Genomic DNA, 1,153,433 nt, shown 5'->3' on the forward strand with positions numbered 1-1,153,433 from the left:
CTCTAAGAACAATGCAATAATGTAAATAAAAATAAATAAATTATTTAACATAAATAGTCTCTAACGCCTTTTTATTCTCCAAATGGAGTAAGCAGAACATTTTAGCCTCAAACGTTTGGAAATCGGTGAGCAGCCGGTCTTCACATCACCAATAGCTGAGCTCATGGCTATCTGATAATGTTGAAGGCATTGGAGCGGGAGAAAGAGACACTTTTTGTCATCCGATAATCCTAAACTGTAACACTAGTATTCTTGTCTAAAATATTGTGAGTTTTAGGGTCGATTTTTCTGAGATATGGAGTTAAAAACTGGAGAAATCCCTATTTGCCTGTGCCAGAAGATAGACTAACTTGGAAACCAGCTGGAAAAGCAAACAAACTAACTAAAAACCTGATGATGATGAAGCTTTGTCAATCATCACTTTCTTTCCCAAAAACCTCAAGATCATTGAGGAAAAAAAAATCAAACTCAGGATCGTGATTGGTAAAAAGTGGAAACTTTGTCCCTCGATTCAGTTCTTTTGGAAGATATCACGTTCCGGAGTTTGAATTTTTTTTTTTCAGGATTAATAACCATTTTCAGTGGACAGAAGACAAATTTACAGATAATAGAATCCTCACGAATATAATTCTTACAGTATATAATACGACTGCAACCTTGTCAACTATTTCATTCCTGTTTTCCTGAATGGTGAAAAAAAGTCTGAACATTATCAAGATTAAAACGAGTATAATATGAAAACAAACATTTCTTATAAACTATTGACGTACGTTTAGAGTTTTCCGTTTTCTTTCCTTTTAGTTTTCAGTATAAAAAAAACTTTGTTATGAAACAAAATATTGCAGAATGCCTCAAAAATAAATAACCAGCATTTCATTACGATATTTCACGTGTAAGTAAAACTCGACAAAAATTATAAAGGAAAAGCGCAGGCGAGGAATTGTAGGGTTGGTTGAGGAAAATGTAGTTACGCCACAATTATGAGTAGTAGTTTTAAAGGAAGGTGAATATGAGTGAAGTTAGTAGATTCTAAGAAGTGGTTATTTGGGTCATTCCAAAAATAGAGACATATTATGGAAATTATTTGATGACGAGCTTTAAGCTCACTCGTGTGGAGAAAGCCATGGGAGCCAGAAATTTTCGTTATGAAATATACTTACTGCTGATGGATATTTTAGGACCATCAGTACTAAGAATGGATCTCTTAAGGGAATCGTTAGTGCTTCGGACCTGCATTGAAACCTCCTTCTATCAGGTCTACAAGGATGAAGAAGTTGGAGAAGACAACCAGCAAGACAGAGCACTACTTCCACCTTGCCATGATGTTGACAGAGTCATTACATGATGCTACCAATCGCGATGCTATTTTACACAGTTAAATAGAAAGTGCGAAATTTCCACTACGTCCGCAGTTGACTACAGCGGACTTACACAACTTATTATTATTATTATTATTATTTGACACCTTCAGGGAGTCCAAGGACTCATCGAGGGAGAGTGTGCCAACAGCATCGAACGATTGGTCCCCTTCCAACTACTAACCGCGCTCAAACTTACTTAAGTGAGCCATTAGTAGCAGAGGCTCTACCAATCGACCAACCTTTAACTTATTATGATTATTATTAAGTAACACCTCCAAGGATTCAGCTTAAAGAAATCCATGGGGATCCCATTTAAAGCGTTATCATCTTGAATTTTTGTTCGGTAATTCAAAAATAATAAAATTATTCTGAACTTCTACTAGTACACTTTAGACGTCATCCTTTCTTTCACACGAAATGACAGTTCTTTTTTTTTTTTTTTATCTACAGACGAAACTGCTATGTGCCCACGAGAGATTGTTATACGGAAAACACTGGTTACCATGTGCAACAAATTTTAAGTCGATCTAATACTGATATCTGAGTGGTATTATTGGAAGTCTTCTTCTTCTTCTTCTTCCTAACATGGAATTTAGGCCAAGTGGTCTGTTCCGGTCTCATGCCATCTCTTTCTTGGTCTTCCGATTCTTCTTTTTCCACTTATTTTGTATCTGTAAAATATTTTTGGTAGTCTGCTGTTGTCCATTCTATTTAAATGTTCTATCCATTTTTGTTTATACTGTCTTATGTAGTAATTAATTGGTTTTATTTTCAGGGATTGTAAGATTTCTTCATTTGCTTTGTGGCCCCACTTGGTATATCCAGCTGTTTTTCTGAGGACTTCATTTCTGCTGTTTGAATTCGTTTTTCATCTTTCATTCAGCAGCCATCTAGATTCATCTAGATTATTGGAAGTAATTTATTTTATTTGTAATGATGTGCTGTGTATCTGGGTTAACTGTGTAATGTTGTTTATGCACGTGTTTATATTTATAACTAAATATACAATATACACCAGTTATATTGTATATATTGTATCAAACTAGTAGCACAAGGTACTAGTTTGCCTTTTTTTTTACCTGCTGCTAGTATCAAACTTAAGCGAACTATTTCTTTCTTCCAAGAGACAAAACGAAACTTCAAAATAGCGTCAAAACACATCGACATGATATAACCGCCAGTCAAAATGGGATCGTGGTATTTATTATTATTATTATTTTATTATATCCAGCTTATAAAATCAAAAACAAACAAAAAAATAAGTTGTACCTCACACCCCTCGAATATATTCTGACGAACGGTTTCTGTTGATTCCGAATAACTGAAATATGTTATAAATATATTGAAAAGTTAATTTGTTTTTCAAGCTGAAATTCGTTCTAATATCTAAGGCACACAGAATATTTTAACTCTGATAAACGTTATTGTATAATTAGTGATCGATTGTTATTAATATCGTATGAATAATAAAGCATACAGAAATTGCAGTAAATGAAAAAGCTCCTATCATCAAATAATACGGATGATATTTGAATCTAGATGGCTGCTGAAGTAATCAGCCAATTCTTTGATGAAGCACTCACCATTTATTTCGAAAATAATAATCTAACCTAAGATGATCACGGAAGCATAACCTCAAGTACAACTACAACATTCTCTATTTTTGGAATGACCCAAATAACCACTTCTTAGAATCTACTAACTTCACTTAGCTAATTCATATATTTTTATTTTAAAAAAATAACATTTTCATTTATTTAAAATAATATTAGAACAAATGTCAACTAATGAGAAAAATGATTTTAATCAATCATACGAAAATAAACCTTTGTTATACAGGAAGTTGCCAGTTTGACATTTGTGTAACGTTTGGGTTTTTAGAAAGTAACGTCTCTTTCAATGACGTCATACAACGCCCATTCGTGTGATGTTTACTCGCGATAGTACGCTATCTTTTCTACCACACCTTTTTCGTCGGTATTAAAACTATGATAAAAAGGAAATGGAAAGGAGCAACTCAAATATTTTGTGAAGAAAAATGTACAGTAAAAACATAGCACAAATAGAGCAGATAACGTGACTCAAGTACGCATGACTGACTGTTGAAATTAAGCCAGTAGGTTAGTTGGACTACTTGGTTAAAGGAATTACAATTACCGACTGACAAAAGCGCGGTAAGGAAACCTATTTTACATGTACCGTATGTTTTAGAGAACGGAACTAGGTCGTCACACAGTAACTTTCTAATAAGCAAACACACGTATCAAGGAATTTCATGGTTCTTATATCCTTCCTAGATGCATGAGAGTTGTCCCTGAATTTCATTTTATTTATTAAAATGCAGCATACAGTTTCGCAGATAATTATGGCAATTATGTGAAGTATGGGGTTTCGCGTGACAGTCTGTGTAATGTCAGTTGTGCAACCGAGCATGAAATAAATCCACTTGGACTTTCTAATGATATCAGCAGTTATTAATTCATGATTTCGTTTTTTTCTTCCCCCCCCCCCACCAATTACTAGATAAGAAAATTCGATAAATTCAACAATCACAACGTAATTTTCATGAAAAATAAAATAAATTAAATGGGTGAAAAGGATATTTCAGGTATTTTCAAATTAACTCATTATTTTGAAGATTATAACATAAGAAATATATAGCATGAAGGATGGTTTGTAAATTAACCATATTATTAAGATGATCCCAGAACAGTTATTACACTTGGTGTGTTTCCCTGATGAAATTATCTAATCAATTAGATGTTTTTGTTTTATGTAATTGCTTAGATAAAATAGAATCGCGAGGGTTATATCTAGGTGCTCAGATCGATTCTTTCCTCCAGAGATATGATGGAAAATGCTGACAGTTTTTCATCACTGTAGTTGTAGTTGTCTCGGAATTGTATTTATTAGTTCGCATAACTTTCTTGTGAAAATATAGAGTGGTCCAACATAAAAAGAAGAAAACAGTACAATATTTGTTATGTCTTTTGTGACATGCTAATAAATTTTGAGTTGTTTTTTTTGATATAATGCATTTACGATTTATCTAAAATGACGTTAAAGAAAACCCTGACACGATTTCGGCTTGACAAATGCAGCAAAGTATTTTTGATGACTTGAGCAATCGAAGACAAACATACGCTCCAGCACTGAAAATGCTTACGATTAATTATTATTTTTTTTATGATGACATTGCTATCCGCTAAAGTTTGTAAAACTTAGGTATTACGTATTATGAGCAAAGAGTAAGTTAATCTAGGAACTCTCCTTCTAAAGACCCTCTTCCCCCCCCCACCACCACCACAAAAAAAAAAAAAAAAAAAAAACGCATCGTGTTGCTATGTTTGTTCTCTAGACGCCAAAAATGAACAAATTAGTGTGTTTTCATGCCACTTCTGACATTAATTATCTCCATAATCAATATCTTAAACGCTGATCTTACCATTCTTCAGTGCCTGGAAGATAAGCTCACGAATTTCAACATTACGAAACAGTCCTATCGTCTATCCGAAGAGAGAGAGCTTGATTCACTTCTCACTTTTGATAATATCCAGCAGAGATTAGTTTTCTCTTTTTCTCTTCAGACTCTTCCCTATAATCTTTTTTATGGCACAAACGCATGACATTCATTGCCTCCTCAAAAGCCAAAAGAAAAAAAGAAAAGAAAAAAAAAACTTATAGGCGAGAAGTATTGTCTTGACACTACTCGTCTATGCAATTGGCAATGTAGAAATCCCAAATTTACTCTACTTTATAATGCCATTCTTACATTTAGGGTGGTTCACTAAAAATCTCCCTAAAAATGTGATGCTGTCTAGACGCAGTCTTCTAGATAGACTATTAAGCGAACCTTCCAACTTTCTCATAGAGGCCCTATTTTCGTGTGCATCATGTGCATTTTATAGGTATTTTCAATGGCACTGCTATACTGAAGTGGCCAATACCATTCCTCCACTTTCCTTTAATCGTGTAAGAATACTAGCCGCTGTTGGTCAACATCAGTTCATCTCCAAAGTTATCGAATCAACTTATTATCTTCTTCTTTTATTCCATATTTTTCTGTTATTTACAACAGCCTTCTCCGTACCTTTTCTCCAAATCTAGGATCTCCAGTTCTTTAAGAAGCATGCAACAGATTCCTTTCACTTAATCAACAGCGTCTTCACATGACGCTGTTGTATTAAAGGAATTTACTTCGGGTAATACAGAATATCATTTTACTCACAAAACGGTATTTCGTATTACCCTCTGTTGAGTTTGTGATTTTCCTCTTACACGCACACACACACACACACACACACACACACACACACACACACACACACACACACACACACACACACACAAATTTCAGTTTATCTTCGCTGCACAACACTAATTAAATAAATTAAATAATACTATCCGAAATCCTGATACTCCTCGAAAGAATAACGAATTTTAGGTGTTATCAAGCAAAACAATACATTTATTAATATCTTATTAATCAGTTATGTGTAATTAACCCATAAATAGGACTCGAGGCAATATGAATTTTAAATAGACTCCCTCTTAAGTATAGAATGCATCACGTCTTCCAATCACACCAGCGCGTGTGTGTATGTGTGTGCGTGTGTGGCATATTGAATATACCGTACACGATCTCAAATAAACTAGGGATGATCTTCGATAAGTGTGTGAATAACTTTTATTCAGATCACCTCACTAACTAATTTGAACTTATTTCACACGACAAGGAATGCATCTCCTCCCCCCCCTCCCCCGTCCATTTCCTTTGATAATATCCAAATGTCCACGCGAGATGAAATATCTCTGTCTCGCATAAAAACATCACATCTATAGCCTATATATATATATATATATATATATAGAGAGAGAGAGAGAGAGAGAGAGAACAGAACACGTGCAAAACCACTTAAAATTTCTAATCGTATCTCATCGGTCGAATTATATGTGTACCTGATGCAGTCGAGTTCGATTTGTTCTGCGCTCACAAAAACTACTCAACTTGAAGAATTCTAAGGACGGTATTAGTAGTAAGAGGGAGGGACGGGGGGGGGGGAATGGGCGGTTATCGGCCCACGTGAATCTACTGTTATTAGAGCAGCACATGCACGTCATGTACTTGTTCCGAAACACCGACTGCTTTACTGATGTCAATTAATTCACAGCACGTCTCTGATTACTAATACGATTACAAATATATATATATATTTACAGAGTAATTAACTAAGTTAAATGACATGCTATTAAGTGACTTAAACACCGAGAAAACATACAAGAGATTTAATAAGGTTTCACTACTCGTTTCATCGGAAATGCCGTTCGTCAGGTGAATACAGTCCCATGGAGAAAACAGCATCTTAAAAATATATTGTCCTTTAGACAAAACAGAGTTTACAAGTAGTATTTGTGTTTGAAATTGAGTCCGAGGGTTAGTTCTGGAGTGAAGCACTGTGCGTGTGAATGATATCATGAGTGCCAAAACTGGATTACAGTGCTATGTGAATCGGGCAGGCTGTAACTGAGATTGCTGTTTAGATGGGCAAGGTCGAGAGCTATTTCTTTGGATTCCATGATACGTCTTTCTAATTCATCGGAGCATTTATTGATGTTTGAAGTTGAGTTCCAGTCTATTTGATGTTGCCCTTCAGCATTGGTATTGGCCGAGTGGCTGGACCACTTGCACGGACTCTGTTATAAGAAATGTCATGTTGGTGTTCTAGGCGCAGAGATATGGACTTTTCTGTCTGTCCATAATATGGTTTTCCGCAACTGCAAATGATTTTGTATACTCCTGGAAACCGAAGAAGGTTGTGTTTTACTTTAGGTTGACTGAAGCGAGATCGAAGTTTTGGTAAGGTGGAGAAATATGTTTTAACATTAAATTTCTTCAGGATTTTCGCTAGTTCAGGAGAAAGAGAACTTATATACGGTAAGGAGATGTAGGATGTTGGGTTTGAGTTATCTTCATTATTATGTTGATTACGTACACTAAAACGATTATAGATATTTTTAGGAGAGTAACCATTATTTAAGAAAGTCCTTTTGAAGTAACTAAGTTCTTGTTGAAGTTCATCTTCTTCTGACAACAAGGATCTCACCCAATGAGCTAGTGTGGAAATAATTCCTAATTTTTGTGGGGGTAGTAGTGAGACGAAGCATGTAGATATCTATCGTTGTGTGCTGGCTGTCTAAAGATAGAAATTTTGAGACCATCCGTTGTTCTAGTAAGTTTTATATCTAGAAGAGCTAAAACACCATTAACTTCTGGTTCGGATGTGAAGTTTACATTTTGATGAAAATTGTTTTAATGATCCAAAAAGGTTTGTAAGTTTTCTGGGCCGTGCTACCAAATTAAGAAAATGTCGTCCATGTAACGTAGGCAGATTTTGGGTTTCAGTATCGCTGCGGAAATGGCCTTTTTTCTCAAAATCTTCCATAAAAACGTTGGCTAGCACCGGAGACAACGGGCTACCCATTGCCAAACCGCCGTTCTGTTTGTAGATCTTGTCTTCAAATAAGAAGTAGCCCGAATCCACACAATGCAGAAGTAAGGCAAAAATCTTTTTAGATAACTTATTTTTTAAAAGACTAAGGATTTCCTGGGTTGGAATTGGTGAACAGTGAGACTGTGTCGAAGCTTACCATTCTGTCTGCTTCGTTAAGTTAGAATTTCCGAAGTCGGCATTTCTGATGAAACTAGTAGTGAATATATATATATATATATATATATATATATATATATATATATATATAGTAAACCCTCGATTTAACGGATAAAATTTCTGGTCCGTAGGTCACATGTGAAAATTAACACCCTGTTAATTTTAAAATGCGTTTAACCAAGATTTGCTTATAATTAAATTAACTGGTTATTTTTTCCATCATAGGTTGGAAAAACACTGTAGCAATTTAGCCGATGTAAATGAGTCACCGCTCATAAAACATGTTCAGCGAATGATTAGGACGTGATCATACCAATCGCACTGTAATTGGTTCTTTTGTCGCGTGGCGTGACTTTCTGCGGCAGTTTTATTACACACATTTTCGTAATTTTAGGGAGTTAATTATAAAAAAAACAGCAGAATTCAAAAAGTTCAAAAAAAAAAACGTGATAGTTTTTTCCAAGCAGGATTACCTAAACCAAGCGCCTCAACATCAACATTAACTGCACATTAACTTATCTAAAAGTGGGAAAATTGTGTGTTTTTTTGTTATTACAGTGCTAATATTTATAAAATTGAAGTATAATGTTACTGATATTTTTATTTTAAAAAATTTACAATTTAACGGACATCCCTTAGCCCCCTATTAGTCCGTTAAATCGAGGGTTTACCGTGTGTGTGTGTGTGTGTGTGTGTGTGTGTGTGTGTGTGTGTGTGTGTGTGTGTGTGTGTGTGTGTGTGTTATTATCATTATTATTACGGGCAATAATAATAATGAGTCCATAGACTCATCGAGGGAGGCGCTAACATCATGTCAAGAACAACTATTCGACATTCACACAGTATCTATCACACTTCGCTTTGAAATCATTTACAGTCATGGCACCCAACAACAGACTCTGGCAGCTTATTCCACTCATTGACCATTCTCCAAGTAATATATATGTCCCCCCCCCCCGGAAACTCAGCGTTTTCATTCCGCGTACAGGCATATCGGCTATGAGAACACACGCAATTTACAGACAAAAAAAAAAAAAAAACTGTTGGTAGTAGTGGTGATGATGAGTGGTAGATGGCGTTGAATGTAGTGGTGTAGTTGGAGAATTAAGTAGTAGGCGAGACGGTGAGAACGGAGTAGAGCGCTCTCTCACGATGAGTTAGCCTCTTGGAGGTGTTACGTAATAAGAATAAAAATAATTTCCAGGAGCGATGCGTCCATCTGAATAAAAGCACCGTCGTTCCTCACTACTATTTCTATCAAAACAACCCAGATGAATTTAAACCTATAGGAACACATCCCAAATGCCGCTATCGATCTGGTGGAGCCAAATGCTCACTAATAAAATCTGTCTTGTCATTTATGGCGAGCGGTTTCAATATCACTGATCATGTTGAAAAGACGTTTAATAAATAATTAATCTCGTTGTCAGAAAATAAACATCTAAATACATTAAACATTCATCGCTCAGCACTCGGGGCGGTTAAAATGGATTAAATTTAATTCAAATGATAATATATGTCATTATTAAAAATATAAATAATAAAATCCTAATACAAATTCCTGAGCGCATGCTCAAATTTGGTAGCGAGTTGAATCTTTTTTTTTTTTTTTTTTTGAAAATGATAAAATTTTAGAATTCTAAAAAAATAGGAAACTAAAAATTTCAGTTGTAAGATCTTATATTTATATTTCTACATTTTTATTTGCTTCCTACGATAAGATATAGGAAAAGTGGATTTCATATTAACAAGAAACAGAACTGTTTATTTAATTAATCTAGAAAAAGATATTTCTGAATGAGTTATTAGGTACTTACTGCTTTCTCAAACCGTTCATCAACTCGTCAACAATCACGTTAAATATTGAATAACACTACTTGAATTTTTAATAAAAAGCTCCTCTTGGGAAGTTCTTATATTTTCTTTAAGAATACGACACATTTTATCTTTTGTTTATTTTGATCAGACACGTAATTAGTTCCAAGGTTCTTCAGTTTTGTTTTGATTTTCCTCTTATACGGTGACAGATAAGGCCACTTAATCTCGGTTTTGTTGATTAGAAGCAGAGGTGCACATGTGGTTTTGTTGCTACAGCATTACGTCACACATCAACTGCAGGGTTAAATTCGATGCATTCGAGTAGTTAAAGGAAGAGATGCTCTCTCTCTCTCTTTTCCATTTGTTTCCAGCGTTAGAGTTTTAAACGTTCAAATTAGCACATTTCTATAAATACATTTTTGGTAAATAAATAAATTGCTGGACTGGTTGGCCGAGTGGTTAGCGTATCCGCTCTCCACCAAATATCCGAATCCCGCCATGGGCATGGATGTTTGTGGTCGTCTGTGAAAATACTAGTGGTGGGCGGTAGATGGCGTTGTTGTTGTTATTACGGTTCTTTGCAGTGGGTGGAGACAGTGAGTTTTAGAGTAGGTGCCTCCCTCGATGAGTCTATGGACTCCGTGGAGGTAACATGTATTAATAATAATAAATCATGGGCTTATTTGCAAAAAAATCTTGTCCTTCTCCCCCCTCCACTTTATAATTATCCAGTTAAGTGCAAAATAGTCCCAATTTATATATACGTTGGGACTGTTGGGACTAACCAAAACATAAATGCATTTGAATGTGTGCGCTGTTAATCATACTAAGAGATGTAATTTACCGATAAAATCTGGTAAGGGATTTGGAGATTTTACCTGTAAATTATATTCCACTCTATAGACGTATTATACAGCAAAAATCTGCTAAGTGCATTTGACACCTCTTGGCTGTATATATGTTACGGTTAAAGTGATAAATCTGGTTATTATTAATAATTACCTTTTATTATTAATAATTACCGGTTAAAGTGAATAATTCCTAGAGGAGTCTGGTAAATGTAATAAAAACATATTTATAGGTTTTGTATAATTTCATTCTCAATAGAAAATATAACAGCTTAGATTAGGTTAGGTAAGGTTAGTTTATAATGAAAAAAGTAAGGAAAGTACTTCTTTTGCACTCAAGGAAATCAGAAATCATTATAAACTAACCTAACCTAAACTAACCTGGATGTCGCATGTCGAACCAGAGTGTAGTCGTAGTTTGTTGTGGGCAGATTAATGAGGATGAAAGATAAACGTTGTTGTGGGCCGAGCTTAATGATTGCGGGCAGATAAATGGGGATAACAAATAAAAGTTGTTTTGGGCAGATGAATGGGAATAATAAAAAAATCAGAGAGGAAATGATCAGTGTTTTTCTCCATTGATAAGGAAAGAGGTACAGCAACGACGTTTATCTATTATCCCCATTCATCTGCACACAACAACGTTCATCTTTTATCCCCATTAATCTGCCCACGACAAACTATGACTACACTCTGGTTCGACATGCGACATCCAGGTTAGTTTAGGTTAGGTTAGGTTATTTTTAAATGATTTCTGATTTCTGATTTCATTGAGTGCAAAAGAAGTACTTTCTTACTTTTTCTTTATAAACTAACCTAACCTAACCTAGGCTGTTATTATTTCTATCGAGAATGAAAACCTATATATAAAACCTATAAACATGTTTTATTACATTTACCAGACTCCTCTAGGAATTATTCACTTTAATAATTACCGGTTATTCACTTTAACTGGTAATTATTAATAATATCCGGATTTATCACTTTAACCGTAACACACACACACACACACACACACATATATATATATATATATATGTGTGTGTGTGTGTGTGTGTGTGTGTGTGTATATATATATATATATATATATATATATATATATAGGGCCGACGGAAGCGGGCATGCGGTGCATGCAGGCGCTGCTACGAAGGGGGCGCCGCCACCGGGCATGGTTCATAAGTTAATTTTTAAGAAACATAATTTTTATCATAAAAACAAAAAAAAAAAAATAAGGCGGGATACACCGAATAAAAATTAAAAAAAATTGTATATTGCTGCCTCTTTGATCAACCGGCTGTTTACAATTTAGAAAAATGGAAAACAGGGAGCTCGTGCCAAGAATATGGCTTATTTATTCCGAAACTTTAAATTCTGTTTTTTGCTTTTGTTGCAAACTTTTCTCACCTACCGAATCAAGTCGTCTTGTAGAAAGTTTTAACGATTGGAGAAATGTAAGTAGAACTTTGCATAGACATGAGACTAAGTTTAACTCACATGAAAAATTTCTTAAAATGGAAGAAACTTGATAAAAATTTAAAAAACAAAACTACTATTGATTGCCAGACTCAAAGCATGTATGAAATGGAAAAGAAACATCGGACGAGTGTTTTAGAACGCTTGATTGAAATTATAAAATTCCTTGGTACTCGAAATTTAGCTTTTCGCGGATCATCTGATAAATTATATGAAAGGAATAACGGCAATTTTTTAAAATTAGTCGAACTGTTTGCGAAGTTTGATCCCGTTATAGAAAATCATGTTGAAAGGGACCTACAGCGAAACAATAGAGTACACTATTCGAGTAAAGACAGTCAAAAAGAAATATTGGAAACTTTAAATAACGCAATCAGGGATACAATTTTATTATCAATTTGAAAATCTAAATATTATTCCATAATTTTAGACTGCACACCTGATGTAAGTAAAACAGAACAAATGATCATTATTATTCGCTTTGTTTCCTGTGACAATGGAATTGTCAAGATCAGGGAAAACTGTTTAGGTTTTGCAGATATATCTGATTCGAACGGACGTGGTTTATGTGCAACAATAATAGAACAACTGGAAAAATGGAACATTCCCATTGAAAAAATGCGAGGTCAAGGATATGATGGGGCAAATATGAAAGGGAAAAAATATGGGCTCCAAAATTTGCTTTTGAATAAAAATCCTCGAGCTTTTTACGTGGCATGTGCTGCTCATACTCTACATTTAATCATTAACGATGCAGCCAAATTGAATGCAGATACAATTAGTTTCTTTGCAATTATTCAAGAAATATACAATTTCTTTTCATTCTCTTACAAACATTCGGCAATCCTTTTAAAGTTCGTAAAAAATTTAACATTGAAACAGCCATCAGAAACGCAATGGGAAAGTAAAATTAATGCAATTGCCATCTACGATATCAGTTAGGAGAAATTTACGATGCGCTGTTTGAATTTTAAATAATCAAAATTTTCAAAAAGTAGCTCAGCATGAAGCACAAATATTATGTCCTAAAATAAAGGACTACAAATTTATTTGCTCTCTTATAACTTCGCATGATTTACTTAACAGAATAAACCCTGTGAGTAAAATGCTTCAAGACAAAAATATGAACATTACACTTGCTTTAGAAACTATCGAATCTATATCTATAGAATCGATCAGATACAAATTTTGAAGAAGTTCTAAAAACGGCAAAAGAACTGAGTGAAGAGGTGGATGGAGAAAAAGAATTTAAAACTGGTACGGAAGTTCGACGATGAAAGAAGACACGACAATTTGACTACGAGCATCATGACGAAATGCCACAATCGCCAGAAGATAAATTTAGAGTGAATGCGTTTTATACACTTCTAGACGTTGCAATGCGTTGGTTAATAGAACGTTTTGAACAACTAAAAACATATTATGATAACTTCAATTTCTTGTATAGATTACTACAAATTAACGAAGATTTACGAAAAAATTGTGACGATTTGGAGATTCTCTTGAAGGACGGCGACAATAAAGACGTAAATGAAATAGAACTATATGACAAGTTATGTGCTTTCCGGGATATTTTTCGGAAGGATAATTTAAATATTCAAAACCCTTTCGATATTCTTAATTTTATTGTGTCCAATAATTTATCTTTCCCTAACTTTTCAATTGCTTTAAGAATACTATTAACCTTACCTGTTGGTGTAGCGAGCGGTGAACGTTCCTTTTCCAAGTTGAAATTGATCAAAACCTACTTAAGAACAAGTATATCACAAAAAAAAGACTTGTTAGTTTGGCGTTAATAGCTATTGAAAATGATATATGTGCGGAATTAGACGTTAAGACCATTATTTCTATTTTTGTGAATATGAAATCAAAACCCCTAAAATTTTAATAAAACAAATTTCAAATATATTTATGTAATTTAATTTATTTTCTGTTATTCTGTAAAGGTGTTACTTTTTGAATACTTATATTAAATGTTCTAATTATTTCTGAATTCGTTTCTTATTTTCTCATCTATCTTGAGTTTCTTTTATTTTCCTAAAAGATGGTTCCACTTATAAAAAGTATTCAAAAATTTTACAAGTTACTAAGAATTTTGCAACTTGTAAAATGCAAGAATATTTTAAACTTTAGTTCAAATAAATTTTAACTTTAATTAAAATTCATTTAATTTTGTTAGCTATTCGGGTCGGTGAGAAGGCTATAATCCCTGTATCATTATATTCAAAGATTAAAGTGAAGTGGCTTTATCAAAATTTGCTTTAACTTTTGAGAATTTTTTGAATATTCTGGTTTTTAACGATTATCCTGCCTAGCCAACACTCCCGGTTCGTTACATTTAGCGAACCAACGTGTGACTGTTCTATCAAAATTTATTTAAGAAATTTCAAATAATTTAAATTTTTATTATCGTAAAAGAACCACACACGCCCGGATTGTTACAGGGGCGCTTAGATAGAAATTGCATTCGGGTGGCAAAGACCCTAGCGCCGGTTCTGTATATATATATAATCTGTAATATAACCTCTGTTAATAATTCTAATAAATAATTAATACATGTTTGCTTTTGTAACTGTTTTAATAATAATAATTATTATTATTATTATAAGCTATGTAAAATAAATAAAGAACAATGAGTCAAGATCTGTCCTATTGGTTTCAATAACGTTATTATTCATGACTGATCTGATTTTTTCCTTTCGACTGTTGGTGACTTTGTAGGGATTGCCCACAAAGTATTCCTGGTGAGATTTTTACATTTTTTTGCATAGGTAGTTCACCATTGCTCTCCCCCCCCCCCCAATTTTATCATGGGATTGGCATTCATGACTGTAATCCACGTGTGTTCACGGGGATGGTTTGCTTGTTCTGGGGGACGAAAAACTCCTTACCTATGTGAGACTGGCTAACTCACCTTTAGTTGAAAGAGACCAGATAAAGGTTCCTCACATTGTAAAATCTCACGAGAAATTATTTTTTTTAGGGAATTTTCGCTAAAGATTTTACAATTGTTTTGTCTGAATTTCTTAAGAAAAAATGTACTTAGTGAGATATAAAAATGTAAAAGAATAAATTGCTGTTAAAATGCACCTGCACTTTAGACTTGTTGTTAAGAGCTTAATAAGAATTAAGCCGGATTATCCCCGAATACCACCAAAATCGTACGGTCAAGCGGCCAGCTATGACGTCAGTTCTTTAATTGCTTCTGGAATACTCCTACATACGAACAAAGGACTGAAAATGGAATAGGCAATACAGCATGTGGTTCTGGACAGTAGTATGGGATGCGCTTTGAACAAGATCAAGATCAAGATAAGATAAGGAATCGTGACGTGAATGTTTGTTGTTGTCAGACGAATATCAGTGACGTCATTTGTTAGTTGTAAATAAGTGACGTTATTGTTTTGAATGAAAAGGAAGATATATTAGAGATAAGGAATCGTGTCGTGATTGGTGGGACACTTTAAACAAGATCAAGATCAAGATTATATAAGGAATCGTGACGTGAATGTTTGTTGTTGTCAGATGAATATCAGTGACATCATTTGTTAGTTGTAAATAAGTGAAGTTGTTGTTTTGAATGGAAAGGGAGATATTTTAGTGTATAAGGAATCGTGTCATGATTGGTGGGACACTTCTGACAAGATCAAGATCAAGATTAGATAAGGAATCGTGACGTGAATGTTTGTTGTTATTGATTTTGGCATGATTGGAATTTCGCTGGGCCCCCCCTTCTGTCAGTAACATCACGTGGTGTTTTTGGTTCATTTATTGCCTTGTGGGTGATATTTAGAGATAAGAATCGTGAAGTTATGTGTTTGGAAATTCACAGTTTCGAGGGTTTTCTGAATAATTTAATTATATGCTATGTCACTCAAACATTTTTTTTTTTTTTTCTTCTATAGATGGTTGTACTCATTTTCCAATACATTTTGGGGTATTTCTTTCCTGTTAAAGGGTGGGAAGTCTTAGAGTATGTCGTGATGGCGGATATGATTAGGTTTTCTGAATAATTTAATTATATACTGATCATTAAACACACACACACACACACACACACACACACACACACACACACACACACACACACACACACACACACACACACACACACACACACACACACACACACACACATTAGACATGAAAAGTCGCTAATGTATCCATGTTGATACTCTAATTATGTACCCTATGATTATTCTTATGAAAAAAAAACTATTCAATATTAGAATTACGCTTACCAAAAACATACAAGGAGTGATTATTGAAATTATAAAAATTCTAATGATAATTTAAAATTACTTACAGCTTTCCAGAATGGCTCTTCTAAATACGAATATTCCAAAAAAAAATCTTCCAAAATAGTTGAATTTTATATCCACACCACAACACAAACACCACAAAGAACGAAATTTCTGTAAATACTGTAACCTGAAATAGTTGAGTATTTCTTCCTTTAGATTACAGACCGTAGATGCTATGTTATCGTCATGAGCAATATACCCCAGCGAGCGGTTTTCTTCAAAGGGTCTTTCATGAAGATGACATGAGTCACATCTGTAAATTGCGATATTGTTCAAAAGGTATCATTTTCTCAACTTTGGATATTTCTCAAATACTTACATATGACAGGTGTTTAGCCTTGACATGTTTGCGATCACACATATCCTAAAATTATTCATTCTTCATTACCGTTGGAATTTATTGGTGTAGTAAATTAATGCTTACATTTAATTTTTTAAAACCAATATTGACTATTAATTTTACCTGCGATTCCTTGTGCTCTTAAACTATTTCTGTAACTGAAATAAATTTTTTTTCTTTCTTTAGCATTAGTAATTTTAAGTAACAGATATTTGCGAGAAACAAAGTTTTTGAACTCGCCCTTGCATTTTCTTTTAGAAATTTCTTTTGCCAGCACAACAAATAAATAGTTATTTCTTATTATTTCAAATGAATATTAGCTCTGTAATATAAACTTTGTTAATTTCTATGTTATCTTTTATTTGACTGTAATATTATTAACAAATGGCTCTGTAAAATAAAATAGCCAAATTCTTACAGTATTGTAACTTTTCAGGTGAAATCTTCTCCACTAAAATTCTGGCTATTAATTTAATACCCGATTATTCCTTTTGCTTCCAAGACTTGACAGTTTCTTGAAATATTTGAGGGCTTGCATGAACAAATAAGACTTTTAATTCAATGAATCAAAAAAAAAGTCTCTGGTTACTTGTGGCATGGAATTTCACAAGGAAAAAAAATGTAATCCTCCTTCTTAAATTTGTATAACACCTCAACAACACCCAATTGTTCATTTAAATTTACACATTTTATTTGAATAAAATATTATTTACAAATTGTATTTACTGAATCTAACAATACAGAAAATAAATAAATTGAAAAATACATCAAAGGTTCTTCCCATGCTTGTGGAATTGCCATCATATAGTTTTTGACAATGTGACTCTCATCTGAAAGTTAATTTTTCATTTGGTGTTCTTTGGGAATTTATTACTGTAGTAAAATTAAGGGTTGTATATTTATTTCTTTGAAACCAATACATATACTTCTGAGAATTATTAAAAGCACAGAATCTTTCATTATGTTTCCAAATGCATTTAAAAGTACATGTTATGTTTTCACGTTTTGGGCATCCAATTTCATTTAAATCAAGAACAGGCCTCCCTATTAACCTCGTTAATGTTTTTGATTTTTCTCTTCCTTTGGCAAGTAATATATGATATTTGCATGTTGATTCTATCATCCAGTTTCTTAGTTTGTCCAAAGATAGTGAACCAATTTCCCACTTCAGCTGATGGTTATATTTTATTAACCAAGAATTTTGTTTTTTAACTCTTTCAGGTAATTCTTTCCAACTACAAGGTGATTTTATCAATGCATATCTTACACTAATTCCATCAGAAATACAAATTTCTTTAGGAAATAAATTTGAACTCTTACTCAAAAGAAATTGGCAATCAATTATAGCAATGATAACTGAAAATTCGTATTTTTCACCCACTGCCGATTTTTCATAATCGTTTTCCTTCATTCTTCTTCTTCTTCTTAGATTACTTCATGTGGCACCCCAAATAAATAGTTATTTATTATTATTATTATTATTTCACTGATTATTAGCTCTGATCGTATACTTTATGGTTGCATTCGTTTACAAAATTCTAAACAATTAGAACTTTTCACAAAGAAACTTTCAAAGAATTTGTGGCTCATCCATTATTTTTACATTACCAAACACAAAACACCACAACACAAAACAGCAGCTGCAGTGGATGAATGATTACCTTAAGTCCAAAGTCACTTGACTCTATAGTATTTTCTTATAGCACTGTTTACACTTACCATGCCCTCCCTGACCATTCCTTCCAAAATGAACCTTTTGCGCAGATGACTCAACGACATGTTTTCACATACTGTTGGATATACTGTTGGTGTGTTTTTATCTTACTTTGTGTGGGGAAAGGTAAAATTTGTATGTGTGTTATCTGGAGAGTACAAACATTTTTTCTATACCAAACTTTAAGAGTTAAAATCAGGTTTTGGTTAATTAGGTGCTCTCTCTCTCTCTCTCTCTCTCTCTCTCTCTCTGTAAAACAACCAAATTCTAACAGTTCGGATTTTCGATTATGTGAACGAATTGTTTTCAGATAACTCAAATAATGTCAATAGCTAGCATTAGACAATTTCTAAAATAATCAATACATGGATATTAGTTTTCAACACTTTTTCCCCCGTCCTGGCATTAATTTCACAGTTGTGATTTTTTTAAAAAATAATTAAACAGAATTGCATTAAGATATAAAGTTGTGGATTTAAATATCAAGTTCTAATCAGAATAACTGAGTAAAAAATTCACTGTGGAAAAACACAACAACAAATGCACACACCTTTGTTCATTTAAGTTTACAAATGCATATTTTATTTTGCTGAAATACTATTTACAAGTATATTCACTGAGAAAATTCGAAATATGTAATTACCTAAAAATATTTCACAATATTTAGTTTAGACTCTTAACATTTTCCAAAGAGTTCAATGAATAAAATTTTTGTTACTCACTGTTTCTTGGTTACATTACATCAAAATAGCTGGTCATGCAAAAGAGTTTTTAAATCAGTACCATGGTAACCACACTTCCATACATTTGATATTGTGTCAGTCTGGAAATTACACCATGCCTCCCTAAACATTCTGTGTATTCTTTTGTCAGCAAATATACACAAAAGGTTTTTGTAAAATGTTCGTAAATGTCCCAAAATAAAGAATCTTTATCAAATTGGATAAAATCTTAAAAGTCTAATTTTACCATTGATGAATTTAAGTAATTAGCGATAATTTTCCCCATGATACGAATAGATGGTAATTCAGTTTCCAAAAATAGTAAATGATTATCAATGTCATACATTTTTGGTGAAAATCTCTCAGCTTCTTCACAACTAATAGAAAAAACTTTACTTCCATCAGCTCCTGTATCATCAAGTATTAGTTCCCCATCTTGGCATTTCAGAATATAACACTCACCGAGATCCATTTCATAGTCAACTCTTCTTTGCAAGTAGCCGAGGATATCAAACCACTTTCTGCGTAACTTTTCCCAAGTGGTCCTGGATAAATACATCACAATGTATGTGTCTTCTAAAATAATAATCGGTTTCCATCCTTTTAGAAAGTGAAGAGTTTTGTCTCCTGCTATTTTCCTGAAGAAAGAAAATTTCAATGACTTTTGTGGCTCACCCATTATTTTACTTTACTTTCCTGGATACCAATCACCACAACACAATATGATAACTTCACAGGATGAACGAATTGTTGTAACTGCAAAGACACTTGACTCGTTTATTTTTCCTTATAGTACTGTTTACCTGACCCTTAACCCTGACCGTTCCTTCCAAAATGAAACTTTTGCGCAGATGATTCACGGACATGTTTCTACATGCTGTTCAATATGATGTTGATGTGAGATTATCTTACTTTGAGACATCATAGGGCAAATCTTATCTCTGTGGGTCGAAGGGTATTCTATATTATTTGTCCTTATTATGTTAAGTATTTTATCTTAAAAAAGTGTTTTTGATGTTAGACCATGTGACTATTTCTCTCACTCATATGTCCGAAATTGTTGGGATGGGAAAAAAAAATAGCATTAGGTGATGGAAGTGAAAAGGTCGTCAAGAGGGTGACAGATGTCTTCCCTGCAATGCTCCCCGACGTAAGCCCATTACCCCCAGTCTCTCCCCTCACCCCCAGAAGATGTCTGCTCAGCCTAGTGGAGATGATGAAAAGATATCACAAAAGACATCACTAAGATATCCGAAAATGATGAGCGAGCTCATCATTTTCGGATATCTTTTAGTGATGTCACCTCCAACTGATACTGATAACCTTTTAGGAAAAAAATAAAAAAAAAACGCGTTTTTTATCCCGTTTAAAAAAACGCGATAAAAACGTTTGGCGGGTTTGATAAAATTCTTTGAAAGTTTCTTTGTAAAAAGTTCTAATTGTTTAGAATTTTGTAAACGAATGTTACCATAAAGTATACGATCAGAGCTAATAATCAGTGAAATAATAATAATAATAATAATAATAATAATAATAATAATAATAATAATAATAATAATAATAATAATAATAATAAATAGTTATTTATTTATTATTATTATTATCGACACACGACTTGCATAGAAAGATATTGTGTAGAAGTTTTAACTTATTTTTGTCATCTTCTCACCCTGGCTTTCAAAGATAAAAAGATCAATTAAGTGGCGCAGTTGTTAAGATGAATCACATAAATTTTCTTAATTGATATTGTGCGCTTGCTCAAGGACTGTTACGTTAGATAGACTTCAACACGAGGTCTAACTAACCGCAGATAAGAGGGAGGGGGAAAGAACAAGTATAAGTAAGGACATAGACAGACAGATAAAAAGAAGTAAAGAAAGTAAAGATTTTACAAAGGAGCAACCGACAAAGATTAAATAAAACTAGTATAATAGTAAGAGATAAAATTTACAACATCATTAACGAGAATCGAATCCAGGTCTTTTCGACCAAAGGGCTTCGTCTATACTGACTGAGCTACGAAGGCTCTTATAGATGACATCAAGGTAAAATGAAGAATCAATTAAGTACCAGAATAAAACGAACGTTGATTATCGTTGCTTTGATAGGTTATAAAAATTAAGAAATATGATAGTGGATTAAATTGGCCTAAAAGTTCATTCTGTAAACAAAACGGCAGTTAGATTTTAAAATGATGTGAATTAACACATTAAATTTCGTTTGCTTTGAAAACGCAAGGAGAGATCGAAGTATTTGCTGATTTTTTTACAAGAAATGGTGTTGCTATTAAATGGAAATGTAATTGCTACGTGAAGTTATTATTTGATAAAACAAAATTCCCGAGACACATTTTATAACAATTTTTATTTATTTATTTATTTCATTTTTGAGAGTCTTTCTGAACCAGATCACGGTGAAAATTTAGCTAACGTTCTAAACTAAGCAATCCCTAAGAAAATGTCCCTAAAACTTCCAACGGAATTAATAATAAAGTTTTTTTTTCTCCTGAAGGGGCAGTTTCATGGAAGTGATATATATATATATATATATATATATATATATATATAAAGACCACACACAAACACATCCTGCGAGTATAAAGAAATATAAAGATCACATCGAAAATTTTCCCATAATGGAATCGTGTTATTTCAGAAAATATACGAAATGCTTAGAAAAAATCTATAATTTGCATAAGGAAGAATGTTTGAATGATAATTCCAAACCAGTAGCGAAATATCCTAAAGGGTTTTCTGTGCAAGCTGCAACTTAACTCTGTATGCAGTATAACGCAACAAAAAATGTTTAGTGAAAAAACAGTGACTAGAAGACGATTACAGAGCTGTATATGCAATGAAAAGAAGAAGGCAATCGGGCCAAGCCAATTGATGAAGAAAAGTATCAATCGAAAAAAAAAAAAAGAATTGCGTGCTGTATATTTGATTTGTAATCAGTCTTGCAGATACCTTGTAGTGATGTGAGTTCTGCGAATTGCATTCTGAAAATACGCATGCATAATTTAACTATGAGCTATGCGAATACAATGACGCATTTTGTCACGGTTGGACAAAATTGAATGGAACGCGAGGAAGTCACAGGTTCCTGTTTGCCTAAATACAACTGACACATGAAATCAAACACTTTTGCTCATATTCTGATACTTGCGGTGGGGCAGAACCGCAATTAAAATATTGCAACCGTATGTTTATATTTGATTTCTAAATGCTAATTTGGATACGACAGGGCCTAAATGTTTGGTCTGTAGGCATAGCTCAAGTTCACGGAAGTTGACGGCATGCACACTGGTATTGAGACGGCCAACACCATTCAAGGCTGGTTTAAATATTTTTAGAATAGCCAGATTGAGAAGAATAAAGAAAAATAAAAAACTTTCCTTAAGGAGTGAAGTGCGAGAGATGTTTTTCGAGAACTTGAAACACTTTAACTAATTTATTAAAGTATACAGTAAAGAATAAAATTAAGAATATTGAAGATGAACGGAAATGTTTTCCATACCAGAAATACAAGCCTGGAACAATCGAATACACTCGCATGTGGTCAACCAGTTTTAAAGCAAGTCACATTTTTAATAAAAATTATCCGATAAATTGGAATCCGTATTCAAAAATTTTACCAATAATCAGTAAGAAAAAGAACAGACCAAAAGTGCCGAAAAAAAAAAAGGGATATTCCAGTAGAATTACAAGGCCGGTTTACATGTTTGCTGCCTTCAAAAACTGCCATAAATAAAAGTTAGTGTATACAGATAGTGACAGCTAGGAATCTGAAAACTGAAAAAAAAAAAATAAAAATAAAAATAAATAAATAAAATAATAAGCCAATCGGAAACAACTTTTATTTAAACATAATTTTTAATGTTTTGTAAAGATGTTATAATATATTACACGAGTAAAAACCTGAGTGTCCGGGAGAAAATACTATAATATATAGCATTGGGACTACGAGATGGCGACAGTTATCTGCCGTACTAGACTTAAAAGCATTGATAGTCTTCGTCCAGCTATCTGTGAATGGCTAAGGATGACGATATACTGCCCCCAGTTTACATAAATTTGTGCTAAACAACCTCACCTTTTCCCTTTGGGGAATAAAAGGTGTTAACAGACTATTGTTATTTTATAGAGGAATTTTAAGTGGCATTAGTGCCTTCATCATTTGCCAAAAGCTTATAGGTATCATCCGACTTACAAAACAGTAAAATAAAATAAACAAATAAAATGAAATAAAACAACTAACTACCAATTCAGAAACATTGAAAACTCGTTTGTTGAGATTCCAATGCATTTGCAAGTATAAGTTCTTTTAGTTTCAATTTTCTTCTTTTTTTTCCCCTTTTTAAATTAACTATTTTATTTTAATTAAAAGCATTTTAACGAATTTTTGCAGTATGTCCAATAAATAATCCTCTAAATCCTTTTGATTTTTCAGAGAAAGTACGTGGCACTCCTTTAATCCTATATATTTTGGAAATCGGTAAGCATAAGTCTTCACCTTTCACCATCATCAAGACAGTACATTTCCAAGGCGTGATAGATAAAAGCCGATGCTTGTTACTACTGTATTAACTAGCATTTATTTGTATGTATTCTTTTGAGTTTTACGGCTGATTTTACGAAGTTATGAGGTTTGACACGTGAGTGTTTAAAAAAAGCCTAGGTCAAATAACTGTAGAATGTAGAATGTCAAATAAGGTGTAGACACAATTTCGATAGTTAATCCAGGAATGGAAAACCTGAGCTTAGCATACTGCCATAAACTACAGATGTTTTGCAACGGAGGAGGAGGAGGACAGATAAAGGTGAAGCAGGTGGCTAGTGGTGTGCCACAAGGCTCCATGCTTGGACCATTATTATTTAATCTGTACACAAATGATATAGGAAATGACTTGAAGAGAGATATTCAGTTGTTTGCTGAAGATGCAAAACTGGAGCATAATAGTTAATCAAGCTGATGTAGAGAGCTTGCAGGATGATTTAAATAAGCTGGCAGTATGAACAAAAGATAATGGATCTATTAATTCAGTGTGGAAAAGTGTAAAGTTATGCATTTTGGGATTAAAAGATTACTAGCTGTGTACCACATTGATGGAACTGTACTCCAAGAGATTGATAATTCTAGGGACTTGAGGTGGGGGGTTGGTGGATAGGGAATTGATATTATTGCTAAGGTGTCCAAAATAGCTTATAAGATTACTTGGTTATTGAAGAACACACTAACATGCAGAGATAAAGAAGTTATTATTCCTCTTTATAAGGCGTTGATAACTCCACATCTGGATTACTGTGCTTAGGTCTGGTCACCTGGACTCCTTAGAGATGAGGAAGTGGTAGAAAAGATTCAGAGGTGAGTGGCGTAAGGGATGCTCCCTACATTGATAGATTAAGAGTTTGTGGATTATAAAGTTGGTTGATAGGAGAAAAAGAGGGGATATGATAGGAACATTTAAGTTACTGAAAGGTTTTTATAAGATTGATGTAGGGGAAATATTTGAGCAGTGGTAGAAGAAGAAGAGGTCATCCCTGGAAATTAAGTAAGAGTGTGGTCAACAAGGGTGTGAGGACTAGGTTTTTCGCTTGGAGAATGAATGGAATGTGTTACCTGACTTAGTTTGTCAGTGAATTTAAGGAAAGGTATGATATTGTTTGGATAGTCTGGGTCTCCCGCGATGAGTCTACTGACTCCATGGAGATGCCTGTATACTACCACTACTACTACTACTACTACTACTAATAATAATAATAATAATATGTCTCACCGTTATTTAGTACGAAAATGCGCATCCAACTTGAATAGTCGTCTAATATTCTGTCTTCACAGACCTCAGAATATAACTTCTGGAACCACTGAGTACTATGATCATTATGGAACTAACAAGAAATCATAAAATTGCAATAAACTTGCCGAATTTAAAACAAACATATTATATAACAAATAATAATAATATATAAATCAAACAAAATTTCGAAAAGGAGCACTCGTGATTTATAAGCCATGAGTTGCCTATCCCTGATTTTGCCAGTGATTAAAACCGAATCGATGTCTTTCTTCTGGGCCTAATCACCAAGCTATGCAGGCCTATGTATTTGTAATGTTTTGAATTATGAATGTGATTAGTAGCACATTTATAATTATTTAAACTGTTTTTTGTATTAATTGTTTTGTGGAGTTGTTTATGTCTTTATGAATCTCTATTCATAAAATGTATTGTTTTTTTAAGTTTAAAGAAATGTGTTTATTTATGACGCTAGTTACTGGGTGAAAATTATTTAATGGGATTACGGGGGAGGGAATAGGTAAAACGTTCTTAAGATAAAGGGAAAGAAACTCTCTCTCTCTCTCTCTCTCTCTCTCTCTCTCTCTCTCTCTCTCTCTCTCTCTCTCTCTCTCTCGTTAAGAATAATGCACATTATTGTTTAGCAACAGGATCAAGAATAAAGAAGGTGAAGGTTAAAAGAACAATGGGTGTTTATGATGTTCAAGTTCTGTTATATTCTCTTTCACTCTATATATAGACGCCCAAATGGAACTCGTGAATAGCAATCTGAGTTTTTCCTTTTCTCATCTTACAGGCGACAGTCCGATCATGTCAAACAAGTCTCTAGCTTAATACTAAGCTAGTAATCATTCACTCCCTCTTTTTGCTGGTTAGCTGAGTTTCTGTTTCTCTATTCTGTAAATAAAATCTTTGAAAGATTGCAATTTAGTTGCGTGCTCTGACCTGACCTTCACTTTGGAAAAGAATCCCTGGATAACAAAGTCGAAATGTCAACGGGAAAGCAACTGATGGCTTCGGTTTCACAGATGGAAATTAACACATTTTATTTTACTCACTGTCGTCTTCAGATTTCAGAGTGCATCCGTACGCGCATTCATTATAAGAGAAAGCCTCAGTGAACGTTCAGGGTACTAAAGATGGGGGATATATAAATTACGGGGGAATGCTTCTTAGAAAGGAATTTTTCACCTAATTTCGAAGTCCAGTGTCACATACCATTACAACTATTGAATCACGTTTTGTTAAGTGTGATGTTGTCATCTTGCATATTAATATCTTAAACCAGCCTTATTTATTTTTTTTTTAATTAATTTTTTTTTTTTTTTTTGAAGAGATAACATTTCACCTTCATATAAATTTAATTAATTTGTTTGTTCGGATTTTTTTTTTTTTGGTGGGGGGGGGTTTCGATTTCATATAATGTTTTGAAAATAATTATGACCCCCCCATAAATGGCATATAAATGATGATACAGAGTACGAACAGAGGTTAAGTGATTGTGTTGAGAAGGGGGGGGGGATTTATCTTTGGAGGATTTTTTACTGGTCTTTTTCTCTTCAAATAATAAGTTCTAAAATTCCAGAGTAATTATCAGAATTCTAGAGAATACAGGAATTTGAAAGATTTATTTTCTCATCTGTTGAAATGCAATTATTTGTTCATTTTTACAATCATTTCGGATTTTTTCGTCTAACGTGTTAACACTATATATATATATATATATATATATATATATAAAGAATTGAATGACTAGAACCGAGATTTATGTAAAAAAAAAGGTTTTAATATAAAAACACAACTAGTTTCGGCTTGTAATAGCCTTCATCAGGTGACATTATAAAAGAAAGAAAAAAAAAACACTAAAACTCTGAAGTGTAAATAAACTATGAACATCATAGAGAGTCTCTATACATAATTGACATTAAATCGTTGTGGTTGTATTTTATTTCTGTTCTTTCGTTAGTTGTATTGTGGGAAAATGCATGCTACTAGCATCTCGTGAACGCCAGTACATGATTGCAGCTGAATGACAATCTGGGAGGTTGTAGCTCAAGTTATTATTTAGATGAACAGGATTGAAGATGATTTCCCTAGATTCCAGATTTTTCTCTCTAGTTCATCATTGCAACGGAAGATGTTAGTAGATTTTTCCCAGCAGATTTTGTGACTTTGGTTTTCATGATTAGGATTAGCCGAGGAAAGGATATGACTAGATAATGCACTCGCTCGCTGTCTTTTGTAAGTAATGTCCCTCATGTGTTCTTCCATACACAATTCGACAGATTTGTCTCTCTGCCCAAGATAGACACAGAGCACGCTCTCTTTTAAATGAACCAGATGAGCTCCAAAAAGAGATTAATCACCTTTCTCTTATCGTTAAACAAAATGGATATTCTGAAAAAACGATTAAGAAATTTCTTCTGGATCCTCCTAGGCAGTGAACTACGGAAACTACCAATTTTAAAGGTAGCATCTCCATCTCTTACATTAGTTCAGTCTCCAATAAATTGGCTAAAGTCCTTAAAATATACAACATTAGGACGTTTTTCACTACACTTCCTAAAGTCCGTTCTCTTACAAGCCATCCGAAGCCTATTCATTACAATCTGAAATATCCAGGTGTATACAAGTTATGGCGCGATTGTAATATTCCTTATTTTGGACAGACTAACAAATCTATTGAACTACGTATAGAGGAGCATAAGAGAGACATCTCCTATAAAATATCACATGCATCTGGGCTATCCAGTCATGTTCTTTTCTCAAACAATCCTCATGATGATCTACTGAGTCACTCAGTTTGCTGGGATAAATCCGAAAACATTTTTCACTGCAGTGATGAGTTTGAAAGGAAAATCGTGGAGACCAGGGAAATTCTCCTTAATCCTGAACATTTGAACAGCAATTTGAGTTACAACATCCCTGATAGCCATACTACAGTTGTTCAATACTGGCGTTCACGAGAACTTGCAAGCATGCACGCAACAAACAATGACGCGTTGGATAGAACAACTTTAAAAATACAACGTTTTTGTGTCAAATATATATTTTTAATATATATATGTAGAAGGTATTATACCCAAGGTAAAATACCTTCTACATATATATATATATATATATATATATATATATATATATATATTAGGATAACCAAGCAATTTTATATGCTTGGTTATTTTAGCTCCTAATCCCAAGTATGCAAACAATTAAGTTTGCGCCTGAAACAAAGTTCAAGTCTAAAGATGGTACAACACCAGGGCAACTCATTGTAAAGGTGGTTAAAGCTTTGATCACTATTCTTAGTATTTTCCATAATGTAAAGCACATCTCACTAGAAGATGTATACTGCAATGCATTATGGGTGGGGTCACTACCCAGACCGGTTTCGACCTTTTTTGAGGTCTCCTCAGTGAGTAGCTAGACCCTAAATACCAAGGTTTTAGTAATACAAAGCCTTATCAACTTTACCTATATAAGTTGCAACAAGGTGTATTAAGTTTTAATAAAAATCTCTGGAGGAGATATTGATGGGAATAAATTTTTAACTTGGGTATATTGTATATTAGGATAACCAAGCAATTTTATATGCTTGGTTATTTTAGCTCCTAATCCCAAGTATGCAAACAATTAAGTTTGCGCCTGAAACAAAGTTCAAGTCTAAAGATGGTACAACACCAGGGCAACTCATTGTAAAGGTGGTTAAAGCTTTGATCACTATTCTTAGTATTTTCCATAATGTAAAGCACATCTCACTAGAAGATGTATACTGCAATGCATTATGGGTGGGGTCACTACCCAGACCGGTTTCGACCTTTTTTGAGGTCTCCTCAGTGAGTAGCTAGACCCTAAATACCAAGGTTTTAGTAATACAAAGCCTTATCAACTTTACCTATATAAGTTGCAACAAGGTGTATTAAGTTTTAATAAAAATCTCTGGAGGAGATATTGATGGGAATAAATTTTTAACTTGGGTATATTGTATATTAGGATATATTCCCATCAATATCTCCTCCACAGATTTTTATTAAAACTTAATACACCTTGTTGCAACTTATATAGGTAAAGTTGATAAGGCTTTGTATTACTAAAACCTTGGTATTTAGGGTCTAGCTACTCACTGAGGAGACCTCAAAAAAGGTCGAAACCGGTCTGGGTAGTGACCCCACCCATAATGCATTGCAGTATACATCTTCTAGTGAGATGTGCTTTACATTATGGAAAATACTAAGAATAGTGATCAAAGCTTTAACCACCTTTACAATGAGTTGCCCTGGTGTTGTACCATCTTTAGACTTGAACTTTGTTTCAGGCGCAAACTTAATTGTTTGCATACTTGGGATTAGGAGCTAAAATAACCAAGCATATAAAATTGCTTGGTTATCCTAATATACAATATACCCAAGTTAAAAATTTATTCCCATCAATATCTCCTCCAGAGATTTTTATTAAAACTTAATACACCTTGTTGCAACTTATATAGGTAAAGTTGATAAGGCTTTGTATTACTAAAACCTTGGTATTTAGGGTCTAGCTACTCACTGAGGAGACCTCAAAAAAGGTCGAAACCGGTCTGGGTAGTGACCCCACCCATAATGCATTGCAGTATACATCTTCTAGTGAGATGTGCTTTACATTATGGAAAATACTAAGAATAGTGATCAAAGCTTTAACCACCTTTACAATGAGTTGCCCTGGTGTTGTACCATCTTTAGACTTGAACTTTGTTTCAGGCGCAAACTTAATTGTTTGCATACTTGGGATTAGGAGCTAAAATAACCAAGCATATAAAATTGCTTGGTTATCCTAATATATATATATATATATATATATATATATATATATATATATGTAGAAGGTATTTTACCTTGGGTATAATAAATGTTAAAAATACCAAGCAATTTTAAACCTGGTTTTACTCCATTTCCCAAGTAAGCAAACAGACAAACAAGTCAAGTTTGCGCCTAGCTTGCATGTGATGCAAGTCTAGCTGATCCTACAGGTAGTGAAAGACCAAGGCAACTCGTAGTAAATGTGGCATAAGCTCTAATCACTAATCTTAATATTTACCCTTAATGCCAAAACACATCTCCAAGAAGGGGATGCATGATGTTTTGTATTAAAGGCAAGGGGCCACTACCCAGACCGGTTTCGACCTTTATTGAGGTCTCGTCAGTGGGAGCTAGGCTAGAAATATCAAGATTTAGTAATACAGAGCTTATAAGTATTTTACCAGAACAAGTTGCCATAAGGTGTTTTAACCTTATTAAATAAAAATCTCTGGAGAAGATATAAATATTATGCCACCTTTACCACGAGTTGCCTTGGTCTTGCACTACCTGTAGGATCAGCTAGGCTTGCATCACATGCAAGCTAGGCGCAAACTTGACTTGTTTGTCTGTTTGTTTACTTGGGAAATGGAGTAAAACCAGGTTTAAAATTGCTTGGTATTTTTAACATATATAACACACACACACACACACACACACACACACACACACACACACACACACATATATATATATATATAAATATATATAAAACACACACACACACATACACACACACACACATATATATATATATATATATATATATATATATATATATTAAAGTCGTCTTTTTATATATATATATATATATATATATATATATATATATATATATATATATATATATATATATATATATATATATATATATATATATATATATATATATATATATATATATATATATTAAAGTCGTCTTTTTTTATACTTGTTCTGTTATTACAATTTTAAGTCTCTGTAATTTTTTATATACTTCTTTGATTGTGATATCTGAGGATGTTGATCTATTCAACGAAACTAGTAAACTAGTAGTAGCTTTTTAAATATTCTTGTCATCTTTTTATCTCTCGGTAACAGTCATTAAAGCTTTTTACATATATATATATATTATCAGCCATAGATAGAAACCAGAAATGTTTTTCAAAATGTGACCTTACATAATAAATTACACGTTTATACATTTTTGTAGTTCATGTGTAAACACATACTTCGAATTCATTCTATCTCTCCATTATCTTACAACAGCACCCATCATTATCATCCTCATTTCCTGGAATGCACTTCAGGGTGAGGTTCATAACAGGAAGTAAAGTTACGGACTCGTCATAAAAATAATCAATAACAAAAAAAAAAAATAATAATCCATAATTAGCAGAAGTATAATAGTATAATACGTGATCTGCAAAATACTTAGGTATCTCTAAAAATGCTAGGAATTTTTCAGAAACAATTATTTTTTCTTTTTACAAGGTGTTAAAGCATCAAAAATGATTTAACACAAAACTACATTATATGCATTTAAAAAAAAAAATAGATAAAATCTTTCTAACTTTTTAAAATAGACTAGTTGTTGGCACTAAACAATTTAACTTTGAAAATTTGTCTTTAAGTAATTAATGACAAATTAATTTACAAGAAGCAAAATATGCGGCTTTAGACTCTACTCTGAAATAGAAAAATCCACAATGGACACAAAATTCTTCATTCGATCCTCAATATCGAAAACAGTGATATCCACGTCAACCAACTCGACTGTAGAACTCTTTCCTTGTATTGGCAATTGCGGATGTTTGAGGGATACGTCAATGTCATACTGTCGTGCATATGTCAATATGGTAGTGACTCACGTCCAATCAGTGAGTCACCACCATGAGCTCGGGAGCTTTCTGTGGGTTGCAGTTTCAGTTATCAGAGAACCCAATGCAGAATAGATGTCGAGTATTTTGCTTCATACTTGAATTTATGAAATACTGAATTTTTTTTTTCTGCTGTTATTTTATGCATATTTTAGCTGTGGTAAAAGAAAGCAATAGAAGTTTGCACGTGAATTAACTACTCGACTTCCTACGAAACTCCTAAGAAGTCACAGGGAACAGAATAACTTGTACAGTCGCTGCTCTCAATATACAGAAAGCAAGTCGTCAAATTACATCAAGTGCAAACGTTTGTTGTTTGCTTACGTGGACGTAAAATATGAAAAAAAAAAGTAATTTCTGCTCAACATGCTTTAACATGAACTTGTGAATTTTAGTGGTATAAAAGTCATAAAATTATGGTATAAATGTGGTTTATTTCATGGTTTTTGACCTTTATGAGTGTATTCCTTTTCCCACGATTTTTTCTTTTATTCACTGAAGGGCGTCGCGTCCACTTACTCAACTGTGATTCTTCTTCATTCGTTGCATTTCCTTTAAGAAAATTCTAAATATGATTCCGTTTTGTCTTAAATGAAAATATGCGAGGAATAATAATAGCTGCTCATAATACACCTTTTTTTTTTTTTTTTTTTTTTTCAACGCTTGAATTCCATCTTTGGAAACAGCCAAGAAAATCCTTCTGCTGTCCAGCTATTTCAAATTTTCTCGAGACTGAAAATGCGATCTTTACATAGCCTTTCTTTCTTTCTGCCTAAATTTTCTGTCATAATTAATCTTACGATCTCCCTTATATGTGCGATCATTTTTATCACCTGAACAAGTACTATTTGATTACGTCAAAATAAGTGTAAATAAAAATATATTTTTATTCATAAAAATTCATTTTATGAATTTTTATGGATTTATGAATTTTATGAATGTAATTCATAAAAATACGCAAAAAAAACTCCATATATATATATATATATATATATATATATTGAGTTTAGTGCCAACGTGCCAATATTGAAAAGTAAATACAAAGGATATCTTACAGAAGCTGCAGACATCAAAGAAAGATGGAAAGAGTATAGAAGACCTTTACATAAAGGACTCCAAAATTACTGAGAAATTTGAAGAGCAGAATTATACACAGGAACCAGTACCAGTGGAGAGTGAAGTGAGGTAGGCACTGCAACAGATATCCAGTAAGAAAGCACCAGGAGGAGGTGGAATACGCTGCTCAAAAGCAATGGGAGACGAGGCAATTAAAATTTTAACAGCTCTGTGTCAGCAAATTTGGATTACAACTACATGGCCTAGAAAATGGAAAAAATCAGTTTATATACCTTTGTTGAAGAAAGGCGATGCAAGAGAATGCGAAAATTACAGAACTATAGCATTGATTTCTCATGAAAGTAAAGTCTTACTTAAGATCATTCAGAAAAGACTGGAGCCATTCATGAAGAGAGAAATGCCAGATGAACAGGCAGGATTTCGAAAAGGCAGAGGAACAAGAGATCAAATCGCCAATGTGAGATGGATAATAGAAAGAGCACAGGAATATCATAAGAATGTCCACCTTTGCTTCCATGACTATAGCAAGGCTTTTGACTCTGTAGATCACGTGAAACTGTGCAATATTTTAAGAACAATGGGAGTCCCAGAGCATTTCATTATCCTTCTGAGGAATCTTTATTATGAACAAGAAGCTACTGTCCGAACAGATCTTGGAGAAACTGAGTGTTTCACAATAGGTAAAGGGGTGCGACAAGGATGTATTTTATCTCCGTACCTGTTTAACTTGTACAGCAAATACATTTTAAGAATGGTAGGGCTGGAGGAGTCTTCAGTTGGAATTAAAATTGATGGAAAAAATATTAATAATTTGAGGTATGCAGATGATACCACCTTGCTAGTAGAATGCAAAGAAGATTTGAAGGAACTTATTATGAAAGTTAAAGAAGAAAGTGCTAAATATGGTCTTTAACTTAACCCCAAAAAGACAAAAGTTATGGCAACATGTGAACTTAATGATTTTGAAGTAGATGTGGAGAAAATGGAAGCAGTTAACAATTTTGTGTTCCTAAGATCTCGAATTGATAAAGATGGTTATTGTACCAAAGAAGTTAGAAGAAAATTATTACTCGGAAAAAAAGCAATGACAAATTTAAGCAAGATCTTTAAAGATAAAGATATTAGCCTCACAACAAAAATCAGAATCGTGAAAGCAATGGTATTCCCTGTGGTGCTGTATGGATGTGAAAGCTGGACCCTGAGAAAAAGTGAAAGAAGAAAGATAGATGGATTTGAATTATGGGTTTGGAGACGCTTACTAAGAATACCATGGACTGCAAAGCAAACCAATAAATCAGTGATTGACAGAATAAATCCAGATTGCTCACTTGAAGCTATGATCATCAAGCAAAAATTGTCATACTTCGGACATATTATGCAAGCAAATGACAGTCTGGAGAAGATGATGATGCTTGCTAAAGTTGAAGGAAGCAGAAGAAGAGGAAGCCCAAGAATTAGATGGGTGGATGGAGTTAAATAAGCAACTGGAGTGCGCTTAGAGGTTCTGAAAGACATGGTAAGGGACAGATCGGAATGGAGAGTGTATGTTCATAGAGTCGCAGGAGTCAGAAACGACTCGATGGATTATAACATAAAGTAACATATTGATTTCATCTGAGCAGTGATTGCGGAGTCAAAAGATGGCGGATCTGAGTGATGAATTGTACTACGACGATTAAAATTATGAGTGAATGTGATCAGTATTCGTCTACTTTAGTTTTTTTTTCGAGTTTGTGTGGTGCATAGAATGATCGAGGTAGTGTTGTTATCTGATGTGCAGTTCTGGTTACTCTAGGTAAGTACTTTATTCCAGAAAACTGTACTTACAACGAGGGCGATTGCTAGGCCTAATTTTGCTTCCGTTAGAATCGCCATTGTTGGTTTATATATTAGAAATAACAGATTATTAACTATTGTTCCACGCAATTAACTACAGATTAGGCCTGACCATGGACACTCCATATGATGAACTAGATTTCAAGCAACTTCTTGCAGTTTTTAAACATGTAGGTAACGTGTTGCACAATAAATGGCCGGGAAGAATAGAGATCCACCAGAATAAGGAAGTCGAAACAGAGGACTACCAACCCCCTGACCTTCTCTCCAACACTTCTCAAGACAACACCAGGAAGATTATGTCGACAGCTATCGGCCAGCCTCTAGTCGACTCAGATGACTCTACAGACTATCAGGTGGTCAGCAGAAAGAAGCGTAAGAAGGCGTCTCCAGCTACCGAACCTGAAACAACAGCGGAAACAGAGGTTCAGCTCAAAGATAGGATAGCACCGATGGACACATCGGCACAGCCTGTGGAAAGAGCAGATTAAATGAACACAACGTCTCATCCCAAAGAAAGAATTCCACCGGTGATTCTAAGATCTAAAGAAAAATGGTCGACAGTAGCGGAGGTGATGAAGAACACCGAAAGTTGACCTCTGATAAAAACTCAGATGAAGGTGTCCGCATTCAACCAGAAGGAGCGTCGGACTACCGTCGGCTTACTAAATTTATGGACGAGCTGAAAATTCCATATCACACATTTCAGCTAAAAAGTGAGAAGAACTTAAAGGTAGTCATCAGAGGTCTAGTGGAAACAATAACATCAGAGGAGATAGCCGCTGACCTCAAAACACAAAGATTAGAGCTGATAGAGATATCGCGCATGTACCGGTCAGACAAACGCCTTGCCTCTGGTCTTGGTGGAAACCACTAAAGATCAGAGAAAGATCTACGACCTCAAGACCGTATGTAATCTATTAATGAAGACTAAACCACTTAGAAGGAAAACAACTGCCGGACAATGCCACCGCTGTCAAAAATATGGGCATACGCAGAAACTTTGTAGAACCGAATACAGATGTGTCAAATGGGGAGATAAACACCCCACTCACATTTGTTCTAAACCACTCACTACTCCTGCTAAGTGCGCAAATTGTGGCGGCCCGCATCCGGCGAACTACAAAGGCTGCACATTCCACCTAGCTAAGCTTCTGAAAGCTAGAGAATCAGGAGCTCCAAAACCACAAAAATGTACAACACCTCCTACAGAAGGAAACCCTTTGCAGACTACAACTAAATGATCGCACGCCGAAGCAGTTACCCTGTGCACAAAACCGGTAAAATCGCTCTAAGCAATCAAAACTCTACGGCTACTCTAATTGCTACCTTAGGGGAGATGCTAACTGCTTTCGGCAAAACTAACCCCAATCAGAATGATACAATCAAGTTCCTGAAAAATACCCAAGTCATATTCTCAATTCTTAATGGATATTCCAACTATCCCAACCAACTCCATACAGATCGCATTCTGGAATGCTAACAGTCTTAGTAACAAACTCATAGAGCTACAGGAGTTTGCAGACCACTTTAGAATTGATATCCTATTAATTAGTGAGACGCATCTTCGACCCTGTGACAACCCTAAACTCAGATATTATTCTCTTCTCAGAAATGATAGGCTGAATGCCAGAGGCGGTGGCACAGCTATCTTTGTCAAAAAAAAAAAAAAAATACCCGTTATAATGAAATAAAGAAAGCCACTACAACAAATATGGAAGTAAGTGGCACTGAAATCCACACCAATAATGCAGGTACCCTAAAGCTATACTCAGTTTATAACTCCTCCAGGCAAACTTCTCCTACCTTCCGATCTCTCCCAGCTGCTCGATACTAATGAAACAACAATTGTGACGGGAAATCTCAACTCTAAACATCCCTTATGGAACAGTAAAAGTTTCAATAATAATGGGATGATTCTTTACAACTTTGCTAAGAAACATCGTTATTGCAGGAACAATCGAACCAACGCACTACAGACCGCGAGGCACTCCTAATGTGCTAGATATAGCAATTTTCGAAAACACCTCTCATCATTTTCAGCTGCAGGTGATTAACGACCTTAGCTCGGATCACAACCCAGTGCTACTAGGCCTAGGAGGGGATCCAGAACTCATCCTCCAATCAAACTTGTACAAACTTCACCAAACTCAAAGTCGCACTCTGCACTCTTATGGGCCCCGTACCAACTATCTCCTCCTGCGAAGAAATCGATGCAGCAGTTGAAAATCTAGAAACTACAATTCATGCTGGCTTGGCTACAGCCTCCACCGTTACCACACCAGCTCAAACAAGCCTGTTCCCGGAAGAAATTCTAAATCTATTCCGTAGTAAAAATAAAATCAGACGCCGTTATCACAATAAGTTATCTCCCTAGGATCGCCTAGAACTAAATAGGGCAACCAATTTAGTCCGATATGCTCTCAAAGACTTCAGGAATCAACAGCGGGAAAGAAAGCTGTATTCCTTAAAAGCTGAGAATAACTCGGTGTGGAAATTGGCTAAAACTCTCCGCACGGATCGTTCCAACACACAGCCCATTCACGGCGAAAGAGGAACGGTGTACAGAGATGATGAGAAGGCTGAAGCTTTTGCAGATGCCCTGGAGCTTCAATGTAGGCCTAACTACACGCACGCGAATTTGCTTTTCATTGAGAAAATCCACCGACATGTTCGCTGCGCTTTACGTCATCCTTGCAGCCGTGAAAAAATTAGTTTCACTTCACCTAAGGAGGTTTTTACCATCATAAAGAAACTCAACAACTAAAAGGCTCCAGGGCCCGACGAGATTACCAACAAAACAGTTAAAGCGCTCCCACATAAAGCAGTTATGCATCTGGTAGCCATCATAAATGCTCAGACTCAGTTACTTTTCCACTCGATGGAAACAAGCAAATATAATTCTCTTTCACAAACCAGGAAAATCACCACTGTTCCCACAGAATTATAGGCCCATCAGCCTCTTTTCATGCTGATGGGCCTATAATTGGGAAAATTGCGGAAAAAGTCATTCTCAATCGTCTGCAAGATGAGGAAAACAAAAACAACATTATTCCAAAAGAGCAATTTGGGTTCCGCACTGGGCACAGCACAACTCAACAAGTTCACAGATTGACAGAATTTATTACAACTGGATTTAACTGGAGACAGCACACAGGAGCTATCTTTCTAGATGTAGCAAAAGCATTTGATAAGGTTTGGCATAAAGGCCTTATCTATAAATTGATTACAGCCAACATTCCACTTTACCTTACTAAGCTCATCGACTCCTTTCTAAAAGACCGAAAATTTCAAGTTAAGCTGCGCGGACTCAGATCCTGTTTGAAAAGAATCACTGCAGATGTTCCTCAAGGCTCGCTGCTTTTTAACATCTTCGTTGCGGACGTTCCGAGCACGGCATTAACCACCGTAGCTTGTTATGCGGACGATATGGCAATTCTGAGCAGATCTCTCAGACCGCATTTAGCTACGCAGCGCTTACAAATAGCAGCAACAAATCTAGAAAAATGGTTCAGAAAATGGAGGATCGCTGTAAATGCGGACAAAAGCACTGCCATTCTTTTTACAAGACGGAAAGCATCCAATCCCACTACGGAGACGTCAAACCTTTCAACACAGCTATTCCATGGAAATCCAAAACCAAATATCTAGGTATACAACTAGATAACCGCCTCAATTTTAATCCTCACATCGTCTAAGCCTGCAACAAATCAAATTCCTCAATTGTACAACTCGATTCTCTTCTCAACCGAAGAAGCGAAGTCAGTATTGAAAACAAGCTACGGATCTACAAAACAATTATTAGACCTACTTCAGCGTACGGATCACCGGCTTGGGGGTCACACTTCCCCAGCAACATAAAAAAACTACAAGTTATCCAATACAAATGTCTCCGCATGATATTTGATGCTCCGTGGTTCGTAAGGAATGCTCTCCTTCATCGAGATGCTAACATTCAAGATATTTCCACGTTTCTCTGTGTCACTGCGTTTGCATATTTCACCAAAGCAGCTATTCACCCCAATCAGCTCATTCAAGAATCATCTAACTATGATGAAAACGACAGGTGGAAACACAAGCGCCCGAAAGTAGCTCTGCTCATCGGTACAAGCGCTCCCATACCGCCCTAATTTGGATGAGCCAAGTGCTCGATAATCTCTTATTAAATTTACCCAACTTCTTAGAGATGAAGGGATTATAATCCAAGGGATTGAGATCCATCCAGCCACAAAAGTTAACAGTTGATTGCTTCCCATGTACTGGAATAGATGACAGCTAAGTATAAAAGATTAGCAATTATAAAGGCCAAGTGTTAGTCCTGGAATGCGACTTTTGATTACAGTTGGGAGATACTACGAGGCGGAGATTCCTTTTCAGTATGTAAGTTAGGATTCTTTTGTTTCCTTTGTACCAAAAAAAACCACAGGACGCATGTCGTTCACTTTTTCCGAATGTGGTTTACTGTTGTCATCTGTGTGGGAGTTACAGTAGAAGAATGAAGCCAAGAGGAATCATTCTTCTTCTTCAACTGCTGTTTAGATGATGTAGGGTACCATCGGAATGAGAAAGCATACAGATTGCGCCCTGTGGTCATTAGGATTCAGGACCCTATTGTTAGTTCTTTCAAAAATACAATAAACAAGTCAGTTTCTATTTTGATATCAGGTTTAATATCGCTTTCCTTCATGATAAGCATCATGTAGATGGTATCCCACACTTTAGAGAGCTTCGCTTGGAGACTTGCCAAGAATAGTCGATTCATGCTGAAGGGGAGAAAGAAATGAAGGACGTACGAATTGATCACCAACACGCGAAATCACGTGCTTTAGAGGTAAAATTTTCCAACTGTTATACAAGCAAAATAGTTACCACTCTAAAAACTACAATGATCATAAAAGAGAAGTTAATTTTCCGACGTGTAATAATAAACAACTCATCCCGCAATACGGATTGATTACCCCATTATCGGAATGGATTCTCCTCCTTCTGTTGACATGCACAGACGTGTCCAAGGGTCTTGTATCTATGGGCGTACTATACATAACGTTTGAGTTAGTGTACATCTTGAGTTACTTAATTTTGCAAGCTTGAAGAGGTCCGTCCTCGTATTCTACAAGTCACCTGCAGTTGCACCATGCTCGTTAACTACTATAAGGGAAATTGAAATAACGTTTTCTTCTTTATTTAGCTTTTGTCCGGAGCATCAAAACATTTCAGACAATTCCAAGCAGACTCAGTATTTCTCTGTCTGATGTAATACATTACATTACGATTCTTAGAGTAGGTCGTAGGATTCACTCAACCCCTACCCCCCAAAAAATACTGTGTGTGTGTGTGTGTGTGTGTGTGTGGTGATCAATTAAAACACAATGTAATAAATTCAAAGTGAAATGCATATAGTAAAATAATGGATGTATATTGATATTGTTGAATACTTATGACTTCCAGGGATCAGCATAATACTATACTATCCTTGGCAGAAGTATATCTGACAACTTAAACTAAATTTATGCAATTATTAATAACTGATCAATATAAATGAGAAGTACTCGGCAGTTGTACTCTCAGATAGATCCAACTTATGTTATCGATTTTTCGTTTAATTATTGACTGTTCAGTTTATTTATTTAGTTTTTTTATATAAATCACTAGTGATGCATGAATATTAACGCATTTATAAAGACCGTGATTTTAAACACTCTAAAGATCAATATGGAAAAAAGGAAAGGTTTCTTTTTCCATACTGATTAGTTTTTTTTTTTTTTTTTTTTTTTTTTTTTTTAAAGCACGAACGTTTTTGTTACTAGGTGGGAAGGAATCAGTTACTTAAAAGAATGGTGTGTATTTGTTATATTTCTTCATTACAATTCTAGTCGAGTGCGCGCGCACTCTCATTCAACATCAAACTCTGCATATTAGGAAAAACACTCCTTTCTTCTCCCAGAAGGTTTATAAAATTCCCTCGAGGCTAGCAGATCTGGATTCAACATTCATAATCGAGCTCGTACGATAATAATACTACGTTATTTTCTTTTCTAAGGATAAAATAAAAGAAGCTGGAGTAACGAAGCGCTAAGCGTAGTATTTAAATTGCAACGAAAAAAAAAAAAAACATTCTCAGTCTTGTCGATGATATTTATTGCATTGAGATTTGCAAAAACCTTGGGTTCTGAAAAATGCTCTCTCTCTCTCTCTCTGTGTGTGTGTGTGTGTGTGTGTGTGTGTGTGTGTGTGTGTGTGTGTGTGTGTGTGTGTGTGTGTGTGTGTGAGACTTGTATTTGCTTCATCAGAAATATTTATTAAAATTAGTATAATAGCAAAAGTAAACACACAAGTTCATCATTTTCTCGCGTATTTGTTCCTCCCCTGCTAATTTTGAATGTACTTGGTCCAACAGTGCACAAACTTTTAAAATAATTCTTTCGACTATCACACTTATTACCTCCATCACCTCGTGATGGCAAACAAAACGAACCCCCTTAAATTTACTTCTGAGTGGCTGCAACAGGTGATATTCCGGTTAAGCAAGTCTGGCAGGTATGAAGGATATCACAGAATCCCAAACCGCAACTCTGAAAGGCTCACATGATGATGCGAATATAGGAAACGGGCTTTATCATGCAGAATTATTTCGCTATAGTGTTGCCGAGTCGCACCTTTTCCTACAATGGAATAGAGAGAGTATTGCGCACTGGATAGCAAAAGAAATTTGCTCTGCAAAGAAAAGAAAGAAGGAGAAAAAAAGAGGAAAGAAATCTTCTAATCTCTTTTATACTGTTGGCAGAGCTCTTTTGGTCCTAATTAACTTTCGTAAATCTGTAGGCTGCCAGTCTCCATTCTTAGTCTACAACAACAGTTGAGTTCATGTTTACCTGGGATTTTGAAGGCATTGGTAGAAAAATACTGCAGATAACTGCCATCTTGCGATCCCAAACCCTAACTCATATTGTTGTCTGAAAATAACGTGAGGACTGTGACTAGTTTTTCTTAGTTATGTTATTAAAAACTCGACCTTCTGGTAGGAAAAAACCTCCAGAAACCTCAGGCCACAGTTTGCTCTGCATGTTATTCATACATTGCGGGTTGAACTGGCAACAAGAGTCCTGACGACACGTTCCTTATCTGGATGCTTATCTGCATCGGATTCTTTCAGTTATTTTTATGAGATTCTTTTTTAAGTATAGAGAAGTTCGATGTAGGTTCTGCTATTCTAATATTGATCCATGCTTTGAAAGCCGTGTGTGCGTGTGTAACTAAACAGACGCATCCTTAGATATTGTATTAATACAGTTCATAATTCCAGAAAAGGTAAATAAAAATAACGTAGCCATCGTTCTTTGATTTCTCTTTTATTGTTTTTTGTGGTGTAAATCCCATCCACGCCACATTAGTATTTAGTACCGTGGGAGGGCTAAGAGATGAAATTCCTCTCCACCTTTAAAAGCATTCGCAAACATCCATGCCACAGTGGGATTCGAACCGGCAACCTATTGGCTGGAGAGTGGGTACTCTGTCCACATGGCCAACCAGACAGGCATATGGAGGTTTCTGTTTTCTGTATTCGTGGAAATACGGAAGAAATACATGGTAAGCTCAGATGGCAGGAAACATTGGGATACCCTCCAAGAATGTTTGGGAAGAAATGTAAGACATCTCAAAGTCAGAGGGATATTGGTATTGGTATTGTTAATCGTACTGTCACGGAAGAAACAACTAAGGCTATGAGACTAGCATATTATGAATCTTAATTACCTATGTTCTTAAGTATGGTTTGTCCGTGCGCACGAAAAACGTAAGTTTTTGAGAGGAGAAAACTTTTGAGATCAACTAAGTCGCTGTCTGTTGGAAAGCTCTTATGAAAGTTCACTATTGCGCCAGGAGAAGTTGTAATTGGAAGTGTAAATCGAGTGGAATTGAAGTATGTGAATGGCGTCATTGAGCGATCAATAGACAAAAAGAAGCTGGTTTGGATGAAATATACCATAGAAAAGGGGAGGGGAAAAAAACGCCTTATGAGAGAAAACAGCTAAACAGGCGCAAGAAAATCCTCGAGAGTTCTTTTCGTTACATGGCATGTAGAATATAAGGGAAATGGTTATGAAAAACGACTTCGATGAATGCAAATGGAAAGTGGTGATAGAAACTGTAGGGGAATTATTATTGAACAATCAATTTGGCAGCTTATATCATCCATATGAAAATCACATAATGCCTGATATTCTCCATACTTCCTTCACTCATCTGCGTTATCCACAAGGATAACAGGAGAGTGAAAGTGAGAGAGGGAAAATGGAGGTGACGAGCTGGAGGGGGGGGGGTCTTAAAGACAGTGCAAAATCTCAATGTAAACAGCAACGGAACTAGGGATAACAGCACATATGCTAAAGAAATGTGTTGATGGTGATATCAAAGAGATCATAGTTACTTTAACATGCTATTTCCATTGAATTTTAACTCCGGCATTGTAAATACTAACTGGATGGAAGAGGGCACCATAGTCTCATTGCGAAAGGATGGTGCCATAACACAGAAGCACAAGCTGTAGGTTCTGTATAAATTGAGATACTAATTGTACACTAATTAGTATCTCAACAGTGGTCGTTCACATCTTTTGAAAGCTGGTTAGGAATGTGATTTAAGAATGATATTTAAATAATGTGATGAAACATTTTGAGGGACAACGTCTTTTGTTAAGGGAAATTTTTTTGTTAGTAATTTTGCAATGACCTGTGACTGGACTCTAGGCTATTACATAAATTCACATGGCGGGCAGAATTCTTCTTCTTCTTCTTCTTCTTATTATTATTATTATGTGACACCTCCAGGGAGTCCAAAGACTCATCGAGGGAGAATGTGCCAACAGCATCGAACGTTTATTCCCTTCCAACTACTAACCGCGCTCAAACTTGCTTAACTTTTTGCGAGCCATTAGTAGCAGAGGCTCTCTACCAATCGACCCACCTTGGCACTCACAGAAGAACAAAGAGAATGAAGGTCACAGGCAGAGGAGACATAGGATTTTTTCTTTCAAGAAACCTCATCATCATCATCATCATCATCATCATCTTTCCAAGTATTCTTAGATTTCGTAACCGTAATTCGAGGATAACGTGTTTAATCCTATGCCTGTAAGTATTCGTTTATCTTTAAATTGCGCGGATTCTACTGTCCGGTTTGCCTTGGTTGGACGAAAAACAAGTTTCCTGTCGGGAAAAAACCTTACCACCACCGTATGAGACCAATTAACTTACTCCTGTTGAAAAGCCCTGATAAAGGTTCTACACATCCTAGACCAGCGCTTCCCAAACTGTGGGCCGCGTCCCCCTTGGGGGCCGTAAGTTTTGTTGAGGGGGGGGGACGTGAAATAATGAGAACAAATTTAGAATGTTTTAAGACTAAGTAGAAATTTTTTATCTTAAAAGAAACGTATTTAATTTTAATTATTTGTTATTTTTTATATTTTAATGGGAAAAAAATCCCATTAGTGTTGGTTCACAAATTTTGCTTCCTGCGTATTTTGGCACTTAATGAATATTAGTAAATATATGCTTATTCATATGTTTCATTTGAAAGGTATTCATAAGAAGCGGCGGGGGGGAAGAAGAAGAAGAAAAAAAGAAGCTTACAAACGCAAAATCTTGAATATAAATTGTATTGAATATAAATACAATAAATATTATAATAATATATGTCTATATTACGATTTTTTTTTTTCGATGGGAGCCGTGAAATATCTTAATTTTTCCATAGGGGGGCCTTTACATCCATAAGTTTGGAAAGCACTGGCCTAGACGATGTCCTAGATTCTTTCCGACCAACGGACTTCGTCTATACCGACTGAGCTACGGAGGCTCTCATTAAAGCACACTACTTCTTAATTTGTATAATGATTGGTATTCTGAAAGTTTGAAGATATTCGCTGGTGGTACAAAACTAGAAAAAAAAAAAAAAAAAACTTCAGGATAGACGAATACATCATGGGAAGTGAAAAATGGATGCCGCTTTACGATTGTCAGTTAAAAGGTTTTGCATTTTGAACTGAAGTGATTGCAGACCGGATTATTTGGTGGGAAAGCACTTCAAGCGACTGAGGAGACTAGAATCTAGGTGTAATAACTCCTCTCTGAACACCAGCCTACCTACTATCAGAAAGATAACTGCTATGTTGAAGATTCTGGTTAGTAGGGCAGATTATTTGAAGCTGACAGTAGATCGTCATGAAGCTGCCACGCGAAGCAAGACCGTTATAGATTTCGAATGTAATCACCAACTAGCTGAACTTTTTGTAATGCTTTTTTTCCTTTTCTTTCTTTTTTTTATTTTTATTTTTATTTTTTTTATAGCTAGTTCCCTAGTTCATCGATTTTTGGCACATATATGTACTGTGTTTTACCTAGCAACTCAGAAACCTCTGCCGTAGAACGAATATTTCAGACAATAGAAACATGAGATGGTTGCAGATGTCTACCGACCGTACTCTTCACCTGCAGTGCGTAGATTATAAGTAAGGTAAATTCAGTTGAGAGTGGAATTGCTTACCGATGTCCAAAAGACAGGGATAAAAGGGTTGCACCTGCTCCCTTCGTAGAATGAAAAGGTTAGAAAATGTATTCGATCTTTAGAGAGAGAGAGAGGAAATAATTAACTTGGTGTTGGAACTGTGGAATGTTCGAAGGAGAGATTAAGGACGTGTGTTGCATTACGGGAGTAGGAGAATCCAGAGGATTTTGGGTGGTAATCCTTGAAAGCTGTGCAAGATAGAACAGTTCTCCTTCGAGTCCCAGGATTCCATAAAGGTTTCCGTGTGTGTGTGTGTGTGTGTGTGTGTGTGTGTGTGTGTGTGTGTGTGTGTGTGTGTGTGTGTGTGTGTGTGTGTGTGTGTGTGTGTGTGTGTGTGTGTGTGTGTGTGTTCCATATCCTCCCAGCCATGGAATTGCAAACGACTTTGTTGGAGAGTTGTTCTCTGATCCAGAATCATCTTAAAACTTTTCAGCTACTCTCCAGTGAGCATACGAAATGTGTGACAATTTCCTGTTTACTGACTTCATTCTCTTTCTTAGAAATGCTCAGTTAGGAAATTCCAGGACGCTACGCTTCATTGTTCAGTGGAAGTTCTGATCTTTCTTTAAAATAAGGGAAGTGACCCGTTAACGCCCACTTCACCTTCAAACGTTACGAACCACCTTCATTGATCACTACTACTTTTTTCAATGGAACAATCTTTCTCCATCTCTGTTTCATAGAAAATATAATTTAGCTTCCTTTGAAATTCATGTTTGATAGCTACTGAAGATAGTGTAGGTGTCAAGCCTAATATAAACGGATTTACTAATTACATTTTTTTTTAAAAAAATATAATCTACATTCACATCTCAAGATTCTGTTAGCATTCAGTCCGTATATTCTGTGAAACTCATGGAGCCATCTACCGAGAAGAGATCTAACTAAAAGATTTCTAATTAGTCTTACTGTGTAGATCATGTAATCGATCGAAGCTCGCAAGGAGCACGCTATTTTTAGTGCAGTCGAAAAGAAGTTGTGCAGGCAACGGTGTGAAGTGAACGTTTGATATTTAGCGGAACTCCTCGTTCCGTGAAGTATTATATGACAGGAGATGTATAACATTATTACATTATATCGGGGATGCACACAAAACGAGAAAATTTCACAGAAACATAGACTAATATTACGGTTCATTGAAATGCCAGTCTCGCAATCGCCAACCTAGCAGGATCATCGTTATCTATGTCACACTTTGGGGAGAATCCGAAAAATATGACACTGACAGAACTGATGACGTCATGACTTCAAGTATTTTCTTAGAAAATGTTGGATTTTTCAGAATAGAAACAGCACCATAAGCTGATCGAAGGAATGTTAATAAAGGCAATGTTTTCGCTCCTTCCCACCAGAAGGAACTATTATTATTATTATTATGTTATACCCTCTAGGCCTTATCCCAAAGACTGATTAGGGGGGAATGTGGAGACAATTCCTGCCACACAGCGCACCGTCAACACTACTTACGCCATCTACAGAAATGAGAGTTTTCAGTTATATTATTATTATTATTATTATTATTATTATTATTATTATTATTATTATTATTATTATCTGAGACCTTCAGGGAGTCAAGGTCTCATCGAGGGAGGCTGTAAATCACCCAACCCAGCTATCATACCTTCCCTTAAATTCATTTACACTAGATGCACTCACTACCCGTAAGGGCAAATTATTCCACTCACTCACTGCTCTCTGGGATAAAAACCTAGCTCTTACCTCTTTCTTGATTGCAAATAAATTTAACTTCCATGGATGTCCCCCCCCCCGTGTTCTCTCCACACCTTTCATATAACGAAAATTTTCATCAGTTGAAATTCTATAGCACCCATTCAAAAGTTTATAGCCCACAGTCATATCATAATAACAAAAGTCTTGTATTATTTTAATTAATACGCAAATTAGAAACGTGAAATAAATGTTCCCGGTGAACTGGTGAAAATGCAGAAAATAACATTAATAAAATAAGAATATGCTAATCTCCTATCCTCTAAGAAGGGGATAGGAGATCGTCTATAGCCCTTTCAACCCCTCCCCCACTATTTCAATAAAGCTGAAACCTAATCCGCATTGCAAGTTACTTGTTGTTTTAAAATATACTTATTAGAAAGAAAAATGCAAAGATTTTCTTAATAACTATGAATAAAATATAATATTATTTTATAATATTATTAATAATTTTATATGAATAAAATATAATAATATTAAATAAATGAGACATACATAAATATACTTGGGCAGCAAGAGGATGGAAATCAATATTAGATTACTTCATATTAAATGAAAAGACATCAAAGTTTTCGTTAGATGTTAGAGTTCACAGAGGATATGAAATAAGTGGTGACCACGTCCGCGTTAAAATAAAATTAAGATTATTACCACCTAAATGGCTACAAGTAACAAGAACGGAAAGAAAATTTAAAACGTTTGTTTATAAAACTAGACTATTAAATGACACAAATATACAATGGCTATATGAACAAAGAATTAACCAATATCTAGAACCAAAATGAAGAAATGGAAATAGAATGGCTTAATATAAAAATGATACTAAATGCAGCAGCAAATGAAAGCTTAGGAAAGACCAAAAAATTTAATAAAAGGAAAAAAATGAATACACGGGATGATACAACCAAAGAAATAATCAAAGTGAAAAAAGAAGCCTATCATAAATGATTAAGCAGTAAAAGATTAGAAGATGAATTAGAATATAAAAGAATAAGAGCCATAGCTAAAAGAGAAGTCAGAAAAAGACATAGAGAATCATGGAACAAATTCGTTTCTAATTTAGAACATGATTTATATAAAATAAGACCCAATGTATATAAGATTTTGAAACACCTAAATGCAGATACCAAAGAAAACATAAAATTAAACACCAAATTAAAATTAGAATAATTTCTAAATTTCTACACAGAATTGTGGACAGATAAATATTTTAAAAAAGACAACTGGCAAACATTTAATGAAAAGGAAAAGGAAATAACTAAAGAAGAATTAGAAATCAGCCTGAAAGAAACAAGAAACGGAAAAGAAAATCACCTGGAGAAGATAAGCTAGGTTCAGAACTATATAAATATGCAGGAACAAGATTCAAAGAAAGACTCCTATTATTTTTAAACAAAATTTATACAACTGGTAAACCGCCGCCCCCAATAGAATGGAAAAAAGCAATTGTGATTCCTATCTTTAAAAAAAGTAATAGAGATGACCCTAAAAACTATAGAGGTATAAGTATACCAAATTCCTGTTACAAAATATATAGCACAATTTTAAATAGCAAACTAATGAAATATTCCGGAAACTTTATTTTAGAAGTACAGAATGGATTTAGACATGGACGATCATGTATAGACCCAGCCATTTGCCTAAAATTAATAATAGAGAAAAGAAGATAACACATATTGCATTTATTGACTTTGAAAAGGCATTTGACAAAGTTAAAAGAAGCATTTTATTTAGCCGACAAATACCAAATAATATCCTAAAAGCTATCATAAGTATATATGAAAATAATCAAATACAAATAACATTAAATCACAAGCTATCATATACGAGAGAGATAAACCAAGGGGTCCGATAGTGATGTCAACTCTCAGCAACTCTTTTTAATATTTACCTAAATGAAATAATAATAAAATGGAATAAAAATTTCCATGAAGGTATTAAACTTTCTCCTACTGTGAACTTAAACACTCTCCTTTTTTGCTGACGACCAAATAATAATTACAAATTCTGAAGATAACTTACAGAAAGTTATTTTAGATCTAAATGAGATAACCAAAGATTATGGTATGATAATATCAACAGAAAAAAAAAACTATGGCCTTTAAAGGAAAAGATCCAGTAAAAACTAAAATAGTAATAGATAACAAGATCTTAGAAGAGGGTGAATTCATTTAGCTATCTAGGATGTACGATCACATATGAAAATGAAAAAGATATAAACGTAAAAATTGCAACATATTTAAAAATAACAGGTGCAATTAACTCTATATTTAAACCAAACCTAGTTCAAAAACAAACCAGGCTAAAAGTATACAATACATTAGCCCTACCAGTCCTATTGTATGAAAGTGAAATCTGGATAATAATACAAAAATACAAACGAAGATTAACAACAGCAGAAATGAAGTTTATGAGAAAAACTGCAAAGTATACCCTATTTGATCACAAAAGAAACGAAGAAATTATGAAAGAATTAAACCAAGAATCAGTAATAGAAAATATTAAAAAATATAAACATAAATGGTTGGGACACGTTCAAAGAATGAAAACAGAAAGATTACCAAAACAAGCCTTAAAGTACAAGCCATTAGGAAAAAGAAAACCAGGAACGTCCTCTTAAACGATGACTTCTAAGGCCGGAACAGGCCATGGTAGGCCTAAATCCTTGATATGCATGATGATGCTGATTAAATAAATAAATAAAATATAAATAAATAATTAAATTATTATAATTATAATTATTATTATTATAGTATACGCCCACAGATTCGAGACCCTTCGACACTTCTGCGCATGTCACAAAAAGGAGAATCCATTCCGATAATAGGGTAATCAATACCCTATTAATCAATAGGTAATCAATACTCTTCTGGGATGAGTTGTTTATTATTACACGTCGGAAAATCCTTCTGTTTTATGAAAATTCTAGTTTTTAAAGTGGTAACTATTTTGCTTGTATAACAGTTGGGCAATTTTATCTATAAAGCACGTGATTTCTCGTGTTGCCAACCAATTTGTACGTCCTTCATTTCTTTCTTCCCTTCAGCATGAATCGACTATTCTTAGCACCAAGCCAAGTGAAGCTCTACAAAGTGTGGGCGTACTATATTACGTAACACTTCTAAGGAATCCAAGGACTCATCGCGGGACGGCACTCTACTCTACTCCACTACATTCCTCTTGCCGTCTCCCCTACTACTTAATTCTCCAATGCCATCTACTGTCCACCAAGTATCTTTTTTTTTTGTCTGACAGCGTGTGTTCTCATGGCCATTTGCCTGTATTTAGGGTGAAAATCCCGAGTTTCCGAGAGTAAAAACCTTGCTATCGCCGTATGAGATCAGCTAACTAGCATTCAATTGAAAATCCCCAAGGGTTTGATTCCTCTCGTCACGACGAGAATCGAACTCAGGCCTTTTCCAATCGAAGGAAGTAATGTTCTGCTGTTTTCCCAGTTTGTCACTTATAACTTTTATGGCTTGATGGACCCCCAATCCCTTGGATTATAATCCCTTCATCTCTATGAAAAATGGCTTAAATTAATAAGAATTTATCGAGCACCTGGCTCACCCATTTTAGGGCAGTGTGGGAGCGTCTGTACCGATGAGCAGAGCCGCTGTCGGACGCTTGTGTTTCCACTTATCGTTTTCATCGTAGTTAGATGACTCTCGAATGAGTCGATTGGGATGACTAGCTGCTTTTGGTGAAATATGTAATGGCAGTATCACGGAGAAGCACGTCAATATCAGGAATGTCAGCGTCTCGATAGAGAAGGATATTCCTGACAAACCACGGAGCATTGAATATCATACGGAGACAATTGTTCTGGATGACCTGTAGCTTTTTGATGTTGCCAGGGGAGGTATGACCCCAAGTCGGTGATCCATAAGTCAATGTGGGTCTAATGATTGCTTTGTAGATTCGTAGTTTGTTTTCAGTGCTGACACGGCTTCTTCGGTTGAGAAGAGAGTAAAGTTGCATAATTGCGGAGTTTGACTTGTTGCAAGCATAGTCGATGTAAGAGTTAAAGTTGAGACAGTTATCTAGCTGAATACCTAGATATTTGGTGCTGGATTTCCATGGGATAGCTGCGTTGAAAAGTTTGACTTCTCGGTAGTGGGATGCCTTCCATCTTGTGAAGAGAATGGCATTACTTTTATCGGCAATCACAGCTATTCTCCATTTCCTGAGCCATTTTTCTAGGTTTGTTGCTGCTGTTTGTAAGCGCTGCGTAGCTAAGTTCGGTCTGAGAGATCTACTCAGAATTGCCATGTCGTCCGCATAGCAAGCTGTGGTGGTTGATGTCGTGCTAGGGACGTCAGCAACGAAGATGTTAAAAAGCAGCGGAGAGAGCAGCGAGCCTTGAGGAACACTTGCAGTGATTCTTTTCGAAGAGGATTTGAGTCCTCTCAACTTGACCTGAAATTTCCGGTTTTTTAGAAAGGAGTCAATAAGTTTGGTAAGGTATAATGGAACATTGGCTATAAACAATTTATAGATGAGGCCTTTGTGCTAAACCTTATCAAAGGCTTTTGCAACATCTAGAAAATAGCTCCTGTGTGTTGTTGCCATTTGAATCCAGTTGTGATGAATTCTATTGGCCTGTAAACTTGTTGTGTAGTACTGTGCCCGGTTCGAAACCCAAACTGCTCATTATCATCAATTTCCTGATATGTACCGCAAGGGGTGTTCAGGTTACTATGACAGCACTACATGATTAAATTTACATTATTATTAATCTCCTATCAACAATTTTCCTCCAAATCAGTCTATTACTTGTCATCATCATCATCATCATCAGCATCATCAAATTCCTGATATATATACCCTCAAGGGGTGCACAGGATATGATAGTACTACATGAAAAATTTACATCATTACTAACTTCCGATCCACAATTTTCTTTCAAATCAGTCTGTTACTTGTCAAGGCTCCAATATTATCAAACCTTATATTTCTGTCGAAGGCCTGTGTAGCTCATTGGAAGTGGCGCTTGCATCCTCTGCGCTTGGTCGCTTGAAGTCAGACTTAAGTTCAAGTCTAGTCTCCGACTGGAGGAACTTTTTCTAAGCCTTTCTTCGACCGATTCCCGAGTTAGTCGATCTCTGGTACGGGCAAACGGGTTTTTCCTCCCGGAAACTCGGGTTTTTCATCCCGTAAACTCAAGAAAATCGACCGTAGTACCCACATTATGTCAGACAGTAACATATCTTGTTAGGGTTAGGTACCAAGAGATGGCAGCACTTGTTTACCAGCATCTTCATCGGTGGCTGCTATAATTAGTGATAGACATGGGCCAGCTATCTCTGATTGGCTACCGGTGGAGATTGAACTGCCCACTCAGTCTCCAAAAGCTAGATAGGGTTAAAAGGCCTATCCTACTCCCTATAAAGGAATAAAAGGCGTTAGCTAATTTATTTATTTATTTTTTTTTATATTTCTGTCTTCTAAGGCAGTGCTTCCCAAACTTCTGGATGTCAGGGCCTCCTTTGCAAAAATTAAAATATTTCACGGCCCCCTCGAAAAAAAATCGTAATAGAGAGATATATTATCATAATATTTATTGTATTTATATTCAATACAAAACATACACAGCGAATATTGCAAAAATCAAATGCATATATTACATTTTTTGCCTCTTACCGTTTTGTTCTGAAGACGATGTGGGCTGTTCTGGTAAAATATGAAATACTGTCCTTTTTTTTGAGTCTGTTTCTGCTTCTTCTGATTGTTCACGGGATTTTTTTTATTTTTTATCAGCCACTTATCCATCTCAGGGTTAAATTTTTTAACGTAGAATAGATCAAATAATATCACCACTTACCGATACTGGCACTCCACAGACTGATAACATGAAATTAGTGAATATTACCTGAATAAGGGAATCTCTGGATCAGGAACATTTTTCTCTTTTGTGACTTTTCTCCCTTTACGGTAATTAACCTAACGCGAAACAGACAGCAAAGGCAGGTTATTAAAACGTGCATATGATTGGTGCAGTATTAACAAAAGATCGTGCAACCGAAAGATAAAAGCATAGCTGACAATTGAGTTGAAATGCTAACTCTCTTCAACTGAATTCCATATGTGAAACTGCCATAACATTCATTATATATATATATATATATATATATATATATATTGCTTAGTTTTAACGCGTTTACAAATTTTAACACGTTCAGTTGAATTTTATTGCTGCCTTGGGAAATCGAACTCACACACATCTAATTAATAACAATAGTTTTTATTTAGATACTGTGTTTGGCCATGCAACGTATGTTTTGTTTCAGTCTATACAGCATAGTTTCTGTATGAGGGGACATGTAATTCATTAATTAGTGTGTTTTTATCCCAGTTGTCTCTAATTGCACTATTTGTTGAGAAATATATTACACAGACTCCTCATACCTTATTCACTGGCATAATAAAAGTACTTGTTTTTATTGCCTCTGCAGTATAGTGGCTGTTAGGGAGGGCATGTTGTTTGCCACTGCAAGCGAGTTACTATCTCCCCACATGAACTTGTTTAAGCTTTTTTTTCATGTATGAAGTATATGCGAAACTATTATTGGTAACAGAAAACTAGCTAGATGACAGTGATAATATAAAACGAGTTTTGATATGTATATAAAGTCAATATCAACAGTCCCTGATTAAGAACGCGTTATGAAAGGGACAGAAAGATTTGGAGCTTCCCTGGAGAGCATTCGAAGTAAATACAATTAACCACTGCTTCGAAATGAAACATATGAATAAGCAATATTTACTAATATTCATTAAGCGCCGAAATACGCAGGAAGCAAAGTTTGTGAACCAACACCAATGTGTGAATTTTTCCGTTAAAATATAAAAAATAACAAAAAAGAAATAATAAATAATAAAAGTTAAATACGTTTCTTTTAAAATAAAAAATCTACTTAGTTTTAAAACATTTTAAATTTGTTTTCATTATTTCACGCCCCCCCCCCAACAAAACCTACGGCCCTCAAGGGGGCTGCGGCTCACAGTTTGGGAAGCACTGTTCTAAGATACTTCCTCTATATCAATTCACCTTGATCTTGGTCTTCTTCGGGATATCTCTTCTCATAGTCTTTGCAGAGAATACTTGTTTTGCTAATCTTTCCCCTCCCATTCTATTTAAGTGACCATACCACCTGAGATTAGCTCTGCTAACGCATTCCTGAATACTAAAAATGCCAGATTTTCTTTCTAACATATTCATTTTTAACATGCCATTGCCATTGATGCCATCTGTTCATTCTCCTATTTTTTTCTGAGAAGACTTTCATATTTGTAGTCGCCAGTCTTTGATGGAGTGTTTTATTTCTAAGCATGTTCTCAGATCAGATCCATTAGTTAAACCTGGATTGAGCACTGTGTTGTATACAGCTAATTTAGTGTTCTGACTAATCTCTCTATCATTCCATATAAATGTATTCAGCTGACTTCCTACTATACCTGCTTTGCTAATTCTGTTGTCTATTTTTATATTTAATTTGCTATCTTTATTAAAAATTGTGCTTTAAATGTCTGAAATGATTTACTTGTTCTATAGGTTCTCCATTCACAATGCAGCTGATGTTTTCCATGATCTTCTCTATTTTCATTGTCTTTGTCTTTTTATTGCTGATTTTCATAACAAATGTATTACAACAGTTATATTCAGTTTAGTCGGGAAATTCTGCACACTTGTACTGAATTTATTTCAGAATATAACATTATCTGGATAAAGTAAAAAGGTGAGATTATCATCTCCAGTTTCGATATAAGGTTTAATGCCACTTTTTGTCATAATGCAATCCATATAGATGATGAATAACAGTGGAGATAATATGCACAGTTGTCTATCATGAGATTTTACATTCAACCACCTTCCTGTACTTCCTTCAGTTCTAACTGCTGATTTATAACTGAAATATAGACTATGCATTGCCTCGTATAAACTCCCTCTTACACCATACAATTGTACTGTTTTGAACACTTTTCTCTCGAAGCTTTTTCATATGCCTTTACTAAATCTACACAGATCCTTTTTATATTCTCACGATTTCTCCATTATTTGTCTTAAAGTGAAAATCTGAATCCAACATCATCTATTTGCCTAAATCTAGCTTGTTAATCTCCATGCCTCCTTTTCACAACTTTTTCTAACCGTTCTTGAGTAATGACATATAAATAAATAAATAACAATAATAATAAATATATAAATAAAATAAAATAAAATAAAATAAAATATTCTAGCCTCCCCCCCCCCCCAACAGATAGGCTTCAGTTAACAAAGAATTGTTCAAGTCCAGTAGTCGCTACAAGTATTGAACATTCTATTAAAAATACGAAGCAATTTTAAATAAAACCAAGTTTTATTTAAAATTGCTTGGTATCTTTAATATATAACATACCCAAGGAAAAAAAAAAACAACAACAACTTTCTATTGAACATTCTATTTAGAATCTCCATATGCAAAAACATAATACATTCAATTCTAGTGTCGCCATTCTTTCCCGATTTTCGGAGACATTTAATTTCCCAAAACAAGACTCAATTTCCGACCTATTCTGTCACCGATTTACATATTTATTTTATTTTGCCTTCCGGATTATATTTTGCATTTCGAGTTATTATAGCAATGAAAACAAATATTTGTTTATCTTGCGAAGCATTTAGTCAGAAAATGCTATATTGAAGAAATAAATTTTTTCGAGAAGATATTTCCATCTGTTGTTAATTAACATTACTAATTGAGTGGCTTAATTTACGTGTTTTGTAAACATATAAGTAAAAATAAAATATATGAAAAAAAGGATAATTTAAAAACTATATCGCGTTTCCGAAATCGATAAAAAATGGTCACTTTAGATAGAGTAACTTTTCTAGATATTTCGTTAATCCAAGATAGTCAATATATGGCGCAAGCAAGAAGTGGTTTTTTTTTTTTTTTCTCTACGGTTTTTAACTACGGTTTTGACAGTAAACCGTAGTAAAAAGTACGGTTTTTAACTTAGTTTCAGAAAAAAAGTGACCGTAAGAACTGGTATTATTACATACAGGAATGCGAATATTAAAGTTTAGAATCACGAGATGGCAGCAGTTGTATACTGTATTCTTTCATCAATATCCATGGAATCATTGCAGGGAAGAACCGTCTCCATCCTTAGTCGTCACCAAATATTCCCCCCCCCCACCTCGATTTCCAAAAATTAGTCAAGGCTTGAAGAGCTCCGTCTACATCCTTTGGGGAATAAAAGGCGTATAAAAGATTTATTTTATTTTATTTTTCTTTAGAATCTGTACTAAAGTTTGTATGGTATTTTGGATGCGTGTTTATTGTTCATAGTATGTCCTTAGAGCTCTTTTCAGGCTACTGACAAAGGCTATTATGCCGTTACAGCTCATGCATGTTCCTATCATAGATTTCCTGTATCACATTGATAGGATTAGATATCATTGCATATATGCTATATTGTCAAAAAGTATAGGAATTCCCGAAAAATTATCACTCAGTCATGGCATTATTTCAAACTGAACTGAAAACTATACGATAAATCATTGTGAAACACAAAAGCTCATTCAGCTTACAAAAAGGCATGACGTTTTTATCTATAGGCTTTAATTTGCATACATGCTCATCATTATAAACAAATCACACGGATTAAGTGCAATCTGTTATACAGGAAATAAGCACAGTTCACGGAGTTTTAGTGGTTTGGTTACGGAACCAAATATATGTAAAATAATGATAGAACAACGAAAGGATGCATATTTGAGTCTTGCGGTTCTGCAACCCCCCCCCCAATGCACGTAATTTTATTAAGTAAAAATTAAAACAGATATCCAATTCCCAGTACAAATTAAAAATGGTAGAGAGTGATCGTAAGAGTGCGCTAGTTATAGCGGAAATGCAATGCAAAAATTAAGAACGATGTAGTGCAAAACATTCTTCTCCAGTTCATTATCTCAGAAATGCCACCTCTTTGTGAGAGCCAGTGGAAGGAGATACGACATCTGGAAAAAACGAAATGGAAAGCAGTAGATCAAACAAGGTGCTCGAGTACTGCAAATGAAGCACTAGATCAGGGGTTCCCAACCCTATGCCCGCGGGCACCATTGCGCCCGTTGACCAATTTGTGTGTGCCCGCCGCTGCTCAACCGTGTGCCGTATAGTTTGAAGTAATCACGCAGCAATTCATGGCATGCTATATGACCCATGCGTTAATGACACATCACGAGTATTAAACGCATACAATGTAAAGTAGACGCGCCTTCGAAGTCGTTCATTCCAGTTTAAGAACTGGAATATCATCATATTCTCCTAATTATGAAACACTGGCCAATGAAATGGAATGCCAAAGATCACACTAACTTACACACACACACACACACACACACACACACACACACACACACACACACACACACACACACACACACACACACACACACACACACACACACACACACACACACACACATATTTAAATTTTTATATAATGTAAACTTTTAAGTAATAAAACATTTGATTATAATATAAACTTTGTATGTATTCATTTAACAAACGAATTCAAAAACGTTGCTTGAAAAAATAGATGGTGCCCGTCGCCCTATCGGTATTTTAGAATGTGCTCTAGGAAACAAAAAGGTTGGGAACCTCTGCACTAGATCTTTGTGACAAAGAAAAAAAAATTATATTTTTGTTCTTTTTTTAAAAAGTATTACCTGGGCTTCCAGTATACACATCATCAGCTGAAAGTTTTGGAAATCGTTTTCATACGAATTTCCAAAAGTTAAGGATAAAAGATTCTGTCTTCTCCCTTTGGGAAATGAACAAGTGTTAAGAGGATTTTTTGCGAGAGGAATAGTGAAGCAGAGCCTCCGTAGCTCAGTCGGTATAGATGAAGCCCTTTGGTAGGGAAAACCTGGGCCCGGTTCCTGGAAGAGACCTTATTTGGTCTCTTTCGACGAAAGGTGAGTTATCCGTTCCTATACGAAGGTTAAGTTTTTTTTTTTCCCACCCGGAAACTTGGGATTTTTGTCCCCCAGAACAGGCATACCGGCCCTTTGAACACATACGGATTGCCGTTATGAATATTGTCCTCATGGAAATGCAGTAGAGAAGTGACGAAGCGGCTCCATTAAAAAAAAAATGCGTCTGGCAGTCCTGATTAGGGATGGATGAGATGAATCAATCAATAGTAAAGTTTTTGTTAGCTGCATCAGCAATATGTGATTTCTAATTTAAATTCTCCTTTTTTTAAAACCCATCCGTCCCCTAGGACGGACAGAATGCCCTGATCAGGAGTCAGTAAATTATACAGTTGGCACACCACTCATTTTGCTGCGTCCTTTAAGGGCAAGTATGTATTGGTTGTAAATGCGTGTATTCACCCGGTCAGTTTACCTTCTTTGAGAAACGAAAACGTCTTGAGGAATCTCGAGGAAAAATTCGTGAGGATTTTTCCTCGATATTCCTCAGAGTTCCTCATAGACAGTTCTTCATGATTCCTCAGAGTTCATTATAGACAGGATTCAAACCTGGCTCTTTCCAACCAAAGGGCTTATCTGCACCAGCTGAGCTACTGAGGCTCAAATTTAAATTACGACCTTTTTTTTTTTCTTATTTCAAATAAGATGTTACATAAAAGTTTTCTATTTTATAATTTATAACGAGAATTTGTTCAATTGTGCTATAATATTTCAAGGGTCTTGCTATTGCACGGCTCAAGTTAAAAAATGGATCTTTTGCATTTCGGTAATATTGTGTATTTATAATATTGTAATAATCGATGGGGTTGAATAGTAGGTTAGTGCACTGAATTAGCGATTGACTATCTAATAGGTATCAGAAAGTTGAGTAGGGGGAGTGATATCGTTTTTAGTGGTGTGCTCTAGAGGACGTTTTGGAACCATTATTGTTTAATTTGTATGTGAATGACATTGGGAAGGGTGATATAGAGTTGTTGGCAGATAATATGAAGTTGGAGGAGTAGAACGGATGTTGCAGCCTTGCTGGAGGAATTGAAATAGAGTGAGTGAAAGGGTGAGTGCATGTGGGGATGTCACTTCAATGTAGCGAAGTGTAAGGTTTTAAAATATGGGATGCAGAATATTCCTATATTCGTGGAGTATCTTAGAGGAAGTGGAGGGGATGAAAGATCTGGGGATGATGGTGAATAAGTATCTAAAATTTCAGGGACACTTTGATAAAATTGTGAGGGCAGCACAGCGGATTATGGCAATGATGCGGAGACCTCACACCTAGGAGTATGTTATGATTCCCTTGTAAAACGCTTTGATCAGGCCGCGTATGGATTACTGTACACAGATTTGTCCATATGGTTTTTAAAAGGATGAAGATATGTTGGAAGGGTTCAGATACGATGGATTAAAGTGGTTTCTGGTATCTGGAATGTTGAGTATGAAGACAGATTAATCAAATGTAATTTGCAGTCTAATGAATGGGAGGAAGATGGGAGAAGAACATCTTAGAGATATGTAAGTTAGTAAGGAATAGTTACCAGAGTGATGTGGATGAAATTTTTCATAGGATGGCTGCAGTCAAGGAAGGAGAAAAAGAGGCCGTCCTTGGAAGTTCTTATAAGGAGGGTGTGAGCAAGGCTGGTCAGGGGCAGGTGTTTTCCTTGGAGAGTGGTGGATGGTTGGAATATGCATTGCCTGAAAGTGTGGAGACAGGACAGTGAATGCATTTAAGTCATTTATGATGAGCTGTGTGTGTGTGTGTGTGTGTGTGTGTGTGCGTGCATTTCCCCTATCGTGTTTTTGTAGAGCGTGCTAGGATAGTATTATCTGCAAAAGCAAGCGTTCATTTAACTTCCCCCCCCCCCCCCAAAGCTTTCGATCAGGGAAGAAATGTATATGTATCGTTTCCCATTTTCTTGTTAAGATTTCGTGGTATGCTATGTTAAATATTTTTTTGTAGATCTAGAAAACCTGTGCAGGTGTTTTCGTCATCCATAGAGATCTCCAGTGACTTTGTAAAGTTCAGTAAAGCATGATGAGAAGCTAATTTTTGTCTAAAGTCAAACTGATTCGTTGAAAAAGACCCTCCTAAAGTTTCAGGAATTGAATTTCTGCTAATCACTTTAACACTTTCATTGCCAAGCTGAAAATTGGAATTTCGTGTGGTGACCAAATTTTTATTATTATTTTTTATTTAGTTAGCGACGTCAACGCGATAACGCGTGATTGGCCGTCTGGTGAGAACTCGCATCGCGCGATATCGCGTGATTGGCAATGAACATGTTAACATCTATGGGGGGAGGGAGAGAGACAGAAAGAGAAAGAGAGAATTTTTTTTAAAATAAGTTTTGTTTTCTTTCTCACTTTTTGTAAACTACGATGGCAACGTATCTGTCATTAAACAATAAGCCGAAAATGTAAAGTAAGGAAGTTGATTATATTTGGCATTCCTTAATAACATTTATATTAATGCATTGTAGCTCAGGCTATTCGAGGGCTTGTGATTTCATTTTCGAAAGTTGAAAAAAAAAAAAAACCTCCTTTAGTAGTGCCGGTGACTAACGATATTCCTTAAAACAAGCCAATTATTGAATCCATCTACTAATCTGCACTGTGACACCATTTGGATCTGTCTGATCTTTAAACCTAGAAGAGGCAGTTCAGAACTCGTTTTCTTATTATCTTCATTTATATTTTCATTTAATTTATAATTAATTAGGAATTTGATTTCTCTGGTACTTGAAACTGAGCTTAATATTGATTGAATGTGGAACTTTTTTACACTGTCTTTATCACTTCCCAAGACCGCATGCTTAGTCCATATTTCAAAACTGTTTACTATCTCTCAATGTCACTTGGAAATCTAATTTGATACTAGTTAGAAAGTGATCGGTGACAGGTTCGTTCAGAACTGCTGCTTGAATTTCATTTCTGCTTATGGCTCTAGCTATATGATCCAAATATAATTTCTTACATTCAATTCCTAGTCGCTTCAACATATTGCTCAAGACGATACACAACTACTAGAGCTGTATAATCTTAGGAGGAAGTGTTATTTCTTAGTACACCTGTATTTATATCACCAATTACGATAACATTGTCAAATTTAATCTGGTCTAGAACACCTTCCATTTCTTGATTAAAGTTCGGTATTGTGTAGCAGTGCAATCTGTAGATAGCTATGAAACATAAATAATGATAATCGAACATAAGTACAAATTTTTGGCTGTTTTTAATGTTACCAATGTTTTTTAACAGATATTCAAGTATCAAAGATTTAGTCCTCCCTGTCTGTTATAATATCTGCGTTGATAATACTGTTATCCATCTAAATGATACAAATAAAAATGTCTTGATGTTTAACTCATAGTTTTGCTAATATTACGATATCAAACCATTTGTCCAGAATACTTCTTATATTAATAGACAATATTACATACTTTATTGGAAAGTAAAATAAAAAAAAATCCTTAATAGACTAATCAATTATTATATAGTGTACAAATATGCAAAATGACATCATAGATATTCAGATTCCCCTCCTAATCTAGTCATCATTGTCAGCCAGTTAGAGTTTTGTTTTCAGAATTTTCGGAGATTCTCTGCACATCTGCACATATAAGAGAAGTATCTTCTCCTCACATGAAAAGTGTATCATCTTTTGACCCAGAGATACTGAAGTGTAGTTATGACTTACTTTTCTAAACATTGTGTACAGTAAATATTTTTAATGCCAGTTTGGTGTTCGTGTAAATATATTTTTCCTGTTTTTGAAATGTTCATAGATATCTGTAGTACTCAGTTATTCTGTTTTATCGGAAATGCACAGAGGGCCACTCGGATCAGCCGAGTGTTACAGTAACTGCTGTCTAACCAACAAGCTGTGATTGGAATTCGCCATGGGTATGGGTTTTTGTAATATTTTAAAGAGTTGGAGATGAATTTTATCGCCCAGTATGACACTACCTTACTGCTTACTGGAGGCCTGAAGTGGCTTGAAAAAGTTCCATGCTTGATCTTTAGAAACAGGGTTTCCGGATAAACAGAATACCAAAAATACATAAAATAATAAAGAAATAATAAAGCAACTCATGCTACTAATGTACTTTGGGTTTACAAACTTTAGTTGGTGTGAGTCACATGAAAAACAAAACTAAAAGGAACTTCTTTCATTTTTGTTTTTGAATAAAATAAGGTGCCTGTGTAGTCCTGCGGAAATGGAGTTTGCTTCCATAGCACCAAGATGCTTGAAGAAAGTCTGTTATAGGTTTTGATTCTAATTGTTGACCAGAGGAATATTTTCTAGGCTTAATTTCAGTTGGTTTCCAATAGTCGATCTTTGACACTAGTAAATGAGGATTTTTCCCTCTGTAAACTCGGATTCTAGCCGTACATCTCAAAATATCAGCCGCAGAAGTCACATTGTCACAGACAATAGTACGAGTGTTGATCTTTCAGGCCATGAGATAAAGGTGCTTCTCTATCCTACTCCCCCTGTCTCACTCTCCAGAAAGCCTTGGTTCATTGATTACTTGAGCTCATTGTCAGTGAAGGCCGAAGGATGAAGACTGGATACCCATCTGCCTTCAAAACCGCTAGGGGGCTCAAGCCTATTCCGTTTGAGGAATAAGATGCGTCAGAAGAAAGAAATAGAATCGAGTCACCATGCAATTTGCAGAAATTGATGGATAGAAGGAGGGAGAGAGGGGATACGATCGAGACACATAAGTTGTTAGGAGGTTATTACCAGATTAATGTCGAACCTCTTGTCCTCTCCCTATCTATGCAAAACCGTTCTTTGAGAACAAGAGGTCATCCCTGGAAGCGGTATGAGGAAAATGTGAACAAGGTGAGTGAGGAGCATGCTTTTTTTGCATGGAGAGTGGTGAGTGATTGGAATGCATTGCCCAAGAGTGCGGTTGCAGAAACAGTGAACATATTTAAGGCGTGGTCTCGCCTACTCCCTATATGGAAATAAACGGAGTTAGCTGATTTTTTTCATTCAATAATCATCTTGAGTAACATTCCAATTTATAATTTTACAAAATTCAGCACTAAGTGCTGCATATACGGTTCGATTTCAAGTAAAATTTTTAAGAATACTTTTTTTTTTTTTGTCTCTACGAGGGTTGTTTGAAAAGTTTGGTAAATTTCCAATAGACAGCGACACAATTCATTCATTCATACCGTTGTCGGCACGTATGATCTTTTTCATGACTCCTGGCAAAATTTTAGCCATGCGACGCGTAGTTCTCTTTTGGCAAATATTTAAAATGAACCGTGTTCGCATTTTACATAAAAATGGAGAAAAATGCAGTGACAAAGCAATTTTATTTGAAGAAGTGATCTGCGCGGCAGTCCACTTCTTCAAATAAAATTGCTTTGTCTTTTTAAAGACAATTTTTTTGGATAAATGAGTTTAAACGTGGTCGTAAGTCCATCGAAGATGAAGCATGCTCAGGACGCAATGATTGACAAAATCCATGGTATCGTTATGGAAGATCACCGAATGAAAGTGCGTGAGATTGCTCAGCTGAACGGGTGTATGACATCCTGCACGAAAAATTGCACGTGAAAAAGATGTGTGTGTGTGTGTGTGTGCGCGATGGGTGTCGCGATTGTCGATCAAAAACGCATGCGAAAAGACATTTCAACGCAGTGTTTGGCGATGTTTAATCGCAATTCGCAGGATTTTTTGCGTCGATTCGTGATTGTAGACGAAACATGGATCCACCACTACACATCTGAGTCCAACAGCAGTCAAAACAGTGGACGATGCCCGGTGAAAGAATCGAAAAAAGCGAAGACCGTTTTGTCAGCTGGGAAGGTGATGGCCACTGTTTTTTGGGATTTACAAAGAATTATCATGATAGAGTATTTGGAAAAGGGTAAGACAATAACAGGAGTCTCTATTATGCGTCATTGTTGGACCGTTTAAAAGAAGAACTAAAGGAAAAAACGGCCAAGATTGGCGCACAAAAAAGGGCTCTTTCATCAAAACAATGCACCGACCCACACATCGGCCGTCGCAAAATTGTACGAATTGTGGTTCGAATTGGTTCCACATCCACTGTATTCACCGGACGTGCCCCGGTGTGACTCCTTCTTGTTCCCAAACTTAAAAATTTGGCTTGGTGGGAAAACATTTTCTTCGAACAATGATGTCATCAAGGCTGACAATGACTATTTTGCACAAATCCTACTTTTTAGATGGGGTGAAAACATTGGAAACTCGCTGGACCAAATGTGTAGTCCTCGATGGAGACTATGTTGAAATAAAGATGATTTTTTCCCCCAAAATGTGTTTCATTTATGTTTTTATCAAACTTTTCAAACAACTCTCGTATATTATGTGTTTACGACACACGTTCTAATATTAACAATGAGGATTACACAGAATATTTTATGAATAATAATAATAATAATAATAATAATAATAATAATAATAATAATAATAATAATAATAATAATAATAATAATATTTTTGGATAGAATCTGAATTGTTCTGTATCACCAGTCAAATTGTTGTTTAAATAATGTTATTTAAATCTTGTTTTGACTTGGTATCAATGATGTGAATAAATAATAATAATAAACTTCAACTTTATTAACTTTATTATTCATACCTACTTATTTACATTATATACATGTGTACATATCGGCATACAAATATTTTCACATAAGTTATACACATCTACGTTGTAATCTTCTGAACTTTTTACAACTTGACAACTCTGTACTAGCCATTTGTACAATTCGGTACAATAATTTTGTATCACTTTACTTTCACTTTTTATTACCTCTCAGAGAAATGACATACATTTTATAATATTTAGGCAATAGTTCTATAAATTCTCACGTTGCACTTTTCACACTTAATATATTTATAATTTGCATAATGTGGAATTCATATAACAGAATTATAACTATCACAGTAATCGTTTGCAAATATAGTTCACAGTTGCACAATGCAGATAATATGATATGATGCGTTTTACATTTTATTATATATATAGTTTTTTTCCTTTTTTTAAAAGTTTGACAACGTGTTATCGTTATCATACAGGATATTTACATTTAGGCTATTCACGTATTATATATTCGATTTAGTACAGAATGTTATATAATAGTAATAGCAATAACAATAATGATAATAATAATAATTATTATCATTATTATTATCGGTTAAGGTATTGTGGATACTAGAGAAGAAATATTCGGAAATACTATCACTGCCTCCTATCTAGATCATATAAACGTCCGAGCACCACCAAACAGTTACACTGCATCAGTCATCAAGTGCAAAGTAGCAGACCATTACTTCACCGCTCTAAACCTGCACACCAAGACAATATCCATACAATGTCCCACAGAAGAAAAGCGACAGAAAACAATAATAGACGAAGAAATAGTCAACCACAAATAAGAAAAACAGACTGGGAACACCTGGCATCAGATTCAGCAGATATCTTATACAACAACATTAAACTCACACTGGAGGAAATATATAAGAAAGCTACAAAGAAAGTCAGAATTCGTTCAAAAACAACACAAAATCCTTGGATAACACAAAATTTAATCCTAGAAATACACAGAAAGGACGCTTTATGGAAAGAATTAAAGCGATATCCAAATAACACATCTTTAAAAACTGAATATAAGATAGTAAGGAATCGCCTTACAACACAAATCAGAAATGCAAAAAGAAGCTCCTACAGAGACAAACTAACCTCTGCACAAAACAACATGAAACAAACCTGGCATCTGATCAATGAGATGCTAGATTATGTTCCCAACACCACCGCCTCCGAAACCATTAAACACATCTTCATGAAAGATGAAAAACCTATCCAACAACTAGCAAATGACTTTAACCAATACTTTACAGACTCCATCCAAGAACTGCAGAGAAATATTCCCCAATCACAAAACGTGACCCTCCACTTGAACTACAATCAAAACAGACATTATGGTTCCTAACCATAAAATAAGAAGAACTTCTCTGTGCAATACATCAAATCAAACCAAACAAAGGCCCAGGAATTGATGGTATAAGACCTGAAGATATAAAGCAACATGCAACTAGTTTAAGTCCTATCCTACTAAAATTAATAAATAAAATATTTAAAACAGGACAGATACCAACTATGCTAAAGACCACCATAATCACACCCATATACAAACATGGAAAAAGAAATTTAATCAGCAATTACAGACAAATAGCAACATTACCAATTATCAATCAAATTATGGAGCGGATCATACTGAAGAAACTCACGGCATACACAGAGATCTTTCATATTATCCCCAAAACCCAATATGGTTTTCAGAAAAATAAGGGAACAACATCTCTCTTCGAAGACTTTACAGACGTAATTAATACCGCCTTAGACAAAAACAAAATTTCATGGTAGTCTTGATTAATCTAACTAAAGCATTCGATACACTCACACATCAAATCTTGTTAGAAAAGCTGAGGCATGTTGGAATAGACGGACCTCTTCACAGGTGGTTTACAAACTACCTTCAAAATAGAAACCATATCACACGTATCGGGTCAAACCGAAGCAGAGAGCTACCAGTAACCTGTGGAGTACCACAGGGAGCTGTACTCTCCCCAACTCTATTCAACATTTACATGCACGATGTTAATCAGCTACCACTCATAGGTAAGATATTCCAATACGCAGACGATACAGCAATAATATCCATCCACAATAACGCAAACATAGCCCAAACAAATATACAACATGACATAAATCTGATTATAGACTGGCTCACAAAAAACTCCATACATCTAAACTCAGAAAAGACAAAATTGATGATATTCAGAAATCCACTGACGCGACCAGTTGATAACAAATATATAACCATCCAACACCCACTTTCCAACATAAAAAACACACAGAAACAGCAAAATCACTCAGGTTGAAACAATACGATACCTTGGAATTTACTTCGATGCAGATATGAACTGGAATAGCCACATAAACCATCTATACAACAAACTCCGAACAATAAGTGGCAAACTCTAGAAGTTAAAAGACATAGTTCCCATACGCCTAAAAACACTAATATACAAAGCACTATGCCAAAATATACTAAGATACGTTGTTATAGCGTATCTTAGTATATTTTGTGCATCCTACAAATTAAATAGATTAATGTCGCTACAGTACAAAGAGAAAATAACGACCTTATATACATTGCAATGTCAGAACATAAAATACTGACAGCAAAACATTTATGTCACTATGCAGCTTGCTAAAACATTATTTTGATGCCAACTACAGGACAGTCAGAAATACATACCGTATAAGAAGACCTCAGACAACTAATTATATCACATATAAATACAATAATCACTATGGAAGGGCCACGCGAAACTTCTACATCCCAATGATAAACAAATTACCTTTAGAATACAGAAACCTTACAAACTACAATAGCCTGAAAAGAGCTCTAAGGACATACTATGAACAAGAAACACGCGCCGAAACTACCATACAAACTTAATGAAACACAATATATTCGCTCAGGCTTCCAGTTCAGCGACGCATCAATACATTCCAAGTTGTGTGTGTGTGTGTGTGTGTGTGTGTGTGTGTGTGTGTGTGTGTGTGTGTGTGTGTGTGTGTGTGTGTGTGTGTGTGTGTGTGTGTGTGTGTGTGTGTGTGTGTGTGTGTGTGTGTGTGTGTGTGTGTGTGTGTGTGTGTGTGTGTGTGTGTGTGTGTGTGTGTGTGTGTGTGTGTGTGTGTGTGTGTGTGTGTGTGTGTGTGTGTGTGTGTGTGTGTGTGTGTGTGTGTGTGTGTGTGTGTGTGTGTGTGTGTGTGTGTGTGTGTGTGTGTGTGTGTGTGTGTGTGTGTGTGTGCATGCGTGCGTGCGTGCGTGCGTGCGTGCGTGCGAATTTTCTCAATTATAGATTTCGTAGCTTCCCAACACAGCAAAAAAACCAATAAATAATAACCAACTGGTGTTATCCTCAGATAAGCTTACATATAAGCTTCGAGGATGAAAGCAGAGAAATTAGTTCTCATCCAAGATGTATCATATGTAACCAAATGCATTACATGCATTTGGTTACACATGATACATCTTGGATGAGTTTGGTTACATTTACGTATCACATGTAAACCAATGGATGTATTATATGTAAACAAATGTAAGTAATGTAAGTATCATAAGTAAACAAATGTAAGTAATGTATCATATGTAATCAAATGTATGTAATAACTGTAACAAAAGTATGCAATATAGAGTGATTATATCCATTGATATTTTATATACAGAGTGTAAAATTGCAAAGAAACATCTGTAATAATCACCATTATCAATATTATAATAATATACGTTGTAAACAGTTATCGTTATTATTATTATTTAAAAAAACTTTATGTACGAGAAAGTATTTGTTATGCATAAGTGTGTTCATATAATGTATGTAATTTATCTGAGAAATAATAATAAAAAAATTATTATTATTACTATTGTGATATGCACGGCCATATAGCAGAGAGACTGTCTTGTTTTCTGAAACGAAAATGACAAGAGTGCAAGCTGCTATTTTTTGACCGAAAGCTGGAAATGCATTATAAGTCTCATTATTATAATTCTTATAATTTATTGTAATGAATTTAAAAATTTTGATAGTTTTAAAAAAAGCACCAGGGCGTCGCCCTGACCGACTTTACCCCTGCTACACTTGTCTGCCACTTTACACTTGATGCCATTTATAATTAGTGATGGTCAGTGATGGCAGTCATCTCTGACTGGCTATCAGTGGAGATTGAACTGTGCTCTCAGTCTACAAAAATTACCTTTGTCCGTTCGCAAGGAGATGTGTTTTGCATTATAGGAGATACTAGGATAGGAGTGTTGGTAGCTTGCTCCACCTTTGCAACGAGTTGCCCTGGTGTGTACCACCTTAACCCAGTCCTGAAGATACTTTCAGGCGCAAACTTTGTTTGCTCACACTTGGATAAAGGATTAAACTAAATTTATTATACTCTAACCAAGTGGAAAATAAACTTTCAACATCTTTGTCCGTTTGTCCATCAAACCCCCCCTCTCTTACACACACACACACACACACGCACGCACGCACACCCAGAGGCATATAAAACTATCTTCCTGAAGTCATCTACCACCTATTTATAGTAGTTGTCTGTTAGTCATATGCTACCAGTTGATTTAATTGAGGATGAATATTTTCTACTATTTTGGCCACTGAGTACTTATACGTTGTGTGAAGGTTTTCATGTACTAAATTAGCAAGTCTAAGAGGATGACTTGAATTTTACATTTAGTGTAGCCAAGGTTGCATGAATATTGTAGCTGTTCTCTATGAAATTTATTTTTCGTTACAGTGGTAATCCTGTCCACTATCGAAAGTCAAAATCGTAAATACCCCATCTCTCAAATATACAAGCAATTATAATAAGATTTACATTGTTTTCTAAACAACGAATGAGACAATATATAACAATTCTCTTTTTCATCGATAGATGGCGCTAATATTGTTGATAATTCATGCAAAAGAAGAAGATGGCGAAAGGTGTCTTTTCCTTATAGTGAGATCGGGGAGCAATGGATGTGGATTATATATGCGTTTATCCTTGTTGATGAAGTCTGTGATACCACAATGTGGACTCCAACAAAGAATAAGAAGTTTGGTGTAGGTAAGTACATCATTTTATGTATAAACTTAAGTATATCGTGATGTGACATTTAAAAATTGATTGTTTTTATTCACGAAGCTTAATAATTTTCATTTAAAGTTAGAAAATCTCTCATACTTAAGGATTTTATGAAAATAAAATCTTAATGTAAGTTCTTTGACATCAGAAGTTGCTTCGTGATATAGCGAAATGATCCCATATTGATATCCTTGAAAAAGTCTGAAATCTTCCATTTAAATGCCAAACACCATTCTGATTGGCATTTAAATTTATAGTTGTTATAACACTTAATGTACTAAGTATTTTTGGTTGTTTCTCAAATTGGATGAAAAATATACGTGTAGCAACCCCCCCCCCCTTCTGTGACTTGCTGATACATACAAATCGTTTAGTTTTTATTCTGCTTTTTTCTTTCCTCCTTTTCAGAGGCACACGATCAGTTGTGGTCTGTAATATTATAAAGATAGGAATATAGCGCGTCTTCTTAATCTTGTTATTTTGATAATTACCATAATAAAATCTAGTGCTTTTATTTATTTACTTAAAATATTAACATGTTTACATAGCACATTTCAAGATGTATATAGGTTAAAGAATCTAAAACATGTTTTAAACAAAACCCGATTTAGAATATATGAGTACATCATAAGCTACACCTTATTAAGAATTTTGAATTAGACCAAGAGAGCCTCCATAGCTCAGTTGGTTTTAACAAAACCCTATGGTTGCAGAGACTTTGGTTTGAATCCTGTCTTAGGTGCGATCCTAGAGCAATGTGAAAACTCTTTTATGGGATCTTTTTAATTAAAGGTAATTTAGCTGGCTTCATTTGGTGGTGGTGGATTTTTTTTCTTTCTCTCCTCAGTCAAATTGGCTAGGATTAATGGCTACCTTATCCTAAAATTGCAGTTCCAAAATCTCAGAAAACTTGATAGGTTGTGGACCTTAAGGAACTATAAGTACCACGAATTAACCCCAGCATCATTCCCACTCAAGAGAGGTCTCTGCAGCACATCAGCCTCCTCCATTCAGTTCTAAGGCCATGTTCTTCTTTAGTCCAAGGTCTTGGAGGTCCCCCTCTTAATCTGTCCAGCCAATGTTTAGGTTTCTCGTTACTTTTGCATGGTGGTTTCCATCTCTAGCACTTTCCTTTCCACATAGTTTTTGTCTCACTGCATAACATTAGCAAACCATCTCAGCCTCGATTCCTTAATCTTCTCGGATATGTGGGTTACTTCCACTGTCACCCAGTTTTTGATCTTATCCAATCTTGTTGTACAACTCGCATGTCTTAGCATTCTCATTTCAGCTACATCCACTCTCTTCTCCCATCTCTTGGTCATCTTCCAGGTATCACTGCCCTAGACCATTGCTGGTCTTACTACCATTTTGTTGATTTTTCCTTTTAACTTGATGTGTCTAGTCCATCACTTTGGATATGTGACACTAGATATGCCACTATGCTTGTGGCATATCTGTTCCCTGTAATGTTGTACTCCTGCTGCTTCACTACAAGAGATACTCTTATTTTTACTGATCCTCAGTAAAAATTACTGAATTGTCAGTAAAAATTTTTACGGACAATTCAGGAACACTATATTCCAAAGTGTTCCTGAATTGTTCAAGTCTTTCTTCTGCTACCTGCTCAGACTTTGTGCAAATCACCACATCATCTTCTAGGGTGATTTAGTTCTTTCTATCACTGTGAATGCATCCAAGGTCATGACAAATAAGAAGGGACTTAAAGCTGACTCTTGATGACCCCCCCCCATTTCTCCTGCTACCTTTCTGTGAGCTGTCATAGAGCAAAGATGGCATCAGTTCTTTGGCTGGCAATAAAGATGAATTGCTCATTGCACCATGAATTATTATAAGTTGACTAAATGAGATGTCAAAACAATATATTTTGGCATCCTTCCTACTCTCTTAATCATGATGAGGGAAGAAGAAGAGAGAGGGGAAACACTGCTAAATGCTTATGCTGTAATTCTTCATCTCCATCTTTCATATTCATGAGATATTTAATATTTTTTTGGGGGGGGGGACAGAACAAAAATTTATCTTCACAGATGACACAAATAAATAATTGTTCACTATTAATACCACAAGTTTGAACTGGAGATTACTAAAATGCAGAAATTGTTAAGAAAATTGAGACACTGGTGTTTGAATTTAAGAAGGAAAAAAAAAAAAGAACTATAGGAGTAAGAAAAATGACTTTTTTGATTTGATTAGGAATCATTATGTAGTGCAGAATGTGGTAGAAGTAATATAAGAGAAAAGTATTGGATTGGGTACTAAGCTCTCAGATAGTTTTTTTTATCATATCTACCAAGAAATTTTATTCTTGTTTAATCCAAAGTGTAAGCAAACAAAGTTTGTGCATGAAGTATCTTTACAAGTAGGTTACTTGTATATAGAGGCTGTTGACTTCACATCAATCAATTGCCTCAATATCTCATAATGCGAAGCACACTTCCTTTTGGCCATGTATATTGCTATGCATTTAGGGGAGTGGTCATTACCCAGACCAGTTTCGACTTTCATTGAGATATGTTAAAGTGTGGAGATACCTCTCCAAAAACTCTGAGTTATCTACAAGATCACTCTAAATCTCACTGAATGACTCAACAGATCACTACTAAGCTCATCATTCCTGACCTGAATTAATCAAGGACAGGAAACTCAGTGGTGGTTCCACTCAGTGACAGGCAAAAACCTGTCCCCAAGAAGAGCTTCTTTACTCCCCTGGAAGCAAGCAAATCCAAAGATTAACATTAAATGTCATCAATTGAAGCCAGATCCACAAAGATACCAAAGTTGAATTAATGCAGAGGTCATATATATTCCACATACAAGTAACAAAGAGGTGTGTCACCTTAATTTTAAAATACTCTGAACAAGAGATAGCTGTAGAATTCTTTCACTTGGTTACCAAGCAAATTATACTTGCTTGGTAATTATATTCTTGTTTAATCCTTTACTCAAGTGTAAGCAAACAGAGTTTGTATGTGAAGTATCATCATGACTAAGCAACTTGTATATATAGGATATTGACTTCACATTACCTGAAAAAATTTCCTGCACTTATCTCTGATTTAGATCATTTTGATAATAAGATAATATACCTTTTTTCTACTTCTATGTGGAAAATATTACTTGAACTTTATCTTTCTGGGTGGTGACCCCCCCCCCCCCATAATGCATATCAATATACATGTTGGAAAGGAAGTGTGTTTTGCATTACGAGATACTGAGGCATTTCATATAAAGTCAACAGTCTCTATTTACTACCTCTATTAGTGTAATTGTGAAGATACTTCCTTTGCAGACTTTGTTTGCTTACATTTAGGTACAGGATTAAACAAGAATATAATCTCTTGGTAATTTTATTTGTTTTGTATCCAGGTGAAAAAACATTCTGCAATAGATAAAGTTGATGAAATGAACTATATTGCCTCCTGTCAATGGGAGTGATCAGGCAGGTGCATGTTCCATTCAAAGAAATGTGATACACAGAACTGCAGTCCACCCTCATTTTCTTGCCTATTTTGCATAGTGGAACATGTGAGTGATAAGAATGATAGAAAGCATTTTCATTTTTAATTACACATTAATTCCTTTCTCACATAGCTCTGCCAAAATACTACCATCTTTATTTGCTGCTGCACCTCATTATTGTCATTCCTGGCCTGTTCCTTTCTCACCATACTGTTATCTGTCTTTCTCCATAATTTTTTGGATATTCATGCTCACATCTTCCTTCTTTTCAACACCAACTCATTCATTACTATAACTATTGATTATTTACTCCTTATTTCAACAGCTTCAATCATGCGACTCATCCTCCTTCATTTTATTTGCCATACTTGAGACAGTTGTCTCTGCTTTCAAGTCTTGCACCCTGCTAATTTCATTTGCTGTCCTTCTCATACATTCCTTTCATTACCGGTCCTTGCACTCTTGTTTGTGCTCTCAATTACACTCTTTTGCTCATTAGTGCTTATATGTTCTTGCTCATTCTTCTGCTTGATGCCACTTAAAACCGTATGCTTTTCACTGCCTTCCATCTTTGATGTGATATTATTGATCGTCTTCAGAGAAATATCCCAAGTCATTAGAATATTACACTCATTTTTTTTTTTTATTCTTCTACCCAACAAAACAGTTATTCTTCTGACAATGAAACCATCATCAAGAAATCCACATTGCCCAGTATATTTATTTACTAGCTACCCATTGCCATGACTGCACTCTTACCACCATGCTTTGTGTCTTCAACAAACTGCAACAAGGAAAATTGGAGAAGTAACTTATATAAGTTTAGCCAAACAATGTATTTAGTCAACTACCATAAAAAAAAAAAAATGACATTTAAACTTAAAACAAAGACTGCACCACTCCTTAAAATAAAACATCTTTGCTGCAACATATCAGTAACAATCTTTCCTTAATACAATCCTTGTTAGATTTAAAGCTTAAATATGTAAGTATAAATGTTTTACTATAACTACACTGCATAATTTGGAAGACATAGTCAGAAGATTAAATTCCAGATGTTTGCAGTAGGGCACTCGTATCAACTTATCAAGTGGGAAATAAAAGTGAAAAATTATAGGAGAATTTCTTATCAATCATTTCAAGAAAGAAATTTACACAATCAGTACTGGAGAAGTGGCTGCAACTTGAACGAGGAATTGAAAATTGTTGAAGATTAAGCCGAGATGAGGCTAAGTTCATATTTTTATTCTGAAACAAATAGTATAAAAATCATGGGAACATAACAAGAATTTATATTTAGGTGTGTTGATTTCAAAATAAAATATGGTACCAGAGTTGGGAAGGAGAAAGCTGCAGAAACACTGAATCTGTGTGGTGTAATGAAACCTTATACAAAATAATGTGTAGTTTATGATGTTGCAAATTTGCAGAAGTTATATATATATAAATAACAATTTCCATTGTTTCCATTTATATTTTGATTATATATATTCTGTATGGATGATCACATTATATTACAAAGTGATTTTAAATGTGATATTCACATAGGCAGGACTTGCTGTAGACACTAACGATGCAGTGCATGCTTAGGGTGGCACATTTATAATGGCAGCATTACATGAATGTACATACTTTTTTTTTTTTAATTTTGAAGAAAATAATTGCATGAGTCAACAAAAAGTGGAGGATTGTCGAAAAAAAATTTGCTTTGAGCAACAACAGCAAAAAAACAAAACAAAAAAAACTGTAGCATGTTCTGCATATAAGGATGTGGTGTTAAGCATTGTTCTCTAAGTAAATCTATGAGTGAAAAGGTTAGTATGAAAATATCGATATGACAGAAATTATGAAAATAGGAAGAAGCATGGAAAACATCACTAGCATTCTTAGTATGGAATCCATAGAATAGATTACATATTTTAACCATTTTTAGTACAACTGGCAAATTTAATATGGAAATAGATAATAAAATAAGTAACACTGGCACATGGTAAAAGCAAGATGAATAATTTTAATAATGATGCTCCAAGTAAGATTGGAGATTACAGAAAATATAAAAGTATTGGAGATCATTTATATTCAAGAATGCCTAAATCAGAATGAGCTATTGTACCTGAGTTTGATTCCCATCTAGAATGTGAGAAATCTTTACCTAAGACTTTTCACCTGAAGATTAATAAGCCAGTCTCTTACAGAGATGACAGGGATTTTTTTTTCTCTTGTTAACTAGAATTTTTAATTTGCTGCAGAAAACGTACACAATTAGCAAACATAATATATTGTCTTTTGTTGCTTCGGATATACTTATAATTAAATTAAAATAAGAGAAGTATGATCTTTTAAATAGTGTGAAAGCAGAATGATTAGGAAAACAAGTATTTGATGAAAAAATAGTAGAAAAGATATAGGTGGGCTAAAGATCTAATTAAATCAGTTATTGATTCTGGTACAATTACAGCATCTGAATGTAGCAGGCATTTCATTTTCTGGGTTATTTTGGTGGGTGAGAAAATATTTCATATTTTCTTAGCATTGGCATATAAGTGATTTTTTTTTTTTTAAGACTTGAGGAGAAGTAAAGTAACTTTCCTTAAATTAACTTTTTCTACTAACAGTATGCTCTTGACTAGTATTGTAAATAAATAAAGTGACAAAATTTGCCAAAATGCAAGGGATAAATCATTTGGTGTACTGATCTTTCAACAGAAATGAATGTGCATCCTTTTTAAAGGAGTCCAGATTACTTGAATCTCAGCATATATCTTGTCAGCTTCATATTTGCTCCAGGGTTTCTTCTTGATGGGGAGGAGGTTGAGAGGATCCAGAGACGAGTGACCAAGATGATAGCAGGTCTATGGAATGAACCCTACGAGAACAGGTTGAAGATTTGTGGGTTGCAAAAATTGGTTGATAGGCAGAAAAGGGGTGATATGATTGAGACATTCAAATTACTGAAGGGTTTCTATAAGATTAATTCAGAAGATATTTTTGAGAATAGACTGGTGGTGGGAGGACTAGGGGCCATACATGGAAGCTGGGCAAGAATGTGGTTAGCAAGGGTATTAGAGCTAGGTTTTTTACTTGGAGAGTGGTGAATGAGTGGAATAAGCTGCCAGAGTCTGTTGTGGGTGCTATGACTGTGAATGAGTTCAAGGCGAGGTATGATAGATACTGTGTGAATGTCGAATAGTTGTTCTTAACATGATGTTAGGGCCTCCCTCGATGTGTCTGTCGACTCCTTGGAGTTGCCTGAAATAATAATAATCATAATATATCATGCCATTCTGGATAGTGGATGGGGAGCTTTATACCAGAAAGCATTTAAGTTACTCTGGCTAATATGATAGGCCTGAAAGGAACTGTGATCCACATAGGAGACCATTTGAAGCATGATCTCTTAAGATATTCTGTCAAGAAGTTTATACATAATCATCCTAAAAGTCTCTCTGATTGGCTGAGTGCACGATACCTTTTGCTTTCTCATTCACAGGCTGTGGGGGTTTAAATCTGGCATTGATGTTTGTGGATATCTCTAGGTAATATTCATTCGCGGATTTTCATATCCTTGATGCAAAACCACCATTCTGCTTATTAGAAGCCTGAAATGAGTTGAAAAGCCAGTTTATTTTTAAAACATGTTCTTGGGTTGTCTAATGCATATCTTTGCTGGCCTTAGTATGTACAATAAATAAGTTTACAACCTTTTACCTCTCTTGTGTAGGATTGACATTTAAAAAAAAAAATGTTGCTACATTATCCTTGGTAAGTGGTGATAAACTTCTATAACAAAAATATAAAGAATTGTCCATGTTGCAAGGTTCCTGAATTTGACATAATGCATCAAGCTCTTCATCACTTGAACCAGCAGTCACTGCTGTGGCATGGATGTTTGTGAATAATTTTAGGTGATGGATGTCATCTCCTGTGTGACATTTCTGCAGTAATTAATTATTATTATATTATCATTATTTCGTGACACCTCCAGGGAGTTCAAGGACTTGTTGAAAGAGGGCACCTACTCTACAACTCTTTGTCTCCATTACCTGGTCCACCAACTACAATGAACCATCATCATCTACACCAATGCCATCTACCACTCTTTACCACCACTAGTATTTTCACTGACAATCACACACATCCATGCCCACAGAGGGATTCAAATCCACAGCCTTCTGCTTGAGAGTGGATACACTAACCACTCTGCCAACCAGGCTGGCAGTAAGCAAGGTGATGTGAATTTAAATGGCTTGGGGGGGGAAGTATATTGTGTGATTTGTAGAGTAGACTTTCCAGATAATATCACTAGCTAGCCCATGATAGTTGGTAATGTACTGTATTACCAACTAACATGGGCTAGCTAGGTGATATTATCTGGAAAGTGGTTACAGCTGTTTTTATGTTAGATTGGCATGCACGCACACACAAAACCTAGAATAAAAAGTCAGTGACTCTAAGCTCTTTTCAGCTAACTAGAGAACTTGCTAGAAATATGTAGTATCTACCATAATTATGGATAATATCATGTAGATTGTATGCAGTAAGGTCAAAAAAAAAAAAAACCTGGAACAGCAGAGGAAGTACTTTAATGAATTAATGAACTGTGTAGCACTAACTATTTTTGATGCAGAGCTATCCACAAACTCAATATTCATTTAGCTTACACTATTAATGATGGCCAACTGTATAAAATTTAAAAGGTAATAAAAAGTCAATAGAGAAGATATTCAAGCATCATCACCACCAAAACTTTGCCCAAAGGTTTATAACTATGGCAGCATATTTATCTCAAGACCCCATTTGTTATTCCAGAATAATGAAAGGAAGCAGTCCTATTTACCTTGTACAAGAGAGATGACAGAAGCTTCAACTTCTGTTTCCTTTTTTTTTTTTTTAAGAGATATTTCTTTGCTTGAAGTTTTGAATGGCTGTACTCATCTATTTACAGAATCAGAGAGCTACAGAGGGCCAAGCTGGTTTTAGACTTGATTGAACCCAATATAGATCAGATACTAAAATTATTAAATCAGAAGTATGAATTCCAGTAGCAGATCACTCACATTTGGTAGTATTCATGGAGAAAGCATTTGAACAATGTTTCCTGCAGATAGAGTACCACCAAAAATTTGTAAAATCATAGCAGCACTCCAAATGATGATAATCTATTGAATTATAACCTACAATTACAGCAAGGATTTTTGCCATCACATTAAGGATATGATAAAGTTGCATTATTAAATTAGAAGTATCTACCATAGCAACTTATGAGTGTATTCTCTTTATCACTGCATATTCCTTGTGCTGAAGTTCAAGAGTGATGTAAAGTTAGGGCCATTTCAGATTTGATTACAACAAGCCAATGGAAATGGATGGCCATGTCGTGAGAATGGAAAGTTGTGATTTCTCCAAGGCTAATTTAAAAGCAGAAATGAACACCAGGAAATAATCTAGATCTAATGGTCATACCACATTGAAATGACTTGGCCAGAAGGAGGCTGAAAGCTTTGTTTTACAGCCATGAAATCTTCCGCATAATTAATATAACTAAAGTTTAACTGAAATAAAGAATGAGGATATAAGCCAAGAAATAAAGGTGTTGGATGTAGGGAGAAGTGATTTTAAAATGGAAATGGCTGGGACATATTATATGAATGAAAAAGTGATTGATGAACAATCACCCAATGGCATTCATATGATGGAGACCTATGCCTGGATGACCAGAGAAATGGAAAGATAACCTAGTGAAGATGGTTGGAGAATGTTGGTATCAAGTAACTTTCAATAGAGAAATAGAGACAAATGGGAAAGACTATAACCAGAAATGGTTATAAAAAGGATTTAAAGAAGAAAACACTAGTTTCCAATAAGTCTGGATGCTTCACTTTCCATACAGCATCTGTCTCATTTCTACAAAGATTAATGGAATTGGCAGTGAATTGACTAAATTGAAAGAAGTCCATTATAACCTAGTCACCAACTAGAAGAACTTTTATCTAGACTCTTTTTTCAGTCAGTTCCAGAGTTATTTTATGTATGGTACCGGCAAGTAGCATTTTGTTGGAAGAAACTCAAGGTTCAGAACACTGCCTTTATTATTATTATTATTATTATTATTATTATTATTATTATTATAGTTCCTAAATGGACTCCTTGGAGGTGTCCAAGGAGTCCAAAGACTCATTGCGGAGGACACTGTACAACTCTTTTTTACACAATTTTTTTACCACAGTTTAGGAATGTACTCAACCTTGGCAATGATGAGAGATGGAAACTCATTGCATACTAATTTCCAAAACATTATGACTAAAGACACCTCTGTGGAATGAAAAAGTGGTGTCAAATGATTTATTTATGATTTTATATTACCTTGATGGACCTGTGTTTCACTCAGGATTTCTCCATGAGTGCAGGTCACAAAGATGCCTCCAACGATCTCGATCTTGAGCCTTTCTCTTCCATGTTATACCTATAGATTTCATTAGTGGATCTTCCCATCTTGTAGGTGGTCTTCCTGCTTTTCTCTTTATTCTTGGTTGCCAGTTGAGTATTCTGTATGTCTATTTATATGGGGGACGCATAGCTACGCCACTGCCTACAGGTGAATTCATTCTAACTCAGTAATATGTATTATAAAGGAATTATTTAGTTTTACGTCTCCCTATTTTGATTTTGGTATATTTCTCTATTTAAATTTACAGCAGCAAAGAAATTAATAAGCCGAATTTTCGTCACATTTTTAGTTTTGGTTTGGTTTTTGTGTCACTTCACAATAATTTTCTTTTTGGTTTCTGTTTGCTATTTTGGTTGGGTGCTGAGTGTTTTAACTTTCTCTGCAATGTTTACTAATAATATTATGCATTTTTGAAGCGTAAACAAGTTGACACTCGTAGTGTTTTATTCATTTTCTACAGCTATAAAATGGATACATATCCAAGAATGCTTTCAAAAATATGTAATCTTTCTCAGTACACATCCATGACTCAAATGCAAATTGCCAATGAGTGTAATGTTGGTTTTAAAGAAGTTTAGGGAGACAGGTACATTTTATCCTGACAGAAAAGAAAAATGTGGCCTGAAAAGGAAAAACTCTTCCTACTAGTTAGGAAAAGCAAAATGAGTCCAAGATGGTCTGCTGGAGACTTAAATAAAGACTTGGCACCTAGTGGAATTAATGTTCCTGACATGACAGCCCATCAAAGATTGTTGGAAGCAGGGAGGACAGCCCACAGACCAAAAAAGAAACAACTGTTGACGAAGGCTATGCAGGAAAAGAGGCTTCAGTGGGCAAAAGTGAACACAAAGATTGGACAAAGAAATGGCTCTCATCTCAGAAGTGGAAGAAGGTTGTATTCTCAGATAAGAAACATTTCTCTGTACAAGGAGAGCGAGTGCCCTATGTTTGCAAATTAGCGACTGAGAAGACTTCTCAGTCACCTTCAACAAACTCCTAAACACCCAGCTAAAAAGATTGTTTTACACATGACGGTCCAGGATCACTTGTGCCTGTTAATTGTATGATTCATGCTGTTGACCAATGCATAAAAATATCGGAGAAAAGAGTAGTCCTACAGATCCAAGAAGACAAAAAACACATCTATCAACAGGATCTCGCCCCTTGCCGCACTTCAAAAAAAAAAAAAAATCGAAAAAAAACAATCGAAAAAAAAAAAAAGAAGAGTTCCTCAAAAATAACAACATCCAATTGCTTCAGTGGCCAGGTTGCTCTCCTGACATTAACCCAATAGAAAGTTTGTAGGCCATAATGAAAAAGAGACTTGGAAAATTAAATTGTGATACAAAGGATAACTTAATACAATCCATTATAAAAGTATGGTTTCGGGATGCAGAAATAAGAATGTGTTCTACGTTGGTAGAGTCCATGCTTAAGCGAATTAATGAACTTATTAGGAACAGAGGATCACATATAAATTATTGGTAACGTTAGAGAATTTTTGTACTTATTTTCTTGCGAAATTAAATTTTTTCTTTAAAATGTGAGTGTTCGGATTAAGTTGTCGCTACTGTATGTGACATTTTATCAAGTACGATCGCACGTTCGCTAAACTAATCAGTGAGCTCATTCTTCCTGCTGCTTCCCTTAAATTTCAGTTGCGCGATAATGAACGTGTGCAGTTTCCCAAAACAGTAGTAATTATGCACAACCGAGTACTTCTTTATGTGTATAAAAGTTGTGCATTAAGTACTCACTTGTGCAAAATGTAAGAAAATGAATTTCGTAATGAACAGATTTTGTTCATGAGGTTTAGAAATTGACTGAGCAACCGAGGTGCCTTCCAAAGTTGCTCTCGCTATTTGTTATCAAATCTCAAAATTGTTTTTCGATTAGTAGAAAATCAAAACTTGTTTGTTACTTACCTCATGTTTTTTGTTATTGATCAAAATTATGCATGTCAATTACTTACATTTTGTTTTATTTGGATGAACGCAACTTTTGATAAATTCCTTTTTTTGCAGTTCATCGAAACAGTTAATTTCTTGTGAAATATTTAACTTGCCTCAGCAATATTTTACATTATTCTTATGTTATTTTAGAATATTATTCTGTAATACACCTTTCTAGGGAGATTAGTTATATTTTGATTTGCATCGGTAAACCCCGTGTAAACATCAGCATTTGACCAACTTCACTTGAAATGCATAAATTCAGACAAAATTGATTAAGGACTGAAATGAAGGGGAAATTGGTGTGTGTGTCTGTGGGGGAGGGGGGGGGGCGCTTCCTAATACATCTACAAGTCGCATAGTTTAACCGATGTCGACGAGCTTTGAAATACTGTATAGTATTTCTTTCGCTGAGAATTTGAGTTTGATTGAACAAAAATGGAGCGAGTTATAAGGCGACGAGAATTGCATCCATCGCAAACACCTCTACAACTCTTCCTACAGTTTGGAATTTAGTAGTTTCTTACGTTGCTGTGAAAGGCTCCTGAGGAGGACTAAATTGGGGAATTTAGAGTGGGGATGTTTCCTCCTTTAGGTATATCTGCAGGTCTTCTCGTTTAACCGATTTCGACTGAATTTGGAATATAGAGGATTTTTCAAGCTCGCTTGGACTACAATCGAATAAATTTGGAATCCTTTTTTTTTTCTCATATGTGATAAAAATTTTGAGAATTTCATCCTAATCCAACTATAAAATGAAGGATTTCAGGGATAATTTCCTTTTAATTAACAGGTTATTTTAAGTTTTCATCTATGGCTACTTTGATTAAAATTACCATCTTTATTCATATTTTGCAAATTGAGAGATTAAGTGATTTTTCTGCATACCTGTTCAAGCAAGTAGGATCGTCGTCAGGACATACCTTAGGCAGACACTATTTTTTTTTGTTCCTGAATATGTAAAAAACACAAAAATTTTTTATAAAGGTTGAGATACAATTTTTGAAACACATTAAATTTTTTACGGTAAGAATTTCTACATGTAATTTTTTAATAATTAAACAGAATACCATTAATTATTTACTTTTCTGGCGATTTTCAACGCAAAATCAGCAACAAGTTCTTAAATCTAAATTTTGTGCAATTTCATTCTCACTTGTTATTTTGCTACTAGACCTAGTTAATCTTTGTTGACCTTAAAGTTGTGGAAGATTTCTTTCGGCCTTAATACAATATGGAATGGTTAATAATATTCAGAATTGTGGTTAAATCTGAATATATTAGTATTAAATTTTCATTAAATTTTAATTTTAATACAGTAACGAACAAATCAATCCAAGCACTCAAAGTTTAAAGAAAAATTTTAATTTCGCAAGAAAATAAGTACAAAAATTAAATTCCAACTTTAGCCAATAATTATATGTAATCCTCTGTTCTTCCTAATAAGTTCATTAATTTGTTTTGGAACACATTCTTATTTCTACATCTCGAAATCATACTTTTATAACGTATTGAGGAACTCTTCTCTTTTTTTGAAGTGTGGCATGGAGTGAGATCGTGTTGGAAGATGAGTTCTTTGTCTTTCTGGATCTGTGGGACTACTCTTTTCTCCAATATTTTTATGTGTTGGTTACATTTCATCATGCCATTGATAGGCACAGGTGATCCTGGACCGTCATGTGTAAAACAACCCCAGAACATGTTTTTAGCTGGGTGTTTAGGAGCTTGTTGAAGATAAGCTTGAGAAGTCTTCTCAGTCGTTTATTTGCGAACATAAGGCACTCGCTCTCCTTGTACAAAGAAATGGTTATCTGAGAATACGACCTTCTTCCACTTCTGAGATGAGAGCCATTTCTTTGTCCAATCTTTGTACACTTTTGCTCACTGGAGCATCTTTTCCTGTATAGCCTTTGTCAACAGTTGTTTCTTTTTTGGTCTGCGGACAGTCCTCCCTGCTTCTAACAATCTTCGACGAATTGTCATGTCAGAAACATTAATTCCACTAACTGCTTAAGTCTATTTAAGTCTACAGTTTATTGAAGTTCTGATCCAAGGCAATGTAGTGTTTTTTCTAATTCTTTATTTTCTTTAAAAGACTTTTAAAAACATTATCAAATAAACTGAAGTCCCCCCCCCCCTTTTTCATTTATTTCATAGTTTGGTTCAGTTCATAATGACGAGTGCAATATCTCCTCCTTCTGGGGGGGGGGGGGGAGCGACGAAAGTGAGTTTTTGGGGCATGATTCATAGGCAGATATATTCATTTCTTAAAGATATACTGTGTTTTTATCATCATTGTTTTTCCTATACATGTCTTCTAACAGGAACGAAAATCGGTAGCTTTACAGCGTCCTTGTCATCCCTGGAAATTGAGTAAAGAGTGAGGACTAGATTTTTTTTGGTCGGAGAGGTTGAACGAGTGGGATGCGTTTGCCATTGTCACTCTTGAGTGCTTCGTCTGTCAATGAGTTTAAGGAGAGGTATGATAGAGATTGCGTGGATAGTTTAGGTCTCCGCGATGAGTCTTCGGACTCTATGGAGGTGTACGTATAATAATATAGCCACTTCCTCTTTGATTTCATCATTGAATCGTGATGAAAAAAGCGCAGTAAACCCTTATGAAAATAATATTGGTATATATAAGCAATTATAGGGGGCAACCAGAAAAAAATGGACTAAAAAGCCTTTCGGATGAGGGGAACGGTTACTAAAGAAAGAGTGCGAAACACTGATCTAAAGGATAAATTCTAGGATGCCGTTTGAATTATTAAACAGACAAGAAAACATCATTCCAGTTTACTTTCTTGATCATTTAGACGTGGTTCTTCGAAATCTATAGTTTATATAATTTTTGTCAAGTTTTCATTTCTTGCCACATTGAAAATTTTTCGTGGCATTGCGGCAAAGTATTAGAAAGTTTTTTTCCAATTTTGGTAACCATTTTTTTTTTTGATGAAATTCCAAAATTACTTAAATCTTTAAGTTTAGCAGCTGGATACATTCTATTTTTTAAAAAAATTAAATCAGACAATTTTCGCAAACGTTCATTAAGGGAAAAATAATGTCTTTTGCCTGAACTGGTCTTTTTTAAGTAATAGATCACAAAAAAAAAATCTATAATTCATAGCTAGAAATATGGGTCAGAGCTATTTTTATATTCAAACTTTTGTGAATATACTTCAGTTTTCATTTACCCTCTGTCAGTCCCAGATTCTGGAATTTGTGACTGCACCTATACAAGACAGATCTCAAGAAGTGAGTTAGTGTTCAGGTTAATAAACAGAATTTTCCTTCTTCGGATCTTTCTTCTATGTGGGAAACCGCCTATTCAACTTCATGATGAATAGGGAGTTTCCACTCCCTTTACGAACTCTTCTGCGCCAATTCATATGGATGTATCTTTATATGTATATATACACATTATTTTTTAATGTATAAAAGTAAATATATATATATATGTTTAATGCTTTTCTTTGCATCCTCTTCCTGCAGATGTAGTCCAATCACTAGATTCAAAAAAAAAAAAAAAGTAAAAATATTACTAGTTTGACTGGCTAATCACACTGTTTTTAAATTCATATTTTTTGATGCTTCACCATATAGTCATTTACATGAATTAATTTCTTAATTTATTTCCTGCAAGTGTACATTTTTTAAAAAATAATATTGTACTAACGTGCGATCTTTTTTAGTAATAAGAAAGCAAATTTCGTTTTTATATAATCACCTTTCCACCAGGGGCGAATGCTGGTCTTGAAATTCACGCTTGCTCTTGTTATCATTCAGGGAGTGAGAGGTGTGATTGAAGTCTGATTAGCGGAATAATGAATTACTGATAATTTAAAACTATATATTTAGAAATTTATGTACATTTAATTATACAAATACAACATTTATTTTACACATGATATTCTATCTTTTTCAATTTAGCTACTCGAATACAAATTCTACCCTACGGTTCATCTTTATGAACTGGTCAATAACATCGTCATAAAAAGTTGGTTGTAACTTAATTTTCCCAAGCAACACACAAACTTGTAAAGGCTGGCTGAAGATCATTGGCTAGAGCTACGTTGACTGCGTATGATCTGTGTTTAAGCAACAGAGTGAGACTACGTGAAATGGCTATGCGCGTGCATGAAATCACAGTGCTGCTGCGAGGACCTGGAAGCTCCTACAACCCAGCAAGCCAAGGTAGCTTTGACTAGACGCGCAAGCCTCGGCCTTCGATACACAACGCAAAGTTCAATTATTGCCGCGCAAGCTTAAGACGTCTTCTGTCTACAAAAGTAAAAGCCCAAATGGAATGCTTATAAATGCATGCATTTATTAGTAAATAAATATTACTTCTTTCTCAGTTAATGAGCTTGCCCAGCAAGCATGGAGAATTCGTCCCTGCTTTCCAAATATGAATGAATCTGCTTCAACTTTTATTCTATTGTCAGTGATTTACTAAAAAAAAAAAAAATACAGAAACGCCACTTTTACAAAATGCAATATCTTGATACAAGCTGTTCCCCATTGCGATGGACCACAGAAAATATTAATATCATACATCAATAAACACCATATTAAACTGTGTAGTGTTTATTTGTGTGTGATAATCTCGTACAGTATATTGGATTTTCCTCCAGGAACTCACTTCTGCAGATGTAACATGCAGTGAACTACTGTCAGCAGACTAACGAGTGTGTATAAGATCAACGTGTGCCCAAACTCGTCGATCTTACATACAAGGATTGGGAAACAACAGAACAAGATCGAGAGCATTTGGCATATTTTGGAAAAAAATAAAAAATGTTTTTTTTTAATTATTATTTCGTGATATCTCCGAGGACTCATCACATAAGCGCACTCTACTACTTAATTAATCTTCAGCTAACAATACCATCAACAACAGTTTTTTTTTTTTTTTTTGTCTGTACGTGGGAAAAACCCTGCTAACTCTCCTTTAATTGTTAAAGTCCATATTAAGATTCGTTTCGTCACGACGAGAATCGAACGCAAGTTTATTCCAGTCGAAGGGCGCAATGTACCGTCGCTCTTCCAGCTGCTCTATGGAAGTACTACAGAAAAGAAGTGCCCATTTTCTCATTAATTAATGTTTAAATTTGCGAATTTAAATATTGTTTGCAGTTTATAAAATGAATCTAAGATATGTGCCAAATATAATACTGACTTGTTTTCATGTTTGGCTAGTAAGAAATTTGTACTACAACGCTATGCTGCGCCTTACATCATTATAACGGACAAAGCAGGTATACAGTATTTGTATTTTGAAAGTTTTAAATTTATATTAATAAATTTATGGATATTGTTTTTTATTATTCTCCCTTTGGTACGATTGATCACCAAATTGAAGCAATTTGGGACAACGTTCTTCCTTATTTAGTTTTCACAACGATAATGTGTGTATATCCTCTCTCACACACGTGAGGTTTCAAGATTTATTACATGACAGTGCCGTGTGTGTGTGCTCAAATGATTAAAGAGAAGAAAGGTATATATTAGTGTAAGTGTTGAAAAGTTGGAGATTGTATTCGTTGAGGGAAAAATGTTCCAAAGGTACATTTTTCCTCCATTCTGGATGATCGAAGAATTATTTCATTTATGCATAAAGATGCTGTATATTTTAGGGTTTTGTACTTGTGAGGTGAATGGGATGATTAATCAATTGTACTTGTGAGGTGAATGGAATTAATCAAATGCACTAATATACGACATTTAGATTTTGTGTTTTAAGCAATGCAATATTACCTGAACTCCGAAGGCCACTTAACTTCGGAACCAATAACTATTTTTAAAGTTTCAGAGCGCGTGCATTGTATGCTTTTTGCGCGTGTTTGTGTGTGTACCATGAGTTACTTGGTCTTGCACTACCTGCAGGGTCAGCTAGACTTGCATTACGTGCAGGTGCAAACTTGACTTATTTGTCTGTGTGCTTACTTGGGAAATGGAGTAAAACCAGGTTTAAAATAGCTTGGTATCTTTAACATTTATCATACCCAAGGTAAAATACTTTCTACATTTATATTTCCTCCTGAGATTTTTATTTAATAAGGTTAAAACACCTTATGGTAACTTGTTCTGGTAAAATACATATAAGCTCTGTATTACTAAAACTTGGTATTTCTAGCCTGGCTCCCACTGATGGGGGCTGGCTTTGAGAGGTTCTGCTTGGGGATAGGTTTTTGCGCTGTCTCTGAGTAGGGCCACCGCTGAGATTATGGCTGTGGCTGGTGGTGGGGTGAGCCTGCCACTGGGTAGAGCCGACACTGAGAAGTTCTTCTCGGTGATGGGGAAAGATCGTCCTAATTTTTAGAGAGGTCTTTACTTAAATACACCTCAATAAAGGTCGAAACCGATCTGGGTAGTGCCCCCCCCCCTTGCCTTTAATTTAATATTTAATACAAGGCATCATACATCTCCTCCAGGGGATGTGCTTTGCATTATGGGTAAATATTAAGATTAGTGATCAGAGCTTATTCTACTTTTACTATGAATTACTTGGTCTTGCACTACCTGCAGGGTCAGCTAGACCTGCATTACGTGCAGGCGCAAACTTGACTTATTTGTCTGTTTGCTTACTTGGGAAATGGAGTAAAACCAGGTTTAAAATAGCTTGGTATCTTTAACATTTATTATACCCAAGGTAAAATACTTTCTACACACACACACACACACACACACACACACACACACACACACATATATATATATATATATATATATACAGGGTGTTCGGGATAAATTTGACAGTTTCGTAAGGAAAAAGAAAATCTTCTTTGTATCTATTAAATTTAATGAATTGACAAAAAAACATTACAGGCAGAGTTAATTACAATACTATCAACAAGATTTACTCAAAATAACCACCATTAGCATCGATCACAGCTTCAATTCTGCTTCGGAACCTCGAACAAGCTGATGCTACAGTCTCCCTGGGAAGGGCCGCAAAAACTGTTTTAATTTTATCCATTAACTGGGCTTTTGTATTACTGGAAGTGCGATTGGTGTCTTTTTCAACTGCGCCCCATACAAAATAATTCATGGGGGTTAAGGTCTGGGGAGTTTGGAGGCCAAACATTTGGACTGGTGAAGTCGTAGAAATTTTCAGACAACCATTTTTGACTTTTCCCAGAGGTGTGGCAAGGGGCCGAATCCTGCTGCCATACATACGGCCTACCATTGGCTACCCTTGTTATCCAGGGCTTGACTACAGTTAGCAACTCCACGAACAAAGCCCGAATTCCAATGCCAGGGTTCTTCAACACCTGTTCCTGCAGATTTGCGAGGAATTCTGCTGTACGAACGCAATCAGATCGTCTGCTAGTGATCTTTCTTCTTGCTACATCCTCGTAGTCACCATTGCAAGTCTCTAGTTCATGCCTGATTGTTTTTACTGTATTCAGGGAGCATTGGGCAGCAGTCGTAATATCCTTATTTTGATGGCGGGCACGAATCATCATGATACAAGTTATTCTCTTCCATGATTCAGGTGGGTTCCAGCTATCCATTCTTTCTGACATCTTGTATGTGAATGAAGAAGGGTCCAAACTTTTAAATGAAGAGAAGTGTGTGTTAATACATGTAACTTACGGAAAAATATAATTAATTATAAATATGTCAAATTTATCCCGAACACCCTGTATATATATATATATATATATATATATATATATATATATATATATATCACCAGTCATTTAGTTTTTTTCCTGCGTGTATGAAACATTCAGGTTATTCCGTAATTTAAAGGAACAGCAATCTCGCCTCTTCTCCATTGTTTACAGCACGTTGTGTAAATCATTTTGAATCAATTCAAAATATGCAAAGAATCTATATACATTGTATTAGCTGGGACATGGAAAACTTGGTTTTGATTAATTTGAACTTTTTTGGGGGGGGGGGGGATGCTTTTATTCATCGTTTGTAGAAGCACTTCTTAAATTCATTGTGCTCATATTTATGAACATCAAGGAAAATTAATTGTGCAACAGTTTCGCAATACTGCAATAATAGTTTTGTCTTCTGTGAATATGCGTCATGGAAACGTGGCACGTTAGATTACACGGTTGGTTGCGCCTTGCTGCTTATTACGAGCAGCGAAACGTTATCTAATTTTTGGCCGATTGCCACATGCATTCCTTAACGAAATACGAGTACGTTTTAGTATATTTCTCACACTTCAAAAATTGAACTCTAATTTCTTCATTGTTTCTTGGGGAGGGTGGGGAGATCCTTCTGTAGACTAATTGACTGTTTATTAAGGCATGTTAATATATTGTTATTCGGGTTTTACGGACTTATCCTTTTTTTTTTTTTTTTTAAGGGTTGCACATTTCATCACAAAGTACATATTTACTTCAGTAAAAGAGGAAATTGTAGTTGAGAAATCAGATTACATCATTTGCGTATTCATTTTGTTGAATGCATGCAGACTTGACCAGTCTCAGGATAAGGTGATACTCGATAATAAACATGCTGTATTATTATTAATTCTGAATTGTGATAAAAGAAGATAATTACCATTATGAACAGTTTCGTTAAATATTAATTAAAATATCCCGAATTAATTATAAGCATATATAAATATAGGTAATTGAATTTTTATATATATTAAATATAATTTCATGATAATAATCGTTTCATATATTTCATGATAATACACATTCCCATCATTTACAAGGTTGTGCATAACATGGTCTCTCTTATGCACAGATTCTCATCATTCCTCCCATCATGACCTAGTTTCTCTGACTCTTCGTAGTAGGTTTCATACTAATAAATAATTTCTTCAGACTCCTGATATCAAACATCTTCAAGTTAGGCAGCCACTCGTATACAAATGCATTCTTCCCTCAAACTCACTGCACACATCCAAAAACTCGCATCTATTCTTTCTACACAGCTTGCACATCGAATCGTTTACCATAGCCGTTCAGCTTCTTAATTCAGTTCTATCATATGTAGGTAATACTGTATATTAACGATTTTCAATTTCTCACTCTTGCTTCTTCCGGCAGTCCTTTCATATCCTCTCATACTAACATCATCAACAACTTTCTTCAGTCCACTGCTGGAAGAATGGCTCTCCATGCTTGTTCCATTTTGCCCGATTTTCTGCATCTATCCATAATATCTTGTTATCTCATTATCCTATCTTGCCACTGTCTATCTGGTTTCCGATAACCAGTTCTTCGTGTCCATTTTGTTGATCTCCTTGTCCATCTGTTGTCTGACATTCTAATCACATGTCGAGCCCAACTCCATTTGGCGCCTTTTATTACTGATGCCATGTCCATTACGATTATTTGCGTCCTTATCCAATTATTATTTTGATCTAACCGCGTTATTCCCAAAATGACTTTCCATATTTCGTTGTTTTCAGTTTCTCCAGTTTTCACTACCATAAATTCTTGTTGGGAGTACGAACTGGTTGTAGATTTTTATTTTTATGCAGTTTGGTAAACTTCTTTTAAATATATATCTATAATCGTTAAAAAAAACTTTCCACCCTGTTGTTATTTTAGCTGAAATTTCATTATTAGGTTTGTGGTCGTTTGTGATGATTTGTCCTAGATATTTGTATGAACTTTGTATGTCAGTTTATTTTCGTTCTGAAGCGTTTCCACTACACGTTGTTTTTGAATTGTCCATATTTATTTGCAGGCCTATAAACTCTTCTCATAGTCCTTTATAAGCTTTTTTTTTTTGTATATAAAAATTGTAGATGGTAGAATAAACAATATATTAAATTTCTATCAACCAAACGAGTAGGCAGGTTTCAGAACAGCCTTCAGTTTTAGATTAAGTAATGCAAAAAACGGAACTGTTGGACAATTATTAATTTTTTTTTGTATATTCATAAATATCAGCACAATGGATTTAAGAAGTGCTTCTACAGGACTTACTTCATTTAATTGAATGTCTAATCTTACCAAGCAAGAGATTTGTAAGAAAAGGATGATCCGTTATGAAAATTATAAGCAGCAGGCCAGAAGAGTCACAACTGCTGTACAGAAAGCTAAGTCTGAGTACGAAAAGAAACTGGCTCTGCAACTTAAAGGCAATCCAAAAAAGAATTCTATTGTTATGCTGCAAATAAAAGAATGAATATGAAAGAATAACTGCTGAATGCAGAAGGTGTGAGGATGACAAATTAGGAAGAGTTTGTTCAACTAATGAGTGCCCATTTTGCTAAAAGCTATCAAACCTGGTGTATGCAGCAGCATTGAGGTCACTGCGGATTGGCGGGATTATGCTTGAAGAAACTAATGATGCTAGGGATCTTGGAATTTAGTAGAAGGAAGTTAAAGTTCAAGGGTCATATAGCAAAAATTGTAAATACAACTCGGAGAATAATGGCAATGCTGAAACAAACCTTGACACTTAAAGATAATGAAGTCATTTTACCTCTTTACAAGGCCTAAGACCTCACTTGGACTATTGCTTGCAGGTCTGGTTTCCGTGGTGATTCTGATGCACAATGAATTTGATACACTCCTTTGCATATTATGCAAAGGAGTGTGTCAAAATGATATCAAGATTGTGGAATACTGATTATGAAGACAGATTGAGAATTGTAGGCTGCAGACACTAGCAAACAGTAGAAAGGGTGATATGATTGAGACTTACAAATTTCTGAAAGGGTCATACAGGATTTCAATAGATGGAATTTTTCATGTTATGGAGGGTGGGGAAAGAACCCGAGGGCATCCATGAAAGTTAAGAATGGATGCTGTCAAGAAGGGATTTAGAGCTAGATTTTTTACTCATAGTGCGTGATTGGAATGGATTGCCATTGGATATTGTGTGTGCAAGGTAGCGTGAAAGAATTAAAGAACTGGTATGATAGCTGGTGCGAATAGTGATGCCTCCCTCGATGAGTTCCTGATTCCCTGGAGATCTCTCTTAATAATCATAATTCAGTAATCATGTGTTCTAGTTCTTTTGGTGATGTTGCCATTAGAATGATATCCGCGAATCGTAGGTTGCCTAGGTATTCTCCATTAATATTCAAATCTCCTTTCTCTCATTTCAGCTTTCTCATAGCATATTTAAAGGCTGTAGCAAATAATTGTGGTGAGATAGTCTGACTTCTGACCCCTCTTTTTATTTCTTTTTCTTTTCCATTTAAATTTATTAAGCTTTATTTCAGGATGTTCTGAAACTTGCCTGTTCTTTTGATTGATGGAAATTTAATGTATTGTTTATTGTACCTTCTACAATTTTTATATAAAAATCTTATAAAGAACTGGGACAAGGGGGGTTATATAGGTTTGTGGTTTCTTGTCAGTTTTATCACCTTTCATATATAGAAGGATGATTTTTCTAGTATTTCAACTTTTAATTTCTTCTTGTTCTTAAACGCCAAGCACACAATTCTGCTAGTTTTATAAGCAAGAGATCCCTTTCATTCATGTGAAAGGCACCACAAGTCCTGGTGGTGGTGGTGCCTTTCATTTTGTAACTGCATTTTCAGTAGTTTTCAGTATTCTTTTCTGTACATTGTTTTCTATTAGGTTCCAGTTATTTGTATATAATGACGGAATAAATATTGATAGCAATCTATTACTTGGGGGTTCTCCCACCAGTTAAAAATTATTACATTTAATACGATTTCTTAATTCTCGTAGTAATTAAACTAGTGTAAATATCTTCCTTAATTTAATTATTACGGTATTAATGGTAATCCGAAACAAACTTAATTATTGTCTTTCCTATTTGATTCTGTTACAGTTTTTATTTCACCAGGTGCATAATCCAGATGTGTAATAACGAGTCATTGGCGTACAGACGGTTCATAACAGTGCAAAAGGCCAAGGCAAAATTTACACTTTCCAGTCATTTATTATTCTTGTGTTATTTATTTCTAAGTGAGCAAGAATAACATCCAAAAATTAACGAAACAGAATTCCTTTTGTCATCTTCCGCTTCTAATCAATCCTTATGTCTTTTTCTTCCTTATATACGATTGCATATACAACTGTCCGGCTTTCTCCAGATGCTAGTGTAGTGATAGCTAACTGATATACTGATATACACAGTGGTGCAGCAAATAAAATAAGTAATGAGGCTGATTCGCAAATCATGAGTAAGGAAAATATTTTCTGTTTTTTTACAGCATTGGAGGTGTTACGTCATAATAATATAGTAGATCGCACGGATAAAGCTGTTCGATTTGTTTGAAACGACGTCGTAATATCGTCACAGCGAAACGTTTGCCTGTTAACTGCTTGTTCTCCTCTCCGAGAATGCTATTTTTTAAAGATAAAAAAATTCTCCTTTTAATCTTCGTTATAGCTTTTATTGTCAAATTTTTAAAGACGTACTACAACTCGATAGTTTTTTAACAACGCAAATTTTTCACAGACTGTTTTTCACACTCAATATTTCTGTTGTGAACAGAAATATTGAGAAAAACAAAAATTCATGTTTAAACAGTTTCAAAGTGCACTTGCTTTTTAATGCTAATGGAATTCGTAGACATGAATGCTTTTGTATTAAATACTTTACGTAATTTAGTGTGTGCGTGTATTTTCTTTCAACCAATTTTCTTTCAATTTGTGGGTGGGATAGTATTGCTACTTAACTAGAAAATTATTTCTATTAGTATTCTGTGTCTGTAGATATGTGTTCACGGATCTGGATTGCCTGTTTTGAGGGACGAAAATGTCGTCTACACCGTACGAGACCGGCTAACTTATCTTTGATTGAAAAGTCCTGATAATGGTTCTTCGCGTCATAGACGGAATTGGAACCTAGCAATCAAAGAACTCCGTCGAAACCAACTAAGTTACGGAGGGTCTAATTTACGTGTATAGTAAGTTCATAATAGTTATAAACTGTAATGCATGTAAATACTCTGCTTCAGGAATTGAGGACACGAGGGATCTGAAGGATCTTGTTGAATAAGGAAGTGAAGTTCAGCGAACGCATCGCATAAGTTGTAAAAGTTTCCCAGAAAATTGTTGCTGTAATGCGGAGAACCTTGATGAGGACGGATATGGAGGATAGTGTAAGGCACTAATTAGCCTATATTTGGCTTTCTGTGACCATATCTAGTCACCTGATTATATTGGTGATAAAGAAACACTGGAGAAAGAGTGCAGAGGCGAATAACTAAAATTATCTCAGGACTCTGGAATGCAGAGAACAGATTGATGGAATGTAGTCTGCAGAGCTTTGTAGATAGGAAGAGAGATGATATAATTGAGACATAAGCTGGTGGCAGGAACTATTAGGAAGGTAGAAGGGAATTCTACAGAATTGTGTAGAATTGCACAAAATAATGAATGCTGAGAGAACGAAGTCATCCCTGAAAACTGCACAAAAATCATGCACGGGCGAATTCTCCATGCTTGCTGTGCAAGCTATTCTTGAGAAAGAAGTGTTATTTATTTGTTAATAAATGCATGCATTTATAAGCATTCCACTTAAGCTTTTATTTTTGTAGACAGAAGACTTGACCAGTTCATAAAGATGAACCGTAGGGTAGAATTTGTATTCGAGTAGCTAAATTGAAAAAGATAGAATATCATTTGTAAAATAAATGTTGTATTTGTATGAGTAAATGTCCATAAATTACTAAATATGGCCAGTAATTTATTATTCCGCTAATCAGACTTCAATCACACCTCTCACTCCCTGAATGATAAAAAGAGCAAGCATGAATTTCAAGACCAGCATTTCCCTTGAAATCACGTGAAGTGGAAAGATAATTCCTTACATGGCAAGTAGTGAATGAGTGGAATGCATTGCTGGAATGGCTGGTGAATGCTCCAGCGCTGATTCTCTTCAAGACAGTGTGCGATAGCTATCGTGGTCTTTGAGTGTTCGACCTCCCGAATCTTTGGACTCCATGCAGGCTTGGAAGTACTACTGATAATAAACCTGGTGTTTGTGTCAAATACGTGCCTGCCGTGCATTGTTAAACCACTACTAAACTCAAGACTGATTGAGGAGCGTTTTTTTTTTTTTTTTTTTTTTTTTTTTTTTTTTTTTTGTTGTTGTTGTTGTTGTCATAATTGCATTTTTATTGACAGAACAATTGGACATATTCCTTTCTGACTTGATAGAATTTGGGGTCATTTTAAAATTTGTTTCACTTGAATCATTCGCTGATGATTGTACTCATGCAAAGTTGCGTTTGGTTGGAGCATTTTTGTATAGCGATATTTGTTATCAAAACGATTGAACTTCTTAAGAACTCTTTGACATTCGTACATTAGAAGTAATGTTGCAAATTATGTCTGTACTACATAGATTTAGCACAAAATTGTGACATTTTTCATGCATTATGATAATTCTCGCAAAAAAAAAAAAAAAAGAGAGACAATATTGAATACGCTGCAGTATAGTAATTTTCGTTCCCGAGCCAGTCTATGGATTAAGATCCCGCCTTTCACAGTTATCTGTTTTTATTCAAATGATTCGATATTGATCGACAATTATTTCCTAGCTTCATGGAATTTAATTACATTTAGATCACTTAGTTTGTCTAGTTGTTTCCAAGTTAAGCCACTTTAATGACAATAGACAACACAAAAATATCTGCAGTACATGTGCTATAAACTGATTTAGGTATATCATTTGTACAACAAATGCCATTACTAAATACACATTATTTATATATTATTATTAATTTTTTATGATTTAATTTCTTACCTCAAGAATTATTTCTTTGTTAAAATCAGTGAAAACGAGCATTCCTTTAACAATTTTTTTTTTTTTTTTTTTTTAATATGGACATTTTTAGTTATTTTACTTTTGCCCAATCCATACAAATCATATTCACCTTTTGTGTGATTTGCAGAACAAAACCAAATGAAGATGCTGACAAAATGCAACCTAAGCCATAATACCATTCAACTGCTAACAACAGTTGAACGGCATTTTAGTTTTTGCACTCCTTACATGTAGCATTGTCCTAATGCTACAGAATGAGGTGTCCATCCTCAACTCCTCCGTCCCTTAGGACGGCTGGAGTCCCCTGGTGGCACACGTCACTATCCTTGCTACATCCTCTAAGGGCAGGTGTTTATGCCTATATATATACTATGTTCACGAGACCAATAAAAATTCATATAACTTCGTAGGGAGAAGTATATTAGTGATCTCGTATGTAGAAGATCCACTGCCTCAGCTCTGTTTGATTATTCACATCCCAGCAACGACCAATCTACTAGACATCTAACAAAATGCAATATACTTCAGAGATCTTATGCCGATGCTATGATGAGATTGATAGGTGGATATTAGAATATGCAGAAATCATACTCGTCCATGTTCATCTGAATGCTAATCTCAGCCACAACTTATCGAATTATTAATCAACTGCAATTCAACTATGGTGAAAGAGCCCTGCACGCAAGTAGTTGAACAATACAGTGGATCGAGAATAACTTCAAAATGAAAGCAATCCTATTTTCTTTTCTTTTTTTTTAATGTAATTATTCTCTGCCTCTATCTTTCCAGTTTTATGCATCCGATGAAGTCCTCAAAGTAGGACGAAACTAGTTCTGTTTTTAATTATAAACAGAATACTCTCTATACTCTATTTTGGGCTCCTTCGCTTTAATAGTCATAGAAAAAAAATAATATGGAAATTCTTATTTAACAATAGCTGTCATTCAACCGAAAATCTATTTTCTCCCAGATATATAGCAGGAGGTTAATAAAGTTTACATTTAAAGCCTTTGAAAACAGGACCGTCGCCAAATTAGATCGCTTCCTGAGGCAAACAATTAAATATCGTCCCTAATGGATTATAAGACAAAAATAGAAAATCTCCAATTGCTATTTTGTGTTTTTTAACAAGAGAAACATGTTAATGGAAAATAATTATATAATATTAATTAAATATTTGCTCTATGGGGATATCGCTCAATAAACTGTTTTTTAGCTAATCTTAAATCTTTTTAAGCTATGTCCGCCGCCTCTATCGATATAGTTGCTAGACCAACCAATCTTTCTTGGGTCAATTGCTGTCCGCAAATAATTTTTAATCAGTTTAAGCTTGGAAAAAACTTCTTTCCGCACTTGCTACACTAACAGGTATATATGTGATAAAATTTGGTGAGGACTACTTTTCTCTTGTATTATTTTTGAGAGAATTTTTAATTCTTCAAATACATCTATTGCATCTACATCAGATGCTTATTGCCCTAATACGGCGCTTAACGCAATATGGCTGAACGAGCGCCCTTAATTAATTGGCTCTGTGTTACACCTTGTCGACGGTACTGTTTGAAAATATATTGATGGCATTCATCTTCTGGCAACATAGTCAGCCAGAACTAAGTATTTTTTTTTTCTCTTCATTTCATCAACCACTAAAAAGATCCCCTCCCCCCGAAAAAAAAAATCGCATTACGCCGTGTTACAATTTTGGGAATATTTCGACGTCTACCGATTTGCTTTTTTGAAAGCTTTCTAAATTTAACGGGATTGTTGCATATAAGATGATATATGCAATATGCTTCAGAGATCTTATGCCGATGCTTTGATGAAATTTATAGGTAGATATTAGAATCTGCAGCAATCATACTCATCCATGTTCATCTGAATGTTAAGCTCAGCCACAACTTATCGAATTGTTAATCAATTGAAATTCAACTATCTCGAAAGAGCCCTGCATGTTGCATATATATTGCTGCATTTGAAAAATCGAACAATATTTTTTTGCAGCAGCTTTGAGGATTTACTCATAATTACTGCTTATAAGTTAAAATTCTTTTCTTCATTTTTCCTCTTATGATGAATGAATGGATTAGTGGTATGATGGATGGTTTTGGAAAAGAGATCACATTTATTTCCTACGATGATGTTTTGGCAATGCCGTTTTTGCATTACGGACCTCGCTTCACCTTATAAGCCTTATGAAAGGTCATTATTGTGTGTGTGTATGAATGAATAGCCTATTCCAATTCTCGTCCATGCGATACGGGTCGAATCCCATAATTAAAGGTTTTAATACAGCCGACTTGCCATTTCTCTGCTGCATCCAGCAAGTATTTTAGGTCCGTAGATATCTGTTCATGGAGCCCATTTGCCTGATTTGAGGGATGAAACATCCGTCTTTCCGGAAGGGGAGGGAACCTCTACCGCTGTATGAGACCAGCTAACTCACTTTTAATTGAAAAGCCTTGATAAATATTCTTTGCGTCATTCGAACACATTCCCAAGGGAGTGGAAAGAAAATATTTTGGTTGCTTCAAGGAGGCGCCAAGACGGAAGTAGGAGATAATCGACCGATCAGCATCTCAAAAGTGGTGATCAGGATATTGGAGAAGTTGGTTAAAGTCAAAATTTAGGAATAGATTGATAGGAATCGGATACTGTATGCAGGGCAGCATAGTTTTGTGAAAGGCAAGCTATGCTTCTGTAATTTACTTTATATAATAACAGCTGAGTTGTATAAGGGATAATAATAAACCACTCTAATAAATCACCAAAATAGCCATCCTGCTATACGATGATACTACTAGACTGCAAAAAAGCATTTGAACTGGATGCCTCACGAAATTCTATTATATAAAATGGAGCAAATTGGTTTGGACATGAAGCTGGTGAGGTGATGAAAGGGTGTAGTGTCTCAAGGATAGTCATCAGAGAGTAGTTTATTATTATTATTTACTGCATCTCCATGGATTCTGGAGACTAATCGCGGGAGACCCAAATCGACCATCATACACACAAATCCTATCATACCTCTCCTTGAATCCATTCACCATCAGGGAACTAACAACCAATTTTATCCAGTTTATGGAAGAGATGAGTCCAGGAAAAAGTGTGTGACTAGCGGTGTGCCATAGGGCTCCGTAATTAGGCCGCTGCTGTACATGTACATTAATGATATAGGAAATGATATGAGGGAAAATATGCAGTTATTTGCTTATGTAAAACTGGGTCGATCAATAGTTGATAAGGATAATGTGAAGATCTTTCAAGACTGTTTAATGTGATAAAGTGTAAGGTTATGCGTTGGGAATGAAAAGATTGCTAGCTTTATACTAATTGAAGGGAATGAACTGCAAGAAATTACTGAGGTTAGGGATTTGGGATTGCTATTGGACTCTGGGTTAAGGTTCAGAGGCCATATTGCAAAAGTGACTAAAATAGAGGAACACTATCTAGCAGAGATCATCATATCCTTTTTTAAGACCTTCATACGGTCCCATCTGGACACCATCGTGCACAGATCTGGTCACTTGGGTTCCTTGGAGATGTAGAAGAGGTGGATAGGATCCAGAGGCGAGTGACCGAGTTGGGGGCATGTCTATTGGGGATGTTCTTTATTGTGACAGGTTTGTGGGGTTACAGAAAAGGACGGAGGTACGATCGAGACATCTAAGTTACTTAAAGGTTGTTATAGGATTGACGCAGATTAATTGGTATTTGGTTTTCTGAATGTTAGTGGACCTCTCGCGATGAGCTTGCAGACTCCATGGCAATGTCCATAATAATAATAATGTGTTTATTTTTTGTTCCATTAATAATGCTTTTTTTAATCTTTTATCCTGTGCAGAACGTAATGGCTAATGCGTTTTTGCAAACAGCTGCTCAATATCTGATTATTAGTGTATTAATCAGATTAGTTTAAATCGCATCACTTGTCTAAAATCGTTAGGAATAAGTTGTAAGTTTATGAAAATTTATTAGATTCCCTAAGTAAGATTACATCGCAGCTGTCAAGCATTTCGCAAATGACCGCTTTTCGACCCAATTTGTTTAGAATTACAGGCGAAACAATTAAGGGTATGAGCCAGTATTGGAGTTAATTGGCGCGTGTCAGTTTGGCTTGTTTTTGTCGGAGGAAAACCCCTTTTCACTTCCTTACGAGACCAGCTCACTCACGTTCAGTTGAAAAGCCTTTATAAAGGTTCTGCTTTCTAGGCTTGGTTTAAACCAGATGTTTCCAGCCAAAGGGGATCTTCGATATCTAATAAATTGAAGAATAAGCTACGGAGACTCAATCGGACATAGATTACGTGGAAGGTAAATTTTATCATTCAAGATAAATTAATTTATCTTGAATGATAAATTTGGATTTATCATTATTTGGATAAATAATTTATCCAAAATATTTTCATAAATACGTTTTCATAAAATTTATTTTCATAAATTACGTGGAAGGTAAATTTTATCATTAAAAATAACTTAGTATCTAGATTAATTATTCAGACACCACTTTAATTTTTCTTAGCATATAATTTATCCGAAATATTTAATAAAAATCTGCACTTATGACACAATTTTTTTTTTTTTTTTTTTTTTTTCCACCACAGTATAAAAATATTCCCCGTTAGACTTGGGAAAGATTTCGAAGCGAGAGGAATTAATAGTTGTAGTGAAGTGATCTCATTCCCCAGGAAAACGTGTGGATTAAGATCGGGCTCATGGCTTCAAAAGAATATTTAAATTTCATTTTTACTGATACAACATTTTTCAGAGATTTCAGTTTTTACGTAAGCAAGCAGAGACCATCCAGAAGCGTTTTCTTAACGGCATTATGTACCTAATGCATACTACATCCTCCTAATTGTAGTATTTCAGTTTAATACGGGATGTTGATAACATTGATTTCCGTTCCCTGCCTATCTGAGCCACACCCACTTCCACATCCCATATAATTAGTTTGTTTGTTTGTGTCATCTTTAGATAGTCTGTATACAACAAAGAGAAAAATAGCGGATTTAGAATATCATTTGTTTTAGGTCGTTTCGTTACCAGCCGGTTAACGTTTATTCTCCATCTCTGTGAAGCGGCTCTAGCCCAATGGATTATGATGAACTTTGAGATCTTTATTAAAAATTAAGTAAAAATTTATTTGCAATAATATCCGAGTATAATAAAGTGCGCTTCGTGTTTAACTGTAATGTACAGTGTTCAGTTTAAACTAAAATTAAAATTGTCGACAGTTTTCAGTAATGATTAGAGAGTCACTGTTTGCAAATTCGATCTTTTCGAATTGAAAACTATTATTCCGATGATGTTGTTCGACAGACTAACAGGACATGGCCTGACAGATTCGAGGTATTAATCACAGTTTTAACGAAAGAGCTAGAGCACCTTGAAAGCAGCCGCAAAAAAAAAAGTTATTTTTCTTCTCCTCCAAAAACACTTTCATATTTCTCATCGTTCAACCGCATTTTGACTAAATTCGGAACATAGTAGATTGCTACTTTGCTTGAAGTAAGCTGAGAATTGTAGCACACTCTGGCTAGGTGGGGTTGTAAGGATTATTTGTATTCATACAAATGTATGAATCCATACCGCCTCTTTCAGCTGATTTCATCTAGTTATTTCCCAACCGACTTTTTTCTGTTATTCACTGATTGAAAATAAGTGATATATAAATGCTATATTTAAAACAACAACAACAAGAGAAAAAAAAAAAGAGCCAATAATTGAGAAAGTAGGTTTGATCTAATTAGAAGCTTCTATTTCTTTGTGCGACTCCCACCCACTAATGGTTGTAAACATAAGCACAGTAGTAATGTGGGTGAGCTTAGAGTTTTATTTATTTATTTTTGTATTTTTTTCCTACAGTTATTTATTTTAATTATTGAGAATTAAAATTTTTTTTTGAATAGTAACAATATTTACCTATCCTCTTCATCTCCATCTTTCATTTTGCCTTTATTATAATTCTGTAAATTCTGAAAGCAAACAAAGTTGTTTTGGTTACTTATATATTATTATTATTATTATTATTATTACGGGCAACTCCAGGGAATTGACAGACTCATCGAGGGAGGCCCTAATATCATGTCAAGAACAACTATTCAACATTCAATATTCTATCATACCTCACCTTGAACTCATTCACAGTCATGGCACCCACAACAGACTCTGGCAGCTTATTCCACTCATTCACCACTCTCCAAGTAAAAAACCTAGCTCTAATACCCTTGCTAACCACATTCTTGCCCAGCTTCCATATATGGCCCCTAGTCCTCCCACCACCAGTCCTATTCTCAAAAATATCTTCTGAATTAATCTTGTAGGAACCCTTCAGTAATTTGAATGTCTCAATCATACACCCCCTTTTCCGCCTATCAACCAATTTCTGCAACCCACAAATCTTCATCCTGTTCTCATAAGGTTCATTCCATAGACCTGCTATCATGTTGGTCACTCGTCACTGGATCCTCTCCACCTCCTCCCCCATCAAGAAGAAACCCTGGCGCCCATATCTGGACACAGTAGTCTACTTGGGGTCTTATCAAGGCTCGATACAGAGGAACAATAACCTGTTTGTCTCTGCTTGTTAAAGTATTTTTCAGCAACCAAGTGATTTGATGAGCTGATTTAGCCACTTTTGCAATGTGCCCCCTAAACTTCAGCTCCGTATCCACTAACACTCCCAAATCCCTGGCCTCATCAATCTCCTGTAATACGGTTCCACCAAGATTGTTTGGTCTGGCAACTATATCGATAGAGGTGGACATAGCTTATAATTTAAATTTAGAAAAGCTTATAAACAGTGTTATTCTGTGATATTCCTGTGGAGCAAACATTTAATTAATATTATTATGTAATCGTTTTGAATTAATTGCATTAATGTTTCTCTTGTAATAAAAACAAATAGTAATTGGAGATTTTCTTATATTTTTGTCTTATAATCCATCAGGGGCGATATTTAATTGTTTGCCTCAGGGCACGATCTAATCTGGCGATGACCCTGAGAGCAGTGTTTCCAAATTATGTCAAAAGTAAATAAAAAATGCAAAAAATAAAATAAACAACAACAAAAATCTCTTAGACCATGAGATAATGGTTTAAAACATTAGTACTGTTATCCAGGAATCCTCCTTTAGACTGAACATGGAACTCTTTTAAGCCACTTCAGGCTTCCAATAAGCAAGATAATGTATGTGCTTATACCAGGCTACCAACTTCATCTCACAAGCAAAGATGTTTATAAATACCTGTTTCCACAACTGCTTATTGGGAGCCTGAAGTTGTTTTGCTTCCAGAGCAAGGGTTTTGGTCTCTATCCCTCCCTCTGTTCTCCATTAAATTTCCTGGTCAACAGGTGCATAATCCCACTGTACATGGTCTGCCAGGTCATGCCTACAGAGAGTCCAAGTAGTGGTATGCGGAAGGTACTGTCAAGGCCATGGAATGACAAGGAGACTGGTCACTCTCTGTGTGGGTGTCATGTTCACAAGTCTATCTCCTCTTACTGCATATCTCCACTCTTTCCTTTCATCTAACAATAAATGTAGAATAAAACAGATGACAGCAATACTACGGTCAAAATAAATCTTCCTCGACAACCAATTCATTCAAAGAAATCAAATCAAACACAATATTCCAAACATATCAGGATTCCTACCAAAAAAAAAGTAATTTTTATATCCACTTTACAATATCTGTGGTATAAATTCCAACAAACAATATTCATCACCACTTAGAGACATCCAAACCAGATAACTTTCTCTTAACAGAAACTTAAACTGCAACTACAATGCACTTTCAATGTCCAAATTATACTTTTCATTATTTTGCCACAAGGGTGGCACCTCTGCCTTTGTATATTCTGACATTGCCTGCCAGAGTATGTAAAATTTATAATCCCTTGCTTTTGACCTCTGGTTCAAGGTTTCCTTGCTCCACTTAGTAACATTCCTCTGCTACATTTACTGATCTCCAAACTGAAAACCATTTGGACTTCTTTACTTCTCTCTCCATGAGGCTCAACAATCTTCAATTCTACTATCTAAACAGTGAAGTCATCTTCCTGGGTGATCTGAATGTTTACAGTTTCATCTGGCTTCCCTTCTACAACACTACTGATCAAGCTGGATGTGTTGTGAAAGTTTTCACTATAAGCAACAATCTAATGCAAATCATACACCTACCTACCCAAATTCCCCATAATAACTTCCACTTTCCCAATATCTTTGATTTTTTTTTTTTAACACAATAAATGCAAAACAGTTATCAGCAAATCCAACTTCATAAAGACCAATAGTAGATAACTCACCTCTTGTCTAAACTGAAGCCTTGCCTTACTGTCCCTCACAAAAGCCATCGGATGCAACTTCTGCTCATCTGCATTTCCACCAGTGGTGTCACGTGCCCATTTCAGTTGAGTGTGCTGTCATGGTTTATGCAACCTGTGCTATAAAATTCACATCAGTTTGACCACATGATTGCCTTTTTATTGATGTGTGAAAGTTTTAAGAGTGTATAGCACATCACTGCTCATCTTAATTAGTCTAATGCAATTTTAATTGCAGGATAACTTTGAATACTTTAATTTATCAATTAATTGTAACCAAATCTGCACAGAGTGGGGGACACTGTGTTTGTTTTAAGATACTGTATATTAGAAAACAATAATGAAAGAGAATGCGATATTTGGTTGGCATATTTGAATTACTCAAAGGTGTAAAATTTAGAAGAGGAGGAGGACAAGGCTTACCTCTTTCGACTACATTACTGTTTCCCATTATAAATATGGACAAAAAAAAATTATAAATTTATCGAAAAACATATTAAAAACTTGCGTACCACCTCAGTTCATCTGCATAAAACAGATGAAACTCAGAAAACCAAAACAGCAACTCGTGACAAATGACAACATTCAATTGGGGTTGACACAATCACCAATCACAGCCTCTAGGTGCTATTGTCTTAGAGCTCACCGCCTCACCTTCTGAGTGATTTAAAACTAATAGAATGCTAAGAATTTGACCTGCTGCACCATCTCTACATCTTTTCAAAGGGCTCAAACGTGTATGTATTTTGAATGCACACCTGGGCTATTAACATGAATTTGATGCAATGTTTATGCATTGAAAAGCCTCTTCATGAAGAATTAGAATATTGTGTTTACTTTTAGGAATCATGCAAAGTCTGGAAACAATTAGGGGAATCTTTAATGGGAATAAATGCAAAAAAATAATATCAGCGATATTGCTATTTGGTGGATGAGCACTGCACGCACTGAATATATGCCCCTGATTTTTACCTCTCTCTCTCTCATCCAGATGGCACCATTGTTACAGCACCTAAAGATAAAACTGACTTCCTAGTACAATTATTTTCTACTAACTCCTACATAGATGATGAAAGCAAATCATCTCCTTCCATGCTGGCAACCAAGCACTGTGTGCCTCCTGTAGTTTTTTAGAAAAAAGGCATGAGAAGAATATTGGAAAACCTGGACACTGCAAAGTCTTCTGATCTTGATGGCATTTTTCTTATTGTACTCAAACATAGTGCTCCAGAGCTAATGCTTGTTCTCTATCGTCTCTTCAATCTTCTATACTCAGCTATCACCTATCCCATCACATGGAATATATCCAACCCATTCCAAAAAAGGGAGACAAAAGCTTACTGTCTAACCAATTGCCTCAATATATACTGTTTCAGTCCTCTCCTAAATAATGGAGAAAAATTATCAGTTCTCAACTTCTTCACTACTTAGAAGCATACCAGGTAATCAGTGACCACCAGTATGGATTACACCAGTCTGGATCCTCTGCTGATCTCTTAGCCTACATCACCCACCACTGGACACATGTCATGGAAAGGTTCAGAGAAACATGGGCTGTTGTCCTTGAGAATTGAAGGGCTTTCCATCGTATTTGGCATCGAGGCAAGCTACCTTCCTTTAGTCTACCTACCACCTTCTGTAATTGGGTCACCAACATTCTCTTCACTGCATGTCATGGTGGACAGCACCCTCTTTTCAAGCTTTGCCACCAATGTAGTGGTGCCTCAGGACTATTCTATCACCTACCCTCTTTCTCTTATACATAATTGACCTGCTCTCAATCACTACAAATCCTGCCCATAGCTTTGCCGACGATAGCACTCTCTACTCATCCTACCCCTTCGACAAACCTTATAATTTCCAGACATCAAGACATTCCTTACATCAAGATCATCTGCAAGTGCCTTAAATACTAATCTTTATGCCATCCTTCAGTGAGGATATCCTAGTCACCTTCAGTGCTGCTAAAATACATTCCTGCCTTTTCTCTCCCAAAAGGGATCTGATGAGTAATTTTTAATATACAAATACTTCTGTTTCCAGTATTATGAAATTTTTAATACAGAAAGGGAAGATATTTATGATATATTCTAGATATTTTATTATATTCATCATTCTGCTGCTGAATGATGAATAATAAAAGAGAGGTGAAGTGAACAATAATATAGTTAAGAGGTAGGATGGTGAGTCTGTTTCTGCGGTATGACAGTGAAGAGTATAGAAGGAGGGCCATAATTGCTAATGACTTTATGCGTGAATTATGTTTGATGAGTGGTGTGGAATGAGTTCGATGGGCGAAAGGATTTATATAAAATGGATGGTTTACATTTGAATAGATTTGGTGTACGGAGACTTGAAAAGGTGTTGGCGAATGTAGTGGAAGTGAATGTACAGAACCAGGGAAACTAGAGTTATTAAGGGGGGGGGGGGAAGTAGATATGCAGATTTTAGGGAGACGGTTGAGTGTGTGTGAATGTGTGTAATATTCCCGAGCGAGTAGGAAAGACCACGAATCAGAATGGGATAGTTAGTATAAGGCATCACAATAGGGACGGGACAAATCGGCTTCTGCAATTCATGTATACAAATGCCTTAAGTATTAGGAACAAGAGGGAAGAATTTTTGGCCTTGGTTGGCACTTCCAGACCACAGGTTATTGGTATTAGTGAAACATGGCTGACAGAAGATGACACAGCCAGTGGGATTGAATGTGAGGGGCTATGGTGTGTTCAGGAGAGACAGGGAGAGTAAAATGGGGAGAGGTGTGTTATTGATAATAGTGGATGAGCTACAGCCAAGGAGAATAGAAGTGGAACTGCAGGATAGAGAAAAGAGCACATTTGAGGCCATTTGGTGTGAGATTGAAACTAGCAGAACAAAATATACAGTTGGGTGCTGCTATAGACCAGGTGATGGAATGGATGGTGGAGATAGTATGCATAAGCAAATAGAAGAAATGAGTGGAAGGAGGGTAATTATTATGGGAGATTTCAACTATGGTAACATTGATTGGAAGGAGGAGAGGACACATGGTAGGAAGGAATTGGATTTTATGCGGTTATTAAGGGATAATTATCTGTGACAGCATGTCGGAAAATACTAGGGGGGTCAGAGAGTGCTTGACCTAGTAATTGCATCTGAGAATTTGGCTGTAACGAATATGACCACGTTGCCACCAATTGGTGAGAGTGATCATAGGGTCTTGACTTGGGAGGTGGCTAAAGGTGTGGAATTTACAATTAAGACAGGGTGCATGTGGAATTATCGGGCTGGTAAGTATGAAAAGCTTAGGAGATTGATTGGTACAGTGCCATGGCATGTACAACTGCAAGGGCTAAAAGTTGATAGTGTGGGAGGCGGTTAAAAAGTGTTTGCATGAAGCAATGGCTGACTGTATACCTAGAGTCCGAATAATAAATCAAGTAGGAGTTAAATGGATGAATAACACCATTAAGCTTGAGCTGCTTAATGGTGAATAACACCATTAAGCAGCTCAATGGTGAAAAACACCATTGAGATGCTGTTTTCTATGGAGGGAATTTAAGGAGAAAGGTGACTGGCAGGAACATGAACAGTATAAAGCCCAGGCCAGAAGGGTAATGAGTGTGGTAAGAAAAGCAAAAAAAAAAAAAGGATTACGAAAGAACATTGGCCATGCAGGCTAAAGAGAATTCTAAACAATTTTTTCGATATGTTGCAAGTAAAAGAAAAAATGTATATGGCAGAATGATTTTAAAGAATGCGATGGTAGGGAGGTAACCGAATCAATTGATATAGTTAAATTACTGAGCGAGCACTTTGCAAGAGTATATCATCCAGGTGGTGACATTGCAGAAATGAATGAACCAATAGATTATACGGGAATAGTGGTGAATGAGGTGGAGGTGAGTAGTCTATTGCAAAACCTCAATGTCAATACATCTGTGGGATTGGATGGTATACCAGCTCGTGTCGTACGTGAAGCGGCTAAAGAATTGTCAGTACCCTCGACCATTTTGTTTAATCTGAGTCTCGGGTCTGGGTTAGTCCCGAGGGGGTGGAAAGAGGGGAAAATAGTTCCACTGCATAAAGGAGGTTCCAAGACTACTGTTGTAAATTACCGACCAATTAGCATATCAGGAATCGTTGTCAAGGTCTTGGAGAAACTAGTCAAGAGAAGAATACAGGATTGGATAGATGAAAATGGGATACTGTATGGGAAACAACATGGTTTTGTGAAGGGTAGATCATGCCTCAGTAACTTGCTCACCTTTTATAACATAGTGACGGCTTAACTGGATAAGGGTAATGGGTTTACAGTGATTCTACTGGACCTTGCCAAGCCCTTTGACAGGATACCACATGGAACTCTAATCAGTAAACTGGAGCAGATGGGGATGGATATAGGGTTGGTGAGACGGATAGGAGGGTGGTTGATGGATAGATACCAGAGAGTGGTTTATTCAGGAGTGGAGTCCAAAAGATGGCCTGTGACTAGTGGTGTGCCGCAGGGTTCTGTTCTTGGACCACTACTTTTCAATTTGTTCATTAACGATATAGGAAAGGATCTGAGAGGAAGTGTTCACTTGCTTGCTGATGATTCATAGTTGGGTAGAACAATTGTGAGTGCACAAGATGTCAAAATTTTGCAGGATGATTTGGATAGTTTGGAGGACTGGGCTAGGGAAAATGGATGTCAATTTAATGTGGCAAAGTGTAAGGTTATGCATTTTGGAGTGAAAAGATTAGCAGCAGTATATCACATTGGTGGAACCTACTCCAGGAGATTGATGAGACCAAGGATTTGGGAGTGTTGGTGGATAGGGAGTTGAAGTTTAGGGGGCACATTGCAAAAGTGGCAAAATCAGCTCATCAAATCACTTGGTTGCTGAAAAATACTTTAACAAACAGAGACAAACAAGTTATTGTTCCTCTGTATTCAGCCCTGATAAGACCCCATCTGGACTACTGTGCCCAGATATGGGTGCCAGGGTTTCTTCTTGATGGGGGAGGAGGTGGAGAGAGAGAATTCAGAGACAAGTGACCAAGATGGTGGCAGGTCTGTGGAATGAACCTTATGAGAACAGATTGAAGATCTGTGGGTTTCAAAAATTGGTTGATAGGTGGAAAAGGGGTGATATGATTGAGACATTGAAATCACTGAAGGGTTTCTGTAAGATTAATCCAGAAGATATGTTTGAGAATAGGACTGGTAGCGGGAGGACTAAGGGCCACACATGGAAGCTGGGCAAGAATGTGGTTAACAAGGGTGTTAGAGCTAAGTTTTTTTACTTGGAGAGTGGTAAATGAGTGGAATAAGCTGCCAGAGTCTGTTGTGGGTGCTATGACTGTGAATGAATTCAAGGCGAGGTATGATAGATACTGTGTGAATATCGAATAGTTGTTCTTGACATGATGTTAGGGCCTCCCTCGATGAGTCTGTCGACTCCTTGAAGTTGTCCGAAATAATAATAATAATAATAATTTTATTGCTTCCACCTTTAAACATTCTGATGCTATTTTTAGGTTTTATTTGTCTCCATTTGATTTCAATACTTTTTACTTACTTATTCAATTTTAATTTGTTTTGTTTGGATAATTAGAAATATATATTTATTTAATTAATTTAAGTCTCCCTGCAAACCACCTGTCCCATTGTCGTGGACCACAGGTTGAAAAACAATGTTCTAGATTATAGTGCTTAATATATTTAGTATAGTTTTTTTAAGACATTTAGCCAGCACAGAGTGGAAAACAGTTTTTTTGGATACAAATCTAGAATTGAGGCACTATTACAATCTTTCTCCCTCTTTCTCACTCAACAAGTTATCAGGAAAAAAAGAAAATCAACTCTATTTTCAGTTAAATAATGTAAAATCTCTGAATTTGTGTGCGACTTAAGCTTGAAGAGAGGAACAATAACAGAATATATAGCTTTTTTTTTGGATAAGACGGTAAGAATAGCATTGTCATTATTCAGTCAGTGTTATTTTATAATTTTGTACATTCGAAGAAGCGTTTTGTGATAAGCACAAAACTAAGGTGGTTTACATAAACACACACACACACACACACACACACACACACACACACACACACACACACACACACACACACACACACACACACACACACACACAGAATTGTACCATTTATCCACCCTTCAAAAACAAACAGCCCTTCATTTTGATTGTTAATATTTGGTCCTTTTTTATACTAAATATGAGACATTTTCTTTGGATTTTATTGGACCATGAGTCTTAATAAATATATGTATATAATCATCTACCAGTTTCGCCAGCTTGAGTCAATCTCAATAGAAATCAAGGCATGATATTAAAAGACATTTGGAAAAGCTTAATAAAGTCACTGTGTTTAGCAGAACTGAATTTCTCAAAAAAACTATGAAACACGATCTGCTAACAATGATTAAGTCTCCACGCTTTATGCCCTTAATGTCACTCATCTTTTTCAATTTTTTTAAACTGATTTTAAGGTCGTTACTGCATTCTTCTGTTGTAGCATTTAATGTTAGTGTAACCATTCTCATCCTGAAGAAGCCAGACAGACAGACTCAAGCTGGCAAAACTGGTAGATGATTATATACATATATTTATAAAGAATCATGGTCCAATAAAATTCAAAGAAAATGTCTCATATTTAGTAAACAGCCCTTCAATTAACTGACTTACATGTCAGCCCATTTCTGGCACAGCACTGTGTAATTGTACTTCAAACATCTGACAGTTCAGTTATCAGAACAGCAAATTATCTTCTGATGTGTTCAGATAAACAATAGATTATTACACACACACATATATACTCACTACAGTGTATGACTCCTTTATTAACAGTAACATACAGATGGGGCTTGTTTCGAGATTTGTAATATTCAGTAATTTTTTACACTTTTACCTGGCATGCAAGAAGTCATTTACTTCTTGCATGCTACTTTATTGTTTAGACATTTGCTCTATAAAACTTTTTTTATATTTACTATATAAAATTTTTATTAAAAATTAGCATAAACATTTCGCTTATTTTGTATATACTTATACAGTAAATCCGTGCTTAATCAACTGTATATTACATATTTAATTAGTTGTTCTTATTCCAAAACATTATGACACCATGAAGTAAAAATATTAGTAAATATTTTTTTTAGTTTTCATATAATTTTAATTTTCAGATTTTCTGCTAGCAGTGAATGAGGACTGGCACCTATTGTTTTTCGGAAAAAAGTGCTGCATGTGTGCATTGAATGTCTCATTTCCACTTTAGTCACAAACTATTTCTGATGTCTGCAAGCTGCAATATTGGGATTTTATATATATATATTTTATTATTAATTAAACATGTATACAGGGTGTTCAGAATATCCATTACAAACTTCTAGGATATGTTGGCGAGTCAGGGTAGATCAGGTTTTGATTATCAACCCATGTCCCCAAATGTGCCGTTACATTGAATTTTTTTTTTTTTCCAGGTCAAAAATATTTTGTGTGTATATCACAAAGAACGTAAACATCAGACACAGGGTAAATTACATTTTAATTTCATAAACTACAAAAGGTGCTCAAAATTGCGACCACCAACTTCACAGTATGCATTAAACCTGCATAGCAAGTTCTGATGCATGCTTTCAAAAATGCCTGCATAATTGGACCTTACCTGTTGCAGTCAGTATTCTTGCCAACAAATCTTCTACTGACTCTGCAGGGATTTCGTGCACAAAACTTTTCATGTCCAATGAAGTTAAGTCCAGTGAACATGCAGGCCACACACCACTGGACCACCTCTGCCAGTCCATCGCTCACCAAACATTTCTTGGAGGTAGTGTTGGATGTCACATGAAAAGTGTGATGGCACACTGTTGTGTTGAAATCACATTACCTAATGTGCAATGGCACATCTTCCAATAACTGTGGTAGTGTCTCTTGCAGGAACATCAAACACATGGGGCCATTTAAGTGGGTAGAAGAAGATACAGTCCGATCAACTCATCATCCACATATGCCTACCCATATGTGGATGGCGAACTTGTTCTGGAATCCATGGAACCCAAGAACCTGTTTCCCAGAACCACTGATTGGCATTGACAAACAGGATGTACAATACATTTACAATTAGCAGAGGCTGGTTTGAATAAAAGTTAAATACTGTTCTATTCATGTTTGTGTTTTCTTTCACCTTTTCCTGTTTACCTACAGTTAAAATGACTCCATCTAGAGCTCTAAATTCTAAGGATGTATCCTGAGCATTAACTAGGATCTTGCTCCACTAATGTCATCCTCCTTTCTTTTCTAATGTCTTCCTTTTAAATATGAATCTGCCATTGATGCCATTTGTTCATTGCCATACATTTTCCTCAGCACTCCCTTATCTTTAATCTTCAATCAGTTGTTTTATATCTAACTCAACTTTCAGATCCTTAAGTTAAAATTCATTGAACATCATCTACATCATCTAGTATACTACTAGTTTGGTATTTTGACTAATATTTCTCTTATATTCCATATAAAGCCATTTAGCTGGCTACTACCAGCTTGTCTATTCTGTTATCTCTTTCCATATTTAATTTGTCATCTATACTAAAAATTATCCTGAACATTATTATGAAAATGTTTCCTCCCACTGAAAATGCAGTTAATGTTTTTCATGGCTATATCCTTAGTTTTTTGTGAACTTGAGTGATTTTAACTCATGATTCCATGAGTATATTTGTTGATGGTTTTTAATCAAACTGTTTTGTTTAATACATCTTCTGTTTATACAGGAGACTTAATTAAATAAACTGAGTCTCATATATGCTTATACTATTAGGTTTGTAAAATGCAAGCAGCATGTTGACATGTAATTTTGATTTTAAAAAAAAAAAAAAAAAAAAAAAAAAAACTGTTGTTTTCCTCTTGTATTGTGTTTGTTCCAGTAGCTGACATTTAATTGTGTGCCCTAATTCCCTAATGAATGTGGGGGCAGGGAAGATGTTTTATCAGGTGATGCCCCAGCTGGAATGAAATCTCATGCTGGTTGGATCATCATGTTTATTTCTGGTCAAGCCAATAGAGCATAGAATTTGGCTAAGTTCATTGAGTATCCTGTAGATACCTGTTAATGGTACTCACCATGTGAAGGTGAGGATTACGCATCAAGTCCGAAGTTCCAGTCAGTTCTCTGCATTCTTTAAAGGCTGTGTGAGGGCTTCTCCTAGTTATCTGACAGTGGTCCTTAAGTTACCCTACCTCTACTCATTACGCTGTCATTCAACTTTCAAAGATGACTGCCTCTTCTTACATCTTTTTATCCGCTATCCATCTGGTAAATTCTTCAGCAACTTTGTCTTGATTAAGATGAATAAGTTCTGGGACCCTTAAAATAAGGATCATAAATGTGAGGCAGCATCCAGAATAGTAGAAATTTTGGTTCTATGGTTTATAATGCTGTGTGCAATTTTGTGTTTCATTTGTTTTGCAATATGATTCATTATCTCAGTGCATGTCACATTACTATATAAAGCATGCCCCACATCTAGCCCATTAAGAATCTGAAGATCAATTAATTTTGGATGATGACTAGAAAAGGACGATTATGTTTTGCAATATTATACACAGTAAAAACACACTGCATGTGATTTCGTGAGCTAAAGAGTTCTGTTCTTCTACAATGTGTCGCAATGAATTCTCACTTCTGATTTGGTATCTCTATGTTTGTAAATTTTCTTTCTGAGTTGCTTTTCTTGGCATTATTTAGACCCTGTTCCCTTTAATACGTATTAATCCATTTATCCAATCTGATGCTAAGCGAATACCCTGATATGAAGAACTTGCTCCTAGGGTCTGTACCTCTGCACATGTTATATACCCCAAATGCTATCCACTGGTCGAGTGTCTAGCAAGCCTGCAAATCTTTCATTTCGTTCAAAGTATTAATGTTATCGCATTGCAACTGATGGGAATCCTGTGTTTCATTTCTGTGGATTCGATACAGACCTTTCTCTTCAGAAACTACACACAAACTGTCATTACAAACCTGTTTTGTATTATCCCTGTCATCCGAGCTATTTTTCTGTTTGAAGAAGGTACCGATGTACTTATCCATAGTTGAAATAGTAGGCCTACATAAACACAAAAATATTACACAATTTTCTTTCTGCTTCTCACAATCACGAGCTCTGATAAACAACTGCTAATCTGCTGTTCTACTGTTGGTTACAGACTCTTGCTGACAGTGTTGCCAACCAGAAAAGACAAAATATCGCTACCAGTCTGTCAAAATTCCACTACACTGCAATAATGTTTGCTTGTCAATCACTGCAAGATAACGCATTACAGGAAGATCCAAACCCGTCCCTTTCATGACACATTCGTAATCAGATGACTGTTGACATTGACCTTATATACACATTCAAAACTGTAAACAATTGTTGAATAATAACACAATAATATAGGCATAATTACTGTAAAGGGAGGAGAAGTCAAAACAGAAAATTGTTCTGGACCTGGACCCTGTGCATAAAAAAAAGTTCCAGGGTCATGACCCGGAGGGCCTCGACTGAATTTAAGCACTGATCTTAATCACCTCTCCTCTTCCTGTTTACCAGGTTCTGCAGTTTACATTCCTTTAATCTTCCCTTATATCCTACATTCTTTATAGCCTCATTTCCCAAAGTACCTTACTTACCCTGCCTTTATATTCTATAGATTTCAACATCACCAAGAATCTAGTTGACCATGTTTGTGCATAATGGTGCAATTGTGACCCAATCAAAGCTTCAAGAAGTGAACAAGCTGGCCTCCTTGTCTCTACTTATCAACATTATTCTCCATAATAGAGGAACTCAGTTTCCAGTGATGGAGATTGGGTTCGAGTCTTCATTGTGAATGGTCGGTGTATTTAGCATTTGTGTAAAATTGATGATTTTTATCTGTGGTATTGTGATTTTTCCACAGAATAGTGTTTTAATAGTATATTGGTGCAGATTTTCTTGTTTTTATAGCGTTCATTGTTTCCATAACATCTGCAAATATGAAATGGCTGCCAGTTCAATATTGGTAAATGCAAAATCATGTACTTTGGTGTCATGAGATATCCAGTATCATATTATATTGGTGGATTACAGACTTCTTTCTCTTCAGAAACTACACACAAATTGTCATTACAGACCTGCTTTGTATTATCACTGTCATCCGAGCTATTTTTCTGTTTAAAGAAGGTACCAATGTACTTATCCATAGTTGAAATAGAGCACAGGATAGGGATATTGGAGTTTTAGTAGATAGGAAGTTGAACTTCAAGCACCATATTGCAAAGATTGCAGATATAACTCAGTGGATTATTGCAGTGCTAAAACAAACCTTTATGTAAAAATAAAGAAGTCATTTTGTTGCTTTACTAGCATTTGATAAGCCCTCACTTTGACTGTTGTGTGTTCATGTGGTTTCCTGGTTTCCATGGTGATTCTGATAGAGTGCAAAGGAAAGTGTTAAAATGAAATTAGGCTTGTGGAATATAGATTATTAATACAGATAGAGAATTTGTGGATTGCAGACACTACCAAGCAGGAGATTGATATGATTGAGACTTACAGACTCTGAACTGGTCATACAAGATATCGGTAGATGGAATTTTTATGAAGTTTGGAGAAAGAAGAAAGAGGGTATCCTGAGAAGTGAGAATGAATGCCAGTCAAGAAGGTGATGAAAGCCAGATTTTTCTCTCTTGAAGTGGTGCATGATTGGAATGGATTGCCATTGGAGGTGGTGAGTGCAGTTAGTGTAAATGAATTCAAGAACATGTATTATAGCTAGTGCAGTAATATGTGGCCTCTGTTGATGAATCCCTGACTTCCTGGAAGTCTCTTAATAATAATAATAATAATAATAATAATAATAATAATAGCAGTACTTTGGTTTATCTTGAGCATCTTTGTAACATGCCTGCAGAACTTTATCATCTTTTCTGCTGTCATGAATATTCCTTAATCACACTTGCTGATATATCATCTGGCCCTGTTGCTGAATTGATATACAGGTTATGCAATGATTCTTATGAAGTTCTTATGCAATTTGCATAAGAACTTCATTCTTATGCAAATCTATCTCTTCACCCAGTGTGGTAGTAGCACTGTTCATATCAATGTTACAGCTGGTTGATATATCTTAGCAAAGTGAGCGCTCATTAATTGAACAATCTTGTGGGTACCATATACAAGGATGCTGTCTTCATTCACTCAAGTATTCTTCCATGTTAATTTTTTTCTTCTACTTGAAACATAGCAGTAAAATCTTTTGGGTTGCCCTTAGCCTTCTCTTCTCTTGATATTGCATCAGAAGAGAAATATCATGAGATTTCTCTTCTACACAATCAGTGTTTGGATAATTTGTCATCTATATTGATTACTCACTTAGTACCAATCAGGGTAAAATGGCAATGCACTTCATTGTCCTCATCAGCTAACCCACTATGTCTGAAGCAGCATCCCCACTTTCCTTTATCCTTTTAGCTTTGACTTCACACCAGTAGCCTGAATCTCACTGCTATATGGGCTGTTATTGCTTTCATGAGTGTTTCAACTCTAATTTGACACAAATCCTATGATATCATTAGTAGTACTTCCCCTCAATTTAGCTTTCCATACAATACTCGTAACTTTTCTGCCCTGTGCTTTATGTTTCATAACTCCTCTCACTCTTATTCTCACAATATTTTTTCCATGTTATCTTTTTCTTATGGATCTTTTGCATAATAAGGTTTCACATTCATTTTGCTGACATCCTGTTTGTTTTTCCCATCAGTAACTGATACCATGAGACCAAAGATAGGATTCTCCTGTGTTTGTCATGATTTCCAGCTTTATAGTTCAGCATGTAGCTGTTCTTATTGGAACATCCATATAGTTATCTACTTCCCAGGACAGTAGAGCATGATCACCGTTACCAACTGGTGACAAAACAGTTACTCTCTGAACCGAGATCCCTTTTGACATTATGATCAAATCTAGTACTATTTGACCATTAATTTCTTCTATTCTGCTTGAGAAAATGGTCTTGCAACAGCTCAATAAAATTTTCCTTCATTCTGATGATATTTCTCTTCTACTTAATTATTGTTTGGATAATTTAAGTCACCCCATAATGATTACTCATTTAGGTACCTATCAGAGTAAATTGGCAACATTTCATTGTCTTCAGCAGCTTAATCACTAGGTCTGTAGCAACACCTCTACCATATATTTTATTCTTTTAGCCTCAATTTTACACCACTAGTCTGCAAATGACTGTTATGTGGGATATTATTATTGCTTTCATGAATTTCTACCCTAACTGAATACAAATTCTCTGTTATCATTAGTAGTAGTAGTAGTACACATCTCTTCTTTTCTGTCCTTCCTAAAAATACTGTACCCTTTACACTCAATTCCAGTTACTACATCTGACTCTGATAGCATGGCTTCACTCATGCTAATAATCTTAGGATAAACATGTTCACCATGGTAACAAATGATATTCCTTTGTTTCTGTGGCATTTGTTTAGATTTAACAGGTTACCTCTTAGCTTTTTTGTATATTTACATCTACAGCCTGTTTGGTCCAGTTAGTCAAACTTTTCCTTTTCTATCCACCGACACACTCAAAAATCTGAACTCATAGCATAAATTTTCTTCTCTTCACCAGATTCATAACCATACTGAATGATATTCATATCATTGCCATGTTTGCATACCATAACTGAATTTACACACACATATTCTCACTATTCCTCCCATGAATATGGAAGAAGAGAAATAGTAATTCATTTAAGTAAGCTATTTAAAAAATGTTTTTTATAAAACAAATACCAGATGAATCAGTTTGGTACTGACTCAGTTTCAGTTAAAAAGCCCGAAGTTTATCACTATGGCAAATTTATTTATTTTAAGGAGATAAAACAGATCCAACTAATTAGAGGTTTTTTTACCTTGGGTTTATTATACGTTAAATATACCAAGAAATTATATACTTGGTTTTTAATCCTTTTCCCAAGGAAGCAAAACAACGTTTTGCTCGTGAAATAAATTCACATCTGAGCTACTTGTATACAGAGGCCAATGACTTCATATCACTTACCTTAGTATGTATCCCATAATATAAAGTACCCCCCCCCCCTTTCGGACATCTATAATGCTATGCATAATAGGAAGGGCCACTACCCAGACTGGTTTCAACCTTTATTGAGGTCTCATCAGTAGGGGCCAGACCCAGGAGAGATACCAAGGTTGAAGTAATGTTGAAGTAATGCATATTTATCTCATATACAAGTAGCCAAAAGGTGCTTGAGTGATATGAAGTCATTAGCCTCTATATACAAATAGCTCCGACATTAATTTATTTCATTGTTTTGTTTCCTTGGGAAAAGGATTAAAAACCAGGTATATAATTTCTTGGTATTATCTTTAATGTATAATTATGGAGGGATGAATCTGCTATCCAGCCATCTTGAAAATCTGTATGGAACATATCCATGAAATTATAACTAAATCTCTGATATAAATGACAAGGTTTAGATTTGGAAGATCTTTCACACATGCAGTATTTGCAGTGAAACAACTAATAGAAATATCAAAAGAATATAACACTCCTTTATGTGTTTTATTGATTTGCATAAAGCTTATCAAAGAATATATATGCAGATAATAAATGTATATATATATTGATAATATTATTATATATATATATATATATATACAGATAATAATAATGAAAAAAAAAAAAAGGAATTAGATAGGGTGATCCTGTACTGTTCAATATCTTAATGGATGAAATAACTACAACTAAAAGATAAGAAGTTAAATAGAATAAAAATTGATAATAATGATATAGTAAATCTAACCTGCTATGCAGATGATGTAGTAATGGTAGCAGACAGAAGATAATCTAGAAAGAGAAGTATTTCATTTTCAACAGATTTGCTAAAAATATTATATACTAATTGAAAAAAAAAACAAAATACTTGATTAGTAGGCGTAAGCAATTCAGCAATTCAGGTGTAAGCAATAAATAGAAAAATCAAATATGTGATGAATTTTAAATACTTAAGAATTCTTATTAATTAAGAAGGAATAACAGAAAATGAATATAATTACAAATGCTTAAGGCACACAATTTTTGGATGTTTAAAATTAAAATATGTGGAAAAATAAAAATTTAAATATTACAACTAAGACAAGTTTATATAAAAATATGAGCGCAGTTTTAACTTATATATCTGAAACAGTTAAGATCAAACAATTAAACACTACTACTGAAATGAAAATTCTTAAGAAAATTGAAAAATCAGAAATGAAGAAATATATAAAAAATTTGCCTTACAACCAGTAAATGAATGGATAGCAAAGAGTTTCAAAAAATGAATAGCAAAATGTATGTCAACAGTATGCAAAAGAGAAAGAATAATAGTAAAATGAAACAAACTAGAAGACCATGAAAATGGTGGGAAGATAGATTGTGATAAACAGGTCTTAGATATAAGGTGGAAATTGAAGATAATGACATTCCTATTAATTTCAGCAAATTTCTAGAAATAACAGTGGGATACAGCAATAACCGATGTTAATCTTGTGAGTGGAAGCCATATTCGTGTGATAACTTTTTTGCTTACACTTGGATAAAGGATGAAACCAAGAATATAATTTCTTGGTTATAGTATAATCAAGTGAAAAAACTTTCAACATCTATCTCTAATCCACAGTGCTTTAGTAATAAAGTGTGACATTGTATTACTTGTATATAGAAATATGACTTCTGCATTACTTTAACTTTGGTATCACTTCTGAGTCTGGCTCCCACTGATGAGATCTCAAAAAAGGTTGAAACTGGTCTAATGCATAGTGTTATTCATGTCTGCAAAGATATGTGTTGCATTATGGGATATTAAGGGAACTGATGTTGAAGTCATTTGCCTTTATATATATATAAGTAACCCAGTTGTGAAGTGACTTCAATGCAAACTTTGTTTGCTTACACTTGGATAAAGGATAAAAAAAAGAATATAATTTCTTGGCATCTTTAATTTATACCATATTCTACTAATTTACACCCCTTTTTTGTCATCATTTATAAATTATTTTATTTAATTAAATGCAGTTATATTTTATTGAAATTCAAATATATCAAATTTGCAACTAATAAAATTATTTATTTATTATTTTATATATTTTTATTTTATTAAAATAATTTTTTGTATTTTAGCTATTTATAATTATGATGGTAACACCAAATATGGTCTTGCACTGGAAATAGGAGAAACAGTGCAGATCCTTGAGGAAAATGCAGGTAAGTTTTATTTCTGAATTTAAAAATTTAACAACAAAATTCTGTAATAACTGAGTTTTATTAATAATCATTCTAATGTGGCAATTCTTAAAACTACATATATCAGTGCTGTTAAAAGCTGTAAGTGGTACTACATGATAAATTAACCAAGAAATTTGATTCATGTGAGAAAAAGATGTGAAACGCCACGCTGCTGAATAACATAAATAATATTTACATTTCTTTTAATAAGTTGATCTTCTTCAACAGCTTGTTGATTGAATTTTAACGAATATAAATGCAAACACAGATTGATAAGAAAATAACTATTTATTGACTTAATTGCTAATATTTCGCTGGTATTCTATCCAGCATCTTCAGAGCACATAAACAAAGTTTGTTACAGTAGCGAGACAGCCACAATCCAATATAACAATGGGACTAGTATGAGCAATTGTAGTATGCAACACAAAGACCAAAGTCCTAATTAGGTGCCATCTAAGTTGGAAAAAAAAACAAGAGAGAGAAAGCAGGTGTTAATTTAGTCTTAGGATGACTGTCTCCCAAATCTTTGGTAGATTTATACAGCCATGTTTCCAGGCTTCTGTTGATTCATGGTCTGCTAGACCTGACTTGCCATAGCAAAAATACTGGATATATTTTTTGTGTTCACCGAGGCAGATGTCCACAGTTCTTCCTGTCTGTCCATAGTAGGCTTGATTACATGAACAGGGCACTTCATAAGACTCCTGTATGTGATAAAGGAGAGAATCTGTCCTTAGGTGAACGGATGAGAGTTGCCAATTTCACATAAGGTTTAAATACGGTGCATAGTTGGTGTTTGTTAAGCACTCTAGATATCTTTTCAGATGCGCCTTTAATGTATGAGATGGTGACAGTTTTGTTGTAGTCTTCTGTGGTAGATGGGGAGGGGATTTCTGGAGAGCATTTAGTATTTTATCTATCCTATAAGGATTATCGCCATTGGTGAGGAAGGTGTGATGTAGGTGAGAAAGTTCAGCAGTGAGAGCAATGTCATTGGAACAAATTGCTCTAGCTCTGTGGGTTAGTGTTTTTAGAATACCATATTGTTAAGATGGGTGATGGTGTGATTGTTTGTGTAAATATTTCCCTGTATATAAATATCTCCCAAGGGCAGACAGTCATTGGGAGATTCTAGTTCTAGAACAGTCATTCTAGTTCCATTGTAAAGTGGATTTTTGGGTGCTGGCTATTTAAATGCACTAAAAATGTATTCAATGTATCTGGGCCATGTGGCCAACTAGCAAACACATCATCAACATCGCGTAGCCAGAGACTAGGTTTGAGAGTGGCTATATTGATAACTAGCTTTTCCAGATGTCCTATGTAGAAGTTGGCTAAGTGGGGAGAAAGGGGGTGGGTGGGATCCCATAGCTATCCCATCTAATTGTTTGTATATTTTCCCTTTGCATGTAAAATAACCTGCCTGTGCTGTGAATTTAACTAGTTGAAATATATCAGGGGGAAATTGTGAATTTAGTAAATTAAGGGTTTCAGTTAATGGTACATTCGTGAATTGTGAGGTGATATCAGAACTCACCATTAAGTCTGAACTTTTTAAGGTGTGGTTCTAAAATGCTTTTTAGGTGGGTAGAATTTTTAACAAAAGAGGGAGAATTGTTTGTAAACGTGTCTAGTAGTGTGGCTAAATGTTTAGCAAGTTTATATGTAGGACTGTTTATACTATCTACAATAGGGCATAAAAGTGTACCTTGTTTGTGAATTTTTAGAGTTCCAGATATCCATATCTTTTGTAAGTTAGTGGGATCCTGATCCATAATTTGGTATGTTGACTGGTCTTGGAGAAGTGCTTGCATGTTGCTTTCATATTCTGTTGTATCCATCACCACAGTTGGTGATGGATACAACAGAATATGAAAGCAAAATGCATGCACTTCTCCAAGACCAGTCAACATAACAAATTATAGATTGGGATCTCACCAACTCACAAAAGAATGAGGTGTGCAAATTATTGAACAAAGTCACTTCCTGGCCTAAAGAAACAGCCTAAAGATTTTAGGATGCTCGGCCAAAGCCCAATGTATTTATAAAAGAGCGAGTTTAGCACTATTACGGGAACAGGTATACGCTACTCGCCGTGAACTTTCAAAAATAAATTCCTCGATCAGTGTACCTCGTGATACATTATCTGACATTTTGAACCCGCAGCTATGGGAGATTTTGGATAGAATCTCCGACTCTACAGCCAATAAAGATTTGCTAAAGTTAAAAACCGACACCAGAAAAAATTTGAAATCCTCCAGCAACGCAATGTTACACAGCGGCCGCATTTTCATCAAGATGGCATTGTTGTGAACCTATCATCGACAACCTTATCCAAAGAGGCCACCAGTGCATTAAGTCTTGGACACAATTTTGCCGTTACTCCAAAAGATGTGCCTAAAACCAAAATAATGGCTTCCGTTGAACGTGGGATTCACGACTTGCCTCCAGCCATAGCCAATAATATTAGGTTAGAAGTGGACAATATCCTTATCCATTCTAAGCCTCCCAAAAATAATATCCCGCATAAAGAAATAATAGCTCTAAAAGAACTATGCAATAATAACCACATTACAATAACCAAATCAGACAAAGGAAACACCACTGTAGTTATGGATACAACAGAATATGAAAGCAAAATGCATGCACTGCTCCAAGACCGGTTTACATATCAAATCATAGATCGAGATCCCACCAACTCACAAAAGAATAAGGTGTGCAAGTTACTGAACAAAATCACTTCCTGGCCTAAATGGCCTAAAGAAATTGTCAAAAAACTTAAACCCATACACGTTAAAGCACCCAGAATATATGGTGCTCCAAAAATACACAAACAAGGTACACCTTTACGCCCTATTGTAGATAGTATAAATAGTCCTACATATAAACTTGCTAAACATTTAGCCAAACTACTAGCCACTTTCACAAACAATTCTTCCTGTTTTGTTAAAAATTCTACCCACCTAAGAAGTATTTTAGAAAACCACACCTTAAAAAGTTCAGACTTTATGGTGAGTTTTGATATCACCACACTATTCACGAATTTACCATTAACTGAAACCCTTAATTTACTAAATTCACAATTTTCCCCTGATATATTTCATCCATTTAAATTCACAGCACAGGCAGGTTATTTTACATGCAAAGGGAAAATATACAAACAATTAGATGGGACAGCTATTGGGACCTCCTCCCCACTTAGCCAACTTCTACATAGGACATCTGGAAAAGCTAGTCTCTGGCTATGCGATGTTGATGATGTGTTTACTATTTGGCCACATGGCCCAGACACATTGAATAATTTTTAGTGCATTTAAATAGCCAGTACCCCAAAATCCACTTTACAATGGAACTAGACGCTAATGACTGTCTGCCCTTGGGAGATATTTACACAAACAATCACACACCATCACCCATTTCAACAATATGGTATTCTAAAAACACTAACTCATATAGCTAGAGCAATTTGTTGCAATGACATTGCTCTCACTGCTGAACATTCTCACCTACGTCACAATGGCTTCCTGACCAATGGCTATAATCCTTATAGGATAGATAAAATACTCAATGCTCTCCAGAAATACCCCCCCCCCCATCTACTACAGAAGACTACAACAAAACTGTCACCATCCCATACATTAAAGGCACATCTGAAAAGATATCTAGAGTGCTTAACGAACACTAACTATGTGCCATATCTAAACCTTATGTGAAATTGGCAACTCTCATCCGTTCACCTAAGGACAGATTCTCTCCTTTATCACATGCAGGAGTCTATGAAGTGCCCTGTTCATGTCATCGAGCCCACTATGGCCAGACAGGAAGAACTGTGGACATCTGCCTCAGTGAACACAAAAAATATATCCAGCATTTTCGCTATGGCAAGTCAGGTCTAGCAGACCAGGAATCAACAGAAGCCTGGAAACATACTAAAAACCTTCACAACTATGGCTGTATAAATCTACCAAAGATTTGGGAGACAGTCATCCTAAGGCCAAATTAACACCTGCTTTCTCTCTTGTTTTTTTTTTTTCCAACTTAGATGGCACCTAATTAGGACTTTAGTCTTTGTGTTGCATACTACAATTGCTCATACTAGTCCCATTATTATACTGGATTGTGGATGTCTCGCTACTGTAACAAACTTTGTTTATGTGCTCTGAAGATGCTGGATAGAACAGCGAACTATTAGCAATTATGTCAATAAATAGTTATTTTCTTATCAATCTGTGTTCGTATGTAACAATCAATATTAAAATTCAATCAATATGTACAACGAACGCATAAGCTTTTCCACATGGTCTTCAACAGCTTAATAAACCATTTAGATCTAATGCTGTTGTCACCAAGTTTCTCCATCAGTCTCAATCATAGGCTGCATATATAGTAAAGTGTTCATCCAGTTTTCTTAGATCTTTCATATCACCTTCATCTGTCGTGTTTGGGATCTTCTAGTATTTTCATGTAAATTTTCTTTATAAGCATTTGTTTGATTGGTCAAATTCTCTCTAAACATGGCCAAACCATTCACTCCTTATAAATGATATAATGTTGGGTCTCAGAAACAAAATTTGTAGTTCCTCATTGTATTTGCTCATACAGTCTAGTATTGATTGTAAGATGGTCCAAAAATCTTTCTCAGCACATTTCTTTCAAATGCAACAAGTTTTATTACATTCCTTTGTTGTTGACCGTGTTTCAGAAATGCATGTTAATGTTGACATAGTATTTGGCATTCTATCTCTTGATGGATATCATTAATTGTTAAAGTTCTAGATATTTAAAATGTTTAGTCCTAGATATTTAAAAAGTATTCACTTGCTCAAAGATATAATTATCAAAAACCAAATTGGGTCAGTCATGATAGGTCGTTAAATGGCAAAATCCATTGACTTTGCTTGCCTTAATGAAATTGGATATACTTTGTATAACATCCTGATGAATCTTCAAGGATTATGATGTCAACAGTATAATCCAGTAGGATGTTCTTTTCATTCATTTCCAGATATCTTCTTTGTTCATCCCTCCCTTTGTGATAGCTGTCCATGATGGAGGGGACCTTTTCATTTTTTTTCTTTGCTTTTCCTCCTGTATGGCAGACATCTGGAAAGGGAGATCCTGGTAGTTTTATACTACTTTGGCCTCTGCTTCAGCAAGACGGGCAGTCCTGGATGGCCAACCAGGATCATTCTGCTAGTGGACACTTGCCTGCATGGGTCAACAATGTTGCAGTAAGTCTCTCACATCCATGATCTGGGGTTGGGACCCAAAGCTTGTTGTGATGCTTTTTTCCAATAGTAACCCTACCAGGAGGTAATTTATTCCCTACATGCTCATTGCATACAATGTGTATATTACATGCAGCTTCTAAATAATCGATTAACATTTATATTTATTTTTGTATCAATATTCATATTTATATTATTATTACTTAGCCCTTCGGTCAGAAAGATCTGGGTTCGATTCTCATCAGTGATGTGAGGAACCTTTATCTGGTCTCTGTACGAAAGGTGAGTTAGCCGGTCTGATACGGATGTAGGAGGTTTTTTTTCACCCAGAAATTCAGGTTTTTTGTTCCCTAGAACAGACAAACCGGCCCTGTGAACACACCCATCTACAGACATAGGACACTCCTGGAATAGGATTGACTGACCTATTCAGTGGGATTTCCAGTTTCTAATCATAATAGGCTATGCCTAATACGAAATGTAACTGGCTATGCCTAATATGTAAAGGAAGAAGATTATTATTACCCTAAGACCCTAAGAAGTTAAAGACTCATCTAGGCGGTCCCTTTCTCATACACACACAGTTCATCATATTGTCCCTTTAACACATTCAAATTCTCTGCAGAACCACACTTTCAGGCAAGGCATTCCAGTCGTTCACAACTCTGCATGCAAAAAAACCTGCTTCTCACTTCCCTGTTCACCCTCTCCTTATACAACTTCCAGGGATGACCTCTGGATCTCCCCTGATCTCCCACCATTTGTTTTAAAACCTCTCCAACATTAATCCTATAACAACCCTTTACTAACTTGTAGGTCTCTATCATGTTGCCCCTCTTCCTCCTACCCCAGACTCTGTAAATTGCATCTTCTCAACATTTTCTCATATTCAACATTCCAGAAATCAGAAACTACCATAGTCAATTGCCTCTAGACCATCTCCTTTTGAAAACCAGATGACCAAATCTGTGCACAATAGTCCATATGTGGCCTAACCAAGGTCTTAATACAGTGGAACAAGAATCTCCTTACTTCTACAATTCAGAGTCCTCTACATCATTCCGAGAATTCATGTTGTCCTCACAATTTTGGCAATGTGTCCTCTACATTTTAGATCCTTATCCATCATCACCCCAAGATGTCTTATTTTTCCCATCTCCAACAATATATTCCCACCAAGCATAAATTCTACATCCCATCTTTGTTTCCCAAATTTTAAAACTTTACATTTTGTAGCAATGAACTGGTATTCCCACTCTTGTGCCCATTCACTCAATCTATTCAAGTTTTCTTGTAAGGCCACAACATCTGCTCTGCTCCTCACAGTTCATTCCAACTTTATATCATCTGCAAACAACTGAATATTCCCACCCAAATCTTCCTCAATATTATTAGCATACAGGTTAAACAGCAATGGCCTTAAAAACAGACCGAGGCACACCAGTAGTGACTTTCCTCTTTAGAAAGTCACTACTGGTGTGCCCCCCCTCTCCCCCCACCATACACAACTTGCTGATACCTATCAGATAGCCAATCTCCAATCCAGTGCACTACTCTAATATTGTTATTATGTGACACCTCCAGGGAGTTCAAAGACTCATCGAGGGAGAGTGTGCCAACAGCATCGAACGATTGATTCCCTTCCAACTACTAACCACGCTCAAACTTGCTTAACTTTTTTGCATGAGCCATTAGTAGCAGAGGCTCTACCAATCGACCAACCTTTGCTGGCGTTCCAATTCCGTCTGCTATAGTTTGACTATCAACTTATCATTTGGTAATCTATCAAAAGCCTTTGCAAAAGTCTAACTATACTACTATGTATCCATTTCCTTTGTCCAATAAAGCTGTGACCTCATTGTAATAAACAAGTAGATTATTAAAACATGATCTCCCTTTAGCAAATCCATGGTATCCATCAAAGATAATACCATTGTTGTCAACCCAATTCTGGATCCTGCTTCTCACCAGTCTCTCCAACACTTAACAACTGACACACACAGATAGGCCTACAATTTGATGCTTGAGTTCTGTCATCTCCCGTATGAAGTGGCACAATCTTGCCTTCCTTCCACTATTTTGGAACTTGGCCCAGTATGAGATTCATATTAAACAAATATGTCAAGGCAGATGCCAACTCCATAGCACATTCCTTCAAAATACATGGTGATATATTATCAAGTCCCACAGTCTTATTAACATAATTTCCCAATATACCTATTTATTTCTCAATTCCCAATATACCTCTTGCTCACTTACAGTCAATCTCTCCTTATCATCAACTGCTCTCAAACTCTCCATGATATCACATTCATAAGAATGAAAGACCTTTATGAACTGCTTATTAAATATCTCAGCTATATACTCTGCAGCAGTTGTTCTTATACCATTTTCTCAAATTATTGTCATCCTTCCATAGTCATTCTTTTTTTTTTTTTTTTTTTTTTGCTGGCTGCATATCGAATGAGCTCCCTAGGATTCTTTTTGGCTTCATTAGCTAACTGCTGCTCATACTTCACTTTTACTACCCTTGTCAACCAAGTCAACCCCCCCTTGCCTGTTCTTTGTATTCCTCATGAAATTGATCATTACCACTCCCATTATCCTGCCTCCATAATGCCTTTTTCCTCTGTATTGCATGCTTAATCTCTTCATTCATCCATTTCACACCTCCCTTATTTAACCTTCTGACCCTTGGAATAGATTTAGACATTGCTTCTACTTAATAGTTCTCGAATATCACCCAAGCTGCATTGATCCTCTTTCCAGTCAACTTTTCATTCCATGCTACACCTGCAAGCTATCTCTTCAGCTTCTCATAATCACCAGTCCTGTAGTTCCACATATATCCTTTCCTCACACTGCTGGCAACCACCCAATTAATGACTTCATGGTCACTCTCACCAACTGGAGGATGATTTGACACCTCATTTATGATAACATCCTCTGATGAGATGATCAAATCCAAGACCCTCAACCCTTGTGTGCCCTCTGTTACATACTACCTGATGTTGTCCCTCAAAAACTCACTCATTTCTTTACTTCCAGTATCTCATCATCCCAGTCTATATTGCCATAATTAAAATCACCCATAATGATTACTCTTTTCTTATTTGCTTAGCTAATATGATTATACATTTCATAATCACTACCATCTACATTACCAAGTCTACAATAACATCCAACTAAGTATTTCATTCTATTTACCTCTATCTCACACCATATTGCCTCAAAACCACTGACACTAATTCCCTCCTGCATCTCTACCTTGTATAGACATAACTCATTCTCTATCATGAGTAGCACTTCCCCTTTCTTTTTACCATTTCTATCATCACGAAAATGCATTATATGCATTATAACGCATTTCGTGTCAGGATGCCATCCTTATCCAACCATGTCTCACTTATTCCAACAATTCTTTGGTAAACAGACTCAATGAATGCAACCGTTTCATTTGCCTTGTTTTCTTACACCTCTAGCATTTGTATACAAACATAACAGCTCATTCCCTGATCTATAGCAAGTTTCTCTGGTACCACTTATTAGATGTGACTTCTCCATACTTAACTTGAGCCATTTCATTTTCTCTTTATTCATCTTAGAACTTTTCTTAAATCCAACTGTTTTCCTTTGATCCCTGATTCCCCCCCCCCACTCTTGTTCGTTGTCAATGCCGCTCGCCATCTTACCTTTAATTGCATACTGTTTTTCAACTTCTTCCACATTCGTATTGCTTTTGTCTTTCTTATCATTGATTATTAAGTTCATCAGATCACTTGTTCACTTTTTTCAAGCGAACTTTTTCATTTTTGTGAAAATTTGGAGAAAAGAGCAAAGCTAATAATAATGGCAAATACCTGTTTGGTTTCTGCTCAGGACATGAACTGGTTATTACTAATACAATGTTCCAACATAAAAATGTGCACAAATTCACATGGAGAGAAGAGGCAAGGAATAAGAAAAGTCTCATTGACTATGTTATTGTTGATAGTGATGTTTTCTCACTGGTGCAGGACACTAGAGTGTACAGAGGATTTGAAATTGGAAGTGATCACTATTTAGTCTTGAACAGGATAAAATTAAATTTCATACTGAAAAGAAGAACATGTAAGAAAGTTTTAAAGCAAATAAAAGTTGAGCAGCTCTCAGATGTAAACTGTAGAATAAAACACACAAACATTATTCAAGAAAAAATGAAAGAGCTCGAGAACAGGAACCAAACACCTTGGAGGGTCAGTGGCAAATCCTGAAGAAAACCCTGATTGATTCAGCCTCCAGAGAGGCATATGGTGAGGTTGTCTGCAAGGATAGAAAAATCAGAACTCCATGGTGGATACAGGAAGTTAAAGAGGCAGTGAAGGAAAAGAAGAAAGCATATCAAAAGTTCCTGGCAGATAAGTCAGCTTGTGCTCTTAGTGAATACAGAGATAAATGTAAGAAAGTTAATCATTGTGTAAAACTAGCTAAACAAAAGCCATGGAAAGACTTTGGTAAGAAAATAGAAAATAAATAGATAAATAGAAGGTGTCAAAATATTCTGGAGGCTGTTGAAAAATCTCAGGAATGGAGAAAAGAGTGCTGTAAAAGGAATTAGAGATGATAAAGGTGACATGAAAACTGGTGAAAAAGATATCCTTGATGTATGGAGTAATTGCTTTGAAAAATTGCTAAATGAAACAAGCAGTGATAACAGCACAGTAGCAAAAAAACACTCAACAGACATGCAATCAGGAATACATATCAGGAAGCTTGGTGAAGAACAAGCTGGATTCAGGTCAAATAGAGGCTGTTAGGATCAAATTTTCACGTTACGACAAATATTTGAAGTAGAAAAAAAGCATGAAATGTGGAAAGGCAGCTGGAGTGGATGATATCTGACCAGAAATGCTCATGTATGGAGGTATAAAAGTCTTACAGTGGCTGCACTGCATAGTTCAGAAGGCCTGGACGGAGGGACAAATTCCGAATGATTGGAGTAGAACTCTAATAGTACCCATATATAAAAAGGGAAATAAAACTGATTTTAGAAATTATGAACTTTACAACCGTGTTATAAATAACTCTTTTAATTTCCTGACATTTCAATCTTCATATTAAGATCATTACATGGAGCATATCTTAATATCATTAACATCAACATCGGGAAATTAAAAGAGTTATTTATAACACGGTTGGTGTTATAATTTCAAAGTCCATTATTTCAAAAATGAATGCTGATCACTGTGCAACACTAAAAGAAAGGGAAATAAAATTGAATGTGAGAACTACAGAGGTATATTCCTACTGAGTGTTCCTGGTAAGATTTATTCAAGTATACTTGAGAAATGGTTGAGAAGGATTGTGGAAGGGAAGCTTGGTGAAGAACAAGCTGGATTCAGGTCAAATAGAGGCTGTTAGGATCAAATTTTCACGTTACGACAAACAGTTGAGAAATTGTGGGAATATAACAAATATCTGTATTTAAGTTTTGTAGATCTGGGAAAGGCATATGACAGGGTGCCAAGAGAGAAGCTGTTCAAAGTGCTACAGTTGTATGGTGTCAATGGAACATTATATCAAGCAATACTTAGTCTTTATTTGAGTTGTAAGTCAGCAGTTAGAATTGAAGGAAGTACAGGAAGATGGTTTACTGTTAAATCTGGTATCAGACTAGGATGTACATTATCCTCTCTGTTATTTATTATCTATATGGATCACATTATGAAGGAAAGTGGTATTAAACCTGATATCAAAATTGGAGATGTTAATCTTAGCTCTTTACTCTCTGCAGATGATGTTATACTTCTAAGTAAGTTTACTACAAGGCTGCAAGATTCACTGACTAAATTGAATAACTCTTGTAATAGATTTGGTATGAAGGTCAGCAATAACAAGATAAAGACAATAAAAATTGCCAGAAGCTTTGAAAATATCAACTGCATTGTGAATGGAGAACCTATAGAAGAAGTAAAACAATTCAGCTCCTTAAGTACGATTTTTAGTGAAGAGGTAAATTAAATATGGAAATAGACAACAGAATCAATAAAGCTGGTATGGTGGGAGCTGAATAAATTTATATGAAATAAGAGAGAGAGAAATTAGTCAAAACACTAAATTAGCTGTATACAAGACAGTGTTCAGACGAATTTTAACTTATGGATCTGAGAGCTGGATTAGAAATGAAACACTTGACCAAAGACCAGAGACCACAGATATGACAGTCCTGAGAAAGATTAGAGGGGGTTGAACAGATGGCATCATTGTCAATGTCATATTAAAAACGAGGATATTAGGAAAGAACTTGACATTGTTAGCATCCAGGAATGAGTTAGCAAAGCTAATCTTAGATGGTATGGTCACTTAAACAGAATGGGAGAGGAAGATTAGCAAAACAAGTCATTTTTGCTAGGTTGGCAGGAAAAAGATCCAGAGGAAAACCAAAATATAGGTGGATTGATACAGTGAAAAGTACTTTAGAAGACAGACATATAAAATCTGATAATATTGTTGAAAGGCTTATACGCTGGTTAAACATGATAACTAATAATTAAGAAATTGACAGTGTACACTAGAAATATAAATTAAAACAACGTTAATAAATACTTTCCGATATTTCGGCAACGTCACGTTGCCATCTTCTTGGGAACTTAAAATAAAGAACAGGTGCACACAAGTACTACACAAGTACTTTGTTTCAAATGGGAAACGAAGCGAGGAAGCTACTGTTTTCCTAAAGTCCTGTGTGGCGTTCCCCTTATCCGCTTTGGTGATAACTATTTCTTTTTTTTTTTTTTTCTTTTTTTTTTTTTTTTTTTTTCAATTCTTGTAGCAACTTGTATTCACTAATGGATATGTTGGTGGTTTTGCTTTTGTGACAACACAGGCTACATCCAATCTAATATCGTTGGCGATGTGGTTTGGAAGGTGGCGAATCCCGCGTTCAATCTGGATCATGAATTCCTTGGCCGGTAATTTTCTAGGAGCAATGGCGAAGTTGTGACCACGTGACAGAGCGTTGAGTGCTTTAAGCCACTGTGGTACTCAATCATAATGACTACACAGGTAAGCTTAAGGCTTTACTATTAGATCGAGCTACTTACCTCCCCATTGAATACAATCCCACCAACTCACAAATTGGAAAACTCCATAGGCTCCTTAAGAAGGTTACTTCTTGGCCTGTGGATACTAACAGACTAAAACCATATAACTCTAGACTCCCCCCCCCCCCCCCCCCCCGTATATATGGGCTCCCAAAAATACACAAAGAAAATGTGTCATTATATCCCATAGTGGATGGCATTGATTCCACCACTTACAAACTAGCTAAGTATTTAGTCAAAGTGCTCTCACACTATACTGGCAATACACCATCACACATAAAAAACTCAGCCCACTTCAAAGCCAGTATAGAAAACCTTACACTCCAACATAATGGTCAGTTTTGACGTCTCCTCCTTATTCACAAATGTCCCCCTCAAAGAAATCTTAGAGCTAATCCAAGCTAATTTCCTCCCAATATCTCAGCCCTATTTCAGCTCACAATGAACTCAGGCTATTTTGTTTGGCAGGAAAAATTCTACAAACAGATAGGGGGACAGCCATGGGCTCACCACTTTCCCCACCCTTGGCCAACTTCTTTATGGAGACTTTTGAAGAGAAAGCCTTTAACTCAATTCCACAAAAACCTACCATATGGCTTCACTACATTGATGACGTGTTCGCTATTTGGCCACATGGCCTGGATACACTCCTCTCCTTCTTAACACACTTAAATAACCAACACCCTAGAATCAAGTTCACCCTGGAAAAAGAGAAAAATGATAACCTCCCCTTCCTAGACACACTAGTCACCCGCGAACCTGATGGAACCTTGGTTTTCTCAGTTTATAGAAAACCCACCCATACAGGCAGATACATTCACCAACAATCCCCCCCCCCTCACAACAAATGGAGTTATTAAGACACTATACAACAGGGCAAAACTTTTCTGTTCAAATGATCAAGCCCTAACACTGAACTAAATCACATCCTTAACACTTTCTCAGCCAATGGCTACCCCCCTAAAAAATCCAAAAAACACTTAAACCAGTTATCCACAACCCCCCCCCCCCCGTTCACAAAAACGATTACTCTAAATCCATCACCACGGAAAAAATCAACAAAATCCTAAAAAAACATGACTTAACCGCCTGTTACAGACCATATAGAAAATTGGCATCCCTTATCCACTCCACTAAAGACCAACCACTTCCCCTAGACCTACCTGGTGTATACCAGGTCCCTTGCAGCTGTAAATTGTCCTACTTTGGCCAAACAGCAAATATCAGAATCTCAGAACACAAGGACTACATCCGATTTCACTAGTACAGCCACTCTGGGCTGGCAGACCATGCTCTGGATACCTGCTACAGAATGAGGTGGAAGAAAGCCACAGTAATACACCGCAGCAAGTTCAAATATGAAAGACTATTCATGGAATCAGCCTCAGCCCTTAGGAACATGCCAAACCTCAACAAATTTGGGTGCATAAGACTGCCTCAAATTTGGGAAACATATATCAGAAGAACTTCAGCCCAAAGGCCAAGAACACCTAATATAGCCCACCAGGGGGCACCATCAGAACTTTAGGAAAATGGTAGCTTCCTTGCTTCGTTTCTCATTTGCTGTTATGTAGTACTTACGTGCACCTGTTCTTTATTTTAAGTTCTCAAGAAGATGGCAACGTGACGTTGCCGAAATATCGGAAAGTATTTATTAAAGTTGTTTTAATTTATATTTCTAGTGTATGCTGTCAATTCCTTAATTATTAGTTATGATAATATTCTCATGTTGGCAGATAATAGGCTAATCTGCAGGAAAATAGTAATGATGTAACTGTTCATGTTGTACTATCATATGAGCACCCCCCTCCCTCCAAGGATATAAGTCAGGAATTTGATGATGACATTTATATTTCTACATCTGTATATATGTATTCATACGTTAACATCTCTATTTATTTACATATATTTACATTTACATCTTTATATCTACATATTTTACAGTATACAGGGTGTTCGGGATAAATTTGGCATATTTATAATTAATTATATTTTTCCGTAAGTTACATGTATTAACACACACTTCTCTTCATTTAAAAGTTTGGACCCTTCTTCATTCACATACAAGATGTCAGAAAGAATGGATAGCTGGAACCCACCTGAATCATGGAAGAGAATAACTTGTATCATGATGATTCGTGCCCGCCATCAAAATAAGGATATTACGACTGCTGCCCAATGCTCCCTGAATACAGTAAAAACAATCAGGCATGAACTAGAGACTTGCAATGGTGACTACGAGGATGTAGCAAGAAGAAAGATCCCTAGCAGACGATCTGATTGCGTTCGTACAGCAGAATTCCTCGCAAATCTGCAGGAACAGGTGTTGAAGAACCCTGGCATTGGAATTCGGGCTTTGTTCGTGGAGTTGCTAACTGTAGTCAAGCCCTGGATAACAAGGGTAGGCAATGGTAGGCCATATGTATGGCAGCAGGATTCGGCCCCTTGCCACACCTCTGGGAAAAGTCAAAAATGGTTGTCTGAAAATTTCTACGACTTCACCAGTCCAAATGTTTGGCCTCCAAACTCCCCAGACCTTAACCCCATGGATTATTTTGTATGGGGCGCAGTTGAAAAAGACACCAATCGCACTTCCAGTAATACAAAAGCCCAGTTAATGGATAAAATTAAAACAGTTTTTGCGGCCCTTCCCAGGGAGACTGTAGCATCAGCTTGTTCGAGGTTCCGAAGCAGAATTGAAGCTGTGATCGATGCTAATGGTGGTTATTTTGAGTAAATCTTGTTGATAGTATTGTAATTAACTCTGCCTGTAATGTTTTTTTGTCAATTCATTAAATTTAATAGATACAAAGAAGATTTTCTTTTTCCTTACGAAACTGTCAAATTTATCCCGAACACCCTGTATAATCAAATCATTATATATATATATATATAATTTTGAGTAATTCTTTTGGATATATTTTCCTGTTTCGACACAGGCCACCGTGTTCTGAAGTGATGGTGTGTTCTATTAGGGGCATTGATATGGATTGCAGTAACTGACAGTAGAGTAAATGCTTCTGATACTTGGCATAAATTCTTTTGTTGTTGATCAGTTTTTAGATGTTTTCTATTCTTCTTCTCACAAGCTTAGACTTATTTCTTCTGCCAGTGTTTTTAACTGATTTAGGTTACTTTTGGTAATTTATTTCTAGTTGCTGCTTTAGCCAGTTGATTGGTTCTCTTGTTTCCTGTTACCCCAGTAAGTGTCCTCACCCACTAGAACTTCTTTTCCCATCCTCTAGAGTGAGATTCCATACCAGATTTCTTGTCTACTCTATTAATGCTAGATGGCTGTTCTGATCTTTTATGCTGTCAATAGTGCTTTTACTGTCACAGTAAATTGTTGCAGTCTTTTCATGAGAGGTGTTGAGTTCTTATTCCTGTAGATATGTGAGTGAATAAACTATAGCAAGTTATTTTGCTTGGTTGTTTGAATAGAGGGGATGCAGTCTAAAACAGCGTTTGTGTATAATGGATTGTGTGTTACTATACTATGAAGGAATAACTGATGTTTCCTTCTGTTTTACTTCCATTGGTGTACATGTATTTGTTACTTTCAGCTCTTTGTATATTTTCTTCATAGTGTGAGGCCTCTTACTGTAGGCCATATAAGTGGAAGTTCATAGTTGTTTGGATCAATGTTGGCATTTCTGTTATATCTTCTGGAAGTGACATCATAAGATAGATCTCTTGCATCTTCAGGCAGATTGGTGTTTGACCATCAATAATGCAAGCCGTCTTGAAAGATATTATCCTATATCCTTTAATTATATTAATGGCTATAAGGTGTTGAACTCTGTTTAACTTTTGTTGGTTTTTCTTTTATTTTAGTGCATCTTTCCAAGCTGATGCAGCATACGATATTGAGTGGTAGCAAAGCTTTGGTATATATCGTTTTCAGTTCTCATTGGCCCAGTTACAGTTTATCCTTGTCAACTTAGCTAGAAGGTTTACAGTTTGTAAGCCTTTTTTGTCAACATATGAGAAGTTAAATTTGTTATCTTTTATTACTCATAAGTATTTTAATTTACTCCATCTAGAACTTCCCTGTTTAGGAAGACCGTTATAGGTTGTTTTGATTGTTTATGTGAGGTGTGGAGCACTTTAGACTTGGTGCTATTGAAAGTAACTTTCTTCTCGTGCACCACTCTGCAATTTTAAAAAGTTATTTGTTGGCTCTTACTTCTATCTGTAAGCCGTTGCATCCTTGAATTATTATCAGCTCATCATCAGCAAAAACTATTACTATGGTTTCAGTAGGGATAGAGTCTTAATAATGAGTCATACTAGATGTTCTAGAAATCTAGTCCACAGCAAGAATTTTGTGAGCAGCCTTGTTTGACTTCTTTTGTTACAGTTGTGGTTTCTAATGTCATTGTTGCTCTTCTGTTTGTGGAATAATTTTTTGTAAGGTAGATTATGTAAAGAAGTACATCAGGGGGACAGGGTTTAAGAGAACAGTTTATTTGAGGCTATCTGGTGTGAGATGGAGGCCAGTAAGACTAAATATGTAGCTGGCTGCTGCTATAATCCAGGGGGTATATAGGAGTATGTAGATGACATGCACTCACAAATTAGCATGATAAGTACAGATTGAGTAATTATTATGGGGAATTTCAACTATGGGGACATAGATTGGGAGGAGGAATGGTCAAGGCAGGGAAGAAAATGGAATTTATACAGTTGCTGAGAGATAGTTACCTGAGGCAACATATAATGGAAGGGGGACACACGGTTCAAGAGTGCTAGATCTAATCATTGCATCAGAGAACTTAACATTAACCAATCTAGCAACTCTGCTTCTGCTTGGAGAAAGTGATCATATATAGTCTTGACCTGGGAGATTGCCAGACATGTAGAATTTCTATTAAGAAGGGATATATGCAGAATTACAAAGCAGGTGATTATGTCAACCTTGAGGAGACTGCTTTCAGCAGAGCAATGGCATAAGAATTTCGAGGGGGGGGAAGAGATGTTGTTGGTGCATGGGAGGTGGTCAAGGGATGCTTGAAGAATGCAGTATCTAAATATATATACCTAGAGTCAGAAGAATAAATCAGGTAGGAGTTAGATAGCTTGAATAGCTTCATTAGACAGGAATTGAACACAAAGAAAAGGTTGTGGAGGGATTATGAAGAACAAGGTGATCAGCATGCCCATGGGCAGTGTAAGGTGTAGGCAAGAAGAATAACCAGTATGGTAAGGAAGGTCAAAGCTAATTATGAGAGAAAGCTGATGAGGCCAAAAGAAACCCCTGAGGAGTTCTTTTGCTATATGGCAAAAGTTGAATTGCTGAGTGAGCATTGTACAGGAGTGTGCAATCTAGGTGGTGACATTGACTGATAGGAGAACAGAGGTTGAAGAAATGGAGATACTCTTAAAATATTGCAGAACCTCAATATGAACATAACCATGGAATTAGATGGCATATCGGTTTGTGTATTACAAGAATATGCAAGGGAATTATCAGCTTCTCTGACCAAGCTGTTTAATTTGAGCCTCAGTAGTAGAAAGTAAAATGGCAAAATAGTTCATTGCATAAAGGAGGCTCCAAGACAGAAAGTAGCAAATTATAGTCTAATCCACATCTCAGGAGTGGTGGCTAAGGTATTGGAGAAATGTAAGGATATGTGCATTGCATTATGGAATACTAAGGCAATTGTGAAGTCATTAACCTCTATATACATATAGTCCAGTCGTGAAGTGACTTCATATGCAGACTTTGTTTGTTTACACTTGGATAAAGGATGAAACCAAAAATATAATTTTAGTAACACGTTGTGACACCTTTTGGCTACTTGCATCAGAAGTCATAATGCAGAAGTCATTTGAAAATATTACTTCTGCATTACTTCAACCTTGGTATCAATTCTGGGTCTAGCTCTGCCTGATGAGACCTCAATAAAGGTCAAAACCTGTTTGGGTATGGCCCTTTCCATAATGCATAGCATTATACATGCCCATAAGGATATGTCCATTGCATATAATTTCTTTGAATATAAGAATATAATTTCTTGGCATCTTTACTTTATAGTATAATGAAGTGAAAAACTTGAAACATGTTTTCCTTAATTATGGCCACCCTGTACTGGTCAATATTAGGTAAACTTGATAAGTGAGTCTTTAATAATTTATTATTTCTTTTCTTATACATGCTTTACAGAACTTCTATTAAGTTTTAATCCTAATAATAAAAATAACATTTTATTACAGTATTGTAAGGGAGATTGTGCGAATTAATTCTTCATTCAGATTATTATATTATTGTTGCTAAATAATTATTTTCTGTAAATTATGTTGCATAAAATATGTTTTTAACTCATCTCACAATTTAAATAAATGTAATTGTTTTGTTAAATTATACTTAGTGTTGTTCACTTTAACAAGATCACACATACGTATTAACATAAAACACTGAAAACAGACAATCTAATTCACTTTAAATTAAAAATAAAAAAGTAACAAGAAACAATCTGAAATAAACTGTGATATGTTTCAGTTTCAATAAGCAATGACCATTAGGGAAAGGTGGGACAAAACTGGGTGGATTTAATTGGTTACACTTGTTTCATCTTTGATTGATGCTGAAATGTAGTAGCTAAATCATGAAACTTGCACTAAACAAAGTCAACAGTCTCCAATTTAGTGCTTACCATTCATATATCAGTTTATAATTTATTGTTTCCAAGAAGCGACATATAGACATAAAATAAATGCAAAAATAATTAGAAGACCAAGAAAGTGATGCTATGAGACTGGAGTAGGCCACTTAGCCTAAAATCCGAGGAAGAAGAAGAGGCATATGTAAAAATAATCAGAAGTATATTCTAATGTTGTTTTTCACCATAAGTAAAAGAAGAAATAATCAAAAGCAGTCTATAACAGCAACAACAGTATTTTTCATTATTTTCTATACTAATGTACATTATTTATAAATTATTTATTTATTATTTTATCTATATTAAGGCATAGGAACTTGTAAGGCCCTAAGCTGTATCTTGTCTATCCTATGCATAAATTATGCTCCACATAAGAATGATACTAGGAAGTCAATGCTATCTTTCTGTGATGTTGCATTACTGCCATCTTTATGACAGAATAGTATCCATATTCAAGAGGAATACAATCAGAAGTACATAGCAATACTTGAGGTAGAAAAAGCCATCAAAACCTGAAATGGCAACAACTTTTTTATAAAACACCTCAAATACCTTATAATGGCACTGAGACATGGCAAGTTGAACCTCACACGAATAAATAAAAAAAAAAGTATACTATACTTTTTGCTTGCGCTTTGTATTGCTCATCAGCATGCTGATCACCTTTTTGTTTATATTCTTTCCACTGAGCTTTTAGCATCTCCTGCTTTATATTGCTACTCATTCACTTTCCCCGACTACTTCAAATGCACTATGGATATTCACTCCTTGTAGCTAATTATGCCAATGTGCTGCTCCTAGCTGTCACTTAAGTTTGTCATAATCGCCAGCTTTATGGTTCCACACGAAATGCCAGGTGACATTTTGGATTGTGTTACTTGGAAATTGTGCTCTGATATTATATCATTTTAGAAGTGATTTTACCCAACCTTCTGCCTCAAAAGAAAAGACAAATGTAGGTGGATATAAATACAGTCGAATTGTGATTTTTCGAGTTTATTTTCATACTCTCTTTCAGTAAGTGAATTCGAGTTTAAGTGCTCATCAACACAGACCTTAACATTATGACAGAAGCAATTTATTTATTTCTAGCTGCTCCTAAAAAGTAAAAAACGTAAAGATTTATCTTTTTCAAGAAAAGCAAAGAATTTTGGAGTGCTATGATAAGTTGTCCAAAATGAGTCAGCGTAGTGCGGCTGTACATTTAAAAATTTCACAACCACTCTTGTGTAAGATGTTAAAAAACAGATCAAACATTGAAACTTCAGCTCTTACTAATGAGAACATTGATCAGAAGACAGTCTGATCTGGTAAGGATACTCAAGTTGAATCAGCATTAAAAATTTGGTTTAGTAATGCTCCTGAAAAGAATGCTTCTATTAATGGGCCTTTGTTGCATCAAAAAGCAGAAAAACTTGCAAAAACAATGGGCAAAGAAAATTTCATTGCAACTGATGGATGGTTTAACAGGTGGAAAAGCAAGAGATATTGCACAAGCATATTCATGATGAAGAAAAAAGTGCTGAATTTTTATCAGCTGATGTGTAGATTGAGACCGAGTGGCCAAAAATTATTGCTTAATATTCTCCCGAGGATATTTATAATGCAGATGAAACAGGACTCTATTTTTGTGCAATGTCAGAGCTTACTTATTTGTTTAAAAATTAAAGTACTAAAGGATTTAAATCTTCAAAAGAGCAAGTGACAGTTCTTATAACTGTCAGAGAGAAACAAGAGCTCTTAATGACTGGAAAAAGTAAAAATCCTCGATGTTTTAAAGGTGTCAAAAGTTTATATGTTGACTACTGTTCTAATGCAAATGCTTGGATGACTAATGCCATTTTTAACAATTAGTTAAGTGGGATCTTAAAGTGAAAAATTGTCTTGTTAGTAGACAACTGTACTATACACGCAAAAAATTTATTGTTAAAGAACATCAAAGTATTCTTCCCTTCAAACACTACATTGTTAATTCAACCATGTGATCAAGGCATCATACGAGCTTTTAAAGCTTATTATCACAGGGAAGTTCATGCACGAATTATAGCTTAACTTGATTATATGAAAGACCAATCTGATGCAAGTGCAATTGCAAAAAAGATTTCCCTTCTTGATGCATTGCATTTTGTACCAATGTCATGGAAACAAGTCTCAAAGAAGACTATTGAAAACTGCTTTCAAAAAGGTGGATTTTTTAAAACACTCTGAAACTCCTTCTTTCAAAGAATTTGAATATCTTGCAAATGAAATTTTTAATAAAATCCCAGATAGTATGTCAAAAGAAGAATTTGAAAATTAGTTGAATATTGATAACAACATTGAAGTAGTGGCTGCAATGACAGTGTCGGAAATATGTCAAGCTGCTTCCGATGAGAACTTTAAACTAGTAGAAGAAAGTGAACCTAATACAAGTATAGAAGAGTAAATTTTAGAAGCTCCTCCAACCAATGCCTAGATGCAAAAAGCTCTACAAATACTTCATCGCCATGTGCAACATAGAGCTACAAACTTCAAAAGGCATTACGAGTGTGAGCAATTTATTCTTGAACTATTATATTCAAATGCACAACAGACAACACTAGATAAGTTTTATCAAAACATCATAGAGCAGGGGTGGCCACAACATGGCTTGTGAGCCGCATACGGCTTGTCACGATCTACCAGGAAAATATAAACAAAAATAAATGACCCTTAAGCTGTATAACCTCTCAGTTATACAGCTTAAGGGTCAAAGCTGTATAACTGAGAGGAGACCTCCACATAGCCTGTAAAGGAATGCAGAGAACTGACCAGGGCTTCTGACCTAATGTCCAATCCTCACCTTCTCGTGGTACACCCTGTTGGGTATCTACCTGGATACTGAACGAATGAGGATGGGCTGGCAATTTGGGATTTAGCCGACCAAATTGTATTCTTATTGGTTTAAACCAATATAGAAAATGATGGTACAACATGACAAAATTTCATGCCGGCTGGGGCGTCACCCGATTAAACAAAGCCCCCGTTGTTTTTGCCAGGGAACCAGGGAGAACAGCGAAAAGTCAACTATTGGAACAAATCTGAAAGCACACCCCAACTCAATCACCAGAGTTAAAGATCGGTACTATCAACGTAAGAAGCCTGAATGGCAAAGAAATGGAGCTAGCTGAGGAATTAGATAAGTACCAGATCGACATAATAGGGGTGACTGAAACAAAAAAGACAAAAACTAGTGAGATCTTTCTGAACAATAAATACAAAATGTTATATTCAGGAAATGACAATCAAGGCAAAGAAAAAGAAGAAATAGCCATAGTATTCAACACAAAATATGAGGCTAATCTTCTTGAATGGCAGGCAGTCACAAGTAGAGTGATGTTGGCAAATATCAGAATTGGGAATTGGACAATGAGACTTATTTGTGCCTATGATCCCACAGAAGGTTCTACTAAGTAGAAATGGAGGAATTTTTTGATGCTTTAGAAAAAGCAACTGACACAATGAAAAAAGGAAAAGTTGGTCCTTGTTGGGGATCTAAATAGCAGAGTAGGAAATGATTGTCAGACATACAAAAATATTTTGGGAAAATTTGGAGAAAAGAGCAAAGCCAATAATAATGGCAAATACCTGTTGGATTTCTGCTCAGGATATGGACTGGTTATTACTAATACCATGTTCCAACATAATTGAAGAAGTGGAAATGAATGGGGAAGTGAGTGGCATGAGTATAGAAAATGAGAGAATGGGTGTGCAAGAGGAGCAGGGAAACGGGGAGGCTCAGGGTGGACAGGGGTACACAGCATGAGAAAAGTGGATGCTCCAAGAGGAGGTGAGAGCATGTGTGGGCAGAAAAGTAATGGGATGACCAGGGATCAAGAGGAAACAGATGGAATTGCAAAGGGTTCTAAAATGAAGAAGCAGAAAGGGAAATGGCCCCAGTCCAGCATGAAGAGATCGCATCGAGTGAGTGGTATCAGTGGAACTAGCTGTAAATCCAGAAATGAGTTGTTGTGTTTGTATACCAATGCTAGAAGTATAAGAAACAAGGCGGATGAAATGGTTGCACTAATTGCGTCTGTGCACCCAGAGATTGTCGGAATAAGTGAGACATGGTTAGATGAGGACGACATCCTGACAGGAATAGAGATGGAAAGGTATGATGTGTTTCGTGAGGATAGAAGGGGTAAAAAGGGAGGGGGAGTGCTATTGATGATAGAGAAAGAGTTATGTCCATACAAGGTAGAGATGCAAGAGGGAAATAGGGCCAGTGGTTTTGAGGCAGTATGGTGTGAGACAGAGGTGAATAGAATCAAATACTTGGTGGAATGTTGTTATAGACCTGGTAATGTGGATGGTGGTGATAGTGAAATGTATAGTCAAATAAGCCAAGCAAATAAGAAACGGGTGATCATTATTGCCATGATTTTAATTATGGCAATATAGACTGGAATGATGAGGTAGCAACTGGAAGTAAAGAAAATGAGTTTCTTGAGTTTTTGAGGGATAACTACCTCAGACAGTATGTAACAGAGGGCACACGAGGATTAAGGGTCTTGGATTTGGTCATCTCATCGGAGGATGTAATTATCAATGAGGTGTCAAATCATCCACCAATTGGTGAAAGTGACCATGAGGTGATTACCTGGATGGTTGCCAGCAGTGCAAGGACCCCTGTGAAAAAAGGGTATATGTGGAACTACAAGGGGGGGTGATTATGAAGAGCTCAGGAAACAGCTTGCAGGTGTATCATGGAATGAGGAGTTAGCTGGAAAAGATATCAATGCAGCTTGGAGGATTTTCAAAAACTACTTAGTAGATGCAATGTCTAAATGTATACCATGGGTGAGAAGGTTAAATAAGGTAGGTGTGAGATGGATGAATAAAGAGATTAAGCATGCAATAGAGAGAAAAAGGGCATTGTGGAGGCAGCATAAGAGAAGTGGAAGTAACCAATTTCATGAGCTCTACAAAGACCAGGCAAGGAGGGTGACTTGGTTGGTGAGAGTAGCTAAAGAGAGGTATGAACAGCAGTTAGCTAATGAAGCTAAAAAGAATCCTAGGGAGTCCTTTCGATATGTAGCCAGCAAAAGAAAGAATGATTATGAAAGGATGATATTGATTGGAGAAAATGGTATAAAGACAGCTGTTGCAGAATGTGTGGAGGAGATACTTAATGAGCAGTTCATAAAGATCTTTCAATCTTGTGAATGTGACTTCATGGAGAGATTAAGAGCAGTTGATGATGGGGAGGAGAGACTGATTGTAAGTGAGCAAGAGGTGTTTGGGGAGTTGAGTAAACTAGATGTAAATAAGGCTGTGGGACTTGATAATATATCACCGTGTATTCTGAAGGAATGTACCAGAGAGTTGACACCTGCCTTGACATATTTTTTTAATACGAGTCTTGAACTTGGTCAAGTTCCTAAAGAGTGGAAGGAGGGCAAGATTGTGCCACTTCATAAAGGAGGTGATCGAGCTCAAGCATCAAACGATAGGCCTATCTTTGTGTCAAGTGTTGTGGTTAAGTTGTTGGAGAAGCTTGTGAGAACTAGGATCCAGAGTTGGGTTGACAACAATGGTATAATCTTTGATGGACAGCATGGATTTGCTAAAGGGAGGTCATGTTTTATTAATCTACTTACTTATTACAATAAAGTGACTGCTTCCTTGGACAGAGGAGAAGGATACACAGTAATATACTTGGATTTCGCAAAAGCTTTTGATAGAGTACCTCATGATAAATTGATAGTCAAACTAGAGCAGATGGGGGTTGGATATTAGATTAGTGCATTGGATTGGAGACTGGCTATCTGATAGGTATCAACAAGTTGTGTATGGGGGTGCAATATCCAGGAAAAGGAAAGTCACTAGCGGAGTGCCTTAGGGGTCTGTTTTGGGGCCATTACTATTTAACTTGTATATTAATGATATTGGCGAAGATTTGGATAGAGATATTCAGTTGTTTGCAGATGATTCAAAGTTGGGATGAACCATAAAGAGTAGTGAAGATGTTGTGGCCTTGCAAGAAGACTTGAATGAATTGAGTGATTGGGCAAGCAAATGGGGATGTGAGGTCAATGTTGCAAAATGTAAGGTTTTAAAATTTGGAAAACAAAGATGGGATGCAGAATTTATACTTGGTGAGAATATATTGTTGGAAGTAGAGGAAATAAGAGATCTGGCGGTGATAGTGGATAAGGATCTAAAATTTAGTGAACACATCGCCAAAATTGTGAAGACAACACAGAGACTTCTGGGAATGATGCAGAGGACACTGACGTGTAGAAGTAGGGAGATTCTTGTTCCATTGTATAAGGCTTTGATTAGGCCACACATGCACTATTGTGCCCAGATTTGGTCACCTGGTTTTCAGAAGGATGAAGAGATGTTGGAAAGGGTCCAAAGGCGACTGACTAAGGTAGTTTCTGGCCTCTGGAATGTCGAGTATGAGGAAAGATTGAAAAGATGTAATTTGCTGTCTAGTGGAGAGCAGGAAGAGGGGATATATGATAGAGGCCTACAAGTTGGTAAGGGGTTGTTATGGGATCAATGGTGGAGAAGTTCTACAGAGAATAGTGGGAGATCAGGGGAGAACCAGTGGTCATCCCTGGAAACTGTATAAAGAGGGTGTGAGTAGGGGAGTGAGAGGCAGGTTTTTTCGTGCAGAGTTGTGAGTGATTGGAATGCCTTGCCTGAGAGTGTGGTGTCTGCAATGAGTTTGAATGTGTTTAAGACACGGTATGATGAGATGTGTGTGAGATAAAAGGACCTCCTAGATGAGTCTTTGACTCCATGAGGTCTTGTTTAATAATAATATAATAATAATAATAAAAATGTGCACAAATTCACATGGAGAGAAGAGGCAAGGAATAAGAATAGTCTCATTGACTATGTTATTATTGATAGTGATGTTTTCACCTTGATGCAGGACACCTGAATGTACAGAGGATTTGAAATTGGAAGTGATCACTATTTAGTCTTGAGCAGGATAAAATTGAATTTCATATTGAAAAGAATGACATGTAAGAAAGTTTTAAAGTGAATAAAAGTTGAGCAGCTCTCAGATGTGAATTGTAGACTAAAATACACAAGGATTATTGAAGAAAAAATGAAAGAGTTTGAGAACAGGAACCAAACCTTGGAGATTAAGTGGCAAGCCTTGAAGAAAACCCTGATTGATTCAGCTAGAGAGGCATGTGGTGAGGTTGTCTGCAAGGATAGAAAAATTAGAACTCCATGGTGGACACAGGAAGTTAAAGAGGCAGTGAAGGAAAAGAAGAAAGCATATCAAAAGTTCCTGGCAAAAAAGTCAGCTTGTGCTCTTAGAGAATACAGAGACAAATGTAAGAAAGCTAAACACTGTGTAAAACTAGCTAAACAAAAGTCATGGGAGGACTTTTGCAAGAACATAGAAAATAAATATCAAGAAGGTAGTAAGATATTCTGGAGGTTGTTGAAGAAGAGTAGAAATGGAGGAAAGAGTGCTGTAAAAGGAGTTCATCATCATCATCATCAAATTCCTGCCATGTACCCTCAAGGGGTGTACAGGATATGACAGTACTACATGAAAAAATTACATCATTACTAACTTCCTATCTACAATTTTCCTCCAAATCAGTCTGTTACTTGTCAAGACTCCAACATTATCAGATCTTATATTTCTATCGTCTAAGGCACTTTGTACCGTATCAATCCACCTATATCTTGGTCTTCCTCTGGGTCGTTTTCCTGCCAACCTGGCAGAGAACACTTGTTTTGCTAATCTTTCCTCTCCCATTCTATTTAAGTGACCATACCATCTGAGATTAGCTCTGCTAACGCATTCCTGGATGCTGACAATGTCAAGTTCTTTCCTAATATCCTCATTTTTAATATGATATTGCCATTGATGCCATCTGTTCACGCCTCTAATCTTTCTCAGGACTCTCATATCTGCGGTCTCTAGTCTTTGGTCAAGTGTTTTACTTCTGACCCAGCTCTCAGATCCGTAAGTTAAAATTGGTTTGAACACAGTCTTGTATACAGCTAATTTAGTGTTCCGACTAATTTCTTTCTTATTCCATATGAATTTATTCAATTGACTTCCCACGATACCAGCTTTGCTGATTCTGTTGTCTATTTCTATATTTAGTTTACCATCTTCAGTAAAAATTGTGCCTAAGTAGCTGAAATGTTTTACTTGTTCCACAGGTTCTCCATTCACAACACAGTTGACATTTTCAATGATTCTTCCTATTTTCATTGTCTTTGTCTTTTTATTGCTGACCTTCATACCATATCTATTACAACAGCTATTCAATTTAGTCAGAGAATCTTGCAGACTTGTAGCGGATTTATTTAGAAGTATAACATCATCCGCATAAAGCAAAGAGCTGACATTAACATCTCCAATTTTGATATCAGGTTTAATACCACATTCCTTCATAATGTGATCCATATAGATAATGAATAACAGAGGGGATAATGTACATCCTTGTCTCACACCAGATTTAACATTAAACCATCTTCCTGTACTTCCTTCAATTCTAACTGCTGACTCACAACTCAAATAAAGACTAAGTATTGCTTGATATAATGCCCCATTGACACCATATAACTGCAGCGTATTGAATAGCTTCTCTCTTGGCACCTTGTCATATGCCTTTTCCAAATCGACAAAACTTAAATACAGATCTTTGTTATATTCCCATGCTTTCTCGACTATTTGTCGTAAAGTGAAGATCTGATCCTGACAGCCTCTATTTGGCCTGAATCCAGCTTGTTCTTCACCAAGCTTTTCTTCCACAATTCTTCTCAACCGTTTCTCAAGTATACTTGCATAGATCTTGCCAGGAACACTCAGTAGGGAAATACCTCTGTAATTCTCACATTCAGTTTTATTTCCCTTTATATATATGGGTACTATGAGAGCTCTACTCCAATCATCGGGAATTCGTCCCTCTGTCCAGGCTTTCTGAACTATGCAGTGCAGCCACTGTAAGACTCTTATACCACCATACTTCAGCATTTTTGGTCGAATATCATCTACTCCTGCTGCCTTTCCACATTTCAAGCCTTTGATGGCTTTTTCTACTTCAAGTATGGATATGTATTCCTGACTGCATGCCTGGTCAGTGTTTTTTATCACTGTGCTGTCATCACTGCTTGTTTCATTTAGCAGTTTTTCAAAGTAATTACTCCATACTTCAAGGATATCTTTTTCTCCTGTTTTCATTTCACCTTTATCATCTCTAATTCCTTTTACAGCACTCTTTCCTCCATTCCTAAGCTTTTTCAACAACCTCCAGAATATTTTGCCACCTTCTTGATATTTATTTTCTATATTCTTGCCAAAGTCCTCCCATGACTTTTGTTTAGCTAGTTTTACACACTGTTTAGCTTTCTTACATTTGTAAAAGGAGTTAGAGATGATAAAGGTTACATGAAAACAGGAGAAAAAGATATTCTTGAAGTATGGAGTAATTACTTTGAAAATTGCTAAATGAAACAAGCAGTGATAGCACAGTGGTAAAACAACACACATACACAAACACAGGCATACAGTCAGGAACACATATCCATACTTGAAGGTAGAAAAAGCCATCAAAGGCTTGAAATGTGAAAAGGCAGCAGGAGTAGATGATATTCGACCAGAAATGCTGAAATATGGTGATATAAAAGTCTTACAATGGCTGCACTGCATAGTTCAGAAAGCCTGGACAAAGGGACGAATTCCAGATGATTTTAGTAGAGCTCTAATAGTACCCATATATGAAAAGGGAAATAAAACTGAATGTGAGAATTACAGAGGTATTTCCCTACTGAGTGTTCCTGGCAAGATCTATGCAAGCATATTTGAGAAACAGTTGAGAAGAATTTGTGAAGAAAAGCTTGGTGAAGAACAAGCTGGATTCAGGCCAAATAGAGGCTGTCAGGATCAGCTTTTCACTTTACGACAAATAGTTGAGAAAGCATGGGAATATAACAAGAACTGTGTTTAAGTTTTGTCGATCTGGAAAAGGCATATGACAAGGTGCCAAGAGAGAAGCTATTCAATATGCTACAGTTCTATACTGTCAGTGGGGCATTATATCAAGCAATACTTAGTCTGTATTTGCGTTGTAAGACGGCAATTAGAATTGAAGGAAGTACAGGAAGATGGTTTAATGTTAAATGTGGTGTGAGACAAGGATGTACATTATCCCCTCTGTTATTCATTATCTATATGGATCACATTATGAAGGAAAGTGGTATTAAACATGATATCAGAATTGGAGATGTTAATGTCAGCTCTTTGCTTTATGCGGACGATGTTATACTTCTAAATAAATCCGCTACAAGTTTGCAAGAATCCCTGACTAAATTGAATAACTGTTGTAATAGATATGGTATGAAGGTGAGCATTAAAAAGACAAAGACAATGAAAATAGATAGAATTGTTGAAAATGTCAATTGTGTTGTGAATGGGGAACCTGTGGAACAAGTAAAACATTTCAGCTACTTAGGCACGATTTTTAGTGAAGATGGTAAATTAAATATGGAAATAGACAACAGAACCAACAATGCTGGTATGGTAGGAAGTCAATTGAATAAATTGACTTCCTACCATAATTCATATGGAATAAGAGAGAAATTAGTTATAACACTAAATTAGCTGTATACAAGACAGTGTTCAAACCAATTTTAACTTATGGATCTGAGAGCTGGGTCAGAAGTAAAACACTTGACCAATGACTAGAGACTGCAGATATGAGAGTCCTGAGAAAGATTAGAGGTGTGAATAGATGGCATCAATGGCAATATCATATTAAAAACGAGGATATTAGGAAAGAACTTGACATTGTTGGCATGCAGGAATGCATTAGCAGAGCTAATCTCAGGTGGTATGGTCACTGAAACAGAATCGGCGAGGAAAGATTAGAAAAACAAGTGTTCTCTGCCAGGTTGGCAGGAAAATGACGCAGAGGAAGACCCAGAAATAGGTGGATTGACATGGTACAGTGTGCCTTAAACGACAGAAATATAAGATCTGATAATGTTAGAGACTTGACAAGTAGCAGACTGATTTGTAGGAAAATTGTAGATAGGAAGTTAGTAACGATGTAAAAATTTTCATGTAGTACTATCATATCCTGTACACCCCTTGAAGGTGCATGTCAGGAATTTGATGATGATGACAACAAAAAAGAGGAACAAAATAAAAAAGGAGAGAAGAGAGAGAGAGAAAAACAGGGTTAATAAAAATTATTGCAATTAAAAAAAAGTTTAATTTTAAACACATTAAGTGAAGCTTACTTTGAACAATTAAAATAATTTTAAATTTGAAACAATAATTTTAGTTACTTATTACTAGTAGAGGGCTTCCTTGTATCCATTTTCTTAGTAAGTTCCTTACATTATGTGTGTAATTAGTTAAAGTAGTTCTTACAAGCTCATTACAACCTAGCCACGCGCACACTCACTCCCGTACCATCGCATTGGTCAAAGGTTGTAGCTCTTCTATGTCTTACCGAAATTATTTTAGCTCCAAAAGTATGCATAGTTGGCCACCCCTATAATAGAGCAACAAACTTCAAATGGCATTATGAGTATGAGCAATTTATTCATCAACTACTTTATTCAAACACATGACAGACAACACTAGATAAGTTTGTAAAATAATTTTATGTTGCTGCTTTTTAAATAGTTGTTCATAACAATAAATTGAAATATATGATGCAGTTTTTTTTATCCTTTGCTTAATGTTATCAGCTGGTTATTATACCAAAAACCGACTGGCCCAAAGTAATCACAATAATCGCCACCTACTATATATAGCAAGGATATGTACGTTTTGTAGATATGGAAAAGGCATATGACAAGGTGTCAAGAGAATGGCTGATCAAAATTGCTACCCCTGTTTGGTGTAAACAGGACATTATGTAGGGCAATATATAATCTATATCTGAGTTTTAAGCCAGCAGGTGAAGTCCAGGAAGATGCTGCGTTGGATTAGTTGAGTAGCATTTTTGGTCCTATTTTAGTGCTGTTTTGCTCCACTGGGCCTCTGACATGAGAATGGGATATTGTATGGGCGGGGGGGAGCAGCATGGCTTTGTGAAGGGTAGGTCATGCTTCAGTAACTTACTTTCTATAATAAGGTGACAGCTGAGTGGATGAGATAATGGCTATAGTCATACTGTTGGACTTTGCAAGGGTGTTTGATGGGGATGCCTCTTGGAGTCCTGATTCATAAATTACATCAAATGGGTATAAACATGAGGCTGGTGATATGGATAGGAGAGTGGTTGATGGAGAGATAGCAGATAGTGGTTTATACATGTGCACAATCCTGTAGATTGCCTGTGACTGGTGGCATGCTGCAGAGCTCTGTACTTAGGCCACTACTACTATTTAATTTAATTTGTTCATTAATGATATGGGAGGTGATCTGGAGGTGGATGGTTGGATGTTTGCAAATCATGTGAAGTTAAGCAGAGTGATGGTTGCTGGAGATGATGATGATATTTTGTGGGATGATTTGAATAGACTGGCAGTATAGGGAAAGAAGAATGGATGCCAGTTTGATATGGCAAATTGTGAGGTTATGTATTTTGGAGTGAGAAGATTGCTATCTGTGTACCATATTGGTGGGACTGTGCTCCAGGAACTTGATGAGGCCAGGGATTTGGAAGTGTTGGTGGATAGGGAGTCGAAGTTCTGGGAGCATGTTGCAAAAGTGGCTAGGGCAGCTTATAGGATTATCATGTGTTGTTGAAGAGTGCTCTGACATTGAAAGATAAGAAGGTTGTTCCTTTTTGTAAGGCTTTCATAAGGCTCATCTGGATTATTGCACACAGATCTGGTCACTTGGGTTTCTTGGAGATGTGGATGAGGTGGAGTGGATTCAGAGGCAAGTGGCTGTGATGATGAGAGGACTGATGGTCCATATGAGAAGAGATTGAAGATTTGTAGATTGTAGAAGCTGTTCGAAGTTTATTTTGCACTTGGTTAGACTATAATAAATTTAGTTTAATCCTTTATCCAAGTGTAAGCAAACAAAGTTTGCACCTGAAAATATCGTCAGGACTGAGGTAAGGTGGTACATCCCTTGGCAACTCGTAGCAAACGTGGACCAAGCTCTCATCACTCCTTGTCTCAGTATCTCCCATAATGCAAACCACATCTCCTTCCCTTAATGCATATTGCTATGCATTAAGGGAAGGGCCACTATCCAGACCGGTTTCGACCTTTATTGAGGTCTCGTCAGTGGGAAGCAGACCCAGAGTGGTGATACTAAGGCAGAAGCAATGGAGAGGTCATATTTACCTATACGAGAGTTGCCAACCGGTGTACCACCTTATTATTAAATTACTCTGGATTTAGAGAAAGATGTTGGAAGTTTATTTTGCACTTGGTTAGACTATAATAAATTTAGTTTAATCCTTTATCCAAGTGTAAGCAAACAAAATTTGCACCCGAAAATATGTTCAGGACAAACTAAATTTATTATAGTCTAACCAAGTGCAAAATAAACTTCCACCATCTTTCTCTAAATCCAGAGTAATTTAATAATAAGGTGGTACACTGGTTGGCAACTCATATATGTAAATATGACCTCTCCATTGCTTCTGCCTTAGTATCACCACTCTGGGTCTGCCTCCCACTGACGAGACTTCAATAAAGGTTGAAACCGGTCTGGATAGTGGCCCTTCCCTTAATGCATAGCAATATACATGTCTGCAAGGAGATGTGGTTTGCATTATGGGAGATACTGAGACAAGGAGTGATGAGAGAACTTGCTCCACCTTTGCTACGAGTTGCCAATGGATGTACCACCTTACCTCAGTCCTGAAGATATTTTCAGGTGCAAACTTTGTTTGCTTACACTTGGATAAAGGATTAAACTAAATTTATTATTGTAGAAGCTGGTTGATCAGCAGATGAGTTGGAATGTAATAGAGACATATAAATTGCTTTGGAAGGCAGGAAGGGTTATGAAATTGATGTGGATGAAATATTTCAGTACATGAATAATGCGAAGAAAACTAGAGATCATCCTTGCAAATTGAGCAGGAATGTGGGTGGCAGTGCAGTGGGGGACTAGGTTTTTTGCTTGGACAGTGGTGAATGAGTGGAGTATGTTGCCACAGTCAATTGTGTGTGCTTTGGTGAATGATTTGAAGGCAAAATATGACTGTTATTGTACAGGTAATGATAATTTTTGATTAATGTTTTTGAAATAGTTTCTCATGATGAGGCCTCCATTGGAGGCACCTGTGTCTTAGTGCCAAGGGGTATGTGCTTTTGGTTCAGACCCTCTATCCATGATGCAAGTTGCTTTTCCATATCACTGATAGGACTTTGTTGTTGTTGCTTCGTCACTATCGTCAATTTAATGGAAGCAGATCCTTTCACAGTCTCTATGATTTTATCCTTATTTTTCAAAATGGTTGTCACTGTAGAATGAGACCATCATGCACTCACTGACATGCTTACCAGCTTTATGTTGCTTTATAACTTGCAATCATTTCAAGATCAATTGCTTGCCTCTTTTTCTGTGATTCTTGACTAGATTTTTTGATTGGGCATATAGGGACCATGTTGCACAAAATATTGCAAAATATTTAAAGATAAATACATAAATAACCTATTTCTTGAAGACACGTGCAGACTACTGAGAGAGGTTGCCGCTGAATGCATTGTTGCTAAAATAGAAGCCTTTTTACTTTATGCTCGCTTGCATCTTGTTTGAAAGTACAGCAATTCCTCGATTAGTGCGCCTAATGTGTTCTTTTAAAACAGGCACATTAATTGAAATGCACTAATCAGAATATAGTAACCTATGGGAAAATGTATAATTCGTTCCTCAGATTTCTTTTTTGACTCTTTAAGTTTTTTATAAAAGAATTAAGGCATGTCTCAGGGCCTAGTTAAAGGAAAACCATGAAGCCGAATTCAATAAAACATATTCAGAATATGAATTTTATTATTCTACTTTTTAACAAAGAATTGAGCTAACATAGTTTGGTGGGCATTTTGTTTCTTTTTTCCATACAACCGACGGTATGGCCCTATTGCCTCTTCTACTCTTCTGCAAATTTTACTGTTTCTCTCTTCATCAGGATCAGCCTCTAAGCATTGCTGCTTAAAAACTTCGATTGTACGAAAAATATTTTCAAATTGTTTCTGTGAAATCTCTTTTGGCTAACTATCAGTGGTTAAATTTTCTTCATATTCTTCAGGATCTTCCTGCTGTGCATCTAAATTTAGCAGGTCGGAATCACTCAATTCTTCAGAATGAGATTTAATTAATTCTTGGATGTTATCATTGAAGGGGAGAAAGAAATATGAAGGATGTACGAATTGGTCGCCAGCACTCGAAATCACGTGCTTTATAGATAAAATTTCCCAACTGTTATACAAACAATATAGTTACCACTTTAAAACCTGCAATGATCATAAAAGAGAAATTAATTTTCCGACGTGTAATAATAAACAACTCATCCCGGAAGACGGATTGATTACCCTATTATCAGAATGGATTCCCCTTTTTGTGACGTGCAGAAGTGTTGAAGGAGTCTCGAATCTGTGGGCTTACTATAGCAGACGACATAAATTTTGGCAGTAAAAATTTGGAACATAGTATACATAGTGTACATGGAAGTAGTGTAGTATGCCATTAAAAATAACTTTGTAAAATGTTTTAAATTGGTAACTAAATTAATTCATTCTGGTGAGTGATTTTTTAAAATAGTTAGCATTTTTTTTTAAGATGTACAGTATATAGGCACACTAATTGAATTTTAGAGGCGCACTAATCGAATTTGGGTATAAAAAAATGACGCACTAAATTGAAAACACACTACTCGAAGGATTACTGTATAGTCGAAAATATTATTTATTCCCTTATGGGATCACAGACATATCTTCGAATGGATGTAACTCGAAGGGACATAAATCGAGGGATGACTGTATATAAATTAATTCATTTGTTTGTGTGTGTGTGTGTATTCTCCCCTTCACTACAGTGCACATTCTCACAGTAGCATATGATAGAATTATATTAAAAATGAACACGTTACTAAGGATCATGAGATTGTTTGCATTCAAGAATGTGTGAACAGGAATAATCTAAGATTAGTATGGTCACTTAAACAGAATGGGAGAAGAATGGTTAGCAAAACAGGTGTTTGATGCTAAGGTGATAGAAAAAAGACCCAGAGGAAGACCAAGGTCTAGGTGGATTGATTCAGTCAGAAGTGCATTAGAAGAACAAAATATTAGATATGGCAACATTGGAGTGCTGACAAGTAATAAAATAATTTGGAGGAAAATTGTTGATAGGTGATTAATGATGGTGTAAACTTAATCATGCAAGGCTGTCATAGTAGCTTTGAACACCTGAGAGTATGTAACAGGAAATTCATAACATAGCTTATTTAATATCAGACTATTACTATCAATTTCTTATAGTAAATATTACCTTATAATATAAAGTATAAAGGCTGTGGAATTTTAACAATCGTTATGTATTTTTATTTTAGGTTGGTTTAGAGGCTTCTCAACAAGAAACAAGTCATTAAAGGTGAGCTGATCTTTTTAATGCTATAAAAGATTATAAAATATGCATCAAACTGTTCACTGTGTAGTGGGCTGTGATAAATATCATGACTTACAACATGAGAGTTTTCTTCATCATATTAATACAGTAACTCTTTTGCTTACAGTATATGCAATTTATTACCACTTAAAGCAGCCAACCCATTAACGTACTCATTGAATACTACCTCAATCCTGCAGCCCCCATACTGAGGTGTTTCTGTTATCTTCAAGGCATATTATTTAAGAAATACTTTTTTTTTCGAGGCTATTGTGCTGCTGAAGGTGAGAAAATCCTCAGCCTTTTGGAAGAAATGTAATATCTTGCATTACTTGCACTGTACAAAGAACGTACATGCAGCATGAAGGTAGGTAATAGCAGAGTGTGTGTGTGTGTGTGTGTGTGTGTGTGTGTGAATGATGTTTGGAAGAAGTTACTGAAAATGATGAATCCTGTAAATGTATGAACATACATTCACAGGATTCAGCAGTCTTACATGAGATTGGTGACAAGATGGTGTTAGCTAAAGAGTTGGATGTTGACAATGAAGATGTACAGCACTTGGTGAAATTAGCAGAAGAATAAATCTCAAATGAAGACCTTATATAGTTAGAATCACAGGAAGATGCAGCAGAAGACAAAGCCAAGCCCCTCCAAAAAAAAAAAAAAAAAAGTGTGCAGTGAAAAAATTCGCATTAATAAGACAAAATTCAGTTGTTGGAAAAGTGGATCACAACATGACAAGATTTAGCAAAGTAGAAAGAATGATGCGAGATGCAGTTGCTTGCTACTGAGAAATTTATGCAAAAATAAAAAAGGCAAACCGTGCAAACTAATTTGTACATAATGTGCACATTTTATAAAGAAACCCGCTTCTGCTATTACCTTACACCCTGAAGATATTCTTAGACCTTTCCACGAGTTATGTGTCTGGTGAACCATCCTCAGAATGCTTTGTTGCAATTTCTGAATTTGACGAATTTATTGTTGATGACCTAGGCTTTCCTACCTCCTCTGATGAATTGTCCAATTAAAAGCAGCAGATTTGAAGAATTGCTCTTGATTCATCTGTTTCTGCTGATTATTTTAAATGCACAGAAACATTCTGCCCTCATGTGTCATTATTTATTATAGTACAGCATACTATATACAGTAATTTTATGTTATAATTTGTGCCTCTTATTATTTCACTATAAAAAGAGTAAATTTAGTTAAAAAAATAAAACCGATTCTACATGTTTTAGCATTCTAGATGAGTCTTTGAATCCATGGGGTCTTAGGTGCTTAGGAGCAGCAAGTTTTGAGGGCAGCAGAATCCAGCAAACTTGTATCTCAACCATGTAGACACCATTTTTTTTAAATTTTACATATTTTCTTGAATTTATGGATGGCAAAAAGTGCTTGCCTAAGGGCAGCATATACCCTAACAATGGTTCTGCCATCACAAGTACTCTATAAGGCAGAAATGTAAGATATGACAATATTATAGTGCTAACAAGGGATAGACTGTACAAGTTGGCTATCAATGTTAGATGTCCAAGTATTGGTCTGTTGTGGGTGTTTATGGAAGCAGGTATTGGTAATAACTGATCTGTTAGCATGAGCAAATTCCAACAGTCTTTCACCGCAGGTGTTATGTTTAGTCTGAACATAACACCTCTGGTGAAAGACTGTTGGAATTTGCTCATGCTAACAGATCAGTTATTACCAATACCTGCTTCCATAAACACCCACAACAGACCAATACTTGGACATCTAACATTGATAGGTCAAGGCACCAGATTGATTACATCCTGGCTTTCCAGCAGTGGAAGACAAGCATTTCTGATGTGCATACTTGTCTTGGAGCAGACTGGTACAGGCCATTAGCTAGTAGGAGCCAAAGTAAGACTAAGACTCCAAAAACTTCAAAGTCAGGCACATCCCCACTAGATTGGATGTTAGAGTAATTCCTAGTAAGTTCACAGAAGAAACATCAACTCAGTTGGATGATCAAATCAGTTGGCTAAGAGACAGGGACTGAAGAATATAAGAGATTGCATAGAGAAGCCAGAAGAGCCATCAAGCAGGACAAGGAAAAGTTTTATATTAATAAATGTGAAGAAATAGAGTTCCAGATGAGGAGGAACAATTATTAAAGGATGTTTCATTTAGTTCATGACCTATAGCACAAGATCAAGTCCAAATTGAATGTCATCAAAGACAGGAATGGAGTGCTACTAACAGAAGAATTGGAAATCAAAAATATATGGAAAGAAAACTGTGAGGAACAATACAACAGAGTGGATAAAGAAATTTTTGAGGAACCCTCTCACCTGGAAAGTTTTGATTTGGTACCACTTCCACTTAGGCATGAAGTTGAAAGAGCAGTTAAGCAGCTTAACAGCAATAAGGCCTCAGATGCAGATGGAATCTCAGCAGAGTTAATTAAGACCACATGGGATGGAGGAATAAGAGTGATTCATAGATTGATTACAAAGACATAAGAGACATGATCTGGCCTAGAGGCCAGAAGAAGTCAGTTTTCATACAACTGCATAAGAAGGGAGACATGAAAGATTGCAAGAGCTATAGAACTATTAGTTTAATCTCTCATGCAAGCAAGATTTTATTGAAGATCATGCTAAATAGGATTGAGGCCAATGTTGAAGCAGAGGTGCCCAAGGAACAAGCAGGTTTTAGGAAAGGTAAGGGCACCAGAGATCAGATCCTTTGCCTTAGACAGATCATAGAAAACTATAAAGAATTTAGACTCCTTCTGGTAATGTGTTTCCTAGACTGCTCCAAAACTTTTGACTGTGTTCAGCATGTCAGACTGAAGTAATGAATGGATTTTCCTCAACACACTATCATGTTGATAGCCGACTTGTGCAGGAAGCCACAGTAGGAACAGGTGTTGGGTTAACTGATTGGCTTCAGATTGGAAAGGGAGTTAGGCAAGGATGTTTACTTTCCCTTACTTGTTTAGTATACCATAGTCCACTTGAGCTCATCAAGCATGAAGCATTGGATGAGCTCAAGACAGGAATTAGGATAACTAGTAGATTTATTAGTAATCTGAGGTATGCTGATGATAAATTTACTGATAAATCTACTGAATTACTAAGCAGTTGTTAATACCATTCTTACTGTGGCTTCTTGCCATGGTAGGAACAGGTGTTGGATTAACTGGTTGGAAAGGGAGTTAGGCAAAGATGTTTACTTACTCCTTACTTGTTTATATATATGCTGAGGACATCAAGTGTGAAACATTGGATGAGCTCAAGACAAGAATTAGGATAGGTGGTAGATTTATCAGTAATCTGAGGTGTGCTGATGATACCATACTCCACTGTAATGACAAGGAAGAACTAGGACAAATAGTTGACAGAATTAATGACATCAGTAATAACAGAGGACTTCAGCTCAATCCTAGCAAGACAAAGATTATAGTTCTCAAAGGAAATGCAGACAGGGAAGCTCTTGAGAAACAAGTGTACCTTAATGGAGAAAGAATTGAGGAAGTCGGCAAGTTTGAGTACCTGGGATCCATTATTAATGTGAAGAATTGCCATTCAGAAGATGTCAGAAGAAGATTAGAATGGCTACAACAGCAGTCAGTGATTGTCTAAAATCTGAAAGGATGGATCTATCTCCAGAGGAACAAAGTTGAGGATTTAGGATGCAGTTGTTTTTACAACAGTGACTTATGGATGTGAGACTTAGAACCAAAAGAAGTCAGATATGAAAAGTATAGCTGCCTTTGAGATGTGGTGTTACAGAAGACTGTTGAGGATATCATATACTGAAAGGCTTACAAATGAATGGGTATTAGAAAGGATCAGTAGAACTTTAAGGCTTCTTAAGGATATTGACAGAAGAAAGTTAAAATATTTTAGACAGTAATAGAAGGTAAAGTTCCTGGAAAAAGAGGAAAGGGTAGATCATCAGTGTGAGATGGATGGGTGGTGTGTGTGTGTGTGTGTGTGTGTGTGTGTGTGTGTGTGTGTGTGTGTGTGTGTGTGTGTGTGTGTGTGTGTGTGTGGAGTGACTGATCCAGAAAAGTATACAACAGTACTACATGGTGAGGACTGGTGTGGCACGTCACTGAGCATCACAGTGACCATACGGCATCTGTGGATGTCCAATGAACAGGTGATGATGAGTGTGTTTTTTTCTAAAAATCATCTGTTTAGATATTCTTTTTATTTTTGCTCTCATATTAAATCATACATTTTATGATTATATGTTTTAATTTCTTTTATCCTGCTATTTGTGATGTTAATTTTTTTTTCATTTTGCATTATACTTATTTATTGTAATTTTGTGCTAGGTATCCCTCGATGTTACCGCATATATCAAAATCGCATTAATCAAATCTAATAATTAATGGTAAAAATTACAATTCATTCATGATCGATTACTTTATTAATAATTCGTTTTATATGGTACTCTTTTAGGAAAGATAAAAAATGAATGCAAAGTAAATGTTGAATAAATACTTGTACCTATATTATTTACTGCAATTTTTTTTATCAAAAGAAGTTATCAAGAGTCGTTTGAACAGTTTTAGTTTTTTTCTTATCGGCATAAATTTTACAATAACAAGCAAAATGACTCTCCACACCTCGGCAAACAAGCAATAAAACATAAAGAAAAAACACTGCAAATGTAATACATGATGGTACAAATTAAGTGGATATTGATTCCAACATTATTTCATAGCCGAATATAGAAACTAAAAGAGTTTCGCGCTGAATATATAGAAACTAAAAGTTTCGGTGGATGCAAGCATAAGCAACCTTATGGGCAACTTGTAGTAAAGGTGGAGTAAGCTTCAGCTCACTTTCCTTAGTAATTTTCCGTAATGTAAAGCACATCTCCTAGAGGACATGTATGATAAATAAACCTTTGGCTCTCTATTTCAGTAATACATGATGGTTTATTTATTTTCAGTTACAATCTAGAAATTATTGAGAAAAGAACAAAGAAAGGGTCATATAGGATTTCAGTTGATGGAATTTTTCAATTTATGGAGAGTGGGAAAGGACAAGAGGGCATCCTTGGAAGTTGAGAATGAATGCCTAAGAAGGGGTGAGGGCTTGATTTTTCTCTCAGACAGTGGTGTGCGTGATTGGAATGGATTGCCTTTGGATGTTGTGAGTGCAAGTAGTGTGAATGAATTCAAGAATAAGTATGATAGCTAATGTGTATAGTATGTGGTCTCCCTTGATGAGTCTGTGACTCCCTGGAGGGTCTCTCTTAATAATAATTAAAATTGTGCCTAACTAGTGCAAATGTGTCACTTTTTTATGCGGCTCTCACTCACAGAAGTTTTTTTTTTTGCAAACCTATAATACATTTGTACTGTGTGTGTGGGAGGGTGGGAATTAAAGATTTTTTTGCTATCTTTTATTAATTTGATATATGAGGCCTGTTCAATAAGTAATAAGACTAATTTTACTGTAGCGAAACCACTCATCACAATATTAATTTCTGTGGAATAAAGAAACGTTGCTGTCTGTATTAATAAAAGAGGTTGATAGATGGCATGAGCTGATGTGCCAGAGTGTCACTTGACTAAACACAAGCTTGTTTTGCTGCGCCTACAAGCCGCGACCAATCGTCGAAATGGAAGTGTCCTTGGAACAGCGTTAGGCGATTAAATTTTGTGTGCGTTTGCAAAAATCGGCATCGGACACTTTTAACATGATACACGAAACTTTCCACGATGAAGCAATGTCGAGGGCAAGTGTTTTTCGCTGGCATAAAACTTTTAAGGAAGGACGGCAAAATGTGGAAGATCTTGAACGTGAGGGAAGACCTTCAATGTCCATCACAGAGACAATGATCAACACAGCAGCGATTATCATCAAGGAGAATCGCAGAATTACAGTATGCCATCTGCATGTTGTCCTGAATATTTCTGTGGGAAGTGTTCACTCAATCATGGCTGAACATTTGGGACTGAAACGTGTTTGCGCCCAATGGATTCCCAAACTCTTGACACTGGAGCAAATGCAGCATCGAGTGGATGTGTGGACAGAATGGAAAGAAAGACTGGAACAAGAAGGCGACAACTTCTTAAAACACATCATTACAGCAGATGAAGCTTGGTTGTATCACTATGACCCTACAATGAAACAACAAAGCAGTGAATAGAAGCATCCATCTTCACCTACCCCCAAGAAAGCAAAAACTGTAAAATCAGCTGGTAAAGTTATGACCATAATGTTTTTTTGACTACGAAGGCATTGTTTACCAACATGCTGTAGAAGGAATACTGTAAACGGCTCATACTATGCAGATGTTTTATGGACAATGGTACAGCACGTCAAAAGGAATCATCCATTGCTGAAGAATGATTTCTTATTGTACCACGATAATGCAATGCCACATATTGCTGGTGGTGTAGTGGACGTTTTGCAGAAGAACAACATAGATATCCTACCACACCCTCCAGATATCCTACCACACAGTCCTGATCTCGCACCGTGCGATATCTGGCTGTTTCCTCAGCTTAAGAAACCACTAAGAGGCCGCCATTTTGAAAGCAACACAGCATGTATAAAAGCTGCGGGGGCGGTTTTGAAAGAACTCTCAAAAAACGGACTTTCACATGTGTTTAAGAAGTGGACGCGATGTTGGGACAAATGCATCGCGTCTCATGGTAGTTACTTCGAAAAAGACCATGTAAATGATGACGATTAAAGGTAATCTGTTTTCTGTATAAATATAGTCTTATAACTTATTGAACAGCCTCCGTATATTTGTGCTAGTGAGTGAATTAAGTTATTTTTACAAGTACAGAAACAAGATATTCTGGAGGTTGTTGAAGAAGTTTAGAAATGGAGGAAAGACGTCTGTAAAAGGAGTTAGAGATGATAAAGGTTACATGAAAACAGGAGAAAAAGATATTCTTGAAGTATGGAGTAATTACTTCGAAAAATTGCTAAATGAAACAAGCAGCGATAGCACAGTGGTAAAAAAACACACATGCACAAACACAGGCATACAGTCAGGAACACATATCCATACTTGAAGTAGAAAAAGCCATCAAAGGCTTGAAATGTGGAAAGGCAGCAGGAGTTGATGATATTCGACCAGAAATGCTGAAATATGGTGATATAAAAGTCTTACAGTGGCTGCACTGCATAGTTCAGAAAGCCTGGACAAAGGGACGAATTCCCGATGATTTTAGTAGAGTTCTAATAGTACCCATATATGAAAAGGGAAATAAAACTGAATGTGAGAATTACAGAGGTATTTCCCTACTGAGTGTTCCTGGCAAGATCTATGCAAGCATATTTGAGAAACAGTTGAGAAGAATTGTGGAAGAAAAGCTTGGTGAAGAACAAGCTGGATTCAGGCCAAATAGAGGCTGTCAGGATCAGCTCTTCACTTTACGACAAATAGTTGAGAAAGCATAGGAATATAACAAAGATCTGTATTTAAGTTTTGTCAATCTGGAAAAGGCATATGACAAGGTGCCAATAGAGAAGCTATTCAATACGCTACAGTTCTATACTGTCAGTGGGGCATTATATCAAGCAATACTTTGTCTGTATTTGAGTTGTAAGTCGGCAGTTAGAATTGAAGGAAGTACAGGAAGATGGTTTAATGTTAAATGTGGTGTGAGACAAGGATGTACATTATCCCCTCTGTTATTCATTATCTATATGGATCACATTATGAAGGAAAATGGTATTAAACATGATATCAGAATTGGAGATGTTAATGTCAGCTCTTTGCTTTATGCGGACGATGTTATACTTCTAAATAAATCCGTTACAAGTTTGCAAGAGTCCCTGACTAAATTGAATAACTGTTGTAATAGATATGGTATGAAGGTGAGCATTAAAAAGACAAAGACAATGAAAATAGGTAGAATTGTTGAAAATGTCAATTGTGTTGTGAACGGGGAACCTGTGGAACAAGTAAAACATTTCAGCTACTTAGGCACGATTTTTAGTGAAGATGGTAAATTAAATATGGAAATAGACAACAGAACCGACAAAGCTGGTATGGTAGGAAGTCAATTGAATAAATTCATATGGAATAAGAGAGAAATTAGTCAGAACACTAAATTAGCTGTATACAAGACAATGTTCAAACCAATTTTAACTTATGGATCTGAGAGCTGGGCCAGAAGTAAAACACTTGACCAAAGACTAGAGACTGCAGATATGAGAGTCCTGAGAAAGATTAGAGGCATGAACAGGTATGGCATCAATGGCAATATCATATTCAAAACGAGGATATTAGGAAAGAACTTGACATTGTCAGCATCCAGGAATGCATTAGCAGAGCTAATCTCAGGTGGTATGGTCACTTAAACAGAATCGGCGAGGAAAGATTAGCAAAACAAGTGTTCTCTGCCAGGTTGGCAGGAAAACGACCCAGAGGAAGACCAAGAAATAGGTGGATTGATATGGTACAGTGTGCCTTAAACGATATAAATATAAGATCTGATAATGATAATATTGGAGTCTTGACAAGTGACAGACTGATTTGTAGGAAATTTGTAGATCGGAAGTTAGTAACGAGGTAAATTTTTCATGTAGTACTATCATATCTTGTACACCCTTTGAGGGTACATATCAGGAATTTGACGATGATGAGAAACAGTGCTCTACAGATAAAATATGGAATTTTTTTAGCAGCCATTTCAATAAATGGAGCAGTGGTCTCACACCAGGTAATGAAGCTCATCTACCATATAAAGACAGTAACAAATGTCTTCCCATAGCAAGATTCAAACCCATAACCTGATGGTTGGAGAGCAGATACGCTAACTACTTGGCCAACCAAGACAGCAAACATATTTATAGGTTCTCCACTCAGAATGAAGTTTCTGTTTTCAATGTTCCTGCCTATTTTCATATTTTTTATTGCTGATTTTCATACCAAATTTATTACAACAGTTATTAGTGAGTGAATTTAGAAGTATACTATCATCTGCATTAAAGTAAAGAATTGAAATTAACATCTCCAATTTTGATATCAGGTTTAATTCCACCTTCCTTCATCACATTATCCATATAGATGATAACAGTGAGATAATGCACCCTTGTCTCATACCTGATTTAATCAAAACATCTTCTTGTACCTCCTTTAATTCTTATTGGTAACTAACATCTCAAATATTGATTATGCATTGCTCGATATAATGCATCATTTACACCATATAGCCATGGTCTTTGGAACTACTCTTCTCTTGGTATTTTAAAGTTGCACATCTGCCTCACTCCAGCTCTATTTGAACTGTAGGGATACATTCAGGTTCTAGCCCTCATTTATGTACCTTTTTCATTGATTCCCATGCAATGCTGATATTTTTCCCATTCAGTAACGATTAACATGGGAACAAAGATAACATTCTTCGGAGTTGGTCATAATTTCAAGTTTTACAGTTCAGCATGTCCTAATTGGAACAGCTATATATTTAGCTACTTCCCAGGAAAGTGTGGCATGATTGCTGTCAACAATCTTTTGATACTATCTGAAATCTAGCACTCTTTAATCTTGAGTTCTTTCTTTCATATACTGCTTGAGGGAGTTCTCCCAACAACTCAATAAATTTGCCTTCATTCTTATGAGATTTTTCTTCTACCTAATCGAACTTTGGATAGTTTGTCACCCATAATGATTACTTATATAGTATTCATCAGAATTATTTGGTGATGCATGTCATCATTCCTGACAGGTCTTTAGCAACATCTCATCATATATTTCTTCCTGTTAGCTTCCACTTCATACCACTTCATTGCCTCAAGCTCATTGCTACATGGAATGTTATTACTATTACTTCTTTCATGAGTATAACTAGTCGCATCATCTGATATCATTAGTAGTATGCTCCCTCCTCTCATATCTCTTCTGTCATTTTTAAAAATACCATATCTTTACATCTGATTCTGTGATATCAAACTTGGCATTAGTGGTTTCACTAATGCCAACAAACTTAGGCACCACAATGTTACCAAAGAATGCAACTCTTTTGTTCCTGGCGTTTCTGGCATTTGTATATAAATATAGCAAAATTCCTGGTTTTTTCTTGCTTAAATCTACAGTCTGCTAGGAACATTCGGATAACATTGAACATTCTTGAGGTTTGGAAAACATTGATGGGATGCTGCTTACTCTATGGGAGGAGTTATACTGGAGGAAGTAGGGGAGACAAGAGATCTGGGGTTGATGATTGATAGAAACCTGAAGTTTAGGGGACATATTGCAAAGGTGGTAAAGGTAACATAGAGGATTGCTGCAATTATGAGAAGGACACTGACCTGCAGAGATAAGAGGGTTATCATTCCGTTGTATAAGTCTCTGATCAGACCACACTTGGACTATTGTTCTCAGATTTGGTCCCCAGGATTTGAAGGGGATAAATTAACTGTGGAAAGGATACAAAGACGGATGACAAAGATGGTTTCAGGACTGTACAAGGGTAGTTATGAGGATCGGCTGAGGGAATGCGGACTGCAGAGTTTGGTGGATAGAAGAAGGAGAAGTGATGTGATTGAGACTTTTAAACTGTTGAGAGATGGTTACAGGGTTGACACTGGGGAGTTCTTACGCTTGGTTGAACAGCAGGAAGGAGTGATGACAAGAGGCCATCCCTGGAAGTTATGAAAGGAAACTGTGAGCAAGAGGGTAAGGAGTAGCTTCTTTGCGTGGAGGGTGGTTGAACTGTGGAATGCATTGCCTGATGGAGTGGTGGGAGCGAGAATGGTCAATGAGTTTAAAGAGTGGTATGATAGACTTTGTGTTTCTTGGGGGGGGGGGACCTCCCCTTGATGAGCCTTGACAGACTTTATGTTCTTAGGAAGGACCTCCCACAATGAGTCTTTTGACTCCATGGAGGCCTGAATAATAATAATAATAATAACTATGCCTTTTTCTTCTCCAGATTTACTCAAAAGGTTCAAATCCAAAGTACTGCTTCCACCCATGGTTAGTCACATCATTACATTTCTAATTGCTGAACTTACACACTCATTCTCACCATTCCTTCCATAATGATCTAGTGTCCTTAACTCTCTGCATTAGATCCCCCCCCCCAATAAATAATTTTGCCAGGCTCCTGATGCAAAATTCTCAAACCTTCTATCTGGCTAAGATACATAGATGATGTGGTCTATATTTGGCCTCATGGCCTAGATACATTAGACTCTTTCCTCAATCACCTCAGTAGTCCACATCCAAGAATCCAGTGTACAATGGGAAAGGAAAATAACAATAGTTTATTCTTCCTTAGACACCTTAGTAGCATGCCTTCCTAATGGTAACCTTTCCTTCACTGTATATAGAAAACCCACTCACACAGGCAGATACATTCACAAACTTTCCCACTACTCTGAACAACAACATGGCATTATTGTTGAGAGTAGTGGTGGTGGGAAAGTAGAGCCTATAATCTTTGTTCCAGTGGAACCACCCTTTCAACCAAACTCAACTACATATGCAACATCTTCCTTTCTAATGGCTTCAGCAATTACAGAATTGAAAAAATAATCAGTTCCTTCCTCCATTCCTTGACCATTGCTTCAGAAGGATTCCAGAAATGTCATCACCATCCCCTACATCTGTGGTACATCAGAAAGAAATAGCCAGGTTTTTTAAAAAAGTACAACCTCTACACTGCATTTAAGTCCCACTGAAAACTTTCTACCCTTATCTGTTCTACCAAAGATCAGCTCCCTCCTCTCTCAGTGCCTGGAGTTTATAAAGTACCCTATTTTTGCAAGTTGGCTTTCTTAGGAGACAGACAGGCAGATCTGCAACTATCTGTTTAGAAGAACACAGTTTGTACATCTATAATCACGACTATGGTCAATCTGGCCTTGCAAATCTGGCCACGAATTGGATACAACCCACAGAATCTGGAAGAAAACTACCATGCTACACCATAGTAAATTCAAAGAGGAAAGACTGTTTTTAGAATCTGCAGCAGCACTCAGAAATCAACCTAACTTAAATAAATACAGATGCATAAAACTTCCCAAAATTTGAGAAACAATAATTGAAGATATCCCACTTTACATCCTAAGCCACCTACAAACACTCATAGAGGGCGCACCACCTAGATAGGACTTCAGATTCATCCCACATGTTTCATTTAGTATTGTGGTGTGTGTGTGTGTGTGTGTGTGTGTGTGTGTGTGTGTGTGTGTGTGTGTGTGTGTGTGTGTGTGTGTGTGTGTGTGTGTTACAAGAGCTATTTGTTATTCATGAAGATGTCTCAGTGACTGAGATGAAATATCGGAAGCATGAAAATTATTTTAAATCTTATCGCAGTGCTGTAACTATTCCACTAAAGCTCCAACATGAAATCAGCGAATGTTTTTTTTTTTTCAAAATTTGCCACTGAATTTTTAAGATTTAGCTCTAGTTTACAGTCTCATTTTTTTCTTGAATGATATCTGTATATTTGGAATACAGCTTATCTCTAAAAGCTGGTTGACTTTAATTATTTTTAAAGCTCTTGCATATTTTTCTTTTTGAGATGATATTTATTTTTATCCTGGTTAAAAATGATGATTACTTCCAATTAGCTTGCTTTCAAATCCCTTCTCTACTTTTGTATCCTAAAACACCATGAAGTTATTAGTATCAACAATAACATACTCATTAAACATTTTTTTTCCCTTTTGTCTTTTATGTGAATTTATGCATATCTTTATTTTGAAACACCTGTTTCAAAATAAAGATATGCATACATTTTTTAATGTCAGCTGCTTTCTCTGATAATTCAGAAAATTTCTCCACTTATTCCTGCATTGAACCTTCTGTAGGATGAAAGACACAGTTGAGTTTTATTGTTTGATTTCCCCTTTTGAAATTTGCCCACAGAACTTGAGTTGAAATTGCATGACAATAAGTTTATTTTTATGTTTGGTGTAGAATGATGATACTCTTTCCTTTCCCTGATCACCGTTGTCCATATATAACATCATCTCACCTGTTTTAGTCTTTGTCACAGTAACATCAATTATGTTCATGTGGTACTACTGTATTCTTATGATTTCTTCTGCTAGTTTGATTTCATTTCTGTTGATACTCCTTATGTTAATAGTGCCTATTTTTGATTTATGTGATGTGTTTGTTACCTTTACTTCCCTTTCCCTTCCTGCTTACTCATCATGCATTCTTGAATGCTAACAAAGTCAAGTTCTTTCCTAATATCTTTATTTTTAATATGATTCTGTGATTTATGCCATCATTCATTGTCTTAATCTCTTTCTCTCTCTCTCAGACCTCTCCTGTCAGTGGTCTGTAGTCTTGGATTATTCGCTTTATTTCTAATCCAAATCTTGGATCCATAAGTTAGAGTTTGTTTGAATATTGCCATATATACAGCTAACTCAATGTTTGGTTAATTTCTCTTAGTTCATTTAAATTTATTCAAAGTAATTTATTGCTTGGAAAACTATTACAGAAACTGGAGAGGATGCAACTGGATATAAGGCTAGTAGCATGAGTAGGGGATGGCTAATAGACAGACACCAGAAAGTAGTATATGGTGGAGTGGAGTCTAGGAGAATGATGGTAATTAGTGGAGTACCTCAGGGTTAGGTACCAGGGTCACTACTCTTTAATTTCTATATCAATGACATAGGGAAAGATTTAAGAGCGGATATTATTGTTGCTGATGATGCAAAACTGGGGAGAGCAATTGATAAAGGTGATGTAGATATCCTGCAGGATGATTTAAATAAATTGGCATTGTGGGCAAAGTATAATGATTGTCATTTTAATGTTGCAAAATTTAAGGTTATGCACTTCGGGTTGAAAAGGTTGCACATGGTGTATCATATTGATGGTATTGGACTGCAGGAAATTGATGAGGCTAGGGACTTGGGGATAATGGGGGACAAAAAGTTGAAGTTCAAAGAGCATATGGCAAAAGTTGGTAAAATAGCTCAACGAATTACTTGGATGTTGAAAAACACACAGAAAAGATAAGGAAGTTATTATCCCTCCTAATAAGGCTATGATTCGACCACATCTTGACTATTGTGCACAGATTTGGTCACTGGGGTTTCTTGGGAAATAGGAAATGGTCAAAAGGATTCAGAGATGAGTGACTAAGATGCAGGTCTGTGAATACTCCCTACAAGGGTAGGTTTGAAGGTGTTTGTGAGTTACAAAGTTGAGTTGATAGGTGGAAAAGAGGGGACATGATAGAAACTTTTAAGATATTAAAGGGGTTTTATAAAATTGATGCAAGTAAAATTTTTCACTATATGACAAATAGAGAACTAGGGGGCCATCAATGGAAGTTGTGTTAGAGTGTGGTTAGTAGGGGTGTGTGTGCTGAACAGATTTTTTGTGTGGAGAGTGGTGAGTAAGCGAAATGGATTGCCAGAATTGGTTGTGATTTCCCTGATGGTGAATGGATTCAAGGAGAATTATAATAGGATTTGTGTGTATGATAGTTGACTTGGGTCTTCCGTGATGAGTCTTTGGACTCTATGGAGATAATACCGCAAAATAATAATTATACAGGTAACCCTCATATAACACGGATGTTAGGGCCCACAGAAATCCTGCGTTATATAAATCATGTTATGCGAGACTCAGATCACATAGAAAAAGTAGGGTTATTGTTCCGAAATTGTTTTTTTTTTATTATATAAACAACAATGACATATCCAACAAAAAATATTTTTATTTAATTCAGGTAATTCATGTAAGTTAAGAAAACATATAAAGGATGAAACAAAATGCATAGTATAAACTTATAAAAATACAAATTGTTCGTAAACTTCATTGCCCATAATGCATAAATGTTTTAGGCAAAATATAACGAAGTGCATAATTTAATTGTCATCACTGTCTTCAAAGTGAACATTTTGTAGATGCTTCATTTAGGAGTGGCTGGATGTCATCATCACTTGAAATCTCTTTGAAATCATTTGTATAATTTTCATTGCATACTTTGGCTGGTTTAGTTATCAAAAAGTCGGTAATAAGACCTTGCTTACCACTATGCTGCAATTTTGTATTAAGTTCATAATATGGAGCTAAACAAATATCCAATTGTCTTGTGAATTTTCCAGAGTGCTCCATTGAGGGATTATTATTTGTAAAATAACTTCCTCACTTTCTTGCCAAGTCCAATCCTTCTGCTAATTTCTTTAAACTGAATTCTTTAACAGATGCATCACAATCAGAATCTTCAGCAGAACTTTCCCCACCATTTGTTTGGACGTCATCTATTAACTGGATCAATTCCTCCTCATTTAAATCTGTTTTCCCAATTATTAATTCACTAATTTTGTTTTTAACCATATCGCAAAAGCCCTCTAAGTGGCATTACTATAAAAATAAATTTTTACATAAAAAAAACTTTATATATTGTATGTAACTCACCAGAAAATAAAGTGCTCAGCTTGAGATTAACACAGTTATGATTTTTAATGCACTTTCCTGGCAAAATACGAAGACAATTTTCAACAACAAACATTTTATACAGTAAACAATTGACGTATGTGTGTGATAAAGATATTTTCCCTAATATAAATTCGCTTCTTATAACTACATGCACGATACTGGCAAACGCAAATTTAATGAAGATAAAATTTGATTTTTAAGTCGCACAGTGAAAAATACATAAAAAGATAAAGGGTTACTACAATTTGTAGATGGTGTTATATCAAAACTGCGTTGTATAAGTACCACATTGAACAAGGGTTACTACAATTTGTAGACCGCATTATATTGAAACCACGTTGTATAAGTACTGCATTATACGAGGGTTACCTGTAATTATAAAATTACTCTTAATTTTATATAAATGTATTCAAAAGCTGGTATAATGACTCCTCATCATAACAGCTTTGTTTATTCTGTTGTATTTCTATATCTAATTTGCCATCTTTGTTAAAAATTGTCTAAATAGCTGAATTGTTTTACTTGTTCTATAGGTTTCCCATTGAGGATGCAGGTGATGTTTTCAATATTCCTGCCTGTTTTCTTATTACCATTTTTTATTGCTGATTTTCATACTAGATTTGTCATAGTAGCAGTTACCAATTTAGTTAAAGAATCCTGCAATCTTGTACTGGATTTATTTAAGAGCATAACATCATATATATAAAGTAAAGAGCTAAGTTGAATATCTTCATATTTGATGCCAGGTCACTTTCCTTTGTAATGTGATCCATATAGATAATGAATAACAGTTGATATTGTGTGCCCTTGTCTTATGCCTAATTCAATATCAGACCATTTTATTGTATCTCCTTTAATTTGAACTGCTGACTTACAACTCAAATGTAGACTATGTATTACTTGATATAATCTTCTGTTTACATCATATAATTTTAGCAGTATGAATAGCTTTTCTCTTAGTGTCTTATCATACTCCTTTTCCAGATCTACAAAACTTATATACAGAGTTTTGTTAGATTCCCTTCATTTCTCAAGTATTTGTCTTAAAGTGAAAATCTGATCTTGACAACCTCTGTCTCGTTTGGACTGAATCCTGTTTGTTCTTTTTCAAGTCTTCCTTCCATAATTTTTCTTAGCCTCTCCACAAGTATGCTTGCTTAAATCTTTCCTGGATTAGGGAAATTCCTTTGTATTTCTCATATTATTTTTGTTTTATTTTTCTTTTTATAGATGAGTACTATGAGTTCTCTTCCCCAATTACCTGGAATTAGATCGTCCGATTAGGCCTTCTGAATTATGCAATGTAGCCTCTAAAACCTTTTATACCTAGATATTTGAATATTCCTGGTTTAATTCCAGCTGCTTTCTGCATTTCAGTTTTTTTTTTTTTTTTTTCTGTTTGTATCTTAAGTTCATATCTACTCCTGATTGCATTGCTCATCAGTATTTTTTTACCACTGTTCTGTCATATTTATTAGATTAAGTTCTGTGCTCTAAAATACAGAAAGGAGAGGGGACATTATGGTGGTTTGGAATATGTGTATTTCAGGAAGGAATAAGAGTAATAAGAAATAAGAAAGACTCCCCTGCTTGATTATTTCTCTTACTTAATTTTGTATTCTCTGTTCTCCCAGAATGGTTTACCTTTTTTGGTACTAATTACAAAATCTTTGTTGATCAGTTTTCTTAACAATCATCCTCTTTTAACAGGAATCTCACCAGTTAATCAGCAACCACTAGTATGGATTCTGTCTCTCTCATCCAAAACAGATCCCCATCATCCATTTCTGGATTGTAATGGAAAGGTGTAAGAAATTTGTGTAGTCACTCTTGACATTTCAAGATATTTGATCTGGTTAAATATCTGATTCAGGTATTTTCCCTGAAGAACAACTTAATGTCATGTGAAAACAAAATATGCACCAAAGTTATATACTGCCAACAGCATCTACAAGTTGCTAGTGAAGCATCAGCAAAATGAAACTTATTGGAAATTATTTACAGTTTCATATGAGTCAAGAATGTTTATTGAGGCATTTTATAAAAAAAGATGGTTAATTAGCATTAGAGAATTAGAGAACTTTCCTGAGAATTAGTTAATGCTAATTCTCAGGAAAGTGTTGTTTCAACTTCTGGAAATAATCATGCTGGCACAACAGCTTTCATATGATATTTTTGAACATATCTTAATGAGAAAATGTATCTTTAATACATAATGCTGTATTTTATGTAATTGTTTTCAAATGAATGTGATGCACTTTGTGACCATTTTTATTTCAAATATTTTTCAAATAGATGTGTCCTTTTTATGTATCTTTTGTAAATATATTTAGTTATTTAAATATTTATTTGTTTCTTATTTCGATATTCTGTCTTGTAAAGATTCTTGAAATAACAGGAATTTTTTTTTAAAAAAACAGCATCATCCATGTCCTAATGATGCTGCTCTTTCAAAAGTTTACTGTAGATTGCTTGATCCCTTTTTATTCCCCCGCAGGGTATCTTTCCAGCTTCCTATATTCATTTAAAAGCTTTCCATATTGATAATGAAGGGTAAGTATATAATTATTAATTACTTTTATGTTAATTATGTAGACATTTGGTGGTAATTTACAATAAGGATATGTATATGCTATCTATCAGATTTCTTTCTTTCTGAATTGGTTTACTGATTACAGTAACCATTTTGTATACACGTTCTTTATATTCATATAAATCTTATCTTATATATTGTTTACTTATTTCTTAACAGTAATAACTAACTTACCTTGAAATGTAGGCATCTGCTCAGTCCATAGTTGAGAGTAATAAAAACCATACATAGAGGTACTGTTACTGAACATCACTGTGTCACCAATTATTACCACTTAAAACCTGAGTGGTTATACACTGTCCTCTGATTTCAAATAGAAATTTGAGGAATTTTGTTTTAAATGTTAACTGTTTTGTACATAGTATTGCACAGTGTTATGTTTTTGCATTGTATCATATTTTGATTCATCCTATATTGTACTTCATTTTGTATGATTACATTGCAATTGAAAATTAAAAATTCTGATTTAAAAAAATACATACATCTTGTATACAACTGATTATATTTGCTTTTGATGTTTTGCATGTAGCTAGATTTAACATTAAGAACTTATTTTCTGTTATTCATAATTTAATAGTTCTGTGATTTAATAGACCAAACGAGATGCCTTCCAAAATCCATGACATTACCTCCATCATAGTGCCCCTTTCATGGATATTAGAGGAATGATAACTTGTCCCTGGTTCTCTCCAGATCTGATTGGTATTTCTTTATACAGTAAATCAAGATGCCTGTAAACAACACCAACTCCCATTTGTCTTCGATCCAGTTGATGTGGAACATACCAATTCAAATGTTCTTTCATGTGGCATGGGAATAGGGGCATGTAGACTACTGTCACCTTGCATACAGATTACCTTCATGAAGCCTTTTGTGCACAGTAGAAGCAGATACCAATGTTCTTGTAGCTGATAGGTCAGATAGTAATTGATTCAGGGTAGTACTCTTGTTTCAGCAAGCAGATAATCTGAGATATCAGTCATCCACTTTGGTTGTAGCCCATTGCTTTCTTTCACTGTACCTCCTGGATGCTGTTTGCAACTGTCGAAATTGGTTCCATATCTTTAATCCATGGATTGATTTGCATGCATTCATCTGACTACCTCCACCTGGCATCTAGTCTTATGATTAATTACCTAAATTCATCGGTTAAATGATGCTCTGCAGCCATATCCAAGAATATTTCTATCATGACATGTCCTGTTCTCATCCAGACATGAAATGGAAAATACTCCAGTACACCTGCTATTGTGCTATGACTCATTTGCATATACTGCTAACACCACCACTCATTTGACAGCACCACCCGAGGTATCACATTTTTCATTTTGTTCCTTAATTTATGTAAGCTGCTGTAGTCAGAAAATACATATGATTGACAGGCCTAGCACACTGTGCTGATAAAATTAGCCATCCAGTTACAAGAATTAAGTGCCAAAAAAGCCAACTTACTTAGCTGTGATAAGCCATTGAGTCTAGCATGTTAAAAGGAAGTTTAGATGTTAATGAGATTTTTGCAGATATAGATAATTAAATATATATGATGATTTGTGGCAGAGAATGCTTTATATTTTTCATATCTGCTGGAAGAGACTTTATTTTCACTTGTTTTGTTTTTATTTGAGAGTTTTTAATAGAGTTTGTATTTAATCTATTTAAATGACAACCCTCCATGAGTGTGTTCCTGTGTTGTTGTTGTCTTGTCCTTTGAAGAGTCTTAGATACTTCTGTGTGCTCCTTGAACTGCTTTGGCTATGTCAATGATTTTGTTCATATAGAGCTGTTGTTCAGGATTAGGATCTATTGCTTGCAAGGCTGCTGTAATTGCTGGACAGGTAAAAATGTGAGTGGTGTCAGTTTAGTATTAGAGAAGCTATTGCAGTTTCTATATGTTCTTGTATCATCCGTATTAATCTTCATTCCTCTAAAATGTCCTGTTTGGAGTCTTGCTATCATGGTGGAAGTCTTTCTGTCAACATTCATTTCAGGAATTTGGTGGTGTATCCCTGATTTTAGTGGAATTAGTTTAGATTTTGCTAGTGCATTATATCAGTTTCTTGGTTGAGTTCTCTGGCCTTCAATGTCTACATGAGCAGGAATCCATTGTAAAATGCAATGTTTTCCTAAACACTTTAGTTGGCTTAAGAGTTTATGGATGTCTTGTGTGAGCTTGGTATTGCTATTTTTGATTGCCTTTATAGCTGATCTTGAGTCACTGTAAATTATAATTCCCTCTGATTGTCGAGATGATGATAATTTTAAGTAAGCTTCGAGCTCTTTATTTATTGCATAGAGTTCGCTGGTAAAATTGGAAGCAATTCTCCCAGATTCAACTTTTATTGAAAGTTTTTCACCTTTCGGGAGTAGAAGGAGAGCACCAGCATCTCAATTAATCATATTGGTGTTTGACGATCCATTGGTATAAAAAATAACTTGTTTGGAGGATGAAAGAAAGTTGATAGTATTTAGGCCTTATAATAGCTATATAATATTGATACAAAATTAATGATATAGGTTGAGACATACAGGAACCAGCTATATAATAGCTGGCTCCTGTATGTCTGTGACATTTTAAAAATCAGATTGCAAAAAAGAATAGATTCATCAGGATCAAATTTATTCTGTGAATTAGCATTCTCATAATTATTTTTTTAGTGCTAGCCCTGCATACAATAAGTTGCAAAACCTGCACTACTTTTGAGTAAACAACAGTTTAAGAAAAAGGATGCACTAAATAATCAAGTAGTTAATGCTTTATCATGCATTAGAAATATAATAAAATTAGTTTAATCCTTTATCCAAGTGTGCCTGAAAGTATCTTCAGGACTGGGGTAAGGTGGTACAACACCAGGGCAACTCGTTGCAAAGGTGGAGCAAGCTACCAACACTTCTATCTCAGTATTTCCTATAATGCAAAACACATCTCCTTGCAGATATGTCTAATGTTATATTTTCATATACTGGATAGTGGCCCTTCCCTTAATGCATAACACAAGGAGATGTGTTTTGCATTATAGGAAATACTGAGATAGGAGTGTTGGTAGCTTGCTCCACCTTTGCAATGTGTTGTACCACCTTACCCCAGTCCTGAAGATACTTTCAGGTGCAAACTTTGTTTGCTCACACTTGGATAACGGATTAAACTAATTTTATTATGCTCTAACCAAGTGAAAAATAAACTTTCAACATCTTTCTCTAAATCCAGAGTAATTTTTTAAAAAAGGGTGGTGCACCATTTGGCAACTCCTATAGGTAGAGATGACCTGCTAATGCTTTTGCCTGGTATCTCCACTTGGGCCTGGCTCCCACTGAAGAGACCTCAATAAAGGTCGAAACTAGTCTGGGTAGTGGCCCTTCCCTTAATGCATAACATTAGACATATCTGCAAGGAGATGTGTTTTGCATTATAGGAGATACTGAGATAGGAGTGTTGGTAGATTGCTCCACCTTTGCAACGAGTTGCCCTGGTGTTGTACCACCTTACCCCAGTCCTGAAGATACTTTCAGGTGCAAACTTTGTTTGCTCACACTTGGATAAAGGATTAAACTAATTTTATTATACTCTAACCAAGTGAAAAATAAACTTTCAACATGCATTAGAAACTTTGTGACTTTTTCAGTACTTATCATATCATACCAACTATGGAGTGTATTGTGGGGTTATGGCATAGCCAAAGCCTTTGCTCAAAATTTGAAGATTCTATTTCATTAAGATTATAGTTGGAAAAATTTAATACAACTTGATTAGTAGGAAGGGAATTAGTAATTTTTTGTAGGATGTTGTGTAGAATGTATGACTGAAGTCAGCTGTTCAGTATTTTTCAGTTTGTAAGATAATGGCTGTTTGAAATGCTTTAGATCTTTTTGTTTGTTTCTTCTAAAATCTTCCTGCAAGCTATCAGCCAACAAAAGAGAGCAAAGCATGTTGAAGTAACATTTCAGTTTAATTTAGTAAATTCCACAAGTTGAACCTGTATTGATTATTTATACAGTTGATAAAAAGTCTTAGTTATTTAAAAAAATGTATTCTTGGTGGTGAGACAGCATTTTAACTTCCTTAGAGAAGTTAAAATGCAAGTTGATATGGTCGCAAGTGAAAAAAAGCAAGGTTCTGTTGCATCATGATGCATTAACCACCTGATTACTTAGTGCATCCTTTTTAATTAAACTGTTGTATATCCAAAAGTAACATCACAGTGTTCAAGAAGAGTTCATTAAGAAGTCCGCATGATGATGATGATATCATTTTTAAAGCTAACAAAAGAAATTCGAGTCATTTTAATTTCATAGTGTGGATTATGAAACCAAGATCCATTCTATGTTGTCAGACTCTTCCATTTTCTCAGAAATGGACCATGGTCCCACTTTGTCATTACACACAAACAAATAAACAAACAAAAAAAGATTTTATATCTGGATACTCGATTTCGCATCAGTACTATACTGTGCCAGACCTGACTTTTGAGATTTCACGTATTCAATGTAATATTGATGTTCATTAATTCTTTTTTCCACAGAATTACCTGTCTGCCCAAAGTATGTCAAATTATATTCACAAGTTATCTGGTACAGGAAATGTATGATTCGTATATAGTTAAGAGTTGTTTGGACGTAAAGTAGGCTCTTGAACAAAAGATAATGCAGAGTTTCTTGGATGCTAAGGAGGCTATTGATGTGATGTGATTATGCCAGGAAAGACTGGAGGTTAATGTTAGTCCAAGCAAAAAAGATCTGATCTTGTTTGGTGATTTGTGTATTACTGAAGGTAAGGGTAGGTGAGCTGGGATCTCTTTTGCATGAGAAAAGGCAAGACTGTGTTTTAGTGCATTGAATATGACAAGGTTGTCCTCATCCCATTGAAGGGTTGTATGTAGATCAAAGTTTATGGCGCTATTTAGAGATGATCTTGTAGCATGGAATGTCACCGTACTGCATGGTTTGTGAAATGACTAGAATGAGTGGATAGTACTGTTTGTCTGCCAAGCCGTGAATATGTCAAAAAAATATGTACAGGAAAAAGAGAGTAGGTGATAGGACAGAGCCTTGAATCTCCAGCATTATGGTGAAGCCTGAAGAGAGCCATCCACCATGACTTGCAGATAATGACCAGAGAGAAAGCTGGCTACCCAATTACAGAGGGTAGCAGGGAGAACAAAAGGATGGTGATTTGTTTAGTAGGCTTAGATGCCACACACAATCAAAAGCCTTGGAAATGTCAAGGGCCACAGCATAAGTTTCTCTGAACTTTTCCATGGTACGTGTCCATGGTTAGTGATGTAAGCTATGAGGTCAGCTGTGGATCTTGAATGGTGCAATATGTACTGGTGGTCGCCGATCAGTTGAGCCTTTAACTAGTGGAGGAGTTGGCTGTTGATGACTTTTTCCATTATTTTCAAGAGGACAGAGGTGATGGCAGTTGGTCAGTAGTTTGATGGTAGACTTCCATCATCCTTTTTTGGAATAGTATGGATATGAGATCGCTTCCTTGCATTGGGATAATTACTAGATATGTATAAATCTAGTATTATAAATATTACTATACATCTAGATGATGCAGCTTGAGCACAATCGAAAAGGTGTCATCACAACCAGAAGACTTTTTAGTATCTGCACCTCAAATTGATTCAATTTGTCTACACTTACAGCACACTCAGGCAATACATTCCACTCACCAACCATACGTGTGTGTTTTGATATAGGCAGAGTAGGAAGCTGAAGTTTTTGATGTGAGCTGCATGTGGTAAGTTTAATTTTTATTTTCAACTGATTTGCTACATTTTCGGTTTAACTAGGGCTTGGAAAATGGATCAGGCTTATGGGTTGAATGGACAATTAAGGCTTTCATACCAGTGAGAATAATTTCTGCGACTCATTCGCAGTAAGTGTTAGGGTCAGGCGAGTGGAAGAAGTAGTCAGCCCAAGGAAAGGAAAAGAGTAGTAGAAATTTCAGAGGTCATCCCAATTGGCTCCTTTGTAATGCCAGAGGATGCATTTATCCATAGATGGATGACCTGAGTAAGAAAATGTCCTGTTGACCAACATCATCAAAATCCATATATGTTGGTAATTGTTTATTAGTTGAGTTTTCAAGATAGCATAATAATTGACTATTGATGGTTTTCTCCAGCTTTAGAAACAATTTCAGTTTCTTTGTATCAGACTTACACATGAAAGATTGTAAACGTATAGCACACTAGTGCATTGTGTGTGTAGGCAAGAGAATAAGAAGAAAGAAAGGAATCTGTTGACACGTTTCTTGAACATGTCAACCTCACTCTCTCTCTCTCTCTCTCTTCCCATGATCATGGGAAGAGAGAGAGTGAGGTTGACATGTCAACCTCTCTGTCTTGAGAAGACAGAGAGGTTAACATGTTCAAGAACATAGGTGGAATAAAAGAAGAGCAGGAGGAGAAGTTGGTTCAAGCTGGATTATAACTGGATTATAACTTTTGTTCTCAGGGTTGATGAGAGGGTGGGAAAGTGAGTTGGTACAAATTCCTGTTGCCTGGCAGTCCTGTGAAGGTCAAAAAAACTTTTCACTGATGTACAAATTCCCTCTCATTGGACTGTCTTGTTCTTAAAATTTTGATAGAAAGTAGAGGAGTAATGTCAGGCAGTTCAGTAGTGACATAGAACATTAATCCACCTATATATCTGTCATCTACTCTTTAATTTTTTCCAAGTCTGCCTAAGCAGCATGCATGCTGCTTGCCCTCTTCTGGACAGCAGCAGCATGCATGCTTAGGCAGACTTGGAAAAAACTAAAAAGAGTGGATGACAGATATATAGGTTGATTAATGCAGTTAGTAGGACATAGAACATTGAAATGTTAATGTTGACCATATTGAAGACTGGATAAGTAACAGATTAGAAAGAAAATTTTTAATAGAGGTTAGTAATAATGCAGACTTAATCACATAGTACTAATTATCAGAGTATCCATTAGTATCTTTAATATTCCACAAGTTACAAATTAGGAATTTAACAAAGATGATGATGGTATTGATTTTAAGTCTTTCTGCAAATAAATGTGAGACCTTGGCTTTTCTTCCTATTGCTTTTAGTGGCTTTTAAATAGTGCACTTATTCTAAAATACATATAAATATAAAGCAGATACTTAAATATAATGTGGATATTTAATTTATGAGTCCTCTTAATTGTTTGATTATTGTAAATACCATATTTTTTTTCAGCTGTTAATGGAAGGATGTTGAAAATTTCTCATGCATTGTGTGGGCTTGAGATTAAATAATTGCGGAGAATGCTGCTCTGCAGATTAACATAATTTTTTTTGATTGCCACTTCAGCTCTTTATTTAGCAAGTGCCAATTAAAATCATCTAGAACTGATATATGAAGAATTGTTTTGTGTGTATTTTTTTTCCTTTGATAAAATAGATAAATAATTATATGTGTTGTTTATGGATAGGTTGTATGAAACAGTCACTCCTGTAGAAAATTCCACTGTCAAGGAGGTAGCATTCGTATTGAGAGAATGGCTTGTTATTTGGAAAAGACTGTATGTGGTGAGTAGTTCTTTTATTCAAATATATGATTTTAACTATAATGTTAAACTTTTTAAAAATATTTATTTTTTATATTTTTCAAGAATGTGTTTTTGAGTCAGTTTGCTCCGAGTAGATCAGTTCTGTATCAGCAAGGTATACTTTTTGTGTTATTCAGCAAACCCCACCCATGAAAAGTTATAAGACTTTAGAAACAACATTAGTATTGTTGCTATGGTGGTTGCTTATTGCTTAATGTCAAAAGATGTACATTGAGAGATAAAGATGCTGACTTAATTTACAGTGCCTTCTGCCTGGTATCTTCAACTCTGGGCCTGGCTCCCACTGAAGAGACTTCAATAAAGGTCAAAACTAGTCTGGGTAGTGGCCAATCCCTTAATGCATAACAGTATACATATCCACAAGGAAATGTTTTGCATTATGGGAGATACTGGGATAGGAGTGTTGGTAGCTTGCTCCACCTTTGCTCCGAGTTGCCTGGTGTTGTACTACTTACCCAGATAAGATAGTACAACACTATATTCAGTCCTGAAGATATTTTCAGGCATAAACTTTGTTTGCTCTCACTGGGATAAAGGATTAAAAACTAAATTTATTATAGTGGCTATCTTAGCCGAGTATTCTTTTGGTTACTGGTGTTAATCCACTTTTGAGTATATTCAAGTTATGAAACTGTTCACCTAACTAATTTCATAGCAGACTATGAAAGTTCTAAACTCTGTGTATTGCAAATTTTGATTGCTGGTGCATAATTTAATTCAGTAAGCTTTTAAAGAAAAAATCAGAAAGTTGTTTTCATTCCCCCCCCGCACAAGAGGGTGAAAAGATGGAGCATATGAGGGTGGTGTGTGGGCAAGTGATTAAAGAGAAAGAATCTGATTTGCTTCTTGAACCGCTGGCACCCCCCCCTTCTCCTTGAGAAACCTCTTAATTTAGTTGTTCCTCCATGTGGGTCATCTGTTGTGGTGGAGGGGTATCTCCTAGAGATGGTATTAGCCCCCTTTCATCAGTTTCTATTCTTTGTTTCCCATATTCATTGCTCTCCTTTTTCTGTCTTCCACACATTCCATCACTAGAATCTAATATTCTGCCAGCATGTTTCTTTGCCATTTAGTGTGACTCTCGAACATCTGGAAAAGGAGGGTTTGGTGGTCATGCATTGTGCTGGCCTTCCACAGCAAAATCTGTGGTGGCACATTACTTTTTAGTGAACTCATTGCATACAAGATAGTGCTGTCTGTGTGCAACTTTGTAATGAGTGGAGAGTTCTGGTACTGAATCCTTCTTCATTCATCCTCAAGTATATATCAGAGATTCCTTTCTTTCTTGCTTACACGGTGATCAGAATACATTTTCAAAAATTATGAAAACAACTACCATGTTAGAGTAAAACTTCAGTTTAATATCAACCAAAATAATCACTTGAAGTTTTGACCTTCACATTAAGGTCATCATCTGGAGTTACACATATATACAAAGAAACACGCATATATATATATATATATATATATACAAAGACACACACCTCACTCCTGAAAACGCACCAAATAATTTTTGGTATGTTTTCAGGAGTGAGGGCACATTCATTTTTTTATTTCTTTGATTAGCTTCAGTGAGGTTCCAAGTAAAGTGTATGTATGTGTATATATGCACGCGCATGCACACACACCATTCAAAGATGATAAAACTATGAGAAGGTAGGGCAATCATATATGGTAATGTCTCCTTAAATACTTTTTTTTACTGTTCCTCTCACTAAACATCGATGTGGTATACTTGCCTCCTAATACAAAATGTTCTGCTCTGTCTTGATTGTTTCAATCTTTCTCCACACTCTCAAGAATATGTTTGCTTTTCTCCCTTGCAATCAGTGCATCTGGGCATTTTGCATTTGCAATTTTTAATTTCATGCTCTTCACTGCCAAATCAAGCACAGGTAGTAGAGCAATGTTCAGTATTTTTGGCACTTAAATTAGTGCAAAGGATTCAACATCCTATGTTGGGTCTGACAGGGTAGCTATGATACGCTGCTGTTGGAGGTTTCAGGGTGTTAAAAGTAAAAAAGATGTTCCTGATCAGTACTATTACACCATTCCTACCTATGAAAATTCTTGTATCTGTCACTCCTTGATTTTTTAATTCAGAGCAAATCTCCTCATTATGAATATCATGGAGGTTGCACTCTGATACTAGCCATTTTGGGTTAGGAAGAGTTAAAACTTGTTTAAGTGGGAGTGAGTGACTTTAATTGATGTTCCCGATATTTGATGTTGTGCAGGAGAGTTGCTCTGAATGTTTCTGACAAGATATTTCAACTAAAATATCCCCTGAATGAAGTTTCTTAATGGTTTTGGAGACCCTGCCAACCCTTTCAACTATTCTGGATAAAAAAGGAAGATATTTTGCCAAAAGGATGTTCATCAATGAACGCACAATGAGACATATTAGAAGATGTCTCAAATGTCTTCAGCTTTTTTTGTTCCTGCTGTCAGATGATGTGGAAATATTTTTCTGGACATGATTGGAGCTTGCTGAGGATCCATGATATTCAAAAGTCATTTTCAAAGAATCATGAAAACAACTACTGTGTTGTTTTCATATTTCTCTGGTTGATATTAAACTGAAGTAAAACTTCAGTTTAATATCAACCAAAATAATCACTCGATGTTTTGACCTTCACATTAAGGTCATCATCTGGAGTATACATATATACAAAGAAACACACTGCACTACAATCTACATGGTATGCTGTAGGTACATTGATTTAGTCAACTGTTAAGACTACTGACCTGATCTCTGGCAGGGGAAAAAACTTTACTACATCAAAGCTAGAGTCCTGTTATTATGTTATTATCTATTAGGTTACAAAATTAAATTAAGCTAGAGAGCAACATGTTCGCAGAAAGAAATTTTTGGCAGAAACAGAAAACATCAGCTGCATCCTTAATGGGAGGCCTATAGAACAAGTTAAACATTTGAGCTATTTAAACACAATTTTTTTTTTTTTAGATAAATGACAAATTATATATGGAAATAGACAACAGAATAAACAATAATGATATGATAGGAAGTGAAAGGTATAAATTTATATGAAATAAGAGAGAAAATAGTCAAGACAGTGAAGCAACCGGATACAAGCAGTTTTGAAACCAATTTTAACTTATGGATCTGATGGTTGAGTTAGAAATCAAACAGCTGATCAAAGACTGAAGACCACAAATAGGAGAGAGATCTGAGAAAAATTAGGGGAGTGAGCAGATGGCATTGTGGCAGAATTTTATTAACCTTTTCACAGCTTTGCTTGAGTTATCTCAAGTATTTTAAAAATGGCTAAGCTCAAGTATCTTGAGCATGCTTTTTACATTAAAAAAATATCCACCAAAATGACTTTTAAACTTATTTGAATTTTGCAGGCTTGTGGTGACATCTGTTATGAAAATAATTCAACTCAAGATGAAGAAACCTCCCAGCTGAGTATCACATAAGTTCTAAACAGTGCCTGCCCCCTAGTGGGCTAAATTGGGTTGTCTTGGCCATTGGGCTGACGTTCTTAAAATGTATGCTTCCCAAATTTGGGGCAGTCTCATTTATCCAAATTTGTTGAGGTTTGGAAAGTTTTTTAAAGCTGAGGCAGATTCGATGAAAAGTCTTTCATATTTGTATTTGCTGCAGTGTAATAGTGGCCTTCCAGCAATCCTGTGGTGAGTGTCCGAAGCATGGTCAATAAGTCCTGAGTGACTGTATTGGTGGAGCTGGATGTAGTCCTTGTGTTCGGATATCCTGCCTGTTTGGCTGTAGTAGGACAGATAATCACAACTGCAAGGGACCTGGTATATTCCTGGTCTTTGTTGGAGCAGATAAGAGATGCCAATTTATGTGGTCTGTAACTGGTTATAAGGTCATACTGCCTTATAATTTTTGGATGTGCCCCAGATATATGGAATGGTGATAGATTTTGAGTAATCTGTGCTTTGAAGGGGGAGGAGGAGTTGCTGTTACATGATTTTATTATTTTTTGGATTTTTTGGGGGATTGTAGCCATTGGCTAAGAAAGTGTTCAGTAGTTAGGGCCCTGTTATCCAAACAGAGCCCTAACTAATTAATTTTGCTCTGTTATTCAATCTCATTTGCTCAGTGTTAGTATCTGCATACACATATGATTGTTTTTTGAGATACCTGATGGCGGCAATGTAACATTGCCAAAATATAGGAAAGTATTAAAGTTTTTTATAATTACTATTTTAGTATACATTGTCATTTTCTGAAAAATTAAAAGATTTGTATTGTTCTATACTTTATCAAATCTCTCATATATATACATATATTGTGATTATTCATTTTTACTCGGTAGAAAATATTATAAATTATTTTAAATGACTGATACCGAGAGATAAAGAGATATCATCTCTTTATCTCTCGATATCAATCATTTAAAATAATTTATTATATATATATATATATGTGTGTGTGTGTGTGTGTTAACCATCAAGTAGTGTACAGGATACTATTACAGTTCTACACAATTAAGTTTAATCTATTGCTGATCTCTGATCAACAATTTTCTTCCAGATTAGATTGTCACTTGTCAACATTTCAGTATTGTCAGATACTGGAATGCTGACAAGTGACAGTCTAGTCTAGAGCACTTCTACATGATTCCACAATGATCTTGGTATTCCTGTGCCCCCCCCCCCCCCCCCAATATTGGCATCAAGCACCTGTTTTGCTAATCTTTCCTCTCCAATTCTCTTTTAAGTTAGTTACTATTCCACTGGAGATATGCATTGCTTACACATTATGAAATGCAAACATTGTCAAATTCCTGTCTAATATCTTAATTTTCATATGATTCTACCATTGATGTCATCTGTGTATCTGCAGTCTTCAGTACTTGTCTTCTAATCCAGCTCTCAGATCCATAAGTTAAAATTGCTTTGAGCACTGTCTTGTATATAGCTAGTTCAGTGTTTTGATTAATTTCCCCTTATTCCATATAAATTTAACCAGTTGACTTCTTACTATACCAGCTTTGCTAATTCTCTTGCCTATTTCCATATTTATTTTTCCATCTTCACTGAAAATTGTTCCTAAATAGTTTAATAGAAAATGCAGTTAGTTTTCTTAGTTTTAGTCTCTTTATTGCTGATTTTCTTGCCAAATTTGTTACAACAGTTATTAAATTTATTTAAAGAATCCAGAGATTTGTGCTGGATTTGTTTAGAGTATAACATCATCTGTATAAAGTAACATGTTAAGTTTGACATCTCTAATTTTGATATCAGGTTTATTGCACATTCTTTTAAAATGTGATCCATAAGTTGATGAATAAGGGTTGAGACAATGTGTACACCTTGTCTTTCACTTGATTTTTCATTAAACCATTTTCCTTTACTTTCTTGAATTGTGACTGCTGATTTACAACGTATATATAGGTGTATCCATACGCCTATATAGTGGGAAATAACCCAATAACAGGATGCATTGGATCAGAGGGGAATCAGTAATCAATAACAGTGGAATTTTATTAAGAGACTTCTGCATATTTAACTGCTAAAAATCAGCAATACTTTCTTCAGGTATAAAAATATACATAAGTACTCTTGCTTCCCATGTGTACTTATGTATATCAACTAAATCAATAATAGATTAATTACACAGCCCAACACAATTTTTGCTGACTTTTATATGAAACTTGTTTTTTACTAATTTGGGTGCGCTGATTTCAAATATCAAACCCATTTTTCTCTATCATGTCGGGTTTTTCCTCTATGGCATTTTCTTTTTACTAATTTGTAAGTTTTTGATAGTTTTAAGGAGGCAGTACTATTTAGAGGATAAAAAAATCGATTTTTTAATATTATTTTCTGAAAGTATGTACTTTTAAAAATCTGTTCCTAACTTTTTATCAAGAAATTCGAAAAATTCCCGCAGATATAGCCTATTATTCAAAGCGGTGCGCAGATCATAATCGGAGCGCTCACTGCTCTTGCTTGTAAACGAATAAATGCATAAGAACCTGCAACGGCACATATTGGCGCTTTGAATGCGAGAGAGGCCGATAATTAGATACATAACTACTTAACAATATTCATTAAAAATTACAAGAATATTTATAAAAAAATAACAATTTTACTTACACATGAGTTTCAGGGAATAAATTTTTGTTTGTAGCAATTTCTGCTGTGTGTTCTGTTTTGGCAATCCTTTTGAATACTCCAACAGTAGTCGACCATCATGTGAGAATCCCATCTTCCTTGGTACCGATCTTTCATAGTTTTTAAGTCTTGATGAAATCTTTCGCCTTGTTCATCGCTTACAGCACCTAAATTCTTGGGAAATCTATCAAGATGACTGTATAGGAAATGAAGCTTTATGCTCATGTTGCAACCTAGGCACTGGAAATTTTTAAGCATTGTTTCCACTAATCTTTGTAATTGCACGCTTTTTTGTTTCCTCTTTCTCAATTTCAAATTCATAGAGTTGATGAAATTTGGGTCTCTCATTAAAGTTCTAATTTGCGGTCCATCAAATACACCAGCTTTAATTTTTTCATAACTAAGTCGTGGAAATTTTTCACATATGTATTGGAAACAGTCACCTTGTAAATCTAAAGCTTTAACATACTGCTTCATAAGACCTAGTTTGATGTGTAGAGGTGGAAAAATGATATTTTTCTCTGTCGATTAAAGGTTGATTTATAACATTCTGTTCTCCAACATTTAAGGATATTCTAAGAGGCCAATGTTTCTGACTCCAGTGTTGGTTTCTAGCTCGACTATCCCAGAAGCATAGAAAACATAGAAACTTTGTATATCCTCTTTGAAAGCCAAGTAAAAAGTTCACAATTTTAAGATCCACACAGATGATCCAGTTATGGTCTGTATATTTTAATAACTTCAGAACCTTTTTAATGTCCTCATATGTTTCCTTTAAGTGGACTGAATAGTCAATAGGAATTGAGCCATATACATTCCCATTGTGTAGTAAGACACACTTGAGACTTCTTCTTGAAGTGTCGATAAATAAACGCCACTCGTTTGGATGATATTGTACAACACTCATTTCAGTTAGTAAACCTGACACATTGTTACAGTAAACAAATCCACACTCGTGTTTAAAATATTGTACAAGATTACTTTCCCTGCTACGATAAAAAGTTATCTTCGTATCTTGCTCCAGTAAGTTTTTTTTCATTTAATCTTGAAGCTAACAATTCCGATGATTCCTTTGATAGGCCCAAATCTCTTATTAAGTCATTCAATTCTGCTTGAGTAAAACGTTGCAGTCCAGAACTAGATATTAAATTTTCATTGTCTAAGTCAACATCCGGGTCTTGCTCCTCAAGAACATCTGGCATATCCCGATCATGCTCGTTATCAAGTAAAGGAAGTCCTTTATAAATTGGCATGGCTATTTCATTGGAATGAGCAACTGGCCGAATTGCTGAGTCGAGATTTGGATACACACTTTTTTTCTTATTCTTCTTATTATAACCAGAAGTCTGAACTAAACAAAAATAGCAATCATCTATGTGATTTTTCGGTTAATGCCAAATCATTGGAATGTCAAAAGCTGATTTTTGGTGTTTTCCCTTGCTCCACTGTTGTAAATTTTCTACACATGACTTACACACTTTATTTGGAGCCCATGACTTGTCCTGTTCTGCAATTTTTACGTCAAAGTATGCAAAGTACACTTTCTTAATGAAATCAGTGATATTTGTCCTTTGACTGGGAACAGTAAAGCTGCCACAAATGTAGCAGAAGGAATCTACACTATTGACACAATTTCGAGTAGTAGGCATGATGTATTTTCTTCACTGCTGACTAACATGCAATTAACAAGACAAAAAAAACCAGAGACTTTATTGAAACGTATAAGCGCTCATCTTACTTTCACAATCGATTAATGATTAACTGATTTCAATCATTCTTTGTCTGCTATGATGCATATAGCATTCATTTGTTTTAGGCAGTTGTCATCGCCTACTTTTCATCACCTAAATGTATTAGGTCGGTTATCGGCCTCTTTCATTCAAAGTGCCAGTACGTGCCGTTGCAGGTTCTTATGGATTTATTCGTTTACTAACAAGCGAGAGCGGTGAGCGCTCAGATTCTGATCTGCACACCGCTTTGAATAATAGGCTATATCTTCAGGAATTTTTCGAATTTCTTGATAAAAAGTTAGGAACAGATTTTTAAAAGTACATACTTTCAGAAAATAATATTAAAAAATCGATTTTTTTTGATCCTGTAAATAGTACTGCCTCCTTAAAACTATCAAAAACTTACAAATTAGTAAAAAGAAAATGCCATAGAGGAAAAACCTGACGAACTAGAGAAAAATGGGTTTGATATGTGAAATCAGCGCACCCAAATTAGTAAAAAATAAGTGTCAGATCATAATCAGCAGAAAAATATTTTTTTTTTGTTGGCCAGTGTTATTATTAACAGCAAACTAAATAATAATATCAAAGATACAAGGGTTTTTAGAGGAAGCGAAATTGATAGTGAGCACATGTTAGTTGAAAGCAGATTTGAATTCATAAAAAGAACCACATACTTCAAAAGGTAAAAAGATAATGAACCAACATCTAATAAACAGTTTAAAATTCACCTCCTAGAACAGGAGAGTATCCGAAACTTATATAAAAGCAGAATAAGAGATAAAATAAAGCCAACCACAAACAATATTGAAAATTGAAACTGACTAGAAAAATATAAAGGAAACCATACTAAAAGCAGCTGAAGAAAGTTTAGGATACAAATCAAGGAAAAACAAAAAATGGCTCAGAACCAGGAATGATAACTTAAAGGAATTAATCAAAAGGAGAAAACAGGCTTTTAAAATCTATCTGCAGAGTGAAAACACTGCTGACTGTATAGAATATAAGAAAATATGGGCTGAAGTCAGAAAATTTTGTAGTAGTATACACAGAGAAGATTGGAGTAAATATGTTAAATCATTAAAGCAGGATATCACTGGACCACAAAGAATAGGTTTTAAAATTTTCAGGCAATTACAAACAGCAGAAAATGACCAATTAAGAAATAATCTAATTTCCAAAGCAAATTGGATAGAACACTATAAAACATTGTAGAATGAAAAACAAGAAATACAGAACAATGACAAAACTCACAGAATTGAAGATTGATTCTGTACACAGGAATGTACAGAAGAAATAGCAATGGAAGAATTAGAAAAAGAATTTAAAAACTCAAGAAATAGAAAAAGCCCATTCCTGGATGGAATATGTGTTGAGCTCTATATATGCAATATCAACAATATCTGGAAATATCAAAAGATCCCAAAAGAATGGGAAACTGGAGCAGTGATAAATATTCACAAAAAATGTCCCAAGGACAAATGTGGAAATTACAGAAATTATTCTCTTTATAGTTTAGATACTGCATATAGTTTAGATACTGTTTGCAAACATTTTAAAGAACAGACTAATTAAATTTATACAAAATTATTTAGAAGACCAACAGTGTGGTTTTAGAAGAGGGAAAGGATGTACAGATGACTCTTTCACAATGCAACAAATCATAGAAAAAAGAAAAAATTTAATCTGCCCACTTTTCTTCTATTTATTGACTATGAAAAGGCATATGATAACTTGAACAGAAATCTACTCTGGAAAATATTACAAGATGATAAAATACCTCCTCAATTAATTAATGCAATAAATCTATATAGAGAAACAAAAATGTGCATCAAATTTGGATGTAACATTAATCAGAACCTATAACTATAAATAAAGGAGTAAGACAAGGTTGTGGTTTATCTCCAATCTATTCAGCATTTATATAAACAGAATCCTAAAAGAATGGAAAACAACTGTCAAAGATGGAGTTAAACTAACAAATAATATATAGCTAAATACAATACTTTATGCAGATGATCAAGCACTAATTTCAAATTTAAAAGATAAACTCCAAATTGCAACTAGCTATCTAAATGAAATAGCAAAAAATTTTAAAATGAAAATATCTGAAACAAAAACAGAAGCTATGACAATGTGCAGAAACCATTCAAAATGTCAAAATTATGCTCAACAATAAATTAATAGAACAAGTTACAGAATTCAAATACTTAGGAAATATAATCTCGCAATACAATACTGATTCACAATTGGAAGCAAGACTACAAATTTATAATAGAATGAATGGCATAATTAAAAGAAATTTTGGAAAACAAATGACTAAGGAAACTCAATTAAGATTACATAATATGACCTCTAAACCATCTCTCAAATTTGGAAGTGAAACTTGGATTCTAAAACAAAGAAACAAACAAAGACTGGAAACAGCGCAGACGAAGTTTCTAAAATCTCTCCTGAGACTTACTAGGTTAGATAAAAAGAAAAACACAGACATAAGAGAACGATTAGATACAAAAAACATCGTACAAGAAATAGAAGAATATCAGCAAGATTGGCTACACCACATAGAAAGAATGAATAACAATAGGATTTCCAAATTAGCATATAAATATAAACCTACAGGAAGAAGAGACCGTGGACGTCCAAGATCAAGGTGGAAAGATCAACTTCATCTGCAGAGCTGGAACAGGACATAAAAAAGCCTACACCTGAATTGCTCAGACGACGATGATATAGGCATATCCAATTATGACATTTAAGGTTCCAGACCACTGTGTATAGCAAATTTCATCATAAAGCAAATCTTTTTTTTTTTTCTCCCACTTGTGGATGCATGTAATGGTTTAATAACCTTTTTAAGCAGTCACATATGTGCATAACTGGCAGCATACATAAAGCATTTAGTTGCATCAGTTATGCAAATGAAAAATCTAGAATACTTTTTGCAAACAAAAAAAGTAGAAATGTTGAATGGTAACTTGTCTTTACTTTTTTCTGTATATAACAGTCTATAACTCTGTATATAACTCTATAACAGTATTGGTCTAAAATATGCATCCACACTAAATTTAATAATTTTAATCTTAGTATCTGATGCAATAGGTTCACAAGTCGTTTTTCTTCTTTATTGGAAGCAGTATCCTTACTGGTTTTCTCTGCCATTATTAACAACAATGAAATAAATAAATAAAAAAAAATAGTTGATAATATTTGGCCTGTATCTTCACTGCTGCTGGGTAAAGGCCTCTCCCCCTTGTGGAAAGGTTGGGTCTACTTTTCCCATTGTGACCCAGTCCATCTTGGGATACCTATTTGTATGAATGAATGTGTGAAGCCAATCACATACATTCATGCTCAAGGCAGGATATGCCAACCACTTGACCAACCAGGCCAGTAAAATAATAGTTATAAAATGTTTATACTTTGCAACAAAACACAGAGAGATGTAGCAAGCAACAGTGATAATATTTTGAATAAATAAATTGAATCCATGAGCCCTGTGCATCAGTTGAGTCATGGTAGTGTCATGTCATTAAAACCATAATATGAGCAAATATAGCAGTGTATAAATGAGAATTGATCATAAATAAAATTGTTATATGAGCACATCATTATAAAGCTAAGTGTCCTAAGGCAAGGCCTTATGCATGGAGTACAAGAATACCTTGTAAGCGCAGCTAATTGGTTCCAAGAAGCGTCCGCGCTATGCAAAACTGTGTTGTTCGAGGTCTGTTTATGAAAGTTTTCAATTTAATTTGTTTATTACAAAAATTTAGGATAATAAAAATGTTTAAAAATGAAAAAAAAAATTGCTATTTTTATTAACTAAATAACAAATAAAATCCTTTTAAACTGATATAAAAGTTGTAGAAAACAAAACAAACATTGCTTCAATTTTAGCATACAGTAATTTACTTTTTACTAAAGTAGTCTTTTAGTGTTCGTTGACTCATCCTTGTCTTCTTTGTCTCAAGTACTAGATCTCTGTGGCATTTGATGACATTATTGAGACTTTGTCTCACTTTGATGCTTCTTTCCAAATCCGGGTCGGCATTTATGAGAAAGTTGGAAGCTTCGTCGATTTTTCTCACAAAAGTTGAAAGGTCAGCAAAGGAAAATTCTTCATCCCCACTGACATCAGTGGGATCATCTTCGGCTCGTTGTTGTTCTAACTCAGAAACCCTTTTGGATTTCTGGAGTTGGAACAACAATTCAAATGATCTGAATGATGAAAGGGTTTCATCATCCAGATCATTTGAATGAGAATCAATACATTTGTTCACATTGTTACAATCTAAACTTGTAAAACCAAGATCTTTGCCCATCTGCACAATTTCTGTTGAGATTTCCTCTTTCTGTGTTGCAAAGGTAACAAAGTCCTTTGAACAATGCGGCAAGATATTATGCCATACAGCTCTCATGTTGCTTTGAGTCCCCTCTTGCCAAGATTCATAAATATTTTGAATGGCATCTTTTATGCTAAATTTCTTCCAAAATTCACTCAAGTCCAAGAATCTTCTTCTGTTGCAGCTTTAATAGCTTGAGCAAAAGTTCTTCTTAAATAGTAAGCCTTGAAAGTGGAGATAACGCCTTGATCCATCGGCTGCAGAATTGATGTTGTGTTTGGAGGGAAAAAATGAATCTTTACATTTTCATCCAAGTCAGTCAATAGAGTTGGATGGCCTGGCGCATTATCTAATAAAAGCAAAATTTTGAAAGGAATATCATTCTTTTTACAATAGCTTTTAACTTCAGGGCAAAAACAAGTTTTAAATCAGTCTTCGAAAATTGAACAAGTCACCCACGCTTTTTTTATTCGAACGCCAATGAACAGGTAAATTGTTCTTTGTAAAGCCCTTAAGAGCTCTTGGTTTTTCTGCTTTGTACACTAGCAGTAGCTTCAATTTTAAATCACCAGATGCATTACCTCGTAGTAAAAGTGTCAATCAGTCTTTTGACACTTTATACCCAGCTTGTGTTTTTTCCTTCTCTGCTAGAAATGTGCATGATGGCATTCTTTTCCAGAACAAGCCATTCTTGTCAGCGTTAAAAATTTGATCATCTGTGTAGCCTTCCATCTCAATAAGCTCCTTCAATTCATTGGGAAATAATTCTGCAGTTTTAGTGTCAGCACTTGCACTTTCACCTTGGATTCTTACGTTATGGAGTCCCATATGCTTTTTGAAATTGTAGAACCACCTGCGACTTGCTATAAAAGTTTCACTGGTTGTACCTCTTTCATTTTCGCTTTCATTTTCTTTTATTTTGTCATATAGACTTGTTGCTTTTGCCTGGATTATCATTTGACTCAAAGGGATCTTTTTCTAATTACAATCTTCAATCCAGATCATTAGAAGGCATTCCATATTTTCCATTGTAGAAGATCGATTTCTCGTGATCACTTTTGACATATAAGAAGTGGTGTTCATTCCATGTTGTTTAATCTTTTCTTTGCTCTGAATAATTGTTCGTACAGATGACTCATTCATTGAATTCTCACGTGCTATTTTAGCAAATGAAGCGCCATTCTCGTGACATTTTATAATTTCAAGTTTCTTCTCTAATGTCAATCGCTCGTGTTTTTTTGTTATTACTCCAACAGTGTCTTCTTTGTTTTGTCTCTTTTCACTCATACTTAAATAATAAAAAAATATTAAATACTAATATTAATGTAAATAATTAAATACGGCAAGGAAAGAATGTGTTACGTGAGAGCCAATCGAATAACTACTGCATAAATGTGGCTCTCGACTGTCACTTGCGGTGCCCGGGAGTCGCCGGTCAGTGTTGACAATGTTAGTATAATCATAAAAACCGCATTAGCCCAAAACCCGCGTTGTTCAAAACCGCGCTATACAAGGTATTCCTGTATATATATATATTGCTCTGTATAATGTTCCATTTACTCCATATAATTGTAGAGTTATGAAAGCATTTCTCTTATCATCTTTTGTATCTTTTTTCAAAACTAAAAAAAAAAAAATCAGCTAACGCCTTTTTATTCCCGTATATACGGGAGTAGGCGAGGCCATTTAGCCCTATCTAACTTTTGGAGACTGAGTGGGCAGTTCAATCTCCACTGGTACCCAATCAGAGACAGATGGCCCAAGGCTATCACTAATTAAGCGGTACCAGTGAAGAGAGACGGCTCAAATGTGCCGCCATCTCGTGGTCTCTAACCCTAACACAATATATTTAATGTCCGAAAATAATGTGGGTTCTACGGTCGATTTTCTTGAGTTTACAGGACGAAAAACCCGAGTTTCCGGGAGGAAAAACCTGCTTGCCCGTGCCAGAGATCGACTAACTCGGGAACTGGTCGAAAAAAGGCTTAGAAAAATTTCCTCTAGTCGCCGACTAGACTCGAAACCAAGACTTCCTTCGTGCGGCCTAGCGCGGTGGTGTGCAAACGCCACATCCACTGAGCTACACAGGCTCTTTTCAAAACTATAAAACTTAAATACAAGTAGTCCGATGATTGACAGCAGTGGTGCACCCAGAGGGGGGTGGTTATACGAGTTGCCCCACTCCTGAAAATACTTCAGGTGCAGTTTGCTTACACTTGGATAAAGGATTAAACCAAGTATATAATTTCATGGTATCTTTAATTTAAAACTAAGTGATGATCACATCCTATTTCAAATCCTCTGTGCACTATTGTATCCTGAACCAGCATGAAGATAGCATTGATGTCCATGTGGTACTTCTCTAGTTCTGCCATTTTGACTTCTTATGTCAATGATGCCTACTTTCATTTCTGCTGAAAGTCTATTCCATTAGTTGACTTTCCACTTTGCCATGGTTCTTTGAAAAAAAAAGTGGGCATGGTCTTGTTTAACTGGCCAATGCTACTGTGTTTTTTCTATTTTAAATCATTATAGAATACAGTTTGGTTGGCAAGTCCTAAATTTTCCACCCAGCCTAATTTGTTCAGTATCCAGCAGATACTTACTAATGGGGTGCACTGCATGAAGGCGAGGATTAGACGTCAGAAGCTCTAGTCAATATTTTGCATTCTTTAAGGTTATGCGGTCCTTCCAGTTATCTAGCTTTTACCTTAAGTAATCCCTGTGGCTTACCTTTATTCTGTAAATTTCATCAGCTTGTTGCTTATTGAGCAAAAACTGACAGATCCATAGAAAATGTATACTGTGTTACCTATTTATTTATTAAATGCATTCCAGTCTAGTATAATTCAGGTGATCAGTTTACTGTAATATAATATTAATTTAAAATTTTCTGTTAAAATGTGATCAGCATATAAATTCTTCTCTCTTTCCTGTTCCTCTCTGTGTACTATAGCGCAGAGAAAATACAAACTTTTCTCGACTACAGACTGTGATGCGAGAATTGATAGAGTGGAGGAGGCAGCTAATTACTGGAACCCTTACCCAAGATCAGATTCGAGAACTGAAAGGACAGATCACTACAAAAATTGACTGGGGAAACAAGTAAGTAAAACATTTTTCAAAGCTTGAATTGCTAAAGATATTACAAAATTATAAAGATCTTAAAATTATTTTAGATTTTTTTTTTTTTTTTTAAGTTAAATTTAGTTCTAACTTGCCCTGGAAAATACTACTATAAGTGAAAATTATTTCATAAAATAATTGGCACCTCCATTGCAGTCAGTTGTAATAGTGCTCTTTGATTGAGAAGACTGTATGTGTTTTTGTGTGTGGGGGGGGGAATTCTCATGCAACTACCTAGAGATGACATGAAAGCTACACACTAAAGTTTGGAAGAGATTGGGAAAGGAAAATTTGGCATACCTTGATTGATTACATGTGCATCCACAGGCTACCAGCACAAGGGTTTTCATGGATACAGTTCAAGAAAGCTAGGAAATATGTAATATTTTTATGTAATGTGAACCATCCAATTTGGTTTACCTTACTGTAAAAATATAACAAGCTTTTTTTCTTAACACTTCATTATTTAAATATGAACCAGTAACCAGCTTTATCAATGGTGTGCCATATGAAGTTTAAACAGTTATCTTGATTAGTTTCAGATAAGGAACTTCTTCTAAATTAGTCTGTGATTTGTCAGATTTTTGATTTAATCAGCTCTGACATTTTGCTCTTTTACTGTACTTTTAATTGCATCAGTCCAGCTATATCTTGGTTTGCCTCTGGAACTTTTTTATAAACACTGTTTTCTCATCTTTCATATCTAATATAAATATATTAAGATCATCTTAGTATTAATAATGCCAAGTTCTTTTTTGATATATAATATATATATTTTTTTAACATTTTTAACATGGAGCATGTGAGATTGAAGTTCTTCATATGGTGTGGTGTGTGAAATGGACTCTCTCAGTGGATCATGCAAATACATCTATGGTGAATGTTTTAAGAAAGATTGTGATGGTATTTAAGCATCTGGTGACTGAAAGAGGCCCTCCTTCTATATGAGTCTCTGATTCCCTGGAAGTATGATTATAATAATAATAATGGTACTTCAGAAAGATTAGCCAAAAGACTAACTAGTCATATACAAGACAGCATTCAAACCAGATTTAAGTTATTGATTTCAGAGTTGGGTTAGAAATTATTATTATTATTAACATCTGACCTCCATGAAGTCAGAGACTCATTGTAGGAGGTACACACTATTTCACACACAATGCTCATCCAACTGTGCCTTAAACTGACTCAGTGTGTCTACATTCACAACACACTCAGGCAATGCATTCCACACACCAACCTCTCCATGCAAAGAACCTTCTCCTCACTCCTCTGCTCACACCTTCCTTATACAGTTTCCAGCAATGGCCTCTTGTTCTACCCCCCCCCCCCCCCATGAAAAATCTCTTCCGTGTCAACCATAACAACCCTGACTAGCTTACATGTCTCAATCATATCCTCCCCTTTTCCTCTTATTTGCAAGGCTCCAATTCACATTTTCTCAATCTGTCCTCATATTCCACACTCCAAAGACCACTGACCACCTTTGTAAATCTTCTCTGGAACTTTTCCAACATATCCTCATCACCATGAAATAAAGAACTTGATCGAAGATTAAAAACCATAGATATATGAGTTCTTTCTCTGAGAAAAATTAGGAGTGAACAGATGGTATTAATGGTAGAATTACTAAAAATGAAGATGATAGGAAGGAACTTGGCATTGTTAGCATTCAAGGATGCATGAGTAGGGATAATCTGAGGTGATAATGTCATTTAAACAGAATGGAAGAGGAAAGTTTAGCACAACATGTTTAATGCCAAGATTGTAGGGAAAAGACCCAAAGGAAGATAAAGATCTAGGTGGATTGATTCAGGGAAGTGCTTAGAAGACCGAAATGTTGGATATGATAGTATTGGATTACTGACAAGTAATACCGAGTTGGTTCCATAAGTTTCTGACCTGACTAACTTTTAGAGGTGATAGAAAGAAAACAAACTGTGTCACTTTTCAACATAATCTTCCTTTACTTCAGTACACTTTTCACATCTTTGAATTAACATTTCTATGTCCTTGAAAAAATAGTCTGTACTTTTTTCTGCACAATAGCCTAAAACTGCATCTTTCACCTCATTGTCCTCATCTCTTCTTTATGGCATTGCTCAGTTTGTGCAGGAATGAAGCACAGTATTCTACATTCATGGTGGTATTTCTTTCCTGGAAGTCAATCAAGAGAATTCCCTGTCAAGATTGTTGTCATGATCTTCTTGATGGACTGAGTGATCTTGGTTTTTCTTGGCAGTGCTTTGCTTGGTTTGCACCACTCCGTGGATTCCCTATAGGAAAGAGGATCATAATAAAGGACCATGGTTTCATTCCTCTGACAATGGATTCCAGCACTTCTCTCTCTGATTCATTTGGCAATGCTCTAAAAACTTGTGAGAACAGGTCACACGATCACGATGCTCCTTCTGAATTGAAGAGAGAGGTCGGGTCACCCACCTTGCACTGACCTTTGTCATGTGAAGCTTCTCATGGATGATGCAAAAGATGGTTGCTATAGGAAGCCCCAACCTCGCTGATATTTCTTTGAGCCTTCAGCCATCTGTCATTGAGCAGTTCTTTCTCAACAAGAGAGACATTTTCCTCAGTTATCACTTCCACAGGCTGACCATCATGAGGATTGATTATCTTCGATGCTCTCTCCCTAGGCAAAATTTTTCACCTGTTTAGCCTATTCCTTCATGGTGGAATATGAAGGAGAAGCTTCCCCATAAACATCATCCAATAGCTGTTTGATAGCATTTGGAGAAAGCCTTTCTTTGGTGAAAAACCTTTTCAAAGCATATTACTCGATTTTTAACATTATAGCCACTTAGCATGCCATGTGTTAGTCAAACGAGTGCCTCTAACTAGAGGCACTCTAATGAGAGTTGAAACTGGTAGACTAAGCTCCCCATAGGTGGTGCCATCTGTCATACATGCTGTTTTAAAATTGTCGCAAATTTTGTATGTCAGGCCAGAAGCTTTTGGAACCTATCTTGTAGTCTACTTTGAAGAAAAACTGTTGATAGGAGATTAGTAATAATGCAAACTTAATTATGTTGTACTGTCATAGTGGCATGTACACTCCTTGAGGGTACATATCAAGATGTTGATGATGATACGTCCTGATTTTTTTTTTTTTTTTTTTTTTTTTTTTTTTTTTTTTTTTGGAAAAGCTTGTGCTTTTATCTTTAAATGATAATATTGTGGTCTTTTACCAGTGGGATGCAGTGGCCTTTTTTTAACACTAACAGCTGCTGGCATTGTGGCATTACTAGTATCGCCATTCCATTTTTATACCATGATATTTTTCACCCTGCTCTTGGCTTCCCTGCTCCAGCAATCTCAAGATATTTTAATTGAGAGTGCAAAAAAGACAACATTCAAGATCCTTTTAAAACCTAATTTCTCAAAATTTCTAGATATTATTTTTGAAATTTAATGCTTTTAAATTGTGATCTTTCCTGTTTTCCTTCAATTTCCATTCAATTTGTCTTAAGATATTCTACCAAACACCTTTTATAAATCAAACTGTAATTTTATGGTGTAAATAAGATTGTTCTGAGTGATACACAGTCTGTATTTAAGTTGTAAGTCCAATTAACAAAGGAGATACAGGAAGATGATTTGATGTAAAATCAGCTGTGAAACAAGGATGCACACTATCTCCACTATTATTCATTATCTATTTGGATTAAATTATGAAGGAAAGTGGTAGTAAACCTGATAGCAAAATCGGATATATTAATCTCAACTCTTTACTTTATGTAGATGTTATACTCTTAATCCAGTACAAGTTTACAGGATTCTTTAATAACTACTATAACAAATATGGTATAAAAGCCAGTAATAAAAATACCTACACTATGAAAATAATCAGGAAGATAGAAATTTCAACTGTAATCTGAATTGAGAATCTATAAAATAAGCAAAGAAGTTCAGCTATTTCGGCAAAATTTTTAAATAAGATGGCAAAATTAAATATGGGAATAGACATGGAATTAGCAAAACTGTTATAGTGGCACACTGAATAAATTTATATGGAATAAGAGAGAAATTATATTCTCTTATTCCATATTTTGTATAATGCTAGTGGCACACTGAATAAATTTATATGGAATAAGAGAGAAATTATATTCTCTTATTCCATATTTTGTATAATGCTAGTATTTGTCCATGGTATACAGAGTGACTTATTAACTTTTTTTCTTTTCAGTTAATAACAGAGATTCGGATCCAGGATATTATTATAAAAATAAGTAAACTTAAGAATTAAAGAGATTGATGAGAGAAAGTAAATTCAAAATTAATATCTTTATTTACAAATATTCTTGCCACTTTATATATTGAATGGGTGAACGGTATGTGTGTAAAAAAAAACAGTATAATGCAGAATTATACATATACTGTATAATTCTGCATTATAAATTTTTATTTTATTTAATTCATACATTAGCAAGGTCATAAGAGGAGATGACCTTGCTAATGCTTCTGCCTTGGTATCTCCACTTGGGCCTGGCTCCCACTGAAGAGACCTCAATAAATGTCGAAACTAGTCTGGGTAGTGGCCCTTCCCTTAATGCATAACATTATACATATCCGCAAGGAGATGTGTTTTGCATTATGGGAGATACTGAGATAGGACTGTTGGTATCTTGCTCCACCTTTGCAAGGCGTCGCCTGGTGTTGTACCACTTTACCCCAGTCCTGAAGATATTTTCAGGCGCAAACTTTATTTGCACACACTTGGATAAAGGATTAAACTAAATTTATTATAGAAAGAAGTTGGAGTTTTTGCTAGTTGTTAGAGAAGGCAGCTGACATAGGAAAAAAAAAAAAAGAAGAAAAGCTGGTCATTGTTGGAGATTTAAAGAGTAGACTGTGTAAGGAGAAAAGCTTTTTTTTTATTTCTTTATTTTATTTAATCTTATTTTATTTTTTTTTTTTTTACATAATCTGGAAAATCTACTTTAGAAACCAATCATTGAACTTTATGGATCCATTTCTATCCTCCAGTAAGTAGGACAGTAATTGTAGCTGAGAGATGAAATTCATCTCCCACTGAAATCCATTTACAAACATTGATGTCCATGGTGGAATTTGAACCTGTAGCCTGTTGATGGGAGAGTGGAAACATCATCTCCACTCAGCCATATAGGCTACAGGTTCAAATTCCACCATGGACATCAATGTTTGTGTATGGATTTCAGTGGGAGATGAATTTCATCTCTCAGCTACTGATTCTGCAAGTTTTTTATAGAATGAATCATTATGCCAACAGCCAGTAAGCTGAGAGGCTTTGTTCTTGGGTTACATTCATTTTTGTAATATCTTGTTTTAGTAGTTTCACTGTTTCTTCTTCAACTGAAATAGTGGATTTTAAGGAGCAAAGAATTGGCATTAAATTTTGTTTCATTCTATAAAAAACTTGCAGAATCCTACTAAATGCTTAAGGAAGCATTTGGGGATAATGCTAAAAGGCTGAGGAAAAGTATCAAGTTTACAGCAATGTCAAGTTAATGTTGATTGTTCTTTTGGCATCTAAGGCATTGTCCACAAGTAATCCCCCCCCCCCCTTCTCCCAAAGTCACACTGTCAATGGCAAGTTGTACTGTGAGGGTTTTGAAGTGACTGAGAAGAGCATTCAGTGCAGATATCCAGACAAGTGGAAGAACAACAACTGAACCCACACATCACTCATTGTTCAACAGTTCCTGGCTTCCAAAAACATGATCCCACCCATTTGCCTGATCTCACCCATCCAAGTTTTTCCTGTTTCCCAAGATGAAATTCTGGCTGGAAGGGCATTGTTTTTGATATGAGTTCAGGGGATCCAGGCAGAATTGTAGGAGGTGTCAACATAGTCACATTTGAGGACTTCCAGGATGTATGGAATCATGGAAAAACTGGAAGTCACTCTATATATGCCTAAGGGGACTGCTTTGAAGGAGACACTGGAAACTGAGAGTTAGGGTAAGTATATACATATATATATATTTTTTTTTTTTTTCATAGTCAAATTCCTCGAACTTGTGGGTAGCACCTCATACTGTTTTATGACCTTTCATGGGTGAGAATTAAAAAAAAAAATGGGAATGCATATTATCAGTACTTCTTTTAGGGAAAAAACTATCAGAAATGTGGAAAGGCAGCTGGAGTAGATGATATTCAACCAGAAATTCTCAAATATGTAGGTAGGAAAGTTTTATTGTTGCTGTTTCATAATTCAGCAAGCCTGGTCAGATGATGAAATTCCAGATTGTTGGAGTGGAGCTGTCATAATACTAATTTGTAAAAAGGGAAATAAAACTGCATAATTATCAACAGTGTTTCAGGTGAGATTTATGCAATCATAATTAGGAGGTTCAGAGAGTTCAGACAAATGGGGATTGTAAGAATTGGATTTTAACTTGAAAGCAAATAGTTGAGAAATCAAGATAATATAATAAGATCAGTATTTAACTTCTGTATATCTGAAAAAACTATGTGACAAGATGTCAAGAGAAAAGCTGTTTCATTTCAAAATTTAACAGCTTTTCTTATTTGGCATGACAATCGGAACTTAAATGAAGTAAGTCTAACAGATAAGTTGAGGTGTTGAAGGTTATTCATAACTTATTTTTAATTGTATTAACAACACCAGTCAAACTGTTTTATAAAAAAGATGTTTTATTAAGTTGCTTATATTTCACTGAATTTCAAGTCAGCATCTTCAGAGCACAACACAGCATGTATATGTGACAGTGAGTAAGTGAAACAATATAACTGTAATGGACAAAAGATCTAAAGTCCTAATTTGGCGCATTCTAATGTTGTAAAAATATAAATAAAAAAAATTACAGCTATACGGGAGCTCTTTGAAGTAGCTGTGCAACTGTATCCAGTTAAGCATATTATAGATTTCAGTGTTGCAAAGATGGATGTTTAAATACATTTGTCCACTACTTGACCAGCTACATTTGATAGGAGAGTCAGTTCTGGACGTCCATTTGCCTGCCCCCACAAGCCAGTGATTTTCCTTTGAGTTTAATTTTGCATCAGAGGTTTTTGCATAATATGTATCATGTAGACTGCTTTCATTTTTTCTCCTTGTTGCATATGATGACTGACATTATCAGCATATGCTGGTAAGCTGATCTTCAGATGTAAGTTTAGTATGTGGGTTCATTTGGAGAGCATATGTTATGCAATTTTTTCAAGAATGGTTTGAAAAAATTGCATTGACCATTTCTACTTTCTAATTATGCTGGTATTTATTGTGTCCCATCTTTCAGTAACTTTCTAGGTCTAATGACCTGTTAAAAATGACTTATGTAAACCTAAAATTTGTTAGAAACAGGATGGTTAATTCTTTCTCTATGTTGTATTTATGTAACGTAAATGATATTCAGAAACTAACTGCCCACAGCCCTGGTTATAACTAAGGTTATAACCAGGGCTGTGGAGCTGAAAGAAAGTTTTGCAGCTCCAACTTTGAATCCTTTAATTTATCAAATGTTTGGCTCCAGCTCTATATCTGGCTCTTTTAATATATCAAAATCCTAATTTAATTTTGAACTGTTGAAGTAAGTAATGATCATACTCAACTGAAAAATGAAAGCACTGTTAGAACGATGTGTACAACAAAATTACAGAATAACCAATAATAAACTTAAATGAAAGTACATATATTTCATACTGAAAATAACAGTACATCAGTGTTTAGAAACAACAAGCAAATCAACAAATAGGAATAAAAGGTACATAAAACAATCAGTTTACCAAATAAAAATGGTTGCCACGTGCTAGAAATTAACATTGGTATTAATAAATAATAAAATTATTTTTGATATTTACATAAAATGAGCATTTCCCAAACTTTTTTTGGGAAAGAGAGAGAGAATTGTTCTGAGTCAGGTTAGGCCAATGTAAAAGGACTTCATAAATTTTCTTTGAAAGGGTGCTCATATTTAAAACTGCTTGCATGAAGAAGACAAACTTCATCCACAGGATGCTGTGTTTGATGTGAGTACTATGCTGTGCCAGACCAGACTTTTGAGATTTCACATATTCAATATAGTATTGATGTTCATTAATTCTTTTTTCCACAGATGGCCTGTCTGCCAAGAGCATCAAATTACGTTTGCAAAGTATCTGATAAATACCAGCTAAAGATAGAGAACACAGCTTGTCTTTTGTAGATTGTAATAGATGAGAAATTTTGTTGATAGAAAAATATGTGGGATTGATTAAAGTGATTTAAAGATTAATTTGACCTTTATTTTAATGAACAAAAGGAACAAAAATGAATGAATTATGAATTGAAAACAACTTATTGCATTATAAAAAAAAAACATTGAATTATATTTGACATATTAAAACATTCTAATTAACTTTAATTCCCATAAAAACTGAATTTTTCAAAATTTTAATTATGTATATAACAGATTCTTCTTAAGAACAAGATTACCTCAAGTAAATCCTCTTTCATTAGTGCTCTCGAATCTGATTTAGTGATGTTTAGAGCTGAAAATAAATGCTCTCCACTGGCTTGAGTAATCAAGGACAATGCAATCACCAGACATTTCTGAAAAAATAAAATGTGTATTATTTGCAAACCACTCACTGGTTTATACATTGTAAAAAACATAGTAGACAAAAAGAACAGGGAAATGAAACTACTACACCATGAAACAAAACATGCATATGTGTGGCTCTCTTGATTATGAGAGCCACTAACTGACCAAATTAGTTTGAGCAATGGAGACAGTTTTTCTGTTTTTTTTACTGGCACTGACTCCAGGTCCAGCTCCATAGAACCCTCTGGTTCCATTAGTCCAGGCTTTGGCTCCAACTCTGGTTTCACAGTCCTGCTTATAGCAGATGACAATAAGGTTATCATCAGATTTATCAGTTTGCTAAAGCAAGACTTGTATTAAATACTTCATTTGTTTTGTATTTATGAAAAAAAAAAAGATTAAGTTGTATTCTCAGGAAGAATATATAATTATATAAAAATTTCAGGGTTTCAGAAATATATTTAAGCATTACACTGATATTAGCACTGAAGTTCACTAGCTCATGAACTGTCATGGGTGAACATCCAATATTAGTTCACATAAAACCATCTTGTCTGAAGATCCATTTCACTCTTCCGTTTTAGTTATAAACATCAGTTTTTTTCCTCTCTCCTTTTTATTAACAAAACAAAAACTCCTTAAAATTGCTAACTTCCCCTTCCTCATACATTTTAAGTAATAATATTATTATTATTTTATATTGATTCCATACACAAGAGATCGAGCTGTGTGTGGGGCACAGGTGAAGACTAATATAGTTTATTAATGTTTTTATTTATTTTATATTATTTTTTGTGAGTTGCAGGTTGTAGTTCTTTGGGAATACTTTATGAGAAAGGCTGTTCCTGAGGACAGAGATAGAAGGAATAAAAGAGGAAGAATAGAAGCATCGGTGTGTTTTTGGTAGCACAGTAAAGGGATGCTAGGCATCTGCTGCTCTTGTATTAACAGGTGCAACAGAAAGTGGAGGAATGATTGTTGCCAATTTACTGGAGCTGTGACCATGGAAGTACCTGAAGAATAGACACAGTGCTGAAACACTGCATCTGTGGGATAGAGGTTGAAGTGAATCTGTAAGAGAAAGAGAGATCATCTATGAGTTGAATTGCACATCTTTGGATGGCATCAAGAATTTTAAGGGAAGTTTTAGGTGCACCAACTTTAACTGTGTGTGCACTATTCTAAGCATGGCAGATTTGGGATTTATATGTAGTTAAGAGTTGGTTGGGTATAAAATAGGCTCTTGAAAAAGAGAATGCCAAGTTTCTTGGATGCTGAGGAGGCTATTGATATGTTTATGCCAGAAAAGATGAGTTAAACGTTAGTCCAAGCAAAGAGATCTGATCTTGTCTAATGATTTGTGTGTTAATGAGGATAAGGGTAGGTGAGCTGGGAATCTCTTTTGCACGAGAAAAGGCAAGACTGTGTTTTGGTGGCATTGGACATGACAAGGTTGTCCTCACTCCATTGAAGTATAGTATGTAAATCAATATTTAAGGCAATATTGTGAGAGTACTGTGTAGTTTGTCAAATGAGTAGAATGAGTGGAGAGTGTATTCATCTGCAGAGCTGGATAGGATTAGTGGTTATCATTAGTAGCTCATTTATGTGCAGGGAAAAAAGAGTTAGTGATGGGACAGAGCTTTGAGGCACTCTAGCATTGGTGGCAAAGCTCGAAGAGAGGGAGCCATCTACTATAACTCACAGAGAATGACCATGGAGAAAGCTGGCCTCAGTTATTAGGTTATCGAAGCAATCTTATGTTATAATATACTGTCACAGTATATTTAAATTATATTTGTTTAACACGTTCACTGCCATGCTCCTCAGGCATAGTTTGTTCCCACATGTCAAGCACTTTCGTGTCTTCAAGGTCACTACGAGTAATCTGTGAAACAAAATTCTGGCTTATCAGACAGAATTTTGTTTCACAGGCCAACTATGAGTAATCTTGTATAACCCCCATCTTCAAGGTCACTACAAGTAATCTCGTAGTTGGCTTATCAGACAGAATTTTGTTTCATAGGCCAACTATGAGTAATCTCGTATCCCTTCCACCTATATATTACATGCGCTGACGATGGTGTTTATTGCGTCTAGTCTAGTTTTAGTTTTCAGTCTCTAAGAACCTTTAATTTTGCCATGGCCAGTAAAAGAAAACTTTCTGATATAGAAGTAGAAGCTTATGCTAATATGAGCGATGATGAATTTCATGAAATATTTGGTTCCGATTCCAAAGATGATCCTACAGACGACTCTAGCAGTGACTCAGATGATGAAGAAACTTTTGAAGATGAAGTTAGCATCTAGCCAAATACATCAACATCTACTTATTGGGAAAATTCAGAACAAGAGCCCCCACAATTTGACTTTGTTGAAACTGCATGTTTTAAAATTGACACTGGAAATTTCAGTATCAGAAGGTTAGTTGAACTTTTCTTTTCCGAAGATTTTCTCACAACTTTAGTAGAACAAACCAATTTATATGCTTTACAAAATATTGAGCAAAGCTGAGCGCAGAGCTGAGCTTTTTTATTTTTATTATTTTTTTATCTTTCTTGTAGTCTAATGTTTACACATAACACAATTTATAATTATTTTAAGGGTTCATAATTAAGTTTTATGAAAGGAATAAAACATTTACAATGCATCCCGATGCATTAGTCAGACATTACAACAGATTTTTCTTTTCTTGTCATCCATGACAAGTTTTATTAACACATCATTAACCTTGTTGGATAGTTGACTTAAAAATATATATGACATAAAGAAATTCTTATGATGTAATGAAATATTCTAAATTTGTAGCACACTTTATTTTTACCTTTTTATAATTTTTAGCCGACCTCCATATCTGAATCTCTTTTGCATGCATTTTATGATTTTGAATAAGGTTCATCATGTATACTGGATTGTTTGGGCATCTCTTAAAAACCCATTGTGACATTTGTTATATGTGAGATTACATTTTAAAATAAAATTAAACTATTACTGAAATAAGAGCCAACAGGCTTCACTTTGGCAAAGTAAAGTATTCAAAATTAAGTGGATATTGAATACCACATTATTTCTTAGCTGAATAAGAAACTCAAAGATAGAAAACCTAATCTAAGAGTTTCATGCTGAATATAGAAAACTATACTATAATTAATCGATTTATTTCGCTTTTGTGACCACATTTTTATTAAAAGACTTTTTTTTAAAACTAAACAAGTACTAAAAAACAAACCCGACAAGTTTCGTTAGTCGTCAGACTAACATCTTCAAAAAAGTTCGTTAAAAAACTGAAAAACTGGGTGATAAACACTGACCAAAGTTGATTTAAAATCAAACCTTGATTTTTGTTGCATTGCATAGGAATTTTGATCATATTTGCTGCCTCTTTAAATTTTCTTGTGAAACAGTTTTTATCAATGTAGGACATGTTTGTTCTTTTTTTTTTTCATAATTTCTTATAGTTTGTGCTTTAAACTGTTAGTTAACTTTACCCCTGAAGATGTTAGTCTGACAACAAACAAAACTTGTCGGGTTTGTTTTTTAGTACTTGTTTAGTTTTAAAAAACAGTCCTTTTTAATAAAAATGTGGTCACAAAGCCAAAATAATTCGATTGAACTTCTTAACCACAGAAACCTCCGCATGATTATACTATAATTATTTTTCTATATTTGGCATGAAACTCTTAGATTAGGTTTCTCCTATCTTTGAGTTTCTTATTCGGCTAAGAAATAATGTGGTATTCAATATCCACTTAATTTTGAATAAAATTAAACATTTAAAAAACTTTTTTTTTTTTTTTTTTGGTTGGTTGATTGATTTGATTATTGCAATAGTCCAAATGATATCCTCATATCAGTCCTCTGAATCCAACTTCCTATCTCAAGTGCAGTCCTTATGCATGATTCCTAATTATGATTCCTGATTTCCACCTCCCACACATCAAGTTTCTAACACCTTAGTCCTTAATTCCTGTTTACTCCAAGCAAATGTCAGCACAAATCTGTGTCACTTATTGCTAAGTAATAGTTGATTAGTAGGTACATTATATGCACCAATGCTTTTGCCTGACTTCACTATGCTCTCAGGCTTGTTCTGTTTGCAATATGAAAAACTTTTGTTATCCAGAAGAAAAAAGTAACTTTGTCATATCCCATCTGGTTAATTTGTCTTCAGTGGGAAAAAACTCCTTTTATTCGAAAGAGAAATAGAAATGTGCCACATAGCAGGAAAAAAAAAAAAAAAAGCCCTTCCTTACCAAAAAAACACACATTGTATTAATAAAATTGTGCTATTTTGCCCTCTGTGTAATTGCATTAGCAGTTACTCCAGCCAGAGTGGATATATGTTGATCTAATTGTGTAATTTGTTTTCATTTTGCTACCCAGCAATCTTTTTGACATCAACCTCAGCATTCCGACTTTTATAAAGCTTTTTTAAAAATCTTAATAGAAGTTGAAAAATGAAAAAAAAAAAATTAACAGCCTATATTTCTACCCACTGCAGGGTGAGGGCTACTTCCATGGTGACACAGTCCATATTGGGAGAGTCTCACAAACATCCATGCCTATGCAGGATTCGAACCCACAGCCTCTTGGCTGGAGAGCGGATACATGAACCACTCAGCCAGCCTGGTTGGCCGAGTGATTATATTATACTTGGTATATCCACTTAAATTATATGAATTCATTTAAATATACTAATTTCAGACTCTTTGTTCTTCAGACTACTTTGCTTATCTTTTGAATTTGCCAGACTGGTTGGCCAAGTGAATAGCTTACCACCTTTAGGTGATAAATGAATTTCATCTGGCGTGAGATCTCCCCATCCCTCAGACACACACCTTACTTATTGGAGACCAAACATGGAATTTTTCTTCTCTACAGCAGGGTTTTCAGATTGTTTAACTCCTAGCTCACCCGTGGTTATAGTACTAATGTAGTGTAACCGTGGATGGTAAAATATGGACTTAAAAATGTAATGGTATTCCGAATATTTTTTTTTTTTTTTATGTGGATCCCCTGCTCAAAAGGTTGTTGACCACATTAAAAAAATAATGCAGTATATATTGAACATCTTTTTTTTTAAGTCCATATTTTATTACCTTAATCTGAAGAAGTAGTTCAGAGAGTTTTCAAACAAAGTAGATTTAATGGTTTATTTTATATAGCTTCTGTACATATTCCAATGTTTTTTATTTTTTATTCTTTTTGAAGCATGAAAAATAATCATAGAAAGTTACAGGTGATTTTTAACAAATTCATTGTAAATGATTAATGGAAATAATATACTGTTTTGAGCCAGAAGTAGTGACCATTAGAAAACTTGGGTTTTTCATTTAAAAAAAATAATAAAATAAAAATAATAAAATAAATAAATAAAAAAAAAAAAGGGGTGCTTAAGGGTCAAAGCTGTATAACTGACAGGAGACCTCCACATAGCCTTTAAAGGAATGCGGAGAACTGACCAGGGCTTCTGACCTAATGTCCAATCCTCACCTTCTCGTGGTGCACCCTGTTGGGTATCTACTTTGATACTGAACGAACGAGGATGGGCTGGCAATTTGGGATTTAGCCGACCAAATTGTATTCTTATTGGTTAAACCAAAATAAAAAATGATGGTACAACATGACAAAATTTCATGCCGGCTGGGGCGTCGCCCGGATAAACAAGGCCCCCGTTGTTTTCGCCAGGGAACCAGGGCGAACAGCGAAAAGTCAGCTACTGGAACAAATCTGAAAACAAACCCCAACTCAATCACCAGAGTTAAAGATCGGTACTATCAACGTAAGAAGCCTGAATGGCAAAGAAATGGAGCTAGCTGAGGAATTAGATAAGTACCAGATCGACATAATAGGGGTGACTGAAACAAAAAAGACAAAAACTGGTGAGATCTTTCTGAGCAATAAATACAAAATGTTATATTCAGGCAATGACAATCAAGGAAAAGAAGGAGTAGCCATAGTATTCAACACAAAATACGAGGCTAATCTTCTTGAATGGCAGTCAGTCTCAAGTAGAGTAATGTGGGCAAATATGAGAATGGGGAACTGGACAATGAGACTTATTTGTGCCTATGGTCCCACAGAAGGTTCTACTAAGGTAGAAGTGGAGGAATTTTTTGAGGCTTTAGAAAAAGCAACTGACACAATAAAAAATGAAAAATTGGTCCTTGTTGGGGATCTAAATAGCAAAGTAGGAAATGATTGTGAGACATACAAAAATATTTTGGGAAAATTTGGAGAAAAGAGCAAAGCTAATAATAATGGCAAATATCTGTTGGATTTCTGCTCAGGACATGGACTGGTTATTACTAACACCATGTTCCAACATAAAAATGTGCACAAATTCACATGGAGAGAAGAGGCTAGGAATAAGAAAAGTCTCATTGACTATGTTATTGTTGATAGTGATGTTTTCTCCTTGGTGCAAGACACCAGAGTGTACAGAGGATTTGAAATTGGAAGTGATCACTATTTAGTCTTGAGCAGGATAAAATTGAATTTCATATTGAAAAGAATAACATGTAAGAAAGTTTTAAAGTGAATAAAAGTTGAGCAGCTCTCAGATGTGAACTGTAGACTAAAATACAGAAATATTATTGAAAAGAAAATGAAAGAGTTTGAGAACAGGAATCAAACCTTGGAGATTCAGTGGCAAACTCTGAAGGAAACATTGATTGATTCTGCCATAGAGGCATGTGGTGAGGTTGTGTGCAAGGATAAAAAAATCAGAACTCCCTGGTGGACACAGGAAGTTAAAGAGGCAGTGAAGGAAAAGAAGAAAGCATATCAAAAGTTCCTGGCAAATAAGTCAGCTTTTACTCTTACAGAATACAGAGACAAATGTAAGAAAGCTAAACAGTGTGTAAAACTAGCTAAACAAAAGTCATGGGAGGACTTTGGCAAGAATATAGAAAATAAATATCAAGAAGGTGGCAAAATATTCTGGAGGTTGTTGAAGAAGCTTAGGAATGGAGGAAAGAGTGCTGTAAAAGGAATTAGAGATGATAATGGTGAAATGAAAACAGGAGAAAAAGATATCCTTGAAGTATGGAGTAATTACTTTGAAAAACTGCTAAATGAAACAAGCAGTGACGACAGCACAGTGATAAAAAACACTGACCAGGCATGCAGTCAGGAATACATCCATACTTGAAGTAGAAAAAGCCATCAAAGGCTTGAAATGTGGAAAAGCATCAGGAGTAGATGATATTCGACCAGAAATGCTGAAGTATGGTGGTATAAGAGTCTTACAGTGGCTGCACTGCATAGTTCAGAAAGCCTGGACAGAGGGACGAATTCCCGATGATTGGAGTAGAGCTCTCATAGTACCCATATATAAAAAGGGAAATAAAACTGAATGTGAGAATTACAGAGGTATTTCCCTACTGAGTGTTCCTGGCAAGATATATGCAAGTATACTTGAGAAACGGTTGAGAAGAATTGTGGAAGAAAAGCTTGGTGAAGAACAAGCTGGATTCAGGCCAAATAGAGGCTGTCAGGATCAGATCTTCACTTTACGACAAATAGTCGAGAAAGCATGGGAATATAACAAAGATCTGTATTTAAGTTTTGTCGATTTGGAAAAGGCATATGACAAGGTTCCAAGAGAGAAGCTATTCAATACGCTGCAGTTATATGGTGTCAATGGGGCATTATATCAAGCAATACTTAGTCTTTATTTGAGTTGTGAGTCAGCAGTTAGAATTGAAGGAAGTACAGGAAGATGGTTTAATGTTAAATCTGGTGTGAGACAAGGATGTACATTATCCCCTCTGTTATTCATTATCTATATGGATCACATTATGAAGGAATGTGGTATTAAACCTGATATCAAAATTGGAGATGTTAATGTCAGCTCTTTGCTTTATGCAGACGATGTTATACTTCTAAATAAATCCGCTACAAGTCTGCAAGATTCTCTGACTAAATTGAATAGCTGTTGTAATAGATATGGTATGAAGGTCAGCAATAAAAAGACAAAGACAATGAAAATAGGCAGAATCATTGAAAATGTCAACTGTGTTGTGAATGGAGAACCTGTGGAACAAGTAAAACATTTCAGCTACTTAGGCACAATTTTTACTGAAGATGGTAAACTAAATATAGAAATAGACAACAGAATCAGCAAAGCTGGTATCGTGGGAAGTCAATTGAATAAATTCATATGGAATAAGAAAGAAATTAGTCGGAACACTAAATTAGCTGTATACAAGACTGTGTTCAAACCAATTTTAACTTATGGATCTGAGAGCTGGGTCAGAAGTAAAACACTTGACCAAAGACTAGAGACCACAGATATGAGAGTCCTGAGAAAGATTAGAGGTGTGAACAGATGGCATCAATGGCAATATCATATTAAAAATGAGGATATTAGGAAAGAACTTGACATTGTCAGCATCCAGGAATGCATTAGCAGAGCTAATCTCAGATGGTATGGTCACTTAAATAGAATTGGAGAGGAAAGATTAGCAAAACAAGTGTTCTCTGCCAGGTTGGCAGGAAAACGACCCAGAGGAAGACCAAGATATAGGTGGATTGATACGGTACAAAGTGCCTTAGACGATAGAAATATAAGATCTGATAATGTTGGGGTTTTGACAAGTAACAGACTGATTTGGAGGAAAATTGTAGATAGGAAGTTAGTAATGATGTAATTTTTTCATGTAGTACTGTCATATCCTGTACACCCCTTGAGGGTACATGGCAGGAATTTGATGATGATGATAAAATAAAAAAGTCTGTTGTTCAAAATGACTTCTCTTGAGAAGTGAGCTCTCTTAAACCTAAAGAAGAACAAAGATATAATCATCATAAAGACAGACAAAGGCAACTCAACAGTTATATTGAACACCAAAGACCATAACAAAGATCACTGAGTTAGTTTCAGACATGTCAACCTATCACATATTAGATGTCGATCCAACTTTACAAAATCAAAAAGAGACTAATATCCTATTACAGAACATGATGGCGGACTTACAACGAAGTCTGAAATCTCTACACCCACCCCACTGATGCCAAGCTTATATGGTGCACCAAAAGTGTACAAAATTGGAGTTCCGCTCTGCCCGATCGTCAATGGAAGAAATTCTCCTACGTATCTACTAGCTAAATATCTAGCCCGGCTTTTGAAAGATAACATAAAAAAATCAGATTCCTTCATAAAGAATTCTAAGCATTTCACTGAAAAATTAAAAGGCATCTCCATCTTAAAAACAGACATCCTTGCAAGCTTAGACATGGTTTCGTTATTCACCAACGTACCTGTTGAAGTTATCAAGATCATGGACCATCTCTATCCACATGACACAGCCCAGCTTTTTTGCCATTGCCTCAAATCGAATTATTTCAAAGTGAATAACACAATTCATGAACAACTTGATGCTAAGGGACTGCCCATGGATAAGGGAGGTGATAAACAGATCAGCACAGGGAGGTGATAAGGGACTGCCCATGGCTTAGCCATGGGCAGTCCCTTATCACCTCCCTGTGCTGATCTGTTCATGGAAAAAACTAGAAGCTAAATTCAAAGCCGTTGCTTTGGTGGAGATACGTAGATGATGTTTTCATAATTTGGAAGGGCAAAGAAACTACCTTATTTGATTTCCTTACAAAAATAAATTCCTTCCATCAAAAAATAAAGTTCACATTAGAGCTTGAAAAGAATAACCAATTGCCTTTTCTAGATACACTAATAAAGAAACAAGAGAATGGACAAATCCAGCTCACAATCTATCGAAAACCAACAGACACTGGAAGTTACCTGCACTTCAAATCGTCTCACCATATGGTGCAAAAACTCAGCATAATACATATGTTTAAAAATAGAGCGACCAATATTATTTCAGAAGAAAAAGATCTCCTTGATGAACTCACGCTCATATCTCAAACACTAGTAAACAACGGTTACCCAAAAAATATAATCAAAAAGATTCTTCATAGAAACCCTCCACAGCAACAACCTCCTGTTGCGCATAATACATTGTCCGTCGTCATCCCTTATGCATGCTCAATTTCAACAAAAATAGTCAAACTCCTGAAGTCTTTCAACGTCAGAGTTGCTCTCAAACCTATCAAAACTATACGCCACATTTTAAGATCTCCTAAGGACATTAATGCTTTCTTCAAATATACAGGTGTATACAACATCCCATTTCCTGTGGATTAAATTACATAGGCCAAACATCAAGAAGCCTGGAAATTCAAAAAAAAGAATAGCTCCATGCCTTATATAGAAGAAGATTTTCGATGTTGAAACTTCAAAGAAGCCGCAGTTGTACTCCGTTCGGGAGAAAATCTAAACAGAAATCAAGGAATGATTCTGAAAGACATCTGGAAAAGCCTAATAAATTCACTCAGCTTACCAGAATTTCATTTTGCTAAAAAACTATATAATGCGCTCAATAAACAATGACTGAGACACTGTGCTCCATGCTTATGATGTTATGCGTCAGTTTTAATTTCTTTGACTGTATTCTCCATTCATCTTTTTTACTAGCAAACGTTAGTGTGTACCATTATACTTGTCCTGAAGAAGCCAGACAGAATAGCTAGTGAAACTTGTTGACAGTTTGTGTATATCATTTATTAATATGTGGTCAATGAATAAAACCAAGAAAAAGCTCAAGTTTTAATGTTCATCATCATCAAATTCCTGCCATGTACCCTCAAGGGGTGTACAGGATATGACAGTACTACATGAAAAAATTACATCATTACTAACTTCCTATCTACAATTTTCCTCCAAATCAGTCTGTTACTTGTCAAGACTCCAACATTATCAGATCTTATATTTCTATCGTCTAAGGCACTTTGTACCGTATCAATCCACCTATATCTTGGTCTTCCTCTGGGTCGTTTTCCTGCCAACCTGGCAGAGAACACTTGTTTTGCTAATCTTTCCTCTCCCATTCTATTTAAGTGACCATACCACCTGAGATTAGCTCTGCTAATGCATTCCTGGATGCCGACAATGTCAAGTTCTTTCCTAATATCCTCATTTTTAATATGATATTGCCATTGATGCCATCTGTTCACGCCTCTAATCTTTCTCAGGACTCTCATATCTGCGGTCTCTAGTCTTTGGTCAAGTGTTTTACTTCTGACCCAGCTCTCAGATCCATAAGTTAAAATTGGTTTGAACACTGTCTTGTATACAGCTAATTTAGTGTTCCGACTAATTTCTTTCTTATTCCATATGAATTTATTCAACTGACTTCCCAGGATACCAGCTTTGCTGATTCTGTTGTCTATTTCCATATTTAATTTACCATCTTCAGTAAAAATTGTGCCTAAGTAGCTGAAACGTTTTACTTGTTCCACAGGTTCTCCATTCACAACACAGTTGACATTTTCAATGATCCTGCCTATTTTCATTGTCTTTGTCTTTTTATTGCTGACCTTCATACCATATCTATTACAACAGCTATTCAATTTAATCAGAGAATCTTGCAGACTTGTAGCGGATTTATTTAGAAGTATAACATCATCCGCATAAAGCAAAGAGCTGACATTAACATCTCCAATTTTGATATCAGGTTTAATACCACATTCCTTCATAATGTGATCCATATAGATAATGAATAACAGAGGGGATAATGTACATCCTTGTCTCACACCAGATTTAACATTAAACCATCTTCCTGTACTTCCTTCAATTCTAACTGCTGACTCACAACTCAAATAAAGACTAAGTATTGCTTGATATAATGCCCCATTGACACCATATAACTGCAGCGTATTGAATAGCTTCTCTCTTGGCACCTTGTCATATGCCTTTTCCAAATCGACAAAACTTAAATACAGATCTTTGTTATATTCCCATGCTTTCTCTACTATTTGTCGTAAAGTGAAGATCTGATCCTGACAGCCTCTATTTGGCCTGAATCCAGCTTGTTCTTCACCAAACTTTTCTTCCACAATTCTTCTCAACCGTTTCTCAAGTATACTTGCATAGATCTTGCCAGGAACACTCAGTAGGGAAATACCTCTGTAATTCTCACATTCAGTTTTATTTCCCTTTTTATATATGGGTACTATGAGAGCTCTACTCCAATCATCGGGAATTCGTCCCTCTGTCCAGGCTCTCTGAACTATGCAGTGCAGCCACTGTAAGACTCTTATACCACCATACTTCAGCATTTCTGGTCGAATATCATCTACTCCTGGTGCCTTTCCACATTTCAAGCCTTTGATGGCTTTTTCGACTTCAAGTATGGATATGTATTCCTGACTGCATGCCTGGTCAGTGTTTTTTATCACTGTGCTGTCGTCACTGCTTGTTTCATTTAGCAGTTTTTCAAAGTAATTACTCCATACTTCAAGGATATCTTTTTCTCCTGTTTTCATTTCACCTTTATCATCTCTAATTCCTTTTACAGCACTCTTTCCTCCATTCCTAAGCTTCTTCAACAACCTCCAGAATATTTTGCCACCTTCTTGATATTTATTTTCTATATTCTTGCCAAAGTCCTCCCATGACTTTTGTTTAGCTAGTTTTACACACTGTTTAGCTTTCTTACATTTGTCTCTGTATTCTGTAAGAGTAAAAGCTGACTTATTTGCCAGGAACTTTTGATATGCTTTCTTCTTTTCCTTCACTGCCTCTTTAACTTCCTGTGTCCACCAGGGAGTTCTGATTTTTTTATCCTTGCACACAACCTCACCACATGCCTCTCTGGCAGAATCAATCAATGCTTCCTTCAGAGTTTGCCACGGAATCTCCAAGGTTTGATTCCTGTTCTCAAACTCTTTCATTTTCTTTTCAATAATATTTCTGTATTTTAGTCTACAGTTCACATCTGAGAGCTGCTCAACTTTTATTCGCTTTAAAACTTTCTTACATGTTATTCTTTTCAATATGAAATTCAATTTTATCCTGCTCAAGACTAAATAGTGATCACTTCCAATTTCAAATCCTCTGTACACTCTGGTGTCTTGCACCAAGGAGAAAACATCACTATCAACAATAACATAGTCAATGAGACTTTTCTTATTCCTAGCCTCTTCTCTCCATGTGAATTTGTGCACATTTTTATGTTGGAACATGGTGTTAGTAATAACCAGTCCATGTCCTGAGCAGAAATCCAACAGATATTTGCCATTATTATTAGCTTTGCTCTTTTCTCCAAATTTTCCCAAAATATTTTTGTATGTCTCACAATCATTTCCTACTCTGCTATTTAGATTCCCAACAAGGACCAACTTTTCCTTTTTCATTGTGTCAGTTGCTTTTTCTCAAGCCTCAAAAAATTCCTCCACTTCTACCTTAGTAGAACCTTCTGTGGGACCATAGGCACAAATAAGTCTCATTGTCCAGTTCCCCATTCTCATATTTGCCCACATTACTCTACTTGAGACTGACTGCCATTCAAGAAGATTAGCCTCGTATTTTGTGTTGAATACTATGGCTACTCCTTCTTTTCCTTGATTGTCATTGCCTGAATATAACATTTTGTATTTATTGCTCAGAAAGATCTCACCAGTTTTGGTCTTTTTTGTTTCAGTCACCCCGATTATGTCGATCTGGTACTTATCTAGTTCCTCAGCTAGCTCCATTTCTTTGCCATTCAGGCTTCTTACGTTGATAGTACCGATCTTTAACTCTGGTGATGTTGAGTTGGGGTTTGTTTTCAGATTTGTTCCAGTAACTGACTTTTCGCTGTTCGCCCTGGTTCCCTGGCGAAAACAACGGGGGCCTTGTTTAACCGGGCGACGCCCCAGCCGGCATGAACTTTTGTCATGTTGTACCATCATTTTTTATTTTGGTTTAACCAATAAGAATACAATTTGGTCGGCTAAATCCCAAATTGCCAGCCCATCCTCGTTCGTTCAGTATCAAAGTAGATACCCAACAGGGTGCACCACGAGAAGGTGAGGATTGGACATTAGGTCAGAAGCCCTGGTCGGTTCTCCGCATTCCTTTAAAGGCTATGTGGAGGTCTCCTCTCAGTTATACAGCTTTGACCCTTAAGCACCCCCAAGTTTTATTGTTTAAGTAACCAAATACAAAACAAAAATGAACAGACAATACACTGGTCTGTTCATTGCAGCCATTAAAAAAAAAAAAAAAAAAAAATATATATATATATATATATACAGGGTGTTCGGGATAAATTTGACATATTTATAATTAATTATATTTTTCCGTAAGTTACATGTATTAACACACACTTCTCTTCATTTAAAAGTTTGGACCCTTCTTCATTCATATACAAGATGTCAGAAAGGATGGATAGCTGGAACCCACCTGAATCATGGAAGAGAATAACTTGTATCATGATGATTCGTGCCCGCCATCAAAATAAGGATATTACGACTGCTGCCCAATGCTCCCTGAATACAGTAAAAACAATCAGGCATGAACTAGAGACTTGCAATGGTGACTACGAGGATTTAGCAAGAAGAAAGATCCCTAGCAGACGATCTGATTGCGTTCGTACAGCAGAATTCCTCGCAAATCTGCAGGAACAGGTGTTAAAGAACCCTGGCATTGGAATTCGGGCTTTGTTCGTGGAGTTGCTAACTGTAGTCAAGCCCTGGATAACAAGGGTAGCCAATGGTAGGCCGTATGTATGGCAGCAGGATTCGGCCCCTTGCCACACCTCTGGGAAAAGTCAAAAATGGTTGTCTGAAAATTTCTACGATTTCACCAGTCCAAATGTTTGGCCTCCAAACTCCCCAGACCTTAACCCCATGGATTATTTTGTATGGGGGCGCAGTTGAAAAAGACACCAATCGCACTTCCAGTAATACAAAAGCCCAGTTAATGGATAAAATTAAAAGTTTTTGCGGCCCTTCCCAGGGAGACTGTAGCATCAGCTTGTTCGAGGTTCCGAAGCAGAATTGAAGCTGTGATCGATGCTAATGGTGGTTATTTTGAGTAAATCTTGTTGATAGTATTGTAATTAACTCTGCCTGTAATGTTTTTTTGTCAATTCATTAAATTTAATAGATACAAAGAAGATTTTCTTTTTCCTTACGAAACTGTCAAATTTATCCCGAACACCCTGTATATATATATATATATAAAACATGATTATAACAAGGTCCACCGAATCCACATCACAGAGTTACTTTAAGTAGGATTTATGATTCCATTATAATATGCCTTTTTAAATGCATCATTCCAAGAAAGCTTATGAAAATGTCTTAGTGCGACAGTTTCATGTCCGAGGTGGATCTGCATTAAACTGAATTTTGCAGTTAGACCAGTTACTAATGAGATGTTCAGTTTTAGTCAGCTCATGAAATGTTAATTATTTAAATTTAAAAAAATAGTAATAATAAGTCTTGAGGGAATGAGAAGTCAGCACTTCATGTATATTAATTTTTTTTATTGTTTACAGACAGTTGGGTCTGGATCTTGTTCCTAGAGTAGAAAGTGAAGTAGTGGAGGCAGATACTCTGAGCCCTATGGATCTCTACCAAGTGGTAGGTTTAAGAAATTAGTTTGTGGTGTATATTTTGTGAATTTCAGCATTAAATACAGTTTCAAGATTTTAGTTTATATGATTGCTATAAAAATGTTCCATTTGCCTACTTGCTGTTCATTATGTATATCAAAGTGCATTAATCGAATACCTTCTTATCATAGAATAATAAAGACTTTGCTTGTTAACTGTAAGATCAGGTTCAAATTCCATTTGTGATTGGATGAGATATTATATTTTTACTTGAAAAAATTGATCTTGAAGGACATCCCTTAACTTGCAAACATAACATAGTTTAATGGAGAAAATCAGTGAGAAAGATAAAATATTCATATGTGTACATTGAGAAACTAAAGTTTTTAAATGTTGATATAGCATTATACAGTTCCACATATACTACATTTTGTTTCATTAAGCATTAACAAACTAAAGCTTTTAAATGTGATAGCATTATACAGTTCTACATATACCACATTTTGTTTCATTAATACTCATATTTAGACTTGCCACTGATGGCATGACATGTTTTGAACATTGTGATTTCTTTGAAAGCCAGTTAAAAATTTAGAATACTGTTATTATATCAAAAGTCAATATATCTTATATGTTCACTATCAATTGGAAATTAAAATTATTATTTAGGATAATGGACACTAAAAAGACTTCATCTTACTGCTTTGATGATTAATAAAGTGATTAAGAAGGACACATACGCACACACTTTTGATAATGTCAGCTCTTCTCCTCATTCTCGTATATAGAAGTGGTATAAAAACTAGACTGTGTGGTGCAAATACCATTAAAAGTTAATAAATCATTTAACCATAGAAAATTGTTTGGAAATTAATAATAAACCCAAGATTAGTGTATGAGAAAATTAAAACATTAAAAAGATACTTTGTGTGGAAAATAACAAACTCTCTAATAACTAAAAAACTTGTAAAATAAGAACAGATCTGGTTGACAACTATGGATTTTGTTACTTATGAAAGGACAGTAAAACTTTACTGGGTCAAGCTGTTTCATATGTAACCATACTAAGAAGTGTGGAAGAATATAAGAAAATAATAGAAGCATTCCCTGTAAATGGCATTGGTGGGCATGAAGTACTTTGATTGGTTGTAAGCTTTGGGTTCATTTCAATATGATGAAGCTGCCTAAACCTCTAAAATAATTAGGGGCAGTAAATATTGTTAAATTGTGAATGAAGATATTTTATGTTTTAATACTTCATTCACATTTAACATAATCGACCATGTCATAAGCAACACTTGTAAATATTATTTGTTGTTAGTCTCTTGCTTGTAATATATTATTCATATAAATGCTTTGAGTTTTGTTTGTTATTAATTAATTATTTTATTAATTAATTAATTATTAATTAATTATAGAAAAGACTCTATATAAATATGTCATTCATTTTAATTAGTTTACTCTGTAAAATTTATTATAAGAAACTGTGTATATGTAATTAATAAATTAAAGACTTAATTCTGTATGTTAATCAAGTAAATATTAGTTTAATATCCAACGTTTCACTGACTAATATCTGTCAGCATTTTCAAAGGAATACACTGGTAAACAATAGAAAGTAACAAAAACTAGGAAACTAACTGATGATTCTAAAAATTATATAAAGTTATCACTGTGCGTGATACAATGATATAATGTGCGTGTCACAAGTGCAACTTTTATTTGTTGAGATATTTAATGTAATTTTCATGAAAGTTCGTTTCTTTTTGGTTAAATGATTTGATTAGAGTTTTCTATATATCTGGTAAGATTAGGCCTTGATTCTTATTTAAGTTACCTGTTGAATGGGCGGCGACTGTAGTGTTTCATTATTATTAAAGCTTCTTTAAATGTTCTGGAATGGTAGTTGTCTTCTATATAGGGCATATGACTCATATCCCATTCAATATTATGGTTGGTAGAGGCAAAGTGTGAAGAAAGGCCTGATATATCCTGTCTGTTATTCCTTATATAGCCTATGTGTTCTTTCTTTCTTTCTTGTATCAAAACTTCTAGATGCCTGTTCAATGTAATTAATACCGCAAGAACAAGGTATGCTATAAACTCCAGAGTATTTGTAGAAAGGATGGCTATCTTTCGGTGATCTTATAAACTTTTGAATGGTCTCAATAGGTTTGAAGGTTACTCTGATATTATATGGTTTTAGAAGAAGAGCTAATTTTCTGGATATGGCACTAACAAATGGAATTGTTATAGAGCTGATGTATTGGGTTTCATCTCGTTGTCTTTGCGGTATATCACTAAAGAGAATCTTGTTGATGATTCTTGTAGGGTAGCCATTTAGGGATAGATCTTTGGATATTTTCATTAATTCTTCTTGTAGATCGCCAGGGTCTGTGGTACACCATATACATCTTTTTTTGAGCATATGGATAATGCTGAGTTTCTGGGATATGTGGTGTGACGAGTCAAATTGGAGGTAGCGTCCAGTGTTAGTAGGTTTTCTATATACTGACAGGTTGATGCTATTGTCAGTTTGTTTCTTAATAAGGACATCTAGGAATGGAAGTTTATTATCTTTTTCTAGTCCCAATGTGAACTTGATGATGGTGGTGTTGTGGAAGCAATTAATTTTGTGTAGATAATCTATTAATTCTTCTTTTTTTGTGATTCCAAATGATGAAGATGTCGTCAACATACCTAAACCATGTGGTTTGTTTTGGGGTAATTTGGGATAAAATTTGAGTTTCTAGATTTTTCTAACAATAGGTCAGCACAAGAAGGAGAGAGAGGGCTACCCACGGCTAATCTAGTGAGTTGTTTGTTTCTTTGTTTATGGCTAGCCTGGATGTCACATCGATCTTCACAAATATCCCAGTTTCAGAAGTCATCAACATCTTAGAAAACTTGTTCCCACCCAATATCACCAAGTTGTTCAAGCATTGCTTAACTTCAAACTATTTTACATGGCAAAATGCCTACTACAAACAACTCACTGGATTAGCCTTTGGTAGCCCTCTCTCTCCTTCTTGTGCCGACCTATTCTTAGAAAATCTAGAAACTCAAATTTTATCCCAAATTACCCCAGATGTTGACACCATCTTCATCATTTCATATTTGTAAATTTAGAGACACAAAAACACATGTGTTGAACAGATTATTTTATTAATTACTAATAAAATAAAACTTGACGTTTCGACCCCTGTATCGAGGTCATCATCGGAAGAATACAAGTGTATAAGGAACCAAGCTACATGCTCGTGCCCTGTATACCGGTAAACTAAATCTACGTAGTTAATTAATCCTTTTTCCTAGCCTAACCTCTAGTGATAAAAAAAAAAAATAAATAAATAAAAAAACAAATAATAATAATAAATAAATAAATACAACTACAATAAACTGCTAAAGTCCTCATGTATTAATATTCTTCTGGATAGTTCTGATTGTTATAATGTGATTTCTTTCAGTTGCTGTTGAATGTTACAAACACTTCACCAGGTTGTCTTCTTGTAGTGGGATTTTTCTATGTCTAGTTTAGGTTGTTATACAGGTTGTAGATGGGTCCTCCACATTCTTGAAATGGTTAGGCCATCATTTTTGTTGAGATATGGGTTGTGTTTGAGCATTTCACATGACTCTTTAAATTTTCTCTCAAACCAGGATTTGGTCCGGTGTAGGGACTTGGTATTTTTCCAATCAATTCTGTGGTATGTTTGGAGTGCATGGTCAGAAAGGCCGGTTTTTCCAAAATGGAGGTATTTAATGTGTCGTTTGTGTTCGTCTTGTCTGATTGGGATAGTTCGCCCTGTTTCCCCTATGTATGGTATGTTACATGTGCATTGTGTTTTGAATACCCCCCCCCCTGGGTGGGCTAGGTGTGGAAGAGGATCTTTAGAAGAACTGAGTAGGTGTCTTAACTTATTTGGGGGTTTAAAGGTGGTTTTAATGTTGTATTTGCATAGTGTTCTGTCTATTTTTTCAGAAATGCCTCTAACATAAGGAATGGCAGTAGCATTCCTGAAATCTTTTTTGTTCTTACTGGTATCTTTATGGAGGATCTTGTGAATAGTCTTTTTACTGTATCCATTTTTTATAAATGTTTGGTTGATGATCTTGTATTCCTGGTTTAGAGCCTTTTCATTAGAACAAATTGTTTGAGCTCTGTGTTTAAGGGTGCTTATGACACCTAGTTTTTGTGTTGGGTGGTGGTAAGAATTTTTGTGTATGTATTGGCCTCTGTGTGTAGGTTTGCGGTAAACTGAGGAGAGACAACCAGAGGGAAGACGTCTGACAAGTGTGTCTAGGAAAGGAAGAGAGTTGTTTTTTCCCCTTTCATTGGTGAATTGGATACGTTTGTGTTTGTTTAGGTGGCTAAGGAATGTATTTAGAGCTTTGCAGCCGTGGGGCCAAATGGCAAAAATATCGTCAACGTATCTGAGCCAAATTTTGGACTTTAGATATGCTGTCTCTAGAACACGTTGCTCAAAGTTTTCCATATAAAAGTTAGCTATTGGGGAGGTGGGAAGTGGTGAGCCCATGGCCGTAACCTTCTTTTTGAAGGTAAAAATTGTTTTGCCACACGAAATCTCCAGAGCAGAGTGCGTGGGCAAAGAGGGCTGTGATGTCGTGTGGAAATATGTTCTGTAGGAGCAAGATAGTGTCATTGATTGGGACATTGGTGAAAAGGGAAGTTATGTCAAAGCTGACTAATAAATCTTGGTCATTGAGTGTAATGTTTTTAATTTTATTAATGAAATGTTGTGTATTTTTTATGTAGGAAGGGGACTTCTTGAGAATTGGTAGTATATTTATATGCGTTTATAAATTGTGTTAACACAATGGATTTTTATTATTATTATTATTATTATTTTATGGAGTGAGGATGATATATAAGAGAAAATGTTGATTGGCTTATAGTATATTTTTGTAGTAATAGTAATGCCAATCCCTAATCTAGTTAATGTTAAATTTAGAAAATTATATATATATATTTTTTTCTTTCATATTTTATAGTAAAGCATAATCCATCACTAATATTATTGCAGAAAGTTAGTAAAGCCAATACACAGGACATTGTTCTACCAAGAAAAATATTCCTTATTTGACTCCAGATGTGCCAAAAATAACTCAACAAGTTGGCCACTTATGTTTTTGTCCATTGAGAGTCCAAATGTTTGCATATAAAAATCATTTCAAATTTTTTTTTTTTTTAAAAAGGCTGAAATAATCAATTTAATCAAGACTGGAATATCAGCAGTTGTTAATTTTGCACATAAATTAATAGTAATGTGTGGAGATGATGAGAGGTGTTTTTTTTTGGGGGGGGGGAACATCAAGTTAGTGTAAAGCAAGGTCACATCAAAGGAGAGTAAGCCATCAGGGGATAAAGTAAGATTTTTTATCTGTTTGAACACATTAGTGTTTTTAATCATGAATCTTGAAATATTTACCACAATGAGTTCTCGGATTCCTTGGAGGTCATGTATTTATATGCTAAAGGTTTTAGTAACCTGCCACAAATTTAGACAAACACGATGTGGTAGTAACTTTTATAAGAAATTATGGGAATGTATGGGATGGCCTTCTTTGTGGATTTTAATTTGGCTAAAAATTAGAGCAAATGTTTTGTTTGAAGGTATAAGTCTTTTTCATAGCATGTTTATGAATTTTTTTCCCTTTATTTTTTAGTTCATGAGGAAAGTTTAATTTGCTTCATAAGATTAGATATTAGATCATTATCCATTTTCTGATATGTATTTTGGTATTTTTTTTATCATTGGCTATTTTTGTTTTTATAATCGAATTTCTTGATAAGTACCACATCACCTTTATCTTTTTTCATAATTATATCAGGGTTGTTTCTTAAGAATTGAATGGCACTTAATAGGTGTAGAGGGAGATTAGGCTTAAGGATTATTTTATTATTTTTAATGTTATTAATCTTTCTGTCATATGTACTTGTCATTGACACTTCTTCTACTGAAGAATAAAAATTCTTCTTCTTCTACAAAAATAAAAACACTCATGAAACACATCTGTTTCTCCATTCACGTTTTCCACTTATCATTGACACTTCTTCAGTGACAAGAGGCCACATGAATTCTACCAAAACAAATATTCTTTATAAAGAAATTATTACAGAAGCACAAGTAAAATTAGAAAAAACAAAACAAAAATAATTTAGTTTTTATTTTTCTAATCGTTCCTAACTAAATAATGGATCTGCTTTCAGAGTTTGGATTGATGAAAAGAAAATCACCACCACATTATCTGTTTGTATGTAGATGAGATACACATATGGTGACATAAACAGGATACGCACTGTTCATTGGACATTGGTCGATTGTACCACCAATTTAATTCTGCCTGAATGCTGATATTGGAAATCTAGTTCCAAACTAATAGCATCGGTTTTAGTGATTGCCTTTAAAAATCAAAAACAAAAATTGTATTATAATTAAATTATTAAATTATAATTAAAAGTATATTATATATTTGAAAAATATGTAAATAGTTTAATGATTTTTTAAACTAATTTTTTTTATTTTGTTTCAGCACCTTCAGAGTTCAGAAAATGTTTCAGGACTTGGGGTAAGCTTCTGGAAGAAATTGTTTAGTTATATTAATTGACACACCCTTATGCATTACAGATACATATTGTAAGTCACTTGATAGCATACTGACCTTATTCTTTTCCAGCATATACAAAGCAATAGCCAAAAAATAGTCTTATGATATATTTTGCAAACTAATAGAAATAAAATCATTGGTTTTTCACTGATACTCATGGAGAAATATCAGGATTGTTCTAGTTTCTTGCCATATATTTTATAGCATATATGGTGCAAAAAAATTGCATGTAGCTATTATTTGCTACATGAAGCTCAGCCATATTCTTCATGTTGTTTGATATTTCACCAAATTTCACCATGTAGAAGCTATGCAATGGAATTATTTCTTCCAATTTATCTGTTTTTGATAACTGCTCATTCAGGAAGGTTTCCACCAGATTGGAATAATATGGTAGGATTTTGTTGTGCTGGAAGACATATCCTTTTGAATATTCATAGGATTGCATACTTTTACACAGTATTCAGGTATGCTGCTGGTCACTGTGGCTTTTGTCAGAAAGAGTGGCCCAGTCATTGAATTTGAAGTGATGGCATCACATGTTATTAGGGAACTGTTTTATATATATATATTCTTTGTTCATTTCTCTTGATCAACACTTGCATCTCTGGCCTTACTAGCCCATGAAAAGACAAGAACATGAACAGTGATGTCATTAGAGAAGGCAACATGACTGAGAAGTACATTATCATCATATGTTCACAATAATATTTTCATTATAAATGTGTTCCAGTTTGGTGTTTCATTTGCTCATAATTTTGAACCAAATCTTGTAAGCCCAAGTCAGTCTTTTTGTTCCCAACATTGTGCATTTTAGATATCATGGAATATACATTTTGTAAGAGGTCTCATAAATCTTTTTAAAGCAAAACCTTGTTATAAACTCAGGTTGTATATATTTTAAGTTCACTAAACAGAAGTTTGATATTTTGTTAAACTATTCATATCAACTGTCATACCTGTTAAATTAAAGATACCAATAAATTATATACTTGGTTTAATCCTTTATCCAAGTGTAAGCAAACAAGTTTGTGCCTGAACTATTTTCAGGAATCGGGCAACTCATGGTAAAGGTGGTATGACTTCACATCACTTGCCTTAGTATCCCATAATGCAAATCACATATCCTTGCAGACATGCATAATGCTATGCATTATGGGAAGGATCACTACCCAGACCAGTTTCGACCTTTATTGAGGTATTATCAGTGGGAGCTAGACCCAGCGGTGATACCAAAGGTGAAGTAATGCAGAAGTCATATTTTCATATACAAGTTGCCAAAAGGTGTCGCACATTATTAAAATACTCTGGATTAGAGATAGATAGTTGTTGAAAGTTTTTTTTCACTTGGTTATACTATAAATTAAAGATACCAAGAAATTATGAACTTGGTTTAATCCTTTGACTTCTACATTACTTCAACCTTGGTATCACCTCTGGGTCTGGCTCCCACTGATGAGACCTCAATAAAAGTTGAAACCGGTCTGGGTAGCGACCCTTCCCATAATGCATAGCATTATACATGTCTACAAGGATATGTGATTTGCATTATGGGATACTAAGGCAAGTGATGTGAAGTCATACCACCCTTTAACACAAGTTGCCCCCAATTCTGAAAATAGTTCAGGTGCAAACTTGTTTGCTTACACTTGGATAAAGGATTAAACCAAGTATATAATTTCTTGGTTTAATTATTACCAAGTTTCACCTTTTGGCAACTCGTATATAAAAATACGACTTCTGCATTACTTCAACCTTGGTATCACCTCTGGTTCTGGCTCCCACTGATGAGACCTCAATGAAGGTTGAAACCGGTTGGTGGTTTGATTCTGGGGGAGCAGAGTTTTGCTCCCTTAGGATTTTTGCCTTAGGGACTTTCGAGCATCCAGGGATTTGGATCCATTGGGGGTGGCCTGTATTAGGGCTTCCTTGGATGATGCTTTTCCTGAAATATGAGCAGTTCTGCTTGATAGTAGGGGAGCTTGTCACTGAGCAGATCCACCGCTGAGTTAAATGAACACTCAGGTCACTCATTGTTGGGTGATCTGAGTGATCACACGACTTTTTGGAGAGGTAACCCCGTGTTCTTGCATACATTTCCCATCCTCCGTAAAATGAAAAATTCCATTCCATCTACTGAAATTCAAAACAGGGAAACCAGTCTGGGTAGTGATCCTTCCCATAATGCATAGCATTATACATGTCTGCAAGAATATGTGCTTTTTATTATGGGATACTAAGGCAAGTGATGTGAAGTCATACCACCTTTACCATGAGTTGCCCCTGGTCCTGAAAATAGTTCAGGCACAAACTTGTTTGCTTACACTTGGATAAAGGATTAAACCAAGTATATGATATAATTTCTTGGTATCTTTAATTTATAGTATAACCAAGTGAAAAAACTTTCAACAACTGTCATACCTGTTATTGAATTCATTCACACTACTTGCGTACACAACATCATCCAATGGCAGTCTGTTCCAATCATGCACCACTCTATGAGAGAAAAATCTAGCTCTCGTCTTCTTGACAGCATTCATTCGCAACTTCCAAGGATGCTCTTGCGTACTTTTCCTATCCTCCGTAAAATGGAAAGTTTCATCTACTGAAATTCAATTTAACCCTTTTAGAAGTTTATATAAGTCTCAATCATATCACCCCTCTTTCTCCTGTTTGCTAGTGTCTGCAGCCTAAAAATACTCAATCTGTCTTCATAATCAGTATTCCACAATCCTGGTATCAATTTTGATACTCTTCTTTGCACTCTCTCTCTCTCTCTCCACTGTACTGAAATCACAACGGAAACGAGGAGACCTGCGCACAGTAGTCCAAGTGAGGTCTTATCAAGGCCTTGTAAAGAGGTAAAATGATATCCTTATCTTTACATGTCAAAGTTCATTTCAGCATTGAAATTATCTTTTGAGTTGTATTTGCAATCTTTGCAAATGGCCCCTACTTCAACTTTCTGTCTACTAACTCTGCAAGATCCTGAGCCTGATTAGTTTTTTCTAGCATAATCTCATCAATATGATATACGATCTTGGATATCTAATCACTCCAAAGTGCATGATTTTGCATTTACTGACATTGACATCCATTTTCACATGCCCATAGTTCCAGCTTATTCAAATTATTCTACAAGTACTATATCAGCAGCACTCCTGATTACCCTACCTAACTTGAACCTTGCAGATTCACACCCCCACATATGACTTTTTGATAACTGTCAGTCAATCATCCTCTTTATCCATGGCAATAGTTTATAATGCAATCCCATATTCTCCAGTTTATGCAGCAGTCTTCCATGCTGTATTCTGTCAAAAACCTTAGCAATATCCAAAAGTATCATAATCCATTCCTCTTGTCTAACTTGTGTATCTATTATCTATTCCCCATGGCTAACATTATTATAGAATGTGAGTAAGTTGTTAAAACATGACCTTCCCTTAGTAAACCCATAATGTTCATTACAAAGTAGAGATTCTCTGTCAATCCATTTCTCAATGCCAGTCCTAACCAAGTTTCCCAAAATCTTTACCACCACTCCTGAGATACTGATTGGTCGATAGTTGGATAGATCAGTCTTTACACCACCCTTGTGCAATGGGATTAATTACCATACATTCTTTCCACTCTGATGGTATCTACCCTGTTCTGAGACTGAAATTATATAGCCTGGTCAAAGGAATAGCCAATTCAGTGAACACTTAGCATCCGTGCTGGTATTCCATCAGTTCCTACTGCAGAATTTTTATTCAGTTTGTGCAATAGCTTTAGTACTGTCTCCTCATACACTTGAATTGCTTCATACAGTGAAGTGGTAGCACTGAGTTCAGTGTTGCATATACCAGGTTGATAACTTTTTTTTGCAAAAGGTTGATTTTAAATGAATGATAAATAAATTGAGATTTTAATTTGTTTTTTCAGAAGAAAAAATATTCAGAATTTGAATTCACATGGACAGAGTATTTTTTAAATTAAAGCTTTACAAATATAAATTGAGACCTTTCCTTTGGTTTCAGTTATTCTGTTTGGTTGGAAAGACCTAGGGTTTATTCTTAGGATGAAAAAAGACATTTACTATGGCTTTCAACTGATAACTTGGTTTTTTCATCCCACAGAACTGGTGGAAAAACCCAACTTATTCCCATTATGCACCATGTAGATAGGATTACGCTCCTGTCAGAGCATTAATTGATTTCACTGAAGCCATGTTACTTGTCTAACATTCAAGGACAAATTGGAAATATAAATTAAACAGATTTTTTTCTTTCTTTTTTATTAATTGATGATTTGTAAACTAATCCTCACAAATCACTCTAGGCTTACAACCATGTCAATGCAATTTTCTTTTGTCTTCATCATACTATATTGAGCCACATATTCAACTGTATCATTTATTATTTTTTTATTTCAGATAACTGCAGACATAATTAAGGAATTGTCTGGTTATGGCAGAAGCTTACTCTTCGCTTTGCTTTACTACCATTGCATAAAGGGAACACAGTAGTAGTTCTAAATGCAGAAGATTATAAATGAAAAAATTAAATCAGAAAGTTTGCTTTCTGACTCTTCCACCTACTCAGTTTTGGATCATGATCTTATATGAACAACCCATATAAAAACCAGTGATTGACTTAAAAATCCCAAACTGACTTCCAGGATTATTACAAAAGCTCAGGTCATTACATCCTATTCCTCCATGATTTTACAGCTTTTCCTAAAATATACAAACCCGGTATTCCTTTGTGACCAGTTGTAGATGATATCAGCACCCCAAGTTATGCCTTATTCAAACATGGCTAATATGTTAATAGATCACATGGGGTCCTCTGACTCTTGCATCAAAAAGTCATCCCACATTTTGTGGGATGAAACTGAGCTAGAAACTATTGCGTTTGCAAGTATCATCCACTGACATCCTTGCAAGTCTCGACATGGTATCCCTATTTACTAATGTTCCAGTAGATGATGTGTTAAACCTTATTTGAGACCTGTTTCCTTCAGATGTTACTAGCTTATTTGAACACTGTCTCCAGTCCTTTTTTTTTTTTCCTGTGGAATAATGTGTAAAACACATTATTCCACTGAAATAATTTGGACTTGCGATGGGCAGCTCTCCCCCCCACCCTCTCTCTCTCTCATCCTTCAGCTGATTTTTTTTTTTATGGAGAATTTTGAAAAGACTTTCCTAGGAAAACGAATTTGAAACCAGCAGTTTGCTGGAAGATATGTCGATGATATTTTTATTATTTAGAAATATAACCTCCCAAGTCTGCAACAATTTCTTCATTCTCTTAATTCTTACAAACCTACAATCAAATTTATATTAGAGCTTGAAGAAGATTGAAAACTTTTTTTGAATGTTCTCATCACCGAACAGTCTGACAATGGTTTTTCTCTTGAGGCACATTATAAGCGTACACATATGGTCATTTTTTTCATGCTTCATTCCTTCACCATCATTCCAAAAAAATTTGTTCATAGCCTCCTGAGGGCTCCTAAACATAGGGCACCTTTCTACATATACTCAAGAGTATATAGGAATCTGCTCTTTTGCTTATATAGCCTATATAGGACAGACAAGCCATGGATTTGAGAATGAGAAAAAAGGAACATGGTGCAGAGGCCAAGTCCAAAAAGAAAAGAAAGATTTGATCTAGTCAGTCATACTTCTAATACTAACCATGCTGTAGATTCTAAAGTTTCACCCTTGCCTTATTTAGAAGATAATTTTTATTCTAGACTTCAGAAGGAATCAGTTATGATCATGGAAATTGCTTATTAAATATTTTAACATCATTGACTTCAACTTTGCTAACAATCACGTTTTGTCATTAACTGCAGACTTTTAATGCATTCCACCGTGACTTCACATTTGTTAGTATAAATTTATTTATTTTTCTTGTAACAGTTTTTCAGCATTTAGACAACTTTATCTATTTATATATTCTTTTCATTAAACCTTGATGAAGCCACCAATTCTTTGTAGGTGTACAAAACTAGTAGATATAATTTTCAAATTTTAATGACTAATTAAATTTCTGTGTTATTTGCTGCACAGGTTGCATTATTCAAATGATACCATTCATATTTGGAATATAGTTGTTTTTTTCTGAAAATTGCAGCTCATTTAGACAAAAATTAAAGGGGGTGGGATTTGCCTTCTCCAATGACACCTCTGCACATTGTATAGTTCAATGGATATTGACCAAACATGGCATATAATTGGTTCTAATGTTGTCTAAGCACCCTGAGATTTTAGCTCATTGATATTAAAATGAATGATCTTGGGGAATTTTTTCTTCTGTGGACTTTCTGTAGGTTGGATTACTCAGCTAAAATTGACCAAATTTGATACTTAAATTTGTTTCTGGCATTGTGTAGATTCCTACAAAATTTGAGTCCAGTGTTGGACCAAATTGTTATGAAAGGCTTAGGTGTTGGCAATTATTCATCTTGCCATTTAAACATAGATCACCAGTAGAACAAAATAAATGAGACTATTTATTAAGTCACTGGTTTTGAAACTGGTATAGTTGGAGCATGAAAAAACTTATTGTGAGGCACTGACAGTGAAGTAATAGTAGTGTAAGCATTTCCAGATTGTAACAGACAATTTTTTATCATTAGCAATAATAAGAGTTAATCTGTTTTTAATAACAACATTATCCATCATTACAAAATGAAATGAATCTTCATTAATGTTTAAAACAATTATATAGAGCATACTTCTTTCATAAGTATTATTGCATCAGAAAGAGATGTGATAGATTTGAAATCAGATGAAGTTTTTGGGAGCTGAAGATTCAGCATTACCTAGTACTTTTGCTATTAAATAACTTGAAAATATCTTGCACATTATAACAGTCAGTTTCATGTTTGAGTGATCTTTTAAATTTTGGACTCATAGAAGTATGTTGAAACCATCACGAAAATGGGATCCAGTCTTTAGTATCTTCGATATGTGGTGAAACATAACCTGGTTACCTGAGTGGATAGTATTCCTGCTCTTCACCCAGCAGGCAATGGGTTAGACCATTATCTGCTGTTTATGAATATATTATACCACAGTTTTATGCCACTGTGGTATAAAATATTTATGAATGTCTTTAGGTAGTAGATAATTTTCATTGTGTGTGTGTGTGTGTGTGTGAGAGAGAGAGAGAGAGAGGCAGATAGACAGACTGCTATTGTCCTGTGTATTGGAGGTGCAATGGCTTAAAAAAGTATTAAGTTGATCTCTAGAGAAAACTTTCCAGAGTTCTGACCATTAGTTCACCCATGGTACTAAATATACGCTAGGCTTGCAAGCTTTTATTGGTAGGACTGACATTAAACTTAGGAAGGAGAAAAGTGCAAGACTTTGATATTGATCACTGTCATCATTTATAGAATGTTTCTCCACATTGCTCCACGTAGTGTGTTGCTGTAATGCAGTAGTGTGTATATAGATGTATATATTCCTAAAGATGACCTTGATATAAAGATTGAAACATAGAATTTTATTATTAAAGTTTTTATCTCAAATGGTAGTTGATTCTCTAAACCAGATAACTATCTTAATATCTGTCTTATCTTAAAAAATCATTATAGAATGTGGTACATCAAGCTGTTGTAGTAAGTACAGTATATTTGCACTGCAGAACAATTCATTATGTAGATATTGTTATGAAATGACTGCACCTCATTCATTCACCAATGCATAGAAGTGGATGTACATGCATATACTTCATGGAATTGTATAATATGATTATGGATTATTAAGTATATCTTTGAATTGTTTTCTTAATTTTTTATAATATCTAATTCTTTTTATACGGTTAGGGAAGAGGTACAATTAAGAGGAAGGAACCAATGAGAGCACACACACATCATCTTTATTTATGTATGAGAGACTTTGGTTATACCTTTATAGAGGATGTAGAGATTTATTTTTCTCTTTATGATGCTCAGCAGGCTGAGTTCATTAGGTAATTGATTTTATTTTACTCGGTTTTCAAGATTGTTGATCAGTGAGTAATTTTCTGTTTTATTTAAATTTAATATTTCTTTCATTCAGTGAAATTGAATGATGAACAGCACCCACTATAATAGATTAATGGATTCAATTACCATTTGAGATAAAATGTTAATATTTCTTATGCCAAATGGTAATTCAGTCCATAAATGTATTATAATGAATTTAATTATTTTATTTTATAGTATAATTCTTTTATATATCCTTCCAGATGATAACAACTTGGCCTTAATATTATCAGGTGAAAACTGAATGGAGCTTCATTTTGTAGTCCATTTTTAGATATGATTGTTATGTGTAAACCTAAAAAATAGAAATGATATATTTTCTTTGCAGCTTCTAAAAAGGTGAATATGGGAAAATAGTTTATTTGTGTCCTACCAACAGATCAATTTTAGTTTTTTGACAGGTTAAGTACTTGTGTAATTGTTGTAAATTAGGAAGTTAGATATTTCAGGCTTTTTAATATTTCATTATTAATAAAAAAGCATAACTAAGTTTTTTTTTATTATACATCTGTTATTGGTTAAGTGTTTTTTCCCCAACCCACTGGTTATAAGTTCAAATATGGATGCTTGTAACAATTCCTTCAAGTGGTTGGTGATTTTTATTGCCTGTGTGAGACTGTTTTTCCACTTACTTACTGGAGGCCTGAAGAAGCTTGAAAAGTTATGTGCTTACTTGTTGGCCTTTTTTCTTAATGATATTTGCTATAGCAAGAGTCTACTGTAGTAGCTATAGAAGGTATATCGCTTCGCACGCACGCATGCACATTTCAGAACTTATAGTAAATTTGTAATGTGTGAGAAAGGACTATAAATAATTTTAAATCAAATTACAATAAAGGAAGCAAACATAAACTACAAACAGTTCACGCCATTCACAAACTATACACTAATTCCCCTCTGTGAAGTGATCTGGATGCGGTGGTGGTTATTTTAAAACACATTCGAATATACATTTAGTATTAATACATAATATTTGGATTACAAGACCATAGGTTTTAATACACATATATAAAAAACGTCTACTAGTTTTGCTAGCTGTAACTGACTAGCTTTGTCAAGAAGAGAAGGTACTAGTAAATGCAAAAAAAACAAAGAAATGCAAAAACGGTTAACAACAGTTAGACAAAATTGGAAGGCTCGCATGACATGATACGCGTGCAGAGTCAGTCATTATTACAAAGTCGCATTACATAATTTTTGGCGTAATGTAGCTCCACTAGACTTAATGAGTTAATCAGATTTTTCCACATGTCCTTTAATATAATCCCTTGGTTACGATTAAGGTTACATCCTGTTCGTAGGACTACTGCAGCTTCTTTAAAAATGTTCGACAACTGCAATCCTCTTCTATATATGGAAGGACTGGGATAACATGGAGTTGTTATCCCAATCTATTACATGGTTTGAAGATGAGAAATGATGTGCCAAGCCTGAGGTGTCTGTTTTGTTGTGATTGACATCTCCTACATGTTCCTTCTTCCTGATTTCTAGGCTTCTTGAAGTTTGACCTATTTTTTGAGTTATAATTCATCTGATTACATCTGTATAATGATTCAAAATAATAACAGTAATCCCTCCCTGTCTTGAAAATTTTTTTAAATGAAATTTGACATTTTTTAAAATTCGATGACTGCAATACCTTTCAGGGTTATTATGCAAAAACATTTCGACATTCATTCATTGATTTGATATTTGATTTATTTACTTTGATTGTTTCCTTACTCTTTTTGTATATTAACCTTGCATAGAAGTTGTATATGTAGATAAGTAGTTAAAATATAAGTATCTGGTATGTGTTGTGTCATTGTTGGCACCTGCTGAAAGAAGTCATTTTTTCATATTTTAGTTGGGATTAAATAACTTAAGAAATAAACCGTGCCTTTTTTGTTTAGATGAAATATTATCGGTATGATTCCGGTACACAGTAAAGTAATGGCTGTAAACATGTCATTGTTGGGTGATTTGAATTTGTGATTTGTATGGCATAGTGTGCATGTGTGTATGTGGCATGCATTTGCCTAAAGTTAAAGGATTTATGGAAGGAGAATGAAAGCGAGTGTATATTAAACGTTTCGAGTGTGAGTTAGGTGGTTAGAACAAGGCAAATGTTAATTGTTTCTTTTAAGGTTACAGTGGTCAGCATTCATTGTGAAGAATTTATGAGGACACAACACACATGTTGGAATAATTACTTATAATTAAGAAACTAATATTCAACACTTTTACTCTGTATTGAGGTCATCATCAGGAAAACATATATATGTACAGGATGCAAGCTACATGACACTATATACAAAAGTAAGATGAATCTAAATGATTTGTTAATCATTTACCCTAGCCTGACCTCTGGTGAAAAAAAATACTAAATAAAATATATACTAAATTAAAAATTAATTCACAAAATAAAAAGAAACTTTTCATATATATCAGTATAATAATATACAGATGATAAAATAATAAAATAAAATAAATTATAGCAGAACTACATTAAACAGTTTCTAAAGTTCTCTCATATTTTAGGGTTTTCTTCTGTTTGGGATTGTTCTGGATGCATTCTTGGAATTATTAATATATCATAATAATAATAAACTAATAATATAAAAATAATTTCCTTGCATAAGGGAGGTTCAATGACTGCAGTAGCAAATTATTGACCGATCACCGTCTCAGGAGTGGTGGTAAAAGTGAATTCGAGAATGGGTTGATATGAATATGATGTTCTATGAGGGGGCAACATGGTTTTGTGAGACAATTAATCATGTCTTAGTAATTTCCTGACTTTTTATAATAGACAAATAAATTAAAGATGGCAAGAAATTATATTTTTAGTTTAATCCTTTATCCAAGTGTAAGCAAACAAAGTTTGCATGTGAAGTAACTTCACGACTGGGCAACTCATATATAGAGGTTAATGACTTCACATTACTTGCCTTAGCATCCCATAATGCAAAGCATATATCCTTATGGACAGGTATAATGCTATGCATTATGGGAAGGTCACTACCCAGACAGGTTTTCGACCTTTAATATAGTCTCATCAGTTGATGCCAGATCCAAAAGAGATCCAAGGTTGAAGCAATGCAGAATTCATATTTCCATATATAATAACTAAAAGGTATCACACCTTATTATTAAAATATTCTAGATTAGAGATGTTGAAAGTTTTTTCACTTGGTTATATTATAAATTAAAGATGCCAAGAAATTACATTCTTGCTTTCATCCTTTATCCAATTGTAAGCAAACAAGTTTTGCACGTGAATAACTTCACAACTGGGCAACTCTTATATAGGCTATGACTTCACATCACTTGCCTTAATATCCCATAATGAAAAGCACATGTCCCTATGGACACGTATAATGCTAAGTGAAAACGGAAGGGTCACTACCCGGATTGGTTTCGACCCTTTATTGAGGTCTCATTACTTCATGTGCAAACTTACCATAAATCAAAGCATTCTGTACGTCTGTAAGATATGTGCTTTGCATTATGGGATACTAAGGCAAGCGAGGTAAAGTCAACAGCCTATATATACAAGTTGTCCAATGATGAATTTACCTCATGCGCAAACTTTGTTTGCTTACACGTGGATAAAGGATGAAAGCAAGAACGTAATTTCTTGGCATCTTTAATTTATGGTATAATTAAATGGAAAAACTTTCAACACTTTTATAATAGCGACAGCTTAGTTGGATAAAGGAAATGGCTACATGATGATTCTGCTGGATTTTGCAAAGGCATTTGACAGAATACCACATGAAATCTGTTTCGTAAATTAGAACAGATGAGAATGGATATGATTTGGATAAGAGGATGACTGCTGGACTTCAATCAAAAAGTATTTTATTATTAATATAATTATTATTAACCTACGACCCCATGGAGTCAAAGGCTTATCTAGGAGGTTTTTTTGTCATACACACTCATCATATCACGCCTTAAACACATTCAAACTCTTGCAGACGCCACACTCGCATGCAAGGCATTCCAATCATTCACAACTCTGCATGCCAGAAACCTGCTTCTCACTTCCTTGTTCATACCCTTCTTATACAGTTTCCAGGGATGACCTCTAGTTCTCTCCTGATCTCCCATCTTTTGCTGTAAAACCTCTACAACATTAATCCTGTAATAACACTTTACTAACTTGTAGGTCTCTATCACACACCCCTCTTCCTCCTATCTATTAGACTCTGTAAATTGCATCTTCTCAACACTTCCTCATATTCGACATTCCAGAGATCAGAAACTATTTTAATAAGTCTTCTCTGGATCCTTTCCAATATCTCTTCATCCTTTTGAAAACCAGGTGACCAAATCTGTGCACAGAATTCCATTTGTGGCCTAATCCAAGCCTTATACAATGGAACAAGAATCTCTTTACTTCTATAAGTCAGTATCCTCCACATCATTCCCAGAATTCTTTGTATTGTCTTCACAATTTTGGCAATGTGTCCCCTAAATTTCAGATCTTTATCCACTATCATGCCCAAGATCTCTTATTTCCTCCACTTCCAACAATATATCCCCACCAAGCATAAATTCTACATCCCATCCCATCCACTGGGGATCTGGCATCCCCATTTCCCTGCCCATTCACTCAATTTATTCTGGTCTTCTTGTAAGGCCACAACATCTTCTTTACTTTTCATAGTTCATCCCAACTTTGCATAATTTGCAAACAACTGAATATCCCCATCCAAATGTTTGCCAATATCATTAACATCCAGGTTAAATAGCAATGACCCTAAAACAGACCCCTAAAGCACACTACTAGTGACTTTCCTCTTCCTGGATATTGCTCCACCATACATAACTTGCTGATACGTATCAGATAGCCAGGCTCCGATCCATTGCACTAATCTAATATCGAACTCCATCTGCTCCAGTTTTACTATTAACTTATCATGCGGTAATCTATCAAAGCCTTTGCGAAATCTAAGTATACTACTGTGTATCCTTTTCCTCTGTCCAAGGAAGCTGTCACCTTATTGTAATGAGTAAGTAGATTACTAAAACATGACCTCCCTTTAGCCAATTCATGCTGTCCATCAAAGATAATTCCATTGTTGTCAACCCACTTTTGGATCCTAGTTCTCACTAGCTTCTCCAACAACTTAATGACAACACCTGACACATAGATAGGCCTGAGTTCTATCACCTCCTTTATGAAGTGGCACAATCTTGCCCTCTTTCCATTCCTTTGGAACTTGACCCAATGCAAGACTCATATTTAAAAAATATGTCAAGGGAGATGTCAACTACCTGGCACATTCCTTCAGAATACATGGTGATATATTATCTAGTCCCACAGCCTTAATAACATCAAATTCGCTCAATTCCCCATATGGGGAGGATGGAGAAGAGAGAGACTGCAAGTGAGCAAGTCTCTCTTCTCCATCTGCAACTGCCCTCAATCTCTTCATGATGTCACATTTCACAAGAATGAAGGACTTTTATGAACTGCTCGTGAAGTATCTCCATTATATCTTCTGCAGTAGTTGTCCTTATACCATTTTCTGGAGTCAGTGTTATCTTTCCATAATCATTCTTTTATTGCTGGCTACATATCGAAAGAACACCCTAGGATTCTTTTTGGCTTTATTAGCTAACTGCTGCTCATACTTCACTTTTGCTACCCTTACCAACCAAGTCACCCTTCTTGCCTGTTTTTTGTAATCCTCATGAAATTGGTTATTTCCACTTCTCATAAGCTACCTCCATAGTGTCTTTTTTCTCTGTATCGCATGCTTAATCTCTTCATCCATTTCACACTCACCTTATTTAACCTCCTGACCATTGGAATATATTTAGACATTGCTTCTACTAGATAGTTCTTGAATATCCCCCCAATCTGCATTGATCTCTTTTCCAACTAACTCCTTATTCGATGCTACACCTGCAGATTGTCTCCTTAGCTCTTCATAATCACTATCTTTGTAGTTCCACATATATCCTTTTCTCACAGAGATCCTCACACTGCTGGCAACCACCTGGAGGGTGATTTGACACCTCATTTATAATTACATCCTCTGATGAGATGATCAAATCCAAGACCCTCAATCCTCATGTTATGTACTGTCTGATGTAGTTGTCCTTCAAAAACTCAAGAAACTGATTTTTTTACTTCCAGTTGCTATCTCATCATCCAAGTCTGTGTTGCCATAGTTAAAATCACCCTTAATAATCACCCTTTTCTTATTTGCTTGGTTAATTTGATGATACATTTTATAGTCACTACTATCCACATTACCAGGTCTATAACAACATTCAACTAAGTATTTCATTCTATTCACCTCTATCTCACACCATACTGCCTCAAAACCACTGACACTATTTCCTTCTTGCATCTCTACTTTGTATGGACATAATTCTTTCTTTATCATCAATAGCACTTCCCCTCTGTTTTTACCCTTTCTGTCCTCAATAAACACATCTCTATTCCTGTGAGGATGCTGTCCTCATTCAACCATGTCTCAGCTCTTCCAACAATTTTTGGGTGAAACAGACTCAATTAATGCAACCATTTCATTTGCATTGTTTCTTACACTTCTAGCATTTCTATACAAACAAACAGCTTATTCCTGGATCTATAGCTAGTTCCACTGACACCACTTATTTGATGTGAATTCTCTATGTTTAACTCAAGTGATTTCTTTTTCTCCTTGTTCATCTTTGAATCTTCTTCAGATCCAACTGTTTTCCCTTATAGAGAAGCGGAATCCAGTGACTTGTAGTGTGAAACAAGATCTTCTAGGACCACTACTGTAAAGAAATATTCATTTGTTTGCTGATGACGTAAAATGAGGTAGAGTAATAGTTAAGCCAATGTGGGGAGCTTGCAGTATGATTGAAATAGTCTGTCGGTATTGGTAAAAGATAATGGGTGTCAGTTTAATATGGAGAAATATAAGGTTATGCATTTTGGGATAAATCAATTATAAGGAGTGTACCACATTGATGGAACTGTACTCCAGGAAATAGATGAAAGTAGGGATTTAGATCTTGGGAATGAGAAAGTACAGTGGAGAGGATTGAGAGTTGAGCAACTAAAACGGTTATTGGTCTGAGGAATGTTTCATATGAGGTTTAATCAATTGTGTGTGTGTGTGTGTGTGTGTGTGTGTGTGTGTGTGTGTGTGTGTGTGTGGATTGCAGAAGTTGGCTGACAGGCAAAAAAGGCAAAAAAAGAGGTGACATGATAAAGTCATGTCACCTCTTTCATGACTCATCAAACCTATGAAACTCTTAGTTAAAGAGTTTCATAGGTTTGATGCAGAGTAAAGGTTTCAGTACTTAGAAGGGATAGAACAAGAGATCATCCCTGGAAGTTGGGTAAGAGTGTGGTTAGCAAAGGCATGACAAGTAGATTTTTTGTTTGGAGAGTGGCAAGTGAATGGAATGGAATGGGTTGCCTGAATCAGTTGTGAGTGCTTTATCTGTTAATGGGTTCAAGGAGAGGTATGATAGTGATGTGAATAGTTTGAGTCTCCTGTTATGAGTCTTCAGACTCCATTGAGGTTCCAATACAATAATAATCATAATAATAATAATATGAAAGAAGATGCCTGTTGTTTAGGTACTTGAATGGCTGGAGGTTGTTTTTACTTTTCAGGAGAGAGAGAGAGATTATCTTACACAAATAGCCATTGAGAAATATATATCGTTTGAAACTACATATGTTTTTCATTAACTTGTGAAACCTTTATTAGACCTTTTTGGCTCTCCTTCCCTTGCTTGTGTACTCTTTGCTTATTCGTGATGTTTCCCACTGACAGTTGTTATAAAAACGACTAATGCACATGTCCTTTACCAAGATTCAAAGTGAAACTTGCATGACAACATGGCTGCTATTACCATAGCACTTGCTTGTTGCAGTAGCGTATGGCATACAAACAGTACTATAAATGAACATAGAATGATATACATACAATGTTATTTCTGTGTGAATTTCTAAGGATTACAACATTATGGTAAGCAAGTTAACTGTTTAAGTACATTTAAGTTTCATTTTATATCACCACCTCTTAACTACATGGTGGTCTGACACTACTAAATGTGCAATTGCATTAATAAATGTGAACACACATATTTTTAAAGATTATTTCATTATATAACCAAAATGTATTTCTCCATAATGAATTTTTTTATCAGCATACACAATACTGTTAAAAACGAACATAAGTAAAATGATTGTCAGATTTTTATGTAGTTTTATGAATAGTCAGATATATAGGCTGAGACATAACCCTGTTATTAAAGGTTGATGTCTCATCTAGAGACAAGACAAGCAGTGAGAATCATACTGGGACAATCTGAACAGAAGTGAAGATAGGGACCTACATCATATGAGGCATTAATGAAAAAGAGGTAAAGCTGAATTATGGCACTCCACCTCTTGCAGAAATACTATGGCATTATTTAAAAAGATCCAAAGGAGGTGAAATCCTTTGGATCTTTTTTCTTTCCATTTTTTGCCTGAAACACTTGTTTTGCTAATCTTTCATTCTGATTAAATAATCACATTATTGGATTTAACTCTCTTACATAATGCAAAGTTCTCTAGTATCTTCATTTTTAATATGGCCTTTCCACTAATGCCATAATGTTTTCCATGTTTCTTTTTTACAGGTCATCCTTTTTCCAGCCAGTCTTAACCTTTAATAGTGTCAGCTGGGCTGATCTTGGGATTTCTATACCTTTTTCGTTGGTTTGATTATGCTTCCTCTTCTGATTCAAACACTTATTCCTACTTCACTCCAAATCCTTTATCTAAGCCATGTTTTTTCAGCAAAATTGCCAAAACAGTCTAAGTCTAAGCTAAATGCAGCATACTGAGTGGCTCAAGTTAAAAGCTTCAACTTCTCACTCAGCTTATGTTATAGCCTGTAATAGCTGAAAAAAAAAAAAAAGAAAGAAAAAGAAAAAAAATCTAAAACATATTTTATTAGGGACAAATGTACTTATCTTGCTTCCTGTTCAAATGGTATTTGAGCCATTTGGTCCCTTGGCTGTTGTATAAAACTTCTGTCCACCTCCCTCCCTCACATCCAGATGGAATGGTCCATCAACACTCATAGATACAGTGTCTATTGGTGTCAGATGCAGTTTTCATTATTTTCTATCATCCCTTTCTGTCCATTTTCAGGCAACTCAGCTCTTGTGAACTCTTTCTACACCACTGCTTTACATCATCTGCCCACTCTCAAGTGGGCTGTCCTCTTTGTTTGTGCCATCCGTTCTGAAATTCTAGAATTTGATATTTCTGTTGTCATCTATCCTGGAGATGTCTAAAAAAAGGTTTTCTTCTAATTTTCTCTGTATTAGATTCTCTTTCTAATTTACTCCTTCATTCGTTACCTTTTTACATCCATTCAGTTTATGGAACCTTTCTGTATCATGTTCTTTCACATGCAAATAATGGAACAATGGTGACATCTCCTAAAGATAATGCAGACCTCTTGCAATCAGCTCACCTTTAACTCTTGTTTAAATGATCTCAGCAGATATTCTCCTCTTCCTATTCCACAAACCACCTTCAGTATATCTCCTTTTTATCTTTTATCAGAAGAACACCAAAAACAGAATAATGCTGGATAGTATTGATATTTCTAATTCCTCCAGCCTCAGTATACCTATAGAAAGGCTTAGGCATTAGTGATTATTCATAATTGTGCTTCATGATATAAACAAACCAAGAGGAAAACATATAATTAATTTATTAAATATATTAATGTTTTGCTGGCTTTGTACTCAGCATCACTAGAGCACAATTATTACTGTGATAAGCACACAGCACTCAAATAAGAGTTATAGAATTGTTCTTTGGTTATGATGACATTTCAAATGAGGTATTTCACATACATAAATCCACAAATTTTAAGTGTGACTCAAATTTCACCTGATCAATGTAATCCGTGATCTTTTAAATAGGTGAAGAATTTTCCATAATATGGAGAAGTCAGGCTATGTTTGGTTTCAGAATTACTATCCACCAGATTTTTGGCAAACGAATGCAGCCATACCTGTTGGGGTGATTCTTAGCTGATGCTGATTCTAAAAACAGTGTAAAAATTCTGTACAGAAAATGTATAGTGTGTGCATAAATACACACACTATAAACCATGTTATGTGGGTATAGTGTCTTTTCCATTTAATTCTGTGTGAAAAAATATCCAGAGTATGGTCTGCCACTCATTTTTCATACAGATGATTGTGAGTATAATTTTTGTGTTATTCAGGGTAGATATTAACAGGTCCAAAGGAGGCTAAACTGCAGGCAGAAGTAACTCCAGGATGAAGTTGATCCTTATGAGACTGGATGTAGGTAGCTAGCTGAATGAGTGGTTTGAAAGTGACATGGAGATTGTATTTATAGAGAACTTTAAAGAGATAGGAATAATTTTGCTGTGATTTTGTATGGTGGTTTCAGGAGGGATGGGGGGGATGTAATTAATTTATTGAATGTACTAATATTTTATTGAGAACATCATCTTATCTATTTTATAAGGATTGTAGCCTTGTCCACAATCCTTATAAAAATAGATAAAATATTCTACTCTGAACACTTTATAAATCTCAAAGCTGCCTAACCTTAGAATATTGTTCTCACATCTGGGGGTGGTCCACCAAAATCTTCCCACAGAATGCTTGAATTGAATATATCCAGAAGAAAGCTGTTTGCTTAATAATAGCTCTCCACATACCTACATCATTTGAAACAGTCTTCCTTATACTGTTTTCTCCACCCAAATAATACAATTCTTTGAGAAACACATTAATTCTCTCTCTCTCTCACACATGATGTTATAGGTTTTTGAGACCTTGTGTGTCAAAAACCTGATCGTTTTTCTTGAAGTTTTTCATACCTTAAGTCTCTGGTCTTGAATCAGTCATTCAACTCAGATCTTGAATCTCGAATTCAACTCAGATCCATATGCTAAAATAGATTTGTTCTGCTTCACATGCTGCTAGCTTGGAGTTAAGAGAATGATTTATTATAAAAATGTTGTTTATCTATCAAGGAAATCTTTAGCATGAACTAGATTAATCCAAGCATAATCAAATATAACAGAAAATTCAAGAATCTGATATGAGATTGTGACTTTTTATAGTATAGTATGGTCTGATTTATATGGCTCAAAAATTATCTTGTGGATTTTTATAGAAACTAGTTTTTTAGACTGAAGTTTTATTGATTTAAAAAAAGGTCATTGAAGGACCATATTATCTTCTCATAGACTGTATGTGATGCAGAAGTACTACATTGATTAAATTTGTTCAAATTTTAAGTATACTGTATTTATAATCAATGCCTATATGCTAAACCTAATGTCAACAGCCTCCCTGAACTTTTCAATCACATTTCCTTAAATGTCGATTTTCTCCAATCCAACTCTCCAAACAGCAAAATCATCTTCCTTGGGGGGTGTTATGTCGTTGCTTTCTCTATATTTTACTTTATTCTATCCCTAATCAGCCTGCTGTCTAATCTACTGTTGTGCCTCTTAAATATTAATTCAGTACTATTTCCTTTTCGGATACTGGCAAAATTTATTTTTTTTTATTGCTGCACCAGCCAATAGCCTATAACAGAAAAGACTCTTGTTCAGGGAAACAATTCTAAATTCAAAAGGGATACACACAATAATTAATCTTACGCTAGCGCTGAGCAGATTCAGTTAGTAATCGTGACCTGAATCTCACTTGAACTACATGATAACTAATAATTAAGGAATTGACAGCGTACACTAGAAATATAAATTAAAAACAACTTGAATAAATACTTTCCGATATTTCGGCAACATCACATTGCCATCTTCTTGCGAACTTAAAATAAAGAACAGGTGCACGCAAGTGCTACATAACAGTAAATGGCTGTTATGTAGTTAAAGTGCTACATAACAGCTGATTTGCTATTATGTAGCAATAAAGAACAGGTGCACACAAGTGCACCTGTTCTTTATTTTAAGTTCCCAAGAAGATGGCAACGTGACGTTGCCAAAATATCGGAAAGTATTTATTAAAGTTGTTTTTAATTTATATTTCTAGTGTACACTGTCAATTCCTTAATTATTAGTTATCATGTTTAACCAGTGTATAAGCCTTTCAACAAGAACTTGAACTACAATATCTAAATTCTTTCCCGCCAAAAAGGTTCTATTTCATAAGTGGTGGTTTGAATTCGTAATCAGGCATAAACTCAGGTATAAGGTACAAAACATATTTATTGCACAAAACATTTACAGTTAAGAAAATTCAAATATTCAATAGAAAAAAACTCTCACTAAGTCAAGGTTCATACTAAGTCACATCAATGAAGTTGAGTAAGCTAAATCCTTCAATTATGAAAAGATAAGATTAAGTGTAAGCATAACACTACTAGGTTATAATTCCTTTCACAAGTCATTCATTGAATACACATTAAACACTTTCATTAATACTCTATCAATAGCTATCTTAATTCTAAATTTCATTAGTCAAGCTTAGTCATTCTCAATCAAAATACTGTCTATCAACAATTCTTCTTTGTTCCACAGGGTTTAACTAATTCATTCAAATTCTCACTTAAAAGTTCTCTAGAAAAATGTCCTTAGCTTACAGTATACACAAAATTCCTTTCTTCAAAGCGATCTTAACAAAGAATGAAATTCTTTACATTACCAGATCCTTACTGATTTTCATGACACTATCACATGTAGATCTGGGTTACCATCCTGTATAGTTTTCAGCTGTCTCTGCGCCTGGCGATGCACTACACTAACCCTGAATCACTTCCGGACTTTGGCGCGTTTTCTGCTGCTCCACAGGAAACTTCCTCCATTCTCTTCGATGGGATCTTTTTTGAAGGCTCGATTCTGCATAGGCCGTCATATCATGATCAGCTTCGCTTGGAAATCCTCGAGCATTCTCGGGAATAGGCCTCGTCGTCTGACATCGTTGTAATCGACCCACTGCTCTCTCACAAATCACCCGACAAACCTTCCAAAGCTGGAATCCAGGAACTGAAGAATGAAAAGGGCTCGTAATATCTAAATATCTAATATCGTAATATGGCGCACATTGTTCTTTATTCACCCTTTCATGCACCCTCTTCAATGTGTCTTTTCCGCACGAACCTCACAGTTCATGCCCATTGGGTGATCCCACACTCTCTCTAATCTGTTAGGTTACTGTATTCCAGGTAGATGTTCTGAAGTCACTTTCTGCATAGGTACAGCCTCCGGCGCTACGCTTGACTCATACAGATTACATACGATTATTTTGGATTATTACTTATTATCTGTTTGGAAATTTCGTAATGAACTAGACCAGGGGGTTCCCAACCTTTTTGTTTCCTAGAGCACATTCTAAAATACCGATAGGGCGACGGGCACCATCTATATTTTCAAGCAAATTTTTTGAATTCTTTTGTTAAATGAATACATACAAAGTTTACATTATAATCAAATGTTTTATTACTTAAAAGTTTACATTATATAAAAATTTAAATATATATATGTAAGTTAGTGTGATCTTTGGCATTGCATTTCATTGGCCAGTGCTTCATAATTAGGAGAATATGATGATATTCCAGTTCTTAAACTGGAATGAACAACTTCGAATGCGTGTCTACTTTACATTGTATGCATTTAATACTCGTCATGTGTCATTAACGCATGCGTCATATAGCATGCCATGAATTGTTGTGTGATTATTTCAAACTATACGGCACACGGTTGAACAGCGGCGGGCGCACACACAAATTGGTCGACGGGTGCCATGGTGCCTTCGGGCATAGGGTTGGGAACCCCTGTACTAGACAGCTTAATGGGATTTACAAATAATTTAACAATTCCCTTACACAATTCTCACTATTCTAATACAAAATTCTCCTTCTGAATTCAGTTATACAGGAATAAACTTCAGTATATAGCACATATAGAATACATATTATCACATGACACAAGGAAATTTTCATAATTATGTGCTGATGTGCAGGCATCTACTAACTAGTAATATTTAGTATGTTAAATCCTGAATAAAGAATTTGCTTGTAAAGTTCTCCATTCAGGATCTAATTGGGGACATCAAAGTCTGCAACACTAGCTGACTGGTTGCTTCCAACTGCACAGATCAGGCAGGGCCAAGACTTTTGCAATCACAAATGATCTTTCACAAATTGTCCACATGCCCACCAGAATACTGGACAATCCCAACCACTTCCAAACACTTTGGATCTCTTCCTCACCAGTGACCCATCTAAGTACACTGTGAATGTTTGCTCTCCAGGCAGCTCAGACTATAACATAGTGGAGATCACAGAAAGCCGAGTGGAATGATCTTTGCAACTTCTACCCTTCATTTTCTTGGTCAGATTACTGTTTTTGGTCACCTGACCTCATCCTATGTGCAGAAAGACTCACTGAAATAATACTCATTGTCATGGAAACATTTATTCCCTACTTTATCCTAAATTCTCATCCCCATGGTTCTCCCACAGGTGTGCCAAGGCTGTATAAAAGAAGAGTCAGGCATACTACAACTGGCTTGCATCCAAAACTACATCTTCCTATACAGCGTACACCAGAAGCCCAGAATAGCTGCAAGAACATTATCACCACATAGAAATCTGATTTTGAGAGAGCTAAAATGCATCCTTCCCAAATGGCAGCCATGCCTTCTGGGCTCTAGCTAAAGCTATTGGCTGTAATTTCTTCCTGAAACTACTCCCACCACTATTACATTCAGGTGGTACTATTGTATCATCACCTATAGAAAAGCCAACCTACTGGCTTCCTACTTTTCCTTCAACTCTTGCATAGCTATCATTGTAAATGTCCCCCAACTATTCCAAACACCAAACACTCAATGTTGTGTTTGATCCTTTTCCAGAAATAGATCAGAAAAATTTCGCTCAAATTGGATAGCAAAAATTCTCCTGGCCTTGATGGCATCCCTGCAATTGTTCTAAAGGTCTGTGTCCCAGAGCTGACTCCCACTTTATGCTGCCTATTTACACCACTTTTTTATTCCACTGGTATCTATCCTGCAGATACAACTACATACAACCTATTCCTAAGAAGGGTGACAAATTCTTACCTTCAAACTACTGCCCAATTTCTCTTGCCTCAATTCTTTTTAAAGAAATGGAAAGAACCATCAGTGGCAAACTCCTACACTACCTTGAAGACTCTAATGTAATAAATAACTACAGTATGGATTCCATCACTGTCAATCAACAGAGGTTCTACTAACCTATATCACCCATCTCTGGACAAACACCTTGGAAAGCTTTTCTGAATCTTGGTATCTTCAAAGCTTTTGACTTAGTTTGGCACAAAGGTCTATTAAGTAAATTCTCATCATTCGGTCTAGCCCTTGACTTCTGCAATTGGGTAGTCAGCTTTTTGGCTGAACACTCGCTTTGAGTGATGGTGGATGGCTCCTTATCTTCTATTTGTACAACTAATGCTGGAGCCCTACAAGGCTCTGTTCTTTCCCACTCTCTTTTCCTTCTATATATATAAACAATCTACTCCAGCTGACTGCCAATCCAGTACACAGTTTTGCTGATGACAACACATTGCTCTCCTCCTTTTTGTTTGATAAACCCTGGAAAGCATAAATCACCACAGCCTCCAGAAATTGTAACCTCTACTACATTAAATTCTGATCTTCAAAACATTCATCAATGCCTGCAAAACACAGCTCTGCATTATTTCCCACAAAAAAGAACCCTGTTCATCCAATCTTATCCTTGACAATACTCAAATCTCTATTCAAGATGAGATTCACCTTCTCAGAATAACTCTAATCTTTTTTGGAACAAACATATCACAACTATTGCCTCCTCTGCATTCAAAAAAATTAGGCTTTCTCTTTTGCTCAAGGTGTGCTACTTTAACTCTGAACAGCTCTTAACTCTATACAAATCGCAAATCAACCAACCAACCATTGAAAACTCCTCTCATATCTGGGATAGTGTTTTCTAAGAGCTATATGAAAATACTGGATTCTATACAGAAAGGAGCAGTTAGATTGATTGAAGACCCCCCCCCCCCCTCTCACTAATACACTCCACTCACTTTGGCACAGGTGTTCAGTCTCTGCAGCATGCAACTGCTATAAATACTTCTATGGCCACTGTTTATCAGCATTGGCATTAATAGTTTTCCCCCACCCTCTTGCAAATCTGTCCAAACTAACAGAACAAATTTCTCGTCTTCATATATCTCTTTCACTGCCGCCCCTCTGGAACAGTCTTCCATCATGTGTTTCCCAAGGAATACAACCCACAGCTTTTCAAATCAAATGTAAATAAGTTCTTTATTGCCCATTCATGATACTAATGTACTATAGGTTGACCAACCATTCGTGGATGTGCTCTTCATAAAAAAAAATTAAAAAAAAATAATACTACTGAATATGAAAACTGCATTTGATTAACTGCTTTATAAAAATAATACTTTTGTATATCAATGATATAGGACATAATTGTATAATGATACACATACACTCACACAGATTGGTGTATGTATAATGCTGTGCACGTACTGTATTGTTATATGTAACTAATATATGAAGTGATTTAAAGGGAAATATCCAATCTTTTGCTGATGACACAAAAATGGATATTGCATTGGTTAATAACAATGATACAGAAATCTTGCAGGATGATTTAATTAGATTAGCAGTATGGGCAGCAGAGGATAACTGTCTTTGGCACTTAACATTCTCATAAAGTATCTCCACTTTTCATCATGGGCGACTATGGCAAAATGATGGTTATTCACTTTGGAATGAAAAGATTGTAAGCTGTATATAAGTAATGTCATTCTTTGTACTGTACTTGTTCAACCATGTCTCAGCTTGTCTAAACAAGAATTTTTAAAGCTTTATAAGTAATAAGCTGAGGCAGTCTCATTCTAATTGCAAGAACATCATATACAAGTTATTGTTTAAATAGCCATTTATTGCTATGGAGGTCACTGAAGAGCACATTATGCTTTTTGAGTTCAAAAAAAGGCAACAATGCTGCTAACACTGTAAAAAAATGTGCAAGAAGTGTATAGTGTTAATGTTTTGAATATGCAAAAGTGCCAGTGATGGTTCCAAACATTTCGACAAGGGGGACTTTAGCTTGAAAGACTCTCCTCACTCTGGGTGCCCTGTCTTTCTCAATAACGATATGCTGGAAGCCACTATTGCAAGAAATGTCAATGCAACTGTTGAAGATTTAGCAAAAGATCTTAATTCATTGTCATTGACCATCCATCGCCATTTGCAAGAACTTGGAATAGTGACTAAGCTTGGCAAATGGGTTCCTCACAAACTGACAAACAACATTTGAAGAGAGTGCATCAATATCTGCACTTCTCTTCATTCTTGAGTCATGTAGTTATCAGTGATGAAAAGTGGATACTTCATGAGAATTTTAAGTGCCAAAGACAGTGGAAACAGACTAAACTTCAGCCAAACAAGACCTTCACCCCCAGAAGGTTCTGTTAAGCGTTTGGTGGGATATGGCTGGTATTATACACTTTGAACTCTTACCACAAAACCAAACAATCACAGCTGAAGTATATTATGAACAACTCCATCGATTGAATGAAAAACTGAAAGAAAAGAGTTGTTCTCTTGTCAATTGAAAGGGTGTTGTTATTTTTCACCATGATGATGCATTCCATCATAGTGCAAGAATCACTACCAAGATTGAGGAACTTGGCTGGGAAAAGCTTCCACATCCACCGTATTTTACAATACCCTAAAGGCACTGAAATTGGACCTACGTGACTTCTTTGCCTCCAAACCTCCTGAATTCTATAGAAATGGCATTACAAAGCTTTCACAATGTTGGAAGAGCGTTATTGATTCAAATGGAGAATATATACTTGATTAAATTAGCAAGTGATTTATCTTTTATATCCTTTTAAAACTTAATGCTAAAAATGACATTACCTTTGGGATGACCTGATACATTAATAGAAATGAACTACAGGAAATTGATGATGCTGTAGATTTTTGGGGTAATTGTGGAGTGGACTGGGAGTTCAATTTTTATAGGCATATTGCAGAAGTGTTGATAGTGTTGATTACTTAGATGTTGAAGAACACTGACAATCAGAGATAAGGAAGTTATAAATCTTCTCTATTTGATAAGACCACAACCAGATCTGGTTGTCTGGATTTTTTTTGGGATGAGAAGTGATGGAGAGGATCCAGAGGCATGTGTGCCAAGAGAGCGATATAAAGGCTCTTTATGAGGATGAGTTGAAGGTTTATGGTTTACGAAGTCTAGTTGAGAGGTGGAAAAGAGAAGATGTGATAGAAACATACACATTATTATGAAGGATTTTTGAAAAGTAAGATAACACATTTTTTTTTTCTTAATAATAATGAAAGGAAATGAGAAAAAGCACAGACAGATAGACCTGTTAATAATGTTCAAAAAGACCACCATTGCAGTGTGGTACTACTGTTGCCTTACAGCTAATTCCAGTTGCAAGATGGTACCTACCATGCAAACATGGTCTAAAACAGGTATCTGTGGAATTATTTGTTTTTTTGTAAACAAAAGAGGCTTGCAAAAATTAATGACCAAGTAACATTCACCCTGAACTGGTTGTTGTGTACGGTGAAAACGTAGTGTCAAAGAATCAGGTGTGTTTTTGGCGCAGGCAGTAGTGACATTGAAGGTTGATATTGGGCAGGCAGACCTTCATCGAGCAAGACAGATGACAACATTTTGTGCATTAAGGGCACTGTTCTTGAAGACTGACGAGTGAAACTGTGTGAAATTTCACAAGTGGTGAACTTGAGTAACTCCTCTGTTTATGAAATTGTTCACGATATCCTTGGCTTTCGAAAGGTGTGCTCCTGCTGGGTGCTCTGAGATTTGCCAGAGGGGGGGGGAATGTGTCTGGGGAATCTACTGCAATACAGGGACAAAGGTAAGGATTTTCTTGCTTGCCTAGTCACAGGCAAAGAAATCTGGGTTCATCACTTTATTCCAGAAAGCAAACAAGACTCCATGACCTGGAAACATCCACAATCTCCTCTGCACAAAAAATCCAAAAAGTCATGATTACAGCATTCTGGGATCATCCAGGTGTTCTGTTAGTAGATTTCTTGCTGATGGGAGGAACAGTTAATGCAGAGCTTTACTTTGCAACATTGGCCAAACTGAAAGCCAACATTTGGTGTGATGTTGTGAGCATGGATTTCTTCAGAACTATTGATAAACTGATCTATCATTTGGACAAGTGCATCAATAAATTTGGAGACTTTGCAGAGAAGTAGTGCGTGTTCACTTATTTCTTGGTGTATAATTTCACCTTCCTATTATTAAACATCCTCAGGAAAAAACAAACTTGTTACTTTATTTTTCAGAAATCCCTCATAAAAAGGTTTGAAAAGATTGCCACAGAAAAAATAAATTACATAGAGAACAAGGGTTAATCTCTAGAAATTCTGTTAAGAATATGTGTAATTAGTAGAGACTTGAGGACTAGATTTTTGTTTGGAGAATATTAAATGGGTGAAATGCGCTGCCAAGAGCTGCTGGTCAAAAGTGCTCTGTCATTGAATAAGTTATAGTGTCAGGCTGACACTGACTATTATAACTTGAGTAAGACTTCCACTCTGAGGTCTCTGACTCCATGAAGATGCCTGAAAAAATAATATAATACTACATATGGATATAACATGATTTTTTTAACTGAATTGACAAGAAACTAAATCACTAAAATGCAAGATTGCAGGTTAGAAATGAATATTGTAAATTTAAATCTCACAGTTGGGCATATTAATTCAAAAATTAATATTCAAAAATATACTTATAATTGATGAAATATACAAACAAAAAAAAAACCTTACTTGTTTTTCTCAAAGCATATGTGAATTCTTGTTTTTAAAAAATGTGTTTTAGCTTTAAACTGTAATGGCAAATTACTGCTTTTACTTCATAACCAAAATGGAAAATCGAAGTATAATGTGCATTTGGATCATGTGGAGGAGAAGAATGTAGTATTTAAAGTGAAGTAGATTCTTGTTTTTCTTTGGTGCCCCTTTCACATAGAAAAAAAAATGTTTAAGGTTGTGAGCGTTAATGGAATTAAAACAAAAAAAAAAAAAACGGCCGAGAATTAAGAATTTTTTAATGTTACAACTATTAGTTGAAATCATTAAGTAGTTTCCAGTTTTGTTGATCGTCTGAAAGGAATGCTTAATTTTTATTTTTATGGCTATTTAGCCTATTTTTGTTTAGGAGTACCTCTTTTTTATATCATCATTGGCTTTTTACTCAAATTCTAGAACATTACTGGTGTTTTATATGGACAGATCAATGAAGAATATGTAGGAAGAAAAAACTGGACATACCTTTGTGGGATGTTGCTGGCTGTCTTCTTTTTCAGTGGCATCCTGTCATATGGTGATATACATTCATTGTTGAAGGAAGGAAGTATGACTGAATGGAGGGAGGTCGGAAAAGTGGGGTTTGAGAGATGTGGGAGAATTATTGCTTATGAATTATGAATTATTGCTTAGAATTATGCTGAATTTGTTTAAAAAAATGGAGAGATGTGGAGAGAATTCTGTTATTGGAATTTGTTATTGAAAGTTATTCTGTTATTGAAAGGACCAATTTTTCCAAAATTGATGCTTTCAATTTTAGAAAAATAAAACTTTTCCATAATTTTCCATAATGGTCAAGGATGGAAAATAAATGATTATCTCCTTGGCTCTTTACAATTTTATTTTCAAATTTAAAGATCCAATTATCTCATAAAAATATTCAGTTTTTGCTGGCATTTTTATTCCAAGTTTTTTATAGCAATTTCTATATCATTTAATTTACTTTTTGACATTATTCTGACTCTTTGATCTTAATTGTCATAATGGATGTAGTAAAAATGATTATTAAAGAGAACAGGAAGGGCAAAGTTGAAAAGACAGTGCAGGATGTCATTTGCTCTTTCTTAAGTGTGTTGAGTGTAGAAAAGAAACTTTTTTTTTTTTGTTTTTAGGCACAAAAATAAATGATTTTTGATTTTTATGGAAAGAATGTTTTACTATACATCTGTAATATGTTGATGTAACTTAATTGAAATACATTGTACCATATGTCATTGGAGTATTTTTTATTTTATTTATTTATTATTTTTTTATTTGTGTCCAGACAGTAAGATTGATTTCTATCCAATTCAAATTAGTCTTTTATGTACCTTCTTCAGTTAAGATGCTTAATTTACAAGTTACTCCTAGTATGATACATATTTCTTTTATTAATGCATTTTGCATTTATTGCATTATTCGATGATAAAAGATATACTTAATGAGAAAGTGATAAAAGCATGTTTTCCAGGTGCGAAGATGAGGATATTAGTGAAGCTTTAAGTTTTCAGAAGAAAGAAGCAAACAAATTAACTGTTTTAGCAGGCCCAAATGATTTGAAAGGCGAGAAATATGCAGTGAGAGAAGATATGAAAGAGTTGTGAAAAGAAGCAAAAATAAACAGTAAAAAGTAAAGATTGTGAGTCTGCTACTTCTGTATGATAGGATAGAATTAAGAAGGGCCATGATTATCAATGAGAAGATTGTGCAGGAGGAATGGTGTGCAGTTTATAGATGTATGGAGCGAATTTGATGGATGAAAGGATTTTTATATGCCTGATGACTGCACTTAAATGGTTTTGGAGTTATGTGCTTTAAGAAAGTGTTGTTCATTGAGAGGTTGGAAGTGCAAAACCAGGGAAATTAGAGATATTAGGAGGGAAGCAATTAAGCATGTGTCTAGCAGCCCTGGAATAGATAAGTATGAGGTCAAGAATGATTATGAAGAGCTGGGTGCTATTTCCCAGGTTTTGAATCTGAATGGGCAGATAATGAAATTATGTAAGGGTAATTGTGGACTCAAGGGGATGTTGAAATGCATGTACATGAATGCCCAAAGTATCAGAAATAAAGGAGAGGAGTTTTTAGCATTGGTCCTCTCGACTTGGCATCATTGAGACCTTGTTGTCAGAGAAAGATGTAGTTACAGGGATAGAATCCAATGGATATTGTATTTTCAGAGAAGATAGAAGAAATAGGGCAGGAGGGAGGGTATTATTAATGATAGCTGAAGAACTTCAACCAAAAAAAAATAGAAGTTAAGGAAGATTGTAGATCTGATGGAAATGGTTCATTCGAAGCTGTCTGGTGTGAGATAGATGCCAGTAGGACAAAATATATTGTTTTGGTTTGCTGCCTACAAGCACCCACATTTTCTTATAGATTTGGAGGCTCCAGAAGAAAATGTCGATCACATACATCAGCAGATTAGCACAATGCATGCAGGCCAAGCAGTTATCATGGGAGACTACAACTATCCTGATATAGATTGGAAGGAAGAAAGTGCATATGGCAAAATGAAAATGGAATTTATACAGTTACTAAGGGATAATTACCTGAAACAGCACATGATGGAAGTGACCAGGAGTGTTGCATCTGGTAATAGCATAGATCTAGCTATAACTGCAGAAAGAACTCTTCCTCTGATTGGGGGAAAGTGACCATGCAGTCTTGTCCTGGGAGATTGCTCAACATGTGGAAATTTCAGTTAAGAAAAGGTTTATGCAGAACTACAAAGCTGGCAATTATGACAAACTTAGGAGGCAATTTGGAGCAGTGCCATGGCATAAGAAACTACATGGAATGAATGTCATGGAGCATGGGAAGTGTCTGAGGATTGTTTGAGTGAGGCAGTATCAGAGTGTATACCCAGGGGTTAGGAGGATAAACCAAGAAGGGATTAAGTGGATTGCTAACAATATAAAGCAGGAGATGAAAAAAAAAAAAGCATTATGATTTATTTATTTATTTAGCCTATGGCTCACACATGAAAAGTTACATTACATTAATCCTTAATATATACAGGGTGTTCGGGATAAATTTGACAGTTTCGTAAGGAAAAAGAAAATCTTCTTTGTATCTATTAAATTTAATGAATTGACAAAAAAACATTACAGGCAGAGTTATTACAATACTATCAACAAGATTTACTCAAAATAACCACCATTAGCATCGATCACAGCTTCAATTCTGCTTCGGAACCTCGAACAAGCTGATGCTACAGTCTCCCTGGGAAGGGCCGCAAAAACTGTTTTAATTTTATCCATTAACTGGGCTTTTGTATTACTGGAAGTGCGATTGGTGTCTTTTTCAACTGCGCCCCATACAAAATAATCCATGGGGTTAAGGTCTGGGGAGTTTGGAGGCCAAACATTTGGACTGGTGAAGTCGTAGAAATTTTCAGACAACCATTTTTGACCTTTCCCAGAGGTGTGGCAAGGGGCCGAATCCTGCTGCCATACATACGGCCTACCATTGGCTACCCTTGTTATCCAGGGCTTGACTACAGTTAGCAACTCCACGAACAAAGCCCGAATTCCAATGCCAGGGTTCTTCAACACCTGTTCCTGCAGATTTGCGAGGAATTCTGCTGTACGAACGCAATCAGATCGTCTGCTAGGGATCTTTCTTCTTGCTACATCCTCGTAGTCACCATTGCAAGTCTCTAGTTCATGCCTGATTGTTTTTACTGTATTCAGGGAGCATTGGGCAGCAGTCGTAATATCCTTATTTTGATGGCGGGCACGAATCATCATGATACAAGTTATTCTCTTCCATGATTCAGGTGGGTTCCAGCTATCCATCCTTTCTGACATCTTGTATATGAATGAAGAAGGGTCCAAACTTTTAAATGAAGAGAAGTGTGTGTTAATACATGTAACTTACGGAAAAATATAATTAATTATAAATATGTCAAATTTATCCCGAACACCCTGTATATGGACATAGTAATAGACATATGTACAATAATAAGACATAATACAATCATAAAAGAGACACTCAAAAATCAAGAATAGGCTACAACTGAATGTCTAGGTTGATTATCCAGTCGACTGCACTTGGTGTAGCATGGATGAAGTCTGACAGGTTTCCACTGTATGCACGTAGGACACATTCTGCTATAATATGATTAATTGTCTGGCCGGATGATCCACAGTCTCACCTGTGTGAGGCAATCATGCCCCATTTGTAAAGGTGGTCTGCAAATCTGCCATGGTTGGTGTGGATTCAAGTTTTCCAAGGTAGGTCAAAACCCGAAGGTATCTGTGTTGGTCCACTAATTTATGGAAGATCCCTGTTGAAGTGTTACACCAAGACTCTTTTCACTTCTCCTTCATGTTGAAACTTGTCTCTACAAGATTTTTTGCTGTTAAGATTGGAGGGCGCCTTGACTTTAGCCTATTTATTTCTAGGGGTGGGATGTCTTCATGGATTGGAAGATTTTGGATTTCCATGATTTTGCTGTATTCATGTAAAAGAAAGTTGGATCTGCGGATGTGTGGAGGCGAGATGTTGCTTAGCACTGGGAGTCAGTAGGTTGGGGTTGATTTTACAGTTCCAGAAATAAGGCGCATAGTGGTGTTAAGCTGAGCATCAACCAAATACACATGGGCGCTGTTCAGCCATATGGGTGTGCAGTATTCAGCTGTAAATTAAACAAGACCAAAAGCAGTGCAGCGAAGCATTGTTGAGATGCCTCAGCAAGGTGATCAGCACACCCATGAGTAGTATAAAGCACAAGCAAGAAGGGTAACTAGTATGCTAAGGAAGACTAAATCAGATTTTGAGAGAAAAATTAGCTAAGCAGGCCAAAGTAAATCCAAAAGAGTTTTTTTCTCTACGTAGTAGTAAGAAAGAGAAAGCGTGATTATGGAAAGATAATAGGAAAGTGACAGAAACAGAAGAAATTGTTCAGTTACTTATTATTTAGCATTATGATGATACAATGGCTGTGAGCTCCTTTTATGGGTAGATATGGCACCCCCCCCCTCCTATTTTATCCGAGCTCAGGACTGGCATAGCTGATGAATCAGGCCTATGACTGGGAGAGATGTTTTCTTAAGTATTCCTGACTGTAATCTGTGTGTGTGTTCACGAGGCCGGTTTGCCTTTTCTAGGGGATGAAAAATCCAAGTTTCGGGGTGAAAAAAACCACTTACCTCCGTATGAGACCAGCTATCTTACCCTTCATTGAAACAGACCAGATAAAGGTTCCTCGCATCACAGATGGGAATTGAACCCAGGTCTTTCCAACCGAAGGTTTCATCTATACCAACTGAGCTATGGAAGCTCTAGTTCAGTTAGTAAGTGATCACTTTGTAAGGGTATATCATCCAGGTGGTAACTTTGCAGTTACTGAGGTGGCAGAGTCTGATGTGAGCATTGAGGTTGATAAACTGGAGATGCTCAATATATTGAAAAATATCAATGTGAATGCAGCAGTGGGCCTGGACAGTATGCCTGCTCGTGTGCTACAAGAATGTGCAAGTGAACTGGCAGTACCTCTAACGAAATTGTTTACTCTAAGTCTCTGGCAAGGTTCCAGCAGAGTGGAAAGAGAATAAGATAGTTCCATCACATAAACGTGGCTCCAAGACAGAAGTAGCAAATTACATACCAATTAGTTTCTCTGGAGTGGTGGTTAAAGTATTGGAAAAGTTGGTTAAAAGTGAAATTCAGTATTGGGTGGATAGGAATATGATACTTTATAGGGGGTAGCATGATGTTGTAAAAGGTCGGTCCTTCCTCAATAATTTATTTGCATTTTATAATAAGGTGACAGCAGAACTGGATAAAGGAAATGGCTACACCATGATGCTGCTGGACTTTGCAAAGGCATTTAACAGAATACTGCATAGAAAATGATCACATAAGTTGGAACAAATGGGAATGGATTGCATGTGAAATTCCTCTAAAATTGTGTGGCAGACTTTTTTCACAAACCAAAACACACAATGTGCTTGCTCTGCACCATCAGTTTTGCCATTTTCCAATTGTTTGACATATCACACCATCTAGTGTTCTCATTTGTTAATAAAGTTATGTGACCAAAAATTGATGTTTCACTACATTATGACACTCACTCAGCTTTTGTAAGTCTTCCAAGTTATTCTTTCTCCTTCAAAGCTATATATATATCCTTTTGAAACACCCTGTATTTCTTGATACAGAGATCATTAGAGCAAAAAAGAGTGAGTTTGATGGATAAGAGTTCTGACTGTGCAATATTTTTGACAAGTGTGATAAAGTTGAACATGATTGTAGCAGCGGTGTGTTTCCTTTCAAAATTTTATGAACTGAGATGAATGAGGAGATTTAAAAAGGACATATTGCAGTTATATTTTTTCTAATATAAACTGCATTTCAAGACGAATGGCCTTTATCTCGCAAATGCTGTCTTGGAGTTTGGATACAGAGCCTTTTCAAGCCACAACTAGACATCTGCAGATGGTAAAAGATTTTGCTCAAAATGTTCCATAATATACAAATATATACAGACCATGATTCTCTATACAGACTCATGATCTGCAATATCTGCATTGTTGAATTTTGTTATGTTTGCTTGTGCTTATGTTGCAATTAATTTCATACTGAAGATGCCTATAATACCTAGATAAACTTTTTCTGATAAGTATTTTTTTTTCCATTACATAAGTTATCCATTATTTATTCTTTTTCAAATATGTCTATTTGATTCTCTTAGTAATAGAATAATACATCACGACGAGTACAGGTAATCCTCGTATAATGCAGTACAATGCGGTCTACAAATTGTAGTATCCCTTGTTCAATGCAGTTTCGATACAACGTGGTATACAATTTCTAGTAGCCCTTTATTTATTTATTTTTTTCATATTTTTCACCGCGAGACTTAAAAATCAAATTTTATCTTCATTAAATTTGTGTCTGCCTGTATAGTGCAAGTAGTTCTAAGTATCGAATTTAGTTTTATTGTATCACTGAATAAGTACTGTACAGAGGCTTTAGAGTCATTCTCAACAAATAGTGCAATTAGAGACAGATGGAATAAAAACGGTGCTAACTAATAAATCACATGTCCCATCTCACAGAAACTATGCTGTATAGACTTAAGCAAAACCATATGTTGCACCAAAACACAGTATCTAACTAAAAACTATTGTCCAATTTTTCAATTTATGAAATAAATGTTTGTTTTATTGCATTTGAAATTCTCGATTTCATTATGACAGATCACAAAGGCTAACTTAAAATAAAAGACTACCAAGAATTGAAACATGCTATATAATGAATGTGTGAGTTCGTCTACCAAGAGTTTGTGTGAGTTGAGCCAGTCAGTAATGAGAAATTCCATTGGAATGATAAATGACACCCTGTTGTGAATGTGTTAAAACTAATAGTGAATGTTGTTATGACAGTTTCAGATGTTATGGAATTCGATTGAAGAGAATTAGCATTTCAACTCAACACTTGTCGGTTGCTTTTGTCTTTGGGTCGGCGATCTTTTGTCAATATTGCACTAATCATATGCACGTCTTTATAGCTACTGTCTTGTGTAAAACAAAATTCAGCTTGTACGTATTGTAACAATTAAAAAAAAAAACTTGAATAATTTATAAGCGTATAAAAGGATATCACCTGTAAATCTCTCAAAATTTCGCACCTATATTTCGAAAAATGAAAGATCAGCTCCTGGATTCAAAGTTTCCAAAGATAGAATTACTCTACTGTTTTGTAGTAATGCGTCAGGTGATTACATGACAAAACCAATGTTTATTAACCGATCTGCAAATCCTCGTGCGATGAAAGGGCTCAACAAGTTCATCCTACTTGTTTATTGGCGGGCCAACAAAAAGGCATGGGTTACAGCTAGCATGTTTGAAAATTGGTTTTTCAAGTGTTTTGTACCCGATGTAGAAAGTTACACAAAGAAAAAGAATATGGACTATTCTACTAATTTTAGATAATGCACCAGGCCACCCAACAAATTTAAGCCATCCGAATATTAAAATAACTTTTTTGCCGCCTAATACTACTTCACTTATTCAACCACTCGACCAAGGAATAATATCAACATTTAAGTCGTATTATATTCAGCGAACATTTCAATTAATTTTGGAAAAAATGGAATCTAATCCAAACAAGACAATGCCTCAAACGTGGAAGAGTTTTCAATGTTGAATTGTGTAAAAATTATTTCTCTGTCCATTAAGGAATTACAACCCTCTGCGCTGAATGCTTGCTGGAAAAAAATATGGCTTGAAGCCATTCTGGATCAAAATTTCGTACCTCCAGTGGATGCCGAGCTATGTCGTATAATAAACATCTCGCACATTTTTGGAGGAGAGGACTTTTGCGATATGGTTGAAAACGAAATTAGTGAATTAATTGATGAAGAAACAGATTTAAATGAGGAGGAACTGGTACAATTAATAGATGCCGTCGAATCAAATGGTAGGGAAAGTTCTGCTGAAGATTTTGACTGTGATGAATCCGTTCAAGAATTAAGTTTAAAGAAATTAGCAGAAGGATTGGACTTGGCAAGAAAGTTAGGAAGTTATTTTACTGATAATGATCCCTCATGGAGTGCTCGGGAAAATTCATGGGACAGTTGGATGTTTGTTTAGCGCTGTATTATGAACTTAATAAAAAATTGCGGCATAGTGGAAAGGGAAGTCTTATTACTGACTTCTTGATGACTAAACCAGCCGAAGTATGCAATAAGAATTATACAAATGATGTCCAAGGGATTTCTAGATGTGACTACCTCCAGCCACTTAAAGAACATCTACAAAATGTTATTTCTGAAGACAGTGATGATGATTAAAATAAGAGCTTTATTTTATTGTTTCTAAAACATTTATGCATTATGTGCGATGAAATTTATGTACAATTTGTAATTTTTATAATTTTTTACTACATATTTGTCTCATAGTTTATGTTTTCTTAACTTACATGAATTACCTGAATTAAATAAAAATATTGTTTTTGTTGGATATGTCATTGTTGTTTATATAATTTAAAAAAAAAAGGTTTTGGAACCTAACTCTACTTTTTCTATGTGATCTAAGTCTCGTCTAATGTGATTTATATAACACTGCATTTCTATGGAACTTAACATCTGCGTTATACGAGGGTTACCTGTATGTTGATTTTTTTTCGACCAAAAAAGTAATGTAATAAGAAAAAAACAAACTGACACTGGGTTTATATGTTATAATAATTATTTAATTAAATAATTATTGCAACCTGTAAATAGTTTCAATTATTTTTTATTACAATAATACATCACACTGCTGTGATGAGGACATTGACAGGTCAAGAAGGAAGGGTATTATTTTACTGTAAAAGACATTAATTAGACTACTTTTGGATCGATTATGCCAGAATTTGGCCGTTTAGTTTTTCAAACTAATGAGGAAATCATGTCTGGAGACTAGGAATTAAGGTAATGTCAAACCTTCGAAATGTTGATTTGTTATCGATATAAGGTGAAAGAATGTGATTTGCTTAGTTTGAAGGATAGGAAAGGGGAAAAAGTGATATGATTGTAGCAAAAGATAGAGATTGCATTGGATTGATATAGAGGAGATTTATTCATAGTGTAAGAAGTAAAATATCTGATATAATATTTTCATTAAAGGATTATGATGATGAATGAGAGGGATTCGTGGCTGAACAATAGTGAGTATGGAGCTAGCAGATTAGTTCAGGACACGGTATAACAGATGTAATTTAGTTAGAACATGATTCATGTGACGATTCTTCTGATTAAGATCTGATGATGATAATTATGTTTTCTTATTTATTTATTTTTTAATATTTGTTTTCCAATTAAATCCCATTTTTTTTTCTTCCTTTCCCTGTCTTATACCCTTTTTTCTCTTTTTTTTTTTTTTAGTGAGAGATTTCTAGTCAAAATTGCAAAGTCAGGAATGTCTCAGTTTATGGAAAAGCTTCATAATCATTGTACAGTTTTTACAGTAAGTATGAAAATTAAAAATGCATAATTATATTTTTAATGCAAAGTTTATTACGATATTAATAATTTATTTATTTATTTATTTTTATTTTAGGACTTAGGGAATGCAGATTTAAATAAAGACTTGTATATAGTTGCTCATGTTATTAGAACTGGTAAGTCACAAAATTTTTTTTTGTGTAATATTATACACTGCTCTGCAAAATTAACAGAATAAAATAGTTTTCATGAATATTTTCTTTTTAACAATGTCTTAGAAAGCAAATATTTGATATAATAGGCATTCTAGCATGCAAATTCAGATTGCGGCTGATCTTTGAACAATGTTGGAGTTTAGGGGTCCACCTCTCCACATTGTTCGAAAATCTGTGTATACCTTTTGACTCCCTAAAACTAGCTTAACTACTAATAGCCTACTGTTGACTTGGAAACCTTACCGATAACATAAACAGTCTATTAACACATTTTATATGGTACTAGGGGATCCGCCTATGCCCCCCCGTGTTCTGGACTGGTAGGCCAGTTCTCCTTGAATTTTGAAGACTCGACTCTCAGGGTAGCCCCTGATTTTCAAAACATTTCAAATAACTCGACAAAAACGTTACACAAAAATGGTTACAGCCTACATCCGTTTCAAGCCAACATCACATCCGTTGCCAATTTTAGCTTATCATTTTATAGTATAGAGTAGATGTATGTATCATATACTATTATTCTTACAATAAAGTAAGCTAGAGAAAAGAAAACGTTATTAAAGAAAATCATAAGGAACAGAAAATACATTTACAGTACTGTACTGTACTGTATTTATCGGTATTGTAAGTTTACATGGTCTGTCTATCATTACTTGCATCAATATTGTCTTATATAAATAAAAAAAACATTGTAGATGTATTACTAACACTAGACATCAAAAATGAAAAGATAATATGAAAAAGAAATTCATATTTATTTATAGTTATAACAATTTGTACATTGATAACAAGGAATCAGCAGTATGATTGCTTTATGGTACTCTAGTGTAATCGATATGATTGCTTCATGATAGCCTGGCCTATACACTAATGAATGAATCGTTATAAAATTTGTATTTTATTATAATTAATTAAATAAAGAACTAATTAATTAATAACAGTTTTATGCAGTGATGATTTAATACTGCATCTTTACATTTGTTTACATTTCTCTCGACTTTAAATGACACCATATACGGTTCTGTAAGTTTGTGTGTATAAGTTTTGATAAATCTTAATTTTTTATAATAGATCTGTGTATATTTTATGATAGTAAATGATAAAATACACTAATATCTATGTATATTTTATGAATTCATAACATACTATAATCTTTCTTAATTTTTTCAATATTTCTAGGCTATGAGGTTTGTCTGTTAGTTTTTCAAATTGTCACAAATCTTCAAAAACTTTTTCAGTATATTTATTGAAAAAAAATTCCGCATATAAGTGGATCTGTGCAGTTCAAACCTGCATTTTCAAGGTCAACTGTACATGCTAGTATACAAGTTTTGGGAAGTGATCACTATTAATTGTTCCTATCCCTCCCCCTCCCTTTAATCTACATAACTTATTACAATTGTTCCTCTGAACTCTAATAGTGTAATATCATATACTTCAGCTGCAACCGAGAGACAAGCTAATATACGCATGATTTATGACTCATTATTTTGATTCATCTTTTGATTGCAGTTAACAGTCTATCTCCTTGATGACATCCATGTAACGTTGGATGAAATATATTGAAGTTTTTGAATAAATTATAATTTTTTTACACTTGTGAGCCGTGACACTTACTGTATTTTTCGGACGATAAAATGCACCCCAAATTTATGAGACGATTTTTAGAAACAAAAATTTTATTATATAAAGATATTTACAAATTATTACTTAATTTTTATTTATTGTTACAATCATTTGTATTAGCAATATTCAGTTCATCTTCACTCTTGGTACTATCACTGGTCTCGTTAATGTCACCATTCGTATTACTTTCGTCTGAACTACTGTTGTCACTCCCTTCAAAAACTGCGTCATCTTCGGTACCATCCATTGCATTACTTATCCTGCATTTCTTAAATGACTTTATAATCGTCTCTTCTTTCACAGCTTCCCATGAATTTTTCACCCAGGTACATACTTCTGAAATTGTATGTACGTCTTGTTGCTGTAACATTGTGATTTGGCTTTGCCATTCATTTGTTCAACTTTTCCCTCATAAAATTTATTTTTGAATGGTTTATTAATAGATCCATCCAAGGGTTGTAATTGACTTGTAAGGCCTCCAGGAATGACAGCTAATTCTCTATTCATTTCTTTTAGAAGCTTCTTGGTTGATTCTGTTTTTTGCGCTCTGAATTGATCCCACACTAACTTCACAGGCTTTTTAAACAACGCATCTGGACGTTTTGCCCATATCTTTTGTATCCATAATTTCATTCCTGTTTCGTCCATCCAGCCTCTATCTCGAATGTGGATAATAACGCCACGAGGAATTTCATCTCTCGGTAACGTTTTTCTCTTGAAGATTAACACGGGGGTGGTTTTCTTCCATCCGCGCAACAAGCTAAAACTACAGTATAGTGAGTTTTTTCGTGATCTGTTGTTTTGATCACTATTTATTTGGTGCCTTTTGAATCTACTGTTCGATTTGAAGGAACATCAAAAGTTAGAGGTACTTCATTCATGTTCGCAATTTGATTAGCCTCAAAGTTAAATTTCCTTCTCGCTGATATGACAAATCTATGGAATTATATAATTTTAGCTTCATAGTCAGCCAGTATTTTTTGGGCTAGAGTGGTTTTTATACGCATGTATAACCCGTGTCTTTTCATAAATCTACAGCACCAAGACGGTGATCCGGTAAAATCTAAAATTCCATTAGCAGTTGCCCATCGTTTCACTTCAAAAATTATCATTTTCGTAGAAACAGATGTTTCGATGATTTGCTACCCAATTTTTCATTTGTACTTCTAATTCTGGCCATTTTTCTAGGTCCGAACGGAATGTTTTCTTGTGTTTACATAGCAGTTTTAATTGTTCCTCTTGTTTTCTCCACTCACGAACCCGTTTTTCTGTTGGTGGTGTCTTTCTTCTGCTCTGTTTCCATATTGTTTTGCATAATTTATCACATTTAATTTATAACTCACATTATATGAAAGTCTTTTTTGTTCGACACTCATTTCTGCTAATTTTAAGATAAAAATTTTAACGACTTATAAAAAATAATTCAAATGAACCATACAAAAGTGCATATGTTTACCCACTAATGACTATTGATGCTCTAATTCACCCACGTGCAGCGAGATAACTTAGGTACCTACCTTCAGCATACTTCTAATTTTATTAACATATTGTGCTAGTAATTGTACTTCGCTAACAGCTTCGGTACAGTGTAAAGATTCGTATTTTAATGTTACCTTCGGACCATAAGACGCACCCCACTTTTCAGTCAATTTTTCTATGTAAAAAGGTGCATCTTATGGTCTGAAAAATACGATACTTTAACATTCTGTTCATGTTTTGTAGCATTCCTAAATTCATTTATTCATTATTTCACTCTATATAGGAAATAATAAAAATAGCAGTAAAGAAATTACTGATTTATGTTTAATTTTCTTTTCTTATATATTTCTTTTCTTTATTTTGGATATTTTTTTTTATAAATTTTAATATTTTTTATTTTTATAATCCATTATGTCTTGAAAGAAGATATGAAAGAATCATTGAATGAGATCTAAAGAAGAGCAAAAGATGCAAGATTGTGAGAACATTTCCTTTTTCAGCTCATGTGAGAAAGCTAAAACATCAGATATTGCAATAATTCAATATGCAGACAATGGTGTGTGGTATGTTGATTGGATGGAGCTCCTTTAATAGCATAGAGAATTTGTACTTGTAGGATAGATTACGCTTAATGGATTTAGTATTATCCACTTGGTTTAATTTTGCTTAGTAAAACAGTAATGATAAAAATAGAGATATTAGGTAATGATAAAAAAAAGAAATTTTGTATTACTCGTGTGCAAGTGAGAGAGAGAGTTAGAGGAGTCTTCTCACATTTTGCTTGAACAGCTGAGGGTTGTAATCTTTGGGGAATGTAGAGTTGGGGAGATTGTTCCAAAGGACAGAAGTAAATGGAATAAAAGAGGAGGGAGTGAAGTTGGTTCGGTGAGTTTTAAGATGCCCTTTTATAGTCCATCTTAAAACTTGGTTAGCAGTGGCTCTTGTTTTAATGATTTTGGAGGGGAGTGGAGGAATAATAGTGGTCAATTCAACAGAGCACTATCCATGATAGTATCTGTAGAAGAAGCCCAAATCAGAAACTGAATGTCTATGAGAGAGGAATTGAAGTGGGTCTGTGAGAGAGTGATCATTAATTAGCTGGATTGCCTCTTTGGGATAGAATTGAGCAATCTTAGAGAGGATTTTGGTGCACCATCCCAAATATGGGAGCAATATTTCATGGCTCGGTGGATTTGAGCTTAGTATAGTGTTAGCAGCTGTGAAGGTGTGAAGTAGTGTCTTGTGTGAAAAAGTCCAAGTTTTTTGGCAGCTTCAGAAGCTATAGTTGAAATATGGTTGTGCCAGGAGAGATCACAGGTGCAAGTCAATCCAAGAAGAGAAATCTGATTCTGTTTGGATATCTCAGTATCACTGAAGGTAAGGGGAAGGGATGCTAGCTCTTTTTTGTGAGAGATCAGATGGAACTGAGTTTTGGTGGCACTGAAGTTTACAAGATTGTCCTTGCCCACAGGGATATAGTTAGGAGATCTGAATTCAGGTCCCTGGTCATCTTAGATCTTGAGAATTCTAATACTTGAGCACTATAAGGTTTGTCAAATGGAGGATTGGCGTGTACTGTCATCAGCAAAGCTATGGATAGGATTGGAAGTCTGTGAGAGCAGATCATTTATATACAAGAGGAAGAGAATGAGTGAAAGAACAGAACCCTGAGGTACTTCTGCATTGGTGGGGAAATCTGAGGAGAGTAAACTGTCCACCATGACATATAGTGAGCAACCAGTGAGAAAGCAATCCAGTTGCAGAGTGAGGAAGGCATACCATAGGACAGCAGTTTGGTGAGTAGGCCCCTGTGCCAAACCTGATCAAATGCCTTTGAAATGTCGAGGGCAACCACGTGAGTTTCTCCAAATTTCTCAATGGCCTGAGTCCATAGGTGAGTGGCGAAAGCAAGATCAGCTGTAGATTGCAAGTGGGAATTCATATTGCTGTTCACTAATTAGTTGATATGTCTCTAGGTGGTTCAAGAGTTGGTTGTTGATGACCTTTTCCATAATTTTTGAGAGAACAGAAGTGAGTTCAATTGGATGGTAGTTTGTTGGTTGACTTTTATTACCTTTCTTTGGGATGGGCTGGATGTTGATCTGTTTCCATGTTGAATAGGATAGATTGAAGAGGTGATACAGGATAGGTGTTAGTTCTGTTTTTTTTTTTTTTGTTTTGTTTTGTTTGCTTGTTTGTGTTCAGGTTATTAAGGATTCTTGAGATTTCTTTTAGTCAGAAGACTATGGAAGATATTAAGGAAGCCTTCATATCTCCTTCTTTGTGGAGTGGAGGGAACTTTGTGCAGGTCATCAATGCAGGAATTGGAAGAGAAGAGAGTGATGCCAGTAAGTTGGCCTTGTCTTTTGGTAAGGTGACTGCAGTATCATTGGAATGTGAGAATGGTGGAAACCTATGGGCATAAGTTGCACCCAATGACCTTTAAAAGTGACCAGAAGGAGCAACTGCCATTTTGGTAAGAGGCAAATTTTCATCATTTGGCCCTTTCAAATTCTGACTCGACTTGGTGATGATTCTTTTGCAACTGTTGTGAGCTGTGGTATAGGCAGAGAGGGCAGCTGGAGTTTTGATCTTGAGCCAATTGTGGTAAGCAGAGATTTTTTTCTTTTATAGCATTGGCATACTTTTTTTTTTTTGAAACCCAAGGCTTGGATGATGTCTGAGAATTTGGAGTGGAATAAGGGATGAAAGCCTTCATTCCTGTGAGGGTGATTTCTGTTATTCAGTCCGAGTAGGTGTTTGGATCAGAAGAACTGAAGCAATCAGACTTTGGGAAGAATAGAAGTTGCAGAGGTCCTTCCACTTGGCACCCATTGTAGTGCCAAAGGACATGAGACTGTGGACTGGTGGGTATAAGTTGTTCTGTAATAGAGGAGACTGTATGAGGCTTGTGGACCAAGTTTCCAAGAGAAGGACCACCAACCACAATATACCTGGAGGGGGAGCTTGTTAGGAAGAAGTCAAGTGTGTTGACAAATTGGAGGGGATTGGGCTAGGAAGAGTGATGATCAGAGATAGATCGCTGATGGCAAACACTTCAGCATCCCTGCCTGCTTAATCAGTAAAACTGGAGAAGAGGAGCCAATATGAGTTATGGACATTGAAGTACCCAAGAAGGATGATCCTATTGGGATATTTAGACTGCAGAAGATAGAGCTTTAGAGAGAGGTAAGTTGAAGAGGTCAGAGTGGTTGACAGAATTTGGAGAGTAGTAGAGGGAGCATATGAAAAGGGCAGGTTGATTTGGTAGAGAAATTTTGAATCAAAGTAGATCAAACATTGGGATTCAAGGATTTGTAGTCTCTGGCATGGTATGTCGGTTCTAATGAATGCATAATGCATAAGTGCCCCCCCCCCCCCCCTTGTGGTGGAAAGAGCTGTGTGATGTGTAATTTGGACAGTTGAGGTACATTTGCTGTTGAGGTTGCCATTTGGGGTTCTGAAAGAGATAGTAGTTCTGTTTAAGATGACCATAGGTGGTGGTGCATGTCATATATTGCTTTGATATGACCCTATTCGGATTACTGTGTTCATGTCTGGACACTTGGGTTTGAGGATGATTAAGTGGTGGAGAGGATCCAGAGGCAAGTGACCAAAATGGTGAGTGATTTGTGGATGCTCCTTATGAGGATTGCAAAAGTTCATTGATAGGCGAAAAAAGGGGAGGGGGAATATGATAGAAACATTAAAGTTACTTAAAAGATTTAATAGGATTGATGCAGAGAAAATGTTTCAGCACTAGGCTAGAGGGGACAGAACAAGAGGTCATCCTTGTAAATTGAGTAAGAGTGTAGTTAGCAAAGGCATAATAACTAGATTTTTCACTTGAAGAGTGGTGAGTGATTGGAATGGGTTGCCTGAATCAGCTTATTTTCATTGGTCTGTTAATGGTTTCAATGAGAGGCATGATGCATATTGTGTTAATAGTTTGGGCTTCCCATGATGAGGCTTAGGACTCCATGGAGGTGTCCGAATAATAATAATAGTAATTATTAGCTTTGCCCTTTTCTCTAAAGTTTCCCAAAACGTTCCTACATGCCTAGTTTGATTCATTTCCTATCTGCTGTTTAGCTCTTCAACAAGGACCACTTTTTCCATTTTCTTGCTCAGCTGCCTGCTTTAATTACTCTAAAAATTCTGCCACTTCTTCCTTAGGAGAACTTTTTGTGGGTAGGCACAAATAAACTTTGTTGTCCATTTTCCATTTTGAAGTTTGCTCACATAACTCTACTTGAAATTGTCTTCCAATCAAGAAGTTTATTTTCACATTTAGTATTAAATGCTGTCTCTACTCTTCCTTTCATTATTGCTTACTATTATTGCCTGAATATAACATTCTGTATTTATTTAGTAAGAATTAATGTTTTGTTTTCTTTGTTTCATCATCATCAATTTCCTGATATGTACTCTCAAGGGATGTTCAGGCTACTAAGATAGCACTACATGATTAAGTTTACTAATTAATAATCTTTTATCAATAATTTACCTCCAAATTAGTTTATTACATGTCAGCACTCCAATATTGTTGTAGCTAACATTTCATTCTTCTAAGTTAATTCCGACTAATCTAACTGGTAAGCTTAGGCATTGCTGGTTATTCATGACTTATTTTTTCATGGTATTAACAACACCACAAACACTTTTATTAACAAGGATGTTTTATTAACGCTAATATTTTGCTGATTTTCAAATCAGCATCATCAGAGCACAACACACATTTGTGGTGTTGTTAATACCGTGAAAAAAAATAAGTCATGAATAATTCCGACTAAATTAATCCACCTAGAACATGGCTTTCATCTGGATCTTTTTCCTGCTCTTTTCACATCAAATATTTGTTTTGCTAACCTATCCTCTTTTATTCTATTTTAGTGACCACACCATTTTAGATCAGTCCTGCTCACACATTCTTGAATGCAAAAATTATGAAATATATTTAGAAATTATGGACTTTACAACCGTGTTATAAATAACTATTTTAATTTCCTGACATTTCGACCTTCATATTAAGGTCATCATCTGGAGTATATATAAATATTCAAGGACAAGCTGAGTTACATTTCACACGGTAAGCTAAAGAAACAATGATTTGATCACCTGTTATTCTACTGGCATGATCTCTAGTGGGAAAACAAAACATACAGATAAAATTAAAAATTAATTAAATATTTAGAAACTACATCAAAGATAAATTCTATTTTAGTTAACATGGGAGAAACATTCTTTCATATAGATTGTTTTCTTACAGTGACAATGTTGTCCTATTTTTTACATGACAATTGTTATATTAGATTTAAGATTCTGGATTATCTACAGTCCTGTTTATGGCTAACTCTTAGGGTATATATATAATATATACCCTAAGGTATATATTATATATATACCCTAAGGGTAGAATATGTGCCTTCCATATGCTATGCTTGGGATTTTTAGACCATCATGATTGTTCAGATTGGGGTAGTTGATAAGAATCTTGCAGGCTTCCTTAAATTTGCCTTCATACCATGTTTTGGTATGATGTAAACAACTGGTGCTTTTCCAGTCAATTCTATGTAAAGTGTTTAGGCATGATCAGAAAGGCCAGCTTCACCATAGTTATTATATTTAATGTGTCGTTTATGTTCCTTTTGTCTGATAGGAATAGTGCATTCTGTTTCTCCCTATATATGGTAGATTGCAGGCGCAATAAATATGGTGTACTCCAGGGTGGGCCAGCAGAGGAAGTGGGTCTTTGGATGAACTGAGTAAGCTTTTTAATTTTGCAGGAGGTTTAAAGGTGCTTTGTGGTTGTATTTCTGTAGTATTCTGTTTATTTTATCTGATGTCCCTTTAATGTAAGGAATGGTTATAGTTTTATTGTAGTCTAGTTTATCTTTGTTTTATATTGAGGTCTTGTAGAGAATTTTGTTAATAGTGTTTTGGCTGTAACCATTTTTTAGAAAAGTATTGCAGATAACTTTAAATTCGTCTTTCAGCACTTGTTCATTGGAGCAGATCTTCAAAGCCCTGATTTTTAGAGTATTAATGACACCTAGTTTTTGTGTTGGGTGGTGGTAGGAGTTTGTGTGTATATTGGTCAGTATGTGTCGGTTTCTGGTAAACAGTGAAGGAAATTACGAACTGGATGTGTTTGTGTTGTTTGTTTAGGTGGCTAAGAAAAGTGTCTAGTGTCTGGCAGCCATGGGGCCAGATCATCGTCAACGTATCCTGTGCCTTCTTTTTGTAGGTAGAAAGCGTTTTTCCATACAAAATAACCAGAACATAATACATGCAAGAGCGCCGTGATATCTGGAGGGAATTTATTCTGTAAAAGAAGGATTGTGTCATTGATTGGGGCATTCGTAAAGAGGGCAGAGATGTCAAAACTGACTAATAAATCATCTTTTTCTAATGTAATGTCTTTAATTATGTTTATGAAGTGTTGTGTGTTTCTGATATAGGAGGGGGGGGGGGGAATGACCTACTAACTCCTTGAGCGGTGTCACTAATTTCTTGGCTAGGTGATAATTCGGGCTGTCTATACCTTTTGACTATCGGCTGGAGTGGTGTGTTTTGTTTGCGTATCTTTGGTAGACTGTAAATTCTCGTGGGATGAGCGTATTGTGGAAATAAGTTTTTGACTGTATCTTTGGACCATATAGTAATTGATTTAAGTAGTTTCTCTGTTTTCTTTTTTATTCTACTGGTTGGGTCGTAGTTAATAAGTTGGTATATACTATTGTCCGAGACTAGCAGATTCATTTTTTCTAAATATGTGGTTCGGTTTAGAATAACAGTAGCACTTCCTTTATCAACTCTAGTTATTGATTTTAATGATTTCACTGCTGTTAATTTGTGTTTCGTTAAGTTGCTTGTTATTGTTTTCTTATAATTTATATTTAAAATGTTAGTGATTTCCAAATGTATTTTTTCTGCTATGGTATTTGGGATGAATCTTACCCCCTCTTTCAATATTACAAATAAAATCCAGTTTGTTCATTAATCTGGGTGGTACGGCAAAATTTAGACCTTCGCTGAGTAGCGAGAGTTCTTCTTTGTTTAAGGCATGGTTGGATAGGTTAACTACATTACTGTTACCTGCAGGTGATTGGTGGCTCCTGTTGTTTCTTGCTTCTGGTTGGTTGTTAACGTTCACTGTGGAGGAATTGAAATATGTCCATTGGTTTTATCGATCTTTTAGTCTATGAAATTTGGATCTGAGATTTTCTTTCTTGGTTTGAAGGATATGTCCGTAATCTTTTCAAGGATAATCCAAATATCTGCGTTCAAGTTTTACATTTTGTTTCATTCAACCTTTCTCCCTAAGAGTTAACTATAAACAGGACTGTAGATAATCCAGAATCTTAAATCTAATATAACAATTGTCATGTTAAAAATAAGACAATATTGTTACTGTAAGAAAAGAAAACTATCTATATGAAAGATTGTTTCTCCCATGTTATCTTAAATAAAATTTAGTTTTGACGTAGTTTCTAAATATTTAATTTTATCTGTATGTTTTTTTCCCCACTAGAGGTCATGCCAGTAGAATAACTGGTGATCAAATCATTGTTTCTTTAGCTTACTGTGTGAAATGTAACTCAGCTTGTCCTTCTATATTTGTATATACTCCAGATGATGATCTTAATATGAAGGTCGAAACGTCTGGAAATTAAAATAGTTATTTATAACACGGTTGTAAAGTCTGTAATTTTCTAAAACGAATGCTGATCACCGTGCAACACTAAAAGAAAGGATGCTATCTAATGTCTTCATTTTTAATATGATTGTGTCATTGTTGTGACCTGTTCAGGCCTCTAATTTTTCAAAGAACTCTCTTATTTCTGGTCTCTAACTTTGATCAAGTGTTTTATTTCTAACCCAAATCTCAGATCCTTAAAACTAGTTTGAACACTACCTTGATTACTGCTAGTTTAGTGTTATTTGGCTAATTTCTATTAGCCAAATAACACTAAAATAACAGCTTTGCTTATTCTATTGAAAAACCTATGAAAATAGGCAGGAAAACATGCAAAACTTCAGCTGCATTTTGAATGGAGAGCATATAGAACATGAAAAATGTTTCAGCTATTTAAACACAGTTTTTAGTGAAGATTGCAAGTTTCTAGTAAAGACTGCAATTTAAATCTGTATATTTCCAGATTTAACTTACTATCATCACTAAAAACTGTACTTAAATAGATGAAATATTTTTTGTGTTCTATATGCTCTCCATTCAAAATGCAGCTGAAGTTTTCTATGTTCCTGCTTACTTTCATAGGTTTGGTCTTTTTATTGCTAATTTTCATGCCAAATTTGTTACAGCTGTTATTCAATTTATGGGTAGTTTGAAAATCCAGGGGAACTTGCACTGGATGTGTTTTGGAGTATATCATCATCTACATAAAGCAAAGCGTAAGAGTTTGATATCTCTAATTCTAATATAGGGTTTAATGGCACTTTTCTTTCGTAATGTGATCCATATGGATGATGAATAAGATTTGAGATAATGTGCATCCTTGTTTTACACCTGATTTTACATCAAAGCATCTTCTTGTATTTTCTTCAATTCTAAGTGCTGACTTCCAATTTTGAATCTAGACTGTGTATTGCTGACTTCCAACTTTAAATGTAGATTGTGTATTTTTATGTTTAATGTTTCCATTTACCCAATATAGTTGTAGTGTTTTGAAGAGTCTTTTCCAGATCTACAGAACTGAAATATAGAATCTTCTCATATTCTCATGATTTCTCAACTATTTGTCATAATGTGAAAATCTGATATTGACAACCTATTTGGCCTGAATCCAACTTGTTCCTCTCTCTGTTTCTTTTCCACAATTTTTCTTAGCCTCTTTTCGAGTATGCTTGCATAAATCTTACATGGAACACTTAGAAGAGAAATTCCTCTAATTCTCGCATTCAGTTTTATTCTCATTTTTCTCGATGGAAACTATAAGAACTCTACTACAATCTTCTTGAATTCGACCTTCTTACCAGGCCCACTGAATTATGCAGTGTAGCCACTACAAAACTTCTGCCTTCATACTTGAGCATTTCAGTTGCATATCATCTTCTTCAGCTGCCTTTTTGACACTTCAAGTTATTGAAATGTCCAGACATACAGAATATCCTTACCATCAGTTTACATGTCATGTATCCATCATGGCATTCTTATTTTTCCATCCTTGCAGACAACTTTATCGTACGGCTCCCTAATTGAATGCATATATTAAAAATATTAAATATATATTATTAAAAGGCAGGACATTAATATTTCCTGTTGCCTTTTGAAGATATTTTGGGGAGGTACTCCAGATTGCCTGGAGTACATCCCTTAAGTGACACTGATCTCCACAGAATAAAAACAAACAAACTAACATCAGATAATGTTAATATGAAAATAAATGTAACTTCCAAATGCAACAGGAAATTCTACTGCTCTTTTTTCTAATGCATATTTATATGATGTCTGGCACAAAGGTAATTAGTTTTTTTTATTATGACAAGCACTGCTGAACTGATGATGATGTAGTATATTAGTGATTCCTAATATACAAGTAAATGTCTGTCGAGTTATTGTGCTTTTAGTAAGTATATGTCTGGTATATTCATCATGAAAATGGAGAAGCAAAATCTTGAACAGCATTATGCAATTAAATTTTGTGTTAACCTGTGACAATGCTATTGAAACGTTCAATAAAATTAAGCATGCGTATGGTAACGATTCATCATGTGCTCAAGTATTTAAATGGTACAAGATGTTTTTGGAGGGGAGAGAAAACATGGCAGATGAGCAATGTGTACGGTAGCCTGTCACAACAAGAATGAACAACAGTGTTGAGCAAGTATGGCGCTGCTGTTTCACTGTTCACAAGATTTTCACTGAAGATGTGGAAATGATTTTTACAAATTTGGAAGATTTGTACAAAGATGGTTCCAGAAAATCTCAGTAATGATGAAAACGATCTCTGCTGCAAAATTTCTGTGGACATGCTGAAATGCCTTTTTAGATCATGTTATTAGGGATAAGACTTTTAAGTATGAAATGAAACATCGAAATTCAGAGTAGCCAATGAAAAATTCTTTACCGAAACAAAAACCATGATTGTTACCTTTTTCAATAGCCATGGTGTGGTTCACCAAGAATTTGTACCTCCTGGAGGAACTGTCAATCAAATTTACTAGAAAGAAATCCTTGAACAGTTGCAAAAACTCATCTTATGGGTGGATCCAGACATTGTAAATGATTGCAGCTTGAATCACAAAAATGTACCTTCTCATTCTAGTAAATTTGATTCACAGTTGCTCCAGGAGGTACAAATTCTCAGTGAACCATGCCATGGCTATTGAAAAAGATAACATTCATGGCTATTATTCTTTCAATTTAATTTAATTTTATATTTTATTTATTTTTTACCACAAGTATTCATGCTAAGCAGGTTAAGTAGTTTTTGATGTGATGTAGCTTGATGTAGTATGCTGGTAGTTACTGTAATGTGTATCTTATCTCATTTTCCTTTTTCTCTCTTTTACCTTGTGGTGTCGAGGGTTTATTAATCATCGAACCTCAAGCCGTTTACAGGATAAGGTGGTCAGCCTTACGCCCTGTTGTATCCTGTGTCCATAGTGTTGAGTTCTCGAGGCCGGTTTGCCTGCTTTGCTGGATGAAAAACCTCAGGATAAACTGGGGGAAAAACCCTACTGTTCATGCCCAAGACTGGCTAACTTGGCTATGGCTGAGGAAGATCCTTCTGCCCCTCACGTCACTGATGGGAATTGAACCTAGGACACTCCTTCCCAAGGCATATGGTTGCGAAACGCATAGCCACTAGGCTAACCGTGTGGACCTGCAATGTGTATATAGATGTATATATTTCTAAAGATGACCTTGATGCAAAGATTGAAATTTAGAATTGTTTGTTAAAGCTTTTATCTCGAACAGTTGTTGACTCCACAAATTATATCTAACTAACCATCTTAATGTTTTTATTGAATTGCATTCATTGGGGAAAAATGATAAATGCAAGGCTATTCAGAAGAACAGAGTTATTATGATGATGGATGAGAAGTTGGGCCTGTAAGCATAGAGCTGAACTGTTTATGGTTTCATACTAATGGCTTTGTGGAATGAAACAGCCTGAGAAAGGATTAAAATTACTTTTTAATTCTTCCAATATTTCATCTCATTCACAGAGACATTTTCTGGCAGTAAAATATGAGACTTGTAATTCACGCGCACACACACACACACACATCATAAAGGCAACACAAGGCTATGTGAAAGATGTAGACGAAAGGAAAGACTAGAATCCTGACTAGCTGGTGTGACCTATGTGAGTACCTGTTGGTAGTTTCTGGTGTAAACTGTGATCTCAAAATATTAGATTTTCCCATATTTTTGAAAGTTTTATATAACGTTTTTTTTTTTTTTAAGCTAAGGCTAATTTTTGAGAGCAGCTGTAGATTCTAAACATGCAGCCTTTGTCTTCTAAATTTGCAGCAATGGATCATGGTGGTCATTTTCCATTTGATTCTATGAGCCACATCCAAAGTATAGTTTACGAGACCCGATACATCTACAATCATATTAATGATTGTAGATATATTTTCTATGTTCTTCTATGCAGATGTTGTACTCTTTATTCTTTTCAGTACCAGTGTAAACTTGTCTGTTATAGACAGTCTGGCAGATCTAACAAGAAGAGAACATTAAATACTGCATGTCCATGAATCAGTATGATACCTACATGCAATAAGATAGTAAAAGCACACCACACTAAAAAGACACTGCAGTGAATCCTTTCTTTCATACTTACATGGTGATCAGAATACATTATCAAAATTATGGACACAACTAACTACCGTGTTATCCATACCAGTTGTAATTTATATGTATACTTATATAAGTAATTTTAATTTCCGTTTATTTATTTATCTATTATTTTCTGTATGAACATGTTACTCTCCAGCTTAATTTAATTTTATAACCTAATTGATAATAATAATAACAGGACTCTAGCTTTGATGTAGTGAGTTTTTTTTTTTTAAGCACCAGAGGTCAGCAAATAGTTTTAATGGTTGATCAGTAACTTTATTATTCCATGTAGATTGTAGTGCAGCTTGTTTCTTTATATATAAATATACTTGTATATTCCAGAAGATGACCTTAATGTGAAGGTCGAAACGTCGAGTGTATATTTTGGTTTATGTTAAACTAAAGTTTTACTCTAACAGTGTAGTTGTATCCATAATTTTCATAATGTACACTGCAGTGAATGACTAATCTGAGAATGAACGAATGTATGCACTACAGAATAATCCTGACTGATATAAAATTTGGCTGCAAGAAATGTTCAGATATTCAAGAGTATCATCCTTCTCCATAAACATGTGAAACCCATCCACCCTTGACTTCACCCATTGGAACATAAGATTAACTTGAATGTTTCGCACTTGTTCTTATTTATGAGCCTTTGTGATCACATTGTGATAATGCTCTAATTTTCAGAATGGCTCAGTGTTTAAAGCACAATACTGTTAATGAAATATTGTTTTACTGTGTTATGATAAGTCATTGATTAAAAAGTTGAAAGTTTTTTCACTTGGTTATACTACAAATTAAAGATGCCAAGAAATTATATTCCAAGAAATTATATCCTTTATCCAAGTGTAAGCAAACAAAGTTTGCATGTGAAGTCACTTCATGATTGGGCTACTTGTATATAGAATCTGATGACTTCACATCAGTTGCCTTAGTATCCCATCATTTAATATGATGTTAAATAATCATTTAACATTCGGCCTGATGTGAAGTCAAGAATATAATTTTTTGACATCTTTAATTCATTGATTAAGAAGCACTGAAAGTGATCACTCATTCATTTTATACATCTTGAAATTATAGAATTTTACATATTTGTTTGCATAAAAAATATATTTAATTGAAATAGGAGTTCATTTTTTTATCTTCAGGCCGAATGTTAAATGATTCCAAAAAGTCTACTACTCATCTTTATAGGAGGCCATATGGTTGTGCAGGTAAAGTAATATAGAAATCATGGATTTATTTCATATAATTTTTTACCAGTTATTCATTTTTATATAAGTTGAATATGTGTGCTTTTATTACATTTTTAAAGATAATTTTCGTTATTGTTAATTGCATTCAAAGTATATTTTTTAATAGATGTTATATAAATACGTCATATTATATTGAAAACATCAGGGAGTAAATAAATGTTCTCTGATCTTATTTCAAAAAGTTTTTCCATACATTGCTCTATTCTTCTTGTCATCTGTTATTACTGTTTATGATTTTTAAGAGGAATTGTAAGGTATGTGCTTACATGAATTTATTATTTCCCGTAGACAAGCTTATACGTTGGTTATCCATTACTAAATCACTTAAGGAATTGACAACGTACATAAGAAAATAAATAAAATTACACTTGAATAAATATTTCAGATTTTTCAGCAACATCACATTGCCATCTTCAAAAGGAACTTACAAAAAAAGGCACATGCACGTTGGCACTACAACACAGTAACTGAGAATGAAGTGATGAAGCTATTGTTCTCCTAAAAGTCGGAAATATCGGAAATATTTATTAAAGTGTAATTTAATTTATATTCTTACTAGGGAGGCTCTGACACCTACGGCACCCCCCCCCCCCCAAGTTCCGGACAGGTAGGCCGGTTCTCCTTGAATTCTGATGTCTTGAATTTTGAAGACTCGAAAGGGAGGCCCCCCCCCCCAGTTCCAGACTGGTAGGCTGGTTCTCCTTGAATTCTGATGACTCGAATTTTGAAGACTCGAAAAGGAGAGACCCCCCCAGCGCATACAGCGTCCAAGTCCAATCCCCTCCTGAGTTCCGGACTGGTAGGCCTGTTCTCCTTGAATTCTGATGACTCAACATTAAGGGTAGCCCTGAGTTTCAAAATGTTTCAAATAACTTGACAAAAAACGTGACACAAAAATGTTACAAAAAAAGCTTATTTTATATTATGGAGTAGATGTACGTTGTCAATTCCTTAAGTGATTTAGTAATGAATTTATTAGTACCTGTTTTGCTAGTTTTACTAGTCTTATGATCACCTTTTTCAGCACTAAACCAAGATAATTTAATTAACTTAGAAGTACTTTAATATCAAAATATTAGTCAACTAAAAAAAGAGAAAGCTTCTCATAATTCTCTGGTTCATATTATTCATTCACTTAGTTCCTGCATGCATGTATGATTTCAACTTGTCTTCATATATGATTTGGCACATATGTGCTTCCATATCCCATGTACATTAGGTTGACACTTTTCATTAAAGCTGATCACATGTAATCCAGGATCATGCTTGATATTTATTGCACTGTGTAAGGGGGAGGAACATATCATTACCACCCTGTTTCTTAGAATTTTATTATATTGCCTTCATAGCAAATATATTGCATTTGCATTTTTCTTTTTTTTTTATTTCTCAGTTCAAATAATTTTTTTAATGATAATCCCATCAGAAAGCTAATAAAACTATATATTCACAGGTATAGTGAATCATCTATCGCTAAAGACAGTTAGCAATATTCATGCCATGGTGAGATTTTGAACCTGCAGCCTGTATGTTGAAGAATGGAGATGTTATTTACTCATTCAATCAGAATGATTTGTGGTGATCTTTTTTGGGCTTGGAAAACTAAAATATGAATTATTTGCTTTTAATGCTTTTTACTTGTTTCCAGAGCTACATTTTTCTCAGACAGCCTGTCTGACCTACACAACTAATACAACACATGGTAAATTTTCTATGCTCTCAGTTTTATGGGTAGCGGAAATGGCAGTTTTTTAATAATCTGTATGTATGATTTTATAAGTTGTTTATAATAAGTATGATTTTATGTAATGGACTGAAGGTAACTTTGATATTATTAATTCTTAAGATGTTGTCTGTTCTGTCAGGAACTTTTTTTAGTCAGAGAGTAACCGAACTTATGCTGTGGTCATCTTATTGAATAACCTCATGTCTTTGTTAATGTCTAAACTTTTTCATATACTGATCTCTAACTGTAACCATTGTTTATCATGATGGTTTTTATGTATTTCAGTTCACATTTTATGTCTTATAATTAGGATGACTTAAATTATCACTAATAGCTCCCTGATGTCCTTTTGGGAAAGTGTTATTTGGTATGCAGATACCTCTTTGCTCATCTATCTTCCTGTGAACTTTATTTGCGTATTCATTATGAATGAAGAATAGAAGCATAATATATGTTTATGGATGAGATCTGCCTACTTCCAGTTCAAGGGTAAAGCATATCTTTAGATGTATGTCTTAGTGAGGTAATCCAAAAACATGAGTAGCTTTTCTGTTATACCAGACAAATGAAGAATACTCCTTTCTTCGTTTGAAAGGAGTATTGCTGGCCTGTTCAAAGAATGACTAGTTGGGGTAGCAAGAGTGGGGAACCCATAGCCAGACTTTCTTTCTGATTTCATATTCAGAGTAAATTACAAAAAGCATGCTAAGACAAATCTTGAATAGCTGATTTGGGAAGATATCTTGAAGTAGCATTATAATCTCATCTCTGGACATTTGAGAATAAACTGATTATATCAGATTCAGTGAAATTTTCAGTGAACAGGGAGAATGCAGAATTTGTTCTTGTATTCAGAATTTAAATATTGTTCCAGTTCTGTCTTCTTCCTGAATGAAGCTCATGACATATTGAGTGAAATATATAGGAGTTACAATTCTATTCAGTTTTCTCTTGCATGTGTGAAGCCATTATTTAAAACATTTTATTTATTGTACATTAATAATAACGTGTTATTATTAATTTTATTGTATTATATTATAAATATTATATTTTATTATACATTAATAATAATGTGTTATTATTAATGTTAGCCATGCAAGTAATTTGACATGTTAATCATAAAGCTATCATTTTTCTGCAAAGAATTTAGATGGTTACTGACATAATAGAGGTCTGTTAAGTTGTATAGTTGTATAAGAGACTTCAAATACTGCAATTTCTCCTATAACCCATGTTTGTAATTCACAAATTTATTCATACATAAAAGATAAATAGGGGAATGACATCACCAAAATGTGAAGTCATGTTAGCTAATAAACAATTTTTCACAAGGCTACTATGTTTTTTGTTACTAAGTAACATTGAGAAAAATGCCAGCTGGCTGAACTTAATGACCTTCAGAGGAATATATAAAATGCAGACACACATCTCAACTAATCTCCCCCCCCCCCCCCAGTATATACCATGTGCATTTCTTTACGAGTGTGTACTTTTTTTTTTTTTTGATAGAGAAAAGTACACAATATCAGGAGTGCATGAATATGCATCTTAGTTATAAAAATCCAAGCAGTGAATGAAAAAGAAAAAACCTTCAGTATTGGGAATAAGTTTGAAATAATAAAATGTTTGGAAAGAAAAGAGAATAGATGATATTGCAAGGGCAACATGCCTAAAAAAAATGGAAGTCTTATATAACTGTGTAACTTATCAACCTCCATTATACCATTAATCATCTAAAAGCCTTACACAACAATAAACAGCTTATACTTGATATGTCAGGGATTTACTTGTAGATTTAAATTAAATATGTGAGTGAATCCTGCTATTGTATATTATTTTTTTGTCCACAGTTTTGTGTCAGTAAATCAGCATGTTCATTTTCATTCTTTGGTAATGTTATGGGCCATTAATTTTATATGTTCATATCACTTTGGCAAACATTCTCCATATTAGAAAATATGTCAATCTTAAGCATATGATTATGTATTACTGCATAATTTAATTTTCTTCTAGAATGAAGTACTATACTGCACCCTGCTTTGCATAGCCATGGAAAAATAATGCAAAATTAAAGATTTAGCATTATTTTTCTATTGTTAATTGTTTAAATATTTCTTTCCTAGTATTTCATATAATTTATAATTTTTCTCCCTTTTAAATTGTCCTTATTATTTTCAGTCCTGAATGGTAGCTTTTGTTGACTGCACGTTTACCTATAATATACCAAGTGCCAACCAGTAGTGATGTAGGCCAGTTGATCATGTAAATTACATAATGTATATTCCAGCTGAGAAATGTTATGCCCATAAGCCAAATGCTCTTTCTTTCTAAGAAAGGTTTTGGTTGTATTATTGAGTATGCTTTCTATTTTCTGCCTTGTGCTTTGCATAAATGCAGAAAAATAAAATGATGGTACAATATGACACAATTTCATGCCAGCTGGGCCACTACCTGGTTAAACAAGGTTGCTGTTGTTTTTGTCAGGGAAGCTAAAAATTGGCACTATCAACATACAAAATCAACAGGAAAGAACTGGTAGTGCCAGATAGATATAATAGGTGTTACTGAAACAAAGAAAACAAACAGGTGAGATTATTGTAAGCAAAAATAACACAGGATATTATATTCAGGCAATAACGATCAGGGAAAAAGAGAAGCTATAGTATTCAATCCTAAATACGAGGATAATCTTCTTGAATTGCAGGCAGTATAAAGGAGAGTGATGTGGGTAAATATCAATGAGGAATTGGGCATTGAGATTTATTTGTGCTTATGGATCACAAAAGGGAAGAAGTGGGGGAATTTTTCATGGTATTGGAGAAGACAACTGACACAAAGAAAATTTGGGCCTTGTTCGAGATCTGAACAGCAGAGTAGGAAATGATTATCAACATGTGGCAATATTTCGGGAAAATTTGGAGAAAAGAGCAAAGTTACCACTAATAATAATGTTAACTACCTGCTGGATTTATTTATGTTCAGGACACGAACTAGTCATTACTAACACCATGTTTCAGCATAATGATATGCACATATTCACCCCCTCCTTTTTTTTTCTTTATTAATGACTAATTCGCACCTTATGGAAGGTTTTTGTAAATCTATAGTACATTCATACCATCAGTGAGCAAAGAATTGATTTTTTTCTACCTTTTTATTACTTTTTATATGTTTTTTATATTTTTTACATAGTCCAGAAACCCCTTTCTAGAGACCAAACTTCAAGTCTCCATTAAGTGAGGTGGTAATCTCTCATCGGGCATTGAACTTCATCTACCACCTAAAATACGTGGGTTTTGAGCAGAATAGAAAGTTTCATATTGAATAGAAAAATATATATACAAAAGTTTTAACAATAAGAAAAACTAACCATCTTTCAAAGGTTAGCTATAGACCCAAATCTACAAATATTTTTCAAAAAAAAAAAAAATCAAAACTTTGAAAACAAGAATCAGACCTTGGAAACTTAGTGGCATACTCAGAAGAAAACATTGAGTGATTTCTTTGTGTTTGCAATGATGAAGTTCTGAATTTTTCATTCCTCACAGACACAAAGGAATCACACAGTGTGCTGTAAGATAATACAGAGAAAAAATAAGAAAATGAAGCAATATGTACAAGTAGCTAAAAAATTCATGGGAAGGCTTTGGTAAGAATCAAGAAGATAAATTTCAGGATGGAGGAAAAATTTTATGGAGGCTGTTGAAAAGCTTATGAATGGAGGAAAGAGTACTTAAAGGAATCGGATGATAAAGATGTCATGAAAATTGATTATTAAACATATTCTAGATGTCTGAAGTAAATTCTTTGAAGTATTGCTAAATGAAATGAGAAATAACAGAATGATGATAAAAAATATTCAAAAGAGATGTAGTCAGGAGTACATTACAATACTAGAGGTAGAAAAAGCCTTCAGAAACCTGAAATGATGTGAAAGCTGTGAAATGATGTGAGCAGCCAGAGTAGATAACATTCAACAAGAAATGCTCTGGTATGAAGGTATAAAAGTTTTATAGTGATTGCATTGCATAATTTGGAAGGTCTAGTCAGAAGGTCAAATTTCAGATACTTGATGTAGAAAAATGGCATAAAAAGGAAAATAAAACTAAATGGAGAATTACAGAGGAATTTCTCTACTGAGCATCTCAGATAAGATTTATGAAAGCATACACGTGAAGTGGCTAAGAAAAAATGTGGAAGGAGAACTTGGAGAAGAACAAGATGAGGGTAGGCCAGATAGGATTATTAAGATCAATGTTTTGTATATCTGAATAAGACATATGACAAGGTTCAAAGAGAAAAGCTGTTCATGATACTACAACTGTATGCTGTAAATAGGACATTAGCAATATGTAAGCTGTATTTAAGTTATAAGTCTACAGTTAGAATTAAAGTAGATATAGGAAGATGGCTTGATGTAAAATGAGCTGTAAGACAAGGGTGCATATTATTGCAACAGTTATTCATTGTTATATATGTATCACATAATGAAGAAAAGTGGCATGAAGATAATATCAGTTGGAAATGTTGATTGGAGTTTTTACTTATGTTACACTCCTAAATAAATCCAGTACAAATCTACAAGATTCCTCAACTAAATTGAATAATTTGTCTAGAGAGAGCTTTGTTCACTGAGCATGCTGAAGCACAAATTCAGAAAAACTTTAACAATTAGAGTGGAAGCAGGAGAATTTGTATGAAGTTGCCCATGAGGTGAGTGAGTGTGAGAATGACCAAGTGCAGAATCTAGTCATTCAAGCAAAGATATTCAATAGGGTAGTCAGTTCAGGAAGTAAAGGTAGGTGGTGACCTAAAGGGATGCTGTAGTTTCTATATACTAATGTCAGAAGTATCAGGAACGAGAGAGAGGAGTTTTTTGGCATTGGTTAATGCAACCTTGCCAAAAGTTATAGGCATTAGTGAGACTTGGCTAACAGCAGATGATGTTAAAGTGGTGGAATGTGAAGGGTTTAGTATTTTCAGGGGAAGATAAGATTGGGAGGGGAGGAGAGTACTGCTGATGATGGCAGATGCTGCATTCAAAATGAATAGGAGATAAGTCGGAGGGTAGCTGTTCATTTGAAGCAGTCTGGTATGAGAGGGATGAAAGGCCAGTAATACAGTTGGTTGTTGCTATTGGCAAGGGGGGGGGAGAGTTCCACAGATGATTTAGAAGAGATGCATCATCAAATTATTACTATGAGTATAGTTCGAGTGATTATTATGGGGGGACTTCAACTATGGAGATATAGACTGGGAGGAAGAAAGATCACATGGGGAAGGAAATGGAATTTATACATTTACTAAAAGATCATTACTTGAGGCAGCATGTGATGGAGGGGACTAGAGGTTGGGTGTGAGAGTATTGGGTCACATTGCCTCTAATTGGGGAAAGTGACCATGTGTTTTACAACTTCCCAAATCCATGAACATTGATTTCGGAGGCTGTAAAACATAAGCAATTTTCTGTTAAGACGGGATATATGTGAAACTGCAAAGTAGGTGATTATGACAAGTGCAGGAGAAAGCTTGAAACTCTGCCATGGCATAAAACCTTGCAAGGGAAGGATGTTAGTAGTGCATGGGAAATAGTTAAGGGATAGCTAGAGGAAACAATATTAAATTGTATACCTTAAGTAACAAGGTTTAATCAGGTAGGAGATAGACATATGAGTAATATCATTCAGCATAAGCTGCAGAAGGAGAAAATGCTGTGGAGGGTATATAAAGAGAAAGGTGACCAGCACCAGAATACTCATGAACAGTACAAGGATTTGGCATGGAAGGTAACTAGCATGACAAGGAAGGCAAAATCAGATTACAAGAAGAATCTAGCTGAGTGGACCAAAGGAAATCCCAAAGAGGTCTTTCATTACATGGCAAGTAAGTTGAAGAATGACATATGGAAGATTAACCTTAATAAGTGATGATGGTCATGAGGTGACAGAAGACATTAAATAGTTCACTTACTGAGTGACCACTTTGCAAATATATCAACTGAGTTAAGTAAATGATGGAACATATGTGACAAACACTGATGTGCAAATAGAGCTGGATGAATTGGAGGTTTTTTAGGATATTGCAGAATCTAATGTAAATACAGCTGTGGGATATTAGCTTGGGTTTTTGTGGGAATGTGTAAGAGAACTGGCAATGCTTCTGACTAGGCTCTTTAATTTGTTTCATCTCTGATAGAGTTCCAAGTGAGTAAAAAAAGGGCAAATTGATTTATTTGCATAAAGGAAGTTCTAAGGCTGCAGTAGCAAATTATAGACCAATCACTATCTCATGTGTGGTAGTAAAAGTACTGGAAAAATTTATCAAAAAGATCATTCAAGAATGGGTGATGGAAAAAAATGGATAAAAATATGATATAGTATGAGGGACAACATGGCTTTGTGAAGGGTTCTTTCTTTTAAGGTTACACAGTGAACAGCATTCATGGTTAAGAATTTAGGGAGACAAAACACACATGTTAAAATAAATACTTAATACTAAGAAAGTAACAATTGACGTTTCGACGTATTGAAGTCATCATCAGAAAACTACATGTGTATAAGAAAACAAGCTACATGATTTTGTACTATCATCATCATCAAATTCCTGCCATGTACCCACAAGGGGTGTACAGGATATGATAGTACTACGTGAAAAAATTATATCATTACTAACTTCCTATCTACAATTTTCCTCCAAATCAGTCTGTTACTTGTCAAGACTCCAACGTTATCAGATCTTATATTTCTATTGTCTAAGGCACTTTGAACCATATCAATCCACCTATATCTTGGTCATCCTCTGGGTCGTTTTGCTGCCAACCTGGCAGAGAACACTTGTTTTGCTAATCTTTCCTCGCCCATTCTGTTTAGGTGACCATACCACCTAAGATTAGCTCTGCTAACGCATTCCTGGATGCTGACAATATCAAGTTCTTTCCTAATATCCTCTAATATCATCAATGGCAATATGATATTGCCATTGAAGCCATCTGTTCACGTCTATAATCTTTCTCAGGACTCTCATATCTGCAGTCTCTAGTCATTGGTCAGGTTTTACTTCTGACCCAGCTCTCAGATCCATAGGTTAAAACTGGTTTGAACACTGTCTTGTATACAGCTAATTTAGTGTTTTGACTAATTTCTCTCTTATTCCATATGAATTTATTCAATTGACTTCCCACCATACTAGCTTTGCTGATTCTGTTGTCTATTTCTATATTTAATTTACCATCGTCAGTAAAAATCGTGCCTAAGTAGCTGAAATGTTTTACTTGTTCCACAGGTTCTCCATTTACAACACAGTTGACATTTTCAGCGATTCTACCTATTTTCATTGTCTTTGTCTTTTTATTGCTGACTTTCATGCCATATCTATTACAACAGCTATTCAATTTAGTCAGAGAATCTCGCAGACTTGTAGCGGATTTATTTAGAAGTATAACATCATCTGCATAAAGCAAAGAGCTGACATTAACATCTCCAATTTTGATATCATGTTTAATACCACTTTCCTTCATAATGTGATCCATATAGATAATGAATAACAGAGGAGGGATAATGTACATCCTTGTCTCACACCAGATTTAACATTAAACCATCTTCCTGTACTTCCTTCAATTCTAACTGCTGACTTACAACTCAAATAAAGACTAAGTATTGCTTGATATAATGCCCCATTGACACCATATAACTGCAGCATATTGAATAGCTTCTCTCTTGGCACCTTGTCATATGCCTTTTCCAAATTGACAAAACTTAAATACAGATCTTTGTTATCTTCCCATGCTTTCTCGATTATTTGTTGTAAAGTGAAGATCTGATTCTGACAGCCTCTGTTTGGCCTGAATTCAGCTTGTTCTTCACCAAGCTTTTCTTCCACAATTCTTCTCAACCGTTTCTCAAGTATACTTGCATAGATCTTGCCAAGAACACTCAGTAGGGAAATACCTCTGTAATTCTCACATTCAGTTTTATTTCCCTTTTTATATATGGGTACTATGAGAGCTCTACTCCAATCATCAGGAATTCGTCCCTCTGTCCAGGCTTTCTGAACTATGCAGTGCAGCCACTGTAAGACTCTTATACCACTATACTTCAGCATTCCTGATCGAATATCATCTACTCCAGCTGCCTTTCCACATTTCAAGCCTTTGATGGCTTTTTCTACTTCAAGTATGGATATGTATTCCTGACTGCATGTCTGGTCAGTGTTTTTTACAACTGTGCTGTCATCACTGCTTGTTTTGTTTAGCAGTTTTTCAGAGTAATTACTCCATACTTCAAGGATAAGCATAGATAAGCAAAAATAAACTCATCCTTACTGTCTATAGATATTGCATTCAGCTTTAACATTCAGTTCTTATTTAGTGATGTTCCACTTTCCAAAATGCTTCAGTTGCAGTGATGGCTCGTAAGAATTTGTAGTGATGGGGCTGCAATACTACCAGCCCAAACTGCACATAAATCACGCGTTATCTTCACTACGTTATCCTTACTAGGTAGTGGTTTGGTGTGGCCTGCATTGAATGCTGCTCCAAAGTTGAGTATACTAGCCCTAGCCCACATAGCACATTGACTATTGCAGAATATAACTATTGCTATAAAATGAATTGTATAAAATACTATCGAGCATGTATTACAAACAAGAAAATAACAGTTTTTAGATCCCTTTTAATGACAATGTTAATTTGTGTTGTTTGTGCTTGTGTAGTAGCAAGGTATCTTGGGCTGTAATGCTACCAGCCCAAACTGCATGTAAATCATGCGTTACCTCCACTACGTTATCCTCACTAGGTAGCGGTTTGGTGCGGTCTGCATTGAATTCAGCTCGAGTGTTGAGGAGTGTACTTGTCAGTACTGATACTATCCCTAGCCCGCACAGCACATTGACTATTGCAAAATACAACTATTGCTACAAAATGAATTATATAAAATACTATCAAGGGGTATTGTATTACAAACAAGAAAATAATGGTTTTTAGATAAATATATAAAAATTTAAGAATGTCAATAATAAAACAGGAACTTTCATTTTATACTGGAGGGGCTGCAGCCCTTATGGATAAAGCTGTCACTGTTCAGTTGTTATTATAAGCTTTTCCTCCTGATATAATTGTTCAGTTTCATCATATACTCATGCTACTTTAGCTGTTAAAACAAAATTTCTAAGCAGATTGAGGATACTGCCACAGAGAGTTAACTCCTTCCACCTGTCCTATCCTTCTTCTTAGAATATTTCTGCCTGTAACATCTTGAAGATTCTTTGTTTGCCTCCATATAGCCACAGCCTTCTTTCTAGGTGTATTATGTGAGAAATGTTTTTGCTGTATGGCCACATCCTGAAGCTGATCTTTCTTCATTTTAAATGAGATCAGTAGTTTGCACACACTTAGATCACATTCATTATAGAATAGGTTGAAACTTAGCTTTCCTGGACATCTTCTCTCCCACTCTCTGCCTGTCATGCTGAGAACATCAGTATATCTAAACCTACCTTCACTGACTGTATGTACAGACTTGTCAAATTATCCTTCAAATGTTGAGAAAACACAGTAGAGCACCCATTGTCTTTCCCGATCCCTCCCACATAAACACGAAATGGACACTTTCTGTAGAATCTCAGCAGAATGACTTCAAACAAAGTGTCAAGTTATATCTAGCATATAGCAGATATGAGCTGTTGGCTAAGAACTGTAACACCATACATAGAGTTCCTATCCCTTACATCTCTGGAATCTCTGAACCAGTTGCAAAGATTCTGAATAACTTGGTGTCCACTTTCTTGCCTCTTAATATTCCCCTTTCCCACTAAGGATAAGCAGCCTCTCCATCTCAGATATTTATCAGGTCATGTACAGTTGGTTTCTCTCAATTTTGGACAAACAGGATATTCCATTGAGAAGAGACTACATGAACATCATTCCTACATCCTCTTTGAAAAACCCATAAGTGCATGCAGTCTTGCTCAGCATATAGTTGAGCCACCATGACTTTGTTACTCTAGAAGAAATTTCACCAGGTCTAATCCTTATAATTGTAAATGATTTTGCATGTGTATAGATTGTTTGTCTACTGTTACAAGTGTAGCACATGCCTTATTTTGCTTGTGAAGTCTATTGTTGTTGTTCTACCTTTTTGAATTGTCACTTACACTAAAGATTATTTGTAAGTTTCAGATTGAAACTTACAAATTCTGTTTCGTCATAAAGACATAGGAAAAATTTTTTGTTGATTTTATTTATATAATATATATAAAATCTTCTGCTATAGACAGTATTTTTCTTTTGCCTTCACTGTATTATGCTCTGGAACTAACACCAGTCTTCTCTCACACTTAGGCTTGCACTGATCTCTCTGTCTATGTTGTCTGTATTGACAAGTTCCACCAAAAGCTTTGGAGATCCTTTGATAATCACTTCTGACATTTCCAAGGCATTTGATTAAATCTGGCACAGAAGCCTACTCATCAAACTACTGTCCTGACACAAAAAATCATTCTTCATTGCTTCAATGAAAGTTATTTTGATTTTCTATGTAGTTTTATAATAGTAGTAAATGTGTATAATATTTTTTTTTTTGTTGTTGTTTATTGAAGTTTGGTTGCATTTTAGATACATAGGTGTGACTTTCCCCATTAGGCATGTTAGGACATTAAGATATACTCATATTTCTAACAGTTTAAAGACAAAAATCTTTCTTCAGTGACAAATATAGATTAGTAGCATAGCGTCTAGATTATGATTGTAGGGGAAGTAGGGATGATGGTTAATTTTACTGTTAGATGGAATCGATAACTTTAAAGTATACATGGTCAGAGATGTTAGTATGGAATTTTGTGTGTAGGTTTGTCCTTCAGTTTTATTCAGATGGCAATAAGATGGACTTCAGTTAAACACTGTTTTTATAGAATAGTGAAGACACTACTTTGTAAATGATCTGTCATAACATCATTCATTGATGATATTGCAAATCATTTTCCCATAAGTTAATTGGAGTTATTTTACATGTAGAACAAAATTACTTAGTGGTGGAGAATACGGTTATGAATAGAATTTTCTAATAGTGCATATTATTATTACCCCATGACCTCATGGAGTCAAAGACTCAACTAGGAGGTCCTTTTATCTCACACACATCTCATCATACCGTATCTTAAACACATCCAAACTCATTGCAGACACCACACTCTCAGGCAAGACATTCCAATCATTTACAACTCTGCATGAGAAAAACCTGCCTCTCACTCCCCTACTCACACCTTCTTTATACAGTTTCCAGGGATGACCTCTGGTTCTTCCTCAATCTCCCACTATTTTCTGTAGAACTTCTGCAGCATTGATCTTATAACAACCTCTTACCAACTTGCAGGTCCCTATCATATCTCCCCTCTTCCTCCTGTAAATTGTATCTTCTCAATCTTTTCTCATACTCGACATTCCAGAGGTCAGAAACTACCTTAGTCAGTCACCTTTGGACCCTTTCCAACATCTCTTCATCCTTCTGAAAACCATCATCATCATCATCATCAAATTCCTGACATGTACCGTCAAGGGGTGTACAGGATATGATAGTAATACATGAAAAATTTACATCATTACTAACTTCCTATCTACAATTTTCCTCCAAATCAGTCTGTTACTTGTCAAGACTCCAACATTATCAGACCTTATATTTCTATCGTCTAAGGCACTTTGTACCATATCAATCCATCTATATCTTGGTCTTCCTCTGGGTCTTTTTCCTGCCAACCTGGCGGAGAACACTTGTTTTGCTAATCTTTCCTCGCCCATTCTGTTTAATTGACCATATCACCTAAGATTAGCTCTGCTAATGCGTTCCTGGATGCTGACAATGTTTAGTTCTTTCCTAATATCTTCATTTTTAATATGATACTGTCATTGATGCCATCTGTTCACACCCCTAATCTTTCTCAGGACTCTCATATCTGCAGTCTCTAGTCGTTGGTCAAGTGTTTTACTTCTGACCCAGCTCTCAGATCCATAAGTTAAAACTGGTTTGAACACTGTCTTGTATACAGCTAATTTAGTGTTCCGACTAATTTCTCTCTTATTCCATATGAATTTATTCAATTGACTTCCTACCATACCAGCTTTGTTAATTCTGTTGTCTATTTCCATATTTAATTTACCATCTTCACTAAAAATTGTGCCTAAGTAGCTGAAATGTTTTACTTGTTCCACAGGTTCTCCATTCACAACGCAGTTGACATTTTCAACGATTCTACCTATTTTCATTGTCTTTGTCTTTTTATTGCTGACCTTCATGCCATATCTATTACAACAGTTATTCAATTTAGTCTGTGCTATCACTGCTTGTTTCATTTAGCAATTTTTTGAAGTAATTACTCCATACTTCAAGGATATCTTTTTGTCCCATTTTCATGTCACCTTTATCATCTCTCCCTCCTTTTACAGCACTCCTTCCTCCATTTCTAAGCTTTTTCAACAACTTCCAGAATATCTTACCACCTTCTTGGTATTTATTTTTTTTGTTCTTGCCAAAGTCCTCCTGTGACTTTTGTTTAGCTAGTTTTACAAAGTGTTTAGCTTTCTTATATTTGTCTCTGTATTCTCTAAGAGTACAAGCTGATTCATTCGCCAGGAATTTTTCATATGCTTTCTTCTTTTCCTTCACTGCCTCTTTAACTTCCTGTGTCCACCATAGAGTTCTGATTTTTCTATCCTTGCACACAACCTCACCACATGCCTCCCTGGCTGAATCAATCAAGGTTTTTTTCAAGGTTTGCCACTGAATCTCCAAGGTTTGATTCTTGTTCTCAAACTCTTTCATTTTTTCTTCAATAATCTTTGTGTATTTTAATCTACAGTTCACATCTGAGAGCTGCTCAACTTTTATTTGCTTTAAAACTTTCTTACATGTTATTCTTTTCAATATGAAATTCAATTTTATCCTGCTCAAGACTAAATAGTGATCACTTCAAATTTCAAATCCTCTGTACACTCTGGTGTCCTGCACCAGGGAGAAACTATCAACAATAACATAGTCAATGAGACTTTTCTTATTCCTTGCCTCTTCTCTCCATGTGAATTTGTGCACATTTTTATGTTTGAACATGGTGTTAGTAATAACCAGTCCATATCCTGAGCAGAAATCCAACAGATATTTGCCATTATTATTAGCTTTGCTCTTTTCTCCAAATTTTCCCAAAATATTTTTGTATGTCTCACAATCATTTCCTACTCTACTATTTAGATCCCCAACAAGGACCAACTTTTCCTTTTTCATTGTGTCAGTTGCTTTTTCTAAAGCCTCAAAAAATTCCTCCACTTCTACCTTAGTAGAACCTTCTGTGGGACCATAGGCACAAATAAGTCTCATTGTCCAGTTCCCCATTCTGATATTTGCCCACATTATTCTACTTGAGACTGACTGCCATTCAAGAAGATTAGCCTCGTATTTTGTGTTGAATACTATGGCTACTCCTTCTTTTCCTTGATTGTCATTGCCTGAATATAACATTTTGTATTTATTGCTCAGAAAGATCTTACCAGTTTTGGTGTTTTTTGTTTCAGTCACCCCTATTATGTCGATCTGGTACTTATCTAATTCCTCAGCTAGCTTCATTTCTTTGCCATTCAGGCTTCTTACGTTGATAGTACTGATCTTTAACTCTGGTGATGTTGACTTGGGGTGTGCTTTCAGATTTGTTCCAGTAGCTGACTTTTCACTGTTCACCCTGGTTCCCTGGCGAAAACAATGGGGGGGGGTCTTGTGTAACCTGGCGACTCCCCTGCCGGCATGAAATTTTCTCATGTTGTACCATCATTTTGTATAATGATTTAAGCCAATAAGAATACAATTTGGTCGGCTAAATCCCAAATTGCCACCCAAACTTAAACCATAATAAGATATTAGATATCCAATCATCCCAAAGTGCATGACTCTACCTTTACTGACATTGAACTAACATACATTTTCACATGCCCATAATTCCAGCATATTCAAATCAATGTACATGTATTTCATATCAGCAGTATTCCTGCTTACGCTGCATATCTTCGCATCATCAGCATATAGCTGTATGTCACCTGACAAATCTTTCCCAATTTCATTAATGTATAGATTGAATAGCAGTGGACCAAGCACTGATCCTTGTGGTACACCAGTGGCTATTTTTTTTTTTTTTATTAAACTTTGTACTGGTTATTGGTAGTACTACCCTTACATCACGTCCAGACATCTAGTCCAGACTTGATATATGCCTAAGCCTTTACAAGTGTTTTTTCCTATGCCTGTTCTTGTTATCATTGTAGTCATTCTCTGGTGGCAATGCCATGCCACCAGTGTGCCCTGAAGGCCCTCTTTATGCAGAAGGATATAAAGAACTTTTATATCCTTCTGCATAAGCCCAAGCTGTTTTAAGTCTTTATAACTATCTGCTCTCCATACACCATGTAAAGAGATGGTGGCGCTGGTAAACCTCGGAGTTGCCCCATGCTCTTCCCATATCTTACTAACTAGATCTTGGTTATTCTTATAATAGTTTACCTTATTATTATGGCTATAGGCTAGTGGGCACCCTGTTCCCACCACTTGGGCTTCAACTACCCGAACATCACCATCTCTTTTTAATCACTAAGTCTGGCTTACGCAAACCCACGGAGGTCCTATAATGTGGTTCCACTGCTGTCTTCCACCCTTTGTTCTTAAAGTGGTTGTTCAGAATGGAGACCATGGTATCATGCCTCTGCACGCAGACTCCATGGTGCAGAATAAACACTGGGATATATGAGACAATGTCTCACTGTAGTGGCAGCCAGCCCACAGTTGGAGTCGTCACTACCCCATCGAGCTGTGCAGGCTCGAGTAGGCAGGGCATTGATCCCCGTCCTGATAAGGTCAATATACTCTTACCTAGGGAGGAGTTTGGTGCCATCCCTTACCCAATCATGCTAGGGAGGCACCAGATATGACTTTTAAAGGAGCACCATATACAGAAGAGTGCAGCAGAGATACCCATCTCTTATGTTCTGCAGGTGCTGACTCAATTAAGGTACCTTGATGATGGGACCAGCCTTTAGTCCGCCTAAAGTTTTCTTGTATTAATGGGCTATAGAAAGCTTCTCTGCAGATCCAAACCAATATTCTCCAATTTATGGAACAGTCTACCATGCTGTATTCTGTCAAAAGCATTAGCAAAATCCAAAAGTAGCATGGTGTACCCATTCCCCTTGTCTAGTTCAATTGTAACATTGTTATAGAATGTGAGCAAGCTACTAAAGCATGACCTTCCCTTAGTAAACCATGCTGTTCATTGCAAAGTAGAGATTCTCTGTCAGTCCATTTCTGAATGCGAGTCATAACCACTTTTTCCAAAATCTTCACCACCACTCCTGAGATACTGATTGGTTGATAGTTGGATACATCAGTCTTTATATCACCCTCATGCAATGGGATTACCATACATTCTTTCCACTCCTGTAGAATCTTCCCTGTTCTGAGGCTCAAACGAATAGCCAGTTCAACTCAACACTTTTAACACCTGTGTAGATATCTCATCAGTCTGTATTGTTGAATTATTATTCAGTTTGTGCAGCAGCTCTAATAGCTCCTCTTCATGCACCTGGGTTTCTTCATTCGGTAGAGAGGTAGCAGTAAACACAATGTGTTGCATGTGCCAGGTTGATAACTTTTAATAAAGTGGCACTCATTAGTTGAACAGCCTCTTCTGCATCTGTCACCCTCACACCATCTACATTCAGTAGAGTTATTCTTTCATATTCATTCTTTCTTTTACTTGCAGCATATCAGTAGAATTCTTGTGGGTTGTCTTTAGTTTGCAGAGCCAGTTTCTTTTCATACTGAGACTTAGCTGTCCATACAACAGTTGTGACTCTTCTGGCTTACTGCTTATAATTTTCATAAAGGACATCATCCTTATTCACAAGGTATTTCTTCCACATCATCCTTTTTCAAGAATCTCTTGTTTAATACCACATCCATTTGGCTACTACCTTATTTATTCTTCAAGCTCTCGGGACACATTCTAATATTGCATCATTTAAGTATTTTTTAGATGCTTACCATGCACTGTTGATAATATTTCCTTGCAGCAACCAATACCATTGTGCTAAACACAGTATACTCCTCAGTTGGTCATATTTCCTGCTTTGTAGTTCAGCATGTAACCTTTCCTGAATGGAACATTCATGAACTTAGCCACTTCCCAAGTGAGTGCTGCATGATCACTATCACCTGCAGCGGCAATAATTTTAGTAAATTTGTGGACAGACTTATGTGTTTGTCGAACATGTTGTTTATTATTTTAACGGTATAATAGAACACAGAAACTAAGTAAATAATTAATTTATTAACTTGATGCTGATATTTCGCTGGTATTATAACCAGCATCTTCAGAGCACAAAAACACTGTTTGTCACAATACGCGAGACTAAAACAACATGGTGTACATTAACAAAATTGTAGCAGCAACACAAAGACTAGAGTCCTGATTTTGGTGCCCTCTATCTGAAAAAAAAAAAAAAAAAAAAAAAAAAAAAAAAAAAAAAAACACGCTATCATATATTGCTAGAGTCCTAGAAAAGTGCTAGTTTTTCCTTAATATGACTGTCTCCCAGATCTTCGGCAAGTTAATACAGCCATATTTGTTGAGATTTGGGGTGTGTTTTAGGGCTTCTGTCGCCTCTAAGAACAATCTCTCTGATTTATATGGGTTTCTGTGTAGTACTTTTGTGTTTTTCCAGTTGATCCTGTGTGCAGGATAGAGGGCGCCAAAATCAGGACTCTAGTCTTTGTGTTGCTGCTACAATTTTGTTAATGTACGCCATGTTGTTTTAGTCTCGCGTATTGTGACAAACAGTGTTTTTGTGCTCTGAAGATGCTGGTTATAATACCAGCGAAATATCAGCATCAAGTTAATAAATTAATTATTTACTTAGTTTCTGTGTTCTATTATACCGTTAAAATAATAAACAACATTTAGTAAATTTGTAACATTTGCATCTAGCTAAAGATTATGTGTGCAACAGTTGTGTAATAAATCTGTTGTCAGAAAGAAAATTGCTTCACCTTTTCTTTCTATGGTTTCTTATAGTCTGTTATAGTGGTGATTTTGGACTTAATGGAAGTGATCCACATGATATTTCTTGAACCTAACATTCCCCACTCTATTCTCTCATCCCCTCCTGACTACTATTTTCTGGTTCATCTTTCACTCTTTGTAATTGGGTAGCCAGTTTCCTCTCTGACCTTTCATGATGGGTGTCTTCTTATCTTCTGATTTCTCTACCAGTCTATTAGTACACACTCTTTCTGTTTATCTTCTTCTTCCTCTGCATAAATGATTTTCTCTTACTGACCTCAAATCCTGTTTGTTGATATACTCTATCCACCTCATTTGACAAATCTTGCTGTACTCCTAAATTCCAAGCTTTGAGATTTTCAATCACTGATGCATTAAATATGGATCTTAATGCCACCTCTTCTTTCATTGAGGTAAGCATGCTTTTATCAAGTTTATTGCAACCAAAGCAACTACCCTCCTACCCATTTGATATCTCTTGACTTATCATAATACTCATATCCTCAGACAAAGATCATTTCTCTTCTTGTGGACTGCCATTTAGCTGTAGCTTCTCCTGAAACAAATGCATCACATACATATTCTTCTCATCTTCCAAACTTGGTGTCTCTGAAGATGTTACTTCCCACCTTTACAACTGTGAACTCTGTATACAAATCTCTAAATCTACTATACTTTAAATACTTTCTAGCATTTTTTTTTTTTGGAGGGGAGGGGGTTACTTGTAATGTGGACCAATGTAATTGTGGTATTATTGATTAATTAATGGGATAACAACTGGACCCAACAAGTTCATTGTCAATCACGCGATATCGCGTGATGCAAATTCTCACCTTTCGTCCAATCACGCGTTATCGCGTGGACGTCGCTATCAAGTGAAAAAAAAATTGGCCACTACACGAAATTCCAATTTTCAGCTTGGCAATGAACGTGTTAAGGAACTGCTTTCTTAAACAAATTTGGAAATCCATATATCTTAACCCTCATACCGGCCGAGGTGGATGAAATAGCCATATCACTCCCAGCGTTTTTCATGGATCAAAACTTCATCAGCGTTTTACCTTTTATCGAGTTAACCTCCACCACTGTTAATCCCTTAACAGTGATTTTAGAGTCATTAGCTGATTAACTGTGGTGGAGCGACTTTTGTGTCACTTCACTTTGTTACTTGGAATTTCCTTTACTGTATTAGGATATTGATCAGTTTTTTTTTTTTTTTTGCTGCACAATTTATTTATTGTATCTCTTTCCAAAAATAAAAACTAGTTTCACATCCGCCAAAATAAATAATCAATCCTGAAATGACCACAGATCAGTCTTTGCAATGAATATATTTTAGTAATAGTAAATTTTCTTCACTTCACTGACAATATAGATTTTTTTCGCTAATTTAATGTTTGTTTGCATTTAACATATTTTGTCAAATATTTATATTTTTAAATAACATTTAATGAACTAAACATGACATTTTGTTTTCTTTCTTTGCAAAGTACCTTTATATGGATCGTCACATTTCAATTTTAGGAACGATTTTTTTAAAAAAAATTTTTTTGATGAACAACAAGTGATTCTTGCTTGGTTTCCAATTGTGTCTTTTTTAGTATCAAAAATTTATATCCAATGATATTTTATCAGAGACTCTTTGCCTTCTTCTTTTGCTTAAAATTGCAACAGATTTTTTTTTTTTTTTTTTTTGTAGGATACACATTACTATAATATCCAGTGCTTAACCACTGTAGATATGTTGAAAATATAACAGGAAGGATATCCTGTATGGAATGATTCAAAATGTATGCTCATTTTTAAGATTTTTTACTGCAACTCCTCTTCCCCCCCTCCTCCTCTCCTGGAACTCAGTTACATAATTACTTTACATTTCTACTCTACTGGTTTGAAAACTTTCAGACAGTATTCAAAATCTCTTATTTCAGTTTACCGTTTTGACAAAATAAATAAAGCAATAATATTGTTGTATATTCGAAGCTTCTAATTCTGTACTCTTTCTTTGCATCTGAAATCAGCTGTTCAGTGGTCTGCTGAAATTATTCTAAGATTTAGAAATACTATGCTATATTTTTAATATGTAAAACTGTTTATGCATACCACACAAAAGAAAGTTCTGTTGTGCTATTTTTGTTTGTTTCTTTTTTTTTTTTTTTTTTTTTTTAATTCTAAATATTACTACTTCTACTGCCGCTGGTTGCTGTTTCTGAAATATGTCTTATAAATGCTGGACAATAATCCTCTTAGCTGGAGGAAAAGCTAAAAGTCTTAGGTTACTCTTACTGCTTTTGAGAAACACGAGAGAAAGTTTCCGAGACAATAAATTGCCTCAAGCAAGAATGTCTTGTTTCATTTTCAGTTGTTCAGACATTCTAACATGAAAAAAACTGACATTTCTTTTACAGGCTGATACAGTATTTATGCCAAAAATGATTTCTTTATTTATAGCGATCAATTTCACTTTTAGTATTGAAAAATTCTAAATTATTTGATACAATTATCTTAAAAAAAGGATTTGAATTTTTTAAGAGAAAAGGCACATATCTGTTACATAATCATTTATTTTTTGGGTTGGGGGGGTGGTTAGACCTATTTAATCTGCAGGCAATTGTTACAAACATAAATCACTTTGGGAACATGCTCATGCAGTTTAGTGTAAAATAGTAGCAAAAGTTTAACTATTTCAATTTATTTAGTTATTTATTTGTATGGAGTTTCCTCCCTTTTTCTCCCCCGTCTCTATTGGGGCGAGTTGAGCCCCCTCATGGGGGGATTAAGTATTTATGGCTGTAGATCCATGTGTGTTCACGGGGCCGGTTTGCTTGCTTGCGGGATGAAAAACGCCAGATAAACTGGCAGAAAAAACCCTACTGCCCACACCCAAGACCAGCTAACTTGGCTATGGCTGAGGAAGATCCTCATATTCGTCACGTCTTCAACGGAAATCAAACCTGGGACATTCCTTCCCCAGTCATATGGTTACAAAGCGCACAGCCACTAGGCTAATTGCACGGACACTATTTCAGTAATGTCACATATCTAAACTAGAAGAAAATGTCGTTATATCTGCTGATGTTAGAACTCTATAAATATTTTTTCTGGCATGAATTCTCTATCAGCTATGATATAATCAATTTACAGATTTTTACACTCTTGTATTGACAAAAGAAATATGTGCCATAATTTCTTCTTTCTACTACAAGAAAAAAACAGATAATAACAGAAGAAAAATAGTATTTTCTTTTTCATTGGGTGAATTTACAATGTTCTTTTTTTGTGTTTTGAAATGAAAGTGCAAATAATTATTTTCTTACTATTTTTGCCAATAGAAAATTTGCTATAATTATACGAGTGATATTTTACCGTTTTTCTTTTCTCCCACAGGAGAAAAGAAATAATGCAATAATATTGTTCAATCTGTCGAACTTTATTGTAGCGCAAATATTTATTATCAAACTTTGCTGTTTTGTAATAAAAAAAAATATTCGTGCTACTTTGAAAATTTCCAATCTGTGGCACACACACTGCTATGAAAATTTAATAGACAAAGTTTTGGCAAACTGTATTCTTATTTACAAAAAAAAAAATCTTATAATAGGCATATTTAAAATCTGTGAATTATTCTTCAAAATATGATTTTGAACAAAGATAACATAATCAAGGACATCGGCAGCTGGTTTTTTTTTTAATATTTCAAATAATTATCATGAATTTATTTTTTGTAAACAAAGAAAAATGTTCTGTCAAGTAAGCGATTAGACAAAATTAACACAAAAACATTAAACATTGGTTCTCCAAGGTAATGCAATATTTAACTGAAGAAAGTATGCAAGGATTTATATTTTGTCCTGGAATTATAAACTGTACAATAAAAAGAGAAACGAAAAATAATTTCTATATTTTTAGTTTCTCTAATATAACTAAGAGTCCAATTGCCCAGCATAAAACAAGGAAATATGTTCCTTGTTATAGAGAAATGAGACTCGGCTTCGTGAGATAATCTGTTTAAGTGTTCTTTACAGCATGAAGGATTATCGCACCTTCTAAAGGACAGAACAGCACTTATTATCCATTATCCATGTTCTTTCAACAAGTGTATTGAATCGTATCTAGATTTAGCTGGACATATATATATACATCCTGGCCAGTTGGAGGGGTAATGGTTTAACACATTTCATCCAACATTTTAGTGAATTTTTTTTCGGTTAAGCTCCCTGTAGAATCTTATTTGGGCTGTAAATCTCAATCTAATTGGGTTGTAAATCCCTGAAACAGTGTTCTCATCTTGACAGTATTTCTGTTAAACAGCTTTTATTTCATTATTTTATTTTTAATATCAGTTCATGTGCTCATTACTACCAGGCATAATCTTTTATCAATGATCACTGCCATTTTATGAAGTGTTATATTATTTTTCATTATGTAGATTTCATCACAAATATATTGCAACAAGATCTCTACTTAAAACATGATGCAGAAGGTGAGACAAAAGAACTCAGCACATGTATATAAATTGTGTGAGCACATAAGCATTGTTATTATGAAAAATGTATTTGCATTAGTTCTGCATAACACATTTTACTTTTCTGTTTCAGTTTAGTTTCTTTACTTTCTTTTTATAGTACTCAGACTAAGAGAATTTTTGTTGGAAAATGCTGATACTCTGCTAGAAGATGAAGAGAAATTTCAGGCCAAAGTTTTTACGTAAGTTATTTCCACTTACACAGTCATTGAAATTGAAATAAATTACAGACTTGCATAAGCAATATCTCTTTGTTTTTTAATGTCTTTTTTTTTTCCAAACAAAGTTCTGTTAAGAGAAACTTATAAATTTGCCTACTTCTTTTTTTTTTTGCTTGATTTAGAATAATGCATTATAATTCACAAGGAACTAAATTCTTGTTTTTGTTCATACTCTACACTAATATGCAACCAAAAAATTCACAGGTAGTTATTTCATGTTGGCTCTGTTTTTATTACCAAGATAGCTTACTCAGATATAGCCTTATGGTGGTATTTTATACACTATATGGTATTATAACTAAATACTTAAGGAATTGACAGTGTACACTAGAAATATAAATTAAATCAACTGTAATATATACTTTCCGATATTTCGACAACATCACGTTGCCATTTTCATGGGAACTTAAGATAAAGACATGTGGACGCAAGAACTACATAACAGCAAATGAGAAACGAAGCGAGGAAGCTATCATTTTCCTACATACAGGCAGATACATTCACCAACAATTCCCCCACACACACACAACAATATGGAGTTATTAAGACACTATTCAACAGGGCAAAACTAATTTGTTCAAATGACCAAGCCCTAACCACTGAACTAAATCACATCCTTAACACTTTCTCAGCCAATGGCTACCCCCCCCCCCCCCAAAAAAAAAAAAAATCCAAAAAAATACTAAAACCGGTTATCCACCTCCCCCTGTTCACAAAAAAATATTACTCTAAATCCATCACCATTCCCTACATCCGAGGCACATCGGAAAAAAATCAACAAAATCCTAAAAAAACATGACGACCACCTGTTACAGACCACATAGAAAATTGGCATCCCTTATCCGCTCCACTAAAGACCGACCACTTCCCCTAGACCTACCTGGTGTATACCAGGTCCCTTGCAGCTGTAAATTGTCCTACTTTGGCCAAACAGGCAGGACAGCAAATATCAGAATCTCAGAACACAAGGACTACATCTGATTTCACCAGTACAGCCACTCTGGGCTTGCAGACCATGCTTTGAATACTCGCCACAGAATAAGGTGGAGGAAAGCCACAGTAATACACCGCAGCAAGTTCAAATATGAAAGACTATTCATGGAATCAGCCCCAAACCTCAACAAATTTGGATGCATGAGACTGCCCCAAATTTGGGAAACATATATCAGAAGAACTTCATCCCAAAGGCCAAGAACACCTAATATAGCCTGCCATGAGGCACCATCAGGACTTTAGGAAGATGGTAGCTTCCTCGCTTCGTTTCTCATTTGGTGTTATGTAATACTTGCGTGCACATTTCTCTATCTTAAGTTCCCATGAAGATGGCAACGTGATGTTGCCGAAATATCGGAAAGTATATATTAAAGTTGGTTTAATTTAAATTTCTAGTGTACGCTGTCAATTTCTTAAGTATTTAGTTATCATGTTTAACCATTATTTTTCTAGAAAGGCAGGTGAGTTATCCTCATTGTGGGGCCACATGGCAAACATGTCGTTTATGTAATGTATTATCCAAAATGAAGGTTGAAGCTGTAGTTGAAAATAATAATTTCTTCTAGATATTTTAGATAAAAGTTGGCAAGAGTGGACTCCCCATAGCAAAGTCCGCCTCCTACTATACCAGATAATGCCCATTAACTGAAAATGAAATTCTTATTCTATCAAAAGGATATGAATTTGTCGTAGTTCCAAAGAAAATACCTTACTCAGTGGATCTGTCAGATAGCAAAACAGATATTTTCCTTTAAGTATTCTGCAGAGTCCATTACAACAGTGGCTTTTCCAGTGTCTGCTTTTGTAATAACGAGATGCTTGTTGCATCGTAACAATTTTTGAGCTTTAATTTCTGCTAAAGAAATATTTGAAGGAGGAAATTTGGCTTTCATTAGTATAGAAGAGACTTCCACATGGTGTTTGTTGGCATCCTCTCTGGAGAGAGTGGATATATTATATTCAATGTTATGGAAGTCTCTTCAGTTTTAACTTCTCCACCCACATCGCAATATACTCTGTCTTCATACACACATTCACTGCCACTTTCAACATCCACTCTCCCTATATTGAAAAGAAGAACATGTAAGAAAGTATTTAAAGAAAACATTTAAAGCAAATAAAAGTTGAGCAGCTCTCAGATGTGAACTGTACACTAAAATACACAAACATTATTCAAGAAAAAAAAATATTGGGAGGGAATTGTGTTTGGATGAGGTCCAAGGTGTCCTTCAAAGGAATTAGTGAAGAGAGAAGAGACATCAAAACTGACCATTATGTCAGCATGTTGAAGTGTTAGGTTTTCTACACTGGTCTTAAAGTGGTCAGAGTTTTTAATGTGTGAGGTGATGTTGCCAGTATATTGGATGATTTTGTATGTGGGTGAATCAGTGCCATCCACAATATGTCTTGAATTGTGTGGTTTAAGTTTATTTGTAATCTTCACAGGCCAAGAGTTTTATGGGGCCTGTGGAAGGTTCTGATTTGCATGGCTGTAGGATCATAGTCCAAATGGTGGTAAACAAAGTGATCCTTAAGCAGGGAGGTAAGTTTTTGTGTATAATCATGTTAAGGACTACAGTAGCATTTCCTTTATCCACTTTGGTAATTATAATCTTTTATTATTATTCATTTAAGCTAGTACTTGATATTCTTTTGGGTAGAGATTGCCTATTGGCACTTTTGCATTTTCTATATCCAGTCTGAATACCCCGTGTGGTGACCAGGGTTAAAGAATAGTCCCAATGTAGCCCATGCATGTCGTAAAAGGCGACTAAAATGGGTACCCATTACCCGGGGGTATAGCCGGGTTCCTTCTTGTAAGGTTGGGCGCAGGGCTAACAACCCTGTCCTGTAAAAACTCATTTGTTAAGAAAGTCAAAAGGAAAATTAGCCAGACGTACTTCGCGGAACAACTTGGACAACAGAAAAAGGATTATGAATATTGGTTTGGAAGTTGGAATGTCTTGAGCCTGAACAGACCAGGAACATTGAAGAGAGTGTATGAGGAACTACAGAGATATAGAGTGCAGATAACAGCATTGCAGGAGGTGAGATGGAAAGGAAGTGGCATATTTGATACCAGAACACATACTATTTTTTACAGTGGAGGAGATCAAAAAGCCTTTGGCACCGCATTTTTGGTTAATAAAAAATGGAAACACTTGGTTCTTGATTTTAGACCAGTTAATGAACGACTTTGTGTACTGAGAATAAAGTTTAAGATATTCAATATTTCACTTATATGTGCACACGCACCAACTGAGGACTCTTGTGAAGAAGACAAGATGAATTTCTATGAATTATTGGAGAAGATACATGATCAGGCACCGAAACATGATGTAAAAATGGTTCTAGGAGACATGAATGCCAAAATAGGAAAGGAAGAGACCTTCCGACCAACAATTGGAAGAGATAGCGCACACGAAGAAAGTAATGAAAATGGCATGAGACTAATTGATTTTGCAAGTAGCAAAAATATGATCATGTGTACAACCTGTTTTCCACATAAAAAAGTACATAAAGTTACCTGGAGATCGGCAGATGGAAAAACGGAAAATCAGATAGATCATGTGATGATTGATAGACGACATGCGACAGATATCATTGATGTAAGAAGTTTTAGAGGAGCGGATTGTGATACGGATCATTACTTGTTAAGAATTAAATATAAACAACAGATAAAAATTAATAAAGTAGGTAGAGGAAAGAGAACACCAAGATATGACATCCAAAAATTAAAAGATGGAAAAATCAGACAAAAATATATTGACAGATTGGGAGAAGAAATAAATGAGGATGAACATATAAATAATATGACTATAGATAAAAAATGGGAATGGACTAAGAATAAAATTTCTAAAGTGGCTGAAGAAGTCCTGGGATTCAGAAACAAAGATGAAAGAAATGAATGGTATGATTTGGAATGTAGAAAATGTGTTGAAGACAGAAATACAGCTTGTCTAAAGATGCTTGGACGAAAAACTCGAGCAAATGAGAATGAATATAGAGAAAAACGAAAACAAGCCAAAAAGATTTGTAGAAGAAAGAAACGTGAATGGGAAAAGTCGAGGCTAAATGAAATTGAGATTTTGAAGAATACAGGACAAATTAAGAAAATGTATAATAAGATAAAGGAAATTAAAGGCGGATTTCAACCCAGAACAACTTTCTGCAGAGACCATGAGGGAAACTTGCTCAGTGGAAAGGAGGACATTTTGAGAAGGTGGGCAGAATATTTTGAAGATCTGCTTCAGCACAAAACAAGCTTAGAAAATGACGTTCCAGAAGAAAACGAGTTTAACGAACCCCTGGCAAGTATGGGAAAAGCTGAGACAGAGGAAGCACCAGAATTAAACGAGGTGGAATTAGCCCTAAAGAGAATGAAAAATAATAAAGCACCTGGTGAAGATGGAATACCAGTTGAGCTATTAAAATATGGTGGGCAGTCACTATTAATCAAAATACATAAGTGCTTGTCAGGGGTATGAGAAACTGAATCTATGCCTACTGAATGGTACACTGCTATTATCGTTCCTATACATAAGAAAAATGACAAGTCTCTGTGCCAAAATTATAGAGGAATATCACTGTTAGCAGTAATTTACAAAATATTTGCAAGGGTACTGGCAACTAGATTAGAACCCTTTATAGAAAAAACGCTGGGCGACTACCAATGTGGTTTTAGGTATGATAGATCAACAACAGACCAGATGTTTACAGTACGAACTATAATGGAGAAATGCTACGAGTTCAATATCAATCTGCACCATTTGTTTGTGGACTTTAAACAAGCCTATGATAACATCGATAGAGATAAGCTATTTAAAGTCATGAAGGAATTCCAAATTCCACCTAAACTGATAAGATTAGTTAAAATGACACTCAGAAATACCATGGGTAGAGTGCAAATACAGGGTGAACTCACACCTGAGTTCAGGATTACCAAAGGATTACGACAAGGAGATCAACTATCAACAATGCTTTTCAACCTATGTCTTGAAAGGGTAATACGAAATGTAATTATAAACAGAGGTGGAACTATTATGAATAGAAGTCTACAGCTTTTGGCTCTTGCGGATGATGTAGACTGTATTGCAAGGACTGAGAGAAGCCTTAGAGAAGGTTATAGACAAATGAGAGAGGAGGCAAGGAAAATGGGACTACAAACAAACGAAACTAAAACAAAATACTTAATTGTTGCCAGAGATAAATAAAAATTGGGAAACAGCTAAAGTTTCACAGTAGATGAAGAAACCTTTGAACGAGTCCAGCATTTCAAATATTTGGGTTCAGTAATAACAGAAAGTAATGATATGTCAGTTGAAATTACCTATAGAATAGCTGCTGCAAATAGAACTTATTATAGTATTCAACCACTATTAAAATCGAATTTGATTTCGATAAAAAGTAAAATCCAGCTATATAAAGTAATCCTCAAACCTGTGCTTTTGTACGGCTGCGAAACATGGACAATGATCCAGAGAGATCAAAATCAATTACAAATATGGGAACGAAAAGTATTAAGAAAGATCTTTGGCCCAATTAATGAGAATGGACTTTGGAGAGTGAGGAATAACAAAGAAATAATGGAGAAATTCAACGAAGTGGATATTATTACTGAAATAAAGGTGAGAAGACTGAGATGGCTAGGACATGTTCAGCGAATGGGAGATAATAGAGCCGTAAAAAAGGTCTTCATGTCTGGACCAGGTGGATCTAGGTCCAGAGGACGACCGAAAAGGAGATGGCTTGACGATGTGGAGGATGATTTAAAGAAAATGAGAGTAAAGAACTGGAGGAGCAAGACACAGAATCGTGAAGAATGGAAAGCTATCCTGAGGCAGGCCCAGGTCCTAAATGGACTGTAATGCCAAGGAGTAGTAGTAGTATATCCAGTCTGATATTGTTTCTAGTCAAATGGGTAGGAATCCCATAGTTTTAGCCATAACTGAGTGCTCTAACAGCTTCTGGTTTGAATGTGACAGACGACAGGTTTTTTTCCAAGTTTTTCCAGTGGTTGTTGAGGCTTATAAGTAGAATTTTTAGTAGTTTTTCAAATTTACTGTGTGCTTACTTTCTTCTTTTTGGAATTCTATGGTAGCTGAAGCATCAGATATGTCTGAGAGGATCATCCAGAGATCAGTATTCAGCATAATGGCAAGTGCTTCTTTCAGTGCAAGCATAGCTTGTAGTTGGTTACTGCAGGTGAGTAGAATGCATATGTGCCAATTTGTTCCCGTATCAGAGAGAAGCTTATGCAGAATGCCTTCAGTGAATTAAAGCAATTTTAACCCCCACCAAATCAAAGAAGATATAAAATCTCAAAACCACACTTCTCTACCTCCCCCCAGTCCAGAACAGAGACTATGCCAAATCTATTCTTCTTCTTCAAGTGTCATCCCCTAGAAGGAGGTTGGCAACCATGTCATGGAACCTTTTTTCTTTCTTTTGCTGCTCTGGAACATTTATGGTAATTCAAGCCAGTCCAGTCCTTAATGTCTTCAAACCACATTCTCCTGGGTCTACCTCTCCCTCTTTTTCCATCCAATTTCCCTTCTAATATTAATTTCTGAATGCCTTCTTGTCTAGTTAGATGTCCAAAATATTTAAGTTTTCGCTCTTTAATTATTTTCATTAATGTTCTTTTCATTTTTGCTTTCTTTAAAACATCTTCGTTTTTCATTTTCTCTGTCCATGGTATTTTCAACATTCTTCTGATGGTCCACATTTCAAAAGTTTCTAATTTTTTCTCTGCTTCTTTATTTAGAGTCCAAGTTTCACTGTTGTAGAGAAGACTTGACCAGATATAGCATTTTATTAATCTTTTTCTTGTGTCTATATTAATGTCTCTGGATGTTAGAACAGTTTTCATATCAGAAAAGGCTTTTCTTGCTATCTCTGTTCTTCCTTTTATTTCTTTAAGGGAAGTTCCTCTATCTGAAAACATTTGTCCCAAATATATAAAAGACTGAACCTGTTCAATTTTCTTTTTGTTAACAGTTATGTTTAGTTTCTTATTTATTGGTTCTTTTGATATAATCATGCACTTTGTTTTCTTTAGGTTAATAATTAGTCCCATGTCTAAGCTTCTGTTGTAAATTTCTGTGACTAAGTTTTGAAGATCATCTTCAGATTCAGCTATAAGGACTGTGTCATCCACTTACCTGAAGTTGTTGAAGTTCCTACCTCCGACTTTTACACCCTTCAGTTCTGAAATATTTTTAAAAACTTGATCACTATATATATTGTACAATAAGGGTGATAAGACACATTCTTGCCTTACTCCTTTTTTGATTTCAAAGTTGCCAGAATATGTTATTGAGGCCATTTGATTCCAGTATGTATTTGTAAGTATACCTGAATCTTTTTCTTTTAACCCATTATTCTGTAGGATATGTATTAATTTCTTGGGATCTATTGAATCAAATGCTTTGGTGTAATCAATAAAACAAAGATATATGCTTTTCTGGTTGTCAAGGCTTCTTTCACATAATGTTTTCAAATTGAAGATTCCTTCTCTTGTACCTTTGTCTTTTTGAAAACCTGATTGAGTGTCTTCTATTTCTACTGACAAACTGCCTTTTATTCTTTCTAGGATTATTCTCAGTAGTAATTTTGTAACATGACTTGTTAAACTTATTAGTCTATATTCTGTACATTCAAAAGTTCTTGGAATTTTGAGAATAGTGACAAAGATGTATTTCCTTAGATCATCAGGGATGTTTCCTGTATCGTAGATGTTATTAAAAATAACCTTTAGGTCATTAAGTGTGTTTTCATTTACTTTCTTTAGCAATTCAATAGGGATCTGATCAGGGCCTGGTATTTTACCTGGTGTTTTTCATTTGATTAAAGTGTATTCTGTTTCATCATATGTAATTGGTTCACCATCCATATTTTGTATATCTGGTGCATATGTGCAATCAGAGTCAAACAGTTCTTTTCCATATTCTTTCCATCTTTTTATGATATCTTGTGTCTCTAGTAGCATTTTTCCATTTTGATCTTTTATAGAAGGATCAATGTTGAAAATTTTCTTTTTATTTGTCAGGCTTGGATTGATTTATGCATTTCTTTACTATTGTGTTTCTTGTCCAATTCCTCTATTTCTTTACATTTTTCATTTAGCCACTTGTCTTTAGCCTTCCTGCATTTTCATTTTTTATAATTTCACTGGGTATTCTATACTGTTGTGTATTTTTCTTTTTTCTTCTTTCATTCATAAGTTCTAGTATTGATTCAGTCATCCAGGGTTTTTTCTTATTGTATTTAATTTTGGGGGTAACCTCGTTAGCTGTCTTATATATTGCACTTCTAAAATTTGACCACCTGTTTTCAATTTCCTCTGTTTTTATATCCTACATGATCTAATTTCTGAGTTAAACACCATTATGTTGTCAGGTATATTCAGAGCTGTGAAGTTAAGGCTTTCAGTATGATTGTTTTTAGAAATTTTTTTTAGTTTAATTTTTAAAGTAGACACAACAGGATTATGGTCTGTACCTATATCAGCACCTGGGTATGTTTTTATGTTGGTTATATTATTTTTGTATCTATTATTTATCATTATGAAATCTATTTGGTTTCTTATAGAGTTATCTGGGTTTGTCCAAGTATATAGTCTGTGTTTTGGATGTTGAAAGAAAGTATTTATTATGTGCAAGTTGTTTTGAATGCAGAATTGTATCAGTCTCTCACCTCTTTCATTTCTGTCGCCTACTCTAAATTTTCAACAACTAGATTTTCTTCCCCTTCTCCAACCTTTGCATTCAAGTCACCCGTCACTATGAGTATCTAATTTGATTTTACATATTTCTTCATCATTTTGAGTCAGCATCACCCATTCAAGTCACCCATCACTATGAGTATCTAATTTGATTTTACATATTCTACAGATTTTTGTAAGTTATTATAAAAATCTTCTATTTCTTCATCATTGTGAGTCATCGTAGGGGCATAAACCTGGATAATTATGATGTTAAAAGGCTTTATGGCTAATTTAATAAGTATTATTCTTTTGTTTATGGGCCACAGCCCCATTACACATTTAAAGATGTCTTTCTTAATCATGAAACCCACTCCATATTCATGCTTCTCTCCACCAGAATATACAAATGTAAAGCCATCTTTTTCTAGTTTTCCCATGTTAGACCATCTTGTTTCACTAATTCCCAAATCTGTTACCACCCCATATATCCTAGGCACATCTGAAAAATCTAGGAACACTGATCCTAAGAACTTCAGCTCAACAGCCAAGAACACCAATTCCAGCCCACTATGGGGAGCACTATTTTAGGACTGTGGACCTTATCTTTGTTGTTTCCACTTCAGTGTTACTTACCCTATGTAGTGTCTGCATGCACGTATCAATTTGTTCTTTGTTCCCTTAAGATGGCAATTTGACTTTACCAAAATATTGGAAGTATTAATTAAAAGTTTTTTCTAATTAATTTATAGTATAGGTTGTTAATATCTTTAAATAATACCATTATTTTAGAACCAATCTATAGAATCCTTAAAAATCTAGTTGCTACATTCATTCCTTTCAGCAAACTCTCGCACGTCTCTCATCTCCCTAAGATAAATGATCCTCCCTGGATCTTCCTGGTATCCACCAAGTTCAATGTGCTTTTCTTACTTTGGACAAACTGGATATTCAGCAGAGAAAATAATGTAAGAATGCCTATCCTACATTGTCAATAAAAAGTCTGAGAAATATGGCATAGCACAGTATGGAATTGATACCAACCACAATATCCTATGGTCTGAAACACACTTATTCCATTGTTGCCGTCATAAGTTCAAACATTTGTTTAAAGAAAGTACTGAAGCCTTACTCCACCATCCAAACCTAAAGCAGAATGACTGCCTCTCGGTAACAAAAAGTGGGAGAGTCTTATTTTAATCACACATCAATAAGTTTTTTTTAATTAATAGTAATAATGATAATGCAATGTTTCCTTTTGCATTGCTCTATGTATATCATGACATGTTTCTTACTGTTTTAAATAATCAAGTGTTCTTGTTCTACTTTGTATTGAAACTCTGATGTCACTGACGATGATCTATAATATTTTTTAGGTTGAAATAATGGTCTGTTAAATGTGCTATTCACTCTTTTCCTTGTGCTAATTTGTTCGTCCACAGTGTACTAACTGGTGTGATATACTGTTTGGAGAGCTCTCAGGTTATCTGGTATTCTTGTAGTGAACACAGCATGTTCGAGAATATTAGAATTTGCAAATGCCTTTCTATCTCTGTTTATTGATATTTCTATTTCTACTTTCTATTTCGACTTGCTGGATCATTGCAGTTAGAAAATGAAAGCCATGTGGAATTATTAACGTTAAAGTATTTGAGGAAGATTGCTTCACTATTAGTAAAGCTGGAATGGAGAACTTGAACAATTAAAGAAAGAAAATGAAAAAGTTCAGAATGGTTTGTGTTATTGGGAAAGTGATAGAGACGAAAAATGAAATTGTTCATGTAAGAGAAAGGGATTTTTATCCAATAAAGACAAAAAGAGAAAATTCTAAGTTTGAAACTGTGACCTGGTTATGTCAGAGAAAACATATGCATAAATACCACCTTTGGATGAAAAAGTCCAAAAGTTTGAAAATAGAGATGAGTTTAAGAAGATGAAATTTGAGTTTCTGGAAAAGTGGATGTGGTATTTTGCACATTAGAGATGGAAATGTCATCATTGTGGATGGACTACAACAATGATATCATCATTGTTCAGTCCATCCACAATGAACCTGATATCTATGATTTTCTTTTGTTCTTGTTTAACATGAGTTGTTGATATTGGGTGGACTTAGAATGTATAGTAATGGATTCTTTATTAAGCTCTACATATGGAGAAAATTTCGAAATTCACCCAACTCCTTTTACTTCTGTATATGCCTGGAGGAAATGATCGTTCCATTAATGATGCTGTTCAACCATTTTAACTCCCTTCTGATATATTCTTAATCTCTTGACCATTTCCCTTGCACTACTACTGTCTTTGTCTTGCAGAGTTTCTGAAGCTGTATTTTTTTAAGTTTGTCATAATTACTTTTTAGCTATCTCCCAAGTCAAAACAGTCTCCCAGTCAAGGGGAACTTTGGTTAGGGGAAAATCCTGTAATGCTTTCACCTGATTCATCACATTCATACATTGGTTTCCTTTAGTCACATGTATTAATTTTCTCTCAGTAGATTCATAGGTGCTGAAATCCATTGGAATAATGTTGCACCCTTAATTTGAAAAAGTCCTGAGTTTGATTCTCATCACAACACAAGGTTGAAAATGAATTAGTCTCATAAGGATGTTCTAACAGCAGTGTTTTTTCTCCAATGACAAAGCAGGTGAACCAGGCTGAGAATACATGTAGTTAAGGCAGCTACTGTGTAGCATTTAGTAGATAGTGTAATGTAGAACAGTGGATCATATAGTGCAGAATGGCTTCCCTCTGAGTCATGGGACTCCATGAAGATGTCGTGAGAATAATAAATTTCATCTGTTCTCATGATGATTATTTGCCCTGTACCCATTGAGTTAATTTGCCAGTGCATTCCATTTCCACTGTAGTATAGCAGCAGTCATCTATATATTTTGTGCTGTTTTCTGTATCGCTTCGGATAGCCTGAAATACGCTTTCATTATCCTGCTACTGCCTTCTTGCTAAATTCCTACTCTCATTGGTCAATTTATTGCTATCATCAGCAGTTCTCCTTTCATACTTGTGTTCTTTGTCCTTGTATTAGTATACAAGCATTGTGGGTCCCCTCAGCTCAAAGTACCTTTGCATCCTTAATGACTGTTTCCCTTTCAGTCAGTTACTTGGGATACTATATTTACACCCCTCCCCCTTTCTCTTCTACCTATATCTTTGTTAGATATAGGTAGAAGAGAAAACAAACTGATCACTTATCAACTTTCTGATCAAAATAGAGCAGAAGTACAGTTATAAGATGTTTTGGAGTGTAATATAAAATCTCGTAAAGTCTCTTAAAAATCATTCTAACTTCAATAAATTGCAGAGTGAACTCTCAAAAAATATAGGAAAACTGTAATTCTTAAACCTCTCACTCAGTGGTCCCAGTTTCCTAGTAGGGACCATAGAGAATGAATGTCCTTCCAAGAACTTTAGGTTTTATGTGTAATCATTCCCACATTTTGTGTTACCAGTTATTTTATATAATGTTAGTTGTTTTATATTATACCCTAGTGATATCTATAATATTGAAGTCATTAAACCATTGTCTACTTATTTCTATGTGTTGTCTTCATTCTGTTAAATCATAAAACCAGCACTTCATTCTGTTAAACCAGCACTTAAGTAAATACATGCATATTGTCAGCTTATTTTTTAGTGTAAAGATGTAGTTAGTTACTAATTGCAGTGGTAGTAGAACTTTACTAATAAATAGTACATATTTTCTTCATACAGTGGAACCTCGGTTGTTGAACTAATTCGTTCCCGAAGGCTGTTCAGAAACCGAATTGTTCGAAAACTGAAACCATTTTCCCATAAGAATTAATGTAAAATGGATTAATCCATTCCCGAAACCCAGATGATTGTTTATTTAAACCTTTACAACAGTACTTCGTGCATAAGATCGTATACAAACATAATGAAAATGCATAAAATATTACATAAAAAGAATAAACACAATAAATAGATAAAATAAAAATGAAAATTTAACTTCACTTTAACTATACATATGGAGGAGAGTTGATGGCATAAGTGGAAGAAGGTGAGTAAGGGAAGTCCCCTTCCATAAAATACATCAGGTTACTGTCCTTCTGGGGTTTTTTCTCTTTCTCTTTTCTGTCTCTTGGCACTAGTCGACTCTGCTTGAGACACACTAGGCCTCTGTCTCACTAAAAACCTGTCCAATGACATTTGTTTTTGCCTGCATTTTAAAATGTTTCTGAAGTGAGACATGTCATCATTGAAATGGTTTATGATGCGGTTTGCTGCAGCTTTGTGAGGTTGATATCTTGCCACAAAACTTTGCACCTCACCCCATTTTGCACACATTTCTTTGATCAAAGAACTAGGAACCTCCTCAATCCCTTCCTCTGTGTCTGAAGACATTTCCTCCACCTCCGTCTTTTGCTGCTCCTTCTTAAGGTGTTCCAGTTCTTCCGTGGTGAGCTCATTTCTGTGATCCTCCACATCAGCAGTGTCAGCTTCCAAACCCATGTTTTTGCCCAGAGACACAGTATCATCAACAAGAGCAACATGCTCCGCCTCAATGTCTCTGTCTGCTACGCAGTCTGGCTACAATTTCCTCCAGGCCGAGTTCATTATCCTGTAAGTCACTTGCACCCAAGCTTTGTCAAGGATACTTAAGCAATGGAGGATGTTGAAGTGATTTTTCCAGAATTCTTTGAGTGTTAATTCTGTGTCAGAGGTCACTTCAAAACACCTTTGAAACAGTGCTTTGGTGTAGAGTTTCTTAAAGTTCGAAATGACCTGCTGGTCCATGGGCTGAATTAGAGAAGTTGTGTTAGGGGACAGGAACTTCACTGTGATAAAATCAGACTCCTCCAGTAACTCATTCTCCAAGCCTGAAGGGTGAGCTGGAGCATTGTCAATCACAAGAAGGCATCTAATTCGCAAATTTTTTTCTTGAAGGTATTTTCTCACACTTGGGGCAAAGACTTCATGGATCCACTCAATAAACAGTTGCCTGGTTACCCAAGCCCTACTATTAGCCCTCCACATAACAGGCAATTTACTTTTCATCACATTATTTTTCTTAAACACCCTCGGATTCTCAGAGTGGTACACAAGCAATGACTTGACCTTGAAGTCCCCACTTGCGTTTCCACATAGCAAAAGAGTCAGCCTGTCCTTCATTCTGGTTTGTGTCCTGGCAGTGCTTTTTCTTCCTGAGTGATGTAGGTCCTCTTTGGCAATTTTTTCCAAAATAGGCCGGTCTTATCACAGTTGAACACTTGTTAGGTAAGAAAACCCTCAGCCTTTACATAGTCACTAAATTCTTGCACATATTTCTCAGCAGCTTCTCGGTTCAAACTCGCAGCCTCCCCATACCTAACCACACTATGTATGCCGCTTTTCCTCTTAAATTTCTCGAACCACCCTCTACTAGCTTTGAACACATCCGTATCAGCACTCGTACCAGGGTTTTTCTTTAACAGGTCATCATGTAATTGCCTCACTTTTTCACAAATTATAGCCTCAGAAACACTATCACCAGCTAACTGTTTCTCATTTATCCAAATCAGCAACAATTTTTCCACTTCTTCAATCATATGCAATCTTTGTTTAGTAAGAACTTTCACTCCTCTTGCAACATCAGCTCTCTTGATCACCTCTTTATTTTTGAGTATTATACATATCATTGATTTCACCATACCGAACTGCATAGCAAGATTCGAGACACGAATGCCATTTTCATGTTTGGATATGATTTCTTTTTTCAACTCTATAGTGGTCCTAACAACTTTTTTTTTTCGCTTTGCTGGTATCACTATTCTTCTGTGGCCCCATGGTTTCTTAATTAATAAATTAATAATAATTTATGAAAAAAAAAACACAAAGAAAATCGAGAAAACTCACTGCAGATTCGGGCAGGTTTCTGCACTGAATAAGGCAGCCGCGTTACTGACGCTTTCCCGCCTTACAGCTGAGCATGTGTTTGTCGTTTGCGTGTTCGGGAACCAAAATTCTGTTCAGAAACCAGGGCGTTTTTTGTTCGGAAAATATGTTCGAGAACCGAATTGTTTGAGAACAGAGGCGTTCGACAACTGAGGTTCTACTGTATATGTTAATTACATTATGAATATTGAATTTATTTTTCAAAGAAAGAGAACATTAAAAAAATCAGTAAATTCTCGAAACTAATAGATCAAATAAAATGACATTTTTGTTATTCAACAGGTGCAATGAAAACGACTTTTATCAGCTACATGAATTTATTATTAAGAAGCAGAATAATAAGTATAATCCACTCTCTGGACAGAGCAGTTGTGGTGAGTGAAGAGTGTTTTTTTTTTTTCTTAATATTTTTTTTCTAGAATATTTGAGAAATTCTTTTATGCTTTGAACTATTGAAGTTTTATTAATAAGTATCTGGTAAAGTTGTATAAAACTAGCATTGAAATTGCTTATATGTTATGTGAAAGATTTGATGTGTGTGTGTGTGTGTGTGTGTAAACACACCCCTTGTTGCATGCAGAAATTGCAAAAGAACTTAGAAATTCCAGACATTATTTTTAAGTTTTATCTAAGGCATGCAAAATGTTATTATAAATGGAAGTTGTTAGTGTAGTAGAGAAGAAAAATTTTTACTTGTGTTTATCCATACTTTAGTTTTGTATTTCCTCTTCTCAATGTAAAATGCAGCCTGTATGTAAGTTACTTCTCATAATTAATATGAGAATAATTAATGAGTGATGAGTAAAATAAAGAAATTTATTTATGTATTTGTCAGGTAAATCTGTGTTGCATGGTTATAGTATTCTTAAATAAATTGGCAGTCATGCTGCAAATTTAAAGGAGGAGGGAAAAAGTAGTAGTTTATATTTGACTCCTTATTGTGATGCTAATATAAATCCTGATTTTACTACTTTCTTTTTTTTCCCCATAACATAGTTTAATCCACTTGAGGCATGAAGAATGTATTTTATTAAGAACCAAACATGGGTTTCTAAACTTGCAATGAAAAAAATGCATTTTTTTAAACGTATAAATATACCTGAATACTAGAAACTAATTTTTTTTTAAAAAAAATTATCCTTATTCTTATTTCCAAAAAATTCATAATAAAGAGAAACAGAAACTTGAAAAATAAAAAAAATAAACACCTGAAATAATAGATATGGTTGCATATCAAATGCTGCTAATTGCTTCATAAAATTTTTAAGCAAGCTGCTTTTTGAGTAACTGGGCAGCAATAATTTTTAGCAATAACTGAAATTAAAGGAGTTTTCAAAAAAAAATATTTTTGCTAAATCAAATGAATTCAGAAAACCATGTATTGCAAAAACTATAGTCCTAATTGGCACTTGGCGCTTTTTAAAATATCAATCATATCAATAATTCTTGTTGTTTTCATTGTTTTAGTGGATGGAGGAAATCAGTAATTTTTATGTGAAATATGATTTTTTTTTTTTTTTGTACTAGTGTAGTTGTATTGTTCTTTATGTTATTGGACATAATTTGTTACTAAAATTTATTATTAATAATGGTATAGTTTCATTTTGATTCAGTGCTGTTTTTAACATTACTAAAGTTTGGGCCAAACTTAGTCTTTCAAAAAAAAAGGTGTATCCTATTTTCTTCTTAAGTCAGTGTATTGTTTAAGCATTTAAGCTTCAGCATTTGAACTTCATTTGAGGTATTACATTTATCCAAAACTGTGTACTGGTATATATATATTTTAAAAATTTGAAATTTCTTCAAGTTATGGAGAGGCTTTATTGCAAATTACACGTCTTTTTTTAGCACACTGAAATCTAAAATATATTTGTAGATATGACAGTCAGAAAATTTCTAATTAGAATAAAGATCTATTAAGTGTGTATATAGCCAGGTAGACTTTCATTGATTTTTTTTTTTTTTTTGAGGGAAGGATAAATCTTACAGAAGCAGTTCTTACAGAATCAGTCTAGGTTACCAATTTTTCTTCTGTCCTTATCAGGCTTCCAATATCCTAATTCAGTTTATACCTGTACATTGCTATCGCTTAGACTTCTCCTACCTAATACTCTGCTGTTGTCTGACTACTTATAGTAAGCATGTTATTCAGCTTGCTGTTTTTGACAGTGTCCTTCAACAGTGTCCTTTGGTTGAAAAGACCTGAGTTTGAATCTGCCTGGTTATGGGAAATATTTGTGGACATATTTAATGGGGAGGGACTTTTTTATTTTCCATTCCTCTCTCTATCTCTCTCTTTCAATAGAAATCTTTTAAGAATGGCCTGTTTGTTTGACAGCAATGTCGAACAAACAGGCTGCCTTAGTATCCCACTTAACTATATATTCCATTGGTAGTTATCTTGCCTTATTACTTCCATCAACTTGACTACATTTTCAAGTCTTTTTATCTGTTGTAGGAGATATGTAAGGTCTCATTACTGTTGGAAGTTTTTCCACTTGGTTGCACTATAAATTAAAGATACCAAGAAATTATATACTTGGTTTAATCCTTTATCCAAGTGTAAGAAAACAAGTTTGTGCCTGAACTATTTTCATAACTGGGGCAACTCATATAATGACTTCACATCACTTGCCTTAGTATACCGTAATGTAAAGCATAAAAGCACATCTCCCCAAGGAGATGTGCTTTATGCTTTATGCATTATGGGAAGAATCACTATCCAGGCTGGTTTTGACCTTTATTGAGGTCTCATCAGTGGGAGCTAGACCAAGAGATGATACTAAGGTTGAAGTAATGCAGAAGTCATATTTTCATATATGAGTTGCCAAAAGGTGTCACACCTTATTATTAAAATACTCTGGATTAGGCAAAGTTGTTGGAAGTTTTTCCACTTGGTTGTACTATAAATTAAAGATATCAGTTATATTATATATTTGGTTTAATCCTTATATATATTATATACTTGGTTTAATCCTTTATCTTTGTATCTTTAATTCTTAAGTACATGATCATTGTGTAGAAACAAGCAAATCAAAGAAACAAGAATACAAGGCACATACAGCAGTCGGTGGTTTACCAATTAAAAACTGTTGCTGCATGCTACAAATTAATATTAATAAATAATAATATTAAAAATATTTTTGATGGTTACATAAAATAAAAATCTGCCAAACTTTTGGCAGAGAGAGAGAGAGAGAGAGAGAATCATTCAAATTCAGATTTTGCCGATGTAAAAGGGATTTACAACTTTCTTTGAAAGGGCATTCATATTTAAACTTGCTTTTATGGAGAAGACAAGCTTCATCCCACTGGATACTGTGTTCAGTGTCAATACTATGTTGTGCAAGACCATACTTTTGAAGTATGGTCTTGCAATATCTGTTGTCATCATGTATTCAATATAATATTGATGTTCATTAATTCTTTTTTTTTGCCACAGAACGGCATGTCTGCCCAAAGTATGTTAGATTACATTCACAAGGTATCTGGTAAACACCAGCTAATGATAGTGGTGACAGTTTGTCTTTTGTAGATGGCAACAGATGAGAAATTTTTTTGTTAGGAAAATATGTGGGAATAAGATGATACTTCTTCAAATTCTACTGATCGGTTCAGAGATGCCAGAAATATAAGGGATTGGAACCACGCAGTCTGTTGAAGAATCCTGAGGTGTTTCAACACTTCAGGATTCTTAACAGTTGTCAACAAAATTTCTTATCTATTGTCATCTACAAAAGACAAACTGTCACCTCTATCATTCACTGTCATTTACCAGATACCTTGTGAATGTAATCTAACATACTTTGGACAAACAGGCCGTTCTATGGAAAAAAGAATTAATGAACATCAGTTTTATATCGAATACATGAAACCTCAAAAGTCTGGTCTTGCACAGCATAGTATTGATACTAAACACAGTATCCAGTGAAATGAAGCCCTTCTTCTCGATAGAAGCTGGTTTAAATATGAATGTTAGATGCATTTGTCCCAATGTTGCATCCACTTCTTAAACACATGTAAAAGTCCGTTTTTTGAGAGTTCTTTCAAAACTGCCTCCTCAGCTTTTATACATGCTTTGTTGCTTTCGAAATGGCGGCCTCTTAGTGGTTTCTTGAGCTGAGGAAACAGCCAGAAATCGCACAGTGCGAGATCAGGACTGTATGGAGGGTGTGGTAGGATATCTATATTGTTCTTCTGCAAAACGTCTACTACACCACCAGCAATATGTGGCCTTGCATTATCGTGGTGCAATAAGAAGCCATTCTTCAGCAATGGATGCTTCCTTTTGATGTGCTGTACCATTGTCCATAAAACATCCACATAGTATGAGCCGTTTACAGTATTCCTTCTACAGCGTATTGGTAAACAATGCCTTCGTAGTCAAAAAACATTATGGTCATAACTTTACCAGCTGAAACAAGCTTGTGTTTAGTCACATGACACTCTGGCACATCAGCCCGTATATGCCATCTATCAACCTCTTTTGTTAATACAGACAGCAACATATACTGGGGGGGGGTCTGCCAGGGAGCAGACCCTCTTAGTATATATATACCAGTTGTTTGTCCCTTTTAATTTTGAAAGTCAGAGTGTGTGCATGCACTTGTGTATCCCTGCATTGCATATATTTATTTATTTTTATTGTAGGATTAGAGCTCTCTCTTCAAGTGTTGCATGGCGAGCTTCCGCAACTACAGCAAGAAACACCACTCCTTTTCAAGAACCTTGCCATCACACATAAGCGAGGGTTTTCTGACGTCATTATGCCTGGTATTGTATAGATTTTTTAATATGTATATTTTTTTTATCTTGGACATTTAATTGCATGAAATAAAAACAAGACAAGTATACAATATCCTTTCTTTTATTGTTGCGCGGTGATTGGCATTCATTTTAGAAATTATGGACTTTACAACCATGTTATAAATAACTCTTTTAATTTCCCGATGTTTCGATCTTCATATAGATCATCATCTGGAGCATATACAAATATACAGGACAAGCTGAGTTACATTACATACAGTAAGCTAGAGAAACAATGATTTGATCACAGGTTATTCTACTGGCATGACCTCTAGTAAAAAAAAAATAATTATTTAGAAACTACATTAAGCTAAATTCTATTTATGATAGCATGAATAAACATTCTTTCTTATAGATAGTTTTCTTATAGATAGTTTTCAGTAACACATTGATGTCCTATTTTTAGCATTACAATTGTTATATTTGATTTAGGATCCTGGATTATCTATATTCCTGTTTATTACTCTTAGAGAGGAAGGTTCCATGGGTCGAATATGTGCCTTCCATATGTTTGAGATTTTTAGACCATCATTATTGTTCAGATTGGAGTAGTTGATAAGAATCTCACAGGCTTCCTTAAATTTACATTCATACCATGTTTTGGTATGATGTGGACAACTAGTGCTTTTCCAGTCAATTATATGTAAGGTGTTCAGGGAATGATCATAAAAGCCAGCTTCACCATAATTATTATATTTAATGTATTTATGTTCTTTTTGTCTGATAGGAATTGTGCGTCCTGTTTCTCCTGTATATGGTATGTTACAGGTGCAATAAATACGGTATACTCCAGAGTGGGCCAGCGGAGGAAGTGGGTCTTTGGATGAGTTGAGTAAGCTTTTTAATTTTTCAGGTGGTTTAAAGGTGGCTTTGAGGTTGTATTTTTGTAGTATTCTGTTTATCTGATGTCCCTTTAATGTAAGGAATGGTTATAGTTTTATTATATTCTGGTTTGTCTTTGTTTTTTATTGAGGTCTTCTAGAGAATTTTGTTAATAGTGTTTTGGCTGTAACCAATTTTTTGAAAAGTATTGGTGATAACTTTAAATTCATCTTTCAGTGCATGTTCACTGGAGCAGATCTTCAGAGCCCTGTTTTTTAGAGTATTAATGACACCTAGTTTTTGTGTTGGGTGGTGGTAGGAGTTTATGTGTATATATTGGCCAGTATGTGTCGGTTTCCAGTAAACAGTGAAGGAAAGATTGCCAGAAGGAAGACGTGTGACAAGTGTATCTAGATACGGAAGTGTGTTCTGTTTTTCAATCCCCATTGTTGAACTGCATGCATTTGTGTTGTTTGTTTAGGTGGCTAAGGAATGTGTCTAGTGTCTGGCAGCCATGGGACCAGATCGCGAAAACATCATTAACGTATCTAAGCCAGACATTGGGTTTTAAAAAAAGAGGAAGCTAAAGGATGTTGCATATAAAAGTTGGCAATGGAGGGGGGAGATAATGGTGAGCCCATGTATGTGCCTTCTTTTTGTAGGTAGAAAGCGGTTTCTATGCTTTCTATCTTCGATCTTAATATGAAGATCAAAACATCGGGAAACTAAAAGAGTTATTTATAACATGGTTGTAAAGTCCATAATTTCTAAAATGAATAAATGAAAATATACAATATGTTTTTTATCCTAAAAATAGTCATCTTCATGTGTCAAAAGCATCTTTCAGTTTATGCTAAATCCATCCTTATTTTTTTCAGATGGACAGTACAAGTGCTATAAAGCTTTGTCACTCCCAAGTTTCATTCCTTGGGAGTGAAATTTCTTTGTGGCTGTAGTAGTGGCCATACAAAGACAGGCAACTTCAACCTCAATTTTTCATTGAGGAGAGGTGAAGATGATGATACACTCTACAAATACTAAATTATGTATTATTTTTCTATTAAACACAGAAAAAAAACTAAGGGAATGAAGAACTGAGGATAACAGTTTAAGAAAAAATAAGAGAATATTGATCATATTGAATGCAGAAAAATGACAAATAGATGGTGAGATTATGAGTGGAAGCAATGAGGATAGGTGTGAGATGAACAGTGATAGTATGAAAGATAAGGTTAGGGAGGGCTTCAAATGTTTTGTGGAAAGATGAGAAACTATGAGATGGAAATGCAATCAAGACAAATTATTATGCTTATACACTGCAGTGCAGGAAGAAAAGGTGACTGAGGGTAAGGTATTATGCTTATACACTGCAGTGCAGGAAGAAAAGGTGACTGAGGGCAAGGGATTATGCTTATACACCATTGTAAAGAGTATTAGAAATAAAGGGGAAGAATTTGTGGCATTGATAAAATTAGTTTTTCCATAAATCATTGGTGTCAGTAAGACATGATTGACAGGAAAATATACTAAATGTAATAGAATATGATGGATATAATATTTTTTGGGAAGATGAAAGACACGATATATTACTAATGATTTCAGACGAGTTGTGTGTTATCTAAGTTTTAGGAAAACAGTGATAATAGCTATGAGGCCATTTGGCGTTGAGAACATGAGTAGGAATTTTAGATATTTAGTGAGGTGCAGCTTTAATCTGTGGAATTTGGAAGATGATCTGAGACATTGAAGCTTTGATCGAAAGCATTTACAATATCTATCAAGGATGATAGATATTGATCATCTGTCAAGGTACATCTGTCAAGGATGCACACCAAAGAATAATAGTGGTTATTGTACATTTTCCTTATTCACCCAGGAAAGAACCTGGGTGAATAAGAAAAATGAATTCTTTGAGCTTGCTTAGGAATAACTACATTATACAATGTGGTGGAGGCAAATGATAGATGCATAATAGATAAAGCCACCATGATGCTATTTGGTGAAAATATCATATGGTTTTGATTATTTTCACCAAATACTTTGTTCAGGTTTCACTGAACAAAAGAAATCTGAAAAGGACTACAATACAATCTTTTCAAAGAAGGAATAGATCACTAATGCATGGGACCTTGAGATCAGTTAAGGATGACAATGCCAGATAGAATTCATAGGGTTACAAATAGAATCCTTTCCTTCATGGTTACATGGTGACCAGCATTCATTATTAAAAATTATGGAAACAGCTACTGTGTTATGATCTACTCTGTTTTGATCTTCAAATTAAGGTCATCATCTGGAGTATACATATGTATACAAAGAAACAAGCTATATTACAATCTATATAGTATGCTAAAGTTACATGAATTTGGTCAACAGTTAAAACTGCTGGCCTGACCTCTGGTGGGAAAAAAAAACCTTACTACATCAAAGCTATTATTAGCTATTTGGTTAAAAATCATGCCCCCCCCCCTCTATCCAATTTTTGTATGGAACATTTTGAAAAACATGCTTTCAATATGGCTATTCTCATACCGTCTATCTAGCTAAGATTCATTGATTTGTTCTCTATTTGGCCACTTGGCTCAGTCACATCAGACTCTTTCTTCCTCCATCCAGTACCTCAGAATCCAGCTCACTTTAGAAAAAGAAAATAAACTCCTTTCCTAGATACTCTAATGACACATCTTTTTAATTTTATCCTTTCTTTCTTAGTTAACCAAAAAACTCACCAAAGAAGTAAATACATACACAGACTCCCCCCATACACCAACAGTATGGTGTTATTAAAACTCTAGTCAACAGAGCCTCCAACTTCGTTTTCAGCCCTCATGGGCTTCTCTTATAGCTGCTCTCCATTATTTGCCAGATCTTCCTATTCAGTGATTCAACAAAATACTTTTTTCTCCAATCTACTCTCTCACACACTCTCTCTCTCAACATACAGATTACAGTAATACTCTTCTGTTTCCTTTATCCGAGGCACTTCAGAAAAAACAGCCAGAATTTTAAAGAAATATAATCTGTGCACCACTTTCAGCCCTCATCTGGAGCTGGACTGTCCTTATCTGCTCTCCTAAGGATCTACTTCCTCATTCCATTCCTTCAGGCATTTACAAGGTTTCTTGTTCTTATCATATCATATTCTAAAATTAAAGATACCAAGAAGTTATATACTTGATTTAATCCTTTATCCAAGTGAAAGCAAACAACTTTCCACCTGAACTATTTTCAGGCTGGAGCAACTCGTATATAGAAGCTTATGACTTCACATCACTTGCTTTAGTATCTCATAATGCAAAGCACGTATCTTTATGGGTATGTATAATGCTATGCATGCCCATAACCCTTCCCGTAATGTATAGAATTATACATATCCATAAGGATATGTGTGTGCTTTGCATTTTGAGATACTAAGGCAAGTGATGTGAAGTCATAAGGTTCTTTATATGAGTTTTCCCAGCCTGAATATAGTTCAGGTGCAAACTTGTTTGCTTTCGCTTGGATAAAGGATTAAACCGAGTATATAATTTCTCATCATCATCATCATCATCGAATTCCTGCCATGTACCCACAAGGGGTGTACAGGATATGATAGTACTACATGAAAAAATTATATCATTACTAACTTCCTATCTACAATTTTCCTCCAAATCAGTCTGTTACTTGTCAAGACTCCAACATTATCTGATCTTATATTTCTATCGTCTAAGGCACTTTGTACCGTATCAACCCACCTATATCTTAGTCTTCCTCTGGGTCGTTTTGCTGCCAACCTGGCAGAGCACACTTGTTTTGCTAATCTTTCCTCGCCCATTCTGTTTAGGTGACCATACCACCTGAGATTAGCTCTGCTAATGCATTCCTGGATGCTGACAATGTCAAGTTCTTTCCTAATATCCTCATTTTTAATATGATATTGCCATTGATGCCATCTGTTCACACCTATAATCTTTCTCAGGACTCTCATATCTGCAGTCTCTAGTCTTTGGTCAAGTGTTTTACTTCTGACCCAGCTCTCAGATTCATAAGTTAAAACTGGTTTGAACACTGTCTTGTATAGAGCTAATTTAGTGTTTCGACTAATTTCTCTCTTATTCCATATGAATTTATTCAATTGACTTCCCACCATACCAGCTTTGCTGATTCTGTTGTCTATTTCTATATTTAATTTACCAACTTCAGTAAAAATTGTGCCTAAGTAGCTGAAATGTTTTACTTGTTCCACAGGTTCTCCATTCACAACACAGTTGACATTTTCAACGTTTCTGCCTATTTTCATTGTCTTTTTCTTTTTATTGCTGACCTTCATACCATATCTATTACAACAGCTATTCAATTTAGTCAGAGAATCTTGCAGACTTGTAGCGGATTTATTTAGAAGTATAACATCATCCGCATAAAGCAAAAAGCTGACATTAACATCTCCAATTTTGATATCATGTTTAATATCACTTTCCTTCATAATGTGATCCATATAGATAATGAATAACAGAGGGGATAATGTACATCCTTGTCTCACACCAGATTTAACATTAAACCATCTTCCTGTGCTCCCTTCAATTCTAACTGCTGACTTACAACTCAAAGACTAAGTATTGCTTGATATAATGCCCCATTGACACCATATAACTGCAGCGTATTGAATAGCTTCTTTCTTGGCACCTTGTCATAAGCCTTTTCCAAATCGACAAAACTTAAATACAGATCTCTGTTATATTCCCATGCTTTCTCGACTATTTGTTGTAAAGTGAAGATCTGATCCTGACAGCCTCTGTTTGGCCTGAATCCAGCTTGTTCTTCACCAAGCTTTTCTTCCACAATTCTTCTCAACCGTTTCTCAAGTATACTTGCATAGATTTTGCCAGGAACACTTAGTAGGGAAATACCTCTGTAATTCTCACATTCAGTTTTATTTCCCTTTTTATATATGGGTACTATGAGAGCTCTACTCCAATCATCGGGAATTCGTCCCTCTGTCCAGGCTTTCTGAACTATGCAGTGCAGCCACTGTAAGACTCTTATACCCCCATATTTCAGTATTTCTTGTCGAATATCATCTACTCCAGTTGCCTTTCCACATTTCAAGCCTTGATGGCTTTTTCTACTTCAAGTATGGATATGCATTCCTGCCTGCATGCCTGGTCAGTATTTTTTTACCACTGTGCTGTCATCACTGCTTGTTTCATTTAGCAGTTTTTCGAAGTAATTACTCCATACTTCAAGGATATCTTTTATTCCAGTTTTCATGGCACCTTTATCATCTCTAACTCCTTTTACAGCACTCTTTCCTTCATTCCTAAGCTTCTTCAACAACCTCCAGAATATTTTGCCACCTTCTTGATATTTATTTTCTATATTCTTGCCAAAGTCCTCCCATGACTTTTGTTTAGCTAGTTTTACACAGTGTTTAGCATTCTTGCATTTGTCTCTATATTCTCTAAGAGCACAAGCTGACTTATTTGACAGAAACTTTTGATATACTTTCTTCTTTTCCTTCACTGCCTCTTTAACTTCCTGTGTCCTCCAGGGAGTTCTGATTTTTCTATCCTTGTAGACAACCTCACCACACGCCTCTCTGGCTGAATCAATCAATGTTTTCTTCAGAGTTTGCCACTGAATCTCCGAGGTTTGATTCCTGTTCTCAAACTCTTCCATTTTTTCTTCAATAATCTTTGTGTATTTTAGTCTACAGTTCACATCTGAGAGCTGCTCAACTTTTATTTGCTTTAAAACTTTCTTACATGTTATTCTTTTCAATATGAAATTCAATTTTATCCTGCTCAAGACTAAATAGTGATCACTTCAAATTTCAAATCCTCTGTACACCCTGGTGTCCTGCACCAGGGAGAAAACATCACTACTAACAATAACTTAGTCAATGAGACTTTTCTTATTCCTAGCATCTTCTCTCCATGTGAATTTGTGCACATTTTTATGTTGGAACATGGTGTTAGTAATAACCAGTCCATGTCCTAAGCAGAAATCCAACAGATATTTGCCATTATTATCAGCTTTGCTCTTTTCTCCAAATTTTCGCAAAATATTTTTGTATGTCTCACAATCATTTTCTACTCTGCTATTTAGATCCCCAACAAGGACCAACTTTTCCTTTTTCATTGTGGCAGATGCTTTCTCTAAATCCTCAAAAAATTCCTCCACTTCTACCTTAGTAGAACCTTCTGTGGGACCATAGGCACAAATAAGTCTCATTGTCCAGTTCCCCATTCTCATATTTACCCACATTACTGTACTTGAGACTGACTGCCATTCAAGAAGATTAGCCTTGTATTTTGTGTTGAATACTATGGCTACTCCTTCTTTTCCTTGATTGTCATTGCCTGAATATAACATTTTGTATTTATTGTTCAGAAAGATCTCACCAGCTTTTGTCTTTTTTGTTTCTGTCACCCCTATTATGTTGATCTGGTACTTTTCTATTTCCTCAGCTAGTTCCATTTCTTTGCCATTCAGGCTTCTTACGTTGATAGTACCGATCTTTAACTCTGGTGATGTTGAGTTGGAGTTTGTTTTCAGATTTGTTCCAGTAGCTGACTTTTCGCTGTTTGCCTTGGTTCCCTGGCGAAAACAATGGGGGCCTTGTTTAACCGGGCGACACCCCAGCCGGCATGAAATTTTGTCATGTTGTACCATCATTTTTTATTTTGGTTTAACCAATAAGAATACAATTTGGTCGGCTAAATCCCAAATTGCCAGTATAATTTCTTGGTATCTTTAATTTATAGTATAACAAGTGGAAAAACTTCCAACAACATATCATATTCTGCCAACATCAGCATTGAAGAAAACAAGAAATACATCTGCTACCATAACTATGGTCATTCAGGTCTAGCTGAACATGCCGTGGATGCATTGCACATAATTAAATGAAGAAAAACTACTATGCTTTGCCACAGAAAATGCAAACTTGACTTTTTTTTTTTAGAATGTGCAGCATTTTTTTTATTATTAAAACAACAACAACAACCTAATTTAAATAAATATGGTTGTGCTAAACTTCCCCAGATTTGGAAACTTTAAATCTTGGACCTCCTGCCCAAAAGCCAATGCCAACAGCACTCATAGAGGATTTCTCTCATAGGACTTTAGGCTTCTGACTTTTTCTGCTTATTGTTTTGTGTGTTTTTGTGTATACTTTTACAATTTCAAGATTGTATTCTTGATGATGTCTCTGTGGCAGAGATGAAGTATAATAGATGAAGGATATATTAAACTAGTGTTTAATTATTTCTCTGTGCTGTATTTATTTTCCATTAAAACTAATTGTGAGCTTATACAACAACAACCTAATTTAAATAAATATGGTTGTGCTAAACTTCCCCAGATTTGGAAACTTTAAATCTTAGACCTCCTGCCCAAAAGCCAATGCCAACAGCACTCATAGAGGATTTCTCTCATAGGACTTTAGGCTTCTGACTTTTTCTGCTTATTGTTTTGTGTGTTTTTGTGTATACTTTTACAATTTCAAGATTGTATTCTTGATGATGTCTCTGTGGCAGAGATGAAGTATAATAGATGAAGGATATATTAAACTAGTGTTTAATTATTTCTCTGTGCTGTATTTATTTTCCATTAAAACTAATTGTGAGCTTATACCAGCTTATGCCTAAATGCTCACAATAGTGAGAATTGATTATGTTAAGTTATTAAATCTTGGAAAAGCAGAGTTTGTTTTTTGTGAGACTCTTATCTACAGTAGGTTGTAGATTGTGGGGGGAGATTCATGTGAAAAACATCTTTAGCATACTAATTAGTAGATAGTGTACCTGCTCTTCAACAAACATGCTATTTTGAATTCCATCGTGGACATGAATATTTGTGAATGTCTTTAGATGGAAGATGAATTTTATTACCCTGCCTGTAATTAAGACTGAAGTGGCTTGAAGAAATTCATTGTTTGGTTTCTGTAATAGTTATCTAACCCTTAGTTCACTTTGAGTAGTATCGCAAACATGGGGAGGGGGTCTCACAATGGCTAATAAAATTCATCTCCTACCTAAAGACATCATTTACCATTCAAATACAAATATCCATGTCCATGGTGGGATTTGAACCCATCACCTGTTTGCTAGGGAGCATGTGCAATACATATGGCCAACCAATCTGGCTATAATAAGATTGAAAATTGGTAGCCGCATTGCTATTTTGGTATCTTATAAAAAAATAAAATAAGTTGCCTGAAAACTAGTAATTGATCCCAAGAAGATTATTATATCTCCATTTCTTATGAAACTGTGTAATAAAATTTTTCACTGAAGAAATGAATGATGATAGAATGAGCTCATGTAATTTCAGGAATATTAAATACCTTTTAAATTAAAAAAAAATTAAATACCTTTATATCAGTAATGTTAAAATAAAACAGAATTTTAGTGATCCAGAAGTAGGAAAACTGATTTAAAAAAAATAAATAATAATAACAATGTTTTGAAAATACTCTGAACATTGTAGCTTGTGGATTACACATCTTTCATATGAAACACTCCTTACTTGTTACAAAATTTCAAATGAAAATTTTTTGTAGACAAACTGACTTGAATGGAATATATATTTCTCAATATAGACATTTTTTATTCTCATTTTGATTTCTTCTCAGCCAGTTTCTGGGACGTGCATTAAAAATAAGCAAGAGTTTCACTAAGATATTTATTTAGCAGAAAAACCTTTCTGGATGTTGGAAAAAGGTCCAGAGATATGTAAATAAAATTCAACAGCAAAAATGTAATTAGCATTAAAGCACACTATTTTTTAGTTAGACATCACAATGCATCAGTTTTATCTATTTTTTTTAAAAGTGGATGGATGCTAGAAAAAATCTAAAGCAGTTTTATATTTAACCTGTAAAAGTACATGCATAAGACATGAATAATTTTAATATTTCTTTACCTCTGTAATTTTCCTTAAGCAAAATTTAATGTGAAACATTTTTTTTAAATGCACAAGGTGATGTACGAAATGATCTCTATTTGACCTTGGAAAAAGGAGAATTTGAGAAAGGAGGAAAATCAACAGGAAAAAATATTGAAGCATCTGTAATTCTAGTCAATCCAGAAGGTAATATTTTAGAGGTAAGAAGAATATGTAGAGAGAATGAATAAAATGTATTTTTCTATCTATATCTCTATCAGATATGTATACATTCTTTTCTGTATCATTTTCTATAAGTGGGTTGATCTCTCTTACTTATTTTGTCATTTGCCTACTGTTGTAGTACTTCAGTAGATGAAAAAAAGACTTCATCTTCCCATCAACAAAGGAATTGAAATTATGTCTATTTCCCAGTTAAGAAATGTATACAACTTATCCATTCACAAAAATGCCAGTGTGTTAGATAACATAGCATTATTAATGTTTGATTAATAATGCTATGTTATGCCTGATTGCTTTCTTTTGATATAGAAAAGGATTAATGGCTTTCTGATCATGGCTAGTGTAGTGCATACTACATGTAGGAAGCTGATATTCTTTAATTTTCGTTAATTTTTTGTATTTCTTATTTTGAAATGGTATTCAAAATCCAATCACTGTACTTGATTGGTTTGAAAACTATAATTGTATGTTTGATATGTTATGATAATTCAGTGATAGTTTCAATGATAGTTGAGTTTATATGCATGATTTTTATTGTGAGTTGACTTTGTGTTGCTCTGCTTAAAAAAACAAACAAAAAAATTGAAGATGGCATTTCTCCTTTTATTGCTGCTTTTTTTGTGTTTGATTCATTGGCCTGAAAGTACAGTTTCAAACTGCCTAAATGTTGAGATTAAGGGATAATATGGAATACTTCCTGTATGATTGTAAGTGCATATCACCTAGAAATAAAGAGCACTATGTTGAGTGCGTGTGTGTGTGTGTTGGGAGAGGGGGGGGGGTTCCTTTAAAAAACTTCGTACTGGTGATAACTTTTTAAAATGACAACTTTTAAGCTGTACTTCAGATGCATGCAGATGTTAATTTTGCCTAATTTATGACAGTGTGACACCTAATAAAACATCATGACAAAAGTTTGTCAAAAAAATATCATTATAATTCATAGTAGAAAACAAACATCTAGAGGTAATAATTAAGTAACTAAATTTGTTTATCTAATTAGATTAGTAAGCCATTCACATTAGTCACCAAGGCATTTTCATATACTAAGCATGTGCAGACAGGTGAATGCAGACTGAGTGTGAAAAGTGGGATCTGATAATCCTGATTGATGGCTTTATTGGTGTAATGATGATGGAATATTTTTGAAGGGTTCAATATGATGGTCTCCTAGATTTTTGGTAAAGTAAGGTAAAGCATTTGTTAAAATTTGGAGAATGTTCTAGTATTGTGGCAGATTTGGATCTGGTGATTTGTATCCATAGCATAGTCTGCTTATCCAAAGTTCAGATAATGGACAAAGTTTCCATGTTCATCTAAGTGGAATTTTGCTTTCTTCCAGTTTTGTCCAAAGTTAGCAGGAACAGGGAATCTCTATATAGAATCTGAATCAGAGACTATTTCTAGAATCCCATGGTACTACAACATTCTCAAAATCTTAACAAATATGGCTGGCTTACTTTTCTTTACTAAAAATATAGGATACCATGATATCGAGTCTGTCAAGAATATTCCATCACTACACCCATAGAAGGCACCAGTACGGACTGTCAGATCCCAACTTTCACACTCAGTCTGTTGTGTATGTGTGTGTACTCCAAGAGACACACATACACACCAACTCATACTCCCCTAAACATCTTTAGGGGAATATGAGGCTCTTTTCTTTCTTTCTTTCTTTCTTTTTTTTTTTTTTTTTTGTCACTGCATTTTTGCAGATAAATGTAGGTCTTTAATACAGTTAATTTTTCAGTACCTAAAAATGTAAAAGAAGTTTTAAACAAAATCCACATCTGGTTGACAGTATGGTTGCATTCCAGTCATGTGGTATGTGGTACAACCTGTCTGCTTTAAAATCATGTGGTTTGAACTATTCAAATAGTTCAAACCACATGATTGGAGCTCTGTGCCAGTTTTGATTCATCTTATTAAACTTCTTTATTATGGAAAATGTAAATTTCAGAATTTTTGTTTCTACAATATGTATATTGGATTCATATAACTAAAATGTATTTAATATTTTTAAAACAAAATCATTTACTGATAAAAAAAAAAAAGGGAATATCTTTATAATTATCCTTGATTGAAATATTATTATAGCTTCTCCCAAATTGCCTTGGCATGAGAGGAGGAGTATGCTGGTGTTACTAAAATTTTAAAAGAAGTATGCAGATATTGTGAAAGTATGGGAAAAAACACTGATTTTACTGAGGGAGAGAATCTCTTGATGAATGGATAAGGGTAGCTAATTTTTGGTATGACTTGAAGGAAAGATCTATATGCTATATCCTTTGAGAACATGTGAGTTTTTTTTTAGGTGTTCTGGATGTAAGAAATGGTAATGGATTTTTTCTGTTCTGGATTTTTTTTGTGGGGGGGGGGGAGTGAGTAGAGAGTTCTGTTGATTTTGTGAATGGAAAAGCCATTTACTAAACAAGTGTCTTGGATGTGATTACTTTCACTGGAAAGGCTAATGTGGTCTGAGAAGATGGGTTCTAGCAGCGTGAGTAGATTTTCTGTAGAGAGAAAAGGATAATGTTTCATTGGGTAGTCGGGTGGCAAGGTTGTTAAGGAAGGGCAGATGGTTATTACTTTCCTTTTCAGTGTTGAAATGGATCTTTGATTGTTGGCCGCCAAGGTGTGCTAAAAGCATTTCATCACATCCCAGTCATGTTGCCAAATGGAGAACATGTTATCACTTTAGCATAGGTCAGAGTTAGAGCCATATTTTCAAAATGTTTCAAAATGAAAAAATTGGTAGTGGTGGTGAGAGGGTGACATAACTGTGCTCTCAGTCTGCTTGTATGTTTTTCTCTACCAAGCTAAATATCTGGAGTGCATGATAAAAGTAAATAAAGCTCTTATATCAGGGGGAAAAAAGTCCCTCCTAATGAATCAAGTATCCCATAATATACAACATTGCTTCAACAATCAGTAGTCTCTGTATACAAATAGTCATTTAGATAATTCATGCAAATTTTGTTTTGCATCTCTGATGAACTTTGGTTTAGTGTAAAACCTACCCTCAAGGCCATTACATATAAGATTAAGTCCATCATCAAATCTTTACTTAATGCATCACATATTTTCTGCTCCAATCCCAAGGATTTTCATCTAAAGACTTGATGACATCTGGAGCATTTGTGCTATGAAATTGCTTCACAAGATTTAACACATCTGAACACAAGGTGGTCCCTAGAAACCTTGACCCTGTGTGGTAGGTCTCAATTTCATCCATCACAGGAATCTGAACCAATTTCAAAGATTCTTAAAGGACATAATTTAGATTTGACACTTTCTATCATGATGATAATAAAAGTCGTCCTGCTTAACTTCCATGGTAGATTCCTCCCCCTCCTCACAGTGAGGGGGGGGGGGATTTGCCAGGTTATCTTCACCAGGTTAATTTTGATTGCCTTCATTCTTACTTTGGACGAATAGGAGATTCTATTGAAAACTAATTGCAGGAACAACTGACATACCAGTTGTACATCATTTGAAACCTATAAAATCTGGCTTGGCTTGACTCAACATGGATTGGACACTCACCATAACATCCTCTAGTTCAATACTTAGTTGTTACATTATTAAATGTAATGAGTTCTCTGTCACTTCACTTATCCACCCTGAATTCTGTCATGGAGCAGCTTTTCCAATATCTTTACCACAACCATCACTCTTGAGATACAGGTTGGTCTGTAATTTGCTGTCTCAGTCTTAAAAGCATTTCTGCACTCAAAGAGACTCAGTAGTGCTTTTTTTTACCTTGATTACCTTGATGGACCTGTGGTTTCAGGATTTCTCCATGACTGCAGGTCGTAAAGAGTCCAGCTATTCCTATCTTGGGCTTTTCTTCTCCATTTTCTTCCAACTTTCTTAATCATTGGGTCTTCCCACTTTAAGGCTGGTCTTCCAGGTTTCCTTTTGGTATCTCTTGGATACCAGTTTGTAACTCTGACTGTCCATCTGTTGTCTCTTATTCTGGCAAGATGTCCTATCCATCTTCTTTTGCTGTTGTAGATTGTTTTTATTATATCTGTGAGTCCAGACTTCTTCCTGATTTCTGTGTGTCTTACATGGTCTATTTTGTTTATATTGCATATTCTTCTTTCTATTGCACGTTGAGTTGTTATTAAGCTTTGTTCTTCTTTTAAAGTTGTGTTCCATGTTTCACTGCCATAAGTTAATGCTGGTAAGATGTGACTATTGAAAAGATGGGCTCTTATGTCTATATCTTTGTTTTGGTTAGTAATTGTCGATTTTATTTTGTTGAAGGCTATCCAAGCAGCTCTTTTTCTCCTTGCTATTTCATTTGATATATCATTATTCATTTTTATGGACTGGCCAAGGTAGATGTATTCCTCAACTTTTTCAATGGTGCGAGATTCTAGAGTGATTGTATGATCTTTACAGTATTTGTTTTTCATCCATCTTGTTTTGTCAGGGTGTATTTCCAATCCAATTTTTTGGCAGTTTTGGCTTATGTTATTCAGCATTGATTCTAAGAGTTTGGGTGAGTGAAATATATGAATACCACATCATCGGCGAATAATAGGATATTTAATATTTCACCATCAATGTTTATTCCATCTTTCATGTCAATTTTTCGAATGATGCTGTCCAGAGTAGATGTGAAGAGATTAGGTGATAAGACATCACCCTGACGTACTCCTCTACTTAAGTTAATTTTAGTCGGGTGATTGAAAAGGGTGATATTTGTTGTACTTTCTTTGTAGATATCTTTTATGAGTTGGATGTATGCTTTTTCTATGCCTTGTTCTATTAAAGCCTGGAATACTGCGTTATGCTCAACAGTGTCAAATGCCTTTTTAAAATCTATTAAAAGAAGACAAAGTGGGATCTGGTATTTTCTGCATCTTTCTGTTAGCTAAGTAATAGTTTGAATGTGATCCATTGTCGAAAAGCCTTTTTTGAAACCAGCCTGTTCTTTGCAGCTATTTTCATTGATGGAGGTTTGTATTCAGTTTAGGATGATTCTGGTGAATATTTTATGCGTGTGCTAATAGACAGAAGTCTGTAGTTACTGATGTCTTCTTGATTACCTTTTTTATGCAGAATTATGGTCTTTGATGTTTTCCATTCACAATGCTTAAATCATCTGTCATTTAAGCATTTGTCTGATTTTGATCCTAATCATATTAACTATCCTATTAAGTAGTAACTCTCCCCTCCTTTTTTTAAATTATTAATTTATTTTTTTATTTTATTTATATTTTTTATTATTTTAAATATTTAATTATCATTTGTTGTTTGGTGTCTCTATAGCATGTGGCTCCTATCTGTGAAAGGAATAATTATCCATTAGTTATTCAGATTGAAATATATGCATTATAAAATTATTATTAATTTCTTGTGTCTGTGTTTCTATTAATCTGACTTTTAATTTGTTTAAAGTAAAGGTCAAATTAATAGAAACTCTTTTCAAAGCCATGATCCTCTTCCCCAAGAGTATCATATTCCATCTACCCCGAGTTTTGTCTTTGAACAACTTTTCCAATATCTTTACCACAACTACCACTCCCAAGATACTGATTAGTCTGTAATTTGCTACCTCAGTCTTAGAACCTCCTTGATACCTCAGGATTATTTTTCCTTCTTTCACTCCATTGATATTTTATCAGAGCTGAGACTTAAGTAACTAATCAGAGGCAATGCCAGTTCCTTTGCACTTTCTTATAATATGCAAACTAACATCCCATCTAATCTCATGGACCATATCTGCATTGGCATTCTACAATATCCTAAGTACTTCCAATTCATCAACCTTTATTCTTGCATCAGTTTCTGTCATTGCAGTATCTTCATTTGAATAATAGATCCTTGCAAAGTGTTCACTCATTAACTCAGCAGTTTTGTCTGCCTCTGTTGCTTCACTGTCATCGGCACTTGTTAATGCTATTCTTCCATAGTTAATTTTTCCTTTTACTTGCCACATAGCAAAAGAACTTCTTGGGGTTTCTTTGCCTTCTCAGCCAATTCTCTGCATTTGCCTTCTTTTTTTTTTTTAATCCTCTTTGGCTAAAACTAATTTCTTTATTTTCTAAAATTAATTTGCCATCTCTGTTTCCCTTCTAATACCATAAGCATTGCAACTTTTTTGTTTTCGTTCTCTAACATGTAGCTACACATCTTCACTGCTACAGATCACTTCTCTCCAGATTAAATTTGCATTTATATTCATGATCTAGATATGAATGATATTGGTTTTAAATATCTGATTAAAGAATCTCATTTTGAAACATGTCTACTATTTTGAGGTATTTTATCTAGTTAGAAAATGAAGTAAGAAAATCAGTTATTTGAATATATTTAGTTATGTACATGTGTGTGTGTGTACACACACACACACACACAACCAATAATTTTCCAGGCACTTTAGTAATTTACAATTGATACTAACAAGCGAAATCTAATATCGGGTATGTCTACCTTTGATTTTGGTCACCTTCTGCACCCCTTGAGGGAGACTTTCCACCAGTGTGTGTGGAAGACATCAGGTAGAATTGGTCTCCATTCCTCCATCAAAGCAGTACTGAGTTCAGCGACAGATCGAAGACATGCTGTTCTGGACCTCAATTGCCACTCCAGTTCATCCCACAGGTGTTTGATGAGGTTGAGGTCAGAACTCTGTGCAGGCCAGGGCAGTTGTTTAGCACCCCATCTCTTCATACCAATCCATAACAGCTGCAGCTTTGTGGCATGGGGCATTATCAGTTTGATAGTAACTGGTCTGTTCCATAAAAACTTCACAGTGTAGGCAGCACCTGATTATCCAGAATATCAAGGTACTGAGTGGCCTTCATGAGACCACGGACAATGACCAGTGGTCCCACTCCAAACCAGCTGAATGCACCCCACACCATTACTCCTCCACCATCAAACTTTACTGTAGGTACAGCACACTTTGGTAACAAGCATTCAACATGCTTTCTCCATACCTACACCTTGCCATGACTGGAAATCAGTGAACCTTGGTTCATCGCTCCAAAGTACCATTTTTCCACTGGTCAATTGTCCAGCTCACACACTCTTTGCACCAGGCCAGACGAGCCACCTTGTTCGTTGTTGTGATGTTCGGCTTGTGTGCCGCTACTCTTCCGTGGAAACGCTGTAAATGAAATTATTTTCGTGTAGCATTAGTGCTCATCATGGTATTATTGGTGCCCTGGAACTCATTACTGATGGTCTGTGCAATTGTAACCAATTTTTGCCTGCCACCCGTTTTAACAACCTCCTGTCCCTGTCAGTCATTTTCGGTAGCCAACTTGAGTGTTTTCCTGTACTAGTGATGCCAGAACATCTCCATTTGTTGATCACATCACCAGCCATGGATTTTGGATGCTCCAGTTGAGCGGCAATAGCACATATGGACATGCTGTCATTCTTACATTGTGCTGATAGTTTACATTCCACTGAAGACTTTCTATGCAAGAATTAAATTATATCAAATCTGCTTTTCTGAAAAAATGGCTTTAATGAGTCTTTTATCAGCAAAGCATTTAACAGCTTCAGGCCCTGAGATTTCAGGAAGAAATCTCTCAGATTCCTCTTTATGTATTAAGCGAATATCTGAATATATTGCTGAAGTTCTAAGGCCTCTCAAATTGTCCTGTTATTTCCTGCCAGGAAGATTTCTACCTTCCTTTCCTTTCCTAAAGACAGAGTTCCTCTAATCAACTTTCTAAATGTCTACCAGATTTGGATTTATGGTAGGAGCAACCAAGGCTGTAAGGCCATCCTTGAGGATATATATCAAAATGATAGTGTATGCATTTATGCATAATATATTATATAGTAATCTTATACATTATTATACCTCATTATTTGGTAGGCTATTATACCTTATCAAACATATCATACATTATTACCATGGATGGGCTGAAGGTGAGACAATCTCTAAATCTTTTCAAGAAACCAAACCTGAAACTTTTTTCAAGCCTAGTAACAAGCAGGACGGTGGTCTCATAGTACCTGGTTTTCCCTTTCAGTCGTTTTTGACCATAGGTGACTTTTAGGCATTGTCTAAAGTATTTCTGGTGTGATTTTTACAGGGTAGTTCATTATTGCTTTCCCCAGCCCCCAACTTTTATCTGGGCTCAGGACCGGCATAATGGCTGATGTATTCATGACTGTAATCCATGTGTGTTCGTGGGGCCGGTTTGCCTGTTCTTGTGGAGGAAAAACCTGAGTTTCCGGGTGAAGAAACCCCCCCCCCCCCTGCCACCTCTGTATGAGACCAGCTATCCAGCTATAACTCACCTTTAGTTGAAAGAGACCAGATAAAGGTTCTTCATGTCACTGAAGGGAATCGAACCCAGGTCTTTCCGACCAAATGGCTTTGTCTATACTGGCTCAGTTATGGAGGCTCTTGATCTCATAGTGGATGATGAAATTGATTCTGCTACTTTGAGTTAATTTTACCAAAATTAGCAATTTAATGCAATGTTGCTGACATTACTCTGTATATCAGAGCATTTTCTTGAAACTCACCCAAACAAAGGATGAAACAGCCTTTCGCCTCTGTCAACATCAGTTGAAGGGAACATTTTAAAGCTATTCCTTATCATAATGTGACTATTACTGATGAATATTTTAGCAACATTCTTCAAGAGTCAATTAGGAATGGCTTTTGTTTCTTGAGCATACCAAAACTCATTTCTGTTTTGACAGTACTGTATAACAGCACTTCAACAGATGTGATCAACAGCTCCATTTAGAGAGCCTTTTATAATAAACATGGACAAGACTGAACGAATACTATGGGAGGTGGGGGGGGGGCTGGAAAGTTCTGATAAACACCTAGAACAAAAATTATATTAAAGCAACTGATATAATCACAAGAAAGAACATACTAGTAGCAGAGTTATAAAGGTAACTTATGTTCTTATATTCTTATATCCTCGTATGTTCATATATTACTCCTCGTACATTACTTCCAATTCTCTTAACTGTCTTCAATGAAGTAGTTCATGCCATTCTTCTTCATTGAAGAAGAAGAAAGGCATGATTGAAGCATCAAGTCAGTTCATTCAGAAGAAATTTTTCATTACGTGGGAAGTAGGGGGAAAAACAATGGGTTACACTTGGACGTTGTCTAAGAGTGTGGTTAGTAAGGGTGTGCAAACAAGGTTCTTTACTTTGGAGAGTGGTGAAGGAGTGGAATGGATTGCCAGAGCTTGTTGTGAGTGCCCCAACAGTGAATAAATATAAGGAGATGTATGATAGGTAATGTGTTGATGGATAGTGTGGGTCTCTCATGATGAGGCTTTTGACTCGATGGAGTACCTGTATAAATAATAATGATAATAAATTTATGAATTTATCTATACCTGTAGTTAATTCACTTCCAACATATTTGATGAGTTTGGCTACTACTCCATCGGTACTTGGTGCTTTGTTGTCTTTGAACTGCTTTATGCTTTCTTCTAATTTGACTAGTAGGTTTAAATATTTCTAGGTGATAAGTATAATAAGTTTTCTGTTAAAAAATCTTAGCAGGTTCATCAGGGTTTAGAACAGAGATTCCCAGAGTGGTCGGTAGCAACACCCAGGTGTCTTCGGGAAAGTGTGAGGGGATCTTTATTTCTAATAAAGCTAGTGGGAGTTGGTAAGATTATTTTAGCGATCTTTAAAGAAAATGTTTCCTCATAAAGATAATTCTAGAAATCTAGAATTAGCATACAAAACAAGTCCTTTGACTTTGGCAGTCAGCAAAGTGGCTTATCCTCGTGCACCTGGTGGCACATCAACTATGTTCCCATGAAAACATAAATAAATTGTTTTAGTTAGTGTCCAAGCAGATTTTCGCTTGAGTGGTCATGCTCGGTTTCCTTTTTACAGCCACTTGGATCTGGATTTGCAAGAGGAAATTATTCAGATGAAGATGGACCTAGAAGCTAAATCACTGTCCTCAAAAGAAAGTTTCAGGGGATTTTGGATAAGTAAAAATACTATTAAAAAATACCCCAAACTGTATAAAACTGTTGAGCATTTATCATTGACCTTTCAAAGTTCATACATGGTAGAAGCTGGATTTATCTATGCTAACAGTATTTTAACTAAGCTAAGAAATTGACTAGATCTTGAAAATAATGGAAATCTGAGATTACAGCAACAAAATCATGAACCGAATATTTCCTTTCTTCTAAAATCAAATCAACCTTATCCTTCTCATTAAACATGCGGTAAGTGTTAGTGTTAATTTAATTTTTTTTTTTTTTAATATGCATTGCAAATGACATTTGGATAGATTCTCTAAAAAAATTGTTTACAAAATATATTAACTTGAAGCTTATGGCTTGCTCTTGGGGGTCTTATTACTGAATTTTTACTTAGGGAGTCTCTGAGCAAAAAGTTGAGAACCCCTGGTTTACTACTTTTCACTTGTTTGCTATTTCATCTCTGGTAGCTGGGGTTTATCAATTGCTAATGTTTTTATGATGAACAGTTTTTAGGTTTTTAATTTCACAGAAAAAATTCCTAGAGTTATTTAACGTAAAGTATTTCTAAATTTTTTCAATGTGATCATGTAAACATTTTCTGTTATCTGATTATTTTATTGTTATTAAACCGGTTCTCTTTTTTTCATTTTCTTTACTTCCAGTTCACGTTCTTCATTAAATCATTTTTTACACTGTATTTACTTTTAATTCCAGTTGAGTTTTCTGTCTTTTATGCTAGCCATGATATGATTCCAGATCTTTTTAATATTTGTATTCCTTTTTCAGCTGTTATTTTTCATGTTTTGTTTTAATTCACACTCACATTTTCTTTTCTCTTCTGTTTTATTTTGTAAATATTGTATCTCAGATGATTCACATGTGCCAATAAATATTTACTGTTTATTTTGACCTTAAGAATAGCACCAGTTGGAAAATGGACACCATCATACTCAGCTTCTCTGAAACTCTGGATATTCTGGATGAAATTGCCCTATTTTACTGATTATGGTGTGGTCTATTTGATTAAATGTATATCCATCAGGAGATATCCATGCATGTTTGTGTATGTAATCATATCTACTCATCCATCCTGTCCTAGGATGGATTGAGTTTCCCCACTCCCCCTACCAAGGAGGCTTACAGCTAATTAATGCAATGGATTTCTAAATTTTTTCAATGTAATCATGTAAACATTTTCTGTTATCTGATTGGCGACCAGGTCAAATGATGCAGCAAAGAGTGGCGACCAGGTCGCCACTCTTTGCTGCATCTCCTAAGGGCAGTATTTCTGACTGTAGTCTGTGCATGTTCACAGGGCTGGTTTGCCTGTTCTACGGGATGAAAAATCCGAGTTTCTGGCTGAATAAACCCCCTACCTCTGTATGAGACCGACTAACTCACATTTTGTCGAAAGAGACCAGATAAAGGTTCCTCATATCACTGACGGGAATCAAACCCAGGTCTTTCTGACCTTCATCTATACTGACAACTATGGAGGCTCTTTGTGTATGTGCTTCCTCATAAACATAGTGTGGCCTATTATTAAATTTCTAGATGTGACCAAATTAATCAATCTTCTTCATAAAGATTTTGACTTCGGATAATATTTTTATATATTTCTTCTTTTCCAGTTTTTGCATTGAAATCTCCTAACACGATAATTATATCCTACTGTGGAATTTTTTTGAAGATTAGTTCCAGTTTTTCATTGAATTCATCTTTTATTTCCTCTTCTGGAACTTTTGTGGGTGCATATAATTAATGAAAGGTATCTTGAACCATTTTGCTTGTACTTTTAGCTTGTTTATTCTTTCATTAAAAGCTTTAAATTCAGTCAGAGATAAGATGACTATAATTTTTTTCCTAATAACGAAACCTGTTCCAAATTCTTGTTTATCAGTTACTTGTTATGTCATCATTTGATTTTTTACGAGATGGGGTCGTCTGCACTGCCACCAACTTGGAGGACTCTCTTCATCTGACGCCTTCCGTGTAATCAGTCTGACTTGGAAGGCACTAACTGATAGCATTGCTACCACCAATATGGTTCACAGGATTATAAGAATGCACAAGCCCATTCTGACAAGGTTTTTTTTTCTACAAAATTTGTCAATTCAATCTTGTATATAAGTATATACATAAGTAGTATATATATATATATATATATATATATATATATGCTACTTATATTTTTCCATGTACATATTTTTAGCTTGATTTATAATTTATACAATAGGTTTTATATTATTTTGTTTATTTTTTATATGTTATCAGACATCTCACTGGCCACCTTTCTCCTTACACCTCTATACATTATTCTGATATGTGTTAGTCAGCCAGCCACTCCTATGTCATAAGCCCCTTTTTTCACATACCGTTCATTTGACTTTATGTAATAGCATATGATGTGTAATCCTCTCAAATTCCTTGGCAAATATAAAAGTAATGTGGTAGTGTGTGAATGGCTATAGCAAGTCCAACTTTTGACAAAGCCATGATGCTCTCTCTCTCTCTCTCTCTCTAGAGCATCAAAACATTATATATTACCTCTGTATGGATCCAGATCCTGTTAACTTCTACCACCCACTCCAGAGATACTGATTTAGTTTATAATTGGTTGCTCTAGTTCTGGTTCCAATCTTTGATAATGGAATTAACTTGCTCAAGTTCCACTGATTAGGCATTGTGCAGAATTCAAGTTGATCATTGGTACCTCATATTCTCCATGTGTCTTCAGTAACCTTCTTGATATCCCTCCAGTTCCCTCTTGCTGTGTTTAATCAAGTTCTTGCTGTAGCTTTAACCCTTTGACCATTAACCCCCCAAACCGGCCACGTCTATAGACATTGAGTTAAATCTGGATACGAAGATCTAAAACCTATTGAATAACATGGATAAGAAGTGCAATTTGGTGTCACTATTTCATCCACATTGGCTGGTAGGGAGGTTAAGTTCCATTTTCAGGTATTTTACCCCAAGTTTTTTTTTTTATTTTTTTTTTTTTTTAATTTCAATACTACTTGATTAACAAGGTATAAAAAGTTATTTATAATTTTTATACAAAAACTATGTCAATGATTTACTAAAGAGAATATTAACTAATTAATGATTTTTATACACACAGTAATAACTATAATAACCTACATTCATGTGATATTTCTCCAGAAGTTTCTAATTGTACGGTAGATTTTGAAGCATGGTGAAGCACACAATCCTACCTGGCAATCAGGGCACCACATACGCATTTCTTTGTGAACCTTCTTTCCAAAAACTGATCTTGTGCAACAAACGTCACATTTTCTTCTTGGCCCTGCTTGCTTTTGCAGTAGGGGATATATATTCTGGAAAGTGCCTTCCTGTCAGTCTGATTTGGTTCCCTTTGGCTGCTCTTCCACTTTTCTAGTTAGCCCTTGGGGTGCGATAGGTTTCACTGATTTTGTCTATGAGATCCAACCTAAAAGCTCTGTGATCAAGCTTACCACCTAACTTTCTGTCTAGTACAAAAGCATTGTGCACAGAGATATAAAAGGTATCTGAACGATTTTACAGAATACTCTGTTTGTTCCAAGTAGCAAGATAATATGAAAGCATTTGGTCTAAACGTCAACACCTCTCATGGTGTTGTACTGTAATACCACAGCTGGTTTTTTCACAGTGCCTTTCCTTATCTTTGCATCCTCCATTTTGTTCCCATGGATGGTGCTCAGCATAGTGACATCTTTCTTGTCTTTCTGTTTCAAGGCAACAATCTTCCCATGCTGAAAGACACAAATTTCTCCTTTCTTCAACTACTTCAATTTGAGTTCTTCAGGTATTTCTTTTTGAGTCATCTTAGCAGTCCCATAAACATCAGTTTTTCTTGGTAACCAAGTAGTCTGCGAACTCGGGACTATTGAAATAATTATCCAAGGTGATGCAGTAATCCTTATTCAGCAGAGAAGATGCTAAGGTAAAAACAATTCATGTACCAAAAGAAGCATTAGGTAATAAACTGGATACCTGAGTTCCTTTACCTGTATAAATTATTTTTCATACATGTAGCCACTAGATGATTCACAAAGTTTAAAATATTTCAAACCAAAATGAGACCACTTCAGCAGCATGTGCTGTTTCCAACCAAGTTGACCCATGTATAAAATAAGGCTTTCATCCACACAAATATCTGGTTCTGAAAAAAATGGTGTCTCAATCAACATTTTTTAGACCAATACAATTTTAATTCTGATTTCTGAACTATGCCTGCTTTGGAGCAGTAATAATGCTAAAAACATCTTCTCACTGCTGTCTGTCTTTCCAATGAAAACGAGAAAAACTTTTGAGCTTTGTAGTGACAATAAACTGCATAGCTTTCTTGTTCATTTTCTCAACTAAAATGTTCATTATAGCTTCATCAAAATATAATTTAAATAGTTCCAGTGAGCAATTACTTACAGCGATATCTTGAAAAATACTAGGTGTTTCTGTAAAAGAAAAGAGGATGATGTAAACATACCAAGCCAGCTGGTATACGACACCATCTCCTAGCTTGGGACAAACCACAACTGTCTTCATCACTATCAGAGCTTTCCAATGAGACATCAACATTACTGTCATCACTTATATCTAAAAGGAATTCTTCAACACATTCTTCATCTGACTCACCATCAGAATCTCTTGCAAATAATGCAACAGACATTGTGCACTTCTTCAAACCCAATGTTGAAGATATTTTTTTAAACCACTTGCATCCTTCTTTACTTTAGTTCTTCTAGCAAAGTAACCAATTTCTTTTCTCACAGTGAACAATCCCTCTCTGTGTATAAGCAAGAAAACTAAATCATAAATGCACCTAGTGTCGTTATAACGATTGCAAAATGAAAAAGTTTACAGAAACGTACTCAGAGCATTAGTAACGCTACCAAGGAATTACAGAAATGTGCTCAATGCATTAGTAACACTAAAGAAACTACACCAATGAACATGCACAGCACTTTTGTAATATGGTTAAAGGGTTAATACCTTTAACTCACTCTGTTCTTTCATTAAGTTCCACATGGCATCTAGGTAGCAGGATAAGTATCAAATGTTTTAGAAATGGTAGATAACTTATCCTGCCTTTCACATTCACTAGGTAAATCTTTTATGATCATTTTTTGTTTTATCACTTACATGGTTAAAAAAAATTTCTCTTGGATTTCCTGTTGCTTTTAGGACTAAATGCTTTTTGTTTAGTAAGATTTTGCTTCCTCAGCATGGTTTCAGTCTCTTATGCATTTAATTCATGTGCAATTTATTCTCCTATACTCAAAATGCAATCTGATATAGCTTTCTTTATTTTATGACACTTTCCATGCACTGTTGCTGCTCTACCATGCAGTTTTTTGTGCTAAGCTTTTACTTCAAGCTGTCTTCTCACTGTCACAATCGCCTTTCTTTGAAGTTCCACATAAATAATGTTTTTATTCTTATATAATCTAATATTCTAATATAATCTAATAATTCCTATATAATCTGATACCTATTATACATCTCCTTAAACTCATTCACTAATGAAGAATTTACAGCCACCTCTGGCAATCCATTCCACCCATTCATCATCCTTCAACCAAAAAATTCTAGTCCTAACCCCCATCCACCCTTGCTAACCACACTCTTCCACTGGTGATCCCTTGTTTTCTCCTTTCTTTCCATGTGCTGAAAAAAATCTTCAATGCCAGTCCTATAAAACCCTTTTAATAACTTTAAATGCTTCTATCACATCTCTTTTTTGTCTGTTAGCTAATTTTTTAAGCCTATAGACCATCAATCCGTTCACATAGGGAGCAATTCCATAGACCTCCTACAATCTTTATCACTTGCCTCTGGATCCTCTCCACTACTTCTTCATCCCCCACAGAATCTGGGAGTCCAGATCTGTGTGCAGTAGTCCAAATGTGACCTTGTTAAAGCCTTATATAGGGGAACAATAATCTCTTTATCCTTGCTTGTTAGTATGTTCTTCAACAGCCACGTAATCTGATGTGCTGTTGGGCTACTTTCACAATATTATTAGTATTTGTGACACCTCCAAGGAGTCTGTAGACTCATTGCTGGAGGACCTACAACTCTCTGTATTCACTACTGCACTGAACCTCTGTTACCAATCATCTACATGAACACATCTACTTCCCACCACCACAACTAGTATTTTTTTGTCTGTAAACTGCGTGTGTTCTGAAGGGATGATTTGTCTGTATGTGGGATAAAAAGCCTGAGTTTCCAGGAGAAAAAACCATGCTACCTCCATATGAGATTGGCTAACTCACCTTTAATTTAAAAAGTCCATATGAAGATTCCTCCTGTCATGACGAGAATCAAACTTGGGCCTTTTCTAATCGAAGGGTGCAACGTACCATCGTTTTTCCAATTGCACTATGGAGGAGCTTATGCCCTCTAAATTTCAACTGTCGACAATCACACCCAATTCCCTGGCCTCATAATTTTTCTTTGGTTCAGTCACATCAGTATAGTACAGGGATTGTGATCTCTTCTTCCCAATGTGCTGTCACCTTATACTTCACCACATTAAACTGGCAGCCATTTACCTTTGCCCATACTGCTATTTAAGTCTTCCTTCAGGATCTCTGCATCACCTTCATTTACAATTGCCCTTCCTAGTTAGCATCATCAGCAAACAACAGAATATTTCCTGTCAAATAATTTCTTATATCATTGATATACAAATTAAACAACAGTAGACCAAGTACTGAGCCCTGTAGTACACCACTGATCCCTTCTACTGAACTCATCTCTCCATCAGCCACCCTCTAATCCAAATCACCAGATTCATATCCATCTCCAGATTCATATCCATCTCTATTTGTTCCAATTTATGCAATAGTGTTCTATGTGGAATCTTGTCAAATTCTTTTGTGAAGTCTGGCAGTATCACTGAGCAGCCATTTCCCTTATCCTACTCCATTGTCACTTTATTATCAAAATTAAACAAATTATTAATGCAAGACCTATCCTTCACAAAACTATTTTGTCCCTTATAGAGTATCATATTCCTATCCACCCAGTCCCGAATTCTGTCTTTTACCAATTTCAAAAATACCTTAATCACCACTCCTGAGATCAGTACCATTGACAGGGTGTAGCATAGAGGCAGCCTGCTTCATGGTGTGGCTTAATAAGGGTGCTTGTTCAGCCATATTGCGGTAAGCGCCGTCGCCATGCTAACAGAAGTGTAGCAAGTGCAGAAAGAAGTTTTTCCAAGCTTAAACTAATTAAAAATTATTTACAAGCAGCAATGACCCAAGAAAGATTGGTTGATCTAGCAACTATTTATAATTTAAATTTAAAAGAGCTTATAAACAGTTTTATTGTGCTATATCCCCATAGAGCAAACATTTAATTAATATTATTATGTAATCATTTTGCATTAATGTTTCTCTTATAATAAAAACAAAATAGCAATTGGAGATTTTCTTATATTTTTGTTAATCTTATAATCCATCAGGGGCAATATTTAATTGTTTACTTCAGGGCACGATCTACTTTACACCTAATCTGGCAACGGTTCTGCCTGAGATACTGATTGGCCTATAATTTACTTGTCTTGGAGCCTCCTTCATTCAGTTAGGCTAATTAAACAGCTTGGTCAGAGGAGCTGATAATTCCTTTGCGCATCTTGTAATACATAGGCCGATATGGCATTTAATCCCATGGCTGTGTTAGTATTGACATTCTGCAATATCTAATATCACCTTTGGCATCAATGTCACCTTGATGCCAAAATACCCCCTGCAAAGTACTCACTCAGTAATTTAACTCTTTTGGTTTGGTTCTGTTACCTCCCAATATCAGCACTTATTAAATTCATCCTTCCATAGTCATTCCTCCTTTTACTTGCCACATAGTGAAAGAACTCTTTAGGATTTCTCTTGTCCTCATCAGCTAGCTTTCTCTCATAATTAGCTTTGGCCTTCCTTACCATACAAGTCACCATTCTTGCCTCTGCCTCATACTGCTCATTGTCATGCTGATCACCTTTTTCTTTATAATTCTTCCACAACTTTTCTTTGTGTGCAACTCCTGCTTAATGAAGCTATTTATCCATCTAACTTCAACCTGATTTATCTTTTAACCTTCTGACTCTAGGTATATATTCTGATACTGCTTTCTTCAAACACTCCTTGATCATCTTCCATGCACCACCAACATTTCTCCTCTCCAAATTCTTATGCCATGACACTACTGAAAGCTGACTCCTCAATTGTCGTAATCACCTGCTTTGTAATTCCACATATATTCCTTCTTAACAGAAAAGCCTGCATATCTGACAGTCATCCAGGTCAAGATTACACGATCACTTTCTCCCAGAAGAGGCAGCATAGCTAGATTGGTTAGTGTTAAGTTTTCTGATGCAGTGATCAGATCCAGCACTCTTGAACCATGTTACCCTCCATTACTTGTTGCTTCTCAGCAGCTGTATAAATTCCATTTCCTTCTTACCCGTGATGATTCCTCACTCCCAGTCTATGTCGCCATAGTTGAAATCCCCCATAATGATTACTCGGCCTGTACTCCTGTTGCTAATTTATGAGTACATGTCATCTGCGTTCTTCCTTATCCCCCCCCCTGGATTTTAGTAGCAACCGATTACATATTAACTTCTGTTGGCCTCTATCTCATACCAGATGGCCTCAAATGAACAGTCCTCTGAATCCCTCTCCCCTTGATGTACTTAAACTCCTTTTTGACTTTAATTCTGTTATCATTAGTAATCCTCCTATCCTGTTCCTTCTATCATCTCTGAAGATTCTATATCCCTTGCGTTCTATTCCTCTGACCATCTCACTAATGCCTATCACTTTTGGCAGAATTGTGCTAACCATTGCCAGAAACTCTTCAATCTTATTTCAAATAATGATAATCTGACTTTTATCCATAGAGGTTTATCTGTCTATGCAGTTCATAGTTCTCTTCAGACAACAATGTGTTTTATCATGGAATCTCTACTTTACACCTAATTAAACCATTGCCTGTATATTACTTATACTATCATCACCATTTAAGATCTCTGTTCTGGTTAATTTAATCTCCCCCCCCCCCCAATCATCAGCAGTACTCCCTCAAACACTTTATTCTTCCTGCCTCTCCTCCTTGAACATACTCTATCAATCACGTTTTGTTCCTGTAATGGTATCCTTTTTTTGTTAGCCAGATCTCACTAATGTCAATTATTTTTAGTCTTATATAACTTATCAGATGCTAAAATAATTCACTGCCTTTATTCCTGATGCTTCTGGCATTAATCAGTCTGCATGATAACTACCCTCTAGACCAGTGGTTCTTAACCGATGTTCCCCAGAACACTGGTGTTCCACGAGAAGTTCTGTAATTTGTCATTTTTAAATTAATTTGTCAGCACAAATTAATTTAATGATGGTTTAATTGTTTAATTAATCAATAATTAATTATCAATTATTGATTAATAATAAAAAATCAGCTAAATTATCAATTAATTACTGTATTAATTTATACATTACAAAATAACCAAGGAGTTCCGTCAAAATTTCAGGATTTGTGAAGTGTTCCGTAGTTGAAAAAAGTTCGAGAAACATTGCTCTAGACGAGGGATGCACAGACCACGGCCAGCAGGCCACATGTGGCCCTCTGTTGATTTGCTGGCATCCCACCTCACCGTGTATTATTTTAACTTTAACAAGTTACACGATAGGTAATTTTTAAAAATGGTACATCCGCAAAGCAAAGTAGCTGTGACGTCACGATTGCCTGTCTACTTACGATAATCGGTTAGTAATAATGTTAACAAATTTTATAATTCATCTATTTGTCATATGAGTATTTTGTTTTCGTAGGTGCGGTTGCTACATTAATTATCACTCCTAGGAAACGGTAAAAAATAAATTCTACAATGGATAAAGCAGGGCCAAGTAGGAAACGCAAACTATAGGATGCAAAATGGCAGTTTCAGGATAGCTGGACTGAAAAATATAGTTTTGTGCAGTCGTTTAATAATATCATGTGCTTGATTTGCAAATACCAAAAATATATCAAAATAATACATACCAAAAGAATACAATATAAGGAGACACTATGAAAGTCTGCATTCTACATTTTCAAATCTACCCGAAGAACTATGTAAACAAAAGATTTCATTTTTGAAACGAGAATTGACAGGTGCAAGTGATGTTTACAAAACCTATTCAAGATTTGGAAATCGCAACAGAAATAAGTTTTGAAATATCTCGCCTTATAGCAAAAAGGTGCCGACCATTTACAGACAGAGATTTCGTTAAAGATTGCCTTGAGATAGCTGCTAAAAAAATTTGTCCTGAATCAGCCAAAAATGTTGAGAAAATTCAGTTAAACAGGATGACTGTGCAAAGAAGAATTACTGCAATGTTGGAAAATGTAAAGGACCAATTAACATCTTATTCAAAGAAATTTGCCTATTTTTCATTAGCTATTGATGAATCAACTGACATTATTTCCACAGCCCAGTTGTTAATATTTGCACATAGAATAACGCAAGAGTTTGAGATAAGTGAGGAGCTGATTGGAATGAGTTCATTGTCAGATCAAACGAAAGGTAATGACATGTTCACTGGGCTTTTGGAACAGTGTTCCAAAATTGATTTAATCTGACAAAATTATCAGGTGTCACGACTGACAGAGATCCTTCCATGATAGGAGCTAATTCTGGATTGGTAACATTATTAAAACAGCATTGGGGATGGCACAACGATGAGTTGATACAATTCCACTGTATAATCCACTGTGCCCTAAGAAACTTGGATTTGAACATGTCATGAAAGTTGTGGTTTCAACGATTAATTTTATAAAATCCCATGGCCTTAATCACTGACAATTTAAAAAGTTTCTTAAAGACATTGAAAATGAATATGGTGACTTAATTTTTTACACAGAAGTGAGGTAGCTAAGTCGTGGACAAACATTGGAGCGGTTCCTAAATTTAATTGATGAAATTGAAATCTTCATGACTGCAAAAAACGAAAACATCCCTGACATAAAAAATCCGGATTGGTTTTGTGACTTAGCCTTTCTAGTTGACATTACTAATCATTTAAATACGTTAAATACTCGACTAAAGGGCAAAGCTCGATTGGTTACTCAACTTTACGGCCACATTTTGTCTTTTCAGTGCAAGTTAAGTCTATTTCAAATCCAACTGAAGTCAGGGAATTACATCCATTTTCCAAATTATAAGAAAGTTTCTGAAAAGTTCAATGTCAACTTCAAAACTGTGTATGTGAAAAAGATTGATAACTTGATATCAGCCTTCAAGGATCAGTTTTCTGATTTTAAAAAAGTGAAACTATTGCTAGATTTATTTAACAATCCTTTTGCCATTTTGTCCGAAAATGCACCCAAATCAGCACAGCTTGAACTCATCGACATTGAAAACGATGAGAGCCTGCAAAATAAATTTAACAAAGGCAATTTATTAAACTTCTATCGTTTTGTCGATAAAAACAATTATAAATGGTTGCTAGATAATGCATTAAAATGTGCAAGCATCTTTGCTCAACATATATTTGTGAACAAACTTTTTCAGTCATGGATATTAACAAATTGAAAAATAGGAACCGCTTGACTGATGAAAATTTAGAATCAATTTTGCAGTTGGCTACTACAAAACTCGAACCAAATATCAAAGCAATTGTCAAATCAATGCAATGTCACGCATCAAATTAAAATGCACTTACTTTTTATTACCTTTTTTGTAACAATTGTGATAGGTATAAATAAAATAAACAACATATGTTAGATAACTTTCAAGTTTTTTTTTGGCAGCCCTCCTATAAGTAACAGTGGAACTATGTGGCCCTCGGCCTTAACTAGTTTGTGCATTGCTACTCTAGACTGATGCATTTTGTGTATCTCTTAAAACATGACTGGTTTAAATAACCAGTCTGGGTTGATCTATCAACAAAATCCTTTACTCCACTGCAGTGATCATTGCTTCACTTTTCTGAAAAAACTAGTTCCACAGTTATCGTAGTTATCCCTTACATACTGTCATTCTCTTTCTCTCACTCACTCACACACACACACACACACACACTCACACAATATATTTACTGCAATGTATGTGTAATAAAATAGATTAATAAAATATTTATTAATCTATTAATATTGCTGTTAATTAATATTGAGTTGCTGTTCATTCAGGATGCTTCGTGTGTGAAGATAAATTATACAAATAAGTGGAGGGAATCACTATCATTGATTCCTCTTTTCTTGCCAAGTGTTCTGTGGCAGAACTTTGAGTAACAGATTCTTTATTCATCACTCCCAGATGTCTCTATACGTATATTATGTTGGCAACCTTTTGCCAACCTCTAAGTTCTGATTGGAATTCTTTCCAAAGATTTCTGAGGCATGCCTCATAGAAACCATTCTGGATATGCCTCAAGATTTCTAGGAGGACATTTCTGGACATGCCTCATGGAATTCTTGAGAATTCTCTGGGGTGTGTCCAGAAATCAAGTTCCAGAAACTAATTTCTGATTGGTTATAAATTAATGAAACAACAATTTCAGTATTACTTTATTGTCATGAGTTTCTACATACTTGGTTACTTTATCATATCATTGTCCTGTACACTGAGATGTTTGTCATATCAGAGCACAAGTTTTGCATCTCCTTGTTGAAGTAATCTACTGCCGGTATTTTGACCCAGACCTTCATGGCAGTCTTTACACTATCATCACCATTGCATTGTTAAGCTGCTAAAAATCTCTTCAAGTGGAGAAATAAGATGCAAGTCATGAGGTGCAGTACTTGAGGTTATGATGTTGGAAGACTTCCCTATTGAATTGTTCAAATAGTTATCATTTTTGAACAGCATCGTGGAGTTGTGTGTTGTTGTAAATGTAATCAACTTCAGATTTAACGAGGCCTTGTTTTTTGTTTTTAATAGACCATTACAAAATTTATTTTATTTTATTGTATTTTTTTAGAGTTTCATGGTAAACATCTACATTAAAAGATGTTCTTCAGAAATAAAGTAAATGAGCAAAACACCGCATTCAGCCACAGAACTTCTTAGAGGAAATCATCTGCTTGAATTTCTTTGCTTTGGAGATACTAGGTTGCCATTGCACAGATTTCTTTGTGCTCTTTAGTATCACATAATAAATCCACGCTTCAGTTCCTTTTAAAATATGATTCAGAAATATTGTTCCATTATGATACCGTTCCAAAATGTTTGGTTCTGCCACTATGTATTTTGTTTTGTGATCATCAGCAAGCATTTTTGGCATCCATCTTGTTCATATTGTGATACTGTGTGACATGATAATACGTGTAATTAAGAATGAGAAAAGTGTGGCAAGTATGTACTCAGCTTAGAAATGGTGAATTCTCTGTTTTCTCAAATCTTCTTGTCAAGCAAGGCTTCTTGTCAAGGTTTCTTGTCAAGCAAGTCATCAGGCAGCCACTTTGTTATGCACATTCATCCTCCCATCACTGAACATCCTACATCAACTTCTTACTATTCCTTAACTCATTCTCCATATGCTTCACTAACTTGCTGATAAATTTTAGCCAGGTGAACAAACACCTTTGGCATTCAAAAATTTTATGACTGACTGTATCTCACAATTAGTCGAATTTTTTGTTTTCTTGCTCATTTTATGACACAATAGCAAACTTATAAACACATACTGAGAACTGACTGTATGTCCTTTGTATACTTCTTGACATCGCTATGCAGGTGCATCCCCCCCCCCCACACTCCTACATGTACTGGTGGTATGCACAATTGAAACTTAGGCAGTTTCTGGATGTACATCATACATAAAATCATCTCAAACCAGTACAGGATCCATTTAGTTTAATATTTCGTCTAATATTAAACTATAATAAGAAAACCAGTACAGAATGATACATTCATGTAAAGTCTTATTATCCTATCTGAAATTTGAGTATACTATCAAAACTTTAATCTCTTGTGCTTAACACTCTGTTCCACAGATTCAATTTTACAGTAAGAATTAAAAATCATTCTGCATCTTTCTATAATTGCTATGGCATTCGTCTCATAGTAAAAAAATAAGCAATAATTGCCATTCTTCATTATGATATCTGAATCTTGTTCTTTCAGATAAGATTTTTGTACTCTGAAAAACTTACAAGTCGCCTTTCACCTATTTTCAATTTGGTTTCTTCCTCCTATTCTTCAAAACAAGGTGGATCCTTTGATATGTGATGTTACCAAGTACTTTGCTAATGAGGTCTCTTAAACAAGACGGTTGGGATTTGTTCAACTTAGAACCACTTCAAGATTTCATAAATACCAAGAATCAGACATTTGGTGTGTGTGTGTGTGTGTGTGTGATGATGATGATGATGATGTTATTCAACCTGTATCTTCCCCCACTGCTGGGTGGGCTAAGGCCTCTCCCATTGCAGGAGAGTTGGAGCTGTTTCTCCCATGGTGACCCACTCCATATTAGGAAAGTGTATATATATAAATTTGTATGAATGAATGTATGAAGGTGAAAGACAATCATAAACATCCATGCCCTGGCAGGATTTGAACCTTTTAATTCACAGTCTTTTGGCTGGAGAGCAGATACACTAACCACTCAGCTAACCAGGCCAGCCTTACTCAGCATGCATTTCTTTCATTCAGAGTTCAATGGAACTTAAAAAGCTTATGATGGATAGACTTGACTTGACAGATGAGCTGGGAAGCTCTGTTCCACAATCATTTAAATAGGAATAACTGGCTTAGGTATTCCAATTTTGGGAGGTAGCTCTGCTAAATGCTTAAAACAAAACAAATATTATTTGTTTTGTTTTCATCATTATTTGTTTATATTTATTTCTAATTGTTTTCTGATATCAGGCCTGTCTCATTATAACAAATGTTGTGTAAAGCTCATAGGTGTTATTATTAATATACTGAAATAATGATATTGTAATATTGTATTGAAATATTATATTTGTCTATTTTGACTACTCTTTTAACTGCTTCTGCAATGGTACCAATAATGGTCTTTATACTTGACTGAAAATTTTTCAATGAATTCAGTATACATGAGTAATAACCATTAAATAATTTCATTACATTCTCATTGTGTATTGCATTAAGTTCTCACAAATTGTATAAATGTGAAGTGTAAGGAAGGCACAACATTTCTGTTATGAAGTTTATTCTATCTGGAATGTCACGAAAGATATCTTTGCCTCTTCTTAGATACAGTATATGATGGATGCTGTGCCATAAGAGAATGTGTTTGCTAGTAACATAACTGTGCTTAAGGCTATAGAACATCAGAATTGTAAATAGTTAGGTCATATCTTTCATCATTATTCTTTAATGACTTTTTTTATTATTATTATGAACATGACAGCTACTCATTATTTGTGCATTTTTTATTTTTTTATTTGCAGTTTTATTTATCTTATTGCTATTTTCTTACACAGAAATGTATATGTGCTGGAGCTGGTCAAGAAAATATGACAAAGTATCAGTCAATGGTGCTATATCACAATAATAGTCCTCGATGGGTAGATATGATCAAAGTAAGGCTGTCTTTTTTTTATGTCTTTAATTAGTTTATGCTTTTTAAAAGCAAAAATTAGCTTTTGAATAAATGAAAAGTTTTGATGCTGTCTTCACCTGGATGTCGCCTGTGGTAGTTATGCAGGGTTGTCATGTTGGAGGCTAAATGGATTGTATACAGCACTCGGAAAGGATTAAAACAGATTTTAATACTTCCTATATTTTGTCTCAGTCACTGAGACATCTTCAGCAATTACAAAAAACTAATGTAACATGTACACAAATACCATACAATACTAAGTCAACCAGGTGGATGACTCTATAAAGTCCTATCTGGGTGGTGTGCCCTCTGTGGACGATTGTAGGTGGCCCAGAATGTAACATTGGATTTCTGATTATTAATGCAAATCTTTGGAAGTTTAATGCAACCATATTTATTTAGATTTGGTTGATTTCTGAGAGCTGCTGCAGATTCTAAGTCTCTCTTTTTTGAATTTACTGTGGTGGAGCATGGTGATTTTTTTCAAGAGATCCCGTGGGTTGTATCCAAGACATGGTCAGCCAGGCCTGACTGACCATAGTTGTGATTGCAGATGTATGACCTGTGTTCTTCTAAGTGGATGGTTGCTGATCTGCCTGACTATCCAAAGTATGCCAGCTTACAGGAACATGATACTTTATAAACTCCAGGCACTGAGAGAGGAGGGTCAGCTGATCTTTTGTGGAACGGATAAGGGTAGCAAGTTTGTGGTGGGACTTAAATGCTGTGAAGGTTGTACTTTTTTAAAGCCTTGGCTATTTTTTCTGGAGGAACTAGTGTTTTAATACTATAATTGCTGTAGCCATTGGAGAGGAAGGTGTTGTGCATGTGGTTGAGTTCAGTTGAAAGGGCAGTTCCACTGGAACAAAGATTATGGGCTCTCTTGGTTAGAGTTTTAATAATGCCATATTGTTGAGTGGGGTGGTGGTGGTGGGAGAGTTTGTGAATGTATCTGTGTGTGTTCATAGGTTTACTGTATACAGTGAAAGAAAGTTTTTCATATAGGATGTGGTAAGTCCAGTGAGGGAGGGGGGTCAGAGAGTTAGCTAGCTGTTTTGACAGTTTGTAGCAAGGTGTGTTAGTGGCATCTACTATAGGTTTTGAGGGGGGGATGTGATTAGGTTTGTGGATTTTGGTAAACCATATATTTGGGGAGGGAACAGAAAGGTTTGAGTTTTTTCATAATGTCCAGAGGCCAAGAAGACACTTTTTTAACTAAGTTTTTTTAATTTTTTTAACTTGTGTTTTTGTGGGATCGTGTTCTAGTGGGATGTAGGTCGAGATCGCACCTACAACTGCCCATAGAGGGTGCATCACCTAGATAGGACTTTAAAGTCACCCACGTGGTTAGCTTAGTATTGTGTGGTATTTGTGTATATATTACATGAGTTTTTTGTAATCCCTGATTACAAAAGCACTCAAAGGGTATAGTATATAGCATATACAGTATATACAGTATATGGCATAAGGGTATACAGCACCCTTCGAGTGCTGTATACAATCCATTAAGCCTCCAACATGATGTCCCTCACAGCACTTAAGCCTCAACACACGTATGCAAGGTTGCATACCCTTTTGATCCTGCCAGCTATACTGGTGGTAGCATTGCTACTAGCAAGGCCTCCAAGTTGGATGGGTCAAAAAAAAATTGTCAGATGAAGTGGTCCTTCAGGTTGGTAATTGAGCATAGTTCTAACAACCCCATTTTGTGAAAGATCCACTGATCATGAAATCAAGTACATCTTCACTGGATGGACTTAAATAGGTATTGATCCAAGTCTAGGAATAATGGGCTCTGAATAGCATCATGGAATGTGAGACGTTTATACGGAGTTGGAGCATTTCAGGGACTCATCCATGAATTAAATACATATGAAATGGATATAGTAGTAATACAAGAGACAATATGGATAGGGAAGTTAATTTGAAAGAACAACAAGATTCTACTATATTGGCATACCCTGGTCATTAAGTTCCAGACCCCCTTAATATGGCAAATCATCGTCCTCTTTTTTTTTTTTTTTTTTGCCCTGCTTGTAGATGAACATAATGGTTTACTAAACTTTTTAAGCAGTCCTATCTTAGCATAACTGAATGTAAATAAAGCATTTAGTTATCTTAGTAAGGCAAACAAAAAATTAAGAATAATTTTCACAAACAAAAAAAAAAGTCACATTGAATGGTAGATAATTTTTTTGTTTTCTCTGTACGATGAAAAGAAGAAGATATAATGAGGTGGCTTCTTTTGTTCATCAGAAGTAACAATACCATTGCTTTGATTTTTATCTTCCATGATAAAAATCAAACATTATTTTACTTCATTAGCAACAATGAAGTAAAATGATAATTATAAACAGTTTATAATTCACATTGAAAGACAGAGATATGCAGTGAGCAACAATGCCATAAACAAACGCGAGTCTGTGAAAACTGCTCATCAGTTGATTCAGTGCAGCATCATGTCACCAATCAATTGTCACTTAAAACATGATATGGATGAATGTGGTTTCATGTATATGGGCATTGGTCATAGTTAAAATTGTTGTATGACTAGATTGACGTAAAATGGGTTCTTACTGTATTGCGGAAACAATTCAGATAATCATGAACTTGGAACAGGTTATTCATTATCAGTAAAAAAATTACGGTGATTGAATCACCATAATTCATCATCATCTGTGACTGAATTTGGGCTTTTTGTGAAAGAATAAACAAACTAGGATTACAATCAAAATGGTTAATATACATGTACATGCAGTCACAGAAGCAACAGAAGAGGAAATAAAAGATTGGTTCTATGAGAACATAGGAAATACTCCTCATAAAATTTATGCAATGAGAGATAACTTCTTCATAGGAAATTTTCATGAAATTTTAATGCAATAAAGAAATTGTTGGAAAGAAAGCAAGAAAGAAAGAAATACATGAAAAAAAATTATTGGAAGCCCATTGACTTCACGAAGAAACAAATATTAATGAAGAAAGAGTGATTAATTTCACCATATCTAGAAATTTAATTTTGGACACATAGAAAGGATGGAAGGGGACTTCTCAGAACAGTAATAGAAGGTAAAGTTTCCTGGAAAAAGAGGAAGGGGTAGATCATCAACGAGATGGATGGATGGTGTATGTAGAGTGACTGATCTTCAGAGAGTTGAGGCCACCAGAAAAGCAAACAACAGGACTGCATGGCGAAGCCTGGTGTGGCACATCACCGAGCATTAGAATGACCATACGGCATCTGTAGATGTCTAGTGAGCATATAGATAGAAATTTAATAATAGACAGCATTATGTTTATGAGGAAGAATATATACAAACAAACATAAAGATGTTCTGATAGATATGCATTTAACCAAATAGACTATATCATAATGTAAAAGATATAGGAATTGCATCCTGGAATATACAGAATTACAGAAAGGCTGAGTGTAAAAGCAATAATTTTTCTAAGTGGTGCTAGTTTTGTGGTCAAAATAAACACTAAATATATTTCAACACCTGTGGATCAACTATGATACAATATTCACTAGATAAAACAGTGGAGAAAATAAATTACAAGATAATTGAATTAAAACAAAAATTGAAAAATAAACAACTGAAAGAAAATGAAAATATTGAAAATACTAGAACCTTATCAAGAATAGCGTAAAAGTAGCAGCAGATAACTCAATTGAAATTCAAGGTAAAATACAGCAAACAAAAAAGTTTAATGAAGCATATGAACTGGCAGTAAAGAAGGATAAAAAAAAAGAAACATAGAAGTATATAGAAACATATAAGCCTCTCAACAAGAAGAAACATAGAAGTAATTGTTTCTCTCAGGTTACACAGTGGTCACTATTCGTTGTATAGAATTTATGGAAACAAAAATAACATTAGATGTTTTGACCTCTGTGTTAATGTTATCATGAATACCTACATACATTCATAATACACACTACCAATAATTGTCTGGACACCCCTGTTATTTGAAGTTATGGAACATTCCAGGTTTTTTAATAACATAACCGGTATACAGATGGTAGGAAGCAGTATTTCATCGTAGTAATTGAATACAGGTGTATGGCAACACGACGTGAACTCAGTGACTTCAAGAGAGGTGTCATCATGGGCTCACATTGGTGGCATGTCCATACATGCCATTGCCACTCAACTGGAACATCCAAAATCAATGATTGGTGATGTGAGAAACAAATGGAGATGTTCTGGCATAACTAGTACAGGAAAACTCCCAGTTCTTCTGCCGGAAATGACTAACAGGAACAGGAGGATGTTGAAACAGGTGGCATGCAAAAACTGGCTACAATCGTTACAGAACATCTGTGATAAGTTCTAGAGCGCCAATAATACCATGGTGAGCACTACTGCTGTACAAAAAGAACTCCATTTACTAGGTTTCCATGGAAGAGCAGTGGCTCATCTGGCCTGGTGCAAAGAACATGTGACCTGGACAATTGACCAGTGGAAAATGGTACTCTGGAGTGATGAATCAAGGTTCACCTATTTCCAGTCTGATAGCAGGATGTGGAGGCAGCCTGTTGAACACTTGTTATCACAGTGTGTTGTACCTACAGTGAAGTTTGGTGGTGGAGGAGTAATGGTGTGAGGTGCATTCAGCTGGTTTGGAGTGGTACCACTGGTCATTGTCCATGGTTCCATGAAGGCAGATTGATGTTCTGGATAATTAGGTGCTGCCTACACTGTGGAGTTTTTATGGAATGGACCTGTTACTATCAAGCCAACAATTCCCCATGCCACAAAACTGCAGCTGTTATGGAATGGTATGAAAAGATGGGTCCTAAATGATTGCTCTGGCCTGCGCAGAGTCCTGACCTCAACCTCAGTAAACGCCTGTGGGATGAATTGGAATGGCAATTGAGTTCCAGAACAGCATGTCCTCAATCTCTCTCTCGCTGAACTCAGTGCTACTTTAAAGGGGATCAATTCCACCTGATGTCTGCTGCACATTGGTGGAAAGCTTCCCTCAAAGTAAAGGGTGCAGGAGGGGATCAAATTTGATCCCCTCCTGCACCCTTTACTAGGATATATACCCGATACTAGGGTTCGCCTGCTACTATCAAGTGTAAATTGCTGAAGTGTCCGTACAATTATTGGCATATTGTGTGTGTAAAATATACACAATGGTGGTTCCATAAGTTTCTGGCCCGACTGACTTTTAGAGGTTTTAGAAAGAAAACAACTGTATCACTTTTGAACATAATCTCCCTTACTTCAACACACTTTTTCACATCCTTGAATTAACATTTCTATGCCTTTGAAAAACTAGTTTGTACTTTTGTTTGCAAAATGGCCTAAAGCTACATTTTTCACCTCATTGTCATCCATAAATTTTCTTCCTTGTAGGTCCTTCTACAGTTTCGAGAAGAGGTAGTAGTAGTCACTATGTGCCAGAAGCTGTGTGGACTCAGCATTCCTCATCTCTTGTTTTTTATGGCATTGTGCAGTTTGTGCAGGACTGAAGCATAAAATTCTGCATTCACAGTGGTATTCCTTTCCTTGAAGTCAATCAAGAGTTTTTCCCTAGCAATTCCAAAAGATTGTTGCCATGAACTTCTTGGTGTATTGGGTGACCTTGGCGGTGCTTCACCTGGTTTACGCCACTCCATGGATTCCCTTTTGGAAAGAGGATAATAAAGGACTGTGGCTTCATCATCGGTGACAATGGATTCCAGCACTTCTCTCTGATTCCCTTGGCAAAACTCTAAAAACTTGTGGGAATAGGTCACACGATGCTCCTTCTGAATTGAAGAGAGGTTGGGGGAACTGACCTTCATCATGTAAAGCTTCTTGTGAATGATGCAAAAGATGGTTGTTATAGAAAGTCCCAACCTTGCTAAGATTTCTTTTGAGCTTCAGCCATCTGTCATTGAGCAGTTCCTCTTCCACCAGAGAAACATTTTCCTCAGTTATCACTTTCACAGGCTGATCATCAAGAGGATCATCTTCAATTCTCTCTCTCTCTTCCTACGTGAAACTATTTAGCCCATTCCTTCATAATGGGATATGAAGGAGAATCTTCCTCATAAACACCATAGCACTTGGAGAAAACCCTTCTTTGGTGAAAAATTTTATCATAGCTCGGTACTCAATTTTTAACATTCCAGCCACTTAGCGTGCCACATGGTAATATAGCAATCCATGTAGTCAAACGAGTGCCTCCGATTGAATGATGAAGTTAGAGAGTTGAATCTGGTACACTAAGCTCCCCATAGATGGTGCTATCTGTCATGCATGGCATTTTAAAATTGGCACAAATTTTGTATGTTAGGCTGGAAACTTGGAACCTACCTTGTGTGTGCACACACACACACACACACACACACACACACACTAGGGACTCTGCCCCCGACACCTACAGCACCCAACTCCCTGTGTTCTGGACTGGTAGGCTGGTTCTCCTTGAATTCTGATGACTCTTCAAAAAAAAAAAAGGGGGGGGGCTTGCCCCTTGCCCCTCCAGCGGCTACGCCACCCAACGGACTGGTAGGCCGGTTCTCCTTGAATTTCGATGACGCAAGTTTTGAAGGCTCGACATTCAGGGTAGCCCCTGAGTTTCAAAACATTTCAAATAACTTGACAAAAACATTACAAAAAAAGTTACATAAAAACGTTACAGCCTACATCTGTTTCCAATTTCAGCTTATCATTTTATAGTATAGAGTAGATATATGTATGTATGTATGTATGAACTGAAACACAAGTTACATCAATACACATAAGTATAACTGCTTTGTTAACTGTTTATACTAACCTGATCTTTGGTGAGGAAAAGAAAGAGGGGAAGATTAAAAACAAAAAAATAAAAGTTGTACAACATCAATTGCTACTCTACAGTCTTGTTTTTAGTTCTGTCCACTGATTCAGTTTTCTTGTATTGGGGTTCTGCCATCTTATTTTTCTGATGTTCTATATCTGAATGATGTTTGGATTACAGATGGAATTGCTAATTCTTGTTGAGATTGGGATGATGAATCAGCATTTCACAAGCTTCTTTGAATTTTCTTTCAAACCATGTTTTGATGCAGTTTAGGGACTTGGTGCCTTTCCAGTTAATTCTGTGAAACATTTGGAGTGCATGATCTGAAAGGTCTATTTTACTGTAATTAAGGAATTTAATGTGTTATTTGTGTTCATCCTTTCTTATTGGAATTGTGCATCCTGTTTCCCCAGTGTAGGGCAAGTTGCAGATACAGTGGATTTTGTAATCCCCCCCTCCCCCCCCTTAGATATTGAAAGTTTATTTTTCACTTGGTTAGAGTATAATAAATTTAGTTTAATCCTTTATCCAAGTGTAAGCAAACAAAGTTTGCGCCTGAAAGTATCTCCAGGACTGGGATAAGGTGGTACAACACCTGGGCACTCCTTGCAAAGGTGGAGCAAGCTACCAACACTCCTATATCAGCATCTCCCATAATGCAAAACACATCTCCTTGTGGATATGTCTAATGTTATGCATTAAGGGAATACTGAGAGGTACTTAAGGAGATACTGAGATAGGAGTGTTGGTAGCTTGCTCCACCTTTGCAGGGAGTGCCCTGGTGTTGTACCACCTTACCCCAGTCCTGAAGATACTTTCAGGCGCAAACTTTGTTTGCTCACTTGGAAACTAAATTTATTATACTCTAACCAAGTGAAAAATAAACTTTCAACATCTTTCTCTAAATCCAGAGTAATTTATTAAAAAAGGGTGGCACACCATTTGGAAACTCCTATAGGTAGAGATGACCTGCTAATGCTTCTGCCTGGTATCTCCACTTGGGCCTGGCTCCCACTGAAGAGTCTTCAATAAAGGTCGAAACTAGTCTGGGTTGTGGCCCTTCCCTTAATGCATAACATTAGACATATCCACAAGGAGATGTGTTTTACATTATGGGAGATAGGAGTGTTGGTAGCTTGCTCCACCTTTGCAAGGAATGCCCTGGTATTGTACCACCTTACCCCAGTCCTGAAGATACTTTCAGGCGCAAACTTTGTTTGCTCACACTTAGATAAAGGATTAAACTAAATTTATTATACTCCCCTAGATAGGCAAGGTAACTAAGAGGAGCTCTGATATTTCCCTAATGTACGGTATGGCTATGACATTTTGTAATCTTTTTTATCTTTAGTTAGCATTTGAAGAATCTTGTGAACTCTTTGTTATAAAGATTTGTTTATAATTTCATATTCATTCTATAGCCACTGCTCATCCGAGCAAATTGTTAGGGCTTGTTTGAGGGTGCTAATAACCTCTAGTCTTTGCGTTGGATGGTGGTATAAGTATTCTTTTTGCTACTTTTTTTCAATAGCTTCCTGGACATTTGGTCACTTTCTTGATTTAACTTCTGTATTCTTACAAAGGTTTTCCCATGAGTTTTGTTTAACTGCTTTACACATTGCTTCACTTTTTGTATTTTTCTGTGTTTTTTTTCCCCACATTTTGCAAACTTACTATCTAACTCCATGATTGCCTCTTCCTTAGTCTGCCTTCGAACTCTGACTTTTCTATCTTACAAACAACTTCACCATATGACTTTCTGTTCTGATTGAATCAATGTTTCTTCAGGATCTTCATGTAAATCTTCAAAGTTTGGTTCTTGTTTTCAAGTTCGTAACACTTCCTTACTTTTTTTTTTTTTTACAATATGATATTAAGTTTCATCCTTCTCAAAACCTAATGGTGATCACTCCCTATTTCTAATCTCCTGTATACTCATGTTCTACACCAAAGATATCACAATGAACAATAACATGGTCAACAAGAATTTTCTTATTTCTTGTGTCTTCTCATCATGTAAATTTGTGCACATCTTTATGTTTGGACATAGTGTTAGTAATTACTAGTATATGTCCTGAACAGAAATTCAGCTGATATTTACCATTATTATTAGTTTTACTGTTTCTCCAAATTTTCCCAACACATTTAATGTTGATTTCATGTGTTGATTATACCACGAAGCATTGTTATGAATAATCACCAACACTTAAGGCCTACATTGCCCATAAGTGTCCTGATTCTACCACCTTTGCTGGAAAAGAATATACTTAATAATGTGAACAATTGCCAATGGTTTGAATTCTTCTGAGATTTCATCAGGCATCCATAGCAAAACGATTTAACGATTAAAGAATATCCATTAGCTGCACTTTTCAGAAAACCTTTTCTGAGCTATTAAATAAAGTTTTCCCATCAACATCAAGGATTGACAATAACAAGGTAAAATATTGAGAGATTTTGTGAGTTCTCTTCTAGATCATATCACCTTCGTAAGGAAGAAAGTTAAAAAAATCAACATTATTATGAATGCTTCTCCAAGGTGACTTAAGGCTTATGCTTCCTAAAAATATCCCTGACCAGCTTTTAGGAATGACCTTAAGTTTTACTCCCACTCTCCATAAGCTGCAAAATCTCACTTGTATCATGTCTTTATTCTAAATTAAAGATACCAAGGAATTCTGTACTTAGTTTAATCCTTTATCCAAGTGTAAGTAAACAAGTTTACACCTGAACTATTTTCAGGACTGGAGCAACTCGAAAGAAGCTAATGACTTCACATTACTTGCCTTAGTATCCCATAATGCAAAAGCACATCTCTTTGTGGACATGTATAATGCTATGCATTATGGGAAGGGTCGCTACCCAGACCGGTTTCGACCTTTGAGGTCTCATACAGTGGGAGCCAGACTCAGAGATGATACTCAATAAAGGTTGAAACTGCTCTGGGTAGTGACCCTTCCCATAATGCATAGCATTATACATGTCCACAAGGAGATGTGCTTTGCATTATGGGATACTAAGGCAAGTAATGTGAAGTCATTAGCTTCTTTATACGAGTTGCCCCGGTCCTGAAAATAGTTCAAGTGCAAACTTGTTTGCTTACACTTGGATAAAGGATTAAGCCAAGTATATAATTTCTTGGTATCTTTAATTTATAGTATAACCAACTGAAAAACTTCCAACAACTTTCTCTAATTCAGAGTATTTTAATAATAAGGTGTGACACCTTTTGGCTACTCGTATATGAAAATATGACTTCTGCATTACTTCCACCTTAGTATCACCTGGTTTGTTAAAGGAACAAACCAGGCAAAACCTTGAACAAACCTATTCTATTCTCTAAATTATCCTATCTATTATCCTAGTGTGCTGTCTACCTGCTTCTAGGTGCATTTTCCTATCAGCCTTTCCAAAACCTTGATTATTACACCAGAGATTATGATTAGGCTGTAATTCTCTGCATCAGTCTTAACTCTACCACTGCATAGGGGAATTATCTCACATTCCTTCCACTAGGAATCATGGATATGTTGAGACCCAAGTTGAATAACCAGGTCAGGGATATTCCTGACATTTGACACATTCCTTCAGCACCTGTGTCAATAACCCATCCAGTTCAACTGTTGAGTCAAGCTCTTGTAATAGCTTTGATACTTCTTACTCATCAGTAATCATTATACAATTCATAATACTATGATTTATGGCAGTGTTTCTCAAAGTGTGGTACGTGTACCCCCAGGGGGTACACGAAAGGTCTTTAATGGGTATGTGGCAATTTTCGGCTATGCATCATGAACGCATGGAATCATTATTAAGAAAAAAATAATTATTTTAAACGTATACATTTCTAAATAAATTATATATTATGTATGAATTCTCCTACTCAAATTGCGAGTTACTATCGCCACGACATTCACATCCTAGCGATGGTAACTTGCTCCCTGTGGTAAACAACATGCCCTCCCCAATAGCATCACTATACTGAAGTCACAAGAAAAATAAGTTGTTTTATTGTATCACTGAATAAGGTACAGAGACATTTACAGTCAGTGTAATATATTTCTCAAGAAATAGTGCAATTAGAGACAACTGGGATAAAAACGGCACTAACTAATGAATCACATCTCCCCTTCAACAGAAATTGCTGTATAGACTCAAGCAAAACCATATGTTGCCGGTGAAACATATGCTTTTGCTGGACACCACCCCTTCGTGAACATGTTAAACCTAAGAAATATATAGCGAATGTGTTTCAGATATTATGGAATTCGGTTGAAGAAAATCAGCATTTCAACTCAGCTGTTGGCTTATCTTTGTCTTTAGTTCGCGTGATCTTTTGTTAATACCGCACCAATCATATGCACTTCTTCATAGGTGCTCTATCTCTACTGGCGTACCATTGCTGTCTGTTTCGCGTTCTGCTTTTACTTCTCATTAGTCATTTGTGAAGGATTGTTCATTACGTATCTCAAGTCTTGTAAATTACTGGTAATTTTTGCTTGAAATAATGGGAAAGAAGATGAAGCTATTTAGTTAGATGACTTTGACAATGCGCACAAGGCAACTGTTCTCGATGCCAAAAATAGTGATAGCGAATAGCAGCTTCTTGGTAAATCACACCAATTTCAGTTTTTTTCTGAAAACTTTAGTTTCCGAAAATTTCCACATATATCTCGCACCATGATTTTTTAGCTTTAAATCTGGCACCGCCCCTTGAAGAAATAAAATGCACAAAAGGAAGCAATATAGCAAATACAAGTAGCTGTAAGCAATTAGAAAACGTTGATATTTTATATGAATCAAATGAAATTGATAAGAGTGTATAGTCTGACATCTCTAGAGAACCAACTAGGAAGAAGAAGATGAAAAATCTTCCTAAGTGTGATATGAATTTATGTGAAATGTGAATTTTCATTGATGGAAAATAAAGAGGAACCTATTCCAAATTTTGTTCTATTAAAAATAAATTATATTTTTTTGTTTACATGAATATATAAATTCAAATAAAATAGTCATTTACAATGAAATATACTTTATTTATTATTATTTTGATAAAGGGGTACTTGGTACTAATGAAAATTTAAGGAGTACGTGGATATCTGAAGTTTGAGAAACACTGATTTATGGGAACATGCATAGTTGATAGTATTATGAATTGTATAATGGTAAGTATATGTAAAAAATTATAAATTATATTATAAACTCCCTCCTATATATTTCCTCCTTGTTATAAGGACATCAATAGAGAAGAAAAAATAGGTTGACAACATTGAAAGCTGATAAGAGTTGCATAGCATGTGTTTCTTTACTCATATCTAGGTTAACTAAGTAAACAGGAGAATACACTGTTAAAGTTCAAAAGAAACAATGGTTAGTATTGCAGTTCAAATACAAAGAAACATAAAATATTCATTAAAAAAAAGTATGCACATATAATCATGATTATTTCCCAATACTTTGAAATAGGCATTCTCTGGAACGAGTAGAATGACTTGTTTTGGCAGTTCATGTCAGTTTATTTAATAAGAAAATTAATAAGAAGATTAATAAGAAATTAATGTCTATTTAACTTATTTGCCGGTAGATCGTGTTGGTGTACATGATGAAGGTAGTCGCAGTTGGTGAAAAGTTGTAGGTAGATGCCCTCCCTCAATGTCTTTGGACTCCCTGTAGGTGTTAAGTAGTAATAATAATAAAAAGTAGCAATGCCTATTTTCGCTTCCATTGAGTTTACAGTTGTTCCAGTATCTGACTTTTCACTGTTCATTCCTGGTTCTTTTGATGTAAACAGTGGGACTCTTAACTTAAGTAAAAGTGATGACCCTGCTAGCATTACATTTGAGCATATTCTAGCATCATATGTGTTATTTTAGCTAATCTACTTATGATGACAGAACATTTCATCATATTTAATCATCATATGCATGTGTCATTTTTAGCCAATCTGAATTGCAGTTTGGTTAGCTAGATCCCAAATTATCAGCAATACTAGGTACTTACATATCCATGTAAGTACCTAGTATTGGGTTGCACCAAAGGAAGATGAAGAATGGTCATCAGACTAGAACTGATTGAGTTTCTACATTCCTTATTTCTAACTTTTTTTCAAATGAAAATCTATAGTTAATATGAATTATTAGCAGTTTAGATTTTGAAATAATGGCATTATCTCTGTGGCATTAAGTTTTTTCCATGGTAATGGAAAAAACTTAATGATTTCATTTTATTTGTAGCTGGCAGTTCCCATAGAAAAATTTGATGGTGCTCATGTTAGGATAGAATATCAGCATTGCTCAAGTAAGCTTTAAAATTATTTATTATTAAAAAATGTATTTTTGATTTATTGTTGTGAAAGTTTATTTAACATTTTTATTGAGAATTAATTGGAAAATTAATGTGTGTAATAAATTTTATTATGTCACAAGTGTCATTAAAAACTCATTTATTTAACTTTATTTGTGTGATCGCTGTACAGTGTTCAGTAATTTTGCAAATAAAAAAAAATATCCTCTTCTCATAGTAATTCTAAGTTTGTGAAAGTGTCAGGTTAGTATAAAGTTTCATTAGAAACCTATAAAGTAACCCTTATGAGAATGTCAAAAATATACTTATCTGCATGTGTGTGGTCTGCAGTTACTATCATAATTTTAAGTTATTTATTTTTTGTCAAGTTTAAAATTTTAGAAAGAAGAATTAGTATATAAAACATTAGGGAGATGTTAAATGTTTTATTATATATGTATATATATATACAGTATATGCCATGAAAATTTACTATTCTATATTTTTCATATACCTGCTTTCCCCCCCCCCCCCTACCAACCTGAGAAGTGAGTTATATATAATGTGTGGGAATGAAGATAAATTTTTTAAAGTTTTTTCACTTGGTTATACTATAAATTAAAGATGCCAAGAAATTATATTCTTGGTTTAATCCTTTATCCAAGTCTAAGCAAACAATGGTTGCACATGAAGTATCTTCACTACTGGGCTACTGTATATAGAGGCTAATGACTTCATTGATGTGAAGAAAATATAATTATATATTATATAAATAATATATAATCAATAATAAAAAATATAATTTCTTGGCATTTTAATTTTTTATAGGATAAGTTATTGTTACTGCTTCTCCTTTAAAGGATTTTCTATCCCTAAGGAAATTTGTTCATTTCAAGAAACTGATCAGAATTCTCCAGTGTAACCTCAGAGATTTGTTACTCATCTGAGATTCCTATTTTTTACTTAAGAACCTCAGATCGTTTAGAATGAAAAATAGGAAATTTAATCATTGTTTTTTGCCGAGGGGATTTCTTACTTGCAAGTTACCACTGGAATGGAATACTCCGTTAGTATTCCTACAAACCACAAACCAGTGAAAGCCATGATAAAATCAAAGGCATTAATAAAGAGTTTTTACAGAAATTAATACTAAATCAGAATTATAAACAGGCTTTGGATTTACATTCAAAATAAATACTCAACATAAAGTATTGCTTCATTTTTCAAAATGGTGAACTGGAAAATTAGGACAATGGAGTAGAATAAAACTTAAATTGTTAGAATAAAAACTTAAATATTAATTGAAGAAATTACATGGAAATATAATGAAGCAAGGAAAGAAGGCAATAGTGACTTTCAAGAGACTGATGATTTGGACATTTACAATAACTTTTCAAAATATAATAAGATAAAGGAGTTCACAAAAAAGAGAAAGAACAAACAGTTCATATGTATAAAAAATTATGAAAGGTCCTCACAATAATAAATGAAGAATTAGATATCCTTGGACATTGAGAAACATATTTTAAAAATGTATATTTGCATAAGAGGAGAACTAAAAACATATAATGAGAAAGAAATTTGTCCTTTCAGTTTTGATTGAAGAAATAAAAAAACACTAAAAAAGATGATAAAAAATAAAGTAGATACCAGATTAAATTAAAGATGAAATGTTAATAATTCAGGAGTTGCATATATCATTTGGTTACTAAAATGTTTAAATCTAATGTGGTTCTTGTATCTTGAGTAAAATTATGGGAAAAATTCATTATCCTATTGCTAAAAAATCCAAATTCACACAGGTTTGGATTACAAAATAGTTTGTTTGGTTAACAGTGCCTTGAAATTATTTCTTAGAATAATACCAGATGTCAAAATCTGATGGATAAAATAATTACTAAAGAACAATATGGATTTATAAGAGAAAAAAAAAAGGACAAGCAATGGGTTATTAAACCTCATATCTTGAGCTTGTCCAAAAACACGTGCCCTTCACTTTATAAATTTCATAAAAAAACATTTGACATTGTATTCCATAAAAAACATTGAACTGGACCCCAGAGATTTAAGAATAATAAGAAACATAAAATAATAATTAGTCCATAATAAAAAAATTAATACCACTTTCATAATTGATAGGTATAAATACAGGACCTTAACAAGAATGATGTGCATTAATCTTGTCAGACTCCTCTGTGTGTGTGTGTGTGGAAGAAGAAGAAATATAAATGATTTACAATTAACAGATGATTCAATCAGCCACGTAAGAAGGTCATAAGAAGATTGTAAGAGGGTCTCTGAGCAGAAATGAAAAACTAACATATGAGTAGAAACAGGTTAGCTAAATGGCAGCTAAACATGCTAGCCTTCTTAAAAAAGAGATGCTGAGAAAGGAAATACCATCCCAATCTTGACAAGTGTCCTGTTTTTGAAGTTAGTTATTATTGCTATATTGTGTATTTTGGTTACCGAAAAGACAGGGTCGGAATCAGATGCATAATGGTGGAAGAGAAAATGAAGATAACATAAGTTTTCATTATTTAGTTTCATTTTATTTATATTTAGTATACTTAAATGTTTTGTTTGTATTTATTTGTACTTTTACTTATATAATTATACTCCCTTATACTTAGCATTTAGTTGTAATAGTTCCTCGACACTATTTTGAATAATGGCGGCAGCGGCAGTTAAAATTACAAATGGCGTTTCGCCAGGTCTTCCCCCATTTAAGGACTCCATTTTGTGTGATATCACATGGGATTTTGTAGCATGCGGCACTTGTGGAATGTATGCATCCCAGCAGTTGTATATATGGCAGGTGAAAGAAGGGGAAATACATATATGCTCAAAATGCAGGCAGTCGGAGGAACTTTGTGAGTTAAAGATGACTATTACTGACCTTGTTGAGTCAGCAGTGGGAGATTCTCCACGTAGAGAGATGAGTGGTATGATAGAGGGTGAGAATGGCGAGAGAAATCCGAGTAAAATAATGAAAGTGAAGAGTATGGAAAGGTTGAAGAACTGTAAAGTTTTCGGAGAAGGTCTAAATTGGGAGGATGAATGGCAAATAAGAGTGGCTCACTTGCAGAGATAGATGAGCTGAAAGAGCAGGTGGAATGGCTAGGGAATGAGATGAGAAGTGTGAAAGATGCGAATGGAAGAGACGAATGCAAGGCGAATCAGAGTAGGAGTGAGAGAGAGTTATAGGAATGATATAGGAGGAGAGAATAGGAACAGTAGAAGAGAGGGAATGAGAGAGAGAATGGGAATTTTGGGAATGGTAGAAGAGGAGAGAATAGGAACAGTAGAAGAGAGGGAATGAGAGAGAGTTATGGGAATGATAGAAGAGGAGAGAATAGGAACAGTAGAAGAGAAGGAATGAGAAAGAGTTATGGGAATGATAGAAGAGGAGACAATAGGAACAGTAGAAGAGAGGGAATGTGAGAGAGATATGTAATGATAGAAGAGGAGATAATAGGAATGGTGGAAGAGGGGAAATGAGAGAGAGTTATGGGAACGATTGAAGAGGGGAGAATGGAAACAGTAGGAGAGAGGGAATGAGAAGAATGCAGGGAGCACTGGAACCAGGGATAGAGTAATGTCAGGTAAGTAGGGGAACACAGAGAGAAAGTGTTAGAGGAGAGAGAGAGTGAGGGATGCATATGAGCAGTCGAGGAACAGGGTGGTAAGAGGTGTAATGTATGGGGGACTCAATGATCTGTGATGCTCAAGGGGGGAGTGTTTGCCTGGAGGAATGATAGAAAGTGTGACTATGGCAATCTAGAGGGGGTGAAAGGGTGGATGAGATGATTGTGATGGTAGGAACAAATGACTTGAGAGGTAATGTAAATTGGGCAGCGTGAGATATGAGATTCTTGCTTGAGGTTGTACGAAAGAAGATGCAGAGAGGAAAGATAGTGTGCATGTTGCCTAGGTATGATAGTGACAAACAGAGCAGTAATATTGATTAACACAATAGCTAGAATGTGTCAGAAGAGAGGATTGGAATATGTGGATGCTTGGAGTAATGAGGACAAAAAGGAATTGTATGCGAGAGATCCCTTGATATTTAATTATGTAAGATAATTATCCCTCAGAAATTCAACAAACTCACTATGTCATTCTCATACACTATCTCCTTCTTCGTTCTATATTCCTCTAATTACAGGGATAAATATCTGAGGAATAAATATAATACGTGTATACTGGCAGTTGACAGTCCATCCGTGTATTGTTTTTGATCAAAACTTGCAGCCAAAGTGTCCCGATTACCCAGTATTTTAGTATACCGAGTAATCCCATGTAATCGTTTTCCGTTTATTGATCTTTAGTGTGTATTATTTTAAATTAAGCAAGTGAATGTAATTAGTATTGTTAAAAAATAAAAAAATTAAAAAAAATTAAGGATAACAACAAGTGAGCCAAGAACAAGTGTGAAAAAAATAAAAACTTATCACTATCATAAACAATGGGAAGAAGATTTTTTCTTTATTATGATGAAAGACAAATGCGTATGTATAATTTGCAACACGAATGTGACTTTACCGAAAAAAGCAATCATTGAAAGACACTATCGAACTGTTCATAAAAACTACGAAGAAGATTATCCACAGAAAAGCAAAGGTACATCAAATGAAGACACTACTGACAGCACAACAAAATATTTTCGTCAAGCACAAAGGCTGCTACAATTGCAAAGTTGCTGAAACTTTAATTAAACGTAATAAACCGTTTCAAGATGGAGAATTATGGAAGGAAGCTTTCATCAAAGCTGGTGAAATATTATTTCAAAATTTTAAGAATAAATCAGAAATAATAACTGCTATTAACAATATGTCATTATCATGAAACACAATCATGCATAGAGCAGAAGAAACCCAGCCAGAACCTTGAAGAGATTCTGCATGAAAACATAAACAAGTGCAATTTTTTGTCACCACAGTTTGATGAATCTACTGATTACGCTGGTACTGCACAATTATGTATTTTTATTTGAATGGTTTTTGAGGATATGTTGGCCACAGAAGAATTATTAACCATTATTCCAATTCAAGGACGAACAAGAGGTCAAGATATCTATGATTTATTTAAGAATTACGTTGTACGGACAAATTTTCCGATTCATTTTCCATTACTTGACCTCGCCTTTTTCTGTGACATTACAGAAAAAACTAAATAACCTAAACTTAGAATTACAAGGAAAAAATAAAACAATCATTGATATGATAATCTCCTTAAATCATTCAAGGAAAAATTAAACATGCTTGAAATACTATTAAAGTGGTGTGAATTGAAACATTTTAAAAATTTGGCCGTCCAGTCAAGGGATATACAAAACGTCACCTTTAATAAACACACCGAAAGCATAAGACTTTTGATGAACAAATTTGAGGTAAGATTTGTAGGAATCAGTAAGCTCGATGATATCACTACTTTTTCATCATATCCCTTCAATGAAAATATTAATGTTGAGAATACAGCTTCAAAATTGAATGAATTTCTCGACACAAATAGAGTAGATTTGGAAGAAGAAATTATAAATATGAAATGCGATATCCACCTGAAATCAGTTGCTTCAAATAATAGTTTTTGGAAGTTGATCCACAAAAGTAAATATCCAAATATTTGGAGAGTCTCCAAACAATGCGTGGAGCATTTTAACAAGAATAAAACTAATTTTGTGTATCAATTTATTACTATGGATGAGAATTGGATTCACCATAACACACCAGAATCCAAACAGCAGTCAAAACAGTGGGCAGAAGCCAGTTGTTCAGCACCAAAGAAGACAAAGTCAGTTCCATCAGCAGGAAAGGTCATAGCATTGGTGTTTTGGTGCTAAAGGCATTTTGTTTATTAATTATCTTGAAAAATGTAAAACAAATAACTGGGGAATATTATTTTGATCTTTTAACCAGACTAGACGAAATAATTCGTGAGAAAAGACCTGGTTTGCAGAAGAAAAAAAAATCATCTTTCATCAGGATGAAAGATGATTTTGCACCTGCCCACAAAAGTGTTTTGGCAATGGGAAAATGAAGGGTTCTACACTATGAATTGTTGGAACATCCACCCTATTCCCCAGATTTGGCTCCCTCTGACTTCTATCTCTTCCCAAAACTAAAACTTTTCCTCGTTGGTCAGCATTTTTCTTCAAATCAAGAGGTGATTGCAGCTGTAGAGGGGTATTTTGCAGATCTTATTGAGAACCACTACAAGGATGGGATAATGCCACTAGAGCATTGCTAGAATAAATATATTAGTCTAGGAAGATTATGTTGAAAAATAAAAAATAATTTTTAAATTATAAATTCTTTTTTTTTTTTTTTCATTGTTATGCCAAGAACTTTTCAGACCACCCTTGTGTATATAGGCCTACTTGTCACAGATGTCTTGCCACAGTTTGGTCCAGATATCCACATGCCTATGCTTCAATGGAGTCAACTTGCCAGCTCACCTATCATGGTGCTTCAATTATGTTTTGCCGTTATACCAAAAATCTGTCTTCACGCTCCATGTTAAAGTGAGGGTGACCTCTTAGCAAAAGTCTGGAACATATTCCATTTATTTAAAACACTGCCCAAAGCCTGGATACAATGCTATATGAGATTCCAAACTCTCTGGCAATATTAGTAATTCTGCAGCCTTCTTCAAGCTTTGCAATAATTCTTCTCCACATGAAATCATATAGCATTTATTATGATGATGATTACAAGACATCCAAGTTTGCTACTTTATTCCTTCGTGAAAAGAGTTTCCTTCAAACTCAATTTGCTCAGCGCAGCCTTTTATCTTATTGAGTGCTACCATGTGACCTCTTTGCAAGTGATTCGAAAATTTGAATGTGTACCTGCTTTCTACTTGAAATCGTCTGCTATATACAACTTGCCACAAGCTGATTTGTCTGAATTTGCAGTTGTAATCTTTATAAATAGTGTTCATAGGTTTTGTTAGGTTTTGGACACTAGTGTATAATGCTAATTTTTTTTTTCTCATCCGTCCGTATGTGAAAGATTTGGAGGCCAATTGTACAGAAGTGCAATGGCTTGGAAATGTTAGATGAATAAGGTTTGAGATTTGGTAAGCAATGATGGGATGCAAAGTATACACTTGGTGGGGAAAATTTTAACAGAAGTAGAGAAGATGAGAGATCTTGGAGTGATGGTGGACAAGGATCTGAAATTCAGAGGCCACATTGCACAAGTTGTGAAGGATAATCAGATAATGGCAATGATGCGGAGGACCCTGACATGCAGAAATAGAGAGGTTATACAATGTGCTCAGATTTGGTTGCTGGGTTTTCATGGTGACAAGGATATATTGGAAAGCTTCCAGAGAAGATTCACAAAGGTAGTCAGTGGTGTTTGGAATGTGGAGTATGAGGATAGATTTAGAGAATGTAAGTTGCAGAGCCTTGTGAATAGGAGGAAGAGGGGGAGGGGAGATATGATTCAGACATATAAGCTAGTCATGGGTTATTGGGTCGACATGGAAGAAATTTTTCATAGAATGGGAGAGACGGGAGTAAAACAAGGGGGCCATCACTGGAAAGTGTATAAGGAGGGTGTGAACAGAAGTGTGAGGAGTAGGTTCTTTACATTGAGGGTGGTTGGTGAGTGGAATGCATTGCCTGAGTGTGAGTGTAGACACATTGAATCAGTTTAAGGCATAGTTGGATGAGCATTGTGTGCAATATTGTGACCTCCCATGATGAGTCTCTGACTCTATGGAGGTTAAATGTTAATAATAATGAATTGAGGAAACCTAATCAGAAAACATTTTCATGTCATTTCAGGGTTCCAAGAAGCAGAGTGATGATGTTGCAACTCTGTTTTAATACTAACTCTAGAGTTATTAGAAAAGGATGGAAACCTTTAGACTTGATATGCAGTTTTTACCTAAAATCTATGCTTGAAGTATGTTTGACTCAGCATTATCCTGAGGGAAACAGAATATTAAGGATTGCATCTAACATAGTAGGAAGGGTGACTATTACTATTGTCACTAAATGACATTACTGGTGACAGTAGTAATGTCAGTATTGGGTATATCTTGGTGTAGTCTCAGGACATTGTATGAAGCTTGTTCTATCTCATAGAATCCTATCAACTTTTGAATTAATTGTGCTATCCAGTTATACTTTTAAATTAATTTACTGTCTTGCAGGAAAGATAACATATTCCACATGCTGCTACTTATAAGAAAACTCTGCTCCTCAATTCTTTGCTGCTCCATTCTTACCCAACATCAGGGTGAATGACTTCTTATCTATGCTATAAAATTTCTTCACCAGGTAATATAATACACCTACCATATCTCCTCTTTTGTACATAATCACAAACCACTCATGAGGACATTCCACATGTGGTTTGCTCAAAGTCTTATCCCACTTATTTTTGCACTGTTTCATAAAGTCATGTTTGAGAATAGTGTTGCCATGATAGCGGATCCAAAAAGAGGCCACTACATCTTAGTTTGGAATGGTAGCTCCATCTAATGTTTGAATGACTGCTTGCTGATTCTCTTTTCCTCAGATGTCGAATCCCACACGTTACACACTACACATTAGTACCATCGGCAAGCTGAGGATTAGATAATCTGGAAATCCTGATCTAGACACTAAACAAAAAACTTTTTTGAGCCAATTCAGAGCTCCCTTATGTAGTATGGTGGTCTCACATGAGTAATGAATATTTATATACCATCTAATGACATTCACAAACATTGTGTTTGAAGTGGGACTCAAACTCATAGATTATTGGTTGAAGTTGGTATCTCCTCTTTTGTACATAATCACAAACCACTCATGAGGACATTCCACATGTGGTTTGCTCAAAGTCTTATCCCACTTATTTTTGCACTGTTTCATAAAGTCATGTTTGAGAATAGTGTTGCCATGATAGTGGATCCAAAAAGAGGCCACTACATCTTAGTTTGGAATGGTAGCTCCATCTAATGTTTGAATGACTGCTTGCTGATTCTCTTTTCCTCAGATGTTAGTGTACTTATCCCTACATGTTAGTGTACTTTATATTTGGATTAATTTAGATATACTAGCCTGTCGATTTCAACTTCACACCACACAGATTCAAAATCTGCACATATACTCTCAACTTCCACTGCCCCTCCTCTTTTCACCTTCTTATCCTTCCAGAAAATTGTATACCCTTCCATTTCTATTCCTGACATCACATCCTCAGAAGACTAAATTTCACTTATTCCAATTATCTTTGAGCATACTATCTCAATCAATGCAACAAACTCAGCCCTCTTATTTTGAATACTCCTTACATTTTTGTATTAACATAACAATCCATGTGTGTATGAGGACATTCTACCATTACCAACATTCTCTACTCTAGCTGCAATACCACACATCTCTTTTCAGTCTGCCAACCCCTGTTTCCTTATCCGAGTCAGATTGCCATTCATACCTGCTGCAACCACATCTTCAACTCCATATCCAGCTTCCTCCTGTCATATAACCCTGTGCTCTCCTGCTTCACAAGTACCCTTTAATAATTAGTTACATTAACCTCTTGAATCTGTGCCTTCTCAGAAAACAATAACCTGTTTAAATGCCCAACACCAAATCCATTCAAGTGCAATCAATCAACTTTAAACCATTCCAACTTTCCTTCAAATTTTCTCCTCAGATTCACAACTGAAACCCCCTTTGCCTCACACAACTCAGTCATCCTGCTATTCATTATATGAGATTTCATTCACAACTCCTTTAAGAAAATACTATTATCTTTTGCCTTCCACAAGAACTTCCTCAAATCTCTATCAACATTTCTTTTTTTTTTTTCACCAACTAAGTAATTCATGCCCACAACTGCCACTAATTCTAATGTCCGCTTTTTCCTTCTCAAAGCATCAGTTATTTGTTTCAATATTATTATTATGTGACACCTCCAGGGAGTCCAAAGCCTCATCGAGGGAGAGTTCAATCAATCATTCGATGCCAACAGCATCGAACGATTGATCTCCTTCCAACTACTAACCATGCTCAAACTTGCTTAAGTTTTTGCAAGCCATTAGTGGCAGAGGCTCTACCAATTGACCAACCTTTGTCAGCAAAGGTTGGTCAATTGGTAGTCAATATTCCACCTGGAAAGCATGTTTTATGTATGTTATTAGTCATTACGCCTTTATTAGTGATATCCAATTATCCTTTGACTCTTGCTTTGTAATACTAACTTCCTCCTTCTCATTCACATTTGCCAGTCTCTTATTTAAGTATATTGAATCTCATCTTCCAGATACTTCATTTTTTTATTTTTATTATTTTTTTTTTATTTTATTTATTTATTTTTTTTATCAACTCTTGCCTAAGCTCTTCTGTTATTATTATTACATGACACCTCCAAGGAGTCCAAAGGAGAGATGACTCAATTCACACAGCCAACCACATCATCTACACCAACGGTATCTACTGCCCACTAACCTCCAGTACTAGTAGTTTCACAGACAATCACAAGCATCCATGCCCATGGCAGGATTCAAATCCACAGCCTTTTGACTGGAGAGTGGATATGCTAACCAATTGACTAACCATGCTGGCCAGGTCTCTTTATTATATATGGTCTCTTTGTTATTATGATTAACACTTTCATGTGGTAATCATAATAAGTAAAAGTGTTAATCATAACACTTTCATGTGGTATGACTTCAGGTGATGCTCGCTCCCATTTGCAAATGCTCTAACCTATTACTGCTTTTCACATACATTAATGCTTTCCTTCTTTTCTTTTCCTTTAACATTCCACAAAGCTTTGACATTTTTTGGTGTATACATGAATCAATTCACACAATGCATTTAGTGGGAAAAAATCCAGAGTCAAACTTGATTTTTGTGGCTAAGCTTTCTATTCTGCAAACGTGTGCTTCTTTATGGATGCCATTTTCAGAAAGCAGAATGCAGTAGGAACATACAAATAGCAAAAACACAAATAAACAAATGCTACTGAAGAACACTTGTATCCAGTATAAAAAAAAGAAAGAAAAAGTACAATTATATGATAAAAGTCACACTCTACACAATTTAAAAACACTTTTCCTACGACATCTAGATATACTGTGGAATATATCTAGATATCTTATTGTCCATATGCTATGGGGGAACCCTCTGCCACCACCACCACAAGTTTTGCAAAAACACTTGGTTAGAGAATGGATGTGCTAAGTACTCAGCCAACCAGACTAGTTAGTGTCTCCATTCTAAAAATAACAAGCAGTGGATTTGAATACAACAATTGGCTTAGATGTTAGTGAATATCTTTAAGTGATAACTGAGTTTTATTGCTTCTGTGAGATCACCACACTGCTTATTGGATGTCCTGAAATAACTTGAAAGTTTCTGTATTTGGTCTTTGGAAGAGGGTTGGCCAACTCTTAGCCCACTTGTGATACTAATTTGCTATAGGTTTGCGACTTCTGTTGGTAAGATTCTCACACACACATACACACACACTCTGCATCCAATATGTAAACTTGTACACATTCCTAAAAGAAGTCAAATATCTCAAAATGGTATTTACATGAAGCATTTTATCCAAATAGGTATATTATAAATGAAAGATATTGAAACAAATGCCTAGAATATGCTTAGATTGAGTGTTCAATATGAAATTTAATTTTTTTTAATTATTTTTAGTGTTATGAAATTAAATAGAGGAAATAATGAATGTATTTCTATTTATTGGTTACAGCATTCTATTTTGAGTAAAGTGGGGGGGGGGTAAATAAAAACATGATCAAAATAAAGTGAATTTAAAAGTGAGTCCATGAATTATTTGACTGTATTCAACAGCTGAAGTTGGTGGCTTTTTATCATCAGTCGATGTCTTTGTTCCTACTTTACAGAATTTTTCTAAACATCTGAATTGTGCATACTTCCTGTTCCTTTTTAGAATTCCTAATAATATGCCGGTATGTTGTAATTCTTTTTCAACTTTCTTACTCTTTATATGGCTTCTGACTCATTATACACCTTTTGCAATAACATTTTATTAGTAATTTGTTGCTTAATTTTGTTTACTTTCAGTTTTATTTTTATTTGTTTATTTATTTGTACCATCTTTGTTTCACAGTAACTTAACTTTTTTTTTTGAAACGTACTGTAAAACATTCCGTTTTGGCTTATGATTATTATTATTACCCCAAGACCTCATGGAGTCAAAGACTCATCTGGGAGGTCCTTTTATCACACACATACAGTTCATCATACCATACCTTGAATATATTCAAACTCCTTGCAGACACCACACTCTCAGGCAAGGCATTCCAATCATTTACAACTCTGCACAAAAAAAACCTGCCCCTCCCACCCTCTTTATACAGTTTCTAGGGATGACCTTTGGTTCTCCCCCCAATCTCCCATTATTTTTTGTAGAACTTCTCAGGCATTGATCCTATAACAACCCCTTACCTTGTAGGTCTCTATCATTTCTATCCTCTTCCTCCTATCCACCAGACTCTGCAAATTACATCTTCTCAATCTTTCCTCATACTCGACATTCCAAACATCAGAAACTACCTTAGTCAATCTCCTTTGGACCCTTTCCAACATCTCTTCATCCTTCTGAAAACCAGGTGACCAAATCTGGGCACAATAGTCCATGTGTGGCCTAATCAAAGCCTTATACAATGGAACAAGAATCTCCCTACTTCTACATGTCAGTGTCCTCCGCATAATTCCCAGAAGCTTTTGTGTTGTCTTCACAATTTTGGTTATGTGTTACCTGAATTTCAGATCATTATCCACTATCACCCCCAGATCTCTTATTTCTTCCACCTCCAACAATATATCCTCACCAAGAAAAAATTCTGTATCCCATCTTTGTTTTCCAAATTTTAAAACCTTACATTTTGCATATTGAACTCACATTTCCGTGCCCAATCACTCAATTTATTCAAGTCTTCTTGTAAGACCACAACATCTTCACTACTCTTCATGGTTCGTCCCAACTTTGCATCATCTGCAAACAAATGAATATCTCCATCCAAATCTTCACCTATATTGTTAATATACAAGTTAAACAGTAATGGCCCCAAAACAGACCCCTGAGGCACTCCACTAGTGACTTTCCTTTTCCTGGATATCGCTCCCCCATACACAACTTGTTGATACCTATCAGATAGCCAGTTTTCAATCCAATGCACTAATCTAATATCCAACCTCATCTGCTCTAGTTTGACTATCAATTTATCATGAGGTACTCTATCAAAAGCCTTTGTGATATCTAAGTATATTACTGTGTATCCTTCTCCTCTGTCCAAGGAAGCAGTCACATTATTGTAATACATAACTAGATTACTTTTGTGCCAGGGAGTTGACACCTGTCTTGACATATTTTTTTAATACAAGTCTTGCACTCGGTCACGTTCCTAAGGAGTGGAAGGAGGGCAAGATTGTGCCACTTCATAAAGGAAGTGATCAAACTCGAGCATCAAACTATAGGCCTATCTGTGTGTCAGGTTGTGGTTAAGTTGTTGGAGAAGCTTGTGAGAACTAGGATCCAGAGTTAGGTCGACAACAATGGTATTATCTTGGATGGACAGCATGGATTTGCTAAAGGGAGGTCATGTTTTCCCTTTAGCAAATCCATGCTGTCCATCCAAGATAATACCATTGTTGTCAACCTAACTCTGGATCCTAGTTCTCACAAGCTTCTCCAACAACTTAACCACAACCTGACACACAGATAGGCCTATAGTTTGATGCTCGAGTTTGATTACCTCCTTTATGAAGTGGCACAATCTCGCCCTCCTTCCACTCCTTAGGGACTTGACCGAGTGCAAGACTCATATTAAAAAAATATGTCAAGACAGGTGTCAACTCCCTGGTACATTCCTTTAGAATATGTGGTGATATATTATCAAGTCCCACAGCCTTATTAGCATCTAGTTCACTCAATGTGAACTAGTTGTTAATAAGATAATAAGAACTAGATTCCTAACTTGTTTTGAGTTAGATAATTAATTTTGTTATTTGTTTGTTTTCACTAAAAATTTCACTAAAAAGATAAGCCAAAGCATTCTGTTTTGGGTTATGAATCCTAACTTGTTTTGAGTTAGATAATTAATTTTGTTATTTGTTTGTTTTCACTAAAAATTTCCACATGGAGGTGAAGATCTCCAAGTAGGACCCTCTTCCCCTTTGGCTACATGTATTTGTTTATACCAGCTCACAAATGAAATTTCATTAATGCAAAATTTCTGTAAATTTATACTGCATAAGTTAAAAAATTAATTTTCTTATTTGTGTAAATTGACTATGAAGATAATTTCCACAGTTATAGCTCTCTTAGTAAAAAAATAAAAAAATAATAAAAAATCATGTTTCAACTTTAATTGCATCCTGTTATGGGTAAGTTGATTTTTGCTTAATTGCTGTGTTTAGTATCAGGTTGAAATATTAAAATTTAAAGTTGAATATTATTCACTGTTTTAAGGGAAATGCTTCAGGTAGTAATTTCAGTATTATATATTTGACCTGTTATTGCTTTTAAAAAATAATTTTCTGTTGAATAGCATAATGAATTAGTTCATTTGTAACCATTAGAAACATAAACTATGTGTTTTCTTCTTTCCTCTTCATCAGCCCGAGATAAAGAAAAGAAACTATTAGGCTTTTCCTTCATACAGTTAATGGATGATAAAGGAACAATTCTTAGAAATGGCAGTCATGAGTTATATGTTTATAAAGTGAGTAACTGAAATCTGTGTGTGAATATAGGAATTTCTAGTTTTAAATCTTTCTCCATGTGTAGTGTAAGAAAGAACAGTGAAGCTTTACCTATTTTATTTATTATTGTTATTAACTTTCCACCAGAAACTTAAGTTCATCTAGAGCTGAGGTGATTCTGCAAATTACCTGAAGTAAATTTATATGACTTTGTGACATGTTCAGGATGTCACAAAGTCATATGTCACACCACTGGTTTGGAAGGTAAAACCAGAGTATGCGGAAGAAAAACAACTGTACATCCACAGACTGAAATCACCTAACTCAGTTCTTGGGTTGGGTCGGGGGATGGGGGTATGAATAGCTGGTGAATTATTGTGGTAATCACCACTACCAAAATATCATGGATGGTAACCTCTTGTTATATGCATAATGATGTGCCACTATTCTTTTACAATTTTTTAATTATTCATTCTCTTATATTGTTATATATTCTTTTATATTTAATTATGCATTCTCCTACATTCTTTTAAATTCTTCTAATTTTTAAATATTAATTTTTTGCATACATATTTATACAAAACATATAGCAATACTGTTTAACATTATAACTAATATTTAAGGAATTGACAACGTATACTAGAAATATAAATTAAATAAACTTTAATATATACTTTCCGATATTTTGGCAAACGTCACGTTGCCATCTTCTTGGGAACTTAATACAAAGACACGTGCACACAAGTACTGCATAACAGCAAATGAGAACTGAAGCTAGGACGCTAATGTTTTCCTAAAGTCCTGGTGGTGCCCCCTGGTGTTATTTCCTGGTTCCCCCTGGAACCAGGAAATAACATGTAAGGAGATTGAATTCCCTGAGCTAATTAGGGATAACTACCTTATGCAGCATATAGTTGAAGCCAACACATGGAACATGAATAGTGGATTTAATATTTCGAACAATAATAAATAGTGTTTACTGAGAGATAACCGTGTGTTATTCATTCTGTATAAGTAACATGTAGACACAGTTGAAAACTTTTTAAGATAGGTTAACCACAGATATTTACAGGGTGTTCGGGATAAATTTGACAGTTTCGTAAGGAAAAAGAAAATCTTCTTTGTATCTATTAAATTTAATGAATTGACAAAAAAACATTACAGGCAGAGTTAATTACAATACTATCAACAAGATTTACTCAAAATAACCACCATTAGCATCGATCACAGCTTCAATTCTGCTTCGGAACCTCGAACAAGCTGATGCTACAGTCTCCCTGGGAAGGGCCGCAAAAACTGTTTTAATTTTATCTTTTGTATTACTGGAAGTGCGATTGGTGTCTTTTTCAACTGCGCCCCATACAAAATAATCCATGGGGTTAAGGTCTGGGGAGTTTGGAGGCCAAACATTTGGACTGGTGAAGTCGTAGAAATTTTCAGACAACCATTTTTCACTTTTCCCAGAGGTGTGGCAAGGGGCCGAATCCTGCTGCCATACATACGGCCTACCATTGCCTACCCTTGTTATCCAGGGCTTGACTACAGTTAGCAACTCCACGAACAAAGCCCGAATTCCAATGCCAGGGTTCTTCAACACCTGTTCCTGCAGATTTGCGAGGAATTCTGCTGTACGAACGCAATCAGATCGTCTGCTAGGGATCTTTCTTCTTGCTACATCCTCGTAGTCACCATTGCAAGTCTCTAGTTCATGCCTGATTGTTTTTACTGTATTCAGGGAGCATTGGGCAGCAGTTGTAATATCCTTATTTTGATGGCGGGCACGAATCATCATGATACAAGTTATTCTCTTCCATGATTCAGGTGGGTTCCAGCTATCCATCCTTTCTGACATCTTGTATGTGAATGAAGAAGGGTCCAAACTTTTAAATGAAGAGAAGTGTGTGTTAATACATGTAACTTACGGAAAAATATAATTAATTATAAATATGTCAAATTTATCCCGAACACCCTGTATATTTCAGTTCATGTATCATAGATCATCATTATCATCAGTGTAATATAGGTGGAAATAAAAATAATAATAATAATAAATAAAATGAAATTATATGGAGAATGGAATCTCTCCTTGTATGCAGTGGCAAGACAGTAGGTAAAAAACATGCCAATAGCATTAGTGTGTATATTTGTGATTAAAAAAAAAATCAAAATGGATGTGTACATCTAATGAAAGATGGAAATGGAGCACAAGAAGCTGGATATACTGGGAATGAGTGAACTTAGATGGTTAGAATAAGTGACAAGAATGGGCCATTTTCAGTCACGGGACTATATGGTGTATTACTCAGGACATGAGACAAGTCGTAAAAATGGAGTATCTTTCTTACTCAGAAAAAAGATGGCTAGGTATGTATTGGGTTATAATCCAGTGAGTGACAGAATCATTTCTCTCAGAGTGAGTGGACATCCAATGAATATGGCCATCATTCAGGTTTATGCACCTACTACAGAGTCATCAGAAGAAGACATTGAAGAATTTTATGGCAAGTTACAAGAAGTGATTAGATGCAGCACCAAAGCGAGATTTATGGCTACTTATCGGAGATTGGAATGCAAAAGTGGGAGAGACTGAGGAACACAAAATAACAGGTCGTTTTGGTTTAAGTATTTGTAACACTGCAGGGAAGAGACTAGTTGAATTTTGTGCAGAGAATTCTTTGTTTGTTGCTAACACCTGCTTTAAACAGACAAAAAAAAGATTGTACACATGGACATCACCTGATGGACAATACAGAAATCAAATTGACTATATACTTGGACAAAGAAGATGGAGAAGTGCAATTCATTTTTCAAGACTTTTCCAGGTGCAGACTGTGGAACAGACCATGAGTTATTGGTGGCTACGATACATGTGAAACTACGGAAACTGAAAACAACACAAATGTCGATCAGGTATGATCTTGGAAACATACCAGCTGAATACAATATTAGCATACAGAACAGATTCAATACACTCAATTTGTGTGAAAGAGAACCAGATGAACTATCGGAAGAGATTAAAGATATAATTAAAATAGAAGCAAAGAAGAATATTCCAACAGTTTGTAAGAAGAAGAAGTATAAATGGCTGTCAGAAGATGCCATCAAAACTGCTCAGGAAATGAGGAAAATGAAGGGCACAGGAAATTTGTAGGAAGTACGACATTTGAATGCAGAGTTTCAGCAACAAGCCAGAAGAGACAAGAAAAAATACTTTAACCAGGAATGCCAACAAATAGAAGACCAAAACAAGAAAGAAAAAACAAGTGATCTTTTCAAAAAGATCAGACAACTAACAGGGAAGTTTAGTGGCAAGGTGACAATATTGGAAAGTAAACACAAAGGATATCTTACAGAAGCTGCAGACATCAAAGAAAGGTGGAAAGGGTATACAGAAGCCCTTTACAGAAAGGACTCCAAAATTGCTGAGAAATTTGAACATCAGGATTATACACAGGAGCCAGTACCACTGGAGAGTGAAGTGAGGTGAACACTGCAACAGCTATCCAGTAAGAAAGCACCAGGAGGAGATGGAATACCCATTGAGTTGCTCAAAGTCCTGGGAGAAGAGGCAGTTAAAATTTTAACAGCTTTATGTCAGCAAATTTGGATCACAACTACTTGGCCTAAGGAATGGAAAAAATCAGTTTATTTACCTTTATAGAAGATATGCGATGCAAGAGAGTGCAAAAATTATAGTGCAGAACTATAGCACTGATTTCTCATGCAAATAAAGTCTTACTTAAGATCATTTAGAAAAGACTGGAACCATTGATGAAGAGAGAAATGCCAGATGAACAGGCAGGATTTTGAAAAGGCAGAGGAACAAGAGATTAAATCACCAATGTCATCATCATCATCATCATCATCATCATCATCAAATTCCTGCCATGTACCCTCAAGGGGTGTACAGGATATGACAGTACTACATGAAAAAATTACATCATTACTAACTTCCTATCTACAATTTTCTTCCAAATCAGTCTGTTACTTGTCAAGACTCTAACATTATCAGATCTTATATTTCTATCGTCTAAGGCACTTTGTACCGTATCAATCCACCTATATCTTGGTCTTCCTCTGGGTCGTTTTCCTGCCAACCTGGCAGAGAACACTTGTTTTGCTAATCTTTCCTCTCCCATTCTATTTAAGTGACCATACCATCTGAGATTAGCTCTGCTAACGCATTCCTGGATGCTGACAATGTCAAGTTCTTAACTAATATCCTCATTTTTAATATGATATTGCCATTGATGCCATCTGTTCACGCCTCTAATCTTTCTCAGGACTCTCATATCTGCGGTCTCTAGTCTTTGGTCAAGTGTTTTACTTCTGACCCAGCTCTCAGATCCATAAGTTAAAATTGGTTTGAACACAGTCTTGTATACAGCTAATTTAGTGTTCCGACTAATTTCTTTCTTATTCCATATGAATTTATTCAGTTGACTTCCCACGATACCAGCTTTGCTGATTCTGTTGTCTATTTCTATATTTAGTTTACCATCTTCAGTAAAAATTGTGCCTAAGTAGCTGAAATGTTTTACTTGTTCCACAGGTTCTCCATTCACAACACAGTTGACATTTTCAATGATTCTGCCTATTTTCATTGTCTTTGTCTTTTTATTGCTGACCTTCATACCATATCTATTACAACAGCTATTCAATTTAGTCAGAGAATCTTGCAGACTTGTAGTGGATTTATTTAGAAGTATAACATCATCCGCATGAAGCAAAGAGCTGACATTAACATCTCCAATTTTGATATCAGGTTTAATACCACATTCCTTCATAATGTGATCCATATAGATAACGAATAACAGAGGGGATAATGTACATCCTTGTCTCACACCAGATTTAACATTAAACCATCTTCCTGTACTTCCTTCAATTCTAACTGCTGACTCACAACTCAAATAAAGACTAAGTATTGCTTGATATAATGCCCCATTGACACCATATAACTGCAGCATATTGAATAGCTTCTCTCTTGGAACCTTGTCATATGCCTTTTCCAAATCGACAAAACTTAAATACAGATCTTTGTTATATTCCCATGCTTTCTCAACTATTTGTCATAAAGTGAAGATTTGATCCTGACAGCCTCTATTTGGCCTGAATCCTGCTTGTTCTTCACCAAGCTTTTCTTCCACAATTCTTCTCAACCGTTTCTCAAGTATACTTGCATAGATCTTGCCAGGAACACTCAGTAGGGAAATACCTCTGTAATTCTCACATTCAGTTTTATTTCCCTTTTTATATATAGGTACTATGAGAGCTCTACTCCAATCATTGGGAATTCGTCCCTCTGTCCAGGCTTTCTGAACTATGCAGTGCAGCCACTGTAAGACTCTTATACCACCATACTTCAGCATTTCTGGTCGAATATCATCTACTCCTGCTGCCTTTCCACATTTCAAGCCTTTGATGGCTTTTTCTACTTCAAGTATGGATATGTATTCCTGACTGCATGCCTGGTCAGTGTTTTTTATCACTGTGCTGTCATCACTGCTCGTTTCATTTAGCAGTTTTTCAAAGTAATTACTCCATACTTCAAGGATATCGTTTTCTCCAGTTTTCATTTCACCTTTATCATCTCTAATTCCTTTTACAGCACTCTTTCCTCCATTCCTAAGCTTCTTCAACAACCTCCAGAATATTTTGCCACCTTCTTGATATTTATTTTCTATATTCTTGCCAAAGTCCTCCCATGACTTTTGTTTAGCTAGTTTTACACACTGTTTAGCTTTCTTACATTTGTCTCTGTATTCTGTAAGAGTAAAAGCTGACTTATTTGCCAGGAACTTTTGATATGCTTTCTTCTTTTCCTTCACTGCCTCTTTAACTTCCTGTGTCCAACAGGGAGTTCTGATTTTTTTATCCTTGCACACAACCTCACCACATGCCTCTCTGGCAGAATCAATCAATGTTTCCTTCAGAGTTTGCCACTGAATCTCCAAGGTTTGATTCCTGTTCTCAAACTCTTTCATTTTCTTTTCAATAATATTTCTGTATTTTAGTCTACAGTTCACATCTGAGAGCTGCTCAACTTTTATTCGCTTCAAAACCTTCTTACATGTTATTCTTTTCAATATGAAATTCAATTTTATCCTGCTCAAGACTAAATAGTGATCACTTCCAATTTCAAATCCTCTGTACACTCTGGTGTCCTGCACCAGGGAGAAAACATCACTATCAACAATAACATAGTCAATGAGACTTTTCTTATTCCTAGCCTCTTCTCTCCATGTGAATTTGTGCACATTTTTATGTTTGAACACGGTGTTAGTAATAACCAGTCCATGTCCTGAGCAGAAATCCAACAGATATTTGCCATTATTATTAGCTTTGCTCTTTTCTCCAAATTTTCCCAAAATATTTTTGTATGTCTCACAATCATTTCCTACTCTACTATTTAGATCCCCAACAAGGACCAACTTTTCCTTTTTCATTGTGTCAGTTGCTTTTTCTAAAGCCTCAAAAAATTCCTCCACTTCTACCTTAGTAGAACCTTCTGTGGGACCATAGGCACAAATAAGTCTCATTGTCCAGTTCCCCATTCTCATATTTGCCCACATTACTCTACTTGAGACTGACTGCCATTCAAGAAGATTAGCCTCATATTTTGTGTTGAATATTATGGCTACTCCTTCTTTTCCTTGATTGTCATTCCCTGAATATAACATTTTGTATTTATTGCTCAGAAAGATCTCACCAGTTTTGGTCTTTTTTGTTTCAGTCACCCCTATTATGTCGATCTGGTACTTATCTAATTCCTCAAGTAGCTCCATTTCTTTGCCATTCAGGCTTCTTACGTTGATAATACCGATCTTTAACTCTGGTGATGTTGAGTTGGGGTTTGTTTTCAGATTTGTTCCAGTAGCTGACTTTTCGCTGTTTGCCCTGGTTCCCTGGCGAAAACAACGGGGGCCTTGTTTAACCGGGCGACGCCCCAGCCGGCATGAACTTTTGTCATGTTGTACCATCATTTTTTATTTTGGTTTAACCAATAAGAATACAATTTGGTAGCTTAATCCCAAATTGCTAGCCCATCCTCGTTCGTTCAGTATCAAAGTAGATACCCAACAGGGTGCACCACGAGAAGGTGAGGATTGGACATTAGGTCACCAATGTGAGATGGATAATAGAAAGAGCACAGGAATATCACAAGAATGTCTGCCTTTGTTTCCTTGACTATAGCAAGGCTTTTGACTCTGTACATCATGTGAAACTGTGGAATGTGTTAAGAACAATGGGAACAATCTTTATTATGAACAAAAAGCTACTGTCCGAACAGACCTTGGAGAAACTGAGTATTTTACAATAGGTAAAGGGATATGACAAGGATGTATTTTATCTCCGTACCTGTTTAACTTGTACAGCAAATACATTTTAAGAAGGGCAGGGCTGGAGGAGTCTTCAGTTGGAATTAAAATTGGTGGAAAAAATATTAATAATTTGAGGTATGCAGATTGATACACCTTGCTAGCAGAATGCAAAGAAGATTTGGAGGAACTTATTATGAAAGTTAAAGAAGAAAGTGCTAAATATTGTCTTAAACTTAACCTCAAAAAGACAAAAGTTATGGCAACATGTGAACTTAATGATTTTGAAATAGATGGGGAGAAAATGGAAGCAGTTAACAATTTTGTGCTCCTAGGATCTCGAATTGATAAAGGTGGTTATTGTACTGAAGAAGTTAGAAAAAGATTATTATTCTGAAAGAAACAATAACAAATTTAAGCAAGATCTTTAAAGATAAAGATATTAGCCTCACAACAAAAATCAGAATCGTGAAAGCAATGGTATTCCTTGTGGTACTGTATGGATGTGAAAGTTGGATACTGAGAAAGAGTGAAAGAAGGAAGAGAGATGCATTTGAATTATGGGTTTGGAGACGCTTACTAAGAATACCATGGACTGCAAAGCAAACCAATAAATCAGTGATAGACAGAATAAAGCCAGATTGCTCCATCGAAGCTATGATCATCAAGCAAAAATTGTCATACTTCGGACATATTATGCGAGCAAATGACATCAACTTTAGCAAGCATCATCATCTTCTCCACTGGAGAAGATGATGATACTTGCTGAAGTTGATGGAAGCAAGAGAAGAGAAAGACCAAGAATTAGATGGGTGGATGGAGCTAAAGAAACAACTGGAGTGTGCTTGGAGGTTCTGAAAGACATGGTCAGGGACAGATTGGAATGGAGATTGTATGTTCGTGGAGTTGCCAGAAGTCGGAAACAACTCGGTGGAACATAACACATCACATACATCTAATGAAAACTTATGTAATTAAAACAGTATAGTTCTTAATAATTTCCCAGATTTTTGACATGGAGAGTCCATCATTAAGGTTAAGATTTGAACAATACCCAAGTATTTAAGAACATTCTTTAAAATGCCATTCATATTTATGGGAACATCTATGTAGTACTTCAGCATCATTCAAAAGGATCCTTTGGCTAATATTTGTAATCCCTTGTTCTGTTTCTTGGAGGAAATATAGGATTAATGTTCAGAAAAGCATATAGAAATATATCAACCTGTTTAAGTAGAACTTGAATCAAATGGAACTATCTTTCCTTGCTGTTCTTGTAAAAAGAGAATTGGATAGTTCCTTATCAACATCTGTTTTTTGCAAACCTTCCTTTTCATGTCGATATATCCTTTCAGACTTTGGCTCACCATTCCTCACAAAAATGTGGCATTATTAAATGCCTTCTTTCCAGAGCTCATATTATCTGTTCTTAATCTGATCTACTTCAAAAAAGAAATTTCTACAATTAAAGAAACTGCCATTCTCAATGGTTACAGCCCCAAAACAGTAGAGAAGATTATCAACCATTTTTTTCCATCCTGAATTAGAAGACTTGCACAGAATTGCCATCCTGTACATTTCAGAGCTGATTTCTTGCACCTTAACATGGTTTAATATTTCCACCACTTTCAAGCTTGTAAACTCAATTAGGTCATTGATACCATCTTCAAAAGATTAAATTCCATCTCTGCTGCTGCTACCTGAAGACTATTCAGTCCCATACAACTGCAAGTTATTCTACTTTGGACAAACAGGCTGATCTGTTTCTATATGCCTTTCTGATCACCAATCCTACATTTCCTCCAAGAAATGGAACAAATCTGGTCTAGTAGAACATGAGATTACTAATGGGAATGTTTTTTGGAATGATGTCAAATTACTACATAGATGTTCTCATAAACATTGAGCATTTTTTTTTTTTAAAGAAAGTTCCAAAGCACTTTATCATCATTAAAATCTCGACCTTAACAACGGGCTCTCCATGTCAAAAATCTGCAAAATTATTATTAAGAACTATACTGTTTAATTGTATAAGTTTTCATTACGTGTACACATATGCTGTGATTTTAAATTTTTTCTTTCTTTTTTTAATCACATGCAGGCATATTTCATATTCCAATGGTATTGATTTTTTACTTGGCTATCTCACAACTGCATATAAGGAGATATTACATTCTCCATATATCTTCATTGTTGTTTAATTTTTTGATTTCCAACTGTATTGCAGTGACAATGCACAATATGTGAATTGAAACATCTTTAGTTAATCTATCTTCATTAAATACTTTTCAACTGTGTTTGCATGTCATTTAAACAGAGTAATCATGTCATTTTGATGTAGGGAGCAGCTAGACTGTTACAATATTTACAGGACAAAATAGATGTGTGCAATTACATAGCAAGGTACTATGATAAATTAAAGAAATATATCATTGATGCACAGTGGCTTGTTCAACTGAGTGGATAGAAATCAGCAGTTATGGGACTTGATCTGGAATCAGGTACTTATGACAATGTTAGATTGCATTCCTAAGATTAGGAGGATAAATAAAATAGGAATGAAATGGATCTATCACAAAATTATTCAGCAGCTTCTGAGAAAGAGAATGTTATGGAGGAGGAGGAGGAGATATAAAGAATAGATTACCCTTTAGCAGCATGAGGGGTTTAAGGCTGGGCAAGGAACGCCTACTGGAGTAGGAGAAATTGGCATATCGAAGTAGATTGGCTGAAGCAGTAAAGCAAAACTGTAGAGAATTCTACAATTATGTCGCTAATAGAAGAAAGGATGAATATGGAAGGCTGACTTTACTTGCTAGAGATGGAGCATGAATTACATGTGCCAGAGATGTAATGGAAATGTTGAAATATTTTGTTAGTATGTTTCATGGGGGGGGATAGAAGTGGTGTTGAATAAGAATGAGAACAGAAGACTGACATTTCAAGAATGGGAAGCATTCAGAATGTTAAGTAATAGTAAGTTAAGTAAGATGTTAATAAGGCTATGGAATTGGATGGAATGTTACCATGTACATTACAGAAATATGTGAAAATTCTGGCAGTGCCATTGACTTGGTTGTTCAATGGAAGTCTTGCAATAGGAACATTCCCAGATGAATAAGGGACAATCCAAGTCAGTAGTGCCCAACTATAGACCATTGTGAATATCAGACATAGTGATGAAAATGTTAGAGACAGAATACAGACCTGGATTGATAAGAATGGAAATGTTTTGAGAGAGCAGCATGAGTTTGTTAAGGGGAGGGCATGCTGTAGTAACCAGGCTGCATTTTATAAGAGGATGACTAGTATAAGAGAAGAGGCTTATATAATGATTTATATGGATTTTTCTAAAGCATTTGTTAGAATACCATGGTCTTATAAACTACTGTTGAAGATGAGTATGATAGAGATGGAGAGTCAGTTAGCAGCTTGGTTACAGATGGTTGACTGATAAGAGCCATTGAAGTTGTGTAGGGGTTCAGTGCCCTGAAAAAGGAAGGTGTCAAGTGGCTTACCACAGGGTTCTGTTCTTGGACCATTATTGTTTAATTTATATATAAATGGCATAGAGAGGAGTTATTCAACTGTTTGCTGATGATGCTAAATTAGGAAGAGCAATAGCAAGAAGTTCTGAGATAATGTTGTTGCAAGAGGATTGAATGGGTTGCAACCCATTCAATCTGCATATTATTATTATTATTATTTGACAACTTCAGGGAGTCCAAGGACTCATCGAGGGAGATGAGTCCTTGGACTCCCTGAAGTGTGCTTCAGGTGCCAACCTGAAGTGTGCCAACAGCATCAAATGACTGGCCCTTCCAACTACTAACCACACTCAAACTTACTTAACTGAGCTATTAGTAGCAGAGGCTCTACCAATCGACCAACCTTTGCCGGCTATATCCAAAGTGCATATCTTTACACTTCAGTGTTGCTAAGTTTAAAGATTATGCACTTTGGCTAGAGGAGGGTGGAATGGGATTTTATCATGGAGGAAGCAAGGGATCCAGAAATTTTGGTGGATAGGGGGCTGAAGTTTTGAGTTATCCAGAAAATTTTTACTATAATGCAAAGAACCCTGACAAGTACAGATAATGAGGTGATAGTTCCACTGTATAAGGCATTAATCAGACATAATTTGGATTTCTGTTTACAGATCTAGTCACACTGGCTATATTGGGTGATAAGGAAACAATGGAAAGAGCACAGAAGTGAAACTAAGACTCTCTCAAGAATGTTGCATGTGCTCAGAGGTCATTCCAGAAAACTGTACAAACAGGACATGAGTAAGGAAGTGAGGAGATTGTCTGCATGGCAGGTGGTAAATGAGTGAAATATGTTGGTGAATGCTCCAGCACTGAATGCCTTCCAGGCAAGGTCAATAATTATTGTAGTGTGTGTGTGTGTGTGTGTGTGTATATGTGTGTGTGTTCGACCTCCTGTGATGTCTTCGGACTCCATGGAGGTCTGGAAGCAATATGTATGTAGGAATTCATATTGCATTTGCCAGCTTGGTTGACCAAGTGGTAATGTACCTGCTCTCCAACTAACAGGTCATGGGTTCAAATCCTGCAGTGGGCATGGATGTTTGTAATTGTCTTTAGGTGGGAGATGAATTGATCACATAATGTGAGACCATCTCTTTGCTTATTGGAGGCCTGAAGTGGCTTGAAAAATGTTCCACGTTTGGTTTCTAGAGCAGGGTTTCCAGACTATGTAAAGAAAAAAAAAAAAAAAAAAAAAACAGTAGTCCCCTTATCTACTGGTTTGCTTTCTGTGGTTTCAGTTATCCATGGTAAACCCCAGGCCAAAAATATTAAATGAAAAATTCCAGAAATAAACAATTCATAAGTTTTAAGTTGCGCACTGTTCTGAGTAGCGTGATGAAATCTTGCGCTGTCCCACCCAGAACATGAATCATCCCTTTGTCCAGTGTATCCATGCTGTACTGTATAAACTACTGTGCCTAATTTATAAATTAAACTTCATCATAGGTATGTATGTAGGAAAAAAATATAGTGTGTGTGTGTATTTGATTATATAACGAAACCTGTGGCGATTCATGACTAAATAAACGCACATAAAACCACAGTAATAGGTTTTTTAATATGTAAATATTTCGACCTAAGTGTCTTAGGATCATCGTCAGTACAGTTGGGAACAATACTAGGAATAACATATAGATAGGTATGTTATTCCTAGTATTGTTCCCAACTGTACTGACAATGTCCTAAGACACTTAGGTCGAAATATTTACATATTAAAAAAACCTATTACTGTGGTTTTACATGTGTTTATTTAGTCATATATATATATATATATATATATGTGTGTGTGTGTGTGTGTGTGTATTCTTAATCTTCTACTCGGTTGTAATGATACATTTTAGAGAATAAATTTTTAAATGACTTTAAACCGAGATAAAATATTAAATTTTAATGATAATGATACAACTAGTTTCAGCCTTTTATAGCCTTTTTCAGGTATCCACTAAATGTAGAACACAGTAATAAAAATTGAAGTTACAAAAAACTGAGAATTACAGGCAAAAAATGCAACACATAATTGACACAAAAACGTTGTATTTTTCAAGTCGTTCTATCTAACGTGCTATTGTTTGTTGTATGCATGCGTGCAGGTTCTCATGAGCGCCGGTATTGAACAACTGCAGTATGACTATCAGGGATGTTATAACTCAAATTGCTGTTTAGATGTTCAGGATTAAGGAGGATTTCTCTGGACTCCACGATTTTTCTTTCAAACTCATCACTACAGCGAAAAATATTTTTGGATTTATCCCAGCAAACTGAGTGACTCTGTAGATCGTCATAATGGTTATTAGAGAAAAGAACATGACTGGATAGCGCAGATGCATGTGATCTTTTATAGGAGATGTCTCTCTCATTGCTCCTCAATACGCAGTTCAACAGATTTGTTAGTCTGTCCAAAATAAGTAATATTACAGTCGCACCATAACTTGTAAACACCTGGATATTTCAGGTTATGATGGAATAGGCTTCGGATGGCTTATAAGAGAACGGACTTTAGGGAACGTAGTGAAAATAATACCTTACATTAGTTCAGTCTCCAATAAATTGGCTAAAGTCCTTGAAAAATACAACATCAGGACGTTTTTCACTACACTCCCTAAAGTCCGTTCTCTTATAAGCCATCCGAAGCCTATTCATCATAACCTGAAATATCCAAGTTTTTACAAGTTATGGTGCGACTGTAATATTCCTTATTTTGGACAGACTAACAAATCTGTTGAACTGCATATTGAGGAGCATAAGAGAAACATCTCCTATAAAAGATCACATGCACTGTGCTATCCAGTCATGTTCTTTTCTCCAATAACCTTCATGACGATCTACAGAGTCACTCAGTTTGCTGGGATAAATCCAAAAACGTTTTTCGCTGTAGTGATGAGTTTGAAAGAAAAATCGTGGAGTCCAGAGAAATCCTCCTTAATACTGAACATTTGAACAGCAATTTGAGTTATAACATCCCTGATAGCCATACTTCAGTTGTTCAATACTGGCGCTCACCAGAACCTGCAGACATGCATACAACGTTTTTGTGTCAATTATGTGTTGCATTTTTTGCCTGTAATTCTCAGTTTTTTGTAACTTCAATTTTTTATTACTGTGTTCTACTTTTAGTGGATACCTGAAGAAGGTTGTGAAAGGCTGAAACTAGTTGTATCATTATCATTAAAATTTAATATTTTATCTCAGTTTAAAGTCATTTAAAAATTTATTCTCTAAAAAATATATATATATAGGTTTCGGTACTATCTGTTGTTTCAGGTGTCCACTAGGGATCTTGGAACGTAACATCCGTGGATAAGGGGTGTTACTATTGTATATTTAAAATTAATAAAAATGGCAAAATACACGCACTGGTGTCCAAAAGCTAAAGGCAAACTACATTTTCATGTGTAAGAAAAAAAAAAAAAAAATTTCCATGACTACAGCCAAATGTGGCCATAAATTTATTGCCAGCATACTAATAAATTATATTACACAAAAAATTTGTTATAAATTTCTTACAAATTGCAATATGTTTTTGGCAAAAGTTACAAATTTCCTAAGAATATAATTAAGGAATTAATGTATAGTGCTCACAGAAAACTCTGTGGAGAGACATTTCAGTATGGAATACGAATGAGCATCACCAGAAATGTGATGCAGCTCTCACAATGTTGTACAATGCTTAGCTCCAAGTGATTCAGTAGTTCGTGAGGTAACTGGCCCACTCCTCTTTCAGAGCAAGGATAAAGCCTTGCTTTATCCTTGCTTTGTTTGTTTTCTGAGGGGAATTTTGAGCAACAATGCATCTCTTTATTGTGTCCTATGACGTCCGTTTTGGTTGAGATTAGGGGAGTGTGCTGGTCACTTGATCCAGTTAATATTCTCAGTCTCCAGAAGTACTTCCAGTACTTGTGTATGATGTGGTGTGGCATTGTCATCCATAAAAATGAATTCTTTACCTATAGCGCCACGGAACAATTGAAGATAACAACATTGAAGAACTTTATTGCAATATCATTCACCAGTCATAGTTGCTTTTTCCAGCACTTGTAGCTCAATGCATTCATTAAGCATAATGCCTCCCCACACCATGACTTCAGCATCGCCATATCTATCCCTTTCAAGAACATTCTCATGATGGTAAGCAATTCCACTTTCATGCAAGTTCAAGTGTTCAGAATCAGAGGAAAGACTAAAACGATTCTCATCTGTAAAAAAGTATATTAGCTCATTGGTGTCCTGTCCAAATTTTATGGATACAACACCACTGAAACATGCTCTACGATGACATCTGATTATAGGAATACAGGCCTTCAGATATATAGGCATACTTGTTGCAGATATCTTGCCATGGCGTGTATAGATATCCACATACCTGTGGTGTGTCAACTTCATTTTTCTTTTCTAACCATCTGTCTTCATGCTTTATGGTAGAGTGAGGGTAACCTCTTAGCAAATGTCTGGAACACATTCTATTTGTTTAGAATGCTTCCAGAGCCTGGATACAACAGTATTGTGCAATTCCAAAGTCTCTGGCAATATTAGTAATTCTGCAGCTTTCTTCAAGTTTTGCAATTATTTTTCTCTGTGTCTTTGATTTCTTTGAGACATTGCAAGACATCCAAGGTTGCAACTTTATTCTTTCGTGGAAAGAGCTTCCTTCAAACAATTTGCTTAACACAGCATTTTGTATTTTATCCTGTGGAGTGCTACAATGTGACCTCTTTGTGTGTAATTCGAAAATTTGAATGTGTGCCTCATTTCTACTCAGAATTGTCAATTATACAAATTGCCATAAACTGATTCATCTGAATTTGCAGTTATAATCTTCAGAAAGAACATTCGTTCTTTCTGAAGATTTTGGGCACCAGTTTACATTTCATGATAATTTAGATTATTAGTATTCTTTGTGTTTCTTCTGTGTGTAACTTTGAGCATGAGCAAAATGGCAATGAGATGTAGATTGCAGTGAAAGACAAATGCAAGTGGCATAGATTTTTTGAAAATGATGAGGTGCTGTGAATGCAATATGTATACTTGGAGAGAGATTGAAGATCTCTCTCAGAGTATACATAAGTGGTATGTATGCAAGTATATGTATACAACTTATATGTATTATAAGTTGTAATACATATACAACTTATATGTATTAGTAAGACACGTTCACTGTCTTTCCACTTATAACTTGACACAAGCTATACCCACTCTCTTACCACTAACTCACCACCACCTATGTATGCTGTCTTACCATTCAATGTCACTAACTCATCGTCAGTTTTGCCTACTGTCTGACTGTTACCATTCAAGCACTTAACCATACTGTCAACTCCACTTACTTTTGTAGCTACATCAACGATCTTCTGTTTGCTACTGCTCACATTCAATGACAACATCTCATAATCCATATAATCCACAAGAGTTCAAAAGTTACAATTTCTCAGAATTTAAAAATTTTTTGTCTGTCATTAGAATTTAATTCTGGTAGATTTATTTATTTATTTATTTTCATTTAATTCAATTTAATTCTGATAGCTTACACAGATAAGCTTTGCCTCCTTACTTCTAGATCATTCTACCTATCTCCCTATAGACTATGATCCCCACCAGTACACAGATCAGAACACTCCATAGGCTCCTTAAAAAAAGTTACCTCTTGGTCTGTGGAAGTCAAAGAAACTAAAACGTTATACCCCCTCCCTCCCTCATATATGCACTATCAAAAATCCATAAACAAAATGTGCCATTACATTCCACTAGCAAAGTGTTTGGATAGAGCCATATAACAGAGTTGGAAAAATTGACAAAAATCCTAAGGAAATCCAACCTTACAACCACTTACAGACTATAAAAAATTGGCACCTCTTATCTGCTCCACCAAAGACCAGCCACATTCACTAGCCGTACCAGGTCCTTTGTAGTTGTAAACTGACACCTACTATGGCAAAACAGGTAGAACAACCAATGTCAGAATTTCTGAACACAAGGACTACATACAGTTCCACCAATATAGATACTTAGGACTTGCCAATCGTACTTCGGACACCCACCATAGGATACACTGACAGAAGGCCACTCTATTTACACTGCAGCAAATACAAATATGAAAGGCTATTATGAGAACAGTTATTCAAGAGGTGTTGTAATTTTTACAGAAAGTTACTATTTAGTATTATGTCGTTTTTAAAACATTGTAATTCTAGTATGAGAGTATCTTCAGAATAACAGTCACGTATCTCTTGTGGGCAAGATTTTTGACAATCCTAAATTTTTGGCCAGTGTAGTGCAATTGAATTCTGAAAAATATATCTTCTGATAAATGCAGGCTTCTGATAACAGTAAAGCTGAGAACATTTGACTTCCTCGTTTACAAGAGCATCCAGAAATGGAAGGATGACTCCATTATTTTCTTTTTCTGATATAAATTTTATTCTAGAAAAAATGTTCCATGAAATAATTGGATAAGTCATCACAAGATGCAATCCATAGTGCAACTTCCTATGTGCTTTTAATGATTACCTTGCTTTGAAAAATATCCTGAGTTCATTGCAAAGCCAGATAAATTAAGGATGTCAACTGGAATTATTCAAATGCTCTCTAGTGATTTTTCATCTGACATTAATATATTTGACTTTGTTGTGTACTCTGGATACTTTTTATGGCAAGATAATTTCAACAGTAAAGGGTGCACCATAAGTTTCTCACTTATTATCATTGTTATTCAATTATTTTGTGGAACAATTGAAAGAACAGCTCTTCACTGTACTTTATCTCCAAAATTACAACACATCTTGGATAATTACTCTCCTACCAAAGCAGGTACTATAGCCAATAAATGCCATTTTTTGGGCATTGATCAAGAGCAGAGTAGTCTGTTGATACTCTTCTTAACAAATTGGAGATTGTAGTAGTCTTTTATAAATATTTCATTGGGTGGCTTTACCATAGAACTGAACTAAGGTGGATGGAATGAAAGATGACTAGGAGTAGCAGGTTTGGCAAGGATGCAGTTTGACTGTATATTGAGCAGCTGTTGCTCGAGTTTCTGTAGATCTGGCAGAAATGGGAGACATAACAGATACTAGTTCTGCTGAACAGCTGACATGGAAATATATGTAGAGGTATTTCCATCTATAGAGAGACATAATGTGAAAACTGATCTTCTGTCATAGGGGCTGAAGTCAGTGTGTAAGAGAGGTGTCATTAATCAATCAAACCACAATTTTCTTGACAGCATCAAGAATTTTTAGAGCGGTCTTAGGTGCATCACCCCAAACATGAGATCAGTATTCCAAGGTTGGCTGGATTTGGGATTTATACACAGTAAGTAACTAGTCAGAAAAGTAACATCTTGAGCATAAAAAGAGAGAGAGAGAGAGAGACCTCAATGCTAAACCCTATTAAATGCCTTGGACATGTCAAGTGCAATGGCACATTTCTCCAAATCTTTCCATGGTGAGTCCAGAGGTGGGCAATGAAGGTCAGGAGATCTCGTGGATCTACTTTAGCAAAATCCCTATTGATGGTCACTAATCAACTGAATGTTCCCTAGGTGTTGAAGAAATTGACTGTTGATACCCTTCTCCATTACTTTGCACAAAACTGAAGCAAGAGCAATAGGTCAATAGCTTGATAGTAGGCTTTTTTTTTTTTTTAGGAGTTCGGAATGCAATTTGAGAATACACCTCAAAATTTTTTTTTCCTTTTAAATTTTTTTCCAGGCAACTTTAGAAGTCAGTAAACAAGATTTTAGTTTTTTCCTCCCTTCTATTTCTACTAAAGACAAAGTTCCTCTCTTTCTCTCCTATTTGGGTAGATTCACTGTACTGTACACATTTGAAGGTCAGAACATAGGGATTACATCCATTTTCTCTGGTCTCAGAAATCTGGTCTTATAGAACATGAAGTTATTGCTAGCGGAAGGATCCTATGGAACACGACACATTCTTCACACAAGTTCTTTCAGATTCAAGAGACTCTTCAAGCAAGGAATGCTATGAAGCATTTCACAATCCACCTAATCTAAATTGCAGTGATTGTTTAAAAATTTCAAAATTCTGATAAATGGTGACTTTGAACTCTTGCTAATAATCTAATGATTATTTGTAATATGCATATGCAGTTTTTTTTTTTTTTTTTTTTTGAATTTATTGTTATATGCATGTACTCAGCTTAGAAAGGAGTAAACAGACTCTCCTTATAGGCAAGGTGCATCGTGCCATGTAAGGAGGAATGTGATGCTCCCAAGTCCATGCAACAATGTCTGGGTGAAATAGCTGCGAGTAGAAAACTGATGGAGTTTGAAAGAGGTCTTGTGAAATGATGCCATGTTGCAGGCTTATCTGTTCAACAAATTGAGCCATCCCAAGTCAGAAGTGAGTGATACCATACTGAGATGAAAGTGCAGGAATTCAACTGCAAGTGCTATCTGCAGTGGACGACTTACTGAATGTGACGGTGGGGTGCTTTGAAGGATAATATGTAAAAACTGCCATTCATTCGTGTGTATTGACTGGAACACAAATCTGCACAAAAACATTCAGAACCGAGGCTCACAACATGGATTTCCATGATAGAACCCCAGTATGCAAGCCCTACATTGCAAAATCTCTATTGATGGTCAGTAATCAACTGAATGTTCCCTAGGTGTAGAAGAAATTGACTGTTGATACCCTTTTCCATTACTTTGCACAAAACTGAAGCAAGAGCAATAGGTCAATAGCTTGATAGTAGGTTTTTTTTTTTTTTTTTTTTTTTTTTTTTTTTTTTTTTAGGAGTTGGGAATGCAATTTGAGAATTGCATTCCCAACTCATGCAAAATGTGTAGGAGATCGAAAACAGGCAGTGATAAGTACTGCAGGGAACTATATGGCAGAGTGGATGAGAAACATTTGCATCAGCTCTCTATCCTGGGAAATCTTGATGTTGAAAGTGCATTTGAAAAGCTTAATAATAATAAGGGCCCAGGTGCAGATGGAATCCAATCAGAGTTAATTAAGGCCGCAGGAGATGAAGGGATGAAAGTATTTCATGTGATTATAAGGATAATGGGAGACAGGAGTATGACCTAGAGACTGGAAAAAGGTAGCATTCAAAGCACTAACTGCAGAAAAATGGCGATATGAAGGACTTTAAGAACTATAGAACTGTTGGGTTAATTTCACATGCAAGTAAGATTATGCTCAAGATTATTCTAAGTAGGATTGAAACTATAGTCAAGGCTGAGATGTCTAAGGAACAGGCAAGCTTCAGGAAAGGTGATCAGAGATACTGCATTCATTGAAATTATGGATATGATTTATTCTTGGAGATTTCATCTATTATAGTTTCAGACACTCTGACCATTTCCCATGCACTTCTGATTCTTCTGCCATGCAGTTTCATGTCAGGTCACTGCTTCAACTATCTTCTGTTTATTATAATCATCTGCCTTATATATCTGCATATACCTCTTCTTAAGCAAATATGTGTGTTTTGCTACTATATTAAAACTGCATGATCCCTTTTGCCTATTAGACATATGTCAGTAACTTCGTTTACAGAAAGATTCTCAGATGCCATTACCAGATCTAATTTTCTTGCACTGCGAATCTCTTCTGTAACATCTAAACTTGCTAGAGGTCTGATGGGCCTATTACTCTTTCCTTTGGTCTTTCAATAAAAGCAAGTCTTTAGCTTGCAGAGTGAGTTTCTTTTCATACTCACATTTAGCTTTCTGTATTGAGACACTGTTGCTGTTTAGGTGATTAGTGGTGCATCCTAGACTCTGCACTTGGACAAATATTAAATGTATACATTAATGAAATTGGGGATGATTTGAACGAAAACATCATACATTTGTTTGCTGATGATGATGTTAAACTGAAAAAAGACAGTAGTAAATGTAACTGGCACAGAGGATTTGAACTGACTGACATTTTGGACAGTGATAAGTTGTTTTCCAGTTCTTTTTTGCAAAGGGTACAATTATGCTTTTAGATTTAAAAAAAATCAAGTTATATATTATATTGATGTGACTACTTGAATTCAGATTTTGTTCTTGCAAGAAATTATTGAAGCTAAGGATCTGATAGTGATAGATGAGAGACAGAGAGAGGGAATTTCAGAGGACATGTAAAAGTAGACAAAATAAGTACAAAGAATATACTGTGATGATAAAAATTACACATAAGTTGGGATAGGGAAGTTATTTACTTTTTATAAAACCTTGATATGACTATACATTTACATTTGGATATGAGGACAGGGTGGAATGATTGGTAATGAAGATGTCAACAGGCCTGGAGAATGCCCACTTCTGAGGATGAAAGTTTGAGTGTTGCAAAATTCGGTTAATAGATGGAAAAGAGATGGTAGTATTATAGAAACACATAAGGAGATTTTATGGGATCGATGCAAAGTAAATTTTTCCATACCTACAGGAGGGATAATCCTAGGAAATTAAACCTGGTTAATAAGGATGTGAAAATGCACAGGTAGAACATGCCATGATGCATTGTCAGCCCATGAGTTTAAGGAGTACCATGTTGTTAGTATGGATCTCCTGTGATGAAGCCTAGGACCCCATGGAGATTTCTGAATAATACTACTATATTTTTATATATAATAAAAATCATTTGTTGATAGAGACATGTCATGTTTCTGTGAGAGCCATAATTATACTGTCAGTAACTGAGCAGTAAGATGTGCACTACTGATATTTCCAAATGTTGCATCTTTGAGTTTGGACTTAAACTGAAAAAAGGGGGGAAAATAGAACACTAATTTAGCACTGAATCTGTGCCAACATCTACTAATGACACACACGTGCATTGCATTTTAAGTATTTATAATGACAGCAACATTTAGAAATATAATTGATTTTGTTACTCTTTTAGCTTTTTTGGTGATTTTCTCAATATATATTGTAATTATATTCTGTGTCCCCCCCTTGTAACTTTCAGTGTGAAGATCAGTCTAAACTTCAGGATCCTAAAGGCTACTTAGGTCTTCCTAGTGGTCCAAAAGAAGGTGGTGGTTCAACACCTGGCAGTACGGGTAGTTCAGGCGGAACTAGTGGCAGCAGTGGTGCTGTCCCCCCATCTCCTCCACCTTTTCCAGTTCCTGTAGCTGGACAGCTTTTTCTTCGAAGTCCTAGAGAAACTGTTCAAATTGAAACACTTTTATGTTCAACAAAGTTGACCCAAAATGGTAAGTGAATTATGTTACTTAAAAGGAGAAATAGCTGTATGGTACTTGAAATGTAGGGATATAAATGCATTTCATACTTGACTTATTTTTTATTTTATGTCTCCCAACCATGAAAGGTTGTAAACCAAAGGCTGTACATCAATATCATGGACAGGCTAAGAAAATTTATTATCAATTTTTATTTTATTTTATTTATCTTTTGTATTTTCTTTAAATTTATTTTTAGATAGTCTAGAGACCAAATATGGAACTTATTCAAGCCATTTAAGGCCTCCGGTAAGTGGGATGGTGGTCTCATGTGCAATGATGAAATTCATCTTCCATCTGAAGACAATTGCAAACATTCGTACCCATGGTGGGATTCAAAGCAACAGTTGGTTGGTTGGTTGGAGAGTTGGTATGTTAACTGCTCAGCTAACCAGGTCAGCAGTTAATGGAAATGTATTGCTTTCTGTCAAACTCACACACTCTAGTGCAGGGGTTCCCAACCTTTTTGTTTCCTAGAGCACATTCTAAAATACCGATAGGGCGACGGACACTATCTAGTTTTTCAAGCAAATTTTTTGAATTCGTTTGTTAAATGAATATATACAAAGTTTACATTATAATCAAATGTTTTATTACTTAAAAGTTTGCATTATATAAAAATTTAAACATATATATATGTAAGTTAGTGTGATCTTTGGCATTGCATTTCATTGGCCAGTGCTTCATAATTAGGAGAATATGATGATATTCCAGTTTAAGAACTGGAATATCATCATATTCTCTTCGAATGCCCGTCTACTTTACATTGTATGCATTTAATACTCATCATGTGTCATTAACGCATGCGTCATATAGCATGCCATGAATTGTTGCGTGATTATTTCAAACTATACGGCACACGGTTGAACTGCGGCGGGCACACACAAATTGGTTGATGGGTGCCATGGTGCCCGTGGGCATAGGGTTGGGAATCCCTGCTCTAGTGAATGAAATGTATTACATTTTCATGTTTTTTCAACTCAATATTTTGTAGGCATTGCTGTATAATGTTGATTAAACAACTCTGAAGTTAATTTCTCATGCTACTTTTTTGAGGTTTCCCTCCAGTATTATTTCTTGTATTCTGTGTCTAACATCTGCTCACAACTTACTATTTACATGAAAATAAATTAAAGATGCCAAGAAATTATATTCTCGGTTTCATCCTTTGTCCAAGTGTATGCAAACAAAGTTTGCACTTGAAGTCACTTCATGACTGGGTTACTTGTATATAGAGGCTAAGGACTTCACATCAGTGGCCTTAGTATCCCATAGTGCAAAACACATATCCTTATGGACATGTATAATGGTATACATTATGAAAAGCCACTACCCAGACCAGAAGGTTTGACACCAAGGTTTGAAGTAATGCAAAAGTCATAATTCTATATTCAAATAGCCAAAAGGTATGTCACCTTATTACTAAAATACTCTGGATTAGAGATAGATGTTGAAAGTTGTTTCACTTGGTTAAAATATAAATTAAAGATGCCAAGAAATTATAGTCTCAGTTTCATCCTTCATCCAAGTGTATGCAAACAAAGTTTGTGCATGATGTCACTTCATGACTGGGTTACTTGGATATAGAGGCTAATGACCATATCAATTGCCTTAGTATCCAATAATTCAATGCACATATCCTTATGGGTATGTATAATACTATTTTGACTTTTATTGAAGTCTCATCAGTGGGAGCCAGACCCAGAAGGGTCGAAACTGGTCTGGGCAATGGCCCTTCCTATAATGCATAGCATTATACATGCCTGTAAGGATATGTGTGTTGCATTATGGTGATACTAAAGCAGTTAATGAGGTCATTAGCCTCTATATACACCCCTGTCCAAAAAGAAACAGAACTTTTGATAGAAAATAAAATACACAGGCCAATTATAATTATTAAAATCATTTATTTCAATCAATATACTCTCCCTCAGCTTCGATACAGCATTCGGCACAGTCAATTAATTTGTTAAATGAGTTTTTTATATTGGTTTTTGGGATACTGTTGAGGATTGTGGTTACTGCCGCTTGAACATTTTCAGTGGTGTCATATTGCTTTCCTTTCATCAGAAAATGAAGTTGGGGGAAGAGAAAGAAGTCACAGGGTGCTAAATCAGGTGAATACGGCTAGGATCCAACACACAACTTGGTTTTTGCTCAAAAACTGTCTCACAATGTTCGAACGAATGGGATGGTGCATTATCATGCACAAGTGACCAGCTGCCTGCATCATGATATTCATGCTGTACGCGATGAATTCTTGCTATCGATTGCATCAAAACTTCGAGATAAAACTCGCCTTTGACCGTTTGGCCAGGTGGAATGAATTCTTTATGGATAATGCCCTTGGAATCATATAAACAAATCAGCATTGTCTTTACTTTTGACTTCTCCAAGCAACTTTTTATCAGATGCCCCCTCTTCTGGTGATTTCCATTCAGCACTTTGTTTCGGGCTCATACTCAAAACACCATGTTTCTTCAACAGTAGTGATCGTTTCAAGGAAGTTTGAGTCCTTACAGGTGGTTTTAATGAGGTCCTTGCAGTGTTCAATTCGATACATCTTTTGGTCGTCGATCAACTTGTGGGGAACAAATCACGAATTCAATTTACAAAGGCCCAAACTCTCAGTCAAAATGTTGTGCACAGCTGATTTTGGAATCCCCAATTCAACCTCAGTCAATCTCACAGACGATTTCGGGTTTTTCTTTGATGAAATTGCACACTTTTTGGATGTTAACTTTGCTCAGTTCAGTTTTTGGATGGCCTGGCTTTTCGTCGTCCTCAAGTATTTCACGATCACTTTGAAATCGCTTAAACCACTCGTAAACTTGAGTACAGCATAAGCATTCATCACCATATGCTTTTTGAAGCATTTGATGCGTTTCGGTAAAACTTTTACCAAGATTAACACAAAATTCAATCACAGCTCTCTATTTGAAACTCATTTTCCGACTGTTCGTCAAAACACACTGTCACTCTTGGCACAATAACTCTGCTTCTAATGAAACAAATGTCATAAACAGTTGACACAACACTAATGAAGGTTGCTGCTTTCGACAACAAAAAGATACAACAGGTGGCACCACTAGTTTCTTCTATTTTCGAAAAGTTCGGTTTCTTTTTGGACAGAGGATGTACATATAACCCAGCCATGAAGTGACTTCATGCACAAACTTTGTTTGCTTGCACTTGGATAAAGGATGAAACTGAGAATATAATTTCTGGTAGCTGTATAGAATATTCAGTTACCACTCTGAGTACCACACCTAACTGTCCTCTTGTGATTTATCCTTTCTATTTTTTTTTAGCCAGTATTGTGATTAAAGTGAATTTGTGAAGTGCAGTTTGGTGTAGTTGCTCATTTGTTGTTACATAATGTGCAGACCGCTTTCTGTTACATGTCTGTCTTGTAAGTAGGCTCATTTTGCTATGTGTGTGTTGAGGCAACATTAAAATCTATGAAACAAGCACTCACTTTTCTGGTTAAAAATGCACATGAGTTGTACTTCATATGTAAAGTGGAAGATCAGGACTAAACTTAGGCTCCCCATCTATACTGTTACAGTAGATGTATATGGTATTTAAACAGCTGATTAAAGGGTGCATGTTCATTACTACAATTTTCTTTCCCAGTGTTATGGGACGGACCTAGAGACTGTGTAAGTGATTACTCTTTTGTGTAATAAACATCTGTTTTTATTATGACGTTGATAAATATAAAATATTCAAATTTACTATGAGGTGTGCCTTGTGATATTTTGTTGACAGTTTGTAAACCACTTGAGACGTGAGTTGCAGATAAAGATAACCATACTGCTGTACTTAAGTCCAGTATTCTAACAGATAAGCTTAGGTATTGATGGTTATTCATGACTTATTTTTCACGGTATTAACAACACCACACACACTTTTATCACCTTTGTGATAAAAGTGTGTGTGTGGTGTTGTGAATAATAAGTCATGAACATCCAGTATTGTGCTCTTTTCAAACTAGTTCCATTTTTATTTCTCATTTATAACCCCTAATCTAATATACTCCAGCCAAGTTGAATGATCTTGTGAGAGATCTGAATCTCATTATAATCTCATCTTAATATAAACTGAAATCATCAGGTCTAAACCAATGAATACCATCTGGTATTTTGACAAAAAATCAGAAAGGTTTTCCATCAAACATAACCATTTTTTCAAGTAGTTAAGGAGGCTGCCAAAATGTGGTTATCCTATGCCATTAAAAAATCTCACATTTACAGACCCTTGGTTATGACTCACATTACATTATAGAATGACAATACCAACTAGCTTACTCCTGCTTTTAATCTGTTCATTGCTTATTTTAATTTTCATGTGTTGTATTCTTTCATTACTTAATGTAAGATGTCTCTAGTTTTTTAATTTTTGTAATATGACCATATTGTAATGAAGTATACCTTTCAACACACAAAACTAGTAGTTTTTTTTTTAATTTATTATTATTATAATTATTTGACATCTCCAGGGGAGTCCAAAGACTCATCAAGGAAGGGCACCTGCTCCACAGCTCTGTCTCCACCACTCAATCCACCAACGCCATCTACCACTGACCACCACCACCACTAGTTTTTCCACAGACAATCACAAACATCCATGCTCACAGCAGGATTCAAACCCACAGCCTTTTGATTGGAGAGCAGATATGCTAACCACTTGGCCAGCCAGGCCAGCAATGAAGTACTTTATGTTATTTCATGTCATGTGGTTATTATATCAAATTCAATGAATGTTTCAGCCATTTCATTATCTGTAGAGTTTCAGAAAATAAGGGAATGCATCGCATTGCAGTGGGATATACAAAGGATGCTAGTGACATTATGTCAGTTTTGAAGATTGCTTTCTGACCAAATTTGGGACAGGCAAAGGCTTGAATGTGTCAACTGCTGATGTTTTGCCATTAATTTCTCAGCACGTTTTCACTTTTTGTATTTGTTTTGGTGATTGTCATTGATTTGACCTCGTTTGATTTGGAGGATGTATTCTTAGTTGGCTGGTGACATGGAATGTCATAGTATTGGTGTTGTTTGTTACTATTTCTGTTTCTTTTGGTATTCTTTTGTTTAGGTAAATATTGGGAATAAATGGCCTTACAGTTCTTGAAATGGTACCTAATTTTCATGTGCATAGTATATTACACGAGATTTGTTGCATTTGGTGAAATGGATCACATTAAAAAAAAAAAAGTACTGGCTGGGTGATATCTTGGTTTAAAGCTTATTATCACATATATATAAACAGGGAGTTATTTGCAGTTGGTGGTTCTCCTCCCATAGAAATGCTGATTGATGAATAGTACATGATTTAAGTCATGTGCTATTCATGCAGTGGCAATTGCACCATCATTAAATTTAATTATTCCTTATAGTTGTTTTGGTGATTGTCATAATTCCAGTGCTCCTATTTCTCATGTTTTCTAAATTTACAAGCCTGTATAAAAGCATCAGATGCCATGTTGTGCCTTTCATTTGAAAAAAAAAAAAGTATTTGCAAAATGTCTTGAAATACAAGCATAATTTTTTTTCAATACATTTTCTAACTTATGTGTATCTAAATTTGTATGTAACTGTATAAAGTCCATGACAGCTAACAATGTTTTACATGTCTTTGCTTAATAACTAATATCTGAAAATTAAATGCATAATCCCCACGTTCTTCTTCTCCCTACACAAAAATAATAATTCCTTTATTAATATGAATGATATTATAAATACATCCATGTTTTTTAACCAAATTGCTGGTCTGGTTGGCCAAGCAGTTAGCATACCTGGTTTTCAACCAACAGCTCATGAATTTGAATCCCACCGTGAGTGTGAATGTTTGTAAAAGTCTACTCTGGATAAGCTTGCCATAGTTCCTTGAGGAAGTCTGTGGCTATGAGTGGTACAAACTACTTTAAAGACACAAACTTGTAAATGAGCTCATATATTCACATTTTATTAGTGTTTACATCAGGTTTTGCTGGCCTCACTGCTATTTCAGACTGTTAGTCTTCATTAAAGACCAAGCAGAAACCTTCACAGGAAAAAAAACCCTGTATTCAATACCATAGTAATATTATGTCAGAATGGGCTCTTGGCAGAGTTTATGTAGTGCAAGCTCCTATCCCAAAGATTACATCTGCATAAGCTCTCTCATAAATATGAAACGTTTTTAGTTTTATTTGCATTCGGCTACAAAATATAGATGTATTTATAATATTCTCAATGTCAATATCTTAAATAAACCAAATTGAAGCCTTCTAGGCTCTATGGTATGTTAAATAATTTTTTTTATAAGTAATTTCAGTTGGGAAAAAAAGTTAAATAGTGCCTTTGTATTATTACTTAATTATTTCAGGAGACCTATTAAATTTACTGAAATGGAAAGCACATCCTGATCGCATTCAAGAAACATTGCATAAAGTCATGAAACTCAATGGCGAGGAAATTGTAAAGGTAAAAAATAAAAAAATAAATTTTTAAAAAATTCGAACTTATGTATCTTTATAATTTTTTAAAATCAAAAGGAAATCTTTTGTAATTTAGGTGACAGTTTATAGATTATACCATTGTCCTAAGATTGTGCTACATGTTGTTGGATTTTGGCTGGGACTTTTTAGCAGTTTGCTGTAATAAGAAACTGCTAAGGTCCCAACCAAAATCCGACACCATGGATGACAAGGGATAGTCTTTATAATCTTATTTTATTATGTAAATGGATTAATAACTAAAAGTGTAGAAACTTTCAGTGAAAGTGTAGAAACTGGGGTGCTTAAAGGTCAAAGCTGTATAACTGAGAGGAGACCTCCACATAGCCTTTAAAGGAATGCGGAGAACCGACCAGGGCTTCGGACCTAATGTCCAATCCTCACCTTCTCGTGGTGCACCCTGTTGGGTATCTACTTGGATACTGAACGGACGAGGATGGGCTGGCAATTTGGGATTTAGCCGACCAAATTGTATTCTTATTGGTTAAACCAAAATATAGAATGATGGTACAACATGACAAAATTTCATGCTGGCTGGGGCGTCGCCCGTTTAAACAAGGCCCCCGTTGTTTTCGCCAGGGAACCAGGGCGAACAGCGAAAAGTCAGCTACTGGAACAAATCTGAAAATAAACCCCAACTCAACATCACCAGAGTTAAAGATCGGTATTATCAACGTAAGAAGCCTGAATGGCAAAGAAATGGAGCTAGCTGAGGAATTAGATAAGTACCAGATCGACATAATAGGGGTGACTGAAACAAAAAAGACCAAAACTGGTGAGATCTTTCTGAGCAATAAATACAAAATATTATATTCAGGCAATGACAATCAAGGAAAAGAAGGAGTAACCATAGTATTCAACAGAAAATACGAGGCTAATCTTCTTGAATGGCAGTCAGTCTCAAGTAGAGTAATGTGGGCAAATATGAGAATGGGGAACTGGACAATGAGACTAATTTGTGCCTATGGTCCCACAGAAGGTTCTACTAAGGTAGAAGTGGAGGAATTTTTTGAGGCTTTAGAAAAAGCAACTGACACAATGAAAAAGGAAAAGTTGGTCCTTGTTGGGGATCTAAATAGTAGAGTAGGAAATGATTGTGAGACATACAAAAATATTTTGGGAAAATTTGGAAAAAAGAGCAAAGCTAATAATAATGGCAAATATCTGTTGGATTTCTGCTCAGGACATGGACTGGTTATTACTAACACCATGTTCCAACATAAAAATGTGCACAAATTCACATGGAGAGAAGAGGCAAGGAATAATCTCATTGACTATGTTATTGTTGATAGTGATGTTTTCTCCCTGGTGCAGGACACCAGAGTGTACAGAGGATTTGAAATTGGAAGTGATCATTATTTGGTCTTGAGCAGGATAAAATTGAATTTCATATTGAAAAGAATAACATGTAAGAAAGTTTTAAAGCGAATAAAAGTTGAGCAGCTCTCAGATGTGAACTGTAGACTAAAATACACAAAGATTATTGAAGAAAAATTGAAAGAGTTTGAGAACAGGAATCAAACTCTGAAGAAAACATTGATTGATTCTGCCAGAGAGGCATGTGGTGAGGTTATATGTAAGGATAAAAAAATCAGAACTATCTGGTGGACACAGGAAGTTAAAGAGGTAGTGAAGGAAAAGAAGAAAGCATACCAAAAGTTCCTGTCAAATAAGCCAGCTTGTGCTCTTAGAGAATATAGAGACAAATGCAAGAATGCTAAACACTGTGTAAAACTAGCTAAACAAAAGTCATGGGAGGACTTTGGCAAGAATATAGAAAATAAATATCAAGAAGGTGGCAAAATATTCTGGAGGTTGTTGAAGAAGCTTAAGAATGGAGGAAAGAGTGCTGTAAAAGGAATTAGAGATGATAAAGGTGACATGAAAACGGGAGAAAAAGATATCCTTGAAGTATGGAGTAATTACTTTGAAAAACTGCTAAATGAAACAAGCAGTGATGACAGCAAAGTGGTAAAAAACACTGACCAGCATGCAGTCAGGAATACATATCCAAACTAGAAGTAGAACATTTTTCAAAGCATCTTAAAGCCTATACATAATTTGACGTTTAGAATTTAAGGATGCTATGGGGATATAAACACAACTTCACACTATACCCCACTGTTATTCATATTTATGGATCATAGTGGCATTATATCCTGATATAAAATTTTGAGGTATTAAACTCATCTTTAGTTTATGCAAATGATGCTGTACTCCCTTCTAAATTAAAATACAAGTCCTTGAACTACATCAAATAACTGTAACAAATCTGATATTAAATTCAGCAATAAGAAACACAAATCATGAAAATGTGCAGGGCACTGAAAACATTAACTGCATTCACAATGGAAAACTAATAGAATGATCAAAATATTTCAGTTATTCAGGCACAAATATTAATGAAGATGGTAAATTTGAATATATAAATAGAATAAATAAGGCTATTGTTGTGGAGTGCCAATTGAGCAACACAGTGTTTAAACTGATTTTAATTAATGAATCTGAAAGTCAGTTTAGGAATATAACATTTGAGAGACTACATGCAATGAGAGTTCTGAGAATATTTAGAGTAGTTAATAGATAGCATCAGTGGAAGATTATATGAAAAGTGAAGCTGTTATAAACAGCTTGACATCATTACCAGTTTGGCATTTGTATGACATACATAATTTCTGTATAATTATAATTTGCTTTATTTTTAAAGTTTGTTTTCATTTCTTTGGATAAAAAACAATCATTGTTAAAGTATAAACTGTCCTGTTGTTGACCTTTATTTAACATTACTGCAAATTTCATTCTTGGGAACATAATCCCTATTTTTTAACAGGAAGTCTGTGTAAAAGAAATTCTGTGAAAAAAATAAATAGATAAAATAATTATTATAATACAGCTATATTGCCTGCTTCAGTTAGATAAAATAATTTTTTTTTAAATTGTTTTGTTTGTTTGTTTCTTTCTGTGAAATGAATATAAGTAGGTAAAACTCTAATAACAGCATCCTTTACTACAGTTTTACCTCCTTATACTCATTTCACAAAAAAAAAAAAAAAAAAAAAGTTTTTTTCTTATTTATGTTTATAATAAATAAGAAAAAAAAATCTTAAAAATACATAAATGCTTATAGGTAATAATTTGTTTCTCATTCCTCTTTTGTGTATCTTTTCAACTCTTTTTGAAGAATGAATATTCATCACTAGCATTCCATTTTTCAGTGTATTGTTGCTCTATTTAATAATAATAGAACCATTCAACCAACTCATTACTTACTTACTGCACCCAAGGTTTCAGGATGGAAGACCTGAAAATAAAGGACATACATTTTAAGCAATATGGGGTTAAAGATATGGTTGCAACAGGTGCTGAATTTGTTGCTTTGATTGAGTCAGTATGCCCAAATATAATCTTTATAAGTGAAACGTGGTTGTCTGAGGATGTGATGTTGGGAATAGAAATGGAAGGTGAAAAGAGGGGGGGGGGGCTACTGTTAACATGTTCATTGCCAAACACGCGATATCGTGCAATGCGAGTTCTCACCAAACGGCCGATCATGCGTTATCGCGTGGACGTCGTTAACTAAATAAAAAAATTAAAAAAAGTTGGCCACCACATGAAATCCCAATTTTCAGCTTGGCAATGAACGATATCACGCGATCACGCGATGCGAGTTCTCACCAAACGGCTGATCATGCGTTATCGCGTGGACGTCACTAACTAAATAAAAAAATTTAAAAAATTTGGCCACCACACGAAATTCCAATTTTCAGCTTGGCAATGAAAGTGTTGATGAATGCAGAGCAATTCTGTCAACAAGGTATGGAAATTGATAGTATATGTGCAGATTTTGTATCTGTGTGGTGTGAAGTTGAAATTGACAGGCTGGTATATCTGATAGGATGCTGTTATAAGGCCAGGAAATGTAGAGAATAGTGATTGGGAAATAATTAAACAAATTGGTTTGGCACATAAAGAGGTGATCTTGATGGAAGATAGAATATAGAATGAAAGAAGGAGATAGTGTATGGGAACAAGGAGAGTGGGTTTGTTGAAGGATATAGTGGAATTATTGAATGATCACTTTCAGTATATATCTATCATGCTGGTATAAATGATGCAATGCAATATGTAGAAGGGAGGTAGGTATTACTAGAATTGGAAGTGAAAGAATTAGAGGTAGGCATTGATTAGGTTACATATTAATAAGCTTGCAGGAATGAATGACTTATCATCATGTATTTTTAAGGAATGCGCACAACAGTTAACTCATTGTGCTAATTGTTGTGCATATGTTGTACACAACAATTAAATGAAATTCTCGAAGTAGATAAGGTTTCGAGAATGGAAAGAAGATAAAATAGTGCTACTCCACAAGTATGGTTCTATAAACATCAAATTACACATTAACCATGGTAATTAACTTTAATGAAAGTATAGATATTTTGTACTGAAAATAACAGTACATCATCAGTGTGTAGAAACAAGCAAATCAAAGAACAGGAATACAAGGTAAATGCAACAATCAGTTTACCAATTAAAAATGGTTGCCATGAACTAGCAATTAATATATTAATAATAACATTAAAACTATTTTGGATGTTTACATAAAATGAGAATCTCATTTTATGTGGTTCTAAGAAAGATAGATAATCGTTCCAGTTCAGGTTTGACCAATGTAAAAGGGCTTCTCAACTTTCTTTGAAATTTTCTAGTATCTTAGAAGAACAATTTTGAAGAAGTATAACCTTATTTCCACATATCTTCCTATCAGCAAAATTTCTTATCTGTCACTATCTACAGTAGACAAACTATCACCTATATCATTAGCTGTGTTTACCAGATTCCTTGTGAATATAATTTGATATACTTTGGGCAGGCCAGCTGTTCTGTGGAAAAAGAATTAATGAACATCAATATTACATTGAATACATGAAACCTCAAAAGTCTTGTCTGGCACAGTATAGTATTGACACTAAACACAGTATCTGGTGAGATGAAGTTTGTCTTCTCCATAGAAGCAGTTTTAAATATGAATGTTTTTTCAAAGAAAGTTGCAAAGCCCTTTTACATTGGCCTAACCTGAATTGGAACAATTTTCTCTCTTCCCAAAAGTTTGGGCGATTCTCATTTTATGTAAATATCAAAAAAAAATAATTTAATTAGTAAGCCAATTGTTGTATGTACCTTGTATTCCTGTTATTTGATTTGCTTGTTTCTAAACAGTGATGTATTGCTATTTTCAATATGAAATATTGTACTTTCATTAAAGTTAATTACCGTGGTTAATGTGTAATTAGTTGTTTATAGTTATGCCACAGGTACCTTCAAAGATAAGTGTGGTTCTAGGACAGAAGTTTCCAATTATAGACCAGTCTGTATAACTACGATTGTAGTCAAACTGTTGGAGAGATTGGTTAGGAATAGATTAGGTTGAGGGACAGAATATACTTTATGATGATCAACATAGATTTGTAAAGAGTAAGTCTTGTTTTAGCAATTTACTTGTATTTTAGATGAGTATGTGTACCACAGACAAGACAACTCAGGCCTAACTTTCCACTTCTCTCACACTAATCACAATATTGAATGGGGCATGAACTCTATGCCTTATGAAGAAGACAACTTCAGTGACCGCAACATCAAAGAGGATATAATGATTATCCACTCACAAGGCACACTCAACATAAAAACCAAGGAGTGATATTTGGAAGTCACCTATTAGATCTTTCTGCATGTTAGATTTTAACTTTTCTGCCAACTATCATACCTACTGAACAATGACTGACCAATGACAACTTCCATGCTCCACGTGTTTCTCGTTTTTTTTTACTTTTGTGTAATAGTTCCTACATGTTCATACATAGTTATTTAATGGCTCATTTTTACTGCTTATTATATATTTTTTTCTTCCTAATCCAGAAGAAGCTACTAGCACATGTGGCAAAACTAGTCAGTTTAATCATCTATATTATCACGACCTATTAAACGCAGTGTTAGTTATCATTTGTTACTTGCATTTTATGATAGGTAACAAATGTGATAGATAAGGCAGAATTACATACAGTGATATTCTTGGACTTTGCAAAAGCATTTAATAGATTATCACATGCTAAGTTGGTTTACAAGCAGCAGAGGATGGGAATAGATAGTATATTGGTTAGTTGGATTCATGATTGGTTCTTTGAATGATACCAGCAAGTGTGTATGATAGAGCAGTATCTCAAAAAAATCCTGGAGTATGCCAGTAGCATGCTCCAGGATTCTGTTCTTAAAATCGTGCTGTTTAACTTGTTTGTAAATATGTCATATGGATTTGGTGATCTTCATTTGTTTGCTTATAAGAATTATTAGTAGCACTACTGATCTCAATTCCCTTCAGGAAAATTTGAATAGACTTTTGACTTGGGAAAGGGAGTGGAGTTGTAATTTTAATATTAATAAATGCAAGGTGTTGCATTTGGAGTGCAGAAATATAAGGCTGTGTATTATATTGATGTCAATGCACTTCAGGAAGTGGATGAGATCTGAGAGTGCTGGTTTACAGTAGACTGAAATTTAGACTGCATATTGCAAATGTTGCAAAGACTGCACATCGTTGTGCTGCTACGATAAGAAGTACACTAACACATAGGGATAAGGAGGTGATTATGCCACTGTATAAAGCACTGGTCAGACCACTTTTGAACTACTGTGCTCAGATTTGGTCAACTGATTTTCAATGTGATGTGGAAACATTTGAGAAGGTATAGAAACAAGTGACTACAACAATATCAGGACTCTGCAATATTGACTATGTAGAGAGAGAGAGAGGTTGATGGAAAGTGGATTGCAGTCCGGTGGACAAGAAGAAATGAGGATATGATAGAGACATTTAAGTTAGTGAGGGGATTTTATTGGATTAATCCAGAGGGGATTAAAAAAGAGCAGAAGACAAGGGAGGAAGAACCAGAGGCTATCCCTGGAAGTGGTGAAGAGGAGGTGTGAGGTAGTGTTTCTGCATGCAGAATTGTGTGTTTGAATGGAATGCATTACCGGAATATGTTGTTAATACAGGGAGTATTATGGAATTTAAGATTTAGTATGATAAATATGTTATCAGTTGAATGAACTTTCCATAGTGAGTCTACCAACTTTGTGGAGGGTATAATCATAATCATAGTAATAATGCTGATACACCCCATTAGAATTTAAAGTTAATCTAGTTCTTTAATTTATAACTTTGTTTTGTTGTAAAGACTATTCAAATATTTCTCTAATTTCTAGGCTTCTAGATTTATTTTAGTGAGTGGGATGGTTTGAATTTTTCATCTTTTAATGCATCCCTAATTTGAGGTGCAACAAATATAACTTCCTTACATTTGTCTTCTGAAATATTTAGAAAATCTTATAGTTTGCTACAGGAAAATTTTTTCTGATTTTGTCCAAAGCCTTAACATAATTTTCCATCATCATCATCATCAAATTCCTGCCATGTACCCTCAAGGGGTGTATAGGATATGATAGTACTACATGAAAAAAATTACATCATTACTAACTTCCTATCTACAATTTTTCTCCAGATTAGTCCGTCAAGACTCCAACATTATCAGATCTTATATTTCTATCATCTAAGGCACTTTGTACCGTATCAATCCACCTATATCTTGGTCTTCCTCTGGGTTGTTTTGCTGCCAACCTGGCAGAGAACACTTGTTTTGCTAATCTTTCTTCGCCCAATTTAATATGTGATGGGAGTGGGATCAAACAGAAGCCTAAGCTTTATATTCTCTCTCTCTCTCATTCTGGCTTAAAATATTTTGTTAAAGCCTGTTTTCTTGACATAGTATTCTATTGTTGTACAAGTAGACGAAAGTAGTACACTCGGGTCTCTTTTTTATACAGTTTTGAAGTTATGCGGTGCATATTTCATGCATATTCGGGGTTTCCTGGTTGTATATAATGAACAGCATGTTGAAGCACATTCTGGCGTAACGTGTAAGCAGTGAGTGTCCGTGAAGTTTAATTTTGCATATGAGTAAGTGTTTTCATTAGCGTAAGTCTAAATTTTGTTAATTTTTATTTTAAAGATTTAATTTGGCCCAATGGAGGAAAAAAAGCACCAAAGAAAAGCTTCTTTGGAAATGAAAATTGCAATTTTAGATAGTTAGCAAAAGGAGAGGGATCTACGGCGATTTGTAAACATTTTAATTTAGGCGAATCTACTATAAAAGCAATTAAAAAGAATGAAGTCGCAATAAGAAAATCCGTCATTTCTGGCATAAAACTAAGTGCCAAATTATCATTGTACTCAAGAGATGTTTTATTAGAAAAAATGGAACAAGCACTTGTAATTTGGATTGAGGAATTAACTCAAAGAAGAATTCCTATACGTGGTTATTTAATTAAGCAAAAAGCTCTTCGGTTTTATGAACAGATGAAGCAATTGGAGTCGTTTACTTCTGCTTCCCAGGCTGATAAAGAATTTTCGGCTAGTAAAGGATGGCTAACCGGATTTTTAAAAAGGAACATACTTCATAACGTGAAGATTACAGGCAAGGTTGCAGCAGCAGATGAAGAAGTGGCCAAAAAGTTTCAAGAGAAGTTAGCCAAAATTATTTGAAGAAGATGGTGAATATTGTCCCGATCAAGTGTTTAACCCTGCCGAAACAGGATTGTTTTGGAAGAAAATGTCTAGTCGAACTTGCATCGCAAAGTCTGAGAAAAAAGCAACTGGGTTTAAAGCAAGCAAAGATCGAGTAACGTTGTTACTTGTAGCAATGTGTCAGGGGATCAGATGTTGAAACCCCTCCTAGTAAATCGATCTCTAAGACCACATGCTCTAAAAGGCAAAGATCAAAAACAACTGCCAGTACATTGGATGGCTAATACAAAGGCCTAGGTTACAACTGCTGTATTTACTGGATGGTTCAATAATTACTTCTTTGTACCAGAAGTGGAAACATATATGAAGCAAAAAAACTCTCAATTTTAAAGTTTTATTAATTGTTGACAATTCACCAAGTCATTTGGATTTAGAACATCCAAGTGTGAAAAGAACATCCAAATGTTTTTTTCCACCCAGTACAATAACCGTTATTCAGCCATTAGATCAACGCATAATTGCTACTTTTAAAATTACGTTAAGCACACTTTTCAATTTATATTGGATAAACTAGAAAATGAATCATTAACAGTAACTGATGTTTGGGAAAAATTTTCCATTTTGGACTGTTTAAATCATGTTGCATCTGCAATCGCTGAATTAAGACCACAAACTTTAAATGTCTGCTGGAAAGCAGCTTGGCCTGGATGTGTTGCAAATAATGCAACCATTCAGACATCTACATTATCAGCTGAAATTATTACTTTGGCATAAAATTGGTGGAGAAAGTTTTGATACAATTAGCCAGAAAGATGTAGACGAATTGCTTGTGGATAATGCCTTAAATGACGATGATATTATTGGATATCGATTAACTTTAGATATCATGAAGATCCAGAAAACAGTAGTGAAGCGTAAGAAAAACCTATACCCCCCCCCCATTGCAAATATAATTTGAGAAGGCCTTGAACTGTGCAATAAATTGGAAAATCATTTTCTTATTAATGACGCAAATTCTGAACAAGCCTTTAAATTCCAACGTGAGCTGAAGAACTGTATGTCTGGATATTGCGAGCTGTATAAAAATTAGTAAAATCATCATCGCAAAGTTTAATCACTGATTACATTGTCAGAAGAAAAAAATCAGCACAGAACGAGGGTGAAGCTAATTCTGTTTCTGAAGAACCATGTCTTTACCATACAGATCTGATGCGCTAACTATCTCTTCTGGTGATGAAAGTGATTTTGCACCAGTTCGCAAACGTTGCCGAATATTGTCTAATAGCGATGATAATTTTGATGAAAAAATGCAAAAAAAATTGTTACTTTTCAATGAAATTAAATGAATAAAGCTTTAAAACAAACTTAGGCATTCTTATTTTCCAGAACTTTTATAAACTTTTTAATGCGATTTTAGGTTTATTTTAATTCATTGCTTCGGTTTTATGCAGTTTTGGAAAATTATGGAATGTATCCCGAATATTTCAAGTTAGGTCTTTTTTTGTGGAATTTTTTCTGTGGAACATATCTACCGCATAAAAAGAGACCCGACTATTTTGAAAATCCTGCTTGCACATCCAAGAGCAATACAGTAATTTTTAAATTACCATAAATATTCAAATGGTTGTTATGTCTTATTACTTTCATCAGCTTGGAAATATTTTCAGAGGTCTTCTTCATGCTTATTGTATGAACGAGATGTATAGAAGTCTTCTCATTACTATTATGCAACAATGCTGCTTTTAAATTGTTTTGGATGAGTCCACAAACAGGTGTCATCCTTTCTTACAAACTCTGTTTCTCTGAAGAGACATTTAATATGAAACTGGGAATTTGTTCCTCTTTATATAAACAGAAATTTTTTATTTTTGGAGCCATTAAGTTTCTTCATTGAAGACAAAATCCAAGTAGTTCCAATTATTCTTTAGGTAATCTCTAAGGGAATAATTTAATTCCTTCTCTTCAGTCAAATGAGGTTTTTTGACAGCCTCATAAATGCTTTCATCAGATGACAATGATCACCTGTCCATACCAGAAGCGGTTTCTTCCTCTATCGTTTGGTGATTTACTTATCAAGTACTAGGAAGTGTAAAGAGTGAGGTGCTGGTCTTATAGTTTGCCACATATATAAGAGGTGCATCAATAGTGAATGTAATGTTGCACTAATGCAATCCTTATAACAAAAGTAATGCTGTATTAACACTTGTAAACAAGCTACATAAAAAATGAAAGCAGTCCGTGTTTGTTTTATGGCACTAACTTTTAAATGTGAGAGTTACTGTAAATTAAAAAAATAAGATTGAAATATTTTCAAATATCATGAATTCTAACAGACAATTTCTTTTGCAATATTCCTTAATATAGATGTAATATGTAGATATTTTGCATCTGCATGTTCAAACCATGCCTCCATTCATTTTCAGTATAAAGATATACTACATGCCATGAGAGTTATGGCAATTACAGAAGGGCAGGGATATGACACTAAACTAAAATTTAGTGTTATTGTTGATTAATAAAAAAAAATAAAAAAAACCATGACAAGTGTTAAAAGAAAAAAACTTTATGATGGGGTATTGTGAATTTAGTATTTAATATCTCAAAATCCGTTAGAATCACAAAAATTAATTTCAGCTATGAAATTAATTTAGATAATACAATAACCCAAAATACACTCACTTGTATTTTTATACCGACTGTAAGGACTTTTATCAACTATATAACAATTTAGAATGGGTTAAGTTATCATAGATTTCTTATTAAGCTGAATATTACTTCATATTCTCTTTCTTACTTTGGCTGACAGCATCTTCTATAAGGTTTACAAGGAATGTACAACAAGATCTAAATGCTTTAAACAGACATTATTTTTTACAAATTGAAAGATATTGAACAGTGAATTAGACATGGATATCATGTGCAGTCTGTATATTGTTGTGTAAAACTTGTAGATGAATTGCTGGACAGAGGTCTTGTTACATCCGAGAATTAAAGAATTCTAGGCGTTACAAAGTATAATTCCCTGGTTTCTGTTTAATGTGCTGTATGAGTGAATTACCTCACAAGACGCTTTGAACATCCTGGAAAAACTGTTTTCCCTCTAAGTTAGGCATGAAGGCACAGGGTCTTGCTTTCAACAGACTAATTCTTTTGAAAAATATGTAGAGAGAATTCCATAATCCATGGAATTGGATTATGGAATTCTCTCTTCCTAAAAATCAAAGAAAATATACACTCATAAGTAAATAACTTAAAATAAAGAGGATTTAGGATAATGCAAGTTTTGCTCTCCTACAGACAGAGATACAAACTACCAGATCATTACTGCTCTGTACAGAATGTTTTACATTCTGTACAGATAATCTATAATATTTTGGCAAATTCATTATCCCCAAATATATGGGACTCCATACGTTACATGCATTCCATGGAAAAAAAAAAAAGTTTTGGAACTGGGGGAAAAAATGTAAATACAAGCTGTCTAAGAAATGTAAACATCTTTAGTCTCCAACACAAAACTACTAATTCCTTTCCATTGAATAAAGTTGTGATAAATTTTTCCAGTTATAAACTTAATGAAATTGATTCTTCAGTTTTAAGCAAAGGCTTTGGTTGTGCCATTACTCCATGACACATTCAAAAAGTCAACATGCTGCCATGTTAACTTTTGGAATGCCCTGTCTAAAAGTAACATCACAGCTGGAAAGGAATGTCTTAAGCATTATATCATCATCATTATCCTTGAAGCTTGACACCATGATTGCTTATATGCTGATGGAATCTTCCACTTAGAAATGTAACTGATCACACTTTTATCACATAATACAAGTATATACAAATCATCCCATGAAATATATTAAGTTTAGACATGGTTTTATATACAAATGTTTTAGTTGAAGAATTGGTGAATATCCTTACAAACCTATTTCCACCCGACATCACACCTCTGTTCCATTACTACCTTCATTCAGAAAGGAAGATTTTACTACCAAAAATATGATTTGGCAAAGGTCTCACCTTCCATTATAAATTTATACATGGAAAAATTTGAAAAAGAACCCATAGCAATCGTAATTCTAAAACCACACACTTGGTAGAGATATGTGAATAATGTGTTTATTATCTGGAAGTGAACCCAAAAAGACATCTGAGATTTTTTTACAATTCCAAAACAATCAGTTTCTAAAAATCAAGTTAATACTAGAAGTGGAAAAAGACAGCAAATTACCATTCCTCGACATCCTGGTCAATCACTGCAGGAGTGATGTTAGAAGTCTATGGAAAACAAACCCACACTCAAGTTCAGACATCAATTACAAAAGGCCCTGTTGCCTTACCATATGTTGGCAGTATATCAAGACAGACCAATTTTTAAAATCCATCAATATTAGAACAGCCTTCGAGCCAGTTATCATGTTACAATGCTTCCTACTTTCTCCTAATCTTCCATTTTTATGAACACCTTGGGGTATACAAAATACCATGTCCTTGCAGAAAGGTGTATGTAGGTTTAAGAGAAGTTTTGAAATCTATTAAAAATGCACATAGACAATATTGAAAACAAGGGAGAGAGGGGAGGGGATATCATTGCAGACATTCTCATAGCACATCACACTTGTACACTGGAAGAACTGGGCCATCTGTTTTCAAACCTTACGTAGAGGGAAAACGGTTTTGTCAGAGTTCCAAGAGCCTTTTGAGACAATTCACATTAATAGCACATTAAGCAGAAACCAGGGAATTATACTTCATGACATCTGCAAGTTTTTAATTTGTGTATATAGCATATACACAAATTAAAAGCATGATCTACCCTTCACAAATAGCATTGTGAAGGGTAGATCATGCCTCAGTAACTTGCTCACGTTTTATAACACAGTGATGGCTGAACTGGATAGGGGTAATGGATTTACAGTGATACTACTGGACCTTGCCAAGGCCTTTGACAGGATACCACATGGAACCCTAATCAGTAAACTGGAGCAGATGGGAATAGATATAGGGTTGGTAAGATGGATAGGAGGGTGGTTGAAGGAGAGATACCAGAGAGTGGTTTATTCAGGAGTGGAGTCAAAAAGATGGCTTGTGACTAGTGGAGTGCCGCAGGGCTCTTTTCTTGGACCACTCTTTTCAATTTGTTCATCAATGATATTGGAAAGGATTTGAGAGGAAGAGTTCACTTGTTTGCTGATGATGCAAAGTTGGGTAGAGCAATTGTGAGTGCACAGGATGTCAAAATTTTACAGGATGATTTGGATAGTTTGGTGGACTGGGCTAGGAAAAATGGATGTCAGTTTAATGTGGCAAAGTGTAAGGTTATGCACTTTGGGGTGAAAAGAACAGCAGCAGTATATCACATTGGTGGAACCATACTCCAGGAGATTGATGAGGCCAGGGATTTGGGAGTGCTGGTGGATAGGGAGTTGAAGTTTAGGAGGCACATTGCAAAAGTGACTAAAACAGCTCACCAAATCACTTGGCTTATGAAAAATACTTTAACATGCAGAGACAAACAAGTTGTTGTTCCTCTGTATCGAGCCTTGATAAGACCCCATCTGGACTTCTGTGCCCAGTTATGGGCACCAGGGTTTCTTCGTGATGGGGAGGAAGTGGAGAGGGTCCAGAGACGAGTGACCAAGATGATAGCAGGTCTGTGGAATGAACCTTATGAGAATAGGTTGAGGATTTGTGGGTTGCAGAAATTGGACAATAGGCAAAGGAGGGGTGATATGATTGAGACATTCAAATTACTGAAGGGTTTTTATAAGATTGATCCAGAAGATATTTTTGAAAATATGACTGGTGGTGGGAGGACTAGGGGCCATGCATGGAAGCTGGGCAAGAGCGTGGTTGACAAGGGTGTTAGAGCTAGGTTTTTTACTTGGAGAGTGGTGAATGAGTGGAATAAGCTTCCAGAGTCTGTTGTGGGTGCTACGACCGTGAATGAGTTCAAGGCAAGATATGATAGATACTGTGTGAATGCTGAATAGTTGTTCCAGACATGATGTTAATGCCTCCCTCAATGAGTCTGACGACTCCTTGGAGTTTCCCGGAAAAATAATAATAATAATATAAGACTTCTGTTATGCCAGCAATCCCAAATTTTATGCAACAGCATGCAGACTGTGCATGATGTGTCTAATGATACATTCAACTAACTGTTCAATGTCTTTCAATTTGTAAAAAAATAACAGTTGTTTCAAGCATGAAGATCTTGCTGTGTATATCTTTCTAAAGTTACTGTCAGCCAAGCAACAGCCATATTTAGTTAGATAAAAATATATGATTTCGACCTGCTCTAATTGTTATAAACTCACTTATAATCAAAATTAAAAAAATATGTAATTGTTGATCATGTTTTCATCATGACTGTTTCTAGAAGAAATTTCATAGATTATCAGAAAAGCAAGAGAATAATTAAGTCATTAAATATTAATTTATTTGGTTTTTCTATGTTCAAGGACCAGCTCATTCCCATCAACCAATAAGTTTTAAAAATGTTGTCATAAAACAGTTCTCTGATATATACACATACTTATGTCTTTAAAGAACACATACAAGGCAGGTGAGGAATGATGTACGCATATGCATCATACATTGCTAATTGATTTTTAACATTGGGCAATATTTAAAGAATGTTTAGTTTTGTTGGTTATTTTCCATTTGTAACCATCTTATATTATCATATTGTATATCATATATATGAATGAATATCTGGGTGAACTCACATTTGTAATTTTCTACAGTCACAGTGATCGCTGAATTAAATAATGATCACATTATTTTGTTTTGGAAACCTGTAATGATCAGATGCAAATTTGGTTTGACTTCAGTTAGAAATTATTTAAGTTAGATAATTATATCTGTTCTATTTTGGTTTTGGTTTTGTCATCCCTGAGGATTTTATAAGTGAAGTTTCGATGTGAGATTTTTTCTTAGATAGTAAGTCATTTATTTTTATTTATTTGTATGGAGTTTCCTCCCCTTTTCTCCCCCATCCCTATCAAGGCGAATTGAGCCCCCCCCCGTGGGAGGTTAAGTATTTATGGCTGTAGATCTGTGTGTGTTCAGGGGGCTGGTTGCCTGCTTGTGGGATGAAAAACACTAGATAAACTGGCGGAAAAAACCCTACTACCCCCGCCCAAGACTGAGTAAGTCATTGATTTATATATATATATTATTATTATTATTATTACGTGACACCTTCACGGAGTCCAAAGACTCATCAAGGGAGGGCACCTACTCTACTTCTCTGTCTCAATCCACTAACTACAACTACACCAATGCCATCTACCGCCCACCACCACCATGACTATTTACACAGACAATAACAAACATCCATGTCGGGATTCGAACCCGCAGCCTTTTGACTGGGGAGCGGATACGCTAACCATTCGGCCAACCAGGCCAGCATATATACAATAAATGTTGAGTTGGGGATGTAGCAGTTATGCAATTTACTAAGCTGCTATGCAGATAGCTTATCTTTCTGAGGTAGGAAGAAAAAGTATTGGATCCAAGTCCTATTTCTATAGTATACTCAGAAGAATTTCTTGCTTCCTGAGTAGGATTCAAGGTTCCTTATCAGTTAAAGTTGAGTTTTGGTTTCATATAAATGCAGCATATTTTTTTTTTTTTACTCCATCTTCAACAATAAAAAAGAAAGGAAGGTTGATTAATACATACATTTATGAACAAAATATGCTTACCTCATGGCTTACTTTCTTTGTATCTCTGAATAAGCACTGACCTTTGACTGTAACCACTAAATACAAAATGAATAACTGTTAACTTCATATCAAGTTGTTCTAGTATCCCATAATGTAATTCACCCCTCCCCTCCTTCCCTTCATGGGAATGTATAATGTAATGCATTATGAGAAAGGTCCCTTAACCTTGACTGAGGCCAGATCACTAGCAAATGTGATATTTCCATATACAGTCAGCTCTCACTATAATAAACATCATTATAACAAACTACAGTTGATCTTTTTTTTTTAATTATTACAGTAGTTGTAATATTTAGCACCTGTAGAGATCCTATATCTACCTTTACATTCAAAGTTTCATCAAAATATTCTCTTCATCTTGCTTCAATTTTGGAGTCAGTCAGTCATCAATAACTTCACTTGTTTGTCTCTAATGGAGGAAGGGCTTGCTTTTTTGTTACCATTAATTTGTTTTATAATCTGATAAAGTTGTCTAATTTGTCCATTTTCTACAGCATGTTGCACTTCTTTTGCTAATTCATCAATATATTTTCTCTTGTTGGCTCTTGCAGCTCTCTTTATGTTTTTATTTAGTTCGTTATAGCAGTTGCTATGGACCTTATATAATCGTTCTGAATTCATATTGTTCATTAATGATTGTTTTTAAATTAAAGTGTATAATGTGGCTTTTTGCTCATTGTGCTGCATTTGTGCTTCAGTTGGATACAAATGTCCTTCAGTGGTGTTATTGTTGAAACTGTTGTATATATTGTGTTTTTGCTGCTGTTTGTTGCACTACTTCCTCTTTTAAAGATGGCATCCAACAAGAGATGGACGTCAGTGACACGGGGGACTTCTATCCAAAAGTCTGGCTGTGCCTTGGATTTTTCACAGTGGATGCGTTGCAGAAACTGCTATATGTATGCATCAAAGAATGTGAAGGATCTGTGGAATGTTTGGCTAATTGAGAAGAATGAAAATGTCAACGTATATGCAAAGTGTCAGGATAGACTGGAGCAATTAGGAATGGAAGCAGATGTCAGGACCATAGTGGAAGAGCTTCTGCAGGAGTTCATGAAAATGAAAATTGACCTTCATCTCCTGCAAAAGGAATTGGAAGTACTCAGTAAGGAGGTGGAAATTAAAACTGAGTTAAATGCGTTGAATAGAGAAATTAGGACTATGGAGATTACTTTTTGCTGAAGTAACTAGAACAGGATTAAGTAAGGGAGAGTCTTTGGTGATTGATGAAGTAATAAATAGTATGGGAGTGATTGGGAGTCAACAGAATGAAAGCACAGGAGGTCTAGAAGAAATGAGATGTCATGAAAGTGAGGGAGGTAAGTAAAAGAGCATTGAGTGAAAGTAATGAAACTGGGAGAGTTATGTGGAATAGCGTAGAAAATGAGGCCGTGAGTGATGCTTGTTTGGATTTGAATGAAGTTATGAGTGGTACAATATATGGTGATTCTATGATTAAGGGTATGGAGAGTGGTATGTTTGAGGGTGCTTGGCTGGTGGAACAATAGAGAGAGAGAGTGACTTTAGTAATAAAGAGAGGGCATGATACAGAAAAGATGATAGTTATGGTGAGTTCAAATGACCTGAGTTGATAGTTTTAATCGGGTAGCAAAAGATTTAAGAACATTGTTAGATATCTCGAAGAAGAAAAGTGTCAATGGGAGGATAGTGTGTGTATGTGTGTGTGTGTGTGTGCTGCTTCGTTTTGACAATTATGAGTTAAATAGATGAGTGATGATAATGAATGATATGATTGCAAGAATGTGCAAAAAAAGAGGTCTGGAATTTGTTAATGTCTGGAGTGCGTTTGAAGGCAAAAGACAGCTGTATGCAAGAGATGGGTTGCATCCAAACATGGAAGGTCCTAAGCAATTGAAGTTACCGTTTTCTGAACAAGTTGAAGTAATTAGGCAAGGAAATTAAAATCGAAAAGGTTGAGTGTAAGAGGGAGAAACTTATGCTGTGAATGCATATTTGTTGATCCTTTTTCATGGAATAAATTGTAGAATAGAGTGGATAAAAATCGGCATGGGACTACTGAAATTAGTGAACATGTATATCAGTTCTAAAGCTGGTACAAGAACTAAAGGGAATCTGCAATTTTTGTATACTAATGCAAGAAGCATTCAAAATAAGAGGGAAGAATTTTTGACATTAGTCAGTGCAATCTCACCAAAGGTTGTAGGCATTAGTGAAGCTTGGCTGTCAGCAGATGTGATTACTGGAATTGAATATGATGGGTACAGTATTTTCAGGGAGGATACAGAAGATAGAACAGGGAGGGGGATGGGAGTACTGTTGATGATAGCTGATGAGTTGCAGCCAAATAAAGTAGTATATATCGAGAGGATAGACATGTGAATGATAGTTCATTTGAGGTGGTCTAGTGTGAAATAGGGACCAACGCAACGAAAAGTTGGTCGCTGCTATAGGCCGAGGGGTGGGGTACAGGGGGGGTGATATTGAATTCATGCATCCACAAATTAGTGCGATGAGTGCAGGGTTAGTGATTATTATGGAGGATTTTAATTATGGTGATATCAATTGGAAGGAGGAAATATCACATAGCAAAAAGGAAATGGAATTCATACACCTAAGAGATAATTACTTGAAACAACACATAACCAACACTCTCACCTAACTCGTGATGTGAGAGTGTTGGACCTGGTCATTGGTTCAGAGGACATATGCATAAGTAAGGTGTCCTCGTTACCTCCAATTGGTGAGAGTGATCGTGTGGTATTGACTTGGGAGGTTGCAAAATTTGTGGATTTCTCTCTTAAGAAGGGGTATATACAGAACTACAGGTTAGGTAATTCTAACAAGCTTCGGAGTGAACTTACAGCCATCCCATGGCAGAACATATTGCATGGGAAAGATGTTAGCAGTGCATAGGATAAAATTAGCGGGTATCTGAGGAAGGCAATATCAGAATGTATTCCCCTGGTCAGGAAGACAAACAAGGGAGGTGTTAGATGGATGAGTAGTAGTATTAGGCTTGATCTGCAAAAAAAGAAAATGTTATGGAGAATTTACAAGGAGAAAGGCGATCAGTACACCCATGAGCAGTACAAGTTGTAAGCTAGGAAGGTTACCAGCATAGTAAGAAAGCTAAATCAGATTATGAGAAGACCTTAGCCAAGGTGATAATCCCAAAGAGTTCTGCTATGTGGCAAGTAAAAGAAAGAATGACTTTGGAAGGATAACCTTAGTGGGTGCTGATGGTATTGAGGTGACCAATTCAGATGTAATAGTAGTTACTGAGTGATCACTTTTCAAAAGTCTATCATCCAGTTGAGGATATCTCTGCACCTGTAACAATAACTAAAGTGAGAATTGAAGTTAATCAGAGGTACTTAGTATATTGCAGAATTTAAATGCAAACACTGCTGTAGGTTTAGATGGAATATCAGCTCAGGTGTTGCGTGAATGTGCAAAGGAATTGTCAATACCTCTTACTTGGTTATTTGACTTAAGTTTGAACTCTGGTATGATGCTTAGGGAGTCGAAGGTAGACAAAGTAGTTCCTTTGCATAAAGGTGGCTCTAAGACTGCAGTAGTTAATTGCAGACCAATCACCATCTTGGGTGTGGTGGTGGTAAAAGTATTGAAAAAGTTGGTTAAAGACAATTCAAGAATGGATGGATCAGAATATATACTCTATAGGGGCCAACATGGTTTTGTTAAAGGTCGATCCCCTTAGTCATTTATTAACTTTTTTATAATAAAATGAAATCTGAGTTGAACAAAGGAAATGGCTACACAGTGGTACTTCTGGATTTTGCTAAGGCTTTTGACAGGATAACCCATGGAATGCTGTTGCTCAAATTGGAGCAGATGGGGATGGATACTAAACTGGTGATATGGATAAGATAATGGCTCAGGGTGAGATACCAGAAAGTGGTGTATGGAGGAGCAGAGTCCAGGATGAGGCAGGTGACCAGTGGTGTGGCTCTATGCTTGGGCCGTTATTATTTAATTTGTATAAATGATATAGGAAATGGCTTGAAGGGAGATATTCAGTTGTTTGCTGATGATGCAAAGTTGCGTAGCACAATAAAAAATCAAGCTGATGTTGAGAGTTTGTAGGATGAATTAAATAAGCTAGCAAAATGGGCAAAAGGTAATGGATGTCAGTTCAATGTGGAAAAGTGTAAAGTTATGCATTTTGGGAGTAAAAGATTACCAGCTGTGTACTACATTGATGGAATGGTACTCCAAGAGATTGATGAGGTTAGGGACTTGGGGATGTTGGTGGAGAGGGAGATGAAGTTCAGAGGACACATTGCTAAGGTGTCCAAGATTGTATATAGGATTACTTGGTTATTGAAGAACACACTAATATCCAGAGATAAAGAGGTTATTATTCCCCTTTGTAAGGCATTGATACTTCCACGTTTGGATTACTTCTCAAGTCTGGCCACCTGGATTCCTTGGAGATGAGGAGGTTGTGGAGAGGGTTCAGAGGAGAGTGACTAAGTTGGCGAGTGATGTAAAAGATGCTCCCTACATTGATAGATTGAGAGCTTGTGGATTGCAGAGGTTGGTTGATAGGCAGAGAATTGGGGATATGATAGAAACATTTAAATTACTAAAAGGTTTTTATAAGATTGATGCAGTGGAAATATTTCAGCTATGTGATAGTGATGGTAGAACAAGAGGTCATCCCTGGAAATTAAGGAAAAGTGTGGTTAACGAGGGTGTGAGAACAAGGTTTTTTACCTGGAGGGTAGTGAACGAATGGAATGCATTGCCTGACTCAGTTGTGAGTTCTTCGTCTGTAAATGAATTCGAGAAGAGATATGATAGATGTTGTTTTGATAGTTTGGGTCTCCTGCGATGAGTACTGACTCCATGGAGATACCCATAATAATAATAATCTTTTTTCCCCACTTCAATGATCTTCCAAGTTTCTGTAGTTAACCATTCTTTATTTTTCTTTTTTTTCTTTGTGATGGAAGAACCAATTACATCTTAAGCAACTTCATTGTAGGTATTCCTTAAGTTTTTCCAGTATTCTTCTACTTTGTTTTCTATTGTTACTTCTTGATTTTCCTCTATTTCTAATATATTGAATCTGTTTTTTATCTCCAAAGCAAACTTTTCTCTTGTTTCTTTAATTTTTAATTTTTCAATATCAGATGCAGCTCTTGAACTTCTTTTCCACTAACTCCTCACCGCTAACAAGAAGTGGTCAGAACAAGAAGTGGTCAAAACCAACATCTGCATCACGTTTGACTCTCACATCAAGCATGGATCTTACAAATTTACTATTAATAACAACATGATCAATTTGGTTTCTTGTACTGCTGTCCAGCATAATCCAAGTCAATTTATGTATTTCTTTATGCTTGAAATTATTTCCTCCAATAACAAGATTGTATATTTCACAATAGGATACAAACATCATGCCATTTTCATTTCGGTCTCCACAGGCCTCGAAACCTAAGGAGTTTTTTTTCCGCACATGACCTGTAATTTCTACTTTGAATATTTCCGAAGATAAGATTTCGTTGAGCGAAATCAGAGATGCTCTGAAGGCACTAAAATCTAACAAAGCATGCGGAAATGATAATATCAACACTGAAATGTTAAAAGCTGATCTTAACACAACTACTACCAAATTACAAAGCTGTACAACGAAATATGGACAGAAAAATTCTTAACAATGAAAGAAGCACTAATTATAAAAAATCCCAGAACAGGAGATTTGACCAAGTGTGAAAATTGGAGAAGAATAAGTTTGCTTCCAATTCCCACAAAGGTTTTTACAAAAATTTTAATTAATAGATTACAAAAGGAAATTGAAAATTTATTAAGAGAAGGGCAGGCAGGTTTCTGAACTGGTTGCGGAACCATCCAACAAATATTCACTCTTAGAAATATAATCGAACCATGTATAGAATTTCAAGCCCCACTTTACCTAAACTTCATCAATTTTAGTAAAGTGTTTGATTCAGTAGATAGAGAGGGAGATTTTGGAAAATATTAGAAGAATATGGGAATACCTTATAAATTTCTCAACATTATTAAAAATATGTATAATGGCAGCAAGTCTTGTGTGGAAGTAGATGGAAAACTTGCAGACTTCTTTATCATTGAAACTGGAGTTAGGCAGGGTTGTGAATTTTAATTGATTGGATTATGAAAAACTCAATTAATCATCAAAAGAGAGGAATACATTGGGACTTGACATCCACACTGGAAGACCTTAATTTAGATGATGACATAGTGCTCCTGTTCTCCAAATTAAATGACTTACAGCTAAAAACTGATGACTTTGTTCATTGCACAGAAACTGTGGGTCTTCATATAAACAAGAAGAAAATCGAGGTCATGCGAATAAATGAAAAATCAAATAAAGAAATTAAGTTAAAAAATGAAACAATTGAAGATGTTGATACTTTTACATACCTTGGATCAGTAATAAATAAACAAGGTGGCACCGACAAAGATATTTTATAAAGAATTGCTAAAGCACAAAATTGTTTCAGGTCATTAAATAAATTATGGAAAGCATCAAATATTACAGTTAAAGTGAAAATTAATATCTATAAATCTATTGTGCGAGCAGTACTGCTATATGGCTCTGAAACTTGGAAACTTACCAAGGCACAAAGTAATGAATTGGACATTTTCCAAAACAAATGTTTAAGAAGAATTTTAAAAATCTTCTGGCCAAATACAGTCACTAATGAAGATGAAGGGATTTGCCTAAGAAGATGGAAATGGACTGGATGTGTTCTTTGCATGGGGATAAACCGAATTCCCCAAGTAGCACTGAGTTGGGCTCCAGAAGGGAGACGCTCTAGAGGTCGCCAAAATTAACTTGCAGAAGAATGATGGAATCCAAATTGAAGGAGGCAAGATGGACGAGTTGGGCAGAAGCAAGAGCAGCTGCGAGGGACAGGCAGATGGAAAACCAGAATTGCAGCCTTATGTGCCAGTAGGCATGGAAAGACTTGATGATTATGGTTGATCCTTGAAGAACACAGGTTTGAACTGTGTGGGTCCACTTATATGCATTTTTTTTTTTTCGAATGCATACATTGGATTTTTTTGAGATTTGTGACAATTTGAGAAAACTTGCAGATGAATCGCGTAGCTTGGAAATATCGAAAAAATTAAGAAAATGTTAGGTATGTCATGAATGCATAAAATATATGTAGATACTAGTTTATTTTATCATTTACTACCATAAAATATACACACATCTATTATAAAAAGTTAAAATGTATCAGAACTTACACAAACACATACAGACCGTATGTGATTCCATTCACAGTCGAGAAATGTAAACAAACCTAAAGATACAGTATTAAATCATAACCACATAAAATTAACTTATTAATTAGTTCATTAGTTAAATTAATTAATTAGCATAAAATAAAAATGCTATAATGATTCATTCTTTAGCGTACAGGCTACCGCTAAGCAATCGTATCGGTAGCACTAGGCTAAAGTAAAGTCTAGAATGAATCCCACCACAAAAATTTATATCTGTAAATAAATATGAATAATATTTATTTTCACATTATCTTTTCATTTTTGATGATTAATGTTAGTAATGCTATAACATCTACAATGTTTTGTATCATATAGGTACTGACAGGCATATGATTCATCTTGTAAACAGATGACATAAACTTACGGTACATAAATACAATATAAATAAATGTAAATGTATTTTCACTTTCTTATGATTTTAATTAATAATGCTTTCTTTTCTCTAGCTTACCTTATAGTAAGAGTATAGTATATAATATATACCATACAAAATATGTGTTAATCGACTGTTTATGTTATCAGTAAGGCTTATGGCCAACAGTAGGCTTTTAGTAGTTAAGTTTTTGGACAGTCAAAAGTTATACTCGAATTTTTGAATAATGCGGGAGTTGGTGCTATTAACCCAACCCCCTGTATTGTTCAAGGGTCAGCTGTACTAAAAAATCCTGACTGAAGTACCATGAGCACAGTGCTGTGCAAAAGAAAATTCAATATAGGAAGCTATCCTCTAAACTATTCTTGAGGTCCTAATGAGTTCTCTGTAGTGAGAGAACTCATAGAGATCCATGTGTGAAATTTGTGACTTGTATACTAAGTAAGAGCCTCTGTAGCTCAGTCGGTATAGACGAAGCCCTTTGGTCAGAAGGACCTGGGTTCGATTCTTGTCCTTGATGTGAGGAACCTTTATCTGGTTTCGACTAAAGGTGAGTTATCTGGTCTCATACAGAGGTAGAGTTTTTTCTCCCAGAAACTTGGGTTTTTTTTGTCCCTCAGAACAGCCAAAATGGCCAGTAGAACACACACAATTTACAGACAAGAATACCTAGAGCAGTGTGTCTCAATGTGGGGGCATACGCCCCCACAGGGGGGGGGGCAATTAGAAAATGATGTTGCATTCGCCACCTCATCACTGATATACTCAAAATGTTCACTATTGTCGGTGGTGGGGGGGGGGGGACATCAAAATCTTTGAGGCATTGAGATGGGGCATGATCCAAAAAAAAACGTTGGGAAATACTGACTTAGAGGCAGAGGTAACCACCTTATCCTCGTATTACAGTTAGGAAATCTAAGAATACTTTGGAAGGCCATGGGCACTTTAGTGCCTGTTAAAGCCACTGATAGATGGATGAATGTGTACTAAGTAAATTCTTCAGAAATGCCACATTTTCCTGCAGTTTTACTTCAAGATAGCCATTACAGCCAAAGTGAACTCTAAATTTTTGATTTTGTTAATTGATATAATTGAAAAGAAAATGAATATATTTTATTATTATGATTTCTAAAACTGCCATGAACAATCCCACCATACAGTTCCATATTTTCCCTCACAGCTCAGTATAATGTGTTCTTTAATCTTTAATTGTACTCAATTATTTATTTTTATAGTGATTAAAAATCTTATATAATTTTGTACAATTTTGACATTTTTCAGTTTTTGCAAGACATTCTTGATGCCCTGTTTTCCATGTTTTCTACAGGAGATGGGAATTCTACATCCCACTCTGGCTTGGTCTTTAAAGTTTTGGTATATATTTAGTCCTTTAATTATTTTCACTTACAGATAAGTTCCATGTTTAATAAAGTATAATGTAAAAACTTGTATCAGTATTTTTGTTACTGTTGGATTTACTACCACTGTTTTCTTTGTTTAATATTTTGAATTACTTTCAACCTTCTAAAAGAAGCTTATCTTTGTTTTTTTATGCATATGCCATTAGGCTGCCATAAATTCTGTTTTAGCTACTATAAGTGGACTAGATATGATCTACAGTATTTGAAATGTTTATGCATTGAACATGATATTTAAAAAAGCAAATTTTAATTTGCTTTTTAAAATTTTAAAGAAATTAAATATCTTTAATTTCTTTTAAATTAATTTTTGTCATTATTCCTATTTAGGTAATTCTGAAAGTAAATGCCTCCATTGTGATAACTCCTCATCCAGAAGGAGATACATTAGTGAAGATAGTTTGAAGACTTATTTTCATAGGTCATTTACTCAACATAACTCTTTAACCACAAGTCTGATAGAGCAGGACTATAGAGAGGATGCTACAGAACTTCAAATTCAATCTGTTTGATATCCATTGAAGTGAATAAAATTGAAGGGTGTTCATTTTGAAAATGAAGAAGCAGAGGTGATGAAATGATTCCAAAAACAATCTGAAGAGTTTCACTGTGGTCTGTTTGGAAACCTTATTACTCAGCAGAGAGAATGCATTGAAAGGGAGAGAAAATGTTTTGAGAAATAGTATATTAAAACAAGACATCAAACTATCTTTTGTTTTATATTTGACTGCCATATTTATGGGGTGAAAAGCTATCACAATGGAAACTTTACTGTCAGAATGTCCTTCACAGAAAGATAAAATGTGATTTATTCTTTCACTTCATTTTCCATTAAGCCTTGTATGCACATGCAACTACTGGTCAATACCTATTCATCTTCAGATCAGTTAACTCCCTCCTCCTCCTCTTTCATTTGAGAAACATATCAATAGTTTTTTTTTTCCTTAACTGCCTCCCACATATGGAACAGATATGCTATAACTTTTGCATCCACTTTTGCGTGAGTGATATGTGTTAAAATGGTACATGACCAACATTATGTATATTTTAATTTACTATTATTTATTTCTTTATTTTGATAATTTGCATTGTTTTTTTTTAAAATTGGATTTTAAGTTAAATTATGCTTTATGCAAATTTAAATGCACTTTTTTTGTCCCTGAAGTAAAATGGGATGACTTTTATTAATTCAGATATGTTGAATACAGATAATTTCCAAATTTCTATATGGCCCGTTGTTTTTAAAGAAACATTCAAACCAAGTTAGGAACATTATTATTATTATTATTATTACTGGACACCTCCAGAGAGTCCACAGACCCATTGAGGGAGGGCACCTACTCTACATCTCTCTCTCTCTCTCTTTCTGTTTCCACCACTCAAATCCACTAACTACAACTAACCGCAACTGTACCAACGCCATCTACCATCCACCACCACTAGTATTTCCACAGACAATCACAAACATCCATGCCCACGACAGGATTTGAACCCACAGCCTTTTGGCTGGAGAAGAGATACACTAAGCACTTGGCCAACAAGGCCAGCATTATTATGTTATAAATTATTGCTCTCACTCTGTTCTATATAAAAAGTATTTTTTTTTAAAAAGAAAGAAAGAGAGAAAATTAATTTAAAATAATTATAAAATCAAAGGTTCAATAATAAACATACACAATTAGATGTCAGGAAATGATATTCCTTGTAGTGCCTCTAAGTTTGCAAGATGATTTAAGCAAATCTTGAGGTCTTTTACATGATCCTTACCTACATAGAACTGATGTCATGTCCATTTCTCATTTGAGGAATAGTTATTCAAAAAAAGATTAACATTTAATCAATTATGTGCATTCAAATCCTATTCTTTAGAAGAGAACGTAGCATTGACATTCAAAGGGCCATGAGACTGAATGATTCAACTCCAGCACGCCAGCTAGAGAAGATGTGATTAAGATGTATTATGAAGTTTTAATGGTGAAAATAAGCTACTTTGATAGTTATTTGCTTTATACATACTGAATATTGTATTCACTGTTCTTATACCTTAATATGTTCTTATACCTTAATATAAATAGATGCATTTTTGATTCAATTAATCTTGGAAGATCGGAATCTTGCTCGATTGGAAATGCAACCTCTATTATCCCATGTTATAATCCTCCTGTTTTACATGTTTTCAATATATGTGCCAATTCTCGAGAACACAATCCCCTGCATATAACAAGAGTTACCTGTATTCCTTATTAATGTGTAGCCAAAAGACATTAGTCTATGCTGGTCATATTTAGTTTTGAGATTGCCATCTGAAGCCAGTTCTAATAGTCCTCCTGACTATAAAAGGTTCTTTGGCATTGCTTCATCACTGAAGTTAATTGGGTTTTTATTATTATTACATGACACCTCCATGGATTCATCATAGGAGGGTACTCCACTCTATGTAACTCACGTTATCTCTACTTTATCCTCCGCCTACTGCTAACAAAAATGACACTACTACCATCCGCATGCATTGCCATCTACTACCACCAACAGCACTTTTTGTCTGTAAATTGCGAGTTTTTTCATCTGTATGCAAGATGAAAAACTGAAATTTCTGGAAGAAAACACCCTGCCACCTCTGTATAAGATTGGCTAATTCACATTCAGTTAAAAAAGATTCCTCTCATCATCATGAAAATCGAACTTGGGTCTTTTTCCAATCAAATGGCTCAGTTTCCTGTTGTTCTTCTAATTATACTATGGCGGCACTTTTAATCTGATCAAAATTGTTGTCCATTTCAGGGAAATACTTGCAAAGATTTTTCTGCAAATTTTTCAAATTCTGCCTTATTACTTTCAGCATATCATTATCAATTTCATTAGTCAACTTTGTTACTAACTTGTGGAGAGATGAAAGTGTGTCTAATTTACCACAGTTGGGTTGCTTTTGGCACAACTGCATTCACTTTGAAATTTAATTTAGTATAGCTTTGTTTTACGCATGAATTATGAAAATGACTGTGTTAAAGTAAAACTTCAGTTCAATATAAACCAAAATAATCACTCGACATTTCAACTTTCACATTAAGGTTATCTGGAGTATACTCAATATAAAAAAACAAGCTACACTACAATCTACATGGTATGCTAAAGTTGCATTAATTTGGTCAACTGTTAAAACTACTGGCCTTACCTCTGGTGGGAAAAACCCTTACTACATCAATGCTAGAGTCCTGTTATTGTTATCTATTGGGTTACAAAAAATAAATTAAACTAGAGAACAAGTAGCTCTCATATAATACACATAAATTAGAACAAAACAGTATGGATGGTGAACAGTAAGAGCTGAAATTATTGCACAGAGTCCTAAAGTCAGGGTTTGCTGGAAAACTTGAACTTAAGTAGGCTGAATGTGTGCATCCAAATTCTTGGGATTTTTATGCCACCATGATTGTTAAGATTAGGATTGTTGATCAAAATTTCACAGGCTTCTTTAAATTTACGTTCATACCAGGTTTTTGTATGATGTAAAGAATGGGTACGTTTCCAATGAATTTGGAAATGTACCCATAATAATTATGTCATTATTATGTAGGGTATTAAATTATGGTCATGATCTGAAAAGCCTGCTTCACCAAAATTGTTAATTTTGACGTGTCGTTTGTGTTCTTTTTTATGGATAGGAATTGTATTCAGTTTCACCAATATAAGTTAAGTTACAGGTGCAATAGATGCAATATACTCCAATGGCAAGGTTGGGAGAGGATTCTTAGAGGAGTTAAATGTGTTTTTTTAATTTTATAGGTGGTTTAAAAGTAGCATTAAGATTATAATGGTATAGAATTCTATTTATTTTTTCTGATAACCCTTTAATATATGGGATAACTATGGATTTATCATAATCTATATTATATGTATTTTTTTTTATGAAGTTTTATGAAGAACTTTATTGATAGTATTTTTGAAGTTCTTCATTGATATTTCGAATTTGAAAGTTTTTCATTCATTTTTTTCTATTTTAAAAATATATAAGTTTAAAAGTTTTTTTTTTTGTTCATACTGCTTAGTTCTAATTTATATGTTTACTTACATGAGAGTATGTTGCTCTCTAGCTTAATTTATTTTTTGTAACCAAATAGATAATAATAATAACATGACTCTGGTGTTAATGTAGTAAGGGTTTTTCCCACCAGAGGTCAGATCAGTAGTTTTTAACAGTTGACCAAATTAATATAACTTTAGAATACCATGTAGATTGTAGTAGCTTGTTTTTTTGTGTGTGTGTATACATATATATATATATATATATATGTGTAGGAATTATTTTTACCTTGGGTATAAATATGTTAAAGATACCAAGTAATTTTAAACCTGGTTTTACTCCATTTCCCAAGTAAACAAACAGACTAAAAGTCAAGTTTGCGCCTGCAATTGATGCAAGTCTAACTGATCCCACAGGTAGTGCAGGACCAGGGCAACTCGTGGCAAAGGTGGAACAAGCTCCGATCACTAATCTTAATATTTACCCTTAATGCCAAAACACATCTCCAAGAAGGGGATATATGATGTTTTGTATTAAAGGCAAGAGGCCACTACCCAGACCGGTTTCGACCTTTATTGAGGTCTCGTCAGTGGGAGCTAGGCTAGAAATACCAAGATTTAGTCATACCGAGCTTGTAAATATTTCGCCAAAACAAGTTACCATAAGGTGTTTTAACCTTATTAAATAAAAATCTCTGGAGGCCCCTTGCCTTTAATACAAAACATCATATATCCCCTTCTTGGAGATGTGTTTTGGCATTAAGGGTAAATATTAAGATTAGTGATCGGAGCTTGTTCCACCTTTGCCACGAGTTGCCCTGGTCCTGCACTACCTGTGGGATCAGTTAGACTTGCATCAATTGCAGGCGCAAACTTGACTTTTAGTCTGTTTGTTTACTTGGGAAATGGAGTAAAACCAGGTTTAAAATTACTTGGTATCTTTAACATATTTATACCCAAGGTAAAAATAATTCCTACATTTATTTATATCTCCTCCAGAGATTTTTATTTAATAAGGTTAAAACACCTTATGGTAACTTGTTTTGGCGAAATATTTACAAGCTCGGTATGACTAAATCTTGGTATTTCTAGCCTAGCTCCCACTGACGAGACCTCAATAAAGGTCGAAACCGGTCTGGGTAGTGGCCCCTTGCCTTTAATACAAAACATCATATATCCCCTTCTTGGAGATGTGTTTTGGCATTAAGGGTAAATATTAAGATTAGTGATCGGAGCTTGTTCCACCTTTGCCACGAGTTGCCCTGGTCCTGCACTACCTGTGGGATCAGTTAGACTTGCATCCATTGCAGGCGCAAACTTGACTTTTAGTCTGTTTGTTTACTTGGGAAATGGAGTAAAACCAGGTTTAAAATTACTTGGTATCTTTAACATATATATATATATATATGTATACCCCAGATGATGACCTTAATGTGAAGGTCAAAATGTTGAGTGATTTTGGTTTATATTAAACTGAAGTTTTATTTTAACACAGTAGCTGTTTCCGTAATTTGTATAATTAAAGTTAATTTAGGAATTTTCCATATGAAAGCCAATGAACTTCGTTATGAACACTGTCTTTTTCATTGCACAGTTTCGAAAAAAAAGTTACTCCTTGAAAGGGGTAGCGTTTCATGAAATTTATAATTTTAATGCCTTCATTTGGCACTTTTTTTTTTAAGGTCTGCATGCATATGTGTATCAGCACCTCTGTATATAGTATGTTGATTTTTGCTTATTGGTGCAACAGCTTGGATGCATGCAACAAGTCCTTTTTTGAGGACTTGTTGCATGCTCATGATCTGAGAAGATCTTCTTCTTCTACAGCTTCTCCCACTTAAGTGGGGTCACTGTTTGTTATGAGTCTCCTCCACACCTTCCTGTCTTGGGCTGTCACCACATCCAAGTTCTTCATCTTCAAGTCCTCTTCTACCAGCTTCCTCCATCTCTTCTTTGGCTGCCCACGCTTCCGCCTTCCTTGCACATCCATCTGCATGACCCTTCTTCCCACATATTCGTCCTCCCTCCTCATCACATGACCAAACCATCTCAACCTTGCCTCCTGTATTTTCGCTCCTAAGTTCGTAACTTTCACTGTTCCCCTGACATAGTCATTTCTCAGATGATCCTTTCTGGTCACATCGCACATCCACCTAAGCATTCTCATCTCTGCTACTTCCATCCTGCTGATGTTATTTTTCCTCAGGGCCACATTTTCTATAGCATATGTCATAGCTGGCCTCACTACTGTCCTATAAATTTTGCCTTTCAGATTGATCGGTACCCTCTTATCGCATAACACTCCAGCCATCTCCCTCCAGTTCCTCCAACCCGCTTGTATCCTGCATCCCACTTCCTTCTCAGCTCCTCCATCTTCTTCCACTGTTGAACCTAAGTATCTAAAGTCTCTCACCTTCCTGGTGACATTTCCTTCCAGCTCCAGATCTGTCTCCTGGCCACCGCCCACTGCGCAACACATATACTCTGTCTTACTTCTGCTCAGTCTCATACCTCTCTCTTCCAGTACTTTTCTCCATCTTTCCAGTTTAGTTTCCACTTCTTCTCTTGAATCTACATACAGCAAGATGTCATCTGCATACAACATTGTCCAAGGTGCATCTTCTCTCACCTCCTCTGTTATCACCTCCATCACAATATTAAACAGAAATGGACTTAATGCTGACCCTTGATGCAAGCCAACTGTTACTTGAAAACTTTCTGTCTGTCCCAAACAGGTCCGAACACTTGTCTTCACATTTCTGTACATTTTCTCGCACCAACCTCACATATTTCTCCGGCTCATTCTTCTCCCTCAGACACCTCCAGACTTCTTGCCTTGGCACTCTATCGTATGCTTTCTCCATATCAATAAATACCAGATGTAGCTCCCTTTGTTTCTCTCGATATTTTTCCATCATCTGTCGTAACCCAAAGATAGCATCTGTTGTTGATCTACCAGGCATGAAGCCAAATTGTTCCTTTGCAATCTCCACCTCCTCCCTCAATCTACCATCAAGAACCCTTTCTAGGATCTTCATTGTGTGGGACATCAACTTTATTCCTCTGTAATTTTTACAGTCTTGTGCATCCCCTTTACCCTTGTAGATGGGAACAAGAGTACTCTCCCTCCATTCCTTGGGTATATTTTCCTGTGGGCAAACTTTCATCAACAGGTCCCACAGCAGGTCAGTTCCCTCTTCCCCCAGTGCCTTCCATGCCTCCACTGGAATTCTGTCGGGCCCACCACTTTTCCATTCCTCATCCTCTTCATGGCCTCCGTCACTTCCATTCTACTGATGTTCTGCACCATCCCCTCAGAAGGCTGCCCATCTCCTCTGTGAGTCCTTGCATTTTCCTCATTCAAAAGTCCCTCAAAGTATATTTTCCATCTGTTTCTTATGTCCACATCCCTCCATAATACTCTTCCTTCAGCATCTTTGATCTGTCTCACATGTAAGATGTCCTTAGCTGCTTTATTTCTACATTTCGCTAGTTGGTAAATTTTCCTCTGTCCTTCATTTGTTTCTAATTGATCATACAGATCTTGATATGCCATGGCCTTCGCCTGTGCCACAACTCTCTTGGCTTCTTGCTTTCTCTCTTTGTACACCTCTCTGTCCTCTTCCATTCTTGACTCATCCCGCTTCTGCTTTGCCTTCCTCTTAGCTGTCACTGCCACTTGTACATCATTATTCCACCACCAACCCTCCTTCTGCTCTCTAATCTTTCCAGATGTCTCACCAAGCACCTCGATTGCACAAGCTCAGGATTACTTTTGAATTATGTTTCCACCAATCTTGTACACTTTCCAGTCCATCCGAAATCCTCTCTAACACTCTCTCCCTAAAACGATTCCTCACACTCTCCTCTTTTAAGCGAAACCACTTAATTGTCTTCATCCCATGGCAACCAGAAGTTCTTATCTTCGATCTTATTTTAAAGTCTGCTCACAGCAGTCGGTGTTGTTGTGCTACTTGATCTGTTGGAATTACTTTACAATTTGTCACAACCTTAAGATGTTTTCTTCTAGTCAAAATGTAGTCAATTTGTGAGCTGTTGTTACCACTTCTAAATGTTATCAAATGTTCTTCTCTCTTGAAGAAAAACGAGTTCACAATTGCCAGATCAAACGCTACTGCAAAGTCCACAACCCTCTCTCCTTCGTGGTTCATCATTCCCACTCCATGGCCACCATGTGCCCTTTCACAATCTCTATTCTGTCTTCCTATGTGCCCGTTCAAGTCTCCTCCGACAATCACCATCTCGTTTTCTTCCAATTCCCTCATTTCTTCATCTAACACGTTCCAGAACTCATCTCTTTTTCCTCTGCTGTACTACCAACTTGCAGGGCATATACACATAATATGACCACCCGCTCTTCTCCAAGACCCAATTTCATTCGCATGATCCTGTCGTTCCTTCTACCCACGTCCAGTACTTCACCCTTCATTCTGCCACACATCACAATTCTTACACCATTTCTTCCCTCGTTATTCGCTCCAGAGTAGAACAATTTATATCCATCTCCCAGTTCCTTTGCCTTTCCCCCTTTCCACCTTGTCTCCTGCACACATAAAATGTCCAACTTCCTCTTCTTCATCATGTCTGCCACCTCTCTTCCCCTTCCAGTCATGCTTCCAACATTCAGTGTTCCCATTCGCAACATCCTCTCCACCTGCTGGGCTCGCTTCTTTAACCACATCCGCCCTTGATGCGGTAGTCTTCCTCCACTTCTCACAGCTGTAGGGCGATGTGGCTGCGCATCGCTTAAGGGGTACGCCCTAGCCCTTATCATTTTCTCTTCGACTCATAATCATGATCTGAGAAGATCATGCCCTCAAAAAAGGACTTATGCATGTTATTCTCCCATCCATGGTTATTCCAATGCATTGACTCCAATTTATTTTCTTGAATAAAGTCAGCAATAAATTTAAAACTTGCTTCTGCAGTTGTACATCCTGGCATATATGTTGGCAACATAAAAGTTCATTGTTTATGTTTTTTATTTATTTTTTATTCATATTTGACAAACACTAAAAGCTTTTCAAAATATTCAATATCATTTACACACTTCATAATCTTGAAGTGCGTAATAGTGTCTCTGCTGGATATCTGACAATAACATTTGCTTTACGTTTTGGCCCATTTCTGTTACTCGGCAATGAACTGCATTATTTTTGAGGTGAATACAATCTATAATTTTGCTTGCCTTATCTCCAATCCTTACTTGTGCCATTATTTTGGCTGTGGGTTTTAATAATGTTTTGCTACATTCACCTGCTCCATATTTCACTATGAAGAATGTCCCCATCATGTGAATCTTCCTATACTTTCATATTTTCATATTCCATAAAACCACATATTAATTTTTGGGAATATTTTTAAATCTTTATATCTGTTTTTGAAAAATTCTAAAGTGGATCAGGTTTTTCTTTTTCCTGGCTCTTTGTTTGGTTTCAAAATAGCACTTCAGGGTTGATGGTTTCTTACTTTCATTTGTGAAAGTTTCATAACAAATAGCAGATTAGGTTCTATTTCATTGCCATTCTATGAAAATCCAGATTTTAGAACTTTATGTACTTATATGTTATTCCTTTTTTTTTATAGCTGACTTTTTTTTAAGAAACTTAAAAATGCCTCACACTCATTGTTTCCATTATATACTTATGATCTCAATACGTCGATATGTTCTTTTTTCACAATTACCATAATCATTTTCATTTCTTTCAATTTTCTATTTCATGTTTTAAACATCCCAATTTTATCCAGTGATTCATATGAAAGCATTTAAGAAAAACAAAAGAGATATTAATTAAATATTTTCATGTTAATTATTAGTAGGTAGCACTTCAAAGATTTGTTAATAACCTATAACACAACTGCTAAAAACAACACATGTATACACTTGCCACATAAACATGATTAAATAGGTAAATGCAGTTACAATTTAAGATACAAAAGATTCTGAAATTTAGCAGAGAATTCTACTATATGGTTTGATCACTATCTGAATTTAAACTTTTAAAGGAAAAAGGGGTGCTTAAGAGTCAAAACTGTATAACTAGGAGGAGACCTCCACTTTTAAAGAATGTGGAGAACCAACTGGGGCTTCTGATCTAATGTCCAATCCTTACCTTCTCGTGGTACACCCTGTTAAGTATCTACCTGGATACTGAACGAATGAGGATGGGCTGGCAATTAGAGATTTAGCCAATTAAATTGTATTTTTATTGGCTTAAACCATTACTCAAAATGATGGTACAACATGATAGAATTTTATGCTGGCTGGGGCATTGCTTGGTTAAACAAGGCCCTTGTTTTTATTAGGGAACCAGTATGGACAGTGAAAATTCGGCCACTGTAACAAGTCGCAGAATGTTCCAACTCAGCATCAACAGAGTTCACATTTGGTACTATCAATGTAAGAAGCATCAATGGAAAAGAAATGAAACTAGCAGAAGAATTGGATAAGTACCAGATCATCATAATAGGTGAGACTGAAAAAAGAAGACCAAAATTGGTGAGATTTTCTAAGTGACAAATACAAAATGTATTCAGACGATAACAATCAGGGAAAAGAAGTAGCCATAGTATTCAGCACTAAATATGTGGATAATCTTTTTGAATGGCAGGCAGTATCAAGTAGTGATGTGGTCAAATATCAGATTGGGGAACTGGACAATGAAGCTTATTTGTGCTTATGGTCCCACAGAAGGTTCTACTAAGGTGGAAACGGAAGAATTTTTTGAGGATACCTGTTTGCCTAAAACTAACTTTACACACCTTGAAATATAGGAAGTTTGCAGCCTAGCTTACAATGGATAGAGAAGATTTGTTAACATCTACATTGAATAATATAAAAACTTCATTCATTGTCATTATAATGCAAGTCACTACTGGCAGACCTTGCTCTGGATACTTTTTCACACAGGATTAAGACTGATTTGCTGGAAGAAGACTGTTTGCTGCATTTTGTAGTTTGTATGTTATTTTTAGAATCAGCATTGGCTATAAAGCAATCCTATAACTTCAGTAAGTATCATTATCATCATCAAATTCCTGCCATGTACCCTCAAGGGGTGTACAGGATATGATAGTACTACATGAAAAAATTACATCATTACTAACTTCCTATCTACAATTTTCCTCCAAATCAGTCTGTTACTTGTCAAGACTCCAACATTATCAGATCTTATATTTCTATCCTTTAAGACACTTTGCACTGTATGAATCCACCTATATCTCGGTCTTCTTCTGGGTCATTTTCCTGCCAACCTGGCAGAGAACACTTGTTTTGCTAATCTTTCCTCTCCCATTCTATTTAAGTGACCATACCACCTGAGATTAGCTCTGCTAACGCATTCCTGGATGCTGACAATGTCAAGTTCTTTCCTAATATCCTCGTTTTTAATATGATATTGCCATTGATACCATCTGTTCACGCCTCTAATCTTTCTCAGGACTCTCCTATCTGCGGTCTCTAGTCTTTGGTCAAGTGTTTTACTTCTGACCCAGCTCTCCGATCCATAAGTTAAAATTGGTTTGAACACTGTCTTGTATACAGCTAATTTAGTATTCTGACTAATTTCTCTCTTATTCCATATGAATTTATTCAATTGAATTCCTACCATACCAGCTTTGTTGATTCTGTTGTCTATTTCCATATTTAATTTACCATCTTCACTAAAAATCGTGCCTGAGTAACTGAAATGTTATACTTGTTCCAAAGGTTTTTTTTCACAACACAGTTGACATTTTCAATGATTCTGCCTATTTTCATTGTCATTGTCTTTTTAATGCTGACCTTCATACCATATCTATTACAACAGTTATTCAATTTAGTCATGGAATCTTGCAGACTTGTAGCAGATTTATTTAGAAGTATAACATTGTCTGCATAAAGCAAAGAGCTGACATTAACATCTCCAATTTTGATATCATGTTTAATACCACTTTCCTTCATAATGTGATCCATATAGATAATGAATAACAGAGGGGATAATGTACATCCTTGTCTCACACCAGATTTAACATTAAACCATCTTCCTGTACTTCCTTCAATTCTAGCTGCTGACTTACAACTCAAATAAAGGCTAAGTATTGCTTGATATAATGCCCTATTGATACCATATAACTGTAGTGTATTGAATAGCTTCTCTCTTGGCACCTTGTCATATGCGTTTTCCAAATTGACAAAACTTAAATACAGATCTTTGTTATATTCCCATGCTTTCTCAGCTATTTGTTGTAAAGTGAAAATCTGATCCTGACAACCTCTATTTTACCTGAATCCAGCTTGTTCTTCACCCAGCTTTTCTTCCGCAATTCTTCTCAATTGTTTCTCAAGTATACTTGCATAGATCTTGCCAGGAACACTTAGTAGGGAAATACCCCTGAATTCTCACATTCAGTTTTATTTCCCTTTTTATATATGGGTACTATGAGAGCTCTACTCCAATCATTGGGAATTCGTCCCTCTGTCCAGGCTTCCTGAATTATGCAGTGCAGCCACTGTAAGACTTTTATACCACCATACTTCAGCATTTCTAGTCAAATATCATCTACTCCTGCTGCCTTTCCACATTTTAAGCCTTTGATGGCTTTTTCTACTTCAAGTATAGATATGTATTCCTGACTGCATGCCTGGTCAGTGTTTTTTACCACTGTGCTGTCATCACTGCTTGTTTCATTTAGTAGTTTTTCAAAGCAATTACTCCATACTTCAAGGATATCTTTTTCTCCTGTTTTCATGTCACCTTTATCATCTCTAACTCCTTTTACAGCACTCTCTCTCCTCCATTCCTAAGCTTCTTCAACAAACTCCCGAATATTTTGCCACCTTCTTGATATTTATTTTCTATATTCTTGCCAAAGTCCTCCCATGACTTTTGTTTAGCTAGTTTTACACAGTGTTTAGCATTCTTGCATTTGTCTCTATATTCTCTAAGAGCACAAGCTGACTTATTTGACAGGAACTTTTGATATACTTTCTTCTTTTCCTTCACTGCCTCTTTAACTTCCTGTGTCCACCAGGGAGTTCTGATTTTTCTATCCTTGTAGACAACCTCACCACATGCCTCTCTGGCTGAATCAATCAATGCTTTCTTCAGAGTTTGCCACTGAATCTCCGAGTTTTGATTCCTGTTCTCAAACTCTTTCATTTTTTCTTCAATAATCTTTTTATTGAACAATAAACACCAAGAAGGAGTAGCACTTATATTAAAACCAAAGGTTCAAAACTCTCTATTGTCCTACAATCCTATCTCGCCTAGGATAATTAAAGCAAGATTTAAAACATCAATCGGATCACTAACTAAATCCAGCGAATAATAACAACTTTGTATATTCATTATGTTCTCTAGTGTTTATATTTTGAACTACTACTATCACAGTATAAACACCAGAGCCTTTCATTAGGTCTTTCTTGTCTTTTTTTTTTGTTGTTGTTGTTGTTGTTGGATTTCTTATTTGATTATCCTTTTTAGCTTCTCTCATCTAAGAAAGTTCCACTTGCATCAAACTATCTATTGATCTCCATCTAGATTTTTTCCTAATTATATTTATGTCAAATTCCTTCTTTGTCAAACTTCCATTGCCATTTTGATTTGCTGACCATCTATTTTAAATTAGCTCTCTTGTTCAAAGGGGACTGAAAGTATTCTTCTCTATGTAACCAAGGTAGATTGCATCATTAGATTCCAGTGCTAAAACTAAGAAGTCTAAAATGCTTATGGAATTTTTATATTCTGTTTAGTGTACTCCACATCATGGTGGCCAGAAGATGCTTGTGGCATTGTGGAACAGCAAATCCTTTGTTCCATTTTCATGTTGATAGAACCATTAATGTTGAGGGATTTAACTGACATAAACTATTGATTGGAGGAAGTTATTTAGGAGTTGAATTAACAGGCAAGAGTCGAAGTGTAGCATCCATGTGCCTGGGAGGTAAGGCCAAGCCTCTGTGGTACTTAGCACCACTAGGTGAGTAATGAGTTTCTTTGTCTTGTGTAATATCATCATTTTGCTTATTGGCAGCTTGAAGTGCTAAAAACGGTTTAGTCTTCAGAGCATACCTTCTTCTTTCATAATGCAATATGAGTGAAGTTTTCAGGGTTTTACCAGATATCATGGGGAAGACCCAACATTTTTTTTTTCTCTACTAACACACAATTTAAAATAGTTAATCCTCAGACAAGCTATTGCTTTGGCAATGCTTGGAAGACTTTGAGGTCAGCACCAGCAAATAATCATTGTACTCATGTTCTACTAGGTGTGCCTGGAGGATGTTTGAGTAATAGTAGTATGTGTGTGTATGGAGGGATGAATTATGATTTTGCATAGAAATTGGATAAAATTCCATGTATATGGCTGGCACCAGGAAGGAGCATTGGAAATACTACTGCATGACAACTACCAATGGGAATTGATTGGACTCTGTGAAACCAGATGGACTGGAAAAGGAGAATTCTGCCATGGACAGTACAAAATCTTAACTTCGCAGGGAGGACAATAAACACCAAGAAGGAGTAGCACTTATATTAAAACCAAAGGCTCAAAACTCTCTATTGTCCTACAATCCTATCTCGCCTATGATAATTAAAGCAAGATTTAAAACATCAATCGGATCACTAACTAAGAATATTATTCAAGTATACTCACCAACTTTGACATCATCAGAAGAAGACATTGAGGAGTTCTATATAGATTTGCAAAAAGCAGTACAACAGACATCAAGTCAAGATCTCCTAATTGTAATGGGGGACTTAAACGCAAGAGTAATCGGAAAGTTCGGGTATGGAGAAAGCAATGAACATGGCGAAAGACCGCTACACTTCTTCTCAAATAATAGACTAACAATAACCAACACTCTCTTTAAACATCCAAAACTTCAAAGAAAATGGACATGGATATCACCAGACAGACAAACCAAGAATATGATACACTATATTATTGTAAACCAAAGATGGAAATCAAGTATCGTAAACTGCAGCTCCTTCTCTGCAGATTGTGGATCAGACCATAAGCTAGTATTAGCAAACCTAAGAATAAAGTTAAAATCTGGAAGCACTTTTAGAGTCAAAAGGAGACTGAATGTAAAAAACTACAAGGCAACAATATTCTAAGAAAATATCAACTAGAACTTGATAAAAACCTGAAGGAACTACCAAAACAGAATATAAACGTCGAAGAACATTGGTGCAAATTAAAGGAAATAATATTAAATTTGGCAGAAAAAACAATAGGTTACACAGAAAGAGGAAGTAAAAAGGATTGGATCTCGAATGAAGTAAAAAGGTTAAGATCAAAGGAAAAGCATAAAACTAAAACAGAACTAACAGAGATGAATATAATAGATTAACCAGAGAAATTAGAAAACTAGTTAAAAGAGACAAGAATAACTGAGTAGAAGAAAAATGCAAAATGGCAGAAAAGCTATCAGAAGAAAATAACCTTCAATCATTATATAAACAAATAGACCAAATTAGTAAGACACGGACAACAAAAATTATAATGATCAAAAACAAAGAGGGACAACTAATTGAAAGTAAAACAAAAAGAATGGCCAGATGGGAAGAATACTTCAAAGATTTTTATAATAAAAACAGCTCCCAGGATATTACGATTCCAGCCGCTGACATGGAAGAGGAAACAAATATCTTTACCAAAGAAATAATAGCACACAGCATAGAAAAACTCAAAACTAGGAAAACACCTGGCATTGATCACATACATGCAGAATTCTTAAAAGCAGGAAAGGAACAACTTTTGGAACCATTAAAAACATTATTTGAAAGGATCTACAAAAACGAAGCAGTGCCTATTGATTGGACCAAATCAGTCATAACTCCTATATACAAAAAAAAGGAGATAAAACAGAATGCAATAATTACAGAGGCATTAGCCTCCTCAGTATTCCAAGTAAGGTTTTTACGAAAGTACTCCAAAAACAAATTAAGCCATATATATAGAACTAGCACTAGGAGAAGAACAAGCCAGTTTCAGACCAGGGCAAAGCACAATTGATCAACTATTCATCTTAAGACAGCTAATAGAAAAGACACTAGATTACAACCAAAGTTGCTACATAAATTTCATAGACTTTCATCAGGCATTTGATTCAATCCTTAGAAGAGAACTATGGAAAACCACGGAAGAATTTGGAATTCCCAACAAAACCATAAGAATAATAAAGAATCTGTATGAGAAATCTGAAAGTGCAGTACAAATGGAGGACACCTTAACCAACTGGTTTCACACAGAGAGCGGAGTAAGACAGGGATGCAATCTGTCACCAGACCTGTTCAATCTTACACTGGAAGAAGCAACCAATAAGGCCTTAAACAATGAAGACTCAGGAATCAAAATATTTGGGAAAAATGTGACAAATTTAAAATTTGCAGACGACATTGCATTACTTCCAAGCACAGAAGAAAATCTACAGCGAATTTCTGAGGAAATAAAGGAGGAGTGTATAAAATCTGGATTAAACATAAATATAGACAAAACAAAAATTATGCAAATAGGAAAAAGAAATACCAATCTGAAAATTGAAATTAATAGTAAGAATCTAGAGCAGATAGAAAACTTCACCTACCTTGGAGAAGTTATTGAGTACAATGGTGAAATTATAAAAGATATAAACAGACAAATCAGTCAAGCATCTCAAACTTTTGGATGACTTAATAAAATATGGAATTCAAGAGACATCAAACAAGTAACAAAAGTAAGAATCTATGAAACAATGGTCCTTCCAATACTCCTCTATGGAAGTGAATGTGGAATCTCAAAAAGGCTGAAGAGAAAAAAATATTAGTTACTGAAATGGGTTGGCTAAGAAGATTACTTGGAGTATCTCTGCTGGATCGACTAAGAAACAAAGACATAAGGAAAGCACTGAAACAAGAAATAACAATAATAGACAAAATCCAAGAAAGAAGACTGCAATGGTTTGGCCATGGGAACAGAATGGGAACAGAAATACTACCATCTAAAACCCTGAATACAACAATAGAAGGTAAAAGATCCAAAGGACGGCCCAGAATTAGATGGATAGACAAAATAAAAGAGGACCTGAAAACCAAATCACAACAAGCGACACCAAACTGGACAATTGTTTGGACTCTCCCGGGACAGACAGAAGTGGAAAGAGTTCATTCGGCCTCATCATCATCCACATAGATGATGGAAGAGAGAAGAAGAAAAAGATATGGCTGGTTATAAATGAATCCATTAATGCATATTCCACATCCCATATTGAACTTGCCTTATACAACCACCTTTAAAAGGCAAACAAAGAAATAAAAAATTTATAAGTATAATAAATATTTCATATATAACTCCTTAATTTTTTTTTTTTCAGGTACATATTCTTAGCCTTCTTGAGGACAGCAAATTTGAGCATTTCAAACCAGTAATGGACACGTATATCACTGGTCATTTTGCTGCAGCTTTGGTATACAAGTAAGGCTTTTTTTTTTTTTTTTTATGTGAATTAGTTAACAAAGGTGCTGTTTGATTATGGCTTTGGTTTGTTATTGGTTTTGTTTTATCTTTGGAATTCTAGAAAAGCTGATATTGATAATAGTTAACATATAGCATTAATTAATTATTAGTTTTTCTTCTTTGGCACTAAAGCCCCATGTAGGACCTTAGCCTCCCGTTTTTTTGGGTTTCATAACTCACTATGAGGTGGGGTCATTACCCCTCATGTTCAACCATGTGTAATTGTTTGTAAAGCATTGTGTTCTTAAGACTGGTTTGCCTGCTTTGTAGGAGGAAAAACATCAGATAAACTGGGGAGGAAAAAACCTGCAGTCCATGCCCAAGACTGGCTAACTTGGCAATGTCTGAGAAAGATCCTTAGCTCCTCACGTCAGCTTCAAGAATTGAATGCAGGACACTCCTTTTCCAGGCATATGGTTGCAGAGCGTGTGACCGCTCGGCTAACTGCGCGGACAATAACTAATAATTAGTTAACATACAAAATATAGTAACAAAGGTGTTCACTTTGATTGTGGCTTTTGTTTGTTTGTTTTTGCTATGTTTTTTTCTGCGCAATTCTAGAAAAGTTAATGTTGGATAATACAAAACTATTAGCTTACATTGTACAACTGTTTTGGAATTTAATGACTTTCTTGAATTAAACACTCACTCATGCATACACACACACACACATACAAATTAAACACTAAACAGCAGTCACTCTTTCACTGTGCAAAAATAGAGGATTTTCAAGGATATTTCTGAACACATTTTACTTACACAGGGAAAGAGAGGTTATATGGTAAAGATTTCATTACAAATGTCCTGTCTATAGATTTCTTTAAAATTATTCTGTTAATCAAGAGATGGATTTATCAGCTTTCACTCTTATAGGTCCATCTCTTGATTAACTCTGCTTTCTCATTCTTAAATATTAACCATCCTCTTATGAATCAAATATATCAGTGTTACTAGATTTTATAGATAAATTATCTCTGTAGTAATTTACACAACAAATTTTAATTAGCAATTTTTTCACCTCTATTCTCAAATTCCAGTATACAATATGTGTATGAGGAATGAAGGTGAGCAGTAGACTTAAGATTTTATATGTTATTTGTTTCTTCAGTTTGGGATAACTAATGAAAGCCTTGGGAATTTCTTTAAACTCTGTTTTACACTAAGGTTTTATATAATTCAATAATCTCATGATGTATGATTTGTTATCAGGCTGCAAAAAGGATGTCGTTGATGAAAAAGTTGAATGGTTTCCACATAGAGAGAGAGAGAGAGAGAGAAAGAAATAGTACATATGTACTTTTCACGGATCACTTGTCTTTATGATTGTTGTGATTTAGTTTAAGAGAGAATTATTGAAATTCCTTTTTTTTTTTAAATTTTTGTTAAGTTATATTTTTCTTAGTCATGCTGTAAACAGTTAACAGTAAACTATACATCCATAGTAAAACATGCAGTTGTATCAAGGCATTGTGAAGTGTTATTTATTTACAAATCTTTGATACCACTGCACCTGGACTATTGCTCACAGATTTTGTTTCTTGGGTTTGGAGGAGATAAAGAAGCTGTGGGAAGTATGCAAAGAAGAGTAACAAAGATAATATCAGGATTATAAAATGTAATTACAAGCACGAGAAAGAAGGATGACATGATAGAGGACTGTGAACTTCTGCAAGAAATGTTATAGGATGAGGATTGATTGAATTTTTCATTATACAGAAAGTGAGGAAAGGAGGAGCACATCCATGGAAAAAAGGAAAAGATATTTCTCACAGCACAGTGAGTCAGTGGAATAGATTGCCTTTTGAAGTGGTGAGGACATCTAGTGTGAATAAGTTTAAGAGAGTATGATAGCTTGTGTTCATGATGTATTATCCATAGTTTCTTCACCATTCAATTCATTCTTCCATATAAAAGAATTATGTTTTAGAGGAAAAATTAAAAATTTCCTAGCATGCTTGTAGCATGTACAATAGTTTTTAGTTGATAAAAATGTGAGGGATAAGACACAGGAATATCTTTATTTTTCTCAAATGCTGGGAAACATGATTGTTAGACTGGGCGTGTGTGGGGGGGGGGGGATGAAAGCAAAATTGAGTTAGAAGTGAGCATTTTTGTTGATAATAAATTGTAAATGGATAACAGCTGAGAATCTCAAATGCATTATTAAGAGTGAGGAAAATACAGAGTTGAGTATAGATTTAACAATGGATAGCATGATCAAGAATGAGCATGCAACATAAGCATGGAAGACAATTAATGAATTTGTGTGAATGAGTGTAGGATGAGAAGAGGTAAAAGTGAAGTGAAGCTCTTGAATACTGAGTTGAAAAGAGGAAAAGGAGAGGTGGGTGATTGAAGAAAAGTAAGGTGGGGGGGTTAGAGAAATGGAAGTGTGATGACAATGACAGAGAAAGGGAAAAGTGTGTGTGGGAGAACAGCTATTTTGAGATGTTTAAAGTTTTTCCATTTGGTTATACTCTAAATTAAAGATGCCGTTCTTTAATTATTATTCTTAGTTTAATCCTTGATTCAAGTGTAAGAACAAAGTTTGTGCATGAAGTCATTTCATGACTGGGTTACTTGCATATAGAGGCTAATGATCATATCAGTTGCCTTAGTATCCCATAATACAATGCACATATCCTTACGGGCATGTATAATGCTATGCATTAATGGAAGGGTCACTAACCAGACCGGTTTCAACCTTTATTGAGATCTCATCAGTGGGAGCCACACCCAGAAGTGTCGAAATTGGTCTGGGTAGTGGTCCTTCCCATAATGCATACCATTATACATGCCCCTATGGATATGTGTGTTGCATTGTGAGGATACTAAGACAAATGATGTGGTCGTTACTCTATATACAAGTAATCCAGTCATAAAGTGACTCCACGCACACTCTTTGTTTGCTTACACTTGGATAAAGGTTGAAACTGAGAATATAATTTCTTGGAATCAGGTGAAAAAACTTTCAATATTTACATGAAAATGTAGAATCATTCACTCGACTAGCAAAGCTTGAAAGCCAGAAATATGAAAAATAAATTTGTATTTAAAATTGCACTTCCAAGATAACAATTACTAAACTGACAATGGTGTCATAGTTAAACTGCCAGTTTAGCTTTGTCGATCTATGTTGACAACAGCTCATATACTAGAGAGTTAAAGTTTAGATGACATATTACTATGTTGATAAGGTAGCCCATAAGATTACTTGGCTATTGATGAACACATTAACAGATAGGGATAAGATAAATTAAAGATGCCAAGAAATTATATTCTTGGTTTCATCCTTTATCCAAGTGTAGGCAAACAAAGTTTGACCCTGAAGTAACTTCAGGACTGGGCATCTTGTATATAGAGACTAATGACTTCACATCACTTGCCTTGGTATCCTGTAATTCAAAGCACATATCCTTACAGACATGTATAATGCTATGCATTATGAGAAGGGCCACTACCACAACTTGTTTCTACCTTTATTGAGGTGAAAAAGTAAAGTGGTGTTCATCATAGGCCTAGAGTAGTTAGTATAGGCGTACAAGAGAGCCTGACAATATTATGAGAAAGAAAAGACAGATAGGTAGTATGAGAGATAGAGAAAAGGCCTCGGCTCTTTTATATCATCATATAGCCAAAAGCTATCAGTTTTCCTTTTTCATCAATCTCATATAGATGAACAACCAAAAAACTAATTGAAACTAAAGCACAACTGTTATGCAGATGTTTGGCCTTAATCTGAGTTTAACTGCCTTGAGTTGGCCTTCTCTGCCTGGGATTGCTCTCCAGTCATCCCTGCAATTGACTATAAGACCACATTGAATTAAGAGGATGGAACTATTTAAAAAATCTCTTATAGCAAGAATAGACAGAATTTTATCCCCCCCGGTGAATATTCCAATGGTGAACTACACCATCTATTCAAACATTTGATATCTCCTAGAATGCTTCTTTCTAAATACAAAAATCATCTGACTGAACAATAAAATTTCCACAATACAATATTATAAAGCATTTGAATCATATTGCTGGTTTACAAATCCGTGTTTCTTTCTAACCTTCCATAAATGGTATTTTAATTCATTAATTTTAAAAATCAAAATTCTCTTCCCATTGCTGACAGGTGGTGGGTACTAAATAAATAAATAACCTGTTCTGCTGTTAGTAATGGAATGGCCAACACATTACATAAAATAATTCAAATACACAGGGCAAGAGGGCAGCTGTGGAATGTATGTTCTGCTGTTTCCAATCAGTAACAGATGTCACAGATTGGATCTTGAGGTCTCTTCAGTTGGAACCAGACCCAGATGTAATACCAAAGTTGCAGAAGTCATATTTCATTAACATTAACATTTCTGGCTAGATGAGTGAAGCAGAATTGCTTTTCATATTCCTCTTTGTCTTGTAATAAAGAACTTTGAATGGAGTGAGCTATATGCTCGCCCATTGAGGGCAGTGAATTTAGCTGTGTTCAGCTGAACTTAAGATAGACTTTGGTCTTTTATATTTGTAATTTTCTGCTTCATTATATTCCTAGGCTTCCTTGATTAACGGGTTTGGATGGTTACTTGTCTTGGTAAAGAACTTCTCAGCTAGATTTAGGAGAAGGGAAGAGATATAAGGAATATTAACTTCTCTTTGGATCTGGGTGTTTCTTATAAACCAAGGGGCATCCAGTATCATCCTCAGGCACTTATTTTGTAATCTCTAAAGTTTTAGAATGTTTGAATTCGCATGGTGTGGCTCCACGCTGGGGATCCTTAAGTGATGATTGGTCAAATTACCATCTTGTAAATTGTTAATTTTGTTTGCGTGTCCAGTTTACTTTGTCTGTTGATCATAGGGTAGAGCTGTGCTAAGACTTTGGATGTCTTTGAGGTAATGTAACTAATATGTTTGCTGAATAGGAGTTTACTATCAAGAATCACTCCAAGATATTTAACTTCAGTCTGCCATGGAATCTTTACTCCCAATGAATACATAAATATCCTCCATTATATGGATTTTCTTTCTAGTAAACAATATAGCTGAGCTTTTCTGGGGATTAACTTGGATCCTCCAGTCTGCCATCCACATTTTCTAAAATGTGTATGCTGGTTTGGAGTCTTTTAGTTGCCAGTTTTGGGCTCAGTGATCTTGCCATCAGTGCAGTGTCATCTGCGTATAATGCAGTGAATGTTGTTCTTGGATTCAAAGGAATGTCCGCTACATAGATTGAGAACAGGAGAGGTGCCAGAAGAGATCCCCGAGGTACGCGCCTGCCGAGATCCTGCCAGAACTGTTTTGCCGACCCTGACCTGCATATATCTGTCTTTCAGGTAAGAATGTATTATTTTTATTAACTTGACTGGCAAGTTAAATTTTATCAGTTTTTAGAGAAGGCCTTGATGCCATACTTTGTCAAAGCTCGAGAGATGAAGGAGGCTTAGTTCTTGCAGCCTCAGCATATGTTTTAGTCATGGTTGTTCCTTCCTGTGAGGTTGAAGGCGAGGTGTTTCAGACTGGAGGATGATCTGTTTGGTTGCTTGAAACGTTGTTACGTGGAAGAGCAAGATTGACTTTTGTTGATTCTCGATTTTTTGGATTGGAAAGGCATCCCTTGTAGTTGGTGGGGTGAGGTCCTCTGCAGTTTGCACAGCATGCTGGAGTTGTGTGTGGCTTGGTGCATGTGATGGTCTGGTGTCCCTCGCTGCACTTCAAGCACCTGAAGGCTGCCTTACATAATTTTTGGGCATGTCCAAAACCTTGGGCATCTATGACACTGATCTGCAGATGCTCTTTTCCTATTAGGCTCAGTTGAAATCTTGAGTACGCATACTACTGTCAGTTCAGATCTGCTTTTATGTGTTGCTTATTTCCACCACTACCAAAGGCATTGGTCTTTTATCAGATCTGAGCATCCTGCTCACTTTTACTGGGGATAGGCCCTGTCTGGAGAGATCAATGCTCACATCTTCAGGAGTGATACCTTCAGCTATCCCACATAGAACTACCTTGGTTCTTTTCGCTGGGTAAAGTGAAGGTGTGATATGGGACGTTAGCATTGTCCATAAATCTGGTCATCTGTCTGTAATCCATGAGAGTAGTGGGTTGTATTTTAACTCCCTCATCTGAGTTTTTGGCCCATGAGAATGAGATGTTTGGTTCTCTGAGGGCTGACGAGACAGAGATCCATTTTTCCTTATCTCTTAATATGACTGGTGGTATCTTTTCTTTAGGACCATTGAGTGCTTCTATCCCTGTTGTTTTGGGTTCTTCCACATTGGTGGAGATTTCCTCTTCTTTTGACCATTTGGAACCTCTGTATCTGTTTCCAAGGTATGATAATTGCTGTCTTGGGATATAGCATCTTCCATACTTGGGGAGTGTGTGCCAAATCTGATTGCGTCAGAGTTATGGGCTCTTCACTTATGTCATCCATATTGTCCTCTGTGATTGCTGGGGGTGGGGGGGATGTATCAAAGAGCTTGACTTTTCCTGGCCAATTATCACTCAGCAGCTTTCCTAGTCTGAGGAATTCCATGTATACTTCCTCGAATTTGGCCTCATTCAGAAGTTTTGCCATGACAATAATTTAGAAATGTGTTAAGACACAGATGGAGAAAGAGTAGAGATTGCTGAGGTGTCCCGAGCAGGTTAAAGATAATCCTGTGGACTTTTGAGAGTCCACAAGCAAATCCCGTAGACACTCTTAGGTGTCTACCAGCAATAAAATACAACTAGCTCTCCTATGATAGGGAAAAGGAGTGTCACAAAATTACTTGGTCACAGATTGAAATCCTACTTCCCTAAATAAAACCATAAATCCACCACTGGTCCTCATTGCAGGTGGGGCCTGCCGGCCATTAGACCTCTTGCATGTTTCATGCAGAGGGGGAGACAGTAGAAAACTGTGTCTGGACCATTGTAATGTGCATTTCGTGAAAAACCTTGTAAACAAACTAATCAGGCTCAGTCTAAAATAATACGTCCGTTCACATCAAAATCAGTCACAACTCATTATTAAGTCATATATATACAATGCACAAGTCATATTTCCATATAAAAGTAAAGAAAAGGTGTCACACCTTCTTACTAAAATACTCTGGATTAGAGATAGATGTTGAAAGTTTTTCCACTTGATCATACTATAAATGAAAGATGCCAAGAAATTATATATGGGTTGTTTAAGGGTCAGAGCTATATAACTGAGAGGAGACCTCCACATAACCTTCACAGGAATGCACAGAACCGACAGGGCTTCTGACCTAATGTCCAAATTCTCACCTTCTTGTGGTGCACCCTGTTAGGTATCTACCTGGATACTGAATGGGTGAGGATGGGCTGGCAATTTCGGATTTAGCCGACCAAATTATATTCTTATTGGTTTAAACCAAAATTTCGAATGATGGTACAACATGACAGAATTTCATGCTGGCTGGGGCATCACCTGGTTAAACAAGGCCCCCGTTGTTTTCGCCAGGGAACCAGGGCAAACAGCGAAAAGTCAGCTACTGGAACAAATCATGAAACATATCACAACTCAACATCACCAGAGTTAAAGATCGGTACTATCATTGTAAGAAGCCTGAATGGCAAAGAAATGGAGCTAGCTGAGGAATTAGATAAGTACCAGATCGACATAATAGGGGTGACTGAAACAAAAAAAGACAAAAACTGATGAGATCTTTCTGCGCAATAAATACAAAATGTTATATTCAGGCAATGACAATCAAGGAAAAGGAGTAGCCATAGTATTCAACACTAAATATGAGGCTAATATTCTTGACTGGCAGGCAGTCTCAATTAGAGTGATGTAGGCAAATATCAGAATGGGGAACTGGATAATGAGACTTATTTGTGCCTATGGTCCCACAGAAGGTTCTACTAAGGTAGAAGTGGAGGAATTTTTTGATGCTTTAGAGAAAGCAACTGACACAATGAAAAAGGAAGAGTTGGTCCTTGTTGGGGATCTAAATAGCAGAGTAGGAAATGATTGTGAGGCATACAAAAATATTTTGGGAAAATTTGGAGAAAAGAGCAATGCTAATAATAATGGCAAATACCTGTTGGATTTCTGCTCAGGACATGGACTGGTTATTACTAAAAACAACATAAAAATGTTCCAACATAAAAATGTGCACAAATTCACATGGAGAGAAGAGGCAAGGAATAATCTCATTGACTATGTTATTGTTGATAGTGATGTTTTCTCCCTGATGCAGGACACCAGAGTGTACAGAGGAATTGAAATTGGAAGTGATCACCAATTAGTGTTGAGCAGGATAAAATTGAATTTCATATTGAAATTCAATTTATAAGAAAGTTTTAAAGTAAATAAAAGTTTAGCAGCTCTCAGATGTGAACTGTAGACTAAAATACACAAACATGATTGAAGAGAAAATGAAAGAGTTTTGAGAACAGCAATCAGACCTTGAAATTCAGTGGCTAGCCCTGAAGAAAACATTGATTGATTCAGCCAGAGAGGCATGTGGTGAGGTTGTGTGCAAGGATAGAAAAATCAGAACTCCATGGTGGACACAGGAAGTTAAAGAGGCAGTGAAGGAAAAGAAGAAAGCATATCCAAAGTTCCTGGCAAATAAGTCAGCTTGTGCTCTTAGAGAATACAGAGACAAATATTAGAAAGCTAAACAATGTGTAAAACTGGCTAAACAAAAGTCATGGGAGGACTTTGGTAAGAACATAGAAAATGAATATCAAGAAGGTGGCAAGATATTCTGGAGGTTGTTGAAGAAGCTCAGAAATGGAGGAAAGAGTGCTGTAAAAGGAATTAGAGATGATAAAGGTGATATGAAAACAGGAGAAAAAGATATCCTTGAACTATGGAGTAATTACTTTGAAAAACTTGTAAATGAAACAATTAGTGATGACAGCACAGTGGAAAAAACACTGACCATGCATGCAGTCAGGAATACATATCCATACTTGAAGTAGAAAAACCCATCAAAAGGCTGAAATGTGGAAAGGTAGCAGGAGTAGATGATATTTCAACCAGAAATACTGAGGTATGGAGGTATAAAAGTTGTACAGTGGCTATATACTGCATAGTTCAGAAGGCCTGAACAGAGGGAATGAATTCCAGATGATTGGAGTAGAGCTCTCATAGTACCTATATATAAAAAGGGAAATAAAACTGCATGTGAGAATTACAGGGCCATTTCATTACTCGATGTTCCTGGTAAGATATATGCAAGTATACTTGAGAAACGGTTGAGAAGGATTGTGGAAGAGAAGCTTTTTGAAGAACAAGCTGATTCAGCCCAAATAGAGGTTGTCAGGATCAGATTTTCACTTTACAACAAACTGTTGAGAAATCGTAGCAATATAACAAAGATCTGTTTTAAGTTTTGTAGACCTGCAAAAGGCATATGACAAGGTGCCAAGGGGAAAGCTATTCAAAACACTACAGTTGTATGGTGTTAATGGGGTATTATATCAAGCACTACGTAGTTTTTTGAGATGTAAGTCAGCAGTTAGAATTGAAGGAGGTACAGGAAAATGGTTTAATGTTAAATCTGGTATCAGACAAGGATGTGCATTATCCCCTCTGTTATTCATTATCTATATGGATCACATTATGAAGGATAGTGGTATTAAACCTGATATCAAAATTGGAGGTGTTAATCTCAGCTCTTTGCTTTATGCGGATGATGTTATACTTCTAAATAAATCTGCTACAAGTCTGCAAGATTCCCTGACTAAATTAAATAACTGTTGTAATAGGTATGGTATGAAGGTCAGCATTAAAAAACAAAGACAATGAAAATAGGCAGAAACATTGAAAATATCAACTGCATTGTGAATGAAGAACTTATAGGACAAGTAAAACATTTCATCTACTTAGGCACGATTTTTAGTGAAGATGGTAAAATTATACATATTTTTGGTCATGAAATGTTAAAAAATATAAGACTTGTAGATAAACTGGCCATAGATTTTTAATTCGTACGTATGTTCGTACAATATTGCCTACCGGTTTTGCTAGTAACTGACTAGCTTTTTCAAGGCTTGCACAGTACAAAAATTTGATAAATGCAAAAAAGGTTTAAGAATACAAAAAATGTTAGTACCTGTTAGGTAGCTATGGTAACACGTTCGTGTGACATGTCTGTATGCATTTCGACTTTCTACTAAGTATCATGAACACACGTTACATGCAAACACGTAATATGATTATTCGCTTACTGCAGTTCTTTTGAACTGAGGGAATTAGATTTTTCCAAGTATCGTTCAGTATGGCCCCTGATTTCTGTTTCAGTTGCTGCCTGTACGTGTCACTCTATGCCCTATGTAGTTGATGATTACAGTCATAGATTATTCAAAGAAGCGGCAGTTTTTTTTTTGGTAATTTTTGTTTTTACTGTCTTATGTAGTAATTAATTGGTTTTATTTTTAGGGATTGTAAGATTTCTTCATTTGTTTTCTGGTCTCACTTGGTATATCCAGCTGTTTTTTTTTCTGAGGAACTTCATTTCAGCTCTTTGAATTCATTTTTCATCCAGTGGTAGTGCTGCTACCTAACGCCTCTGGACAGGCAGATCTAACAGCATTTACTCTGTTAGAGTTATACCGCCCATACTCAGTCACCATCGCCTCGTTTGTACTTTTAGAACAGGATGGACCACTGGAAGGTGAGGTTTACATTTGAGTGGGAGAGGCTATGTATTGCATTTCTCTACCCCATGGTAGGAAGTCAACTGAATAAATTTATATGAAATAAGAGAGAAATTATCTAAAACATTAAATTAGCTTTACACAAGACAGTGTTTAAACCAATTTTAACTTATGGATCTGAGAGCTGGTTTAGAAGTAAAACACTTGACCAAAGACTAGAGACTGCAGATATGATAGTCTTGAGAAAGATCAGGGTCATAATCAGATGGCATCAATGGCAACATTATATTAAAAACGAGGATATTAGTCAAGTACTTGATATTGTCACCATCCATTAATGCATTAGCAGAGCTAATCTCAGGTAGTATGGTCACTTAAGCAGAATAGGAGAGGAAAGATTAGCAAAACAAGTGTTCTCTGCCAGGTTGGCAAGAAAAAGACCCAGAGGAAGACCAAGATATAGGTGGATTGATACAGTAAAAAGTGCCTTAGAAGACAGAAATATAAGACCTGATAATATTGGAGTGTTGTTGACATTTAACAGGCTGATTTGGAGAAAATGTAGATAGGAAGTTAGTAATGACGTAAATTTTTCATGTAGTACTATTCTGTACACCCTCTTGAGAGTATATATCAGGAATTTGATGATGATGAAGAAATTATATTCTTGCTTTAATTCTTTATTCATGGAATACTAAGGCAAGTGATGTGAGGTTATTAGCTTCTATAAAGAAGTTGTCCAGTCATGAAGTTACTGTGTTTGCTTACAGTTGTATAAAGGATTAATTATCCTTGATAAAGCATACCATTATTACATGTCCTTACGGATATGTGCTTTGCATTATGGGATACTAAGGCAAGTATGTGAAATCATTAGCCTCTATATACGAGTTTCCCAATTGTGAAGTTACTTCACGTGCAAGCTTTGTTTGCTTACACTTGGATAAAGGATTAAACCTAGAATTTAATTTCTTGTCATCTGTAATTTATAACTATTTGGAGAGGTTGCTGCTCTCTGCAGGAAACTAGCATCACTAAAGTGGACAGAGCGAGCGAGAGAGAGAGAGAGAGAGAGAATGCTCTCGGAGAACTGTAACGTCATCTTTCTTGATTTAATGTCACCTCCAGCTAACTTTCATTTTTTAATTCTGCTGGCTCACCTAGAATAGTAGTTGAAGTCTTTACCATAGGTGACATCTCGTTGACAGGCTTATACGTTGGTTATACATTATTAAAACACTTAAGGAATAGAACAACGTAGTTAAGGATATAAATTAAATTAAACTTTAATAAATATTTTCCGATATTTCGGCAACGTCACATTGCCATTTTCTAAAGGAACTTACAAAAAAGTTACGTGCACGTAGGCACTACAACACAGAAACTGGGCATGAAGCTATTGTTCTCCTAACAGTCCTGATGGTGCACTCTAGCAGGCTAAGTAGGTGTTCTTGGCCGTTGGGCTGAAGGTTGCAGATTTGGGCCTCCCAAATTTGGGGCAGTCACATACAACCAAATTTGTTGTGGTTTGGAGAATTTCTTAGGGCTGAGGTCGATTCCATAAAGAGTCTTTCAAATTTGTATTTGCTACGGTGTATCACTGTAGCTTTCTTCCACCGTATTCTGTGGCATGTATCCAGAGCATGGTCCGCAAGCCCAGAATGACTGTATTTGTGAAAACGGATGTAGTCCTTGTGTTCTGAAATTCTGATATTCACTGTCCTGCCTGTTTGGCCAAAGTAAGACAGTTTACAACTGCAAGGGACCTGGTAAACACCAGGTAGGTCTAGGGGAAGTGGTTGGTCTTTTGAATTGCCGAAATATCGGAAAATATTTATTAAAGTTTAATTTAATTTATATCCTTAACTACATAGGTGACATCCTAAAGCAAATTTTTCATTTACCATCCAGAATATCAGACAGTTTTCTTCACTAACCCTTCACCCCAGATCTTTTCTTAACCAGTTCCTACCAGGTATAGTATTATCACCCCTCTCCCCTCATCTTGGTAACTCAGACCATAATCTCATACAAGTTTCATCTCTAGTGGAAATGCCTTTCTCTTAGCTATTCTGAACACTGTCTTTTGGCATTTACAATAATGCCAAATAGTGTCGCCCTGGATTCATTGTTATCTTCCAACTCCTGAATACTTTTTTGTGATTATGTTACAGAAATTATCCATGTTAGAATGAGGGCCTTTATTCCACTCAAAATTACTGTCATATAGCTAAGCCATTTTCTAAAAAGTTTGCTAAGGCACTCTGCAAGGGAAGCCTGTTGCAAGTAAAATTCCTGTGCTACATTCAAGCCATGATTTTCTAATAAGTGTGCCAAGGCAGTCTGTGGAAACCTATTGCAAGTAGCTTGGGATAAAATCTCTAGCTTCATTCCCAGCAAACATAACAGTTGGCTGGGTATTGAAGCCCATAACAGTTGCAAAACAACCATTAAAAAATGTAAGCCTGATTTGAAAGAGCTAAATGTAATCATGCCTTCATGTTCCATTCAGAAGCCATTGGGCACTATATCTGTTGTTCTGTGCTACCACCTATCTCTATTATTAGTGCAGGGGGTTGGAGGAGAATAATGATGTCAGTAGTTGGTTTCTCTTTAGGTATTGTATTGTTGTAATAGTGTCACCCTTGAATCATTGTTCTCTTGCAACTCCTGCATTACTGTCCAAAGCAAATCATTTCCAGATATACCAGGAATAACACACTGTATGCTTTCTGTAGCTTTCCACCCAAAAGAAATCTTGAAAAACCTATATACCCATACACTTTCAGATCTTGTACTTAAGAAATGTGATCATGAAATAACACAAGTGACTTATTATCTCTACACCCTATTATGCTTAGATGCTCCACATCATTAAAAAAAAAATCTGTCATCAAATTAAAGATTTGTTACTCTCATCTTAGCGCAATCTAAAGTAATGGAAGTTATCAACAATCACTTCATCATTGAAAGAACTGCCAGCAAAGCAGAAAATAACAGTGTGAATTCTGCCACTTCAAGATTTTCAGCAGAAATTATCTATACTTCACTTATCTCCAGACACAGCACAGGTTTCTCCTAACCTGTGCTGTTGTACTTTGTTTCCAAGGCATTTGATTGGACCTGATAGGGAACTTTCAGAAATGGCTACCATAAGACAGCCATTTCAGAAATGGCTGTCTTATGGTAGGCCTTCCACTCACTGTAATTTGATTGCTAGTTTTCTCTCTAGTCGTTTTATGCATATATTGGCAGAGGACGTTCTATATCTTTCTTCGGAATTCTCTGCTAATTTTCTGCAATGTTGTTATATCACTCACCCTCTTCCTCATATAAAAAAAAATTACCTGTCTTGCTGACTTCAGACCCTATCTGTAGTTTGCTATAGCACTCTCCATTTCTCCTCCTCCTTTGACAGACCTTGCAATTCTCAAACATTCCACTGAAGATCATCTACAACCAGTATCCTAAACACAGACCTCTGTGCCATCCTTTAGTGGGGTGATGACAATCGTCACTTTTAGTACCTCTAAAACACTAAATAGATATGTGTGTTTGATTTTGCTTTGAAAGTTTTAGATTTCTGTACTTGTAAGGACTTTCTTCAAAATTCCAATATAATGATCATATGTCAAGAATTAATTTAAAAAAGAATTTATTAAACTACAAATTCCCAATTAGTTTCAGGTGCCAACAAGTACGAGGTGGTATCAAAAAGTTTCAAGACTAGCTCTGTTTACAAGAAATTACTTTATTTATCTACGTTTACACACTATCACCTTCAAAATAATCCCCTTGCATATCAATACAACACTCCCAGTGTTCTTGCCACTTCTGGAACGTGTACTGGAAGTCTTCTTTTCGAAGCATGTCAAGCATCTTCTGTGATTCACACTGGATCTCCGCAGTGGTGTCAAAACGGTTACCTTTGAGCTGGATCTTCATCTTCGGGAAGAGAGCGAAGTCTGCAGGAGCCAAATCTGGTGAGTAGGATGGGTGCAGAAGTGAGATCATGTTGTTTCTGGTGAGAAACTCACGTGTGAGGAGACCTCGGTGACAGGGTGCCTATTCGTCATGGAGCATCCAGTTTCTCATGCGCCACAGATCTTGTCGCTTTTGCCAAATGTCACTTTCGCCGAGTGGCAGTAGAACTCGCTATCGATGGTCTGGCCCCCTGAGGATGAATTCTCGATGCACAATGCCGCGAATGTCGAAAAAGACGATGAGCATGCACTTGGTCAAGCTGTGGACCTGTCTCGCCTTTTTCAGTTGTGGAAATGATGGGCTCTTCCACTGTGAAGACGGTTGCTTCGTCTCAAGGTCGCACCCGTACACCCAAGTTTTATCACGAGTAATGATCCTCGACATGAAGGATGGGTCATCCATAGCACGCTGACAGAGTTCTTGGCAGACTTTGATGCGGTGTTTGTTCTGCTCCTAGGTTAGCAGCCTGGTGATGAACTTGGCAGCAACACAGCACATGTGGATTGCCTGGCCTGTTCCGTATGACACACTGACAATGGCAGCAATGTTGTGAAGTGTTCTTCGATGATCCTCATCCACAAGTTGCTGAATGGTTTTGACATTTTTGGGGGTTGAGCTCATTGAAGGTCTTCCTGATCTCTCATCATCTTCCAGTGATGTTCTTCCACTCTTGAAGCACGTGTGCCACTCAAAACTACCTTGAACGACTCATTGCAGCATTGCCGTAAACTTGCAAAATCATGTCAAACGTCACTGTGGCAGATTTGCCCGGTTTCATGCAGAATCTTACGTTTGCTCTTTGTTTTAACTTGCTGTCCATGATGAAATCACAGATGTGGTAACACAGATGGTCAGAATAGCATCAGTTGCACAGCTCCCAATATACATAGGATGATGTCTTTTGGCACGCTGACTTATGAAGGTAGGTGCTCCCTGTGACTGTGTGTGCAGCCTTCTTGTGCTGCCATCTGTTGGTGTGTTACAAACCTAGTCTCGATACTTTTTGATACCACCTCGTACATATAATCATTATTTTATGTAAGAGTAAATAACTAGATGTAATACATAACACAATAAGGGGGGGGGGGAATATATATGTTGTCAAAATATCAGATGCATGTTTTCTTTCCATTCAACATGTTTAAATGTTTTGACATGTAATGCTCCATTTGAACTACATAATAAATTCTGCACAAACAGTGAAGCTTATAGATACCTCGATTTTGGAGGTTAGGTCGAGGTGATTTTGGCACCCTTAAAAATCTGGAGATCCAAAAGCCACTTTTATGTTATCATGTTGAAGATGTCTAGAAATTTTGTCTGTAATGTTGTTAATTTAACTTAGGGTGACTATCCCTTGAAGTTTGTTTACTAGAGATGTATGCTCTGTCCCTTTGTGTTTTGGTTATCCCTGCCTTCTGTAGGGGAATGGGGGGGGGAGCACTGGGATTCTTTCTGGCAGTTTACTTGAATTTAACAGAGAAGTTGCTTGAATGTGGGTTAACTACTAGATTGATAATCTGCTAGTATAACACCTGTGGTGTCACACTAGATTCACAACTGACTTGACACACACACACACACACAATAAAACTAATGACCCGATGAAAAAAAAGCTTGACAACTGACCAGAAGAAGTAAAATATTGTCTCACTCCCAAGAACCCACTAGCCACTAGCTTCAAGAATCTATAGAACACCAAAGATTCATAAACTGGAAGTTCCTTTGAGATTCATTGTAGATACCAGAGATTCATTTATCCTCAATCTGGCAAAATGTTTCTTCTTGTAGGCTCTGCATGTTAGGAAAAATTATTATTTATCAAGAACAGCTTGCACTTTATTGAGAGAATAAACAAATTAATAATAGAACAATAAGATCTTCTAGCCCTAGATGTTGCTAACCTATTCACAAATGTACCCAGAGAAGAAACTTTGGAGTTACTTTGGTATCTTTTCCTACCAGACACACTGTATATTAAAGGACCTTTCTTTCAGTTTAAGGATAGGTACTGGAAATAAACACTAGGTCTTACAACAGTCTTTCTCTTATCTTGTTTGGGCTAAGTTATTCTTGAAATCCTCTGAAAAGACAACCATAGGGATGTGACCAAAACCCCAAAATATGCAATATGTTGATGACGTTTTCATTATCTTTCCAGATTCAAACAGAGAAATTGAAAGAATGAGGAATTATCTTAATGGCCTATGCCATAGTATACAGTTTATCCTTGAACTTGAAAACAGCAACATTACCTTTCCTTGACATTCTCTAGAAGTGTCAACCTGGAAGGGAAATAAAAGATAGTTATTTAGTATACAGAAAGCTCACCAACACTAGATTCCTCCATGCTGCTTCTTGTCATCACCACCACCACCACCACCCCCTTATAGGAATAATCAGAACTCTAAGGTATGGAGCCTGTAACATCTCCAGCAACATAAAGAGAAATGAAGAACATTGTTACCTCACTCATACTCTTTTCATAATGGATATGGAAGCAAGATGATCACCAGGATTTTGCAAACACGCCCAAGGTACGAATAAGAAAGACTTCAGAGATGCGGTCATTCTTCTTTATACTTGCAATGTTATGTACAAAATATCTTAAATTTTCCAAAATTATATTTGGAGATCTTGTGTGGGTGGTTTTCACTCCACATATACATGATCTCCAAGAAGAAATTCACATGTCCAAATGTTTTAAAGATACCAAAAAGAAAAGAAAATGGATTAGGTTTAGCTTTTAATATAACCAGTGAAGGTCATTCAGTACTTCAGCAAGAAACAGAAATTCACTATATTAAACATAACTGTTTTGTCAGAAAATTTCAAGAAAGTTCCAAAATGCTACACCCCCCCCCCCTTCATAACAAGGACCAAGCCATTATACCAAATTTAATATTTGTTCATCATAAATCACAGCTTTACAGACATTGTTTCTTCTGATAAGTATTATGTTGTAGAACATGAAGATACCTACAGTTACTTATCTCTGTTTTCATTCATTCATTGCTTGTTTTAATTTTTCTTCATGGTATTTTTTGTTACTGTTTACTGTGATATATTTCATCTCTGTTTCCTCTTATGTAAAAATAGTCATGCTTGTCATGTGTTATTATAATCTAATTTTGAAGAACAATTTTGCCTTTTTTTCCCCCTTGTAAAAAAAAAAAAAATAAAATAATAATAATAATAATAAAAATAATTCTTCTGCCCTTATTTTTGATAATACTTAGCTTGATGGCTAAGACCAGATATTGGCTAGTGATTCAAATAGCCAATGGTTATCATATGGACAGTTTGCATGAAATTGTTGGTGATATCAAATATCTTGCCATCTTTACCTGCTGAATTAGTGCAGTTAGAAAAGAAACATAGAACTGGTAACTTGAAAATTTCCAAGGAAGATGATTGTTATTAGGAATGCTGGGCTGGAGAAAATCAAGATTAAAAAAAAAATTTAAAAAAAAAAAAAGGGAAATTAAAGAGTTCAGAATAGTTGGTAGTATTACAAGAGTGATATTCAATAACTGAATGTGAAAAAAAAATGAGGTAATGATATTTTTAACTAACCAACATTAAGAGGAGGAATTTCTAAGATGGCCATACTGTTACATTATATATTAGAATGAACATACTGTATATACAGATGCTACATATGACACAAAAACAGTCACTGGAAAAAGTGAAATGTGTATAATTGAAGAGGCTGAAAGTTTTTTTATGTTAAGAAAAATAGATGTGGTTAGATAGTGTTAAGATGAAAATGAATGTTAGCAAGTGAGGAACTAAGACTTCATATATTTTAGTAATTTATATATAAATAATTTATATATGAATTTTAGTAAACACTCTTTACTCATGTTATATAGTTACATATACTTTTGATGACCCTGCATTAATTTTATTAAAGAAAATAATGCCAAACACTGAAAGTTGTTTCTTCCTTTCCTTTTTTATGGTAGTAGATTAAACTTTGACTTTAATGAAGTGTAATTAAATGGATCTTTCACATAAAAGAATTCATGTTTTACCATTTTATTTACAGAGGACTTTTAAGTTGTGTTAAGCATTGTGCAGATCTTGTGAGAGATGCAGATAAACAAGATGCAATTCAAAAATGCTTCCGTTCACTGGAATACATCTTCAAATTTATTATTCAGTCACGAATACTATTTGCCAGGTTAGTGTTATTTTATTATATATTTATAATTATTATTGAGCCAGTTTGCAATAATAAATTGATCAAATCAAAGTATAGTCTAATATTATCTGTAAATATTGCTTTTGGTTTTCCATTCAGATCATGACTAATTTGAGCATTAGCATAACCTTGTTTATAAAGTCCTGTTATACATATTCCATATTTGTTCATTAAAGTAAATTATACTTGCCAAGAAATTATTTCTTGTTTAATTCTTTCTTTCTTTAATCCTCGCTAAGACCTATCGTTGAAGGAATTGATAGCCCGACGTATCACTTAGCCAAAAAATTAGCGGCAACACTCAAGGAGTTGGTAGGTCATTCCCCTTCCTATATCAAAAACACACAACACTTCATAAACATCATCAAAGACATTACATTGGAAAAAGATGATTTATTAGTCAGTTTTGATGTCTCTGCCCTCTATGCAAATGTCCCAATCAATGACACAATCCTTCTCCTACAGATCAAATTCCCTCCAGATATCACGCCGCTTTTTGCGCATGTATTACGGTTGGGTTACTTTGTATGGCAAAATGCCTTCTACTTACAAAAAGAAGGCACAGCCATGGGCTCGCTGTTATTTCCCCCCCCCCCCCCCCATTGCTAACTTTTATATGGAACATTTTGAGCAACTTGCCCTAGATTCCTCCCCTCTAAAACCCAAAGTCTGGCTTAGATACGTTGACGATGTTTTCACAATCTGGTCCCATGGCTGCCAGACATTAGACACATTTATTAGCCACCTAAACAAACAACACAAACGCATACAGTTCATACAACACACTTCCATTTCTAGATACACTTGTCACACGTCTTCCCTCGGGCAATCTTTCCTTCACTGTTTACCGAAAACCGACACATATGGGACAATATATACACATAAACTCATACCACCACCCAACCACCCAACACAAAAACTAGGTGTCATCAACATGCTAAAAAACAGAGCTCAGACGATTTGTTCCAGTGAACAGGCACTGAAAGACGAGTTTAAAATTATCAGTAATAACCTACAAAAAAACGAATACAGCCAAAATACTATAAACAAAATTCTCTACAAAACCACAATAAAAAAACAAAGACAAACCAGACTACAGTACAACTATAACCATTCCCTACATTAAAGGAATATCAGACAAAATAAACAGAGTACTACAAAAGTACAACCTCAAAGCCGCCTTTAAACCTCCTGCAAAATTAAAAAACTTACTCAACTCATCCAAAGACCCACTCCCTCCACTAGCTCACCCTGGAGTATACCAGCTCTATTGTACTTGCAACATACCATATATAGGAGAAACAGGACGCACTATTCCTATTAGACAAAAAGAACATAAACGACACATTAAATATAATAATTATGGTGAAGCTGGCCTTTCTGATCATGCCCTGAATACCTTACACAGAATTGACTGGAAAACCACCAGCTGTCTACATCACACTAGAACATGGTATGAACGGAAATTCGAGGAAGCCTGTGAGATTATCAGCAACCACCCCAATCTGAACAACAATGATGGTTTAGAAATCCCAAACATTTGGAAGGTATATATTCGACCTTCCTCACCAAGAACAACTATAAACAGGACTGTAGAAAAATCCAGTATTGTAAATCAAAAATAAGAATTGTAATACTAAAAATAGGACACCAATTATTTCTGAAAGAAACCATCTAAAAGAATGTTTATCCCTGTCATTGTAAAAATAGAATTTAGCTTGATGTAAAAAATTTATTTTTTATTTATTTATTTATTATTATTTTTTTTTCCACCAGAGGTCACGTCAGTAGAATAACATGTGATCAAATCATTGTTTCTCTAGCTTACAGTTAATGATGTAACTCAGCTTATTCTGTATACTTATGTATGCTCCAGATGATGATCTTGATGTGAAGATCGGAACGTCGGGATAATTAAAAAAAGTTTTTTTAACACGGTTGTAAATTCCATACAATTTTTAAAATGAATTCTTGTTTAATCCTTTACCCAAGCATGAGCATAGTTTGTGCATGGAGTATCTTCACGACTAGGCTACTTGCATATAGCGGCTGTTGACTTCACATCAGTTACCTCAGCATCCCATAAGTGCAACGAATGCAGAAACATCTGGCAAGTGAGACAGCTGATATCAGAAAGAAAGAAGTGCAAGATAAGAGAAATGAGTGCTTGACTAGGAGAGAAGGAAAAATCAAGGAGTGGGTCTTATATGGCAATTTTGTCATAAGAGTTGCGATTCGCAAGAGATTCGCAAAATTGTCCTTCCTGAGTGCAAAAATTAATGATGTTATGAGGCTATTAGGGCACAAAAGAGTAAAGTGAAAGAGTTGATTGCTTTGATTATAAAACATGATGTGAAAGGAAGAGAGCGAGAGAGAGAGAGAGTATGGCATGAGGGACGACATGAAAGAATTACTGGAAGTAACAAAAGAAAAGAGTGAGAGAGTTAAGATAGTGAGGCTATTGTCACAGTATGACAGAGTAGAGCTGAAAAAAAAGGGCCATAAAATTGAATTTGAATGACTCTATGCATATGTTATGCAGGAGGAATGGTGTGGAGTGAGTTTGATGGGCAAAAAAACTTATACAAAAAGGATGGTTTGCATCTAAATAGGTTTGGTGTTCTGAGTCTGGAAAAAGTGTTGTTGAATGAAGCGAAAGTGGATGTACAAAAATCAGGGAAACGAGAGCGTTTTTTTTTTGGGGGGGGGGGAAGAGCTGTTGAGTGGATATGTAGACACCAGTGAGGCAGTTTAATATAATAAAATGTAAGAAATGCCTAAGTTAGTACCATTGGTAACAAACCAGAATGGGATTGTTAGTATAAATCATCAGGATAGCGACAGCCCTAAGGGGCTTTTGCACTTTATGTACACTAATGCCAGGAGCATTCGAAACAAGAGGGAGAAATTTTTGGCATTGGTTAGTTCATCCTCGCTAAAGGTTATTGTCATTAGTGAGACATGGCTGACAGAAGATGATATAGTTAGCAGGATAGAATGTGAAGGATAGAGAGAAAAGAATGGGGTGAAGAGTGTTATTGATTATAGCTGATGAACTGCAACTAAAGAGAGTAAAAGTTCAACTGCAGTGAAAATAGCACATTTGAGGCTATCTGGTGTGAGATAGAGGCCAGCAGAACAAAATATACAGTTGGGTACCACTGTAGACCAAGGGATGGAAAGATGATGGGGATAGTATGCATCAGCAGATAGGTTCAATAAGTGGAGGACAGGTAATTATTATTGGGGGATTTCAATTATGGCAACATATATTAGAAGCAGGAGAGGACACATAGAAGGAAGGAAATAGAATTTATGCAGTTACTAAGGGATAATTACCTGAGATGGCATTAGGTGGAATATACTAGAGGTCTGAGACTGTTAGATTTAGTATTTGAATTGGAGAATTTGTCCCTATGTAGGAACTGTGATCTGAGAGGTGGCAAAATGTGGGGAATTTTCAGTTAAGAGGAAGTATATGTGTAAGTACAGGACTAGTAGGTATGACAAGCTTAGGCAATTACTTGGATCAGTGCCATGGTATGTGACACTGCAAGGGCTAGATGAATGTGCAAACTTGTTAAGCAAGAGATTCGTAAGAAAAAGATGATATGGATGGAAAAGGATGATGTCAGTTATGAAAATTATAAGGAGCAGGGCAGAAGAGATACAACTGTTGTATGGAAAGCTAAGTTTGAATATGGAAAGAGCATCATTGTGCAAACTGAAGAAAACACAGAAGAATTTTGTCATTATGCTGCAAGTAAAAGAAAGAATGAGTATGAAAGAATAACTCTTCAGACTGTAGACAGTATGTGTATGATAGATGCAGAAGAGATTGTTCAACTATGAGTGCCCATTTTGCTAAAAACTGCCAACCTGGAATATGGAACTTTGAGCTCACTACATCTTCACTGGATGAAGAATTTCTTCATCCAGTGAAAAACTTCCTATAGAAGAGGAAGAGATACTAATGCTGTTGCACAAACTGAATAAGAATTTGGCAAAAGGGACTGATGGGATATCAGCATGGATGGTAAATCAGCTGAACTGGCTGTTCCTTTGAGCAGACTATGTAATTTGAACCTCAGAACATGGGAGATTCCACAGGATTGGGAAGAATACATGATAATCCCATTGATCAAGAGGTCCACAAACTGATGTGTCCACCTATTGCCCTAGCAATACCTCTGAAGTGGTGGTGTAGATTTTGGAAAAGTTAGTAAGAACTTGTATACAGAAATAGGTTGATAGAGAATCTATACTTTTCAATGAATGGCATGGGCTTACTAAAAAAAATTCATGTTTCATCAACTTGCTCACATTTCATAATAATGTTACCATTGTTGTTATGTGGGAATAATGTTACCATTGAGTTTGACAAGGAGAATGGATACACCATGATCATGACTTGATAAATATGCTTGCTCACAATGATTAACTGCTGAGTAAAATAGAATATGTTATATTTAATAATAATTAAAAAAAAAAAACTTTCTAAGCAACATTTTTTTAACTTTAGGAAAACAGTTTGTTTTGAAAGAATAGCAAACTATTTCATTATATTCTTTCTTTAAATGCAAAAATGTATTTCATTATAATTTGCTGGCAAAGGTTGGTCGATTGGTAGAGCCTCTGCTACTAATGGCTCAGTTAAGTAAGTTTGAGCGCAGTTAGTCGTTGGAAGGGGACCAATCGTTCGATGCTGTTGGCACACTCTCCCTCGATGAGTCTTTGGACTCCCTGGAAGTGTCAAATAATAATAATAATAGTTTCTTTTTCAGATCTGGCATGTTACTCTTACCAGTGTATAGCCTTCTTGTGCACTATGATTAAAGAACGTTCTGCTGTCCTGCTCTTCAGGGATAGGTATCATTCAAAAGGGGTTTTAGTATGAGAATATAATAAAATCTACAAACAGAACTGAGTTATACTTTAGGGTTTCAGCTTAGAATCTCAGTACAATATCCTATAATGGACTGTCATTTGATTCATTTGAACCAGAATGTGCAATTTATAAGTGGTATTTTTCTGGAAATATGTGTCATATAAAGGGCATTTCTGGCAACAAAACATAGTGTAATAAACTGTTTTTCATAAAATTTATGCTGTTTATATTTTATTATTTATTGAATTTTCCTTCTTTGAATGGTTCTCAAATGAAGGAAATCTTCTGAGAATGCATTTATATCAGAACACAGCCCTCCCACTGATTTAGCAGGACATATGATTAAAAAAAAATGGGAGGGAATTGTCTGGCAAGTAAATTTTTTGCATAATTTCTTGAGCCCTGACCTTGATACTTTTTAGAATTTGCTAAAGGTTTTGGTAGGAAAACTATTGTATAAATTGGAGAATAGGATTGGATTATAAAATATTAGCTTCGATAAGAGAAAGACTTACTGACATATGAACAAGTATTATATGGGGGAATGTAAGTCTGCAAGATTTATGGTGACCAGTGGTGTACACAGGGATCAGTCTTTGTTATATTGATATTCATTCTTTACATTAATGACAGTGGGAAGGATTTGACCTGTGACATACAGCTGTTTGCTGATGATGCAAGGATAGATCGGGTAATCAGGAATGTGACTGATATGCAATACTTGCAGAATGATAATGATTTGAATAGGTTGGAATTGTGGACATGGCTGTCAGTTCAGTGTTAGTAAATGTGAAGTCATACACTTTGGTATAATGAGATATTCAATGCCATATTATGTTGGAGGGATTATGCTAGAAAAAATTGATTGAGCTAGGATCATGGAGTTGAAGTTTAAGGGCTGATATAGAAAACATCGCAAATACAACTAAGATAATAGTTGCAATGCTGAAGCAAACCTTAACATGTAAGGATGAGGAAGTCATTTTGCTTTTTTACAAGGACTTGATGCGACCTTACTTGAATATTGTATGCAGGTGTGATCTCCTGGTTTCTGTGGTGATGCTCATACAGCAGAGAGAGTGCAAAGGCACTAAAGATTATATTAATATTGTGGAAATCAGATTATGAAGACCGATTGAGAATTTGTGGACTGCAGACACTAGCAAACAAGAGAAAGAGAAGGTGATATGATTGAGACTTAAAAACTTCTGAAAGTGTCATAAAGAATACCAATAGATAGAATTTTTTATTTTATGGAGGTTGAGGAGAGTATCCATGGAAGATCATCCATGGATACTCTCTATGGATAAGAGAGCATGGATACTCTCTGTGGATAAGAGAGCATCTATGGATAAGAGAGCATGGATACTCTCTATCTTTCCATGGATAAGAGAGCATCCATGGAAACTGAGAATGAATGCAGTGAATAAGGGAGTGGGAGCTAGATTTTGCTCTCATACAGCGGTGTGTGATTGGATTGGATAGACTTTGGAGGTTGAGAGTGCAGGTGGTGGTGTGAAATGGTTTGAATGAATTAAAGAAAAGGTATGGCGGCTGGTGTGGGTAATATGTGGCCTTCCTCGAAGTGTCCCTGACTCCCTGGAAGTGTCTCTTAATAATAATGATTACGGTCATTTTTAGAGTTAGAAAAGAAATATTTTCTAACTCTAAAAGTATTTCTAAATCTGTTTAAAAGTATTTCTAAATCTGTTTAAGCAAATTTTTATTTTCAATAATACAAAATTGTTCTGTTGTTCTTTTTTGATGTACTTGAAGTGATTATCCTGCTTATTTTTCTGTTTTCTTTATGAATTTTGGGATAGCAATTTTGCAGTAGGCAGTTAGTTTTATATCCTTTGTATTTGCTTAAAACAGTTGTTGGGAATCAAACATTCTGTTTATTTAGTACTATGGGTGGGCTAAGGATTTTTTCTATTTTTATTAATTTTATATATTTTTATATATTTGTTTATTTTTTACATCATCTGGAATCCTCACTCTAGAGACTCACTTCAGGCCTCCAGTAAGGAGGGCAGAGCATTGAAATTAAGTTCTTGTACTTAAAGATGATCACTAACATCCATAACCCACACTAGGATTTAAACATGCAACGTTTTAGTTGGAGAGTTGATATGCTAACTGCTTGACTAACCATCAGGCCAGCCTTATGTTTGCATAATTATGACTTCTAATTAAACATTTAAACTCTTTCTCCAAGAGGGAGAAAGATCTGGAAATGGATATCCATTTCTAGCTGTCATTGCAAATTTGATACCTATTCATAACAATTCCAAATATATCAGTTAAACTGAACTAACAATCTGTTACATGATCTCAAATCATGGTACCCTAGAAATCATACTCTCTCCTTTTCCCTGGATTCATTGAGTCATATGTAATTTACCTAAGAATTCAATAATAATGAGGAATCCTGCTTTTTTCTAAGATATCTCTTTCACACTGGCACAATTAATGAAAGTATGTAGTTCTTATTGTGTGATGATGTAGTATTGCTACTTAATACTTGTAAGAAAACTTCCATATAACAAAAGCAGTTTTTTCTTGTTTTACAGCAACTGACTTGTAGATTTGATATAATATTAAAGAAATAAGATATTCAAAGATGTCTGAGTGCAGTTCGGATAATATAGTGGATAGAATATGAGTGGTATAGTATTTTCAGGAAGAATAGAGAAAATAGGATGGGGGGGGAGACAGCAACAGAAACTGTTGATGATTACAGATGAATTGCAACTAAGAAGATATACAGTATTGGTTGTTGCTATAGACCAATAAGTTCAAAGGATGATGTGAAAGATGTGCATCAGAAAATTAGTACAGTGAGTGCAGGTTTAATGATTATTATGAGAGACTTCAACTATAGAGACATAGATTGGAAGAAGGAAAGATCATATGGAGGAAACAAAATGGAATTTGTTTATCTGCTAAGAGAAAATTACTTGAAACAGTTGGGAGGGTGATGACAGGGACTTGGGCTTGAGAGTGCTGGATCTGATCATAGAATCAGAAGTTCCGAGATATCTCCATAACTGAGATATATATACATCTTGCCTTCAGTTGGAAAGAGTGATCATGCAGCCTTTACATAGGAGATTGCCAAACATATGGAATTTTCTGTAAGAAGTGGTATATGTGGATCTACAGAGAGGTCATTATGACAAGTTTAGGAGACAGCTTGAAGCAGTTCTTTGGCATTAGAATATACAAGGGAAGGATGTTAGTAATGCATGGAAGATGGACAAGGTATATCTGAAGGAAGCAGTATCTGACTGTATGCCCAATGTCAGGAGGATAAATCAGTAGTCGTTAGATGGATGGATAGCATAATTAAGTGCATCCTTAAAAATAATTAAAATAAAAATAAATATAGTTGTAATGGGTATATAACAAGAAGGTGATCAGCAATCTCATGAGCAATGCAAAGCAAGAAAGTGACCTTTCTTGGAACATGGAATCAGATTATGATAAGAAATTAGTTTCCAGACCAAAGGAAATCTGAAAGGTTCTTGTTATGTGGCAAGTAAGAGGAAGACTGACTATGGAGGGATAACTTGAGTGTTCATGGTAGAGAAGTGATGAACACCTACAAAATAGTTTCCTGAGTGACCACTTTGCAAGGGTCTATCTTACAAGTGAGATATTGCTATGATAGGAACTGATGGAATCGAAATTGATGCATTGGAAGTAATTAGGTTATAGCAGAATCTCAATGCAAATATAGCATTGTATTAGACGGGATATTGGTTCATGTATTATGAGAACATGCAAAGGATTTGGTATTGCCTCTGACCATCTGTTTAACTTACATCTCAGCTCTGGTCAAATCCTAAGCAAAGTGGAATGAGGGCAGAATTGTTCCACTTTATTACCAAATTATAGACTGATCAGCATCTCATTAGTGGTGATAAAGGTATTGGAAAAGTTGGTTGGAGACAGAATTCAGGAATGGGCAGATAAGAATACGATACTCTATGGGAAAACAGCATGGGCTTGTGAAAAATAGTCATGCCTTAGTAATTTACTAACTTCTTATAATAGTGACAGATGAAAGGGAATAATGATATAATGATAAGACAGAATTTTTCAAGTATTTGATAAGATAGCACATGGAACTCTTTTACTCAAATTGGAATAAATGGGGATGGATATGAAGTTGGTGATCTTAGATATGAGGGTGGATGATGGACAAATACTGAAGAATAGCATGTGGAGGAGCATAATCTAAGAGAAAGCAGGTGACTAGTGGTACTCTGCAGTTGTCTGTACTTGGACCACTGAGGAAATTATTTTAAGGGAAACATTCAGTTGTTTGTTGATAATTCAGAATTGGATAGAATAATAGTAATTAAGGCAATGTAGGGAGCTTACAAGATTAAATAGTCTGACCATACAGTTAAAAGATAACAGGCGCCAGCTTAATGTGAAACAGTGTAAAATCATGCATTTTGGGATGAAAAGATCACAAGCTGTGATCTTTTCATCACACTGATGAAACTGTACTCTAGGAAATTGGTAAAGGTTGGGATTTGGGAGTATTTGTCAATAGGGAGTTGAAATTCAGAGGACATATTACAAAGGTGGCTAAGTACACATGATGACGACTGAATTAGAAACTTTTATTTAATACCATGTTGGAGCTTATTATTCTGAATTATAGCACATATGCAGTTTGGCATAGATTCCACAAGGTATTGGATTACATCTATGTCTATAGCATACAATTACCCATATACGGTACTAAAGTACTATAGGTTGACCAGCCAACCTCTCGTATGTGGGCCCAACATAAAAAAATACAAGGCATTCACCAGATAGCCCTTTAACTTACTCAGATTGGATGAAAGAGGATTTTGCTCTTAGATCTGGTTTTCTAACATATCCCATACATTCTCAGTAGAGCTCAGATCCAGGCTTTGTGGTGGCCAGGGAAGATGGTGGAACTCGCTGTCATGCTTGCTGAACCACTGCTGAACAGTTCTTGCACAATGGACAGAAGTATTGTGGTCCATGAAACAACCATCACCTGCTGGATAAAAAGTCAGCATTGCAGGATCGACTCGATTGGCAACAATGTTCAGATATTCCTTGGAATGACATGCAAACTTTTGCCAATATCAGGAGGCTTGTTGCATACTAACAGAACATGCCCAACACCACCTCCAGAACCTTAAGTTCATTGCTTCATGGGCTCTTGCAAAATCTGTCCATTGTCGATACAGAACAAGGTGTACTGTGACTCGTTGGACCAGATGACTTTTTTTTTTCCCCAGTGTCCTGTCATGGTGTTTCTTGATGCCACTGTAGATGATCTTTCCAATTCTTCACAGAAATCACTAGTTTCCATATAGGCATGTGACTGCCAGTGCTAATCCTCTTCAATTCCCTGCATATAGTTTGGTGAGATATGGGTTGGGAACAGTCTTTATTAAATGCTTCGGTGAATTGCTGTACACAGGAAGTCCTGTTTGTTCATACAAGCCTTCTCAGAGAGTAGTGATCTCATTCCTGACAGGCTATCTTAGGCCCACAGTTATGCTTCTTTACACAAGCAATGTTGGTGACTTTTCCACTGATTAAACACCCCCACCCAGGATATCTCACCTTTTGCGAAACTAGTGAGCTCTTCTGTTTTCAAAATCGTGGCTCCAGCCAGACGGGCACCCCCAATAAGTCCTTTATCGAACTCTGAAAGACTATTTTTCCCATTGTGATCAACACATTATTGATGATTACTGACCATCAGCATTCTTAAATATATAACTGCTAGGAACACATAGCAATGCATCTGACCAAGTATTTTGCACACATGCTGTATAAGTGATGTTTAAGTGAGGTGAATGACCATCTGTGAGTGATCTGTGTAATGTTCCTTATATAAATTGAGGGTTTGTGGGTTGCAAAAGTTGGTTATAGGAGGCTAGAGGAGCAAGAACAAGAGAGCATCCCAGATTTTTTGCTTGGAGAGTGGTGAATGAGTGGAATAGGTTGCTTGTGTCTCTGTGAGTGCTTTCAGTCAATGTATTTAAGAAGAGGTAAGGTATGATAGATATTATGTGGATAGCATTGGTCTTCTGTTCAGACTTCACGAAGGATTCAATGCAATAATAATAATAAATGAACACTCTATCAAACTGAGTTTGTCTGTTATATCAAGAAACACAGACTCAGTATTCTTTGATGCGAGGCAAGTTTAGACATGTTCATATATGTAATTTAAAATTTTAATTAAAGCTACCAAGAAATGATATTCTTGTTTAATCCTTTATTCAAGCTTAAGCAAACTTTGTTTTACACTTGGATATAAGATTAAACAAGGATTTAAATTTTGGCATTTTTAATTTAACATATAACCAAAAGGGAAAAAAAATTTCAGCAGTTTAAAATTTTAGTATAAATAAGTGAGGATTAAATATTCCAAAAACTTAATGAAACAAAAAAAAATGTTGACTGTGATTTAATTAGCAGTAATTGTTAGTTGCATACTTTTTATAATTTTTTTAATAACATATTTCTTTGTTAATTATGCTGCATTCATCACACTTCAGATTTATTAAAAGTTTTGGGAATAAACCTGATTTTTTTAATTATACAAAATACCCTTTAGTGTTATAGTTCGCCCACCGATTTGAGGTCCCTTGACACTTCTGCGCATGTCAGAAAAAGGAGAATCCATTCCGATAATAGGGTAATCAGTCTGTCCTCTGGGATGTAATAATAAACAAACTGAGTTTTTTATTATTACAGGTCGGAAAATTTAGCTTTTCTTTTACGAACATTGCTGTTTTTAAAGTGTAACTATTTTGCTTGTATAACAGTTGGAAAAATGTACGTAGAGTGTTAATAAAATTAAAAAAGCTATAGCATAAAACAAAAATGTAACTAAGTTTATTTTTAAGAAAGTTTTCTATAAAATAAAAAGAATTATACAGAAAAACAGAAATTATTTCAAATGAACTTAGATATTCCAAACTTACAGTTGAGAGAACTGAGGCACTTTAATGTCCTAAACTGATTATTATTTATGAGTTGTTGTGACTCTCAATAGCATGCAAAAAAATGTTGGAAAAAATACCATTGTCAAATTCTTTTACTCTTCAGAGTCATCTGAATCGGTGTCCGAATCGCCATCACTTTCACTTAAACTGATCACCAAAGGTTCGCACAATTCTTCGATAATTCCGTCTCTATCCCAATATATATTTTCCAGTGAGGTGACATGAGAGCAATATTTTCCCCACTTTTGAATTGTAATACTTTCAATCGCCTGTTCTGAAAGCTTAAAAAGTTTCGACATGTCAATATCCCCAGTTACGCTGCGATGGCGAATGAAACTTTTCACTTCTGCCCAAACATACTCAATAGCATTAATATTGCAATGATATGGTGGTAGCCTCAAAGCTAGAAATCCATGCTCTTTGAGCATCGTGTCGAATTTAAATAGTTTAGTTGTGGGCGAGTTTCTTTTGACCAAATTAAGCAATTCAATTTTTCGCATATCTGGGGAATGAGAAATGTTATTTGCAGAGAGCCAATCCATAAGAACTTGCTTCTTATTAGACAAAGTTCCAAAGTTCAATTTGGAACTTTGTTTAATCGAATAGAGTGATATGAAGCGTTATCAATTATAACAACAGCATTTTTAGGAAGGTTTGGAATCAGTTTTTCTTCTGCTCACTTTTCGAAAATCGTAGAATTCATTTGCCCATGGTAATCTCCAATAGTTGAATTGGCTTTGTATAATAAGTTTGAATTCGCTAAAAAACCCATTTCTCCACCCGCACACAAAATTATTATGCGCCCGCGAGGCATTTCCAGTTTGTAGCACTCCACATTCTTCTTTAGACTGCCAACATTTTCCATAAGTTAAATTACTATCAATCCAAGTTTCATCTAGATATACAATCGGTCTTTTCTCCTCCCTGAAACGTCTTATTGCTCTCAAATACTGCGTTCTAGATAAAACAGTGTCACTTCGCTCCATGATAAGTTTCCTTTTATTCTGGGACTTTTTAAAACAAAATCCGATTTCATGAAGTATTTTCCTTAAAGTTTCTCTTTTCCAAGGAAAATTAATTTTTTCTTTAAGCACAGGAATCAATTTTGGAACAGTTGGCACTCTTTTCTCGACCACGTAAAATTCGTGAATAGCTCTTCTTATAACGTCTACATCAAAATCATTCAAAGCTACAGTTTCGATGGTTTTCTTTCTCTGGCGCTTTTTTTAGGAGATTTAAATTTTGGCTTACCTTCACCTTTTGATTCCCTACGAATTCTTTTAACAGTCGACCCCGATACGCCCGCAATTGCACTTGCACGTTTTATGACTTGAGAAAGGGGAACAAGAAGACGGCTTTCTGACGATTCTTTTTCGCAGAATGTCAGCACATTATTCAATATTCTTTTGCAAGAGCTACTGAAACGTGTAACAATAGAACTTGTTGACTGTACTGGATCCATCATATACAAATTAATAATAAAAAAATAATGCAAAAAGAGAACAACAAAAATCAAGCTAGTACTAGTACATCGACAGACAAGAAAGCACGTGATTTCACATGTTGGCGACCAATTCGTATATCCTTCATTTCTTTCTCCCCTTCAGCATGAATCGACTATTCTTGGCACAAAACCAAGAAGGGATCTAGAAGTGGTGGGCGAACTATATCCACTTAAAAAAAAAAAAAAACTCCCTGCCTATGAAGGATTATAAATCTATATCTTATTAGTTCCACTAATGGGATAAGGATTATTTTCTGTTTTTGTTTAATTTTATATATATTTTTTGTTTTTTTTTATTTAGTTTTTTATGTAATCTATAAAACCTATTCTAGAGACCAAACATAGAACTTTTTCAAACCACTTCAGGTCTCCTATAAGTAGTGCAGTTGTCTTTTCTATTAAATAATGTCTCTCAGGTAATGTATTGTCTTATCATATCCTCAGTTTATTTTTCTTAAAATCCATTCCTGATGCTTTCTCATTTTTTTTTTTTTATCTAAATCCCTCTTACTGATTGAAATTATCTCTATCACATATGGACATTAATGAATTTATATAGTTCTCCACTAATTCATCTGATGTTAGGACGAAAACTACAAATCGGTTCCCCTTTAGTAGGGAATAGGATCTTGAATTTCATGACATATTATATCATGTTACTATCATGAAGTTGCTCCAAAAATTAGAACCTGTTGATTTATCAGTTGCTTTATTCTTCCAAAACAGTATGCTCTGTATTAAATTCCACCATTAATAATTCATTACTTTTCCTTTTGTTTTTTAAATAACATGCTTATATTTTCCTTACTTCCACCATTATGATAACCCAATGCTACTTTTAACTGTGCTGACTCTGCTTAAATAGCACATGACAAACTTTTTTTCCTGAATAGAGTTTGGTGTGTCATTGATCTTGTAGTTCCTGATAATAGCATTCTTGTTGTTTTCTCTATCTAATATCTCCTGATGACACAATTACCACTATGAACTTCAGTATGAAGAATATCTTTGTTAAGTCATGAAAGAAATCCTTATAGTATGTAGCTTAATTCCTCTATCAATAATTTAACTAGGAACTTATTTTCCAGCTTAATTCATTAGTGTAAGAACATGATATCATTCAGATTGTACTTGAATGTTAACTTTCCCTCTTTCATTAATGTGAATACCCCATCTCTTCTGTTATTATTTGGAGTACTCTTTATTTTTACTTCCAGTCATTTATCTTGGGTTGGTTTCATTTCTTCTAAATCATTTAAAATTGTTGTAGATTTAATAGTCTTACTGATCTCAGTGGATCCCCAGTAGGTATATGGATACTATTGCCACCAGACTATTTCTAGTTATTAACAAACTTATCCCATAAATTAATAAAACCATAGTCACATGCAGTGAAATCTCATCCATTCCTTGCTTTATTGACATACAGTCTATGCAATCAAAATATATCAATTTCATTCATTTGCCAAAACTCAGTGTGTTCCATCAGAATGAAATATCTGATAAAGTGATCATTAAACAGTTCTGTTGTGCCATGTGCAAAGTTACTTTGCTATCCAACAAGATCATTCTTCCATAATCATGCTTCTTCCTCCAACTGCCCTGATTATGTAACCCTCAAATCTTTTATCTGTATTGATGTGCTCCTCTCATATTCCAATTCCCCCCTCCCCCCCTTAATATATTTCCTAAATTGAATCGTATGGTCATGTAATGTCAACTTCCTGTTTATACTTATGCTGTAACCTCCATTTCACTTGCAATTTCTGTTTGATTTCCCTCCTTACTTATCCTTTTTACTCAACTTGTTTATCCTCCTCACTTTGGAATACATTTTACCAGTGCTGTTATCAGCTACCTCTTAATTAGCAATAATTCTGTGCACCCACTACTTATTTCTTTTCCTTCGTGTTCTTCCACTCATGCTATAGCACAGCTTGCTTTTGAGTCTGTGTCATCACCTGCATTATAAGTCTACAATAATTCTTTTCTTGAACTTCCACATGCCAGTTTATCTACTAGGTCAAGACTACATGGTTGCTCTTTCCATCTAGAACAGAGATCTCTCATTTCACAGTGAGGTGCACATAGCAACTATATTCAAAACTTCTGATCACCTTTTTCCTTTCATGTTACCTCTCCACACTCTTCCTTCTGAAATATATTAAATATACTATAGCTTTCAACTTCTATAATTTTCACAATCAAACCAAATCTCTCAAAGCTACAAACTCACCTTCATTTCTTATACTTTTAGCATGGCTATAGAGGCAAACTTACCCTTATTTAACACACACTTGTTCTGAGATCATGAGAGAGAGCCAACAAATCTAATGCTAGTTAGGATTTGATATAGTTATCTGAGTGTTTGTAATTAAGAATAGAATTACTGATAACAGTCCCAAATTTTGGGCATTGACACTTCATCATTAAGGTTTTGAGCAGTGGATAAGGACCTCAGCACTTTCTTTAAAAAGGTGTTCAAATTTGTTCAGTGATTTAGCTTCATCATAGAGTATTCTGTAGCTAACTAACATCATTCTCTGGGATTATGCTAAATTATTGTGCAGTTTCTCCCACAAATTCGCCTTTTTAAAGAAAATGCTGAGGTACCTTTCACAGCCTGGACCTCAATCTCAATAATGGATTATCTGCAGATTCAAAATTTGGGAAATCGTTATCAGTAATTGTATTTCTTAAATTTTATAAAAATTTAAGAAATACAATTATACAATTTTGATATAATTCTAAAAATTTTATAAAAACTGTATTTCTATAATTATATATATTTTAAATATAGTTCCATACATACACTCACTAACACACATATTTCAGATCCTAATAGTATATTTATCTGACTCTCACAATTGCACATGAAAAAGATACCATTCTCCATGTGCTTACATTGTTGTTTAAATTTCCTAATTCTGTTCTGTTACACTGATAATGGTTTAAGAAACTTAAACAAAAATATTTTTTATAATTACTTATAGTTGATTAAATGTCTTTCCACTTTTTTATATGTATTTTATGTTTTATTATGGATTCCGATTTTAACTCTACATTAAAGAATCATTCTTTCATGGCATGGAGGAAAATGCTCTTAATTGTTTATGGCAGTATGGGAATTCACCATATCTGAATGAGGGGGGAAAAATCCTAGAGCTTGTGTAGTTCAGTCAATATCAGTGATGCCTTTTGGGTGGAAATACCTGGAGTCGAATCTCATCTAGGATGCAAGGAACCTTTATAAGGTTTTTCACTTGAATGCAAGTTTACCATTCTCAGAAAAGGTGGCTGGGTTTTCCTCCTGGAAACTGAACTTTTATATCCTGCACAACTGGCAAACTGGCCAGAAGAACGAATGAACGAACACACACACACACACACACACACACACACACACACACACACACACACACACACACACACACACACACACACACACACACACACACACACACACACTTTTATGACATAATAGATAATGCAGATAGAATTAACTGTCTTATTGTAATCAGGTTTGTAACATGCCAAGTTACTTGACCATGACAGGCCATTGAGCCTATTGTAAAAAGATAGATGGAATAAAAATTCCTCATGACTATTTGTATAGAAAAATTTAAAATAATGGATTGGGGGGGGGGAATTGTGGAAGAAGCATGTTTTTGTAAATAGAGGATCATATAAGATATATTAGTGGAGATGCAATTTAATTGACAAAAAAATGTTATGTAGCTTACTTTTTCTTTTCTTTTTTTATGTGATATTTTATAACTAAATTGAATCTAGAATAATTCAAATGTACATTTTTTTATCTTTATAGAGCAACAGGAGATCAAAGTGAAGAGGCTTTCAAATCAGATTTGTATGCATTGTTTAGTTCCTTTAATCGAATGTTGGCTATCAACCATGACCTTATAATCCTTCCTACACAAGTAAGTTAAAAATAGCTGCTTATCAAATGAGTAGAAAGGCTTATGTTTTGTAGTACATGCTAGTTTATTTATCGGTATTGATTCATAACACAGAATGATAAGAAAATAATTAATATTTATTAACTTATTTTCTTTGTCTGTTTATAGAAAACCTACACATACAGAAAGATACCTGCATAAACATTCATACCATCATCCAGTTCTAGAGTATAGTATTGTAAAAACACTAAGTCACAGAGCCAGAGCTATCTGTTCCAATGACAATGCTCTTACCACTGAAATCACTTGCATTACACTTTCTTAGCCAATGGCTATAATCCCCATAGAATAGAACAAATACTTGCTCCTCAGAAATCCCCTCCAATGCCTTTTGTGTATTACACAAGAATAAAGCAAAAATGTTACCATCCCATACATTCAAGGCACATCTGAAAAGTTATCTAGAATGCTTACTAAATATCAGTTACACACCATATCTAAACTATATGTCAAATTGGCAACTCTCATCCGTTCACCTAAGGACAAACTCTCTTTTTTTTATCACATCCGGGAGTATATGAATAGCCATTCTCGTAGAAAGGCTTAGATGTTGGTTATACATACTTATTAAATTACTTAAGGAATATACAATGTACAAATGATATAAATTAAAATTAAACTTTAATCTATATTTCAATATTTTGACAACTTGCCATTTTCACAGGAACTTAAAATAAAGACACGTGCATACAGGCACTACACACAGTAACTGAGAACGAAGCAGGAAGCTGTTGTTTCTCCTAAAAGTCCTGATGGTGCCCCCCTAGCAGGCTATGTAAGTATTCTTGGCCATTGGGGCTGAAGGTCTTCTGATCTATGTCTCCCAAATTTGGGGCAGTCTCCTGCAGCCAGATTTGTTGAGGTTTGGCATGTTTCTTAGGGCTGAGATTGATTCCATGAATAGCCTTTCAAATTTGAATTTGCTACGGTGTATAACCGTGGCTTTCTTCCATCGTATTCTGTGGCAAGTATCCAGTACATGGTCTGCAAGCCCAGAGTGGCTGTGCTGGTGAAAACAGATGTAGTCCTTGTGTTCTGAAATTCTGATATTCGCTATTGACACTAGTTAACCCCCCCCCTGCACTTTTTCACAACAAGGATTATTCTAAATCTATCACCATTCCCTACATCCAAGGCACCTCAGAAAAAATTACCAAAATCCTAAAAAAACATAGCTTGACCTCTTGTTACAGACCATATAAAAAATTGGCATCCTTTATCCACTCCACTAAAGACCAACCACCTCCCTTAGACCTACCTGGTGTATACCAGGTCCCTTGCAGCTGTAAAGCTGTCCTATTTTGATCAAACAGGCAGAACAGCGAATATCAGAATTTCAGAACACAAGGACTACATCCGTTTTAACCAGTACAGCCACTCTGGTCTTGCAGACCATGCTCTGGATACTCACCACAGAATACGATGGAAGAAAGCTACGGTTATACACTGTAGTAAATTCAAATTTGAAAGGCTATTCATGGAATCAACCTCAGCCCTAAGAAACATGCCAGACCTCAGCAAATTTGGTTGCATGAGACTGCCCCAAATTTGGGAGACTTACATCAGAAGACCTTCAGCCCAACTGCCAAGAATACTTACATAGCCCGCTAGGGGGCACCTTCAGGACTTTTAGGAGAAACAACAGCTTCCTGCTTCGTCCTCGGTTACTGTGTGTAGTGCCTGCATGCATGTGTCTTTATTTTAAGTTCCTGTGAAAATGGCAACGTGACGTTGCCGAAATATTGGAATATAGATTAAAGTTTAATTTATATCATTTGTACGTTGTAAATTCCTTAAGTAATTTAATAAGCATATATGGATAGCCCTGTTCTTGTGACCTGGCTTACTTTGGACAGACAGGAAGAACTGTGACATCTGCCTTGGTGAATATAAAAATACATTCGGCACTATTATTATGGCAAGTCAGGTCTAGCAGACCATGCTTTGGATGCCCCTCCACACAGGATCATGGAATAAACAAAAGTGCTACACAGAAGTCATAAATCAGAGAGTTTATTTTTAGAATCAGCAGTAGCTTTAAAACATACTCCAAACCTCAAAAAGTATGGCTGTATCAATTTACCAAAAATCTGGAAGACAGTCATTTTAAGATGTAATGAACGTTTGTTTTCTCTCTCTTTATCCAACGATCAGTGGGACCATTTATGATTTTGATTCTTTGTGTTGGCTGTTATTTTTTAAACTAGTCCCACTGTTATACTATTTTGTTGCTGTTTGTGTACTGTGATAAACTGTTCTTGTGCTTTGAAGAGGCTGGATATAATACGAGCAATATATCAGCACAATAAATTAATAAATATTAATTATTGTCTTATAATTCTGTGTTGTGAATCAGTACTATTAAATAAACTAGCTGTTTACCAGTATTCTGTTTTGTATGTAAACTGACCTCTGCATAAAGAATTATTTCAGTTTATATTTTGCAAAGTTTTCATTAAATAAATGCACATATTTAAATAAGTATGCTTGTTTGAGAGATTGGTTGTGGATTTGTAATCTTATGCAATTGTTATTTTTCACCAATCACAACACTGTAGCTACTGAGTGAAAATAGTAGTGATTTCAATGATATTCAAATTAAAATATGATTGCTATTTTCCACATTTTGACTGATCTGCTGCTACTTGGTAACAACAATGATTGCAATCGTTACGAAAAATTTTTGACAACGTATTACATTGGTTCCTTGAATAAATAGGTCATTTTCGGATCTGAAGAAATGTCTGGTTATAGGCTCATATTTTATGTTTAATGGAAGAGTGATAGCACATAGGAACAAACAACAGGACAGCTTAATAAATCTAGTAATTTTGTCTCTGTTTCAGAGACATCATTGGAGGTAAATTAGAAAAAATGCTGTAGTGTGATTATTGCAAACTTGAAATAAAGTGGAAGTCATTAGATTGGAAGCCTAAAATTCTAGGAAAGACACCTCTATGGGCATTAGTAGAAGGCCTCATTTTTAATGGGAGGTCATGACCACTTTATTGATGTTAAGCTATGGTCGTGTATAGTTTCTTCCATTTGATTCTGTAGGCCACGGAATATTTCTTATATTCTTTCAGATAAATGTTGAAGATATTCCAGTGAGGAATGCACATGGCAGCCTGCTTCATATGAAGTTTGAAGTGGTACTGAGACTATATTTCTTTAACGGTCTGGTAATGTTGTTTTCTGAGGTATCCTGAATATAGGACATAGTAATAGCATTAGTATTCTCTATATTCATGGAATTAAGAATAATCAGGGCATAATTAGGAAGATATGATCCAGGCTAGTTGAGGTGTGTTGATATAGGATCAAATCATCACCTGAATAATTGGAACTGCATAATTATGCATTCAAAAAAGAAACACAAATAAATTAATAGATAAATAAACAAGGAAAAACAGATAAAATTTTGGTATTATTATTTGAAGTCAACAGACATCATGGGAGGCCCACTCAACCCAAAACATGTCTATCATAATGAACTTTGAAGTTATTTACACTACTTGCACTCAGGCGATGCATTCCACTCACTAACAACTCTCCACATAAAAAATCTACTTCTCACTCCCTTCACCGCATCTCTATACAACTTCCAGGGATGGTCTCTCATTTTTCCCATCTTAACATCCACTCTTTCTACAATTTCTATATTAATCTGATAGAATCCCTTAACTTACTTGAATGTCTCTATCATATCTCCTCTTTTCCTCCTATTCACCAACCTCTGTAATCCACATTCTCTCAAATGCTCTTAATAACCAACACTATAGAGTCCTGATATTACTTTGGTTATTTGTCTTACCCTCTCCACTGCGTCCACATCACAATTAAAACTAGGTGACCAAATCTGAGCATAATAGTTCATATGTGGTCTGACCAATGCCTTATACAGATGCACCACCACCTCCTTATTCCTACAAGTCAATGTATTTTTTTTTCATAGCAGCAATATGATGTGCCCTTGAAACTTCAGTCCACTGTGCATCATCACTCCAAGGTCCTGAATCTCATCCACTTCCTGAAGTATAACTTCACCAAATACAGTGTGTAGCCTTTTATATCTCTGTATCCCAAAGTGTAACACCTTGCATTTATTGACGTTGGTTAATAAATGCAACCCCACTCATTGTCCAAGCTAAAAGTCTATTGAAATCTTCCTATAGAGAATTATATTCATCAGCATTATTCCTGATAATTTTTCCTAACTTTGCATCAATAGATAATATTTGGAGATTTATCCCAGTCAGTTCACATTAAATATCATTAACAAACAAGTTAAACAGTAGGAGGCCCAAGAACAGAATCTTGAGGCATGAAGTTACCTTCTTTTTCTGACACACAGCTCCATCATACACAACTTGCTGGTATCATTCAAAGAGCCAATCTCTAATCCATCTAACCAATATACTATCTATTCCTATTCTCTGCAGCTTGTACACCAATATATCATGTGGTAATCTATCAAATGGTTTTGCAAAATCCAAGAATATCACTGTATATGATTTTCCATTATCCAACACATTTATCACCATATCATAAAACATAAACAGATTGCTAAAGCAAGATCTGCCCTTCACAAATCCATGCTGACCATCATAGAGAATCTTATGTTCATCAACCCAACCCTGTATTCTATATCTAACCAATTTTTCCAACACTTTGATCACAACTACAGATATACAGACTGGTCTATAATCGGAAACTTCTGTTCTTGAACCAGAACTGCTTGTGGAGAGGTTTGTTTTGCCTTCTTTCCATACCTTAGGAGCTTTATCCACTGCAAGATCTCATTAAATAACTAGGATAAGGGCATGGCTAACTCTTTTAAATTCATTTCCACAGCCTTATCAACATCTAACCTGAGCAATGCTTGATACACTTCCAATTCTTTTGTCTTTAATTCTCCTAAGTCTTGCCTCTCTTTTACATGTTGCACAGTATTATTCACACCACCACTATGATATACAGTGATGAAGTGTTCACTAAATAATTTCACTATATCATTTGCTGTGGTTACTCTGCTACCATAGCTATCCACCCACATCAACCTACCATAGTTATTTTTCCTCTTGCTTGCTATATAGAAGAAAAGTTCCCTTGGATTAGCTTTGATCTGACTGGCCAATCTCCTCTCATATTCTACTTTTTCTTTTGAACCTTGCTTGTCATTTTTCTGGCCTGCACTTTATATTCTTCATGCATCTGTTCACTGCAATCTGTCTTGTACTTTCTCCATTACAACTTCTTTTGTAACACTGCTTGCTTGATTTCACTGTTCATCCATCTCATTCCTATTCTATTTATTCAGTTAACCTTGATATGCAGCTATGCGTTGCTTATGTTAGATACTGCCTTATCATTTACTATGCTCTGTCAACATCTTTTCTACACAATTCGTCAACTCAGTGTATTGATGCTAGTTGAGTATGGAGCTTCTGATAATCACTCGCCTTATAGTTCCACACATAGACTTCTTGATAACAACTTTTTCCTGTTTGACTACCTTCCAAATCAATACCTCATGATCACTTTCACCAACAGGTGCAGCATTGATACCTTGTTTACAACCACATCCTTGAGGATATCACCAAATCTAACACCGATAAACCTTGTGTTGCTTCCATCACATGCTGCTTTAGATAGTTATCCTGCAGAAACTCAACAGATTCGCTCTCCTTGTTACTGTACACTATCTCTTCTTTCCCATCTACATTCCTATAATTAAAATCTCCCATTAGAATCATCTTCCTTTTACTTGCCCAACTAATTTGTCTATACATTTCACAATCAGTACTCTCCACATTCCCTGGCCTATAACAGCATCCTATTAGATATACTATTCTATTGATCTCAACTTCACACCAAACAGCCTCAAAATCTTCACATGTACTACTATTTTCAACTTCAACTTTTAAAGGACACAATTCCTCTGCTACCATTAACAATACCCCCCCCCTTTCATGATCTTCCTATACTTTCAGAAAATTCTGTATCATACCATTTCGAGTATATCATCCTCACCTGACAGTAGTATATCATCCTCAGTCAACCAAGTTTCACTTATGTCAATTATCTTTGGACATACTGATTCAATCAGTGCTACAAACTCAGTCCCTTTATTTGTGGTACTCCATACCTTAGTATATAAGCATATTAATTCTCTACTCTTTGAGGCCATCCTATCAACACAATCACTCTTTACTCTCTCTGCTATAGTGCACTTCTCTCTTTGTTCTGACCATCCCTGTTTCTGTGATCCTCTCTGAGTTTCATTTATATTCTTATGATGCTCACCATTTTGCACTGAATCACTTCCTCACCTTTGTAGCCATTTTCTTCCCTATCCTTCCACAACCTGCTTCTCAACTTCTCTCTGACTCTTAGTGGTACTAATTTTAATAATGCTAACCACTCAGCCAGCCAGGCTGGCTGGCCGAGTGGTTAGCGTATCCGCTCTCCTGCCAAAAGGCTGCTGGTTCAAATCCTGCCATGGGCATGGATGTTTGTGATTGTCTGTGGAAATACCAGTGGTGGTGATCAGTGGTAGATGGCGTTGGTGTAGTTGTGGTCAGTTGGTGGAGACAGAGCTGTAGAGCAGGTGCCCTCCCTCGATGAGTCTATGGACTCCCTGGAGGTGTCAAATAATAATAATAATAAAATTATTTTGTATGGACCTTGTGCATTCTTATTAAACAACAGTCGCTCCAAATGATCAAGACCAAACCAATTCAAATGCATTCCATTAGTTTTGAACCATTCTAACTTCCCTTCAAATTCATTCCATACATTTATAAATTGAACACGCTCCTGTTCAAATCTACACAATTAGCTATTTTGTCATTCAGTATCATTGCTCTCTTTCTCACTTCACTAGTCATATCTGAGCAACAAACTAACCACTTTCCAAATGATACTATTATTCTTCACTTCCCTTAACAACTTCTTAAAATCCCTTTTCACATTCTTTGTAATTACTATTGTATAAGACAAATAATTTCACATTATTTGTCTTACACAAATAATTAGTAGTAGCAGTGGACACAAATGACTTGTCCACTGCTACTACTAATTTCGATGCCCATTCCTTCCTTCTATGCAAAGGATCTGATATTTATTTTATTGTAAAACAGGTCTTGTGCACTTGAACTTTTACCATGCCCTCAGTCACCATACAAAGCCACACTATGATCCTTATATTTGCTTCTTATTAACTTCCTTGTTATTTACACCACTTATGCTCTTCTTTAAATGTTCACTTTCCTCCTCTATAACTTGACTCTTCATCTTCATTAACTCTTGCCTAAGCTCTTCCACATCACTTCTGTTATTACTGTTGCAAGCACTCCTTATCCATTTCCTGATTATTTCCAGTAACACTGTTCTCATTTTTGGAATGTCCTAGCATTTCATTGTGCTTCTCACATACTATAATATGTTCCTTTTTATTTCCATCTAACACTCCATAAATCTTTAAAGATTTTGGGTGCATACATGAAACAATTGTTGCATCTTGTTCACTGCAAAAAGTCCAGGTAAAAACTTAATCTCCAAGTCGAGACCTGCACTTCTGCATTAATCAAGATAAAAACTGAAGTGAACACTTAACCACAATACTGCTGCACAACGATTATATCCTGTCTGGCTATCACACAAAAACACTATTATACAAATCTACATAATATAATTTAGGGAAAAAAAAAACACTTTATGTAACACCATTCAAATACGCCACTACTTCTCATCATGACACTAGCGATACTTACAGATAGAGGCAACAAGATTTTTCTTCCAGAACCTTAGTTTTTATTCTCATACATGGAAATTGGCTAAAGAATGCATGCAAGAAGAGGAAGACTTTCTGGTCATGTTATGCAAATTAATGTCCCAAGGAAGGATCTAAATGGAAAATTCTCATGACAACAGAAGAACAATTGGAAAGATGGAGACAACATTACAGCCACCTGTATTTTAAGAAGTACTTGTGATTTGAAATGCAGTATATGGACACTTAAACACAAGAAAGTTTATTACTAATGTATATAACCAAATATTTCAATCTGAAACTCATATATTATTAATATTATTGCATGACACCTACAAGGTTTCCAAGGCCTTATTGCAGGAGGGAACTTGCCACCATACATCCACCATCTACACTATGTAATTCCCCATCTTATCTGTAGTCATCCACTACATAACTTACAGTTCTAAAAGGTTGAATAATAACAGTGGATTTCACAAGTGAGATATGAGCTGTATGATAGAGTAGTATAGTACAACTGAATATAAAGGTGATACACACACACACAAAAGGTTATTGTTTATAATTAATAAGGATATTACTTTGACAAATTGTTTGTGAGGAAGCACAGTCATTCTAGTTCAAGCTTGAATGATGTAGTAGATTTTAGTAGATTGGGCACTCTCTTGGAATAAGCACTCAGATGTAAAATGGCATCTATGAATGATGGTTATTTGACCAAAAGATTCTGTGATCTATGTTGACTCCATGCTCATATCTTACTTAAACAATAATAGCAGTAGAATACAAATGGAAATGAAGAAGAATGGAACTAAAAATTGATACTTCCCTCCCTCCCCAGATCTAAATTGGAGATGAAGAAGGTAATTAAAGAAATGGGAAATTTGTAGGACTTCTTTGTCACTACAAAAGTTTTAGAAACTGATATCACAACTACTACAGCTATTCTCTATCTATTATAGAATGCTATTTGGAAAAAGAGAAGTTCCCTAGGTGATTGCAATACAGGGGTAATAGTAAAAATACCAATGAAAGGATATTTAGAAAAATGTAATAACTGAAGGGGGCATAAACCTGCTGTGTTAAATTGCAAGAGCATCATTTCAAAAACATTTCATATTTGAGATGAGAACATGAAAAGACATCAGTCTTTTATAAGACCACATTAATGTTAACCTTAAGAATAATAATCGAGAAGTCCGATAAATTGAAATCTCACGTATATTTACTGTTTGAAGATTATGAAAAGTCGCCAGTTCTATTGATAGAGATTGTATATGGATTGTACTTCTAAATAATGGCATGTCACAGAAAATGTAAACTATGTGAACAGATGGATCATCTTCACTGTGAATGTGAATCTTCACAGTTCAAAAGAGGTAGAATAACAATGGTGGATTTTATAAGTTAGAAATGAGCCTCATGCTAGCATGTTTTTTTTCTCTTCTCTCTCTCTCTCTCTTATATATATATATATATATATATATATATATATATATATATATCAGTTTCATATCTACTCTACTGTTACTATGCTAGCATGTTTAATTTCTTATTTATGAAATCTGTTTTTGTTATTCTACCTTTTTTGAATGGTCAGTTACACTGAAAATGATCTCTAAGTTTCAGATCAAAATATGTTATTTAAATTAGTAATAAACTTTCTTGTGTCTGTGTTCTCATAGTCTATATCTATGAGAACACATAAGTAGTACTTAAATTTGCTCATAATTGATGGCTCTAATAAATTCCATTTCCAGGAATTTCCTTAACACATTCGCTGCCGATTACGAGTATACTCATAGTTGGTATATGAGCCACACAAGCCAGCTACGAGTATACTCGTATGACGCTTACCGTTGGCAATGAGATTATTCGTACTGACCTTGAAGAAGTGAAAATGCTTGGCTTGTGGAGCTAGGCGCAAAACTGTATATACTCATAGATGGTATATGCTCTGCACAAGCCAACTATGAGTATACTCGTATGTCGATTACTGCCAGCAATGAGATTACGTGTACTAACCTTGAAGAAGGGAAATTTGGCATATGGGAACAAACTGTGTCGAAGTAGCGTGGCAGCAAATGTGTTAAATTATTAAATTAAATCAAATTTTTTATGGAAAAGAAAAAATCATCAAAATGTTAAGCTATGAATAAGAAAATGAAACTTTAGGTGGATTGGACATATACTTAGGTAGGAAAGATCATCAAGAAATCAGTCACGTTACCTTTGAATGGAATCCTCAGGGGAAGATGAAGCCCAGTTATCCTAAAAATATATGAGGAAATTGACTTTAATAGAATGTGAGATGAAGAGTTTGGTAGAACAGAGACTAATGACAAAGATAAGGAACCGATGCAAAGCATTTACAGACTATATGTTCCTGATGCGATGTAATCTGGGACAGAAGAGGAAGAATGATAGGCATTATGTGAATAATGGTTAGTGTGGGCCTCGTGCAGCGAGCCTTCAAAATGAAGATATCCTTGTAATAATAATAATAATTTTCAGCTTTATTGTTGCCCAAACACTGAACAAAAATATCTGACAGATTTCTAGGTTTAAATTCTATTTTCGTGAGACTGAATTCTCCATACTTTAATCATTTTAAAATTTGAGATTCAACAAATATATCTTCTTTTAAATTTGGCATCAGTTGTTGGAATCCATCTATTAAGCACTAGAATGAGGATACATTATTTTCCATTGTTTTGACAGAATTTTTCATGAGACCTATTTTAATGTGTAATAATAGCAGAAATATTTCTTTGAGATCATCCAGGTGTTTTGTGTAGTCCTTTCTTTTTTTTCCTTCTTTTCTTCCTGTTGGAAAAATTTTTGAGAAGGCCTTCATGACCATTAGGTTCTCTCAAATCCATTCAGTCACTTTAACTTCACAAAAACTTTTTTTTTTGTGAAGTTATTTTTTTGTGAAAACCTTTTTTTAATTTTGAGTCCCTATTTTATACTCTAAGCAATAAAATGATGCAGTCCATCATGCAGGTTGATATCACTTGTAAATAAATGACACACACACATACATACATTCACGTAGCAGAAGCAGTCTGCTTATTTTACAGTTCTTACTTTTAACTGAGCTGTAATAATAAGTAAAGAGATGAGATTTTGTGTGAAATATGTTCGAGATATTCAAACTACATTACTTCTATATAGTTATAAGAATAAGTGACAAAAATTTTTAATTTTATTGTTATTATTGAATAATTCATGAGAAAATAATACAAAAACTGAAAAATTTACATGTCTTATTTTTTTTTAATGTGATTCTCAGCCACAAGAAATTGTAAATATATCATACATACATTAGTACAGTGGGTGAACTAAGAGATTTTTAAATTTTTATTGTATTTTTGTAGTTTTTACATAATCTAGGTAGTTTGCTACAAGCATGACACTTTCTCAAGGCACTTCAGGTTTCTTTTAAGAGAGGCAGTAGTCTCACCCAGATGATGAAACTCATCTCCCACTTAAAAAGATATTCACAAACATCTATGCCAGTAGTAATCACTGCCTGTTGGTTTGTAGAGTAAACCACTAACCAACCAGGTCTGTGATGGGGGGGGGGTGATTTTTGCATTGCTGAAGCAGATACATTAGATGTTTATTTATTAATTTTATTATTATTATTTTTTTTTATTTATGGCAAAAGTAACTAAGGCTGTGAGACTAGCATATTGTGTCTATAAACTGCATGTGTTCTTCTGGTCCTGTTCTGTGGGATTTAAAACCAAAGTTTCAGCCACCTCTATATGAGACCGACTAACTTACAGTTGAAAAGTCCTGGTAAGGTTCTTCTAGTCCTAGACAAGGTTCAAATCCAGGTCTTTCTAACCAAAGGGCTTTCTTCATCCATATCTAGTGAACTGCAGAGGTTTTCAGATACACCAGAATCACCTAAATTAATTTCAGTTATGAGGAGGGTATTTATTCATCATTGTTCTTATTATTGTTTAGATTTACAAATTCTTTTAGCTTTGCCTCCTGATCACCCTATAAAAGCTTGACTTTATGGTGTAATTGGTATCAACTTTTTTATAAGAGCATTTCAACTATTGCTGAGTTTGCTTGTATCATACAGCAGTGGAATGGAATTTTGTGTTCAGAACTCTGGTTTTTCATATGCAGAACAGGCAAACTGGCCAGATGAATATGCACAGTTAACAAACATAAGAGACTGACCTTGTAACCTCAATTGGTTTGGCCATAATTCAAAGCAACCCATTGATCTCTTTCTGAAGAAGTGTGCTGAAAATCCACATGAATATGCACTGTATAAATTATTTATATTAAATGATTGTATTAAAACATCATAAGGTGCAAATCTTTGGCTTTCTTTGTATTTTGTGAGTTCATTCACATTTTTTTTTTTTTTATTGGTCAGTAGTATTTGCATGCGTGTTCGGACAGTTCATTGTGGGACTATTCATTGTGAGGAAAATTCATCGTGGAGAAATTCATCACTGGAAATTTAATCATGGTGAAAATTAATCGCAAGAAAATTCATTGCGGATACATGTGAAAAAAAATTTCCTATATAAGAAAAATTAAAAAAAAATATCTTTTTCAAATTTTATTCTGATTGTGCTTTTGTATGATGACACTGTTTTTTAAACATTAATTTCCCCAATAATCACATAATTTAATGATTTATATTTATCAGGAAATAATATAAATGAGAAAATATACAAAATTTGCACATTTGTAATAATCACAATTTAATTTTGGTATCGGAATATTACAAGTTATCTAGTACAATTACTTTGGAAAAATAATGAATTCAAATAAAAAGAAGGTGCACCCATGTTTACATAGCAGTATTTATGTGTGTGATAGTTTGGAGAGGAGGGGGGAGAGGGGGATATCAAAGACGAAATATAATTTTAATTCTATTATGAAAATGTATCCAGGATTTGCTGGACGTATATCCTGGCTGGTTGGAGGTTAACCCTGCAGAGTTCGCAGTTGAAAAAATTGCAGCTTAGGTCACGTGTATCCGAGTGATACATTCATTACTAGTATGTGCTGAAATGTGATAAAACTTTAAAAAGGAAAAAAAACACTACAAATATAATACATGATGGTTTATTTATGCAGTTAAAATCTAGAATATTTCATTTTGATGCAAGCACCTGTACATGTTTCGAATGATAAACTGTAGGGAAAGTATCGCTACTTCAAAATTGCCACATAATATCAAAATTAGCAGGAAATATGTACATAACAGTTTTCTTCATAATAGCCATTCATTTCAATATGTAATGAGCGATTCCAGGAAACCAAGAAAGTTGTAGTGCAAAGAACTACAGATTACGTTATAAATATTATACATTATGTGATTTGATTCAAGATTTGCATATGATTATCTATAAGATAATATCATAAAAGTGTGCTTAAGGGTCAAAGCTGTATAACTGAGAGGAGACCTCCACATAGCCTTTAAAGGAATGCGGAGAACCGACCAGGGCTTCTGACCTAATGTCCAATCCTCACCTTCTCGTGGTGCACCCTGTTGGGTATCTACTTTGATACTGAACGAACGAGGATGGGCTGGCAATTTGGGATTTAGCCGACCAAATTGTATTCTTATTGGTTAAACCAAAATAAAAAAAAATGATGGTACAACATGACAAAATTTCATGCTGGCTGGGGCGTCGCCCGGTTAAACAAGGCCCCCGTTGTTTTCGCCAGGGAACCAGGGCGAACAGCGAAAAGTCAGCTACTGGAACAAATCTGAAAACAAACCCCAACTCAACATCACCAGAGTTAAAGATCGGTATTATCAACGTAAGAAGCCTGAATGGCAAAGAAATGGAGCTAGCTGAGGAATTAGATAAGTACCAGATCGACATAATAGGGGTGACTGAAACAAAAAAGACCAAAACTGGTGAGATCTTTCTGAGCAATAAATACAAAATATTATATTCAGGCAATGACAATCAAGGAAAAGAAGGAGTAACCATAGTATTCAACAGAAAATACGAGGCTAATCTTCTTGAATGGCAGTCAGTCTCAAGTAGAGTAATGTGGGCAAATATGAGAATGGGGAACTGGACAATGAGACTTATTTGTGCCTATGGTCCCACAGAAGGTTCTACTAAGGTAGAAGTGGAGGAATTTTTTGAGGCTTTAGAAAAAGCAACTGACACAATGAAAAAGGAAAAGTTGGTCCTTGTTGGGGATCTAAATAGTAGAGTAGGAAATGATTGTGAGACATACAAAAATATTTTGGGAAAATTTGGAGAAAAGAGCAAAGCTAATAATAATGGCAAATATCTGTTGGATTTCTGCTCAGGACATGGACTGGTTATTACTAACACCATGTTCCAACATAAAAATGTGCACAAATTCACATGGAGAGAAGAGGCTAGGAATAAGAAAAGTCTCATTGACTATGTTATTGTTGATAGTGATGTTTTCTCCCTGGTGCAGGACACCAGAGTGTACAGAGGATTTGAAATTGGAAGTGATCACTATTTAGTCTTGAGCAGGATAAAATTGAATTTCATATTGAAAAGAATAACATGTAAGAAAGTTTTAAAGCGAATAAAAGTTGAGCAGCTCTCAGATGTAAACTGTAGACTAAAATACAAAAATATTATTGAAAAGAAAATGAAAGAGTTTGAGAACAGGAATCAAACCTTGGAGATTCAGTGGCAAACTCTGAAGGAAACATTGATTGATTCTGCCAGAGAGGCATGTGGTGAGGTTGTCTGGAAGGATAAAAAATCAGAACTCCCTGGTGGACACAGGAAGTTAAAGAGGCAGTGAAGGAAAAGAAGAAAGCATATCAAAAGTTCCTGGCAAATAAGTCAGCTTTTACTCTTACAAAATACAGAGACAAATGTAAGAAAGCTAAACAGTGTGTAAAACTAGCTAAACAAAAGTCATGGGAGGACTTTGGCAAGAATATAGAAAATAAATATCAAGAAGGTGGCAAAATATTCTGGAGGTTGTTGAAGAAGCTTAGGAATGAAGGAAAGAGTGCTGTAAAAGGAATTAGAGATGATAAAGGTGAAATGAAAACAGGAGAAAAAGATATCCTTGAAGTATGGAGTAATTACTTTGAAAAACTGCTAAATGAAACAAGCAGTGATGACAGCACAGTGATAAAAAACACTGACCAGGCATGCAGTCAGGAATACATATCCATACTTGAAGTAGAAAAAGCCATCAAAGGCTTGAAATGTGGAAAGGCAGCAGGAGTAGATGATATTCGACCAGAAATGCTGAAGTATGGTGGTATAAGAGTCTTACAGTGGCTGCACTGCATAGTTCAGAAAGCCTGGACAGAGGGATGAATTCCCGATGATTGGAGTAGAGCTCTCATAGTACCCATATATAAAAAGGGAAATAAAACTGAATGTGAGAATTACAGAGGTATTTCCCTACTGAGTGTTCCTGGCAAGATCTATGCAAGTATACTTGAGAAACGGTTGAGAAGAATTGTGGAAGAAAAGCTTGGTGAAGAACAAGCTGGATTCAGGCCAAATAGAGGCTGTCAGGATCAGATCTTCACTTTACGACAAATAGTCGAGAAAGCATGGGAATATAACAAAGATCTGTATTTAAGTTTTGTCGATTTGGAAAAGGCATATGACAAGGTGCCAAGAGAGAAGCTATTCAATACGCTGCAGTTATATGGTGTCAATGGGGCATTATATCAAGCAATACTTAGTCTTTATTTGAGTTGTGAGTCAGCAGTTAGAATTGAAGGAAGTACAGGAAGATGGTTTAATGTTAAATCTGGTGTGAGACAAGGATGTACATTATCCCCTCTGTTATTCATTATCTATATGGATCACATTATGAAGGAATGTGGTATTAAACCTGATATCAAAATTGGAGATGTTAATGTCAGCTCTTTGCTTTATGCGGATGATGTTATACTTCTAAATAAATCCGCTACAAGTCTGCAAGATTCTCTGACTAAATTGAATAGCTGTTGTAATAGATATGGTATGAAGGTCAGCAATAAAAAGACAAAGACAATGAAAATAGGCAGAATCATTGAAAATATCAACTGTGTTGTGAATGGAGAACCTGTGGAACAAGTAAAACATTTCAGCTACTTAGGCACAATTTTTACTGAAGATGGTAAACTAAATATAGAAATAGACAACAGAATCAACAAAGCTGGTATCGTGGGAAGTCAATTGAATAAATTCATATGGAATAAGAAAGAAATTAGTCGGAACACTAAATTAGCTGTATACAAGACTGTGTTCAAACCAATTTTAACTTATGGATCTGAGAGCTGCGTCAGAAGTAAAACACTTGACCAAAGACTAGAGACCGCAGATGTGAGAGTCCTGAGAAAGATTAGAGGCGTGAACAGATGGCATCAATGGCAATATCATATTAAAAATGAGTATATTAGGAAAGAACTTGACATTGTCAGCATCCAGGAATGCGTTAGCAGAGCTAATCTCAGATGGTGTGGTCACTTAAATAGAATGGGAGAGGAAAGATTAGAAAAACAAGTGTTCTCTGCCAGGTTGGCAGGAAAACGACCCAGAGGAAGACCAAGATATAGGTGGATTGATACGGTACAAAGTGCCTTAGACGATAGAAATATAAGATCTGATAATGTTGGAGTCTTGACAAGTAACAGACTGATTTGGAGGAAAATTGTAGATAGGAAGTTAGTAATGATGTAATTTTTTCATGTAGTACTGTCATATCCTGTACACCCCTTGAGGGTACATGGCAGGAATTTGATGATGATGATGATGATGAAGAAGTGTGAACCTTCATGCAATCTGTGAACTAATTTTCTAATTAATATTATGAATAAAAAATAAAGAAAATAATTTGTAACTGATGGAGGCTGTATTTATTTTAAGATTCAGATTTTTATCAATTTATAAAATAATTGTTTTACAAAAATAATTATCTTGAATTAAGTTCTGGGAAAATAAAATGTATTGGCGACTAAGATAATTAGCAAAAAAAAAAAAAATGATAGTGGCATTGTTCTCCAGTGTGATACAATCTTAAGTGAAGAAATATGAAAGTATCTCTTATTTGCACTTCATATAATTATAGTTTTTAATGCTATAGGTAATATAATTTAATTTAATGTAATTTAATGCTATTGGTAATATAATTTAAATTCCAGTTACTGAGCAAACGGCAAGCAATGCGTTTCTGGCAGTAGGTAACTGAACATGGCTACGTATGCGAGGTAACTTGGTTAAGTGTTCTCATCAGCATGAAGGATTATCGCACCTTCTAATGGATATGACAGTCAAATACACTTCATATCCATGTTGTTTCAACAGGTGGTCTGACTCATATCCAGGATTTGCTGGATGTTTGTCCTGGCTGGTTGGGAGGTTAACCGTGCGGAATTCGCAGTCGAAAAAATTGCAGCTTAGGTCGCGTGTATCAGAGAGATACATTCATTACTAGTATGTGCTGAAATGCAATAAAACTTAAAAAAAAAACACCTACAAATATAATACATGATGGTTTATTTATTTTCAGTTGCAATCTAGAAATTATTGAAAAAAAGAAACATAAAAAAACAACATCTAAACCAATACTATACTGACATCGTAGTTCGGCATCTCTCTCAGATACAATTTACTATCAAATGTCACTTTCTCATTCGACTCTATCATTCCCATCATCGTACTCGGGTAACATTTGCTGAATCTCTTCAACATCTGATGGATTATCCCATCGATATATTTTTCCAGCCATTTTCAAAGGTAAATTAAAAAAATAACTAAACCAATACTATACTGGCATTGGAGTTCACAGTATCTCTCAGATACAATTTACTATCAAATATCACACACCTCTACATAACACATGTTAAACCAAACTGACTTAATTTTCTAGCGAATAACGCTTTCAGCAAATTTTTTCTGCAATGAATTTTCCCTCACGATGAATTTTCCCCACGATCAATTTTCTCGTGATGAATTGTCCGTAAACCATTTGCATGAACAATTTGTAATTTTTTCCTTTCTGAGTGATAGTTAAGCAGCTCAGTACTGATAATGGTTGCCTCACTTGATGTTATGAATATAAAGACTTCTCTTTCATAAACTCACTTCTTGATATGAGAGAAAAGCCTTATTCTCTCTGTTATTAGCAACAAGTTCTGGTGGTAAAGCTTATAGGTTGACTATTCATAACTATTTTTTAAGAAAATTATAACATAGAAATTGTATGTTGTAATTTTGCAACTAGTTCATTTGTGCTCTATTTTTATGTAGATTAGCTATTAAATATGTAATCTGTCACTATTCTATTCTTTTCTTTTGTTTACAAGTAGCAACTTAATATCATGAACATGATAATGCATTGTCATATTATGATGATTTTCTAATTTCTTTGTGATACTTAATTTTTTTTAACTTTGTCATAATGAATACTGATAATACTTAATTTTCTATTTCTTTCCAATCATCTTGATTTTACTTCAATTTTATAGTGCACTTGGTAGTTAACAACATATGATGGAGGGACTGGAAAGTTCTGATAAACAGCTAGAACAAAAATGATATTAAATCAACTGATATAACCACAAGAAAGTACATACTAGTAGCAGAGTTCTGAAGGTAACTTATGTTCTTTCTTGTGGTTATATCAGTTGCTTTAATATCATTTTTGTTCTAGATGTTTATCAGAATTTTCCAGCCTCCCTGCCTAGTTACGATACTCATTGAAAAGACTTCATTATGAATTCTCTCCAGGATGTTAGGAATGTTTGTGAGGGTCTCTATCTCTCTTAGACATTTGGATTTTCCCATTCTCTGAAAAAAAGAAACTGACCAGTGAGTTCATGCAATTTTCAGCAATAACATCAGGGATGCTTTTGCCTAATGAAGGTCTCTCGATTTATATTAACGAAATAATAAAATACATTTTAATAATAAAAAATAGAATTTTTAATGCTTTTAAAATAAATTTTTATAATATATAATTGGCTACAAATTTTAATATTAAAACAACTGAAACTGGTCCTATAGAATATGTAGTGCTTTAGGTGAACACTCATTGTGCCTACAAGGTAATTCATCCTTATAATATACCGACTTCATTGTGTTAATTGCTTCATCTGTAATTCCAACCAACTAAATCCAACATGCCTTTTAATTTAAAGTTTTATTTTAATTACATTCAATTCTTGCAGTTGCTAACCTTTTTTAATGATAAGGAATGATAGCCCTTCCAACTCATTGCTGTGGTTGCACTCAGCTGTATTGATATTATATCACATGATATATTATGTTGTTGTGTAAGTTGATTCCTTGCATAAGACTTATTCTGATTAATGAATATTCTACACTAGAGTAGGATAAAAGTTATCTGGAATTTGGTGATTTCATTGTAGTTACTCTGATTTGCCATGAATTCATGTCTGTTAAACTAAATTTCACCTTTAGGATAACTTTTAACTTAAAATTGAATGTGGAATGAATTTGGTTTTGACTAAAAATTCATTAACATGTTGAACAACAACAAAGTATTCACATTTTTGTTCTTTTTATAGACAGCTCTTGTAAGCAGTTTTAGCCATATCTATGAACAGTTATTAAAAGTGATACCAGTAGAAGAAGTAGCTAAAATAGTAAAGCTAACAGTGGATTGTCTTCCAGCTGATCCTCCTATTCAACTTATACAAGCTAAACTTCAGTGTGTTCATGACACCATTAAAAGTGATATCTTTAAAGATGCAGGTTGGTTATCATTACCTGTTCTCAGATGCATTATTTGTTAGTAATTTCATATTCTTGATAATGATATGAAATAAAACAACTTCTTCTAGTGAATGAGAATCATTTTAAATTTTTTTTTTTTTTTTTTAGTGTGATTTTGTAGTTCCCGTGTGATCTGCTATCTTAATAGGATAGTTCTGGTTATTTTTTGCCAAGTTTTCTACAAACTTGTTGTTGGTTGCATTTTTATTTTGTTTTTTAAAATTTATTATTACAATAAACCCAGCCTGTTTTAAAAAAATAATGAATTGTGATGAGAATGCAACAAATACCAATGATAAGATGGAAAATTATGTTATTAATGTCAAACATGCAGCTGTGGAAAAGGAGGAGAACAAAATGGATATTTATAAAGAATTAGCATGCTTAAATGCTATCCTTCATAGGACAATGTGCAAAATTGAAAAATTACAGAAGTGCCAAGGGCAAGAGTTAAACACGACTGAAAAAAGAAAGAAGCAGGTGATCTGAAGGAATAACGACAACCAGACAAACAATCTATCAGGAACAAGAGAGAGGAGTTTTTGGCATTGATTATGCAACCTCGGCAAAAGTTATAGGCATTAGTGAGACTTGGCTAACAGCAGATGATGTAGTTACAGGGATTGAATGTAAAGGGTTTACTATTTTCCAGGAAGATAGAGAAGATAGGATGGGGATGGAGTACTGCTGACAATAGCAGATAAATTGCAACAAAGAGAATAGGAGACAGGTAGGAGGGTTGCTGTTCATTTGAAGCAATCTAGCATGAGATTAAGTCCAGTAAGACAAAATATACAGTTGGTTGTTGCTATAGACCAAGGGAGTTCCACAGATGATCTATAAGACATGCATTGCCAAATTAGTACGAGTACAGGTCGAGTGATTATTATGGGGAACTTCAACTATGGAGATATAGACTGAAGGAAGAAAGAAAGATCACATGGAAGGAAGGAAATAGAATTTTATATACCTGCTGAGATAATTACTTACGGCAGCATGTGATGGAAGAGACTAGGGATAGGAGAATATTGAACCTGGTCCTAGGACCAGAAGAGCTATCCATGACCAAGGTGACAATTTATCATTACCTGTTCTAGAGATATCCATAACCAAGATGACAATATATCATTACCTCTTCTTAGATGCATTATTTGTAGTTAGTAATTTCATATTATTGATATTGATATGAAATAAAAACTCTCTTCTTCTAGTGAATGAGAATCAGTTTAAATTTTATTTCAATTCTCCAATTGGTGAAAGTGACCATGCAGTCTTGACTTGGGAGATTGTAAAACATGAGGATTATTCTTCCAAGAAGGGGTATTTGTGGAACTACATGGCAGGTGATTATGACATACTTGGGAAGAAGCTTGAATCTATGCCATGGCATAAAACACCGCAGAATAAGGATGTTAGTAATGCATGGGATATAGTTAAGGGTCGTCTAGAGGATGCAGTATTAAATTATATACTTAAGGCAAGGAGGTTTAATCGGGTAGGAGTTAGATGGATAAGTTATATCATTAAGCACGAGCTGCAGAAGAATAAAATGCTCTGGAGAGTATATAAAGAGAAAGGTGACCAGAAATTTCATGAACAGTACAAAGCTCAGGTAAAAAAGATGACCAGCATGACAAGGAAGGTAAAATCAGATTATGAGAAGAATCTAGCTGAGCAGGCCAAAGTAAATCTCAAAGAGTTATTTCATTATGTGGCAAGTGAGAGGAAGAATGAATATGGAAGATTAACCTTAATGAGGGATGATGGTCACAAGGAGAAAGAAGCAGATAAAATAGTTATTTTTTTATAGTAACCACTACCTGTTAGCTATGGGAAGAGAATTTTGATTTTTATAATTAATGAATTAAAATACCATTTATGTAAGTTTAGAAAGAAACATGGATTTGGAAACCAGCAATATGACATCCAAATGCTTTATAGTAATATATTGTGGAAATTTTATTGTTCAGTCAGATGATTTTTGTACTTAGAAAGAAGCACTCTAGGAGATATTAAATTTTCGACTAGGTGGTGTAGACCAGAGCCTCTTAAACTGTGGGTCACAACCTCAAATAGGGTCACATAACTGAATGTGGAGGTTGCGAAAAATTTTTCAACAGTAAAAGGTTTCTGAACTCACAATGACCAAAAATTAATTCAAAATCAAACACATGAATCTGAGGTGTTTCTTGCAGGCGCTCGCCTGTGCTACATCATGCTACTTCACTACAGCCTTGGTTCTGAACACACAACATGTGCTTTGCACATGTCGTCACATGAATGCATTTAAGGCACAATATGTATTGTATGTGTGTGATTAATGAAGATTCATTTTTGACTCTGGATCTGAAAATAATAATGGCCTTCTTTCTCTCTTTATATTAAAATTATAAGTTATTAGAATATAAAATAGAATTTACAGATGTAGCACATTAAGTAGAACATGTTTTACTTTTATTACCACAAGATACTAAAAATACAGATATTTGAAATAAATGTCACCAGTTATTAGAATCAAAATAGGATTTACAAATGTAGCCACATTAAGTAGGACTATAAAAATACAGTACCAGAAGATATTAGTAAGGATATTTGAAGAAAATATCACTTATCCCTCTACCCAACAAATTAGCTTTATTAGAAAATTAGATAATACATAACTACATATTATCTCTCTCTCTCTCTCTCTGAAATGTATTTTGAAAATATGAACTTATCTTCTGTTTAGGTTCTAGGATCGAACTCCTGGATGTTATTACTCGCCATCTTAGAGAACACATGATTCATCAACAAGAATTACGACTCTGTGCCGATATTCTTGGTGATATTCTAAGGTTTCTACATCATGAGCTAGAAAGACAACAGCATCATCAGCCTTATGTTGAATACAGCTGTACTTTTCAGCTTCAAAGCAGTGATATGAGTGCCTTATCTGTTTCTGAAATGGGTGTGAGCCAAGAAGTGGAAATCCTAACACTTGGCTTAATGGAGATTTTAATACAAACTGTGAAGAATGCTGACAGGACTTCCTCAGTTGCTGTAAGAAAGTCTAAATTTTTAAAATACAGCTAGTAGAGAGTATTTATGTTATTAAAATTTTAACCATAATTGTACTTTTATATGAATCCTATCTATGAAATGCTGGATGTGACTAATTTGATCTGAGTCAACTTTGTGCATTCACTGTAGTCTTTCGCTATGTGATTTTTAGCTAGCCATTAAAATAAAAATACACTGTAACTTCACTGTAATCCTCTTCCTCTTCTTCCATTTTTAGATTAAAAAAAATGAGGAATGATGACTCACTTATAATACAGTGCTTATAATTCTTGTAGAAAGGCTTATTCGCTGGTTAGGCATGATTACTAAATATTTAAGGAATTGACAGCGTACACTAGAAATATAAATTAAATCAACTTTAATATATACTTTCCGATATTTCGGCGTCACATTGCCATCTTCATGGGAACTTAAGATAAAGACACGTGCATGAAAGTACTACATAACAGCAAATGAGAAATGAAGCGAGGAAGCTACCGTTTTCCTAAAGTCCTGATGGTGCCCCCTGTCAGGCTATATTAGGTGTTCTTGGCCTTTGGGCTGAAGTTCTTCTGATATATGTTTCCCAAATTTGGGGCAGTCTCATGCATCCAAATTTGTTGAGCATTTGGCATGTTCCTAAGGGTTGAGTCTGATTCCATGAATAGTCTTTCATATTTGAACTTGCTGTGGTGTATTACTGTGGCTTTCTTCCGCCTTATTCTGTGGCGAGTATCCAGAGCATGGTTTGCAAGTCCAGAGTGGCTGTACTGGTGAAATCAGATGTAGTCCTTGTGTTCTGAGATTCTGATATTTGCTGTTCTGCCTGTTTGGCCAAAGTAGGACAATTTACAGCTGCAAGGGACCTGGTATACACCAGGTAGGTCTAAGGGAAGTGTTTGGTCTTTAGTGGAGCAGATAAGGGATGCCAATTTTCTATATGGTCTGTAACAAGAAGTCAAGTCATGTTTTTTTAGGATTCTGTTGATTTTTTCTGAGGTGCCTCGGATGTAGGGAATGTTGATGGATTTAGAGTAATCTTTTTTTGTGAACAGGGGGAGGTGGGTTGTGGATAACTGGTTTTAGTATTTTTTGGATTTTTATGGGGGGGGGGGTAGCCATTGGCTGAGAAAGTGTTAAGAATGTGATTTAGTTCAGTAGTTAGGGCTTGGTCATTTGAACACATTAGTTTTGCCTTGAATAGTGTCTTAATAACTCCATATTGTTGTGTGTGTGTGGGGGGGGGGGAATTGTTGTTGAATGTATCTGCCTGTATGGGTGGTTTTCTATAAACTGAGAAAACCAAGGTTCCATCAGGTTGGTGAGTGACTAGCATGAGACTGCCCCAAATTTGGGAAACATATATCAGAAGAACTTCAGCACAAAGGCCAAGAATGCCCGCCAGGGGGCACCATCAGAACTTTAGGAAAACGGTAGCTTCCTCGCTTCATTTCTCATTTGCTGTTATGTAGTATGCACGTGTGTTTATCTTAACTTCCCATGAAGATGGCAACGTGACGTTGCCGAAATATCAGAAAGTATATATTAAAGTCGATTTAATTTATATTTCTAGTGTATGCTGTCAATTCCTTAAGTATTTAGTTATCAGTGCTTATAATGCTGCCGTGCAGTTAGCTGTAATCATCTGAATAGATGATTTTGAATTACTGTGCCTCTTAGTTGACTTATATGATGTCATTAAGTTAATAAGCTGCTACTCTTAACTGCTGAATTATCATTACTTTCTGTAAGCAAAGGTTTCTGTGGGTAAGCAGTTCTGGAGATAGTTTTCAGTATTGAGACCACATGTTTATTAAACAATAAAAATAAAATAATAAAAATCCCAACAAGTTTCGTTCATTGTAAGACTTACATCATCAGCAAAAAATAGGCATAATTAAAACCTTGAGAGACAGAGCATACAATATATCTAGCACACAGATGAAGAGAGATGAAGAATTAAACTACCTGACACAGAAGCTCACATTTAAGTTTTGAACCCAAGACAATCAAAAGAATTCTTAATACAGTTCTTGCAACTCCCTAATCAAAACAAGATTTCAAGAATGCAATCATGCTGCCATACATCAAGAATGTCACAGACAAATTGGCTACATTGCTCCGCAAATACAACATAAAAATGGTTTTTCTTCCTTTAAAAATGATCAAGATTCATACGTCCACGAAAACCTCCACATCATCCCATGAAAAAACCAGGCATCTGTCAGATTCACTGTTCTTGTGGCATCTATTACATAGGCCAGATGGGAAGGTCAGGAGAGATCCGCATGGCTGAACATATAAAAGACGTCGGGGAAAAAAAAAAGGGAAAACAAATCAGGCTTAGCATTCCACACAGCTACTACTGGCCATCAAGTACTCTGGCAACAGATAAACATGTCATATATTGATAAGAAATGTTTCACAAGAAAATTTAAAGAAGCTGCAAAAATACTTAGAATCCCTATGCAGTGCAACAAAAATCAAGGCGTGATTTTACATCAAGTGTGGTCTGCCTTCATAAAAAATTTAACTGCCTCGGATACAACACGTGTGAGCCACAGAACGTGGCAACAACCAGCATTGTTCCAACAAGCATACAATAACGAATGTCTCATTTTGTATTCGGGTTCTCAATTAACAAACAGTTTGTGAAGTCAGAAAACATCTAATTAACTATTAGTTATCAATAATCTTCGATTGTTATGTTGAACTTTTATACACGATTACTCCTGATGATGTAAATCTTATGACAAACGAAACTTGTCGGGATGTTTATTCTTTTATTTTTATTGTTTAATAAACATGTGACATTACTTTCATCTGTATTTTTTAAGAACTATTTTGCAAAGCACTTCAAGGCAGGCATGCAATTAATATCAAATTGTATCCGAAAAGAAAAAAAAACATGTAAACAACTGTCTACTCCTGCCATATTAGGTTAATTTTAATGCATTTTAAACAGCTAGCATTCAAACATGTGCTCACTTCACAATAGAACAAAAAAAAAAATAATAATTGTCTTCCTTTCTAGACATATTGCTTGCACATCTTTCAGATGGTTTATTGTCCTTTCTGTTTATAAAAAAAACCTGCTGTCATGCCATCATCCATCCCAAAAGTACAGCATTCTCAAAACTTAAACACAGAGCTAGGACTATTTTTCGCATGACACAGCTCTCTCCATAGAACTCAATGATCTTCACCAATATTTAATCAATGATTGTAAAAAGTAGACTATAAAGTAGATAAAATGCTTCATGTCCCCATCCCTGCCACACCTCACACTCCAGATAATATGAAAACTTTGCTAGTGGACTGAATGATTTGGTGTGGAGATTATGAAGAATTGGAAGTATCCATTCTTCAGAGAAGGGATGAAGGGCAGCTTCATGAACTTGCACATTCTGGAGTATAAAAATTCTGTATGTCTGCAACTTAGCCTACTATTGGACTGATACATCATGGACTGGTACATTATGTTCTGGATATGCTGTCGTACAGGATTAAATGAAAGAAGGCAGCTGTTCTACATAGAAGTTGCTATAATCTGAGAGACTATTATTAGAATTAGCAGCTATGAAATACTCCTGTCTTCAGTAAATATGCCTGCATTTACTTGCCAAAGTCTGGAATATTGTTATTCTTAAAACAACATCTAGCCTGACATCTTTCTGAATTAACTTCCTTTTTGCCAGTTTTCAGTAAATTTTGATAGGACATTATTTCCTTTTCGGTTACAATTTGAATTGTTTTCCGAATGTCTTAGTTGAATGCTTTGCACTTTATAACAGTTACAATTTGTGTGCTGAAGACACAGGTTGGAAATCAAGCAAACTATTAGCAACTTACAAAATTATTAATTTTTTTCCCTTGACATAATTTATACCATGAAGCACTGTTATGAATTTTTTTAAGTATAAATTTAACTTATAATAAATGCAAGTAAAGATGTTCATTTTCAATATTTGAGCTATTTCTTAACTATTGCTAGTAATATAAAACTAACCTATATTTTTAACTAACTAATGAGCCATATGTATGATTAATATAATATACTTGACTGTCATTATAGTTAACTCATAGGACCAAAGGGACTAAATTTGCTACAACAAACTAAAGTTTGTTGTAGTGAATTTCCTTTAGCATAGCTTTAGTCCTATGGGCCTTTAGCCAAGACTTTTGGTTAGTTTTCTCTAGTGAGAGTTTACTGCATCTATCTAATGCTGCTTTTATTTATGAAAATCTTGCTGGGTGAATAAACTTTTAGGGGATTACAGCACTAAGAGTAATATTTAATATAAAAAAGAATATATGCTATTTTTTAGTTTATCAGTAGTGTGGTGAATGCCACACTACTGATAAACTGGCAAGGTTTTTAACCAAATAGGAATCATTATTATAATTCCTATTTGGTGCATGGAAGAACACAGCTTTCTGTGAAAAACACCTTCAGTGTCTTAATTTCTTAGCCCTGAATTTTCTAAGGATAACATTATTAGAAAGAGGTATTGACAAAATATTCTAACTTTAAGCGTGATGAAAACAAATGAGAAAATAGACTAGTGCTTCAGAATAACCTAAATGTTCCAATGTGACACAGCGTACCATGAAGTAATTACCATAGAAACCTGCATCAAATATTATTGTTGTTGCTCAGTATACTCCCCTTAATTTGAGAAACCTTGTAGTACTAAAATGATTCAAGCTTCAGGATTTCCTATAACTATTGGCATAAAAACACTGATCTCACCATTATCAAATGGGTGAAGGTAATCCAGTGAATTTCAGTGCTATTAAAACATAGGTCTGCTTTATTTCTTGGAAGCAACAAGATATTGTTTCTCTCCTCTTTAATAATGTTCTGCCTTTACTTCTGACAAATGTTCTGATTTCCAGTCAAAATTTGTTTTACCCTGGCAAAAACATGTTATATCCATAGCCTCTTAAAAAAAAATTATATTCTTGTTCTCATCATTCATTCAAAACACTATCTCTTCTACTAAATGCCTACACTCTTAGAATGTTGTTCTCACATTTGAAGTGGTGCACCCAAAATTTCCTAAGTATTCTTTATTATACTGTATATTAAGGATTATCCTGTTTTGTTCTATCACAGTTGCTCTGTTTCTACATTAGGCTTTATTTTATAGCTATCTTCATCAGTGTTTCATGAGGAGCCACTGGTCAACATCTGTACATAATTCATCTCCAAACATATTGAGCCACCTTTTAATCATATTACTTTGATTTATTTTTGTTCTTTAGAACATCTTTCCCCAATGTGGCACTGTTGTATTGCAGGTCTTGTAACCCCTCGTGTGAGTGGGGTCAATATATATAAAGCAAGTTTGATTAGTTTGAGAGTAAGATTAATTAATCTTCTTTAATCATCATCATCTGGATGGGATTATGCAAGGTCTATGTTTTATCATATTGTATGGTATATAACAATGTGTCAGTAGTAGGACTTTTTTTTCAATGTTGCTAACTTCATTCTTTTCTTTTGTTTATTTTTTTTTTTTTATATTGCTGTTATGCCAACATTCAATTAGACATAATTTTAAACAATGAATAGTGGATCCAAGATAGTAGTACTGCATCAGCATTGACAGTTGAATGGTCATAATTATTGATTTTCAACATGATAAATGAGATAACATATGACAAACACACACACTTTACCTAATCTCTTTGACATTTCTATTATAATCTTATTAATAATCATATTATTAATTAATAGTTATACATTATCAAGAAACTCTGCTGTAGAAACCAAAAGCAGAACTTTTTTGAGCCACTTCAGACTTCCAATAAGCAGAATGGTAGTCTTACACGAGGTAATGAAATAGATCTCACATCACAAGACATAGAAATATCCATGGATTTAAACTTATATACAGGCTGTGGTGGAAGTTGAATGGTCATAATTATTGATTTTCAACATGATAAATGAGATAACATATGACAAACACACACACTTTACCTAATCTCTTTGACATTTCTATTATAATCTTATTAATAATCATATTATTAATTAATAGTTATACATTATCAAGAAACTCTGCTGTAGAAACCAAAAGCAGAACTTTTTTGAGCCACTTCAGACTTCCAATAAGCAGAATGGTAGTCTTACACGAGGTAATGAAATAGATCTCACATCACAAGACATAGAAATATCCATGGATTTAAACTTATATACAGGCTGTGGTGGAAGAATGAGTGTGCAATTACTAGACTAACCATGCTGGCAGTTTAGTAATTCCTGTCCACGGTTAGCCTTCATTTCCACAAGCCAAGTTATTAAACTCGGCTTGTGGAAATGACCCCACTTATAATCTATAACAAGTTATAAGTTATAACTTAGAACACTTATAACTACAAACAATAATTAATGTGGTTATAAGTGTTCGATTATAAGCGCCATTGTGTTTCCTTTGCTCTCTCTCTTTGAAGAAACTAATAGTAGTCACAGTGTCATTCTAGCATTCCATTTTGTCAGATAATGTTGCTATCATATCATGATGTCTTTGGTGGAACCATTTACCCTGCTCATCACTCCAAGGTTTTAAAGGAAAGAAGGTCAAGTAAGAGTGAAGGAAGTGAATCTTCACTAACTTCCTGGTTCCTGATCATCTGATATTTTGTCATTGGTTGATCTACTAGTTTTTTTATAATATTCAACTTATCATGGGTCCAAAGCCTTTTAGTTCCCTCTTGAAAGGTTTGGAACAACATAAAAGCCAAAAAAAAGCAGAGGTGGAAGACAACTTTGCAGCTAACAGTATCGAGGTTTCTAGTTTTATTTTAGTCATTCTTTGATTTCCTTTTTTTATTAATGCTCTCATAATAAATGTATTGGCATCCTTTCATTAATTTCAGTGGAAAGGCTTAGACTTTGGTTATGCATTATTACTAAATAGTTTAGGGAAATAACAATGTAGACTAGGATATACATTAAAATAACTTTTTAATACAAATCCAATATTTCGGCAACATCACTTTACCATTTTCAACAGGAACTTGTGAGCAAGACACGTGCACGCAGGCACAGCAAACAGTAAATGAGGACGAAGCAGGAAGCTATTCTTTCTCCTAAAGTCCTATTGGTGCCCCCTAGTGGGCAATGTTGGTATTCTTGGGCGATTGGGCTGAGGTCTTCTGATGTAGGTTTCCCAAATTTGAGGCAGTCTCATACAGCCAAATTTGTTGAGGTTTGGATTGTTTCTTAGGGCTGAGGCTGATTCCATGAAAAGCCTTTCGTACTTGTATTTACTACGGTGAATGATCGTGGCTTTCTTCCACCGTATTCCATGGCAGGTATCCAGAGCATGGTCTGCAAGACCAGAGTGGCTGTATTGGTGGAACCGGATGTAGTCCTTGTGTTCTGTAATTCTGATATTGGCTGTCCTGCCTGTTTGGCTAAAGTAGGACAGATTACAGCTGCAAGGGACCTGGTATACACCAGGTAGGTCTAGGGGGGGGGGGGGAATTGGTCTTTAGTGGAGCGGATAAGGGATGCCAATTTTTTATATGGTCTGTAACAAGAAGTTAAGCCATGTTTTTTAGGATTTTTGTAATTTTTTCAGAGGTGCCTCTGATATAGGGTACGGTGATGGATTTAGAGTAATCCTTGTTGTGAGGGGGGGGGGGGGTTGTGGTTTATTGGTTTCAATATTTTTTGGATTATTTTGGGATGGTAGCCATTGGCTGAGAAAGTGTTGAGAATGTGGTTTAGTTCTGTGGTTAGGGCATTGTCATTTGAACAGATAAGTTTAGCCCTGTTGTGTAGTGTCTTAATGACACCATATTGTTGTGAGGAAGGGTGGTGGGATTGTTAGTGAATGTATCTGCCTGTGTGGGTGGGGTTTCTATAGACTGAGAAAACCAAGGTTCCATCAGGCTGGCGGGTGACTAGTGTGTCTAAGAAAGGAAGGCAGTTGTTTTTTTCTTCTTCTAAGGTGAATTTGATTCTGGGGTGGTGGTGGTTGTTTAAGTGTGTTAGGAAGGAGAGGAGTGCATCGGAGCTATGTGGCCAAATAGCGAACACATCATCTACATATCGAAGCCAAATGGTTGGTTTTTGTGGAGCAGAGTTTAAGGCTTTCTCTTCAAAAGTCTCCATATAAAAAATGGCCAGGGATGGGGAGAGTGGAGAACCCATGGGTGTCCCCTCTTTGTTTGTAGAATTTTCCTTGCCAAACAAAATAGCCTGAGTTCATTGTGAACTGAAATACGGCTGTGATATCGGGAGGAAATTTAGCTTGGATTCTAAGGATTCTTTGAGTGGGACATTTGTGAATAAGGAGGAGACATCAAAGCTGACCATTACATCATTGTGTTTGAGTGTAAGGTTTTCTATGCTGACTTTGAAGTGGGCTGAGTTTTTTATGCATAAAGGTTTGTTGCAAGTATAGTGTGTGAGAGCTTTGGCCAAATGTTTAGCTAGTTTGTATGTGGGGGAATCAATGCCATCCACTATGGGACGTAATGGCACATTTTCCTTATGTATTTTTGGGAGTCCATAAATACGGCGGGGGTATGGAGTTAAATGTCCTACTTTGGCCAAACAGACAGGACAGCCAATATCAGAATTACAGAACACAAGGATTACATCTGGTTCCACCAATACAGCCACTCTGGTCTTGCAGACCATGCTCTGGATACCTGCCATAGAATACGATGAAAGAAAGCCACGATCATTCACCGTAGTAAATACAAGTACGAAAGGCTTTTCATGGAATAAGCCTCAGTTCTAAGAAACAATCCAAATCTCAACAAATTTGGCTGCATGAGACTGCCTCAAATTTGGGAAACCTACATCAGAAGACCTCAGCCCAATCTCCCAAGAATACCAACATTGCCCGCTAGGGGGCACCAATAGGACTTTAGGAGAAGGAATAGCTTCCTGCTTCGTCCTCATTTACTGTTAGCTGTGCCTGCATGCACGTCTTGCTCACAAGTTCCTGTTGAAAATGGCAATGTGACGTTGCCGAAATATTGGATTTGTATTAAAAAGTTATTTTAATGTATATCCTAGTCTATGTTGTTATTTCCCTAAACTATTTAGTAATAATGCATAACCAACGTCTAAGCCTTTCCACTAGAATTACGATAATCCATGGAGATTCTACCCCACGTAAAGCCCGCCATTACAGTAAAATGAAGTTGAAGCTATCAAGACAACTTAATCGTCTCGCATTCCTAAAACACTGCTAGGATAACCAGGTAATGCCTAACTCTGTTAAATTGAGGCACTAGTTCTCTTCGCAAAAGGCTCTTCATATTTATTATCGTGCCAGCCAAGCATTGCTCAGGGAACAAATCACTGCTACTCGCTGTTACTTGAGTGATGCTAACTTAGCTATCCAGGCACTCGAAGATGACCTTTAAAGCACCTTAAGCCTCGAAATGTGGTCTATTTTGCACGACATCTCGTGCACTGCAGCGGAGAAAGAGTTTAAAAAAGTACGAGATCGACACATCAAAAAATTTGAAAATTTAATAAAGAAGAACGCGATCTCGAAACCGCAACTTCCTACTGAAACAGTAGTCAGCCTTTCGTCGTTTCTTGTGAAACCTGAAGCACTCGACGCCCTCTAATGTGGCCACAACTTCGCCATTGTGCCCAGAAGAATACCTGCAGAGGATATTATGATACAAGTTGAATGCGGGATACGACACGTTCCTAACCAAGTCGCCGACGATATCAGACTGGATGTGGCTTGTGTTCTGACCAAAGCAAAACCACCTAAAGCCAACATGCCCATTAAAGAAATTAAATCTCTACTGGAATTAAAGAAAAACAAGCAAATAATAATCACCAAAGCGGATAAAGGGAATGTCACAGTATTGCTTAACCAAAAGGATTATACAGGTAAGCTAAAAGCTCTATTGTTAGATCGGGCTACTTACCTCCCTATCGAGTACAATCCCACCAACTCACAAATTAGAAAACTCCACAGGCTCCTTAAGAAGGTCACTTCTTGGCCTGTGGAAGTCACTAACAAATTAAAACCATTTAACTCCATACCCCCCCCCCCCTGTATTTATGGACTCCGAAAAATACATAAGGAAAATGTGCGATTATGTCCCATAGTGGATGGCATTGATTCCCCCACATACAAACTAGCTAAACATTTGGCCAAAGCTCTCGCACACTATACTGGCAACACACCTTCATATATAAAAAACTCAGCCCACTTCAAAGCCAGCATAGTGTGAAACTTACACTAAAACACACTGACATAATGGTCAGTTTCGATATCTCCTCCCTATTCACAAATGTCCCACTCAAAGAATCCTTAGAGCTAATCCAAGCTAAATTTCCTCCTGATATCACAGCCCTATTTCAGTTCACAATGAACTCAGGCTATTTTGTTTGGCAAGGAAAATTCTACAAACAAAGAGGGGACACCCATGGGTTCTCCACTTTCCCCACCCTTGGCCAACTTTTATATGGAGACTTTTGAAGAGAAAGCCTTAAACTCTGCCACACAAAAACTAACCATTTGGCTTCGATATGTAGATGATGTGTTCGCTATTTGGCCACATGGCTCCGATGCACTCCTCTCCTTCCTAACACACTTAAACAACCACCACCACCCCAGAATCAAATTCACCTTAGAAGAAGAAAAAAACAACTGCCTTCCTTCCTTTCTTAGACACACTAGTCACCTGCCAGCCTGGTGGAACCTTGGTTTTCTCAGTGTATAGAAACTCCACCCATACAGACAGATACATTCACCAACAATCCCACCACCCTTCCTCACAACAATATGGTGTCATTAAGACACCACACAACAGTGCTAAACTTATCTGTTCAAATGACAATGCCCTAACCACAGAACTAATCCACATTCTCAACACTTTCTCAGCCAATGGTTACCATCCCAAAACAATCCAAAAAATATTGAAACCAATAAACCACAACCCCCCCCCACCCACCCTCACAACAAGGATTACTCTAAATCCATCACCATACCCTATATCAGAGGCACCTCTGAAAAAATTACAAAAATCCTAAAAAACATGGCTTAACTTCTTGTTACAGACCATATAAGAAATTGGCATCCCTTATCTGCTCCACTAAAGACCAACCTCCCCCCTAGACCTGGTATACACCTACCTGGTGTATACCAGGTTCCTTGCAGCTGTAAGCTGTCCTACTTTAGCCAAACAGGCAGGACAGCCAATATCAGAATTACAGAACACAAGGACTACATCCGGTTCCACCAATACAGCCACTCTGGTCTTGCAGACATGCTTTGCTACCCACCATAGAATACAGTTTAAGAAAGTCACGATCATTCACCGTAGTAAATACAAGTATGAAAGGCTTTTCATGGAATCAGCCTCAGTTCTGAGAAACAATCCAAATCTCAACAAATTTGGCTGCATGAGACTGCCTCAAATTTGGAAAACCTACATCAGAAGACCTCAGCCCATTCGCCCAAGAATACCAACATTGCCCACTATGGGGCACCAATAGGACTTTAGGAGAAAGAATAGCTTCCTGCTTCGTCCTCATTTACTGTTTGCTGTGCCTGCTTGCATGTGTCTTGCTCACAAGTTCCTGTTGAAAATGGCAACGTGACGTTGCCGAAATATTGGATTTGTATTAAAAAGTTATTTTAATGTATATCCTAGTCTACATTGTTATTTCCCTAAACTATTTAGTAATAATTTCATTAATTTAATTTAAATTTTTGAAAATTTTGCAGTTAGATAATATATTGTAGGCCTGCTTTTGTGCAATGTTTTGAAGAATAGTTACCCAATGGCATTTGAGCTTCAACATTAAAACACAACTAGGGTCTTGTGTTTTAATGCTCTCTCTATCTCTCCCTCTCTCTTCCCATAAAATATTCTTGGTAAGACCATATTTGGTATAATGTTCTGTTGTTGTCTTGCCTCTTAGAAAGCTTTAGTTGATATTGATGAAGTACTCTGGTGGCTGTTAAAACCTGGGATTAGATCCTGGCTAGAAAGTGAAGAACCTTTTTAAGGACTGTTCAGTTAAAGTTCAATTAATCTTCTCATGTGGAGTTAGTAGGGTTTGCCTCCCAGAAACTCAATTTTTATTCTACAAAACAGACAAAAATTAGCCAGAAGAACCACCAGTTAATCATATATGTAATACACTTGTTTTCATAGCTTTAGTTGCATTAGCTGTAATTCCATATAGCCTGCTGTAAGTACAATAAGCAGCTAGGGTTTGAAAATCATATTTACATTCCTAGAAGCAATTATTATTATTATTAGACCCCCCAGAGAGTCAATGACTCATCAAGGGATGAGTTCCACTCACTCATGGTTCTATAAAAGAAAAAATGTAGCTCGTAATTTTCTTAACTGCATGCAAACTTAACTTCCATGGATGCCTCCTTTTCCTCTCCCCACCTTCCATATAAAATAAAATGTTATCAACCAATATCCTATAACACCCTCTCAAAAGTTTTTCAAATAAGAGAGAAATTAGCCAAAACACTAAACTCAGTATAAAAAACAGTGCTCAAACCAGTTTTTAGTTATGGATCTGAGAATTGATTATTACAGCATATCATCAAAGACTAGAGACCAAACATATTAGAGTTCTGAGAAAAAATTAAGGGCCTAACAGATAGTATCAATGGCAGAATCATATTAAAAATGTAGATATTAGAAAGGAAGGAACCTACATTGTTAGCATTCAAGAATGTGTGAGCAAAGCTAATCTAAGGTGATAATGTCATTTAAACAACAGAATGAGAGAGGAATGTTTATCAAAACTTTTGTTTAATGCCAAGAAAAGCACTCAGAAGAGGAGGAAGACTAATCTGAGTGGATTGATTCACTTAGTAGAGCCTTTGAAGCACAAAATATTGGATACTACAATATTGGAGTGCTGACGAGTAATAGACTTATTGTTGATAGGAGATTAATGATAATGTGAACTTAATCATCTACTGCTGTCATAGTTGCCTGAACACTCTCTCTACATATCAATAAATTGATTATGACGATTTTGTAGATCCAGAAAAAGCATATTATAAAGTGCCAAGAGAAAAGTTATTGAAAACACTACAATTATGTGGGGATAAATGGAACAGTACACAGAGCAATATATAGTCCATATCCTGTTGTAAGTCAGCAGTTAGAATTGAAGGAAGTACAGGAAGATTGTTTGATGCAAAATCAGGTGTAAGCATAGGTGCACACTAATGAATCAATGAGAAGATTCTGCATGCAGGAGAAACTTGTATATGCCAGATGCACTGCATTTTAATTGTTTTGGAATTAGATGTTTGGAGAGAGTGTTGTTCGGTGAGAGGTTGGAAGTACAAACTCAGGGAAACTAGAAGTATAGGGAGGGAGTTGCAGTCAAGCATGGATTCACCCAACCCACTCCTGAGACAAATGATTGTGTGTATGTGCGCGTGCATGCGTGCACAGAAATAATTACACAGTAGTGAATGCAGTTTCACAGGTTTCAAATCTGAATGGATTGGTAATAATATTACACAAGGATAACTGTAGGTCCAAGGGGATGTTGAAATGCATGTACATAATGCCAGAAGTATCAGAAATAAAGGAGAGGAGTTTCTGCCATTGGCCAGCTTGACTTGGTCAATAATTATAAACATTAGTAAGAGATGACAGAATAAGATATAGTTACAGAAATTGGATGTAAAAGATATTGTATCTTCGACAAAATTGGCATATTAGCACAATGAGTGTAGGCTGAGCAATTATTATGAGAGACTTCAACTATGGGGAACATAAGTTGGAGGAAGAAAAGGGAGTATGTCAGGATGGAAGTGGAATTTATACAGTTGCCAAGGGATAATTTCTTGAAACAACAGTCATGGAACAGACCAGTGGTTTGAGAGTGCTAGATCTGATAATAACATCATCATTACATAAAGGTGGCTCCAAGACAGCAGCAGCAAATTACAGACTATTTAATATCATAGGAGTGGTCGTTAAAGGTGAAATCAGAAATGGGTGAATGGGAATATGATACTCTATGGCAGGTAGCATGGCTTGTAAAAAGTAGGTCATTAGTAAATTACTAATGTTTTATAATAGGATGATAGTAGAATTAGATAAGGGAAATGCCCTCAGCATGATACTGATGGACTTTGCAAAGGCATTTGACAGAATAACACATGTGAAACTGTTACAAAAGTTGGAGTAAATGAGAATGGATATAAAGCTAGTAGCATGAATGGGAAAAGGTGGCTGACAGTCAGATACCAGAGAGTAATATATGGCAAAGTGTAATCTAATATATTGAAGGTGACTAGTGGGGTACCTGTGGATTCTGTACTAGGGCAACTGTTCTTTAATTTCTAATATAATTGGTAATTAATTTACAGAATTAACAACGCATATAAAGTAAATTAATTAAAGATAACTTTAATGAATCACTTCTATATTTCGACAATGTCACATTGTCATCTTCAGGAACATAAAGATATGGTATGTGCACTAAAGGAACTAACAAAGCAAATGAGGAAGAAATTAAGACGCTAATTTTGTTCCTAAAGTCCTAATGGTGCCCTCTTGCGGGCTAATTTGGTAGTCTTGGCCGTTGGGCTGAAGTTCTCATAATGAAAGTCTCCCAAATTTGGGGCAGTTTCATGCACCCAAATTTGTTGAGGTTAGGAACGTTTTTTAGAGCTGCTGAAGATTCTTTGAATAATCTTTCATATTTAAACTTGCTGCGATGGATTATTTTTGTCTTCTTCCAACGAATTTTATGGTGGGTATCTAAGGCATGGTCTGCCAGCCCAGAGCGGCTGTACTGCTCTACCAAAGACCAACCACTTCCCCTAGACCTACCTGGTGTATACCAGGTCCCTTGCAGCTGCAAATTGTCCTACTTTGGCCAAACAGGCAGAACAACAAATATCAGGATTTCAGAACACCAAGACTACATCCGGTTTCACCAGTACAGCCGCTCTGGGCTGGCAGACCATGCCTTAGATACCCACCATAAAATTCGTTGGAAGAAGACAAAAATAATCCATCGCAGCAAGTTTAAATACGAAAGATTATTCAAAGAATCTTCAGCAGCTCTAAAAAACGTTCCTAACCTCAACAAATTTGGGTGCATGAAACTGCCCCAAATTTGGGAGACTTTCATTATGAGAACTTCAGCCCAACGGCCAAGACTACCAAATTAGCCCGCAAGAGGGCACCATTAGGACTTTAGGAACAAAATTAGCGTCTTAATTTCTTCCTCATTTGCTTTGTTAGTTCCTTTAGTGCACATACCATATCTTTATGTTCCTGAAGATGACAATGTGACATTGTCGAAATATAGAAGTGATTCATTAAAGTTTTCTTTAATTAATTTACTTTATATGCGTTGTTAATTCCGTAAATTAATTACCAGTTATGTCTAACCAACGTATAAGTCTTACCACTAGAAATCTAATATAATGATATAGAGAAAAATTAAAGGGGGAGGGAAGATTCAGTTGTTTGCTGATGATGCAAACTGGAAAGGGCAATAACTGATAAAGGTGATGTAGATATTCTGTAGGATGATTTAAATAAATTGTCATTGTGGATAAAGGATAATGATTATCAGTTTAATGTTGCAAAATGTAAAGATATACACTGTGCATCACATTGATGGTACTGGATTGCAGTAAATTGATGAGGGTGGGGGGGTAGAGACTTGGGGGTAATGGTGGACAGAAACTTGAAGTTCAGAGGGCATATTGCAAAAGTTGGTAAAATAGCTCAAAGAATTAGATGTTGAAAAAACATATTAAAAAGTAAAGATAAAGAGGTTATTGTCCTTCATTATAAGGCTATGGTTTGACCACCATCTCAAATACTGCACACAGATTTGGTCACCTCGATTTTTTTTTTTTTTTTTTTTTTTTTTTTTTTTTTTTTTTTTTTTTTGTGTAGATCAGGTGGTGATGATTCAGAGTTGAGTAACTAACCTGGTGACAGGTCTGTGGAATGCTTTCCATTGAGGATAGGTTGAACTTGTGTAGATTGCAAGTTTAGTTGATAGTCAGAAAAGAGAGAATAATGTAGAAACTGATAAGCTATTAAAGGGTTTCTTTAAGCATCCATGTGTTGAGGCTTAAGTGCTGTGAGAACATCATGTTGGAGGCTTAATGGATTGTATACAGCACTCAGAAAGGATTAAAACAGAATTTAATACTTCCTATATTTTGTCTCAGTCACTGAGACATCTTCAGAGATTACAAAAAAACAATGTAACGTATACACAAATACTACACAATACTAAGCCAACCACGTGGGTGACATTAAAGGCCTATCTAGGTGGAGCGCCCTCTATGGTTGTTGTAGGTGGCCTGGAATATACGGTGGGATCTCTGATGATAAGTGTTTCCCCAAATCTTAGGAAGCTTAATGCAACCGTATTTATTTAGATTTGGTTGATTTTTGAGAGCTGCTGAAGATTCTAAAAATAGTCTCCCTTTTTTGAATTCGCTGTGGTGGAGCATGGTGGTTTTTTTCCAAGCGATCCTGTGGGTTGTATATATGTGTGTGTGTGTGTGTGTGTGTATATATATATATATATATATATATAAAAGAAAAACCACCGTGCTCCACCACAGCGAATTCAAAAAAGAGAGACTATTTTTAGAATCTTCAGCAGCTCTCAAAAATCAACCAAATCTAAATAAATACGGTTGCATTAAGCTTCCTAAGATTTGGGGAAACATTTATCATCAGAGATCCCACCGTACATTTCCAGGCCACCTGCAACCGCCCATAGGGGCACTCCACCTAGATAGGACTTTAGTGTCACCCACGTGGTTGGCTTAGTATTGTGTAGTATTTGTGTATATGTTACATTAATTTTTTGTAATCCCTGAAGATGTCTCAGTGACTGAGAAGAAATATAGGCAGTATTAAATTATGTTTTAATCCTTTCTGAGTGCTGTATACAATCTATTAAGCCTCCAACATGAGGTTTCTTTAAGATTGATACAAAGGAAAATTTTCAATACATGATGAATTTACGAGGGAGGGGAGAACTTGAGGTCACCCCTGGAAGTTGTGTAAGAGCAAGATTAAGGGTGTGGGGACCAGATTTTTTGCTTAGAGAGTGGTGAGTGTGTGGAATGGATTGCCAGAATTAGTTGAGTACCCTGACAGTGAATGAGTTTAAGGAGAAGTATGATAGGTGTTATGTATAAAATGGTTAGTGTGGATCTCCTGCAGTGAATCTTCTGACTCTTTAGAAATACCTGTGTAATAATAATAATAAACTTTTGTACCATCATCTATGTGGATTACTTTATCAAGGAAAGTAGCATTAAACCTTATATTAAAATTGGAGATATCCAGCTATTTAGTTTATGCAGGTGATGTTATGGTAGTAAATAAATTGAGTATGGCTCTTCAGGATTTTTTTTTTTACTGAATTGAATAACTGCTTTAACAAATGAAAACACAAAACCTGTGAAAATAAGTTAGAACCAGTAAGGAAACATTAGTTGCATTCCCAATGGAGAACTTAAAGAACAAGTAAAATATATCTGCTGTTTAGCGCAATTTTTATTGAAGATGACAAATTTTATATGGAAGTAGATAGTGGAATAAACAAGTCTAATATGAGGAGGAGCCACTTAAATCAGTTTATATGGAATAAGAGAGAAATGAGCCAAAATAATAAATTGGCATTCAACAAGACAGTGTTAAACCTGAGTAACTTATGGATCTGAGAGTTGGAATAGAAATAAAAGTGCTGATCAAAACTAGAGATGACTGATACATGAGTTCTGAGAAAGTCAACAAATGGCATCATCACATTTTGAAAAGTAAGATAATAGGAAGAAACTTGATATTGTTAGCATGTGAGATCAGACCTAATTTGAGTGGCATGGTCAATTAGCACATCCATGCTAGGCTGTGTTTCACATGTGTGCCATGTCTGGCTGGAGCTTTCTGCATTGAGTGGACACACTTTTACACATTTCTGAATATACTGTGTGTGCGCGCGCATGCTTGTGCATTTATATAAAATATAGCATGCTAGTTTTAAGTTTATTTGATAGATTTTTTTCATTTAAAACCGGTATTTATGTACTGTCTTCATTGTATTGTGTTGAAAACATCTCGAAAGTAATGTTTCTTATTTTGAGTTTTCAAGTTATATTCAGTTTCTAGTCATTCAATATTTAAAAAAAAAAATATATATATATATATCATCTTTCTTTTAACCTCTTTTCCCTTGCGGTGTCGAAGGTTAATTAATCATCGGGTCTCAAGCTGTTTCACAGGATAAAGTGGTCAGCCCTATGCCCCAGGTGTATCCTATGTCCGTAGTGTTGAGTTCTCAGGGCCGGTTTGCCTGCTTTGTGGGATGAAAAACCCCAGGATAAACCTACTGGCCATGCCCAAGACTGGCTAACTTGGCTATGGCTGAGGAAGATCCTTAAGCTCTTCACATCTCCGACGAGAATCGAACCTAGGACACTCCTTCCCCAGACATATGGTTGCGAAGGTCACAGCCACGAGGCTAACCGCACGGCCTTATATATATATATATATAACCTGATATTGAAAAATCCTAAAGATCTGCACTCAAGCATATGCACTATTATAACATCACCTGAATAAACTAAACAGCTCAGTTGAATATCTCCAATTTTTATATCAAGAAATGTTTATGTGTGTGTGTGTGTGTGTGTGTGTTTTCTGTGTACCAAGTGAAGTATGTGTGAATATGTAGCGATATTTCTATTTTATATGTTTTGTCTGTTATCTGTTTTATACCATGGTGCATTTATTATCTACAAAAACCCGTGTGTTGAGGCTTAAGTGCTGTGAGGACCATGTTGGATTCTTAATGGAATATATACAGCACTTGGAAAGGATTAAACTGATTTTAATACTTCCAATATTTCTTCTCAGTCACCGAGATATCTTCAGGGATTACAAGAAACTAATGTAACACACACACACACACACTCAAATACAACACAATACTAAGCTAAATGCATGGGCGATTGTAGGTGACCTAGAATATAATGTGGAATCTCTGATGATTAATGTTTCCCATATTTTCGGAAGTTTGATGCAGCCATATTTATTTAGATTCGGCTGATTTCTGAGCGCTGCTGCAGATTATAAAAATGAACTTTTTTTTTTAATTTACTGTGGTGGAGCATGGTGGTTTTTTTTCCAGGAAAAAGCCAGATTGACCATAGTCGTGATTGCAGATGTATGATTTGTGTTCTAAGCCAGGCATGTCAAACTTATTTACCTCCAAGGACCAAATTAAGAATTATGCATCAAGCCGCTGGCTGCAACAGAAAAAAAATCTTGAAATAAAGAGGAAACAGATTTTTTAATATTAACATTAGAGTATATAAGTACAAAATACAACCATGTTACAAAAATACATATAAATTATAAAGTTTACATATTTAAATAAAATTATACATATCATTTTTTTGAAGAAACTTGACAACATTTTTTATTAAAGAAATTTTCAAAATTTGGTTGAATTTGTTGAGCTGTAGTTATTTTCAATATTGCTTGCACATGCTGGTCTGTTAATCTTGATCTTTCTGCAGTTTTATTATTCTTTAAAGTTGAAAATAGTTGTTCGCATAAATATGTGCTACCGAACATAGATAAAATATGTCTAATTGCACGTAACACATTGGGGGTATCGATCGACTGATAAATAATTATAGAACTTTGGAATTCCAACATCCATATATTTTTGTTTCAATACGGAATCACACTGAATTTCGATTAATTCCAACTGTAAATTGGCATCAATTTATGGTTGGAATTGGAATACAGTTACAATTTACAGTCTCAAAACTTCCATAAGGGTGTCAAAAATATCAACTCCAGTAGTTGTATCGTGCATAGGAATCATTTCTAGAAGTTCTTCACTTACTTTTAAGTTCATATGACATCCATGAATAAAAACAGCCAGCTGAGTGATATCCCGTACATCTGTACTTTCGTCAATTATAAAGGAATAGATCTGAAATGTTGGAATTGATTTTAATTGATTCCTTAAGTTCCTGTTATATCATCAATTCTGCTAGCAATAGTATTTCGAGATAAGCTTATATTTTTAAATTTTTTAATTGATCAGGACACAACACTTCAACTGCTTTAATAATACATTCGTGAATAAATTCCCCTTCTGTGAATGGTTTTGACTTACTTGCAATTAAATGTGATAAAAATAACTGGTTTTTACTGTAGCTTTATTATCTTCAATAGGTTTGGTAAATACACTTTGTTGATTTTGAAGTGTCAACTTTAATTCTGCCAATTTATCTTTCACAACATATTTGTCATAGTTTTTCTTTATGACTTGTATCATAATGCCTTTTAATATTATATTCTTTGCAAACTGCAATAAAGTTTCTGCATATCAGGCATAATTTTTTTTTTTTCCTGGAATACAAAAATATTGTATTCCAGGAAATAACTCCCTTACAATTTTTCTTGAAAACTGCGATCTTCTTCAATTAATCATTTTTTACTCATACTGGTTGAAAGTTTCGACATTATTTTTATAAATGCTTTATTAATTATAAAGAAAATACTACACTTTCTTACGACTTGAAAATTGCTAACGGCTAGCCTCCGATTGCTGTGGTCAGCAGATGTAGCCACGTACGTAGACTTGCTTGTTAAAATTCAATATTACAGTAGTGTAACAAGATTTTTTTAGATTTTTTGAAATGACAAATAGAACATTATTTCCTTTAGAAATTGCAGAGTAGTTTGGCGTATAAAATAATCTTAAGTGAAATGTTAATTTTTTAAATATGTTTATTTAATTCGGTGTTGTCAAAAGTTAAATAACCATACTGGTTACAAAGTTTGGTGGGCCGCATGTTACTTGTCAGCAGGCCTCATGTGGCCTGCGGGCTGCATGTTTGACATGCCTGTTCTAAGCGGATGGTTGCTGATCTACCTGTCTGTCCAAAGTACGCCAGTGTGCAGGAACAAGGTACGTTATAAAAACCAGCGTCGTTGTTCCTCATAAAATAATCAGATACTTTTTTTATATCATTTATGGAAGCAAATTCAAATTCTGCAATACAAAATTTTTCTTATATTTCACTCTCAAATAAAGTCTCTGGATTCATCACCAGGTTTAAAAATACAGATTTTGCCTTAAGTTCACAATTCTGTATCCTATCTCGAGTAATTTCCAATAACTATCAGATAAGCCTTCATAATGCTTTAGGTTACCCGGGCTTTTCTTAAGTTTCTTGGGATTAAAGACTAGAAGGAATAGATGTGAGAGATTGTTAAAAATTCTTAGAAAAAGCTTCCTTTATTCATATTTTGAAATAGGATTTTAGAGTATTTCACTGTATTTCCTGCTACAGTAAAAAAAAAAATTACTTTGTTTTGGATGCATCTGTGTAGTGTGGCGATTGTAATTATTCACTATACTATTTATTCACAGATTTCCCCCCCCCTTACATACACAACTTTTTTTTTTTCTTAACCAAATTTTTTCATAAATGTGCACATAACTAGAATTTATAGGATGACAGGTTCCCTATCATATTAAGTTATTGCACAACCCATAATACCACAACTGTAAATTGGATATGTATCTTTATACCAAATTTATTTGTATTCATACCTGTTCTTTTCAATTAAATGTGCCAGTCATTTTTATGCAGTTAATATCTGATTAATACATGTTGAAATATAATTACCTGTACATCTTAGAAATTTAACATACCAACTAAAAGAAATTCTTTTAATCATTGGTTACTTTTATCCTAAAAGCAACAAATCTTATCTCTTCTATGTATTTGGTATGGTGCACCGAAATCCTCTAAGATTGTTTGATGCTATATAGAAGAGTACAATATGATTAATTGATGACCTCTTTTTCTCATAGATCTACTCCATTTATAATCCAGCTCCAAAATTTTCAAGCGTACTTCTCTGTCTTCACTTTCATTCCATGTACCTCTGTGTTTTGGAACATCTTCCCTCATTCTGTCTTTCCCAAAGACCTTCAGCTGTTTAAAAAAAGAAAAAAAATCAGTGCATTCCACCTTTCTTTTTACCCTCTTGCCCATGGTGGCAATGATATGCTATAGTTCTTGCATGACCTTTCATGTGGTTCAGATATATATAAAACATACCAATAATTTCACTACATAGCAGACATAATGATCTGTTATATCCTGCCTGGGGGAGAATGCAATAAAACAATTTTTATGGTACCTAGTATGAATGTGTTAAAGTTAATCGGAGATGAAAGGATAGCAAAACAATGTTGATGCTAGCATGGCAAGAAAAAAGGACTGCAAGGAAGATTAGATTAAGATCTAAGGTTCATCGAGAAGAGCATTAAAGGAATATAAATCTAATAATGATGGAGTTCTGACAAGACTATTCTGAAGGTACATCATTGTTAGGAAGCACCTCTGTAGTGCAATTGGATGAACTGAAGGGTACATTGTACCCTTCAGTTGGAAAAGTCCCAAATTCAGTTCTTGCCATGATGAGAGAAATCTTTATATTGTACATGCAAATTGGACTTGAGAACACATGCAATTTACAGACAAAATATATTAGTGGTGGGCAGTAGATGGCATTGTGTATAGATGATGATGGTAGTAGTCAATCTGTGTAGTTCGTGGATTAGATGGTGGAGGCAAGATGGAGAGTTTTAGATTGCCCTCTCTCTCTCTCTCGATGAGTCATTGGAGGTATCGTAATAATAATAAGTTAGTAATAATGTAAGCTTAATGTTGACTGCCAGCTACAAGGTAACGTGCAGTCAGCTGTCAAAACCAGAGAACATGCTACAGGTTATCTCATATTTGTCACACTTTATTTGCAACTAACTACATAGTGCTGGAAATTTAAACATTGGTATGGGATGCCAGGGAATTGAAAACAAAATTTTAGGAAATATTTTTATTCAAAGGGTGCTTAAGGATCAAAGCTGTATAACTGAGAGGAGACCTCCACATAGCCTTTAAAGGAATGCGGAAAACCGACCAGGGCTTCTGACCTAATGTCCAATCCTCACCTTCTCGTGGTGCGCACACCCTGTTAGGTATCTACCTGGATACTGAATGAGTGAGGATGGGCTGGAAATTTGGGATTTAACCAACCAAATTGTATTCTTATTGGCTTAAACCAATATACAACATAATGGTACAACATGACAGAATTTCATGCCGGCTGGGGGCGTCACCCAATTAAAACAAGGCCCCAATTGTTTCAGTCACCCCAATAGGGGTGACTGAAACAAAAAAAGACAAAAACTGGTGAGTTCTTTCTAAGCAACAAATGCAAAATGCTATATTCAGGTAATGACAATCATGGAAAAGGTGTAGCAGCTAAAGTATTCAACACTAAATATGAAGCTAATCTTGAATGGCAGGCAATATCAAGTAGAGTTGCAGGCAAACATCAGAATGGGGAACTGGACAATGAGACTTCTTTGTGCCTATGGTCCTACAGAAATTTCTACTAAGATAGAAGTGGGGGAATTTTTTGAGGCTTTAGAGAAAGCAACTGATATAATGAAAAAAAGGAAAAGTTGGCCCTTGTTGAGGATCTACAGTAAATAGCAGAGTAGGCAGTGATTGTCAGACATGCAAAAATATTTTGGGGAAATTTGGAAAAAGAAAAAAAAAAAACAAAGCTAATAATAATGGCAAATACTTGTTGCATTTCTGCTCAGGACATGGACTGGTTATTACTAGCACAATGTTTCAACATAAAAATGTGCATAAATTCACATGGAGAGAAAAAGCAAAGAATTAGAAACGTCTCATTGACTATGTTATTCTTGATAGTTTGCTTTCCTAAAGACTGCAGATATGAGAGTCCTGAGAAAGATCAGGGGTGTGAACAGGTGGCAACACTGGCAATATCATATTAAAAACAAGGATATTAGGAAAGAACTTGACATTGTTAGCAGAGCTAATCTCAGGTGGTATGGTCACTTAAACAGAATGGTAGAGGAAGGATTAGCAAAACAAATGTTCTCTGCCATGTTGGCAGGAAAAAGACCCAGAGGAAGACCAAGATATATGTGGAGTGATACAGTAAATGTTCCTTAGAAGACAGAAATATAAGATCTGATAATGTTGGAGTCTTTATAGGTAACAGATTGATTGGAGGAAAATTGTAGATAGGAAATTAGTGGTGATATAAGTTTTTCATGTAGTACTATCATATCTGGTACACCCCTTGAGGCTACGTGTCAGGAATTTGATGATGATGATTTTTATTCAAAAAATTACACCATACATGAGAAGTAGAAGATTCCAAAAGCTCATCAGTGCTATATGTAGGATGCAGGTCAGGATTGAGAAAGAAGTTTGACATGTTTCTTCAGTTGCAGTTTGTAATTGTCTGGCACACTTCCCTCTATGTGAGGCACCTGTTCATAGTGGAGGGACCTCCCAGTAATGCTACTGGCCATTTTCATTCTTTGCTCTACTTTTCCTGAGTCTTTTTTTACTATCTTACCTTGCAGACCTCCCAGTAATGCTACTGACCATTTTCATTCTTTGCTCTACTTTTCCTGAGTCTTTTTTTTTTACTATTTTACCTTGCAGACTACCATCACTGGGATATAATGTCTTACCGCCATGCGGTGCGACCCATGAACATCCAGAAAATGGGATTCTGGTAGTCTTGCACTACTTTGGCATGCGCAGGCAATGTGAAGTCATTAGCCTCTGTATATGAGTTTCCCCTGTCATGAAGTTATTTCATGCTCAAACTTTGTTTGCTTACATCTTACACTTGGATAAAGGATGAAACCAAGAATATAATTTTTTGGCATATTTAATTTGTCGACAAAGTTTTTGCATGCCTCCCTAGATAAATCAAAAATTTTTCTTTAGAGTTTGCTTCTGAGACTCCCAGGTTTGGTTCTTGTTTACAGCTGCTTTGTTTTTTCTTGAATTATGTTTGTATAGTTGAATTTATAGTTTACCTGTAAATGTTGCTCAACTTTAATTTTAAAACTTTCTTGTATATTATAATTTTCATTGTGATATTAATTTTTATTTTACTTGAACTAAGTGAATGTCTACTTTTTTTATAACTATTTCTCCTTTATAAAACCACAAACAAAGATGTCAAATAGCAACTGTTTTAATTTCAACTAGTTTTGTGAAATACTTTATTTCACTCTTCATCAGGAAATAACAAGAATAAACTAAAAACTAGAAAGCAAGTAATGACAGTTAGCATTTCTAGTGAAAAATATTTGAAAACGTTTAAACAATGAAAACCAACAGTTTGGTTGCACTATGATGATGTGTTTGCTGTTTGACCTCATGGTCCAAGCACATTAGATACATATTTTGGCACATCTTAACAGCCAACATCCTAAAATTAACTTCACTATAGAAAAAAAAAAGTAATAAATTATCTTCCCTTTTTAGATACACTAGTGACATGACTTCCTAATGGCTCATTATCCTCCTCCATTCTACTGAAAACGTACTTATATTGATAGGTAATTGCATAAACACATCTCTTCGACTAAGCTCAGATTCTTTGCAACACCGTTTTAGCCAATGACTACAGCCCATATAAAATATTACATACATCCTCATCCCTCCTACACCCAGTACACATGATCACAGCAAAACCATCCCCATCCCATATGCTAAGGGTACAATAGAGAAAATAGCCAAAGTTCTCTGCATATATGCTTCAGCTATCTACTTTCATATGTTCTCTTAAAGATCAATTACATCTTCTTGAACATCCAGGAGTGTATAAAGTTCCTTGTGACTGCAGTTTAACCTACTTTGGAGAGACTGGTAGATCAGTTAACATCTGCCTTGAAGTAGATGTTAACTGATCTATTTTCGTGGCAGTTAACATCTGCCACAAAAATTACATCCAAGATCATCTGTATGGCAATTTGGGAGATCATATCAGAGCAAGATCATTGACAGATCTTGCTCTGGATACTCCTTTCCACAGGATCAGATGGAGAAAAATATCTATATTATGTAGTGGTGGTTACAGGTCTCAGAGTCTATTCTTAGAATCAGCATCAGCTATGGAGCACTTTCGCAACCTGAACAAATTTAGTTGCATTAATTTACCGAAGATCTGGGTGACTGTCATTTTAAGACTTAACAGCTGGATGCTTCTAAATTAACTTTATGGTTATCCGACACATAGAAGGAACCATGTAAGGACATTAGTTCTAGTGTCAGTTACAATTTAAAGTAATCAGTGCTGCAAACTTTTCTATGATAATCCCACGCGAGAAAGTTTGTTAAACTATCATATAATAGTGTGCATGGGTAGGCTAAGAAATTATCTGGGAACCATGATCCAGAGATCAAATGTAGTATTTTTACAACCTATGAAGAACATTAACAAACATATATGCTACTTTCAGATCTGTATCCTAAGCTTGCTGGTATTAAAACAGATATAAACTTGGCCATTCATTATCACACTTAATGTAATTCTAGTGACTACCTATTTCAAGACGATCTGTTTTTTGTGCTCTGAAAATGCTGGGTATGACACCAGCAGAATAGATGCAATGTCTAAGTGTATTCCAAGGGTGAGAAGGTTAAATAAGGTAGGTGTGAGATGGATGAATAAAGAGATTAAGCATGCGATACAGAGAAAGAGGACATTGTGGAGGCAGCATAAGAGAAGTGGAAATAACCAATTCCATGAGGTCTACAAAGACCAGGCAAGGAGGGTGACTTGGTTGGTGAGGGTATCTAAAGAGGGGTATGAACAGCAGTTAGCTAACGAAGCCAAAAAGAATCCTAAGGAGTTCTTTCGATATGTAGCCAGCAAAAGAAAGAATGATTCTGGAAGGATGACATTGATAGGAGAAAATGGTATAAAGACAACTGTTGCAGAATGTGTTGTGGAGATACTTAATGAGCAATTCATAAAGTACTTTCAATCTTGTGAATGTGACTTCATGGAGAGATTGAGAGCAGTAGATGATGGGGAGGAGAGACTGACTGTAAGGGAGCAAGAGGTGTATGGGGAGTTGAATAAACTATATGTTAATAAGGCTGTGAGACTTGATAATATATCACCACGTATTCTGAAGGAATGTGCCAGGGAGTTGACACCTGTCTTGGCATATTTTTTTAATATGAGTCTTGCACTTGGTGAAGTCCCTAAGGAGTGGAAGGAGGGCAAGATTGTGCCACTTCATAAAGGAGGTGATCGAACTCGAGCATCAAACTATAGGCCTATCTGTGTGTCAAGTCTTGTGGTTAAGTTGTTGGAGAAGCTTGTGAGAACTAGAATCCAGAGTTGGGTTGACAACAATGGTATTATCTTTGATGGACAGCTTGGATTTGCTAAAGGGAGGTCATGTTTTAGTATTCTACTTATTACAATAAAATGACTACTTCCTTGGACAGAGGAGAAGGATACACAGTAATATACTTAGATTTCGCAAAAGCTTTTGATAGAGTACCTCATGATAAATTGATAGTCAAACTAGAGCAGATGGGGTTGGATATTAGATTGATGCATTCTATTGGAGACTGGTTATCCTGATAGGTATCAACAAGTTGTGTATGGGGGAGCGATATCTAGGAAAAGGAAAGTCACTAGTGGAGTGTCTCAGGGGTCTGTTTTAGGGCCATTACTGTTTAACTTGTTTATTAATGATATAGGTGAAGATTTGGATGGAGATATTCAGTTGTTTGCAGATGATGCAAAGTTGGGACAAACCATGAAGCGTAGTGAAGATGTTGTGGCCTTACAAGAAGACTTGAATAAATTGAGTGATTGGGCATGAAAATGGGGATGTGAGTTTAATGTTTCAAAATGTAAGGTTTTAAAATGTGAAAAACAAAGATGGGATGCAGAAGTTATGCTTGGTAGAGGATATATTGTTGATGGTGGAAGAAATATGAGATCTGGGGGTGATAGTGGATAAGGATCTGAAATTTAGGGGACACATAGCCAAAATTGTTAAGACAACATAAAGGCTTCTGGGAATGATGCGGAGGACACTGACGTGTAGAAGTATAGAGATTCTTGTTCCGTTGTATAAGGCTTTGATTAGGCCACATATAGACTATTGTGCCCAGTGGTGACCTGGTTTTCAGAAGGATGAAGAGATTTGGAAAGGATCCAAAGGCAATTGACTAAGGTATTTTCTGACCTCTGGAATGTCGAGTATGAGGAAAGATTGAGAAGATGTAATTTGCAGAGTCTGGTGGACAGGAGGAAGAGGATAGAAATGATAGAGACCTTCAAGTTGGTAAGGGGTTGTTATAGGATCAATACTGGAGAAGTTCTACAGAAAATAGTGGGAGATCATGGAGAACCAGAGGTCATCCCTGGAAACTGTATAAAGAGGGTGTGAGTAGGGGAGTGAGGGGCAGGGTTTTTTCGTGCAGAGTTGTAAATGATTGGAATGCCTTGCCTGAGAGGGTGGTGTCTGCAAGGAGTTTGAATGTGTTCAAGGCATGGAATATTTGGGGGAGCTGTGTGTGTGTGATAAAAGGACCTCCCAGATGAGTCTTTGACTCCATGAGGTCTTGGAGTAATAATAATGTTAAATAAATATTAATTATTTGTTATTATTCTTGTGTTGTGAATTAAAACCATTCAATAAGCTAATCAAGTGTTATAAGTATTTTTAATGCTATACTATATTGAAATAAGTGGATGGAATATTGAGTACATGCAGGAGTTGTACTTGAAAATAAACAGAAATAGTGACCATTACTTCGTGTGCCCCCCCCCCCCCATCAAGAAAGTGTCATTTCCCACCCTAGGGATGGACATGAGACCCTTTCTGGTTTTGCGATTTCAAGGGTTTCATGTCTCCTAGGAGTGAGGGCATGAGACCCTTGAAATTTGTCTTCGTGTTTATTGTTTACTATAGCTAATCCTTCCATTTTGTGATCACTGTTGCCTAAATATAACATCTTATATTTCTTATTTAAAATGATTTCAGTTGTTTTAGTCATTGAATATGAAGGGAAAATTGAAATTCTGTTCAGATTATTTTACTTCATCTCACACATTTTCAATAAGGTAATGTGCTGAATAAGGAATACCTAAGATGTATTGGTATTTAATTTAATACAGATTAAGAATAAACATTCTGCCATTTCAACCTCAAGTGAATAGATTTTTCGTAACTCAAAATTGTGACATTCGTTGAACTGAATGCTTATTACATTAAGTACATTGTTCATGTTTACGCTTATTTAATGTTCCAGTTCCCATGGGGATTAAATAATAAGTGAATTGTGTGTGTGTGTGTGTCTTTATTCAACTTGAATATATGCTGTATAACAAAAACAGGAAAGAAATAAAAGTTATCTTCTTAGGGCCCTCTGGTAGCTTGTCTTGTATCTCTCTTACGATTAATGGAACCGAAGCACTATTCCACTTTATGGGAAAAATTTGGTGATCAGCTACAGTGGAGAGACAGGAGACAGCTGAAAGAATTTCTTATTCATGTATTTTTAGTCTTCCAAGAACTTGTAAAACAGGACATCTTTCCACGTGACTGGATGGTGATGAGGATGCTAACTAATCAGTACGTTGTGAACATTTCATCTAATCTTATTAACTAACCTGTATTTTAATTTTATTATTTTTAAAAAATATTTTTTACTATGGACATCATTTAGTTCAGTGAAAATATGTGAATATTCAAAAAAAGTAGTTAATTATAGCTCGTTATTTACTTTGTAGTAAGTTTAGAATAAAAATCATCCATACCTCTTCACTCCTGTCGATTACTTCTCACATTAAAATACTATTAAAAAAATATGACATTCATTAGGAATAATTAGAGGTTTTTTTGGTCATGTAGATAGACCTAAATATTGATTAATTCTTGCCGTATTTTAACAGTATTCTCTGACAACAGAACAAGACATTTGATAAATTTCTCAGTTAAGTCTATTGATATGTTGTTGGATTCTGAGCATCATCCTGGGAACAAAAATCACAGAAACGTATAAACACTTGAATTATATTGTGTAACACCAGAATCAGTAAGAACTGAAGCCCTAGAAAGTGCATTTGAAGATAAAGATAGAGGGTAGCCTTGGTCTGGGCTGAATTAGGATTAGTCTTACTATTTCAAATAACTTAATTTAACCATTTTATTTTTAAAACTTATTTTAACACTAATATAAAAATTATAATAACGCACCAAACGATAATTGGAAGAAGTTATTCCAGAAACTTAGTCCAACGAGGGCATATCCTCTATGGATACTGTTGGCTAGCCATGGGTGTAGGGCAGGGAGGTCTAAGAATTAATTATTATTATTATTGTCCCACGATCCCATGGAGTCACAGACTTATCTAGGGAATCCCTTTTGTCATACACAGTGGCTCATCATACCTTGCCTTAAACACAATCAAATTTTTGCAGACACCATACTCTCAGGCAATGCATTCAAATCTTTCACAACTCTCCAAGCAAAAAACCTTCTTCTCACTCCCTTGTCCACACCCTCCTTATACTGCTTTCAGGGTTGACCTCTTGTTCTTCCTCCATCTCCCACCATTTTATAAAAAAACCTCTTCAACATTATAGCAACCCCTTACCAATGTGTACATCTCTATCATGTCACACTGCTTCTGCCAGACTGTAAATTGCATCTTCTCAACCTTTCTTCATATTCAACATTCCAGAGATCAGAAACTACCCTAGTCAATTGCCTCTGGATCCTTTCCAGTTTCTCTTCATCCTTTTGAAAACCAGATGACCAATTCTGTGCACAGTAGTCCATATGTGACCTAATCAGGGCCTTATATAATGGAACCAGAATCTTGTGACTTCTACAAGTCAGTGTCCTCTGTGTCATTCGCAAAATTCGTTGTGTTGTTCTCTCAATTTTAGCAACGTGTCTTTTCAATTTTAGATCTTTATCCACCATCACCCCAAATCTCTTTTTTCTTCTACCTCTAACAATATAACCCCGCCAAGCTTAAATTCTACATCCCATTTTGATTTGCCAAATTTTAAAACCTTATATTTTGCAACATTGACTGGCATCCCCATTCATATGCCCATCCATTCAATCTATTCAAGTCTTCTAGTAAGGCCAGAACAGCTGCTCTACCCCTCATAGTTTGTCCCAACTTTGCATCACCTGCAAACAACTGAATATCTGCATTCAAATCTTCCCCAATATCATTAACATTAAAGTTAAACAGCAATGGCCCTAAAACAGACTTTTGAGGCACACCATTTGTGACTTTCCTCTCCTGGGGTATTTCTCCCCATACGCAACTTGTTGATACCTATCAAACAGCTATTTCCCAATCCAGTGCACTAGTCTAATATCCAACCCTATCTGCTCTAGTTTGACTATCAAATTGTCATGCAGTAATCTATCAAATGTCTTTCCCCTCCATCCGATGCTGCTGTCATCTTACTATAATAAGTACATTACTAAAACTTGACCTCCCTTGAGCAAATCCATGCTGTCTATCAAAGATAATACCACTGTTGTCAACCTAATTCTGAATCCTGATTCTTACCAGTCTTTTCAACACACTTTAACTACAACACCTTACACAGATTGGTCTAATTTGATGCTTGACTTCTGTCACCTCCTTTATGAAATGGTACAACCTTGCCCTTCTTTCCACTCCTTTGGAACTTGACCCAAAGTTCTAAAGGACTTGCTTTGTTCTCCATATACCTCTACCTCACTCACAGTCTTTCCTCCTCATCATCCACTGCTCTCAAACTCTTCATGATGTCACATTTATAAGGATGAAAGACCTTTATGAACTGCTCATTAAATATCACAACTATATCCTCTGCAGCAGTTGTCCTTAGACCATTTGCTGGCCTGGTTGGCTGAGTGGTTAGTGTAAGCCAAAAGGATGTAGGTTTGAATCCCGTCATGGGCATGGATGTGTGTGATTGTCTGTGAAACCACTAGTGGTGGTGGTGGGCAGGAAATGGTGTTGTTGGTGGTTGCAGTCATTGTAGTTGGTTGATTGAGTGGTGGAGACAGAGAGTTGTAGAGTAGGTACCCTCCCTCGTTAAATAAAGTACTCCCTGGAGCTGTCACGTAATAATAATAGTAATTTTCTCCAATTAGTGCCATCCTACTATAATCATTCTTATTTTTTGCCGTCTACATATTGAAAGGACTCCCTGGGATTTTTTTTTTTTTTTGCTTCATTAGCTAACTGCTGCTCATACTGAACTTTTGCCACCTTTACCAACTGAGTCACTCTCCTTGCCTGTTCTTTATATTCCCCATGAAATTGATTATGACCACTCCTCTTATGTTGCCTCCCTGATGCCTTTTTTCTCTGTGTTGCATGTTTAATCTCTTCATTCATCCATTTTGTACCTACCTACCTTGAATATCACCCAAGCAGCATTGATCTCCTTTCCATGTAACTCCTCATTCCATGCTACAGCTCCGAGCTGTCTCCTGAGCTCCTCATCATCACCGCCAGCCTCATAGTTCCACACATATACCCTTTCCTCACTGAGGTCCTTAGATACCTGGCAATCACCCAGGTATCAATTGCCCAAATCAAGTTTAACATAACCATATTTATTTAGCATAAAAAACTTATTGTTTAATACTAACCATATGCAAATATTTTAACATTCTTTGCCTACCAGTTCTTTATATTTATGAGGTACGAACTTAATCAAAGTGATATTAATAGTCGTAGGTTCTTTGATGAAATTTCCAACAATTTAGAATATACCATATGGAACCAAATTGATCAAATGATACAACACAGTTATGAAAAAATTTTCAAACTTTATAAACAAAAACAAATTAAGAAATTCAATGAACTTTACAAGAAAAAATATCGGACACAGAACAACCTCCCAGACGACAAAGTGATTTTCAATTTGTCAAATCATAGTCTGGCAAAAAATGAATCCGACATTTTCAAAAAAGGCTTTAATTTTGCAATTACACCAAAGCACATTCCTAAAATGGATTTTATGTGTGGAATTGAAAAAGGCCTATATCCACTACTGCAAATTGCAGCCAACACTATTAGATTCAAAAGTACCATAATCCTAGCCAAAGCAAAACAACCTATTCTCACCATGTCTCCTTATGATAGAAAGGTAATCCTTAACTTAAAGAAAAACAAAGATATCATCATTACCAAGGCTGATAAGGGAAATTCAACAGTCATCCTTAACTCTAAAGACTATTATGATAAGTTCAACGTATTACTATCAGACACCTCTACCTATAAGATCCTGGACAAAGATCGCACCATGAAAAAAATCGCAACGAAACAAACCAACTAATCCGTAATTGCAACATTTGGCCAGAAGTGGTGAAGAGAAAAATAAAATCCTCACTTTCCATTACTCCCAGACTATATGGGACACCTAAAATACATAAAAACGATATACCTCTCCGTCCAATCGTGGAAGGGAGATCATCCCCAACTTACCTTTTGTTTAAGCATCTTGTAAACTTATTAAATAACAAAATAAGATCAACAGAATCCTATATCAAGAATAGTCAGCATTTTGTAAATAAACTCCAAGCCATTAAGATTGAACCAACAGACATACTAGCCAGTCTGGATATTGTGTCACTCTTCACCAGTGTACCAGTAGAAGAGGTAATAAAACATCATTCAAGACCTCTTTCCTCTAGACATCACACAGATGTTTAAACACTGCCTTCAGTCTAATTTCTTCAAGGTTAATAACACCATATACCAACAATTAGAAGGCCTAGCAATGGGAAGTCCGCTATCACCATCTTGTGCAGACCTTTTCATGGAAAAACTTGAAAAAGAAATTCTCTCAACAATCTCCCCAAGACCATCTATATGGTGGAGATATGTTGACGATATTTTCATTATATGGCAAGATAGCTTAGAAAACCTAAAATCGTTTGTGAATAAAATCAATTCCATACATAACAAGATAAAATTCACTCTGGAAGTTGAAAACAACAACCATCTGCATTTTCTAGACATCTTGATAAAAAGACAATCAAATAGTGTCAATTTATCTATTTATAGAAAGCCGACAGACACTGGAAGATACCTTCATTATACTTCTAACCATCATAAGATACACAAACTAAGCATTATCCATATGTTGAAAAATAGAGCATGTAAGTTTATATCAGAAGAGGAGGATACACCGACTGAAATCTCACTAATAGCCAAAACATTATCACAAAATGGATACCCTCTGAGCATCATCAAAACATATCTATACGGTGACAACCCCAGACAAGAAGAACCAAACTCCCAGCACATTTCTACTGTAGTGAATCCCTTCATCAAGTCAATTTCTTATCAAATAGCAAGAATACTAAAAGCCACAACATCAGAGTGATCTTCAAACCAACCACCAGCATGAAACATTTTTTAGGATCACCAAAAGACAAGGTGCCATTCTACAAATATCCAGGAGCTTATTACATTCCTTGCTTCTGTGGTCTCGCCTACATCGGACAAACTTCAAGGAGTTTGGAGATCAGACAGAGAGAGAGCATGTTGATGATGTAAACCACAACAGAAGTATTTCTTCCGGCTTAGCACATCATTACTGTACGTCTAACCACGCGATAGAATGGCAAAATAGCTTCATGCCATATTTAGACGACGATTATAGACATCGTTTATTCAAGGAAGCCGCAGTAGTGTTAAAAACTGGTGGAAACCTCAACAGAAACCAGGGTACTATTCTTAACAGTTCATGGAAAAACCTCATCCTCTCTCTAAATCCATCTGAACTACAGCTAGCTATTAATCACATTATGCATTTACAACAAACACGCATGCATGATAATGATTAAGAACAATAAGTCCACTCAGTCTCTGTCACGCAAACGTGCAACCTTAGCTACTAGAGCGTTCACAACGTTTTCATATTCCTTTCAATTTGCATTTACTAGTATTTTTTATACTTTTCCGTCAACACCTTGAAAAAGCTAGACAGTTTGCTAGCGAAACTGGTAGGCAAAGAATATTAAAATATTTGTATATGGTCAGTATTAAACAATAAGTTTTTTATGCTCAACTTTCAAACGACCAAATATGTTTAATTTGAACATATTTATTTAGGCTTAGGTTGGTTTTTAAAATCTGCTGTGGATTCTAAATAGTCTTTGAAGTTTGTATTTGCTGCAATGCTAGTTATGATCAGTGTATGGGCATGGTCAGTTAGATCTTACTGACCATAATTGTTGTGGTGCAGTATTATCTCCAACATGGATGTTGACATATCTCCCAGTTTGTCATCAATATGTTGAGTTTTAAGAACAAGGAGCTTTGTGAATGCCTGGAACAGAGGAAGGGGGAGGGAACCCCCTCCCCCCTTCAAAAGAAAAGCTTTGTTTATCTCTTTTTTATCAAAGATTACAAAAGGAGTAACATGAACCATAAGTTCAGAGATAGCATAAAGTAATGCTATTACTATTCCATATATCTGGGGTACCTTCAGAAAAAATGAGCAGAACTTTAAAGACAAATATTATCAGAATCCTTTCCTTTAGTGTTACACAGTGGTCAGCATTTATTTCAGACAAATTATGGGGTCTGTAACCGTGTTAGAAATAATTACTTTAATTTCCCAACGTTTCAACCTTCAGATTAAGGTCATCATCTGGAGTATACACATATACATACTGAGACAAGCTATATTACATTTCACACAGTATGCCCAAGAGACAATGATTTGATGAATGGTTATTCTACTGGCCTGACTTCTAGCAAAAAAACAAAACAGGAAATGAATAAATAAAAATAAATTAACTACATCGAATCTATATTCTATTTATAACATTATCAGAGAACAATTTCATATAGATAGTTTTAGCACAACAAAAGTGGTGTCCTAATTCAACATAGGAGTTGTTATATTAGAGTTAAGATCCTGGTTTACATACAATCTTATTTATAATTAACTCTTTGGCAGAAAGATTATATGGGTAGAACATGTGCCTTCCATGTTCTTGGTGTTTTTAGACCATCATTATTGTTACGATTAGGGTGATAAGAATTTCACAGGCCTCCTTAAATTTACGTTCATACCAAGTTTTAGTGTGATTTTATTTATTTATTTTTTATTTTTATTTTTTACTAGAGGTCAGGCCAGTAGAATAACTGTTGATCAAATCATTCTCTTTGGCATACTGTGTATACTCCAGATGATGACCTTAACATGACAGTCGAAACATCGGGAAATTAAAGTGATTATTTCTAACACAATTGTAGTCTCCATGATTTGTCTGAAATGAAATTAAAGACATATAATCTCTGCACTGCTTTCATATCTCATTTGAAACTGGCAGTCGTTATCCACTTCATTGATCACACCCTCCCTTCTCTCTCTCTCTCTCTCTCTCTTTGTTCCAAGTGTTCGCAAGATTCCTTGTTCTGGTTCATATTACTGTGAAAGCTGTCAACATCCACCTTAGAAATCACAAGAAATACACCACCACCATAATTATGGTTAGTAAAGTCTAGCTGACCATGACTTGGATGGATACCTTGCACGGAATCAAATGGTAAAAAACTACTATGCTTCACTGCAATAAATATAAACTTGAAAGACTTTTTTAGAATTAGCAGCTGATTTAAAAAACAAACCATAATCTAAATAAATATGGTTGTGTTAAGCTTGACTAAATTTAGGAAACTTAATTCTTAAACCTTCAACCCAACCAAGGCTAGCCAACAGCACTTATAGAGGGCACCTCCTCATAGGATTTAGGCTTGTAGTCTTAACTTCCACTTATTGTGTGTGTTTTTATAATTTTTTTATTGTATCCCAGAAGATGCCTCTTTGAGAGATGAAATATTGGAACAATTGAAGTATGTTTATGAATCTCTGTGTTTGTGTGTGTAAAAGAGAGAAAGACTAGGTTGATCATTAAGCTTTCATCCCCCCCACCCCCCACTTCAACATGGGTAATTGAGTCAGGAATTTTTAGAGATCTCTTATGGGCACTACCCTAGATACAATTTCAAATGGTATGCAATTAACAGTCCTAATATACTGACCTCATAGTTTGTAAATTGCTTTTGCAGTAAATTTCAAATCAACCCCATATGCAAGAACAATACTCAGTGGTTGGACAATTTGTATAAGGTTAATATTAATATTTGTTTGGAAGTAGCCTATAGAGGAAAAGAGAGAGGAATAAAAGTGGTGGATGAGTAGGCAGTACTTGTGATATGTCTATGCCAATTAGATCAAAAGTTAATTCAATTAAAATTAAAAGGTATTACAAGGAAAGATCCTACCATATCTAGAATCATCAGGATTTTGCCCAAGGTAATATAGATAATACCCTGATGACTAGGAAAAAAAAAGTGTGTTTACTAGAAATGAGATAGGATTTGGTTTTTGTTACTAAATAAGTTAACATGTTAGAACCTCGTTTATGATGATTTGAAAAATCAGAATTTAGGATTATAAAAGTACATATCCTAGAAAAGTTGTTCATTTATATAGTACATGGTTTGTCAAATGAGTATGATGAACACAATGTACTGTTACCAGCAAAACTGAGGATTGGATTGGATTTGCTGTCATCTAGGAGGTCAGCGATATACAAAATTTAAAAATAAGTTCATGAAAGAGCAGAGCCACGGAATAACCATGCATTAATTGTAAACTTTGAGAATGAAATGCATCTGGTATCTGAGAAAAGGTGATTTGCACATACTTGCAAAAGACATGTTCTTGGAATGGTGCTCACTTCATAGGCCTTTGTATCAAAGACACTCAGTTGCCCTAAAGATATCATTATCAACTAATTTTCTCCAAACCTTTCCATGGCATTTATCCAAAGAAGGATAACATAAGCATGGTGTTCATTTTCTGGATAGTTCTCCATCACTTTAGAAACAAGAACCAGAAAGCATTTTGGAATCCAGATTGGATAAGAATCTTATCTCTCTCGCTCTCAAAAAATCAAAGGGGATATTTATCAAGATCATTAATGTCAAAATTCAGGAAATGGCAAAGGAGTGTTGTCACCATCTTCATTTATGTCATGAAGCAATAGAAATATCTTTGTGCAAAAAAAAAGGAAATAAAATAAAAGCAAAATTGAATAATAGTTCAGTTTTTCAAGGGATCGAATATTATGACATTACTCAGAATGTATGCCATTTGAAAATTATGTAAATTTCCTGATTTTAACCCAATATGCACTGATATCTTGTATGAAAATATGTAAAACTGTAATATTGGAAGAAAAGACAATCTCCATAATTGCCAGTGATAAGTGTAAAATAACTTATCATGAATTCATGAGTAGTTTTAACACACTCATACACACTTTGAAGAATCAAAGTTTAGATAAATATAAGAATATAAAATGGAGTGGAGAATAAATGTTTCCAAATCTATAAGGATTCTTTCATAATGCTCGCTGCAGATGCTTCGATCAGAAGACTGGAAACAATTTATTGAATGTGATAGGACGGAGTTTGAATCTAAAGCAGTCCTCATGTCGTAACCATAATCAGCTAGCTGGAAAATTTCCAGTCTTAGGTTCATACTTACCATATCTGATCTAGTTTTCCCATTTTGTTTTGTCTTTCCCTGTCCATGTTTTTCTGATATTCATCATCATAGTTTCTTGATAGTATCATCATCATCAAATGTACCCTCAAGGGGTGTACAGGATATGATAGTACTACATGAAAAATTTACATAATTACTAACTTCCTATCTACAATTTTCCTGCAAATCAGTCTATTACTTGTCAAGACTCCAATATTATCATTATCAGATCTTATATTTCTATCATCTAAGGCACATTATACCGTATCAATCCACCTGTTTCTTGGTCTTCCTCTAGGTTGTTTTCCTGCCAACCTGGCAGAGAACACTTGTTTTTGCTAATCTTTCCTCGCCCATTCTGTTTAAGTGACCATACCACCTGAAATTAGCTCTGCTAACGCATTCCTGGATGCTGACAATGTCAAGTTCTTTCCTAATATCCTCGTTTTGAATATGATATTGCCATTGATGCCATATCTGTTCATGCCTCTAATCTTTCTCAGGACTCTCATATCTGCAGTCTCTAGTCTTTGGTCAAGTGTTTTACTTCTGACCCAGCTCTCAGATCCATAAGTTAAAACTGGTTTGAACACTGCCTTGTATACAGCTAATATCGTGTTCCGACTAATTTCTCTCTTATTCCATATGAATTTATTCAACTGACTTCCTACCATACCAGCTTTGTTGATTTTGTTGTCTATTTCCATATTTAATTTACCATCTTCACTAAAAATCATGCCTAAGTAGCTGAAATGTTTTACTTGTTCCACAGGTTCCCCGTTCATAACACAGTTGACATTTTTAACAATTCTACCTATTTTCGTTGTCTTTGTCTTTTTAATGCTGACCTTCATACCATATCTATTACAACAGTTATTCAATTTAGTCAGGGAATCTTGCAAACTTGTAGTGGATTTATTTAGAAGTATAACATCGTCTGCATAAAGCAAAGAGCTGACATTAACATCTCCAATTCTAATATCATGTTTAATACCACTTTCCTTCATAATGTGATCCATATAGATAATGAATAACAGAGGGGATAATGTACATCCTTGTCTCACACCAGATTTAACATTAAACCATCTTCCTGTACTTCCTTCAATTCTAACTGCCGACTTACAACTCAAATACAGACTGTATTGCTTGATATAATGCCCCATTGACATCATATAACTGTAGCGTATTGAATAGCTTCTCTCTTGGCACCTTGTCATATGCCTTTTCCAAGATCAACAAAACTTAAATACAGATCTTTGTTATATTCCCATGCTTTCTCGACTATTTGTTGTAAAGTGAATATCTGATCCTGACAGCCTCTATTTGGCCTGAATCCAGCTTGTTCTTCACCACACTTTTCTTCCACAATTCTTCTCAACCGTTTCTCAAGTATACTTGCATAGATCTTACCATGAATACTCAGTAGGGAAATACCTCTGTAATTCTCACATTCAGTTTTATTTCCCTTTTCATATATGGGCACTATTAGAGCTCTACTCCAATCATCAGGAATTCGTCCCTCTGTCCAGACGTTCTGAACTATGCAGTGCAGCCACTGTAAGACTCTTATACCACCATACTTCAGCATTTCTGGTCGAATATCATCTACTCCTGCTGCCTTTCCACATTTCAAGCCTTTGATGGCTTTTTCTACTTCAAGTATGGATATGTATTCCTGACTGCATGCATGGTCAGTGTTTTTTCCACTGTGCTGTCATCACTGCTTGTTTCATTTAGCAGTTTTTCAAAGTAATTACTCCATACTTCAAGGATATCTTTTTCTCCTGTTTTCATTTCACCTTTATCATCTCTAATTCCTTTTACAGCACTCTTTCCTCCATTCCTAAGCTTCTTCAACAACCTCCAGAATATTTTGCCACCTTCTTGATATTTATTTTCTATATTCTTGCCAAAGTCCTCCCATGACTTTTGTTTAGCTAGTTTTACACACTGTTTAGCTTTCTTACATTTGTCTCTGTATTTTGTAAGAGTAAAAGCTGACTTATTTGCCAGGAACTTTTGATATGCTTTCTTCTTTTCCTTCACTGCCTCTTTAACTTCCTGTGTCCACCAGGGAGTTCTGATTTTTTTATCTTTGCACACAACCTCACCACATGCCTCTCTGGCAGAATCAATCAATGTTTCCTTCAGAGTTTGCCACTGAATCTCCAAGGTTTGATTCCTGTTCTCAAACTCTTTCATTTTCTTTTCAATAATATTTCTGTATTTTAGTCTACAGTTTACATCTGAGAGCTGCTCAACTTTTATTCGCTTTAAAACTTTCTTACATGTTATTCTTTTCAATATGAAATTCAATTTTATCCTGCTCAAGACTAAATAGTGATCACTTCCAATTTCAAATCCTCTGTACACTCTGGTGTCCTACACCAGGGAGAAAACATCACTATTAACAATAACATAGTCAATGAGACTTTTCTTATTCCTTGCCTTTTCTCTCCATGTGAATTTGTGCACATTTTTATGTTGGAACATGGTGTTAGTAATAACCAGTCCATGTCCTGAGCAGAAATCCAACAGATATTTGCCATTATTATTAGCTTTGCTCTTTTCTCCAAACTTTCCCAAAATATTTTTGTATGTCTCACAATCATTTCCTATTCTGCTATTTAGATCCCCAACAAGGACTAACTTTTCATTTTTCATTGTGTCAGTTGCTTTTTTTTCTAAAGCATCAAAAAATTCCTCCACTTCTACCTTAGTAGAACCTTCTGTGGGGCCATAGGCACAAATAAGTCTCATTGTCCAGTTTCCCATTCTCATATTTGCCCACATCACTCTAATTGAGACTGCCTGCCATTCAAGAAGATTAGCCTTGTATTTTGTGTTGAATACTATGGCTACTCTTTCTTTTCCTTGATTGTCATTGCCTGAATATAACATCTTGTATTTATTGCTCAGACAGATCTCACCAGTTTTTGTTTTTTTTGTTTCAGTCACCCCTATTATGTCGATCTGGTACTTTTCTATTTCCTCAGCTAGTTCCATTTCTTTGTCATTCAGGCTTCTTATGTTGATAGTACCGATCTTTAACTCTGGTTAAAGATCGGTACTATCAACATGGATCGGTACTATCAACTCTGGTTCCCTGGTGAAAACAACGGGGGCCTTGTTTAACCGGGCGATGCCCCAGCCAGCATGAAATTTTGTCATGCTTTACCATCATTTTTTATTTTGCTTTAACCAATAAGAATACAATTTGGTCGGCTAAATCTCAAATTGCCACCCATCCTCATTCATTCAGTATCCAAGTAGATACTCAACAGGGTGCACCACGAGAAGGTGAGGATTGGACAAAATTGCTTGGGTTCCTTGCTTCATAGATTGAATCAGAACCAGCTCTTTCTAACCAATAGCATTATCTATACTGACTTGCTATGGAAGCTTTTTCTCATTCTTAGATTCGTCTGTTTTCTTTCAGATTCATCTGTTACTATCTGTCCAGTTTTCCCATAACACTTCAGTTCTTCCTAAACATAACCAACTTCATGAAACCACCTAGATCTTTTTTCTTATCATTCAGGAATCAAAGCCTTGCTCTGCTGACCTTTTCTCTGACATTGCACTTAAGTCATCATACCACCATTAACTGTGGGTTTCAATACACAATACAATAATAAAAATTAAAACATAATATATTTATATACTTCATTGCTGATATTTTGCTGGTTTTATACCCAACATCTTCAGAGCACAATCAGTTTCACATATACACATGACAGCAATTAGTTAATAGTGCATACAGTTTTAAAATTGTAACAAACAACACAAAGAATGAAGTTCTAATGGAATCATCTGTTATTGTTGAAAATTTCTGGAATAAACTACATAGACACAGGAATTAAGTAACTAAATTAAGTATTTACAACCTGACATTTTACTAGCTCAAGGTAGCATTATTAAAGGCATTTCTAATATACACTCTCAATGGAGACTAGAATTACAATGGCTTCCAGAACAAGGACAGTCTTGTGCATGGAAAGTGACAGTGGTGCTCTCTACAGTGATGTTTTATGGTTATTGATAATGGTGAGATAAGCTGATGTGCAAAAATTTATGCAGATATACGCTATCATTTCTGTTACATTTTAAAGGGTTTTATAACACAAGAACTGCTTCTAGGAAGTCTCAAGGGATTTAAAATAAGATATGCATAGTAGCTTTGCTTTTTTCACTTGATGGAATGGTTTTCATCTAAGGCATCAGTTCCCAACTGGTGGTATGCGTACATCCTTAGCCTTATAGTGTCGTGTAGTGATTTTCCTTTTCCAACTCATTACCTCATTTCCACTATTTTACATTAAGATAGACACTGAACAGAAGTTAAGTATTTAAAAACAGCCATTTTAAAAACAAGGGATACAATTTATAGAAATGGGTTTAAAAGGGGTACACAAGTGGAAAAAGATTGGGAACCACTGATCTAAGGCATGTTTTGGTTGTCCATATCGAATATACAGGGGGTTCAAAATTCCACGTACAAATTTTGAGGGGAGGTAGAGAACATCAAATCAACCATAATCACATAGGAAAGCATGACTGGAAACGCTACCCGAAAGTGATAGGTGGCGCTCTTCGCCAGTGCTCCAGGCGAGCAATTGGGGCTTCCTCATTCAAGCTTTCAACATTGTATGAAGAACATGCGCCATATTCTGAATGCTGAGATGGCAGACATGCACCTCGTTTACCATATTATCTATCCAACTACTGTTGAACTGTTCATTTATACCTAATAGTTTTTTACACTACTTACTGCCTTGTGTTATTTCTGTATTTTTGTGTGCCTGTTAGTACCTTCCGGTGGTGTTTCCGGTCATGCTTTCCTATGTGAATATGGTTGACTTTGATGTTCTTTATCTCCCCTCAAAGTTTGTACGTGGAATTTTGAACCACCCTGTATAATTCATGTTTTTTTCTTCTGGTAATGGTGGTCTGTCCTGTTTGTCCAAAAGATTGGATCCAACATTGACAGAGGATACTGTAGATATCTAGGAAGGAGAGAGGATTCTGGTGATCCTTAATTTGTCTGAGAAAATAGGAGACTTGATCCAGAAGTTTGTCAACTGTTCTGATTTTGTGTTGTTTTCAAGAGCGAGCCAGTTTATTTATTATGCCTTTGATATAAGGTAAGGAAAAGTTAGAAGGGGGGGGGGGTCTTTTTTAGAACGTTATTGAGTTTTTTGGGATAACCATTCTATTCAAAAAGTGTAAGTAGAGCTTCTTGTTCCAGATGCATTTGTCTGTCCTGAGGACAAAATTTACTTTGCCATCCTAAGGACAGAAGTTACTTAGCCCTGGAGGCTAAACTTTTGAATATTTCAATTTTTGGGGCATGATGGTGATGTGAAGTGGAATGTAAGTTCTGTGTGTGTGGGTTCTGATAAACTGAACATGTGAAAGACCCATCTAGTTGCCTTGTAATGTATCCAAGAAGGGCAGAGCCTAAAAGGGATTTGGGAGTGAATGCTGTTGAGAAATTGTTAAAAGGTGGAAAGAGCTTGTTGGCTATGTTGTCTAGTAGTAAATACATTATCTATATACTTCAGCCATATTTTGGGCTTGATAGGGGCTGATTATGTGCTGATGTTTCATAGGATTCCTGTATAAGTTTGGCAATGGGGGGGGGGGGGGATGATAAGAGGAAAAGGACTGCTTAGTAAACTTTGATGTGTCATCTCTTTTCAGTAATGTTCCAGTGGATGATACACCAAAGCTGCTTTCCAAAATATTCCCTCTGATATTTACATGCTCTCTAAGCACTGCTTTAAATCAGGGTATTTTAGCTGGAATAACCAGCTGTTTAAACAAATTGAAGGTGTAGCAATGGAGCAACGAGTTCCACACTTTCACTCCCCCATTACTTACTTATACCGGAATCCTTTGAAATGCTGGCACTTAATTCAGCCCATTTTCCCCAACCTCAAGCCCAAAGTATAGCGGAGAGATAGCCTACGTATTGATTGCCATTACAATGTTACCTCCATTCAATTTGGACTTTAGAAGTTTTGTAATTCTTTTCTGATATTCAGACTGTTTCCTTTTTTTGATTTCTGAACTCAAAATGTTTTCTTCCTCAAGAATTCCTATGAATTTGTACAGTTCATTCTGGGACAAGTTTTTAATTTTCCTTCCTTCCTTCTGCAAATATGATTCCTTCACGGATGGAAGGAAACTCAACTACGGAGAGTGTTGCATTTAATAAGTCCAAATTCTATACAAATGTCTTCACTGATGATTCAGACCATATTGAACAGTAACTCAATTTCTCTCGATGATTTTCCATACAATTTAAGATCACCCATGAATAACATATGTGATATTTTTTGCATCTTGTTTTGATGTTTGATAAATGAAACTGGTTTTCTTTAGAATTGATATTAGAGGAATCATTGTTAAGATAAACAATAGTAGTGATAGCGAGTCACCTTGGAAAAGTGACCCTCTTGATATTCACTGTATCTAAATGCCACACACTTCAATTAGAAAATGTCTAGAAATTTTTGAGTGAGTAAAAACATCAGAAAATTCCTAACAGCTAACATGACCATGTGAAAAATTCAGCTATTAGTCAACGGAAACATAATAGCTGAAGTTTTCAGATGGTCATGATTGCTGTTAGGAATTTTCGGATGTGATGTTTTTACTCACTAAAAAATTTCTAGACATTTTCTAATTGAAGTGTGTGGCAAGGAGCTGAATGCTTTCTGGTAATTAATCCATACCCACATATAATTATGCTTTTCATCTTTTTGAATTTTTCAAAATCTTTTTTCCAATTAACAACTGGTCTTTTGTTCCTCTGGAATTTCTGCAGTAGACAGAAGTTGTGATAATCTCAATGGTTATGACAGGATCTTCCATCTGTTCAATTATTTTCCATCATCTCTTATCCAGTTAGTGTTTTTGTTATGTTCTTTTGGATTATCCCAGAACTGCTTCCAGAATTTGAGTTTCTTCTGCATTCAGGTGTTCAACGTTGTTTGGGGATTTCCTATCAATATTTTAGTAAAATTGAAATACCGGTTAGTCTCGAACTGAATATTTTACCTGTATTGAGTTATTCTGTTTTCATTGTGATATTCATAGTACACCATCTTTTTTGATGTGGTAACAAGTGTTTGTTTTAATTCTTCTGATACTCATTTTGAGTGCTTTTGTTTCAAGGTTGTTTTCCTTGTTTTATTTTATTTAAATTGCTAACATCTTCTTAAAGTTGGTTTATTTTTGATTCTAAACATTATTTCCATTTTAAGGTGCTTCTTTTTGGTTTATTCATCTGCTTTATTATGTAGCCAAGTTCTTTTATAACTACAATTGCAACATTGCAATTCAGCTGATTTGTTTCTCCAACTGTTGTTTGTAGAAATTGCTTTTGTTGCCAAGTTGGTGTTACTCAATATTGCAGCTAAATCTTGTCTTTAGCTGTTCTTCAGCTTAGGTAGTTGCTATCTTTCTTTGGTGTTCTGCATTTGTTCTATAATCATACATGTCAGTTCTTGTTGTCTAGCATTTAAGTGATCCTCTTGGTTAACATTAGATTATCTGTATTTAAGAAATTTACCTGAACTGTTTCTTCCATGAACCTTGCAGCTGTTTCAAGTTTTTACTGGGCTTCTGTGACAATCTGTCTTTTCATTCTTCAAGTTCAACATCACTGAGAACTTTAGTTCTTACAATAAACCTTTGTTGGTTTATCAATCAAGTGACTGTGGTATCAGGGAATTGCTATTTCCAGATTTCATACATTTCACTTTTGGTATCCTCTTGATGCTAGATCATTTCATAATAAGCTTGCATAATCATCTTGTTTTCTCATATTACTGTTATCATTATCTTCCTGTCAACAATTTTCCTGCATATTAATCTGTTATCTGAAATTATGGTTTTGGCCTTCTAAAATACTATTAATTTCCTTATTCCTATATGGAATAAGGAATCAGTGTGAAGGATGAAGACTAATACCAGTTTAGGTACTGGTCTTTATCCTGGCATGATACACTTTTTTTATGTATTTTATTCTATTTAAATTACCATCACAAAATTCTGATATGTACCCTAAAGGGGTGTATGTACAGAATACTATGAGAGTATCTCATGAAATGCTTACATTATTACTAACATCCTGCAGACCATTTTCATCCAAATTTGTCTCTTATCTGTTGGAACTCCAGTGTTTTCAGATCTTATATTTCAGTCTTCTAAGACACTTCTTATTGCATCAATCTGCCTAGAAGTTGGTCTTCATCTGAGTCTTTTCCTGTAATCCTGGTTTTAAACACTTGTTTGCTAATCTTTCTTCTCCCATTCTGGTTAAGTTACCATACTATCTAAGATTGGCTTTGCTTACACATTCCTGTATGCTAACAATGCATATTCCTTCCTAATATCTTAATTTTTAATATGATTGTTCTATTAATGACATTGTTCAACCCTCACCTTCCAAGAATCCCCCCCCCCCCCCCTAGAACTCTGATATCTGAGATCTCTAGTATTTGATCAACTTTTTTTTCCCCTTTAACATGGCTCTCTGACATTAAAATTGGTTTAAGCACTGTCATGTATATAGCTAGTTTATTATTTGACTAATATCTATCTTATTTTGTATAACTTTATTCGGTTGATTCAACACACACTGTCTTTGCTTATTCTTTTGTTTATTTCCATATTAAACTTGACAGTTTGAATAAAAAGCTGTGCTTTTTATTCAGAATGGTTTTTAGTCAAAATCATTTTCCTGTGCCTCTTTCAGTTCTAACCGCTGACATACAATTCAGATATGTGTTTGCTCACTATAATGTCCTGGTCAGGCCATATAATTGCAGCATTTGAACAGCTTTTTTTTTGAAACCTTATCATGTGCCTTTTTAAAATTTACGAAACTTAAACAGCTCCTTGTTGTCCTCAACTACTTGTCTTAAAGTGAAAATGCTCTCTTGACAATTCCTGTTTGGTTTTACTTCAGCTGAATCTTTTCCACAATGTTTCTTAGCCTCTTCAGAAATTTACTTGTTTAAATCTTACTGGGAATACTCAGTAGGGAAATTTCTCTATAATTGTCACATTCAGTTTTATTTCTCTTTTTTTTTTATAGATGGATACAAATACTATATGATCTCTACTCCAATCATCCAGAATTCAGGTTTCCGATTGCTTTTGCTATCTCAAATATGTACTCCTGATTGCATTCCTCTTGAGCAGTTGCGCCATTTCTTATTTCATTTAGCAGTCTTCCAGGTGATTACCCAGGATGTCTAGAATCTTTTTCTTTAATTTTTGTCATTTTTTTTTCTGTTGTTCTGTGTATTGCATATGTAATCTCTTCCTTCATCCGTTTCACATGTACCTTATTTAATCTTCTGACTCTTCGAATACATTTATCCCTTGCTTTTGCTAGATTGTTCTTAAAAAGCATCCAAGTAGCATTAATCTATAATAAATTTCGTTTAATCCTTTACCCAAGTGTAGGCAAACAAAGTTTGTGCCTGAAGTATCTTCAGGACTGAGGCAACTCTTAGTAAAGGTGGACCAAGCTCTCATTACTCCTTGTCCCAGTATCTCCCATAATGCAAAGCACATCTCCTTGCGGACATGTATAATGCTATACATTAAGGGAAGGGCCACTATCCAGACCGGTGTCGACCTTTATTGAGGTCTCATCAGTGGGAGGCAGACCCAGAAGTGGTGATACTAAGGCAGAAGCAATGGAGAGGTCATATTTACTTATACGAGTTGCCCAAAAGTGTACCACCTTATTATTAATTTACTCTGGATTTAGAGAAAGATGTAAGTTTATTTTCCACTTGGTTAGACTATAATAGAGGTCCACCTTTACTACGAGTTGCCTCAGTCCTGAAGATACTTCCCCTTCCCTTAATGCATAGCAACCATTTCATTTCCCATCCTGTGCTTTGCATTATGGGAAATACTGAGACAAGGAGTGAGAGCTTGGTCCACCTTTACTACGAGTTGCCTCAGTCCTGAAGATACTTCCCCTTCCCTTAATGCATAGCAACCATTTCATTTCCCATCCTGTGCTTTGCATTATGGGAAATACTGAGACAAGGAGTGAGAGCTTGGTCCACCTTTACTACGAGTTGCCTCAGTCCTGAGGATACTCGAGGCGCAAACTTTGTTTGCTTACACTTGGGTAAAGGATTAAACTAAATTTATTATAGTCTAACCAAGTGGAAAATAAACTTCCAATAGCATTAATCTACTTTTCACCCAACTCCTCATTCCATGCTACAGCTTCAAGCTGTCTCTTGCACTTCTCATAATCACAAACCTTGTAGTTCCAGATATACCCTTTCCTCACTGAGGTCCTCGCATGGCTGGCAGCCACTCACGAAATCATTTCATTTCATGGTCATTCTCACCACCTGGAGGGAGATATAACACCTCATTTATAATGACATCCTCTAGTGAGATAATCAAATCCAAGACCCTCATTCCATTGCCCTCTGTTACATACTGTCCAAGGTAGTTGTCCCATCAAAAACTTGAGAAATTCAATTTCTTTACTTCTAGTTGCTATCTCATCATCCCCATTTATATTGTCATAATTAAAATCACCCATAACGATCACCCTTTTCCTATTTATTTGCTGATACATTTCATGTTCACTACCCTCCACATTACCAGGTCTATAACAACATCCAACTAAGTATTTCATTCTTTTCGTCTCTATCTCACACCATACTGCCTCAGAACCACTGCCACTATTTCCCCCTTGCATCTTGATCTTGTATAGACATAACTATTTTTCTATCATCAATACCACTCCACCTCCCATTTTTTCTTTTTTCTTTCTTCACAAAAAAACATTATACCCTTCCATGTGTATTCCCTGTCTGGACGTCATCTTCATCTAATCATTTTTGAATGAATGAAGTCGATCAATGCAACCATTTCATCTCCCTTGTTTCTGATACTTCTAGCATTTGTATACAAACATAACAGCTTATTCTTGGATCTGTAACAAGTTTCACTCATAACACTTATTTGATGTGACTTCTGCATACCTTCTTCGCGCCATTATTTTACTTCCTTATCCATCCCAGAACCTTCTTCAAATCCAACTACTCTCTCTCTCTACATCTCAGTCCATCCCATTCCCTTCTTGTCTATAGACACATTCGTTTCCTCTTTTAGCATCAACCTTTTTCACACTGTGTTCTCCTGTCCATCCTGAGTCTTCCCATTTTCCCATTTATCTTGTGCAAGATAAATGGGAAAATGGGAACGGAAAACATTCATGCTACCCACTTCTCCATTCATAAACACCACCACTTCAGTCTCTTCTTCCTTACTTTTCCTGCTCTTTCACATTGCTTCTTTCTTGCTCAGATTTATTCTCTGCAGTCATTACTCTCCCTATCAGCAGTGGTCTCGCTAAATGACTCCCAACTCCATGCTATTCAAATGAAGTCCATCACTCTTATACAGTTCAATTCATCCTTCAATCTCATCCCTTATACTAACAAACTGCACTCCATACAGTAGTGAATCTTATCTTCAAAAAGTCTTAATGCAATAAGTGCCCTAAGCCTTGGCCACAATTTTGCCAACCCACTGAAAGAAGTGCCATTGCTAGACATAATATACAACATAGAATGTGAGATTTGTTTCTTAACTCCAAAACCAACAACATCAGACTTGATGTTGCCAATATCCTCTCCCAGTTGTCGCCTCCAAAATTAATTTAACTTCTGGTCAACTCACTACTCTCACAAATTTACAGAAAGATAAAAGTATTCTCATCATGATGAGAATACTTTTATCTTTCTGTAAATTTGTAAATTTGTAAATGTGTAAAGTATTCTCATCAGCACTGTCATGTATATAGCTAGTTTATTATTTGACTAATATCTATCTTATTTTGTATAACTTTATTCGGTTGATTCAGAGCGGATAATGGTAATGCCACAGCCTCCTTAATTCCATGAAATATAATTGAAAAATGGATATCATTCTTGAAGATCACATTACCTACATCCCACTGATCATGATTCCACAGAAACAGAAGTTAAAAAAAATTCAAAAAATTACTTAAAAAAGTATCTTCTTGGCCGCCAGATATTACAATAAAACTCAAACCCTTCAGTTCTCGTTCCCCCCCCCCCCCAAGACCTATAGTAGATGCCACTGATGCTCCATGCTATAAATTGTCAAAACAGCTGGCTAACTCTCTTACTCCCCCCCCTTTCCCTCACTGCATACTGTATAAAAACTACTCATTTTAAAACTTTGAATGAAAATCTAACTTTAAATAATACAGATATATTGATAAGCTTTGACATCACCTCACTGTTTAACAATATTCCCTTAAATGACAAATGACACCTTAACACTCTTAAAAAACGTTTTTCCTTTGGATATCTTAGATCTCTTTTGATTCGCCATCAGTTCTTGTTATTTTTCTTTGAAGAATGAAATTTCAAACAGAGTGAACCACTATGGGTCCCCCCCCCCTTGCCAATTTTTACATGGAAAATCTTGAAAAACAACCCCCCCCCCTCCTCAAACCTTCTGTATGGCTAAAATATGTCGATAATGTGTTCTCTATTTGGCCTCATAACCCAGACACATATAATCTACATCCCAGAATACAGTTTACAACGGAAAAGGAAAATAACAATAATTTATCCTTTTTATAGATACCTTAGTAACATGCCTTCCTAATGGTAACCTTTCCTCTACTGTACTGTATATAGAAAACCCACTCACATGGACATATATGTTCACGAACTTTCCCACCACCACCCCTCTTAACAATATGGCATTATTAAAACTCTAATCAATAGAGCCTGTAGTCTTTGCTCCAGTGGAACCTCTATTTCAACTGAACCCAACCACATACACAACACCTTCCTTTCCAATGGCTACAGTGATTACAGAATTTAAAAAAATAGTCAGTTCCTCCCCCATTCCCTAGCCATCTCTTGAGAAGGACTTCAGAAATGCCATCACCATCAACTACATCTGTGGCACATCAGAAAAAATAGTCAGGTCTTTAAAAAAAAGTACCTCTGTAGCCCCACCAAAACTGGCTACCTTTATCTGTTCTACCAAAGATCAATTCCCTTCTCTTTCAGTGCATGGAGTATATAAAGTACCCTTGTTCCTGCAGGTTGACTTATTTCAGACAAACAGGTAGATCAGCAACTATCCATTTAGAAGAACAAAAATCATACATCTGCATTCTTGACTATAGGCAATCTGGCCTTGCAGACCATGTTTTGGATATAACCCACAGGATTTCCTGGAAGAAAACCACCATGCTCCACCATACTAAATTCAAAAAGGAAAGACTGTTTTTAGAATCTGCAGTGGCACTCAGAAATCAATCAAATTTAAATAAATACGGATGCATAAAACTTCCCCAAATTGGGAAAACAATAATTGTCAGAAGTCGTACTTTACATCCTAGGCCACCTACAAATGCCCATAGAGGGTACACTACCTAGATAAGACTTTAGTCACCCATGGGTTTCTTTTAGTGTGTGTGTTACAAGAGTTCTTTGTAATTCCTGAACATGACTCAGTGACTGAGATGAAATCTTGGAAGTATGAAAATTAGTTTTTAATCCTTTCCTAGTGCTGTAAATATTCCATTAAACCTCCAACATGATGTCCTCCCAACACTTAAGCCTTAACACATGGATAGCTTCTTATGCTTATTGCTATCATCATAAGAACTCATTTATATACCTATTACTCTTAAGCAACCTCTGGTGCCCTATCTAGAGGGTGCACTAACATACTAACATATGAGATATATTAATATATATTTAATAAATGTAAGAAATATATTAAATGTGTTAATTTTTTTGCAGTGCCTTTCTTTTTGTTATTCACAGATATAATAGTATTTTTATGTATTCAATAATATTTATTGTTTTAATTTTATTATATATTTACAGTGGTAACAAATTATAAACCTATTTAAAAACATTTTGTTAAAATTATTAATTTTTTTAAGATGATATTAAATGAAAGCATTCTGTACCTTGGGGTGCTTAAGGGTCAAGGCTAGATAACAGGGCAGAAGACCTCCACATGGGTTTTTGGGGAATGTGGAGAACTGACCAGTGCTTCTGTTATGATGTCCAGTCCTCTCCTTCTCATGGTATACCCTGTTGGGTATCTACCTAGATACTGAATGAACGAGGATGGGCTGGCAATTTGGGATTTAGCCAACCAAGTTGCATTTTTAGTGGCTTAAACCATAACTCAAAATGATGGTACAACATGACGGAAGTTCATGCTGGCTGGGGCATCTCCTTGTTAAACAAGACCCTCATTGTTTTCATCAGGGAACCAGGGTGAACAGCAAAAAAAGTCAGCTACTGGAATCCCAAACCCCCCAACTCAACATCAGCAGAGATCAAAATTGGTGCCATTGACATAAGACGCATCAATGGAAAAGAAAAGGAACTTGCAGAAGAAATGGATGAATACCAGATCAACATAATAGCTGTTACCAAAACAAAGAAGACAAAAACAGGTGAGATCTTTCTAAGCAATAAATACAAGATGTTATATTCAGGAAATAACAGTCAGGGAAAAGAAGGAGTAGCTATAATAATAAACACCAAATATGAGGATAATCTTCAATGATAGGCGGCATCAAGTAGAGTGATGTGGGCTAATATCAGAATGGGGAAAACTGGACAATGAGACTTATTTGTGTTTATGGTCCCACTGAGGGTTCTAATAAGGAAGAGGTGATGGAATTTTTCAAGGTATTAGAGAAGGCATCTGATACAGTAAAAAAGGAAAAGTTAGTCCTTGTTGGAGATCTAAACAGCAGAGTAGGAAATGATTACCAGACATTAAGACTGTTTAGGGAAAATTTGGAAAAAAGAGCAAAGCTAATAATAATGGTAAGTACCTGCTAGAGTTCTGCTCAGGACATGGACTAGTTATTACTAACACCATGTTCCAACATAAAAATGTGCACAAATTCACATGGAGAGAAGCAGCAGCAAGGCATAAGAAAAGTCTCCCTGACTATGTTATTGTTGACAATGATGTTTACCCACAAGTACAGAGGATTTGAAATAGGAAGTGATCAGAATATGGAATAACTTAGCTAATTTAGATTAAATGGAAACTTTTAAAAATGTATGCCTTATTCTTAGAGTGTGTAAGTGTTAATAAATTTAATCTTAAAACATTTAATATGCCAAGTGAATATTTTTGTATTTGTTTCAGTGTAACTCTCTGTGCTCTGCAAGAATTTTCTCAGCCTCTTACCACTGACTTTCTTGGAGATGCATCTTTTGATGAACAGGTAGTTTAAACATATATATATATTTATATATATGTGTATATATATATATTTTTTCCCCCCAAGATTCATTGTGGATTAGAAGGCAAATATTAATTGAGTTTCCTTTCTTTAAATGATTGGTGTGAGCATTTGTTTTTGGTCTTTATTATAACAGATTTGTGGAATCAGCTATAACGATCAGAACATATTGAGAATTTCTTTATCATCCTTAAAATTAGTAACTTGACATTTTATCCTTTATAAAGATTGTTTGGGATATATATATATACATATACACAAGTTACTAAAACATTTCACTATGGTTAAATACAATTAGACTGAACTAATCTTAACTTTCCTAATCTCTCTCTCACACACACACACACAGGCCACTGAATTAAAAACCTTTCTGCAGATATACGTAAATGTCACTTATGCAGCATATATGCAAAATACTTGGTCATGTGCATCACCACATGTTCTGGGCTATTTAAAAATGGTACTGGTCAGTAATTGTCAATAGGGTTGATCACAATGGGAAAAACAAAGGATCCTTGAATTTGATAAAATGCTTATTGCGAGTGCCTGTCTGATTGGAGCCATGATTTTGGAAACAGCAGAGCATATTGATTTCTCAGAAAGGTGGGATATCCTGGGTGTTTAATCAGTGGAAAAATAACTTAAATTGCTTGTCTAAGAGGTGTAAGTGTGTCAGGAATGAGATTGCCGTCATCTGAGAAGGCTTGTATGGACAAACAAAACTTCCTGTGCACAGCAATTGACCGAAGCATTTAACAAAGGCTGATCTTGACTCATATTTCACTAAACTATCTGCAGGGAAATGAAGAGGATCAGTATTGGCAATCACATCCCTATACATAAAATAAAAATTCCTAATTCAGTGGCCAGTGTGTGTCTAATGTCAAAATAATGAAATGAAAAAGCTTATGATTGGAGATTCTACTCCTTTCTCTCTCTCTTTCTCTCTCTTTCTCATTGTGAAATCATTAAACTGGAATTTCCTAGAATCCTGTTTTTATAATATCATATCAGTATCATTAAGGAGTGTTAGATTTTCAATTTAATTTCAAATTAAGGAGTGATAGATTTTCAAATTAACTTGTTTGAAATTACCTAGAATTCTATTTCATTATCTATTTCTTGTACTATTCTTGTTATTTAAATGTCATCTGGATATTGAGTTCTGAAATGGATTGCTAGCCTAGACCTCTGTTGTTAACATTAATTGGAAAAAAAAAAAAAAAAAAAAGAAAAGAAAAGAAAATGGTAATAGCTATATTCTGTTATTCTACCAGAAACGAAACTGAGATCCTATTTATACAGATGATGATGATGTCCGAATAGGAGAAATGAGGCTTCTACCTTGTTTGTTCTTAGCTGAGGACTGACTATCTTGATGATCTGAATAATAGGTTCTTGGAGTTGAATGTGTTTGACAAAAATTCATGAATTTATTATAACTAATTAATAACAGAATCACTTATGTTAATTTAAATCTTTTTATTTGTAGAATTTTTGGCTATGTTTCATAGCTATTTTCAATATGATTATAGGAAAACAATTACATAAAAAAAAGAGAACATCAATTCATTTGAAAGTGTATGATATTATATGCATTGTTGGCTGCAGGAGAATAACTCCATCTCCATTAATAAATATCTAGAAATAATTACAATAAAATAAATTAGTTAATAAAATATTTTAAATATAATCAGTTAATTACAATTTATTGAACACATTAATGGTGAATAGTAGTCAGTATTACTTCCCAAAATAGAAAATTCAAGGCAGTCATTTTGTTAAGGTTTGGATTGTGAATGTGTGCTTCACAGTTTTATTTGTACAGCCTTTCGAGAAGAAAATAACTTTTATGTAACATTAGTTTTGTTCCACTGAATTCTGCATTTTCTAAACCAGATTTATTGGGTTCTTTAAGTGAAATATATTCTTGTTCTTCAGGACAAATTTGTGTAGATTGGCCAGTCTGTCCATGATGATATATACCACAAGAGCAGGGGACCTCTGTAAACTACAGGATAAAAAAGAGGAGGATATTTGTCTTTAGGAGAGATAAGGAAGGTAGTAAGTTTACTAACTAGACAGAAAGAGACTTATAAGTCAATCTGTCTAAGTAGTTAAAGGTTTTTGTATTCTGTTTACTTCTTCTTTCTTCTTAAGGCACATTGAGATGACAGTTATAAAAAAATTCTGTTTACTTCTTCTTTCTTCTTAAGGCACAGTAAGATGACAGCCATAATTAATTACTGATTATTTTATCAATAGTTTTGTATTGCAGCCATTAAATTTTGTAAATTGTATTGTAAACTATCAATAAAATGATCAATAATTATGGCCATCTCAAGAAGAAGTTACTAGAATTTGTATTCCATATGTTAAAGGACTTTCAAAAAAAATAATAAATAAATAAAAATAGCAAGACCTACTTTGACAGCTTGACTACAATCTCTTTTGATCCAGTTAGTAAATGTGGTACCTTCTTATCTCTCCTAAAGACAAATATACTGCTTTTTCTTATCCTGGAGTTAATGGAATCCCCTGCTCCTGTGGCTTATGTTATTATGAACAGACTGGTCATTCTACACAAATTCATATTGAAGAACATCAAGAATATATATTTCACTTAAAGAACCCATTAAATCTGGTTTGGCAAACTATGCATTAGGTACGAAACACAGAATTCATTGGAACTAAACCAAAGTGTTATATAAAAGTTATTTTCTTTGGAAAGACTATTCAAAGAAAGCTGTGAAGCACAAATTAACAATCCAAACCTTAACAAAAACTATTGCCTTAAACTTTCTCAATTTTGAGACGTTATACTGACTAATACTCGCCATTCATGTGTTCCGTAAATTGTATTTAATGAATTGTATATATTTAAAAATATTTTATTAACTAATTTATTGAGATAGTTATTCTCCTGCAGCCAATAGTGCATATAATATCATGTGCTTTCAGTTGAATTGTTTTCCTATAATCATATTGAAGATGGCTATGAAACATAGCCACAAATTTTTCAAATTAAAAGATTTAACATAAGTTATTCTGTTATTAATTAGTTATAATGAATTCTTTCACTTATTTCTCAATTTTTAGATCAGTTTAGATCAAAAATTCATGAAGTTTATACTGTCATTTCTGTTGTTGATGATGATCTGTTTCTTTAAATTTTCTTTGCGACAATGTTATACAGAGATGTAGTAGTTCAGCAGCTTTTCTGTAAAATGTATGTTTGTAGTGTATGAATGTAAAAACACAGCTTGCACATGATGGATCAAATGTCATATTTATATTCCTTTTTTCTGATGTATGTTGAGTGTTCAGTTTCAGCTTTGTATGATAGGCTGCACATAGACACATCTATTTAGGTATTCTACTGATTAGAAAGAGCTTAGAACAGCTGAATGTGGCCTTAATTTCATAGAGGGTTTAAAAGTGATTTTAATGTTATTTTAGCAGCATCCTACTTGGGTGCTGCTAAAATACAAGGGTGGTCTGAAAGGTTCTCGGCCTAACAAGGAAAAAACGAATTTATAGTTTCATTCATAAATCCTAAAACGTTTGCTAGCTACACTTTTATACAATTTCTAGAAGTGAGCCCCCAAGTCTTCTCCTTTTCTGCTATGTATTGTAAAAAAAAGTCTCTGGTGTCTGTCTTATGAAATCCCTTTAAGTAGTTTTTGAAACCCACAAATGTTTAATCTATTCTCATAGGGAGCATTCTATAGACTTGCTACTCTCTTGGTCTCTCACCTCTGGATCCTCTTCACCACTTCTTCATTTAACCACAGTCCAGGTATCCAGACCTTTGTGCAGTAGTTCAGATGTGATCTTATTAAAACCTTTTGAAGGGGAATAATAACTACTTATCCCTGCTTGTCCGTGCAAGTTCTTCAGCAGTCACATAATGTGCTGTAATGTGCTGTTTTGGCCTCCTTTGCAATATGCCCTCTTAAGTTCAACTCCCTAACCCCCAAATCCTTGATCTTGTCAATATATTACACAGCTTGTGATCTCTTGTTTCCAAAATGCATGATCTTACATATCTGCCCATCAGCCACCCTCTCATACAAATCACTAGCTTTATATCCATCACTATTTGCTCCAGTGTGAAAGTCTGTTACATGCAAAGTCTTTGTGAGGTCCAGCTGAATCACTGAGTAGCCATTTCCTTTAATACTCAGTTATCACTTTATTATGAAAAGTAAACAGATTACTAAATCATGGCTTACCCTTCACAAAACCATGTTGTCCCTCTAAAGTATCATATACCTACCTAGTGTTTAATTCTGTCTTTCACCAACTTCTCAAGTACCTTAACCATCACTCCTGAAATATAAATGATTGGCTTATGATTTGCAACTTAATTGTTTTGGATCCTCCTTTATGCAGTGGAAGTATTTTACTCTGTTTGTTCCTTTGGCACCTTCCCAGAAACGAGGCTTAAATTAAACAGCTTGATCTGAGAACTGCTAATTCCTTGCATGTTATAATACAATGGAGGGCTAATATACCATCTATTCCCATGGCTGGATTTACATTAAGATTCTGCAATATATCCATAAGTATCTCCAATTCATTGAAAACATTAGCAATTTCCTTCCCCCATTCTGTTCTTTAAAAATATATATCCCTTACATTCCATCCTTATGACTGTATCATCATCATTCAACTAGGTCTCACTAATTGTTATAACTTTTGGTCAGGTTGAACTAACTAATGCCAAAATTTTTCACCCTACTTCTGAATACTTCTGGCATTAGTATACATAAGCTGCAATCCCCTTTCATCCTACAACCTCACTTACACCTGCTGTCAATATTATTTTTATTTTATTTTATTTTTTCTTTTAAATATCACTCCCTCACAAGAAATCACAAGGTCTATAGCAAATAAAGGACATGTGGACTGTGATCAAGAGCAAAATAATCTGTAGATATTCTTGAAGAGCTGGAATTTGTAGTCCTTGAGAAATGTTTCATGGGGAAGGCTGTTCCACAGAACTGAAATAGATCAATAAAAGAAGACTCTAAATAAGTGGTTCATTAATTCTGCCATTCAACTCCAAAAGGATGTTGGGCAGCTGTTGCTTGTGTTCTTGTGGTTTAGCAAGAACACAAGCAACTTTGCTAGTTTTGCTGAATAGTGGCCATGGAATCATTAGTAGGTTTAATGGAATAAATACAGCACAGAGGAACAATAGAATATAACTTTATTGAATTTTATATTTCATCTATGTCACAGAGACATCAATAGGGATATAATCTCAAATTTGCATATGCAAACACAAAAACACCCTAATACTGAATGAAAAATGATGGGTTGGCAATTTGCAATTTAGCTGACCAAATTGTATTGGGTTAAACCACAATGTAAAATGATAGTGCAATTTCATGCTGGCATGGAGTTGCCTGCTTAAACAAAGTCCCCATTATTTTCATCAGGGAAAAAGTGTGAATAGTGCAAAGACAGCTACTGTAACAAATCCTGGAACACATAAAAACTCAACATAAGCAGAGTCCAAGATCGGTACTGTCAACATAAGACGTATCAATAGAAAAGAAATGGTACTAGCAGCAGAAATGGATAAGTAACAGATTGCATAATAGGTGTAACTGAAACAAAGAAGACAAAAACAGGTGAGATCATTCTGAGGAACAAATGCAAAATGTTATATTCCAACAATAACAATCAGGCAAAAGAGGAAGTAGCTATAATATTCAACACTAAATATGAGTATAATTTTCTTGAATGGCAGGTAGACTGATGTGAGCAAATATCAGAATGGGGAAATTGACAGTGAACTTATTTGTACTTGTGGTCTCACAGGATTCTACTAAGGAAGAAATGGAAGAAATTTTTGAGCCATTAGAGAAGGATGCAACTTGAAAAGTGATGTTCCCTCACTGACTCAGGACAGAAGAGTATACAGAGAATTTGAAATCATAAGTGATCATTGTTCATTTATGAGCAGAATAAAATTGAATTTCATATTGAAAAGAAGATTGTGTAAGAAAATTTTTAAATAAATGAATGTTGAGTAGCTTTCAGAAGTGAACTGCAGACTCAAATACACAAACATCATTCAAGAAAATTCTTGAAAACAAGAACCAAACCTTGGAGGTTCAGTGGCAAATCATGAAGAAAACATGGAGAATGGTTCATGAGTTGAATGCATTGCCTGAATGTTTTATGAATGTAAACACATTGAATCCATATTATTAACCATATTATTCAGTTTAAGGCACAGTTGGATAAGCTTTGTGTGTCATGCTATGTACCTCCCATGATGAGTCTTTGACTACATGGAGGTCAGATGTTAATAATAATAAAACATTGATTGATTCAGCCAAAGATGCATGTGGTGAGGTTATCTGTAAGGATAGAAAAATCAGAACCTCGTGTTGTCCAAATTTCCTAGCAAATAAGTTAGCTTGTGCTATTGGACTGCACAAGCTGACCATATTTCAACCATATTTATTAAGATTAGGCTGGTTTACCAGATCTGCTGCTGATTCCAAGAAAAGCATTTCAATTCATATTTATTGATGTAAAGCATAATAGTTTTATTTCCTTTTATATGATCAAAATATCGCCATATCCAAAAATATAGTCAGCTAGACCAGACTGACCATAGTTATGGCAACAAATGTATTTCTTGTGTTCTTCTTGGTGAGTTTTGGCAGATCTCTCACTTTGGCTATCATAAAATAATCTACAAGAACAAGGAACTTTATAAACACCTCGAACAGAGATGGAGTGGATCCTTAGAAAGGGAAATAAAGGCAGCCAGCTTCAGATGAGGTTTGAAAGCAATACAAAATTATATATATATTATTATTATTTTTATTTTTATTTTTTGTAGAGTTTGGCGATTTTTTCTGAGGTGCCCACAGATATAGGGATTAGTAATTGCATTACTGTAATCTGTTTGTAGAGAGAGATTTGAGGGCAAGGGAGGAAAAGCCAATTTGTTAATCTTTGTAACCATTAGACAGGCAGGTCTGTTGAATAAAGGAGTGTTCAGCTGAAAGAAAAGTTTGGGTGGAACAGAGGTTGGAAGCTCTGCTCACAACAGTTTTGGTAAAACCATACTGTTGAGAGGGGGATTTATGGGAAAGTTTATGCATGTATCTACTTATGTGGGTAGGTTTTCTGTACACTGAAAAAGAAAGGGGGGAGACTCATGATTAGAGTATCTAGAAAAAAGGTAGGTTATCATTATTTTATTGTTCCATGGTGAACTGGATTCTGGAGTGCTAGGTGTTGAGGAGAGAGGAGGCTAATGTGTCTGAGCTATATGGCCTAATAGAGAACACATCATCAATATATCTTAGCCATATAGATGGTTTGAGAATGGCAGTATCAAGGACATGTTTTTCAAAATATTTCGTAAATAAATTGGTTAGAATGGGAGACGGGGGGGGGGGGGAAGGCTGTACCCTCGGTCTGTTTATTTATGGCATCCTTCAAAGAAAAGTAGCCAGCATGAATGGCAAAATGGAAAAGATCAGTAATATCAAGGGGAGATTTTTTTTCAGTGAAGATAAAATGTCAGAAAGGGAGATAATGGTAAATATAGAGCTGATGTCAAAGCTTACCATGATATCTTTATTATTTAAAACTCAATTTTGAATGAAAGATTTGATCTGAGTGGAATTTTTAATAATAAACTTTTAATAAAAATAAAATTTAATAGAAAATTTAATGCTTCATGTAAAATGAAGTATGATTGTAAGTCAGATTAAATATTTATCAAATTATTTGGCTAACTTAAAAGAGTAGGGGTCACTAATGGGATGGAGAGGAACGTAGGCTTTAGTCTAATTTTTTTACTTATCGTTTGAGTGCTTTTGTGTGCACTTTTATGGTTTTGGGATTGTATCCCTGATGTCTCTGTGACAGAGACAAAATATAGTATCCAATAAATTTGTATTTTTATTGTTCCTTTGTGTTGTATTCATTCCATTAAACCTAATAATGATTTTAAATTACCACATAAGCCTAAATACTACAGTGATCATGGAAATAACTGCAGAAGAGACAAATGCAGAAACTGTCTACAGAAGCTGAAGAGAGATTAAGATTGTGGGCGGGGTCATCAATCAACCAAACTGCTCTTTGCCACATCAAGAATTTTTATAGGAATCTTAAATGTACCACCTGAAATAACAGAGCAGTATTCCAAGTTTGGATGCATTTGAGATTTGTACTGAGTAAGCAACTCTGGATAGGAGAGAAGTAACCTTCTCAGCAAAAAAAAAGTGTGCTGAGTTTTTTGGAAGCTGAACATGCCATAGATATGATGTGATTATGCAATGAAAGTAGGAGTAAGAGTAAGTCCAACTAACATTAAGAACTTATGAGCTACATTCAGTATTATGTAATCATTCTGTGATCTGAATGAGTTAATTCACAACCTGTGAATTAACTTATTTGCAGTCACAACTCTTCATCTCAGCTCACCTCTTTCATACCATAGTAACAGACTCATTGTATTTGCTTTCTTACTCTACTTATTTGCTTGTACCAACAACTTTCATGTTTTCTTACATACTACAATTCTCACCTGCTTGATCATTAGTACTGGCTGAGATAATCATTCCTTTCTCTTTCCCTCTGTATCTTTCAGCATCACTGATATCCTTAATCTTGGCTACAGGGAAACATGATTTTGTCATGCTCTTTTCATGTATTCTTCTTATCATGGAATCACTATTATTATTATTATTGTTCCGGGCAACTCCAAGGAGTGGACAGACTCATCGAGGGAGGCCCTAACATCATGTCAAGAACAACTATTCGACATTCACACAGTATCTATCATACCTTGCCTTGAACTCATTCACGGTCGTAGCACCCACAACAGACTCTGGAAGCTTATTCCACTCATTCACTACTCTCCAAGTAAAAAACCTAGCTCTAACACTCTTGTCAACCATGCTCTTGCCCAGTTTCCATTCATGGCCCCTAGTCCTCCCACCACCAGTCATATTTTCAAAAATATCTTCTGGATCAATCTTATAGAAACCCTTCAGTAATTTGAATGTCTCAATCATATCACCCCTCCTTCGCCTATCGACCAATTTCTGCAACCCACAAATCTTCAGCCTATTCTCATGAAGTTCATTCCACAGACCTGCTATCATCTTGGTCACTCGTCTCTGGATCCTCTCAACTTCCTCCCCATCACGAAGAAACCCTGGTGCCCATAACTGGGCACAGTAGTCCAGATAGGGTCTTATCAAGGCTCGATACAGAGGAACAACAACTTGTTTGTGTCTGCATATTAAAGTATTTTTCAGAAGCCAAGTGATTTGGTGAGCTGTTTTAGTCACTTTTGCAATGTGCCCCCTAAACTTCAATTCCCTATCCACCAACACTCCCAAATCCCTGGCCTCATCAATCTCCTGGAGTACGGTTCCACCAATGCGATATACTGCTGCTATTCTTTTCACCCCAAAGTGCATAACCTTACACTTTGGCACATTAAATTGACATCCATTTTTCCTAGCCCAGTCCTCTAAACTATCCGAATCATCCTGTAAAATTTTGACATCCTGTGCACTCATAATTGCTCTACCCAACTTTACATCATCATCAAACAAGCGAACACTTCCTCTCAAATCCTTTCCTATATCATTGATGAACAAATTGAAAAGCAGTGGTCCAAGAACAGAGCCCTCTGGCACTCCACTAGTCACAAGCCGTCTTTTAGACTCCACTCCTGAATAAACCACTCTCTGGTATCTCTCCTTCAACCACCCTCCTATCCATCTCACCAACCCTATATCTATCCCCATCTGCTCCAGTTTACCGATTAGGGTTCTATGTGGTATCCTATTAAAAGCCTTGGCGAGGTCCAGTAATATTACTGTAAACCCATTACTCCTATCCAGTTCAGCCGTCACTGTGTTATAAAACGTGAGCAAGTTACTGAAGCATGATCTACCCTTCACAAAATCATGTTGTCCCCCATACAATATCCCATTTTCATCTATCCAATCCTGTATTCTTTTCTTGACTAATTTCTCTAAGACCTTGATAATGATTCCTGATATGCTAATCGGTCAGTAATTTACAACAGCAGTCTTGGAACCACCTTTATGCAGTGGAACTATTTTCCCCTCTTTCCACCTCCTCGGGACTAACCCAGACCTGAGACTCAAATTAAACAAAATGGTCAAGGCTATACAATATTCAATCTTTATTCTCTCTTATTTGCTCCTTCATACTCTGCGCATCTCCCCCTTTATTTTGCTTCGGTGTCACACCACCCACCCATCAGGTATTTCTCCAACCATTCTATCTCACATTTTGTTCTTTGGCGTACTCTATATAAGTGTGCTGTTTCTCTCATTATCATTTGTTCATTTTCTTCATTATCCACCATTTCATTCTTGCTATCACTCATACCACATACACCATTGCTCTCTTCCAACACTTTACTTGCTACAACACCCTAGCCAAAATTTGCACTCATACTTTCACATCTTTCATTTCAAATCACTGTCATCATTCTTCTTTCTCTCTCTACACTTCTGGCACTTGCTCTCAAAATACTTCCAACACATTCAATCAATTTCACTTTCCTTTAACAAATCTTTCACTCTACAAAGGAAACACATTGCACACACACACATTACAGCAAACAAAATCATGCATATTGCTATGATTTTTGATTGCTATGCTGCCCAATTTTGCATCAATAGAATATTCAATTTCAAATCATTTCCTGTACCATTTAAGTACAAATTTAATAACAGTGGCAGCTTATTCCACTCATTCACCACACGCCAAGTAAAAAAAAGATAGCTTTGCTAAACACCACTAATCACCTGCTTTCACCTGGATTCTGCACCTTGTGCAGTATCATGGCTACGCCATGATACTGCACAAGTTTGCCGAGGCATTTTACAGAATACCACATGGAAAACAAATTATTTATTGACATGAGAACAAATATCAAGAGGCAGGGATACTAAATTATGATCTGAGTAATGGTGAGAATTTTTGTGTAAAAGCAACTAAGATATGCAGCTTTGTTAATGTTATGAATATGCCAAACAAACATATACTCATCCTGTCATCATAATCACCTTCAAAGAAATGATTGTATGTTTAACTGCTACAAAAAGTGGAGAAGATATGGATATGAGGCTAGTAGCATTGATAGACACCAGAGAGTAGTATATGGTGGGGTGGGGTCTAAGAAAGTGATGGTGACTAGTGGAGTACCTCAGGGTTTGGTACTAGGGCCGCTACTCTTTAATTTGTATATCATTGACATATGAAAAGATTTAAGTGGGGATATTCAGTTGTTTGCTCCTAATGCAAAACTGGGGAGAGCTATAGTTGATGAAGGTGATGTAGATATCCTGTAGGATGATTTAAATAAATTGACATTGTGGGCAAAATAATAATTGTTAATTTGATGTTGCAAAATATAAGGTTTAATTTGCAAGAAATTGATGAGTCTAGGGAGTTCGGGATAATAGTGGACAAAAAGTTGAAGTTGAGACAGCATATTGCAAAAGTTGGGTACATTTTGCATTGGTAAAATTGCTCAAAGAATAACTTGGATGTTGAAAAACATGCTAGCAAGTAAAGATAAGGAAGATATTATTCCTCTTTATAAGCTATGATTCGGCCACATCTTGACTACTGTGCACAGATTCGGTCACCTGGGTTTCTTGGGGACCAGGAGATGGTTGAAGGATTCATAGATGATGACCAAGGTGGTGACAGGTCTGTGAAATATTCCCAACAAGGATAGATTGAAAGTTTGCATGTTACAAAGTTTAGTTGATAGGTGGAAAGGAGGGGATATAATAGAAACTTTTAAGATATTAAAGGGGTTTTATAAATTTGATACAAGTGAAATTTTTCAATATATGACAAGTAGTCAGAGAACTAGGGACCAGATTTTTTGAATGGAGAGTGGTTACTGAGTGGAATGGATTGTGAGAATTAGTTGCGAGTTCCCTGATGGTGAATGGATTCAAGGATAGGTATGATAGGATTCGTGTGTATATGATGGTTGATTTGGGTCTCCCGTGATGAGTCTCCAGACTTCATGGAGATGCCATAAATAATAATAATATCCACTCTCCTATTCATTAATCTGGTTTAGGTCCTATCCTTTGAGTTAATATTATACCCTCAAAAACTTACATGCGTGAATCCTGTGAGATGTCTTTGCAAAATTGAGAAGTATCATGGAATCCATTTTGCTGATTCAAGTAACTCTGCTGTCACTCTTTTAGATTATTACATTATTATTATTACATGACACCTCCAAGAAGTCCAGGAACTTATCATGGGAGGGCACTCTGTCACACACCCACCCTCTTCTCATAGAAAGGTTATTATATTAGCTATTCATCACTGTATTTTTTTTTACTATAAATCCATTACAAATAAAAAATAAAATTAAAATAGATAAAAATACAACATACATCCTAAACAAATACTAAAATATAAGCCAATTGGAAAGAGAAGGCAGGGTAGACCTCAAAAAAGGATATTGGATGGATAATGAGACTGGAACAGACCAATATGGTCTATACCTGTAATTAGTGTTATGATGATGATAATGAAAAATACAACATTACAACCACTTACAAACCATATAGGAAATTGGTATCCCTTATCTCTTCCAATAAAGACCAGCCACAACCCCCTAGACCTGCTAGATATTGATCAGGTTCCTTGCAGTTGCAAATTGTCCAAACAGGCAGTAAAGCCAATAACAGAATTGCCAAACACAAAGACTACATCTATTTCCACCACTACAGCCACTCAAGACTTGCTGACCATGCTTTGGACATCCACTATAAGATATGCTATAATAAAGCCACTCTACTGTACTGCAGCAAATATAAGTATGAGCAATTATTCCTGGAATATGCCTCAACCTTAAAAAAAGTACTCAAACCTGGACAAGTTTGGATGCATGAAACTGCTCCAAATTTGGGAGACACTCATCTTCCAAACTTCTGCCCGAAAGCCAAGGTCACCAATTTTAGCTCCCTATGGGGGGGGGGAGGTACAGTATTTATTAGACTCAACTTTGGATGGCATGCTTTAGCCTCATTCACCCATTGTTAGTGCTTGCATGTACATCATAGTGCACTGTGTTGTTTCCCCATGAAGGTAATTTGACTTTGGAAAAATATTATTATTATTTGACACCTCCAGGGAGTCCAAAGGGCTCATCAAAGGAGGGCGCCTGCTCTACAACTCTGTGTCCACCATTCAATCACCAACTGACCACAACTACACAAATGCCATCTACTGCCGACCACCAGTGGTATTTCCACAGACTATCGCAAACATCCATGCCCATGGTGAGATTTGAACCTGCAACCTTTTGGCTGGAGAGTGGGTACAGAGATCATCTATGCTGCTCTTTATGTGACTCCCACCAATAAAAGGTTATAAACCTATAGTACATTAGCACCATGGGTGGGCTAGGGAATTTTTTCTATATATATATATATATATATATCATCATCATCATCATCAAATTCCAGATATGTACCCTCAAGGGGGTGTACAGGATTATGATAGTACTACATGAAAAATTACATCACCACTCACTTCCTATCTATAATTTTCCTCCAAATCAATCTGTTACCTGTAAAGACTCCAACATTATCAGATCTTATATTTCTGTCTTGTAAGGCACTGGTCAGACCACGCTTGGGCTATTGTGCTCAGATCTGGTCACTGGGTTTTCAATGTGATATGGAGGCATTGGAGAGGGTTCAGAGACGAGTGACTAAGACAATATCAGGAGTTTCGAATACTGGCTATGGAGAGCGTAACAGGACAATTACCTCCGTCAATAACCCTCTTTTAACCCCCCCCCCCCATATAAAATTAAAAACTCTTTAAATAAAATTTCCTTGACACAACAAATGATACAAAAAATTATTTGACAAAATAAATCCTTTAAAATAAATTTGACAAAATAAAAATGTTAACAAAAATTTATTTGACACGACAAAATATGGATACAAATTTAAAATTATACTAACACCTAATATGCACATTTTAGGATATAGACAGAGAGAAAAATTAATTCATTTAAAATATTGAATCTTTTAGGAAATGTAGTTTAATATTATTAATTATGTATTAATACTTAGAAAGGTTGTGTGCTATCCCACTTAGATAGTATATAATGCTGTGATCACGGTAGCTGCAAACTATGGTAAGAATCCCTGCATTTGAATCAGCATACTTCTTTCTCAGAGTTTGTAATGGATGACCAGTCAACATTTGAGTGCAGTAAACTTGTTGTTATGCTTGTTCTCTTTGGAGAAATCCAATAAATTTTCAAATGATGGGATGGAAACTTCTCTGCCATCCTTCATTTGAATTATTTGTTTTTGGTAATTCATCTTCGGATCATTGATACATATTCCACATATTGATGGCATAATTGGTTGTTGTCGTTCATGGCATCGTGGTCTTCCAATGTAAGAATCTTTGAAATAATCTGCGACTGGTAAGCTTTCTGGAGGTAGAAATTCATAAAATTTGTCAAAAGCACTGACAACTTCATATGTGGGAGTAAATGCAAGAGCCGGCATCACTCTTAATTTCAGTGCAAAGTCAGAATCTTCTTGGTAACATTGCTGCAAGCCATTCTCTTCAATTTTCTGGTAGATGTTCTGACTTAGATGAAAGAAACATCCTTTAATTTTGCTGTCTGGGAAACTTCTTTCTAAACTGTTTATAACTGCCAATTCAAAATTGATCATGATGCTGATTGGCTTGAAATTGGCACTCAGCATAGTTAATGTCTCAAAAAGGTTAATATATGTATCCTGAGTTTTGTTTTGCAGTAATGCATAAATACATGGAATGGTTCGTCCATTAACTAGTGCATGAATGGTATACACTTGAAAAAAAAAAGCACTGGAGCAGTTTTGAAGGTCCCATCCAGAAACCAGTGAAATATTGTTTCCAAGCATCTGAGATTGTCAAGTGTTCCAAAGATTAATATTGTTGTTATTGTCTGAACCGAAATTAAACAGAAGAAAATCTTGGCCATCATGTGTAACTTTGTAGCGATGTGGAATATCGATTTCACCAACATTTGAGGGAACCAGTAAATGGATTATTAACAGCTTGACGGTGACATCTGACATTTATCGTTGAAAGAGATTGGATGATAATTTGCTGCGGTGCTTCTTCAGTTTCTTCTGCCAGTCTTTTAATTTGTTGAACTATTTTGAGGACTTCTTGTTGTGCTGGATCTGGACCATGAGAGTGATCATTTAACCGTCCCACAAGCTCTTCTCCACCGAGTTTAATTTTAGCTTTACATTCACTCATGTTACTCCTTCTTTCACACTCAAATGATACAACACCATTTGTCAAATTTTTTTGTTTTACATACACATAACTTTCAAAAATCACTTTCTCCTTTCCTTTATTTGATTTTATAAATTCCATCATGGATAGTCAAAAATATTTTATAAATATTATAATAGATTGAAATAAAATATTTTGTTTTCAATTTCGCTTCAACAACTGTTTTGACATACTCGGTTTTATCATCAAGACTACAATAATTCACAAATGTAAGTTGCTTATTTATATACAAATATCTAACCATAATGTTTAATTACTAGTTTACAGTAATAACATGAAACAGTGATGGTCATAACAGTTAAAATTCCAGGAAAAATTAGTCTTGTTTTGACATATAATTTGGATTAAAGAAACTACAGGTAAATATTATTAACAAAATTACCTGATCCTGGAAATGTCATCAGCCCCTTTGAATTGTGCATTCAAAGATAACACCCGAAGAAGATTAAATTGTTATTCTGCATTCTATTTATTTTTTTGTTATTGCAACTTTAAAACATTTTTTAATTTCTTATTTTCATCATATTTAATTTCATCTACCATATTTCAAATGGGAGGGTTCGTTGTATGCGTTTTTTTGCATGGTGGGGGGGGGGGTGTCCAGGAACATGGAGAGAGGTTGAAGAAATGTGGATTGCAGAGTTTTGGTGGATAGGAGGAAAAGAGGTGATATGATAGAGAGACGTTTAAGTTAGTGACGAGAGGATTTTCTGCTGGGCTGGTTGGCCGAGTGGTTAGCATATCTGCTCTTCATCCAAAAGGCTGCAGGTTTGAATCCTGTCATGGGCATGGATGTTTGTGATGGTCTGTGAAAATACTAGTGGTGGTGGTGGTCGGCAGTAGATGGGCATTGGTATAGATGATGAAAGTAGTTGCGGTTCGTTGTAGTTGGTGGATTTGAGTGATAAAACCCTCGATGAGTCTTTTATTTTATGCCAGCCTGGTTGGCCAAGTGGTTAGCGTATGCACTCTCCAACCAAAAGGCTGTGGGTTCGAATCCTGCTGTGGGCATGGATGTTTGTGATTGTCTATGAAAATACTAGTGGTGGTCATCGGTAGATGGCATTGGTGTAGATGAGGAAGATAGTTGCGGCTGGTGGATTGGTGGAGATGGTGAGTTGTAGAATAGGTGCCCTCCCTCGATGAGTCTTTGGACTCCCTGGAGGTGTTATGTAATAATAATAATAATCTGTTGAATTGGATTTTGACGGTATTGATGCAAACACAGATTGATAAGAAAATAACTATTTATTAACTTAAAAGCTAATATTTCACTGGTATTATATCCAACATCTTCAGAGCACACAAACAAAGTTTTTTACAACAGCGAGACGACCACAATCTGGTTTAACAGTGGGACTAGTATAAGTAATTGCAGCGTGCAACACAAGACTAAAGTCCTAATTAGGCGCCATCTAAGTTAAAAAAATATAATTAAAAAAACAACAACAGTAATCCGAAGTTTTAAAAAATACTAGTCCAATTAGTAGTCTTTGGAAGTTTTGAAAAATAGTAGTCCAAAGTTTTGAAAAAAAAAAAAAAATAATAATTAATTTGATCTTAGGACGACTGTCTCCCAAATCTTTGGTAGATTTATACAGCCATACTTGTTGAGGTTTGGAGTATGTTTTAAGGCTTCTGTTGATTCCAGGAACAACCTCTCTGACTTGTAGATGCTTCTGTGCAGTACTTTTGTTTTTTTCCAATTGATCCTGTGTGCAGGGGTATCCAAAGCATGCCAGACCTGACTTGCCATAGCCAACGTGCTGGATATATTTTTTGTGTTCACTGAGGAGGATGTCCAGAGTTCTTCCTGTCTGTCCATAGTAAGCTCGATGATATGAACAGGGCACTTCATAGACTTCTGGATGTGATAAAGAAGTGAATCTGTCCTTAGATGAACGAATGAGAGTTGCCAATTTCACAAAAGGTTTAAATATGGTACGTAGTTGGTGTTTGTTAAGCACCCTAGATATCTTTTCAGATATGCCTTTAACACGTTTGCTGCCAACTACGAGTATGCTCGTAGTTGGTATATGAGCCTCACAAGCCAGCTACGAATATATTCGTGTGATGCGTACCGCCGGCAACGAGATTACCCATACTGACCTTGAAGAAGTGAAAATGCTTGGCTTGTGGAGATAGCAGCAAAAGTGTGTATACTCGTAGATGATATATAAGCTTCACAAGCCAACTACGAATATACTCGTATGTCGATTATCGCCGGCAACGAGATTACCCGTACTGACCTTGAAGAAGTGAAATTGCTTGGTGTAAGGGAACAAACTATGCCCGAGTAGCATGGCAGCGAACGTGTTAATGTATGGGATAGTGATAGTTTTGTTGTAATCTTCTGTGGTAGATAGTGGGGGGGGGGATTTTGGGGTAGCATTTAGTATTTTATCAATCTTATGGGGTTATAGCCATTGGTCAGGAAGGTGTGACGCAGCTGAGAAAGTTCAGCAGTGAGAGCAACGTCACTGCTGAATCTGACCAATAGCTATAACCCCCATAAGATAGATAAAATACTAAATGCTACCCAAAAATATCCCCACTATCTACCACAGAAGACTACAACAAAATTATCACCATCCCATACATTAAAGGCACATCTGAAAAGATATCTAGGGTGCTTAACAAACACCAACTACGCACCATATCTAAACCTTTTGTGAAATTGGCAACTCTCATCCATTCACCTAAGGACAGATTCACTCCTTTATCACATCCAGGAGTCTATGAAGTGCCCTGTTAATGTCATCGAGCTTATTACGGACAGACAGAAGAACTCTGGGCATCCGCCTCAGTGAACACAAAAAATATATCCGGCACTTTCGCTATGGCAAGTCGGGTCTGGCAGACCATGCTTTGAATACCCTTGGATACTATTTCATTGTTGATAGTGATGTTTTCTCGCTGGTGCAGGACACTAGAGTGCACAGTGGATTTGAAATTGGAAGCGATCACTATTTAGTCTTGAGCACGATAAAATTGAATCATGTAAGAAAGTTTTAAAGTGAATTAAAGTTGAGCAGCTCTCAGATCTAAACTGCAGACTAAAATACACAAACATTATTCAAGAAAATATGAAAGAGTTTGAGAACAGGAACCAAACCTTGGAGATTCAGTGGAAAATCCTGAAGAAAACATTGATTCAGCCAGAAAGGCATGTGGTATGCTGGAGGTTCTTGAAAAAGCTCATAAATGGAGAAAGAGTGGAAAGAAAGAGAGGAAAGATTAGTAGAAAAAGTGTTCTCTGCCATTTCGACAGGAAAAAAACCAGAGGAAGACCAAGATATTATTATTATTAGACACTTCATGGAGTCAACAGACTCATCATAGGAGGTTCATTCCACTAATAACATATTTATCATATAGAATCTTAAAATCCTTAATACTCTTTGCATTAACAACACATTCTGGTAATGCATTCCACTGACAATTCTCCATGTAAAAAATGTAGTCCTCACACTCTTCTTCATTGAGACTTTTCTTATTTTTTGCCTCTTCTCTCCATGTGAATTTGTGCACATTTTTATGTTGGAAGATGTGTTAGCAATAACTAGTTCATGTCCTGAGCAGAAATCAATTTTTTTTTTAATAATTTTATTTATTTTTTTTTTTTTTTGCATAATCCGTAAACCATGCTGTAGAAACTAAACATGGAGCTTTTTTGAGCCACTTCAGGCCTCCAGTAAACATGTTGTTGGTTGAGTGAACCTCTCATGATGAGTATATTGTCACCATGGTGGTTACCAAAATAATAATAACACCAATTCTTCATTTGTTACTGGAAATCTTGTATGTGCAGTCTTGCTCAGTATAGTGTTGATATTGAATGAATACAGAATCCTTTGTTTGGAGCACACTATCTATAAAAGCCATTGAATGTTTATTTAAAGAGAGTTGCAAGGTCTTATTGCTTTCACCAAATCTAAACTACTATAGTTATCTCTCCTTAAGTTTGAGAGATTTTAATTCACAGTAACTGTAAATAAGTTTTTAACAGCTTTTCAAGTCTAAATTAAGGCAATTGATGTGAAGTCATTAGCTTCTATATTATGTACAAGTAGCCCAGTCATGAAGATAATTCACATGCAGAATCGTTTGCTTACACTTGGATAAAGGATTAAACCAAGAATATAATTCTTATTATCTTTAATTTATAATATAACAAAGTGAAAAACTTTCAACAGTAAATGAGTCTAAATGTTATTTCCAGCTTGTAGCTCTTGCTACAAATGTGAAGTCCATTTGTTCAGTTTTCTAACTCTTTTATATGTATATTATATCACTGGTGAAGGATTGACAGAGTCCGTCCAAAAATCTGGTTTGTTATTCTTTTTATTATTATTAAACTCATCCTGGAAGTGCAATGAGGACTCATTGAGGGCAGGCCATTTTAGTCATTCACAATAAAATGTCTGTCATAGTTCTCTTTGAACGCATTCACTTAAGATATACTCTCAACATTTAATGGTATCCTATTCTATAGACTCACCACTCACAATGAAAATATTCTGGACACCCACATGATTCCTAATCCTTAGCCAGTTTTCAGGAATAATCCTGAGTTCTGCCTGCACCAGCCATAATTTGCAAAATTTCACTGATGTATATATATATTATTACTATTAATAAACAAGACCTCATGGAGTCAAAGACTCATCTAGGAGGTCCTTTTATCTTACACATATCTCATCATACCGTGTCTTAAACTCATTCAAACTCCTTGCAGACACCACACTCTTAGGCAAGGCATTCCAATCACTCACAACTCTGCATGAAAAAAACCTGCCTCTTACTCCCTTACTCACACCCTCTTTATACAGTTTCCAGGGATGACCTCTGATTCTCCCCTGATCTCCCACTATTCTCTGTAGAACTTCTCCACCATTGATCCTATAACAACCCCTTACCAACTTGTAGGTCTCTATCATATATATTAGGGTTATCAAGTAATTTTATAAACTTGGTTATTTTACTCCTAATCCCAAGTAAGCAAACAGTTAAGTTTGCACCTGAAACGCAGTTCAAGTCTAAAGGTGGTGCAACACCAGGGCAACTCGTAAAGGTGGGCAAAGCTCTGATCACTATTCTTAGTATTTTCCATAATGTAAAGCACATCTCACTAAGAGATGTGTACTGCAATACATTATGGGTGGGGTCACTACCCAGACCGGTTTCAACCTTTTTTGAGGTCTTCTCAGTGAGTAGCTAGACCCTAAATACCAAGGTTTTAGTAATACAGAGCCTTATCAACTTTACCTATGCAAATTGCTAAAAGGTGTTTTTATTTTGAATAATCTCTGCAGGAGATATAGATGTAAATAACTTTTTTTACCTTGAGAATAATTGTATATTAGGGTTACCAAGTAAATTTATAAACTCGGTTATTTAAAAGTTATTTACATCTATATCTCCTCCAGAGATTATTCAAAATAAAAACACCTTTTAGCAACTTGCATAGGTTAAGTTGATAAGGCTCTGTATTACTAAAACCTTGGTATTTAGGTCTAGCTACTCACTGAGGAGACCTCAAAAAAGGTTGAAACCAGTCTGGGTAGTGACCCCACCCATAATGTATTGCAGTATACATCTCTTAGTGAGATGTGCTTTACATTATGGAAAATACTAAGAATAGTAATCAGAGCTTTACCCACCTTTACAATGAGTTACCCTGATGTTGCACCACCTTTAGACTTGAACTACATTTCAGGCGCAAACTTAACTGTTTGCTTACTTGGGATTAGGAGTAAAATAACAAGTTTATAAAATTACTTGGTTACCCTAATATACATTATTCCCAAGGTAAAAAAAGTTATTTACACACACACACACACACACACACACACACACACACATATATACCCATTACTGATTTGTATGCTTCTATCACCTCCTCTGACTATTTCTCAAACTTTTGAAGATCACATTCCCTCATTCTCTCTCTCTCTCTCTCTTCGTGTCAATAATTCCATGGGTCATTATCATCTTGGTAACCTGCCTCTGGATCTCAGCTGTCTTCCAATCTCCTCTGAACTCAGAAGACCATGTGAATCTAGATGTGGTATTATCAAAACTTGCTAAGTTGGAGAGCAATTTCCTTTTCCTTACATTAGTGTTCTTTTCACTAGTCTTCAATAGCGCAGTTATCCAGTGCAGTGATTTAAACACCTTATGACCCCCCCCCCCCCCAAAAAAAAAAAAAAAAACTTATTTTCCACTATAACTCCCAAATCGTTAGTTTCAATGACTACTTGTAGCCACTTCTGAGTAATATGATACTTTACCTTCAATGTCATTTTTCCATATAATGATAACCCCACATTTCAAAACATTAAACTGACAATCCTGACCATTTGCCCATAGAATTGATCTGTTCTAGTTAACATGCAGGAATTTTGCATTGGCTATATCCTTTACTACTTGCTACAGCTTAGCATCATCAGCAGACATTGGGATATTTCCCTCTTGTCCATTTCACATGTCATTAATAGATACGTTAAAGCAGTGATCACCTTGTCACTGTTATTCTCTTTGAACCAGCACCTCTGCACTTTATTTTGATTCTGACAGCCAGCCATCATTGGACAGTGAAATGATCCTGGTAGGTTTAGTTAGCATATCTGGGAAGGTATCTTTTGCCAGCAGGACTTTGCTGATAATGCCAGAGCCCCTTTGGTGAAAATGGGTAACACCTCTGGAAGGCAGAGCTTACCTCACTGGAAGAGACTGTGTTGTGCATCACTGGCCTGCTAGTGGCCCATTTATTTACACCATATAATTGTAGGATTTTGAAGAGCATTTTTCTTTTACCTTTTTGTACACATTTTCCATATCTATGAAACTTAAATACAGATCTTTAGTATGTTCTCATGATTTCACAACTGATTCTTGTTGTGAAAAATTGATCTTGAAAATCCCTGTTTGACCTAAAATCAGCTTGTACTTCCCACATCTCTTTGATAGTTTTTTTAGCCTCTCCTCAGGTATGCTTGAATAAATCTGGAATGCTCATTATGGAAATGCCTCTATTTTTTTCATATTCAGTTTTATTTAATTTTTTATAGAGAGTAACACGAGCTCTACTCTTATTCTGAATTTGACCTGACCAGGCCTTCTGAATTATGCATTGCAGCCACTCTAACACTTTTATACCCACCGTATTTGAGCTTCCTTTTTTTCTGATGGTTTCTCCATTTCACATATTGGTATATACTCCCATTGCATTCATGTTATATTTTCTACTACTGCTCTACTACTGTCGTTAACAATTTTTCAAAATAATTACTCCACACGTCCAGAATCTTCATATTAACCTTTTGTCAGTTTTGTTATCTTTGATTCCTTTACACTACTTTTCTTCCATTTTTAAGCTTTTTTTTTTTTTTTCAGTAGCTTCTAAGAACATTTTGCCATCGTATGTTTGTTTTTCCTAAATTTATGCATGGCTTGCATTTTTCACTATCTTCTTTCAGTACACTTGCTGACTTATTGCCACAAACTTTTAGTGTGATTTCTTTTCTTGAACTGCCTCATGAGTTTGCCATAAAGTTCTAATTTTTTAATCCTTGCAGACAGTTTCATCATATTCCTCCTTGTCAGAATCGGTGATTTTTTTTTTTTTTTCTGAATGCCACTGATTCTCCAAAGTTTGATTTTTGTTTCAAACTTTGATAAAGTTTTCTCCAAGAATATTTGCATATTTAAGTGTTACAATTCACTTCCAAATGCTACTTGAGGCTGATTATTTTTAAAACTTACTTATTTTCCTTTTCAATATGATATTCATTTTTATTCTTCCTTAAAACGAAATGGTGACCAATTTCTCATCAAATAAATATGATATTCAAATAGATGATCACTATTGTTGATAGTAATATCATCCTATCAGAATAACATTGTCAATACAGCTTTTCCTATTTCTCTGAGATCTGTTCATCTGAATTTATGCATATCTTTGTGTTGAAGCACAGTATTAGTAATGACCAGTTCATGTTCTAAACAGAAATCCAGCAGTACTTACCATTATTATTAGTTTTGATCTTTTGTCCAAATTTTTCCAAAACATATCTATATGTCTAGAATTCTTTTTATACTCAACTATTTATATCTTCTATGAGAACCAGCTTTTTCTTTATCAGCTACCCTCTCCAATGACTTGAAAAACTTGTATAACTTTTTCCTGAATATGATTTTTTGTAGGGCGTAAGGCACACATGACTCATCATCTGATTTGTCATTTTGAAATTTGCTTGTATTGTTATTTGAATTTGCCATTCAAGAAGTTTAGACTATTACAGTTCTTTCTGATTATTATTTAGCAATATCTCACTTGTTTCTTCCATGTTTATTTCTGTAACACCAATTATGTTAACATCCTTTCTTTTAATGTTACATGGTGATCAACATTCATTTCAGTAAAATTATGGAGACTACTACTGTGTTAGGAATAATTACTTTAAATTCCCGACGTTTTTACTTTCGTATTAAGATCATATACATTTCAAACAGTATGCTAAAGTGGCAATGATTTGAACAACTGTTATTCTACTGGCCTGACCTCTAGTGAGAAAAAAAAACTACATCAAAGCTATATTCTATTTATAACATCATTGCACTTGTAATTTTCCCTATATAAGTGAAACAGGATGCATAATTCCTATCAGACAGAAATGGCACAATAAATTTAACAACTATGGTAAATCTGGCCTTGCTGATCATGTCCTGAATACAGTATATCGAATTGACTGCAAAGGCACCTGTTGTTTATATCACACCACAACATGGTATGAACATAAATTTAAGGAGGCCTGTGAAATTCTTATCAACCACCCTAATTGTAACAATAATGGTGGTCTAAAAATCCCAAGATTATAGATGACACATATTCTACCTACATAACTCTTTTGGTCTAAGAATTAATTATAATTAGGACTAAGTAATCTATGATTATTTGAATACTAGAGGGATAGGGCAGGTTCGAGGTTTAGAGGTGCAGGAGGAGAGTGTGTTTTTTCACATACTGAGTACTCTGGATGTTAGTAAAGCTGTGGGACCGGATGGTATTTCACCACGAATTTTGAGAGATTGTGCCAAGGAACTGACAATGCCTTTGACCTGGCTTTTCAATGAAAGTCTGGCTGCGGGAAAGGTGCCCATGGAATGGAAGGAAGGTAAGATCATTGCATAAGGGCAGTAGCAGACCGGAAGTGTCTTAATTATAGGCCAGTTTGTGTGTCATCAGTAGTTAGTAAGATCTTGGAGAAAATAGTGAAGGGCTGTGTACAGCATTGGGCAGATGAGGGTAATGTTATCTGTGAGAGTCAACATGGATTTGTGAAGGGGTGCTCTTGTTTTAGCAATATGCTAGCCTTTTATGATAAAGTTACAAGAGCATTAGATGAGGGAAAGGCATGTATTTCCATTTTCCTAGACTTAGCAAAGGCATTTGACAGGGTGCCACATGATAAGCTGATATTCAAGTTGCAGCACATTGGTCTGGATGTCAGATTGGTCAACTGGATTCAGGATTGGCTGTCTGATAGGTATCAGAGAGTTGTGTATGGTGGAGCAATATCAAAGAGGCAGAAGGTTACAAGTGGGGTTCCACAGGGTTCAGTACTGGAACCTATATTATTTAACCTTTATATCAATGACATTGTCCATGGATTGCAAGGGGATATTTGGTTGTTTGTGAATGATGCAATGCTGGGAAGGGTTATTAGTAATAGTGCAGATGTGGTAGCCCTGCAAGAGGATTTGAATAAGCTAGATAGATGGGCAAATGAATGGGGGTTTCAGTTTAATGCAGCAAAAATGTAAGGTCTTGAGGTTTGGGAAACATCGATGGGATGCTGCATACTCTATGGGAGGAGTTAAACTGGAGGAAGTAGAGGAGACAAGAGATCTGGGTTTGATGATTGATAGAAACCTGAAATTTAGGGGACATACTGCAAAGGTAGTGAAGGTAACACAGCTGCAATAATGAGAAGGACACTGACCTGCAGAGATAAAATGGTTATCATTCCGTTGTATAAGACTCTGATCAGACCACACTTAGACTATTGTTCTCAGATCTGGTCCCCAGGATTTGAAGGGGATAAATTAACTGTGGAAAGGGTACAAAGGTGGATAACAAATATGGTGTAGGGACTGTACGATGTTAGTTATGAGGATTGGCTGAGGGAGTGTGGACTGCAGAGTTTGGTGGATAGAAGAAGGAGAGGTAATATGATTGAGACTTTTAAACTGTTGAGAGGTGGTTACAGGGTTGACACTGGGGAGTTCTTTTGCTTGGTTGAACAGCAGGAAGGAGTCATGACAAGGGGCCATCTCTGGAAGTTATGAAAGGAAACTGTGACAAAGAGGGCGAGGAGTGGTTTCTTTGCATGGCTGGTGGTCGAACCATGGAATGCATTGCCTGATAGAGTGGTGAGAGCGAGAATGGTGAGTGCGTTTAAGGAGTGGTATGATAGACTTTGTGTTTCCTAAGAGGGACCTCCCTCGATGAGTCTTGATAGACTTGTGTTTCTTAGAAAGGACTGCCCACAATGAGTCTTTTGACTCCATGGAGGCCTGAATAATAATAATAATAATAATGATCTTAACTCTAATATAACAATACTCATGTTAATTTATGGATTAGGTGACCACTTTTGCTGTATTAAAACTATCTATATGAATTTGTTCTCTGATTAATATAAATAGAATATAGCTTTGATGTAGTTTATTTTTCCACTTGGGGTCAGTCCAGTAGAATAATGGTTGATCAAATCATTGTCACTTTAGCATACTGTTCGAAACGTAATATAACTTGTCTTTGCATGTATATGTGACCTTATATGACCTCAATATGAAGGTCGAAATATTGGAAAATTAATTACTCATGACATGGTTGTAGTCTCTGTAATTGTACTGAAATGAATTATATTAACATAATACTATTCTTCTGCTAGTTCCATTTTTTTATACTTTTAAAGTTAATGCTATCTTCAATTCTGATAATGGTGAATTTCTTTAAGTAGTTTCACTGTTTGCGAAATTACTTAAATTTTTCTGATGAAAACAGCAGGTGCCTGGTTTAACTGGGCTTTATCCCACCTATCATGATATTTTACCAAATTGAATCATCATGTATATCATGGTTTAAACAATGCGGAATATAGTTTGGTTGAGTCACAAATTGCCAGCCCATCCTCATTCATTTAGTATTGGAAAAAGGTACTTAATACCAGACTGCAACACTAGAAGATGAGAAAAGTTTCAACATTCCTTACTGGCTGTGTGGACGTCTCATCCCAGTTATCTAGTTTTGATTTTTATGCCTCCCATAAACACTGCTATTAGGTTATAGTTAATAATTATAAAATAATTATTCAAATAAAGAAGGTAAACTTTATTGTTAATTGAAGGAAATATTATTTTAATTAAATTGAAAGTATTGCAGAATTAATAACATTTAAACCTAATACTAACACTATTGGGAACACACACACTGATATAACCACAAGAAAGAACATATGAAAATATAAGAACAGGAGTTACCCTCATAACTCTGTTACTAGTATGTTCTTTCTTGTGATTATATCAGTTGCTATAATATCATTTTTATTCTAGGTGTTTATCAGAACTTTATGTCCCCCCCTCATATATTATATATAAAGTAATGTTAATATAAGGCTATGTAAATGATATTTACTTCTGAAGCTGATTCTGACATGTTGGTCAAAACATGAAGCATAATATAACTGTGAATGAAGTTCTTGTTCAATAGACTGTTATAAATTATAAATATAAGTTGAATGCCATATCTTTCGTAAAGAATATATGTATCTGCCACAACTACATAAAAAAATTCGACACTTTGATAAGCATCTAATTCAGAATTCTCAAAACTGATAAAGAGGATGCAGTTGCAAAAGTATCAACATTTACTGGATTTCATTAATTAATTTTCTTCTGTTTTTTTATTACTAAAAGCACAAGCAAAGTTTGCTTCTTAAGTATCTTTACAACATAGCCTTTGAATGCTGTTATGGGAAAATGGGTGCCATATGGGGCACAAGTTGCCTAAGGTCAACCAAAAGGTTTTTTTTTTGATAATAATGGAGATTTGAAAACAGGTTATTTATTTATCGTTTTTTTTTTTTTTTTTTCATGGCAATCCCCCTTGTGAAATATTGAGAAAACCTAATACTGTTTTTAAATTACAGTTTCACACGTGTAACGGAAACTAGAATTTATTAAGAAATCAATATTACTCCTATATATTTTGCTCAATGTAACATGAGCATCAACTAAGGAGAAAGCAGAAGAATTGGCTACAATATTTAAAATAGCACACAAGTTCAAGTCATACAGCATGGGCATTCCTTCATGTATCTTGGTCACAGCTATTCAAGTAAGAGAAAACACTATTTAAGTTCCAGGGAAATAAGTATAGTTATGTAATTAGGCGGGGGGGGGGAATATAAACAATTAAGTGCAATCACTTCTGAAAACTTAGGGATAGGCATACAGTCTGTTCAGTTAAGATTTGGATGATGGCATAAGGCTTCACATAATTCAGGAAATAGGCCTTCAAATTTAAACCTGTTGTAGTGCAACATCTTTGTTGAATTTTTCCTTCATAACTTAATTTAATGGTATTAACAACACCAAATGAACTGTTTTATCAAAAAGATGTTTATTAATTGGCTTATATTTCACTGGATTTCAGTCTTCAGAGCATAAAGCAGCATGTTATGTTGTTTACATGCAACAGTGAGTAAGTGAAACAATTTTTGTGACGGACAAAAGATCTAATGACTAATTTGGCATAGGCATACCTATTCTAATGTTAAAAAAAAAGAAATATTACAGCTATGTAGGAGTTGATCTTAATATAACAGTCTTCCAAATTTTTAGCAAATTAATGTAACCATACTTGTTCAGGTTAGGAGAATTCTTCATGGCCATGACTGACTAAAAATAATCTTTCTCACCTGTAATGACTTCTAAATAGCACATTGGATTTCTTCCATCTAATCCTTTGTCTGCCAGTCCTGACTCACCATAATAATGGTAGTGAATGTACCATATTTTTCGGACCATAAGACGCACCTTTTTACATAGAAAAATCTACTTAAAATTGGGGTGCGTCTTATGGTCCAAAGGTAACATTAAAATATGAATCTTTACACTGTATCGACGCTGTTAGCGAAGTTCGAATACTGGCACAATATGTTAATAAAATTAGTAAGTATGCCACTGAAGGTGGTACCTAAGTTATCTTGCTGCATGTGGGTGAATCATCGATTTAGAGCGTCAGTAGTCATTAGCGTGTAAACATATGCACTTTTGTATTGTTCATTTGAATTATTTTTTATAAGTCGTTAAAATTTTTATCTTAAAATTAGAAAAAATGAGTGTAAAACAAAAAAAGACTTTCATATAATATGAGTTATAAATTAAATGTGATAAATTATGCAAAACAATATGGAAACAGAGCAGCAGAAAGACATTTTGGTCCACCACCAACAGAAAAAATGGTTCGTGAGTGGAGAAAACAAGAGGAACGATTAAAACTGCTATGTAAACACAAGAAAACATTCCGTTCGCACCTAGAAAAATGGCCAGAATTAGAAGTACAAATAAAAAAATTGGGTAACAAATCATCAAAAGATGGGAATATCTGTTTCTACGAAAATGATTTCTATGAATTTTTGAAGCGAAACAATGGGCATTTTAAATTTTACCGGTGGTGCTTTAGATTTATGAAAAGACATGGGTATGCATGCATACAAAAACCACTCTAGCCCAAAAAATGCCGGCTGACTATGAAGCTAAAATTATAGAATTCCGTAGATTTGTCATATCAGCGAGAAGGAAATTTAACTTTGAGCTTAATCAAATTGTGAACATGGATGAAGTGCCTCTAACTTTTGATGTTCCTTCAAATCGGACAGTAGATTCAAAAGGCACCAAATCAATAGTGATCAAAACTAACAGGTCACGAAAAAACTCGCTACACTGTAGTTTTAGCTTGTTGTGCAGATGGAACAAAACTACCCCCATGTTAATCTTCAAGAGAAAAACATTACCAAGAGATGAAATTCCTCATAGCATTATTATCCACATTCAAGATAAAGGCTGGATGGACAAAACAGGAATAAAATTATGGATACAAAAGATATGGGCAAAACGTCCAGGTGCATTGTTTAAAAAGCCTACGATGTTAGTGTGGGATCAATTCAAAGCGCATAAAACAGAATCAACCGAGAAGCTTCTAAAAGAAATGAATACAGAATTAGCTGTCATTCCTGGAGGCCTTACAAGTCAATTACAACCCTTGGATGGATCTATTAATAAACCATTCAAAAATTTTATGCAGGAAGAGTGGAACAAATGGATGGCAAAGCCAAATTATGATGTTACAGCAACAGGGCATATGAAACGACCAACAATTTAAGAAGTATGTACCTGGGTGAAAAATTCATGGGAAGCTGTGAAAGAAGAGATGATTATAAAGTCATTTAAGAAATGTGGGATAAGTACTGCGATGGATGGTACCGAAGATGATACAGTTTTTGAAGGAAGTGACAACAATAGTTCAGACAAAAGTAATACGAACGGTGAGATTAATGAGATGAGTGATAGTAGCGAGAGTGAGGATGAACTGAATATTGCTAATACAAATGATTGTGACAATAAATAAAAATTAAGTAAGAATTTGTAAATATCTTTATATAATAAAATATTTTTTTCTAAAAATCATCTCATAAATTTGGGGTGCATCTTATCGTTTGAAAAAATACGTTTTTTTTTTGTTCTCCAAAGGAGATATTAATAGATCTTCCTGTCTGTCCATATTAAGCCAAATCACAGTTTACAAGGAACTTCATACACTCCAGGATATGCTGTAGGATGGAGTTTATCCTTAGGAGATCAAATCAGAGTTGCTAATTTAATGTGCAGTTAAATTATGATGTTCTTGAATTTTGATCTCAGCAGAATGGCTAGTCTATCCAAAGTAACAAATTTGACAGGAACATTTTATTTAATAAACACCAGGCAAAGGCAGAGGTGATAATTTATCCTTAATAGGTGGTAAGAAAGAAGTCAGCTTTTAGACTGGTGGTATATGGATTACATTTGTAGAGAATCCTTGCTATTTGTTCAGAAGTCCCGTTGAGGTAGGGTATGCAGATCCTTTTGATATCATATTGCATTCTGGCAGAAGGATAATAATTATTGATTATTTTCGATCCATTAAATGATAGAACAAGTTTTATTTTATTTAATTTTTCTAATAAAAGATAGTTAGGAGAACAAATTGTACATGCTTGAGGCTTTTGATAATACGTCTTTTGTGAAGGATGATGATGTGAAACATCTTAGGTATATCTGCCTGTGAATGATGGTTTCCTGTAAATGGAAAATTCAATATTACAGCAGAGTTATGAAGTATCAGGGCATCCAGAAAGTGAAGACTTATTAGATCTGTGCTCAATAGTGAACTTAATGTGTTCACTAATTTTGTTCAAAAACTAAAAGGAACTGGTCGAGGAAGCCAAGTGCTACCAACTAGATTTAGTCTGGCTTTCTTTGAACCAAGAGGAGAGGCTCTGGAACTGTCGACCTGGATGAGGAGTGGAAGCGCTACTACTATGGTGTGAGCCCAACAATGTCTGCTCAGGCAGGTGTGGGGATACTCACAAGCCTCCGGCTGTCAGACTGTGTTGCTGAGTGGAACCCATTGGGGTGGGGATGGGTATGTGTTAAGGCTCCAGATAAAAAACCACTACTTGGCTGTGATGCCAGCCTGTGCAACTAATCTGGAGTCAGAATAATCTGCCTTCTTAGAGGAAGTGGATGCTGCTTTTGACAGGGTGGCAGACATGGAATCAGTCCTGCTAATGGGCAACTTCAATGCACATGTTGGAACAGATGACCAGACGTAGAGGGGGGGGGGGTGGAAGTAACAGAGACCCTGACCTTAACGCGAATGGGTTGAAATTATTGGACTTCCGCTGTACTAACAGCTTATCCATAATGAATACCTTCTTTCAGCACCGAGAAATCCATAAGTATACCTGGTACAAGGATACACTTGGACAAAGGTCTCTGATTGACTTCTTTATAGTCTCAGCAGACCTATTTTCCTCAGTGCTGGACATTCATGTGAGGAGAGGGGCAGAACTGTCAACTGACCACCACCTTGTTGTCTGCATTCTACAGCTTCAGAAACCAGATGCTACCATCATCACTGGTAGGCCTAAGCAGCTATACTGCTTGAAATGGGAGGCACTGGAAAATGAGGCTGTGAGGAAGAATTTTGCAGATGACATTTCATCCAGGTTCAAAGAGATTCCCAAGCATACTGCAGATGTTGAGGAGTGGGAGCTGTTCAGAACTGCTGTCACTGTCTCTGCACTCTCATGCTGTGGCAGAAAGTGGCTCGGTGTGGTGACAGGCAGTGAGAAAAGGACACATTTGTGGAACGAAGAAGTCCAAAAAGCTGTCTGGGCAAAAAAGGAGGCCTGCCTAACATGGCTTAGGGTCAGGTCACCCCTGAGATGCATTTCCGCTACACTGAGGCACATAAAGCTGCTGCTGAGGCAGTAAAGACAGCAAAGCAGAAGGCTTGGGAATCCTTTGGAGAAAGATTAGACTCATCCTATGCAAATGCAAACAAAGTATTCTGGCAGACCATCCACTGCCTTTGAGGGAGGAAATCGTGCACAGCAAGGGCAATTAAGGCCTCTGATGGTGCACTTTTAACAACCGAGAAGGATATCCTCCACAGATGGAGGGAATACTTTAAGAGCATTCTTAACCCAGGTGGCCCAACAGTTGTAGACATCCAAGAGATGCAGATCAGGGCGATGACTAGTCTTACAGCAAGAGGTCTGTTTAGCAATAAAATTGCTAAAATCGGGCAAGGCTGCTGGTGATGATGAAATCTGGCTCAAAATGCTAAAAGCCTTAAATCGAGTTGGGGTTCTCTGGCTGACTCGAGTGTGTCAGGCTGCTTGGATATCTGGGTGAGCACCAAAGCAATGGCAGATAGGCATAATAATGCCAGTCTTCAAGTAGGGAGACCAGAGAGATTGCAGCAACTATCGTGGCATATCTCTGCTCAGCCTGCCTGGGAAAGTATATATGCCAGGTGTTTGGAAAGAAGGTGCAAGAGCATAGTTAAGTCAAAGTTCCAGGAAGAACAATGTGGCTTTTGTTCTGGTATAAGCACAACTGACCAAATCTTCACTTTAAGGCAAGTCTTTGAGAAATCTTGGGAATATGCCAAGACTGTCTACACATGTTTTGTGGACTTGGAGAAGGAATGTGACTGGGTTCCTCGGGATAAGCTATGACAAGTAGTACAGGAGTATAGAGTGGATGGCCTACTATTAGCTGCCATTAAGTCCCTGTATGAATGCCCAGAGTTTTGTGTCCGGGTAAACAGCACAAAGTCTGAACCTTTCACAGTCTCTGTTGGCCTCTGCCAAGGGTATGTTCTGTCACCCCTCCTTTTCATAATTATAAACTGGATTGATAGGCACAGCCGATGGAAGATGTAGCATTGGATGTCTGCTTTTTGCAGATGACTAGTTCTGCTTAGCTCTTCCACAGATGACCTCCAGTGGACCCTGGATATGTTTGTAGCTGTTTGTGCAGAAGCCGGAATGAAGATCAGTGTTGCCAAAACTGAAACATTTGTGTTCTCAAGACAACCATCCCAGTGCACTTTACATGTGAGTGGAGTCCCACTGTGGCAGTTGAGAAGTTTAAATACTTTGGGTCCATATTTACAAGTGATGGAAAGTGGGACGAAGAGCTAGATACTTGGATTGGCTCAGCAAGCGCAATATTGTGGGAGCTTGGCCGTTCGGTAGTATTGAAGCGGGAGTTAAGCCGGCTGTCTTCAGTACAGTCTATGTCCGCATCCTAACCTATTGTCACGAGAGTTGGGTAATGACCAAAAGAATGCAGACACGAATCCAAGCAGCTGAAATGAGGTTCCTTTGAGGGGGTTGCAGGGCTGACAAGACTCGACAGAGTCAGAAGTTCTGCAATTCTGGAAACCCTCAATACTCGATTGTTGCTTCTCCGTGGTGAGAGATTACAGTTACATTGGTATGGCACCTGGTCAGAATGCCACAAGAGAGGCTCCCCCAGCAGGCCCTCTTTGCCAAGCCAGAGGGTGGGAGGCCACATGGAAGGCCAAGGACTCGCTGGATAGATTATATCCAAAACCTTGGGTGGACGTGTTTGGGAGTCCCACTAGAACACCTGAGCTGGGAGGCAGAGGATCGTGACCATTGGAAGTTCCTCTTGCAGCTGCTGCCCCACAATGCAGTTAGGAAAGGTGGGCCTTGAAGATGAATGAAAAAAAAAATGAAAACTAAAATAATTCTTTCTTTCAGAGTAGGACCAGATCACGATTGGCCGAGTGGTTAGCATATCTGCTCTCCAGCTAAAAGGTGGTGGGTTCTAATCTCGCTGTGGGCATGAATGTTTGTGATTGTCTGTGAAAATACTAGTGGGGGGGGGGGGGGAACGGTAGATGGCATTGGTGTAGTTGGTGGAGATAGTCATAGAGTGTGTGTCCTCCCTCGATGAGTCTTTGGAATCCCTGGAGGTGTCACATAATAATAAAATGAAATGTAGTCAAATACAGAGTCGAGGAGAAATTTAGTCCACTAAATGCTCCATAAAGTAATCAGCCAAAGTAGGTGATGCTATATAGGACTGCTGATCACAGTTGTTGAGTGAAATATATATAGGAATATTTAATAAATCTAGTTTCCATTACATGTGTGAAACCATTATTTAAAAAATAGCATTATATCTACCATGCATGTTTCAATTAAACAATTAGTAATTGAGTAAAGCTTATAATGCATGAGTGTCATGATTTGACTAACCAAAAGTTTTAATTAGATAAAAAAAAAAGGAACCCTGTTCTGGAACAATGCATATTTTATGCCATAAGGTGGCATAAAATAATAATAATATAACATGTTAAGATATACCGGCTTGGTTGGCCAAGCAGTTTACGTATCTGCTCTCCAGCCAAAAGGCTGCTGGTTCAAATCACGTTGTGGGCATGGATGTTTGTGATTGTCTGTGAAAGTGCTAATGATGGTGGCAGATGGTAAATGGCGTTGGTGTAGTTGCAGTTAGTTGTAGTTGGTGGATTGAGTGGTGGAGACAGAGAGTAGTAGAGTAGGTGCCCACCATCAATGAGTCTTTGGACTCCCTGGAGGTGTCATGTAATAATAATAATAAAAGAGATAATATATAAAATAAATAATAATAAGGTGGCATAGAAAGCATCGAAAAATCGTCTACCACATATTAACCATCTCATAAAGATTTCACTGAACTTATACATTATTTATGGAATGCTTAAAATTTTTTCACATATCCAGAAAATGTATAATCATGTATTAATATACTTTTTTTTAATTTAATTATGTAGCTTTGGAGCAACTACTTTATCTTAGCAGTTGCATTTCTTACTCAGCCTTCTTTACAGTTGGAAAATTTCTCAGAGCTGAAACGTGAAAAAATATTAGCGAAGTAAGTTATGAAAGAAATTTAGATAGAAAATTTTGGAAAATATATACTTTTTTTATTTACCAATTTCATCAATGAAAATGCAGATTTTTTTCATCGTCATCATCAAATTCCATGCCCTAAAGGGGTATACATTACTAACTTCCTATCTACGATTTTCCTCTAAATCGATCTGTTTTCTATCAAGAGTCCAACATTATCAGATCTTATATTTCTATCTTCTAAGGCACTTTTTATTGTATCAGTCTACCTATATTGTGGTCTTCCTCTGGGTCTTTTTCCTGCCTACCTGACAGAGAACACTTGTTTTGTTCATCTTTCCTTTCCCATTCTGGTTAAGTAACCATACCACCTGAGATTAGCTTTGCTAACACATTCCTGGATGCTAACAATGTCAAGTTCTTTCCTAATATCCTCGTCTTTAATATGATATTGCCATTGATGCCATCTGTTCATGACCCTAATGTTTCTCAGGATTTTCGTATCTGCTATCTCTAGTCAAGTGTTTTATTTCTAACCGCTCTCAAATCCATAAGTTAAAATTGGTTTGAACACTGTCTTGTAACAGCTAATTTAGTGTTTTGACTAATTTCTCTGTTATTCTATATAATTTATTCAGTTCACTTCCTACCATACCAGCTTTGTTGATTCTTTTGTCTATTTCTATAATTAATTTACCATCTTCATTAAAAATAGTGCCTAAGTAGCTGAAATGTTTTACTTGTTCTATAGGTTCTTCATTCAAAATGCAGTTGATATTTTCTATGCTTCTACCTATTATCATTGTTTTTGCCTTGTTATTGCTGACCTTCATTCCATATCTATTACAACAGTTATTCAATTTAGTCAGGCAGTCTTGTAGCAGATTTATTTAGAAGTATAACATCATCCGCATAAAGCAAAGAGCTGAGATTAAAATCTCCAATTTTGATATCCGGTTTAATACCACTATCCTTCATAATGTGATCCATATAGATAATAAATAACAGAGGGGATAATGTACATCCCTGTCTGACACCAGATTTAACATTAAACTATCTTCCTGTACTTCCTTCGATTCTAACTGCTGACTTACAACTCAAATAAGGACTAAGTATTGCTTGATATAATGTCCCATTGACACCATACAACTATAGCATTTTGAATAGCTTTCCTCTTGATACCTTGTCAGATGCCTTTTGCAGGTCTACAAAACTTAAATACAGATGCTTAAAAGAAAGGATTCAGATCATCCATGGAAATGATACCCATAAGTGCTGCAATCACTATGGTAAGTTGGAGATTCGTATTTCCCTCCTGATCAATTGGCTGGCCTTTTTAAAGAGATGCAGAGACAATAACCTTATTCCTATCTGCATCAGGCTAAAAAATAAATTTACGTCCGCTAAGGCACTCTGTATTTATGACCGCACAGAAAAAGCAATGCTTAGAGAACAGATTCAAACAGTCCGCCAAAACCTAGCTACAACAAAATCTGGTTTCAAAATTACAATCCGAACTATATTAATCCAGACATTCTACAATTACTTGAAAGAATTACTGACAATTTGGCCAAATATACCCTGGAAAAGAATAAAGAAAAACTCGAGAAAAAATTCCACAGTTTGAAACAACGGCAAAATATGGCGACCAATCACAGGAATCCATCCAATCAGAAGACTTCCTCCCCGACAAACACCAACAATGAACAACAAACAAGGGAGACAAGGAGCGACCAACCACTGGCAAGCAAGAACCATGTGATCAACCTATCAAGCCACACCCTGAACAACGGCGAACTTACTCTACTGAATAAAGCACTTAACTATGCAATAGCACCTAAAAAGGTAAACAAATTGGATTTTATCTACCACTTTGAAAGAGGCATCAGGTCTCTACCTAACAATATAGCAGATAAAATACGACTAGAAATTAGCAATGTCCTGAACACTAAAAAAACCATACAGAACAATCTCACAAAAATAGAATTAGCAGCAATTAAGTCATTAAAAGCCAAACAAAACATAATAATAATGAAAGTGGATAAAGGCAATGCCACTGTTGTCCTTGACAGGTCAACATATGTACTTCAAATGAATCAACTAGTAGCCGATAAAAAACTCAAACCCCACTATGCCCGCCCCCTCCAGAATATATAGGGTCCCGAAAATACACAAACAAAATGTGCTCCTTCGACCAATCCTGAAAGGAATAGACAGTCCCAATTACCACTTAGCCAAGAAATTAGCGGAAACACTCAAGGAGTTGGTAGGTCATTCCCCCTCCTACATAAAAAACACACAACACTTTATAAACAAAATTAAAAACATAACACTCGACAAAGATGACTTATTAGTCAGTTTCGACGTTTCTGCCCTTTTCACTAATGTCCCCATCAACGACACAATTCTCCTATTACAGAACAAATTTCTGCCCGACATTATGGCTCTCTTTGCCCACGTACCACAGTCCGGTTACTTTCTGTGGCAAAACAAATTTTACCTACAAAAAGAAGGTATACAGCCATGGGCGCACCACTAACCCCTCCCCAAATCGCTAACTTCTACATGGAAACCTTTGAGCAAAGGGCTCTTGATTCCCCCACACTAAGACCGACAGTCTGGCTTAGATACATCGATGATGTGTTCACGATCTGGCCGCACAGGCGACAAACTCCAAACACATTCCTTAGCCACCTGAACAAACAACCCGAACGCATACAATTTACCATCGAAATCGAAAACCAAAATTCGCTCCTGTTCCTAGACACACTAGTCACACGTCTTCCTTCAGGCAGTCTATCCTTCACGGTCTACTGAAAACCGACACGCTGGCCAATACATACACGCTAATTCATACCACCACCAATCACAAAAATATGGAGTCATTAACACCCTTAAAAACAGAGCTACAACAATTTGCTCTAACCAGCAAGCCCTGAAACAAGAACTAAAAATCATCAGCGACACGTTCATAAATAATGGCTATAACAAAAATACTATTAATAAAATACTCCATAAAACAACAACAAAAACGAATCTAGATTAAGTAAAACCATAGCCATTCCATACATTAAAGGGTTATCGGAAAAAATCAACAGAATCCTACAACATTATAACCTCAATGCCACCTTTAAACCACCCACTAAACTTAAAACCATATTCAACTCCTCTAAGGATCCTCTCCTCCCATTAGCACATCCTAGAATCTATTGCATCTGCTGCACCTGTAACTTACCGTACGTTGGGGAAACAGGACGGACAATCCCCATAATGCAAGAAAGAACACATTAGGCACATTAAATATAACCATTATGGTGAAGCAGGCCTCTCAGACCACACACTCAAAACCTTACGACAAATCAACTGGAAAAGCACCTGCTGTTTACACCACACAAAAACCTGGTACGAAAGGAAATTTAAGGAAGCCTGCCAAATCCTGATAAACCACCCAAATATCAACAACAAAGATGGCATGAAAATTCCAAGGATCTGGATGGCACACATTCAGCCTACCTAATATATAAGATCCAGCATAAGTCAGGACTTTAGCTAGTATTAGAAACCATTCCATACCAACTAGCTGCAATGTACATGATCTTAATATATGTATATAGATAGATACTTGTTGTTGTTGTGCCCAATGTATTTCTACAACCAACAGATAACACCAATAATAGGACTCTAGCGTTGATGTATAATTTTTTTATTTTATTTATTTATTTTTTTTTTTTTTTCACCAGAGGTCAGGCCAACAATTGTTGTAGCGGTTGGTCAGTGTCTTTAACAAACCAGTTTGATTGTAGTGTTACTTGTTTTCTGTGTATAGTTGTATGGTCCAGAAGATGACCTTGACAAAGGTCGAAACGTCGAATGTAGATTTTAGTTATATTAAACTAAAGTTTTTATTCAAACACGGTAGTTGTCACCATAATTTTCAAAAATGCACTTAAATACAGATCTTTATATTCTCATGATTTCTGATTTCTCAACTATTTGTCATAAAGTGAAAACCTGATCCTGAGAGCCTCTATTTGCACATCTGCCTCTATTTGCCTAAATCCAGCTTGTTCTTCACCAAGCTTCCCTTCCACAATTCTTTTCAATCATTTCTAAAGTAATACTTGCATAAATCTTACCAGGAACACTCAGTAGGGAAATACTTCTGTAATTCTCATATTCAGTTTTATTTCCGTTTTTGTATATGGGTACTATGAGAGCTCTACTCCAGCCATCTGGAATTTGTCCCTCTGTCCAGGCCTTCTGAACTATGCAGTGCAGCCATTGTAAGACTTTTATACCTCCATAAAGACTTTTTTTACTAATAAATAAAGATATTTATATTTATTATTTTTTTTAAGTGCTCCCATCCACAAAAGGCTTTTATAAACTAGTACATCCATGTGTATCATGTGTGGGATAAGGAATATTTTTTGCTGTTTGTATTCATTTTATGTATTGTTTTGTGTTTTTTATTTTTTTTCTGTGGTCCAGAAACCCTGCTCTAGACACTAAACATTGACATTTTCAAGTCGTAAATGGGGCAGTGGTCTCACACTGGGCATAAAATCCATCAACCATACATATATATATATATATATATTAGAGCCTTCATGGCTCAGTTGGTTACAAAGTCCTTTGGTTAGGCTTATGATGTAACCTTCACATCATAGACAAATTTGAATCCTGTCTGTAATGAAGAACCTTTGTTGGAACATTTTTAATTAAATGTGAGTTAGCAAGGCTTATATAGAGATGGTGTATTTTTTTTTTTCACCTGGAAGCAAGTATTTTTCATCCCTCAAAAACGGTAAACTGGCCTCATGAACACACATGCATGCATAAAATAACAGAATTGCAGAAAAATTAATCTCAGAGGTGCTTACAGGCTCACTGCAACTTCCATTTCACAGATGCAATGTTTCATCACTGTGTCTGTTCTATAGGTACTACCATGTCTACTGCGCCACGAAACTGGTATCATAGCTCTGTTTTCTATTTGGCCTGTTAAAATATGAGCATCAGGTGCCCAGCATCCCATTCTCTTCTTCTATCATTTTAGCTGCCTTTATCTTCTGGAACAATCTTCCTCATTAAGTATTTCCAAACTACAACCCTTAAGTGTTCTTGAAAAAAAAAGTCAATAAACCTGTTCTTTTCAATCCTTGCCTGCACTCCACACATGCCATTGATGTGTAGTTCTTTGTCCTCTTGGGTGCATTTGGAATCAATATTAAATAAATAAATAAACTAAAAAATCTTTAAAATTGTGATAACATTATAATTCTTGTGTAGAGGCTTAAGTGCTGTGAGGACATTATGTTGGAGGTTTAATGGATTTTTTACAACACTCAAAAAGAATTAAAATAGAATTTAATACTTCCTGTATTTCGTCCTAGTCACTAGGACATCTACGGGGATTACAAAAACAATTAATGTAACATGCACACAAAAACTTACAATACTAAGCCCAACCACGTGGTTAACACTAAAGTCCTATCTAGGTGGAGCGCCCTCTAAGGGCGGTAAAAGGTAGCCTGGAATGTAAGGTGGGACCTCTGGTAATGAGTGTTTCCCAAATCTTAGGAAGCTTAATGCAACTGTATTTATTGAGATTTGGTTGGTTTCTGAGAGCTGCTGCTGCTGCTTCTGTGAAAAGTCTCTCTTTTCTTGAATTTGCTGTGGTGGAGCATGGTGGTTTTCTTCCATGATACTATGTGGGTGGTGTCCAACACATGGCCGTAGTTGTGTTTAACGATGTACGACTTGTGTTCCTCCAGGCGGATGGATGCTGATCTGCCTGTCTGTCCAAAATACGCAAGCTTACAGGAACAGGGTACTTTGTAAACTCCAGGCAGAGAGAGAGGAGGGAGCTGATCTTTCATAGAACGGATAAGGGTAGCAAGTTTGCGGTAGGGCTTATATGCTGTGTGTAGGTTATACTTTTTTAGTATCTTGGCTATTTTTTCCGAAGTACCACAGATGTAAGGTATGGTGATGGCATTTTTAAAATCTTGTTGACGAGAGGGACGGGGAATGGGGGAGGAATTGATTATTTTTTTGCTACTGTGTTCGCTGTAGCCATTGGAGAGGAAAGTTCTGTGTATGTGGTTAAGCTCAGTAGTGAGGGTGGTTCCACTGGAACAAAGATTGTACTGGAACAAAAAAGTAAAGGACTTTAGTGTCAACCATGTGGTTGGGCTTAGTATTGTAAGTTTTTGTGTGCATGTTACATTAATTGTTTTTGTAATCCCCGTAGATGTCCTAGTGACTAGGACGAAATATAGGAAGTATTAAATTCTATTTTAATTCTTTTTGAGTGTTGTAAAAAATCCATTAAACCTCCAACATAATAGTGATAACATTATGTTTGATGATAATCTTGGCAGAACTGGCATAGTTTTCATTTCTTTATAAATGGTGTCTGAATAGAATTTCTTCCCATAATTTCCAGGAAAATTTGTATATTTAAGATTTCCAAACGAAAGGAATAGTGAAAACATTTCCTGAGAAACATGAGATTTTTTAAAAATAATCTCATCTGATCTAAAACCCCTTATTCTTACAGCAAAAGAAATAAAATAATTGAGATGTTCCCTGAGGTCACAATAATCCCAGCACAAATTCACATGGGGCCTTAGGGCTCTGTTCTATGATATACCCTTTTTTTCTTCCTGTACATAAATTAAACTGTTCGACAATATATGAAAGTAAAGAAATATATCAACTAACTGAAGAACAGGTTAGATCATACCCATCCCCCCAAAAAGATGTTAGATCTTGTGCTAGTTACAGGTCCATTATCTAAGTAACTGTGATAAAGTATTTATCAGGATTATTCAAAACAGAGTTAAAAATTCCTATGAAAAACAAATGGAACAATTGAAAATGGGATTCTGAAGTAATAAAAGCACAATAGATCAGTGGCATAGCTACAACTGTTGCCACCCGGGGCAGTCCCTGAGTTTGCTGCCCCTCTCAATACATACCAAAAATACTACAAAAAGCCAAAACAACGTATAGGGAAATAAATTAAAATACTATGTTTATTTTTAAGTAAAACTTTAATTTCAACATTCTAAAATATTATTTTTCTTGCTTTTCTGTTAGCAAAATCGTCAATGACATTGTCGAAGTCTATGTCATAGTAATGTAAGTAATTCTTAATCAAATTTTATTTAGAAAAACTCCTCTCACAACTAGCAACACTTACAGCAATTGTGAGGAAAATTTGCAGTAGTATTACAGTTCTGAATGAGTTCTCGAGACTGTATTTTAGAATTAACTGCAAAAGTTCAAAGTGCCACCCAGGATGGACTGCCCCCTCCGCAACCCCCTAGCTATGCCATTGCAATAGATGCAATTTTCATATTAAATGGACTAGCAGATCCTATGAGAGACAAAAACAAAAAACTATACTGCTGCTTTATAGTTTTTGAACAAGCTTTCTTAAAATTCTAGAAAATAGAGGTTTGACAAATATCTATTTAATTGTATTAAGAATTATTATTCAGAAACACAAGCAGTAGTAAAATACAAAAATTCAGAAATAGACCAAATAGCAGTTATAAAAGAAGTTATGGAAGGATGTCCATTGTCACCATGTTTATCTAACCTGTACCTAAAAGTAGTAGTAGATGAAGCACTATAGATACGTGAAGGAGTAACTGTAAATGGAAGAAATATAGTACACTTAAAGTATGCTGATGACATAGTTATCACTACAGACAGCCAAGAAAAATTAGAAAATATTCTGACTAAACTACATCAAACAAGTAACAAATATGATATGAAAATTAATTTTAGTAAAATAAAATTAATGGTAATAGGAGGCAAAAGGGAAACAGTCCAGATGAAAATAGAAAACAATAACATAGAACAAGTAAAAAAAAAAAAAAAAGTTCAATTACCTAGGCTCATTGTTCACCAAAGATCTAGATCAGTGTTTCTCAACCTGTGGTCTGTGATGATAGGCCAGGTGGTCTGCGGGCAGACTTAAATTAATTAAATATATATTTTTTAATTATCTAAATAAATTAAAATTGAATAAGTAAAAATTATTAAAATCAAATGGAGACTTAAAAAAACAACAAATATCTTCAGAATGTTCAAAGGCAGAAGCAATAAAATTATATCGTTGTTCACTTCACCCTTTTTATTATTCGTCATTTGCCGCTAAATTTGTAGCAGCAGAATGACAATAATAAGAGGGGTGAAGTGAACAATAATATAGTTTTATTGCTTCTACCTTCCCTTGCTGTTTTGTCAGATTTGAAGTGAACATGTGTTATCCACATTTCAACCAATGGCTGGTTGTTTATTGAATTTTATTATTGAAGGTTTCTCTCCTTCAACCAAGGCTCAGTATATCGTGAGAAGTGCTAAGTGATGCTTGGACAAAGTGTGTCCTGAGTTACCCCCAGTATTATATATTTATATATTTTTTGGAAACGTTTCTTAATAATGGAAAAGTGGCTTAGAACTAGGACTTTCAAAAGAAGGGCAAATGAAACAGGTGATGCTAACCCTAATTATGATACAAGTGTTGTAACAGCAAAAAAATCTGATACTATTAAAGAAGAAGAAACAAGCAATTCAAAGAAATATACGTTAGGAAATATAACAGTTCATATTTGGAATTCTGGTTTACTTGATGTGAAGATGAAAGTGAACAGAAACTTTGTGTTATGAAGTGTTGTCAAACGAGTGCATGAAACCTGCGAAACTCTGGCGATATTTAAAAGCGAAAACATGAAAACCTCATTCTATCAGGGAAATTTTGCTACTTCCAGCTATAAAAGATGTGGTAAAAACGATGTTTGGCTACAAGTTACTAAAAGATGTTGATTTGATTTCTCTTTCAAATGACATTATTGTCACAGAATTAATGATATGGCGGGTGACATAGAATCTCAGTTAATCGAAAGAATTAGAAGAGCCCTTATTATGCGTTACAAATAGACGAGACTACTGATGGTGCAAGTTATGCACAGTTAAATATGCTACGTAAGATATGTGCATGATAACAACATTCGTGATGATATTCTGTTTTATAGAACTTTGCCATCCTGAACAACTGGAGAAGAAATATTTCACACTCTCAATAATTGCATAACACACAAAGGGATCCAGTGGGAAAAATGTATAGGCTTCTGTTCGGATGGAGCTCGCACCCTTACAGGCAGGCATAGTGGGGTTGTTTCTATGGTCAAGGTAGTAGCTCCGGATATGAATTGGGTACATTGTTTCATATATAGGGAAGTGTTAGCCTCCTAAGGAATGCCACCAGAATTTAAAACTGTGCTGTATAACGCTGAAAAGCTAGTTAATTTTATTAAAGCTCGACCGTTAAATAACAGGTTATTTTCAGTACTCTGCAATGAAATGGGCAGTGAATATATATGCACCTTTTGCTTCATTCTGAAATTCGCTGGCTTTCTAGGGGCAAAGTACTAACAAGGTTATTTCAATTAAGGCATGAAGTTTTATTATTTGTAAGTGAATGTAATTCTGATTTTGCATCACTCCTTGTTGACGAAGCATGGTTATCAACACTATCCTATCTTTCAGACATTTTTTCGAAACTAAATGAACTAAATCTCTCCCTTCAGGGAAATTCTTTAACTGTTCTTGATGCCTATGACAAAATAAAGGCATTCGAGAAAAAAACTGGTTTTATGGATTAATTATATAAAAGACAGACAATTTGCACCTTTACCAACATTGGAATCCTTTTTAGTGGAAAATGATATTTTTGTTGATTCTGAGTTTCTGAAAAGGGTTTGTGACCACCTCAAAAATCTGAAACGGAATTTTGAAACATATTTTCCGAATAACTTTTATAAGAAATTTCTGTGGGTTTGTGATCCATTTCAGGCTTTCAGTCACGAGAATGACCTTTCGTTATTGACAAAAGAACAGTTAATTGAGCTTTCAAGTGACAGTGGACTTAAATGCAATTCCGTGATTTTGATTTGGCTCGATTTTGGATCTCGCCTTCAGTGAGAATTATTTGAAGAAGCATTGAAAATCGTCATGCATTTCTCTACAACTTTTCTTTGTGAGAAAAGATTTTCATCACTCCTTCAAATAAAAACAAAATACAGAAATCGTCTTCGTGTGCGTGTGTGTGTGTGCGTGCGCACCTGCCCATCTTCAACTGAATTTGACCAATATTGAGCCAGATATCCAGCAATTCTGCAAGGGCCGAGAAGCTCAAACATCTCATTAAAAGTAAGTAGTAACATAATTAGATCATATTATTTATTTGTTTAATAAAAATTATTGTTCAAAGCTGATACACTTTTAATCGTTTACTTCCAATTTAATTAATTATATTTCCATATGTATTGAAAACATTCAATACATTGCTTTTAGATTTATTATGTTATAAATGGCACAGTTTTTTTGAAATGTTGGTAATTCCTACTTAGGTTTTTTAAAAATTACGAAAAGTCAAAATGACGTATAGGGAAATAAATTAAAAACACTATGTTTATTTTTGAAGTAAAACTTTAATTCCAACATTCTAAAATGTTATTTTTCTTGCTTTTCTGTTTGCAAAATCATCGATGATATTGCTGAAGTCTATTTCATCACTCAGTTGCTATTTTATAGACAGTAAGGCAAGATTTCTTAAATGCCAAAAAATGCCATCCGGGACGTCCCCCCCAGCTACACCTCTGTAACTTAATGGTCCATAGAATTGTTTTCAGTATTTTACTGGTCCTTGGCCTTAGAAAGGTTGAGAAACACTGATCTAAATTATTTCGAAACCATAAAACATGAAATCAATAATGGATGGATAACAATGGCAGACTAGAAAAAATATGGAACAATAAAAGATTAAGTAAAAAATCCAAACTAAATAAATATATAATAAATTTAGTTTAATCCTTTATCCAAGTGTAAGCAAACAAAGTTTGTGCCTGAAAATATCTTCAGGGCTGGGTAAGGTAGTGCAACACCAAGCAACTCCGAGCAAAGGTGAACCAGGCTCTCATCACTCCTTGTCTCAGTATCTCCTATAATGCAAAGCATTATAGGAGATACTCCTTGCAGACATGTATACTGCTATGCATTAAGGGAAGGGCCACTACCCAGACCGGTTTCAACCTTTATTGAGGGCTCGTCAGTGGGAGGCAGACCCAAACGTGGAGATACTAAGACAGAAGCAATAGGAGAGGTCATATTTACCTATAGGAGTTGCCAACAGGTGTATACCACCTTATTATTGAATTACTCTGGATTTAGAGAAAGATGTTGGAAGTTTATTTTTCACTTGGTTAGACTATAATAAATTTAGTTTATTGCTCTCCTTAGGATCTGGGTAGTGGCCCTTCCCTTAATGCATAGCAGTATACATGTCTGCAAGGAGATGTGCTTTGCATTATGGGAGATACTGAGACAAGGAGTGATGAGCGCTTGGTCCACCTTTGCTCGGAGTTGCCTGGTGTTGCACTACCTTACCCCAGTCCTGAAGATATTTTCAGGCACAAACTTTGTTTGCTTACACTTGGATAAAGGATTAAACTAAATTTATTATAGTCTAATCAATGAAAAATAAACTTCCTAAATAAATATATATAAAACAATGATAATTTCCACAGTACTTGATGGTCAAAATGCTGGATCCTAATAAAAAAATGAAATGCATAATCTCAATACTTTTGAGATTAAATGCCTAAGAAAAATCAATACAGCAAACTGGGCAGAAAGAAAAACAAATGAAAAAGTCTAGAGAAGAACTTAACTTCAAGTAAACAATAATTACAACACTAAAAGAAATTTTTTTTTAAAAAAAGCCAACTAAGCTGGTTTGAACATATTTCAAGAATGAACCCATAAAGACTACCAAACATATTATTAAATGGCAGAATTGAAGGACAGCCCAGCAGAGGAAGACCAAGAAAAAGATGTATTGACAACATAAAAGAAAGCACCCACTAAATTCCATAACAGAATTACACAAAAAGACAGCAGACAGAAAGAAATGAAAAATTTGTCTTTGAGGAACTTAGCCTGCCTTGAACAGAAGAAGAAGAAGACATTAAATTCCTCTCTGCATATGTGAGAAATGAGGTTACTAAATAATTATAAATAGTTTTTAATTATTAATAATTATTTTTGAATAAAAACCAAATTCACTTATTTTAGTTACTTCCTGGCAATGAGTAAAACACACAAACCTTGTTGACAGTATATTAAGACAGATGAAAAATGTTTTCCAAAAGACATTTTTGGAACACATTATCAACAACTTCATCATCATTGCAAACATATTCATGGCATGAAAAGAAAGAAAAGTGGTGAAAACAATGCATAAATGTCATCTACTTAAAAAACGACTTCAATTTTGCAAATGGTATGTGCTAGAAGTATTATTATTATGTGACACCTCCAAGGACTCGTTGTGAGAGGGTAATCCACTCTGCCACACACACATCTAAAATATATTAATTAGTTGTCTACTTTTGAAGACGATGGAATTTAACACTGACTTATATTTTAGTGCATTATTCTAGAAACTCTAAAAGAGTACATTTACCAAAAATTCATCATCTTTTTGTTTGGTATAATATATAATTATTATGAAAAAATGCAGAATGTCTATACCAAAGGCTTTAAAAATATAAAAATGAGCATTTCTATAGATGAATGGACCAGTAACAGAAACCAACAATGCATGAACTTTTGCATATATTACAAGGAAGGTTCATTTGATCTTGGTCTAATAAGAATTTATGGTACCTATTTGAAAAGGCCTGTTCTTTACTTGAAGAAAGACTGGTGTTGAAAGTTTGTTGTGAAACATGTATTATTATTATTATTATTATTATTATTATCCTAAGTCAAAGAATCATCTAGGAAGTCCTTTTGTCATACACACGCAGATCATCATACCATGCCTTAAACATATTCAGATTCTCTGCTGACACTGTGCTCTCAGGTGATGCATTCCAATCATTCACAACTCTCCATGCAAACAACCTACTTCTCACTCCTTTGCTCACACCCTCCTTATACAGTTCCAGGGATGACCTCTTGTTCTCCCCCAATCTCCCACAATTTTATGAAAAACCTCTTCGATATTAATCTTCTAACAACCCTTTACCAACTTGTATATATCTATCATATCATCTCTCTCTTCCTCCTATTCACTAGACTCTGAAAATTGCATCATCTCAATCTTTCATCATATTCAACATTATAGAGGTCAGAAACTATTTTCGTCAATTGCCTCTAGACCATCTCCAACATCTCTTCATCCTTTTGAAAAACCAGGTGACCATATCTGTGTACAGTAGTCCATATGTGGCCTAATCAAGGCCTTATACAATGGAACCAGAATCTCCTTACCTCTACAAGTCAGTGTTCTCCACATCGTTCTCAGAATTTGTTGTGTTGCCCTCACAATTTTGGCAATATGTTCTCTAAATTTTAGATCCTTATCTACCATCACCCCAAGATCTATTTCTTCCACCTCCAACAATATATCTCCATTACATCCTGTCTTTACTTTCCAAATTTTATAACCTTACATTTTGCAACATTGAACCGGCATCCCCCACTCCAGTACTCAATCACTCAGTTAATTCAAATCTTTTTTGTAAGGCCACCACATCTGCTGTACTTCTCATAGTTCGTCCCAACTTTGCATCATCTGTAAATAACTGAATATCCTCATTCAAATCTTTTCCAATAACATTAACATTCAGTTAAATAGCAATGGCCCTAAAACAAACCCTTAAGGCATGCCATTGTTGACTTTCCTTCTTCTGGGATATTGCCCTCCCCCCCCCATACACAACTTTTTGATATCTGTCAGACACCCATAATAAATCTAGTTTAATCCTCTATCCAAGTGTAAGCAAACAAAGTTTGTGCCTGAAAGCATCCTCAGGACTGGGGTAAGGTGGTACAACACCAGGGCACTCCTCGTAAAGGTGGAGCAAGCTACCAACACTCCTATCTCAGTATCTCCCATAATGCAAAACACATCTCCTTGCGGATATATGTCTACTGTTATGCATTAAGGGAAGGGCCACAACCCAGACTAGTTTCGACCTTTATTGAGGTCTCTTCAGTGGGAGCCAGGCCCAAGTGGAGATACCAGGCAGAAGCATTAGCAGGTCATCTCTACCTATAGGAGTTGCCAAATGGTGTGCCACCCTTTTTTAATAAATTACTCTGGATTTAGAGAAAGATGTTGAAATGCTCTGGCCAAGTGAAAAATGGACTTTCAATGTCAGACAGCCAATCTCCAGTGCACTTGTCGAATATCCAACCCTACCTGCTCTAATTTGACTGTCAACTTATCATGTGGCTATCTATCAAAAGCCTTTGCAAACTCTGAGTATATTTCTGCTCTCATGTCCAAAGTTGCTGTCACCTTCCTGTAATAAGTACATTACTAAAACATGACTTCCCTGGAGCAAATCCATGCCATCCATCAAAGATAATACCACTGTTGTCAACCCAATTCTAGATCCTGATTTTTTCCAGTCTTTTTAACACTTTAACTACAACACCTTACACAGATTGGTCTAATTTGATGCTTGATTTCTGTCACCTCCTTTAAGAAGCAGTATAACCTTGCCTTTCTTCCACTCCTTTGGAACTTGACCCAATGTAAGATTCATATTAAAAAAATATGTCAAGGCAGATGTCAACTTCCTGGCACATTCATTCAAATTACCTGGTGATATATCATCAATTTCCATAGCCTTCTTAATATTAAGTTTGCTTAATTTCCCATATACATCTTCCTCACTCACTGTCAGTCTCTTCTCATCATCCACTGCTCTCAAACTTTCTATGATATCACATTCGTAAGGATTAAAGACCTTTATGAACTGCATGTTAAATATCTCAACTATATCCTCTCCTGTACCAGGCTGGTTGACCGAGTGGTTAGCATATCCTCCTCTTTAGCCAAGAGGCTATGGTTATGAATCCCGCTTAGGGCATGGATGTTTGCGATTGTCTTTCAGGTTCATATGTTCATTCATACAAATATGTACAAATCTCTCGAGATGGACTGGCTCACAATAGGAGAAGTAGACCCAATTCTCTCACAATGGGACAAGCCTTCACCCTGTAGTGGATGAAAAGACAGGTGATCATCATCCTCTGCTGTGTCTGAATATTCTATATTTCGTTGCCGAAATATAGAATAACTTCTGTATTTCGGCAACGTCACATTGCCATCTTCAGGAACATAAGAATATGGTATGTGCACACAGGCACTAACAAAAGCAAATGAGTACACCAGTACAGCCACTCTGGACTGGCAGACCATGCCTTAGATACCCACCATAGAATTCGTTGGAAGAAAACTAAAATAATACACTGCAGCAAGTTTAAGTACGAAAGATTATTCAAGGAATCATCAGCAGCGCTAAAAACGTTCCAAACCTCAACAAATTTGGGTGCATGAAACTACCCCAAATTTGGGAGATTTACATTATGAGAACTTCAGCCCAACGACCAAGACAACAAAATTAGCCCGCCAGAGGGCACCATTAGGATTTAGGAACAATATTAGTTTCTTGCCTTCTTCCTCATTTGCTTTTGTTAGTGCCTGCGTGCACATACCATATTCTTATGTTCCTGAAGATAGCAACGTGACGTTGCTGAAATATAGAAGTTATTCATTAAAGTTGCCTTTAATTAATATCCTTCATATGCGTTGTTAATTCCATAAGCTAATTATCAGTTATGAATGATATGATAGCAGAAATGTGTGAAGAGAAAGGAATGTAGCTTGTTGATGTGCAGAATGAGTTTGAAGAAAGAATTAAACCGTATTAGAGTGATGGACTGCATCGGAATGGTTTTGGTGTGAGTCGTTTGGAAAGACTGCTGCTTGGGGGGGGGAGTAATGTATGCATGCAGAGAATGAATCTGATAAAGTAAGAAGCGATGTGAAAGAGTGGGAGAGTAAGAAAGAAAAGATTGAAATGGTGCATATGAATGAAGAAGTGAGTAGCATGAGCATAGAGAATGAGAGAACAAGTGTGCAAGACAAACAGGGAAATAGGCAGACTCACTGTGGACAGGGGAACACAGAATGAGAGAGAGAGGTTGATGCTCCAATAGGACATGAATGCATGTGTAGACAAAAAGGGAAGAAGATGAGATAGAATGTATGGAAACAGCTTAATTTGAAGAAGGTTCCAGGATGAGTAAGGAGAAAAAGAAATGGCTGGAGGAAACTGTGGAAAGTAACATCTAATAAGTGGTATCAGAACAACTTGTTATAGATCCAGGAATGAGCTGTTATGTTTGTATATGAATACTAGAGGTATCAAAAACAAGGGAAACAAAATGGTTGCAATGATGGAGTTTGTTCACCCAAAAATTGTTGGAATAAGTGAGACATGGTTGGATGAGGATGACATCCTGACAGGAATAGAGATGGAAGGGTATGATATATTTCATGAAGATAGAAAGGATAAAAAGGGAGGTGGAGTTCTACTGTTGCCTGAAAACGAGTTATGCCCACACAATGTAGAGATGCAAGGGGGAAATAGTGGTAGTGGTTTTGAGGCAGTATAGTGTGATATAGAAATGAACAGAATGAAATACTTTGTTGGATGTTGCTATAGACCTTGTAATGTGGAGGGTAGTGACCAGGAAATGTATAAGCAAATTAGCCAAGCAAATAAGAAAATGGTGATCATTATGGGTGATTTTAATTACAGCAATATGGATTGAGATGACGAGATAGCAACTGGAAGTAAAGAAAATGAGTTTCTTGAATTTTTGTAGGACAACTACTCAGGCTGTATGTAACAGAGGGTACACAAGGAATGAAAGTCTCGGATTTGATCATCTTATCAGACGAAATTCTAAATGAGGTGACAAATCTCATTCCAGTTGGTTAGAGTGACCATGAAGTGATTACCTGGGTGGTCCAGCCAAGTGAAAACTTTTGTGAGGAAAATGTATATATGGAACTACACACTAGTGATTATAAAAAGCTCAGGAGACAGCTTGGAACCACAGAATGGGATGAGGAGTTGGATGGAAAGGAAATCAATGCTGCTTGGTGATGTTCAAGAGCTATCTAGTAGAAGCAATGTCTAAATGTATTGAAGAGATTAAGTATGCAATACAGAGAAAAAAGGCATTATTGAGACAACATAAAAGGAATGGTAATAATCAATTCCATGAGGAATACATACAACAAGCAAAGAGGGTGACTCAGTTGGTAAGGGTAGCAACAGTTCAGTATGAGCAGAAGTTAGCTAATGAAGCCAAAAAAATTCCTAGAGTTCTTAAGATACATAGCCAGAAAAAAAAAAAAAAAGAAAGAAAGAAATAAAAAAAAAAGATTAATAATGATTAAAAATGATTATGGCAGTGATTGAAGAAAAGGGTATAATCACATGCCTGTTTGCCATCAATTCCACTCGCCACCTTACCATTAATTGCACTTTGCTTTTCAACATAATTATCTACAGCTTTCTTTCAATCAAATTTTTATTCTTGCTATCTTCCACACTTTTTCTGAACATTCACACAATCTTCAACTCTCATGTATTCCTACTTATATTTAAACTGTTTAAACTCATATTTAAGCAAGCCTCATGGTCCATTAGAATATCGCATTTCTTTTATACCCATATTCATTATTTTCTCTTATTCAGCCTCTCTACATTCTGCAACCTCTTCCCATGCATATAATACATTTATGGCACTCTGCCATTTTTAAGAAATCCATTTATTTGTCTTCTACACAGACCTATACAATGATTTCACTGCCGTGTTGTATCAGTGTGCGAACAAAAACAATGAATTATGATAATATTGCCTAAGCAATTTATCCAAACACCATGTTCAACACTCAAATATCTCACAGTAATGCTTTATTTACAATTTAGACAACATTGGCACACATTTAAATATAGAATGTACTTATCTTGCTGCTGCCACATGATGACCATATTCCAGTAACAGAAATATTTGGAAGATTACTGCCAACCTTTAAACAGTTATGCTGCAGTTCATTCTTCATATTTCCACAGTAAAAGTGTTTTATGTAAAAAAAAAAAAAAAAAATCAAAATATAGCAATAGCAGTGACAATAGTAAAATGTGATGATGATGATGAATCTGAGCATAGTGATGAAGAAAACAGTGAATTATATTCTGATGTAGAATATGCTTTATTGGATGTTTCAGTGGCAATAACTAATATAAGAAAAATTGTTAAATTATTTATACATTAATCAAGAAGAAATTCTATTTTGCAAGAAGAAATAATTTTTTAAAAAATTGTTTTATACTGTGAAACATTGGAATATGTTAGAAAGTTTAAAGTTTTAAAAGCTCTAAGACCTGCAGTTCTATACTAATAAATGTGAAGAAATCAAGTTCCAGATGAGAAAGCACAATTATAAAAGGATGTTTTATTTAGCTCATGACTTATAGCACAAGTTTAAGCCTAAATTGAATGTCATCAAAGACAGGAATGGATCATTATTAACAGAAGAGTTGGAAATCAAAAACAGATGGAAAGAATATTGTGAGGAACTATACAGCAGACTGGATAAAGAAAATGTGGCGCCATCTCACCAGGAAAATTTTGATTTGGAACCTCCTCCACTTAGGCATGAAGTTGAAAGAGCAGTTAAGCAGCTTAACAGCAATAAGGCCCCAGGTGCAGATGAAATCCCAGCAGAGTTAATTAAGGCCATGGGGGACAGAGGGATAAGAGTGTTTCATAGATTGCTTACAAGAATATGGGAGACAAGATCATGGCCTAGAGACTGGAAGAAGTCAGTTTTCATACCACTATATAAGAAAGGTGATGTCAAGGTGTGCAAGAATTATAGAACTATTAGTTGGATATCTCATGCAAGCAAAATTTTATTGAAGATCATGCTAAATAGGATTGAGGCAGAGATGCTCGAGGAACAAGCAGGTTTCTGGAAAAGTAAGGGCACCAGAGATCAGATCCTTTGCCTTAGACAGATCATAGAAAAATATAAAGAATTCAGACTCCCCTCTTGTAATGTGTTTCTTAGACTACTCTAAAGCTTTTGACTGTGTTGAACATGTGAAACTGTGGGAAGTAATGAAAAGAATGGGTTTTCCTCTACACACTATCAGGTTGATAGCCAACTTGTATAAGGAGCAAGAAGCCAGAGTAAGATTAGGTGTTGGATTGACTGACTGGCTTCAAGTTGGAAAAAGGAGTTAGGTAAAGATGTTTACTTTCGCCTGGCTTGTTTAGTATATATGCGGAGGACATCATGCGTGAAGCATTGGATGAGCTCAGGACAGAAATTAGGATAGGAGGTAGAGTGATCAGTAATCTGAGGAATGCTGATGATACAGTACTCGTTTGTGACATGGAAGAACTTGGATTCGTTCTTGACAAAGTGAACAAGATCAATAATAACAGAGAACTTCAACTCAATCCTAGCAAGACAAAGATTATGGTTCTCAAAGGAAATACAAACAGAGAAGCTCTTGAAAAACAAGTGTACCTTAATGGAGAAAAAATCGAGGAAGTCAGCAATTTTGAGTACCCGGGATCCATTAGTAATGTGAAGAAAGACGTCAGAAAAAGGTTAGGAATGGCTAAAACAACAGTCAGAGACCTGTCTTAAATCTGGAAGGATAGATCTATCTCCATGGGAACAAAGTTGAGGATTTTGGATGCAGTTGCTTTTGCAACAGTGACTTATGGATGTGAGACTTGGAACCTAAAGAAGTCAGATAAGAAATGGATATCTGCTTTTGAGAGGACTACATGGCGAGGCTGCTATCCGAGGCACATCACCGAGCATCGGAGTGACCATACAGCATCTGTTAGATGCCCAGTGAACATAGAGAGACCTGCAGTTGAACATTAAGCAGTCATGATACAAATCTACAAAGCAAGAATTTTTAGATTCCTCTTTTGTAATTTGGAAAAACAAAATTCTGTAATAATAAGCTTTTGAAAGAAATTAAACTTTTTAAATGTGGATATAATGTTTTAGTATCTCTTGTTAAATATTGGAATAACTCAAATTGTTGAAAGAAGATTAATGATATATATATATATATATATTTTTTTTTTATGGCAAATAAATATGAAATTATGCAATATGGAATAAAAGTGTACTTCAGTAGAAGAATTTAAAACAGAAAATAATGCAGAACAATAAAATGGAAAATTGTGAACTTGGATAATTAGAAACAGATTTAGAATAGAGGATCTAGTAAGAGAGATATTCATTTTGATAGCAAAATCAGAGCTAACTGAATTAAACAAGGTATTTTCATCATTAATTGTGAAATGAATTTATATTAAGAGATGCATATACTGACACCAAACCTGAAAATTCTGTTAGTTGCACTACTGACAATTATACTACTATTAACTCAGAAAGAAAGAAATTTTCTGCCTGAGACCTCTTTGTAACTAAACAAAGATTCAGACTTTTCTACAAGGCAATTATGCTTTGTGTTTCTTAAAATTCTATTTTTACTATAAATGTAAATATTAATTATTGTATTAGATAATGTTATAATGTAATGAAATGAAATTTATAATGTTACCTATCTGTACACCATACCAATATAATAACATGACTATTAATAATAATAATAATTGTTTATGATAATCAAACTTTCAGCCTTGTTTTTTTTAATATCTAACACTAATAAAATTTTACCATTTTCCTGTATACTAAACTGACAGTTTATGGCATTTTGTTACTAGAATGAACACAAAAATTCTTATTTAAGGGAAATAGGGAATATTAAATCAATAAACCAAAATTTTTGTGAATTCTCAAGAATTTTCAGGAATTGCAATTTCCAATTCCCGATTCCTTAAGATTAACAAATGTTGAGAATTTAGAAATCTAGTTTTGTTTCAAGAAACAAAGAATGGTAATTGCATCAGAGAAGAAATTATATTCTTCTTGAGAACTTGGAAATAAATACGGATGCTATACTAATTTTAATAATTAATTGATCATTATGTCAACCTTAAACTGTTTTTAGAGAGCATTTATTTGAAAGAATGAATGTACTGAAGATATAACTCAATTTTTCTAACCCTGTTTATTTTTTTTTAATTAAAATTATTAACGACAATTTTTTAATACATAAAATCTGGTAAATGTTACACATTTTATCCAGGAATAACTGTGTACCTAATGGCGTTCAGTTTGTTTGGAAAGTCATAATTTGAAAATAATTGATAATATTGGATTCATTTTTAGTCCTTTACTGTTTTATGAGTGTTTATGTAATTATTAAAAAAAAAAATTTATTACTTGTTTTTATTGTTCATTATGGTGCTGATGCATATCAGAACAATGGCAAGCAAATTTAACCTGCAGGATTTTGTTTTTATTACAAAGAATGAACATTTCTGAAGAGAGAATGAGAATTAGACATTTTAACATGCATGTAGGAAGTGTTTTGAAAGAGAGTGTCAGCAGCACGTATGGGGGAGGATAAGAAATATGATAGTAGAGAGTTAAATGGCAGAAGTCAGAAAAATGCAAGTGAAAGTGTCAGAAAGGTTGTTGTTGAAAGTAAAGTTGTGTAAATGAGTAAATATCAAGAAGATATGAGTGATAGCATGAAAGGAATGGTGGAAGATTCGAATGACTAGAGATAAGGGCATTCTCCCCCCCACATGATCTGTAACGGTCTTCCTAAACGGAGAAGTTCTCGAGGTAGCCAGTGAGCTAAAATACCTAGGAGTAACAATAGGGAAAATTTACCTTCAATAAACAAATCTCATATGTTACCAGAAAAAGCTTACAAGTAGTAAACCTTCTAGCTCAGTCAGCAAAGATTAAGTGGGAATTAGGCCAACAAGCTCTGAAAATAATATATATTGGAGCTATACTACCATTGATATCTTATGCTGTACCTGCCTAGAAACATACATTAAAATCAAAGAAAAACCGACAAAAGCTAAACAGAATTAAACGCCTTATAGCCATATGTATAATTAAAGGATACAGAACAATATCTTTCATGGCAGCTTCCGTTATTGCATCTCTAACACCGATCTGCCTGAAAATACAAGAATTATCTCTTATATATGAGGTCACTTCCAGAAGATAACAATGAAAATTACAACATCGATCCAAATTCATACGGATATCTGCTTCACTACAGTAGGTGGCCTCACCCAACAAAGAGAACATATATTAAGGAGAAGGAAAGTTCTGAAAGTGACGATTTCCAAATATACACTGACAGAAGCAAAACCGAAGGGAACATCAGTTGTTCTTTCATTGCATATAACAGATAGTCCATTATACAAAGAATGTTGCTCTAGATTGCATTAGATTGCAGGAATTAGAACTCAACACCTCTCATCAAAAGACATCAGCAACAATTTACACTGCCTAGAAGCTATAGATAGCTTAAAAAAACAACCAGAACAACCATATAGCATTAATAGAACAGACAAGAAATCTAGTTTGGAATCTCACTTTAGAGGGATGGGAAATCAAGTTCTGTTGGATGAACACGTATACTGGGATAACAGAAAACGAGAGAGTGGATTAGCTGGCTAAAGAAATGGCTAGAAACAAGTTACTAAAAGTACTCAAAATCTGCTATAAAAACACTTGCAGAAGAAAGAAGCCTAAACTTGTGGGAAGAAGAAGAATGGAAAACAAAAAAAATGGATCAAGAACAACAGAGTTCTTGCCAAGCATCAGAATCAGACTCCGGCTGAAAAAACATGCAATTTCTCCAAGTTTAATCACACTACTAATGGGACATGGGAAACTAAGACACTTCTTACACAGATTCCATATTCTGGAATCACCATCATGCATTTGTAGTCCACGCCTTCAACAGACTGTTGATCACATACTTTATGACTGTCAGCTACTGGACTCCATCTGGATGCCCCTAATACAACACATCATCACTTCTGGAGACAAGTGGCCAGTGTCAAAAGAGAGACTTATCCAGAAGCACTACACAGAATTAATTCAATTTGCCAATAAGATCAACTTCCAGTCATTGTAATGTAACCTAAATTATTGATATTGTGTGAATTATATAGTGTTAATATATGTATATATAAAAATATAAATATAAATATAAAATCACTACTTGTAAGCTAAATGTAATATAAGCATTCTATGTATTGGAGCATGTATGAATAAATTACCTCCTGGTAGGGTTGCTACTAGGAGGGGGAAAAAAAAAAGGTGCTCTTTACAGGACAAGCTCAGAAAAACAGAGAAATGTATAACGAGAGGTATGGAAGATAAGTGAAAGAAGGTAGGATGTGTGAGAAAAGTGAATGCAAGAGTGAAAGAGAGAGGTTAAGGAGAGTGCTTTGTATGGAGTTCCATTGATAAGAGGAGTGCTTGAGGAGAGTAACAAAATTATATTTCCCTGGTAGAAAGAGATTAAAGATATAATGTGTCCATTGGGTGCAGAGAGGGGGGAAAGTGAAAGAGGTGATTATTTTAGAAGTCATGAATGATCTGGCAGATGATAAGTGTGGTATGCAGGAAGATTTGAAAGCAAAGATTATGAGTCTGCTGCAATATTGTGATGAAGACAAGTTGGGAAGGAAGACTTGATCACAAATGAGTCAATATGTAGGTTATGCAGGAGAAATTATGTGCACTTCGTAGATGTGTATGGAGTGAGTTCAATGGATGAAAGGACCTTTTGCCAGCCTGGTTGGCTAAGTGGTTAGCATATCTGCTTTTCAGCCAAAAGGCTGAGGGTTTGAATCCCGCCTTGGGCATGGATGTTTGTGATTGTCTATGAAAATACTAGTGATGGTGATTGGCAGTAGATAGCATTGGTGTAGATGATGAAGGTAGTTGTGGTTGGTGGAGATGGAGAGTTTTAGAGTAGGTGCCTTCCCCTTGATGACTCTTTGGACTCCCTGGAAGTATTACATAATAATAGTAATAATAAGGCTGATGGTTTGCATTTGAATGAATTTGAGGTTAGCTGTCTGGAGAAAGTGTTCATTGGAGTTTGGAAGTACAGCCAGAGAGAACTATTTGGGGGGGGGGGGTGCAGGCAAGTATGTGTGAATGCAGGCATCATCAAGTAGAATAACCAAAAGACACTGAGCATATCTCTCCAGGTCTTGAAATTGGGTGGGATAGTCAACACAAAGTATAAAGTAAGTTGTTGGTTGAAAGGAATACTGCACTTTATGCTAATATCAGAAGCATCTAAAATAATGGAGAGGAGTTTTTGCATTGGTTAGTTCAACTTGATCAAAATTTATTGGCATATCATTCTCAATCAACCAAGTTTCACTTGGTTCATTGAGAATGATACAAGGATAGAAGTCAAGAGGTATAATGTTTTTGGAGAGAAAAGAGTAAAGGATGGGGGGGCAACAGTTTTGCTAATGATAGTAGAAGAATTGTAGCATAGAGAGAAAGAGAGAGAGAGAGCTGAAGTTTAGGTGAAGAATAGAGTTGCAGATGGTGGTACATTTGAAGCTATTGTTAAAATAGATGCCATTAGCATGAACTGTATAATTGGTTGCAGCTACAGGCTAGTGGATGGCATGTATCAGTAAATGGGCAGGTAATTATTATAGGTACATCAGCTATGGTGGAGACATAGAGTGGAAGTAGGAATGGTCAAGGAGAGATGGAAGTGGAATTTATACAGCTGATAAGAGATAATTACCTGAGGCAGCATATTAATGGAGGGGATTTGGGATTCAGTAGTTCTGTTGATATCATTGGAGAATTCTACATCACCTCTGATTTGGGGGGGGGGGGGGTCATTGTGCAGTTTTGACTTGGAAGATGCGGAATTTTCAATTAAAATGTATAGGTGGAATTACAGAGCAGATGATTATGACAAACTGAGGAAACCAGCTTGGAACAGCATCATAGGATAAGAATTTTGGAAAGGAAGGATGTTAATAATGTTTAGAAAATGGTGAAGGGATGCTTGAAAATAGTATCAGATGGTATACCCAAAGTCAGGAAAATAAATCAAGTAGAAGCTAGATGGATGAGTAGGGTCATTAAACAGGAGTCAGAAAAAGTTGTGGAGGATATATAAAGAGAAAGGTGATCAAGTTCACAATTTCGTATTACAAAACACAGGCAAGAATGGTGATGAGTATAGTAAGAAAGCAAAGAAGATTATAAGAAGAATCTAGGTGACTAGGCCAAAGAAAATCTCAGAGAGTTCTTTCACTATATGGTAAGTAATTAGGAAGAAATAATCTGAAAAAATAACTTTAATGAGTGCTGATAGTAGGGAGGTAATAAAACATATGAAATAGTTCAGCTACTGAGCAAAGCAAGCATTAAGCAAAAATGTACCATCCTAGTGGTAATATCACAATGTTAGATGTGATGCTGAGGTGCTTTAGATATTGTAGAAGCTTTATGCAAATATGGCCATGGGATAAGAATGTATATATATATATAATATGGTGTATAAACCTTTTTAGTTTGTAATGTATATACATATTTATTCTGTAATACAGTTGCTTTATTTTCAGGTATTCTGATATGAGAGTTTTAATGGGATTTCAGATATTAGCGATGTGGGATAAATTAGGTGAGTCAAGTTCTCAGTATTTTTCTTTCTGCATACAAAGTGTATAAAACTATTGCATAAAGAATCACTGCATAAAATTGCAGCAATTCTTTATGCAATAGTTTTATACACTTCGTTTTATATTCTTTCTGCGTTTGCTTCAGTCAAAAACCAGTGGTGAACATGAATTTAATGGATATAATATAGTTGCCTTATACATTTTAGTTGCTTTAGCTATAATCTTAACCAGTTTTAATACTGTGTTTCATTATTATTATTGCACCCTCCATGGAGTTGGCAAACTCATCCTGGGAGGTTCATTCAGCTGACAACATATTTATCATATAGAATTTTAAAATCCTTAACACTCCTTGCATTAACAACACATTCTGGTAATGCATTCCATTCACTGACAAATCTCCATGTAAAACACTCCTCACACCTCTTTTACATAACTTTCAGGGATAACCTATGTTTTTCCCTTCTCGTTTTCTACTCTTTTTATAATTCCTTATGGATTAATATGATAAAATCCCCTCTAACCTAAACATGTCTATCATATCACCTCTTTTCTTCCTATCCACCAAACCTTACAATTCACATTTTTTCAACCTCTCTCCATAGCCAGTAATCCAAAGTCCCAATATTGTCTTAGTCACTTGCCTCTGGACCATCTACAATGTCTGCACACATCCTGAAAACCAGGATATATTATATCAAGTGCTTTATACAGTGGCACTACTTCCTTATCCCTACATGATAGAATACTTGTTATAGCATCATTACAATGATTGGCCTTTGCCACACTAGACTTTGCCCTCTAAACTTCAGTCTAGTGTCAACCATCCACCCCCCCCCCCAAATCTCTAATCTTATCCACTTCCTGCAGTATGCCACCATCAATATTTTCTTTACCATGCTCTTCAACTTTCTAGCCTGCACTTTATACTCTTTATGGATCCAATCAGCACCAACTGCCATGTAGCTCCTCCATGGCATTTTCTTTTCCAGCACAGCTTCTTGATTTTACTGTTCATCCATTTCCCTCCTACTCTGCTTACTCGCTGAACCCTTGGTATGCAGTTATACATTGCTTTTGTCAGGTATACTTGTGAGTTTCATGCATTGTCAGGTACTTTTGAGTTTCATGCATTGTCAACATCTTTTATGTTCAGCTCATCTACCAACATACTGATGCTAACTGACTACAGAACTTCCTATAATCACCTGCTTTATATTTCCACATACATCCATTTTTGATAGTAAACTTTTCTTGTGTCATCATTTCCCAAACAAGTACCTCGTGATCACTCTCACCAACTGGTAGCAATGTCAACACCTCAGTAACAACTACATCTTGAAATTATCCAAATCCAAAACACAGTAAAGCCACTAGTTGCTTCAGGCACATGCTGATTAAGATATTTATCTCTCAGAAATTCAACAAACTCGCTCTCTTTGTTTCCGTACATTATCTCCTCCTTACATTCTATATTCCTGTAAATAAAGTCTCTTATCAGGATCACCTTCTTTTTATATGCCCAACTAATTTGTTTGGCATGTAAAACTCAGTATTCTATTCATTCCTTAGCATATAACAGCATCTTATTATATACACTAGCCTCTTTATTTCAACTTCACTCCACACAGATTTAAAATATGTGCATGCACTATCAACTTCCACACTTTGTGAACACAATTCCTCTGCAATCATTAACAGCACTCCCCATTCCTCTTTTCACGTTTCTGTCCTTCTGGAAAATTATATATCCTTCTATTCCTATTCCCAATGTCACATAATTCTCATCATCAAATTCCTGACATTTACCCTCAAGGGGGGTGTACAGGATATGATGGTACTACATGAAAAATTTACATCATTACTAACTTCCTACCTACAATTTTCTGCCAAATCAATCTATTACCTGTCAAAGCTAAAACATTGTCAGATCTTATATTTATATATCTATCTTCTAAGGCACTTTTACTGTATCAATTCACCTATATCTTGGTCTTCCTCTGGGTCTTTTCCCTGCCATCCTGCATAGAACACTTGTTTGGCTAATCTTTCCTCGCCCATTCTGTTTAAGTGACCATACCACCTGAGATTAGCTTGCTAACACATTCCTGGATGCTGACAATGTCAAGTTCTTTCCTAATATCCTCGTTTTTAATATCATATTGCCATTGATGCCATCCGTTCATGACCCTAATCTTTCTCAGGACTCTCATATCTGTGTTCTCTAGTCTTTGATCAATTGTTTTACTTCTGACCCAGCTCTCAGATCCATAAGTTAAAATTGGTTTGAACACTGTCTTGTATACAGCTAATTTAGTGTTTTGACTAATTTCTCTCTTAATCCATATAAATTTATTCAGTTGACTTCCTACCATACCAGCTTTGTTGATTCTATTATCTATTTCCATATTTAATTTACCATCTTCACTAAAAATCGTACCTAAGTAGCTGAAATGTTTTACTTGTTCTATAGGTTCTCTATTCACAATGCAGTTAATATTTTCAATGCTTTTGCCTATTTTCATTATCTTTGTCTTTTTATTGCTGACTTTCATACCATATCTATCACAAAAGTTATTCAATTTAATCAGGGAATCTTGCAGACGTGTAGCAGATTTATTTAGAAGTATAACATTGTCTGCATAAAGCAAAGAGCTGACATTAACATCTCCAATTTTGATATCAGGTTTAATTCCACTTTCCTTCATAATGTGATCCATATAGATGATGATTAACACAGGTGATAATGTACATCCTTGTCTGACACCAGATTTAACATTAAACCATCTCCCTCTACTTCTTTTAATTCTAACTGCTGACTTACAACTCAAATAAAGACTAAGTATTGCTTGATACAATGCTCCATTGACACCATACGACTGCTAGCATTTTGAATAGCTTCTCTCTTGGCACCTTGTCATATGCTTTTTCCAGATCTACAAAACTTAAATGACAAATAGTTGAGAAATCATGGGATCATGATTTCTCAACTATTTGTCGTAAAGTGAATATCTGATTCTGACAGCCTCTATTTGACCTGAATCCATCTTGTTCCTCACCAAGCTTCTCTTCCACAATCCTTCTCAACCGTTTCTCAGATATACTGGCATAAATCTTACCAGGAACACTCAGTAGTGAAATACCTCTGTAATTCTCACATTCAGTTTTATTTCCCTTTTTATATATGCGTACTATGAGAGCACTACTTCAATCATCTGGAATTTGTCCTTTTGTCCAGGCCCTCTGAACTATGCAGTGTAAAACTTTTATACCTCCATAGTTGAGCATTTCTGGTCTAATATCATCTACTTCAGCTGCCTTTCCACATTTCAGACTTTTGATGACTTTTTCTACTTCAAGCATGGATATGTATTCCTGATTGCATGCCTGGTCAGTGCTTTTTTTTTTTTTATCACTGTGCTGTCATCATTGCTAATTTCATTTAGCAATTTTTTGAAGTAATTACTCCATACTTCAAAGATATCTTTTCCTCCAGTTTTTATTTCACCTTTATCATCTCTAATTCCTTTTACAGCACTCTTTCCTCCATTTCTGAGCTTCTTCAACAACCTCCAGTATATCTTGCCACCTTCTTGATATTTGTTTTCTATGTTCTTACCAAAATCTTCCCATGACTTTTGTATAGCTAGTTTTACACCGTGTTTAGCTTTCTTACATTTATCTCTGTATTCTCTAAGAGCACAAGCTGACTTATTTGCCAGGAACTTTTAATATGCTTTCTTCTTTTCCTTCACTACCTCTTTAACTTCTTCCTGTGTCCACTAAGGAGTTCTGATTTTTCTATCCTTGCAGACAACCTCACCAGATGCACCTCTCTTGCAGAATCAATCAATGTTTTCTTCAGAGCTTGTCACTGAATCTCCAAGGTTTGATTCCTGTTTGCAAACTCTTTCATTTTTTCTTCAATAATGTTTGTATATTTTAGTCTACAGTTCACATCTGAGAGCTGTTCAACTTTTATTCGCTTTAAAACTTTCTTACATGTTCTTCTTTTCAATATGAAATTTAATTTTATCCTGCTTAAGACTTAATGATGATCACTTCCAATTTCAAATCCTCTGTACACTCTAGTGTCCTGCATCAGAGAGAAAAACATCACTATCAATAATAACAGTCAATGAGACTTTTCTTATTCCTTGCCTCTTCTCTCCAAGTGAATTTGTGCACATTTTTATGTTGGAACATGTTGTTAGTAATAACCAGTCCAATGTCCTGAGTAGAAATTCAACTAGTATTTGCCATTAATATTAGCTTTGCACTTTTCTCCAAATTTTCCCAAAATATTTTTGTATGTCTGACAATCATTTCCTACTCTGCTATTTAGATCCCCAACAAGGACCAATTTTTCATTGTGTCATTTGCTTTTTCTAAAGCCTCAAAAAAAACTCCGCTTCTACCTTAGTAGAACCTTCTGTGGGACCATAGGCAAAAATAAGTCTCGTTGTCCAGTTCCCCATTCTGATATTTGTCCATATCACTCTACTTGAAATTGCCTGCCAATAAAGATTAGCCTCATATTTAGTGTTGAATACTATGGCTACTCCTTCTTTTCCTTGATTGTCAGTGCCTGAATATAACATTTTGTATTTATTGCTCAGAAAGAGCTCACCAGTTTTGGTCTTATTTGTTTCAGTCACCCCTATTATGTTGATCTGGTACTTATCTAACTTTGATGCCTGGTTTGCTTTTATTTAAAGCAAATAAAAGTTTATCAGCTCTCAGATTTGAACTGTAGACTGAAATACACAAACATAATTAAAGAGAAAATGAAAGAGTTTTGAGAACAGCAACCAAACCTTGGAGATTCAGTGGCAAGCCCTGAAGAAAACCCTGATTAATTCAGCCAGAGAGAGAGGCATTTGGTGAGGTTGTCTGCAAGGATAGAAAAATCAGAACTCCATGGTGGACACAGGAAGTTAAAAGGCAGTGAAGGAAAAGAAGAAAGCTTATCAAAAGTTCCTGGCAAATAAGTCTGCTTGTGCTCTTAGAGAATACAGAGACAAATGTAAGAAAGCTAAACACTGTGTAAAACTGGCTAAACAAAAGTCATAGGAGGACTTTGGTAAGAACATAGAAAATAAATATCAAGAAGGTGGCAAGATATTCTGAAGGTTGTTGAAGCAGCTCAGAAATGGAGGAAAGAGTGCTGTAAAAGGAATTAGAGATGATAAAGGTGACATAAAAACTGGAGAAAAAGATATCCTTGAAGTATGGAGTAATTAACTAAGATGAAAAGCCAAAAGGCTATTTTTTTCTGGCGAGGTTGATATAAGTTCAGGGGATAAAAATCCCTTCTTGTTTTTCAGCCAGTAAGCTGAAAGTTCGTCGGCATGAAACGTTACAGATTGTAGTTTTCGATCTTAGTTTCGCTTACTGGCTGAAAAACAAGAAGGGATTTTTATCCCCTGAACTTATATGGAGTAATTACTTCGAAAAATTGCTCAATGAAACAAGCAGTGATAGCACAGTGGTCAAAAACACTCAGCAGGCATGCAGTCAGGAATACATATCCATACTTGAAGTAGAAAAAGCCATCAAAGGCTTGAACTTGAAAAGGCAGCAGGAGTAGATGATATTCAACCAGAAATGCTGAAGTATGTTGGTATGAAAGTTTTACAGTGCATGAACTGCATAGTTCAGAAAGCCTGGACAGAGGGACGTATTCCCGATGATTGGAATAGAGCTCTCATAGTACTCATATATAAAAAGAGAAATAAAACGGAATGCGAGAATTACAGAGGTATTTCCCTACTGAGTTTTCCTGGTAAGATTTATGCAAATATACTGAGAAACGGTTGAGAAGAATTGTTGAAGAAAAGCTTGGTGAAGAACAAGCTGGATTCAAGTCAAATAGAGGCTTTTAGGATCAGATCTTCACTTTACGACAAATAGTTGAGAAATCATGATCCCATGATTTCTCAACTATTTGGAACAAAGATCTGTATTTAAGTTTTGTCGATCTGGAAAAGGCATATGACAAGGTGCCAAGAGAGAGAGAGAGAGAGAGAGAAGCTATTCAATGTGCTACAGTTGTGTGGTGTCAATGGAGCATTGTATCAAGCAATACTTAGTCTTTATTTGAGTTGTAAGTCAGCAGTTAGAATTGAATGAAGTACAGGAAGATGGTTTAATGTTAAATCTGGTGTGAGACAAGGATGTACATTATCCCCTCTGTTATTCATTATCTATATGGATCACATTATGAAGGAAAGTGGTATTAAACATGATATCAAAATTGGAGATGTTAATGTCAGCTCTTTGCTTTATGCAGACAATGTTATACTTCTAAATAAATCTGCTACACGTCTGCAAGATTCCATGACTAAATTGAATAACTGTTGTAATAGATATGGTATGAAGGTCAGCATTAAAAAGACAATGACAATGAAAATAGGCAGAATCATTGAAAATGTCAACTGTGTTGTGATGAAAAACCTTTGGAACAAGTATAACATTTCAGTTACTCAGGCACGATTTTTTGTGAAGATGGTAAATTAAATATGGAAATAGACAACAGAATCAACAAAGCTGGTATGGTAGGAATTCAATTGAATAAATTCATATGGAATAAGAGAGAAATTAGTCGGAACACTAGCTGTATACAAGACAGTTTTCAAACCAGTTTTAGCTTATGGATCTGAGAGCTCGGTTAGAAGTTATACACTTAACCTAAGTCTAGAGACTGCAGATATGAGAGTCCTGAGAAAGATTTGAGGTGTGAACAGATGGCATCAATGGCAATATCATATTGAGGATATTAGGAAAGAACTTGTTGTTTTAAGGATACTTGCGACATAAGACTGAATGATATAATCACGTAATCACAAGAAAGATATTTATTTAACCAAATATTTCGGTCTGGAAATAGCAGACCATCGTCGGTGGTATTACAAGAACAGTTTAAAAAATATACAAGCTAGAATACTAACAATAGATCGTTGAAATTAGAACATGCCGCGTGATGTTATATCACTAAGTATGAAACGAAATATTTTGAAGTAGAAACATGATTGAATTTGCTATTAAAAAAAAAAAAAAAAAAAAAAAAAAAAAAAATTAATGAGTAATCTTGATTAGGCTTTCCCAGATTTTTGATATAGTTATGCAGTCATTACGATTCAGGTTGGGATGATGGAGCAAGGCCTCCACGCTTTCCTTGAACAAACGTTCGAACCTATAACGGGATCTATGTAAGAGGCGCGTTTTGGACCAAAGGATGCTGTGGTCAGTTTCAATCCCGTGTTGAGCCAAACCAGACTTTTCAGGTTTATTGTGAAGAATGGATGATTGATGTTCTTGGATTCTTTTTTCAAGAGAACGTCCAGTCTGTCCAAAGTAAGAGAGATCACAGTTGCAAGGAATTTGATAAACTCCAGGAAGAGATAAAGTTGAGCGTTTGTCTTTAGGAGAAGGAAAATGAGAAGACAATTTGTTAATAGGAGAATACGTAGCTGTTAAATCATATTTCTTCAAAATTCTTGCGATAGGTTCTGAAATACCGGAGATATAAGGAATAGGTACTCGACGTATTGAATCTTTGTTGTTTTGTGGAGGATTATAAGATGTAAGAAGACGTTGAATACTTTTTTCAGAAAAGCCATTGAGTTTGAAAAGCCAAACCTGAAAAGTCTGGTTTGGCTCAACACGGGATTGAAACTGACCACAGCATCCTTTGGTCCAAAACGCACCTCTTACATAGATCCCGTTATAGGTTCGAACGTTTGTTCAAGGAAAGCGTGGAGGCCTTGCTCCATCATCCCAACCTGAATCGTAATGACTGCATATCTATATCAAAAATCTGGGAAAGCCTAATCAAGATTACTCATTAATTTTTTTTTTTTTTTTTTTTTTTTTTTTTTTTTTAATAGCAAATTCAATAATGTTTCTACTTCAAAATATTTCGTTTCATACTTAGTGATATAACATCACGCGGCATGTTCTAATTTCAACGATCTATTGTTAGTATTCTAGCTTGTATATTTTTTTAAACTGTTCTTGTAATACCACCGACGATGGTCTGCTATTTCCAGACCGAAATATTTGGTTAAATAAATATCTTTCTTGTGATTACGTGATTATATCATTTAGGAAAGAACTTGACATTGTCAGTATCCTGTAACGTGTTAGTAGAACTAATGTCAGGTGGTATGCTCACTTAAACAGAATGGGTGAGGAAAGATTAGCAAAACAAGTGTTCTCTGCCAGGTCGGCAGGTAAAAGCCCCAGAGGAAGCCCAAGATATAAGTAGATTGATACGGTACAACGTGCCTTAGACAATAGAAATATAAGATGTGATAATGTTGGAGTCTTGACAAGTAACAGACCGATTTGGAGGAAAATTGTAAATAGGAAGTTAGTAATGATGTAAATTTTTCATGCAGTACTATCTTGTCCTGTACACCCCTTGAGGGTACATTTCAGGAATTTGATGACGATGATGAACAACTGTCTTGATAATGTTTCATCTCTTATTCTGTTTAAATGACTATGATGAGATTAGCTCTACTCATACATTCTTTAATTGCTGATGATGTTAACTTCCTTCCTGATTCTTTATTTTTAATGTGATTCTACCATTCATTCCGCTTCCCAAATTTTTCTCAGAACTCTCACCTCTGTGATCTCTAGGCTTTGATCTTTAATTGCTGATGATGTTAACTTCCTTCCTGATTCTTTATTTTTAATGTGATTCTACCATTCATTCCACATCCCAAATTTTTCTCAGAACTCTCACCTCTGTGATCTCTAGGCTTTGATCAACTGTTTTATTTCTAACTTAACTTTCAGATCTGTGAGATAAAATTGTTTGAAAACGGTCTTATACAGATAATTTTTTTTTACTAATTTCTCTCTTATTCATATAAACGTATTCAGATGACTCCCTGTCGTTTGCTCATTCTGTTATCTATTTCCATATTTAATTTGCAATTTTTGCTAAAATTTGGGCCTAAATCGGTGACATGTTTTACTTGTTCTATAGGTTCTCAATTCAGAATGCAGACGATGTTGCCAATGTTCCTGATTTCATAGTTCTTTTTTAATATTTTTTTTTTTATTTCTGATTTTCATGCCAAATTTGTTACAGTATTCAGCCTAGTCAAAGAATCCTGAAGATGTACTCGATTTATTTAGACGCATAACATCATTCCCAATGAATTAACTCCAACTTTAATATCAGTTTGATACCGCTTGCCTTCATAATGTGATCCATATAGATGTGAATAAAGGTGGATATAGGGAGCACCCTTTTTCTCACACCTGATATTATATCAAACAATCATGTTATTCCCACTTTCCTCAGCAGTTTGAATTCTAATTGCTGACTTAGAACTCATATATAAACTATTCACACCAATGAAAAAGCCAATGAAACCTGAAATGTGGAAAAGCAGCTGGAGTAGATGCTATTTGATTCCAAATGTTCATGTATTGAGGTGTTAAAGTTTTACAGTAACTACAGTGCATAATTCAGGTGGTCTGGTCAGAAGTTAGAATTCCAGATGTAATTGTAACATGTTCAATAGCTTTTCTCTTGGCATCTTGTTGTATCCCCTTTTCCAGATCTATGAAATTTAAATACAGATCCTTGTTATATTCCCGTGATTTCTCAACTGTTTGTTTTATTATGAGAATCTGATTATGACAGATTATGCATTCCATATTTGGCCAGACCAAGACCAAGCTTGCTCTTGGAAGGGAAAATCATGAAGGGGAAACTTGAAGACGATGCTTGCTCTTCAAGTTCCCTTCCATGATTTTCATTGGATATTTCTCAGCTATGCTTGATAAATCTTACCAGTAATGCTTAGTAGGAAATTCTTCTGTAATTCTTGCATTTTCAGTTCTTTTTCTTAGTTTCCTTTTTATAGATGGACACTATGAAAGCTCTAATCTGGAATTCAAACTTCTGACCAGACCTCCTAAATTATGCATTGTAATTGCTGTAAAACTTGAATATCTCAATACATGAACATAATATTTGGGATCGAATAGCATCTACTCCAGCTGCTTTTCCACATTTCAGGTTTCGTTGGCTTTTTCTGCCTCATATATTGAAGCAGAAAAATGTACTCCTGATGACATTTCATCTTGTTGTCCTTGAGTGTAGCTATTACAGAATACTTTTTAATTGGCCCATCATTTGCTCAGGATCAAGGTAGACACCTACTAACAGGGCACCACAAGAAAGTGAGGATTGGACATTAGGTCTGTAACTCTTGGTTCACCCTATTCTGTAAAAAGGATATTTGCGATCTCTTTGTTTCCCTTTTATTATTAAGAAATTTATGAAGACTAAAGTAGTACAGATGATGATATAAAACAATAGTGATACAACACCATGCAACACATCAAAGCAGGTCTGAAGTAAGTACACATACTGGCCACTGAATTATAAACTTATATATAATACTGTGTTAGACCTCCTTTAGCCTGAATTACAGCACATTTGGTATAGATTCCACAAGGTGTTGGATGCAATCCAACAGCTTGTGGAATCTGTTTAGATTTGATAGAGTGGACTTTGCTCCTGGATCTGTTTTTCCTAACATGTCCCATACATTCTCAATGGGATTCAGATCTGGGGTTAGTATTAGCCAGCGAAGATGGTGGAGTCACTGTCATGCTCGCTGAACCACTGCTGAAAAATTCTTGCCTGATGGACAGTAGCATTGTTGAACACAAAACAACCATCACCTTCTGGATAAAAAGTCAGCATTGCAGGCTTTTGATCAGCAACAATATTCATGCTTTTTTTAGGGTACACCCGACCTGCCAGCAATATCAGGGGACCCATTCCGTAGCATCAGAACATGGGCATGTTCTGATGACACCACCTTTGAGTTGTGTTTACAATGCAAATGTGTAAGGCTTGTAAAGTTTCCAGCCAGGTTGGCTGAGTGGTTAGCTTATCTGCTCTCCAACCAACAGGCTGAGAGTTCGAATTCCACCGTGGGCATGGATGTTTGAGAATGTCTTTAGGTAGGAGATCAATTTCATTGCCTGGAGTGAGACAACTCCTTCCTTATTGAAGGCCTGAAGTGGCTTCTAAAAGTTCCAAAGTTCACTTCAGATATGCCAACTCACTATTGAAGGTTTGAGTAGAGCAAAAGGTGAATTTCTCTCTAAAATTCTATCATCCCACTCAGTGGATGTTCTAGTTATTCAAGAAACCCACACTGAACAATGCTGAACAATTGTAGTCTAGAGGAAAAATTCAAGGATTTAGATTAATTGCTTCAGTTAATCATCCTAAATATGGAATTGCAACCTACGAAAAAGAAGATATTTTGAGTTGTAAACTCATGGCATGTTGTACCATCATTTTAATTGAGAGAAATTAATCGTGGGAATATAACAAAGATCTGTATTTAAGTTTTGTAGACCTGCAAAAGGCATATGACAAGGTGCCAAGAGAAAAACTATTCAAAACACTACAGTTATATGTTGTCAATGGGGCATTATATCAAGCAATACTTAGTCTTTATTTGAGTTGTAAGTCAGCACTTAGATTTTCATGGAATTATAAGAAGGTGCTTTGACATTAAATCTGGTGTCAGACAAGGTTGTACATTATCCCCTCTGTTATTCATTATCTATATGGATCACATTATGAAGGAAAGTGGTATTAAACCTGATATCAAAATTGGATATGATGTTATCTTGGCTCTTTACTTTATGCAGATGATGTTATACTTGTAAATAAATCAAGTACAAGTCTGCAGGATTCCCTGACTAGATTGAATAACTGTTGTAATAAATTTGGTATGAAAATCAGCAATAGCAAGATAAAGACAATGAAAATAGACAGAAACATTGAAAATATCAAGTACATCATGAATGGAGAACTTATAGAACAAGTAAAACATTTTAGCTACTTAGGCAAAATTTTAAGTGAAGATGAAAAATTAAATATGGAAATTAACAACAAAATCAACAAAGCCAGTATGGTAGGAAGTCAACTGAATAAATTTACATAGAATAAGAGAGAAATTAGTCAAAAACACTAATTAGCTGCATACAAGACAGTGTTCAAACCAATTTTAACTTATGTATCTAAGAGCTGGATTAGAAATAAAATACTTGACCAAAGACTAGAGACAACAGATATGTGAGTCCTGAGAAAGATTAGGGACATGAACAGATGGCATCAATGGCAATATCATATTAAAAATGAGGATATTAGAAAACTTGACACTGTTAGCATCCAGGAATGTGTTAGCAGAGCTAATCTCAGGTGGTATGGTCACTTAAACAGAATGGGCAAGGAAAGATTACCAAAACAAGTGTTCTCTGCCAGGTTGGCAGGAAAAGACCCAGAGGAAAACCAAGATATAGGTGGATTGATACAGTAAAATAACTGCCTTAAAAGATAGAAATATAAGATCTGATAATGTTGGAGTCTTGATGGGTAACTGATTCATTTGGAGGAAAATTGTTGATAGGAAGTTAGTAACGATGTAAGTTCTTCATGCTGGCCAAGTGGTTAGCATATCTGCTCTCCAGCCAAAAGGCTGCGGGTTTGAATCCCGCCATGGGCATCAATGTTTGTGAATGTCTGTGAAAATACTGGTGATGGTGGGCGGTAGATGGCATTGGTGTAGTTGTAGTTGGTGGATTTGAGTGGTCCAGGCAGAGAGTTGTAGAGTAGGTGCCTTCCCTCGATGAGTCTTTGGACTGCCTGGAGGTGTAATAATAATAATAATAATATCCTGTACACCCCTTGAGAGTACATGTTAGGAATTTGATGACGATGATGAACTCATGACAATGAGTTCATTATCATAAACTATCATCTCAGAAACTATCCAAATAGCTGACTCCATAGTCATTAACATCTATAAACTCCCAAGTGCGACCTGGCCTGATTTCCTCTCTAACAAATCTACAACATGATTGTATGATACACAGATATTTCAATAGCCATCCCAATTTTTGGGGTTATAATGAAAATTATTGCAGTGGTGAAAAGCTGGTGGAATGGATGGAAGACCAGTACCTCAACTTAATATACAATGCTAAAGATACCTCTACTTTTTTTTTCAGCTAGATTGCATAGAGGATACTCCAGATCTTTGTTTTGTAACCAAGGATCATCATCATCTAAGTCTCAGCATAAATTGAAAAGTTCTTGGGCATTTCCCCAAGTAGTCAGCCTAGACCAATCTTATATTTCTTCATCATCATGATCATCAAATTCCTGCCATGTACCCTCAAGGGGTGTACAGGATATGATAGTACTACATGAAAAAAATTACATCATTATTTTCCTATCTACAATTTTCCTCCAAATCAGTCTGTTACTTGTCAAGACTCCAACATTATCAGATCTTATATTTCTGTCATCTAAAGCACTTTGTACCGTATCAATCCACCTATATCTTGGTCTTCCTCTGGGTTGTTTTGCTGCCAACCTGGCAGAGAACACTTGTTTTGCTAATCTTTCCTCGCCCATTCTGTTTAAGTGACCATACCACCTGAGATTACCTCTGCTAATGCATTCCTGGATGCTGACAATGTTAAGTTCTTTCCTAATATCCTCGTTTTTAATATTATATTGCCATTGATGCCATCTGTTCATGCCTATAATCTTTCTCAGGACTCTCATATCTGTGGTCTCTAGTCTTTGGTCAAGTGTTTTACTTCTGACCCAGCACTCAGATCCATAAGTTAAAACTGGTTTGAACACTGTCTTGTATACAGCTAATATCGTGTTCCGACTAATTTCTCTCTTATTCCATATGAATTTATTCATTTGACTTCCCACCATACCAGCTTTGCTGATTCTGTTGTCTATTTCTATATTTAATTTACCATCTTCAGTAAAAATCGTGCCTAAATAGCTGAAATGTTTTACTTGTTCCACAGGTTCTCCATTCACAACACAGTTCACATTTTCAATAATTCTGCCTATTTTCATTGTCTTTGTCTTTTTATTGCTAACCTTCATACCATATCTATTACAACAGCTATTCAATTTAGTCAGGGAATCTTGCAGACTTGTAGCAGATTTATTTAGAAGTATAACATCATCTGCATAAAGCAAAGAGCTGACATTAACATCTCCAATTTTGATATCATGTTTAATACCACTTTCCTTCATAATGTGATCCATATAGATAATGAATAACAGAGGGGATAATATACATCCTTGTCTCACACCAGATTTAATATTAAATCATCTTTCTGTACTTCCTTAAATTCTAACTGCTGACTTACAACTCAAATAAAGACTAAGTATTGCTTGATATAATGCCCCACTGACACCATATAACTGCAGCGTATTGAATAGCTTCTCTCTTGGCACCTTGTCATATGCCTTTTCCAGATCGACAAAACTTAAATACAGATCTTTGTTATATTCCCATGCTTTCTCGACTATTTGTCGTAAAGTGAAGATCAGATCCTGACAGCCTCTATTTGGCCTGAATCCAGCTTGTTCTTCACCAAGCTTTTCTTCCACAATTCTTCTCATCCGTTTCTCAAGTATAGTTGCATAGATCTTGCCAAGAACACTCAGTAGGGAAATACCTCTGTAATTCTCACATTCAGTTTTATTTCCCTTTTTATATATGGGTGCTATGAGAGCTCTACTCCAATCATCGGGAATTCGTCCCTCTGTCCAGGCTTTCTGAACTATGCAGTGCAGCCGCTGTAAGACTCTCTTATACCACCATACTTTAGCATTTCTGGTCGAATATCATCTACTCCTGCTGCCTTTCCACATTTTGAAGCCTTTGATGGCTTTTTCTACTTCAAGTATGGATATGTATTCATGGCTGCATGCCTGGTCAGTGTTTTTTACCACTGTGCTGTCATCACTGCTTGTTTCATTTAGCAGTTTTTCAAAGTAATTACTCCATACTTCAAGGATATCTTTTCATGTCACCTTTATCATTTCTAATTCCTTTTACAGCACCCTTTCATCCATTCTTCAGCTTCTTCAACAACCTCCAGAATATTTTGCCACCTTCTTGATATTTATTTTCTATATTCTTGCCAAAGTCTTCCCATGACTTTTGTTTAGCTAGTTTTACACAGTGTTTAGCATTCTTGCATTTGTCTCTATATTCTCTAAGAGCACAAGCTGACTTACTTGACAGGAACGTTTGATATGCTTTCTTCTTTTCCTTCACTGCCTCTTTAACTTCCTGTGTCCACCAGGGCGTTCTGATTTTTCTATCCTTGCAGACAACCTCACCACACGCCTCTCTGGCTGAATCAATCAGGATTTTCTTCAAGTTTGCCAGTGAATCTCTAAAGTTTGGTTCCTGTTCTCAAACTCTTTCATTTTTTCTTCAATAATCTTTGTGTATTTTAGTCTACAGTTCACATCTGAGAGCTGCTCAACTTTTATTCGCTTTAAAACTTTCTTACATGTTATTCTTTTCAATATGAAATTCAATTTTATCCTGCTCAAGACTAAATAGTGATCACTTCCAATTTCAAATCCTCTGTACACTCTGGTGTCCTACACCAGGGAGAAAACATCACTATTAACAATAACATAGTCAATGAGACTTTTCTTATTCCTTGCCTCTTCTCTCCGTGTGAATTTGTGCACATTTTTATGTTGGAACATGGTGTTTGTAATAACCAGTCCATGTCCTGAGCAGAAATCCAACAGATATTTGCCATTATTATTAACTTTGCTCTTTTCTCCAAATTTTCCCAAAATATTTTTGTGTCTCACAATCATTTCCTACTCTGCTATTTAGATCCCCAACAAGGACCAACTTTTCATTTTTCATTGTGTCAGTTGCTTTTTCTAAAGCCTCAAAAAATTCCTCCACTTCTACCTTAGTAGAACCTTCTGTGGTACCATATGCACAAATAAGTCTCATTGTCCAGTTCCCCATTCTCATATTTGCCCACATTACTCTGCTTGAGACTGACTGCCTTTCTAGAAGATTAGCCTCATATTTTGTGTTGAATACTATGGCTACTCCTTCTTTTCCTTGATTGTCATTGCCTGAATATAACATTTTGTATTTATTGCTCAGAAAGATCTGACCAGTTTTGGTCTTTTTTGTTTCAGTCACCCCTATTATGTCGATCTGGTACTTATCTAATTCCTCATCTAGCTCCATTTCTTTGCCATTCAGGCTTCTTATGTTGATAGTACCGATCTTTAACTCTGGTGATGTTGATCAGGGGTTTATTTTCAGATTTGTTCCAGTAGCTGACTTTTCGCTGTTCGCCCTGGTTCCCTGGCGAAAACAACGGGGGTCTTGTTTAACTGGGCGATGCACCAGCTGGCATGAAATTTTGTCATGTTGTACCATCATTCTATATTTTGGTTTAACCAATAAGAATACAATTTGGTCGGCTAAATCCCAAATTGCCAGCCCATCCTCGTCCGTTCAGTATCCAAGTAGATACCCAACAGGGTGCACCACGAGAAGGTGAGGATTGTACATTAGGTCAGAAGCCCTGGTCGGTTCTCTGCATTCCTTTAAAGGCTATGTGGAGGTCTCCTCTCAGTTATACAGCTTTGACCCTTAAGCACCCCTCTTATATTGTCTGTCCCAAATCCTAGATGGAACTTCAATAAGACAAATTGGAAGAACTTTACTGAACAAGTAGATGCCAATATTAGGTGGATAAAACCTATACCTGGCAATTATGACAGATTTATAGGAGTGATTAACATGTTCGCTGCCAACTGCGAGTATACTCGTAGTTGGTATATAAGCTTCACAAGTCAACTATGAATATACTTGTATGTCGATTACTGACCTCCTATGCCAAGCACGAGTTAACCTGTAGTATAAGCACGTTAATTTGTACCCTTGGCTTGTGATAAACGTGGAGAGAATGTCTGGGGGCTTGGTAGAAGGAAAATAATTTCAGCGAAAGTATAGTATATTATAAGAGGTATTGTTGCACAAACTGTTTATTTATTAATGCAAATAAAACAATTTTTGGAAGTTTTTTCAACATATACTTATATATATATACGATGATATATCTTGTATAAATATATGTATATGTTGAAAAAACTTCAAAAAATTGTTTTATTTGCATTAATAAATACACAGTTTGTGCAACAATATGCAGCAATCTGAGTCATCGCTAGAGTCATCTGTAGGATTATAATCATCTTCGGAATCGAAACCAAATAATTCATTCCATTCATCATCGCCCATATTAATATAAGCTTTCAATTCTTCATCAATAAGCTTTCTTTTACTGGCCATGGTGTAATTGAAGGTTTTTATTTAGATAATTTTAAATAATTGTAAGACTTCTTCTTCTTCTTCTGCAGCTTCTCCCACTTAAGTGGGGTCACTGTTTCTTATGAGTCTCCTCCACACCTTCCTGTCTTGGGCTGTCACCACATCCAAGTTCTTCATCTTCAAGTCCTCTTTTACCAGCTCCCTCCATCTCTTCTTTGGCCGCCCACGCTTCCGCCTTCCTTGCACATCCATCTGCATGACCCTTCTTCCCACATATTCGTCCTCCCTCCTCATCACATGACCAAACCATCTCAACCTTGCCTCCTGTATTTTCGCTCCTAAGTTCATAACTTTCACTGTTCCCCTGACATAGTCATTTCTCAGATGATCCTTTCTGGTCACACCGCACATCCACCTAAGCATTCTCATCTCTGCTACTTCCATCCTGCTAATGTTATTTTTCCTCAGGGCCACAGTTTCTATAGCATATGTCATAGCTGGCCTCACTACTGTCCTATAAATTTTGCCTTTCAGATTGATCGGCACCCTCTTATCACATAACACTCCAGCCATCTTCCTCCAGTTCCTCCAACCTGCTTGTATCCTGCATCCCACTTCCTTCTCACCTCCTCCATCTTCTTCCACTGTCGAACCTAAGTATCTAAAGTCTCTCACCTTCCTGATGACATTTCCTTCCAGCTCCAGGTCTGTCTCCTGGCCACCGCCCACTGCGCAACACATATACTCTGTCTTACTTCTGCTCAGTCTCATACCTCTCTCTTCCAGTACTTTTCTCCATCTTTCCAGTTTAGTTTCCGCTTCTTCTCTTGAATCTACACACAGCAAGATGTCATCTGCATACAACATTGTCCAAGGTGCATCTTCTCTCACCTCCTCTGTTACCACCTCCATCACAATATTAAACAGAAACGGACTTAATGCTGACCCTTGATGCAAGCCAACTGTTACTTGAAAACTTTCTGTCTGTCCCAAACAGGTCCGAACACTTGTCTTCACATTTCTGTACATTTCCTGCACCAACCTGACATATTTCTCCGGCACCTTCTTCTCCCTCAGACACCTCCAGACTTCTTGCCTTGGCACTCTATCGTATGCTTTCTCCAGATCAATAAATACCAGATGTAGCTCCCTTGATTCTCTCGATATTTTTCCATCATCTGTCGTAACCCAAAGATAGCATCTGTTGTTGATCTACCAGGCATGAAGCCAAATTGTTCCTTTGCAATCTCCACCTCCTCCCTCAATCTACCATCAAGAACCCTTTCTAGGATCTTCATTGTGTGGGACATCAACTTTATTCCTCTGTAATTTTTACAGTCTTGTGCATCCCCTTTACCCTTGTAGATGGGAACAAGAGTACTCTCCCTCCATTCCTCGGGTATATTTTCCTGTTGGCAAACTTTCATGAACAGGTCCCACAGCAGGTCAATTCCCTCTTCCCCCAGTGCCTTCCATGCCTCCACTGGAATTCTGTCGGGGCCCACCGCTTTTCCATTCCTCATCCTCTTCATGGCCTCCGTCACTTCCATTCTACTGATGTTCTGCACCACCCCCTCAGAAGGCTGCCCATCTCCTCTGTGAGTCCTTGCATTTTCCTCATTCAGAAGTCCCTCAAAGTATATTTTCCATCTGTTTCTTATGTCCACATCCCTCCATAATACTCTTCCTTCAGCATCTTTGATCTGCCTCACATGTAAGATGTCCTTAGCTGCTTTATTTCTACATTTCGCTAGTTGGTAAATTTTTCTCTGTCCTTCCTTTGTTTCTAATTGATCATACAGATCTTGATATGCCATGGTCTTCGCCTGTGCCACAACTCTCTTGGCTTCTTGCTTTCTCTGTTTGTACACCTCTCTGTCCTCTTCCACTCTTGACTCATCCCACTTCTGCTTTGCCTTCCTCTTAACTGTCACTGCCACTTGTGCATCATTATTCCACCACCAACCCTCCTTCTGCTCTCTAATCTTTCCAGATGTCTCACCAAGCACCTCGATTGCACAGCTCAGGATTACTTTTGAATTATGTTTCCACCAATCTTGTACACTTTCCAGTCCATCCGAAATCCTCTCTAACACTCTCTCCCTAAAACGATTCCTCACACTCTCTTCTTTTAAGCGAAACCACTTAATTGTCTTCATCTCATGGCAACCAGAAGTTCTTATCTTCGATCTTAATTTAAAGTCTGCGCACAGCAGTCGGTGTTGTTGTGCTACTTGATCTGTTGGAATTACCTTACAATTTGTCACAACCTTAAGATGTTTTCTTCTAGTCAAAATGTAGTCAATTTGTGAGCTGTTGTTACCACTTCTAAATGTTATCAAATGTTCTTCCCTCTTGAAGAAAAACGAGTTCACAATTGCCAGATCAAACGCTACTGCAAAGTCCACAACCCTCTCTCCTTCCTGGTTCATCATTCCCACTCCGTGGCCACCATGCACCCTTTCACAGTCTCTATTCTGTCTTCCTATGTGCCCGTTCAACTCTCCTCTGACAATCACCATCTCATTTTCTTCCAATTCCCTCATTTCTTCATCTAACACGTTCCAGAACTCATCTTTTTCCTCTGCTGTACAACCAACTTGCGGGGCATATACACATAATACGACCACCCGCTCTTCTCCAAGACCCAATTTCATTCGCATGATCCTGTCGTTCCTTCTACCCACGTCCAGTACTTCACCCTTCATTCTGCCACACACCACAATTCCTACACCATTTCTTCCCTTGTTATTCGCTCCAGAGTAGAACAATTTATATCCATCTCCCAGTTCCTTTGCCTTTCCCCCTTTCCACCTTGTCTCCTGCACACATAAAATGTCCAACTTCCTCTTCCTCATCATGTCTGCCACCTCTCTTCCCCTTCCAGTCATGCTTCCAACATTCAGTGTTCCCACTCACAACATCCTCTCCACCTGCTGGGCTCGCTTCTTTAACCGCACCCGCCCTTGATGCGGTTAAAGGATTACTTTTGAATTATGTTTTTATTTAGATAATTTTAAATAATTGTAAGACTAAATGCAATAAACCTTACTGCACTGAATGCTGAATGAGTGTACTGGCTCTGAACTCAAGTTACACAGTCATCAGCGCATGTAAGACACAGGTGTGTGTGTGGGGGGGGATACGAGATTACTTGTAGTTGGCGTATGAAACAAAATTTTGTCTGATAAGCCAGCTACGAGATTACTCGTGCTGACCTTGTAGAAGTGAAAGGGCTTGGTGTGCAGTAACAAACTATGCCCGAGGAGCGTGGCAGTAAATGTGTTAAAGGAGCTGCAAAGAGAAATATCCCTGGAAGTTTCAGGAGAGAATATATTCTGTGTTGGAATAGTGATAACAACAACCTATATCATGAATTTATAGAAAAAGAAGACTAGACAGTATCTACAGAGCTTCTGCACTCCTTGGATAATGCAGGAGAAAGAAATGGATTGAGACAAATGAAAATATCATTACATATTGAGGTAGACAAGCATGGTTCTTGTTGTGGATCCTAGTGCAACGGCATCCAAGAGACAGCAATCTATTGATGTCGAAGAGAAGGCAAAACTTATAGTTGCGACTCCTAAATACTCTTTTTATCGCCAGTCTGTAAAAGATATCAACACACAGCTGTTGAAATTGAAGACATCCCTAAAACCAAACCCTATCCTTTCCAGAACCATTTACCATTGAAAATGTAAATGAAACTATCAAAATATTTACAAATGGTAAAGCTGCTGAACAAGATGGAATTTTTCCAGAATTTGTTAAAAATTGTGGCAAAAATATCATAAAATGAATGATTAACCTATATAATAACATCTTGGTTTCAGGAAATCTTCCCTATCTCTCTTTAGAACAAAAATAATAACCATTCTAAAATCAGGCAAAGATCCATCATTAGGAACTAGCTACCGACCCATAGCTGTTATGAGTGTCACTCTTAACTTATGGAAAGGATTATATACAACAGAATATCTCCCATCATTAACAACCTAATACCCCCTGAACAATCAAGCTTCAGACCAGTAAGAGGATGTGTGAATACGTACTGGCTAATACATCAATGGTTGAGAATGGTTTTGAGAGACATCTGAAATCTATTGTTGTGCTCATTGGCTTAACATCAGCATATGACACAGTATGGAGAAAGGGCCTGCTATTTAAATTTCTGAAAATGATTCCATGTAGAAGATTCACCACCTTATTGAATAGAATGCTTAATAAATGGAAACAGCTATTTGCAGGTAATTGAAAAAGTTGACCCCTCGAGCTTAATAACGGACTCCCTCAAGGCTCTATACTGTCTCCTTTGTTCAATTTATATATTTATGATATCTTCCTCAAACCAGTTCAAGGAAATTTGCTTGTGAAGATGACCTTGCAATAATCACACAAAGCACTAAGTTTAAGGAAGCTAAAAAAAATAATTACAAATGATCTGAAAATTCTGGACTATCAAACCTAAACCTATCAAAACCTGAAGTGTCTATCTTCCATCTTAATAACCATCAGGATAATTTCAAACCTACTGTTTTCTTCAGCAATACATTATTGCTTTAATGGTACACCTAAATATTTAAGTGTTACCCTAGATAGAACACACACACACACATACCTTCAAAAAACACCTAGTGAAAGTAGCTCAGAAAATAAAAACTCATAATAACATAATTCAGAAGCTGGCTGGTTCAACTTGGGGGTGCAGGTGCTGAAGCCTTATGTCTGTCAGCTTTGGCCTTGGTTTATTCAACTGCAGAGTACTGCTCCCCAGTATGACTCAACAGTGTTCATACTTCTAAGGTGGACGTCCAACTTAATCAAACAATGAGAATAATAACAGGAACTATAAGATCTACACCAAATTATTGGCTCCCTATCATCAGCAACATTGCACCTCCTAATTTATGCAGAAAAGCAGCTCTTGTTAAATTATGGACAAATTTAACCAACAATGTTAACCTAACTATCCACAAAGACATACAAAATCCCCCCACAAGGTGACTAAAATCAAGAAATTCTAGTTGGAGAACAGCCAAGGAATTAATAGGTTAGGAGGTCCCTTCTTCTAAAGTACCTGGATTACTACCATGTCATTTTTGGACAACCTTTAACCACATTAGAATTGGTCATGGTAGATGTATACACCATCTATATAAATGGAAATGGACTGATTCTCCTGCCTGTGACCGGTTAACACTCTCAAACTATTGGCCATGTTTTATTGGACTATTCGATACATGCTTTTGAGGGCATTATACAAGATATGTAATATAATAGAAGCTATAAACTGGCTTGAAAATTGCTTTATAAAACTTTCTTTTATTTGGGGGGGGGGGGATTTAATACAAAAAAATATATATAAAATTGATAAAAAATAGAAAAAAGATTCTTAGCCCATGTACAGTACAAAGTGTACTATAGGTTCATGGTTGTGAGCAACATTAAAAAAAACAAACAAACATACTTTTATTGCTTCATGGGACTCTCGATGAACTCTCTGCCTACTGTTGGTAGAGAAAAAGTGTACCTTGACTTGTTGGACTAGGTGACTTTTTCTTCAGTCTTCTAGCATCCAGTCATGGCATTCTTGATACCACTGTTGGTGAATTTTCCAGTTCTTTGTAGAAATCAGTTCTTTCTTTATAGGCATACAACTGCCAATACTGATTCTCTTCAATTCCCTGCACATAGTTTGGTGATATATGGGTTGGGAACAGCCTTCATCAAATGTTTCAGTCAATTGCTGCACATAGGAAGTTCTGTTTGTCCATACAAGCTTTCTCAGATGATGGCAGTGTCATTCCTGATGGTCTCTCTTAGGACCACAGTTTACGTCTGTTTAACCCAAGAACATAACATAGCAATGTAGGTTATTTTTCCACTGATTAAACACCTGGGTATCTCACCTTTTGAGAAAAAGTCAGCTCTGTTGTTTCCAAACTCTTCGCTCTAACTGGTGGGTACTCACAATGAGCCCTTTATTGAACTCGGGATAATCCGTTGTTGTTTCCATTGTGATCAACACTATTGATGATTACTGACCATCAGTATTCTTAAATAGTTGCCTGGAGCATGTGGTGATGCATGTGACAAAGTATTTTGCATATATGCTGCATAAGTGATGTTTACGTATACTGCATAAAGGTTTCTAATTCAGTGGCTGGTCTGTGTATTATAGTAATACGAGTGATAATAGAAGATAGTAAAAAAAATGATATTACACATATTATAAATAAAATATAATGCAATTACTGTTCAAGTAGTAGAGGTTGATATGTTAAAGAAAAAACTTAAGAGTAAAGAACAGAGAAGGAAATAGACTAGAAGGCATTGTACAATATGTGCAGCCAAGGGCTATAACCATATTCTGGTTACTAGAAAAATATAAATGTAGTTGATACAGTTACTACAAAAACAAAACATGAGATTCTCTACCCTTATGTTCATCTGTATGCAGGTGTAACAGAGGAGTCATTTATCCTTCAAGATGATAATGCTCTTCCTCATCAAGCTAAGCTTGTGAACCAACATCTTCAAGAAGAGACTATTGTTTGTATGGACTGGCCAGCGCCAGGTCTCCTGACCTTAATCATATTGAACATGTCTAGAATGTTTTAAGTAATATGTGGCCTCTCTCAATCCCCTCTTCTCCAAAACCTTGATACAAGATCAATGGTTGTTACCAACTGAGTTTTTACCTTATGTTCATGCTTCTCATGAGTGGGAGAAACCTGAACATAAGGTTTCAACCTCAATAAAGGTTGAAACCAGTCTGGGTAGTGACCCTTGCCTTTAATGCATAGCATCATACATCTCTGCAAAGGGATTTGCTTTGCATTAGGGGTAAATACTAAGGAAAGTGATTGGATCTTACTCCACCTTTACCACGAGTTGCCTCAGACTTGCACTACGTGCAGGCGCAAACTTGACTTACTTGTCTGTTTGCTTAATTGGGAAAAAGGATTAAAACCTAGCTTATAAAATTGCTTGGTATCTTTAACATACCCAAGGTAATAAATTTTTACATGTATTTATATATATATATATTTATATATAAATATAAATATATTCACCAAGAAATAAGACACTTATCTTATTTCTTGGCGAATCGCTAAAGTTTGTCGTATTATTTCTAGATCTTATATTTCCTTGCATTTATTATTAAGCCATGTTTCTCTGGCCTCTTTGTATGCTTCCGTTATTATATGAAGATTAATATTCTGGTTTATTTTTTGTTTGTCTTTGTTGAACAGGTTTACTTGACATTCATCCATAATTTTCTTCTATTTTGAGTCATCTTGGGGATATTATAATTATTTTTAATTGAGTCATATTTTATGTAACTGGAATCTAGGTACATTTTTTTTTCTACCCTTAAGTGTTTTTTTAGTCTTGCTTTTGATTTTGAAACAACTGGAATATAGACTGAATCTATATCTACTCTTGAGTATGTTTTTGTTTGCACAATATTATTTTGAAATCTTTTTCTAATCATTATACAATTAATGCAGCCTGCTTAGCTCAGTCAGTATAGACGAATCCCTTTGGTCGGAAAAACCTGGTCTTGATTCCCATCAGTGACCTGAGGAACCTCTATCTGGTGTCTTTCGACAAAAGGTGAGTTAATGTCTCATATGGAGGTGGGGGGGGGGTTTCTTCCAGTAACTCAGATTTTTATCCCTCAAAACAGGTAAACCTGTCCCGCAAACACACACAATTGCAGTCGTAAAATATACTATGGCAAGGAGGCAACAGTTTCCTGTTGCTCATAATCATCTCCCTAGTATGGTAGCATATAGCTACTCACCAGTCATATGGCTGAGGGAATAGGATAGGACACAATCAATCTAGTTTCTTATTTCAACATCTTGGCTTTTCCAGGTATGTAATCATCTTTTTGGTTTGAAAGAAGATATTCATTGTTATCATATTATTTTGCTCATAAGACTCAGCCTCACACCTCTGTCATCAAGTCTAAAGTTTCAGATAACTGGTGACACTCCTCCTCCTTTGGCTCCAACTTTTACATTTTTCTCTCATAACAATCAGTATATAACCTTTCCTTATTTGTTTTATATCCTTTTGTACCTCCTCATAAAACTCTTTAACCTCATCATCACAATGTCTGTCAGTAGAACCGTATACCTAGAGAATACCTATACCAAAAAAGTTTTCCTGCAAGTCTAATGAGTATGATTCTGTCACCACAGGCCAATATCCAAGCATACTTTTGGAAATTCCTTTTTTCGTTATGATTCCAACATTTCTTGTGTGTGTTCTTTACTTCCTGAATATAGGTAAAATTATCCCTTTCAGTTTTTCTATATCCTCTCCATCCTGTTTCACTTACTCCCATTATAACCATATTCATATTTAGCATCCATTAAATTGTCAAATTTCCCAATTTGATATGATGTCCTGATATTCCAAGTAGCTGTTTGTAAGAGCCTGTTTGTGGTTTACAGATGAACTTGATCAAATGATGACTGTCCCGATGGCTTTCAGACATCACCTTCATGAGCAAAGATGTTGGAGTTAGTTCATCCTACAGTGCTCATTTTCAACATCTTCTTCCCTATAGTTATATATAGCACAATCCATTGTAGGGAGTGCTGAAGTTGTGCATTTATATATAACTAAACTCATCAAGCTGTGATCCACAATGTGCAGTTGAAAGAGAAGATGGTGAGGTTCTAATCCCTTCAATCTTGCAGTATTATAACCATTACGATCATTCTGATCATCCCTATAAGTTTCTGGAAATGAGCCTTTCTGACATCATTTGTCTTCAGCCTTAAGCCAATACTGATAAGGGCTGTTTCCCTCTATCAGGATTTCATCTATGCCAAAGTTAGCCAGATTTTCAGGATTCCTACAAGTCCTTCATGGCTACTGTAGTGGCTCAGGGCCCAAATAATTCTTATCATACCATACCCATGCAGGTATTTGCATACTTCTCTGTTGTCCCCTCCCACAATCAGGACATTTGGGATGGACAGCATATGCTTAAGACATATAATAATTATAGTAATTTCTTATAATATATGTTTATCATAAGTCAGCATTATTTAATCCCATGAAGTAGTGTCTCAATCTTTTGCTAAAGCATATTCTGAGGTTACAGACTTTATTTCATTAGGCAGTTTACTGTAGCAGCATGTTGATAAGTATTCAGAAGATTTATTATTATTATTAGAGACCTCCAGAGGAGGCCATGGATCATCTGCACCAGTTGTCATATCTTCTCTTAAACTTATTCAACAATTTCTACCCACTGATACTTTTTTTTTTTGAAATAGCCAAATTAATTTTTTTCCCGTTCGGGAAACATTTGTTTAAGTTTGAGTTTTTTGTCAGCGAATACAGATCGGGAAATTTTGTTTTTATTTCGTTTTTTGCTTGTTAGTTCATTTTAACTGCGTTTTTACTGAATTTTTTAAGTGTTCTTATTTCGTGCGACATAAATTTTTTTTGTTAATAAAAAAGTTTATTCGGATGTAACTTTTTTATTTTGAATTCTTTTAAATTTTTTTTCTTTGTTAGTCCATTTTAACTGACCTTTTACAGTCAGAAAGACTGTAACTTGGATTACGGTTACTTTTTGCTACTCAGGAATATATTTTGAACACAATTTTAATTAATGCATTTGAAATCTATCAACACCCCGTGTGTTTTTTTTTTTGCGGATTCTTATTGAAAAATTAGTCCAATTGGCGGGCCGGATAAAATCATATCGCGGGCCTTAGTTTGGAGACCCCTGATCTAGAACAACAATTATATTAAAGCAACTGCGATAACCACATAAAAAACATACTAGTAGCAGAGTTGTGATGGTAACTTATATTCATATATCCTCGTCTGTTCTTACTTGTAGTTATATCAGTTGCTTTAATATAATTTTTGTTCTAGGTGTTTATCGGAACTTTTCAACCCCCCCCCCCATTTGTGCATGTGTATGTGTGTGTGTGTGTATATATATATATTATTTACATAAGCAAATTGGATATTAGATTCAGCATTATTTCAAAGCCGAATGTAGAAACTATGAAAGTTTCATAAGGTAAGTTGATAAGACAACTAGTGCCTTCCCGTAAGCTCTCTGGATTTGTGTATAATGGCTAGGTGAGTCAGTAGCAGGAATTTGCAAAAAAAAAAAAAAAAAAAAGGATATGTTGAATAACTATACATACCAGGATTTTCCTCACAAAAGCTCAAAAATACCATGTTATGTGAAGTTATCTGAAGTTCTCTAGTGTGTTCGAGTGAAACCATCTTATATATAAATACTGTATTATGCAGGGATTGCTGCAATTCTTTTGTGCAGGAATGGCCATAATTCTCTGTGTTATAGCAAAACTGTGTTGTAGAAATACAACATTACACAGAGGTTGGCTGCCTATATATAAGTAAGCTATAAATATATGTGTAATGAAATACAGTAGATTCCAGTTAATTTGATAAATTGGAGCAGCTGTTTATTTAGGACAAATATTGAACGGAAACAAATTGAAAATATAACCCCAGGTTGCTTCTCTTATTTGTGCCACTTTGCCGCTTTATCAGGACAGTGGCTGTAGATGGTGCACATGTAGTGAATTGCATAGAGTGTTGCTGTCAGTCAGCTGGGTTAAAAATTAGAGAAGTCGAGTGCATTTTGACAATATAATGATTATACTTACAGCGACTGTTAGGTAGTGTGCTTTTGATTAAAACAGGTCTGCGTTAATTTTTTTAGTAAAAAGTGGAACAAACAGTGTCGCAAGTTAATTTTTTGTTTTTATAAAGCCTCTGTCAAGACACAATGGAAAGATTTAACGTTAGTAAATAAAATCGTTACTTGACAAAATAAAAAGCCAACTGTCTAACACCAGTCATCTTCAGCTGGCATAGATAATCAGTGTTCTAAAATCTACAGTCGCACTTATGTTAGGCCAGCAGGACAAATCGTGAGAAGAATGAGTACCGCATGATAGACAACAGGGAAAAATCCCAAAAACAGAAGTGAGAGGACACAGATCTAGATGTTGAAAAGGCTCTCAATCAATGGTTCTCTATTTTAACTGAACGAGGCATGCATTAATGGTCAAATGTTAAAAAACAAATCAGAAGAGTTAGCTGAAATGCTGGGCCATGTGATCTTCAAAGCTACAGATGGTTGGTTATTGCAATGGAAAACCAGACATGAAATAAAATTAAAGAAAGCACATGGTGAGAAGGACAGTGCTAATACTGTGAGCACTGAACAGTGTAAATCAACTAAACTGAACTGCTGCATAAATTTAGTCCTAACGAAATCTCCGATACTGATGAAACAGGTCTGTTTTACCATGCTAAACCAAATGGCTCTCTGAGCTATAAACTTGTAGGGCTGTCAGGTTCAAAGAACAATGGATCACATTACCATGTTGTGCTGCCGTAACATGTCGGGGAAGTGACAAACAGAAGCTTTTGGTTATTGGAAAAAGCGGCAAGCCTCGATGCTTTAAAGGGCTAGAATGGAGAGTTTGTAAGTTCTCAATTCTGCATTCCAACAAAAATGCAGGGATGACTTCTCTTATTTTTCAGAAATGGCTAATGAGTCGGGATGCAGAATTGCAATGAAATTCAAGAAAAATTCTACCTCTTCTGGACAACTGTGTGGCACACCCTCACTTAGATTGTTTGAAAAACATTCAACTTGAATTTCTTCCTGCTAGCTTCATATCCCTAGTACAGCTACTGGACATGGGAATCATAAAAACATGGAAGACATTATATCACGGAAGGTTGGTACACTACATCCTGAAACAGTTGAAGAAAATCTACTGACGTCGTCTTCAATGGCCACAGAAATCAGCGAGGTTACCATTTTACAGACAGTACAATTTGTTTCAGATAGTTGGTGAGAGATAAGCTGCAAATCTATTCAAACTGCTTTACTCATTGTGGTTTTAAGAATTCAGACTAGGAAATGCCAGCTATGACTGACACTTAAAATGAAATCATTTTGGAACTGCAACACAACAAAAAATATGAAGAGTTTTTAAGCATTGACAATAGTCTTCAATGTTACAATGAAAATGAATATTGTGAGGATGAAATTGTTGAACAAATTGGAACAAAACAGCCAAAGACCCTAGAAGACAAGGAAAGTAACGAGGATGACATACCTGAACCTGAGCAAGTGAAGTGACTAACCAGAAAGCTAGGAAATTTATTGCTTAATTACAACACTACTTTATGCAAGACAGCAATGAAGAAAGTCCTTTATCTGAATTAGATACCTGTGTACTGATTTTATTCAGTTGCAGTTTAGAGAGGGTGCACTCAATAAATATCTCCAAAATAATTGTCAGGGAAAATATGCTTCTTTGATGGATACCTGTGTATAATTAAAGGATGCCGACACATATGTGAATGTCTCGATTTAAAAAAAAAAAACGCGGTTAACAAAAGTATACCGAAAGTTTGATTGATTTTAAACATTTTTAACTTTTGTGATATTTTAGCTTTTTCCATAAAATTTTGCATAATTGGGGCAGCCTCTTAATTGAGACTGTTCTAGTCCTAATGTGTCTCAATTAACCAGAATCCACTGTATATAAAAGACAATATATTATTATTATTCAGGCCTCCATGGAGTTAAGAGACTCATTGTGGGAGGACCTTTATAGGAAACGCAGTCTATCATATGACTCATTGACCGTTCTTGCTCTCACCACTCTATCAGGTAATGCATTCCACGGTTCAACCACCCTCCATGCAAAGAAACCACTCTTCACCCTCTTGCTCACATCTTTCTTTTGTTATCGCTCCTTCCCACTGTTCTACTAAGTGAAAGAACTCCCCAGTGTCAACCCTATAACTGCCTCTCAACAGTTTAACAGTCTCAATTATATCCTCCTTCTATCCACCAAACTCTGCAGTCCACATTCCCTCAACCAATCCTCATAACTAACATTGTACAATCCTGAAACCATTTTTGTTATCCGCCTCTGTACCCTTTCCACAGTTAATTTATCCCCTTCAAATCCTGGGGACCAAATTTGAGAACAATAGTCTAAGTGTGGTCTGATCAGAGTCTTATACAATGGAATGATAACTCTGTTATCTCTGTAGGTCAGCGTCCTTCTCAGTATTGCAGCAATCCTCTGTGTTACCCTCATATCACCTTTGCAATATGCTCCCTGAATTTCAGTTTTCTGTCAATCATCATCCCTGGTTCTCTTGTCTCCCCTACTTCCTCCAGTTTCACTCCTCCCTTAGAGTATGCAGTGTCCCATCAATGTATCCCTGACTTCAAGACTTTACATTTTGCTGCATTAAACTGACACAATTTATATATATATATATATATATATATATATATATATATATATATAAATTGCATTTATATATACTCATACTAAAATTTAATATAATGAATACAGCACAACGCGAAATAGTTCAATAGCAGGTTTAATCATTCTGATATTTTGTCACTGTCACAGAGACTTCTTCAAGAATACAATATTAAAATTATAATAACACACACAAAGCAATAAATTGAAGAAATTAGACTATTCAAAGCCTAAAGTCTTATGGTTGCTGTGGGTCGGAGTTCTAAGAATTAAAGTTTCCCAAATCTTAAAAAGTTTAACTCAACCATATTTATTAAGATTAGAATGGCTTTTAATCTGATTCTAAAAAAGAGTTTTTCAACTTTGTATTTGCTGTGATGAAGCATTATGGTTTTATTACATCTGATCTTGTGCAAGGTATCCAAGGCATGGTCAGCTAGACTTAATAAATTTAGTTTAATCCTTTATCTAAGTGTGAGCAAACAAAGTTTGCACCTGAAAGTATCTTCAGGACTGGGATAAGGTGGTACAACACCAGGGCAACTCGTTGCAAAGGTGGAGTAAGTTACCAACACTCCTTTCTCAGTATCTCCCATAATGCAAAACACATCTCCTTGCGGAAATGTCTAATGTTATGCATTAAGGGAAGGGCCACTACCCAGACTAGTTTCGACCTTTATTGAGGTCTCTTCAGTGGCAGCCAGGCCCAAGCGGAGATACCAGGCAGAAGCACTAGCACGGTCATCTCTAGCAAGATAGTGCAAGCCTATAAGATATCAGTTTTTATTATTATATTTGATTGCCAAATTTCCTACCCTAATGTATTATTTATATGTTTATTATCCTAACTCTTCATAAAAAGGGAAAGAATTTTTGTTTTCTTTGTGTTTATAGTAATTATTCTTATCTGATATCTAGGACAACACAAAATCAACTTCATTCCTGCAATGGTTGGACCATTTCTGGAAGTGACTCTTGTACCAGAGGTAGAACTTCGTAAAGCCACACTACCCATCTTCTTTGATATGATGGATTGTGAACAGAGGAGCAGAGGAAACTTCAAACAGGTAAAGTTGATATATCAATTTGCATTACTGTTAGCAATGTGTGAGTGGATGTGAAGAAAATAAATTAAACACTTTGTGAAAAAAAAAGTTTTGATGCTGAATATTGCAAAATTTGCATTGTTATCTTAATGTGAATAATTGCTATGGGATTGGAAGGAATATTCCCTTGTGTATTATTCTAGAAAAAGGGGGAGAAAGCATAATAAATTACCTAAGGGAACTGTTCAACAAAATACTAAAGAAAGAAATTTACCTGCAGAATGGAGAAGGCCAGATCATACCCATCCACAAAAAAGGAGATGTCAGATCCTGCACTAACTGTAGATCTATCACTCTTCTAAGCCATTGCTATAAAATTTTTAAAGATGAATCAGCCAGCACTTAGAAGCAGAAATAATGCTATTGCATACAGGATAGGCAACGCTCCTAACTCAAGCCCACATAGAGTAGGCCAGAAGACAGCAATGTGGAACGTAAACTGTATATATAATATTTCAACCATCAACATCAGAACGTTGTACAAACCTGGCAAATTAAAACTGATAGAGAACTTGAACTGTTTAAATGGCAAATAGTGGGAGTTGCAGAGAACCACTGGACAGGTGAGGGAAAAATCGACATAACGTAAGCGTATTTTACTCAGGAAGGAAAGATACTCATCACAGAGAAGGGGTAACACTAATCATTAAAAAATGGCTCCTAAACTCAATAGTTGCTGTAAGACCAATTTCCTCTAGAATCATCTCAGTAAGATTCAAAGCAAAAGAAAAAGGAATATATATATATAAAAATAATAGAAGTTTATGCCCCAGACCTATCACATGAAGGGGAGGAATATAGCCAATTTCTTGAACAACTGCAAGAAGAAATCAGGCGAACAAGTACAAGAGATATCCTGATTATTATGGGAGATTTGAATGCAATGATCAGTCAGTACTCTGAAGATAAAGCAGAAGTAATGGGAAAATTTAGTCATGGAGAGATGAATGAGATGGAGAGGACTTGATTGATTTTTGCAAATAAATCACAAATACCTTATTCTTCCACAGGCCACAACACAAATACACGTGGACATCACCAAACAATGAAATCAAAAACTGTATAGACTATATAATCGTTAATAGGAAATGGAAAAATGTCAAAACATTAAAAAAGATTGACATGGATACAGACCATGAACTACTATCATCCAAACTAAAAATCAGCTTCAAAAGAAAGACAATAAATCACCAAAAACAAAAGAAAATAGACATGTCAAAACTCAAAGATAGCTTGACCAGATCTAACTATCAAAGAACATTGAAAGAAAAATTAAATAATCTGTCTTTAAATACATTTTCAAAGTCTTGGTAAAAAAGATAAAGAAATTATTAAAGAAACAGCAACAAAACACCTGGGTTACCAGACAAGAGCAAATAAAAATCTCTGGTGTAGGCCGCGCCTACACCAGAGATTTTGGACTTATAGGAGAAAAAAAATATCCAAAACTAACCTCTCAAAAGAAGAAAATGAAAAAAATAGAATATTATATAAAAATCTGAAAAAAATAGATAAAAAATGCAGATTAGCAAACATCACATTTAGAAAAGCAAGAATGTGTGAAGAAGCATACAAAAAAACATGACTCCAAGACCATTTATGAAATAGTTAAAGAGATAACTAGAACATACTAACCCAACCCAGTTTCAATATTGAAAAAGGGTGGATCCACAAGTAGCAGTGAAACAATAAAAGAAATATGGACTAATCATTTTAAAGAAATAATCGCAGCTGAAGTAAACATAGATCAAGATGCCTTCAACCCAGAAGAAAACTTCTGACACAAAAGACATCCTAAATGAAGAAATACATAGAGCAATCAAACAAATGAAAAGTGATAAACAACCAGGCATAGATAACATCCAAAAAAAAAAACTTTGGGGGAAAAAAGGGGAGGGGGATAATAAATTACCTAAGGAAACTGTTCAACAAAATACTAAAGGAAGGAAATTTACCAACAGAATGGAGAACAGGTCAGATCATACCCATCCACAAAAAAAAGAGATGTGAGATCCTGCACAACTATAGACCTATCACCCTTCTAAGCCATTGTGATAAAATATTCATCAGGATTCTTCAAAACAGAGTTTTGAAGAAGAAAGATGCAAGAAGAGCAAATGGGATTTAGAAATAGCAGAAGTACAATAGATCAATTTTCACATTAAATAGATTAGCATATCTCATCAGAGACAAAAATAAAAAACTCTACTACTGTTTTATCAATTTCGAACAAGCTTTTTACATAAACAGAAGCAAACTCATTAAAAATCTAGAAAACAGAGGGTTCTACAAATACCTATTAAATTGTATCAAGAATTACTATTCAGAAACACAAGCAATAGTGAATTACAAAAACATAAACAGATCAAATAGCAATTAATCTTTTAATTGAGTTATGCAAGGCTGTCCATTGTCACCATATTTATTCAACCTGCACCTAAAAGAAGTAGTAAACAAAGTACTACAGATGTGTGAAGGCATAACTGTAAATGGAAGAAGTATAACACCTTTGAAGTATGCTGATGACATAGTTATCACTACAGACAGCCAAGAAAAATTAGAAAATATCCTGACCAAGCTGCATCAAACAAGTAACAAATATGATATGAAAATCAATTTTAGTAAAACAAAACTAATGGTCAGGGGCGACTCGTGCATAGGCACTGCGGAACTGCAGCGGCACCCCCCCCCCCAAGTTTTCTTGATATATAAATATATTTATTAATTTATTTATATTTGCTTGTAATATTTAATTTTATCATCAACAATCCTATACAATTCTCCTATTTTATAAAAAAAATAATAAAAATCTATCTTGTAGCACTTAGGAGGGCGAAGGACACTAGCAGCACTGTGTTTTCCACAGTGTCATATTGCTACTCGCACAAGCATATGCACATCATAGTGAGATGCGAGCTATTAGCGTAACGTTGCACTGTCCATCGCGCAGTTCCACTGTTCTTTATATGCAGTTTGTGCCAGTAGTAGAGTGTTCGTATTGCTTATCGTGTTTACTCCATCTCTTTAAATATTTGGACATTACAATTAAAGACATAACATTTGTTATAGTAATTTTTAAGTAATTTTGAATTATACTAAACTGTATAATTTTATCGATAATAAACAATATTTTTTCATGAAACAAAACAAGAAGAATATATTTTATTTTTAAGCAATTTTAAATTATACCAAACTGTATAATTTTATCGATAATAAATAATATTTTTTTCACGTTTAATTTTTTTTTAAAATTTTTACCATAATTTTGATATTTTATCCAAACACGTATACACTGTACTTACAGTGTGTATGTATATTTCAAAAGTTGCAGCACCCCCACAATTTCAAGCCACGAGCCTCCACTGCTAATGGTAATAGGAAGAAAAAGGGAAGCAATCCAAATCAAAATAGGAAACAACAATATAGAACAAGTAAAGCAGTTCAATTACCTTGGATCAATGATCACTGAGGATCTAGACTATTTCGAAACCATCAAACACAGAATCAATAATGGATGGATAACAATGGGCAGACTACAAAAAATATGGAACAGTAAAAGATTAAGCAATGAACTCAAGTTAAAGATATATAAAACAATGATAATTCCCACAGTACTCTATGGCTCAGAATGCTGGATGTTAAGAAAAAAAGAAACGGATAAACTCAATGCTTTTGAAATGAAATGCCTAAGAAAAATCAATAGAACAAACTGGACAGAAATAAAAAGAAATGAAGAAGTCAGAGAAGAACTTAACTTTAAAGAAACAATAATTACCACACTAAAAAAGAGCCAACTAAGCTGGTTTGACATGTTTCAAGAATGAACCCAGAAAGACTACGAAACATATTATTAAATGGTAGAATTGAAGGACAACCCAGCAAGGACAAGACCAAGAAAGAAATGGATTGACAATATTAAAGAAATCGCCCACTTAAACTCCATAATAGAACTTCATAAAAAGACAGTAGACAGAAAGAAATGGCAAAAATTCATCTTTGAGGAACTCATCCTGCCATGAGAGTGGAAGAGAAGAAGAAGAAGAGTATTGTTAAAATGTGCAAAGGAATTGGTAATACCTCTGACCGTGTTTAATTTATGTCACTCTGGTGTGGTGTCACAGGAGTGAAAAGAGGACAAAATAGTTGCATTTCATAAAGGAGACCCGAAGACAGAGGTAGCAAATTGTACATTTTGTTATTGATAGTTAAAAGTGGCATGGATGAGTATATCATATTCTATAGAGGGAAGCACATTTTGACAAGACTAGGTCTCTTTCCTTACTAATTTGCTCACTTGTTTAATCAAGTAGCAGTTGACTTAGATGAAAGAAATAGCTTTTTAATAATACTCTACTATTTTTTATGAAGGCTTTTGCTGGGATATCACATGAAGGACTTTGTTACATAAATTTGATCAGTTGGAGGAGATAGCAACTGATAATATGCAAAAGCAGAATGGCTAACAATGTATCCCAGAACTGCTGCTGTTGAACTTGTATGTTAATGATATTGGAAATGAATGAAGGGATAATATCGAGTTGTTTTCTAATCTTGCAAAGCTGGGTAGAGCAATAATTAATAAAGATAATATTTTTCAGGATGAGTTCAATAGATGGACACTAGGAGCAAAGGATAATAGTTTCCATTTTAATGCTGCCAAGTGTGACGTTATTGCTTTGCAATGAAAAGATTATGAATACTATATTGCAGAACTGGTGTAAAAGGAAGGTTAAAAATTTGAGGGCAGTAGTGAAGGACTTGAAGTTCAGAGGGTATATTGCAAAATAATCCACAATAGCTCATTAGATTACCTAATTGTTGAAAAATATACAGGGAAAAACAGAGGTAAGGAAGTTATTATTTCTCTTTTTAAGGCTTTGACATAGCCATTACCATGAGTAAATCTGGCAGCCTAGATTCCATCAGGACAAGGAAGTAGTGGAGAGGATCCAGAGGTGAGCAATCAAGATTGCACTTAAAGATGCCAAGAAATTATATTCTTGTTTAATCCTTTATCCAAGTGCAAGCAAATAATGTTTGCACATGAAGCATTTTTACAACTGGGCTACTTGTATGTACAAGCCAATGACTTCACATTAATTGCCTTAGTATCTTAATGCAAATCACACATCCTTGAAAGGCCAGTACCCACACCAGTTTTGACCTTATTGAGGTATGTTAAAATGCATGGATACTTTCAAAAAACTCTGAGTGATCTTCAAGATCACTCTAAATCTCACTGACTCTAAAGAATCACTGTCAGTGACCTGAATCACTCCAAGACAGGAAACTCAACAGTTGCTCCACTCGGTGACAGGCAAAAAACCCACCACCAAACAGAGATCAGGAAGAAAGCAAACCCATCATCAATGTGAGCCACACCCAGAAGAGAAACCAAAGTTGAAGTAATGCAGAAATCATATAGTTCCCATATAAAAATAGTGAAAAGGTGTGATGCCTTATTATTAAAATACTCTGGATTAGAGTTAGTTGTTGAAAGTTTTACTTTTTTTTTTTTATGTTGGGCCCATTTACAGGAGGTTGACTGGTCAACCTATAGTATGTCAATACCGTATATGGGTGGTGGGTTGCAAAAGGAGAAACTTGTTTACATTTGATTTAAATGCCTGTATATTGTATTCCTTGGGAAATATGCCTGGGGGGGGATTTCAACAACTAGCTCTAATCCAGAGTATTTTAATAATAAGGAGTTATACCTTTTCACTACTTGTATATGGGAAATATATGACTTCTTCTGCATTACTTCAACTTTGGTTTCTCTTCTGGATCTGGCTCCAGCTAATCATGTTTTAATAATGTTTGCCTTTTGGCTTGATTCTGGGGAGTAGAGCAGTTCTGCTTGATGGTAGGTTTTTTTTCCTGCAACTGAGTAAAGCCAACAATGAGGATTTGATGAGTTCAGAAGTGATCTTTTGGGTCACTGGTTAAGATTTAGAGTGATCTTATAAATCACTCAGAGGTCCTCAGAGGTTGAAATTGATTTGGGCGTAACCCTTTCCATAAAGCATAGCATTGTACATATCCAAAAGGATGTGTGCTTTGCATTATGAGATAGAAAAGTGAAATGTGAATTCATTAGCTTTTATATACAAGTAGCCTACTCTTGAAGATACTTCAGGGGCAAACTTTATTTACTTGCACTTTAATAAAGGGTTAAATTGGACCAGATGGATGGTCGTGTTTTCAGAGAGCTCCCGAAAGCTAAGTACAATTTTGAGTAAAAATTAGAATATAGGTTAAAATCATAACGTAATATTGCCTAATTTTGGTAGCTTGTTGTGTCTGCTGTGGGATTTTGGTGTGAATTCCGTTATTTAATTTAGTATATAACGTTACGTTTCATAGATTTGAATATGGCGCCAATGCGACGTAAGATAATGGCGTCCAAAAATACGATGCCATTGTTCATAAACTATAATGTGAGAGAGTTTGTCCAATGTGATGTGTGTGGGATGTATGCATTCCCAAATGAGGCTGGAATTTGGATTGAAAGTGATAGTGGTGGGAGAATGTGCAGAAAGTGTAAGCAAAGTGAGGAGTTGAAGTATGTGTCAGGTTGTGAGATAGTTATGGTTGAAGAAAGCCAGAATTGCCAGAATGTGAGTGAAAATAGTGGCTTGATAGAGAATTGCGATGTACAAGATGGCAATGAGAGCGGTGATCTAAGAAAGAGTGAAAGCAACCATACAGAGAGAGAAAATGGTTTAAATGATAAAAATAATGAGGAATTATTTGTAGGAAGTGAGAACGCTAGGTTGTGCGCAGTGATACAAAATGCGCAGCGGCAATTAGAGCACCTGCAAAACTCTTTCCATAGTGATTCGGCTAACGTAAAAAAACAGTGTAAGAATGAGAGAGTTTCTGAAATGAAGGAAAGAGTGTTGTATGGTGACTCGTTATTAAGAGGGGTGATAGATGGCATTGTAACTAAATCGTACTTACCGGGTGCGAAATTTAAGGATGTAAGTGAGAGTATTAGAGTGCAAAAACAGAGGGTGAAAGAATTAATAATTGTGGCGGGTACGAATGAATCGAAAGGTGATAAATTTTTTATAAGAGAGGACTTGAAAGTATTGTTAAAGGTAGCGAAAGAAAAGAGTGACAGAGTTAGAATGGTTAGTCTGTTGCCGCGGTATGACAGAGAGGAGTTTAGAAGGAGGGCCACAATCGCAAATGACATTATGCGTAGGTTATGCAGACGGTGTGGTGTGGAATGAGTTTGAAGGGCGAAAGGACTTATACAAGATGGATGGCCTGCATTTGAATGGACTTGGTGTGCGGAAACTGGAAAGAGTGTTGCTGAATGAAGTGAAAATGGATGTGCAAAACCAGGGAAACTAGAACTACCAAGGAGGGGGGGGGGGATGGATATGCAGGCATCAATGAGACAGATGAGTGTAAGAATGTATATAATGTACCCGAGCCAGCACTAAGGACAAAAAATGGGAATGGGTCACTTAGAATAACGCATCAATATAGGGGTGGGACGAAGGGATCACTGCATTTCATGTATACTAATGCCAGGAGTATTAGGAACAAGAAGGAAGAATTTTTGGCCTTGATTGGCTCTTCCTGGCCACAGGTTATTGGCATTAGTGAAACATGGCTGACGGAAGATGATGTAGTTAGTGGGATAGAACGTGTAGGTTATAGTGTGTTTAGGAGGGACAGAGAGAATAAAATGGGGGGAGGGGTATTATTGACGATAGCTGATGAACTGCAGCCAAGGAGAATTGAAGTTGTATCGCAGGATAGTGAAAGGAGCTCATTTGAGGCTATTTGGTGTAAGATTGAGACTGGCAGAATAAAATATACAGTTGGGTGCTGCTATAGACCAGGTGATGGAATAGATGGTGGAGATAGTATGCATAGGGAAATTGATGAAATGAGTGGAAGGAGGATAATTATTATGGGGGATTTCAACTATGGTAACATTGATTGGAAGGAGGAGAGGACTCATGTGAGGAAGGAAAAGGATTTTATTCAATTATTAAGGGATAACTATCTGAGACAGCATGTAATTGAAAATACTAGGGGTGTGAGAGTGCTTGACCTTGTAATAGCATCTGAGAATTTGACTGTAACGAATATGACCATGTTACCACCTATTGGTGAGAGTGATCATAAGGTCTTGACCTGGGAGGTGTGGCTAAAGGTGTGGAATTTTCGATTAAGACAGGGTATATGTGGAATTACCGTGCTGGCAAGTATGACAAGCTTAGGAGATTGCTTGAATCAGTGCCATGGCATGTACAACTGCAAGGGCTGGACGTTGATAGAGCATGGGAAGTGGTCAAGGAGCATTTACAGGAGGTTATGGCTGATTATATACCTAGGGTCCGAATAATAAAACAAGTAGGAGTTAAATGGATGAATAACCCCATTAAGCTTGAGCTGCAAAAAAAGAAACAACTGTGGAGGGAATTTAAAGAAAGGGGTGACCTGCAGGCACACGAACGGTATAAAGTGCAGGCCAGAAAGGTAACGAGTGTGGTAAAAAAAGCAAAAGCAGATTATGAAAGGAAACCAGCTTTGCAAGCAAAAGAGAATCCCAAACAGTTCTTTCAATATGCTGCAAGCAAGGAAAAAACTGTACACGGCAAAATGATTTTAAGGAATGACGATGGTAAGGAGGTCACTGAATCAGTCGATATAGTGGAGTTACTGAGCGCGCACTTTGCAAAAGCATATCATCCAGGTGGTGACATTGAAAAAATGAAGGAACCATTAGTTTATATGGGAATAGTGATGTATGAAGTGGAGGTGACTAGTCTATTACAGAACCTTAATGTGAACACATCTGCGGGATTGGATGGTATACCGGCACGGGTCTTGCATGAAGCGGCTAAAGAATTATCAGTGCCCTTGACCATGTTGTTTAATCTGAGTGTCAGGTCTGGTTTAGTCCCAAAGGTGTGGAAAGAGGGGAAAATAGTTTCACTACATAAAGGAGGATCCAAGACTACGGTTGCAAATTACCGACCGATCAGCATATCAGGAGTCGTTGTCAAGGTCTTGGAGAAAGTAGTCAAGGGAAAAATACAGGAATGGATTGATGAAAACGAGATACTGTACAGGGGGACAGCATGCCTTTGTGAAGGGTAGATCATGCTTCAGTAACTTGCTCAAGTTTTATAACAAGGTGACAGCTGAACTGGATAAGAGAAATGGGTTTACAGTGATACTGCTGGACCTGGCAAAGGCGTTTGACAGGATACCACATGTAATGCTAATCCGTAAACTACAACATATGGGAATGGATATAGGGTTGGTGAGATGGATAGCTGGGTGGTTGATGGAGAGATATCAAAGAGTAGTTTATTCAGGAGTAGAGTCCAAAAGACGGCCTGTGACTAGTGGTGTGCCGCAGGGTTCTGTTCTTGGACCACTGCTATTTAATCTGTTCATTAATGATATAGGGAAGGATCTAAGCGGAACAATTCATTTGTTCGCTGATGATGCAAAGTTGGGTAGGACAATAGTGAATGCAGAAGATGTCAAAGTCTTGCAGGATGACTTAGATAGATTGGAGTTCTGAGCTAAGGAGAATGGATGTCAATTTAATGTGACAAAATGTAAGGTTATGCATTTTGGGGTGAAAAGATTAGCAGCAGTATACCACATTGGTGGAACTGTACTCCAAGAGATTGATGAGGCCAGAGACTTGGGAGTGTTGGTGGATAGGGAGATGAAGTTTAGGGGGCACATTGCAAAAGTAGCTAAATCAGCTTATCAACTCACTTGGTTGTTGAAAAATACCTTGACGAGCAGAGATAAGCAAGTTATTGTACCTCTGTACCGAGCCTTGATAAGACCTCATCTCGACTACTGTGCCCAGATTTGGTCACCTCGGTTCCTTCTTGATTGGGAGGAGGTGAAGAGGATCCAGAGGCGAGTGACTAAGATGATAACAGGTCTATGGAATGAACCATATGAGAACAGGTTGAAGATTTGTGGGTTGCAGAAACTAGTTGATAGGCGGAGGAGGGGAGATATGATTGAGACATTCAAATTGCTAAAGGGATTCTATAGGATTAATTCAGAGGATATTTTTGAGATCAGGACTGGTGGTGGGAGAACTAGGGGACACCTATGGAAGCTGGGCAAGAGTGTGGTTAGCAGGGGTGTTAGAGCTGGGTTCTTTACTTTTAGAGTGGTAAATGAGTGGAATAAGCTGCCAGAGTCTGTTGTGGGTGCTATGACAGTGAAGGAGTTCAAGGCAAGGTATGATAGATACTGTGAGAATGTAATCGCATAGTTGTGTGGACATGATGTTTAGGACCTCCCTCGATGAGTCTAAGGACTCCTGGAGTTGCCCGAAATAATAATAATAAATAAGAATATAATTTCTTGGCATCTTTAATTTAATTTATGACAAAGTGAAAAGAATTAAGAAGATTTCAGTTATTCTATGGAATGTTCCTAATGAGTATAGATTGACAGTTTATGAGTTAGAAGAATCAATTGATAGATGTAAAAAACAGAAACTTATTGGAATTGCATTGTGAAAAAATATGCTGAAGTAATTTGTTGTCAGTTATTATTATTATTTAGTTATATATAGAGAGAGAGAGAGAGCACTTGACAAATTATGCAAAATTCTACTTATCACAAAAAATGTACTTGCCCAAGAATTCCCCCCTCCCTTTTTGTTTATGATATGTTCACTATAAGTCATTCGGAGTTTTATACAAATTTATACATATTCTAATATGTATAATTTGTATAAATTATATACAAATTTATACAAATCTATACAAAATTTAGTCTGCAATCCAATAAAAAACCCTTTTAGTAACTATATGTTTTCTATTGTATCTCTGCTTTTACATCTACCAATCAGTTTTTACACTGATTATTGGTACTGTTGTTTGGAGATTTTTTTTCTTTTGTATGAGAACCATTCCAAGAAGAATTCAGTAAATCATAAGAATATGAATAAGAATTGGAAAAACAGCATAGATTTTTTTGGAAAATAAAATTTGTTTGCATTAATTTTTGTTACCAGAATGACCTGTTATTTTATAAGTGTGTTTTCTTGAAGCTAAAAATGTTTTTATTTAGAAAGTTCTTCTTATTAAATAAAAATTATTTTATTTTGTCCACTCTGCAGGTTGTGGACAAGCATATTTGTTGAGCCCTGATACACACACAAACACACATATTGATATATATATTTTTATAATTATTATAGAATTATTAGTAGATCTTTATATAAATCCTGGTTAAGATAAAGTTGAAAGTTGAAATTTTCTGTTCCTTGAGTTTTAACTCAAGAAACAGAAAATTTAACAGCTTTGAAGAATTAAATCAGTTTGAATAATGAATGATAATAAATATTTCATATATAAATAAATATATAAGTAATAAATATACAATAATAGAACAGATAAATACTTTCAGTTATCTTGGATGTTGAAATATCATATGAAGGAGAAAAAGACATAAAATTAAAAACTTCAAAATTTTTACAGATTATAGGCCTGATAAATAGAACACTCAATCGAAATATAATACAAAAAGAAACATTCTTGAAAATATACAATAATTTAGCAGTGCCCACATTATTATATGGCAATGAAATTTGGGCGATAAACAAAGAATAAAAACAAGTGAAATGAGATTTATAACTGCAAAATACACATTATTAGACAAAAAAAAGAACGAAGATATTTTAAAAGAACTAAAAACAAAATCAATAGGAAAAAAACTAAACAATTATAAACAAAAATGGATAGAACATGTAAACCAAATGGCCAACACCCGATATCCTAAACAAATACTAAAATATAAGCCAACTGAAAAGAGAAGACAGACAAGGACTCAAAAAAGGATATTTAATGGATAGTTAGGCCATAACAGACCAATATGGTCAATATCCATAATTAGCGTTATGATGATGATAATAAATACATTGTGTCTCAAAAAAATGTATACACACTTTGAATGATCATAAAATTGGTATTTATTATAATACAGTTAACTTTCACATTGTAAAGTACACTTCATAAATGTACTTTTCATCCCTCAACGTCTGTGTTCAAACTGATGACCGTCCTGGTCCAGGCACTGCTGATAACGTGCAGCAATGGAATTGCAAACGATTTTGATTGCTGCTTTCAAGTCATCGACTGTTGCCAGTTTTGAGGTGTAAACCTTACCCTTGATAAATCCCCATAAGAAGAAGTCCATTGGCATGAGGTCTGGTGAACGTTGGAGGTATTCTACAGAACCTCTTCTTCCAATCCATCTGTTGGGTAGAGTCTCATCAAGATAGGCCCTCACATCTCGATGGCTTTCAAGTACCTCACAAAACTGCATTCTCCTATCTGGATCATCTTCGTTGAGAGCATGTACCCTTCTTGGAAAGTAACTTTTCTAATGACTGCACTTCAACATGCGATGGACACTTGATTTTGATACTCCTATCTCACGAGACGCTTGTCGCACAGATTTTCTTGAACTTTGATTATACGTTTCAATCAACCTTTCTTCTGTTGTGGGCCTTGTAGCTGTTCGTGGTCTTCCTGAACATTGCTTATGGACATTTTGAACAGTTCCATCTTCTTCAAATTTAACCTAATTCAAGTGATAGTATGTCTCATAGGTGGATCTCATTGAAATTCTCTTCTAAACTGTCTTTGCACTTCCACTATGTTTTCATACTTCCAGTAGCATTTTACGATAAATTTTCTTTCCTCAAAGCTTAGTCTGGTTTCAGCCATTATTTCAAATCCGTTAAATCTGCAAAATAATGAAAATTAAGTGAGTTATCAGCTGTTGAAGTGTGTATACATTTTTTTTGAGACACCTATTTCCATGAAGTTTGCTAATGGACAAGATGTCCCCCTAATAAACTGACTTAAAAAAAAAAAAGCATGCAATTTTCAATTTTTTTTTTTTTTAATTCTTATTTGTTTAAAGCAGGGGGTATCCTACCTGCGGGGGGGGGGCATGCTGTCCTGAACTGTTAGTAATGTGGCCCCATAAGATCTTAAACTTTTAACATTATTATGTGATGCAAAAAAATGTGCTGTCTTTCTTTCTTTCTTTTTGATACAGGAATTTGAGAATAGGTTTCAAGATTTCAGAAAAAATTATCAATTTTTTTGTATATTTGCAACTCCATTTTCATTCGACATAAATACATCACCTTCGAATTTTCAAACGGAATGTATAGAGTTGCAATCAGATATTCAACTCAGAGAAAAATTTTATCATGTCTCTTTGCTAGATTTTTATAAGACCAGAGAAAAATATCCCAGAGAAAAATATCCTTCGATAATGCTTTATTCCTGCCATCACTTTTTGGTAGCATGTACATTTGTGAACAACTGTTTTCAAGAATGAAGCATACGAAGAGTAAAGTTAGATCAAAAATGTCTGACGAGAACCTTGAGAGCTCACTACGATTGCAACCACTTCCATTGAACCATTGGCTTCATGTAGACAAAGGCAAATATCTCACTACTTTTGTTTATGCTGCCCTCTTTTTTTTTTTAATGTTATAATAAAAAATTTTTTAAAATAAAGGAATTTTTGTTACTTATATACATTAACTATATTATGCATTTTATATGTGGCTCAATGTGGTCCAGGCAAGCCAAAAGATTGGACATCCATGGTTTAAAGCAAGCTTCTCAGGATTACTACACCTGATCAACCCCCCCTCCCCCCCCCCCCCCAAAAAAATTGCATGTCTTTAAATTAATTGTAAATTGTATTTCTTAGTAAGTGAAAGGCACTTTTCATATTTCCCTTGTTAACATCACAGTATCTATGTGTTTAATACAAGCAGCAGGTTTTCTCTTTCTGATGGAAAATAGTGTAAATTTTGTCAGCACTTAATATATTATACATCCACAGATCATTTATAGCTTAATGCAGTCCTTCTTGTGGTCCTTTTTGGCCCACTAGGTGGCACATTGTATGTGTTGTATTGTTATTAGTGCTGCGTAAAGATTAATTGTATCAAGAGTGAGTGCCAGTTGGATGACAGGATAAAATCAAGTGTTAGTAGAGTAGATAGTATCAGTGGTAGAATGGAAAGTGTTATTGTCAGAATTAATATTGAATGTGTAACAATGTAAATATACAGGAGAACAAAATTGAAAAATTGCAGAAATGATAAGAGATTAGCAGAGCTGAGAGGATAAAAAAGCAAGTAATCCAAGGTCAGAATGGAGATCATGTGAACAAATTAGAAAAACGAGGTAAGGAGAAAATTATGTTTGGATACTCTATGATCAGAGGAGTACTTAATGAAAGTATAACAAAATCGTATTTCCCTGGTGCAAAAATTAATGATATTAGTCATACCATCAGGATGCATTAGTCATGCATCCTGATGACATAGCACATTAGTTGACATCCATCAATTAATGTGCTGAGAGGTGAGAAGTATTCTATGAGGGAGAATGTGGAGGAGTTGTTGAACGAAGCAAAAATGAATTTGTTTCTATCATACTGTGATAGAAACAAACTAAAGAGAAGTTCATCATAGCAAACAAATCAATACACAGGTTATGCAGAAGGAATAAAGTAAGATTTGTGGAAATGTTATCTGAGTTTGACTGAAAGAAGGACGCTGATCAGCCCCATCAAAATAGTTTTTGTATTAGATGACTAGAGAGAGCTTTGTCCACTAAGCTTGCTGAAGCACAAATTCAGGAAAACTCAAGCAATTAGAGTGGATGCAGGTAAGTATCTATTAAGGCATCCATGAGGCAAGTGTTTGAAAATGACCAATAAGTGAAGAATCTAGTCTCTCAAAAAAAAATATTGAATAGGGTAGTGAATTCAGGAAGTAAAGGTTAGGAGCCTAAAGGGATATTACGGTTTCTGTATACTAATTCCAGATGTATCAGAAACAAGAGGGAGGAGTTTTTGGCATTGATTATTGTAATCTCACCAAAAGTGATAGCAATTACTGCAACTTTGCTAATAGCAAGTGATGTAGTTACATGGATAGAATGTGAAGGGTTTAGTATTTTTAGGGAGGATATAGAGAAGATATTCAGTTGGTTGCTGCTGCTGTAGGCTGGGGGGGGGGGGGGGCGGAGTTAGGAATGATCTGGAAGACATGCATCAGCAGATTAGTACAATGAGTGCAGGTTGAGTGATTATTTTATGGGAGACTTCAATTATAAAGATATAAATTGGAAGGAAGAAAGATCTCACATGGTAATGGAAATGGAATTTATATACACCTACCGAGACATAATTACTTTAGACAGCATATGATGGAGGGGACTTGGGGTGCAAGACTATTGGACTTGGTCAAGAATCAGAAGAGCTACCCATAACCAAGGTAGTTACATGCCTTCCAACTTGGGAGATTGTAAAATGTGAGGAATATTCTTCAAGAAGGGAAAGATGGGGAACTACAAGGCAGGTAATTATGACATGCTTTGGAAGAAGCTTGAAGTTTTGCCATGTCATAAAACCCTACAAGGGAATGATTCTAATAGTGCATCGGGAATAGTCAAGGGGGGCATCTAGAGAAAGCAGTATTCAATTGTATCAAGAGGATTAATCAGGTAGTAGTTAGATGGATGAGTAATATCATTAAGAATGAGCTGCAGAAAAAGAAATGTAGATAGGACCAGCAAGCTCATGAAGAGTACAACAGTCAGGCAAGAAAAGTGATGACTGCATGGTAAGGAAGGCAAAATCAGATTACGAGAAGAAACTAGTCAAATACACTGGTATCCAAAAGCTAAGGATGAACTACATTTTTTACCTGTATATGAAAAAATTTTCATGGCTACATCCAAATGTGGACATAAATTTATTGTCAGTATGCTAATAAATTATATTACATAAAAAATGTGTTATAAATTTCATATACAAATTAAATTGCAGTGCATTTTTGACAAAAGTTAGAAATTTTCTAAGGATGTAATGTAAATCATTCACAGAAAACTATGTAGAGACATTTCATTATCTAATATGTCCACTTTGAACTGCCTTACAGCTCTCACAACTTCATACAATGCTTTGCACCAAGTGATTGAGGAGTTTTATCCCAAGAATATTATATAATTTAAAGATAGGTCCTTACAGATGCACAATTTAGTCTTCATATATGCTTAATTAACATCATGTTAGTTCTTTGTGGAATAATATTGTAATATCTGTTTTAATTTCTTCTCTCCCCATTTAATTTTTTTACTGATAGTAGAAATTGCTTGCCTAATAAAATTCTAAATAATGAAGTAATTGGATTTCTTTTAACAGGTGGAATCTGAGTTGATTGACAAGTTAGATATCTTAGTTAGTGAAAATAAGGGAGATGATGAATATAGGCAGCTCTTCAATACAATGTATGTTGTTTTTCATTGTTCACCTAATGCTTATTTGCTTATTATTTATGAATATAACTTTTTATACTGTATGCAGATATTTTAAAATAATAATTATTATTACTCTCATTATTTTTTGAGATCTCCCATTAAGTTCTAGGACTTTGTCGGATCCCACTTTTACCCACAAATTGCATGTGATATCTTTCCTTAAAATTATTTACTGAAAAGGTATCCTCATCATTCCTTCTGATCACCCATTCTACTCATTGACTACTCTTTTCTTCCTCATATACTTCATGTACACTGTTAAAAGAAATAAGTATTTTGAATGAGTGAGGTATTTTGGACCATTCTTTCTTCAACATGATCACCAGTCCAGTTCCAGCCAGACTGAATTGATTGGCTAATATGTCCATTTATATCCAAATTTAAATCCATCACTGGATTTAAATTTCACAATGAGTATGTGTGTTTTGTGAATGTATTTAGGTGGGAGATGAATTTCATCACCTAGTTTGAGACCAACCCCCTTGTCTTGTTGGAGGCCTGAAATGGTTTAAAAATAAAAAAAGTTCCATGTTTGATCTTCACAATTTCCAGATTATCTGATCCTCAGCAGCCCACCCACATTACTACAGGTACACCACTAATTTTCCAGCAATACATGGTCTAGCACTTCTGTATGTGGCATGATTAATTAAATACATTTGCTGTTGGTAGTGATCCCTTGATTTTGAGTGATTCTTAGCTTGTTTTGCTCATATTTACCCTTAGCTATGGCTTCTAAGCTGGTTCAATGGTGGCTGTAGTGGTATTAAGCGTAAACACAAGTCCATGTCGATACAAGATTTATTAAAGTGACAAAACAACTTAACTGTGGCATTTCAATGCAGAAATTGTATTATACATATGATATGGATTCATCAATGGTATATGATATAAGGGAGAAAAAATGGATGAAATACCAAACTTCTTTGCAAACAGTGATTCCAAAAAACAAATGAGTGTTAGTACAACTATCAGAAATGGTACAAGTACATGATGAAATGATAATAAAATGTTTTTGACAGCATTGGGGTGATGGAGTGGACTTGTCAGAGTGAATGTTAATAGAGCAGGCTAAGTTATTCTGTACAGAACTTAAATTAGAACATGAACTGTTCTAATAGAATGGTATGCAAACCACAAGGAATTGCTGAGTATCTAGACAAATTTGCTAAACATGCAGCTGACAAGCTCCTCGGTCCAGACCAAGTTTATGTTGCTGATGAAACTACATTGCATTGGCATTACACAATGTGAAGGCCATTAACAGCAGAGGACAAAGAAATACCAACAGCATTCAGACAATATAAGGATAGATTTACATTCCTGGAGTACTTGCACAGCAGGCAAGCCCAGATGTAAGACACAGATGATAGAAAAAACTAAATGTCTTAGGGCTTTGAAAGGCATGAAAATGTGCTCCATAATATACCATGCAAACAACAATGGCTGGATTACTACAGATTACGTTAGAATGGTTTAAAAAGTTTTTTGTGCCTGAAAGCAAAACACACTACACATATGTAACCCTAACAGAAGATTGCAAAATTCTTCTCCTGGACAAGTGTTCAGCTAACTCCAGAGTTGAACTCCTGTATAAGAAAAATGTTTATTATTATTATTATTATTATTATTAACATCTGACCTCCATGAAGTCAGAGACTCATCATGGGAGGTACACACTATTGCACACAATGCTCATCCAACCATGCCTTAAACTGATTCAATGTGTCTACATTCACAACACACACACGCACACACGCACTCGGGCAGTGCATTTCACTCACCAACCACTCTCCATGCAAAGAACCAGCTCCTCCCTCCCCTGCTCACACCCTCCTTATGCAGTTTCCAGTGATGGCCTCTTGTTCTACCCCATCTCCCATTCTATGAAAAATCTCTTCCATGTCAACCTGATAAAAACCCCTGACTGGCTTATATGTCTCAATCATATCCTCCCCCCCTTTTCCTCCTATTTACAAGGCTCTGTAACTTACATTCTCTCCACCTGTCCTCGTACTCCACATTCCAAAAACCAATGACCACCTTTGTGAATCTTCTCTGGACCCTTTCCAACATATCCTTGTCACTATGAAAACCCAGTGACCAAATCTGTGCACAATAATCCATATGAGGCCTGATCAAGCCTTATACAATGGCATCATAATCGCTCTCTATATATCTGATGTGACATCTTCACAACTTGTGTGGTGTGGCCCTTGAATTTCAGGTCCTTGTCCACCATCATTCCTAGATCTTTCATCTCTCCTCTACTTTCTGTAAAGTTTCCCCACCAAGTGTATACTTTGCATCCTGACACTTTGCAACATTGAATTGACCTTTCCATTTATCTGCCCTTTCATGCAACTTATTCAAGTCCTCTTGTAAGACCATAACATCCACTTGGCCCTTCATTGCTCTCCCGAGTTTTGCATCATCTGCAAACAGCTGCATATCACTAGTTAAACGTATTCCAATATCATTAACATACTAATTGGACAACAATGGTCCCGAAACTGACTCCTGTGGTACACCACTAGTGACCTTTCTCTTTTGGGATACCGCCCCCCCCCCCATATACAACTTTCTGATACCTATCTAATAGCCAGTCACTGATCCAGCTCAGAAGTCTGTTATCGAGTCCCATCTGCTTCAGTTTATTTAACAGCTTGTTGTGTGGCAGTCTATCAAAATCTTTATGCAAAATCCAAGTACACCACTGTATATGCATCTTCCCTGTCCTAGGAAATAGTATATAAGTTAGTGAAACATGATCTCCCCTAAACAAACCCATGCTGATAACCACAGAGAATACACTGCTGTTATCAACCCATTTTTGTATCCTACCTCTCTCTCCAATCTCTCCAGTACCTTCAGCTACAGTTTAAAGCTACAGCCTTATCACCACCTTTATGCAGTGAAACAATTTTACCCTCCTTCCACTCCCTTGGAATGTATGCTGTTGCAAGACTTATTAAACAGGCATGCCAATGCTACTGCCAATTCCCTGGAACATTCCCTTAAGATGCATGGTGATATGTTATCAAATCCTACATTGTGTACATATTTATACAGTGCATTTACCACTAAACTGTACATCCCTTATCCACCTCCAAGATCAAAGAATATTATTATCTTTTTGTTGCTAGTGCTTAGGAGATGGTACAAGCATCAACACTAAAGAAATGATTGCATATGCTGTGTCCTGGCTTGATGTTTGACAATACTCCTGATGAAACTGTTGGCATTAGCTTTATAGGATTTAATGCATTAAAGGAGGAGAAGAAAAATGTTTTTGAGCATGCAAATAGCATTAAAGAATTTGCTGCAGTGGATATTTCAAGTAGGCTTAATGAAGATAATCTGTTCAAGTGGATGAATATTGAATGAAGAAACACCTGTTGTTCATCACTATGCTGACTCTGAAATTATAGATATTATCCTGAATGTTCTGAATCCTGATAAAAACAGTGAAAGTTATGACAATGACAGTGATGAAATTGCAAAAGATGTAGATGAACATTTACTGACAAGTGAATTGAATTGATGGATGAATTAATCAAAGGGCTAGAGCAGTCACCTTTATGACAGAAGAAGATTTAATGAATTTGATTTCATACAAAGATTCCACACGGAAAGATCAAAGGACATTAAACATCTTTCCCTCAAGATGTTCTCCATGCAAATCAAAGATCCATAAGGAATCAGCTATGAAATGGACTAATCCTCACAACCCTTAACTTGAACACTTTTTAATTAGCCATGTATTCCCAGTGAAATTCTAAATTTTGCTGTTTTGGGAGCAGCACTGTTGTAATATTCTTTGAAAGTACAGCAATTATTAACCATGCTCTCATTTATAATGTACTATGCTGCACTTAAAAACCAGCATTGTCATTTCTGCCTGTACTAATATGCATTTCATGAAATCATCTCATTTACATTTCATACTTGTTTAATTAATAATCCTGCTATATTGATACTAATAAATTTGTGCTCTATCATTTATACCATTTCATTTAATCATGTTATTCACATTTAATTTATATTTGATATGTAAAAAGCCACTTGTCAGGAATTTGAGAATATATATATATATATAGTCTTGCTGTAAATACTGTTAAGATTTCTGTGCAGCCGTCATTCGTGTGTTTATCAGTAAAGAGAGAGAGAGAGAGTTGTCTAGTTGCATGGGTTCTCATAATATCCACCCCAACATGCATTGGGTGGAGATTTATGAGAACCATGTAGCTGTAATAGCACTTCACAAGATTAGAATGCAGCTACTTGTTATTTTCAACTTGCTAAGAACACTTGGGATCAGCAGTATGTTTGTGTATCGAACTATTAACCGTTAACCGGGTATATGTGTTTCACAGTAGGTAGTCGAACTTCCAACAGGACGCAGCCTCTACTCACAAGGCGAGATCACACAACAGTGGTTGGAGGCGAATATCCACATATCACCATCTGGAAGTCCCGATCTGAATCCATTGGAACTTCAAATTGTGGTCAGAGTTTGAGAGAGTAGACTGCAAGAATGCCACTTGAGCATCACCAGTCTGAAGATGGATTTGGAGTGAGCAGTGGCAGTGTTTCTGCTGGATGATGTGCATGATGCTGCCATCGATATATTGATTTGTGTGTTCAGGCTTAAGTGCTGTGATTACATCATGTTGGAGGTTTAATGGAATATGTTCAGAACTGGGAAAGGATTAAAACTAATTTTAATGCTTCCAATATTTCATCTCAGTCACTGAGACATCTTCGGGATTACAAATAACTTTTGTAACAACACACTCAAGTACAGTACAATACTAAGTGAAACACGTGGGTGACCCTGAAATCCTATCTAGGTGGCATTTATAGGGGTGGCCCAGGATGTAATGTGGGATCTCTGATAATTCATGTTTCCCAAATTTTGGAAGGTTTTATGCAACTATATTATTTAAATTTGGTTGATTTCTGAGTGCTGCCGCTGATTATAAAAACAGTCTTTCTTTTTTGAATTTACTATGGTGGAGCATGGTGGTTTTCTTCCAGGAGATCCTGTGGGTTGTATCCAAAACATGGTCTGCAAGACCATATTCGTGATTGCAGATATGATTTGTGTTCTTCTAAACAGATGGTTGCTGATCTGCCTGTCTGTCCGAAGTAAACCAGCTTGCAGGAACAGGGTATTCTATATACTCCAGGCACTGAGAGAGAGAGAGAGAGGAGGGAGCTGATCTTTGGTGGAATGGATAAGGATAGTAAGTTTATGGTGGGGCCTAACGCTTTGTGGAGCTTGTACTTTTTTTAAGAGTCTGGCTATTTCTTTTGATGTGCCACAGATGTAGGGCATGGTGATGGCATTTCTGAAGTCCTTCTGAAGTGATGGTCAGGGAATGGTGGAGGAACTGATTATTTTTTTAATTCTGTAATCACTGTAGCCATTGGAAAGGAAGATGTTGTGCATGTGGTTGAGTTCGGTTGAAAGGGAAGTTCCACAGGAACAAAGCTTGTATGCTCTATTGGTTAGAGTTTTAATAATGCCATATTGTTGAAGAGGGGGTGGTGGGTGAGTTTGTGAATGTATCTGCCAGTGTGAGTAGGTTTTCTATATACAAAGAAGTTAAGGTTTCCATTAAGAAGGTGTTACTAAGGTGTCTAGGAATGGTAAACTATTTTCCTTTTCCATCATAAACTGGATTCTTGGATGTAATCTGTTGAGGTGACTGACAAATTATAATCGAAAAATGGAGATTATTCTCCCAGATTGCACTACCTACACCCTGACCAAAACACGATCCCACAAAAACTCAAGTTAAAAAAGTAAAAAACTTACTTAAAGTGCCCTCCTGGCTGCCAGACAACAAAAAAACTCAAACCTTTTAGTTCTCTTCCCCCCCCCCCCAGATATACGGTTTTCCGAAAATCCACAAACTTATCCCCCCCCCCCTCCCCCCTAAGACCTATAGTAGATGCCACTGATGCACTTTGCTACAAACTCTCAAAGCCCCTCACTGGTCTTACTACATCCTACATAAAAAACTCTACCCACTCTAAAACCTTAATTGAAAATCCAACTTTAAATAATACAGACATATTGGTAAGCTTTGACATCACCTCATTGTTTACCAATATTCCCCTAAATGAAACCTTAACACTCTTAAAAAAACTTTTTTTTTCTGACATCTTAGAGCTCTTTTCCTTTGCCATCAATTCTGGTTATTTTTCTTAGAAGAACAAAATCTTTAAACAGATCGAGGGAACTGCTATGGATTTCCCCCCACCCCCTCTTGACGATTTTTACATGGAAAATTTTGAAAAACGAGCTATAGACTCAACCCCTCTCAAACCTTCTATCTGGCTAAGATATTTAGATGATGTGCCCTCTGTTTGGCCTCATGGCCCAGACACAAACATTATAGTCCTTCCTCAGTCACCTCAGTAGCCTACATCTAAGAATCCAGTTTACAATAGAAAAGGAAAATAACAATAGTTTATTATTCATACCTTAGTAACATGTCTTCCTAATGGTAACCTTTCCTTCTCTGTATACAGAAAACCTACTCACACAGGCTGATACATTATTAATATCATAAAGCCAGTTGTTAACTGGCTTTATGATAGATAAGGAGGAGTAGTATCAGTGAGTAGGAAGATTACAAGTAGAGTTCCACAGGGTTCAGTACTAGGATCATTACTGTTAAAGGGACCACAGGGAGATATTCAGTTGTTTGCAGATGATGTAAAGCTTGAGAGGGTTATTAGTAATAGTGCTGATGTTTTGGCTCTTCAAGAGGATTTGAATAAGCTGGAAAGGTGGGCAAATGAATAGGTATGTCAGTTTAAATCAACTGTAAGTGTAAGGGTAAGTGTAAGGTTTTCGAAATTTGGGATCCACAGACGGGATGCTTCATACTAACTTAGTGGAATTACCCTGGAAGAAGTGAAATTATTATTGTTATTATTACTGGTAGATTCTTCATATGTTATATGTTATTTGCTTTCTATTTCAGTTTATTCAGTATGCTTTTTTTAAAATAATAATTGGTCCTTGTCTCTTCTGAAAAAAGGTTTAATAGAGGTAGTCAACTGCTGCCTTACTTTATATTACAATTCATGTGAATGAATTGAAGAAAAGATTATTAAATAAATGATAATGAACAAATAGCTGAGTATTTTTATGAAATTATGAGAATATGCTGATGCATTTCATTTAGCTTTATATAACCTTTATTACTCTATTAATGGTTGTGTAGTGAGTGTTTCATAAAGGTCTGACTGATTGCAAATCTATCTATCTATATATATATATATATATAATACTACCTTAGAAATGATAACAAATCAAATGTCACATGTAAAGGGATATATCGAAGTTGCTGCTCCCAATTATTATTTCTGCTGTCATTGTATGTATAACAAATTCTTTAGTCTCTGAAGGCTCCTGATCCTTAAAGTAGAATTACAGGTAAGGTTTGTAATTTTGGAGGTCCTTATGAAATATTCTTTCTTCACCAGTTTGGGGCTTCATTTTATAACTTAAACTTTGTGTGTTTTTGATTTTTCTACATGCATTTTTTTTATTACTGAGTTATATATATATATATATATATATATATATATATATATATATATATATCACCATATGTTTTCTTCTTTTTGCTGCTTCAGGGAACATTTGAGTGCAGTGTAAGTTATTGTATTTAGATGTTAATTTTATTCTATGTAAAAAATTAAATGTTAGTTAATGTGATTAAAATAGTTAAAATTAGTAAGGTTTCATTATTTTGTATACATTATTTATACTCAGAAATATTTCTCTATATCATATTTATACTGCAGTAATACCCTGCCTTCGACAATCTGCTCATACAATGCTTTTCAATTATGACAAATGCCCGTTTATATGACATTGCATTTGCTCACATAATGGTTTTAGTGACATGACACTCCCATGAATCAGCCAATGAGCAATTTTCGTGAAATGCTTGTTTACAACTTGCTGCTGTCTACATTCTCTGTGGTTTAGTGTTCTGCTGTTAATTATAAACTGTTTATAACTATTATTTTATTTTATGGCTATTAATAATGGCAGATAAAATTCAAAGTAAGGATGCTGTTGCTTCCAGTGAATGGAAGATGTGTAAACATATTACATTATATACTAAAATTAAAATTATTAAATTTAGTGATGATAAGTTCAATACACTCTCTATATATAAGTTCAATATTTAGTGACGATAAGTGTAGCATTACCTAGCGTAGCACTTTTCACAATACTGTTATTACCGTTGTTAAAAACAAAGATATAGTGAAAAGTGCTACACTAGGTAATGCTACACTTATCTGCAAATGTGAAAATCTTATTGTCAAAATAGAAAAACTGTTAATCATGTAGATTGATAATCAAACTGATTGGAGTGTTCCCTTAAGCCAAGCTATTCAAAATAATATGTTTGCAAATATTATTCTAAAATTTTTATTTTTGTATCTGATGTACATTAACTACCCAAATGGCCACACAAATGAAATGTATCAAAAAATACACTTTATATCCCTATTTCTATAATATCCAGAGATTATACTGACTTCAATGGACACTTCACATCCATATAATTATGGATCTATATGCGTGTGAAGGCTGGTATGGTGGTTACTGCTTTAGTTACTTCATTTAAGTGCATATATATGGCTGCTTAAGTAGATCCATTACATTCATCCACAATTGGGGGGGGGGGGGCGTGGAGACTGATTGCTATACAGTGATATTTGCTATACAACAGTGATAGACAGTTCTTGCTACAAACCACTCACTTCGTCTTTTCATTTGATGGCAGCATTTGCCAATCTGTCATCAAATGATAAGTTGGTATTGATGACTAGTTTGAAGTGTAAACTGGAAATTTGGTTCATATATCATATAATTTATTAGATATAAACAAACTTTATAGATGAATTATATTTCTGTTGTGTGAACTTCCCCCTACCTGCTTATTGGAAATTCCAACAGAGGCCTCCAAGTTTTGTAGATAAAATTATCTTAAAAACTTATTGTTTTTAATGCTTTTAAATGCATTATGAAATTATTTCTATAAAATTAATAACAATCTTTTTCAGCACTTATGATAAGTGTTGATATTTTTATAGATATGTGAGGTGATTGATTGATCAATACATACTTTCAGTTTGCTCTATTTCCTAAATAGAATGTTTTAGAGACTAAACAAATTGGACAGCTGAGAAAATTACAAGGAATATACAGGCCTGGTGTTTAGGCATGGCAAGGCTTTGGGCTTTACCACTTTGAGACCTCTTCTATAATTATATAGCTGAATTCATTTTAAAGTGTAGCATGCATCGAAGAGTTCACTGTCTTGGGTTCTGCAAATTCTAACATATGATCTGGGAACATAGCAACAGAAATAATAATAAAAGTATGAAATGGAAAAATGGTTTAATGATGGTGGTTAGCAAAACAGGATATAAAATATTCAACATCATCTCATTTCTAATTGATAGCAGAATATTCATATCTCATAATTTTTTAATATATTTTATATTAATCCCATGCCCAAGAAGGCACAAAACATAAAATGCAACAATATCAAATATGGACAAGTGTGTAAAGAGAAAAAAAGAACCTCAAATTGTGTTTCTTGAACAGCCTGAATTTATAATGCTCAAGAAAAATAGTGTGAGGAAGTCTCTTCCAAAGAACAAAGGTAAGTGAAATGAAAAAAAAAAAAAAAAGGATGATAATTTGGTTCTGCAAGTTCAAAGCTGAACTTTGTATAGATGATGTAGACAAGCAGGAGATTATGTTTTTATCTTCTTAGAGGAAAGTTGAGGAATGATGGCGGCTAATTAGTAGAACAGCATCCATGAAAATACTTATAAAAAAAAAAAAGCATAAGGTAGATAGCATCTTTGAGAAAGTGATTGGAGTTGGTATCTGCGTGAGAGGAGTCATCCATTTGGTAAATGTATGTTTTACATTTTTTGATGTAATGTAATGTGTCTATATAATTGGATGAACAGTTGAGGCTACCAATTATAGTTCTATTGTAAATGTTTGCTTTAAGTGGATTAACCACCCGACTTGCCATGACGTGTATATACGTGAAGGTTACCATGGATGTTAAGTGCATATTAAAACTGTAATACCAATGATCATTGAAATATATGATGAATACAAAGAGTAGAGGAGTGATGTATTTTATCCATATTGATTAAGTGCTGTTAGTTTCATAACAAATATGGATTGGCAAAAGTGTCTTTCACACTTATATTTGTTTCTATAAATTAGTGTGGTTTTATTCCTGAAAATTTATGCAGCACAAAATAACAAAGTCAGGTTTATTGCATCTCAGCAGTCATAGTGGTGAAATTGAACATCATAATTGTCTTCATAATTTATTTTTAACAGTATTAACAACACCAAACAATCTATTTTATAAAAAAATGGGGGGAAGAAGTTTATTAGCTTTCTTATATTTAGCTGAATTTCAAATCAGCATCTTCAGAGCATAACACCAGTCATAGTGGTGAAATTGAACATCATAATTGTCTTCATAATTTATTTTTAACAGTATTAACAACACCAAACAAACTATTTTATAAAAAAATGGGGGGAAGAAGTTTATTAGCTTTCTTATATTTAGCTGAATTTCAAATCAGCATCTTCAGAGCATAACACAGTGTATATATATATATATATATATATATATATATATATATATATGCTACAGTGAGTAAGCGAAATAATTCAAATTGTAACAGATAAAGGATCTAAACTCCTAATTTGGCAGCCTCTGGTATTGTAAAAAAGAAGTATTACAGTTCTATATGGGAGTTGCTCTTTAAGATAAGTCTCCCAAATTTTTGGCAAATTAATGCAATCATATTTGTTCAGGTTAGGAGAATTCTTCATAGCCATGACTGACTCTAAAAATAGTTATGGTAGCACAGTAAAGTAACTATAACATGATATTGTGAAATTATATAATGAACAGCTCATCAGCATATATCATACTACATGATGCTATGCAACATGTAGAATGGAGGCAAGTATTAGGAGAATTAATGGTGAAAGAATCGGAGATTTACAAGTGTTGCTTGGGTTGATGTTTAAAGGCTGTGAGAATGGATGACATAATACTACATATTTTTAAAAAATGTGTAAAAGAGTTAGCCATGCCCTTGGCATGGTTATTTAATGAAAATCATGCACTGGTGAAGGTTTCTGAGAAGTGGAAAGAAGGCAAAATAGTATCTCTGCACAAGCATGGTTCTAGTTCAGAAGTTTTTGATTATAGAGCAGTCTGTATATATATATCAGTGGCATCGCATGCCCATTTTGGTTGGGTGTTGTTACACCCTGATAACTTAAGAATGTGAAAATTTCAGTTATCATGATGTAACAAGAGAAGAAATAAAAACCCTGTACAGATAACAAGCTTGTTCCTAAGCAGATATCATTAAGAGCCTTTGAAAGTAACGAATACAAAAAATAAAAAGCAAGATAAACATGCTTGTATCCAAGTGAAAAATATAGCTGAAATTGTTTGTTGAACTAAATAAAAAAAAAGGAAGGGAATTTTATTACAGTTGTGATATGATAAAATAAGCTTAAGTAAAGCAAAGAAGATTAGGCATAGGATTTTGTATGTGAGAGACTAGTTTTTACAATTGAAATAAGAGATTAAAGATTTGAGTTAATTCTTAGAAAATTTTGGAAAGGGGATTAATTAAGTATAGATGACATAGAGGTTAGCTTAAACAAAAACCAAAGCTCAAGGTCATAATTCCCGAATTGAGACTTCATCACGTGTCAGTCGCTTGCACACGGACCGCATGATGTCTCGGCAGAAAAACGCCACTCTAATTGGTCAGTGAAATCGACTCCAGTAAGGGGAGAAGAAAAGAAATTGAAGAAGGTGCCGGTAGGGGATATCATATAAAAGGGTTACGGAACCCCCCCCCCCATGAGGCTTTTTTCCTCAGAGTTTTTCTTCACGAGTCTTCGTATAGGTCTCACGCGGTTTTCCTGAGTGATGGGTTAGGGGTTTTCTCTGTCTGACACAATAAGGAAACGAAGTGTGCGGGATTTCGATTCCGTGTTCCTATTGTTAGAAATGAGGGATGCCATTTAGTTAAAAAGAGAGAAGATAATGTCAGTGTGTTTCATCGTCCAGTGATCGTAACAAGAGAAAGAAAATTCTATAAAGAAGTCAGTGCCCACGTGGTGAATTTCACAGCCATAGAATAGATGATCCTATGTATGTCTTTGATTGAAGAATGTAAGGTAAAGATTGTGTAAGCCCATATAAGTTATAGAAGAGTTCGTCCTAGGAAGGTAAAATATCAGAAAAAGGTAGAGGCCAGTGTAGAAGATCCAAGTCAAAAGGTACTGTAAAATCTCGTGTCAATTCAAATCATATGTAACTGTAGTCATTGTTCAATTACTGAACAGTAGAAAGGATTAATGAGAATTATACTAGGACTTTAGTGCATGTCAAACTAGAATAAAAATGAGCTTGTTACTATTATTTAATACGTATTCATGTGCCTAGAGATTTATGCATGTACATTGTAATTTAATTAAAAGAGTTTTAAAGGTCAAAAGTGTGTATTAGCTCAGCAAAAGGATAAATTATCCATATTGTCTTAGTGAGAAAATTAGAGTAACTGATTATATATGTCCTAGAAAATGCAGAATTATAGCGTGATCAAACCAGTAAGGGGTTAGACAAAGGATCAACTAGTTCTAGGATTATACTTGTTTGTATGTATAGAATCTGTTATGGCGACATGATCACAATTCTCAAGTAGGATCTTAACCTAACACTTGTGTTTAGCTAGTGAAAATTTGTATTATATATTCTTAGTATTGAATTGAGTTTTATTTGATAAAGAATGAATGGTATCATGTTTAAGAGTTCAATAAACTTTTGTTCATTGAAAATACAGTTGTCTGAGATTGCCGCTCAATGCACCACTTGTAACAACGTACGAACCTAATTACGTGGGGGAGGAAAATTTGTTAAGTTACGAGATAAAGGTCACGACTGCATATTAATTTCACACTCAGACATATTTTGATAATTGCTCCTTATTTTTGAATTTTATATCTTAAACTAAATGTCCTGAAAGGCGCAGTAAAAAATAAATATTTAGGGACACTAAGAGGAGAAGAAGCTTGAATATTTGTGTTTGGGTGATATCTCGTATATAAATAAGATTTGGACAAAGACAAGTAGAGTTTCACATGTAAGGTAGTTGAAAGCCTAATAATCGTAAATTGGGACACAACACTGTGCTATCGTGTGGGTTATGCAACCCGCGCTACAAATTTCACATCAATTTGATTGTATGCATGGGCACCTGCAGAAAATTTTCCATGGGGGTGGAAGCTTGGAGACAAATAATTACATCAATAAACGTCCTTTAGCATTTTTTGATGTAATTATTTGTCGATGTAAACTATAAATACATTCTTTTCATTTTGCATCGATTTTAATGATCTTTAATTCTTGGGAGGAAAAAAGTCTTCGGAATTGATACAGTTTTTAGCACAATTTCATATATAAAAAAATTGACCTGCATATTTTATTAAAAATCAACTAATTAATTAATCCCAAAATTCTAAATCAAATTATTTCAGTTTAAAAGCAAAAAAAATCATAAAACTAACAAGTAAAATAATATTAAATTACATACACTTACCTTTTAAAAATGTATTTTTCTGTTTAAATTGTTTCACTATAAATTTACAATTCACACTTCGCTCAGTGATTCACTAGACACAGAGGGAAACGAACACTGGTCGCTGTTTACAACAGTAATGAAAATTTTTTTCACAAATCAGAAAAAGATGAACCAAAAACAGGAACACTTGCTTTATTGCTGCAATTAAACATGTTCTATGGCTACCCCGATGGGCCAAAACACACCAACCCATAATAAAATTTTAAGACAGAAAAAGCATCCCATGGTCGATGGTGTAAGGTTACATATCTCAATCACTTTTATGATTATAATTTGTAGAATTTTTTACTTGATCCCTGGGGGTTCCCTGTTGCCCTCCCCCTTGTAGGCACACATGACCATATGATTGCATTTTCGATGTATGAAAGTTTTGAGAGTGCATAACACATCAGTGCTCATCTTAATTGGTCCAATGCAATTAATTGCAGGATAACTTTGAATATTTCTGCAGTAGGGGAACAATCGGTTTGGTTTAGGATTTATTAGAAAACAACAATGAACAAGAATGGTATATTTAAAATACTCAAAGATGAAAATATGTGAACCATCATTTATAAGACGTGAGAATAGGAAATGAAAGGAAAGAATAAGTGTGAGTAGAAATACTTTCATTAATGCTAAATGAATTATTAATAATTAACATTTGTGATATGTGTGTCCTATAAGTTGTTGGGTAGAGCGAATAGCACGAGCCTATAAAATCTAGGCATGAATACGTGAATTTATGATGGCATAATTAAAAAAAAACTTACGAGGAGACAGAGTATGGCAGGAATAAATATGGTTTAATGGAGCAGCCAATCATTTCGTAAAATTTGTTGCCCATGTTATGTGTATTTCTCTAGTTTGAGTATATTTCACTCCGTTTTCCAAGAATTTTCTTTTGTTTACTTAGACTCAGTGTATATAACATCCGATCATTATCGGAATTACCACACTTTCGGAAATCCTACATTCAAATTAGTTTTAGTATCAATGGTTTCATCTGTCTTATCAATCTCACATATGCTGGTATTTTTTTGTAGATCAAAACACTTTATAATACACAGAATATTTATTTTTATTCAGGAATAGATATTTTTTACTGTCTGTTGTTTCCGAAGACTAGAATAAAAATGTCTCTATATACCGTTAAAAACTTTGCAACCTCAACAGATGCTATACTGCAACAGCAAAAGAAAAAACAATTAGCATTTTTCTCCTAACATCCACTTTCAAATTTTCAGTTCCAGAAAACATGCATAACAACTGTTTGTAATAACATTGGATACGAAAAGTGCTCAACTCATGACAAGTGACAACATTCAATTGGTTTAGTTATTGACATAACCAATCACAGACACTAGGTGTTGGCAAGCTCTCAATGTGAGCTCACCCAGCCTCACCTTCTCAGCTTTTTAAAAATACTAGAACGCTAAGAATTTGACCCACTGCAACCTCTTTACATCTTTTCAAAGGGCACAAAGGGATATGCATTTTGAAAGCACACCAGGGCTATTAACGCGACTGTGACGCAATGCTTACTCGTTGAAAAGTGCCCTCTTCATGAAGCACTAATGCTTCATTATCCTCGTGAAGAAGGCAATGAAGCATTAGTATATCGTGTTTAATTTTAGGAATCACGCAAAGTCTGCAAACAATTAGGGGAGTCTTTATCGGGAATAAATGCAAAAATATAATATTGGTGATACTGATATTTCGTGGATGAGCACCACACACCTAGCACACCCGGAATATTCGACCCTGATATATATCTGCAGTTTTGGTCAAAGGGTTGAAGAAATTTGTTAGGGATAGAATACAAGATTTGGTTGATGGACATAAGATTCTCTGTGATGAGCGGGTCATGTTTTAGCAATCTGCTTACATTGTATAATGAAATGACGAATGCATTGGATAGGGGAGATTCATATACCAGTGATTTTCTTGGACTTTGCAAAGGCATTTGATAGATTACCAAATCACAGATTAGTATATAAGCTGTAGAAGATCGGTTTGCATTGGTGAAGAAGGATGTAGGAGTAGATTTTTTTTACATTGAAGATTGGCTTTCTGCAAACCAGCCATCTTACACAACTTGCTGTACTTCAGGAATTGGATGTTATTTAGGATCTTGGGAGACAGTAGACTAAACTTCCAAGGGCACATTGCAGTTGTTATGAAGCTGCACATTGTATTGCTTCTATGATTAAAACTACATTGGCATTTAAGGATAAGGTGATGGTGGTGGTCCTCTATTTAGCATTTCTCTGGCCACATATGGACTACTGTGCTCAAATTTAGTCACCTAGTTTTCATTGTGGTGTGGAAACACTAGAGAAGATCTGAAGATGAATGACCAAAGTGATGAGTGTTGGTTATGCAGAGTAGTTGTGTGAATGTGGATTACAGAGTTTGGTGGATAGAAGGAAATGAGGAGATATGATTGAGATTTTTAAGTTAGTTAAGGGATTCTACCAGATAAATATAGAAGAAATTGTAAAAAGAGTGGACATTAAGGTGAGAAGAATGAGAGGCCATTCCTGGAAGTTGTATAAAGATATGGTGAAGAAGGGTGAAGGAGTAAATTTTTTACATGAAGAGAATTATTGGTGAGTGGAGTGCATTGTGAATGTAGGGAGTTTAAATAATTTCAAGGTTAATTATGATAGACATGTTGCTGGTTGAGTGAGTCACCCATGATGAGTCTATTTACTCCATGGATATTACTGCAATAATTAAAACTGCCATTAATAACATATTTCTTTCATGTCCCCCCCCATTTTCTGCTTATTGAATGAATTTTTTTAACAGATAGGAACAACTCAATGGATCTATCACCATTTTGGTCACTTGTTCTGAATCTTTTCCTCCCTTTCACATCCCTATGAAACCCTAGTGATGTGGAAGTGGTGGAGAGGATTCACCAAATCCATGCACAGCAGTCAATATGATTTGGTCATATCAGTCTTATAAGGAGGAATAATAGTCTCCTTATATCTGCTTCAGTGTATTTTGGACATCCAAGGTGATCCTTTAAGCTATTTTGTCCACTTCTGTAATATGCTTTCTCCTCTTCAACTCTTCTCCATCACACCTAAATGTTTAGCTATGTAATTTCTTACCATTTTCATTTATGTAATGTACAGCTTGTACTCTTTCATACCACGTACGTAACCTTACCCTTTTCTGGTAACCATTATCTTTTGCCCAAACTGTCTATATGAATCATCTTGCAGGAAATCTAACTCATTCTTATTGCTTTTCTTAATTTAGCATAATTTGGAAACATATGGATATGCTGTTTTATGGATTGCCAGTATAATCAAGGGAATGTGACCATAAAACTTTTCCAAACATTTAAACGTAGACAAACCTCAAGGAAGTGGATGGGACTAGTGTACCCCAGATATGTGGTACACCAGTCCTGTGATGTATGTGGACTTTGCCTTATCTGTGCAGAAAATAGGCAAAGGCTACTGTACCAAGAATGGTGCAGCTAAAAGAGGTAGCTCAAGGGAGAAAGAGAAACCAAAGTCCAAAAAGACTTCATGAATCAGAATAGTAACCCTGAATGTGGGTTCCCTCACTGGAAGGCCAAGAAATTTTAGACTTGATTCAGCAGAAAAGGCTGGCGATATAGTGTGGGTACAAGAAACAAAAAATAGAAAGGAAAAACACACGAGATCGGAGGAGAATATAAATTATTTTATTGTGGCATGGACAGAGAGTAGAACAGAATGGGAATTGTATTCAATCAGGAACTTAAAGGAAATGTATTAGAAGTGAATAAGAAATCAGGTGGAATTGTTGCAACATCCGTAGTGGTGAAATTCTGACTTTGATGAGTGTGTACACACTTTAGGTTGGTTGTGATGAAAAGGAAAATTTCTGGAGAGACCTAGAATGTATAATTTTGGAATGACATGTCTATTATGGTCATGGAATTCTAAACATTCTATTCCATAACCTTAATGGACATGTTGGTGAAATTAATGAAGGTAGGAGGCAGTACAAGGATGATATGGAGTTGGAGCAAGGAACGTTGATGGTGATAGGATTGCAGATTTTGCAATGGCAGGGAATCTTGCTTTATTGTAAATGCCTTCTGTAGCCAACCACCAAACCATAGGTACATATACAAGCATGAGGGGGTGTATGCTACTAGGTGTATTCTTTGCAGTAGCAAACATATGAACGAGGTAAATGACTGTAAGGTAATATTAGCAGAGACAGTTTCAGAGCGGCACACAGAAGCAAGCAAAAGGGGCTCATCAAAACAAGATGATGGAAGCTGGACAAAAAAATGCCTTTAGAGGAGTATTTGTCAAAAAATAAAAAAAATAAAGAAGAAGCAATCTTTGCTGAAAATGACCCATTAGGAAATGGATAATATGGAGACTATACCGGAAATCATCCATAATACTGAGAAAGAGACATTGATCCAGATAATAGGAAATAATAAGATGAAGAAGAAAATGTAGTGGAATGTCAAGATACAAAAGTATATTAAGGAAAAGAAAATGGTCAAGCTGAAATGCAGCAAAGCAAGTGATGAGAATTGCAGAAGAGAATATAGGGAAGCAAAGATAGTAGTAGAAAAATCTAAAGCTTTAGCTTTAGATTTTAGGGGCCAAAAGAGCCCTCAGTTTAGCCAGGAAAAAAAGAGGTGGAAAAGCACAAATATATACCCAGCCAGGATAACCAAGGGAGAGAATGAAGAAATGGATCCTCTAGATACATGGAAAGAGGACACTGAGTTGGCTTTGCATTAGGAACACCCTCCTAACAATGCATTGGTCTACCTCTATGCAATCACAGCTCACAAATGTTTAGGAACAGATTCCACCCACAAGATGTCGAACATCCTCCATTGTGTAACTCGACCCATGTCTGCTGCAGCAACTCCCATCAGTTCAGTCTCATTCCATGGAGGAGGATCAGCAGTTCTCACACCCCATTCTAACATATCCCACACACGTTCAATTGGGTTACAGTCAGAAGAGTTTCAGGGCCAATGCAATGTGGCGAATTTGTTGCCGTGTTCCTCTAACCGCTCAGTAGTTGTATGAGCCCAATGACAAAGTGCATCGTCCTTTTGAAAGATGGCACTGTGGTTGGGAGACCTCCTCCAGATATTGATGGAGATGGTAGGCTAACAGGTCCCTGTGTAGCATTACCATTCAGCATTTGCATGATGATAACCAACGGACCTATGGCATGCCAGGGAAAAAGCTCCCTAGACCATAACACCACCTTCACTGGCTTGTTAAATTCCAACTGTGCAAATGGGGGGATAGGGCTTCATGCTGTTTACGTCAAGTGCAAACCTGGCCATCAGCATGGTGCAGCAGGAAACAGGACTCATCACCCCAAATAACCTTCTTCCACTTGTTGAGGATCCATTGCTAATCTTCCTTGGCTCATGTGAGCCATTGTTTGTGATGTCTTGCTGTCATCATGGATACCCTTGTTATTCTCCGGCTGTAGAACCCCAGGCAAAGCAAGGTATGGTTCGTGATGCATGTGGAAATGGGTCGAACTATCTTGCTGTTGTACTGGTGGGTGAGCTGTGTGGCTGTTGCACGTCATTGCTGAGATACCAGTCATGACACTTGACACTTACCTCTAGGATCAACCACATGTGGCTGACCAATGCGAGCCCTTCTGCTGGATGTCTGGTCATGGTTAATCTAGTCCAATTACATCCTTGATACAGTAGTATGGGAGCAACCAATAAATGCAGCTATTTCTGAAATACTGACACCCTGCCCTCTGGGCCCCAACTATCTGGCGTCAAATTGGCTTACGTCGGCACATTTCCTCATTACTGGCAAATGTTTACTGATTATGTACAGAGGATAGGTGTGCCCATTTATAGTAGCCACACATGACGTTGATATCACATGGTACTTTGTTATTGCATCAAATATGTAAATCGGGAGTGGGGGGATTCCTAATGCAGTTCCTAACTCAGTATATTTTGAGAAATTAATGAATGAAGTAAATATGAGTATACAAAAGGATGAGGGTGATCCAGTAATAGGGCCAATTCCTACCTAACAAGAAGGGTAGTCGAAGAAGAACTGAGAAAGATGACAGGAAGGCAGCTGGAACTGATGACATCCCTGTAGAAGTATTTTTTTATTATTATTATTATTACCCCAAGACCTCGTGGAGTCAAAGACTCATCTGGGAAATGTCGGATGATGAACTAGATGTGGCCCTATTAACAGATGCCTTTAACAGAATCACTGAAAACAAGAAAATTCCTGAGGAATGGAGAGAGAGAGAATATATACTGGTTCCAGTATATAAAAACAAAGTTGATATCCAGTCCCCTGCAGTAACTATAGAGGAATTAAACTTATCAGTTACACTCTGAAGATACAGGCAAGGATATTTGAGAAGAGATTGTGCAAGATTTGGTGTCAGTTAGTGAAGGGCAGTTTAGCTTTATGCTTGGCCAGGAAACTTTTGCACCATCTTTGCTCTATGACAGCTCATAGAAAGTTACTGGGGGGGAGGGAGCAACATGAAACTCTCCTTGGTCTTCATTGATTTGTCAGAGATCCAAGAAAAGAGATATGGAGAACTATGATGTAGAAAATGATCCCAGAAAAATATGTACACGTACTAGACATGTATGAGGATAGCAAAACAAGCATGTGATGCTGTGCATGAACCACTGAGGCATCCCCAGTAAAAGTAGGGGTTCATCAAGGATCAGCTATGAGCCCCTTCTTATTTGTCATGCTCTTGGATGGGTTGACAGATGTAAGAACTGAATCACCTTGGATGAATTATGTTTGCTGCTGCCGATGTATTATTTGCACAAAATCTGAGTAAGCAGAAGAAAGACTTGAACAGTGGAGGAAAGATTTCAAAGACACTGGCCCAATGACCAGTAGAAATAAGACAGAGCACGTCTTTTACGAAGCAGCAGGTTGTATAACATTACAGGGTGCACACACAAGTGTCTAGGTTCACATACTTAACAAAAATTCCTAGGATCATGTGTCCAAAGCAATGATACTTGGACTCGGAACTCAGTAGTCCAAAATTGTGATCCAAAAGTGTCTTGCAAATTAAAAGGACATATCTACAAAATGGTAGTAAGACCAGCACTAATGTATAGCAGTGGACCTTGCAGATGACCAAAAGATGAGAGAAGAGAATAGATGTTGGCAAAATGAGAATGATGAGACTTACAAGTGAATAAGATTGGATAAGATCAAACACCTGGTGATGTCAGGGACAATGAAGATGACCCAAATACCTTGGAAGATTAGGAAATTGAGGCTGAGGTGGTTTGTTCATGTTATGCAGCAACACAAAAGATCAGTAGGAAAGAGAGTGCCGGAGATAAAGCCACCAGGAAAAAGAAGGGGGAGACCTAAACAGTGCTGGCTGGACAGTGTGATTGAGGACCTCCAAAACCTTGAACTGGAGGAGGACATTGCTTGACAGAATTCAGTGAAGGAGGGTGATATGCTGCAGAGATCCCACTTGAGTGGGATTGATGCTGAAGATGAAGGAAACAACTGAATATTTTCTCCTTAAGTTGCACTCAGTATCATTAATATATGAATTAAATAGCAGTCCTTTGGCATGCCGTTTGCCTGGCTTCTGTATTCTTCCCTGCCATTTACTACTCTTTAATGTTTTTATATCAACCTTCCTCTTATCTGTGTCACAGGCTTCATATTTGCTACAGTTTACATTATAGGATCCCATGCAATATCTGCAAATGCTTTTGCAAAAGTCTGGCCAGCAAGATTCTGGTAAAGCCATAACCTTTATCCAAGTAAAGTTTTACATTATTATAGAAAGTGAGTAAATTTTTCAAGACCTACCTGCACAAACTTGTACTGCCCTCTTAGAATATCGTGTTCCTGTCCACTCATATCTGAATATCTTTAATCAGCTTTACCAATACCTTAACCACCACCACTACTACTGCTGAAATATTGATTGCTTCTTAATTTGCTAAGAAATACTGTTTGATTCTTAATTTCCTTCTGTCTTGTAGTCTCCTTTATGTAATGGAAAACTGTTTTGTCTTCTTTCCACTCTCCAGTCTAATTTAGAATAATTTAGAATCTGAGATGATACAATGAATGAAATAATCAAAAAGAAAAAAGAAGCCTATCACAAATGGTTAAGCAGTAAAAGATTAGAAGATGAAATAGAATATAAAAGAATAAGAGCCATAGCTAAAAGAGAATTCAGAAAAAGACATAGAGAATCATGGAACAATTTTTTTTCTAATTTAGAACATGATTTATATAAAATAAGACCCAATGTATATAAAATTTTGAAACATTTAAATGCAGATACCAAATAAAACATAAAATTAAACACAGAATTGAAATTAGATAGGCTTATACATTGGTTATGCATTTCTAAATCACTTAGGGAATTGAAACAACGTAGATCCGAATATAAATTAAATAATACTTTAATAGATATTTCCGATATTTCGGCAATGTCTCATTGCCATTTTCTAAAGGAACTTACAAAAAGGCAGGAGCACACAGGCCCTAACAATACAGTAACTGGAAATGAAGATATGAAGCTATCTTTCTCCTAGAAGTCCTGATGGTGCCCTCTGGCGGGCTAAGTAGGCGTTCTTGGCCGTTGAGCTGAAGGTCTGCTGATGTATGCCTCCCAAATTTGGGGCAGTCGCATACAACCAAATTTGTTGAGGTTTGGAGAGTTTCTTAGGGCAGAGGCTGATTCCATAAATAATCTTTTGAATTTATATTTGCTCCGGTGTATTATTTTGCTTTCTTCCACCGTATTCTGTGGCGAGTATCCAGAGCATGGTCTGCAAGACCAGAATGGCTATATTTGTCTCCTCCTTATTCACCAATGTCCCACTCAAGGAAACTTTAGAGCTAATCCAAGCTAAATTTTCTCCCAATATCTCAGCCCTATTTCAGTTCACAATGAACTCGGGCTATTTCGTTTGGCAGGGAAAATTCTACAAACAAATAGAGGGGACAGCCATGGGCTCACCACTCTCCCCACCCTTAGCCAATTTCTTTATGGAGACCTTTGAGGAAAAAGCCTTAGCCTCTGCCCCACAAAAACCAACCATATGGCTTCGCTGCGTTGACGATGTGTTCGCTATTTGGCCACATGGCTCTGAAACACTCCTCTCCTTCCTTACACACTTAAACAACCAACACGCCAGAATCAAGTTCACCCTGGAAAAAGACGAAAACAACTGCCTCCCCTTCCTAGACACACTAGTCACCCGCCAGCCTGATGGAACTTTGGTTTTCTCAGTTTACAGAAAACCCACCCATACAGGCAGATACATCCACCAACAATCTCACCCCCCCCCCTCACAACAATATGGAGTGGTAAAAACACTATACAACAGGGCTAAACTAATCTGTTCTAACGACATAGCCCTTAACACTGAACTAAATCACATCCTCAACACTTTCTCAGCCAATGGCTACCCCCCCAAAAAAATCCAAAAAATATAAAAACCTACAAACCACAGCCCCCCCCGCCACAAAAAAGATTACTCTAAATCCATCACCATTCCCTACATCCGAGGCACCTCAGAAAAAATTACCAAAATTCTAAAAAAACATGACCTCACCTCCTGTTACAGGCCTTACAGAAAATTGGCATCCCTTATCCGCTCTACCAAAGACCAACCACTTCCCCTAGACCTACCTGGTGTATACCAGGTCCCTTGCAGTTGTAAACTGTCGTACTTTGGCCAAACAGGCAGGACAGCGAATATCAGAATTTCTGAACACAAGGACTACATCCGGTTTTACAAATATAGCCATTCTGGTCTTGCAGACCATGCTCTGGATACTCGCCACAGAATACGGTGGAAGAAAGCAAAATAATACACCGGAGCAAATATAAATTCAAAAGATTATTTATGGAATCAGCCTCTGCCCTAAGAAACTCTCCAAACCTCAACAAATTTGGTTGTATGCGACTGCCCCAAATTTGGGAGGCATACATCAGCAGACCTTCAGCCCAACAGCCAAGAACGCCTACTTAGCCCGCCAGAGGGCACCATCAGGACTTCTAGGAGAAAGATAGCTTCATATCTTCATTTCCAGTTACTGTATTGTTAGGGCCTGTGTGCTCCTGCCTTTTTGTAAGTTCCTTTAGAAAATGGCAATGAGACATTGCCATTTTCTACAATGAGACATTGAAATATCTATTAAAGTATTATTTAATTTATATTCGGATCTACGTTGTTTCAATTCCCTAAGTGATTTAGAAATGAATTGAAATTAGAAGAATTTCTAAATTACTGTGGACAGACAAATATTTTAAAAAAGACAACTGGCTAATAATTAACGAAAATGAAAAGGAAATAACTAAAGAAGAATTAGAAATCAGCCTGAAAGAAACAAGAAACGGAAAATCACCTGGAGAAGATAAACTAGGTTCAGAACTATATAAATATGCAGGAACTAGATTCAAAGAAAGACTCTTATTATTTTTAAATAAAATTTATTCAACTGGTATCCCCCCCAGTAGAATGGAAAAAAGCAATTGTGATTCCTATCTTTAAAAAAAGTAATAGAGATGACCCTAAAAACTATAGAGGTATCAGTATACTAAATTCCTGTTACAAAATATATAGCAGAATCTTAAATAGCAAACTAATGAAATATTCCGAAAACTTTATTTTAGAAGTACAGAATGGATTTAGAAAAGGATGATCATGTATTGACCCGGCCTTTTGCCTAAAATTAATAATAGAGAAAAGAAGAGAATACAGTTTAGAAACACATATTGCATTTATTGACTTTGAAAAAAGCATTTGACAAAGTTACAAGAAACATATTATTTAACATATTAAAATCAAAAACCAAGTAATATCCTAAAAGCTATCACAAGTATATATGACAATAATCAAATACAAATAAGATTAAATCACAAGCTATCATATACGAGAGAGATAAACCAAGGAGTCCGACAGGGATGTCCCCTCTCAGCAACTCTTTTTAATATCTACTTAAATGAAATGGAATAAAAATTTACATCAAGGATTTAAACTTTCTCCTACAGTAAACTTAAACACTCTCCTCTTTGCCGACAACCAAATAATAATTACAAATTCTAACATAAACTACAGAAAGCTATTTTAGATCTAAATGAGATATCCAAAGATTATGGTATGATAATATTAACAGAAAAATCAAAAACTATAGCCTTCAAAGGACAAGATCCAGCAAGAATAAAATAGTAATAGATAACAAGATCTTAGAAAGGTGAATTCATTTAACTACCTAGGATGTAGGATCACATATGAAAATGAAAAAGATATAAACGTAAAAATTGCAAAATATTTAAAAATAACAGGTGTAATTAACTCTATATTTAAACCAAACCTAGTTCAAAAACAAACCAGACTAAAAGTATACAATACGTTAGCCCTACCAGTCTTAATGTATGGAAGTGAAATCTGGACAATAAAACAAAAAGACAAACAAAGATTAACAACAGCAGAAATGAAGTTTATGAGAAAAACTGCAAAGTATACCCTATTTGATCACAAAAGAAATGAAGAAATTATGAAAGAATTAAACCAAGAACCAGTAATAGAAAAAATTAAAAAATATAAACATAAATGGATGGAACACGTTCAAAGAATGAAAACAGAAAGATTACCAAAACAAGCCTTAAAGTACAAGCCATTAGGAAAAAAGAAAACCAGGACGTCCTCTTAAACGATTCAACGATGACTTCTAAGGCAGGAACAGGCCATGCTAGGCCTAAATCCTTGATATGCATGATGATGATGATAGACTGTAAATGACTGCATGATAGACTGTAATATTTTAAATCACTAAAAGATCAAAGTGATGACTTTGTTTGCCTCATATAATTAAGGATTGAACATCAAAGTGGAGTTTGTAAATGGTTAATGAATGCTGAAGTTCAGAAGACATTTCTTTGCAACAACTATAAATCTAAAATGTATTTTATCTAAAATTAATTTTAGATTTATTGATTCATTTTTTTACATAAGTGCAAAAAAATCCTCAGTAATTCTAGATCTGGAGATATATATACAGGCAGTCTCCGGTTACGTACAACCCAACTTACGGAATTCCGTACTTACGAACGGGCTCCCAAGGCTTCCCATGAGGATAATTAATAATTAAATTAATAATTTGCGAACTAGCTTCCTCTGTGCATGTAAACAAACCCACATGGCATAAGCAGTTTGTTGGTACAGCATCTTTACGTTAGCGGCTAGTCTCATTGTTTATATGGTCACTCACACACAGCATCACTTTCGTCTTAACTTTTTCATTAGATTTTGTGAGTCTGTGATTACCCTTATGACTATGCCTCCAAAGTGAAAGTCCACTGCAAGTCCAGGTGAGCCTGCAGTGAAGAGAAAGGTGATTACAGTAGAAACGAAAGTATAAATAATTAAGCATTCAGAGAGAGAGGCCAGGTGCCATCATTCATTGGGAAAGCATTAGGCTTCAGTCACTCATTAGAACAATTAGAACTGTCATAACTATTAGAACAATTATAAAGGATAAAGTGAGAATAATGGAACATTATTCTCACATTCTCTCATTATTCCATTATTCTCATTAATGGAATAATGGAACCCTTATGACCATGCCTCCAAAGTGAAAGTCCACTGCAAGTGCAGGTGAGCCTGCAGTGAAGAGAAAGGTGATTACAGTGGAAATGAAAGTATAAATAATTAAGCATTAAGAGAGAATCCAAGTGCCATCATTCATTGGGCTTCAGTCGCTCAACTATTAGAACAATTATAAAGGATAAAGTGAGGATAGTGGAACATGTGAAAGGCAGTGTTCCAACGAAAGCATATATTCTGTTAGTATGAATTAAAAGAAAGTGCACAATAGTTTCTATAACTTACTATTACAATACAGGAGTATTATTATTATTATTAAAGTATTACACTGTATTATTATTGACACATATGAGCCATATAGTATTGTTGTTATTATTATTAATACCGTATATGCGCTGTTCATCAGGGATCCAAGTTACATGTAAATCCGACCTAAAGATGTTCTCAGGAACGTATCTCATCCTTAACCTAGAGACTGCCTGTATATATATTTTAAACATACAGTAATATCTTAATTATCTAACCTCAAAATTACGAAATCCTTAAACCAGAATTGGTTAGCATGTCATCTGACTCCTGGAACAGCAATATATAACCTTAACCTGAGTTACTCAACAGCACATCAATTTCCCAATGCAGTCAAATAAATAAGGGATTACTGTATATTATATTTTAATAAGAATTAATAAAGTAAACAAATTTAATTGTGTCTTATAATGAATACATATAATTTTATCTTATAATGTCTTATAATGAATACATATAATTTTATCCCCTTTAAACTTTTTGGTTTACCTTTTTTTTCCCAAAAAAAGAATAAAAGAATAAATCACAATAATAAATAGATAAATATAACATATTAGTATTGCTCTGGGGGTGCTTAAGGGTCAAAGCAGTATAACTGAGAGGAGACCTCCACATAGCCTTTAAAGGAATGCAGAGAACCGACCAGGACTTCTGACCTAATGTCCAATCCTCACCTTCTCGTGGTGCACCCTGTTGGGTATCTACTTGGATACTGAATGAACGAGGATGGGCTGGCAATTTGAGATTTAGCCGACCAAATTGTATTCTTATTGGTTAAACCAAAATAAAAAATGATCGCACAACATGACAAAATTTCATGCCGGCTAGGGCGTCGCCCGGTTAAACAAGGCCCCCCGTTGTTTTCGCCAGGAGACCAGGGCGAACAGCGAAAAGTCGGCTACTAGAACAAATCTGAAAACACACCCCAAGTCAACATCACTAGAGTTAAAGATTGGTACTATCAACATAAGAAACCTGAATGGCAAAGAAATGGAGCTAGCTGAGGAATTAGATAAGTACCAGATCAACATTGTAGGGGTGACTGAAACAAAAAAGACAAAAACTGGTGAGATCTTTCTGAGCAATAAATACAAAATGTTTTATTCAGGCAATGACAATCAAGGAAAAGAAGGAGTAGCCATCCTATTCAACACAAAATACGAGGCTAATCTTCTTGAATGGCAGTCAGTCTCAAGTAGAGTAATGTGGGCAAATATGAGAATAGGGAACTGGACAATGAGACTTATTTGTGCCTATGGTCCCACAGAAGATTCTACTAATTTAGAAAAGGAGGAATTTTTTGATGTTTAGAAAAAGCAACTGACACAATGAAAATGGAAAAGTTGGTCCTTGTTGGAAATCTAAATAGCAGAGTAAGAAGTAATTGTCAGACATACAAACATATTTTGGGAAAATTTGGAGAAAAGAGCAAAGCTAATAATAATGGCAAATATCTGTTGGATTTCTGCTCGTGGACTAGTTATTACTAACACCATGTTCTAACATAGAAATGTGCACAAATTCACATGGAGAGAAGAGGCAAAGAATAAGAAAAGTCTCATTGACTATGTTATTGTTGATAGTGATGTTTTCTCTCTGGTGCAGGACACCAGAGTGTACAGAGGCTTTGAAATTGGAAGTGATCACTATATAGTCTTGAGCAGGATAAAACTGAATTTCATATTGAAAAGAATGGCATTTAAGAAAGTTTTAAAACGAATAAAAGTTGAGTAGCTCTCAGATGTGAACTGTAGACTAACATATACCAAGATTATTGAAGAAAAAACGAAAGCATGTGAGAACAGGAATCAAACCTTGGAGATACAGTGGCAAGCCTTGAAGAAATCCCTTATTGATTCAGCTAGAGAGGCATGTGGTGAGGTTGTCTGCAAGGATGGAAAAATCAGAACTCCATGGTGGAAACAGTAAGTTAAAGAGGCAGTGAAGGAAAAGAAGAAAGCATATCAAAAGTTCCTGGCAAATAAGTCCGCTTGTGCTCTTCAAGAATACAGATACAAATGGAAGAATACTAAACACTGTGTAAAACTAGCTAAATAAAAGTCATTGGAGGACTTTGGCGAGAATATAGAAAATAAATATCAAGAAGGTGGCAAAATATTCTGGAAGTTGTTGAAGAAGCTGAAGAATGGATGAAAGAGTGCTGTAAAAGGAATTAGAAATGATAAAGGTGACATGAAAACGGGAGAAAAAGATATCCTTGAAGTATGGAGTAATTACTTTGAAAAACCGCTAAATGAAACAAGCAGTGATGACAGCACAGTGGTAAAAAACACTGACCAGGCATGCAGCCAGGAATACATATCCATACTTGAAGTAGAAAAAGCCATCAAAGGCTTGAAATGTGGAAAGGCAGCAGGAGTAGATGATATTCGACCAGAAATGCTAAAGTATGGTGGTATAAGAGAGTCTTACAGTGGCTGCACTGCATAGTTCAGAAAGCCTGGACAGAGGGACGAATTCCCGATGATTGGAGTAGAGCTCTCATAGTACCCATATATAAAAAGAGAAATAAAACTGAATGTGAGAATTACAGAGGTATTTCCCTGCTGAGTGTTCCTGGCAAGATCTATGCAAGTATACTTCAGAAACGGTTGAGAAGAATTGTGGAAGAAAAGCTTTGTGAAGAACAAGCTGGATTCAGGCCAAATAGAGGTTGTCAGGATCAGATCTTCACTTTACGACAAATAGTCGAGAAAGCATGGGAATATAACAAAGATATGTATTTAAGTTTTGTCAATTTGGAAAAGGCATTTGACAAGGTGCCAAGAGAGAAGCTGTTCAATATCCTGCAGTTATATGGTGTCAATGGGGCATTATATCAAGCAATACTTAGTCTTTATTTGAGTGGTAAGTCAGCAGTTAGAATTGTAGGAAGTACAGGAAGATGGTTTAATGTTAAATCTGGTGTGAGACAAGGATGTACATTATCCCCTCTGTTATTCATTATCTATATGGATCACATTATGAAGGAAAGTGGTATTAAACCGGATATCAAAATTGTAGATGTTAATGTCAGTTCTTTGCTTTATGTGGATGATGTTACACTTCTAAATAAATCTGCTACAAGTCTGCAAGATTCTCTGACTAAATTGAATAGCTGTTGTAATAGATATGGTATGAAGGTCAGCAATAAAAAGACAAAGTCAATGAAAATAGGCAGAATCATTGAAAATGTCAACTCTGTTGTGAATGGAGAACCTGTGGAACAAGTAAAACATTTCAGCTACTTAGGCACAATTTTTACTGAAGATGTTAAATATAGAAATTAAATATAGATATTAAATATAGAAATAGACAACAGAATCAGTATGGTGGGAAGTCAATTGAATAAATTCATATGGAATAAGAGAGAAATTAGTCGGAACACTAAATTAGCTGTATACAAGACAATGTTCAAACCAGTTTTTACTTATTAATCTGAGAGCTGGGTCAGAAATAAAACACTTGACCAAAGACTAGAAACCGCCGATATGAGAGTCCTGAGAAAGATTAGCAAAATCTTTCTCAGTCATGAACAGATGGCATCAATGGCAATATCATATTAAAAACGAGGATATTAGGAAAGAACTTAACATTGTCAGCATCCAGGAATGCGTTAGCAGAGCTAATCTCAGGTGGTATGGTCACTTAAACAGAATGGGCGAAGAAAGATTAGCAAAACAAGTGTTCTCTGCCAGGTTGGCAGCAAAACGACCCAGAGGAAGACCAAGATATAGGTGGATTGATACAGTACAAAGTGCCTTAGATGAAAGAAATATAAGATCTGTGAATGTTGGCGTCTTGACAAGTAACAGACTGATTTGGAGGAAAATTGTAGATAGGAAGTTAGTAATGATGTAATTTTTTTCATGTACTACTGTCATATCCTGTACACCCCTTGAGGGTACATGGCAGGAATTTGATGATGATGATAGTATTGATCTGTTGTTAGTTGAGTTTCTTTATAATTCTTTGTTGATTAAAAAAAAAAAAAAAAAAATTAATGCAAAATTTCTATCATATCTAACTTTTCAGTCTTTTAGAGAAAGTACGAGCCAGTGATCCTGCTTGGAAGGACAATGGAATTGCTTTTATCAATTCCATAACACGATTATTGGAAAGACTTTTAGATTACAGGTAAGCATTGATTAAATCATTCTGATTATTATAGACTCTTTTTCTGTTAATTAATGGAGAACAAATTAGTATATATTAGTATCTGTCAGTCTCTACTATTCTGTTCTCATTTCTGTCCCTCTTAAGAATTATATTTAATTTAAAGAAATTAAATATATTCTCACTGAGATTGCATGGGATAAGGCTATGTCGAAAGGAAGTAAATGATTCTTGGGAACTAATCAAAAACTGTTTAAAAATGGTAGTGTTTGAATTCATTCCTAAGATCAAAAAGTTAAATGTAGGTATAAAATGAATGAATGAAGAGTTTAAGACATACAAATGGGAAAGGAAGGTATTTTGCAAGTAGCACAAAATGAATGGTAATAATCAGTTATATAAGAAGCATAAAGAGCAGGCCAGGAATGTTACTCAGTGGTAAGGGCTGTAAGGTTAAAGACTGCAAAGCATATAGCTGATATATTCATTTAACAGTTCATCCTCATTAGTGAGACATAATGAGCTTCAGTGATGAGAGTATGGTTTAAAAGGAGTTGCAACAAGACCAGTCTCAGAGATGGGGAAAGTAGGTAAAATTGTTCTACTTAACAAAGTGGATGATAAGATTGTTGCTACTAATTATTGTAAGTCAATTTGTGTATCTTGAGGTGTTGGAAAGATTGGGGGTAACTAGGATCCAGAATTATGTACATAATTGTGTGTGTGTGTGTGGTGTTCTCTGTGATGATTATCATAGGTTTGTTAAAGGGCAGAATATTTTAGTAGTCTACTTATGTGCTACAATAATGTAACAAATGCAAATTAACAAATGACAGGATATTTAGTTATCATCTTCTCGTGTAGCAATCTATCCAAGAACTTCACAAAATCTAAACATAAATAAACTGAAATAAATGGGATTAAATAAGATATTAATGAGTTGGGCATGTGATTGGCTGTTGAATTGGTGTTAGGAAGTTATGTTTAGAAGAGCTGTATCCCATGAGAGAATGGTCACTAATAGTGTACTAGAGTTAGGAGGGGTATGTTTCGGGACACATTATTGTGTAACATGCTAAGAGGATTGTGGCAGGCTTAACTGGAGACATGTAGTTGTTTGCAGATGATGCAAAGTTAAGAATTGTGAGGAGTGGTGGAGCAGATGTAGCCTTACAGGAAGATTTGAATAAATTCTGATTGATCATTTGAGTGGAGCTATCATTTCTGTTTTGCAAAATGTAAAGTTTTGAAATTAGTATGCAAGGTTGGATGTGAAGTATGCAATTAGTAGGGAAATTTTAAAGGAAGTGAAGAAGATGAGAAATCTGATATTGTAGATGTGGTGGAGGAATGTGATCTGAAGCGTAGGGGTGGTGTTGCTAAAATTTTGAGGATAGTGCAATGGGTTATGGCAGTGATGAGGCCCTTCACATATAGAAGCAGAAGTTAGTTCCATCATATGGAACCATAATATGTAAAACATTCCCCTTATTCATTGGACTATTTTACAGGAGAAATTTGTTCAGTCTGATGGATTACTGTGTGAAGCTCTGATTACCTGGGGATGAAAATATCTTTGATCCTATCAAAGGGAGTATGAAAGACACATAACTTGGTGATAGGTTACCAGATGTGGATGAGATTGGGATTTTTCATAGAATGGAGGTAGACAGGATGGGCCCATCCTTGGAAACTGTATAAGGAGGTTGTGAGTAAGAGACTGAGAAGTGGGTTCTTTAAACAGGTAATAGTTATTATCATTATTATTTTCAGACACCTCCAGGTAGTCCAAAGACTTATCGAGGGAGGGCACCTACTCTACAACTCTCTGTCTCCACCAATGAACTGCAACTACACCAATGCCATTGCCATTAGTATTTTCACAGACAATCACAAACATCCATGCCCCCAGCGGGATTCGAACCTGCAGCCTTTTGGCTGGAGAGTGGATACGCTAACCAATTGTTCAACCAGGCCAGCCAGTATTTGTATCTGCCTGAATGGAATGTATTAAGAGCTTGTAAGTGATCCTGTGCATAATGATAATGATCTCCTGTAATAAGTCTTCCGATTCATTTGTTAAGGCTTAAGTGCTGAGATAACATGTTGAAGGTTTAAGGAGTATTGACAGAACTAGGAAAGGATTAAAAACTAATTTTAATGCTTCCGGTATTTTGTCTCAATCACTGAGACATCTTCAGGGAGTACAAAAAACACTTATAACACACACAAAGACAACACTATACTTAATGAAACACGTAAGTGATGCTAAAGTCCTATCTAGGTGGTGTGCCCTCTATGGGCATTTGTAGACGGCCTAGGATGTAAACTGGGACTTCTGACAATCGTTGTTTACCAAATTTTGGGAAGTTTTATGCATCTGTATTTGTTTAAATTAAGTTGATTTCTGAATGCTGCTGCAGTTTCCAAAACCAGTCTTTCCTTTTTAAATGTACTATGGTGGAGCATGGTGGTTTTCATCCAGAAGTTCCTGTGAGTTGCATCCATTACATGGTCTGCAAGCCCAGTTTACCATAGTTGTTATTGCAGATGTACGATTTGTGTTCATCTAAATGGATAGTAGCTGATCTACTTGTCTGTCAGAATAAGCCAACTTGCAGGAACAGGGGTACTTATATACTCCAGGCATTGAGAGAGGAGGGAGCTCATCTTTGGTAGAATGGAAAAGGAGAGCAAGTTTCCTGTGGGGCTTAAAAACTGTGTAGAGGTTGTACTCTTTTCAAGACCTGGCTATTTTTTCCAATGTGCCACAAACATTAGAGGATGGTGATGGCATTTCTGAAATCCTTCTGAAAGCGATGGCCTAGAAGTAGGGTGGGAACTGATTATTTTTTTAACTCTCTGTAATTACTGTAGCCATTGGATAGGAAGGTGTTGTGTATATGGCTGAGTTCAGTTGAAAGAGATGTTCTGTTGGAACCAAGATTATAGACTCTATTAGTTAGAGTTTTAATGATGCCATATTTTTGAGAGGGGTGGTGACGGAAAAGTTTGTGAATGTATCTGCCTGTGTGAGTGGTTTTCTATATACAGTGAAGTGAGAGGTTACCATTCAGAGCATGTTACTGAGGTGTTTCAGAAGGATAAACTATTGTTATTTTCCTTTTCCATCATAAACTGGATTCTTTGATGTAGGCTATTGAAGTGATTGATAGAGGATTCTAATGTATCTGGGCCATGAGGCCAAATGGAGAATATCTGCATATCTTAGCCATATAGAAGGTTTGAAAGGGGCTGTTGTTAAACTCTGAATGAAAAGAAAAGTCAAAACCTTTACCTTCATTCAGATTTTCTAATGGAAAATGGTAAATCTCTAAGTTATGACATTAGCACATTAGCAGGAGTTTGATCCCAGAAATATCATCAGGTGCTGTCCTTTCGGACCCATAAATAAGAGTAAAGGACAAAACAAACTCTCCACGTCTCATAAAAGTAACCATTGACACACCAACGTGCACATCCAAATTAATAACAGCGATTAATAACAAGTTCAAGGACACTTGAACCCAATCGCACATACCTGCTCGACCTGACTTAAAATTGCCCAGAGAAAACAAGGACATAATCTTCGAAGACAACTTGAAAAACAATTGGATTATTGACTACAAACAGTACAAATTAGTGCAAAAATCAAGTGACATCCACTTCACTAACATTTTCAGTCTATCAAACCCCCACCCACTCTTTTTCATAGGAACTCATATATGTGCAGATCCTTCTGATCTGCATATATCTGACATACCTTGCCAAAGAGCACGAACATAAAATCAGCCAACTTTGACCTTCTTTGGTTGAAATATCCCTTTTCCAATTAGTCAAATTCATTTGCTGTCTCTATCGCTCCCCTAATGACACCAACCACTCTGAATTCTTTAATTTCCTCTCCTTAAAAATTGATTTTCTTCAGTCCCCCTTTCCTCACAATGAAATCATCCTCATAGAAGATTTTATTGTCCACTGTTCCAACTGGCTTTCCTTATTCTCCAGTTATACAAATCTTGCAGGCAGAGATGCCTAAACATTTGCAATCACTAACAACCTTACACAAATTGTTCACATGCCAACCAGAATACCAGATGACCTGAACCACTCCTCAAACACCCTAGATCTCTTCTTCAGCAATGCCCCTTCCAAATACACAGTGGATGGAGTGAGCCTCCCGTGTAATTCTGACCACAATCTAGTACTCACCCCCCCCCCCATGCAACAACACTTACACAATCATTCCCATACACAAGAGTAGTTTGGCACTATAACAGTGCCAAATGGGACGGCCTCCGTGACTTCTATGCTTCATTCCCATGATTAGACTATTGTTTCCGGCCTTCCAACCAAAACATATGCACCAAGTGTATCACCAAAATAATCCTCACTGGCATGGAAACATGTATCCCCCACTCTTCTCTGAACTGCTGCCCCCCCCCCTAACTAAACCCTAGTTTTCCAAAAGATGTGCCAGGGCTGTACAAATGAAAAATCAAGTATACCACAACTGTCTTACATCAAGAACTCCATCCTCCTTCAATGCTTATACCTAAGTCTGAAATAGATGCAAGTAAACTTGCAGCCTGCCTAAACATAAGCCAAGCCTTTTGGTCTTTTGCCAAAGCAACTGGCCATAACATTTGGCCAACACTATTCTCATCCCTATCATACCCAGATGGCTCTGTTGCATCATCACCTACAGAAAAAGCCAGTCTCCTGGCTTCACACTTTTCTTCCACTGCATACGTAACTGATAACAGGAAATGCCACCAACCATCACAGTGCCCAATATACAGTGCCCTTGTATCCTTTTTCCAGAAAGAGATTAAAAAAAACTATTGTTTAAATTAGACACAAAAAAAAGTCTGATACTGATGGCATTCCTCCAATTATCCTACATACATTTCGTATTGGGTTGTGTTTGTGCAAATAGAAAGATAAAAATAGAAAAGTGAATATCTACTCTATACTATAAAATGATAAGCTGAAATTGGAAATGGATGTGACGTCGGCTTGAAACAGATGTAGGCTGTAACGATTTTGTCAAGTTATTTGAAATGTTTTGAAACTCATGGGCTACCCTGAGTGTCGAGTCTTCAAAATTCGAGTCATCGGAATTCAAGGAGAACCGGCCTACCAGTCCAGAACAGGGGGGTGGCGTAGGCGTCGTGGGGGAAGAGTCCCCTAGTGTGTGTGTATATATATATATTCGAGGTAACCTGGAACAGGTCCGTCAATGTGCCCTGAAAACTCCCAATGGGCAGTCCTGAATAAAGTGATTGAATTGATGGTCTGTTGATCAGCACCATAATCACATGTTGAGGATTGATGCAGGTCCCACTTGTACATCTGGCATGGCCTGTCCTCAGGCAGTTGAGTGTGCTCCACTGCTGTCAAAGCTAGGGGCCTCTATTGTGGAGTCTATGAGGTGTCCATTTTTTACTGTTCAAGTAAGCCAGCAATTCTTCATTTCAGTTTCAGGAGAATATGTATCTGGTTGCTGATTTTTCCAGATCAGGTTTCTTAATTTAAGCGAATAGATGGTAGATTTCGGAGGTCCTCATGGATGGGGTAAGTTGTTATTTCCCATACATTTTATCTACTCTCTGTTATTGGCAGCTTTCCTCCTTATGTCTGGTGGTATGATGTTAGAGAGTGTTGGTAGCCACTCAACAGGTGTAGACTTTATGCATCCCGTGATGATTCTCATGGTATCATTAAGTTGCACGTTGATCTTGCCAGCGTAATGACTCGAATACCAGACTGGAGCACAGTATTCTGCACAAAAGTACATTGTTTCAGATGAACTTGCATTCTTGCTATTATTGTCACTTAACTATGTGTCCTAAAGAGAAAATCTTACCTAACCATCATGTCAACTAGTATTTTTTCCTTTCGTTGGGAAGTCCAGTATGACATACATTGGACTGCCATTCTCCTCTTTGGTATGCATGTGAAAAAGATTATAAAATTTCTTGATGTGAATGTAGACGTTACCTGCACCAAACATGATAATCTTCCCCATAAAAGATTTATACTTCACTATGCTAGCTGTGGATATTGCATATTTCATCATCAGTCTACCTGCAACTGTTTTGTCCACACAGCACAGAGAAGTCTGATTTTTTATCTGTCTCTGCTAACAGTTCAACATCTGAGTCCTTTGTTGGAAGTGCTGCTTTGTGTTGTCTGATCCATTGTCTCATATCAGATGCCACCTGAATGTAGTAACTACTGTTGTGTTGCATTCCATACATCTTGTGCTTTAACACAAAAAAAAAAAAACTGCTACAACAATACTCTACAATCGCTTTATCAAATAAAGGCCCTTAATTTTGATGTTTACCCATGCTAGATTCCCAGCAATGTTGGAATCAAGAGTTATTGCTAATGTGCTGTTGGATCATACAGACATAGAAAAGACAAACAGAATATTTGTTAGTCTCCATTCAGGTTACAGATAGTTAATAAAAGCAAAGTTAACTGAATAGCTGCAGACTTTCTGGGAGGAAGCTCTAAATTGCTTAAAATGCACTGCATTTAAGGCAGTTTATGTCTGCATCTGGCAGATATAAATTGCCTTATATCTGCCATAAGGGAGAACAACAATGCTCTTTGCATCGTTGTTGTTCTCTCTTATACAACAAATGCATGGTTGTATGGTGACTGTTGGCCAAGTCTCACTAATGCCCATAGTTTTTGGGAAGATTGCCCAAACAAATACCAGAAACTCTTTCCCATTATTCTTGATACTTCTGGCATTAGTATACATAAACTGCAGTATTCTCTTAGGTCCACAACTACCTTTATACCTTCTATTCAGTTTCATTACCTGAGAGACTAGATTCTGCATTTTTGTTTATTCTCATACACTTGTATTCCTCTCCCAATAGCTCTAGTTTTCTTTACTTTGCACATTTCATGACTTCACACTGTGAGGAATGCTTTCTCCAGACACCTAACTCCAACCATTCAAGCATAATCCATCAGCCTTATATAAGTTTTTCCCTCCTTCATATTCAATAGGACTACATAGTGCACACCATTCCTCCTACATGGCCTACACATTAATTCTTGCAAACTTGTTTTCTCTTCATCTTACATTTTACCAGAAATTAGTAAAATTACTTCCATAATACATTAAAATTGTCATTATAGCCAAAGGCTTTATAGCACAGTAAAGAATAATTAGTGTTTCATTTATATCTACTTTTGTTTCATGACTTTTTGTAGAACAGTTCAGGTAGTGATGAACTGTTCTATGAATGCTCTATGCACCTCTAACGATATTACCCTGGTATGGATTCTGGTAGGCTAGATAAATCACAGCCACCAGATAGATGAACTACGCTTTCAATTCCTGTTTCAGCTGAACATAAGACCAGAATGAATGAATGAATAAATGATGATTGTACAGGTAGACCTTCACTCTGCCAGCATAAAAGCCTGAATCAGTATGTGTATATGGAGTTTTATGAATGTGTTTTTAAATCTGAGGCAAAAACACCTATATTTTTTAAGAAATACAATCATAATTGTAGTTTTTCGTACATAAAAAAAAGAAAGTTATTTCGATGTTGACGGTTTCATAAAATCTTATAAATTCATCTGACGGCATAATGTCTTTTACTTGTCACATAAAATTTCTTCATAGCAAGCTAATGATTTTTTTATTCCTTGCCTTGTGGCTACAATTCGTTCCTCGTTAGAATCTATGTCCTTCAAAATCTGTAAAATCTTTCTTTTATGATTGTTCTTACTGTGGATTCCTGTAGATCGAACTTCTTTGCTAGCTCACAAATTTTCATTCCGCCTTCAAAATCCTTAATAATGTCGAGTTTTGTTTCCAATGTCAATGTTTTTCTTTTCTTGCTAGCTGTAGAAGAATCGGACTTGCTTCTTTTGGACGACATTATTATTTTTTATGTGATAACATTTTTATCAAGAACATAACATTAAACAATTGCAAGGTTTGTAGACTATGAAAATCGTGTATGAATGAAGACTGCACGAAACACGTTAGTGCTTGTTCACAGCATGTGTGACACTGGCGAATGCGGCCGGTGCCAGAGACTAATGGTGAGGCGTGAAGCGGAATGGGAATACGTATAAGAAATCGTGTCACTCTGGATTCGCGTAAGTCGAGGTATGACTGTGTATATATATATATATATATATATGTATATATATATATATGTTATAAATATTTAATATGTTTGAGGGTAACAGTTTCCAAACATTGGAATAGAAAGGCGTTACTTAAATTTAAGTAAGTAGACTGATGTAGTAAGACTTCAACACTTTCTTTCAAGATTTGTTCAATTTTTTAATTATATTTATGCAAGAGTCTGGTATTATCCTATAGCCTGTGCTCTCTATTTCATGTTGAACCAGACTAGATTTATGAGGTTTCATAAACTGGATGTTGCTCTGCCATTCTTCTCTTTGACCAAAATAAGACAAGATGCAGGAGCATGGAACTTGGTAAATGCAAGGTAAAAATTAGAGTTGCGTTTTGTCTTTGGAGCAATATCTTTTTTTTTTTTAAATCATATTCATCACACCTAAATTGAATGATACCTTTCAACTTCTATCTGAAAACCAACTTTTATGGGTCTCACTATAGTCCGATCTCATTTGAACAGTTGTCTGTCTGAAAACTATGGAATTAAAATCCTTTGTATTTAGAGCACATAAAATCAATGCTTCTAAAATATCTCTTTGACATCAATTAGAAACTATTAAGTAAATGGCTCTAATAAATGATTATTAACTCAAGAACTACACATAAAATCATCAACATTTCAGAACCCTCAAGGGAATAGGTCTGTAGAACTCCTATTCCTTATATAAAATAAAATGCATTTCTGAACACAGCAAAAATTTTGAATAAATTCCAACTTGCCCAACTCACTGCTACCTTCAAATCCTTAGACCAAATTTACAGTCTTTTCCATTCTCCAGAAAACAAACTGTTATCATTGTTATTACCTGGTTTGCTAAGTTCTGTTCTTGTATCTTGTCTTATTTTGGTCGGACATAATGATCAGTTAAAAAAATAGCATATTTTTTTAACAGATTATATATATTTTATATAAATAGCATATTTTTTAAACAGACAATAGGTCCACAAATCCTACAATTTTCCTCCTACACAACCTTTTGCCTTCCTTATCACGTTGGTCACCTTTCTTGCCTGAACCATGTACTGTTCATAACTTTGCTGGTCATCTTTCTCTTCATATATCCCCCACATGATTTGTTTGTTATGATGAACTGAACTTCTTGTTAGTTTGTGTAGGAGACTCACAACCTTTACCTTCTTACTCTTCATTTTTGCTTCATTCAACAATTCTTTGACATTCTCCTTCATAGATTACCACTCACTTCTCAGCACATTAGTGCCAACCAAGACAATTAGTTCTTTCACCTTACCTTTCTACATTCTGATGCCATGACTAATATCATTAATTTTTATGCCAAGGAAACATGATTTTGTCATACTTTGATCATAGGGTCTCCATACATAATTTTCTCTTTACCTTGTTTTTCTCATTTGTTCATGATTTCCATTCTGGCCTCTGATTACTTGCTTCTTTATCCTCTCAGCCCTGCTAATGTCTTGTCATGTCTGCACTCACTTCCCTCATGGATCCATCACAGACACTCGCCTGCATCCTCCCTAATTGCTTAAGTTTTACTGAATTTGCTCTTTAGCATGCTCAGTGAACAAAGCTCTTTCTCTCTCTCTAGACACCTAACACCAAACCCGTTTAGATGTGGTCCATCAGCATCCTTCTTTCAGTCAAACTCAGACAGTGGGTCCACAAATCCTACATTATTCCTTCTGCACAACCTGCATATTGATTTGTTTGCTATGATGAACCTGTCCTTTGTTCACCTTTATCATCTGTATAAAGCTTTTGATCAGATTGTATCTGGATTTCTGTGCTCAGATCTAGTACATAAGATTTAAAAGGGATGAAGTAACTTTAGAAAAGGTATACAGAAACAGATAACAAAAATGATATCAGAACGTGGCAGGTGACTGGAAATCTTCACCTTCCCGCTCTTTGATTTTGCTTCTAACAACATTTACATCCTCCCTCATATAATACTTCTTACCCTTTTATCTGCTACATCATTTTGCAACTTCCTGGAATTGCCTCTTGTCCTTGTTCCTTTCTTTCTTTCTAATATATGAAAAATTTCGCCAGTGTTAAACTGATAATAACCCTTCACTTGCTTAAACATCTCAATCATATGTCCCATCCCTTTGTCTTATATATATCAAACTCTGCAGGTTTGCATGCCTTCTGTCTATCCTTCGTAATCAACATTGTACAGTTCTGATATCATTTTTGTTATCTGTTTCTGTATACTTTCTCTAAAGTTACTTCATGCCTTTCAAATCTTATGTACTAGATCTGAACACAGAAATCCAGATACAATCTGATCAAAGCTTGATACAGTAGGACCACCATTCCATCCTCCTCAATATTGCAGCAATTCTACAAAAACTCTGTCTACAGTCAACCCAAGATCTTTTGTTTCCTCCACTTCTTCCACTATAACTCCACCATGTGAGTATGAAGCACTCCGTATGTGAATTTCAATTTCCAAAACCTTACACTTAGTTCCATTAAGCTGTATACCTATTCATTTTCCCACCTTTCCAGCTTATTCAAATCTTCTCGAAGAGCCAAAATATCAGTACTATTACTAATAACCCTCCCAAGCTTCACATCATCTGCAAACAGCTGATTATCTCCCTGTGGTCCTGTGATAATGTCATTAACATAAACGTTGAACAGTAATAGTCCTAGTACTGAACTCTGTAACTCAACTTGTAACCTTCCTAATCCCTGATACTACTCCCCAATGTGCAACTCTCCAATATTTATCATAAAGTCAGTTACCAAAATGCAGTGCACTACCTGATATCCAAACCCATATGCTGCCAATTAGAAACCTTGCCATGTGGTAACCTGTCAAATGCCTTTGTAAAATAAAATAAAAAAAGTCCAGTTGTCTTAACCTCATCCATTGCCCTCATCTGTCCATCTCCCTCTCTTTCTATCTATATATGTGATTTCTTACCATTTTCTACAAAATCTTAACAACTACAGAAGAAATACAAATTGGTTGGCCTATATAGTACTTTGGTACCTCCATTTTACACTATCTTTATGTAATAGCACTGTCTTACCATCCTTCCACTCTCCAGGACTTCCACTGTAAGACTTTCATTAAACATCTAAGTTGTTAATCGTATGACCAGTTCTACAGTACATTCCCTTAAAGCATGTGAAATTCCATCTAGTTACTCTGCTTTATTGGCATTTTCCATATTCTATATTCAGAATACATCCTCTTCATTCACTTGTTACACTTCACCACTTGTTATCCCTCAAGGAATAAAGCATACTATACCAGGATGGAACACTCTAATAAAGTGATCATTTAATAGCTCAACTATGTCATCTGCATTGGTCAACTGATTCCCATCTTCATTCAGCACATTAATCTGTACACAGTTATTTTTCCTTCTACTTGCCACATACCAAGAAAACTCCTTGAAATATTTTTTTTTCTCCTTGCAATACTTGTTGCTTTCCTAGCCAAAGTTTTACATTCTTCATGCAACTGTTCTTCACCTTTCTTTATATATCTTCCATAATCTCTTTTCATCTGCAATTCCCCTCCTCTACAGTTATATTTAAATAATTATATATCACAATAACAGTGTTTTATCCTAACTACTACATTCCTGAAATGGTTCCATTGTAATGCATGAATTTCACTCTTCTTTTGTATTCAAATTTCTGATTTGGTTTTTAACCATCACTGCTGATATCATCTTATACAATGTAAAATGAAATATTTGTTAATTATTAATAAATTAATCCGATTTCACATTAATTAATAATAGTAATCCATTAATAAATATTAATTTGATTAATAAATAATTTTACTGTGGCATTCCTATAATGTGTAAATATGATACTTTGTGTTTTCTAAGATGAGTCTCTCATGATTGGTCTTATAAATCTATGGAGATCCTGAATAATAATAATAATTTATTTATTTATTTATTCTTGTGGCAAAAGGGATACAGAACAACTACAGGTTCAATGTCCAGTCTGGAAAACCAATTCAAGGCCTCATCCATCACCTTGTGGATGTCCTGTAGGCCACTGCTGTGAAAATGGCGCCTTGGGCAGTCATTCACAATATGAGTAATTGTCTGAGCCACGGGAGAACAATCACAATAAGGGTGGTCTAATAGCCCCCATTTATGTAGTAGTAGCCACATCTGCCCTTCTAATCCTGTTGATTGATGACCAAATCTTACTAGGAAGAGCATAACCAGGCTGCAGAACACAGGGATCTTTTACCAGGAAGACGTTTCTTGGGAAATTGTTGGACCAGTATTCTCTCCACATGTCAGGTATTGATGGCAAGGCAGCTGAAGAGAGTTCGTCCATGGACCAGAGAGGCTTTCTAGATTTTAGGCAGAGACTAGGCGGATTTAGGAGAGTCTGGTGCAGGGGCAGGAGTGGGTTGCTCATTGCTTTATTAAATTCTTTAATCGAGGGTTGTCTTCTCTGTATGTTTGGTGGAGCAATGTTAGATAGGACAGGCAGCCAGGAGTGAGGGGTGCTTCTCACTGTCCCACTAATTGTGCGCATGGTAGAGTTTAGCTGGGTGTCTATAATGTTAGTGTGCGCACTTCTTTCCCAGACAGGGACACAGTATTCTGCTGCAGAGAATGCAAGGGCTAGTGCAGACAACCTTAAGACATCAACAACACAACCCCAGGTTGTTCCAGCAAGTCGTGGGATGATATTATTTCTCTTTTTAACTTTGTTGGACAGGTTGGTGATGTGCCTTTAATAGGTTAGGCTTTTGTCCAGGCTCACTCCAAGGTATTTCAGGTGAGGCTCATGTTCTACCTTTTTGTCACAGAAAGAGAGGTTGAGGTGGAATGACATGGACATAGTTTTTGTTGGATTTTGGCTTCAGGTACCACTACTTGAAGTACACCTCCAGGATGTTCAAGTCTGTGTTCAAGGTTGTTTCCAGGTTGGCAAAGGAAGTAGACTGGTGTACGATAGCAAGATCATTGGCGTATACATATTTGCTTGAGCTGGTATGTAGTAAGTCAGACATCATCATTATCATCATCATCAAATTCCTGATATATATCCTCAAGGGGTGTACAGGATATGATAGTACTACATGAAAAATTTACACCATTATTACCTTCCTATCTGCAATTTTCCTCCAAATCAGTCTGTTACCTGTCAACACTCCAATATTATCAGGTCTTATATTTCTGTCTTCTAAGCCACTATAATCCACCTATATCTTGGTCTTCATCTAGGTCTTTTTCCTGCCAACCTGGCAGAAAACACTCGTTTTTGCTAATCTTTCCTCTTCCAAACTGCGTAAGTGACCATACCACCTAAGATTAGCTCTTGCTAATGCATTCCTGGATGCTGACAATATCAAGTTCTTTTCTAATATCCTCGTTTTTAATATGATATTGCCATTGATGCCATCTGTTCATGCCCCTAATCTTTCTCAGGACTATCATATCTGTGGTCTCTAATCTTTGGTCAAGTGTTTTACTTCTAACCCAGCTCTCAATCCGTAAGTTAAAATTGATTGGAACACTCTCTTGTATACAGGTAGTTTATTGTTTTGGCTAATTTCTCTCTTATCCCATATAAATTTATTCAGTTGACCTCCTACCATACCAGCTTTGTTGATTCTGTTGTCTATTTCCATATTTAATTTACCATCTTCATTAAAAATCATGCACTTGTTTCCCAGACAGGGGCACAATATTCTGCTGCAGAAAATGTGAGGACTAGTGCAGACGATATTAGGACTTCTGCACCACAACCCCAAGTTGTTCCAGCAAGCCTTGAAATGATATTGTTTCTCGTTTTAATTTTGTTGGACTGGTCGGTGATGTGCCTTTTATAGGTTAGGCTTCTGTTCAGGCTCACTCCGAGGTATTTCGGGTGAGGCTTGTGTTCTACCATTTTTCCACAGAAAGAAAGGTTGAGGTGTCGATTCACCTCTGCATTGTTCAGGTGAAATACTGTGGACACAGTTTTTGTTGGATTTGGCTTCAAGTACCACTGCTTGAAGTACTCTTCCAGGATGTTCAGGTCTGTGTTCAAGGTTGATTCCAGGTTGGCAAAGGAGGTAGATTCAATAGGATCGCTAGGTCATCAGCCTACATATACTTGCTTGACCTGGTATGTGGTAAGTCGTACACGTAGATGTTAAAAAGTAAAGGGGATAACACAGAGCCCTGAGGGAGACCGTTGTGAAGGAATCTGGGCCAGCTCTTTTTTCCACCAATATGGACACGGATCTTTCTGTTGGAGAGAATGGATTCAAAAAGCTGGAAAGTTTTTTTGCACCTTATAATATTTCCTAGCTTTAGGAGGAGGCTCCCAATCCAGACTGTGTCATGAGCTGATGTTAGATCAATGAAAGTGGCTCCAGATTTAAGTTTCTTCTGGAAGCCTGTTTCAATCTGTGTTGTTAGGGCCAGGACCTGGTCACAGCAACTTCTTCCTGGCCTGAAGCCAGCTTGTTCAGTCGGGAGTGCTCTTTTGATGAGTGGTGAAATTCTTTTTAAGGAGAATTCTATCAAAGGGCTTAAAGGCGGAGCAAAGCAAGGAGATAGGTCATAGATTTTTCACATCATTTGGATCATTCCCTGGTTTGGGCAATGCAATTATTTTGGCTTCCCGCCACAGATGTGGTACTTTACCACGTATTATAATTTCTGAGAAAAGGTGTACCTCTTCCCGAGATACTGGGTGTACAAGTTCAGGAAGCTCGGGTCCTGTCTTCAGGATTTGTCTGATTGAAGATTGCACAGTAATTTTCCTGATAGAGCTGGGACATATCTTGGAGGTTTTCAATAAATGATTAGCCATTTGATCAGGAGTTATCTCTGTTGTTTTGTGTGTTGCTGGTTTTTGCTTTGCTCCACCTAATTTTCTCAGAAGTGACCAGTTTTTCCGGCTAGATGTGGTAAATTCGAGTTCATGGATGGTTGAGATCAATCTTTCCTTTCTGTTTTTATCCAAGGTTGCTATGAGCTCCTTAGCAACAGTTGGGGGGTCTTCAGTTTCCTCATATTTGGCAAAAAGTTCCTCAGTTTCTCTACTCCAGCATGGGATGTTTTCTGTAGCCTCTAGGAATAGAGGCTTTGACTGCAGTTTTGATTAGTTTAACAAATCTTGGATAGCAATTAGGAGTGGGTGGAATTGCTGTAATGGTTTGCTCAATTTGTTTCTGAAATGCATTCTAGTTGGACCTGCGAGGGTTCCATCTAGCAATTGGTGTTCTGATGGTGGCTGGGATTGATGTGCCTGTCTCTATTAATGTAGAACAATGCTGGCTATTAGGGAATCTGTTGAGGATGGTTCTGATTGTTGGCTGAGGGTGGTCTTTAGAGACTATGCACACATCTTGGAGAGCCAAGATGTGTGCATAGTCACACTTTGCCAATGACTTCGGCTTTGGATTTAGATAGTCCTTCTATCTTGAGAGAGTGTTGTTTTAGGGGACTGTAACTTATTTTTCGAAGATTGCCTTCCATCCAAACAAGCAATGTGATCCTTGTTATTCCAGGCGACGATCGAGCTGGCATGGAGCTTTTTAAGTTTTGTATTCATCATAGTTGCTGTAAGCGGTCCAGGACACTTGGTACCTTTGGATGCCTTGTTTGAGACATTAGCTTCATGTTACCTGTGATTCATCTCTGGGGCTTCTTTTGTCTGAAGCACCATTGGTGTTCTTTTATTATTATTATTATTATTATTATTAAACAAGACCTCATGGAGTCAAAGACTCATCTAGGAGGTCCTTTTATCTCACACACATCTCATCATACCGGGTCTTAAACACATTCAAACTCCTTGCAGACACCACACTCTCAGGCAAGGCATTCCAATCATTCACAACTCTGCACGAAAAAAACCTGCCTCTCACTCCCCTACTCACACCCTCTTTATACAGTTTCCAGGGATGACCTCTGGTTCTCCCCTGATCTCCCACTATTCGCTGTAGAACTTCTCCACCATTGAGTTTTGTTTCTTTTGTCAAAGAAGTAAGCATCACAGCTGTCATACAAAGTTAATCATTTTAAAAATTTAAATAATTGACTATTAAAATAAAAAATAATAAAACAACTTCAGATTCCTAACCAATGAGTCTCCTAAAGAAAGGAGTTGAGAATTAATCCAGCATAACTTGTGTGAATTATGTATGAAAATAAGATACTAATATATAGGATGTAATGTGATGTGATATATGACTTAAGAAGGAGCAGTATATTATAAAATGGTAATTAGCCACAAGTTATCAATACAGATTGAAGGTGTATTGGGTACAAATTTAGTTGAGGCAGAAAAGAGGGATTATGATAGGAACACATAAGATACTGAAGGGATTGCAGAAGAAATTTTTCAATATATGACAAGAAAAGAACAGTGTTCACCTCTGGAATTTAAGAGAAGTGGTTAATAAGAATTTACAGACTACATTTTTTGCTTGGGAGGAGGTGAGTGAATGGAATAGGTTTGCCAGAGATACTTGTGAATGCTTTACATTGATTGAGCTTAAGGGAAGTATGATGGGTATTATGTGAATAATGGTTTATGTGGGCTACTTACAATGAGTCTTTGTATCCTGTGGATATAAACCTACATAATAATAATAATTATTTAAGCTGTATGTTTTTTCTTTTCTTTTCTATAGGAATGTAATGGAGGGTGAGGAAAATAAAGATAAAAGAATGAGCTGTACTGTTAATCTTCTGGTGAGTAAAAATTTTCATTATATGAAGAAATTCCTACAATGCAAAGCTTTTAACCACCTCTGAAATAAGCTTGAGGTATTGTGATTAATGATTAGTTGTCTAATTGCTAGTGAAGTGTTACAAAAATTATTTCCATTTCTATTGGATGAGTAGCATACTATTCAAGAAAGTTTCTTCTTCCTATCCACATTATACCTTAACATGGGTGTGAGATGTGTTCTTTACTGAGGGAGAAAGAATTAGAAGGGAAAAGTGATACCGGTGAGTGGGTGTCAGAAGATAAGGGAAGAATAACAAGCATGATAGTATTGTAGTCAATGACAATAGGAAAAGTGTGAATGTTAACAAGATTAGGCATTGAAAATACATTGATGGATATGAACAAAGATGAACATCATATAGATGATAGCATGGAAGATGAGAACGATGAAGAGATAAAGGAGAAAGAGAGTGCACTTATGTGGAGGCCTTCATGGGACAAAACGTGAGAAAGAATTAGAAGGGAAAAGTGATACCAGTGAGTGGGTGTCAGAAGATAAGGGAAGAATAACAAGCATGATAGTATTATAGTCAATGACAATAGGAAAAGTGTGAATGTTAACAAGATTAGGCATTGAAAATACATTGATGGATATGAACAAAGATGAACATCATATAGATGATAGCATGGAAGATGAGAACGATGAAGAGATAAAGGAGAAAGAGAGTGCACTTATGTGGAGGCCTTCATGGGACAAAACGTGAGAAAGAATTAGAAGGGAAAAGTGATACCAGTGAGTGGGTGTCAGAAGATAAGGGAAGAATAACAAGCATGATAGTATTATAGTCAATGACAATAGGAAAAGTGTGAATGTTAACAAGATTAGGCATTGAAAATACATTGATGGATATGAACAAAGATGAACATCATATAGATGATAGCATGGAAGATGAGAACGATGAAGAGATAAAGGAGAAAGAGAGTGCACTTATGTGGAGGCCTTCATGGGACAAAACATGAGCTGGAATGATTGGTAAAACAACTAGTGAGTAACATAGAAGTGAAAGAAAGAAGAGGAGCAAAAGAAGAAAAAGCAGAGTATGAAATAGCAAAAGAGAGAGGGGGGGGGAGGTTAAGAAAAGAGTTTTATATGGTGATTCTGTGATAAGAGGAGTACTTGATGAGAGCATCATAAAATCAAGTTTAGCAAGTGAGAAGATTAAGGATGTTAGTGAGGCTCTGTTATGATGCAGAGAGGAAAACTGAAAGGCACAATTGTTTTGGAAGGTATTATTATTACACAGGAGCCTGAAGATTAATTGTGGAAAACCCAAACTGAATATCTATCATACTTTTCCTTAAACCCATTGACAGACAAAGTGCTCAAAAATGACTTGCAATCCATTCCATTTGCTATTCTCAAAGCAAAAAATCTAGTCTTCACACCTTACCAACCTCACCCTTACTCAATTTCCAGGGATGACCACATGTTTTATCTCTGTAGCCAATGCTGAAATATTTCCTCTGTATCAATTCTATAAAACCCTTTTAGCATCTTCAATGTTTCTATCATATCCCCTCTTTTTTCTCTATCAACCTTATCAACCAACCAAAACAAAATCAGTGCAGGTTTTTAGTCTTGATATAATATTGCCTCTCTGCATGAAATCTAGTTGGAATCCAGTCATAAATTTTCTAGTCGCTCTTTCAAACTTGGAAGTAATCCTTATCACTTTCCTTTACTTCTAATGTCCTCTGATATTTTGCTTCAGTTTCCTCCTCAAAATCTTCATTTTCATTATAGTATTAAGCATGGCCGTCAATGAATGAAAATGCTTCATTCTTTCTGATGTGGCTCACATCTAATGGAGTGTCAGTTTTGCTGTTGACCATATCCAGCATATCCATGATTGAATGCTTAAGACCACAATGAGCAGAACATTTTTGAATGTTTATGTGGCTGATTCCTTGCCAACCGTTTGCTGTAAATTGCATTGCTTGTAAGAGATTAACTTTTGTGCTGACCTTCTTAGCAAGAACCAGTAAAAATTGTCTTGATTTCCATTGTAATTCCATGTTCCAACTCAAAAGCCAATTCTTAAAAAATTCCATGCATTTGTTTGCATAGTACTGAATTGGTAAAGTTTCTAAAGCATCGGCCTGTCCTTTTCCAATAACTAACAGCTTTTGTTTACTAGTTTTTGACATTGTCACGATCTATTACTTTCATTGATCCAAACAGTGTAGAATGTTTTTAACACAACGAACCATCCAGTGTTGCACAATAAAATAGCCCTGTTTCTTCAGTATTGCAAGTGTCATCAGCACTAAATTTTTGAGTCAAGATCGCATAAGTTTTTTAATACATTATGTGGTAGAGGTTACTGGCTTGCCCCGTTAAATAGCATTGTATCCCAAATAAATTAAGTGAATTCTTGTTATATTCTCATTTTGTTTTTGTTCTTCCAGACTTATCCCAATAAAATGGCTGCCCTAATTAACTGGTGTGACCAATTAACCAGAATGTGTTATATATATATATGTTTTATATTGATATATTTATACAGCACTATATAGTATGTTGAGCACAAATGTATCAAAACTGTTGTATGCTAGCCACAAGGGTAAGCATACAACAGTTTTGATCCTTAATAGCTGACAAAAGGTATGCAATTAGTAATGTTGGAGCTGCTGTAAAGGAAGAGTATCATGCTGAATATTAAAATACAGGTGTTCTTGCCATTTGAGTTGAATGCATGCCAGGCAGACATTAGTTATGTTTTAAGCTGAACACTATCAGTCATCAAAACAATTCTGAAGAGAACGTTAGAAGATAAAGGCTTCCTACAATAAAACATATCCACTGAGTTGGCTACAAGAATGCTGATAGGTTTTAGGAGCACTTTATTGGAAAAGATAGGGAAAATATTAAGTATGTGGAAGATCAGATTCAGCTATATTCCTGTGAGTCAGTTCCTCACCATGGAAAATGCAAACAGCATCTTTAGTGAATTCCCAGAACAAGGTGAAGGGCCAGCAACAGAAACATTTGGACTCAGTCATTCTCTGCTTCATATGTATATATGTGAAAAAATATGTTTTTGTGTGTGTGTGCACGTGTTCAAAAAAAGACTGAACTTTTTCTATAAAGACTTGATTGCTCATGTTACAACATTTTAAGCACTGTTCCTTCCCTTCAAAGTAGTTCCCCTCTACAATACACCATTCTCAACGTTTCTTCCATTGTTGGAATGCTCCTGGAATGCACTTTCTGTGATGGCACACAGTTCTCTTATCGCATTTTCCTGAATCTCCTCTATGGTTTCTTCTCAAAACTCACGTCTCATCTCCTGCTACGATGTTCTTAAGATAGTTTTCATTACATTTGCATTGATGAGCAGTTCCTGACTGATTTCAACATGGTTCTTTTTCTGATCATCAGTCAACAAACACATCACGAATTTTGCACTGATGCAAAATTCGTGCTGTATTTTTCAATCTGAAGTTTTTCAATCAAAATTTGATGGCAAGAACTTCATCAGCAACTTCTCAGACAGTTAAACGATGATTTCCACGGATCAAAGCATGAACTCTCTCGACATGGTCATCATCTGTTGATGTGGAAGGTTGTCCAGGCCTGGGATTTTCACGGACTGACGTTCTACCCTTTTTAAAACTCTTAAACCACTCATAGCACTACATTCAGCTCAAACAGTCCTCCCCATATCCTTAGTTAAGCAATTGAAATGTCTCTGTATAATTTTTACAGAGACGTGTGTGTGTGTGTTTGGGCAATATTTCACACATATACGTTGTTCTTCAAGCTCTTTCATCGTCACTTTGTCACTAATCCAACAAACAGCTTGTGCATGTGCTCACTTCAGCGGATGTAACTTGATGACTAATGTTCATAGCAAAATTAGGCAAATGGCAATTTGTTATTAAAACCTGCCAGTAGGTACATTCAGCAGCTGCAGCATGCTCTCTATGCTCATTGGCACGCTATTTAAAAAGTTTTTTGTTTTTTTAACACCCCTCATATGTCTTATATATAATGAATTATGTTTCTTGATTTGAGTCACAGCATGAAAGTGATTTGTGAGGTAGCAAGTGCCAACCACCATACAGTGTGTTGGTGGTCATCATTCTCCAACATGCTCAGGGCAGTTACCATGCATGCTAACTATCTTCTCCAGCTTGTTCAGTGTGGATGAAACTGGCCTGTATTGGAATCGCATACCAGCACGCGCGCACACACACACACTGTTATCCACTAATAAGAAAAGCATTCCATCAGGGTTTAAAAGCCACCAGAGAAGTGGAATACCTGGCAAATTTTAAGCAATTCTTGGGCTTATCTACCACTTAGTGACACACTGATCTTTGAAAGCTTAAAAGATATTCTAAGGAACATCTGCCTGGCTGATAAGCAACGTCCTCTAGCAGTGGTTCATATTCAGCTTCTGTCCAGTGGATTGCTATTACAAGAAAATGACCCAGATTCCAAAGCGTTATTGGTGATTAACAAATGTCCCTGACCACCTAAAAATTTAGACATCCTACAGTTTTTATTTCCTGTTGAAATGGTGTTCCTTCCACTAAACATGACTTCATTGATTCCACCAGTGGATCAAAATGTCATTTCAAAATTTAGCTCTATTACGTTTAGCACATTTTGTATTGAATTGGTTGAGGAGACAGATGGTAAAGATGAATAATCGTCAACATAAAAAATACATCTGCAGTCATGACTATGGTTAATCTGGTCTTGTAGACCATGCTTTGGATACAGCTCACAGAATCAATTTAGAAAAGACCATCATGCTCCATCACAGTTAATTTAGAAGAGAAAGACTGTTTTTAGAGTCTGCTGCTGCTCTTAAAAATCAGCCTGATTTAAATATGGTTGCACTGGGAAACACTATTACTTCAAGATCCCAGTTACATCCTTGTCTGATGACAGGTATCCCATAGAGGGTGCCCTACCTAGTTAGGACTCTAGTTTTTCATCCATGGGTTTCAATTAGTTTTGTGCTGCCTTTGTGTGTGTTATAAGTCTCATTTTGTGCTCAGTGACAATGTCTCTAACTGAGATGAAATATTGGAAGCATTAAATACTGTTTTTAATAATTTCCAAGTGCTGTTTAATTCCACTAAACTTTTATCATGAACTCTAATGTAAAGTTTTTTCCTTGCAAAGAATAAAATGTTGGCACTATTTTAGAAATTATATTATATTATGGAAATTTCTGAAATTCATCATATATTATATGCAGAACTTCTACAAGAATGAAATCAACAGGAAGGAGATGTATATTCGTTATATCTATAAACTTTGTGAGCTTCATCTGCCTGCAGAAAATTACACTGAAGCAGCCTTTACCCTCAGACTTCATGCAGACTTGCTGAACTGGTCAAACCGTACTTTAATTTCTGATCATCGTTATAATCAGCAACCAGAATGGCAAAGGAGAGAAGTTTTGTATCACAGAATTGTTGAATATTTTGACAAGGGCAAGGTATGTTATAATAATTTTTCTTGTTATTATTACAGTTTTTACTTCCACATATTTAAGAGCACAACTATATTTTTAATATTATTGACATGAAAAATATAGTGCACTGTATTTTTAATATTTACAGTCATACAGTTCTGCAATATTTGGCCTCAACTATTTTTTTTTTTAATCTTAACTGTTATTCTATCTCCTATAATATTTTTTTCTCTTGACCATTTTCTTACCTCATTACAACTTTCATATAACAACATATCCAGTTTCTCCATTACTACCAACAGCATAATGCAAAGGCATAATGCACCATGCTGAACAGAATTCTTCCTCTTGGTAAATGTTTTTTTGCATCAGTTTACAGTATCACAAATTGCTTGAATAAGTCAGAAAGTCCATATTATATTTTCTTTGCTTATAGTTGGATAAATTGAGAAAAGGTTTATCATAATTATAGGTAGGTCTGATACCAGTATTTCAGTCTCTAACTTAAACATAAAAATATTATTGCTGATATTGCCGTAGTGAATGTTAGTTGTGAGCTATGCTGTTAAGGATATGTGTTACAATTATTTATTAGTTATTTTATATTTCTTGTGTTTAACTTACTCTGGTTTTGTGGTTATGTTATTATATTGCCTGATTTAAGGTTCTTTTGATAAATTTCTACTTTTCTTGGTAGTAGATTGCTCAGAATGGGACTTATAAGTTGACACTACAAAAAATTCTTCTTTGAAGATTGAATTTCAGAATGGATTTTTGCCAGAGGACCTGCTGCAAAAATTTCTACATGTATTCATACAAATGGATATAATAGAACTTTGAACTATGAAGAATGAGATTGGGGTGTAAGAGGAAGTGCAATATGATGGAGCAATGTCTTATATTTCCAGGCCAATACATCCCACTGTACCAACCTGGAAATATAAGACATTTTCCAGGCCAATACAGTGGGATCGATAATAAAGCCAGAAGGAAATATTTGTATATCAGAATTGTTTGTGTTTGTGAGTCAGACTTTAGAGATAAGAAAAAGGATGTTGAAAGGGGTTTGAGGAAATTGTTGTGACATGTGAAGGATAATAGTGTAATCAAGAAAGTGGCTAGTGTTTTGCCTAGGTATTGACAGTAATAAGTTGAGGAGACAGAGGTGCTGAATGTCATGATGATTGAGCTGTGTGAGGTGAAAGCCATGCCATTTTTAAATGCATGGAGTGAATTAGAAAGGTAGCTAAGAGAGGTGAGTTTTATTTGAATGAGTTTGGTGTTGTGCTTTTGGAGTGTTGTTGTTGAGAGGGAGGTTAATGCAAGCGTGGATAATGAAAATGAGAGAGAGAAAGAGAGAGTATGAAAGGCAAGTTATGGAATGTCAAGCAGAGTGTTGATATAAGGTTGGAGAGTGATTGCAGCTGGATAAAGTGAAAGATGAGATTAAATTAGTGGATGAGCAAAGGGAGCAGAAAAATGAGAGCAATTAGAATGGGGTAATGGGTGTTGTGACTTAGTGTAGCATTGAGAGTGGGGACGGATGGTATAGGTGAAATGTCCTCAGACAGAGTGAGGTTATATTTAGGGAGGAGGGGCTAGAGAATAAAATTGAGAAGGAATGGTTGAAAAAGCAATTAACTATTGAGGCAGCATGAGCATAATGAAACAAGTGCCTTATGGATATTAAAATAGATTGTGACATTTTTGCATTAATGTAAAGAGTTTCAGAAATAACAGCAATGAGTTTATGGTATTGATTGACCGCAGTTTATTCAAGGATTATGTTGAATTAGTGTGTTGGATTTGCTGATGTTCTCAGAGAACGTAATTACAAATGAAGCATCACCACTATTACTAATGTAGCAGATAGCTACATTAGTAGTTTTGGAGAATGTTCAAAACTATTAGGAGTGTGATTATGGAAGACCCAAGAGAAAGGAAACAATAGAGCACTGACGTTTATATATGTATAAAGTAATCCTTTAATTTCTGATTATGTTGGAAAGTCAATTTGCTAGTTAGATAATTAAGGATTTGGTTAACAGAAAGTTCAGTTACATGGTGCTATACCAGAAATGAGTTAACATACTATCCATTCAAGAGTTGGTTAATTGAGAGTTTGTTTATTTGAAGATCAGATAATTCAAAAACTATTATTATCTTCACAGACCTCCAGGGAGTTAGGATTGATTGAGAGAAATCACACATCACTCACACTAGCATTGATCTGGTGGCCTAGGTTTCTTGGAGAGGAAGTGGACAGGATCCAGAAGTGAGTGACCAAGATGGCAGTCATTCTACAGAATACTCCTTATGTGATAGGTTGTGAAGGTTTATGAGTTATAAAAACTGTTTGATAGATATGAAGGAGAGGATATGAGTGAAACATAAGTTACTAAGTCAAGGACACATCAAGGGAAGCCACATATCACCCATGCCAGCTGTTATACCTTCTCTTCAACTCATTCACACAAGATGCACTCACCACTTCAACAGGCAAGTTGTTCCACTCATCACTCACTCATTTCTCTGTGAGAGAAAAATCTAGCTCTCACTCCTTGACCACCACACACAAACTCATCTGCCATGGATGCCCCTTGACCTCTCTGCACCTTCCATAATATGAAAATTCTCAACTGTTATCCCATAATACCCTTTCAGAAATTTATCTGCCTCTGTCTGCATTTTACATATACTCACAGTCTATCCTCAAAATCTACATTCACCAATCTCCATGTCATTTTTGTAACATTTCTTTGCAGCTTCATCCTTTTAGAACCCTGAAGACCAAATCTGTGCTTAGTAGTCCAGGTGCAGTCACATCAAGGCCTTGTAAAGAGGTAGAATGGCTTTCTTTCCTTACATTTCAATGTTTTTGCTTTAGCATTACAATTATCCTCTGAAGTTGTATTTTCAGTTTTTTCTATATGATCTTTGAACTTCAACTTACTATCCACCATCAATCCAAGATATAGCCTCAGCAGTTTCTCCAAGTATTTCTCCTGCCAGTATGATACACTGTTTGAAATCTTATCACATCAAAATGCATAACTTTCACTTAATAACATTAAATGGACAGCCATTACTGAAACTTTGGGCAAATGATAATTTGCCCACAGTTTCAGCCTATTCAAATCATTTTGTAAGTGCTTCATTCCAGTAGCATCCCTGATTGTACTGTTTGCCTATTTTTGCACTGTTGGCAAACAATTAAACACTGCCTGTTTCCCAGTATTTTTAATGTATAGATTGAAGAACAGTTGTCCAAAGGCTATTCCATGGAGAACACCACAAGTTACCTTAAATCTGGCAGATTCATATCCCTTATCCATATCCAGTGAACCTTAGTGAAGTCCAAGTGTATTATAGCATATCCATTCCATTTATCCAACTTAGCCATAACATTATAACATATAAGCAAATTACTCAGACCTGATCTCCATTTAGTAAACCCTTGCTATTCTTTGCAAAGTATAGCTTGTTTGTCAACCCATTTCTGTGATTGTACTAACTTTTCTAATATCTTCACTACCATTCCAGAGATATTGATAGATCAGATTGTTATGCACATCAGTTTGAGAACCACCCCTGTGCAATGGTACTATCCTTTCCATTCCTTTGGATCTTTCCGTAGTTAAGATTCAGATTGTCCAACTAGGTCAAGGGCTTAACCCGTTCAGCTGAACATTTCTTTAGCATACATCTTCATATCCCATCTGTTCCTATTCCTGAATTTTTGTGCAGGCTATATAACAGCTCTAGAACCTCCTTTGCATGTACCTCTCTGCTCTCCTCACTTTCTTCTACAGTGCAGTGGTAGCAGTGTGGTCCATGTTGTGTATACAGTTTGATAGATCTTAGCAAAGTGAGCGCTCATTATTTGAACAATTGCACCTACTTCAGCACAAGCTTACCATTTACATTCATTAGTCATTCTTTCATTTCTTCTTTTACTTGCTTCATAATGATAATATTCTTTTGGGTTGCCTTTAGCTTGCATTAGATACATTTAAATTTCAATGAAGTAAAACCATTTTGTAGCAAGATGCATTGGATTGTGCTCAATTCTTGTTGGAGAGCTTTGGAATTGGAGCAGATAATATGTGCTCTGTTGAGCAAAGATTTGATGACGATGATGCTTATTTTTTTAGATGAATAATGTGCTGAATCTTGTTTTATGTAGCAGCCTATAAAGGTAGGTAGACTCAGTTCTTCTGAGTCTGACAGATGCCAAACACATTATCAACATATTGAGCCAAAAAAGTAAAGGTGAGGTTGTATTGAAGAGAATAGGGATTTCTCAAGATGCTCTAAGTAGAAATTGACAAGTGCAGATGACAAGGGGCTTCCCATAGCGGTTTCTTCAATCTGTTTGTACAACTGTTTCCCACAGATGAAATAGCTTGAGTGCATGGCAAAGTCAGACAGTTCAGCTATTTCTGGAGGGAACTCCTCTGATAAAAAATTAGTAGCAATAACTAATTTTATAAAACATTAGACAGTGCCTAATTAGGATCAGATCTTTTGTCCATTGCAATTTTAATTGTTTTATGTATTGTTGGGTGTAAATCATAATGTTTTTGTATCTGAAGATGCTGGTTTGAAATCCAGTGAAATATAGGCTATTCTATAAACATTCTTTTATAACTTAGTTTGTGTGTGTGTTGTAATAAGTGTTAAAATAAGTTATCAAAATGAATTTAGTTTTCTGTCTCACTTTATTCGTATCATCATCATATCATCTGTAAATTCATGTTTTTGTAAACCATAAAATAAATTAATTAATTAAATTAAAAAACTTTAAAATAATTTAATGATTCATAAAATATCAGAATTACATCTTTTTTTTTTTTACTTGACACTTTTGCATTTCAGGTTAAGATTGAATATATTCTTAAATCATGAATCTTCCTTATTTTCCTTATATATATATATTAGGATAACCGGGTTATTTAATAAACTTGGTTATTTTAACTCCTAATTCCAAGTATGCAAACAATTAAGTTTGCGCCTGAAACAAAGTTCAAGTCTAAAGATGATATAACACCAGGATAACTCATTGTAAAGGTGGGTAAAGCTCTGATCACTATTCTTAGTATTTTCCCATAATGTAAAGCACATCTCACTAGAAGATGTATACTGCAATGCATTATGGGTGGGATCACTACCCATTTATGGTCTAGCTACTCACTGAGGAGACCTAAAAAAAGGTTGAAACCGGTCTGGGTAGTGACCCCACCCATAATGCATTGCAGTATACATCTTCTAGTGAGGTGTGCTTTACATTATGGGAAAATACTAAGAATAGTGATCAGAGCTTTACCCACCTTTACAATGAGTTGCCCTGGTGTTGTATCATCTTTAGACTTGAACTTTGTTTCAGGTGCAAACTTAATTACTTAAATTAAGGGGATATTAAATCCCACATAGTTTTAAAACCGAATAAGAAACTCAAAGATTGGAATCAGAGACTTTCTTGGTGAATATAGTAAACTATAAAGTATCGGCGACACTAGCATTAATTTAAGTAATGTTTTCATTGCCAAAATGAAGCTTATTAGCTCTTTATACTTAAGTAACTTAATGGTTGCACCTGTTTGGAAAACTCGTTCGCAGAGCATATAAGTTCTTTTCGCTATACACTTCGGTATTAGGTCTAGCTACTCACTGATGAAGCCTCAAAAAAGGCTGAAACCGGTCTGGGTAGTGACCTCGTTCCATAATGTAATAACAGCATACATTTCCTAGGAAATGTGTTTCTACATTATGGAAAATACCTAAGAATAGCGATCTGAACTTCCCCCACCTTTGCAACGAGTCGTCCAGTATTGTACTACGTACTAGGATCACTTGCATTGGCTAACGCTAGTGTCACCGATACTTTATAGTTTACTATATTCGACAAGAAACTCTCTGATTCCAATCTTTGAGTTTCTTATTCAATTTTAAAACTATGTGGGATTTAATATCCCCTTAATTTAAGTAATGTTTTCATTGCCGAAATGAAGCTTATTAGCTCTTTATACTTAAGTAACTTAATGGTTGCACCTGTTTGGATAACTCGTTCACAGAGTATATAAGTTCTTTTCGCTATACACTTCAGTATTAGGTCTAGCTACTCACTGATGAAGCCTCAAAAAAGGCTGAAACCGGTCTAGGTAGTGACCTCCCTCCATAATGTAATAACAGCATACATTTCCTAGGAAATGTGTTTTTACATTATGGAAAATACCTAAGAATAGCGATCTGAACTTCCCCCACCTTTGCAACGAGTCGTCCGGTATTGTACTACGTACTAGGATTACTTGCATTGGCTAACGCTAGTGTCGCCGATACTTTATAGTTTACTATATTCGACAAGAAACTCTCTGATTCCAATCTTTGAGTTTCTTATTCGGTTTTAAAACTATGTGGGATTTAATATCCCCTTAATTTAAGTAATGTTTTCATTGCTGAAATGAAGCTTATTAGCTCTTTATACTTAAGCAAACTTAATTGTTTGCATACTTGTTGGGATTAGGAGTTAAAATAACCAAGTTTATTAAATAACTTGGTTATCCTAATATACAATATCCCCAAGGTAAAAAATTTATTACATATATATATATATATATATATATATTCCTTATTTATACAATAATAATGAACCACTTGAAATATATCGATCGTTTTCCCGAAAGTTATGAGGATGATATAAATCTTGGGATATGATGATTGTTATGAGAATATAAAGAAAAATCTAATTGTGTGAAGATCCTAGGATATGAGAATTATAAAAATATTGTTATTATTAGTAGTAGTATCCTGAGACCCCACAGAGTCAAAAACTCATTGCAGAAGGTTCCTATGTCATACGCACAGCTCATCATACCATGCCTTAAATATATTTTCTCTGCAGACATCACACTCTCAGACAGTGAATTCCAATCATTCCCCACTTTTCATGCAAAAAAAAACCTACTTCTCACTCCTTTATTCACATCCTCCTTATAGTTTCTAGGGGTGATCTCTTGTTCTCCCCTGATCTCCCACCATTTTATAAAAAACCTCTTCAACATTGATCCTGTAACAACCCCTTACCATCTTGTACATATCTATCATATCACCTCTCTTCCTCCTATCAGCTAGACTCTAAAAATTGTATCTGCTCAACCTCTCTTCATACTCAACATTTCTGAGAACAGAAATGACCTTAGTCAATCAACTCCACACTCTTTCCATATCTCTTCACCTTTTTAAAACTAGAAGACCAAATTTGTACAATTTTTCCATATGTGGCCTAATCAAGGCCATATACAATGGAACCAGAATCTCCTTACTTCTCTAAGTCAGTGTCCTCTGAATCATTGCCAGAATTTGCTGTGTAGTCCTCACAATTTTGACAATGTGTCATCCATCACCCCAGCATTTCTTATTTCCTCCATCTGAAACAATCCTTATACCATTTTCTCCAGTCAGTGTCATCCTACCATAATCGTGTTTTTTTTTCTACTAGTTTTTTATTTTATTTATTTATTTATTTTTTTTTTGGCTTCATTAGCTAACTGCACCTTTGCTACCCTTACCAACCAAGTCACCTTCCTTGCCTGTTCTTTGTACTACTTCTCATAGAACTGATTATTACCAAGTATCTTATGTTCCTTCATAGTCTTCTTCCTCTCTATTGCATGTTTAATCTCTTCATTCATCCATTTTACACATACCTTATTTAATCTTCTGACCCTTGGAATACATTTAGACATTGCTTCTACTAGATAGTCTTTGAATAGCACCCAAGCAGCACTGATTTCCTTTCCACCCACCTCCTCTTTCCATGCTGTGGCTGCAAGCTGTCTCTTGAGCTTCTCATAATCAACAGCCTCGTGGTTCCACATATATCCTTTCCTCACAGAAGGCCTCACATGGCTGGCAAGCATCCAGGTAATCACTTCATCGTCACTCTCACCAACTGGAGGGAGATCTGACACCCCATTTATAATAACATCCTCTGATGAAGCGATCAAATCCCTTGATCCTCGTGTACCCTCTGTTAGGTACTGTCTGAGATAGTTATCCCTCAAAAACTCAAGAAATTCATTTTCTTTACTTCTAGTTACTATCTCATTATCCAAATCTATATTGCCATAATTAAAATCGTCCTTTTCCTATTTACACACTCACTTCTTTCTCTTATTTAGTCTTTCCACATAAGTATCCACAACATCTTCCCACACATACATACTACACTCCTGGCACCATACCAAACTTGAAAAATTCATGCCATTCATTTTATTTGTTTTTTGCACTGACCTATGCAATGATCTGCCTTTCACCACTGTATTGTACCAGAGCACTAACAAGAAGCAATGAATCTAAAGTACTACTGCCTAAGAAATTTAATTTAATCAGACACTGTGTTCCATACAAAAAAAAATTCACACAACACTCAATCTAAAATTTGCAAAATATCATCAGATGATAAATAGAAAATTTAACTTATCTTGCCACAGCCCACATGATGACCAATGCTTAATGCTTGCCACTTAATGGCCGTTTTGTTTTAATTTTATTTTAATCTTCAGATTATCTTCAACAACACATACTCAAATTCCATGGGTTAGTTTGCTTATTTTCTTTTTTATCATATTTTGAAAATTTTCATTTGTATCTAACTTATTTATCGCAGCTTGATGTGGTGATGGTGTAATGTCTGAAGTGGAATTCTGGGTGGAAAGCAGGTCAACTGTATGTGTCTGTTTCTGTGGTGGATGGGGAGTCATGACATAAAATCTGAATTCTTCAATTTTTTTCAGGGACTCAGTTCCAACCAAGTCAAGAAACAATTGAAGTTGAGGTGAGCAAAATAATAAAAGAGAAGAAACATCTGAATCTGTTAATATGTTGTCCTTAGTGGTCAATTTTACGCCAAGCAAATGAGCTCTTTAGAGAATGTTGCTTTTCTTCATCCAAAAGCGATTGGCAGTATCTCCAGAATCCTTATTAAAAAATAAAAAAATAGAATAGTGGTTCCTAAAGTATGTGGCACAGCACCCTGTAACCATGCAGTTTTTAGAACACAAATACTTATTAAGTATTTTGAATCTGAAGTAGTGTCAAGAATTGAAAAAGTTTGTTTGGGGATATCTGTATTAGAGAAATTCCTTCTGGTCATTCTCTATTTTATAGTGATTTTAGGAATTATAAAGTTTGGTTCTCATCATCAAACTTTAAAGTATTCTAGAGGAATGATATCAGAATAGTATCACCTGGTACTATTCTGATTTTCAAAACGAAGAGATTTGCTCTGAAATTGAAAACAAAGGACTGATAGCTAGGGCCATATTTCTGCACAAGGATCTAACTTGGAGTCCTGAAAAATTAAGGTCAATTTAAGAGCCCCAAACAATGAGGGGAGGCCCCACAGCACTTTTGCTCCTTGGGTCGTGCCTGCCTCAAGAAAAGTGTAAGTACGGTCCTGCTGACAGCCATAAGGCAAATCTTCATACATGATATACTAATGATATGCATATCATGTATAATTTTCATCACCAAGTATAAGGCCACCACTTTAATTAGAAGCCTAAAGTTGCTTGAAAAGACCATGTCTGGTCTAAACTTTACAGAGTTTCTGGATTATCTTAACCTTTGCATGAAAACAGACTTCACTAGATAAAAAAAAAAAAAATGTCAACTGTGACTGCAAGTATCCAGCCTGTTCCTTGAGCATGTCAGAGGTGGGGGGGGGGGAATGGAAAACAGATTTTAAAGATCAAAAGAGGAGCAGAACATCTTAGCAGAAGCTTACTAAAACATAAAATGGAAAGTCTTTATGCTGGGAAGGTGACAGCAAAGAAAATTTCAAAAGGAACACAATTACATTATATCCATTAGTGCTGTGATCCTTTTCTTTAAAACACGTACTTTCTGTTAATTATTGTGGCCTTGGTCCAGAAGATACTCCAAAATTGACCATTACTGAAAATCCATTAGTCAAGAAAATAATGAAAAGAGCATTGTACAAAAATTAATTCTGATACCTCTACAGAAACAAATGATTATATCTGTTTCCACAGAGGGATCCAAAATACATATACCAAGTATCCTGGACAGAGTCTAATTGGGATGTCTTGATATTTAACCCATGGAGGAAGATATGGACTGATCATCCAAACATCCCCCAAAAAAGGACGAAATTCAAGAGGTTAAAAAAAAAAAAAAAAAAAAAAAAAAGGCAAGCAAGCTGTCACAGGGTATTGTATAAGCTTTAATTGAAAATCTGTTATAATTGTCACAGTGAAATCCATTGAAATATAAATTCAGCCTTCAAATTCTCTTTATTCGAATATTGAAATATTCAAATAAAGAATATTTCCTTTAATATCTGTGAAATTTCCTGTTATTTTATGCCATGTTCATAATCTCTAGTTAATAAAATACATTTTATTTCAGTGTTGGGAAGAAGGAATACCTCTCTGCAAAGAATTAGCTGAGCTTTATGAAAAAAAATTATTTGATTATGCTAAACTAAGTAATATATTGGTAAGCAATTTTTTTTATAAATCAGAGTGATATTCACTAATATTTTAATGTAACAGTGCATTTATATGTCTTTCAGATTTTAATGGTGTAAGTGCTTAAGATGCATAAGTTTTAAATTGACTGTTGATGATATTCACCATACTTCGGATCAAGGTCACTTGTTGTCACAGTGTTGCAAAATGGACATATTAAGATAATAATTTTCAGCAAATACTTAGGAAAATATAAATAACTTGAGTCATTTTATATTGAACCCTTAATAAAGGCAAATAATTTCCCAGTGAAGTAATAAGTAAAAGAGTTTTAAGTGTTACTTGTGGCATAGATAAACCTTCTTGTGTCTGTGAGTTCATATAGTCTAATTATTCTCTTTTCTTTTCTGTCCCCCTAAAAATTAAAGATACCAAGAAATTATATACTTGGTTTAATCCTTTATCCAAGTGTAAGCAAACAAAGTTTGCACCTGAAGTATTTTCAGGGCTGGGGCAACTCGTGGTAAAGGTAGCATGACTTCACATCACTTGCCTTAGTATCCCATAATGCAAAGCACATCTCTTTGCAGACATGTATAATGCTATGCATTATGGGAAGAGTCACTACCCAGACCGGTTTCGACCTTGATTGAGGTCTCGTCAGTGGGAGCCAGACCCAGATGTGATACCAAGGTTGTTATAATGCAGAAGTCATATTTTCACATACAAGTTGCTTTTGGCAACTCGTATGTAAAAATTCCTGCTCACTCACCATCATGTCACACCTTATTATTATAATCATCTGGATTAGAGATAGATAGTTGTTGAAAGTTTTTTTTTGTCTGATGAGAAAATTTTCTGTCCCCTTTAAGCCATTTTGTGTACTGTTGAAATATATGCTCTGAACTTCAACTACTCAAACAAGAAAATCAGTTGTATACCATTACAGAATATTTTAGGGATGCGGGGGAGTTATATATAAAAGTAGCTGAACAGAAGTTCTAATGAGAAGGATCATCATCGTTGTCATTTTCTGATATACACTCATGGTACATGCAGGATACCATGCTAGTACTACATAATTATGTTTACTGTATTACGAGATTCTTCTTTTTATTATCATGATCAGATCTCCATGGAGTCAAAAGATCCATTGTAGGAGGCTCCATTCTCACGTGCACATCTCATCATACCTTTGACTTAAATGCATTCACTGTCTCTGCACTTACTACATGTTCAATGTGTTCCAATCAACCACCAATCTCCATGAAAAAAAATCTACTTCTCTCCCCCTCCCCACACCTTCCTTATACAGCTTCCAGGGATTGTTCTTCCCTTGTCTCTAGACATTCTATGAAAAATCTCATCCACATTAATCTGGTAATTACCCCTTACCAATTTATACGAGATTCTTCTTTTTATTATCATGATCAGATCTCCATGGAGTCAAAAGATCCATTGTAGGAGGCTCCATTCTCACGTGCACATCTCATCATACCTTTGACTTAAATGCATTCACTGTCTCTGCACTTACTACATGTTCAATGTGTTCCAATCAACCACCAATCTCCATGAAAAAAAATCTACTTCTCTCCCCCTCCCCACACCTTCCTTATACAGCTTCCAGGGATTGTTCTTCCCTTGTCTCTAGACATTCTATGAAAAATCTCATCCACATTAATCTGGTAATTACCCCTTACCAATTTATGTCTTAGTCATGTCACTCCTCTTTTAATCCACTGGGCTCTGCAGTTTGCATTCTCATCTATCCCCATACTCCACATTGCAGAGACCAGAAACCGACATAGTCAATTGTTTCTGAACCCTCTCCAACAACTCATCATCCTTTTGAAAACCAGATGACCAAATCGCCTGGTTTTCAAAAATCTCCTCCACCTCCTCTAAAACATCCCCATCAATCCTATACTCTGCATCTCATCTTTCCTTCCCAAATTTTAAAACCATATACTTTGCTACATTGAACTGACATATCCACACACTCGCCAATTCAGACAATCTGTAACCAATGGTATATCACAATTTAAGCCCCTTCCAATATCATTTACTTACAAATTAAACAATAATAATTGCCCCCAAAATAGATTCCTGTGGCAACAGTACTAGTTACTTTCCTCTTCTGGATATTACTTCTCATATGCAACCTGCTGATACCTATCAGACAACCAGTCAGTCCCCAATTCAGTGCACTAATCTACTGTCCAATCCCATCTGTTCCAGTTTAACTACTAGTTTGTCATGTAGTTAAACCTAAGTAAAAAAAAAAAAAGACATTTGTATACATGTTATGTCTATCGAATGACTTTGCAAAATCTAAATATACTATTGTATGTGCACCTCCCTTGTACAATGTATTTGTTACCTTGTTATAAGTAAGCAGATTGCTAAAACACAATCATCCTTTAGCAAACCCATGTTGTCCATTAAAGAGAATTCTGCTGCTGTCAGCCACATTTTTAATTCTTGTCCTCACTAGCTTCTCCAACACCTTGCCAGGGTGTTAAGCCCAAACAAGTAGATTGGCCTATAATTCAAAGCCTTATAAAACAGAACAATTTTGCCCTCTTTCCACTCTTTTGGCACTTGGGCCAGTCTCATGAGCCACTCATGTTAAATGGTAAGTTAAAGCTGTTATTACTTCTGGGAACATTTCCTCAAGACATGATGATTCACCATCAAGTCTCATGGCCTTGTTAACATCAAGGTTATTCAATTTCTCACATACCTCCTGCTCACTCACCATCAGTGGTTCCTCCTTGATTCCCACTGTTTTCAAGTTCTGCATTATTTTACAATCACAAGAATGGAATACTTTAATGAACTGCTTATTTAACACCTATACTACTGTATTTACTTGAATATAACTCACCCTTGTATATATCTCGCACCCCTGATTTTACTTTACAAGAAACGAAATTAAAAGTTTTGCATATACTTTGTACACCAAAAAAGTTTAAAACTTTAAGAAATAGATAGTGAATGTTGTTATGGAAGTTTCACATATTTTGGAATTCAGTTGAAGAGAATCAGCATTTCAACTCAACAATCATTGGCTTGCTTTTATTGTTGAGTTGTGCGATCTTTTTAATGAAAGTGAACCAGGATTGGATCACAAGATTTATAAAGAGGAAAAGTATTTCCTTTCATCGAAGGACATCCCTTTGCCAAAGAAAGGATAAAGTGATCGATTTTCATCGCTATGTAATTGAACTTAGGAAGAACAATAACTGTATGTTATCACAAATAGCCAATGGCATTCAAACATCCCTCAATTTGGACATGCCTCGCCAAACAACAATTACAGAAAAAAGATGAAAAAAGTGTGGTAATGCACACAACTGGAAATGAAAAAAACAACAAAACAGCAATGCATCATCATACTTGAAATTACTGCAGATGGAAGAAATTTGCCTCCATACGTAATATTCAAAAGTCAAACAATGCCAAACAAGAAAAAGGATGGATGGACACTACAATTGTTCAAGATTGGATTTGAACAGTTTGGACAAACATCCAGGGGCCTTATTTTGACACTCGGCTTTCCTCATGAGGGATAGTTTATGCAGACACTTATGATCTGAAATAGCAAAACAATTTTCAGATGAGAAGATTGATGGTGGCCATTATTCCTGGTGGTCTTACACCTTGTCTACAGCTCTTGGATGTATTACTCAACAAACCATTCGAGGACTACGTATGAAAATTCTACATGGTGTGTATGGCAGCTGGTGGTTATGCTCTGACTCTGACAGGGAAGATTAAGAGACCATTATGAGAACTGTTTTGCAACTGGATTTTTAGAACTAGGGACATGATTTCAACAGAAATAATTGCCAATAGTTTTCTAAAAACCAGCAACTCTAATGCCCTGAATAGGAGTGAAGATGCTATTTGAGCAGATAACCTTGACAGTACACACGAGGAAACTGCTCTCGAAAATGGAAATAGCGAAAGCGAATAGGAGATTCTTGATAAGTTATACCCATTTTCAGTTTTTTTAAATCATAGTGGTCTTATGATTCTAAAATGATAAAAGGACAAGCAATAATGAACAGTTTATTTTAATTTAATTACAGAAACATTGTTGCTAAAGATTAAAATATATCGCGTGACGAAGGGAGTGGCTGATCGTGTAAATAACATTGATAATTAAAACTTAAATACATTCATTTTATAAATAACATGAGCAATTATAAAATATAATGACATCAATGTAATTTTCTCCTGTAAAACTTTAGTTTCCGAAAATCCCCGCATGTATCTCGCACAATGATTTTTTAACTTTAATTTTGGTAAAAAACGTGAGTTATATTCAAGTAAATATCCTCTTCAGTGTTCATCCTTCTCCCATTATCACTGACTAACATCATCCTCCCATTGTGATTCTTTCTTCATTCTATTGACCACATATCAAAAAAAACTCCTTAGAATTTCTTTTAGCCTCATTTGCTGACTGCTGCTCAGATTGCACTTTCGCTATCCTTACTAAGCAAGTCATCTTCTTTGCTTGCTCTTTGTACTCTTTATGTAACTAATTATTGCTAGTCGTCTTGTGCTGCCTCCATAATGCTTTTTTCTTCAAGATTGTATGCTTCACTCATGTTAGGGGCTTAATGCAGTGAAACAGCACTAAGAAAGGATTAAAAATGTTATCTAATTCTTCCAATATTTCATATCATTCACTGAGACATTGACAGGGATTTTGCAATATGAGACATAACACACACACACATGCACACAAAGGCAACACAAAACTAATTGAAACATGGATGAAAGATGAATCCTAACTAGGTGGGGGCACCTTCTGGGGGCACCTGTTGGTAGCCCAGGATGTAAACTGGGGTCTCAAAGTATTAGTGTTTCCCATATTTTGCGGAGTTTTATGCAGTTGTATTTATTTTGATTAGGTTGATTTTTGAGAGTAGCTGCAGATTCCAAAAATAGTCTTTCTCTTTTAAATTTACTATGATGTAGCATGGTGGTCTTTTCTAGTTGATTCTAGGAACTGTATCTAAAGCATGGTCTGCAAGGACCAATTGACCATAGTCATGATTGTAGATGGATTTTTTGTGTGTGTGTGTGTGTGTGTGTGTGTGTGTTCATCCAAGTGGATTAACTGATCTTTCTGTCTGTCCATAGTAGGCCAACTTGCAGGAACCAGGGCACTTTATATACTCCAGGCACACACAGAGAGAGAGAGAGGAGGAAGATGATTTTTAGAAGAACATATGAGGGTAGCAAGCTTTTGGTGGGCTTGCTACCCTCAACATGCAGAGATTGCATTTCTTTAAGATTCTGGCTATTTTTTCTGAGGTGCCTCAGATATATGGAATGACTAAAATCTTTCTAAATTACTAAAAATTTTGGGGGGGGGGATCATTGGTTTTTTTTTTTTTTTTTTTTTTTTTTTTTTTATATATTCTATGGGAATTATAGCCATTAGATTAGGAGTTGGTGTATATGATTAAGTTCTGCTGCAAGAGAGGACTCACTGGAACAAAGGTTATAGGCTCTATTGGTTAGTGTTTTAATGATATCACATTGTTGAGGAAGAAAAAATTACCATTAGGTAGGCATGTTACCAAGTTGTCTAGAAAAGCCAAACTATTATTAGTTTCTTTTTCAGTGGTAAACTAGATTCTGGGGTGAAGACTATTAATGTGTCTGGGCCATTAGGCCAAATAGAGACCACATCATCAACATATCTTAACCTGATAGAAGGTTTGAGAGGGGCAGAGTCAAGAGCATGTTTTTCAAAATATTTCATAAAAAAAAGGCAGGGGGGGGAGGGCAGAACCCATAGAGGTATAGAGGTACTCTTTGTCTGTTTATAAATTTTTTGCTTCCAAGAGAAATATCCTAAATCAATAGCAAAGGAAAAGAGATGAATAATATCAGTAAGAAAAACTTTTTTTATATAAGGTATCATTTAAGGTAATGTTGATGGACAGTGAGGAGATATCAAAGCTAACTAAAATATCTGTATTATTTAATGTTAAATTCTGAGTGGAAGTTTTAAAATAGATAGAGCTTTTTTTATAGGAAGTGGTATGACCAGCTAAGAGAGCTCGCTAACTGTTTTTCTAATTTATAGCATAGGGAATCTGTAGCATCTACTGTAGGTCTCAGGGGGAATTAGGTTTGCATATGCTGGCCAACTGGTTAGTGTATCTGCTCTCCAGCCTAAAGGCTGCGGGTTCGAATCCCGTCGTGGGCATGGATGTTTGTGAGTGTCTGTGGAAATACTAGTGGTGGTGGTCGGCGGTAGATGGTGTTGGTGTAGTTGTTGTCAGTTGGTGGCTTGAGTAGTGGAGGCAGAGTTGTAGAGCAGGTGCCCTCCCTCGATGAGTCCTTGGACTCCCTGGAGGTATCAAATAATAGTAATATCTTCGGTAATCTGCATATCCAGGAAGGATGAAAACTGAAAGATTTGAGGTTTTTTTGTGATTTCAGGAGGCCAGGAAGAAATTTCTTGACCAGACTTTTCAATTTTTTGATCTGAGATTTGGTGGGATTGTAATTTATAGATCTGTAGACAAAGTGGTCTCTGAGAATGATATCCAATTTTCTGTTGTATTCACTGGATTTGCATGAAAATCTCACATTTTCATGCAAATCTGTAACTCTCCTTAGTTCATTCCTCATATATTTAATATCTTGCCTCATCTCTTCTATTACTTTCTCACTGCCATATACATATGCCAGTCGCACTTTCGCTACCTTGCATGTATGCTGTCTTACTGCTCACTGTTGCCAACTTGCCACCATCTATGCATTCTACTTTACCACTTAATGTCACTAACTCACCACCACTTTTGCTTGCTGTCTTATCATTACCATTCAAGTACCCAACTGTACCTTCAATTGTACTTACTCCCATAGCTACATCCATGATCTTTTACCCCTGTACTGCTTGCATTCAGTATCTTATAATGCATAAGCATGCTACACTTCTTGCACACTCTCTCATCTCTCTTATTTATCCTCTCTACATAAGTATCTCTTCCCAAGCATACAAATTACATTCATGGCAGCCCACCATTTTCAAAGAAATTTATGCCACTTGCCATCTTTTGCACCGATCTACATCTTACTGTCATTTTACTCATGCACAAAGCTACATACAAAAAAGCTACACACAAGAAACACAAAGAAATTTAATAAATACAGAACTTTAACAACACCAAACACTTCCTACCAATCACACATATCATACAACATTATTTAAATAACAATTTATCCCTCTTGCTACACACACAGTGATACACAGCTCTCTTCACCGCTTAGTCATCAACCGACCAAGTTATTCAACAAATTTTTTCCCCAGATTAATCTGTTATTTGTCAGGTCTCCAACACTGGCATATCTCGTGTATTGGTCTTTTAAGGAACTATTAACTTGATAGGTCTTACTCTTCCACTTGATCTGTTTTCTGGTATTCTGACATAAAAAATCCTCTTTTGATAGCCTTACTTCTCCCATTTTGTTTGTCACATACCATCAAAAGGAAAGGATCTTCACATCAGAAGAAACTTGAACAACCAATATACCAAAGTGCTATCTGGTCTTGAATAATATTTCCTCCATTTGCACTAAAGAGATATGCTCCTGAAGTAATACTTGTCCTTTTTCATCTCTACATTCTATTAATACTCAATCGTATACATCCCACATTCCAAGAAAAGGAAACAAATGCCTGCTATCAAACTGAATAGAAAATCAACAGATTACTTTTCTCTTGACCTGTCTGTCCATACATAGCATCAATGTGCTATAAGTTCTGTAACCTCTTCTCTCTGGAAGTGAGATTTAAAATAAATAATAATAATAAATACCACTTTAGATTAGTTCTATTCACTAATTTTTAAATTTTGGTAATGGCAAATTTCTTTTTACTATCTTTTTTTAATCACAGTTTGATTTCTTCCTTTCTTTAATCATTCTAATATGTATTATATATCTGTTATATTCTAATCATGTTTCATTTCTAACCCAACTCTCAGATCCATGAGTAAATTTCAATGATTATCCCATATGCAGTACTAATGTACTAATCTACTATACATATATATATATATATATATATATATATATATATATATATATATATATATATATATATATTCTCATTTGATATGAATAGCTATGAATTTCATACCTTGAGAAACATAAGATGGGCTAACTAAATTGAGGAGGCTAAGTTTGTTCTCTGGGTTTGGAGATGAACTATGAAGAAGTTGAATAACTGCAGCATGGGTTTCAGTAGATTAACACAAGCAGCAGAAACAATGCCTGTATGCTAGTGGGTGAAGTGAATTGGTCAGAGATGAGTCATTAATCAACCTATATTATTGTTGATTAATGACTGCTTTTTTTCTGTATTGAGTCAAGTAATTTTAGGAAGATCTTAAGGACATTTCCCCATATGTGAAAAAAAAGTATTCAGTAGTTTGGTGGATGATTATTTATATGAAGTTAATAGCTGCTCTGAGGTAAAGTAACGACTTTACTTGAGATAAAGAGAGAGCCTGATTTTTTGGATGTTAAGGAGGCAACAGTTGCAGTGTGTTTATGTCAGGAGAGGCTTGATATTAGAGCAATCCCAAGAAGAGAAATATCATCTTATCTAGAGATTTGAGTGTTTTCAAAAGTAAGACCAGAAGAGAAGAGTTTTATTTGCAAGAGATAAGGTGGAAATGTGTTTTTGATAGCTTTGAAACCAATAGAATTATCCAAACTCCACTGAAGAATGACTTATAGATTAGAATTTTGCATAGTGGAGGTTGCAGTGGTTCGTTTAGTTTGTCAAATGAAAAGGAGTGTATTGAACTGATATCAGAAAAACTATATTTGGTTGCCAGTTAGCTGAAGTAAATTCTTGATATATATAAGAAAGATGGTGAGGTGAGATAGAGAGAGAAGAGGCTTGCAGAATTCCAGCATTAGTTCCATAGTTAGAAGATAAGGGACCATCCACCATCATACATAAGCATGCATATTGCATGATGGTGGATTATCAGGTCAGCTGGCAACCCAGTTACAGAAAGTCACATAGTAGACCAAATAATGGAGCTTACTTAATACTCCCTTGTGCCAGACCAAGTCAGGAGCAACCCTGAAATATGCTCAACTTTCCATGATATTTATCCAGAGATGGGTAACATAAGCAAGCAGATTCTTTGTTGATTGACAGTGGCAAAATCCATACTGGTGATCATTTATTAGTTGAGTGCTTTCAAGATAATGTAGGAGTCGCGTTTATGGTCTTAGTTACTTTAGGGAAAACTGAGGTGAGAGAAATTGACTGGAAGTTTGATGGTAAAGATTTGTCAGCCTGCTTCTTAGAAATGAGTTGTGTATGAACTGATTTCCAGGTTTCCAGAATAGAATGGTTGCATCTGAGAGCACATTTATTTGTGATGTGGAAATGGAAAGCTCTCTAAGATTTTCCTAGATTTTATAGGCCAAACACATGCCCTATGCAGCATTTGATTTCTGGTTTTCATGGCGACTATTAGTATTACTTGAATTTTGCATCTGTTGTTGACAAGTTAATGATCTTTTTCCTGCCAGATGAAGCTGATATTCAGGATAGGCTTGTACATAATAGGATGGACTGCCTTTTGAACTTTACTTTTAAAGTCATTATGAATTTAGATCTGCTTGTTGGCATATCATCACTTTCATCAGGTGCAGAAAATATTTTTCATTTTTCTGTGTTGTTTGGATCCAAAGTGGTGGCAACATTTTTTCTGAGGTCAATATTAAATTTTTTTTGGTGAGGTTGCTAATGCCATCCTTTATCATTGCATCTCAGTCAAATTCATTTTCTGTCTCTATTGCTCTCCTAATGTCACCAACCACTCCGAGCTCTTTAATTTCCACTCTTTAAAAATCTTATTATCTTCAGTCCCACTCCCCTAACAACTGATAATTTGGCCAAACATACCTTGGAAAAGAATAAAGAAAAACTCGAGAAAAAATTCCACAGTTTGAAACAATGGCAAAATATGGCGGCCAATCACAGGAATCCATCCAATCAGAGGACTTCTGTCGCATGGGCGACAAACGCTAAACACATTCCTCAGCCACCCGAACAAACAAACAACACGAATGCATACAATTCACCATCGAATTCAAAAACCAAAATTCGCTCCCGTTCCTAGACACACTAGTCACACATCTTCCTTCAGGCAGTCTATCCTTCACGGTCTACCGAAAACTGACACACACTGGCCAATACATACATACTAATTCATACCACCACCCATGACAAAAATATGGAGTCATTAACACCTTTAAAAACAGAGCCACAACTATTTGCTCTAACCAGCAAGCCCTGAAACAAGAACTAAAAATCATTAGTGACACATTCATAAATAATGGCTATAACAAAAAAAAAAAAAAAAAATACTGGAGCCTGTGTAGCTCAATGGATGTGGCGTTTGCAACCACGGTGCTTGGCCGCACAAAGGAAGACTTGGTTTAGAGTCTAGTCGGTGACTAGAGGAAATTTTTCTAAGCCTTTTTTCGACCCGGTTCCCGAGTTAGTCGATCTCTGGCACGGGCAAGTAGGTTTTTCCTCCCGGAAACTCTGGTTTTTCGTCCTGTAAACTCAAGAAAATCGACCGTAGAACCCACGTTATTTCAGACATTAAATATATTGTGTTAGGGACCACGAGATGGCGGCACATTTGAGCCGTCTCTCTTCACTGAGTACCGCTTAATTAGTGATGGCCTTGGGCCATCTATCTCTGATTGGTACCAGTGGAGATTGAACTGCCCACTCAGTCTCCAAAAGTTAGATAGGGCTAAATGGCCTCGCCTACTCCCCGTATACGGGAATAAAAAGGCGTTAGCTGATGAGAACAAAAATACTGTTAATAAATTACTCTATAAAACTACAACAAAAACGAATCTAGATTACAGTAAAACCATAGCCATCCCATACATTAAAGGGTTATCAGAAAAAAAATCAACAGAATCCTACAACATTATAACCTCTATGCCACCTTTAATCCACCCACTAAACTTAAAACCATATTCAACTCCTCTAAGGATTCTCTCATCCCATTGGCACATCCTGGAGTCTATTGCATCCGCTGCACCTGTAACTTACCATACATTGGTGAAACAGGACGGACAATCCCTATACGCAAGAAAGAACACATTAGACACATTAAATATAACCATTATGGTGAAGCAGGCCTCTCAGACCATGCACTCAACACCTTACACCAAATCAACTGGAAAAGCACCTGCTCCTTACACCACACACCATTTGGCAACTCCTATAGGTAGAGATGACCTGCTAATGCTTCTGCCTGGTATCTCCACTTGGGCCTGGCTCCCACTGAAGAGACCTCAATAAAGGTCGAAACTAGTCTGGGTAGTTTTTTTCTTTTAGGCTTGTACGGTGATCCGAATGCATTTTTGGAAATTATGGAGACAACTACCGTGTTTGAATAAAAACTTTAGTTTACTATTACTAAAATTTTACAATTCGACGTTTTGACCTTTATGTCAAGGTCATCTTCTGGAGCGTACAAATATACAAAGGAAACAAGCTATACTACAATCATACTGGTTCGTTAAAGACACTGACTAACCGCTACCACAATTGTTGGCCTGACCTCTGGTGAGAAAAAAAAAAAAATTTCACATCAACGCTAAAGTCCTATTATTTGTGTTGTCTACTATATACATATATTAACATCATTCCAGCCAGTTGGAGTGGAATGGTTTCTAATAATAGCAGATTGGCTAGAGTCCTGACTTATGTTGAATCTTTCAAATTAGGTTGGCTGAATGTGTGCCATCCAGATCCTTGGAATTTTCATACCATCTTTATTGTTGATATTTGGGTGGTTTATCAGGATTTCGCAGGATTCTTTAAATTTTCTCTCGTACCATGTTTTTGTGCGGCACAAAAACATGGTACGAGAGAAAATTTAAAGAATCCTGCGAAATCCTGATAAACCACCCAAATGTCAACAACAAAGATGGCATGAAAATTCCAAGGATCTGGATGGTACACATTCAGCCTACCTAATATGAAAGATCCAGCATAAGTCAGGACTCTAGCCAATCCTTAGCTAGTATTAGAAACCATTCCATACCAACTGGCTGGAATGATGTTAATATATGTATATAGTAGACAACACTAATAATAGGACTCTAGCGTTGATGTATAATTTTTTTTTTTTTTTAATTTTATTTTATTTTAGTATTTTTTTTTTATTTTTATTTTTTTTTTTCTCACCAGAGGTCAGGCCAACAATTGTTGTAGTAGTTGGTCAGTTCTTTAACAAACCAGTTTGATTATAGTATAGCTTGTTGCCTGTGTATAGTTGTATGCTCCAGAAGATGACCTTGACATAAAGGTCGAAATGTTGAATGTAGATTTTAGTTATATTAAACTAAAGTTTTTATTCAAACACGATAGTTGTCTCCATAATTTTCAAAAATGCATTCAGATCACCGTGTAAGCCTAAAAGAAAGGGTTCATCTGAAAAAAACATCAATAATTCCCCCACTCAGTACTAAGCCCATTGGAACACATACAGCTGCTGACCAGTATCCTTTCACAGTATACCTTGAAACCCACAGAACAAGTTTCTTTTCTTCTTTCTTCATCCATACTATTGCTGTACTGTGGAACAGTCTTCTCCGTGACGTATTTCCCAAGGAATAAAATATACAAGCTTTTAAATCAAATATAAATAAGTTTCTCCTTTTCCAACTCACTACCCATATACGATACAAATGTATTATTGGTCAATCAACCAATCTGTTGTGTATGGGCTCAACATAAAAATAAATAAATAAATACATAATCTCTTTCTGAGAAATGCAACTTTATATTTTTTATTTGTTGTGTTAGTCAGTAGTTCATGATTGTCTAGGTTCTGATCATGAATCACTGTGAGATGTCTTTATTTTTATTGATTTGGTTTTTCTGAGAGAAAATCTCATTAAGTAATAAGGCACTATTCCAGATTGTCAATACTTGCTGCACATTCTGTGGTTTAAGAACTTTGTAATGGAGAGAGAGAGAGAGGTGGTGTTCAGGACAGAAAATGGTTTGTTAAGATTGGCTAGAAGTTTGTGTGTGATTTATTGATCTTTGCACAAGTAGCATACATGTGAGGCAAAAGAGATTGCACACAACTCTTTATTTCCCTGACATCCAGTCTGTAGCTCTGGCACTTGATGTGATTATCTGTCTTCAGTAGTGAGACACCTAGAAAGTGCCCTGTCAGCACTTGCTTTGTTGCTGTTGTAAATTATTAGTTTTTACTATATTACTCTATTTATTTAAGCTGTTGTTGTTGTTGTTATGATTTTTCTGTTACCATTCCTTAGACTGCCAGTTTAAAGAAAATCTTGTTTACGTATGTTTAGTCCTCTATACTGAATCGACTGCGCTGCTTCACAAAGCTTGTCTACACTATGATGTTATTTCCCTCTATCTTAATTTTCATCCCCCCCCCCTCATCTTCCTGCTCTTGCCCTTTGTTCCTACTGCACATATAGCAGACTCTAAATATAATTATCACCAGCTATACAATTACGGCACATTCAATTGCTCACACTCTTCAGTCTGACAAATTTATTTGATTTACGACTGTGCCAGTCAAACAGAATAATAGAGAGTGAGGAATTAAAGAAATGGATTAAAGGCAATATCTAGTTAAATTTCTCTTAACCATATAGCAAGTCGTGGCAATATCTAATTAATACACAGGTTCGTAATTTTTTCAAGATAGTGCATTGACAATGATCAGATCAAATTGTTGTTCAACAAAGCATTTATTCTAACTATAAAATTATGATTACAAACTAGACAAGTAATGGGAAATAACTGTTTCTTCTAGCACAGCTAACTGCAAAAAATACTTTGCACAAATATAACATATACATTTCTCCTACATGCCACTCTAATACACTACTCAGTATTTAAAAATTTAGCACAGCCACTTGCTTAACATATACATACAATTTTACATATCTACAATCCAAGAACATCATCGATATGATGTGCTTACTACAGTTTTTTCTTTATAAACAGTCCTTTACTATGAACAAAGTTTCCATCGGGACATCTCATATCTTTGCCTTAATCTGGATGCTTCTTTCTTTAACTCTGTACTCTATATACTGCCACAGTTTTTCTGGCCCAAGTAACAAACGATATCCTTCCTTTTTCTTCCTCAGCTGGTGGCTGCCTGTTGCTTACACTAGTAGGTAACTGGAGAGATTCTGATTTTGCCTTCGATGTTTATCCATCAGACCCCAGTCAGTCATGCTTGAGATTGTGGGGAGTGCGGTCTGCCATACAGCAGGATACATTGGCGGACATGCCTTGGGAACTACCCAGAGAACTTCAGGGAGATTCGCCGTCAATGAAACTCCAACGATAAACCATGAGTATACTCTCAGGGTCAAGAGTTACGAGCTACCAAACCTCCAGCCAACAGCTCCTAATCATCACTTCTCCTTCTCCCTCTTCCTCCCCCCCCTCTTTGGCCCCTTAAAAATCCTCCTCATCCTTTGTTTTGACTCTGAAGTGTCCCCAATCGCCCTCCAACATGATGATGTATGTTTTAGGTGCCTAATTGTTCACAACTTGTTACGACCCTTTCCTTTCTGATGTATTTATCTGATTTCTTCCTTATTCTGGCCAGCTTAATATTCTCTCTTTTATTTTTTATTTTTTTGCTGAGTCACTATGCTAATAAGGCATAATCTACTTTCCTCTGCTTTCAAACACTATAGTTACACAGATAATACATTACACAAAGTAGTTAATTTATATTAAAAAAAAATATATATATATATATATATATAAAATACATCGTATTTTCTATAATATTTTGATTTGAAATCCTTGTAAAACTGAGCTCGATAAGTTAACTAAATTAACTTATCATGCGAGATTTTACACTGTTACCTTTACTTCACATAGTAGGCACAATTATTTATTACAACTGTTGATAAAAACTGGGGAGGGTAATAATTGTTGATAAAGGTAATGTAGATATCTTACAGAATGATTTAAATAAACTAGCATTATGGGCAAAGGATAATGATTATCGATTTAATGCTATGAAATGTAAGATTATGCATTTTGAGTTAAAAACGATTACATACTGTGCATCCCATGTAGGGTGCTGGATTGCAGGGAAACTGATGAGGCTAGGGACTTTGGGGGTAATGGGGTGGATTGAAAGTCAAGTTCAGTGGGGAATATTGTAAAAACTGGTAAAATAGCTCAATGGTGTGAAAAACAGATTAGCAAGTAAAAACAAGCAGCTTATTGTCTCTCTTTATAAGGTTATGATTTGGCCTCATCTTGACTACTGTAGACAGATTTGGTCACCTGTGTTTCTTCAAGATCAACAGGTGGTGAAGAGGATTCAGAGAGATGAGTGACCAAGCTGGTGATGAGTCTATGAAATGTTCTGTATGAGTCTGTGAAATGTTCTGTATGAGTACAGGTTTTAGGTGTGTGGGCAGCAAAGTTTAGTTAATAGGTTGAAAAGATGGGACATGATAGAAACTTATAAGTTATTAAAAAAGTTCTATAAAGAAAATAAAAAGGAAATTTTTCAATTCATGATGAATAGAGAGAGAGAGAGAGAGAGAACTAAAGTAGCCCTGGAAGTTGTGTAAGAATACCATTAGTTAGGGTGTGCACACTAGACTTTTTGCATGGAGAGTGATGAATGAGTGGTTTGGATTGTCCAAATTAGTTGCGAGTGCCCTGACAATGAATGAGTTTAAGGTGAGGTATTGATAGACATCATGTGTATAAATGTATCAGAGTGGGTCTCCCATGATTATTTGTCTGTGGAGATACCTATATAATAATAATAATACTGTATATCAGGAATTTGGTGATTGTAGTAGTTCTTAGACCTGCTTTATCTACTGGGTACCTGAAGCGGCTTTATAAAAGTACCTTGTCCTACCTCTAAGAGCAGGATTCTCAGAATATCTCTTCCTTAGCCTCTCCATGTCCCTAATGTAATATAGGTTTTCAACACCTTTCATGGGTGGCCTTCCATAAATTAAATAAATAAATAATCATTTGATAGATAGCAGAAAAAAGACAAAAAACCATTTACATAATATTTATTTTTGAATTATGGTAACTTTTATCATTCTTTCCTTTCAGATTTTAGAATATTGTATATAAAAATAAGAGACCTCATCTGTATTAAAAAATATTAAAATTAGATTAATCTTCTGTACTTTGCTATTCAGAAGATTAATCTCATTTTATATATATAATTATTGATTAATATGTGAAGCTAAACATAGAATACAAATGTTTCTCCCTTCTCTCTCTATCTCTTCCTCTCCCCTTCTCTTGTTGAATTCTGACTATACCATGTTAATTTCTTTTTCAGAAAACAGAAGCAAAATTTTTTGACAATATCCTAAATCAGCGACGTCCTGAACCAGAATATTTTCGTGTTGGATTTTATGGCATGGGATTTCCTCTTTTTCTCAGGGTGTGTTATATTTTTATCATTACATTTACTTCTTAACTTTATTCCTGTGCTTGTGATGCTGAGATATATCATAAATGAATTTCATATTAATATTATTTATATTATTGATTATTTATAAAAAGCTAAATGCATTGATACTATTCTAATTTATAATATTTGTAATTATGAAAATATGAAAGAGTTGTCTGGTAAAGTGAAAAGAAGAACAAAGAGTTAAGATGAGCCTGTCATTAAAGTATATCATGAAGTATAAACAGAGATAGAGAGCTGTAATTAATGATAAAAAGGATTTGTACCTTCTTGGATAAATTGCTGTTCTGTAAATGAGTGAATATAGGTAATCTGGGAAGCTAGAATTCACTGGATGATGTATGAGAGAATTCAACTTGTGAAGGTTCAAGAGTGTTATGATACAGAGGGAGAGAGAGAGAGAGAGAGAGAGTGATAGTATGGAAGGGGTGATCCTGACACTAGTTTTGTCAAATAAATTTAAAAAAAAAAGCAGTAACTGCCACAGTTAGGTATGGAATAGATCACCTTAAGCTGATTATTTGAACCAACAGAATTTAAGTTACTTTAATACATATCGGCCAAGTGGTGTTGGTTATCACAAAAGTTCACTAATGCCAGAAAGGACAGGAATTAAGGCATTGCCTTTTTTAGCATTGGTAAATAATTTGGAACCCAAAATTATGATATTAGTGAATCCTGATGCTAACAGAAAAGGATATTATTGTTATTATGTTTATGTAAACCTCCTTACCTCATTCGGTTTTGACAGTGTCCTTCAGTTGGAAAGTCCCAGATAATCTCATCTAGAATGCAAAGAATCTTTATCAGGGCTTTCCAAGTGAAGATGAGTTAACCAGTTCATAGAGAACTGGCAGTTTTTATTTCCCTCCCTGCAATAAAAGCAAACTGTCCAGAAAATTGCACAGTTGAAATCTATAATGCACTGAGTGATGAGATCCCCAGTAAGAGCGACATTAATTAAGTTCTCAAGTTGCTTGGCTATGGTAAGCAATCGAGTCTAATATGTAAAGGAAAATGAGAATGTTATTGTTATGCAAGCTTTTCCAATGATCAAGGCTCAACATGAGTGGATTTTCCATGTTACACGTAACCGATCTATCATATCTTTCTTTGAAAACATTTACTGAAGATGCATTCATCTACTGGTTGCTCCTTCCTTACTTCTTAATCACGCATTCACTCAGTTTAGAGATGAACCCTCAAATTCTCTTATCAACTGACTTGAGCTGTAAAATCTCACTTATGTCTAAAGGGTGAGACTCCCTTACCAATTTATGTTTTTATATCTCCACTTTTCCTGCTATTTCCCTCCATGTGGAACACCTGCTTTTTATGGAAGAGAACTCCCAGTGATTGTGCTGATCTTTTTCATTTTTCCTCTTTTTCTATACTTCCATATTCTTCACTGTACTTCTTCCAATTGTTTATACAGACAGACCACCATCACTGGGATTCAGTGCTCTGCTGTCATGTTTGTGGGCATGGCATCCAGAAAAGGAGATCCTGATACTCTTGCATTACTTTGGACCCTGCTTCAGCAAGACAGACAGTACTGAATTCCTTAACTAGGATCAATCCACCAGTGTGCTTGCCTGCAATACTCAGTGATTGTTGTAAGTCTCCTCTCCTATGGTCTGGGGACAAGGCCCAAAGCTTTCTGCAGTGCCAGTATAGTATTGTGGGTGGGGGGGGTACCCTGGTGTTCCACTTTCAAGTACATTTATTACTTGCCTGATAGTGAGTGCCCTTGTGTGACTCTGTATGTAGTGATGATTCTCTGTAGAGAATCATCACTACATACCTACATACACCCTCTGTCCAAAAAGAAACCGAACTATAGAAAATAAAACACAGGCCAATTATAATTACTCAAATCATTTATTTCAATCAATATACTCTCCCTCAGCTTTGATACAGCGTTTGGCATGGTCAATTAATTTGTTAAGCAAGTTTTTTATATCAGTTTTTGGGATACTGTTGAGGGTCGTGGTTACTGCCGCTTGAACGTTTTCAGTGGTGTTGTATTGCTTTCCTTTCATCAGCAAATGAAGTCAGGGGAAGAGAAAGAAGTCACAGGGTGTTAAATCAGGTGAATATGGTGAGTGATCCAACACACAAACTTGGTTTTTGCTCAAAAACTGTCTCACAAATCACGAAAAACGATGATATGGTACATTATTGTGCAAAAGTGACCAGCTGCCTGCATCATGATTTCAAAACTTCGAGATAAAACTCACCATTGACTGTTTGGCCAGCTGGAATGAATTCTTTGTGGATAATGCCCTTGGAATCATAGAAACAAATCAGCATTGCCTTTACTTTTGAATTCTCCAAGCGACTTTTTTTTTTTTTTGGATATCCCTCTTCTGGTGGCCTTTACTTAGCACTCTGGCACTTTGTTTCGGACTTATACTCAAAACACCATATTTCGTCACCAGTAACAATCGTTTCAAGGAAGTTTGAGTCCTTACAAGCGGTTTTAATGAGGTCTTGCAGTGTTCAATTCAATACATTTTTTGATTGCTGGTCAATTTGTGGGGAACAAATTGAGAATTCAATTTTCAAAGGCCCAAACTCTCGGTCAAAATGTTGTGCACAGCTGGTTTTGGAATCTCCAATTCATCTTCAATCAATCTCACAGACTATTTCAGGTTTTCTTTGATGAAATTGTGCACTTTTTGGATGTTAACTTTGCTCAGTCCAGTTTTTGGATGGCCCGGATTTTTGTTGTCCTCAAGCATCTCATGACCACTTTGAAATTGCTTAAACCACTCGTAAACTTGAGTACAGGATAAGCATTCATCACCGTATGCTTTTTGAAGCATTTGATGTGTTTCAGTAAAACTTTTACAAAGTTTTACCTTTTGCCGTCAGTTCTAGTTGATCCCAAAATAAAAATTCTTCCAAAATTTCCTTTTCCTGTATGTATTGCACAAATACTAATAACTCACTGCAATTATCAATGTCAGTTGACTTGCCCAATTGAATACACACTTTCAGAGGACTGGTTTTAATATCTTATACTACTTGCAATAAAATATCATGACTGATGTATTGAATGCATGATCGAATCACATCGTTTGATAATGGAATCTGCTGAATTTTCTTATGTGCTTCAGAACCTAATACAATTTTTGCAATTTCCAATGCACATGGTTTCACCAATTCTTCATCTATTGTATGAGGCTTTTTTTTTTATTTACACACAGATATGCCACCTGATAAGTGATAAGAAGCTTCTAGCAAAGGCTTCTGAACTACCGCAGAGTCAGATTTTGTAATCGTATCGCTCTATCGAATCGTGCCTTCTTAGACTTCAAGTATATGTCCTGCAGCTTTACTACCATGCTAGTTGTTGAAACGTTCTAACAATGTTGATTGTTTAAGATTGGAATTTGAAAATAATTTTGCAACATAAAATGCATTGTGGTCTTTGAGTACCATCTTTCTTTGTTGCACAAGTAAATCTGTAACCAACATAATTGTCTTTCCATTGGCATCTTTTTGACATGGCAAGGATTACTGCAAATAATAAATTAATATTTACATATTATTTAACTACGCATTTGGCCATGGTTCCTTAAGAAAATTATAAAATAACGTGTAAACAAAAATTAATTTTAGTTCTTTACTTACTGATTACTGCCGCTAAAACAAAAAAAAATAGCATTCATTTGTCACTTGATCCACTTTGTTGACATTTGTACACAACGAAATGATGTTTCTCTTGACAATGGCGAGTGTATGTGCAGCAACTATCTGTGCGTTTGGCTTTGGCGCATGCATGAGCATTTGTGAGCGGCAGTACATTCAGGGATATTTTTTGAATATAGTGGTTTTTAATTTCTTAAAATGTAACAAACAAAAAACGTGTAACTTATATTTAATGATTCTTGGTTAAATAGAATAATTCTGTATGGGTTGAAAGATTATATATCTTAAATATAATTTAGTTTGCATAACTTTTTTCTTCTTGTGGAAAAAGCAAATGTGATTTAAATAATTAGTCAATATATGCTGGAATATTTTCCAGCTCGCACCCCTGGTTAAGAAACACTGCTATAAAGTATCATATTCCTATACACCCATTCCTTAATTTTACTTTTAGCCATCTTTTCCAACACTTTAACCACCACTCCAGAGATATTAATTGGTCTGTAATTTGCAACTTCTGTCTTGGAGCCACCTTTATATAATGAAACTATCTTATCCTTTTTCCAGAGCTGAGACTTAGATGAAACAACTTCATCACTTGCACATTCTCATAGCACACAAACTGATGTATTGTCCATTCCCACTACTGTTTTCACATTTATATCTTTCAAAATAGAACTTTCTGGTGATATTCTTGTTGATAAGACATCATGTCAGCAACACTCAGAAAAACTACTGGAAGCAACATCACTAGAAAGAATATGAATTACAGTAACACCTCATAAAACACTCAGCTATTCTAGAAGTATAATATCAGAATGGGATCCTATGTTCCAGTGAAGAGATATGTTCACAGATTAAAGATCAAGTGCTGACAAGTATGAGCTGCAGCCTCATGTATAGGCTTGGGTGTCTGGTACTGACCAGGAATATCATCCTGACATTTGACACACCTTTAAACCTCCGGTGTTAGTAAAAACAGAATATTTCAACTGTCTCATGTTGGGATCTACGTTCCTAAGGTCTTTAAATATTTGTCAGAAATACTGGAATTTCTAAATTCTGGCAAACCATGCATGTCCAAATTGCCTGTCACGGTTCTATCTCCTGTTCCTAATCTGGTAGTAAAGAGCATGATAATAAATCTTGCTCTGTAAAGAAACCTAAATGTGTCAACTGTAAGATATCCTATCCACTCTCATGCATGCCAGAGGTGAAAAGATGACAGAGAGATTGAAAAAAAGAAAAACAGAACAGACCATTTCATATCAGAATGCAAAGAGGAAGGTTAGCCACCACAACATCTGTCCTGAAATTCTCTTACACTGAGAAGGTGGCAGTTGAGAAATAATCAACAGTGACATACATCTATATTTCTATGCAATCATCAGATAATTTCATCCTACCTGAACTCTATAATAGCGAGAGGTCTTCTCTTTGAAAAGCATTAATTGCTTAGCCTCTTATGGTCTCACTCCTGAAACAGCCTTCTAAAATGGTCCTCCTAAATTAGTACCAATTGTCAAGAAAATTTTGGCAAGAGTATCGCTAGAAAAAACCAAATGCCTCCATAGAAAAATGGATACTTTTGTATATCTTTTTTTGTATAATTTTTCTAGAGGAAAAATGTTTATTACATTATAGATGGGCACTGGTCATCCATACATCCCAAAATCCATTGATAAACACAAGTCAGACGAAGGGAAATCCTCATTTGCTCAGAAATTTGACAAATCTACAAAACCAAAGGAATAGGGAAATTCTTACATAGAGCTGTTGTGGATTTAGCCAAAATACTGATATTAAGGTTCTTCTACAGAAACACGAACCTGTCTGTAGGAGACATATTTAAAACCCAGTGATGACCTCACTTTAATGCACTTCACTGTTATTCATAAGGAGAAAACTGGATATGAACTTGCTTGTGGAGAATTCGCTATCCTTATGAGAAATATGTCGAAGTACATCCAGCTTAATGTCTGCTCTGGAAATAGTAGTCAGCTGCTTCTCAGTGGGATTTCTTATTACAATATAGTCCATTTTTACCACAGGGGCTTTCAGTTAACTCAGATTGCCCTTGTAATCTAATATTGCACCTGCCTTAGTCCTTACTTCTTGTGGGTGATTTTAATGGACACAATATTCTATGGGGTGGTGCCAATACAAATGGGAAAGACTGGACTGTTCAGCATGTGCTTAAAATAAGGACCTCCTATTCTTAAAACGGATGCAACTTTATTTCATATGCCCCTTCCATTCTTCCACTGTTTGCATGGAATGTCAAAGAGAACATATTATTAAGAGAGACCTCCAAGGAGTCAAGGACTATTGAAGGAGGTCATACTGTCCATACCAGCTGTCATACCTATTCTTGAATCCATTTACACTACTTTTGCACATTACATCCAATGGCAATCCATTCCAGTCATGCACCACTTTATGAGAGAAAAATCTAGCCCTCACCCCTTTCTTGACATAGTTAATTCTCATCCTCCTAGGATGCCCTCACGTCCTTTCCACATCCTCCATCTACTGAAACTCTGTATGACCCTTTCAGAAGTTTGGAAGTCTCAATCATAGCACTCATCTTTCTCCTGTTTGCTAGTGTCTACAGGCTACAAATTCTCAACCTGTCTTCATAATCAGTATTCCACAATCCTGATATCATTTGTAACACTCTCTTTTGCATTCTTTCCACTGTATCATATCACCATTGAAACCAAAAGATCAGACATGCACACAATAGTCCATGAGGTCTTATCAAGACCTTGTAAAGAGGCAAAATGACTTCCTTACCTTTACACGTCAAGGTTTGTTTCAACATTACAATTATTCTTTGAGTTGTATTTGCAATCTTTGCTATATGGCCCTTGAAATTCTACTTTCTGTCTTCTAAAACTCCTAGATCTCTAGCCTGATTAATTTCTTCTAGCTTAATCTCACCAATACCAGCCTAGGTGGCTTGAGTGGTTAACACGCCATGTTAACCACTCAAGCGATTAATCTTAAGTGGTTAACACAGTAAAACTTGAGTGGTTAATCAATAGGCTGAAGGCTCGAATCCTGCCGTGGGCATGGATGTTTGTGATTGTCTATAGGTGGAAGATATATTTCATCACCCAGTGTAAGACCACCAGGCCTGAAATGGCTTGAAAAAGTTCCATGTTTGGTTTCTAGAGCAGGATTTCCTGACTATTTAAAAATAAAATAAAATAAAAAATACAAAAAATATATACAGTTGATAAAAATAGGGGAAAAAATCCTTAGCCTACCCATGGTACAAAATGCACTATAGATTTTCATATACTCTTTCTTGGATGGGAACAACAAAAAAAATAAATGAATAATAAATATGATCAGATATCTGATCACACCAAAGTTCATGACTCTACATTTACTAACATTGAAATGACAGCCATTTTCACACATGGCCACAATTCTAGCCTATTCAAATCATTCTGCAATTATTGCAAATCAGCATCGCTCCTGATGACACTACCTATCTTTGCATCATCAGCAAATAGTTGTTATGTTGCTTGTCAAATCCTTTCCAATGTCATTAATGTATAGATTAAATGATATTGGACCAAAGATTGATCCTTCTGGCACATGGCTGGTTACCTTAAATTTTGCAGGCTGGCATACCCCCTATATATCACTTTTTCATATCTGTCAGTCAGCCATTCTCTTATTATTATTCAAGCCTCTATAGAGTCAAAAGACTCATCCTAGAAAACACAGTCTGTCATACCACTCCTTGAACTCATTGACTGTTCTCGCTCTCTCATCTATCTATCAGGCAATGCATTCCACTGTTCAACCACCCTCCATGCAAAGAAACCGTAACTTCAAGGGATGGCCCTTGTCATTGCTCCTTCTGTTCCACCAAGTGAAAGAACTCCCCAGTATCAACCCTGAAATTACCTCTCAACAGTTTAAAGTCTCAATAATATCACCTCTCCTTCTTCTATCTTTAAACTCTGCAGTCCATATTCCCTCAGTCAATCCTCATAACTAACATTGTGCAGTCCTGAAACCATCGTTGTTATCTGCCTCTGTATCCTTTTCACAGTTAATTTATCTCCTTCAAATTCTGGAGACTAAATTTGAGAACAATAGGTGGTTACCTTCACCACCTTTGAAATACATTTCGTTAATTTCAGTTCTCTATTAATCATCACCCCCACTTCCTCCAGTACAGCTCCTCCAATCGAGTATGCAGCCTCCCATCGATGTATCCCAAACTTCAAAACTTTACATTTTGCCCCATTAAACCAACACCCATCTGCCTAGTTTATTCAAATACTCTTGCAGAGCTGCTGTATCTGCACTATTACTAATAACCCTTCCCAGCTTCACATCATCTATAAACAACTTATACATGCTAATAATTTATAATCCAATCCTATATTTTCCAATTTATGCAACAGTCTTTCATGGTGTATCTATTTCCCCTTGTCTAACTCAACAGTAGCATTATTATAGAATGTGAGCAAGTTTACTCAAACTTAGTAAACCCATTTTATTCATTGCAAAGTATAGTTTCTCAGTGAACCCATTTCTGTATGCAAGCCCTAACCAACTTTTCCGAAATCTTCACCACCACGCCAGAGATACTGATTGGTCAATAGTTGGATACATAATTCTTTGCACCACTTTTGTGCAATGGGATTACCACCTTGCAATCCTACCATTCCTGTGGAGTCTTCCCTGTTCTAAGACTAAGATTATATAGTTTGTCAATAGCCATTTCAGCTGAACACTCTTTTAGCATCTGTATGGATATCCCATCAGTCCCTATTGCAGAATTTTTATTCAGTTTGTGCAGCAGCTCTAGTACCTCCTCCTCCTCTTTTGTACACCTGAGTTTCTTCATCGAATGAAGAGGCAGCAGTGAGCTCAATGTTACATACTCCAGGTTGATAGCTTGTAGCTGAAATGGTATTGACCATTTCAGCTGTTTACTGGCCTGCTACTTATAATTTTCATAACTGATATCATCCTTATGCACTTAGTATTCCTTCCACATCTTATCGATCTCTTGCTTAATTAGATTACACGTTTATATCACTCCTACCCTATTCCTCGAAGTCTAGGGACACATTCTGATATCACCTCATTTAAGTATTTTTTAAACACTTCCCATGCACTGTTGATATCCTTCTTATCCAACAACTGATAGCACAGCACAGAACCCAGCATACTCCTCAGATGGTTATAATTTCCTTTGTTGTTCAGCATATAAGTTTTTCTAAATAGAACATTCATAAACTTAGCCACTTCCAAAGTGAGTACTACATGACTACTGCCACCAACCAGATATAGAATAGTTACATCTTTAACTAAAGTCTCCTCTGCCACTATAATTAGATTTAACACTCTTTGACCTCAAGTTCCTTTTATCACATGCTGTTTCAGGAAGTTGTCTTACAACAGCTCAGTATACTTTATACCTACCACATTAGCCTCACAGCTTTTAAATGTGCTTGTGCAAATGCATATTACATCAGAGGCAGAAACAATCTTGCATCTAGTATACATCATCAATCAGTCATTGAAATAGTGTGAAAGTTGTATGGGATAAAATCCAGAAAATAAAGGGGGAAATATACAACACAATGTTTGTAGAAACTTAGCAACTACCTCATATCCTCCTGAATTTTTGATACTGAAATAAAGAGAAACAGAACAGTAACTTTACTTTTCTACAAATGGATTTAGAGCTGTACAATCAGCCATTTGTTGAGGAGAAACTGAAAAAAAATCACTATTATTTTCTCTCTTAGGCCTGTGCCATAGGGCCTGATGACATCCATTTAATGATGAAACATCTCCTGTAGATCTCCTTTTATTATACAGCAGAATACTTATCAAGGAGGAATTCTGGATTCATGGCAAATGACTATTGTCATCTCTTTCTCAAAACCAGGAAAAGATTCAGCACAAGCAAACAGTTACCAACCTGTCAGTCTGACTAGCTATCTTTGTAAGATATTAGAGATAATGGTTAATGTCAGACTTCTATGATATTTAAAAAGCAGCATTCTTTCCTCCAATACACAATGTGGCTTTCATGGATACCAGTTGACATCAAACCATTTGGTCCTGCTAGAAACGTCTATAAGAGATGTGCACTCCTTAAATGCAACATCTGGTTTGTTTTTATTGACATATAAAAGCTTATAAGACAGCCTAGCGATATGGTATATTACAACCTGTACAATCTAGGTTCAGGAGGACATCCTCCCATTTTTATTAGAAACTTTCTTTCTAGCCAAATCTTTCAAGTCCAAGTGAGAAGCACATTATCTTGGCCATATTGCCAATAAGAGAGCATTTCTCCACTCTCAGAAGTATAACACTATTGCCATCAAAGTAAACTCACAACTTCTTCCCACAGTAGGTAGTGGTCTCTGGTGTGTATTTATCTAACTCAAACCCATGAAAGATTTATCTATAGTACATTAATACTATGGGTGAGCTAAGTATATTTTCTGTTTTTTTTTTTTGCATTTTTATTTATTTTTACACAGTCCAGAAACTCTGCTCTAGAAACCAAACATGGAACTTTTTTCAAGCCACTTCATGCCTCCAATAAGCAGAGTGGTAGTCTTTCACCAGGCATTGGAATTCAACTCCCATGTAAAGACAGTGAAGAACATCCACTAGGTTCAAACTTGCAGTCTTGGTTGGAGAACAGATGTGCAAACCACTCAGCCAACCAGTCCAACTTGTTGATAACTTGACAATTATCTGTCATTCTTGTAACATAATGGTTATTAAATGGTTACTTCAACAAGCAGTTGATCATATTTCTCTTCATATGCTCATAGTAGTGGGTTCAAATTTTCATCCGAAAGAAGTGGCTTTGTATACGTCTGCTGAAACCCACTCTTCTCTCTAATGCATAGTAAAGGATAGGACAAACTGTTAGCCCAGTAGCAGTAGAAGCCAAGTTATGAGTACCTATTTTTAACAGAAAGCTTTCATTCCTTGCCCACATTTATCAAATAAGAGAAATGCACAAGAGAGCAGTGAATATCCTTCTCACTTGTTCTCTTATACAGACTGAGGTGTTTATTCTACCATCACAGGGTGCTCTTCTTTCTTCAAGGGTGAATGTCCCTTCATCAGAAAGAGCTGTCACTTAATTATGTCCTAAATATGCTGCTTGGATAGAAGACAATGAATACTCCCATCGACAATGTGCATCATGCTATGTAATGAATCGTGTTTCTAACTGATATAAATTGGAGGAATATGATGCTCTCAAGTAAGTGCAACTGTGTCCAGGTGAAATGATGGTGAGAAGGGAACTGATGGAGTTTGAAAGAGGTGTTGTGATAGGAGGCCATTTTATAGGCCTATTTGTTGACAAATTGGGCCATCGCAGGTCAACAGTTAGTAATACCCTACTGAGATGGAAGCACAGGGAGTCAAGTGCTACTTACAGTGACCCACTCACCACACTCACCGAACATGACTGTAGGGACTACAAAGGATTATATGTAAAAATCACCATGTGTTGGCTGACATATTGAATGTGGAGTTCCAGGCATCGACTGGAACATGAATCTGCACGAAAACATTCAGAACTGAGGCTCACAAGATGGGTTCCATGATAGGACTGCAATATGCAAGCCCCACATTACCCAAACCAACATACCACGTTATCTTCATTGGTGCAAATAGGTTGTACAGTGGGACGTGGAAGCTTGGAAAGCTGTGTTATGGAGCACTGAAACATGCTACACCCTCTACAGGATAAATGAATTGGTGTGTGATGGATGCCTAGCAAACGTCGCTAACCAGAGTGTGTAACCCCAACTATAGACTCAAACCTCTGTTTGTGGTGCAATGAACATCGAACTTCAAGAAGTATCTTAACATTCTGGACATTTCTGTGGAACTGACTATTGTCTCTTTCAGCAAGACGGCACACTATGTCATAGGGCTGCTGTTTTAACTGTGTGGTTTGTGGACATGAACCTCACCACCATTGACTGGCCTTCACTGACTGCTGATCTCAACCCTAACAAACATTTGTGGGATGAACTGGAGTATTGGGTGAGGTCAAGGGACAATCACCCCATAACAGTCCAGTCCAGGATCTCATTACATGCCTACAGAAAGAATGGTTCAAAATTCCCATAGATTGCTATCGTACGCTTGAGAAAAGCATGCCCTGCAGAAGGAGATCCTACATCTTGGTGTCTGTTAACTTCTTTCCAAGCAGTGTATAAAGTCTTTGCTTAAAAATCCTATATTCACTATTATTTTTTCTCTAATTGGGAATTTCAGTTTACACCTATCATCACACTCTCATTTTCATCTATGGTGTTTGAAAGAGATTATGTACCCTGATATGAAAGCTCATATAATAAACAAGGCAGTATTCCTCCTTGACAGTTTTGCACTCCATCACACAGCCTCCTGCTATGCCAGCTAAAAATGTAACATAATCAGTCCTGCAGCTGTTTAGTACAACAGAGCAGAGCAGAGTAATCTGATTTCTTTCCTGTCTCTGCTGACAGTTCAAGATCTGAGACCTCTATGTGTTATCTCCAAGTCTCTGGAGCCAGAATACTCAGTGGGGGGGGGGTTGAACACTCACAGACCACAATAGCTATCAGACGTTACTTTGAAGACATTCATCACCCGTCATACGAGAAATTTTTTTGCTTCCTTACTTACATGCCCTTTGTACAGTTCCAAGAATGGTCCTTGTTCTAGCACGTTACCCTATGCAAGAATTCTCCTGTATCTATCTGATAAGATCCTCTCATTCCTGTAATATAGCCTCATACTCAGCATTCCAGATTCCTGAGACATTGGAATGCTGAGTAATTACAGTAACGGTGCTACTGTTCCTTCAGCAAGCAAGCTAAGTAACCTCAAACTTCATAAATGTTTTCTTATCACCAATATAGTTAGATGACCAGATCTATGCACAGAAATCCTTTTGCTTGATTAGTGCCTTATATAATAAAACTATCTCGTTCTCTCTCTCTGTAATTGTGAGGATTCTTTACATTATAGCAGCATTTTTATGGATAACCCTTACAACTTTTGCAATGATCCACTAAAAGTTTATGGGACGCATTGCAAAAGTTGTGATGTTCCATTGCAAACTTCAGTTTCCTTATCCACCAATATCCCCAGATCCTTTGCCTTGTCTCCTCCACTTCCTGAAGCAACGTCCCTCTAATATGATAAACCTAACCTCCTTCCATCTTCTCTGGCCAAAGCAACACACTTATCACCATTGAAGTAACATCCCTTTTCTTCAATCCCAATGCATCAGCCTATTCAGATCTTGAAACATGATGTCAGAACTTCCTAACATTGCTCTTCCTAATTTACCATCAGCAAAGAACTGAATATCTCCTCTCACATCCTGAATTGTATCATTAATATAGAAATTAAACAACAATGGTCCCATAACAGAACCCTTTACCCCCCCCCCACTTGTCACCTTTCTTTTTCAGGACACTGCACCCATACACAACTTGCTATATCAAGTTCATTGATATGGTTGATATAGCTCCTATATCAACCATCCCTGTAACCCAGCTACCAATTTTTCATCCCCATTGTTTATATCCCCAAAATTAAAGTATTCCTGTTTAAGACCTTGTGAAGTGCCATCCAGTGATCCAAATGCCTTTAAACTTTGCAAGAATACATCGTGCATCATGTGGAAGCAATATCTGAGGGGGAAAAAATAGTTCCAAAATTCACCACCAGGGTCATTGTAAATTCCTAATACATGGAATTTGCATATCACGCAACTTGACATGTGCCAGTAGGGTTTTAAAAAATGGACATGGAATTTTTCCATTCATTCTGGTTGTAATACCATCAACAGTGATGGCACTATCCTTCCCCAATGTGCTTTGCTTTGTGCAACTGTACTACCTAAACAATTACAATGCTGTTACTGCACTCTGCAAATTTCGTCACCTGACCAAATGTCTACAAGGTCCAGTATCTCCATGTGTTCTATGATGAATGATTAGTTGTTATGACAAAACGGGATCATTGGGTTTCACCTGACAGAGGTCGCAAACCAATCAGTTCACAACAAGTGAATGAAGTTGCTACTACAGTTGTGAATAGTGTTGGTTCCTGCAGTGAACATGCTGTATCAAGATACATGGATGTGCCTTACATAACAGTCTGGAAAATTCTATGGAAGATTCTGCATTTATACATTCGAGATAACCCTGACACAGGAATTGCACCTGCAGGACTTTGAAAGTCCACTGACATTTGCTTTAACATGCCTTACTCAAGTGGAGTTGGATGCTGTGGATGATTTTGTGAGGAAATGAGGCTCACTTTTACCTGAATGAAGCTGTGAATATGAATACCCAGTTAACGGGTATGGGCTACACAAAACCAATCCAACAAATTCCTTTTCATTTACTTAAAGTTACTGTCTGGTGTAGGTTTACAGCTTTGTTTATTGTTTATCATTGGACAATTCTTCTTTGAGTACATTTGCTATTCAGCTCCTGTGACCTGCTCAGTTACTGCTGAGAAGTATTGTTATATGAAAAATAATTTTATTGTGTCACAGCTACAGCAGTGCCTGTACATGGATTCAGTCATTTTCATGCAGGATTAGGCCCCTCTACACATCGGTTGATCCATACAGAAGGTTCTTCGAGAACATTTCACAGAAGCCAGAGTGATCAGCCATGCTTCTCTCACTGCTTAGCCACCTTATTCACTTGATCTGACCCCTGTGACTTCTTGCTCTGGGGATTTCTCAAAGACAAGGTTAATTGGGATCATCCTGATAATTTGCCAGCACTGAAGGATATGCATAATGCTGCATGTGTGCAACATTAGTCCCGACCAGCTGTGCTTGTTCTACCATTGAACACACTGTGCAAAGGATGCAGTTTGTAGTATATTATGTAGGGCAGTACATTAAACACTACAGCCCTGGAATGCATAATAGAAGTGAATAAAAGTGTTGGTTATTTATGTTGGTATCGCTTTTATACTTATCCACACTGAAAATTATTACATCTACTTTTGCTACATCACACAGTGCCTCTGGTGATTTTGGAACTACTTTTTTTCCCCTCTGATATCACTTCCACATGATGCACAATGTATTCCTGCAAAGTTTTGCAGCATTTGGATCACTGGGTGGTGCTCCACAAGACCTTAAACAGGGATACTTCAATCTTGATCATCCTGCACATATACACACTGGCCTATAGTTGGACATCACCGACTTGAATTCTCTGTTATATGATATCACTATTTTCCCTTCTTTTCATTTTGATGGGACTGTTCTTGTTGTCAGACTACTATTGCACAGCCAAGTCAAGGAAAATGCCAGCTCTTTCACACATTCCCGTAATATGTGTCGTCTTATCCCATCTGGTTCCACAATCTTGCTAACATCAAGGTTACTTAATATTCTAACACTTCCCATTTTTGAACTGTCAATCTTCTGTCTTCCTACTCCTAACCCTCTTCTGTAGATGAAATTCACTGACAAAATTTCTTGAACGTTTCCACTGCATCTTCAGAAAGTAGAAGTATTGCTGCGGCTTGTGTTCCATTTGCAGCAATAAAGTTAGTCTGTCATATTCACGCTATTTTTTTTACTAGCAACATAACTGTAGAATTCTATAGGGTTTTGCTTTACTGCTTCAACCTATTTCCTTTCATATGCTGATTTCTCCTTCCTCGCTACAGTTATTACCTTCCTAGTAATGTGCCTTATATTTCTCAGGCACAGGCTAAACTTATTGGTCTGCAGATCAACATCCAAAAGTCCAAAATATTCTCAATAGGTTGTGAAAACTTTATACTACATATCAACAATAAACCCTTAGAAAGAGTAAAGGACTTTCAATACCTTGGATCGTACATCAGCAATACAGAAAATGATATCAGAAAACGTAAACAGCTGGCTCTAGTCTTCCATAACAAACTCCACCCCATCTGGAAATCAACATTAGTATCATTAAAGACAAAAATAAGACTTTCATCTTCTTGTATGGTTCTCAAACCTGGACAATAAACACCAAAAAAACTACAGATCTAATTAACTCCTTTTGGAACTATATGTCTCAGACTGATCCTTGGATACACCTGGATGGAACACATCACTACCTCTGCTGCTGAATCTGGTTAAGCAAGAACCACTTGTCAGTATAGTCATAAAACTACAACTCAGCTGGCTTGTGCATCAACTCAGACATCCTGAAGTCTTGCCCTTTTTTGGAATCCCTCATCCTGTATAAACCAGAAGATGGCAAACGCAGTAGAGGAAAACCATGCAAACAATTTTGGCAATACATATGTGAAACCATCAGTAGGCTGAACTGTAAAACTCCATCTACCAGTTAGCTCAAGATAGAGAGACTTGGAAGACCATAATTTGCAATATTTAATTTTTAATATCAATCTCTTTTCCCTTTTCACATTGTATCATATTGTGAATAAACTATGTATGTATGTATAATTCCATGATTCATCCACTTCATCCTCACTTTATTTATCTTTCTAACAATCTTTTTATTGCAATGTCAGATTGTATTAAGAATACAATCTGACATTGCAATAAGTACAGTACCTGAACCCCAGACCAAGTTTCAGACACTGCTGATTTCTCTCCCCCTTCAGTTGCACATCACCAATCAGTTTCCAGAGTCTCTTGCTCTCCATTCACTGTATGAGTTGATGTTATGAAATCCATCACTCATGTCCTGTGTGTTGCTTCAACTATGTACAGTATAAGGTCATTGTCCCTGAGTATCTCTAGGAATTCAGTCTCCTTATTCATACATTATTTCCTGCTTCCATAGTTAAAGTCCCCTATTATTATCACCCTCTTTCACTCACTGGTCTTTCTAAGTTTTTCACAATCTCTCTCTTCATTTCCTGCCCTGTAGCAACACCCCACTAAATATCTGAAATTTATTCTTACTTCAGCTTCACACCAAATAATCTCAAAGCCGTTATCACTACTGCTTTCATCAAATGAGAACCATTAATTTTGTCTGATAGTGCTGGATACACAGCCACATTGAATCGAGTGAAGTTAGACTCCAATTGCACTGTTGGATCAGCTCATACTTTTCCAAAATTCTGTTTATTACTCCCTTATATACAGACCGTTGATGAGAGCAAGAGTAAATTAATCACTAGCAGGAGCACTTTTTTTTTGGAAAACAATAGGTGCTGGTACACATTCTTTGCTAGCAGGAAAAGTTGCAAATTAAAACAATACTGCATCCCTATATCACATGTCATTGCTAATATTGGTGCTGGTATGCTGTAGTGTTATGTACTGTTCTAAAAAAAAAAAAAGCACTTAATTATTATTATTATTACGGGCAACTCCAAGAAGTCCTTAGACTCATCGAGGGAGGCCCTAACATCATGTCAAGAACAACTATTCGACATTCACACAGTATCTATCATACCTCGCCTTGAACTCATTCACAGTCATGGCACCCACAACAGACTCTGGCAGCTTATTCCACTCATTCACCACTCTCCAAGTAAAAAACCTAGCTCTAATACTCTTCCTAACCACATTCTTGCCCAGCTTCCATATATGGCCCCTAGTCCTCCCACCACCAGTCCTATTCTCAAAAATATCTTCTGAATTAATCTTATAGGAACCCTTCAGTAATTTGAATGTCTCAATCATACACCCCCTTTTCCGCCTATCAACCAATTTCTGCAACCCACAAATCTTCATCCTGTTCTCATAAGGTTCATTCCATAGACCTGCTATCATGTTGGTCACTCGTCACTGGATCCTCTCCACCTCCTCCCCCATCAAGAAGAAACCCTGGTGCCCATATCTGGGCACAGTAGTCTAGATGGTCTTATCAAGGCTTGATACAGAGGAACAATAACCTGTTTGTCTCTGCTTGTTAAAGTATTTTTCAACAACCAAGTGATTTGATGAGCTGATTTAGCCACTTTTGCGATGTGCCCCATAAACTTAAACTCCCTATCCACCAACACTCCCAAATCCCTGGCCTCGTCAATCTCCTGGAGTACATTTCCACCAGTGTGGTATACTGCTGCTAATCTTTTCACCCCAAAATGCATAACCTTACATTTTGTCACATTAAATTGACATCCATTCTCCTTAGCCCAGAACTCCAATCTATCCAAATCATCCTGCAAAATTTTGACACCATATGCATTCACTATTGCTCTACCCAACTTTGCATCATCAGCAAACAAATGAATAGTTCCTCTGAGATCCTTTCTGATATCGTTAATGAACAAATTAAATAGTAGTGGTCCAAGAACAGAACCCTGCAGCACACTACTAGTCACAGGCCGTCTTTTGGACTCTACTCCTGAATAAACTACTCTCTGATATCTCTCCATCAACCACTCTCCTATCCACCTGATCACCCTTATATCCATCCCCATACGCTGCAGTTTACTGATTACAATTCCATGTGGTATCCTGTCAAAGGCCTTTTCCAGGTCAAACTAAATAAGGGTAAACCCATTACCCTTATCCAGTTCAGCCATCACTGTGTTATAAAACGTGAACAAGTTACTGAGGCAAGATCTTCCCTTCACAAAACCATGTTGTCCCTCCATACAGTATTCCGTTATCATCTATCGATTCCTGCATTTTTCTCGACTACTTTCTCCAAAACCTTGACAACGACTCCTGATTTGCTGATCGGTTGGTAATTTGCAACAGCAGTCTTGGAACCTCTTTTATGCAGTGGTACTATTTTTCCCTCTTTCCATCCCCTTGGGACTAACCCAGATTCGAGACTCGAATTAAACAAAATGGTCAATGGCACTGACAATTCTTTCTCTGCTTCACGTAAGACCCAAGCTGGTATACCATCCAATCCTACAGATGTATTCACATTAAGGTTGTGTAATATACTGTTCACCTCCATTTCATTCGCCTCAATTCCCGTATAAGCTATTAGTTCCTTCATTCCTTCAATATCACCACCTGTATGATATACTCTTGCAAAGTGCTCACTCAGTAATTCCACTATATCAACTAATTCAGTTACCTCCCTAAATTCGGCATTCCTTAAAATCATTCTGCCATATACAGTTTTTCTTTTACTTGCAGCATATCAAAAAAACTGTTTTGGATTCTCTTTAACTTACGTGGCTAATTTCCTTTCATAATCTGCTTTTGCTTTTCTTACCACATTTGTTACCCTTCAGGCCTGTGCTTTATACTGTTGGTGTGCCTGCAGGTCACCTTTCTCCTTAAATTCCCTTCACAGTTGTTTCTTTTTTTGCAGCTCAAGCTTAATGGTGTTATTCATCCATTTAACCCCTACTTGATTTACTATCCGGACTCTAGGTATATAGTCAGCCCTTACTGTATACCTAGAGTATTGGTCAAACGCTTCTTTACCACTTCCCATGCACAATCAACATCCAGCCATCCCTTGCAATTTAACGTGCCATGGCACTGATCCAAGCAATCTCCTAAGATTGTCATACTTACCAGCCCAGTAATTCCACATGTACCCTTTCTTGATTGAAAATTCCACACATTTAGCCACCTCCCAGGTCAAGACCTTATGATCACTCTCACCAATTGGCGGCAACGTGGTCATATTCATACAGTCAAATTCTCAGATGCAATTACTAGGTCAATCACTCTCGAACCCCTAGTATATTCCATTACATGCTGTCTCAGGTAGTTATCCCTTAATAACTGCATAAAATCCAATTCCTTCCTCCCATATGTCCTCTCCTCCTTCCAATCAATGTTACCATAGTTGAAATCCCCCATAATAATTACCCTCTTTCCACTCATTGTGTCTATTTGTCTATGCATACTATCTCCACCATCTATTCCATCACCTGGTCTGTAGCAGCACCCAACTGTATATTTTGTTCCACTAGTCTCAATCTCACACCAAATAGCCTCAAATGTGCTCTCTTCACTATCCAGCTGTTCAACTTCAGTTCTTCTTGGCTGCAGTTCATCAGCTATAATCAATAACACTCCTCCCCCATTCTTTTCTCTCTGTCCCTAACACACTATACCTTTCACATTCTATCCCGCTTGCTATATCATCTTCTGTCAGCCATGTCTCACTAATGCCAATAACCTGTTGCCAGGAAGAGCCAACTAAGACCAAAATTTCTTCCTTCTTGTTCCTAATACTCCTGGCATTAGTATACATGAAGTGCAGAAGCCTGTTAGTCCCACCCGTATCTTGATGCCTTATACTAACTATTCCATTCTGATTGTTGTCCTTCGTACTAGCTTGGGCATATTATACACATTCTTACACTTAACTGCCTCACTGATTTCTGCATATCCACTCCCCCCCCCCCAATAGCTCTAGTTTCCCTGATTCTGCACATTCCACTTTCACTTCATTCAGCAACACTTTTTCCAGTCTCCACACACCAAATCCATTCCGATGCAAACCATCCATCTTATATAAGTCATTTCGTCTGTCAAACTCACTTCACACATCCACATACTCCACATCACTCCTCCTGCATAGCCTGCACATAAAGTCATTTGCAATTATGGCCCTCCTTCTCAACTCTTCTCTGTCTGCCAGTCATCCATTCCTGGCAAGAAGCATTAACAAACAAATTGTATGAGATTAAGCCTGAAATTAAGTATGCAGTCTAGTCTACATAGAAAGAGATGAGAGGAAGTTATACTTGCTAGGTTCCTCACATAGGTTAGAGTTATCTTGCACATTCTTATTTCTTGAGGGTTGATGACTCACCTCTGTATAAAGAACATAACACTCATTCTACAATGTGCCATGGTCTGGCATAGTTCTAGTACTTCATTTGAGAGAGAAATGTATTCCTTACTAACCTGATTGAACTGTGTACTCTCAGACAGATCTTCTCAGAATCATCATATAAATTAATCCTTTTTATAAATGCAGTGTATATGTCAATACGTTGTCCAGTTTTTTTTTTAATTTCTTTTCTTGTACATAACTTGTTCTTATTTAGCTTTGTATTTTTGATTACCCTTTGGGTCTTTTCTGTCCTACTTTCCACATTCTCTTTCTGTCATATATATATGTATATATATATATATATACATATACATGCACACAGTTCTGTAGTTCCATTGACCATATCATTTTATATATCTTCTGTTGTAGCTTTTCAGTTGTCACCTCATCTCAAAAGAAATACAAAACTGGAGGAAAACTCACATAAACAACTTTATTAGCATAGAATGTTTGTCAAAATATCATAAGCATTGTCAGTACAAGATAATGGAATGGTAATTAAACGTTAACAAACAATTCTAGAAAGTGCCACCTAAGTAGCTAATGTAAGATGATATCAATACTTTCGTAACTTATTTAAAAAATAAATAAATAAAATTATATATATTCAGACAAAATAAAGTTAGTACTTATAAAATCAACTAACTTTGCCTATCTCATTTTATAGTTATATTACATTAACTGCTCAGGTAGTGCTTTTTAGAATTTGTTAATGTTTAATTATTATTCTATGATCTTTATTGGCGATGACTATGATACTTAGGTGAAAATTCTACGCTAATAAAGTTTTTTACATGAGTTTTGCTCTGTTTTTATATTTATTTTGATTATGCCTTCTCATCTAGGAATCATTGCATGCGCTATCTTATTATTTCACATGGATCACTATCTTGTAAGAATAAAGTTTATATTCCATTGTACAAGGCTTTGATGAGACTACATCTTGAATACTAGGTTACTATACTGAACACAGCATCCAAGATGTGCTATTATCAAATCCTTGTACAATTGAAGAATAATTGCTCCATTCCTATATGTTATTTTCATGTGATAACTTAACCACCATAATAATTTGGCCTCTAAACTTTAACTCACTATCTGCAATTACTCAAAATCTTTAGCTCCATTGACCACTTGTAGGTGAGTATGGTGGACTAAGAAGGCAACTTGAAGCAGTGCCTTGGCATGGAAAACTGCACGATGAAGAAATCAGCAGTGCATGAGAAATAGCCAAAGGATGTCTGAAAGAAGTTGTGTCTGACTCCAGAAACAGTATAAAAAGCAAGCTAGGAAATTGATATTTTCATCTGTTAGAACTACAGGCAAAGATGGATCCTAAGGTGGAACTTGACATAAGTATAGGAGTTGCATGGTGGAGATATTAAAGGTATTGCAGCAGCTTGATTCTCACACACAGAGTGCGATTTAATGGCATATTGGCAAAAGTGCTTGTAGAATGTGCAAAAAAAATTAGTAATGCCTCTGACTTGGTTATTCAACCTTAGTCTTCACAACAAGTTCAATGCATGTACATTTCTTAATGAATGGAAGGTGAGCAAACTGGTCCCTTATACAAGGATGAAACAGGAGAGAATTAATCAACTATAGAATAATCAGTATCTCTAGAGTGGTCATTAAGGTGAGGCTAATTAGGATTTACATCCAGAGGCAGGTATATTGCACCTTGTCCTCAACAGAGAAGCAGTATGGCTTTGTTAAAAGCCTTACATTATTATTAATGTGGATATTTTCTCCATAACCACCAAATTTTTATATATCTGGTATTATTAATTATTCTGCTTATTGTCAACACTGCCATCTCTGATGACTTGAAAAATTCCTGTACTTGTTCCTTAGTAGATCTCTCTAAGAGCACAAATGTTTCATTATTCAATTCCTCATTTTGATGTTTACCTTCAGTACTCATTGAAATTTCTTACCATTTGAGAAAATTATTTTCCTTTAGTGTTGAATGCTTAGTGTAGAAGCCCTTCCTTTCGTGATCATTATTGTCCAAATATAACATCTTCTACTTCTTTGTTTTGTTAACACCAGTTATGTCAGCATATTACTTTTCTAATTACCTAGATAATATATTTTTCTCTCTCTATTTCATTTTCATGAAAAGAAATCTCTGGGAATTTTATTCATAAGAGTTATAAACATGGAACTCAGTAAATATTGATATGTTAAACAGTTAACATGCAAATATTTTGTCACATATATCTTCAGTGCATAGAAATATAATGGAAAAATTCAAATAACAAATTGAATCCATGCTATAGCGATGGGTTATTTTTTTATATTCAGTTGTATGGGTGCCAGGTTGTTCATCTGTTCCCAAAATCTGAAAACAATTTCCCAGATTTTGGGCATAGCTGGTCCATCGTTGATCACAGCGTTAGGAGGATATAGAACAACTTCAGCACTTTTGTTTGAATAGGTGTTGAAATTCGAAGATATTTCCGTGTAACAACTTTGTATCATTCTAGAAAAGCATGTAGCTGATTTCAATCTCATATTCTTTAGTTTCAGTCTTGTGATGTTTAATCAATTGAATATATGATTGGTATTCTGAAATGTGCTTTTAGTTGATTGGACAATTTGTCCATTGTCAAATTCAAATGTCTCTTCAAAGAGAGTGCAAGAGTTTTTATACATCAGCCCATTCCTAACCTCACAATATACCCAAAATCTGAGAAATAGTTATTAGCAGCCCTATTATCTACTTATTATTTTGTTATTTAGTTTTTATTTTTTTATTTTTTTTAATTTAAGAATTTTCTAAGCATTTAAGAAAAATAATTGTTTTTGTTTAATTTCTGTTTTTTTTTTTTCAAGAATCCTAAGAGTATAATATTTTTTAACCTGGTGTCCACACAGCTGCATATAAAAAAAAATCATTGGTATAGCAAATAGTTTTATTATTATTATTATGTGACACCTCCAGGGAGTCCAAAGGCTCGTCGAGGGAGTGTGCCAACAGCATTGAGCGATTGACTCCTTCCAACTACTAACCATGCTCAAACTTGTTTAACTTTTGCATGAGCTATTAGTAGCAGAGGCTCTACCAATCGATCAACCTTTGCTGACAAAGGTTGGTCGATTGATAGAGCTTCAATTTGTTATTTGAATATTTTTCTTCTCTGCAGTGAAGATGGTTCATAATGCACAAACCAAAATAATTAACAAAATGGTATGTTAGCTGTTTAATTCATATGAATAATCTTTACTGTGGTTGAGTTTTTTAATCCTTACTGGGATATGATAGTCAAAAAGACTTTAAACTTGGTTGGATTATTATTATTTTTTTTTAAAAAAGTGCCAGAACACTTGCATTATTCCTACTTTTGCTGAGATCAATGAAATTATAAAATTTTCAGGAGCACATATAATAATATTTATTAAAATGACTCGTTCTAATTCAACTAGGATGCCGAAAAATAAATTTTCTCTTGTAATTCTTGAAATTGTTTCAAATTGTTTCAATCCAAAGTTTCTAATATGTTACACCTTGAATTGTTAAATCGTGTACTTATATATCATAGTGTTTAGGCAATAAACATTTAATGTAAGATTCTCTGTTTTAAGGTCACGTGGTGGTCAACACTCATTGTAAAGAATTTATGGAGACAAAAACACACGTGTTGGAGTAATTACTTTACTTATAATTATGAAAATAACACTTGATGTTTCGATGATCATCATCACCAGGAAAACATACATATGCACAGGATACAAGCTACATGACACTACACAACAGTAAGATAAATCTAAATGCTATGTCAGTCATTTACCCTAGCCTAACCTCTGGTGAAAAAAAAAAATAAATAAATAAAATAATAATCCTATTCACTTAGCTGTGACCAAGACATGTGGAAGTATGCTCATGCTGTGTGACTCTCATTATTGTGTTCATGTTTTGAATATTGTGACCATTTATTTTATGCTCTCCCAACAAATGATGTTCATGTTACAGAGTGAAATGTATAAGAGTTTAATAAATTCTAATTCTTTACATGTGATAATTTCACATTATTATTATGTCTACCATACATTTCTATAAAAGATCTCTAGTTATCAGCTTTTTACATACTCTTCTATGTGTTTTTAGGGAGTGTGCTAAGACATTAACAGTATCATTTCCCAAGTCTTTCAGTGAAATGAAACTTTTGTAACTGGAAGAGTCCTTAAAAATTGAAAAGAGAGAGAGAGGGGGAAGGGGGGAATTTTGAGTAAGATGAAGGCAGACTATTTTATAGTTCTTCACTGGTAGTAAAAATTCTATAAAAACTTAGTAAGGCCCATACAGAATTAGGCAGCTGAGATTCTTTATAGATGCTATAATGAATTTATTAAGCCTTGTTTTAGTAATCTTCTTACATTTTATAATAAACTAACAGCTGTGATAAATTCAATCTAATATTCTGTAAACAAAAAGTATTACATAGCCTTATATGAAAGGATTTTTATATACTCCCCTCCCCCACAGCCTATTTGCTATAAGCTGAAGAACCTAATAAATCTATACAGAGGTCAAGAAAATAAGTAATCTGCTGATATTCCTTTTCAAGAGCTGAAGTTTACAGTCTTCAGGAAATAATTTGTTGGGCAAGGAACTTCCAGAAAACAAAAGTAGATGGCCAAATGTCATATAACTCACTGTAAATTTAAAATGTTGTTGTTGTTGTTGTAATGAATATTAGTGTTTATTACTGCCAAATAATTATAAGGGAATCTTCTCCTTCGATATACTAAATTTTCAATTTTCTGCATTTAATATTTATATAAAGTATCAAATGTGTGTGTGTGTATATATGTGTGTGTGTATATATATATATATATATATTTATGTGTATTGTTTGTGTATTTTTTTCCCTCATGCCTTAGAATAAAGTTTTTGTATATAGAGGATTGGAATATGAAAGAATAGGAGCATTTACCCAAAGACTTCAAACTGAATTTCCACATGCACAAATCTTGATGAAGAACACTCCTCCAGATGAAAGCATTATGAATTCAGATGGACAGTGTATCCTTATATCACTTAAACTGAGATTATAGACTTTATGAACTTATTGTTTATGACATTTCAGATGTTCTTTTCAGCATATTAAATAGAACAATTTAATGTCAATTTAATATTTCTTATCTTGTCATTGCACTAACTAAATGAACTAGATGTAGTTGTGTGCATATCTGAATCAGTTATTTTAATCAGCAATTCCTGATTGTTAATAAATGCAAATCATATTGGTCTCCTTTCCTCAGTTCATGTTGTCAGTATCCTGTAGTTGGAAGGACCTGAGTTCAAACTCCATATAGGTATGAGGAATCTTTATAAGAGTTTTTCAGTTGTGGGTGAATTAGTCTATCATATACATAAGTGGTAGGATGCTATTATACACCTGAAGTTGGGTAGGGTAGCAGGAAATGAAATGTACAACGTAGCTTAGTAAATGCATAGTAGACAATTGTTATAGAGGTTTAACACCAGCTGATTAAATCCTTGTTGGAATTCATATAATTACCGAAGAATAATTACTTAAAACATGGGGCAGAGAGGACCAAGAATTTAAGAGTGCTTAAGCTAATGATTATATCATTATTACAGACATTTCCATGGAGTCAGAAGATTCATTGCAAAAGGCTCACACCAACTATTATTCACACAATACCTATTATACCTCTCCTTAAACTCATTCACTGTTAGAACACTCACAACTATCTCTGGCAATCTATTCCAGTCATTCATCACTCTCCAAGCAAAAAATCCAATCCTTTTGCACTTTTAGTAATCACACTCTTACATTCCTTTCAGGGATGAACCCTAGCTCTCTCTCTCCCTATTTTGTATCAATTTATTGAACCTGTTTAGTAACTTAAGTTTCTATCATGTTCCCACTTTTCCACCTTTCACATCTCTCACTCATATCCGAGTCATCTCCTCCCCAAGAAACCAAGGTGATCAAATCTCTGCATAGTAGTCTAGATGCAATCATATCACAACCTTATAAAGAGGAATAATAATCTTCTATTTTACTAGTCAGTGTATTCATCAACATTCAGGTGATCCTTTGAGCTAATTTGCCAACTTTTGCAGTATTCCCTCTCTGTCCACCATCATCCACAAATCCCTAGTCTTATCAATTTCCTGCAATCCAATACCATCAATGTAATTAATACACGTTATGTAATCTTTTCATCCCAACATATTTTGTCATATTGAAGTATGATAATAGTTATCAGTATGATAACCATTATCCTTTGCTATGCTGTCTATTTATCTAAACAATCCTGCAAGATCTCTATATCACATTGCCTTTATTTACTATTGCCTGCTCCAGTTTTTCATCAGCAGCAAACAACTGAATCTCCCCCATCCAAAAAAAAAACAAACATTATTCCTTGTCTCATTAATATTCAAATCAAACAGTAGTGGCCCTATTACAAAATCCCGAGGCACAGTCACTCTCTGAATCTCATTCTCCTCTCACACACACCAGAGAAGAGTGTGTGTGTGTGTGTGCGCGCACATAACAATCGTTCCCTTCCTTTCCCCCATCCATGCCACCAGTAACAGAATTTTACCTCTAGTGAAGTGATCCCTTCTTTTGGAGGTGGGGGGGAGGCAAGGTGAAGTTTTCAGATAGAAAAGTGTATTTATTTGGAATTAAAGAGTAGGTAAGTTTGAAAAACAAAAGACAGTAGTAGTTGCAGCAGCAGCAGCAGCAGCAGCTCTAGAAAACTAGAGCTGCTGCTGCATCACTGAGTGATTATTTTGTTTTAATATATCATCTAGTTATAGGTAGTAAAGTGTCTGATGAAATAGGAATAAATGAGAGAATTGAGATAGATAAACTGAAGGTAGTCTCAAGGTATTGCATAATCTCAATAGTATATGGGTATGTTAAAAGAACATGTAATACACATGCATTACTTTTGTTCATTTGTTTATGTCCCAATACCAGTAGATTCTCAGGGGAGTAGAAATATACAACATGTTTCATAGCATAATGACAGAAGTACTGATTATAGACTATCCCTAAACTTACTGTCTCTAAAGTGGTGGTGGTGTTTAAGGTCTTGGTTATGCCTTTTCATTCTTATTCTTACCTAGAAGTTTCCAGACAGGTTTATTACACAATGCTTTGGGAACTATAAAGGAAACATTTTGGTTAGTTTTCTGCATTACCAGCCAGATCATTATCACTTCATTAATGTGGTGTTTGCATACTATCATTCAGAAGAAACATCTATGTTGCAGTTTGTACACACTCAACTGATTTGCTACAACAACACTATCACCTTAATTGCTGGTAGACAGAAAGTCTTTCTTCATTCTCCTTATCATTCTGACCTGGCTCACACTGCCTTCCCTCTGCCCAGCAAAGAAGCAACATGGGTTTGTTATGAGGAAGTCTTGCTTCAGTAAACTTCAATTACATTTTATAATAGCGTGACAAGTGTATTAGATACAGAAGGTGCTTATATGATAATTTTAATAGATTTTGAAAATGCATTGAGTAGAATATCACATAACAAATTTTAAAAATGCATTCAGTAGAATATCACATAACAAACTACTCGTTTTCATTTTGGTAAAATGATTGAGGATGCTACTGTGTTAAGAGTAATAAATTTAATATTCCAACATTTCAACCTTCATAGTAAGGTCATATGGTGGATACATACATATATGTTTATATATATGTTATGGTTAAAGTAATAAATCCTGTTATTATTAATAATTACCAGTTAAAGCGAATAATTTATGAGAATTAATCACTTTGACCAGTAATTATTAATAATTCCTTGAGGAGTCTGGTAAATGTAATAAAAACATATGAGAATTAATCACTTTGACCGGTAATTATTACGATTATTATTACTATTATTACGGGCAACTCCAGGGAGTCATTAGACTCATCGAGGGAGGCCCCAAATCATATTCATCACAACTATTTGACATTCATACAGTATCTATCATACCTCGCCTTAAACTCATTCACTGTCACAGCATCCACTACAGACTCAGGGAGCGCATTCCACTCATTCACTACTCTAAAAGTAAAGAACCCAGCTCTAACACCTTTACTAACCACACTTTTGCCCAGTTTCCATGGATGTCCCCTAGTCCTCCCACAACCAGCCCTGTTCTCAAAAATATCTTCTGAATTAATTTTATAGAAACCCTTCAGTAATTTGAATGTCTCAATCATATCTCCCCTCCTCCGCCTATCAACCAATTTTTGCAACCCACAAATCCTCAACCTGTTCTCATACGGTTCATTCCACAGACCTGCTATCATCTTGGTCACTCGCCTCTGGATCCTCTCCACATCCTCCCCATCAAGAAAAAACCTAGGTGACCAAATCTGAGCACAGTAGTCTAGATGGGGTCTTATCAAGGCTCGATAGAGAGGAACAATAACCTGCTTGTCCCTGCTTGTCAACGTATTCTTCAGCAACCAAGTGATTTGATGAGCTGTTTTGGTCACTTTTGCAATGTGTCCCCTAAATTTCAATTCCCTATCCACCAACACTCCTAAATCTCGTGCCTCATCAATTTCCTGGAGCAGGGTTCCACCAATGCAGTAAACTGCCTCCAATCTTTTCACCCCAAAATGCATAACCTTACATTTTGCCACATTAAACTGACATCCATTCTCCTTAGCCCAGACCTCCAATCTATCCAAATCATCCTGCAAAATTTTGACGTCATCTGCATTCACTATTGCCCTACCCAACTTCGCATCATCCGCAAACAAATGAACTGTTCCTCTCAGATCATTTCCTATATCATTTATGAACAAATTAAACAGCATTGGTCCAAGAACAGATCCTTGTGGCACACCACTAGTCACAGGCCGTCTTGTGGACTCTACTCCCGAGTAAACCACTCTCTGATATCTCTCCATCAACCACCCTCCTATCCATCTCACCAACCCTATGTCCATTCCCATATGCTGCAATTTACTGATTAGAATTCCATGTGGAATCCTGTCAAAGGCCTTGGCAAGGTCCAGTAGAATCACCGTAAACCCATTGCCCTTATCCAGTTCAGCCGTCACTGTGTTATAATACGTGAGCAAGTTACTGAGGCATGACCTACCCTTCACAAAACCATGCTGTCCCCGATACAGTATCCCATTTTCTTCTATCCAATCTTGTATTTTCATCTTGACTATTTTCTCTAAGACCTTTACAATGATTCCTGATATGCTAATCGGTCGGTAATTTACAACAGCAGTCTTGGAACCACCTTTATGCAGTGGAACTATTTTCCCCTCTTTCCACCCGCTCGGGACTAACCCAGACCCGAGACTCGAATTAAACAAAATGGTCAAGGGTACTGACAATTCTTTAGCTGCTTCTCGTACAACACGAGCTGGTATACCATCCAATCCCACAGATGTATTGACATTGAGGTTATGCAATAGACTACTCACCTCCACTTCATTAACCACAATTCCTGTATAATCTACTGGTTTATTCGTTTCTGCAATGTCACCACCTTGATGATATACTTTTGCAAAGTGCTCACTCAGTAACTCAACTATCTCAACTGATTCAGTTACCTCCCTACCATCGGCATTCTTTAAAATCAATCTGCCATGTACATTTTTCCTTTTACTTGCTACATATCTAAAAAACTGTTTAGGATTCTCTTTAGCCTGCATGGCCAATGTTCTTTCGTAATCCTTTTTTGCTTTTCTTACCACACTCGTCACCCTTCTGGCCTGCGCTTTATACCGTTCATGTGCCTGCCGGTCACCCTTCTCCTTAAATTCCCTCCATAGTTGTTTCTTTTTTTGCAACTCAAGCTTAATGGTGTTATTCATCCATTTAACCCCTACTTGATTTATTATTCGGACTCTAGGTATACAGTCAGCCATTGCTTCATGCAAGCACTTCTTAACTACCTCCCATGCACTATCAACTTCTAGTCCTTGCAGTTGTACATGCCATGGCACTGAACCAATCAAACTCCTAAGCTTGTCATACTTTCCCGCCCGATAATTCCACATGTACCCTGTCTTAATTGAAAATTCTACACCTTTAGCCACCTCCCAAGTTAAGACCCTATGATCACTCTCACCGATTGGTGGCAATGTGGTCATATTTGTTACAGCCAAATCCTCAGATGTAATTACTAGGTCAAGCACTCTCTGAACCCTAGTATTTTCCATTACATGCTGTCGCAGATAGTTATCCCTTAATAACCGCATAAAATCCAGTTCCTTCCTCCCATGTGTCCTCTCCTCACTCCAATCAATGCGACCATAGTTGAAATCTCCCATAATAATCACCCTCCTTCCACCCATTTCTTCTATTTGCTTGTGCATACTGTCACCACCATCTTTTCCATCACCTGGTCTATAGCAGCACCCAATTGTATATTTAGTTCTGCTAGCCACAATCTCACACCAAATGGCCTCAAATGTGCTCTTTTCTCTATCCTGCAATTCAACTTTTATTCTCCTTGGCTGGAGCTCATCAGCTATCATCAACAATACTCCTCCCCCCATTTTATTCTCTCTGTCATTCCTGAACACACTATACCCATCACATTCAATCCCACTAGTTATATCATCTACAGTCAGCCATGTTTCACTAATACCTATAACCTGTGGTCTGGAAGTGCCAACCATGGCCAAAAACTCTTCCTTCTTGTTCCTAATACTCCTAGTATTAGTGTACATGAATTTAAGACCCCCATTAGCCCCAACCCTACCTTGATGCCTTATATTAACTATCCCACTCTGATTTGTTGTCCTTATTTGCTCTGGCATATTATATTCATTCTTACATTCAACTGCCTCCATAAGGACTGTATCTCTACCCACCCCCCCTAACAAATCTAGTTTCCCTGAATTTGCACATCCACTACATTCAGCAACACTTTCTCAAGTCTTCTTACACCGTAACCATTCAAATGCAAGCCATCCATCTTATATAGATCCTTTCGCCCATCAAACTCACTCCACACATCCACAAATTCCACACCACTCGTCATACATAACCCACGCATAAAGTCATTTGCAATTATAGCCCTCCTTTTAAACATTTCACTGTCATACCGTGGCAAAAGACCAATCATTCTAACTCTCTCACTCTTTTCTTTTGTTACCTCAAACAATTCATTCAGGTCTTCTATCATTTCCATTTTATCTCCTTTCAAATCATTCGTACCTGCCACAACAATCATTTCTTTCACCCTTTCCTTTTGCTCTCTAATAGACGCAGTTACGTCCTTTATGGTCACACCAGGTTGGTACGATTTTGTCAAATCCTCTACTAACACACCTCGTACTAACGAGTCTCCATACAGCACTCTATCCTTCATTTTGTTCATGTTCACATTCATACGTCTATTTTTCCTGTCATACCTTTTATTATTGGTTGGTTCATTCAGTCTACTTTTGTTCATGCACTCTAGCTACTGTTTTGCTCTTTCTATCGCACTATTCAACAACGCGATCTCACTCAATGTATCTATCTCATCTTTTTTGTTCTCTGAGAAACCATTTATACTATCATTCACACTTTCTACATTCACACTCTCACAATTTTCATGTACAACTTTGCCGTTTCTTGTCATATCCCTATTTCCTTCATTTTGAAGGTTGACAAAAATATCACACTCACGATCCGAAATACGCTTCAATTCCGCATTCTCCCTACATTTTCTACACACATTCAATCCTTTATCATCATCTAACCACACTCCGACCGCATTCCGCAAAGCGTACATTTCACAGCTAGTACACTGACTCATTTCTTTTATGCTACCGTTCTTTGATAACGATGGCGAACCTTCATTACTGGCCGCCATTTTCCTACGCACAGGTGCCATATTTATCCGTAACGTGTTTTGTCAAATTAAACATTATAACACACCAAAAATAGACGCACTAAAATACGCAAGGCAAATAAAACAAAACTACACAATATTAAGTAATTTGTATCGATAACTGAAAATGATACTTATCTTATCTGGAGCTTGCACGAACACTACTCATTACGAATTCATCTAGCGGCGACTTCCGACATAGATTATGTTATAAAACAATTATTAATTATTAATAATTCCTAGAGGAGTCTGGTAAATGTAATAAAAACATGTTTATAGGTTTTATATATATATATATATAGGTTTTCATTCTCAATAGAAATTATAACAGCTATAATATTCCAGTTATTGGTTAGGTTAGATTAGTTTATAATGAAAAAAGTAAGGAAAGTACTTCTTTTGCACTCAATGAAATCAGAAATCATGGAATCATTAGGTCAGTTTAGGTTAGGCTGTACAATTGTAATATTGGAAACCTTGACCACCTAAATTAGAATATTTTGTACCTAATTTATATAGGTTTTCATTCTCAATAGAAATTATAGCAGCCATAATATTCAGGTTATCGGTTAGGTTAGGTTAGTTTATAATGAAAAAAGTAAACAAAGTACTTCTTTTGCAATCAATGAAATCAGAAATCATTATAAACTAACCTAACCTAACCGATAACCAGAATATTATAGCTGTTATAATTTCTATTGATAATGAAAACTTATATAAATTAGGTACAAAATATCCTAATTTAGGTGGTCAAAGTTTCCAATATTGCAATTGTACAACCTAACCTAACCTTTATCGGTTAGGTTAGGTTAGTTTATAATGATTTCTGATTTTTGATTGAAAATGCAATCATTATTTTTTCTGCTATTAAATAAAATATTTTTTATGAAACATTTTTATTATAGTTACCAGACTCCTTTAAGAATTATTAATAATTACCGGTCAAAGTGATTAATTCTAGTAAATTATTCACTTTAACCGGTAATTATTAATAATAACCAGATTTATCACATTAACTGTAACATATATATATATATATATATCCAGGGTGCGCTAGGTGTGTGGTGCTCATCTTCCGAATTGTACTATCACTGATATAAATGCAAAAATGTATTATATTTTTGCATTTTTTCCCATTAAAGACTCCCCTCATTGTTTCCAGAATTTCCATGATTCCTAAAAGTAAACGCAATAGACTAATGCTTCATAAAGAGGACACTTTTTGATGCCTAAACATTGCATCACATTTGCATTAATAGCCTAGGTGTGCATTCAAAATACATAGACCTTTGAACCCATGGAAAAGATGTACAAATGCTGCAGTAGATTAAATTCTTGGAGTTCTAGTGATTTTAAACCACTCAGAAGGCAAGGTAGGTGAGCTCTGAGACAATAGCACCTAGAGGCTGTGATTGGTTATTGTGTCAACCAGTCCACCTGAACATTGTCATTTGTCATGAGTTGCTGTTCTTGTTTTAGTTTCATCTGTTTTGCATGCATGAAGTGTAAACTGATGTGGTAGACAAGTTTTTAATATATAATTTTCGCTAAATTTATAACATTTTTGCCCATATTTACATTGGGAAACAGTATTGTAGTCGAAGGAGGTAAGGCTCGTCCTCCTCTTCCAAATTTTACCTTTGAGTAATTCAAATATATGAACCAAATATAGCATTCTCCTTCATTATTGTTTTCTAATATACAGTATCTTAAGCACATTGTCTCCCACTCTGCAGAGATTTGGTTACAATTAATTGATAAATTAAAGTTCAAAGTTATCCTACAATTAATTGCATTAGACCAATTAAGATGAGCACTAATGTGCTATACACTCTTAAAACTTTCATACATCGATAAAAATGCAATCATATGGTCAAACTGACGTGAATTTTATTGCACGGGTTGCACAAGCCACGACAGCACACCCAACCGAAATGGGCATTCGATGCCACTGGTGTGTGTATTGTTTTCACCTTACTGTTTTGTCTATTACTTTGTTTATTTACACCTGAAGAAATCCTGTGCAACTGGGATGAAATCTCATGTTACTAAGTGAATAAAAAAAGTTATCAAATTTTTGCCTTATAAACTTGAAACACACACACACACACACACACCTTGTTTCAAACAACAAACAAAGTTTGCTTACACTCGGATAAGGGACCAAACTAAGAATATAATTTCTTGGCATCTTTAATTTATAGAATAATCAAGTGGAAAAATTTTCAGCAGACACTTCTGCTTTTTCATGAGTACCTGAATTGTACACCCAACATAAAATTCACCTATAAATTGGAATCTAATGGTTCACTTCCATTTCTGGACCTTCTACTAACTAAGGAATTGGGAAAATTAAAAGTCTATCTTTCAAAAGCCTACACATACTGACAGATATGCACATGCCTCTTCCCATCATTATAGACCTCAAAAATTGGGCATTATTTCCACTCTAGGAACAAGAGCCTGCCAAATCATCACTAACAAGTCTGAACTAACCAAAGAACTTCAACATTTAAATAGCACTTTCCTTCAAAATGGCCATAATGACCATCATCTGCAGATTACTCAACCAACATGTTACCAGAGAAACTAATGAAGAAAACATAGGATTCATCATGCTTCCATATATTAGCTCTATTTCCATAAAACTAGCACAAATGCTTAAGAAATATAAAATCAAGTAGTATCTACCCTTTATAAGATGAGATCACTACTCTAATCCATAAACCTTGACATATCCTATTTCAGTATCCAGGTGTTTATTGACTATTGTGAGATTGCAGGTCATCTTACTGTGGACAGACAGAAAAGTCAGTTGAACAGTGTATTGAAAAACACATTCAAGATATTGAATACCATAGGAGTGAGACCTCAGCTTTGTCATCACATGTGCTCTTCAGCTGACCCACAGGACACTGAAAATGAGACATCAAATGTTATGGAATAAATCTGAACTCTTACACCACTGCTATGATACAACAGGGAGGAAAAATCTGGAAGTATTTGGAAATAACACTGGATCCTAAACATCTAAATATTAACTAAACTATCAACTTATCTGAATACATCCTAGCCTTCATTAGCTAAACAAGCACACATGAATACGTAAACACGCACATTATTCTAAACAATGCAGCATGCAATGAGAAATCTTTTAAAATAAAATCAATCTTTGCTAAAACTCAAATAATGTCACCTTTGTTAGTCCTTACTGTTTGTCTACTAGTTTGTACATTTACACCTGAAGAAATCCTGTGCAATTAGGATGAAATATCATGTTGTATTAAAATAAATGTTATCTTATCCCAGTGTACAGCCTTATAAACTCTTAGTCACATACGAATTGGTCTACATACTTATACACTAGTGTCTAAAACCTAAGGAGAAACACTATTTCTGAGGATTACAGCTGCAAATTTGGATAAATCAGCTTGAAAAAGAACTTGAAACAAACAGAACAAGTGTTCTGTTTGTTTCAAGGTGCACTGTGAAGGGATGTTGAGTAGTAGCTGCACGTGTTCCAACAAGCTTAGTACTAAGTGGGAGGATTATTGATGTTATTTCAGATGAGCATTTCCCATGGAAATATTTGTAGCATGTACTTATTACGGAAACCAAACATCTATATGAAAGTGGGGGCAGTGAGTTGGTAAGAGATGGTCATTAATAAAAAACTACTCTCCTCTGTATTGAGTCAAACATTTTGAGGGAGTTTTTAGGGGGCCCCACCCCCATATGTAAGAGCAGTATTCAATAGCTTAGCAGATTTGTGATTTGTATAATTAACAGCTTTTAGGAGTGAAGTAACATCTTGATCAAAAGAGAAATCCTAGTTTTTTTGAAGCTGAGGATTCAATGGTTGTGATGTGTTTATGCCAGGAGAGGTTTGATGTCAGTGTAATTCCAAGAAGAGAAATCTCAAATTGTCTGGAAATGTGGGTATCGTCAAAAAGAATACTGGGAAAAAATGTTTTTTTTTTTTTATGAGAAATAGGACAGAACTGGGTTTTATTAGCATTGAAATTGATGAGGTTATCTGAACCCGATTGGAGGATGACTCTGAGATCAGAATTGAGAGCAGTGGTGGTTGATGTTCTGTAGGTTGAGATGAGTTGTGTAGAGTAAGGTTTATCAAATGAAAGGAAGGGGTGCAATATGCTGTCGTCTGCAAAACTGTGTATTGGGTTGGAGGTCAACTAAAGTAGGTCATTGATATATAGCAGAAAGAGGGTTGGTGAGAGCACAGAACCTTGTGGAATCCCAGCATTAGTGGAATGGTGAGAGGATAAGAAAACCATCCACCACCATCACACACACAGTGTGCATCTAGACAGAAAGCTGGCAATTCAACTGCAGGTCCTGGAACAGACCAAATGAAGGTTAGTTTGTTTAGTAAGCATTTGTGCCAGACCCAGTCAAAAGCTTTAGAGATATCAAGTGTGACCACTTGAGATTCGCCAAACTTCTTCATGGCATTTGACCAGAGATAGGTGACATATGTGAGCAGATCTCCAGTTCATTGGCAGTGATGGAATCCATACTGGTGGTCGTTTATTAGGTAGGTGCCTTCAAGGTAGTGTATGAGTTGGAAATTCATGGTTTTTCTCCTCAGACAGGACTGAGATAAGTGAGATAGGGCAGTAGTTGGATGGCAGTAAACTTGTTGCCCTTCTTTGGAATGGGTTGAATATAGGCCAGTTTCCAAGTTGTGGAATAGATACAAGTGGAGTAAGAGAGTGTATATATAGGCAACATAGGATAGGAGTCAGTTTTGCTGCACAAAATTTCAGTCCAATTGGAGAAATGCTATCAGGGCCAGGAGACTTTTATTGTGTCTAATTTGGACAGTATTTTTCTGTTCTCTTCTTGTCAAAAGAATATAGGGGGGGGGGGTATTGTATGTTGGCTATCTGGAATGGAGCATTTACCATTATCAGTTATGCATGCATTGGAAGCAAAGTGTGAAGCCAGAAGATTGGCTTTTTCTGTAGGTGATGATGCAGTAGAGCTATTTGGGTATGATAGGAGGTGGGAATAGTGTTGGTCAGAAGTTACGGCCGATTGCTTTGTCGAGAGACCAAAAGGCTTGGCTGCCATTTGGACAGGATGCTGGTTTCCTGCTTTTTACGCTTTCTAACTCTGTTTTGGCAGCATTGATTTTTTTTGCATCTATTTCGGGCTTCAGTATAAGCTCTAAAAGAAGATGGGGTTCTTGATTTGGGCCAGTTAGTTACGGTATGTTTGGTTTTTCACTTGTACACCCTTGACACATCTACATGTGTACATCATACACACATAGAATGGATGGGATGTTGCCACATCTAACCGAATGCTATTGGCTATTGCTGGAGGCAGGTCGTATATCCTCCCGTTCAATGGAAACTATTATTTTGGCTTTTGGAACCTCTTTGGGAGTAGTGGCAGAGTTGTGTCTCCGACTTAACGCACTCGTGGCTTCTTTGGCTAAGGTTACTGATGATAAGTTCACAACGACGCCATCTTGTTGTAATTGTGGTCTCTGCGTAGCACTGCATTGTTGGAGGATTTCAAATTTCTTCTGGTGCCAGTTTTTAACTTTGGTGAATTTTTTGTTGGCTGTAGAGTCAGAGATGCTGTCCAGGATATCCCATAGTTCTGGGTTTAAAATGTTAGATAGTTTATCGCACAGAAGAATTTATTATAGATAGTTCCCCATGAGTAGCGTTTAACTTTTCCTGTAATATTGCTAAACTCACTCATTTATAAATACATTGGGCTTTGGCCGAGTGAAACTTATTCTTAATTTTTACATAGTTTGGTATTAAATTGATGTCTCGGCACTTTTTTAAGAAGACTAACCTGTTCAGTTGCCATGCCAATTTCAACTTCCACTTACTGTATTGTCATGTCTTGCGTACTATATCATCTCTGTGAAGAATTCTCAAACATGTGGAAAGGCTTATATGTTCGTTGTACATGTTGATTGAATTTTAACGATATAGATGCGAACACAGAATTGATAAGAAAATACCTATTTATTGACTTAGTTTTTGGTTAGATGTGGCCAACATCCTAATCCATTCTAAGCCTCCCAAAAGTAATATACATAAAGAAATCATGGCTATACAAGAGCTAACAATAATATCCACATTACCATAACCAAAGCAGACAAAGGAAACGCAACTAGGGTGATGGATACAACAGAATATGAAAGCAAAATCATGCACTTCTTCAAGACCAGTCAACATACCAAATTATAGATCGGGATCCCAACAAATCACAAAAGAATAAGGTGTGCAAATTATTGAACAAAGTCACTTCCTAGCCTAAAGGAATAGTCAACAAACTCAAGCCCTTCCACGTTAAAACACCCAGGATATGTGGAGCTCCAAAAATTCACAAACAAGGTACACCTTTATGCCCTATTGTAGATAGTATAAACAGTCCTACATATAAGTGTGATTCCCTCAATGAGTCTAATGACTCCCTGGAGTTGCCCGTAATAATAATATAAACTTGCTAAACATTTAGCCAAACTACTAGCCACTTTCCCCAACAATTCTCCCTATTTTGTTAAAAATTCAACCCACCTAAAAAGTATTTTAAAAACCATACCTTAAAAAGTTCAGACTTAATGGTGAGTTTTAATATCACCTCACTATTCATGAATTTACCATTAACTGAAACCCTTAATTTGCTAAATTCACAATTTCCCCCTGATATATTTCAACTATTTAAGTTCACAGTACAGGCAGGTTATTTTACATGGAAAGGGAAAATATACAAACAGTTAGATGGGACAGCTATGGGATTCCTCCCATTTCTCTCCCTTAGCCAACTTCTACATAATACATCTGGAAATGCTAGCTATCAATACAGCCACTCTCTCTCGAACCTAGTCTCTGGCTACACTATGTTGATGATGTGTTTGCTATTTGGCCACATGGCCCAGACACATTGAATACATTTTTAGTGCATTTAAATAGCCAGCACCCAAAAATCCACTTTACAATGGAACTAGAAGCCAATAACTGTCTGCCCTTCCTGGACACACGTCTTCCAAAAGGTTCCTTATCATTCTCGGTTTATAGAAAACCCACACATACAGGGAGATATTTACACAAACAATCACACCATCACCCATCTCAACAATATGGTATTCTAAAAACACTAACCAATGGAGCTAGAGCAATTTGTTCTGATGACATTGCTCTCACTACTGAACTTTCTTACCTATGTCACACCTTCTTGACCAATGGCTATAATCCCCATAAGATAGATAAAATATTAAATGCTCCCCAGAAATCCCCCCCTCCCCACTGCCTACCACAGAAGACTACAACAAAACTGTCACCATCCCATATATTAAAAGCACATCTGAAAAGATATCTAGAGTGCTTAACAAATACCATATTTAAACCTTATGTGAAATTGGCAAGATTCTCTCCAATATCACATCCAGGAGTCTATGAAGTGCCCTGTTCATGTCATTGAGCCTACTACTATGGACAGACAGGAAGAACTATGGACATCTGCCTCGGTGAACACAAAAGATATATCCAGCATTTTCACTATGGCAATCAGGTCTAGCAGACCATGCTTTGGACACCCCTGCACAAAGGATCGATTGTCAAAAAACAAAAGTGCTGCATAGAAGCTTTTACAGTTCAGAGAGGTTGTTTCTGGAATCAACAGAAGCCTTGAAACATACTCCTCAACCTACATACTCCTCAAACATACAACCTCAACAAGTATGGCTGTATAAATCTACCAAAGATTTGGGAGACAGTCATCCAAGACCAAATTAATACTTGCTTTCTCTCTCATTTTTTTTTTCTTCAACTTAGATGGCAAATTAGGACTTTAGTCTTTGTGTTGCTTGCTACAATTGCTCATACTAGTCCCATTGTTATACTGGATTGTGGTTGTCTCGCTACTGTAACAAACTTGTTTGCGTGTTCTGAAGATGCTGGATAGAATACCAACGAAATATTAGCAATTAAGTCAATAAATAGTTATTTTCTTATCAATCTGTGTTTGCATCTATACCATTAAAATTCAGTCAATATGTACGATGAACACATGAGCCTTTACACATGTTTGGGGAAGGGATATTTTCAACCAAAGAAGGTCAAATTTGGCAATTCTATGTTGGGTGCTATTTGGAAAGGTATGTCAGAACGGATGTCTCCGCAGACACCCTTGGGTCGAAAGGAGTTAAAAGAGTGTAGTTTGGAAGGTTGAGATAAATAGTGCTGGGAGGAGGTAAGATTTGAGTTTCTGCCAGAAAGAATAGGTGTGGTTTGGTAGATTAAAGGTGGTAGTGGACACTAACCATCTTCACTTGTCTTATAAACATCTATCTCACACACCTTGTACTCTCAAAACCATTAGTATCATTTCCACTGAGATTTTCCACCCTCAGAGCACATAATTCAACTCCTATCATGAATAACACTCTCACCACTTGCTTCTCAAAATTGATTTCAATATGTCAAAGACTCATAGCAGGATGTCCCAGCTCATCATACCATGCCTTGAATATACATTCATATTCTCTCAGACACCACACTCTTAGGCAATGCATTCCAATCATTCCATGAGCAAGAAACCTTTTTACCCTCTTGTATCCCTCCACACACACACACACACACACACAACCACCACCACTACTACTTTATCATAAATCTCTTCAAGGCGAATCCTATAACAACCCCTTACCAACTCGTATGTCTCTATCATATCACTCCCTCCCCCTTCCTGTCTAGTAGACTCTGCAAATTACATCTTCTCAACATTCAAGACTGCCTTAGTCAATTGCCTCTGGATCCAATATATCCTCATCCTTTTGAAAACCAGGTGACCGAATTTGTGCACAGTAGTTCATATATGGCCTAAGGACTTATACAATGAACCAGAATCTCTGTGCTTCTATAAGTTAGTGCCTTATGAATCATTGCCAGAATTCATTGTGTTGTTGTCCTCATAATTTTGGTAATGCGTCATCTAAATTTTAGATGACACATTCCTTATCCACCATCACCCCAAGATTAAATTCTGCATCTCAATTTTGTTTTCTAAAGTTTTAAAACCTTACATTTTGCAACCCCCACTCCCATGCCTGTTCACTCAGTCTATTGAAGTCTTCTTATAAGGCCACAACATCTGCTCCTCTCTTCAATTCTTCCGAACTTTACATCATCTGCAAACAACTGAATATCCCCATCCAAATTTTTGCTAATATCATTAACATACAGGTTAAACAGCAGTGGCCCTAAAACATCCCCCAGAGGCATACTACTAGCACCTTGAATCTTTTTGGATGATGCTCCACCATACAGAACTTGTGTATGGTGGAGCATCATCCTGCACGATCAGATTCATCAACCACACAAGTAGATTTTTTCCACTGATAGTGGTGGGTGATTGGAATACATTGCCTGAGAGTGTGGCGAGTGCAAAGATTGTCGATGCATTTCAGGCATCGCATAATAAGATATATGCATGACAATGCGATCTCACACAACAAGTCCTTTGACTCTGTTAAAGTTTAATAGTAATAAAAAATGTATTATTATTAATATATTAGTCCCCAGTTCATTTTCATGATTATTATAAAAACTTCATGGAATCCTGGCACTCATTCTAAGAGATTCTCTGATTACCTATCATATCTCTCCTCTGATCCATTCACTGAAAAGACACTCATCGTTTCCTTTGAAAATCAATTCTATTCATTCATCACTCATCATGAGAAGAATCTAGTTCTTACATATGATTGCTAACCACGATCTTTCTCAACTTCCAGAGATAACTAGGGCTTCCCTCCCTCCCCCTTATTATATGTTAAATTCTTGCTTCTATCTGACAAAATTCTTTTACTAACTTATAGCTTTCTATTATTTCCTCTCTTTTCTACTTGTACACTTTCCCTGCTACCTCCTAGATGAGTCTTTGACTCCATGAGGTCTTGGGGTAATAATAATAATAATAATTATCTAAACCCAGGTGAACAATATGATTTCCTTATAAAAAATCGAACACTCACAAATTTGATACTCATATTAAGGAAATGATGATATTATAATATATAATGTGTAGAATTGTATTTGGCACTAATTATATACAATGATTGTTGTGTTCATACTATCAATATTAAAATTTATTCAGTAATATTCATTTCTAACATCTTCCTTTTTAATATCTTAAAAATGAAGATATTAGTAAGAAACATGACATTGGTAACATTCAAGAATGCATGAACAATGCTAATTTGATCAATTTAGCACTAGGATGACAGGAAAAAGATCCTGCGTACAACTAAGATCTATGTAGACTGATACAGTTATAAATGCTTTAGGAGACTTAAATGCCAAGGGTGACCATATTGAAGACCTAACAAATAAATTATTTTGAAAGAAAATTGTATTATATATAATTATAATTAAACTTATTATATATAATCATTATCAAATTCTTGATAGGTATCCTTGATGAATGTACAGAATACTACTACTACTACTACTACTACTATTATTATTATACAGGTATCTCCATGGAGTTCAAAAGACTCATTGTGGGTTGAAGCACTCACAACCATCTCTGGCAACCCTATTCCACCCATTCACCACCCTTCCAGCAAAGAATCTAGTTCTAACACTTGCTAACCACACACTTATGCAATTTCCACTTGTGACCTCCTCGTTCTCCCCTTCCTACCATCTACTGAAAAAAAGTCTTACTGTCAGTCCTATAAAACCTTTATATGCTTCTATCATGTTTCTTTCTTTTTTGCCTCTCACTAGTTTTGAAAGTACACAAACCTTCAGTCAGTTCTCAGAGGGAGCATTCGAAAACCTGCCACAATCTTGGTCACTTGCCTCTGGATCCTCTCAACCACCTTCATTTCCCATGAAATCCTGATGATCAGATCTGCATGCAGTAGCTCAGATTCATCAACCACATAATTTGATGTGCTATTTTGGCTACCTTTGCAATATACCCTCTAAACTTCAGTTCCCTGTCCACAAACACCCCCAAGTCCCTGGCTTAATCGGTTTCCTTCTCTTCTTCCAAAAGTGCATCATCTCATGCTTGGCCATGTTTAACTGGTAGCCATTCCTTTGCCACTGCTAGTCTTTTTAAATCATCCTGCACAATCACTACATCAACTTCATTTACTATTGCTCTTCCCAATTTTGCATTATCAGCAAACAGCGGAATATTTCCATTAAATTATTTCCTATATCCTTCATGTACAAATTAAACAGGAGAGAACCAAGTACTATGGTACACCACTAGTCACCTGTCTTCTCCTGGACTGAACTCCTTCATGAACCACTCTTTGATATGTGTCCATCAGCCATCCTCTAATCCATATCACCAGATTCACATCCATCCATTTGCTTCCATTTATGCAATAGAGTACTATGCAGAATCCTGTCAAATGCCTTTGCAGAGTCCAGCATTATTTCTGAGTAGCCACTTTCTTTATCCAGTTTTTTTGTCACTTTATTATAAAAAAGTAAGCTGATTACTAAGGCAAGACCTAACCTTCACAAAACCATATTGCCTCTTATAAAGTATATTCCTATTCATATGCAGAACCAGAATTCTGTCTTTTACCAATTTCTCTACTACTTTAACCATCATTCTTGAAATACTGATTGGTCTATAATTTGCTGCTTCTGTCTATCCTATCCTTCTTCTCCTGTAAATGCACTTCTACTCTTTTTGGGTTCAATTCTTCTGCTGCTGTCATTAACAAAATCCCTATTCCATCCTGTTTTTTTTTTTCTGTCATCTCTGAAGATACTGTATCCTTTGCTATTCCTATATCATCCTCAGTCAATCAAGTCTCACTGATGCCTATAACTTTTTGCCATGCTGATCTAACCAATGCCAAATACTTCTTGCCCTTATTCTGAATACTTCTGGCATTAGTGCACATAAGCTACAATATTCTCCCTGCCCCCCCCCCTTCATCCCACATTATAGTGGGCTAAGAAACACCTTGTGTTTCTTAGCTCACTAAAGCTAAGAACTTGGGGAGCTACATTCAGCATAATGTTATCACTCTCCCATTTACTAACCTTCAAGTTTTCTGGACCCACATGCATTTGTATCCCCCCCCACACACACACACCCCAAACATTCTAGTTTCCATAACTCTTCACTTGCGAACCCTCACTGAACAATACTTTCTCAAATTTATTCAAATGCAAGTAATTCCCCTCCTTATATAACTCTTTCCTTCCATCAAACTCACTCCACACCATTCCTTCTGCACAATCTGGGCACCGACTCATTTGCAATCACAACTCTTTGTCTCAGCTTGCCTCTATCATATATTGGCAACAGACTCACAGCTTTTACTTTTCATGTGTACTAGCAGCTCTTGCATATCTTCTCACATACCACACTTGTCATCTGCCAAATCATTTGTACCATACAAAATAAATCTTTGCATTCTTAATCTTGGCAGCACCAAGGAAACATAATTTTATCACACTCTCCACAAGCACTCCTCTTGTCAACGAAACATCATAGAAAATTCAATCCTTATTCTCATGCTTTTGCTCTTTCATACTCTGTTTTCTCTCCCTTTGCATACTCTCCTTCTTTTAATATATGCCAGATGTTTTTTCATCCACTCAATCTTGTGTTTTGTCTTGTGGAAGACTCCACATAAGTGCACTATCTTTTCCATTGCATCTGGTCATTCTCTTCATTTTCCCATTTCATTCTTGCAGTCACTCATACTTCATGTAACATCAACATTGCACTTCTCAGTTACATTTTCACACTTATGACAAACAGTTCACCAGTTTTGTTCTCCTTCCATAAATCTCTCATTCTATTATTATTGTATGGGACACTTCCATGGAGTCCGAAGATCATCACAGAAGACCCAAACTATCGACACAATCTATCTTACCTCTCCTTGAACCCATTAACAGACAGAGCACTCACAACTGACTCTTGCAACCCATTCCATTCATTCATAGCATTCCAAGTGAAAAATCTAGTATCCACACCTTTATTCAACTTCCAGGAATGACCCCCTTGTTCTGGACCCTCCAGCCAAAGTGCTGAAAAAACATTTTCCTGCATCGATCCTGTAAACCCTTTAAGCAACTTAAATATTTCTATCATATCTCCTCTTTTTCTCCTATCAACCAACCTCTCCATCCATACACCCTCAACCTATCTTCATAGAGAACATTCCACAGACCACTCACCATCTTGGTCACTCACCTCTGAATCTTCTCCACTGCTTCCTTATCCCCAAGAAATCCAGGAGACTAGACTTGGGCACAGTAATCCATATGTGGGCCTATCAAGGTCTTATAAAGAGGAATAACAACTTCCTTATCTCTACTTGTTAATATGTTCTTCAATAGCCAAGTAATCTTGTGCTACCTTAGTAATCTTAGCAATATGTCTTCTAAACTTTATCTCTCTGTCTACCACCACCACCACCCTTAATCATCAATTTCCTGGAGTGCCATAAATGTGATACACAGATTATAATCTATTTATCCCAAAATGCATAATTTTACATTTCTCCACATTAAACTGATACCCATTATATTTGCCCATACTGACAGTCTATTTAAATTGGCTTGTAAGCTCCTCCACATTGCCTCGATTAACTATTACTCTACCTACATAGTGAAGAATTTATGGAGACAAAAACACAATGTTAGAATAATTACTTTACTTATAATTAAGAATATAATATTCAACGTTTCAACTTCTGTATTGAGGTCTTCACCATCAGGAAAGCATACATATGTAAAGGACACAAGTTACATGACACTACACAAAAGTAAGATAAATCTAAATGCTTTATTAATCGCTTACTCTAGCCTGACTTCTGATTAAAAAAAAAAAAAAATTTTTAATTACTAAATATTACTAAATATATACACAATTAAATATTAATTCACAAAATAAAATAAACTTTTCATGTATATTATTAAAATAATATACCAGTGATTAAAAAAAAAAATTTAGCAAAACTACATTAAACAATTTCTAAAGTTCTCTATTAATGTTTTCTTCTGTTTTGGATTATTCTGGATGCTATATGGGTCCTCCAGATTCTTGGAATTAATAATCCATTTTTGTTTAGATTTGGATGATATTTCAGCATTCCACAGGCTTCTTTGAACTTTATTTCAAACCAGGTTTTGGTGTGATATATATGATACAATTTAGTATTGAAATACTGTGAGCAAAAAAAGTAATATCATTTATAAGATCAAATTATGATTAGTTTATTAAATTAAGTTATTAATGTTTTATAAAGTTGATTATATGAAATGAAGGCTGAATTGATAGTTTTTTTTTTTTTTTTTTTTTTTTTTTTTGCTTTGTTAGTTCACAGTTGTTATCTTTACTTTTACTCAGATATTCAAATATGTAATGCTAAACCCATACCAGAACCAAGACCAGAATTTGAAGGTCATGATATCCCTGAGAAAGTTTTTAGCTATTACCTTGTTAATGACGTGCGTAGATTTCAGTTTGATCGACCCCTTCACAAAGGACCAGTGGATAAGGAAAATGAATTTAAGGTTTGAAATATAGGCATTTTTGTTACTTCAGTGTCTTTAATACAGTTCATTTTAATAGTTTCTATATTATCATTATTAGTATGCAGTTGGTCTAATGAAACCGTATAAACTGAATGCTGACATTTAACAAAGGTGTGCACCAAGGATGTCTGATCTGTAATGCCTGATTTATTATTATATACATTTATTTGCCATTAAGGGGATTTGAATGTTTTATTTTTGTTGGTGTGTGTGTGTGAGAGAGAGAGAGAGAGAGAGAAAAAAAAAATTATGCACAGAGATAAGATAAAGACTATTGATACGGATAAGACAAAGTTAGAAGCTGATCGTGAGATGCAGATTATGGAATGACAGTAGGAAGATGAGCAAGAATCAGAATGAAAGACATGAAAAAAGATAGAGTGAAGAATACTTTATGATATTGCACTATGACTTGATATTTAGTCAATTAATTATGATAACTGAAAATAAAAAACAAAAAAATCGTGAGATGCAGATTATGGAAGGATGGTAGGAAGATGAGCAAGAATCAGAATGAAAGACATGTAAAAGATAGAGTGAAGAATACTTTATAATATTGCACTATGATTTGATATTTAGTCAATTAATTATGATAACTGAAATTAAAAAGCAAACATTTTTTATGAAATTCACATTGAGAAATGTACAGAATCATCTAAGTATTATGACAAGTGATACTTTATAGGTATCTTTATAGCTATCAGACCACAACCTTGTGCATATCTCTTTCCCCACTAAGCAATACCCAAATAGCCATTCTCAACCAAGAGTTGGCATTATAAGAACGCCAAGATTTCTCTGCCTCATTCCTATGGTTTAATTATTGCTTTTGGCCTTCCAATGCATCACTGAATTAATCCTTTATGGAATGGAAGTGCACACATTCCCCCATCTCACACTAAATTTCCATTCTGTAAGTAAGCCCTGGTTCTCCAGAAGATGTACCAAGATTGTACAAATGAAGAACCAAGCATATACCATAACTGGTGGGCATCAAAAACTCTATCTTCTCTCACTGCATACACCAAAGCCCAAAACAGCTGCAAGATAATCATCAATCATCATCATCTAAAACCAAATTCCAAAGAACCAAAAAAAAGCAGACTTGCTTCGTGCTCAAATGGCAGCTTCACATTTTGGCTCTGGCCAAAGCAGTTCGCCATAACTTTTTGCCTAACATTGCTCCCACTGCTATTGCACCCAGAGAGATCTATTGCATCATCACCCACAGAGAAAGCCAATCTCCTGACAGCATACATTTCCTCTAATGTCTGCATAAATGATTTTGGTAAATGTTCCCCAACCATTCCAAATATCTAACGCTCAATACCTCCTCTGCCCTTTAACCAGGAAGTGATCAGAAAAATCCTATCCAAATTAGATACAAAAAAGTCCCCTTATCCCAATGCATTCCTCCAATTAAACTGAATATTTGCACTATAGAGTTGACTCCTATGCCAACAAGTTCTCACCCACCCACCCACCCTGTTTCTTCTATACATCAGTGATCTGCTCCAGTTTGACTACCAATCCAATACACAGTTTTGTCAATCACAGTACATTACATTATTCCTTGTTACTTGACAAACCTTGCACCAAACAAAATACCACAACTCAACAAAATATAGTTGGTTTAATCCTTTATCCAAGTGTAAGCAAACAAAATTTGCACCTGAAGTATTTTCAGGACTGTGGCAACTTGTATATAGACGCTGATGACTTTACATCACTTGCCTTAGTATCCCATAATGCAAAGCACATATCCTTATGGATATGTATAATGCTATGTATTATGGGAACGGTTACTATCCAGACCAGTTTCAACCTTTATTGAGGTCTCATCATTGGGAGCCAGACCCACAGGTGGTACTAAGGTTGAAGTAATGCTGAAGTCATAATTTCTTATATATGAATAATTTCTTATATGAGAAGTCATAATTTCTTATATGAGTAGTGAAAAGGTGTCGCACCTTATTATTAAAATACTCTGGATTAGATATAGTTGTTGGATGTTTTCCCACTTGGTTATACTATAAATTAAAGATACTAAGAAATTATATACTTGGTTTAATCCTTTATACAAGTGTAAGCAAACAAAGTTTGCACCGAAGTATTTTCTGAACTGTGGCAACTTGTATATAGAAGCTGATGACTTGTCATCACTTGCCTTAGTATTCCATAATGCAGAGCACATATCCTTATAGGTATGTATAGCACTGTGCATTATGGGAAGGGTCACTACCCAGACCAGTTCTGACCTTTATTGAAGTCTCATGTTGAAGCCCTGAAAATACTTCAGGCACAAACTTTGTTTGCTTACACTTGGATAAAGGATTAAACAAAGTATATAAGTTCTTGGTGTCATTAATTTATAGTATAAACCAAGTGGAAAAACTTCCAACAACTATCTCTAATCCAGAGTATTTTGATAATAAGGTGTGACACCTTTTGACCACTCATATAAAAAATTATGACTTTGGCATTACTTCAACTTTAGTCACCTCTGGGTCTGGTTGATGTTTTGTCCTCACTGTCACTGTTTTTTTTTTTTTTTTTTTTTAATAAATTTGTTTTAAATAAATGTGCAGTTAATATCTGCATTACGGGATTACTTTTGGCGATATCACGGTCGCCATTTCATAGTAGCCCAAATAAATCATTTGCTGGTGGTGTAGAATTATTTCTGTATCATGGGATTATTTAATTCTTAGTCTTATGACTGAAAGGTTTGTTTTTTTTCTCTTACAATCAAACACGGAATTTATAGTCTTTTTCCCACCTGAGATAATGGTACCAATTTTTCCAAGGATACAAACTCTAGAAATTGAAATTTCTGGATGTGAAGAAGTGAAATGGGTAATTAAGATTTTAAAAGAGATAGTCAGTGCAAACAAGATTTATTCTTTCACCTATTATGGTGAAGGAAAGAAATTAATTGTAGTTAAAGATGTGGAAACTAGGGACAAACTATTAGTGTTTTGCTTTCAAGGGCAGCACAGTTATTTCTGTAATGGTTGGGAGCCAGGTAAAAACAGTAAAAATTGGAAGATTTCCAATGGAATATATAGAGAACACTAATGAAATTATTACACGGGCATTTTGAAAATGCGGTAAGATTAGTAATATACAAAAGGGTTTATCAGGTGAAAATTCAAATTGGTTTTCTGGTGATGTCACATTCACAATAGATATGAAGATACCTGTACCAAATTTTGTCAACATCGGTACAACCAGTACAACCAGAATTATGGTAAACCATCCCGGAGTGCAATGGCTATGCCTACTTTATGGTTCATATGATCACTTGGGTGATAACTGCCCCAAATCTAAATGTTTCAACTGCATGGAGAATGGACATAATCCTAAGCCATGCCTCAAGAACCTTGTCAGAAATGTGAAAGTTCTGAACACTGCATTAGCACCTGTCCTTTTACAACTTTTGCTGAAAGAGTGAGAGCACCAGTAGAGCCCATTAGAACACCATATGTATCAGAGAGATATAATGAAGAGTTCCCAGATCTTCCAATTCATTCTAGTAAAGATGATGCTTTTAAACAAACTGCACTTGGTAAAATCACAAAAATGTGCAACCAAATCAGCTAGAAATTAGCCCCAAAATTCCAGAGCTGCAGTAGCAACTTTCCCAGTCAAATACTGATAGAACATCAGTTGAAATTACCAATAATGAATGTATTATAACAAATGAACAGGTACAAAACAAAATGCAAAAACATGCAACTGTTCTACAAGGAGAAACTAGAGAAGAAACAGAAAAGCAAGTAAGACAACTGAAAGAACTTAATATGCAAACAAGATCATCAAAAAGGAATGATGAATTAATAAAAAAAAATTGAAGATAAACAAAAAAAAATTAAAAAAGGAACTACATCTAAAAGAAAAAGTAATAAAAATTGTCAAGATGGAGATGCTGTGGATCATCAAATGAAAACTCTTCAGACTCAGAAGAGTTTATGGATTATGAAGAACCAACTCATGCTAATAAAGAGAAAGCAAGAGATACAATTAAAGAAAATATAATAAAGTTTACTGATTGAAAGTTTTCTCAGTACAGTTATTATCTATATGAAAAGAAATAACTAGCTTCCTAATCAAAAATGATAGCCATGAAATTAAAGTAATGGAAAGCAACTATAAAACACTGGGAAACAGTTTACAAGAAGCAGGTTACACAATTGCTTCTTCACAGATTGAAGACCTCATCGGGTTCATCCATAATTTAGAAGTTAACGACTACCAGTGACACTTCAATAATCAGAGCATCTCCTTTCTGCATTGCCTCATTAAATGTACGAGGATTCCATAGACAAATTAAACAAGAAACTATATGGAAACTTATGCTACGCCATAATATCAGGTTTTTGTTTCTCCAAGAAACATGCGTCTGCAGATATAAAAAGTTTAACAGATAGATATCCACTTCTTTCTTATTGGAGCTTTGGAATATTTAACAGGGCTGGAGTAGGAGGTCTTATTCTACCCCCCCCCCCTTTCCTTGGGTCATTCTGTAATATCCAAAGGGATGTAGAAGGGAGAATCTTGACAGTAGACTGGAAATACTGTGGATGTGTAATAAGGTTTTTAAATGTTTATGCTCCATCCATTGGAACAGTTAGACGAAAATTATTCCCGGAATTGGAGCCATATTTATATGGTGCCCACTACACCATAGCAGCTGGAGACTGGAATTGTATTGAAAAACTCCACATTAAACAAAATAGGACACCCCAGGAGTGGAAAAGTGGGATATGCACAGTTAAAAACATGTCTCGACAATGCTCAACTAGTAGACATGGAGGATTTGCAATCCTAATTCTCCAGGCATATTCATACATGAACAAGGTATTGGTAGTCGTATTGATTGAATTTATATCTCTTCTTCCCTCATAAATAGGATAATTCAGATAAAACATCTTGATATCAACATGTCAGAATCATAATCCAGTTCTACTTAAATTCCACAGCATGGAAAATGTAGAGATCTGTTCTGGGCCATGGAGACTTCAACCAAATTTTCCATTGATCTTTTCAACCAAATTCCAGACCCTCTGTTCAAATTGGAATAATGTTACTGGGAATTGGGATATGTGGTTAAAATTCAAACAAGCAGTAAAGCAGAATATGATGGAATGGGGAAAGGAACAGGCTTTCCTCAAAAGGAAAAAGTTGAAAGACCTGTATAAAGAGAGAAGCCATTTCGTAACAAACCAATGTAATGGTATAGAATGTAGCAACATTATTAGAAACATTAACATAGAGATAGAAGTGAAAAGGCAGAAACAAGTAGAAAAAAGAAATTTTAAGATAAGAATATACAGCACTTAGCAGATAGCCCTTCAGCTGCATTCTTCAATAGACATTTCACAAAATTTCGCAAAGAAAGGACTATCACTCAAATCTGCATTGATGGAGAAGACATGTACACCACTCAAGACATCCTAGACTCCTTTCAAAAATGCTATAAAAAGCTTTGAAGACAATAGTAATGTTGGAAATTATAACTCTTGGAACATCAATGGCTTTCCTGTTCATATTCAAGATGGGCTTGACAGATCCATTACAGCATCTGAAGTTACCACAGCCTATAAAGAATGCCAGACAAGAAAATTGCCAGACCTGATGGTCTAGTGATAGAACTTTATCGCAAGGCCTGGGATTTTATTCTTCCCATTCTAGTTACACTATTTAATTCTTTTCTCTCATCAGGACACATACCAAGTGAATTTGTAGCAAGCCATACTATCCTCATTCCAAAACTTAATAGAAATCACACTTTAATCAGCAGTTGGAGACCTATTTCTCTATCTAATACTGACTACAAGATATTTTTCTGCATTATCAATAACAGGCTCAAAGTGGGAATGAGATACATAATTAAAAGCACACAGGTGTATGGAGTACCAGGTCGAGCAGTAGAATTTAATCTATTTCTGCTACATGATCTAATCCACTTAGTTAACACGAAAAAGCAGTCGATGGCAGTGCTTATCAGTAGACCTTACTCAAGCATTTGCTAATGTCCAGCATCCCTTTCTGTTCCACATCCTCCAGCAAATTGGTGTAGGTAAAAAGCTGCTGTCCATTATCAAAGGAGCCTGTGCCAATTCAACTACCCACCTCCTAGTTGGAGGTGGGTAGTTAATTGGCATTTTACTGGGTTCCTGTCAGATCCAGTAAAATTCAAAAAGGAGTCGAGCAAGGTTGCCCTCTTAGTCCACTGCTTTTTGCATTGGTTCTTGAACATTTCTTACAGGAAGTGGACAATGCACATGTTGTGCGAGGAATAACATTTCCTTCAACTATAAAGGAAAGTAAGGTATTAGCATATGCCAATAATGTAGTGGGAATTTTGAAGGATAATGATTCCATATTTTTTTTTTTTTTTTTGTATTTTGGAAAAATTCAGCAAAAGCAGTGGATTAACTATTAATGCAGACAAGACAAAATTTAAAGTTTTTGGGAAGTGGGTCTTGGAGGCATTCCTTTTGGACTAACCCCTAAGAAAGACCCCCCCCCCCCTCCTCATTATACTTGGAATTCCCTTCTCCCTAACCAATATTACCAGTCCAAGAACTTATATACAAAAACTTTGAAATGTTAGAAGACTGGAAAATAGGACCACTCTCCTTTTCTTCTAAAGGAGAGTGGTCCAAAGTTGAAGTTCCAAAACCGTAATCTTTCCTACTCAGTTGTACATAATAAATATTACAAACATCACAGAAGCTGAAGAAAAGGAATTATATAGTAAACTTGTATAATTTTTTTGGTCCAGCCGATACCAAGAAGTTAAAAAGGAATTTCTTCAACTATCAAAAAAGCATGGAGGATTTGGACTTCCAGTTTTAAAATTCTGTTATTTAAGCAATACAGCTTCAAAAATCCATAAAGTATTGCAGACTAATCACACATATGCAAACCTTCTCCTGTACTACCTGGGTTTTCATCTTCCCCTGTTTGGAGTTAATGATCATAAAGCTCCAAAAGCTGAGATTATTCCTGAATACTATAACACTCTGTGCTTAACTATAAGACTGCTAAAACACTCTGGAATTGACATTCTTTCCATTAAAAAAAAAGTTAAATTTGGTATAAAGAAATCTTTAATCTCTTTTGCTGCAAAGTTCCATAGTTAGGTATACTGACAACAATACTTTGTTTCATAACTTGTTGAAGTTCCAAAGATACCCTAACAGGAGGGATCTTGCTTGGAGAATTGCATATGGCCACCTTCCAGTCAATACTATCAAATGGAGGTACTTTAACATCGGAAATCCAATCTGTGACATCTGTTACCAATTGGAAACAGTAGAACATGGATTCTGCATCTGCCCTCTTGCCCTGCATATTTGGAATAGATTATATAATGTGTTGGGCATTCCGCTGCTTACAACAGAACAGAGTTTTTTTTGCAATATCCACCACCTGTCAAAAATGAGAAGAGAATTTTGATCTTTATAATTAGTGAATTAAAATATCATTTATGGATGCAAGGTTAGAAAGAAACAAGGATTTGAAAACCAGCAATATGACATCCAAATGCTTTATAATATTGTATTGTGGAAATTTTATTGTTCAGTCAGATGATTTTTTTACTTAGAAAGAAGAATTCTAGGAGATATCAAATTTTTGACTAGATGGTGTAGACCACCCATAAAATATTTGGACATTATGCCATATTCACCAGGGGGAGATAAAATTCTGTCTATTCTTGCTATGAGAGGTTTTTTAAATAGTTCCATTGTCTTAATTCAATGTGGTCTTATAGTCAGTTGCAGGGATGACTGGAGAGCAATCCCAGGCAGAGAAAGCCAACTCAAGGCACTTAACCCAGATGGGGCTAACCACCTGAGTATCAGTCATCTTTGCTCTTTAGTTTCCTTTGGTCTTTTGGTTGTTCATCTATATGAGATGGGTGAAAAAGGATAACCGATAGTCTTTGGCTATGTGATGATATAAAAGAAGCTGAGGCCTTTTCTCTCTCTATTGTACTATATATCTATCTAACTTTTCGTTCTCCTAATACTATCAGGCTCTCTTGCATCCCTATACTAACTACCCTAGGCATATGATGAGCTACCCTTTACTTTTTCACCTCAATAAAGGTGAAAACCGGTCTGGGTAGTGACCCTTCCCATAATGCATAGCATTATACATACCCTTAAGGATATGTGCTTTGCATTATGGGATACTAAGACAAGCGATGTGAACTCATCAGCTTCTATATATGAGTTGCCCAAGTCCTGAAAATAATTCAGGCACAAACTTTGTTTGCTTACACTTGAATAAAGGATTAAACCAAGTGTATAATTTCTTATCTTTAATTTACATTTCTGTTTTATTTCTTACAAAAACAGAACCATATCCCAGCCTTACCTTTGACAGCAGCCAAATCTCTAAATAAAGAGAGAGATAGAGATGAGATCTCTCTCTCCTTGGGATTATCTTAACATCAAGACTTTCTTGACATAAACATATTACAACCATTGCCTTCTCAGCATCTAAAAAATTAGGATTCCTCTTGCATATTCAAGGTATTACTTGACCCCCCCCCCAAACACTATTAGCCATGATGGAAGTTTTTTCGCTTGTCTATGCTACCAATGATATATTTGGCTTAATCCTTTATCCAAGTGTAAGCAAACAAAGTTTGCACCTGAAGTATTTTCAGGACTGGGGCAACTTGTGGTAAAGGTGAGATAAGTTGGCCGAGTGGTTAGCGTATCCGCTCTCCAGCCAAAAGGCTGTGGGTTCAAATCCCACCATGGGCATGGATGTTTGTGATTGTTGTATGTGAAAGTACTAGTGGTGGTAGTGCATTAGATGGCATTGGTGTTTGGTGATGAAGGTTGGTGGAGTAGTGAGATGAAGAGTTGTAGAGTAGATGCCCTCCCTCGATGAGTCTTTGGACTCCCTGGAGGTGTGATATAATAATAATAATAAGTTCTGATCACTTGCCTTAGTATCCCATAATGCAAAGCACATCTCCTTGCAGACATGCATACTGCTATGCATTAAGGTAAGTGTCACCATCCAGAACAGTTTTCCTGTTTAAGTGTGGGGTTACCTCTCCAAAAACGTGTGAGATCCCTCAGATCACCCAACAATGAGCAACTCACAGGATCAAAACTCAGCATTGTTCCCCTCAGTAACAGGCTCACCCTGCTACTGAGAAGAACTCTCAGCGTTGGCTCTACCCCGTGGCAAGCTCACCCTGCCACCAAGCAGAGCCGCTCATATTTCATCTGGGGGGGGGGGGGGGGGGAACAGCAACAGCCATGCATCAGTTAACTTCATGAGCTACAGCATTGCCATTCTGCTACTGAGAAGAACTATCAGCGTTGGTTCTACCCTGTGCCAAGTTCACCCCGCCACCAAGCAGAGCTGCTCATATTTCATGTGGGAGGTAACAGCAACAGACATGCCTCAGTTAACTTCATGAGCTACAGCATTGCCATTCATTACCGCCCCCCCCCCATGCGTCAGTTAACTTCATGAGCTACAGCATTGCCATTCTGCTACTGAGAAGAACTATCAGCGTTGGTTCTACCCTGTGGCAAGCTCACCCCGCCACCGAGCAGAGCTCGGTGACAGCAACAGCCGAGCCTCAGTTAAACCTTCATGGGCTTGAGCATTGCCATTTATCACCCAAGCTTCCAACGGTTTTGATCTCTATTGATATACAGTGATATGCCAACACCTTATTACTAAAATTCTCTGGATTAGAGATAGTTCATGGAAGTTTTTTCACTTGGTTATGCTACCAATTATATATTTAGTTTAATCCTTTATCCAAGTGTAAGCAAACAAAGTTTGTGCCTGAAGTATTTTCAGGACTGGGACAACTCGTGGTAAAGGTGGGATAAGTTCTGATCACTTGCCTTGGTATCCCATAATGCAAAACACATCTCCTTGTGGACATGTATACTGCTCTGCATTAAGGGAAGGGTCACTACCCAGTCCTGAAAATACTTCAGGTGTAAAATTCGTTTGCTTACACTTGAATAAAGGATTAAACCAAATATATAATTGGTAGCATAGCCAAGTGAAAAAACTTCCATCAACTATCTGTAATCCAGAGAATTTTAGTAATGAGGTGTTGACACCTTTTGGCAACTGGTATATGGAGTTATGACTTCTGCATTACTTCCACCTCAATATCACCACCTCTGGGTCTGACTCCCATTGATGTGCTTTTGCACAGAAGTGGTCCTGTTCCTTGAGGTATGAGAGGCTCTGCTTGGGGTAGGTTTTTGCCTGTCTCGGAGTGGGGCCACCTCTAAGATTATGGCTCTGTCTGGGGATGGAGTGAGTCTGCTACTGGGTAGAGCCAATGCTGAGAAGTTCTTCTCGGTGACAGAGTGAGCCTGTCACTGAGTTGGACGGTCCTTTGGTCACTTGTAGGGGGACCTCCTAATTTTTAGAGAGGTCTTTACTTAAGCAGCACCACCTCTGGGTCTGGTTCCCACTGACAAGACCTCAATAAAGGTCGAAACCGGTCTGGGTAGTGACCCTTCCCTTAATGCATAGCAGTATACATGTCTGCAAGGAGATGTGCTTTGCATTATGGGATACTAAGGCAAGTGATGAGAAGTTATCCCACCTTTACCATGAGTTGCCCCAGTCCTGAAAATACTTCAGATGCAAACTTTGTTTGCTTACACTTGGATAAAGGATTAAACCAAATATATAATTGGTAGCTATTAGCCCTTTTCAAATCACAAATCCAGTCCTTGCAGATCTGGGGAGGTACCCTTATAGGTTGACCAACTAGCCTCTCATGTATGGATCCAGTATAAAAAATAAATAAATAAATAAATAAAAAATTTGTCATGCAAAGATTTCCTGCATTTTAAGTTTCCACTTTCCCAAGGTATGTGTATATTGTGAATATGAATAAAAACATTACAACTATTGCCTTCTCAACACTCAAAAAATTAGGATTCTTCTTACTTTAAAGGCATTACTTTATTATCCCCAACAGCTATTAACCTTGTACAAATCACAAATCTGCCCATCCATTTGAGCAGTCCTTGCAGATCTTGGGAGGTGCCCCTAAGAGCCCTCTAAAAATACTTAGTGCAATGCAGAAGAGAGTAGTCAGACTGATTAATGACTCATCTCTTACCAGCTCACTGCAGCCACTCTTATTTCCATGATAAATGTTCATCAGAGCTATCATCAATCATTTCTTACCTCTCTATTAAATCTGTTGAAACATGTGTAGCTACCACCCAATATCCCTTTACGGGCAAACTCAATACTCATAGAACAAGTTTCTCTTCCTCCTTCGTTCCTACTGCTGCTGTATTTTTTGAACAGCTCTTCTTTCCATTTATTTTCCAAGGAATGCAATGTTCAGGTCTTTAAATCTAATGTGAACAAGTTCCTCGTTTCCCAATTTTCCCTCTCTTCCCATACATGGCACTAATGTACTATAAGTTGACCAACCAACCTCTCATATATGGGTCATGCAAAAATTTCCTGCATTCTGAATTCTCACTTTCCCAAGACTTGTGAATATGTTGCTGTTATTTCTGTTAATGGACTCTCATTTCACTTTTTTAATTAGCGGTTTTTTATGCTTGCAGTGAATGACCATTTGCTAACCAATATGTGAATCCTTCAGTAGTATGCTTTTGTGAATAATCAATAATAATGCTTTCAGTTCCTTAAATGAGTGCTCTTATTTACATTTTTCTAGAGTCTCTGGATAGAAAGAACAACACTAGCAACATCTTCCAAATTGCCTGGAATACTACGGTGGTTTGAGGTTGTTGATAAACATACAGAGGAGCTATCGCCTATTGCTCATGCTTGTGAAAGTGTAGAGAGCATGAATCGAGAGTTAAGAAGGCTCATAGCTCAATATACAACTGATCCACGCCGATCCATCAATCCCCTCAGCATGAGGCTGCAAGGAGTTATTGAGGCAGCTGTCAATGGGGGTATTTCTAAGTATCAAGAAGCATTTTTCACTCCAGAATTTGCCAGTCAACATCCAACTGAAACAGAAAAAATTGCACAACTGAAAGCATTAGTGTTAGAAAAGGTAAGGCTATTATTTTTTATTGTTGTTCTCAGTTTCATTTATAAATTTACAATTAAATTATGAATGAATAAATTATTCATAGTCTGCTGTAGATTATGTAATCCTTAGTGTCTGGCTCTAAATGTGGACTCCAACCTTTTGTGGATGGGAATATCATTAAGCAATATATATATATATTTATTGAAAAGTGTAAACCTCTTTTTTTATAAGGTGGTTTACACTGAAAAAGAAAAAAGAGAAAAAGGTTTACAGAAGCATCGCTTTGGTTTACAACTACCAGCATGTTGAAAGGTTTTATAATAGCAGAATATCTATCCATAGTAATTCTTTCTTCCAAATAGAAAAAATATTAAACTTGATGCTTCTTTTTCACTTAATGGAAAGAAGCATAAATTTGCTATGGAACCTCTGAAAAGTTTATAAAAAACTTCAGGAAAGTTTTAAAATTAGTGATAGTATTTGGCCAGCTATTTCTGATAGCTGGTCAAATGACCAGCTGTCAAATAGCTGGCCATTTGGACAGTTAGAACAGCTAACATTTTCTAAAGGAACAGCTAAAACAGCTTTGCTTACTACTATAAGGGAATAAAAAGTGCCTATAGCTAATTTTTGCAGCCAATTAGTTGTGTTTCATCTGAAAATTTTAATTAATTTTAATCCTATTATTAATCCTAAATATACCTATTATTACATGTTAACAATGCATTACATTCAGAAAAATATATACAGGTAACCCTCGTATAACGTGGTACTTATACGATGCAGTTTCGATATAACGCGGTCTACAAATTGTAGTATCCCGTGTTCAACATGGTTTTGATATAACACAGTCTACAATTTCTAGTAACCTTTTTTTTTTTTTTCATATTTTTCACTGCAGGACTTAAAAATCAAATTTTATCTTCGTTAAATTTGTGTCTGCCCATATTACACAAGTAGTTATAAGTATCGAATTTAGTTTTATTGTATTACTGAATAAGGTACTGTACAGAGGCTTTTGCATTCTGTCATTCTCAACAAATAGTGCAATTAGAGACAGATGGAATAAACACGGCGCTAATTAATACATCACATGTCTCCTCTCACAGAAACTATGCTGTACAGACTTAAGCAAAACCATATGTTGTAACAAAGCACAGCATCTAACTAAAAACTATTGTTCAATTTTTCAATTATGAAATAAGTATTTGTTTTATTGCATTTGAAATTCTCAATGTCATTATGACAGATCACAAAGGCTAACTTAAAATAAAAGACTACTAAGATTTGAAACATGCCATATAATAAATGTGTGAGTTCGCCTGCCAAGAAGCCATAAAATTCAACCAAGGGTTGAAACATTTGTGTGAGTTGAGCCAGTCAGTAATGAGAAGGGAACGATAAATGATACCCTGTTGTGAATGTGTTAAAACTAATAGTGAATGTTGTTATGACAGTTTCAGATGTTATGGAATTCGATTGAAGAGAATTAGCATTTCAACTCAACACTTGTCGGTTGCTTTTGTCTTTGGGTCGCACGATCTTTTGTTAATACCACACCAATCATATGCACGTCTTTATAGCTGCTGTCTTGTGTAAAACAAAATTCAGCTTGTACGTATTGTAACAATTTTTAAAAAAACTTGAATAATTTATAAGCGTATAAAAGGATATCACCTGTAAATCGTTGACATGCCAGCAAAATTCTCAGACGTGCCACCTCTGGCACGAGTGCCATAGGTTCGCTATCTAGAGTTTGCTGTATAAAGTGTTTATTGTTGAAAATTGTCTTTGTTTTCTGCCAGGAAAGCGCATTTAAAATCATAAGTGTGTTATTCTCAAGCTGAACAGTTTATTTTCTGGTGAGTTACATACATATGTAATGCTTTTTTTTTATGTAGAAGTTTATTTTTATTGTAGTTGCCACTAAAACTGCAGCGAAAGGAAAAAAAACAACATTGAAGAGGAAATTCATTTCTCTCGAAGAAAAAATTAAAATCTTGGATCAGTTGAAATTGGAGAAAAACCAGGAGTTGTTGCAAGGACGCTGAATTTAAATGAATCAACAATTTGAACAATCAAACAAAATGAACATAAAATCCGAGAAAGTGTTATTAACGTATTAAAGTATTAACGGTAAGTGCAAAGCGCGTTGCTCGTGTTCGCGATATTCTAATAGAAAAAAATGGAGAAATCTCTAATGATTTGGATAGAAGATTACACTCAAAAGAAAATTCCTTTGGGTGGACACCTTATTAAGCAAAAAGCTCTCAAAGTTTATAAACATTTAAAAGAACTCGATCAAGATTCTTCAGAAGAAATCTCTCAGCATGGATTTTGTGCCAGTAAGGGTTGGTTCGAAAACTTTAAAAAGCGGTTTTCTTTGCATAATCTTAAAATCCAGGGAGCATCAGCAGACATTGAAGCTGTCTGGAAATAACCGGTAGAACTTTTAAAAATCATTAAAGAAGGTGGTTACAGTGCAGACCAGGTGTTCATGCAGATGAATCTGGGTTATATTGGAAAAAATGCCAGCATGCACCTATATTTTGAAAAATGAAAGATTAACTCCTGGATTCAAAATTTTCAAAGATAGAATTACTCGACTGTTTTGTAGTAATGCATCAGGTGATTACATGACAAAACCAATGTTTATTAACCGATCCGCAAATCCTCGTGCGATGAAAGGGCTTGACAAGTCCACCCCACCCTACCTGTTTATTGGTAAACAGGTAGGGTGGGGTGGAGGTAGTTTATGGAAATGTTCGCCGAATATTAAAATAACTTTTTTGCCGCCTAATGCTACTTCACTTATTCAACCACTCGACCAAGGAATAATATCAACATTTAAGTCATATTATATTCGGCGAACATTTCAATTAATTTTGGAAAAAATGGAATCTAATCCAAGCATGACACTGCCTCAAGCGTGGAAAGAGTTTTCAATATTGAATTGTGTAAAAATTATTTCTTTGTCCATGAATGCTTGCTGAAAAAAAAAATGGCCTGAAGCCGTTCTGGAACAAAATTTTGTACCTCCATTGGATGCCAAGCTACATCGTATAATAAACATCGCACACCTCGTGGTGGAGAGGGCTTTTGCTATATGGTTGAAAACGAAATTAGTGAATTAATTGATGGAGAAACAGATTTAAATGAGGAGGAACTATTACAATTAATAGATGGCATCGAACCAAATGGTGGGGAAGTTCTGCCGAAAATTCTGATTGTGATGAATCCGTTGAAGAATTCAGTTTAAAGAAATTAGCGGAAGGATTGGACTTGGCAAGAAAGTTAGGAAGTTATTTTATGGATAATGATCCCCTCAATGGAGCGCTCCTGAAAATTCACGAGACATTGGATATTTGTTTAGCGCCATATTATGAACTTAATAAAAAGCAGCATAGTGGAAAGCAAAGTCTTATTACTGACTTCTTGATGACTAAACCAGCCAAAGTATGCAATGAGAATTATACAAATGATGTCCAAGAGATTTCAAGTGGTGATGACCTCCGGCCACTTAAAGAACATCTACGGAATGTTATTTCTGAAGACAGTGCTACGTATTTGTCTCATATTTTATATTTTCTTAACTTACATGAATTACCTGAATTAAATAAAAATATTGTTTTTGTTGGATATATCATTGTTGTTTATATAATTTAAAAAAAAAAAAAAACGATTTCGGAACCTAACCCTACTTTTTCTATGTGATCTAAGTCTCATACAATGCGATTTATGTAACTCGGCATTTCTATGGAACCTAACATCTGCGTTATATGAGGGTTACCTGTACAGTAAGGATCATTTTATAATGGGCAAATTAAAGACTGAGAAAAATGGGATGTTAGCAAAAGTTTAGGAACTTTTCTCTGTTTTGTAATCATTTATTTCCCTCATTGTGGAATTTCATACCGTATCATGAAAAGACATTCCCTATCAGTAAGAATGTAGAAGAGAAATATCAGGAAGGAGAAAAAATGTTCTAGAGGCTATTGAAAATCTTAGAAATGCAGGAAAGAGTGCAGCACAAAGAATCAGAGATGATACAGCCAACATGAAAAGGTACTAAAGGTACTTTGGATATTTGGATTAATTATTTTGAAATAGTATTAAATTAAACAAGTAGTGACAGAAGAGAGGCAGAAAATATTCAAGAAGAAGGTAGAAAAAGTTACCAAGAGGCCTGAAATGTGGAAAGGCACTGGAACAGATGAATTTCCATATTTGAGAATTTCCTACCAGAAATTCTCAAATATGGAGGTATAAGTTTTACGGTGGCTACACTGAATAATTATGAACGCCTGGTCAGAAGGCCAAATTCCAGTAGATTGGAGTAGAGCCTCAAATTTTCCATATGATAAGAGAAATAAAACTGAATGAATAAATTTATAATAGCAGTGTTCAGGCCAATATAGGTAACCAAGATCTGATTTTTACTTTACAAGAAATAGTTGAGAAATCATTAAAATATAACAAAGATCTCTACTTCACTTCATAGATCTGCAAAAGCATATGAGAAGATTCCAAGAGAAAGGTTTTTCAAAATGTGATAATTATATTATATGAGATAAATGGAACATTATACAAAGCATCACATAGTCTATATTTATGTTGTAAGTCAGCAGCTAATTGAAGGAAGTACAGAAAATATAGCTGATGAAAAATCAGGTGTAACACGAAGGTGTGTGTGCACTATTACCACTCTTAATCTTCATCATCCATATGGATCACATTATGAAAGAAAGTAGTATTAAACCTAATATCAGAATCACAGTTTATTAGGTTGAAAGTTTATTTTCCACTTGGTTAGAGTATAATAAATTTAGTTTAATCCTTTATCCAAGTGTGAGCAAACAAAGTTTGCGCCTGAAAGTATCTTCAGGACTGGGTTAAGGTGGTACACACCAGGGCAACTCGTTGCAAAGGTGGAGCAAGCTACCAACACTCCTATCCTAGTATCTCCTATAATGCAAAACACATCTCCTTGCGGATATGTCTATTGTTATGCATTAAGGGAAGGGCCACTACCCAGACCGGTTTCGACCTTTATTGAGGTCTCTTCAGTGGGAGCCAGGCCCAAGTCGAGATATCAGGCAGAAGCATTAGCAGGTCATCTCCACCTATAGGAATTGCCAATTGGTGTGCCACCCTTTTTTAATAAATTACTCTGGATTTAGAGAGAGATTATTTATAGAGAGATTATCTCTAAATCCAGAGTAATTTATTAAAAAAGGGTGGCACACCAATTGGCAATTCCTATAGGTGGAGATGACCTGCTAATGCTTCTGCCTGATATCTCGACTTGGGCCTGGCTCCCACTGAAGAGACCTCAATAAAGGTCGAAACCGGTCTGGGTAGTGGCCCTTCCCTTAATGCATAACAATAGACATATCCGCAAGGAGATGTGTTTTGCATTATAGGAGATACTAGGATAGGAGTGTTGGTAGCTTGCTCCACCTTTGCAACGAGTTGCCCTGGTGTGTACCACCTTAACCCAGTCCTGAAGATACTTTCAGGCGCAAACTTTGTTTGCTCACACTTGGATAAAGGATTAAACTAAATTTATTATAGTTTATTAGGTATTAAACCTAATATCAGAATCTAAGTTTAATATCTCTGATATTAAACTTAGCTCTTTGCTTTACATACATGATGTTGTTGTTGTTGTTGTCAGCCTGTAGAATACCACTGCTGGGCAAAGGCCTTCCCCATGTTATTCTATTCGGCTCTATTTTGGGCTTTTCTCAACCAAGTTGGTCCTGCTGTTAGAGTAAATTCATTTCTCCATCAGGTCTTATGCCTACCTCTACTTCTTTTCCCTCTGCAGGTTTCCTGTAAGTGATGAGTTTATCCCATGTATCATCTTGTTTTCTCATCAAGAGTCATACCTATTTCCATTTTAGGGATTTTACTGTCCTTATGACATCAGTGACTGTTGTTTCTGTCTTATTTTCTTTCAAATCCAGTGCAAGTCTCCAGGATTTTCATAACAAATTTGTTATGAAAATCAGATAAAATGACCAAAAGTTTGAAAATAGGCAGGGAACACTGAAAACTTCAGCTTCATTCTCAATGGAGAACCTATAGAACAAGTAAAATATTTCAGCTATTTAGGCACAGTTTTTAGTGAAGATGGCAAATTAAATATGAAAATAGACAAGAGAATAAGCATAGCTGGTATGGTGGGAGCAGGTAGAATAAATTTACATGGAATAAGAGATAAATTAACCAAAATACTAAATATCCATTGTACAAGAATGTGTTTAAACCAGTTTTAACTTACAGATCTGAGAGTTGGGTTAGAACAGCAGTTGATCAAAGACTAGCAACCAGTGTTTTGAGAAAAATAATGGAAATAAAAATGGAGATATTTTTCAAGGAACTTGACATTGTTAGCATTCAAAAATGTGTGAGCAAAGTTAATCTAAGGTGGTATATGGTTATTTAAACAGTATAGCAGAAGAAATGTTAGCAAAACATTAGTAAAATGTTTGATTCCACGATGGCAAGAAAAAGCCCTAGAAGAAGACCAAAAGCTAGGTGGTTTGATTCAGTCAGACTTGCCTTAGAAGAAGACAGAAATATATTTGTCTTATTCTAAGGACTATATTGGAATATTCTTTCTTCTTCTGACAATGTTGGAGTGCTGACTAATTTGGAGGAAACTTATTAATATGAGATCATTAATGATGTAAACTTTATTGTTGTTATTATTAATATCTGATCTCCATGGAGTCAAAAACTCATCATGGGAGATACCCACTATCACACACAAAGCTCATCCAACCATGCCTTAAACTTTATGTAAAGAACCTACTCCTTACTCCCCTGCTCACACTCTCCTTATACAGTTTCCAGGGATAGCCTCTTCTTCTACTCCCACTCTCCCATTCTATAAAAAAGCTCTTCTTTGTCAACCTAAAAACACCCCAGACTAACATATGTCTCAGTAATATTTCCCCCTCCTATTCATGAGGCTTTGCAATTTACATACTCTCAATCTGTCCATTTACTCCACATTCCAAAGACCACTAACCAATCATTGTGGATCTTTTCTGGACCCTTTCTAACATATCCTCATCACCACAAAAACCCAGTGACCAAATCTGTGTTAGCTGATCAAGGCCCCTATACAGTAGTTGTATCATAACCTTTTTATTTCTGCATATCAGGATCCTCAGCATCATTGCCATTATCTGATGTGACATCTTCACAACTTGTGCAATGTGGCTGCTGAATTTCAGGCCCTTCTCCACCATCACTCCCAGATCTCTCATCTTCTCTGCCTTGTTGAAAGTTTCTCCACCAAGTGTGTACTTTGTATCCCATCATTGCTTACCAAATTTCAAAACCTTACACTATGCAACATTGAACTGGTAGTTCTACTTATCCATGCATTCATGCAATCTATTCAAGTCCTCCTGTAAGGCTATTACATCCGCTTAAATCTGCATTGCTTTCCCAATTTTGCATCATCTGCAAACAGCTGCATATCACCAATTAAACCAGTGGCGGCTCATGCATAAGCACTGCGACACTGTAGCACCCCCAAGGAAAAAATGAAAAAATTAAATTTTGTTTGTGTTTATAAATAATAACAATGCTTACAACAGTATATAAATGCAATACACCATGTTAAAGGTTACAGCTTATGTTTTGACATTGATTGAATAGTTAATAATTGGAATTGTTCGATTAATGCTTTAGATTACGAAACAAATGCACTGCGATCTAACGCTGTGTCGGAATTATCACATTTGGCCAATTGCAACTAGACTCGCCGATATTTGTTTGCGCTTCTCACTGCACATTACAAGTGATTCTGACACTGCTCGTTTGGGCAGTGTATCGTATGCTTGCACACATTATTTCTGTGAGATACGAAACTTTTATTATTGGTGCATGTTTGTGATGAGGATGAATTATTTTTTGTAAATCTTATTTTATTTTGTTAAAATAACATATAATTATTTATTTATTATAGATACAAGGCTGAATTATGATGAGTGTCACTGTTGAAAATATGAAAAGAATTATATTTTTTCAATTATCGTTACACGAAACAAATGCACTGCAATCTAAAGCGCAGTGTGAGAATTATCGTGGCAATTGCACCTAGACTTGCCGATATTCGTTTATGTTTGTCATTGCACGTGACAAGCAATTCCAACACTGCTCGTTTGGGCAATGTATCATATGCTTGCGTACGTTATTTCTGTGAGATACGAAACTTTTATTATTGGTGTTTGTTCGTAGTGAGGATGAAATATTTTTAATAAAGTAATTTTTTAATATGTAAATATATTTATTAATAAATTAGTTACTGATTAGGAAATTTTTTTTTTTTTAAATTTTGTATATGCAGCACCCCCCCCCTCACTTAAAATTTCCATCGGCTGCCACTGAATTAAACCCATCCCAATATCATTAATATACAAATTGAACAACAATGGTCCAATAACTGACTTTTATGTCACACTACTAGTGACCTTCTTTCAGGATACTGCACTCCCATATACAACTGACTGATAACTTTTGGACAGCCAGGTGCCGATCCAGCTCAGAAGTTTGTTATCCAATCTAATCCATTTCAATTTATTTAACAGCTTGTTATGTGATAGTCTATCAAAAGTTTTGCAAAATCTAATCCCATCCCACCCAATATCATTAATATATGAATTGAATAATAATGGTCCCATAACTGACCTTTGTGGCACACCACTGCTGACCTTCCTCTTTCGGGATATGCACTCCCACATACAACATTCTGATAACTATCTGACAGCCAGACACTGATTCAACTCAGAAAACTGTTATCCAATCCCATCTCGATTTATTTAATAGCATGTCATGTGGCAGTCTATCAAAATCTTTTGCAAAATCTAAGTGAACCACTGTACATGCATTTCCCTTGTCCAAGATGTTTGTCATCCCGTTCACCACGAAGATGTTATTCTCATAGCCACTCTCATAGTCCTCATCAAAGTATCAGCAGAACTCCTCCTCGTGCTAGAAGATGATGATGCAAAGTGAAATGGGTTTTCTCTAATGGATCAAGATTTCACAAAAGTCACAACTGCTCTCTAATAAATCCTTGGATGCAGCTACATTTGTGTTGTGATACGTTGAGAGAACATGCAGTCTTGTCATATTTGTGCAGAGGATGATAATTTTCTCTGACTTGATTATAACACATTACTTTTGCTTTTTTTTAAAAAAAAGGAAGACTTGGAATGCAGTTTGTGCCTTTTATATAGTGAACAAATTGTTAAGATTTTCATCATTTGTTTCTGGAAATTGTGATTGTACATTTCACATGTCAGTTTCACAAAGCCATATGCATAAATAAATAAAGTTCATACGAGTACATTAGTTATTAAAACATAATCTCACTTTAACAAACCCATGCTGACAACCACAGAGAATACTGTTGTTATCAATCCATTTCTGTATTGTAGTTCTCACCAATCTCTCTAGTACATTCACCACAACTCCAGATATACATATTGACTTATAATTTGTAGCCACAGCCTTATCACCATCTTTATGCATTGGAACAATTTTACATGCTGCTTGAGATAGTTGTCTCTCAAGAACTCAGAAAATTAATTTTCTTTATTTCCAAATGCTGTCTCTTCATTCCAGCCTATACTGCCATAATTAAAAAACACTGATAATAATCACCCTTCCTTTGTTCACTACCTTAAGTTGTTTATACATTTCTTCATCGCCACCCAGAGCCATAGTTATGCACAGGTGCTGGGGTGCCCAAAAAAATTAGAGCTAATTTAAGGGCCCTTAAATTGGCACCTAGCATCTCGGGCCCTGCATGCCTTGTGGAAAAAGTGTAAGCACAGCCTTTTCACTACCCTCTACATTCTCTGGCCTATAGCAACATCCAACTAAATATGTCTTCCTGTCAACTTCCATCTCACATCACGCTGCCTTATAACCTTTGCCACTATTTCTCTCTTTCATGTCTACCTTATGCATAATTCCCCTGCTATCATTAGCAGCATCCCCCCCCCCAATTCTTGTCCTTTCTATCCTCATAAAAAAACTGTACCCTTCTATTTCTATTCCTGTTAGGATGTCATCTTCATTCAACTATGTTTCACTTATTCCAATGATTTTGAGATGAATAAACTCACTAAGTGAAACCATTTCATATCCCTTACTTCTGATGCTACTGTCCTTTGTAAATAAACACAGCAGTTCACTTTTAGTGTATAACCAGTCCTACCACACCACATCTCCCCTTTCCCAATCACCGTTATTACCACTTACCACATATATGGTAAGTGGTAATTACCAGTTGAGACTGGTAATCTGCCCAGTCTAACTATCCCACTCACATTCCAATCTATTCCATTTCTATGCTGATCATCCCCATACATACATTCTCTGCTACTTCCAGCATCCACTCTCCTATGCCATGTCTCCCTGTCCACCCAGGCTTTTCCTGTTTCCCTATTCCTCTTGCTTTGCTGTTCTCTCCTCATCTCTCACACTACTCCTGTTTCAATTGTCAAACACTTCTGTCTCTTCAATACCACTCTCCTAATCTTTCACTTCATCTATTGCTTCTGATTTTGCATCACACACTGCACTTCCATCTAGCAACAGTTTCTCCAGTTGACTCGCTCCAGAGCCATTCAAATGCAATCCATCACATATATGTAATTTTATTCTTCCCTCAAATACATGCCACACATCCACAAACTGTGCTCCCTTCTCCTCACACATCTCTGCTAGCATACCATTCATGATTCTGGCTCTCTGTCGCAACTCATCAATGTCATACCTCAGCAACAGACCGACAACCTTTTCACTATACTAAATAATAATATTTGGTTAACCGATCAAGTGTTGATCAATATTTTATTAATTAACTGGACCAACTAGTTTCGCCACACTTATCTGTTGGTTTCTTCAGGGCACTAACATATAGGTTTAAACACTCTCACAATTATGCGTAACTGCAAAACTGACAAGAATAAAAACTGACTAGAATAATTACAAATGAAATAGTATCGAACGTGAGTGAAACACGTATCGCGTGTACAAGATCAGCTAGCTATTGCTGAGGAACCTTCTGTAGTTTGTATGAAAGTTCATTTCTTCCGTTTTTAAGGCTCTGATTAGGGTTTTCCATATCTCTGGCAGTATTAGGCCTTGATTTCTGTTAAGGTTCACAGTAGAACGGGCGACTGTGGCTGCTTCTTTGAACATTCTTGAATGGTAATCTTCCTCTAAGTAGGGGGAACAGCTTTTGTCCCACTCGATGACATGGTTAGTTGTGGAGAAATGAGACAATAGCCCAGAAATGTCCTGTCTGTTGTTTTTGACGTAGCCAATGTGCTCCTTTTGCCTGATTTCGAGGCTTCTCGAAGTCTGTCCGATGTAATTAGAGCCACATGAGCATGGAATATTATAGACTCCAGCATATTTGTAGAAAGGATGGTTGTCTTTTGGAGATCTTAGTAGTTTACGAATAGTATCTATAGGTTGAAATGCTACTCTTATTTTGTGTTGTTTGAGGAGATTGGCGAGCTTGTTGGAGATGCCACTTACATACGGAATTGCTATCGTTTTTATATATTGAATCTCTTCTTGTTCTCTTTGTGGTGGTTCAGAGAAAAGGATTTTATTGACTAGTCTTCTTGGATAGCCGTTCAAGTACAGATTGTTGGAAATAAATTTTAACTCATCTTGAAGGGTCTTGTTGTCCGTTGAGATGCAAATAGCTCTTTTCTTTAACATGTGTATAATGCTGAGTTTATGTGATATGTGGTGAGAGGAGTTAAAATGTAGGTAGCGACCTGTATTGGTCGGTTTTCTGTAGACCGATAGATTTAAACTGCCATCAGTTTGTTTTTTGATTAAGATGTCTAAAAATGGAAGTTGTTTTTCTCTTTCAAGTTCCAGAGTGAATTTAATAGAATGATGGAAAGCGTTGATCTTTTTGAGAAAATCATATATGTCATCTTTGTTGTTGTTCCATATGATGAAGATATCGTTCATGTATCTAAACCAAATTTTAGGTCTAGGAAAAATTTGTGATAGGATTTTGTTTTCTAAGTCTTCCATAAAGAGGTCAGCACATGAAGGTGAGAGTGGGCTTCCCATTGCCAAGCCTGTTAACTGTTGATAGATTTTATTTTTCCAAGAAAAATAATTGGAGTTTAGGCAGTGAGCAAACAATACGGTTATATCTTGTGGGAATAAGGTACTTAAGATGTCAATGACCTCTACTACGGGAACGTTTGTAAAGAGAGAGGTGACATCTAAGCTGGCTAGAAGATCATTATCCGATATCTTGATGTTTTTTAGCTTTTCTACGAAATGTCCAGAGTTTTTGATGTAACTCTCTGAGTTGTGGATGTATTGCTGTAATTCTCTAATTCTCTTGCTCATTTTCTCCTCATATCCAATGCATGAATTATCTTGCTCATTCTCCCTCCTGGATAGCAGACCTTATGGACTCCCCAATCCTCCAATAATGGAATCTCCATACACTGCTATTCTTGAATTACCTGTAACCTCATTTACCCTTTGTTCTTTCATTCTTTTCTTTTGTACACTTTCATTCGTTTCCACTAAATGTCTAATATCACTCCACATATTCTTCATTTCCTTTTTCATTTTGAATAACTGTTTCATCAAATCTTGCATTCCAAAATTTTCACTCTCTGTCACTCCCGTAGTCTCTCTACCTCTCATTCTGCAATACCTTATAAATCTCTCACTCATAAAGAATTATTCGAACACCACAACGTAGTCTACAAATTTCCTTGTCAAAAAGACTGTGATGTCACCTACACGGGCTCTACAATTAGGTCGTTATGGACTAGACTACAAGAGCACTTCAGGGATTGCAATATTCCCATTCCAGAATATCTGAACACGAAAAAACATCGCAACATCAAAAAGAAAAACAAACCACAGAATACAGGGAAGACTGAAATTGCAGCTCATGCCCAAATTGACAAAGCCATAATCATTGACAAACAAGAAAACGAAACGATGCTTAGAATATCCGAAACTATTGCCATAAAATGTGATGGTAATTCTATCAACATCCACCGCCCCTACCTAATTTATGAATGTTGGACGTTCCAAAACTTACAAATTAAGCCACGCCTCTGGCCATTTAGCGACAACAAATGCCCAAATTTGGATACATCTTGCAGCCTTGACATAGCCCTACAGTCATTCCCACAAAGTTCCGACGATGGTCAGACGATGACCGAAACGGTCCACACCCCGTAAACCCTTGCCCCAGTTTCCACATAAGGATACCCTTCCCCTTCCTTCCCCCCCCTCTCCCCACAACAAAATAATATATATATATATTTATATATATATATATTATTAATAGTAACCCGGGTTCCCAAACTTATTTCCCGTGTCCCAAGTACATCCCCATGTTCTTTCCCTCTCTTTCCCCCACCCCTTCCACAAGAGCTTGGATTTAGAAGGCATCTTTAAACCAAAATCAAGGTATGTACATAATTTTTCAACATTTTTTATTCTGCCATAATTGCCTTCTACACTCGTCCGTAATGTCCTAAATTATATATATATACCCCTTTTGAGTTATGTTAGCCAATGTATTAAATATAAGGGACACGCCTAAACAAAAACAGGCTAAAATAGTCGTTAATTATATTAATAGTGTTTTAGAGGAGTAGCATGGGAATTTCCCAGAAATTGTACTTAACCTTATTTCTGTTTCCTCATTTATACTTCCTTATACTTACTTTCACTTTACAGTTTTGCATCCTTTCATTAGCTTTCATTTTGTTTCTTTCATTTATACTAGCTTTCATTCCTTGAGTCTGTTTTGTATTTGTTAACTCCAGGGGCAAATATTCAGGGTGTACTAGGTGTGTGGTGCTCATTCACCGAATAGCAATATCACCAATATTATATTCTTGCATTTATTTCCATTAAAGACTTCCTTAATTGTTTCCAGACTTCTCATGATTCCTAAAAGTAAACACAATATACTAATGCTTCATGAAGAGGACACTTTTCAACTTTTCATCACATTCATGTTAATAGCCCGGGTGTGCATTCAAAATACATAGACCTTTGAGCCCATGGAAAAGATGTACAAATGCTGCAGTAGGTTAAATTCTTGGAGTTCTAGTGTTTTTAAACCGCTCAGAAGGCAAGGCAGGTGAGCTCTGAGAGAATAGTACCTAGAGGCTGTGATTGGTTATTGTGTCAACCAGTCCAATTGAATGTTGTCATTTATCATGTTGCTGTTTTTGTTTACTGAATTTCATCTGTTTTGCATGTGTGAAGTGTGAACTGACATGGTAGGCAAGTTTTTATATATAATATAGACAAGTTTTTAATATATAATTTTCAATAAATTTATAACTTTTTTGCACATATTTACAATGGGAAACAGTATGTAGTCAAAGGAGGTAAGCATTGTCTTCCTCTTCCAAATTTTATACCTTTTGAGTAATTCAAATATACTGACCAAATATAGTACTCTCCTTCATTATTGTTTTTGAATATACAGTATCTTAAAACAAATACATTGTCTCCCACTCTGTGCAGATTTGGTTACAGTTAATTGCATTAGACTAATTAAGATGAGCACTGTGTGCTATACACTCTTAAGCTTTCATACATCAACAAAAATGCAATCATACAGTCAAACTGATGTTAATTTTGTAGCACTGGTTGCATACACTGTGACAACACACACCCAACCGAAATGGGCACATGACGCCACTGGTTAACTTATAGTCTAACGAAATATCGCACTTCCTACAAATCCATACTTTCTCTCATTTGCTGTTCATTCTCTCCACATTAACACATCTCTTACATTTCGCCACGCATACATATTACACTCATGGCATCAAACCATTTTTGAAAAATCTACACTGCTAATCACACTTGATTTTTACGAACACTCATTCAGTTGCATGATTTGACCTAGTGAGTACCACCATTGTGTTCCATTTAAAGAAGACAAGATTCAAAATTTTCAATTAATAAAGTTAGTAACATTTCCCTAAGACCAAAAATCATGCAAACACACTTCAAGCTTTCAAAAAATAAACAATAGTATACTAAAATTCAAGCAAGAGCGCCAGTTATTATGCAAAATAACACTTATAGATAACAATTATGTGATGATAGTATTCTGTACACCCATTGAGAGTTCATATCAGGAAAATTATAACGATAATCAGGTGTCAACAAATACACATGTCCACTCACCCATGGTGAGTTGATTTTGTCAATTGGTGATGAGATGCTGATTGGATAAAATGGAACATTTAATAACATGGAATATTTATATTTTTTATATACAGATATGTAAGGAAGCTTTTTAGTCTTTGATTTTTGATTGAAATATGATTGAAACAGTATTAGCAAAATGATAGCATCTATTTCAATCATTAATTTATTTTTATTTTATTCGTGTGGAGTTTCCTCCCTATTTCTCCCCCATCCCAACTGGGATGAGTTGAGCCCCCCCCCTCATGGGGGGTTAAGTATTTATGACTGTAGATCCATGTGTGTGTTCACGGGGCCGGTTTGCCTGCTTGCAGGATGAATAACCCCTGCTGTCCACGCCCAAGACCGGCTAACTTGGCTATGGCTGAGGAATATCCTTAAGCTCCTCACGTCGTTGACGGGAATCGAACCTAGGACACTCCTTCCCCAGGCATATGGTTGTGAAGTGCATAGCCACTAGGCTAACCGTACAAACTCAATCATTAATGAAAAGAGGTAATATCAACACCCTGCTTTGGTAGCTTGAATTTCTTCTAATTATGTAGAAGCAGTGTGAAATCAGATTTAACTGTGTAATGTAAGTTAACATTAATTTACCGTATTTACCAGCATATAAGATGCACCCCCTTTTTTGTACACATCTTTTAGGAAAAAAACTTTATCACTGAATATTATAATGAATTTACAGTATTTCAAATATAAAGTAATAAGTAAGTCTACTTTCAACAAATACCTAATCTGTTTTTCAGCCCTATTTTCAAAGGAAAAAAGTGCATCTTATATGCTGGCATGGTAATTCATTGAGAAGTAATGATTACTTATTTCTCATTTGTTGATTCGTAGTCTAACAAAATATCGCACTTCCTACAAATCCTTGATATTAAACTCAGAATACAAAAGTAAGAAGGTAAAAAAAAAGATAATGAATAAAAATCCAAAATATAGAAGTAATGAATAAAAACAGATGTAAGGAATAAAATCCAAGATATAAACTAGTAATGAATAAAAGCCCAAGATATAAAAGATGACTAAAACTCAAGGTATAAAAAGTAAAATAGAGACCAAGATATGAAGTATGTATGAGAATTAGAGGGTTAAAAAAATACCTTATCAGAAAATAATGGAATAAGTGCATATATAATTTGAACATGAAAATTTGACTACTGATATTATAAAATTAGTCTTGATAACAGTTCTGATGAAGATTTTTTATTTAATAAAAAATAAATTTCTAATCGATATTTTTTTTAACAAAATAATACGCATAGCGTAATGGGCCATTCTATTAGCAAAAATTAATGTAATAAGTTATATTTTATATTTTCCAGGAAATAAGTGTTGCTTTTAACTGTTTTCGTTATTTATTTACTTCTTGTTCTTGGAATGATTCACACATAAATGAAATATTCTCCAAACAATTATGCACAACCTTATTGAACTCCTGTTGACTATTTGAGACATATAACTCTTCCTAATAGGGTATATTTTAAAAGGAATTTTAATTATTATAAAGATTTATTATTCTTGTTGAATATTATATAACCAATTGGTTTAAATAACCAATATTGTTAACCTGAATAGGTGCAAATTTTAGAAGGTGGTCTTTCCCTTCATGGTAGACTTGCACCACAAGAGGTATTACCACTGCATCGACACCTAGTTGATCGCTTTTCAGTTATGAAGCAATCTATTCGAGAGACTGATTCTCCAAACCTAACTGCTCGTCTTTCTGGAAGTAGAAGAGGTGACTTGCCACCACCTCCAATAAATGAAACTGTCGAATATAGGAGACCATCCATTGTAAAGTAAGTGATTTAGTAAATATAAACAGCCAACCTAAATATCCTTCATATATGTGAGGGAATAAAACAGTTATTACAAAATATTTATAATTTTTCTGTTCTAAATTAATTTTGAAAAATGAAACATTAATTATTAGATTTCTCTTTCTAGAGTTGACTCTCACTACAGAATAGGGATACCAAAAGAACATGTTGCTATTATGCAAAATTTGCTACGGTAAATTTCCTTGATCTGAAACATTTAGTAATTTTGTCATATTTAGGTATAATAATAGGTGATTGTAATAGCATCTGGTGTAATGAGGCTTTGTCAAGGTTAGCATAAAATTTGATATTGTTTTCTTTACTAAGTAAAAGTAGCGTATATGTTTACCTTGGCTGTCTGACTCAAGTAGACTGATGCACAAGATACCTAAAATCAGCTATTGGCTGATATTAGGTATTCTAGCAGAAGTCATCACAGACACCTGGACTCCACCTTCTGGAAGCATCACTAGAATTTAACTGATATCAGTGACAAATGGTTTAGGTGGCTAAAGCTAAAAGGAAATGAGAGATAAGTTACTGCTCCATGTCTGTGATTAGGAGGGCTGAGTTTCTTGAGTCATGAAACAAACAAAGAAACAGTTATTCTTCCACAAACATAGTGAAACTTTTCTGGAACATTACAACTCTGAATCTAGACTTTTTTCACATAATGTCCTTACCAAAGAATTTCACTATTACAAGTTGGAGATTCTTGCCCAGCAGAGTGGACAGGAAAATAACACACACACACACACAACATTGATGCTGAATTCACATACTCTGGATGTGTGGATAACATCAGCAAGATATAGGACTTAATAGAAATTATAGTAATGCTTGGATATAACTGCATTAATGAAAAGTTACAAACTGCTAAATTCAAAACTCAAATTTGGTGCTATTCCTACTGAAGATTCAGATGTGATAAGAAATAATGCTCTTTAACCAGCTACAAGACATACTTGGCAATCTAAAGAAATGTGATATAACAGTTATTTTGGAGGAATTTGAATTTTTTATGTGTGGTTCCCAACCACTAAAAGTTAATATAACTCTATAGTACCTTTTGCACCTTGGATAAGCTAAGGATTTTTTTTTTTTTTGCCATTTTTATCAATTATATATATATATATATATATATATATATATATATATTTGTAATGTTTTATTTATTTTTACATAGTCCAGAAGAAGTCTTGCTCTAGAGACCAAACATAGAACTTTTCAAACCACTTCATGCCTCCAATAAGCAGGGCTCAGTAGTCTCACATCGGGCGATGAAATTCATTTCCCACTTAAAGATAATCACAAACATTCATGCCCATGGTAGGATTCGAATCTGCGACCTGTTAGTTGGAGAGCGAGTATGCTAACTATTAGGCCAACCAGGCTGGCAAATGTCACAGTTGATACTGATTCTAATTACATTGATAATTGTAGTGGATGGTGAGATTCCCTTCCAGTTATGTAAGCTATATGGACTGAGAATAGCCAATGCTTCTTTCAAGCATAAAGATATTTACAGTATTATATTGAATTTTCAATATCACATTGAAAAGTATGTAAGAAAGTTTTAAACAGAATCAAAGTCAAGCTGCTTTCAGATATGAACTGTAGACTCAAATATACATATACTATTCAAGAAAAAAATTAAACTTGGAGACTCATTTACAAACTCGGAATAAAACATTGGTTGATTCAGCCAGGAAAGCTGTGGTGAACTTGTCTATAAGGATAGAAAAATCAAAATTCCATGGTGGACTCAGGAAGTTAAAGAGGGCAGTCACAAAAAAATAATAAAAAGAAGAAAGCATACTGCGAGGTTTTAATAAGTAAATCAGCATGTTTCTGAGATTTTTTAAAGGGAAAAATCTCAGAAAGCAACACAATGTGTAAAAGGAGCTAAATAAAAGTTTTCAGAAGACTTTGGTAAGAATTTAAAAGATAAATGTCAGGAAAGTGGCAAAATGTTCTAGAGGCTATTAAAAAATCTTAGAAATATATTAAACTTGGCAAACAATTATTATTTTTATTATTATTTAGGCATCCAGGGAGTCAAAAGACTCATCGTGGGAGGTCCCTCCTAGGAAACACAAACTCTATCATATCACTCCTTAAATTCATTGGCTGTTCTCACTCACCACTCTATCAGACAATGCATTTCACGGTTCAACTACCCTCCATGCAAAGAAACCACTCCTCACCCTCTTGCTCACAGTTTCCTTTCGTAACTTCCAGGGATGGTCCCTTGTCATCGCTCCTTCCCGCTGTTCAACCAAGCGAAAGAATTCCCCAGTGTCAACCCTGTATTCTAGCAATAGGGCAACAGTTAAAAAGTCTCAATCATATCACTTCTCCTTCTATTCACCAAACTCTGCAGCTGACATTCCCTCAGCCAATCCTCATAACTAACATTGTACAGTCCTGAAAGTGTCTTTGTTATCCGCCTTTGTACCTTTTCACAGTTAATTTATCCCCTTCAAATCCTGGGGACCAAATCTGAGAACAACAGTCTAAGTGTGGTCTGATCAGGGTCTTATACAACGGAATGATAACTCTTTTATCTCTGCAAGTAAGCGTCCTTCTCATTATTGCAGCAATCCTCTGTGTTACTTCACCACCTTTGCAATATGTCCCCTGAATTTCAGGTTTCTATCAATCCTCAACCCCAGGTCTCACCTACTTCCTCCAGTATTGCTTCTCCAATAGGTATGCAGCATCCCTTCAATGTGTCCCAAACCTCAAGACTTTACATTTTTCTGCATTAAACTGGCACCCCCCCATTCATTTGCCCATCTGTCTAGCTTATTCAAATCCTCTTGCAGGACTACCCCATCTGCACTATTACTAATAACCCTTCCCAGCTTCACATCATCTGCAAAGAACTGAATATCCCTCTGCAATCCACTGACAATGTCATTGACATAAAGGTTAAAAAATATAGGTCCCAGTACTGAGCCCAGTGGGACCCCACTTGTAATACCCTGCATCCTTGAAACTGCCCCATCATACACAACTCTCTGATATCTATTAGACAGCCAATCCTGAATCCAGTTGACCAACCTGACATTCAAACCCATGTGCTGCAACTTCAATATCAGCTTATCATGTTGCACCCTATCAAATGCCTTCGCTAAATCCAAGAAAATGGCAGTATATGCCTTTCCCTCATCTACTGCTCTTGTAACTTTATTATAAAAAGCTAATATATTACTAAAACAAGAGCACCCCCACACAAATTCATGTTGACTCTCACAGATAACATTACCCTCATCTTTTGTATACGGTCCCTTACTAATTTCTCCAAGATCTTAACAACTACTGATGACACACAAACTGGCCTATAATTAGACACTTCCAGTCTGCTACTGCCCTTATGAAATGGCACTGTCTTACCTTCCTTCCATTCCCTGGGCACCTTTTCTGTAGCCAGACTTTCATTGAAAAGCTAAGTCAAAGGAGTTGTCAGTTCCTTAGCACATTCTCTCAAAACTTGTGGTGAAATACAACCCAGTCCCACAGCTTTAATGACATCCAGAGTACTCAATATTTGGAACACGCTCTCCTCTAAACCTCGAACTTGCCCTATCCCTCTAGTATTAAAATTTACTCCTACAGGATGAAATACACCAATAAAGTGTTCATTGAACAATCCACTAAGTCCTGTGCATCAGTCACTCTATTCCTATTTTTATCCCACAGTGTCATTCTTCCACAATCATTTCTCCTCCTACTGGCCACATAGCTAAAAAAATCCCTAGGATTTTCTTAGGGCCAATCTCTTCTCATATTCCAGTTTCGCCTTCCTTACCATACTAGTCACTCTCCTGGCCTGTGTCTTATATTCTTCATGCATCTGCTCTTCACCTGTCTCCTTGTATCTCTTCCATAGCCTCTTTTTCATATTTTCCTGTTTAATATTGTTTGTCATCCACTTTACACCAAATTGTGTCCTCTTCTTCACTTGTGGAATACAGCTTACTATTGCTGCTAACAAATATTCCTTCACAATTTCTCAAGCACTAATGATATCCCGGCCTTCAAATTCCTCCCTCCATGAAACTTCCCCAAGTTGATGTCTAAGACTATTATAATCACCTGCCTTATAATTCCACATATGTTCCCGTCTCTTTGAAACTGCTGCATGTCTATTCATCTTCCAAGTCAAAACCACATGGCCACTCTCTCCAACTGGTGGGAGAGATGTCATCTCAGTTATTATCAACTCTTCTGATGCTATGAACAAATCCAAAACTCTTGAACCTCTTGTTCCCTCTATTACATGTTGTCTAAGACATATGTCCCTCAAGAATTCTAGAAATTCCATTCCCTTATTGCTACATGCATGTTGCAATGTTGCCTAAGACATTTGTCCCTCAAGAATTCTAGAAATTCCATTCCTTTATTGCTACATGCATCTTCCTCTCCCCAATTTATATACTGTAGTTAAAATCTCCCATAACAATCATTCTTCTTGCACTTGCCAAGCTCAACTGTCGAAACATCTCTTGATTCCCACTCTCTGTGCTCCTTGGTTTATAGTAGCACCCCACTAAATATCCTGTCTTACTTATCTCTGCCTCACACCATATTATTATTATGTGACACCTCCAGGGAGTCCAAAGACTCATTGAAGGAGAGTGTGCCAACAACATCGAACGATTGATCCCCCTTCCAACTAACCGTGCTCAAATTTGCTTAAATTTTTGTGAGCCATTAGTAGCAGAGGCTCTACCAATCGACCAACCTTTGCTGCTTTCAAAATCATTAGTGTCACTGCCTTCCATAGCCTCCACTCTTAGAGGACATAAGTCGTCACTTATCATAAGCAATACTCCACCACTACGCTTTCCCTTCCTATCCTGCCGAAATATGCTGTACTTCTATTCCTGTTATTATATTGTGTTCTGTCAACCACGTCTCAGTGATCCCAATAATCTTTGGCCAGGCTGATGCTATCAGTGCCACCAATTCCTCTCCTTTATTCCAGATACTCCTGGCATTAGTATAAAGCATAAAAATGCCACTATTTCTATACCCAGCATTATCCCCTCTAGACTCCACTGGACTCAGCATTAGCTGATATTTGTCCCCATTCTCCCAAGTACCCTTTCACACAAGAGGCCACTGCTGCTACCATCCACCTTGGGCATTCTAGTTTCCCTGCATTACACACTGACTCGTTCAGAACAGCAATCTCTCCAGATGCCTACATCCTTCCTCATTCAAATGCAAGCAGTCTCTCGCATACAGTTCCTCTCTGACCTCAAATGTCTTCCAAGCATCTACATATGTAGCCGGCCTGGCTGTCCGAGTGGTTGGCATATCCGCTCTCCAGCCAAAAGGCTGCAGGGTCGAATCCCGCCTTGGGCATGGATGTTTGTGAGTGTCCGTGGAAATACTAGCGATGGTGGTCGGCGGTAGATGGCGTTGGTGTAGTTCCAGTCATTTGGTGGATTGAGCAGTGGAGACAGAGTTGTAGAGTAGGTGCCCTCCCTCGATGAGTTCTTAGACTCCCTGGAGGTGTCAAATAATAAAAAATAAATAAAAATTTAGCTGGAGCACTGGCAAAAATGTTTACCGAGCGTACCGACTAATAAACAGCAAATGTATGATAGGAAAAATAAGAGTATGAGTGTAAACAAAATGAAAGCGTGAGTGTTGTATGGAGATTCTTTAGTAAGAGGTGTGATAGTTGAGAGTTTAACAAAATCGTACCAACTTGGTGCGAACGTTAAGGATGTAAGTGAGTCAATTAGAATACAAAAGCAGCGGGTGAAAGAATTGATAGTAGTAGCAGGTACAAATGATTTGAAAGGAGACAAAATGGCTATGAGAGAGGATTTGAAGGAATTGCTTGAGGTAGCAAAAGAGAAGAGTGAGAGAGTTAGGAATGTGAGCTGTTGTCACGGTATGACAGTGAAGAGTATAGAAGGAGGGCCATAATTGTTAATGACTTTATGCGTGAATTATGCAGGAGGAGTGGTGTGGAATTTGTGGATGTGTGGAGTGAGCTCGATGGGCGAAAGGATTTATTTAAGATGGATGGTTTACATTTGAATGGATTTGGTATATGGAGACTGGAAAAGGTGTTGTTGAATCAGGGAAACTGGAGTTATTAAAGGGGGGGAGTAGATATGCAGACTTTAGGGAGACAGTTGAGCGTATGAATGTGTGTAATATGCCTGAGCGAGTACGAAAGACAACAAATCAGAATGGGATAGTTAGTATAAGGAATCAAATTAGGGATGGGACAAATGGGCTTCTGCCTTTCATCTATACTAATGCCAGAAGTATTAGGAACAAAAAGGAAGAATTTTAGGCCTTAGTTAGTACTTCTAGGCCACAGGTTATTGGCATTAGTGAAACATGGTTGACAGAAGATGATATCGCTAGTGCGATTGAATGTGAGGGGTATGGTGTGTTCAGGAGTGATGGAGAATCAAGTGGGGAGGAGTGTTATTGATGATAGCTGATGAGCGAACTGCAGAATAGAAAAAAAGAGCACATTTGAGGCTATTTGGTATGAGATTGAAGCTAGCAGAACAGAATATACAGTTGGGTGCTGCTATAGACCAGATGATGGAATAGATGGTTGAGATAGTATGCAAAGCAAATAGAAGAAATGAGTGGAAGGAGGGTAATTATTATGGGAGATTTCAACTATGGTAACATTGATTGGAAGGAGGAGAGGACACATGGGAGGAAGGAATTGGATTTTATGTGGTTATTAAGGGATAACTATCTGCGACAGCATGTAATGGAAAATACTAGGGGTCAGAGAGTGCTTGACCTAGTAATTGCATCTGAGAATTTTGTAATTTTCGTGGTCATATTCGTTACATTGCTGTAACGAATATGACCATGTTGCCACCAATTGCTGAAAGTGATCATAGGGTCTTGACTTGGGAGGTGGCTAAAGATGTGGAATTTACATTTAAGACAGGGTACATGTGGAATTATCGGGCTGGTAAGTATGACAAACTTAGGAGTTTGATTGGTTCAGTGCCATGGCATGTAAAACTGCAAGGGCGATGTTGATAGTGCATGGGAGGCGATTAAGAAGTGTTTGCATGAGGCAATGGCTGACTGTATACCTAGAGTCAATAATAAATCAAGTAAGGGTTAAATGGATAAATAACACCATTAAGCTTGAGCTGCAAAAAAAATAAACAATTATGGTGGGAATTTAAGGAGAAAGGTGACCGGCAGGCACATGAATGGTATAAAATGCAGGCTAGAAGGGTAACGAGTGTGGTAAGAAAAGCAAAAAAGGATTACGAAAGAACGTTGGCCATGCAGGCTAAAGAGAATCCTAAACAGTTTTTTCGATATGTTGCAAGTAAAAGAAAAAATGTATATGGCAGATTGATTTTAAAGAATGCCGATGGTAGGGAGGTAACTGAATCAGTTGAGATAGTTGAGTTACTGAGCGAGCACTTTGCAAGAGTATAACATCCAGGTGGTGACATTGCAGGAATGAATGAACCAATAGATTATACGAAATTGTGGTGAATGAAGTGGGTGAATAGTCTATTACAAAACCTCAATATCAATACTGTGGGATTGGATGGTATACCAGCTCGTGTCGTACGTGAAGCAGCTAAAGAATTGTGTCAGTGCCGTTGACCATTTTGTTTAATTTGAGTCTCTGGTCTGGGTTAGTCCCGAGGGGGTGGAAAGAGGGTAAAATAGTTCCACTGCATAAAGGGGGTTCAAAGACTGCTGTCATAAATTACCGACCGATTAGCATATCAGGAATCGTTGTCAAGGTCTTGGAGAAATTAGTCAAGAGAAAAATACAGGATTGGATAGATGAAAATGGCATACTGTATAAAACATGGTTTTGTGAAGGGTAGATCATGCCTCATTAACTTGCTCACGTTTTATAACACAGTGAAGGCTGAACTGGATAAGGGTAATGGGTTTACAGTGATTCTACTGGACCTTGCAAAGGCCTTTGACAGGATACTACATGGAATTCTAATCAGTAAACTGCAGCATATGGGGATGGATATAGGGTTGGTGAGATGGATAGGAGGGTGGTTGTTGGAGAGATATCAGAGAGTGGTTTATTCAGGAGTAGAGTCCAAAAGACGGCCTGTGACTAGTGGTGTGCCACAGGGTTCTGTTCTTGGATCACTACTTTTCAATTTGTTCATTAATGATATAGGAAAGGATCTGAGAGTGAGTGTTCACTTGTTTGCTGATGATGCAAAGTTGGGTAGAGCAATAGTGAGTGAAAAGGGTGTCAAAATTTTGCAAGATGATTTGGATAGTTTGGAGGACTGGACTAAGAAGAATGGATGTCAATTTAACATGGCAAAATGTAAGGTTATGCATTTTGGGGTGAAAAGATTAGCAGCAGTATACCACATTGGTGGAACCGTACTCCAGGTGATTGACGAGGCCAGGGATTTGGGAGTGTTGGCAGATAGGGAGTTGAAGTTTAGGGGGGCACATCGCAAAAGTGGCTAAATCAGCTCATCAAAATCACTTGGTTGTTGAAAAATACTTTAGCAAGCAGAGACAAACAGGTTATTGTTCCTCTGTATCAAGCCTTGATAAGATCCCCATCTAGACTACTGTGCCCAGATATGGGCGCCAGGGTTTCTTCTTGAAGGGGAGGAGGTGGAGAGGATCCAGTGACGAGTGACCAAGATGATAACAGGTCTATGGAATGAACCTTATGAGAACAGCTTGAAGATTTGTGGGTTGCAGAAATTGGTTGATAGGCAGAAAAGGGGTGTATGATTGAGACATTCAAATTACTGAAGGGTTCCTACAAGATTAATTCGGAAGATATTTTTGAGAATAGGACTGGTGGTGGGAGGACTAGGGGCCATATATGGAAGCTGGGCAAGAATGTGGTTAGCAAGGGTTTTAGAGCTAGGTTTTTTACTTGGAGAGTGGTGAATGAGTGGAATAAGCTGCCAGAGTCTGTTGTGGGTGCCATGACTGTGAATGAGTTCAAGGCGAGGTATGATAGATACTGTGTGAATGTCGAATAGTTGTTCTTGACATGATGTTAGGGCCTCCCGCGATGAGTCTGTCAACTCCTTGGAGTTTCCCGTAATAATAATAATAATATTCCAATCTTCTCCTCCGACACATTCTAGTTATTATGTTATTCAATATTACTGCTCTTCTGCACAGCTCGTTACTATCATACCTAGGCAACATGCACACTATCTTTCCTCTCTGCGTCTTCTTTTGTACTACCTCAAGCAAGAATCTCATATCTCTCACTGCCCAGTTTACATTGCGTCATTTGTGCCCACCATCACAATCATCTCATCCACCCTTTCACCCCCTCTTAATTGCCATAGCCAGGCTTTCTATCATTTCTCCAGGCAAACACTCCTCACGCATCCTATGTTGCACACCACGGATCATTGAGTCACCATACATTACACCTCTTACCATTCCCCTCTCTCCTACTGCTTCCATTCTTTCCTCTTCTAATCATTCCCATAACTCTCTCATTCCCTCGCTTCCACTTATCCTCTTCTCTCCTCTTCTATCATTCCCATACCTCTCTTATTCCCTCTCTTCTACTTATCCTATTCTCTTCTCTTCTATCATTCACATAACTCTCTCTCATACCCTCTCTTCAACTGTTTCTATACTCTCCTCTTCTATCATTCCCAAGCCTCTCTCTCTCTCTCTCTCATTCCCTCTCTTCTACTGCTTCTATACTCTCCTCTTATATCATTCCCAAACCTCTCTCTCTCATTCCCTCTCTCCTACTGCTTCTGTTCTCTCCTCTTCTATCATTCCCAAACCTCTCTCTCTCATTCCCTCTCTCCTACTGCTTCTGTTCTCTCCTCTTCTATCATTCCCAAAACTTTCTCTCACTCCTACTCTGATTCATCTTGCATACATCTCTTCCATTCTCCTAATCTCATCTTTCATACTTCTCATCTCGTTCACAAGACATACATACTCAGAAGGTTAAATAAGGTAGGTGTGAAATGGAGAATGAAGAGGTTAAACATGCACTCCAGAAGAAGGAAATATTATACAGGCAGCATGAAATGAGAGTTCATAATCGGTTTTATGAAGATTATGAGCAAGACAGGATGATACCTTACTTGTAAGGATAGCAAGAGTGCAATATGAGGAGCAATTTGGCAGCCTGGTTAGTCAGGTTATGAGATTGTCTACTCTCAAACCAATAGGCTGTGGGTTCAGATCCCTCCATGAGTGTGGGTAGTTGTGGTTGTCTTTAGATTGGAAGATAAATTTCATTGTTCACTGTCAAGTTATCTACCTGCTTATTGAATGCTTGAAGTGACTTGAAAATATTCCATGCTTATTCTGTAAAGCAGGGTTTCTATATTAAGTAAAAAAAATAATTATTTATTTATCTTTTTTACACTCATGAGCCAAAACATTCTTACCACTTACCTAATAGTGTGTTGGCCTTCTTTAGCTGATGTACCCACTTCCATCCCCTCTTGGCATTGATCCCACTAGAGCATGGAAGGTTGTTCTGGAGGTCAGCTACCCAGTGTGGCACTAGCATCAAATGACAGATGCTGCATTCCATATGATCTCACAAGTGTTCAAAAGGCTTCAAATCAGGACAGTTAAGCAGCCAGGAGAAACACATGAAATGCTAGAATATGCTCTTTGAGCCATGCTTGCATAATGTGAGCCTTGTGATACGGGATATCATCTTGTTTAGATGATATCCCATTTAGATCCATTGGTCCTCGTCTCCATATAAGGCATTACCTGTTTCGAAACAATCCCACAGTAAGAGTTAGTGGTTCAGGTATGTTCAGTTGGATGGGACAGCCTAGTGATGTTCATAGGAACAATACCTATACCAGGATACTACCACCATCAGCCTGTTTCTAGCTAACCATGCAGTCTTCTTGGCCGGATCAAAAGGTTGAATTCTGGATGATTGGAGTAGAACTCATAGTATCCATGAATAAAAAGGGAAATAAAACCAAAAGTTTTATTATTATTATTATTATTACCCTAAGACACCCCATGGAGTCAAAGACTCATCTAAGAGGTCCTTTGTCATAACACAGCTCATCATGCCATGCCTTAAACACATTCAAATTCTCTACAGACACCATACTCTCAGGCAAGGCTTTTCAATCATTCACAATACTGCATGCAAAAAACCTGCTTCTCACTCCCCTGTTCATACCCTCCTTATACAGTTTCCAGAGATGACCCCTGTTCATACCCTCCTTATACAGCTTCCAGAGATGACCCCTGGTTCTCCCCTGATCTCCCAACATTTTCTTTAAAACCTCGCCAACATTGATCCTGTAACAATCTCTTACCAACTTGTACATCTCTATCATGTCACCCCTCTTCCTCCTATCCACTAGACTCTGTAAATTGCATCTTCTCAACCTTTCCTCATTCAACATTCCAGAGATCAGAAACTACCTTAGTCACCTCTGGCCCCTTTACAACATCTCTTCGTCCTTTTGAAATCCAGGTGACCAAATCTGTGTACAGCAGTCTATGTGTGGCCTAATCAGAGTTTGATACAATGGAACAAGAATTTCCTTACTTCTATAAGTCAGTGTCCTTCACATCATTCTCAGAATTCTTTGTGTTGTCCTCACAATTTTGACAATGTGTCCTCTAAATTTTAGATCCTTCTCCACCATCACCCCCAAGATCTGTTTCCTTCACCACCAAGCATAAATTCTACATCCCCTCTTTGTTTCCCAGATTTCAGAACCAACATTGAACTGGTATCCCCACTCCTGTGTCCATTCACCCAATATATTCAAGTCTTCTTGTAAGGCCACAACATCTGCTCTACACCTCATGGTTCATCCCAACTTTGCATCATCTCAAACAACTGAATATCCCCATTCAAAACTTCCCCAATATCATTAACATATAGTTTAAAAAGCAGTGGCCCTAATATTATTATTTTAACCACATCAACTGACACACAGATAAGCCTATAATTTGATGCATGAGTTCTTTTGAACTTGATGTAGTGCAAGACATCAAACAAATATGTCAAGGCAGATGCCAATTCTTTGGCACATTCCATCAAAATACATGGTCATATATTATCGAGTTCTACAGCCTTATTAACATCTAGTTTGCTCAATTCCCCAAGGCACACCACCAGTAACTTTCCTTTTCAAGGATATTGCCCCCCCATACAAAACTTGCTGATGCTATCAGATAGCCAACCTCCAATTCAATGCACTAGTCTAATATCCAACCACATCTGCTCTAGTTTGACTATCAACTTATCATGCAGTAATCTATCAAAAGCCTTTGCAAAATCTAAGTATACTACTCTGTATCCATCTCCCACATCCACATCCCACACCCTTATTGGATTAACAACAATAATACTATTGTTGTCAACCCAATTCTGGATCTTCGTTCTCACCAGCTTCTCCAACACTTTAACCACAACAACTGACACACAGATCGGCTTATAATTTGATGCTTGAGTTCTTTTACCTCACTTACAAAGCAGCACAATCTTACCTTCCTTCCACTCCTTTGGAACTTGATGCAGTGCAAGACTCATATTAAACAAATATGTCAAGACAGTTGCCAATTCCTTGGCACATTCCTTCAAAATACATGGTAATATATTATCAAGTTCCACAGCCTTATTAACATAAAGTTTGCTCAATTCCCCATATGACCCTTGCTCACTTACAGTCAGTCTCTTCTCCTCATCATCAATTACTCTTAAACGCTCCATAATGTCACATTCACAAGAATGAAAGACCTTTATGAACTGCTCATTAAATATCTCAACTATATCTTCTGCAGCAGTTGTTCTTATGCCATCCATTTTCTCCGATCACTGTCATCCTTCCATAATCATTCTTTTATTTTTGCTGGCTACACATTGAAAGAATTCCTGGGATTCTTTTTGGTTCATTTGCTATCCTTACGAACTAAGTCACTCTTCTTGCCTGTTCTTTGTATTCCTCATGGAATTGATTATTACCACTCCTCATATGCTGCCTCCATAATGCCTTTTTCTTCTATATCACATGCATAGTCTCTTCATTCATCCATTTCACACCTTCCCATTTTTTACAGAATTATAAAATTTACAGGAATTTCTCTACTAAGGTTCTGAGTAAAATTTATGCAAGCATTCTTGAATAGGGCTTAAGAAAAATTGTGGAAGAGAAACTTGGAGAATAAAAAGTTGGGTTTAGACAAAATAGGGGTTGGTTGTGAAGATCCGAATTTCATTTTATGATAATTGGTTACAAATTGTAGGAATAAAAGAAGATATTTAAGTTTTATGGATCTGGAAAAACATATGACAAGGTGTTAAAGAAAAACGCTGTTCAGAATGCTACAGTTATATGGGATAAATGGAACATTATACTAAGATATATAGTCTATATTTAAGTTGTAAATCAGTCATTAGAATTGAAGAAAATATAAGAAGGTGTGAGACAAGGATATACTCTATCTTCACTGTTATTCATTATCTGTATGATAATATTATAAAAGAAAGTCATTAAATCTGATATCATAATCAGAGGAATGAAACTTCACTGATTGTTTTATGTAAATGATATTACTCCTAAACAAATCCAATGCATGTCTCCAGGATTCTCTAAATTGAGTAATAGCTGTAACAAATTTGTCATGAAATTTTATAATTAAAAGATCAAAACTATGAAAATAGACAAGAACATGGAAAACTTCAACTGCATTCTCAATGGGGCCTATAGAACAAGTAAAATATTTCAGCTATTTAGGCACAGTTTTTAGTGAAGATGGTAAATTAAATATGGAAATAGACAACAGAATCAGCAAAGCTAGTATGGTGGGAGTCAGTTGAATAATTGCTATGAAATAAGAAAGAAATTAGTTACAACTGAAGTAGTTTACAGTGTTCAAATCAATTTTAATTTATGGATCTGAATTGGTTTTGAAGTAAGACATCTCACCAAAGACTGGAGACCATGCATATGAGAGTTCTGAGAAAAATTAGAGGAATGAACATATGACATCAATGGTAGAATCATATTAAAAAGGAAGATTTTTAATATGATGATTAAAACTGGGAGGAACTTAATGTTGATAGCAGCAAGAATATGGGAGCAGAGCTCATCAAAAGTGGTAATGTCACTTAAACAGAATGGAGGAGGAAAAGTTAATATTTGATACCAAGAAAAAAAAACTCATAGCAAGACCAAGATCTAGGTGAACTGATGCAGTGAGGAGTGTCCTAGAAGACATAAATATAAGATCTAACAATATTGGAGTGCTGACAAGTGATAGAGTAATTTTGAGGAAACTTGTTGACAGGTACTCAGTAATGATGTAAACTTAATTGTGTAGTGTTGTTATAGTATCCTGTACACCTCATGAGGATAGATATCAAGAAATTGATTATGAAATTTTGCAAAGGCCTTTGATAAACTGCCACATGATAAATTTGTAATTAAATTGAGACCCATGGAGTAATATAATAGATTAGTGAATTAGACACAGAATTGACTGTTTAACAATTATCAGAAAGTTGTGTGTAAGGACACCATCATTGTTGGTGTTCCTTAGTGATCTGTTTTAAGATCACCATTGCTTAACTTATGTTAATGATATTTAGCAGAAGTTCAGATGTTGATATGATATTATTTATATGGTTGTGGACCTACAGGAGGATTTGAATAGACTATTTGTATGGCCACATTAGTGAGTGATTGCAAAGTTTAGAAATTTATATGGCAGGGATATGACAAGCACCAGATAGGTGCCTGTCTGTCAGCCAACCCCCCCCCCCTCCTCTCCATTCATGTCACACTATCTTCATATCCATTCCCTTTTGCTCCACTTCATGTAATGGATTTCTATACAGTATTTTGCCAAATGCCTTTATAAAGAACAGCAATATAATGATGTAGACATTAAAAAAGAAGAAGAGCAAGAAGATGAAGATAGTATGCGATGATAGATTTGAATTGAGGAGGAGGGCATTGGTAGCAATTCAGGAAAACTTAAGTGATTAGGGTAGATGCAGGTAAGTATATGAAGGCATCCATGATGCAAGTGAGTGTGAGAATGACCAACAAGTGTGGATTCTAGTCTCTCAAGCAAAAATATTGAATAGAGTAGTCAATTCAGGAAGTGAAGGTAGTTGGAGGACTTCACCAAATTAGTGAAACTTTGCTAACAACAGATGATGCAATTTCAGGGATAGAATATGAAGGATTTAGTATTTTCACAGAGGATAGAGAAGACCAGATGGTTGGGGTGGGGGGAACTGCTGATGATAGCAGTTGAATTGCAGTCCAAAAAGAATAAGAGATAGGCACGAGGGTGACTTCATTTGAAGCAGTTTGATGTGATATCAAGGCGAATGAGACGAAATATATGGTTGGTTGCTGCTATAGGCCAGAAGATACTAGGGATGATCTGGAAGACATGCATCAGCAAATTAGTACAATGAGTGCAGGTCGAGTGAATATTATGGGGAATTCAACTATGGAGATATAGATTGGAAGGAAGAAAGATCACATGGCAGGAAGGAAATGGAATCTATAGCCCTACTGAAAGATAACTACTTGAGGCAACATGTGTTGGATGGTCTCAGAGTGTGAGAATATTGGACCTCGTCACAGGATTAGAACTATCCATAACCATAAGCAAGGCCACATTGCTTCCAATAGGAAAAAGTGACCATGTAGTCTTCACTTGGGTAATTGCAAAACATGAGGAATATTCTGTTAAGAAGGGGTATATGTGAACTACAAGTCAGGTGATTATGACAAGCTTCAGAAGAAACTGTGCTGTGGCATAAAGCCCTGCAAAGGAAGGAGGCTAGTAATGCTAGTTAGAGGCATCTAGAGGAAGCAATGTTAAATTGTATACTACCTAAGATAAAAAGGGTAAATCAGGTAGGAGTTATATGGATGAGTAGTATCATTAAGCATGAGCTGCAAAACAAGGAAAAAGTGCGTATATACAGAAAAAGGTGACAGTGAGCTCATGAACAGTACAAGTGTCAGGCAAGAAAGGTGACCAGCATGGTAAGAAGGCAAAATCAGATTACAAGAAGAAACTAGCCAAGCAAGCCAAAGGTAATCCCAAAGAGTTCTTTCGTTATGTGACATGTAAGAGGAAGAATAATCTTAATGACTACAGTCATCCCTCGACTTACGTCCGGATTCCGTTCCACCCAGCAGGACATAAGTCGAATCGGATGTAAGTCGATACGTTAACTCAACAGAGTTATAGGGGTTAGAGACTTAACCGTAATAATTATACTATCATTTTCATTTTTAAACCTTATTATAAAATGGTAATGTGTGTTACTGCAACTATACAGAAAAAGGTGAATAATATAGAAAAAACAGGAGAATAATCACCCAAATCTTCCTCCACATTCACATCTTCATTGCCTTACCTGTGCGAACAATTAGTCTGTGGCTCTTTTGGTGTAATCTTTTTTTTTTCTTTTTTTTTTTTTTGATGAAAATGTCCAGTGTGCTTTACTTATTCCTCTTCTTCTTTTCATCATAAATTTGTTCATAGCAAGCGAACGCATCATGTAGTTTCGTTTCTATTATTAAGTAGCGTTCAACATTGGGGTCCATGTCTTCAGCCATTTTGAGAACATTGCTAACTACAGAGAACATTTCTGCAAGACCCTTCACTGTAAATTGTTTAACTACCTCTTCTTGTTTCTCTTTTCCCTCTTCCTTTTCTCATTTTTCCTCTTGTGCAACAGTTGTTCCTCCAGTTCGACCAATTCTTCGTTGGTCATCTCTTCAGGGGAACTTTCTATGAGTCGAATTATGTCGTCATCATTCGCTTCAAGATTCAGATTGTTTGTTAGGCCCACTATTACAAACTTCCAAAATCATGCACAAATCTTTTTAATGTATTTTTCCATATGCCACTCATACATTTAGAGGTCATTTCGTCCCATGCCACAGCAATATTTTTAATAGCATGATAAATATTGAATGTTTTCCAGAACTGCATGAGAGTCTGGTCATTTCCATCAGTAGCAGAAATGGCTTGTGAAAAAGCCTCTGTAGATAATGAGCCTTAAACGCTGCACAAACTCCCTGATCCATCGGTTGGATCAGTGAAGTAGTATTTGGAGGGAAAAACGTGACCTTGAACTTGGTAAAGATCACCGCTATAAGAAGTATAAGACGGATGACCTGGGGCATTATCTACAATTTATAAAATTTTAAATTCTACACTTTAATCAGCAGTTGATTAAGGCATCCTGAAACAATTTTTGAGTCATCCACGACTTCTTATTGCTCCAATAATGAACTGGGAGTGTATGCTTCCTAATGTTTTTGAAGATTTGTGATTTCTTATTGTGCTATATCACAAATGTTTCAGTTTATATCCAGCCACATTACCTTTAACAGAATCGTAATTCAGGCATTAAGAGCTTTGAAACTAGGCATAGATTTTAGATTTTGTGGATGAATTGTCTGCTCGGGCATATTTTTCTGAAACAAGGAGATCTCATCCATATTAATTGTTTGCAGTGGCAAATAATTTTCCTCCATAATAAGTTTATCCAAATTTTTCACAAACTCCTTGGCAGCCTTCTCAGCACTTGCAGATTTCCATACATTTTCACATTATGCAGTGCAAAACACCGCTTGAATCTCGTGACCCAACCGGAAGAAGCCTTGAATTTGTAGTCGTTGGTCCTGCTTTCTTCTTCAACATGTTGAAGAGACTTAGTGCCTTAGCAGTTATGGTCACAGTGCTAAGGGGGTATGCACTTTTGGTTCAGGTCCTCTATCCATGATGCAAGTAGCTTTTCCATATCACTGATAGGACCTTGTCATTGCTGCGTCACTATTGCCGATTTAATGGAAGCAGATCTTTTCACAGCCTCTATGATTTTATCCTTATTTTTCAAAATAAGCGTCACTGTAGAATGAGACCATCTGAAGTCGTGTGATCACATTGATGGGCTTACCAGCTTCATGTTGCTTTATAACTTGCAACTTCGTTTCAAGATCAATTGTTTGCCTGTTTTTGTGATTCTTCACTAGGTTTTTTGATTGTGCATGTAGGGGCCATGTTGCACAAAACATCGCGAAATATTTAACGATAAATACACAAATAACCCATTTTTCAAACATAAAATCAACACAGGAAATGTTGAAGACACATGCCGACTGCCGAGGGAGGTTGCTGATGAAAGTGTTTTTGCCACTGTGCATGCTTTACCTTACACTTGCTTGCATCTTGTTCGAAAGTATAGCTGAAAATGTTATTTATTCCCTTATGGGATCATGGACGTAAGTTGAGGGATGACTGTATTTCCTTACCTAAGATTTGGGAAAGTCTAATTGTTATTAATTATAAACATTAATTATTTTCTTTTTATGTATCAACCTTATATCTACTATACTGCTGTACTCTAAGCACACTGGTCATATCTTTTGAAATCCATTGTTTTATTCGACCTTTTTGAAATGTCTCTTCACTGAAGATGATCTGTAAATTTCAAATTGAAATGCAGTATTTGATTTTATAGATTATTAATGAACTTCTTGTGTCTGTATGTTCAAAGATCTTTTTAATCATGTTATTTCAAAAAAAAAAAAAAAGAAAGAAAAGAAAAGAAAATTCTTATGTAAAAGTAGCATTGCTTGTGGTATGCTGGTTATATAGCACATTAAGAAATCTGCTTTATGTATTCCTGTATAGTACCCCCCTCCCACCTATTCCTGGTGAAACTGTAATAAAAAAGTCTCCTCTTGAGTGCAATAGCAATCGCTCTTCCTCATCCGGTTCCAGTATCTATGGTCATTTTGTGCCTGAAGGATCAGATGATGAAGATATTTACACACATCCCCAAGAAGAGTTTCGAATTAACAATGAAAAAATTATCTTTTCTCATTCCTCTTCTACAAGAGGTTCACCAACGCTGATTTCCCAACCACCTCCGATTCCTACAAGGCCACGTTCTGTTGCACTGGGACCTACTTCAGATGCAAAGGTAATTTTCTCACATTTTCAAATTGTGTTACAAGTTTATATATTAAATGAACACAAACCGGCCACTGAATTAGAAACTTTTAGTTTACTTATATGCATGTGATTGTCAATACTGATCCTCTTCACTTCCCTGCACATAGTTCAGTGAGATATGGGTTGAGAACAGCCTTCATTTAATGCATCGGTCAATTGCTGCACATAGGAAGTTCTGTTTGCAGGTACAGTCCTTCTCAGATTACAGTGATCTCTTTATTGAGAGACTGTCTTAGGACCACAGTTATAAGATAAGCCTCTTAAGATAAGCATTGTGAGTTATTCTTCCACTGATTAAACACCCAGAATATCTCACCCTTTGAGAAACCAGTCAGCTCTGCTGTTTTCAAAACTGTGGTTCCAGCCAGCCAGTCAAGCACCACCAATAAGCCCTTTATCAAACTCTGAAAGATCCTTTGTTTTTTCCCATTACGATCAATATTATTGTCGATTACTGACCACCAGTATTCTTAATGGTTGCCTAAATCAGTGTTTTCCAAACTTATGGATGTAAAGGCTGCCTTGGAAATATTAAAATATTTCACGGCCCCCATTGGAAAAAAAAAATCGTAACACAGACATATATTATTATAATATTTATTGTATTTATATTCAGTACAAAACGTATACAGCGAACAAAAATCAAATGAAATATTACATTTGTATCATCTTACATACGCATTTGACATGGCGCACTTAGTCTTAAAACATTTTAAATTTGTTTTCATTATTTCATGCCCCCCCTGCAAAGCTAAAGGCCCCCAAGGGGACAACGGCCCACAGTTGGGAAGTACTGGCCTAAAGCATGTCGTGATGCATGTGACCAAATATTTTGTGTATATGCTGCGTAAGTGACATTTATATACATTTGCATAAAGATTTCTAATTCAGTGGCTGGTATGTGTGTATATAACTTTATTATATTAATCATCATCATCATCATCAAATTCCTGATTTATACCCTCAAGGGGTGTACAGGATATGATAGTACTACATGAAAAATTTACATCATTAATAACTTCCTATCTACAATTTTCCGCCAAATTAGTCTGTTACTTGTCAAGACTCAATATTATCAGATATTATATTTCTATCATCTAAGGCACTTTGTATCGTATCAATCCACCTATTTCTTGGTCTTCCTCTAAGTCGTTTTCCTGCCAACCTGGCAGAGAACACTTGTTTTGCTAATCTTTCCTCGTCCCATTCTGTTTAAGTGACCATACCACCTGAGATTAGCTCAGCTAACGTATTCCTGGATGCTGGCAATGTCAAGTTCTTTCCTAATATCCTCATTTTTAATATGATATTGCCATTGATGCATTCTGTTCACACCTCTAATCTTTCTCAGGACTCTCATGTCTGTGGTCCCTAGTCTTTGGTCAAGTGTTTTACTTCTCACCCAACTCTCAGATAAATAAGTTAAAACTGGTTTGAACATTGTCTTGCATACAGCTAATTTAGTGTTATAACTAATTTCTCTCTTATTCCATATGAATTTATTCAATTGACTTCCTACCATACCAGCTTTGTTGATTCTGTTGTCTATTTCCATATTTAATTTACCATCTTTACTAAAAATCGTGCCTAAGTAGTTGAAATGTTTTACTTGTTCCACAGTTTCTCTATTCACAATGCAGTTGATATTTTCAATTATTCTACCTATTTTCACTGTCTGTGTCTTTTTATTGCTGACCTTCATACCATACCTATTACAGCAATTATTTAATTTAGTCAGGGAATCTTGCAAACTTGTAGTGGATTTATTTAGAAGTATAACATCGTCCACATAAAGCAAAGAGGTGACATTAACATCTCCAAATTTGATATCATGTTTAATACCACTTTCCTTCATAATGTGATCCACATAGATAATGAATAACAGGGGGGATAATGTACATCCTTGTCTCACACCAGATTTAACATTAAATCATCTTCATTCAGTTCTAAATAAAGACTAAGAATTGCTCGATATAATGCCCCATTTACACCATATAACAGTAATGTATTGAATAGCTTCTCTCTTGGCACCTTATCATATGCCTTTTCCAGATAGACAAAACTTAAATACAGATCTTTGTTATATTCCCATGCTTTTTCAACTATTTGTCGTAAAGTGAAGATCTGATCCTGACAGCCTCTATTTGGCCTGAATCCAGCTTGTTTTTCACCAAACTTTTCTTCCACAATTCTTCTCAACCATTTCTCAAGTATATTTGCATAGACCTTGCCAGGAACACTCAGTAGGGAAATACCTCTGTAATTCTCACATTCAGTTTTATTTCCCTTTATATATATGGGTACTATGAGAGCTCTACCCCAATCATCAGGAATTTGTCCCTCTGTCCAAGCTTTCTGAACTATACAGTGCAGCCACTGTAAGACTTTTATGCCACCATACTTCAGCATTTCCAGCCGAATATCATCCTCCTGCTGCCTTTCTGCATTTCAAGACTTTGATGGCTTTTTCTACTTCAAGTATGGATATGTATTCCTGCCTGTATGCCGGTTGAGTGTTTTTTAACACTCTGCTACTTTTTTCTCCAGTGTTCATGCCACCTTTATCATCTCTAATTTCTTTTACAGCACTCTTTCCTCCATTTTTAAGCTTCTTCAATAACCTCCAGAATATCTTGCGACCTTCTTGATATTTATTTTCTATGTTCTTGCCAAAGTCCTTCCATGACTTTTGTTTAGCTAGTTTTACACAGTGTTTCGTTTTCTTACATTTGCTTCTATATTCTCTAAGAGCACAAGCTGACTTATTTTCCAGGAACATTTGATATGCTTTCTTTTCCTTCACTGCCTCTTTAACTTCCTGTTTCCACCATGGAGTTCTGATTTTTCCATCCTTGCAGACAACCTCACCACATGCCTCTCTGGCTGAATCAATCAGGGTTTTCTTTAAGGCTTGCCACTGAATCTCCAAGGTTTGGTTCCTGTTCTCAAACTCTTTCATTTTTTCTTCAATAATCTTTGTGTATTTTAGTCTACAGTTCACATCTGAGATCTGCTCAACTTTTATTCACTTTAAAACTTTCTTACATGTTATTCTTTTCAATATGAAATTCAATTTTATCCTGCTCAAGACTAAAAAGTGATCACCTCCAATTTCAAATCCTCTGTACACTCTGGTGTCCTGCACCAGTGGAAAAACATCACTATCAACAATAACATGGTCAACGAGACTTGCCTCTTCTCTCCATGTGAATTTGTGCACATTTTTATGTTGGAACATGGTTTTAGTAATAACCAGTCCATGTCCTGAGCAGAAATCCAACAGGTATTTGCCATTATTATTAGCTTTGCTCTTTTCTCCAAATTTTCCCTAAACATTTTTGTAAGTCTGACAATTACTTCCTACTCTGCTATTTAGATTTCCAACAAGGACCAACTTTTCCTTTTTCATTGTGTCAGTTGCTTTTTCTAAACATCAAAATATTCCTCCTTTTCTAAATTAGTAGAACCTTCTGTGGGACCATAGGCACAAATAAGTCTCATTGTCCAATTCCATTCTGATATTTGCCCACATCACTCTACTTGAGACTGACTGCCAATCATGAAGATTAGTCTCGTATTTTGTGTTGAATACTATGGCTACTCCTTCTTTTCCATTATTGTCATTGCCTGAATATAACATCTTGTATTTATTGCTCAGGCAGATCTAACCAGTTTTTGTCTTTTTTGTTTCAGTCACCCCTATTATGTCGATTTGATACTTATCTAATTCCTCAGCAGGCTCCATTTCTTTGCCCATTCAGGCTTCTTATGTTGATAGTACCAATCTTTAACTCTGGTGATGTTGAGTTTGGGGTGTGCTTTCAGATTTGTTCCAGTAGCTGACTTTTCACTGTTCGCCCTGGTTCCCTGGCCAAAAGAACGTGAGGCTTGTTTAACCAGGTGACACTTCAGCCGGCATGAAATTTTGTCATGTGGTACCATCATTTGTATATTGGTTTAAGCCAATAAGAATACAATTTGGTCGGCTAAATCCCAAATTGCCAGCCCATCCTCGTTCATTCAGTATCCAAGTAGATACCCAACAGGGTGCACCACGAGAAGGTGAGGATTGGACATTTGGTCAGAAGCCCTGGTCGGTTCTCCACATTCCTTTAAAGGCGATGTGGAGGTCTCCTCTCAGTTATACAGCTTTGACCCTTAACATATATTTATTAAAATGTACTGACAAAAGAAAATGAATTTCATGTATTACTTAACAAATCAGAATAAAGCCATAACTTTTTTGCGGTCTTATTATAATCATTTGAAAAGCTTAATTTTGATGTTTAAAGTAATCTCATATTAATAATGAAGATATCTGATATATACTGCTATACTCTCTGTCTTTCCATAGGTATAAAAAAAATTAAAAAGTTTGCTGATATTTTTCATTGTTTCTAAAGTCTGTTACCTGTCAAAATATCATATAAAATTTAAAAGAAAGTTAAGTATAAGATAAGAACAAAAAACTATTCAGAAGCATTGTCTTTAGAAAAACCAAACTGCCCAGCATTGCTGTGGTGTAGAAAAATTCTGTTTTTTAATCATCATCATCAAATGCATGCATGTACATGCTGCACTCCTCAAAGAATGTACAGGGTATGATAATATGATAGGATGTTGTTATAGACCAAGGAATATAGAGAATACTGACTGTGAAATATTTAGGCAAATTGGGTGGGCATGTAAAAAGGTGATCCTAATAGGGAGACTTTAATTACAAGAATATAGAATGGAAAGAGTGGTATATGGGAACAAGGAGAGTGAGTTTGTTGAGTTTCTGAGAAATATCTTAAGCAGAGTGTGACTGCTTAAGATATTTCTGGTGTAAATGATGCTGTTCATTATATAGAAGGAAGACAAGTATTAAGAGAATTGGAAGTGAAAGCCCTCTGTCCAGGCCTTCTGAACTATGCAGTGCAGCCACTGTAAGACTTTTATACCTCCATACTTGAGCAGTTCTGGTCGAATATCATCTACTCCCACTGCCTTTCCACATTTCAGGCTGTGGGAATGGATGACATATAGCCATGTATACTTAAGGAATGTGCACAACAGTTTGCTATTCCCTTGACCTGGTTAATTAATGAGTCTTGTAGTGGGTAAGTTCCTAAGTGGAAAGAAGGCAAAATAGTACTGCTCCTCAAGCATGGTTTTAGGACAGAAGTTTCCAATTATATATCAGTCTGTATAATTGTATTTGTAGTCAAAGTGTTGGTTGGTTAGGAATGTAACACAAGATTGGGTTAATGGATAGTATTCTTTATGATAGTCAGTGGATTTGTATAGAGTAGGTCTTATTTTAGCAATTGACTTGCATTTTATGACAAGGTGATGAGTGTATTAGATAAGGGAGAATCATATACAATGATATTCTTGAACATTGCAAAAGCGTTTGGCAGACTACCATTGTGATAAGTTGATGTACAAGCTGCAAACAATGGGAATAGATAGTATATTGTTAGATGGATCAGAGATTGCTCTCTGAACAATACCAGCAAGAAGGTTACCAGTGGCATGCCCTAGGATTCTGTTCTTGAGGCCTCTTGTTTGTAAATGATATATCATGTGAACTGAATGGAGACCTTCAGGTGTTTGCTGATGATGCAAAGTTGAGGAGAATTATAAGTAGAACCAGTGATATTCATTCCCTTCAGGAAGATTTGAATAGACTTTTGACTTGGACAAAGGAGTGGAGTTGCAGATTTAATATTAATAAGAGCAAGCTATACATTTTGGAGTGCAGAAATATTAGGCTGTGTACTATATTGGGATAATAGTTTTAGGATTAGATTCAAGATTTGAGAGTGATAGTTGACAGCAGACTGAAGTTTAGAGGGCATATGTGCAAGTGTTGCAAAGACTGCACATCTTAATACCACTATGATATGAAGTACTCTAACATGTAGAAATATGGAGTGGTTGTGCCACTGTATAAAGTACTGGTCAGACCTCACTTGGACTATTGTGTTCAGATTTGGTCACCTGGTTTTCAATGTGTCGTAAAAACATTGGAGAGGATCTAGAGAAGAGTGACTATGACAATATCAGGACTCTATAATGTTGGCTATTGAGAGAGAGAGAGAGGTTGAAGAAATGTGGATTGCAGAGTTTGGTGGATAGGAAGAAAAGAGATGATATAATAGAGATGTTTAGGTTAGAGGGGATTTTATCATATTAATCTAGAGGGGATTATAAACAGAGTAGAAGACGAGAGAGGAAGAACCAGAGGCAATCCCATGAAGTTGTATAAGAGTGCAGTGAAGAGAGTTGTGAGGAGTAGATTTTTTTACATGGAGAATTGTCAGTAAATGGAACGAATTATTGGAATATGTTGTTAATGCAGGGAGTGTTAAGCATTTTAAGATTCAGTATGATTTGTCAGTTGAATAAACCTCCCACGATGAGTCTACTGTCTCCATGGAGGGCGTAATATTAATAATACTGCATCATTATGATTGTGTTATTATTACTAGTTTTCCATCAGATATTTTCCTTCCAAATTAATCTATTATCTGTCAGTACATCAGTATGGTCATACCTTTCATATTAGTATTCTAGGGTACGAATAACTGTATCACTCAATCTAGATGTTGGCCTTTTGTGGTTTATTCCTTTGCCATCCTGGCAGAAAACACCTGTTTTGCTAAGCATTCCTCCCACATTCTGTTTAAGAGAACCATACCATCTGAGGTTAGCTCTGCTCACACATTCTTGAATGCCTAGTTCTTTGCATTAGTAAGATATTAATTTTCATTTTTAATGTAATTCTTGGCATTTATATTATCTGCTCACTTGAGTAATTTTTTTCAGAAATCTTATATCTGTGGTCTCTACTTCTTGATGAGCTGTATTGTATACTACCAATTTGACGTTTTGGCAAAATTCTGTCTTATTTGATATAAATTTATTTGACTGACTCACCACCAAACCAGCTTTGCTTTAATATATTATTTTTTTCAGTTTTAATTTGTCATGTACATTTATGCCTAAAAAACTAAAATCTTCTACTTACTCTATACGCTCTACATTGAGAATGCAAGTGATGTGTTCCAAGTTCCTGCCTATTTTTATAGTTCTTCTCCTTTTATTGCTAGTTTTCATTCCAAATTTTTTACAGCAGTTATTCAGTTTAGTTCAAGAGTCCCATAAAGACTTGTAATATAATCTGTATAATAGAAAGAGCTGAGTTGAATATTACCAAGTGTGATATCAGGTTTACTTTTCATTTGATAATTCAATCCATATAGGTGATGAATCAAAGTGTGAATCATGAAGAATGTACATTTTCATGTACATTCTTTATTTCTAATTGCTGACATACCCTAAATGTAGGCTATTTTATATTGCTTTGTATAATGTTCCATTTATACCACATAATTGTTGAGTTTTTAACTGATTTTCTTTTGGCACTTAGTCATATGCTTTTTCCAGATATACAAAATTTAAATAAAGATCCCAGTTATATTCCCTTGATTTTTCAATTATTTTTCATAAAGTGCAAATATGATTGTTCTTTCCCAAATTTCACCTTTCTACAATTTTTTTTGGTCTCAATTATCCTTAAAGACGTGCCTGTATAAATCTTGCCTGTAGTACTTGGTGGGGTTTCCCTATAATTCTCACGTTATTTCTCTTTTTCTTGATGGGTAATGTGATGATTGATGTTAATGGAAATTTTATTATTGTTATTATTAACATCTGACTTCCATGGAGTCAGAGCTCATTGTGGGAGGTACACACTATTACTCATCCAACCATGCCTTAAACTGATTCATTGTTTACATTCACAACACACTCAGGCAATGCATTCCACTCTCCATGCAAAGAACCTGCTCCTCACTCCTCTGTTCACACCCTCCTTATATGGTGTCCAGCGATGGCCTCTTGTCCTGTCTTCCTATCCCATTCTATGAAAAATCTTTTCCATGTCAACCTGATAACAACCCCTGACTAGCTTATATGTCTCAATCATACCCCCCCCCTTCCTATTCACAAGGCTTTGCAACTTACATTTTCTCAGTCTGTCCTCATACTCCACATTCCAAAGACCACTGATCACCTTTGTAAATCTTCTCTGCACCCTTTTCAACATATCCTCATCACCATGAAAACCTGGCAACCAAATCTGTGCACCATAATCTATCAGCTCAGCTCAGCTATCAGCTAATGCCTTTTTATTCCCCGTATACGGGGAGTAGGCGAGGCCATTTAGCCCTATCTAACTTTTGGAGACTGAGTGGGCAGTTCAATCTCCACTGGTACCAATCAGAGATAGATGGCCCAAGGCTATCACTAATTAAGCGGTGCTCAGTGAAGAGAGACGGCTCAAATGTGCCGCCATCTCGTGGTCCCTAACCCTAACATAATATATTTAATGTCTGAAATAATGTGGGTTCTACGGTCGATTTTCTTGAGTTTACAGGACGAAAAACCCGAGTTTCCGGGAGGAAAAACCTGCTTGCCCGTGCCAGAGATCGACTAACTCGGGAACCGGTCGAAAAAAAGGCTTAGAAAAATTTCCTCTAGTCGCCGACTAGACTTGAAACCAAGTCTTCCTTCATGCGGCCAAGCGCGGTGGTTGGCAAACGCCACATCCACTGAGCTACACAGGCTCCTTACAGGCACCATAATCTATAAGGCCTTATATGATGACATCATAACCTCTCTATTTCTGTTTGTCCTTCACATCATTGCCATTATCTGATGTGACATTCACAACCTTTGCAATGTGGTTCCTGAATTTCAGGTCCTTGTCCACCATCACTCCCAGATCTCTTATTTCCTCTACTGTGCATCCCATCATTGCTTACCAAATCTCAATACCTTACACTTTGCAACATTGAACTGACTGTTTCACTTACTGCCCATTCAGCAATCTATTCAAGTCCTCCTTCTCTCCCCAGTTTTGCATCATCTGCAAGCAGCTGCATATCATCAATTGTACCCATATTACCAATTTGTATATTAATATTATCATTAATATACAAATTGTTCCCAAAAACTGACCCCTGAGGTACACCATTAGTGACCTTCCTTTTTCAGGATACTGCACCCCCATATACAACTCTCTGATACCTATCTAACATCCAGTTATTGATCCAACTCAGAAGTCTGTTATCCAATCTCATCTGTTCTGTTTCAATTTATTTAACAGCTTGTTGTGTGGCAGTCTATCAAAAGCTTTTGCAGAATCCAAGTATACCACTGGATATGCATCTCTCCTGTTCAAGGTATTTGTCACTTGTTATAGTACATAAGTAAGTTAGTAAAACATGATCTCCCTTTAACAGACCCATGCTGATAACCACAGAGAATACTGCTGTTATCAACCCATTTCTGTATCCTACTTCTAACCAATCTTTCCAGTACCTTCATCACAACTCCAGATTGGGCTATAATTTGAAGCTACAGCCTTATCACCACCTTTATGCAGTGGAACAAGTTTACCCTCCTTCCACTCCCTTGGAATGTGTGCTGCTGCAAGACTTTTATTAAACAGGCATGCCAATGCTACTGCCAATTCCCTGGACCATTCCCTTAAGATGCATGGTGATATGACATCAAATCTTATTGACTTCAAGGTTATTTATTTCCTGAAATACCTTCTGCTCACTCACAATTAAGCCATCCTCTCTATACTTAATTTCCTCATGATTCCTCTCTGATCAAGATGAAACATCCATATAAATTGATCACTGAATACCTCAACGTCTTCTGCAGCAGTTACCATTCTACCATTTTCATCCATTAACATTATCTTACTGTGATCATTCTTCCTTCTACTTGCCACATATCTAAAAAAACTCTGTAGGGTTTTCTTTGCCTGACTTGCCTATTTCTGCTCATACTGCACTTTTGTTTTCCTTACTAATTGAGTCACTATCCAGGCTTGTTCTTTATACTCTTCATGTAACTGATTATTACCATTATTCATCTTGTACTGCCTCCAAATTATCTTCTTCTTTCAGATTTCATGCTTAAGCTCCTCATTCATCGATTTTGCACCTACTTGATTCAGCTTTTTGGCCTTCAGAATATATTCACAGATTGATGCTGTTATGTATTTCTTTGCCAGTTCCCAAGCAGCATTTATTTCCTTACCACTCAGCTCCTTGTTCCATTCTATAGCTCCAAGCTGTCTCCTAAGCTTGTCATAATCACCACCTTACACAGAAATCTGCATATGGCTAGCCACAACCCAGCTGATCACTTCGTGATCACTCTCACCAACTGGAGGAAAGTGTGAAACCCCACTCACAATTACATCCTCTGATGAAATGATCAGATCAAAAACTCTCGATCCTCATGTGTCCTCCTTTGCATGTTTCTGAGATAGTTATTAACTCTCAGTTACTTGAGAAATTCATTTTCCTTATTCCCAAATGTTATCTCTCCATTCCGATCTATACCACCATAATTAAAATCACCCATAATAATTATCCTTCCTTTGTTCACTAAACCAAGTTGTTTATATGTCTTCCTGTCATCCTCCACGTTACACCACACTGTCTCATACTATATTCCTCTTTCTTGTCTACCTCATGTGGACATAATTCCTCTGCTACTATCAGCTCACTCCCCCCCCCCTCCTCCCTTTTTGTTCTTTCTATCCTCGTGAAAAATACTGTATCCTTCCATTTCTATTCCCCCTAGAATACCATCTTCATTTAACTACATTTTACTTATTTCAATGATTTTGGGGCAAATAAACTCAATCAGTGAAACCATTTCATCTCCATTATTTCTGATGCTTCTGGCATTTGTAAATAAACACAATAATTCATTTTTAGGTCTTTAATCAGTCCCATCCAAGTCACTTGTTGGTTGTGATTTCCCCACCACACCTGCCCAATTACGTTTATCACCACTTACCACATATATCTACTCAGTCTCAACATCCCCACCCACATTTCAATATACTCCATCTTCATACATACATTCACTGCCAATATCAACATTAAAGTTAATTGATGTTAACATCAATAAAAGATATTTAAATTGTTTACATTTTTCAGACAGCGTTGTTCTGTTAGAAAAACTAAAGCTTAGAAAATGCTAAGCTTTAGTTTAGCATTTTCTTCTTGACAGAGAAAGGTTTAAAGATTAACATAACTAAAAAAAATGAATGACAATTTCAAATCAGATAGAACTAAAATTAGCAGATAATCCTATTGAAGTTGTGGATGACTATATTTATCATGGACTGTTTGATAGTTTTAAGAAAAGCAAGATAAAGAAATAAATAGAATCACATAAGGAAAGGGTGTTTTGGCTGTATAAAAATATACAGCTCGGTTAGGAAATGTGCCTTATGCTTAAAAAGAATGCTATTTAATATGTGCAGTAATCCAGTGTTTACCTATAGAAGTGAGATATGGAAAAAAAAAAAAAAAAACAGGAAGGCGGATTGTGTGTGGTCCAAAGAACCTTGGAGTGAGTAATGCTTCACATAACCAAAAGGGATAGGATTAGAAATAGTAGAATTAGAGAGATAACTGGAGTAGAAGATATTGTGAAATATTGTAAAGCCTGCAAATGGAGATTAACTAGTCATATCAGAAAAATGGACAAAAGGGTTGCTGAAGGACAAGATAGAGAGATAATGTACAAAGGTTTAACATAAGATGGTGTACATTAGTAAGGAACAGAAACATCCAGAAATTTATGGGGGAAGACTATATAGCCAAACAAGAAGACCATGATAGCTCTACTCAAATCATTTGCAATCCAACCTTCTGACTAGACTTTTCTGAATTATGTACTCTAGTCACAGTAAAAATTTTACATCTCCATCTTTGATCATTTCTGGTTGAACATCATCTTAGGCAACTATATTTTCACATTGTGTGGGCTATGACAAGATAAGTTAATTTTATATTTATTGTGTGATGGTATTGTCTAATTTTTAGATTGAGTGTTACTGTTTGATGTTTGAATGGGGATCTTGGTGTTTGGTTAAATTTTGTAGACACTCTTACTTTAAATTCATTGTTTCTTGTCAATGCTCTAGTATCAAATGGTGATGAAAGGTAGATTTGCATAGGTTGGTGCAAAAGACAAATAAAGTGCATGGCATGGATTTTTCAAGAAGAGTACAGTGCTGGTAATGTATCATGTATGCATAGGAAGATGTTATAGGTATTTATGTCGAGAAGTTGAATAAGAGAAAGCTATGAGCATAGTCATACAGGAAGTGTGCTTTCTAATGGATCATGAAGCTTGATTAAATCAGAATAGGGAACATGGTGTCATAACTGAAATGGTTGTTGAGGAAGAGTTTGCAAATGTTAAGAAAGTGTGTGGAGGTGGTAGTGAAGAAAAGAGTAAAATTGACAAAGTGTGCAATGATGACATTGAAACACAGAGTGCAATTAATGATTAGATGGCAAGCAGGGTTGATGGCAAACAAGCCTATGCGATTGATGATAAGATAGTGTAAAAATTATGCAAGATTTGAAAACTGAGTTAGTGAAGATGAGGCAAGAGATGAAGCGAATGCAGAGTGAAATGAAGAGAATTGTAGATGTGTATGGAAGAGTGAAAAGGGCAGAAATGAATGATGTGGGTCTTTCATAGACCTACATCATTCATCACAACTGACTCTATCAATGGGTTGATAGAGTCAGTTGTGAGTGCATCTGATATTCAAGGAGAGATATGATAGATTGTGTGAATAGTTTGGGTCTCCTGATAGAGTCAGTTGTGAGTGCATCTGATATTCAAGGAGTGGTAGTATATGGGGATTCAATTATTAGAGGTATAGTAACAAGATGATGATGCACAAGGTTTGTTTTCCCAGAGGTGAAATTAATAGGTGTTGGATTGCAGAAGTTGGTTGACAGGAGAAAAAGAGGGGATATGATAAAAACATTTAGATTGCTTAAAGGGTTTTATAGGATTGATACAGGGGAAATGTTTCAGCACTTGGCTCAAGGGGCCAGAACAAGGGGGATCATCCCTGGAAGTTGAATTGGATATGAGGAGTGAGCAAGCAAATCAGTTGGTAGTAGCAACAAATGGCTCGACAGGGAACAAGAAGAATGTAAGACCGGAAGAATTAAAGGTAGTCAGTGTGTCACCCAGGTATGACAGTGATGAAATGAAGCAGAGAGCAAGGATTATTATTATTATTGTACAGGCACCTCCATAAAGTCTGAAAACTCATTGCAGGAGACCCAAACTATCCACACAATCTATCATATCTCTCCTTGAATATCAGATGCACTCACAACTGACTCTATCAACCCATTCCACTCATTCAAAACTCTATAAGCAAAAAAAATCTAGTCCTTATAACCCTACTAACCACCTTTATTCAACTTCCAGGGATGACCCCCCCCCCCTTGTTCTCTGAAACATTTCCCCTGTATCAATCCTATAAAACCCTTTAAGCAATCTAAATGTTTTTATCATATCCCCTCTTTTTCTCCTGTCAACCAACTTCTGCAATCCAACACCCTCAACCTATCTTCATAGGGAACATTCCACAGACCACTCAATTTTGGTCGCTTGCCTCTGAATATTCCTCACTGCTTCTGCATCCTTAAGAAACCCAGGAGACCAGACTTGAGTACAGTAATCCATATGTGGACGTATCAAGGCCTTATAAAGGGGAATAACAACTTCTTTATCTGTACTTGTTAATGTATTCTTCAGTAGCCAAGTAATCTTATGGACTATAGCAAAACCTTAGTAATATGTCCTCTAAACTTTAACTCTCTGTTTATCACCATCCCTAAATCTCTAGCTTTCTCTGTTTTATGGAGTACAGTGCCATGAATGTGATACACAGCTTGTAATCTGTTTATCTCAAAATGTATAACTTTACATTTATTCACATTGAACTGATGCCCATTATCTTTTGTCCAAATTGACAACCTATATAAATCGTCCAACAATCTCTTCACATCACCTTGATTAACTATTACTCTACCTAATTTTGCATCATCAGCAAACAACTGAACATTTCTTTTAAGTTATTTCCTATATCATTTATGTACAAATTAAACAACAGCAGTCCCAGCACTGAATCTCATGGCACAACACTAGTCGCCTGTTTTAGCCTTGATTCTGCTCCTCCATATACCATTTTTTGATATCTGTCCAGCATCACCCTCTTATCGACTTAATCAGTGTCATGTCCATCTGCATTTGTTCTAATTTGTGTAACAGTGCTCCATGTGGTATTCTGTCAAATGCCTTTGCAAAATCTAGCAGAATCATCATATAGATATTTCCTTTATCCACTTCTACAGTTCATTATTCTAGTAGCAAGGCTTATACGTTGGACATACATAACTGGTACTTAGTTTACGGAATTAACAACGCATATAAAGTATATTAATTAAAGATAACTTTAATTAATAACTTCTATATTTCGGCAACGTCACGCTGCCATCTTCAGGAACATAAAGATATGGTATGTGCACGCAGGCACTAACAAAAGCAAATGAGGAAGAAAGCAAGAAACTAATCTTGTTCCTAAAGTCCTAATGGTGCCCTCCTGTGGGCTAATTTGGTTGTCTTGCCAGTTGGGCTGAAGTTCTCAAAATGTAAGTCTCCCAAATTTGGGGTAGTTTCATGCACCCAAATTTGTTGAGGTTAGGAACGTTTTTTAGAGCTGCTGAAGATTCCTTGAATAATCTTTCATATTTAAACTTGCTGCGGTGTATTATTTTTGTTTTCTTCCAACAAATTCTATGGTGGGTATATGAGGCATGGTCTGCCAGTCCAGAGCGGCTGTACTGGTGAAACTGGATGTAGTCTTTGTGTTCTGAAATCCTGATATTTGTTGTTCTGCCTGTTTGGCCAAAGTAGGACAATTTGCAGCTGCAAGAGACCCGGTATACACCAGGTAGGTCTAGGGGAAGTGGTTGGTCTTTGGTAGGGCGGATAAGGGATGCCAACTTTTTATATGGTCTGTAACAAGAAGTAAGGTCATATTTTCTGAGGATATTGGCTATTTTCTCAGAGGTGCCCTGGATGTAGGAGATGGTGATAGATTTGGGGTAATCTTTATTGTGGAGGGAGGTTGTGGTTTACTGGTTTTAGTATTTTTTGGATTTTTTTGGGGTTATACCCATTGGCTAAGAAAGTGTTGTGGATGTGGTTTAGTTCGGTAGTTAGGGCCTTGTCATCTGAGCAGATTAATTTTGCCCTGTTATATAGTGTTTTTATAACCCCATATTGTTGTGAGGGGGGGGGGATGGTGGGATTGCTGGTGAATGTATCTGCCAGTATGGGTGGCTTTTCTGTAAAGAGAAAATCAAACCAAAGATCCATCAAGCTGGCAGGTGATTAAAGTGTCTAGGAAGGGGAGAGTGTTGTTTTCCTCTTTTTCTAAGGTAGTTGTTTAAGTGTGTTAGGAAGGAGTGGAGTGAGTCTGAGCCATGTGGCCAAATAGCAAACACATCATCCACGTAATGAAGCCAAATAGTGGGTTTTTGTGGGGCGGAGTTTAAGGCTTTCTCTTCAAAGGTCCCCATAAAGAAATTGGCCAAGGGTGGGGAAAGTGGTGAACCCATGGCTGTCCTCTCTATCTGTTTGTAGAACTTTCCTTGCCAAACGAAATAGCCCGAGTTCATTATGAACTGAAATAGGGCTGAGATATCAGGAGGAAACTTGGCTTGGATGAGCTCTAGGGTTTCTTTGAGTGGGACATTAGTGAATAGGGAGGAGACGTCAAAACTGACCATTATGTCAGTGTGTTGGAGCGAGAGGGTTCTATACTGGCTTTAAAGTGGGCTGAGTTTTTTATGTGTGATGGTGTGTTGCCAGTATAGTGTGTGAGCGTTTTGGCTAAATGTTTGGCTAATTTATATGTAGGGGAATCAATGCCATCCACTATGGGATGTAATGGCACATTTTGTTTATGTATATTTGGGAGTCCATATAATCGGGGGGGGATCTAGAGTTGTGGAGATTTTCTGTGGAGAGTTCTAATCTGAGAGTTGGTAGGATTATATTCAATAGGGAGGTAAGTGGTACGGTCTAGTACTAAAGCATTAAGCTTACCTTTGTAGTCCTTTTGATTTAGCACCACAGTGGCGTTTCCCTTATCCACTTTGGTGATTACTATTTTTTTGTTATTCTTCATTTCTTGTAGGGCTGTATATTCGTCTTTGGATAAGTTGGTTTTTGGAGGTTTGGCTTTAGTGAGAACACCGACTACAGTTCATCATCATCATCATCATTGGCTTAACAGCCCTTTGGGAGTCATAGCCTTCCTCAGAAGCATCTGCCATTCGTCTCTATTTTTTTGCCTTAGTCATCCAATTACTTTCCCCCAATAGTTTTAGCATCTTCTGCCACATTATCCTCTCATCTAGTTCTTGGTCTTCCTCTAGATCAACGGTTCTTAACCTTTTCAAAGTCATGGAACACTTCTGATTATAAGAAAAATTTGGCGAACACCAAAAGCATTAGGGTCATTAAACTAACAATAAAAATATGCATGGTCTTGCCTTTTATAAAAATGGAACTTATTTTAATGTGATACTTGAGCTTGTCGCCTTTTTCAGATTTTACTGGTATCAGGTGTAATATGCGATATAAGTAGCTACTCTTATCTCTCTGTCTATATTAATAAGTCTTTCATGCATTTTAGTTTTTATATGAGTTAATATTGAGAAACCGAGCTCACACAAATATGATGTTGAAAACTATAACAAAATTTTCAGTGTCCTTGTGGAGAGAGCTGGGTATTCGTCTTGGACAAAAATCCAAAATTTCTCAAGCTATTTCAGAGAATTTCATATTTAGAGTACGATTCTGTTGACAAGGTAACTAATTGTTCTTCTTCTTGTAACACAAATTCCATTCGATGTATTAACTGTGCCAAATGGATTTCGTATCCAGTCATAATTGTGTGTATTTAAGGAAGGAAAGTAACTTGAAATCTTTTCTTCCAATATTGTTAAATGTTCTGTTATAACGGAAATAATTCCCTCGACATTTTTATTTTGGAGCGAAGGAAACGTATCTTTTTTTTTTTTTATGATATGCGATTTTTCCAAAGAGATACTTTTTTCTGAAAAACTGCAATCTGTCAGTGGATGTCAAAATATTTTCATTTTTTCCTTGGATACTTGTATTAACACTATTTAAGTAATTAAAAATATTGGCTAAATATGCCATTTTAGCACGCCAAATTTCATTTTGAAAAAAGGCCAATAATTCATTCTTAAGTTCTAAATTTTGGAATAGCACTTTCAGTGTACGAAATAAGATGTTATCCATTTTATTTTGCACACTGAAATAAGATGGATAACCATCTTATTTCAGTGTGCAAAAGCAAACATTTGTTCTTGGCTTCCATAGATATGCAAAGTTTTTTTTTAAAAAAAGTGTGCTTTTAAAAGACCTGACTTGATGACACTCAGAACTGTGTCATGTGACATCTTTCACTGGCAGAACACTTGTAACTAGTTCGCGGAACACACACACGTGTTCCGGGGAACACCGGTTAAGAACCACTGCTCTAGATCTATTATCCCCTTGGTTAGAGAGAAAGACTTTCTTTACTGGTCTTAGGTCTTCCATTCTTATTAAATGTCCAGCCTATTGCAGACGACCAATTTTTATTAATGTAATAATATCTGGTTCCCTAAACAAATCATACAGTTCATTATTATATCTTATTCTCCATTCATTATTCACCTAACTCTGCCGTTACTGTATTATAAAAAAATAGTAAATTATAAGGCATGACCGACCCTTCACAAAGCCATGTTGTCCCTCATACAGTATCATTTTTTATCCATCCATTCTTGAATTTTCTTTTTGACTGGTTTTTCCAGTACTTTTACCACCACACCTGAGATACTGATTGGACTCTAATTTACTACTGCAGTTTTGGAACTTCCCTTATGCAAGGGAATTATTTTGCCATCTTTCCACTACCTTGGAACTCTACCATAGCTGAGACTTAAATTAAAGATCGTAGTCAAAGGCATTACCAGTTCTCTTGCACATTGTTGCAAAACCCTAACTGATATCCCATCTAATCCCACAGTTGTATTTGCATTGAGATTCTGCAGTATTCTAAGAACCTCCAATTCATCCACCATTGTTCTCACATTAGTATCTGTTAAAGCCGCAACCTCACTAGAATAACATATCCTTGCAAAGTGGTTACTCAGTAACTCAACTATTTTATCTGCTTCTGTCAATCTCCCAAATCAAGACCAAACAGTCACTTTCACCATTTCGAGGCAATGTGGTCACATTGGCTATGGATAGCTCTTCTTATCCTATGACAGGGATGTTCAACCCATCGATCGCAGAGCGAATTTTGGTCGACCTCTCGTGTATTCCTCCTTACAAATTTAATTAAAACTGAAAACATAATATTTTAATTATCATTATTTTGTATTATTTTTAATTCGCTTTAAGTGTATCACTATTGTTTATTTATTTTTCATTAAAATTGTCAAATCAGTAATAAGTCCGGGTAAATGAATTAATTTGGATCAGTGGAAGCCAAACAGCAAGCTGAGTGAATACGATTATAAGCAAAGTGTAAAAACTTGATTGTAGCTTAAATATTAAATATTCCAAAGCACATTACATCGATTTTTTACTTAAGTTAAGTCCCATGTGAATATTGTAAAAAAATAAACTTTGTTTGTCTCAGTATAGTTTGTATTAGATGTTTTTGTAAATAACTCTTTTGAAGCTAACTGTATATACTGCAATAAGTTTAGTTTAATCCTTTATCCAAGTGTGAGCAAACAAAGTTTGCACCTGAAAGTATCTTCAGGACTGGGGTATGGTAGTGCAACACCAGGCAACTCGTTGCAAAGGTGGAGAAAGATCTCATCACTTCTATCTCAGTATCTCCCATAATGCAAAGCACATCCCTTGCAGATATGTGTAATGCTATGCATTAAGGCAAGGGCCACTACCCATACCGGTTTTGACCTTTATTGAGGTCTCGTCAATGGGAGCCAGGTCCAGTAGTGGAGATACAAAGGCAGAAGCAATGAACCCCAGTCCTGAAGATACTTTCAGGCCAAACTTTGTTTGCTCACACTTGGATAAAGGATTAAACTAAACTTATTATAGTCTAACCAAGTGAAAAATAAACTCTCAACATCTTTCTCTGAATCCAGAGTAATTTAATAATAAGGTTGCACACCCTTTGCTTTGGCAACGCCTATAGATTAGGATGCCCTCCCATTGCTTCTGCCTTTGTATCTCCACTACTGGGCCTGGCTCCCACTGACGAGACCTCAATAAAGGTCGAAACCGGTATGGGTAATGGCCCTTGCCTTAATGCATAGCATTACACATATCCGCAAGGAGATGTGCTTTGCATTATGAGAGCTACTGAGATAGAAGTGATGAGAACTTTCTCCACCTTTGCAACGAGTTGCCTGGTGTTGCACTACCTTACCCCAGTCCTGAAGATACTTTCAGGTGCAAACTTTGTTTTGCTCACACTTGGATAAAGGATTAAACTAAACTTATTATAGTCTAACCAAGTGAAAAATAAACTCTCATGTATTTACTGCTTTAATAAGAATATATTAATTAAATGAAATACACATATTAACCACAGTGAAAATTATTTAATGTATTTATTTATTTATTTATTTATTTATCATTATTTTGTATTATTTTTAATTCGCTTTAAGTGTATTGCTATTGTTTATTTATTTTTTGTTAAAATTGTCAAATCAGTAATTTTCTTATAAGTCCAGGTAAATGAATTAATTTGGATCAGTGGAAGTCAAACAGCGAGCTGAGTGAATACGATTATGAAAATTAACGATATAAAAAATTTTCTTGAATGTTTATTATCTCAAGTTCTACTTCAGCTTGGTTTATATCAAACAGCCCACTAATTTTATTTGAACTTTCTGTGATGTTCAAGTTTTCTTGAAATGGATTATTGATAAAAGATACAATCATAACATTCATTTAACCTAAAAATTAATGTTTCTATCCTCGTGAAAAATACTGTATCCTTCCATTTCTATTCCCACTAGAATACCATCTTTTAATTATGATCTCACCACAGGTTTCATTATTTAAAAAAGAATATGTTAGAGTGTTAAAAACAAAGGCAATGTTTTTGTCACCAAAGCTGTACATGACGGCATTAGAAAGATAATTGTTATCGAAATTTGTATGTATGAGAAAGGCTTGCAGACTCTAAGTGTTAACATCTCCGAAGTCAGTCAGAAAGAGTTCAAACAACTTTCCAATGGCCGGCAACTTACAATCAAAAGAAAGCGGAGGAGAACAAAAGGTGTGCTGAACTTGAAACTTAAGATGAAAGACTCATACTGATTCTTTCGGGGTTGCCAAACTTCATACAAGGTCTCAGAGGAGGCCTAATAAAATGGGACTGAAACAAGCAGAAGGGGTCCCAGTTCCAGAATTGCTATCAGAGAGGAGGCCGTCCGGTTCAGAGTCGCCGTCAGAGAGACTGCCCGGATCCATGTTGCTTGAGAGAGGAGTTTCCCACTTTCTCGAACCGAGAAGCTCCTTTCACGGTTTGAGATGTCGCTAGAAAGAGACTACTTCTAGGCCACAGACAAAGTTTCAAATTGTCGAAAGGAAGAGTTCCAATTGCCGGAGAAAAGTTTCCAGGCCAGGTTAATGTCAGACATTCACCAGTGTGTTGCATTTTCATTACAATTTGATGAATCAAACGACTTCACTAATATTGCTCAGTTAATGGTATTTATTCGCATGGTATTTCAAGATTATTCAAGTAATGCATTATTAAAACATTTAAGGAATTGAACAACGTAGTTAAGAATATAAATTAAATTATACTTTAATAAATATTTCCGACATCTCGGCAACGTCACGTTGCCGAAATATTTATTAAAGTATAATTTATATTCTTAACTACATTGTTCAATTCCTTAAATGTTTTAATAATTATTCAAGTAAAGAAGAACTTTTGAAATTATATTATTGGGAAGGACTAGGGGAGAAGACATTTTTTCGGCATTTGATGAATTTGTGAAACAACACAAACTTCCGCTTTTTAAACTTGTGTCTATTACTACTGATGGTGCTCTTGCAATGATAGGTAATATATCAGTCTTCATTTCATTATGTAAAACCGATGACAAATATCCAGATTTTGTAACGTACCACTGTATTATTCACCAACAAGTACTGTATAGTAAAAGATTAAACACAAAAGATGTTTTGGATATTATATTTAAAATTGTAAATTCTGTTCGAGGAAAAGTCCTGCAATGGCTGCTATTTAAATTACAGGCAGATGATGACAGGGAACTTCTGTTGTACGATAATGTTCGCTGGCTCAGCAGAAGTCAATTTTTAGAAAGATGTATTAATTAACGATATAAAAAATTTTCTTGATGAAAAAGGAGATATTTATCCATAATTGAGTGATAAAAGATGGTTGGTATACTTATCATTTTTAGTAGATTTCTGTACGAAATTAAGCAATTTAAATTTAGAGTTACAACGTAGAGATAAAAATTTAATTGACATGTTAAGTTCAATAAAAACTTTCCAACAATACTTACTTTTATCAAAGAAAAATATAAATGACCACGAATTTAGACTTCTTCCATATTTATTAAAATTTTTTGAACAAAATCAAGAAATGCTTTGCTATGATTTAAAAGAATTTATCCGTGAAATAAAATTAGTTGAGGAAGAAATAAATTCAAGATTTAAAGATTTTAATAAAACTGAAATGATTGTATCTTTTATCAATAATCCATTTCAAGAAAACTTGAACATCACAGAAATTTCAAATAAAATTAGTGGGCTGTTTGTTATAAACCAAGCTGAAGTTGAACTTGAAATAATAAACATTCAGAATAGTTTACATTTAAAATCAATAATTAATGAAGTCATTTGGAAGTATGCACATGAAAAATTCTCAATATTAACTGATATTGCGCGAAAAATTCTGTCGTGTTTTTGATCGACATACTTGTCAGAATCCGCTTTTTCAAATATGACTGTCATAAAAAATCAATTAAGAAACCAAATTACAAATGATCGTTTGAATGATTGTCTGCAATTGGCCATGTCTTCATATCAACTTGATTTTGAAAATATTGTGAAGTCCAAACAATGCCAAATTTCACATTAACTTTTTTTTTTTTAATCAACCAGCATTTCCTGTAACTTGTGAGTTTGTAATCAATCTGTTGTTTTTTCTAACTTTGGTTTTCCAAAATAGAGAAATAAATATTTTATTCCAATATTTTTTTTTGTTGTTGTATTAAAATATTTGTTGTATTAAAATAATTAAAAGTGATAAATAAATTTTTAAATACACAAAGTTTTTAGTTGTTTATTTGTGTGTAATCAGATATCAGGTTGGGGGGAACGTGATCTATATAAGAGAGTAGATCGCCGAATAACTTTTTATAGAAAAGTATCTCACTTAGTAAAAAAAAAGGTTGAACACCACTGTCCTATGACCAGGTTCACTACTCTCACACCCCTAGTTCCCTCTATCACATGCTACCTCAAGTAATTATATCTCAGTAGGTGTATAAATTCCATTTCCTTCCTGCCATGTAATCTTTCTTCCTTCCAGTCTATATCTCCATTGTTGAAGACCCACATAATAATCGCTCGACCTGTACTCATTGTACTAATTTGACAATGCATGTCTTCCAGATCATCTATGAAATCCCTGGCCTGTAGCAACAACCAACTGTATATCTTGTTTTACTGGCCTTAATCTCACACTAGACTGCTTCAAATGAACAGCGACCCTCTTGCCCATCTCCTGTTCTTTTTGGCTCAATTCATCTGCTATCATCAGCAGTACCCCTCCCTCATCCTGTCTTCTCTTTCTTCCTTGAAAATACTAAACCCTTCACATTCTATCCTTGTAACTACATGATCTGCTGTTAGCCAAGTCTCACTAATGCCTATAACTTTTGGCGAGGTAGTACTAACCATTGTCAAAAACTCCTCCCTCTTGTTCCTGATACTTCTTGCATTAGTATATAGAAACTGCAGCATCCCTTTAGCCCCCCCCCACCCCTTTACTTCCTGAATTGATTATCCTATTTGGTCACCTCATGGGTGCCTTCACACAAACTCACCTGATTCCACCTTAATTGCTTAAGTTTTCCTGAATTTGTGCTTCAGCATGCTCGGCAAACAAAATTCTCTCTAAGACACCTAAACCATTTGGATGCAGTTCATCAGTATTCATTCTACAAATCCTTCTTTCAGTCAAATTCAGATCTCAGATCCACAAATCCTACATCATTTTTTCTGAACACAAATCCTGTGTATAGACTCATTAGCTAGCAATGCTCTCCTCCTAAGTTCGCCTCTATCATAGCATGCTAGGAGACTTACAATCCTCACCTTCTTGCTCTTCAATTTTACCTCTCCTAACAACTCTTTTACATCCTCCCCTCATAGAATACAACTTACCTTTTTTTGCATACAGATTGCATGACTAATATCATGAATTTTTGCTCCAGGGAATTTTCTCTTTAACTTGTTTTTCTTTTTTGTTTGCTTGGTTTTATTACTACTTCAGATTGCCTTCTTCTTTCTCCTCTTGGTCCTGCTAAGTTCTTACTGCTTCTGCAGTTTTTCAATTTCACTCCTTGTTCTGTGAAGGATAACATTCAAGCACTGTTTCTTTATTTATGTCAATTTTGTTCTCTATTTTCTCTGCTGCACATTTGACATTAATAACACCATTTTCCATCCTACCATCGGTACTGTCCACTCTAACATTTGCTCCATTCTCATCACCTAATAGGCACTCGCTTTTAAAACATTTAATAGACACATTCTCTATCTCCAGTTTCAATTTCCTTCCATATGTCCTTTAATTTTCTCAATGATATGCTAGCAGAAATGTATGAAGAGAAAGGAGTGAAGTTTGTTAATTTATGGAATGAGTTTGAAGGACAAATTGAACTGTATAACAGTAATGGACTGCATTTGAATAGTTTTGGTGTGAGTCATTTGGAGAGACTGCTGCTGCTGGAAGGGAGATAAGTGCAGAGAATAAATCTGAGGAAGTAAGTGCAATGTGAAAGAGCAGAAGCATAAGGAAGAAGGGATTGAAGTGATGCTTATGAGTGGAGAAGTAGGTTGCAGGAGTTTGGAGAACAAGTATACAAGACAGACAAGGAAATGGGGATACGTGATGTCTACAGGGGAACAATACCCAAAGAGGAAGTGAATCTATGTATAGACAATAAAGGAATGGGATGGCTTGGGGTATAGAGGGAAATAGTTAAATTTGAAGAAGATTCTGAGATGGGTAAGGAGAAAATGGAATGGCTCAAGGAAGGCATGGAGAAGTCGCATCTAATAAGTGGTATCAGTGAAACTTGTTATAGATCCAGAAATGAGCCATTATGCTTGTTTGCGAATGCTAGAAATATCAGAAACAAGGGGAATGATATTGTTGCATTAATTGAGTTTGTTCACCCAGAAATTGTTGGAATAAATAAGATATGGTTGGATATTAGGATGACATCTTAACAGGCATAGAGATAGAAGGGCATGATGTTTTTTGTGATTTATCCATTAAATCTATAAGTAAATTAGCCAAGCAAATAAGAAAAGGGTGATAATTATGGCAATTAAAATTAAATATTACTATGTCAATTAATATTAAAATTATGGCAATCTATATTGCCATAATTTTAATTATGGCAAGATAGTAATCAGAAGTAAATGAATATTTCAAGTTTTTCAATTCTTTTACCACCATTCCTAAGATTGTGGATATATGCACACACTCTCACCTGCATCCACTCTGATAGTTTTAGTTTGCCTGATGTACACTTTCACACTATCTCGGTGAACAGATAATTAACTCCAACTCTATTTAAGTGCAGTCCATTACCATTATGTAAGTCTTTCTGCCCCTCAAATTTAATCCATAAGTCTACAAACTACCATTCCTTCTGTAGAATATGTATATAACTTTTTTATATCTTCTCTCAATGCAGTATTTTTCACCTTACCTTTTTGCATCCTGGCAGCTTCACAAATATTAGTAGTTTTCTCACCAGAGAAACATGATTTAGTAATGCACTCATTAAGTATTCCTCTTATAAAATCATCTTAAATATTTTTCTCCTTCTCTCACTTAGACATACATTCTTGTTTCTTTCCTCACACCTCTTACTTTCTTTTTATCTTCTCAGCTCTACCAGTCATTTGACATTTTTCCAGTCTTTCAATCTTGCACTTTGCTCTGTGAAGAACTTTACATAAATGTAGCATTTCTTTTATGAGGTCCTCTTTGTTTGCCTAACATTCCACCACTGCTCTCTCAGAATATCACCCACACTAACATTTTCAGACTCCTATTGATATTCACTACTCCACTGTTATTGTGCTTTACTCTCTACATAAGGGGATAGATAATGACACTAGTTATGTGTATAAGAATATGGTTGCTGCTGGACAGATATCAAAAAGTGGTGTACAGAGGAGCAGAAACCAGACAAAAGCTGGTGACTAGTGGTGTGCTGAAATGTTCATTGCTAGAATCACTACATGCAATGTGGAAAGTTTGCAGGATGATTTAAATAGGCTGTCAGTATGAGCAAACGATAATGGCTGTCTGTTTAATATGAAGAAATGTAAAGTTATGCATTATTGTATAAATGTATTACAAGCTGTGTATCACATTGATGGCACTGTACTCCAGGAAATAGATGAAGTTAGAGATTTAGGAGTGGTGATAGACAGAGAGTTAAAGTTTACAGGATATATTGTTAAGGTTGCTTGGGGATGGGGAAGTGGTGGATAGGATTCAGAGGTTAGCAACTAAGATGGTGATTGACTTGGAACATTCCCTGTGAAGATAGATTTAAGGTCTGTGGACAGCAGAAGTTGGTTGGTAGGCAAAAAAAGGGGTACATGATAGAAACATTTAAGTTAATTAAAGAATTTTATAGGATTAATGGAAGGGAAATGTTTCAGCACTTTGATTAGAGAGGGAAGAACAAGAGGTCATCCTTGGAAGTTGAGTAAAAGCATAGTTAGTATGAGAACTACATTTTTTTCACTTGGAAAGTTGTGAATGAATTGAGTGGGTTGCTGAAGTCAGTTTTTGTTAATGGGTTCATGGAGAGGTATGATAGATTGTGGGAATAATTTGGGTCTTCCATTATGATTCTTTGGACTCTGTGGAGGCCCATACAATAATAATAATAATCTTTTGAGTTAATAAGGCTCTTGTATGATCACACATGTACATCATAAAATATACTCATATTAATTCAGAGCCCTGCTTTTCTAAAACAATAGGTGCTTTTGCTAGCAAAAAATTTTAAATTAATTAAAAGGATATGAAAAGAAAACTAAAAAAAATTGTTTACTAATATTTCTGGGGAGATTCTCATGTTACTCCTCTAAGTAAATATTATTTTTATGGCTATTTAGCCTATTTTTGTTTAGGAGTGCCCCTTTTATAATGTTATTGGCTTTTTACTCAAATTTTAGGGTATTACTGATGTTTTATATAGACAAATATATGAAGAATACATAGGAGGAATAATTTGGACATACCTTTGTAGGATGTAACTGGCTGCCTTCTTATTCAGCGGCATCCCATGTATGGCAATATATACAGAGGTCACCCACACAGGTTCTATTATCAGATCTTTATGGGCAAGACTACAAGAACACTTCCGTGACTGTAACATCCCAATTCCAGAACATTTAAACAATAAAAAAATGCGACATCCAAAAGAAAAACAGAATACAAAAGAATACACAGGAGGAATAATTCGGACATACCTTTGTAGGTTATAGCTGGCTGTCTTCTTATTCAGTGGCATCCCAGTATATGACAATATATATATACACAGGTTCTACTATCAGATCTTTATGGGCAAGACTACAAGAACACTTTCGTGACTGCAACATTCCCAATTCCAGAACATTTAAACAATAAAAAAACACAACTCCCAAAAGAAAAACCGAATACAAAATACAGGATAAACAAAAATAGCAGTCCACGCCTTTGAACAGAAACATATCCCACAAATTGACAAGGCCATAATAATAGATATACAAGAAAACGAAACAATGCTTAGAATATAGGAAATGATAGCCATAAAATGTGAAAAAAACTCGATAAACATCCATCGGCCCTACATAATCTTTGAGAGTTGGAAGCTCCATAACATAAAAATTAGGTCATGATTCTGACTAATAGGAGACAACACAGACACACCAAAGACAGAAACATCAAGCTCGCATGACATAGCCTCCACTTCCCCCACGAGCCGAAGAAGACATACATTGTCAAAATGGCTCACACCCCCGTTACTCCTACATCCAAAAGAAAAAAAAAAGAAAAAACTCCTACCCTTGATCTTATCCCATCATATCCTCGATGAGTCTTTGGACTCCCTGGAAGTGTGATGTAATAATAATAATATCCTTCTCCTTCCCCAAAAATTTCTATTTTTCAACCCCCTCCCAAAGTATTCTCTGCCCACCTTTAATAATAAAAAAAACCTAGGTTTTTCAAAAGTTCACATACCTCTTACCTCACCAATAATTCTCCCACATCTCTCTACCCCTCACATTTCCACCCCCCCCCCTTTCCTTTCAATCATACTTCCTTTAACAGCAGATGAATGTATATGGCCATACACTGGAATGCTGCTGAATAAGAAAACAGCCATCTACATATTACAAAGGTATGTCCGAATTATTCCTTCTATGTATTCTTCATATATCTGTCTATATAAAACATCAGTAATGCCCTGAAATTTGAGTAAATAGCCTGACATTATAAAAGGGCCACTCCTAAACAAAAAAATAGACCTAATGGTCATAAAAATAGTATTGTTTACTGATATTTTTGTAAAATGTATATGATAATTTTTAATGAAAATATGCAGCAAATATCTTAGCAAAGAGATGTATTGAAGAATGGGAATGTCATTAAATAAGTAAATGAGTAAAAAATTACTGAATATTACAAATTTCAAAATGTACTGCATCCATGTATCACGTGTCACTTAATAAGGTTCTAGTATGCTGTACCGTTGCATTCCATCAGATGCACACCAAAAATAAAAATAAATAAAAAGATGGTTCATGGTTAGTTTCTGCTTTTCTCATCTGTTGATTTTTTTGACAAAACAGGCTGCACCTGTCATGTTTGTTTGTTGATTTACTAAGTATATAACAAGATTTTTATTCTCAGTTCTTTGAAAATCCAAAATTTACGTAATTCATCTTTTCAGTGTAACTTTTTTTGTCATCCCCCCCCCTGCTTGTTTAGCTTAATGTATTTCCTGTACTCAGTTTTCACTATCTTGCACTCACCACTTTTAATTGCATACTGCCCCATTTTTTTTCTCAAGTTTCACCATCTTTACCTACAAGACTTTTACACAGACATGTTAATTAATATCTTTCAATTAAAATCCTGTTAAGTTAACTTTTAAGCGTAGTTGTTACATAGGGTCTGTTCCATCATCACAATATACTGTATATTTAATTGGTTGTCAACCTATTCTCCAAACAGTTACTTTTCTGACAGATGCACAAAAATTTATTTCCAAAAAACTAAATGACATACATTTAGTTTTTTGTAACCATGCCATAAGAACTAGAAAAAATTAGAAAAAAAAAATGACACACTAGTAGATTTTGATGAATCCACTTAAAAAAAAAAAAAAAAAAAAAAAAAAAATTATTAATTTATTTTATTTTATGTATTTATTTATTTTTTTATCTTGGACATTAAGTTTTTCATTGTTGTTTTGGTAGTTGAGTGGGATGAAAATTCTCTTTTCTTGCTTGTTGGTTTTCTTTCTGTATACTATACCTATTCCTTCCTTTCATCACTGAAACATATTCTTTAACAGTAAATTACGCATACTTTGCAAATTCAGTTTGAAAGTCATATGGATTATTTAATAATCTTGGCTCTTTCTGGCTAGTGGGATTGTCGAGGATAACTTACCTACATCCCAACATATAGGTATATCAAATGCCACTGTGGCATGAGTGTTTAAAAGTCTTCAGGTGGTAGATGGTTGAATAATATGAGACTGTCATCTTGATTATTGGATCAAACATGCAACTTGAAAAGGCTTCATTTTTGTGATAAGTTACATGTAGACCCAGTTGAAAAATTATTTAAGATAAATTAATTACAAATATTTTAATTCATGGATCATCATCATCATCAGTGCAATGCAGTTACTTTTGCATGATGATCCAGATATGTGAATCAAAATATTTGTAATTAACCTATCTTAATTAAATAATTTTTTAACTGTGTTCTACATGTAACTTATGCAGAATTATGAATAATGTACAATTATCTCTTAGTAAAATAGATAACTGTTTGGTTTCTAGCACAGGAACACCAAAAGAAAAAGTTCAGACCTGGTGGGCAAGTTCAGAAACATTTATCACTGTTGATTCTGGAGAAAATGCACATGAAAGATTCTGGAAGAAAATGCACACTATTCATTTCTATAAACTCTTATAGAATATTATGACAAATAACAAAGCACTGTGTTGTGAATGAGGACCATCTTGGTGGATAAATTATACATGTTCAGAATGTTAGCAATGAAAAAGTGGGTGATAAAAATAGGAGATTAGAAAACCATTGGGCATGAAAACATGATTTCACCCTCATATATCCATAAAAACCAACAAACAACTTCAGTCATTATTTGGAGAAAAGTAAATAAAATAAACAAATTCATTAAACTTCTTACTGTGCACAAATTTTAATTTGCTTCTTTTATTCATATAAATAATTTTTGTCGAAACTATTTAGATCATTTGTAGTTACATGTATGTTCTCCCTCCTCTCCTATTTTTGTTTTGCTTATGCAGTAGTTGATATTATCTAACTTCAGTATGGTGAAATAATCAAAATAACAGATTTTTTTTAATTGCTTATTAATGTAGACCACCCTAGAGAGACCATCTCGACCACCTTCTCGACCACAGAGAGAACTACCACATCCACCTCGTGATCCACTGCAAGAAAGTTTAGGCTATGCAACTCCTCCAACTTCATCTTCTTCATCTTGTTATTCTCTACCCCGTCAGGCAGCATCATCAACATCATCTGCACAGTCTCATAATAAAACTGCTAGTCCTAAAATGGTGCCTAAATGGCCGCATACTCCAGATGGGCCTCCAGTGGAAGGAATTTTATCACCTAGTTTAGCAACAAGTCCTATTCCAAGCCCACATGGATCTGCACGGAACAGCTGGTCAGAGCATTCTTACAGTGTAGACATAGAAGCACCTCCACTGCCACCTAGAGGTAAATTATTTAATTTCCAATGATCCGCTGTGGGGATTTTGAAAAAATTTAAATATCCTTTTCTTCTCTTTAATGATCATTATTATATTTTTATCATTATTATCAAATATATCATTTGGTGGGGAATTTTTTTATTCTTAATTAATCTAATACAATTGGATTCATCAAAGGAAAAGTTAATCATTAAAACAATATGCACTTTACACTTCTTGGATCTTGGCGGATAGGAATGAATTTGAAGTTCCAAGGTCGCATAATAAAAGTTTTAAATACAACTCAGGATAATTGCGATGTTGAAATGAACTTTGACATGTAAGGATAAATGTAAGATCTTGATATAACCACACCTGGATTATTGTACACAGATTTGGTCTGCTGGGTTCCAAGGCGATAAAGAAGAGTTCCAAAGATTATATTTGGATTATGGTATTTAGATTATGGGGACAAATTGTGAGTATGTGGATTGCAGACTCTGGTTAATAGGAGAAAGAGGGGGCGATATGATAGAGGTTTATAAACTTTTGAAGGGATGTTATAAGACATCTAATGAAATTTTTCGTTACATGGAAGGTGGGGAAAGAACATCCATGAAAGTTAAGTTTGTTCTCAGTTAAGAAAGGGTTAAAAGCTAGGTTTTTCTCTCAGCGCAGTGAGTGAGTGGAATAGTTTGCTTTTAGGGGTAGTGAGTGCATATAGCGTGAATAAATTTAATAGAATTTAGTGTGGGTGATTTATGGCCTCCCTCGATGAGTCCTTGACTCCCTGGAGGTCTCGGATAATAATTAATAATATGTCGTGTTCATGTAGCATTTTTCAAAACTCCTGGTGGGCCACTAATGCAGTATTTTCTTAATCATCATTTCCTGCCTTCCCTTTTTTCATGACAATTTTGCAATCCATTATTGAATTGCTGTGATATTTTCATGATATGCCTATGTGTATTTTAGAAATAATTATTCAGTTTTTATTAATTATGTTTTATTATTATTATGTGACATCTCCAGAGAGTATAGGACTTATTGTGGGAGAGCACTCTACATTGCACCCTCCTCTCTGCTAATACTTAATTCTCCTACTACAACACTACTACCATCAACGGCATCTACTGCCCATCATCACCAACAGCAGTATTTTTTGTCTGTAAATTGCATGTGTTTTGAAGGCCAATTTGTCTGTATGTGGGATGTAAAACCCAAATTTCCAGGGGAAAAACCTCTGCTACCTCCGTATGAGATCGGCTAACTCACCTCTAATTGAAAAAGTCCATATAATGATTTTCTTGTCATGACAAGAATCCAACCCAGGTCTTTTCCAATCGAAGGACACAATGTTCCACTGTTCTTTCAATTGTGCTATAGAGTTTTATCTTAATGAATTATGTAAAAGAAAGAAGTGATGTACTTTCCAGAAATAACACCTGTTGCAATACTTACCTAGAAGTTGCATGCATAAGCTTTTATAATGATGCTGGATTGTGTATTTGTATTCAGAGTTCTAGAAGTCTTGGAAAATCATGTGATATCTGCTGGTGTATGCTAACTTAAAATATAGGGCATTTACTCTACTTTTCATGAAACATTCAAGTTATCATGGTCATAAAGCATGGCTGCTAGCAGTCAGTATTTCTAGTTATTACTGTTGTACAATATAGTTTATGCCTAATAAAATTAAGTAGTGGGGTTAAAGAGTGCTTATGTCAAATTACTTTGTTGCAAATGACTATCATATTCTTTTTAGAGAGAGACTGCGAAGGTCAAATTCATAGTGAAGAATTTATGGAGACAACACACATTAGAAAAATTACTTTACTTAACATTAAGAAGGTAACATTCGATGTTTCGACCTCTGTATTGAGGTTATCATCAGACAAACATGCATCTGCACAGGATACAAGCTAGATGACAATACACTACGCAATAGTAAGATGAATCTATATGTTTATTAATCATTTACCTTAGCCTGACCTCTGGTGGGGAAAAAAATTATAATAAAATAAATAAATAAATGCAATAAAATAAAAATAATAAATAATGATTAATAAAATTTTAAAAATATTTTTTATTATATATATATATATATATATATGTGTTATGGGCCAAATGACTAAAATGGCCATGCAGTCTGATAAATATTGATTAATTTATTAAATTGACCAGAAATTATGAATAAAGCTCCATTATCTTTCAGCAATTTGATTTGAAGAAAAAAAAAAAAAAACTGCACTTTTTTCATTAAGAATTTGACCAGACATTATGAATAAAGCTACATTCCCTTTGGGCAATTTAATATTCAAAAAAAAAAAAAACTTCCTAATTAAATTATGATAATCTTCCTTGTAATATTTTTATATTTCATACTTAATTCTTTTTGCATGTGGTTTCATGATATAGATATTGGGCAATATTTGAAATATTTCTTCAGTGTAAATGTAATTTTTAATCAGATTGATATATGCATATTACAATATCTGTATATAAGGTTTATATATTATGGGCCAAGTCACTTCGGTTTATAACTCTTTCACTTTTTCTATCATTGTCAAATACGCTAATTTTGTAAGAATATGAGTGACCTGGTCAAAGTTCCCTTCATATCTCCCGACAAAAAGAAATCCGAAGAATCTCCCCCCCCCCCATCCCTACTGCTTTTAATACTGCCAAAAAAGTATCATTATTATCACTTTGCCCGACCAGATATCAGTAATTATATTGACTTGTCAATAAATTATGATAAACAATGTGAAATTTATTACAGTGTATGATTTTGTTTGTCATAATGTCTGGGCATTATAAATAATGCCCATTATAAATTATAAATTACTGTTTCAATTCATCAATAAATTATGAATTGGAACAGTTATGTATTAGCCTAGCTTTCTGTATAACATGCAACTAAACATCAATTATTCATGTCATTTTTATCATTATTTTTTATGTTCAGTTAAACAAAAGTCATGGGAAGACTTTGGTAAGAACATAGAAAATAAATATTAAGAAAGTGGCAAGATATTCTGGAGGCTGTTGAAAAAGCTCAAAAATGGAGGAAAGAGTGCTGTAAAAGAAATTAGAGATGATAAAGGTGACATGAACACTGGAGAAAAAAGATATCCATGATATATGGAGTAATTACTTCGAAAAATTGCTAAATGAAACAATCTGTGACAGCACAGTGGTAAAAAAACACCCAACAGGCATGCAATCAGGAATACATGTCCATACTTGAAGTAGAAAAAGCCATCAAAAGCCTGAAATGTGAAAAGGCAGCTAGAATAGATGATATTCAACCAGAAATGCTTAAGTATGGAGGTATAAAAGGCTTCAGTGGCTGCACTGCATAGTTCAGAAGGCCTGGACAGAGGGACGAATTCCAGATGATTGGAATAGATCACTCATAGTATCCACATATAAAAAGGGAAATAAAACTGAATGTGAAAATTACAGAGGTATTTCCCTACTGTGTGTTCCTGGTAAGATTTATGCAAGTATACTTGAGAAGGATTGTTGAAGGGAAGCTTAATGAAAAACAAGCTGGATTCAGGTCAAATAGAGGCTGGCAGGATCAGATTTTCACTTTACAACAAATAGTTGAGAAATTATGGGAATATAACAAAGATCTGTATTTAAGTTTTGTAGATCTGGTAAAGGCATATGACAAGGTGCCAATCGAAAAGATATTCAAAATGCTAGAGTTGTATGGTGTAAGTGGAGCATTATATCAAGCAATACTTGGAGTTGTAAGTCAACAGTTAGAATTAAATGAAGTACAGGAAGATGGTTTTATGTTAAATCTTGCATTCAGACAAGGATGCACATCATCCCCTGTATTATTTGTTATCTATAAGGATCACATTATGAAGGAAAGTGGTATTAAACCTGATATCAAAAAACCTGATATTGGAGTAGTTAATCTCAGCTCTTTACTTCATGCGGATGATGTCATACTTATATTGGGTTGACAAAAAAGTTCATTTGGTTTATCTGTTAGTACAAGTTACGCCGCTTCGCCTGTCACTATTGTTGCGCTACTGCACAACGCTATTGCACAGTTGAAAGGCGACATTTCACATAACCTTTCGGTGAATTTTCGTTCGGCCTACTTCAGTTGCATGTGTGTAACATATTTTTAGAAATGGAAGGAAATAATGTACATTACCGGCATATTTGGTTTTTTTATTTCAAAAAAGGCAAACAAGCTGCAGAGGCCCATAAAAAAATATGCAGAACGCATATGCCAAAAGTGGTTTGCCAAATTCCTTTCTGGAGATTTCGACATCAGTGATGCACCTCATGCCGGTCACCCAACCGAGGTTGATTCAAGTATTGTGAAGGATATCGTCGACAAAAATCCCTCACAAACAGTGCGGGAGATTGCTGCAGTACTGAACATATCCCATAGAAGCATTGAAAGCCAGTTGCACAAGCTGGGATATGTTTCAAAACTCAATGTTTGTGTGCCGCATGAATTGACTGAGGACGATATGACTGCCTCGCATATCCATCTGTGATTCGCTGTGACGTCTTCAATAAAACGACCCATTTTTGAAGCTGATGATTACGGGAGATGAAAAATGGGCCATGTACGTAAAAGGTCATGCGGCACAAGAGCAAACCTCCGCTAACAACACAACCTTGAAAGCAGGATTGCACCCAAAGATGATCATGCTCTCCATGTGGTGGGATTATAAAGGTGTTGTCCATTACGAGGTGTTACAGTCAGGCAGAATGATTGATTCATCTGTCTATTGCTCACAGTTAACGCGACTGGCCTGTGCAATTAGCACAAAACTTCCTGAATTGGCAAATTGGAAAGGAGTTGTCTTTCACCATGACAATGCCAGACCCCAGACATCGTTAACAACCTGGAGGAAATTGTTATGTCTTGGCTGGAATGTTTTGCTGCATCTTCCGTATTCACCGGACCTGGCACCTTCCAATTACCACTTATTCTTATTGTTGCAGAATACTTTGAACAGGATAACCTTCGCTAATGAGGAGGCTGTCAAAAGACACCTGGATCACTTTTTTGCCAGTAAACCTCAGGAGTTTTATGAACGCGGCATAATGAAGTTGGTGGACAGATGGCAAGAGGTCATTGATAAAGAGGGTCAATATATAACTGACTAGTATGTATTATATATATTAAATAAAATGTGTTTCATTCCACTCTGAAAAACTGAATGAACTTATTTGCCGACCCAATAAATAAATCCGGTACAATTCTGCAGGATTCCCTGACTTAATTGAATAACTGTTGTAATAGATTTGTTATGAAAATCAGCAATAACAAGACAAAGACAATGAAAATATCAACTGCATTGTGAATGAGAACCTATAGAACAGGGGTGGCCAACCTTCTATAGGTCATGCGCCAATGTTTTCATTTTTTAGTTAAGATGCAGCATATAAACTTATACTACTTTTCAGGCCTTTTAAAATATGGTAATATGGATATATTTAAGAGTTATGCATAAAATGATTTATTATATATATGGTAATATAGACACTTTTAGCAGTTTTAAATAAAATGATTTCATATAAAGACAAGAGAAACATTAATTATTTTATTGAGACTTTTGAAATTGCTTTGCTTTTGCTAAGCTTGTAATATTTGGAGTTAAATCAGTTACAGAAAGCATCAAATAGTTTTTCAAATTTGAATCAGTCAGTCACGACTGTAGTTTGTTCTTAATCATTTTCATTGATGAAAATGCTTGTTCGCATCTGCATGTAGTTCCAAAACGACAGATATAACTCTGAGCAAATTTTCTCAGTTCTGGAAAATGTTCACAGGACAACAATCGCCAGAAATTAATTATATCAGAAGCATCTGGGAGTGGTGGAAGTTCATTAAATTTCATTTTCAATAAAGAATTGGTTTTGAGATCAATAAGTTCCATTTGTATGTTACTAGGCATCGTCAAGATTTTTTGTTCAGTAAGTGAAAAGGGATTTATAAATGCAAGTATGCAGTCTTCTTCTTCGACAAAACGACTATTAAAGGACTCTTGCAATAATCTGAGTTTCTCAGTATATTCTGTAAAGTTGCCATTATCTTCAACAGATTCACTATGTTCTTTTAAATGTGGAAATTGACTTAAATCCCCATTTTCTAACTGGGAGATGAACAGTTTTAATTTTATTTTGAATGCACTGATGTCATTTACTAAGCTAGGAAACAACTTGTTCTTGCTCTGCAGTTTCAAATCTAGATCATTGAGGTGGCTGGCAACATCAACTAAAATGCTAAATCAAATATCCATTTCTCATCACACAACAGGGCTTTTTCATCATGCAGCTCATCTTTCTCTTCCAGAAAATTATGAACACTTTCTTTCAGCTTCCAAAATCTACTGAGAACTTGTCCTTTAGAAAGCCAGCGCACCTCACCATGAAGGATGAGTTCACCATATTCCATATCCAGCAGTTCACAATATTCTCTGAATTCTCTTCCATTAACCCTCTTGCTCTAATTTTGTTCACACACTTTACAACTGGTATCATACCATACTTCAAATTTAGAGTTTTTCCACACAGAGATTCTTCATGTATAATACAGTGATACTTTAGTAGAGAATGACCTAAAAACCTTTCAAGTAAAGTTACCATCCCAGAAACTCTACCTACCATTGATGGTTCTCCATCAGTGCAAACACTGATGAGCTTACTAGAATGCAGTTGTTGATTTTCTAGACATGACTTTACTTTGTTTACTTTCCTCTTATAAAAATGCTTAACTGGGCTACATCACATATGTCAGTGGATTCGTCCAAGGCTAAAGAAAAGAAAGAACAAGCATGAACATGGTCTTTCAATTGCTCAGTAACACATGGGAAAGTTCTTCGATGCGTCTTGTAATTGTTTGCTTGGACAGAGCAATTTGGTTTACTTTTCTTTCAACATTCTTATCACCAAGACATTTTGCAAATTTTTAGAGACAGGGCTTAACAACTTCCTCTCCATCAGAGAAAGGCTTGTATTTTTTTAGCCAACAAAGACAATTTCATAAGATGCCTCCAGCATTGCCACACTTTCCCAACTTCATTTCATAAATATATTTTGTCTCTTCAGTTTTTCTTCTAATTCAGCTTGATGTTTTCTATAGTGTCTGTTAAGATCATGTCTTCTATTATCTGAGAGAGTGCTTTCACAAACAATGCACACGGTTTTCCTGAAGGACCTGCAATAAATAAGAACTCATTTCCCACAGTTCATTAAACTGGCGCTTGCTATCACCTTCTGCTTTTCTTCTGCACATTTTCTTTTGAAAAGTATTGGGTAACTGACTGTAAAAAAAAATTATTTCAAAAAGTAAAGCTTATTATTAAATAATTTAAATTATTTTATCGTTTTAAATATTATGAACATTCAAAAACAGTTCTACAAGTTTAAGATAAGCTTCCTGTTTTCATGAAGGCCTACTACAGTTCTATAAGTTTAAAATTCACATATATATTTTTTTTCATGGAGAGTTTTCGTCTCTCTCTCATAATATATTATGTCCAATGAAATACAAGATCACTTCCTGCCATAAAAAAGTCAATCAGCTGGCAATCCCACACGCAACCCAAACATCCTCATTACGAAAGCTTTGCTGATAATCAGTTAAATTTTAGGAATAAACCTACTATACGTAAATAAAAAGGAAAGATATTGTATTAAAAAAACATAAAAACACACACATACAAATACAAAGAATAATTGCAGGTTTCAGTAATCAGCAAATTAGGGGAGCGGGCAAGAACTTGACATACACGTTCAAAATGAAAAAATTTATTTTTAAATTTACAGAACTATATTAAGCCTTCATGAAAACAGAAATCTTATCTTAAATTTAAAGAACTGTTAATAAAAACATATAAGTTCAAAAACACAGTTGTTCACTCACATCGAATTAGAAGTTCATCGAACATTATGACACGAGAGTCAGCTGTAAACTGATTGAGTAACTGGTGACGCATGTCAGCATTTGCCGGTGCCTGTTGCTTCAAGATCAAACAAGTATAATAAACGTGTACTCTAGAATTCAGTGGTAGGTTAATTGTGTGTTTATATATATATATATATAAATCGTATATCATTTTTTTTTTTTTTTTAATTTTTCTCTGGGGTTCCGTGTGCCACTTCTGATCATGCAATGCGCCACTTTTGGCGCATGTGCCATAGGTTGGCCACCCTTGCTATAGAACAAATAAAACATTTCAGCTACTTAGGCATGAATTTTAGTAAAGATGGTCAATTAAATATGGAAATAGACAACAGAATCAGCAAAGCTGGTATGGTAGGAAGTCAACTGAATATATTTATATGGAATAAGAGAGAAATTAGTCAAAACACTAAATTAGCCCTATACAAGACAGTGTTCAAACCAATTTTAACCTATGGATCTGAGAACTGGGTCAGAAGTAAAACACTTGATCAAAGACTAGAGACTGCAAATATGAGAGTCCTGAGAAAGATGAGGGGCATGAATAAGTGGATTCAATGGCAGTATCATATTAAAAATGAGGATATTAGGAAACAACTTGACATTGTTAGCATCCAGGAATAGCAGAGCTAATCCTGTTAGCAGAGCTAATCTCAGGTGGTATTGTCACTTAAACAGAATGGGAGAGGAAAGATTAACAAAACAAGTGTTCTTTGCCAGATTGACAGGAAAAAGACCTAGAGGAAGATCATGAGTAAAAAATGCCTTGGAAGACAGAAATACAAGATCTGATAATGTTGGAGTCTTGACAAGGAACAGATTGATTTGGAGGAAAATTGTTGGTAGGAAGTTAGTAATTATGTAAGTTTTTTGGTATTACTATCATATCCTGTACACCCCTTGAGGGTATATGTCAGGAATTTGATGATGATGATGATATATTTAGTTGGAAAAAATAGCAAGAAAATAATATTGTGCACTTTTTTTTTTGTTTCAAAAGAAATAAAGAACACTCTAAGTGACATTTGTTTATTTGGTTTTTTGGTTATTTGATATTTTCTTGTGGAAAAGAAGAAATCAGGGCACATTTGAAAAGAAATTAATTTACTGCTAGTTTTAGATATGGGACATTTTTGAATTAGGTATATTTTTACTTTTTTTTTTACTAAAAATTTTAATTACATGCTCCCCAAGTGATTTACATTTTCAGTTGTCTTGGGGCCAGTCTGAAAAAATAAATTATAATCTGTGGGTTGAATAGGTGGATAACTCCTAACTTAGTATTTCTAAGACATCACTTATTTCAGAAATAGCGACCAGTAGAATTATTAATATTTGAACTTTGTTATTGGGGTGGGGGGGGGGGGGAATAGAACTAACACATCTCAACTTTCTTTTCTTATGGCATAAATATAAATGACTTTCATATGCAAAAATATAACATGAAATGTATTTGTAAAACTTAGAATAATTTCCACAAACAGATGAACAAGTAATGGAAAAGAAAATATGGGTGAAATAGATTGCAAAGAAATAGTGTGATATTAGAAGGTCTTGTTTCAACAGATACAATATTATTGGCTTATTTCTTTTGTCAAAATTGTGAAATGAAGTAATAAGTTTTGAATACTCTCTGGGAAAACTTTCAAACCAGTAAAAAATTAAAAGTAGTTATTTATAATTCAGTTCCTGGAGTTGAAAAGTAGGGATGGGATGAAATTAGAAATCTTAAATGAGCACAAATTTTGAATCAATCTGTAGGATATGATTCATATATTTTCACCATATACTATCTGCAGTGGTTAAGCATTAGATATTAATGAACATCCTACAAAAAACAAACAAACAAAAAAAGATATCTGTTGCAATTTTCAATTAAAGGAGAAAGTGACTGAGTTGATATTTAAAAAAAAAAACTCTCACAATTGGAAAGTGAGTAATGCAATTTAACATTGTTTATTTTTCATAAAAATAGAGAAACTTGTTTCTAAAACTGAAGCTTGATGATATATACTATGGTATTTTGCAAGGAACGAAAAACAAAAGTTTATAATTTTTTCAATAAATGTTATTTGAAATTAGCACAAAAATAATTATGCAGTATTGTCATTAAAACAAAATAACATAAATTTCATTCTTCCTCTGCAATGATTTCAAAACTAAAAGATAGAATTTATCATTACTAAATGTATTCATTTCTAAAGTTGATCTCTGATCATCCTTAACAATGAATTGATTTAGAATCAAGCTGATCTTTGCTGTCTTGTCACATATCAGAATAGATTATTTATTTTCATCCATGTGAATTTGTTTTTATCTTTGGGAACAGACACAATAAACAAATTGAACAAAAAGTTAAAATGTTGAAAGAAGTGAAGGAAATTCCAAAGGTTTCTCCATTACAGCTAATCTACTAATGGTTCCACAATTGTCAAGGAATTAATAGTGAAAAAAAGGTAATTACATGATGAAAGGCAGAATATTACTCATTTTGATCCATGAAAAATCCTAAGGATTGTCTGAGTATTTCATCCACTTTGGGAGGTTAATTCTTTATCCAGGTATAAGCAAAGTTTGCACATGAAGTATCTTCACAACTAGGCTATTTGTATATAGAAGCTATTTACTTCTAATCAGTTGTCTTAATATCCTATAGTGCAAAGGACACTTCTTTTCAAGCAGTAGAATTTTCAGACCAGTCCCAAGAAGGGTCACTGCCCCAACCAAAAAGATATTCATCATCAAATTCCTCACATAAACCCTCAGAGGGTGTACAGGATCTGTTACTACACTACACGAAATGTTACATCATTACTAACTTTCCATCAACAATTTTTTGGAATGTTGACAGAAAACAAGATTAGTTTGTTATCTGTCACATTCCAATATTATCAGATCTTATATTTATGTCTTCCAAGGCACTTTTTTACTGTATCAATCCACCTACATCTTGGTCTTCCTCTGGGTCTTTTTCCTGCCATCCTGGCAAACAACGCTTGTTTAACTAATGTTTCCTCTCCCAATCTGTTTAATTGGCCATTCTGCCTGAGATTAGCTCTCTGCACATTCCTGACTGCTATTGATGTCAATTTCTTTTCTAATATCCTCATTTTTAATATGATACTACCATTGATGCCATCTGTTTAGTCCCCTAATCTTTCTCAGGACTCTAATATCTGTATCTCCAGTCTTTGATCAAGAGTTTTATTTCTAACCTAGTTCTCAGATCCATAAGTTAAAATTGATTGGAACACTCTCTTGTATACAGCTAGTTTATTGTTTTGACTAATCTCTCTCTTATTCCATATAAATTTATTCAGTTGACTTCCTACTATAACAGATTTGCTAATTCTGCTGTCTATTTCCAAATTTAATTTGCCATCTTCACTAAAAATTGTGCCTAAATAGCTGAAATGTTTTACTTGTTCTATTTATTCTTCATTCAGGATGCAGTTGATGATTTCAATGTTTCTACTTATTTTCATTGTCATTGTCTTTTTAATGCTCATTTTTATAGCAAATTTATTACGGCAGTTCAGTTTGGTCAGGGAATCCTGCAGACGTGCTCTGGATTTATTTAGAAGTATAACATCATCTGCATAAAGTGAAGAGCCGAGACCAACATCTCAAATCTTGATATCATGTTTAATGTACTTTTCTTTATAATGTGATCCATATAGATGATGAATAACAGTGGAGATAATGTACACCTTTATTGTACACCTGATTTCACATTAAATCATTCTTGTCAATTTCTAACTTCTGATTTACAACTTACATAGGGACTATGTATTATTTGATATCATGTCCCATTTACAATTTACATAGGAACTATGTATTATTTGATATCATGTCCCATTTACATTCAAAATGCTCCAATTATACACTATATAATTGGAGCATTTTGAACAGCTTTCCTCTTGGCACCTTGTCATATGCCTTTTCCAGATCTACAAAACTTAAATTTTTCATGTAGTACTATCATATCCTGTACACCCCTTGAGGGTACATGTCAGGAATTTGATGATGATGATGACAAAACTTAACTACAGATATTTGTTATATTCCCATAATTTCTCAACTATTTGTTTAAAGTGAAAATCTGATTCTGACAACCTCTATTTGACCTGAATCCAGCTTGTTCTTCTCCAATCTTTTTCTCCACAATTTTTCTTAGTCGTTTCTAAAGAATACTTGCATAAATCTTACTAGGAATATTCAGTAGAGAAATTCCTCTGTAATTCTCACATAATCCTCTGTAAAATACCTCCATGTTTTAGCATTTCTGGTTGAATATCATCTACTCCAGCTGCTTTCCCACATTTCGGGTTTGTGATGGCTTTTTTTACTTCAAGTAGAAATATTTATTCCATATGGCATTCCTGTTGAGCATCTTCTACCACCATGCTCTCACTGCTTGTTTTATTTAGCAATCTTTCAAAGTAATTTCTCCATAAATCAAGAATATCTTTATCCCTAGTTTTCACGTTCCCCTTTATTATCTCTAATAATTCCTTTTACAGTACTCTTTTCTCCATTTCTGAACTTCCTTGAACCTCCAGAATATTTTACCACCTTCCAGATATTTATTTTCAATATTGTTACCAAAGTCTTCCCATTACTTTTGTTTAGCTAATTTTACACAGGGCTTTGCTTTCTTTGTATTTTTCTCTGCATTCCCCTGGAGCACAAGGTGACTTACTTGCCAGGAACTTTTGATATGCTTTCTTCTTTTCTTTTACTGTCTCTTTAACTTCCTGAGTCAACCATGGCATTCTGATTTTTCTATTCTTGCAGATTACTTCATAACATGCCCCTCTGGCTGAATCAATCAAAGTTTTCTTTAGAGTTTGTGACTGAATCTCCAAGGTTTGGTTCTTGTTTTCAAACTCTTTCAATTTTTCATGAATAATATTTGTGTATTTGAGTCTACCAGTTCACATCTGGTAGCTGTTCAACTTTGATTCATTTCAAAACTTTCTTACATATCCTTCTTTTCAATATGAACATCAATTTTATCCTGCTCAATATTAAATGGTGTCCTAAACCAGTCAAAAAACACCACTGGCAACAATAATATAGGCAATGTGACTTTTCTTATTCCTCATCTTCACATTTTTGTGTTGGAACGTGGTGTTAGTAATAACTTCCATGTCCTGAGCAGAAATCTAGCAGGTTCTTATCATTATTATTAGCTTTGCTCTTTTCTCCAAATTTTCCCGAAACAGTCTTATATGTCTGGTAATCATTTCCTACTCTGCTGTTTAGATCTCCAACAAAGACCAACTTTTCATTTTTCTTTGTGTCAGCTGCCTTCTCTAATACCTTGAAAAATTCCTCTACTTCTTTCTTAGTAGAATCTTCCGTGGGACTATAAGCACAAATAAATCTCATTGTCTAGTTCCCCATTTTGATATTAGCCCACATCACTCTACCTGATATTACCTTCTTCTTCTCCTTCTTTGAGTGCCATCTCCTATCGGAGGTCGGCGAGCGACCACCTTGGCAAATTTTGAGCGATTCTCAGCCACTCTAAGCAGTCTCTCAGAGTTCATGCCAGTCCACTGTCTGATGTCTGCCAACCAAGATTTTCTTCATCTTCCTTGTCTTCTTCCATTTATCTTCCCTTTTATAATCAATTGAAGTATCTTATATTTTTCATTTCGAAGTAGGTGACCAAGATATGCAGTTTTCCTTGTTTTACCATGCATACTCGAAGCTCTAAATTTAAACTGTGATTACAGATTGTTGATTTCATCAAGAGAAAGTTTTTTCTTGCCATTTCAATTCTAACTTTTATTTCCATTTCTGAATTGCAATCTTCATTTAACCAGCATCTGAGATATTTAAACTTTGCCACTCTTTCTGTTTGTTTTCCATTTAAAGAAAGTGCTGAATTAAGAATTGGTTTCTTCCTTATGGCCATGAATTTAGTTTTGGTAATATTTATTTGTAATCCCATTTTTTCACTCTCTTCATTCACTAGTTCCAGAAGATTTTGAAGATCCTGAATATTTGTCAGCCAGGAGAATTGTGTCACATATCGGATGTTACTGATGATTTCACCATTTACATTAATCTCTTACTTTCTTCCTTTCAAGACTTTTTGAAATATGGCTTCTGAGTATATATTAAAAAGAAGAGGTGACAGCACACATTCTTGCCTTACTCCTTGTTTGATGTTAATGGAGTCTGTAATAATGTCATCAACTTGAACAGATGCTTTTTGCTTCCAATATAAGTTTTCAATGATCCTGATGTCTTGACCATCTAATCCAATTCTCTTTAATACTGCAATCATTTTAGCATGTTGGACTTCGTCAAATGCTTTCTCGAAGTCGATGAAATGAATGAATATTTCCTTGTTTTGGTCAATACATTTTTGGAATAAGATCTGAGAACAGAAAAGAGCCTCTCTTGTTCCCAAACCATTTCTAAAGCTAAATTGGGTATCACTGATGGTGTCTTCACATTTTCTGTATATTCTTTTTTGAATTATTTTCAGAAACATTTGGAGAACGTGACTCATTAGGCTGATCATTCTATAGTCATTACAAGTTTTCGCATTTGCTCTTTTAGGTAGCATAATGAAGGTCGACTATAACCAGTGTTGAGGGATTATGCCTGTATTATAGATCTTATTGAATAACTTTACTATTCAATAATATATTAATGTTGTTACCTTCTAATAACTTTACTATTTCTTCTGGTATTCTATCCGGGCCTAAGGCTTTACTATTTTTAGCTGAGTTTAGTGCACATTCTACCTCTGATCTTAAAATGCATGGACCTTCCATATGTTCATAAGTATTTTCTGGGTTCTATCTGTTATCAGTAAAGAGGTCTACATATTTCATCCATTCTTGTATTTTGTCATCCTTTTCAGATATTATTTCTCCCTTTTTGTTTTGAAGGATGCAGAATTTTTTTTTCTTAAATATACCTTGAGGTCTCTTTCAGCTTTTTGTATAGATTAAAATTGTCATGCTTTTCCTGTAGAATTTCTATTTCTTTACATTTTTCATTCATCCAGATTTCTTTTGCTTCTTTGAGCTTTCGTTTAATAATTTTCTGAATCTCTTTATATTTTGTTTGACCATGATTTTTATATGATCTGCATTGATCAATGAGAGAAAGAATTTCATCAGTTATCCAATCTTTCTTTTTTACTGCTCTGTTAGGACACAAGATATTTCTCTATGAAGACAGATTTTAATTTGTCCCATGATTCATCAACCCTCATGATGTCATCATTCTTGATAAGTGCTAGCTCTTGATTCAGTTTGTTTCTTATCTCTGTGTTTTTTAATTTTCCTAAATCAAACCTTTTTTGTTGATGTTTCTTAAGCTTTCAGTCTGAGTTTTAACTCTGCCACCAGTAGGTTATGATCAGAAGCAATATCTGCACTAGGTTTTTGTACTCTTTATAGAACTTTGAAATCGTTGATTAGTTAGCAAGTAATCAGTTTGGTTTCTGACTATATTCCCATTATTATCCTGTGGTGATCGCCATACAGCCTTCGGGATGGTAGCTTAAACCATGTGTTTGTGATTATTAGCTCCTCTTCCTGGCAGAATTGAAGAAGATGGTCACCTCTCTCATTTCTTGTTCCCAATCCATGTTTGCTAACTACATCTCCACTTCTACCTTTCCCAACTTTAGCATTGAAATCATCCATGACGATGTTGATATGCTTTTTTGTGTTTTTCATTAGTTCTTTTAATTGATCATAAAATTCTTTGATCTCGTATTGCCTTTGATATTGCCTGCCATTCAAAAAGATCATCTTCATATTTAATGTTTAATATTATAACTACTCCTTCTTTTCACTGATTGTTATTTCTTGAATGTAACATCTTGTATTTGTTGCTTACAAAGATCTCACCTGTGTTTTCCTTCTTTGTTTCGATAACAACTATTATGTTGATCTGTTACTTATCTAATTCTTCTGCTAGTTCCATTTCTTTTCCATTGATGCCTCTTATGTTGATAGTGGCAATCATGATCTCTGCTGATGTTGATTTGGGGTTTGCAATTTGTTCCAGTAGTTGACTTGTCACTGTTCACCCTGGTTTCCTGAGGAAAAACAATGTGGAGGGGGGGGGAGGCCTTGTTTAACTGGGTGACACTCCCAGCCAGCATGAAATTCCATCATGTTGTATCATCATTGTTACAACATGATGTAACAATGTTTTCACTGGTTTAAGCCAGTGAAAATACAATCTGGTTGGCTAAATCCCAAATTGCCAGCCTATCCTGTTTCGTTCAGTATCCAGGTAGATACCCAACAGGGTGCACCACAAGAAGGTGAGGACTGGACATCAGATCAGTAGATAATAGATAGTGAGGTTGAATTAATGAAGAAGTCATATATTATCCATTTACAAGTAGCAAAAAGGTTTCTCAACTTATTATGAAAATACTCTAGATCAGAGATAGTTGTATAAAGTTCTTTCACTTGGTTATAAATTATACTTTTCTAGAAATTATATTATTGTTTAATTCTTTACCCATGTGTAAGCAAGCATAGTTCCTTCATCAAGTATCTTCACAACTTCCCAATTGATACAAAGTCAGCAGCTTCTATATAGAAGTACCCTAATCATGAACATACTTAATGCATAAACTTTGTTTGCTTTACACTTGAGTTTGCTTATACTAGAAGATTACTTGGATCAGTGCCATGGCATGTGAAACTGCAAAGGCTGGGTATTGATAGTACATGGAAAGTGGTAAAGGAATATTTGAGGAAAGTAATAGCAGACTGCATACTTAGAATCAGGAAAATAAATCAAGTGGGAGTTAAATGGATGAACACCAACATTAAGCTGGCATTACAGAAAAAGAAAAATTTGTGGAGGGAATTCAAGGAGAAAGGCTGCCAGCAGGCACATGAAGGGTAACCATTACAGTGTGGTAAGGAAGGCAAAAACAGAATATGAAAGGAAATTGGCAGTACAGACCAAAAATAATCCCAAAGAGTTCTTTCTGTATGTTGCAAGTAACAGGAAGAATGTTTATAGCAGAATGATTTGAATGAATGTCGATGGTAGAGGCAACTGAATCAGATGAAATAGTAGAATTACTAAATGACTTTGCCAGAGTATATCATCCTGATATGGAGATACTGCAGTAAGAAGAGAGTCAGAGGCTTATATGGAAACAGAGCTAAATAAACTGGAAGTTCATAGCATACTACAGAACCTTGATGCAATCACAGCTATGGGATTAAATGGTATACCAGCTCGAGTTTTAGGGAATTAGTTGTACCTTTGACCATGTTGTTTAATCTTTCTCGGCTCTGGGTTAGTCCCAAGAGGTTGGAAAGAGGGGGGGGTTCCATTGCATAAAGGAATCTCCAAAGACTGATGTAGCAAATTACCAACCAATCAGCACATTAAGAGTCGTAGTCAAGGTGCTGGAGAAGTTAGTCAAGAGCAAAATACAGGAATGAATAAACAGAAATGGGATACTATAATGGGGTCAACATGGTTTTGTGAAGGGTAGTTGTACAGTGACATCTGAGGTGGGTAAAAGTAATGGGTTTACAGTGATACAACTGGATTTTCAAAGGCTTTTGACAGGATACCACATGTAATACTAATTAATAAATTGCAGCACATGGGGATGGATATAAAGCTAGTAAAGTGGATAAGAGGGTGGTTGATGAAGAAATACCAGATCGTAGTTTATTCATGAGTCGAGTTCAGTAGAAGGTTTGTGACTAGTGGTTTGCCATAGGACTCTGGGCTTGGTCCACTACTATTTACTTTGTACATGAACAATATAAGAAAGGACCTGAGTGGAACTGTTCAGTTGTTTGCTGACAATGCAAAACTGGATAGAGCAGTAGTTAATAAAGATGATGATAAAATTTTGCAGGATTATTTGGATAGACGGGCAGTCTGAGCAGAGGAGAATGGATATCACTTTAACGTGAAAAGTGTAAGGTTATGAATTCTGGATGAAAAGATTACCATCTATGTACCACATTATTGGAACTGTACTCCAGGAAACTGACGAAGCCAGGGATTTGGGGTTGTTGTTGGATAGGGGGTTAAAGTTTAGAAGTCATGTTGCAAAAGTGGTTAAAGCAGCTCATTAGATTACTTGGTTACTGAAGAATATCGTGATGAGCAGAGATGAGTATCTCTTTATAGAGTCTTGGTAAGACCCATTTGACTACTGTGCTGAGATCTGGTCACCTGGGTTTCTTTGGGGAGGAGGGGGAGAGGATCCAGAGGCTAGTGACCAAGATTGTAACAGTTTTAAGAAATGAACCTTATGAGGACAGGTTGAAGATTTGTGGATTACAGAAATTGGTTGACAGATGGAAGAGGGATGATATGATTGAGACATGCAAATTACTGAAGAGTTTTTACATCATTAATACAGAGGAACTGTTTCAGAATAAGTCTGGTGGTGGGAGAACTAATGGTCATCTTTGGAAACTGAGCAAGAGTGGAGTTGACAGGGGTGTCAGGAGTAGATTTTTTTGCTTGGAGAGTAGTGAATAAGTGGAATAGGTTGCCAGAGTATGTTGTGGGTGTCATGACTGTGAATAAGTTCAAAGCAAAGTAGTGCGTGGCATGATGTTTAGGATCTCCCTCGATGAGTCTAAGGATTCTATGGAGTTTCATATGATAATAATACAGAGAATCAAGGGCTTTTTCATTTTTCAAAGATTTTAAAGAAATCTTTGGAATCTTCTTCAATCTCTAAATCTGTCCCTATAATAATTACTGATCCTGCACTCATTGTGCTAATTTGCTAATGCATGCTATCTACACTCTCCCTTAATCCCTACCTCCAGCTGATAACTGTAGATATCTATACAGTTCATCCTGTTTGCCTCTATATCATTATATAGCTCAAATGAACTGTTCTCTACATCTTTCCATCCTCTTTTTGGGCTCAATTCTTCTGCTATTATTAGCAAAAGCCATACCTCTCATTTTGTTCCCTCTGTCCTCTCTGAAGATATTATATCCTTTTCATTGTATTCACATATCTTCAGCCAGCAGCCAAGTCTCACTAATGCCTATAATTCTTTTAGATAAACTTATGCGTTGGTTATACATAACTTGAAATTTTTCAGGAAATGACAATGCATTCTAAAATATTAATTAAAAAACTTTAATCAATACCTTCCAATATTTTGGCAATGTTACATTGCCATCTTCTGGGAACATAAAACTATGATATGTGCATGCAGGCACTAACAACAAGCAAATGAGGCTGAAGAAGGCTGGCATTGGTCTTAGAGTCCTAAAGGTATCCCCTAGCAGGCTAAATTGGGTTGTCTTAGCTGTTGGGCTGATGTTCTTCAGATGCAAGCTTCCCAAGAAAGAATTTATTAAAATACGATGTCGGCACATCAAAAAATTTGAAAGTCTAAAAAAGAACTCCACCATAATAAAAAGAAGTCTAATAACATCAAGGATAAAGATGGAAACATACTCATTGATAAGGAAAAGATAAATGGAAGATGGGTGGAGTACTTATCAGATCTCTATGATGATGATAATGGTAACATGTTAGATGATTCACGACACCTTAAGTTAAACGTAACAACAGATACCACTCTATCCACAAGAAAGGAGGTAGAACATGTAATTAAGAATCTTCCTAATAATAAATCCCCTGGGTGTGATAATATTCCAGCTGAGCTGCTGAAAGCTTTGACTGGCAATAATAACAACTATTTAGTGTTATCCATTCAGGACATCTATAAAACAATACAATTGCCTGAAGTTTTTACAACATCTGTCTGCATACCAATTCCAAAGAAACATAATGCACAAAATTGCGAGAATTACAGAACTGTGAGCCTAATATCCCATGCATCTAAAATTATTTTAACCATTGTTAACAAACACATTGAAAGAGCTATAAGCGGTGAATTGAGTGAACAACAGAAAGGCTTCAAAAGAGGAATGGGAACCACTAATGCTATCCTGGAACTAAAAATACTAATAGAAAGATCACTTGAAAGAAATAGGAACATTTATATATGCTTCATAGACTTTCAGAAGGCTTTTGACCGGGTAAAACATAATAAAATGTTCAATATATTAGATAAATTAGACATAGAAGATCATGCACTTAAGATTATAAAAATTATTTACACCAAACAGAAAATGCCGCTGTTTAACGATGAGACTTCTGTAGTGAAAATAAAAAGAGAAGTTAGACAAGGTCGTATCCTTTCACCAAACTTATTTAATATCTATAGTGAGACAGTGATGAAAAAGATTGAAAAACAAAAAAAATTGGAATTAGTATCAATAGTATAAAATACAACAATCTTAGATATGCTGATGATACCATTCTAATAGCAGAAAACAGAAACAAATTAATAAAATTATTGCAGCTACTAATTGAAGAAGGTAAAGAATTTGGATTAGATATAAATACAAAAAAGACTAAATTTATGAAAATCTCAAAAGAAAGCAGATCCGAGCCAGAAATATTCATAAACAATATGAAAATTGAACATACAACAGAATACAAATATTTAAGCACCTACTTTACTGCAGATGGAAAGCAAGATAAAGAAATAAAAATAAGAACAGTCATAGCTAAAGATGTATTCTGGAAAAATAAAGATCTGCTCAGAAGTTCTGTGAGTATCGAGACAGAAAAGAATGATAAGAACATTAGTGTGGCCAATTTTTACATATCAAAGTGAGATCTGGATATTCAAGAAGAGAGTAAGGCAACAGATAATGGCCTTTGAAATGTGGTGCTATAGGAGAGCTCTGAAAATGTCATGGGCAGAACATGTGACAAATACAGATGTCCTACAGAGAATGAGAACACTAGAGATCTTTATTACAGGAAATGTTCCAGAGAAAGATGAGATTGGCAGGACATGTACTGAGAGGTTCAGAAGGACAGAGGATACTAACATTTTAGAAGGAAAAATTATGGGAAAAGGATCAAGAGATAAAAAACGTTGGACATGGCTTGAAGATATAAAATCATGGACAGGATCATATGGCTGTGCAGAAACAAAAAGGAAAGCCACTAACAGAGAGAACTGGAAGGATATGGTGCTGCATCCTCTCACTGAGGAAGCTATACGAAGAAGAAGAAAAAAGAACGCTGCCTCAGAACCACAAATGCCGCTCAACACAGTAATTAACCTATCTTCCCTTAGCCTGAAGCACTCAGTGCACTTGCACATGGTCACAACTTCACTTTAGCACTGAAAAAAAATACCTTCTGAAGAAATAATGATACAGGTAGAACGTAGTATCCGCAACCTTCCCATCCATATTGCAAACAATATCAGACTGGATGTAGCTGGGGTTCTAATCTAATCCTGTGGCCTCCTCTTTTAAGAGGGTCGCAGCTGATGAACAGTTCACTTCCATGCCTCTCTATCTCTTGCTTCTGTAAGATGCTTGCCCATCCAGTCTTTGATGTTGTCTTTCCATTACAGTCAGGGTCTTCCTCTCCTTCCCTCCACCATCTCCTGCAATACTATTCTGGGGGAGCTCTTCAGAAGAGCCCCCTTATCAGATGTCCTGCAAATACTATTTTTCTTCTTTGGATACTAGCCATATACTCTCTTTTCATCTTGAATCTTTTAAGAACCTCTTCATTGCTCACTCTTTCAGTCCAGCTGATGCGATCCATTTTTCTCAAGCACCACATTTCAAATGCATTCAAATGGTCACTCATCTCCTTATTGATCATCCAGGACTCGCATCCATACATCCCCACACCTCCAGATTATTGTCTTAAGGATTCTTACTTTTAACTGCTTGTTCAGATTTCTGTTTCCTAATATGTGGTATATTTGGAAAAATGCTGCTTTTGCTTTTTTAATTCTATTAAAAAAGCAAAAGCAATAGATCTAATAATTTCATAATTAGATCTATTGTCATCTGTTATCCAACTTCTACAGTATTCAAAACTTTTTACATTCTCTATTCTTTGTCCATTCAAAGTGATTTCCATCCCATCATTTCTTTTCCTTGAAATCTACATCACTTTTGTCTTTTGAACGTTTATTTTCATTTTATATCTGTCATTTCTAACCATGTTCAGTCTATTCAAAATTCTTTCCATACCTTCCTCTGTTTCTCTCATAAGTACAATATCATCTGCATATCTTGTATTATTTATCACATGTCCATTTATCTGTATTCCATCCTTCAGATCTTCCAAGGCCTCCCTCACCATCCATTCAGTATAGACATTAAAAAGAAGTGGGGACATCCCTTACCAACCTATCTAAAGAAGAATTAAAAGCTCTACAAGAAATGAAAAACAGCAGCAAAATAATAATTACCATAGCAGATAAGGGAAATGCCACTGTGGTTCTCAACCAAACTGACTACACAGGTAAGATTTCTTCTTTTCTGTTAGACCGGTCTGCCTACCACCCCATTTAATATGATCCCAGCAACTCCCAAATCAGAACACTCCAAAGGCTCCTTAAGAAGGTTACTTCTTGGCCTGTGGAAGTTATTAGCAGACTAAAACCTTTCAATTCTAGACCCCTCGAATATATGGACTACCAAAAATCCATAAGCAGAATGTGCCATTATGTCCATTTGTGGTGGGCATTGATTCCCCCACATACAAATTAGACGAACATTTAGCCAAAGTACCTAACACATTAAAGCCAGTATAGAAAACCTCACTCCAACACACTGATATGATGGTCAATTTTAATGTCTCCTCTTTATTCACAAATGTCCCACTCAAAGACACCTTAGATCTCATCCAAGCCAACTTTCCTCCTGATATCTCAGCCCTTTTTCAGTTCACCATGAACTCAGGCTATTTCGTTTGACAAGGAAAATTCTACAGCCATGGGTTCTCCAACCTGGCAAACTTCTTTATGGAGACTTTTGAAGAGAAAGCCTTAAACTCAGTCCCACAAAAACCCACTGTCTGGCTACGTTTTGTGGATGATGTGTTTGCTATTTGGCCACATGGCTTAAATATACTCCACAACTTCTTAACACACTTAAACAATCAACACCCCGGAATCCAGTTTACCTTGGAAAAGGAAAACAACATCTAGGAAAGGTACCTTTCCTAGACACTCTGATTACATGCCAGCCTGATGGATCCCTGGCTTTCTCTGTTTACAGAAAACCACCCTATACAGGTAGATACATTCACCAGCAATTACACTATCCCCCCCCCCCTCTCACAACAATATGGGATTATAAAAACTCTATATAACAGGGCTAAATTAATCTGTTCAGATAACAATGCCCTCACTACTGAACTTAACCATATCCTTCAACACCATCTTAGCCAATGGCTACAACCTCCCAAAAAAATCCAAAAAATATTAAAACCAGTTAACCACAACCTCCTTCCCCCCTTCATAAAGATTACACTAAATTTATCACCATTCCTTATATCCAGGACACTTCTGAAAAGCTAACAAAAATCCTAAAAAAATATGACCTGACTACCTGTTACAAACCATATAAGAAATTGCATCCCTTATCTGCTCCACCAAAGACTAGTCACTTCCCCCTAGACCTACCTAGAGTATACCAGGTCCCTTGCAGCTGTAAACTGTCCTACTATACAGCCAAACAGGTAGGACAGCTAATATCAGGATATCTGAACACAAAGACTAAACCTGGTTTCACCAATACAGCCACTCAGGACTTATGGACCATGCACTTGATACCCACCACAGAATATGTTGGAAGAAAGCCGCTTTACTACACTGCAGCAAATATAAATATGAAAGATTATTCCTGGAATCAGCCTCAGCTCTAAAAAAAAAACTTCCCAAACTGCAACAAATTTGGGTGCATGAGACTGCCCCAAATTTGGGAAGCTTGCATCCCAAGAACATCAGCCCAACAGCCAAGACAACCCAATTTAGCCTGCTGAGGGGGGGGGCCCTCCCTTTAGGACTCACCAATGCCAGTTGCCTTCTTCAGCCTCATTTGCTTGTTGTTAGTGCCTGTGTGCACATATCATAGTTTTATGTTCCCAAAAGATGGCAATGTAAACATTGCCGAAATATTGGAAGGTATTGATTAAAGTTTTTTAATTAATATTTTAGTATACGTTGTGATTTCCTGAAAAATTTAAAGTCATAATGCCTACAATTTTTGTCGAAGTTGAACTAACCAAGATTAGTTCAAATATCAAATACCAAAAAAAAGTTTTCATCCTTATTCTGAATACCTCTTGAAGTGGTATACATCAACTGCAATACTCCCTTCATTATACTTTATGTTGATTATCCCACTAACATTAAGACCCTGGGAAAATACATTCAGCATCATTTGATCACTTTCTCACTTTCTAGGTTGCTCAACACTTGTCCACATTCCAAAAGCTAAAGTCTAGTTTCTCTCACTCTTCACTTCTGAACTTTCGGTGAAGAGTACTTTCTCAAGTCACCTTACTCAGAATCCATTAAATGCTCACATCCACCTTATAATAAGTTCTTCCATCCATCAAACTCACTCTACCCATTCCTCCTGCAAAACCTATGCACTGACTCATTTACAATCATATCACCATCTGCTCAAACTGTATCATGCCATGGCAGCAGACTCACAATTTTTACTTTTTCACTCTCCTTCTTTCTTGCTTGTACTCATTCATATATTCATATCCAGCAACTCTTTGATATCTTTTCATATACAATACTTGTGACCTAATCAGTCATTAGTGTTTGTCAAGATAATCATCTCTTTCACTTTCCCCTCTCTTCATCCTTACATACATTGCTTGGGAAAAAAGTCAATGGATGCCATAGTGTGAGGAACAAACAGCTATGGCCCTCAATTTAATAAGATGTAGGAACCTCCTTTTACTGCGATGACTGCTGCAATTCTGCAGGGCATACTTTCCACAAGCATACGATATTCATCAGTGGAATTTTGGGCCATTCTTCCTGTAAACATATAATGAAGTCCTGGACTATTGTGTGTGTGTGGGGGGGGGGGGGGGGGGTAGCAGACATCCTTGACCTCACCCAATGCTCTAGTTCATCCCACTGATGTTCAATAGGTTGTGGTGAGGCTAGTTAAGTGTGGTGACATTCATGTCCACAACTATGCAGGTACAGCAGCAGCCTTATGACACAGTGCATTGTTTTGCTGGAAGAAACACTAGTCAGTTTTGTAGAAATGCCACAAAGTAGGAAGCAATGCATTGTTTCCAGAAGGATACCTCCCGAGTTCAATTTTTGTAGCACCACAAAGGTCCGAGGGCAAACCAGGAAAAATAAGACCATAGCATCATACCGCCACCTTTGAATTTCATAGTTGGGGTAACGCACTCTGGTAAGAATTAAAATAAACTTTAATACTTCCTATATTTCGTCCTAGTCACTAGGACATCTACGGGGAGTGCTGTAAAAGTTGAGTGTTGTAAAAAATCCATTAAGCCTCCAACATGATGTCCTCACAGCACTTAAGCCTCTACACACATACTCTGGTAAGAGATGTTCACGGGACATCACCCACACCCATCTATCTGCTCAGTAGAGGGTGTAGCATGATTTGTTGCTCCATAACACAGCTTTACGAGCTTCCACATCTCACTGTACATGCTCTTTGCACCACTGAAGGCAATGCTGCATGTTAGTTCGGGTAATGTGGTGCTTACATATTGCAATCCTATCATGGAAACCCATGTTGTAAGCTTTGGTTCTAAATGTTTTTGTGCAGATTCATGTTCTAGTTAATGCCCATAACTCCACATTCAATATGTCAGCCAACAAATGGTGATTTTTATATATTATCCTTTGTAGCACCCTACGATCACAGTTGGTGACCGGTCAGTGGTCCACTGCAGGTAGCACTTGCAGCTGACTCCCCTGCACTTCCATCTCAGTATGGTATCATACTGACTGTTGACCTGGGATGGCCCAACTTGTCAACAATGTGCTTAACTGACAGGCCTGCAATATGGCATTCTGTCATAACAGCTCTTTCAAACTTCATTGCTTCTCTTCTTGCAGCCATTTCACTCAGGCACAGTTGCATTGACTTGGAATGTCATATTCCTCCAATTTATACTAGCTATAAACCCAACTTGTTACATAGCATGATGCACCTTACCCATGGGGATGTCCTTTGACTTCTTTCCAAGCAGTGTATTCCTAAGATCCTTAATCTTTCACCCTGTGGAAATGCATTTTTCATCATGCTCCCCTCATTCATTCCTCTTTTCATGGAATCACCATACAACATTTGATCTTTACTTTCACTCTTTTCTGCTCTTCTTTCTTTCCCTTCATATCTCCCTCTTCTTTTGAATTTGTATCTTACATTCTATTTTGTGGAGAACTCCACATAAGTGCACTCCCTTTGTTTCTTTCTCTCTCATTATCATCTGGTCATTCTCTTCATTTTCTGTCATTTCACTCTTGCTATCACCTATACTGCTTGTGCACCCTCACTTGCTTCCAACACTTATTTGCAACAACTCATCAAAATTTGGAAGAGAGAAATGTATTTCTCTCTTTGCACTTCTGGTATTTTCTCTCAAAACACTTTCAATACATTCGTTCACCAGTTTCTCTTTCACCTCCCCGAATCTTTCACTTCAAAGTGAATACATTCACACATGCTGCAGTGAACAAAATCATGCATATCCTCTGCCAGTTTATTTTTCTGCGCCTTGATATCATAACATACAATTTTATTTATTCATATGGGGTTCCCCACTCCTCTACCATCCCTTAGGACAGGTTGAGCCCCTACTATTGAGGGATTAAGTATGTATTTTATGATTGTAGGTTCATGTGTGTTCATGGGGCCTGTTCTGAGGGACAAAAAAAAAACAAAGTTTCTGGGTGAAAACACCCTCTACCCTCTAGTATGAGACTGGCTATCTCACCTATAGTCGAAAGAGACCAGATAAAGGTTCCTCACATCGTGGATGGGAATTGAACCCAGGTCTTTCTGACTAAAGGGTTTTGTCTATACCGACTGAACTGCGGAGACTGTATAACATACAATACAATTTACTTATACCAAAAAGAATTTTTAAAACCACAAGCTTTATGAGCAAATAAATAACTAACACATATAAAATAATAAAAATTAAAAAAAAAATAGTAATTAAGACCAATTATTTTTTTAAATGATTTGTCCTTTTGCTTCAAAACATTCAACATGTAACTCTCTCCCCAGGGTATGTAATAACGTCCTCTTCATTTCTGCTTGTCAAGGATTTTTTACCTGCCATCCAAGTAATGCTTTGAAATATTTTATCCACTTTTATATTATGCTCTCTGAACTTTAATTCTCTGTTCACTGTTACCCCGAAATCCTTATCCTCATCAATTACCTGCACCAATCTATTTAGATCAGTGGTTTCTTAACCTGGGATAATGCCCCCCCCCCCCCCATGGAGGTGCTGCGAATGCTTGGGGGGGGGGGCTAAAGCATCATAATACTACTAAAATAATAAAAGTGAAAAATTCCATATTTAATCTAGCATCCCTATTTATTTTGTACTGTTTTTATCTACATTTTGCATTGTATCCCCTGAACTTCAACTGTATGCTGTCACATTTAAATCTTTCTCCCTCACCTCACTCTTACCATACTTTTGCAATGGTGACATGATACTTGGCTCACACTGCCGATCTATTTAGATCAGTGGTTCTTAACCTGGGATAACGCCCCCCCCTGGAGGTGCTGCGAACGTTGGGGGAGAGTATAATACTTAAGCATCATAATACTACTAATATAATAAAAAATGAAAAATTCCATATTTAATATAGCATCCCTATTTATATTGTATGTTTTAGCAACACTGTTCAGAATACTGCATGTCTGACAATACTGCTCAAATTTATTTGCTACTTATTTTTTAGAATTTTTACATTGAAAGGTAAGTAATTGGGCTACTTTTTTTGTTTGAATTTTCTACATTGAAAATAAATACAACATCTAGCATAGCCCATGGTATTGTGTGGTGCACTTTGTTGATATTGTGTAGCACTGTTGCCCATTAAAATGAGTGAAAAAAGAAAGTGTCATCAATATTCAAGTGAATATTTAAAATATGGAGTCATTCCATCTATGAATAATGAGCAGTAAATGTGAAAAACTTTCTCAAACGAAGGAATGAAGCCTTCAAGAATGATTGGGCATTTAAGAACAAAGCATTTAAATAAAGTAAAAAAGGATGTTGAGTACTTTTACAAATTTAAGACTAAATTTCAAAATCATTGTGGACTTAAAGAGCTGGTCGCAAAACAAAGTAACCAACAAGAGAAGGGACTTGTTGTCTCTTATAAACTTTCAAAATTCTTTCTTTTAAGGTTACACGGTGATCAGCATTCATATTTACGAATTTAGGGACACAAAACACGACATCGCTGCCATCTTTGCCCACGTACTCCGCTCCGGATATTTCATTTGGCAAAACAATTTTTACCTTCAAAAAGAGGGTACAGCCATGGGCTCACCACTTCCCCCCCCCCCCCCCCATTAGCTAACTTTTATATGGAAGACTTTGAGCAATGAGCTCTAGAGTCAGCGTGCCTAAAGCCCAAAATTTGGCTCGGCTACATCGACAATATTTTCGCCATTTGGCCTCATGGCCATGAAGCACTAAATACATTCCTTAGCCACCTGAACAAACAACACAAATGTATCCAATTCACCATTGAAATAGAAAATAAACAACTCTTTTCCGTTCCTAGATACACACATCTTCCCTCAGGCTGTCTCTCCTTCTCAGTCTACCGCAAACCCACACACACGCACACACAGGCCAGTACATACACAAAAATTCTTATCACCACCCAACACAAAAACTAGGGGTCATAAGCACCCTTAAATACAGAGCTCTAACTATTTGTTCAAATGAACAAGCTCTAAACCAGGAATACGAGATCATCAACCATACATTTATAAAAAATTGATACAGTAAAAAAACTATTCACAAGATCCTCCACAGAGACACCACTAAAAACAAAAAAGATTTCAAGAATGCTATTGCCATACCTTATGTTAGAGGCATTTCCAAAAAAATAGACAGAACACTACACAAATGCAACATCAAAACCACCTTTAAACCTCCTACAAAATTAAGACTCCTACTCAGTTCTTCCAAAGATACTCTTCCACACCTAGCCCCTACAATGCACATGTAACCTACCATACGTAGGGGGAAACAGGGCGAACCATCCCAATTAGGAAGGATGAACACAAACGACACATTAAATACCTCCATTTTGGAAAAACTGGCCTTTCTGACCACGCACTCCAAACATACCAGAATTGATTGGAAAGGTACCAAGTCCGTACACCTCACCAAAACCTGGTTCGAGAGGAAATTTAAGGGAGCATGTGAAATGCTCAAACATAATCTAAATCTGAATAAAAATGGTCTAACCATTCCAAGAATGTGAAAGACCCATTTGCAACCTTTATAGCAACCAGAACAAGCCAAAGAAAAATCTCAATACAAAAAGACTTGAAGTGTTTTTTCCCCCTTAATATTCAATAGCAACTTGAACTGTACAAGTCCAGAAGAAAATTGTAGTATAACAATCTGAACTATACAAATCCAGAAGAATCCTTAGTACATGAGGACTTTAGCAGAGTTTATTTTAGTTTTTTATTTATTTATTTATTAATTTAAAAAAAAATTGTTTTAATTATTTATTATTTTTTATTTATTTATTTATTTTATTTTTTATTTTATCATTAGAGGTCAGGCTAAGAAAAAGATCAATTAACAGCATATATTTAATTTAGCTTTATAGAGTACAAGAGCATGTAGCTTGGTTTCCTATACACATCTTTCTGATGACAACCTCAATACAGGGGTCGAAACGTCAAGTGCTATTTTATTAATAATAAGTAAAATAATCATTTCAACACGTGTTTTGTGTCCCTAAATTCGTAAATATGAAAACTTTCAAAATTAATTGCCAAATGTGGAAAGCCGCATACTATTGATGAAACTCTCATCTTACTGGCTTTTCAATGTGATGTGGTTTTCACATGGTTTTCAATGTAATGTGGAGACATTGAAGAGAGTCCAGAGACAAGTGACTAAGACAATATCAGGAGTTTCGAATGCTGGCTATGGAGAGAGAGGTTGAAGAGGTGTGGATTGCAGAGTTTGGTGGATAGGAGGAAAAGAGAGGTGATATGATAGAGACATTTAAGTTAGTGAGAGGATTTTATCAGATTAATCCAGAGGGGATTATAAAAAGAGTAGAAGCTGAGAGGAAAGAACCAGAGGTCATTCCTGGAAGTTATGTAAAAGTGTGGTGAAGAAGGGTGTGAGGAGTAGATTTTTTACATGGAGAATTGTCAGTGAATGGAATGCATTACCAGAATGTTTTGCTAATGCAAGGAGTGTTAAGGATTTTAAGATTCTATATGATAAATATGTTTTCAGTTGAATGAATCTCCAATGATGAGTGTCGACTCCATGGAGGATGTAATAATAATAATTTCTACTTTTTTGACTTCAGTCATCTTTCTACTGTCATTGTTCATTAATGTGATCCCTCCATTATCATTCTTCCTCTTGCTGATAGCAAAAGAACTCAGAATTTCCTCTGACCTGTTCAATTAATTTCCTCTCCTAATTTTATTTTTCCTTCCTTATCATTCTAGTCACTCTTCTTTGCTGTGCTCTGTATTGCTTAAGTGCATACTGATCATCTTTTCTTTATATTAATTCTACAATGTTTTCTTTTCTTTTCTTTTTTTTTTGGAACATTCTTCTTAATGATGCTACTTGTTAACTCCATACTACTTGGAATCCATCCTTTGTAGTTTCTTATATTATGACATTGCTCCAAACTACTTCCTACGTTTTTCATAATTACCAACTTATTTAGCAATATCCCAGAATAAGGTAACATAATAACTCTTCCTGATCAAAGGCAGAGTGGCTTGGCTATCTTGGTTATATGTCTTCTGATACTATTACCAGATCCAGCATTCTTAAACACCAGCTTGCCTCCATCACATTCTCTTTTGGGTAATGATAATAATAATTAGCTCTTAGCAGCTGTATAAATTATTTTTCTATCTTTCCATGTGCCCTTTTCTCTTTCCAATCTGTCATCTAGTTATAGTTCTCCATGTTAATCTGTTGATACATGACATCTTTCTGTGTATTCGTCTCTCCCACCAAATGAATGATAGATTTTGTCTGTTGACCTCTATGTCATACCAGTGAGCCTCAAATGAACCACACTCCTCCTCCTCCCTGAATTCCTTCTGCTTAACTTCTACTTTTGTTGGTTGCAGTTCTTTATCTATCATCAGTAATACTCTGCATATCCCATCCTGTTTTCTCTGTCCTCACTGAAAATATAATATCCTTGATATTCTGTCCAATTATATATATATATATATATATATATATATATATATATATATATATATATATATATATATATATATATATATATATATATATATATATCCTCTTCTGTCATCCAAATCTCACTGACACTAATAATTATGGCCAAATTGAACTGACAAATGCTCTCCACCCTTATTAATACATTTGGCATTACTGTACATAAATAAAATGCCTTGGTAGCTATGTCCGATTGGACTCAGCTACCTGTGCATCTTGTAATGACCCATCCATTCAGATTCAAGACTTGAAAAACTGTATCTAATATTGCTTAGTCTCATTTTCATCCTAGGGATGTCTGCTTTCCTGCATCTTCCCAACACACACACGATAGTTCTGGTTTCTCTGATTTTGCACTTCCACCCTCTTACTGAAACACTTTCTCTAAACTTAATTCCAAAGCCATCCGAATGTAATCCATCAGTCATATACATGTCCTTCCATTAATTATATTCATTCCAAACATCTACCAACTGCATATCATTCATCTTGCAAAATCTTTGCATAGCTTATTTGTAATCATGTCTTCTCAGTTCACTCATATCATATCATGGCAATAGACTCAATCTTTGCTCTCTCATCTCTTTTCTCACTCCATGTATTTTGCCTAACAAATCATTCATAGTTGCTTCATGCATATTATTTAGCAATATCTCTCTCTACTCTGTTTTAGTTTTGGTTGTATCAGTAACACCAGTTATGTCAGTATGGTACTTCTGTAAGTCTTCTTTAAATTCTGCTAGCATTTTATTATTACTATTAAATGGATTATAGTAGTCAATTTTAATTTATTATTGATTTAGGGGGTAAAAATGTATATCAAAGTAAGATTTCTTTTTTTGCTACACCTTAGGGGGAGGTGAAAAAAGAATGACTACGTCATGGAATGCAAACCTTCCTGAAGAACCAAAGCCAGCATTGCCACGGCGAATATCAAAAAAGGTGCTTGACATATTAATGTGACTAATATTTTTGTATACACTAGGTGATTAGAATAGCATAATTAAATGTATCTTTAATTAAATAATATTTTATGATGTAAAACATTATTTAAGAAAAAAATTATGATCTGAAGCATTATTTAGTTCATGAAGAAACTTCAGCAGTTTGGGGAAATATACTTCTTCCATACCCCCACCTTTTTTAATTTCTTTATTAAAATTAGCAACTCTACCTCCAACTGGGGCAGTGACCATGCAGTCTTGTCCTTGACATGTGGAATTTTCAATTTAAAAAATGTTTATGTGGAACTACAAAGCTGGCTGACAAACTTAGAAGGCAACTTGGAGCAGTGCCATGGCATAAGAAGCTACATAGAATGAATGAATGTCATTAGTGTATGAGAAGCAGTCAGGGATTGTGTGAGTGAGGCAGTATCACACTGCATACCAGGGTCAGGAGGATAAACCAAGTAGGGATTAAGTGGATGAATAGCAATATAAAGCAGGATCTGCAGAAAAAGAAATCAGTGCGGAAGGAATATAAACAGAAAGGTGATCAGCGTGCTTATGAGCAATACAAAGCACAAGCAAGAAAGGCTAAATCAGATTTTGAGACAAAATTAGCTAAGCAAGCCAGAGTAAATCCAAAAGAATTTTTTTTTGTTGCATAGCAAGTAAGAGAAAGAATGATTATGGAAAGATGACTTTACTCAGTGCTGATGGTAAGAAAGTAATAGAAGCAGAAGAAATAGTTCAGTTACTAAATGATCACTTTGTAACGGTATATACATGTATTTCAGGTGATGACTTTGCAGTTATTGATGTGACAGAGAAGACTGATATGATAATTGAGGTAGGGTGAACTATTTTTCAATATATTGAAAAATATCAATGTGAATACAGCAGTGAACCTGGATGGCATCAGATCGTGTGCAATGAGAATGTGCGAGTGAACTGGCAGTGACTCTGCCAAAGTTGTTTAATCTAAGTCTCAGCTCTGGCAAGGTTCCAAAGACATGGAAAGAGGGTATGATAGTTCCATTACATAAAGATAACTCCAAGGCAGAAGTAACAAATTACAGACCAGTTAATATCTCTGGAGTGATGGTTAAAGTATTGGAAAAGTTGATTAAAAGTAAAATTCAGGAATGGGTGAATAGGAATATGATACTCTGTAGGGCAGCATGGCTTTATAAAAGGTAGGTCCTGCTTCAGTAATATATGCACATTTTATAATAAGGTGACAGCAGAATTTGATATAGGAAATGGCTATAGTATGATACTGTTGGACTTTGTGAACAGCATTTGAACAGAATATTCTATGGAAAATTATTATATAAGATGAAGCAAATGGAAATAGATATGAGGTTGGTGGCATGGATAGGAGGGATGGACAAACATCAGAAGGTGGTGTATGATGGAGTTGAATCAAGGTAAATGAGGGCGTCTATACTACGACCACTTCTTTTCAATTTGTACATTAATGATATAAATAACAGAAAATTTCAGGAGGATATTCAGTTGTTTGTTGGTGGCATAAAACCAGGGAGGGCAATAGTTGATAAAGATGATATAGGTATCATGCAGGATGATTTAAATAAATGAGCATCTAAAGATGCCATCCATCAAGAGACATACGTCAGCAACTTGGAGGATTTCTACGTGAAAGTCTAGCTCTGCCTTGGATTTTTCTCAGTGGATGCATTGCGGAAACTACTATATGTATGCACCAAAGAATGTGAAGGATTTGTGGACTTTTGGCTAAATGAGAAGAACGAAAACATCAACATATGTGAGAAATGTCAGGATAGACTGGAGTAAATGGGAATGGAAGCAGATGTCGGGACCATAGAGGAAGAGCTTCGGCAGGAGTTCGAGAAAATGAAAAGTAACCTAAGTTTGCACCTGAAGTATTTTCAGGATTGGGGCAACTCGTGGCAAAGGTGGTATAACTTCTCATCACTTGCCTTAGTATTCCATAATTCAAAGCACATCTCCTTGCAGACATGTATAATGCTATGCATTAAGGGAAGGGTCACTATCCAGACCGGTTTCGACCTTTATTGAGGTCTCATCAGTGGGAGCCAGACTCAGAGGTAGTGATACTAAGGTGGAAGTAATGGAGAAGTCATATTTCCATATACCAGTTGCCAGAAGATGTCATAACTTATTATTAAAATTTTCTGGATTAGAGATAAGTTGATGGAAGTTTTTTCACTTGGCTATGCTATCAATTATATATTTGGTTTAATCCTTTATCCAAGTGTAAGCAAACAAAGTTTGTGCCTGGATAAAGGATTAAACCAAATATATAATTGGTAGCATAGCCAAGTTTGCACCTAGCAACTCTTGGCAAAGTGATATAACTTCTCATCACTTGCCTTTGTATCCCATAATTCTATGCATTACGGGACAGGTCACTACCCAGACTGGATTTGACCTTTATTGAAGTCTCATCAGTGGGAGCCAGACCCAGAAGTGCCGATACTAAGGTGGAAGTAATGGAGAAGTCACACCTTATTATTAAAATTATCTGGATTAGAGATAAGTTGATAGAAGTTTTTTCACTTGGCTATGCTACCAATTATATTTTTGGTTTAATCCTTTATCCAAGTGTAAGCAAACAAAGTTTGCACTGGATAAAGGATTAAACCAAATATATAATTGGTGGCATAGCCAAGTGAAAAAATTCCATCAACTTATCTCTAATCCAGAGAATTTTAATAATAAGGTGTGATGCGTTTTGGCAACTGGTATATGGAAATATGACTTCTTCATTACTTCCACCTTAGTATCACTGCCTCTGGATTGGGCTCCTACTGATGAGACCTCAATAAAGGTCAAAATTGGTCTGGGTAGTGACCCTTCCCTTAATGCATAGCATTATACATGTCCACAAGGAGATGTGCTTTGCATTATGGGATACTAAGGCAAGTGATGAGAACTTATCCCTTCTTTACCATGAGTTGCTCCAGTCCTGAAAATACTTCAGGTGCAAACTTTGTTTGTTTACTCTTGGATAAAGTATTAAATCAAATATATTATTGATTTGGAGTCAACAGAATGAAAGTACAAGAGGGCTAGAAGAAATGAAATGTTAGAAAAGTGAGAGAGTTAGTAAAAGAGCATTGAGGGGAAAGTAATGAAACTGGGAGAGTCATGCTGAATAGCGTAGAAAATGAGGCCATGAGTGACGCTTGTTTGGATTTGAATGAAGTTATGATGGTACAATATATGGTGATTCTGTGATTATGGGTATGGAGAGTGGTATGCCTGAGGAGTGCTTGGCTGGTAGAACAGAGTGACTTTAGCAATAAAGAGAGGGCCTGCAGAAAAGATGATAGTTATGGCGGTACAAATGACCTGGGTAGTATTAATCGGGTAACAAAAGATTTAAGAACATTGTTAGATATCATGAAGAAGAAAAATGTTAAAGGGAGGATCGTGTGTGTGTGTGTGTGTGTGCTGCCTCATTTTGACAATTATGAGTTAAGTAGATGAGTGATGGTAATGAATGATATGATTGTAAGAATGTGCAAAAAAAAAAAAAACAGGTCTGGAATTTGTTGATGTTCTGGAGTGTGTTTGAAGGCAAAAGACAGCTGTATACAAGAGATGGGTTGCATCTGAAACATGGAAGGTCATGAGCGATTGAAGAAGTTACTGTTTTCTGAACAAATTGAAGTAATTGGGCAGGGAAACTAAAATTGAAAAGGTTGAGTGTGAGAGGGAGAAACTTGACAATTATGAGTTAAGTAGACGAGTGATGGTAATGAATGATATGATTGTAAGAATGTGCAAAAAAAAAAAAACAGGTCTGGAATTTGTTGATGTTCTGGAGTGTGTTTGAAGGCAAAAGACAGCTGTATACAAGAGGTGGGTTGCATCTGAACATGGAAGGTCATAAGTGATTGAAGAAGTTACTGTTTTCTGAACAAACTGAAGTAATTGGGCAGGGAAACTAAAATTGAAAAGGTTGAGTGTAAGAGGGAGAAACTTATGCTGTGAATGCATATTTGTTGATCCTTTTTCATGGAATAAATTGCAGAATAGAGTGGATAAAAATTGGCATGGGATTACTGAAATTAGTGACATCTATATCAGAACTAAAGGGAATCTGCAGTTTTTGTATACTAATGCAAGAAGCATTCAAAATAAGAGGGAAGAATTTTTGACATTAGTCAGTGCAATCTCAACAAAGGTCATAGGCATTAGTAAAACTTGGCTGTCAGCAGAAGATGTGGTTACTGGAATTGAATGTAATGGGTACAGTATTTTCAGGGAGGATAGAGAAGATAGAACTTGGGGAGGAGTACTATTGATGATAGCTGATGAGTTGCAGCCAAAGAAAGTAGTATATCAAGAGGATAGACATGTGAATGATAGTTCATTTGAGGCAGTCTAATGTGAAATAGTAACCAATGCAACCAAATATACAGTTGGTTACTGCTATTGGCCAGGGGGGTGATATTGAATTCATGCATCAGCAAATTAGTGCAATGAGTACAGGGTTAGTGATTATTATGAGAGATTTTAATTATGGTGATATTAATTGGAAGGAGGAAACATCATGTGGAAAATGAAATGGAATTGATACACCTTCTAAGAGATAATTACTCAAAACAGCACATAACTGATGGGACTCGTGGTGTGAGAGTGTTGGACCTGGTCATTGGTTCAGAGGACATATGCATAAGGTGTCCTCGTTACCTACAGTTGGTGAGAGCGATCATGTGGTATTGACTTGGGAGGTTGCAAAATTTGTGGATTTCTCTCTTAAGGAGTATATATATGGAACTACTATAAGGAAACTTGTTATACATTATAACAAGCTTCAGAGTGATCTTACAGATGGCAAAACATATTGCAGGGGAAAGATGTTAGCAGTGCATGGGATAAAATCAGCAGGTATCAGATGAAGGCAATATCAGAATGTATTCTCATGGTCAGGAAGACAAACAAGGTAGGCGTTAGATGGATGATTAGTAGTATCTGGCTTGATCTGCAAAAAAAAAGAAAATGTTATGGAGAATTTACAATGAGAAAGGCAATCAGTACACCCATGAGCAGTACAAGGCTCAAGCTAGGAAGGTTACCAGCATGGTAAGAAAAGCTAAATCAGATTATGAGAATATCTTAGCCAAGGATATCAAGGGTAATCCCTTGATCTCCTTAGCAAAGAGTTCTTCCGTTATGTGGCAAAGTAAAAGGAAGAATGACTTTGGAAGGATGACCTTAGTGGGTGCTGATGGTATTGAAGTGACCAATTCAGATGTAATAGTAGAGTTACTGAGTGATCACTTTTCAAAAGTCTATCACCCAAGTGAGGATATCTCTGTACCTGTAGCAATAACTAATGTGAGAATTGAAGTTAATAAATCAGAGGTACTTAGTATATTGCAGAATTTAAATGCAAACACTGCTGTAGATTTAGATGGAATATCAGCTCAGGTGTTGCGTAAATTTGCGAAACAATTGTCAATGCCTCTTACTTGGTATTTAACTTAAGTTTGAACTCTGGTGTGGTCCCTAGGGAGTGGAAGGAAGGCAAAGTAGTTCCTTTGTATAAAGGTGGCTGTAAGACTGTGGTAGTTAATTACAGACCAATCACCATCTTGGGAGTGGTGGTAAAGGTATTGGAAAAGTTGATTAAAGACAGAATTCAAGAATGGGTGGATCAAAATATAATACTCTATAGGGGCCAACATAGTTTACTTAAAGGTTGATCCTGCCTTAGCAATTTATTAACTTTTTATAATAGAATGATATCTGAGTTGGACAAAGGAAATGGCTACACAGTGGTACTTCTAGGGCTTTTGACAGGATACCCCCCCCCCATGGAATACTGTCGTGCAAATTGGAGCAGATGGGGATGGATACTAAACTGGTGATATGGATAAAATAATGGCTCAGGGAGAGATACCAGAAAGTGGTGTATGGAGGAGTAGAGTTCAGGATGAGGCAGGTGACCAGCGGTGTGACTCAGGGCTCTGTGCTTGGGCCATTATTATTTAATTCGTACATAAATGATATAGGAAATGGGAGATATTCAGTTGTTTGCTGATGATGCAAAGTTAGGTAGTGCAATAAAAAAATCTAGCTGATGTTGATAGTTTGCAGGATGATTTAAATAAGCTGGCAAAATGGGCAAAAGGTAATGGATGTCAGTTCAGTGTGGAAAAGTGTAAAGTTATGCATTTTGGGATTAAAAGATTACCAACTGTGCACTACATTGATAGAACGGTATTCCAAGAGATTGACGAGACCAGGGACTTGGGAATGTTGGTGGATAGAGAGATGAAGTTCAGAGGACACATTACTAAGGTGTCCAAGATTGCACATAGGATTACTTGGTTATCGAAGAACACACTAATATCCAGAGATAAAGAGGTTATTATTCCCCTTTATAAGGCATTGATACTTCTACATTTGGATTACTGTGCTCAAGTCTGGTCACCTGGATTCCTTGGAGATGAGGAGGTTGTGGAGAGGGTTCAGAGGAGAGTGACTAAGTTGGTGAGTGACGTAAAAAATACTCCCTACATAGATTGAGAGCTTGTGGATTGCAGAGGTTGGTTTGATAGGCAGAGAAGAGGGGATATGATAGAAACATTTAAATTACTAAAAGGTTTTTATAAGATTGATGCAAGGGAAATATTTCAGCTGTGTTGATAGTAATGGAAGAACAAGAGGTCATCCCTGGAAATTAAGGAAAAGTGTAGTTAACAAGGGTGTGAGAACGAGGTTTTTTACCTTAAGGGTGAATGAGTGGAATGCATTGCCTGACTCAGTTGTGAATTCTTCATCTGTAAATGAATTCAAGAAGAGATATGATAGATGTTGTTTTGATAGTTTGGGTCTCCCGCGATGAGTCTACTGACTCCATGGAGATACTCGTAATAATAATAATAAATTGGCAGTGCAGGCAAAGAACAATGATTGTCAATGTCAATTTAATGGTGTAAATTGTAAGGTAATGGGATGAAACTTTGGGATGAAAGGGTTACATACTTCGTATCATATTGATGTAGTAGATTACAGGAGATTGATGAGGCTATGGATCTAGAGATGATGGTGGATAGAGATTTGAAATTCAGAGGATTATTTTAATGTTTGAGACGAGTGACTAAGCTAGTGGAAAGGTCTTTGGAATATTCTTTGTGAGGGTAGATTGAAGATGTGTGCATTGCAGAGATTAGCTGACAGGCAGAGGAGCAGGAATATGATACACTGGTGTCCATATCTTAAGGACAAACACTATTTCTGAAGATTATTATTGTAATGGTGTCTCCATGGAGTCAGAAGACTCATCATGGGAGATCCTACATTGACACACTATCGTTCACACAATACCTATCATACTTCTCCTTAAATTCATTAACAGACAAAACATTCACATAATGCATAATGTTGATGATGATTCCACACACACACAATGCTTGATAATGCATTCCCCACATTCACCTCCCTAAAAAAATTAAAATAACCCTCATCCTGACAATGGAGTTATATGTCAGAACATGACAAGTGGAGAAAATTTTATTGAACAGTATTATTTTCTCCTGAAAGCAACATCACAAATAATCAAACCCAACCAAAATAATTACAACTGCAAATTTAGATGAATCAGCTTTGGGAAATTTGCATAACTGATGATTTCGTTTAGAAAGCAGGTACACATTCAGATTTTTAAATCGCATCCAAAGAGGTCATGTGGTAGCACTCACCAGGATAAAAGGCAAAGGCTGTGCACTAAGTGAATTGTGTTTGAAAGAAGCTCTTTTCATGAAGGAATAAGGTTGCAAACTTGGATGTCTTGTAATGTTTTAAAGACATCATCTAGATCAGTGATTCCCAACCTTTTTCCACTTGTGTACCCCCCCCCCCTTTTAAATCCATTTCTATAAATTGTACCCCTTGTTTTTAAAATAGCTGTGTTTAATTACCGACACTTTTGTTCAGTGTCTATCTTAATGTGAAATGTGGAAATAAGGTAATGAGTTGGGAAAGGAAAATTACTACACTAAAAGTACAAACCACAGATTTAATTTTACAATATTCGTAACACAAAAATAAGTATAGCTTCATGTTAAATATTGATAATGATGATCAAGTATTTAACAAACTTTTGATTGAAACAATTGAAATATTGTTTCAATCGGCTTGTGATCTGTACTAAGAAATTATCATTTCTTACTAACATGCAGTTGTTCTGCAAAATAGGATGGGTGACAAAAGGGGCTCATGAACTGTGTATAATGATTGGTAGAAGAATGGTTTGGGGGAAAGGGTTCATAGCCACGCTAATTCGCTAATGTGAGCTAGTTTTGAAGTGTCTCCATTAGCGGTGATTTAAACTTAACATTTATTGTTCCATAACTAACGTTTTACATTTTGTTTGCTTTACTTGTTTTTTCCGCCATCTGATTATTTTTTGTCTACCCCCTGAACGGTCCAGCACGTACCCCGGGGGGGTACGCATACCACCTGTCGGGAACCAATGATCTAGATGATTTCATGCAGAGAAGAATTATCGGAAAGCTTGAAGTAGGTCACAGAATCACGGATGTTGCCAGATGGTTTTGGAATATCACATAGTATTATATCCAGGCTCTGGACAGCTTTTCAAGCCATTTCCACCAACTCAAGATGCCACTTGATCTAGTGTGAAGTGGCATCTTATTATCGTGAATGCACCGAGCTCGGTGCATTCACGATAATAAGATGCCATTTTATAAGATAATAAGATGCCAATTTCCCAGCACTTGTAGCTTGGTGCATTAATGAATGCACCGAGCTACAAGTGCTAGGAAAAGGGGAATATGACTGGTCAATGATATTGCAACGTAGTTCTTCAACATCATGTTTGGTTTTTCCGTGGTGCTGTAGATGAAGAATTCATTTTTATGGATGACAACAGCACATCACATCATGCACAAGCAATGGAGATACTTCTGGAGACCAAGGATATTAATTGAATCGAGTGGCCAGGACACTTCCCAGACCTCAACCCATTAGTACACATTTGGGATGCAATAGGGAGACACACTGCTTCTTGAAATTCCCCTCTGGAAAACAAACAAGGCCTTATCATTGCTCTGAAGGAGGAGTGGGCCAGTTTGCATCAAGAACTCCTGAATTACTTGGTGTTAAGCATTGTACGATGTTGTGAGAGCTGCATCGCAGTTCAGGGTAGATATATTTCATACTGAAATGTCTCTCCGCATTTCTGTAAGCACTGTATATTAATTCCTTAACTATATACTTAGGAAATTTTTTAACTTTTGCCAAAAAAAAAAAATGTATTGCAATTTCTGCAAAATTTATAACACATTTTTTGTGTAACATAATTTATTTAGTATACTGACAATAAATTTATGTCCACATTTGGCTGTAGTCATGAAAATTTTTTCATATGCAGGTAAAAATGTAATTCGTCATTCTTAGCTTTTCAACACCAGTGTAGAAACTTATATAAGTTACTAAACAGATTCTGTATGATTGACACAAATGAAATTGTTTAATACATGGAGAGTAGGGGAAAAACCAGAGGTCACATTTGGAAGTTGTCTAAAGGTCTTGTTAGTAAGAGTGTGCAGACTAGGTTCTTTATTGGGAAAGTGATGAATGATTGGAATGGATTACCAGTGGTGGTTGTGAGCATCCCTACAGTGAATATGCTTAAAGAGATGTATGATGGGTATTGTGTTAATGGATAGTGTGGGTCTCCCACAATGAATCTTTTGATCCATGGAATACCTGTATAAATAATTATTATTATTATTACTATTACTATTATTACGGGCAACTCCAGGGAGTCATTAAACTCATCGAGGGAGGCCCCAAATCATATTCATCACAACTATTTGACATTCATACAGTATCTATCATACCTCGCCTTAAACTCATTCACTGTCACAGCATCCACCACAGACTCAGGGAGCACATTCCACTCATTCACTACTCTAAAAGTAAAGAACCCAGCTCTAACACCTTTACTAACCACACTTTTGCCCAGTTTCCATGGATGTCCCCTAGTCCTCCCACAATCAGCCCTGTTCTCAAAAATATCTTCTGAATTAATTTTATAGAAACCCTTCAGTAATTTGAATGTCTCAATCATATCTCCCCTTCTCCGCCTATCAACCAATTTTTGCAACCCACAAATCCTCAACCTGTTCTCATACGGTTCATTCCACAGACCTGCTATCATCTTGGTCACTCGCCTCTGGATCCTCTCCACCTCCTCCCCATCAAGAAGAAACCTAGGTGACCAAATCTGAGCACAGTAGTCTAGATGGGGTCTTATCAAGGCTCGATACAGAGGAACAATAACCTGCTTGTCTCTGCTTGTCAACGTATTCTTCAGCAACCAAGTGATTTGATGAGCTGTTTTGGTCACTTTTGCAATGTGTCCCCTAAATTTCAATTCCTTATCTACCAACACTCCTAAATCTCGTGCCTCATCAATTTCCTGGAGCACGGTTCCACCAATGCAGTAAACTGCCGCCAATCTTTTCACCCCAAAATGCATAACCTTACATTTTGCCACATTAAACTGACATCCATTCTCCTTAGCCCAGACCTCCAATCTATCCAAATCATCCTGCAAAATTTTGACGTCATCTGCATTCACTATTGCCCTACCCAACTTCGCATCATCCACAAACAAATGAACTGTTCCTCTCAGATCATTTCCTATATCATTTATGAACAAATTAAACAGCAGTGGTCGAAGAACAGATCCTTGTGGCACACCACTAGTCACAGGCCGTCTTGTGGACTCTACTCCCGAGTAAACCACTCTCTGATATCTCTCCGTCAACCACCCTCCTATCCATCTCACCAACCCTATGTCCATTCCCATATGCTGCAATTTACTGATTAGAATTCCATGTGGAATCCTGTCAAAGGCCTTGGCAAGGTCCAGTAGAATCACCGTAAACCCATTACCCTTATCCAGTTCAGCCGTCACTGTGTTATAATACGTGAGCAAGTTACTGAGGCATGACCTACCCTTCACAAAACCATGCTGTCCCCGATACAGTATCCCATTTTCTTCTATCCAATCTTGTATTTTCATCTTGACTATTTTCTCTAAGACCTTGACAATGATTCCTGATATGCTAATCGGTTGGTAATTTACAACAGCAGTCTTGGAACCACCTTTATGCAGTGGAACTATTTTCCCCTCTTTCCACCCGCTCGGGACTAACCCAGACCCGAGACTTAAATTAAACAAAATGGTCAAGGGTACTGACAATTCTTTAGCTGCTTCTCATACAACACGAGCTGGTATACCATCCAATCCCACAGATGTATTGACATTGAGGTTATGCAATAGACTACTCACCTCCACTTCATTAACCATAATTCCCGTATAATCTACTGGTTTATTCGTTTCTGCAATGTCACCACCTGGATGATATACTTTTGCAAAGTGCTCACTCAGTAACTCAACTATCTCAACTGATTCAGTTACCTCCCTACCATCGGCATTCTTTAAAATCAATCTGCCATGTACATTTTTCCTTTTACTTGCTACATATCTAAAAAACTGTTTAGGATTCTCTTTAGCCTGCATGGCCAATGTTCTTTCGTAATCCTTTTTTGCTTTTCTTACCACACTCGTCACCCTTCTGGCCTGCGCTTTATATCGTTCATGTGTCTGCCGGTCACCCTTCTCCTTAAATTCCCTCCATAGTTGTTTCTTTTTTTGCAACTCAAGCTTAATGGTGTTATTCATCCATTTAACCCCTACTTGATTTATTATTCGGACTCTAGGTATACAGTCAGCCATTGCTTCATGCAAGCACTTCTTAACTACCTCCCATGCACTATCAACTTCTAGTCCTTGCAGTTGTACATGCCATGGCACTGAACCAATCAAACTCCTAAGCTTGTCATACTTTCCAGTCCGATAATTCCACATGTACCCTGTCTTAATTGAAAATTCTGCACCTTTAGCCACCTCCCAAGTTAAGACCCTATGATCACTCTCACCGATTGGTGGCAATGTGGTCATATTTGTTACAGCCAAATCCTCAGATGTAATTACTAGGTCAAGCACTCTCTGACCCCTAGTATTTTCCATTACATGCTGTTGCAGATAGTTATCCCTTAATAACCGCATAAAATCCAGTTCCTTCCTCCCGTGTGTCCTCTCCTCACTCCAATCAATGCGACCATAGTTGAAATCTCCCATAATAATCACCCTCCTTCCACCCATTTCTTCTATTTGCTTGTGCATACTGTCACCACCATCTTTTCCATCACCTGGTCTATAGCAGCACCCAATTGTATATTTAGTTCTGCTAGCCACAATCTCACACCAAATGGCCTCAAATGTGCTTTTTTCTCTATCCTGTAATTCAACTTCTATTCTCCTTGGCTGGAGCTCATCAGCTATCATTAACAATACTCCTCCCCCCATTTTATTCTCTCTGTCATTCCTGAACACACTATGCCCATCACATTCAATCCCACTAGTTATATCATCTACAGTCAGCCATGTTTCACTAATACCTATAACCTGTGGTCTGGAAGTGCCAACCATGGCCAAAAACTCTTCCTTCTTGTTCCTAATACTCCTAGTATTAGTGTACATGAATTTAAGACCCCCATTAGCCCCAACCCTACCTTGAGTAATATATATAGTATATATAGTATAATAGTAATATATTACTGCAATCACAAAGTAATCTGCAATTGTTAGTTTTTAAACCGATAAAATCAATTCTGTTATCATGCAATTCATACAATATGACAATAATCCTAATAAATTTGTTGTTTTTTCAGCTGGTAAAATTAATTTTGTGATTATATATTCATATAATATTACAAAAATCCCAATAAATTTCTAGCCTAATGGGATAAGAAAATATTATGACTTGCAGTGTGAACAGCAAGAGAGAAAATCATTCAGAGGATGGATGGTAGACCATTCGACAGAAACTTGGTAGCCATATCTGTTGTTCCAGACCTAATAGAAATGTGAAATATCTCATTCAGCCAAATATATATGGGTTTTTCAGTAAACCTTTCCAGCATTTAGGTCCATAGATAGCTGATGTTGGCAAGGAGATCTGCTCTGGACCGAAAGTGACAGAATCCACATTGGGGATCACTGATTAACTGGTTGACTCATGGGTGATGAATAAGTTGATTATTGATGACTTTGTTCATTATTTTCAATAGAACTGAAGTGAAGGTAGTTTGATGATAGTTGGATGGCTGGCTTTTATCTCATTTCTTTAGAATTGGATAAATGTAGGCTTGTTTCCATGGTGAAAGGTAAATGCCAGATAAATATAGAAGATTACACAGATGATACAGGATGGTATTAGTTGAAGAGCACAAGTTTTAAGCACATTTGGGTAGCAGGAACACCCTCAGGAAACAGAAGACACTGTATTCAAGCTATTCAGGATTCTTCCAATGAAAGGCCATAGAAAGCATACAGTGTACAGTTCTTAGTTATTACTTTGATGATACTTTGCTTCAGAAATCAATGCAGGAGTTAGAGGCGAGGAAGAAGAATGATGACAAGAGTTGTTATAATGGTGCTATCTGAATGTAAATTAGGTGGAAATATGAGTGGGCAGAAGTTGCAACCAGTAACCTTTGCAAATAAAAGGAGTCAAGTTGCATTGGTCCATCCTTTCAAAGTCAGATTTAGATTGAACTGGTGGTCCTTTACAGCTGTCATGTGCTGCCTTGTAGGCCAAGTGGTGCTGGAGTTTTGGTTTCAAGCCATTTGCAGTGTACAGAATTCTTTTCTTGAAGTGCTTTGGCACACTTGTTGGATAATGTGCCAAAGCACTTCAAGACCAAAGTTTTGAATAGTGGGCTGGGCTTTTAGATAGAATGGAGGATGAAGGCATTCATTCCAGTAAGTTATGTAGCAGGAACAGATGTCTGGATTCAAAGAGGTAAAATAGTAGTCAGACCAAGGAAAGGAATAGTAGAAATCATGCAAGTTATCCATTTGGCAATACTGTAGTGCCAAGGGACACTTAACTAAGAGTAACTTGGAAGAGTAAGTGGCAGAAGAATTATTCATTAACTGATTTGGTAGCCTCCTGATACATTAGAATTGAGTTCCCATGTATTGTATTAGACCTATTGAACCATTTTCATTTTACAGCTTAAGAAGTTTTTCCAGGAAATTTCCACTTTTTAAATAAAAATTTTCCAGTCTAACTTAGAAGCTGTTCTAGCTTAGTAAGAATTCATCCTTGATGCAAGATACAATCAAACCGTAGAAAGTCTAACTTAGAAGCTGTTCGGCCTTGTCACTTTCAAAGTACTCTCCTCCACGTTGTATATACTACTACCAGCATTTCTTCCATCCTTTGAAACATTTCTGGAATTCTTCTTTCAGGATACTGCATACTAGTGATTTCAGCCTTTCAACATCAGTTTCAATTTGGGGAATAAAAAAATTTGGGGAATAAAAAAAATAAAAATAAATAAATAAACAGCGTGCTTACTTGCCTAACCTCTGCTCGTACGAGGTTAGGCAAGTAAGCAGGCTGTGGAATGACCATTGTTTCTTTTTTCACCAAAAATTGACAGATTAGTAATGGTGTGCTGGTTCATTATCATGATGAAGCATTCATTGGTTTTCCCTCCAAACATCAGGCCTTTTTTTCTGATAGCCTCACAAAGACGTTGCATTACCTCAAAATAATATTCCTTGTTTGCTATCTTGCCTTGCAGAAGAAATTCGTGGTGAATAGTGCCCTCCGAATCTAAAAAACTGTCATCATCATCACTTTGATGTTTGACCTCACTTGTCTCGGTTTTTTTTGGGGGGGTCGTGGTAATCTTTTTGACACCCACTGTAACATTTGAGCTTTTGTTTCAATATCATAGCTGTAAATCCACATCTCATCCCTGGTTATGATGTTTTATTAAAATGTTTTCATCTTTGTATGCTCAATTGAAAAGCTCTTAGCTCACATCAACTTGAATTTGTTTTTGATCGTCACTCAAAAGGCATGGCACAAATTTGGCTGCAGTGCGGTGCATACCTAAATTTTTCATAAGTATCTCATGACAGACAGTTTTTGCAATGTTTACTTCTTCAACTACCTCATGAACAGTTTAAACAGCAATTAGAATCGATGACTTTGTGAACTTTTCAACTTTGCAACATTTTCGTCAATTTTTGATGTTGACAGTCATCCTGAAAGGGGGATCATCCTCGACTGAAGTCTGGCCATCTTTGAAACATTTCCACCCACTCATATGTTTAAGTCCAGCCTAAAGTCTCATTACCAAATGCTATCTTTAACATTTCAAATGTCTTCATGAAAAATTTTCCCAATTTGACACAAATCTTCACACAAATTTTTTGATCAAAAATTGCTCATTTTAAACAACAAAAAAATCGCCAGACACACCAAACAAAAACAGATGTAGTACAATAACTAAGGAAAATATTATGTTACAGTTTTCACTAAGCTATTTCTCAATATTACCTGCTAGATTGCTGCATATGAACCATGCAGCTAGTAGGGCTTGTAGCACGATAATTAAAAAGTTTGGGAATTTTCTGGACAAACCTTGTATTCTTCATTTAGCATTCCCACAAAGTTGTCACATATACTACATGAAGGGCGGGGGGGAGGATTCGCATGTTTTGTCATGATTTGCAAAACGGGAATATATTATATTTTGTGTTAATTTGGCCACCTGCACAAGAGGCTACAAAACCCATGACACAAATCATGGGTTTTCTCTAATCATTTTCCTATGGCACTTGTGCCATGGACAAGTGATTAGAGAAAAGGAAGAAATCTGTTAACACGTTTCTTGAAAAAGCTGAAATTTGTATTCAGGGAAGGCTATCCCAAAGAACAGAGATATATGAAAAAGAAGGAAGAAGATAAGAAATTGATTTGATGTGATTAGAATTGAACTGTGTATAGTTGTTGACCAGTAGCTGCTTATGTTCTTACATGATTAGAAGACAATAGAATACTAGTTGCCAGTTTGGTGGAACAACACCCATGATAGTACCTATTAACAAAAACAAACAGGCCAAATGCAGAAGCAGAGCACACACCTATAAGTGACTAGGGGGGAGGGGGATTCTGTGAGAGAAGGATCACCTGTAAAGTGGCTTGCCCTCTTTTGTGTACAATCAAGAATACTTATGAGATTTTAGGTGTACCACCCTTGATGTGAGAACAGTATTCTAAGGTCGGAGAAGATGTGAGATTTAGAAAATGTTATGTGGAAGAGAAGTACTATTTTGATGAAAGGAAAAGAATAAAAATTATTTTGGAGGCTATTGATAACATATTTATACTAGGATAAGCTAGGTTTGAAATTCAGCACAAGAAGAGACAACAGAATTTGACTAGAAATTAGAACACATTATCAAAAGTAAGAGGGTGAGGTAGGATCTTTCTTTTTTCTGAGTTACAAGATAGGACTCTGTTTTGACAGCATTGAAATTCAAAGCTAATAGAAGACTTAGAGTAATGAAGATCTTGAACTACGAATCATTTTTGTACTATACTACAATGTTATGCAAATGAAGAATATGATAAGGAGAGTACTAGCATCAGCAAAACTATTGATGGGATTTCAAGTTAGAGAAAGATGTTCATTGAGATATAGAAGGAAGAACATGGATGAGAGTACAAAACTCTGAGCCACTCAGCCATTGATAAAGACATCTGATGAGAGAATGTCGTCCACCATGACATGCAATGAATAACCAGAGAGGAAATTGGCAATCCAGTCACATATAGGGGATACCATATAGCTTAGCAAAAATTCATCCTTGATGCCAGATACAATCAAACCTTAGAAATATCAAGAACAACCACAAGTTTATCTTATTCTCTCCATGGCCCGTGTCCAAAGGTGGGGTAAGGTTAGGGAGGAAGTTTGCTGTTGAACAAGAATGGTGAAATCCATATTGGTGATCACCAATTAACTAATGGGGCTCTAGGTAGTGAAGAATATGTTTGTTGATTACCTTTTCCATTGCTTTTGAGAGAGGATAGTTTGATGGCTGACTTTATCTCTCTCGACAGTCTGGATAAAGATTTGCTTTCATACTGTTGGGTAGTTGCCAGATTCTGGATGGATGTTAATTCTGAAGCACAAGTTTTTAGCACAAATGAAAGGAAACACATGCAGTCTTCAGACTTAGCAGATTAGTGTGTGTGTTTAGGGGGGGGGGGGACAATATTATACTGTCACAAGGATCCTCACCTCCCATTTTCACATGCAAAAATGGCAGGATTTCAACTCCTAGGAAACTCACATTTTTCATGCTGGGGGAAGGGGAATACATAATAACAAACATAATACACCTGTCTCATAGCGTAACTACTTCAGCAGTAATTTCAACTAAAACCATAAAAAAATCCTCCTTTCTTTCCTCATTTGCCATCTAGCTCATTCAATCCATCACCAGGATGCTCCTAATAAGGTAACAAATGTTTCTTATGAATATAATTCAAAGGAGACAGGAATTACCAAAAACGCTAAATTTGGTTGATGTTTTTTGAAATGTGTTAGATTAAGTGTAATTTATAATTAACTGATATAATGCAGAAAAATCGATATGTTGCATTTTTATTTTCTTTTATTTATTTTTGTTGTTTTCTTTTTAGTGTTCTTCATCATCACTAATTACCAATTCCAAAGAGTTTCATTCACTACCAATTCCTGTTGATTCACAAGAATCTGGAAGTCCATCTCCTCTTACTACTCCAGATGAGAAAGTATCAGGGACATTTTCTACCTCTCCTGTAAAAGAATTTAATAGACCTCCACTTCCATTAAAAAGAGCAACAGTGGTTAACAGTTCTGGTGGAAATAACAGCAATACATCTACAGCAAACAACACACCAACACATTCTCCGGCACTAACACCAGACTCGCCTTCAAGAAGATCATATTCAACATCACTGATACCTTCAGTAGGAACGTCTCCATCTCAGCAGAGGGCACTGTCATTTCCATGTTCTGAAGCAGAACTTTCTCTTCATTCTCTAAATTCAAATGCCTAACTTTAGTTCAAGGAGAAATGGAAAGTTAGAATAAATCGCAGCTATGAGACTTCATTTCTTTTGTGGGTACACAAAGATTCCTCTGTTCCCAATATCAGAATTGAAAGAGGTGAGACTAAGCAATTGCATGAAAGAAAATTGTTGCAATTCACAAATACAAAGCTGCCCAGTTATTCAAATGAGTTCAATTCCAGAAAAATCTGCTCAAAACAGTTTTTGAGTTAAATAGTACATTATCATCTTAATGAGCTCGCTTAAAGAAGAAAGTATATCTCTGCCACTAAAAATTGTATTTGTACTACAGCTAAAAATTAGTTGTTGAAAAAGAAACAAGCGTAAGAAATTGGTTGTGATGTTCATTCCTGAAAATTGAGGGAAAATATGCATTCCTTAGTTGGAGACTACTTTATGTATTTTATATGAGATAATTTTTGTTGTCTGCTCGTAATGTTTATAGAAAGAATTTCTGGTGTCATGCTTATCATCCAGCCATGTTATCTAGATTAAATGTTATTCCCAACAATAGGATGTTATTTTATTACAATTTAATAACATTGAAATAAAATAAGATGTTATTCAGAAATTTATTTTCATTTGGTAGTCTGATATCTAATATTTATATTAGATATATGGCATCTATGACATGAAATAGGATACCAAATTATCAGTATTTTATACTAAACTTTGTATGGCAACTCTTCTGTTAGATGTAAATATATCTCATTAAGTCGTCCTTTTATACATTTTGTAAGAACTGTAGAATTTAACTAATAGACCTGTTTTGAATCAATGTAAAACAGGAAAACAATGTATTTTTTGTATTTATTTTATTTATTAACTTTTCAGAAAGAGTTGTTTGAAAGAAACTGGAAATGCACAAGAAGCTACGTGAATTTCATTTGCTATATATCCTATAAAGCATCCATATTTAAGTCCATTAAATTGATCCCTTTGCCTCGCAAAATGGCTAACTCTCTTCTACTGCTTACATAACATCAAACTAAGAACAAATATAACTTCGTTTCTGTAAATCTATAAATGTTAAGATCACTAAAAATTATTAAATTGAGTTAAATCATAAGTGTAATTATTGGCGAAAGTCCTGTACATCTTTCATATACAGCAGTTGGTTTTCAAAAAATTATCTAAATATTTGTTCTGAAATAAAATAAATCATTTTATGGATGCATCTGATATTGAAAAATTACATGCTTCTCAAGTCTTATTATATATATATATTATTCTGGGTACTAAAATAATTAAAGTGCATGTATTTTTATTAATTCTTAAAATTTTTATTTTTAATTTATTATTCTCATTTTTTATTTTTTCTGACTCTAGCATGTCTAATTCTTACTGAAGTAGGCTATCTCTCTTAGCAACAATTTAATAATTTTTGATTCTTTGTAAAATCCTTTCCCAGGTAATTTTCTAATATGCTAAAAGAAATCCATGAAACATCATTCTGTAATGTTCTTTACCAGAATTGCAAGTTTTGTAATAGAATTTTTTTTTTATGTATAATTTGTTTTTAAGTCAGTTATTAAAATTACTGTGATAGCAGAAGTGGTTGAAGTAGGTGAGATGCAATCCCACTTCTTTCATGGAAGACATGAAATCATTCCATTTTCTCTTTTCCTTCCACCTCAAAAGAGCAGAAGCTTGATTAGTCATTGGGCACTAGTAACCATAGTGCTTGTAATAACCAAACATTTCTTTTGTATATTTTTAAGTCTATGTATATATCAGCAGTGGCCAACTGGCCCACTAGCCATATATCGCTGGTGGAAAGATCAGTGAGATCAGTGCATTTCTGTTTTTCTACAGTGTTTGTTTTCTTATTTTAAAAACTATTATTAAGTTTGTGTGTGTTATAGGAAGGAAAGAAGAACTTGTTTTTTTTATGTAAATAATTTGTTGTCTTTAAAATGGTTGATAACTTTTTATCCAGTTTTCACTCACAATTATAATATCACCTGTCTCTTTTTTAAAAACTTGTAATACTATATTTGTCCCTGGCAATTCGAATAAAAGACAAAAGTAAGTCCTGAGTATGCATAAGTTGGTTATTACTGACATAAATCATGAATGTTTCAAGGTTTTAATAGCTTTAACTAAAATGCCTAATGATATTTCAATAATAAAATCTGTACCACTGCAAATGAAACATCATTATGTAATTTTTAAATATCTTTCCTAATTAGAAAATATCCTTTCACAATACAGAACTGTCACTTTCTGTGCAGTAATAATTTCAAATGATTTCAATTGTTATTTATTCTGTCTTTATTTTTCTCATTCCATTTTTATTATGTTGTTCCAAAAACCAATGCAAATACTGATTATAATATCATATATATAAAATCTTTAGTTATAAATTTATTTGAATCATAAGTGTTGTTATTAAAAAACATTCTTTTTGATTTTTGTCTGTCCATATTATTTATTAGTACATTTGAAAGATTTGAGTTTTTTGTAATCACTTATTCTTCTTGCTAATTTTTATTGCCTTTTACAGGATTGCCCTGTAGTTCTTTGGATAAATACCTGTTGTATCAGTTAGACCTCACTCTAGCTAATATATAAAAGTGCAGGTTTTATAGTTAACATACTACTTAAAACGAGAAAAGCTAGAGCAGTTTTTTCTCTGAAAAGATATATGATGTGAAGGAGTACGATACTGGGACACCCATTTAAAACTATCTTTAATAGGATTTAAGGAGATGACCAGTCTGTTTTGTGCTGTTCTATGAAGATATGGGCAGTTTATGAATGATATCACTATGACATTCATCTTTCCAAATTTCATAACTTCTTTCATGTTCATATTAAGGACAGGAACAGGGGATCTTATATAAACACAAGGATCTTTTTTTTTTTTGTAAAGAAACACTTACTTTTGGAGCTTGTAGTATGAAAACTATCCTGTTAGGAAGTCCCACCAGTGTATGGTAAAGATGAAGTCTATATCTGAAGTCCTCTTATGAAGCATGAAGTTTCTCGTATATAATAAATGGCTCTCTTTGAATAACCGTTTTGAATGAATTGATTGTAGAAAAAAAGTTTAAGAGAAGTACATAACCTTGAGGAACAAATTCATAATACACAATTCTGCGAATGCCAAAACACTTTTTTTCACACATTATGTAGCTGAACTTCCGCTGGGATAGTGGAGCAAAGTGGTATGAGAATAACAGCCAGTATGAAGGATCTTTCTTTAGGATATCCAGTGTTAATGCTACCATTCTTTAATGCAGCATATCATTGGATTAATGTATATTGAAAGGGGGTGTTTGTTGTTCTTCTCTATTTTGATGATTAACTTTATTTTTTAATAGAACTCATTTAGTAAAAACAAAAAGCCTTTTTTAATCCAGGCCATTTTTTCAAACAATATCACCATTAATGACTATGTGGCTGGCTTCAGAATAGCTTGTGACAAGGCTCTTCAAATTTCTCCACATATAAGTTTGTGACAATGGAGAATGGTAGTTGGCAGTGGTTACAACGAAGAACCTATCGTTACATTGTATAGTTGGATATAGATCTTTCATTCTATTTAAAGTAAGAGAACCAAAGACAGTGCTTAAAAGCTTTTGTTGTATTTGATGGAAAAAAGCAAATCTAATATGTAAGGAATGGCTTCTATGGGTATCTTTGTAAATAAAGATACTGTCAAAAAAACCCAGAATGTCAGAAAGGTTTACTTGAATAAAATTTTTTGACAAGCTGAGAGGAATTTTTGAAGAATTTTAGGTAAGTACTCTATTTTGATACAGTATTACTGCACTGTTAGGCTAAGGGGTATGCCTGCTTTGTGACTTTTCAGTAAACCATACACTAACAGTAAAATTTAAGTTGGGTTCTTTAAATCCTTAGACGATGAGCATGTTGTTAAGATCATTTGTCTTATTATGAGTAGATCGAGTAGGATTACTCTCCATACCTAAGTAGGAGAAGGAAGTTTTGGTATTGTATATGGTCTTTAGCATTCATGGTTACCATTGCATTCTCTTTATCTGCTCTTAGAACAGGTATGTTTTTATTTATATTTCTTAAGTGCCTCTTGTTTCAAAGCAATTACATAATTTTTTGGAGCAGAGGAATTTAAAGGGATGGGTACAATTTTTGGTCTAATGTCATTTTGCTCCTCTGCACTTGCTATAATATCAACTTTCAGAATGCTTGAAGATTTTACTGCAAACCTTTACTCATAATATTTCTTTATGATTCAAATCATAGAAAGAGTTAATAACTTTTTATTTTAATAGAGTCCACCCATTTTTATATTGTTTTGTATATAAATGGTTGATTTTATTTTATTATTTAATCAATCAGCATTTTTCTATATGAGAAGTTTTATAAGCATTTTGTGAATTTGATTTCAAATCTCAGGAACTAATGGCTACCCAAGGAAGGTTTTTTCAGATTGTTATACTTGAAGCCCACACATCATAAGGATGATAAAAAGTTATATCTTTACTAAATATCAGTGGGATTTTCTAACATAACGCCTCTATGCTACAAGATGTTGGAATCTCCTTTAATTCAGATACTTTAAAGCTCCCATAGTCTTCAAAAGATAATGTCCATTCTAAAAATATCCTGATGTCTATATTATCCCATGTTCCTGAGCAAGACTTACATAGATCAGCCAATATTTAAAAAATTCAGGAAAGTGATCATATAGTGAAGTTTTTGGTTCCCATAAACGCAACGGTAAGTCAGTTTTTACTGCCACTGTCTTTATCGAACATCATGAAAATGCTCACATTTCAGTATATACAAGGACCAGGGTTTCATTCAACATGAAAGTTACTCATCCATTTGTGCAGCAAATCAAAATTTGATGTGCTGCACAAATATTCAAGAAGCATCAAAGCCATTTCATGATGTTTAATGAAGATTTCATGATATTCTCTTGTATATATATTTTTTAGATATTTCTTCATTTTGATTTTATCTGTGGGTCTCATGTTTATCAGACATCTTTCCATTCTTCTTTCTGTTTTTTTGCATTTTATCTATTATTTTTTTTTGATTGATCAGGTTTCTGCTCTGTATGTCATAATAGGCAATACACATTGGTTGAACAGCTCTGTTCTCATATTTTATTTTGCTGTTTAAAAATCTCTTCAATTTTCCAAGAGCTGACCATCCCATTCCTATTCTTCTTTTCACTTCTTCCATGACGCCTCGTTAACAATTTTCCTAAGCATACACACTCATCTGCTATTTCAATTTCTTTATTGTTTACAGTAAATCCTCTCTTTAACGGACAGAGTTTCCAGTCCGTATGTCACGTGAAAATTAACACTGTTAATTTTAAAATGCTTTTAACCAAGATTTGCTTATAATTAAATTAACAGGCTATTTATTGTTATTCATTTCCTATTATTTTTAACAAATTTTGGCAAATAGACCATCATATGTTGAAAAAAAACTGTAATAATTTAGCCGACATAAATGAGTCACTGCTCATAAAACATGTTCAGTAAATGATTAGGACGTGATCACACCAATCGCACTGTAATTGGTTCTTTTGTCGCATGCCATGGCTTTCTGCAGCAGTTTTATTACACACATTTTCATAATTTTAGGGAGTTCATCATCAAATTCCTGCCAAGGAGTGTACAGGATATGATAGTACTACATGAAAAATTTACATCATTACTAACTTCCTATCTACAATTTTCTTCCAAATCAGTCTGTTCTGTTACTTGTCAAGACTCCAACATTACCAGATGTTATATTTGTATCGTCTAAGGCACTTTTTCATCTTAATTAAATCAGTTTTGCTAATCGCCCATTCTGTTTAAGTGACCATACCACCTGAGATTAGCTCTGCTAACGCATTCCTGGATGCTGACAATGTCAAGTTCTTTCCTAATATCCTCGTTTTTAATATGATATTGCCATTGATGCCATCTGTTCACGCCTCTAATCTTTCTCAGGACTCTCATATCTGCGGTCTTCTAGTCTTTGGTCAGGTGTTTTACTTCTGACCCAACTCTCAGATAAATAAGTTAAAACTGGTTTGAACATTATCTTGTATACAGCTAATTTAGTGTTATAACTAATTTCTCTCTTATTCCATATGAATTTATTCAGTTGACTTCCTACCATACCAGCTTTGTTGATTCTGTTGTCTATTTCCATATTTAATTTACCGTCATTACTAAAAATCATACCTAAGTAGCTAAAATGTTTTACTTGTTCCACAGGTTCTCCATTCACAACACAGTTGACATTTTCAATGATTCTGCCTATTTTCATTGACTTTGTCTTTTTATTGCTGACCTTCATGCCATATCAATTACAACAGCTATTCAATTTAGCCAGAGAATCTTGCAGACTTGTAGCGGATTTATTTAGAAGTATAACATCATCTTCAAAAAGCAAACAGCTGACATTAACATCTCCAATTTTGATATCATGTTTAATACCACTTTCCTTCATAATGTGATCCATATAGATAATTAATAACAGAGGGGATAATGTACATCCTTGTCTCACACCAGATTTAACATTAAACCATCTTCCTGTACTTCCTTCAATTCTAACTGCTGACTTACAACTCAAATAAAGACTAAGTATTGCTTGATATAATGCCCCATTGACACCATATAACTGTAGCGTATTGAATAGCTTCTCTTTTGGCACCTTGTCATATGCCTTTTCCAAATCGACAAAACTTAAATACAGATCTTTGTTATATTCCCATGATTTCTCAACTATTTGTCATAAAATGAAGATCTGATCCTGACAGCTTCTATTTGGCCTGAATCCAGCTTGTTCTTCACCAAGCTTTTCTTCCACGATTCTTCTCAACCGTTTCTCAAGTATACTTGTATATATCTTACCAGGAACACTCAGTAGGGATATACCTCTGTAATTCTCACATTCAGTTTTATTTCCCTTTTTATATATGGGTACTATGAGAGCTCTACTCCAATCATCAGGAATTCGTCCCTTTGTCCAGGCCTTCTGAACTATGCAGTGTAGCCACTGGAAGACTTTTATACCACCATACTTCAGCATTTCTGGTCGAATATCATCTACTCCTGCTGCCTTTCCACATTTCAAGCCTTTGATGGCTTTTTCTACTTCAAGTATGGATATGTATTCCTGACTGCATGCCTGGTCAGTGTTGTTTATCACTGTGCTGTCATCACTGCTTGTTTCATTTAGCAAATTTTCAAAGTAATCACTTCATACTTCAAGGATATCTTTATCTCCCATTTTCATGTCACCTTTATCATCTCTAAATGGAAGAACGCACTCTTTCTTCCATTCCTAAGCTTCTTCAACAACCTCCAAAATATCTTACTACCTTCTTGATATTTACTTTCTATATTCTTGCCAAAGTCCTTCCATGACTTTTGTTTAGCTAGTTTTACACAGTATTTCGTTTTCTTACATTTGCTTCTATATTCTCTAAGAGCACAAGCTGACTTATTTTCCAGGAACATTTGATATGCTTTCTTTTCCTTCACTGCCTCTTTAACTTCCTGTTTCCACCATGGAGTTCTGATTTTTCCATCCTTACAGACAACCTCACCACATGCCTCTCTGGCTGAATCAATCAGGGTTTTCTTCAAGGCTTGCCACTGAATCTCCAAGGTTTGGTTCCTGTTCTCAAACTCTTTCATTTTTTCTTCAATAATCTTTATGTATTTTAGTCTACAGTTCACATCTGAGATCTGCTTAACTTTTATTCGCTTTAAAACTTTCTTACATGTTATTCTTTTTAATATGAAATTCAATTTTATCCTGCTCAAGACTAAATAGTGGTCACTTCCAATTTCAAATCCTCTGTACACTCTGGTGTCCTGCACCATGGAGAAAACATCAACAATAACAAAGTCAATGAGACTTTTCTTATTCCTTGCCTCTTCTCTCCATGTGAATTTGTGCACATTTTTATGTTGGAACATGGTGTTAGTAATAACCAGTCCATGTCCTGAGCAGAAATCCAACAGGTATTTGCCATTATTATTAGCTTCCCTCTTTTCTCCAAATTTTCCCAAAACATTTTTGTATGTCTGACAATTACTTCCTACTCTGCTATTTAGATTTCCAACAAGGACCAACTTTTCCTTTTTCATTGTGTCAGATGCTTTTTCTAAACATCAAAAAATTCCTCCTTTTCTAAATTAGTAGAACCTTCTGTGAGATCATAGGCACAAATAAGTCTCATTGTCCAATTCCCCATTCTGATATTTGCCCAAATCACTCTACTTGAGGCTGCCTGCCATTCAAGAAGATTAGCTTCGTATTTTGTGTTGAATACTATGGCTACTCCTTCTTTTCCTCGATTGTCATTGCCCGAATATAACATTTTGTATTTATTGCTCAGAAAGATCTCACCAGTTTTGGTCTTTTTTGTTTCAGTCACCCCTATTATGTCGATCTGGTACTTATCTAATTCCTCAGCTAGCTCCATTTCTTTGCCATTCCTGCTCCTTATGTTGATAGTACCGATCTTTAACTCTGGTGATGTTGAATTGGGGTGTGCTTTCGGATTTGTTCCAGTAGCTGACTTTTCGCTATTCGCCCTGGTTCCCTAGCAAAAACAAGGCCCCGTTGTTTTCGCGAGGGAATCAGGGCGATGCCCCAGCCGGCATGAAATTTTGTCATGTTGTACCATCATTTTGTATTTTGGTTTAACCAATAGGAATACAATTGGGTGCTAAATCCCAAATTGCCAGCCCATCCTCATTCGTTCACTATCCAGGTAGATACCCAACAGGGTGTGGCACGAGAAGGTGAGGATTGGACATTAGGTCAGAAGCCCTGGTCGGTTCTCCGCATTCCTTTAAAGGCTATGTGGAGGTCTCCTCTCAGTTATGCAGCTTTTACCCTTATGCTCCCCTTTTTAGGGAGTTAATTATAAAAAACAGCCAAATTCAAAAGTTCAAAAAAAAACTTGATAGTTTTTCAAAGCAGGATTACTTAAACCAAGCACCTCAACATCAAACATTAACTTCACATTAACTTATCTAAAAGTGTGAAAATTGTGATAAAAAGTGTGTAAAACAATTTTTTTTTGTTATGACAGTGCTAATATTGATAAAATTGCAGTATAATGTTACAGATATTTTATTTTAAAAAAATTTGTGATTTAACGGACACCCCTTAAGCCCCTATTATTCCGTTAAATTGAGGGTTTACTGTGCCGTAATAATGTTATGTCTTTCATCGTATCTTTTTCAGTTTGTCATTATTTTGGTTTTCTCAGAATTAATGCCTAATCCATTTCTATTAATTTAGTTGTTAGATCTATAATTTCTTTTAAATCTTTCATATTGTTTGCAATAATTGTTATTATTCATGACATCTCCAAGGAGTCCGAAGACGCATCACGGGAGGACACCTACTATACAACTGTCTCTCTCCACCACTACACCGAACCTCTACTACCAATCATCTCCATCAATGCCATCTACTGTCCACCACCACCACAACTAGTATTTTTTGTCTGTAAATTGTGTGTTTTGAAGGGCCGATTAGTCTGTATGTGAGATGAAAAACCGGAGTTTCCAGGAGGAAAAAACCTGCTATTAATAATAAGAATATCATCAGCAAATCTTAGGTAATTTAATTTAATTCCATTAATATACCTTGCGAATGCGATGTCTCTTATTTTGGACAAACTGGCCGTTCTTTGGAAAAAAGAATAAAAGAACATCAATATTATAGTGATTATAATATTCCTCTGAATATTATAATCAATATAATCTCTGAAGTCTGGTTTGGTGCAGCACAGTATTGACTCTATTCATAGTGTCCAATGGGATAAAGCAGTTCTCCTCCATAGATGCAGATTCAAATATGAACACTTATTCAAAGAAAGTTGTGAAATTATCTTACACCGACCGAATTTAAATAGAAATGACCATATGTCTCTCTCAAAGATCTGGGAGACTTTTATCTTATGTAAAAAACCATTTATCTTAATAGATTAAATTTGTTATTTTATTATTTCCTAGCACACGGTAACAATTGTATTTTAATAGGTGATCCACCAAACATTTTGCTTGTATTCCATTCCTATTACTGTTACAGAATCTGAAGATGTACTATTAATTTTAGTACGAAATATCTGTCCTTTTACTAATTAAAGACATCACTGTGGTTTTTATATGTTACTTTATTATTTAATTACCATGCCATAGGTTCCACTAAAAATCAGAATAATTCTATTAATGTTGACTCCTTTATTGGACCATTCTAAATTGTTCATCATATCTTCCAATGTTTATGTGAAGAATTTGAGGGAAATGGTGTTTTCTTGCCTTATCCCTTGATTTATGTGAAATTTTTTGCTTATTTCATTGAAAATGATATTTGCTATTGCATTTTCAAAAATATAATTTATTATGTCAGTAAAGTGTCTTTCTTATCTCCGTAATCTCTATGGGCTTCTATTATTGATGTTTTTATGTAATGAAAAACTTTTTTTTAAAAAACCTATGAAGGCCGTGTGAAGAGGAAGGTTGTATTCATTGCATTTTTCAATAAACAGACATTAATTGAATATGATCTATTGTACTGAAGTTCTTTCTGAAACCAGTTTGTTCAGAAGGTTGTATTGAAGTCTTGTTTCTAATCTATGGGTTATAATTCTAGAGAAAAGCTTATAAATGTGGGATAACAAACTAATAGGTCTGTAGTTTTCTAGTTTTAATTTACTTCCTTTTTATGCAGTAAAATGTTTGCATTATTCCATATTTGGGGTGTTTCTCCTTTTTTGATGCTTTTATTGGAGAGGATTTTCAATTCTTATTTTAGAATCCCCACCTTCTTTCTTTAATCATTTCTATTATTAAACCATCCTCTCTGGCAGCTTTATTGTTTTTCAATATTGTTAATGCTTTTTCAGTTTCAAAGATTTCTAATGGAGGTATATCAGAGGTGTTGTCATAATCCTTTTTTTTTTTCTGTTGATTCTAGAGTTTCTTTTTATCTTCACTTTTATACAGATTTGTTTAAACATTTTTAGCTTCTGTTTTTTTTTACCAATTTTTTACTTCCATTTTGGTCTTCAAGAACTATAATATTCTTTCTTCCAGATGAAAGATTATTTCTTAGAATACTGAAGTTTCTGTTTTCATCAATGATTTTTTGGATCATATCTTCTTCTCTTTTCTTAATATCTTCTTTTATATTTATCCTTATTGCCTTATGTATTACTGTTATTTTAATAGTTCCTCTTACCCCCCTCTGCAATTAATTGTTTTCTCTTTTCGATTAGGTTTATTGTTTTTTCTGATAGTTTCCTAGTCCAGCTCCATTTGTTTTCGTTTACATTTTTTGTGATTCAATAAGATTTCTTATTTTTTCTTCTTCATAGTCAATGCTTATTCCTGTATTTGATATCCTTTGTATATTTTCTTTAAGTTTCTTTTCCAGTGATATCTTAAAGGTATCCCTGTTTGTGTGAAGTATTTCAGCTTTTATAATATTTTTCCTTTTTTGCAATACAACTCTCATCTTTTACCAGTATTTCTATTTTTCCTCTCTCCGTTCTATAATCAGAGGTGATGCCAATATGGTTTAAAACATTAACATCCTTGAAGATATGAGTTCTTGAAGAAAGTATGAAATATATTTCATTTTTTGTTGTCCCATTTGGGCTTAGCTAAGTCCATCTTCTGTTGGATCTCTTCTTGAAAAAGGTATTCATAGCTTTGAAGTTAGTCAGTTGTAAGTTGATCAGCATGTCTCCCCTTTCATTCCAAAAGCCTAATCCATATTTTCCTACATATTTCTTTATCATCCCTTTTGACTCCCAATTTAAAATTGAAATCTCCCATGACTATTGCTTTTTTCTTTTTTTTTGATATCTTAAAATATTTCCATTTAATCATTGTCACTTTCACTTGTTAGGCTATAAACTTATATTATTTTGATATACGTTCTGTCATTAATCTTTAATTTGACAAATGCTACTCTATCAGATAAACCTTTATAGGTGAATATTTTATCTGAAATTCATTTGTTTACAAGAAACCTTTTGATCTTGAATCTTCTGGTCCTTTCCAGTAAAGTGTATTGCCTGTTAACTTCTGATAATCCAATAATGTCCCACTTTATCTTTCAATTCATTTTAAAGTTCTATTCTATCCTGAGTTCCCAGTATTCTTACATTGTATGTTATTAAAGTTGTCTTGTTGAATTGTTTTCCCTGCTTCATCAGGTTTTGCCCTCCAAGAGTGGTTTAAGGCAGCACCATCATATTGCTGTGAAAAAGTAGTCAGATCCAGTCTGTGACCCATTTGACCTTGGGCAGTATAACCTTTCTTTCTTCTTTTTGACATTTGGGAGATTGATGGTCTAATTTCCCATGCTGACCAGACTCCTTGGGAAATGCGTTTTTCTGCTTCTACCAGTGTTTTAGAAGGCCACTCCTAACATGGAGACAGAAGCCTGTGTACCACTCCTCTGGAGTACAGACATCACTGAAGAAAGTTCATCCACCATTGGCTTGAGGTCTTCATCTGATGTAATGGCTGTTGACTCCTCTTCATCATTTGTGTAACCCTGGTAGGGTCCCTTACTGAGTGCTATCAGTCAGACCAGCTGAAACCAGGGTTTTTCAAAAGGTTATTATTCCTTCGCTCCCCTCCCCTCCTCCTTCCTCATCCAGGCTTAGGACCTGCAATGGCAGAGTTTGAAGCAAACATGCAGATGTTTTTCCTCTTTACACCACACCATCTGCACTACACTTACCTACTGTGCACTACATAACATTTTTGTCTGTTAATTGTATGTGCTGCTAACTGATTTGCCTGTACTGCAGGATGAAAAAGTTTAGTTTCCAGGAGGGGAAAACAACCATGATATCACTATATGAAATGGGCCAGTTCACCTACAATTTAAAAAAATAAAAAATAAAAAAAAAAAAGCCTATATTTTAAAGATTCCTCTCATCATGACAAGAATCAAATTCTTGTCTTCTCAAAGGGTGCATGTCCTGTTGTTCTCCCAATCTCACTGCAGAAGCAAACATGCAGTTGTTTTTCTCTTGAAATCCCATTAATAATATTTTCAAAGAATTTATTCCCAGTATTTTATTCCTTCATAATTTGGCCTCTTGATATATTTCCTTAAAAAATATGTGTTATATGCATTGTTTAACAATAATTATAATTGTAATTTTAATAAATTTTCTTTTGGTCTTGCAACTGTTTCTTACAAGTATTAGGTACAAAAAATATGGTTAGTTATCTTTTGTTTTACTTTATAAATATTAACATCTACACAGCTACTTTATAACTACTACTGTATCCATTTATTCTGCAGCTTGTAGTTATTAGTTTAAAGCAAACCTTAAAAAGACTAATCTTGTTGGTTAAACTGTTAAAAAGATGAAGTATCCATTTTTCTCACCAAATTAGCAAACTATATTAGCATAGAGAAATTAAATTTTTTGAAAATAATAACAGATAAGGGCTTACATAGAACATATACAACCTTCAAGTTGGCTTGATTGAATTCTTAACACTACTATGTTCTAAAAAAAAAAGTATTTCTCTCTGCTTTCAGGATCATGTCTTTGAAAGTAGTGCAATATAAAGGCAAACTATAATGAAGGATATATGTGGCCCTCATAGTGTTATCACTTCCAGAGAGAAAAAAAAAAATTTATCTTTCTTTTACAGTTTTACCAGCAATTTAAGTTTTTAAGACTCTCTTTTCAAAATAACAATTTTGATCTCTGGTCGATAGCAAATGTATAAGTTACTTATCTATATATGAGATGGAAGCTTCTACCTAGTCTCTGAGAAGGAGATAAACATGTTTAAAACAGTGCTATCAGGTAAGTGAAACCATAATAAAAAGCAAAAATTAGTTCCTATAAAAATCAGAAACTTAATTAGTGCATTATCAAGAAAAATTTATCAAAGTGCATGCGTTATTATTGTCATTATCCTCATAACATCTGCAAGTAGTCACAAGACTTGTCATGAAAGGTCATTGTTGTCTAACACAATGTTCATCATGCTGTGCCTTAAACTCATTCACTATTTCTGCACTTAATATACTCTCTGACAGCACATTCTACACATCTTGCACACCACACCACACATCTGCTGGTCATGACAAGATGGCATTCCTTGAATCTGTACTCATAACCAATATTCCAAAGACCTGACACCATTTAAGTTGCCCATTGATCAGATCTGCATATTTTCCAAATGTGAACCTTTTATTTACATATTAAATATAATATTTACTTTTTTTATATTAATGTCCTCTTCATCACTGATTCAGTCTTTTGTGTTGTCCTCCCATTTTTTGCATCAAGTGCACTAAATTTCACTCCTTGTCCACTATCAACCCCAGATCTCTTTTAGCTTTTTATTCTTTGATTGATCTCATCAATCCCTTTAGGACAAGTAGAGTCCCCTAATAAGGAGTTCATAATGTGGCTGGTTCATCACTCATTGCTGCATCCAACTAAGGGCAATATTCATTGACTATAACCTGTGTGTGTGTTCTTGGGGCCAGTTTGCCTGTTCTGGGGGACAAAAAAAAAACTGTGTTTCTGGGTGAAAAAACTCCCATATGAGACCAGCTAACTCACCTTTCATTGAAAGAGACCAAATAAAGGTTCCTGACATCACTGACGAGAATCGAATCCAGGTCTTTCTGCCCAAAGAGCTTCGTCTATACTGACTGAGCTATGGAGGCTCACTCCACTTATTGCAATCCTATAATGACATGAAAAAGTTTCATGACTGATGTCTAAGTCAAGTTTCCTGGATTATCTTGCTTTCAGCTATTCATAGTCTCCATCAAATGGTAGAAACTTATAATAATAATATAGATTTCCCTTTCTTAAGTGAGAATGTCATAAAAAATTCTTTAATCAACCTCCACTTTTAATAGACAGCTTTCTCCTCGTTACCTTCCAAATTGAAACTACTTGGTAACATTTTTCTATAGTTTCCCCTCAATGGCCCACACAAAGAGCTTGTTTTAAGTCCCTTAGAGAGTTATATCTTTGGCTTTGCTCCTTATCATTAACATTTAAGTTAAACAGTTTCGAGACTAAAACAGAACCTTGTAGCTAGCCATTAGTTGTCTTCCTTTTCTAGGACTTATCTACTCCTATATAATTTGATATCTGTTGGACAGCTATTCTCCAATATAAATCACTAAGCTACAATCAAAATCTAGATATCATCATCATATTCCTGATATGTATCTTCCATGGATGATAGTATTACATAAAAAGTTAGATCATTACTAAACTTCCTGTCAAGATTTCAATATTATAAGATCTTATATTTCTGTCTTCTCAGGCACATCTTATTGTATCAATCCACCCTAATTTTTGTCTTTCTATGGGCCTTTTCCCTTACATTCTGACAAAAATACACTTGTTTTGCTAAGCTGAGATTAGCTATGCTAACACATTCCTGAATGCTAACAACATCAACAATATCCTCATTTTTAATATGATGCCATCTGTTTACTCCCCTAATCTTTCTCACAACTCTCATATCTGTAGCCTTCAGTCTTTAATGATGTGTTTTATTTCCAACCCAGCTGTCAGATCCAAGTTAAAATTGGTTTGGACATTGTTTTGTATACAGCTAGCTTAGTGTTGTTGGGACTAATTTCTCTATTATTCCATATAAATTTATTCAGTTGACTTTCTACCATAGCAGCTTTACTAATTTTGTTCTCTGTTTCGTATTTAATTTGCCGTCTTCATTAAAAATTGTGTCTAAATGTCTGAAATGTTATTTAACTGCGTATTTTCGTATTTAATTTGCCATCTTCATTAAAAATTGTGTCTAAATGTCTGAAATGTTTTACTTGTTTTATTGGTCCTTTCCAATGGAGCATGGAGTCAGAGGGATGCAAATTATCACCAATGTATTTAACTGCTTCCTCAAATATGTTGTAAATGAAGCCCTGGAGAACTGGTATTAGAGTGATGGTAGGAGGAAGAAGAATAAAACATATAAACTTTGCTAATGATATTGATCTTCTAGCAGAAAACAAATCAGATCTTCAGGAAATCACAAAATTAGGTCATACTCTTAAAACCATAAGTACCCAAAAATCAATAACAAATTTCTGTGTTTCTGCCAAGAAGGAAGTGCTGTAGCAGAAACTGAAAAAAAATCCTACTTGAGGATACACCCATAGAAGAAGTTAATCAGTTTAAATATTTAGGCAATATCTTTAATAAAGATAGCAGATTATGCCTTATTGACATACTAGTTAATTCAGTACTTCTATATGGAAGTTAAACTTCAACCCTCATAAAAAAGAAAATGGAAAATGGTTGTTGGCATTTGAAATGAGGTGCTGTAGACATCTCCTAAAGATACCATACACTGATCACATCACAAATTTAGAAGCAAGATAAAGAATCAGTTCTTTTGCCAGTCCAAGATATAACATTATAACTATGATTCAAAGGAAACAATTTATGTCACTTGATCATATCAGCAGATCAAATGGTCTACCAATGTAATTTCTTGAAGGAGATATTCCAGGAACTCTAAAGAGAGACAGACCAAGAATAAACTGGATAGACAATATAAAAAGTTGGACCATTACTTCACTTACAGAACTGAAAGCAAAGTGTCAATCAAGAACTGAGTGGAAGATTTCTGTAAGGAACATACCCTAATATCTACTCTACTGTCCTTGGTGGACTATGGGATGGTGATGAAGAAGAATAGGTTCTCCTTTGAGGATACAATTGATGTTTCTTGTTTCTGCCTATTTTCTTTATCTTTTTATTGCTTATTTTCATACAAAATTTATTGCAGTAGTTATTCAATTTAATCAGGGAATCCTGCAGACATCTATTGGATTTATTAAAAAGTATAACATCATCATTATCTCCAATGATATCTGGTTTCATGCTACTTCATAATGTGATCCATACAAATGAGGGAAAATACTAAAGATAGTGTGCACCTTGTTTTGCACCTGATTTAACATCAGACCATCTTTTTGGGCCTATTTCAATTCTGACTGCTGACCAACAACTCAAATATTATTATTATTAATCTAAGACCCCATGGAGTCAAAAACTCATCTAGGATGTCCCTTTTGTCATACACACAGTTCATCATACCGTGATGAACACAGTTCATCACGGTATGATGAACTGTGTGTATGTTCATCCTAATTGCATCGTCTCAATCTTACTTTATACTTAACATTCCAGAGATCAGAAACTAGTCAGTTGCCTCTGGACCCTCGCCAAATCTCATCATCCTTTTGAAAACCAGATGACCAAATCTGTACATAGAAGTGCCCTAATCAGAGTCTTATAATATGGAACAGAATCTCCTGACTTCTACAAGTCGGTGTCCTCTGCATCATTGCCAGAATTCATTGTGTTATCCTCACAATTATGGTAATGTGTGCTCTAAATTTTAGATCCTATCCACCATCACCCCCGTATCTCTTATTTCCTCTACCTCCAAAAATATATCTCAACCAAGAGTAAATTCTACATCCCATCTTTGTTTTCCAAATTTTGAGGCCTTGCATTTCACAACATCGAACTGGCATTTCCACACCTATGCCCATTCACTCAGTCTATTCAAGTCTTCTTGTAAGGCTGCAACATCTGCTCTGCTCCTCACAGTTCATCCTAACTTGACATCTGCACACAACTGAATATCCCCATTCAAATCTTTCATAATATCATTAACATACAGGTTAAACAGCAATGGCCCTAAAACAGGCCCTTGAGGCACACCATTAGTGACTTTTCTCTTCTGGGATATTGCTCCCCCCATATACAACTTATTGATACCTATCAGATGCCAACTCCCTGCACATTCTCTTGAAATACATGGTGATATATTATCAAGTCTCACAGCCTTATTAACATCAAGTTTGCTTAATTCCCCATATACCTCTTCCTCACTCACAGTCAGTCTCTCCTCATCATTCATTGCTCTCAAACTCTCCCCTTAATGTCACATTCACAAGGATGAAAGGCCTTTATGAACTGCTCATTAAATATCTCAACTATATCCTCTGCGGCAGTTGTCCTTATACTATTTTTTTTTATTTTCTCCAATCAGTGCCATTCTATCATAATTTTTTTTTTGCTGGTTACATATCAAAAGAACTCTCTAAGATTTTTTTTTTTTTGCTTCATTAACTAACTGCTGCTCTTACTGAACTTTTGCTATCCTTATCAATCGAGTCATCCTTCTTGCTTGTTAATTGCTCTGTAACACGAGCACTTTAATCCAATAATCTATAATTTGACCTTTAACCTGTTCTAAATTATGAAGTTTGGCCACTGTAAAGCTTTTTATCTTTAATTTTGAGCTTTTCTGGTTGAATATAGACTATATAGTGTCTGATATAATGTCCCATTTCCATTTACACCATATTCTGTAGCATTTTGAACAACTTTTCTCTTTGCACTCTTGTCATATGCCTTTTCCAAATCTACAAACTGAAATACAGATCCTTGTTGTATTCCATCATCTTATACAACATGTTATATAAGATTAGATGATGTAGTATAACATCATCTGCATAAAGTAAAGAGCTGAGTTCAAATCTCCAATCTTGATATCAGGTTTAATACTACTTTCCTTTATAATGTGATCCATATAGATGATGAATAACAGTTGAGTTAATATACACCCTTATCTCACACCTGACTTAACATCAAACCATCTTTCTGTACCTTCTTAAATTTCTGACTGCTGATTTACAACGCAAATAGGGACTATGTATTACTTGATATCATGTCCCATTTACACCATATAACTGGAGCATTTTGAACAGTTTCCTCTTGGCACCTTGTCATATGCCTTTTCTAGATCTACAAAACTTAAATACAGATCCTTCTTATATTCCCATGATTTCTCAACTATTTGTCCTAAAGTGAAAATCCGATCCTCCAAGTTTCTCCACAATATTTCTTAGCCTTTTCTCTTCTATATCTTATCAGGAACACTCGATAGGAAAATTTCTCTATAATTCTCACATTGTTTTATTTCCCTTTTTTTACAGATAATCTGAAATTTGACTCTCTGACCTGGCTTTCTAAATGATGAAATTTGGCCACTGTAAAACTTTTTACCCCTACTTTTGAGCATTTCTGATCGAATATTATCTACCCCAGTCTTTTCAAAAATTCAGGTTTTTGATGGATTTTTCTACTTCATGTAAATAAATATATATTTCTGATAGCATTTGCATTGAGCTCTTTCTACAACCATACTCTCACTGCTTGTTTCATTTAGCAGTCTTTCAAAATAATGTTTTTCATATTCATCTTTATTATTCCTTTTACAGTACTCTTTCTTCCATTTCTGAGCTTTTTCACTAGCATTCAGAATATTTTACCACCTTCCTGATATTTATTTTCTATGTTCTTAATGAAGTCTTCTCATGACTTATTTAGCTAATTTTACTCACTGCTTTGCTTTCTTACATTTTATTATCTGTATTCTCTCAGAGCACAAGCTGACTTACTTCCAGGAACTTAGTTTTACTTCCGGGAACTTTTTGATATGCTTTCTTCTTTTCCTTGACTGCCTCTTTAATTCCTGAGTCCACCATGGAGTTCTGGTTTTTCTATTCTTGCAGACCTCCCCACATGCCTCTCTGACTGAATCAATGTTTTCTTCAGGGTTTGCCACTTAATCTCCAAGATTTGGTTCTTGTTTTTAAAATTCTTTCTTTTTTTTTTTCTTGAATAATGTTTGTCTATTCAAGTTTACAGTTCACCTCTGAAAGCTGCTCAACTTTGATTCTTTAAAACTTTCTTACACCCTTCTTATGCTCAAATATGATGTTCAGTTTTATCCCACTCAAAACTAAATAGTTATCACTTCCAGTTTCAAATCCTCTGTATATTCTTCTGTCCTGAACCAGCATGAAGATATTGCTATCAATAATAACATAGTCACTGAGATCTTTCTTATTTCTCAGGTTTTCTTTCCATGTGAATTTGTGTATCTTTATGTTGGAACATGGTTTTAGAAATGACTAGTCAATGTCCTGAACACAAACCCAGCAAGTACTTACCATTATTGTTCTTTTCTCCAGATTTTTCCAAAACATTTTTATATGTCTGGTAATAATTTCTTACTCTGGAGCTCAGTCAGTATAGACGAAGCTTTTTTGTTCAGAAAGACCTGGGTTTGATCCCTGTCTTTAAATGTGAGTTTAGCCAGTCTCATGAGGAGGTAAAGGGTTTTTTCCACCTAGAAACTCAGATTTTTTGTGCCCCTCAGAACAGGTAAACCACGGTCATAAAAAATATATATATACTTAATCCCTCAATTGGAGAGCTCAACCTGCTCCCCAAAAGGGACAGGGCAGAAAGGGGGGGGGGGGGAACCCATATGAGTATTATTATTATTTCTTACTCTGCTGTTTAGATTTCCAATAATGACCAACTTTTCCTTTTTCATTCTCTAATGTCTTAAAAAAATTTTTAACTTCTTCCTTTATAGGACCATAGACATAAATAAGTCTCATTGACTAATTCTCCATTTGCCCACATTGCTCTTCTTTATACTGCCTGATATTCAAGAAGATTATCTTCATACAGGGTGTCCGAAAAAGACCCCCCAGGAATTTCAATGAAATTTATTTTATGACATTTTGAAGCAGAAATGTATACAGGTAGGTATTCAAAAATCCGGACCTGAAGGGTGCCAGATTTCAGAAGATTATATATGCTGTAAATTTTTAACAGAAAATGACTACCTGTACAGTCCTTTAAAGAAAGAAAATTAAACACTAAATGAAAAGCTTATGAAATTTTAATGTTCACCAACTAAATATAATGGTTCTACAGAATTTTAGTTCAACTGAATAAAATAGTTCCTCAAAATTTTAATTAATAAAATGTTGATGGTGGTGACAGCACACCTTCACTTACATGAAAATTAAACCAGGTTATGAGAACTTGGTTCAGTTCCGAACTTTTTCCCTCTGTCATTGACTTCCTTACAAATGTTTGCTTTTTTGATAACTGTCAGAAAAGAACTTTAACAGCTTTTTTTTTTCTGTTTTTTAATATCATACACTGTTGAAGAGCCAATGTTGTATGTTTCACAAATAGTTTGCACAGACACAATGCTATCAAGTTTTTTTAGCACTTCCACTCTCCCTACGATTGACAATGCACAATGTTTACGTTTTACGCCACCTCTTTTCTTTGCTGAATCCATAATGGGGCTATACAGCAGCAAATAAATGATAAAACAAGAAGGAATAAGCAGGTTATCGCAATGCTTATTGACTACAGCGCCATCAAAACATAAACAGAAAACCGTGGTGCGCCAACGCGGTAAATTTGAAAATGTGCACTCCGAAATCCATGCCAGAGATCTGGAGGAACTGGATTATTGATGGCCAGATTTTTGAATGCCTACCTGTATAGCATATGTTATCAAAGTACAATATCACAAGTTTGATTACCTGTTAGTGTAACTCAATGTGTGCACCATTTACAGACATCAAAATGGAATTCCACCTCACACTGCACTTGGGTAAGCACATTCATAGGAATTGCTTCTATGGTTGCTGTTATTCTATGGTGCAGGTGGACAAGGGACTGGATTTTTACTTGATACACAATTTTTTTTACGTAGCCCCAAAAGAAGAAATCTATTAGAGTCAAATTGGGACCTTTTCTGTCTATCCATTTTCCTGGAGATCAGTCGTTGAGCACAGTCTGCACAATCGGTGCATAATGTTGCGGGTATTCCATCCTGTTGGAAATTGAGACCCTCCACATTATCAATCATGGAACACAAAGTTCTCTAGCATATCCAGACTCATAATCATTTCTTCATGGAAAAAAATGGCTCAATAATGTAATCATGCATGATTCCACACCAGATATTGAATTTCTGGCTGTTACGGATGAACCCCACCACTTTTCTGACCCAACACACCTGACAATTATGGCGATTTACAACTCCATGCACATGAAGCATTGTCTCATCACAAAATAAAATGCTATGGATGTAGTTGTCATGTTCAGCAATTAGATCTAACATGGTGGTCACATGAATGCTTTGTGGCCTATCAGCAGTAGGCTGGGTGTGATGTGATGTACAAGCTGCAGTTTATAAGCATCAAGTTTCAATCTCTTGTGGACAAAGTCATGCACTGTGCTTTTAGGAATGTTTAATTTGACAACTTACACTATGAACCGAATGTTTCAGGCTATGCTGGAAAGATTGTCAAATTCGTTCCAAGTTTTCTGCACTTGGTGTAGGATACTCAGCTAACTGGTGAGTATCCTTTTAAAACACTTCCTGTTTCCCAGAACTGTTGATTCCACTTACAGGTGCTTTTGTCACTTGGAGCATACCTACCATACTTACACCAAAATTCCTTTGGACAATTTTAATTAAGAATAGCAGCAGTCATAGAAGCAATTCCCATGATATGCATACCCAACTGTGATTTGAGGTAGAATTCTGTTTTGATGTCTGTAGGGCTGTAAATGATGCACATATTGAGTTACACTAACAGGTAATCAAACTTGTGACATTATACTTTGTATTTATATGCATTGTCTTTAGATTCTTCTTCTTATTGTGCTATCTTCTATCGAAGGTCAGCGACCATCTTGGCGAACAAACTGCGCTCTTGTGCTAATCTGAGCAGTTGTGCACTGCTCTTTCCTGTCCACGTCTTGATGTTGTCAAACCATGATATTCTTTTTCTTCCTCTAGTTCCTTTGCCATCAATTCTTCCTACCAAAATAGTTTGTAGAAGTTGGTATTTGCTGTTTCTCATGATGTGGCCAAGATATGATGTTTTTCGTTTCTTGATTATTTGTACAAGATGTTTAGCTTTGCCAATGGATTTTAAGACATCTTCATTGGTAATTTTTTCTGTCCATGATATCTTTAGCATTCTTCTGTATAGCCACATCTCAAAGGCTTCGATTTTCTTGATGGTTGTCGCCTTCAATGTCCATGTTTCAACTCCATAGAGCAGAATAGACCACACGTAACATTTCAGCATTCGGCATCTGACTTCCGTGTTTAGGTCTTTATTGCAGAATAGTGTTCTCATTTTCATGAAGGACTGCCGTGCAACTTCAATCCTTGTCTTTATATCTATTTCTGGATCCCACCGTTCATTAAGCCAGCAACCAAGATATTTATATCTTGACACTTGATCAATATTTTTCCCATTGAGTGTCAGTTTCATTGATGAGGCTGGATGTTTGCTGATGATCATGTATTTTGTGTTGTTGATGTTTATATTTATTCCCATTCTTTGGCTTTCTATGTATACTCTGTCAACGAGTTTTTGGAGATCCATAATGTTATCTGCAATTAGCACGGTGTCATCTGCATATCGTAGGTTGTTAACAATCTTGCCATTTATTGTGATTCCCTCTGGACATTCTTCCAATGCTTTTTTAAAGATTACCTCTGCATATATGTTGAACAGGAGTGGTGAGAGCACACATCCTTGTCTCACTCCTCTTTTGATGTTAATATCACTGGTGGTAATGTTGTCTAATTGAACGGTAGCTGACTGATTCCAATACAGATTTGTTATTAGTCTTATGTCTTGTTCGTCTAGCCTTATTTGTTGAAGGATTTCTATTAAGTTGGTGTGTCTGACTTTGTCGAATGCTTTTTCAAAATCTATGAAACACATAAAGACAGATTTCTGTTTTTCTATGCATTTTTGTATCAATATTTGGGTACAGAAAAGGGCCTCTCTAGTACCAAAACCATTCCGAAAGCCGAATTGTGTTTCACTTAGAGTTTCTTCACTTTTTCTATAAATGCGATTCTGAATTACTTTCAAAAATATTTTTAATGTTTGGCTCATTAGACTAATAATTCTGAAGTCACCACAGGAATTCGCTTTGGGTTTCTTTGGGATAGTGATAAATGTAGATTTGAGCCAATCTGATGGAAATTCATCACTTTCATATATTTTATTAAATAGTTTTTCAAGAAGTTTGATGTTATCTGGTTCGATTAATTTTAAAAATTCTGTTTGCACACCATCTGGTCCACTGGCTTTTCCTGTTTTACTTGTTTGTATAGCATTCTCTATTTCGCATTTCATGATTGCTGGTCCTTGAATGTTATCTTTTATATTTATAGGCTTCTGTCTAGTATCATTGAAAAGTTCTGTTACATATTTTATCCAAATCTGTGCTTTATTCTCTTCTTCTAGAACTATTTTTCCATTTTCGTCTCTTAGAGACACTATTTGCTTTTTCCTCAGTTTTCCGGAAATTTCGTTGATTTTCTTATACAGATTGAAATTATCATGTTGTTTCTGAAGCAGTTCAATTTCAGTACATAAATTTTTCATCCAATTTTCCTTGGCTTCTTTTATTTTTTTCTTGATGATGTTATGTGTTTCTGTATACCTGGCTAGGTCTTTGTTTTTATACATTCTTCTTGTATCAATAAGAGAAAGAATCTCATCTGTCATCCATTCCTGTTGTTTTATATTATTCACATAACCTACTTCTTCAATACTTGTTGTTACGATGGCATTCTTTAAGCTATTCCAAAGAGATTCCACACTTTTATTTTCTTCTATGTTAATCTGTTGTAATCGCAGGTTAAGCTGTGTCTTGGCACTTTTATTTATGTTCGGGTCTTTCAGTTTTTCTACATCAATTTTCTTTTTCTTCTTTTGTGACTTTTTAGCTGATTTTAATCTAAGACGTACTTCTGCAACTATGGGATTGTGGTCTGATGAGATATCTGCTCCAGGATAAGTCTTTGCACTCTTTATACTACTGTGGAATCTTTTATTTATCAGTATATAATCAATTTGATTTCTGACAATATTATGTTGGTTATCTTGAGGCGATTTCCAAGTGTACATTCTTCTTGGTGGAAGTTTAAATCAGGTATTTGCTATTGTTAGATCTTCTACTACAGAATTGGACTAGGCGATCTCCTCTGTCATTTCTGGTGCCTAATCCATGTTCGCCAACAATTTCTCCATCACCCCCCTCTTCCCACTTTTGCATTGAAGTCACCCATCACTATGTTTATATCATGTTTCTTTGTTAGGTTTTTAATCTCTTTTAGGTGTTCATAAAACTCTTCAACATCTTCTTCACTTTTGTCAGCTGTGGGTGCATAAGCTTGGATGATATTTATGTTAACGGGGTTTCCCTTAAGTTGTAACAGCATTATCCTTTCAGAAAATGGAATCCAATTTATTACTGATTTCTTGATTTCTTCATCTACTATTACAGCTACACCATGTCGATGTTTGTTCTCATCATTCCCAGAGTAATACATTGTCATATTATCTTGTTGACACTTTCCAGATCCTGGCCATCTTGTCTCGCAAATTCCCAAAATCCGGATGCCCAGCCTCTTCATTTCTCTTGTGGCATTTCTTAATTTGCCAGCTTCATATAGAGTTCTGACATTCCAAGTTGCAATTTTAAAAGTGGACACCATTTTGAGCCCGGAGATTCTTCACACCCCTGTCCCATTTAAGGGACGCCGGAAACTTGGGGCCAATTGTAAGAGTTTGCTCGCCATGGTGGTTGTTCTGGAGATAAGGTAGAGCAGTAGTTTCTCCGTTTGCTTTCTGCTCCGCAGTATTACAGACGTACACAATATAATCATATTGCCATCTGCAAATCTCTGATCACAAGCTTTTCCGTCATCATTTGGCTTCAACCTTGTGTCAGTACTGACAGTGCTGCTTCCCAATGTCAGGGGCGGTGACCCCAGCAGGTACTTATTTAATGGCGGCACTACTCGCCATGTCACTGAGTTGTCATTGGGCTTTGTGAGGTTTTAAGTAAGACAGAGTTGCCACTTCTGCTCCCCCACGCCCTGATAGCTCAGTCGCTGTTGGTCCATGGCTGCTTATTCGCCAGATTGCTCTGCTTATATCGCAGCTAACCTCCATATCTGAAGGCTGTTCCCCGATCCGCCACCTGGGGACGCACCCGGTAGTAGTCAGCTCTGCCCCGGGCAGAGCTGACTACTACCGGGTGTCTTTATATAAATTTCATTGAAAACTCCAGAGTTCTTTTTTGGACACCCTGTATTTGATGTTGAATACTAGAGCTATGCCTTTTAAACCCTGATCATTATTGCCTGAATATAATATCTTGTATTTGTTGCATAGAAAGATCTCACCTTTTTTTTTTATCTTCGTTTAGGTTATACCTCTCACATCGATCTGGTCTTATCCAATTCTTCTGCTAGTTCCGCTTTTCCATTGATGCTTACGTTGATGGTGTCAATCTTGAACTCTGCTGATGTTGAGTTATGATTTGTTCTGAGATTTTTCTCAGTAGGTGAATTTTTGCTGCTCACCTTTTCCTGATGAAAACAACAGATGACCTTATTTAACCAGGCCATGCCTCAGCTGGCATGAAATAACGTGATGCTGTACCATCATTTTGGATTAAGCCTACAAGAATATAATTTGGTCAGCATACACACACACACACACACACACACACACACACACACACACACATGTATATATACTTGTGTGTGTGTATGTGTGTGAGAGAGACTGTATATATGCATCATCTTTATCCACTATAACTGTGACCCTGTTATAATATGTAAGCAAGCTGTGAAAGTGTAATTTCCCCCTCCCACCAGCATTGCCATGCTAACATTTATAGAGAATTCTGCTCCTATCAAACTAACCCAACCCAACAAAGGATTCTGTTCCTCCCCAGTTTCTCCAACACCTTAGTTAAAAATTCAGATACAAAAATTGATCTGTAGTTTGAAGTTTCACTATTGATACCTGTGTTGTACAGTGGTACTACAATTACTATCAATAGTGAAATTCAAACTGCAGATCAATTTTTGTGAATGTGAATGATGTAAAGAAGATGCTGGGGGAAGGATTAGATGTCATATCACTACTTGTCTTAAGGAAATGTGCCAGAAATTTAATTCTGTCCTTGACCTGCCTTATTTAATGTCAATCTTACAACTGGGAAGATCCCAAAGTAGGATTGACATTAAATAAGGCAGGTCAAGGACACCATTAAATTTCTGGAACATTTCCTTAAGACAAGTAGTGATACAACATCTAGTCATCCTCCCCCCCCTCCTGCATCTTATTTACATCAAGTTTACTTCCTTAGAGTATCATTACTCAGTCTTTGTATGCAGTCTCTCTCTCTCTCTCTCTCTCTCTCTCTCTCTATGGTTTGAAATACCTTAATGAAATGCTCATTAAATACTTCAATTAGCTCCTTATCACCAGTTCCTCTTTCGTGCTACCTGCATATCGAAAGAACTCCCTTGGATTTGTCTTGACTCAAGTAATAATGTGTCACTCAAGCTGTACTTTGGCTTGCTTTACCAAATACATCGCTTTTCTGACCTGTCCTTTATGTTCCTTATGTAATTGATCATTACCTCTCACTTTATACAGTCTATCTATTTTGTCATCTTCTTTCACATTGTTTAATCTCACCATTCATCTTAACACACATTTTTTGTTTTCATCTAACCATTGGTATACATATCAAACATTACTGTTTTTAAATAATTCTTGACTGCTTGGTGATTGTGCAGACAATTTTCCTTTTTACACCAATTTTTCATTTATAGTAATATCCTTAAGGTGTTATAATTAAATCCAAGACACTTGCTCCTTATTCACTCTTTACATACTCTGTATAGTAGCTGTTCTTCAGAAATGCATTCTCCTTGCTCCCAGATGCAGTCTCCTCCTCCTAGCCGTTATTTCCATAATTAAAATTGCCCTCTTCTTATCTGCTAAACCCATTTGCCCAAATAGTTCATTGTTATCATTATCACCTTCCACATTCACCAGCCTTAACATTTTCCTAAATATCTTTCTGCAGCTTCAAAACCACTACTATTATTTCCCCTGCATTGCCACTTGGAACAGATATAATTCATCAACTGTCATCAATAGTACTCCTCTTCTTTACTTTACTATTCTCACAGAAACTACCATACCCACCCATCGCTATTTCTTTCAGCATGTTGGGTAACAAGCCTAATGTTATTTCACTGCTATGATGCTTCCATCTCCATCTCATCACAATCTGTACACTTTATCCCTTTGTCCAACCTGGTGTTTCCCATTTCTCTAAATTTCTTGTATATCCCTCTGTCCCTCTCTTTCTCAGATCTCCTAATGATCTCTCACTAGTGTTCTCTTTCTGTCCATTCACAGTTACTCTTACAGTCCCACCTCTCTTACTTATATGCCTCCTCATTTATATTCATTTTCATTTCCTTAGATTTCTTATCCACATTTTTTTCAGTTTCTCTTCCTCCCAAAAAAAAACATCAAATGAAAGGCATCATCAAGTAATACCTCACACCAAACCCATTCAAATGCAGTTGTTTACATTTGTGTGCAGTTCTATTCATCCACTCATTAACACAGCAGTCCCTTCCTCTTTCACAGCTCTTCCAACTTACCATTCATCTTTTCTTGCTGCCTCAGTTGATGAACTGAGAATAGCATACTGATCACCTTCCCTACTTAACTGCTATCTGTTTTTTCTCCTGAATAATCATCTTATACTAACTTTCTTCTTCTTTCCATTCAAATAATATGTTCTTGCTACCATCAGTAAATCTTCTGTATGTATATATATATATCCTTCATCTTGAAAGTCTCTATCACCTTACTCATGCTTCCCACTGGAAAACTACTCTTGTGCATCCTTTTATTTACATATAGCCTCTGTAGTAACATAATGATGATGCCCTTTGAATAGGAAGATCTGGTTCAAATCCTGTGAAGTAGCAAGAATCTTTATGAGGACTTTTCAACTGAAGGTGAGTTAGCTGATCTCATACAGAGATGACAGCCCCTCCACCAGAAAAACTTGGATTTTTCATCCTGCAAGACATATACAATAAACAATTTGCTGGCCTCATAGCCTTAGTTGGTTTGGTCATAATTTGAAACAGTCCAAACCCAACCCTCTTAATCTTCCCTAATAATGGAATATCGTATAGTACTACTCTTGAATTATTATTTACCCTTTTCACCTGGTCATTATTCATTCTTCCACTTACATTTCTCATTTGATAGATATCATATCATACTCTTCTTGCTTTTCAACTTCAGTACTCTCTACATTTCTTGAATTTCCTTGTTCACTACAACTCAGATTCCCTTCCTTACCATCACTTACTCTTTCTCATGCTCTGACATTCAAATTCAAAATTTTAAATCATTTGTTGCCATTTCGTGTTTAGAAACTCGTAACTGATTATGCAGAAGTGAATTGCTTGTTTTCTGATAGATTTCATAAGCACCTGGTGATTTAATAACTTCCTTTAGTTTAGCGAACGTTGGAGTGAGTTTATCGCATCTGCACTTTTTTAAAAAAGAGATTCGGGCATGTAGCTTACCCTGTTTCAGTTGAAGTTCACTTCTGCTTAATCATTTGCGAGTTTCTAAACACAAATTGGCAACAAATAATTTAAAAATTATAGAATTAGAAGCAAAACTTTCAAACACGTTAAATCAAGAGTTGCTACAAGTGATTATTAGTGTTTTTCAAAAAATTTGGGGACCGAAGCTTTTGATAAAAGTAACACTAACCTACATAAAAAATACCTCAATTTGTCAAAGTGATCTAAGAAAAATACCAACAAATTACTGTCCGAAAAATGAGTGGTTAACTTATCTAACCGTCCTCTAACAGAAGATGAATTAAATGTTCTAGCAAGAGGTCATAAGTTTGCTATTCCTCCAAAATGCTTTCCATATCTAGATTTTATACACAACATTAAAAGAAACATTGGCCACCTCTCCAGTATTGAAGCCAACAAACTTCATTTTGAAATAGCAAAAATTATTTTTGATCTAAACCTTCAGACTTAAATATTCCACCATCAGAATTGAAAGCTCTTACCGCCTTTAAACATAATAAAAACATAATCATCACCAGAGCTGACAGGGGAAATACCACTGTAGTTCTTGATACTCTTTTATGACCGTAAAATGAATTTACTACTCCGAGATCGAAATACTTATACAAAACTTGATTATGATCCCACAAAAAGACAGCTCAAGAAACTGAACAAGCTACTTGATGAAACAACTTCTTTAGATGAAGAAACTGTAAAAAAAACTCAAGACATACTACACTAGACCTCCTAGAATATACGGTTTACCCAAACTTCACAAGAACAACGTCCCACTCAGACCCATCGTTGATTCTATTAGCAGCCTGACTTGCAAGTTAGCAAAATTCTTATCTAACCTTCTCCGTCCCCATATTGGCCAATCAGCCTCATCAATTAAAAATTCCACAGAGTTTCACGCTAAAATAAAAGACACTCAACTGTTGGAAACTGACATGCTAATTGGCTTGGACATTGTCTCCCTCTTCGCTAATATCCCCCATAAGGAAACAGTGGACCTGTTAACTCAAAAATTTCCGTCTGATATTGTTGAACTATTCAAATTTACAATTTCTTCTGGTTACTTCACTTGGAAAGAAAAAATCTACAAGCAAGAGGAGGGAACAGCTATGAGGTTCCCCCTTATCACCTAACTTGGCAGACCTGTTTATAGAAGATCTTGAGGAAAATATTTTCGCGTTGGGTTCATCTGAACAAGAGCTACATCTGTTTCTAGATAAAATAAACCTCCTTCACCCCTGCATCAAATTTACATTAGAAAAAGAATCTCCACAGGGTATCTCTTTCCTGGACTTATACTTCCAAAGAAAAGAACACGGTTCCATCTCCACTTCTGACTATCGAAAGCCGACATTTTCTGGTTGCTACCTCCACAACTCTTCTGCTCATCATCCTCAAAAATTTGGCATCATCAAATCACTGGTAACCAGAGCACACAGATTTTGCTCCTCTGAGGAATCTCTAAAACAAGAATTGGAAATAATCAAAAACACAGCCATTCTAAATGGATACAATCTTAAAACTACTCAAAAAATCATCAGCCACTTCTCCATACATCAACCTAGACAAGAACAAGCCCATAGGATTCCCATACCTTATGCCAAAGGCATCTCAGAGCAACTTTCAAAAATTATAAAAAAATACAATCTTCTGCGACCTACAAACCCATCAACCAGATCTACAACTTGTTACCTTCGTCTAAAGACAAACTCCCACCTCTGTTACTACCAGGCATGTTCGAGGTACCGTGCTCCTATAAACTGTTGTACTATGGACAGACAGGCAGATCTGTTCTTAAACGCATCTCTGAACATCAAGATCACATCCGTCTCATCAAGCCGCAGAAATCCGGCGTCTCCCAACATGGAGTTGAAAACCAAAACCATAGGATCCACTGGGAAAAGACCAAACTTCTACACAGATCTTCATACAAACATGAACATTTATATAAAGAAAATGCTGAAGCCCTACTTCACAGACCCAATCTAAACTGCAATCATGTTCTTGCCATTCCTAAAATATGAGAAATTGTCATACAAAATTGTGTAAAATAATTCAATTTTAATTTTAATTTAATCTAAATAATCTAATGTTTTTTTTATGCTAGAAAGCACTACTGCACGCATTTGGATTCCATTGTATTGATGTGTCCTGTCTGCATGTTATTCCTAGTATTGTTCTCAACTGTACTGACGATGTCCTAAGACACTTAGGTCAAAATATTTACGTATTAAAAAAACCTATTACTGTGGTTTTACGTGTGTTTATTTAGTCATGAATTCTCCACAGGTTTCTTTATATAATAGATGAATAGTTTTTGGCATGAAATGTTATTGGCCAAAAGTTATCATCATGATGCAGTTCAGAGAGCATACAAGAACATGATAAAGTGGGATTAGGTATAATGCTGATTTTACCAGAAGAATTGCAACTTACACCATCAAAAGCTCAGTAAAGGCATGTTTATTGGTGGCAGGGCCAGCTGATATGAAGGAAGATAAAGAGGATATGCATTGGAAAATTAACTCATTGAGTGCAGGATGAGCAACTCATATGGGAAATTGATTGGGAACGTAGACTGGAAGTAGAAATTGATGGAGAAAAAGATATGGAATTTATGCTTTACTAAGAGATTACCTGAAACACTATGTGAAGGGGATGTGGAGTTCGAGAGTGCTGGAACTCAGGATGGCATCTGCAGATTTGTCCATAACTGAAGTAGCCGCTTTTGCCTGTAATTGGAAAGAGTGATCGTGCAGTCTTCACCTGGAATGTGACTAAACATAGAATTTTCAGCTAAGAGAGATATATGTGGACCTATAGAGCTGGTGATTATTGCAAATTTAGAAGCAGCTTGGAGTAGTGCCATAGCACAAACAGCTGAAAAGAAAAGAATTGCATGGGAAATTGTGAATGGCTGCATATCTCAGGAGGATAAATCAGGTGGAAGTTGAATATATGAGCAGCAATGTCAAGCAAAAACTGTAAAAATATATATATATATATATATATATATATATATATATATATTGTGGAAGGAATATGAAGAGAAAGATAATCAGTAAGCTCATGAATAGTACAAAGAACAGGCAAGGAGGGTGACCGGCATTGTAAGGAGAACAAAATCAAATTCCTGATTTCTTTTGTTATAGACAAGTAAAAGAAAGAAAGAATGTATTGATAGGATAACTTTAATGAATACTGATGATAGAGGGTGGGGGAAGAAATGGTTGAGTTACCGAGTGATCGCATTTCACTTTGCAAGGTTATATCACATAAATGGAGAATACCAATACTGCATTGACAGATATGACTGAGGCTGATGTGAAATAGGCATAATAGGTGAATTGGTAGTATTGAGTGTATTGCAGAATCTTAAAGTAAGTGCAGCTGTGGAATGGCATATCAGTTCTTGTTGTGTTATGGGAGGTGGGGGGGGGGGGGGAGTGCAAGCAAATTGACCGTGTTCCTAAACAGGTTATATAATTTCTCTCTACTCTGGGCAAGGTCTTGAGGGAATGGAAAGAAGGCAAAACACTCATTAGTATTATTTCCAAGCCTCCATGGAATCTGGAGACCATCATGAGGGTTTGAACACTTAAGACCACAATAACTATATACCTTGCATTGAATAATACATAATACATTGTGTTGTAATTCTTACCACCCACTCTGACATTCCACTCATTTACCACCTACCAAGCAAAAAATCTCTTTATTCCTTCCTTACATGCTTTTGTACAATTTTCAGGTATTACCTCTCATTCTCTTATGCAATAATTTCCCTTGTATCTCCCTGATGTGCTCCTCTCAATCATATCATGTGTCAGTTATATTACTTCTCTTCTTATCCACCAAACTCTGAAGACCACATTTCCTCAGTTTGGCCTCATCATCAATATTATTATTAACATCTGAATTCCATGGAGTTAGAGACTTATCATGGGAGGTACACACTACTGCACACATTGCTCATCTAACCATGTTTTAAACTGATTCGGTGTGTTTACATTCACAAATTCCACTCTCCATGCATAGAACCTTCTCCTCACTCATCTGCTCACACCCTCCTTAAACAGTTTCCAGCGATGATCTCTTGTTTCCCCCCGCTCCGATTCTATGAAAAATTTCTTCCATGTCAATCTGATAACAACCCTGACACTTCCCCTCTCCCCTTCCTCCTATTCACAAGGCTCTGCAACTTACATTCTCTCAATCTGTCCTCGTATTCCACATTCCAAAGACCTCTGACAACCTTTGTGAATCTTCTCTGGACCCTTTTCAACATATTGTCATCACCATGAAAACCTAGCAAACAAATCTGTGTCCAATAATCCATATGAGGCTTTCATATGGATTTATATGAAATATCAAGGAATTATACAAAGGCATCCTAACCTCTCTATTTCTATATGTCAGGGTCCTCTGCATCATTGCCATTATCTGATGTGTGCCCTCACAACTTGTGCAGTGTGGCCCCTGAATTTCAGGTCCTTGTCCATCATCACTCCTAGATCTCTCATCTCCCATATTTCCTTTAAAGTTTATCCACCAAGTGCATACTTTGCATCCCATCGTTGCTTACCAAATCTCAAAACCTTACACTTTGCAACATTGAACTGATAGTTCCACTTACCTGCCCATTCATGCAATCTATTCAAATCCTCTTGCAAGGCCATAACATCCGCTTGACCCTGCATTGCACTCCTCAGCTTTGCATCATCTGCAAATAGCTGCATATCACTAGTTAATCCCATCCCAATATCATTAACATACAAATTGAATAACAATGGTCCCAAAACTGACCCCTGTGGTACACCATTAGTGACCTTTCTCTTTTGGGACATGGCACCCCATATACAACTTTCTGATATCTATTTGACAGCCAGTCACTGATCCAACTCAGAAGTCTGTTATCCAATCCCATCTGTTTCAATTTATTGAACAGCTTATTGCGTTCCAAGTATCAAAAGCTTTTGCAAAATCCAAGTACACCACTGTATATCCATCTCCCCTGTCCAAGGTTTTTGTCACCTTGTTATAGTACATGTTAGTGAAAAATGATGTCCCCTTAACACACCCATGCTGATAACCACAGAGAATACTGTTGTTATCAATCCATTTCTGTGTCCTACCTCTCTCCAGTACCTCCATAACAACTCTAGATATACAGACCGCCCTATAATTTGAAGCTACAGCCTTATCATCACCTTTATGCAGTGGAACAACTTTATCCTCCTTCTGCTCCCTTATTCCCAAATGCTATCTCTTCATTCCAATCTATACCACCATAATTAAGATCGCTCATAATAATTACTCTTTCTTTGTTCACTAAACAAAGTTATTTATACATTTCTTCATCACCACTCTCCACATTTCCAGGCCTGTAGCAACATCCAACTAAATATGTCTTCCTCTCAACCTCCACTTTACACCACACTGCCTCATAACCATTCCTACTATTTTCCTCTTTCATGTCTACCTTATGTGGACTTAATTTCCCTGCTATCATCAGCAGCACTTCCCCTCTCTTCTTTCCCTTTCTGTCCTTGCAAAAAAATACTGTATCCTTCCATTTCTATTTCCATTATGATATCATCTTCATTCAACCATGTTTCACTTCCAATGATTTTGGGCGAATAAACTCAATTACTGAAACCATTTCATCCCCCTTATTTCTGATACTTCTGGCAGTTGTATACAAACACAGCAGTTAATTTTTAGGTCTATAATCAGTCCTATCCAAGCCATATGTTGGTTGTGATTTCCCAACCACACCTGCCCAATCACCTTTAGCCCCACTTACCACATATATCTGCTCTGTCTCAACTTCCCTACCCACATCCCAATATACTCCATCTTCATACACATATTCACAGCCACTTTTAATATCCCTATGCCATGTCTCCCTGTCCATCCATGCTCCCCCCGTATTTCCCTTTTCCTCTTGCATTCCCATTCTCTCTTCATCTCTCATACTACTACTGCTGTTTCTACTGCCAAGTACTTCTCTCTCTCTTCAATACCACTCTCCCGATTTTTTCCTTCGTCTCTTTCTTCTGATCTCTTCACCGCATCATATACTGTACTTCTATCCAGCAACACTTTCTCTAGTTCACTCACTCCAAAACCATTTAAAAGCCTGTCATGCCTGTATAATTTCATTCTTTCCTTAAACAAATACCATACATCCACAAACTGTACTCCCTTCTCCTCACATAGCTCCGCTTGCATACCATTCATGATTTTGACTACCTGTCACAACTCATCATCGTCATACCTTGCCACATGCTAACAACCTTTCCTACTGCACTGTTATCTTTCACTCTTCTCAATAGCCTCCTGATATTCATCCTCACATCCTCCTTATGTCCACTTAGATCATTCATCCCCACAATCACTACTAACTCTCTTGCTTGTTTCTTCCTCATGAACAACACTTTAATTATCCTACCCATTCTTCCACCTGGATAGGATTCTCCCACTAGAATATGGGATATTCCAGTGTCTGGGACAGTTTTAGTTATCTTCCTCTGCTCTCTCTCTCCGACATTTCCTTATCACTAATAGAGCTATGTGATCAGATCTGTGCAAAGAAATCTAAATGAGGCCTAATTAGTGCCTTATGCAGTGGAACTATTACATGTCAACATTCTTTGCATTAATGCAGCAGTTTACTAGGTAATCCTGACAACTTTTATGACATAAACAAATCTCCAGACAGTAGTAGCAAAGTGATCAGTATTTCAGAAATGGTGGTTAAAATATTGGAAGTTAAGAGCAGAATCGGCAGCATGTGGATAAAAATACAATATTCTATGGGAAATAGCACAGTTCTGTGATAGAGTAAATTACTTACTATTATAAGCGACAACATAAAAGCAGCATGAATTCCCTTATAATGAACCTCACAGTAATCTAAACTTAAATCAGTTTCCTTATTTATTTTTTCATAATAATCATCAGTAATAACTCAAGGAAAATATAGCATGGCAACACCATAGTGAATTGATAGTATTGCTGGACTTAGCAATAGCCCCAGCATATTCATTGAATGAAGATGGTAAGCACCCATTTATCCAGTCTCCAATAAATAGAAACTTTTTAACACTCAAGGTTTGCATATGTTATTAATATCCACCAACCTGCCATAAAAGCATTTTCGGCCACTATTTTTTTAATATTTTAACATAAGTAACTGACTTATTTGAGGATACATATCAGGAAATTGATAATGATGAGAAACTGACTGAAAGTAAAGTTTCAGTGATTATGTTTAATTCAGCAATAATTTGAAACAGCATTCATTAACTATCCTAGGATTGCTGTTTTCCTACAGTGCATAAAAGCATTATTCTCAGTTAACCAATAGTATATTGATTTCTCAGTGCAGCTGCATAGATGGAAAATTAGTATTTAAAGATTCTCTTGGTAGCTGAGTAAAGTATAATAAACTAAATATACTAAATGTAGAATTTTTTTTTTTCACTTAGTTACAAAGTAAATTATAATAAAAAAAATTATATTGTAGATAGAAAGGAAATGAAGGGAGGTGGAGTGCTGTTGATGATCGTTGGGCAATTATGTCCATACAAGGTGGAGTTTATAGGATGTTGCTACAGGCAAGGGAATGTGTAGGATGGAAACAAAGAAATGTATTTGCAAATTGGCTTAGTGAACAAGAGAAGGTTGTTGATCGTTATGGGTGATTTTAATTATGGTGATATTGATTGGAATGAAGAGATGGAATAAGGAGAATAAATTTCTTAAATTCTTGAAGGACAACTACCTTAGGCAATAACACAAGGATTGAGAGTCTTAGATCTGATCATATCATCAGAGGATGCGATTGTGAATAGGATGTTACACTTCCCTCCAGTTGTCAGAAGTGATCATGAGGTGATCACTTAGGTGGTGGTCAGCCAATATGAAGACCTGTAAGGAAAAGATATATGCGAAACTACAGAGCTGATGATTATGAAAGTTTAGGAGACAGAGCTATAACATAAAATGAGGAGTTAAGTGGAAAGGATATAAATGCTGCTTGACTGTTTAACAGCATTAGTGTGTGAATGTATCTGAAGGGCAAAAGATTGAATAATGTAGATGTCAAATGAATGAATAAAGGAATTGAGCATGAAATCTGGAAGAAGAAAAAGAAACTGTATAAGCAACACTAGATGAATATTGGTAATAATCAGTTGCCTGAAGAGTACAAAGAGCAGGTCAGGAAGACAACTCATTTGGTGAGGGAAGCAACAGTGCAATGTGAGCAGAAATTAGCCAGTCAGGCCAAGAAAAATCATAGAGAGCTATTTTAACATGCAGTAAGAAGAAGAAAGAATGATTGTGTAAGATGGTCGGTTGAAATGATAACATCATGAGAAGCTCAAGTAGAAGAAATGGGAGAGGATGGACTGGTGATTGAACAAGATGTATGTAAGGAATTGAGTAAACTTGATGACTTAAGGGAATACTCCTGGTAGTTAGCAGCCTTGATGTTTGGTTAATCAAGTCTTGCAATGGCAGAAGTCCTAAATAAGAGTAGAATGAAATTAAAATTGATTCTCATTAAGTTGTGGTTAAGGTGTTGGAGAGGTGAGTGAGAGCTAGAATACAGAATTGGGTTGATAAAAGCTCTATTTTCTGATGAGTCAACATGAGTTTGTTAAAGGGAGATCATGTTTTAGCAATTTTCTTATGTACTACAAGATGGTGAATGCATTGGACAAGGAAGATGCATATACATTAGTATACTTAAAGTTTGCAAAGGCTTTTGATAGATTGCACATACAACTTGGTAACTAAACTGGAATGGTCCGAATTAGATTCTAGTTAAATAAGTTGTACATGTGATTGCTGTCTGATAGATTTCAGCAAGTTGTGTATAAGGATGTTTTATCCTAAAAAGTCACTATTTGTGAGCCATAGGCTGTCTGTTTTGGGCCATGCTGAACTGACATTTCCACTTGCTCCCATCATACAGTTTATTCAGAGTGGTAGTGGACATGGGCCTGAAGTTTAGGGGGTCACATTGCACAAATTGAGAAGTTACCACATTGGATTATGGCAATGATGTGGAGGACCTTTACATATGCAAATAAAGATGTTATAGTTACATTGTATTAGGCCTTGATCAGGTTCATATGGATTATTGTATGCAGGTTTGGTTCACCCGGTTTTCATGAGGGCATATTAGAAAGAGTCTAGAGAAGATTCACTAAGGCTGTATCTAGTCTGGAATATAGGGTTTGGAGACAGAGTGAAGGAATGCAGTTTGTAGAACCTCATGAATAGGAGGAGGAGGAATATAACAGACGTAAATTGGTAAGAGGTTGTTATCGGGTTAATGTGGAAGAATATTTTCATGGATTTGGAGACAGAGTAGAACAAGATGCAACTTATCCCTGAAAACTGTAAAGAGGAAGGGAGTAAGGAGCAGGTTCTTAACATGGAGAGTGGTCGGCCAATGTAGACATGATGAATGAGTTAAAAGCATGAGTTGAATCTTTTATCCAAGCATATGGTGGCAGTTGACTTCACATCAGTTTGTCTAGTATCCCATAATGCATGACATCTTCCTTTCAGATATATATATTATTGTTGCTTATCACTACCCACACTGAATTTTGATCTTTATTAAGGGGAAAAAAAAGTGATTCATTACAAGCCTATAGTAGTATAAGGATGAAAGAGTGCCTGATAGTATTAAGAGAAGGAAAAGTTGATCATAGAAGAGATAGGACAGTATCATCATGTACTTGAAAGCTATATTTTTTGCTTTTTTATCAATCTCATGCATTTGCACCATTTGGATCCAAAATCCAGAGATGACTAGTACCCAGGTGATTAGCCTTTTCCATGTTAACTGCATCTTGAGTTGGCCTTTGCTAACATCCTACTGTTAACCGTAATACCACAGTGAGCCAAGAGAATGGGACAGTATGAGAAAACTCTCATGATAAAAATGGGCAGAATTTTATCCCTCTCCCCAATGAATATTGAACTACCTTACCAGAAATTGGTTATTTCTTAGAATGTTTCTTTCTAAATATAAAAATTGACAGACTAAACAATAGTATTTCCATAACAGAATGTTATGGAAATTCTATTGTTACAAATATCGTATTTGCCTGTTTTCAAAATCATGTTTTTTTCTAACTTTTCATAAATCATATCTTAACTCATTAATTAGAAATATCAAAATTTTCTTCCCATTACTGACTGGGTATGTGTGTATTAAGGGGGGGGGGGGTATTGCAAAAAAAAGTAATACAATGTTTTGCTAATTTTTTGGTCCATTATTTACAAAAGCGTTATGGACCAAAAATTACATAGTAAAATGTATCTCCACTTAGTAAAGTTTGAAACCAACATAGACAGTTACTGTTGCTATAATGCACAGAAACACATCTGAAAGGAGGTGTTCTGTGCATTATGGGATACTGGGCAAACTAATATGAAGTTAACTTCATATACAAGTAGCCTAATCATGTAGACAGAAGTTTTGTGCAACCTTCTGTTTGCTTTCTCTTCAGTAAAGGATTAAAACAAGAATGTAATTTTGGTCTATTATAATTTTTTAAAGATACTAAAATAAAGAATTATAATGGACTTATAAATTAAAGATTAAAGATACCAAGAAATTATATATTTGGTTTAATCCTTTATCCAAGTGTAAGCAAACAAGTTTGCACCTTAGTATCCCATAATGCAAAGCACATCTCCTTGCAGACATGTATAATGCTATGAATTATGGGAGAGGTCATTACCCAGACCAGTTTAAACCTTTATTGAGATCTCATCTTGGAACCAGACCCATAGATGATATTCAATTGACAATTGACATTTATGTCTTTAGGGGTGAAGCAAGATGCTTTTCATATTCCCTGCTATCTGTCGTGGTTACAGTGAGGGTAAAATTTACGAGCAGTTTGCTCGCCCTGAATGGGCATGGAGATTATGTATCGCTATAGGAGGCTAATATAGTTTTTGGTCTTCTATATTTAAATATGTCCGTTGGCTCGTATACTGCAGCTTGTTGAACCAAATCGTTGGGATGTGTGGACGTCTTTAGAAAAAATTTGGAAGCTAAGGATTGTAGATAAGAGAGAATATAGGGAATATTTGTGTCTCTGTGGAGTTGGCTGTTTCTAACATACCACGGGGCGTTCAAAATCATTCTCAGGCACTTGTTCTGCACTCGCTGTATCTTAATAATGTTAGTATTAGAGGTGTGGCTCCAGGCTGGAGAGGCATAGGTGATTATAGGACGAATCGACATCTGGTATAGCTGCAATTTGATTCTGTTGCTGAGTTTGCTATTTCTATTAATTAGCGGGTAGATCTGAGCTATGGCTTTAGATGCTTTTGCACATGCAGACTTGATATGTTGGTTGAAAGATAGCTTTTTGTCGAGAATCACACCCAGGTAATTTGTTTCTTTCTGCCAGGGAATTTTAGTATTGAATAGTAACACATCTCCAGCAGGAGACATTAGCCTTTTTGAGAAGAGAATCGCTGAGCTTTTCAGGGGATTGACTTCCAATCTCCACTTGGAGAACCGACCTTCCAGCTTTAGAAGATTTTCTTGAAGCTTTCTAGTAACGAAGTGGGGTCTGAGAGATCTGGTTAGTATTGCCGTATCGTCTGCATACAGTGCTAAAATGGAAGTCATCAGATTGTGTGGGATGTCTGACATGTATACAGAAAACAGCAATGGAGCCAGTAGAGATCCCTGCGGCACTCCAGCAAAGATATGGCGCTGGGACGATGTAGAACCGTTAATTTTAACTTGCATTGATCTATTCTGAAGATATGAACGGATTAGATAGATGATATTCAAGTTGAAGTAATGCAGAATCATATTTTCATATAGGAGTAGCCAAAAGGTGTCACACCTTATTATCAAAATACTCTGGATTAGAGAAAGTTGTTGGAAGTTTAACCACTTTGTTATACTATAAATTAAAGATACCAAGAAATTATATATATGGTTTAATCCTTTATCCAAGTGTGAGCAAACAAGTTTCACCTGAACTATTTTCAGGACTGGGGCAACTCGTATAAAGAAACTAAGACTTCATATTATATATGTCCACAAGGAGATGTGCTTTGCATTATGGGATGCTAAGGCAAGTGATGTGAAGTCTTAGCTTCTTTATACGAGTTGCCCCAGTCCTGAAAATAGTTCAGGTGCAAACTTGTTTGCTTATACTTGGATAAAGGATTAAACCAAGTATATAATTTCTTGGTATCTTTAATTTATAGTATAACCAAGTAGAAAAACTTTCAATAATAATAATAATTATTATTATTATTCAGGCCTCCATGGAGTCAAAAGACTCATCATGGGAGGTCCTTCCTAAGAAACACAAAGTCTATCATACCACTCCTTAAACTCATTGACTGTTCTCGCTCTCACCACTCCATCAGGCAATGCATTCCACGGTTCACCCACCCTCCATGCAAAGAAACCACTCCTCACCCTCTTGCTCACAGTTTCCTTTCATAACTTCCAGGGATGGCCTCTTGTCATCACTCCTTCCCGCTGTTCAACCAAGCGAAAGAACTCCCCAGTGTCAACCCTGTAACCACCTCTCAGCAGTTTAAAAGTCTCAATCATATCACCTCTCCTTCTTCTATCCACCAAACTCTGCAGCTCACATTCCCTCAGCCGATCCTCATAACCAAAATTGTACAGTACTGAAACCATCTTTGTCATCCGTCTTTGTACCCTTTCCACAGTTAATTTATCCCCTTCAAATCCTGGGGACCAAATCTCAGAACAATAGTCTAAGTGTGGTCTGATCAGAGACTTATACAACGGAATGATAACCTTTTATCTCTGCAGGTCAGTGTCCTTCTCATAATTGCAGCAATCCTCTGTGTTACCTTCACCACCTTTGCAATATGTCCCCTAAATTTCAGGTTTCTATCAAGCATCAACCCCAGATCTCTTGTCTCCCCTACTTCCTCCAGTATAACTCCTCCCATAGAGTATGCAGCATCCCATCGATGTTTCCCAAACCTCAAGACGTTACATTTTGCTGCATTAAACCGACAAACCCCCATTCGTTTGCCCATCTATCTAGCTTATTCAAATCCTCTTGCATTGCTACCATATCTGCACTATTACTAATAATCCTTCCCAGCTTATCATCATCTGCAAACAACTGAATATCCCCTTGCAATCCACTGGCAATGTCATTGATATAATGGTTAAACAATATAGGTCCTAGTACTGAGCCCTGGGGACCCCACTTGTAACCCTCTGCCTCCTTGAAACTTCCCCACCATACACAACTCTCTGATACTTATCAGACAGCCAATCCTGAATCCAGTTGACCAATCTGACATCCAGACCCATGTGCTGCAACTTAAATATCAGCTTATCATGTGGCACCCTGTCAAATGCCTTTGCTAAGTCTAAGAAAATTGCAGTATATGCCTTTCCGTCATCTAATGTTCTTGTAACTTTATTATAAAAGGCTAGCATATTGCTAAAATAATAGACTTATATATTTATTTATTTGTAAAATTCTATAATCTTGGTTTTTTTATTTTATTTTTTTTTTTATTTAATCGCTTGCTTTAACACTGAGTCCTAGACCTACTGGGACTTAAAGAACCCTGTATCCTGATCATTTTTTGCTCTATTTAAAAAATTGCTGTCCAGTATTTCTATGAAATATCCAAATAATTATTTTTTGTCTTTTAGTTAACATCTTTGACAATTAATTGGAACAAAAATTTTAGTTATACATGTGGTATGGGCTCCAGAAACGGCTTGCAAGAAATCAAGGTTTTTGAGAAAAAAAAAAATTAATTTTTTATTAGTTTCTATTTATATTTACTTCTTTAGTTGCTTAGATGTTACATAAATAATGAAAATTATAAATAAAATTGGTGTATATTATTATTGTGATGAAAATATCATTTTATATAGGGGTGTACATCACTATAATTATCCACTATTGGCCACAAAAGTCGAGTGGTAAATTATCGAATTAGGCCATTCAGTTTTTTGAAATGCAAGGCATATTACATAACATTATACTTACATTTTGGGTAATATTCAGTTATCTTTTGGTATCTGCAACCAGGGTTGTCCAAAATATAAGCACAATACTGTTATAGCAAATAAAAATTGCAATATGAATGTTGAGAATGCAGATGATTAGAACACAAAAATTACTAGAAATATGTAGTAAAATAATGAAATATGGGCGGTTTTATACATGACTCAGCCGATGGGCAGGCGTTGCAATACACTAATATAAATTTCCTTTTTTATTCATAAAAGTCAACCATCCTCATGAATAATGAAGCTGAAGGTTAACTACAGTACAATCTGATAATGAATTTCAAGCATATATTATTTTCAGAATTTTTAATTTAGCAATATAAATGTACATCGATGGGATTCTGGGTTCATGCGCGATCAATCTATATTTACGTCGATAGGGCTCAAAGTGTTAAGAGATCTTTTGTGTAATACTTAATTTTTTTATGTTGGGGGTAGAGATGTTGATTATCTTTAATGGAAAGGGAGTCTAAAAATCTTTAAAATGACATTACATTTTGCAGTCCACAGTACTCTTTCTTACCAGCAGCGTAAATAGAAGTGTTCCTGTTCATTCATGTAAGAACGTACTGTAGACTCTCTTGTTACAATTGTATAAAATCCAGTTTTATTCTATTGCTGTACCAAATGTCATATCATTATATAGTGTGTCCAGAAAGCAAAACAAAAAAGTATTCTAAAATAATTGTCTATTATTCAGAAAAAAACCTTTCATATGGAATTAGGTTTGTTAATATGTTTTCCTTTGTTGTTACCTTCAAGGTAAGTACAAGTTTGTTTGTTTTTTAATTGAAGTATGCAGTAACTCTCTTGGCTATTAAATCAGAGCAATTTCCATCTGAAAATATATAAAACACTTATATTTTGAAATTAAAAAATGTAACGTCAGAAACATAAAAAAGGATGTGTGAATTAAAAGTTATGCTTTCATTGAAATCCTGTTTGACCTTGCTTGAATATTGGATAAATTAAACTTTGTAAGATTATTAAATAAAAATATGTAATCAGTATGTATATAAATATCAAGTAGACTTTTGTTTCTCAGGTAGTATGTGCATTCAATGTTGGTCATTAAACAACCTGTAGTAATTGTTTCTTGATATAATTAAACATTAAAAAAATTTCTGTCATATTTTGCTACCTGTGTAGATGTTTATATGAATATGTAGATATTAATTGATATACATTTATTGCTGATCAAAAAATTTAATATGATTTAAATATTAAATGTTTAATAACCAATGCAATTTATTTTGTATTTCAAAGCAGCAACTAATGTTTTTAATTAGCAGTGTGTATATGTATGTGTGTGTGTGTGTGTGTATATATATATCTATACACACACACACACACACACACACACATAGTCAGGGCTCAACAAATGTTTGCCTACTTACATGGCAAGAAATTTTGCCAGCTGGCAAGTAGCTGCAGACTGGACAAAATAGAATATTTTTATTTATTTAATAAAGATAACTTTATAAACAGAATCTTTTCAACTTTAAGGAAACATAAATGCAGCAACACTAATCACTTTATGGAACTTCTTGACTTATTGGGACATATCCATAAAAAAAATTATGTGGGATGGAGAGGGACTTGGATGAGTACATTTTTTGCATGGCAAGTAGGGATTTGCATAATTTGTCGAGCCCTGTATATAGCAGTCATCATAATGTATAGAAAATGTATATAATGTAATAAGTCAAATTTTTATTTACTAAATGTTGAACAAAATATGTTTATACTTTGATGCTCTTAATTATCCTCTGAACTTAAATAGTGTGCTAAGAAATTTAAATGATTGCTTTATTCAGTTTGTTTTCTCTCCACTTCTTTTATAATATGTATATAATAAAGCTGTGCATTATATTACAAATAATTTTTTATCCTATATTTCAAGGAAAGATTAAAAAAAAAAAAAGCACTTGGAATAGGCACATATTGGGAATAGGTAAAATTTGAGCAGTGTTCAAAAAAGAAATCGAACCACTCAATATCCAGCATATCCTATGAACTATTTATCTCTGACTAGTTATTGTTGATGGGCTATTCTCTCTCATCATCATCAAATGAGAACCTAGTCAATGGTGACTAGTTTGTAGTAGAAGTCAGATATTAAAATGCCACTGTTGTGTGACTGGATGTCATGTTAAATCATAGTATATTAAAGCCTTTGATAGTATTTTTAATACATGCATTCACTATTTATGTAAATAATTGTGCTCCACTGAACTTCTTTGTCTTTTATTCTTACATTAGTGTGACAGTTCTGACTCCATGAATGTTCCCATGCAATAATAATAATTAGCATAAAAATGTGTGCAAAAATCATTTTAAAAGATATCATATAGCAGTGTTTCTTGTCCTGTATTCCATATTATATTTTTGGATTGTATGAAATACAGGACAAGAAACACTGCTATATGATATCTTTTAAAATGATTAACAATAAAATCAGTAAGGTAATAATACATCACACTTGAAATGCATCAGTAGTTGGTGTGGGAAGGAATAGGTGAAGAGAACATTTTCACCATAAGATTTAAGATTACATCATGCTGACATTCTACAGCTATCAAATGCAAGATGACTAGACAACTTGAGACTTTATCATTTGTAGATATGTACAGCCTGACCCACTTTCTGTAGGTCAAGGATACTGAACTGGCAGAAAATTGATTGCTAGTTGGTAGTAGTGAATTGAGTAACAAGTTATTGGGTTTGCTGCAGTGCCTTTGTAATGCCATGCCACACATCTGTTATAAAACTACACAGTCTGTCATACACCCAATGATCTTTTCTTTTTACTACTGAAAGAGCAACTGGCTGCTAAACACTATTCAGTTGTTTCTTTGTAAAGATTGACACTTAAGCCTTGGTCCCTTGGTGGTGGTGGTGAGTGGGAGATAATAAATGCATAACGATCTTTGCCAACTGTGCAAAAAAAAGTGATGGGTACAGAAGTCAATTATATGTCTCATCAACGTCAGAATACCATCCTTCACATAAGAGTGCTTGTTATCTTATCAAAAATGATGAAATATATACAGGATTACAGGATACTACAGATAGTCCGACACAATTAATTTTTATTGTTACTTGTTTATCAATAATTTTCTTTCAGATTAATCTATAATTTGTCAGGTCTCCATTATTCTCTTCTTTTTCTTTTCAGTCATCTGAGACCCTGCTTGCTATAAGTTGTTATTATCTCAAGACCCCCTTCCATGGAGTCACAGATTCATCTAGGTAGGAGGTCCTTTTGTCATATACACAGCTTATCATACATCACCTAAAACATACTCAAATTCTGTGCAGACACCACATTCTCGAGCAAGGGATTCCAATCATTCACAACTCTGCATGCAAAAAACCTGCTTCTCACTCCCCTGCTCACACCCTCCTTATACAGCTTCCAGGGATGACCTCTGCTTCTCCCCTGATCTCCCACCATTTTCTGTAAAACTTCTCCAACATTGAATCTATAACAACCTTTTCCTAACTTATAGGTCTTTATCCACTAAACTCTGTAAATTACATTTTCTCAACCTTTTCTTATGTTCAACATTCCAGACATCAGAAACTACATTAGTCAGTCACCTCTGGACCCTTTTGATCATCTCTTCATCCTTTTGAAAACCAAGTGACCAAATCTGTGACACATTAGTCCATGTGTGGCTTAATCAAAGCCGTATACAATGGAACAAGAGTCTCCTTACTTCTACATCTGTGTCCTCTGCATCATTCCCAGAATTCTTTGTGTTGTCTTCACAATTTTGGCAATGTGTCCTCTAAATTTTAGATCCTTATCCACTATAACCCCAAGATCTCTTATTTCCTCCACCTCCAACAGTATATCCCCACCAAGCATAATTTCTACATCCCATCTTTGTTTCCCAAATTTTAAAACCTTACATTTTGCAACATTGAACTCATATCCCCATTCCTGTGCCCATTCACTCATTTATTCAAGTCTTCTTGTAAGGCCATAAGAATGAACTACTCTTCATAGTTCATTCCAGCTTTGCATCATCTGCAAACAATTGAATAACCCCATCCAAATCTTCCCCAATATCATTAACATACAGGTTGAACAGCAATGGCCCTAAAACAGACCCCCTGAGGCACACCTCTAATGACTTTCCTCTTATGGGATATTGCTCCCCCATACACAATTTGCAGATACATATCAGATAACCAGTCTCCGATCCAATGCACTAATCTAATATCCAACCCCATCTGCTCTAATTTGACTATCAACTTATCATGCAGTAATCTATCAAAAGCCTTTGCAAAATCTACGTATACTATTGTGTATCTACCCATCTCCTGTGTCCAAGGAAGCCATCACCTTATTGTAATAAGTAAGTAGATTACTAAAACATGATCTCCCTTTAGCAAATTCGTGCTGTCTATCAAAGATAATATCATCATTGGCAACCCAATTCTGGATCCTAGTTTTCACCAGCTCCTCCATCAACTTAACCACAACATCTGATACACAGAGCCGATAATTTGATGCTTGAGTTCTATCACCTTCTTTATGAAGTGGCACAATCTCCTTCCTTCCACTCCTTTGGATATAATATATCACCACGTATTCCTTCAGAATACGTGGTGATATATTATCAAGTCCCACAGCCTTATTAACATCAAGTTGGCTCAATTCTCCATACAGCTCTTGCTTGCTCACAGTCAGTCTCTCTCTCTCTTCCCCATCATCAATTGCTTTCCTTCTCTCCATGAAGTCACATTCACAAGAATGAAAGGTCCTTATGAACTGCTCATTAAGTATCTCCACTATATCTTCCACAGTAGTTGCCCTTATACCATTTTTTCCAATCAATGCCATCCTTCCATAACAATTCTTTTTTTTCTTTTTTTTTGCTGGCTACATATCAAAAAAACTCCCTAGGATACTTTTTGGCTTTATTAGCTAACTGCTGCTCATACTGCACTTTTACTACTCTTACCAACCAAGTTACCCTCCTTGCCTGGTCTTTGTAATCCTCATGGAATTGGTTATTACCATTTCTCTTATGCTGCCTTCATAAGTATTGCATGCTTAATCTCTACATTCATCCATTTCACAACTATCTTATTTAACCTTCTGACCCTTGGAATACATTTAGAGACATTGCTTCTGCCAGATAGTTCTTGAATATCCCCCAAGCTGCATTGATCTCTTTTCCAGCTAACTTCTCATTCCATGCAAGCTGTCTCCTGAGCTCCTCATAATCACCGGTCTTGTAGTACCACATGTACTCTTTTCTCACAGAGGTCCTCACACTGCTGCCAACCACCCAGGTGATCACTTCATGATCACTCTCACCAACTGGAGGGTGATTTAACACCTCATTTATGATTACATCCTCTGATGAGATGATCAAATCCAAGACCCTCAATCCTTGTGTGCCCTGTGTTACATACTGTCTGAGGTTGTTGTCCCTCAAAAACTCAAGAAACTCATTTTCTTTACTTACAGTTACTATCATCATTATTTCAGTCTATATTGCCATAATTAAAATCTCTCATAATGATCACCCTTTTCTTATTTGCTTGGTTAATTTGATTATACATTTCATAGTCACTACCGTCCATGCTGTTAGCTGAGTGGCTATGCGCTTCGCAACCATATGCCTGAGAAAGGAGTGTCTTGGGTTCGATTCCCTTTGTCAACATGAAGAGCTTAAGGATCTTTCTCAGATATAGCCAAGTTAGCCGGTCTTGGGTGTGGACAGCAGGGTTTTTCTCTCCAGTTTATCTGGGGTTTTTCCTCCCTCAAACCGGCCCCGTGAGCACACACGGATTACAGTCAGGAATACTTAAGACTTCCATAGGACTGATTCCTCAGCTATGCCAGTCCTGAGCCCTGATAAAATTGGGGGGGGGGGGGGGGGAGAGATTGCAATGGTGCTGTACCTTCCTGTAAGAGGGACTCACAGCCATTGTATCATCATGTGAAAACTAACTAACTAATAGTCGCTACCATCCACATTACAAGGTCTATAACAACATCCAACTAAGTATTTCATTCCAAGTTTTCTCTGCCATTCTTATATCTACCTTTGTTATGCATTCTTTAATACTTATAAAGTAAACTATCATTGTAGGAAGCACCAAATAGAGAATTTGCAAATATAAAAAACTTTCAAAAAGTCTTGGCTAATGAATGCTCCATACCATCAATAATGGCTATGCAAAAGGAAATTTATTATAACTAACTATTCCTTTAAATTAAAAATACCAATAAATTATATTCTTGGTTTCATCCTTTATCCAAGTGTAATCAAACAAAGTTTGCACGTTAAGTAACTTTGTGACTGGGCAACTCATATCGAACTTTGTTTGCTTACACTTGAATAAAAGATGAAACCAAGAATATAATTTCTTGCCATCTTTAATATATAGAGTAACCAAGTGAAAAAACTTTCAACAAATGTTTCCTTTAGACCCTACAAGTTTTTATGCTGTGAGTTGATTGACTGCAATGTTATATCCTTTTTCTGGTATGTTCCTTTTAGATATAATTGTACTATTGATGCTATCTGATTCCCGTTAGAACTCTTTCATAATTGCATCTCGAATCTGTTCATCTGTTTTATTGATTTGATTTTGAACATCATCTTTTATATTATTAGTTTGCTATTTTGACTTATTCTGATTGAATTGTCTACCTGCCAGACTTATTATATATTTTATTTGTCACCTCTTCACTTAAAAATTATGCCTACATCACTAAAAGAATGCAATTAGTGTATGAATTTGTATTTATTTATTTTATTATTTTTTTTTTTTTGTATATAGTTCCACATATACTCTTTTCTCACAGAGGTCCTCACACTGCTGCCAACCACCCAGGTGATGCAGGGAGTACATTTAGTACTCCCTGCATGAGCAAAGGTGAGATAATCTCTTTTCCCTACTCTAGAGATAAAACCTGCTACTTTTCAAAGCCACTTCAGACCTTCCATAAATAGTGTGGTAGTTTCATTAGGTGACAAAAAAGTTTACTACCTAAAATCTAATTTGAATATTAGGCTTAATATAACTTTTCATTGAATATCATTGGAGATAGCATACAATCCTACTTTATGCACAAGTCGTTGTCAAACCATGTGCCCATCTTGTATATCCTTCAATAACAAAAACTTGAGTCAACAGACAGCAGACTCACCGTGGATAGTTTCACTGATAAAACAACATACTTTTCATACTGAATCTTATTCTTAAATTAAAGGAAAGGATTATTCTTAAATTCATTCACACCCCTAGTTGTGAATACTTTTCAGTTGGTATTTTATGCTTTTTTTTTTGAATAGTTAACAAAGTTTGGATACAACACCATTATTATATTTCATGAGTTCCTGATATCTTGATTATTTGTCATAGGTAAAAATCTCATCTCGGAACTGATTATTTGACACTTAAATCCAGCTCATTATTTCTCAAGTGTATTTATAGTCTCTTCTCAAGGATGTTGAAAGTTTATTTTTCACTTGGTTAGAGTATAATAAAATTAGTTTAATCCTTTATCCAAGTGTGAGCAAACAAAGTTTGCACCTGAAAGTATCTTCAGGACTGGGGTAAGGTGGTACAACACCAGGACAACTCGTTGCAAAGGTGGAGCAATCTACCAACACTCCTATCTCAGTATCTCCTATAATGCAAAACACATCTCCTTGCAGATATGTCTAATATTATGCATTAAGGGAAGGGCCACTACTCAGACTAGTTTCGACTTCATTGAGGTCTCTTCAGTGGGAGCCAGGCCCAAGTGGAGATACCAGGCAGAAGCATTAGCAAGTCATCTCTACCTATAGGAGTTGCCAAATGGTGTGCCACCCTTTTTTAATAAATTACTCTGGATTTAGAGAAAGATGTTGAAAGTTTATTTTTCACTTGGTTAGAGTATAATAAAATTAGTTTAATCCTTTATCCAAGTGTGAGCAAACAAAGTTTGCGCCTGAAAGTATCTTCAGGACTGGGGTAAGGTGGTACAACACCAGGGCAACTCGTTGCAAAGGTGGAGCAATCTACCAACACTCCTATCTCAGTATCTCCTATAATGCAAAACACATCTCCTTGTAGATATGTCTAATGTTATGCATTAAGGGAAGGGCCACTACCCAGACTAGTTTCGACCTTTATTGAGGTCGAATGGGAGTTCATGTCTCTCATCATCGGCCTTTGGAGAATAAAGCATGCTGAGGGTCAGCAAACGGTAAGAGAGGAGAATAATGAAAGATAGAGTAGGATAGTAGGAGGTAAAAGAGGCCTCAGTCAACCTGTTTAGCCTTATATGGCTCATTGGTCTGTGACACATATTCTCAATTTATCTGTTAAAAAAGAAAGAAAATTTAACCATAAAAATTTTGACTAAAGTTCACTTATAAATTTATCCTTAATAATTTCGTAAGTTATCTATGAAGGAGATCCATTGACCTTTTTTTTGAAAACAATATTTTCAGTTAGAACATTTTTTTTTTTTTATATATATATAAATTACATAAAAATTAAAGGACTTAAGGTCCAGTCAGTTGAGCTGAAAGGGAACAAAATAAGGAACTTACAGACCTGGTACCACTGGGACTTAGAATGGGGTAGAAGACTCACCCGGGAGATGCCGCTCACAAGGAGCAGCACCGCCTCGCAGTAAGCCTTCGCAGCCCGGGTTCTCAGATCTACCCCCCCTTATTTGGAGTAAAGGAAACCGTGCCAGCGAAAGCTTTGTGGCGAGGAAGAACAGAGTGGTTGTTACTTTTCCTAGGGAGAGTTAGGTGGAGTTTTGGAGATACTAAAGAAATATACAGGGCTTGATTCGTCCCTGTATAAGAAAGCATATTTTCGGTGGTTTGCAGTATTTGTTCACAAATTTAAAGTCGCCTAGTAGATGTCTCTCTTGCGCAAGAAATTTAGGAAGGTAAAAAAAGAAACCTTTCCTTATTCCTGCGTACATTAAATTTGCGTCCCGTACCTGGGATTTTTTCCGTACCTTCCAGATGTGATACTTTAAGACGTTAATTAAAAAAATGGCGAATTTTTGGGTCTTGTTGACTGGTGGCGGGAATTGCAGGTGTATGACCTCTTCTAGTGAGAGCATCGGGATTCCCAGTGCTGTGCTCAGTCTTTGCCAGACACGGGCTGGTGAGCAAAAATAAAACAAATGCTCCACCGTTTCCACGCCCCGGCAGACATCACAAAAGGGATCGCATGGACTGGGTACGTACCTAGATTTAACCTGTTTCACCGGGAGCTGCCCATAAGCTATTCGCCAGGCCAGATCCCGATGAAAAGGCTGTCCCCAGCTGTTCTTGATGTTTTTAAAGAGAATTTCATTGTTTGTCCCGAGGTTTGGTGTATCACGCCTGGAGAGTTGGAAGAAATCCCAGTATACTGCTTTCGGTTTATGTGTGAGGATTTCTGTTCCTTTGTCTCTAAGTATTGTGAGTGATTTTACTAATGTGCAGTACCACTTTGGCACAACCCTTGCACGGGGTCCAGCATAGTCCGTGGTTCCAAAGAGGGGGAGGAAAAGTCCTATAAAATATCTAATTAGGAGGCCTGAAATATGGTTTGAGTTTAAGGCCTTCCGTACGGTTTTGAATGTATTTGCATAAAGCAAGCTTTTGAGATCAGGCAGAGCGTACCCCCCTTCTTCAAGTTTTAGTTGCAGGTATTGTTTTTTAACCTCATGTTTTTTTTCATTCCAGAAGAAATCTATGAGTTTTTTGGATAATTGGTTTTCTTGTAGCAGTGTGATGCCTGTGATATTGACTGTGTGCATCAGCATTGGGGTAATGATTGTTTTTATCACTGTGGCTCTGCCATAAAAGGAGAAAAAGGTCGGTTTGAATAGACTTATCTTTTCCGTACTTATTTCCTGTAATTTTTTAACTGGTAAAGCTAGCGACTCAGAAAAGGGAACTCCTAGTATTGTTAGCGGCTGCGTATGCAGCGCTAAACCGTAGGGAAGTCCGGTGTTATGGAAATTTCCAAAATTTTTGATTTTGGTTTTTGGGCATTAACTCGGAGACCACTGACTATGCTGAAGTTTTGCAGTATGTCAAGATAGATGCAGATAGACTCAGAGTCTCTGAGTGTGGCCACTACATCATGTGCATATGGTACTATTTTGCACTGTTTGGAGACTTGGGGCAGTGGAATACCATTAATTGCAGGGGTGTTCTCTATTCTTTTGATGAGGGATTCTAATGCTAGGGAAAAGAGAAGGGGACTTAGTGGGCAGCCTTGCCTAACCCCTCTCTTTATACGGATTGGTTCTGTCAGAAACCCATTAATAGACAATTGTGTCGAGGCCTCCGCGTACATATGTTTAATTGTACGCCGAAGTCTCGGGCCTATGCCTACTTTTTTTAGGGTGTCCTGTAAGTACGTGTGGCTGACGCTGTCGAACGCTTTTTCCAGGTCGGTGGAGAGAAGTGCCAGGGGGTATTTTTTTTCCTTGGCCAGTCTGATTAGGTCTCTTAGCAGGAGGAGATTAAATTCCATAGATCTACCTGGGATTCCATAGACCTGTGAACTTGTTATTATGTTTTCTATTCCGCCCTTAATGCGTGTACAGATAATTTTTGCGAAAAGTTTATAGTCTAAGTTAGTTAAGGAGATGGGACGCCAGTTATTTGACAAGGTCCGATCTCGGTCTTTTTAGGGGATAAAGATTGTATAGCTCTTAGCGAATTCCTCGGGGATGTTTCCCGAAGTGAGGAATTCGTTAAAGATCTTTACTAGTGCTGGCAGTACAAGGTCCCCGATAGATCTATAGAATTCTATCCCCAGTCCGTCTGGCCCTGTGGTCTTTTTTGTCTTCATCGTTTTGCATGTGGCTTTTATTTCAGCTACAGTTATCGGCCTGTCATGTAGGGCGCTAAGATGCTCGGGAAAATGTTTGACATCCCACTCACTGAAGTCATCCGTGCCCTGCTGGTCAGCGAAGATGCCGAGATACTGCTGGTGAAAGTGATGGAGTATTTCATGGGTTGAATTTAGAATCTGGCCTTTCTCCTTGATCTGGTAAATCGTTCTTTCATCGTTTGCTGCCACCCGTTGTTGATTGTAGAATGCGGCGGAGGGTGTTTCCAAATTTCTGAGATAGTCTCGTGCGAAAGTCGAGGTCATCGACTCTACTCTGCTGCTCTTGCTGCAGCTCTATTTCTACCTGTCTCATAAGATGTCCGCAGGGAACTCCGCTCCGTTCACTTGACCGGTACCAGTCGAGTTCCCTGTAGAGATCCCTCAGCCGTTTACGTTGTTGGTAGACCCTTTCTCGCCCACATTTTTGAAACAGTTCCTTAGCCTGCCACTTAAAGTGCAGCCAGTTTTCCCAGTCCCAGTTGATGTTTGTCCATTCATCACAGAGTTTCTGTAGCTGGTCGCTAAAAAGACTGGGAAAGGTAGGAGGAAGCCTCCAAGGACCTCTGGCTGTTTCCATAACTTCTGGGAGTGTAATTTTTAAAATGACCAATTTGTGGTCTGTTGACATGTTGTGTGCTGTGGTGTGACGTGTCCTTTGAACATACTGTTCCAAGTTTTGGGACACGTACACCCTATCTAGTCTTGTCGATATCTGGCCGCGGCACCATGTTGTTTCTACCTTCGATGGGTTATTCCTCCTCCAGACATCGACGAGATCAAAATTTACACAGCATCTTTTTAGAGCGGCGGTTCTGCTGGTTCCGGAGTTTGCATTCTCGCCTACTTTGTCCAAACGTGTGTCTTCCACACAATTCCAGTCCCCGGCTACTATTAGGTGTTCTGCTCCCAAGAGGTAGTTTTCAAGGGCAGAGAAGAAACCACTTCTGTGGTATGGGCTGTTCGGGGCATATACTCCAACAAGCCGGATGGTACGGCCACCGTACTTCCAGTCTACCGTTATTAGACGTCCCATGGCGTCTTCAACATGTCGTTGAAGAACCCACCCACGATTGGGGGGGGGGGAGAATTAGTATCCCCACCCCTCGCGAGTGAGCATCCCCAAAGCACCAGTAGCTAGTGACTGGGTAGCTTCTCGAGAAGTTCTCCACGTCCCAATGCTTATAAAAATGGGTTTCTTGAATCAGGAGGATATTAATTTTGTACCTTAACATTAGCTTCCAGACAGTGCTTTGTGCAAAGGGGTTGCGTAAACCGTTGGTGTTTAAAGTGGCAATTTTAAAATCCATGTTGGTATTTGGAGGAAGGGGGGGTGTTGTCTGTTTGTTGCTCTACATGTTCCACCTGTGATTCACTATCGGAGCTGTTTGGAATATCCATAACGAGGTCGTTTTGAAATTCCATTTCTGTGATGCTATAAATGTCCGTGCTGCAGATATGTGAATGGGGTTCTGCAGGTTGGTCCGCTACTGGGGATAGGTTTCCTGTCTTTGTTACCGCCTCCTCAAGGGGCTGGGTGCCTTCGCATTGGCTTGTAGTTTGTATGTTGTCCATTTCATCTTCTGACGAGAGTAGGCTGCTTTGTTTAGCCTTTTTTCCCTCTTCTGTTTCTGCCTCTCTTGTGCGCTTTATTGGGGCGCTGGTTGTTACAACTTCTTCCTCTTTGCTGCGGGTTTCGAAGTTGGCTGTTATTTCCTTGATGTGGCGGGTTGTCCTGGGTGTCTTACCCGTTACTGGTTTCATGGAGGTTGTGTTTTCTGCTAGTGTTTCTTTTTCGGTCTGTTGCCGGAGCTCTGGAAAATCGCTCCCTGATGATACCTCAGGTGTACCGAGGGGTATAGCCCTGATCGGTATTATGGTCGCTCCGGCTACTTCTGAAGTTGTTCTGTGCGAGCACATGTCCACTTTATGAGTCAAGTCCCCACATTTAAGACAAGCTTCTGTGCAGTTTACTATTTTGTGCTCTGTTGATTTGCAATTTCTGCACTGTAGTTTTGGCATTCTGCCCCTAGGTGACCCTCAGAGTTACATTGGAAACACAATCTTTTAACACCCGGGTAGTTAACCATGACTCTTGTTTGGCCCACTAAAATGAAGTTGGGAACTTCCTTTTTCATATCCATCTGTACTTCAACGTCGCCTGTTTTCCAGCCTTTGTAATCTGGATGTTCAAATGCTTTGATATTAATAATATCGCCCCATTGGCTAAAAAATTTCTTGACGTTGTCTTCATTCTCCAGGTATTCCAAGGGAAATCTAGTTATTCTTAACGTTTTTCGTAAACTCCCTATTAAATAAGGTTTAATTGTTTGTCCCGCACAGGGAAAACCTTCTAATAATTTGCTTCTTGTTTGGTCATTTTTAACTACAATTTGGAATCTTTCTTTTGAGTACGGTGTGAAACCGTATATGTTTTGTGCCCCTACTGTATCAATCAGAGCTTTCACTAACGTCCGCTCATCTGGGAGCCGCTTGACTTCGATGCCAAGCGTTCTAGTTCTGGGTAAGAATAACGGCATTGTTGGGGGATGACCTAACTACTGGCTGTAGAAGGGGGGGTAAAGGAGGGCGAAGTCGGGGAATGCCCGGTGTCCCTCACAACAAGCAAAGAGATACCAGAAGGAATGGGTAAAAGAGCCAATAATAAGAAAAAAAGGTCTTACCAATGCCGAGGTACTTCTGTAGAAAGTGAGCATGGAGCTCTCTTCGGGCCGCGGGAAATGGATCCTCTTTTCGACTGGTAGGCACAGGTTCTTTCTTCTTCGAACTGGAGCTGTCTTTCATGTCTTGGTGAATAAGGACTCTTCAGTGGGAGCCAGGCCCAAGTGGAGATACCAGGCAGAAGCATTAGCAGGTCATCTCTACCTATAGGAGTTGCCAAATGGTGTGCCACCCTTTTTTAATAAATTACTCTGGATTTAGAGAAAGATGTTGAAAGTTTATTTTTCACTTGGTTAGAGTATAATAAAATTAGTTTAATCCTTTATCCAAGTGTGAGCAAACAAAGTTTGCGCCTGAAAGTATCTTCAGGACTGGGGTAAGGTGGTACAACACCAGGGAAACTCGTTGCAAAGGTGGAGCAATCTACCAACACTCCTATCTCAGTATCTCCTATAATGCAAAACACATCTCCTTGTAGATATGTCTAATGTTATGCATTAAGGGAAGGGCCACTACCCAGACTAGTTTCGACCTTTATTGAGGTCTCTTCAGTGGGAGCTCTTCAGTTGGGCCTGGCTCCCACTGAAGAGACCTCAATAAAGGTCGAAACTAGTCTGGGTAGTGGCTCTTCCCTTGATGCATAACATTAGACATATCCGCAAGGAGATGTGTTTTGCATTATAGGAGATACTGAGATAGGAGTGTTGGTAGATTGCTCCACCTTTGCAACGAGTTGCCCTGGTGTTGTACCACCTTACCCCAGTCCTGAAGATACTTTCAGGCGCAAACTTTGTTTGCTCACACTTGGATAAAGGATTAAACTAATTTTATTATACTTTAACCAAGTAAAAAATAAACTTTCAACATCTTTCTCTAAATCCAGAGTAATTTATTAAAAAAGGGTGGCACACCATTTGGCAACTCCTATAGGTAGAGATGACCTGCTAATGCTTCTGCCTGGTATCTCCACTTGGGCCTGGCTCCCACTGAAGAGACCTCAATAAAGGTCGAAACTAGTCTGGGTAGTGGCCCTTCCCTTAATGCATAACATTAGACATATCCGCAAGGAGATGTGTTTTGCATTATAGGAGATACTGAGATAGGCGTGTTGGTAGATTGCTCCACCTTTGCAACGAGTTGCCCTGGTGTTGTACCACCTTACCCCAGTCCTGAAGATACTTTCAGGCACAAACTTTGTTTGCTCACACTTGGATAAAGGATTAAACTAATTTTATTCTTCTCAAGGATATTTGCCTAAATCTTGATTCACATACCATCTACTGAAGTAGAAACTTTGATTTAATACTGTGTTAGACCTCCTTAAGCCCAAATTACAGCACATATGTGGTTGGGTTTAGATTCCACAAAGTGTTAGATTGAATCTACGTCTACAAAATACCAGGCATTCACCAGACTGTCCTTTACACTGAGTCAGATTTGACAAAAGAGAACTTTACTCCCAGATCTGTTTTTCTAACTTGTCCCATACATTCTCAGTGGAGTTCACATCTGAGTTTTTTGGTGGCGAGGGAAGATGGTGAAAGTTGCTGTCATTCTTGTTTAACCACCACTGAAAATTTTCACATGATGGACAGTAGCATTGTTGCCCATGAAACAACTGTCACTTGCTGGATAAAAAGTCAACATTGCAGATGGACTTGAATGGCACAAATGTTCAGATATTCCTTGGAGGACATCTGACCTTCCAACAATATCAGGGGACTTGTTCTGTACCAGCAGAACAGCCCCACACCATGACACAACCTCCAGAACCTCGAGTTTTGTTTACAAGGAGCTGTGTTCATTGCTTCATGTAGGTCCTGCCAAACTCTCTGCCTACCATCGATACAGAACAAGGTGTATCATATCATAACATAGGTGTATCGGAGCAATACATAGGGCAAAGCGGCAGCTGGAGCATATGCACAAATGTCTACCGAGTGTACCAGCCAATAAAAAAGTATGATAGGAAAAATAAGAGTATGATTGTGAACGTAAACAAAATGAAGGAGCGCGAGTGCTGTATGGAGATTCGTTAGTATGAGGTGTGATAGTAGAGAATTTGGCAAAATTGTACCAACCTGGTGTGACCATTAAAGACATAAGTGAGTCTATTAGGGAGCAAAAGCAAAGGGTGAAAGAAATGATAGTGGTGGCCGGTATGAATGATTTGAAATGGAAATGATAGAGGACCTGAAGGAATTGTTTGAGGTAGCAAAAGAGAAGAGTGAAAGAGTTAGGATGATTAGTCTTTCGCCGTGGTATGACAGTGAAGAGTTTAGAAGGAGGACCATAATTGCAATTGACTTTATGCAGGTTATGCAGGATGAGTGGTGTGGAATTTGTGGACATGTGGAGTGAGTTCGATGGGCAAAAGGATCTATATAAGATGGATGGTTTGCATTTGAATGGATTCGGTGTAAGGAGACTTGAAAAAGTGTTGTTGAATGAAGTGGATGTGCAGAATCAGGGAAACTAGATTTATTAAAGGAGGGGGGGGGGGGTAGATATGTAGACCTTAGGGAGGCAGTTGAGTGTAATATGAATGAGTATAATATACCTAAGCAAATAAGGACAACAAATCAGAATGGGATAGTTAGTATAAGGCATCAAGGTAGGGATGGGGCTAACGGGGGCCTTCAATTCATGTATACTAATGCTAGGAGTATTAGGAACAAGAAGGAAGAAATTTTGGCCTTGGGTGGCACTTCCAGACCACAGGTTATTGGCATTAGTGAAACATGGCTGACTGAAGATGATATAGCTAGTGGGATTGAATGTGAGGGGTATAGTGTGTTCAGGGATGACAGGGAGAATAAAATGGGGGAGGAGTATTATTGATGATAGCTGATGAGCTGCAGCCAAGAAGAGTAGAAGTTGAATTGCAGGATAGAGAAAAGAGCACATTTGAGGCCATTTGGTGTGAGATTGAGGCTAGCAGAACAAAATATACAATTGGGTGCTGCTATAGACCAGGTGATGGAATTGATGGTGGAGATAGTATGCATAAGCAAATAGAAGAAATGAGTGGAAGGAGGGTAATTATTATGGAGATTTCAACTATGGTAACATCTCCACAAGCATTGTGGGTTATTTTTCCACTGCTAAAATGCCCAGGATTTTTTACCTTATATGTAATGAGAATTTTTTTTTTTAAATTTAAGTGCACAAAAATTAAAAACTGAAAATATTTTTCACAAAGTTTTAGGACTAATTTTAGAAGTCATTAGATATTTCATTTTTTTTTTTTTTTTGTTTTATAAAGAATAAACTGAATAATCACCTCACTTGTGATAAAAGATAATACAGCATTATCTTTTTCCATTTTCATGATAAATTAATGGAAATTGTTAAAAGCTGTATTTAAAACTATGACAACTAGATGCACAAGTTGTGAAGAAAATTTGTTTTTTGATCTGCAAGAAAACTCCAGGTGGCTGGGTGTGGGAGAGAAATAGCTGCTCACAGCACATGCAGGGTTAGGTATCATCCTATCATTGATATGCAAATTAAACAGCAGCAGTCAGGTTGGAGCCTAGTTGATACCTTTCTAGACCTCTCCTCTATTTTCTTTGATATTCATGGTCAATCACTTCTTATCCCTACCATTGACCTATAATTCATTTCTATCTACACCAGGTTAATTGGTTTTGTGAATTCTTATGATATTATAGTGTATCTGATTCACTAAGGACTTTATTATGTGATTACGTTTCATAATAAAGTCACTAATGTTTTGGTTCCAAGTCAAGTCTTTCCTTTAAAAAAAAAAAAAAAAAAGTTTATATCTCTAGTTACTCATTCCTGAATTCTGTCAGTGAACTTTTTCAAAACCTAAACCACCACTCCAGAATTGCAAAAGAGGAACAAATAAATCAATTTATTAATATTTATTAAGATAATTTATTAATATTTATTTATTTATTGTACAGATACAGGAGCAGGGACAATTAAAATAAATATGCAATTTTAAGATAAAATATATATATAAAAAAACTAGCACACATAATCACGTAATAAAACATCATTTAAATCATAAATTTGTACAAGTTATTCAGCCACTTGTCTGCCTTCATTGAAACACTCATTAGGTCTAATGGACTGCTTGGATCCTTTGCAACTTCTTTGCCAAACAGGATCTCTGTGTTGTCCCATTCTTCTTCTTCTTCTTCCCAGGCATTGGAAATTTGAATCCCTCATCAATCAACTGCTTTGCAGTTTTGTGAATATTCTCTTTTGAGGAATTACTTCCTGCATAGATGTAGTCAATATTACTCAAAACGGGAAGCTATCATAGTGGGGTTAATTTGGTTGATCCCATCACAGTTTTCATGCTGGCATTGAGTTGGATATTGACATTGGAGGTGTATCGGTTATTCAGCCTCATGGGTGCACAATATTTGCAGGGCAAAGACCAAGCTGATAGCTGCAGTCCAAAGCACACCTCTGCTGGGACTCTCCACAATGTGCCAGCAAGCTTCTGAATGATGTTATTACAGGATGCCAGTTTAGCAGCAAGTATTGTAAGATACTGACAGAACATCGGGGTCCTATCCAGTGTAACCCCCTAGATATTTAGGATTTAGACTGCACTTTAATTAAATTAAACTTGCCAATAAATTATATTTAATCCTTTATCTAATTGTAAACAAAGTTTCAGTGTGAAGTATTTTCATAACTTGCATATAGAAGCTAGTGACTTCACATTAACTGCCTTAGTATCGCATAATGCAAAGCACGTACCATTTCAAATGTATATAATGCTGTACATTATGGGATGGGCCACTACCCAGACTGGCTTCAACATTTATTGAGGTCTCATCAGTGAGAGCCAGACCCAGATAAGATACAAAGGTTGAAGTAATGCAGAATTTGCATATTTTCCATATATAAGTAGCAAAGCTAAAGGATTAACACGAATATAATTTCTTGTCAAGTTTAATTTAATTTACAACCAAGTGAAAAAACTTTCTTCCAGTATCTCTAATCCAGAGTATTTTAATAATAAGATGATACACCTTTTTGCTACTTGCATAGATGACTTCTGCATTATTTCAACTTTGGTATCCCTTTGCTCCTGTTGATATGTTTGTCTTTGGGTATGCATGCTTCCTGGGAAGTAAAGAGACTCTGCTCAGTGGCAGGTTTTTTGCCTGTCACTGAATGGAGCCAGTGCCGAGCTTCCTGTCCTGGAGTGTTTAATTTAATTCAAGTCAGGAGTGATGAGTTTAGGGTCACTCAGTGAGATTTAGGGTGATCTTGTAAATCACTCATAGTTTCTGGAGAGGTATTCTCACACTTTAACATACCTCAATAAAAGTTGAAAGTCTAGATATTGACATTTCCTATAATGCATAGCATTATACACAGGGTGTGTATTTTGCATGATGAGATAGTAAGGCAATTAATGTGAAGTCATTAGCTTATGTATATAAGTAAGTCATGAAAATACTTCACACTCAAACTTTGTTTCCTTACACTTGAAAAAAATATTACAAGTTTAAATTCATTGTTATTATCTGACCTCCACAGAGTCCAAGGACTCATTGTGAGAATTTTATACTTTTGGCTCTAATGCCAAAAGATCATTGAACCATTCACAGTTTTTGCACTTCACCACACTTTCAGGCAATGCATTCCACTCTGTATGCAAAGAACCTACTTCTCACTCCCCTACTCACCCTCCTCATTATACAGCTTCAATGGATGGTCTTTAGTTCTACCCTTGCTGCCCTCTACTGTGTGAAATATCTTTTCCACATAAATATGCTAACAATCCCTCACCAATGTATTACATCTCAATCATATCCCCCCCCCACTCTCTTCTTCTATTCACAAGGCTCTGTAAGTTTCATTCCCTCAATCTCTCCTGATATCTGACATTTCATAAATCTGACACTAACTTAGTAAACCTTCTTTGCACCTTTTCCAATTATACTCATCCCCCTAAAAACCAGGAAACCAAACCAGTGCACAGTAGTCCATATATGGCCTAATCAAAACCTTATACAGGGGAACCATAACCTCTTTGCCTCTGCCTCAATGTCTTCCTCATTATTGCCATAATCCATTTTGGGATGTTCTTACAGTTTTAGCGGTGTGATCCCTAAACTGCAAGTCTCTGTTACCATCACTCCCAGTTAACATCTCCTCCACCTCCTTCAAAATTTCTCCATTAATTGTATCCTCTGCATACCGTAGCTACTAAATTTCAAGACCTTATACTTTGCAGCATTAAACTGATGGCTCCAATCACAAAGTCTATTGAGATCCTCCTGCAAGTCCACAACCTGCTCTACTTCTCATCGTCCTTCCTAACTTTGCATCATCAGCGAACAGCTGTGCATCTCCAGTTAAATCAGTCCCAATGGCAGTAATGTACAAGTTAAACAATAATAGTCCCAAAACAGATTCATGTGGCACTCCATTAGTGTCCTTCCTCTTTTGGGATACCACTCCTCCATATACAACCTGCTGATACCTGACCGACAGTTAATCAGCTATCCAACTTACTAGGCTGTTATTTAATCCCATCCATTTCAGTTTAGTTACCAACTTGTCATGTGGCAGTCTATCAAAGGCATTTGAAAAATCCATGTACACCACCGGATATGCATCTCCTTTATTGAGTGAGTTTGTAACCTTGTTTTTATATATAAGCAGATTGCTGAAACATGATCCCCCTCCAACAAACCCATGCTGACTATCATATAGAATACTGCTGTTATCAACCCATTTCTGAATCCTAGTCCTTACCAACTTCTCTAATACCTTAACAACTGTAGACACATAGATGGACCTATAATTTGTAGTCTTTTCCTTCCCCCCCCCTCCTTATGAAGTGGAATAATTTTTCCTGCCTTCCATTTATTTGGGACTTGCCCTGTTGCAAGACTCGTGTTAAATAGTTGTGCAAAAGGTGTCATTAATTCCGTAGGGCATTCCCTCAAGACACGTGTCAATATGCTGTCAAATCCTACTGTCTTAATATTTGCAGAGGATATAATTCAATTATATCCTCTGCAATCAATCTACTAGTGTCATCAACTAACATCATCCTCCCATAGTCATTTTTCCTTCTACTCGTCATGTATTGAAAGAACTCACTAGGATTTTTCTTAGCTTGTTTGGCTAATTTCTTCTCATACTCCAGTTTTGCTATCCTTTCCAACTGAGTCACCTTCCTGACAGGATTGGCATTCTCTATAAAGGGGCCTGGGTGCAAGAAACCTTTTGGGGCCCTAAAATATTTTTCAAAGGTAAAAATTAAAGGATTCGAAATAAATGTATCGTAAAACCTCTTACCTGCAAATGATTTTGGCACAGGAAAACAAAAAAAACACATTCTAAATATAATACATTTCTGCAAATGTGTACCGACTGTGCCCACTCGATCATGGGGCCTGGGTGCATTGCACCCACTGCACCCCCGAGATGGCTGGCCCTGCTTCCTGAACTGCTTTTTGTACCCCTCATGCAAATGATCATTACCAATATTCATCTTCTGTTATCTCCACAGTGCCTTCTTCCATATTTCATGCCTAATCTCTTCATCCATTTTACTCCTGCCTTATCTAGCCTTTTCACCTTTGGAATACACTCAGACATTGCTGCTGTTAAATAGCTCTTGATCGATGCCCATGCAGCGTGTATATCCTTCCCTCTCAACTCCTCTTTCCACGCTATAGTTCCAGGTTATCTCCTAAGCTTTCCATAATCGCAAGCCTTGTAGTTCCACATATAATTCTTCATTATAGAAGTTCTCGTGTGACTGGCTGCAATCCATGTGATCACTTCACTGTCATTTTCTCCAGCTGAGTGACAATGAAGTGAATTAGACACTCCATTCACAATCACATCCTTTGATGATATAACCAGATCTGAGACTCTTAACCCTTGTGCACCTGTATTTAATTCTTATTGAATTTACAACCAAATGAAAATATTTTCTACAGTTATACTTTAATATTTGACCATTCATCTCAATATTGAGTTTCTCTTTGGCCTGCTTATGATGAGGTGAATGCATGACACCTTGGTTTTACTTAGATTTGGCTGCAGTCTCTGAAATAGATGCTTAGTGTAGCTAGGGCATTTGTTAATGTATCTTCTATTGCTTTTAGTTGAAAATCTAGGATGGCTATTGCCAGATCATTTGCATATCCAGACTTCTTAGAAACAGGAGGCAATTCACTAATATACACATTAAAGAGCAGCAGGACCAGTTACAGAGCCCTGAGATAGTCCATTGTTCAGTCTATAGGACTGATTTATGGAGTCCTTTGTAAAAACCTGGAAGGTGCAGGTGGTAAAGCAGTTGTTAGGGATGAGATAGTATAACTTTATACTATCTCCTCAACAGGAGATAGTATAAAAAGTTTATACCAGTGAAATATTATTAGTATTATGTGCAGTAACTTAAGAAGCATGCCCTGCCTTGACACAGTGTTGTTTGCAGCTGTGAGATCTATAAATGCTATAGACATTTCGAGCATTTTTGATAGCCCACTTCTATATGTGTTGTAAGAGCAAGCACTTGGTTTACACAGCTGTGCCTCCTGTCTAAACCCAGCTTATTCCATAGAAATACATTTTTTAATTATTAGACTTATGTGATTATAAATAATCCTTTCTATGATCTTATAGAAGACTGCTAAGCAGTGCTATTGGGTGGTAATTTTAAAGGCATTTGGTATTTTTCCACTAGTAAAGATGTTTGCATAAGAAACAGTAAAATCATTCTCTGACTTTGCCAAATTCGCTCACCTTATTTTGCTGATTTTCTACCTAGCATCTTCAGAGCAAAAATTATAACTCTGAGAAACACACAGGAACTAAACTGTCATTATAGGCAATACAAGTTGTATTGAAACCAAACTAATATCCTAACATAGTGCCCTCTATGGGCCAGATAACCATAAAGTTGATATGGTGATCCTGCAGTTTAGGCTTTTTCGGACAGTAATAGATCGGTTAACATCTTCCTTGAAGAACACAAAAATTACATCGATGGTCATCAGTATATCAAGTCGGGACAAGCAGTATTAAATGGTTGAAGACATTGGTATAGGTCGCTATAAGTTTGAGAGACTATTTTTAGAATCAGCATCTGCTATGAAGCACTTCCTCAACCTCATACTTCATCAAAGCACTTCCTCAAACTCAGCAAGTATGGTTGCATTAATTTGCCAAAGATCTGGGAGACAGTCATTCTGAAATCAAATAGCTTGACTTCTCCAAATTAACTTCATGGTCATCAAACTCACAGAAAGCACCATGATAAGACATTAGTTCTGTTTCAGTTACAGTTTGAATTGTTTCTAATGATTTAGTTTAGTGCCTGTGCTCTGTGCACAGTTATAATTTGTGCTCTGAAGATCTTGGGTAGAAAACCAGTGAAATAGTATTAAGTTCAATAAATTAATTTATTTTTTTTCTCTCTCTCTCAGTGTTTATACCATAAAGTGCTATTATGAATAATCAACAGCACACATATCCAGAAATGAAAACTGACATAATTTGCTGAACTGGTTCAGTAGAGTAGTGCTATCTTACTCCATTTCCAACTTCTTTTTTTTTTTTTTGACTCTGCCTGCATTAAAATAACCAGTGAAAGTGGTACTAGTTTGTTGAGAGTTGCATAGCATTACGCATATCTGCAAGGAGATGTGCTTTGCATCATGAGAGATCCTGAGATAGGAGTGATGATAGCTTTCTACAGCTTTGCCACGAGTTGCCTTGGTGTTGCACCACCTTAGCTCAGTCCTGAAGATACTTTCAGGTGCAAACTTTATTTGCTCACACTTGGATAAAGGATTAAACTTCTCTTAACCCATATACTACTGATATTCCATCTAGTCTCACTGTATTCAATCAACAATTTGCAGTATTTTAAAAATTCCAACTCCTCTACTTCTCTTGTCTTCTTAATATCAGATGTTGTGTGATATAATCTGGCAAAATTGTCTTTTCAGTAATTCATATTTTTTATCTGCTGTAGTGATTTTTCTAGGATCTGCATTCACATGTTGTTTTTCTATAGTCATTCTTTCTTTCATTTGCCAAATAGCAAAAGAACTGTGTTTTCTTTGAGCTGCTTAGTTAATTTCTTCTCATAAGCTAAGATTGCCTTCCTTATGTTATATGTCACTCTTACAGCAGCCTGTGTTTTCTGTTGGACAAACATCTCTTTATCACCTTTCTCCCTAAATTCGACTGTTGCGTTCTTTTAATTCATTTATTGCACAAAACTCCCACGGAAATTATTCTCCTAACTTTAGGAAGGTAGCTTTAAAATGATTATCTGCATTTCGTTATGCATATTACAATTTCATGCCGACTTTGAATTGTGTCAATTTCCTGATTTATAGATATTATGTGTAAGTCTACACACACACAAATATTTATATATATTATGTATATCATAAGCATATTAATACACTGAGTGTTTATTAATAATCTTGTTTGAAGGGTTGATTCCCTTCAAAATGTGTCCTGGATATATATACTTGTTCATACCATCATGAACAAAAAAAAAAAAAGAGAGAGAGAGAGAGAGAGAAGGAAATCACTGCAGGGACAGCACATCTGGGTTACAAACATTACAAATACAGGCAGAAGCATTGTCATGGTGAAAATTTAGTTTACTGGATCATTATGCACTCATTTCTAAAAGCACCTGCTAGATTGTCAATTTCTGCATACACTACATATGTATCTCAGTCACCAGAGTGAGTAGTGAATGCTAAGAACGAAGTGATTTTAAGGCTCAGTTATAACTCTGTTGCTATTTAAGTACACTTAGATTCAGTGAATTAGGAGTGTTTGTTCTGATCAGTTTCCTAACTGGAATACTCTAATTCATTACTGAAATTCATCTTGTTATGATGACTTCATACTACCAATTACATTTACTTGCCAATAAAAATTCGTACTTTGTTGAACATTTAGAATAGGAATGAAATTATTATGTTGGAGAAAAATAGATGGGAATGTAACCATCTCTTTTGTGAGAAGCAGGTTTGGTGGCAGATTGGGTCCTTAACACAGGCTGTTAAAATCAAAAGAATTTTTTTTTTTTCATTTTCTAGTAACCTCACCCTCAGTAAGGTAAAGGATTTTATACATATAGAATTATGTAAAATTACTAGGATTATACAGGTCGAAACCAGTCCAGATGGTGACCCTTCCCATGATGTTTTTGCATTGTGGGATACCAAGGCAATTGGTATGAAGTCAAGAACCTCTATATAGTAAACTACATACTTCCCACTTATGCTTTGGGTATAGGATTAAAATGAAATATATTTCTTGTTAAAAGTATAATATAGCATTATTCAAATTATTATTATTATTATAGTAACTGAAATGGGGTTAGTAGATTCATTGCGAGAGACCTACTTAACCAGCAACATGTCTATCATATTAAACCTGGAAATGATTTACATTCCCTACATTCACAGTGCATTTCACTCATTAGTGACTCTCTAAAAATCTACTCCTTATACCCTTCTTCATCACATATTTACACAACTTCCAGGAGTGGCCTATCGTTCTTCCTATCTCGCCCTCCACTCTTTTTATATTCCTTTCTATATTAATCTGGTAAAGTTCCTGAACTTGAAGGTCCCTATCATATCACCTCTTTTCCTCCCATCCACCAAATTCTGCTGCTCAACATAACCAACATTCCAGAGTCCCAATATCACTTGGATTATTTATCTCTTGATCCTCTGTAGTGTTTCCATGTCACAATGAAAACCTTCCACCTTCTTATCCTTATGTGCAATCTACTTCTTATCATAACAGTAATATGATGTACAGCAGTGGTGCACTCAAGATTTAATCTTGAAGGGGGGGGGAACCGAGTTGAGTAGACGATTTACAAATACACACTAGCATTGCATGCGACCTATGACTGAGCATCTGCAGTGATCGCCAATACATAAGTAGTATAGAAATAGAAGACACAACATAAATAAAAAATGAATTTGAATTAGGAAAAGAGATTTGGAAAATTTCTTAGTATTTATTTCCTTTTTCTTTTGGGGGAGCCAGGGCCCCCCTCCCTGGGTGCACCATTGATGTACAGTCTTTACAACACTTGCTATGTGCTTTTGGAAGTTTAGTCGATTGTCAACCATTACTCCAATATCCCAAATATCTTTCACTTCTTCAAGCACAGCTCTACCAGTATAATATGCAGCATTATATCTCTAAACCCCAAAATGCAGCACCTTTGCATTTTTTAATATTAAAACAATAACCTCACTCACATGTCCAAGCTAAATGTTTATTCAAATAACATTAGCAATACATCTAATAAGTCTACTTAACTTTGCATTGACAGCAAACATTTGAAGATCCCCACTCAATCCATATAAAATACCATTAAGAAATAAATTAAACAACAGGGGCCCAAGAACAGAACACTGAGGAACAGAACACACTAATCACCTTCCTTTTTTTTTTTTGGAGACACTGCTTCATCATACACAATTTGCTGGTATCATTCAGAAAGCTGGTCTTCAATCCAGCTAACTAATCTGTTATCCGGTTCTATGTTCTGCAGCTTATACACTAACATGCCATGCGGTAACTATCAAATACCTTTGTTGAGTCTAAGAATATTACTGTATATGAATCTCCCTTATCCAACATTTGCCATTTTATCATAAAATAATATCAGCACATTACTAAAACAAGGCTCACCTTTCACAAACCCATGTTATCATAAAGAATCATGTGTTCATCAACTCAGTTTTGTATTCTGTACATTACCAACCTTGGCTATACCTGCAGATATACAAACTGGTCGGTAATTGGAAACTTCAATCCTAGAACCATGCTTATGGAGTTGCATTACTTTACTTTCTTTTCACTTCTTAGGAACCCTTCCCACTACAAGGCTTTCATTAAAATAACCAAGTTAAAGGCATAGTGACTGTTTTGCACATCTAATCCAAGCAACACTTGATACACCTCTAATATTTGCTTCCTTTCTGCATGTTGCACAGTATCATTTATACCAGCATGATATGCACAGATAAAATGCTTATTAAATAACCTCACTACATTCTTGGCCGTAGTCGCTTTGTTACCATAACTGTCTATCGTTGTTTTTCATTCACTCCTACTCTATTTATTTGCATAACTCTTGGTTACAGTTATTCATTGTATGCTTCCTAATCATTTTCCATGTTCTGTCAAAGTCTTTTCCCCACAGCTCATCAACCTATTAGTACTAATTCTAGTTGACTTTGGAGCTTCTCATCATTGCCAACCTTATAAATTATTCAAAATTTCTAAAATTTATTTTTTCTTCTAACTCATTTTGGTAACTCGACCACTTTAATAACCATTTAAACCATGAATAGATTTATTATTATTATTATTATTATTTAGGCCTTCTAGGAATCAAAAGACTCATCGCAGGAGGTCCTTCCTAGGAAACACAAGTCTATCAAGACTCGTCGTGGGAGGTCCCTCCTAGGAAACACAAAGTCTATCATACCACTCCTTAAACTCATTGACCGTTCTTATTCTCACCACTCTATCAGGCAATGCATTCCACAGTTCAATCACCCTCCATGCAAAGAAACCACTCCTCACCCTCTTGCTCACAGTTTCTTTTCGTAACTTGCAGGGATGGCCCCTTGTCATTGCTCTTATTATTCGAAGTGTAATTCTGTGTATTTAAATTCTGTAAAAAAAAATTAAATTAAAAAATTTAAGTAATTTTCAATATGACTTCCACTTCCTGGTATACCTTGCAGTGGTTTATTAGCATGTAAGGATGAGCATTCCAAATATTTGAAGATAAGCCTAATTTATTACACCATTTCAAGATGTAAAACTATATTTAAAGTTATTTATTAAATCTATTAAAACATGTTTATTAGTTTTATATTTTATTTATTGATAATTATTAATTTTACTTGGCATGATATTCATTTGAAGTTTTGGCAAGTGCAGCGTAAGAATTGCATAATTGCACCCTAATATTTCATATATTCCCAATGTTTCATTAAAGAAAAGTAAACAAACTGAATAGAGTTGTCTACATACATGCATGGTTTATGAAACCCATATATTTAAAAATATGTATTAAAAACAGCATTTCGAACAATTGACTGTGTTATTTGTCAGAAGAGACCCAATGCATTTTGATATATTGTATAAAAATTTGCATTCATAATTATACACTTCTTCAATTTTATACTAATTATATATTTATTATTTTTAAAATAATTATTGTAATAATTTTTAATTATAAAATTTTGTAATTTCAGAAATTAATAATTTTTGAAATTATTTTCTGCCATTGCACAGGTTCAGGAGTAAACTAATAATGGAAATAACTAAAAATAGTGTCCAAGAAATTAATATACTGTATAAATATTAGTGACAAAGTCAGTGTCATATTCTTATGAATACAGTGTTAATTTTCATGTTGTAAATTTTGTAAAAAATGATGAAAACTGGGATTACTCAGTTTGGCTATTGATGTAGATTTTGTAAATCATATTTCAGAATTTCCTCTTATTGTTCAGAAAAATTTTACTGATGTGCAATACTGGGCAATCTGTTCTTCTTCTTCCATTTCCAACAAGGTGGCCATTATACCTCTAGTTTTCTCTCTTCTGTCAGTAGATAAATTTTCTATATTTATGAATGCAGAAAGAAAAAAAATGCTTGTAATGCACTACTCCCAAGGTACTTAAAATAGATGAAATTTTATAAGGAGACATTTTATACATTAATACTGATTTTAGCAGAAATTTCACCTGTTACAGATATTTATACAACATTCAAGCTGCAGAAATTTTTCCCCAACTCTCACCCATGTGATGTATAAGATGATGCGGCTTTACCTTTATTAAGTTTTTACATAGAGTAGACATGTATATTTCAGTGTGAATAAAATAAATATCTAATATTAATTTTTCGTTCTTGTCTTGTTATATGTAGAATTTATTTTTATTTATGATTTCCTGGTATGAGCTAGTTTTGTAAGTAACATAATTCAGTTTGCTTAATTTTTATTTTTTTAATTATAAAAATTTTAGCATTTTTAAAACACTAATGTCGTAAGAGAACAAACAAACAAACTGTGGTCAGTTATGAGGAGTGATGCTTTACAGCCTGTTAAAAGGATGTGAATATACCATATAGATCGACAAATCAAAAGATTCATCGTAGTGTTACAGCATAGCTCATCATACTATGCTTAAAAACCTCACATAAAAAACTCCTGATACTTTCTGACAATGCATTCCATTCATCCACTACTCTCCATACAAGACACTGCTCCTCACCAGAAAGTGAGTAGTGTTTTGTATGGAGAGTAGTGGGATAGCCTCTTGTTGTCCCCCTCTGTTCTATGAAAACCTCCATCCACATTAAGCTGGTGATGATCCCTTAACAACTTGCATGTTGCAATCATGTCCCTCTGCCGCCTCCTCGTATTCTAGACTCTGCAGTTGTATTTCTTCAATCTTTCTTCATACTCACCATTGAAGAGACCAGAAACCACCTTAGTCAGTCCTCTCTGGAATCTTTCTGATATCTCTTCATCCTGTTGAAAACTCACAACCATCTCTTTGCACAGTAATAAATATGTGGTCTGATCGATGTGGGACCATAATCTCCTTACTTTTACATGATAATGTCTTTTACATCACTGCCATCTGCTGCTCTCACAATATTAGCAGTGTCTCCCCCCCCTTAATTTTAGGTGCTTATCCACCATCACCCCATAGATCCCTTATCTCCTCCACACACTCCCTCTAAGATATCCCACCAGTTTCATATTCTGCATCCCATCTTTGGTTATAATTTTAAAACTACACTTTGCAGTCGAATAGGCAATCCACTTATCCATTCATCCAGTCTGTTCAAATCCTCTTACAAAAGCCATAACATCTGCTTTACTCCTGATAGCTATTCCCATCTTTGCATCATATGCAAGAAGCTTACATAGCATCATTCCAACCTTTCCGAGTATCATTAATATACAACTAAAACAGCAGTGGCCCCCTAAACAGACTGTTGGGGCACACCAATAGTGACTTTCCTCTTCTTCTGGGATATTGCTTCCCAGTACACAACAGCTGCTTGCTGATACTATCAGACAACTAATCTCCAATCCAGTGCACTAATCTACTATTCAATTCCATTCCAGTTTAATCACTAGCATGTCACAGGGCAGTCTATCAAAGGCCTTTTAAATCTATATCATTGTGTATGCATCGCTCTTGTCTAATGCATTTGTCACTTATAAGAGCAGATTACTAAAGCACAGTCTTTGTTTAGTAGCAAGCCCATGCTGTCCATCAAAGAGATTGCTGCTATCAGCCCATTTCTGAATCGTGGTTCTCATTAACCTCTCCAACAATTGAACCACAACTCCTAACACACAGATTGACCGATAATGGAAATCTCGGTCTTATCACCTCCCTTATCAGTTTTGTCCTCTTTCCACTTATTTGGAACTTGGCCAAATCCTCTGGAACATTTCATAAAAACATGTAGTGTTATATTATCAAATCCTACAGCCTTATTAACATCAAGTTCACTTATTCTCCATATCTCCATCTCACTTACCATCATATGACATCATATTGAGGGTGTGTGGATTTGCAGAAGTTGATTGATAGGAGAAAAAGAGGGGATATGATAGAAACATTTAAGTTGTTTAACGGGTTTTATAGGATTGATGCATGGGAAATGTTTCAGCACTTGGCTAGAGAGACCAGAAAAAAAGGTCATTAATGGAAGTTGAATAAAGGCATGGTCAGTAGCGATGTGAGGACTAAATTTTTTGCTTAGAGAGTTGTGAATAAGTGGAATGGGTTGCCAGAATCAGTTGTAAGTGCTTTGTCTGTTAATGGGTTCAAGAAAAGGTAAAGGTATGATAAATTGGGTCTCCCGAATGAGTCTTCAGACTCCATAGAGGTGCCCATATAATAATAATATTCAAGAGGATGAAATACTTTTTAATTGTCCTTTTAATATTTCAACTATATCTTATTCGGCAGTTATCATTCTACCATTTTTTTAATTGCTATTTTTATTTATTTATTTTTGGCCTCTTTGCCTGCTGTTTGTATTCCCTCATACAACTGATTATTACCAAGCATATTATGTTGCCTTCTTCCATACTGTATGGTTGATGTCTTCATTCATCCATTTTACACCTGCCTTATTTAACCTCCTTACCCTTGAAATTCATTCAGATATTGCCTCTGCTAGATCATTCTTGACAATGGGCTGAATCAGCATTGATCTCCTTCCATCCAATTCTTCATTCCATGATATAGCTGCATGCTGTAAAAATCCTGCATGCAGATTTTTATAATCACTAGTCTTATAGTTTCACTTTCTCACTGAATCCTCATATGGCTGGCCTCTACCATTTGATGATTTCACAATCACCATCATCAAGTGGAAGAAAATTTGACATTGCATTTGTAATAACATCATCTGATAAGATGATCAAATCTAAGAGGTGCTTGACCCTCATGTGCTTTCTGTAATGTACTGCATAATGTAGTAGTCTCTCAAAAACTGAAATTTATTCTTTTGTCCTCAAATGCCATCGTTTCATTCTAATTAGTATTACCATAATTAAAATTACCTATAATGATCAATCATCTTTTCTTATTTACTAGACTAATTTGCCTATGTATTTCTTTCTCATCTCTCCCTCCATATTAACGGGTCAAATAGCCATATCCAACTAAATATTTCATCCTGCCCACCAATACTTCATACCATGCTGTCTCAGAACCACCCACTATTTTCTCCATCTTCACCTTGAATAGGCTACTTCCCTGCTATCATCAAAAGCATCCTCTTCCCTTTCTGCTTTAGCTATTTTCATGAAAAGCACCATACCCTTTATCTCTGATCCTCTCAGGATGTCATTCTCATCCAACCACATCTCTCTTATTCCAACAATTTTCAGGTAAATGAACTCAATCAGTGCAACAATTTTCCCCCCTTATTTTGGTTATTTCTGGCAATATTAAACAAACATGGCTAATTTCTGTTTCTATAACAGTTCCCACCATTCTCATTTGTGACTCCTCCACACCTCTTTCTGGTTCCTCAATTATAGTTAACAAATGAATGGATGCCGTGGATTGAATCATTGAAAATGAGAAAATGCCAAAAGAATGGAGAGAGAGAGTATACTGGTTCCAATATAACTGCAGTAACTGCAGAGGAATTAAAATCATGAGTCACACTATGAAGATTTGGGAAAGGATAATTGAAATTGCGAGACGTGTCAACAATTAGTGAAGAGCAATTTGAGTCTGTACCCATCTGGCAAACAAATGATTCCTTCTTCACTCTAAACCAGCTCTCATAGAAAGGTATTGGGAGAGCAACACATAACTTTTACTGGTCTTCATTGATTTGGAAAAGCATTTGTTATTAGAATCCCAAGAAAACAGATATGGAGAACTATGAGGAAGAAAATGATCCCAGAAAATTATATATATATATATACACCTCAAGGCATGAATGAGGGTAGCAAAACAAGATATGGAAGAGGAAGGAACCACTGAGGCACTCCCAGTAAAAGTGTAGGTTCATCAAGGATCAACTTTAAGCCCTTTCTTATTCATCATGCCCTTTGATGGGTTGACATAGATGGTAGAAACCAAATAACCCTGGATGATGATGTGGTGATCAGCATAAAATTTTAGGAGGAAGTAGAAGAATGACTTGAACAATGGAGGAAAGATTTGGAAGACAGTAGCTTAAGGATCAGTAGAAATAAGACAGCATACGTGTCTTGTAGTGAAGTATCAGGATTTATAACATTACATGCCACAAGTGTCTAGGTTTACGAGGGGAGGGGGAGCTGGAAAGTTCTGATAAACTCCTACAACAAAAATGATATTAAAGCAACTGATATAACCACGAGAAAGACAATACTAGTAGCAGAATTATGAAGATAACTTATGTCCTTATATCCTCAGAAGTTCTTTCTTGTGGTTATATCAGTTGCTTTAATATTGTTTCTGTTCTGAGTGTTTATCAGAACTTTTCAGCCCCCCCCCCTCGTACATACTTAGAATCATCTGTCCAAAGTGATGGATACCTAAACTCAATAGGAGGATCCAGTCAGGGTTGAAAAATGAAAAAGGTTTCTGGTATCTTGTGTGATATGATAGTAAGGGTGGCCTCTTCTGGGAATAGGTGCTTGGGAGAAGGAGAATACTGAGTCCAGTATTCTCCTTCAGTATTACCATCGGGTAACACTGAGTCCAGTGGAATCAGGAGGGGATAAGGATAGGTATAGAAACAGTGGCATTTTTATGCTTTATACCAATGCAAGGTGTGTCCGGAATAAAGGAGATGAATTGGTGGCGCTGATAGCATCAGCCTATCCGAAGATTATTGGGATTTCTCAGATGTGGTTGACTGAAGATGATATAATAACAGGAATAGAAGTAGCAAGGTACAGCATTTTTCAAAAGGATAGGAAGAGAAAACACAGTGGTGGAGTACTGCTTATGATAAGTGATGACTTATGTCCTCTCAGAGTGGAGGACATTAACACTAATGGATTTGAAAGTATATGGTGTGAGGTAGAGGTGGGCAAGATAGGATATTTAATGGGGTGTTGTCAGCGGTGTAGCTAGAGCTTTCGCCGCCTGGGGCAGTCCCTGAGTTTGCCACCCCTCAGTACACACCAAAAATACTACAAAAAAGTCAAAACGACGTATATAGGGAAATAAATTAATACACTATGTTTATTTTTGAAGTAAAACTTTAATTTCAACATTCTAAAATGTTATATCTCTTGCTTTTCTGTTAGCAAAATCATTGATGACACTGGTGAAGTCTATTTCATAGTAATGTAGGTAATTCTTAATCAGTTTTATTTAGAAAAACTCCTCTCACAACTAGCAACATTTACAGCCATCATGAGGAAAATTCACAGCAGTATTACAATATTTGGAACTGAGTTCTCGAGACTGTATTTTAGAATTAACTGTAAAAGTTCAAAAAGGTTCAAAGTGCCACCTGGGGCGTACCACCCCTTCTAGCTACACCGCTGGGTGTTGTTATAAGCCAAGGAGCACAGAGGGTGAGGAGCGAGAGATGTTTAGGCAGTTGAACTTTGCAAGTGCAAGAAGAATGATTGCTATGGGAGATTTTAACTGTGGCGGTATAAATTGGGAAGAGGAAAATGCATGTAGTCAACATGTAATAGAAGGAACACAAGGTTCAAGAGTTTTGAATTTGGTCATAGCATCAGAAGAACTGATTATAAATGAGATGGCATCTCTTCTCCCAGTTGGAGAGAAAGAGTGATCATGTGGTTTTGACTTGGAAGATGAATAGACATGCAGGAGTATCAAAGAAAACGGAATATATGTGGAATTATAATGCAGGTGATTATAATAGTCTTAGATATCAACTTGGGGGCAGTTCCATGGAGGTAGGAAATTATGAAGTAATATTTGTTAGCAGCCATAGTAAGCTGTATTCCACAAGTGAAGAAGAGGACACAATTTGGTGTAAAGTGGATGACAAACAATATCAAACAGGAACTGCAGGTGAAAAAGAGGTTATGGAAGAGATATAAGGAGACAGGTGGAGAGTAGATGCATGAAGAATATAAGACTCAGGCCAGGAGAGTGACTAGTATGGTAACGAAGGCAAAAGTGGAATATGAAAAAAAAGAGATTGGCCCAAAGAAAATCCTAGGGATTTTTTTTAGCTATGTGGCCAGTAGGAGGAGAAATGATTGTGGAAGAATGACGCTGGATAAAAATGGGAATAGAGTGACTGATGCAGGGGACATAGTGAAGTTGTTCAATGAACACTTTATTGGAGTATTCATCCCGGAGAAGTAGGTTTTAATACTAGAAGGATAGGGCAGGTTCAAGAGGTGAGTGTGTTTCAAATTCGGAGTACTCTGGATGTCAATAAAGCTATGGGGTTGGATGGAATTTCCCCACTTGTTTTGAGAGAATGTGCCAGGCTTTTCAATGAAAGTCTTGCTATGGGAAAGGTACCCAAGGAATGGAAGGAAGGTAAGATTACATAAGGACTATAGCAGACTGAAAATGTCAAATTATAGACCAGTTTGTGTTTCATCAGTATAGAGTTTAGATCTTTGGAGAAATTATTGTGGGACCATATACAGCATTGGGTGGATGAGGATAATGTTATCTGTGAGAGTCCACATGGATTTGTTAAGGGGCACTCTTGCTTTAATAATATGATTGCCTTTTATAATGTGAGACAAGAGTGGTTGATGAGGGAAAGGCACATTTGCCATTTTTTTGGATTTTGCAAAGGCATTTGACAGAGTGCCACATGATAAGCCGATATTTAAGTTGCAGCACATGGGTTTAGATGTCAGATTAGTCAACTGGATTCAGAATTGGCTATCTGATAGGTATCAGGGAGTTGTGTGTGTGGTGGGACAATATCAAAGAGGAAAAAGGTTACAAGTGGGGTCCCACAGGACTCAGTACTGGGACCTGTATTGTTTTACCTTTATATCAGTGACGTCAGCAGATTGCAGAGGGATATTGAGTTGTTTGCAGATGTGAAGCTAGGAAGGGTTAGTAGTAGTAGTGCAGATGCGGAAACCCTGCAAGAGGATTTGAATAAACTGGACAGATGGGCAAATGAATGGGGTGTCAATTTAATTCACCAAAATTTAAAATCGTGAAGTTTGGGATACATCGATGGGAGGCAGCATACTCTGTTAGAGGAGCTGTACTGGAAGAAGTAGGGGGAGATGAAATGTGGCGGTGATGATTGATAGAAACCTGAAATTCATGGAACATATATATAGTGAAAGTAACCCAGAGGATTGCTGCAATACTGAGAGGGATGCTGACCTGCAGAGATAAAAGAGTTGTCATTGAATTGTATAAAGCCCTGATCAGACCACATGTGGATTATTGTTCTCAAATTTGGTCCCCAGGATTAGAAGGAGATAAATTAATTGTGGAAAGGGTACAGAGGAGGGTAACAAAGATGGTTTCAGGACTATACAGTGTTGGTTATAAGGATCAACTGAGGGAATGTGGACTGCAGAGTTTGGTAGAGAGAAGAAGGAGAGGTGATATGAGTGAGACTTTTAATCTGTTGAGAGGTAGTTACAGGGTTGACACTGGGGAGTTCTTTCGCTTGGTGGAACAGGGGAAAGGAGTGAGGACAAGGGGGCCATCCCTAGAAGTTACGAAAGGAAGCTGTGAGCAGGAGGGTGGTTGAACTGTGGTATGCTCTGCCTGGTAGAGTGGTGAGAGCATGAACGGTCAATGAGTTCAAGGAGTGGTATGATAGACGTTGTGTTTCCTAAAAAAGACTGCCCACGATGAGTCTTTTGACTCCATGAAAGCCTGAATCATCATAATAATAATAATAATAACAAAAGTTAAAAGGACAGATCTATACATATACCGGCTACTGAATTAACAAGCTTTATGCAGATGTACATAAATGTCACTGAAGCAGTATATATATATATATATATATATATATATATATATATATATATATATATATATATATATATATATATATATACAGGGTGTTCGGGATAAATTTGACATATTTATAATTAATTATATTTTTCCGTAAGTTACATGTATTAACACACACTTCTCTTCATTTAAAAGTTTGGACCCTTCTTCATTCATATACAAGATGTCAGAAAGGATGGATAGCTGGAACCCACCTGAATCATGGAAGAGAATAACTTGTATCATGATGATTCGTGCCCGCCATCAAAATAAGGATATTACGACTGCTGCCCAATGCTTCCTGAATACAGTAAAAACAATCAGGCATGAACTAGAGACTTGCAATGGTGACTACGAGGATGTAGCAAGAAGAAAGATTCCTAGCAGACGATCTGATTGCGTTCGTACAGCAGAATTCCTCGCAAATCTGCAGGAACTGGTGTTGAAGAACCCTGGCATTGGAATTCGGGCTTTGTTCGTGGAGTTGCTAACTGTAGTCAAGCCCTGGATAACAAGGGTAGCCAATGGTAGGCCGTATGTATGGCAGCAGGATTCGGCCCCTTGCCACACCTCTGGGAAAAGTCAAAAATATTTGTCTGAAAATTTCTACGACTTCACCAGTCCAAATGTTTGGCCTCCAAACTCCCCAGACCTTAACCCCATGGATTATTTTGTATGGGGCGCAGTTGAAAAATACACCAATCGCACTTCCAGTAATACAAAAGCCCAGTTAATGGATAAAATTAAAACAGTTTTTGCGGCCCTTCCCAGGGAGACTGTAGCATCAGCTTGTTCGAGGTTCCGAAGCAGAATTGAAGCTGTGATCGATGCTAATGGTGGTTATTTTGAGTAAATCTTGTTGATAGTATTGTAATTAACTCTGCCTGTAATGTTTTTTTGTCAATTCATTAAATTTAATAGATACAAAGAAGATTTTCTTTTTCCTTACGAAACTGTCAAATTTATCCCGAACACCCTGTATATATATATATATATATATATATATATGCAAAATACTTGGTTACGTGTTTCAGCCAACTATTTGAGAAAGCTTAGTGTAATCATTAATAGTGTTACGCGTGGATAGGCTTATGTGTTCGTCAGTCATGTTGTAATAGATTTCACGGTGTGATATGAAATATGAATGGTGAGTTTTGATATCACCTCATTATTCACTAATGTACCACTGATTGAAACACTTAACTTACTAAATTCACAATTTCCCCCAGATATATTTCAGCTATTTAAATTCACAGTACAGGCAAGTTATTTTACATGGAAAGGGAAAATATACAAACAATTAGATGGGATAGCTATGGGTTCTCCCCCCTTAGCCAACTTCTACATAGAACATCTGGAAAAATTAGCTATCAATACAGCCACTCTCAAACCTATTCTCTGGCTTGATGATGTGTTTGCTATTTGGCCACATGGCCCAGACACATTGAATACATTTTTAGTGCATCTAAATGGCCAGACCCTAAAATCCACTTTACAATGGAACTAGAAGCCAATGACTGCCTGCCCTTCCTGGACACACTGATCACACGTCTTCCAGAAGGTTCCTTATCATTTTCAGTTTATAGAAAACCCACACATACAGGGAGATACTTACACAAACAATCACACCATCACTCTTCTCAACAATATGGTATCTTAAAAACACCGACCCATAGAGCTAGAGCAATCTGTTCCAATGACATTGCTCTCACTGCTTAACTTTCTCACCTACGTCACACCTTCTTAACCAATGGTTATAATCCCCATAAGATAGATAACATACTAATGCTACCCAGAAATCCCCTCTATCTATCACAAAAGACTACAACAAAACTATCACCATTCCATACATTAAAGGTGCATCTGAAAAGATATCTAGGGTGCTTAGCAAACACCAACTACGCACAGTATTCAAACCTTATGTAAAATTAACAACTCTCATCTGTTCACCTAAGGACAAATGCACTCCTTTATGACATCCAGGTGTCTATGAAGTGCCCTGTTCTTGCCATCAAGCCTACTACGGACAGACAGGAAGAACTGTGGACATCCGCCTCAGTGAACACAAAAAATATATCTGACACTTTCACTGTGGCAAGTCGGGTCTGGCAGACCATGCTTTGGATACCCCCTGCACACAGGATCAATTGGAAAGAAACAAAAATAATGCACAGGAGCTTCTACAAGTCAGAGAGCTTGTTCCTGGAATCAACAGAAGCCTTAAAACATACTCCAAACCTTAACAAGTATGGCTGTATAAATCTACCAAAGATTTGGGAGACAGTCATCCTAAGACCAAATTAATATTTATTACTTTTATTTTATTTTGTTTTTTAAAACTTTCTAAGACTATCATCTGGACTACTATTTCAAAACTTAATTTTTTTTTTTTTTTTTTTAACCTAGATGGCACCATATTAGGACTTTGTCTTGTGTTGCACGCTGCAATTACTTATACTAGCCCCACTGTTATACCGGATTGTGGTCGTCTTGCTTTTGTAACAAACTTTGTGTTGTGTGCTCTGAAGATGCTGGATATAATACCAGCAAAATATGCTTCTAAGTTAATAAATAGTTATTTTCTTATCCATCTGTGTTCATATCATACCGTAAAATCTATTACAATGTCAATAGTATTGATCACAATGGGAAAAACAAAGTATCTTTCAGAGTTTGTTAAAGAGCTTATTGTGGGTGCCTGGCTGGAGCCACGATGTTGAAAACAGCAGAGCTGACTGGTTTCTCAAAAGGTGAGATATTCTGGGTGTTTAATCAGTGGAAAAATAACCTACATTGCTTGTCTAAGAGGTGTAACTGTGGTCTAAGACTATGTCAGAAACTAGATTGCCATCATCTGAGAAGGCTTGTATGGACAAAAATAACTTATTGTATACTTTCTTTTTTTTTTTTACAATGAAAATAGCAATGGCAGAACTTCATTTAAAGAACAGTTTACCAGTTTACATGTCAGAAGTTAAGGTTATAGAAGTTCATATCAGCAAATTTTGCATTTATAGAGTTCAAAGTTAGTCAAATAAAAAGAAGAGTACATGATACTCTACTCAGTAAAACTATGCACTAGGTTTGCAGTTAGCTGAAGGTTGATGATGTAGAAAGGGCAGTTGTTGAAAGAACACATGCTTCTAATAATTCAACATTAGTGCCCAAATTTGAGGATAGAGCCCCCCCCCCCCTACAAACACATAATGTCAGGCCACAGAGAAAGTTGTAAAACTAGATGTAGCATCTAGCATTCAAAACATATGGCGGAAGCTAATTTAATAGGCCTTCATATCAAAATTTATCAGATTTCTACTAGTCTATTTCTTACTAGAGATAGTAAGAGCAACCACTTCAGATTTCCCAAAGTTTTCAATCTCATTTTTCCAGAGGGAGATGATATAAGCAAAATATGCTCTTTTCTGACAATGATTGAATTCATATTGGCAGTCGTTTATTGAGAGGTTTTTAGAAGTATACTGATATTGTTAGGTTAAATGCTTTCGATTATTTAAGAAATAAAGAGATGGACAGTAATTTTTTCATAAAAATTTATTCAGCTTCTTATGGATGGATTCCAAACTAAAAGATATATACATTGCTTGGATAGAAGTCCACACACACACACACTAGTGTGAGGAACAAGCAACCATGTCACCCACCTTAAGACGTAGGTCTTCCTTTTGACTGCAATGACTGCAGCTATCCTCAGGGCATACTTTTCACAAGTGTATGATAGTGATCAATAGGAATTTTGGATGTCTTCCTGTAGGCATGTAATGAGATCCTGGACTGTTGTGGGGCAGGGGGGGGGGGATGTCCTTTACTTCGCATACTGATACAGTTCATTCCACACAGATGTTGAATACGGATGAGATCAGGGCTCTCTGGAGGCCGGTCAAGTGTGGTGATGCCCATGTCCACAAATCATGCAGTTACAGCAGCAGCCTTATAAGGCTGCTGCATTGTCTTGCTGAAAGAGGCAATAGTCAGTTCCATAGAAACATCACAAAGTAGGAAGCATTGCATTGTCAAGAATGTTCAGATAGCACTCAGAGTTCATTGCTCATGGCATCACAGGTCTAAAGCCAAACCAGGAAAAACACGACCATGCCATCACACAATTGGGGGGGGGAGGGAATCTTGGATAAATTAACTGAATCTAAACCAGTGGGGGGTGCTGCAATTTTCGAAACATACATACACACTGTAAGTACAGTGTATAATGTTTGGATAAAATATCAAGATTATGGTAAAAATTTAAAAATAAAATTAAACATGAAACAATATTGTTTATTATCGATAAATTATACAGTTTGGTATAATTCAAAATTACTTAAAAATAAAATATATTCTTGTTTCATGAAAAATTATTATTATAATTATTATTATTTGACACCTCGATGGGCACCTGCTGTACAACTCTGTCTCCACCACTCAATCCATTAACTACGCCAACGCCATCTACTGATCACCACCACCACTAGTATTTCCACAGACAATCACAAGCATCCATGCCCACGGCGGGATTCGAACCCGCAGCCTTTTGGGTGGAGAGCGGATACGCTAACCACTCGGCCAACCAGGCTGGCAAAAAAAAAAAAATTGTTTATTATCGATAAAATTATACAGTTTAGTATAATTCAAAATTACTTAAAAATAAAATCCATTATCATAACCCCAATAATGTTCTAAAAACTATAACAAATGTCATGTCTTTAATTGTAACGTCCAAATATTTAAAGAGACGGAGTAAACACGATAAGCACTACGAACACTCAACTAATAGTGGAACTGCGCGACGGACGGTGCCGCATTACGCTAATAGCTCGTATCTCACTATGACGTATATATGCTTGCGCGCGTAGCAATATGACACTGTGGTAAATAAACACAGTGCTGCTAGCGACCTTCCTCCTCCTAAGTGCTACAAGATGGATTATTTTTTTTAATACAAAATAAGAGAATTGTATAGGATAAAATTAAATATTACAAGCAAATATAAATAAATTAATAAATATAATAATAATAATTTATGTATCGAGAAAAATTGGGGGTGCTGCAGTTTCCAATGCTTATGCGCGAGCCGCCCTTGATCTAAACTGAAATAGATGAATTAATCCATATCCGTAAGAACTTGAAGACTGAAAACAATCATCAAGCAATGAAACATAACTCAAAATGCGCTTTTTACATTCTTGTAATTCCAAACAACATGTACAGAATACAGAGGGATTTACCTAGAGAATGTAACGTGTGCTATAATAGGTCACTAGCAATTAAGAGTTCTAGAATGTTTGAAAAGTGATTAGGATCTTTTAGAATTCTGGTAGGCATATGAACAATCTGTGTGAAAGCATAGACAATAGCAATAGCTGCGACAGCTCTATAGCTTGATCGATTCAAATGAAAAGGGTAGTGAGGTTTTGTGAAGATTGACATTTCCAACGTTAACGAAGTCACTATTATTAGAAAAGAAAATCGACATTTAAAGAAAGGAAATCAATTTCAAAATGATATGTGACATCAGATGGGCAATAGAGATAGCAGATGAATTTAATACAATTTGAGAGAGAGAGAGAGAGATTTTTAGCTAATAAAGATGAAAAAGAAACACTCTAACTTGAAAACTTTCTAATGTATATCAGAACGAATATGCACAAATGTACCCCTGAACTAAAAAGTAGAAGAGTATAATGTGAGGTGAGTATGCTCAAAGAAACTGAATTTATTTATTTATTTTTGATAAATAGATGTACTTTTCAGACGAGAAGGAAATTAATATCATTGGGGTTTGAACGAAAACACATATTTGGGAAGCAAATCCAATCTGGAAGGCTTTTGGAAAGTTTGTAATATTCATGTAATGTATTTCTCTTTACTTGACTTTTTGTTGGCGTTGTTAAGTTGAAATGAAATTTGAAGGGACTGTACTTTGAAATATATAGAAATCGATTCTTTACTGCGCAATAGATATTAAATTTTTCTCTCACTGTAGGGGAGTTACTGTAAGTTCCTGTCCAGTACATTGCTGTCGATTTGCGAAATAATCATTTTAATGCTGCATTCTAATGAAGAGATATGTCATCTTGTTGATGCTTTGCGAAATTCTAAAACATTACTCACCTCAGCACCAAATCTATCAGCATTTGAAGCTTCTATGATTTGCCCTTGGTCACTGTATTCATGCAATTTAACTTTGCTATCTAGAGAATAATCTGATTATGCAAATTAACTTTGCTATCTCGAAACGAATGTGCATCCCGTGCAGTTCCACCTCTGTCAATTTGCACTTTACTGTAGATTCAATGTGGTATTCTTTAAATTGGTGCTGTTGATAGTGATGATCAGGGCTGTACTTACACTTTTCCTGAAGCAGGCCGGGGTTAAGGCACTAGAGTTCTCCTGGTCCCTCACTCATTGTTTGGGGCCCTTAAATTAGCCCTAATTGTTTGAGGCTCCAGTTATAGCCTTGTGCACCTGTGAATAGGTATGGCCCTGATGATGATCATTGTCAGACTTATGTACAACTGTCTTTACATATAAACCAAAACCGTGCAGCTGTTTCCATAGTATCTCACAACTAAACTGAACTGCAGTGAACTGCTCAAACATCCAGTTGATCCTTTATCTTATCTGACTCTTTAATTACCTTGCTCTGATAGATTTGTGTTAATTTCTTCCACCCTTAAATTTCTCTAACTTAATTGTTAGCATCTGGTTTTCTGGTAATCGCATTCCCGAGATGATGATATTATTATGATTACATGACACCCCCAAGGAATCCAAAGACTCTTTGAGGGAGGACACCTCAAGCCCTTATCCTGGACTCGAATTCCATCTATGATTACGGATTTTTAAATGTTTTTTCAACTAAAGGCGAAATTGCAAATCTCATAGCGAATTGCAGGTCTCCTTTTCTTCTTTCCAAACACTGTGATTTAGTACTTCGAAAATGATCTGAAGAACAGAAGCAATTCTTCATTCCCCAGTCACTTCAACTCTGATTCCAACCAAGTCTCCTTTCTTTTTACATTCTTGTAACACCGTTTATTCTCTATAGGGAGTAGGCAAAGCCGTTTTAGCTGTCTCTAACTTTTGGTTGAAGGGAAAGTTCAATCTGCACTAGTAGCCAATCAGAAATAGCTAACCAAAACTATCAATGATTATAAACGACATCCGATGAAAAGAGACAGACAATCGCTTCAATCTCGTTGTCATTAACCCTAACATTATTGTCTGAAATAGTGCAGTTACTAAGGTCGATTTTCTTGAATTTAGGTAATGGAAACCTGAGTTTCCAGGAGAAAAACAATTCTTGTCACTGCCAGAGATCCACGAACTTGCTTAGGAAACAACTGCTTCATGAAACATTTTGGGCAAAGGCAACATCAAAGTTTGATCTGAATTAGCGTTGTGAGCCTGGATGAGATATTGCCATATATATGGGGGAAACGGCCAAAGGAACTAACATTCTAAATCATGTCCTTAATATTCTGTTCAATAAGAATCTGGAAAATTGGAGTGGTCCCTATAGAGCACAAAGGAGGAAAAAATACAATGCATAAAGAGACATCCAAATCTGTTCTGGAAAAGTATAGACCACCTTTTTTATCAGACATAGTGGTGGTATATTGGAGATAATTAGAGATAAAATGAATAATTTGATTCGTGAGAATAGAAATATTTCCAGAGAGCAACGTGAGTTTCTTAAGATGATTTGTTTAGGCAATGTAGTTACATTTTATGATAAAATGATTACTGTGCTGGACAATTATGCATATGCATATAAAGTGATTTTTGGAAAACGTTTCGAGATTTACTTCAGGGGTAAACGTCGGCATCGAGTTAATATGTCTTGTTTAGGCAATCTAGTTACATTTTATTATAAGGTGAAGTGATTTTTTAAAAACGTTACTAAATTTATCCCAGAGCTTATGAGTGGATAACCTTCAGAATCGGAATTGCTTTGATATGTGCTATTCAAAAGACACTCGCGCTGACTAGAAGCCTTTAGTAGTACTTAAAATTAGATTTTAATTGGCCTGACCTCTGTTTCGAAGTGTTGGATCTCATAAAAGACCAGGTAATGAGTTCCAAACTTCCAAAAAATTGTGACTGACCCAAGAAGGTCACTCCTTTCATGTAGCTCCAAGAAGTTTCGTACAACTGGTTTTCATTAGAACCAGAACGAAATCTAAAATAGAACACAAATGCTTTGTTAAATAATTTTATTACTGTTAACGCTTCTCAAGATGGACTCAACCTTTGATTCTTTATCCCTTTATGTTTCTGAGAGGGGGGAAAATGCAAATTAGGTTTATTTAGTGGGCACTTGGTTCGCCAATTGTGGGCTGATTAACAGTATATGTTGTACTTCTCTGCGTATTAATGGATTAGCGTGGATGGGTGCATTTACAAAAAGGTTTTCGGCTGTTTCGCATAGGAAGGTTGCCATATCTAGAATATCGGCTTCTCGGTGAAGCTGCATCTCTCGTGAGCCATGGAGCTTTGAACGCCATGCGGATGCGTTTGTTTTGTATGATTTGTATTTTTTTTTATCTCGAGTTCTCCGTGTGCACAGCTTAGTATGTCAGTATAGCTCTGACATCGTTTTGTATTTGGCCACTGGCCAGGGAGATGGGGATGTCAAACATGATTACTCCGCCTTTGGTATAAGCAAGATATTAAACAGAGAATATAATGGATGCATCCATATTTAATAGCCAAATATAGGGGAAAACCCCAGTTTCTGTTGTTTAAAAAATGTTAAAAACTATTGAGCTAAAAGTACGCATTTAAGTGAATTTTTCAAACTGCCTTCCATTTCGATATTTGTTTACTTTTCATGTGTTTCAAATACTGACTACATACTAATATTAAATTGTTGGCTTATCCTGTTTGTCAATTTTCCAAGCTGACTTTCCTCGCTGTCAACTAGGATAATCAACATTTTCTTTGTATAAGGAGAACCGCAATAAGCAATCAACTGCTTAGCTAATACATCTGTTAATTTTCAGTTAAAGGAAGTTGGGCAGGTAATAACGAAGAACATGAAATAGCTGATCTATAACTAGGGATACTTTGGATTTCACCATTAAATTAATCGAATTTACAGCTAGTTGAAATAAAGCATTACAATTGCTTTATTTCATATGCAATCCATATTCACGCCATAAAAATAATAGCGATAATTACTGTGAGTACATTTGCAGTATGAACTTGAAACAATTTTTGTTCACGGAGCGGCGCTGTCTAGTACACAGCTTCTCGTACAATGTGTTAAGTAGTTAGTGATTTTTTTTTTTTTTTTCAGTTATTTGCCACTAGATCAAAGTTAGCAGAAATGTTGCGTTTGCCACGCTAATAACCAACTTGTGTTATTGGAGCAAATATGTATGACTGGACTGTCCAGAAGCACTCTAAACGCGTATTTACAGTATGCGTGTATTATAGTGAAGGTTGACTCAATGTCACTTATTCAAAAAATCCGCACTTCGAAGAATTGCTCTTGTTTATGCAATCCCGGTAATTCTTGTGTTTGTGGATCATCTGGTAGCAAGAGTACGTAAAGCTTGCGATTCAGTTCCGAGATAACTTTTGTATGGCTTGGTGGGACGGTCTGGAATTGTTCGATGAGGCTAATAAATGTAATGCAGTGTTTTCAAAACAGTGTTTTCATATTTCATTACTGAACGTAAATATTCAACCACTTTATGCAGATGAAAACAAGGTGATTGTTATTATATATGCTTCCCGCAAAATTGCGCCTTTTCTTGTTAAAGCTTATAATCGTGTTTTAGAGAAAGTTTCATTGATCATGAGTGGATTCGAAAAATTAGGAAATGCAAGATCGCCATTAGCGCCCAAGTCTACTATAATTACTTCTGATTATTCCATCACAGATAGAGTGCTAGGTCTTGGAATTAATGGGAAAGTTGTAGAATGCTATGACAAGAAAAGTGGACAAAAGTATGCATTAAAAGTGAGTATTTGGAATTATCTGTACATTATGTGGTGCAATAAGGTAAGATATGGACGAAATAATTAGCAATATCTTTAGTAATTACCATCACTTTTGATATAGTTCATGAATATCAGAAACATTTCATAAGTATGTAACTGTATCATGCAATGGCCATTTTTCGGCATGTGTTTGCGCTGACGTCATTTTTTACTTATTCTCTCCCTTTTCTTTCCTATTTGGACACAAAACGAGGAAATCAGCTTATCCGATTCCCACGTTATTAGATTTTTATTCGCTTTACCTAACTAATATTATCAAGACTGAAAAAAAGAGAATAAAACAGAGTATAATTATCTGTTTACATTGAGTAATTGAGTTAAAGTATATTTAAAAGCACTTTTTTTTTTTTTTCATTCCAACGGAAGTGATAAATCTTCTTATTCATGTGTAATTTGATTCGTCAGTATTAGTTGTTGCACTTAATTCTTAAAATATTTTTTATTTCTCTACACGCCATTCAGCCAGATCTTTGATAAGTGGAGATCATGATGCTGTTTAATACGATTATATTATCATGTATTATATTAAACAACAAAATTAACGCTTTAATCCTTCATTTATTTCCAAACTGCGATTTTATAAGCTTTCTGCTTAAAGTATTTGGAAATATATCACTATATCAATTATTCAGTGAAAAGGTCATATCTTTTGCTTCTTGATACATTTTGATATTTGGTAACTAGTAACTTCTGTATACTCGTAATGGGTACAGATCGTATATGAAGCGCTTTTTATTCTCTTGCGCATCTGGCGTACGTGCATTTCCTTTCATGGTGAACATATTTACTACATATAGTGTGATAAAAAGTAATAATGAAGGCATCTTCAGCGAATTGACACTTCCATATTTTCGGTATAATAACCTTGCCGTTTAAAGTGAGCGAAGTCCGACTTTGACTGATGGTTGACCAAGTGGTTAGCATATTTTTTCCCACGTAACAGGCTGCGAGTTCCAATTTCACCATGGGCATGTGTGTTCGTAAGAGGGACGACCACCTTGTGTAGTGGAGGCCTGAAGTGGTTTTAATTGAAAAGATTAGTTTCTAGAGCAGGATTTCCCGACTACCAGTTAGCCCACCCAAGGTACTAATATATTGTAGGCTAACAATCTTGTGTGGGTGTTTCACCTTAAAAAGCTTTCTGAATATCATCTTCATGATATTTATATTCTACATTCATTCCATCATTACGTGTTTTTTTTTTTTTTTACATAGCTTTTCTTACATTTTTGTTTGTATTGTGTACAAGCATGTCTAGTAAAGCAGATATGCTTGCAGACAAGAGCTCTATGTGATTTCTTCTTGTCATAGGATGCTTCCTTAATTTCATGTTTATTTTTTCAGTTCTTGCACACATCACTTTGTGTCCATGTGATTTCTTGGTATTTCAGATTTTGCCATTATCTCAACAGTTTGGTTCTTCTTTTCTAACTTTTTCCCCCAAATAATGTTTATATATATCTCAGTTATACAATTTTGATTCTTTTTGCTAAAATATTTACCTGCAACCCCCCCCCCCCCAAATGTGCTACTCATTTTTTATATTGCTTAAAGACTAGATGTGATTACTGCTTATTCCAAATTCTTTGTATGCTCTTGTTATTATTATTATTATATGAGACCTCGAGGGAGGCTATGAATCATCCAAACTAGCTGTCATACCTTCCCTTAAATTCATTCACACTAGATGCACTCACTACCCTAAAGGCAAACTATTCCATCACTCACTGCTCTCTGGGAGAAAAACCTAGCTCTTATCCCTTCGGCTGTCCCTATATTCTCTTCGCACCTTCCATGTAACAAAAAATTTCATTTGCTGATATCCTATAACATCCATTCAAATGTTTATAGACCTCTGTCATATCATCCCTCTTGCTCCTGTTAACCAGAGTCTCTATTCCACATATTTACAATATGTCCTCATAATCTAAATCCCATAATCCAGATATAATCTTTGTAACTCTTCTTTGCACCCTTTCCACAGCTTCTTTATTTCCTTGGAACCCAGGAGACCAAATCTGCACACAATAATCCAGGTGTGTTCTTATCAAAGCCTTATAAATAGGCAAAACGACTTCCTTATCCTTACATGTCAAGGTTCACTTCAACATCACAATATTTTTGCTATGTGACCTTTGAACTTCAAATTCTTATCCACCAATATGTCAAGATCCCTTGCCTCTTCGGTTTCTTGCATCATAACCCTGCGAATATAATATGTCGCTGGAACTGTAATCATGCCAGAGTGAATGACTTTACACTTACTAACATTAAACTGATAGCCATTTTCATTTGCCCAAATTTTCAGCCTATTCAAATAATTTTATAAGTGCTGAATATCAGTAGCATCCCTGATTGCTCTGCCTATCTTCGCATAATTGACAAACAATTGTGCATCTGATGTTTGACCCTGCATGATGTCATTAATGTACAGATTGAACATTAATGGCCCAAGGACTGAGGTACACCACTGGTCACCTTAAATTTGGCAGATTCAAACCCACAATATACCACTTTTCGATATCTGTCTGTCTTGACTTGGACCATCCCCTGATCCATTCCCTTTATTGAACTCAGCCGTAACATTGTTATAAAATATGAGCAAACTGCTAAAGCACGACCTTCCTTTAATAAACCCATGCTGCTCCTTGCAGAGTATAGCTTGTGTGTATACCCATTTCTGTATGTAAGTTCTTATCAACTTTTCTAAAATCTTCATTGCCACCAAAGATACTGATGAGTCAGTAGTTACACATCAGTTTTTACACTACCTTTGTACAATGGACCTATCATACATTCCTGTAATATCATTACTGAACTGAGACTCGAGTTATTATACAAACATGCGAAGGGTCTAGCCAACTCGGCTGAACATTCCTCTAGTATATGGGTGATACTCCATCTGTCCCTATAGACAAATTCTTATCCAGGTTATGCAGCAGCTCTTCCACCTCATTTTCATGAACCTCTAACTCTTCATCCAATATAGCAGTAGCTCCATGTAAAGAACACGCTCTTCACTCCTCTGCTCATGCCCTCCTTTATACAGTTTTAGGATGACCTCTTTTCTATCCCCTCCCATTCTATGAAAAATTTTCCATGTGTCATCCTGATAACAACTTCTGACTAGCTTATATGTCTCAATCATATCCCCCTCCTCCTATTCATGAGGCTTTGCAGTTTACATTTTCTCAATCTGTCCTCATAGTCCATATTCACATACCACTGACTACTTTTCTGGAACCTTTCTAATATATACTTATCACCAGGTTTTCATGGTGACCAAATCTGTGACATTGATCCATATGGATCAATGTCACAGATTTGGTCACATATATGGATTAATGCAGTCCCTAAATTTCAGGTCCTTATCTACCATCATTCCCAGATCTCCCATTTCCTCTATCTACTTTAAAGTTTCCCCACAAAGTGTTATGTCTTTGTACTACCCTGTTGTTATTATTAGTTATATTATTTACTTATCTTACTTATTCTCGGCTATTCCGTTGCCGACAAATTTATATTCTTTTAAGTCGACTGCACCAGCCGGCAACTGAATTCTGACACACAATCTAAATCTACTGAAAAACAATATAGGGATCGAGTGGTTTACAGTTGTGGTCCCCCTTTCTTAGTTGCTAATGGATTCCCCTATTACTTATGCATGGTCCGAAATTTAACAAATGGTAACTCAATTCTCAGAACAATGACAGGCTCATGAGGTTTGAATTAAAGAAATACATTTATTTAGACAAATACATATATACACTTTAGTTAGAAATTCCAATTCTAGAGAGCCTGAACTCCCCCCCCCTCTTTTTTTTTTTTTTTTTTTTAATGTATCCAAAATCTTATTCTAACGATCTCATACTCTTCTTTGTGTAACTACATTCATGCTCGGTTAATTCTTACAGAGTTGCTCAGTTCCTATATATAGGAATAACACATATACATAGATACATTCTACAATCCTAGTATGGAGCATATCAGAGGTTCTCCGTCTTGCAAATTTCATATGGGCCAATATTCTTTCTTATGCTCGGGTTTTATCCTCCCCCAAAATTCAGTTAATATTCAAATTTAAATTTAACACAATGATATAAATGTTTCTTCCAACATAAACAGTTCGAAATCTTGATTCCCAGCTCAGCTTAAGCTTAGGGTGTCACTTGCTCTTTAGATGTAGACAGAAATGTCCAAAAGAAACAGTTCTTTAGATACAAAATGGAAGTTGACCATATGGAGCTCCTTAACCCTCTGGTTCCTATACCCTCTTTGGTTATTATTCAATTATAATACGAAAACTTGCACCTTACCGTTCTTGCTTTTCTGGTAGTTGTTGGGATTTCCTTAATTAGACTTCCGGGTTTCCTCACCGTATATTTCTTATGGCTTCTGTGACATACTTCTATCCTTTTCGAAAAAATCACCTCTTTGCTAATTTATATGTTGGCATGACTAGCCAACGGCTCTTTTCTGGAACTCTTGCCGCATTCCTCGGTTGTGGCTACGATCGACACGGCATGCACAGCAACGTGAGAATGTTGCTGGGTACGGCAGCAAGCTTCACAGCTATCCAGCACTTGGATCGGGAACCAGGAACAGAAAAATAAGAGAGCGATTGAATTACGAGTCGAAACCTATATAGTCAATGTGAGCGCCCTCTCTAGGTTACTACGTCATGCACATAGCGGTGGCCGATTAGTCACCGCAACTCCGAACTGTTTTTGACATGGCTCAATACATATATCATCTTATATACATCTTTCAGCATTTATACATAATTTTCCTTTGTTAAATAATCTACAAACATTATCTTTTTAAGTTATGGGTTTCTCAAAATTCACTTAATATCTACTAGAAAAAATGGTTAGACACAGTTCTGAGTTACCAAAATGCACATTTTCTTCTGGAGGCATAAGCATGTCCATATCCATGGTTTTTAACGTTACTTTATGTTGGGTCGGAAATAGGATGACTCATTAAAAATGAATCGGCACTTTTTCCGACACAACAGTGTATACTTTGCATTCCATTGTTACTTGCCAAATTTCAAAACCTTACACTTTGCAACAGTGAACTGATGGTTCCACTCACCTGCTCATTCATGCAATGTATTCAAGTACTCTAGTCCCTTGTTCTTCAACCTGTGGTCTGCAGACCGGCACCGGTCAGTCATAAACACATACTCTTTGTTTAGTCATTTTTCCTGGTGGTCCACCAAAAATTTCTTCGTCTCTCAGAAACAACGCTCCAGCCATGTATATCAAAATTTCTAAACTCTAAGCAGCAGCAGATGTCGCACTAGCTAAAAATTGTAATTTTATAACATTGGATTTAATAAATAAAATACTATCTACATTGGTTATAATAATATTATATACTATAATCTTATTATAGTATATAAGTAAGTTAATAAAACATGGTCTCCCTTTAACAAACCCATGCTGATAATCACAGAGAATACTGCTGTTATCAACCCATTTCTGTATCTTACTTTTCACCACAATTTTGAATGTACAGATTGGCCTATAATTTGTAGCCACAGCCTTGTCACCTCTTTTGTGCAATGGAACAATTTTACCTTCTTTCTGCTCCCTTGGAATGTGCTGTTGTAGGACTTATTAAACAGGCATACTAATGATGCTGCCGGTTCCTTGGAACATGGAAGAATTTGTATATCAGTAATATAGGAAATGATTTAGTAGTAAATATTCAGTTGTTTGACGATGATGCTAAACTTGGAAGAGCAACGATAAATGAGGTTGATGTAGAGAGAACCTGCAGGAAGACTTAAATAGTCTAGCAAAGTATGGCAAAGGTAATTGACTGCTAGTTTTGTGTCCAAGTATATGGTGATGCCCTTTGGGAAGAGATCACAAGATGTGTACTATATTGATGGAACTGAACTGCAGGAAGCTGATGAGGCCGGAGACTTTGGGAGTGTTTGTGGGTGATGTAAAGCAGTGAAGTTTAGGAAGAATTACAAATATTTCAGAACCCTTGATGGGGCTAGTGAGGAGGTTATTGTTCCCCTATATATGGTTTTAATAAGACGACATCTGATTACTGCACATGCTACCTATGAGAATACATTGGCGCTCTGTGGGCTTCATGTAGTTGATAGATGAAAAAGAGGAGACATGATAAAGCATTTAAATTAAGGGATTTTATAGGATTGAAACTGAAAACTTTTTTTTTGGTACATGCCAAAAAGGGAGAGAAAAGAGGAATTGTGTAAGAGTGTGGTTAGCAATGGTGTTAGGATTACATATTTTACTTGAAGGTGGTGAATGGATGGAATAGTTTACTTCATGAATTTACTAGAGGTGGTTGTGAGTGCTTCCTCAGTGAATGAGTTTAAGGAGAGATATAATAGGTATTGTGGCATTAATGGATCTTCATGATGAGCCTTCTGATTCCATGGAGATATCTGTGTAATAATAATAATTAAGGAATCCAAATAACTGTAGTGTAATCAACAGTTATTATTGGGTCATTGAAATATTACACATATTTCAGAACCCTTGATAAAACACTTTTGATATAGGCAGAGCATGAAGCTGGAATTCTTGATGCAAGCCACCTGTGGTAAGCTGAATTTTTCTTCATCTGCTTTGATACACTTTCTGTTGAACCTAGGCTTGGAAAATGAATAAAGATTTGGGGATGAAGGATTTCATGTCATTGAGGATAATTTGTTTGACTTGTTCAGATCATATGTTAAGGTCAGATGAGTGGAGGCAAGTAGTCGGACCAAGGAAAGAAGTAGAAATTCTGGAGGTCATCTCAATTGGCACCTTTATAGTTCCAGAGGATGTGATATCATGAGTGGTTTGAGAAAGGGTGTTCTGTGAGAGAGCAGACTTGTACAAAATTGGTCTGAGTTGCCGAGATGAATTAAAAAAAAAAAAAAAAAAAAACTGGTCAAAAAGAGATCCAGAGTACTTGGAGTGTGAAGAGGATTATCAGTAATTTGAGTAGGTAGATGTACAATATGCATTAGGTCGTTACTTATAGCGAAGACTTCTCCAGCTTGGTTGGTGGTGTTGGAAAAAGGGGGCCAGTTGTAATTGTGGAATTTGAAGTCACTTAGGAAGATGATCTGAATTTTTAGATAGCTGGATTGCATATGGTCAAGTTTCACGGAAAGGAATGTAAAGAGGTTTGAGTAGTCATCAGTATTTGGAGACTAGTAAATGCAACAAATGAATGCTACTAAATGGTGATTCTAAAGTAGCCATTCTCTGGCAGGCTATCTCAAATCTCACAAAGCACAGGTACAACCCTTGTGGTGAAAGGAAGTTAGTAATGATGTAAACTTTTCATGTAGTATTATCATAGTCATATACATTCCCTGAGGGGACATCAGGAAGTTGATGATTTTAAATTGGTGATATCACAAAGCCTCAGAGCTCTCCTTGAGCAATCATTTTTGTTTAAAACAATTTATGGACAAGTGCACATTCTTCCAAAGGATCCTGTGTTCATTATTAACCCCATGTTGTGTGAAGGACATGTAGGACTCTATGCTGGATTTAGTTCTGGTATTCTCTTCTCCACAGAATAGCACATTCAGTTTACTTTCCTGTAGTGAATTTGATCTCTGGATGAAGACTTCTTTTTATTATTATTATTATTTATTATAAGACATCAAGTCATTTTCAGGATGTAGCCAAATTAATAAAGTATTCATTAGCATAATGGACCCAGAAAGATTGTTCTGGATGAATGGAAAAAAACAGTGTTTCCTTAAGATGCTCTAAATAATGGTTAGTCAAGAGAATGGACAGGCATTTTCCCATACCTGTGTCTCCAGTGTGCTCATTAACCCCATAACTTATAAATCTTATTCTTCTGACCTAACCTGAGTGCTTAGGTTTTCCTCTTTCCTTGAAACAGAATCGTACAGGGAACAACACTATTGTGTTAATCTAGTCACTTCTGATTACTCAATCTTGGTAACAGGTTTGAGGTTAGTACTAATTTTATATAGTGGTTTATATTTACTGTTATCCCAGCCTGGATTGCCAATTGGTTAGCATATCTGCTCTCCAACCAATAAGCTCTTTATCAAAGTGGACTAATAAAGGGCAAATATATAGATGCTTGGGCAGTGCCTATGTCTTCTATTAGTCCACGCTAAGGCAACTCGTGAATGCCAGGGATTGTATTCCCATAGGCTCACTGGTCAACTTGCCTTATGAAACTTTCATAGTTTCTACATTTGGCTTTGAAATGATGCTAGATTTAATATCCACTTTACTTATATAATAAGCTGTAGGTTTGAATCCTGCTATGGCATGGATGTTTGTGATTGTGTTTCACTAATTTCACATATGCATATATACATACAAATATACACTGTTCACCTAACAGGACTGTAGCTGCTTTGTTTAGCCAAGTGGATAAGATCTCCATTTAACAGACTTGGGATTTGAACACTGTGGCATGGACATTTATGAAATGAGCGAAAGAAATAATCAAATTTAATGCAGAAGTGCCAATTCCAAGAAGTGGTGATCAACAAAAAAATATTCTGGAAAGTTATCTGCATGTTTTTTTATGAAGTAGTTAAAAAGTAATTATACCAGGGTAATTGCTGAAATCCAAAAAATCATGTTTATACCTAAGATTTGATAGTTCTGCCACAGAGATATGAATAATCACCTAGCAGGATAGGTACCATGACATAGCCATTGAAGTGGTATTTGGAATAGTATTTCTCTTTGCTGATGACATGAAGTTGGACAGAGTAGCAACTTGATCAGATGATAGATCTTTATAGCATGATTTTAGAAAGATTGGAACAGTGAATAATGAAGTGAGTTTCAAAATGTGAGCAAATATACACGCGTGTGTGTGTGTGTGTGTGTGTGTGTGTGTGTGTGTGTGTGTGTGTGTGTGTGTGTGTGTGTGTGTGTGTGTGTGTGTGTGTGATAGGAAGACAGTATATTAGATGGATATGAGTTGAATGGATTTTGGCTGATTGGAAATTTAAGTTCAGAAATCATTGGTAGGACAGCTACTAAAGATTAATGAAATGAAGCTTCAAGTATCTAGTGCCAGTATTGGATTATGGATCACATCTCACTGGTTTTGAATTGAAGATATTCAAGGAAAATACATGAAATGTGCAGAATGAATTTATCACAATAGTTATTAGCAGGGCTTAACAAATATACTTGCCCATGGTGAGTAGCTGCAGACTGCATGAAATATTTTTTCATGTGTTAAGGCTTAATGGGAAAAAAAAAACACTCATGATAAAAGTTTAATGAAATGAAACAGCACTAGGAAACAATTAAAAATGATATTTAATGCTTCCAATATTTCATCTGTTACAGAGGAATCATCAGAGATTACAAATTGAGACTTGTAACACAAAGGCAACATAAAATTATTTTTAATCATTTCCTAGTGCTATTTCACTCCATTAAACTTTTATCATGAGTATAATATTTTTTATTTCATGAAAAATAACTTTCCAAAACATTTTTAAACTTTTAAGAACACACAGAAGAATATGTGTAATATACACCTTCTGTCCAAAAAGAAACCAAATTTTTCAAAAATAGAAGAAACTAGTGGCGCTACCTCTTGTATCTTTTTGTTGTCAAAAGCGGTAACCGTCATTAGTGTTGTGTCAACTGTTTATGACATTTGTTTCATTAGAAGCCGAGTTATTGTTCCAAGAATGGCAGTGTGTTTCGACGAACGGTCGGAAAATGAGTTTCAAACAGAGAGCTGCAATTGATTTTTGTGTTAAACTTGGTAAAAGTCTTACCAAAATGCATCAAATGCTTCAAAAAGCATATGGTGATGAATGCTTATCCTGTTCTCAAGTTTATGAGTGAATTAAGCAATTTCAAAGTGGTCGTGAGACGCTTGAAGACGACGAAAAGCCGGGCAATCAAAAAACTGGACTGAGCGAAGTTAACATTCAAAAAGTGCGTGATTTCATCAAAGGAGACCAGAAATCATCAGTGAGATTGATTGAAGATGAATTGGGGATTCCAAAAGTCAACTGTGCACAACATTTTGGGCCTTCGTAAATTGAATTCGCAATTTGTTTCCCACAAGTTGACCGACGACCAAAAAATGTATTGAATTGAACACTGCAAGGAGCTCATTAAAACTGCTTGTAAGGACTCAAACTTTCTTGAAACAATCGTTACTGGTGATGAAACATGGTGTTTTGAGTATGAGCCTGAAACAAAGCACCAGAGTGCTGAGTGGAGCCCACCAGAAGAGGGGCATCTGAAAAAAAGTCACTTGGAGAAGTCAAAAGTAAAGACAATGCTGATTTGTTTCCACTATTCCAAGGGCATTATCCACAAAGAATTCATTCTGCCTGGTCAAACAGTCAATGGTGAGTTTTATCTCGAAGTTTTGAAGCGATTGATAGCGAGAATTCGTCACGTACAGTATGAATATCTTGATTTCATTTGCCGATGAAAGGAAAGCGATACGATACCATTGAAAATGTTCAAGCAACAGTATCCCAAAAACCGATATTAAAAAACTCATTTAACGAATTAATTGACCATGCCAAATGCTGTATCGAAGCTGAGGGAGAGTATATTGTTTGAAATAAATTATGTGAATAATTATAATTGGCCTGTGTTTTATTTTTTATCAAAAGTTTGGTTTGTTTTTGGACAGAGGGTATTCTATTAACAAAAATTAATGTAACAAATTATATTTTACAAAAAAAAAATTCAGTGTTGTTTTTACTGCCCTTCCTGTTCTTGTTATTTATTGGATTCTTCTTCTTGGAACATTTCTGAATACAGTGGAAATGTTCTCCTAACAGTGATACAGCACCATCATTTATGGAACTTCTGTTGACTTAAATTAAGACATATCATTAAAAAAAAAAAAAAATGGAGGAGGGAGGACTTGGGCAGGTACATTTTTTTTTTTTTTTTTCATGACAGGTAAAATTTTGCATCATTTTATTCCATACATCTATAAACTGCACGTTCCTCTTACACAATGCACACATTGCCCCATTTCCAATCATTGCTCTTCTTGATTTGTCTTTACTCTCTCATATCCATATTTGGCACCTTTCTAATGAAGATGTCCTGTGAAAGATTCCGTCTATGTATGCTATTTCTCTTATTACTATCTCATCATTCTTCTGCTCTTTCATTACTGTGCTTTCATCTTCCATCTTTCTAACACCTTTTGTCAGTGAAGTTCACTATTTCACCATCATGGAATGAAACTCTTAACATTTTGTCATCATGTTGGAGGCTTAATGGATTTTTTACAACACTCAAAAAGAATTAAAATAGACTTTAATACTTCCTATATTTCGTCCTAGTCACTAGGACATCTACGGGGATTACAAAAAAATTAATGTAACATATGCACAAATAACAAACAATACTAAGCCCAACCACGTGGGTGACACTGTCACCCGTCAGTGTCACCCACGTGGTTGGGCTTAGTATTGTTTGTTATTTGTGCATATGTTACATTAATTTTTTTGTAATCCCCGTAGATGTCCTAGTGACTAGGACGAAATATAGGAAGTATTAAAGTCTATTTTAATTCTTTTTGAGTGTTGTAAAAAATCCATTAAGCCTCCAACATGATGTCCTCACAGCACTTAAGCCTCTACACACGTATTCTTAACATTTTGGAATTGTCCAGTTTTGCTATTTAACATGTGGTATGAAGGATGTATTTTATTAGTACTATATTTAGCTATATTTTCATATGTATCTCAGACATAGGAATAGTGGTGTTTTGTTCTTGTGTGTTTGAGGAGGGGAAGTAGTGGGCCATGTAGTATTTTGTCTGTTTTGTAGGAGCTGTAGCTATTGCCAGGAAAGTATAGCAAAGATATTTAAGTTCAGTGTAATGAGCTGCATCATTAGAACAAATAGCCTTATACCTGTATGTAATATTTAAAGAATACCATACTGTTGAGCTGGATGATGATGCGATTGTTTATGTAGAGATCTTCCTGTGTGTGTAAATGATTTTTCTGTAAATGGAAAAAGATAGTGAACCATCTGAAAGCTGGGCGACTAATGTATCAAGAAAAGGCAAACAGTTATAAGATTCTTTTCTACTACTGTGAAGTGAATTTGGGGGGGGGATGGATTTGACTGTTTAGGTAGGAAACAAAAGAATCCAAGGTGTCTTGTCCATGGGGTGCCAGATGGCAAGACACATCAACACAGCTAAACCACACTGAGGGCTTCCATGTAACTGTGGTAAGTATTTTATTTTCAAAGTAGCCCATGTAAAAGTTAGCTGGGTGGGGACTATAGAAGTATCATTTAGTCTGTTTGTAGATTTTTCCTTACCATGTAAAGTAACTCACATGCATAGTAAATCAGAATAATTTGAAGATATGGGGGGGGGGTGTTTAGACTATTCGTTTTAGAGTGTCTGTTAGCAGTACATTAGTGAATAAAGACTAACCATTATGTTCATATTTTTAATGGTGTGATTTTTGACTAAATTAAATGGATAAAATTTTTTATAAAAGTAGAGGAGTTGCCATTAAGGTGGCATCCAACTTAGCATATTAAATTTGTGGAGTTTAGCTACTTCCATAAATAGGCCTGGTTGGCCGAGTGGTTAGCGTATCCGCTTTCCAGCCAAAAGGCTTCAGATTTGAATCCTGTTGTGGGCATGGATGTTTGTGATTTCTGTGAAAATACTAGTGGTGGTGGTGGTGAGTGATAGATGATGATGGTAGTTGTGGTTCATTGTAGTTGATGAATTGAGTGGTGGAGATGGAGAGTTGTAGAGTAGGTGCCCTCCCTCGATGAGTCTTTGGACTCCTTCTAGGTGTCATGTAATAATTAACATGAACAAGTTTTATTTTGTTTATGATTTCTTTGGGCCAAGAAGTCACTTTTTTTCAATAATAATAATTATTGTTATTTATATGGGCAATACCTTGACTCCATTCCATGTAGTCAAAAAAACTCATCATAGGATACTCACTCTATCCACATGATAAGTATTAACACAATACTTATCATACATCTCCTTAAACCTATTCATGGTTTCTTCAACAATATATGGACTTTTTTCTTTTGAATCATAATACATTCTTGCCTACTTTCCTCTCCTCAAACACAAGAACAAAACACCATTATTCCTATTCTCTATGTCCAAGGTCTGAAAAGATAACCAAAGTACTAATAAAATATAACCTTCACACTACATGTTAAATTAGCGACTCTAATCTACTCTGCTCTCCTAAGGATAAACTCCACCTCTCGCATATCCCGGAGTGTGAGCTTCCATGTGACTGTGACTTGGTCTACTGTGGACAGAGAGGAAGATCTGTTAACATCTTTCTTGGAGAATATAAAAACAATCGTTACCTATAGGTATTATTTCTGGGAAAAAAATCTCATGTTACTCCTCCTAAAAACTATTATTTTTATGGCTATTTTGCCTGGTTTTGTTTAGGAGTGCCCCTTTTTTAATGTCATTGGCTTTTTACTCAAGCATTCTTAGAGCATTGCAGATGTATTTTAGAGACAAATATATGTGGCATAATAGAAGAAAATTCGCACATACCTTTTCTTCTATTATGCTACATATATTTGTATCTAAAATACATCTGCAATGCCCTAAGAATTCTTGAGTAAAAAGCCAATGACATTTAAAAAAAGAGGCACTCCTAAACAAAAACAAGCAAAATAGTCATAAAAATAACAATCATCACCATTATTATGATAATTCTGGACTGGAAGACCATGCTTTGGACACCCTTTCACACAGGATCATACATAGTTTATTCACAATATGAAAAGGGAAAAGAGATTTATATTAAAAATTAAATATTGCAAATTATGGTCTTCCAAGTCTCTATCTTGAGCTAACTGGTAGATGTCAGATGGAGTTTTGCAGTTCAACCTACTGATCGTTTCACATATGTATTGCCAAAATTGTTTGCATGGTTTTCCTCTGCTGCGTTTTCCATCTTCTGGTCTGTACAGGATGAGGGATTCCAAAAAGGGCAAGACTTCAGGATGTCTGAGTTGATGCCCAATCCATCTGAGTTGTAGTTTTTTGACTATACTGACAAGTGGTTCTTGTTTAGCCAGATTTAGCACTGCAGAGTTAGTGACGCGATCCATCCAGGTGTATCCAAGGGTCAGTCTGAGATATGTAGTTCCAAGGGAGTTAATTAGATCTGTAGTTGTTGTTTTTTATGCTTATTGTCCAGGTTTGAGAACCATACAAGAAGAGATGGATCTACTGGTTGCATGGTATAGTCTTAATTTTGTCTTTAATGATACTAATGATGATTTCCAGATGGGGCAAAGTTTGTTATTGGAGACTGGAGGAGCCAGCTGTTTACATTTTCTGATATAATTTTCTCTATTGCTGATGTACAATCCAAGGTATTGAAAGTCCTTTACTCTTCCTAAGGGTTTATTGTTGATATGAAGTATAAAGTTTTCACAACCTATTGAGAATACTTTGGACTTTTGGATGTTGATCTGCAGACCAATAAGTTTAGCCTGTGCCTCTAGTAGACTGAGATGTTTTTGTGCATTTGTTGGTTCTGTATCAATAAGTACAACATCATCAGCAAAGCTAAGATCAGTTATGGGTGGATGTTTTAATATTAAAAACCAAGATCTTATGTGCTGATGGTTCAGAAGATGTAGTCCGAGCATATTAAAAACAAATAAGGTGCTAGTACATCACCTTGCATCACTCCTGTTGTCAATGGAAATGATTCAGATGTTTCTGTTTTAAAGATTACTTAGCATTGTAATCTTTATAAGGCACTGAGATTGCTTTTATGAGTTTTGAGGGTAGACCACAGAAGCTGAGTAATTTAAACATTGCTTCTCTATTAATGGAGTCAAAGGCTTTTTTGAAGTCTATAAAGGTTAAAATGAGTGGTAAGTTTTTATCACGTGAACCTTCTATGATTTTTCTGATGCAATGTGTCTGTTCTATTGTACATCATTTTTTTTTTTAGAAATCCAGCTTGGTTTTTTTCTTAAAAGTGGTGTTAAGTAAGGTTCTATTCTATTGAGTATCATGCTATTGTAGATTTTAACTGTGGTTTATAGCAAAATAATACCTGTGTATTTATCCATTCTATTAAGACTGCCCTTTTTGGGTATAGGGACAATAAGGCCTTGTTTCCATTGTTGAGGTATTATTCCAATGTTTAAAGCTTGATTCATTATGGCAATGAGATTGGAATATGTATTATAGCATTTTTGAAAGCTTCTGCTCTAATTCTGTCAATCCCTGGGGACTTTCCTGCTTTGGTTTGTTCTATTGCTATTTTTAGTTCCTTTTCAGACAGGATCATATGGAAGAAAATTTATTTGTATTGTATATGGTTCTCCTTTCCTCCCCTGTCCCTTAGGATGGATTGTGCCCTCTTAATGAGGGATTAAATATGTATTTTATGATTGTAGGTGTGTGTGTGTGTGTGTGTGTGTGTGTGCGCGTGCGTGCGCGCGCGCATGAGGCAGGTTCTCCTGTTTTAGGGGGACAAAAAAACTGAAGTTTCCAAGTGAAAAAACCCTCTGCCTCCATATGTGACTGGCTAACTCACCTTTAATCAAAAGCAACCAGATTCTTCACGTCTTGAATGGGAATTGAACCCAGGAATTTCTGACCAAAGGGCTTCGTCTGCACTGACTGAGCTATGGAGGCTCTCTCTTAGAAGAAAATAAATGTGTTATAGAAGTCATTACTGGTCAGAAAGAATATTTCTAGAGTCAGCCATGGATATGAAGCATTCTCCTAACCTGAACAAGTATGGTTGCATTAATTTGCCAAAAATGTGGGAGACTTATCTTATGATCAACTCCTACATAGCTGTTACTACTTCTTTTTTACAACATGAAAGACACCAAATTAGGACTTGAGATCTTTTGTCCATTACAAACCGAATTTTTTCACTTATTCATCATTACATGTTAACTGTAATTTGTGACGTGCTCTGAAGATGCTAGTTTGAAATCTAGTGAAATATAGGCCAGTTAAATAAACTTCTTTTTTTATAATTTAGTTGGTTTGGTATTGTAATATCATTAAAATAAGTTATGAATAACATTCACCACCTAAGCTGGTTTGTTTAGATTGATGAACCAACATCATTATTTCAGACTATAGAAATTATAATAAAATGTTTGCTTGTGAGTTTTTCTTGACCTCTACCCATAAGTACAGATCAATAGTCTGATCCATTCCAGTGCTCCTTGCTGACAAACAAGCAAAAATCTTTAAATTAGATATTATAATTTTATAATATGGAGATTTACCTTGATTACACAAAATTTAAAATATTTATGTTCAGTTTTATTTTATTTATTTAAATATCTGTACTTTGTGAAATATTTCAGCTGTTCATGTTAATTTATTTGGACAGGTTTTGAGAGACTCTCTGAAAGCTAGAAGGGAAGTAGAACTTCACTGGAGAGCTAGCAATTGTAGGCACATTGTTAATATTATAGATGTATATGAAAATAACCATGGTGGGAACAGATGCCTTTTGGTTGTAATGGAGTGGTAAGTTTTTTGTTCCTTGAGTTATTTCTCTATATAGTGACCATCATTCACTAAATATACAAGTGATGTAATATCTTTCTCATGGAGAAAGTTCAGATTTTAAATATGAAAAAAATATGTGCACTTTGAAATTTTTAATGACCTTTATCAAATCAACATATCCACTTGTATCATGCAGTATTGTGACTTTTTGCTTTTCTTTTGCAGGCTCCAATATTTTTATAGTGTTGTGATTTATTTTGCTATGCTTATTACTGAGAAATCATAATGCCTCTGTGACTTTGCTGTACATTACTTAATTGCAAAAGAGATACAAGACATCAATCAATCTTGTCTATGATGAGAATTTTCTAGCCTTTTTAAGCAAAGCTAATTCAACTACTCCTTTGAAAATGCTAAGAGTTTGTGTGCTGCACAAAGTACTAGACAGCATGTGTAGTTGACAGACTTAAGACATATTTTCCTTCAAAAAAATAATAAAATGCAGATATTGTTTCTGTTCTAATTTTCTACATAGTGCCTATACTAGCAGAAAATTCTAGTAGTGATGCCTTTTGTTTGGTAAGAGCTGGGTTCAAATCAGGTCTCGGATGCAAGGATTCCATAAGTTTATTTGTACTTAAATAGGGACTAAAGACATTCTTCTCTGGGTAGCCAAAGTAGATTGTATGATTTTAGTGTCTGCTGATGTAGCTGAAATTCAGTAATCTGAAAATTAATTTCAAGAAATGTTGATAGTTATCTACAATGCAGGCAACCCAGCCAGAGAACATAAAGCATTGCCAGACTTCAGATTAAATAGAAATCCTTTTTTAAGCCATACACACTTAGTTTCTAAGTATGTATGGCCTGAAAGAAAAATAAAGATAATTTTCACTATACAGTCAAGGTAAGTAACATTATTGCAGCATTTAACAATAAACCTCAGAAGTCTAAAACACTGATGTAACTGATATTCTGGCTACCACAATGTAGACAAGTTGTTAGAGGTACTTGCATAATGAATATACTTTTAACACATAAACACAAGAAATGAGGGGCGCTTAATGGTTAAAGCTGTATAACTGAGAGGAGGCCTCCACATAGCCTCTAAAGGAATGCAAAGAACCAATCAGGACTTCTGTGTTAATGTCCATCCTCACCTTCTCGTGGTACATCCTGCCTGGATACTGAATGGATGAGGATGGGCTGGTAATTTGGGATTTTAGCTAACCAAATTGTATTCTTATTGGCTTAAACCACAATATAAAATGATGGTATAACATGACAGAATTTCATGCTGACTAGGATGTTGCCCAGTTAAACAAGGCCCAGAACCAGGACAAACAGCAAAAACTCGGGTACTGGAACAAATCCTGAAAAACACCCAACTCAGCATCACCAAAGTTCAAGATCAGTACTATCAACATAAGAAGCCTGAACAGCAAAGAAATGCAGCTAGCTGAGGAACTGGATAAGTGCCAAATCAGCATAATAGGGGTGACTGAAACAAAAAAGACAAAAACTGGTGAGATCTTTCTGAGCAATAAATACAAAATATTATATTCAGGCAATGACAATCAAGGAAAAGAAGGAGTAGCCATAGTATTCAACACAAAATACAAGGCTCATCTTCTTGAATGGCAGGCAGTGTCAAGTAGAGTGATTTGGGTAAATATCAGAGTGGGGAACTGGACAATGAGACTTATTTGTGCCTATGGTCCCACAGAAGGTTCTACTAAGGTAAAAGTAGAGGAATTTTTTGAGGCTCTAGAGAAAGCTACTGACACAATAAAAAAGGAAAAGTTGGTCCTTGTTGGGGATCTAAATAGCAGAGTAGGAAGTGACTGTCAGACATACAAAAATGTTTTGGGAAAATTTAGAGAAAAGAGCAAAGCTAATAATAATGGCAAATGCCTGTTGGATTTCTGCTCAGGACATGGACTGGTTATTACTAAAATAATGTGCACAAATTCACATGGAGAGAAGAGGCAGGGAATAAGAAAAGTCTCATTGACTATGTCCTTGTTGATAGCGATGTTTTCTCACTGGTGCAGAACACTAGAGTGTACAGAGGATTGGAATTGGAAGTGATCACCATTTAGTCTTGAGCAGGATAAAATTGAATTTCATATTGAAATGAACATGTAAGAAAGTTTTAAAGCAAGTAAAAGTTGAGTAGCTCTCGGATTTGAATTGTAGACTAAAATGCACAAACATTATTTAAGAAAAAAATGAGAGTTTGAGAACAGGAACTAAACCTTGGAGATTCAGTGACACGCCCAAGAAAATATTGATTGATTCAGCCAGAGATGCATGTGGCACAGTTGTCTGCAAGAATAGAAAAATCAGAACTCCATGATGGACACGGGAAGTTAAAGAGGCAGTGAAGGAAAAGAAGAAAGCATATCAAAAATTCCTGGTAAATAAGTCAGCTTGTGCTCTTAGAGAATACAGAGTACAAATATAAGAAAGCTAAACAAAATTCATGGGAAGACAATGGCAAGAACATAGAAAATAAATATCAGGAATGTGGCAAATATTCTGCCGATTGTTGCAAAAGCGAAAAATTGCTAAACAAAACAATCAGTGACAGCACAGTGGTAAAATACACTCATCAACAAGCATGCAATCAGGAATACATATCCAAACTTGAAGTAGAAAATGCCCAAAACATGTGAAAGGCTGCTGGAGTAGATGATCTTCGACCAGAAATGCTCAAGAATGGAGGTATAAAATTCTTGCAGTGGCTGCACTGCATAGTTCAGAAGGCCTGGACAGAGGGACGAATTCCAGATGATTGGAGTAGAGCTCTCATAGTATCCAATAAAAAGGGAAATAAAACTGAATGTGAGAATTACAGAGCCATTTCCTTACTGAGTGTTCCTAGTAAGATTTATGCGAGTATACTTGAGAAATGGTTGAGAAGGATTGTGGTGGATTCAGGACAAATAGAGGCTGTCAGGATCAGATTTTCACTTTACGACAAATAGTTGAGAAATCAACTTTGGGAAAATAACAAAGATCTGTATTTACACTTTACAGATCTGGAAAAGAGATATGACAAGTTGCCAAGAGAAAAGTTATTCAAAACACTACACTTGTATGGTGTCAATGGGGAGCATCATATCAAACAATACTTAGTCTTTATTTGAGTTGTAAGTCAGCAATTTGCATTGAAGTAAGTACAGGAAGATGGTTTAATGTTAAATCTGGTGTCAGACAAGGATGTACATTATCCCCTCTGTTATTCATTAACTATATGGATCATGTTATGAAGGAAAGTGGTATTAAACCTGATATCAAAATTGGAGATGTTAAAATGTCAACTCTTTACTTTATACAGATGATGTTATATTCTAAATAAATCTAGTACAAGTCTGCAAGAGTCACTGACTAAATTGAATAACTGTTGTAATAGATATAGTATGAAGATCAGCAATAACAAAGTCAAGATTATGAAAATAGGCAGAAGCATTGTGAATGGAGAACCTATAGAACAAGTATTTCAGCTACTTAGGCACAATTTTTAGTGAAGATGGTAAATTAAATATGGAAATAGACAACAGAATAAACAAAGCTCGTATGGTTGAAGTGAACTGAATAAATTTATATGGAATAAGAGAGAAATTAGTTGCAACACTAAATTAGCTGTATGCAATACAGTGTTCATGCCAATTTTAACTTATTTATTTGAGAACTGGGTTAGAAATGAAACACTTGACCAAAGACTAGAGACTACAGATATGAAAGTCCTGAGAAAAATTATGGGCATGAACAGTTGGCATCAGTGGCAGTACATATTGAAAACGAGGATATTAGTAAAGAACTTGACATTGTTAGCACCCAGGAATATGTTGTCTTGTCAGATGTCATCTCCTTCTAGGAGATTGACTACCATGAGCTTCCACCATGGGCATGGATTTGTGCTTCTCTTTTACATTCTTTATAGGACAAAAAGGTCCAGTCCTTAATATTTCCCATCCAATCTGTTCTTTGTCTTCCTCTTCTTCTTTTTCCTTGTATCATTCCTTCTAGAAGTGTTTTTTATGCCTTAGTATGTGACTAAAGTAGGTGTTTTTCCTTTTCTTAATAGTTTTCAACAGATTCCTATCTTCTCCAATCATCTCTATATTTCTAAATTAGTTTTTTTGGCAGTCCTTGGGACTCTAATTCTTCTGATGATCCACATCTCAAAGTCTTTTAGTTTATTTTTGCAATATTTTGATATTGTCCAGGTTTCTGTTCCATATAGCAGTGTTGACCATACGTAGTATTTGGACAGCCTAATTCTTGTTTTTGTGTGAATTTCCCTTGAGGTCAGAGTGTTCTTTCTGATGTTTTTCAGAAAAACATAATGAAGGTTGATCTAGCAATTTCTATTCTTTTTTAATATTTCCTTATCACTTTCCATTCTCTGTAATTAGTTGACCCAAATATATATATAACTCTCTACTTGATCTAAGGTATTTCCTCTGATCTTAATATTTATATTGGGTATTTTCTCTTGTTACCAGCATGGTTTTGGTTGTTTTTTTTTTTTGAAGTTGAAATTAAGTCCATATTTTTCACTTAGCTTCAGCATCTCTTCTAGTAGGTTTTGAAGATCTTTTCAGCTAGCAGTACTGTATCATCTGCATATCTTGAGTTGTTTATATTAGTTGACTTATATAATTTCTTGGATGAACATTTAGGTAGTTACAATACATCGTTCTATAAGAAAATAGGCAGTGTTTACAAACAAATCAGATTAATTTTTTGTTACATAAATTTATTTAAAATATTACAAGAGAGTAAGTCTTAAAAAAAAAACAAAGAATTATTAACCTCAATTTTCATGTTACTTCTCAGTTGGATGGAAACAACTGTGTGCATGTTGTTTGTCCCGACCCTCAAGACCTCCAGCTAGAAACTCATAATATTTGGAATATTATGATCCAAAATGGTTTCTCAAGAAACAAATACATCATATCTGTGATTCCTATATACCAACTCCAAGAAACTGTACAAAGAGTTCTGATTCCTTACATCTCTGGAATCTGAACCCCCTTTCAAGAATATTAAAGAAATATAACTTGATACCAACATTCTTTCCTGTTAATAAACTCTTATCGCGGTTACCTTCCTCTTAGTACAGACAACCTCCTCTTACCCTTCTAGATATGTACTGAATTCCATGCAAGTGTAATTTTTATTTTGGATAAACTGGTTGATTGTTCTGTGGAAAAATAAATTCATGAACATCAGTCTAGTATCACATATACTGAAAAATCTGGAAACAATTGTATGTTTTTACCAATAGTTTGGGAGAGTCTCATTCTCCTTGGCCATCACTGTTGTTTTTCAGTATCTTGTTAGTATCTCGATGTAGTCACTTCATCTACTCATACAGCACTAATATCTTTTGAAATAATCCTTTGTTAGCATTCTACCTTGTTCAACTGTCCCTACACTGAGGATGGCTTAATTAGTCTCAAGCCAAAATATTTGTAAATAAAATATTATCATTTCATGTCTGTGTTAAAAATATACACTACAATGTAGAGTGCTATGAACTTCAGGTTAGTCTGTCTGTAGCAACCACATCCTCTCTACACCTTAACATTGGTAGGCCCCATTAGTAGCACTATGTTATGCCATCAGACTGGAGGAAACTAACCTAGACAGAGGTCAAGGTATATGGTGTCCACACCCCTCAGAGGAAAACCTAAATCTCAGTGGTACTGGGCATCAGAAGGGAATAGATGAGTTTCATCTTCCAGTGGAATACTACAACTAGAAGCTTAAAATGGTCATTAGCAGGTTTGGATTCCAGAACAAAGACCCAGTTTGTCCCCCCCCCCCCCCAGGCTTCTTCCAGTATGCAATATGAGTGATGTTTTCAGAATTATGATGGAAAGACCCACATTTCTTCTTTTAAATGACTTTAAATGGTTATTATGCAGATTTTCCACTTGATTATTTACTGGACCAAACTTAAAGATAATGCCTTAGGACTCTTTAGTTCAGCTGGTGGTTAGTCTTGATATCACTATACTACTCTTCTATAAATCATGGCACTGCCAAGGACACAATTTACAAAAGAGAAGAATTGGATGGAATTTGGATCTCTCCACGTGTATGCAGCTGAGTAAGGAATCCATTAATATATATTCATGTCCCTCCCAATATCATCTCAGCTTAAACAACTACCATGAAAAGACAAGCAAAGAGAAATAGATTACATGCAGATGTAGGCAAACCTCTCAAACTTTTGCAGATTCACTTCACAAATGTACATATCCTTAATTCCAACCTCAACGATGTTCATTTCCATATTCAAAACTACATCTGCTTTTCCTAACAAACTCAACCTTCAGGATTTTCAGTTACTACTCATCTTATTTTTCTCCATTATGCCATGTTTACTTCTTCGCTCTCAAATGTGGCATTTTTGTATGTTTGTTCTGATGTACCATATTAGAGGTTTTCTGCTTAGAATTTCTTGTTTCTATCTTCTTTGGCTTAAAATTTATCAGTCTGATTTTATTGAATTCTGGTGATTGTTGGTCAGCAATTTGATTAGTGAGACAGCATGCTGCAGAGCCATGACAGTGCACGGCACATCAGCAATATCCACCAGTCATACGATGCCCTGCAGTACCAGTTCCTGTTCTGCCGTGGCAAGGATGGGTACTCTATTGTCCTGCCTCATCGTGACCCCTGAGACCAAGTAGTCCCTCAAGAAGATAATCTCTGCAGCAAGCTTCTACTCCTACCGCATCATGGTCAGGCAAGGGGAGATCAACCACATGGTGTACTTCCACTACCTCTTCAGTCAATTTTTGGTTGACATGTATGCCAAAATAGAGACTGAGAGGTTGAACTACCTTAGGAACAATCGGGCACGGCTGAGGGTAGACAGCTACATTCATCTGAGGGGATGCTGTGGGGAGGCAGGATGTTGATCATCTGGGTCACATGGTGGTGCTCTCATCATCCTTCACTGGGGAACCTCACTACATCTATGAGTGTAGCATGAGGAGGCAGCTGCAGCAAGGGGTATCCTCAGCCAATTCTCAAGGACACTCTGATAGGAGACATGGATACCCGCAGTATCGGAGGGCTCCAGCTGACAGTGACTTCACCATAGAAATCAGTGGGATAGATCTGAAGAACCGTTGAGTGGTGTCCTACAACCCTGTCCTGTCATGTATTTTCAATGCTCACATCAATGTGGAATTATGCAACTCTGTCGAGTCCATCAAGTGTACATTTGCAAGTATGTGAATAAGGACAGTGACCAGGTGGCTTTTACCCTGGGGGATGATGTAAAGTTGTATGAGAATGGTACATCAGCAGCTTGGAGGCGGTTGGAGGATCATGGTGTTCCTCCATTCAAGAGAGGTATCCAACTGTCTTCCATCTCATTGTTCACCTTGAGAATGGTCAGCATGTGTACTTCACTTCCAACAACTTGGCCAAGAATCTCGGATCTTGAAGAAAGCCCTCTTGGCTTTCTTCAAGTTATGGAAAACTGATATTTTGCAAAAATCCTCCTGTACTCTGAGTTCCCTTCTTACTTTGTGTGGAAAAATAACAAGTTCATGAGGAGGAAGGATGTCTGGCTGGCCAGGAGTGAAGAAGGATGTACACCATCCACTCAAACAACACCGAGTGTTATCATCTGTGCCTGCTGCTACATGAGGTTTGAGGCCCAACATCCTTTTCAGAGCTGAAGACTGTGAATGCAAGGTATTAGATTAGCTGGAGGATGACAAGCACTGGGACTGTGTGATTCTCCCTTCACGCTGTGGGAGCTCTTCACAGTGATGTTGGTGGTCTGTCAATTCTCCAATCCTCTGAGTCTTTGGGAGAAGTATAAAGACAGTCTCTCAAAGAACCTCACATGGCAGGTGGAGAGAGAGTTGCTAGGCAGTGTGATGGACAAGGTGTACAACAGATGCCTGGTGCTGATTGAGGACGTAGCATTGGCTTTGGGATGACAGGGCTTGTCACAGTATGGCTTGCCTTAGCCAAGAAGGTCTGGAGGAGTCTTGGGGGGGGGGGGGGGAGGCGAACAGGGACCAGCTGAGGGAGACCAGCTACAACATGATTGATTTGCACAAGTGGCATCAAATAATGAGGGTTCACTGACAGATGAGCAGCTCATTATTGGCATGTCCTTAGCATTGTTGAGTCAGGTCTTTTTCCTGGTGATGCTGGGAAGCCCTTGCTCCTGGTGTAGGTAAGGAGTGATCATGGCATCGCCTTGACTGTTGCATCCTCTGGCATCACTGCTATGCTGTTGAAGGGAGGCAAGATGGCTCACATTGCCTTCAAGTTGCCCCCTCAACCTCATCCATGCAGAAACACTCCTGTGCAGCATCTCAAAACAAAGCAACATGGCCTAAGTGCTGTGGGACTTGTAAGCTCATTATTTGGGATGAGAGCACTGGTGCACAAGGGGGGGGGTTGAGGCACTGAGCATACTTCTCAAAGACATCAGGGGCAGTGATGTAGTGATGGGGGGGGGTCCTTGTGCTACTGGCCAGAGACTTCTGGCAGACTCTGCTAGTAGTGCTAAAGGGAACCCAAGCTGACGAGATTAAGGTATGCATCAAGGCATCGTGTCTATGGTCCATCATCTGGAAACTCTCTCAGGAAGAACATGAGGGGCCACTTGAGAGGCGATGTCTCTGCTAGGCAGTTCTCCTAACTCCTACTCAAAATAGGGGATAGAGAGTATCCCAAGGAAAAGGTGACCATCCCTGCAGTCCTGGGTGCAGTAGTGAAGACCCTAGCAGATTTCACAGTCAGGATATACCCTGATATCGGCAGTATCAAGGAAGTCATGGACTGGCTGTGCAAGCATGCCATTCTGACTGCCAGGAACACCAAGGCTGCTGTCATTAATGACACTCTACTTATTAGAAGGGACAGAAATGGAGTACACATCTGTGGACTTGGGGTGCAAACGAATGATGCAGTCGACTATCCTGTGGAGTTCTTCCTCAACCCTCCTGGCTTCCCAGCCCACATGCTTCTCCTCCAAGTGCGGGCTCCATTGATGTTGCTGTTGAACCTCAACTCCACTCAAACTCTGTAATGGCACTAGGCTGCGAGTGAAGACACTCCACAGGAATGTCATCAAGGCCACAGTGTTCATCAGCTGTACTGGGGGGGGGGATCGGCATTCATACCATCATAGTAACCCTTTGAGTTCAAGAGCTGCGGTTTCCCCCTCAAGGTTTGCTTTGCTCTTACCATCAACAAGTCCCAGTGGCAGGTGCTAGGATCACCCAGTAGCCTGGTGATCCTAGAACCTGAGGGGAGAACCACCAATGTGGTCTACAAAAAGATCCTTAAGTAGAGAAAGAAAAGGTCATAGGTATTTTTCACATTATTTTTTTCACTACAATCTTCTCTTTTTTATTTCTTCATCAAATGTTACATTTTGAATTTCACTTCGCATTTTTCAGCATCAGCACGCTTCACTTTTTTTAAACTATATATACTTTTCTTTTATTAGTTTTGATTTACTTTTGTGAACACCTTTGCAAAGCATAGGTACTATGCTATTATATCACAAAACCAATTAAAAAAACAAAAATAACAATTTATAAAACAAAAAATGTTATATACCCAGAAGTATAAGCTGATTGTTTTTAAATAAGAAACATCTATAAATTTCGAATTCTACGTACAAATATCTAAAAATATGAAGTGTGGTATCAAATTAAAGGGAATATCAACCTGAATTTGAATGTGGTGTTGGTCACGTCATTTGATGGAACCATGACTTTTAATAATTACAAGGTGTTGCCTGATATGAAGTAGTTGTGCTAAATTTAAATTGTTCATTGCAAATTGCAATCAAATTTATTGGAGTCAAAATGGATTCACAGTAGTTAAATACCATACCGAAGGACGGATGTCAAGCTAGTAATAAATATAGCTTTCTGCATGATCACAGGAAACTTTTTTTTTTCATCTTAATGTCAAGTAACTGACATACTACCAGCAAATTTATGATTCTTGGTTTCATTTCACATATTTACAAGTCCAAAGTGAACATTGCCTGCCTTACAGAAAGATTTTTATTCTGTTATCGACCTGCATATACTTTAAGTAGCTACTAAATAACATGAATGGGCCACACAAAATTAAAAATCGCCACTTCTGTAAGTCATTAAAAGATAGTCAGTTGTTCACTAATAAATTCTGTGCTATAACCAGACCACTCGGACTTAATTAATTTTTTTTTTTTTTTGCAACTTCCACCCATGAAAGATGTAAACCTGTATTAAATTTGTACCAATGCGGATGGGCTGAGGATTTTTTCTATTTTTTTATTTTATTTTAAATATTTTATGCATTTTTTGTACATTTTAATTTTGTACATCTGAAAAAGTTCCATGTATTTTACATAGACCAGAAACTCTATACATGGAACTTTTTCAGATGACTCCAGGCCACACACACACACAACATGATAACATTCATCTCTTACCTAAAGACAACAGCAAATATCCATGTTCCTGATGGTATTCAATCCTACAGCCTGTTGATTAGAGAATGGAGACACTAAAACCTTGGCTAAGCAGGCTAGGAATTGATAATTATCCTATAACTAATCATGTAATTATTATAACTAATTAATGATCTGTAAAAAAAATTCTAAACATGGATAGTGGAAATGATAACAAAATTCTCATTTCATGAAAGGTATATAAGTTTCTTTCTATGTGAAGAATGTGTCAGTGTCTGCAAACTCATAGTCCTGCAGTTTTATGCATTTTATTCTTCTGTTTGTAGCATGGAAGGTGGAGAACTTTTTCAAAGAATTCAGGATAGAGCTGATGGTGCATTTACAGAAAGAGGTAAACTTAATTATTTTGATTCTTTCAGAAAAATGATTTTATCAATCTAAAATCTTTATGTTCTGTTATGCACATGTACAATACCCATTATTGAATGATATCACTTCAGTTTTAAATATACATACAAAATAAAATGGCTAAATATTATGTTTGTTTTGTAATGATATGCATGGATTACACAACATTTAACTGATTTTGCAATCTCAGTTCCTTCTTTCATCTTTGGTCAATTATTCACCTGACTTTGGCTCTTTCCAAACAATGTTTTGATATTTCTGAAGCATTTGATCATGTCTGACATCAAAGTTTTCTGATCATGCTGCTATCTTTTGGTCTCTTTCTCCTATCCTTTGTGTTTTGATTGCCAGTTTCTTTTTCTTTTCTTTTTCACTGCATCTGATGGTGGATGGGTTCCTGTCATCATTTTTTATCAATGCTGGATCACCCTCAGAATTCTGTACTCTCACCCATGCTCTTTTTTTTTTTATACATCAGTGATGTTCTTTCTCTAACTTCAAATTCTATCCATTATTTTGCAGGTGGTGGTACTCTCCCTACCTCTTCTTTATTCAGACAACCTTATAGTTTTCAAATGATTCAAGCTTTAAGATCTTTCATACCTATTTATTAAACTCATATCTTACCATTCTCAGATGAGGTGAAGATAATCTAGTGAATTTTACTGCTGTCAAAACACAGTCTACCCAGAAATAAGATCCTACTACACTCTTTTACTTTTTATAATATTCCAATTTCCTGTAAAGATTTCTCTTCTTGGTCTGATTTTCACATGTAGCTTTTCCTGGCATAAACATAGTACATACATAGCCTCTTCAGCCTCCAAAAAATAACTTGGTATTCTGTTTCTTTCCAAACCTATTTCTCTTCTACTCATTTTCTAATTTTATAAATTATAAATTCAACTAACTTTAGAATATTGTTCTGACATTTGAAGTTCTATACCCCAAACATCCATAATTGTTTATATGCAAGAGGATAATTCACCTAATAGGTGACCCATTTCTCACCCAGACTTCCTGTAGTCACTTTCTCATAGGTACATTGTTTCAGAAGAAGAAGAAAGAGTTCATTCAGAAGAAGCTTAATGAACTCCTTCCACTTCTGTCTATCCCTGAGGAGTCTGAACAATTCTGTCCAGTTTGGTGTTGTGATTTGGTTTTCATTTCCTCTTTTATTTTTTCCATCCATCTAATTCTGGGCCATCCTTTGGATCTTTTACCTTCCATCATTGTATGCAGGACTTTAGTTGGTAATTTTTCTGTTTCCATTCTGGTCACATGACCAAACCATCACAGTCTTCTTTCTTGGATTTGGTCTATTATTGTTATTTCTTGTTTTAGTCATTTCCTTATATCTTTGTTTCTTAGTCTGTCCAGCAGAGATATTCCAAGTAATCTTCTTAGCCAACCCATTTCAGTAGTTAATAATTTTATCTCTACAGCTTTTTTGAGATTCCAGCATTCACTTCCATAGAGAAATATTGAGAGAACCATTGTCTCATAGATTCTTACTTTCATTACTTGTTTGATGTCACTTGACTTCTGTATTTTATTTAGTCATCCAAAAGTTTGGGATGCTTGACTGATTTGTCTGTTTATATCTTTTGTAATTTCCCTGTTGTACTCGATTATTCCTCCGAGGTAGGTGAAGTTTTCTACCTTCTCTAGATTCTTACTATCAATTTCAGTTTTCAGATTCCTATTTGCATAATTTTTGTTTTGTCTATATTTAGGTTTAATCCAAATTTCATACGTTCTTCCTTTATTTTATCAGAAATTCGTTGTAGATCTTCTTCTGTTCGTGCAAGTAATGCAGTGCCATCTGCAAATTTTAAATTCATTATATTTTCCCCATATATTTTGATTCCAGAGTCTTTTTTGTTCGATGCTGCACTTTCAGATTTCTCATATAGATTCCTTATTGCCTTCTAGTTTTGTTGGGAATTCCAAATTCTTTCGTAGTTTCCCATAGTTCTCTTTTATGGATTGATTCAAATGCCTGACGAAAGTCTATGAAATTTATATATCAACTTTGGTTGTACTTTAGCATCTTTTCTATTAGCTGTCTTAAGGTGAATAATTTATCATTTGTGCTTCATCCTGATCTGAAATCTGCTTGTTGTTATCTTAATGCTAGTTCTATATATGGCTTAAACCTTACTCGGAATACTGAGGATGCTAATGCCTCTGTAATTATTGCATCGTTTTATCGCCTTTTTTGTAGCTTCTTCTTTTCGGCCATTTTCTGTCCACTGCTGGACGAAGGCTTCCTCCAGTTCTTTCCACCTTTCTCTGTTCTTGGCAGTGGTTGACCAATTTTTCCCAACAAAATTTGATAGTTTATCACTCCCCCTTCTTTTAGGACGTACTTGGCCTCGTTTCCCTTCTTTTGGAATCCAGTTCATTAGTATGGTAGTCCATCGCTCATCTTCTCTTCTGGATAGATGTCCTGCCTATTTACATTTTAGTCGCTTATGGTGAAGAATGATGTCAGTGATGTGAATCTGGCTTCTTATCCAGGTGTTGCCTCTAATCTTTTAATGTGCTGCCTAGCATCAATCTCTCCATTTTTCTTTGAGTTGTTGTTAGTTTATTTACCAGTGCTTTTGTTAGCAACCAAGTTTCACAACCATATGTGATGACTGGAAGTGTACACTGGTTAAATGTCTTCCTTTTTAAACAGAGTGGGACATCATTGTTTTGAAAAATGCTTTTCAATTTTCTGAATGCACTCCAGGCAAGTTGAATTCTCCTATTTATTTCCTTTTGGAGTCCACAGTTTAGATCAATGAGATGACCTAAGTATGTATATGAAGAGACTCTTTCCAAGAAATGTTTTTTATTATTATGTTTTTTAGTGTTACAAAATGATTAAACATGATTTTAGTTTTTTCTCTGTTTATAGACCGACTTTTCTGCTTTCATGATATAGGTCTTCTATCATTATATTAAGATCTTCTGGAGTGTTTGCAAAAATTATGATATCATCTGTATATCTTAGGTGTGTTAAGTATCTGTTATTAATTTTTATATCAAGGTTTGTCCAGTTTATATTATTAAATATTCCTTGAGAGACTGTTGTAAAGATTTTGGGCGATAGAAATCCTCCTTGTCACTTTTTTAATTGCTACTCCTGTGAAGTTGGATTGTTGCTGTTGCAGTGTGGTATATTTTGGAGGAGGGCCATATATTCTTCAAGAACTCCCTGATTTTGGAGTGCTTTGATTATTGCATTAGTTTTGATTGAATCAAATGCTTTTTCATGATCAATAAAGGCTAGACAGAGAGGCAATTGGTTTACTTCTGCTTTTTCTATTATTTGTTTTACTCTATGAATATGATCAATTGTGTTAAAGCCGTTACAGAATCCTGCTTGTTGTACTGCTTGATTTGAGTCTAGAAGAGGGGTTAACCTGTTTGTTATTACTTTTGTGAGAATTTTGTACAGATTGGAGAGAATACTAATTGGTCTATAGTTCTTTATTTCTCCTTTTTCCCCTTTTTAAATCTACTCTGATACTGTTATTTAAAAAGGGGAACAAAGAAGAAGTAAAGAATTATAGACCAATTAGTATTCTCTCCAATCTATACAAAATTCTCACAAAAGTAATAACAAACAGGGGTTAACCCCTCTTCTAGGCATAGATTGTAAGTTTGTGACATGGTGAATTATATTGTTTTCTCCCCATTTAATTAATTCTATGTGAATTAGGTCTTCACCGGGACATTTTTCATTTGTTTTAATGCTTGTTTTATTTCATCTGAACTGAATGGGAGGGATGAATTTTATATGCGATGGAGAAGTTATTTAAATTTGATTTATCTGTTGAAAGATCACTATAGAGTTCTTTATAAAATTCTTCTAGCTTGCTTAGGATTTGTTCTTGGTTCCTTATTATAGTTCCATTCTTATCTTTTATTGCAGTTATTTGACTTTTGCCAACTGATGAATGTTTTCTTAGTATTTTCATATTTTTATTGTTTTCAGTTGTTTCTTTTATTTTTTTTAGTGTTATAAGATCTTATTTAATTTCTCACATTTTTCCTTATTGTTTTCTGCATATTCTATTTTAGAAATTAAGTTTTTGTCTTGTTTCATATTTTGTCTCTTTTTTGTATATAAGTGTTATAATTGATTTTGTCCAGTGAGTAGGTATTGTTTCATTTTTGTAGTTCCTTTCAAATAGTTCCTTTACTGCTTTTAAGAACTCTGTGTGTATTTGATCAGCACCTGATGCTTTCCTAGTTTTAAGTTTATCTATGCTGTGTGCTATTATTTCTTTGGTAAAGATATTTGTTTCATCATCTATTTTGGTGGTGGGAATAATAATATCCTGAGAGCTGTTTTTATTATATTAGTCTTTAAAGTATTCTTCCCATCTGGCCATTCTTTTTGTTTTACTTTCAATTAGTTATCCGTTTTTGTTTTTGATCATTATCATTTTTGTTGTCCATGTCTTATTAATTTTATGTATTTGTTTATATAATACAAATGGAGGTTATTTGCTTTTGATAGCTTCTCTGCCATTTTGCATTTTTCTTTTCCAACCAGTTATTCTTGTCTCTTTTAACTAGTTTTCTAATTTCTCTGGTTAATCTGTTATATTCAGTTCTGTTTTAGTTTCATGCATTTCCTTTGATCGCTTAACCTTTTCACTTCATTCAAGATCCAACCCTTTTTATTTTCTCTTTCTGTGTGTAACCTAGTGTATGTTCTGCTGGATTTAATATTATTTCGTTCAATTTGCACCAGTGTTCTGTTTTGGTTGTTTTTTTCAGGTTTTTATCTAGTTTTAGTTTCATGCATTTTGTCCATGCATACCTTATTAGAATATTATTGTCTTGTAGTTAATTTACATTCAGTCTCCTTTTGACTCTAAAAGTGCTTTCAGATTTTAACTTTATTCTTAGGTTTGCTAGTACTAGCTTATGGTCTGATTCACAGTCTGCAGCAAAGGATCTGCAATTTAAGATACTTGATTTCCATCTTTGGTTTACAATAATATAGTCAATCATATTCTATCTGGTGATATAAATGTCCATTTTCTTTATGGTTTGGGTTGTTTGAAGAGAGAATTGGTTATTGTTAGTCTATTATTTGAGCAGAAGTTTAGCAGTCTTTCGCCACGTTCATTACTTTCTCCATACCCAAACTTTCCAATTACTCTTGGCCAGGTATCCTAGTCTCTTTGCCTACTTTTGCATTTCAGTCCCCCATTACATTTAAGAGGTCTTGACTTGATGTCTGCTGTATAGAACTCCTCAATGTCCTCTTCTGATGATGTTGAAATTGGTGAATATATTGAATAATAGTCAGTGATCCAATTGATGTTTTAAATCTTTCTTTAATTATCCTAGATGAGATAGGATTGTAAGACAGTAGAGTTTTGAGCCTTTGATTTTAATATAAGTGCTACTCCCTCTTGGTATTTGTTGTCCTCCTTGCCTGAAGTTAAAATTTTGTATTGTCCATGGTCAAATTATCCTTTTCCACTTCATCTGGTTTCACAGTCTAATCACTTCCCATCTGTAGTTGTCTAATTTATGCATTAGTATTTCCAATGCTCCTTCCTGGTGAAAAGTTCTTATGTTCCTATGCTTGTTAGGTTTTTTCCTGTCTACTAGGTGATGTTTTGTTCCAATAACGTATTTTTTCCCTTCACTACTTTGGTTTCCTAATAGTTGGCTGCACCCCTTGTTTGACCAGGAGACTGTCGAGCCGGCATGCATCTTTAGGTTGGTTTGAGTTCATTCAGTTTTGATGGTTAAGTTTGATTGTGTCAACCACTGCTCCCTGCCCCGAATTCAGCCGCTCCTAACATGGAGTACAGCTGCTGTTTGCAGCCGATTCACTGAATACAGTCACTGCTTAAGATCACCATATCTGGCTACCCTTACTTTGTTTAGCCTGTGGGTTGACACAGTTTACTGTGGTGTGGCTGCTACCAGTTTACAGTAGCTTCTTAGAGCCATAAGTGAGAGTTGGGTGTCCAGTGAGAACCAACCCATCTGAACTGCAATTATGTATGACCATCCAAGTGGAGAGGTACTATCTCTCCTTGACACCTCGTACACCCTGATGTACACTCTAGGAATTCTATAATAAAATAATAAATAAATTATACCAAGATATAATGATATTGCAGACACAGATTTGGGGAGCAGTTGTTTTATCATTTCTAATAGAGATTTTTTTGGGGGGGGGGGACAAATTTATGAAAGGTATTCTTGATATGTGACTATAATATGTACCACCCAAGGGAGTGATCAGATTACTATGACAGCACTATATGATTAAGTTTACATTATTATTAATCTCCTATCAACAATTTTCCTCCAAATTAGTATTACTTGTGAGCACTCCAATATTGTCATATCTAACATTTCATGCTTCTAAGGCACTTCTGACCAAATCAGTCCACCTAAACCTTGGTCTTCCTCTGGGTCTCTTTCCTGCCATCTTGGCATCAAACACCTATTTTGCTAACCTTTCTTTACCCATTCTATTTAAGTGGGCCATACCAGCTTAGATTAGCTCTGCTAATCTAAGCTGGTATGGCCACTTAAATAAGTGGCCATCTTCAAGTTCTTTTCTAATATCTTCGTTTTTAATGTGATTCTGTCATTGGTTCCATCAGTTCACTCCCCTAATTTTTCTCATAATTTTTTCTCTAAAGTTTTCCTTATGAAAAACACATCTCTAACATCACCCTAGGAAAACATTGTAGTGTAATTATTTCATATCATCCTCATTGAAGTCCTTGGCTAACAGTATGGTCCAAATGAATGGAACTTGCTTATCATTTTCCTGAAACTGATAGAAAAAATCAGTACCATATAATGGTGATAAATACTTTTCAAGTTTCAATAACACATGCTATCCATATTCACAGACCTGAAACAATTATAGATACATGAAATTTTCTTGCTTCCTTTGTAAATGGAATAACTGAGTTTGGGATAGTTATTACTTAAAGATATGGTGGCCATATGTGTTAATCTGCAAAGATCTGGATCAAAACAACTGTGAGTTTCAAAGAATTTTTCAAGGCTCCACAAGACCAGTATCCAAGAAGGAATCTTTCTGCACTTACATATTGATAGACTTTCTTGAAGTTGAAGAAATAGCTTGAAGAGCATTTTGCACATTTCTTAAAAACTGCAGGAAGTGTCGAGTAGCTTGTTGGAGAACTTTTCATTGCTCACATATAACATGCACAATGTCATTAAAATTCCTTTTTTTTTTTTTAATATTATAATCAAATGTAATAATAAATATTTTTCTTTTCTTACATCTCTTGTTGTGTAATTTAATAGTCACATTCAGGGCTCAACAAATCTGCTCACCCATGGTGTGTAGATTTTGCTAGCTGGTAAGTAACTGCAGAGACAACATGAAACTTTTTATTTTAATTTAATTCAAACCACAGTACATACAGCACTGTTAATCATTTTTTAGAACTCTTGATTATTAGAGTATATGTCAAAAGCAAGGAGGTCTTGAGCAAGTAAATTTTTTGCTTGTCCATAATTTGTTGAGCCCTGATCACATTTCTATATAATATCACATTAATTGAATAAATCACCTGATAACTACATTTGTTAGACGCCTAAAATTAAAATATGTTTGATTAATATCTTGGAAAGATTTTATAGATCTCTCTCACCCTCTGTTTTTTTTTTTTTTAATCATTGAAAATAAGTTGACAGTAGTTTTTTAGTGTCTGCAGTAATTTTGAATTATATTTATTTTTGGTTCACTCAGATTGCATTTATTTGTTATAGAAGCTGCAGAAATAATGAGAGATATATGCAAAGCAGTTGCTCATCTACATCGAATGAATATTGCACATCGAGATCTCAAGGTATTAATAAATTTGTAAAACACTGTTTTAATTTTCTTTGACATGTTATTGACATAATGTAAAATATTGTTACAAAGTCTGCATGGTTAGCCTAGTGGCTGTGTGCTCTGCAGCCATGTGCCTGGGGAAGGGGCGTATTAGGTTCGATTCCCATCGGAGATGTGAGGAGCTCAAGGATTTTCCTCAGCCATAGCCAAGTTAGCCGGTCTTGGGCGCAGGCAGTAGGGTTTTCCTCCCAGTTTAGCTGGGGTTTTTCATCCCACATGCAGGCACACTGGCCCCATGAACACACACAGACTACAGTCATAATACCTCCAATAGAGATGCAGCAGAGGAGTGCCGTGCCAGCTACATTATTTCACCGTGACTCCTCATTAGGAGGAAACCCAACCCGTCTGAATCAGATGGAAGAGAGAGAGAGAGAGAGAGATAGATAGATTGTTACAAAAGATAACTAACACGGGGTTTAATAGGTCGTAACAGATATTTAATTAAACCAACTAGTTTCTCCACGTATGCGGGTGACATCTTCTTGGTTAGCAAGAACAAACAAATATACAATAAGCAGTAAACATGAACCTTTGCATAACTAAAAACTGAATATGTAGGAAACGTTACACAAAATTAAAAAGAGAAATACCTTTTTTTTATTAAACCCAGTGTTAGTTATCTTTTGTTAAATTCGTTTTTTGGTTTAAAAAAATCAACATACTCATCATAAAATATTTTAATAATTGCATTCTTCGGAAGCAGAACAAGTAGAAAAATACGAGTGGGATCTGAAAGTTCTTGGCCTAACAATGAAAAAACGAATATAATTTCAAAATGATTTTATTTTTCAACTTAATTTCCCTTAAGACTAATACATTTATTTCAGCGATGCTCCAGCGGGATTATATCCCTCTCCCTGTGGTAGTTCTCAGTAAGATCTGCAAAATACCCCTCTACAACTGCAATCACCTCTTGATACAAAGAAAAATGCTGACCAGTGAGGAAGAGTTTTATTTTTGGGAAGAGATAGAAGTCAGAGGGAGCGAAATCTGGGGAATAGGGTGGATGTTCCAACAATTCATAGTGCAGATCCCTTAATTTTCCCATTGCCAAAACACCTTTGTGAGCAGGTGCATTGTCCTGATGAAAGATGATTTTTTCTTTGCAAACTGGGTCTTTTCTTATGAATTTTTTCATTCTAGTCTGGTTAAAAGATCGGAATAATATTCTCCGGTTATTATTTTACCCTTTTCAATATAATTAATAAACAAAATGCCCTTAGCATCCCATAACACTGATGCCATAACCTTTCCTGCTGATTGAACCGACTTTGCTTTCTTTGGCGCTGAACAACCGGCTTCTCTCCACTGTTTGGATTCTGCTGTGTGTAATGGTGAATCCAAGTCTCATTCATAGTAATAAATCGATGTACAAAATCAGTTTTATTCTTGTTAAAAGACTCCACTTGCTAATCTTTCCTCTCCCATTCTGTTTAAGTGACCATACCACCTGAGATAAGTTCTGCTGACAATGTCAAGTTCTTTCCTAATATCCTCATTTTTAATATGATATTGCCATTGATGCTATCTGTTCACTCCCCTAATCTTTCTTAGGACTCTCATATCTGTGGGTTTTTAGTCTTTGGTGAAGTGTTTTATTTCTAATCCAGCTCCAAGATTTGAACACTGCCTTGTATACAGCTAATTTAGTGTTTTGTCTACTTTCTCTCTTATTCCATATAAATTTATTCAGTTAACTTCCTTCGATACTGACTTTGATTGTGTTTTTTTTTTTCGTATTTAATTTACCATCTTTGCCAAAAATTGTGTTTAAGTTTTACTGAAAACTTAGTTTTCTGTCTATTGTCTTTGTTTTGTTATTGCTGATTTTCATACCAAACTTATTACAACAGTTATTCAATTTAGTGAGGGAATCATGCAGACTTGTATTGGATTTATTTAAAAGTGTAACATCTGCATAAAGTAAAGAGTTGAGATTAATATCTCCAATTTTGATATCAGGTTTAATACCACTTTCCTTCATAATATGATCCATATAGACAGTGAATAAAACTTGAGTACAGATCTTTGTTATATTTCCATGATTTCTTAACTATTTGTTGTAAAGTGATTATCTGATCCTAACAGTCTGTTTGGCTGGAAAACCTAGCATGTTCTTCACCAAGCTTCCCTTCTGCAAGCCTTCTCAACCGTTTCTCAAGTATGCTTGCATAAATCTTGCCAGGAACACTCAGTAGGGAAATACCTCTGTAATTCGCACATTCACAAAATTTGTCCCTCTGTCCAGGCCTTCTGAACTATGCAGTGCAGCCACTGCAAGACTTTAGCATTTCAGGTGGAATATCATCTACTCCTGCTGCCTTTCCACATTTCGGGCTTTTTATGGCTTCTTCTATTTCAAGTATGGATATATATATATATATATATATATATATATTCCTGATTGCATGCTTGTTGAGGTGTTTTTTACCACTATGAAGTCACTACTTGTTTCATTTAGCAATTTTTTGAAGTAATTACTCCATACATGAAGGATATCTTTTTCTCAAGTTTTCATGTCACCTTTATCATCTCTAATTCCTTTTAGAGCACTCTTTCCTCTATTTCTGAGATTTTTCACCAGCTCCAGAATATTTGCCACCTTCCTGATATTTATTTTCCATGTTCTTGCCATAGTCTTCCCATGACTTTTGTTTAGCTGGTTTTACAGTGTTTAACTTTCTTACATTTGTCTTTGTATTCTCTAAGAGCACAAGCTGACTTATTTGCCAGGAACTTTCGATATGTTTTCCTTCACTGCCTCTTTAACTTCCTGTGTCCACCATGGAGTTCTGATTTTTCTATCCTTGCAGACAATGTCACCACATGTCTCTCTGGCTGAATCAATCAATGTTTTCTTGAGAGTTTGCCACTAAATTTCCAAGGTTTGGTTCCTGTTCTCAAACTTGCATTTTTTCTTGAATAATATTTGTGTATTTTAGTCTACAGTTCACATCTGAGAGCTGCTCAACTTTTACTGGTTTAAAAATTCTTACATGTTATTTTCAATATGAATTTCAATTTTATCCTGCTAAAGACTAAATGGTGATCACTTCCAATTTCAAATTCTCTGTACACTCTAGTGTACTGCACTAGATAGATTGTTAATAGTGAGAAAACATCACTATTTCTTTCCTTATTCCTTGTCTCTTCTCTCAATGTGAATTTATGCACATTTTTATGTCGGAACATTGTGTTAATAATAACCAGTCCATGTCCTGAGCAGAAATCCAACAGGTATTTGCCATTATTATTATTAACTTTGCTCTTTTTTCCAAATTTTCCCAAAATATTTCTGTCTGACAATCATTTCCTTTTCTGCTATTTAGATCTCCAACAAGGACCAACTTTTTATTTTTCATGGCGCTTCCTCTAAATGTTAAAAAAAAATACCCTCACTTCTACCTTAGTAGAACCTTCTGTGCGACTATAAGCACAAATACGTTTCATTGTCCAGTTCCCAATTCTGATATTTGTCTGCATCGCTCTACTCGATATTGCCTACCATGCAAGAAGATTAGCCTCGTATGTAATGTTGAATACTACAGCTACTAATTCTTTTCCCTGATTGTTATTGCCTGAATATAACATTATTTGTATTTATTGCTTAGAAAGATCTCACCAGTTTTTGTTTATTACACCTATAATATTGATCTGGTACTTATCCATTTCCTCAGCCTGCTCCATTTTTTTGTCATTCGGGCTTCTTATGTTTTTCTAGGCATGATTTTGCAGAGTAAATGTGCCACTTTCATTATTCACTAGTTGATATTACCTATCTTAAACTCTGGTGAAGTTGATGTTGGGGTGTGTTTCAGGATTTGTTCTAGTAGCTGAGTTTTTGCTGTTTGCCCTTTTTTCCTGGCAAAAACTATATAACTGGGCTGTACCCCAGCCAGCATGAAATTTGTCATGTTTTACCATCATTTTATTTGTGATTTCAGCCAATAAGAATACAATTTGATTAGCTAAATCCCATCCTCATTCATTCAGTATGTAAGTAGATACCTAACAGGGTGCACCACGAGAAGGTGGGGATTTGATATTAGGTCAGAAGCTCTGGTTTGGTTCTCTGCATTCCTTTAAAGGCTATGTGGAGGTCAACTCTCATTAATTATATAGCTTGGACCCTTAAGCATCCCATGCACTAAAGTGGGACGTGGAAATTTTGAACTAGAACAGACCATGAAGCGAGGATTCTAGTTAAGTGTTATTTGAAATTGAAAATATTAAATATGATAAAGGCAAAGAATTGCATAATTTGAAGTTTGGGCTGAAGTGTATAGTATTTGTTAAGGCTCCAGTGAGTGTTGTGATGGACATCCATGCATGGTCTTGACAGTGCGGGCCATACTCCTGGTTTTTCTAGGCATGATCTTGCAGAGTAAATGTGGCACTTTGATTATTCACTCCATGATCGTCAGGAAGCTTCCTGATTTGTTGCCATCGTGTTCCACCTCTAAAACTGAGGTAGTTCTTGTAGAACTTTACAATGGTATCCTCAAATGAGCTGTACTATCTCCCTACTTAATGTGTGCAAGATATGCTCAGTGAAAGGGGGGAGGGGCATTACTCACATTCATGTATGAAGTGAGTGACAGAAGGAGATAGAAGTTGGTATTACTGAGACTCATCTATCTTTAGTCCCCATAACTGTGTTACTCAAATCAGAGTAGGGGAAATCCTCCTAGATGATAAATGTAAGATGATTTATTCAGGGAAAGTGGTAGTATTCAACACAAAGATAAACTTCCTGAATGTTTTCAAGTATTGCATTGTGGGCAAATTTTTTATAAATGGAATGTTGGACTATGTAGTTTATTTGTGCATATGAAGTTCTAATGAGTAGTGGGATAATATTTCATTTTAATAGGTGTATTGGACAAAGAAAAGTAAGGCTAGTTCTCATTCTCTTTGGAAAAACCTAAACAACAAGGCTGAAAATTCATTCTAGATATATGAAGAAATGTCTTGGTAAAATTTAGAGAAAAGAACAAGAGCTAACAATGTAAGTATAGTACGCCCATAGTTGAGAGAACCTTAGCTGGCATAGTGCCAAGAAGAGTCAATTCGTGTAGAAGGGAAGAAAGGAATAAGGCGATGTACATATTTGTCACACACACACATGTGAAATCACATGCTTTATATGTAAAATTTTCCAACTGTTATACAAGCAAAGTAGTTACCACTTTAAAACTAGAATGTTCATAGAAGAAAAGCTAATTTTTTGATGTATAATAATAAACTCATAACACAAGATGGATTGATTACCCCATTATCGGAATGCATTCGCCTTCTTCTGTCATGCGCAGAAGTGTCGGGGTCTCACATCTGTGGTCGAACATTACCTGCTGGATTTGTGCTCAGGACATGGACTAGTCATCACTAACATTATGTCCTAGCATAATATTGTACATATTTTCATGTGGAGAAAACCCAAAAGGAAAAAAAAGTCTTATTGATTATATTATTAACAGGTATCTTCAGTTTGATCTAGGATAAAGGATATGCAAGGGAATGAACATCATCTGGTTTTGAATAGAATAAAAATGCACACATTACATTAGAAAGAAAAATTTTTATCAAAGGTTTCCCAAAATATTTCTGTTGTAAAAATTATTCATTGAAAGAATCAATGAATAATGTTTAGCCTATCTTGGAGTCTATCAAAAGTGTGCCAGTGTGGATTATCATATTTTGGCCAAAGTGGTACATCGAATGCTGTTCATCATAATGAATAAATTCATTATGTTAGATTCCACAAGCCAGAACAGTTGTGACTTGCAGAACATGCTGTCCATAGAGCATGTTCTGCAAGTCATGCTCTATGGACAGCAGGGGTTCTCAGCCTGTGGTGAGCATACCCCCCCCCCCTTGGGAGTATGTGGTAAATTTTTTAGGGATACACCGTGAGAGCGCAAAAAGTCATTAGATCTAGTAACAAAGTCACTAAGTTGGCAACACTGATACTGATTAATTTCTGAGAGCTGTGACAGATTACCCAGTAAAATGTTTATAATTTTATAATAACATATATATATATATATATATATATATTTATCCAATTTATCCTCATTTAACTATCCAATATAGCTAAAACTATAGTTTTAGCTATCTATACAAAGGTTATGCCAGTTACACATTTCCAGGAGTATGTGAAGCATACTCCTGGAAATGTGTAACTGGTTGTGAACAATTGCTTTAGAGGAAGATGAAAGTCCTTCATAAAAGTAATTATATTATGGAATGCTTATACAAAAAAAAAAAAAAAAAAACTTGCTTCGCCATCAATTCTGAACAGAAATTATCCTTACTATGGGAAATAATACTTTTCCACATGTTCGACGAGCAATAGGTTTTTTTTATTTTAATTAATTAATACTTTGTTTCATGTTTATTTTTGTACAGTTAGGACCTTAATGTATTTTAGACCATGTCACTTTATATGATATATGCATAGCCTACCCATTTTCATTGTTCAGCTTTACAGTTTCTATTCTAATTTGATATCATACTAAAGATGTGTCGTTGATAGTAGGACAAACTTTTATCTTAAATAAAAAACATTAGTTAAGTATTAAATCCTTAGTGAGTATTATTTCTAATTATAGCTTACATTCCCATTCATCATGTGATGTACCCACTACACACATTCAGGTGAAAAAAAAATAGAGGAATTATATAGTTGATTTGTAATAATCAGTGGATGGTATTAATAAGGCAGATTTATTATTGATATTGGAATACAAAATTAGAGAAAATACGGTATTGAAAGTTTTGACTCAGTTAAAAACAGTTGCTATAAACATTTTTTGAAAAAGCATTTGACATTTAAAAGAAACATATTATTTAACATATTAAAAGAAAGACAAATACCAAATAATATCCTAAAAGCTGTCACAAGTATATATGAAAATAATCAAATACAAATAAGATTAAATCATGAGCTATCATATACAAGAGAGATAAACCAAGGGGTCCGACAGGGATGTCCCCTCTCAGCAACTCTTTTTAATATCTACTTAAATGAAATAATAATAAAATGGAATAAAAATTTACATCAAGGAATTAAACTTTCTTCTACAGTAAACTTAAACACTCTCCTCTTTGCAGACGACCAAATAATAATTACAAATTCTGAAGATAACTTACAGAAAGCTATTTTAAATCTAAATGAGATATCCAAAGATTATGGTAGGATAATATCAACGGAAAAATCAAAAGCTATGGCCTTTAAAGGACAAGATCCAGCAAGAACTAAAATAGTATTAGATAACAAGATCTTAGAACAGGTGAATTCATTTAACTACCTAGGATGTATGATCACTTATGAAAATGAAAAAGATATAAACATAAAAATTGCAAAATATTTAAAAATAACAGGAGTAATTAACTCTATATTTAAACCAAACCTAGTTCAAAAACAAACCAGGCTAAAAGTATACAATACATTAGCCGTACCGGTCTTAATGTATGGAAGCGAAATCTGGACAATAAAACAAAAAGACAAACAAAGATTAACAACAGCAGAAATGAAGTTTATGAGAAAAACTGCAAAGTATACCCTATTTGATCACAAAAGAAACGAAGATATTATGAAAGAATTAAACCAAGAACCAGTAATTGAAAAAATTAAAAAATATAAACATAAATGGATGGAACACGTTCAAAGAATGAAAACAGAAAGATTACCAAAACAAGCCTTAAAGTACAAGCCATTAGGAAAAAGAAAACCAGGATGTCCTCTTAAACGATTCAATGATGACTTCTAAGGTCGGAACAGGCCATACTAGGCCTAAATCCTTGATACGTATGATGATGATAAACATTTTTTTTATAATGTTTATTCAAATGGCAAATACAGAAATTGGATAGATCTGTGTTGGCAATAGACGGTGGAGAAATCATGAATTACACATCACTGAAGTGAAATTGAAATTAAGAGCTAAAAAGAAATGCTGTACAATTTGATTTCGATCATATAACTGAAACATTTTAACTAGAGATTGGGAAATTTGGATGAGATATTAAGAAATTTGACTGTGCAAAGAAACATTTAATAACCAACAGGAAGGAAGATGGTTGTTCCCAGAGTCAGATCTAGACAGCCAGGAGATAATCTTCACATTGATTTTTATGCAGAGAACCGACCAGGGCTTCGAATCTAATGTCAAATTATCGCTATCGTGCGATTCACTCTGCTAGTGAGTGACTACCTGGATATTGAATGAAGAAGGATGGGTAGACATTTTGGAATTTAAAAAACAATGATGACAACAGTACCAAAAGTCAAATACTGGCCCAGTTAAATGAGGCATTTGCCATTTTCTTTAGGGAACCAGTACAAAAAGTGAAAAGTCAACTGCTGAACTGACTCCTACTCAGCATAGTAGAATTCAAGATAGGCACCATCAGCATAAGAGGTAATAATGGAAAGAAGAATTATTGTATTGTCAATAATTCTGTTGTCAATACAATTATAGGAAAACACACACAAAAAAATAAAGAAGAAGAAGAAGAATTCAATTGAAAGTGCATGATATTACATGTAGTATTGGCTGCATGAGAATAGCTCCACCTGTATTAATAGATATCCAAAATAAATAACAATAAAATAATTTATTAACTTAATTATTTTTAAATATAAACAAAATTAATTACAAATTAAGGAACACATGAATGGTGAGTATTAGTCAGTATAACTTCCCAAAATTGAGAAAGTTTTAGGCAATCGTTTTTGTTCAGGTTTGAGTTGTGAATGTGTACTTCATAGCTTTCCTGGTATGTCTTTCCAGAAGAAAATCACTTTGGTTTTGTTCCAGTCAATCCTGAGTTGTGTAGATAATGCATGGCCTGCTAAACAGATTTGTTGGGTTTCTTTCAGTGAAATGCAAATTTGTTTTGACATTCTTCGAGACAGATTTGTGCAGAACAACCAGTTTGTCCATAATAACATATGCCACAAGAGCAGTAGATTCTGCAAACTCCAGAAAAAGAAAATGACTGATATTTGTCTTTAGGTTAAATAAGGAAGGTATTAAGTTTGCAAACTGGACGGAAGGAGACCTATAAGGTTATCTGTCGATGTAATGTTTCTATCTTTTCCGAAAGTCCTTTAGCATGTGGAATACAAATTCTGATAATTTCTTATTGAGGAGGTTAAGACCAGCAATAATTATTGATTATGTTTTTGATAGTTTTGCATTATAACCATTAGAGATAAAGGTAGTTCTGATAATAAACAGTTCTTTGTTTAGAAGAGAATTTTTAAAACATATCTTATGATTTCTGACAACTACAGATTGGATTACACCATATTTCTGAGAAGGGTGATGATGTGAGTTAGTATCAATGTGTTTACCAGTATGAGTTGGTTTTCTATATACCTAGAACTGTAGACTACCATTTGGTTGACATAAAATAAGAACATCCAAAAAAGGAAAACAATTGTTATCTACTACTAACAGGGTAAATTTGATTCTTGTGATTATTGAATTAATTTTTTCAAGAAATTCATTAAGATCGGACAAGGTGGAGTTCCATACAGCAAACACATCATCAACATATCTGTACCGAATCAGTGGTTTAGGTGAAAAAATGTCCAGAATATGTTGCTCGAAATGCTCCTTAAAGTAATTTTCTAGAGTTGGAGAAAGGGGTGACCCCATAATTGTTCCCTCTATCTGTTTGTACAGTTTGTTCTGGCAGCTAAGTTATCCTGAATTAATGACAAAGTCAGATAATTTTACAATATCACAAGGAAAGTCATTATGAAGCAATTCAGTTGTATCTGTCAGAGGGTATTTGTAAAGAGTGAGATTACATCAAAACTTGCTAGAAGATCTGTGGGTTGTAAGGATAATCCTGAAATTTTATTTTTAAAATCTATTGAATTTTTTCTGAAGGTAGCAGAATTTCAGTAAATGCAGAAAGAATAGATAGGTATTTTGAGACTTTATACGGCGGACATCCTATGCAGTTCATAATAAGTCTCAACGGGACATTTTCTTTATGCAATTTAGGAAGGCCATATAGTCTTGAAGCAAAAGCATGATCAACTTTTAGCCTTTTTACTGTTTCTTCATCCTAAGAATAAACTATGTCCAAGAAGCTGTTAAGTTTATCGATTAGGTCACAATCAGTGCTTCTGTATGTAGAATGTCAAAGTGGAAGATTAATTTTTCTCAAATAATTGTTCTTATTTGTTAATCTTAATCTTAATTGTTCTTAATTTGGAGCTACTGCATATCATGAACTACAACTGATCAACCTTTGTTCATTGAGTTGGGTCTCTATCAATGCTTTTGTATGTGAAATAATCTCGAAGTGGAAGATTAATTTTTCTAAAACAATTGTTCTTATCATGAAGTACAACTGCTTGACCTTTGTCGGCCTTAGTAATAATTTTTATTACATTTTAGAGAAAATAAGGTTTGAAATTCTTTTTTAGAGATTACATTCAGGAGATATTGATTTAAATAAAATATATGCTGCTTGAAATTTAATTTTGCTCACTAAATTATATTAGCAGTTGCAAAGACCTTTTATACATGAAGTCCATGATCGGAATGATCTTTGGAGATACTGCATAGGTCTGATCTATTTGATAATACTGATATTTCGATATTAGATAGAGGACAGCCTGAGCAGTTTTTGAAGAGTCAAACTGATTATTAATGCATGTATTTTTCTTATCTTATTCAGTAGACATTAAAACTTCTGAAATACTGCTGTATAACTGACAAAAAACTTTATTGGCCGATTCTGAGAAATCTTGTAAACAGTATCAAATTCTGCAACAGATAAAAACCTAAAAAACTGTCATATTTCGGGCTGTCCTATCTTCTTCTTCTATCATCTATGTGGATGATGATGAGGTCGAATGAACTCTTTCCACTTCTGTCTGTCCCGGGAGAGTCTGAACAATTCTGTCCAGTTTGGTGTCGCTTGTTGTGATCTGGTTTTCAGGTCCTCTTTTATTTTGTCTATCCATCTAATTTATTTCTATGGGCCGTTCTTTGGATCTTTTACCTTCCATCATTGTATTCAGGGCTTTAGATGGTAGTCTTTCTGGTCACATGGCCAAACCATCGCAGTCTTCTTTCTTGGATTTACTTCTTCTATCTACTGAAGAAATATCAGTATTATCAAAAGGATTAGACCATGCAGTAGCTCTAAAGACCATTCCGATCGTGGACTTCATGTATAATATAGATAAAGGCCTTCGTAACTGTTCAAATGATTTAGCAAGTAAAATTTGATTTCAGGCAGCATATTTTTTATTTAAATCAATATTTCCTGAATGTAATCCATCTAAAAAAGAATTTCAAGCCTTATCTTCTCCATGGATAACTATTAATGCAGATGGAGCTATTCTCCTGCAGAAAATAGTGTACATTCAATTGTAAAGAAACTTAGCCGAAAATTTTACAAATAAAGACATATAAATTAAATGTAAGTGATTCCAGTAATAATATTTTATGATTAATTCTTCCTCTGACATCTTGATTTTTAGATACAAGAAGCAAATAAAAATGTTACATTCAAGCATTAATGATAAGGATAAAGGAAAAACCAGCTATAGCATTCAGTACTAAACATGTATAATCTTCCTAAATGGTAGGCAATATTAAGTCTAGTGATGCAGGCAAACATCAAAATAAAAGAATTTGTGCCTCTGGTCCCACAGAAAGTTCTACTAAGGAAGAATTAGAGGAAATTTTTGAGTCATTAAAGAAGGCAATTTGCATTAAGAAAGAGGAAAAGGTGCTTTCATCATCAAATTCCTGACATGTACCCTCAAGGGGTGTACAGGATATGATAGTACTACATGAAAAATTTACATCATTACTAACTTCCTATCTACAATTTTCCTATAGTCAGTCTGTTACTTGTCAAGACTCCAACATTATCAGATCTTATATTTCTATCATCTAAGGCACTTTGTACTGTATCAATCCACCTATATCTGGGTCTTCCTCTGGGTCGTTTTCCTCCCAACCTGGCAGAGAACATTTGTTTTGCTATTCTTTCCTTGCCCATTCTGTTTAAGTGACCATACTGCCTAAGATTAGCTCTGCTAAAGCATTCCTGGATGCTGACAATGTCAAGTTCTTTCCTAATATCCTCGTTTTTAATATGATATTGCCATTGATGCCATCTGTTCATGCCTCTAATCTTTCTCAGGACTCTCATATCTGCGGTCTCTAATCTTTGGTCTTGTGGTTTACTTCTGACCCAGCTCTCAGATCCATAAGTTAAAACTGGTTTGAACACTGTCTTGTATACACCTAATTTAGTGTTCCGTTCCAACTAATTTCTCTCTTATTCCATATGAATTTATTCAATTGACTTGCTACCATACCATCTTCGTTGATTTTGTTGTATATTTCCATATTTAATTTACCATCTTCACTAAAAATCGTGCCTAAGTAGTTGAAATGTTTTACTTGTTCCACAGTTTCTCCATTCACAACGCAGTTGATATTTTCAGTTATTCTACCTATTTTCACTGTCTGTGTCTTTTTATTCCTGACCTTCATACCATATGTATTACAACAGTTATTCAATTTAGTTAGGGAATCTTGTAAACTTGTAGTGGGTTTATTTAAAAGTATAACATCTTCCGCATAAAGCAAAGAGCTGACATTAACATCTCCAATTCTGATATCATGTTTAATACCACTTTCTTTCATAATGTGATTCATATAGATAATGTATAACAGAGGGGATAATGTACATCCTTGTCTCACACCAGATTTAATATTAAATCATCTTTCTGTACTTCCTTCAATTCTAACTGCTCACTTACAACTCAAATAAAGACTATGTATTGCTTGATATAATGCCCCATTGACACCATATAATTGTAGCGTATTGAATAGCTTCTCTCTTGGCACCTTGTTATATGCTTTTTCCAAATTGACAAAACTTAAATACAGATCTTTGTTCTATTACCATGCTTTCTCAACTATTTGTCGTAAAATGAAGATCTGATCCTGACAGCTTCTATTTGGCCTGAATCCAGCTTGTTCTTCACCAAGCTTTTCTTCCACAATTCTTCTCAACCGTTTCAAGTATACTTGCATATAATCTTACCAGGAACACTCAGTAGGGAAATACCTCTGTAATTCTCACAATCAATTTTATTTCCCTTTTTATATATGAGTACTATGAGAGCTCTACTCAAATCATCGGGAATTCGTCCCTCTGTACAGGACTTCTGAACTATGCAGTGTAGTCACTGGAAGACTTTTATACCAATATACCATACTTCAGCATTTCTGGCCGAATATCATCTACTCTTGCTGCCTTTCTACATTTCAAGCCTTTGATGGCTTTTTCTACTTCAAGTATGGATATGTATTCCTGATTGTATGCCTGTTGAGTGTTTTTTATCACTAATTGTTTCATTTAGCAATTTTTCAAAGTAATTACTCCATACTTCAAGCATATCTTTTTCTCAAGTTTTCATGTCACCTTTATCATCTCTAACTCCTTTTACAGCACTCTTTCCTTTATTTCTAAGCTACTTCAACAACCTCCAGAATATTTTGTTACCTTCTTGATATTTATTTTCTGTGTTCTTGCCAAAGTCCTCCCATGACTTTTGTTTAGCCAGTTTTACACAGTGTTTAGCTTTCTTACATTTGTCTCTGTATTTTCTCTAATAGCACAAGCTGACTTATTTGCCAGGAACTTTTGATATGCTTTCTTCTTTTCCTTCACTGCCTCTTTAACTTCCTGTGTCCACCATGGAGTTCTGATTTTTCTATCCTTGCAGACAACCTCACCACATGCCTCTCTGGCTGAATCAATCAAGGTTTTCTTCAAGGCTTGCCACTGAATCTCCAAGGTTTGGTTCCTATTCTCAAGCACTTTCATTTTTTCTTCAATAATCTTTGTGTATTTTAGTCTACAGTTCACATCAGAGAGCTGCTGAACTTTTATTCGCTTTAAAACTTTCTTACATGTTATTCTTTTCAATATGAAATTCAATTTTATCCTGCTCAAGACTAAATAATGATCACTTCCAATTTCAAATCCTCTGTACACTCTGGCGTCCTGCACCAGGGAGAAAATATCACTATCAACAATAACATAGTCAATGAGACTTTTCTTATTCCTTGCCTCTTCTCTCCATGCGAATTTGTGCACATTTTTATGTTGGAACATGGTGTTAGTAATAACCAGTCCATGTCCTGAGCAGAAATACAACAGATATTTGCCATTATTATTAGCTTTGCTCTTTTCTCCAAATTTTCACAAAATATTTTTGTATGTTTCACAATCATTTCCTACTCTGCTATTTAGATCCCCAACAAGGACCAACTTTTCCTTTTTCATTGTGTCAGTTGCTTTTTCTAAAGCCTCAAAAAATTCCTCTACTTCTACCTTAGTAGAACCTTCTGTGGGACCATAGGCACAAATAAGTCTCATTGTCCAATTTCCCATTTTGATATTTGCCCACATCACTCTACTTGAGACTGCCTGCCATCCAAGATTAGCCTTGTATTTTGTGTTGAATACTATGGCTACTCCTTCTTTTCCTTGATTGTCATTGCTTGAATATAAAATTTGTATTTATTGCTCAGAAAGATCTCACCAGTTTTTTTTTTTTGTTTGTTTGTTTGTTTCAGTCACCCCTATTATGTCGATCTGGTACTTATCTAATTCCTCCGCTATCTCCATTTCTTTGCCATTCATGCTTCTTATATTGATAGTACCGATGTTTAACTCTGGTGATGTTGGGTTGGGGTGCTTTCAGATTTGTTCCAGTAGCTGACTTTTCGCTATTCGCCCTGGTTCTCTGGCGAAAACAACGAGGGCCTTATTTAACCAGGCGATGCCCCAGCCGGCATGAAATTTTGTCATGTTGTACCATCATTTTGTATAATGGTTTAAGCCAATAAGAATAGAATTTGGTCGGCTAAATCCCAAATTGCAGTCCATCCTCGTTTGGTCAGCATCCAGGTAGAAAATGTGCTTTTTGGAGATCTAAACAGCAGAGTAGGAAGTGAATACCACACAATATAAAAATATTTTGATAAAATATGGTGGAGAAGAAAAGCAATGCTTTTTCAGGATATGGGCTATCGTGAACAAAAGTTCAGCATTAGAAACCACGTAGTCATTACTGACACAGTGTTCCAACGTAAAGACATACATGAATCCACAGCTTTAATGACTCGGTTAGTATTGATAATGCCCTTTTGTTAGAAAGACCTGGTTTCAAATCCCTTTTAGTATGCGAAGAATGTTTATCATGGCTTTTCAGTTGAAGATGAGTTAGTCAGTCTCATGTGGAGGTGGTTTAGTTTTTCCTCTTGGAAACTTGGACTTTTCCTATCCTGTAAAACAAGCAAACTTGGCAGAAGAATGTACAATGATATAATCTCATTGCCTCAGTTGCTTTGGCCATAAATCCAAAACATGCAAACAAGCACAAATCCATATGCAGATGAGACATAAGAAACATCGATCATAATATCTTCATGATGGTTCAGGACGCAAGCGTATACAGGTGATTTGAAATGGGAAGTGATCACCATATACTATTGAGTAGGATAAAATTGAATTGAAAAGAAATGTGTAAGAGAGTTTTAAAAAGAATCAGTCAAGCAGGTTGCAGAAATAAAGTGTTAGCTCACATATACAGATATCATTAAAAAAAAAAAAAGTTTTGAAATCAAGACTGATTGGCAGACTCTGAAGAAAACATTGATTAATTCAGCCAGGGAGACACTTTATGAAATTGTCTGTAAGGATGGAATTTCATGATGGATTTGGGAAGTGAAGAAGAAAGCATATGAAAATTTCCTAGCAAGTAAGTTAGCATGTACTAAGAAGAATACAGAGAAAAATGTAAGCAAAACAATGTGTAAAATTAGCTAAACAAAAGTCATGGGAAGATTTTGGTAAGAATATAGAAGATAAATATCATGAGGGTAGCAAAATGTTTCTGAAGGGATTATTGACAAGAATATAGAAAATAAATATCAGGACAGTGAAAAACAGCCTAGTGCAGATTCTGAAACATATCATGAATTACAAATCACTGAAGTTAAATTGAAATTAAGGGCTAAGAAGAAATAAAGAAGGATAGCAGAATGTTTCTGAAGCTTTATGAAAAAAAAAAATGGAGCAAAGAGCACTCTAAAAGAAATCAGAGATGATACGGTAACATGTAAACTGAAGATAAAAGATATACTAGATGTCTGAAGTAATTATATTGAAAGATTGTTCAAGGAAACAAAAGTTGACAGAACAGTGTCAAAAAATATTCAAAATGAATGCAAAATAGAATATGCAAAGTTGGTGTAAACTATCTAAATAAATTTATGTGAAATAAGAGAGAAATTAGCCCATACACTAAACCAGTAGTATTTAAACCAATTTTAATTTAATATCTGAGAGCTGGGTTAGAAGTAAAAAAAAACTTGATCAAAGACTAGAGACTACAGATATGAGATCCAGCATTATTTTAAAGCCAAATGTAGAAACTATGAAAGTTTCGTATAAAAAAAAAAATAAAAAAAAAAAATAAGTTGACCAGAGAGCTTACTGGAATACACTCACTGGCATTCATGAGTTGCTTTAGTGCAGACTACTTAGAAAACATAGGTGTTACCCAAGCATCTATATATTCGCTTTCCATTAATCCATTTTGATGAGGCTTCACTGGCCTGACATCTGTTTTAAATTGGTTCTCCTCAGAGACTAGGCAGAAACCTTAAGAGAGCAAACACTCTCATTCAGTACTAAGGAACTTGAAATGTTGGAGAGGTGTATTTTTCTTAAGCGAACTCTTGGTCAGTCTGTAATTTCAAGTTCCTTAGTACTGAACAAAAGTTTTTGCACTCTTAAGGTTTCTGTCTGGTTTCTGAGAAGAACCAACCAGTTTAAAATAGCTGTCAGGCCAGTGAAACCTTATCAAAATGGATTAATGGTAAGCGAATATATAGATACTTTGGTGCCTAAGTAGTCTGCGCTAAGGCAACTCGTGAATGCCGGTGAGTGTATTCCCCTAAACTCTCTGTTCAACTAATTTTTACAAAACTTTCATAGTTTCTACATTTGGCTTAGAAATAATGTTGGATCAATCCACTTATATAATTTTGCATCGCTGAACTGAAGCCTTTTGGCTCTTTATTTTAGTAAATACAGTTATGAGAGTTCTAAAAAAAAAAATTGGGGAGTGACCAGATGTGTAGTCTGACAGAATCAAATGAAAAATGAAGATATTATTAGAATGAGTGAGCAAAGATAATCTCAAGCACTATGGCCACTTAAATAGAACGGATAAGGAAAGGTTAGCAAAATAGGTATTTGGTGCCAGGAAAAAAAATTCACACAATGACCAAGAACCAGGTGGATAAATGCAGTTAGAAGTGCCTTATAAAACTGAAATTATGATATTGCATTGTTGGTAGCTTGACGAATAACAGACTAATTTGGAGGAAATTTGTTGATAGGAAGTTAGTAATAATGTAAGGATCATGTTGTACTATCATATATACTATACTATACTATACTATACTATACACCCCTTGAGGGTGTATATCAGAATGATAACGAACCATTTGTGAGCTTATCAAATCATGATCTTGCTTATCGTAAAAGGGAAAAAAGTTTGCAAATTACCTTAAAAACATTTTGGCCTAAAGAAAATATTCTTCTGGTTCCCATCTGCCATACGGCCACGGGAGGGAAGCTATATGCTACCATTCTAGGGAGAGATGATTATGAGCAAGGTGGTTTCCCCCGTTGCCTTCCTTGCTGTAAGTATTTATGACTGTAACCTGTGGGTTCACGGGGCCGGTTTGCCTGCTTGCGGGATGAAAAATCCCAGATAAACTGGCGGAAAAGACCGGCTAACTTGGCTATGGCTGAGGAAGATCCTTAAGCTCCTCACATCGTAGACGGGAATCGAACCTAGGACACTCCTTCCCCAGGCATATGGTTGCAAAGCGCAAAGCCACTAGGCTAACTGCGCGGGTTTGAGAAAATATTAACTGAAATATTATTATGCTAACCTTATTATCCTTGATATTTTATGGAACTCCAAAACTTTACAAATTCATTCTCCCCCACCCCCCCTTCATCGTGTAGTTGATATGATGGTATTAACAGTCCTACTTACAAATAGCAAATTGCCACCATCCTTATGAAAAAATTCTATTAATTTTAGAACTATTTTAAACTAAACTTCATCCTAAAAATTCAGCCATGACACTGACACTTTAATATTACATTCTTTTTTACTAGTGTACCTTTAAAAGAGAACCTCACTTTTATGAAGCCCACCACACACACACACACACACACAAACCATTTGCCAGTTTTGAATTATGCAGATTCACTGTTCTTGCCTGTTATTTGATGCAGAAAGTAAAAATTGTGTAAAACTTAAGTAGGATGACAGTGGGTTCTCCCCATTCTCTCTCTCTCTCTCTCTCTCTCTCTGGAGAGCAATGTTCTCAACACGAACACACACTCACACACTGTTATGCTACATAGCTCATGTATTTACTGTTGGGCTCTGATGCTTATAAAGAAGACAAAATAAAAGAAACAGCCAACTATCTGCTCTTCCTAGACACATTAATTAAAGGGCATTCAAAAATGTTTCATAGTTTTTCTCTTTATAGAAAATCATACCACACACTAGAAGATAATTAAGCAGTTAACATCCTCTAAGTCCTTGTGTTAAGGCTTATGTGTGGAGATTAATGTTTCTTTTTTTGGGGGGAGGGTGGAAGGGGATATGAATCCATATTTATTCATTGTGGGTAGCTGCATATTCTTAAAAATATCTTTCACTTCTAAGTAGATGTGTTTGTGAGCTGTAATTGTTATATATAAATTTGATCACCTGAAGTCTACGACATAAACATTTGTTTTTTGCAGCCAGAAAATTTACTGTACAGTAAAGCCGATCACACTGCCATACTGAAACTAACAGATTTTGGATTTGCAAAAGAGACAACGAATTTGAACTCTCTTCAGACCCCTTGTTATACACCATATTATGTTGGTAAGTCTCATCTCTAAGAAGTCCTACTTACAGATAGCAAATTAACCACCCAAATGTCCATGTGGAAGAAATATGTCAACCATCTTATACTTCATATCCATGTTATTTATGTTGAGTATCAGTAGTATTGCAATTTTATTAGATGCTTTGCATCCATGTTTTGGTTGACGTAAATATATGTCATGGACAGTTGGATGGTTAAACCAGCAATGAACTTCACTTTATTTATATTGCTAAGTTAGTCTAACAGATTACTGTAGCTAACAGCTATGGTAACTTCCCATTTATCTGTTCCACTCCAGACTAGATAATGAAAGAAGACAAATCAGATGATAGGTGTGAATTTTCCAGTTGGAAACCCACTCTTACAGTTAAGTAGGGCAGGGCTTACCAAATTATCTGATTTTTTTTCTTTTTTAATCATTAATTTCACAATGTGTTTCTCATGATAGAGTATGATAGCCTGTGAATGCACCAAGGATTTATGAGCTACCAAAGATGTGCAAAACAGCAAATCCACTGTACCCAATAGTCACTGCATCATTGAGTTTCAAAGTTCCAGCTACTATTATTGGTTACAGAGGATTATTCTTATCACATGACAAACACAGCTGCTGAATTTATTTCTAAAGGTTGAAGGTGTTCTGAAATTGAACTTAATAAATTCCAAGATAAAATCAATAATTATACAAAGTTCAGTCAGAATATTATGTTGACCCCTCTTCCTAATTCATAATTGGCTCTATCACTGCAAAAGCCAGTATATATGATATTGGAGATGTGTGACCTACTATTTATTTATACTTGCTGACTGACATGACCAAAGGGATGTAATTTGTACTTTGAAAAGAGCATAATTGTGGAGTGGTTCAGCTGTTTTCCAAGAGTAGAAAGATACTGAACAGAAAAGCAGTTACTTGTCCAATAGTGGACACTGATGCCTCAGTGTTGAACACAGGATGGTCCTGCCTTGTGCAAACCCATAGATGAAAACTGTGGAACAGCTGACCATGAAATTTAATCAAGGACAAATGGTAGTATTTTCTAGATCACAATCCAAAGTATACCGCTCTCTACGGGCTTCCAAAGTAGATGCTCCATCAAGGTACCATACTTATGCTTAGTCATTGATGACTACCTCTACAGTTTCTCTTTGAGAGACATTCACTGTGTCTTTATGGATGAATCTCATTTCCAACTATGCAGGATGGGTGGTTGAGGCATTAGGCAAAAACCCTTGTAAGTGGAATCAATCTAATCACATTCTAGAAGAAACAGGCAGAATGCAGCAGTGTTATGGCATAGCAGAAGGTTTTTCTGGGAATCTCTTGGAGCCCTGGTACTAGCTGCTTAGTAAACTGTACTACTAAGCACCTATGACGTTGACTGATGAGATACACCTCTTCATAGCACAAGTATGTTTCGGCAAGATAATACACATTGGTATTATTGTTCAAGAGTAGTTTGCTGAACATCACAACGACTTCCAGGTTTACCATGGCTGTCAAATTTCATTACATAGAACTCCAGAATTACATGAATTGAGAGATGCAACATTTTAGTCCTTCATCCTGAACATTCATAGATCTGCAAGAAGCAATTCTGATATGTACATAACCACATCTGCAAAATTCAAAGGTTATAAAATTCGTTATTAAAAAAAAAATGTGCTAATTCATTATCATTCTTTGATTGTTTTATTAAACCAACTTTTCTTTTCACAGAAAACCCACTTTCATGGAGAAAATAAATTCATTATTACATTCTTGATATGTTTGCTAAAGGTGTGTGGGAGTGTAGCATAGTTAATTTTGTTATTAGTAGCATCTGCTAATAATTTTCTTAAAAGTAATCCATAATTTGTCAGATTTTATATTTCACTATTAAATAATTACTTAATAATTAAATAATTAAATAAGTCCTAAATAATTTTAGGACTGTTGCACCAGTTATTATCATTTTCATTCTGCTAACATCAATTATGTCAACATAATATGGATTCCAGTGCTAGTTCTACCTCTTTTCCAATGATGTTTTATAACAGTTGGTGTAGCTTAATTTCTGTTGGACTTTTCATTTGTTGCCCTAGATCTTAGAGAGGATGGGGGCGGGTCTTATTTAACCTGTGCTGTTCCATCTGGCATGGCTACACACACGCACACACATGGACAAAGAAATTAGCGCACCAAGATGGAAGTATAGGATTCAACTGAAATTTTATTGGTGTAATGATATAGGTGAGTGATACACATGATGGCAAAAACAGCTGGACAATTACAAAGGGATCTGTGGTACGCAATCATCAATAGCACGTTGCACCGCCTTGTGCAGCATTACATGCTGCAATACAGTCTGGCATGGTGGCGAACAGATGCCTGATGTTGTTCTGCCGCAGACTGGCCCACACGTGTTGGATGCTGTGCTCCAAATCCCAGATATTGCAGCACGTGGGAGCTGGCATTTCAGTTGCTCCCAAACGTGCTTGATAGGGGACAAGTCCAGGGAGCAAGCTGGCCTTGGAAGTGTCTGTACACGACGTAGGCAGGCCTGGGCAACCCGAGCCGTGCGCCGACGGGCATTATCCTGCTGGTATAGCACTCCTGGTATCCTGGCCAGAAATGGGAGAACTTGGGGCTGTAGGATGTCGTCCACATACTGCTGTCCCGTCAATGTGCCACATACCACTACGTGGGGTGATCGGCTATTGTAGGCTATGGCTCCCCAGACCATAATGCCTGCAGTGCGGGAGGTGTGGTGCTCAATAGCGAGGTCGGGATTGTGTCCTTGACCAGAGGGTCCTCCACACCCGGACACGATGATCACCTGTCCCCATGACGAAGTGGAACTCATTGCTGAAGACCGCATGTCGCCAGTCTGTGGTGTTCCACATCGCTCTTGCCTGGCACCACTGCAAACGGAGTTGGCGATGTTGCAGTGTTAATGGGAGCACACGTAAGGGGTGCTGGGATCGTAGATTCACCTCTGCGAGGCATTGGGAAATGGTTCTTGGGCACACAGGAGCCCCTACATCTGCCTGTATAGTGGACCGGGTCACTGTGGGATCCCTCCATACTTGCTGCACAATCCATCGATCCTCCTGATCCGACCGGTGCTGCTCTGCCGTGTGGTAGTGCTGGAACGTGTCCACAGCTCCCAAAACTGTCAGACAGTATGGTCAGAACGGTTCGTGTGCCCACCTATACGCCGTGCCGACCACCCTCCGATGATCATGCCTCTGTCAAAGTCCGTAAGTTGCTTAAACCAATGTCTCTTGTGTCCCGGCATTATTGTCACTCTGTACTCTAGTTTGCCGGTGCTTTTCGCTTTAATCGGCTATCGACTACACGCCGGTTCTATAAGGCTGCCGGTTCGTGCTTGCAGCGCCACCGCAGGGTGTGTGGGCACGCGCAATCATACCAAACTTCGATCATTTGCATACCACCCCGCACTCTAGCTATTTGCTTAGTTTTGCCGTTGTACCATGTTTTCTTCCAGGTGTGCTAATTTCTTTGTCGTGTGTATGTATCAGTTCCACGTGCGAGAGGTTACAAAACCTATAACACAGCTGTGTGCGTGTTCACACATGTAGTCAGATAAAATAGAAGAATCTGCTAATGTGTTTCTTGAAGAGTTGGAGGATTGTATTCATTGGAGAACTATAGTATGGGAAAGGCTATTCCAGAGAACAGAGGTAGATGGAGTGAAGGAAGAGGACGAGAAATTAGTACTATAAATTTTGAATTGAACTGTGTACATGGATGCTGACCAATGGCTGTTTGTTCTTACAAGTAAGAAAAGAAATGGCAGATCCTGGCAATCCTTGACTTGGCTTAGAAAGGAGGAGACTTTATCCAGAGATTTATAGACTGTTCAAAGTTTGTGTTGTTTTAGAAATGAGCCTAGTCTATCCATTGTATCTTTAATGTAGGATCTGGGTATTGTGTGTGGAGGTGTCAAATAATAATATATATATATATATATATATATAGTCTGGTTGAGATGGGGAGGTTGTTATTATTCCTTTCAAGGAGTTTAGCAAGGGTTTTCTTATATTATGAAGAAATAATGTTATTTGCAATATTATGAAGGGAACTGGCATTAAACCTGATAACATAATTGGAGATATTAATTGCTCGGGTGATCTTTCTGAAGATGATCTTATACTGCTAAATATATCTAGTATAAGTATGTAGATTCCCTGACTAAATTGAATAACTGCTGTAATAAATTTGTTATGAAAAGTAGCAATAAAAAAACATCCTGAATGGAGAACCTATAAAACAAGTAAAACATTTCAGCTATTTAGCTGCAAAATTTAGTGAAGTTGGCAAATCAAATATGGAAATAGACAAAAGACTTAGCAAAACTGGTATGGTAGGTAGTCAACTGAATAGATTTATATGAAATGGTGTTCAAACCAATTTTAAGTTGTGGACCTTAGAGCTGGGTTAGGAAAAAAACATGATCAGAGACTGGAGACCACAGGTTTGAGAGTTCTGAGAAAAATCAGGGAAGTGTGAACAGATGGCATAAATATAAATTAAAGATACCAAGAAATTATATACTTGGTTTAATCCTTTATTCAAGTGTAAGCAAACAAAGTTTGCCCCTGAAGTATTTGCAGAACTGGGGCACTCATATATAGAAGCTAATGACTTCACATCACTTGCCTTACTATCCCATAATGCAAAGCACATATCCTTGCAGACATGTATAATGCTATGCATTATGGGAGGGGTCACTACCCAGACTGGTTTAGATCTTTATTGAGGTCTGATCAGTGGGAACCAGACCCAGAGGTTATACTAAGGTTGAAGTAATGCAGACGTCATATTTTTATATACGAGTAGCCAAAAGGTGTAAAATCTCTCATGATAAGTAATTCCATGACTTATCATGTTTAGTTTTACAATGGTTTTAATTCAGGAAATGTAGAAAAAAAAGATATGAAAAAAGTTCAGTGAAATATAATTCCTTGTAAGTTATTGTGTTAAGCAAAAAGAATTTTCTCTGTTACTATAATGTGGTACATGAATCAGCAAATTTATGGTAAGATTAGTAAAGAACAAAGAGGATTATCACGAGAGAAAAAGTTACAGAGACTTGCAAAGGATGATTTCATCACATCAAAGGGTCAGCAAGTGCCAAAAACAAAGAAGTCAAAGAGTGCATGAAGATGGCATCAACACGCTCGGAGGTAAGCACGTAACAAGTTCAAAAAGCGTGCAAATGTGAAAACAAAGGAAGCCCAGATACATATAAGGCACCTCAGCAGTAAGCAAAATTATTACAGGATTCTTAATGCTTGCTCTTGCCTGTAATTGCTGCCATCCGTGGTTGGAAAAGAAAGAGAAGCTTCGTGTCTTGTCTTCAGGATTCTCAAGACGTGCTCATATTTGAAACTTTCAATCATTTGTGATCGAAAGGAATGGAAGAGAGATTTCGGCTATTGTCTACATGGATCTCTATAGGAAGGAGACATTGTGACAAGATGTTAGGAAGGAAGAGATCAACACAGTGAATGAAAGAAAGGTTAGGAAGATTCCCGTATAACATTTGATTAATGCGAAGGTTTGTTCGTGAGAGAGAAACTTAAATAACTATATTTCTGAAAATATGTGTAGAAAATGCATGAATCTATTGTATGTAATGTGCCAGCGTGATTTTGTATAGAAAGCAGTTAATTAGACTAGACCAGTGTGTCTTACGTTCATATGGTGTTAAGTTTAGATGCTATGATAACTCAAAATCAAGGTTTAGTAAAATGAGGAATTTGTATCTATCTAGTGTGTATATTGTAAATATGCTTTGGGTCTTAATAAATAGTTTGTAAACAACACACTGAACTGTGAGGTGTCAATGCACTATCTCCAAAAAAATTCTGAACCTGTGTGCAAGTAATATGTACGATTTTTATTTAATTGCCACACAGCTGACAGAAAGGGATAAATTTAAAGTAAATCGGGGAATGCGCATACGATTTCAGAAACCTGTATTGTCTTTGAATAATGTCTTACACTCTCATTCTCGATACATAGTTGGTTAGCACAGTCGATAAATAAATAAATTTGCTAGACTATAGAGTTTGAGAGATAAAGCATAGTATAAGTACATACATGGCGGCAGTTAGAACTTAAGATTGTCGACCATAGTTATAAACAAAGCAAGGTAGATAGAAACAGATATAAGATAGATAAAGAATGTTACAAATGGTGCAGACAACATCAACATATATGTAATATAAATTTTACAGTGTCACACCTTATTACTAAATTAATCTGGATTAGAGGTAGTTGTCGGAAGTTTTCCACTTGGTTAAACTATAAATTAAAGATACCAAGAAATATATACTTGGTTTAATCCTTTATCCAAGTGTAAGCCAACAAAGTTTGCACCTGAAGTATTTTCAAGACTGGGACAACTCATATATAGAAGCTAATGACTTCACCTTAATTGCCTTAGTATCCTATAATGCTATGCATTATTATGGGAGGGGTCACTACCAGACCAGTTTCAACCTTTATTTAGGTCTCATCAGTGGTCTGATTTGATCTCATCACTAAGGCAAGTGATGTGAAGTCATTAGCTTCTATATATGAGTTGCCCCAGTCCTGAAAATACTTCAGGCACAAAGTTATATAATTTTTTGATTTCTTTAATTTATACTTTAACCAAGTGGAAAAATTTCCAGCAACTATCTCTAATCCACAATAATTTAGTAATAAGGTGTGACATCTTTTGGCTACTTGTATATGACAGCTCTGTGTCTGGCTCGTACTGATGAGATCTCAATAAAGGTCGAAACTGGTCCGGGTAGTGACCCCTCCATAATGCATAGTGTTATACATATCCGCAGGGATAGTGCTTTGCATTATGGAATATTAAGGCAAGTGATGTGAAGTCATTAGCTTCTACATACGAGTTGCTCTAGTCCTGAAAATACTTCAGGCACAAACTTTGTTTGCTTATGCTATTCATATGTAGAATATGGTAGTGTTGTTTTTTTCTTTTTCATACATAACTTATTATTTACTTGTACTTGTTTTTTTTATTTTATTACCTTGTATACTTGTTTGTGCTTGTTTGTTTATTTTATTACCTTGTGAACAGCTATAACCTTTTGAATGGCACAGTATGACCTTTGCTGTCCTTGTGCCAATCAGTCACAAGCCATCTAACCAAAATTTTTTGATTACCAAACTCCATAGCATAGCTAGAACACCTGAAACATGCCATTTGGTTATGGATAAGAAGCATGAATTTGAATTCCATCACATATGCAAGGACGTTTATAAATGCTCTTAAAGGTGAAGTGTGGTGACAGTTTTCATTCTGGAAATCCAGTCACTCTCCACTCCAAACTGCTGGCCAGCTGACATGTTTTAAATTATGTGTTACCATATTATGTTTTGTGTCAGTTTTTCTTTATAAAAATAAAATAAAATTCATGCAAATCCTCTCTATCCCAAAAACTAACCGGTTAACGAATAACTAACCATTTTGGTTTCAAAATTCCATAGCATAGTAGCTGGAAGAACCTAAACATGCCATTTGGTTGTGGAGTGGAAAGCATGAATTTGAATTCATGCTTTCCACTCCACAAGGAGACATTTATAAGAGCTTTTTTCAGGTGAGGTGGCAAATTCCTTCTGGAAATCCAGTCACTCTCCACTGCAGCTGAGATGTTTAATATGAAATATGTTTTGTATTGTGTGTTCTCATATTATGTTTTAGAGCCTCTATAACTCAGCTGGTATAGATGACCCCTTTGGTTGAAAAGACTTGGGTTCAAATCTCGTCTATAATGAGAGAACCTTTATCATTATAAAGGTGACTGAGTGAGTTAGCCAGTCTCATATGCAGGTGAAGGTTTTTCACTCAGAAACTGGGTTTGTTTTTTTGTCCCTGAAAACATGAAAAACAGCTCCAATGAACACACACACACACACACACACATTGACAAACATAGAATATTAACTGCGAGATAGAAAAGATTGAGCCTCACCATTTTATCTTTCTACTGCACATTATGGATTTCAGGTAAAGATCCATAATAGTCAACCTTCTGGAGATGGAGATGACATTTGAAAGGATATTATGTTTTGGATCAGTTTTTCTTTATGAAATAAAAAAAGAGAATTTTTTCATACAAATCCCCTCCATCTTGTGAAAGACTGGAGACTGTGAGACCTTCACTTGAGAGCAAACATAGTACTTTTTCAAAACACTTTAGACCTCTAAGTAGTAGTGTTCTCACATTATGCGATTAAATTCATTTTACCACCTAAACACATTTATAAACATCCGTGCTTTACAGTGGGATTTGAACCAATGGCCTGTTGGATGGATAGTGAGTATACCATCCAATTGAGTAATGAATGGCATTAACAATATTCTCTTATTCTTGACTTCTTTATATTTTTTACTATCTATGAATTAATCATTTCTGAGAAGAAACAGAAAAGAAAAGAAAAAGATTAACTGTATTTTATATGTATATATGTCATATTATTTACTGACTGCATTCCGAGACTTAGGAAAACAAATTAATTTAATCTAACACACAATGTGTTTCGTCAGAATGCCGACTTCTTCAGATGTGAGAACATTAAAAGCAAACACAAAAAAACACCATAAAGAAACATCATACACTACAATAACAGACTATGAACTGAAATTAAGTTTGAACTGAAGCTACATTCTGGGCTAAAGTTCTATTGTTAGGCATATGCGAGCTTGTGACTTCACGAGTGTGCCAGTATCTGATGGCAGAGCTATGCGAGTCTGGCAAACTATAACTAAGGTTACTGTTTATGCGAGAAGAGTCTAGGATAATTTCTTTGGATTCAACTATGCGGCGTTCTACTTCATCGTGGCATATATGAATGTTTAATGTATATTCCAGTCTATAACTCTCAAGCCATGTCCTGTTCTCAGTGAACACAAATAATGAAGGCCGCAACACAAAATAGACTGGAACACAACATCAAACATTCATATATGCCATGATGAAGTAGAACGCTTCATAGTTGAATCCAAAGAAATTATCCTAGACTCTTCTCACATAAACAGTAACCTTAGTTATAGTTTGCCAGACTTACATAGCTCTGCCATCAGATACTAGTGCACTCGTGAAGTCACATGCTCACATATGCCTAACAATAGAACTTGAGCCCAGACTGTAACCTTACTTAAAGTTTGAACTGTTGCTTCAGTTCATAGTCTGTTATTGTAGTGTACAATGTTTCTTTACAGTATTTTTTGTGTTTGCTTTTAATGTTCTTTCGCCTGAAGAACTTGGCATTCCGACGAAACATGTGTGTTAGATTAAATTAATTTGTTTTTCTAATTTTCGATATTCAGTCAGTAAGTGATATGAACATATCTACATACCGAGTCAATATAGCTAATAATCGTGTGTGTGTGTGTGTGTGCACGCGCGTGCATGTTTTGAAATTTTATTACTATTAATTTTTTTTGTAGCTCCTGAAGTCCTTGGCCCAGAGAAATATGACAAGTCTTGTGACATGTGGTCCTTAGGTGTTATTATGTACATTTTGTAAGTTTAATTCTTTAATTCTTATTTTAAGATTATTTGTACTAATTCATATTTATATTTGAAATGGAATAAAAACTTTTCATTATTACTTTGTAACTTCATCTGTTGCTGTTATTAATGATTCTTGCTTGAACATTATTTCTTAAATATGAGATAAAAATAAGAAGTCAGAAAAACAGGGAAAAAAAGTTTAAATTGTTTTATATTTACTTTTTTATTTTGATGACAGACTTTAAATTAACTCATTAAAATTGATATAGATGAGCTGTTCATTGAAAGTTTATTTTTCACTTGGTTCGAGTATAATAAAATTAGTTTAATCCTTTTTCCAAGTGTGAGCAAACAAAATTTGCACCTGAAAGTATCTTCGGGACTGGGATAAGGTAGTGCAACACCAGGGAAACTCGTTGCAAAGGTAGAGTAAGCTACCAACACTCCTATCTCAGTATCTCCTATAATGCAAAACACATCTTGCGGATATGTCTAATGTTATGCATTAAGGGAAGGGCCACTACCCAGACTAGTTTCGACCTTTATTGAGGGCTCTTCAGTGGGAGCCAAGCCCAAGTGGAGATACCAGGCAGAAGCATTAGCAGGTCATCTCTACTTATAGGAGTTGCCAAATGGTGTGCCACCCTTTTTTAATAAATTACTCTGGATTTAGAGAAAGATGTTGAAAGTTTATTTTTCACTTGGTTAGAGTATAATAAAATTAGTTTAATCCTTTTTCCAAGTGTGAACAAAGTTTGCGCCTGAAAGTATCTTCAGGACTGGGGTAAGGTGGTACAACACCAGGGCAACTCGTTGCAAAGGTGGAGTAAGATACCAACACTCCTATCTCAGTATCTCCTATAATGCAAAACACATCTCCTTGTAGATATGTCTAATGTTATGCATTAAGGTCGAAACTAGTCTGGGTAGTGGCCCTTCCCTTAATGCATAACATTAGACATATCTACAAGGAGATGTGTTTTGCATTATAGGAGATACTGAGATAGGAGTGTTGGTAGCTTACTCCACCTTTGCAACGAGTTGTCTTGGTGTTGTACCCCCTTACCCCAGTCCTGAAGATACTTTCAGGTGCAAACTTTGTTTGCTCACACTTGGAAAAAGGATTAATCTAATTTTATTATGTTTAGTTAAAAATTAAAACCAAATAATTGGTCTGTTGTCCAGTATGATAACGTCCTTTAATTCTGAATCAAATTTTTTATATGTATTTCATTTATTAACTGAATGTACAATCATTTTGTATAGTTAATATGTTAATATGTTGAATTTAATTTACTTGTTGTGTGTGTGTGTGTGTACACCAATTACCGATGATGCAATGAGTAATATATCTCCTCTTTATCATAAAAATACTGCAAAGAGATAGGAAACGCTCAAATCCACATGAACAGAAAACAAAGAAATGAATATTTGAGAAATCATGGGAATATAACAAGAATCTGTATTTATTTTATACATCTTGGGAAAGGCATATGATAAGGTATCAAGAGAAAGTTGTTCAGATTGTCATAATTCTATGTGGTAAACTGGACTTTATATCGAGCAATGCATAATCTGAATATGATTTGTAAGTCAGAATTGAAGGAGGTACAGAAAGATGGTTTGATGTAAAATCATGTGTAAGACAAAATCATGTGTATACAGCATCTTGGCTGTTGTTCATTATCTGGATGGATCGCATTTTGAAGGAAAGTGGCAAGAAATCATCTGATGTCTAAATTGGAGATGTTAATTTCAGCTCATTACTTTATGCAGATGATGTAATACTCCTAAATAAATCCAATACAAGTCTGCAGGATTCCTTAATTGATGGTTTAACAGCTGTAACAACTTTGGTATAACCCAAATTTCATAACAGAAAATACTAATGAAGAAATCAACACTGATGTGGAACCAATACAATTGGAAGAACTAAAAGAAGCAATAAAAGTGTCAAGAACTAGAAAATCAACTGGAATAGATGGTATAGACAGCTTTGAAAATATGGTGGAGAATATTTACATCACAGATTCTTAAAATTAATAAAGAACTGTTGGAGGAAGTGTGAGGTTCCATCAGATTGATTAAAAGCTAAGGTCATATCTATATTTAAGAAAGGAGACAGGGGTGATTGTGGAAATTACAGAAGAATAAGTTTATTAAATGTAAGTTGCAAAATTTAGTAAAATCCGAATAAAAGACTTAGAAATATTACAAAAAAGCTACTCTCAGAAGAACAAAATGGTTTCAGACATGGACAATCATGTATAGACAATATTTACGTGTTAAACAAATCATTGAACATTGAAAAAAGATGAGAATTTAATTTAGAGACTCATGTGGCCTTTATAGATTACAAGAAAGCTTTTGATAAAATACACAGAGAAAAACTATGAAATATAATGAAAAAATAAGGATATCCATTACATTTTGTACAAGCTATACAAAGTTTATATAAAGATACAAAAATACAGTTTGTTAATAAATTAACAAAAGAGATTGAAATAAATCAGTGTGTGAAACAGGTAATGTAGCTTATCTCCAGCTCTATTCAATATATATATATTGATCAGATTATTGAAATATCGAAAACGACAATAAAACAAGGTATCCAGTTAACCAGAACTGTTATCAATACAATACTGCATGCAGATGATCAAATTATATTATAAGACAATAAAGATAATCTTTAAAAATCAGTTTACAAATTAAACAAAATAAGCCAACAATACAGTTTAAAAATTTCATAAAAGAAAGTCATGGCATTTAAAGGTTGGGATCATGTTAGATCAAAAATGATTATAGAAAATAAAATAACAGAACAGATGGCACAGTTTAATTATTTAGGCTGTATAATAGCATATCTATCATATAGCATATCAAGTTACATATTTAGCAATCTAAAAATCAGCAATACTTTCTTCAGACATAAAAATATATAAGTACACATGGGAAGCAATAGGAACTAAATCATAATAAATTACATTATTATTAACAACAAACTTAATACTAATATCAAGGATACAAGGGTTTTTAGAGGGAATGAAATTGGTACTGATCACATGTTAGTTGAAAGCAATTTGAATTCATAAAAAGAACCACATACTTCAAAAGAAAAAAAGATAACGAACCAGCATCTAATAAACAGTTTAAAATTCACCTCCTAGAACAGGAGAGTATTAGAAACTTATATAAAAGCAGAATAAGAGATAAAATAAAGCGAACCACAAACAATATTGAAACTGACTGGAAAAATATAAAGGAAACCATACTAAGAGCAGCAGAAGAAAGTTTAGGATACAAATCAAGGAAAAACAAAAAAAAATGGCTCAGGACTTGGAATAATGACTTAAAGGAACTAATCGAAAGAAAAAAACAGGCTTTTAAAATCTATCTGCAGAGTAGACACAGTGCTGACTATATACAGTGTAAGAAACTATGGGCTGAAGTCAGAAAGCTTTCCAGAAGTATACACAGAGAAGATTGGAGTGAAAATGTTAAATCATTAGAGCAGGAAATCACTGGACCACAAAAAATAGGTTTTAAAATTTTCAGGCAACTACAAACAGCAGAAAATGACCAATTAAGAAATAATCTAATTTCCAAAGTGGATTGGAGAGAACATTATAAAATATTGTAGAATGAAAAACAAGAAATAGAAAACAATGACAAAACTCACAAAATAGAAGATATCAATATATCTATAATATATTGAAGTACCGAAGAAATAGTAATGGAAGAATTTAAAAACTCAAGAAATAGGAAAAGTCTGGGCCTGGGTGGAATATGCATTGAACTCTTTATATATGCAGACAATAGCATATTTAAAAGAAAACCTACTTAAACTCTTCAATAATATCAGGAAATATCAAAAAATCCCAAAAGAATGGGAAACTGGAGCAGTAATAAATATTCACAAAAAAGGTCCCAAGGACAAATGTGGAAATTACAGAGGCATTACTCTCTTAATAACAGCTTCTAACATTTAAAAAAAAATGTTCTTTAAAATGCAAACATTTTAAAGAACAGGCTAATTAAATATACAGAAAATTATTTAGAAGAAGAAGAACAGTGTGGTTTTAGAAGAGGTTAGAGGATGCACAGATGACTCTTTCACAATGCAACAGATCATAGAAAAGAGAATTTAATCTGCCCACTTCTATTTATTGACTACGAAAAGGCATATGATAACTTGAACAGAAATCTATTATCATCTTGAAAATATTACAAGATGATAGAATACCTCCTCAATTAATTAAAGCAATAAAAAGTCTAATACATAAAAACAAAAATTTGCGAATGGAACATTATCAGAACCTATAACTATAAATAAAGGAGTAACACAAGGTTGTGGCTTGTCCCTAGTCCTATTCAACATTTATATAATAGAATCCTAAAAGAATGGAAAACAACTGTCAAAGATAGAATTAAACTAAATATACTGCTAAATACAATACAGTAAACCCTTGCAGAATGCGATTTTGCACATACGCGTTATCTTAATTGTTTCCATTTAATTTGTCCAACGCTAGAATTTCATTCATATGTGGTACGCTGCAGAGCGTCGGCCGGCAACCCTGCTTGGCGCTGCCCGCTAGCTGAGTGACCCACGCCAAGTTGCGATCATTTCACTCATGTTAGCAGAGCTGTAATCACGTATTTATTAGTGTTTATCCTCTTCTCCTTTTGCATTTGTATTTCTTTTAATTTCAAAAATTCAATATGACATCTAAGAGGAAGAATAAAGATGATAAAGCAGCAAAAAGATGCAGAGTTTTGACATTATCTCAGAAAATTGAAATTTTAGATAAGTTGAAAAATGGTACACGTGTTTCATCGCTTGCAAGAGAACTAGCTATAAACGAATCAAACATAAGAACAATACGGAAGAATGAAGAAAAGATTCGGTCTAGTGTCCAAGCTTCAGGCGATACTTCAGCAAAGGTTGCTCAAGTTTTAAGAAGAATTCCGCAATTGGAAAAGATGGAAAAAATATTAATAGCTTTGATTGACAATCAAGTAAACGAAAAAGGCTCAGTTGTGGATGGTGTTGCTATTCAAAACAAAGCTTTAGATTTGTTTTCTTTCGTTTTAAATAAAGATGGCCAATCGTCAGAAAAAATTGACTTTCAAGCAACCAAAAGGTTGGCTTGAAAACTTTAAGCGTCGTTTTAATTTGCACAGTGTAAAGCTTCAGGGAGAAGCTGGCTCTGCAGATAAAGAAGCAGCAGAGAAATTCAAACCCCAATTTTTGAAATTCATTGAAGAGAGGGATTACATTCTGCAAACAAGTTTTCAATGCGGATGAGATGGGCCTATTTTATAAGCGAATGGAACAACGAACCTACATCACAAAGACACAAAAGGTTTCCCCAGGTTTTAAAGCTTTTAAGGATAGACTCGCTTTGCTTTTTTGTGGAAATGCATCAGGCGACTTCAAGTGCAAACCTCTGCTCATTTATTGATCTAAAACACCTCGTGCATTGCAAGGAAAAAATTTTGAGCAATTGCCCGTTGTGTGGAAATGGAATAGAAAAGCTTGGGTAACAAAAGCCCTCTTTAATAACTGGTTTGAAAATTCATTCGTTAAAGAAGTTAAACATTACTTAGAACAGCAAAACCTGTGCTTTAAAGTTCTCCTAATTCTCGATAATGCTCCAGGACACGATGCTGAAGCCCTCACAGCATTGCATCCAAATGTAGAGGTTTTATTCCTCCAACCTAACACCGCTTCCTTAATCCAATCAAGGGATCATAAAAACATTCAAAGCCTATTATGTCAGGCATGTTTACACCTCTGTAAATAAAGCACTAGACGAAGGAAAGCACGACACGCTAATGGCATTTTGGAAGTGATTCAACATAAGCCACTGCGTAGAAATGATTAAACTCGCATGGGAACAATTGAATTCATCAACATTGAATGCTTGCTAGCATCAGCTCTGGCCATAAGTTGTCAACAATTTTAAAGGATTTCCATCGATTGAAAATGAAGCCAAAGAAATCGTACAAATTGCAAGAGCAATTGGCGGCAAAGGATTTTCAGATATGGAAGAAGGAAAAGTCAAAGAATTAATTGAGAACTACGATCGAGAAATGACAAATGAAGAACTGGATGATCTTGTAACATCAGCTGACAGTAAAAGCAGCGATAATGAAGAAGAAGATAAAGCACCTTAAACTTACAAGAAGTTAAACGAATTGTTAAAAAAAGGCACAGGAACTGTCTGATTTTGCAATGGAGATTGACCCAAATGAAGAAAGAAGAGGACGCTTTATGAAAGCCATTGAAAAACTTTGCGCTCCTTACTGCAAAACTTTTAAAGAGTTGCATTAGTCATTGTCCCAAGCAAAAATCACTAGCTTTTTAAAAAAATAATTGTATCATGTACCTACTTATTAAGCAGTAATAAAAATCCTTCCAATTAACATTTGTTTCATTTTTCCCTATGATTCATCTAGAGCACGTTGCTCAAAATATTCCATATAAAAGTTAGCAATGGGGAGGGGGGGGATAATGGCTGTGTCTTCTTTTTGTAGGTAGAAAACGTTTTCCCACAAAATAACCAGAACATAATACATGCACAAAGAGTGCCGTTATATTTGGAGGGAATCTGTCCTAAAAGAAGGATTGTGTCATTGATTGGGACATTTGTAAAGAGAGGCAGAGACGTCAAAACTGACTAATAAATCACTAAAATGAAATCCGGACATCATAATAACCAGAGCCAATAAAGGCAGTGCCACTGTTATTCTAAATCCAACCACATATTTAGAAAAAATGAATCTGCTAGTCTCATTCAACAATATATATCAATTGTTAACTACAACCCAACCAATAGAATTAAAAAGAAAACTGAGAAGTTACTTAAATCTGTTTCAACATGACCCAAAGATACAGTCAAAAAATTACTTCCGCACTGCACTCGTTCTCTAAGAATTTACGGTCTACCAAAGATACACAAACAAAACACACCACTCCTGCCGATAGTGGAAGGTATAGACAGTCCGAATTATCACCTAGCCAAAAATTGGTAGGTCATTCCCCCTCCTATATCAGAAACACACAACACTTTATAAATATAATCAAAGGCATTACATTAGAAAAAGATGATTTATTAGTTTTGATGTCTCTACCCTCTTTACAAATGTCCCAGTCAATGACACAATCCTTCTTTTACAGGACAAATTCCCTCCAGACATCATGGCGCTCTTTGCGCATGTATTACGTTCTGGTTATTTTGTGTGGCAGAACGCTTTCTACCTACAAAAAGAAGGCACAGCCATGGGCTCGCCATTATTCCCCCATTGCTAACTTTTATATGGAATATTTTGAGCAACGTGCTGTTGATTCCTCTCCTTTAAAACCCAAAGTCTGGCTTAGATACATTGATGATGTTTTCGCTATATGGCCCCATGTCTGCCAGACATTAGACACTTTCCTCAGCCACCTAAACAAACAACACAAATGCATGCAGTTCACAATTGAGATTGAAAAGCAGATCACACAATTCCGATTCTAGGTACACTTGTCACACATCTTCCCTCTGGCAGTCTTTCCTTCACTGTTTACCAGAAACCGGCACATGATGACCAATATATACACATAAACTCCTACCATCATCCAACACAAAAACTAGGTGTAGTTAATACTCTAAAGAAACAGGGCCTTGAAGATTTGCTCCAATAAACAAGTGCTTAAAGACGAATTTAAAGCTATCAGCAATACTTTCCTAAAAAATGGTTACAGCCAACACACTATCATCAAAATTCTCTACAAGACCTCACTAAAAAACAAAGATAAACTAGACTACAATAAAACTATAACCATTCCTTACATTAAAGGGACATCAGATAAAATAAACAGAATACTACAACCTCAAAGCCACTTTTAAACCGCCTGCAAAATTAAAAAGCTTACTCAACTCATCCAAAAACCCACTCTTTCTGTTGCCCCCCCTCCGGAGGTATACTGTATTTATTGCACCTGTGATATACCATATATAGGGGAAACAGGACACACAATTCCTATCAGACAAAAGGAACATAAATGACACATTAAATATAATAACTATGGTGAAGCTGGCCTTTCTGATCATGCCCTGAACACTTTACATTGAATTGACTAGAAAAGCACCAATTGTTTATATCACGCCAAAACATGTATGAACATAAATTTAAAGAAGCCTGTGAGATTCTTATCAACCACCCTAATGTTAACAATAATGATGGTCTAAAAATCCCAAGTATATGGAAGGCACATAATCTATCCACAGATCTTTTCTCCCTAAGAGTTAACTATAAACAGGACTATAGATAATCCAGAATCTTAAATCTAATATAACAATTGTCATGTTAAATTAGGACGTCATTGTTACTGTAAGAAAACTATCTATATGAACTAATGTTTCTCTGATGTTATCTTAAATAGAATATAGCTTTGATATAGTTTCTAATTAATTTTTTAATTTTATTTGTATTTTAGTTTTTATTTTTATATATATATATATATTTTTTTTTTCACTAGAGGTCATGTTAGTAGAATAACCGTTGTTCAAATCATTGTTTCTTTAGCATACTGTGTGAAATGTAACCCAGCTTGTCCTTGTATATACTCCAGATGATAACCTTAACATGAAGGTTGAAATATCGGGAAATTAAAATAGTTATTTATAACACCGTTGTAAAGTCCATAATTTCTAAAAAGAAGGCTATTCCTCTCATGAAGTAGCTAAAGAGGAAACAGGAAGAAAGCTACTCTCTACACCATGCCAAGATCTATTTCTAAAATGGTTCTGTCTCAAAAATCGCTGTGTGCAATCTGGAGTTGTGGCAAGCTCTATAACTGTCAGAACACTTATTCAACAAGGACTATTAGCTGGTTGTCCTGAAAAAGAAGTCCTTGTTAACCAAAAATGAGATTTGCTTGGTTAAATTGGTGCAAAGAACATACCAAATGGACCTCCCCCCGATCAGTGGAAAAGAGTTTTTTTTTTCTGATGAGAAAAAGTTTAACCTGCAGAGCACCGATGGCAGACAGTTCAAAGATGATCAGGGGAAAAATTCAACCCTGTCTGTCTGTATGGTGTCAGCGGTCAAATTCTCAGCCAGTCAGATGATCTGGGGCTCCATGTCATATCATGGTGTTGGTCGCTTACATTTCACAAAAGGTTCAGTGAATGCATGTGTACCAGAAAATTTTAGAAGAATTGCTGCCTACTATCAGGGGTCACTTTATCGTAACGATAAACTACATCATTCAGGATGACTCTGTCCCTTGTCATAGGGGAAAAGTGTAAGTAATAATGCTATTATAACCCAAAAATGTACCATATGAACTGAGTTTAGTTATTTAAAAAAGCTTCAATTTTTGTTGCAAGTGGCTCAGTGAACACTCTATTCAGTGACTACCGTGATCTCATATAACTGCCCAGATCTCAACCCTGTTGAGAATTTGTGGTACCAAATGGATTCTAAAATACACGAGAAGAGGCCAAAAACACTTTGGGAGCTCCATGAAGCCATTATAAGGATTTGGAACCATGAAGTGACAGTTGTATCCATCAGGAAATTGATTTTGTCGATGCTCTGCCAATGCCAAGCTGTAATAAAGGGAAGAGGAAGGCCCACAAAGTATTAAACAGCAAAAAGTGGATTTTTATCTTTGAATGTTAGTAAAATTGTGTAATTGAACTAAATTAATATTTTGCTCCTTTTTAGTACAAGATGTGACATAGTTAGGAAATGACAACAAACTTGACCATTTTGAAATATTTGCAAATTTGTCAAGTTGGTTGTCATATCCTAATAATGTCACATCTTGTACTAAAAAAGAGCAAAATATTAATCAGAAATAAAAATGTTATATTTCCTTCTTCATTATTTGTAACAACTATTGTGTTATTATCCCTTTTCATTTATTATTATTCCCTATTTGAAAAATGATTACAGCCGGTGATGAGGTTTCTATGAACATGAATGTATATTAGGGAGTCAACTAAATAATTTCATATAGAATAAGATATAAATTGGTCAGAACATTAGCTGTATACAAGACAATATTCAAACCAATTTTAATTTATGGATTGAGAGCTTGATTAGAAACAAAACAGTTCATAACAGTTGATATGCGAGTTCTGATAAAAATTAGAAAAGTGAACAGGCGGCATCAGTGGCAAAATCATGTGGAAAATGTAGAACTTGACATTATTAACATTCAAAATTGTGTGAGCAGAAGTAATCTCAGGTTATTTAAACAGAGTGGAAGAGGAAAGATTAGCAAAGCAGATGTACCAGAGGGTGATTAAAATATAAGTTATGAGACGATTGGAGTTCTTATAGATAACCAATCAACTTTGAGGAAAATTTCTGATAGGAAATTAGTAAGAATGTAAACTTTGTTGTTCTCTCACCCCTTAAAGGTCTTGATGATATCACCACCACCAGCCAATTGTCAATCCACTGCTGGATGAAGCCTTTCCAAGATGACTCCAAAACTGCTGGCTTTCCTTCCCTATATCACTCCTGCAAATCTGATGATATCATCAATCCACTTTGATTTTGATTGTTGTTGTGGTTGTTTTTCCTCCTGTCTTTTATCCATTGTTGATGTTTTCTTTGAGCAATGTGTCCAGCCCAGATGTTTCACTCTTTCTATGATGCCAGAGACTTTGGTTTGATTTGTTATCTACGTATTACATTTGTGATCCAGTCTTGCGATATCAAGTAGACTTCTTTCCATACTAAATTGCTCTTAATTTTTGAATTTCCTTTGCATTTAGTGTTCATGTTTCTCAGCCATAAGTCAATATTGGAAGAATACATTGGTTAAAAACTTTCCTTTTCAAGCATAATGATAACTGGCTTTTGATATTGATTGTTATTTTTAATGCTTTCCACCTGAGCATTGCGTATCTTTTAATTTCATCCATAATATTTTGATCCATTGTCCTAAGTATATGTAATGATCTACTTGTTCAGTTTCATCATTGTTGATTTTTATTATTTCTGGCTGTTAAAGCTATTAAACATAACTTGGTTTTCTTTAGGTTTATCTTTAAGCCAGCTGTTTTGCTAGCAATTTGGATTTCATGGATACAAGTCCGTAATTCAAGTGAAGCTGAAGTAATGATAACTATTACATTTGCAAGCATAAATGTCTTAAATATCTTCCATTTATTTTGAGACCTTTTTCTTCCCAATCAAGAAGTTTGAATATATTTTTCTAGGCATGCTGTGAATAGTTTTGGAGATACTGTGTTACCTTGTCTTATACCTCTCTGTATTTCCACAGAAGAGATGTTTCCATTGAAATGAATTGATGATATGCACACACACACATGGATACACAACACATACAGGATGATCAAATGTTTGAACAAATGTCGATGAGGTCTACTGTCTCCATGTGTGCTCTGTGACGAATGATTAGTTGTTTTGAAGAAACTGGATTGGTGGAAGTTAGACCCCGTCCCCAAATCCACATCAATTTCCTATCTCGTTCACTTGTGAACAAATCAGTTCACAAGTGAATGAAGTTGACTTCTACTGCCACTGTGCATTCCATGAATAACAGCATTGGCTCCTGCAGTGCATGTGCTGTATTAAGAACACATGAATATGTTTTGCACAATATGGAAGATTCTGCATTTCTGCCCATTCAAGATAACCCTGACACAGAAGTTGTGCCCATAGGACTTTGAAAGTTGACTGACATTCACGTTAACATTCTTTGCTCTAGTAGAGTTGGGCACTTCATGACTATGGATGATTTTGTGAACAGATGAGGCTCACTTTCATATGAACTAAGCTGTAAATACCAACTGTTACACAACTTTTTGGCATTATCCCAAGTTCTCATCCTTCTTGTCATGTGCTAAAATTTTCTTCTACATTAATTATATATTTCCCTTCAGTCAATATTAATATATTTTTATTATATTATCTCTTCTGCCTAACAAATAATTTTTATAACTTAAAAATCTTCAATCTATCCTCATAGCAAGCATTCCACACACCTGTCACCATCTTGGTCAGTTGCCTCCAGATCCTCTTCACCGCTTCCCCATCCCTCAGAAACCTAATGGGTCAAATCTTTATAATGATGAATAATAGATTCTTTATCTCTGCTTGTCAGTATGTTCTTGTGATCTTATGAACGATTCTTTTGCATATATCCTCTGTACTTCAGAGGACATATACAATAATAACTCCTTGTCTACCATCACTCCCCCCCCCCCTCCCCAAATCCACATCAATTTCCCATAGTTCAGTTCTATCATTTTGATCTGTGAAGGCAAAACAACCAGTGCTTCACAAAGGAAAGGGAGAGAAATGTACTATTATAGTACATGTGAGCATCATTGTTACAAAAAATTTTAAATCATTTGTTTAAAAAAATATTGCATGAAAAAAAAATTATTTACTGCTATAAATGTCAATTTTCCATTTATAATCTTTTATTATTATTAGAGAGAGAGATGGAAATGAATCTTTCAGGAAGCATGTACAAGGTGCTACCCAAAGTTTGGGAATTTGAATAGTGTACATGAACCGTCTCCTCTAACAGCCTTCTGCTACTAGAAGGGACGAGCAGTATATTTTGTGAATTAGTATGCTAGCAGGCTGAGAGGCTGTTCTTGGATTATGTGCATTTTTTGTAATGTCATGCTTTCGTGGTTCAGTGATTTTATTCTCCAACTGAAATGGCAGAATTCAAGAAGCAAAGAATCTGAAGAAAAAAAATTGCGTGAACCTCATAAAAACTGCTGCAGTAGCTGAGACAAAGCAGCAGTCGTTGCATTGGAAGTTGCCAAATCCACTGTGGCCAAAAAGAACACACAAAGTTTGCAGCAATATCAAGTCAATGTTGATTTTTTATTTATTTATTTATTTTTAACCATCCAAGGCATTGTTCACAAGGAATTTCTTCCCCCTGTTCAGACTGTTAATGGCAAGTTTAACTATGAAGTTTTGAGGCAGCTAAGGGAGAGCATTCAGCCTAAACATCCAGACAAGTGGAAGAACAATAACTGGGTGCTCCACCATGGCTACACTTCCATGTTCTTAGCTTCCAAACATGGAAGTGTTGGAAACATCTTAAACCTCAAAAACATGACAGTCATTCCCTATTCACCTGTTTGCTCCTGCAACTTTTTACTGTTCCCCAAAATACAATTGATGAGATCCAGGTAGAATTACAAAAGGTGCTCAACACAGTCACTCTTGAGGAGACTTCCAGGGATGCATGGAATCATGGAAAAACTGTTGACTACTTCAAAGAAGATAGTGGAAACTAGGAGTTACTGTAATTTTTTTTAATGGTAAAATTCCCCAAAATTTTGGGTAGCACCTCATAAAATAATCATCCCAAAGTAATGATTTTTCAGCATAATACACAGATCTATTGCCATTTCATTTTTTTTTTTTTTTTTTTTTTTTTTTTTTTTTTTTTTTTTTAAATATGCTACAATTTCTGACACACTCACTAAATTGCTACAAAATGATCAGTATAACATATCTCCTCAAAATCACTTATATACACCATAATAATTAGCACAAAAATGATACACATAAACAAATGAAAATACAGCATGTGTAAAAAAAGTTGGAAGAGATTTGAGAATTCAGTGCAGATTTTACTGAAAACCAATTTGATAAGCCATATGGATAACATAGCTGTTCTCCAACTAACCAGCTGCAGATTTAAACCCTGTTATGACACAGATGTTTGGGAGATTAAGTGGAAGACTACTACATGATTAACTATAGAATAACACGTATGCCACCGTAAATAACTTTCTTATTATGTAAATATTTTGTCTTATGTATCATAAAGACATCATCAGCACAATTATCGAACAACAATAGGAATTGAATTCAAAACAGTAGTGCACATACTTAAATTGGAATCCTTCTACGTATACAGTCTGGTGTTCATTGATTAAAACTACTGGGCTGATAAAATTAATTAAATTAATATATAACAGATAAATTATTTAATGTAGTTGAGGATAACAAATTCCCAAACTTTTGGAATAGTGAGACAGTCATTCCAATTAAGATTGGGTCTGTGGAGTAAGTGTTTAGCACTCTCTTTATATAAATGTTCATGTTTATATACATATCTATGTGGTAGTTTAGCATTTTGCCAGTGGACCCTGTGGTTAGCGTTTTTTATTCCATGTTGTGCAAGGCAAATTTGTGAGATTTGATAAGATCGATGTGGTCTTGATGTTCAGAGATACGTTTATTTATAAATCTTCCTGTTTGTTCATAGTAAGACAAGTTACACAAACATGATATTTCATATATGCCAGGTTGCATCATTGGGGGAGTTTGTCTTTTGGAGAAGGTAGCAAGTTGTGAATTTGGTTGATGGGTTTATATGTAGCAGTGAGTTAATATTTTTTTCATATACAGGGATTCCAATTTAAGCATGCTCGCTGTTTTTTTTAATTGATTTCATTCTGTTGTTCGATAATATTACTAATAAGATCTTATGATTATTAAATAACTTAAGAAATTCACAATGTATACTAGAATATAAATTAAATTAAACGTTAATATATATTTCAAATATTTCGGCAACGTCACGTTGCCATCTTCATGGGAACTTAAGATAAAGACGTGCACGCAAGCACTACACACAGCAAATGAGGACAAAGCAAGGAAGCTACTGTTTTTCCTAAAGCCCCCTAGTGGGCTATATTAGGTATTCTTGGTTGTTGGGCTGAAGTTCTCCTGATGTATGTTTCCCAAATTTGGGGCAGTCTCATGCATCCAAATTTGTTGAGGTTTGGAATGTTTCTTAGGGCTGAGGCTGATTCCATGAACAGTCTTTCAAATTTGAACTTTCTGCAGTGTATTACTGTGGCTTTCTTCCACCTTATTCTGTGGCATGTATCCAGAGCATGGACTGCAAGCCCAGAGTGGCTGTACTGGTGAAACTGGATGTAGTCCCTGTGTTCTGAAATTCTGATATTCACTGTCCTGCCTGTTTGGCCAAAGTAGGACAGTTTACAGTTGCAAGGGACCTGGTATACACTAGGTAGGTCTAGGGAAAGTGGTTGGTCTTTAGTGGAGCAGATAAGGAATGCCAATTTTCTATATGGTCTGTAACAAGAGGTCATGTTTTTTTTAGGATTTTGGCAAGTTTTTCTAAGGTTTTTCTAAGGGGGGGATTATGGTTTACTGGTTTTAGTATTTTTTTTGGTGGGGGGAATATAGTTATTGGCTGAGAAAGTGTTAAGGATGTGATTTAGTTCAGTGGTTAGGGCTTTGTCATTTGAACAGATTAGTTTAGCCCTGTTGTATAATGTCTTAATAACTCCATATTGTTGTGAGGGGGGGGGGGATTGTTGGTGAATGCATCTGCCTGTATGGGTGGGTTTTCTATAAACTGAGAAAATCAAGGTTCCATCAGGTTGGCGGGTGGCTAGTGTGTCTAGGAAAGGGAGGCTATTTTTTTCCTCTTTTTCCAGGGTGAACTTGATTCTGGGGTGTTGGTTGTTTAACTGTGTTAAGAAGGAGAAGAGTGTATCCGAGCCATGTGGCCAAATAACGAACACATCATCAACATAGCGAAGCCATATGGTAGGTTTTTGTGGGGCAGAGTTTAAGGCTTTCTCTTCAAAAGTCTCCATAAAGAAGTTGGCCAAGGGTGGGGAAAGTGATGAACCCATGGCTGTCCACTCTTATCTGTTTGTAGAATTTTCCCTGCCAAACGAAATAGCCTGAGTTCATTGTGAACTGAAACAGGGCTGAGATATCGTGAGGAAATTTAACTTGAATCAGCTCTAGAGTTTCCTTGAGTGGGACATTTGTGAATAAGAAGGAGACATCAAAACTTATCATTATGTCAGTATGTTGGAGTGAGAGGTTTTCTACACTGGCTTTGAAGTGGGCTGAGTTTTTTTATGTGTGATGGTGTGTTGCCAGTATACTGTGAGCACTTTGGCTAATTGTTTAGCTAATTTGTATGTGGGGGAATCAATGCCATCCACTATGGGATGTAATGGCACATTTTGTTTATGTATTTTTGGGAGCTCATGTATACTGGGGGATCTAGAGTTAAATGGTTTTAGTTTGTTAGTAACTTCCAGAGGCCAAGAAGTGACCTTCTTAAGGAGCCTATGGAGTTTTCTAATTCGTGGGTTGGTGGGATTGTATTCATTAGGGAGGTAAGTAATAGCCCAATCTAATAGTAAAGGTCTTATGATACATAAGACGAATTATTTACGTAATAAAAATGAAAAGTTATTTACTGTGGCATACGTGTTATTCTATAGTTATGGATACCCCACAGTTTTCACTATATATATAATGACTAAAAACCGAGATAACTTATAAAGATTTTAATAAGAATAATACGACTAGTTTCGGCTTATAACAGCCTTCCTCAGGTATTCTTAAAGGAAAAGAATAGTAATAAACATTGAAGTATCTAAACAAACTGAAATTACAGGTAAAAATTCCACACATAATTGATACATAAAAAACGTTGTACTTTTCCAAGTTGTTCTCAACTTGAAAAAGAATAACGTGAAAAAGTAAAACAACTTGAAAAAGTAAAACGTTTCCACACCCAAGACTGGCTAACTTGGCTATGGCTGAGGAAGATCCTTCAGCTCCTCACATCACTGATGGGAATCGAACCTAGGATACTCCTTCCCCAGGCATATGGTTGCGAAGCGCACAGCCACTAGGCTAACTGCAGACTAGATACAACATATATATCAATATACAGGGTGATCAAAAATAAAGAATCCCTGTTAAGGCCATGTGGAGCAACACCCAGTGAACCAAATGCAATGAAACTTTGCCATGCAGAAGTGATATCTTAAAAAAAATTGGTAGTTCCAAAATTCACATAATACAGGTGCTGTATGATGTACCAAATGTAGATGTAATTTTTGTGTGTGTGTAAGAAAGAGGAAAGCAACAGAAACATAAATAACACATTTTTATTCACTTCCATTATGCACTCATGGACTGTACTGTTTAGTGTGCTGCCCTTCTCAGTATGCCACAAATTGCATTCTTTGTACAGTGTGTTCACTGGCAGAATGCAACTGGTTGAGATTGATGTTGCGCACATGTGTTATGCTGCCTTTCAGCACTGGCAAGTTATCAGAATGATTCGTGGAAATCTCCAGAGCCAGAAGTCACCCATGGAGTGGGTAAAGGATGGCTGATCACTGGCTTCTGTGAAATATTCCCAAACCTTCTGTACGCAAGTGTAGAGGGGCACTATCATGCATGAAAATGACTAAATCTGTGCACTTGCAGTACCTCTTGGCAGTAACTGAGCAGGTCACAGGACCCGACTGGTGAATGTCCTCAAAGAAAAATGGCCCAATTATAAACAAAGTATAAAGCCACACTAGACAGTAACTTTGGGTAAATGCAAAGGAATTTGTTAGATTGCATGCATGGTAAAGGATAAATTGATTATTATTATTATTTCTGGTGAAGTATATTTTGCTTCCAAAAATTGCTTGAATATTTGTCACTGTATATATGTGCCAATATGTTGTTAAGATCTTTGTTGTTACATTCTTTTTCATTCTGGTTTTATTTTCTATTAATTTCTGTGATTAGCTTAGCTATAAGTAAAAATCTTAAATAATTATTTTCTATATTTAGGTTATGTGGATTTCCACCATTCTATAGTCATCATGGTCTAGCAATTTCTCCTGGTATGAAAAAAAGAATCAGAGCAGGACAATATGATTTTCCAAATCCAGAATGGGAAAATGTGTCTTCCGATGGTAAAGCAATTAAAATTAAATAGCGAATGTAACTTTTAGATATTTTAATAAAAAAAAATTCTCTTTCTTTATTTTAACACGTTCACTGCCAACTACGAGTATACTCGTAGTTGGAATATGGGCCTCACAAATCAACTACGAATATACTCGTATGTCGATTACCGACCTCGTATGCCAACAGGAGTTGACCTGTAGTTATAAGCACCATAATTTGGACCCTTGGCTTGTGAGTAAAGAGGAGAGCACGTCTGGGGGCTTGGTAGAAGGAAAATAATTTCAGCAAAAGTGTATTATATTATATATATGAGCCTCACAAGCCAACTACGAATATACTCATATGCCGATTACTGACCTCCTATGCCAAGCAGCAGTTAACCCGTAATTTGTAAATCAAATTATGAATGGTACATTTTAAAACAATAACAATTTTCCATGCACAATGGTGGTTTTTCCTGGCACACAGGACAATAATAACGTGTTTCCCATTGTTGTTTGTTACATACTCGGCATGGCTTTGTTGGGCGATTCTTTTTTTCTGTAGGTGATAAAATTTCCAAATAATGTAGATCCCGAATCCTGCTGATATTCTGTGATGTCGCTCATCTATTCCAACAAAAACTAAGATAAATCTCTAAATTTTAATGCAGTTATTGCATTTCTAGTAACTATATTATAAAATTTATGCACATTTTGAATGTATATATCAAAAATGCATATTGCCAATTTTCTGTAAAACATATAAATTGGTTTGTTCAACTTTTCGATACTGAAATTTGCAGTGTCAATTTTAAAACCCATAGTTTCAACAAAGTCAAATTGTGAGGGCTCTTGTTCTAAATTTTCCCATTTAGTAAATGTTGATGTATTTGGCTTGACGCAAACTTCATATTCAGAATTTCTTCATCATCTGAGTCACCGCTAGAGTTGTCTGTATGATTATAATCATCTTCAGAATCGGAACCAAATAATTCTTTCCATTCATCATCACTCATATTAGTGTAAGCTTCTAATTCTTTATCAGTAAGCTTTCTTTTACTGGCCATGGCGTAATTGAAGGTTTCTAGAGACGAGACGCAATAAACCTTACTGCACTGACTCTGAACTCAAGTTACACAGTTATCAGCACATGTAATATATAGGTGGGGGTGATACAAGATTACTCGTAGTTGGCATGTGAAACAAAATTCTGTCTGATAAGCTGCCTACGAGATTACTCGCACTGACCTTGAAGAAGTGAAAGTGCTTGGCATGCAGTAACAAACTATGCCCAAGGATCGTGGCAGCGAATGTGTTAATAAAAAATAGTACTATATGGTAATTGCCTGATTTTATATATATATATTATATAATAAAAATAGTTCTGTGTAGTAATTGCTTGATTTATGTATATATATATATATATATATATATATATATATATGTATGTATTTATATTTTATTCACTTTCTTTACTTTCAATATCCACCTTCAATTCTTTATTTTTATTCTATATCTATATTCAATATCTCGTCCTTGTGTTAATCGATTTACTTTATTTCTGCCTTAAACTGATAATCCTATCTTAACACAAGCTATGGTGCTAAACTACTAAGGCTATCTATCTACTTGGCCGACTACTTAGAGTAACCATGTGTATTGAACTCTAGAACAAAGGGCCTATTTCCTTGTTGGAGACGAGTCCCTTGTAATTACTGTCTTGAGTTGTTTCCCCGTCAGATACTGGCAAATTTATTTGTTCTGCTGCACCAGCCAGTATCCTTAGGTTAGGAGGAATCCTTAACCAGGGAACTTCTCTCAGAAATTATACAGACTTGATTATGCCTACACTTATCCTTCAGCACCTAATTATCTAACTAATTATACTCAATGATGTTTGCAATCCTGACCTATAAATATTCAATTATTCTCCGCATTAGGTTCCAAATTTATGAGCAATGAGTTGAATTTAGGCACAGGCTAATTTCAGGTTAAAACATAAAGAACATTTATTAAGTTCACTAAATTGTACATAGTTACATTCATTCCCACTATTAGATTAAAGTCATACTCAGGTGGAGAGCTATCATTGATATTTAGAACTTAATTGGAAATTTAACATAGGCTCCTTTTAAGATTCCACTCATTTGACTGTACACAATACATATATCAAACCTCTAATCTTCTCAATTTATCTTGTCAAGCTATGTTAAAAGCTACAAATTATCACACTCTATCTAATTCACAATCTGAGACAAAGATACCTATAGATCTAAACCTTTGCAGTTAACACTAATCACGTAAAGTTCCTCACTAGAATGTTCATTCACACTTAATACTTAACTGCAATTCACACTTATTTTGAGCATGCTTCTCTTCTAACATAAGGGAGAATAAAACATTACTTTACCAAGATAGTCCACTTTCTGTATACAGTACTGAGTTCTCCTTCCTTGAAAACTTAGTTGGAACATCGTAGAATTACCTTTACGCACGTGGTCATACATGGCATATGGCTGGTGATCTGTCCACGTTGGTCTGGTTCTATTTCCGGTGATCCTATTCCACATCGTGGTCACGAATACGGGAACTACGGCTGCCGATATAGAACATCTACGGGCTATCCTGGATCCATCACGGGTGAGACAGAACCGCTCGTCCGAGAAAAGCAGGTCAAAAACCAAACGTTCAAGACTCAAGCAAGGGCAAAAGTGCCATGATCAAAAATCCTTCTGCGGGGGGGGCTAACCCTTTTTATTTCGCACCTTTAGCACCTTCTTTTTTCTTACGAATCTTTGCCCGACACTTGCCTTCTTTTCCCGCTAGTCCATCCGGGTCACCGCGTTTCCTTAGGTCAGCATCTTCTGCGAATTCAAACGTGAGCCGCTTTCCGATAATTTACACTGCCGCGAGCGTAACGCTCGTCCAAGCACCTTGAACTTTAGATTACATACGTTTCACATAGAACATATTATGGCTGTTACAATTAACTAAAACATAATTCTTCACACAGAATAATTGCCATTTTTGATTCATGCTTTGTATCATTATATTAATTATTCATTCTATATACCCCTTTCACAATCAAATTCTATAGTAAAGCCCAAGTATCTCTTAATTGTTTTCCATTTCTTGTTGAATCCTGAATAAACCAAATTTAAAAATAAAATTTTCCATTTAACATATATATATATATGTAGAAAGTATTTTACCTTGGGTATAATAAATGTTAAAGATACCAAGCTTTTTTAAACCTGGCTTTACTCCATTTCCCAAGTAAGCAAACAGACAAACAAGTCAAGTTTGCACCTGCAAGTGTTGCAAGTCTAGCTGATCCTACACGTAGTGCAAGACCAAGGCAACTCATGGTAAAAGTAGAATAAGCTCTGATCACTAATCTTAATATTTACCCTTAATGCAAAGCACATCTCCTGGAGAAGATGTATGATGTTTTGTATTAAAGGCAAGGGGGCTATATATATATATATACATATATATATAATGTGATGACAGTGTCATGTATGAAAAGTTGAAAACTGTAATGTATTTCAGTGCTGTGGTGAGCTTAGGGTTAGATAATCAAACCTTAACTCTTCAGAGACCATGCAGTATATTTTTTCAATCCAATTCAGGATTCCATTAAGTACAAATGTGTTCTTACATTAGGCAGGGGAAATCATTTATTACCTAAAGGATGAGTTAAAAACCGTATGTAGGAAAGACATTCTTCCCAGTAGTGCACAGTAAAATAGAACAATCTTTTATTAATGCTGTTTGGTTTTATTACTGGAGAGTCTATTGCTCAGTTGGTATAGATGAAGCCCTTTGATCAGAAAGACCTGAGTTCGATTCCCATCCATGACGTAAGGAACCTTTATCTAGTCTCTTTCGGCTAAAAGTGAGTTAGCCAGTCTCACACAGAAGTAGAGGGTTTTTTCCCACCTAGAAACTCAGGTTTTTTGTCCCTCAGAACAGGCAAACCAGCCTGATGAACACACATGGGTTTACAGCCACGAATACTTACGACAATATGTGGTAGAGGTAGGGTCCTCACCACATGTCATTATGTCCATAGTTAACCATGAATCACATCATGGTGGTCAACCTCCTAGATAGGAGACAGCACATGAATGAGGTTGGTTCTATTACTGCATCACATTTTTTTAAATAGGACAAGTTGGTTTTATTTATACTTGACTCTCACCATAATTAACTTGTAAGGATACCACAGTTGTTCATTATTATAGATAGTTTGCTATATTGAATTTTCTTCATAATGGCATTGGGCTAACAGAGCTATGGTTGGACACTTCAGCAGTTTGTTACACTAAGCAAGTTTGTTTTAATGATGTTTGCTATAGTCAGAGTTGACAGTATATGTTTGGAAGCCTGAAGCATCTTGAAAAAGATCCATATTTGGTCTCTGGACAAAATATGGGCTATATAAAAAATAAATATATAAATTTTTTTTATTTTTCAATTCCTTAGTTCATCCTCAGAATTGCTGTATTCGAGGTTTCATGTGAGGGAGATACACACAAAAAACCCCGTCATATTGTCTTTTCCAAGAATGGTTATCAATCTAGAGTTCAATGTTGTTAATATATTATGGGAGTCCACATTTTAAAACCACTGTCTAGATTCTTTCAGTAATAGAAATATTGTCAAAAGCAGTTTTATATCAATAACTTCAAAATTAATGAAATGGGTAGAAGAAAACAGGACATCGAGATCCTGACAATCAATTCTGAAATTTGAGAAAATGAAACTACAAAGAGAAAAATGATTCAAGGGTGTATCTGTTATTCAAGAGTGCAAAACGTTCTTTAAAAAAAGTTATTAAAAAAATTACAAACGTATTAAACAAAAAAAATAACTGACTATGATATTATTGATGGTGATATCCTCATGCTGGTTCAAGACACATCTGATCCTGTACAGGCTGTATTGATTTCACCAATACAGCCACTCTGGTCTTGTTGACCATGTACTGGATACCTGCCATAGAATACGGTGGAAGAGAGCCAGGATAATACACTGTAGCAAATACAAATATGAAAGTCTTTTCATGGAATCAGCTTCAGCCCTAAGAAACAATCCAAACCTCAACAAATTTGGCTGCATGAAACTGCCTCAAATTTGAGAAACCTACATCAGAAGACCTTCAGCCCAGTCGCCCAAGAATACCAACATTGCCCGCTAGAGGGCACCATCAGGACTTTAGGAGAAATAATAGCTTCCTACGTGTGGACAGACTTATGTGTTCGTCGAACATGTTGTTTATTATTTTTACGGTATAATAGAACACAGAAACTAAGTAAATAATTAATTTATTAACTTGATGCTGATATTTCGTTGGTATTATAACCAGCATCTTCAGAGCACAAAAACACTGTTTGTCACAATACGCGAGACTAAAACAACATGGTGTACTTAAACTGCCTGTATGTGTGGGTTTTCAGAAAACCCACACATACAGGCAGATACTTACACAAACAATCACACCATCATCTTTCTCAACAATATGGCATATTAAAAACGCTAACCCATAGAGCGAGAGCAATCTGTTCAAATGACAAGGCTCTTACTGCTGAACTGACTCACGCCACACCTTCTTGGCCAACGGCTACAATCCACAAAAAATAAACAAAATACTAAACACTCCTAAGAAACCCCTCCCACCATCCACCACAGAGAACTACAACAAAACAGTCACTATCCCTTACATTAAAGGCACATCCGAAAAGATCTCAAGAATTCTCAATAAACATAAACTACGCACTACGTTCAGACCATGTAGCAAATTAGCTACCCTCATCTGCTCACCCAAGGACAGCATTCCTCCTTTATCACATCCAGGAGTCTACCAAGTACCCTGCTCATGCAATCAAGCCTACTACGGTCAAACAGGAAGAACTGTGAATATCCGCATCAGCGAACATAAACGATACGTCCGGAAATATCATTATGGGAAGTCGGGCCTAGCAGACCATGCTCTGGATACCCCTGCACACAGGATCAACTTGAAAAACACAAAAGCACTACACAGAAACCCATATAAATCAGAGAGATTGTTCTTAGAGGTGACAGACGCCCTAAAACACACTCCAGATATCAACAAATATGGCTGTATTAACTTGCCGAAGATCTGGGAGAGAGTGATATTAAGAAAAAATTAGCACTTTTCTAGGACTCTAGTAATGTATGATAGCGGTTTTTTTTTTTTTTTTTTTTTTTTCAGATAGAGGGTGCCAAAATCAGGACTCTAGTCTTTGTGTTGGTGCTACAATTTTGTTTAAGTACACCATGTTGTTTTAGTCTCGCGTGTTGTGACAAACAGTGTTTTTGTGCTCTGAAGATGCTGGTTATAATACCAGCGAAATATCAGCATCAAGTTAATAAATTAATTATTTACTTAGTTTCTGTGTTCTATTATACCGTTAAAATAATAAACAACAATAGCTTCCTACTTCTTCCTCACTTACTGTTTTGTTGTGCCTGTGTGCACGTGTCTTGTACTTAAGTTCTTGAAAATGGCAACGTGACATTGCCAAAATATTGAAGTATATTAAAATTTATTTTAATGTATATCCTAGTACGTTGTAATTTCCTTAAATTATATAGTGAAAAAGAAAACATCTGATCCTGACAACCTGTATTTGGCCTGAATCTAACTTGTTCTTCACCAAGCTTCCCTTCCATAATTTTTCTTAGCCTTTTCTCAAGTATACTTGCATAAATCTTACCATGAGCACTCAGTAGGGAAATTCTTCTGTAGTTCTCGCATTCAATTTTATTTATCTTTTTATAGATGGATATCCCCCCCTCCCCCCCAAAGGGTATATGTCAAGAATTTGATGATGATTATAGATGAGTACTATGAGAGCTGTACTCTAATCATCTGGAATTCAACCTTCTGATTAGGTCCTTTGAATTATGCAATATAATTCAAATCAGTTCATCTACTCCAGCTGCATTTTAATATTTCAGGCTTTTGATTGATTTTTTTTTTTTTACCTCAAGTATTGATATGCATTCCTCTTGAAAATTTTGTAGTACTGTCCTGTTTTGTTTTGTTTTGTTTTAACAGTCTTTCAAAGTAATTACTCCAGATATCGAGAATATCCTTATCTACAGTTTTCATGTCACCTTTATCATCTTTCATTCTTTTTACAGTAATAACTCTTCTCTCCTTTTCTAAACTTTTACAATAGCCATCAGAAAATTTTGCCATTCTCCTGATAATTATTATTATTATTATCATCATTATTACGGGTATCTCCATGGAGTCAGTAGACTCATCACAGGAGACCCAAACTATCAAAACAATATCTATCATATCTCTTCTTGAATTCATTTACAGACGAAGAACTCACAACTGAGTCAGGTAATGCATTCCACTCATTCACCACCCTCCAGGCAAAAAACCTCGTTCTCACACCTTTGTTAACCACACTTTTCCTTAATTTCAAGGGATGAAATTAAGGAAAAGTGATCACTCAGTAACTCTACTATTACAGAGTCTTACCATGACTTCCATCACTATCACACAGCTGAAATATTTCCCCTGCATCAATCTTATAAAAACCTTTTAGTAATTTAAATGTTTGTCATATCCCTTCTTCTCCACCTATCAACCAATCTCTGCAATCCACAAGTTGTCAGTCTATCAATGTAAGGAGCATTTTTTACATCACTCACCAACTTGGTCACTCTCCTCTGAACCTTCTCATCTCCAAGGAATCCAGGTGACCAGACTTGAGCACAGTAATCCAAAGTGTGCTCAAGTCTGGAAGTATCAATGCCTTATAAAGGGGAATAATAACCTCTTTATCTCTGGATGCTAGTGTGTTCTTCATCATCATCAAATTCCTAACATGTACCTCAAGGGGTGTACAGGATATGATAGTGCTACATGAAAAATTTACATCATTACTAACTTCCTATCTACAATTTTCTTCCAAATCAGTCTGATACTTGTCAAGACTCCAACATTATCAGATCTTATATTTCTGTCGTCTAAGCCCTTTGTACCGTATCGATCCACCTATATCTTGGTCTTCCTCTGGATCGTTTTCTTGCCAACCTGGCAGAGAACACTTGTGGCACTTTGTACCGTATCGATCCACCTATATCTTGGTCTTCCTCTGGGTCATTTTCCTGCCAACCTGGCAGAGAACACTTGTTTTGCTAATCTTTCCTCGCCCATTCTGTTTAAGTGACCATATCACCTGAGATTAGTCCTGCTAAAGCATTCCTGGATGCTGACAATGTCAAGTTCTTTCCTAATATCCTCATGTTTAATATGATATTGCCATTGATGCTATCTGTTCACGCCTCTACTATATCTCAGGACTCTCATATCTGTGGTTTCTAGTCTGGTTTCTAGTTTTACTTCTGATCCAGCTCTCAGATCCACAAGTTAAAACTGTTTGAACACTGTCTTGTATACAGCTAATTTAGTGTTCCCACTAATTTCTCTTTTATTCCATATGAATTTATTCCATTGACTTCCTACCATACCAGCTTTGTTAATTCTACTATTTCCATATTTAATTTACAATCTTCAGTAAAAAATCGTGCCTAAGTAGCTGAAATGTTTTACTTGTTCTACAGGTTCTCCATTCACAACGCAGTGACATTTTCAATGATTCTGCCTATTTTCATTGTCTTTGTCTTTTTAATGCTGACCTTCCTACCATATCTATTACAACAGTTATTCAATTTAGTCAAGGAATCTTACAAACTTGTAGCGGATTTATTTAGAAGTATAACATCGTCCGCATAAAGCAAAGAGCTGACATTAACATCTCCAATTCTGATAACATGTTTAATACCACTTTCCTTCATAATGTGATCCATATAGATAATGAATAACAGTGGGGATAATGTACATCCTTGTCTCACACCAGATTTAACATTAAACTATCTTCCTGTACTTCCTTCAATTCTAACTGCTGATGTACAACTCAAATAAAGACTAAGTATTGCTTAATATAATGCCCCATTGACACCATATAATTGTAGCATATTGAATAGCTTCTCTCTTGGCACCTTCTCATATGCCTTTTCCAGATCGACAAAACTTAAATACAGATCTTTGTTATATTCCCATGCTTTCTCAACTGTTTGTCGTAAAGTGAAGATGTGATCCTGACTACCTGTTTGACCTGAATCCAACTTGTTCTTCACCAAGCTTTTCTTCCACAATTCTTCTCAACCGTTTCTCAAGTATACTTGCATAGATCTTACCAGGAATACTCAGTAGGGAAATACCTCTGTAATTCTCACATTCAGTTTTATTTCCCTCTTTTATATATGGGTACTATGAGAGCTCTACTCCAATCATTGGGAATTTGTCCCTCTGTCCAGGCCTTCTGAACTATGCAGTGCAGCCACTGTAAGACTTTTATATCACCATACTTCAGCATTTCTGGTCAAATACCACTTTTCCACATTTCAAGCCTTTGATAGCTTTTTCTACTTCAAGTATGGATATGTACTCCTGACTGTATGCCTGTTGAGTGTTTTTTACCACTGTGCTATCACTGCTTGTTTCATTTAGCAATTTTTCGAAGTAATTACTCCATACTTCATGGATATCTTTCTCTCCCGTTTTCATGTCACCTTTATCATCTCTAATTCCTTTTACAGCACTCTTTCCTCCATTTCTAAGCTTTTTCAACAACCTCCAGAACATCTTACCATCTTCTTGATATTTATTTTCTATGTTCTTGCCAAAGTCCTCCCATGACTTTTGTTTAGCCAGTTGTACACAGTGTTTTGCTTTCTTACATTTGTCTCTGTATTCTCTAAGAGCAAAAGCTGACTTATTTGCCAGGAAGTTTTGATATGCTTTCTTCTTTTCCTTCACTGCCTCTTTAACTTCCTGTGTCCACCATGGAGTTCTAATTTTTCTATCCTTTAAGTTTTGTCGATCTGGAAAAAGCATATGACAAGGTGCCAAGAGAGAAGCTATTCAATACGCTATAGTTATATGGTGTCAATGGGGCATTATATTGAGCAATGCTTAGTCTTTATTGGAGTTGCAAGTCAGCAGTTAGAATTGAAGGAAGTACAGGAAGATGGTTTAATGTTAAATCTGGTGTTAGACAAGGATGTACATTATTTCCTCTGTTATTCATTATCTATCCTTCACATTGTGAAGGAAAGTGGTATTAAACCTGATATCAAAATTGGAAATGTTAATGTCAGCTCTTTGCTTTATGCGGATGATGTTATATTTCTAAATAAGTCTGCAAGATTCCCTGACTAAATTGAATAACTGTTGTAATAGATATGGTATAAAGGTCAGCAATAAAAAGACACAGACAATGAAAATAGGCAGAATCATTGAAAATGTCACTGCGTTGTGAATGGGGAACCTGTAGAACAAGTAAAACATTTCAGTTACTTAGGTGATTTTTAGTGAAGATGGTAAATTAAATATGGAAATAGACAATGGAATCAACAAAGCTGGGGAAGTCAATTGAATAAATTCATATGGAATACAGAGAAATTAGTCAGAAGACTAAATTACAAACTAGCTTTAACTTATGGATCTGAGAGCTGGGTCAGAAGTAAAACACTTGACCAAAGACTAGAGACTGCAGATATGAGAGTCCTGAGAAAGATTAAAGGCTTGAACAGATGGCATCAATGGGAATATCATATTAAAAACGAGGATATTAGGAAGGAACTTGACATTGTCAGCATCCAGGAAAATCGTTAGCAGAGCTAATCTAAGGTAGTGTGGTCACTTGAACAGAATGGGCGAGGAAAGATTAGCAAAACAAGTGTTCCCTGCCAGGTTGGTAGAAAAACGACCCAGAGGAAGACCAAGATATAAGTGGATTGATATGGTACAAAGTGCCTTAGACGATAGAAATATAAGATCTAATAATGTTGGAGTCTTGACAAGTAACAGACTGATTTGGAGGAAAATTGTAGATAGGAAGTTAGTAATGACGTAAATTTTTAATGTTGTACTATCATATCCTGTACACCTCTTGAGGATACATGGTAGGAATTTGATGATGATGGTTTTATACCTGTCTTAACTGTCTTACATTTCTCTTTGTATTCTTTTAGGGCATCTGCCCAATTATTTACTAGGAGCTTTCAGTATGCTTTCTTCTTTTCTGGAACTGCTTCTGTAACTTCTTGTATCCAACTTGATGTTCTTATTTTTCTTTTCTCTGCAGACAGCTTTGCAACTTGCCACTGAGTCTCCAAAGTTTGGTTTTTGTTTCTGAACTGTTTAATTTTTTCCTGAATGTTTGTATAGACAAGTCTACAGTTTACATCTTAAAGCTGCTCAACTTTAATTATTTTTAAAACCTTCTTACATATTGTTCTTTTTCATTTCTATCCTGCTTAAAATTAAGTGGTGATCACGTCTAGTTTCAAATCCTCTATATACTCTTATATACTGAACTAGAATGAAGATAAATGAAATCTTTCTTATTTCTTGTCTTACCTCCACTTGAACTTGTTCTTGCACATCTCTGTAGGAACATGGTGTTAGTAATGACTAGTTCATATTCTGAGGCAAAATCCATCAGGTACTTACTATTATTATTAGCCTTGCACTTTTCTGTAAATTTTCCCAAAATGTTTCCATATGTCTGGTGGCTTCATTTCCTTTTCTGCTGTTTAGATCTCCTACAAGGACCACCTTTCCATTTTCTCTGTCATCTGCCTGCTCTAATGACAAAAAAAATTCTGCCACCTCTTCTTTAGGAGAATCTTTTGTGGCAGCATTGGCACAAATAGGTTTCATTGTCAGCTTGTCCAGACAACTACTTGAAATTGCCTTTCAGGCAAGAAATTAATCTTCATGTTTGGTATTGAGTTCTTCATTACTCCTTCCTTTTCTTGATTTGGCATTGCTTGAATATAATAGCATTTTGTACTTATCATTAAATAGTAGCATCTCAGCTGTTTTAGTCTTCTTTGTTTCAGTAACTAATTATGTTCACTTGGTACTTTTCAGTTCTTCTGTAAAATCTCTTGTGGTGAAAAATAGATATATTTTTCACCTATATTGTCGATTTTACATAGGCCATAAAATACATATAATCACAAATGTATGTAACCTACTATAAGGTAATAAATTTTGTAATATAATGTTGGAATAACTGAATGTAGAACCACAAACAATTGTAACTAAAAAGCTCAGACAGGATTAGACTAGTAAACTGAAGGTTAACAACAGTCTCAAAGGTCACCAGATTATGAGTTTTGCCGCCAAAACCTAACATAAGTGTGGGTGATAAGGGCGCTTCCAGTAAATCTGTTATTATTTTTTTTTTTTTTTTTTGGAGGGATGGCCAATGATATAAATGGCGGAGATAGAGGGGGCGAGAGGGCTCTCTCTCTCTCTCTCTTATTTTTTGTTCCTGTGGCAAGCTTTTCGAGGAGTCACAGTCCTACAAGCATTAGTTCTGGAGATCATGGAGAGCTCGTTGTCAGTATTACAAGATATCCTTACGTGAAATTCTTTGACGAGTGTACCGATCCACATGTGTGCTGATTTGTAGCATTCGACGAAGTTCCTAACATCGACAAAAAAATGCATTAAAGTTACAAGGAAGGACTCTGCAAGATGACAACTGCTGGATAGTGCCCAATCACAGCCATTGCACAAGAAAAAGAAAGGAGCCAGCAGAATTCACCCTTAACCCTTTTGGATTCAGGACTGTACAATGATATAGTGAGCTTGTAAGTAGATTGCTTTATGTTAATAGCCTAGATTGTGTGTACAGATGATAGGTGTTGATTCTGTTTAACTAATGGCATAATGTGTTGAAGAGGTCAGAAAGCCAAAAGTCAGTTTGAATGTGCATAATAGAATATTGTAATTTTGAATAGTGCTTGTGTTACATAATGCTTAGAACGTGTATAGTATAATTTTGCCTTATATTATTTGTAATGAGAGTAAGGTTGTGTGTGCTAAAATCCATCCACATGTATAATAAGTTGAGCGTAAATACTTTCTTTGTCTAATGCTTTAAGTGAATTGATTTAACGAATGTGTGGAGAATCAGACACGTGATATGTCCTATTCACCTTTGTATATAACTTGTCTAAGTTAAAATAAACATATTTGATTTTGTTAATAGCTTGCCTGATCTTTGTTAGCCAATTCACTGTCTCATAAAAAACAATTTTGATTTAACGGTTATTATATGTGCTTAGCTAAAATATTCTCTTGTATGTAAAGGAAAGATAGAAAATTCTTTTACACGATCCTTAATGGCACAGTCGTTAACAAAAAATAAATTTTTAAGGATTAATACATTTGAATTATAGCGACGTAGATTAAGGATTTGGTCCCAGCGAGAGGCTTTTCCTAAGTCTACGATACTAGCACGTGTGAGACTGTACTTTACGGCCTTGGAAGGGGTGGGGAAGAAAGCTAAGTATTTTACGAAAGGACTAAAGTTAAATAAAAGTATTATATGTGAGTTAGAGATTAGAGCATATAGGCATTTTAAGCAAGCTCAAGCAACCATGAAATTACCAAGTAAGAGGGGAAACACATAGAGAAAAAAAGTAAAGTAATGAACAATATATTAAACATAAAATATAAAAATCAAAACATTACACACTTCTACAAGTTCGATTATTTTCCATTGATGCTTCTTATTGATAGTTCCTGTCTTCAATTCTTCTGATTTTTTTTTTTAACCAGGTGATGCTCAATCTCATTCTTGTATCAATATCATGTTCATTTTTGGTTTAAGCCAATAGAGAGTTTGGTCACAAAGTTCCAAATTGCCAGCCTATTTTCACTCATTCAGTTCCCAGTGGATACCTACAAATAATGGGGTACATCATGTGAAGATGAAGATTGGCCATTAGGTCAGAAGTCCAGGTCTTTTCTCTGCATTCCTTAAAGCAATGTGGAGGTTTCTTTCTAGTTATCTGGCTTTGACTCTTAAGTGATCCATTTTCTTTTATTCTTTTAAACTATCTTAATATATTTACTTAGGTGGGGGGGGGGGGAGTTTTGTTCCTACATGAAGTAGAGTAGGAAACAGTTAATAATGTTTATATTTTTTAGCCAAAGAGTTAATTCGGGGACTGCTGCGAACAGATCCAGCACAACGTTCCCCCACCCCCCCCCCCCCCCACCCCCCCCCCCCCCCACCCCCCCCCCCCCCCACCCCCCCCCCCCCCCACCCCCCCCCCCCCCCACCCCCCCCCCCCCCCACCCCCCCCCCCCCCCACCCCCCCCCCCCCCCACCCCCCCCCCCCCCCACCCCCCCCCCCCCCCACCCCCCCCCCCCCCCACCCCCCCCCCCCCCCACCCCCCCCCCCCCCCACCCCCCCCCCCCCCCACCCCCCCCCCCCCCCACCCCCCCCCCCCCCCACCCCCCCCCCCCCCCACCCCCCCCCCCCCCCACCCCCCCCCCCCCCCACCCCCCCCCCCCCCCACCCCCCCCCCCCCCCACCCCCCCCCCCCCCCACCCCCCCCCCCCCCCACCCCCCCCCCCCCCCACCCCCCCCCCCCCCCACCCCCCCCCCCCCCCACCCCCCCCCCCCCCCACCCCCCCCCCCCCCCACCCCCCCCCCCCCCCACCCCCCCCCCCCCCCACCCCCCCCCCCCCATCAATTAATTAGTTAAAGGAGTTTTTTAATATTGGTTTTTGTGATACTGTTGAGGGTCATGGTTACTGTCGCTTGAATGTTTTCAATGGTGTCGTATCGCTTTCCTTTCATCTGAAAATGAAGTCGGGGGAAGAGAAAGAAGTCACAGGGTGCTAAATCTGGTGAATACAGCGAGTGATCCAACACACACAAACTTGGTTTTTGCTCAAAAACTGTCTCACAATGTTCGAACGATGAGATGGTGCATTATCGTGCAAAAGTGACCAACTGCCTGTATCATGATATTCATGCCATATGCAACGAATTCTTGCTATCAATCGCTTTAAAACTTCACGATAAAACTCACTATTGACCATTTGGCCAGGCGGAATGAATTCTTTGTGGATAATGCCCTTGGAATTGTAGAAATAAATCAGCATTGTCTTTACTTTTGACTTCTCCAAGCGACTTTTATTCGGATGCCACTCTTCCGGTGGTCTCCACTCAGCACTCTGGCACTTTGTTTCAGGCTCATACTCAAAACACCACGTTTTGTCACAATCGTTTCAAGGAAGTTTGAGTCCTTACAAGCAGTTTTAATGAGGTCCTTGCAGTGTTCAATTTGATACATTTTTTGGTCATCGGTCAACTTGTGGGGAACAAATTGCGAATTCAATTTACTAAGGCCCAAATTCTCGGTCAAAATGTTGTGCACCGTTGATTTTGGAATCCCCAATTCATCTTCAATCAATCTCGCAGTCGATTTTGGGTTTTCTTTGATTATATTGCATGCTTTTTGGATGTTGACTTCGCTCAGTCCAGTTTTTGGACAGCCTGGCTTTTCGTCGTCCTCAAGCGTCTCACAACCACTCATAAACTTGAGTACAGGATACGCATTCATTACCGTATGCTTTTTGAAGCATTTGATGCATTTCGGTAACACTTTTACCAAGTTGAACACAAAAGTCAATCGCAACTCTCTGTTTCAAACTCGTTTTCCGACCATTCGTCAAAACACACTGTCACTCTTGGCACTATAACTTGGCTTCTAATGAAACAAATGTCATAAACAGTTGACACAACACTAATAAAGGTTGCCACTTTCGATAACAAAAAGATAAAACAGGTGACGTCACTAGTTTCTTCTGTTTTTGAAAAGGTTGGGGTTCTTTTTGGACAGAGGGTGTATATTGATAGTCTAGCCATAAATACTGTTACAACTTCAAGTGCATAAACCTTTATCAGTGAATCATTTACAGCTTTCATCACATATGAACCATATATATATATATAGCAGCATTCAATGTTCTAAATGTCTCCCTTTTGCCTTCTCGCACGGCTGAAGTCTGTGAGGGCCAAGTATCGATGGCGGTATGCACAACGTATAATGGAAACACTGCCACTGCTTGCTCCAAATCCACCTTCATGCTGGTGATGCTGTGGCATTGTTTCTTGCAGGCTAATCTCTCTCAAGCTCCACCCACAATTTGAAGTCCAACAGATTCAAATCGGAACTTCCAAGCTGCTGGAACGTACCACATATCATCTGATATGTGGTAAGGCACGTTTGCCTTCTACCCATTGTTGTGTGGTCCTTGCATTGTGTGCAGGGGCTGAGTCCTGTTGGAAGATCCACTGCCTACCGTGAAACACAAGGTGTTGTTTAGTGGCTGTGCCACAGATTCCATCATGGTGTCTCGCTACACTTTGGCAGAGGTTTTGACCCTTACCCGGGTCAAAACCTTTGCCAGAAATGCAACTTGGATCCCCCCCCCGATTGTCACACACGCACCAAACCATTACTAATATAGGGTGATGATTTTTCTCCCAGAGAGCAGTGAGTGAGTGGAATAATTTGCCCTTAGGGGTAGTGAGTGCATTAAGTGTAAATGAATTTAAGGGAAGGTATAATAGCTTGACTGGGTAATTTACATCCTCCCTCGACGAGGTCTCAAATAATAATAATAATGACCTTTTTGAATCCTGGATGCTATGCAACCATCTGCGAGCACATACCTGATCATTTTGGCGATTCAATTGACTGCCAAAACGAAATGATGAAAATCTCATCTGTGAAGAGGATATCTCTGTCTGTTGTTCATGTACCACCAGAGAAGTCGATTTTATCACCCTCTTCCACATTCTTCTTCTTATTGTGCTATCTTCTATCGAAGGTCAGCGACCATCTTGGCGAACAAATTGCGCTGTTGTGCTAATCTGAGCAGTTGTGCACTGCTCTTTCCTGTCCACGTCTTGATGTTGTCAAACCATGATATTCTTTTTCTTCCTCTAGTTCCTTTGCCATCAATTCTTCCTACCAAAATAGTTTGTAGAAGTTGGTATTTGCTGTTTCTCATGATGTGGCCAAGATATGATGTTTTTCGTTTCTTGATTATTTGTACAAGATGTTTAGCTTTGCCAATGGATTTTAAGACATCTTCATTGGTAATTTTTTCTGTCCATGATATCTTTAGCATTCTTCTGTATAGCCACATCTCAAAGGCTTCGATTTTCTTGATGGTTGTCGCCTTCAATGTCCATGTTTCAACTCCATAGAGCAGAATAGACCACACGTAATATTTCGGCATTCGGCATCTGACTTCCATGTTTAGGTCTTTATTGCAGAATAGTGTTCTCATTTTCATGAAGGACTGCTGTGCAACTTCAATCCTTGTCTTTATATCTATTTCTGGATCCCACCGTTCATTAAGCCAGCAACCAAGATATTTATATCTTGACACTTGATCAATATTTTTCCCATTTAGTGTCAGTTTCATTGACGAGGCTGGATGTTTGCTGATGATCATGTATTTTGTGTTGTTGATGTTTATATTTATTCCCATTCTTTGGCTTTCTATGTATACTCTGTCAACGAGTTTTTGGGGATCCATAATGTTATCTGCAATTAGCACGGTGTCATCTGCATATCGTAGGTCTTTCAACAATCTTTCCATTTATTGTGATTCCCTCTGGACATTCTTCCAATTCTTTTTTAAAGATTACCTCTGCATATATGTTGAACAGGAGTGGTGAGAGCACACATCCTTGTCTCACTCCTCTTTTGATGTTAATATCACTGGTGGTAATGTTGTCTAATTGAACGGTAGCTGACTGATTCCAATACAGATTTGTTATTAGTCTTATGTCTTGTTCGTCTAGCCTTATTTGTTGAAGGATTTCTATTAAGTTGGTGTGTCTGACTTTGTCGAATACTTTTTCAAAATCTATGAAACACATAAAGACAGATTTCTGTTTTTCTATGCATTTTTGTATCAATATTTGGGTACAGAAAAGGGCCTCTCTAGTACCAAAACCATTCCGAAAGCCGAATTGTGTTTCACTTAGAGTTTCTTCACTTTTTCTATAAATGCGATTCTGAATTACTTTCAAAAATATTTTTAATGTTTGGCTCATTAGACTAATAAGTCTGAAGTCACCACAGGAATTCGCTTTGGGTTTCTTTGGGATAGTGATAAATGTAGATTTGAGGCAATCTGATGGAAATTCATCGCTTTCATATATTTTATTAAATAGTTTTTCAAGAAGTTTGATGTTATCTGGTTCGATTAATTTTAAAAATTCTGTTTGCACACCATCTGGTCCACTGGCTTTTCCTGTTTTAATTGTTTGTATAGCATTCTCTATTTTGCATTTCATGATTGCTGGTCCTTGAATGTTATCTTTTATGTTTATAGGCTTCTGTCTAGTATCATTGAAAAGTTCTGTTACATATTTTATCCAAATCTGTGCATTATTCTCTTCTTCTAGAATTATTTTTCCATTTTCGTCTCTTAGAGACACTATTTGCTTTTTCCTCAGTTTTCCGGAAATTTCGTTGATTTTCTTATACAGATTGAAATTATCATGTTGTTTCTGAAGCAGTTCAATTTCAGTACATAAATTTTTCATCCAATTTTCCTTGGCTTCTTTTATTTTTTTCTTGATGATGTTATGTGTTTCTGTATACCTGGCTAGGTCTTTGTTTTTATACATTCTTCTTGTATCAATAAGAGAAAGAATCTCATCTGTCATCCATTCCTGTTGTTTTATATTATTCACTTAACCTACTTCTTCAATACTTGTTGTTACGATGGCATTCTTTAAGCTATTCCAAAGAGATTCCACACGTTTATTTTCTTCTATGTTAATCTGTTGTAATCGCAGGTTAAGCTGTGTCTTGGCACTTTTATTTATGTTCGGGTCTTTCAGTTTTTCTACATCAATTTTCTTTTTCTTCTTTTGTGATTTTTTAGCTGATTTTAATCTAAGACGTACTTCTGCAACTATGGGATTGTGGTCTGATGAGATATCTGCTCCAGGATAAGTCTTTGCACTCTTTATACTATTGTGGAATCTTTTATTTATCAGTATATAATCAATTTGATTTCTGACAATGTTATGTTGGTTATCTTGAGGCGATTTCCAAGTGTACATTCTTCTTGGTGGAAGTTTAAACCAGGTATTTGCTATTGTTAGATCTTCTTCCTGACAGAATTGGACTAGGCGATCTCCTCTGTCATTTCTGGTGCCTAAGCCATGTTCGCCAACAATTTCTCCATCACTCCCTCTTCCCACTTTTGCATTGAAGTCACCCATCACTATGTTTATATCATGTTTCTTTGTTAGGTTTTTAATCTCTTTTAGGTGTTCATAAAACTCTTCAACATCTTCTTCACTTTTGTCAGCTGTGGGTGCATAAGCTTGGATGATATTTATGTTAACGGGGTTTCCCTTAAGTTGTAACAGCATTATCCTTTCAGAAAATGGAATCCAATTTATTACTGATTTATTGATTTCTTCATCTACTATTACAGCTACACCATGTCGATGTTTGTTCTCATCATTCCCAGAGTAATACATTGTCATATTATCTTGTTGACACTTTCCAGATCCTGGCCATCTTGTCTCGCAAATTCACAAAATCTGGATGCCCAGCCTCTTCATTTCTCTTGTGGCATTTCTTAATTTGCCAGCTTCATACACAGTTCTGACATTCCAAGTTGCAATTTTAAAAGTGGACACTATTTTGAGCCCGGAGATTCTTCGCACCCCTGTCCCATTTAAGAGACGTCGGGAACTTGGGGCCAATTGTAAGGGTTTGCTCGCCATGGAGGTTGTTCTGGAGATAAGGTAGAGCAGTAGTTTCTCCGTTTGCTTTCTGCTCCGCAGTATTACAGACGTACACAATATAATCATATTGCCATCTGCAAATCTCTGATCACAAGCTTTTCCGTCATCATTTGGCTTCAACCCTGTGTCAGTACTGACAATGCTGCTTCCCAATGTCAGGGGCAGTGACCCCAGCAGGTACTTATTTAATGCGGCACTACTCGCCATGTCACCGAGTTGTCATTGGACTTTGTGAGGTTTTAAGTGAGACAGAGTTGCCACTTCTGCTCCCCCATGCCCTGATAGCTCAGTCGCTGTTGGTCCATGGCTGCTTATTCGCCAGATTGCTCTGCTTATATCGCAGCTAACCTCCATATCTAAAGGCTGTTTCCCGATCCGCCACCTGGGGACGCACCCGGTAGTAGTCAGCTCTGCCCCGGGGCTCTTCCACATAAGTTGTGATTTTAGGAAGTGTACAGTAGAACAATGATAGGCTCTCAACCCTAGATCATCAGTTAGTACATGCAACAGCACTTTCTCTATAGAAATGACTGTATATCTCTCTCTCAAAGATCTGGGAGACTTTTATCTTATGTAAAAAAAACATTTATCTTAATAGATTAAATTTGTTATTTCTATTATTTCCTAGCACGCGGTAACTATTGTATTTTAATAGGTGATTCACTGAACATTTGCCTGTATTTTATTCCTATTACTGTTACAAACACTGAAGATGTATTATTTTTAGTACGAAATGTCTTTTTTACTAATTAAAGATTTCACTGTGGTTTTTACGTGTTACTTTATTATTTAATCACTTTCTGTGTTATCATAGGATTATGGCAGAGGTGTACCATCACAGCCCTCACAAGCTATTGCATCTTAACACAGCATGATGTCCTGTTCTTTGGCAGTCAAATATGTTTTCTGTATCGTTGTAATGGTTAATTGTCCAATACACCAACATCCTACTGATCCCCAAGCATTTTTAGCATGTTGAAAATAACAGGTGGCTGCATTCCAACTTCCAAATTGCATGTAATTTATATAGACAAACATACGATTGGGACCAAAGGTTTACAAAAACACCTATATTTTTTAAGAAATATAATCATAATTGTAGTTTTTCGTACATAAAAAAAAAAAAGAAAGTTATTTCGATATCAATGGTTTCATAAAATCTAATAGATTCGTCTGATGGCATAATGTCTTTTTCTTGTCACACAAAATTTCTTCATAGCAAGCTGATGATTTTTTTATTCCTTGCCTTGTGTCTACAATTCATTCCTCGTTAAAATCTATGTCCTCCAAAATCTGTAAACCTTTCTTTTATGATTGTTCTTACTATGGATTCCTGTAGATCGAACTTCTTTGCTAGCTCACAAATTTTTATTCCCTTCAAAATCCTTAATAATGTTGAGTTTTGTTTCCAAAGTCAATGTTTTTCTTTTCTTGCTAACTGTAGAAGAATCGGACTCACTTCTTTTGGATGACATTTTTATTTTTTATGTGATAAAATTTTTATCAAGAACATAACATTAAACAATCGCAAGGTTTGTAGACTATAAAAATCTTGTATGAATGGAGACCGCGCGAAACACGTCAGTGCTTGTTCACAGCATGTGCGACACTGGCAAATGCAGCCTGCGCCTGAAAGATACGACTAGTGGTGAGGCGTTAAGCGGGACGGGAATACATACATATAAGAAACCGTGTAACTCCGAATTCGCGTAAGTCGGTGTATTACTGTATTTTTACTGCCGTGCTGCGATCGCAATGGGGCACATGTGTGCTGAGTTTGTTGATTCCTTAGCAAGGCGTTGGTGCCATTTTCAAGCATTCTTGCTGTGTGTTTATAATTTCTAAGAAAATCTAATTGCCCGCCACATATGAAATTAGGTCAATTATCTGTTTCTTCTGTTTCTTGAATGCGAGGAACGTTAAAGCAGCTGAAATTCATCGGCAAATTATTGAGGTTTATGGAGAACATGGAATGAGTGATTCAATGGTACGAAGATGGGTAAGACTTTTTAATGAAGGAAGGCCAGGTGTGCACACATTGTCCTGACCACATGCCAAGCGATTTTCACCTGTTCAAACATCTGAAATCTTTTCTTGGTGGCCGGCGGTTTTATGATGTCAAAGAAGCAGTCAGTACGTGGTTTGCCTCACTAACCTTGAACAATGGTAAAAATTATGTAGAAAATTAGTGAAAGATGTCTACTTTATTTTCCAATAAAGTTTTTTTTTTGTAAATATATTTTTGTTTCTCTAACAGCCCATTGGAACTTACTTTCTGGACATCCCTCGTATATGTGGTGAGCCTCCATAGCTTAGTAGGTATCAGTGATGTCCTTAGATTGGGAAGACAAGAAAGTAAGTTCCGTATTTAAATATTTTCACTGCCGTGCTGCAATCGCAATAGGATTCAAACCCATTTAGGAAATGAGGACGTTTTAAGTGGCGAAGGTGAACTAGCCAGTCTCACATGGTAATGGCAGGGTTTTTTCTCTTGGAAACTTTTTTATGTGGCTCTCACTCACAAAAAAGATTTTATAAACTTGTAGTACATGTATATCATATGTAGAATAAGGATTTTTTAACCTGGTCCAGAAACCCTTCTCTAGAGGTCAAAGAGGTCATGGAGTTTTTTTCTAGCTAATTCAGGCCTCTAATAAGCAGGGTGATCTTACACCAGGCAATGAAATTCATCTCCCATCTAAAGACAATCACAAACATCCATGCTCATAGTGGAATTTGAACCTGCAGCATGTTAGTTAGAGAGTAGATATGTAACGACTCGGCCAACCAGGCCAAGAAATCAGACCATTAGAATTTACAGACATAGCAGATGATGCAGATAGGATTATCCATCCTATCATAAGCAGCATTACTTGACTGTGATGTTCCATTGAGTCTATCAGGAAAGGGAAGATAGGATGGTATGTATATATGGTGTTACATCAGGTATGCTGTAATTTTTAAAAGTATCTAGCTGCTAGTGTATAATAATTGTCATTTTACAGAGGTTATCTGTTAAGCAGTTTTATTTTTATAAAGAAAGTCTAGCTCTTTGGGAAGCAGTTCTTCATCTGATCAAATTATTCTCACCATCTTGGTTTTGTTTTTAAAATTTCGACAATGGTAGAAGTTGGGAAATATATTTATGCCTGTTTGTTACATATGCATGCATGCTTAAGCCCACCTTTATCTTCAGAGATCATAATTTCTGTGAAATATAAAATATTGTGATAGTCCAGAAGATTCATTTACTAATTTTTTTATTAACAGCTTTCTACCAGAATACTGTATCATTCTGATTTGATTTGTGACTAGTCATAATTTCAAAGGAGTGTTAATCTTCTCTACAATTCATCCGAAGTTTTTTCTTTGCAAGTATTGTTTCATATATCTGTTTTGCTAATAACCCTCCCTCCATTTAAATTAGTATACTCTCCTTATTATGTTTAGATACACACAGTCAAGAATAATCAGTTGGATGCTCATGTATATTCTTGTATACATGGGTATCCAATTGATTGTACATTATCATACTATCAGTGGTGCATGGAGAAACCTTAACTTTAAAAACAGTGTTATCATGTGATACCATATCAATGACTTACCTGTTCACAACATTGGCAAAAGATTGCATTACTCAGTGAATGGCAGGCAATGTTATTTGCTGATTGAATGAGGGCTGACCATAGCTATAAAATGAACTGAAAGACCCATTAAGCTAAGACCATGAGACCAAAAGGTGGTATGGAAATCTCTGCTTTTTAATGTCTAATGTAGTAGTAGTGATAATATTAGTAGTGGTAGTAATAATAATCCACTTAAAGTCCCTTAAGGCTCACATTCTACCCAGATTGGCTTTTATAGCCATGGTAGTTGGTCCTATACCTAAATACATATTCTTCTATACAAGGGTGGTCTGAAAAGTTCTTGGCATAGCAGTGAAAAAATGAATTTATAATTTCAAAATTATTTTTATTTTTCAACATAATCTCCCTTAAGACTAATACATTTATTCCAGCAGTGCTCCAGCGTCACTATCCCATCCCTGTAGTGGTTCTCAGTAAGATCTGCAAAATACCCCTCTACAGCTGCAATCAACTCTTGATTCGAAGAAAAGCACTAACCAGCGAGGAAGAGTTTTAATTTTGGGAAGAGATAGAAGTCAGAGGGAACTTAGATTTCTACATCCTGGCAGTTGCGTAAAACAGACATCAACCATAGCAGTCAACAGTGCAGACTGCATAGTATAAAGAACATCATGACTGATCTGTCTTGAACATTAGAAGTCTGTGATGTGGAGCAACAAAACCCTTTACCACATAGATGTCCTTGTGCAGATGTGGCAGATGCTTGGAGAATGCATTCTGCCCAAGTACATGATTCTTTATGATGTTTGGTGGTAGAGGTTAAATTTTCTGGACTTCACTTCAGTTTTACAGAAAAGATCCATGTCTTTCAACATGACAATGCACCACACCATAGTGCATGTAATATTGCAACATGGGTTAAGAATAATGATGTAGAAAAGCTGATCTATACATAGTTCCAGTCTGAACCCAGTAGAACACCTTGGAACAGACTGGAATATCAAGGGTAGGCTAGACTGTTGCATCCAACAGTGGTACATTGGTACTGTGATTATGTGTTAAAGGAAGAGAATAAACATGTGACTCATATTCACAAACTGGTGAAAAGTATGTCTAGAAGTGTAGAAGTAATCAGGGCCAAATGTGAACCTTCACTGAAATAGTTTTCTCCCAATACTTATTTAAACATAATATACTTGAATATTAATAAGGTCTAGTTCTTTCTAAATCTTCATTTTTAATATAGTTCTTTCAGCAATGAATTAATTTTCCTTAGAATTCTCACTTCATTGGTTTCTGATCTTTCCTGCAGTCTGTATTTTGAAGTGCATTTAATACCTTCTACTCATGTTAAGGAGATTAATGAATAGAGGATATTGGTCACAACAAATGCTGCTATCAACCAAAACATGAAGTTCAAGTGAAGTAGATCAGTTACTAGAAGTTTAATAGAGATAAGCACATTTATATTAGAGACAATATTTTTCTCTTAAATGTGTGAAGCCATTGTTTAAAACATTATACAAGTGAAATAGAGTTGGAGTTACGTAGATAAGAAGTATGATAATCCTGTACCCTCTGGATTAATTCACTTTCATGGCTCCGTCGTAGAGCCAGTGTTAATTAATGCAAGGTTATATGCAGAGTAACTATAATTTTAGTTAGACATATCAGATTGACTGAATGTATACAACATAATTTATATTTCAGTCTTTTTAAAATATGTTATTCTTTTATCATTCACTAGCATGTTTAGTTGAGCAACCAGTGGGCTATAGGTTTAAATCCCATCATGGGTATGGATGTTTGTGAATGTCCTTAAGTGAGAAATGCATTTTGCTGCCAGGTTTAGGAATGCCATTCTGCGTATTTGTCATTTGTCATATCCTCACGTGACCCAAGGGCACAGAGGTCTGACATATGTCAGTTTACAGGCAGAAGTTAGCCCTGTGAGAATGGCCAGTCCTCAGCAGAGTGCCAGCAGCATCGAACGATTGACCTCTTCCAACTACAGCTGCGCTCAGGCTTGCTTAACTTTTTGCATAAACCATTAGTAGCAGAGATTCTACCAATCGAGCAACCTTTGCTGGCATTCTGCTTATTTGGAAGCCTAAAATGGCTTTAAAGTTCCATGTTTTGAACAGGGTTCGACAGTCCAGTTTATCTCAAAACCAGCTTTCCTTCTTTGCTACGTCATTTTGACATTTGCAAAATTGGTGAACTAAACTTATATTTCAAAATTTTCATCAAAAAGTATTCAAAAGTTATCTACTACAAAAATGTAGTTTACAATTTAAGAGGTTAAAGAAGGCTGCATTTATTATTATACATATTTAAAAATACTGAATACATTCATGTTATTTAACAGAACTAATTGTGGAAGCAGCAAACTGACTATAGCATTGTAGGGATCTCAGGAGTAGTAACTTTTAGTGCATAGTTTACTGTATTAAATTTTCTTTATGATATCAAAGTGCCTATGAGGCCTTGAACAGGGCTTTTCAGTAGTTGGTTGTATTGAGCAGTTTTGTTATAATGATATATGTTACAGTGAACAATTTTGTTATAATGATATTTTTTATATTGAGCTACTTTGTTATAATAGTGCTTTATAGTGAGCAACTTTGTTGTAATGGTGTTTGAGATAGCTCTTGACCACAGTTATTAGCATTATCATGAAAATGTTTATTTTTAATTTTTTCATAAAAAATGTAATGTATGGGTTAATTTTTTTACTAGAAATATACAGAAGTACCTCAGACTCCTCTTCATTCAATCAGAGTATTAAAAGAAGAAGAGTATGCATGGCCTGAAGTACAAGTAAGTATATTATGATTATTTCATGTATAATATAATAGGATTGGAAACTTTACTTTAACTATCTTATTATTGGGAACAACTATAATCTTTGAAATGGAGATTAAAAAATATATTGATAAAAAAAAGCTTATTTGGTAGCCTTCAAGTTTATTGTCATCATTCATATGCTGTTTGTCACATTTGTTTCTTTCCCCCTTCTGTCTGTTGGGATAAACAGGTTAAAATGAATGTATTTTTGAAGAGTTTTCAGAGAAACTCTAAAAAGATCTGTTAATCTTTTTTAACTCCAGTTTGCTTCTGCTTTCAAGTAAAAACTTGAATTGGACATTTCATGAAGCATGTTTTGTTTCAATCAGCAGTTAATGGAAAATGGAAGATAAATGTGTGCAATACCTTAATGAAATGTAAGATGAGGACACAATGAAATTATTTAATGGATATTACTATTGTAAATTTATTTTCTTGTGAAATTTTCTGCATATTCTCATGGCAATAATCAGTGCAATGATAGCTACAAAGGTGTTGGAATAAGTAGAGTGGAATAGAATGTTCATAGTAAATGTATTGTTATACATTTAAAACTCATGATATGCAATATTGCTGGTAATGAGTTGGTCTGACTCATACACTTAGTAATCTTGATATTGTGTTTGGTGCACAAATTCCTGCTGTCTGTCTGACTGACCAAAGTAAAATTCGACACATTGGCAAATCATACCCAGTAATCTCCAGCCCTAGGATAATGGATCTGACTTGTCTCTAGGAAAAAGTTAGAAGGAAGCTCACTTGTGAAATGTGCCAAGAAGTGACCTTCTTAAGGAGTCTGTGGAGAGTTCTAATCTGAGAGCTGGTATGATTATATTCAATAGGGAGGTAGGTAGTACGGTCTAATACTAAAGCATTAAGCTTACCCGTGTAGTCCCTTTGGTTGAGAACCACAGTGACATTTCCCTTATCTGCTTTGGTGATTAATATTTTTTTGTTTTTCTTCATTTCTAGTAGAGCTGCTTATTCGTCTTTGGATAAGTTGGTTTTTGGAGGTTTTGCTTTGGTGAGAACACCGGCTACATCCAGTCGGACGTTGGCGATATGGTTAGGAAGGTTGCGAATCCCATGTTCTGTTTGGATCACGATTTCCTCGGCAGATATTCTTTTAGGAGCTAGGGCAAAATTGTGGCCGGGTGAAAGTGCAGTGAGTGCTTCAGGCTTTAAAACTGCAGAAGAGAGGTTGACAGCCGTGTTGAGTGGTGGCTGTGGTAAGGAAGTAGAATTCTTTATCAAGTTCTCATATTTTTTTTCAAGTGCCAACCTAATGGTGCCACCTTTAGAACTTTAGGAACAATATTAGTTTCTTGCCTTCTTCCTCATTTGCTTTTGTTAGTGCCTGCATGCACATACCATATTTGTATGTTCCTGAAGATAGCAACATGACGTTGCCGAAATATTGAAGGTTTTCATTAAAGTTTGCTTTAATTAATATTTGTTATATGCGTTGTTAATTCCTTAAGCTAATTACCAGTTATGTATGACCAATGTATAAGCCTTGCTACAAGAATTACGATTGTAGCAAGGCTTATACTTCAGGATCGTAATCTTCCTGATGGATCATCCGTGGATGATCCACCAGGCTGGCATCACTCGCCAGCCTGATGGATCTTTGGTTTTCTCTGTTTATAGAAAACCCACCCATACAGGCAGATACGTTTGTTCACCAGCAATCCACCCCCACCCCCCCCTCACAACAATATGGGTTATAAAAACGCTATTCAACAGGACAAAATTAATCTGATGATGCGATTGTGAAGTGGAAACATGAAGGCACAACCACAACAAAACCACTGTCGAGTAGGCTGCGTTTAATGACGGATGGGGACCGTCGAGTGTTGAAAAAGGTGGTTCATAGAAATCACTATACATTGAGTGAAACAATCGCCCAGGAGTTCTGCAGAGCTACTAACTGTCCAGCCAGCACCATGACTGTGTGTTGAGTCAAGAGGAATGGGGTTGAGCAGTTACCCATAAACCAAGCATTTCTCCTGTGAATGCTAAGTGCTGCCTGCAATGGTGTAAAGAGCGATGCCACTGGACAGTAGACAAGTGGAAACATGATTTGGAACAATGAATCACGCTTTACCATGTGGCAGTCCAGTGGGAGAGTCTGGATGTGATGAATGTCTGGAGAACAATTCCTGCAAGTGTGTGTGTAGTGCAACAGTGAGATTTGGAGGAGGTGGCATTACAGTGTGGGATTGTTTTTCATGGAATGGATTTGGTCCTCTCATAACACTACATGGAAATCTAAATGTGGAAGGGTACAAGGACATTTTGACCCATTGCGTATTATCTACGATAGAAGATCAATTCAGTGATGACTTGTCTCTATCAGCATGACAATGCTACCTGCCATAAAGCAAGGTCTCTGAGGGAAGGACAATAATGTTCCAGAAATGGATTGGCCAGTGCAGAGAGTCCTTTGGGTTGAATTAGAATAAGTGCCAGGGGGTGCCCCCCCCCCCCCAATATATATATATATATAGTCATACCCCGAAGTTACGCAGTAGGTGGGACCAACAAAAAGCGTGTAAGTCGAATTCGCATAACTCGGGTATAATTTTAAATACAAACACAAAATATTAGTTAATTGGGACCAAAGGTTTAAAAAACACCTGCAAAAACACCTATATTTTTTAAGAAATATAATCATAATTGTAGTTTTTCGTACATAAAAAAAAAAAAAAAAAGTTATTTCGATGTCAGTGGTTTCATAAAATCTAATAGATTCGTCTGACAGCATAATGTCGTTTTCTTGTCACACAAAATTTCTTCATAGCAAGCTAATGATTTTTTTATTCCTTGCCTTGTGTCTACAATTCGTTTCTCGTTAGATTCTACGTCCTCCAAAATCTGTAAACCTTTCTTTTATGATTGTTCTTACTGTGGATTCCTGTAGATCGAACTTCTTTGCTTGCTCACAAATTTTCATTCCGCCTTCAAAATCCTTAATAATGTTGAGTTTTGTTTCCAAAGTCATTGTTTTTCTTTTCTTGCTAGCTGTAGAAGAATCAGACTTGCTTCTTTTGGATGACATTATTATTTTTTATGTGATAAAATTTTTATCAAGAACATAACATTAAACAATTACAAGGTTTGTAGACTATAAAAATCGTGTATGAATGGAGACCGCGTGAAACACGTCAGTGCTTGTTCACAGCATGTGCGACACTGGCGAATGCGGCCAGCGCTGGAAAGATACGACTAGTGGTGTGGCATTAAGCAGGATGGGAATACATACATATAAGAAACCGTGTAACTCCGGATTCACGTAAGTTGGGGTATGACTGTATATAAAAAAAAAAAAAAAAAATCAGCTGACGCCTTTTTATTCTCATATATACGGGAGTAGGTGAGGCCATTTAGCCCTATCTAACTTTTTGGAGACTGAGTGGGCAGTTCAATCTCCACTGGTACCCAATCAGAGACAGATGGCCCAAGGCTATCACTAATTAAGTGGTGCGCAGTGAAGAGAGACGGCTCAAATGTGCCGCCATCTCGTGGTCTCTAACCCTAACACAATATATTTAATGTCTGAAAAATAATGTGGGTTCTACGGTCGATTTTCTTGAGTTTCCGGGAGGAAAAACCTGCTTGCCCGTGCCAGAGATCGACTAACTCGGGAACTGGTCGAAAAAAGGCTTAGAAAAATTTCCTCTAGTTGCCGACTAGACTCGAAACCAAGACTTCCTTCGTGCGGCCTAGCGGTGGTGTGCAAACGCCACATCCACTGAGCTACACGGGCTCCTTGACTGACTGTATATATATATACACACACACACACACACACACACACACACACACACACACACACACACACACACACAAACTGACAATAAAGCATACCTTGAGTAAACTTAATTCAGTATCACTTTACGTTATCTTGTTATAAATTTAGTTTAATCCTTTATCCAAGTGTGAGCAAACAAAGTTTGTGTCTGAAAGTATCTTCAGGACTGGGGTAAGGTGGTACAACGTATATAACTACTTATTATTCTCATTCGGCACTGCCTTTTACAAGAATCCTTTGTTCACATGAAAGTGCTCCTTCTTGTCTTTCCTTCTGGCTCGTTCTTGATTTCCTGCCAAATTTATTTTTTGTCCGAGATGTTGATTATTCTGTGCCCTTTAGGAGGACCCTTAACATTGCTGCAATGTGCAGCTTTTTCCTTTCAATTCCTGGCATTGGACCTCACATAGTGGCAGACCCAGGTAGAGGACTCAAAAACCTGTGATGCTTCTCTTTCTATTACCGACAGCATACCTCATGTGGCAGCGAAGACAGGTAAGAAAAGGTTAAAACCCTAAGACAATGTTTCTTCTTGACGTTCCGCCTTATAAAGGCCCAGAGACTTCCGTTGTATGCATGCACGCATTTCATGAAACTTCTTCCATACATGGTCATGTATTGACCTTCAGACATGAATGACGTTATCTTTTCTCACATCTTTTGAAATTGCCATATATGGCAATTCTTAGAATTTTTCACTATTCATAGAATTAGACTTGCTAATTGGACATGAGTCCAATTAGTAAGTCTAATTCTAATAAATAACGTGGTTGGGGCATATAGAAAGAATGGAAAAAGATAGATGGATTGATGATGCAAAAAGATCTTACAACTTTAAAAGTTAAGAATTGAAAGAATATTGCATAGAAAAGAAAAGAATGGCTAAAAATTATTTTGCAAGCTAAAACTCATGAAGAGTTGTAAAGCTAGAAGAAGAAAAAGAATTGCACATGAGTTAACAACATTACATGATGATGTCATGCACCACATTATTTTAACAAAGGCTCATTGTTAATTTATTACAAATACAAGATTATTACATACAAAATTTGACATTTCTTTAAGTGCAATCTCCTTAGAAAATATGTAAAAGTGAATATGATAAGTTACATAGTTACATATCATAAGAGATTTTACATATATATAGGATACTATTAATGGGATCTGTTTCCCCCCTATTATATTAAACATAATGTATTTTGTTTTCATAGTGATGATACCAAGTAGGATAATCCAGCATGCATTAAACTTGCATAATCTCAGCCTGGGATAAAGATTGGTCAGAAGATATGTTTATGCTAAAGGAAATCAAATAATTATGATAGTAACACATGCAAAAGGTTATACCATTACTGACATCCTATCAACAATTTTCCTCCAAATTAATCCGTTATTCGTCAAGACTCCAACATTATCAGATCTTATATTTCTGTCTTTTAAGGCACTTTCTACTCATTCAATCCACCTATATTTTGGTCTTCCTCTGGATCTTTTTTCCCTGTCAACCTGGCAAAGAACACTTGTTTTGCTTATCTTTCCTCTTCCATTCTGTGTAAGTGACTATACCACCTGAGATTAGCTCTGCTAACACATTCCTAGATGTTAACAATGTCAAGTTCTTTCCTAATATCCTCGTTTTTAATATGATATTGCCATTGATGCCATCTGTTCATTCCCCCCTAATCGTTCTCAGGTTTGAATATTGTCTTGTATACAGCTAATTTAGAGTTTTGTCTAATTCCATAGTGTTTTCTCTTATTCCATATAAATTTATTCAGTTGACTTCTTAACATACTGGCTTTGTTGATTCTGTTGTTTCTTTTCCATATTTACCATCTTCACTAAAAATTGTGCCCAAGTAGCCGAAATGTTTTACTTGTTCTGTAGGCAGGTTATCCATTCATGATGTAGTTAATATTTTCCATGCTTTTTGTCTATTTTCATTGTCTTTATCTTGTTATTGCTGATTTTCATACCAAATTTATTGCAGCGGTTATTCAATTTTGAGCATACTTGTACTGGATTTATTTAAAAGTATGAACATCATCTGCATAAAGTAAACAGCTGAGATTAACATTACCAATTTTGATGTCAGGATACCTTTTCCAGATCAAAAAAACTTAAATACAAATTCTTGTTACATTCTGAAGATTTCTCAACTATTTGTCTTAAAGTGAAAATCTGATCTTGACAACCTCTATTTGGCCTGAATCCAGCTTGTTTTTCTTCAGGCTTCCCTTCCACAATTTTTCTTAACTGTTTCTCAAAAAATTTTACCAGGAACATTCAGTGAGAAAATACCTCTATAATTCTCACATTCAGTTTTATTTCCCTTTTTATGGATGGTACTACAAGAGCTCTACTCCAATCTTCTGGAATTCGACCTCTGACCAGGCCTTCTGAGTTATGCGTGCAGGTACTGTTAAACTTTTATACCTCCATATTTGAGCATTTCTGGTTGAATTTCATGTTACTCCAGCTGCCTTTCTACATTTCAGGTTTTTAGGACCTGTTTGTGTGTATTCCTGACTACATTCTTTTTGAAAGTTTTCTACCACAGTGTTGCCACTGCTTGTTTCATTTAGCAGTAATTACTTCTAAATGAAACAAGAATTCATAGAATATTTTGATCTTCCGTTTTTGTGTCACCATTATCATCTCTGATTTCTCTTACAGTACTTTTTCCTCCATTTCTAAGTTTTTTCAATAGCCTGCAAAATATTTTGCAACCTTCCTGATACTTATTTTCAATGTTCTTACCAAAGTTTTCCCTTTAATTTTGTTTGGCTAATTTTATCGTTATACCGATGACAGTTATAAGACATGGCTGAACATGTTGATAATAAAATTTTATGTAAATTTTACTGTTTTAAATTGTTATTGTAAGGTCTTCTAGTTTGGTGTTTATTTTTCACCATAAATATAAGGAAGGTTTGGATTTCAGTATGATTCTGTGAAACATGTTAATTTGATTCTATTAAAACTCATTTCTGTAATGACACACGTGCGCATATAAAATTCTTCCAGGTTTGCTTTAGACAATCCTTAAATCTTTTGAGAAAGATGAGATTTCTCTTATTTAACCCTGAATTTTGCTTGGCATAAACATATTACAGGTATTACCTCATCAAAAAATTGAGTTTTTTCTTTCACTTGAGGAATTATTTTGCTTCTGAACCAAATGGATAGTGTAGATCTCTCCAACCAGCAGATTATAAGTTCTGATTCCTGCCATGGGGGTATGCATGTTTGTTAAAGTTTTTTGGTGGGAGATGATTTTCATCATCCTAGAAACCACTACTCTACTTATTAGAAGCCTGAAATGGCTTTAACAGAAAAATAAAATTAAAAAAGTTCATGTTGGCTCTTTAGCAGAAGGTTTTCAAATTAATCACAGCCTTTTGTGGGTTGAAGTCACATTAATAAAATAAAGATCACTAATCTACTCATTTGAATAGTGTTCTTACATTTAAAGTTTTATCCCTAAGAGTTTCCTAAAATTCTTGAACTCGGTACAGAACAGGGAAAGAGAAAAGAATTAGGCTGATTAGTGACCTGTCTCATCATTTCATTCTGCTCTTTCACACAGACATTGTTTCTTCTCCTTGAATTTCAGAATTTTCTACAAATTTTTTAATGTTAACTGTTCATCAGGATTGCCATTAATAATTTCCCTGCTCTTTTCTAAATCTTCTGAAATGTGTATGTAGCAGCTAATCAACACTTTATTATTCAACTGCAAGTTTGCAGAACAAATTATTCTTCCTCTTTGTTCATGACTTATCCTCCTGCTGTCTTTTGGATTAGTTTTACCTCTCACATGTTTCTAAAGAGTATAATCTGCAGAGGTCCATTGTTAACAAGTTCTTTTTTTTTTTTTAATCTTGTTGACTTTACCTATCCATGGTGCTAGTTAATGCACTATATATACTGAACAGCTTCTCTTGTTTGGGAATTTAAAAAAATTATATATCACAAAGTGGTGTACTACCAAATACTATGATATTACATGATTAGGGTCCTATCAACTGCTCTCTTCCAAAGTTGATCTATTTGATGCTATATCTGGGATTTAGTCAGCCTTTAATTTCAGTCTTCTATAAAGGCAATTACTTTCCTTATTCTGTCTATATCTTTAGTTTTCCTCTGGGATCAAGCACTTGTTTCTTCTAGTCTAAAAATGCTACATGGGTTTTTCAAGATGAAATTAGTTTCATTTTCCTTTTAACCTTTACCATGCAAGTCAGGAAAATTGTTGTGAATAACAGTTTTTTTTATATGGATCTCTTAAAAAAAAAAAAAAAGTACATTATTTTTATTTTCTGTCTTTACAAGCCTATTTATAAAATATTACTGATATAAAATGTCTGCTTATAAAAATATATGAATATATCAGTAACAAATTTACTGAATTGGATTTATTTAACTAGGAAACTTATTTATTTTGCCATTTTGTGAGGTGCTTTATACTTCATGGGCCTAAGTTTTTCAGGGCACCTAACAGAATGCTTTCTTATTTCTTTATGCTTTGGATAACATGCTCTGCATTGCTTTTCAGATTAATATTTGAACTACCAAGCAGAGGTTTAACAGGAACTAGAGCATGGAGAGCTTTTTCAGGTTTTCATTTGTGTCAGGTTTTCACAAGGATTACCATCAGTAAATTTGTTGCGAGTAGCAATTCTTTCTGAATTATGCATTTTCAAAATGTGTTGTATGATTGTTGTAATATACTGCTTGAAAGTAAATGTACCATTTACAACATTTTTGTAAACATGAAAACTATTTGGAAGTATTCACATTAGGAGTGTACATCTAGCTTCTTAAGTTATGCATGGGATTTACAACTTTAGTCAAAAGACTCCAGAAGCTGATCTTTATTAACTCATCCTATTCTTACATTGATGCGTGTCAAAACGTGTATTCTTACACATTTTGCGTAAGAATAAAAGGGTAAAAGCTGAATATTTATGGCTATTGCATTACACTTCTCTTTGGTCTTCCCATTTCGCTGTAGAAGCTTTTTTTTTTTTTTTTTGCTCAAGATTTTTTAAGCAAGCTCTCTCTTTTTGAATTCCTTCTGTATTAGTATGAATTGTTGCAGTCATCATATATTTTGTGTCAATTGAATGCTTGTATAACGGTTATCCAAAATTACTTTTTTTACAATTATGTTTTTTGCTTAGTTACAAAGTAAATTATACCAGACAAATTATATTCTTGTTTTAATTCCTTATATAAGTGTAAGCACACTTTTTGTTTGCTTATGCTTGTATAAGGCTTGCCAGCCTGGTTGGCCAAGTGGTTAGAGTATCCACTCTCCAGCCAAAGGGCTGTGGATTCGAATCCCGCCATGGGCATGGATGTTTGTGATTGTTTGTGGAAATAGTAGTGGTGGTGGTTGGCGGTAGATGGCATTGGTGTAGTTGCAGTCAGTTGGTGGATTGAGTGGTGGAGACAGAGTTGTAGAGCAGGTGCCCTCCCTCGATGAGTCTTTCGAGTATTGGAGATGTCAAATAATAATAAGAAGAAATTAAAACAAGAATATAATTTGTTTAGTATAATTTACTTGTAACTAAGCAAAAATGTGCTATAACTTCATATTTATTAATGAACATTTATGAAATATTTATTAATGAAAATTAACATTATTCTAGACTTTTCAATCTAGAATAGATGTTAATTGACTGAAGCTCTTACTGATTCATTACTATACACTAAGTTTCTCTTTGTGCAACTTGTTAATCATGGCCACTGTTCAGATGAATTGACATTTGTAATTTTATCACTGTTCTTAAAATCTCTGAAACAGTTACCACTGCATTCCAGAAGCTGCAGTTTGTGATTATGTCATAAACATTACTGCTTTACTTTCTCATCCCTGTACATGTATGTCTGTCTTTAAGACAGACATATATGTATCCTGTTTATAACAAAATATATAAATTAATTAAAATGATTTATAACTCTGTATAAAGGAAAGGAAGCTGTTTACATAGAAAACAATCAAAACAATAATTTCTTGACTGATTTACTCCTCCCCCTCCAAAAAAAAAATATTTGCTCAACTCATAAAAAATTTATATATTTTATGCTTTAAATTATTTTGTTTTGTGAAATAAGATTAACTGACCAAAAAAAGCTATTAATCATGAAATTTTTCTTTTCAGGAGGAGATGACTAGGTCATTAGCCACTATGAGAGTTGACTATGATACAATCCATCTGAAAAATCTTGATCACACTAATAATCCATTACTGAATAAAAGAAAAAAGCAACCAAAACCTAAGTAATTTATTCAAAGTGTGTAATTAGCTGATCTGCCCAGATACAGAAATCTGGATCTTCAGTGGGAGACTTTAATCTAGTTCTTCATTCTAATTGTAGAATAAGTTTGCACATACAAAAAAGACCTTCATTGAAAATATGCAAAGAGACTTGTGTTTTAGCATGTGTGGAAAACAACAAGGCTGAAAAGAAAAGTGAATTCTACTCAACCTTGTGCCATGGATTTGCTCTATGCATTAAGCTGTTTATGAAAGTTGCTTGTTATTATACATTCACTGTAAAAAAGAAAAAAAAAAGGAGAGTTGTTTACTGATTATAAATTTTAGAGTAGCTTATCTCCTTTCTGGAGCTTTACATAGGAAACGAGAGAAGTCTGTTCCTTCAAATAGTTAACGAACAAACTTCTGATCTATTTTTTCCCTCTTTCATCGTGAAACTGAGTATTCACAATTACCGAAGTTGTATGGTGCTGGGACTCTTGTGAAATATTGTTAGAAAGGTGTTATTAATTAGAATTCATGAAAACTGAAATATATGCACTTCATTATTATTTTTTTTGCTTTTATTGTTTTGTTTATGACAGATAAGTATACTTGTGTATATGTATATTGGCTTCCTTAATCATGTACATGCATCTTCCATCTAAAATCTAGTTGGTGATCCAGTAACATTTAGCTGGATTTCAGCCTTTTTTGAAGATGGGAGACCCATGATAGATTTCTGATATCTATAAAATATACATCAACTACCTCTGTTCCATATATTGTTACATTATGCAATATGACTTTTTTAAATAATTAATCATGACAGAATATGATTTTATTTGTTATAGGACTGATTATTTTCAGATAAATGTAAATGGATTTTTTTAGAAAATATTTTTAGATTTTAAATGCATTATTCTAGGTTTTTTGTGATAAGTATATGCACAAAATAGTACATGCAAAAGTATTTTTGAAACTAGCTTCGAATCCTGTGTGTGCGCATGCGTGCATGCATAGAAAGAGAGAAATTCATATATTGTTTTTGTATTAATTTGTTGTCTTCTTTTTTTCATTATCTTGTATAGTTAACTTGTGTGAAGCATACTGCAAGTATGAAACATAGAAAAAAAGCATTTATATTAAACCTAAGTTTGGATTATACTCTTGGAATTTTAAAAGTATTTAAATCTGAACACTGATTTGTCTATTATTTGGTGTTCAAATAACTGAAACTCGCAGTCCTATTAACATCCAAAATTTGGATAATATTGAGCATCTGGTCATAGAGGTTTAATTTTTTCACACCATCTTTTCATTGTACAGTAACAATGGACCAAATGGTAAAAAAGAAACATAAAGGAAAAAAAAATCTTCAAATAAATAGACTAATTCATTTATGTTGTTTTAATTGTTCTATACTACACTAATGCCAAATTTCTTTTAATTCCATAACTTCCACAAGAACTCCATTGCAAATACTGTCATATAGCCAACTCTCATTATAGCAAATTTATACACAACACAGGAATAGTTTTATAGTAGATGTTTTTGCCATAATGATTTTCCTTTATAACAGAATTATACTTTGTTGGGACTTTCTGGTAGTTATTATGGTCTTTACTAAAAATAAGACCCAATAATATGTAAATTTTGAAATACATTTTCACTTTTATGCAATTTGTAACGATTATTCTTTTAGTATTCTAAATTCATCATTAATTTTTTGCAGGTATAATGATGTGCAAACTGTTGATGGGGAGGGGGTCAGTTTACCTGTTATTCATTTTTGACAGTGAGAACCGGTTATTGTATTATAAATTGAAGAGGATAGGCTCACTGCAGAAAATGCAATTTAAGAAAAGAATGTTTCATTCTATGGAAAACAAGTAGTCTTGTTGCCTGTCTTCAGTTTCATTTTATATGCAGAAATGAATTAACATGAAAGAAGTTCGTGTTTTGTGCATTTATGTGCAAAAAATAAATAATGATTTTAAAAAAGTCACTCAGCTAACCCACAATACTAATGTGCTATATGTCTACAACCTTTGGGAATAGGAGTTGCATAAAAAAAAACAAAAAAGGATGAAAAAAAATTGCTTAACTGTGTCAAGCCAATTCAGCCAAACACATGAGGGGAAGATAAAGAAATTTCTTTTACTCTGCTTGAAATTTGCTCTCATTCAAGAAGATTTATATTCATGTTTGGCATTGAATACTATGGCTACTTTCTCCTTTCCCCTGATGACTATTAACCATAAACTTTTCTAGATAAGATTTGACAGGTATCTCTCCTATTTTAGTCTGCTTTATCTTGATAATGCCAGTTGTGTGAACCTGCTATTTTGTAATTTCTCTGCAGACTCCTTCTCTTTTGCATTGATTCTTTTTATGCTGATGTAGCTAAAATTATTCATTTCTGAGAATGTTGAGCTTGAAGCTGTTCCATTAGCTGGCCTTTCATTTTATATGCAGAAATGACCGTAATGTGAAAATAAGTTCATGTTACATGCCTTTTCCTTGCTTTGCTTTTAATTTATTCACTTATTTGTATGTTGAGAGATCCTGATTCCCTGACAAAAAAACAGCAGGTTCACTTTTTAATTAGGTGATTTTTCCAGCCAGCATGACACTAGATTGTATGATTATGTTGTATCATCATATTGCATGTATGGTTTTACAATTTGCTTAGCCAAGTCCCAAATTGCAAACTCATCCTCATTTATAAAGCATTCAAATAGATACAATAGATACCTAATAATAGGATACATGATGGGAAGGTGAAGATTAGACATTGAGTCAAAAACTACAGTTCAGTTCTCTGCATTCCTTATAGGCTATCTAGAGATCTACTCCCAGTTTTCTAGTTTTGATCTTTAAGTGGCCTCGTGAATAAATGATGCAAAAATTTACAAAACCTTTTTAAACTGTAATCAAATTCTTATAGACACATGCTATAGATCTGATAGCATTTGCTATTTCTTTGATCAAGTGAAAAGCACCTCAGCTCTTAATAAGAACAGAAGTTGTAGATTGGAATTTCACTGTAACATGAATGTTTGTAAATGTCTTTAGATGAAAGATGAATTTTATTGCCCAGTATTAGACTGCCACACTGCTTTCAAATAATTTCAGGTCTCCTCCTGAAATATTCTGGAATAGCGTCCTTTTTTTTTTATGTGCATTCCCCCTCCCAGGAAGAATGGAAACCCTGTTCTAGATACCAAATATGATAATGCCACTTCAGACCTTTCATGGGTGGATGTTATTATTGCATATGCAGTAACAAAAAACTGCATTTTGTCATATGCAGTTTTGCTAATTATTTGAACATTGAATCCTCCCAATATGAAATTATTCCAATCTTCTCCCAGAATGAAGGGGATCAGATGTCATGTAACATTGTCCTTTTTGATGACTCAGAATTTGCCAGTTTTTAGCATGGCCATCATCTACACTTGGAATCATGGACATAAATATGCCCTATTTTGAAGTTTGTCCACAGTGCTCTATTTCAAATTGCTGTTTATCCATAAAGTTTATTTTTAGTGAAAAATGCCATTGCCACTCCTCCATTCTTCTGATATCCCTATTTTTTTTTTTTATTTCTATTTTTTTTTAAACAAGTCCTTAGACTTGTTAATACTAGTTATGTTAACGTGGTATATTTGTAAGGCCTGATTGAACAAACAATCAGCACTTCCACTCTCCAAACTATAGACCACAAGTTCAAATCCTACTCTAGCCATTTTGTCTTTAAATGTAGATGCATTTCCACTGTGAGACTATCACTCTCATCATTGAAAGTATGAGTAGCATCCTGAAAAGTTAATGTTTGGTCTCTATATTAGATTTTCTGGAAACCCTTATCCCACCTACAGTAGCATTGCATATTTTGCAATGCTACTGTAGGTGGGCTAAGGTAACCTCTCATATGTAATTTCATATTCAACAAAAATTATTTCAGCCAATACAGAATTAAATTTCATTTTCTCATCCCAGATTGTCAATCTGTCCACTGTTTGTGCAGTTGGTTTGGTTGGTTAGTTAGAATCAGAGGTGCACTCAGGATTTAATCTTGGGGAAAGGGGGGGGGGGTTGAGTAGATGATTTGAGAATACACACTACCCATCACGTATGACCTATGAGCAAGCATCTGCAATGATCACTAATTCATAGTATAAAAATAGAAGACACGATACAACATAAATAAAGAAATGAATTTTAATTAGGAAAAGTTTTTTGGGAAATTTTCTAGTTTTTTTTCACTTTTTTTTGGGTGGGGGGTGCCTTCCCTCCCTGGGTTGAGCCACTGGTTAGAATTATATCTCATCACCATCATCAAATTCCTGCCATGTACCCTCAAGGGGAGTACAGGATATGATAGTACTACATGAAAAAAATTACATCGTTACTAACTTCCTATCTACGATTTTCCTCCAAATCAGTCTGTTACTTGTCAAGACTCCAACATTATCAGATCTCATATTTCTGTCGTAGCAGAAAGCCAATAGATATTTGCCATTATTATTAGCTTTGCTCTTTTCTCCAAATTTCCCCAAAATATTTTCGTATGTCTCACAATCATTTCCTACTCTGCTATTTAGATCCCCAACAAGGACCAACTTTTCCTTTTTCATTGTGTCAGTTGCTTTTTCTAAAGCCTCAAAAAATTCCTCTGCTTCTACCTTAGTAGAACCTTCTGTTTGACCATAGGCAAAAATAAGTCTCATTGTCCAGTTCCCCATTCTCATATTTGCCCACATCACTCTACTTGAGACTGACTGCCATTCAAGAAGATTAGCCTCGTATTTTGTGTTGAATACTATGGCTACTCCTTCTTTTCCTTGATTGTCACTGCCTGAATATAACAATTTGTATTTATTGCTCAGAAAGATTTCACCAGTTTTTGTCTTTTTTGTTTCAGTCACCCCTATTATGTCGATCTGGTACTTATCTAATTCCTCAGCTAGCTCCATTTCTTTGCCATTCAGGCTTCTTATATTGATAGTACCAATCTTTAACTCTGGTGATGTTGAGTTGGGGTTTGTTTTCAGATTGGTTCCAGTAGCTGACTTTTTGCTGTTCGCCCTGGTTCCCTGGCGAAAACAACGGGGGCCTTGTTTAACCGGGTGACGCCCCAGCCGGCATGAAATTTTGTCAGGTCGTACCATCATTTTTTATTTTGGTTTAACCAATAAGAACACAATTTGATCGACTGAATCCCAAATTGCCAACCCATCCTCGTTCGTTCAGTATCCAAGTAATACCCAACAGGGTGCACCACGAGAAGGTGAGGATTAGACATTAGGTTAGAAGCCCTGGTCAGTTCTCTGCATTCCTTTAAAGGCTATGTGGAGGTCTCCTCTCAGTTATACTGCTTTGACTTGCATATATCTTACCAGGGACACTCAGTAGGGAAATATCTCTGTAATTCTCACATTCAGTTTTATTTCCCTTTTTATATATGGGTACTATGAGAGCTCTACTTTAATCATCGGGAATTCGTTCCTCTGTCCAGGCCTTCTGAACTATGCAGTGCAGCCACTGCAAGACTTTTATACCACCATACTTCAGCATTGCTGGTCGAATATCATCTACTCCTGCTGCCTTTCCACATTTTAAGCCGTTGATGGTTTTTTCCTACTTCAAGTATGGATATGTATTCCTGACTGTATGCCTGTTGAGTGTTTTTTACCACTGTGCTATCACTGCTTGTTTCATTTAGCAATTTCTCAAAGTAATTACTCCATACTTCAAGGTTATCTTTTTCTCTCGTTTTCATGTTACCTTTATCATCTCTAACTCCTTTTACAGTACTCTTTCCTCCATTTCTAGGCTTCTTCAACAACCTCCAAAATATTTTCCCACCTTCTTGATATTTATTTTCTATGTTCTTGCCAAAGTCCTGCCATGACTTTTGTTTAGCTAGTTTTACACAGTTTAGCTTTCTTACATTTCTTTCTGTATTCTCTAAGAGCACAAGCTGACTTATTTGCCAGGAACTATTGATATGCTTTCTTCTTTTCCTTCACTGCCTCTTTAACTTCCTGTGTCCACCATGGAGTTCTGATTTTTCCATCCTTGCAGACAACCTCACCACATGCCTCTCTGGCTGAATCAAGCAAGGTTTTCTTCAAGGCTTGCCACTGAATCTCCAAGGTTTGGTTCCTGTTCTCAAACTCTTTCTTTTTTTCTTCAGTAATCTTTGTGTATTTTAGTCTACAGTTCACATCAGAGAGCTGCTCAACTTTTATTCGCTTTTAAAACTTTCTTACATGTTATTCTTTTCAATATGAATTTCAATTTTATCCTGCTCAAGACTAAATGGTGATCACTTCCAATTTCAAATCCTCTGTACACTCTGGTGTCCTGTACAAGGGAGAAAACATCACTATCAACAATAACATAGTCAATGAGACTTTTCTTATTTCTTGCCTCTTCTCTTCATATGAATTTGTGCACATTTTTATGTTGGAACATGGTGTTAGTAATAACCAATCCATGTCCTGAGCAGAAATCCAACAAATATTTTCTATTATTATTAGCTTTGCTCTTTTCTCCAAATTTTCCCAAAATATTTTTGTATGTCTGACAATCATTTCCCACTCTGTTATTTAGATACTCAACAAGGACCAATTTTTCATTGTGTCAGATGCTTTCTCTAAATCCTCAAAAAAAACTCCTACTCCTACTACTACTTCTACTCCTTCTGTGGGACCATAGGCACAAATAAGTCTCATTGTCCAATTTCCCATTTGATATTTGCCCACATCGCTCTACTTGAGACTGCCTGCCATCCAAGATTAGCCTCGTATTTTGTTTTGAATTCTATGGCTACTCCTTCTTTTCCTTGATTGTCATTGCTTGAATATAAAATTTTGTATTTATTGCTCAGAAAGATCTCACCAGTTTTTGTCTTTTTTGTTTCAGTCACCCCCTGTTATGTCGATCTGATACTTATCTAATTCCTCAGCTAGCTCCATTTCTTTGCCATTCAGGCTTCTTATGTTGATAGTACCGATCTTTAACTCTGGTGATGTTGAGTTGGGGTGTTTTTTCAGAATTGTTCCAGTAGCTGACTTTTCGCTGTTCACCCTGGTTCCCTGGTGAAAACAACGAGGGTCTTGTTTAACCAGGCGATGCCCCAGCCGGCATGAAATTTTATCATGTTGTACCATCATTTTGTAATTTTGTTTAAGCCAATAACAATTACAATTTGGTTGGCTAAATCCCAAATTGCCAGCCCATCTTCATTCGTTCATTATCCAGGTAGATACCCGATAGGGTGTACCACGAGAAGGTGAGGATTGGACATTAGGTCAGAAGCCCTGGTCGGTTCTCCACATTCCTTTAAAGGCTATGTGGAGGTCTCCTCTCAGTTATACAGCTTTGACCCTTAAGCAACCCTATAAACCCAGTGTTAGTTATTTTTGTTATATTTTCTGTTCAACAAACTGTGAAGGTATATCAGTAATTCCATCATTCACATGGTTACTTCTCTTGAAAGGGATACCTATAACAAGATAGAGATAAAGCGCACAGCAGTGAAACCCTCCCCCCCCCCCACCTTCCCTTAGTAAAGTGGTTCTCAAACTATGCACTGCAGGACACTGTGGCAGATTTTTTTCAAACAGCTATTAAATTATTAAGTAATTTTGGACCTATTGATGGAACTGTTAGGTATTCTTTTCACCTAGGGATGCTGTGAAAAAATTTACTGAGATGCAAAGGACAATGTGAACCAAGGAAGTTTGGGAACCTCTGCTCTAGCCATTAATAATTATTTCTCTTGGATGGGACACCATATATAAAGAATATTTAAAAAAACTGTTTGTTTGTTTTTTTCCATTCAACCTACTTAAATTTATTAATAGAATTTTAAAAAGTAGTTTAGAATCCTGTACAAAGAGTTGTAAAATATAAGTAGAAATAGAAAATTCAATCTCATATTTATTTCAGTAATAAAACACAAGACTTTTGCTGATATAGTCAGAATAAGAAGCAACACTGACAGTGTCTGTAATTCAGCTCTCAGATGGGAAAAAAAACTACCCCTAGATAGTCTATGTATCTTAATTTTGTTAGAATGGTCCTGAAATGAATCACTTTTCCCTTTTGTTCTAAACACTGTGAGAAAAAAATAAATAAAATAGAGTAAAAGCTTAGGTATTACGATACAGGCATACCCGCTGTCATATGACAAGTCTGGTTCATTGTTAGGATCGCTGTCGCATAGTGAATTTCATATCGCAAATCACTGCTTTTTTTTTCCTCTCTCTTTCTCTCTCTCTCTCCTTGTAGATGTATGTAATGGTTTAATAATGTTTTTAAGCAATCGCGTATGTGTTAAATGATGCAAATAAAGCATTTATGTCAGTTATGCAAATAAAAATTTGAATTTTTGCCAGTGAAAAAGTTATTCTGAATAGCTTGGCTTAAGGCAGCCAACATTTTTTGGATCATGCCCTGCCTCAGGGTTTTTGATCCCCCCCCCCCCCCCCATCTAGCATAATAGTCAGCCAAGTTCTGAAAAAGTATAATATAAATATGTATTTTAAATAAAAAAGGAACATAGCTGAAACTGTTTTTAATTTGACTTTTTTCAATGAATATAAATTTTATATTACACTTCGTATATTATAAAACATAAATCAAACCGAACTCAGGCAAATAAAATCCAAGTTAATGCGATCTTTGAGCTTGATGTCTGTTGCAAAGAGTTTTTATTTGAGGTACTAATTTAGTCATTTTTAATCTCAAATCTCCATGGTTTGTGATATCCAGATGATTTCTTTTTTTTCAGTAGCAAGTCATTTACAGCACTAAAGCCACATGCAACTAAATATGATGACGGGAAGGGCAACAGTATTTTTTTTTTGCAAAACTGATTGAATTTTGTTTCTGTCTCATTAGAAAGCCATGCCATTGTTCCTTTTATGTTGAATAAAGTTCTAATAGACTCATTGTTTTGCTTTTCTGAGAGTTCTTCTTGATACTGTATTTATGTTGACTGCTGTACTAGTGATGTCAGCTTTTTTTTCTCGGAAAATCAGGGTTGCAACATCGACAATTTATCGCCGACGATGGCGAGTGTTTTGAGTATATCGATGATGAGGTGACGAATGCAACATCATTTTCTAATTGTCCCCCCCCCCCCCCCTGTGGGACATATGCTCCACATTGGGAAACACTGGCTTAGGGGAACACCAAACAGTTTGGTCATCAATCTGCACTATTAAAAGGTTTTCCCCATTTTGGCAATAAAATTGTCATATTTAGGGATAACTGTAGTACTAACTAGTGTAGCACTTTATCTTTGTTTTTCTTCTTCTGGTTCCCATCTGCCATACGGCCACGGGAGGGTAGCTAAATGCTACCATTCTAGGGAGAGATGATTATGAGCAAGGTGGTTTCCCATTGCCTTCCTTGCCGTAGGTATTTTTATGACGGTAACCTGTGTGTTCACGGGGCCGGTTTGCCTGCTTGCGGGATGAAAAACCCCAGATAAACTGGCGGAAAAAACCCTGTTTCCCA

General features: G+C 35.7%; 3 protein-coding genes across 4 annotated transcripts in view; 2 read left to right on the forward strand and 1 right to left on the reverse strand.

Annotated features, from left to right (window-relative positions):
- LOC150108442 (solute carrier family 41 member 1-like) overlaps positions 1-9,986 on the reverse strand; it is a 294,151-nt gene extending 284,165 nt beyond the window's left edge. Inside the window, exon 1 of the mRNA XM_090390787.1 lies at positions 9,847-9,986. The gene's annotated coding sequence lies outside the window, so the exon portion shown is untranslated. The remainder of the gene's footprint in view (positions 1-9,846) is intronic.
- A 59,473-nt stretch (positions 9,987-69,459) lies between these two features.
- spg (dedicator of cytokinesis spg) lies at positions 69,460-938,810 on the forward strand. 2 transcript variants are annotated; one of them, XM_090390789.1, is made up of 46 exons: positions 69,460-69,584; positions 120,708-120,791; positions 156,272-156,312; positions 174,203-174,258; positions 181,728-181,824; positions 197,012-197,160; positions 221,072-221,156; positions 227,684-227,719; positions 235,586-235,731; positions 265,542-265,623; positions 265,717-265,777; positions 281,897-281,962; positions 305,438-305,519; positions 320,452-320,543; positions 324,820-324,942; positions 334,759-334,883; positions 360,315-360,413; positions 373,447-373,510; positions 388,104-388,207; positions 409,983-410,229; positions 416,629-416,726; positions 442,008-442,100; positions 459,525-459,625; positions 478,320-478,454; positions 495,710-495,821; positions 515,165-515,351; positions 518,101-518,411; positions 547,730-547,941; positions 572,143-572,221; positions 607,101-607,201; positions 632,665-632,723; positions 664,163-664,311; positions 680,611-680,696; positions 711,418-711,519; positions 728,299-728,359; positions 733,616-733,858; positions 744,266-744,355; positions 760,761-760,865; positions 786,212-786,353; positions 807,573-807,739; positions 819,480-819,827; positions 836,661-836,884; positions 855,590-855,881; positions 885,821-886,184; positions 918,320-918,408; positions 936,047-938,810. In XM_090390789.1, exons 1-46 carry the CDS (start codon positions 69,497-69,499, stop codon positions 936,443-936,445), a joined length of 6,276 nt encoding a protein of 2,091 aa, XP_090246915.1. In that variant the 5' UTR covers positions 69,460-69,496; the 3' UTR covers positions 936,446-938,810. The 2 variants fall into 2 exon arrangements, with proteins under 2 accessions (XP_090246915.1, XP_090246916.1); XM_090390790.1 differs by lacking the exons at positions 69,460-69,584; positions 120,708-120,791; positions 156,272-156,312; positions 174,203-174,258 and having other exon boundaries at positions 181,792-181,817.
- Positions 938,811-1,025,304: 86,494 nt separating this feature from the next.
- Positions 1,025,305-1,145,292, forward strand: MAPk-Ak2 (MAP kinase-activated protein kinase 2). The gene is made up of 10 exons (XM_090390468.1): positions 1,025,305-1,025,974; positions 1,042,406-1,042,545; positions 1,053,322-1,053,386; positions 1,061,192-1,061,271; positions 1,080,231-1,080,357; positions 1,089,841-1,089,916; positions 1,107,554-1,107,678; positions 1,121,723-1,121,775; positions 1,133,706-1,133,786; positions 1,143,798-1,145,292. The coding sequence occupies exons 1-10, from the start codon at positions 1,025,594-1,025,596 to the stop codon at positions 1,143,918-1,143,920; spliced, it is 1,251 nt and encodes a 416-aa protein (XP_090246594.1). The 5' UTR covers positions 1,025,305-1,025,593; the 3' UTR covers positions 1,143,921-1,145,292.
- Positions 1,145,293-1,153,433: the final 8,141 nt, after the last annotated feature.

This window comes from Typopeltis vanoorti, chromosome 3, assembly GCF_054136105.1.
Source record: "Typopeltis vanoorti isolate ZY-2024b chromosome 3, IOZ_Tvanoo_1.0, whole genome shotgun sequence".
Classification (NCBI taxonomy): domain Eukaryota; kingdom Metazoa; phylum Arthropoda; class Arachnida; order Uropygi; family Thelyphonidae; genus Typopeltis; species Typopeltis vanoorti.

What these genes read in the sequence shown, in the direction of transcription:
- MAPk-Ak2 (XM_090390468.1), top strand. Translation starts at nt 1,025,594, where the DNA reads ATGGCTTGGTGGGACGGTCTGGAATTGTTCGATGAGGCTAATAAATGT. An exon ending in TTGCACATCGAGATCTCAAG is followed by an intron (nt 1,061,272 to 1,080,230) that starts GTATTAATAAAT and finishes TGTTTTTTGCAG; the next exon opens with CCAGAAAATTTACTGTACAG. An exon ending in ATGCATGGCCTGAAGTACAA is followed by an intron (nt 1,133,787 to 1,143,797) that starts GTAAGTATATTA and finishes TTTTCTTTTCAG; the next exon opens with GAGGAGATGACTAGGTCATT.
- spg (XM_090390789.1), top strand. Translation starts at nt 69,497, where the DNA reads ATGTGGATTATATATGCGTTTATCCTTGTTGATGAAGTCTGTGATACC. An exon ending in AACAAAGTTGACCCAAAATG is followed by an intron (nt 410,230 to 416,628) that starts GTAAGTGAATTA and finishes TAATTATTTCAG; the next exon opens with GAGACCTATTAAATTTACTG. An exon ending in AGGAGACCATCCATTGTAAA is followed by an intron (nt 836,885 to 855,589) that starts GTAAGTGATTTA and finishes ATTCCTGTATAG; the next exon opens with TACCCCCCTCCCACCTATTC.